At 48.3% G+C, this 1,120,691-nt stretch overlaps 7 protein-coding genes, 3 long non-coding RNA genes and 1 pseudogene across 31 annotated transcripts; 7 read left to right on the top strand and 4 right to left on the bottom strand.

The window, feature by feature from the left end:
* Positions 1–184,008: 184,008 nt before the first annotated feature.
* On the bottom strand, positions 184,009–598,463 carry exd (PBX homeobox extradenticle). 4 transcript variants are annotated; one of them, XR_007602826.3, is made up of 10 exons: positions 598,023–598,463; positions 597,636–597,709; positions 343,826–344,073; positions 309,955–310,145; positions 300,032–300,167; positions 296,568–296,658; positions 292,657–292,686; positions 281,803–281,966; positions 276,956–277,042; positions 184,965–185,054 (listed from the first exon to the last, which is right to left on the bottom strand). XR_007602826.3 is itself a non-coding variant. In XM_050196043.3 (9 exons), the coding sequence occupies exons 1-9, from the start codon at positions 598,250–598,252 to the stop codon at positions 184,974–184,976; spliced, it is 1,245 nt and encodes a 414-aa protein (XP_050052000.1). In that variant the 5' UTR covers positions 598,253–598,461; the 3' UTR covers positions 184,009–184,973. The 4 variants fall into 4 exon arrangements, 2 of the variants coding, with proteins under 2 accessions (XP_050052000.1, XP_050052002.1); XR_007602827.3 differs by lacking the exon at positions 184,965–185,054 and adding an exon at positions 260,918–271,256; XM_050196043.3 differs by lacking the exon at positions 276,956–277,042 and having other exon boundaries at positions 184,009–185,054; positions 598,023–598,461.
* A 525-nt stretch (positions 598,464–598,988) lies between these two features.
* Positions 598,989–728,009, top strand: Sin1 (SAPK-interacting protein 1). Of its 2 annotated transcripts, none has more exons than XM_050196284.3 (13): positions 598,989–599,346; positions 599,545–599,585; positions 622,914–623,022; positions 659,719–660,436; positions 662,937–663,043; positions 676,505–676,689; positions 678,021–678,187; positions 682,714–682,881; positions 690,132–690,241; positions 696,593–696,700; positions 699,048–699,176; positions 708,320–708,454; positions 720,549–728,009. In XM_050196284.3, exons 4-13 carry the CDS (start codon positions 660,180–660,182, stop codon positions 720,767–720,769), a joined length of 1,587 nt encoding a protein of 528 aa, XP_050052241.1. In that variant the 5' UTR covers positions 598,989–599,346; positions 599,545–599,585; positions 622,914–623,022; positions 659,719–660,179; the 3' UTR covers positions 720,770–728,009. The 2 variants fall into 2 exon arrangements, with proteins under 2 accessions (XP_050052241.1, XP_050052242.1); XM_050196285.3 differs by having other exon boundaries at positions 622,909–623,022.
* Positions 728,010–782,812: 54,803 nt separating this feature from the next.
* Positions 782,813–800,011, bottom strand: LOC126548221 (uncharacterized; annotated as a pseudogene).
* Positions 800,012–801,154: 1,143 nt separating this feature from the next.
* Positions 801,155–827,166, top strand: LOC126548220 (uncharacterized). Of its 11 annotated transcripts, none has more exons than XR_008609235.2 (8): positions 801,155–802,074; positions 802,534–802,756; positions 802,836–802,978; positions 805,363–805,579; positions 822,586–822,665; positions 824,555–824,697; positions 826,279–826,350; positions 826,917–827,166. XR_008609235.2 is itself a non-coding variant. In XM_055063399.2 (4 exons), the coding sequence occupies exons 1-3, from the start codon at positions 801,730–801,732 to the stop codon at positions 802,952–802,954; spliced, it is 687 nt and encodes a 228-aa protein (XP_054919374.1). In that variant the 5' UTR covers positions 801,155–801,729; the 3' UTR covers positions 802,955–802,978; positions 805,046–805,352. The 11 variants fall into 11 exon arrangements, 4 of the variants coding, with proteins under 4 accessions (XP_054919374.1, XP_054919373.1, XP_054919372.1 ...); XR_008609233.2 differs by having other exon boundaries at positions 822,508–822,665; XR_008609237.2 differs by lacking the exon at positions 822,586–822,665 and having other exon boundaries at positions 805,512–805,579.
* Positions 827,167–868,117: 40,951 nt separating this feature from the next.
* Positions 868,118–893,928, top strand: LOC126548639 (uncharacterized). Its single transcript, XM_050196885.2, has 3 exons — positions 868,118–868,777; positions 872,383–872,621; positions 893,118–893,928. Exons 1-3 carry the CDS (start codon positions 868,118–868,120, stop codon positions 893,464–893,466), a joined length of 1,248 nt encoding a protein of 415 aa, XP_050052842.1. The 3' UTR covers positions 893,467–893,928.
* On the top strand, positions 875,443–891,308 carry LOC126548640 (uncharacterized). The gene is made up of 4 exons (XR_007603003.2): positions 875,443–875,953; positions 877,658–877,763; positions 880,268–880,337; positions 887,703–891,308. It is a non-coding gene; the product is annotated as an uncharacterized lncRNA (long non-coding RNA).
* Positions 893,929–897,933: 4,005 nt separating the features above from the next.
* Positions 897,934–954,593, bottom strand: LOC129380997 (uncharacterized). The gene is made up of 8 exons (XM_055063396.2): positions 954,358–954,593; positions 924,522–924,613; positions 918,765–918,963; positions 917,368–917,419; positions 915,914–916,011; positions 911,824–911,915; positions 900,307–900,538; positions 897,934–898,123 (listed from the first exon to the last, which is right to left on the bottom strand). The coding sequence occupies exons 1-8, from the start codon at positions 954,466–954,468 to the stop codon at positions 898,100–898,102; spliced, it is 900 nt and encodes a 299-aa protein (XP_054919371.1). The 5' UTR covers positions 954,469–954,593; the 3' UTR covers positions 897,934–898,099.
* Positions 954,594–968,841: 14,248 nt separating this feature from the next.
* LOC129380888 (uncharacterized) lies at positions 968,842–974,111 on the top strand. The gene is made up of 3 exons (XR_008609086.1): positions 968,842–969,004; positions 970,672–970,713; positions 973,930–974,111. It is a non-coding gene; the product is annotated as an uncharacterized lncRNA (long non-coding RNA).
* A 9,320-nt stretch (positions 974,112–983,431) lies between these two features.
* Positions 983,432–997,334, bottom strand: LOC140215339 (uncharacterized). Its single transcript, XR_011892294.1, has 3 exons — positions 997,071–997,334; positions 994,178–994,222; positions 983,432–983,729 (listed from the first exon to the last, which is right to left on the bottom strand). It is a non-coding gene; the product is annotated as an uncharacterized lncRNA (long non-coding RNA).
* A 62,909-nt stretch (positions 997,335–1,060,243) lies between these two features.
* On the top strand, positions 1,060,244–1,081,771 carry LOC126548491 (superoxide dismutase [Cu-Zn]-like). Of its 2 annotated transcripts, none has more exons than XM_055063392.2 (6): positions 1,060,244–1,060,357; positions 1,065,698–1,065,840; positions 1,067,572–1,067,668; positions 1,078,273–1,078,354; positions 1,079,285–1,079,402; positions 1,081,344–1,081,771. In XM_055063392.2, exons 2-6 carry the CDS (start codon positions 1,065,703–1,065,705, stop codon positions 1,081,455–1,081,457), a joined length of 549 nt encoding a protein of 182 aa, XP_054919367.1. In that variant the 5' UTR covers positions 1,060,244–1,060,357; positions 1,065,698–1,065,702; the 3' UTR covers positions 1,081,458–1,081,771. The 2 variants fall into 2 exon arrangements, with proteins under 2 accessions (XP_054919367.1, XP_050052657.1); XM_050196700.3 differs by having other exon boundaries at positions 1,060,245–1,060,357; positions 1,078,285–1,078,354.
* Positions 1,081,772–1,103,357: 21,586 nt separating this feature from the next.
* On the top strand, positions 1,103,358–1,112,526 carry LOC129380996 (uncharacterized). 7 transcript variants are annotated; one of them, XR_011890982.1, is made up of 5 exons: positions 1,103,358–1,103,475; positions 1,105,742–1,105,888; positions 1,106,849–1,106,917; positions 1,107,973–1,108,053; positions 1,110,386–1,110,468. XR_011890982.1 is itself a non-coding variant. In XM_072285329.1 (5 exons), the coding sequence occupies exons 2-5, from the start codon at positions 1,105,836–1,105,838 to the stop codon at positions 1,110,496–1,110,498; spliced, it is 312 nt and encodes a 103-aa protein (XP_072141430.1). In that variant the 5' UTR covers positions 1,103,358–1,103,475; positions 1,105,742–1,105,835; the 3' UTR covers positions 1,110,499–1,112,526. The 7 variants fall into 7 exon arrangements, 2 of the variants coding, with proteins under 2 accessions (XP_072141430.1, XP_054919368.1); XM_072285329.1 differs by having other exon boundaries at positions 1,105,742–1,105,884; positions 1,110,386–1,112,526; XR_008609229.2 differs by having other exon boundaries at positions 1,105,742–1,106,917; positions 1,110,458–1,112,526.
* Positions 1,112,527–1,120,691: the final 8,165 nt, after the last annotated feature.

Here is a 1,120,691-nt window from a genome sequence, read left to right as displayed (position 1 = left end):
CAAGTTCTTCGGTGTCTTTTTCACGAACATTTAGACTGGTCTGTTCACATCAACTACTTACGAAAAAACATCTCCCGAGCAGTTGGCATACTCTAGTCTACACGTTACGTTGCTTATTACCAGTATGGCTAAAAAGACAAATTTACTACACAACAACACATTCCCACCTTCACTACTGCCTTCTTATATGTGGGACAACGACAAAAACTAAACTCAGCTATTTACATTCGCTACAAAAAGAGCTTACGTTTAATTGCACTGCTACCCTTTCGATCACATAGAGCGCCATTTTCAAGAAGCATGGACGGCTAATAATTAATAACATCCGATATCAAAGATTAGCTATGGTTATATACCACAAAGTTAAATCTTACCCAACTGGATTTTCAAAGAAATTTCTAGAGAAAGATCACAGCCACAATTTACGACATAACATCTAAAAGAAAGGTACGCTTCGTACTAACTACGCCGCTCAAAAATTAACGTACCAAATTCCAGACTTCCTTAACGAACACCCCACCGTAATGACATCAACTGAAGAAAGATCTTCCATTCATATTTTTAAAAAGAAGATGCATGTCTACCTTTTAGGAATCCAAAGCTAACTTGACACCACTTTTAATTCCTTTTTTTATCTTGTGTAACTTCCATATGCTACACTTGTGTTTTATTTTTAGCTAAAGCTGTGTATAAGGTTTTTTGTTTGTTTTTGTATCCAAATCATCTCAATATACATATTTTGTGTATAATGGCATGACTTTAAAAAATCACGATGTCTATCCTTTTCCGCCCTATGTTCACATTTAGGGATGACTGGTTATTCATATGTGCGTAAGCGGGTGATCGGCGCTCTGTCAGGCTTTCTGTGCTTTACGCGATTCCCTAGGCAACTTGGTATGCTGGTTGTCTGATGTAAGTATGTTTCAACCCGCGACCTCGTACTCAGCAGCACGTCGCCATAGCCACTGAACTACCGTGGTGGATATGATATCTTGTTCAGTTCAAGGTGTGCTAACGAACGCGTACTTATCGTAAGAATGCGCATATTCAACAGAGCGTTACCGATCAGAGTGGAGTAGGCGCCCCTTCGGCACTTCATTTTCCAACAGTCAGCGACGCTTCATTTTGGCTCGCTGCTCCATCAGCTAATCCATATAACGAGGAAAGTTGCAGCCACTTGGATTAAGTTTAAGATAAATAAGATTAAGCAGAACAGGACAGATATGTATGACAAAGGCCAAAATATGACGTGGGGTATATTAAAGAGCTATTCGTACAATGTGGCACCTAGAATACGTTTTTCATCGCCAAAATTTTTTTTTTGAGAAACTGAACCCTGTTGGCACTTTATTGCCGGATTGTGCTTTTAAGAAAAATTTATGCGTCAACTTCGGCTGTAACGTAAAAGTACGAATTAAGCACCTTATACATGCACACAAACATTTCGGTTTAAAAAGTACATGCGCAGGAGCCAATGAAGAAGAGGAGGGAGGGGGGGGGGGGGGGTTAGAGTAGATTTAAGAGAGCGGAAAGGCGGAAGTCCACTGCTCAAAGCCCCACATAGGCATCCATGGAAATCGCAGGTACCATTTCGTCGCAGTATATAGCAGCGCATGCGACAGCGACAAAGCGCCGTCCTACAAGTGACGACGCTCCAAGCAGTGTTTATTGCCCGCTCACTAAATCCCTTCCATCCAAAAATGCTTCTGGAGTCAACGCCCGCGTTTCTTCACCGTACGTTTGATCGTCATTATCAAAACAGTGAGGGTATGCGCAGAGGAGCGAAGCGAGATTAAGGAAGGGGGAGGAGGGGGGGGGGTGGTATATGGCGAGCGCAATATCGAGGATTCCCCATGAGCAATCGACATGATTGCCTCCCATCAGCGAACGAGCTGCACGAACAGGGCGATGCAGGAGGAGCAGGAAACAAAAGGACCGATTTGCCAGTGTGCTCACAACGTAGTGAGCGTCGAGAAGTGTCCTCAAGCCCGCTTTCGCGTATTACTGCTCTTCGCTAGCCTTTCCTTATAGTATTGCGACCGGATGAAACGCCGGAAAAAAAAAGAAAGAGAAAGAACGGTGCCAATAAATATCCCAACCGCGCTCACAGCGACGGGTCTCGCGGCTCGACTGCTGCACTGCAGCGGCGGAGGCATGCACGAAGCCGATCGCGGATTCATCGTGGTAAAAGCATTTTCGGGCGCCGACGCACGCCACAAGGGCGCGCGCAGGACCACTACTCGCACCCCTCTGTATGCTCTACCGACGCCCGTCCCTTCCCCATTGCCTCCCCCTCCCCCCCTTTTTTTTACCCGATCATAAATATGCAAATGAATCAAGAGTAACACGCCTCGGAATCCCCTTTCGCGGACTCGAACGTCGGTGCTCGAGGCCCGTAGCGGCGCACCACTCTGGTCGTCACCCTCCTTCCAGCCCTTACGGTTCCACCCTACGACACTCACGCTCTTCTCGTCATTTTGCTCCGACGTACTGGAAAAGCTCTTGCTTTTATTTTACATCTTCGCCTTTCAATCTTCCCCTTCTTCGGCTCTCAACTTCGCGCCAACTTCCGTATCATTTCATTGTGCCCGCTTTATTTATTTCCCTGAGCCCAGCCTGCAAGACGTGTCAGATTCAAGCGAGAAGGAAAGAATAGCTGAAGAGAGAGAGAGAGAGAGAGAAGAGGACAGGGCGCTACGCGGAAGCCCAAGTCCTCGAGAAGCCGTTAAGCCTAATTAGAGCTTTCTGCTGCGGCCTACGGTGTCTCCCTGAGGACCGATCACGCGAAGGGAGCTTGGAACTTTGAGCCTTCGAGCACGCTCTACAAGCTCGCTTATTCGCGAGGAGAATTTCGGGAAAAAGACGAGTCGACCGCGCATCGAACCTTTCCGTACAACCCCCGACGATGCGTGGGATCAGATCGGCAGCGCCGGGTGCAACATTGCCTCGTCCCCTTGCGGCTGCACTGCTTCGGGGTCTTGCTTATTACTCTTCAGCTGTCCATATACGGCGGTAAGGAGAGTGAAAACGCCGATTCACCTGTGGTCGACGAGGTTTCACTAGATCGTTGCATGCAGTTCGGCATTACGATCACGCAACGTATATGCACGGGCGGCAGTGAGGGGTAGCAAGAGCTGAGACGGGCAGAGCGACAGTCGCTGACGGTAGTTTTACCGACGGTTTTAGCCGCAAGTTTCATTTAATAAATGGCCATGGTAGGTTTTTTCGGCCTGGGTCACGTACTGAGGGGAGTACAAGTTTGCGGAGCGCCGTAATGAGTTTCAAAAGAGGCGCCAAGGAGACGACGAACCGTGCGCATTGGATGCGCTCCCGTCTGGACTATACTTCGTGCTGCGAAGCCCCCCTTAATTCCTAGCGCCTTCCTTCAACTCCTTCTTGCCGATCAACCCTTTGTTTCCCCCTCGTCTTTCGCCCCCTGTCTCAACACCGCGGGGCGTCTTTTCCAATTGGCCTGTTCGTTTGTTGAACGCCAGTCGCGGCCGGGTCCCGTTTATATCCCGTTTATACGCCGTCGCTGGCGCAGTCGCGGCGAAATTACCAAGACCAGCCTCGGCGGAGACGTGGATATATACTGAGCCCCCTTTTTACCTCCTCGCTTTCCGAAAAGCTTCTTTGCGGCCTACCCGATATTAGGGATATCGGAACATTAGCGGTTCGAGCGAAGCACGTTAAGAAGCCAGTTTTCGCGGCGCATAATGACGGCAGAGCGCGCGGGCCATCCGCACTAGCGCCCTGCAGAAACGGTGCAGGCGACGCACCGTGGAGCCGTACATTGTGCGAGCTGCCAGGATCAGCCGCGTCCGCTGGGAGCCGCCGGCGAAGCTTGGTTCGTTGTGCCGAGGGCTCGCCTAGCAGACGGCGGCAGCCCCCGCCCCCCCCCCCCCCCTCCCCCCCGATGGACTTTCCTCTCCGCCGAAGTTTTCTAATGTCCCGCTAGCGCGACGCCGTGTGCGGTGTGTCGTAATGCTTGTACGCGTGTAGTGAGCCTGTTTCGGGGAAGAACGTTCCTGGTTGACGCTCGTGGTTAATGTCGTGTACGAGGCCTCCCCGCCACCTGCCGCCCCTCTCTCGCGAGCGCATACTTAAACGACGTCGACTTTGGTAGAGGCGAAGGGGGGTGGGCACAGGGCCGACCGTGATGGCAAGTAAAGTTTTGAAAGCGCGGGTCTGCGCGTGCCCGCGGTCGCTAGTTCGCTTAAAAGCCACGGTGGGGGAGTTTCCGTCCATGACCGGGATAACTTAGCGTAATTGAAGAACTCTAGTTTGCCCTGTATACCTGCGGTCGATTATAGCAAAAGGCTGCTTGCGCGCGAGGTAAAGCGATGCGTCTGCCTTGATGCCGTGCCAGCCGTAGGCGACACCATTCTGGCATTTCTTGTTAAGAGCACCCGTAAATTGCACGAACTGCCTTAATCTTTTGCACTACAGCTCTCTTCGCAACGTATCTTACAGCATATGGCGTGACAGGCGTAGTCCGTATAAGGACAGAGGAAGAAGGAAGGCAACTTGCCGCTGGTAGACTAACAATCGGCACATAATTTGAGATAGCCGAAAGCAATGAACGATTTTTGGCACGCAGGGTTCACGATGCGTGCGGTTGGTGAAGATCATGAGCGATAAACAAGGCAGGCTTCATCCGTCCCCAATTAATTTTAAGATTATTGCCGATGGATTACGTGCTGAACCCCTTTTTATTTCAGCCAAACGACGTTTTCCTTTCTTTCTTTCTTTCTTTCTTTCTTTCCTTCTTTCTTTTTTTTTCTTTCTTTCTTTCTTTTTTTTTCCAGTGACTTCGCGGCTTATTGAGAACAGATAACGTTTCTCCCGTAGCCACGCTATCGGGTGTGGACATGGCAACAAAATAGACGCAATCGAGACAGCAACTCAAGATAAAAGATAATATTTAACTTCAGCTAAGTGTGATTGACTGGTTCAGAAAGCGCCTAACGGAAAACCAGAAGCATTGTGCCACGATGATCGGCAATTAGCCTTCCCCGAAAGCACTTCAGACGTCCCAGCGGTTATCAACTTACCGAGTTTGTTGCATGCGATTTTGAATTCGCTGTTACTTTTAATGTTCCAAACAAGTTGGTTCGTGTTAAATGTGTTGCCCTAGCTTCTACTGTTACCGAAGCGTGCTTCCTTGCACTACTCCAACCCCGCTTTGATTGGAGCAGAATGCTCGTAAAGGGAAGCACTCGGATAATATCTAATAACAGCTACTGTATCCAGGCTCTATTTGCCGATGAGGAAGTCATACGCATCCTCTGCAATTCCTTTCAGCAAGTGGCCAACTGTGTCCTCTGACACGCGAACGTTGACGGTTTCAGCAAAGCTTCAGTATAACCTCAACATACGTTGTGCATGTCTCGCCTGGGACTTTAGTTCTTTGAAGCAGCGCTTTTTCGGCTTGTTTTTTTTCGCGACGGAGTCGTCGAAACACTCCTTTATTTTGGACACGAAGCTATTACACAAGACTTATCTCATGGTTATCAAACCACACGGGTGTCGTGTCCGTTAAGAAAAAGATGACGTTTCAAAACTGCGCTGCTGCATCCCACTTGTTTGCCCACCCGTTTGTAGGAGCCACTCGTCCGCGTCCTCGCCAGACTTGCCTCCGAAAGTGCGAGGTGCTACCAGGGGCTGGCGCTGCCAGGAACCACTCGCCGCTGGAAATGGCTTGTTACCCTCCGCCACCTATCTGGCCACGTTGCATGCTGGGCTTTACGGTTCCAAGAACATGACTGCACTACTTCCTACAAAAGTGGACGACGTCATGCTGACGCTGTCTTTTCCGTCTCCCTCTGGCAACCACGGGGGATGATGCGCACACCTTCGACTCCTACTTTGCTGCTGCCTCCCACAAGTACCTGACGTCACCGTGTTCCGTCGAGAACAGCCAAATTATTTATGTTTGTTGGACCCCCTGTTCGCCGATGCCCGCAGTCTTAAGGCCAGTGGTCGCTTTTGTCCCTGTGATGGGCTATTGCATAAGATAAATTACGCAGCAAGTGGCGCGCTATATTTACCGGTCCTTCCCTGCGGTGCGATGTGCTTCATGCCATGCATGATTATTCAACATAAGGCTATCTGGGACTCATTCGCACGTTGCGTTCAACGCAGGAGCACTTTTACTGTCCCAAGATGCATCATGCTACTAAACAATACATGTCCAGCTGCGATCATTGCCGGCGTCACAAGCGACCCACAAGCGCTCTGTACGGCCTTTTTCACCCTGTAACCGCGCCTACTACGCCTTTCGGGCAAATTGGTATCGACTTGCTAGGACCGTTTCCGCGGTCTTCGAACAACAACCGCTGGGTCATCGTCTGTATCGACTACCGTACTAGATACGCGGAAACCGCAACCGCACCTTTTACTCTTCTTATTTATTTGTTCCATTTTGCCCTTTCTTGAAATGAGGTTCATAGACAGCAAACGCACTATATTGCAGTGCAAGCACGGCGCACTGTTCTGTTGCTGCCTTCTTGTTACCCTTCGTAGTTCTTCGCCACGACCCACCTCGCATAGTCATCAGCGACCGTAGTCGCCAACTCGTCGCCGACGCTGCTGAAGAATTGCTTCGCCTCTGCACTTTGCAGTTCCATCATTGAATACCATACCATCCACAGACGAATGGCCTTGTGGAACATACAAATCGCACCCTTAATAACATGCTGGATATGTATGTGGTATACGATCACAAGAACTGGGATGTTGCTTACCGTTTATCACCTATGTGCCGACAATACCCCGAAGAACGAAAGCACCGACTAAACCCCTTTTTACCCGCTCTACGCACGATCGCCGCGCAGCTCGCTCGATACCATCTCTCCCACTTCCACTCCATACTGGGGACCCAACTGCTGAAACTTTGTGCCATGGATGTTGAAGAAGCTGTCAAATTGCTAGTCTGCGCACACTAGCCTCGCAAGATCGCTTCAACGAACGGTGTGATCGCCTCCGCGAGCCAGTTTCATTCGAAAAAGCTCACTTGGTCTGACTATGGACCTCTGAACGTAGGCGGGGCGTATGTAAAAAAGTCTGGCAGAGTATATTGGTGCCTTCACGGTTGCTTACCGAGTCAGCGACTTAACATACGTGGCCGCATGTGTCCTGTCGCAAGGACACCTCTCTAGCAACACTCAGCTTGCACATGTTACGCGCCTTGTTAAGAACGGCCCGCTGAAGTGCAAGTTTTGCCAGCCAGTTGCGACAGCGGCGTCAACTTTTCTTGGAAAGCCACCGTTACGCTCTAGCCTCGGCGCCGTTGTGACTAAAAGCGATCGGCGGACGAACTATTGTTTCTGAACCCGCCACCGCCGAACTGATCTGCTATGAGCGGGGGAGTTGCCGACGGAACGTCTCCGAAGGCCCCTTCCCACGCGCCGTTCATGACGCAAGACAATGGACAACCGGCGGCCGCGCTCCGGGGGTCAGCTCGGGGAATCGGACGTGCCGTTCCTGACATTAGCTCCGAGTTCTGCGAAGACCGTCTGACGTCGGTTGGGGACCGTGGACCTCGCGCAAAGAGGTGTGAGTGTTGTTAGATACGAGACCTTTTCCTGAGCCTACTTCGAGTTCCCCAGACCACATGGAATCGCGTCACAGCTAATTAAGGAGCGCAGAAGCACATCTACCCCGTTCCCGAGGCGCGGCACGTGCAAACGAGTTGGCGTCCCCCACCTCGTGCGCCGCAGGTGGAGCTATTCACTGCTTGACTCTTCCCGAAAGTGTAGCGAGAGCTTGGCACTGTTCCAGGTAACGTGGGTTCCGAGGCAAGACGGCTGTAATGCACCGTGAAGCCCTGGCCGCAATCCCCCCAATCCGCCTTTGTGAAGGCAGTTGCAGACCGGGAAGGCAATACCGCAGAGAGAAGTAAGCCCTCGGACAATTGGAGCCCAAGAGCGACCCTGTGCGCCGGGTGTGACACAATCGCACGGGCGCCTACCATTGGCCGAAATGACGCCACCTGAGCGGGCTCGCCGATTAGCCGAACGTGACGTGACTTCGAGACACCGAAAGGCTTAAAAGCCAGAGACCGGGAGCAGCAAGAGAGCATTCCTTCATTCATCTCTTTCGAGTTTCTTGCCACGGGCCGCAGCGTCCGAGTTGCTGCCGGCCCGTAATGACTTTATGACTGTTAATTTCTTCGTACTCTCACTGTAAATAATGTAAATAAACCTCCAGTTTTCATCCCGACGTCCTCCTCAACCTCGACCAACTCCCGCACCCAACGGCAAGGTCCAAAAATCTGGGGGACAGCAATTGGGATTGTCCTCCAGATCCAACAGTGTAAGCCCTCGTCTACGGTGCCTGGTCGAACGTTTCCCTCACCTTGGGATCGAGGGGGGGACCGAGTGTTTATAAACCGCTGTTGTGCGGCTGCTCAGTGCACTTTCTCTCGCAGTCATGCTAGACTGGTGAACTGCAACGTCCTTATGTAGATACTGTAAATAAACCCATATTCCTCGTTCTCGATGAGAAGCAGTCCTTCCCTTCAACAGCGTCCTCAGCGTGGATAAGTTGGACAACGGCATGGGCCAGCTACCTTCAAATTCATGCCCGGCTCCAATCTTGACAACTGGTTACGAACGGTGGGATTGACCTCCCAATCCTTACAGCCTGAAATAATTTCCCTCCGTCACTCAGCACTGCAGGGGGGCTATTTTGTAAGCGTCCACCTAGTAGACATGTCCATTTTGCCTGCTGTTGAAGTTCTGATTGGCTGGGCTGGGCTACGCATCCGCGGCAGCGCATCATCAGCACATCAGCTGCAGACGAAATAGATATGTCCACCTAAGGTGGACTCTTACAGAATAGTTCCCCTGATTCGCCCGATGGGCTTCGTCTGCGAAACGGAGAGTGTAACGCCACGGTTGCGGCGAGACGAAGAGGAAGAAGGCGCCAGATCTTTGAATGAAACGCCAAGATGGCGGCGAGACGAAGAGGAAGAAGATGACGGATCTTGGGCGCTGAGTGTAGAACCCGAGCCATGTTTTGAGGCAACAACAACGAGTGACTGTTTTAGAGCGCAACTCTTAGGTACCCGTTCCTCTGTTGAGCGTCGGCATCCCTCGGAGTACGCAAATGCGCTCGTGCTACTGCTCGCGCGTTCGTCGTCGTCGTCTTCCACAGCTGGCTCCGATACCGCTCACCATGCCAGCGTTCCCATACTGCCCCTCCCTCTGCGAAGGCCCTGACGGCACTGGCCCAGATGAGTCGGTGCGGTGATTTCGGTCTGAAATTCTTTGTCTCAATATGTATCAAATTTCGCATTAGAGAGTATCGTAATCGTCGGACAGTCTTTCTGGACCATCATTATCATTAGACCATCTCTAATTAAACGTGCATCATCCATAACAATATAAATAAAGACACCTTCGATAAGGCGCCACAAGTCTATTTTAATACCTGGCGTTCACATTAATTGCTACCGCGTATTTGCCACTAGGGTTTAATTTTTGCTCTTTCTCTTTGTCATGTAACGAACTTTATGCGCACAAATGTCGCTAATGAACGAGCAACCACGCACCCCAGAATTGACAAAAAATATCCTCACAACATCCGTCACGCATTGGTAACGGGACCATGTAAATTTTCACGAAACTGAAGGTCTCATGTCTTGGTCTTCTAGACAGCGTCAGGCTTTAAACTTGTTCTTTCCTTATCTTCGGGACGTTGGTTCACTTGACAAGCTCTAGAAGGTGGTTTATGCACATAAGAATAGCCGAATAACCTTGTGTATATATACATCTCATTGCAATTCCTACTTCACCGCTGACATGAATACGCTGATTCTGAGCCAATTCACATTTACCATCCACTCCCTTTTTATTTATTTTTTTCATCCGCCCTCTCCCTCCTAGGACCTTTCAATACCTCAACCCCTTCCGCATCCAAAACAGCATGTGGTCAGCTATAGACACAACGACAGAATTCCCTGCTTTCTCACTAAAGAGAATTCACTAAAATCTAAAGTGTGTTATAGCCCTAGTTAAGTTAACATGTGCTAAGCGTAACACGTTATGTAGCTGTACTATTTCATCGTCCCACAGCCGACACGCCTGGTTAAATTCGGAGAATACAGGATGCGAATGGACAGGAAAGAGCTGAGGAAACATCGCGGAAAACGATAACACACGAAACGAAGGGCTGGCCGAAGCGCTTATCAGATAAGCAATTAAGCCTTATGGCGAACGAACAAGGGGGGAAGCAGCTTAAACATGCTGCATGGAAACGAAGTTGTTTTCTTCTATGTCGACGAGCCACGCTAACTAGAATAGAAGGAAGCTTAATCCAGGCCCTGGCTGATCACGTCAACGATAATGACGTCCGACAGGAGCGCCACTTCCTTAATGTCCGTAGTGAATGGGTGCTTACTCATTGTGAAACTCGCGTAAACCGACGCGCGCTGCAAAGTTGGCGGAATGCCATCGCGGATCCCATTCTACGGCTTGTCTTTATGCGCCAGAAGCAGCAGTGCGCAACCACTGCCATAACTATACAGGCTGTCCCACGTAACTTGCCCCAAACATTACAAATATGCAAATGCCACGTAGCTGGACAGAACCAAGGTTATGCCATTTGCCATCGCTTGGAGATACTCAGATATTTTTTTTCATTCATCCTAATTAGAAATTACTTAATTAGATAAATGAGAAAATCGCAGAGCAACGTGAAACATTCCCGATACAGCTTTGTGTTGCTCAATACGTGCTACATAAGATTTTTTTGCCGAGCGTGAAAGAAGCCCGCGAATACACCCAAAGTGCCTCGAACGGCCAGTCGCGCGGCAATTTTCAATCTATTTGCAGGCTCCTTTCACGCTCGTAAAAACACATTTCTGTAGCACGTATTCAGCAACAGAAAGCTGTAACGGGAATGTTTCACGTTGCTCTACCATTTTCTCATTGACACTTGTCATGTAATTAAAATACCTGAGAAGTTGATTAATTCCCTATTGCAAAAACCAGCGTCTTCCGGTGTGAAACCAGCGCGCTTTTTGGCGCTGGGTCGCACTGGGTACGCTGGCACTCGCTGGGACTCACTGGGACACCAGTGAGAATGCTGGATAAGAGCTGGGTCACCCTGGAAGAGACGCTGGTTCCGCTGCGATGACGCTGGGGCGCACTGGTTTGTGCTGTACAGGCGCTGGTTCTCGCTGCAGTTCGCTGGTTCGCACTGGAAACTGCGCTGGTTGTGTTTGTGCCGCGCTGGTTCCAGTACGCAAGGACGAGCGCTGCTGAATATTAAATGCTTTATACAATTTCATCGCTTAATACTAGTCTCTTGTTCTAAATAACGCTATATCTTGGGGTTATAAAACCCTATTTCGTGTCACAGCTTGGAATAAAGGTGCGTGAGCTGCCCTGTTTATTCATGCACATTTGAAACTGAAAATCACTTTCGTTTTTTTTTTTCATTTTCCCTTTCGTCTGGGCGGATAGCTAAATTCTTGAACGAAACCACGTAAACGCAGAGGACGCCGCGTTTTTTAGTAGTTCGCACGTAACGTATGACTGGTAGTTGTCGCCGTTGTCGCAGTGTTGTGGAGTGGACATGAAATGCAGGAGTCGCTCAGACGCGCGCGAACGGACCCCGAGTTCGAAGCCTATCGCTGACTGATATTATCGCACCGATAACAAAGCTGAGGTGATTCGTGCGCTTGCACTTTTCCTATTGTACTAAAAAAAGTTCTGAGGCTCAAATGCACACATTTTAGCTTTCGCCAGCTACCCGCGCCGAGATCGGTCCCCACCGAAGCTTAGGCCTAGCGTATCCGCCGAGTCCGTCTTTATGCTATCGGCGCGTCTAGGCTCAGGAATCAAGAACTCTAACAAGTATAAATCACTCTACAATTCAGCTTTCGCATCGGTGTTCTTAAATACACAATTTTTTCATGTCTACAGTGCCAGCACAAGAAGCGATGACCGCCGATGTGACCCGTCATAAACACAGGTATATGTGCTATCCCCGAAGGCTCCCAGCACTAACCTGCGCTTCTCTGACGAAGAGATATGACTAGACAGGCTTGTTGACTAAAAGACATCACTACACTAAGGAAACGTTGCATATCCTTTGCGTGAAGAACAAGAAACGGCTATCGAAATCGGCAGTAACATCCCATACACCGTACCGGGTCGGCGGTTCATTTAGAACTTTTTTTCGAAGTTAAACTAGCAATCGCAAGTGAAAATCGATGTTGTGGCACTTCAAAGCATACTGCTGAATACGGACAGCAACTTTTTCTTTCTGGTACAGGTGTGAGTTTTATTTGCTGGGCGATAGCGCATCAGCCATGCCTGTACGAGACGTATCTTTGCGAAACAAACTGCTTCTCGGCTTTGGCATGGCAAATTATCCGCCTGTTCCCGTCTGTTGGTGTGGCGTAGAGGTAGACTGCCAGGCTTGATATCTGTAGGTCGGACGTTCGGATCCTGGTCGGAGTAGTTTTATTTTTACGTTTTTTCTTCTTTTTTTTATTGCACTAAAACGCTCTTTGTTGCTTTCTGTCTTCAAAAAATATATATATACGGCGTCCAGGCACCGCATATTTAACGCGCTACAGCTGTTTTTCGCACGAGTAACCAGCGCCTGCCAGTACGCCGCGCCTGCCCAGCGCCCCAGCATCCAGCGTGCTGCACTGGGCCCATAATCCGGCGCACTGGGTTTTGCAATAGGGTTATCAAGACTAATTAGGTGGAATGAAAAATAATAATCTGAGTATCTCCAAGCGACCGCAAACGACATCACCTTGGTTGTGTCCAGCCACGTGGTATTTGCATATTTTTATGTTTGGCTCAAGTTACGTGGGATACCTTGTATAGCGCTCGAAACAGCCGACCTCGCATCATAGAGAAAGAAATTCAACAAGAATGGACACTCGGCGAAAACTGGCAATAGGAAATACGTCCCTCTAGGATTCGCATCAGCCGTTAGATAACGCGAGAATCGGAAAAAAAGAATGTGAAATGAAGTTAACAGACAATGTTTTATTTCCTTTTTTTTATTCTTCCTCGCTAAAACTACAATAGTTTTGCATATAAATAAACTTATACTTTGCGACTTCTACCGCAGTCAGACGGGCAAACCTAACGACACTTCGAGGGAGTGTACTTCGCCTTTGTTGTCCCTCGCAAGTGTAAGGTGGAAAGGTGGAGAGGTCTAGTGACACTTGCAGTGGACTGCGCTTATCCGCGCGTGTGTTCGACAAACTCACTTCGCTCTGCTGAAGTATGTAGCCTCGATAGCAGCGCTTCAGTAATGCATAAATAAATGCTCACAGCAGAGTCGGCACTAATTCTAAAACCCCCTTTTGTTTTCGAATGTTTGAGCATCTTTGCGACGTCAGTGAAGCCAAAATAAGCTTGAAACGCTTATTTTCAGCGGATACCGCCATTTTGACTTTTGGACTTGTAATACGTTCCGTGCTTGTATTGACTCACAGCAAATATGTATGTTAACGAGATTACATTTTTTTTTGCTAATGTTCTTATGATTAATCCTTTCTTTTTGTAATAAAAGCGGAACTATCGTTAAAACTTGAAATGCCAAGAATCATACCAAGCTCTACAATTCCAAATCGTCATGAATCCCGAATGACCCTTCGTTTGGCCGTCTATAGCACCACGCCGCCGAAATGACAGTCAGCGAGGCTAAGTGCACTCGCTTGAAGTGCCACTAAATTTGCCCGTATAACTTCGGTGTTACTTTTCTTAAGTTACCTAGCGCCAAGCGGATGACACGCCAGATGCACGCCTACGTGCGCCATGCGCCAGGCACGCCACCGAAGCGACCTATAGGTCTGCTACGCATGTGAGCCTCCGGCTGTTCGGCGTCCCGATTGTCTTTTTGAATGCGCAAACATTTCTATGCCTACCCAACGAGGAAACCCGTCCGTCTCTCCGTGCCTCCGTCCGTCCGTCTGCGATCGCGTTCAAGGTAACGCACTCAGCGGCAAGCGAATTTACCTTCGTGCTGCCTCTCGCTTCAACGCCAACTAAGCGGCGAGAACACAGTGCAAAGCTATCAACACTCGGCGCACTCGCTTTCTAGATGTGGCCCGCGCGGACGCGCCGTACACAGCCGCCGCCGCAGTATACGGTTGACCACGGTTGATAATGGTTCGCATCAAGAGGAGGCAGCGTCATGGACCTCGTCCAAGCACGAGGTCTGCCAAACGTGACACTGTTAAATCACGTCACGTACTACAGCACGCATGAGCTAGTGCTCATCTTCCACGAAGCGCCGGCATCATCCAAACGCACCATTATATAACATGAGTGAACATTGCTACTACTAGCCTCTTCTTCGTCGTGTCATGCTGGTTGGTTGGTAACTTTATTTATAGTCCTGCAGAGCTTTCGTCTGCGGGGCCTTAGGTCTCCCACGTGGGGACGTCGAGGTGTTGCCTTGCCATCGCCTCGCGGGCCTGCTGGACGCCTCAGAGTGGGTCGCCGAGGCTGGGGCTGCGCAAGGCAGCGGCCCACCGCGGCGGAAGGGTTCCGGAGTCAGCACCGGGCGGGGTTTTGTTACAATACCAGAGAATGTGAGTTAAAGTGGCTATATCAGTGTGGTAGACCTTGCATATATTTGTCGGGTATGTACCGGGGTAGAGTCTGTGGTATTGCGCCGGGTTAGGTTACGTGAACGTCTGCAGTTAGTTGTCTGAGGGCCGCCGCCTGCGCCCGTGGCGGCGACAGCGAATCCACTAACAATACATGGTCCGCCGACCTCGTCTAGTCATAGCGGCGTCGAGGGGGTGTTGACGCGGAACATCGTCGTCCTTACAAAGCGAGTCGCCGCAGCAGGCGGGAACGAGTTCGAAGGTCGCTTCTGGGAAGCTCGCCACCACAGCAGCTGCAGCTGGCTGGGAAAATTTTGTAGGTCGGTACCCTTGCAGGCCGTTCGTAACAACGGTCGAAGTGTGCGGCAAGTACTTCGCTCGCAACCGGATGGTCACTGCATCTTCATCGTGCGTATCGAGCTCCCTGTGTAACAGACGTGCGAAGCAGTTCCTCTGGTTTGACTTGGTCTTCGTTTCGTCCAACATATAGCTGAGCAGGTTCCGCGATTTCCCGTTGTGTAGTAGGCCGTCGACATCATTGCAGAACTCGTCCCATTGCTGGCAGTTGAGCCTTTGGCAGTGCTCCTGGATGTTGCGGTTGACCTCCGCTATTTTCTTTCTGAGTCTCCGATTGAGTCTCTGTACCTTCCATCTGGCCAGGACTGAGTTCTTCGCCTCGATGAGATGCGCCAGGCGGCTGTCCATCTTGTCCGTTTCGACCTCGGTTTCGACGGTGTTGGTTTGGACCTGCGATCGGGTCCAGGCGTCGATGTCCGTGATCGTATCTCCTTAAAACTGTTGTTGGTTTCGTTTCTTTCTAAAATCTTCCCAGTCAGTCCATTTGAATTTGCGCTTACTGCCCTGCGCCTTCTCCGGCGTCGGGACGCGTATTTTGACGATCATGTGGTCGCTCCACAGGTCGGTCGACGTGTTTTTCCACGTGGAAGCCATCGGTCCGCCATTTCTGACAAACGTCAGGTCCGGGGTCGTGTCCCTGATGGTGGAGTTGCCGATTCTCGTCGGGTGCGTAGGACACGTATTTAACGTGAAGTAGAGCTCCTGCGCGTCTTGACCGAGTTGTCTCCTCTTGGCCGTGCTGTATCCGTAATCCCACGCCGTGTATGCCTCGTTGAAATCGCCCCCTGCAATCAGCGTCCGGGACCCGGCAATCTTGAGCGTCTTCTGAAACAGCGCTCGGAAGCGTTGGCGTCGACGGGCTTCTGTATACGTTGTTAAGAACGGCCCAGCTGAGGCGCAAGTTTTGCCAGCCAGTTGCGACAGCGGCAGCAACTTCTGTTGGAACGCCACCGTTACGCTCTAACCTCGTCGTCGTTGTGACTGAATGCGATCAGCGGACCAACTATTGTTACTGAGCCGCCACCGCCGCCCTGGTCTGCCGCGAGCGGGGGAGCGGGGGAGCGCGGGAACCGAGTTCGAGGCTCCTTCCCGCAAGCCGTCCAAGACGCAAGATAATGGGCACCAGGCCGCGCTGCAGGGGTCAGCTCGGGGTATAAAAGGCACCTTTCCTGACACAAGCCCCGAGTTCTACGAAGTCCGTCTGATGTCGGCTCCGGATCGTGAACCTTGCGCAAGGAGAGAGAGAAGAAACTTTATTAATGAATGGCCGGCAGTTTCGTTGTGGTGGCCTCAGGTGGCGGCTCCAAGTCCTTGGACTCGGGCGGCATCTTTGGCTTGCCGGACGGCCTAGAGCTGGTCTGCCAACTCTGAACTTTTGAGAGCCGCCTCCCAGCGGTGGCGACGCCGATGGAGAAGGGGCGGCGTCGGGGAGAAGCGAGCTCGAGGCTTCCCGTACTGTGGTAACGGCCGCGATTACGGACGCGTCGCGAACGGATGTGGTCCCATTACCGTGGTTGCCGGCACATTCCCAGAGCATATGTCGCAGCGTTGCTCGCTGTCCGCAAGCTTTACAGGCATATGTTGGATATAAACCTGGGTAGATGTGATGTAGGACCGCGGGGCTAGGGTAGCTGTCTGTCTGGAGCAAGCGTAAAGTTACGGCCTCATTCCTGTTTAACTTGTCGTGTGGTGGCGGGAATGTGCGTCTTTGGAGTCTGTAGTGTTGGGCGAGATCTCTGAACGTGGTCAGGCGATCGCCCCACGCCCATTGTGATTCTTGTTGCCGCATTTCTGTTGTAGTGTCCCGATCAGGCAGATCCGATGCCCCGCTCTCGGGGGCAAGGAAGTGTGTGTGTGTGTGAGTGTGTGTGTGTAAACCGTCCCGCAGAGAGGCGACTAGTTTACTATGACTGGACGGCCGTTTCCGTCACCTGGGCATCGGGGGAGGGCCAAGTGTTTATAAACCGCTGTTGTACGGATGCTCAGTGCACTTTCTTAAGCAGTCCTGTTAGACTGATTCACTTTCTCAAGCAGTCATGTTAGACTGATGAACTTTCTCTCACAGTCATGTTAGACTGATGTGCTTTCTCTCGCAGTCATGCTAGACTGATGTAGATACTGTAAGTAAACCCATATTCCTCGTTCTCAATGAGAAGCAGTCCTTCCCTTCATCAACGTCCTCAGCGTGGATAAGTTGGACGACGGCATGGGCCAGCTACCTTCTAATTCATGCCCGACTCCAATCTTGACAAATGGTCACGAACGGTGGGATTGAGCCCCCAATCCTAACAACGTTCAGTATGAATATACTCTGTTTCCTCCGCTTGCTGGGTATCATTTCTATGATAGCGTGCTCCATCTGGACGCCGCTTAGTTCGTGGTCAACGAAGGTGAGCCGCTTCCTAAGGAGCGTGCATACTATCCTCCCCTAGATTTTGCTGCCGTGCGTTTTGTAGCCTGTTGAAGTAGCCGCGTTGGTGAGCGTTCCTTGGAGTAATATTACGTCCTGTTTACGTGTTGCGTGCCTGATGCGTTGCTGTAGAACCGCCTTCTTGCCGGCGAAGCCACGGCAGTTCCACTGCCATATTACTATCCCTTGATTATAGTTGGCCATGTTGATGCGGATGTGAGTTACCCGGCAGACCCTGATAATTTGCTCGGTCCCACGTCGCTGCTCGCCCGGATGTGTCCATGTTGCGTGAATACGGGGTGATTCATTATCATCTGCATGTTTCCTTCGAGGTTAGTGGTCCTGTTTGCGAGCCCGAGGACTCTAGCGTGTAGGGCCTCAATGGTGCTTTGCATGGTGCATAGCATTTTCTTGATGTCTGTAACTTCCGCTCGTACCTGGCTTTCGAAACCGCCCTCGTGCGGTTGTTGTTGTATCGCCCGTTTTTTTCGGGGCCCGCGCGTCCCCGTCAGGAACGCTCGCCGACACCGGCTGTTGTAGGTTCTGTTTGTTTTGTTCCTCCGCCGGGGTGCTCGCGTCTTAGTTCTCACATCTCTCGCATTAGCTTTCGGACTAGCTTGCGCATTACCGCGTTCTCTTTCCTTAGCGTCTCTAAGATGCCGTTATCGGCCTTTTGATTTTTCTCTGGGACTAGGTGCTTTTGCGACGCCCTCCGCGCGGTGCCCCGGACAGTGTCCGCCCAGCTCACCTTGTCTCCTGGAGCTGGTGTCCTGGATCTGGATCTCGTCGGAGCGTGACTGTGCCTTTGCCTGCTGCGGGACCGGGACCGGCCACGTGATCGCGACCTGGATCTGAGTCTGGGCGGCTGGATGGGCGGGAAGTCTTGCTGTGTCAGTTCGTTATTTGCGTTTTGGCGCTTTCTTCGTCGTCTTCAATCACGTACGGAGTCTTGTACCTTGCTTTGCAGGCCTTATCGGTGGTCATGTGAGCGCCGCCCCACAGGTTACCCTTGAGCGAGCATTGGTGTCCTTTGTGGGGGTTGCGGAGGCCGCAGCCCCGGCAGATGCGTTTGGCGGGATTTGAGCAACCGTCTATGCAATGGCCGAGGCGTCCGCACTGGTAACAGACGTCATTTTGCTTGCGATACAACGAGTGTTGCACCATACCTGACGAGGTTGGGCACCTTGAGTCCGTCGAACGCATTGATTATACCGTCGTCGTAGCGCTTATGCGTTTGGTCACCAGTGCCAGTGGGTTTCTCGGATTTACGACGTTCTTGTCCAGCGCTCGGAGTCCGTCCTGAACGGGTATGCCTCCAATCACTCCCTCGGTTGTGTTATCGGGTGCCGTTTCGTGCGCGTTGACTTCGTGCGCTTTCCCTTGGATGTGAATTTGCCGCATCCTGGCGTAGCGGTCCGTGTTCGTTCGTTTCGGAGTGCTGAGGATGACGATGTTCTGGTGTGAGTTCGGAGAGACCGAGTCTTCCGCGCTTTCTTCTCCCGTTATGCCGGCGGCCGCGAAGGTGGCGGCGGTGACCGTCGCGGCGCCGACCTTAACGATGTCGAGGCCGCCCTGCGCTCGAACCACGATTTTGATTTCCTCCTTCGGTATAGTCTTGGCATGCGTCCCGTCTTGATAACCTTTCCTTTTACATACTTGGGTTCCATACCTTGCTGGCGGGTGATGGGCGCGTTCGTTCTTGCATCGATGTTGTGCATCGAGTTCGCCCGCGGTCTCGGGGTCTCAAACGCCGTGCTCCGATGGTCTTCCATCCGGCTTCTACGGTAATTTCGTCGGTGGAAATGTCTTCCCCCATCACTTGCACGCTCATTCTTGAGTCCCGTTTGTCGGCTTGTGCCGCTTCGTTGGAAAGAGTCCGTATACGTGTCACCACGTCCGTCGGCGGCGCGCAGCCGTTGCGCCTGCTAGGCCTAGCGTTTGGCGTACACGCCTAGACCTATAGCGAGGCTACGGCGTGGTCGGAGCACAGGAAGTTAAATATCTCTGCGAAGAATGGTGGCCCACCTCAAAATCGGGTGTCCGTCGATGCCTCTCGACTTCACGGATCCGTTGGTGAAAGATTGGCGGTGAAGTGCGGTTGAAATCTCTGCGAAATCATTTGTAGAAGACGGAGCCGATGTGCACACGTCCACTCCCCTCGGGGAGCGCAGCGCCTCCTCCTCATCCTGGTCTCAAATAAAATTTTGGTGTTGCAACCGCACTTCTCCATTTCACGATTCTTTCACGATGTTTCCCACAATTATACCAAACGCAGCAGCATACGACGACGAAACAACACGTGGTTAGTAGAGAATGCTTACGCATCATTTAGGTACCTCCCACAAAAGATTCTACATGTCTGTTTGTTTTTTTTTTTTTGATGTAGCTCTGGTTTGTTGGGCTATAGGCGTATTTTGGCGTTTCTGTGGCACTTCGTCAAGGCACTCCTCCTATATTGGACACCAGGCAGGGTGAGAAATTTTGTTTGACAAACTGCGTTGCGCATTTCAAGCATTTGAAGCAATTTAGGCTTAGGGCACGACACCAAGCGTCGTGACGCAGCTAGCGGAAAACAGTTCGTCCGCTGCGGCGAGTTAGGTTGGCGTGTATAGTGAATCATACTGGGACATGTTTTCGAAGCGTTCTATGGACCCCAACATTATTGTAACCTATTTCGGTACTTTTTGGGCACGCTCGCCGACCAGGGCATTGTGACGAAGTTAGCGAAAGCCAGCTCGGTCGTTGTGTCGTGTATGGCGCAGTTATGCATGCACTGAACCTTACTGCATGGGACAGGTTTGTTATGCTTTATATTGGGCCCAACATTATCGTAACTTATTTCGGTAGTTCTTGGGCACGCTCGCCGCACCGGGCGTTGTGACGCAGTTAGCCAAAGCTAGCTCGGTCGTTGTGGTGTGTATGACGCACTTATGCGTGTTCTGAACCTTGCTGGGACATGTTCGTAATGCTTTATATTGGCCCCAACATTATTGTAACTTATTTCGGTACTTCTTGGGGTACGTTCTCGGCACGGTGGCCACACAGGGCGTTATGACGAAGTTAGCGAAAGACATGTCGGAGCGAAAGACAGGTCGGCCGCTGCGGCGCATGTTAGATTAACGTTGGTTAGTTTCGCGTTGACTGAACCTTATGGGGGGAAGTTTGTGACGCTTTTTATGTCGCACCTCCCTACCAAAATAACATATATATTTTTTCGGTACTCACGCTTGTCGAAAACGCCACGAGCGATTGCCATATGTGATAGCACGGGTGTGTGTTGCTCGCGCCGGCAGAACACGCGAAAGGTAATGCCAGGAAGCTGAAAAACCAGGAACTTGTAACTTGAAAATTTCGTCTTCGGAACTATTGAAAACATGCTTTGGACTCACGCGTTTGTCTTGAGTGCGAGTGGAAAGCATTCTTCAAGCGTCTAGCATGGTCTGGCTAGGAGCCTGTGTTGTGGCCAGCTCTGTGTACGCGGCGTACCACCGCGTCGGCTGAGGCCAAGTTGTGTCGAAAACGCGCAGTCACCCGTGTATTTGTGCTCTTAAAGAGCAAGAAGTAAGGCTCGGGAATGGGGTAATGCTTGAAAATCAGATCTTTTCGTCATATTTTACGTATGGTATATTGTATGGGTTGAGTCGGGTATTTTATACGCCGTCTTTGTAAAAGCGAATTGCCTTTGTTCGTAGTCGCCCATTCACCACTGTCGCACGTTTCGCTTCTGCACGCAGCTTTCCTTTAAGGTCTAAATACAAAATGACACACTGATGTTTGTATTTACTTTAGCCAGCTGATGCCGTCCGGTGGAGCTTCTGCTCCTTACCTGGTGCCACAACATTCGATGAACACTCAAAAAGCCAGGAACGAGCATTTATATAGAGCAAAATAAACAGTTCCTCGTTTCGCAAAGCGACTTGCTTCTGCTTTTTGAAATCGCACGTTGCACAGATTCGGTGGAGGCTGGTAAAGATCGCTCGCAGTCCTATTTATTTTAGTAAAAAAAAATATATTCCGCACCAAGACAGCGCGCGGTTGAGCAGTAGAATAAAGAATTCACGCAGAAACTCCTCTGGGAGTTGTCGAATTATACGTAAGCATTGCGCCGCTTGCTCATCTTCACGCAGCCCGGTGTCAATAGACAGTTTTAGCAGAGCGTTTGCTTGCGCTCCGCTCCGCACACGTTTCACGCGCACCGGTGGCTGCACCGAATGCATTGATTTCACTTATCTAACAAGAGCGCCTTCCAGTGATGCCACTGACGTGCTCTCAGCTTGGCGGTAAAACGATTACGAAAGCAACTACACGCTCCCTGACGCACCGCTAAATCAGGTTCCTAGCGGAACGTGGTCAGCGTCCCACGTTCCGCTACCGCTATGTGTGCTGTGGGCACGCGCGTCAGCGTTCCCAGTAGCGTTTTGCTGAGCGGCGGCGTGCCAATTGTTGTGACAGGCCGGTCTGAGCGGAGCGGACCGTAAACGCTCTGCTAAAACTCTCTATTATCAATGTTATGTGACTGAACCGGCCAGTTTAACGACCGCGCTGCTGCGACACAAATCGTTATCAACCGTGATCAACCATACTCCGGCGGCGGCTGCGTATCGTGTGGCCGCGAGGGACCTATATCTTCAAAGCGATCTGCGTTGGGGGCTGTTGGAATCGCACCGCTGGCCCGAGTTGTTGGGGTCTCGGTGCTGACGCCCGTTATTGCCAATGGGTCGCAAGCCCCAAGGGTAGCGTTGGCCTGGCGGCCTGGGGCACTGGAAGCATCCGAAGGTCCCGGCAAAGCATGAGAAGACTGGTAACAGAACAACTTGTTTATTCTAACATAGCAAAAGAGCGGCCGGTCAGCTCGACCGAAGTGGAGAGACGGGAGAGCACGTAACTCAACAGTACAAATCGGAGCCTCCCTCTTGGCGTCCGGGGGCAGCTGCTCTTATACTCCCGGCGTCGCGGTCCAAAAGGGAAGGAGGGAAGGTCACGGGATGAAGGTCACGGGACGGCGCAGCAGGAGCCCACGACGGCGCGAACTGTCGGGCCGAGAGACCTGCTGAACCGAGTGTAGTGACGCATCGCCAACCCTCACCCACACGACGGCGCGAACAGTTGAGCCGAGAGACCTCCAGGCTCCTCATTCGGGGAACTCCGCTCCCCGGCTGCCGCGCTTTGACAAGCGAGGGCACACACACACACACGCACACACGAAGACACGTGGCACTGAAACACGCCTGGGCACGCTTGGCGGGTAGGCGTTGCGGCGGCGTCGGACGGGCCAAAATGTCCGCCGCTTTGAACAAAGCCCCGGCGTCCGTTGCATCCGCGCCGGCATTACCGCGCGTTGTAGGCGAAACGTAACAGACCGCCCCGCCGGGGGAAGGAGATCCCGATGGTCAGGGGACTGCATCCGCTGTCCGGAGGGATGTCGCTCGATGATGCTCATAACCGAAGTCGGGCGTCCTTTGGCGTTTCTTGAGCGCAGCGCACAGAGAAGCCCTCGTTCTCACGTTCAGGTGCACACAGGACACTGCAAAGTGACTTCGGGAGAGTTGACATTTTTGTTCTCGTTTACGGCAAGCGTTAGAACTACGCCGAAAGTCAACCGCTCAGTCAGCAAGCACGGCACAACCCTCACTAAGCCCTGCCAGGCTCTTTCCCCTTTTATACTGCTGCCTAGTTCCTTACAGCAGTTGAGCAGCACTCAGAACGCGTCCACAAATCGGAAAATTGCACTAGAAAGCACATCATCACTTTGAAACACTACACAAAAGCAATAAGTTAAAAAAAATCCTGCCTCAGGAAGAAAAACATCAGTAACAAGCAATTTTGAGGCTGATTCCCACGTTAGGGGCTTCGACTTAAGCCATCGGCGTTACCGTTGAGACTCCCCTTTTTGTAACGCACCTCAAAGGAATATTGTTGCAAAGCGAGGCTCCAGCGCAGGAGGCGGCCATTTTTGGGAGAGATGGTCTGCAGCCATTGGAGAGGGCAGTGATCCGTTTCAATGATAAACCTCGAGCCGGCTAGGTAACATGACAATTTCTGAACGGCCCACACGATACACGCACACTCTTTCTCGGTGGCGCTATACGCCTGCTCACGACTCGTCAGCTTACGACTAGCATACAGGACGGGGTGTTCTACTTCTCCATTTTCCCGTTGGCACAGTACAACGCCCATGCCTCGCTCACTAGCATCACACTGAACAACGAACCCTTTTGTGTAGTCGGGCGATCGTAGCACAGGCTGGCTTGTTAGGGCGCTCTTTAGGGCGCTAAAAGCTCTTTCCTTTGTCTCATCCCAGACGACTGTTTGCGGCTCTGTCTTTCTTAGAGCATCCGTCAAGGGAGCCGCGATATCAGAGTACCTGGGGATGTACCTCTGATAGTAGCCGGCGACACCTAAGAACGACCGAATATCGGTCTTCGTGCGCGGTTGCGGGAAGTCTCGCACAGCGGCCACCTTTATTTCAGAGGGGCGGCGACGACCCCGACCAATCACGTGTCCGAGGTAGACAACCTCGGCCTGTGCTAACTGGCACTTGGGAGCCTTGACTGTCAAGCCCGCATCGCGCAGGCGGGTTAGCACTGCCCGCAAGTGCGCCATATGCTCAGGCCAGGATGCGGAGAATATCGCTACGTCGTCTAGATACGGTAAAGCGAATTCTTGCTGTCCCCGCAACACTTTATCCATGAGGCTTGAAAAGCAGTATGGCGCGTTCTTCAAACCAAAACTCAAAACTTTAGGACGGAATGTCCCCATGGGTGAAATGAACGCCGCATACCTACTAGCCTCTTCTGTAAGTGGAACCTGCCAATAACCCCTGACAAGATCTAGGGTGGAAATAAACTGAGCGCTACTCACTCTCTCAAGGCGCTCCTCGATGTTAGGGATCGGATAAATTTGATCCTTAGTGATGGAATTAAGCCTGCGGTAGTCGACGCAAGGACGAGGTTCCTTGCCCGGTACCTCAACTAAAATCAAAGGGGAGGTATAATCACTCTCACCCGCTTCAATAACACCGAGCTGTAGCATTTTCTTTACCTCAGCCTCCATAATATCGCTCTGGCGGGGTGACACCCGGTACGCCTTGGATCGTACTGGCTCTGGGGAGGTAAGTTCTATGTCATGAGTAAGGACAGAAGTCCTACCAGGCCTCTCAGAGAACAGACCTTGAAACTCTTGTAAGAGCTGGTGTAGTTCGGTTTTCTGCTCAGGCGACAGCGATGCTTTACTTATTAAGTCACTAATGACTTGATCGGTGTCTTTCCTGTTCGTCACTGAGCCTAGTCCCGGAAGCTCGACCGGAAGCTCTTCTAACTTTCCCGCATCGGGAATTTCCTCTCCAGTATCTGGTGCCTTTAACGCTACAGGCTCAATTTTATCCCGTTCGGGCGTGCTCTGAATACTAGCTTGCTGCGCCTCTGACCCTTTCTCATCGTTCAACAACGTCGGCCCCGCAACTACCGCCTTTGCAGCGAGCTCCCGAACCTTCGATCTGGTTAAGGCCTGAACGCTAGCCTCACCAAACAAAAGCCCCTTCTCGCGCAGGAGGTGATCGGACCTGTTCGAAAATAGGTACGGGTACTGGGGGGGCAGCATAGATGACACTGCGGCCTCCGTCTCAAGTGCTCCGAAAGGTCCTTCAATAAGCACTTTTGCTACCGGCAGACACACGCTATGAGCTTCCACTGCTTGCTTGATCCATGCGCACTCGCCCGTGAACATATCGGGTTCTACGTAAGAGGGGTGAACTACATCCATTGTAGCTGCGGAATCGCGAAGCACTCGGCACTCTTTCCCGTTCACGAGGAGGTCTCGCATGTAAGGCTCGAGAAGCTTCATGTTCTCGTCAGTGCTGCATATAGACAAAAACACGACTTGTGTTTTTGTTTCTGGACACTGCGCCGAAAAGTGACCCGGCTTCTGGCACGTATAACAAACGCGCGCTTGCCTCGCCTCGAACCGCTTTCTGCGTTCGGCTTCGGCTGCCGCCGTCTCCTTACGTTCGGTCGGACTGCTTTCACTCGCATCCGCACTACGTGTGTCCCCCTTTGCTCTCATGGGCGTGAACTTTGGCCTCTCAAACTTGGAGCCAAATTCACCCTTTTGACCGTCCTTAGCTCCACGAGCCCGACGCGTCACAAACTCCTCGGCTAACTCAGCGGCTCTAGCCACCGTACTAACGTCTGCCCTATCCAAGACCCAGTACCGCACGTTCTCAGGTAACCGACTATAAAACTGTTCTAGCCCGAAACACTGCAGAACTTTCTCGTGGTCACCAAACGCTTTCTCTTCTTTGAGCCACTCCTGCATGTTTGACATAAGCCTGTACGCAAACTCTGTATATGACTCACTTCTGCCTTTCTCATTTTCCCGAAACTTCCGACGGAACGCCTCCGCTGACAGCCGGTACTTTTTTAGCAGACTCGATTTCACTTTCTCGAAATCCTCTGCCTCCTCTCTCTCCAAGCGAGCGACTACGTCGGCCGCCTCGCCGGGTAGCAAAGTGAGCAAGCGCTGTGGCCACGTTTCCCGAGAGAACCCCTGCTTCTCGCACGTTCGCTCAAAGTTAACCAGGAACAAACCAATGTCCTCTCCAAGCTTAAACGGCCGCATCAGGTCAGTCATTTTGAACAATACTCGTTCTCCTGCACCGTGTGCCTGACTTCCATTACGAGCGCGTTCCATCTCTAACTCGAGACGCTTCATTTCCAAAGCGTGTTGACGGTCGCGCTCTTCTTTTTCTTTCTCTTTTTGTTCTTTAAGTTCGCGCTCATCTTTCTCTTTCTGTTCTTTTCGTTCACGCTCATCTTTCTCTTTCTGTTCTTTAAGTTCACGCTCCTGTCTTTTTGCCGTCTCCCTCTCCTCAATGGTCTCAAGGCATTCCGACAGCTCGTCATCCTCAGCTTCTAACTCAAGAATAGCCCTTAGCAGTTCTGGTTTTCTGAGTTTGTCTGAGACATCCAGACCCAACTCTCTCGCAAGCTCCAACAATTTCGGTTTGCGCAACGACTTCAAATCCATGGCTGCTCTGAATGCTGCTTTCTCTACTGCCTACTATTGTCTTGCCGCAAACTAACCCGGTAGCAACGACAACCACAATTACCAGCTCTGTTTCTAACACTAACAAAAGCCTGGCAAAACTCAGAAGAAGAAAGTCCCGCACTCACCAAACCTTGCAGCCAAGACTTCAGCGCAGTCGTTCCGCTGCAGGCAACCAGTCATCACACAGGGCTCGTTGCACTGCTCCCGGATGGTCGTTGAGCTGCTCAGCATACAGTCAACCGCATCTCTTCGCTGCTGGCCTCCGTTGGCGCGATCTCACCGCTGGCAACCAGATGTTGTAATCGCACCGCTGGCCCGAGTTGTTGGGGTCTCGGTGCTGACGCCCGTTATTGCCAATGGGTCGCAAGCCCCAAGGGTAGCGTTGGCCTGGCGGCCTGGGGCACTGGAAGCATCCGAAGGTCCCGGCAAAGCATGAGAAGACTGGTAACAGAACAACTTGTTTATTCTAACATAGCAAAAGAGCGGCCGGTCAGCTCGACCGAAGTGGAGAGACGGGAGAGCACGTAACTCAACAGTACAAATCGGAGCCTCCCTCTTGGCGTCCGGGGGCAGCTGCTCTTATACTCCCGGCGTCGCGGTCCAAAAGGGAAGGAGGGAAGGTCACGGGATGAAGGTCACGGGACGGCGCAGCAGGAGCCCACGACGGCGCGAACTGTCGGGCCGAGAGACCTGCTGAACCGAGTGTAGTGACGCATCGCCAACCCTCACCCACACGACGGCGCGAACAGTTGAGCCGAGAGACCTCCAGGCTCCTCATTCGGGGAACTCCGCTCCCCGGCTGCCGCGCTTTGACAAGCGAGGGCACACACACACACACGCACACACGAAGACACGTGGCACTGAAACACGCCTGGGCACGCTTGGCGGGTAGGCGTTGCGGCGGCGTCGGACGGGCCAAAATGTCCGCCGCTTTGAACAAAGCCCCGGCGTCCGTTGCATCCGCGCCGGCATTACCGCGCGTTGTAGGCGAAACGTAACAGGGCACAGTGCGCCAAGTGCTGAGAGCTTAGTGTGCGCTGTGTTTTCACCGCTTAGTATGTGTTGAAGCGAGAGGCAGCACGAAGGTCAATTCGCTCGCTGCTGCGGCCCCTATCTTGAAAGCGATCGTCTTACGTGACGCACGGACGGGCGGGTTTCCTAGTTGGGTATGCACAGAAATGCTTACGCATTTAAAGCGAATGCCGCGCCGATCAGCGCAGCTGGGCAACGTGTACCAGCTAGTGTTCAAAATGCGTGCGGCCAAATCCGAAACCGGAAGTGCGGTTTAGGTTTTCCCATCAGCCGCTTGGTGCGCTACAGTCAGTTCGGCAGATGAGCTCTATGGGAGTGTCCGCTCCTGATAGGCGTCTTTCTCTATACTCGCATATTGTCAGCGTTCACATTGACGACTCTTCCTGCTCGGAGGACAACTTCGGCGCTGTGAAGGCGCAAATTTCTGAAAGGTGTACGTGCACTGAAATTCGCTAAATTTTAAGTCACCTTAACATCATCATCATCAGCCTGGTTGCGCCCACTGCAGGGCAAAGGCCTCTCCCATACTTCTCCAACTACCCCGGTCATGTACTAATTGTGGCCATGTCGTCCCTGCAAACTTCTTAATCTCATCCGCCCACCTAACTTTCTGCCGCCCTCTGCTACGCTTCCCTTCCCTTGGAATCAAGTCCATAACCCTTAATGACCATCGGTTATTACATGTCCTGCCCATGCCCATTTCTTTTTCTTGATTTCAAGATGCCATTAACTCGCGTTTGTTCCCTCACCCAATCTACTCTTTTCTTATCCCTTAACGTTACACCCATCATTCTTCCTTCCATAGCTCGTTGCGTCGTCCTCAATTTAAGTAGAACCCTTTTCGTAAGCCTCCGGGTTTCTGCCCCGTACGTGAGTACTGGTAAGATACAGCTGGTTATACACTTTTCTCTTGAGGGATAATGGCAACCTGCTGTTCGTGATCTGAGAATGCCTGCCAAACGCACCCCAGCGCATTCTTGTTCTTCTGATTATTTCAATCTCATGATCCGGATCCGCGGTCACTACCTGCTCTAAATAGATGTATTTCCTTACCACTTGCAGTGCCTCGCTACCTATCGTAAACTGCTGTTCTCTTCCGAGACTGTTGAACATTAATTTAGTTTTCTGCAAATTAATTTTTAGACCCGCCCTTCTGCTTTGCCTCTCCAGATCAGTGAGCATGCATTGCAATTGGTCCCCTGAGTTACTAAGCAAGGGAATATCATCAGCCAATCGCAAGTTACTAAGGTATTCTCCATTAACTCTTCTCCCCAATTCTTCCCAATCCAGGTCTCTGAATTCCTCCTGTAAACACGCTGTGAATAGCATTGGAGAGATCGTATCTCCCTGCCCGACTCCTTTCTTTATTGGGATTTTGTTGCTTTCTTTATGGAGGACTACGGTGGCTGTGGAGCCGCTATAGATATCTTTCAGTATTTTTACATACGGCTCGTCTACACCCTGATTCCGTAATGCCTCCATGACTGCTGAGGTTTCGACTGAATCAAACGCTTTCTCGTAATCAATGAAAGCTATATATAACGGTTGTTTATATTCCGCACATTTCTCTATCACCTGATTGATTGATACCTTAACAACTTCGCCTTTTTGAGTGACTTTCTTTAGTGCCTTGAATAGCTTGCCCTGGTAAAATTCCTCAAGGCACTTTAGCTCAGTTCATTGCCTTGCCCCCATTTTATTCCGAGGGTAATATACGCGCCTCCATTTGTCGCTACTTTTAAAGACTTGAATTCTGGGGTTTTACGTGCCAACACCCTACGCCGTACTGGAGGACTCCGGATTAATTTTGACCACCTGGGCATCTTTAACGTGCCCCCAATGCACAGGACATGGGCGTTCTTGCATTTCGCTCCCACAGAAATGCGGCCGCCGCGGCCGGGATTCCATCCCGCGCACTCGTGTTTAGCTACGCAACGCCATAGCCGATAAGCCAACACGGCGGCTACATTTAAAGACTCGCAGAAGTGCTTAATTATAAGCAGTCTGGGTGCATGAACGTTGCTTTAATTTCTAGGCAAAACGCACTCCTGAGATGTGTTATCGTTTTCAGGAAATCGGGGGCTTCTAATGAGATAACATACGCGAACATCACCCCATTCGGAGCTTTCTAACTGAAAATGCGGGCGTGCTATCTATCCTTGCCTGACCCCTTTCTTTACAGGTATCTTCCTACTTTTCTTGTGGAGAATTAAAGTAGCAGTGGAATCTAGGGGCCATATACCACCACATAACACCACATAACAAAACTCTGAGCATTTGAAATAACTCTGTCAGGTGTTGAACAAACCCCGCCTCCGGCGTTCCGAGGAGTTCATCGTATTCTCCGAAAACAGGCGGACCAATGACGTTTTCTCCTTGACTTCTGTCTTGCAGTTTATAAAAAGTGAAATCGGTACGTTCCCTTAAACCAAATATGTTTATTAATTCTAGCATTTTATTTAATCTCCATTCTCCTAGTTTATCAGTCTAGTGTGTGAAGCTGTATTGCGTTATTAAAACTTTACTTCTATTCAGAACTAGTGACGTCTCTTTGAAGGCGTGGCTGCATGCGCCCATAAGCGTCCGAGTTTCGGTTTCACACGGATATGGAGCTTCGTCGAGCTAAAAAGGTGCGGGGAATCGCAAGTTTGCAATTGGCACGGTGATGTAGCATGTACAAACCGGTCATTTAAATTTATTTATTGCGATTCACATCTTAAGTGAATTAGTTAAAAAGGTAATCACGTGACTTTAGATGATTATCTCCATAATTACCACGCTTTATCCTGCCTCTGGTATCCGCCGCCACATACATCACGGTCCCGAAAAGAAGAAACCGTGATTGGCGGAGAAGGGGGATAACTACCACGAATGACATTTAGTGTTTTCATGAATGAAAATTTATTTTGTGTAAAATCCAATACGGCCGAAGCTGACATCATTTATCGTCTGTTAAATTCCTGATCAGCTTGCCAAGCGATGCAAATTTAAAGCATATCAAAATGGTATCGGTAAGGTTGAAAGCATCGCATTTATTTATATGAAAAAGAAAATCAGACGTTTCGTGTAAGCTGGCAAGAACACACTTTGATTTATATATGCAAACAAAACATGACATTCAGGCTTGTAGTATCAAAGTTCGGAATAGCGGTCCCGCACCGCTACAGATACTTGTTCTATACTGAAAAGCTTCGCACAAGCGCTTCAAAACGTCATATGCATTATTTTCCCGTGCCCTGGTAGAACCCAACGTAGCAGCAGGTTAGAATTTTTCTAAAATAGGGGCCATGTGTTAGGACATATGGACAAATTTTCAAACGGCGCCGTTTACTTGCATTGTTTGCAGTGAATCACTTATTATACCGCTGGAAAGCACTGTACCAGCGACGTACGCATGCTTTGCCGCTGTTTTTTAAGAACAGAATGTGACAGCAAGCTTAAATATGCACAAAGAGAGACATGCTAAGGGTCATATGTGGGCGAACTTATATAATTCGTGGTTTAGTGCATAATTTGAGAAAGCGCTAACACAACAAAAGAACGACCCTCGTTCCGTGAAGTGAACCCGTATTTCACGTGACCGTACTTTGTCTCATTTCTGCCGTCATTGTTAATCTAATTATTCTCTTATTTTTTATCTCATTGTACTGAAGTCAGTCAATACACCAAATCAAATGAAAAATCATGGACCTCATGGAGTGGCACGATGACTGTTTACATTGGGTGCTTGAGAATGAAAACGAGCTCATCAGAGACGTCCTAGAGACATTTAAACAGTGCAAGATCACATTGTGAAAAATATAAGCTTGCGAATAGGGGCATCAGAAAATCGAGTACTACGGCCCTTGTTGATCTTATTGAGGATGACGTCAGCGTTTGATTCAGTGTTCATTCCTTAGAAAATGAGTTCAAGTTAGATTTATTTGCATCACAATGGCGGGCGGGCTCAGGCAAAAAGTGAAAGCATTTCATTTGAAGGTGCCTGAGTACTCTGTGTACATTACGTACGACACTGATAGCAAGAATACAACATTATTAGACGAATATAATTCGAAAACAAATTCACTTATTAGTACAGTTTAGTAAAAAAAAGTAAGCACCTCCACATTATAGCTTTGGAGGACGCAAATACTGAACCGGCTGGAAAGAAACACAGACTTATAGGTCTGTATTAAACTGGGTAGACCATTCGGGTCTTGGCAGCAGGATAAGGTTACTCCTAAAAGCAGAAATTTTAGTGGACAAGTCAGCCAGTGTGCTCTCGCAGTGTTGAAATACCGCAAAGGACGCGATGTCGCCACGACGACACGCGACGCTACACCAACAAATAAAGACATTGTTTTAAAGCTGAGATTTCTTTGACTCTTCCTTCGTCTTTTCCACTGCTGCTGCTGCTGTCTTACATGCCGCGTCGGAGGGTGGCTCAGAGCGTGCATATACATACAAGAAGCGTGACAGAGAGGAAATGCGATGCGAGAAACTCAATGCCCTCTGGAGCTTCCTGGTCGTCGTCCCATTAGCCACTTGACAGCCGTATTTATCCGTGATCTGCCGCAACATCATTGCAGAAACTGCAGCGCTTACCCTCCTTCTAACGTGCAAGTCTTGGGGAGAGGTAGATAGAATGGTAGAGAGGGGGCCGGGCGATGAGGCAGAGAATGGGTAGAACCGGTGCAGTCGTGAAACGAGTGAATGACAGCCTTGCCACTCCTCGCTCGCAGTTCCCATAGATGGGGGAAAGGTCAGAACAGGGAAAAGGCGACGTGAGAAGATAAGGAAACGCTACTACTATAGACACGATCACAGTTGCGGGCAAACTGAAGGTACGGTACCTTCTGCTATTTTCTGCTACACGTTTCTGCTATTTCTGAAAAATAAATACCGTGCAAATTTGACAAGGGTGCAACTGACACAGGGCGTGCAGATGCAAAGCCGCATTATATCAGCGTAGGGTCTAGGCGACATACGGAAGCGGCTGCACGTCAAATCAACACTTCTGTGCACACCGCGGTAGCTATGCGGCCATGGTATTTCTCGACGTCGCGGCTTCGATCACTGTCGCGGAAGAGGAATTTCGACGAGAGTGAAATACAAAAACGGCCGCGCACTTTAGATTTAGGTGCATGGTAAAGAACACCAAGGTAGCCAAATTAATCCGGGGTCCGCCACTACGGCGTGCCTCATAATCCGATTGTGGTTTTGGCACGCACGACCCCATAATTCTGCCAACACTTCTGCCGCCATGCGACGTGTCATGTGAAGCAATGACAATGCTCACTCTCATAGGTTATAAACAACGGCGCACAAGAACGCCTCAAACAAACACGACTCCCGGCATGTTCTGTGTACTCCGCCGAAAGACAACGGTGTTGCACGCAAGGTAGCATTTGCCATGAAGTCACTGCTATTGTATTGCACTAAAGCCGAAGAAATTAGATATTCGCAGTCAAAATCAACACTAAGTATCTTCAATCAAAGCAACCAACATAGAAATCATCGCTTACATCGATTCCCACGGTGCGTGGGATTGGCGTAATTTTTTAGACTCTGAAATTGTTTGGCTAATGATGGCAATCATTATTGCAATAGCTTTATTCGCCAAGGACGCAGCTTCTAGGACGGCTCTGAATACGCCTCCCCCCTCCTCTTCCCATTCCCCATTATAGGCCTTCGCGCCATCCCTTAATAAATACATTTTGTCATCATCATTCGAAGTAGTAAAAACGGGCTGTCATGTACACGGTAAAATTGATTTAAACGGCATTAGTCCCATGGCTGTTACATCATTGCCAATTTCCGACACCCTGTTCGACCATTCGTACAAAAGCCTCTTCAATGCCATCAGTGCTTTAGGCTTGGACACGTCAAGGGGGTCTGTCCAAACTCGTTGCTGTCTCCCCGGTGTGCTGAACCTCACGCGGAGGACACTTGGCGGGCTGCTGTCCTAAAGTGCGGCAACTGTTGTGATTGCCATGCTGCCTCGTCTAGGGACGGCCCTCGCATCAAGAAAGAGGTAGCAGTTCTCAAGCAAATGGTTCGGGACAATTCGTCCCACAGGGAGGCTGTTGAAACGACCCGGTGTCGGCGTTGGCGTCACCGAACCTCCTCAAAAAAGGCAGAGACATGAAAGGAGAGGGGCCCTTCCATTGTCGCACCCACATTCTCCAGTCAGGCCACAAAGGGGCTGAGTAGCAAAAGAAAGTCAGCTGAAAGGAATCTTTCTCAAGAAGAATGGCCTGCGTTTCCGAGCCAGCAACTTGCCAAAGAACCACAGATTGTCAAGCCCACTTGGGAGCCTACTCCTGCCGCTGATGACAAGCCCAAAGAAGATCGTGAAGTTATTTCAATGCTGCGTTCCCTCATAGATGCCAATCGAGTGATCTTTTTGAACCTTGGAACCATGTCTGCTTGAAGTGCACTGAAAGTACTGGACGCCTTAAGTCCAATGCTTGAATCTCTCAAATAGAGACATGGCCAACCATCGCCCATCCTTTGAAGAAGAAGTCAAGGCAGCGTCAATTATCCAGTGGAACGCAAGAGGACTAAGGTCACGCCTTTCAGACTTTCGTCAGTATATATATACTAATTTGTTCCCAATCATTGTCATATGTGAGCCTAACGTGTCAAAACCGGTCAGATTATCGGGATGCAAAGCTGTTATGTCCGCAACAACTGATGCATGCAGCAAAGTCATCGTTTTTATTCGTCGAGAACTGACCTATGTTCGCCAGCCAATTCCACCTCACGATGACACTCAATATGTTTGCCTAATAATTAAAAAGGGCAAACTCATGTTTACACTTGTAGGCGTTTATATACCGCCTTCAAGTAATTTCGATTCCAAAAGATTAACGAACATCTTATCGGTGTGTCCTGCTCCACATGTCATCATCGGAGATTTTAATGCGCACCATATGGCATGGGGAAGCACACGGACAAATGCAAGAGGGCAAAGACTAGCAAACTTCGCCTGCAACCACGACCTTTCACTCCTGAATGACGGCAGCCCAACGTTTATACGAGGCGTGAATTATGGCAGCTGTCTTGACCTAGCTTTCGTCTCCAGCTCTTTCACAAGATGTGTTAAATGGTTTTTGGATATCGAGACACACGGGAGTGATCCCATTCCCAAGTACCTTCTCATCAAAAGGATGTCCAGGTACTTCCCACGGAACACCATTCGATTAATTGACTGGACTAATTTTACTTCTATCATGGAAGATGCTTGTCGAGAGGGCTTGTCCTCTGGATTAGAGGAAACAATCAAGTCTGCAATGCGAGACACCACGCGCACGGTCACGGTTTCGTCGAAGCACACGGATTTGGATATAGAGTTGCGGCGGCTTCGTGCACTCCGTCGCCGTGCGGAGGGGCGATACCGGCGTACAAAATCCATGGATGACCTTAGCACAGCCAGACGACTACAAAAGAAAATTCAACGTCGCATGGATAGATTGGCATCTCGACGTTGGTCAATGTTTTACTAGTCACTAGACCCTCGAAAGCCACTTTCCCACATCTGGAGATCCATACGGGCCCTGCGTTCCCGCCCTGAACAACGCTTCCCATTCAAAGCACTGGGGCTCTTCCAGAGGCGACTGGATGCTGATGTTGCAGAAGACATTTGTGCAAGGATCGCTGGCCAAGCAACGGGTCCAGGCTCTCCAGCCCCCAGCGACATCCCTGTTTCGCGTGACTGCCGCATGGATCTTCCTTTCACAATGGAGGATCTTGAAGCGGCTCTTGCTCTATGCAGGCGTTCTTCATACGCGGGATCAGATGGAATATCCTACCGCGCCTTGAACAACCTGAGTGAAGGCGCACGGAGAGAACTGTTAGATCTCTACAACATATCCTGGCAAGATGGCATGGTTACCGAAGAATGGAAGACAAGCCGCTTGGTTCCTCTCCTGAAGCAAGGCAAGTCCCCACTTGAACTCACCTTATACCGCCCGATAGCGCTGGCCAGCTATGTGGGAAAGGTAATGGAAAAGATGGCCCTTGCCCGCCTGGAGTGGTACCTGGAACACTACAACATGTTCCCAAATTGCATGGCTGGTTTTCGTCGAGATCGCTCATCAGTAGACAGTGTTGTTGATCTCGCTACGTATGTACATGATCAAAAGTCATGCAAAAGATTATCTGCAGCTTTGTTTTTGGATGTCAAGGGGGTGGGGTATACGATAACGTATCTCACGAGGTTATCCTTGATGCTCTTGAGATGGTTGGACTAGGTGGTCTAGTTTTCAATGAATTTCTCATTACCTTTTTATGAGATCGTTCTTTGTGTGTACCGGTGATGGTCAAACCACACGACACTACACCTACCGAGGTGTTCCTCAAGGCGGTGTACTAAGCCCCATCCTATTCAACCTCACACTCATTGGTCTCGTTGAACTTCTGCCAGCAGTGATCAAGATATCAATGTACGCAGACGACATATGTATCTGGACTTCAGGTGTGACACGTCCTCAAATACGTGCGAGACTTCAAAAAGCTGCTGCTCTGACAGCTATATACCTTCGCAACCATGGTCTTGAAATCTCGTCAGAAAAATGTGCACTGATGACATTCACTCGTAAACCAATGACACCCCACGCCATCTCAATAAATGGCCAGATAATTTCTTATGAGAAGACACAGATTTATTGGCATAATCATTCATAGAGGTATCTCATGGAGCCCACACGTGACCTACTTGAAACAGCGTCTGACAGCAATCTCCCAGCTTTTCAAGTTTCTGGGCGGAAAGACTTGGGGAATGTCAGTGCATGCAATGTTGGAATTGTACAGGGCTCTTTTTCTGGGCATCTTGAGATACAGTTTGCCCGTACTGACCAACACCTGCCAGACAAATCTTCGTGCTCTACAGGCTATTCAAGCTCGGGCTCTCAGGGTTTCTCTTGGTTTGCCAAAATGCACATCGACAGTAGTGACTATTGCGATCGGCCGGGACCGACCCATGCAAACACACATTGCGGTGGAAGTGTTGAGAGTGCACATTAGGCACGTTGCCCGTGCCCGTTCCCACCATCTAGCAACACTACCGTCAGAAAGGCCGCATGCATCATTTTGTACTACGATATCGGAGTATTACACCCGCCTTCCATCAGGCTTCACCCCCGCAACTAAGCCATCGATTCATCCATGGTGTTTGGCTCGACCTGCAGTGCACCTCACCGTACCAGGAATCAGGAAAAAATCTGAGCTGTTATCACTTGCTCTTAAACAACTAACTCTGCTCCTTTTGCACGAGAGGTACGCCGACCACGTACATATCTATACTGATGGATTGGCAACTCTTCAGTGTTCCTCTGGAGCCATGGTTTTTCCTGCGAAAGCCGCCACCATCAGTTTCAAGATGTGTCACCCAACGACACCGACGGCTGCGGAACTTGCAGCTCTTCGAGCTGCACTTCGTCTCGTCAGCCAAGAACAGCCTCGAAGATGGTCAATATTCAGTGACTCGAAGGCAGCACTGCAGTTTTTGCTATCAGCCCTGCGGCGTGGACCACACGAACAACTAGTATTCGAGATTAGAGAACCTTGACTGAGAAAGGACACTACGTGACATTTCAGTGGCTTCCAAGTCGCTGTGACGTCGTAGGGAACCAACACGCCGATAACGCTGCTCGGTCGGCTCTTCAAGGCGACGATGAGAAGCCGATACCGTTATCAAAGGCAGATGCTGCTAGAAAACTTCGAAGGTTCACCCGTGATATCACGTTCTCCTTGTGGAACGCAGGAAGCTTTCATAACAACCGGCTGCACAACCTCGACTCCTCTCTACGCCTTTGCATTCCAGCTTGAATCTGCCGTCGCGAAGTTATAGGGCCATGCTTTGTCGAATATGGCTAGGGGTGGCCTTCATTAAGCTTTTGTAATCCGATATAATGGTTCGACGATGCCTCGTGTGATGACTGTGGTAGCGAGGAGACTCTTCAACACCTTCTCTGTCTGTCCTCGCTACAATTTACAGAGACGATCACTCGCAAACGCGATAGCGTGCTTTGACCAAAGACCTCTAACAGAGGAATTTATTTTAGAATGCCGACATCACAAGCCATCGCAGCTGAGGGCGATGAGGGCACTGTTGCAGTTTTTTAAAGGCAACAGAATTGGACAAGCGGCTGTAGCCTGAACAGATGTTTCTAGTGCTGCAAGTGCTATTGTGATGTGCGGTGACGGTATGCGGTGACGGTGACCGACTGTGATTGTATGTCTATGCTCATTTCTTTCTTTAGCTCTACTTTGCTATCACGTTAACTCCCCCTCCTCTCTTTCCCCAGCGTAGGGCAGCAAACCGGATCTTCCATTTGCTTAACCTCCCTGTCTTTCCCCTTTCTTCTGTCTCTCTCTCTCTCTCTCTCTCTCCGTGAGGTCAAAATGGGCTACAATTGACAATGAATTCAGGAGGTTGATGAACGTCAAGAAAGCAGAAGCTTCCAGGAGGCCTTGAGAAAGTAAAATGACTTTTTGGGCAGAAATGTCAGGGGCCCGTGCCATGGTCCAAACGTATATCAAAAATCCCCCAAAATACGAACAGAGACCGACAAAAATGAAGTTATCTTGAGAAAGGTGAAACCGCTGGAAGGACAGCAATAACTTAAATATAAAAGACAATTTAAGGACAAAAATCCATAACATTGACTGGGTGGCCAAATTTCTGGACAAATAAATTGGCTGTTGAAGTTCAGCTGGAATGCGATGGTGCGAGATAAGGCGAGAATGTCGGCAAATGTTGAAGAAAGGCCAAGTAGGTCCTGTGGCCGACGCCAGCACCCGCAAACTGTCAGGCGACTGCACGTATAAGCGAGATGCCTGGTGGTCAGTCGTTACAGGGTGAATCGGACCTGAAATTTGGGACGCGGACTCCATCCCATTAAATACAATGCACTCTACGGTGTCATTCTTCGACGGTACTGATTCTGGCGCAATGAGGATGTGAACAAATTATCGCATGTGCCGACTGTCACGTTGCTCGAACTGCCAGCATTCCTTAATGACGTCCTTCACAGTCGCGCAACACTTGAATACAAGCGTCAGGAGTTGTGCGCGAGGCCTTTGAGTATGTGGGCGGCCTTTTTGATGTTTGATATGTGCTACATCGCGATTATATTATTAAGGCGGAATGGCAACATGGTAGACAATATAGAGAACAGATAAATACCGCATGCATATATATTACTGCACAATTATCTTAAATAGCGGTCGGCTTTCACGCATGTGGATAACCGTGACAGGACACGACTTTGAGAACTGCAAGTACTATTATATTTGCAAGTACTGATTGTATTTGGTTGCAGGACTTCAAGTGGAAATATGCCTCCAGTACTTAATAAGCGAAGTTCCAAGTTTTAGTTTTAGTGCTGCAATATATTCATGTAACATGTTAAGCATTGCTAGTTTCTCAGTAGCTATCTGAGAATACCAGCATCAGTTTTTTAGAGCTAGTTTTCATGATCGATGAAAGCTTTTGATTCCTCTTATTAAGAATTACGTAATTGAGCGTTTTATTTACTTCGGCGTCATATTTCTGCAAAATACCCATAAGAGGAGAACTAACTTCCAATAGTTCAAAGCTACTGGGCAACTGGGCATAGGAATTTTTGCTCCGGAAGAATTTCTGCTATAAAGCGGCGAACCAAGCTTAGGGAGAACGCGTCAGCGCACAGCAACAACTGTCTTCGCCGTACTGTATACTGTCGCGCCAAGCGCGGCGCGACTTTTTTCGAACGTGAATTTGCTCATTGTGAAAGAAAACTGTTCGGATGTTTAGTTTAGTCCATAATCTGGAACATCGTGCACCGCAAATGAGCAAGCGATAAAGAGAAACCGACAAGTAGGGGGTTTTTGTCCCAGGCGAAGCAAATTTCCCTGCGTAACGTCACAGGACTCCCGACACCGCAGCAAACGACCTGGAAAAGACAGCGCTCGCCGTGCTCATGGCACTTGCGCCGTGCCTTGTCAAGTGTTTTCTGTAACAGAATAATGAACTACAGAAGGGCAGATTCCCAACCACTAATAACTTGTCTTCCTTACCTTCATCGATCAGGGATCGCTCTTCCACTCCAAGTCGGCATAGCCGATCACAACAGTCTTGTTTTGGCCGGGTCAGCGAGGACACTTTCTGTGAAGTGGTCCGAGCAGAGGCGGTGGCCGTGGTACATGTGCTCCCATGTCAGCCCCGCCAGGACTCCCCATTTAGCGTAATTTCGCCATATTTCACATCAGAAAAATGGGCAAAATACCGCGTGTTCATGATTAAAGAACACCTAAAAGAGTAACCAAAGTTGAGAGTACAAAGAAGCGACGAAAAAGTAAAGTCCACAGTGAAAACTGTAGCAAACCTATGTAGTCATACAGGCAACTCTTGCCTGTGTGACGTGGGGAGTTGGGTGGGGAGTGCAACCCTGCACTCCCCAACTTCTTGTAATTCAAACGCAAGCGGTGACTGCTACGTAATTGCTTTTTTTTCACGTCTGCCGTGTTCAAGAAAATTCAAAGGTGGTAATGTCACAACAAAAAAAACTGGTGACTGGATTGCTCACTAGCGTAACCTGTTTGTGGAGCAAGCATTCAAATACCTTGGGCAGATATAAATTGCAAGTTTTCCACTTGTGGAAAAAAATGAAGAGCAACCGATAACATACACCGAAGCGAAATTTCCGTCTGCGCGTCAGCTATCATCAATCGGCTCAGCGCAACTGTCAACAAGTAGCTTCAGTTTCTTACAACACTGCAGAAAAATGCGCCGTGCCAAACCAATAAAGAAATTCACTTGAAAACAACCGCGGCCGACATTTTGTTTCGTCATATAGCTGTTTTGATGAGCATAGCGCTTCTTTCTTCATAACGACTTCAGAAAAAGTGTGCTTACCTCTCGTCCGCTGGGAAACGGAAAAATTTCGCCCTGCTGTTCCTCCCTGAGTCCTCACACCACACAGCCGCGCATGACGCCGTACGCTCTTTCCTCAGTTTTTTCGACATTGCCGGAACGTTCGCAGGCACAGAAATAAAGTCTTTAACTGCAGAGCATACGAAAAACGTGCACGTGCATTGAAAGGGGCAGGAGCCGACGAACACAATGGCAGCCGAAGCGATCAGAGCGAAAGCGCCGCCCGTTGGCACAACAAATGAAGCCGCCAGATAAAGATAGAAGACGCTGAAAAAGAAAATAGCGAAAAGCACATTCTATCTTTAGACATAATTGCTTCACTTCACTTTATTTTTACGTACGTTAAAAAAGATAGAGCCAAATATGCAAAAGTTATTGCATTTTCCTTTGGCTACCGATGCCATGGCGACGCTTCATTGCCAACACAGAAAGTAGCCGCACTGGTCACCCACTGTTTTGACCTTGGCTGACCTTGAAGTTCAGATTTACGGAACCAGGCGTTTTCTGCGTTTGTACGTGTAGTAGTAGAGCTATCGCTTTAAAAATAAAAAATCGTGGCTGCTTTTCGAAAAGACTCTGAAAACCCCAGAATCAATCATCGGCGGATTTGCCTCGTCGATACTAAATACTTGTTGGAAGTCATTTCGAACCGACGAGCGACTACGTTTTATCATGAACACTGATAACGCCGACGGGACAAGCTTTGTGGTAAAGCTCAGTACGCAGGTATTTATTTATTCATTCATTCATTTATTTTTGTTTGGTTGACGTCATCACTACGTCGCCGCGGGAAGTTTCAAAAGTTTAAGGTCAATACGCCACCTGGTGGCACTCACGCGAACTAAACCTTGATGTCCAGAAAAGCCTGATATGAGAGCCGATACGGAATGTTCCAGGACACTATATTTCCTGCGAAATCGATCGCAGTCACCGCCGTCACCACGCTTAGTGTCAATTGCTCCTGGCGTCGTCTGCCATAATCAACGGTGTATACACATGCATGTACGGCGTTGGTTGCTCGTCAATGGTGTTCCATTGTCGCGGTCCACTCGTAATGACTTGCCGGCCCTTTTACAGCGAAGCTGTATACCACTACCGTTCAAGGAAATTTTCGCGTCGTTGGCCTGGTAAGCAAAAAACTTCCCATACGTGGGCCAATGCCGGAGATAGTGCAATGTCGGGCCAACCCGTGGCGGAGGTGAAGCAGGCTTTAAGCACTCCCCATACGTCGGCCGATCCCGAAGATAGTGCAATGCCGGGCCGACCTGCGGCAGAGGTGAAGCAGGCGTTAAGCTCTCCCCATACGTGGGGCGATCCCGAAGACAGTGCAATGCCGGACCGGCCCGTGGCGGAGGTGAAGCAGGCGTTAAGCACTCCCCATACGTGGGCCGATGCCAAAGACAGTGCAATGCCGGACCGGCCCGTGGCGGAGGTGAAGCAGCGTTAAGCACTCCCCATACGTGGGCCGATCCCAAAGATAGCGCAATGCCGGGCGACCTTGCGGCGGAGGTGAAGCAGCGTTAAGCACTCCCCATACGTGGGCCGATCCCAAAGATAGCGCAATGCCGGGCGAACTTGCGGCGGAGGTGAAGCAGGCGTTAAGCACTCCCCATACGTGGGCTGATCCCGAAGACGGTGCAATGCCGGACCGGCCCGTGGCGGAGGTGAAGCCGGCGTTAAGCACTCCCCATACGTGGACCGATCCCGAAGACAGTGCAATACTGGCCCGACCCGCGGCGGAGGTGAAGCAGCATTAAGCACTGCCCATATGTGGGCCGATCCCGAAGATGGTGCAATGCCGGGCCGGCCCGTGGCGGAGGTAAAGCAGGCGTTAAGCACTCCCCATACGTGGTGCGATCCCGAAGATAGTGCAATGCCGGGCCGACCTGCGGCAGAGGTGAAGCAGGCTTTAAGCACTCCCCATACGTGGGCTGATCCCGAAGACGGTGCAATGCCGGACCGGCCCGTGGCGGAGGTGAAGCCGGCGTTAAGCACTCCCCATACGTGGACCGATCCCGAAGACAGTGCAATACTGGCCCGACCCGCGGCGGAGGTGAAGCAGCGTTAAGCACTGCCCATATGTGGGCCGATCCCGAAGATGGTGCAATGCCGGGCCGGCCCGTGGCGGAGGTAAAGCAGGCGTTAAGCACTCCCCATACGTGGCGCGATACCGAAGATAGTGCAATGCCGGGCCGACCTGCGGCAGAGATGAAGCAGGCGTTAAGCTCTCCCCATACGTGGGGCGATCCCGAAGACAGTGCAATGCCGGACCGGCCCGTGGCGGAGGTGAAGCAGGCGTTAAGCACTCCCCATACGTGAGCCGATGCCAAAGACAGTGCAATGCCGGACCGGCCCATGGCGGAGGTGAAGCAGCGTTAAGCACTCCCCATACGTGGGCCGATCCCAAAGATAGCGCAATGCCGGGCGAACTTGCGGCGGAGGTGAAGCAGCGTTAAGCACTCCCCATACGTGGGCCGATCCCAAAGATAGCGCAATGCCGGGCGAACTTGCGGCGGAGGTGAAGCAGGCGTTCAGCTCTCCCCATACGTGGGGCGATCCCGAAGACGGTGCAATGCTGGACGGACCTTCGGCGGAGGTGAAGCAGCGTTAAGCACTCCCCATATGTGGGCCGATCCCGAAGATGGTGCAATGCCGGGCCGGCCCGTGGCGGAGGTAAAGCAGGCGTTAAGCACTCCCCATACGCGGGCTGATCCCGAAGACAGTGCAATGCCGGACCGGCCCGTGGCGGAGGTGAAGCCGTCGTTAAGCACTCCACATACGTGGGGCGATCCCGAAGACAGTGCAATGCCGGCACGACCCGCGGCGGAGGTGAAGCAGGCGTTAAGCACTCGCCATACGTGGGGCGATCCCGAAGACAATGCAATGCCGGACCGACCTGCGGCGGAGGTGAAGCAGGCGTTAAGCTCTCCCCATACGTGGGGCAATCCCGAAGACAGTGCAATGCCGGCACGACCCGCTGCGGAGGTGAAGCAGGCGTTAAGCACTCCCCATACGTGGGCCGATCCCAAAGATAGTGCAATGCCGGCCAGGCCCGCGGCGGAGGTGAAGCAGGCGTTAAGCTCTCCCCATACGTGGGGCAATCCCGAAGACAGTGCAATGCCGGACCGACCTGCGGCGGAGGTGAAGCAGGCGTTAAGCTCTCCCCATACGTGGGGCGATCCCGAAGACAGTGCAATGCCGGACCGACCTGCGGCGGAGGTGAAGCAGGCGTTAAGCACTCCCCATACGTGGGGCGATCCCGAAGACAGTGCAATGCCGGCACGACCCGCGGCGGAGGTGAAGCGGGCGTTAAGCACTCCCCATACGTGGGCCGACCCCGAAGTTAGTGCAATGCCGGCCCGACCTGCGGCAGGCGTGAAGCAGGCGACTCGACCCGCGGCGGAGGTGCAGTTCGCCATTAAGGAGCCCACATATACAGCTTGGGCGCAGCCGTGGCGTAGAGGTAGAGCATCCACCTCGCGTGCAAGAGGACCGTGGTTCGAATCTCGGTGCCGCGCAATTTATCACCGGATTAAAAAAATATTTAAGGAATCCGCGTGTTGATAAAGTTTCATAAACAGGCCTGGAGTGCGGCCTGATTTCGGTGACCAGAACCGGTAACGCACTCTCTCACCAGAGCAGGCTTGGCCACCCTGGTGCAGTACTTGGCCACAACCTCCTATATGCATACAACAATCAAACCCCGGCCCTCATTCCCCAGCAGCTGCGAAGCAACTGACCACGGCGGCGGTCAGACTTGCGACGCAGGAGAGGGTGCTAAGAATCCATGGTTCCGGACAGACCGCCATTGGAATCTGAACCTGGCAACGTTTAACGCTAGAACGTTATCTAGGGAGACGTGTATAGCAGTGCTATTGGAGGAATTAGAGGGCAGTAAATGGGATGTAATAGTGCTCAGTGAAGTTAGGAGGACAAAAAAAGCATATACAGTGACAAAAAGTGGGCACGTCCTGTGCTACCCAGGCTTAGCGGAGAGACGAGAACTAGGAGTCGGATCCCTGATTAAAAAGGATATAGCTGGTAACATACAGGACCTCTATAGCATTAACGAGAGGGTGGCAGGTCTTGTTGTGAAAATTAATAAGAGGTACAAATTGAAGGTCGTACCGGTCTACGCCCCTACATCCAGTAATGATGACCAGGAAGCCGAAAGCTTCTATGAAGACGTGGAATCGGCGATAGGTTAAGTCAAAACAAAATACACTATACTGATGGGCGATTTCAATGCCAGGTAGGCAAGAAGCAGGCTGGAGACAAGTCAGTGGGGAAATATGGCATAATAATAATAATGTTTGGGGTTTTACGTGCCAAAACCACTTTCTGATTATGAGGCACGCCGTAGTGGAGGGCTCCGGAAATTTTGACCACCTGGGGTTCTTTAACGTGCACCTAAATCAAATATGGCATAGGCTCTAGGAATAGCAGGGGAGAGTTATTAGTGGAGTTTGCAGAACAGACTAATATGCGGATAATGAATACCTTCTTCCGCAAACGGGATAGCCGAAAGTGGACGTGGAGGAGCCCGAATGGCGAGACTAGAAATGAAATAAACTTTATACTCTGCGCTACCCCTGGCATCATCCAAGATGTGGACGTGCTCTGCAAGGTGCGCTGCAGTGACCATAGGATGGTAAGAACTCGAATTAGCCTAGACTTGAGGAGGGAACGGAAGAAACTGGCACATAAGAAGCCGATCAATGAGTAGCGGTAAGATGGAAAATTAAATAGAGGAATTCCGGATCAAGCTACAGAACAGGTATTCGGCTTTAACTCAGGAAGAGGACCTTAGTGTTGAAGCAATGAACGATAATCTTATGGGCATCATTAAGGAGTGTGCAATAGAAGTCGGTGGTAACTCCGTTAGACAGGATGCCAGTAAGCTATCGCAGGAGACGAAAGATCTGATCAAGAAACGCCAATGTGTGAAAGTCTCTAACCCTACAGCTGCAATAGAATTGGCAGAACTTCCTAAGTTAATCAACAAGCGTAAGACAGCTGACATAAGGAAGTATAATATGGATAAAGTTGAACATGCTCTCAGGAACGGAGTCAGCTTAAAAGCTGTGAAGAAGAAATTAGGAATTGGCAAGAATCAGAAGCCTGCGTTAAGAGACAAAGCCGGCAATATCATTACTAATATGGATGAGATAGTTCAAGTGGCTCAGGAGTTCTATAGAGATTTGTACAGTATACCAGTGGCACCCACGACGATAGTGGAAGAGAGAATAGTCTAGAGGCAATTTGAAATCCCACAAGTAACGCCGGAAGAAGTAAAGAAAGCCTTGGAAGCTATGCAAAGGGGGGAGGCAGCAGGGGAGGATCAGGTAACAGCAGATTTGTTGAAGGATGGTGGGCAGATTGTTCTAGAAAAAGTGGCCACCCTGTATACGCAATGCCTCATGACCTCGAGTGTACCGGAAACTTGGAAGAACGCTAACATAATCCTAATCCATAAGAAAGGGGACGCCAAAGACTTGAAAAATTATAGACAGATCAGCTTACTGTCCGTTGTCTACAAAGTATTTACTAAGGTAATCGCAAATAGAATCAGGAACACCTTAGACTTCTGTCAACCAAAGGACCAGGCAGGATTCCGTAAAGGCTACTCAACAATAGACTATATTCACGCTATCAATCAGGTGATAGAGGAATGTGCGGAATATAACCAACCCTTATATATAGCTTTCATTTATTACGAGAAAGCGTTTGATTCAGTCAAAACCTCAGCAGTCATGGAGGCATTACGGAATCAGGGTGTAGACCAGGGTGTGTATGTAAAAATACTGAAAGATATCTATAGCGGCTCCACAGCCACCATAGTCCTCCATAAAGAAAGCAACAAAATCCCAATAAAGAAAGGCGTCAGGCAGGGACATGCGATCTCTCCAATGCTATTCACAGCGTGTTTAAAGGAGGTATTCAGAGACTTGGATTGGGAAGAATTGGGGATAAAAGTTAATGGAGAATACCTTAGTAACTTGCGATTCGCCGATGACATTGCCTTGCTTAGTAACTCAGGGGACCAATTGCAATGCATGCTCATTGACCTGGAGAGGCAAAGCAGAAGGGTGGTCTAAAAATTAATCTGCAGAAAACTAAAGTATTGTTTAACAGTCTCAGAAGAGAACAGCAGTTTACGATAGGCAACCAGGCACAGGAAGTGGTAAGGGAATACATCTACTTAGGAAAGGTAGTGACCGCAGATCCGGATCATGAGACTGAAACAATCAGAAGAATCATAATGGGCTGGGGTGCGTTTGGCAGGCATTCTCAGATCATGAACGACAGGTTTCCATTATCCCTGAAGAGAAAAATGTATAACAGCTGTGTCTTACCAGTACTTACCAGTACCAGTACGGGACAGGAACCTGGAGGCTTACGAAAAACGTACGTTGTACCTAAATTGAGGACGACTCAACCAGCTATGGAAAGAAGAATGATGTGTGTAACCTTAAGGGATAAGAAAAGAGCAGATTGGGTGAGGAAACAAACGCGAGTTAATGACACCTTAGTTGAAATCAAGAAAAAGAAATGGGCATGGGCAGGACTTGTAATGAGGAAGGAAGATAATCGATGGTCATTAAGGGTTACGGACTGGATTCCAAGGGAAGGGAAGCGTAGCAGGGGGCGGCAGAAAGTTAGGTGGGCGGATGAGATAAAGAAGTTTGTAGGGACAACATGGCCACAATTAATACACGACCGGGGTAGTTGGAGAAGTATAGGAGAGGTCTTTGCCCTGCAGTGGGCGTAACCAGGCTGACGACGACGACGACGACGACGACGACGATCATGATGATGATCATATACAGCTTCACTGGTCATCCTTCTTCACAAAGTGGAAGGGCACTGGGCTTTTTTTTTTTTTTTCAATGATGAACTGCAGTATTTAACCTTGGGCTGCTGCGTCTGCGCTGTAATACTGTGTTTGTCTGTCCAAAGCGTGTTGCGTGTACGGTGACCCGGCTCTGTTATCCACAGACATTCCAATTTTGTTGCTGCTCAGTGTGTTAAGCATATTACGAAAGACGCTTGATGCCATTCTCAGGAAACTAGGTTGTCGCTGCGGTGCGGTGATACATGCACTGCTTTAGCACTATGGACCCAAAATGCGGTCCGGAACGTCTGATAGAAGGGCGGCCAAAATTAGTGGGCAAAGCAGGGTTACGTAGTCTTGTGTTGCTGTGCTGACCTTCGCGAGATAATTTCAATTGAACTGATTACTTCCACCGTGACACAGCTCCCCCTGCAGGTTAGTTGGCTCAGCGTAACTCTATAATTTCTTTGCTCCTGCCATGGGTAGCCAGCACATTTCTGCGGGCGAGGTTCGTCCAGCGATGACAATTAGCGCTACAAAAACAGGTGACAACCTTTGCTTAGATCACCATTTTCAATATACCCAGTATTTCAGCGAGCACTTTCAATTTATTTTTCTTGCCTGCGGCAGATAGTTTAATTCTAGCCCATGAGCTGGTCAACTCGTAGAGGCGGACATTACTTGCGGAAAAAAATGAAATGGACATCTGAGTAATTAGAAAAAAAAATACATATAAGCTCTTGAAAATTAAATTATGGGGTTTCACGTGCCAAAACCACGATCTGATTATGAGGCACGCTTTAGTTGGGGACTCCGGAAATTTGGACCACCTGACCGGGGATCTTTAACGTGCACCTAAATCTAAGTACACGGGTGTTTTCGCATTTCGCCCCCGCGACCTCGTGCTTAGTAGCCCAACACCATAGCCGCTAAGTAACCATGGCGGGTAAATAATTTTTTAACTAATTAGCTTACGAGGAAGCTTTAGCTCGGGACCCAACTCCGACGCGGCGTATTAAAATACTTGTAAAATGCAAAAACGCTTTTCTGAAATAACCCCCTGAAGCGATTTTAATGAAATTTGTTGTATTTGAGAAAGAAAGTTCAATTCTAGTCACTGTTGGTAGCGCAATTTCGATTTAGGGCCTGAATTTTATGAAAAGGATTTTCAAAATTTTGAAAGTTTGAAAATAATAGACGCACGAAGTTTATAAATTACTAGCTCTGCATCAAAAACAGATATCGCGGTTCTGTAAACGGCATCGATTAGATCATTCAAAGCGGACACATTCGATATGTCAATTTATATTTTACGTGAATTTGTTACGTTGTGTACAAGGGTTCTGCAAAAGCTGTATTTCCACATTACCAAATTTTTTGACATTCATGTGTAACATATCAATTTTGTCGGCTTTAGATGTACTATTAGATGCAATTCACAGAATTGGGTTATTATTTTTCGTTGGTGAGTTAGAGTTGTAAACTTGATAGTTTAGATTTCTGAAAATTTTCGATTTTTTGCTAATTTTTTAATAAAACAATGACGATCTAAATAAAAAATTCGAAACCAACTGTCAGTAGATTGTAAGTTTTTCTTTTAAATGCAATAAACATAGTCAAATTTGGTGCATAGTTGCCGAGAAAAACGAATTCTCCTTTTGCATGCATTTAGATAGGAGCACCCGAGCTAAAGCTTTTTCTTAAGGCACATACTTCAATTTACAAATTTACAAATTTACAATCCACTTGGAACGAATTCACAGGATGATACCAGTTTCGAGATATTATTTCGCGAACTTTGCGGAGAAATGCATTGGCGTTCCTGTTACTTTTTTTACTTCAATGCAAAAAACGACGTTTTGTTAAGAAAGTAAGTGGGACGACACTGCATTTTTAGCGCAAGTTTGACGGCGCATATCTCGTAAATGGTGTCATCCACCCAATTCTTTTCAAGTGGATATGCCTTGCAGTCTCACCCGCTTGAATTTATAAACTGCAATATGTCATAAGGCCATTAGGTAAAAGCTTAATTAGTAATATTTTTAATTAGTCTATTGCGCATTTCAAAATTTTGGGCAGTAATGTCCGCCTCTTCGAGCAGACGAGCTCATGGACTAAAATTGTGCTATCTGCAACAGGCAATTTTTTTCGAAATTCACCAACGATTACGATATTCCCTAATGCAAAATTTCAGCGCAGCTCTATAAGTGTTTTCATTCCGCAATATATTGGCTGGCGCGGACCATCTGTCTCGCGCGGCACGTTCCAAACGGAGCGAAGTGTGGCACGTCTGTCTCGCTAATCGGAAAATCGTGAGGCAGCGCGTGGTGCGATTCGCAGCAGCCGCTACAGATTAGATAGATAGATAGATAGATAGATAGATAGATAGATAGATAGATAGATAGATAGATAGATAGATAGATAGATAGATAGATAGATAGATAGATAGATAGATAGATAGATAGATAGATAGATAGATAGATAGATAGATAGATAGATAGATAGATAGATAGATAGATAGATAGATAGATAGATAGATAGATAGATAGATAGATAGATAGATAGATAGATAGATAGATAGATAGATAGATAGATAGATAGATAGATAGATAGATAGATAGATAGATAGATAGATAGATAGATAGATAGATAGATAGATAGTGCCCGTCTTGCGCGGCACTAAGCTTTTCTTTTCACGCTTTCGTTCCAGCAACGACGGGAGCCGCCCTTCGTTGGAAGGGATTCGTGCCACCAATGTGAGCGGCGACAACACCTAAGGAAGTGTCACCGCGTAGCTGCTAGCCATTGACCTTGTAGGAGAAGTGATCCCCGTCACACACGCTGGTACCGCGGACTGACCTCAGCAGCAGACGCCGCAGACGACCGTAGCCCTCCCCACGTCACGGCACCCTGCCCTCCCTTCATCTCGGAAGCGCTGATTAGATCGCCGTGGCGGCTGCAGATGCTGTGGCCACCGGCTTCTCAGCCCATGCGCAGGCCGTCTCCCCTCCGCTCCTCCTCTGTTTTCCGCCTCATGGTTCCACTCATGGTCCCGTTGTACCCTCCTCCTGCGCTTTCCTCCTCTTCCCTTCACTATGCCCTTTCTTTCACCTACCGCTGCGCTCCGCGTTCGCTTTCATTCTTCGCGGCACTCGCTCGTTCGGTTACGCCGACGCCGATGGGTTTTAAGAGCTGCACTCTAAACTTTTTGAAAGTGTTCGCTAAAACACCCTGTACTTTGTGCTTTAAGTGCGTCATGCGTATTTGAATCTAAAACAAGGAAGTTGAGAAGTTCAGGCTGGCTAGTACTTGACCGAAGAAGTAGCTTGAGTGCTAAACACACTAGAAAAAGAAAAGAGGAGGGGGGAGTAGGGAGGGCAGACATACAAAGACGCAATAAAATGTTCACAAGTTTTATCCTGTGAACATTTTCACAGGATAAAAATTCCCCCACAAGATAAAATTCCAGCTCCTGCGTTTTCTTTGTTTATAACAAAATTTGTAATTCTACGCTGATAAAGTTATGCCTTCCGAGTGGTCTCCAGAAGTCTGAAAGTGCGTTGAGCAGAAATAGTCCTATGCTAACATGAACAAACAATATTTTTGCATTAGAAAGTGGTAATGAGATTTACTTAACACTGTTGCGCAGAGCGACAAAGGGACAGGACTTGAGCGAGAAGACAACAGACGACACCTGAATAGCGTATAGCATATTTGATACGCTGGGAATTACAAGACTAATTAGACGCTGCAGTTTCTTTAACCATAATCTCCATAATCTAAACATTGTTTCGGGATTCCATCCAATCATAATGCGGCCGCCGTGGCCGCAACTCGAACTCTCGACCTTCTGCTTAGGAGCACAGCGCCATAGCTACTGCGCCACCGCAACCTCTCTTATTTTTACATTAATAAATGGAAGATCTCAAAAGCATGCAACACAACCAGAAATTCGAAAGCATTGAATCGAGCAAAAAATACCTGAAATGCAGGTAAGCATGCGCATGCATTCAGCGTCGCCATCAACTCCGGCGGCTGCTCCCTTGTGAGCAGCATACACACTCCGTACAAAGGCTTCAGAGTTCCGGAAAAAAAAAAACTATCTTGTATACCTCGGGCATTCAGCTTGTCTATTTCACAAGGTGCTCCGCCAAAGGCGATGAAAACCGAGGAGTATAACCATATCTAAGGCAGGTGACCGGGATTTTGACTTCACACAGGTCTGGCGTATCTGTGATCTGGGTATCTTGTTACTACTTCTCCCACAAAAAACGGCCCTTTCGCGCCTCCAGAGCGTCATAGCAAGTCGCAAGAGGTAACCAAACGCAGCTCCGATTAAGACAAGAAGCGATCATTAGTCTCACAGTAGTTAAAATTAACGGTATGGCGTGATTGACGCCATTATGGTAGAAAATTAACCATATTGGGCTATATCACTGTAAAGGGTGCGCCGCCGTAGATATAGACATGTTGAGGCAAAGCCGCCGTACGGCAGACTTTTGGGAAATAGAGTGTGTTCGCTTAGAGTAAGCCGAGCTCGCGCGAGGCAATGGTGTCTGGAAGGCGACTTCGGTGGGGCCCACATTAAGCGAGTATAAATCGCAGAGTAGTTAAAGTTAACGGTAGACAAGGGCGTAATTGGAACCAATATAGTCACAAATTAACCACATTGCCCAATAGACTGCACTATCTCAAGGATCAGCCTACCTGGCCTCCTAAGTAAAAAAAAAAAAAAAAAAAAAGGTCGGCAGAGTGTCGACGCAAAGAAAGAGGAAGGCTACATAATTGCGCCTGAAATACAATACGACTAAGACACAAAATGAGTGAATAATGAACATCAAAGAGAAAGGGATATAGACAGAATAGAGAGATATAATCAACATCGAATTACTACAGACTTTGTGTGCCAACCTTGTCTTCTTTAGCATCGATCCTCGGTAGAGACTTTCTTTTTAATAGGAAGATGACAAATTTAATATGGTGTGATATCCGAGTATTTCATTAGTGTTCTCTGTAGAATTTTCCAAATGGACACAGCGTCTCGACTATGAAACCGTGGTCGACTGTTTCAGGCCGAGGACACACGCGGCAATTTGTCCAAAATGAAACGTAACAGCTCCTTGCTTGTATAGCCACAGGTTAACTTGAAATATTGTTAACTAGAGCCTAAAACAAAATGTTTCTGTCTCAGGGTAAATGCACATCCGCGTGACTCGCTTAAGCACATCCTGATAGCGACACTATACATAAGGTGTACGATAGAGTAGAAACGGAAATGGGTGGATGCTGTGAGCGTCCTCTTTGAAACGGGGTAATGGGTTGTGCCACCAAGCTTTTGTTATTATTTTGTCTAATGTCCTACCAATATTGTTTTGAGAAATGCAATCCACCAATGCATCAGAGACTGCCCTGCGGGGAGCACTGAATGAGAATGTCAAGCTAAATCGCACCTTCAAAAAACTAATTGTTTCAACTACCTCGTGAGAAAACTCTAAGGTTCTATTTGCAGTTCTCTGTCTGTTAATGAGAAAACAATTTCTGGAAGGTACTTGACTAAACGAAGTTGCAACATTTCCTTCAAAAATAAGTCCTTGACATTTAAAGAAAAGGATACGAAAAACGCGTTGCCCGAAAAGTAGGTGAGAAGTGTCTAGGCTACCATGTTCAATCGGAATGAAAAGGTTATCACATCTCATAGACTCACATCACGAGCTGCGTCTGAAGTTGACGAAAAAACTGTATGTCTTGCAACTACAGCCGTGACAAATGCCATACCTGAAGGACGCATATGAGACGAACTGCAAGAAACATATTGCAGGCTTCAGCCCGACTAAATACGAGCAGGAGCTAGTTAGCATCCTGCACCATTGGTCGAACCAAAAACTTGAACTCTTATGAGAATTAACGCTATACCGGGTGATCAGTCTTAAGATTTACAGAATTAAAAAAAAAAAGTCACCTATGGCGGATAAAATAATTCAAGTCCTTGAGCTGGATTATTCAGGGCGTACATTACTTGCACGAGAATTCGAAACACATGATCAACTAATTAACAAAAACATACCAATATCTTCCTAATTAATTATTTTAGGGCATATATTGCAATTTACGAATTGTAACTGGCGAGTTTGCAAGGTGTATCCACTTAGAATTAATTTTCAGCACGACGCCAGTTTCGAGACATTCATTTCGAGTTACTTTTTCGCTTCATTGCATAAACGAGATTTTTCTTTAAAAATTAAGTGCAGCGACAGTGCATTTTTACCGCTAGTTTAATGGCGCATATCTCGAAACCTACGCCATCCTCAAAACTCGTTTTAAAGTGGCCATGTCTTGTAAACTCACCGCAGCGATTCGTAACTTGCAATATTCATGGTAAAATAGATAGGTAATAAGTTATTTAGTCAATTATTGTTAATTAGTTGAATATGCGTTTCGATTTCTCGTGAAAGTAATGTCCGCCTCTTTGAATAACCTAGCTCAAGGATTACAATTCAGCTATCTGCCACAGGTAAATTTTAAAAATCATAAAACTTAAAAATTGTCACCTCGCATAGCCCCGGAAACCTTGGGAAACACCTATGTGACGGCACGAACCACCTCCACATTCTCGTGCCAGCACACAGACATTGCCAAGACCTTTAATCAGCGCGATGCGGCGACACTGAGCCACCACGACTTGAGAAAAAAGCATGCTGTGAAGACTGCATTAAGTGGTACGTTTACAAATGCTGCTGCAGGGGCTTTCCAGCTGCGTTCGTGGCGTAGCCGTTGGGCCGCTTCTTTTTTTTTTTTTAAATCTCTTCGTTATAAATGATTTTCATTGTACCGCCATGCCAGTAATAAACCAATAATGCAACTATGTGATCAAAAATCCACCACCAACTGGTGCCTCCAACTGAGCGAACCACCAGGTCCAGAGCGAGCACTGAGAGCAGCATTGCCTCACGAGTAATTGGTTGTGGAGCGCGCTACGGTGCACGTAGGAGTGGTAAACCGCTTCCGAACTGGACAACGTTTAAGCGAATCTTGTGACAAGTAGTATAGAGAAGAGGAGAGGGCAAAAGCTGTGGTTCTACTAAAGCACACTTACATAACGCATTTCTCGGAGGAGTTGGCTGCAGGCGGATCTAGCCTTGCAAGACGTGTCAGGAAAGTTCGCCACCGTTCAGAAGCGCAGTCTTACCACGTGTAATGTTGCGCTTTATCCAAAGTATGACTGCTGCCCATTTTGGGCAACACTGTAACTTCTTTCCGGTTGAGGTGTTAAGATGCCCGGATACACTTTTAGGAGGAGGCGCGAAGAGGTAGCCGCCGTGGCCACGGTTTATTTAGGCCGGCCAACCATGGTGCCGCGGGACCTCGGGAGCGGTAGATGCCGCGGCCCCGCTCAGGTCGAGCGCGCTAACCTTTTCTATTCTGGCGCTACATGCATGCCAACCGACTTCTTCGCCGGCTCTGGAGGCGTCAGCCACGTCGCCACAGAGCTCCTCCCCACCCCTTCCACCTAATGCGGAGGGCGTTTGAAATACGTGCAAGAGGCACGCGCATAGAAAGGGGAGAGAGACTGCTAGCCTATATACGGTGAGTGGCAATTCATAGCGTCCGTTAAGAAGTCCAGCTAAAGTCCCGTGGTGGCGAAGGGCAGAAATAGCCCTCTGGTGGTCGTGGCTGAGAGCGTCTGCAGACACAGGGCGCGTCGTCTTGCACGTTGAGTACGTCGTCTTGCGAGGACGTCGTCTTGCCCAGTGCAATATTTTTTTGCACAGAAACTGCTAATCTTAGCAGCTTCTGATGAGCGTTGAGACGTGTTGCTGCCAAAGTGCACCGTGCTGAGCAGTTATTTAGGCCATTTCTTATATCACTTAATGTGTCCGTAGCGCGAATTCCCTTGCACCCAATAAAAGAGGTAATCTTAGTTTTGGAAACAACCATTGGAAGGTTTGCTGTGCCTACTACCACGCCTTTGAGATCCTGCAAAGGGAACACCCCTTCACGACATCGCAAAGCTAGCTGTTACCAGCTGCGAGAGATGCTGGCTACGTGAAGCAGGCTTTCCTTAGCTGTACAGCCGCTCTAAGCCAATAGTGTTTATAAACAATGTTATGCATTCAAGATGAATGGGTATATATAATATGGGACCTGCGCGTAGATCTTACGCGATGCCTACACTGTCGCAGGATAGAGTCTACATGGGCGCCACTTCTTGTGCTGCATGGAACCCTGCAGAAAAAAGTAAGCCCAGATAAGATGAAATCGCTTGACATCTGTAGCAGTACCATTTGGACGTTTAATTTGCTCCGCCAGAGTGCAACTAAATTATATGGGCGCAGTGTTCACAAAAGATTATTGCTCCAGAGCTGTTCTTAAGAGTACATTCCAGTCACTCGTCATATTGGGCAGAATATTTGAGACGGCGGCCGGCCAGTGATAAAGAGCATCAGCGAACTCGAGTTCTGCGTGATCGGTTACTGACGTAACTTAACGGAATTGATTCACATCGACCTTTGTCCCTCTTCAATAATCTGGGCACTTGAGAGAGAGAGAGAGAGAGAGAGGAGAGATAGAGAGAGGGCGGAGGGGGGGGGGGTTAATAAATCCTGGAGTGGTGTGCCAGCCGGAACGCCTGTAGCACAGTTGGGTATGATGGGTACCCGGGCACCATCTTCTGCGTCCCCGACGCGTCTCTTCCATAGCTGTCTCCCTCTGAACGACGTCTGGCACCCGGCCTCTGACGTGCTGCTCCACCGCGTCGACCTAGCTTTGCCTACCTCTCTCTCTCTCTTCACTAGAGTCAAAACAGACAGTGTTCTAAATACTCGCACATGACAACCGTACAAGATGAATGAAAGCCGTCCTGTGGGCAAAGTAGTGTTTTCGATGTCGCTGCTGCTATTACTTTTTGTTAATGTAAGGAGTTAAAATGAGAAAACTGCCACCCGATATAACAATTCTCAGAAAGATGTCCCAACTAGAGAAACAGATGTATTTCCACAGTTACATTGTGGCCGCTTCTGTTTAAAACGTAACAGCGCCCCGTAAAGCATTATTATTCCGTGGAATGTAATGTGCCAATAATCCCAAGCTGTTCCTTTTAGAACGTTTAAGCAGCTGGCTTTATTTTGATGGCACAAGGCCTTCAGGAATAGCGGTGGCCAGCGGCACAAAACCATGATGTGCAGGTATATATAGTATAACTATGTGGTACAACTGGACTCAACTCCTAATGCGGGTATTAACTAAACCGTATACTGTATAACAAGCAGAGTATTTAAAGCTGTGTCACGCAACAGTCTTAGGGCGCGCTTTCTGCATTTGCCAGGCTTCAATAGAAGCTTGGCCCGCTCAGTGAAGCATGCCGGTAACAACAGCGGCGACGCGCAGTTAGACCCCGCGAAAGCGCCTCGCATTAAAGTGACTGACAACTGGCCAGAACGTGTCGTGCGACGTTTGTGAAAATGAATTGACCATAACTGATAGTGATAGAATCCAGCACACTGTTCGCAATCTAAGCAGGAATTATAATTTTAAATTGGCAAAGAAAGCCTAAAAAACCAGTAAGTGGCGCGGCCTGCATGGCATTGAGACCTTGGTACTCCGGATGCAGTACATGATATTACTGTACGTAAGTCGGCTGTTACAAAGCAGATCACACTGATTGCTTAAAATTGCAATTCGCATATTATTAGACGTTCGCGCTTTATTCTTTGCGTATTACAAAGTAAAGAAACTCCACCTTAACGAGCGGCACACCCATCCCACAGTGCATGACGGTGCACATGCTGTTGTACACGCGTGAGTTTGCGTGTAAGTACCCAGAGATGCGTGGTGTTCCTGCGAGATACAAAATTCCATCGTCTACTTGTGTCATAAATGGGTACCTGCAGCATTACAATAAATCAGCACACGCGTGGCCACGGCAGCACGCTGAACTGCGTTACCGTGTAAAAGCGTCGTTTCGCTTTCGGGCCCGACAACACGTAGCTATTATTGTAGAAGTAATTTAACACTCCGGAAAATATCAATCGCCAGAACATCGGCTTGATACACAATATAGTGCTTTCTGGTAGCTAAGGCTGCACTTGTCTGCCTCCCACGAACACCGGCGCGTAATCGCTATCGCTATCGCACCTATCACTGTTTTCAGCATGCTTCCAGTGAACGACTACATCGTCACTGCAGATCGCAAAATACTGATTAAAAAAAAATGTGCCTTGGTGTTTTCCGCGTTACCACTTCATGATTAGACACTGACCGGTAAGGTTTCCATTGCACACACAAAAAAAGGGTTGTCAGTCACTTTAAGACAGTTTAACGCTACCGTGTAAACGCTTTCGTAGCTATAGTCGGCCAGTCGCGTGCGTCCTACCATTCGCAGAGTCCTTCTCACTATCTGTGCCCTTTCAAGCGGCATGCTTTGCAGCATGGGCGCTGCCAAAAGCCCTCCCCATTATCCCTTTCTTATCTCCTCAGTGGTATCTGAAGCACAGGTGTCTCCGCCCTACGCAGTGTGTGCCGCTCTAAGTGCCCCACTTCGCCCTCTTCACAGCCTCGCACGCTCAGCGCATAGGCACCTGCGAGGCGTAAGATATACCTGAGGGCAGTAAATGAGCCCCCGAACGGCTTCGCTCTAACGCCGAGTGATCGGCGACGCCGCTAATTGGACGCTCGCTTAATCGCGCCCTCTCTTTCGCGGAGCCGTAGCGCCGCACTCTCTCCCGCGAGGCCGATAACGCGACACTTCCTCGCGGCAAGTATCCGTGCTCCCCCGAACGAACGTCACATCGCGCGCACGTACGTATACACGGCCTACACTGCGGCTGTAGCATGCACACGGTCGTTTAATCGCGTCCCGCTCGAGGGGCCGAAATTAATTCCTCCGAAAGGAGGCTCGCCGCGACCGCTCGTTTCGCGAAGCCCACCGGACGTCGTTAGTTGCGCCGCGTGTCGTCTTATACGGAGCGTGTTTTCAAGTGGCGCTGACCGCTAAGGCGCTCGAGCACTTGATCGTGAGAGTCTGATCTCGGCTGCCCGAGTTTCTTCGGTGGTCTCGCCTTACGAGAGTAGGAGCGTCTGCCTTATAGAGGGACACTAAATGAAAAACAAGCCGTGTTGTATTAGTAAATTATGTTTCTGCAGTAACACAGCGTCCATTCTTATCGCGAGAGAAGACTTGATAAACAAGAAAAGACGCGAAAACGAACGATCGCTGATTATACTGCCCTTTCTTTGATAGCGTTTACTCTCGTCTGACCAATTCTTTATCGTTAAAGAAATACGAAATGGCGCTTTAATACAACCTTAGGCTCAACCTATTGTGAGCTTTGAGGACTATTCCTGCGCCAAAATAGCCCATGCACGAAGAAGGGGACTTCGAAATTCCTGACATCCCACTGACGTGCGAGTGGTGAGGTTTCGCCTGATGATTACGGGGTTCCAGCAAAAATTTTTAAAAGTGCAGAAGCGGTTACTCATGCAAGTCAGGAGAAAAAAAAAGTTCGCGCAGAAGCTCATCTGGGACTTGTCTAAGTATTCGTAAGCATTGTGCCCCTTGCTCATCCCCGCGCAGCCCGGTGGCATTATCAATGTTATGAAACTTGATCCTACCAGTATAAACGACAGCGCTGCGGCGACACGAACTGCTACGGACGGTAGCGCAAGGTGAATTGATGATGCAAGCATACTGCAGGTGGCGGCGCCAGGTGCGCTAATGACGTTGCGATCATTATAAGCCGTTATCGCTCTTTAGCGCATTATCCATCCGCGCCGAACCATTATCAACCGTGATCAACCGCATTCTGGCGGCGGCTGCGTATGGCGGGGTCACGCGGGCCTTATCTTGAAAGTGATGTGGGATGGGGACATGGTGTGCCGAGTGCTGATAGCTTCGTGTGTACTGTGTTCTCGCCGCTTAGTTCGGGTTGAAGCGAGAGGCAGTGCAAAGGTCGATTCGCTCGCTGCTGCTGCCGTGCTTCTTGTTCTATACATTGAATTCCTTATAGCGGTGCTGCGCATAACGCGGCTGATCGGGCCCTATCTTGAAAGTGATCTGCGATGGGGACAGAGTGCGCCGAGTTCTGATACCTTCGTGTGCGCTGTGTTCTGGCTGCTTTCGTCTTATGTGACGGACAGACGGACGTGCGGGCTTCCTCGTTGGGTAGGCATATAAACGCTTACGAGTTTAAGAAATAGAACATACACACTCATTATAAAGGTACAAACGAGCGAAGGAAATTCTACAGGAGATATGATTAAAGCTGGTTTCACGTAATAAACTCAAAAGAGACTTTGTCGCCCGCAATGCAGAAGCCGTGTTTCACACAGGTTCGAGAACATATCACCGCTGAAGCCGAAGAAGTCCTTTCCTGAAGCTATGAAACCTTTGCTGGCACTGTTAGGATCGGCCTGCAGGGGTACTGTTCTGCAAAGCTATTTCAGCCCGCTGCACGTGTTTCGATCGGCCCGCAGTGGGGGCGCCCTTCAGAGAACCAGCGAGGACAGCGCTAACCAACCATGAACTTACTTCAGAGAACTGCGGACTACGGCAGCAAGAAGAGTTCCCCCCCCCCCCCAAAAAAAAAAAAAAAACGCTGCTTTGCGGTGCGAGGGCCCCAGGATTCGTCACAGTCTGCTGACACACATGGCGACTACAGGAGAAAGGCAGCTCTGGAATTTAGAGGCGCCGGCTGGGGTCGGGCGTGACCAGCTGGCTACGGGGACGCAGGACAATGGACACCACGACGGCCGCGTTGCGAAGGTCAGCTCCGAGTGCTGCGAAGGTCGTCTGCCCTCGGAGGAGGGCAGTGAAAGTGCGTACGTGTGTGTGTGAGCCCTCCTCCTCCAAAAAGGCGGGTAGTCTAGATGACTTCGAACGATGACGTCGGACGGAGTGTTTATAAGCAGCTGTTTGTCGCTGGTACAGTGTGCTCGTGCTCGAGAAGGTGCTCGTCGTCGTGCTCTGTGCTCGTGCTCGTCAATGTACTCGTGAGCTGTGTGCTCGTTGGCTGTATGCTTCGTTTTGCGGGCACCATTTGGGAGTCACGCTAGACTGTGTAAATGCATCACTTGTTTAAAATGTAAATACTGTAAATAAACCCTGTTCACCTAGTTCCTCCCAAGTTCCTCTCTACGACCTTCAACCCTTACAAATGGTGGCAGCGGCGAGATCGTCCGACAAATCTTACGGCACGCACAGTTCGTTCTGTTGAAACCCCGTGCCGTATACGTGCCACGTGTGCACCCTGCACACGGGAGCATCAGCTGTGAAGAGCTAAACCGCCTTCGCTAGTATACATCAGGTACCCATGGGTGACCTTCCTGGAGGCAGAGAAAACGTATCGAGCCTTGCAGGAACCGAGTAGCCTCTTGTATACATACTTATGAGCACTCAAAAGAGGTTGTGCTAAAATTCTAAACACCGTATACTTAACGAATTAACCAAAGCTGTAGCGCTAGCTGAAATCTAGAGCATTCGCAACAGCCTATAGATTCCCTTCCCTGCATTACCCGGGTTCCCTCGCGCGCCGGAAAGTTGACGGCGCCGCGCGCACGCTTTTCCTCCAACTCGAGTCGTTAGGGATGCGCAGGGAGCCGGATAGCAAGAGAGCTCGCAGAGCGGCGGGAAAGAGGACAAAGTGTTTGCGGAGAAAGGGACGGTGGAGCCAGGGGCGAAGGGAGATAGAGCGGCCCTCGTTACAGAGAAAGGTTTCCAAATTCGACTCGACGTCACCGCCGGGACCGCGAGCGCAGGGAAGCGCGAGCCTTCCGACTGAAAGTGTCAAATGGTCCGCGTCAAAGGTGTCATCCGGACCTGTTTGTCAACGGCCGCGGCGGAGCTGCTACCGAAGCCGCCAGGGTATCGCGACGCCAGAAGGTCGGGGGGCGGGTGTGCGCGCACCTTTGCCAGTGAACGGGCACCGCGACGCGGAATGTAGCGGGGAAGGGGTGTCGCGCCAGGGCGGACAGCTCCCGGCGAGCCCGCGCGCGACGACTCCTGACGCGAGCGTCGAGCTTCCGCATAGCGCTGGCACGGCGGCAGGCATTTCCCACGAGGTGGACAAGCAAACTAAGACTAATGGCGTGGACGCGTTGCCCCTCGGACGGGACGTTATATAACTTAATTCCGAGCGGAGCGCGAAGCCGGCTCGAACGGGAGGTTCGAGGAGGGGAGAGCACCCGGTGGTGGTGGCGGCGGTGGTTCGGCCTCCCTTCGCGCGGTCGCAACTCTTGCCCGCCGCCCGCATTCCAGCGCACGCGTCGCATCTCTCTTACTCACCGCTGACTTGACGTCCCCTCCGTTTTCGTTCTTGTCTCTTGCCTTGGACGGCGGAAGTGTTCGCTGCGGGCCTGCATGAAAATTTAGTCCCGATATCTACGCAGCGGGTGTCGAGCTCTCTCCGTGCTGAAATGTATGGCTCTATTTTTATTATTGTTATGATGACTATTATTATTCGGTTTCTCTTTGCGACGCATGCGCAGTCGGCACTGATTGGTTTGGCGACGACTGGTGCTCTTTTTCGCAATTCTTTATTAGGTTTATTCAGAAAGTGTAGTGTTGCTAAGTCGTTCTTAGGTCTAGATCGTGCTCCACCTGATCTTTGCTTTCTCTTCAAGAGCTGTCGGACAGCTTGCTAAAAAAAAAAAATATGGGGGGGGGGGGGGGGAGGATGAAAGCAAACAAAAAATGTCGCCTGGACATCAGCAGGCGGGAAGCAACCCGCGACAGAAGTATGCTTATCATTTTATTACGTAGCTGGCATATTATGTTGTTGTTTGTCGCAATTTTCACTTGTTTTTTCGTCGCCCCCGGAGAGACATCTGTACTATATGGAACCATGATAATATACGTGCTGTTGGAAGTTCAAACCATTTCCCATTGCTACAAAAATTGGATGGATTTCTTCCTTTTCATTGCTATTTTGTCTCCGATTTATACATTCATGGATTTAGTGTGCTTGTTCGACGACTGTTTATCACTTCAAGTCTACACTTTCCTGTGAACCTTTGTATTGTTTGGATGACGACAAAATTGGAATTTTGAAGTCTGGCGTCTCAGACTAGTTCCAGAATGTACTCGCATTCTCGACAGAGTTGTAAGGCACCTCCAGAAATCTGCATCTTTGATAGATTTACTGATACGCGCCTAAATGTACACTTCACCACGTGTGCCTGACGCTGATAAATCCTGTGGGAGACCAGGGGCTGAATTGTTAAGCATTTTCTTTCGTAGCTGCTGTTTCCCATTGGCCAGCCACCTTCGATTATGATATGTCCAACAGCCCGACTGGCGGGCATCTGTTCTTACGAGCAGTTATATCGTATTTATTTTTGTCAATACGCACCCAACTCTCGTTTGTTGTCACAGCGCCGGGTCGATGCATGCACTTAGTTGCGTCCCATCATGCACAACCTGCCATTGATCGAAGTCCTAAAAAAAAGAAAAGAACAGCACGTACGCGACACTGCCCCCATAACACTGAACTCTGGCTTAAATGAAAGGTTTCAAGTGAAAAGAAGAGAATACCATCAGCAGCAACCGGCATAGCAATGACGGGATGACCGCCTCAGAGCGTCCAGCTTGGTTTCATCTTCTAAACAAATTGTGCTAGCGATGATCAATGAGCGCTGGATGCGGCGAGACGCGGCGCAATACTTCATGCCATGCTTGCGACTATGCGAATTTCTTGCCTTTTGTTTAGCCCAATGTGTGTCAACAGCCGCGGCTATTGTACTAACCCAGGATCACCCAATAACTCAAACTGCCGCGGAAATGCTGAGAGTACGCATAAGGCATATTGCCCTAGCCACACCTTCGCACCAATTTCCCCCCATACGAACACGGCAAACTATTGTCAGATAGTTTTCTTTAAAAGAAGAACAAAAAGGAAAAAAGAAGAAATGCTTAGCATGTCTTGCAGCCAGCTTACCTCGAGAATAACTTCAAATAATACTTTTTTTTCAGGCCGAAAACATACTCTTTCGAAACACGTCATCTTACTCCAAGACTTCATTTTTGTCCTCCTTGAAAAACTTTCCTTGCGGTTTACTTTTGCACATGAAGAAAAAAAAAAGGATGGCATAGTATAATTTGAACTACAAGGCAATCCAAATGCATCTAATGCAGGCACGTATGGCTCAGGAAATTGCTTTAAGAGGAACCATCTCTATACACCGTGTACTGCACCAGCGACCGCCACAGTTGATTTGGCAAGGCAGAACAACCCATCTGACACTAGATATAACTTCAGCAATAATAATAATAATAATAATAATAATAATAATAATAATAATAATAACATAAAACGACCATCGTCGGGTAACGCACCGTGACAAGCACTGCACTCTTCCAAGACCATGATACAAGAAAACAAGGTACTTCAACCTTTAACGAGCTCTATGAGTCAGTTCGGCGTAGAAAGCGTAAAAAAAAAAAAAAAACGAAATTCAAAGGTGACGGTTCTTACCTAACAAAAAGAACAAGGCGATCATGACATGTTCACACGCTCCGCCGGACTGCGCCCGATCGTTGTAATACGCTCAGTTTTATAGTTTGTAGTTCTTCGTGCGGTACTTTGATTGGTCGACGATTAACATCGTTGATTCATGCCAGCTCAGCGCGTGCAAGTGTCAGGTGTTCCTTGGGGGTCGATGACGTCAGATGCTCCAGTGCTTGCCATCCATGCGAAGGAATGTACGCGCGATAGATGGACCCGACACGGCGACCGTTTTCGAGTGCTCCGGCGCAGGCCGACCTAACAAAAAGAACAAGGCGATTATGACAGGTTCACACGCTCGGCCGGACTGAATAATAATAATAATAATAATAATAATAATAATAATAATAATAATAATAATAATAATAATAATAATAATAATAATAATAATACTATTATTATTATTTATTGCCACAACATATAGAAAACAACACAAACAGGCCGGTCTAAGCTTCAGTTGGCTTGTAGGACCGTGCCTATGAATATGATAGACAAGGCAAAAAAATATACATAAATTGATGAGACATGTAGGAAAAAAAAATAAAACGAATGGCAAAAAAAATTGAAAAGGACAAGATAACATCTGGTTATCTACTTATAACAAAAGAAGTTGTAGAGGTAAATATTGCGATGAAAGAATGTTCAAGAGGTTAATTTTACTATAACTGCTTTAAGAAGTGTTTGAGCGTGCTCTTTGATGTCAGGTTAAAAATTTGATCTGGTAATTTGTTAAATATGTCAGGCACAAAAGCACAGCGTTTGGCCGCACCATGCCTTGTGGCTGAACGAGGAAGTACATAACGGACATGTTTTCTAAGTTCTCTTGCGGCGTCACTTTTTTGTTTGAAAGCGGAATTCCAGAAATGTTTAACGACAACTGTTTCTATAAGTAATGTATGAAAATTCGGTAGACCAAGTTCACGGAAGATATTTGCAGATGTTACTATTGGGGAATTGTATGCAACATTTTTAAGAATGTTTTTTTTTTATAATCCGGTCTACCCTGCATCTCCAACGATCCGAGCAGAAGCCAAAGACTTTAATGCCGTACCTCAACACACTGTAACCCAGTGCATGTGCTATAATCTTTTTTACAGACAAGGGTGCAATACTTTCGATATTAAACAACAGCCAAGCTACTGACCTCAGTTTAGAACAAATAAGTGATAAGTGATGTTGCCACGATAAATTACTATCGAAATAGATTCCGAAATATTTCACACAATCCACGTATGGAATAGGCGCACATTTACAATAAACACAGTCCGACTCATGTAAGTAGAGATGCATGTTAGTAACAGCAGTCTTGAGTGGGGAGCCAAAGCAAACAAGTTGTGTTTTTGGGGCATTAACAACAATTACATTTTTAGAGAACCAAAGCATTGCCTTGTACACGTCATTTTGCAACATTTCAGTGGACGTTTTATAAGAAAGGTGTTTCGCCCATAATACAGTGCCGTCAGCATACTGGAATAATGAACATTTCGAAATTGCCAAAGGGAAGTCGTTAACGAAAACATTAAACAACAATGGTGACAAAATGGACCCCTGAGGAACTCCAGCTTTTACCGACAGCTTAGAACTAAATACGCCCTTTTCATCGGTAGAGCACCTGAAATCTGTTGCTCAAGTAATTTTCGGGAACTTTGTAAAAAGGCCCACGAGATCCCCAAAAATGTAGTTTACTTAACAAGATTTGATGATTCAGGGTGTCAAACGCTTTCGCTACATCTAAGAATAGCGCACATGTGAAAAGATTCTGATCTGATCGATTCTGCCGAGAACAGTTCATCTGAAAATTCCTCAAGCAGTGCTCCAGTACCACGCCCTGTAACAAAGCCAAACTGTCGATTGGTCAGGATAGAAAATTTGTTAAGAAAAGAAGACATAGAGTGGAAAAGAAATTTTTCTAAGACCTGAGCAATAACCGGCAATATACGAATTGGCCGATCGTTTTCAATACTATCTTTCTTCCCTGACTTGTGTGTAGTGGTACAACAACTGCAGTTTTTAAGCATTCTGGAATTTCGTCACCTTCGAAAAAACCATTCAGTATATGCAGGATAATATCTGACAGCACATTGAAATTCCTTCTGATGGTGTGTAAAGAAATTCCATCATATCCAGTAAGCTTGTTAGGACGGAAACTGAAAATAATTTCCTCCAGATCGCCCCTCAAAATTCTCGGAAGAAAAGCTGACGAAGATACAGAATGCCCTAATGGCCGAGTGTTTGTGGATTGAGAGACAGCCCTTTGGGACGCTTTAACAAAGTGCCTGTTGAAAGCATGAGCCACCTCTGTGGGAGGATGCTGAAAAGCACCGAAAACAGACCGGTTACTGGAACTCACTCCTCTGAGATTATTTACCAAAGACCAAGTTTTGCTTACATTATTTGAAGATTGTTTAAATTTATTTTAAAATATAACGGCGTTTGGCGCCACACAGAAGAGCAACAACTCTATTTCTTGCCGACTTGTATTCTGATCGCAGTGCTAGGTTTCTGGGGTTTCTTTTGCAGCGTTTCCACAAGTTGTCTGGATACGAAATGGAAGCAAGAATGTCCATGTTAATCCAGCAATGATCCTTTCTTATCGGCTTAGCTATCCGGCGTGTGCAATAATAATAATAATAATAATAATAATAATAATAATAATAATAATAATAATAATGTTGATGGTGAGGATGATTTTTCTCCCATAAAACTCCAGTTATCCCTGTCCTGTATGAGCCGACTCCACAGCTGTAAATGGCCTAACCTCGTCGCCCCATATAGTGTTGTGCCTCTCTTGGTTGCGTTTCCTTTCATCCGGCACCGATTATGCTTTGTTATCGACCCCACCGGTTATCTGTTCTGCGCACAACATGACCTGCCCCATTTCACTTCTTAATGCTAAATTAGAGCATCAGCTAGGCGTTTGCTCTCTAAATACACATTGCTGTTTTTTCTGCGCATTGTTGTTAGGCCTATAATTTTCGTTCCGTCACGCTTTGCACTGTCCTCACATTGCTTTCAATTTCGTTTGTTTGTTTCTTGTTTCTTTATTCAAACAGTAATCTATCTATCTATCTATCTATCTATCTATCTATCTATCTATCTATCTATCTATCTATCTATCTATCTATCTATCTATCTATCTATCTATCTATCTATCTATCTATCTATCTATCTATCTATCTATCTATCTATCTATCTATCTATCTATCTATCTATCTATCTATCTATCTATCTATCTATCTATCTATCTATCTATCTATCTATCTATCTATCTATCTATCTATCTATCTATCTATCTATCTATCTATCTATCTATCTATCTATCTATCTATCTATCTATCTATCTATCTATCTATCTATCTATCTATCTATCTATCTATCTATCTATCTATCTATCTATCTATCTATCTATCTATCTTGAAGACAATCATATCAAGTGGGCCCATAAAAAAGCAGAATCAATAAGCAGCAGCAAGGGCACAATAAATCTTTGCACAGCGATACAAAGGTAAGTTCTGAGTTAAAGATTGAAGCAGATGGTTGAGTATATATGCATAAGCAAGGGGAAAAAAAGCTAGATACTGCAAGAAATACCCGCAAGCACGTACAAGCAATAATTAGGTAGGACAACACGAAAACAAACATGCAAATTACCACTACAAACAATCACCAGTAAAGAAATTACAGGGTATGTTTCCTTCCAAGTGGCAGACAGACACAGTCACCTACAGTCACAGCATGTTTCCGAAGGACGCTGTTAAAACACCTCTATAGGCCAGAGTCTAGCGCCAAAGGAAGCTAGTCGGACGTGGCCTCAGATAAAGAAAGGCCGTCTTACTTTAGTCGGAGTGATGTGGTTTTTTTGAGCATTCCATCTTAGTTTATGTGCGCTTGTGAGGCCAACATATTTTGCGTTCAGTTATTGCAGTCAGTTATTTGTTGTTAAATAGGCCCCACAGATTTGTATAGATAGGGTGCCGATTTTTCGCATTCATTTTTATGGGATCTTGACAAGCGACCATTTACGACTTGAGGGTGCCCCGCATATGCACCTCAACCAATATGATATCTGTGTGGACGTTTCCTCGTCACGATCCGGCTCTCGCGCGAATACTTGATCTATAGATAACATACTCCTTTGCTGCTTCTATAATGGCTGACCACCCAATGTACCCAATCGCAAGCCGTTCTTAATATCAACGCACCTGCTGCTGATTGCGAAGTCAAGGGCGCGATGCCCGGCCTTAACGACCGCACTCCGATGCGGGCGGGATTCAAGAACGCGCGTGCACCAAGCCGGGTTTTATAGAAGCCCACGTGGTCGAAATTAATCACGAGCCATTCACTATGGAGTCTCTTATAGCCCCTCTGCTTCTTCGAAACGCGAAACCTCACCAATCTATATCAACAGACATGGGAGACAGTTTACGTAAATACGCTGTGTCTTCAACTATCGCTTGTCATGCGCGTTCTAATGAATTCGTCTGACCAGACGGCATTCCATCGAACCCCCGACTACATCATCTTGCCTTCTTCCCATGTCTTCTCCCAGGTGCAGGCTAGCCAACCGAACGGCTGTCTAATGGACATGTTATTTTACTTACCTGCGCGTTAATCTTGATACACTTCCACAGACTTGGCATTTACTTGTGCTTAAGAGGAAGCTTTAGGTCGGGCCCAACTCCGACGTGGCCTATTGAAATACATGTAAAACGCAAGAACGTTTTTCTGAGATAACCCCTGGACCGATGTTAATGAAATTTGTTGCATTTGAGAGAGAAAGTTAGATTCTAGTGACTGCTGGAAGCGAAATTTCGAGTTAAGGCCTGAGTTTTGTTGAAACGTATCTCAAAAATGCGAAAGTTGAAAAAAAGAATAGAAGCACAAATTTTGTAAATTAATAGCTCTGCATTAGGAACGGATATCGCGGTTCAGTAAACGGCATCCATTAGATCATTGAAAGCGGACAAATTTGATACGTCAATTTATATCTTACGTGAATTTGTTACGTTGTGTACAAGGGTTCCACAAAAGCTGTATTTCCATATTACTACATTTTTTTAGATGCATGTGTAACATAGCAATTTTGTCCGCTTTAGATGTACTATTAGATGCAATTCACATAATTGTGATATCATTCTTCATTGTTGAGTTACCCAGAGTTGTAAACTTGATAATTTAGTTTTCGGAATTTTTTTTATTTTTGCCACTCTTTAATAAAAAATTGACAACCTAAATAAAAAATTCGATACCAACAGTCACTACAGTTTAAGTTTTCTTTTAATGCAACAAAACCTGCCAAATTTGGTGCAGTGGTTACCGAGAAAAACGAATCCTCCTTTTACATGTATTTAGATAGGAAGGAGCACCCGAACTAAAGCTTCCTCTTAACGATTTCTTCTAAGTTTGAGATGACAAGGTTGTAATTTGGATATGACGTTACCATGGCCTGGGCTGCGACAACGCCTCAATATCAGCTACAAATCACAGGTCGCGAATCCTTACCGATCTTGCATTTTGAATACTTCTTGTAAGCGTGCTGTGAATAATAAGCGAGAGATAGTGTCTGCATGCCTGACATCATTATTAAGTGGTATTTCTCTGACTTACATTTCAAGCATTATGCTTTGTAGAAATATTTTTAGCAGTTCCCTCTCTTCTGCCCCTTCTAGAGGCTTAAAAATTCAAGTATGATTCCTCTACGAATTGACGATGCGCATTGCCTCCATGACTGTTGGTACATCTAGTTCATCATGCCGGTATATCTACTTTTTATTGTAATCTATGAATGCTATATGGAGCTGTTCCTTATACAAGGGCAAATCAGAAAGTGTTTGCCCGTATTTAAAAAAAATTAAATTGTGGGGTTTTACGTGCCAAAACCACTTTCTGAATATGAGGCACGCCGTAGTGCGGAAATTTCGACCACCTGGGGTTCTTTAACGTGCACCTAAATCTAAGCACCACGGGTGCTTTCGCATTTCGCCCCCATCGGAATGCGGCCGCCGTGATCGGGATTCCCCTATGTTTTCTTCTTTTAATTATTAGCCAAAATAAGGTACATACAGGCAATTACATATATACGTCCTAGTCTACATACCTTACACTACGTCTCCACATAGTTCCCACACCTGTTCTGACATTTGTCCCATCGCAGCACTAAATTTGAGATGCCCCTGTGGTAGAATTCGTCCGACTGACTATGGGAGCCACCGCTCATTACCATGCAAGTCCTCACGGTCTTTTGCGAACTCACAGCACCCCGCGTCACACTTCTCAAAGCGAGATACCTTTCCCCATACGTGGGCTGCACTACCCTGTGGATTTCCATGGGCGTTCGTCCCTTGCTCCATAGAAAACGAATCACGTTTCGTTGCTCGTACGCCGTGGACGTGGGAAGCACGACCGCCATCTTCAACAACTGACAGCAGTGCCATGCTGCGGAGCTATACCTGCAGATAAGGCCGGCCCGGTCCAAGAAGGGTCCACCGCTGGGAATGGATATGTTGACTTCGCGTACACAGCCGTAATTTGGCTAAAAAAGAAAAAAAATAGGGGCAAAGACTTTCTAATTCTCCCGTATTCCGCAGACTTACAAAAAGTCTCATTAATGACACGAATGCAATACATTGCTGAATATCCTTTCTAAAGCCAGCTTGTTTTATTTATTGGTTAAAGTCAAGTGCTGTCCTAATCCTATTCGAAATCGCCGCTATGACTATTTTGTACAGTACCAATTCTTCAATACCTTAAAGCCTCCTTTCGCATTGATTGATACTTATTTTATTTTATTTAGTAGAATACTGCAGGCCCGAAAAGGGCCTTCGCAGAAGCGGCATTAAGTAGGGAAAATATCACTAATTATAGAAATAAATTTAAATTATGGGGTTTAACATGCCCAAACCACTTTCTGATTATGAGGCACGCCGTAGTGGAGGACTCCGGAAATTTCGACCACCTGGGGTTCTTTAACGTGCGCCTAAATCTAAGTACACGGGTGTTTCGCATTTCGCCCCCATCCAAATGCAGCCGCCGCGGCCGGGATTCGATCCCGTGACCTTGTGCTCAGCAGCCCAACACCATAGCCACTGAGCAACCACGGCGGGTAATAATAGAAATAGACAGTCAAAATGGAACATTTATACAAAGATAAACAAGCAAAAATAATTTACTAAATTTTTAGTAAAGCTGTGTATAATAATGTAATAAATAAACATCGTGACTCGATACAAAAAAATGTATTTTAACAATGACAAGTTAAGACTTAATTTTCGCAACAGAGTCAGTGATTTGTAGTGTTGTCGGAAGTATCAATATCATCTTGACAGTTTTACTCATCTATGATACGTTTTAGGTCATGAGGTATTGCCTATTAAGGGGAGCAAGTTAACCGAGACCGATGTCTCCGTCGTCTGTAATAAGAACCAGATTTATTCCCTCGTCTGTACCCACCGGGTACAGTATAATTCATTGTGGAATTTGTCTATTGATTTTTTTCTTTCCAATGATATATGTGTGCGTTGGCGTCAATCAGCCCACCAACGGGTGTACCTTCACGTCCGCATCATCATGCATGGGTAGGCAGGGCCCCATGCATGATGTCAGAAGTCAACTGACTACCTGCCTACCCATGCATCATCATATGCATGGGTAGGCAGGGCCAGTAGAAGCATTGCCGGTCGGTTCATCAAACAGCGACTGTCTCTTCTTTGGCGGCGCACTGTGACAATATAATCGAAATTGATGATGATGCACTGCTTTGGGCATATACTGGATGTCCGCATTTTGTTCCTGCCAATGCCAAATATGCTCGCTAATTTGAATGCTCCCTCGGTTTCTTCAGTGCTTTCTGAATCTTTCCGGTGTCTTAATTTCGTATCTCACTGTAGTGTTGCACCAAGTTCGTGCTCTGAGCCACACCATGTTTCCACATCATGAAAACATGCTCTTCAGCTTTAGCTCATCATATGCCAGCTGTGTGTTCGCAAAAAAAGAAACTTCAGTGACAGTGCGCGTGCGCGAAACTTAAAGTCTGGTTGAATCCGTTCCTATATATAGCTAGGGCGGATAAGGCGCGCGAACTTTAGGTCATGCCTTTTCGAAACCTGCCTAATTTCAACAGACCGCCGCCATTCAAGGCAAGCGAGAAGGGCAGGCTTGTTCGCAAATATCTAAACGTTTTGTGCTGCCCTGTCGCCACCGCATATAGTGCTTTGTTACACAATGCAGTGTGGCTTAGTCGAAAGAAAGCGCAAAGGTATTGCGAAAGGCGAGGACAGCCAGCAGCACTTGGTGGTTGTTAGACAGGTGGCTTCCGCTGTATGCACGTACTTTGTCCAGGGTGTCCCGTGCGAAGCAAAATGAGAAAAAGAGGGTATCAAAAACGGCGGCTGCTACCGAGTAGAGCACAGGCCCCGCGAGTTCGGCGGGCGAAGAGAGCCTGGGTGCGGGGGTGGCGAGCGTCCGTCAGGCGACAATCCAACCCAATCGAGAATCAGCTCAAATTAGGGGAGAGCTATATACGGGGCGCGCGCGACGGGCCCCAGAGGGGGAAACGGAGAGGTGACGTTAGCGGCAGGCTCGTTTTTCCTCATTAGGCCCAACGTGGCCGCCGCCGCCGCCGCGTGCGACGGTGCGCTCCACTGGGCCACGCTACGCGACGCTCTCGACGTCTAGGTGTGGAGAACGAGGGGTGTGAAAGGCAGCGGGAACGTAGCCCGGAGGAGGGACGCAGGATAGAACCGAATAGCGCAGCGCTAACAGCGGGAGCAGCGAACAGCAGCAGTAGCACACGACGGAACAGCAGCAGACGACGAAGCAGTGGCGGCGGTGGTGTCATCCGTGCGTGCGTGTTGCAATGAAGAAAAACGAGTGCCGGAACCGCGACGCCGAGTGCGGGCCGTAAATTTTTCACCCTTCTCTCGCCCTTCCCCTCTTCCGCCCGCTCGTTCGGCTCGCCTCCGTGCGCGGGGGTGGAAGTTCTGAGGCAGGGTTGGGAGGGAGTGCGCGCAGTTGGCAGACAAGAGTGTCGGGGACGATAGCGCAAGACGCGTCAAACTATACAGATGCATTGCGAGAGGAGACACAGTGGGGTGAAAGGGAGCCCGCATACAGGGCCACCTCTGCGCGCCGGGTTGGCGTGTCCCCTTCCATTTCCAATTTGGACGTCTCGTCCGCGTAAGAAACTGCGGCGCGCGACGCTCGGGATGAAATAGCGTCGGGTGTCGGCGAGAGTGAGAGGGCGCGCGGGGCTGTCAGTCTGCCGTCGCTGGAGAGACACGCCGGGTAGCGAGGAGAGGCTTTCCCAGGTGCTTAGGGCTCCGGGATCAGGATTGGCGGCCCAGGCAGCCAAGCGTCGGCCGGGAGATTCCCGCCGAGACCGCCGGCTTTGAGCGCTGGATTAAGGCCGTAAATCTTGCGCCGCTCCCGCGAGACTAATAGGTCTGACCGCAGGCCGCGCACTGCTGCGTAGACTGCGGCGTGGCAGCTGCACAGAGCGTCCGCCTCGCTTTCCGTCTCTATCTGCCAGCGCGGATGTGCGTGCGTGCGGGGAAAGTTCGCTCTGACCGCTCTCTTCCCCGGCCTCTCCTCCGTGTCCGAGGTTTGCGCCTATCCGCGGCCCAGAGGCATGTGTTACAGGCATTCTTGAGATGCTGCGCCGGCAGCGAGTTTCTGCGCGTTCCCCAAACTTTTGCGCCGGCCCTCTTTCCCCCGCGAGGAGTGAGACAAGTTTCAGGTGCCAAAAAGCAGGTCGCCTCCTGCCATACGTCTTCATACCCGGAACGCCACGAGACGTTCTTGATTGGGCGGATGGATGAAAACGGAAAGGTTCGCGTGTTTACCGAGATTTATCTCGCTCAGCGGGGCTGCGCCGCCGAACCGCACGTATGGGCGGTAGCCAAAAGGCGACGACTTCGAGGCAGCGCGAATAAATTTTTTCGCGTGAGACCGAAAGGTGAAGAACGCTGTACTTTGATGAATGTGGAGTGCGCACGGTGCGGACACAGCGACGCACATGAAACGAGCGTGTAATTGTTTCTTCCACCAGCTTTATATCTAGCTGGAAAATAGGTACTTAACACGAAAGGTACCAGAAAGAGTGATTGTTTAGGATGTCCGACACTACCATTATGGAGACATGTCACTTAAAGTTATTCTATTCTTTTTTTCGGCTATCTGAGAAAGAGCGCGATTTTTTTTCCCGTCATGTTTCAATGCAGTTGACTTCTGAATTCGCGTGCCTTTCCCTTTCCTTATCGTCCAAGATTTTCCGTGCCCGCGACCGCGTCTCAACCAACCGCGCTGCGATATTCGGTAAGTTCGCCTATATGCCGCGCTTCTGCACACTGTTTTTGTTAAGGTGTAGAATGAAACTCACTATATATATATATATATATATATATATATATATATATATATATATATATATATATATATATATATATATATATATATATATATAACTGAATCAAAGAAACAATAAATTAGTGGAATTGAAAACCTCGATATAGGCGGAATGCAAAACATCATCTGGGTATCTCTAAGTGACGGCAAACAAAATTACCTTGGTCCTGTCCAGCTACGTTGCATTTGCATATTTTTGACGTTTGGTTCAAGTTACGCGGGACACCCGGTATAATGTGGTTCGCAGTCAAATGCACAAGCCGTACAGCGAAAGCTGCACGTCCTCTCAGCCGATAAGGAGCAAGAATCCGCTGCGCGTCTCATGACAAAATTATCTCACTAATGGTGCACGCTTCTAATGAATGAATGAATGAATGAATGAATGAATGAATGAATGAATGAATGAATGAATGAGATCTTGGCGACAATGCTTGCAAATATAGTGTCACCGGCTTCTCCACAAAAAAATAATTGTTCAGGAATGAAGTATGATAACATAAGGTGAAACGAACGTGTTGCCCAGGGAGTTCGGGCAAACATGACGACGTAAGAAAAGAAGAAGCAGAGCAACAAAACTGCGCGTTGCTGAGTTTCTGGGATTGGATTGGACCACCAATATAGACTGGACCACCAATATAGGTTCAAGAAGCTCACCATAACATAACATTGGCCAGTTACAAGGAAGACAATTGCGTGATAGAAACAAAACAATTAAAGAAATATACAAAGCACTTTTCTCGGTTGCTGCTATTGAACACGAGTCATCAAAATGAACGCCAAGCGAAGTTAAGCTGCAGCCGTAAGATCAAACGCATATGTATTTGACATGACTCGGAATCTATACCTGTGTTACGCTAGCTGATTCCAACTTGCACCGGCAAATTTCCTAATTTCATCACCTCACCGAGTTTACTGCCGTCCTCGACTGCACTTCGCTTTCCTTGGCACCCATTCTGTAAGGGTTATGATCCACTGGTTATCTATCCTACGCATTATACATGGCCTGCCCAGTTCCATTTCTTTCTCTTAATGTCAACTAGAATATCGGCGAACCCCGTTTGCTCTCTGATTCACACCACTCTCATCCTGTCTGTTAACGTTACGCCTAACGTTTTTCGTTCCATCGCTCTTTACGCGGTCCTTAACTTGTTCTCGAGCTTCTTTGTCAACCTCCAACTTTCTGCCCCATATGTTAGCACCGGTAGAATGCAGTGATTGTGCGCCTTTCTTTTCAGTGAAAGTGGTAAGCTCCCACTCAGGATCTCGCAATGCCTGCCGTACGCGGTCCAACCTATTTTTATTATTCTGTAAATTTGCTTCTCATAATCAGGGTCCCCTATGAGTAATTGACCTAGATAAACATACTCCTGTACAGACTCTAGAGGCTGACTGGCGATCGTTAACATTATCTGTCTTCTGCATATTAATCCTTAACTCCACTCTTACACTTTCCCGGTTGAGGTCCTCTATCATCTGTTGTAATTCGTCTCAAGTGTTGCTGAACAGGACAATTTCATCTGCAAACCGAAGGTAGCTGAGGTATTCACCGTTGATCCTCGCTCACCTTGCCAGTTAAATAGCTTGAATACTTCTTCCAAGCATGCAGTGAATAGCATTTGAGAGATTGCGTCTCTTTATCAAACACCTTTCTTTATAGGTAGCTTTCTACTTTTCTTGTAGAGAACCAAGGTAGCTGTGGAATCTATGTAGATATTTTCCAAGAGAATTCACGTATGCCTCCTGTATTCCTTGATCACGCAATGCCTCTATGACTGCTGGTATGGCTACTGAGTCAAATGCTGTTTCATATCCTATGAAAGCCATATAGGTAGGTTGATTGCATTCCGTAGATTTCTTTATTACCTGATTGATGACATGGATGTGATCCATTGCAGAATATCGCTTCCTGAAGGCAGCCTGTTTGTTCTCTTGGTTAATTGAAGTCAAGTGTTACCCTGATTATATTGGAAATTCGTGAACATGTTATACAATACTGAAAACAAGCTAAAGGGCCTATAATTATTCAATTCTTTATCTCCCTTATTATGGATTAATATAATATTGATATTCTTCCAGCTCTCTGATACACTTGAGGTCGTCAGGCATTGCGTAATAAGGGCCGCAATCTTTTCAACTCTGACATCTCCTCCTTCTTTGATTCAATAGATTGTTATTCCATCTTCTCCTGTTGCCTTTTTGGGGGATGCGTTGCAAGGCTCTTCTAACTTCATCGCTAGTTATAGAAGGAGGCTCTATATCCTATTCATCACTAGGTCGAATGAAGGTAGCGTGGCTGCTCTGGGTACTGTACAGGTGAGTATGAAATTCGTCTGCTGCTTTTACTATATCATCAAAATTGCTGATGATACATCCTGTACTATGCTAGGATAGGCCGAGAGTATGAAATATATTTCATTTATTGTTTCTTCATTCGGGCTTTTCCAGGTCCACTTCGCGTTATAGCGCTTCCTGAAGAAGGTATTCATTATGAGGTAACCTGTTCCTTTCCGCCAATTCTGACAACATGTCTCCTCTGGTGTTCCTAGAATTGATGCCGTAGTTGCCAATTGGTCCATCCCCACTTTTCCATTGAAGTCGCCCATGACTACAGCATACTGAGTTTGTGCCTTTCCCATTGCTGATTAGAAATTTTCATAAAACTGTTCTGTTTCTCCATGATCATGACTGGAGGTTGGGGCGTAGGCTTGTACGACCTGTGTTCTATACCTCCTATTCAGCTTTATTACGAAGACTGCTACCCTCTCGTTAATGCTGTAGAATTCATCAATAGAATTTTGGAAATATGTTAAGAGAAACGGTAAGGATGACACTTCTGTTCCGCCCTTGCACTGGTCCGACAGAATTGTTAATGATGACTCAAGTAAGGTCCAAATGTTTGTTAATTACTTTCATCAGTATTTCAGTCTACTCATTCAAACATTAGTGGGGTAAATAGTGTTGATTTTATGGTCGAAGCCGACGAAATGTTGGAGGTTGGGTTTAGTGTGACGGGCATCGAGCGATTATTACAGTGTTTGAAACCAACAAAAGCGTGTGGTCCGGATGATATCCCTGCACATTCCTTATAAATTGTCTCGGGCATTTTATGTTTGTACTTGTGTTGCTTATTTCAAAATTCCTTAAATAAAAGCGTTGTTCCTGGTGATTGGAAACTAGCGCGAGTGGTGTCAATTCATGAGAGTGGACAGAGGGATAGAGTTGAGAATTACAGACCAGAGAGAGAGAGAGATGAATACAGGAAGGCAGGGATGTTAGCCAGTCGAGGGTCTGGTTGGCTACCCTACGCTGGGGGAAGGGAGAAGGGGACAAGAGAGAAGGGAGAGAGAAGGTGTAGATACGTGTACGGACAGCACTTGAGTTAAAGCCGCTCTCGCAAACCAGACGTTCTGAGAAAGCACAAAAGTGCCTTCACTGCCTTCTGAGCCAATGATCGGTGGGGACGGTGCTCTAGTAATGTCTGTTCACTCAGGGGACGATCATCGAATGTCCTGAATGCGTTGGACAAAGATTGTCTTTGTGTTTGAAATTGAGGACAATGATATCCTTAACTAGCATTGTATGTAAGGTTATGGAAGATGTGATTTATAGCTGCATCATGTCTCATCTTGATAACAATAACCTTCTTCTTCCTAGTCAGCATGGGTTTCTGCAGGGGTTTTCATGTACGACACAATTGGTTGCATTCACTCATGAGCTAGTCGCAGCAGTCGACAAGAAACAAATTGTTGACTGTATATTTCTGGATTTCAAAAAAGCTTTTGGCGTCGTTATGCATAGTCTACTGATCGCTAAACTTCGACCTTACAAATTGGATGACAAAGTTATCGCATGGATTGCTGAGTATCTTCGCTCAAGACAGATAGATGTATGCGGCTCTCAACGGATGTTTCTCTGAATATGTTCCTCTGACTTCTGGTGTACCCCAGGGATCAGTTTTAGGTCCACTTTTATTTTTGTTGTTCATTAAGGACATCACTTTGGGCATTACATCAGCATTTCGAATGTTTGCAGATGACTGTACAGTGTATAAGGTCATCAACAGCGAATCTGACCAACAAGCAATACGACATGATTTGGATTTGATTGCCACATGGTATGAAAAACGGAAAACGTCGCTGAATGTGAAAAAGAGTGTCCACGTCACCTTTACCAGGAAGCGCCCATACGACAGCAATCATTACACTATAAATAATGCTACTTTTGAACAAGTGACAGAGTATAAATATTTAGCTGTATATTTTTCTGTTGATCTAAGGTGGAACAGACGTGTTACTCATGTTAGAAACAAGGCTATCGGAGCATTGGGTTTCTTGAAACGTAACTTTAGTAGTTTGCCACAGAAACTTAGGGGGCAACTGTATTTCACACATGTCCACAGTACACTGGAGTATGCGTGTGTTTGCTGGGATCCATATACTACAGAACTTGTCGGGCAGTTCGGTTTGTCCTTGGCAATTGTCCTTGGCAAGAAAGAAAAAAAAAAAGCATTAAATTGGCACCTTCTCCAACACCGTCGTCGAAATCTCAGATTAAAATTTCTTCATAACATATACTACTCTAAAACGGGAATAGCTAGGGAATTGCATTTTCAGCCGCCCACATATGTTTCCAAAAAGGTGAGATCACAAATTAAAAATACGCGAGATTCCTTTTAAAAATGACGCTTTCCGCTACTCTTTCTTTGTTCGTGCTATAATAGATTGGAATACTCTACCACCTGACACTGTCTGTATTTGTTCAAATGATGATTTCTTCCATGCTTCATGAATGTAATTTTGAGTGTTTCTTTATATGAGTTGTACCCTCCCTGCTGTAATGCCTGAATGGCGAAGCAGGTACCCAATAAATAAAATAAAATGGTACCTGCTATGTCCATGTGGATTAAAAACCCGATACACCATATTCTCTCTGATCTGAAAGGCCTCTGTAGCAGAGGAAGTCGCCGTTAGTCAGCCTTGTATAACAAGCTTCACCAGTTATTCTAACCTCACTAATACCAATAATATTCCATGCAATGCCCCATAATTTCTCAAAGAGCCCTGCTGAGCTAGCCTCACTTGAGAGGTATCGCATGTTAAACGCTGCCAGGTTCAGTTTCCAGTGGCGGCCTGTCCGGGTCCACAGATTCTTAGCACCCTCTGCAGCGTCCCAGATCTGACCACCGCCTTGGTCAGGTGCTCCACAGCCGCTGGGGACTGAGGGCCATGGGTTAATTGCAGGAGTCATGAGGGAGGTAGTGGCCGAATACGGCAGCAGGGAGGAAAAAAAACGAAGGAATTTGCGTTCACTCTTGTCACTGAACTACACTGCTCCTTCGAATGACTCACTACACTGCTCCGAATGACTCACGACGGGTTATCAGCGACATCCGGCCCTACAATTCTCACCGGAGATTTTAGTGCTCACCATCCGCTTCGCGAGAGTTTAAGATCTGCAGGGGAAGGAGACTAGCATCACTTGCCACACAGCACAACCTTTATTGCCTCAACGATGCCATAGTCCGACATATTTATGAGGGCTTACATACATCAACTGCCTAGATTGGACCCTGGTCTTTCGGCGTCTTGAAAGGAACGTGCAATGGTTTCCAGACACCTAATCAATGGAAGTGGTCATATTCCTACATATCTGAGTATCAAAGGACTAGTTAAATACTCATCTACAACTCTCCAAGGAACTGACTGATCGGCGTTTTGGTCATAAATGGAGGAAGTATGTCAGGAATGGAACCATTCTAGCCTGGAAGATGAAATTCAGGAAGCCATGCAAGAGGCTACGCACAGTTTTCAGTCTTTCCCAAAATATGAAGAAGCTGAAGCTGAACTGCAGTGACTACGAGCGATTTGCCGGCGGGCTGAACGAAGATACACGAAAACTAAATCCATCCACGATATCAGAGAGGCAATGCGGATGCAAAAGAAGATTCAGCCCCGCATTGATGCACTACAATTTCAAAAATGGAAACGATTCTGTGGGTCGTTGGATCCACGTCAGCGCTTATCTCAGATATCTCAGATCTGGTTAACCTCCCTGCCTTTCCTCTTCATTCTCTCTCTCTCTCTCTCTCAGAGTGGGCCTGTTTGCTTGCTCTTCGTGCAGTGTCTCGCCTGCTTTGCTGATAACAAATTCTGGGAAGTCACATGGCCTGGATTAGCTTCGTCTCACCTTGCTCCGTCTTTCTGGGTGGGCACGTGAATTCACCGAGTGATTGCTCTGAAACTACCCTATCACTGCGATAAGGGATAGTTACGGCGTATCCCTCTTCAAACTTCTGCATGTCAGTCATCCCGGCGACCTGCCTCTTGATCAGCCAATTACTGACACCTGCTGGTCTGTGACGTCAGCCACCAATAGTATAAATGTCCTGCGCAACGACCCATTCTTCAGTGGGCCCAGTTGCAGCCGTACCAGTACGATGTTTAATCGTTGCTTGCGCTTCGCGGAGGTACGTTGCTACTCCAACGCTGTATGTATCGGACCTGATGATCCCTTTTTGTTGCTGCTTCCTTGCCCACATAGTCTTGTGCCCTGGTGTTTGCACGTCTAATACTGCACAGGTCGTCTCATCCTGAACGATGATGTGGAACTCAATCCGGGCCCCCAGTCCCAGTCAGCGAGTACCACTAAAATCGATCAGTCTGGTAATAAACCTGGAGCCCGTACAGTGCGACTGGTTCCAACTCCGCTCTCGGTGGGGCTGCTGATGCACATTCTCCTCCTGTATGCCATGACACTCGTGATCTTTCGGTATCCGAAATGTTCTCTAAACTACTGATTGGGCAAAATAAGTTGGCTCGAGACATTGGTGACATCAAGTCATTTCAATAGACAGTCGCCTGCCGCTTTGATGCTGTAGAGTCGCGTGTTGGTGCATTAGAATCCTCACCTAATGACTTTCGTTCAATTTGTGAATTACATGCAGAAATCAACTCATTATCCTTTCAAAATTACCAAGCTGGTCTTTAAAAAATGATGACCTAGAAAATCGCTCTGGAAAAAATCTTATATTACATGATATTTTGGAAAACCCCATTGAAAACACTTCCATACTGTTGTCCAACGTTACGACTGTAATTAGTAAGACCTTAACGATTATCTGTCCTCACATTGAAAGCGTCCAGAGGCTTGGTAGACCACGCGCTGGTCGCACTCGTGCTATTATTCTAAAGCTTTCTGACTTCAACAACAAAACTGTGGTTCTAAAAACAGTTATAAACTCAGGGGCTCAAATTTCATCACAGATTTCTCTGCAAGGATTAGATCTATTCGGAAAAAAAATATGGGATGCATCAATTCCTTTTCGCAACAATAGCTCTGTCGCAAAGTTAAGATACAATCATACCTTCATTGACAAGGTTCGTTATAAGCGGGATGACAGTTCAAACCCATTAGTAAAAGTACCTATTCAAGCATTACCTTGCGTGCCTTTGTCTTCGACTCCCGCCTCATCCACTACCTGACATCGTTCTGGCCATCTCGATAACCTCGTCGTTTTCAACATTAATGCTCGCAGTAGTGTTAAAACAACTTCCAGACTTACTGTCTCTTATTTCTATTTATTCCCCTCATGTTATAGGCATCACTTAGTTATGGCTACACAGTAATATTTATGACTCCGAGTTTACTCCACCCGGTTTTATTCCCGTGCGCATAGACAGGATCCACGGCGCTGGCTGTGGCGTCGTACTGCTTATCTTTTCAGATTTTGTTTTTCAGTTTTGCCCTCGCCCCGGATACAGAAACTGTGTGGTGTAATATCTCCCCGAATAATCAATATATTGTAATTAGCGTTATATATCATCCGCACGGTTCTTCCCTTGATGTCATTCATGCTAGTGCAAATTTCCTATGCCTGACTAACATTGCTTCATCCCGATTTATCTGCATCGGTGATTTCAACGCTCCTGGCATCCACTGGCCATCACGTAATACAACAAATACAAATACAACAGTTTGTCCTTTGGGCTCACTCAAGCTGTTTCTAGTGCAGCTAGGTGAAATTCCATCCTCGGCTTGGTTTTCCTAAGCGCTGACCTAGCGAAAAATGACTTTTCTTGCGAAGTAATTGACGGACTCTGCGATCATAGAGGCGTATTGTTATCGATCTCTTGTCCAACTTCCAAATCACCCTACGTTTACTAGTTTCCCTGACTTCACTCGTGGGGACCACAATTACATTACTGATCTCTTAGCTGATCATTTCGATACGTTTTGCTCTCTGTCAGCCAGAGAGGATTTAAATTGTCTTCTTAACTACTTTGAGGATCTTGTCAATTCATGTATCTAACGATTTGTGCCCATTAAAACTAAGAAAAGTACTGCTAACCTTCCTTGGATGACTCGCTACATCTTGCATATATCTGGTCGTGCCCGTACGCTTAGGCGTTCCAAACGAACCAACGATCCTATAACCCTGGACAGGTTTCACAAGGCAAAAAATGAACTTAATTTGAAAATGCAAACGACCAAAGGTTTGTTTTTCGCGTTCAACTGTCTGATCTGTTAAGAACTAAACCTCGCAAATTTTGGTCTACTATTTTACATCGCGATGCTTCACCCAATTCATTCAACATTGATAATGACGTCATCAGTGATCCATAAGTAATATCGGATGCTTTCAAGAAGTATTTTAAGTCCGTATTTGTACCCGACAACAACTTCATTTCTTCTCGCGCCAATATAGTTTCTTCTGAAGCAATAACTGACACTGACATAAACAATGAAGGCATTCCTAACCTCGTATTAAACTTGGATACCAAGAAATGCACCGGTCCGGACGGGATACACAATGCATCTTTATTTCGCTATTCCTTGTGGTCATCAAGATATCCGACGGTCATATATAACAAATCTTTATCATCTGCCACTGTTCGTTCCTCATGGAAGTTAGCTAAAGGGCTTCCTCTCTATAAATCCGATGATAAGCAGTCTTTATCGAACTGCAGATCAATTTCAATAAAATCACCGTCATGCAAAATCTTAGAACATATCATTCATAAACACATATTGCTTTTTCTGGATTCACATAATCTGCTATCTAACATACAGCACAGGTCTAGGCGCGGTTCTAGTACGACAACGCAGTTGAGTTTTCGCATGACATTTTCCTTACCCTTGATGTTGGCAACTGGGTTGATGCTATCTTTATAGACTTCTTTAAAGCATTTGACACATTTTTGCATTCTAAATTCCTTGCTAAACTTAATGCTGTACTAAATAATCATCAACTACTTAAGTGGATTTCGAGCTTTCTTTCACTTCGTTCCTGGTTTCTCTTACAGCTCGACCGCCTCCAATGCTACTGATGTAAGATCTGGAATGCCCCAAGGTTCCGTTCTTGGGCCACTTATTTTATTTTTATTTACATATATGATTTGCCTGCTAACATCGCTTCTAAAATTCGTCTTTATGCCGATGATTGTGTTATATATGAATAAATGTTATAATGTTAATTGCCGCCTCCAAAAGTAATTTGCTAGCTTTTGTACTTGGTGCAACACTTGGCAAATGAACATTAACTTTGATAAAACCGTTGTTATATCCTTCTGTAAAACATCTTTTACTCTTTTTCATTACTCCTTCAATAACCGCACTGTGTGTAGGGTATCTCAGTTTAACTATCTCGGTGTCGTTGTTACGCATAATATGTCATGGTCTAATCACATTGATTACATTTGTAACAAAGCACAAAAAGAAACTAGGTTACCTATGTCGTACACTATCCAACTCTGCAAAATATACTAAGCTACTTTTATAAAATTCGCTAATCTGTCCTGTTGTTGACTACGCACCTGTAGTTTGTAATCCTTATAAGCAGTGTGAGATTAACACGCTAGAAGCAATTCAGAAAAAAAGCTGTAAGATTTATATGTCACCGTTATGATCGTGACTTTTCATCCTCTTCTGCACTTCGGTCCTTGAATTTAACTTCGCTCTATTCACGTCGCCGCATAGCATCGTTAGATTTCTTGCCCAGCATTGTCAATTTTTCCGTTACGCTTTCAAAAAATAACTATACTAACCTCGCGCCAGAGTCATCGAGGAGACGACATCACAACTTAAACTTGATGCCCTACTTTGCACGCATTAATACCTTTAAATTCAGCTTTTTACCTCGTTCCATAGAAGACTGGAATTCCTTGCCTGGGTCTGTTCGCTCACATGCCCATCCCGAAGTTTTGTATCTGCCATCCAAGATGTGTGGTCTTTGCACATCACCCTCATCGTTTTATCGTATTTTTCTGCGTATAAATTTCCCTCTGCTAACCCACTCCTGCTACAGCGCTTATTGCACTGAAGTATGTGCAAATAAATAAATAAATAAATAAATAAATAAATGAATAAATAAATAAAAGCGTGAATGTAGCTTACCAAAAAGATAAAAATTACGTCACTCCTATTCACGACCGGCGTGGCGGAATACCGGCCAACCCCCGAGTTTGAATAAACAGGTAGTGGTGGTAGTAGTAGTAGTGGTGTTGGTAATAGTACCTTATTAATTTAATTATGGGGTTTTACGTGCCAAAACCACTTTCTGATTATGAGGCACGCCGTAGTGGAGGACTCCGGAAATTTCGACCACCTGGGGTTCTTTAACGTGCACCTAAAATACACGGATGTTTTCGCATTTCGCCCCCATCGAAATGCGGCCGCCGTGGCCGGGATTCGATCCCGCGACCTCGTGCTCAGCAGCCTAACACCATAGCCACTGAGCAACCACGGCGGGTATAGTACCCTATGCTATGTAGCAGGGACACATACCGACTCCGAAGCATTAGCCATGAATAGGATATGAAATTACGCTTTACATGTAAAACAACCAAAATAAGTTGAAGGTGAATTTATTTTCATATGTAGCAGGGAGGTATGCATGAAAAGAAACAGGATTTAGACAGCCAAGATAAATAAGGAATATGGGAATACATTTAGCAAAAAAGAACAAATCCGACTAAAGTTAGCGGTAAAAAAAATAGTACGTTTTGAATTTGGAAAAAAAATCACATGCAACCAAAAAAAAGATGTCTTCAATCGTCGAGCAACCATCGCCGTGTACAAAAGTAGAGAGGCCTAAAGATAGCCATAAAAGGAACGGTCAGATCAAGTCATTTGGCTGCGTGACCCTTCTTCATCAGCTGCGAAGTATGGCAAAGTTGGTCAGTCATCGGGCCAGATTTCCTTAAACATTAGCCTTGAAACAGGACTAGAGCAAAAGAAAACGCTAGCGCCAATAAAATGATGAAAACTTTGAAAGCAAGTCCGTAAAGGAAGAAGTAATACAGGCGGGTGGAAAAAAGGAAGTGATCTTCCCACACCATGTACTTTCGGCGTTATTCGAAGCATTATGAACTACACACACGCTGTATATGCGTTTACAGCTTGCTAGCATTACGCGTTTACATTTGACTCGAGCAGAACCTTTTGCTAAGTGCCCGCGACGAATCGCTTCCGCGTCTACCCCGTTCGGCAGTAGGCGAGCGCTTCGAAGCCATCTGCACCACTGACGTCGGTTTGAGCAAACGCTTGCTCCTCTAGGGCGCCTCCATACCAAGCCCGGCTGTTATCGTGGCAATAACCTATGCTCCTCAGACACGTTGCGACCTCTACCGGTGCGGCGCCGCTAAATGTGCCAGATACCTACTTATACCCGAAAGAGGCTGAGTCAGGCAAAAAACGTTTGGCCATTAATAAACGTTTCATGCGTAGCCATAGAACACTCCAGCTTGCAACCTGTCACGCAATACTAGCATGTGCTCAATGGGTAAACCAAGGTGTTCAGCATTCGCGCAGAAAAGTTAAAAGAGCTCAAAGTCAACATAAGCAGGAACAACTTCAGTATACAGAAAGCACACACAAGCACACCCACACGTGTCCTGTGTTGATCCGTAAAGACGCCTAAGAGCACAGAAAACAAAAACAAAAACAAAATTTCGAAGAACTCCTTGTACCCACCACTGTACAGAAAAAAATAAAAATAAATTGAGGTGCATTCATTCTTCACAGGCGATCGGCGAAGTTATTGCGATCAGCAACATCTTCCTTATACTGGATGTGTAATTGAGGATGAAAAAAGAAGTGTGTTTTATGGTTTGTTATGATTATTATGAGGATTACTGTATCCCCATGCACCTCAGCAGACCCACGAAGAGGATAGACCGCGGCAGATTCGTGCCTGACAAGGGCAGATGGAATTAATAATAACGAAAGGAAAAGAAACACAACAACCCCATATTGCGACCAGTCGCGCACACAGCAAGTCACAATTTATATGGTAGGAAGGTGAGCGTTGTGACCAACTCAGTACAGCGTTTCCGCCGCGGCACGATAAGGCTTTAACGTGTGGACCAAGAAAGAAAGACAAAAAGAACGCACAATCGCACGAAGGTGCGCACAAATTTTACTGCAACATTCTGGATGAACTCGGAACTCTGCTACTTGATAAAACCGTGTTTAAAGAAAGGCAATTCAGCAGCGGTTGAGATATTGAAGAAAGATAAGGTCTTGTGGGTCGCATTAGTGTACCGTGTGGTTCGTTGTTTCATGATTTTTTTTTTTTTTTCATGCTTGTAATTTGGCAGGGAGGAGAGGCTCCCAGGGAAGACCTTGTCTTTCTTTTATTCGATGTCAACCGCTGTTGAGTCGGCATAATTCCCCTTAGGGCACCTTACCGTGCTTTAGTACCATCTTACTTTTCTTACACAGAGCCCTTTCTTTATAACTTATAGCCTTTACTTTCTTTCTGTTTAGGCTGCTCTACCATCGGAATCGGCCCATATTTTTTCGTTGAGTGAAGCCGCCCTTCCTGTTCACGTTTTAGGCACGAACAGCTTGAACGAGCGCATCAGGGTTCCATTCCGGCCTCTTTTTCTTTTTTAACTAATTACGCATTATTACGGCTCCGTACCTAGTTCTACGCTAACTTGGTGCATCTTTTTTTGTTCCAAGCTTCATTTTTGACGCCTTGTTTGTTCTCCTATGTGCATTAGAAAGCCTCAGACTTTTGATTTACGAGACGAAAGGGGTGAGATACCCAGGACTCGACAACTCCCAAGTCGATCTGAAGTCGTCAAAGACCTTGTCTTCAAAATGGAACCAGTGTGTACAGAAATGTACAGTTTCTGGATCATACCGTTTGACAAAAATTGTTTACACTAGCCAATACCCACGTAGAAAACTGGTGCGAAATTAAGCTGTCACAGCCGCGCATTCGTACGATTCATGACCCGATACAGAACGTAAATGAGCAGTATTGCGCTGTGGAGGCAGGCTTCCTACGGCTACACAGACAAGTTGCTTCGAACATATAGACGCATTTTCCCTTGCTCGGGAGAACTACAGATAAAGGTGATAGCGAGGCTTCAGAAGTGGTAGATAGGAAAAATGTCTTGCAAGAAACTTTTCATCGAATGATCTTAGACAACATGGTTCGACTATCGATGCAGCGAAAAGATGTATATTCTACATCCAGTGGACCTTAAAATAAAATTCAAACTTTCTGATGACTTACCGAGACGGGGAAGCTCATGCCTCCAACCTCTTCACCTGATTTCCAAGTTAGATCTATCTCTCGTGCACCCCAACCCCTTGAACAAAACTACAACACAAACGCCAATGTGTAAGGTATACATGCTTAGTTCCCTTTAGTATACTGCTAAAGCTTACTTTATAATCTGGAAACGTCAACAGTGCTGCGAGTATATGCATGCGATTTCAGAGTAACTATAAAGCAGTAAGGGAAGCGACTTTCAAATATTAAGGCGAAAACCTCAGACGGCTCATGGGACGAAAAATCCGGTGTCCGGTATTACGCCGTCCGGCGTTATGGCACCAAAATTCATAGGGAGTCAAACCCTCCACCTTTGGTGGAAGTCGAACGCACTACCTGTGTTGTTAATTAAGGCAATTTAATTAACACCCACAACCTTAGACGTTAGTGATGGTAATGTTAATTAAGATACCGGTAATTAAGGCACTCGAACACACGACAATTGGTGGGAAAAGGCAAGTAATAGGAGAAGACGTGAAGTAATGTAACAAATATGTCTCGTGAGGGGGCAGGCTTTCGCCTTCATCTTCAGCGTATACTAAAGTGACTGCCAACTTTTTGGTTACTATAGTCGCACGTTCCCTTCCTTGCATGGGAATCATGCAGCTAGAGAGGTTCCGTCGCCAACCGCGTATACGTGCGGCAGAAAGGCTATAAAGGAAACGCATTCTTATTCTCTTTAACAAACTCGAACCACGATGGTTCGAACCAAGAAAAAAAAAAAGTCATCCTGTAGCCGCTCTCAATTTTAATGCCGAAAGGGGGGGAAAAATGAAGAAGAAAACAACGACCATGTTGGGCTTTAATAACACGAGGGAAAAGGAGGGCGGAGGTCATCACTCTATGAAGCGGAGGCAGCGCTTCGCGGGCGAAGAGCGCCTCCCCCGCACCCCCTTCAATTTACCCGACTTCGCTAAACTCGGATAAAGAAACGCGTGCCTGGAGGCTTTTGCCGCAAGGACAGTCATGTTCAACAGTTTTGAACCACTGATATACACAGCAGTGGTGTGACCCCGACACGGTCCGGCAATCGCGCCTCCCTTTTCCACTCTCCACTGGGAGCATCGCGGCGTTCACGATTGATGGATGTCTTCCTCAGGCATCCTGCTCACTGGCTCCACGGGCGGGAAGGTAGCAAGGGCGAGCTACTGATAGAAAATGCGACAACAAAATAAAAATAAAGAGCAACCCGGTGGGATCTTCTTTTTCTTTTCTTTTTTTTAAGGTGCGTCTGTATGCGCGCTCGCTTGTATACATGTACACGGACGATCAGACGCACCACGCGGGCGTTGCAGCGGCCAAAAGCCCGCGGGCCGGGCAAGTCTGTGGGAAAAACGGAGACACACACGAAGAGAAACGCGCCCGAGCCATATATAGCTAGTCGACGCGCTGAACGAGAGACCATTCTTCTCCGAGGCCTATTCTGTCGTTTCGCTTCCTTTTCTGTCCGCTGTCTGTCTGCCGTTCGTTTCTTCTTTTTTTTTTCTAATTCACTCCTCTATCGGTTGATTTACAACCTGGCACGCCGCGACAGGAAGACGTGGACCATTTGTTTCGAGGCAGCGTCTTCTTTCCTGCAACGCCCTTCCCTTCTCGCTCTTCATAATGAAGCCTCATCGGGAGGGCCGCGATTTCATTTTTGCGCCGCTCAGCACTTTGGTCGTATCGCCCCGCGTGCTACCGAATACCAGCCGCCCCGTTTTCTCAGGAGCCCGTTTGATGCGTCCTGGTTCTCTCAGCCTCGACCACCGAAAGTGGCGGCAGCATGCAGGTGGACCAACCGCGCCAGTGTTTCTCTCCCTCACCTTGCCGCTAGGAATCGCTTTCCTTTCGCCCTCTCGGCGTGACTTTCCCAAAGTTGTAACCTCTTCGTGATTCCCATTGGCTCACCTATTCTCCGATCGTTGTTACACACCGCTTCGTTTTTGGTATACTGGTCGTGCGCTTTAATCTCTGCAACTGTGACCAGCCTCATACGTGCGCAGCCCGTTGTGTTTCATCCTGCAGAATAATGCTTCGTCGTCGCTTTGTCACTCGTCAGACGGGCGTGCGTGTGCGTGTATGCGTTCGTACGTGCATGCGTGTGTTTTCGTTGGATGCGAAGTTCATACATTCTACGTTGTCAGCTAGCGCTTTTCTTTAACTCTGTCTCTGTCCTTCTACTCTTTCACTTCATCTTTTTCTTGACGTCCTTTTTCGCCTAGAATGGTCTTTTTTTCTCTGCCATATATTGCAGCGGCGGGCGGCAGGAAGTGTCCAATGGCGGACACTGGACGAGGCGCACTTGTTCCTAGAATACGAGCGGTGTAAGGCGCCACGCGAAGGTAACAAGCTATGCATGCAGATAAAAGTGCTGCCCGCGGTCTGACCCCTGGGCCGAGACGAGCGCGCGCGCCGGCGCGAGAACGGAACCAGTCACGCGATAACTGGACCATCAGCGCAGCTCTCCGACTATAGGGTGGCCGGCGCAGCGTTTCCCACTGTCGACGACGATGACGAATGCGTCACCGGCCGGCAAAGGGGAAATGGGGCAGCGCGCCAGCCCTGGCCTCGGCTGCCGCTCCTCATTTCCTCCCGTGCACGGCTCGTCTTGGCCATTTTGTTTTTGCGCTCCCTCCTCCTTTTCTCCCTTTTCTTGCGAAGCTCCTCGCTCCCTATCTGCGTATTCTCATCCATTTATTTCTCGCTTTCATCGTGAACGCGCCCTCGGGGCAATGGGCCTAGAAATGGCGAGAATTTTCTTTCCTCCCCTCTCGCTTACACGAACGCTGTGCTTTCGTTCAGGCGCATGTAAGAACCGAACCTATAGCCGAAAAGAGAAAAACAAAATAAATAAAGAAGAACGATGACGCGCGAGTGGAGTGACCACCGTGGCCTCCCTGTATGACGCGAATAGCTATGGGGGCTCGGGGAGATGAGTCTGAGGTGGAGCTATTCGACGAGGAAAGCGCAGTGCCCTGAGACGAGATTGCTCCGGGCAGGTGAGAAACAGCATCCTCTCCCTGACAGGCTGCTGGGATGCGCTTTGTCCCCGGACCCCCCTCCCCTTCTCTCGTACCCGCGGTTGAGCACCTCAGGTATCTGTGCCACCGGTTTATTGTCGCCTGCGCTGACCGTCGCGTAGAGGTGCGAATGAGGCGATGTAGCCAGGTCGTTCACCTGTGTGCAAGAGGCGAAATGAGGAGAATTTTCGGTCGCATGGCGCTTTTGGTGCGATGACGATGCTTTTCAGGTGACGTCGCACTATGCTCGTGCACTTCGTGGATGACGGTGCCCTCCGGGTAAGATTCCAATTGCTTACATAAACTTTACGCCAAACAAAGTTTTCCGGTGGTCCCAAAGTACTTCTTGTAGTGAAAGGTTGGTTTACGTCACATGCAACGCGCCTTTATTTGCAACGAAAAGAAAGAAAGCAGCATTCAAATAGGAAGAGAATCAAGCTCAGATTTTATAAGACATAATAGGTGAATAGCATTACGAAAAAAAAAAGGTATTATTAACCACCAGAACAACGACCGTAAATACGGCGGGTCAGCTTATCAAGGCATTTTCCTTTGTCTTACGCTGCTCATACCACGAATGATTAGCGTAGTTCCGTACATCAATTTCAGGGGCAGAGATTGAGGCTGTTCATTTTCTCTCTGTTATCCATAAACAAAAATGAGTAGATAGAAACCGTGTATATACTGTGATAATATGATGCAAAAGGGGGAATATTTAAAGGAATAAATGACTAGAAACCTGCGTAGGGTCCACAGGGCCGTGTTTGGGTCGGTTTTACTGCCCACGCTGCTTTCATTCATTAGGGGCACTGAGCTAGACGCTTACGTATCAGTAATCGGAACAAGCCCCCACAAGTGGCCTCCAGTGCGGCCACTGCCATCGTCTTTCTTTTTCGTGGACCTAAAACTCCGCTAGAAGTATACACTTGAGTTCCTTCCACTGGCCCTTGAAAACGTAAAAAAAAAAGTGAGGCACTTTTCTCTTCGAGAAGGGCAGATACGAGAAGTTAATCTAGAAAAATCCCCCCCCCCCTCCCGCTTAACGCACCACTCACGCATGATGAGGCAGTGTCGTCGAGGCAATTACAAACACATTCCCACATAGCACGCTATATGACGCGATGTATCCCAAACAATGTCCACACGCTTGTCTCGATTGCAATTTACCGGCTACGACGTTTTACCACGCAACATGGGCATGCCGATTAACAAAATCAATACCTCGTAACACATGCCCTATGGGACGATAGTGAGAGGCTTTGCTGTCCAGCGTCGACTCCGGAGACCAGGTTGATCTGGTCAGAAGAGTGCGCCGTGCGGCTACAGCTCATGGGGTCCTGGACTGAGGGCTCCATACCTACTACTGAGGCTTCCCGGCAGGGAGCGTCCCGGTGCGATTCTCTCTTTCGAGAAAGAGAGAGAAGATGACGGTGTCTACTGTGAGAATCTGTTGCAGTCGCAGTAAATGAATTCAGAGCCGGATAAATCACTCAAGTCCACAGATTCATTCATTTTAATCTCTCGTGGCACTTCAGTTTCTACAGGTACAACATTCGAAGAAGTGTTCATTACATGCAGGTGTGAGAAATTGCATTGTGCAGTGGGCGATTTATTGGGGTTCCGCCGACCAATTTTTAAAGTCTTTAAGGAGTTTTATATTTTGCAAAAGCAAACGGGTTTTGGTACCCAAGGGGCCTTTGCGTATAGACAAAGCGCCCCGCCCGACTTGCGTTCTTTTGCACTCCTTAGGGGTTCTTTTGTGTTCTTTTGCAAGCTCGGCGATTTCCGTCCCCTAACTTTGCGTACGCAAAGTGCAGAACTGCTGTTATATTTGCGGCATACCTTGCAGTTTCAGAAACAAACATGGGTAACAATGGCGTTAGACCCACTTAACAATAATCCCGTTACTGTATGTATACAGTCAGTTTTGAGATAACCGTACTTGACCCTTACCAAAGTGCGAAGAAGGGGCCTATGAACTGCAGGTAAAACTCGATGATTTTGAGCAGAAAATATCTTCGTCAGCAGCGCACAACGCAACAAACTGCGCTGCCCTTTCCACGTAAACTCACCTAACAGATGTTCGTAGTTTCCTGCGTGCAGTCGTGACTCGATTTTTCTTTATAAAAAAAATTAAATTATGGGGTTTTACGTGCCAAAACCACTTTCTGATTATGAGGCACGCCGTAGTGGGGGACTCCGGAAATTTTGACCACCTGGGGTTCTTTAACGTGCACCTAAATCTAAGTACACGGGTGTTTTCGCATTTCGCCCCCATCGAAATGCGGCCGCCGTGGCCGGGATTCGGTCCCGCGACCTCGTGCTCAGCAGCCTAACACCATAGCCACTGAGCATTTTTCTTTATAGGAACACTGCTCCAAAAAATTCCGATCTGTTTTTTTTTTTTTTTTAATAAGTAGCTAATGACCCAGTAATCACGGCACAAAACCTCATTTACTTCAGAGCGCGACAGGTAATTATTTGGAGTCTTGTTTGTAGCGACAAGTCGAAGTTTCAGCTTCAGAAAGCAACGAAATGGGCCAGAGAAGGAATGTAAACACAGCTGGGCACGTGATCGTAAAAACCTCTGACGTATGCTCTGACGCGAGCACCAGCGCGCACGCTGGCGCGCGAGCTTCGTGTTGCTAGTTCGTCTGCTACGCTTGCACGTGCTTTGTGACGTCCTCGCCACCATCGTCGTTCTCGGCTTCATCGTCCAGTGGCGACGATTCCCTGCAGGCGGGAGTCGCCGCCGTATTTGACGTGGCCAATCGCTTTTGATTCGACCCACTAGAAAGCATCGACGCGGATGCTGCTGCCGGCGACAGCGAGCACGAACCTCAAGATCCTCGCATCGGCCACGTTCAATGGCACTCAAGCTGATAGTGCGGAAAACCTGCGGACACGACAAAAACTGCCATTTAATTCTGCAGTTGCAGTGACGCGGAGAGCGTCCTACTACAAGCAACAACTGAGAAGAAGGGCACATGCAAGCAGCATGACAGCCAACGAAAATTCGTGACGTAGCGTTTTCTCGGTTGTTTACAATCCTTCCTTGATGTCGACGCCGCGAGGTGCTGCGTTTGGCGGTTGGCTTCTAATTTAATTTTAAGTATGCTCCAAGCTATATTCACCGTTGATATTTTGCACACGATGTGTGTTTGTGTGCCAGCATAAATCGATCTCACGCGTTATCTCCACTTCAGAATTTTGAAGTGGAGCTGAAGCTGAGCTGAGCTGAAGTGGAACTGAAGCAGTGAACCTGATCTTTGTGGCCAGATAATCCATCAGGACGGACTGTTTAATCTAATCTCGATATCAGAAATGGCAGCCTTTGGAATGCCTGATAGTCCTTAAGTTTGAGGTGCAAAGAAACTTGAGCACCCATAAATTATACGTTTCAGCGTAGTAAATATTCAAATAAGGTCTAGCGTCGTCGTCTGCTTCCTTTACCTTATAATTCTACGTCTTTTAGCACTAGTGAAACATGTCTAAGATCTGGAATTTGCGCACCAACTAGCCCCCCCCCCCCCCTTTTTTTTTTCAATCGCTCTGTGAATGTTAAAAGTGAGATTTCAGTGCGCAAAGAATTACGCTCTACATACCAGACAACCATGCCTTCACGGACAGCAGAACCCTCAGGCCCTGGTCCTAGCCGAGGTCAGCCTCAGTTGCTTTTTCCCCCTTTGACACTGCTGGAGCTAAAGCATTAAAAAACGTGTTTTTAGAGAAAAGTTCACTAAGCTCGCATTTATGATTCCCGATGCCGTTACAAGAACTGCGAAAATAAATATCAAGTAAGCTAAAGTCTTCTAAACGCCACTGTTTCTCATAACTTACCTATTTTCCATGCTAGGTAACAAAGGTCAATGTTCTTGGCTAATGTTAAATCCAAGCAGTTGTCCAAACATATAACACTTCGTGTCAGTGGCGATATAGTTAATCAGTTACGATGAGCTGACATAATAAATAACGTTTCATTTATCCGGCTTTACGCTTGAAGACACAGTATCATCACCCACTTTGAATGGTTTCGTGGATACATCGATGCCAGAAATTATTCCACACTGTGGCGGTGATGCTCCCATAACTAAATAAGCTTGAAAACTTTGTCATCGTCTTATTACATAGGAATCAAGAATACCACAGTAAAAATATCGTCTAACAATATTCTCCATGTTATGCACCCCTTTCTCGCTATCCTTATCAAATAATACCATACCACTTGAACAGAAAGGCTGGTTAGCGCACACTGCCATTAAGCTATCGCCCAATCTGTTCCAATAGTTATATCTGCGAATCACTCAGAAATGCTATATACTGTCAAGTCAACAATTACTTGAGAGATTTCAAAATTATATATTGATAAGAGCATGGTTTCTCTCCGTAGTCACACATGCTAAACACAATTAGCCGGTTTGATGCACGACTTGCACTCAGCCGTTGACGTAGTTTTCCCTGACTTCTCAAAAGCTTTTGATCGCCTTGCTCACCACAAACTTACCAATATTTACACTCACCCACACCTTATTGCATGGATTAAGGGCGTCTCGCCGTCACGAATGCAACATACTTCTGTTAAGAGCTTCAGCTCGTCTTTTATACAGGTAAGTACCCGGCGTCTCGAACATTCGTTGCCTAATCTACTAGAGCGATTTACCCAGGTCTGGGTCCTCCAATATCAGACGTTTTGCAGATGACTGCGCAATATGTCACAAGATCTCTTAATGGCCTAGAAATCATTTAAGTGCTTCTAAAACACACCAAGCGTTTCTAAAGCTATGCTGATCTCATTCGCGAAGCGAAACTTCTAAAGTCAAACATGTTTCGCCTTCGATATCAACGCTTTCGACCTAAGCATTACAAATAAATAACTTATCCATTTACAGTCCATTCTAACATGGTATCGTGACCTCCATCTCACATTGGCGCAGCTAACCACTCGGTGGGTGTGAAAGCATTGCTGCCGTACGCGCATCACACAAGGCCACATGCGTTTATTTCATGTCCCTTGTAGTTCATTGTTTACTGCTTATGTCATGCGGCAAACCCTGCATAATAAAAGGCTCTTTTCAAATGCAGCCTATAAAATATACCCTGATAATTTACGCGGGCTACTAGCATACATCAGGCCATTCGTTCTAAAATCAAGCACGGCCCCGCCATTTAGAATACACGAAAGAACTTTCTAATCTATGAAATCGAATTTCTACAAAAGCGCACGACTCTGTTCATTTATTCTGATTATTCATCCTACACTAATATTTCTGTTCTAAAGAAATCGCATCTGACATTGCTGCTCTAAATGATCGCGCCCAATTTGTATATCACGCCACCACTCAATCGCTTGCTTTTGTCTTCTTCAGAAGCTCTGCCGTGTTGGTACATGTTGGTACATGTTGAACTTAATCGAAGTAACAGCGCAAGGGACAGGACCAAGATAATCCTGTTCCATGCGCTGATACTCACTCCATGAACCTTCCTCGTTAACTCCCTGGGTGACAAAATTTACGATTACGATCAAAGGCACTTCGAATGTATGCTGATAGTACTGACCTCGTGCGCCACCAAAGGGTGACGCTGCAAATGGCACTCCGGTTTAGGATGAGCAAAAAAAAAAAAAAAAAGATTTAAGAAGATGGATACAAAACTGCGTGAATGAAAAGCATGTATAGCATACCTGATTAACTCAAGCAGACCAGGTGACTATTTGTCACCGTACCGTTCCAAAGGGGAGGCCCATAAATCATCATCATCATAATCACCGGTGATGTCGGCTGGGGGACTCGCCTTGGTCGTCTACTACGCTCTGCATAGAGTAGTTGCTTTCTCATTCGTTTGCTCGCCCTCCGAATGAGTGCTTGCGTAACACAACGCTCTAAAATTAGAGCTAGTTTTACAAATGACAGCATTATAAGGAAAATAAACGTTGCATAACTAATATGTCTTCCATTTGCTATGGCGTCGCACTGCCGAGCTCGTAACCGCTGGTTTGGTTCTGGCCGTAGTGGCCGCATTTCGATGCGGGCAAAATGCAAGATAAATAAATAAATAAACAAATAAATAAATAAATAAATAAATAAATAAAATAAAATCGTGTAATTAGATTTACGTTCGTGTTTAAGAACCCCAGGTGATCAAAATTAATACGGGGTCTTCCATTACGATGCGCCTCATAATCATATCGCGGTTTCAGCGCATAAAACCAGAATCTTATTTATTTTGGATAACCACGGCCGTCGAGGTTAGGCACAATCTTGTGACTCAGTCATAAGGCATCACGCCGAACGAGTAAACGAGAGTCTACGCAGCTTTGGAAACAAAGTACAATCGCAAAGCTCATTCACAAGAATTCGCGTCGACTAAGTGGCATTGTAGTTAAAAGCAAATTTTGCATTTAGCTCGCAATTGTGGCCACTTGATGTTGCATGTATAGGACTCCTGCTGACAAGAAAAAATTTATGCCTTTTCTTACTTGCGGTTTATCTCGACGTTGTCTGAGAGGGGAAATATGCTCCATAATGCATCGCAATCGTCAAGCACGCTTTATCCTATTTTCTTGCAAATAAATCTTATTACCACTTTCCTATTCGAAAATTTTGTTTATTTAGGTTAGCTTGAGAGTATTTCTGTTCAGCGCACTTTCAGACTACCAGAAACCACTCGGAAGACTTCCCTTTATCAGATCAAGAATAAAGATATCGTTATAAAAGAAGGTATATAGGAAAACATGTCATCACTTCGCTGCGCTTCTTCTTCCGCAAACATAAGGATGTGTGCTCGGCTACGAGAAGCGTAGAAGTTTTCTGTAGAAAGTGACAGAACCACGCAATGTCAGGTTGAACCGGCAATCTGACATTCAGCCACAGAATTTCTGTTTTCACATTTTTTTCGGTGTTTCTTAAAGGTTCGGCTTGCATCGTGCCGGACCATTCAAAACAGCTGCTCTAGCACTTGCTTACCTAATGCTATATTTTGCACTCATGCCCCACTGTGCACCAAAATACCGCAGTTTGCACCAATGCCGCTAAAGCAGTGCATGCATTCAGGCACCGCAGTGACCACTAATTTCTTGAAAAAGGCATTCAAACGTCTTTCGTGATATGCTTAAAGCGTTGGTAAGCCACATAATGGGAATATCTCGGGCCAACGGAGAAAGGAGACCAAACACGCTGTGCGCGCTTCACACAAACACACTATTACAACACAGACGTGATAGCCGAGGACCAAACGCTGCAGCTCAAAAAAGGGCTGATAAGTCATTACGAGTGCCACGATGACGGAACAGCAATAACGAGAAACCAACGGCCGTACGCGTACGTGTATACACTGATCGATATATATAGCAGACGATACCAAGAGCAATCCACACTAAGTGCGGTAACGACGGTGAATCCGCTCGATTTCGCCGAGAATAGTGTTCTGGAACATTCCGTACATACTGTTCTACAACCCTGCAGACTCTCATTTACAAATATCGAGCAGGGCAGGCCGGCCGACAGCGTCCAGTTGCCTTCAAGTAGCGAGCGCGGATTCCGGAGATGGGGTGATGAAAGGTGGGCCGATCCCGGAGGGTATGCAATCTACGGTCGCGTGTATCACATGGGTGGCATGGTGGGGTGTTTCCGCTTCTTGATGATTTGCCGGACAGGCACGTAATCGAATCGCTGCAAAACCCGTTGCAGAATATGAGCAGTTACAAAGCATTTAATTCACCGCTTCACAAAAGCTTAGCTTCACACAGAATTCGAAATGTGCGTTGGATCTGAATAATTCAAAAAAAAAAAGAAAATCTATTTTCGCAACTCACGCGGAGCGGGATAGTACTCTTAATATATTGCGAGCTATCAACGAATAACTTTTTTGCTTAATAATATGTTCATTAAACCTACATGAGCCATCAAGCACCTGCAAGGCCATCAACATGACATCAAATATATGGCTCCTATCTCATTTTAGTGCCGAACACAAAGAAGGAAAGTAAACGATCGGCCAAGTGCGCGTGCGGATTTTCGTCTGATTTCGCGAGGGAAAAGTAATTTTTTTCCCTTTCCAAATACGACACACATCACAGTTAGACCGCCGCGGTGGCTCACTGGCTACGGCGTTCTGATGTTGAGCATGAGGTCTCTGGTCAGATTTCTAGCCCTGGTAGCCGTATTCCAGTGTGGTTCAAAGAAAAATATGCTTTTGCCACTCAGATTTAAATGCACGTTCAAGAAACCCAGGTGGTTGAAATTCTGGAATACTCCACTACGGCGTCCCTTATAGCATCACAAAAGACGGTTCATGCTTCAGGCGGTTCCTGCCGCGTAACGAACTGCTTCGCGAATTGCAGCAATCTCCGCAGCTGTGGACGTCGTCTTGTGGTCGAGTTTGAAGTTTCGGCGAATCGACAAGGATCGGGAAACGAAAGCAGCCGCGAAAGCCGCGGAGGACGTCGATTTACCCATACTGATATTTACAGTGGCCTTTACAAAGCACTAGCGTCATCTTATTGGCCGTGGGGACAGCCCGAACTGTCAGAACTGAGCCGTGTCCGAGGCTGTAGACCATGTGTTTTGTGTGTGCCCGCTCTGCTTACGAGACAGACAATCAGTGGAGGGTTATTTGGCAAGCATCGATAACCGGCCACTTTCTGAAGGCTTGCTTTTAGGCTTACGACCAAAATACTGCTAGTGTCAGACCGTGAAAGCAACTGTGTGTGCGTGTGTGTGTGTGCGTGTGCGTGTTAGACACACTGAACTAGATATACGATTGTAATAACTGTTTCCGGCTAATCTTTAATTTTTTATATGTGCTTCTTTTGATATGTTCATCTTCTTCGCTTTCTCCTTTTGTTCCTCTTTTCCCGCTCCCCTACGCCGAGTAGCAGGATAGAATAGACTATTCCAGGCCAACCTCTCAGCTTTTCTCCCATAAGAAGTCTCTCTCTCTCTCCCTCTGTCTCCCTTATGCCACTTATGCTGCTTTGGGACTTTAAAACCCACAATTTTATTTCTGAAATCGCAACCACTAACCCGGCTAAGGTTTTCCTTTACTGAAGTATATGACAATTCCAATACGGCTTTAAATTTGACCAGGACGTATGGCTGATCCTTCTGGAACTCCACGAGACTATCGCGCTTTTCTGCGTAATCCTAAATATCTGGATAATTTCTTGACGCACGGCAGTTTGCGGGAGACAGCTATACGGGTTGAACGCAATGCAGAAGGCAACCAAAACGCGAAAGAAGACTTCGTACCATTGCGCGGCTTTGTGGAAACTTTCCAGCGTGTCGTTAACGGCACCGTCGTGGCACGAAGCGCACGAGCATGTGATGTATCTAGGAAAGACGCTGAAAACAAAGGAAGAAACGGTAGAAGCCAATAGGGGAAGAAATAGTGGGAAGGTGTGGGGGGGGGGGGGGGGGGGGGGTGACCAGAATACGAAAAGGAGCCTACACATCGTTCACCTATCGCAAGTGGTGCGGCAACGAGCACGGCAAGTGGCGAATGTGGGCTTCGCCCGCTCCTATTCCTTTCCTTCTTTCACTTCGGCAAATGGAGGCAACACAAGCATAAAACAAAAGCTGCAGGCTTACTTGCTAGCAGCAGCAGCAGCAGCAGTCAAGCAGCTGCAGCGCGGAGCCAATTTATTCGTGAGAGCAGAAACGTGTCGCGCCAGGGCAGAGAAGGGAAAAAAAAAAAAAGAGAAGTCTCGGCCGCGTCGCACAGGAGGCAAACCGTGCCGCAGAGCCCGAGCCCGAACGGGGCCTGATGCGTGCAGAAGGCGCGCGCGCTCTTGATAGCACGCGCAGGCTACAAACGGCGGGGTTGCGGAATAATAGACGTGCGGAGTGACAGCGCTGCAACGAGCTCCGTGGGCGCCGCTCCGGAAGACCTGCGGACGCGTTGCGCGCGCACTTTCCGCCTCTGCGCGGAACCAAAGGTGCGCGTGTGCGGATGAGTAATAAAAACCGGAGGGCCGGAGAGGTGTGCATACCGCGTCTGAGCGCAGCCGGGCCGCGCTATATGCGCGGCGTCTTGATGGCAACTTCGTCGACGCGCGGAGGCGAAACGTGGCAAATGCGTATATAGGCAAATGGAGGGAGATAAGTAGGAGCACAAAACAGCGAACGAAGCGAGGAGAGCAACACAAGAACATCCGCGTTCGTCTCTCTCACTCTCTCGTTGTGTTTTTCGTCCCTTTGTCAGCCGTATTCCTAGACACTTCGCACTTTCTTTTCCGGCACTTAGGTACAGCCTCCCGCATTTTTAACTGTATCGCGCGAGCATCGACCGCGCACTCGGTCAGCGCTTTACGCGGGCGGTAACCTGCGAGACTGACAGGTGCACACAGCACTCTCCAGTGCAAGCGTTGCATGCTACGCTGTTTCCCTCAGGGCGACGCATTCCTTACCGAAGCCGACGTTTCGTAACCTCACTATCGGTGACGGCGCTGGCCCTGGAGAGTGCTTTGTGCGCATGCGCATACTACACTGCCAGTCCCGCAGATTATCGCTCTCGTAAGGCGCTGATATGCAGCGTCTGATCGACGCTCACGCGATACAGTTCAACATGCGGGAGGCTGTATACGTACACTCGTTTTAGCCAACTTCACGCAAAAAAAAAAAAACGAATTTTTTTTCTTCCATCAACTTTTTTTTGATGTCACTCTTAAAAATCTCCAATAATTACAGCAGGCATGAAATTTCCGCCTTCTGGCTCTGGTTTTCATCGCATCGCGGGTTTCATCTCTGACTTTCGCTGCTTGCTTCGCTGTTTACAAGAAGGGAACGTCAGTATTCGCTACTGGTTGGTCCCAAGCGCTTCACTTCTTTACGAAAAACAGCTCAGCGCGTGGGGGCACATACGCTCAGCCTATTATAGGACGGCATTCCTTTACTAAGCATACCAGCCCACTCGATCGTCCCACAGCTCTTGCACTCTCCGCTGTGTCTAAACCTAAACGCCGTATTCTGTGCAAGCCACACCGATTCGCATTTTGCAGAGTTTCGCTAAGGGCAATAATTTCCGTCGCTTCGTGTTCAGATATCGTGCACTCGTGACTATCATGGGCTCGGTGTTGACTTGTGGCCGCTTTAACATTTTCTTTTGATAGTTCTCTTAACGATTCATGAAAGTTGTCACTCTTATAAGTTTCCTGCTTGTCCGGGCATTGCCTGGGCAGTCATACGCTACAACCTTGAGTGAGGTGGTCCATTGTTCCCTGAAAAGCTGCATTATAAGAGGCAGTCTGGTAATTCCTATGCGCTCTGTCTGAAGATTTATAGTCACGCAATTTGAAGCGGCAAGCATCTTTGGGAGAAGCAGTGAGCAGACAACACGTGAAATAATCGGGACAAAAGTGAACGCTATAGGCGATCTTTCCATTAACACGTCTGTCGGTGTCTTAGCTAATATGTGTACAGGCATGTCACGTCCGTCTACTTCTTGATCGCGGCTTATCTTTCGTCTTCCTTCTGCTCGAATTTTCTGTTTCGGTTAGCTCTGCCACGTGATACGTCAGCCGGATAAGGCATACTTAAAATATGCTAGTGTCAAATAGAACTTATTCGAAAGTTGAGCGAGGGGTCTGCTTCTCCTGACATAATGCGTTGCAAGTTTAACGTACTCGTTGCCACAACAAGGCAGTGCGATGTTGATCTTTCGCTGAGAGGAGCGTAAGCCTTGAGTGCGAGGTTTCAGTCACCGCCTGTGGATGGAAGTGAAGCCGCACGCGGGTCACGTCATTTGTGCTCGTGATTAGTTATTAAATGGCTTACAGGCGCCCAGGCCGCGTCCCTTCCCACTGGCGAGGCGCGCTCGCCGTTCAAGACATCATCGCGCGCCACCCTACAGCTGGCTGTTGCACGCGTCATTCATATACTGCAGACGGAGACAAGCAGACGGCCGAGAAAGAAATGAAGATGGAAGCCGAACGACACCAGAGTGACAAACGACTTGGCGGCTGTTTAGGCCCGACGCGGAGCGCGCAAGCACCCGCGCATAAATGCGCGCTCACTTCTCACGACAGTCTGGATGAGAAGACCGCAACGCCCGCGGTTCGCAATCAAGCATCATTTTCGCAGCCGTGCGCGCGCACGCGCGCCATCTCTCTTCTTTAACCTGCCAAGAGGCGGGCCGGCCCGTTTTCCCGATTGCGGCAGGCCGCCGTTTTATTTAGGGTAGTTCCGACGGCCCACGGGAGGAGAATCGCTCGGGCTTCCAGGCTGATCATCGCGAGGAGCGAACAAACAACCTCGGCTCGTTGATCCCCGGCCGTTTCACGTCGGGAAACCCCTCCCATCCGCCGCTAATTGCGGCGGAGGTGGCCTTGTTAAAAACCTAATCGCGCGGAGCGCGTCGTCGCCGCCGCAGAACAAAAACCGCAGGCAAGCGTGACAACTATCGGGGGCTATGTACGGCGTTCCTCTCCCTCCGTTCCGTCATGGTTGCCCTCCCCTCCGCCAGTTTTACACGCATACGGGTCTGCCATGCACTAGCCGCTGCGCGAAACGCGCGAGAAGGCCAAGAGAAGCGCGCGGTCGCGAACGGGCACGCCATCGGGTCGTTTGTTACACAGCCGCCACTTTCTCGACGCAACTGACTCGAGTGTGCCTGGGCGAGGGGGAAAGGGCGTACGGCACGCGCTGCACGAATAAGCGGGGAGGGAATTACCAACAAGATTGCGTGGACGCTCACCGGGGTCCCTCCAGGCAGGTATAGTAATACTACCAGTACCCACCCACAACCGCGGCGAGTCGCTAAACTTGAGCACCACGCGGGAGCAGCTCACACTCCGTCGCGAGAAAGTATACATCCCGCAATGCGGGCTCCAGATTACCTAATACACGCGAGTGACGCCAACCGCGGCGAGGCAACAGAGCTTCGGAAGCGTGCGTGCGCGCGCGTTGTGTAGACACACCGCTCGACTCATCATTAATCAACCGAATCAGCGGCAGAAAGCCAATTTAATTATCAGAATTAATGAAGTTTTAATTGCGACAGCAAGCAGAAAGGGAGAAAAGGAGAACTTCCACCGCTTCCTCCCCCAGCCTACGATCGCACTTATAAAACATTTGACAGGCTCTTGCGCCAAAGTGTATCCGTCCGTACTTTGTATGCGAGCGTCCGTGCGCTATAGGGAAACGTCTCAAAGGCGTTGGGCGCGGAAGGAAAGAGGAAGTGGGCTGGGGGGAACTAAGTTAACGAACCTGGCGCCTGTACGGCGCAAGAATTTTGCGCAGGGACTGGCGGCCCGTGCTGCTTTGTATTATATGCGTTGCCCGGTGGCACATACGGACCAATGCGTCCTTTGATTTTTTTTTCCCCTTATCTTTGCTTTCCTTGCATCGAGGAAAGCGAAAGTCGACCTACTCTCGGCGCCTACTCTCGCCTCTGAACTCTTCTTTTGTTCTTTCCCGGCGAGTGAAGCACCATTCATCAAAGGCGGCCGTGAGCGATTCATTTTGGTCGCAGCGACAAGCAGGTTTACAACGGGAACATCTGCGCCCTTCGATCCGGCAGTCGGGGCGCCGCCGGAAACAGGCCGCTTCCCGCGGTCTCCTCCTCCGAGAGCGGCCGCTAAAAGCGCGCGACATTTAGAAATCGCAGCAGCCACGGGGAGAAGGCGCCAGCTGCGGGCGATATCCGTTTTTCTTTCGCGTCCATTAAGGTCCTTTGACGCTTCGAGAAGTTGCGGAAAGTTAAACACGAAAGAAAAATAAGAATAATGAGGTGGTGTTCTATATGTAACCAGAACAAATAAGTTGTGCGTGATACGTGCATACCGCGCAAATTTCGAAACTGCTACTGCTACTACTACTACTAATAATAATAATAATCTTTATTATGCACCACCAGAAGAAAATACAGGTTAGGCTGGCCTGTCGAAGCCTGAATGGCTTGTGCGAATAGGCCCGGCAGCTTCGGCAACAGTGATGAGGTCTGGGTGTGTATAGGCGCTACCTTAGTGCCGACAAAACATAGTGCAAACTAAGAAAATAAAAAAATAAAATGTAATACATGTTATTCCAACGGAAAGTGAACATTCCCACATTTAAGAGGAAGATTTATCTCGGGCCCAACCCCGACGTGGCCTATTGAAATACATGTAAAACAAAAAAAAACGTTTTTCTGAGATAACCCCTGGATTTTTAAGAAAGTTAACTTCTAGTGACTGTGGGAAGCGGAATTTCGATTTAGGGCCTGAATTTTATTTAAAATATTTTCAAATATTCGGAGGTCTGGAAAAAATAGAAGCACGAAGTTTACAAATTAATAGCTCTGCATCATGGACAAACATCGAGGTTCTGCGAACGGCATCCACTAGATCATTGAAAGCACACAAATTTGATATGTCGTTCTATATCGTACACGAATTTGTTACGTCGTGTACAAGGGTTCTGCAATATCTTTATTTCCATATTACTAAAATTTTTTTTAGATTCATGTGCAACGTATCAATTTTGTCCGCTTTAGATGTGCTGTTAGATGCAATTCACATAATTGTGATATCATTTTGCTTTGCAGAGTTACGGAGTTGTAAACTTGATAATTTCGTTTCCTGAAAATTTTTTATTTTTGCCACATTTTAATAAAAATTGACGACCTAAATAAAAAATTCCAAACCAACACGAGATTTTAAGCTTTTATTTTAAATGCAATAAACCTCGCCAAATATGGTGCAGTGGTTGCCGAGAAAAACGAATTCTCCGTTTACGTGTATTTAGATAGGAGCACCCGAGCTAAAGCTTCCTCTTAAATAGAGATGCAGGTGAAGGTAAACCAAATTACATCAAATAAACAAATACCCACACAACAGAGCAACGGAAAACTCAAATGGAAGATAACAATTTCTTTAACTCTCTTTAGATCTGACTGAACAAAAAAAAAAAAAAATACCGTCAGGCAGATCATTAAACATTCTTGGGACAAAGACACATCGTCGTGCGTCACCATACCTAGTTATTGAGCGAGGATCCTTGAAGCGCTTGTTGTCCCTCAAAAGTCGCGGGCCTACATATTTCTATCTGAATTGGTCATTCCGAAAATTACGAAGAACCACAGTTCGCCTGAATAAAGACTGAAATTAATACGAACCCAATGCCGAAAAGAAATCGTCATCTGAAACCTGGTCACATCCATACGCAACACTTTTCAATACATTTTATTAATAAATTGCCCAATTCTCGTTTGCCGTCGCAATGCGCAGAAAGCGAACGCAGTGATTCCGTATCGTAATGTACTGTACGCGAGAGCGTGCACTATGGTTTTCTTTTCAGATAATGGTGTGAAACCTTCTATATTAAAAAGCAACCAAGCGACGCTCCTAAGTTTACCACACAGATAGGCCAGATGATGCTGCCACGACATGCTGTTATCAAAAAACAAACCGAGATATCGCACACCGTCTACATACGCAACAGGGGTACATGTACGTGAAACACAGTGCTGATTATGCAAGTATTCTGGGATGTTTATTGCAGCGGTCTTTAAGGGACTTCTAAAACATTAACTGCGTCTTATTGATATTTACGTTAATACAATTTTTCGCAAACCGGTGCATTATACTATGTATTGTATTTTGCAGGGCGCCCACAGCCTTCTCATAATTTAAATGCTTTCTTAAAATTACCGTATCGTCTGCATATTGATAAATAGTACCCTTAGAAGTTACTAGAAGAAAATAGTTTATGAATATATTAAGCAATAGGGGTGATAATATGGATCCCTGGGAAACACCGGCTGGAAGCCATTGTTTGTTACCGACGGTTTCCTTGTCGGCCATAACTATTTGCGACGTACCACACCTGTAGTTTCGCAGTATGTTTTGAAATCGTCCTCTGAATCCTATCAAAAATATAGTTTCGCCAGTAGAATGTTATGGTTCACTGTATCAAACGCCTTGGCTATGTCTAAAAATAGCGCACAGGTGAGTATATTTCATCTCAGAATTCTTCTAACAGAGCCTGTGGTACTTCAATTCGCCTCAAAAGCAGACTGCCTGGGTGACAAAATCGAAAACTTAGTTAAAAAAGACGTCGTGAATTCGTACAGGAATTTTTCGAGTATCTGGGATATTACCGGCAAATTTCAAATTGGTCTATAATTTTCTACATTATCTTTCCTGCCTCCTTTATATAGCGGTTTAACGATAACCGTTTTCAGAGTCTCAGGAATTACTGCGGTTTCTAAAAAGCCATTAATTAGAGAAAGCAAGATGCTTGAAGGCACATCCAAGTTTCTTCGCAGAGTGCCTAGTGATATGCCATCTATTCCTGGTGATTTATTTTGCCGAAAACTAAAGACAATCCTTTTTAAGCCAGGCGCTGATAAGCAAGGCAAAAAAGCGGATGCCGACACAGATTCCGGCGATGTACAATGACTTCCATGTTGGGATAAAGCGCTTTCAGAAGCACGCGAAAAGAAAGCGTTGCATGCATTAACACAACTACAGGTTTGTCATCTGGAAATGAGTCAATGGGATTGGAAAGCACGTTGCTTCCTCTCCTAAGATTATTTATTGATGACCGCGTTTTCGCGGGACTTTTGCGTGATTGGTTAAATTTATTTTTAAAAAATCCAGTGTTCTCGCTGTTCGCAAAAGCCCGACTACCCTGTTTCTTGCCATTTTATATTCAGCTTCTAATCTTTCATTTTTAGGAACACGTTTGCAGCACTTCCATAGCCAATCTCTAAACGATATGGTACGCATAGTAACAGCATTAAGCCAGCTAACATTATTTCCGCGCTTCTTTATTACAGTGTGTGTACTTGGGCGCTCAACGTGTTTAAGTTGATTGCAGAGCTTTTCGTATGCGTTATCGGCAGCACTGCCATCAATCAGCAAGGACCAGTCGAAATTATAGATGTGTCGGTCATACATTTTTGTGTTAGTGATTTGAATCCCCATTTTATTTATTTCTGTATTCCCAGCTGAGTCGTGTACTTCAGCTAGAGAAGGCTTCGAAAGGCGGCAGGTTACAAAATAGCGGTCGGCTAACCTGTGGCTTATGACGCAAGCATCCAAGGATAGTCTGATGCACGCACCGCAATGTGGTCTATGCAGGCCGCTACTATTCGGTTATTCAAGCACTCTTCTCTAGTCGGGTGATTTATGATGGATTCCAAGCCACAAGAAGACAAAACGGATAAGTAATCGGACACAGTAGTTGACGTGACGCATAGCGTATTTATGTTCAAATCTCCGGCTAAGCATAACTGCACAGCTGAACTCCATTTGCCCAGTATTTCATCCGCCAGGAATCGCCTCCCACTGTTACATGGTGGACGATATAACGCAAGAAGGATTAAATCGGCATTTGAAATATTCACTTTTATGGCCAGGCATTCCGTATGAATGAATATTATATCTACTCCAGACGTAACGTGCATGTCGCCAACAAAAATCGCTTTTCCACATCCTCGCCCTCGTGGCCGAATCACGAAACGTGAATGATAACCAGACAGCGCAAACATATCAGCACATACGTGTGGCATATTTATTTCAGTGAGAACAAGGGCGTCAACTTATTTGCCAGCCGCTTCCGCTATCTCTCTAAATTCATTCCAATACTTTCGGAGGCTTCTTATGTTTACGTTGACGAGAGTAAAATTACGTTGCGACCTCAGGCCAAACGCATCTTCGAAACTTCTGAAACCAGGAATCACGCAGAAACTAGAGGTCATGCAGCTTACACAATCTTAGCAATATCAGCTGGCCTGATTACCCGGATAAAAGGCGCACCTTCGTCCTTCTTAACAAAAATTCTGCCGTCTTTAACCCACACGAACTTGTACCCATTCTCCTTAGACACTGTTCTTGCACGCCAAAACACACTACGATTTGCTTTTGTCAAGTTATCGTTAAAAAACAACTTGGGTAGAGAACCGTTCTGGTGTAGCCGCCGCAGTTTTCCTCGTGATTCAAACAAAGCTTTTTTCCGCTGCTACAGAACTGAACCGTATCAGGACTGTCGGGCACGTTTACTAGGCACGCGATGCACCGCCTCTACGTCAGTACTTGAAAAGCTAGATAGCTCTAGCTTGATGACTACCTCTGATAAAACATGCCTTAAGTTCTCGTTTTGCTTCAGTGATATGCATTCAATTTCCAAGTTAGCCTTCCTATCGTACTGTTCGTTCTCATTTTGTGCATCCTTCAAAAGCTCAAGCTGTACCGCTCGGGCCTTGACTACTTCCTTCAAGTGAACATTTTCTTCTTCCTGGGCGTTCCCGTGCTCTTTGTTAGCTTTTATGTTTTCCATTACTGAATCATACAGCTTCGACACAAATGAGACCGAATTCTCTAGTTCCTCACCTCACTCACCGAAAGCTCAGTAAACACAGTCTTCAGCAGAAGTAGGGAATCCACTTTTACACGGAGAGTCAACAACGAAGCAATACTCTTTTATTTCTTCGAGCTCAGAAGCCAAGGGTGGCTCTACAGAACTGCCGTTCTCTGTCTGGCTACACTCCATCTGCGATGCGTCACGCTGCCTGCCTACTCGACACGATTACAGACCCAAGTTTCTCGCTTAGTTTGACTCTTCGATGCCAAAGTACTATAGGTGCTTTACCCGAGCAGGGTTGACTCAAGTGGTAGCCATGTTTACATTCAACGCATAACATAAAACGACCATCATCGGGTAACGCACCGTGGCAAGCAATGCACTCTCCCAAGACCATGATACAAGAAAACAAGGTACTTCAACCTTCAACGAGCTCTATGAGTCAGTCTGGCGGAGAAAGCGTAAAAAAAAAAAAAAAGGAAATTCAAAGGCGACTGTTCTTACCTAACAAGAAGAACAAGGCGACTATGACATGTTCACACGCTCTGCCGGACTGCGCCCGATCGTTGTAAAACGCTCGGTTTTATAGTTTGTAGTTCTTCGTGCGGTACTTTGATTGGTCGACAATTAACATTGTTGATTCATGCCAGTTCAGCGCGTGCAAGTGTCAGGTGTTCCTTGGGGGTCGATGACGTCAGATGCTCCAGTGCTTGCCATCCATGCAAAGGAATGTACGCGTGATAGATGGACCCGACACGGCGACCGTTTTCGAGTGCTCCGACGCAGGCCGACCTAACAAAAAGAACAAGGCGATTCTGACAGGTCCACACGCTCGGCCGGACTGAATAATAATAATAATAATAATAATAATAATAATAATAATAATAATAATAATAATAATAATAATAATAATAATAATAATAATAATAATAATAATAATAATAATAATCTTACATTTAGGTACGCTAGGCAAGAGCTCTCTTCCAGCGATCTCGTGCTCAAGATTAAGCGTGAAATGCCACATACGCGTATCACACTAACCATGCTGGATAATGTTCTGACATTGATGCGAAAACATTTCCGATCAGCATATGCGTTCTTTCGTGGATGGATTATTTTACACAATGAGACGCTACGCATAAGCGTCATGTATAGGGCCCAGCACTGTGAGACATGTATCCTATAACCCGTCAATCCCAGAAGCATATCTTAAACAAAGAAACTTAGGTATGAAACGCGCTTAATTCACACATGTTTATTGCTAATATATTCGAACGTTGACGAGCAGATTAGGGAATGTAATTAGTCAAGCTCAGCGCCAAAGGTGTCGAGAACGGACATGGCACTCTATTTCAACGGTTGCCAGGTAACTGCGCAATAGTCGGTAACGCAGCTACAACCGACCAACGCAACTACGCCAGGAAGACCTGTAGCCAGGTGGACAGTCGGGCGTATTGTTTAAGATTAAACTTGCTCGCAGCTTTAAAGGAGCGCAAACACCAGCATAGAATCACAAAGTACAAGTGGTATTTAACAACGCTAGAAACCATCCAAACAGCCCAGGAAAATCGATTCGCCCCGCAAGCTCAGTGGACCGCTGCCTCACCCCTTTGACCCCTCCTAAGGCTCATTGCTTTGAATTGCGCGCATGATCCTGCCAAAAGAAAGAGAGAGAGAAGCGTAATTTTGCCCGAACTGTACAACGATTGCGACTAACGCCGGTCTTACAGTGAAATAAAACACCTTGTTCGTGCTCCTGCAGTCGTTCTCATAAGCTTTTGCCAACTACACATTCAGCTAGAGATACACCGAACTTTCTCGTGTAGTTATTGACAATAAGACGGACACTTCGCTTTTCGCACTTCACGCTTTGTTTCAATAATTGACGTAGTGCGGTTCCCTTCACTGGAAAGCACAATAACGCAAACTGCGTTCTATATTTTCAAACATAACATCTCGTTAGTTCTCGAATGAAACTATTTACCTTCGCACGGTAGAAACCCAACACCTCCACGCACTTGTGATGTTACACAGCCAACATGCCGATATCAACGCGGGGACTAAAAGAAGTCGAAGCGGCCGACTTGCATCGCCGAAGGCTCTGACGCCTAGAAAGATCACGCTACACAAGAATGGTAACAAGAATAATTTTGCAGGAAAAGATTCTCAGTAAAAAACACTGACATGGACAACAGGAAAGAAGTTACACGACACAATTCCCTGCTGCCCATGTCAGTGCTTTCTGTTTTACTTGCAATTTGCATCCGACGAGCTAAGGCAAACACTATTCATAATTTTGCCCATTAAACAAGAAACTGTGCGTTAGAATTGGCGCTGAAAGTTGTGCAAAATGGCACGTGGCAACACCTCCACGGTGAAACCTTGCAAGGAAATGTGTATATGCGACTCACCTAAATATACATGCCTCAGTCTTGTCAAATAATACATTTTCTGTAGATTAAAAAAAAAAGAAATGCACCCTGGTATCATTACTATTTCTGAATGTTTAAATCTGTTTGTATTAACTGGGAATAACTTTGGCTTAAAAGTGACGCTAGCTGGCTAAGCGCAAGCGCACGAAACGCGATGGTCGTACTATAGCCCTCGTAATCTGGCGTTGTGCATGGGTGTTGATTCCTGTCAGCCTCCCGCTCCAATAAATCGGTTTCTGCAGTGAAGCGGCTTCACTGCTGCCAGAGTGTTGTGCGCACAACACAAATTCAGAGGACACCTGAGCACTCATGAGGAGTTGTGAATGCGAAAGCTTTAATGTCCAATTGAACGCCGCTGAGCGGTCCTTCGAGTTATGAACTCCTCGCGCTCAAGCGAGCGTGCTGAGTCGCTTGGCCAACACCTCCTAGATAGAACAAGGTCGGTGTACTTCGATCCGTGACGTCATGCCATAGAAACTAAGGGGACGCTCTCTAGCAAGTCGCGGTGATTTTGTCGTCAGCGCTTTCGTCACGCCGGGCTTGGTGATGGAACTTTCGGTCCAAGTAGCATGACGCCATAAAGCAGAGTGCACAGGCCTGCAACCTAGGAGGCGCTGGTTTAGCCCAGGGCGTAAGCCACTCGGATTCTGAGCGTGGGGTCATAGGTTCGAAACTCAACGGTTCTTGTTTCGGATTCATTCTGCTTTTTTAAAACATTCTGTCTTAATAGCGATTACTGGGGCGAAGTTAGAGCGCAGGCGAGAGCTTGCGCGGACAAAGCCGGAACGCGCGGGTAACACAGGCGTCCGAGAGCGAGGGTGACGTGGCGCCGCAGCGATGCCCTCTCCCCCCACGCGAGACTTCGCGCGGCACCAGCTGTTCCGTTCCCTTTGGCCCGCTCTGCTCCGTCGAGGCACGCACGTGACGTGGCGTCGCAGCCAATGGGAATTTAGGCGCAGCTTCGCTGCTACAGACGCCGGCTTTTTCGTTCAATAGGCCATTTGATGATTTCGCATCAGTAGCGTTCCTAGCGGAGGACAAACGGCGACGGTTTGCGGTCGGTCTCATCTCGTGCACCATCGAGGTACGACGTTCGCTCATCATGACAGCGTTCTGAGACGCCTGGCAGCTTCCAGAATGCTGTTCCTACTGCGTAGCAGCAGTTGTCTCGCTCGCTGCGTCATGGCAACATGTCTTCGCCGTCCGCCTTCTGTGTAACCCCGTCCGAATAGCTCGAGCGCAGTGCTAATTGCGATCGCTTTCTGAGCTTCACCCTCCGGGGCGAAACTATTTTTTCCTACACTGCTGCCACCTGTGCGATCAACTATATGAACTCCAATTACTGTATGTTTCAAAGAAAATATTCATCGCCGTGCCAGAATTAATCATCGTGCCGCTGTAGACTTACCGCCAGGTTTTCCGAGAATGCTCATCAAGTGTGCAGCTTCGCTTTCGCCTGCTCCGCGGTTATGTTGAATACTTTTGATTCTTGTCTTATGAAACAATCGTTTACGTTTTGTTTCATTTCGAGCTCTAACAAAAGCGCAGAAGGTGTCAATGAGATTTTGTGGAGAACAATACCGCAGGTAGATAGCGTCTCCAATGGTTCAATTTTGAAGGACATCAAGGAAATGGTGAGTATAGGAATATCCTCCAGATGGGGAGGTCCTAACGAGGCACTCTGCTCATGCGTCGAAAAAAAGTCGAAAAAAAGAAAGAAAAGGGAAAGAAAGAGAATTCGACTGGGATGGAAATATTTGGGACGAGTTCACGGCCGTGCCCGTTCACGCAATGACGCAATGTGGGAACCTGCAAACCTCCTTTCACTTCGCATTCCCTCACCCCCTTAGCCCGACACACACACACGTGTGTGTGTGTGTGTGTGTGTGTGTGTGTGTGTGTGTGTGTGTGTGTGTGTGTGTGTGTGTGTGTGTGTGTGTGTGTGTGTGTGTGTGTGTGTGTGCGCGCGTGCGTGCGTGCGTGCGTGCGTGCGTGCGTGCGTGCGTGCGTGCGTGCGTGCGTGTGTCAGAGAAGACAATGAAGACTGCGATCTGCTGTAGCGGCTGAACTGGATCGATTGCAAAATCAATGCGTAATCGGACCAACTTACAGTTTTCATAACTAACCAACTCACCCAAACCGAGGTAACTTACACAGCATTCGGATTGGGAAACGCCCTTGCTACTTGTTCGAACGAAAGATAGCTCTTTGCGAATATGCAGCAACCACCGTTGTACAGTAAATGTGGTATCGAAGAAGGCAGCTTACCCAGTTTCTACAGCAGATGAACTACTCGGCCACTTGAGGGGAGGAAAGTCTTCAGCACCTTGGATTTAGCACAGGCCTACCAGCAACTTCGCGTAACTCCGAATACAGCTGAGACACTGACCCTCAACACGCTTAAAGGGCTCTACGAGGTTAAACAGTTGCCGTGACGTGATAATCGGGGGAAAGGACTTCCCGTAAATGCCTTCAGATTAGAATAAGTCATCGAGAGGCTGCAAAAGTTCTACGTCCGCCTCGGCCAAAAACAAACACTGTTTTGCAGTTTGTTTTTCTCGGACACCGAATGGACGAGTCTGGAGTTCACACCAACGACGAAAAAGTTCGAGCCATTAGACAGCTTTAGTTCAGCGTTTGCAACCGAACGTAAACGCATTACGTACGTAAAGAAATAGCGTCGTCCTCACTGAGCACGCTGCAAACGTTATTGGGTTTCTGCGGCTCATGTGCGCTATCATGACGTACGTTTTTTTTTTTTTTGGCGAGTTTAACGTTCGTAATGTTTACGGACGCTAAGAAATAGCGTTGTCAAAAATGGCGGCACCCATGGCTCCCGCTTCACCGTGAATGCTCGTGATGGCTACGCTCTCACTCTCGTTCATCGCCAGTAACTATTAAAATGAGCTTTCGCTTCCTCTAAACTCACATGAAACGCAAGTTGTGAGCGCAAAGCGCGTCCAGTTTTTGAGATCGTTGGGCGATTCCGGCGTCCGTAGGCCTAAACTAGACGCGTCCGCATAGCAACAACAGGATCAACAGGATGGTTGCCAATGGATTGCCTTGGCTTGGATACGTTTCATACGAGACACCAGACGGCGCCCTGTCTTCTAATGTGTTCCTTGCGTTTGCGTTCCCGCACGTTAAAATAAATGTCTTGAAGGGACACGCACCCTAACGTCCCGCAAAGGTGCTTGCGTTTAACGTACACAAGGCGACAAACGCTATTCTAAAAGTGTCTTCTATTGAGGCTCCAGCACCAAATCGCAAGCAAGCGCTGCAGCCATTTCTCGGTGTGCTGACTTTCGACGACATATTCTTGAGGAACAGGCCAACAATAGCCAGCTCTTTCTACCAATTCCTTGGGAAGGACGCAACGCGGAGATGGGAGACGCAGCACCAGGAAGCATTCAAGCAACATAAAAGATTGCTTCTCAGTCCAACTGTACTGGCTCGCTACGACGAAGAGAAGGATCTTCTTATCCCGTGCGATGTTTCGCCTTACGGCATAGGAGCCGTTCTTTTATAACGTGATGACCAGAATAGAGCGGCTCCGATCGCCTTTGCTTCTAGGACACTATGACCGACAGAACGAAATTCTGCTCTTTTGGACAGAGAAGGCCTTGCTTTAGTCCTTGTAGCTAATAAGTTTCACAAATATATAGCGGGAAGAAATGTAACTTTTGTGACTTACCACCAACCGCTGCTTGGCATACTGGGTTCGGAGAATCCATCGGCTCAAGTCCTCTGACCCCTACTGACGAGATGGTGCATCAAAGTATCTGTTTATGATTACAACGTTGTCTACAGCCTACAGGCATGCCAAGAACCATAAAAGCGCAGATGCGTTGAGCCGATTGCCATTGCCAGAACACACCGACGAACCATGGCCACCAGGCAATGATTCGATCTGTCACAGCAAGAAAACACTCTACATAAGCTGTACAAGGCAGCTGAGGATGGCACAGTGGAGAGACTCAGTGAAGATGAGTTCACGCCTTACCGACTAAGAGCGACCGCACTGGCACGTTATAGCGATTGTCTCACGCTTGGATCTCGGGTGATTATAACAAGATGAGCATGTTCTCGCATTCTGCCACTGCTGCATGTTGATCACCGAGATATTGTAGTCATGCAGAAGCGCGTAAGAAGCTGTATGGTGTCCCGGACTGGACAAGATAATCTAAGAAACTGTGCAACAGTGCCGTGAATGCCAGACAACGCTGAAAACCTAGCCAAAAGTTTCCATTCCCACCTGGGACCGCCCCCAGACAGCGTGGCAAGCACAATGTACGTTGATTTCGATGGGCTACTGCACAGGCGCACCTACATAGTCGTGGTGGACGCGTACACAGAGTGAGTGGAGGTCCGTCATGTGGCACAAACAACATCCGCAGCTCTCATCGATGTACTCCGAAGCCTCTTCGCTATGTTTGGCATACCACGAAAAATCGTATCCGACAAGGGAAGAGCCTTTATTTCTAGCGAGATAGAGCAGTTCTATGTGCCAAATGGCATACAGCCATAACATCAGCAGCGTACCGCCTTGCAACAAACGGCTAGGCAGGACGCTATGTGGCAGAACTGAAGAGAGCGCTCTTGACGGATACCGCTTAGACTATACAGTGCCGACTTGCGAGATTCATGCACGTATGGGCAACACACCACGGTTCACACAGCTACAGGAATAACGTCAGCGAGGGCGATGTTTTGGCTACAATATTTGTGTCCTTTCGATTTTCTCAAGCCAGAAACAGAAAGACAAGTCAAGGAACCCCATGAGACGCTACAGCCATCAAGTCTCTTTTCAGGAGGTGAGAAAGTTGTTATCCGGCAGTTTTTTACGAAGCCAGACTAGATTGAAGGACAAATTCTGCACCGTATCGGACAACGATCCTGGCTTGTCAAATGCGCCCTCGGAAAAGTTCGGCGTCACCTGAATCGCATAAAGAAAACTAACTTTGAAAGCATATTTATAGAGCCAGCGAACAAGGACAGAAGGGAGACGACACCGCAATGCGCTTATTTCTGCTGCTAGTACTACTGCTGATGCTACTTTTCCAATAACGCATTCTGGTGTCGTCCCCCTTTTGTCCTTGTTCGCTGGCGCTATAAATATGCTTTCCAAGTCAGTCTACCAACACGCCCAACAAATGGCAATGCTGAAAGAAAAATAGCCAGAAAAGACAAGCAATACTGCTGCCGATAGATTGCGGTAAAGCAGAAGACTTCTCTGATAAAACGCCACAAGAAACACCGTCGAGTTCTGCTCTTACTCTGGCACCAGACTCGTTCGATACCCAAGGTACTACCTCCTCTCAGTCATCGACCTTGACGTCACAAGCAGGAACCACCAACTAACAGCGACCACCAGACGGCCTAAGACTGTCTCCAGACCGCTATGGAGACTTCATCCAAGCGAGGAAGAATTGATGTGTCGTCTCAAAAATGACAACCACGAAGCGCACGCGCCATTTACGCACGTGATTAGGCACGAGCGCGCTTCACGCGGCAAACGCTAGAGAGTGTTTGTTCCAACACATAAGCTACTTCCTGCTGCTATGCTACTTATTCCTTACATATAATAAATCGTTGGCAGCCACCAACGGCTGTGTGGGCAAAGCAGAAAACTTTACGGAATATTTAGTCACACGATTGTCTGGAAAGAATTGCCAACTTCTGCTGAGCGGCCATATACAATGGTCGTGGTGAGCAGACAGAGTGTTGATGTAAACGCAGCAATATTGGGGTGCGTCACTGTTGCAATAAATATACTGCCTTCTTTTTGTATTCTGTGTGAGGTTATTATGAGAACGTGTCTGTTAACTACGATGTAATCGGCGCTCGGACGACACCAAATAACCGAGACAAGCCCTTCCTCTATCTCTATCTCGAATACAACTCCATACAGCGCCACCGCACAGATGCACGCAATCCAAGACTGCGTGGCACGCCGACTGCGCGTTCATTAAATTAGAAGTTTCTGCCCTTTCGACCTAGAGCGACGGCGCTCCAGCAAATACGTGGCGCGGCAATTATTCGCTCAACCCTGTCTGCGTCCCTGGCTGGGCCTCCTGCCGGAATTCCCACCGCTGTGTTATATTCTCTCTGTTAAGCTGGCCATTGTCTCTCTATATTCTCGGGAAAGAGAACTCTCCCTCGCTGTCCAGCGCCAATTCACCGCGAAACGAAACTCATTCCTGGCGAGAAAGAGGGGCAAAAATTTTTGCCAGCCGACCCCGCGTTCTCCTGGCACACCGTGACCCGGGGGCCCCGGGGCAGCAGGCCGCGCAAAAATGCGGCGCCGCGTCCTCGCGCTTCAAATGGACTCGCAGAGGAACGCAAGCTGACACCGCCCGACGCACGGGGACTGACTGACCGTCGAGCCAGGCCTGGAGCCCTCGCCCTTTCAATCTCTCCATCGCTCTATTACGCCGTGCACTGCGTCCACTTCTCGCTCGAGGAGCGGAGTGGTGTCCTCCTCTTCTTTTGCAGCGCGGGGAAACGCGATATATTAAAGCGGCATCTGGCACATTTCATTAGAATGGCCGCGCAGGAGCGCTGGACGAACGCTTTTGACCCCCCCCCCCCCCTTTTCCTGCGTTTTATTTATATACATACGTGGTGCCGCTCTGCACTCTGGCCCTTAGCGCGCCAGAAAGTGGGCGCGCCATACGAAAGGGAGCGCCGGACCAACGCTGAAGTGACCAGCAGCCGCTATCTCTCCTTCCCTCGGCTCTCTCTCTCGCCCATATTTCACCGCCGCGGCTGTTGTGCGACTGAGCCGAATCCTGGCCGCCGCCTCGGCAGCGGTGACGAATGTACGGAGAGAGTGGCCGGCGCTCATCAAGAGCCCAGCAGAAGCTCCCCGGCGCGCTGGAAAGCGCCGTGGCCTGGTGCGCGAATAGAGCACTCGGTTCCGCAGCGAGCAAAGCTGCGGCCGAAAGGGAATTAAGGGGGACAGGAGGCTGCGGGGGAGGCGGGCATGGTTGAGCTCAAAGCAGTTTGAGAAGCCAGCGTCCTCGCGGCGACGATAAATCCGGCGCGCGGCGTTCGAGGCCTTTCGCCTCGCCTTAGCCAAAGCCCCGTTAGTCGGTTCCCTCGCCCTCGACGCCGCTAATTGCGGCAACGTAATTAAAGCGCGAAAGGCCAAAATCGTTCCTCGCCACCCCGTCATACTCGGAGCGGAGCGCTGCCCTTTCTTGCACCGAGCGTTGGGCAATTTACGGATACTATTATTCCACGAGCGCACCGCGCCAGCTGAAAGTTTGGATCTATATAGGCACCCACGGCGGCACTGCTCGTGGCTGCACTATGGTGTTTATGGTGCGCGTCTGCGGAGTGAAATGGCGAAAGCGGGCGGTCTGCCGCCAGTGCTTAGTTTGGCGCCGCGCCTGGCGCAGTTGTAGCCCTCCGGCTTGTTTTCAACGAACCGCCGAGTGCGAAATGCGCTCAGCTCCTCTCTTCTCTCATCCGTTCATTAATGCGTGTGGGCATTAACTTAGTGTGGGCGCGCCCGCAATCGAACCCAGTTCTCGGAGCGGATCTTTGTGTGTTAGCGCGTTTTCATCTTGTTCCCATCTCATTGTATTCCAGAAAATTTGTCGTCACTTCTGCGTGAGTCTTGTGAGCAATACGCAACAACTAAACTATCGGAAAACCGAGATTACGTACTTCAAACGATCGCTTTGACAAACCTTGTCCTCGTTTGGGTGCCGAAATCTCAAATCGGTGCTCGTTCGCTCTTTTAGTACAGGTGCATTCGGTATGTCACGTTACATAGTCAAACGCCTGTACAACGAAGTGCTCGGGACCTCCAAAATACTTCGTTATACAGGTCACTTCTATGTAAAAGTCGCCTACGGTATACCGGCCACAATGTAGAGCAGGCTAAGCACGCACATTCGATAAAAGAAAACCTTTATCTAACAATAATTCATGAGAGACTCGTGAAATATGTCACTAATTTTTGGTGCACAATTCGTCTGACAGAAGGTGCGAGTGAGGCCAAGCTAATTGCGCACCATGGTCTGCGGCGAAATGAAGCAGCTACGCAAAGTAACGCCGCAGCTCGTCGAATGCTGACATCGCGTTTCTTGCGTCCGAAAATTCATGGTTCGCTTACAGGATCTTCATCACTGTTGCCTACGTTGCCGTTCGCGTTCTTTCCACCCTAGATGTGTCGAACACGCCGTCGGTTGTCAGTTACGATTATATAAACACTTCGTCGTTAAATGCGACGTGTTCGTCAGCTGTCGCACCCACCGATGCGTTACAGCAAGCAGTGTGCGGGTGAAGCGATTCGTGAAACAGTGTAGCAGGACTACACTGAAATTGCCACGCTCGTAAGTGCGTATATCGAGCCCTGTCGTTAGCGCTAGCGCACGCCACACCTCGGTGACGTTTGCGGAGAGCATGCGGCGGCATCACTACCTGGTATACGAAGCAACAAATCAGCCGCCGGGGACACCTATGTTCCTTCATTGCACAGGCAAATTCGTTGCAGTGGTCTTCATTATAAAGGCGTTCGCAGTACATATGAAGCATAGGAGTACAGCTGAGACATGCTCAATCATTCGTTATACAGACCATTTCGCTGTAGAGGCGCTCGATGTAAAGGGGTTCCGCTGTAAACTGAACACAAGGCCAAACACTCATCGTCTAGGCTGTTCTGAGTGATTGCTGCATGAAAGTCTTGCGTCTAAAAAGTCGTCTCTCCCCCACGGCTGAATTTCCTGACTTATCAAGAGTGACCAGTTATCACAAATATCATAAGAAGCCAACAAACACTGACACCAAGGACAACATAGGGGAACTTACTTGGGCTTAATAAATGAAATCAACAAACGATAAATTAATGAAAATGAAAGTGGATGAAAAAAACAACTTGCCGCAGGTGGGGAACGATGCCACAACCTTCGCATTACGCGTGCGATGCTCAAGCAATTGAGCTACCACGGCACCGTTTCCCCATCCACTTTCTTGGGTATTTATGTTTCCTAGGAGAACCATGGGAGTGTTAGCCGGCGTCACCACTCACAAATCTCGGTGGCGGATGTGGAACATTCTTTCTGCCGCAGGCGTTACGAGAACATGATATTTTGTGGCTGAAGGCAACCGGTCAATAAACCCACACATGCTACCCAAAAACCCGCCGTGGTTGCTCAGTGGCTGTGGTGTTAGGCTGCTGAGCACGAGGTCGCGGGATTGAATCCCAGCCACGGCGGCTGCATTTTGATAGGGGCGAAATGCGAAAACACCCGTGTACTTAGATTTAGGTGCACGTTCACTCGTCCGAACAACCCCTCAACCCAGGTGGTCGAAATTTCCGGAGTCCTCCACTACGGCGTGCCTCATAATCAGAAAGTGGTTTTGGCAAGTAAAACACCAAAATTTAATTTTTTAATGCTATCTAGAGGAATTTGAAATCCCACAAGTAACGCCGGAAGAAGTAAAGAAAGCCTTGGGAGCTATGCAAAGGGGGAAGGCAGCTGGGGAGGATCAGGTAACAGCAGATTTGTTGAACGATGGTGGGCAGATTGTTCTAGAGAAACTGGCCACCCTGTATACGCAATGCCTCATGACCTCGAGGGTACCGGAATCTTGGAAGAACGCTAACATAATCCTAATCCATAAGAAACAGGACGCCAAAGACTTGAAATATTATAGACCGATCAGCTTACTGTCCGTTTACTAAGGTAATCGCAAATAGAATCAGGAACACCTTAGACTTCTGTCAACCAAAGGACCAGGTAGGATTCCGTAAAGGCTACTCAACAATAGACCACATTCACACTATCAGTCAGGTGATAGAGAAATGTGCGGAATATAACCAACCCTTATATATAGCTTTCATTGATTACGAGAAAGCGTTTGATTCAGTCGAAACCTCAGCAGTCATGGAGGCATTACGGAATCAGGGTGTAGACGAGCCGTATGTAAAAATACTGAAAGATATCTATAGCCGCTCCACAGCCACCGTAGTCCTCCATAAAGAAAGCAACAAAATTCCACTAAAGAAAGGCGTCAGGCAGGGAGATACGATCTTTCCAATGCTATTCACAGCGTGTTTACAGGAGGTATTCAGAGACCTGGAGTGGGAATAATTGGGGATAAGAGTTAATGGAGAATACCTTAATAACGTGCGATTCGCTGATGATATTGCCTTGCTTAGTAACTCAGGAGACCAATTGAAATGCATGCTGCAAGGATTGGGAGGTCAATCCCACCGTTAGTAACCACTTGTCAAGATTGGAGTCGGGCATGAATTAGAAGGTAGCTGGCCCATGCCGTCGTCCAACTTTTCCACGCTGAGGACGTTGTTGAAGGGAAGGACTGCTTCTCATGGAGAACGAGGACTATGGGTTTATTTACAGTATCTACATCAGGACGTTGCAGTTCATCAGTCTAGCATGACTGCGAGAGAAAGTACACTGGGCAGCCGCACAACAGCGGTTTATAAACACTCTATCCTCCCTCGATCCCAAGGTGAGGGAAACGTTCGACCAGTCATTGCAAACGAGTCGCCTCTCTGCGCGAGGGATTACACACACACACACTTGCGCACAGGTTCACGGTCCTCAACCGACGTCAGACGGACTTCGTAGAACTCGGGGCTTACGTCAGGAAAGGCGCCTTTTATATTCCGAGCTGACTCCCGCAGCGCGGCCGCCAGTTGCCCATTGTCTTGCGTCTTGAACGGCGCGTGGAAAGGGGCCTCGAACTACGTTCCCTCGGGGACTCCCCCGCTCGCGGCAGACCGGGTAGGTGGTGTCGTGTTCCGGCACAAAGCCTGCTTCGTCGAACTCATCTCGGCTGCTGCGACGGAGAGTCGAGGACGCGCGTATTGTCCTCCGGACACAGTCGACTTAGTGACGCCGTGGCTAGAGGGTTGCGGCGGCCTTTCAGGAAACGTTTGACGCCGCTGTCGCAACTGGCTGGCAAAACTTGCACCTCAGCAGGCCGTTCTTAACACCCTCAATCAGTCAAGAGCTTTATTGAGGTCCTGAAGAGAAAAGTATATAACAGCTGTGTCTTACCAGTACTCACGTATGGGGCAGAAACCTGGAGACTTACGAAAAGGGTTCTGCTTAAATTGAGGGCGACGCAACGAGCTATGCATGGAAATAAGAATGATTGGTGTAACGTTAAGGGATAAGAAAAGAGCAGATTATGTGAGGGAACAAAGGCGAGTTAATGACAACATCTTAGTTGAAATCAAGAAAAAGAAATGGGCATGGGCAGGACATGTAATGAGGAGGGCAGATAACCGATGGTTGTTAAGGGTTACGGACTGGATTCCAAGAGAAGGGAAGCGTAGCAGGGAGCGGCAGAAAGTTAGGTGGGCGGATGAGATTGAGAAGTTTGCAGGGACAACATGGCCACAATTAGTACATGACCGGGGTAGTTGGAGAAGTATGGGAGAGGCCTTTGCCCTGCAGTCGGCGTAACCAGGCTGATGATGATGAAAGGCACCAATGTTCCCGGATTCGAGACCCTCGTTATGTAATAAACGAGAAGAAAGGAGGCTAACCGAGGTGCCCAATTTTTATTAGTCGTATCATAAGAAGCCAACAAACATTGACACCAAGGACAACACAGGGGAATTTACTGTGCTTAATAAATGAAATAAAGAAACGATAAATTAATTCAAATGAAAGTAGATGAAAAAACAACTTGCCGCAGGTGGGGAACGATCCCAGGACCTTCGCATTACGCGTACGATGATTAGCAATTGAGCTACCGCAGCACCGTTTCCCCGTCCACTTTCTTGGGTATTTATGTTTCCTAGTAGAACCCTGCCCGAGTTAGCCAGCGTCACCACTCACAAACCTTGGTGACGGATGTGGAACATCCTTTCTGCCGCGGGCGTCACGAGAACGTGATATTTCGTGGGTAAACGCAACTGGTCAATAAACCCACACATCCTACCTAAAGGCCCCAATGTTGCCGGATTCGAGACCTTCGTTATGCAACTAACGAGAAGAAAGGGGGTTAACCGAGGGGCCCGATTTTTATTAGTCATCATAAGAAGCCAACAAACACTGACACCAAGGACAACACAGGGGAATTTACTTAAGCTTAATAAATGAAATAAAGCAATGATAAATTAATTTAAATGAAAGTGGATGAAAAAACAACTTGCCGATGGTGGGGAACGATCCCACAACGTTCGCATTACGCGTGCCTTACTGCCGCGCGACATTGATCAGTGAATGCGAAATTTTGCATTACGTAAAAAAAAGTAAACATAAGAAAAATTTAATCATATTACAGGCACAAAGAACACTGAGTACAACATTTTGAGTGCGAGACGAGAACGGATCCACCAGAAGCAACTAGCTAACATCCATGCTTTCCATACCGAAACTGGCGAAAACGTCGCCATTACAGCTTACCCTCAAAATAACGCAGAACTCAGACTTCGCCTGACCCGAAGTCAGCTTGCTGCTTCGCATGCATAGTGCATTACGCATGCGGCTGCACTTCCAGGGCGTTTTCGAATATATTATTACGATACTATCAACAGATGCTGAAGAGACGAGCCGCCGAGAGAAAGACGATGAAGTGTCTGGGCGCTTGGCACGAGCGTGTGTGCGCCTGGTGATCTGGCTCCAGCGTAAATACAGTGCAAATAGTCTCCTCTGTCTGCTTCTTTCCAGACGTAACATTTTGGTGGAGGTTTGCGATCCCCGTCCTCGACACGGAGCTCCGCAGCGGTTGGTATACATCGCGCTTCTCACCATGGCTCCCGGTGAAGAGACTGCATCAGCAACAGCTGCGGCTCGTGAGACTGCTCCAGTCGTCACAGTTGACCACCATCGTGACCCTGGGGAGGTATTCCGTAAGTGTCCACCTAGTGGACAGGTCCATTTCATCTGCTGTTGAAGTTCTGATTGGCTGGGCTGGGCTGCGCGTCCGCACCAACCAGGTGCGCCAGCCTCTCAGCACTTCAGCAGCAGACGAAATGGACATGTCCACTAGGTGGACTCTTACAGAATACCTCCGCTTGTGTGTTCGCTGGCCTGGAGAGACACGACGTTGACAAATGGATCAAGCTCTATGAAGGCGTCAGTGCTAGTAACAGGTGGGACCCAACGATTATGCTCGCCAATGTCATCTTTTATCTCAGCAGCACCCCACGCGTGCGGCTCGAAACGCGTGAAGACGAGATCACTAGCTGGGACAATTTCAAAAGAAAACTACGCTAACTCTTCGGCGACCCCTATGGGCGCAAGGCTGCCGCGCTAGAAAGGCTCTTGCGACTCGTGTTCAGACATCTATATAGAGCTGTGCGTTTCGTACATACAAGGCGTCTTGTCTCTTTGCCATAAAGCTGACGACATGATGTATTAAGCAGATAAAGGGGCTAATATACTAAAAGGAATCGCGGACGACGCTTTCAGTTTGCTTGTTTTCAGCAACGTCTTGACTATCGACGCCATCATAAGAGAATGTCGTCTTTTTGAACAAGCTGAGCCGTCGTATCGTACAGCATATCACACTACTACCCAATACTGCTGCTACGTCGACATGTGAGGGTCGACCGCGTTAGCCCACTACCTGTGACGATGTAACCCGCATGGTTCGCAGCGAGCTCGAGGCCGCCTGTTCGCCAACCTTCTTCACGACGCCTCCCGATCCACCAACAACCACGATTGCTGTGATTCAGGCGATTGCCGGACAGGAAGTGAAGAACATGGGTTTCAGCTCCGTGTGTTCGTCGTTTAAACCCTGCGTTCCCCAGTTCTCTAGCAGCCCTCCTTGCCTCCGGCAGTCCTTTTCCGCCCCATGTCACAATCCGTACGAATGGCGTACCCGTATGACAAGCCCATCTGCTCCCACTGCGGTCACACTGTCGCACTGTCGCATCGGCAATATCGCTCGTCACTGCCGCAACCGACTTCGACATACGCCGGCGCTTATTCCCGCACATTTATAACTACTACTCCCTATGCCACCCGCCATGAACCCGCTGCCACTGATGCCCCAGCTCCGAACCTTCGCTACGTCCGCTTACCTTCACCTTGACGCCGTCAGTCTTGTTCGCCCCAACCCCGTCGCTTACTCTTCGCCGCCTATCGCCGCCCGTACCCAGCCGGAACGAGGCACTGCAGCTTCTGTAGGTGAAGCTGCGTAGTCGACCCTACCCTCAAATCATCTGCTCACGTTACCTACGAATCAAAACCTTCTCGACGTTGACAGCTATCTTGTCACTGCACTCATCGATACAGGAGCCCATCTTTCTAGTATGAGTGCTGCCTTCTGACGACGACTCAGAAAGCTCATCACCCCATCGTTGGTACGAGTCGGCCGCGTTGCACATAGCGGTACTGTCCCTATCGTCGGCATGTGCACGGCACGTGTCAGCACCGCAGCCGCCACACTCCTTTCCTCTTCACCGTGATTGCCCATGCCCTCCACGACCTAATTCTCGGACTCGATTTTCTCTCCGCGCATTCGGCTCTTATTGATTGCGCTGCCAGTACCTTTCGCCTTGAGTCGCCGATTCTCGCAGAACCTTCTAACGCACCCCCGTGCCGCTTACGCCCCACCGGTTTCAGTCACCTGCCACCAAAGTCATTAGCTTACATTGCGCTGTTGTTTTAGCCACCTGTTCCTGATGGCGAGTACCTCGTCACTCCTTTGCCCGACATTCCACTGCAGTATGACGTCACCGTGCCTCACAGTGTTCTTACCAGTACTGCTAACCGGACTCGCATGCCTATTGTTAACTTTGGATTGGCAAAGCAAATTCTACCACAAGGTATTTATTTGCCTTCCCAACGTTGATTCTCTCGGCGATCATCAAGTGGCGGCTTTATCAACCGATGATTCTTCCGAGCTTAGCAGGTCCCTCACGCCAGCCTCGGGCGTCGATCCCAACATAAGAGAAATGGATGCGGCAGACCTATTCTCTGCGCAGGCTGAAGACTTTAGCAAAGTTTTATCGTCCTACGAAAACATTTTCGACTTGGAAGATCGCGCTTTAGGCCAGGCGCTCGCGGCCAAGCATCGCATTCATACTGGCGATGCTACGCCTTTTCACCGACAACTATATCGAGTTTTTGCGTCGGAACGACGAGTTATTCAAAGTGAAGGAACAGAATGCGCGTTAAAAACATCATTGAGCCTTATTCGAATCCCTGGGCGTCACCTGTGGTGTTGGTTGAGAAGAAGGACGGCACGTAGTGCCTCTGTGTAGCCTACCGTCATCTGAACAAAATTACTAAGAAAGACGTCTTCCCGCTGACACGTATAAACGGCGCCCTTGACTTCCTCCACAGTTCCAGCTATTTCTCTTCTATTGATCTTGGTTTTGGATACTGGAAGCAAGGAAGGAAAAAGTGGAGAAGGAAGGCAGGGAGGTTAACCAGTTTAGCCTAACCGGTTTGCTACCCTACACATGGGAGTGGGACGGGGGGGATGAAAGATGAGGAGAAGATTGCTGTTGACGATATGGACAAAGAAAAGGCCACGTTCATAACGCTCGACGGCCTATACCAATTTAAAGTGATGTCCTTTGTATTACGAAACACTCCGGCCACCTTTGAGCGTATGATAGACTCCTTGCTCCAAGGATTTAAATGGTCCTTATGTCTCCGATACCTCGACAAGGTCATCGTCTTCTCGCCAACGTTCGACACTCACCTTGAGCGTCTAGCGACTATATACTTGATCTTGTTCGAAAGCTGAAGCTGCAACTCAACTCACCAAAATGTCGTTTTGGCCGCCGCCAAATTGCTGTCCTGGGCCAACTCGTCGTCGCTTCCGGAGTACAGCCTGATCCCGACAAAACTCGCAATGTTCGAGATTTCCCGGTTCCGAAGACAGCCACAGACGTTCCAAGTTTTGTAGGGCTATGCTCGAACTTTCTTCGTTTTGTTCAATATTTTGCTTTTGCAGCAATTGCTAGACCTCTCACTAATCTTTTGAAGAAAGGCGTACCATTCTCGTGGGGTACTCAACACTGATCTCGCCCACTTCGACCCTGATGTCCCTACAGAATTTAGCAAGGTAAAGTTGTAGGCCAGTTGGTGAGACATTGTGAATAAAACCGCTACAGACACATGACGGGGGGAGACGACAACACAGGGCGGTACATGCAACTGAACTCAGTTGCATGTACCGCCCTGTGTTGTCGTTTCCCTCCGTCATGTGTCTGTAGCGGTTTTATTCACAATGGCCCTACAGAATTGCGTACAGATGCCAGCGGTCATGGCGTAGGTGCTGTCTTAGTTCAGCGTCAGCGGGGCCAGGATCGGGTTATTGCTTACGCAAGCCGCCTCCTATCACCGTCGGAGCGCAACTATTCGATTATGGAAAGGAAATGCCTTGCTCTTGTCTGGGTGGCTGCGAATTTCCGCCCCTACCTCTATGGTCGTCCTTGCTCTGGGGTCACTGACCGCCATGCTCTCTGCTGGCTCTCATCCCTAAAGGATCCTACAGGCCGGCTTGGCCGATAGAAATCGAGGCTCCAAGAGTTTTCATATTCAAGGCTGCTGAGCACAAGGTCGCGGGATCGAATCCCGGCCACGGCGGCCGCATTTCGATGGAGGCTAAATGCGAAAACACCCGTGCACTTAGATTTAGGTGCATCTTAAAGAACTCCAGGTGGTCGAAATTTCCGGTGTCCTCCCCTACGGTGTGCCTCATAATCAGAAAGTGGTTTTGGCATGTAAAACCCCATAATTTAATTTAAGTTTTCATATTCCGTACTTTACAAGTCTGGCCGCCTGCACCAAGACGCTGACAGCTTGTCGCGTTACCCTTCTTGACGACTCTGACCACTCAAACACTGACAGTGCTGCTTGCGTTTTCTCAATATCACACTGGAGCTCCTTCATATCACCTACATCAAGGCACTCATCGACCGTTTTAAAGATTTTCCGGCCGATGCAACTCTACGCCTCTCAGCCTTCCACGACGGTATTTTGTATTGTCGTAATCTTCATCCGGACGGCTCTGATTTTCTACTTGTGGTGCTTAAACACCTACGCTCTATCGTTCTAGAAGAGCTTCACGACGCATCAGCGGCGGTACACCTCGGCGTATCTAAAACCTACAATCGAGTGCGCCGCCGTTTTTTCTGGCCAGGCCTTGCCCGTTCCGTGTGACGTATGCCAACGACGCAAGATGCCATCACAGCTCCCCGCTGGTTACCTGCAGCCACTCGATATGTCGGCTGAGCCCTTCAGTCGTGTCGGCTTATTCCTTCTCGGCGTATTTCCGGAATCTACATCAGGGAACAAGTGGGTTGCCGTCGCTGCGGACTACGCGACCCGCTACGCCTTAACACGTGCTCTTCCGACCAATTGCGCGACTGATGTTGCGGACTTCCTCCTACACGATATCATTATGATGCATGGTGCTCCGCGTCAAATGCTCGCAGACCCCGGCCGTACATTTTTGTCCCAAGTCATTGACGACATCATGCGTGTTTGTTCTATACAGCATATCCTCCTGAGACCCGGGATGTATTTAGGTGCCCAGATTTTCCCCAAAGTTTTAGAATAAGTCAGTAGGGTTATGAAGGTGAAAAGTGTTAAATGTTTTTTCAATAGCCCTGATAGTTTCAGCACAGCGCGATGTCCAATATATTGGACACTGGGATGCTACCCGGTCTTTTTTCACCCAGCGCGCATGTAATGATGTACCGCAGATATTGCGCTCCAACTCGCGTGCAAAAATGTTTTAAAAACTCGAAAGAGAAAGTAGTGAATGAAGTACATAAAAAAGAGCATTCCTCTGCTCAACAAAAGTTTTTCTCTTGTGTTCATTTCCTGTGGGTAATTTCAAAACACCTTTTTTTTCGTGGGGATGCGAAGAAGAGCCGACATTTGGTGCAAAAGAACTGTGTTTTCATGTCGCAGCCCTGTAGTCTGCAACGAGCAGCGTTTGCAGTGTCTGCCTGCATTGAGCAGTGGGTAGTGCTCTTTTCTTGGGGTTCTCGAGGAGACAGTCGAGCCTGCTTTGATGGCGGATGCCACTCGGCTTCGTTCTCTCTCCGTTTCATCCTGCTTCCCTTGAGCCACGAGAGTCTCAGCAACAGATTGGCGGAACTGCATATATTTGAGTATTTCTTTCCGCTATTTCTTTAGGGAGCGTATGTCCCGCGTGTACTGCAACCAGGAATTGCTGAGGGCAATGTCGAAGAGGTGAAAGATGGCTCTGATTGTCCACTTGTTAACGCGTGCTTTTATCCTGTAGTAACTTATCATTCGGTCTGCGTTGTCGACACCACCCATCTTGACGTTGTACATGCGCACAATATTTGATTGAGGGATAACGATATGTTTTTTTTTCTCTTACGAGACCGCCTGCCACAGCTGCCTTGCGGGTCCTAGCCGTAGACAGAAAAAAGAAAAGTTATCGGCTTAATTCATCAGACACGCGAGGCCGGTCCCCCAAAGAAAGAAAGAGACGCGATTTCGTCGACAAGCCGCTAAATGCCAACAGTACTCGCCTGCTGTTCATAACAAGGCCATCGCAAAAGCGCGGTCAAAATAACCGGGTTGAGTCCTAGCGTCCAACGTAATGGACACGCGAAATCAAAGGAAGCGTAAAAAAAAGTAAGCGCGCCAACAGTTTAAATTTCGTATTCTGCGCGTACGCTGTTGTATTAACTTTAATATAAAATCAAAGATATGCCCTGAAAGCTGGTAGAAATACGAGAAATAATGCTTACTTCTCCGGCAGCTGCCGTAAAACGCCGCGCTGCTGAATGCCGCCATTGTGGAACTGTTTCGGTTGGAATTTTAACGATTTATTTTTATAAATGCTGCATAGATGGCGCAAGCAGGCGTCCAATAAGTTGGACAGCGCGGTTTTAGGAGGATGAAAGCCTTGTCACAGGAGTACTGTCTCACTTCTGAATGTCCAATATATTGGACAAATCCCCATAGCGGGGTCTCAGGAGGATAAACTTACTACCTCCTACCATGCACAAATAAACGGCCTCACTAAGCGTTTGAACCGAACCCTTACAGACATGCAATCGAAATACGTTTCAGCCGAACACCGTGACTGGGACATTGCTCTACGTTACATTACCTTTGCTTACAACTCTTCCTGTCTTGAAACTGTTGGTTATTCCCCGTTCCACCTTTTGTATGGGCAAGAACCGACGCTGCCAAGTGATACAGTTCTTCCGTCCACCATAGCTTCAACTAGCGATTATGCCCGTGATGCTATCGCCCGTGCTGACCATGTTCGCCAGCTTGCATGGGCTCGTCTGCAAGTGTCTCAAGACAAACAGAAGAACCGCTACGACCACCGTCACCATGATGTCCATTTCTGGCCCGGAACCCTCGTGTTGCTTTTGTCACCATATCAAAACTGCTCTATTGTTACACAGGTCCATATCGCGTGCTCCGCTAAGTGACCGATGTCACCTATGAAATCATTCTAGCCACTCTCACTACGTCCTCTGCTGTGCCAACCAGTGGCATTGTCTACGTCGCCAGACTTAAGCCATACAGCTCTCCACGCGCCTTAGGTCTTTAACAGTACCGGGAGGGCGCTTTTGCCGCCAGGGTTTAGTATTACGATACCATCAACAGGTGCTCAAGAGACAAGCCACCGGGAAAAGACGATGAAGTGTCTGGGCCCATGGCGCGAGCGTGTGTCTTGCCTGGCGGTCAGGCCCCAGAGTAAATACAGTGTAAATAGCCTCTTCTGTCTGTCTCTTTCCACACGTGACAATATGTTAAAGCCAAGACGTACCACTGGGACAGAGAGCGCTGTACCCAGAGCGATGCATGCTTACGATTCTGAGATTGACGTCATATCCGCCTTATTGTGCAGCATCGCTGCGCTCTGCCTGCCTGTCTGCTACGGGGACGCCAAAAATCTGTCAACTAAAACATATATCTGTGATTGTGGGCCTTGCAGCTTTGTCGCAACTATACTTCGGTGGCAGCTTCTACTATCCGTTTTAACAAATTCAGCTCAAGTCAGTTTCGTTGCAGTTGACCTTTAACTGTAGACAGCGGGGCTACGTATGTGACTCGTAAAAAAGGAAGCACTGAGGTGTCAAAAGTGTCAAATAGCGAATCCGCTTATAAGGGCTGCGTAACTAAGCAGCATTTCAGCAGCATGTTCATTTGCGATAGCTGGTACATTTTGTTAAACAACAGAATTTTGGTCGGCGCTAGACAGAACCAAGAAAAAGGCACGGGAGAGCACTCTGTCCTGCGCCTCTTTTCTTCGTCCTGTGTAGCACTGTTAAAAAGTCTGCTGTTTGACAGATCTTCAGACATGAGTAACTTAACGTGATCTCTGCCATTTCGATCACTAGGGTATATACGATATAGATAGCTGCGTGTTCTATAGGCTATAGTCTGCATTCGCCAGTGAATACCTTATTTTTCTCGCTTCTTTATTTTCGTTTCTCAAGTATACCTGAGAGCTTTTACCATTTCATCCGCTCAACATATATAGTATGCGGGAATGACTCAAATAAAATTAGTTGTAATACCGCACCATGCCTATTTTCATTGTGGTTATAGTATCGCTCTTGTGGTGGTGGCCTGCCATAGAATTAGCGGGAGCATTTTTAGAGCACCAACTCCTTTTTTCGCGCGCCACCGCCGACCCGACTGTATGAAGCGGAGCTATTATTGGTTGAAGGCACTCACGTGACCCCTCCTCCTCAGAAAACCATCCAATTGCAGCGTGGGCTGGGTAGCGCAGAAAGGTGCTGCTTCTTGGGTGATTTAGCCATTTTCCGTGCCGTGTGCGGATACACTATAAGTGACACGGACTGTGAGTGAGGCAAACATCATCATCGCAGTATCCTCAAAATCTCGCCTGTTTATCTTATTGCGATCGTGCTGCGCGGTGACCATTGTGATTCTTCATTATGTAGCATTCTTACCTATAGTGAGATGTGCATTATGACATTTGGAATATACCAACTACCTTTTTCCGTCTTAGGCACTTTTCCACCCTTCCTTGCTCACATGCGCTCGTGAACTTGAATGTGCGTTTACGAGGAATGCTTACCTAATGCTGTTAGTGTGAGGTAAACAACGGGTAACTTTCTTCTCGTCATGTTGACGCCGACATGCGGAGACTGCGCATTTCGCTGTCTCTCTCTCTCGCTCTCTCTTTTTTTTCATGTTTTGTGGCGAGTTGTTACGGGGACGGGGTTTCCGCGACCTTCAACAGCGTCTGCTTGGAGCTCGAACCGCGTTGACCATCAGAGAGGGTTCGGCAGCGAAGTCGAGGTGATGTAAAAACAATAACAGAAGTTTAATACATCATTACGGGTAAGCAGTGCGCTCCAAGACAAAAAAATACACAAACGTTCGGCGTACGTACTCCTGCACGCAAGGGCAGAGACGACGCACTCTTAAACAAATGTACTACACCATTTGGGGCTTATCTCGCCACACAACGATAATCGTCATCTGTCTTGTCCGCATTTCCTATCTTTAACGCTGCGAGCCCGGTGCCTGCAAGTCACGAATGCCATGCGCGTTATCAGCATGACAGAGCATTCTCGACAGGAAAGTAGTGAGCGCCGCGTTTTCAAGAAAGGAAACGCAAGCAAGACAGATGACGATTCTCGTTCCGTGGCAAGATGCGATCCAAAGGGTGTACATTTAAGGGGTTGTGTCTCCACGTGTCGGCTCGCTGGTTTTCATATGCCCTCCACCACCCGGGCAACCTCATTCTCTCTTGCTCCCAGTAGAGGGCGTTGTCAGGACGCGTCGAGTCAAATACTGGTGCAAGCAAAGATAAAAGGTGGAAGTGAACGTGGGTTGTCAGAAATACGTGAGAAAAAGAAGGCGCACACCTAGAATATTTTGGAACCACATAACATTTGTAGGCAGGAAGTCAACAACAATACAACGACATATCCTAGACGAAGATGGAAATAAACTGTAAGGAGAAGCGGCATTAAATTACATCCAAAAAATAACAGCAGAATCTTTCCAAGGCAATGACGAGGTTGTATTTTAAGAATAAAAGAGCATGAATGAGAAACAGATGGAAAAGGAGCTGGTGCTGACAAACTTCAACTGGAAGAAAGCAGAAGTGAAAATTCCTAAGCACACAGCCACATGGCCAGAAGAGGTTCCCGTTAGGCTGATTAATGAACTAGGACAAAAAGTAAGGAAGCTCTGGTGAAAGCAGTGGAAAAAACTTTAAAAGACAGACGAATACCAGACAGTTGGCGACAAAGTAGAATGAATTTGATTTATAAAGGTAAGGGGGAAAAAGACAGAATTAACTCGCATAGACCACTGACCAATACATCGGTAATATACAGGTTAGCAATGCAGGCAATCAAATTAAAGCTGCAAGCATGGGCAGAGAATAATAGCATATAGGGAGAACTTCAGAATGGGTTCAGAATGGGTTCAGAATAGGTAGGCGTATGGATGATAACTTATTTGTTCTTACTCAGTGTATTGAAATATTAAGAGTAGAAAGCAGACCGTTATATGAGGCCTTTTTAGATATTACAGGAGCGTATGACAATGTAGACCGCAACATTTTGGTGGATATTCTGCGAGGGGAAGGCTTAGGCGACGATTGTCTACAGCTTTTGAGAGAGATTTACCTAGAAAATAGCGTTTGCGTTGAATGGGAAGGGATGAGAAGCGAGGAGAAAGATGATATCTACAAGGGACTGAGACAGGGGTGCCCTTTATCCCCACTGCTCTTGATGATGTACATGGTTAGTATGGAGAGGGCGCTAGAAGGAAATAATATCGGCTTTAATTTCTCATACAAACAGGCGGGTACAGTACTAGAGCAGCAGCTTTCAGGTTTGTTTTATGCGGACAGCACTGTGTTGTTAGCTAACAAGCAAAGTGATTTGCAACGTCCGGCTAATATCTGTGGACAGGAAGGCGAAAATTAGGTTTTAAATTTAGCGTTAGAAAATCAGGTGTTATGGTATTCAATGAAAACAGTGAACAGACAGTGACAATACAGGGCCAGGAAATACCTCGGGTAAGAGAATATAGATACCTTGGTATATGGATAAATGAAGGCAACATATATATGAAAACACAGGAAAATACAATAACAGTAAAGGGGAAGAGAAATGCAGCCATATTGAAACACAGAGCGCTATGGGGATACAATAGGTACGAGGTGCTCCGGGGTATGCGGAAAGGTGTAATGGTTCCAGGACTTACTTTTCGAAATGCAGTTGTTTGCTTGAAATCAGGTGTACAATCAGGACTCGATGACAACCAAAGGTCAGTGGGACGCCTCGTATTGGGTGCTCACTGGAAGACTACAAATGAAGCTGTGCAGGGTGATATGGGCTGGACTAGTTTTGAAGTGAGGGAAGCTCGCAGTAAAATTGATTATGAAGAACGACTGAGGAATATGGAAGAAAGTAGATGGGCTGGGAGAGTGTTGAGGCACTTGTACAGGAAAAACATTGATTCACAGTGGAGGAAAAGAACTAGGAAGCTTACCAGCAAGTATGCGACCTGTAGAGTGAGCAACACAGCAGCAAAGAACGTCAAGCGGGAAGTCAGAGAGGCTTAAATAATCTCATGGGTGGCGGCAATGGAAAAGAAACCTGCCATGAGTAACTACTTAAGAGGAAAAAACGAAATCAGGAAAGAACCAATTTATGATAACTCAAAGGTAAGCTCATTACTTATCGAAGCGAGATCAGGATACGTTAGAAGACGCACCTATAAAGCGAGATTTAAGAAGGAAGAAGAAGCATGTGCTTGCTGCGGTAAAGGTAGGGAAACGATGGAGCATGTTTTAGTAGAATGTGAAAATATATGCCCAGCGGTCGATTTAGGCACCACTGGCCTCCTTGAAGCTCTTGGGTTCAGCGAGAGCAGGGGGAAAGTAAACGTGTCAGCAATAGAGGTTAGTAAGAGGCGACTGGAAGAATGGTGGTAGAAAAGTAGGGAAACGACAAAAAATAATGGGGACGTACAGAGAGAGAGAGAGAGAATGAAGAGGAAAGGCAGGGATGTTAACGAGATATGACTCTCCGGTTGGCTACCCTACACTGGGGATGGGGGATAGGGGTTAGAAAGATGACAGAGAGGAAAACGCTAAAAAAAAGGAAAAAAAAGCACGCACACATGGAGGCACACACACAAAAGGCGTTCCAGTTCACAATAGGGGGTCAGAGTTCCAGTTCACAATAGGGGGTCAGAAAATTTGGTTATGATAATTTATTGTGGTTTTTTTTTACGTAGGTGGGACATTAGGCAGTATAATAGCAAAAGCTTGGTGGCGCAACCCACCGTCCCGTTCCAAAGGGGACGCTCATATTATCCATCCATCCATCCATCCATCCATCGAGTCAACCCACAAAGAAATACGGAGAGAAATCACTCCCTAGCGTAGAGGGGGTGAACGTACGTAGGACAGAGGAGAGTGGGATTCGCACATTGCGCGCATTATCCCGCCGCATGCATTCGACGAACGTCTTTTTTATGTTGACGAGCGTGACGATTAGGTGCGTCGTGTGTCACGCGTTTGGCAACCATTCCATTCATTGCCATACAAAGTGCACGGTAACAGCCACCTGAGGAGTGCAGCCACCTGGTGGCGCAGAGCTCAATCAAAGACAGAGCTAATGTTGCAGTAACCAAGTCTATTCTACTTCTCTGCTGGTGAAAATAAAATACACTTGATTATTGCAAGATTAGCTGCGCTTTTCTGGTTGAGCTCTGCGCCCCCCAGTGGCTGCACCGTGCAGGCCGTTCACGTCTGCAGGCCTCCGCTCATCTGGTAAAACGCCCAGTCCACTTGCGTTTACCCGAATACCGGACATGCTAAATCTATCTGTTCTCTTTTTCTCTCATACGCATTGAATTACAGTGGAAAACAAACTTTTTTACTACCTCTCCTAAACCTGCCACTTCAAAAAAGCCAAGGCGCCCGCACTGCACACGTTTTCGAGCGCGTTTTAATTGTCGACTGAAGCTTTCCCAATGGAACGTTTGCTGCGGCTGGGAAGGGAAATCGCCGCTGCCGCCGCCATGGAGCTCCGTAGGCTTCACTATCATAAAATTTTCTTACTACTCCAATTACGCCTCTACCCGAACATTTTCATGCCTCGGCATATGACAAGCCGTCCCTGTAACCGCTCCCTAGCTGCGAAGCGACCCCTCGAGGCCGTAGGCGCAGGTGCGTTACCTCGGTGCACTTGATGTCTTTTTTAAAGTCCTTTTGTCGCTACGAACGACATAATAAAACGATTGTGAGCATCAAAGGGACAACTCTAGTCCTGTGCAACTCTTAAAGCTTGTTCAGCTTTCTGAAGCGACCATTAAAACATTTTAGAGACGCTCCGCGATGCCATTCGAGCAGTGCATGGTTAAATCACTGGATCTTTAGTAAACAATGGCGGATATTATATTTTATTAAAGAGAAAAATAGCGAGAAAGATTATGAAAGCTGACGGTATGAGCGCTGCTGTATACAGGGCTTGCTAATTAAGGTGGTCTGATTGGAATGCTATAAAGATGCAGTAAATATCTTCAAAGAACAACTTAAAAGGCAATCATAAACAAAGGAACATATATGAAGCCCACACATTTCAAGGTGAAAAAAATCGCCCATTTAATGAGGCTCATTGTGCGCCAAGAGGACAACGCACTGGGTGACCAGGAGTGGGTGAGCTGCGCGCTGCACAAGACATCGAGCAGTTAGTTGGATTTGGAACGACAGCTTGGTCGTTCGGCGGTTCTTGGCCAATCTCTCGTTGGCGGGTGTGGCCCAGTGTTTGAAAGCTTCATCACGGTCATCATCATCATTGTCGCCGTCGTGGTCGTCCTCAGTGGCGGCGGCGGCGGTTTCAGAGTCCTACCGGTCTGTGAACGGCAGACCAGCACCAGGAGGTCCGCAACACGGGGTGGGGACCTGGTGAGTCCATGTCTTACCAAGGCGATGTTCCCGATGTCTGTGAAAACTGGCTTATCTGTTGCTAGCGGACAGCAGCGGCCCGATGTTCTGCCGGCCTTGCTGCCTCGGCCGAATGAGTTACTGCGCGGCGTCAATAAAGCGTGTGGAGGTGGAGTGGACGTCAGATACCACTTCGCCCCGAGGTGGCGACCCGCAGATTACATTGCTAGCAAGTGTTTCACCAATGACCTGCTGCGTGTCTTCAACGGTGGAATTGACGACGACCCCCCGGGCTCGACAATGATGAAGGGCGTTTACGCGCGCTTGATTGCTTCGGTGCACAAAACTTAGAGTGTCGTGTTTCAGTCTTTCTGTGTGTTGTCTATTCTTGACTCTTTAAATAAAACCGAAATAAACCTTGTAAATATTTTCGTGTTTTTATTTGTGCAAACGACTCATATTTGTTAAAAAGCGCATCCGGGCATGCAATTTGCTGAAAAATAGGCGAAGCTTATGAGAAACAAAAAATATTATTGCTGTGTAGCTGAAGGTGGTCTTCACTGCGCATAGTTTCCTTTTGTAATTGCTGCTTTTTAACAGAGAAAAATGTAATGTTATCTAACAGAGGGTGAAAAACGCATAATGATTGCACAAATATGCCTATTTACTCGTCGACAAAAAAACAAAGGTTCACCTTTAGACGCTAATGTTATAAGTACCATGTAAATGACATCACAACCCCTCGATATTGGCGATGGTGGCATATCTGGCAATGCCCCGGCGACGTTTCGCCTTCCGCTCAACTCAGAATGGCGCATAAGAACGCGACAAATGGCGACATATGAAATCGCCATTATTCAGCCTCACAAATTACACACTATGTATACACTTCACTGTTTGTAAGCACTGCAGTGCCGCGGATGCGAACTTAAAATCCACTTGCCGTTTTTCGAAAGCGTCAGCATAGACGGTTGGATGCAGTGCTTCGCAGTTGCCGTTCCTTCATCTGTCCCCGCACTCTGATTTTGGAAGGAAGACTTATGGAGGGTCACTTCTGCAGTTGGATTGAAATATGCCCAGTCCAAGAAGAAGAATAAGGAGAAAATAAATGAATAAGTCGGCATGGCTTTTCTTTCACAAGCCGACTGCTTTCTGAAAACATGACGCGATTGACAAGTGGATGGATTCTAAATAAACCCCATTACTCCGAAGCCCAAACGGTAATTTTGAACCCCTTTTACAAAATACTGCCCAATAAGCATGGCAGTTGATGGTACAGTGACGTTCCCAATTTAACGAGCACTTCCTGGGCGTTGCCATAGTGCTCTCATGATAACAGATGTGCTCCCGGAGTATAGGCTCCCGCGGGGGCTCCGGGAACTTCTGCAGAAACATTCCCGACTAATGGGAATGGGAACGTGAACGCCTGCCCGAAAATACTGAAGAAAAGTGGCACCACGTGTTCTTTATACTGACCTGCCTATAGATTGACTTGCCGCCGTAGCCCAGTGGCGATGGCGTTGCTATGTTGAGCTCGAGGTCGCGGCTTCGATCCCGACCACGGGCATATTTGTGAGGGCGAAATGCAAAAAAAAAAGAGCGATCGTTTATTTATATTTAGGAGCACGTTAAATAATCCCTGCTTGTCGAACTTAATCCGGAGTTCCCCACTACGGCATTCCTCATAATCAGATCGTGGTTCTGGCACTTAACACCCAAGAATTCAAGTCACTTAAGATTGCCCATAGGCAGGTGTTCTCTCCGCCCTATAGAAACATCGCGAAGACGGTGGTGTTGCGATGCAACATGTTGACGTGACCAGGCCAGTGACACTTTGAGTGTTCGCGTCCTTCCAACTGCGCTTGACGATGATCGCCACAGGGCCCCCTCGACGCGATCCCAATGGTGGGAGGCGCACATTTTCTTCAATAAAATATACAGCTGCGCAAAATAACAGCTCAAAACTTAACTAATTTACCCGGGGCTAAAAGAGCAAGCTAAGTGCTCGTTCTGAATTTCCTTTTCCTGTATTACGTTACTGCTGCTGGCTTTACAATGACGCAGCGTCGACCCTTGCGACCATCGCCGAGCTATCTACTCTGCCGTGACGTATCGTCCTGGTATCGTCTGCATGAAGAGCGAGATAATGCAGCAGACAGTGGCAGCGGCGCGTTTGCTGTGGACAAGACAGTTTTGCGGCAGCAACGGCGTCAGTTGGGCAGTTCAGCAAGTTCAGCAAAGCTGGGCAGTTCAGCAAGCATGGGAGAATGATGGGTAGTAGGTGGATTTTACTGAGCTTCGTCCTTCTGGCTTTAAATGGCTTCGTGACTTTGCGAAGTGATCATTTTAAGAAAGTACTGCGTTAGAAACAATTGAACAAACATTATTAAAATTGTCCGACGCCAGGATTCGAGCTCAGGAATTCTAGCACAGGATCCCGATATTGAATCATTGCGCCAAGGACGCATGGGCAAGCGGAACCACTGCAATTAGCAGCGATGATGAGTGCTTGCAGAGCCTTATTAGTTTCTGCAGTAAAAAAGTATAAATTGCCTTGAAAGTTTGTCCAATTTAGGCCCAGATAGGCTTAATAAACGAAGCCAAAGCAACGTCCGAAGCCCCAAGCACAAAGATCAGATGAGTACTTGGATTTATCATCATTAATTAATCATTAATCCTATGATGGCTGAACGATCGCAGGGCCAGACTTCCCTCGTAATTGTGAAAACTCTATGGTTATTTTTTTTTTTTTTTTGCTTTCGTCTGCAGAACTATCGGAAATTTCGTGCCTAACCGTGTGTATCGGACGAATTCTACCATAAGCGTAAGTTAGAAGCCGTGCCGCCTGGCTGCTACCAGAGATGGAAAACACCACGAAACAAGCTCTTCCAAATTAGAAAAGGCGAGAGGTACGGTATTGCATTTGTTTTAGAGCCGCCACTTAATATTTATGAGAGAGCTATTAGCCTGCTGCAGTATATATATTAGGAGAAGGATAGAGTTGTTTTGGTGGAAAGTAGAAGTCTGACCACTTCGAGCTGCATTTGCTACGCAGGTGCCTGAATTGCATGACGCAATTCAATAAGGGCCTACGTGTGGTAAAGCTTTTTTTACCAACATATCATTTCACTACACGAGCTTTGCCTCGCCGTATGAACGGTTGTTGTTGTTGTTGTTGTTTTTCAATATGGATATCGAGAATTTTTTACAATGATCCTTTGAAATTCTTGCGACTGTGTACATAAGTTCTGTAAATGTTTCCTGCCACATTTTATAAAACAAACGAGAAATTATTTCCTTTTTTGCTTGATCGTTTCTGTATCTGCCTGCTGGTACAGAGTGAGATCCGAAAGATGAAATAAAGCGTTAACTGCTCAATAAATGTTTTTCTTTCCGTCCGTCCGTCCGTATGGTGACAAATTTGGCACTCGCTCCCGCGTTATCCCTGAGTACCAAACAAAATGGCGTAGCCCCATGGGTATTGCGGGCCGCCATCCTTGCTTTAGTAGCGCCTCCAAACGCCAGGGCACTTGCGTGGCGCTGCGAACGTCGATCTCGGAGACCATGCGGAGGATATCAAGTGTTACGAGCCTGACGTAACCATGAAACTGGTTACGCGATTATGCTGTCAGTCATCATGAACTCGGGCCGCGCGCAGCCTCAACACTTCTTTGCTATATGCAAACCATAGGGCAGGGAAAATCCATCGTACGAGTGATATTGACCTAAACGCGCCGGCACTTCATCGTTCGCATGGTGAATGAGATAATTCGGAAGATTGTGAGCGCCATCAGGGTAAAGTCATTATAGAGGGACGGCTGGTGTGCACCAGAAGGAAGTAGTTATCAGATATTCTAAATTCATAAGTTGTAGCATCATAAGCAGTTCTTTCTTCTTCAGAGGGAATTACCTTTCAGAATCTGAAAATTGCAGAGGCTTCATTGCTTTTAAGTGAAAACAAATTAATGGGGGAAATTCGAATTCATTTATTCTAACAGACAGACTGAGAAAGTTGACTGACAAGAAATGGTAGAGACGTGGTGTTGAGGGGGAATTCCTCTAACAGCTACCATTCTCTGAAGGAAAGAGGAGTACGAAAGGGCATGCGCTATAGATGTATATTCAATGAGACACTGGAGTCAACGCAGACACAGAGAAAATTAACTTGTTCTTGCCCTCTTTCACGTTCAGCGGTTCATTAATTACAGACGACGGTGGAATTTACAATTTGTCCATAGTCGGCGCACAGCCGCTCAATTCCCCCGATTCTCCTCGTTCAGAGTTACGCCGCTGCCATCAATATTCCGGGTCCAAGAACGTTATACGAGTAAGATTAATGGCTGATGGCAGAGGAAGAGTCTGTCAAGTGAAAAGCGGACAAGCTGTTTGGGGTTAGGCGCGGGCTTGGCGCTTTCACAGGACTCATGCATGAAAGCAGTGTCGTCAACGGTGCACGAGAGGTCCACAGAAGCCGCTTTCAAGGCGCCTGCAGGCCCCTTTTTTCGTTCTTTTTTTTTTTTTTCGTGACAATTGTGAACACCTACACGCACATGATTAGTAATGCAGTGGTGTCTCACTGCCGCGGTTGCCGTTTCGTTGCCGCGCCTTATTGTCACACATTATTTCCAAACCCGTCAACCACGTCACGCCTATCGCTCTACACTTTTCGGGTGGTATATCGGGCGCAGCTTGGACATCGCTTCTGCACTTCCCAACACACGATGCGCTACAGCAATAAACAAGGAAAGGTAGCCCGCTGGGAGGAGCAGCGTGCTCACATAGCCTATATATGCGTCAGTAAGAGGGCTCTTGTTTTGCTTCAGCGGATGCGCATCCCCAATTATCTGCGCCGAAAAGTGCGGAGCTTGCAAGGCCCCCCGAGTGCTCCTCTTGCGACGATAGGCTCCGCGCCGGCGAAAATGAAATTATTTCCATCCAGACTTTCACCGTGTACTCGATGGGATAATACGGCCCGCTTTCGGTCTTGTTTCTTCCTGGCGCACTGAACAAAACCGGCTTAGTGTAATTGCGCAGCGACGAGGCCGTAACTATTAGGCACGCGCAGCTATATATCAGAGAAGCTGTCCGCCGCGCGCATTCCTTGCTCGCGCGCGCCGCTGCGACGAGTCGCCCGAAGCTACGCGCGAGCTGGTGATCCCAAGAGAATGACGGTATCGCCAAAAATTGGATCGCACCGACGTCACCCCAGCCGTCTTCGCCGCCGGGAGTCAATTTTGCGCGGCGCAGTGGCTTCTTTCGGCTGTAATTAACGCCGAGGAATTGAAAGGGCGGCGCGATGCGCCTGACGCTGTGTGAACAGGCACCGCTTCCAAGGCGAGACGGAAAGGGGAGCGATTGAAACAAAATCAACCCCTCCCCCCTCCCCTCCCTTCGTTGCTTCCCCTCCCACGTTTACGCTTTTCTTGCGCTTCTTTTTTACCCGAGTTACTAGCTTTTCATTCGCAGGCATGAAAAACGCGGAAAGAAGGCGGCCGTAAAAAGATGGCGGGTAAAGAGAACAGAGACGGCGGCGGACTGAAGAGGGGCCACACGAACACGCATGCTTCGCAAGCACAGCGCAACGATTCGCTTAGAAAATATGGGGACAGAGAACGCGTGCGTGCGTAAGAGCGCGTCCGTTCGAAAGCAGCGTCTTCCTAATTGCCGCGACAATTAACAGTCGTCGCCTAAAGAACGGAGGATGAAGGGGACGACTCGAAAACAGCCACCCCCGGTACTGTCGTCCACGCTATCCCTGTCTTTCTGAGTGCCGCCTTTCCACACCCCACTTCCTCTTCCCCGAACTTCTATTTATTTCCGTTGGGGAGCAAGGCGGAGGAGACGGGGGGCGATGTGATTGCTGCGGGCACGGCTTTTAGACGGGCAGCTTGCCTCATTGTTACGCAGGATTGGAAGAGAAAAGAGTTTGCTGGGGGGAGGAATAAAAGGGGGCGGTGGGGGCGAGGCGGCTTTCGACAACAATGCGCGACTCGGACGACATGCACACACCGATGAGAGGACAACAATTGCGCGCGCCCGCCTCCCGCTGCCTTTCCTTTGTCAGGCGGCTGCTCTCCTCTCTCGGTTAGCGAGGAACGGGCATCGCGACGGCGGCGCGCGCCAGTGGGTTGTTTGACGCCGCGGCGCTTTGTGCGTGGCCCGTCTCGCTTTTCGTCTTGCGCTGCGAGCCGCGCACATCCACTCGCGGGCATCGGCTCTGCGGGCCGAGAACTGCAGCCGGGCGGGCTCCTCGCCGGCTCCTCTGTTCGGATTTCGAGTGATGCGTCGTGACGTTTGTCGGAAACGCTCGGCTGCTCCCATTCGCGCTAATTATAGAGGTTAACCAGGATATGCGCGCGCCGTCGTCTGCCTGACTGCGGTTTCGTTGGGAAGTTGCGCGGGGTCTCCGCTGCGATCGCGCCTATTCACGGCGCCCGGTTTCGGATCCGCGTCGCCGACGACGGTGACAGACCGCGCGACCCCCGCCGCTGGCAGCAGAGGAAACGGAATGCGCGTCCGTACGCGACTGCTGCTTTGCATGCGAGAGAAGCTTGAGTTATGCGCACATATATTGTTACGCCGGCATCCCGGATGACTTCTCGGCCGTGTAACGCTGCCCAGAGCGAGCGCCTTTTCAACCGCTTGAAGGATTGAATGGAGAAGGGAGGACTTGCGAGGAGCCCGCACTCTCACGGGCACGCGGAAACGAACAAAGGTCGAGGCTATTGGTGGTTTGGTTGCCGCGAGTCTTCCCATTGTTCGTTGCGGAAGCGACTGATTCTCCTATTGTCGCGTTCATTAGTGGCCCGGCGGATGACAGGCGCAAGAAGGAGGGGAAAAAAGAGTGTGTTCTGGTGAAAAGACCGCCTGGGCCGTAGTCTAAAGTACCTCGGCAGACAGTTTGGAAGCATTGTTCTAAAGCGCGCGTACAAGCGAGCAACTCTCTTTGCTGGACCTTCTCCTATGTTGGGCTCGATTGCGACGACATGCCTGGACGCACTTCAACGACAAGCGTGGGCAATACATAGGGATACACAAATTAAGCGAACATTTCCATTGGAAGCTTCCTACATAATACGATAAGATCAGAACTTTTGATTTTTCTCAATGTTTGGCATTTTATGTCAAGCCAAGGAACACCGAAAAAGGTTGCGTGTATTATTTTACCTTTTTTTTTAATGCAGGTCTAGCCAAAAAAACTCGGTATGCGAGCGCAATATATGACAGCTGAGTGGCTTGATGTCTTAGCAAAACACAACTGCAACTGCATTTTGTAAGGATCATGTTCTCCCAATACATTCATTTCTTATCACCCGTCCCACCACGCTGCAGATCCTGGTGATAATGGGGAAGGGGGGAGGAGAGGGGTTGTATACGAGTCAATGTCAGGTGGGAATAAAGAATGGAAAATGAAAAGAATTGTCACAAAATACGGCCCATTGGCCAGTACAGTGTAAGCATTCTTTTCGCGCGATTATATTCCTTCCTTATGATCAACCGTTCGCGACCGCGGCCGATCGTGGTGATAACGTCGGCGGAGCACTGGTCGGACCATTCGCGAAGCGCGTAAAGGAAAGGAATTGGAATAGAATCGTTACATCATCCCGGCATTATAAGAACGTTTACTATTCAAACAAAAACTATATAGTTTTTACTATATATAGTATAATTACTATATATAGTATAATTACTTGTGCCAGTGATAAGGTCGTGTAAGTATCCACCTCCATCTTTTATATAGCCCTTCGAAAGTACCTAAACTGGTAATTAAGCATACTTCTTGCTGCATGTTATTCAAGCGTATATTACCTCTGTGGCAGAGGTCGTACCTAAAGGCCCTTAAGCTTCGTAAAGTAACGTCACGCTTTGAAGAATGCCGCCTCCTCCTCGCCGCCAAGTAGATTTGCGTTACAAAGGAAAAGTGTGAGGGGTCTCCCGAAACCGCGTTCGTCGCCAAACGACAGCATCATAAGGCTTTGAGACGTACGTGTTCATTCGTGTCAGCTTTAAAGTGTGGGTAGGTTAAGATGCGGCGGTGGAGCACTCGCAAAGAAAACGTGCGGTCGGCCGCTCGTTCATTGGCTGGTTTAGTCGTCGTTCGCTCTTTCGTTTAGTCGTTCGCTTACTCGTTTGTTCAACTATTAGCTCGTTCTACCACTATGTCTCTGAGACACGGAATGAGACAACAAATGGCGCCTCAATGTGAACGACTGCTTCATTTCAGTTACCGCAATTTCGGCCGCGTCATAGGGCGGCAATTCTTTGAGCGTGAGAAGCGCCGGAGTGGAACAAGCGGAGGAGGTAGCCATCACCCTGGCCATCGCCGACGCAGACTGCCATACGGTGCCGAGTGACTCGAGACAGGCGGTGCGAAACTTCGCCAAAGGCCAAATCTGCAGGGAGGCCGAGCGCGTACTGCGAGCGGCCAAACTACAAGACAGAAAAGTAAGACTCACGTGGTTCCCGGCGCACGCGGGCGACGCGTCGGAACGCAATGAGAACCACAATGAGACGGCACACGCAGCGGCGCCAGCGCTAACCAACCGCGCCCCGGCGACAGACCGTCCGACGTGGTTCGGAACCAAGGACCGCATGACGGACTACAACGAAATCACGAAGGCCTACCACCTGGCTCGCAGGACTCTCCCATCCCCGCACGCGAGGCTGAGTAGAACGGAGGCGGTACTACTGAGACAGCTCCAGACCGGATCGCTACCGAGCCGGGGACTGATGCATCGCATGTACCCCGAGGCATATCCGACCAATAAATGCACAGTCTGCCGGAGGGAGACGGGAGATTACACGCACACCTTGTGGGACTGCGTTAAAAATCCAGAAGAAGCAAAATTAAGAACGATCCCACCGCGGCTCGAGGGAGCTGCGAAGAGCTACGACCAAGACGAACAGCTCTGGGCTGTCCAGCAGGTCCTCGGGGCGCTCGAAAGGCAGGGACCCAGCGAGCCGGCAACGGCGAGCGGAGACCCGCGCCGAGGAACGGCGACTTCGTAGATGACGTAGGCCCTCGTCGGGGCGCGCGAGCGCCCAGCTTCAGGCACAAATAAACTTGGCTCCAATCCAATCCAATTGCGCGGGTATCACTTCACTAAAGTCATATCTTGCAAATGTTATTTGCAAGATATGACTTTAGCGCGACCGTCCACAATGCATACACCTTAGTGTAACTCGGATTGCGACAAGTATGTCAGTTCGTGAACGGACGAGCTAACGGACGAATTAACGCACGATAAAATGTTATTCGTGATGAGGCATTAACCTGAAAAAATAATGCACTTGTTTGAGCCCTAATGAAGCGCTGTTACCGCATTACCGCTTCGCGAGCGAATACTAAAAAACTCATTTCATCTTCTATATACGCAGAATCCCGACTCGATGATCGGCCTCGCGTATTTCTGTCGACTTTGAGGCGCGAGAAACATAATAGCACGAGCGCCCGCCTCTGAGCCTTTGCGCGTGCTTAGAAGATTGGCAAGCACGCATGTTGGCGGCACTGTAGCTTGTAATACGCCTTCGAACCTTCAGGATGGATGGATGTTATGAGCTTCCCCTTTGGAACGGGGCAGTGGTTTGCGCCACCAAGCTCTTGCTATCATACTGCCTAATGTCCTACCTAGGTTAAACAATAAAGAAAGGAAAAGGAAACACTATGAAATCCCACAACCAAATTTTCTGATCCCCTATTGCGAACTATGCTCTTGTACGTTTCCGTTTTTTTGTCGTTTCCCTACTTTTCTTCCATCAATCCTCCGATCGCCTCTTACTAATGCCTACTGCGGACATGTTTACGTTTCCACTGCTCTCTCTGAACCCAAGGGCTTCAAGGAGGCCAGTAGTGCCTAAATCGACCGCTGGGTAGACGTCAGAGCAGCCATCGTGCGTGCCCTCTGTAGGCATTTGTACGTCTATAGCTGATACGCGCCGCGAATTCATGTTGTAAGGACGGCGCGGATTATTTAGGCTACTGAGGGCTTGCTAGAGGCAATGTGTTATTTACAATCATTCCCAACAACGGCATGCGACACGCACTTGACAAATGTTGCGTACCTAATTGTAGCGCAAGCGATACATTCGGAGTCGTCATGGCACAGCTTTAGCGCCCGTTCAGATACTATCTACAAAAATAGTTATCAGAAGAGGAAAAAAAAAAAAGAAGCTGTCGTCACTGAATTTGTATAACCATCCGTATAGATATTCTATGCTGTACACGAAGTTACTCAGAGCTAGAAAGCCAACGCGAACGCTTAAAGCGCACCGCGCCTTGCTATGCGTACATTCACTCTACGAAAGGTCGTCTGTTCCACTCGAGCGGTGTAGGCGGCGCCACGGTCGAGGAGGGAGCGTGAAAGAGAGGAGTGAAGGCGGAGGAGGAGAGTGTCGTTACTTTACTAAGTTTAAGGGGTTTTAATCGTACCTACAACGGTTGCATTTGCCTCATGACGTCACCAACGTCCCAATGCAGCTGTTCATGCAGTATTTGTCACTTCGTCGACTTCCAACTGACGAAAATAAGCCCGTCACCTTCTATTTAGTGTTAACAGGACCGTCTAAACCTGTAGACACCATGGCACGAATTTCGGATCTCAGGTATCTCTCACGCAAAAAGAAAAAAAAAAAGAGAGCTTTCGATTGATTGGCATAATTCGCAACAGAGACATGTTTATACTTGCAACACAACAAGTGGGAGTTATGTACCAGATATATTCCCGATGCATTGGTTCTCTTCACACTTCTAGGGAAGTTTCTTCTCAAATTGGTTTATCTATGTCCGTATCCATCATCTTAGTTTCCAATAAGGAGCTTGACACCTTAAGTTGCCTCACGCGACACCGTAAACTGGCGCAGATATGTTTGCCATTTCATCCGTACTTCTGTACATCAAATCAATACAGGGTTTTAGAAAATGTTTTAACCTCCCCGATTTTCAGCGGCAATTTCAGCTTTCACTAATGTCAACAGCAGTTAGCGCGCAACACGAAACTATAAAAAAAAAAAAAACTTAGGAGAGCGAGCGGAAGCACATCATATCATAACGTTTCATACCATGTTCCATGAATAGTCACTGCAATATTCTAGAAAAGTGTGACAGCTATATATATATATATATATATATATATATATATATATATATATATATATATATATATATATATATATATATACAAACTAGTCGCCTTCTACTTTATCCTGCAACCTGCCTTCCGATCCTTTTACTCCCCTTCCCCCCCCCGTCCCCCCCACTGCTGACCACCGTTCAGGTGGTCAGCAGTAACTTCCTTACATTTATTTAATTACCTATTTAGTTAATAAACAACCGACTCTTACTACTGCTGCGATGACGCAACACAGTGAGCGTGCGGAAACAGCTCAACTTCGGGGTCTTATACTCTATCGCAAGGCGAATTACGCAAGGCGGACTTAGCCTGGGTCAGCAGATATGCACGGTTCAATAAAATTCAAAATCTTCGGAGTTCGATTACAGTGATCTCCGGTTTGAATTTATCAATATGTCAACATTACCACTAAAGCACTAGTTTACCGTTTGCGGCTCGCACTACCCCCGCACGGACAAAACATTTTCTGCATAATTAACGCTTGCGGCGCTGACAGTCCGCAACGCACTCGTGGCGGCAAGCCATGAGAATGTTCATACGCTTACCACAGCATTCCACGATAACAGCCTGAAAAGCTGCGTTTGATACGTGATACAATGAAATCAGACTGCAAACCAATATGCCTCAGGAAAGTACTCGCGTCCATGGCCAACAGGCACATTGCAAAGGGTAGCGGTAATGCCCCTCCAAATATTTAAACGAGCAGGACTCTAGCTAAGCGTTGATTACAGTATGCATCATCCAGTGTAAATCTGCTTAACGTGTTTTGTGAGACCTTACTTTTAGTGCACTTATGTGAGCTGACTTCGCGTGTGTGCGTAATTACTATTCTTTTGTTTTTAAATGATTTAGTTATTGATATCATTCATGTGGTCTTTCTTTTATGTATCGCCTCGTGCGTGCATTTATCCCCCTTCTGTATTACTTCTAGGGATGCGGGAATAAAAATAGAATAGTCATTGCCATTCGATTCATATGCTGGCTTCGAGAACTCGCCATTCGACGTTGTGAAATAGTCACTTCTGCTCGAATATTAGGGACAGTAACACTTATTGGATTCTACGGGGAAAAAAAAAGCCTAATGCAAATGGTGACTGTTTGGAATGAATCTGCTACATGGTAGTCGCGGCTGCTGCGGAGAGGAGCCAGTTGCTGAACGAACGTTCGGAGTAGCCAACTTCTGATCAATTATTTCCAGTCATTCGATTAGGACGCCTCGCCTCGAGGCGGCCTGCGAATTTGTTTTCGCGATTCAGGCAACGAGATTTTATTCTTTCGACGTTCTCACAGTGTTTTCATCCCTTTGAAACAGTGTAAGGAGTACTGTGGCATTAAAGCACTGCTCCTTCAACACCTGGTGACGTGCTGTTCCTGTGTTTCATTGCTGTGTGGTGTGCCGGAGCCGATCACGCAGCTTTCAGTCGTTTCTCGTTTAGAAACTCCTCAGTTGACCGGACGTCCAGTTGTGAGCAGCCTTACTACACCTGCCAAATAATTTCAATAAGCTTTCGTATTTTCTTGTTTTTCTTTTCTTTTTCAAACAGATGCTCCGTAAATTTCATATTTCTCTTTCTTAAGAAATGTGAATATATTCAGTATTCAATTCAATATTCGACAGTAGTTTTTTTTTTAAATTGTATTCGATTCGATTAAAAAATTTCCCTACGCGAACACGCCTGATTAATTCCACGCGAAAAGGAAATGCCGGTGCCACTTATAGGCGTCAACGTGTTCTGTAACAGGACCCATATAGAATGCTGAATGGAAATTCTGTAGAATAAGTGCAGAATGACGACGCTTCGCGCATAGGTAAAATGGCAGCCCAGTCCCCAGCAGAAAGTTTAGGAAAAGCTTACGTACGTTTCTTTTACGCATTTTTTTTATCTCTCTATCTGTGTACGCGTCACTGTAAGAGTGCGCAAATAACAGTTTTTGAGACCAAATGGAATACGAATCGAATAACGCCAGAAGAGGTTCGAATCGAATGGAAAATCGAATATTTTTTCTCTAATAGTTTGCGAATAATGTACAGCCTTCTTACCAATATTTATCAGACGCAGGTATTCAAATCGTTGGAATAATTATGTAATTAAAATTCAGATTATAAAGCATGCTTTATTAAAAGCACGAAGAGAAAATTAGGAACAACTAAGTAGATTCTTTGCAAACTCGGGACTCTTCGGAGCACACGCGGACTTCTATTATCATATAAAGTTTACAGATATAAGGTTTAATGACCAATTAATATACATGTACACCTTTGCTACCAAACCAGACATGCGTGTAGTCTTCGGCAATGGCAGTTTCAAAAAAGAAAAGAAAGGTTTTTTTTTTTTTTTTTAAATTCGAAAGCATGCCCTTAGGCATAATACAAAAGATGTTAGAAATACACGAACAGATTCGGAGTGATCTAGGAGTGAACGATGATGGGGTCCATGAATCCAACGTTCAAGGTCGGGTGGGCGGCCAGGCCGAAGGCCTGTTGCCCGGAGATGGCGGAGACGGCTTAGATGAAGCCCTGGGCACGTCCATAATAGGTGTGTCACTGTCACATTTTGGATTCCTGTGTTGCAAAATGGGCACGATGAGCCATAAGGACCATGGTATTGTTGTGGCCAGAGAGCGGTCACAGACGGGGTGAGTGCGACCCCGACACGTAGCCTCCTTAACGTAACCTCCTCTCGGCGGGTTAACCCGCCAGGGAGGTCTGACCCACACGGAGGTATGAGAGCTCGTGTGGTACGTCGGAGGTTTTCCTTTTCTCGGATCAGTCGTCCACAGGCGTCTTCAGGAAAATGTGGAAGTGGGTATGTTGTAATCTGTGGGTGGGTTGCCATATCTGCTTCAAGGAGACCCGGCAGGGCTGCTCGAGGCACCCACTGGACGCGTATGAGGATATTCGCAGTGGCAGCAAGACGGTGAATGCTATCTGAGAATAGAGTGGACCGAGACACCCTACGTATGTCGTGGATGGCTTGAGTCGAGTCTGTGTGAATGATGAGTTGAGAGTAGCGAGCATCTTGAACAGTAGGTAGCAGCATCGGTATATGGCACGGTCATTGGGACATTATACCAGCTCACTTTGCAAACATCCGGTGGTCAACAACGCCAACTAAGTACTTGGGTGTGCCGCTCGAGCACTATAATGATACCGCACAGTACTGGTCCGATGAAGCTGATAGAATGAGTGAAAAATCAAAGGGTTGGCTTGGCCGAGATTTGTCAATGTTTGGACGTGCATCTGTGTGCAATCTCTTTTTAGTAGCGAAAGTGTGGTATATTATGCAAGTGTTATCAATGTGTCGTTCAAGTGTGCAAAAAATGCATCGTGTTTTTGCCGTATTCATATGGGCTTCCAGTTGGGAGAGGATAAGCAGAACCAATTTGTTTCGTTCAGCTCGAAGTGGTGGGCTAGGTCTGTCGCATTTGTTTATCAGACAAATTGTATCGCGTTTTCTTTTTTTTCGGGATCAGAGAAATGATTTTCTACGCACAGTAATTCAAGTTCGTTTGGGAAAAGCACTGCCGCAATATGTTGTAACGACCAGTGATGTGAAGGGAGGAAGTATTAGGGGATATCTGCGCGAAGTGGTTGATTCACTTCGTATGTTGAGTGTGCGGTTTTCCATGGAATATCTGTGCTCTGTGACAAGAAAAACACTGTATAAAGACTTAGTTGATACAATGTTGCCAATACCATTGTACAGGTCTGTAAACTGGGGAGGCCAAGGAGATGATGTACTGAAACGGGTGAAAAAAATGCCAGTTAGACCCTCTCAAAAAACGTTTTTCTTTAAGCTACACACAAACACGCTACCCGTAAAAACATGGTTAGACGAAAAAGGAATATATGTGCCATGGACAGTAAACTGCTTACTTTGTAAAAAGCCAGAGACCATTGAACACGTTTTCATCGATTGCTGGGACCCAACATTTCATTGGGATATCTTACAACGTACACTTAAAAAAGAACTACCGATCACACCTCTTGGTATTCGATATTTGCCAACCGATAACGAAGGAGGAGTTCCGTACGATATGTTTATGCTCCTTGGCCTCCACAGTCTGTGGAAAACGAGAATGGCAGTGCGACACTCGGATGTCGATACCCGTCCGACGAGAATAAACTTCATCGAAAGTGTCGCGTATATTCGGGCAATATATCGTGCCCAGAGTGAGCCCCCCGAGTGGGTGGCTATTCTTGATGAACTGATCAAGCTGAAGCGATTTTAATATATAATGTTAGCCAAAGTGTGGTTGACATGTTTTGGCATTTGAATGTGTTCTTGGTTTGTGCTGCAAACAGGCAATAAAGAAAAAAAAAATAGGTAGCAACGCGGCCAAGCCGTCTCGTATGGCAGCAAGCTCGGCAAGGTAGGCCGGTGGTGCAGGATCGGCAACATACGAGCACGTTTGGCCTGCCTCTGGTATCAATGGACACACGAGAGCTGTGTGAATCATGGTGCCATTAACACTGGCATCAGTGTATGCTACAAGAGTCGTATCGTCTTGATTGTCATCGGCACGATGAAGGCGGGAAACATGGGCATTCGCCTGACGAGGAACCGGGCTATACAGACGACCAAGAGGCTTATTGTCACTTAATTGTACCCTTTTCCACGGAGCTACATCGGGTCTCGTAGATGCTGGATTGTCTATTTCGTGTCCCATGTACCAGGCCAGTGAAGCAGCCGAGCCGAAATATGATGGCTTTAGGGCGCGCGTGCATCGACGTTGGTGTACGAGTTCGTCAATAGTGTTGAGTTGGGACTCAGCCTGTAGGGTTGGCAACGGAGTGAGACGTGGTAGTCCCGTTATGGCCCGCATAGCTTCATTATTAATGGCCTCAAGGCGAGCCCATTGTGCCTTCGTGAGATGATGAAACTGGGCTCTGTAGACGAGTCGTGGTTGCAATACAGAACGGACCAGAAGGCGAGCCATGTTGGTGCTCGCTCCGCCAGATTTCTTCGCAATCCGACGTATCAACTGTATCGTTTCTGCGGCCTGTTGCTTTGCATTCTTGACCCATGGTCCCGCAGATCCGGAGGAATCCATTTCAAGGCCGAGTACACGGACAGTTGAAGCCTCATGTAATGGTTGCTGATCCAGAGTTAACTGAAGAGGCCGGAGTGCCAGTAGACGGCGCCCATACTTGTTCGCTACTGACATGTACGTCGTCTTGTCCTTGGAAATATCAAGGCCTATCTGAGCACACCAGTTGTGCGTCATGTTTAGGGCCTCTTGGAGCGCTTGTTCTTGGTGGCAGATTTCAGGATGAACTGACCAGACAGTGATGTCGTCTGCGTACATTATGTACTGTGCGTTATGTATCGTGGCTAGCTTCCAGGCTAGTGGAAGGAGAGCAATATTGAAAAGGACTGGTGCGAGCACAGATCCTTGTGGGACACCCCGATGTGCGACGAACTGACCTACTGCTTGGCCAGCCAGGCGAATGGAGAAGGTGCGAGCGCACAGGAAGGCTTCGACGAATGTGCAGACACGGCTAGGGAATTGAAGCCAATGGAGAATTCCGACAATTGCTTCGTGACTCACATGGTCGTATGCTTTACGAATATCCATTGCCAGAATCGTGCGAATTCTTCGGGAGTGGCCTCCGATGAGAACCATAGAAGATAGGTACGCAAGGCCATCCTCTGCGCCTAGATGAGCACGGAACCCGATTTGGCGAGGATGATACCATGAGTACCGCTCGAGCCACCATGTAATACGTGTCGCGAGCATACGCTCCATCAGCTTGCCTAACGTTGAGGTTAGTGCTATTGGGCGCATATGAGCGATATTATCTTGGGGTTTTCCGGGTTTGGGAATAGGGACCATTTCTGCATGCCGCCAAGAATCGGGAATGACTCCTGTAGCCCAAGCTTCGTTTATGGCCCCCAACAGCACTTCGAGAACCTTGCCTTCCGTGTTTTTATAAAGTTCATACGGTATGCCATCCGGTCCTGGTGCCTTGCATGGCTTCGACAGGTCGATTGCCGCTAAAAATTCCGCCATAGTGAAGGCAGCTTGTATACCCTCGATGTCAGAGAGCGTAGGCGGCGTGCATGCGTCCGCGGGAAGGCAGTTTTGAACAACGAAGGGAGGCGGTGCTGTGTCCAAAGCCGGAAAAAAGGTGTGGGCGACAGTTTCTGCGAATACTGCTGGTGTCTGGCCCGATGCTAACAGGGCGCAGGCTGCGGGCTCTGGAGGGCGCCGACCACGTTCCATTACTCGGAAGGTGCGCCAAATGGAGGCATTGGACGACGAAGGTCCGAGAGAAGAGCACCAGTCCATCCAGCGGCCACGTTCTAAGCGGTGTTCATGGCGCCGAGCTACTGCAGTAAGGCGTTGGGCCTCTAAGCGAAGGGTATTTGATGCAGGGTCACGTTCTGATGCAAGTTCTGCTTGGCGGCGCGACGCCCAGAGACGCAGAAGTTGCAAATCAGGAGCGGTTCGCGATTCATCAACCCACGACGTACGTGTCGCCTCAACTAATGCCGCCTTAAGACAATGGGACGGGTCCACCATGAAGTTGGATACATTGCTTTCTGATACCGCCCTGTATCGATCCCAGTCCACCACTCGACATAGTCGGCGGAGGCGGCCTGTTCCGCCCGAAGATAAGCCAAGGTGAATCGGATGATGGTCGCTACCCCAGCAGTCGGGTTCACATGACCAGGAGACGGTCGTCCTTCCTAGCCACCAAGATAAGTCCGGTGAGTGTGGCGGCGCGCAAGGGTGGTCTCGCCGACGAGTAGGCACTGACACATTATTAAGCAGAGTGAATTGGGCGTCCATAAATGTGTCCAGCACACATGTACCACGCGCACTGGAAATAGCGTATCCCCATGTGGTGTGGGGCGCGTTAAAATCTCCTGCGACCATAATGGGGCAACCAGGATGTTTCTGTCGTAGGTGCGCCAGCCAGCCGAGACACAACCGAGCCGCACGACCGCTGTAAGGGCGGGCATAGTATGAAACGATGATAACGTCCGTGCGTTGGAGACGAACCAATACGGCCACGAGTTCTTGCCATAGTGTACACCACCGTGAAAGATCAACACGAGTCTGATGAAGAGTGCATCTTACATACGCTGCAACCTTTCCTGGAGGGACATCGGGCGTAGCACTCCTACGATCCAACATTGAAGGCGATGAGTATGCCACAAATCCTGGAATGGGTGGCAGGCCGTTGGATTCTTGAAGCAGTAGAGCCCAAGCATGCAGCTTCCCATATCTGAGACGCTGACGCAGCTCTCCGACCTTCCCCGCGATGCCGCGACAGTTCCACTGTAAGATGCCTTCTGGCACACTTGAAGACGTAGCAGCCATCATAGATTAAGATTGGCCAGTAGAACCGAGGTGAGATGCTGGAGCTGTTGCGCAACGAAGCGCAGGAGTTCTTGGGGTGAAAGAGGCTTCGACACAGATGCCGGGTTAGCCATATGAGCAGGACTAGACGAGGACGGTGAATGCGACGGCCGCGCTCCGTCATGACGACGCCGGAGCACTGTACGGCGTTCCTTGAGACGTTGGATCTCCCTTTCAAGGTTGGCGAGGCGAGCGTCGATCTCGAACTCTTCGTCTGCCAAAGGAAGCGGCGTGTCTTCTATCGATTGTGATGCCCGTTGCGGTCGTGAAGTGGACGACCTAACAGCCGCGCTATAGGTACGAGTGGCAGCATCACTTGTCTCTGTACTTGCTTTTGTCACCTGGCTAGCGTCCTCTTCCAGCGAGGCCAGTACGGCGTAACGGTTGTACACAGGGACTTGTTTCATTGATGAATCTCGAGGGGTCCGTGCTGGCTGTCGATAATGGCGTTGTCGAACCTTCTTAGTGGCCTTCAACTTCGTAGGACAGGTCGTGGAAGTGATGTCATGATCGTTTGTTTGGCATAGGCCGCATCTAAACGATGCTGACGGTTCAGGCTCCATGGTGTCGTCTTTAGGTGGGTAGGGGCAGGATGATTTCATGTGTCCCTGTCTAAAGCAAGAGTAGCAGTACACAACGGAAGGCTTGAACGGACGCGGGCGTAGTACGCAGCCGTAATACAGGATACGTTCAGGTGGGGAATTAGGACCTTGAAGCGTGATTAGGCACGTACGACCGCTGCCTAGGTAGCGAGCAGCCACGACCTTGTGTGTGGGACACGATAGTTCCTGCAGGAGGTTCTTCGTCAAGGTCAACGCCATTAACCACGTAGCGTCTTAAATCTGTACCACTGGCGAGGTATGCCTGGACTGGAAGGACACACTCTTCCGAGACTTGTATTTGTTGCAGTTCTTCGAGTTTATAAACTAGTGCCATAGCAGACACCCATACTGGGACCGTATTAGTTGGTTTGTGTAGAGCAAAGCCTTGAAATCGGGAAGTCTCGAGGCAGGCATCCAGGGCCGCTTGAATGATACGGTTGTGCAGAGTGGACATGCCATATCTAGCACGAGGCTTGATAACCACTTTGTACCACGATGTCGTTGGCGACTCCGGAGGCGTGCGTGTCGGTCGTGCAAGCAGGCCTTGTGATGAGCGAGGTCTTTTCGGGGCTGCTGGAGCTACATTTTCATCCGATGGAAGGCCAGTAGCTTCCTTCGTCCTCTTGGCTGAGGTGTGCGTCACGACAGCAGGGCTGTTCTGGTCCATGTTGGTGGTATCCATGCTCAGGGTACCGCCTTCACTCGTTGCACTTGTCCCCACGGAGGAGACGTTCCTGGCTTGGATGGCAGTTGCATCGGTAATGTTCCGCTCCCTCGACGCAGCGGACAGCAGCTTGGATGCTCCGCGCCGGCGCGGCGAGTGCCGCGGGGGCACTCGCACTCGCGAAGCCGCACAAGAACTCGAGCTCGACGGCGCAGCAGGAGGGTGTAGATGACGACGTACCTTGTAGATAGGCGCCAGTAGTAATTACGAACCGCCAAAGCGGTCCATAAACAACAGAGTCCCAGTAGCGGGGAAAAGAAACCAGCCAAGAAAGGTTTTTCTCTAGTTCAAATGGTCGCAGCAGGTGCTTTATGGAAAAAACACTCGTGTACTTAGATTTAGGTGCACATTAACGGAAACCCAGGCGGTCGAAAATGGTATGGAACAGGCAGGTTAACATGACGCCACGCTCTTTTATTTTTGGTAACGTTATAGAACGAACAAAGACTACTTCGTATGATGGTGGGCGGTCAGCAATTAGACACGCGCTTTTCATGCAAACGTGTTTTCTTGCAACTCCGGCCGCTGCAGTGCGGTATACGGCAGTCTAGAAGGCCATTATGCCGAAAAGACGAAACGCTACGCGTATATCGGACGAGGCGCCGAGTCCCACGAGGGCGCAATTCCTTGGACATGCTATGCAGTTTACGCGACGCCCCACTGCAAGAAAAGCGCCAGCATGCATGCGAGCATAGCATTTACCCTTGCAGATCATTTGCGCGATACCTGCAGCAAACGCGATACACCACAGCTGAAGTCGAAGCTAATAACAACAGATGGGCGCATGTGGAAGTGGCACGCGCCGTTCTTTCTTTCTTTTTTTCTTTTTTTGTTTCACGTTAATATGCGGGAAGGACACCTTCCGCGAATTCCAGGCGGCTGTAGCAGAGCCCGCGGCTGCCGTACGGGTGCTGAAAACCGACACATACGTGCATAAACCTCGGATAGCAAGCGATTTTGCTGCGCGCTTGGAGCGTGGAGGAAGGGGGGGGGGGAGGGGGGACACACGAGTGAAACGCCCGAATTGTTGGCCACACTGTTCCTTTTATTTGTTTCTTTCTCCTCGATAGAGACTCATCGCCGTTTTCGCCTTCCCTCAAACTGCGAGCCGAGGAGTGCGTAGGACGCGAGATCGAGGAAGGAAGCGCGAGAAGTGATTAATTAATTGCGCGTCGTCGGGTGCGGAAACGATCTCCACTGCTCTGCGCCAAATGAGGGCGGTGGAAGCGTAACGAAGAGAATGAAAAATTAAAAGAGTAAAAAAGAAGAAGATGCGCGGTTTCAGCCTGACGTGTTCGCGTTAGGAGCAAAAGCGAAAGTTTCGGGCGAAACTATGCGCCGAGCCACCACCCACTTCCGTGAAACCTGCGTGTCGGATCGCGCCGGCAGCGGTAGGAGTGCTTGAGAAATGAGTCACGTTTCCAGACAAAAATTCGCGGCTCCATAAATTCCATCCGTGAAAAAAAGACGTTGCACTTCGCCCCGCGCTTTATTTACCTCTGTATATAGGACAACTATGGCGTCGCAAAGCGACATGCTTTTTATTTTCTCCCCCCCCCCCCCCCCCCCCTCTGTTACCTGGCAGTGACGCGGATAACTTTACGGTGGTGGAATGTCAGCCAAGCTTTCCGCGAAAGTCATCAAGACTACCCACAACGTGGATAGAAGAGCAATGAAGACGAGCCAAGCCAAAGCACTCGGCCCACCTAAATTCCAGCCCAGAAGGTGTGCAATATCTTATTTCAGACGCATGGCCAATTTGTCAGATTCAGATGTCAGATAAATATTATCTATTATGCATTTATGACAGGTCTTTACCATATACAATGTCTAATTGTGATCAGCACGTCGCATATGCCCTCGGAATCACGGCGTACACATCCAGCCACCAGGTTTGTTTTTCTTAATTAATTTATTAATTTATCTTCGCTGCAAAAAATGCTCGTTGCTCTGATCCTTATCTGCTGTCACATAAATGTTCACGATATCATTTGAATGGAGTATTTGAAGGGAGCTGATCCAATATTGGACGCCCACATGTTAAGCAACAGCTGCTATTCGTGGTTGATAAATCTCACTTTCCCCGTTTACTAAGCTTGAGAGTTACCTTTTCGTTGCAAAGGGTTTAAACAGCCATTGCTGTTAATGTGAGAAAAGTGCGCGCAGATAATTAGTTCTGCGGTTAAATGCGGAAAAGTCCGGGCTCAAGTTTGCGCCCGCTTGGACTCAAAAGCAATGTCTGGAATTTTTGGCTTTTACGTGCCATAATGACGATCCGATTATGAGGCACGCCGTAGTGGGGGACTCCAGATTAATTTTGACCACCTGGGGATCTTTAACGTGCCGCCGCCAATGCACGGTACAAGGGCATTCTCGCATTTCGCCCCCATCGAAATGCGCCCGCCGCGGCCGGGATCTGATCCCGCGACCTCGTGCTTAGCAGCGTAACACCATAGCCGCTAAGTCACTACGGCGGGTAAAAACAACATTTCGTTGCTGTCTTTGGCGTGGTTAAGTTCTTCCCCTTTTTCACTTTGGTATATTTGCAGCTGAGCACTTAAGTAGAAAATTGGCCTAAGTTGGAAAACTCAAAAAGATCAACGCTACCAAAACGAGGACGTGTATTCCATGTAGGTTAAGTGGACAGAAGCCATCAATTGGTATTCACATGGTATTGTTTCTAACTCAGTGTTATGAATCTAAATCTGTGCATCAAAACGTGCCTATGGTTTCAGAGACCAAACGCTTAACTCTGTCTGTGAGCAAACATTAATGGCTATCTTGCGCCCGAGAGCAGATCTACCACAGTGCCTCAACGTTGTTGTCCCTGAACGAGAGGATTCCACTGAAAATGTCTGCTGGAAATGAACGCTAAAGCTTCCAAATTTGAGACCACGTCTAAAATCACCGTCTCAACAATTTTTTACCGACAACTAGACTAGTTCATTTCTCTTTGTTTAGTCACTTCATTCGCGTAATTTCCTTGCGCTGTTTACCTGAGCTTGCGTCTACGATTGCGGCCGCGCCAGCCAATTTTTGATGGGGGCAAATCCAGAAAGAGATAGAGAGAAAAGAAAAAGCGCGTGCACCTCAATTTAGGTGCACGTTAAAGAACCCCAGGTGGTCAACATTATCCCGGAGTCCCCTACTACGGCGTGCTTCATAATTAGGTCGTGGTTATAGCACCTAAAACTAAAGAATCTAATTTAATTGTAATTCACTTAATTTATGTACGCGACCTATATAAATTTCACAAAATATTCCATTCGTTTTTCTTTCTTTCTTTTTTTCACCTTTTTTTTTAAAGCGTGAAGCTTTCCGATGGATAAAAGGTAAAGCAAGACAATCTCCCGAATAGTTCGATAAAAATCTGCTTGAACGCATACAAAGATACTTTTTCCTTCTTTCATCCTTTCGCTCTTCCTATATAAACCACTCTCACAAACCAGCACACATGAGCATAATAACATGTACGGTAAAGTGCTTGCGCAGTGGCACGCTACTTGGATGTTCCTTGTCTCATGCAGTATCGAGGGGGCTGCCACAAACAAACCTGCGGTGACATCTCTGAGTAACAAAATGAAAAGTGGTGTGCTGATGGCATCAGTCACAAGCGTGACGTTTTGTTCAATCTTGTCATTACAGGTGCAAATCGACGAACGGTAAAGCGCATTTGATTTAAAAATATATCGTTAATTTCGGGTCAGATGGTTTGTTGCTGTTTACCAGCACGCGAGCGACAACTTTCTAAACATTTAATGTTGTCATTGATCAACTTTGCGTATCTTCGTTGAATGCACTGCATTGCGAGCTTGGGCCTAGTTCTGATGCCCCCAAACTCACTAGTGACGGAGCACCGGCACGAGATTCGATGTTCTATCAGCGAGAACGAAGCTATATGTACACGTCGTCCTGGCTTGACTCCTGAGGAAAGCCTCCAAAGAGATCGCGTCCAACGTACTCAAGCACTGCAGATTGAAGCCTATATATTCGCGCTTATGCATTTCACAGGATAATCACCAAGGCGGAGTCAGAGAGAGAGAGAGTAGTGACATCGTTGCTCTCCGTCCCAGCCGAGAGCACACGCAGCAGGATCTCTCCAGCTCCGAAATGGGTAGTCCGCGCATCATAGTACTCCTGAGGAGCAGGCAGCTTTCGATCAGCAACGCGGCGAGCAGAACCGGGAACGAGCTCGCCTAGGCCGTGCCGATGCTGCAGCCAGGGCGCAAGAACAGGCTCGCGCAGCCGAGCGCAAGCAGCAACTGCGTACCGAGGATCCGGCAGCCTACCAAGCCGTCGTTTAATGAACCGTCGGGATTAACCCAGTGATAAACAGCGAGGCCGCACGTTTCAGCTTTGCTGGTTAACCATCTGTACGGAAAGCTCTGGCTGTGATTTTGTTACTTCTCTGTAGCTGAATTCTTCCATTTTGTTTGCCGACTCCTTCACTTCTTCCTTCTGGTTCTGCCTGTCCATCAGGACACCTACCCAGCGGCACATACCCATCCTGGAGGATCAGACAAGAATGTTCACATACCTAGTACCACATGCCTTGTTGCACTTACCAATGAATGGCCCAAGTAGCCTTTTCCCAGATTGTCTATTCGGGCGCAAACGCAGTGGTCCAAGTTGGCATGACGGAGGTTGAGAAATGACATTATGCCGAAAAGTGCGTGAAGTTCTGAAAGAAGACTATTCGCATTGAAGTCAATAATTCCCGCATTAATTGCCCTCAAGTACAACGTGACACCCAAAGAAATGTAGAACGTAAGGACTAGGATATCCGTTCGGTGCCGGGCAAAATGTGCGTCCTTTGACATGGACCCAAATCTTAGCACGCGGTAACGTGGATTTTCGATCATTCCCACTAACCAGAAACAACGTGGTTACCAAGGCACTTCAGAGGGTCGGGCTAGTTGGTCTAACATTGTAAATTCCAAATACAGCGCAAAAAATACACGTCTACATAAGGTAGACACGACAGACGCGGAGGAGCTTGTCGCTAGTCCGCGTTTGTCGTGTCTTCTTTATGTATATGCGTATTTTTTTGCTCTGTATTTGAAATGTACCAAGGCACCACCGAAGCACCTCCGCTGGAGTGAAGTGTGATTGAGTGATGAAACGTCTTCATTTAAAACTAAATAAATAAAACAAGGAAAAATGAAAAAAAAAGGAAATGTTTACAGATGGCCTCGGGGCTAAAAATTAACCGAATTCATAAAACTCATCGCTTCTTGCAAAACCAAGGAGGATCGTGTAGACGGGCTAGCTGTTCGACGTGCATCAGTCTTCATAGAGCTCGTTGTCTGCACCACGAAGAGACGATCCCAGAAGGGCCTGCTGCCAGTGGGCTGCTAACACTCGGCACTTTCAAATGTGGTGCTGTTTGAAGGCCACATGTGGGGCACTTCGGCCGTTCCCTTGTTCGAGGCGCTTCAGCTGCAGGACCACTCTGTACTTGTCACCATCGATAGGTCACAGCTGGGGTTATTGCTGTTCAAAATTCTTCCTTTTGTGAATGCGACAGAGTCTCGTAATGTCATGCCAGCGGGGCTTGACAGGATGGAATACGCCGTTTGTTTGTCTACTTGAGCCTTTCTTTCGCTTCCTTTATAGTTTGAGCCGGCAGTTCCTTTCCACCGGTGGTAGCTGGTAGCTCGGCTCTTCCGTTTCATCTGGAGTTTGTAGCGTTGTGGCCAGGGCGTGTGCTTCTTCATTCCCTGGAATGACAATATGCGCAAAAACCCCAGAGATCCCGGACGTCTATGTTTTCCTCTTTAATCAACTTAGCTCGTCCAGGTGTGGACTTTTATCTCGCAAGCTTGTCCCAGTTTTGGAGCTGCGGTAGAGTCGGTGTACAAATGAATGCTAGATATATTTGCTTATTACTGACAAATCCTGTCACGCAGTGCAGCGCGGGCGCGGAGTAAAGAGCTGATGGAACATTAGGTTAGGAACGGGATTGGAGCTTAACAGACTTACGTTTGATCAAGTTTATTTGTTCTACCACACCAAATCCAATCAACATAGCGATCCAATCCACTTAAAATGAAGTATTTGCATTGCTCGATGTTCTTAGCGACGGCGGCCACACAAGGAGGTGCGCCAACCGTCACAGCGGCGGTCATTGTTTACCGCTTCTTTGGAGATATCATCGATGAAGGCGCGAAGTGGTACATGTCGCTCTGTTATTGTGATATTACGCGACAACTAAAGTTCGCCAATAAGCTGTAAAAGCTGATATACTGAGATAGATACTGGCATAAAGAAGGGTACCACTACGTGGGATCATAGACACGCCGTGATGTCTGAGAAGCTATGGCCTTCTGCTGTTGAACAGCAGGCCGTGGGTTCTATTTCCACATGCGGCTGCAGGCGGATTGCAAAAACGCTCTTGCATCAGGACTTGAATGCACGTCAAAGAACTCCACGAGAACTCCACTGTACGGCACCCCTCTGAGCCCCCGTGTTGCTTTGGAATGTTGAATTTCACGGTTCAATCGCGTGTGCTACAAACCCTCTTTGGCATTGTATGCTTATATGAACGACAGATCTGCGATGGCAAGTACGATGCACACTCAAACCAACGTCGACAGCGGTTCCTGCACCCGCCGTCGACACTCGTCATCTGTGATGTCGCGCGCGAGAGGCCCGAACCGTTCTTCGACGCGGCGCTAAATATTTTTTGCTGTTTCCATTAGTCAGTGGTCTTCACACTTCCGCACATGCGTTCGCGTATACTTCCTCCTTCCGACGTTATTTGACGCCTACATCTAGAACTAGCTAGATTTAGGCTGGCGGCACTTCTAGCGGGCCTGCCGCATCAACAATGTCGCACTGCAGTGTGACACAGCCCTTCCTGGAACAGTTCGCGGTCGCTGACGACACCTCAACACCATTTCCGCACTTGACTGAGTACGATTAGCGTGCGTGAAGCGACTGGTGGCGCGTGTTATCTAACCACCGGGGATCCGCTCCAATTTCATTTGGCATTATACAAGCTAAAAGCAACCTTTCTTTTTGTCTTTCTCTTTGTTCTTTTAGAGCAGCATGAGTGATTTAGGTATTTTAGGACATGCAGAGTACAATAAAGTGTCCCAATAATCGAGGTTGCATTACTAGACTATACCTACTAAAGTTTAATAGCAAACTTTCTGCCACCCACGACGACGCCTCTTCTATGCTCGTCTGCGTATGCACAGAATATGACTCTTGAAGCACATGATGCAAGAAAAGATGCAAAGGCTAGAAACTATATGATTTATTTATTTATTTATTTATTTATTTATTTATTTATTTATTTATATCTCAAAGGCCCCGGTGTGGGGTATTACATGAGAGATGGGTGATCACTTCAGTGAAATGGCAGTGCATTTCCCCGTACAAAAAAAAAATGCTAATTTCTTGTAGCACAAGTGATGTCATACACGCGAAAGAAGCGCTGCTGCTCACATTGGATCGTTATTATATATATATATATATATATATATATCGCAATGTCGACTGCAGCGGAAAACGTAAAGCGCCACCGAAAAATGCAGACGCACGTGCCACAGGAACCATGTTGTCGTCGCAAATGACTGAATCGTGAAACGGACATGAGTTATTTGCAGCGGGGGTTAAAATTAATCAATTAAATTTTGCGGTGTCACGTGTCAATTAACCACGCTATGATCATCAGGCATGTCGTAGCGGGGGACTCCGGATAAATTTTGACCACCTGGGGTCCTTTAACTTGCACCCAATGCACGATACACTAGCAATTTTTTTTTTTTTTGGCGCTTCGCCCCCATCATAAGTTGGTGCCGCAGCGATCGGGCACCGAACCGGCGACCTCGTGCTTAGCAGTGCAACGCCATAGCCCTTAAGCGGAATCTTTAGCTCGGACCCAACTCCGACGCGGCCTATTCAAATTAAAACGCAAAAACGTTTTTTCTGAGATAACCCCTCGACCGATTTTAATGAAATTTGCTGAACTTGAGAGAGAAAGCTAAATTCTAGTGACTGTTGGAAGCGGAATTTCGATTTAGGGCCTGAATTTTGTAAGAAGGATTTACAAAAACTCGGACGTTTACAAATTAATGGCTCTGCATCAGGAACAAATATTGCGGTTCTGCAGACGGCATCCACTAGATAATTGAAAGCAGACAAATTTGATATGCCATTTTATATCGTACATTAATTCGTTACGTTCTGTAGAAGGGTTCTGCAAAAGCTGTATTTACATATTACTAAATTTTTTGACATTTACGTGTAACATATCAATTTTGTCCGCTATAGATGTACTATTACATGCAGTTCACATAATTGTGATGTCATTTTTCATTGCTGAGTTACAGAGCTGTAAACTCGATAGTATCGTTTTCTGAAAATTTGCGCTATTTTCCAATTTTTAATAACGAATAGACGACGTAAATCGAAAATTCAAAACCAACAGTCACTAGATTTTAAGTTTTTGTTTTAAATGCAGCAAACCTCGTCAAATTGTGTGCAGTGGTTGCCGAGAAAATCGAATTCTCCTTTTATATGCATTTACATAGGAACACCCGAGCTAAATTTTCCCCTTAAGCCACCGCGGCGGGTTTAACAACGGTTGGGAAAGCACATAAACTTGGGCGCGCGATTCACTCCGCAGGTCTTAGGCCATGCTTTTCCAAACATACTTAACGGCTGGCTGGACAAATGAAGCATTTTACTACTCATTTATCGCTGTGTTCTACGTGTAGCGTCAATATCTTGCGAAACGAATGCATGGGGCATTTTTCGACTTCCAGCAAGTTTTCCAGACCCTGCACGCTGCGTTAATCAAATTGAAAAGTTACGGTTCGCTTTGCATCGTAGATAAAGTGTTGGAAAAGCGTTATAACTTGTAAGATGCAAGCAAAAGCCTCCTTATTTTACGACAGTAAGAACGAAACGTAATGTTGGTTTCTTAATGGCATTTATCATCCAGAAAAAAAAAAAAAACAGGGGCTATAAGCTAACGCCAAAATGGAGGGCTGTGTATTGAATTTGATTTGCTGGAGTTATTTAATGCGCAGCAAAAGTTCGCTACAGGAGCGTTTCACATTCCACCTCCATCCATATGCTGCCGCCACGTAGAGAAACAAAACCCGCGACCACGGGTTCGTCACCAAAGCGGCATAGCCACCGCGTCCGGTCAAATCAAACGTTCACCTTTCATTTACAGTGGATGTGAAGCTAATCCATTATGCCTGAAATCGTTACAGCCTCCACCAGTCCTTCACAATCCGCCGTACATTTATAACGGCCCGATAGTTTGTCTCCTCCGCACGGTTGAATTGCGTTTACTTGCCTTCTTTAAGGGGAGAGTTCGGTCATTGGGCGGGTGTAGAAGGTGGTCGATGATAAATAAACGCAGGTTAGCATAATGAACAAGAAACAAAAGGAATTGCGTAGACAACATCTATGTCTGCGTTTACGCGTTTCGCATTCGGAGCAGTACAGAGGCCGGACATCGATAACGGCGGCGACTTTTTCTGTTTGCATATTTCGCACTCGGCGGCTTGAGGAGTCGGACGCTACAGTGTCCGTCTGCCGCGGTCCACCCCATCTTGGGGACCCGGAGCGAGTCGAGCACATTAAGCCGTGATTACTGGGCGGAACACCGCCGATGCTGCGCAACACTTCTGGAGCTCAACTTGGGTGACAATCACCATTACTCACATTACTACAATTACTCTGAAATAGCGCTACTACCGTTGCTCTAAAGCCATAAAGCATTGCATAACCCCCTTCAGCAGTTGTATTGGTGGTTTTCAACAGCTTCGCTAGACATGCACTTTCACAGGGCCGGGATTGCGAGATCTTTTTTTTTTTGCTAGTAATTACCGCACTGAAACCCGCGTTATAAACCATGAAGCGGTGCCACCATTTTTGCAAAATATGACGCAGAAAAACTTAATATTTACAGCTCCAAGAATGCTGCAGTAAATTCGTCAAAACTCTATTTCAAACTTTACAAAAGCCTATACACACGAGAACTTCACCCCTCCACACCCCTCCCGCACTTCATGCGTTGTTAAAATATTATGCCTTTGCGTGTGTGCCTGTGTGTGTGCGTGCGTGCGTGCGTGCGTGCGTGCGTGCGTGCGTGCGTGCGTGCGTGCGTGCGTGCGTGTGCGTGCGTGCGTGCGTGCGTGTGTCGTGCCAGAACCACGATCGAATTATGAGGCGCGCAGTGGTGGGGGTGTCCGGATTAATTTTGACCACCTGGGGTTCTTTAACGTGCACCTAAATCAAAGTACACGGGCGTTTTTGCATTTCGCCCCCATCGAAATGCAGCCGCCGTGGCCGCGATGTGATCCCAGACTTTGTTCTTAGCAGCGCAACATCAAAGCCACTAAGCAACCACGGAGGTATAGGAAAACTGACGTGGCTGAGTCGTTAGGCACCATAGCACGCCATCAGAGAGATCAGACACTACAAGAGATGGTAGGATCGAATCTGCGAGGCACCCCCACCCCCCTTAAGTATTTCTTCATTCGGCCTTTTAAATTTGATGCTCTTGCATTTCAGCGGTCGCTTTCTTGAGGTCCCCTATGTTCGTTCAAGAGAAGTTTGCTGCGCTCAGAGTTTCATAGACGCACTCTGGCTATTTTATTACGCCGTGCATCAATTACACGGGTATAAATCTCCCCCCACTTTATTACCAGAACAACACTTATAATCCTGGATCTAATACTTAAAACACGGAGATCTTCACAACATTCAGGCAGCTGCGCATTATGGACAGCAAACAGCGCCCGGTTTGTTTCGCCTCGTTGCTGCTTTATGGATGCCTTGCGAACAGTGGCGCAGCGACGGTTGTCTTTTCTAGCTACAGTATACATAAAGAACATGACAGATATCGAGGCACGGACAAACTTGGCCTGGACCTGGCAACTTAGCCACGAGATGAGAGGAAAACAAAGAAAGCGGAGAGCGTCGGTTACGGGTGCGACAAGACGCCTGTTCGCTATAAAAAGAAAAAAAAAAACGCTCCGGAGACGCGTCTCTTGTTCAACACTGTAATGTCCGGGCTGCCGGGACCACGGCACGTGCCCACAGAAGTTGTCGTCATTGCTGTTGGCGCTACGTCGGTTAACGACAGCCTACGACTCAAAATCAAGTAACCTCACCTGCATAATTAAGGCCGAGCCGGTGCTCAGAACCTGGGAAATGCTCTCGTCGACGAGCCCATGCGAACAGCGATTTTTGCCAAAACCGACCACATACAACGGGAAAGGCTACAATGCAAGCTCTCCAAAGGATACTAAACCTATACATACAGTATACATCAGTTTATGGAGTGGCAAGACATTCCTTCGAAACTGTATTTTTCATTTATTTGGCAGGGAAAGATTGCGTTGTAGTGGAGAAAATGAAGGCCAAATTTTACTTTTTTGAATTCCGCGCTATAGAACGGCAGCGCCGATACGCCCGTGTGACCTCACCGATTTCAAAGTACTCTCTCGTATCTGGGCTATTTCGGCCCCAGCAAAAAACTTGCGCGGACCGTCAGAACGCAATTAAGTCTTTCTTTATGTGTAAACTATTAACCGAAATAGAGCACACGCTGTTAAAATCCATTACCTCCGCCGTATACATAGCACAGTACGGGAACTTATGAAGGCGGCATCGCCGCTAATCTTTTCGTTATTGCGTCTCCCCTGCGCTTAACAAGCCTCCACTCTGGGTGAGGACTGGTCACCTCATTTACGTATTACGTATCAAGGTTGCCTTGATATTCCTCTTAATTAATTAATTCAAGGTACCCGCAAAGGCGCTCATTACGAGGGTACTACATGGGGGGGGGGGGGGGGGGGACAGGCATTGGTCACAGATTATAATTATACATCATAATCTTCGGCCGGCCGAGCCCACCCAGGCACTATACCTTTCTGCGGCACGAACTGCCGGTTTCCCGAACACCGCCCGACGAACTGCAACGGCACTCTGCACGCACCTGTTCTTGGCATCAACAACTTCTTCGCCTTGCAACCTAGCGCTACAATATCAGCGCTCGTGATCCGCCTGGTCTACATAAACTGCCGCCGTCCGGAGGCCAGTTGGGGCACGCTACCGCAACGAGCCGGGTCTCAAAGATGCCCATTCTGCTGCAGGTTAGTTATCTCCCGAACGCGAAATGCATTGTATGTAATGGTCCTTTCTTATTTGCGGTGTCGTGCCCCCTGGACGCCTTTGACCGTTGGCGGTGGCTGTTGGGCCTGACGCTTTGTTCTTTCTGTATCAATGGCCATCTAGTTTTTCTTTTACTTGTTTTGTCTGGCGACATTGAATTGAACCCTAGACCACCAACCCTTCAGTCTATATCAGAGGCCATTGCCCGAATGGAGCTCTCGCAAAACACCATGTTGTCCGAACTTGCTTTGCTCCGTTCTGCTCAGACAAATATAGAAAACATTGTCAGTGGTCTCTGCAGCCGTGTTGATGTACTAGAAAAAAAGTTGAAGTCTTCCAATCCATCGACAAACCCGTCGCTAATAGTGTCCTTGAAAAGCTGTCCTCAGAAATCAAGGAGCTTGCAGGGAAATGAGACGATCCAGAGAACCGCCTTCGCCGAAACAACCTGTTGTTTTTTGTAATTACAGACGCCAGTGTGCGAAACGTGGGCAAAGTCTGAGTCGCATATCATATCATTCTGTGCGGAGCACCTTGAAGTAACAATCTCGAGTTCTGATATCGAGCGAGCTCACAGGCTTGGTCGTTTTTGCGATAATAAACAACGTCCCATTATAGTCAAATTAAGCAGCTTTAAAACTAAATCGAATATTTTGTCTGCTGGATCTAAACTGAAGGACACGTCATTTTCAATTCGAGAAGATTATTCTATACGTGTACGCAAAGCTCGAGCTAAGTTATACGCATATGGCCTCAACAGTAATTTGCCTTTTAAGATCCGTTTTGATAAGCTAGTCATTGGTAACAAGCAGTACGCTTACGATGCCGGATCGGATTCTGTACTCGAATTGAAAATATAGCGTTTACCGCGTATTCCAAGGTTTCCACAGCTAACATCGTATCGGCCAGTACATCGCCCTGTCAGCGCACCTGCAGGCCAAACAATATCTGCTCTACTTACCAACATCCGTAGCTACTTTCCTAAAAGGGAACGTGTCGAAGCCATTCTAGAAGATAACCTTACTGAAGTCGCTGTGTTTACAGAAACATGGCTAACCCCTGATATCTCATCCGATGGGCTACTGACTAATATGCCATTTTCTGTGCACAGACGTGACAGGGTCGTACGGAAAGGCGGTGGTGTTCTAGTTCTCGTGAATCCCAACCTACCTTCCTCTGCACTCGATATTGAATGCCATCACGAAATTCTCTGCGTGAACATATCTCTCCCTGGAAGCACTAACATACTCATCGCTTGCTATCGCGCGCCTGACTGTGCCATTTCTTATGTGGAAGAACTTCACACTGTACTTCTCGGTTTGCACAATCGCTTTTCTAGAGCCAACGTTATTCTCTGCGGTGATTTCAATTACCCTGATATAGACTGGGATATTTTATGCGTTACTTCTGGCCAATCCAAAGAATTCTTCGATCTTGTACTTATGTATAATCTTACACAGACAGTCAATATGCCAACTAGGATCAACAACACCCTTGGCCTAGTTTTTGTTTCGTACCCAGAAATGGTCCACTCTATGTCTCGTGCTCACGGTCTCAGCGATCACAATATTATTTTATTTAACCTGTCAGTGTCGAAGCCTCCCCGTAACCCTTCCACTAAAGTTATCCGTGATTATAACAAAGCAGATTTCACTACTATGAACGCTGAACTCGCGAATCTTTTTCACACCTTTAAACAGCTCGCTCCTTCCAGGACTGTTAATCAAAACTGGTTAATATTCAAGCGCAAACTCTTGGCACTAATTGAAGCCTGTGTTCCAGTCATTTACATTCGTGGCGACGCTGGCAAACCCTGGTTCAGTCGTGCCCTAACGAAGCTATCCCGGAAGAAAAAACGTCTTTTTCGCATTGCTAGACGTTCTAGTTCAGCCCTCAGGTGGAAAAAATACTTCACATGTCTGAAAGAGTATACAAGCCTCTTGAAGACCTCCAAAAAGAAATTCTTCCATCAGGATCTACTGAACATAATGAGCAAAAATCCACAAACATTCTGGAATCTGATTTCCCCTTCTAGCTATCAATCGCACAACATATCGCTTTCTAACCCGGATGGTTCACATGTGTCGCTTGACGAACGGTCTGATGTTATGAACTCTTATTTTTCTTCGATATTCACTCATGAACCGCATCATAACATCCCGAACTTTTCTGGTCCCAAATTTTCTCAGATGCTGCCCATTACAGTTACGGCGGAGGGCATCGAAAAGCTGATCGACAAGTTGAAATTATCAAGCAGTCCCGGCCCCGATAACATATCTGCTAAAGTGCTCAAAGCAACCGTAGTCCCATCAAGTCGTTTACTACAAATAATCTTTACCCAGTCCCTCAATGAAGGCGCGCTTCCAGATCATTGGAAGATCAGCAAAGTAGCTCCAGTATTCAAAAGTGGTAACCGGTCTGATCCTTCAAATTATCGTCCAATCTCTTTAACGTGCATTGCATGCAAACTAATGGAACATATAATTTATTCTCAAGTCGCCCTACACCTTGATAACAACGGGTTCTTTTTCGCCAATCAACACGGCTTCAGGTCTGGTGTTTCCTGCGAAACGCTACTCTTTGAATTTACCAAAGAGCTTCATTTAAACCTAGATTCATTGTTTCAAACTGATGTAATATTCTTAGGCTTCTCAAAGGCATTCGATCGTGTTCCCCATCTACGACTAATCTGCAAACTCTCTTCTCTCGGCCTACACCCGCAAATTCTAGCCTGGATTAAATGCTTCCTCACCGACCGCCTTCAGTACACCGTTATAGGAGGATGTTTTTCAGCCTCAAGCAAGGTATTTTCTGGAGTTCGGATCAGTCCTTGGTCCCCTTCTCTTTCTCGTCTATATTAATGACCTCCCCTGTGGTATTTCATCATCTATACGCCTCTTCGTGGACGACTGTGTCCTTTATCGTCGAATTTCTACTGAGTCCGACCAGGCCCTTATTCAGAACGAACTGCATTTAATAGATAACTGGTGTACCAAATGGTTGATGCAGCTTAACATTTCTAAATGCAAATTTATTCAAATTTCCCGCAAGCACACTAACATCACCCACGAATACTCATTACGCACAGTCAACATCTCGCAAGTACAAACATGTCGCTACCTCGGTATCCTAATCGCTAGCAATCGAAACTGGTCGGAACACGTCACGAAACTGATGGCCGACAGCTCTAAAACACTAGGCTTCATCAGAAGAACATTATCGTTGTCACCCCCTTCCGTCCGGAAACTGGCATACGAAACTTTTGTTCGAACAAAACTCGAATACGCTTCCGCGATTTGGTGTCCACATCAAACATATCTAATCAATGCAATAGAATCGGTCCAGAACCGTGCTGCTCGATTCATATCTTCAAAATATGACTACAAAACTAGTATCAGTAGTATTAAGTCATCGCTCAATCTACCCACATTAGTCTATCGACGCAAGATAGCACGTCTATGCTTATTCCTCAAGTTGTACTGGAGGACGAAGACGAAGTCATCCGAGCAAGCGTCGCTTCCTGCCTTGCTGCGCTAGTTTTGTCATAGCGGAGGCTTAATTGTGCTTCTTGGACGAGAAGTCGTCCGAAGCGATGGCAGACGACACGCCACCACTATCGTCGAGCACGCCTCTTCGCACTGCGTCTCTCAGGGACATATTGTAAGGCTTGTAACGTAGTCATGGAGACATCCGGTTCCTGTTTCTCCAACAGCGAGCCAATGGACTCCGACAACGACTACACCGTCGTGGAGGGCAAGCGACTGAAGAGAAAATACCGCAAGACGACCAAAGACGTGAGTGAGCAGGGCCCCAACGGACCGCCTACTCCGACTTACAGGATTGCTTTTGTGCCACTCGACGTCTCTAAGAATTTAAATGCTGTACACAGACAGATTCTTAACACCTACCTCGGTAATGTGGCTCCGAAAGGAATTAACGAAGTGCGTTTCAACACGAAGAAAAATGTAGTCACAGTGGAAGTAGCGACGCAGGCCGCCCTAGAAAAATTGAAAACCGTGCGCATATTAGGACACATAGAAGTCCGGTCGTTCGTCGTGCACAGTGGTCGCACTAGGGCAGGTGTTATCTCCGATGTCGTGATTGACATCAGCGACGAAGAGCTAGCCAACAGTCTTCAACAGTGAAGGTAATCGATTTTCACCGCTTCGGTCGCTCGACGAGCGTCAAGCTTCTTTTCGAGGGAGACACGCTACCTGATCATGTCAAGGTTGGCTACGTGAGACACCCGGTTCGTCCTTATGTGCCCTGACCATTGCAATGTCACAAGTGCCTAAAGCTAGGCCATGTCAGCGCTGTCTGCACAGGCCAGACGGCATGCCTCCGCTGTGCCGGCAGCCATGACGTATCTTCATGCACAGAAAGACATATGAAGTGCTCGAATTGCGATGGACCCCACGAGGCCAATTCCAAGGATTGTCCTAAACAGAAAAAGGAGAAAAAAATACTGAGCCAAATGAGCAAGACAAGTATGTCCCATAAGGAGGCGGCAGCGTCAGTGCAACACCGGAGGAGACGAACGCGTCGTCGGCGTGGACAAGCTGTAGGTCCAGACGAGAGCTCCCTGGCTCCGATTCCGCAGGTCCAGCAGAAAGTAATTGATTCGGCATCGATAGATCTCTCCAAACCATTGCTTCAAGCGAGCCGCGCAAACCCGGAGCCGAATGTATGGCCACGCTTACCGCCGCGCGCACGGGCCTCAGACTGCCAGCGCGAGCAAGGACAGTGTACTCAGGTGTCACCATCGGACTCTGTCATCTAAGCCATGCTGCGACAAATAATCGCCGCCCTGCAGCTGCTACTGTCCGGTTTAAATACGCCAGTGGCGCTAACAGCGGCAAAAATTATGAACGCTATAGACAGTCTCTTCGCTACGCTACAGTAACTTTTACCTCTGCCCGCGAAGATGACTGTGCTGTGCTGTGAAGTGTACACGTACGCATTACACAGAAACATTATGCTGTACAGCCCTCATCATATTCACCATACCACCACCTTCCTTCCTCTTCACATCCTATCTCTCTTATTCCCCAAACCCTTTCCCCAGCGTCGAGTAGCAGGCTAGAGGCATTTCACTCAGGCCGACCTCTCCACCTTTCTGCCATTAAATATTCTCTTTCTCTCTCTCTCTGTACTACCATTTTCAACATCTGCGCGAATCACTTCTTCTAGCACCAGCATGTTCGTCACGACGCCTGTTCAATTCTCTCAGTTTACAGCGCCTGTATGGATCAACTTCTGCCTTCAATAAATCATTTTTACGCACAGCAATCCAGGAATGGAATGAACTCCCAGATGCAATTGCCATGGAGCATGATCCTGAAAAATTTAAAGAGCGGTTGCTTTCGCATTTCGGAAATTACAATTGAACGATTTCTCTTTTCATTCCAAGTGTTGTTGCATTTGAAGTCACCTGTACTCCTATTTTGTTTTGCGGCATTACTTAACCTGCGTTATTTCAATCATTCTTGTTGTAACATCTTTGACTTGTGTATGTCTATGATGACTCCCCCCCCCCCTTTATGTAATACCCTGTAAAAGGTCCTTAAGGGTCCAATAAATGATGATGATACTACTACACAAAAAAGGAAGCACAAAATAATAATAGAGTGAAAACATAGGTAATATCCAAGATGAATCACAAATATTGCACAGAAGACATTAGTACATATTAGGAGAACATAAGGCAATGAAAAGCAAACATCAACAGACACTGTAAGAGAACAAAAAAAAAAAGAAAGAAGAAACGCTGTAAAGTCTCGAAATGATCATAATAATAAGATTAGGTTGCAAGTCGAGAGCGAATTAGATCTTGAAACTTGGTTAAGTCGGCTTCCGTGGCAAAGTCTGATGATCAGGCGTTCCATTCAGCTATTGTGCGTGGTACGTAAAAATGAATATGCATAATGGGGTGACTGGCAGTTAATGCGTTTGACTTTATATGGATGGTCATGACGTGACCATCCATATAACTCTATAACTGGGTGACGATCCATGACTGGTGGTGACTGAAAGAAACCATCATGGAAGTGAAAACTTGTGATAAAGTTTATGGAAAAGTGATAGGCGGCAAATTTTACGGCGAAGTAATAAGTTGTCCAACTCAGCTTTATTCTTTAATGAGGTGACGCTAGTGTAACGTGAATAATCTAAAAATAATAATAATAAATCCCGCAGCACGGTTTTGCAAAGCTTCGATGTTACTGATTATATAAGTTTGTTTGGGATCCGAAATCACAGACGTGTATTCTAGTCTGGGACGGATTAAAGTGGTATACGCTATTTTTTTAATATGCATTGGGTCTTCTTTTAAGTTATGTTTAAGAAGTCCGAGAGTACGGTTAGTGGAGGCAAGGGTAAGATTAATATGATTATTCCCTGATAATGTTGACTGAAGAATAATAGCAAGGTAGATGTAAGTTGCGGTGAGTTCTAAAGCGTTGTTATCGAGGGAGTAGTTGGAATTGGTGGTCTATTGGTGAAAGACCCGAGTTTAGTTTTGGAAATATTTAATGGCACTAACCAATTACAACACCGTGCACATATCCCATCTAGGTCAGTCTGTAGTAAGCGGTCATCAGTGTTACTTGTTACACATAGATAAACTACACAATCATCGGCAAATAGTACAATTTTTGACGTCACGCAACTGGGTAAATCATTAATATAAATTAGAAAGAGTAAAGGTCTAAGTACGCTACCTTGTGGAACTCCAGACGTACCATCAGCATAACATGAGTTAGAATTGGTAAATGACGTAAACTGAATTCGACATGAGAGAAAATTGGTGATCCATGCAATTATATTAGGGTGAATGTTAAGTTCTGAAAGTTAAGCAACAATTTATGGCGTGGAACGCGATTAAATGCCTTAGAAAAATCTAAAAAATATTGCATCCACTTGAAACCCAGCGTCTATAAGTACGTGCATTTTAATAAATCCGGCAAGTTGGCTGTTGCATAAGTAGCGCTTGCGAAAACCGTGCTGTTGCTTGAAAATAATTTTAGTCTTCAGGAAACTGATGACTTCACTGTGTTCGAGTAATTTACAAATAGTGCTGGTTAAGGAGATGGGACGATAATTAAGCGGAGAAGCACGATCACCTAATTTAAAAATGGGTATTATTTTAGATATGCACCAGTCATAAAGAATGCAGCCAGCTGATAAAAGCGGTGAACATGGAGTAAATACTATGCGATGTATTCTGTAAAATTTTATTATTGAAGCCTAGATGATCGGCACTAGATGAAGTTCACTAGGGTTGAGGATTGGGCGAGTTGGTATTGCATTCTAGAACTGGTACAGCGCAACAGTATGTTGCGCTGTACCAGTTTTAGAACGACACTAGACGTTTTCAGATTGGTTAGTAGAGATAAAACATCAGGCTCACTGATGACTACCTCGTGCGTAGAGATTCCCACTAATGCCCATTATGCAGGCAATTAGTTAACGTTTTCATGAGCGAAAATTGTTACATATGCTTCATTAAAAAGTTGAACGCAATCTGAATCGGGGATAGGAACACTACTAGAATCAGTAAGACTGATGTCAGCATGGCTTCCAGGGTTCCCTACACGCCAAAACCGACCAGTATTATATTTTAGCATGGACGGTAAATCGTGAGAAAAAATGTTATGGCGAGCAGATTTTAGCAGTGCCTTATAAGCCTTTTCACACGCTTTGTATTTAACATCTGCACTCGCGAGACCAATCAGTTTGGCCTGCTTGTGCAGTCTCTTTTTTTATTATTAAGCCGCCGAGGCTTGTTGGTAAACCAAGGAGAGCTGCCTTTGCAGGAAATGGATAACATAGGATGAGATGACTGAAGGTGGCTTTAAAAAGGACCTAGTTTTGTTCAATGGAGTGCGAATGAAACTCATCCAGAAATCGATCTGAAAAAGCTGTTAATTTAGTGTCAATAGCGTGAAAATTGCCTTTACCATAAGATCTTTTCTTTTTGGTAATTGTCCTTTTGCTAGCGCAAAAGTTAATGCATCCAGTGATAACATCATGGCCAGTGATGCCTTTTTCACGAGTTATGTAGGAAAGTATACCAGGATTGTCAGTTAAAACGAAGTGTAGTATAATGGCAGGAGTTTCAGTGGATCGAGTTGGTTGACTAATGAGTTGTGTTAATGAAAAGTCCAGAGAAGGACTGAGAAAAGAAAGTGCGGCTGCATCCGCGGCGGATACGGGGAGCGTTGACCAATCAATATTTGGAAAAAATGAGATGCCCAAATATGATAACCGAATTCGGAAAAAGCGCGCACACCTCGCTCTGCACTCGATGATACTCATCAGAAGACGCAGCAGGTATGTCTGGTGGACAGCAAAAAAGGCCAATGACCACACCAAATGCAGCACCCATTCAAGGAAATCCAAGCGCATTCGAGAAAAGACTCGAGAATGACGGGTGCGGCAATGAATTCGGCCTTTATCGCTACGAGCACTCCGCTCCCTCTACGCTGTTGTCTATCACAGCGATAAAACTTGAAAATGGATGCACTCGTAAAGATGTCGCTATTTTGAACGGTGTCGCTAAGCCAGGTCTCGGTAAGTTACACTAAATAAGTCTGGAAGGAATGGATGAGCGATGAGAGTGCAATACCATCAGCGACAACACTTGTAGCGTTGGTGTATAAAAAGGGGCACATTTTATCAGCGCTACACTGCAATTTTACTGGAGATCTGGTATGTGAACCTGAGCTTAAGGAAACGAAGGAGGAATATCATTAATCCCTGCGCCGGGAAACAAGAACAACTCGGCCTTCGTTGGTGTTCCACTCGTAAACGTCATCGTTCAAAAGCAGTTTGTTGAAAACACGACGCATACTCGATCCCCGTCTTTCTTCATTGTTCGCGAGAACTGGAGAAGCTTCCGTCGCATTTCACGAACGGCTTTCGAGTAATCTCGCGAGACGCTTAAATTACTGTTCAACTTAGAGCCTCGGCCCAGAACCAGTTCAACGTCCTTCGCATTAACAAATTTGGCTACGATAGGCCGCTTCTTCCCAGACGAAAAGCGGCCCACACAATGTGCTCTCGAGATTGACGTCACAGTAATCCCACGTTTTTCGGTACAAAAATTACGAGTCGTTCTGACTCTTCTCGAGTTTCAGACCTCACCGAATCTGTTATACCATAAAAGAGACCATTATAGACCGCCTGGAACAATTGGAAGAATTTTTCTTCCGCCTGGAACCGCCTGGAAGAATTTTTTCTTGTACACCTACGAGACCATCGTCACTGTTCACTATGGGCCGCAAATTTCTGCTCTAGATCAAGCACACGCTTTGTCAGTTTTTCTAAATCATTTTTCTTTTATTTCTACGTGAATTTGGAGAACCTTGTGAACACATTCCTGAAGTACTGAATTACTAGCTTCAACACGTAAGATGGAGCCAGCCACAAGGTCTAGCTCTTCCTCTTGAGCCTTGGTCATGGGTCCCGGGTTAGGCTCGACATCAGCTCCCAAGACTAGCAGGCACATCAGATACAATACACAAGCGCGAACACGCTTTAAAACATGAGGTGGCCGCGACACCGCTAAAAGACAGTAGGACCTTTAAGTTGCTTTAATGGACCTTTAAGCGCTGGCAAGCTCTGTTGTGGTAGTAACAGGCGTTACTTAACTTGTATGGCCGGGCGATTAACCGATTAACCTTACGATTACTCCATTAACCCTTTAACCGCGAATTTTTTTTTTCGATCGCGACTAACCGATTCAGGTCGCGTGAGCAAAATACTGGTACCGTAGTACTCGCTTCGTCTGCTTAACAGCAGGGACGGGAACCACAGAGCAAGCTAAAATGTTAGGATTAAGGCGTCACATGTGGCTCAGAAGTCTGAGCGACATGCAGCCCGTGCACCCCCATTCCAACGGGTCAAGCGGGCAAGTGGTCATCACTGCAGCTAGACTTCGGACTGTGTACGAGTTCGATACGCTTGGTACACTATGTCCACTCAAACGAGATGTCGCTGGCGTGATAGTAAAGACAACTGTCGATTGAAATATTGCGGTTTGGTTTTTCTGCAAAGTTATTCCGCACAAAAATAGTTGATTTTATGAAGCTCACCTGTAAATCACAGAATCGAGTAAACCATTCATCGCTGCAAATATTCCGATTAATCGCGTCAAAATCTTCAATCGGTGCCCAGCGCCATGCGTATACGTATTTTCGAGAGTTCTCGTGTACATATATTTGACGACGGAGTACGCTTATCACTTTGCTTGGGTACAAATAAAGAGGTCGCGCTCCATCGAGCAGAACGAAATGACATCGGAAATAGGGCCAAATGTGTGACCAGCAGCTGGTGCCGCCAAATGAGTTGCCGGCAGCACTCGATTTGTTCTCAAATGTGCACTTGTAAGTCCTGCAATTCCCCTTGCTCCAACCGAGACGAGCAGTCACTGCACAACACTGCATGCACACACTGAAAACATGCATACGTGTACTTCGCCGAATGGAGCTTGTCGTACACTTAAGTGGCAAGAGTTCGGCCTTTATATTTAAAACACACGCACACACACACACACGCACACACGCACACACACACACACACACACACACACACACACACACACACACACACACACACACACACACACACACACACACACACACACACACACACACACACACACACACACACACACACACACACACACACACACACACACACACACACACACACACACACACACACACACACACACACATGTCATCCTAAGATCTGGGTTAATCATAGCAGGCACTATTTGCATAGCAAATGTGCGAGGCCCGTCCATTGTTGTCAGAAAAACCTCGTTAGTATTCACTCCGATGCAACCTAACATTTCTCGCAAATCACAGAAAAAATAAATCTACGATTCGAAATGCGAAGCACGCATCTTTCAAAGAAAGACTATGCCACAAAATTTAGATTTGACGCTTTAAGCACGCGTCTACTCATAAAAATGACACTGCAATAATTCATGACCAATCATAGTTGCAATGACAGCTCGCATATATATATATATATATATATATATATATATATATATATATATATATATATATAGGCCATACTGTGGGCTTGAATACTACTGAGGCGTTTCCACTAACATTGGATGACCCTGTAGACTACACTTCCAAAGCGAAACGACAAATTTTACTCGAGAAGCACACAAACACACTGACCGATGTACTCTCCTGAAATGCTAGCGCTCCAAAACACATTTTGTTTTGGGTCACTTGCAAATGAGGGAGTTTCAAACTGGGACCAAGACGTATTCGAAACGTTTCAAGTGTGTCTGAATTTGTTCCCCTTTTCCAGGCCAAGTGACGCTGCAGTGACAGTCACAAAGCGAAGAGCACAGATCGGAGCAGCGCCATTCTGCAGGTCACCCGGTTCTATCGCACGCTATCTCGACTTGTGAAAGTTCTTAGGGAAGCACTTACCTTTGCACCGCGAAATGCTTGTACCAGGAGTCGTGAGTCATTTCTATTATTCCGAGCATCGTGAATAAATTTTCCGTTCACAAGCACAGTGCACCCTTTTGTGAGAAGCGTAGCTGCAACTGCATATGCCAAATAATTTGACAGATCGACAGCCCGAGGCCCAAGGCAATGGCGTGAGAGAGTTCTATACCGTCTGTATACACACTGCCGTTTACGGAACACCACAGGTACCTACGTGAGCAGCAGTGTTACTGGGGACATATTGCAACGCTGAGTTTAACCAGAGTACACGAACTGTTTATTGCAATGACCTACTACGATGGCTAGACGCGTCGGCGTCATGAACGTATATCCCTACTTTTTTTTTTTTTTGCGAGAATATTTAGGTAACACAAAAACGTTTTTAAGACGCCGTTAAACTGCATCGTCACAAGCCAGCGCCCCCAGCTTATCTTCTGCCGTCGAACATTTCATAAACGCTAAAATGGACATGGAGTGGCTAAATATAAATATTTACTGTTAGAGCTTGTCTTACGTATACCTATCCCCGTTACCGTATTCCGAACACTAAAGATGAACGGGAAAATCAGAGCTCTGTTCAATAACGTATTGGAAACATTCTGTTCGCAAGAAGAAGCCAAATATTTCTCTGTGAAGCTTAACATACTGACGCTTGTACATAAGTAGAACATACACAGGGTGTTTCAGCGAACACTTTCAAAAAATTTTATATTGCCTATGGCAGACAGCACGTACAATTCTAGCCCACGAACTGGTCTACTCGAAGGAGCGGACGTTACTTGCACAAAAAATTGAATAATCAACTCACTAACAACGTTCAGTTCTTAACCAATTACCTTACGGCACATATTGCAATTTAACAACTCTAGCGGGTAAGACTGCTAGGCATATCCATTCGAAAAGAATTGTGTATATGACACCCTTTACGAGACATGCGCCGTCAAACTTGCGGTAGAAATGCGCTGTCGTTCCGCTTACTTAACAAAACGCCGTTTTATGCATTGAAGCACGAAAGTAACTGGAACGCCAGTGCATTTCTCCGCAAAGTTCGGGAATTAACATCTCGAAACTGGTGTCATCCTGAGAAGTCGTTCCAAGTGGATCTATCGCCTAGCGAACTCCCCGGATAGAATTTGTAAATTGCAATATGTGCCATAAGGTAATTAAAAACTTAATTAGTGAATTCTTATTAGTCGATTATGCATTCTAATTTCTTGTGCGCGTAATGTCCGCCTCTTTGAGTATACCAGCTCACGGACTAGAACTGCGCTACCTGCCACAGGCAATTTCTAAATAGTTTAGCAAGTGTTCGCTGAAACACCCGGTATAGTCGCTCGTCGTAGTGAAAATACGGTGCGGTTCCACGCGTCGCAAGATGCGTCCACTGGAGCTGTTGTTATCCTCTACGTCCACAGAACTGAGTTAACGGTAGAACGTATACGTCAGGTTGAAACACTACAGATATTTAGTCTATAGTACAGACGTGTTCGCGCAGACGTATCTCTAAATGTGGAGGGATACGTATACGGCCGCAGCAACAATAAAAATGTTCGACTCTCTGAGCTCGATCATGGCGCGCTAGAAACGTTCTTCTCACACGCGCCTCCTCTTTCGAAAAATGAACCCACCAAAATATTTTCGCGACGATAATGACAATGTCGGCATGCTTACGTCAGATATTCACTGCGACACGGTCGGTCATTGCAAGAAAACTATGCGCGCTTTAGTTGAACACTCCGTAACAAGACGCCTGCCCCTCGCTCTCACCGACATTTATTTCAGGCAATCCGCCTCCCCCCGCTCCCTTCCATCCCCGCCACACATACTTCCTTGCTTAACTTCGACATGTTTCGCCATGTAGTGCCGCCATGTAGTGCCACTTTGCGAAACCTCAAACGAGGCTAGACAGTCAGCTACCTTCAAAGTACCTTGCATAACGTTCATTCCCACAGTGCGTGGGATCTGCATAGTTCCTTTTTTTTTCATCTGCCTCGATAGACTAACCATAAAACAATTTACACCCCGGCGCTCTTCATTCGTTTCTCAAAAGGTCTGGCGCAGATGACGCCTGCTAGAGGCTTGTCAGTTCGTTATGTCTGACGAAGTAATATTAGGTTCGTATCACTATACACCAACTCTTGGGGAGCGCTGAAAAGAAAGAACAGAAATCTATCGCACGCAGGTTTCGTGCAGACGTACTGCGCGTCTCATGGCCAGGCGCTTTTATAGTAATGCGAGCACAGGCAGGGACGTCTGCAGGAGACCTGCTCTTATGTGTAAGCGTGTGTTCGTGACGAGATAGAGGGACAGCAAAAAATAAATCCAGAGACCCCTTTCATCCTTTTGCCCATCTGTATTTCTTTTCGTTTATTCGTTTCCACCACACACGAGAGGTGAGAGGCGCTTCGGGATGAAATGGACAAATGAGGCGGGCGCAGGTCACGTGGCACCTAGCTGGACATATCCGGCGAACCGAACACAGGAACAGCAGACATTACCGCAGCTTACCGGCGTGGTTAGGGAACCACGCTAACTGCGTATTTTTATCTGCGACCACCAAAGGAAGCATGGAACAGAGTTTTCCGCTACACTCAATGGGAAGGTCTCAATTGCGTCGCCTGACACAGTGCGGACTGGGCATCAAGGGAAAACGATAGTAAAACCAATCGTTATCCCATGAATTTGGAGCAACGTTCCGTGAAAAAACAAACGAGCTTACATCTAACCCACTCGTGATCGGTGCTAGCGCGTCGGCAACGTTAGCTTCGGTCAATCAACGCTACCACATCGGAAACACCCCTCTTCTAACGCAAAAATTCATCGCTGAGCGGCGGTAGCGAAAACGAACCTTCCGTGCGACCCGCTACAAGTGGTACGAGTCAGTTTGTAGAGTTGGAATATGCTTTTACAGCTCATGGAAACTTATGGGCCCGAATTCACAAAGCTGTTCGCACGCAAGCGCGGTTAATAAGCATAGGCGCCGCCTAATCATGATAGCAAACATATTAATTGCGAGGCTTCCCGTCTAATCGCAAGCAGTTGTTACGAACATAAAGTTTTGCGAATTCGGCCTCCGGCTCGGGCTGCTCGCGCCACGTCAATGTAAAGGAAACCTACTCCTGCAGTGGAGTCTGGTCACGCGTTCTTTGGATTGTAGCAAAGGCGCGAGGAAAGCTCACAATTGCGACTCGTATCATGTCTCACGACAAGTGCTCCATTCGGCCTAGCATTCTCCGCATGGACGCACCGCGGGCTTCGTCTGCCTGGTGCACCACTCCTATGTAAGCAGCGGCGGGCGAGGAGGACATCGAAGCACCCTAGCAGCCGCTGGAGATAAAAGTCTATTCTCCCTCGCCTGCCCCCCCCCCCCCCCCCCTGCCTCGCGCACCGCAGGAGACGCCACGCAACTGGGCGGCGTTCCTTGCTTGTGCACGAGACTGAACCGCGTTCGCCGGCTCACCCTCACACGCTTTCACTCATAAGGAACCTCACGGCGACGCCGACGGTAACCGGACAAATGCGTTTGGAGTGTCCATATAATTGCTATCGCAATAAAAAAGAAACAAATGGCCGGAGAAATCCACTTTCTATAACACTGAGAACTAAACAACCCAGACCTAAACCTACGCACGGAAGGTGATGTTTCCGTAGCGGTTGTGCCGATTTGTAGATAGCGCGACTTGCACGGATCATCTGGAATTTCATTCGAATCGCAATGTTACGCTATAAATCTGCAATCACTTTTACGCTAATCGCACACGTCTGTTCAATATGTACACCCCCGATCACGTTGAGCCGAAAAGCCCAGCGAAACCTACGACACATGTATGTCAATGAGAAAAGTGCTCCAGCAGTCCGCACGTCTTGAACGGCCGCCATGCTTTGCTGACAACGTGCATGCTGCTCGTCTCCGTCGCGCTCCCTTAATCAGCACTGGTGGTCTACTCACCTGGCTCGGAAAAGCCAGATGCCACGTGACCTACACTCCACCCCGCACGTATACAGCACTACCACTACGACAGTCCAGCCGAAACGCCGCCCACCCGAGAGTCCATTCCGCGGAATCGTCTTTTTGTCTCTCTCTCTCTCTCGCCTTTTTTAATGTTTCGTCGTGCCCTATATATATGATCAGCGTCTTCGTAGCGAAGCCAAGGGTCGCCGCGTCACTCCAGAGACGGATAATGATGAGAAGGGCGCGCGCTCGAGGATGGCGCACAACGAGAGATGAAGAACGGTTTCGTAGTTTTTGTTTTTTGTTTTTCCATTCGCGACGACGACGACGACGACGACAACGACCGGTGAGAGTGGGTGGGATAGAAGGAGGACGGGGCGCTCCTCTCACATGGGGGGACTTAGCGGCGTGGAGCTGTCACTGTGCGGCGGCGGACTGTAGGCCATGGCGCGCACCCCGTGGGGAAGCTGCAAAGAGGGAGAAAAACACACAAATACACAATTAGGACACGATGACACTTTTCAACGCAAGCAAAAAAAAAAAGGAAAGATTAGTATGGCGCGACGCGCCGTACTAATTCTAGCTGCACGTTAATTATTGGTTCGAAAGCGTCAAATGGCTCACTGAGCGAAAAAGCCGGCGTCTGTAGCAGCAAAACGGCACCTAAATTCCCCCATTGACTGCGACGCGACGGCACGAGCGCGCCTCGACGCGGGAACACCTGCTGGTACAGGTGTTCCTCTCCAGTACAGTACAGGTGCCCTCTCTCCTCACGCGCCAGATGCTGCGTGAGGGGAGAGGACATCACAGCGACGCACGTCACCCTCGCTCTCACAAGCCTGTGTTATCCGCGCGTTCCTTGGCCACGCAAGCTCTCGCCTGCGTTCTAACTGCGGCTCGGTAAGGTCAAATCAAAACGCGCCAAGCGTCTCAACGCTCGCGCTATGCCCGCGAGGAGCTCATAACTCTAAGGACCGCTCAGCGGCGTTCAAATGAACATTGATGCTTTCGCATTCGCAGCTCATAAGAAGTGCTTAGGTGTCCTCGGATTTTTTATCCTACACTAGTGGCTGGCACACGTTGAGTGAACGTCACGAGAAATGCACACATTCGTAGTCCCCACTGTCATGGGGTTCGTAACCAATAACGACAGTGTGTATCCCTTTGCTCGTAGAACGACGAGCCAGTGAAAGGTGTGATGCTGCGAATTGCTGCACAAATGCTACCTGGATAATTTTGCAGGTGCTCACGGTTTGGAAAGTAATTGCTCTTGAGTAACGTTTTCTATGCCCTTATATGCGCCCCCCTAAGCTGACCCAACGGGACGGGTCTCAGCGTCGAACCACTGCCCGTCAGAGTTCAAACGAGTCCAAAGCACGCATCAAATCGTTCGGCGCGTCCGGCGCTCCCCTGTGCAATTTTAACTTGTCAGGCCGAGACCGTCCCGAAGTTCACGATCTGTGCTCGCGTTATCGTAGACTCACGCCCAATATAGCTGAATAGACAGAGCACCCCAGGTCTCGGCGCCTTCAAGCGCGAAAAAAAGCTGTGGCTGTTCAACCGGCACAAAGGCATCGTACCGGAATGTTAGGTTCGGACAGCCGCATGCGGAACTTGACACTATGAGAGCATCAAAAAACTTACGCCATAAATAATCTTCTATATTGTCGCAAAAGTACGAAGCACCCTTGGTCATTAACTGTTAAGAAACGCACATGCAATTTTCTTGCTTGCTTTGTGAAACAATAACATCGCGAGCGCGTAATACGCATTTCAAGAAAAAGACAGATAAAGAACGCCGCTGCATTCAAGAATGACGACATATAGAGGACGCTGTGATCGCGGGCGCACACGAGAAATTACGGGCACGAGTGCGCCGCCAATAGATAGCAGTTGTAGGTTAAGAGGAGCGCGAGAAAAGCGCTTGCGAGGCCCCTGGCCTCGCTCTCAGAGGCGTACACGGTCATCCCCCACGGTCTGCCGGATTCCGGCCAAGGAAGCGCGCGGGCTGAGAGCAGGAAAAGGAAGGCGCACAGGCATCGTCCGGCAGAAGCCGTTTTCGATACGGCGGGGGCGCAGCGCTCATAAATCCCCGCAGAGGTCCCCTCGACGACGGCCGCGGAGTCCTGTCGCCGACACCGCTAGCGCGGGCCTCCTTCTCCCGAGCGGAGGACAAGGGAGCCCTTCATATAAGAAGACTCGGCACATCGCTCGGTCCCCTTCCCTTGGCTACAGCCGTATCCCATCCTTCGAGAGCCCTCCCTCTGCCCTCGAAAGTCCGCGCCAGGCTTCGTATCAGGCCCCAGCCAGGAGTGCCGCGCCGAGAGAGAAGCGCCATTACGTTAGGGCGGCGGTAGGCAGCAGGCGCCGCGTTATCAAGCGGCCAGATGGCGTGGGTCCAAGCGGCGGCACCTCTCTTTTCGGGGTGCCACCCGCTCCCCTTTTCCTTGCCGTTTCACGCTGGCCCGGCCGTTGTTGGACTCCCGAGATAAGCCACGGCGTTCCCCTCCTTCCCAAATCTCCCTACGCCGCCTCCTTTCCTCATCTTCTCAGCACCGTGTAGTCGTCGTTGGCCACAGCGGACAAAGGTGACGGGGGGGGGGGGGGGGGGGGCAAGGAACTGCGGCGAAGAATGGCGTAACCTACCTCTGTCCCCCCCCCCCCCTCCCCCCACTAGTTCTGTCACCTCACCTCCGAACCCCGCCGGCGTATCGCGCAGTAAGTACTGCGCCGGCCAGCCTCATTTCCAAACCGGGTTACGGCAGGGGTGTCGGCCCACACACACTCATAAGCGCCAGTTCCGTGCAGCGCAGTCGAGAATGGGCAGAGCAACAGATTAAAATATGCCCCTAGTAGGCATGCGAATCGGTTACCTAATATACAAAGAGCTTAAAAAGTAGCTAGGACATTTGCTAATGCTTACGAAGAGTGCGACACCTATAAAGTGCCAGTAGCACTTTATAAATTCCTGTAGTTTTCACTTGACACGAATTCTCACAGCGGAGCGTCGATGCAAACTTTGCAAAAACGGGCTCACTACACTGCCGTACCATTCACCAGGCGATGAGTGCCACGACTACAATATGTGCACTGCCTGGCGATACGAACGGTAAATCGAACTTTGTCGTACAAGTTCAGTGCGCGAAGAAGAGGAAGGGAAAAGCACCAGTTAGTTCAAGGAATGTCGAGTAAGAGCCCTATATTTACGTATGCATAACATTCAGGTTATGTGTACTACCATCACGCCAGCGCATGGCACTTAGGATTTATGCCTGTGCTTATAGAACGGATGCACTTACAAATGAGCGATACAACTGCTTAGGCTATGGCTGTAATTTTTTATCCCTTCTCTGGCCAACTGTCGTGCAGGATTACTGCAGAGGCAGGTTGAGAGGCACTCAGTGGCAAATAATTCCACACAAAGCTATAGCTTTGTGTGGAATGTGGACAATGCTATAGCATTGTCCACGAACTATCCCGAGCTGAACGAACGATAGGTTGTAACCTCTCGGTCTTGCTACGGCAACGGAGCTATCTCCCTGTGGCCACCAGTGCTAGCCAAATCGAAGGCGCGTGCGTATACGTCGTCATGTCTGCCGTGCTGACACAGAAAAGCGGCACACGTGTCGATCGCTGGCGCAGTCCGCTTTCGTGCGAGCACGGTCCGCCGCACTGCATGGAACTCCAACGACATGGAACACAGTACTAGCTGTGCTGAGCTTTAGTAACACCGAGGGCGATAACGGGAGGCCTGGGACGACAGGATCCCCTCGCCTGCTTCTCATGTGCCTCGCCGGAAGTAGGAAGCCGTGGCCTAGAGGCAGAAATGGTGCAGTGCCAAACAGCCCCGTGACCCTCCGGCGCCGCTGTTACGCTATCCGCTCCACGTATACGCGCTTCCGGTGGCGGTCAGAGAGAAAGAAACCAGCATACCGAAGGTAAAGAGGGCGCTCTCAGCGCTGGAAAAGTCGCCAAACGGCTGCCACAAATCGACTGCCATGAACGTACAGAGAAACAAGGTCTTGTAGGTGCGCGGGCGCGCTATACTTAGGAGATTTGAGGGTGCATGCTTCAAAAGTCGACGCGAGGCTCAGCTACTCGCAGGCTGTCAAACGTGGAAGCGGCGGTAGGCAGGGGAGTGATCTATGAGTGCCCGTCGGCACTTTCTGCGGGGCTCTCACAAAAACGCACTAAACGAAAAACTCATCGCCTTTGCAGGTTGTGACATTGTCGACATTCAAAATGCGCAGCAGGAACGATCGATCGCGTGAAAGAATACCGGGACATCAGAGCTCCTGAGGCTGTCAGGCACGTTTATTCAATTAAAGAAAGCTTGCTGTTTAGAGATATACTTCATTGAGTTATTAATTGTAGACGTTTCGATAAATCAAACACAATACAAGAACCGAGCGAAAAAGTCACGAAATACGGGCGAACATGGAAACGCGCTTTAATAAAACGTGTTGCTGGGCTAGCTGGTCCGTGATGACCGGGAAACTGAGCGCGAATAATTTACCTTCAGACACCGGTAAGTTAGCGCTTGACCTCGTCTGTATACCCGTGTCTGCGTCTAAATTATTCGCGCTTATAGTTTCCCAGTAAAAATGGAGACGCGGTTGCGCATGAAAAATGACCAAACAACGCAACTAGCCTCGTACAAGAGGCCCATCCGCCAAAGATTAAAAGGGCGTGGCCCGCGCAATCAGTTGTACAGTAGAGCCCATCTGCTCCTTTAACTCCAGCGCGGGACGGGCGGGGCCGAAAAAGCAGCACACAGACGTCTTGGGCTGCGAAACGCGGCAGGAGAAAAGAAGAGGAAAGAACAGAACACGTCGCTCTGAAATTTCATCGCGTTGCTTTCAAAATCCCGAAACGACATAATAACGCGGGCTGGGAAAGACCGTTTTCGCGCCCCACAAACGACATAACGGGATCATCTCAGCAAAGCCTCCAGTTTTTAAAGACTCGCTCATAGAAACCCCACCATCCTCCTCTTTTAGACTCGACCCTTCGCGTGCCGTGCGCCAGTCTTCACCGAAGTAATGAAGCGCAGTCGGCATTAGGAGAGCCATACGTCAGGGCTCGCTGCTCCGGGGAGAGAGCGCGCGCTCGGAAATCGGCGCGGCGTAGAAAGAGAGAAATCTCGGCGACCGATGCGCCTCGGCTGCTGCAGTAATGACAGACAAGCGAGATGGCCCAGAGGCTGCGCGACTGCACGAGAGGCGGGCGATATTCGTACGCGACGCATGTGAGACAAGCGAATTACTACACTCGCGCACGAATCGGGAGAAGAAAAAAAAAAGGAAGGGGTAGATGGAAGGAGGAAGCAAGACAAACTCTAGAAAACAACACAACGCAATATGCCACCCATACAACTTCTACCAAGACGTCATTGTTCTGATGCAGGATGCGGCATCCTAATGCCAACGAAAAATGAGGACTGTCCTCAGCGAGACAAAAAATTAAAAAATTAATAAATAAAGCATAACAACAACAACAATAATAAAAGCAGGGCATGTCGAGAAAGCGTCCAGAGTCGAAGTGAGGGGTGCTTAAGGGCGAGAAAATGAGCATAGAGAAGCAGAGGGAGGCAGAAAGGCGGGCAATTATTACTGAACCCGCACGTTTTTGTCGTGCCGCGACACGACACGTAAGCGACGCAGCAGGCTCTCCTCGCTCACGCTTGACGTCGACGCGAGATGTCGGAACGGCAAGCCACCCGCGGCGCTGTCAAGCCACCGCTAGCACAGACCACCGCCGCCAACCACCACGACAACGAGACAGTGGAGAACGGCACCCGACCACGCCTCCCGCTTTTATTATCTTTTTTCCCGTTCTCTCCGCGGCATGTCGTAATTTCTGCTCAAAAGTGGAGAGACGAGAAGATGTCCCAGCGCCATGTTCGTCTTGCTGGAAGCGCGCGTCAAGTCAGGCGGCGAGCTTCAACTTTTGCCAGAGTCGTCGCCCGGTTAAGACGCCGCCGATAGAAGATGGGGCGAAGAAAGAAAAGAGGGCTTGCAAAGCATCGCGCCAGGCTACTGTTCTGCCAGGCGGAGTCGCTCCGCGAGCCAATATCGCCGGCCCGCTGCATGCGCTGTCGACCAACAAAAGACAAACTCCCATCTTCCCCACTCGGCGCCCGTTACAAGGCGAAAACAGCGAGCGACTTCTCCTTTTCACCAGCTCGTACCCTTCGCGAGGCGAGCACGCAAGGAGGAGGCGAGGCACGCGCTCAGCGGCAGCCATAAAATTAGCGGCGACGCGCGGCAGCGAAGGGTTTTCTCGTTAAAAGAGAAAAGGACCGAGTTGCGAAAAAGGGCGGCACAGAAGAGCGCGCAACCGCCGTCCACGACGACGAACGAGGCGCGGGAGGGAGACGCGACAGGAGGCAGCAAAGAAAAGAACGAAGCCCCAGCACACTGGCTGCTGCCGTCGCTAGCGGCCCAAATTGCCCGAACAAGAAGTGCGGACCGACGCTGGCTGACTGGCTGCCAGGCTAGGCTCGGCGTGGCCGTGGTGTCTTGTCTCGTAATTAAAGGAAGTGCAGCAGAAGATCCAAGTTTGCATTACAAACCCATTAAGAAACGACTTTTTTTTTTTCTCTCGTCCTTGCTCGTTCGCATCCGCGTGGGAAACTACCGAGGCGCTTTCGAAGTGAAGCACTTTCCTCTTCTCGTGCGCCCGAATAACTTGAGCGCGAACGGAAGATCTTTTCCTCCATATTCCCCTCCATTTCCGAATCCCCACCCCTCCCTATTTTTTTTTTCTGTTTCACTTTTACTCTAAGTTCGCGAGACAAGTCGGCGCCAGTTTCCCGCTGCCGTGCACCGCGTGCGTGTAGTGGTGCTTTGCTGCGTCACTAGAATCACTGAACGTGCGGAAAATTGCCGCGCACAAAACGGTTTCCTTCTTCAACTTGGGAACTGCGAGAATCTTGCGTCAGCTTCTGGCAGATGCAGTCCGAACTGCGGATAGGCTCTCAACAACTGCGGCCCTGTTTTAGTAAGAGCACTAAAAGTGATCGGCACTTCAGGTAGGCCTAGGAGCATACATTGCTCTTCGTTCCTTTAGAATTTATGCACTGTTTATGCCTCACAGGCTACAAATAGAATCCGACGAAGAGAAAAGTGCTATGGGAATTACAGGCTACATCACTGACTTCCATACGATCTCGTATGTAGTGCGTTCTGGTCGTTGTCGTTTCTCAGGTTTTGTACGTTCGTATAGAAAAAAAAACCATAGGAGACACCGCTTTCCAGTTGAGATAAATCTGCCCTGTGACAGGAAAGCAGGGAGCACCCAGCTTCTATTCGCGCGGCCATCGTTTCTTTAGCTGCGCGAGACTTCAGAGGCTGCTCACACGATGTGACAGCAGCGTCGGAGAGCAGCAGAAGCCTTCAAGTGCACCTAATCATACAGGGTGGGCTGAAGGTTCTGGCATCTTTCGACTGTGCATGGTGCATAATTTCCGTCCATGGAAGAAAAAAGAAAAAACCGATGCAAGCCTACTGCTCCACGCAGCCTTGTCTAATCCCAGCGCTCAGATGCACTCGTTCAGGCCCGCGCAACAGCGACGCCTTAACGCCAACACGAGTCAATTCCTTCTTCCGCGAGGCTCGTAAAACAAACCCGCATCGCACTGAAAACCGCTGCAGTCGGCAACGCACACATTCCCCCCCTTGCTCAACAAGATAACGACCGCCGAGAACAGGATCACCCGAGCACTCCAGAAGGCCCGGCCGCGGTACTTAGAACACGATGCCCGGTTTTTAACGTCCATCGATGATGGCCGCGCCAGAAGGTCGAAAGAGGGAGGAAGATAGGGTCGGCACGGAGCCCTCCCGTTCTAAGTGCAACCCGGAACGAGCGGGCGGCTGCTCGTTTTCTGGAGGAACTAAAAACCCCTTCTTTCCCTGCGGTACCCGCGCGCGACGCGGTTTACGACTTGGGAAGCGCCTTCGAGAACACGCCGTGTCGGTGGTCGACGCCTTCCCCACAGCGACGACCGGAGCGGCGTCAGGAACCTTCCGCTGCCCAAGCGGACCGAAGGTGGCGGAGTAGAGGAGGGGACCACGTCGTTCGTGTCAAGAGCGAGCGCGCGAGAAACACCGGGGCGCGCGCGCGCGCTAAGAACCACCGCATACAAAGGCCGGCTGCACGCACCGCACACGTAATGGGGAGGCCGGAGGGCAGCGAGCCAGAGCCGTTTTTACAGCCCTTACACGCTTACAAGTTGCGCAAGGCCGCGGTCGGAGCGTTGCTGCTGCTGCTGCTGCTGCTACAACATGAAGAGGACGACGCTGGCTCGGGCGGAGCAAGACGGGCTTTTATAGGACCGTTTCCGCCGTCGTTCGGTTTTACGGCCCGCCAAAGGCGCCTGCTCCTGCCGCGCAGAGGCGGTGCGCAGCCCTTCGCTCTGGGAGAGAACGGACGCCTCTTACAATGTGCTCTTTCCCGGGTGCGACGTGGGCCTACTGTGCATGAATGCAAGGTGCTAGCACGTGCCTGGGAACGGACAGATGATGTGGTCTTAAATGGAACGCTCAATAATGGCAATGTCCGGTGCACGCATAAACGTGTTCATCGGCGATTCGCCCACACGCTGGCCACAAAGTTTCGATTTCTGCCACTGAAGACGTCGTCGCACCAAGCAGCGGCCCCTACTACCTTGCTCCTCTTCCCTCCTACAAATTCCAAGAGAAAAGCGACGCAGTCAAACCAAACCAAGCAAGAAAAGTGCGGGGTCTTACAGTGAACCCTGTGCGACTGGCTGGATTGCTTTTAGCGCTCTCGAGATATCTACACGACGTCCGCCATACCCTGGCTTCCTTACACGCTCGTGCGCGTAAAGGTGCCCTCGACGCCTTATCTCCTAGGCGCGTGAAGAACAGTTAAAATATCTTGTCTTTTCAAAGTCTATATTTTCGAGAGCAGAGCAACAGTGGAAGACACCCGCGTAGCTCGAGCAGAAGTCAGGCCGCGCCTATACCGTGATGGCGACATTTGTTTTTCGGCTCCCGCGGTCCAGTTTATGGATTATTTATGGCCGTGCTTCGTATAGCTGCGGTTATGGGACCCTCCGATCTTTTACGACCGGCCGCTGCTTTCTTGGAGACGGCACTCTCTCACAACACGCGCGTCGCCCGACCGCGCTGCCGGCGCGAGGAAAGCCGCAGTTTCTCCGTTTGAAATCTTTTCTTGCAGCATATCCTCTTTGTTCGCTGTTACCGTCGTCGTCTGGAAGAAAACGCGAGGCGAGGAAATGGCTTGTTTTCTGAATCGGTCGCAAGAAACTCTTGGGCGCAACCGTCAGAGAACAACAGCACGGTGAATTTTAATCAGACAATCCGGGCACGCACTGCCGCGTGCGTTTTGCTGCGTCTTTCTTGTTCCTCTGTGGTGTGCTCGCTCTATATAATGAATTGCGGGTGTCCAAGAGGCGTCGGTTACCTTACCGATAACAGTTTCCTGTGATCTTTGCCTTCGCAAAGCCGAAAATAATAAAAAAAAAAAAATATTCAGCGGCGATTACGACACTCCATAATGCGAAATTTAAGCGCAGCTGTATACGTGTTTTCATTTCGTGATATATTGGCTGGCACAGACAATCTGTCTCGTGCGGCACGTTGCAAACGGAGAGAACACTGCCTCGCTAATCCGGAGACCGCGAGAGCCAGCGCGTGGGTGACGCGTGGGCACGATTCACAGCAGCCCCCTCCGACAAATCGACCAGACGACGCGTGCTACTCTGGCGCCATCTCGTAGCAATCGTCACCGCACCCTCCTCTCCACTTGTTGATTCGCTTGGTTACGTGCTCGTTCACTCGGTTACGCAGCCGCCACCGACGCTCGCCACAGGAACGGGCGTGGAACAGCTGCGCTGTACAACAATCGCAAGCCATGACAATCGAAAGAAGCGGAACGAGACCAAACCAAGCAAACCAAACAAGCGCGAGCGAGAGCTGACGCGAGCAGACGATAGAATGAAACGAGCGGTCCGGCTGAGACCAGATACGAGCACGCATCGAGCGGTTGGGCGGGTTCGCATGATCCCACTTTCGCGCGCGCACGTCACGCACCGTGCGAAGTGAAGAACACTTAATTTCAAATCGCTAAGGCCACAACTTAACTATAAAAAAATTTCCTTCGTCTTAACAGCTTACCAGAAAGCTCGCCCCTTCGTGCATGGCCTTCGCTGCCAGCGTTTCCCGGTAAACATTCCAGTTACCTAAGCTGCAGTTGCCGGGAAGCGCGAGAAGCAGTCAGGGACCTTTGAATGCTATCGCGTTCCACTCTTAAAGGTATAGCTTAAGCGCCTGCAAATTTTGAGAGTGTGACGAAAGCTTTGGAGAAGCATCGAGTCCACCGATTCCCATATCGCGTGCTTTCAGCAAACCACAGTTGCACTACAGTTCTTCTCTTTCATTGAAACATCTGGGGCCCTATAACGTAAAACTATTCCAATATGTTTTTATTCCAATCTCCTGACGTCAAATTTGCGTAACCGCCGACGCAAGCATCGAGCGGTGAACCGCAGGGTTGTTTAAAAAGACCAATCAAATGCTTTCCTCGTTTATAGGAGGTCACTTTTGTTTGCCTTAAAAACGAATAACATTGCCTACACTGAGCGGCTTGTCTTATCTAATTGGCTGATAAGGGGCGAGGAGCACGCCTCAAGCGAAGAGGGATTCAATGCGGCCGAGCCAGTGCACTGAAAATCGATAACCGGATGAAGAGGGTGGTGCGGCGTCGGCGATTGGTCCGCTTTCCCTTACTTAGCTTAGGGTGGCTCGTCGAAAATCGCGGCGGCATGCAACGGAAGGTACAGAATACCGCTAAAAAGCATCATCAGCAAAGAAAAGTTGATTGAGCGAGGGCGTAAACGTGCCGAAAGTGCTCGAAAAGTTACATAGCCACGCAAAAAGCATTATTGCAAGCAAATAAACTAATGCTCTCCGGCAGGTGCGAGTAGCCAGCGCCTGAGCGATCGGCGGCAGCCATCTTTTATTCCTTTCGGAACGGGGTAGCCTGCGGCTATTCAGAAGAAAATTCAGTTTTGTTCGGCATATTAATGCATCTTTAATGCGTACACGTCACTTTGACGCGGTGAGTTTTTGCAGTTTGGTGACGTCGCGTGACAGGCAGGGGAAGTGGGTGCAGGCCGAAAACTTTTGACCAATAGCCGAGGTCTAATGGCGAAAAGGTGTCGAATCAGAAATAACTATTTTTCTTTCGTTCTTTGTAGTCATGCATAATCAGTGTGTTCACATCAAATCAGATGGGGAGTTACCGCGGTTTTCGTGACGTCGCGTGACAGACAGGCCAAGTGGGGGTGGTCACAAAAAGTTGTTGGCCAATGGCGGAGGGATGATGGCAGAATTGGAATAGAAAAGTTTGGAATAGCTTTACGTTATAGCCCCCCTGCTCGCTGGTTCAGGCCTGTCTCGTGCAATGCAGCGCGAACCACTGCTTCGTTTTAGCACTCGCGCTTTGTCAATGCATTAGAAATAATAATAAAAGAAAAAAAGTTGGCCGGAGAGGCTAAATCCCACGTTGCGCCAGCCCTTTTTGAATATATTTCATTTTACCGATGACATGATGCTTATCATATCATGTTGCAAGAGGGACCCGGACGGAACGCGTTGACAGTGCAGCTGTCCACTGTAAAATGCAGCGGAAACGTGGACTCAGTGAGTACACTTATTTACCACTTGAATGCGTGAACATGAGCAGAATACCCACAGGCACATGCAAACTAGTATGCAGAATAGTAGTAACTAAAGCGCCCTGCCCAGCAGTAAAGACGAAGAAGTGCTTCGATGCACAATTGCAACGTGAACGAGGAAGCAGAACCCTGCATGAACTCGCATTATAGTGGCCCTCACAAGGACTAAGCCTTCTAAGCGCCACGGCCAGCGGAATCGCGGAGGACAGCCATGGCGAAATGATACTGGTGGTTTTTCCTATAGCCTTATCCACGACACATTTTAAACCTCAGTGAATACGAGTGAGAAAGTGCAAGCTCTACTCTGTGTCAACAAATATATATATATATATCCATGTGTATATATATATCTGCTGATATGGTGCGTTTTTTTTTGTTCCTTACTGTAGTGGAGCTTCAGTAAGCAATCCACTTGGCTCTGAAAAGTGACAAAGTGTCGAGTTTGCTCGAGCCAAGAAAAAAATAGCACTATAGTCGAAAGTATAACTGGTAACCGAGAAGCGTCGAATCTGCCCTTAAATTGCAAGTGAAATTAAACTTCTACATTATTTAGGCCTCATCCACCCAAGTCCTGTTGAATCCCGCACAGCCAGTATGAGCCATATTGTATGAGGACAAGAAGAATCTGCACGAGCATTGTTTACTCAACGAAATCACCGATTTCTGCGCATATCTGCCATCCAGCTAAAGGTTCGTAATGCAAATGGTAAAAACTACACGGCCAAAAGACCAAGCGAGTCGTGACTGTTCTCGTGAGTTGGGAGGTTGCGAGCATACATGAGGCTACACCACGCGAAGGACTTGTAGTGGCTGAACGTGTTACTAACAGGAAGAATACTACACAGATTGTTAGCTCGGCGCCCAATTCTCCGGACAAAATGTGTAGGATTGCAGTCGCCATCAGAGTGAAGGTCTGACCGTGCTACCAGAGAAGCACGCTTTTCGGTCCTGGATGTACGTCGTCTCCACCAGGCGCTGGTAAGCCTGGATCAGGCCGGCTTTCTCCTCCCTCTTGGTCCGATCGCTGGCGGTGGACGAGCTCAATACAGCTCGCCCACGACGATGCTCATCCATCCACAGCGCGCTTCTCATCGGCGCGTAATCTTTGACTTTCGGCTCCACGCTTCGTTCCACGGCGGAGATGGTCCGGAAGAAAGAACCGAAACAACTAGAGAGCAACGGGTGCTAGGCGGCGCGCAGGGAAAAAGACAGAAAAAGAAAGAAAAACCGGGTGATTCCAGGGTGAGGCAAAGAAGAAACGGAGAAAAACGCGTCACGCTATACCTACTCGGGCGTTCGGGCAGCCAAGGCTGGCGCACAAGCATTGGATGGACCTTGTGCTGATGGCGCGGTCGGCGCGCGAATATATAGGAACGAGGAGATCGGCGGCCCAAAAGAATGCCCATAGCTCACTCGAGCTGCGGCGGCACTTGTTCCTATAGCCTTGAACCGACCCTCCTTCACTCGGCTGCAGGATCGCTGCTCACCACCGCCCGGCAGCGACCGTGCAGAGGACGCTTGCAGGGCGAAGCAAGCCACGCCGCGAGGTCAGCAGCGTGGAAAGATAAAAGTAAATAAAAACTTGCGAAAAGCGCTACAAATCAGAGAGCATCACAGCGCAGTCTTCTCGGGACATTTCCTCCAATAACAAAGGGAACAAAAATCAAGACGATATCGAGGGAGGTTGGTCGCGTGCTCGGGGCCCAGCGGTCACCCTCGCGAGCCGCGGTCCGGAGCATCGCGCGGGCAAGAATTTCTAATAAAACCCGGGACCACGGAGCCGGGAGCAAAAACAACACGTGAGATACGCGGAGAAGGGCTTCTCCTCCTCGTGCGTGAGGAACGCCCCTGGAGCGCGCGCGAGCGTCGCCGCAACGCTCGCGCAAGCAGCAGCAGGAAAAGAATGACGCGGGCTCCTCTTTCGTTATGCCGCGGCTGGTTGCCGAGGGTCGAAGAGGAAACGAAAGAAGAACGGCAGGAAGCTGTGGAATCCGGGTCGGACCCCGGCGCTTGCGCCAGCGGCCGGACGATGACTAACAGCGATACGCAGCGCTGGAGCGGGTTCAGGGGGCGGCGAACAGGGCGGGGGGATTGGAGGAGGTCATCGCCGATCAAGCCCGTCGGCTATGCACGAAGATGGGAGGGGGAGTCAACCCGCTGTCAAGCTTTTTTCCGCGCTGGTTGCCGCCAGAACTGGGCTCACGCCTAGCTGTCAGTATCTCCTTGCAGACAACGCCGCTTACCCCTCCCCCGCACCCTCTGAAAAAGAAAAAAAGAAATGAACGAAGAGCTAGAAAGAAGGGCGCGCGCAGTGGCCGCGTAGCTGCTGCGTCTCCGAGACACTGCTCTTGTTTCTTCTTGCTTTGGTACACGTATAAAGACCAGCGCACAACACATCGGCCGCGCGATGCGGTATGTAGCTATATAGCATCGGATCGCAAAAATTCCAGGAGTCCTGTTCCGACCCCTAAAGGAAGGACCGGCGAAATTTACGAGGCGCCTCAGACTATTGCTGTTCCTTCGGGCATCTACTTTCACCTTCCTTTCCTGCCATATCATGGTTCCGACAAGCAAGGAGTGCCCAGACTTTGCCGGAAGAACCCAAATTTGCAGCCGCCATCCCTTTTAGCACGATCACAAGAGCTGCGCGACGACAAGCCTGGAAATAAGGGCAGTCGGGTCGCCGCAGAGAACTTCAGGCGCATGCACGCTGCGGCAAAACAGCAAGTTCGAGGCTGGATAAGACAAGGAAACAGATATTCAGGCCGCGCCATCCTGCGAAGGCGGTGGTGCACAAGCACCTGCGAGGACAAGTCGGAATTGACGGTACTACACCACTTATGAAGGCAACTGACAATGTGTGGGCACTGTCGATAAAGTTTCCTAATCAAAATGTATACAGCCGAACGGCTTTATAACGAAGTGCTTGGGTCTTTCGAAACCATTCGTTACCAAGGTCACTTCGTTGAAACGTCGCGCACCGCACAGCTCGCAACAGAAGCGAGACAAAATTATTCCCTCGTTATACTGGCCATTTCGTTATATAGGGTCGGTCAACTACACGCGTACAGTGACCACAGAGGCATTGGTCAGGAGTGCATCACGAGCCGCACCAGCAGGCCGAACTCAACAGAGGTATAGGTTCACTGTATACCCCATGAACACGTACAAAGTAAACGCATTTCCCTAATTCGCAAGTGCGCTTCTCAGCATAGCATATATGCCCACTAATGCCGGCACCGGCCATGGTTCAAGTCAAGACGAAGTGCCATTGATGTATGCTGCATGGGGATTTTCTCTTGCGCATGCTTCCATCACGTGAGTCACGTCTACGTTCTCCATCTACTAATACGAGCCCACTGTGCTCGAAACCACTGTGCTGACTGCGAAAAGGACTACACTGCCATTAGCTTGGTACGCTGTCTTGCGGGAAAGCTAGATTTATAATTATGAGAGATTTCGTTTGGCAGAGTATAGCACGGTCATGCTGAGGTTGTGGGTTCAGAACCCATCAGTGGCAAGTTCTCTCGAACATTTATTTTCTTCTTTTTAATAAGAATATGAAGCATATCACAAACTTAACCGTCATTCATAATTCTGTATACCGATGCAGAAAAAGAAATCCACTATGCTTCCTTTGGTTTCATTGTTTGCTGGCTTCACATAGCTGCTACGACCTTCTCGGTTTCCGCTGCTCTTCTCGCTTATTAGAATAAGATAACATCATGTGGTCGCCGCACAAGGGACATCGTGTCGCCGTGGTGCGACATTTCATCTTACCTAAATATGCAGCGCTACATGAGGCAGTCCGACGCTCCGAAGGTGAGCCCGGGCAGGAAGCTATGCTCACGGCCTCCGAGACTGGGCGGCGTGCGCCGTCCGATACCGGAGGCCACGCTATGCTGTGTGCATCTGGAAACTTCGAAGAGGCGGCGCTGAGAGTTGGAGTGAAGTAGAGTTACTGTATATGCTACCACAGGTAGCAGAGTTGCGCGTAGGTCCGCCATCTTGCCTGGGAAGCACTAAATCTATGCGGCGAAGCCGCACTCCGTTTTTGCAGGCGGCATGCCTACCGTATCGTCGATCGACCGTTGGTGGTTTTGCATCGCTTTTGGACTGCTTGTCCGCCTAATCGCAAACAAAGCGCATCAAAACAGCTGACTTCATAAGATCGTCAAGAAAAAGGCGCCGAGATCGGTCCCCACCGAAGCTTAGGCCTAGCATATCCGCCGAGTCCGTCTGCACGCTCTCGGCGCGCCTAGGCTCAGGAATCAAGAAGTCTAACACGGATAAATCACTATATTTCAGCTTTCGCATCGGTGTTCTTAAATAAACCATTTTTTCATGTGTACAATGCCAGCTCAAGTAGCGATGAGCGCCGATGTGACGCGTCATAAACACAGGTATATATGTGCGGTCGCGGAAGGCTCCCGGCACTAGCCTGCGCTTCTCTGACGAAAATATATGACTAGACAGATGTGTCGACTAAAAGGTATCCCTGAACTAAGAAAACGTTGCATATCCTTCGCGTGAAGAACAAGTAACAGCTATCCAAATCAGTAGTAACAGCCCATACAGCGTCCCGGGTCGGCGGTTCATTTAGGACTTTTTTCAAAGGTAAAATGCCAGTCGCAAGTGAAAATCAATGTTGTGGCACTTCCGAGCATGCTACTGAATACGGACAGCAAAATTTTCTTTGTGGTACAGCCGTGAGTTTTATATGCAGGGCGATAGCGCATCTACCATGACTGAGCGAGACATCTCTGTGAAACTAAAACTACTTCTCGATCCTTGACATGGCATATTATCCACTGATGTTCTCCGCCTAGCGTGGCGCAGTGGTAAAGTACCGGGCTTGGGATCTGTAGGTCCGACGATCGAATCCTGGTCTGAGCTTCTTTTTTTATTGCACCAAATCGCTCTCTGTTGCTTTTTGTATTCCAACAAAATATATACGGTGTCCAGGCACCGCGTATTTAACGCGCTAGACTTATTTTTCGCACCAGTACCCAGTGCCCAGTGCCTCCGAGTACGCCGCGCCTGCCCAGCATCCAGCGCGCGGCACTGGGCCCATAATCCGGCGCTGCACTGAACACTGGATAATGGGTACTCGGTTTTGCATTAGGGATACCTGCTTATGTGCCAAAGCTCTCAACGTGTAGGCAGTCTAAAACATTACTGGTGAATCAATGACCAACCATTAGTATTTCGACACTGGTACCCCATTAAATTTGCTGTAGAAACGTACCCACCTACTAGCAGGCACTGGATATCAGCCACACTGGATATCAGCCACACCGGCAAGTACCACTTCATTATGTGCCTTTTCACTGCAGGGATTCCAAAAGTAACCTTCTGTGGGAGTGTAGTGAACGTTTTTCTCTCACAGGATTGACATAGCTACATTGACATAGCTATATAGCTAGCTCTCCGCAGTTAGCCCGCCCGCGAACAGCGAACGCCAAGGTCGGCCGGATTCGCTTTGAATTTGACTGGCGATAACTTGTGTCAATCCAGTTCGCTGCAGCGGCGGCGTCGGGAAATACAAAAATTGGCCCGAGCATCTGCTTCTCCGCAATGCACGGTTGCTTGACTACCACGTGATGACGCTCTGCCAATAGAGGCGCTAGCGGCGTGATAAAACAGACGCGCAACTCTGCTACCTTTGGTAGCATATACAGTAACTCTAGAGTGAAGGCGGGCACATCTTTCCATCTACTGGTTGCACCGATGCGCACTCGGTGGCTAGTTCTAGGAGGAACAGAGCATCTATATACCGTTTGCACCAGCTCGCTTCATGAGTGGATGGAGTCTGTACCCAACGTTTCGTGGGCCAGACAAGTCATGTGAAGGCCATGGAGGACAACACAGACAGGTCGACTGCCAGGTCTTGTGACCGCTCCTCCGAGGGAGTAGAAACCAGCGATAATATGGGAAGCGAGGAGTCACGAAACTTTTCGCACCGTTTCCATATTTTCTGAATGCAACTTCTTGCTGATTGATATTCCTTTTTGTTTTTTCATTTCGCTTTCGATTTTTGTTTTTATGTATACGTAAACCTTACTTTAAAGGGGCACTAAAGCAAAACTCTAAATCAGTTTAGAACGCATAAAGCGTTCTTTGAAAACTCTGTTGTCGTTACTTTCGAAATACTATAGGCTAATGATTAGAAGAGAAAAATGAGGGTCAACGTTTACATTTTTGAATTCTGCGCCGAATCCCTAACGCCGGTACCTTATTGTGACATCACGAATTTCAAAGTGTATATATATTTTAGAACACACTGTAGTGATCGTTACCGCTAAATATTTAACTATGCCCCAGAAGACGCTGTCAAAATGCATGAAGTCACAGAGAGCTGGTGCAGGAACTTAAAGGAAGCGTCGCCTCCCGGCTTTTGTTATTGCCCTTCTTCTGGCTTACCAAGCACGTCGTCGTGGTAAAAGTGGTGTTTTTGATATTGCAGAAGAGCAATTTACTGATACAAAAGAAATCATATTTCCCTTTTTTAGTGTCCCTTCAAGAAGAAGGCCTAGCTCGGCTCCAACTCGATGCCACCCATTTAAACACAAGTAAAACGTAGAAATCCTTATATGAAACAACCCCTGGACTTAAGAGGACGCTGTCGCTCGGGTGCTCCTATATACATGTAAAAGGAGAAGTCGGTTTTCTCGGCAACTACTGCGCTAAATTTTACGAGTTTTGTTGCATTTAAAGGAAAAACTTAAAATATAGTGACTGTTGGTTTCGAATTTTCTATTCAGGTCGTAAATTTTGTATTAAAAAGTGGCGAAAATCGAAAATTTTCAGCAAGCGAAACTATCAAGTTTACAACTCTGTATCTTGGCAAGGAGAAACGATATCACAATTATGTGAATTGCATCTAATAGTACATCTAAAGCGGACAAAATTGATGTGTTATACATGAATGTCAAAATTTAGTAATACGGAAATACAGCTTTTGCAGAACGCTTGCAAACAACGTAACAAATTGACGTAAGATATAAAATTACATAAGGTATTTGTCCGCTTTCTATGAACTAGTGGGTGCCGTTTACAGGACCGCGATATCTGTCCTTGATGCAGAGCTATTTATATCTAAACTTTGTGCTTCCATATTTTCAAACTTCCTAATGTTTGAATTTTTTAAAAACAAAATTCCGGCCCTATATCGAAATTACGCTCCTAACAGTCACTATAATTTAACTTTCTCTCTCAAGTGCAGCAAATTTCATTAAGATCGGTCCAACGGTTATCTCAGAAATGCGTTTTTTTGCGTTTGACATGTATTTGAATAGGCCGCGTCGGAGTTGAGCCCAAGCCAAGCTTCTTCCTACTAGTTCTGCGGAAACCCGCAAGGTGGAGAGTGTTGAATTCGACTTCGCCCTGCCATCTGCTAGCCGCCTGGTTAGCTCAGGTGGTAGAGCGGCTGCCCCGGAAAGGCGGTGGTCCCGGATTCGAGTCCCGGACCAGGACGAATTTTTATTCAACTGCAAGGCTTGTCTTTCGAGGAACCCGCATGGGTTTCCTTTGTAGCAATTAGCTGCATTTGGGTGGATGCCTAATTTTGCCTTTATTAGTCCCTGGACTGATTTGAATGAAATTTGCTGCATTTGAGAGAAGTTGTTTCCTATATTGACTGTAGGAAGCAAAATTTTGATTTAACGCCTGGAATTTTTTTTACAAGATTTGCCAAAAATTGGTAAGCTTCAGAAAAATAGAAACAGGCAGTTTACAAACATGTAACTCTCCACCAAAACAGGTATCGCAGTTCTGTAAACTGCACCCGTTAATGAATGTAGCGGAATAATTCGGTATATGAATTTACAGCCTACATGAATTGTTTACAGTGTTTACAGGGGTTTTGCAAGAGCCAGTCACAAATTAAAGGTATACTCCGAAGCAGCGTATTATACATCAATCTTGTCTGCTTTGGATGCATAATTAGGTGCAGTTTACAGAATTGTGATATGATTTCTTTCTATGGACATGTAAAATAACATAGAAAAAAATCGGCTTCCTTTTAACCTTTTCTTTTAAAAAGTACCAACCTCATCAAATTCGGTGCAGCGGTTACCGAGAAATACGATTTCTCCTAAGTTTACCAACGAAAGCGTCACTCCACTTATTCCTCGGCGTTCACACGGGACAACGGCGATCTCCGAAGAGCGTCGAGGCGTCCTGGATCGATGAAACTCTTCCTGGCCTTCACAGCGCGGTGCGGTTGCCCCGGTTATTCTACATTTGACGTGGTCTTAGTTGTCACTTTAGGTAGGTCAGCATGCAGCTTAACACAAATGAAGATCTCGGGATTGAAACCGAAACGTACAGGTTAGGAGAAATAAAAGGATCTTACAGCACCCACACACACGAGCGTATTACGATGTGCCGTGGCGCGCTTCAGTCTGCCATGCACCCTAAAACGAGGAGGCAGCGTCCGTCGTATACCCCACTACTTTTTTTGCAGCCCTTTATCAAGCTGCAAAGCCAGGTTGAGAAAGTGTGCATAATTCGCCCCAAGAAAAGCGCGAATGCATTGGCACAATGCCGAAGCTTATCGTCTACAGCGTCTACCCGGCCCGGCATAAGCTCGCGAGAATTGTACGCAGTATTCGCCTATATAGTTCCCACCGGCTCTTGACGAAAGCCTAGAAAATCTACACAAACAAGAAATCAACGTCCCGTACCGTTTTCTACGTGGGTCTCCGAAACTTTTCTTATCACCGAGGCGTCACGTTCGAATCGGAGCGCGCAGAGTACGGAAGCCAAAGCGTCCGACGACGTTGCTCGGTTCCGGGAAGGGAAAAAATATAGAAATAAGAAATTAAGCACGGCAGACACGTTCGCAGAACGGGGCGATGACCGAAGAGAGCGGGGCACCAAACGAAACAAAAGCGCAAACGGCAGCACCCCGACGATGCAACGCGAGGCCGCAGACGAACTAAGACAGAAAAAGGAGCGGCACGAGGCAAGGGACGACAAACGCGCGACGCCGCCGCTCCGAAGGCAAAGCGCCTGGACGACCTCTCCTCGCTAAGGACGCCGCCGAATCGCTTCGCCCCTGGCGGAATAGCCGCGTCTCGATCCCCAAGGACCTCGCTAATGGCGGGGCGTAATTCGCGACGGCGCCTCAAAGGCTCCTCTCTTCTCGACCCAAGCCGGAGCGCGAGAAGCAGCAGCCTCTTCTCCCTTTGTGTGGCTCGGCCATCGACCAGCCGTATAGAGCTTGGCAGCGGGCACAATGGCCGCAGCATCGTAAACGTCAGCCGCAGCTTTGTTTACGAGCCGACGCCGGCTTTTCTCGCGTCGCGAGATCCTCCTCCGGGGTGCCCAGACGCCCCCCCCCCCCCCCCCCCCCCTTCCCCCCCCGCCCGCTCCTCTTAGGGCGCCCGTAAGAGGCTGCCGCCGCTTCACGCTGCTGGCGAGGTGCCGGACGTGATCCCCGACACTGCAGAAATGCAGCAGAGGCCCGCTCAGACAGAGTGGCTCCTTCGACGAGTGGAGAGCGTAGCGGCCGAATCATCCGCGGGATTTGGGTGGCCTTTCGCCGTTTACAACGAAACGATGATGCGTGCGCGTTGATAGAGTTATTACTTCACCCTTGCCCAACATACGCACAGCATGCGCTTCGCACCTGGCGCCCTTGGATTGCGGCAGCCCGAACTATCTACCGTATCGAGTGAGCCACGGCCTGAACAAACGCGGTGGCGCCACTTGTGAGCTCGAGATGAAAATACCGCCGTGGTAATCATGTTCCGCATTTGTACAAGTTCTTGCAGGCTATTGAGGGCGCAGAATGCTGAATTGCAGCGTTACCGCACCTCGAGCCTGTTGGTGGAGCGAAGGTAAGAAGAGTACATAGCGAGCCCAACAAGCAGTCTTCGGTTACCGACAGGCTTCTCCACGAGTATATGGCGGCTGTGTGAACCTGTGACTGTTGCAGCGGCGAATGAAGAAGAAAAAAAAAAACACTCCACAACTAGCACATTACAAACTAGAAGGCAGCAACAGAATGCTTTCGATGAGAGTTTTTCCTCAAGACGCCGCCAGGCGACGTTCCGAACATCCGCACCTAACTGTAGCAAAGGCACTGTATCAAGAGCTGACTGTCGCGTTGTGGTAGATTTCATCCCTCGCCAGAGTCGTCGGTGACGCTACGGTGAATCAACTGGCGCAAAAGGTTCTCTCGCCGAGCGACTGTTCGAAACATAACAGGAGATCATTATACGCCAAATGTCACCGTTGCTGCCGCGTGTAGTACACGAGATATCCGATGAGAAGAAAGCCCGTTGTCGTCTACGCAGCGGCTCCTGAACGCAAGTTTGGCTTCGTGAAATTACACAAGCTGCATCACCATTGCTCTCCTTGCGGCACCGAGGCGGACGCGACACAATTCCTATCATGATGTCCACCTCTGACAAGCAGCAACTTGAGAAGCAGGGCATGCCGTTGAGCTCAGCTCTCGACACTCAACTGCTGCATTTTCAAGAAATTCTCCATTAGAGGACGACGACGAAGTGTCTTTTGATACAGCGCTGTTCTTTCTAGCTCCGCCTTATTTCTGTGAAAACCTAAGTTCATCCGCTGGTCTTCGCTCCCTGCTCGGTCGTAATGGAAGTGGACGACCCCGCACGTCTGCCGGCGATGGCGGCGTCAGCGGCGGCCGCCTCCAGGAAGCGGATCGGTCAGCAGAGCGACACCGACAGCGAGGACACCCATGTCTACTTTCTCAGCAGTGAGGACACTTCCGATGACGACTTCCAGCTTGTGCAGAGCCGCAGAGCGAAGAGAAGGAACACCAGGACGTCCTCATCGTCAAGCACGCAAACAGTGAGACAGCCGCAGAGGCCGGACGCCAATACCATCATATTTGTGCCCCTGCTTCCCAACGTCAACATGAGGCTACTTAACAGGCAATCTGTGTCGATGTCACTGGAAGCCCTGGTGCCAAACGAAATATCGGACATTCGAATGAACACCCGAAAAAATCTTCTGGCGGTTGATGTCCAGCATGCGGCTGCTTTGACCACTCTACGCAGCGTAACGGACCTCGATGGCATTCAGGTGCGCTCTTACATCCCTCTGGGATCTGACGTAGTCACCGGTGTTATCTACGACGTAGACGTTGCTATCCTTAATAACGACTTGCCTATTCTTATCAAGCCAGCCAATGATGAGGTCATCGTTGATGTTAAGCGGCTAGGCAGTTCACGCTGCGTGAAAATAGCATTCAAGGGTAAATATATACCCTCGCATGTTAAGGTGGGACACTTCAGACATGCAGTGCGGCCTTTCATTGCGAAACCTCTTCAGTGCCACAAATGCATGAAACTGGGACACGTGAGCAGCGTCTGCGAAAATCAGGCAGCATGCCCCCGCTGCGGAGAGCCCCACGCTGCAGATAAATGTGGCGCGACTGTAGTGAAGTGTTCCAACTGCGGAGGATCACATGAAGCTTCATCGAAGAAATGCCCACATATTAAGAAGGAAATGGCCATCTTGAAAGAGATGGCGAGAGATCATTCATCTCATCGCGAAGCCGCCGAAAAAATCAGGAAGCGACGTTCACGTCGCCGGCGCTCCTCAAGGAAGGCTCCTCAAGGAAGGCGCATGCCACTTCCTACAACACCACCTCCTCCTCCACCGCCCAGGCCAGACAATGTGGACAGGACCGCGAAGAGCAAGTCCACTGAGAAGACCGCATCTGCCGAATCTTGGCCGGCTCTACCGAAACGACAACATTCACCAACAGACACACAGCAAGCTTACGCTGGACAACCCCCGACGTCTACTGTCGGCGATTTGTGCGACCACGACAGGCAGGTGGCTGATATGCTGCAATCGCTAATTAATACAATGCGCATTATACTGAACAAGCTGCAAACACCAGCAGCTCGAAGCGCTCTGCAAATACTGGATGCACTAAATCCAGTGCTTGCTAGCATCGTTTAAGCATCATGGCTCGATCAACAGTCCCCTTCCGCACTGAACTTAAATGTGCGTCGATCTTTCAATGGAATGCCAGGGGTCTAAGGACCCGTATATCAGACTTTCGCCAATTCATTTTCACACATCGCTTCCCCATACTGGTCATTTGCGAACCAAATACATCAACTCCACTCAGACTGTCCGGTTATGAATCTTTTGTCTCGTCCACATGCGGTGCGAGCACGAAAGTGATCATCTACATCCGCACGGACTTAACATATGTCGCTAATGCGATAGAGCCTCATGACGACAACCAATATGTCTGCGTAAATGTCCAAAAGAAGAATGTGTCATTTACACTAATTGGAGCCTATATATCCCCAGCGGGTCACTTTGACGGTGAACGACTGAAGAAAATATTACTAATGAACAATGGCCCCTGGGTTATCACAGGTGATTTCAACGCGCATCACCAGCTATGGGGAAGCACTAAAATTGACTCCAAAGGCAGGAGCCTTGCCTCCTTTGCTGCCGACCATGATTTGTGCTGCGTGAATGACGGCAGCCCTACATTTCTGCGAGGCACGACCTACAGTAGCTGCTTGGATTTAACTTTGGTGTCACGGCGCTTTGCCTCGAGCGTCCAATGGTTTACAGACATAGAAACACATGGAAGCGACCATATTCCAACATACATAAAGATTAGAGGAGTTGAGCAACGCTCCTCTACTGCCTTGCGTACAGTTGATTGGTCAAAATTTCAGAAGGATATGGATGACACATGTCGGGAAGGCCTCTCACACACTATCGAAGAAGCAATCGCAGAAGCATTGAAAACATCCATCTGCTCGTTTCCAAGGTCAACAAGGCGAACAGACTTGGACATGGAACTGGAGAGGCTGCGTGCAGCACGCCGACAAGCGGAGAGGAGGTATCGGCGCACGAAGTCCGTCTTGGACCTGAGGGCTTCACGACGCATACAAAAGAAAGTCCAGCGTCGCATGGATAAATTGGAAGATAAGAGATGGAAAGCATTCTGTCAGTCGCTTGATCCCCGCAAATCGCTCTCGCACATATGGAGAACGGTTAGGGGTCTTCGCTCATCTCCGCATCAAAGGAAGCCCTTCGCTGCTCTGGCCCTCTACCAACTCCGCTCGGAACTTCAAGTGGCTGAAGAGTTCTGTGCACGGGTTGCTGGGTCCGTGGCCATCATTACTGACGTAGCATTGAATGACATCCCTGAGGCACGTGTACCAGAAATGAACGTGCTATTTTCACTCGAAGAGCTCGATGCTGCGTTGGCGACCTGCCGGCGTTCATCGTCACCAGGACCTGATGGCATCACGTATGCTGCCCTATGCCACCTTGGACCTGGCGCACGTGATGAGCTGCTCAACTACTACAATGAATCTTGGCAGAACGGCGCCGTTCCTAAACAATGGAAATCGAGCCGCTTGATCCCCATTCTGAAACCTGGAAAGTCTCCGCTTGAGATCTCATCATATCGTCCGATTGCGCTTTCGAGCTGCGTCGGCAAAGTGATGGAAAGAATGATTCTTGCTCGATTGGAATGGTACCTAGAACGATTCAACATCTATCCGGACGCCATGACAGGTTTTCGTCGAGGTCGCACGTCCATCGACAACGTCATCGACATCGTAACATGGGTCCAAAATCAAAAAAGCCTCAAGCGCCTATCTGCGGCACTTTTTCTGGATATAAAAGGAGCATACGACAACGTCGCCCACGAGGCCATACTAAACTCACTTGAGGCTGTTGGAGTTGGTGGCCGGATGTATCAATGGATTCGGGACTATTTGACTGAGAGGCGTTTTTTCTTACAGACCGAAGACGGCCCAACTTCAGACCATTCCATCTGCCGTGGTGTGCCGCAGGGTGGAGTGTTGAGCCCTATTTTGTTCAACCTCGTCCTGGTAGGACTAGCGGATTACCTACCGCAGACAGTACATGTCTCAATATACGCCGACGACATTTGCATCTGGGCCTCTGCGGTGACTCGCCCTCAGCTAAGAGCCAGGCTTCAGCGGGCGGCAACCATGACGGCTTCTTATCTCCGAGAGCAAGGCCTCAGTGTGTCTACTGAAAAGTGCGCATTACTTGGTTTTACGCGGAAACAAATGTCATCGTATCCTGTTACGATCAATGGTCAAGCTGTACTCTATGTTAAGACGCATCGCTTTCTGGGCGTCATCATTGACCGCAACCTCTCGTGGAGCCCTCACTGCGTCTATCTGAAGAAGAAGCTAGTCGCCATTGCTCAGGTCTTCCGATTTCTATGCGGGAAAAACTGGGGTACACCAGTCCATTCTATGTTACAGCTGTACAGGGCTTTGTTTCTCGGACTCCTTCGTTACAGCCTACCAGTATTGTCAAATGCATGCAAGACGAACTTTCGCGCCTTGGAGAGCATACAAGGTCAAGCCCTACGCACGTGTTTAGGGCTGCCTAGGTGCACCTCAACAGCAGCGACAATCGCCATCGCAGGAGACCATACAATCCAGACACATGTAGCTGTCGACTCTCTCAGAGCGCACATTCGCCATCTGTCAAGGATCCCCGACCATCATTTGGCCTCCCTACCAGCCGAGAGACCTCAAGCGACCTTTTCACGAGTTATTAGCGCTCATCATGAGTACATACCGGCATCATTTACACCGGCGGCGAAGCCTTCCTCTCCCCTGTGGTGCCTGCGACAGCCTCAAGTGAATTTTGCTATTCCTGGAATTACAAAAAAGTCCAATCATCCATCGCCGGCTCTGAAGCAACTTACGCTCATATTACTGCATCAGACGTATCATGACCGCATACATATATATACCGATGGTTCCACCTCACCTACCAGCTCAACTGCCGCATTCGTCGTTCCAGCCAAGAACGTTACAGTTAAATTCAAATTGTCGCACACGACTACATCTACATCGGCAGAACTTGCAGCTCTCCATGCCGCTATGATGTACATCACCGAAGAGCCTACAGAGAAATGGGTCGTATTTTGTGACTCAAAGGCAGCCCTTCACAGCATCAAGTCCGCATTACGTCACAGAACTTACGAGCAAATGACATCTGAAATCAGGGAACTGCACCACCATGCTCTGGAAAGTGGACACCACATTATATTTCAGTGGATTCCTGCTCACTGTGGCATCGTCGGCAACAACCTAGCTGACAAGGCTGCCCGGTGTGCCCACGAAGATACCAAGACGCGTCCAACACCTTTGGCGAGGTCGGACGCTGCCAGAGAACTTCGCCAACTTGCGCGTAAGAAGTCCCAAGATCTCTGGATTTCAAGTGGCCTAAATTGCAGATTACGTAAACTGGACCCCACGCTACGGCTACAACTGCCATCTAGCCTTCCCCGCGGCGAAGCAACCTTGTTGTGTCGCTTGTGGCTGGGAGTGGCGTTCATGAACGCATACTCCTACCGTATGGGAATGGCCGAGAGCCCGATGTGCGACTCGTGTGGGTGCGAGGAGACCATCGAGCACCTCTTGTGTACCTGCCCTCGCTACGATGTCCAACGCCTCTCTCTGCGGGCAACATTACGCAGACTGGACTCGAGATGTTTCACCGAGTCAAAGATACTCGGACCGTGGCCACACCCGTCACTGGCTCGAAAAGCGATTCGTGCACTAGTGCGGTACTTGAAGTGCACGGGCTTAACAGACCGTTTATAGTGTCCTTGTGTATGGTGTCGCTCCGACACGTACTCAGTGCTTCCTCTCTCCCTTTCTTCCTCTTTCTATTCCCCTTTCCCCCACCCCCAGTGTAGGGTAGCAAACCGGATGCTGTTCTGGTTGACCTCCCTGCCTTTCCTACCCTTGTTTTCTCTCTCTCTCTCCATTAGAAATGCATTCGTGAAGACGAAAGATTCAAACAGCAGAAGCGGTCTGCAGTTTAAAATTTTGCGCGTGCCGAGTCCCGATTTCAGTGCTAATCTGAAATGTTTGTACTACAGAGTTAGTAGACGCGGACTTTGGGAACAGTCTAATGAAAGTACGAATACTGAGGACAAAATGTCGGTGGCTAGCTACCGTAAGATTAAGAAAATCGGATAAGGTGCTGCTACATGAGGAGCGGGGTGGGCTGCAGAATCAGTGTTGGGAACACGGCAGCACTGCAGTTCACAACAGGGATAGAAGCAAGTTCTCCCCCTTCCCATTCCTCGAAGAAAAGTTAAACAGAATCGGCAGAGACACTTTAGACTCCTTACGTGTGGGAATGCGAAAGCATTATTGGGGGCGAGCTCCACCACGGGAAAAGCTGGCGCAACCGTCGGCGTGACATGGCACGAGTGATCAAGTGGACACAGCGGCCGCGTCGGCTGCTTCGGAAGCGCCGAAGCGAGCTGAAAACGAAAGTTTAAAGTCCCACATGCGCTACGATTCTTATTAAGTGGTGAGGCTTACCCACCTTGGGTGTCTGCTTTACAACGTTTTAAAGTACTATAATAGGTAATGGCTGCCTTTTGAGGCGTGCAGCATGGTAGGCTACTGCTCGGTGCCGCAGTGCCGGATGTACGCAACGGAACCCGGTGTCAGCCTTATTCACACGTAGCCGCAGGACAAGGTGCTGCGTGAAGCTTGGCTCGCAAAATTTAGAACCGGCAGACTGCCATCGGCTACAACTCGGGTATGCAGCAAGCACAGACGCGAGGAAGATTTCTGCTACGGCGCCGGGACTGCGATGTTCGGTGAGTAGCAGAAAACGCCCACGCTCGCCCACGCTCGCCCGCGCCCGCTGCCCGTCTAATGTCATGACGGTTTGGTCTATGAACAGTGGCGTAGCTAGGTCGTCTGGCACCCGGGACCCATAGGTCTTCTGTCAGCCCCCCCCCCCCCCCCCCCCCCTTCCGTTGCTACGCCACTGTCTATGAACTTGTTGATGCTAGATACTGGCAAGTTCACTGGAACGGAAAGGGAGCGGTGAGACGCACAATGGTCATGTTTATGTTATGAATTACGAACAAGCAGAGGGAAATCGCACGCTGAGAAGACCGATAAACATGCAGTGCAACGCAACTTGAGAACTAATATTGAAATGTCCAAGACTTTAGAAGACACAAAAAGATTGAATCGTCGCGACGGCGCATCACAGTCACCGTAGGCGTCGAAGTGTCTATAGCGAACTTATTTTTCAACAGTTCTGATAGCGTCCACGCAACAATGGTTGCTAGTGTACTGTCAAATGCTCATATGCTGCGGCCTAAAGCTCACGGCAAGCCGCGAAAACGCGCTCACAGCGAAAGCAAAACATTGTGCGCGGACATGCATGCAGACGCGCAGTCGGTCGCTCGAACCCCTGCAATCACTTCATTGAGGCTTCATTCTGTTATGCACCCTTTGGTTATACAGACAGCTCACTATAAGAACATATTTCACATAGTTTACTCTGAGCGTTTGGCTACCTTTCACGCAAGAACTCGGTTCGGGATACTCCATCGCGGCGACCGCGCGCAGTGGCGTTCACTGTACGTATTCGGTAAATAGATAGCGTCTGTAAACGATTATGTATTTCAGTATGCCCAAGATTAATATATCGACAGTGAAAACCTTCCCTCGTTTTGAGAGTACTTACATAAATGTCCAGGAGGGCTGCCGCGTGGTGTTTTTAATGAGCGCAGTAAGAGGAACCTATGAGGAGCGCGCCGCGTGATCCCTCAAACTACGCAAGGGAGGAGCGCTTCCGACAGATTGCGACTCCGTAAGTCCTCGCCCCCAACAGTCGCTTCGGCGAAATGTCTTTTCTCTTTTTTTCTGCGCATTCCTTGTTCGCGCAAGCTCTCTCTGCGTTTTAACTGCGCCTCGGTAAGGCGAAATGAAAACGCGCCAAGCGTCTCAATGCGCTCGCTTGCCCGCGAGGTGTTCAGAACTCGAAGGACCGCTCAGCAGCATTCAATTGGACATTATTGCTTTTTTGTTTTACACACTCACTTCATGTAATCATGACGCGGCGCCACCTCCTACCCACTAGCTGCACGGTCACGTGCCCAACGACGCACGCTTTAGGCCACACGTTTAGTCAGCCAGATGGCTAGCTGCGAAGTGACGTGCGCAGTGACGCACGCACTAGGCCCACATGGCACACCAGGCCCACCCAGGCGGATATTTACCAAACATTCTTTTCAAAGGCGTTAATTTACTTTGTTTACAGGAAGCTCCCTGAGAAATTTGACGTCAATTCGAGTTTCTTTTTTTATGTGATTTTACTCTTTGCCGTCGGCTATTTTTTGGTACCATCATTCGGTCCCGCCATCGACTACAACGCCGGATTTTCGCGTAATGGTGCAGATAATGCTTTCGCATTAGTAAGGGAGAAGTGAAGCGAAAAGGAGATGCGTTTACAAACATCGCCACGCGTTGCCAATACTGGCCTTGCCACAACGTCGAGCAGGGCGAGCCCTAGACCGACAGCGCTTGCCACACGGGGGCGGCAAAACTGCAATCAACAGATCAAAGAAACGCAAACGCGACAACAAAGCTTTTCCAACTGGCCATTTCCCTCGATAGTGAACAATCCAAAAACATCAATGGCTAGGCTACGTGACCCTATAGCGCGCGTGGTGTGCAGCAGCACCGCTCAGTGTCATCTCTCATCAACGGGTCACGCTCGAACCCTCGCGCCGCGATACGAGGAGCAAGAAAACACACGAAGGGCGAGAGAAAAACAAAAACAAAACACGTGTACGCAGAACTCGAGCACCTCCAGCGTAAGCGGCGCCTGAACGAACGAGTTGCCGGCAGAGGGTGTTCGCGGGAAGAGCTCAAGACAGCGACCAGGGCCTCGTGCCTGAACTATAGTGTCTCGATTCGCTGCTGCTTTTTGTCGCCAGCATTTGACGACGTACGTGCGCGCCTCAATCGCTCGAATGCCTCACGCGTTTCTTTTATTACTGTTATCTTTTTTTTTTTTTTTTGCGCTGTGCCGTTGTCTGCGGCTACGTTAGCATGCCGACGGTTGTGTGTGTTTGCGCCTGTGTTCGCCCGTGCGTGCGTGCGGACGGGAGGGCGCGCCGAACAGTATTTTCCGCCTGCGAGTGTCAGTGCGTGCGTCTGCAGAGGGGGCAAGGATGTGGCGGGTCCGCGGCCATCTCTTAGCGTCAGCCGGTGTCATAAGTCAAACGGATGAGGAGAATTGAGCAGACAGCGGAGGCGCGCGAACAAGACCTTACGCTGAACTCCCCGCCCTTTTCCCCCCAAGCTGCTCTGGGCGGCGAAGACACCAGAGAGCAAAGAAGCCACTCGGCCCAGGATCGCACAACAACTGTTCCTGTCACCACTCATGCGCGTCAAAGGGAGCGGCGCCGCGCACACGCGAGCGCCGGTGCTGCCGTCTGGCGCCTGCTCGTTCTGGCAGTTTTCGCGGGTTACCAGCAGTAGCAGTATCGGTGGCGCGTTAAACTTGCCATTGACGGCGTAGAGTCTGCTCTGTACGGTCAAGCCTGTAGTTGGCCAAACATCGCGAGGGAACGTTAGCGCTGCACGTCACTTATCGACGTAGTGCCGCTCTGGCAGTGGTTCCCCTCTGTTCTTCTGGAGCCACGCCGCATCAATGGACTTCAAGCCTCTTGAGCAGCGTCAGAGCACGCGCTAGTACAGATCAGGGTCCCCGGCAACATCTAACGCAGGAGGCATTCCATACTAAAAGAAGAAATACGGGAAATAGTCTAACATCCAGGCTGTTGGTACATAGTAAATCCAAGACGCGCGGAAGCAATCGGATCTTAATTCAGGGCTCTTAAACGTACTCAACTGTTGCAGGCTCCCACGGAAGCCACGAGAACACAAGCTTTTTCTTACGGTAAGGCAAGAGAGAGTTTGATATCTGGGGAGGTTGCCGCGCTTTTGATGTGACCAGCTGGATGAAGGATAAAAATATGTGCAAGAAGAAAAAGAAACACAACGCTCAAGCAAGCCACTCAAAGCACAGTATAACTTGCGAACTCGTCCCTCGAAGACCAAGCTCCGCGCTTACTCCGCGCTCCTGCGCGGCATTTTCAGCGCTGATAGTAGAGGCGGTACAGAAAACGCGCTGATAGCACAGACGTCCATATAGAAAGAGACCTTGTGGTAGACTCTCTGGGCTCCTGCATCCAAAGAGTGAAGACATTAACACGTTTACGCACTCTGTGACGCTGAGAAGCCCGTCATGCCTGTCTTCTTGTCGACTACTACATGTTTGACCGCACCTAGTATGCGTTGCGCGGAAGCGAAAATTCGCTTTCAGTATTATATTTCAATTGCAGGAAAGCGCCAGCTTCGCGTTTATGCGGAGGATATACCGTGTTCTTTGTGTTCTTTTATTGCGATAGCAATCGCATGGACACTCCAGGCGCATTTTTGCCGTCACCGTCGCAGTGATGTGCCCTATAAAGTCCAAGAGCGATAACACCATCGTCGCGCGTTGTATGCTGTATGTGCGAGGGAAGCCGACGATCGCGGCTCAATCTGGCGCATGCGGAGGAAGAAAGCGGAGAGCAAACGCGCCGCGCCGTCTTACGTCGCGCGAAAGGCCGCGGGCCGGTGTTGCGCTCCGGCAGCAACTGCGCATTTCGCGACCGGGCGCAAAAGGAATTGACGATCGCGGCTCAATCGCGGGCGCGATATATGGAGGAAAGCGGGGAGGCAGTGCAGGAAGGAGAAGGGGGGGGGGGGGGGGGGGGGGGCAGACGGATCATACCTTTGAGCGCGCCGTTCTCGCCGCTCTTCCGTTGAACCGGATAGATCGCACAAAGTCACTTCGCTCGCTGCTGCTGCTGCAGCGCTTGCTCACGCCAGCGTTCTGATAGCGAGTGTCCGCGCTCATGGAGTATGTTCATGTGTGCTTGTGTGCGCTGGCACCATGCTTGTTTATCCAGTTATTAATTAAGCAATTGTTTCCAAGTTTATATTGCCGATAAAGCTACCAGCGTTACTTCGTATAACTGTCTACTAATTTGGTATCCTTTTTTCCCTTTCCCAGTCCCCCGGTGTAGGGTAGCCAACCGGACGTTATTCTGGTTAACCTCCCTGCCTTCTACTTTTCTCTTTCCTCATGCTATCGCAATCGATGCTTCACCTATCGGACGAAACTGTAACTTTTCTTTTTAGTTCGAAAAATAAAAAAAGCGCATGGAGGCTATATCACAGTTCGACGTATTGATATGAATTACATGAAGCAGACTTTACTTGAGCGACAGATTGCTCTGTTCAGGTTGCTAATTAAAATGATTCACCGAGTAACTTTATAAGTATTCTATTTGGAGCATATGTACAAATTTCGAAATTGAGGCTAAGAAGTAATCAAGTCATTACATCCCTTCTCCACTGATCGTCTTCAATTGCGCAATTTCAACATGTGCCCTCAAGTAAATAGTCAGATTAGTTTAGAAGTGTTATAAAAGAGGAAGTCATGAGAGAATGTGTATCTTCGTTTTTGATATCCCGTTCTAACTGGATGCATGGTTTAAAAAATGTTTCAGCCATAGTTGCACAGACGCTATGTTAATATTGTCATGAATAGATGAAACCCATAAAAACAAAACCAACAAAACAACCAAAATAGTGGGAGGGTGGTAATTACACTTGTAGCTGAACCGGTGGAGCCCAACCTGGGATCTTTTCCTTTCTTTGTCTTCACTGACTGTTGTTCCTTTGAAAAGAAGCAATAGTAATTCTAAATACGTCTCCTTTTGTATGCTTAACTACTTAAAAAAGAAAACCACAGACGCCTCAATTAGCCTGAGGTTCACACATCCTCTAGCTTAGTACATATTGGCAATAATAAAATGAAGCTTGTCAGTCCAATGTTCCGTATAGGCCTCTACATTTTTTAAACAAACAGCGACTACCAGCAAGGAGTAGTGTCTGTGTGTGCATGTGTGTGTTGCGTAAGAGTTGTGTGCCTGTGTGTGTTTTGTACTTGGTGAGTGCGTGTGTTGTGTGTTTGGGGGGGGGGGGGGGGGGCGTGTACATTTTGTCCCATGGTGAGTGCTGTTTGTTTCAAAATGTATACGGTGCCACTGACTGGCCACGTATTATTATTCTGCAGTTACCTGAAACGAAATGGTTTCAATTATGGAGTTTTACGTGCAAAAACGCCTTTCTAATTATGAGGCACGCCGTAGTGGAGGACTCTGGAAATTTCTACCACCCGTGGTTCTCTAACGTGCACCTAAATCTAAGTACACAGGTGTTTTCGCATTTCGCCCCCCATCGCAAATGCGGCCGCCGTGACCGGGATTCGATCCCGCGATCTCGCGCTCAGCAGCCCAACACCATAGCCACTGAGCAACCACAGCGTGTTGAAACGAAATAGTTATCTGGCTGCTATAAAGACGATCTGAAAGTGGACTCCCACAGGGTACTCAGAGACGCACTCACTGCAGAGCTTTATTGACCACTCTTCCCAAAAAGTCTTGTGCTAAAGCGCTTCACTGAGCTCAGCACAATCATGCTACTACCATACATATATTAAAGCACCACTGTTATTTTTCAGGTCCGCCGCAGCATGACGCCCTGAGAGAAGAACCACGGTCCACCTTCCAAGCAAGCAGCGCGGCCGTGCACCAAAAGTCGTCTCCATAATCAGGTGTCTTCACAACTAAATTTTACGGCAAAGGTTTTCAACGTAATGCCGAGACCACTCTGAGTATTTTTTTTCACCAACAATATGGTTTGATATATAAGCTGGTTCTCTTGCACTGCAGTAATAAGTTGGCTGTTTCTGTTGTGTTTTGATGTGGCTTATTTAGCCATCAGTTTTTCTTGCTTTAAAACAAAACGCTTTTCTATTTTTGTACGAAACAAACGGTAGCCTCGTTCTTCTCTGTAGCATCATTTATCAGTTCCTGCTCTTTATCACGCATGATTGCATAAAATATCTGGTTATTTTGTTTATAAAACACACACACACACACACACACACACACACACACACGCACACACACACACACGCACACGCACACGCACACGCACACACACACACACACACACACACACACACACTAAAATGTTCATAGGCATAATATTTTTATAACGCTGACACAGTGATGCTTACGGAGTCGTTACCGGTAGTCTAAAAGTGCATTGAACAGAAACGGTGTTATGCTAACCTAAACAAACGTCTTGCGAAACATGATAGACAGTGGTGCACCTAATGTTAGAGACAAACCGCTTCTCGGTAAAGTTATATGTTCATTGAGAGAGAAAGTTTGATGTCTGCAACACCAAGCGACTAGAAGTATATGCGAAATCTAAAATTTGTATTAAATTATAATGTCGCTTAGCCGACGCGCCATTTGGCGAATGAAACTCTCCGATCGTGCTTCATTTCTAAATGAGCGTAGACTCTCATTTACTCGCTCGGCGCGATGTTTTATGACTGAGCCACGAGTTTTACGACTGCCCTCGCCCGCGAGAGCTGTGGTTACACGAAACAAAAAAACAAAAAAATTGTTTACATAAAAGAAATTTAATTCTGGCATATTATGTGGCGAAACCATCATTATTAGGCACACCGTAATGGAGGACTGCGGATTAATTTTGACCACCTGGGTTTCTTAAACGTGCATCTAAATCTAACTATACACGAGCGTTTTCTTTTTCTTTTTTTGTATTTCGCCCCCACTGAAATGCGGCCGGTGTCAAATCAGCGGCCTCGAAATTGGCCGCGCAACGCCATAGCCACTGCGGCGAACACATCGGGCGGTTACATAAAAGACGCATTAAATACATAGCGTTTGATGTCCTCCTAATGCTGGCATCTATAAATCTCACACGAACAAAAAAAATATACAGACAGTAATAGGAGAGCGCCTTGCTAAGCGAGCACGCAGTCGGAGGGCAAGCAAACGTGTGAAAATGAAGCTATTTTAGCGGCAGCGTATATAGACGACATAAGGCTGTTTCACATGGCGCGATTTTCCCTCAGCGACAAAGGGAATTCCGTCGCTGAACGACCGCCGCGACGTCGTGGGCTCTCCGCGACTAATTCAATTATGGGGTTTTACGTGCCAAAACCACTTTCTGATTATGAGGCACGCTGTAGTGGAGGGCTCCGGAAATTTCGACCACCTGGGGTTCTTTAACGGGCACCTAAATCTAAGTACACAGGTGTTTTCGCATTTCGCCCCCATCGAAATGCGACCGCCGTGGCCGGGATTCGATCCCGCGACCTCGTGCTCAGCAGCCTAACACCATAGCCACTGAGCAACCACGGCGGGTGTCCGCGACTGGATTCCAACAAGTTGGTCGCGCCGTCGCCGAGTCGCAGCGATCGGCGCGATGTGTAGGCGGGTCGACGTCTGACGTAACAGAAAGCGCCGCCGTGGAAACAGGGGCTTTCCTGTTTTACCACGCGATGGTAGCTCTGGGCAACAATGCCACGCGCCAGTATGAGTTATGTTTTAATAGGGTGTACCCACCAGCGCCTGCATCTTAGGAGCTTCATAAACATTTTTTTTTCTTCCGTTTACACAATTCGTTTAAAAGGAGAAGCTGCACGCTATCCAGGTCGGGAGCAGACGCCACCTTCGGCATAAGGCACGTACTCACTTGATTGTCAGCGTCGTCAACCTCTTCATCGCTACAAATTGTTCCAGCTGCTTGTACATGCACACTCAATAGTAGCTTGTTCTTCTGCAAAAGGAAATACTCCTCCAGGAAAAGAGTTGTGGCTCCCATAGTAACAACGAAACTAGAGTGTACTAAACGGAACCACCCCACCGACGCCGCACAAGCCACACGCTCATACTTGGTGTTGTGCAGCATCTCACTCACCGTATCTGCAAGCGATCGTGAAGTCTCAACGCTTTAAGCGTTGAAAAATGGCGGACTTATTCTATTTTCAAATAATAATAGGAAAATTCTAATATTTGACTAGTTTCCATGTTGCCTTCGTTTAATGATGCAGGCATGGATATTTCGTGAGCAAGGGGCAACATTGGGCAACGCTGCGACGGAAATCGCACTGTCGCAGATGCATGTGAAAGCTGTCTGCGAAAATCGCTCTGCGACATGCGCGGCAGAACGATTTTTTTCGCCCCAATCGCGCCTTATGAAACAGCCTAAAGGCGAGTGCTCCGTCTGACGTCACCGGAGCGCCGTTCGCAGTGCCGCCATCGGTCGTGCACGAGGACAATTCCAGTGTCCAAACTTTCGCGCACAAACAACGTGCAAAGCGCTCCAACGTAAATAAATAAATAAAGAAACGAACAAAATTCAATGCATGTAAACATACTCAACAATCGCGCATAATGATTCACGATCATCGATGAAGGCCTCCTCAGCTATCATTTTACTGGTGTCGAGGAACCAAGACCTCGAGGAGCACAATGCACGAGATTGACGTAGTGGCCGCGTCGCGGTAAAAGCTTGTCCTCCCTGCGTGGAGGGAGCCTAACCGACTCTGCAGGCATTTTCACTAAAGTTGTTCTCTCTCTCTCTCTCACTGGTGTCCCAGTCTTGCGAGCACAATGGAGGTTTGTCCACCGCTAAACGTAAAGTACAGTTGGTATGCTATATCGTGCTCAGACAGTTCACAAAATGGGACTCGACAAGCATCCTGGGCGTCGTCTTGTCTATCCTGCCCTTGGCGAAAGTTCGAGGCCCAGGATGCTTGGGACTTAGGCGGAAGTAACATCACCGATCACTCCATCGTATGGTTCCCGGCACACATGGGCAGCTTAGGGGGCGGCCTGCGGCATCTCAACGAGATCGCACACGAGGCGGCGCGAGGACTCATCGACCACGTCCCTCCGGTTTCCCGCGCTACCCCACATATCGAGAACAGGGATCAATTGTTCACGTACAACGAGCTCACTAAGCACTTGTATCTAGGCAGACGAGAGTTTCCCCTCCCGGATAAGAAATTAACCCGCAGCCAGTCGGTCACGTTACGAGTGCTCTAAACTAACTCATATCCCAACCCCTGGCGCATGAAGCACATCGACCCAGACTACGACGGACAACATGTGTGTGAACAGTGCAGTGAACGTGTAGACTTGAACCACATGCTGTGTGGTTGTGCATCGAGTGACGCCAAGAACAAGGAACATTGGGACAAAGTGCTAAAAAGTGCTTCACTGCACGACCAGCTTCGGGCTGTCCAGGAGGCCCGCACGTCGGCGGAGAGCTTCGGGCTCTCTGTGCCGACGTGGGAGCTGCCCTCTACACCTGGCGCCTATCCGAGTGTCCTTCAGGACCCCTACTGTGGGGAATAAAGTTTTAGCGCCACCACCAAGCATCCTGGGCCGGTATAATGCAACAATTTTATTCCAAACCTATGCCATTTCGCACTTGGTCGCACGAGCGGTGCTCCGCCCGCGTTATCACCGTGATCGGACGACCGCGAACGGTGAATAAGAAAGGAATAGAATTGAGGGAAAGCAATCTGTACATTATACCCATTTTGGCTTGCTTTTCTGTCATGCTGGAGGCGTTGCAGCGAGACCTGCTCCCGTGCTTTCTATCCTTTATACCTCGCAAGCATTTGCCACATTTCTCGAAAGCTTCTTATCATCGCTCCGTTTCAGGTCAGAGGTTCTAATCAGGCGCCCATAACAGCCCCTCGAATCACGAACCTCACCGAGACACCGTATATCACCCCAGCAGTGTCAGAAATAAGGATAGAAGGAAGGAACGGAAAACAGCGACACGACAACACTCTCTCGCCTACCTCCCTCAAGACATATTGCGGAGCGTCAACACTTCCGGGATCACTTTTCAGCGGGATTAAGTTTTCCCGAGGTTCCGTTAACGTCCGGTGCTTGCACACGGTTTATACTTTCTCTTTCACCTTTTTCGTCCCTCTGTCGTATCTAACAGACTCGGAACACAGTAGCATCCACAGTTCGGCCGGGAAAAACTTTTCCATCGCAGGAATGAGCTGTAACGGAGCAGCCACAAAGTCGAGAAATAATAATAATAAAAAGAAATGGTAAAAGCGTGAGCACGAACGCCAAAGGCTGGTCTGGAACAAACAGAAACTCGCAACAGCCTCCAGCAAATCGATGATCTCTCGAACAATAAATTTGCCGCCGGAATCTCTCTTCGCTTCTTCCGTCTCCCGCAACTTTCTCCTCTCCCCCCCCCCCCCCCCCTTCTTTTTGTTAGCTTCGTATTGTTTCAGTCACCGCTGACTTCTTTTGCGTCGTAGTCATCTGTGAAGGGAAACTGTACACCAGTGTTCCTCTGCAGCGACGTTCGTTATTTCGAGCTATTTTTCATCTCTTTCGGTGAGGAGGCCTTCGACGCGAGACAAACACCTCACGGAGACCCCGCGACGAACGCGCCGACGTTAAAGACGTAGTAGACGCGAAAAGAGAGAATTCCTGCACAGAAAGGGCGGAGATATAAAAGGAGCCCGAAGAAAATAAGACGCACGCGTCGAGCGACCTTTTATACTTTGGGCAACCGCCGCCATTTCTGCGCCCGCACGCAGGCAACGAAACTATACACGGCGGCAAAGGATCGTTCATTTTTGTAATTAATGTCCTTCCTGCCCACTTCTTTCTCTACGCTCACTCAACTTTGCTTGCTGCGTCCTTTCAGCCCCCCTCTTCTCCTTTGGGTTCACCGGCAGCATTTGTTACGGCAGCCCACCCATTGTTGCCAGCGCTTTCCTTCCTGTATACGACGAAAGCTGAGAGTCTTTGGCAAAACTATATTCCTTCGGCAGCATATAGCGGTCCCCTTCTCGCAATTCCTTTTTTTTCCCTTCGTCAACGCGTTTACTCTCCTCCTCCTTTGCTTTCGCGCTTTCCTGCAATCTGTACACGAGCTAGTCATTTTGTCTTCCCTAATTTAGATCACAGAGTAAGCGAAGAGAAAGAAACACCAAAGAAAAAGAAAAGACGGAGAGGCGCGTACCTTCAACATGTGCTAGGGAGACGAACAAGAAAGAAAGACAGAAAGAAAGAAAGAAAGAAAGAAAGAAAGAAAGAAAAAGGATCCCTCTATGCTTCCTTGCTACGCGCTCTCGGCCTTGTATCAACGCTGCAAATGCTAAAACAATACACAACAAAGCTAAGAGCAGTCGAACAAGAAGGGGAGAACACGAAGGGCGTGGGGGATTGCGGGAAGAAATCACCGGGAGTAAAATCAGCCCCGGGCGATTATGATATATAATCTGGTGCGAGGTGTCCCTATTATTGTTATTCTTTTCTGCCCCTGCAACCCGTAACGCCAGCTCTGCGCACGCGCGGGCGCACCCGCACGCACGCACGCACACTGGAAGCGGCAAGCGCCTTCCCTCGCCGCCCGCGCGTTCCCTGTAAAGAGGAATCCGCTGTGCACCACCGGGCGCAGCAGTTCCTGTTTCGCAGCACGGCGCCTTCAATTGCGTAGAGAAACAGCGATGCCGTTCTTTTCTCTTTCATCAGTTTCATTCGTCTCCTCCGCCAATCAGCTGCGACTGGCCGGCACAGCAGCCTGCGCAGCGGTTTCTTGAATGATGACGACACGAAGGGCAGATATGAGGGAGGGAGAGCCATCCCTAAGAAAGCGCTGCTGCCGAACGCCGTATCGGAGAGAGCACCCTTCTCCCCGCGTCCCCAGATACCCCGCTCCTTCCAAGCCTCTGCCCCCGCCCCCTCCTTCCCTTCCGAACCAAAACTAGCGGACTCCTGACCAGCGCCGAAATTTGATGGAATGCCCGCAATTTCGGGCCCTGCTGACCATTACGGAGAGGACAAAGGGAGAGGCCGAGCGAGGCACCCGGTATACGCGAACCCATTCCCCCACGGCGTTTTTTTCTTTTTCCCCTTGCAGGTTGGCCTTTTGTGTGTATGAAGATGTGCGTACACTAGTTCTTTGGCGAGCTATTGTCTTTTCTCGGCTCCTATAGCTGAGGGGTGGAATGGCACCGCGTACGAGCGGTGGCGAAGCGGGAGGAGCGGAGGGAGGGCGAAGAAACGAGCCGTCTCTTTGATGATTATGACTACACGTTGGGGGAATTCTTTTCTTTTTCCTTTTTTTTTCTTTTTGCCTGTGTTGCCGCTGCTACTATTGCACATCGAACACGATGCTCTTTTCGGTTGAGCGTGTCTTGTTTCGCGCCGCGCTGGTGCCCCGGAACACGTCGTCGTCGTCGTGTTCTCGCGGCTTGTTAGCCCTCCTTATTGTCGGTAAGGGAGGGGAGGAGGGGGCTTTCGGTAGCCGTCAGAATGGCTTCGATGTCCCTGGGTCCTACGTCGCCATTTGTCCATGCGAACCGAAAGGCGCTCAAGCAGAAACAAATTCCTTCTAGTTGAATGGGAGACGCGCAAATTCCTCGACGGCGAGACAGGACCGGTAAACTGTCTGTGCCATATAGCTTAAAAACACGAGACACCAATTCGAAGCTACATACCTACTAGAGCTGGCGTTTATGAAATCTAGGAAACACAATTTAACTCTCGACGCGTACGCGCTTTGACTAAGTAAATTTTCACGTCTGCCATTGTTTCCCCATATAGCGTAACGCCCCCCCCCCAACACACACACACACACACACACACACACACACACACACACACACACACACACACACACACACACACACACACACACACACACACACACACACACACACACACACACACACACACACACACACACACACACACACACACACACACGCGCGCGAGCGCGCGCGCACGAATTTTAAAGAATGACCCTTGTCGCGGCGATCCCGTGGGCGCTGCCATGTTTAATCAAGTGGTGATGCGTCCATTGCTTGCCTCAATAGCCTTCGTTGCTTCCGCGTTTACAATGGCTGTGAATGACGCTGGTGCGGCTTAGCAAACCTCTGTTTCGGGAGATATCGTAGACGGTGACTGGGTAGACGACACGAAGCTTTGGCCACAGCTTCAGAGCATACAAAAGTGCTTTAGAAGCTGATTTAGCTATGTCCTAGCGGCGCGACCAGAGTATATAGTGCTTGTTTTAAAAGCGCGGCTAAATATGTATTCCAAGCTATCCAAACTTTCCGCTCATGAATTGAATCAGGATTAGCGTGTTTTGCTCTTCGTTCTTCATTTGGCAAATATTTTAAAGCAGCGGCTTGCCACATTTCCTACTCGGTGAAATTCCTTGGCGCGGTCACTATCTGATTACTTCAGCCTAATCGCCCACAGTTGTGCTCAGTTCAGATATATTTGTTCTTGCTGCACGCAAGGCTTTAAACGTAGCCGTTTTGTACATAGCAATACCTTTTAGTAAATATGTATTATCGCTATAGTCAGATACAACTTAAGCCTGCAGTGAAGCCCCGCCCACGCCCTCATAACCGCCAGCCACTGTTCCTCCGCGAGGCTGCAAATAGTTCGTACGTCAAACTCACCCTGCTACGTAAAGAATGCGGTAACCACAAAAATAAAATTATAAGCGCGTAATTTTATAGTTTTCACTCGTATATTATACTGCAACGGTGAAAGACTAATTCTTTACTCAACTGAAATAAATCGCTTGATGCGCTGCAACTTATCGTCAAGTATCATTTCAGTTGGCAGACAAGTTTCACGAGTAAAACGGGCTCAGCAGTGAAATGAACAGTACCGCGGACTTTTGAAGAGTGAAATTCTCAGACTCCATACACTTTATTCATGTCTGTTGCACATATAATCGCTTCCGCCGATGAAAAGACTCGTCAAGAACAGCAGGCGCTGCGGAGGTATCAAGTACGGCGTCATATCGAAAAAGGTCGCATGACGATGATTTTGTTTGCTTCTGTGATTGGCTGGCGGAGTAACACAATCCCGCACGGTCCGTAAGCCTTGATTGCCAACTGCTGTTATTTTTTATACGTCGTATCCTACTACAGTAACTCGTTTACTCTTGTGGACCGTAACGAAATATTCGGCTTCGATCATTCGTGCGCTATTCGTGTAGTCCGTCATTTATTGTGCGTATATGGCGCGCATATATTCAAGTGTACGCCCAATCACTTATTGACACGTTGGCGATAGAGTGGGCGTGAGATTCCGTGCCAGTTGGGGTAGATGTGCGTAGATACTGAGCGCGAGACGTAATATGACAGGAAGCGGCGCTATTCCCTTTGTCATTGTTTAACGACCGGTACTCACTCTTGTCCACGTTCCGGAGCTGAAGCATTTTCTTTGGTTAGTGAGACAGCGCTGGCGGATGAGTAAATTTATGTATCCTCGAAGAAAGCCGTGCATCTCGAAGTACCGGTAACAAGTACGGACAGTTGCAGCAACGGTACGCGAACTTGGCCACACAGATGCATTCCATTCCTTAGTATGCCAGTCGTTATTTGTGCAGCCAACTACTACACACGTCTTCAATGCACATGATTCAATTCGGCATGATTGGAGCACAGCGCGTTAGCGAAAACGCCGTTGTATTTCCGACAGCTGATCGCACAGAAGCAAGATGGTAGTGGGAATCGGCGCGCCGCCGAAAGCGCCAGCTCGTTTCTTTAGAACAAACTGCTCCGCGAAAACGATCATCATCATCATCCTCATCATCATCATCCTGACTACGCCTACTGCAGGGCAAAGGCTTCTCCCATACTTCTCCAAGTACCCCGGTCATGTCCTAATTGTGGCCATGTTGTCCCTGAAAATTCCTTATCTCATCCGCCCACCTAACTTTCTGCCACCCTCTGCTACGTTTCCCTTCTCTTGGAATACAGTCCGTAACCGTTAATAGCCATCAGTTATCTTCCCTACTTATTACATGCCCTGCCCATGCCCATCTATTTTTCTTGATTTCAACTAAGATGTCATTAACTCGCGTTTGTTCCCTCACCCAATCTGCTCTCTTAACGTTACACCCATCATTCTTCTTTCGATAGCTCGTTGCGTCGTCCTCAATTTAAGTAGAACCCTTTTCGTAAGCCTCCAGGTTTCTGCTCCGTAGGTGAGTACTGGTAAGACACAGCTGTTATACACTTTTCTCTTGAGGGATAATGACAACGAGAAGACCCAGAATTTTAATTGTCTCTACTCTGGGTACGACCCGTCCTGTGTGTTAAGCACACCTTATGTGCTTAGCAAAATTGACCAGGATTTCCCCGCGGAATGTAAAAGTTGTGGACACACTCCGTGTCTATTTGATCATATGTTCTGGCTGTGCCCCAACCAAAGGGCTTCGGATCTCAACAGTGAGGAGGACTGGAGTCGGCGCATATCCAGCGAAGTCCTCCAAGATCAACTCCTGGCCGTCCGGAGAGCTCACGATATCGGGAAAGCCTTTGGCCTACCGGTGCCTACGTGGGCGGAGTCACCGACATAGCCTGGGGGCTTGTGCCCTCGGGCCCTAGTTTCTCTGGAGCAAAATAAAGTTCTTGCCATGCCATGTCATGCCATGCCATGACAACCTGCTGTTCATTATCTGAGAATGCTTGCCAAACGCACCCCAGCCCATTCTTATTCTTCTGATTATTTCAGTCTCATGACCCTGATCCGCGGTCACTATTTGCCCTAAGTAGATGTATTCCCTTACTACTTCCAGTGCCTCGCTAGCTATCGTAAACTGTTGTTCTCTTACGAGACTGTAAAACATTAGTTTTCTGCAGATTAATTTTTAGACCCACCCTTCTGCTTTGCCTGTCCAGGTCAGTGATCATGCATTGCAATTGGTGCCCTCAGTTACTAAGCAAGGCAATATCATCAGCGAATCGCTGATGGTCAATACAGACTAAACACGGCGCGCCAGACATTGGGCACGACCTCCAGCAAAGCAGCCAAGTACGCAGAAAACTGCTCGCGCACGCTAAGTACGTGACCGTGTCTGTATTTCGTGCTTCCTATACCTCATGCGAATGTTCGTAGCAGCTGAAAGAAAGAATAAAAGATTAAAAAAAAAGTACTGCGCGAGCGGCGGTGTACTGGAGCAGAGGCTGTTTTATGACGTATTTGATTTCGAGTTTTAAAACGGTTTCATCGCAAACTTTTCCACGCGTCTTCAGTTGTTATAGAAGGCGTTAATACTAACGCGACACAAAATGAAAAGGGTGCCACATATACGTATCTCCACTAAGGGTATCCAACAACACAGCGTCGCCGTCATCATTGCGCAAGAAGCACTTCATTTTTCTTTACTCAGTTCACTTGTATGCTCAAACGAGACACCATGTATGGCTAACAGGCCGCCGCAGTATACCGAGTCAAGAGAGAGGCGCGCGCACACTCGGCCGAGCGCTAAGCAACTCCTCGGACAGCACCGCTCGGCACGCAAACCACCTTCTGTCGCGCCGCGCTCTCGGCTTCGCAAACACGCGTGAGCGGTAAGTGAAAACGACGGCTCCCCCGCGCTGCGCTCGAAAAATGCAAACGCCGCATGCTCGCATCCTCGGCGGCGGCGCGCTCCATTTCTGCTGCGGCAATGCGTTATACAGAGTGCAAACACACGCCCGCCCACAAGCGCGCGCGTGCTCTGTGCACACACGCACACACACACACACACGCAGGCACTTACACCACGCCACACCTGATACGTGGCGATGAGGCACGCGCGCACGGTAAGAGGCGCCCGGAGTTGGACGGAACGCTGGGGAAACCGGCACGGGAAGGGAAAACCGAAAGAAAAGAAAACGCGAGCGCGTGGACGCGAGAAAAGGCAAAGTGGCGCGGACGTTAAGAAGCACAAACAGAGGCGACAGCGACCGTGCGCGCGGCTGTTTCAAATCGGCCGCTAATGAAAACAGAGGCACCCCAGTGCCTCTTAAGGCAACGGCGAAAGCGAAGAGAGCTAGAATGCTGCTGCTGCTGCTAGAGGGGAGCGCAGGAGTGTATCGAAATGGGCAGGAAGGGGAGGAGAGCACGCGAAAAGCCCACGAAGGCGTAAAACAAAGACGCAAGCCGCGAATGACAGCGACCGGGAGGCGCGCGGGTGGTTTCTGGTGGTTGAAAGCACTGAATAGTGAGGAGGAGAAGAAAGTACAGCGGCGAGGACTGGGCGCGCGCACTGTGTACACACACACACACACTCGCTTTCTTGGGCGCGTTATTTTAGCTTGTCTGTTAACGTTTTCCCCCCACCAGCTCGGAGAGTAATTTATGACCAAGGGCTGCAAGCAGCAGGGGAAGCCTCGGAGCACAGAGCGCGGGCGCAAAAGTCGCAGAGCCGTCGTCCCTCCGTCGCAGCGGCGCGCCGCGGGTTTATACCTTTGAGAAAGAACGTGAAAAGCAAAATAGTTTCGAAAAGAAGGGAGCCCGAAAAGGATAAAGCGCGCGGGATTGGATGGGGGAGGGCAAAAAGACAGCAAAACAATGATCGCAACAAGAATGCGCCTCGAAATGAAGAGGCTGGCGAACGCGACAAGGTGGGAGAGAAGAAGACCAGCAGCCATAGAAAAGCGCGAGACTCTTCGCCCATAAAGCAAGCGACAAACTGGCACGGCGACATCGCGCAACGCGTGGGAACGCCAAACGGAGAAGGGGAACGAGAAAGAAAGAAAGAAAGAATGAAAGAAAGAAAGAAAGAAAGAAATGAGCTATTTTTACGTTACTTACTACAGCAAATAAAATGGGGGAGGGTGAAATACGAAAGGGCAAGGGGGAGAGAATGAAAGCAGCGCACGATATTTGTTACGGACACGGTCAGCTCCGCTCACTACGGCAACAAAGCTATCGCGACATCAGTGGACAAAGCGCGAGGAAAAGCGAAGAAACTGGCGTAGAATGTATCATATTTGCGTGTTCCCGTTTAATCACGGAATTTCTCACGGACATTTCTGTCTCTAGTTGCTCCTTATACACTGCGCGAAAAAATCGCCAGTTGAAACAATGCTAAGTGCACGGCGGAGAAATGTAGCGCCGTGGTATATGTACATAAGAAAAGGGAAGAGAAATGCCGCGAGAAGTAGAAAAAAAATCATAATAAAGGAATGGTGACAAAGGGGCAGCGCGGAGACACAGGACGAGATTCCCGGCGACTTTCTTCTAGGAACCTCTTTCGTCCCCCTCCCCTTTTATTTCAAAAGACAAATGCGATTTCTATCTTTCTTTTCTCTTCTTAATCTGCCGCGCCTTTGTTTCTTCATTTAACTCATCCTGGTTTGATTCATTCCGCTGTCCCGCCTAGTCTCCTAGGCAGCTAGTCCCGCTCGGGCGTGTTCTCCTTGAATTAAAAAAGAAAAAGAATGTTTTCAACTTTTGCTTTCCTCGCTAGACGCTAAGGCACAAAAAGAGGAGCTACGCAGATTAAAAGGCGAGGAACGCGACAGGCGCAAACGCAAGAAGCCATGAGAACGTTACAGAAGGTAGCAGGGACAACGCACAAGGTGAAATAGCTGGGCGGGGAAGGGGGGGGATTGCCGGGAGAAACGCATACATCAGGTGCATAACTGAAACAGGAATGGATCAGGTACACAAGAAGCTCGCGAGGGACTGCAGGAAGGGCATTTCAGGGGAAATGGAGACCAGGGCGAAACCTGCCACACAGGCCAGTGAAAGTGGTGAGAGTTAGAGATAGAGAGAGTGAGAGAGGGTTCTGTGAGCGAGATACAAGAAGGATTGCACGAAGCCAAGAGGCAGGTGGGAAAGGAGACGAATTCCGGAGGAATTCTCGGCTCCAGGAATGTAAGCAGAACCCAAGTAAAAGAACAAAACAGAAGTAGAAAAAGAAAATCAGACGGAGCAAACGGAAAAGGACAAGCAGACAGAGAGCGAGACTGGCAGATGGAAGGAAGCCGAGGCTCCTTGCAGCTGTTCCCGCCAGTTGCGTGTGTTATACTACAGTTATACTACGCTATCAAAAAAGAAAGTAAGGCAGAAGAGTGCCGCGGGCAGAAGGAAAAGGAAGCGGGGGGAAGGGGGGGGGCATAGATAGATAGAGCGTAACTTAAGCTTGCTCGGAATAAGAGAAAAGCGAGGAAGACTAAACGAGTCGGGAGCTTTACGTAATTTATATTTTTGACAAGTTAATTTTACACACCAATGAGCAGCAGCGGTGGCGGCGGCACGCATCGAGCTGCGAGCGAACATCGTTATGCGCGGCACTGGCAGAAGAATGAAAAGAAGAAACGTGTGGCGAAATAAGGAGGGCGGAGAAACGGAAAAAAAAAAAAGTGCTCGCTGGGACGGGACGCAGCGGGACGAAAAAAATTAAAAAGGGAGTAAGATATTGCAGAAAGAAACCCAGAAAAAAAAAAAAAAAAACGAAGCGCACAACAAGCACGGGCCGGAAAGAAACGATCCCACCAGGCCAGAAATGAAAAACGAACCGTGACGTTAACAAGGATGTGAAAAGAAAACGATAAGGGAATAAGGGATACGATGGGCCGAATGAATAGGAGAGAAGGGCGAAGCGAGCGGAAATGAACGCCGCACGCGTCCAATACGCTGCTCGGACACGCACGCGCAGCGCGAGCCCGCTGGACCTTGCGCGTGGCTGTACCTCGTGAAAGTTGGCGATACACGCCCGCGCGTGGCCGGCGTGAAGGGACCGAGGGAGGGATGTTTGGACACGCATGATGCTGGGCTCACGCTGTCAAGTGCACAAGCGACAAACGCAGCGGGGACCGCTAGGCATTATAATGGCTTCGCCATCCAGGAAAAAAAAAAAGAATAATGCTGGAACGGTAAGCTGATACCAACTGCCTGCTGTCTCACCGGGCATTTAAGGAGAAGTGGGCCGACGGAATGCAACTCCTGTTGAATCTACTGGCGCGCGGCACTACGGCGCATCTAGTACTTATCGCTGTCTTCTGCCATGGAAGACCGATACACACAAGGCGTAGCACATGACAGAATCGGTCTCTACGAGTCAGGCCCAAATTATATGCGACCGGCGCCGAGAATGCTACTTACTGTTCTCCGGTTTTGGGATTGCATTGTGCGGACGATGGCGAGACAACGAAATCACCGATGGGACACTCGATCTGCACCGATCGGTCTGTGCCTGTCCTCGACCACTATGTGCGTCACCTCCGTGCTGCTTAGGCAGCACGGAGGTGACGCAAATGCGCAAATTGGGCCACAAAGTACAGGCATGGAGCTCCCGCTGTTTCCCTGAGTGCGCGCAGCTTTAATTTTGTTGCAGCAGCCCCCCAGCACATAGGTGCCTGAGATATTCAAACCGCAATAGCGAGCGATATTATATTGAAGTGGTATGTGCTGATCTGAGCTCCACTTTGCCATGCTGGCCTGAGGCCTTCGCCTAGACGGAGAAAATGAGTGGGCGCCTCGCCTCTGCGCGCCGCGCCGCGCCGCGTTCTACCCATGCTAGCCACCTGGAGTCCCTAGCTATTGGCGCGCCTCGAGAAGCAGTGACATGGCGTCCCTAGCTGACTGGTGCGCCCCGCGAAGCGCTGCCTCGAGCTTCTGAAACGATGCGTGCTGCTTGCGATGCGCGCCATCAGCTAGGGACGCCGGGTGGCTAGCATGGGTGGAGCAACGCGAAGAGAAAAAGCAGGAAGCGGGGGCCGTCTCCTTGCAGAATTTCTCGCATGCGCTCGCGCGAACTGCCCTTGAATTTCACTAAGCATTCCCGTTTTCCCGAGAGGTTCTGTGGTCACGGGTTTCGGCCGAAGGCTCTCAACATTATCCCACCCGTTAGTGACCGTAGCCGAAATTCTACAGGTTGGCTTCCCCACGCGACCCGATCGACAAAATCAAGATGGCTAACATCGCGCTCCAAACGGAGGCAAGGCGCACGCTGTTTTCTACTGTCGTTCAATTCTCGCGCGAGTCCCTCAGCAGCGACGGCACTGCAAACGCGACAAAGGTAGGTGGACATATAGCTGTTAAACTTTGGGAAAGTCCTGCAGAAAAAAAAAAAAAGAAAACGTAACCGGATTTTTTATTTTGTAGACATAACTTGTGACATCTGGCCATCCATCAATTCAATTTTGCGACGAGCGCGCGGACCACACGCCAGATACCTTCCGGGCCGTTCGGCGACACGGCTCGACACCGGCTTTCCCTGTTTCCATTACTATAGGGAATCGGCAGTCACTGCGATCAATAAGCGAGATATTCCTTTCTTGTCGTTATTTAAAAAAAAAGAGAGAAGGAAGGAATTTGTCACGTTCCGCATGGTTCTTTGCAGGAGTACATGCAGACGCAGTGAATTGACGTGACTGTTTGGCAAAGGCGACGTTCAGCTAATGTGTCTACAGCATTCCGCATGTATTCAAGGCCATGATCAGAAAGGTAGCGCCCAAAAAAGTTACTTGCGACCTCAAGCAGCACGGCGAAATTCTCACTCGCTTTACAATTCCAAGACTTCAGTGCTTGCATAGAAACCGATGTCTTGTCTTTCGTATACGATGGCTGCAGAGTAGCGCGATTTTTGAAAATGACGAATGGAGTTTGGCAAAAAGGGCCCAGCTTTCTTGCGTTAGGGCTGACTGGTAAGAGTACCTAAATGTGCAAGCTAAATCATTGAACTGGCCTGTTTTCAATCTATGACTAGTGGAGCGGACAGACTCGCCACTTGCTCGACACAAAAGCAAACAGTGAACTTTTAAAAAAAAGCTGTATACATTCATCGTGAAAAGTACATTGCAGCGAATTGCAGAGGACGACAGAAATCACACGGGACTGTGTGCGCGTTCCACTGCACTGCATTCCTCCGGGTGACTGTCACCCAACTTGCTCAATCATCAGCTTTGCCTTGCGTTCCACCTTGCACGTCTTTCCACAGCTTCGCACGGCTCGGCTGCTCATATACCCTAGGTATTTCGCACGAATGATATGCAGAAGTTCTGTTTGCGATAGCATCTGCCGCAAACACTCGAGGAACATGGTAGTCGTGCCTCTGCCCCTTTTACACACGGGAGTTTTCTCCACCTGACGTAACAGTGGCCGTGCATAAACAAAAAGAACAGACAAACACAAAACAATGCCACTCCACTTCTGCTATTGGGATACCGTAGACACGGCGTGAAAGAGTCGTTGCCACTACATACCCGTACCAGCCAGTATCTCAAATATCAAAAATATCGCAATGGTTTCCGCAAGAAGTACGATTTTCAAGAGGCGTCGGATAAAACACACACACACACGCCAGTGTTTGAACTTCAAGCTTACGTTGCATTTTCGGAATGGCAACAGCTGCAACGGTGTGCCGTACCGCACACAGGACGATAATAAGCACAGCAAAGACAGTTGGCGGCGGTGCCACACGTTCTCCACGTCCCCTCGGAAGAAATAGAGAAAGGAACCAAGATCTTGCACATCTCAGCTTTCTCAGCTGTGGGGCTTATCCCGTGTACGCGAAAGATCCTGGTGTGCGCACGGATTGGGAGGGGGGGGGGGGGGGGGGGCGTCAAGGAAACGCGCTTCCCCTCTTCCCTAAGCAGAAGAGGAGGCGCACATCCATTCCAAAGTGGCATTCCGCAAAACAGAAGCGCGGCCAGAGGCGAAAACGAAGAAGGGAACAAAGGCGGCAGGGTATAGGAGCAGACAGCGGGACCGGACACGGCGCGGATATCGGACCGGGGCCAGTGGCAACGTTGCAGATGCGCCGCTGGGCAGTTGAAGGCGAGCCGTCCCCCACCACCACTGGCCGATTTCTACGTTTCCTTCTTTTTCTGCGCAACGCTTCCTCCACCTCGAAGGCGGGCGAAACAAAAGGAAGTCCGGCAGACAGGCAGTCGGCGGTGCAGAAGAGGAAAGAAATAATCGGGACCAAGGAGAGACGGCCGGGAAAAGAATGGCCAAGCAAAGGCATAAATCCCCATTTCCCGAGCGCGCTGCAAAACGATCTCCTCCTGATCCCCCTCCCGCCCCCATCTCTTTCCCTTCGAACGCCGCCGCTGGGCGAACGGGCATCGTGCCTTCCCTCCACCCCGTGCGCGAGCAGCAAGCAACGCGTCCGCAGCCATGTCACGAGCGCCCCCTTTTCTCTCCCTACACCCTTTTTTTTGCTTGCCATTTCCCCTCCTCAGCACCGGCTTTTGTTTTATTCGGCGCACTCTCGAGGCGCCTCTTTTTCGCCGCCGTTCTTGGCACCCCCGCCGCTGCCGTCGGCGACCGGCCTTATTTATTTGCCGGACTTATGTCGTTGTTTCGGCGAAGCGCGCAAAAATCCCGAGGAGTAAATCATTAGAAAAGCGCCTGGCAGCCCGGAGAAGTTCGGCACCGAACGGGCAAGACTCCATCCCCCCCCCCCCCCCCCCTTCTCCCGCACTCGGGGATCTCCGGCTGATCCTTCGCGCAGCGTTCTGTTTTCGACCCCTTGCACGGCTGGAGAAGGCGAAGCATGCGTCCCGAAGACAGCGCACCGGACGAGGGAAAAGAAGCGCTCCGATCCCAGCGGGCGGCCTCTTATTATCGCCGCCGCATGCCTCGTGGGGATCCTCAAGGCATTGCAGATAGAAAAGGCCGCGAGAGAACGCGCGCGCGCCAGGGGCTCGCGCGAATTCATTCGTGGCGCTGGGAATTCGAACAATTAAGCCCCTAGATTCGTCCGCGCTATCGCACGTTAGATACAGCCACGCGTGGAATAAGCGCGTGGCGACATTATTTACATTCTAAGCGCCATGTTCCTGCCGCGAACGACGTCGCTAACGGTGCAGAAACACGAGAAGTCGATTGATGGGGCTTGAACGTATCGTAAGCTCCCCAGTTGCACTACACGAGACGAGGAAGTGGAGCGCCCTGGATTAACTTTGACCATGCCAGGATCCTTGAACGTACGTACGCCAAAGTTTCAGCACACGGGCGCTCTTGCTCAGCGCCTTCGACGACGCAGCTGCTGCCGCAGCAGCCGGCAATCGAATCCGTGACCGCGTGCTAATTATAATTGGTTCAGTAAAAGTTAGAATTAACTCAAAATCTAATATTAATAAGCCCGCGAGGTGGTACTGCTCGCTCGTGTTATAGTAAAACCCGCGCCAAGGCGCAAGTGAATCGAAATGCAGCTGTAGTTTCTCATTCCTTCATCTTTCCTGGATCTCAACCATAGGCGCACTATGCCATTCATGCTCTTTGCAGCGAAATGGTGTCATCCTGCGCCTTGCTCAGTGTAGCTTCTCCTGTTCACTCGCTCGCTGAATATTTTGCGGCTCTGCATGCAGTGTCGGGTGTGCAGTCCGGACTGCACAAACACAGCCTCGTGGGGACGGTGCACCACCTCACTTCCGGTTCCGCGATCGCCATCTGCAGCTGTTGCAGCCCGTCTACACGGTCATCGATATACAAACACACGCCTCAGTGCCCGCGGTGGTCGACGGACTCACGAGAAGGGCGGGCGATCAAACGCCACAGGGCAAATATGGCGCCCATTCGCGCACCCCAGGCACCACAAGGGACGGCCGCCGGCGCGGGAACGGTTAGATGGACCGTGGAAGGCATCCTCTGCTGCTGCCCCGCATCAGCGGCCCTTCGAGCAACGGAGCGAAAAGGGGAAGGAGGGGCCTCCCATCACCGCTGCGGTCGCGGCAGGTGCAGCGGTGCCCACGGAGGCTTATCTGCCCTCCTTGCCCCCGCTTTTCGCGATGACCAGAAGTGCGGAAGGAGCCGCGTGAAGGGCTCCGCCAGAGGAACTCCCGAACGGCGGCAGCGCTGCGTCGTCAAGATGCCCCTCGGCGAGCGGCGGCCTGGCCAATCTCCTTTCGATGGACGCAGAGGGCGCATGCAGCAGCCGCTCGAGCTGCACGGCAGGCATGCAGCCGGCTGCGACGCGGTGGTTTTCCGCGAGTGCTGAGTCAGCGCCAGAAAGCTCCTTCGGAAAAGGGCGTTCGCGCGGGCGCCATGACGGGCCCCTTCTTCAGATCACTGTGCCCAGATGCAAGAGCCGAGCGAGGAATGTGACTGACATATATCCGAACTTAGAATGAGAAAGTTGGTTTTTTATTCGCTGCTCTTGAGGGGTGGTATCAACGAGCGATTGCTTTCTGGCTAAGCCGTTATGAGAAAGCTCGTCGCTCCACCGAGGCATCGTGCTCGACATTACGTCGCGCAAAAGCATAATTGCCCACGAAGGTGGTCTACCGACAGTACGGACCCAGATGTGATCTCTCAAAGACGCGCAGTTTGCTGACGAAGTTTACTCGTGTCCTCTGTCAACCTTCGGCACATAGCCAAATTCCGCCGTGTCGGCGTTTTCTGCTAATCAAGAGGTCGCAGCAGCTCTGTTAGCCAAGCAGAACCGACAACATGGCGAAATTTGACCCCATGTCAACGGGTTACGTACCGTAGATGCGTAGCTGCTACATTTGGAAAATATGCTGATACAAATTATTCACTGAGGAATAACTAACTGTTTACCTACGAGTAAAGACTGGAATGGCCCCATTCCACTTTGAAATAAGCAACACCGGAGCGCGGGTAACGAGAAAACACCCATTCAAAAGCTGCGTGAACCAAGCAAGTGCAAGGTTGTCAAGAAAGTAACATGCAGCAGGGATATTTACAAGAGAACGCCTTGACGTAGAATAATTTCTACAAAAGGTGCCAATTTTAAGTTTAACTCCTTCATTGCCGCGAAAAATGCGCTCATTTTTCGGTGCTTTTGTTTTGACATTTTATTTCAAAACGTAGTAGTCGCAACGTAGCCTGATCGCTGGTGTTTAAAGTGGATGTATAGTAGCAACAAATGATTGAGAACCTTAACCGAGAAAGTGTAAGAGTAGGTTTGAATTTGAATATTAATACGCAGAAGAGAAAGGTAATGTTCAATAACCTGGCAAAGGAACACGAATTCGTGATCGCCAGTCAGCCTCTAGAGCCTGTGAAAGGGTACGTTTATCTACGTCAATTACTCACAGGGGAGCCTGATCATGAGAAAAAAGTTTGCAGAAGAATAAAAATGGGTTGGAGTGCATACGGCAGGCATTACCAAATCCTGACTGGGAGCTTACCACTTTGGTTGACACGAAAAGCGTACAATCATTGCATTATACCGGTGCTAACATAGGGGGGGGGGGGGGGGGGCAGGAACTTGCAAGTTAACAAAAAAGCTGGAGAACAAATTGAGGTCCGTGCTAAGAGCCATGGAACGAAACATTGCAGACGAAAGGTTAAGAGACAGGGAGAGAGCTCTGTGGATCAGACAGCAAACGGGGTGTTACGTTTCGCCTACAACGCGCGGTAATGCCGGCGCGGATGCAACGGACGCCGGGGCTTCGTTCAAAGCGGCGGACATTTTGGCCCGTTCGACGCCGCCGCAACGCCTCCCCGCCAAGCGTGTCCAGGCGTGTTTCAGTGCCACGTGTCTTCGTATGTGCGTGTGTGTGTGTGTGTGCCCACGCTTGTCAAAGCGCGGCAGCCGGGGAGCGGAGCTCCCCAAGTGAGGTGCCAGGAGGTCTGTCCGTCGGCGGGTTGGCGATGCGTCACTACACTCGGCTCACCATGTCTCTCGGCTCGACCGTGCGCGCCGTCGTGGGCTCATGCTCCGCCGTCGCGTGGGCTCATCCCGTGACCTTCCTTCTGGCCCGCGACGCCGAGAGTATAAGAGCAGCTGCCCCCGGACGCCAGGGGAGAGGCTCCGATTTGTACTGTTGAGTTACGTGCTCTCCCGTCTCTCCACTTCGGTCGACCTGACCGGCCGCTCTTTTGCTATGTTAGAATAAACAAGTTGTTCTGTTACCAGTCTTCTCTTGCTTTGCCGGGACCTTCGGATGCTTCCAGTGCCCCAGGCCGCCAGGCCAACGCTACCCTTGGGGCTTGCGACCCATTGGCAATAACGGGCGTCAGCACCGAGACCCCAACAGGGGATAGCCGATATTTTACTTGCCATTAAGAGGAAGAAGTGATATTGGGAAGGCGACGCAATGCGTAGCGTAGATAAGCGGTGGATCATTAGAGTAACTGAATGGGTGCCAAAGGAAGGGAAGCGCAGTGGAGGACGACAAAAAATTAGTTGCAGCGATGAAATGAGGAAATTTACAGGCGCAAATTGGAATCAGCTAGCGCAAGACAGGGGTAATTGGAGATCGCTGGGAGAGGCCTCCGTTCTGCAGTGGACATAAGAAAATAGGCTGGTGATGATGATGATAGCAGTAATAATTCTTCAGACAGTTTTTGAGAATTCTTATGTGAAACTTAAAAAAAGCACCGTAAGGAACACGAATCAAAGCAATAATTTGCTGTCTTTAGTATAAGCACTGAAAGTAAAAGAAAGCAACCTGAAATTACAAAAATATGCACCTGGTTCCTACTTTCCAGCTTTTGTAAGTCAAATCACGCAAAAAAAAAATTATTAGGACGATTTGTTGGCCTCAATACTAGCCATAGTGGTGCCCATGCTATGCGCGAGAACTGTAGCTCCGCAAATGTGAAAAACGGGTAAGTTCCTATAGTACAAAGAGCATTTGACCATGGCCTCGCATACCGCAGCTACAAAAGGCCACAAGAGCGCTGCTGCGATATTTGAAAGATACCGGATTGAGTCAGCGTCTGTGATCCGGACTGAGTGATTGACTGATATCCCCAGTGGACTTTCTCTTCTTTTAATCGTTCCGTCCCCCTTTCCCTTTCCCCAGTGTAGTGTAGCCAACCGGGCTCAGTCTTGGTTAACCTCCCTACCTTTCATTTATCATTTTCTCTCTGTTTTTACTCAATTCAGCAGCCTCCTGATTTTTACTGCATTCTTTAGGCTCGCGAAGCAATTGTATCAGGTCAGGCAGCATGCAGAAGCCTCTATCCTGATACTTCCTTATGACGTCGGATCCGCTTTTCTGTGCAAGCAAGATATATATATATATATATATATATATATGTATGTATAAACATCTTGAATGAGCCTAAAGATGGCTTGATTTGCTAGAGTTGAAGGTGGTCTAGTGTGCGTTGAATTGGCGCTGGAGCTTCCACACACTTTGTTCAGTTCCTGCACTGTGATGTAGTACAGTAACGTGGAGTGTTGGACAATACTGTAGAGTAATGAATAAGAGCACTTCCACAGGCAGTGTTCAAAATGCAATTTGACAACGTGTGAGACCGGGCTAGTTTATATTATTTATTTATTTATTTACAGTACCCTCAGGGTAAGTATACATTAGTTGGTATAATTTGACAGCTAGTCAAGCTTCGGTAAAATAGGTCTGAAGTCGTCTGCGTACATTTGCGAGAGTGAAAACCCCCAAAACCCCGCACGACAGAAAGGATTGCTTGTAATAATTTTTACATAAACTGTCGAAGCGCTGATAGATAAAAGCAACAAATGGAAAAGAAAATAGTAAATCCAAATAGCACGCGCTCATGAGCACCTACCGTTGTTTGAGACATCGTTAACACGGCCTATACATCGGAGTGGAAAATTGACAACCCGAAATAAGCTTCTGTGTCTTCACTGGTGCTGTCATTTAAAGATAATGTTGCCGAGTTGACCAAAGCGCAAATTTTTCCTATCTTTACTGAAAGGTGCTAGGAGCACTGGAGGCTAGTTTCAACGATACCTACAGTCGAAGTTTCATTCTTCCAGACCTCCCTCCCAATCTGCCAATAATTTTCAAATCTGACAAACAGTTACAGTTCAGTCGTGATTGCTGGCGGTGCATGATGTTTGCTAGCAAAATAATTCCAATGGAAATGTTTAAGAACACGTAGTAAAGCTGTCGATCAAAGTTATCGATTTCCCTAGGCGCGATAACGAGAGACTTAAATTAATGCAAAATTAAATTACCCACTATCAGTTGGGAAGTCGGGCGTACGGGAAGTTTACGCGTTGTGTACGTTGAATTTTTCGTAGCGCGAATGCATCCAAAAAATGAGGACTATACCATTTCGCGTCCTCGCAGTGATCTTAGAGAAAGATGAAAAAAAAAAAAAAAAACTATCACAAAATATTGGAAAGCCTTCAACAGACAGTTAATTCTTACTGAAGACCTTTCAATACGCGGGTGACACCGCGGTTGAGACCATCGTATAGGGGTTACCGTGAAGAGTTTTTGGCCTCGGAGCGTGGGCATACTTTTATCTTCGTAGGCCATATCAATAATCATTCAAGCTGAGAGAGCGTATATGTCGATAAGCATTGCTTGGCTGGCGACTGCGGGCCAACTCTTAAATGTTTTTTTGAAATCTTGTTTGCATATGGTAAACCATAATGCCAACGTAAGATACCCCAGCTCATATGCACACCCATGCACACTGGCAATAAACGACTGAGGGCTGCGTGACGCACTAAATAATAATTAAAAAAAATTAAAAAGCGAGAACATCTGTACTGCGATGACAATGCCCACCCCTCCCTTCTTTAGTATTACTATTATTAATGCCAAAGCATCATAATAGTAATGGCAGAAAATGCGGCATGATCAAGTGATGACACCAAAAATGATCATCAGTGACGTCATCAGCGTCTTGTATGACGTCAGTTGTAATACAGAAAACAGTAAACGTTATAACAGCGTTAATTAGTCGTACGTATGGGTAATCAAAGTGAAATAATGTAAATTAATGTTAGAACAAGCTAGAGTAAGGTGACTTAAGGTGGAGTAAATAGAATTAAAGTGAAGTAAAGTGAATGAAGGTGAATTAAAGTGTATTAAGGTTGACTAAAGTGCATTAAGATGCATTAAAGTGGATTGAGGTTCGTACAAATTAGAGCAAGGTGGATTAAGGAAGGGTTGTGAAGGACACGTGATAATGTATCACGTCACGTATCATGGACGTAACCAATTAACTCTAGAAGTCATAATGCTTTCGCATTCGAATCACGAATCACGTGAGGATACATAAGTCACTCAATCTTTTATTATTATTATTATTATTATTATTATTATTATTATTATTATTATTGACAATTATGCGCATAATCCTCAGATGAGACAAAGCGTTTTCAAGCAAGTCGAATGTCGTATATTGGCCACTGTGCATGAGAGAAGACGCCGAAAGGGCAAATGTAGGATGTATTTTTTCTTAGCTGCAGAAAATTTTCAAACATCGCCTGTGGCAGATAGCACAATTCTAACCCTTCATTTAATTTACTCGATCAGGCGGCCATTACTTCTACGAGAAATATATAATGCTTCATTGAATAATTAACATAATTACACAAGCTTCTTAACAATTTCTTCAGGGCACGTATTTAAATCTACAAATTGTAGCTAGCGAGTTCGCAAGGCATAGCCACTAGGAACAAATTCTGAGGATGTCACCGGTTTCGAGATATGTGGCGTCGTACTTGCGGTAAGATTGCACTGTTGTTCCACTTGCGATTTTAAGAAATCGCCGTTTTATGCATAAAAGCACAAAGTCATTCGGAACGATAATGCATTTCGCCGGACACGTTGAAAATTGATATATCGAAACTGGTGTGGCCCTCAGAATTATTTCCAAGTGTATCGCTTGCGAACACACTAGTACAATTAGCAAAATTAGTATGTGCCTTAAAGCAAATAATTAAGCAGGTAATTAGTGTAATTATGTTAACCATTCATTTGTGCATTTTGATTTCTCGTAGAAATGATGGCCGCCTCATCGAGTTATTTCGCTCAAAAGTTAGAACTGTGCTATCTGCGACAGACAATTTTTAAAGGGACAGACAACCGCTCAGAACATGAATCGAGATAACCCCACAGATGGAATGATTCCCTATGGTAGTGGCTAACAGGAGCCGTGTTTTTCTCATTAAACATGGATTAAAATTTTTTCATTTGTCACTAAAGGTCGCGAAAAATGACCTTTTGCGCCCTACGCGGCAAAAACATGAAGCTGAATAAGCGGTCCACCACGTGACCTTCTACTAGTGGTTCCTGGTTCTATTGAAATGCAGCATACTTTTTTTTTATTTTAAGTTTTTCCTGACTTACAATGTGCGGATAAGCCTTCGTTTGCAGTGAGCAACCCGCCGTGGTTGCTCAGTGGCTATGGTGTTAGGCTGCTGAGCACGAGGTCGCGGGATCGAATCCCGGCCACGGCGGCCGCATTTCGATGGGGGCGAAATGCGAAAACACCCGTGTACTTAGATTTAGGTGCACGTTAAAGAACCCCAGGTGGTCGAAATTTCCGGAGTCCTCCACTACGGCGTGCCTCATAATCAGAAAGTGGTTTTGGCACGTAAAATCCCATATTTTTTTTTTGCAGTGAGCAGAAAAGTGGTGCTGCCTTCGCCTTCGACGAGTTGGCTTGGCTCGTCTATCGACAGCACAACGACGAAGGGGGCCCGCCAGCCTTGAAATAGGCCTGTACTTGGGGAAAAACGCGCTACAAACAAATGTCTGTAAAAAGGCGAACTTATTGCACCAGCTTTTTTTATTTTGAAAAGTAGTGTAAAAGGTGAAAATGATAGGTGGTTAACCGCAGTCACACTCCCTCTTGTGAAAGCAGACGATGGGCAGCTTCCACAATTTGCGAGGCGGGCTATCGACACCGCTATCACCACTCAGCGTTGCTGGAGGAGGGACTCTTACTTTTTTTAGAGGCTGCTCATAGCGAACAATTCTGCTGACTAAATATCCACGCACTTTTGGAAGTAACCGTTGCAGATGTAAACATTACCAAGGGTGAGCTTTGCGTTGCGAGATAAAAGAAAACTAGGTCCTTAAAAATCGGTTGTCAGTCCCTTGAAGCAGTTGGTGCAGCTTAAAAGAAGGAAAAACGTAAGAAAAAAAAAAAAAAAACGCCGCCTCGTATACGTTGCGCATCTGGAACCGCCGAACAGCCACGCAACCCTGCCGTGGCAGAGGACTAAGAAGTGAGCGAGAGAACAACAGAAAAAAAAAAAAAAAAAGAAAACTGGGAAACGGGAAGAAGCGGCGAAGCTGCGGTGCGCCGTACTCGCTTCAACTAATGAGGTCCTCCGTCGCCCGTCCATCACTGGGACCTCCAGCACCTGAGGTGCCGCACGTCACTGCTGCAACATTCATCTCGAGCTGTGGCCAGCCGGGGACCCTAACCCGAAGGAACAGTTCCCGCACGGATGCAGAGCGTCCGAGAGGAAAAAGGGAGAGAGAGAGCTTGTTAACTTTCAGAGAGCCGCTCCCCAGCCATAAACAACGCGCCGCCGCCGACACCGGCCGGCGACAGTTCGAACCCCGGAGAAAGACCCAAATGCCACACGGCCCAAGCGGCGCTGACGGCGCACGCATCGCTTAATCCGGCGCAGTGGCCCCTCAGATCCAGATGCCGGACAAGGGTAACACGCGAGGACAAGTGAGCAGACGACACTAGGAGCGCTCAGTGACAACTGCAGGTTTTTATCTTTGCAAACGGCAAAACAGCGCCGCATAAAAGGAAATGAAACATAAAAAACACGCAAGAGAAAGCACAGAGGTCTCCGCATTTGCGAATGACGGTTCTTTTAACTAAATACATACAGGGTGCCTTTCTTTCTTATAGCACACAGATTTCTTATAAAGCAGTTAGGAGTGTATGGAACGTGGCGTTTGAACAGAGGAGTTCCTGCAGGCGAGCTGGACACACTTTGCCGCGAATAACGTGAGTTTCAGAAGACTAATTAACGAAAATGCATTAAATTTTTTTTATTAGTGCCTTGGGGGAAGGTGCCTAAATGGCGAATTTCGAGGCAGCCTCACTTTAAAGAGCAGCCATTGTTTAGGAATCTTGAATATCGCCCCTAATTCGCGATATTCATCATCGAATTACAACACTCAATCGAAACCAAGCGCGTCCCGCGGAGCGTCGGATGACAACGCCCCGCGAAGAAGTGTGGGACCAAGTTTGAATGATGGCATGTCACGGCGAATCCTGACTATGGTGTTGGGCTGCTGAGCACGAAGTCGCGGGATCGAATCCCGGCCACGGCGGCCGCATTTCGATGGGGGCGAAATGCGAAAACACCCGTGTACTTAGATTTAGGTGCACGTTAAAGAACCCCAGGTGGTCGAAATTTCCGGAGTCCTCCACTACGGTGTGCCTCATAATCAGAAAGTGGTTTTGGCACGTAGAACCCCATAATTCAAATTCGAATCCGGAGACGGCACACGCCCGTATCATCAGCTGCCGCAACTAGCCGAGACGTTGTTTCAAAGTTCCTCGCGCTTGTCGTCACGGGGCATTTCGGTCTGATATGACAGCGGGGCCACTTTCCTGCGCTCGCGCGGCGCGTGGTGTCGATATTGCCTAGATTTACCGCTGAAGTTTGATGATAAATATATCGAATTACGTGCTGTATTCAAACTATTTAAAAAAAAAGAAGGTTCATTAAAATGTGACTACCTCTTAACTTACCGTTTCAACACTCCCGCTAATGCACTAATAAAGAAAGTTCATAATTTTTGTTATTTCGTCTTCTGAAGCTCCCATTATTAGTGGCAAAGTGTGTCCACCTCGCCTAGGGACTCATTTGCGAGAACGCCTCGTTCGTTGCGCCTATCGCCGTTCCATAAAAAATCTGTATGGTCTTAAAGAAGAAACCCCCCTGTATACTTACCTTCCTGCTGCTTGATTTTTCAACGTTTTATTTCTGCATTTTACAGTGTTTTAACGTCTCGAAACTGTACACTGGGTTAAGTGTCTTGCAGGTGAAGCCAACCTGACGACTGACTTCAATTTTTTTTTCCGCCAGCATTCGACGGTCTCTGACACCTCCGACGCAGCGTTGCCACCGACACATATCATTTCAATCACACACACACACACACACACACACACACACACACACACACACACACACACACACACACACACACACACACACACACACACACACACACACACACACACACACACGCACGCACGCACGCACGCACGCACGCACGCACGCACGCACGCACGCACGCACGCACGCACGCACGCACGCACGCACGCACGCACGCACGCACGCACGCACGCACGCACGCACGCACACACACGCGCACACACACACACACACACACACACACACACACACACACAATAAAAAGCATGGGATCGTGAAAATGTAATAGGACGCTCCTGTGCCGCACTTCAAATGCATGTAAAAGAAGCCCCATGAGGTAAACATTCATTCGGAGCCCTGCACTATGACGTCTGTCACATCCCATGTCATGCTATGGGACGTTAAAGCCCATCAAACGATAGATCAACCAATACTTTAATATTTTTTTTCAAGTGAAACAAAGAATGGACGAGTCAGAATAAATTCACCCGTTCATTAAGTGAAATACCAGTTCACTTCTTGGTGTGCAGGTCCTTTACATTGACGAACGCATTGCTCTTTGTTTTCTTGTTCTTTTTTGCCCTCTCGCCCTTCGTCGTATTTACAACCGCTATATACCCCACCCCAGTGCAGGGTAGCGAACCGGAAACTCGCATCTGGTTAACCTCCCTGCCTTTCCTCTCTCCCTCTCTCTCTCTCTTGCTCTTTGATTAACAAGACCCACCTTGAAATTCGTTTACGTATTGTTGTTCTCTGCAACTTCTTCCGACAGGGAATAAATGTCATTAAGAAGCGCTATGATCCTTCTGCGCGTCACCCTTTGCCTAAGCGGCCACCCTTTGTTCCTATAGAACAAATAGCGCTCTCCGCGAAGCATTACCTAGTCGACCGATGTTGTTTCGCGGGCTGCACCGACAACTAAGGACACAGGCGGCAACACTAGACAAGTGTGGCGCGAAGCGGAGGCGAGACGCATTTGTCAGTGACATTTATTCCCCGATAAGGACCAGGCCTCTTCCGTTTGCGCAAGCGAGCATGCCACATTCTTTTGCGTACAGCTTTGAGGATTGAGCTTAGGGAAAACAGCCAAGCTCTGATTTCTATATGTTCTGTCTTCATTCGACTGGAAGCAGTAGCTTATGCGGTCCACATCGTGTGAAATGCAGGGCAAAGAGGACTTTAATGCAGCGAGCCTGGGTGGCCGCTGCGTTGGGCTGTTAATAAGGAAGCGCTTTGACGGCCACGGTAAAATTCGCCAATTTACTTCCTTTCTCTCTCCCCAGCTAAGCCGAATCCAGTGGTACATGCGCGTTCGGATTTACGTAAATCCGAAATACCAAGGCTATATTGGTTGGTATTCTGGGAGGATCCCTTTCGGGAACACCTTTGCGCGATTTCACGTGAATACAGTTCCGGACCAGTTGGTTCTCCACGGGGCGACATCTTTTCTGTCACTGTGCTAAGACAGACATGCTTGGCACTGTGCCATGAATGTCCTCTCCCGTAGACGCCGGCGCATCCCCTGCTAATCACGCGAAATCTCGCGAAAGTGTTCCAGAAAGTGATTGTCCGAGAATACAGCTCCTGTGTACATCAACGGGCTCGGTGCGCCGTGGGCACTTTTTTCACGGATGATAAAAGGATGGGTAATCTCTGAATGGACGGCACGGCAGTCCTGTGGGAACGAACGGCACTTTGGCCACGACTGGGCGCGCAACCTGGCTCGCATGACGCTTGAAAGAGAAAAGGACAAAGAAAGAAAAGAAAGAAGAAAGAGATCAAAGGACACGGGTCCAGACCATTTTCGTCTCCCGCCTACGAGGACGTGCCTCCCCCCTTTTAGCTTCGCGCCCGCCTCGCCCCAGCTACTGTAAACGTCGCTGCACTGGAACAGCATAGTAATAACAATAAGGCGACGACGGCGAGCGCTGCGCGGACGTGAGTCGCATGGAACTCGGAGCCAGAATTCGGCCGTTTTGCGCTGCATCTCTCGCGCAATGAACGCTGCAGCGGTAGACTACGTATACTTTTTGTACGAAACGGTGGCAGTCTCAACGCATTCCAGGTACGGCAATTTCCGCAGGGGTGTCCCAGCTACTGCCAGAAATGTCCGCCTTTCAAAAGCGCCCATGCGAATTTTTGCCCTGATGTTTCAAGCTGCTCCGACACCTCGCCAGCGTTTCTGCGAAGCTCTGCTTGAACCGCCGCGTTCAGATAATACAGTTTTAGATTAGGGGACGCACGCGCCTTGTGTACAAAGGAACCTAATGTCTGCTTCGGTATTGGTGAGAAAGAAGTAAGCGGATTGCGTACGCGAGGCTCTTGCGTCGTGTGATCTAAAGCTATAGGGAGCATTAGAATTGGAGACCCAACGCTTTCGGCCACGAATTCGGCAACAACGGCTACGGAAAACAACTCGGTTTCGGCTGCCACACAGCCAGTGTAGAAAGCCCGCACTAGCGTCACTTGATTGCTGAAGGTTTGATTGCAGTGCCTGCGTTTATCTTAAAAAGCTGGCAAATTAACCCGCGAAAGAACTCTCTTCTCATTAGACAGTGAAGGTGAGTGCCTAGACGCGCTAACTTGTCACTCAAATATTAAGATAGTCTGCAGCATTTAGATACACGAGCACAGGGAGGCGATGTTAAGCCGGGAAGAAGGCAATGCCATGGATATGGAAGTAAAACCATGTTGTGACGCTGTAACAAAGTCAGACAATACGTACGATAAGCACGACTAAAGAGAAGATTGAACAGTTGTATTAGAGGCGAAGAAAGTCCTAGGACGGAGGAGTGTGAAACAGCAAAAACACGCGCTGCTCATTCCGGGGAACAGCCAAAGGTATAAATCGCTGTCAAAAGTGAGACGGGTACACGAGAAGGCCGACACACTATCGAAGGACGGGCACGCTTAAGTGACTGCCCGAGCTCTGACATCCGAGCCAAAGCAGCAGCGGAGGCGCAGTGGCGTGCGAGCCGACTGCGCTGACACGTGTGCGAGTCTCGGAAATGGTGATCGATTCACGCGCGCCAAACACAGGGACGGCTGTGGACAGCAAAGCCGGCAGCCACTCCACGCGTCCTTGTCAGCTGCGCGTGCCGTCCGAGAAGGTGCCGTCGCTGGACGTCAGTGGCCAATATGCGCGCACGACATGAACCCGCGCTAAGCGGGACGCGCGGGAAACGCTACGCGTCGGGCGTGATTGCGCCTGCACGACGGCGGCCGCGGACAGACGGGGCGATGACGCATGTCGCCGGCAACTGCGCGGTGCGCTTGTCTCCACAAATGGCACCTGCGTGCTGTCTCCGTGTTCGGACGTCGATTTCGAGCGTCGCAAAATGACGGCGAATCGGGGGGGGTCAGAGAGCTGCTTTCATTACGACTGCGACGAAGGCTGCGCTCGCGGACTCGCGCTGTTTGTTTCCGATTAAGGAGACGCCTCTTCAGAACGGGCGAACCCAGGCTGTGCGCCGCCTCGGCCGGCGCACGTTTATAACACGTACGTCATTCGCGAGGTGGGTGGGCCCGTGGTAAAGAGGCGCTGCGCAGGCGTCCAACGTTTTCAGGACGTGTACAACTTTCTCGTAGCAAATTCACCTATACACACGAATTTGGTTCATTACTCTTGCGTAATCATGTACAACAATATAGCTGCCTTCTCACTGTCGCATTGCGTTGCAATCCTTTTACCACGCATCCGGAAAGCGGAATGCACGTGCGTCGAGCCGGAATGACATGCTCCTTCTATTACGTCTCTTCAATAGAGCTGCCGTGGTGCAGTGGAAAGATCATGTGCCTCGCTGCCGAAAAGTCGTCAATTCGGACACTACCACGAGACATGTTTTCCTACACTGCAGCATTTCTTATGACGGTTGACCAAAGGAATGGCCTACGCGAAGACCCATTTGCGATAAGCAAAGTGGGCTATGTCGCAAGTAAGAATGTGTGACTGATGACAATAAATAATGAAAGTTACCGACGTTAACCTGTAAAACGTGCGGTTGGCTACGTTAAATTGGAGAAGACAGAGGAGCGCAAGGAATGAACGGGGGAAATGTTCCCTGAACGCATGCGTGGTTAAAGGCCCCTCACCAGGCCCCACACCCCCAGCCCCATCCCTCACCATAGAGCAGGCCGCACACTGGCGTCGACTACAAACTCGGAGTGCTCCATACCCCATACTACTACATGCCAGATACCCAGACCAATTCCCCTCAACATGCAAACTTTGCGGCAAACCAGGAGACTTCCTGCACACCCTCCTCACATGCCCCACCTTCCCTCATCCCCCATCACCTGCCGTGGCGGTGTCTTACTGGGAGACTCTTCTGACCTGCACTTCCGCTCAAGACCAGTGCCGGATCATCTCCAGTGCAATAAGAAGGATTGAGCTTCAAGGACACTCCTTCGCTTTGTAAGGGTGCCCCCTCATAGTAAGGGAGCACTCAAGTGCCATGTAGGGGGCTTCGCCCCCACCATTCATATCATTGGCAATAAATGTTTCTACCACCACCACGAGGCCCCACAGCAAATTTTGGTTATGCGCTGGAAGTTGTTACGTGTCCTCTAGCACGCGTTCTGCCACAAAAAAATTTCAAATCGGCTCATTAATAGCCTAGATAGATTTCACTGTCGCGAACCCATGATTTCAGCAGGCCAGCTTAACTGCAACCATAGACGCTCTATTCGCTTGCCCAGTCTAGCCTTCGCAAGCGGAATTGCTTCCCTGCGTTCTCCCATATATACGGGACTGAGGATCGCGTGACGCATACGTCACGGGTCCCGCCTTCATTCCCTTTTCGCCTCGCTTTCTTGCGGCGCGGCGCACTTCCGCTGACGGCGTCGCGTGCGAGCTGTTGCGATTGTCTCGTTTCGCACAGCACACGACTTTGCGCTCTGCGCACGAGGACACCTGACTAGCAGTATAAGTATGCGCTATACGAATACTGAGGCAGGCACAAGCGGATCACAGAGCATGGTCCCGCGCTGGAAGACGGTAGAAAATGACGTTGTTTCGGTGCCCGCGCGCGCAAGTGCCCGACGTGGGAACAAGCTGACGAAACGGAAGTAAATCTCTTGCTGCGGTGCGAAGTGAAACAAAAACATGCAGACATTCGGTTTGTGCGTTTTATTATTTCTCCAAGCTTTAATTCTTCTATTCTAGCAACACATCACACAAATACCAGATGTTGGCTCGAATAATTCTTGAAGTCACGTGTCAATACGAGCAACGTCACAGTGCGAGCACGTGTACGCAGGCGCACTAGCACGTGTACGTCATCCTCCGGCTTAGAGCGCGGCGGCCGCGAGGAGAAGGGAAAACGTTGTTGGTTTGAAATTTCAGATCTTCCTGCGGCGCGTAACGATGTAATAATTAGCAGGCAGGATCGTTATCACGCATTGTATGCTCTCCGCTTGTCAGCTGGAAATGGCCAGACTTGGTGAGAGGCCCTGCAAGAATAACGACCCGTATTCACCCACAAAGGGCTAGTTCATGCTTAACACAAATGCGCAATGCTTAACATCATTGCGCGTCGACGAACAAGGACATTGCTGCTACAGTATCTTCAATGTCTTCTGCGTAGAGACAATGACAGGTCGTCCAATCGTGCTAATGGCGATGGAGAGCGATTGTCTGTGTGCATTAAGTTGAGGGCAGTCACACAAAAGATGATCGATAGTCCCGTCGCAACCGCAGACAGCGCACGTGTCCCTATCAGCCATTCTCATGGGCCCAAAGTATAGGTTTTCGTGAAAAGAGAACTCGTAGCCACAGTCTGCGCATGGGAGCTGCCTCGTGTCGAGGCTGGTCGATCTCGAAAGATCAGCGTTAAGCCGAAGCACAAGGCACGAGAAAGGACATGCAGTTTGCCTTGTGTTTCTTCTTGGCGATGGTCTTCCGAAATCTGCGTTACATGCGCCACAACACTCGGCTCAAGTTGCCACTTAAATTGAGGCTGAGCGAGAGTAGGTCGCAGTGCGTGTTAAATTGGCTCGACTCCATGAGTCAGACGACAAAGTTGTCTAGCAGCACCCACCCGGGTGACACAGTGGCTGGCATTCTGCTGCCGAGCATGAGTTCGTGGGTTGGATTTCAGGCCGCCGCGGCGGCTGCAGTTAAATTGGGATTAAATGCAGGAACGCGTGTACTTACGTCTAGGTGGCTCGTTCAAAAGCCACAGGTGGTCAAAAATTAATCCCGGGCTCTTCACAGCGGCGTCTATAGCCCTATCGTTGCTTCGGAACGCGCTAAAATCAATCAATCAATCAATCAATCAATCAATCAATCAATCAATCAATCAATCAATCAATCAATCAATCAATCGCCTAGCAGCGTCCATTCGCGAAAGCAAGAGGATATATTTTTCTCGCAATGTTTGAGCAGCTTGAGCTGCGCGATTATTGCCAATTTATGCAACTGTGGGCAGATAACCACTGAAACAATTACTGGGAGGAAAGTGTACGGGCGCTTGCGTACCTGATATGCCGCAATCGTATAAAATAACGACAAGCAGCCCATTAACACTCGGTGCTGCATTGCGCTTGTCATGTCGCAGCGTGGCGCCTTGAAACGCTCACGCACGGCGAACGCACCGAGATAATGGGGGCCATCTTTCGCGGCTCGGAACCAGCCTTACAGCGCCTGCCACGAGTTCTGCGACACGCCTGAAATCATGGGAGGTTTACTACTATACGTGAAGTAAAAAAGAAATCACGAAAAATACCCAGATCGCCACAGGGTCGCGGCGAAGCCCCCAACACATTATTTCAAACATACGTACCCAATGAATAACACTCCTTACGCGAAGGTTGTGGGATCGTTCCTCACTTGCGGCAAGTTATTTTTTCATCCACTTTCATTTCCATTTATTTACGTTTCTTTATTTCATTTATTAAGCACAAGTAATTTCCCCTGTGGTGTCCTTGGTGTCAGTGTTTCTTGGCTTCTTATGATATGACTAATAAAAACCGGGCCCCTCAGTTAACCGCCTTTCTTCTCGCTTACTCCTTACACGGAAAACACATGACGGTGTCGTGCCGTTGGAAACGGTGATGTCATCTCAGGCGGGTCAAGCCTGACAAGCTAAGTGGACTACTGCTCCACCCGAGTCCTCGCCCGAGCACACTGTAGGAAGGGATTCAACCAAGTGTCTAGCAAACCTTGTCATTAAGGAAGACGACACAAGACTCTGCTAAGATACTTGGGGGAAAATAGAACCTCGGTGACGAGCACGCTAGTGCCTTCTATGTATGCACTATACATGGTGTTATGGTCTTCAAGGGGTGGAAAGTACGATGGAAGTTACGAAACAGAGTTTATGCTATGTATTTATTTACAGATGATAACTCTGCCGGCAAAATCATCGTCGACATCGATAGAGACTCGCAAACGCCAGGCTCACTCCCAAAAAGAATCGTTGTCGAGCTTGGAGGGTATTGATCATTCCGCTTGTAGCATCTAGGGCAAATTTCTTAACGCATGCTTCACGTCCAGGGACAACATACGGCAAACAGGGTGACTTTATGTTATAGAACGTTTATTTTACGGCGGCCTACAACTCATGACATGTTTTCGTGATATTCAATTTGCTTGAAGACTTTCGAGTCTGGCTTGCGGATGCTCTTGGGCGATTTTCTCCTCATTAGCAAAGGTTTTAGGAATGTGACACGCACTTACGGGTCACACTTTTTTTACAGGAAACACGTTCTCACGTGCTGCACACGCGACATGTCTGTAACCGAGCAAACATTTATACTGAGAGAGGATGCTCCGTCATCGACATTTAGCCATCCATGAGTTTCGAAGATTAACGCAGCCTCATGATAAACTATCGTTGGTTAGGCTACTATCGGCGGTACTGTTGTCTTCCCCTTTAATTTCCATTTTGTAATTGTTTCAATTACACACACACACAGAGTTAAGTTCTCTTAATCATTGATCAGTTCCACTGTTTGTTCGCTTTATATGATCGTTACCAAAAAAAAGAAGAAGACCCCTCGCTTCCACTGATTCTTCTCCTTGATCCTATGGTGGTGGGACACCTGCAATATGTACATGTGTACGTCGAGCAGGTGCTAGATTATGCGGATTTACGTGCGAAGAAACCACGATATAATTACGAGGAACGCCGTAGCATGGGCGGAATCCGGATTAACTTTGACCACCTATGATCCTTTACAGCGCACCAAAATGTAAGTACATGAGCGTTTTTGCATTTCGACAGGGATCGAACCCACGAGGTCTAGCTCAGTAGCGAAACGCCACAGTCAGCTATATACCACGCCGGGTCGTGCAAGTATTACCTCGGTTGAAGCTGTCGTGGCTCATTATTCGATGGCGTACGGGTTGTTCGAACCATCATACCACGGGACGGCTGAAAGCGATTGCCTCTATAGTTAAGCTTTACGTTGAGGAATACGCGCAAAAGGCAAGGGACTTTCTCAGATCTTACAAACGCCGTGAAATCTGTTCACATATGTGATACACTGTGTATGTGGGCGTTTTAATGGCGGCACTGGCTAGTTCGGACGGCTGGAAAAATACTTGTACCAGAACACATTGCTCCCCCAATAATTTTAAGATATTCAGGATCTATGTAAAACGCCTCCACACCTACACAATTCGTAAAGCCACTTTATATTTTTTTCGCCCACCCGCTTCCTCAAACTCGTGATAACATAAACGGACGCTTATTCAGCCATGTCCGCACCGCGAATGTTTATCGAAAAGATTTCGTAAGAAATGTGTGAGAAAAAGTGGACAGTTCCACATGGTACCAGGGCTACGGCTATAGCTTAGCGAGCTTCAAAAGTTCGAAGACACGCGGCGGCGGACGACCGGGTTTGAGTCATACGCTCCCTTGGCACTAGCGACCTGTTAATAGGGAGGAAGCACGCTATCTGAGAGAGCGCCATTAAGAACGGAGGGAGGCAGAAACAAAAAAAAAAAAGAAAAAAAGGCAACGTAGGCGAAAGAAATACCGCTAAAAAGAAAACGCACGCAGTAAAATCAGGAAAACACAGAAGGAAAAAGCTACTCGACGATGCTAAAGGGAAAAAAATCCCTGAGCATAGTTCGAACAGCCTGCAGGGGAGGAAATTGGGAAACTAGGTGAGAGTGTCCGCGACGAGCAAAAAAGGGACGCTGCAGGGATAACGCGGACATCAATGAAGGGTGGCGCCGGGAGGTCGAGGGAAAGGCACTAAAGAAAGGACCTGAAACGTAATAACGGTGAAAAGAAAAAAAGAACCCTCTGCGATACGAAGTGAAGGCAGCCACCAAATCGCCACGATCTCGTAGCAGCAGTAGCGGCTATGCCGTTGTGTAGTATGCGGCGGAGCAACGCAGTAAAGGAGCCCCGGGGTTTCCTGACTGGGTTCCCGGATAGGGAAAAGTGAGAGCCACCGCTGCGAGGTGCTGTCGGTGGGCGGTTGGGACGAGGGGGGGTGGGGGTCGGCGGCGGCGAGCTCTGACGTGGGTGGCGGAGCGTATAACTCACCTTGTCCTTCATCCCGAAAGCCCCGTTATCGGGACCGACACATCGCGCTCGCTCTGCCCGCCGGGCTCGCTCTCCGGTCACGAAAAACAGAAAGGCTGGAAGAAAAGGTGGCGCGGATAGAGGGGAGGGAAGAACCTGTCCTCCTGTTCCCCTCGGCTCCCCCTGAAACACGTCTTCCCTGTACATCTCGACCTCCACACAGAGTGTGCCACGACTCGAGGTCCACCCTTCTGCCTCCCCCAACCCTCCCATCTTTCCCCGCTCAGACTGCCCCCTCCCCACATCCCTCCAAGCTCCCATCTTCCAGCGAAATCATTTCAATTCCCGAAGGTATCAGAAATTCATAACGTCCCTGCATTGAGATGCAGCACGGGCGCCCACTTGGCTCACCCCGGAGCAGCACCGGGCCGCGACTCTCCCGCCGGTGTGGCAGCGGCCCGCAGCCGGTGCCCCCCCCCCCCCCTAGCACGCACGCACAGACACACACAGAGCCTCTGGCAGACAGAACCAACACCTCACACCCGTCCTCGCTGTCCCGCGACCAACAACTTTCGCCCGCGTTATGATTCATTCGGATTGTCTCTGCTCCGCTGCTCGGCCCAACCTCGTTTGCAGAGAGTTTCTCGCCAGGGAAAGAAAGAATAAAGACAACGCAGGAGAACGGCCAGGGAGCCGTATAGACTGGCAAAATAAAAGCGGGAATAGGCCACCCCATCTCCTGGTTCTTTCTGCCGCTCACATTGGCGATTCGTCTCACGAACAGCGCTCGCAGTTACAGAGAGAAAGAGAGCTGGACGAAAAAAGAGCGCAGAGGAGACAGTATGCGGCGAAGGCGCGAAATATGGTCGCCAGTCCGGGCAGCTTTCATTTCACTTTCGCGCTCCGCCACCCGAGTCGAAGTTGCTATAATATGGCGACAAAGCGGTAAACAATGGCCGGCTGCAAATCCGGGGACCGAGTAAGAAGCAGGGCGATGGCTAACTCTCCCGTGACTGCGTAGGCTGCTGTGTAGGCGAAGCGCAAGCGTTTCTACCTGCCCTAATTACCTGCCTAATTTCACTTGCATAGAACAGCAAAAGAAAAATACTAGGTAAGAAAGCACTGACTGAGAGAAAAAGAAAAACGTGCCGGGCAATACCGAGAGAGAATTCCAGCCGACGCTGCAACAACGTTCCCGTAACAGCGAGCGGCCAGTGACGCCCAGTGACACCCGCAGCACTTTCAACGCCAAGCGAAACGTCTAAGGACCAAACTACAAGTACGCTTTCCAGAGCGCGGGCGCGCGCAAGCTCGCGCCGGCGCGCCTACGCATGCGCACATGGTGTGGGACAGGTCGTACGCGTCCAAGCACGGCGCGAGCAGGGATATCTGTTCCAGACAGATTTCAGGCTTTGGCTGCCTCGCAATTGCACGCGGCTGGTTAAGCAGCTACGGCGTGGTGCAATCAACACTCAGTGAGAAATATTTATGTCATGGGAGAATGCGCTACCCGCCGCGGTTGCTCAGTGGCTATGGTGTTGGGCTCGTGAGCACGAGGTCGCGGGATCGAATCCCGGCCACGGCGGCCGCATTTCGATGGGGGCGAAATGCGAAAACACCCGTGTACTTAGATTTAGGTGCACGTTAAAGAACCCCAGGTAGTCGAAATTTCCGGAGCCCTCCACTACGGCGTGCCTCATAATCAGAAAGTGGTTTTGCCACGCAAAATCCCATAATTAAATTATTAGAATGCGCTCTTTCTGTACTTTTCGCGCTGCTTTAACAGCTCTAAAAATAAATCGATTGCGTTTATCAATATTTCATCATATTGAAGAACTGTCTACAATAAAGTGCGAGACGACTTCTGTCAAAACGTGCATCAGTGAGCCAAGTAGGCGTGCTGGCTCGCGTTCCTTGTAGATGCAAACCGGCATTTCTCGCGAGTTGCGGTAAACGCCAGACGTGCCGGCGCGAGCTTTCGCGCGCCGACAAGCGTACGTGTACTCTTAAGCAAAATTACACGCTTTTGCCACACAACAATAATCATCACCTGTCTTGTCCGCACTTCCTTTTTTAACGCGGCGAGCCCGGTACTTCCCAGTGAACGAACGGCATGCGCGTTATCAGCATGACATAGCATTCCCGGCAGGAAAGTAGCGGGCGCGGCGTTTTCAAGAAAGGAGACGCAAGCAAGGCAGATGACTATTGTGTGGCAGAGATACACCCCAAAGAGTGTACCTTTGTCGAAGAGCGTAGTATGGCCTTAACACTTTCAGTATCTGCGCTTGTTTCTGCAGCAGTCGTAAATTGAGTGCGGCGGTACGGCTATAACACTAAATCTGAGAGTGCAAGAGAAGGAGGTTGCAAAAGAGATGGGAGGACGCTTAAGCTTCGCCTTTAAGAGTGGAACGCAATAGCGTTCAAAGATTCCCGACTGCTTCTCATGCTTCCCGGCAACTGGAGCGTATGTAACCATAATGTTTACCGGGAAACGCTGGTCGCGAGCGCTTTGCACGAAGGCGGGCTTTCTCATAGAAACGCGGCCCCTTGCGTGGGCCGCGATGCGGCGGAGGCGAGCGCCATCTGGAGGTACTGCAAGGAACCAGGCGCGCTGCTCCATGGCCCTCGAGATAGGCGCCGGCGCGCGCAAATGGCCGACGCCTTGGCCGGTCTATGTATGGTAGAAACGCTGGAAAATGGGTCTGAATTTTCGCGTAACATAATTATTTTCTCGTATAGTCAAATTACAACCTGACGCTATCATGTCCGTAGGTTGTGTGTAAGTTGTACTTTACGATTTTTCTGCGTATTCTAGCTTGAGAAATTATATTATTTCAGTAACTTTTTTGCACCACATGGAGGCCTGGCGTGGGTACGGGTCGTTCGAAAATATTTTTGACGAACGACGTCCGACGCTGGACGCCGTACTTTCTGCAACACGGGGCCTTGAAGGCTATCGCGTTGAAACAGCGTTTCCACGGATGGCCTGGCCTAACACTGTTACAAATAAAGGCGTTTTAGAAATGGGCACCCAAAGTAGGTGGACGCAATGCGGCGGGTGAACAAAAGAAACCCGAGGGGTCTATCTACAACGGAGTTTGCGTTTACGCGTACGCAAAGCCACTCGGGTACGCTATTTATAAAACTCTAATAAAGAGAAGGAATGTGTCCCGAGCACGAGCACCGGCCACGGACGCACGCTAACCCAATCGCTTCCATGTTTCCGCAGCGGTCAAACGTCGGGGCCCGCTGTCTGATAACAGCCTTTCGCAAAGATTTGTTTGGTGACGAAACCCGGGATACAACCAATACCATGCTTCAGGAGCAGGCCGACGGAAAAAGACAACGAGTACCACGCGAACCGGCGCGGTTTGATACAATGTACAACTCGCGACTAAAAAAAAAAAAAAAAAAAGAAATCACGTGAGATGCATGCTAACTCGCCTGTGGCCGGAAGAACGAGTTCCGTTATCCCCCAAATATTCGGTACCTACCGTGCTGCACGTCGTGCTTGTGGCGCGCAAAACGCTTGCTGCTGAGAAGCGCTAACGCCTCATACTCGATATTAACGCGACAGCGTTAAGGGCCCTATGTCGCAGAAAATACGGCATCCACTTTCCGCGTCCACCGTCTTTTCGCGAGAAATCATTCCGAACCACGCATACCCAACCACTATTTTATTACTAAAGTTGCTCATACCTTGTCCTATATTCTTTACAAATATTTTCCTCGAAACCTTGACAATAGACCATTGTCGGTTGCAACTATTTTCACAAATCACCGCAGAAGACATCGAAGCTGAAGGCGACGAAGGGACGACTTCGGTTTTTGAGAGACGGGCTTGGACAAGCAGCTGTGACAGTGATGTAACGTACCGCTCAAGAGTCAGGGACTGTAATTGACGATGTGTGTGCTGTGTTATGTGCTCTCTCTCTCCCCATTTTCATTCCCCCATCCCGCTCCCACGCGTAGGGTAGCAAACCGGTTAAGCTAAACTGGTTAACCTCCCTGCCTTTCCTTCTCCACTTTTTCCTTCCTTCCTTCCTTTTCCTGGAAATTTTGAAAATGACGGCACGCAAATGTCATGAAAAGAAACAGCGACAGCACATAGCTTTTACGTTAGACCTTCTCAGACAGAAATATTAAAAGTGCGAAACAATAACCGGAGATCCGCCCACGCAAGAGGCCGTTTCTACCAGAAATGACGCCTTCGTGCATAGCGTTCACCGCCAGCGTTTCCCGGTAAACATTACGGATACATAAGCTGCCCTTGCCGGAAAAGTTGGAAAGCAGTCGGGGTTCCTTGAATGCTATCGCCTTCCGCTGTTAAAGGCGAAGCTTAAGCGTGCACCAATTTTTTGTAGCACAGGTTCGAAAACTGACCTCACGATGTAGGTTTTCTTTTTCTGCTCGTTTCAGGTACCAGGACGGTATTGGTATTTGCGATGCAAGACATGCAACTCTTTAACATACACCTTAGGGGAAAAAATTTTAAGGTCCGTTTTCTTACGGGTCTACGTACAGCACGCGTCGCGACAAGTGGACGATGCCGTCTATAGTGGGAACGCGGCTTCGGTGAGCCAATGACGGAGGGGAAAAAAAAAATACTCGCGATAGCGTCCACGGGTAAGTGTCTGCCAACTCGTTTTTCTCACCAGACGACGTCTCCGGACAGTGGTGCAGAGCGAGGGCCGCCGCTCTCGTCGGCGAGTCAGAGAGCGCGACAGTGTTGCGAGGGAAGAAGGCAAGAGGCGCGATGCTTTTCACTTGAAACCTTTTATTCATCTTCGAATCCCAGTAACGCAATCGTCCACATATATACACAAGCGATATTTGTTTCTGTAAATCGGGTCGGGCCAACCAGGGAAAAAGGGATGTGAGGGATGAAGAGGAAGGGTAGGTGGGGATAGGGCGGGAGATAAAAACGCACAATGAGAGCGCGCGTGGCGACCCGCCCCGCGTAGTATTTATTATTACACACACTCCGCTGTAGGCTACAACTTGGCGAACGGCGCAGGTTTCGAAGCCTCGCACAGCACCTCACGGCGTTACACGTGTTCGAAGGCAAGCAGCCGGAATCGGGCGGAGCGTCCACTAGCTCGAGCACAGGGTTGCGTGGCACGTGCAGCGAGCGCGTGGACCCGGCGCCCCCAACACGGCGCCGCGTCCAGCTAAGAATGGACAGAGGCAGCGAAGTCCGCGCCGTCCGCCCGCGATAAGCTAGACAAGGGGAGTCCATCCGCCACAGCCGAAAAAAAATGACCGCTCTCTCGACACGCCAACAGAACCAGACGCGCGCACTCAGACGCTCTCGTCACAGCAACCTCCCGTAATAGCTGCTCGTACACTTCGCCTAAAAGAAGAAGAAAAAAAAAAAAAGGAGAACGCTATACTGTCTGCTCTGGTGCCCGGTGCTTGCACCGGCGCGCGTTCTTGTAACATCGTCCTCTCGCGGTCGCGACACACACGCAAACACGCACGCACGCAAACGCACACACGCCCACACACACACACACACATACACACACCTGCAAAGCGCACACACTCCCATCGTCTGCATTAGAAAGACGCAGACGACCGTCCGCAGAGTCTGTGTCACTTAGCTTATATTGCCGTCGCTGTCTTCTTCTCAAGAACACACTACACCTCGGGCCAGAGTATGGTGATAAGACAGAAAATAAAAGTCCTCGAGGAAATAACTCTGCACCACGCACGCATAAAAAAAAGAAAGATCTTGCAGAACAGCGTTCACATCTGCACACTCGCACACATACACAAGTCAGTCAGCCACTTGGAGCACAACAAACAAACGGCGGGGAGGCCATGTCAGATGGCGCCGAGATACGTATTTACACGTGTGTTTCGAGTTGCGTGAATTCGCGCACGTAACGTGCCCAGCCGCATGAACACTGTACACGCACAGAAGATGAGAGATAGGGTAGAAGGGACGAATCAAAGAAAAAAAAAGGAAAGAAAAAAAAAGAAACACGAGTGCGTTTGAACCCTGAACACACGTAAAAAGAAAACAGACGCACACACACACGATACACTCAGGTGGCACGACCACGCGAAGCAGTGGTCGGATGGCCGCCTCCTGCACGGGAAACGCAGTGCCTGGAACAACGACACCCGCGCGCAACACATGCACACACCTACGTCGTCGTCAACAGCACACCGTTCACATGGCAATCGACATTATTGGCGCACCAAACATAGCGCGCCTGCCCAGCACATGCTACCCTGTTATTTAGAGGAGTGTATTTACATTTGTGTCACACACGCGCACGCGCAAAACAGACCCGAATCCACTCCCTGCACCCACACGCTGTCCCCTCGGCAGTGAGTGTATGCCTTCTGCGCGCCCAATTCGCCGGGCACGCGAGGTACACAGGAGGTACGTACACACAGAACTCCTCGCGGAAAATTAGCACTACATGCTGTTCGCTGCGCAAAGGAGAGCAGCGGATGAGGCTGGCACCGAGGCCGGGTTCACAAGCTCGGGCCGCCAACTAGTAAGTGCAGCCAGGTTTGATTAAACGAAAGATAATCGAAATCTAAATCAAGAAGTCTACCATCCGCATGTCAGACACACCCGAAATCTCCCCATTAAAGCACGACGCCATTATTACGCTGAAGATTAGACGAAGACGAAAACATAACAGCTATTCAACCGCGTTGCCATATTCTAATACAGATTATGCGTAAGAGTGGATCACATTTTGCGAAACCCACTTATCCGCCCTGTATTTCTGCCAAGCATGCAAACTGAAGCAAGCAAAAAGTTTCGTCCCAGAAGTTCAAAAAGACGCGAAATATCGTTTGCTTTCTGTCAACTTTACAGTTTTAATGACGCGTCAGCCGACCTCGGTCGGGCTCGAATGACGGTAAACATTACGCTGAACAATGGCGTCGTAAGTTAAAAAAGGTCGCTCTAGCCTCGTGCGCGCTTACCCGCTTGCTCGTGTTTTCCGAGAAACCTCCGCAATCACACGCGATTGCATGTGATTTAGGGTTAGCGTTGCGTGCTTCCAATGACAGTGAACACAAAACAGAAGGCGGGAACATCGGGAGGAGGTAAGACGATGCCATAGCGGGGAAGGGGGCAATGCTCAAATAAGTGCAGCTGCGGCAGACTTTTCGTTTGCTCTTGCGACACCCGGCGCAGGTCTCGCAAACGCTGGACGAAATGAAGCGGTCGCCGCGAAACCGGAGGCAGACACGCGTAAACCACGGGTCAATTTTTTTAGCTTCTAGAACAGATATGACGGCAATTTAGCGCTACCGAAGACGCGAGAAAGGGAAAGGTGGCTCTCGAGTTCCGAGAACACCTGGCGAGGATGTACAAAGAAAAAAAAAATGCGCGAAAGGCCGTACGCATGAATATGTCTTTTACAAGAGCAACGCTGTTTCGCCACTTGACGGTTTCGCTATTGAACAAATTCGGACAGCTGACCCCTTTGCGACGTTTTCTTCAACGCTCGCTTGAAATTTCCTTACATCTTGCTGCTTCGGTTAGAGAAAAAACATTTTCTTGAACGATCCTTAGTTCGAGTAGTCGCGAAGAAGATGGCGCATATCGAATCGAGGACGCCACGGGGGACAGCAGTTACAGAAATGGAAAACGGCCACTGACCTGATCTTGGGTGAATTCACTGCCTAAAATGTGCGGGTATGTCATTAAACAGCACCTTCGAGAGGCAAACTCATGCCGCTATTTCTGTACGCGATGTTCTTTCATGCGAAACAACGAGGTCCACATGTACCGCAGTGGAGCATGCTCCAACATAGGTTTCATTAAAAGGGCGCAGTTTCACATTCTTATGGGTAGCAACGCTGCTCTTCACAGCATATAACGGGAAGAGCCGTACGGGCTTAGATGTTTCGGTCATTGTTCAAGTGCGTGTGAAGTGAAATCAATGCTAGTAAAATTTTCATCTGGCAATCTACAAGTCACTTCAGAGCCAGGAAACTACGCTCGAATACCACACCCGGTGCCAGAGTTACATATTGTTGGCATGCTCCAAATTTTGCTACGATTGATGCAACCTTTGGGCCTCGCACCCTTTCAGGCCACAAGTTAGCCTTCCGTAGGTAACATTACCATTATTTAGGGCACATTAGCGCAATTTAGCATATAACTGCCGCTTACTCACAGAATTGCGAAAACATGGTCTTGTCAGGTTACTGTGTTTGGAGCGCCCTTTGTGTTTACAGCACATTAAGTAACTCGTTCTCGTGTTCAGCAGCAAGTGAACCCTCGAACAAAATTTTTCGCTAAGGAAAAGCAACCTGTTGGTTCGTGGACGAGGTTATGAAAACTTATGGGGAAAAAAAAAAAAGGGAGTCTTTTGCCATAAACTGCCGCGCGATCTCACTTGCCTATCTTGGCGAGTACGTAATGTAGCGTTTTTTTTTTTTTTTCCGTCTAAAGTAGGCCACTCTTCGTCATTTCTGAGAATGCTGTGTGGCTTGTACAGCATGCGCTCCTGTCCCCACAAAAATTGTCTAGTGCATATCTAGAATGAGCGTTTGGTAACAATAAACTGAAACCGGATTAATGTTGACCAGCTAGGCTTCTGCAATGTGCACCCTGTGCAAAGTACACGAGCGTTTTTGCATTCCGCCACCATCGCAATGCGGTTTCCGCGGCCCGCGCGATCGAACCCGCGACCTCGTGCTCAGCAGCACAACGCCATTAGTCGCCGAGCTACCGTAGCCGGTGCGGCGACGAAACGTCCTGCGCTAGCGAAGGAACGTGACGGGCGCTTACAATATGCCTTGCAAATGGCAGCAATGACAGAACTAAAACGACAATAACCAAGTGGCCGCTATGCTCAGGTTACCTTATATATTACTTTGTGTGGTCTCTATCACATATTTTATGGCTAAAATTGAGTCTGTGATTGAACAAAAGCGAAGGAAATACTGAGGAAAATCGTCTGCGAAGCTAACTTTAGAATACTGTTAAAAAAAAAAAAAGAAACCGGCCAGGGCGGCGTTGGAATTTTCAGTGTTTGCCTAGAAATCACACGCGGGGTTGCATGCGCCGTATGAGAATGAACCGCAATACGGTCGCGATAAGGAAAAAAAAAAGAAAGGAAGAAAAGAAAAACGCGACGAGGAAAGTGACTTGCAGAGTTGTGAGCAAAGAAAGCGCCAGACACACAAAGCGACGAACGGTAAATCGAATTAGCTTGCAAGGGGACGTCAAAGAAGTATGACAGGCCAAGCTAGGCGCTCTCCTTTTGTTATTTATCCGCGGGACAGTATCGACAGGGGCGCTAAACTTTCTCATTCCGCGCGGCGCACTTGAAATCGATGGCAGCAATACGCCTCGGGCCGTGTATGCGCTCCCAATCGAACTAATCCGGCCAAAAAAAAAAAAAAAAAGCGAACGAGAATCGGCAAAGATTATCCGCAGCAGCAAGAAAAAAAAAGCAAGAAGAAAAACATGAATTCATACCTCATACCGCCGACGAGGTGCTTTGATAGCTGTCCTAAAGCGCCGCTAGAAAATTTCGCCGGATTCCTTTGCGTAGACAACTATTTATGTGCGAACCGTTTACAGCCTCCGCAGATCGGCGGAGGACATGAGCGCTTGACTTAATTTACTTGATCGTGCTTAACGCCTCGTCAAAACTAAAGCTAGGTACTATGGGTTTAGAAGCCTGGTTACAAACAGTCCAAATAAGGCGGAACGTCAAGGGTATAAGAAACAACTCGCTGCTAACTTGGTGCCCGACACGCAATGACCGTCACAAAACAACCCAACATCCACAGCTAACACGAACCTTGGGAGGATAACATTGAGCGGATGCCCACAGTGTTCAAAGCAGAATACCAGAGCGATTCTACATCACTTTATTGATTCTACATGGTCATAATAAAGGCTCAGCTTTATTCTGACCTTATTGGGGGATCAAGATGCTGCCGCACGCAGACTATCAGGATTCACCTTCCCCCCATCGCCGTTGCCTATCGGGAGATGTTAAGCGAGAAAACGGAAAGTGCACAACAGGTTTCGCAAGAAAAAAAAAAAAAGAAGAAAATGGATGGCGAGTAAATTCGCAAAAAAGGCTTTCCCGGAGCGTAGAGCCATACAGGGGGAAGAAGCGAGGCTCCCGGTCGCGGAGACGAACCTGGGTTCCGTCGGCGTCCGAGCCCGCCAGGGCCCCGGTCGAGACTCGGCCCGGAGCGGGCTCACGGCGCACGCGAGAGTGCGCATGCGCCGCAGCCGGTCGCCTCTCGCCCACCGTTCGCGGGGCACGGCGGAGTGCGAGCGCACTATGAAACGGAGCCGGGAGCATCGAAAGACGCTCACCCATACATGAGCGAAGGAGGAGGGGAGAGAACGCCGCAAGAAAGTGGGCGTGTCTCGAATCGCTCATTGGCCCAGCCGAGGAGGGGACGAAACCGCCTTGTCCAATGCGCGGTCGAAAAAGCCCACTTTCTATCGCTTCCTCCCCCCCCCCCCCCCTCCACCCTTCGCTATCTCAGCACGAGGACTAGTTTTCTCACCGTTGCCCAAGCAGCACATCTGAGACACCCAAGAAAATGAGATAGCCTTCATTTTACTTTCTCTTCGCGTCTGCTACGGGAGCCCCGGAGAGAACGTGCCTATGTCGCTGCTTGTTACTAGCCCGCACTCCCCCGCCTCCGCACGACTGCCCGGAGCGAACACAGCAGAAGAGAGGCAACGATCACGGCTGCCGCCTCCCGAAAACTTTTCTTCCCACCAGCGGCGTCCCACGGCCCGAAAGCGCCGAGGTCCGAAAAAATGAGAAAGAAGAGAACCCGAGGCTCTCTGCGCGCGCCGGGCGAGCCGAGGAACAAGCAGGCCGCCTGGGAAACACGAGCAACACACCGCCGGAGAATGTGCGTGGGACTGTGCCCGAGAAAGATTCTTGAGGAAAGAGGAGACGGTAACTGGGTCGAGCACGAGAGAAGCTCCTCTCCCGTCCGCTGGCGTACGAGAAGCTCAGGGGAAGGAGTTCCGGCGCGCACTACTGGGGAGAAAAACAAGCGCCGAGTTCGTTGGAATTAATCAGAAAACTTGCGCGGCGGCGAGCCTTCCAGTTGGAGGGAAAGAGTGGGGGGGGGGGAGGCGCTGCCGTGAGATAATGAGCCCGATCATAATCAGCGCTGCTGATGCCTCACTCAACTGGGGCGCTGGTATTACGGATGTGCCTTAACCCATGCACACTGGTCTAGCTGTCCACCTTTTTTCATCCTGCTTCGTGCCAAAAAGAAGGCTCGATTTTGGCCGCGCTACACGTTTCCTAAATTTCCCCTAGAGCGCAGGCTGATTCAAAATAATTTTGTTAAAGCACACAGCACAACCGATCGTTAATGGCATATAGGTTCAGAACACCGTAGACCTCGAAGTCGGTGAGATGGCCACCTGGAATTACTGAAATTTTGCGAAGATTTTCACATTATCGCCTCAGCTACAGAACACGTCTCCGCACTAATATGCTTTCACTCACTCAGCTGTCGTCCGTAAATCGAAGGGCTTAACTAATGCACCTTGTCGTCCCTGCGTGTACTACGAAGCTTCGCATGTGAAGCTTCCGTAGTTAACCACTGAGCCCTATCCATCTTCCTAAAATTGACATAGATCTGGACTACGCGGGCCTCAGTAGTTGACGGCTACCGATCTATTCTGAAAAAGCACTCGAAATTACATGGGCGTTGCTCCATTCTGCTTTAAATGAAATGCGTCCGCCGCAGATGGGAATCGAACACGCCACCTGGGGACAGCTGTGCCGCTGTCGCTACTTACGTCGCTACGTCACATATGCCGACTTTGGTTGAAATTATGGACAAATCGCTACAAGCCTTCAGCGAATTCTGTATTCGAAGCTTTAGCTGACGAAATCTGCAGGACCAGGACGGGGAAAACCTAACATGCGACACCCACACTAAGGTAAGAGCAGATCAGACAGCCTTAACTTTAAAGGAAATAAAAAAAGTGCAAATCGGGCATCGCGGCGAACAATTCTAAAAAGTGCCACTGCTGGCATTGCAGTTGCCGAGGCCACCAAGCGGCGAACTGTCGAATGCGAGAGGGCAGAGAGAGAGAGAGAGAGACTTTCGGGTAAAGTAGCAGCGTTCCCGCCAATTTTAATCCCTCGTCTTTGAAAGCAAAAAACGATCCACGCGTCCGCAATAAATGTCCGAACGCCGAAACGGAGAAGCGTCATTAGCTTTTCCCGCAAATCAGCCGGCACCATGGCGACGCGCTACTGCCACCCGCAAGGTTAGTCGGTGGCCGACGTCGGCGGCGCAGTTTCGCGTTCGCACTAAATCTGCCGCAGCTGCAGCGCTTCTCTTAAAGAGCAACAGCCAGTGGAAGTGGAGGAAAGTAAGGACTACGCAACAGATCATACCTAAAATGCTAACAAAATCGTGTCGACACTCCAGGACACGCGCGATCAACATAGGTCAACGCAAAAAAAGGAGCGACAAACCTCTCGGGTATATCGAGGAATAGCTACGCACGCATTGAAGCGCTTGCAATTTCGATTCAATTATGGTAGACGCCGCAAAACAATAAAGGCCAAGTTCTAGAGGCTCCGACTTCTCAGTTTTTTACTTTTGTTTTTCATTCATTGTGCAACTCTGAGGAACATTTAGCGGAACTAACGCCAACCTGCCAAGAATTTCGGAAGCCCCCTCCGTAGCACCCAAACCCTTTTAATAGAATATGCGGCGTAGCGCGCTAGAGTTGCGACATTAGAACAGGGGACAAATAAACGCAGTTCCTTCTTCAGGCCCGAGAAGTTTGCGCACCGTTAACTCAGATGGGAACCGTGAACACTGTCGACACCACACAAATCCATGACACTGTCGGCCCAGCAAGCACCAACGAGGCCGGCAATAAACGCCGGCGAGTGACGGAAGCCATGTCCACATAACTATGGCGACGGGCCGGGTTAGCGAAGGGTTAGAGGGATGGAAATCGGGAGATTCTCTCATCTTCTTATCTTACACATTGAGACAGTCGTCCGAGACGTAGTGGTGATGGGCTTCGCAGCAGTCGCAACATTCGTTCCCAAGTGACAAACACAGGCAAGCAATTCAGAAGCATTAGAAAAAAAAAAAAAAAAAAAGGGAAAGGCAAAGAACACGTGTGTCCGTGAGTGCCCATGCGTTCACCGCATCCTGGCTTGAGCCTCGCGTAGGTTACGTTGCCCCCATTTACTTTTGAGGCGTCCCAGTTCGGCGACAGCTTATCTGTGACCGCGGGAGTATTCTCCATCGGAAGCTGACCAATTCCAGCAGAAATCGCAGGCGTTACACTCTACATTGAAGTAAAATTTTTGCTGCGAGTCCACTACAGGAGCAGCAGTGGTTGAACTTGTCGCTATTGCAACAACATTATCTAGTTTAGGGCGAATAATCAGGTTCGCAGGAGTACCAAACCGAGGATACCAGAACAAGCACGCACGTCTGTTTTAATTTTGGAAGGAGTTCGATCAGTTTTACCATATTAATTTTTTGCAGCAGTAGCGGACAAATGTTCAGGTAACAAAATCTGACAGCAGTAGACGCGTCACGATGTGTTATTTTTTGTTTTAATAAGAGGTGTTTCAGTCGGGACGCCTGCAACGGGTACAATGGGGGGAAAGTACTATCTGACTTCAGAATAAAAGCACGTGAACTCATCCCGTAATCATGAATTCCGCAGTGCGAAGCTGTACTATGAAGGTGATTTATGTCCGTGCTAGCGGCAACGTAATCTTCATTGTTGAATTTGGCTGCTAATCAGCAAGAAGCGTAAGTAGAAACCACCTCTGCTTTAAAGGATAAAGAAAAGGTACTTTCTCCAGCTTTCTCAAGATAACAGTAACCTGCGGGAGCAGCAACCAGCTTGAGTCGCTCGGGCGAAATCGAGGAGCTAGGATGAAGAGCGCCTCCGCTTGACACAGACAACAACTGCCGCCGAAATAGGACAGGGGCTGCGCACTTGGCGCTAGTATGACGTCACAAGGCAACACGATCAGTACCCGGCAACGATGATAACGGTGTACAGGGAGGCTCACGGACAAACGCAGCCCTATGCGGCCAAGTCGTAAAGCGGTCCCAGCTCCTGTAGCTCTGGTTTCAGTCACTACGACGAACAGTTCAATAACGTCGTAACCGACACGACAGGTAGTGACGTGCACAACGATGACGGGGCTCGCTCTTCGGGGAAAAAAGTAACATAAGCACAGTATTTGCAAGTCCAGCTTCGGATGGGATGGAAGGCCTGCCGGCGGGCAGGTACAGAACCGCAGGCAGTGGAGCCGCGGTCGCAACACCGTGTCATGCAGCAGTCACACACCTGAGCACGCGGTAGGTGGCGCGTGCTGGGAGAGGCGACACGCGTCGTTCCCGTCCGACTGTGGTCGGTGCAGTCGTCGGGATTTCTCTCTCCCCCTCGTTTTCTTGGATGGCGGTGAAGAGGAACGCGAAAGACGCAGAAGCGGATTTTCTTCTTTACTTCCCCACTCGGGGTTCGAGCTGCGGCAGCACGCAGGGTCAGCAGCGGCGGTGGTGGTCGTCGCGTCGCACGGGGATGATGTGGGTGGGGACCTCCTCCTCCTCGGGCACGGTGGTCTCGCGTCGGTCCGGCGCGCAGAACTTGCAGGCAGGTCGACGCGGGCCGCGCACGCTCCGCCATTTTCTTCACAGAAGGGAACAGCGCCACGTTCCCAGCCAGCGCGCCTCCTCGCTTTTGCCTGCCGTTTGCAGGGAGCGCCGATGCGACGATGTCCCGTCGTCTTCTCCCCACTCTGTCTTCGTTTCGCCGAAACTTGGCAGAGTTGCGCGAGCACGCACGCACACAGAGACACGCAGAGAACAAACACACGCACGCGTGCACACTGGTGTCCGTATTTGCATTTGGTGGTTTCCTTCGCTTCCCCCTTTCTTTTGCATTCTTTTCCTGGGCCGACGCAGAGGCGAGGGAAAAAAAAGAAAGGGGCAAGAAGGAAACGGAGGCAAGGTGGGGATGGGAGGGGGAGGGGGGCGACTCCCGCGTAACGTGTCTTTCTGTCTTTACAAAAAGCCGGCGGTTAGGTCGGCAGGCGACGACGACGCGACACTGGCGCTGCCCTGCGGTAGAGAAAAAAGGGGGGAACAAAAAAAGAGAGACAGGAGAAAAGGGGTCTCGCTCACAGCGCTGCGCCTCTCTCTCGCACACGCTGTCTCCAGCGCGCTGGCGGCAATCACGCGACCACACACACACATGTACAGGTCAGTGCTGCATGATTACAGGCAGAAAGACTGCACTTATCTCGCGGCTGCAACGATGAGAATGTTACCCGCAACATCGGCACACACAAACAAAATCCTACAGACGCGTATGCACAGGGCGTCTGGGCAGATAAGAACAGAACACAGGAGGCTCATCAACGGTAAAAGCGAACGTGTTCAATTCACCTACCCACCGGAAAGTTGAAAATGAACTAGCCCAACTAGCCCAAATCGAAGCTTTATTGAAAATAAAAGAGGAAGTAAAAGAAAACGTTGTACTGCTATCAGCTTCTACTACCTCATAATTACGAACGAAAAAATAAAATAACAAAAAAGAAAGACACAAAGGGGGGTGGGGGATGAACCCTACTCATTCTTTCTGATGAATCCTTTCATGGACTTTCTCCGTTCTCAAGACAGTCAGGATGCATGGATCACTGAGGCACTGAGCGGTTCGAAAATGCCACACTTGCATGCTCGCACATGGGAACACGAGACAACTACAGAGCAATCAACACCGACGTTACTAGACTAGGTTCAGTTTTCGAACTCCTGTGACTGCGTGGACCCACCACCGATCCTCGCATCTCGTGGCGCTGCTGTCGCACTTTGCTCGATCAGCACGGCGCGGACGCTGTTTACTTGTTTTGGCACCTTGTATACATGCGTGTTTTGCTGCAGTCTCGGTGCTTTTTGCGACACCCTTGCGCGTTTTCAATGCTGTGCGCATTTTGACGAGTTTACGGCCCGCATCACCCAATTTTATTTGGTGACGCGAATGCATATTTAAGCTCGGTTTCTGCAGCGAGAATCTGCCTTGAATGTGCAAGCCTGCTCACAAGCGAGCAAAGCTCACGTGGGTAAGTACTTGTGAATGTTGTGCTCTGACGAAAGAAAATAGTGCTAGGTTAATTTTTTTTCCTCCCGAAATGAAGTGCTGAGAGTGTGTATCTATCGAGAGAAGGTGCCTTGGAGTTAGTCCTACTATTTTAAATGTGCACCGATCGGCTTGCTGACCTCTACAACTGCTGATGAGCAGCACCTATTAGTACTAACGAAATAACGAACAGTTTGACCTGCTGATAGCTACAATTCCTGAGTATAGCAAATATTAGTACTAATAAACTCATTGTTTAATTACATTACTAAATAATTAAAATTCGAGGGGCACTTAGTTATCCCTACGCAGATGAATGCGAAAGCACTGCCACCACCAAAGGTCGAGGGCTCGACTCCTACCAACGATCGTGGGTTCGAGTGCCCTAATAAATTGCATATTAATTAACTTCGTCTTAATTGACACCGAAGGTAGTGGGTTCGACTGCTACCAACGATCGTGGGCTAGGGTGCCTTAATTAACGCTATATTAATTCTGCCTGAACACCGAAGGTCAAGGGTTCGAGTCCTACCAACAATCGTAGGTTCGAGTGCCTTAATGAAATCTATATTGACTATACCTTAATTAAAACAACATGTAGTGGTGATGTCTTCTCCTAATGGTCGTGGTTCGGAGTGCCGTAATGAACTCTATCGTAACTACACCTGCGCCTTAATTAGCTCTACCTTAACTTCGCCTTAATCAACACCAACGGTCGTGCGTCCGAGTGCCTTAAATATATAGATATATTAAATTATTAATTACATTCGCATAATTCACTGTCTTAATTAACTTTGCCTTAATCGACATCAACTGCCTCAATTGGCTCATTTGGACTCCCTTGACTTTTGAAGAAGCGCGAAAAGATACACTGACCACGATAACCGAAAATTTAATGACGTTTCATTACCCCATACGGGAGCCTTGTTCACAATAAGATCCATAACACAGACACAGCGTATTCAAGTACGCTTCAGTACGTGACGTAAGCAGCGAGTGTACACCGTCGGAAGTGCCGCGTCGGTGTATACTGGCTGCTTGTGTCGCGTACTGAAACGTACTTAAATACGCTGTGTTTTTGTTGTGGGTTTTATGGGGTACTGAAACGCCATTAAATTTTCGGTTATCGTGGTCGGTGTATCTTTTCGCGCTTCTTCAAAACGCATTTTCCCGGCCAGACGGGCTGCCGTCAAACTTTGGATCTCATCCCTTGACGTTTTGGACCATCGCGTGGTCACTCCAGCGCCGCGCCGCCTATGCCGGATGTTCCGCCTCATGAGCCGTATAATGCGTTCGCATTAATAATTAATTAGGACTAATAAGCAGCAGCTGATTAGTGGAGCGCAGCGGATCGCCAGGGCTGCTGGGACCCTGGACTACGGACTCCAACAGCGCACTCCGGGGGGAGCGCAGCAGCATTTTCACAGCTCAGTAAAGTTTTCCGATCAATCTGCCAAACGCGAGGCTATAAAAACACTAAAAAAACGCATCGGTGAAAACACTTGTTGCGTTCGTAAGTTGCGAAGTCGGAGGACCCGATCGCCTTCGACAACGCAGCGTTGCGCCCGCGTAGAGCTATACCTGCGGCGCTTCCGCCATCTGGCGGCAAACCACGGCACGGGGGCACCCGCGATACACGGCACCTACGGAGAGTTCAACAACTGAACCTAGTCTAGCAACACTGATCAACACCGAGCGAAAAGTGACACTTAGCGCACATGTGGAGAACAGACCAACTCGGCATGCCACTCGAGATTCTAAGGAGGGCGAAAATAGGCAAACTGGGAGAGAAGAACCACTTCGTCTACGACGTGCTAGAGAGGCATTCCAAAGCTATAGCGGACACAGGAGGTTGCAGACTATGAGCGCAGCACTAGTGCGGCGGCCGGACACTGAGAACCCATCTGCGGGAACGCTTGTGCAAGGAGGGGCAGGGGACGGCGTAGGACGAACCGCCACTTCTGCGCAAGTCGAATAAGTCACCGCAAAGAGACGGCTTCGTAGGGTGGCCCTTCATTCCGCGACATAACCAGAACCACCGGGTCTGCGCCCCGACGACTATGCGATTCCTATCGGGCATCGCATAGGCGGGAGGCTGTGCGATGAATGGTGAAGATGCTATAAAAATGGAAAAAAAAAGTGAAAAAGCCAGATTCGGCTTAACCTGCTACCGAGTACAGACATCACGTGGCTGCTGAAAACTAAACGCGTAACCTGCTGCGAACGACGCTGTGCGCTGTCTGTGAGAGGTTTTACATTACCTACTACAGCGGAAACTTTCGTATCACAGTCACAAACGCGACCAAAGCCATGAGCGCGAAAATAAATATAGCTATGCAGTGCCGTTAACAAAGTCTCTGAACACGCCAACTGTGGTGAATCGCACCATCAAAGCTACAAAGCCAGTAAGGGAACTTAAATATGGCAACGGCTCCGTCGTTATGAAACGAGTACGAGAAAAGGCAGCGCTGAATGGCCGTAAATAAAGTAAAAGGACAGAAGAACAGACTTTCTATTGTGAGTCGCTGAAAGATGGCGAGTATAATTGGAAACTCCGAAAGACAATACGAATGGGGAAAAAGTATGGTGGTTAAATGGAAAAAAAATCTCTCGAAGAGTTCTCCGCGTCCGAAAAGCTATTGCGACATAAAAAGGGGGCTAATGAACCAACGGTGTACACAACGATAAAGGATTCGAAAAACACTGGCAGCGCAAGGAGTAGCAGATAGCCCATCGAACGACGAACTGCGGCCACGTTTAAAAGGGCGCCACGTTGTGAGAGAAAACGCTTCACTGCGGTTGAAAGAACTATTATTTCTACGCCGAAAAAAATTAACTGCGGGAAGCATTGACTCTCCATCCAGGCTCCATCGTATGCGGTAGTTATTTAGCCCAGTAAAAGCGAACGTAGAGAAACGGTGTGCTGTCTAACTCGGAAGTTGGTCGGTGGGGTAACTAAGATGGTATGGGCTAGGGCCTGCGTTGTTAAGGACTCTGAACATTAGTAGAACAGTGGACGCGCTTGAAGGAAACAGTAAAAAATAATGAGAGACAAGGAAACGAATGGCTTGAAGACAAACACCAAAACAATATAGTGCGCCCAACTGCATGCTGCTCCTACAGGTAAGGTATGCGAAGAGCTACAATGCAACTTCAGCAAAAGAAAAACGTCAATGCCGACTGCAACAGGTAGCCACAGGTGTGCCTGCAGCTGCGGCTACCTGCAACAGCCAGCTGCCGCTCATGTGCAACACAAATTTGCCCACAAAACGCGTGAGCGCTGCCAGGTACACAACGTAGCTGGCAACGTTCACGGCTACAGGCAGCCGCAGCAGCCGGAGAGGGCTGCGTCGGCTACTTATGGTTAGGCCACACATAACACGGAAACAGAATTCGTACTCCTGCCAGATTGCTTTTCTGCACAGCGTTACCATTTCACTATTGCCGCCCTACCAGACGCTAAGTACGCGCGAGCGTCACCGTCCTGCAGGTTCACATACACCTGGATGGGGCGGCAAGGGGCAGTGCAGTAACGGTGTGCAGAAATATATCACCAATGCACTCAAACGGAAAAAAAACCGTAGCAGCACGATAATGTCACAGCTCTGACGCAGCATCAGTAAACTCAAGAAAACAGGAAACAAGTGCACTGCTCGGGCAAGGCAATATATCTGTTTCAATCAATCGCGAATAGTTTCATTAGAATAACAAAACAACAAAATCTAGAGTTTTGTGAAATTGGCCACTACTTCTGAAACTTGCAAAGACTATTTCACGGCATGCAATTGTCCCTGACGTTAAAGATAAGCACTTGCAATGTCAAAGCTTTAGGTAATAGTAGGCTCGTGAGAACAGACGCACGAAATCGTCAAGATAAAAAAAAGGAGCAACGAAAAAGCAATTTGGGCAGACCGGTGTGCGAGAGCTGGGCAAACGAACAACAGGAAGCACAAGAGAAGCGGCAACCACGTAACACTGGCAGCAAGAATTTGGCGCCGCAAGGCCACAGCAAGTTCCTGATATCTTTCTGCGCAGTTAATAAAGCATGCACTCAGCCTATCCGACACGGTTAAGACAGGGTGACTAGCACTGGCAGCAAAGTTATGCACACACTCAACACACAACAGGCGAAAAGGAAGACAGCAGGGCGTGCAGTGATTTCCGAGAAGTACCAGAGACCATGCTGAGGGCACTGACGAAGGTCGAGGCGCACGCGTTCCTAGCTTTGGCGGGCATTGAGAGGGACCTGTAATGGATGTCGCGAGCGGAAAAAGCTTTCAGAGCACCGCAGTCAGCGCTTGCGAGATCCACGGCGACTGATGCGAGGACCGGGGCTGGCCCACGTGCGGGGAGGTCAGACGCCACGGGGGAACGTGTCAGCTGCCGAGTCTACACGTCAGGTGCCATAAATCTCTTCGCGGCATCGTGTGCTGACTGCGGGGAAACTTTTACGCGCTTTTCCAATGGTTAAATGCAAATGTCTCTGAGTTAATCAAAACAGCAGGGTGCACTTCTCCAGTTACTCTAGGCACGCTACACACAGCGACTGCATTCACACGGGAGGCAAGGCACGGACATAAATGCACAGCTCAGTTTGGTAACTACCGCTCCCGCGATACAGGGCTTTCACAAGCGTTCACGGGCGTTCTCACAAGGAGTGGTTTTGGGAGAGAGAGCTTACAAAGAGCAGAGGCGAGCTTCATCCCGCGAGCCATCATCAACGATCGCCGCCGCCGCTGCCTCAGGCCCACGTCTCCAAATTGCAGAGCTAGCGGAGGAGGAGGGGTGTGTTGGGGGTTGGGTGGGGAGGACAGACAACAAAGCGTGGAAGCCCACGGTTAGTCTTCTTTCGACGCCTCTCACGAGAGCGACAGAGACACGACACGGCACAAAAGGGGGCCACAACACGGGTGTCCCGCAAGGCGCTTAGCCCGCCCCATGACCCTCCAGACTTGCTCTCGCGAGACGCTGCCTATCAGACGTGGGCCCTGGAGACAGGAGCGGCTCCTTCGCGAACGCCCACTCCAATACGCCATCAGGGGCGAACATTTTGAGGCCGCAGTGCCCGAAAATAAGCCTCGGCGAGTTTAATCGCCCGCGTTTCCCTCATGTATATAGTGCAGATATCAAGTGCTACGGGATTGGACGCAGGTGATGCAGCGACTACCGTTTCACTAGGTGCATTCTAGGTAGTCAATGCGGCACTTAAGATAGCCATTTGGGTTGGAACGCTCCCCCAGGCAGCACCGGGAAAGTTGGCTGTCTAAAAGCTAGCCGTATTTATACCTGACGTTCGCACATCGGACACAAAGTGTGGACCGAAACTTTTCGCTTGTGAGGGCTGCGCAGGCACCTCAGTGGGGACGCATGATGACCGACGCATCGAGATGCTAAAAACACGTTTTTTTTTTATTCGACGGGCAATTAATAATATGCTTAATGATGAATGCGGGCGACAGGTGAGCTTTCAGCGTGCGACGAGGTAAGCATCTAGACACAAGCGCGCAAGTTAGCCAGACATGGCGGGGATAAATAGGCTGCTAGCACTGTCGACAAAAGTCGAACCACACAATCATCTACTCTGACATTAAGTAACGCATTTCGTACCGAGGAGGCAAATGGATGTACAACGAGTACTTGGACAAGAAAGGCAGGACATAACGCATGTTCCGGCTAATCTCAGAAGCGCCGTTAAGCAAGCGTTTCAGCTGACACAGAACGAAAAAGAAGCAACCTTGGGCGGGGCGAGGTCTTACGAAAGTTTACCTGCCTCGCTGCCTCGAAAGTCGCTCGAACGGGAAAGTTGAACGACACAACGGGAGCCCGAGCAAGCGGCCGGGCTCCGAGAGAGACACCTGAGCCAGGCCTCTAAACGACGCGAGCGGGAAGGAGGGGATGGGGATAAAAGGGGGGCGCGATAGAGACGTAAATCTTCGCCTTCTGTAAACTCGGATGCGACGCACGCGCCGCGTGGCAACGACGCAAGCACGATGATGCGTGCAAGAGCAAGCACACCGAAGTGCACAAGGCTGAGGCGGCTGCGGCGGCGCGCAACAAAGGAAAGCTTGTTAGCAGCGGCTTCCCAGAGGAAAAGAAAATAATTCACGCGCTGAAGTAAAGTAGTGAACGAAGAGAGAAGCTCGGCGTTGCAGTGCGGTGAGGCTAGTGAGCGGGGGGGAAGTAGGGGGGGGGGGGGGCAGCGTGCGTGTGTGCGTGCGTGCTCGGCCGTTAATGGAAGGCGGCCTCCGAGAAAAACCCGTAACCGAGGATTAACGCCGGAGTCGGTCGCCTCCCGTAATCCCTCCGCGCTGCTGCGCCTACTACAAGAGCGAACCACCGGAGCCGCTGTTATTGCCTCACTCTTTCTCTCCCCCTGTTGTCTCCACGCTCGAAAACAGGAACTAAAGCAAAGAAGAAAAACAGGGGGAGCTCTTGTTTTCGCGGGAGGCAGCAATAAGAGCAGAAGATGTCGCGGCCAAGGAAGAGGAGGAAGCGGCACATGCGGCTAATCCGCTTTCGGGACGCTGCTGGCCGGCTTTTGCGGAGTTGTGGCAGCGGCGGCGTTGCAGAGGAGAGCGCCGCTAAGCTGGGAGAGCTTTGCCGCAACAGGGCGCTCCTGATCGTCCCTGCAGCTCTTCGAAGAGAGACCAGGCGAGACCGCCGTCTTTGACAGAACGAAGGGGAGGAGAGGAGGGTGGAAAAAATGAACGGCACAGAAAGAAAACGAACGCAAAGATGCGCAGGAGCCTCGTAGAGCTGGAACTGCGCCTTTCTGTCGTGGTTAGAGAAACACGGGGTATCCTCGGCCGCCAACAAACAGGGCGCTTTACTTTCCGCTCGAAAAAAAAGTTTATAATAATAAACTTGAACAGGTGCACGCGCGCCCCCGCGTGTCGCCTTCCCTCTCTCGAGCAGTCAAGGCGGTGCCGGCGGACACATGTCCATCACACGCGACGGGCGGAGCAACGCGCCGTGGCAATTACTGCACTCCCCATTTCCACCAAACCGGTGCAACCACCCGGCTACGAGGTGCATTCTTAACGTTGCCAGTTATTCGTTCCCGCCGGATGCACGCGTGGCGTCGTAGCGATGCGCGCATTCTCTTCTGCCCACAGTGCGCTTCGCCGACGACGATGTTAGCATTAGCGACGGCCACGCATCGACGCCTTCCGTCTTTGTCACGTTTTACGTCCGTCGTGTTCTCGCTGCGGTACGTTTGCAGCACGGGCTTGCACACTTGCTCGGGAAAGCTTCGGATCGTCTCCACGTTTCTCTTTCGTTTCTTTTTTTTTTTCTCCCCAAATCGCAGGCTTGTGAAAGAAGTGGCCTTTATGAAAGGCTTGTTCGTGAAGGTCTTTATGCGCCTTCGCCCAGATCTCTCCAAATTGTGGCACCGTTGCAGTGGGTATAGCGCCAGCGATGGTGACGAAGGTAGGCAACGGGGATCGACAGCATTGACGCAACTAGTGCGTACACAAAATCACATCGGTTTACCACACAAAGTTCACCGCACCACCCACCCACTCTCTCTCTCTCTCTATTCAATTAATTTTGCGACACTCCAGTTTCTGCTATGACTAGCTAATCATCCTCGCCAAAGTGACATCATATTTCAGAAAACCCATCGTTTATACACGCGCGTATGCGTAAACACACACACACACACACGCTCCAAAGACGCGCGCACACATGAATACGAAAAATCTGGTTCAGTGGTAGTTCTGCGTCCAGGAATTCTTGCGGCAACTGCGACTGCACGGAACTGCTGCAAGATGTTCAAGGCGCGGTCGAACGTTCCACTCACATTCCGCCCACTCGTTCGCGAATATGTTCCAACGATAACACAAGGGCCGCGAATGGTCAGATGCTGAGCGAGAAGCAATATTTTTTTTTCTTTTTTTCTCGCTCGCTTCGATCTTTCCTCCAATTTGACACGCGTGAGTGTACCACTGGTCGTAGTCTGCCTACCAGGAAACGCGAGGGTCGCACGCTACTCGAAACGCCGGTGCTGAAATTACGATTTCTTCGGTGGAAGTTCCGATAACGGAAAACAAAGAAAATAGGCATAGAAGCCTCATCGTCACACTCGTACATGTGCTACAAAACACGAGGGGAGGACACACATTCACACGCTCTTCCGCACTTTGCGGCCCCCGATGTGCCGGTCACAGAGAACCCATGCTACGACTGCGTTCTGCACTATGTGACGGACGCGTCGATAGAGAGTTTTAGCCTGTCCGTACAAGTATTACTCTCTAGGGAAATACCGGCCTACGATAAACGTGGATGGCAGTAACAACGCGCCAAACGTTTGCGCGCGTGTGTTACACGGATCTTCTTGTCGATAGCAATTTAAAACAAATGGTACTGCCCGTTGACAGCATCGCTGCCGATACTTTAAACCAACATATAAGCTGAATCTCGCCAATTGCCGGAATAACAGATCTGTATCCTTTCAGGGTGAACTCTGCGCCACAAGAAGTCGCCACCAAAAAGGCTGCTCACATTTAACTCCTCAGTAATCCCAGCATTCGGTGAACGGTAACTGCCGTATACGGACAAGCTAAAACTCTCCAATAAAGAACCAGCTACGGCATACGGCAGGACGGTCAACCAGGAAAGAGGTCCTGGCCGTGAGATAATAACAAAGGGGGAAATCTGGCGCTAGCATCTGCGCAACCCTCAACAGCACAGCGATGCTCGAATCTAGCAATGGGAATGAAAGATGGTACAAGGGTTTGTCCAAATATGGATTTGTCTTTTAACTACCTCTTGGATACTTTAACCTAGTTTGTCATCGCAAGCTCATTGTTGGGCAAGAATAAGCCCCTTTCAGCCTCTGATTTCTACTGCGGAGTGCCTTTCTTCTCTCTTTTCTTATTGACCTGTCGGTCACGTGAACTTGAGCCAGCAGTGCACAGGTGGCTTGAGGAAGAAGAGAACACAACTTGCTCAATCCACGGTTAGCTTTTCGATGGCCGCTATAATAAAGTCGCGTATATTATAACTGTGCATAGTAGCCCACAGTTACCATCGACTGTTATTTTTTTTTTTTTTTAGACTAACCGACAAATAGTGTTTAAAAATGTCTTACATCATCACTAACGGTCAATGTTGCTACGCCAACATCCTCTATAGATCCAGTGACCCGAATACTCGAAAGTGCCGAGACTTCCTTACGCGCTAGAAACTGCGTGACAGAAAATTAGCAGTTGACGTACACCTGTTCTACACAAACGCGCTCCTCGCGCGCAATATAGCTGAACAACAATGAATAGGATTCTGGAGCGTGCTATTCTCACCCGAAACACGCCAAGTGGTGCAAAAAATTCGTGTATACCATCTGCCATTCCCAGCGTCGTTTAACGACTTAAGCGCCAGATTTCACTTCGATAATCTCATGATTAACATCTATCGGCACCACATGGGCGAGGCTCCACGAGGACAGGCAGCGCAAGCGATGACGCTGAACTTGGACGGCACCCACTCGAGAGAGAAGTCAGAGAGAAGCCAGGTATGCTGACTTACCTGCGATTGCACGTTGGCGCCCATGGCGTTCTGGTAGGAGTCTCCGCCGTTCATACTCATGTTGTACATTGAGTCCTGCGGCGCTCCCGGCGGCGGTGGGCTTATCATAGGACCCTGCTGACCCTGCGTCGTCGGCACCATGCTGTAGGCTGACGCGCCGGCCGCTGCACATGGCAGAGAGGGGAGAGAACAAAAGACACCGTTCGTAAAACTACAAGTCTCAAGTCTCAGCGCCCCTGCACCATAGCGACACGCACGCACGCACGCACGCACGCACGCGCACGCACGCACGCGCACACGCGCACACACACACACACGCGCACACGCGCGCACACACACACACACGCGCGCACACACACACACACACACAAACAAAAGACAACAAGCAATCATTTGTTATGGTGAGCAGTACCCAGGCTGTATAGCTTGTACATCGTTTCTTACCGCAGAGATACTGTTGTCTTGCGCTACGATAGCTTGAAATTTTCTACGGCGAGAGCTGTAAGGCTCATGGCCGTGTCACTCAGGGCTCGCACGTTCAATGTTTGTCTTGCACCGATAACGCGTATATGACAGTGGTCAGTTTTTTTTTCTTCCTCGAAGCATCAAGAGCGCCGCAAGCAAATTTCGTGCTAAACAGTAAAGCAAGCACATCCGTCAGGTGTACCTGGCGCAGTATATAGGTAAAGCCCATTCTAAGGTGCACTGCAGAAAGCTGAGACACTGATTTTTAACGTGAGCATGCCGGTAACTTTAGTATATCTTTACGCGCGAATAACCACAGAGCAAGCAAAACATTTGCTGCTTGCGCGAAGCACGAAAGAGCATATTTAGCCGCTCTGTATGTTTGTGCTTCCCTTGGCACGAATTAGATACGTGGGAAGGTGCAGGCGGTAACCCGTATTTGTAGCGCAGCTTCGGTTTGCCGAAACATCACTAGAAATAATCACAAGGCGAGAAAGAAATAGTAAAGAGCGGTAGGGTAGTGACGCAATGACATTCCCTGTCGAGGTAAAGTAACTACCTCGCAACATGCGGCGCCACGGGCGCTACAAGCAAAGTAAGCGGCCACGAATGAGAAAGAAGAAAAAAAAAAAACAGAAAAGGAAAGAAGAAAAGGAAAGACGAGCAGCACACGCGCAGGAGAAGGGTGTCTGAGGGAACAGTCGTCAGCTAGGATGGCCAGAAAGGCAGGCCGCACAAAAGGCGCCCCCGAACGGATCACCGAAGAAAACCTCAGCGAGAGAGCGAGATCGGAATAAGGCAGGCCACAGGACGGCGGAATAAGGGGTGAGGGGGAGAGGGGGGGTAAGAAAAACAAACACGAAACGCGGGGACGAAAAGAGAGTGAACACAAGGGGAGAGCAGAGCCGAAAGAGAGGACGGACAGCATAAGAAGAAGAAAAACAGAGCGGCCTATTGCGATGCCTCCCGTCCTTAGCGGCGTCGTCTGTGGCAATATAAGCAAGGGTACTTTCCCTATCCGGCCGGGAGAGCCCGGCTCACTTTGAATGAGAAAGGCGCTAGAGAAAGCACTCGCTGGTCGCCGAGGAGAAAACCCAACCGAAGAAGAAGCGGGGGGCGGGGTTCCTTCAGCCGGCATTGATTTGGCGACCGGCGGTGGAGGCGAAAAGGCGCCGGAAGGGCTAATGGAGCAGCCGCCGCGTCGCCCTTCGGCGTCGTCCGCCCCCGCCAGCGCGTGACGCCGGCAGTGGCCTTTTCCCCGCGCTCTCGGCGCGACGACCGGTCCCCAAAGTTTGTACACATCAAACCTCCCCGAAGGCTCGTTTTCCTCAAGTTGCCTGCGCCCTTTCACCGTACTCGAAACCCACGAAGGGACGACCAACGCACTATTCCTCTACAGGGGCCAAACACAAGCGAGTGGCCGAGCGAACAAATAATCCGGGCGGGAAACGCATCCTTGTTTTGATTCGGTTGTCATTTCGTTACCGCTCAACTCACCTGAAAATCGGGCACACACATGCCGCTCGTCTGGTTGGTTGTCGCTTTTCTCGTCTGTTTACAGAACGGTCGGGCAGTTTAGCTCAATACAGTCTTCACAGAGCCGTCACAGGCAAATCTTTTGGGCTATTTTGGAAATTCTTGTAGCAATTGAGGATACACTGAGCTACACCACTGATGAAAGAAAGTTGGAACTGGCAGTCTTCAATTTACATGAGCACTGGACTCTACTATACCAAGCAAGTCTGACAAGCACTTTAGTAAGTGCCGTTATACACGATACGACTATAGTATGAGAGGGCGGCTTTTTATATTAATAACGGCGAAACAAATTGCGGGCGAAATAAAAATGCACATGAGGAACAAGCGCGGACGTTCTAAATCGCCATCAACAGCTAGCTGCAAAGTCTCGCGCCGTACGAAGCAGGCACTGCCAGGCTCACGCGCAGTCACAGAGCTCCTGCGCTGGGCTGTAGGCAACGCGCAAATGAACTCGGCCACGAGTGAGAAAATCTGCTCGCCAGCTCCAACCGTAAACATCGGCGTTAGCTGGGCCGCAACCTTAACCCGCGGCGCAGCAGTTGCCGTTGCACGTGCCTGTTCTGCAGAGACAAAAGCGCAACGTTTCGCAAAACGCGCCCATCAGCACTCCGCGTTTGAAGACTGGCGGGCAAGAGCGCCTGCAGGAGTTGCCGCTCGGGGGCACCGGGAGGGAAGTGGGGAAGGGAAACCCCCCACGTTCGAGACGACGCGCAAACAAGCCGACGCAACCCAGACGTCGGCGGAAGCCGATCCGACACAAGGCCCGATATCAAGGGAAGCGCCAGAAGGACGGTTCAATTTGTCAACAGCGCGCGACGCGTTGCCTGTCAGTGCGGAAAATAAATGCGAAGCATTGTTTTCCTTCCCCCTTCGGTTTTCATTAGTACGGAAAGCGACACGTCGGAGCCAAGCTAACTCATACACCCACGGATGAAATAGATACAGCACCATCCACTTGAAGGTTCCGCGGATTGCACTTTTCATTCTTCTCGCTACCGAAACACAGCGCTTCGTCAACATAGCGACGCTGTTACGTGGGACCATCGCTTGCAACGTTTTTTTTTTTGTTTTCTCAGCTGTTTTTTTCCGCCCATCCTCGCGAACTTAGGAAAGCGATGCCAGGGCGGCCCGAACTCTGGCGCGCACTCGGCGAGCGGAGAGGCGGAGACAGTGAAAAGCTTTCGCCAAAATTGGACGGCTCGTCTTGGAAATGGGGGGGGGGACAAGGGGTAGCGGGGCCAAAGGGACTGGTAAGGCGGAAAAAAAAAAGCAAGCACGGCAACCCTGAGACGTGCTAGCGTCACCGCCTAGCAGTCCACCCCCCTCCTCTCTCTCGCCTACTCTCAGACCCTGTGGCGCGCGCAGAAAACGACGAAAAAAGAAAAGGAGAGGGACAAGAAATGGCCACCGCACGTCGGGTCGCCAGGCGCCTCCTCGAAAAAAATTTATACGGGACATCAATCGCGATCAAGCCTAGCCGCGCTCACATGTGTATACGCACGTTTCCCGCCGCGGTGGCATCGCGTCCGCGGGAAAAACAGGCGAACCTGCAGGTCTTGATGGTGTGCGACCCACCATCGCCTTCTCCCTCCTTACCACATTTTATCTTTTTGTTTGCTGAAAGCACGACACCCGAAGAAGGTGCTCGGAAAGAAAGAAAAAAAAAAAAGAACGGGGGAAGGGGGGTACATCGCAAAGAAAGAAGCCCAAGGCCAGCTCGTTTCGTCTAAGAGGAAATAACTGGCAGCGCTTAAAAATATACGGACAAAGTAGAATAGTGAAGGACCAGCGCACGCTTCGCGCACTGGTCTTCGGCCTGGAAGCTATCGGATCAGAGGAAAAACACGAAACGCGAATCTAGAAGATAGGAAGTGCGCGCGCTATTGCGTAATGGACAGTCCGCGTCTCAGAGAAAACCAAGCTTCGGGCATTGGGGGTACAGAGCCCCTTACTCGATGAAATAAACGGACAGTGTGAGTAACATTTGGCACAGAAAGCGATTGGGAGCATCCTTCGGATGAAGCTGGGCGAGGGGAAGTACACGGGAACAAGGCAGGCCTATACGACGAAACCAGTGAACAGGCAAACACTCCGAAGCAAATTTTCATCTTGACGCGGGACTTGGCGGGACGGGATTCGAGCCGTAAAAAAAACGTCGATGCGCGATTATGGCGTCGCCTGGACCACTGGGCCGACAAGCGGGGGCGAGGGGGCATCGTCGAGCACCGGGTTGAGCGAGGGCGGCTGTAACGACAGATCGCATCTGCGGACAGCCGAGCCAAGCGTCAACTCAACGAGGGGTCAAACTGGTGGCACTCAAATCAGTGTCCTCTGGCAGCGAGTGATTGGACTGAGTACGAACGCGAGCAACGACATGCGATGGCTTTAAAGCGGAGCACCGTTCCAAGAAAGGAACGCCTGCGAACTGGCAGCGCAGGGAAGAGGAAAAATAAAGAAGACACAGAGACCATTGGGGTACTGAAGTTCTTTACCTCGACATGCAGTCAACGGCACGACGACTGCAACGCGACGAAAATGAGATCACGACGCCGAGACTTCGTGGACTGATTGATATATCTTAGGTATCGAAAAGCTGTCTTCGAGAGACGAACACTAAGAATGACTGCGGCGCTGAAAACCGCGCCAGCAATCGCCCCCGTGGTTCACTAGGCGTGAAATTGGTCTATTTTAGCAATTATGATTATGCCAATCACCCCATACTACCATAAAAATTTGCGAACCTCGGCTTATACACTCGCTGTGCCAAACCTTTATCTCCATATCGCTCGGCCTGTCTATGACAGCGGTTTAAAATGTGCACTCCGAGTGTTAACTAAATGTTACTCTGAGACAATACGGATGCTGAAACTCTGTTCCCAAGGGCATTGCTATTTTGAGCAGTAAGAGAAGGCGAAGAAATAAATCTCTGAGCAGTGTCAGAAGAGAGAACGCGAACCTAATTGAGAGTCAAAGTAACTGCGATGAAGCATCAAGTGTACTGTGAACCATGCAAGTCGCGAGACAGGCGACGTACAAGCCACGAACGTGCACAGGAGCAGAAAAATGACGCCGAGATGCAAGATAGCCAGTGGAGCCCGGCGAGTCGTTACGGTAAAGCGAAAACAACGCTAACGGTAGAGGGGAGCGCGACGCGCCAGGGATAGGCGATGGAGGGAGGAGCAGCGGCTGAAACTTCTTCATTGAGCACTTGCAAAACATTCTATGGAAGGCTGCGCATAGCCAAATAGAACACCCCCAGCCACCCCCATTCCACGAGTTTCCCGCAAAGCCCGCTCACATCAGCAATATCAGCCAAGAAACCCCAGCAGGGGCGGCGGCGGTTGCCAAAGGCGCTGGGTGAACGCGCGCCGGCCCATCGCAAAATGGAATGGAAATGAAGAAATCTCGCCGCCGCCTTCTCCCTTCCATCTCTGCTATTCCCTTTAAGGGATTGACACGGGAGCGCTGCGGCTTCCTTTCCTTGAACGCGAAAACAAGCTTGGCCGAGCACACGCGCGCTGCGGGATGTTTATGCGGAGGAAAGCTTGGAATCGAAAGACAGCATAGCGCAGATTGAAGGCGGCAGGCAGGGCTAGGCAGCCGTATTGAGTAAACAATCAGATCAGAAGGAGAATCGCAGGATGAAGGTGCAAGGAGGACATATCTTACCAACGGGCCCATGGAAAACCAAGGCGCATAAGTACCCGTGCGAAACGAACAACTCAGCCGCCAAAGCCAGCAAGTGCAAAGGAACCCCACACACGGCAAGTGGCTGCACGTATTTTAAAGATGCCGGCTACGTTCGTTCGGAAAACCGGACGAGAAATAATAAAACGTGAGCCTCTTCGACGCACTGACGACAGCGCACGCTGCAGTGAAGCGGCAAGCGCACTCTTCGGTAACAAAATGCACAAGCCGTAAGAATTGCTTGGTTCTGAGAGATCGTATACAATGCGTAGAGTGCGGACGTAACCAACAAGCACAGTCAGTTAGAAACGACATTTATTTATTACTTTTGGTGCAGCGGAAACAAATAGGAAGCGTACAAGAGACGAACGAGATCCGTTGACTGGGGGGCCAGCGAAGAAATGACGGGGAACGATACCCTCAACGCATTTAAGAAAAAAAAAAAAAAGAGAGAAAAGCAACACTAAAAGCAATCCTAACAACGGAGCCAATCGGGCCCTGAAGCAACCCCCCTCCCTTCTTTCCATTCTGCCCAGCAAAGTTTCGATTCCCAAATTTCCGACCCTTCCCTTCGGGCCTTCGACGTCAAAATGTTTGACGTATTAATCCAGATAGCCCGAGGGTCCTGCTCTCTCCCTGCGCACTCATTTGGGCTGATGCGCGGCCCTTCTTTTCAGATTCGCTCTCTGCTATAGACGGAACGTTGCGACAGGAGCGAAACAAAAGCAGAAGAACCGAATGGGAGGGGAAGGTGAAAGGGTTCCCCCATGATCGCCCCAAGTGCCGTGGAGCGGCAGCTACTGGGACGCCGGAGGAGGAACGAAGCCGGGCGGTTACGGCCGCCATCGGCGCCAGTTACCGACAGAGACGAGCTGCGCTCTTTCCGCTCGACGACGGCGAACCACTGGCTGCTTTTCCTCCGTTCGCACATTCGCTCGCCTAGGGCGACTCTTCTTCGCCTGCGAAAGCAGTTTTCTGCGTCGATCCCTGACGAGAAACGCGGCATGGAGAGTGGGACCGCGACCGAGGGTCGGAACACTAATTGCCATCGTGAGTCGTAATAACTGCCGGGAGCGCACAGTGAGAAATGGGAAATGAAAGGAGTTCGAAAAACAACACGATCACCACGACCACCACCACCACCACCACCAACAACAAGAAAGCCAAGGCAGAGAAGAAAGCGCCTGTGGTTAATCCGCGAATCCCAATACTTTCATGCTATCATACTTTAATTATATGAGCTGACAACTAATAAAGCGCTTCCGGCGACGCTCCAAAACACTCTTCGAATGGATAGGAACGCTGCGCGCTCGTCAACGAAGAAGTAGTTTGCCGGAACGAGGAATTACACACATTCAACGCAGCGAATCATATACGGTGAATTTAACACGAACACTACTCGTATTTTCTGCTAACAATCGCCTCTTCCGATGCTCAATCGAACTGAATCTCCGCACCTCGCGAAAATAATGTAACTGCTTGGGTTAACGACAAACAGGTACCAAAAGCTGAATACCACATACGGCGACGCTTGCAAATGTAAACGACTCTAACGCGTTGACATAAACAACACTAATAGTCAGTTACAAAAAGCGTGGTTCCCGCTTTGGTTCCCTCAATTTCAGGAATTGCAGTAACGTCCTAGCGACCCCGACCGTTTCCAGCACCTTTAAAGCCGAACAGACAGCATAATAGAATGGCTCGGTTCACCGTGAAGACGCAAGCTTCAACGGACTGAAACACTGGGCACGTGGCGAATAGGGGCCCACCGAGGCTGTACAAGATCACGTGTGAAATAAAGCTCGAACGTCTTTTAAGAGAAAGGGTGGAGATATAAAACAACAACCGCAAACAAACAAAACACGCAGCTATAACAATCGATTGCAGAGTGCGCAACAATGCACCCTTATTGAGGTTCAACAGTATAGGCTGGAGGAAGTGTGCGTGCCTTGCCAAATGGAGCGCAATCGACTCGAAGCCGCATTTCGACCAGCGCACTCTGCTCCCTCTCCCCTCGGGTGTTCCCGCAGCAACTCGGAGGCATCGAGCGACCACAGGCACACGCGGGCCCGCGCAGGCGCGCTTGACCTCCCCGCAGTAAGGCTGGCGGGGAAAGCGGTGGCTTTATAGACGCAGCGTCAGGGCTAATTAGCATCCCGAAGCGCCCACGAGGCACCGGGCATAGACAGCCCACCGTGGTCAGCAAAACACACTCGGAGATCGACGCAAGAAGTGAGAGAGGGAGATAATATCCGACGAGTCTCTACGGGGAATCGCCGCTGCCACCACTGGTCAGTGGGGCCTCCCTAAAGCGAAGTATGCCGCACTAGGAGCTCACTCTAGTAGCTTAATGTTTTTCAGGCGCCGACTGCGCCAGGAATTAGGTGCCGAACTCGGACAATAGGGGGCGCTGTAAGTGTGGTCTCGCGACCTGCTTCATACACCCGGCGGAATGAGGCTGGTCACGGGCACATATTTTGTTGAATAAGCACGGGGCTCATTCGGGACAAAACACGGAACGCACGAGGGTGATGACCCGCAAAAGAAAAGTCGAGCACACACAAAGATTAGTGTATAGGAGCGCCTCGGTGTACCTAACTGAAGCTGCACACAATGGCGCAGAGCTCAGTGCGGGTCAATGCTTAGTAGCTCGGTGTTGCGAACGGACCATGATAGTGCACAACCGGTGCCAATTAAGGGGCAAGTCGATATCAGTGTTTAACGCGAGGTTGAGCAGAGCCGATGTAAGCGTACTGCCAGTGAAATTCGCAACGAGGATAGTGACAAACGTGCAATATTTTCAAGCTTTGCAATGATGAAAAGCTCGCGAGAAAAGCGCGTAGAGGACAAAGGAAACGGAGCAATAGGATCGAAACTGAGCAACATATTTCAAGCATTCCGTACATCCACGCAAAAAGCGTCAAATTTTGAGAGCCTGCCTGTGCTGAGCAGGAAGACGAGACGGTGGAAGACAGAAAAAATGAAGAAGAAAAAAAGCGACACGAAAATCGCTAAAGTAGTACTGCGCACTGTGGCTATCGGGAGAAAGGGCGCATGCCTGTCAAGTTGCGGCTGATCACGTCGGACAGGAACTTCTGCAATGACAAGTTAATACTGACAAAAAAGGCGCTTCCCGAAAACTACGCAGATGAAAGCAGTAGTTCACTTCAAGATTTGCGAAATCTAAACGAAAGAAAGGAGAGAGACAGAGACGTGTACACATAAATCTAACGCTATGCGAAGAAGTAAAGTGGTTCGCAAAGACTTCCTCCTCTTGGTAGCAACAGCGGAGCACTTATCTATATTTTACACTCTTAGAAAATGCGCACACCGTGAGTCTCAAAAAAACAAAACTGCGCCATCTCTCGCACCCCAACAGCCTCCTTCTGCGCATTTTTCACTTTGTTCCCAGCCAGGTACACTACAGTACAGCCGAGCGACTTTCGTACACTTGGAACAGCCGCACGTAGCCGCAAATACATAGAGCGAGTAGGGATGCCCCAGCATACAAACGAAGAATGCCATTCATGGTAGAACTACGGTGAAGTCAAATTTCGACCAGTCTCCTTACTTTCTTTTCTGAGCTTCAAGAACGCATAATATTAATAACAAGAAAAAAGAAGTCTACCTAGCGTCACTTTAGTCACCTAACGCTTATATGCTCCTTTCTACCTTGCGAAAAAAAAAAAAAAAAAAAAAAAAGCTGGCAACGAAAACGAGTGGGCAGGGGCTTGCCCGTAGGCGACAAGGGCGTAGGGGCGGCAATTCGATGAGACACGTGTCTTTCGCCTGAGAAATTGCATTGCTGAGAGGCAGGGTCCTCCTGCTTGCGGAAACGGCATGTTTCTTTTGCAGCCTTCCAGGCGGCAGGGTGGATGAGGGAGAAAAAGAAATCCCACACAACTGGACGCGCAGACTATGACCGAGAGTGGAACACATATTGCTGCACAGAAACACGCGCAATAAAGAAGAATAAAAAAATATATATAGAGTTCCTAGAACTGCTAGCCATACACTGAGGCCGCTATGAATGCAGGAACGGACCACTGAAGATTCCAGCAAAGAAGGCCTGTCCGGTCTCATCACGTCAGAGCCCGCGCCTCCACAAAGCAGCAAACGACAAAGCGCGCTAGCCAGCCGCACAAACGTGCGAGCCACTGCAGTCGTCGAGCCGGGGGGAGGGGGGAGGGGGAGGGTTATCGCCAGCCGGCATGCGGGGCGGCGCTTTCGCACGCGACACTTCTCAGTCAGACTGGCCGGCGAGGGTTTGAAGCAACAAGCCGATGGGCGTAACACAAAGTGTGACAACTGCAAAGTCGGTACGGCCTCGTGCTTGTACGCGGAGTTCACCGCGAGACGTAACGGAGGCGAATAGCACGAAACATGTTGAAGCCTATAATTACAGGGCGGTCAGACAGCCCGTCCACAAATGGCGGCCACGTGCGGAGGGCTCACACCATACTCAGCACTGGAACAACTCGCATCATGCGAATCGCCGCAACGAGCGCTAAACTCTAATCGAGACGTGTCGGCTCCGTTAAAGAGCATTTATAGTCTATTACAAGAGACGATGACAACAGGTAGCCAGTGTTACTATTACGCCGCGTCCTTCGCTCAAATGCATCAGAGTAAATGCAATCCGAACAGATTTCACACGCAGTGCCCAAGAGCGGTGACAGCCGTTTCCATTAAGAGGCAATCGTGAACAGTTAGCGTAAGGCCGCCCGCATATGATGAGTACCACAAATGGTGCGACATCACAGCGATAGAGAAAAAAAAGAAGATAAAGAAAGAATGGATTTCTGCAAACGCAAATGCATTGCTTTCGAACTAACGGAATCTTTAGGGAGGTGCGTCTCCTCTATCACCCTGGTGCTGGCTTTCTCCACTGTTGGCCATACAACTTAGTCACCAAGGACGAAAAACGCGTTGGACATTAATTGTTTAAGCATTCCGATAACGTATCACTGATCGACTCGCTTCCAGGCCGTCTCTGAACATACGCCGCCTGCTGCTATACCGTTCCGAGCATGGGATTGTTAACAAACCAAGGGCTGCCTAAAGGACGGATAAATGTCGCCTTTCGAAGAGAGAAGGAAAAAAAAAAAAGAGGGAAGGGCGCTGCACTTCCATACGCGTATCACCATGCGCTGTTCCACTTACTATGTCTGTCTGTTTTCTTTTTCGGGAATGCTGAAAAGAGCAAGGGGATCAGAGTCAGGAGCGCTGCACAACGGCTGATTCGCGCAGCACACACTGCTACAATTACGTACGCCGAACACTACAGACGCCCGGGAATTTCGAGCGCAACACACTTGCAACGTGAACGAGAGAGAGAGACAACGCTATCGGCGCAAAAGTTCGCGTGTGCGGCCGCATCATTGCCGAGTGCAAACGATTCATCCGTCTCTCTCATAGTTAAGGTTTTAGAGAGTCCTGCTGTTCACTACTCGCACAAAGACCACGAACAGGCGACCATTCGGGAAGCACTACACAGTATCAAATCTGGGATCAGGCTTTCCCCGTGAACAATATCCAAGTAGAATTTCTAGGCTGCCTGCGAGGCACCGAGCAGAAAGCGACGCCAGTTATTCGCTCGAAATCGTACGCGGGGCCATATGCGCAGAAGCTGCAGAAAGGCTACCTGCGGTGCGGCGCGAGTGGACTTGTGATCTTATGTGGGGAAAAAAAAACAGCCTAAAGAGATGCTATCAGCAACTACATGATACACGTGCGTAATCTGGGAGTAAGTACGACAAATATTCAGCAATACAACCTCACAGGCATTACTTTTCTTTCTCTTGTACTGTCCAATAATTACCGGGAACAAGAGCGACGAAGCAGCTGTAGCAGGAGGAGACAAGTCATCAGGCAGACGCTCAGAAAAAGTTATCAGCACCAGCGTTAGAAAAGCACTTATAAGCCGTGCAACGGCGAGATTCCAGGTTAAGCTCTCTTGGCAACAAACAGAAAAAAAAAATAAAAAAATATAGAGAACAGAAATCCTGACAACAAAGAAGTACCCCCTACGTGGGAACACCACAATTCAGCTTCCGCTGTAATGCAGCGACGTCCCGCTACTGTCCGAGTCGTACAAAACCAAAAACCTTGAAGAACCACGAACCCACCGCAAACCGGAGGACAAGAAGACGCGTAAAAGGAACGATAAAAAAAAAAAGACTCCCAGAAATGATATCGATGTGCGCTCTTCGCAAGCCTGAAAAATTTCTCCGCGCACTCTTACTAATCTTGTTTTACGCTACAAGAGGGTGGGAATGGAGGACGTGGGGGTGGGTGGGGGGGGAGGGAGCACTCTCGTTTCGGCCGGGAGCGGCGCGCGTACAACCGCTTTGGCAAGCCCAGATAGCGGAGAAACGACTGCGGCTCGCTACGGGTCCGCGTCTTGGAGCAGGGGCGCGTGAACCACGTCGACAAGCATTTGCAAGCGGACCGATAACGAGAACACGGCGCCGCGAGTCAACGCCGAGAGGAAGGGAATGGCCACGCAGCAGTCGTCGGCGCACGCTTCGCTCGCTGCGCACACCGCACAGCGCGTAACGCGCCTCCCCTCCTCCTTCGGCTTCCTCGCCCGAGAGGAGGCTTCCTTGCACTCTGCTTTCTGGATCTTTCTTCTTTGCCGCGCCTTCACATCCGTCCCTACAGCAAACACACGAGCCGCTTCTTCGCTTTTTGATGCCGATACCACGCACCTAGACGCAGGACCGCGCGAATTACGCAGCATCCAAATCAGCGCTTCGCTGAGCGCGAGCAACGCCGCACCCTGGGGTGGGGAAGGAAACGCAAAACACCAAGGCCAGGGGAGGCAAATACAGGAGAAAAGCACATGTTCGACCCGCATAGCCCATAGGACGCGCACGGCTCCGTGAGCGGGCGCGCAGAAATAGAAAAAAAAAAGAAAAAGAACTTTAGAGAGCCCTAATAAGGGGCATTCATGGATGAAAACAAAAGAGGAGTACCGCTGCTCCCTTGTGCATGCAGACGGGAGAAGCTGGAACGGCAAAACAAAAGGTACAGCCGTTGAAGGGGGGAGCGAGGGAGTGTGTGTGTGTGGGGAGGGGGAGGTGCAAAGAGGAAGAACGCGGTCGGAGGCAAACAAAAGGAACCCGCCGCAAAACAAGCAAGCACACGAACGCGGTGAAAAGCGGCGCCTGCTCCTTATCGGCAAAACAAAAGCCGCGCCGTCGGCCCGAAAACGAGCACGCGCGCGCGCGCGTTTTCACCGCATCGAATACGCGCCTATTGCGCCCCCCCCCCCCCCCTCACCTCAGCTCCCGCAGAAACTTTTTTTTTTCTGCCTGTTTTACCCTCAGTCTCCCGGCACGCATTCGGCGGGTGGCTGGGCAGGCATCGGCGCGGCGCCGATGCGCCGTTGAGCACGAGCGAGCGTTCGATGAGCCTCCAAACACATGCATACATTACGGCGCGGCTCAAAGCACCGGCGCCCTCCACCCCTTCCTCACGGCTGCCTCCTTTTTACGCGCCACTCCTGGCGTTTTCTTCAAGCACTCCCTACGGCAGAACGCCAAACATGAACGATGAAAATAGATGAAAAGAAAAAAAAAAATCCCTCGGACCAATGATCCTGGCAGCAATGGATGCTGCTCGCAAAGACGGAGGGAAAGGAGAGAAACTGAAAGGTTTCGCGAGCACGCGCTCTTTTACAGCGGGCTGCGCGCTCCTGCTTGTTTTTCACGAGCACGGAGAAACGGGGGAGTCGAAGAAGCAGCAGCGCAGAGACGACGTCCGATGCAAGCAGAAAGAAAAGGACGGCTGCTGCTGCTACCGGCGCTACGCCGGGGCGGGAAGTGGCGAAAAATTGCTGGGCTAAAGTCTCGGGAGCATCGGCAAATACGGCGCCGCCGAGCCGGTGCCAGCGGCCAACCGATAAGGACGCCCGCGCGGCGCGAATAGGGAAATAGGGACGAGCGAACGCATCCCGCGCGGTTGCGTCGTGCAGCGAAAGGCGGCGAAAGCACAGACCTTGGCGTCGTACGAGGAGGCGCGCGCGGTAAATGCTCATCGCGGTCCCCTTTTTCTTGCTCGGTACTTCGTGGCGCCTATCTGCGCCCGACACTGCTCGAATCGGCATGAGCGAGACTCGGCGAAGAGCAACTCGGTAATGCCACATCGCGCTCAGCTATGCCCAAGCAAACGAGTCGAGGCACGCACCAAGTCTTTGAAAAGTGAATGCTCTACACACCAGTCTTGTCTCCATTTTTTTTTTTTTTTTTGGACGGGGCCATGACACGCCCAACTGAGCCTTATAGGAAGCTTAGCCCGCAAATACGCTGTATTTCGTTTTCTTCGGTGCCACAATAACTCACGCTGCAAATAGAGATACGGGCCGGGGCTCTCACGTGCATCTCATGGTACGCCTTCTAGCACAGGCTACGGCGCTACTGCGCAGCGCCTGACCGATATTTTTCACTCAAAGAGAGGGCAGCCAAACGTAATACAAGTCACAACTGCTTATGGCCTCTCGTTGCAGAGGCCATACATACGGCACACGTACAGCTGCCAGCGAAAGGATGCTACGAACCATGCGTGTCCAAAAATACATTAATCGCGGCCTCGACATGAAGCGCCAAATTGGCCGTTCAAACACCGTTACGAGCCCTTTCACTTTCGTAATGCGAGAAAAGACCACCAGGATAACGTTGTTGCAACACCTGCAAGATTACATATGGCTGCACTTTTCCTCGACGCTTCACTGCCTTCGCCGCGCACTTAATTGCTTCGGCACAAGAGTTCTTTGAAGTGCCTTAACGTACAACGGCTTCGAGGAGTTCAGAATATTCAAACCGTTTATAGAAAAAAAAAAAAAAAAAACTAGAAGTAAACATCAGAAGCAGGTCGCTGGATAGGACAACTCGCAGCAGACTTCCGTAACACGCTACGCATGGCAAGCAGAGGACGCTTACGGCACCCTTTTCTTTCTCGTGGGTAGCACAACGGCCGGGTCATTGCAATCGCTGTGCCATGCGTCGCTGAAGACATCGAAGGGCCAACGCCGTCCGCATGCACCACTACGACATGGTCAAGCGTGCACTTACCCTTTTTTGCTGCGTAGAGATTGGCCTCTTCTTGCGCTTTCCCTATGTTCTTCTTGTATCGTATCCGCTTGTTGCCGAACCAATTAGACACCTGCACGGATGTCAATCAGGGGAGGGGGGCCGAAGAAGGACAAAGAGAAACGAGAGTACATGTTAAAATCTTGAGCACACTGTCGATGACTTCTGTTTAAATGTCTAACGTTCTCTCTAATCACAGTAAAAGGTCTGCAGTTCCTTAAGAGTAGGTGAATTGTGCAAAAAGCCCCTTAGGATAACCTGTGCATTTGTGGGCTGCCTTATTGGAGGCGAATGAACTGCGCGCCTCACGCACTCTTCGCAGCACCATATTAGAGTACGGTGCGCGTGCTGCTGACAAAGGACTTTCGGACACCAGATGTCATACAGGCGCAAACACACACACACAAAAAAAAAAAAAAAATCAGGCGGAATGCGAGGCTCCAGCTAGCAGAGTGCCACTGGAGCAAATGCCACCGAACACTGGGCTACAAACAAAAGTGATCACACGTCTACCTATACAAATAATAAATGTGTTAGGTATTCTACGCATTCTACGGATACGAAACAGGACACAGCGATCACGTACATACAAACGTACATCGGTTCGAAAGTGCACCTCGACAAATAAATTTCCGCAAGGAATTGCACAGAACTCTAACGTTGATTACGTATATTCCCGGCACCCTTTTGTGAAAGCGCCACATGTGTGACATAAATAAGTGTAAAAGTCCTAGAGATTCCTTTTCTCATACGCCTTATCGATACATGTGCGCCTAATCCTTCCTTCACACGCGCAGCTTCGTCCACCTCGGTTCTGAATGAGTTTGGCGAACCACTTGTAGGAAAGGAGACATCTTCAGTTGGAGCAAGATACGCAAGCTCCAACCTATACACGTTTGGCCGCAGCCCTAGGAATCAGTGAAGAGAGGGGTGATTAAGGGAAACTGGAACCCGAAAACTGGGATACCGAGATGGCGAGCAAGAAAGCAATGAAGAAACAGAGGGGATGGGGGGGGGGGGGGGGCAACAAGCCGCCTAAATCTAATGAGCCTTATATAGTCACACTGCTTTGGGATGTCTGAGCAGACAATTATCCCCTACCGTTTGCGGCAGCGCTACATGCGGGTTTCGCAGGCTCTCCGTGACGGAGGTGCCAACCTCCAATGCGAATGAACAGCGAAAAGCAAGAGCAGAGACAGGGGAGCACGCAGATACAGCTGTCGTCGAGAACACTGCCAGGCGACGACACTCCGCGCGTTTCCCCGCAGGCAGCCGCGCGTAAAATATGTGCGCACGGCGTCCTTATGCTGATTTCACTCCGCGCGTCCCGACGAGCATGACGCGATGCGGCGTGCGGGCGAAGGCGACGCAGCGTGAACACGAGAACGAACGGGGGGAAGCAGCTAAAGAAGCGAGCACCGCCAGAAGCCCCAGCGCTAGTCCGCGTCACCCCTGCTTCCGTGCTTCCATCCTCTTTAATCGGGAGGAGGGGGAGAAGTCGACTCGCCACATTTCCATATTTTAGGAGCGCGAACAGTGCGCTGGAGGTGACGAGGGAGGACATTTTTGCATAAGAACTTATTCATAATCTTCTGCAGCCACCCCCCACGGCCTCCGCAAGCAAGGCATCGCCTCATCTCGGACTCGGTGGCGTAAAATATGTCAGGCGGCGACAAGATAACTGGTTTATCGGCAATTCGACGGGGATTAAGAAGTCGCCGCCATCGCCTTCTTATGGCAGAGCGGAGATGAGGGACTTAGAAAGGCGCCCTGCGGTGGTATGAAGAGGAAGTATAACGGCGGGCTCTCGGCGCGGTACACTGGGACGAACGCAATGCATTTTGTTCTCGGCGCATTCACTTGGTCGAAAGAAAGAAGGTGAAAAAAAAAAAGAAGCTTGAAACGCATAATTCGTAGTAACAATGGGTTATATGATCACGCTGCAGTACGCTGCTACATTATCCGTTATAACCCGGTAGGTGAAGGGTCGAATTACATCGGCTCGCGCAACTTCACGCACCGTGTACTAGTCCGTCGCAGCTCGTTCGGCCTTCACATACTTCAGGTCAAACTCTCCGTTGTGCGAAATTGTAGGCCGTATTTACCGCTCGCTAATATTCCATTCCCCGAGCGAACACTCGCCGTGCCCTACACGCACCGTATGATACCGCAGGGCGCACACCGCTCACAAGCGGACCGCCGAGCCTGCGCCGAACAGACGCAGGAAGGGGGGAGGGGGCGGCGAGGATGAAAAGAGCACACGACCGCCGCGGGAGGAAACATCCAGGCGCCGCTTCAGAAGCGATTAGGCAAAGAGCGGAGAAGTGCGCGCCGCTTCCTCAATTAGCCCCGCTTAACTACCTTAAACGAGATGCTCCCAAAAGTCCTCCCCAAGGCGCAACGCAAGCTCGGCGCGCTGCCCTCTCCGACGGCGCATGGTAGGATTGCGCCGAGTCGGTTCTCACCCTCCGACCCCGCGCTCTTGCCAATCAGGGAGATGAGAACGCGCGCACATTCGCGCGCGCCCACACCGAGTCTGGGCGCACTTCGGCGGCTACGACGAGCAAAGCACGCATTCGCGACCCGCCATATCGCGCCGCTTAATTTCTCGCTCGTTTTGTTGCCGCGCAAAAGGTCGCGAGAGACGAGGATTTTTCAGTCGGAGGGACGGGCTCCGGATAGAATTCTAACTGCCGACCGGCAGCGTCACGCCCCGCGTGTCACCTTTCTGTTGCTCCGGCTGCGACGGCGCTGCGCACCGAAGTGGCGGCAATTAGTTCTCCCACTGGGCGCTCCTCGGATGATGCGTTCCGTTCCGGAGCTAGGTTCGTTTTGCGCTTTGAAATGCCGAGGAAGAGGATTCCTACGCACTCTAATTGTGTTTCCGAGGATGCTCATAACAGTACGATCGACGAAAATAATGCAGAAGCAAAAAAAAAAAAAAAAAAAAAAAAAAAAGCGGTACGCGTATAACGACTTCAATTAGCAGCGGTGCAGATCCACGCAAGTCGCCAGCTATGTTTCCTATAGAACGCAATGCAGCCTGTCACTTCTCAAAAATACCAAGGCAACTAAGGCGCCTTCAAACAAAAACACTAATAGAGGAGAATCCGTTGCTCAGAGAGCGCCAAAGGGAGGACGCGAAATTTACATTAGTTATTCTAAACCGCGTCCAATAGCGCACAAGCTACTTGTAGAGAAATTCCAAAACAGCCACAGCGGACGTCACAGGTATATATCAATATGCACTACGCACATAATGAGCAAACTCTGCATTGGCGTTTTCAAGCAAACCGCAGAAGGAAAACGGGTAACGAAAAGTTGACCGAAAGACGTTTTTCCAGAGTCATCAGATTTTCGAGTGAAACACGTCGGCACTTGGAATGTTTGAAAGCGGCGCGCCGTAAACGCGGGACGCCGTCGAGTGCGTCCGAGGGCAAACGAACCTGAGAGACAGTGATGCCGCACTTCCTTGCGAGTTCCTCCTTGGCTTCCTCCGACGGGTACGGGTTGCTAAGGTGCGAGTAGAAGTACTCGTTCAGGATCTCCGTCGCCTGCTTGCTGAAGTTCCGCCTCTTCCGCCTGAAATGAGAACACGAGACACCAGAAGTTCAAAGTAAGCTCAACACACTTCGACGGAGCGAAACGCGGTCATGTACAGTGGTACCGCGCGAGTCATCCATGTCTATCGCTCCCAACGAGCAACGCTTCCTCCATTTGCATCGACGCATTCGAACTCGGTTCACGGAGACCGTCGACGGTGCCCACACCGAGAACGCCTGTTTCGCTTGGCGACACTCTCCCCCAGCGCGCCAATTCACAAAGGGAACGACGCAAACTGGCTTCAAATAATATTCTTACGCGAAAGGAAGAGAGGGGACATTTAGACGCGTAGGTACGGTGCGACAGGAAAGAACCCCGTTCACAACATCACGCGAGCACAGTTCCGGCTCTTGCTCATATGAGCCTGGGAACGTTTGCTCAGCCCTTGATTTTTGCAGTGAGCCTTGATGGCTCACGTGAGAGAGAGAGAGAGAGAGAGAGAGAGATGAATAAAGGGAAAGGTAGGGATGCTAACCAGATGGGAATATCCGGTTTGCTATCCTCCCTGCAATGGCAAAGCAGGAAAAGGTGGATGGAAGATAAGGGAGGGGGGCGGGGGAATACGACACTGCCAAGGCGAGTGTAGGCGCGGAAACGAAAAAAAAAAAAAAATGAAACGCTCATGTGTCCTAGTGGTTCCCACAGACAGTTGTTCGAAGGAGGCGCATATATATGTACACGAAATGATGGCTCACGCGGCTCTTCCCAGCAGATCAAATGACGACAGCGCTGGGCGTCGGGAATTTTCTGCGACAAAAGGCTAGTTGATCAGGGGGCTATCTGTCGACGCAATCAAACCACGGGTCCAATTTTCACGTTGTCAATGCTGTACACAGACTGACTTCCATTGTTTTAACCAGTCACTCTTAAGCAGACCCTGATCGAACTCGTGATTACGGAAAACACGAAGGCAAGATGGCGTCTCACAAAATGCTAACCCTAATAAGACCCTTGCTGAAATCGCACTGCATTGTTTTTATTTATTGTTATTAATTTTTTAAAGCTGAAACGCATGTAACTGCCCTATAGCAGCTAGTACTTTCCGGCCATGTTTATAAGGTACCAGGGTTCACTTGTTTCCAGATTGTGCATAAACACACCGCGGTAATGAAGAGAGCCCCGACGGGCCACCCTTTTTGTTTATTTCTCCCTTGACAGACACAAAAGAGATGGAAAGAAACGGGGGAGGGTGGGAGAAAGACCTCCACAACGGCGACGCCGACAAGACGTGGACAAATGAGCGCGCGGTGACACGGAGACACCATCAGTCGCCGTCGACACGGGGAAGGAAAGATGCGAGAGATGAAAAAAGAAAAAAAGAAAAAGGGAAACAGAGCAAACGGCACGTGACATAGCGAGCCGCGTGACGACAAGCACTGACTGCCGCACCCTCGAAGCTGCCGTGAGCGCTTTGCTAGGCATGGTGGCAAATGGCTAACACCAAAAGTAAGAAATGAAAATAAAATAATAATACTAAGGGGGACAAAGAATGTTTCGAAACGCCGACAGCGAAAGAAGCTTCCGGGCATTCGAATATAACGGATCGCACCACCCGGACAAGCGGGCGGCAGAGAAGAAATACGCCCGGCTCAACAGAGCGGCTTATAAAGCATCTTTTCTTGAGGATGCGGAGGAGAAACATGCGACGAAAAAGTGGGCTGGGCCGCGCGGCACCAGATAGAGGGAGAGAGAGGTGAAGGAGGGTCCGTTATAAATTGCGCGATTATTCTAACGAACTTTAGATTTGCGATCCATTCATTCGGGTTGCGTGCTCCCAGGCGTGTAACGCCTCTGAGAATAAAAATTAAAAAAATAACGAAGAAAAAGAAGGAAGCCACGCAGTCGTCACGCTGCCGTTGCCCAAAACGGCGATGAACGGCAGCTCGACTCATCCTGAACCTCTCTGCTCTCTCTCTCTCTCTAGGTTCACCCTCATTGCCTGCTCAATTTCTTCACTTTCTTTTTCTTCTACACGCTGCCATTTTCGCTTTGCGAGTAACCTTCTAGTTCTCTGCCGCTTCTTGACACGCTTTCGCGACGTCTATCGGCCTTTAAAAATTCCTCCATGGCGCTCATTTCCGAGCTTGTCCGTTAAAAAAGGGAGCCCTTCATCTCTCCCGATGCATTTGCCTCACGTACTCCTCCGCAGTCCTTCATTCAGTCTTCATCTGGTTCAATGCAAGCCTGTAAGTGGCGCGAGAAAACGAATGCTCGCCTCCGCCCACGACGCGACGTTACGCCCGCAGATCGCTCAGAAGCTGAGGCGACGGCCTTGCGCCCTCCCTGTACATTTGCTCTTCGCGATGCGGCTACGGACGGTTGCGTCGTTTCAGCACTACTCATCTGGATTTTTTTTTTAAATCTGTATACGCAGATTGGCTTCCTTATTCCGTTTCTTTAATACTGGCCGCGAACAGTCACTGATTGGAGGCCCAATAAGTAAATCTGCAAGATGCAAAGGAACAGGGGAGAGAGAGAGAGAGGTTCCGGTACATCATTTCACCGACACGCTCATCGCTCTCTACACTTGGTTTCTTTTATGTCGTTACAAAAGCGAGACGCGCCATAAGCAGCAGCAGAAGCCAATCATTAGCGCATGCCGCACGATTGGTGGCTGCTGCCATGCAGGAGACGCGAAAGCGCGAAGCAACAGCGCATGCAGAGCGATGACTTTCCTCCATCAGGTTCTCTTCTTTGCCGCCGCGCTGCTCTAAGCATTCTCCCTTCCTCTCACCCCCGCTCCCTCGTTTAAGCGCGGAAGAGCGCGAGCCTGTCTTCCGTCCTCAGATTGCTCGAGAGCCGAGTGAAGAGAGACGCGACATGCAAATGAGCGCCCGAAGATTGAAGCACCAAAATGAAGGCAGTTACCAGAGGAGAATGGGGCACTGATATACTTGATTGGTCTGGAGTGACTAGCACTCCTGTCTGCGAGAAGAAGAAGAAAGCCGATAAAGAGAGAGAGAAAAGCGGCCAGAGACGATTGGTCTAAGACTTAATATGACGCGGTGGAACAGAGGTACGACAAGGGCAATGGCGAACTTGAGTGGTTTAGCGCGAACTCCGATCCCTGCGATCACGGACGTTCGCAGGTCGAGAGAACTCCAGTGAAGCGGTGTTCAAGGAGCATCAAATGCGCCAATTGAGATGACTCTCTACAGTGCTACTGGCGGAAATGGTGGTACGGCCTCCTTCGCACGGAGGGTTGCACGCAGAAAGATAGGAACAAGCGAACGCGGCAGGTCACAAGGATCGAAGGAAGGAAAGGGACTGAGAGGAAGCGAATGATGCGGGAGAGACGAGAGGCAGGAGATGAAGATGAAATACCGAAAAAGGGAACCAGCGAGGGAATGCAATCGCTGCTGCTGCACGTTGTGACATACTCACTTCATCCCCTGCCTTTAACGCTTTATCAAAAAAAGTAAGAAAAGAGGAAATATAACGAGAGAAGGGGGCGCAGGGGTAGTGAGAAGGGAGAGAAATGGCGCAAATTGGCATGGACGTCGCGGGTACCATCTGCCGCCGCCATTGCTGCTGAAAGCATGATCAAGCAACGGCATGCGCGGGACGCGTTACGCAATGCTGCGACAGATACACGAACAAACTATAAAGTTATCCGTGCCGTAGTCTTCGTTCCCTTCTTTCTACGTCGTTCCCGGTTCCGTCTCACAAACTCGTGCCACTCAACGGATCAGGAGGTGCCGGTATGACTCAAACGAGACGCGCTCGAAGGCAATAGATAAAGGCACCAAGAAAGGAGTCAGCGCGTAAGAGTCGCCCTTCCCCCCTACGGGAATGGCGAACGCTGCCGAAGCGTCGGTACTTAGGTTGACGACTATCTTGCTGCTGCATCCATTCCCGCCTGGGCCTTCATTTTCCAAAAATGCCATTACTTTTTTATTTTTTTGCGCCTCCCGCCGGGGTCCGCGTACGTCGGCGACGGATGTCATCGCAGACAGCCGGCTACGAGGACGCCGCCGTTCAACTTCCCATCCATCACTCTCGCATCCCAATTTTTCTCTCGTCTGCCCCCCCCCCCCTCCCCCTCCGCGAGCTTTCTGCCCTCCTGCGTCGTTCACTAGCGTCATATTTCGTCACTTCGCTGCATTTCGTCCGCAATTCGCCAAATTTGAACCTGCTACCCCTCCTCCCATATCTTGCTTGTATGTCCCGCTCTGGCGATTAAATGAAACGCGATTCCTCCCCCTTCCTCCCACCCTTTAAAAAATGCGTTTTCGTTCGAAAAAAAAAAAAAAAAAATTGACTCAGAGAGAAAGAGAGAAACGAATAGAAAACGCCGCTGGCAAGTTCTTAGTGAAAAGTTGACCTCCACTGACTGCTCCCCTGTCATGTCCACCAGTACTACAATAAGCAGAGCTCATTGATACACGTATATTCGACTGTGCGGCAGATCGCCGACATTGTTGCGTTATTACGACAAAACCAGAAGTGAAGAGAGAAGAGAACAAGAGTTTTATTATGACCAGTTTCTTCCTGCGCGGCCTGAATGGAAGTACGCTATAATCTTTGGTGGGCACACACATAGACTTACGAATAACAAGATATACTGATTGAGAAAACTCCCTTCCAGCTGTGTCACAAATAACCTAAACCCTTAAAAATAGTTTGCACTATTTGGGGCTTATCTTGTCCCACAACAATACGTCATCTGCTTTGCTTGCGTTTCCATTCATGAAAACTCAGCGTTCGCTATTGTCCTGACGAGAATGCTGTCACGCTGATAACGCACACGCCGTTCGTGACTTGGAAGTACTGGGCTCGCAGCGTTAAGGAAAGGAAATGAAGGCAAGACAGATGACGATTGTTGTTGTGGGACAAGATAATCCCCAAAGGGTGTAAACTTTTTTAAGAGCGTAGACTGCCGGATTCAGCGCCACTATGAGCAAGTGAACATGCACTCTTTAAAATATTTACACCCTTCGGGGCTTATCTTGTCCCACAACAATAGTCTTCTGTCTTTCCCGCGTTTCCGTTCTTTAACGCTGCCAGTCCGGTACTTTCAAGTCAGGAACGGCATGCGCGTTATCAGCGTGACACAGCATTCTCGTCAGGGCAGTAGCGAGCGCAGCATATTCAAAAATCGAAACGCAAGCACGGCAGATGATTGTTGTTGTGGGGCAGATATACATTCCAAAGAGTGCAAATGTTTTAAGAGCGTGGCTCGACTGAGTTAAATTTTCTGAGCGCGGCTACACTCTTAAGCAAATGTACACCCTTTGGGGTGTATATTTGGCACACAACAATAATCGTCATCTGTCTTGCTTGCGCTTCCTCCCTTAAAAACGCTGTGCTCGCTACTTTCCTGTCGAGAATGCTCTGTCATGCTGTTAACGGGCATGCCGTTCTCGACTTCGAAGTACCGGGCTCGCCGCGTTAAAGAAAGGAAATGCGGACAAGACAGATGACGATTACTGTTGTGTGGCAAAGGGCGTAATTTTGCTTAAGAGTGTAGGTGCTAAACGGTGAAATAAAATGAGGATTATTTTGGATTAATTGCAGTGACGACTGAATGATACATAAAATTGCTTGAAATGATTACTAGCAATTCGAAAGCAATAATTAAGGTTCCGTTATTTTTATTATTAAAGTACACTTGTGAGATGCAGTTCACAGAAAGTGCTCGGGCGGCACAACACCGGCCGTGGTCGCGCACCTGGGAAATTTTCCATTTGCTGTACATACATACGGAGGGTGAACGCCAACAGCGGCTGCCACTGAAAGTGAGCAGTGGATGACGTCAGACGGTTCTTTCGGGTTGATTGAAACAAGCGCAGTTGGAAAAGTACTTTCGCAAGATTATCAAGCTCTTCATGATAACCGTGCAAAAATGCTAAGCTACCTTTGTGTGCGCTTTTTTTGTTTTGTTTTTTCTGTCCTTGATTACTTTTACAGATGCTGCTGCACGGAGAGTAACTGAAGTGAAGCGAGTTCGCCGAACGCACTCGTCGTAGATAGTGCCACTCAGCAACAAAAGCCCCTACACTATGTCGCGTGTCGGCCTCCAAATAACGCTAACGCCGTGTGGCGCGACACGCGCTCAAACCGCCGTAGCGCGCGCCGGAGCCACACAAAACGCAACATCCAGCGACTACACACTCTTTTGTAAAGCGAATGATAGCCCGCGCAGGTGAGAAAGAACCAAGCGGAGCAACGATCAAGACGAGCAACACCCTGCACTATGCAGGAGGCACCCCAAGGACATCACCCGCCAGAGGTGACGTCCACTCGGTTTTTACGCGACCAGGGAACGTGCGAGCCACGAAGAAGCCGCGGTGTGAAGCGCGCAGGCGACATCGCTGATTGACAGTGAACATGCTGCAGGTCGAGCACCATTCACGGAAATTCGGGCTGTGTAACCCAAGTCTCGGGGAACAACCGTGCGCATGCACTTGGGAGCGCTGCGCTAGCAACCGAGTGCAAAACGGGTCAACCGAGTCCAAGCCGTTATTAATTTTTTTCTTTTCGACAACTGAAACCTCTTCAATCCTCTACAGCGCTCGCCCAAAGGCGCCGAGAAACAAGTTCGCTCTTAAAGGCGACGGCTTACTGCACGGCTCTTCCCGGGTCGCAGAGTGTAAAGCGCAGTCTGAAAGTGGCGTCGTTAATCAGGCGAACACTTGCCCCTCCCCGGTACGTTCCTTTGCGTTGCCGTTTTCTCTTTTTCACCCAGAACCGAACCGCGCGGTTCCCATTAATAACCGGCGAAATCGCACGGCCCGTTCAGCGATATCGTTCGCGCGTACGACCTAGAAAGCAAAAATATGGATCTATATATGTACATAAATATATATTGTAAAATAAAGGGCGACGCAACGCGTCTCAACGTGGCGGCTACGCATGAAAAAAAATGCAGCGCCTAGCCGCTACTATCGCCTTTTCACCGCCATCACGAAAGAAAAGGGGCCCCGCTTTAATAAGCGCCGGCGATAAATACTCACCCCCGCCCCGCTTCAAACTCTTAGCTCACCAAGATATGCGCGAACATATTCAACGCAACGGCGAGATTAGGGGAGGCGTAAAGACAAAAATTTTAAAAACTGGACGCCCAAGTCATGGGCTTAGGAACCACTTTCTACTGGACGGCAATAACAAGTGCTGTTACACAAAAACAGCGAGCGCGAAGAATTAGTATCGGCGCTAGGTCTTCACGATAGCAAACTTGAATGAAAAACTTTGCGATCGCCCAGCGCCTGCATTAGAGGCTGCATCAAACTTCTCTGTACATGCCCTTTCCTTCAGCAGGTTACTCTCAAGGCTTCCTGCAAACTTCCCGCACTCATAGGAAAAATAATATATATAACCGAAAGAAGGGTAAAGGGGAGGCTGTGACTAATATCAGCACCAAAACAATAACACAGCCAATGCATATGCCGCAGGTTCACCAAACGTACAAGGGCCGCCAGAACGACGTGCAGGGAGGGCACATTCGCGAAAACATTGTGGCAACACCATGCAGGAGTAAAAAAAACAGGGGAAATAAAAATAATAAGAAATAAAGATAAGACGGCGTGCAAGTTTAGAGGCTTGCAACATTAAAGCGAAGGCGACCATTCTTTTTCACCCCCCCCCCCCCCCTCCCGCCCCCTCGCGTTTCTAAGGGTGCGCGAGGCGAGCGGCGCGAGCACTTTTAATTTAATTACGCGAGAGAGACTTTCTCGGGAGTTTATTTATAAATCGCGGCTTAATAAGACACAGCCGTCCCCTGATTTCTCAGCCGCTATACGTAACACTCTCCGCCACACTGCTCTTTTCATCCTTTCAGCCCTAATTTTTATTTCATCACTCATAATTTCTTTCTCACGACCCACTCAGAATATCTTCGCGTGGCTCGGCTTTGCATCTGGAATCATGAGCTTCATGCCAGCAAGCAGAAAGAACAGAAGGAGGTAGGGAAAGAAAGAAAAATAAAACAGTGAACTTTTAATTGTTATTTATTCAGACCGAGACGGGTCCAGCTCCTAGCAGCCTCTCAGAGAGAGAGGCGGCTTCCTGCGCGTTTGTATTTGTCTTTTTTTTTCTTTTTTTTTTTTTTTGCTCTGAAAAGCCGGCAGCTGGAGCAGGCTATATAGAGAGGAGGGGGGCGGGGGAGTCCAAGCCAGCGCCCAAGCCCCCGCCGTGGCACAAACCATAAACATCAACCCCGCGATAGAGAGTTCTTTCAAGTCAGCCTCCTTGCGCGCTCCGGTTTTGAATTATGGCAGCAGCGGCAGCGTAAGGCCGCTGCCACCGCGCCGCTCTCGCGAGGGCAGAACAGCAGCAGCAGCGATGGCGGCCGCAGAGGCTCACCACTCGCGCTCCTTAATTTGTTTATCAACCCTCTCGAAGAAAAATTGAAGGACCGCCCGAGCCTCACCCCACTCCGCCTCGCGCTTTCTGAGCTCCCCCGCGAAATCCTCTGGACTCCGGCAGTTGCGCGCTCACACACGCACACGCGCACGCACGCACGCACGCACGCACACGCGCACGCGCACACACACACACACACACACACACACACACACACACACACACACACACACACACACACACACACACACACACACACACACACACACACACACACAAGCGCGCGTGCATAGCACCCTCAATACCGCATGCACACAACGTGCACGCCGCATAATGCCGCGAACTAGCATGAGCGAGCGGGATTTTCTGTCATTTTTTTTTTATTTTGACGCGAAGGCTCGCGTTTAAAAAGTTGCCCTGCACGAAAGCAACGCTGAAACAACGGCAACACAAACGAAGATAAGCGAAGAGCCGAAAGCGCACGAGAAAGAAAAGAAAGAGAAGAAAGAGAAAGGAAGCCCCGGCTTGGTATTTTCGCCTGCACGGTGTGAGGCAGGGGTTCGAACCGCGACGCTCGCCACTCAGAGCAGAGAGCCCCCCCTCCCCTCTCAAGTCTCAAGGGGAAGATCCCGAGGGACGCTGAGAATAATAAGAGCGGCTTCCCACGGACGCTGCGAAGCGCGAACGCATGCTGCAGGGACGAGCGGGGTAGATTTATCACGGCTTATCCTGCAGATAAAAGCCGCGCGGGCACTTTCGCTTTTGTTTTTTCGATGCCAGGCGCTGATGGCGTTTTTACTTTTCGCTTTTTGTTCATTTTCTCACCATATTCCACTGCCCTGAAAGGCGAACATCGGTCCGCACGGAATTCATTAGAGCGCGTACACGAATGCAACAGCGGCGGTGCGCAGGAAAAGGTTTAGCGAAAGCAACGCTTGGCACAGCACTGCCGAACACAGAAGAGGTCGGCACAGAGTCGCACAAGGCCAGCAGCCCATTTCAAGCCTTTACAAAACAAAGTTACTAGGGTCAGACAGAGGGCGCAAACTTTATGGCGCGTACGCGCTACGTTGCTTAACTGAACTGAAACAGCAGTACTGTGCTACATATCGCTGCTATAAAGCTACAAGAAAAAAAAAAAAAGAACGCCAAATTTTTTATTTTATCATCGAAAGTCGTTATCATACGAGTTGCGTGTATGACTGAACTACTTTATTCGCGCGGAATGCACCAAACTGCCATAGGGACCACTCCTGGTGAAAAACATATTTAGCTGTAGAACTGCAGTAAAAACGATATGCCCGAATTAGAGGCGGTGTTCCGAGCGAGCAACACCGCACCGCTGATGCACCCGCGGCAGGCAAATCGCTAGCTCCTCGCCCGCCGAAATCGGGCTCGTGCCGCCTCTGGAACGCCGAAATGCAACCGCGGGAACACCACAGATGGGAGAGGCGCCACGTACCTGGCGTCGAGGAACCTGGAGCGGAGGATCATGACGGCTTCGCAGGTGCTCTGCTTGAGCTGCACCTGGATGGAATTGAACTTCTTGTGGATTATCTGGACCATGCGCTCGATCTCCTTCGGCGTGATGGGACGCGTCCGGCTCTGCTCGCGCAGCAGGTTCATCACGTGCGTCGTGAACTCGTTGCACGCCTGGAAAAGGACAGAAAGCGACACGGGTCAGCGACGTCCACACATTCAGCGACCACGAAAGCGCAGTCACTTTTGGGCGTTGGCGAATAATAAATGCGTGCATCTCAACCCGTGGTTCAATCAGTTCGCGCGAGACGATTGCCGGACGTTGCGAAATATAGATAATGGGACTTAGACTATGTAAAAGCTTCCGAACCTCCAGCGTACTACACAGGTGCGCCACCATCATAGCAGCAAGGATATCCACCTGGGAAAGGACCCTTCAATAAAGGGCGGTCATACCCTCTCAGCCACCCGCGCGATGATGAGCCGAACTTTATTGACACCCTGAGGTCTCCCGAAATCTATGGCAAAAAATACGACACGAAGCTCTAATAGTTTATAGCAACCTCACACATCACTGTGTACACGCAGTACACGCAGCACTGTGTACTGGCACATCCAGGCTCTTTGCAGAGCGTGTACAGCTATGCCTACAAAGTTGCTGACATGAATGCTTGACTGGACGAAGTGGCGGCGGAGGGAGCGCTGGATACGTCATGTGAAAAAGCCGCTTTCGCTGAAATACGGGTCAAAGGACAACGTGGACAAAGATGGCATGGAGTTTTCCGAGGCATTCTCGCGCATCCAGCGCGAGAACGAATCGGACTCCAACCGCAGGGAGCAAAGGGAGCATTGGCCGCCCTGGATGAAAACACGGCAATCTCCAAGCCAGTAGGAACGCAACAGCGCACTGGGCGTAGGCCCGAGCCAACGAGCAAGCGCACAACGCGCGCATGGCTGCGCGGGTGGGGATGCCTAATCATCGGCGATGGTGGCTTGGTTTCCATCGGCCGCCGGCTGACAGCCAAGCGCCCACACGGGAGCACAGAAAGAGGGAGGGGTGACCGGCAGAAGGTGCGCGAAGCGGGCTCATTCCCTCTTCTCTTCTGGTGGCCTTCCAGCCCACAGAGGCCCTTTATCTGATTGAAACGGGCTGGCCAACAAAGTTCCCGGCGGAGGCCAGTTTTTCCTCGGCGCTGCTGTTGCTGCCCAAATAATAGCATTATGGGACGTGGCCAAACACTGATCGGACGGCCCGTCACACGCCGGGCGTTAAATTCAAACGGACAAGCGGCCAGGCGTCACGCCGTCAGAGCAGAGTGTAGCGAAGCCCACACCGAAACTAGGTCCGGCCATAGTTAGAGAACGTACACGGGCGGTGGCGAAAATGAAGAAACAAGAGCGGGGGGAGAGATAAAAAGCGTTAGGCGGCGGTAAATGCTACAGAGGCACTACGGCCACGGGCGAGTTCACGCGCTGCGGCCGCAGAGCGGCGGACGCCGCGCGCAAGCCCATCACGCATCCGCGCGTTCGGCTTTCCCGCGGCAAGGGTGCTAATGCGGGAAAGACAGCGTGCGGGGAGGTCGCTGCTCGCCGGACGCAAAGCGTTCGCTTCGTGCACAAGATTCGGACTGACAGGCGCGCAGATGTGAATTCAGAGTGCAGCAACTCCAAATTAAGGGCGGGGAAACATTCAGGTTAAATGGCCTACACCGCGAACGGTGTGGAAAATGGCACCAGTTTTTTTACTTTATTTTTATTTTTTATCTATTACACGTCGCGAGTAGACTTGGCGCGCAGCGCTACGAGTAACTATGGTACCAATAGCGGCGTTAAGTTGATGCTGAGCGAAAATCAAGAGCACACAACAAGGCTGCTCTGCAGGCACCTTGAATTGCCCACTCGACCTGAATATCACGACCAGTTGCAACTTTGGATGAAATATTTGCCCACTGGCGATGCACCACAAGGTAGTGGTACTTCGTCGTACTTTCGTTTTGGGCAGAATAGTTGCTTCAGAGGCACTAACTGCTATGGGTATTGAGTTGGGCTTTGCTGTATTACTGCCTGTTTTTTAGAGACTCCGACGTTCGGATCCAGACAAATCAGAGCTCCACAGGCTCCACAGGTTGACAAAATATAAAAATATCCGCTTTAGGTCTCGACATCTGCGCGAAGAATCGCTGTTATCAAAAGGAAGCACACAATAGCCCGAAACAGCGCACATCCATTGAAAAGTCATGCAAAGCTACCGGAGTCGAACAGGAAACGTTACCGAACGACTAGCAACACGCAAATCGCGTTGTACGTTGAAAAAGTAAACGGATGTAATGGGCGAAGGGACAAGGACGTCGGAAAAACAAGTAATTTAGCAGATTGGAAATGGCTCACAAGCGGCCTTTTTTTTTTTTTTTCCACCTCTGCGAAGCGGCACACAAGGCAATAGAGCAGCAGAACGACAGACATCGTAGAAGGCAGACCCTTTCGGCCGGCAGCTTGGCGCATCCACCACAGAACGAAGACGCAGCATCAAAGGGACCATGTGAGAGGAGTAGCGATTCATTGAAACATTACGAGAAGAAAAAGAGGGAGGGGGGCATTTTTCCGAGAGTCCGACAAGATCACGGTAGAAACACGATCACAGTCTTCCCTCCCCACACTCAAGCAAGCAGAACGCGTAGCTAAATGTAGCTCACGCACCAACTCCTTGCGGCTCCCTCTCGCTCGTTCGTGAGCACCATTGGCCGGACGCCACACACGTGACTGCCGTCACAAGTCACTATTGGTCAAGAACTAGAGCTCCCTCCGCGCCGTTGGCTATCATCTGGCTATCACAGATCCTTTCCTAGGAGCACAGAAACAAACGCAGACAATAACAACGAAAAGGCTCATTTCTTTCTTTCTTTTTCGCTCTCATCTTTCGATTCTCCTCTGCTTGACGCTTTAGTTGAACCATTTTATCCGCATATACACACAATTTGGTGCAGTTTCTGCCCCGCTCGCTGCTGGCCAACGTGCGTGCCGCCGTTCAATGGTGTAGGCAGCCGCCGCCGCAGGGCAGCCGAAGGGAGGAAAGAGCGGAGGGCGTTCTAGGGTTCCGTTCTCCCTGGAAGGCTGCCATTTCCTGGAGGCCCCCTGTTTGTTCGCGGGGACAGTGATGAGTGTGGTAACCATTTCTCTTAATGGGCATCATCTATTACGCGTCCAGAGAACAAGGCTCGCCGCCGCCCCAAGGCGCTCGGGAGGGAGAACTGGAATCGAAAGGAAAGCGGCCTCCCCACCCTTCTTCTCCATCAAACCTCTTTTCGTCAGCTCGCATCCTGTCGATAGCGCCGGGGCGCCCAGCGACACAAAAGAGACACGGCCGGCCACCGAGGCGGCGGCGGTCGCTAGCTTGCCTCTCTCACAGCCTCTACCAGCCGTCCTCCTCCGCGGCGCAGCAGGCGAAACCAGCGCTACTCCAAAAAAAAAAGACGCGCATCGTATACACTGTTCTCTTCTCCCCCCCTCCCCTCTCCCCAAGGCCCTTTTTTTTCGGCCAACCAAACGATCAGGCGAACGGACAAACGTACGGCGATGCTGAAAGCTCGCTCGGTTGGCGTTTCTCGAGTCGCCCTTTCAGTGTGACCGAGCAAGGAGAGAGCGCTACCGGTGCGTGGAGTCCCGATCACTTTTCACCCGACGGACGCTTTCACCAGCCGCGCGGTTAAATCAGCGTAGAAAACAAAATGAGAGAAATACCCCTTGGGCGGTTCTCACCAGGAATGGGCGCAAGCACGCCGGAGTTGGATCGGCTCTACGAGGGAGCTCGATTCGTTCGGTATCGTCCAGCCCAATCGTCCATAGTAAAACGTAGCCGCAAGTGATTTCATAATGAAAGGCCAACTTTCGTCTAACGCAAGCCTGACGCGAATCGGTAAATCACTAGTTATAGCACTCCGCAATAGCAGCACCCAACATGTGCATGTTGGGTGCAACTACGACTAGGATGACGCAAGGAGAAAAGTGCACTAAAGAAACGAGGAAACGTTTTGAGACTACTAGTTGACAAGGAAGACTATAATGTATATGTTCAAGGATTCAGCGGTCAAAATAAATTAGCCGTTCGGCCATTTGTGTCCATTTTAGCTAACAAATTATCGTAGAAGACGAATCGCTTCGTGCCGGTTACCACGGGCGCCTATGGAGAGGCCGTCAAGGGTAAAAATTACTTTAGACATGTACTTCCACCAATGCTTTACGAGCAGGAGGCTATACTTTTATTCCCTGCACACCACTTCAGGAGGAGTTTTCAGCCTAGGGTTGATTTCCTGCTGTGTTTGCCGTCTTCTCGTAAGCTTCTCCATCGAGTTCTCGCATGGAATAGAAAAATTTTATTCGGGGAGTGTTGTGAAACACGAACATCCTATGAGGAACCAACGCTGGCTAAGAGGCGCTACAACAGTTTGGGAGTGCAACTAAATTATGCTGACGCCGTCCGGTAGGGAGACTAAAAAATTACAGGACATTTTGAACGATAGAAGAAGCGCTCATTCCACAGAGTTTGCTTTAGCCCAATGCGTCCAGCCCTGCTCTGTTCCTGACCGTGCTAGTTGCGAAAAGCGCATACGCTCCTACGTTCTAGCATGCCGGTGCGCACTTAAGTCAGGAACAGGAAACACGTGCTTACCGATGAGCCATAAATTTGCTGACGCGAAATCACAGCATGTGTGATGCCGAAAACTTGCCTCCGTTCGCTAGGCTGGGCTTTACGGCGCTGCTGTTGGCACTCTAAGTTTCAGCGCTGGTTACTCCCAAAAAACAGCTTACTTCAGTCATCAGCACCTGAGCACGGCGCGAAGGAGTCCTTGCAAAAGAGATCAGTCGATGTAGACTAAATCCTCTGTATAGAATTTACTGCGCTAATTCAGTTACAATAGATAACTGATACGACTTTACTGCAGGTCCATCGCACACGGGGTGGTTTCCACTACCCAACGTAACTGCCATCTTTTCATAAATTAAATGCACTACATCTGAGACGAACATTTTGGTCACTGTGGAGCCCGTAAGTGTCATACCACGATAAAAAAAAAAAAAAAAAAAAAGAAACTGGAGAGTCGCAACCAGAAGCAAAACTCTGAGAGATCACCCTCCAGGCCATAAAAGAATAAAAAGAAAGTACGTACACTACAGAGGCAAGGCTAGCGCGCCAACGCAGACGCTCAGGACCTACAGCGGCCAGCGCTTCGAACCTTCCGGGCTCGCGGAGGAATCGTAACGCTTGCTTTTCTTTACGCACATTTCGCCTTTCTACGCCACTGGTACAGGAAACAGGACCCCGGAGACTACGACCACGAAACAATCAAAAGATTCGCCGGAGGGTATCACTGCCAGACCCCGACAGAAAGCAAAGCGGAGGATATAGAGAGCACGCACACCGAAGGTCGAAAAGGAAAACATTCTAACAAAGGGGGAAAACAAGCGAGAACTGTGGACACAACGCAGAGCCTCACCCAGAGACGAAACCACGGCCATCGGTGTATCCGCGGCGTGCGCAAGATACACGGCCAAATCCTTCTTGAACGAATAGCAAGAATTCCACGTTTTGAGAGAGGGAGAACGAAATAAATAAAAACGAGTTACAGGAGGGGGAGGGGGGGTCACTACCATCGCGCGATGCGGACAACGAGAATCGCTAAACGACACGTCGGCGGTAGAGCGGCCGTTGCGCCGCTGAACCAGCAATGCGCCCGGTGTTGTCCTCACAGGAGCGCTCCCCGCCCCGACGGCGTCCGGGCCCGGGGGCACAGTTTGGGCTATCGGAAGTCTCAAGGGTTCGCTCAGAGGCGGCTATTTCTCTCGACCGCAGCCACGGGTAAAGAAAAAAAAAAAAAAAGAGGAACGCAATGCTCCCCGGAGCGTTTTTGAGGAGCAGTCACGTAACTCCCCGGAACCAACAACGATTTGGAAAAGTGTGCGGCCGCTCACACCAGAAGGGCTCGACCACAAACAACAAGGAGAAGCAACCATGCTACGTGCAAGTAACGGGATTGCTGCTGCTTCCAACAGTGAATATTAATTAATAGGAGTTGGTAAATTAAAGATGTATTACATGCATATGAAATAATTGTTACTGCCACTTCACATGCAAGGCCAAAATTCCTGTCCCTTGAGCATTTCCACTGACAGAATCCTTACTTTAGGGGGCGTAATGCCACCATTTCCAAACTGTAAATTACAGCGGTGGCCCCCTTCTTCGACGTCCGTTGCAACGACGAATGAGTCGGCTCTGGACAGGTTGGCAGAAGTTGCGCATAGCGCTCGAGCAATTAAAGCCCGCATCTTTGCCTCGGCACCTTCCGCAGGAGCGGCCTCGCTAGCTGCGTCTACAAGTTCACCAGCGAGCGCCACTCAGAGCAGCACACCTACACGATTCCACAGCAGCGCCAGCATCCAGGGAACGGAGAGAAATCTTGCAGGTGCAACCCGAGTACCGGGGAGGTCTACGGCAGCAGCCGGGCGGGCGGCAATAAAATGCCAGCCGAGAAGCAGAAGCAACAGCAGCGGCTGCAGTACAGTAGCGGCGCCAGCGGTATCGGCCCCGGTCGTATTCGCAGCCCACGTCGTAAAAGCGCCGACCTCCCATTTCCCGTAACAGTCGCGGCGGCTCGTTCACCAGCAACGGCAGGCGAACACACACGCAGGAGAAGAGTTTAGCTCTTCTTCGTTCGCCGCCCGGGCCCTCGGTTTGAGACGCGCAGTAACGACACGGGGCGCCCAGAGCAAACGACCCTATGATCGCCGCCTAATGCCGTATGAGAGGGAGGGTCGCCGCTCAGCGCGTCCGCGGCCCTGTACGCGATTACCGCTGGCAGCGACGAGTAACGACGGCTTCGAAAAGGGGCGAGACAGCCGGGATGTGGTTCCCGCTTCAATCGGAGAACCACGCCGATGATGATGTCCGCGGTTACGCCCGATCGCCGACTCGCCTTTAAAGCGAAATGTAGGCCACGAGGTCGGCGCGTTTCACAGCCCCGTTTTTGCTACGTCTCAGTGTGAAGATTGCTGCGTTCATTATGGGAGCATTTTTTTAAAAAATAGAGCTGATGCCACCGGCGTGAGTCATTAACCGCGGGCTATGCCGCACCTCTTACTTGCAAAATCGCGTTGCAGATACAAAAACAAGGCGCGTGAATTAACTATTTACTAAGCGGCAGTGGGCAGGCAGGAGATGAAAAGCCTGCACTGATCTTCCAAGGTGTCGTAGTTCTCGAATCAAACGTGCTTTTAGGTTCGTTTTATCTAACGCAGGAAAGACCAGCTGGTACAGCGCTTTTTTGACTGTTCCTTGAACAAAGTGGGCGGCGATGCCTGTGATCTGTTTCTTTGTTGTTTTTTCTTTCCTTCCTTCTGTCGATCCTTCGCCATGCATACAACTCTAACGCCGCGACACACACATCGGATTTTAACCGGCTTCGCAACGACTCTGTTGCTGTTTCTGCTTTTCGGGAAGTTGCACGAAGCCGCCGATGGGCCATCGTTTGAACTTTCAACTCAAATCAAGTTACAGCAACTTCAGAAGAAAGAAAAAAAAAGCCTTCAACCCCTGGTACACATCAATAGCGTCATAAGCTGCTTATCACATGGCAAAGGAGAAAGTGCACATCCCTTTCCAGAGCTGCGGATACAACACGCTGATCCAATGGATGCCACGTACTTTCCCGCACTCATATGCGTTGTGGTTTCATTGACGCGGCATCTCTAAATCGCACAGTTCACCGCGAGGACGCTAGTTGTTATGTCAGGAGCACTAGGCGACTGTTCGAGCGCCCTCGGCAGAGCAGAAAGCACCGCTGAGACTAGCCCGCGGAAACGCGGGCGGGCGTGGATGCCGAGCGCTGCGACGACACACTCCACTGTGGCGAAACGCAGGGAGCCCGGATACCAAACGCTTTCAAGGGGAGCGAAACAGATGCCGATAAGAAGGAGTGAAAACGCACCACCTCCTACACGCTAAGTGGAGAGAGACGTCGCCCACGCCACAGTCGAGAAGCGAAGGCACGGAGGAGGAAAGGCGCACGCAGCAGGATCAGCATCTTCCGGAAATTAGCGAGAGAAGCGGGTCGGCGACGGCGGGGACGTGCTCGAGAGGAGGGCGCCATCCATCACGGGACACAGGCCGCCGCCACCGGCTGCCGCTGCTCGGCGTCCTCTGCTGAGACGCGCGCCTATGCACACAGCGACGGCGGAGAAGAGAAAAGACAGGCGGAGGGTAAAAAGGAAAAATAAGGCGGCGGAAACAAAATAGCAAAAAAAAAAAACAATAAGGGATGTCCCCGCAGGCTGCACGCACCAAGGCCTCCCCCAGTGGTGGGAGGAGAGAACAACACGCTAAACACGCAGAGCTCCCGAAGAAGCCGCGGAGAAAACAGCAATACGCTGGTTCGAGCAGCAGCAGCAGCAGCTGCAGTAGCGGCGGAAGCTGCGCGAAAGGCAGCAAGGAGGCGGAGGACAGACAGCGCGAAAGGAAGCGGCGGAAAGGAACAAGATATTTTCCGAAAAGGGGGCGAAAAATTAGGGGACGGGATGAGAACACAGGCGAACAAGCGGCGAAGCCAGTCGCTGAAAGCGAGACAAAGACGGCATCCCCCTCCTCTCCAAGTGCCGCTGCTGGCGAAGAATGCAGGATGAAGGGGAAAATTAAGAACGAGAAGCGGACAGGGAAAAAAGGAAGAGGAGCGAGCCTGTCTGGGACACCCTTCTTCGTCCTAAACAAGATGCAAACAACGCCCCCATTCAAGGCGGAAAGACACCTTCCACACGCATCCCCCCCGGCGCGCTTCGCTCAGCTTTCGGCACCCCTTTTCATCGGCTGCTGCTTTTCCTTTCGTCGAGCATTCCCAACACAGAGAAAGCGCAAAAGGACATGGCGACTATTTGCCACCCTTGTTGCTTTGTTTGCCTCGACGGCAGCCCTGACAAGTTTCCGATTAGCAGATGCGCCGTCGATTGAGCTGCCACTTTTTTGTTTTGTTTTATGTTCGCTCCCTTACTGACAAAGTTAACCGTCAGGAGCGCTTTCTCAGAAAGCCCGCCCGTCGACACGAGCTGCACCAGCAATCGGGACTCGCGCTCGGCGCTATGCACCGCGATGCAAAGGCGGGGCACAAAGACGGGCGCAATGTGAGGCGTCACAATTCCAAGGCCAAGCCAACCTACGGCGCAGCGGTCGTTACGTTCTCTACGAGAGCGCAGGTATCACGCCCGATAATCTTTTTTTACTTGTACGGACGAAGGCGGTCGCTTGAGATGTGTCGCGAAGTGAGCACTTCATTCACAAACACATGCGCAGACCATGCGCATCGGAACTTGTCAGAAATAATAATTGAAGAAAAACAAAACTGTATAGCTAGATAGGGATGCAGGAAAAGGGCCCGGCCTAATGGAGAAGGTAAGCTCGCACATTTTCGCCTAGTTCTGTCACACCTGCGATTGCCCATTAGCCAAATGAGGTAGCACACTGAAGGAACGCATACACATTACGAGCTCTCTTCGATAGCCCCGCGCAAAACCACGCGTATTATGTGGTGGAAAGTCCTAACGCGCATATTAGAAAGCAAAGGAAAAAAAAAAAAGGAGAGAAACGAAAAAACGAAGTCTAATGACCAGGCATTAGTGGCGTCATGAGACAGAAGTGCACGCTAAGTATCCGTAATGGTTAGGCCAAGAAAAAAAGAACACCTAAACAAAAAATAAACATGCGTGGGCGGAAGAGGGCGGGTTCGGCGATTGCAAGCGCACAGGAGCATCGATAATTTACGCCTTGGGTCTAACGAACGTGTGATAGGCAACCAATCGTTCCGCTCACAGGAGCGAGGCCGAGTTTTCTTGCGGGCTCCCCGTCCAATTAAGTCTTTCTTTTTGTATCGCCGTCTTCCTTCTTTTGGGTCTGGCAGCATAATAACCAGTATCAATTAGCGGAGCACCCGAGCCAACACGAAGGATAATAACACACCGCGAAACAACCTAACGAAGAGCCCGCGAAAGAGGACAAAAAGTTGGGCGTGCAATAAACAGAGGGAGAACAAGAAATGCTGCTCTTAAAAGAACGCCGAGCATTAATGACGGATAGCGTTCGGACCTCGCGAAAAAAGAAAAGCAGAAAGAAGGAAAAAAAGAAGAGGCTCATATTTTCTTGAGCATACCGTTTTAATGCTGCAGTTTTCCTTATTCTTTCCCTGAGGGGGAGCTCGGCGGTCTGTCTCGTTTGCCCTTTAATCATTCTTCCAAGACGAGGAGACAACCCAGCCACACTTGTCAGATCGTGACATGGGAGACGATGTAACGTGATAAGAACACCATCATTACTCGGCGCTTCGACGATCACAGATGACTAAATCAAAACGAGCTGTAATGATAAATACTTTGCGGAGTATAAAGACGAAAAATAACTTTAGCCCTTGTCTCGTCTTCGTCAGCGCGATACAACTTGGAAAGACTACCTCGTGAGCAGAAGTCGCTCTATCTTTCCTTTTAACAGCCTTTCAAAAACAATGCCATAATTTCTTTGCTAGAAAATGTTGTAACACAATTGTTTAGAAGTGCGAGGAGACGACCAGGCAAACGTTTCTCAAAAGCTATCCAAGTCGCACCTTGAAATGAAATCTAGTACATCTCTGCTCAGGCGGTAATTTCCCGCAAGTTGCAACTCACCAGCTCCGCCACTCGCAGCGCCAAAGAAATCGCCAGCGGTAGGCGCTGCGAAACAGTTAGAACAGTGCCGCCCCACTCGCCGCCCCTGTCCTGCTCCCAGCCGAAACGCTATCCGCACCTGCTGCGCGCCAAAGTCCACTCACCCGCGGCAAGAAATCGTCGGAGTCGGGCGCCCGCGCATCGCACAGCAGCAGCAGATATATTGCGCGCAGTTGCGCGCGCCAGATCGCAAGCAGCCCAAGGAGGCAGCGGGCATCGGGGCCAGTTTTCATTTCAGCGCCAGTCCCGGTCGGCCACAAATCACGCGGCTCCAGCGCCAAGCGCACCGCGGCCCCCGTTCTGACCAGCGCGCGTGGGAAGGGTGGCACATTAGGACCACCTGCGCAGACGCCACCGGCTCGGCAGTGCTGCCCTGGGCGCCGCCGTCTCGTTCGCGGTGTTATAAGCAACAGCCCCCAGCATCGGGCACGGTTGCCGGCACTAGAGCGATCGCGGAGCTCAACTCACGATGACTCGCAAACAAAGTGAGCTCCGCGTAAACTGAGCCCTGCAGCTTGCATTTGCCTGAATGTGTGCTTATATTCCGAAGCGCACAAACAAACGGCTTCCCCATCCGCGAGCGGGATCAGGCCATGGGGTACACACACACGTGCCGCAAACTTTGAAACGGATATCGCGTATAACGCTGTGAGAAACGGAGCTTGTACAAGTGCACCTATAGCACTGTCTGCGATATTTTGCTCCAGTCAAACACTACGTTCAGGAGAGACGTATTTTTGACAGCATAGTGACACGACTTAAACGAGTCCACACTGTTTAGAACTACAACCTACGAGCGCCGTAACCGCACAATGCAGTTCCGACTGTGCCTAGGCGTTTTAACAACACGACTGAAGCGAGTATATAATAGTTAGGTCGCGAGGAACGCAACGTCATTTTCATCGGTTCATCATTAAAAGGATAGCCGCTTAGTCGAGCAACTGACGTAAGTGACGAAAATTTCGCGAAAATAGCGGGTCAGGCTGTGCCACCGGTCTGGTTCACATGGTCCTTAAAGAACAAAGCCAAAGCCCGTTTTCTTTCTTTTTCCGACAACCCATTACACTCAAGAATGCATCCTTCTCGGCGGCCTCTTCGGATAGCGCAACCGTAGTGCAAAAGCACTCCATGTAATAGACTCAACGTGTTGAAGCGAGACAACGGCGAGAGAGAAAGGGCGGTCGCACAAACAGCGGGCCATAACAGTTATTCAGCAGCAGCCGGAGCGGGCAGACAGAGCGACCAACTAAGCCCGAGAGTGTTTCAAGACGAGCACGCACATATTTTACTGCTCACTGTACAAGTGTTTCTCTTGCCTCCCACCGCCTGGAAGTTCCGGCTGGCACAACCCTCACCTGCCCACCTAAGCAGCGGTGTTCAGCGCGGCGGAAAATGAAATACGCGGAAACCACGGCAGACAAAGTTGAAGACGCTGACCTAAACGAAGCCTTCGGTAGAGCCTATACGAGCTTCCCTTTTCTGAGCCGCCAACGGCGGCTTTTAGAGACAGGGCCGTAAATACGAGGCTGGTTTCAGCGCGGATATGGCATGCAGGTGGGGGACGCGATCGAGACATCTGGCACCAGGCTGGCTGGCGCCCAGCACAGCACCGAGAGGTCACGACGACCGCCCGCTCCTCCCGCACTGCGAGCATGAATGGAGGAATTGAATGAACGAATGTTACCTACCAGGCTAGCTGTCAGAATCCTTTGCTCTTACCGTTTCAGCCTGTTGCCGAAAACATTTTTATCGAAACGGACCGTTCGACCTCAACCGGACGAGGACGGTGCGTGGCTGCACCGGCACAGTCAGACTATTCGCAAGTCAATTTGATGACACGCTCTTTGCCAGCAAAGACTAATCCCTTCTAATCAGGCGTATAGGCCCGCACTGCGGCATTGACGGTGCTGCGGCCCGCAACATACCTTCCAGGATATGAAGGCGTACACAGCGCGGTGACAAAACCGCCGCCACGCACGCATCCGTCGCGAAAGCGGAGAGAGCGGCTAAGCCAACACACTTGAGCCAGCAGCAGAGAAGCGGACGCCAAGACGCGCGACGGCCGCAGCTCATTTTTCACAGCGCATAAACCGCAAGGCGCTGCAGCCATTCTTTCGCGTGCGCCGTAGCTGCTGCGGGGCCTAATCAAATAGCGCGGACCGCGGAGAAACGAGCTCACTCCTACAAAAAGAGAAGCATAAACGAAACCGCGAAAAACGCGCGCGACCACGAAGCAGGAAGCCACAGGCTCTGCGCGCGCGTAACAAGAAGCGCGCGCCAACAGGGCTCGCACTCCGAGCAGCGCGGCCGTCGGCATTACGTGCGAACACACACGCGAGACCAAGAGTAAAGAAGGAGGGGAGAGCCGGGGTGTAATGAGCTGCCGCCTCCTTCGGCGTGCGCGACGCGAGTCCCTTTTCTTTGCTGGCAAAGTCGCCCCATCAAATATTCAGCGCCCGCTTCGCGCCGCGCGATCAAGTAAGGCCATTAACTGGGCCCCGAGATGAATGCGTCCCCAGCGGCCGACACCGGCTCCCGTGCGCGCGTATGTGCGAGCGCACGTGGCGCCGCTATGCACGCGAGGCGGGGACAGAAAGATAAAAGAGGGAGCCGGGAAGAAAGCGACTCAAGAAGGCGACGCTCGTCGGCCGCCGGTGTCGCCCGTGCACGCGCGTGCCGCGGCAACCAACCCCTTCCTTTCCGGTGGGTCTCGATCCGGCGGCGAAGGGCGAGCAAAGACACCTAGCAAGAACCGTGGCACACCGCCCGCATTATGCCCTTAGTCCGCTATGCACCCTTCCACGGGACGAGCGGCATCGTACGAATACTACGCCGCGACAGCAGGAGAGCGCGAGAAAAGAAGAAAAAATGCTGGAAGTAGTTGACGCCGAGCTGCGCCGAGGCGAAAGCAGCAGTGGCGTTTCATTCACTCCTCTCCACCGGTGTCCCCGAGCGAAGCGGCGCGAGGCCTCCTCGTGCGAGGCCCATTAAATTTTCAATCGGCCCCCGGGAGCGCCCTGGCGCTAGGCAGGCTGTTATGCAGCGAGGACGCCAGCGACGGCCACAGTGTAGATAGAGGCGGTTAGCCACCGCGCCGCCGAGACTGCCGTCCCCAACGACTCCCATATCTCGCCCCAACCTAGCCGTTCTTTCTTTCCCCTTCCAAGCAACATGTCGCAGAGAGCGTGAACAGCAACTTTGAGCGGCTCCATATAGTGCGGCGAGAATGAGAACAAATACGAGGTGCGCCCGCCGTGTTGTTGCAGCGAGTTAACCACAAAGAGTACGAGGACGCAGCGAACGCGGGCGCTTTCATTTGCAGGGCACGCGCGGGGCGTTGAAAGCAGGCGACCACGAGTACGTGGGCTCGCTCCTGTGCGCGCGGTCCATAAATACGAGAGGAGCGGCAGCGTGTGCGGCGGCGCACGCCGTTATGGTAATCCGCGTAGTTCATTTCTCTGCGGGTCGGAAGGTAGGCCGCAAAACAAACGGTGACATTCCATAGACGCTAGGGACACGGAGACGGGAAGCTTTACTTTCGTCGCCTTTTCTTGTCCACCGTAGTCCTGCCACGGCTTAGACTTCCGAGTCGTTTACGGATCAGCATCAGCAAGGCTCTAGAAGCCTCCTAGAAATCTAGTGGTCACATTCGCGAATTTCCAACGCGGATATGGTGCCCCTCGACATATAGCCTAAACAACAAGACGAACCTAAAGTGAACTCATCACTACAGGCGGTCGACGTACGAGAAATAGCGCCACGTAATCATGAAGGTATATTACAAGCGCTGGCATATACGTCTCGCCAATTAAAGCAGGTATTCTCGGAATAGTCGCGCGTAATCCAGATAATGGCAATCAACCTCCAAGTACAGTCGGACAGCAGCGCGCGCACGATATAAGTATGCGAATATCGTCATCAAAATATGGACGCCTGCGTTGTAACGGAGAGAGCTTGATGAACAGACAACACGCTGTTGCTGAGGAAAACAGACCACGTCGCAATCTTGGGCGCATATGGAAAGTAATAAAGAAAACAAAACTTCATGAAACGCAGAAGAAATAAAGGGCGAGGGGGTCAGCGCATGAAGGAGAGAGCGAGGAAGGCAAAGTCGGTGAGCCCCAAGGAAGAAATAAAGCACAGATGCATGAAAAAGAAAAAAGAAAGCACGAAAGCTCGGAATAGTGAAAGGGGCAGCGGCCAGCAGTCATGCAGAGAGCCCAGAAATCCATTACCGGACCGTTCTTGGCTTTTTCCTCGTTTTCCTCCCCACCTCCCCAAAGGGCAGACGAGGAGAAGGGAGGAGGGTTGCAGAAGAGGAGAGGGGCAGTGGTGGGCAAGGCGCGCATTTGTCTGCGCAGCGCTGCTTTTTTGGGGAGCGCGTCGTCATTCGGGAAAGAAAGCCCTTCGCCGCCCTCACCCCGCCCAGGGTTACGAAAGATTACTCGTAATCCATCCAAAGTTTGGACAGATCCAGCCGGGCGGGCCAGCCGCCGAGCACAGCGAGCAACCCCAGAGAATAATGATAAAGAAAGGGAAAGAAAGAGGGCGCAACCCCGGAGGCAATTTCAGCTCCTCCGACCGCCACGGGTGGCGGCGAAGACGCAAGAGACCGCTCGTGCCGCCGCGGCCAGGCGTTAGGCAGCGGATGCGCGGCTTCGCTTGGAGCCGGCGAGGGCTTCGCGCCGGTGCCCAGTTCGCTGCTCTCCCCGCGGGGAAAGCAATCCGGATGCGCGACGCCACCTGAACCGAGCGCCGGCGGTCGACGCCCGCGGTATGAGCCCAAAAAGGAAAAACAGAGAAACCTCGCGACAACCGACTCGACTAGTCTTCCACGGTAGAAACTCGCGATGGCCAATTTTGCAAGGGGAACTCCAATCGCGTTCAAGTGAGAAGATCTAAACTCAGCAGGAAAGGCACCTTTCGATGAAGGAGGGAGGACTGGTCGAGTTGGGAACAGATTCATGATGTGCAGCTCTAAGAAGAGGCAAAGGTAACTGTCGTTTGTACGTTTCTTTGCGTGTGTCTTTTTTTTTTTTGCACTGAATGTACGTTTCGTGAATGTACTTTTCGAAGTCGGGAGTCTCTCACCGAGCCGAACGCAGGGAAGCAACACGAGAAAACGCAGAGACTCGACCGCCGAAAGCCACAACGGGCTGTAACCACACTGAATGTCTTCGGATTGAAACAAACAACTTCGAGGTGTTCGACAAGACAACCAAAAATCACAGCATGAAATGAAGAGCGGTACTACGATAGCATATACTGAGTTTATATATATTCTTTATTCTTTTTAGGGGGGGGGGAATAAATTTTTTAATTTATTTTTTCAATTTGTTTATTTTGTTTAGCTGAATGGCAATTGCTTATAAGCACCTCAGTTTTGGAATACCTGTGCCGACCTATGGTTTAAAGAAGTAGCAGTTCAGCCAGCATTTCAATACACGAAAAAGACACACGAGTCCAGCACAATGCATCGTAACACGCGAGTTTTCACACATGTCCAACTTCCCGTGGACAGTTCAGTCGGTAGAGTGCCCTACTCTTGCAACAAGGCAGAATAGCTTCGATACGGTCGTAAGGTAACATTGGCAAGCCCGTGCACGTCGCTAATAGATGGTGATTGCCATTTCTGTCTTAATTCGCGTGAGACCTCTTTAAACCATCAGTTGCTAAGCAGCATGTTCTTCGAAGATTTTACTGACTATTGCTGAAATAGGGAATACGAGTTGCCTTCATGCAAGCAAGCTCAATAACAAAATAATCTGTAGCATATAACACGATTCGAAAGGGCTCATTACATTCTCTTATAAAAGTACCCAACAAACAAAGCCAATATCAAAGTTGGAATCGCTCCGTGAGTGCTGGTCTGTTTCCATTTTTGTCTGAATTACAAGCAGGCAAAAATAAACAAAGTAGGAATGAATTCTTGCCCAATCTTCGTACGCAACGTATTATCCAATAAGAAATCGGCAATATTAAAAAAGTCAAAAGAAATACAAGTATGAAAAGCCGATAGTAAATCCCTATACGATGTCCTTCGCTGGCCATGAATAATACAACCACGTGACGTCGATATTAGCCATCGTAGATAATTAACTTTGATGTCGCTGAACGTAAGTTGGGTGGTCACACGCACAAAACAGTTACACATTGAGTATGTCTGCACACAACTTCACAAGATATATAATTGAAGTCGGTAATGGTTTAACCCTTTTAGGTAACAACAAGGCACATTTTAGAAGGCGCTGATCCCGCGACTTTCAGCTCTCTCCAGACAAGAGCGTGTATCAAATATGCATTGGAAGCTCTCGTAAAATAAAAAAAAAAAAATATCGGAAACGTCCACAGACCGGCGACAAAGAAAAAAAAAAAAGTAAACGCGTGGCTCTCGGATTTGCATCCAACTCAACATGGACAGTGAACATTAGAGTATTCTTCGACGCATGGTCATGAAGCGTTAGGGGTCCAACATTTGAACAGCCTATTGAGGAAGTTATTTTCCGACAACACAAACTTACTGCTTGCTGCTTGGCGAGCTATAAATTTCACATTATGAGCGCATCGAAAAAAAGAGAAGGGGAGGGGGGGGGGGGGGTGATCTTGGCAGTGAAAGCGCCATCGGAGCTGAATGGAGGGCGGTTGACCTTTCACGTCGTTAACAGAGCATACGCTGGGTTACACTGAGCGTCCCTCGCTCTTGCGCCGCCGGACGAAGACCGGCAACGCCGAGTGCGCGGCCAAGGAGCGGCCAGCATATCGCACGCCGCCACCACGAGGCAACCAGCGGTGTTGCCGAGAGTCGGGCATCCGGTGCGCTTCCCGGCTGCTCCTCTTCGTAGCCAACCTCATCGCCGCTGGCACACTCCCTTATCACATTAGGGACCGACTCGCATTAATCCGATTGGCCCGAGGCGAGCGAATATTCTCCGGCCAGAGGAGAGGGGGAGCCCCCACCGAGCCGCGCCGCCGGGAATTCGGCCACCCTAGAACCCCCTCCCCCTTTCCGAAACACCACGCACATGGGCGCCTGGCTTGTGTGGGCGCCACAAGAGGCGCGCCGTTGAGCAGGCTTGCTTATGGAGGGCGCAATGCGCTAATGGGTTGCTGCTGCCGGACTCCAGTAGTGTTATCTCGGGCCCTCTCCCCAAACTCGGTGCGCGCGCACGACCAGGGACTAGCAGTGTCCAGTGTCCGCACGCCGAGGGCTTAATGCGACCGCCGCGTCGCGATAAGGCGCGGGGATGCGGCCGACCTCTGCCGCGCGTTTCTAGCCCGCACAGTTCGCGTTGCACGCGGTAGAAGCACGAATATCGGTGAAGGATGATGTACGCTGAAGGGAGGCCGACGGCATCTAAGATGACAAAACGTCGCTCACGTTTGGTTGAGGTTCGTGTAGGGCACGCCGCAATGATTTGTCGAAGATGTTTTTGCGCACCGTGACCAATTCCCCAACGAGTTCACTAAACTACAGTGTCAGGGCAGACTCTTTCCCTATCGTCACGAATTCTCACCAACAAACACCCCGTCGACCCTCTTATAACGCTAAGTTTTGCAAGAGAGCCCTGATCGAAGCTCTAAACTCGTAAAACCGAAAGAACCATGGTACCGCTGACGAAAGCTGCGAGGTTTGCATTCATCGCGCACAGTTATTATAAATGAGGATTTTATGTTTAGTCTGGCGATACGTATAAGGTACCGGTTCGTTAGATCGGACTGATAGAGTACTGCCTTATTACACTATGCATAGCGGGTCTATGGAAGAAGCCGCAGTGGAAGGTCGCGGATTAATTTTGAACACAGGAAGTTTCGCCCCGCACCAAAACAGCTGTACACGAACATTTTTATACTTCGGGCCCATTGAAATGCGGCCCCCGCTGTCAGTAGCAGAGTCCGCCACTTTTCCTCTGAACAGCAGAAAGGCATAGCCAGAGAGCCACCAAGGTGTGTCATTAAAACAGAGCATCTCTATTGCCCACAAGGAGTGAAGCACGTGTCACCAAGGATGAAGGCCACAAAACGCCACGTCGAAACACAGGTTACATAGGGAATCTCTCACTATAAAATTGAAATCCGTCTGCAAAGCAACTCGTGCTGAGGAGGCCGTTTACTACGTCTGTGCAGTATTAATTACCAACTCAAACAGTAAAACAGCAAGAATAATGTTAGTACAAATTGTGAACAAAACTTAACTCAGCATCGCCAAATGGAAGGTAACGGTATTGTGCACAGCAAGAAACGTTGACCTCCTGCATGGACTGTACACATCACTCGCATTAGTGCTGCCAACTCAGAATAAAGACGAAAAAAACGAAAAGAAATACTTGCTGTTAATAGAGTGCGTAATTAAATGCTAATCAGCTAAACTGACACGCGAGCCAAACGACGTGAAACAGCAGCCGGTACTAACACGCACCGCCCGCCACATTCTGATGGCCGTCTGCGAAGCGTGCTCCACCACAAAGTCAATTTCAATGTGGGAAAGCTAACCGCGGAACCTGAACCACTTCAGATTCCGCGGTTAGATTCCGTACCGTGAAGGGATCACGGTACGGTAACGCGTCGTTCAGAAACCATGAAACTTAGGCCAACCAGTCTCAAGCATCGGTAGTCAGGATAGATGCGAAACATTACGACGATGATGGTTCTCGGATGTATAGAAAGGTCGCAGTTACTCCTGAAGAGAAACTGAGATGAATAGGACAGCATAATAAATAACGCACGCCTATAGGGGCAGAAAGTTCCCGAACATTTGTAGATGCCTTTTACTGAGCTAAAGATACGAGGCTGACGTAGAAGAGACAATGAAACTTTCTGCTACTATCGGAGTGCGCACTTTTTTTTTTGTCTACGAGTTTCTCACACAACTAAGGCCCATGAGTCACGCAATCAGATATGGGAAACCGGAGACAGCTCTCGTCGTACAGTCATCACTCGGGATGGACAAAAGACGCGCAGACTTCCGGCCGGCCTCACTGCCAACTAGGCCTTTCTAGCTTTATTTTTCTGACCATAAAAAACTGGCCGGACGGAAAAAAAAGAGAAAAAGACAGACTAAATTCACGAAGCAACTGAGGCGCTGTAGTAAGAAACGAATGCCGGGAACAAATGAATAATACTAACAATAAAGAGCAAGCGAAAAAAAAAAGTGGACGGCCCACTGTCCAGCTAGCGACACTGACCAGAGCAGCGTGAGGGCGGCAAGAAAACGTGCTCCGAAGAATGGTCCATTTATTTCGAGCCCATTAGCGCCTAGGCGAGTTCGCCTCCGTGCGCGCGCACGCGCGCGCGCGAGCCGCGGGACGACGCTGACCACGCCAACAGGGCTGCAGAACAACGGAAGGACACAAGGCAGTGAGGAGGGGAAAAAATTGTGAGCAAGAAAGAAAGATAAACAAGCGCGCGCGAAGCAACGCCGCGTCAGCAGACTCCGTCAAGCGTGCGTCGTCGCTGGACACTGGTCAGCGTCCACCCTCTAGCAAGCGTCAAGGAAATAAAGTACGCACACACAAGAGACCGAAAGAGAGGGACAGCGTCCGGAAAAGAGGAAGCGCTCTTCTCCAGAGCAAAACAGCAAGCTAACATTACACCAGAAGGGGGCAGAGAGTCCATTCTGGCAGGACGCAGCGAAATCCAAGGGCTGCTAGCTGCGCAGCAGGCACGAGAGAGCGCCGCCACATCAGCGAACGTCAGCGAAGAGGAAGGGCGAGGAGGGGGGGGGGGGGGGTGCAAGTCCGTCTCCAGACTAGCCCACCCATCAAAGCGAGGAGTGGCTGACGCCGGGATGTGCGTGGCAAGTCCAGCTGACTTGTCTCTTTTTAATGCTCTTTTTGTTTCGCGCTGCCTGTGCGCAAAAAGGAGGTCCACCGCCGACGAAGAGGTCAAGTCGGACGTGATCAATGGGCAATCTGCGGACGCCAGACAAACGGGACCCTAATAACGCCGCACCGTCTACCCAGCAGCGACACTTAACGACAGAAAGGACGCCTCAGAAGAGCCTTGCAAAAGGGAGGGGAGGAGGGGGGGAGGTGGCGTCCACACCCCTCCAGCCTCCCAAAAGACGGCAGACAGGGACGGACCCTGTGCTTAACAACTCCTATCACTAACCGAGCGAACGCGTAAATCGCAGTGTTCTAGACGCTCACTTGCCGCACGTCCATGCAGCGATAGCGCACGCGGGTGTGCTCAACGTCGCCACCATGAATTAGGCGTTCCAGGTCCTTTTATTAAACTGAACCTTCGAAAAGTACCAACAACTTTATGCCACCTTTACTACACACTTGCTTTTCACGTGCTAATAGTTACGCAGTGAGACTTACCAATATCAGGTAAAGGCTTGCCTAGAGTATGTGGTTTCTAGCCGGTAAATACACGTAGACGTGTCATATTGAGTTTACAGGTCAAGGCAAATCTGTCCTTTAAACTGCGACGTGACGATGTTCTAGGCCTGACATAGGCTCGTATTAAAGTAATTATTTAACCTAGAGAAGAAACCTATTTTGATGGTGTGCGTGAATGTCTAATGTTGCTGCGACCTACGTTCGTGAAAAAAAAAAAAATGAATTACAGAAAAAGTATGCATCGATGAGCTGCACCATGAGTTTTTCAAAAGGACTACAATGTTACAGCAACACGCATGCAGTCGATAGGCTGCATACGGGAAACGACTGTTTCGTTAAATGTCGCAAATTGAGCTGGCGTTAAAGGCCTTGAAGCAAGCTCACTGTTCCGGATGAACTGGTGGGCTAGTTAAGTCTACTGTGCAACGAGGAAAGGAATATCATGTGTACCAGGAAAGCACCGCACGCAGTCGATATTTGGCCGGTTCTACAGTAATTACCTGCTGACGTATTGATACCGCGGACAGCTGGACTAGCCGTCAACGTAAGGACACTGCGTTATAGCTCGCTGGAACACACCGATCAGTTAGTTACCTTTACAAATTCTACCCGGAACCCAGTTACAGACGACCAATTTGCGAAACGCATTTTGTTGCTGGTCATACGCTGCGCTGGTCACTGTCGCTCGTCAGACAGCGTGTCTTGCTTTCCTTTGGTCTACTAGCACTGGCGGCCCACTTATACAAGTTCGCAAGACATCGTGTCTACGACAGGGTTTCGTATTCGAGTGTGCCGGTACAGTTACGACCGAAACTTCCATTAAGAAAAAAAAATAAATAAATAGAGGAAGAAACAGAGAGAGCGAAACCTTCAGCAGCTAATACCAAAATTATACACGAATACCAGAACCGCGAGACCTTGGAATCCTAACGACACGACGGACTCCTTGATGCGTGACACCATACTTCACATGCTCTAACAAGAATTCACCCCGTCCGGTCGCCCCCTTGCCAACTTTCAGCCAGTGGGAGACAGATTTTAGTTACAAGAAATACAGAGAGGTTCAGCCAATGAGTGCACCGCACGAGTAACGGCAAGATGCGCAACTGCTACGATGGCTGCGGACGGGGCCCGCGGGCAGTCCTCAAGGGGGCACAAAAGTAAAGTCACTTTGGCGCGCTGCTTCGAGTCCCGGCCCATCGTGCAAACAGGACAGGGAAGCCCCGATTGGGGTACGACGCACGCAGCGGCCAAGTCAAACACGCTTCCTCCCCGTGCGTCGTCTCGTGACCGTGTGTGCACGCACGCGCGCGCCCGCCGGAATCGATACACGGCCGAAGTGCAAGGGCAACACGCAGGCCCTCGGAGCCCGGGCGACACAACGGATGGGCGCGGAAGGCGAAAGGTTGCGCTCGCACGAGTAGCGCGCACGCGTGCGTATCGCCGCGCGAAAGAAACACGCCCCCGTGTGCTCACTCCTCTCTCGGCCAGGTTTTAAAAAGAACACGCGGGAGGCGCTCGGGGGTGCCGGCGAGGGAACGCTCGGAGGCGCCGCGACGAAACGTGACTCATGGCGCAGAGCAGCCCGGCTCATTTACATGCTAACAAGCCACGCGAACGCGGCACTCTCCGCGACGCGTCCATGAACGGCGCACGTTCCGCTCATGGAGCGCGCTATTATATAAAAGCACGTGCGACGGTACGTCCGAAGGTGACAAGGACAAAAAGGTTGGCGGCAAAACAAGAAGAAAACACGGCAGGGGAGAACCGACGCCGACATAGAAAATTCTGTGAGAAAAAAAAAGAAAGAAAAGGAATGATAGTGTGATAACGAGACGAACACAATGCAGCGCGGACGGCCGCTAGATATAACACTAGCGACATGCACGCAAGGTTGCTCGCAGACAGTGCCTTAGCTACCAACCCTCGCAGCTATCGTGTTATGCTTGCCACGTGCCCAATGCACGGTATGCGCGCTCGCACGAGTATCAGGCAGAAGCATTGCGGCTGGCTTCACTGCTATGCGCGAGCAGAACGCAAAAGGGGGGAAATTGTCCCAATGGCAGACAAGCTGGAAGCAGAATTAGCCTGAATTAGCAAGGGCACAGGAAAAAATAAAAGGAAGGATGCTAAAAATACTAATAAAACCGTGAGCCTTCCCGACTTCAATATCTGTATCAAGAAAAGCCTCTAACGTCAGCTCCAATGGAGAATATCTTCATACGCGCACTACAAATAATAACATAATCAGGTAAGCCCGTGTGCAAATAAACAACAGCTAATCGCACTTTGAAGCTGACGACATGTAAAATCTGTCTTTATTCCTTGTTGGTAAGGTATATATATGTATATACTGCGCCAATTCGAAGGAGAACACTTAATGTGTGCTTGAACAGCGATTTCTGTAAACGTCTAAGTCAGAGAATTTGTCACTGCTATTTGCTGTAAAATACTCGTGTTGCAGAATTCACCCTATCGATTCATTTCGGCTCAAGAATAAATCCGGCTTAAACGAACGATGATCTGGTGCTACATACTATATAGGCAAACTGCGCACGGTGCAGCGTCATTTGCCACTATAGCGCTCTCTACCACTAGTGACGTAATTTCTTTTGTTCTCCTCTGGGCTGCGACTTACTGCTGTCTTCAGCCAACGTAATAAAAGGCTAGAACGATTAGCTGCACTTATCAATTCGCAGGTTCACCATCGTTTATATAGAAAATTCTCATCTGAAATAAAGAAGAAAAAGCATTCCTAGCTTTTTCTTTCCTTGAAGCTATCAGACAAAACAGTTGCTACTCTCTTTATTATTATTATTTTTGTTATAACGGTAACTATGAATGAGCATTTAATGAGTATGAGGAGCCAACACCAACAAAGAACGAGAGAAAAGGGAAGGGCACACTACAATGGTTTCAGCAAAATTTGAAGCAAAGCACGTCTCGACAGGCCTCATAATACGCAATAAAGTTTTTTCACACAAATGAAACTCGGCAATAAACAAATTTCTCACCAGGGCAAAACATTTTCGCTTGATCCTGTTCTACTCTGACCTTCACCAGCAACGTGTGTCTTCACCATTGACAAAGGGATCAAAACAGCCGGGTGACACAGCGAGTCACGCCAAGCACACCTCGTCTGTTATTCTTCGTTAACTTTTGCAGGAAAAGTAGCAGGGAACTGAGGTGCACGACGAGGCGACCGTGCGCGCGTGCCGTCTCAATCCCACCTCGTCGCCAGAAGAAGAGGGGCTTCGCGACTGCGCGGGCAATTGTCTCGCACGCCTCGGAGGGCTGCGTGAGCGGCCAAGGATGATCTCGCACCGCGAGGCAATGAAAATAAGCCCCGCTCTAAGAAAAACAAGAGAGCGCACGAGACAGACTGCAGGAGAGGAAAAAAAAAAGAGAAAAAGGTAAATTTAAGGAGAAGCACCAATAAATAGTACGAGGGAAAACTGCAAGACGACTGCTACCAGGAACAGAACTGGGGAGAAAAAAGGAAGAGGCCCCGAAGAAAAGAGAGAGCAAAAGAAAGACAACGAAGGAATACACGGGCTCCAATTACGAGCCGAGCAATTAGGATCGCGAGGAGCTCGCCAGAAATGAGGAGGAGGAAATGCGAAGAATGGAAGGAAGGTGAGGGAGCAGCCTATTTAGGCCCGCCGTTTGCTTTGCCTCCTCGCTCGCGGCTTTCACGGGCTTGTTCGCTCAGCTATCCCAGAGTTTGCAGTGAGCGCGCAGAGTTCTTCAGAAGCGGGCAGTGCAGCGAGAGGGGAAAAACACGCCCCGGCGAGGAAGAGCCGAAGAAGGAAGCGAGCACGGAGGAGGCGAAAGAACAGAGCCGGGCCCGCGCCACTTCGCGCGGGCTGCCTCCACGCCCTGCGCCGCTCCCTTGCGCCGCGCGGGATGCCCCGGCAGCGCCGGCGGGCGAGCGCACGCGGGCGCCCGACCACCGCGGCGCTGCGGGCGTCACGTGCTCGCTCGGAGGGGAGCGCCCAATGGGAGCCCGGGTCCGGGCCCGGGGCCCCGCCGACCGCGGGCGGAGCCCGCCGAGAAGGCCGGGGGCCCAGACGACGCCCAGGGAGGCCGAACCGGCCGCCGCCACCACGACCGGCGCGCCATCGCAACACGGGCCGGCCCAGGAGCGAACCAACTGCGCACCGCTTCGAAGCCGGCCCCGGCGACCGAGAGCATGCGCGCGGCGGCGGAAGCAAAATGTGCGATCAAGGGTCACGCAGCGCCGCCACGCGGAAACTGTGGCGGACGACGCACTCGGGGCACGAGCAGGTGAAGTTTCGCAAGGCCAATTCGATGGCACTACTGGCGACGATAGGAATGAACAGTGCTCAAGAAGCTTGTCTTTCGCCGTGACTCTCTACTGCTCTTACAGGCCACGCCGCGGACCACGCCGTCGAATAAAAGCTTTTGAAAAAAAATAAAAAAGTGCTAGATGTTTCGCATTGGCAGGCGTAAGATTCGCGGCGTGAATGACGTACAGTCGGAGCTTTCCGTTCGCCAAGTGCAAAGAAATTCCCAAAGGCGCGACGAGGCTGGCTGGAGACGCTAGCTGTTCCCAAGACCTATAGCAATGCCTGCTGTTTTTAGTCAGATCGCAACGATGCGTCAGCTAGGCGATTGATGAAACGCCCGCGCACCGAGTACATTTTTCTAGAATGCGCCTGTATCGAAACAAAGACAGAATGCAGTGCTAGATAGCTAAACGAAGCTGCAAACAGTTGGGAAAACAAAAGACGACATAAAGATAGCATCGACGTACTACACGTCATAGTTTCTCAGGTTAACGCGAAGGGCTCAGCAGTAAACATGCGCGGTACGAAATAATAAAAGGAAACGTAGCCCCACAACGAATAGCGTGACCGAAAGAGGACAAACGAATAGAAAGCCAAATCTTGCGATTACTCCACACAAGACCAAAAACCAACAAAATGGGGTCACTTAGTCTCGTAACCATACGGGTCGCTATAACTGGCTTACAAGAAGATGAAGTAGTAGAAGAAGGAAAGGAGGGGGGGAGGCGAGATGACTTAATTACTGAAAACCTAGGAAGAGCGTCCTGTATAGTTGAAGCATAGATGCCACGGATGTACCCCACGTTTTACCGGCAAGAAACCTTAGTATATGGCAGATAGAAGTAAGCCTCTTCTTCAAGTATGAGATTTGTGGGCTCCATCAAAGGTCTCTGTCGACAATAACGCCTAGGAATCGGTGAGTTTTTGCGTAGGAAATTGGTTGGTGGTCAATAGAACTGGGGTACCAGGTCATGGGTTTGTGGGTAAAAGCGACTAAGGCGCACTTCTCGGTCGAAATGCTGAGGCCTTGAGCACGCAGGTACGATGATACTTGCGATATAGCACACCAGTGCTGTCCAATGCTAACAAAACTAACATCCATGTCCTACAGAGCATTCAAGGCCAAGCCCTTCGAACATGTCTGGAGCTACCTCGAAAGGCTTCAACCATGGCAACAATTGCCACCGCGAGAGACCACCCAATAATGACCTATATAGCTATCGACGCACTCCGGGCGCATGTTCGCCATATATCCAGAGTTCCTGACCACCATCTCGCTCGCTTGCCCGAGAAAAGACCCAAGGCAGCGTTCTCCAGATCAATTGCGGCTAACCGGCACGCTTTGTCTTTGAGGCACTCACCCGCAACAAGAACGCCATCCCCTATGTGGTGCTTGAAAAAGCCTCCTGTGTACCTGGCTGTTCCAGGAATAGTGAAGAAAGCTAGCCTGACCACCGCGGCTCTCAAGCAGATCACATTGGAACTTCTGCATTGCTCATACGCTAACCGAATCCATGTTTACACGGATGGCTCCGTCTCGGAAAATTCTACGGGCGCCGTTGTTCTACCATCTCAATCAGTCGTCATCAAGTTTACGACTTCACACGTAACGACATCGACAGGTTCAGAATTGGCCGCTCTTCGCGCTGCTGTCGAATACATTGAAAAAGAACCACCGAACAAATCGGCAATATTTTGTGATTCGAAAGCAGCCCTCCAGAGCTTGCGAAGTTTACGACGTGGCAATTATGAACAGCTGGTGTCACAAATCAGCGAAACCTGCCATTGCGCTTCTGAACGAGGACATATATTCCAGTGGCTGCCGGGACATTGTGGCGTCGTTGGTAATCATCTCACCGATGACGCTGCCCGACGTGCCCAGGATGGCACACCGACACTCCTTATACCTTTATCGAGAGTCGACGCTGCAAGAGAGCTTCGCAGTCTCGCTCGTACCATCACGTTAAGTTACTGGCATACACCACAGAACTTTAAGTGTCGTTTATACAGCCTCGACCCATCACTGAAACTTAAATTACCAGCGAAGCTTTCACGACGTGAAGCAACACTGCTGTGTCGGCTGTGGGTAGGAGTAGCATTCACCAACTCCTACAGCTATCGTATTGGAATGGCGGATTCACCAATGTGCGCTAAGTGCAAGTGTGAAGAGACCATTAGTCATCTTCTATGCCACTGTTCGCGCTTCGATAATCAACGTGAGACTCTCCAGTGTGCCTTGAATAGACTGGATGACAGGCCATTTACGGAAGCGAAGATCTTGGGAGCCTGGCCTCACAGTTCGTTAGCCCAGAAAGCAGTTCGAGCGCTATTTCACTACCTCAAGGCAACAGACTTGAGTGCCCGACTATAGACATCCTACACCTAAGCTTTCTCTCTCTCTCTTTCACTCCCCATTCCCCTCCCCACGTGTAGGGTAGCAAACTGGACTCAGTCTGGTTAACCTCCCTGCCTTTCCTTCTTCCCTTCTCTCTCTCTCTACTGAAAACCTACACAGATCAACGTTGTATGCGTGTATCACTGCCTTCGCAGCGCAAGTCGTACAACCCGCGCGTCTCTGCGTCCGGCGAAGCAAGGGAGCAAGTGCCATGGGATGAGAGCAAGCAGGAGGAGGTTGTGAAACCCCCTTGACAGCAGCCGGAAAAATCGAGAGAGGCTGAGAGAGCTAAGTAAAAATGTCTCGGAAACGCGACAAAGCAAGGTCACTTATATAGGCTAGGGCCCACAGAGGAAGAAAAAACAAAAAAGCGGCGCGTTGTAAATAAACCCAAGATACGAGAGTGAGGGGACGGCTCGTCGCGAGCGAGAGACGACGGTGCGCGGGAAGAGGGGAGGCGGCAGCGAACACGGGTCCGTCGGCGGCAAACGCTGGAGTCATCCGTCACCGGTGCCAGCCCGGCCGAAAGACAAGCGGCGCGGGCGATCGCACGAGCGGACAACTGGCGTCTTACTCCGCACAGAATGAACAAGCGGCGCCGGAAAGGGGTGCTTTCCGGCGCTTCAGCGGAGGCAAAGGCTTGCTGAGAACGACGAGACACGTTCAGTGTTCCGTTACGAAGGGCGCGTCGCTGTTTTCGAGACCGCATTCGTGCGTTCAAAAATCGCACTTACAGCGGCTTCGACGCTACCGGGGCGTGCCGAATGCGCAAGTGTATATATGGTATACTACTGCTCCAATACAACTAATAAGCAGTATTTACGAACATCGTCTCACTTTTGGTCTATAGTGGGGAAGCAGCAAGATGATGGATAAATAAAGACCCGGTCTCGTATCACCGCAGCGTGTTAGTATCACGGCGCTGTTTCTACGGTTGAACTACTGAGCTTAACTGAGGTCTGCTGAGAAAGGCGTTTTGGCCGGCAATGAAAAGCGAGACCGCTGGAAGCGGCTGACGATCTCTGCAGAATCATTGGACAGTGATTCTAACTTTAATATATCCGGTTCCTTAGCTAAACTCGCACGATGATCGCTGCTAACCTACAGCACCATTCAAACGCTCAGCGCAGAAAAGCTGCAGAGACCGCATACGGCTTTCCGCCGCTCCACCAGCGGCAAATGATGTCGCGGAACACTGGGAAGAGAACCGCTGTCGCCTGGGCGCGGTCGGCAAGTAACGGGCGGCAGAGCTGCCGGGCACGCTGCAATTTTCTCGCCGATCTCCTCCTGCTCGCGCCCAGCGCGGTTCTTTCGCCAACGCGCGCCCGGGGCCCCTGGGGTTCGTGCAGCGGGCGCCTTACAGACGTGCCCCGTACAGCCGCGGCCGGGGGAGACTAGGCTATGTGCTCTCGTTCGCTCTTCCCTATAAAGCGGAGCGAGTGCACCGTACAGCGGGCCGATATCCGAACGAGGATGATCCAATCCCATTAGAAACGGCTGCGCCCCCTTCCACCGCCAACGGCGCGAGCACACGCGAGGAGCCGCACAGGGGGAGGGGTAGGAACCCGAGTGGCGGCCCCAGACGTCATCCATCTTTGGAGCCGCACCCGGATACACCTAATTGACAGCAACCCTTTCTCTCCCGACGAGACCCATTCGTGCCTTCCTTCTAAGTTGCGCACTGCGCACCAATCGGCCCGAAAGGCAGGCGGCCGCGTCCTCCCCCCTCTTCCGTATCGCTGTGCCCAACTCTTTCCGACGTCTTCTCTCGTTGACCAATTTTACTTTTGCCTTCACTACCATTTCCTACATGCGCCCGGCGCCTCGTTTAGAATTCGAGGAAAAAGTGGCTGCTCCGACGTCACCTGCATTCCTACTGTATTATTTTTGTTTTTCACGGTTTCCCATAAGAATCACGAGAATTGCTTCGTTTGCTCCTTGCATCCTTGCGACAAATACGAAACTCGACGTACTCCCATAGTGGACGTCGAGAAAGTAAGGGCACCCAGCTCGTACCAAAGCATGTTATGTGGCAGCGGAAGGGTAGCAAACGCTACTAAGGTGAATGAAAAAAAAATGGATGAAAGAGGATGAAAAAAAAAATGCAACCTTGCCGTTTCGTGCCCGTTATCGGCAGTCAGATGCAAGAAGCGCTAAAATAAAAGTAATGTGATTAGGACCGAGCGCAAGTGAAGACGCAATAGAGGAATCGGGAGAGGTTGTCTGTCATGTTTCCCGATTCGTCAAGCTCAACTCTTCGAGAAGTACACTAGGAAACAAGCAATCCCCTCCTTCCAGTGTGCAGTCGTTAAGAGGATATCGCCGTGAGGTATATTGGAGAAAGATCGACAGTCATCAAAGACGCTGGACACAGCGATAATCATCAAGCAAGAAAAAAAAAGTTTAAGCTAACAATTCCGGAATTTCACGGTCCAAGAATGAAACAATAACCACCGAGCTTGTACCGAGACATAGAGCACGTGCAGGCAGGAAATAACAGACCTAAAGAGGGCAGGTCTTAACGAGTGCCGTCACGACCAGCTGACCAGAAAGACCCACATAACACAGCTTTACGAAAGGCGCAGCGCATTCTGTATACCGATAATTAAATGCGCACATGACCATAACAACGTCAGTTAGAGTACAAGTTATTTATCAACACCGAGGAATAGCTATACCGGAGCTCTGCAAGTACGTGACCAGTCACCCCTCGACTCATCGCCGAGCATTGTGAGCAAAGCTAATGCGGCGGACACGACCGAACGAGCAGAATCGCGAACGAGACGCCAACACAAGGGAACGGCGACGTGATACCCGTCCAGCCCGTAATACCTACCCGATATACTCTAACTCTCAAACAACAGTACGTACGGTACAACCTACTGTGCTTGCAAGCGCACGATGCCTGTTCTTCGAAGGTAATCATTTTTTGCGTCACCATCCTCCGTCCGGAGAGCTGTAGGAGTCAAGTTTCGACGCAGGTCTCTGCCGCGCGCCCAGAAGCCGCGCTCGGGTCGTGCTGGTTCGCGGGGGTGCGTGCGCTTTCCGGCAGACCAGAACGACAAGTGGTCGTTGGAGCGGCAGATCGAGCTACCGCGCGCGGTGGGGGCCCACTTTCGTCAGCCCTACACACTACAGTGCACCCCGGCGCCCGTCCCTTGCGGTCGTTCCGCTCGCCTCGACGCAAGTACTGAGTCGCCCTGCTGTCATGTTCGATAATGCGTACACGCATATTTTATGGGGCGCGCAATAATATCTCGCGGGGAAATGGCGGCACGCCGCGAAAGCCACAGTTGCGCAAGCCCCGCACGCACGCGAGCGCAGTGACGCGCAAGTGCGCAGCAGGCAGAGCCAACCCGTTCGAAGGAGAGGCGTAAAATCTTTATTCATACACTTTTCGCCAGGCGCCGCCGAGGAGGCAGAGTCAATTACGCGATGCGGCGGCGGCCGCCGCCGCCGATGCTTCCGCGCCCGATCCTGTTTCCGGAGGCGCAGGCGACGGAAATATCGTCGCGCGCGTTCAGCTCGTTTTCCCCCAATCTTTTATTCCATTTTCCTCGCCGCTCCACGACCCCCGGAGCTGAAGAAGGGAACGCCTCATCTCACCACTTTCAGCACTTCGCGCCGTCTAAACTTTTCTTGTCTTTAGTTTTTTTCCCCCTACAAACCCATCCCGAAAGTCCTCGTTTTCGCCATATTCCGCCAATCGAAGTAAAAGTAGCGCTCCGCGGGAAAATGACGAGGCACATACACCGACATCTAAGAAATGAACGCGAGAAAAAGTCGAAAAAAAAAGAAAAGGAGAGTGTGAGAGAGAGAAAAATAAAAACAATTTCCCCGGCTCGTGAACTTCACCCGCGCCATTTCCTCAGCCTATACCCGCAAAAATGTTCCAGAAGTCTTCGTGCGCTCGCTCTTGCGTGCATGTGCTCAAAGGGGCAAGCAGAAGATATGACGCAAAAACGGAAGGCCCGAACGGCGGATAAAATGAAAGAGAGAAGCGGTGCTAAAGATGCGAAGAGCGCAAATGAAGCTATGAAACCGCGCCACACGATGGAATAGACAAGCCAAATAGTAACTATGAAAAAAAAAAAGGAAAGCGCAAATAGAGAGCTCTCAGTCGAATGGAAATTGCGGCTGGGCTGAAACGTTGTAGCGGAGTACCAGAAAACCGAGGAACTTCTTGGAATTTGCTGACGGAACCTCAGTAACGTGTACACAGCATTGAGCCTAAGTTGAACACGCGGAAAGACGGATGTCCCACCCAGAAACTGAACCTAGAGGCCCTCGCGAATGGCCAAGCAGCTGTCTCGCAATCCCGCGCAACTTCCTCGGAACGAACGCGAGGACGCTGGGTTATGCTAAGGCGCATCTGGAGCGAGCAGAAGCACGTTGCAATAAAGCGGAGATTTCTCTCACACACACACACACACACACACACACACACACACACACACACACACACACACACACACACACACACACACACACACACACACACAGAGAGAGAGAGAGAGAGAGAGAGAGAGAGAGAGAGGGAGAGGGAGTCTGTTGTTCCCTTGTTGTCCCAAGCGCCCGATGACATTTTTGCCTGGCGCCGTGCTACGCCAATGGCCGACACAGCCTTCGCCGCTAGTCGGTCGGTCGCGCTGCTCGAACGCAATGTGGCGTGATCGCCTCCCAATGCACGCATCGCCAGCCGAAGCACGCGACTGCTGTGCGCGCGCGTGAACACATGACTGAGAAAGAGGCGAAGTATCGTTCGCGCAAGACAGACGAAGAAAGAAGTTGGAAGACGAGCCTGCAGGCACTGACGAGATACCTTCCGCATCGCCGCCTCACACGTACAAGGTCATTTGTTTCGAGATTCACGAGACGTACGGTTGCAACGCCGGCCGAATCGTAAGGCACCGGAAAATGCCCTGACAATATAGCTGACGCTCACGGAACGACGACGCCGCCGGACTCGCTGCGGGAAAGCTGCACTAGAAACTACGCACGAATACTTTACGAACGAAGATGAAAATGCGAGGTCCGAGCTCGAGCGAGGCCAGTACTCGAGTTCAGAACTCGGCTGTTTATACAGTAGGCAAAAAATTCGCTCCAAAGGCCCCGCACAGTTGCGGAAGAACGTACACTTGGTTTCCTAAAGCACTCAAAATTAATTCGGAGCCCTACTCCGGCACACTAGAACGCCGCCAATTATTGTTGCTAATCCCGGTTTCTGTCAGCGTCGCATTTTTTGCGATGCCATCACACTATATATGAACGGTCCCCATCGTACTCCACACAATTCACCTGACAAATGCGGCTGTTGAAGGTCATCTTTCTTTGGACCGGTAGTGTTGACCAGTACTCAGCTTTGATTGGGCTTACTTGCGTCTTGTCTTCGTAAATCAGGTGTGTTGACTTTTGTGAACATGTTCAAACTCCAAGCCGCATGATATGAGAGGATGCTGTAGTGTAAAGTTAGGTGTTTGATTTCGGCCAACTGGGGCGAATTTCGATTTTTTACTAATTTTACCATTTTGCCCTATGCAACCTCGAGGAGAGCAGCGCGAAGGCGCGGCACTAGCTTCCTTACTTTTGTATATCAAGTCTTGCTCTTGCGCTGCTCGCCTCAAGAATGGAATACCAGCTCGGCCAGCAGACCATCCACCTAAAGCAATTCGCCGATGTAACGGAAACAAGAAACGAAGATGCTGCCCCTTTCTTGAAGCATCAACCAGCGACAGCATCACGTCAGACGATAGTACTGGATGACGCCTACTGGATGCGAGTTCCGAAATTTTTCATCACTGCCCAAGGACCCTGTTTGAGGGATGGCTCCCAAAATCCACAACAATTTAGTGACACTTAAATTGTGACGTAGCAGTCAGAGACGTAAAATGAAGGCCTGGAAGCCTGCTTAGTGTAAGGCCTAGCCAGAAAGCACTCCTGCGACAAGTTGCAGAGCAGCGAAATGCTTATAAATACAAGCTGCGGCAACCAACGACGCACTAACTACACGCTCAGACCGCATGCGGCGAGACATCCGTGCGTGCGTATGTACAACATTCGAGAAAAAGCGCTACTCACCTGCTCGTACTTCTCGAGCTCCTGGTGGTAGATCTGGCGGATTTGCGCCAGTTTGGCCCGGTAGTCGGAGTGCTCGATGGCGTTTTCGGGCTGTCCGCCGGCCGAGGCGGCGGCTGAGGCATTGGCGGCCGCGCCGGCGCCGCCGCCCTTCTCGGGTCCCGCCACGCCCTCGGCGATCAGCATGTTGTCCAGCCGCATCAGCTGCGGGTCGGGGGGCTCTTCCTCTTGCGTGTTCCGTAAGCTCAGCACTGCGCACACAAGGAAGGAAGAAGCGTCAAGAGTTGCGCCTGCAGCACCGCGCAGTCGGCGACGCAGCATGAAACAGCGATCACCTGTAGCTTGCGCGACACAAGCTGGGTACCGTAATTGAGTCACGTGGGGCGGGCACGAAGTGGATGCCGCACGGTCAGTGTTTAGACACCAAAGGCATCGCTTTGGATGCAAGCGACACCAAAGACATAAAGTACGCAAAGTGCGCATCCGTGGGCCTCGCTGGAGGCCGACCCAGCTCTAACAGCAGTGAAGCTTTTTTACAGCTAAAGCTGTATATATGACTAACCTTCCGTAGTTTTTTTGCCGTCCGGCAATAGAAACGGACTTAGCTATTTCTAATAAACCCATACTGGTGCAGTGCGGCGGCGCAGATGTCAAATTGCGGAACAGGTTAGAACGCTCGCCGTGAACAATAGCGTGACGTCAAGGTTATCGCAGTATCTAAGTAGTAGGGGTATCGTTGCTAAAAACCGCCGTGTTATCGATGGGACGGACACGCATAGTTAGTGCGCCCGAAGAACAACATGCATACGAGGAGCGCCGGAGGGAACAGCAAAGAGAATGTAAACGGCGCCGGCACGAAACGACCACCGACGAAGAACATTCCCGCGATGCTGAACGAAAATGACAATCGCGAGCCCGGGAACCTCCGAACGAGCAACGACGCCAGACTCGCAACCCAAAAAATGAAACCATTCCACTCCGTGAAGATGAAATGGCAGCGAAAGCACTTTGCTTTTCGTCTGGCAGCTTTCGCAGCCATTCTATCTTCACAGAGTGCAACGCTTGTCACTTTTTTTTTCTTCAGAAGGCAGCGGTTCTTTTGCGGTTATCTAAAATGACTACAAAGAACGCTCACAAAACTGCACAAGGCCTCATCCCCCAACGACCTGAAACCGGTGACTAAGCTTCATTGTAATTAAAAGCCGCCTGTAGCTTCTCAGATCCCGCACACGCGTTGCTCCCACGTAACTTGCAAACATCATGCTAGCTTTGTCATCACCCAATGCACTTATACAAGAGTATAATTGCCTCTAAGGTATGCATAGAAAGCGCCCATTAAATACACATCATTTAGGAAAAATTGCTGTATCAGCGGTCGTCCGGTGAACCAACCACCGTATAGCAATGCATCAATTGAAAAGCGCGCACACATTCACGCATGGAAACAAACACCATTTTGGTGAAAATGATCGGCATTCGGGTTAAAAGGGCCCTGAACCACTTTTTATCGAAGTCGAGAAATGCATTTCAAGTTAAATTAGGCTATTTCAGAAATGCATTGCCGCAAGAAGTACTGCGATGCCTTAAGCAGAATCGGAGTTACTGGCAATCAAACATCCCCATCGCGGTGCTTCCGCTTCTTCAATGGCTTGCACTGCGAAGGCTGCGGCGGAGCCTGAAAAGTCCATAACGCTCCGCCTACTGAACTTCACTGCGGCGCGCTGTTCAACTTTGATTTTGAACGTTCAGGTTGACACGCGCCAAACGCGTTTGTCCTCAGCGAGCCGCAGTGCGCTCAGCCAGCGGATTCGTCGCGGCACCCCGCGGCGACTTCGGTACCTACGCTACGCAGCAGACCGCAGCTACACCCAACTGTAGTGCGTCTGCGCAGCGTTTGCTTTGTGCACGACAGGGCTAGAGTGCGCGCTCGCGCTCATAGGCTACGGTCTGGCCGTGCTACGTGGTGCGGGCCGGCTTTGTCCTTTCACCAGCTTGACCGACTGGTAGTAGCCGCATTCAAATAGCGCATTTTGAAGCGTTAGCAAGTCTGCCAAGGCGTATAAGGAGCGGCCAGGAGTGAGCGCGCGCTGACAAGCGTGCGTGTGGTCGGACCTTAAGTTTAGCCTGGTTCGAGGATAGTTGCGTGTCCAAAACTATTCGAAATTAGCGAGACCCGACGGCTACGACACGGATAAGCAGCGTGGCCAAAGTCGAATTCCTAAGCAGGCGGCCACGGCCGACCGTGAGCAGACGAAAGTCGGCTTCTTTCGGAAGTACGTAATTCTTATCGAAATTCCAAAGCAAATTTTCGCTTACTTCGGCCTGTTTATTAAAGTGCGTCAAGGAGTACACACTGTAACAGTAGGAAGAAGCGCACTATTGATGTCTGCTATTGGCCAATAACATCAGCGTATGGGGATCGCCTGTATTACGAAATAAAGCGTCCAGAAAAAGGTGAGAAGCAGGTTTCTGTTGAAAAGAGCGTGTGAAAAAAGAAAGAAAAAAAAATAGGGGCGACTTCGCGCTCTGCTTGCGTGCTCGCCGCACAGCGCGCAACTGCAAAATTTGGTTGCGATGTTAAAGGGACACTAAAGGTTACCATAAAGTCAAGGTAAAGTGATAAAGCAATGCTCTAGAACGTCCAAGGCGTCAATATAATCGCGAACGGAGCTTTAGTAAGCGAGAAATTGAGGTAAATGCATGCCACGATTTGAGACTCCCCAGCGACATTCCGGTACTAGCCCGATGACGAAGGCACTCCTCATCATAATTTATGTCACTAGTACTCAACCATACTCGTATTAAAAATATCATTTCATTAGATTATAAGACGGAAGAAAATGCTACTTGTCTACTTCTATTCGATTCTAAAAAAAATAACATTTTGACGTTACCCTTGAGTAGTATGGGTGATCGAAAGGTTTCGTTTTCGCTCGACTCTGCGCGCTCGACTTTGCGCCGCGCGCGCTTTGGAGTTTCAGTTGTTTCTTTATCGCGTCGTGCTGCGGTGGTCCTGCTCGTTCGCGAAACTTGCATTTGGAACAAGCAGCGAGAATGCCACGTCCATGTGATGTCGTAGGATGCGCGAACGGTCCACGGAACTTGGCCAAGGGCAGTTGCGGCGGTGAATCCAACGTTACTTATCACTGTGTGCCAACGAGTGAAGTGGTTAAGTGCCGTACCTCTGCCACAGCGCGCTGGCAAAGAGCCGAAAAATCACGTAGTGTGCTCGCTGCACTTTTGTCCAGAGGATTACGAGTTCAACGCCGACTTACTGAAGTCGCGTGGAGTGGCTTTCAAAGCAGGCCGCCGTCGTAGTAGTACGCAAAGACGCCGGCAGCGCGAGCCCTCAGCAGCAGGTCACGTTCATCAGTGCTTAAATCGCTGAATTCGAGTCTAGCATCGCGAGCCAATGTGTGGTTGTCAGGGTCGTCCATTGCAACGAGCGTCGAAGTTGGCGTCATAAAATAAAGAACCAGCTTATCGTCGCGCGCTTTCCCTTCCGCTAGCCACCATAGTTCCGCTTTCGCGCTGCTGTCGGCTCTGTCTTGGCTGTGTTTCTGGACGCGCGTATGCGTTTTGTAAAGAAAAGCCGTAGCGCCGTCTGCGGGAGCCGTTTTACTCACCGACGGCGCAACGTCACTATGAGACCATGACGTCAACACTCCTCGATCGGACGACGGGTGATTTGAACTGCGCTAGAGGTACGCGGACGCTTCAGAACGCATTTTCTCTTAAAATAAGTCTTCTTCGCAAGAAACAAGCGTTTCGAGGTTTCTGGGATGGTATTTCAACAGTCCACGCTGACATAATAACCTTTAGTGTCCCTTTAACAGCAGCGTATGCTATCCGCGGAGTGTTTCTTCAACGAGCCCGATTGGCGCCTTAGGACCCCTTCGAGACTGAGCCACGTCATACGAGACAAAGCCAGGCCCCCGCTGTTGCTTTTGTCCGACCATGCGACCGATACACGTGCATTGGGTCTCGTCAATGCAACAGCTGCACAAGTAATACCGTCTTGGCCACACTCTCGGTCATTATTGCTAATAATAATAATAATAATAATAATAATAATAATAATAATAATAATAATACAATTCATGAAAACCGACGCAATATAAAATACTGCGTAATTGTGTCCAGTGAAAAAAAAACGCAAGAGCAATGGGCGATATAAACTTAAGAGGAAGCTTTACGCTCGGGCCCCAGTCTAACGCGGCCTATTCAAATACATGAAGAACGCAGAAACGTTTTTCTGAGATAACCCCTGGACCGCTTTTAATGAAATGTGTTGCATTCCAGAGCGAAAGTTAAATTCTAGTGACTGTTGGAATCGGAATTTCGATTTAGTGCCTCAATGTTGTTAAAAAGATTTTCAAAAATTCTGAAGTTTGAAAAACATAGATGCAGGAAGTTTACAAATTAGTATATCTGCATCAAGAACAAATATCGCTGTTTTGTAAGCGGCATTCATTAGATCATTCAAAGCGGACAAATTCAATATGTGAATTCATACCTTACGTGAATTACGCAAAGACTGTATTTCCATATTACAAAATTTTTTGACATTCATGTGTAATATATCAATTTTGTCCGCTTTAGATGTACTATTATATGCAATTCACATAACTGCGATATCATTTTTAATTGCCGAGTTACGGAGTTATAAGGTTCACAGCTTCGTTCTGTGAAAATTTGCGATTTTTGCCCCTTATTAATAAAAAAAATTCACGACATAAATAGAAAATTCGAAACGAACAGTCACTAGATTTTACGCTTTTATTTTAAATGCAAAAAACCTCGTGAAATTTGGTGCAGTGGTTGACGAGAAAGACGAGTTGTCCTTTTACATGCACTTAGGTAGGAGGACCCGAGCAAAAGCTTCCTCTTAAGAGAAGGTCACTGAATAGAAACAATAAATCTGTTTAGCTCAATACAGCATTCTTCGAAAACTATTGTCAATTTCCTCATTACAGGTCGATTATAAACAGAGAAAATGAAAGTCAAAGTTAATTTTTTTAAAATTTCGCGCAAGTACTTCAGCGCCGGTACGTCAGTGGGATACCGCCGCGGTGGCTTAGCGGCTATGGTGTTGCGCACGAGGTCGCGAGATCAAAACCCGGCCGCGGCGGCCGCATTTCAATGGGGGATAAATGCAAAAACGACCGTGGTCCCGTGCATTTGGGGCCACGTTAAAGTTTCGCTGGTGGGCGAAATTGATCCGGAGTCGCCCACTACGGCGTGCCCCATAATCAAATCGTGGTTTTGGCACGTAAAACACAAGAATTCACGTCAGTGTGACGTCACAGATTTTTTCGCATTTGGGTCACGTTGGATCAGTAAATATCCTCCGAACTAGCCATAGCGAAACTTTGGCTCTTTCAGAACTCAATGTAGCCCATTTTTACAGCAAAAGAATTAGCTACGCCTTAGTAGACGCCGTCAAAATCAATCACGTCACGGCCAGCTGGCACGCGAACTTGAAGGCGGCGTCGCCACCACTCTACCCCCCCCCCCTTTTTTTCCGTGTTTTTTTTTTGTTTTTTTTTCCTGCGCATTTTCTGGCTTAGAAAAAAAGAAGAAAAACTGGCCGTTGTATTTCTGTAGGTTTTCCGAATACTTCGCATATGATTTTCAGCTTTCTCCAACCCTACAATGCTAGAGTGCCAACAGCGCAAAGGCCTCTCGCTCCGCACGTCAAGTGTAAACGTAGCACCCGCTGGGAGACCTGAGGTAAACGACCACTTATAGAAAACGCGACAGGTTTTATGTAAAAAGCGCTTGCATGAAACGAAAGAGAGAGAGGGGGGGGACACCCACAAAAAGAAAAGTGTGCGAGAAACTCAGAATCGCCGCAAGATGCATCCGTCACCAGAGACATTTCGCAACGGCACAAATGAAAGTTTCGCAAAGCAGAGAAACCTCGGCATTTGCCGCCACCCGCGGGCGAACAACGTGACGGCAGAAGTCAGGTTTGAAGCGGGGAATCGCGCCGAATGAGGCCGACACACGGTACCCAGGGGCTTTAGTTACAGGACCGGGTAGGCCGTGGGGAAACAACTGGAGGGCCCATCTGCTTCGCTCCTAAACATACTGCAGTGTACACGGGAAATAAATATCTAAAAAATGAAAGGCACGGAAGTCTAAACCGAGCCAGGCGACGCAGGAACTTTGGAGAATCGCACCAGGCTTGTTGTCTTCGGAGTAAAGAATCGCGCGCTTTCTCGCGGTTAACAAAGAATACGTTTACACGAACCCGGGCATCGAAGCCGATCGCACTAAGTTCACGCTTAAAGGCAGGGCAATAAACTCAGGAACGGGGCGAATGCCAGCGTACCGCCTGCTCTTCGTTGCATCACGTCTGAGCGCCAGCCCTCCGCACTTTCTTTCGGGGATCGTGAACCGCCAAGGAAAGCTCGCTCGCGCGTTCAGCTCCGACACGACGAGTAACTGCACGTCCCGCCTGGAAAGCCGTGTGCAACCACCGTGGTACGACACTTCCAAACACGTGCACACAAGTTGAAGTGTTTTTCTTTTTTTTTAAATATATATATATAGTAGAAAGGCGAGGCAAACGGGAGGCAGCGCGCAAGCTACGGCCTGCGAAGAGGGGGGGGGAGGGGCGAGGGAGGGGTGGAGGCGTACGCTGAACATGCAGGAGCGACGCGGAGAAGTTTGCGTTAAGAATCCGGCCAAGAAGCGATTAGCGGCGAAACTTTTTAATTACCCCGGGGAGGGGGGCGAAACGAGCCGGCGACGCCACCACCATTCGTCGCCGCTCCGTCCTGGCGATGCACAAAAGGGGAACGCCTCAGGGCGACACCCGCCGCGTTAAAAAGGCCAGTGTCTGCGGAAAAGTCGGGCCGTTTCGCTAGGAGGAACCCTCAGCAATATTAGCGGAGAAAGGCCTCGACGAGAGAGAGAGAGCGCCAGCCTCGCTGCAAGTGCGATGCCCCGCTTTGAAAGCGGCCGAAACGGCTTTAGCGAAGAAGACGCTTCCCAGCGGCTACAGCAATGTGTGCGGCTCCATTTCCTTTGCAAAAAAATATCGGGTGTTCACTGCTGCCTGTCCCCGCCGCTTTCGTGAGTACCAGCGTGTTGGCCGAAGCAGAGGGGAAGCTATCCCGATATCACCACGCACAGCAACAAGCGCCACAATTATTAATCCTAAACGCAACGACACCAACAAAAATTACACTGAAAGTCATTAAAGGACACCTCACCAGGTCTGCTCATTTTGATCTGACAAGCGCCGTGCATACAACCCGCGATAACGATCGTGTCCGATAAGTATTACATCCCTACGCGCCTAGGAAAGAGCTTTCAAACCGGAGGATGGCGTACACGTGCTAGTGCGTCTACATACACGTGTTTACACCGTGACGTCGCACGTGGTGACACGCGACTTCCGAGAATTATTCAAGCCAACATCTGGTATTTGTGTACTATGTTGCTAGAATTTACGAATTAAAGTTAAGAGGAAGCTTTAGCTCGGGCCCAACTCCGACGCGGTCTATTCAAATGCATGTAAAACGCAAAAACGTTTTTAACAGATAACCCCTGGACCGATTTTAATGAAATTTGTTGCATTTGAAAGAGAAAGCTACAGTCTAGTGACTGTTGGAAGCGGAATTTCGATATAGGGCTTGAATTTTCTTTAAAAGATTTTCAAATATTTGACCATGCGAAAAAAATAGAAGCACGAATTTTACAAATTCATAACTCTGCATAAAGAACTGATATCGCGGTTCTGTGAACGGCATCCATTAGATCATTCAAAGCGGACAAATTCAATACGTCATTTTACATCTTACGTGAATTTGTTACGTTTTGGTTACAAGGGTTCTGCAAAAATTGTATTTCCCTATTACTAAATTTTTTTATATTAATGTGAAACATAACAATTTTGTCCGCTTTAGATGTACTATTAGACAATTCACAGAATCCTATTATCATTTTTGCCTGTTGAGTTACAGAGTTGTAAAGTTGATAGTTTCGTATTTTGAAAATTTTCGATTTTTGCCAATTTTTAATAAAAAATTGACGACCTAACTCGAAAATTCGAGACCAACAGTCACTAGATTTTAAGTTTTTCTTTCAACAAACCTAGTCAAATTTGGTGCAGTGGTTGCCCAGAAAAACGAATTCTCCTTTTACGTGTATTTAGATAGGAGCACCCGAGCTAAAGCTTCCTCTTAAGGGAAATAATAAAACACACAAACCGAATGTCCGGATGTTTTTTGTTTTACTTCGAACCGCAGCAAGTGAGATTTACTTCCGTTTCGTCTGCTTGTTCCCACGTCGTGTAGTCGCGCACGCAGACACCGAAACTATGTCATTTTCTGCCGTGTTCCAGCGCGAGATCATGCTCTGTGATCCGCTTGTGTCTGCCTCAGTATTCGTGTAGCACTGACTTATACCGCTAGTCAGGTGTTCTCGTGCACAGCGCGTAAAATCGTGCCAAACGAAACAATAGCAACAGCTCGCACGCGACGCCGTCAGCGCAAGTGTGCCGCGCCGGAAGAAATGGGCGAGAAAAAAAAAGAAAGCGGGGCCCATGACGTATGCGTAACGCGTTCCTCGAGGTCCGGTATGGGAGAACGCCGGGAACGAATTTCGCTCGCGGAAGCTACACGGGGCAAGTGGAGAGAGTGTCCCGCTTAGCAGTGGAGCCTGCTTGTGAAATCGGGTTCGCGACACTGAAATATTTATATCTCGACAATTAATGAGCCGATTTCAAAAATTTTTGCATCAGAACGCTTCGTAGAGTACACGTAACAACTTCAACGTAACAACTTCCAGCGTATAACCGAAATTTGCTATGGGGCCTGGTGCGGGGGCCTTTAAGAAACGGGGGAACTGATATCCAACAAAGCTTCCATAGGTACGAACTAACGTCACATGCAGCTCACTTGGAAACGATGGAAGTCTTCGGGTAACGCCGCTTTACAGTGAATGAAACAGTGATAAGCGTGTCGTTTACTCTCACGTCAATGCTGGCGAGTTTCTTGCAAATCACGAAACGAGTGAGAATTGAAGGCCTACTCGGTTTACGCAAGCTGCAGCGCTCACAACGCCAATTATCATGGAGTCATGAAGCCACCGTCCACAGAAGAACTTGGGTCAGCCAGCATACACGCAGCCGTGTATAAGGTTTTACATTTAGCTGTGTATTACATGTGCGTTCTGACGTGTTCAGGAGAATTGCGACGATTGACGGATGTGCTCAGGATGAAATAAAGAAAAATACGTTTTCAATAAAAGATTTGAGCTGGACGGAGTTGATCAAAGGTAGGGGGACGCGTGTTTGGAATCACCGGTCTACAGCTTCGCTCCGATGCGTCGGGGAATGACACTACACTACGACCTATGGTCTCATTTCATTTTTTTTTCCCAGCAAATGTGTCACGAGCACGAAAACCAGCTTTTAGCATGACAACCCATGAGGTGATTACAAATTTTAGAGGACAAATATACGCATTCGAACAAATGCCTCGAGAACAGTCCCACACTGATTTCTGCGCAGTAAGCGAAATGAATAACGAGTAGTGCAGCACACAGTCAGGTCGCATAGGAGCAGCGCAACACGCTGTCGATTCGCACAAACTGCGGTACTTTCCATTGCGGCCCTAAGAAAAGCTAAAGCTTTGGCTGTGGAGCCGCAAGAAGCTCTGCACGGGGTACGGCAGAGAGTTGCCAGGAGATTGTGAAAGGCACGGGGGCTCTATTTTTCAAATACGCGTCTCCAGGCGACCCAAGTCGGTGCCACTTTCGAAAGAGCTCGGTTGCACGCAGAGCTCCCGCCATCTGACGCAGGCTAATGGGCCTGTTGAGCAACAACCACGGGACAGCAATGCAAAGACGAATGTTTACGCTGCAGGCTTTCATCCACTCGGACTTTGCACGCACCTACACGAAAACGCAACTCTACGCGGTAAAAGCGATACAGCACACAAGCGCGCGCCGCCACGATGGCGTCCCTCACCATTCCAGGGAAATGACAGCGCTCTAACTCTCGTTAGCCTCCCGGCGTTGCGGCGATTCGCAAATAAATTGCAAGAGGCGGCGGGAGCAGTTCTTGAAAAGAGGCAGCCTGTGAATGCGCCTGTCCCACAGCGGTGTCCACACGATGCTCCAGGCAGGAGGTAAAACGTCGCCTAAGGCGCCAAAACGCAAAAGGGGAGAGAAATAAATGATAAAAGTAACGAGAAGGAAAGGCTCAGCGCGCGCCGGTGGAACTACCACTGCGGCTGTTTATAACCACGAAGCTTACGTTTTGCACGCCTTGTTCCGCCTCTCTCGGCAATCAAGTACACGAGCCGCTTTCGCTGTCTCGCGCCAGTTCTTTGCCCTTGCTTTGCTCGAGTCGCACGAAGCGATGTCGCAAAGAAGGCGGTCGTGCACAAGGGCCGCGCTTGACAGAGATGTTAGGCAACGACCCGCAGCACACGGAGATGCGGGGGAGAAAAACCGCTGACGTCACTCTGATGCCGCCACGCTCGGCGGCGCCAACCATGCAAGCGCGACGACGAGCGCGCGGGTGCGCGCCTGATCTGCATGACTTTGGCGCGGAGACTTTGGTCGCCAACTGCGCCCAGCTCGTATATTCAAATAGGCCTGGAGCGGCGGCGGTTGAAAGGAAAAAATGCGGAGGAAAAGAGGGGGGGCGCTGGATTCGGAGGGACACGGCGCCGAAACGGGGCAGAAAGAGAAGTCACGCAGACATGGACATAAACATGCACGCTTTACACAAGCACCCGGGTTCACGAGCTCACGCATCGCTGCAAAAACGAGAACAAAAGAGCGAGGTAGAACGCGGGCCACGGCGAAGGGAGAACGAAAGGGAGGCTGCGGGGTGGAGGGGAAGCAATTTATCGCCTTCAAAGCGGCGAGTGTCGACAACGCCCGTCGGCCGCCGTCAGAGCAGTACAAGTCGCACACGCCGGTGCCGAGCAGCGGCCAGCGACGCGTCGCCACAGAACGCGGGCCTCTCCGCCGGACGTGCAGTCATCATCCTTCAGGGAGGGCGAGAGAGAGCGACCGCGTTGCGACCCGCCCGGATTTGTGCGGTGGCAGCGTTAATATATTCAAATGCGCCCAAAGACGCGCCGCAAAGAGGAAGCAGCGGTGTGGGGAGGGGGGGACGCCAACTGCGAGCCGAACCCGAGGCGGGAGCCGCGAGTGATTACCGCAGCGGCGCCTCGGCGAGTCAGCGCGGCAACAAAGGGATCGCCCGCGCACACACAACCACGCGCCTCTTCAGCGCGCGCCCCGCTCTTCTTTCCGCACTTCCTTCCGCCCCCAATTCAGCGTCGGATAGATTTCGAGGAAAGACGCCGCGATGACGCCTCTCGTATACCAGCATCGCGGCGCAAGCAGTGTTAGTGCTATTTTTTTCTCTCTCTCTTTTCCTAAAGCCTGGGCACCCTTGTCTCGCAGCACCGAAGTACCGCTCCAGCCACAACGGAACGAAGCTCGCCCCCCCTGGGCGAAATTGGCGCGGGGCGCACGCGTAGCCACGTGCTGCAAGTGCAACTCTCGAGGCATCGAAAAAAAAAAAGCGAGAAACATTGCGGACAAGCAGCCAGAACGAGCGTTTTACGCAGGGTCGTACGCCATATTAATCATTCCCCCTTAAAATGCGAGTGAACCATCCAGGCTGGTCAACATTACACGCACACATGCACATAAATGAGTTTCTGGGCATTTTACTGGACACACAAACACTATACTTGCCAACCTGAAGATATGGAATCTCGTAAAACTATCACGGCGCGGGGTGGAGGGGGGGGGGGGGGGGGGGAGGGAGGAGGTGCGCGGCAGCACGAAAACTCCACTGCTTCACTGGGGCACAATTTACTTTGGCAATAATTTTGCTGTAGACGATTTTGCCTGCTTCTGAAACTTCTCTGTGTAGGTTTGCTCAAAGCAAGTACCACTCTGGTGCCCCTTGACCATAAGCAGACTTTCGAGTGTTTCTCTACTGTGTTACCACTTTACCTCCCCCTCCCCTCTCTCCCCAGCGTAGGGTAGCAAACTGGATCTTTTTCCCTGGTTAACCTCCCTGCCTTTCCCCTTTCCTCTCTCTCTCTCTCTCTCTCTCTCGAGTGTTTTCTTACACACAGATGAGCGAAACTCCGTTCGAGTTTTGTTCCCAGTGCTGAATACTCTCTCACAGTCAGCACTGCTGTGAAGAATGGAGAGAATACCCAACATAACCACTTAAATTCTGTGGAACCTGAGCGATCCGTCGACACTTTGAACGCTTCCCAATTGCGGCCACTGCACGTCGCACCTTGGCTCATTCAATGTCGGCTGGAACCTGATATGCGTGCAAGTTGGCAAACTCGACTTCAAGTGCGTCGAGTGCTGCTTCTATTGGGAACCAGTTGTCAAGATTGGAGTCGGGCATGAATTAGAGGTAGCTGGCCCATGCCGTCGTCCAACTTATTCACGCTGCGGACGTTGTCGAAGGGAAGGACTGCTTCTCATCGAGAACGAGGATAATGGGTTTATTTACAGTATCTACATAAGGACGTTGCAATTCATCAGTCTAGCATGACTGCGAGAGAAAGTACACTGAGCAGCCACACAACAGCGGTTTATAAACACTCGGTCCTCCCTCGATCCCTAGGTGAGGGAAACGTTCGATCAGTAGACGTTAGACGAGCCGCCTTTGAGCGAGAGGGCTTCCGCGCCGGTTTCACGGACCCCGCCGAGGGCAGACGGACTTCGCAGAACTCGGGGCTTACGTCAGGAATGGTGCGTGCGAAGGGGCCTCCGAAGACGTTCCCTCGGGACCTCCCTTGCTCACGGCTGACCGGGTCGGCGGTGGCGTGTTTAGTCACAAAGCCTGAGAACTCATCTCGGCAATCCCGCGACGCAGAGTGGCGGACGCGGCGCAATTTCCGGCGCACACAGTAGACTTAGTGACGCCGTTTGGCTAGAGGATGACGGTGGCTTTCCAGGAAAAGTCGACGCCGCTATCGCACCTGGCTGGCAAAACTTGCACCTCAACGGGCCGTTCTTAACAAGGGAACGCCATAATAAAATGACCTACGCTGTCGAATGAAGCAGTTTCCAGAGCTTGTACTTGAGCAACGTTAGCCATCTTGAGATTGACGTCTTCTAGCGGGAATTTGTGGCGAATGTAATCGCATGCTGCCGTTAAGTACAGACGTACAGCAGAGAGGAACTGCTCTCTCCCAATGCAGCTCATTGTTTCAACCACAGAGTAGGTTGTGGTGCCAATGACTATGTCTTCACCACCTTTCTGCTTCTCTGAAGCTCCCATAGTCAACTTCCAGCAGTGAATGACATGCCTTGACAACACCTGGGCGCACACAAATCTAGTCAGGAGATACCCGAAAAGGCGGTTCAAGAGGCCCGAATGGAGTACACGAATCTGAAGAGCTTGTGCCTGAAGAAGGCAGTTTGCCTTCTCAAAAAGCGCTATAACATTTTGAAGAAAAAGACAGCATGTCCGGTTTAGCTCCTATGACAAAAAATAAAAGAGGCGCTCCTCACGGGTCACGTGGCTGGTTAGCCCAGAACCCCTGGTATGAAGTTTCAGTTTTTTTTTTTGCTTGAGGTCCAGAATGAGCTCCTCTCTTCTTTAGCGAGATTTCATCGCCGTCGATGCTTTTTTTCCCGAGGTCTGCAGCAGTCTTGTGAAGATGTGTAGCAGCAGACTTTGGGGTCAGTGCAGGGTTCTTGGGGGTTCGTAAAGAAGACTTGGGAATTCGGTATGACTCCAAAAATAAGCTCTGCTTGTTGCACTGCTTTGTTCTAGATTTTAAAAAAAAGTTTAGTAGTGGTTTCCACTGGTCGAGCAGCCTCTTCAAACACTTTCCCAACCACACCAACGTGTTCGGCGAATGCTTCAACATCTTTCTGACCTCGGCGTCATGCATTTTTTTCTTCTTTGGAACTCCTCAGGTCGATCTTTGCGTTTCGAGCTTTAGGTAAAAAAAATAAATAAAAAAATGTAAACCGAAGCCTAATCAACCTTTACATGAAGCTCCTTTTTGGGCGGCCAAGTTGATGAGAAGGCACGGGCAACCAACCTCTATCAAACCTAATTGAGCCTCTCTCAATACAGTAGAAACACTGTTTTTCTTGCCGATCATGACATTGGCATAGTCCGAACACATAGCCAACATGTTTCCAACAGGCAAATTCCGAGACTTCATCTCGCCCAAAACCAGATTTGCAATCTTGTGACCCGTCGCTTCCCCTTGGATTTTCCCGAGGCAGAGAAGGCGGCTTTCGACGCTACTCGTTTCTTAAACGAAATATGCCGCAACAATAGGGTAAAGCTGCGTATCCCTATTGTTACTGCCGTCCAAAGCGATCGAAAATACTCGCTGTTTTAGAGCGTCCAGCAAAGGAGTCTCCGCGTTGGCCGCCATTTCCCGAACAATTGACGTCGTCTTTGTTCGTCCAAAGGCGTAGCGTTTTGCTTCTTCGCACTTGGGGAACATCTTCCTGAAGAGTGGTCCGGCATGATCGCCGACACTCAGCGGGATGTTGTGGTCAACTAAAAACGCCGTGAAGAGGCATTCTGCACGAATCACACCGAGGTCGTTGTCGCTGCGTACACAAATTGCTAGGCTTGGCTGGCTGTCCGCGGCTCGCACGTATCCCTGGATGCTTTTTCGAAGCCATGTGGAGCTTGATGTCAGACTTGCCGCCATGCGAGATGTTCACATCACAGGCACACGTGGTGCAGAATCCAAACTTCTCCCCTTTCTTCGACGGCACGAAGCACGGAAATTCTGCCGTGTACGATTTCAAAAACGCTTGAAAGTACTGTCGGGGCTTCGAGCCCACCATTGCACTGCGAAGCCGCTACAGGCCGCAGTCGCAGTGCGTCCGACGCGGCAGCTAGTCACACAAAAGGCGAGGCCAATACTGCAGCGACTGAAGCTGACTGAAGTCCAAACCCGCGCGCCCGCGCGAACAAAGGCAACAGCATGGCAAGAGGTATGAGGAGGCGCTATCGGCACTATCGAGCTTTGGATATGGATTCGTGACCCCCCTAGTAGACGACAGAAGTCACTACAACCTTGCAGCTGCTGATGATCCCGCGCATACGTATTGCCCTCTCGTGGCGGCGCAAGCCACCAGGGTGTAGCTTTACTACATTTTCACGTTTTTTTTTTCTCGCAAATAAAATGTGTTCCGCGAAATTTCAAGCAAGATTCGTAAAATCGTAAGACTGCTCGAAATTCGCACATCTTATGGAAAATTCGGAAGAGTTGGCAGGTATGAAACACGCACGCCGGTCATTTTCGTATTCACAAAAATATTTCTATTTCAGTTTGACAAAACTCCCTTTGTTTCGCACAAACGAATATAGTAACGACCATATTAGACGAAAGCCCTACCGCACCGCGAAACCCAGCACGGGTACGTGCCACAGACTAAATTAAGAAAGAAGAAAAACTCGGCGGTGCATAACGACTGCAGACAGGGCGCGACAGTGCAGAAATGCACACGCGCACGTAACCTCGAACCAGGCAGCGGTGCACTGTGCTTGTGCGGCGCGCGTACATCGATTTGCAGCGAGCACAGAAAAAAAAAAGGAAAAAAAAAAAAGACAGCCGAGGCTATTTCCAGGCGAAACGTGGCGGTGTCATTCGACAAGTGCGTGCAGGTGAAGCAGTGCTATACACACGTACTGAACCTAGAACGTCGGCAAGCCTAACTGAAGCGACGAAAACGCAGAGAAACACGAACGAATAATAATAATTAAAGAAAAAGAACGACCGCACTCATATCTATAAGGTCAGGCTGTCGTTAAAGAAAAATGGCAATAAAGAAAAACGTCATTTTCTTACTCGTACTGCAGCGGCGGCCAGACGCCGAGAGGCCACTAAATTCATAAGCGCTCTCCAGTAGCGCGTGCACGCGCAGAGGTCATCAGCATTAACGACGCGATAAATCTCCGCACGCACGAGTGCCTCGAGTGGCGCAATGCCGCGTCCCGCCTCGGCACTTGGACGACGACGCAGAACCCGCTGACGGTGGATTAGTATGCATTCTTACACTAGCCGCTCCAAGCCCGTTGCTCCTATGTATATTTACTCGAAAGCCTCCCGCACACGGCCGGAATATCGCGGAGACGACGCCTTCCGCACGGCGAGGCAGCTCCGACAAGCCACTTTCCAGAACTTTTTCTTCCTCGCACCACGGAAGGAGTCCTGTAGCAGCATTTAGCTTAATTGCGTAAAACTTCCGAGAGCGCTCAAGAAATAGTTTCAAATCGTAAGTACACGCGCCTGCTATCGGTGCAGGCATCTTGTAATCATTCGATCAACTCAAGTTCACTTTCCTCCCTCCCTCCTCCCCCCTCTCTCTCTCCATCAATACAGCGCTGCCCATCGGTTTATATACACAGGTTGTGATGCCAGTGCTAGGACCCGGGACAGGACTCCCGCAAGGTACTTCTATCCGCAGTAGAGCATCATTAATGTTTCTGCCGATTCGAACGATTTCAAAATGAGGAAAGCACAGGAAAAAAAAAAAATTTCTTTCAATTATACTTTTTACAACTTTTGGTTCCGCCATCGTCCACCGTGAACGACTAGTCTAACAGCGCTACGTTGAGACGTTCACATATCGGACTCCCGAAAAGGTCTGGTGTGCGGTTTTCACTCTCGACGTTGCACAACTTCGGAACTTTCGCTCGGTTGCTTTCACGGAGCTCTACTCGTCAGGGCACGAAAAATAACACGCCAGCTCTCGCGATCGACTCGAACAGCGGCGGCACGCAGTATTATAGCGAAGACAGCGGCGGCACCCTTGTGGAAAACTTTCCACCACTTAAAGTTGTCCACCGCTCAGGGTTCACGGCACTCTTTGTTTGCATCGATTCCTCGTCAGGAGAGAAGTTTAAGCGAACTCCCAAAGTACTCGCGCTACCGGTTCGATGGTAAAAGAGAGGAAATCGACGGGAGTTCCTTTATTTGAGCGCATACGCGCATCAGCGAACTTCGACCAACGGTCGGACACCCTCACACACCGAGACTACCCCTTCCCAATTTCCTCCCAACAATGATTCCGCAGACCCAAACAAACAACGGGAAGCGCACATAGAAGAACGAACCTGATGGATGGGACCATCGAAAAGAAGAGGAGCGACCTGTGGCCCAGGAGAGGGAGTGCGCGTATGTGTTTGTTCGAACTAGTGAGCCAGCACGCGAGAGAAAGGGAGTGAGTGTATTAAGTGCGTCAGTGAGTTTCGGTGTTAAGTACAGAGTAGTCGAATGCAAGCAGAAAATAGCTGCAAGTCGTAGACCTTACAATGCGTGGCTCTTGGATCATTGCAGCTTCAATGCCACTTATAAGTACGCAGCGGCAACGCAGAGCCACACGGCAACGAGTATTCCTTAGAAACAGCGGCAACTAAAATGTGCTCTACAAATGATAATCGCGATAAGTTCATGAAATCGCGTGAAAAAATATTGCTTTCAAAAAAGCGCAGTGTCGAAGCCTGCTGAATATTGAATAATCAGCACACGCTGGCAATAGCATCGACGACGATCAAGATAGATAGATAGATAGATATAGATAGATAGATAGATAGATAGATAGATAGATAGATAGATAGATAGATAGATAGATAGATAGATAGATAGATAGACAGAGAGAGAGAGAGAGAGAGAGAGAGAAGGTATAGCATGTAAACACCGGCCACGAAGCTTAACACTAAAAGAAAGATCACGTAAGGTAAAGACAGATACCAAGTACCAAGTACGCAATACTGACAAGGTTTTACGAACAGTGCCGAGACACGGAGCAAACTACGGAATGAGCAACAATAATCACGAAAATAAACAAGCTAGCTTCCCTATGAGACTTCCAAAAAAAGGTACAGCAGCGCCAAGGGCGGCAACTCGAATGCACGAAATACCACATACGACCAGCAACCACTTCAGCCTTGCTTCCACTTGAGCAGTCAGCTGAAACTAAAGAAACGCTACACCACCCGAATCGGCCGAAGCCAGCCTAACCACACTCCAGCCTTTCAGGGCGAAAAAATGCAAGCGTGTGTTAAACTTTCCTGAAGATCAGGCTTGTCATTAGGCGAGAATCGAAGAAGCAGGTGAGGGGTGCAGTGGAAGCCCGCGTACGGTACGGCTATGCGTGGAGCGACATCGATGATGGCGGCTCTCATTTTCAGATACGTACAACAGCGGCTATGAAAGGTTGAGAACTCTCTTCTTCGAGAGCAGGTAACGAGCTGGGCGTTCTTTAAAGGCAGGCTATGCAGCCTTAAGCTACGAAGTTACGTGCAGCATACAGATGAGCTATTCGCCGTGAATGACGCTGCGAATTCGGATGCTCGCTTACCGTCTTAAGAGAGTATACACGTTGGTCCCTGTGAATTACTTGCGCACACACAGATAGCGAAGCGCTGTTGCGACAACTACTTGAGCCGCCATTCTAGTCTTCAAGCAGTACTGTCGTCGACTCCAGAACCTGCCACATACCGCTACTTTTATACAAAGACTAAAGATATTGCGGACAGCACCAAAACCAGCCAATTATTATTACTATTATTATTTGATTTGAAAACATATATGCACTTAACAGGAAAGGGAAAGCGAGGAGCAGGCGGGCAACTGCCACCGGAAGAAGCCCAAAGCCTACCTACTCTTCAGAAAGGAGGCGACAGAAACACAGAAATGGAAGATAGGAAGAAGGGGAAGAAAGAGGTAAGAAAACTAAGCGATAATCGAAATTGTACAGTGAAATGAAAAAAAAAAAAAAAAAGCACCATCTCCCATAAGAGCTTAATGTCTAAGTTATGCGAGTCAAATGTAGCAATGGCCACTATACATATCAAGTGACGGTTGGCTCTAAATTTTTTTCTTCAGTTTTCAACTGCCAAACTTATTTACCGACCTTCCTCACTAGATTTAAATCAACGACGGACTTTCAACTTTATCATGCGCCTTAACGACGCCCCTCCAGTGGGCAACATAACTTCGAACCGAGTTAATTTCAACGTATTCCTGCTTCGTAACTGTCAGATATTGCGACGTAGCATCAGCTGCGGTGAGCGAGACGATATGGTAGCGTAAACAGGCTGGAACAAGCTGAAAACGAGCCAAATAACAAATGCATAAATTAACTGACACCGCAAGGCAGATTAGTAAGCCAGAGTTCGCTAAGCAAGGCCAGTGATTCCCCGGCAGAGGGGACACTGCAAACAAAGCCAGCGGCTGAAGTACCAAGTACAGCTCCACAGCAAGCGCGCCGCCGGCTAGGCTCAACGGCGCGGATTGGACAGGCGCGCTGCACTGAACTGCAGACACGGGGCGAGGACCGCTGAAGCTGGCGCACAATAGCCAACGACGGCGACGAGGTCGGCGCTCACCCATCGGCCGCGAACACGGACGGCGGCCAGACGCCGCTGCGGCGGGCGCCGAGATAGGCCTCTAATGACCCCCACAGGCCCAACTCGGTCGCAACGAGCCTTCTTCGGGAAGAACCCCTGCGCCAAATCAAACTTCGATCCGAAGCCACCGCGATGAGCTGGGAAGCACCTTGCTGCTTCCTTTCGGCGGGTCCTTTCGCAAGCCACTGCTCGCCGCCCATCTCCGTGTGCACGAGAAAAGTCGCTCTCGCGCTGCTTAGGCCCGCGAGGTCCTTTGGAGTGCGGGGATCGTAAAAGAAAGCCCCCGTCGAGGACTTCTCTTCTATACCTCCCGGAATACTCCGTATTGCCAATCTCTCTCGGTTCGATAATGGCCGTGGCGGAGAGGCGATAGTGCCGATGGGGTGTAGCGGAGAAATTTCGCCGATATGCCGAGGCGGCCACGAAGCCGAATATCTCTGTGCGCCGCATACTTAGGCGAGGAACAGACTGCAATGCGGAGAAGCCCACGTGTTGCGAACCAACTAGCTTGCATGGACTGCATGCCGAGTGCAACAACGCACAGTACATTTTCGGTAGGGCCAGAGCGACGCTGCATCAGATGTACTGCAGCGGCCTTTATCTTTCCTTCTTTTTTTTTATGTGCCAAGAAGGGCGGTGGACGCGTCTCTGAAAGGTATACAGAATCTGCGCACTAATCAATGAACGATGAACAGTCGAGCAAACGGCTTGTTCTGTCACCGGTGGAAACAACGGTAGCTAAATTAACAGCAAAAAGAGGCTTCAAGCGACAGGAGGTGAGCCAGAATGACTAACAAATTAATTAAGTAGTTACGGTTTGGGCTAGAATATGACAGCGTGCAGGTAGGCCTGTCAAATGGAACCCAAACATTTGTAACGCTATGCGCTTTGCCAGCAAATCGGCATCAAGGAGGCTGAGGAGAAAGGTCAACAATGACCTGCAAGCCGCGCGGCCTCCGCTACGTCTCACGTTCTCTACCGAGACTCGGGCGCCACCACCCATCGCGTAGCAAACGACCTGTAGAACGCGTCTTACCGCGGTTTTCAGACGGGTGATGCTATATTAAAAAAAGAGGGACGCACATACATGACGAGATAAAAGAGTGGGGCGGCACCCGCTTAGACTTTGCTCGGTCTTTGTCAGATGCAGTGTGAATAGCCGGAGCCAGAGCTCGGCAGTTTCCGCGCCATGGCTCGCTACCGCGGCGTTCATTACACAGGCATTATACGTCGGAGCCACGTCCACTCAGCCGGAGGCAGATAGTGGGGACGGACGAACAGGAGCAGCTAAAGCGTGGAAGGTAGGCTTGAAAGGAAAACGGAGGAGCCAATGCCGAAGAACGACACGAGCTTCCCTTCTTTCCTGGTCACCGTGACGTCGAGCGGCGCGGCGCTAATTCGCAGCGCGCTCGTCGCCCCACTCGCTCGCGCGCTGTTCGCCGCCATTCGTTTCCTGTACAGCGCGGCAGGTCGCTTATCTGTGACGAAATGCCCGCGCATTGTTCTGACACTTTTTTTTTCCCTCCAGAAATGTAACTGAAGGCTTTCTAGTTCCTTATTTGCGCTACAAAGGACCACCTCACTCTACACACGCTTTATCGCTAAACGCTGCATAGAGAAGTGTCGCCAGTGCAACCACCTCTCTCCCTTGTTAACCATGAGAAATCTTATTCGAAGCTGCTACGGCATTACACGCTTAAGTGTCTTCGAAGACAAGATCTAAAAGAGAGAGAGAGAGAGAAAAAAAAAAGCACCCAGCACCAAAATGTAGAGGGGCGGAGCCGAATGAGAAAGATGTTTAAATAAGTAGCGGAAATGAAGAAGGGACCTCGGAACATGCTCAGGCTGCGAAGGAGATGTCGCTACGGATGAGGAAAGAAAAATCACATGTTAAGGAGTAGAAAAAAATAAAAATTCTTGAGGGAAGGACGAGGGGTTCTGGATCGTCAGGTGGCGGCAGAGGCATTCAAAACCGTTTTTTTTTTTTAAAGAGCAGAGAAAAGGAGGCCTAGCAGAGAAAAATAAAAACAAAAACAGCAAAGTGCCAGTGGATAAAGAACCCCCTTCGCAAGCCACAGCGGACATTTTCTTCGAGGGCGGCAAGAGCGCGGCGCAATATGTGAACATACGGACGTGCCGTCAAGTTAAGACAAAAGAAACGAAAGCGAGTTACACATTATATATATATAAGTAATAACAATATAAAAATAATGACGCGACAATGACATGCACTCGATAGAGAGAGAGAGGACGGAGTAAAGAAAGGCGAGAAAATTAAAAGCGAGAGAAAAGCGTAGGCGGCTAAAGAAGGTTCCAGCAGCGACGCACGTTCCTCGCGCGGCGGCAGACCGAGGGCGGCAGGGACGAGCGCTCCACCTGCTAATAACAATATTATCCGCGGGGCAATTTCTGCCGCGGGCGCACATTTATATACCGGTGTGGAACCACCGGCTGCAGCAGCAGCAGCTGTGCTCGCCACACTGCTGCAGTCACTACCCGAGATACCGGCGCGAGAAGGGGGGGGGGGGGGGGGATAAAGAAAAAGCGCGGTTTTTTTTAAACGCGCACGAAAAGAAGAAGAAAGAAAAGAAAAATGATCGCCAGTATAAAACAAGAGACTAATGCAAACGGTGCGAGAAAAAATAACGCATTTCGAGCAGAGAACGCTCGAAAACTCGGGAAGCACCGCCACCCATGGCACATCCAGAAAAGAATAGGAGAAAAAAAAGGGGGGGCATACATAAAAAAAGAAAGGACGTCGGCTTGCAAGAGACACGTGGATATAAAAAACTTGAAAAGGAAACCAGCGAAACTTCCTACATTGGCTTTTTTTTTTCTTTTTTTTTTGTGCTCTCAAATAAGCCCGCAGCCCGCGTTACAAAGAGAGAGAACGAACACAGCGGCAGAATCTAATTCCTCAGCCGCGAGTTCGCGTAATTTCCTACTTACTCTTCGGGCCGCACTCGATTACGGCACATACGTTGCGTTATTACTGTTATTACTAGCGCTTCGCGCCCGCCCGCTGCACTTTCTCTGTCCGCTGCCTTATTTCACTTGTACAGTCACGAGCGCACGCTGCGATACTGAGTGCCAGCCCTCCACCCATTGTCTGAAAGCGTCGATCAAGAGAAGAAGGGAGGGGGGCAGGTGGATCTACGGCCGAGCAGAGACAGCACAACGGGGAGGAGACGCAGACAAGAACGGTTATTGGTTAGACGGGCGTCTCCGAAGGCTCCCAGGAGTTCGAGAAAAAAGGCATGGGTGATCGCCGAGCCCGGAGCTTGCTTCGACGCCCGATTTAGGACGAGCACAAGCGTGCGCCCAGTGCTCCGTTTCCCAGATAGTAAAGGTATCGTCTTCGTTGTTGCGGAAATGAAAAGCCTCCTTATCTTCTTGTTCGAAAATTCAGAGGACGCTTAAGCTTCGCCTTTTTAAGAAAGGAACGCGATAGCATTCAGAGATCCCCGACTGCTTCTCACGCTTAATTCCCGGCAACTGCAGCTTAGGTAACCGTAATATTTACCGGCAAACGCTGGCAGCAAACGCTATAAGCACGAGGGCGAGCGGGCGAGCTTTCTGGTAGAAACGCGGCCTCCTGCATCAGCCGCGGATGCGCGGAGGCGAGCGCCATCTCGATGGTGTTATTGCAGGGAACCGAGCGAGCCGCATCGCTCCATGAATGGTAGATACGCTGGAAAAGGGGTTTAGCTTTGAGTTACCGCGCAAGACAATTATGTTTTCTGGTTGCATTCCAATTACAATCCGACGCTATCATGTCTGCAGATTGTGTTTAGGCTGTACTTCGCAATTTTTTCTGACTCCTCTTACCTTGGGAAATTCAATTAATTCAGCAGCGCCTCTGCGCCACGCGGAGGGCCTGCGTGGTTGTGGTTCGGAACTATTTTTCGCCAAGCGACGTCCGACGCAAGGCGCCGACATAGGAATATGTTTGCGACGTGGGGCCCTTAACGTTAACGCGTTAAAATATACAAAGAACGGAACGATGAAGAAACAAAATGGAAAACTAATGATGAAAAGGAGAGCAGGGAATGAAAACGATATTTAATACACTAACGGCGAAGCAAGGAATGGTGGCGACAAGGTGCGCATGATAAGAAAGGCAAGAAGATGAAAGTTGATTTTAACTAAATTTCACAATCTGAAGCTGTTAGATCAAGTGACGACTGCGCAGATGTAACCAGGAGGAGTGAATTGTTGTATAAGAACAGAGCGAACGTATCTGTCTGCAGCCAAGAGCTAATTAGAGCGGCCGTTGATGATAAGCGCGTATTAAAGTTCTAGGTTAGGGCACGCAAGAGGGCTTAATTTCCGCTTGCGTATAGGCAGGCCCCCTTGGTTCCCAAGAAAACACAAGCAATCTATAGGTTCTTGAGTACGCAAGCCGCTTGTGTCCGCTAATTGAAAACTCTGCCATATATGAGTCAAATCCACAGAACGGGAGGCGGAAGAGACAAACATCAACTTATGTTTGCTCAGACCGGTCAGTTGTAGGCCAGTAGGCCGTTATCCCATCGTCATTGAACCAAACAGCAAAGAACTTTCTCAGTAACAAACGAGAAGAAGAGAAACCGAGGGCCCGATTTGCATCGGCCATATATCGTAAAAAGCCAACGACGATGGCTTCTTACGATACTTCTCCGTAATAGTCATTCCTGTTAAATGCACGCTACATGAGAGTAACACTAACACGCCTTATACGGGTGATGTATTCTTTCAAAAGGCAATTTTCATGCATTTGGCAAGAAAAGGTTGACTACTGCGAGTGAAAATGAAGACGAGACTTCTCTTTTCCAACTTTTGCGCCGAAATCACAGCGCGCGCATGGTCATTGCGACGACGTCACGCAATTACAGTTTCTATCCGTTTCATTTTTCATTTTTTCCTATGCGAGCCGTTTCAGCGCCGGAAACGTTTTGAAACTCGGCTCCTTGGTTGTTTTATGGAATGCAACGTCGTTTTCGTTCCCAAATAAACAATTATGACCCATGATGTCACCCATGACGTCACAACAAGCTGTTGCGGGAACTTGAGGATGGTGTCCCCATCCGTCTTTCGATTTTGCACCCTACCACCACGGACAGTGCGGTACTTTTGCTATTGCGGAAGCGCAATTTACTAGTTTACCTTAACTTAATCTTCGTACTTACGTGTCTCTTAAAGGCTGCTTCAGACAATTATCGTGGCGTCTGTCGGCGAGATCAAGTTTCCCTTACGAACTAACTCGTAAAAAAAAACTTCGCTTCATAACAAACCTAGGATTCGACACCGGGTTCGCGACATGCGAGCCGTCGTGTGTTCAATAAATAAATAAAATAATAATAATAAATAAATAAATAAATAAATAAATAAAATAAATTCTGGGTTTTTAATAGACAAAACCACGATATGATTATGCGGCACGCTGTAGTGGGGGGCTCCAGGTTAATTTTGACCACCTGTGGCACTTCAACGAGCACCCAATGCACGGTACACGGGCGTTTCTGTATTTCGCCCCCATCGCAACGGGGCCGCCGGGGCCGGGATTCGATCCCGCGCACTTGCGCTTAGTAGCGCCACGCCACAGCCACTATGCCACCACGGCGGATAAATGCGAATTAACCGTTTGTTGGCCCCTGAGAGATATGTGTACCACCTGCCATCACAAGCGATAGCCACCTGAAATGTACAGAGGGACATACGTAGCCCAAAGAAACAGGTAGCGCTATTTGCTAGAAGATAAAGCAACAATAATTTTAAGTTTTTATTTCAATTGGTAGGTGGCACTACAGTAGTTCGAGTTGTTTTCCTAGTGGCTGTTTTTTGGCTGTCCTCGCTCTTCAAGCGCTTGAATTTCGTTGCTCTTTCGCCACAATAGAGTTGTACGGTAAGTGAAAATAATTACTTGTTGCACTCCAGCAATGCAGTTCGATGAATTGTACATCGGTTTGGCGTGAGAGTCAGCCACTGTTTTCAGCTACCTGCAAATATGCTGAACGCAGTGATCGAAGACGCCCGGCACTGCTACAGAAACAGCATGACATACCTTTTTCATTCGGGTCATACTGGGCAGATAGATCATCAACGGCAGGAGCTTTCGGGAGGGTCGGTGCGGTCTAGTATATCCCAAGAGAGGAAGCAAGAAATGCTGAAGTATGACAGGGGTGCCAAGAGACGTTTGGTCCAATAGGCAAGGGCACTAGCTGTGCACCACCACAACGTGAAAATGTTGCCGATAGCGCTCAACAACTTTGTAGGATACACGCCTGCCAAGTGCCTCATTGCATTGCGTGCTTTGAACCCTTTTATGAGAAGTCGTAATCACCTCTGAGCTTGAAACGATGAAACCCAAGGTGTGTCCCACCTTCGCTCATGGCCTCAATTTATCAGTGGGACAGGTGTTGTCCTGCTGATTTTTCAGATAATATTCTTGCACAAGAATATTTTTTTTTGCGATTCTTGCATGTGGTACAGTTCATTTGGGAAAATGTATAGCACAAATCATGATTAGATTTCTCGCGCCTGACAAAGGGTTAAAACATGCGCGAACCACTGCGTTCTCCCCAGTATGTGGATAGTTGCTGCATGTAACGGGGGTTAGAATCGTGTCCGACAGACGTCTTAACTGCCCTGAAAACAAACGAACCACTGGGAATCGCTGGGTAAAAAAAAAGGGGAGAAAAAAAAAAAAAAGAAAGGCGGGGGGGAACAACCAGAAACAGCCGAACACGCGAACTGCCTGTCGGGCGCATTCAATTTTCTGCTACGCAGATACGGTTCGAGGAGGACTCAAAAAAGAACCACAGCAGAGCGACATGTTGGCAGCGCGAGCGACAACAATGTAAAGACATCCACTGTAATTTGTATTTTACACCATTGCCGGCGAAGAACGGAGCGGCCAAGCGCTGGCAACAAAAGAAAAGTGCACGCGAAACGCGCCCATCGCAAGTATGTAGTGAAATCGCCCGCGCACACACCGACGCGCTACAAAGCGGAGAAGATGCGCGCGATAAGCAATAAGCTCGAGTAGTATAGTACAGGCTGGAAGGCCCACCAGAGTACCTGAAGAAGAGAGAGAAAAAAAGAAAGAAAAACAGGAAACAAAAGGAGAGCGGAGGGGGAAGCACAACCAGCAGAGAGGCCCGGGCGCCAAACTGCTAACGGCATCGTTACCGGCCCCAGCGCTCGGTCGCAGTCATAAAAAGCTCATTCGGGGGCGGTTCTGCTTGTTGTACTTCTTTTGCAGCTTCAAGGTGCACCGTTCTGTCCTCTTCGCCGCCAGTTTGTTGTTTTTTCCTTCCCTGGCCGGCGCACAAAGCAAAGAATCCTCTAGCGTGGAGTAAGTAAAAGAGGAGAGGCAGCCGGCACGATCGAGGTGCCAGGTATACGCGCAGAAAGCGGGGGGAGGGGGGGGGGGGGGGGGACAGCGCGAAAGCGGCGGCTGCAGAGCGGAGAGGAGCGGTAATGCACTCGAAGCCATCAAACGCATGCTCGAGGCGGTGCTCAGGGAGGGCCCCGTTATGGACCTTTGATTTAGGGCAGCCTGTTAGCCTCCTGCCATAAAGCACGCTGCGGCCTCAGCGCAACACATCGAGCGTCGGCTCGGTGCTTTTTTTTTTTTTTTTTTCTTATACGGAGCGTTCAGAGAAGGAGCTGCAGCGTGAATGCGAACGAAGCCGGAGTGAAGTCTTACTTGCGGAAACACGTTTGTGCTGCAGCTATTTCACAGCTTATACCGTGTCCCAATGAACTTCACAGCTTCTATGGCGCTCGGGTAGGCGCAAGGTACACCCGACGTGGGTACAATGTTCTTTGTCGGCACGTGATAACTGCACACGTGGGCTGGGGTCAACGCCGCGCTCAAGACGTCTGGCAGAAAACAGGGGTAGCTCGCCGACACGGCCACTGCAGACTACCCATTTTGTTTTGTTCTTTAAATGAAAAGGCGCCGGCTTCAATAATTCTCCGCGTCGTGAAGCACACGACGCCAGGACAACCGTGCATAGAATTGCGCAGCCGCGGAGCGTGCGTGTTTAGACGGGCTTGTTGCATGCCTAATTAACGAAATTATCTTCCCATCACCAGAGTGACGAGAGCGTTACCATGGCTCCTCTCGCACGGCTGGGGTCTCTAAGAATGAGATTTCACAAACATTTAAGATCTCTTCAACACGAAGCCGCGTATATAGGCATCAAGCGATTGGCGGCAAAGAGGAGCGCATCATGGTCAGGACGCAAAGGTAAGGCCTGCTGACGCTTACATATCGGAGATGCGCGCTGTTGGCGACAGCGGCCAATTGGGCTCTTTCGTGCCTCTGCTGGAGAAGCAGCGAGCGCCCCCCCCCCCCTCCCCCCCTCCCACCCCATTTCCTTCTCCGTCGTGGGCGACTGCTTCGTGGGCGGCTGCGTAAGCCTTCACACGCTGCGCGCCGAGCTCCCGCGACGGCGATTCCCCAATCTCGCGGTCGCTTCCTCGACATATCCGCGCCATTTCTCTTTTGGGAAGCCCGGCCAATTCTACCCCATCTGCCCCCTTCCTTGCACGCAGGCAAACAAACAGGCAAATGGTGGAAAAAAAAAAAAAAAGAGACCGGAATACGGAAACGCGCGCGCCCACTAAACAACGAGCACCGCAGGCGAGGCCAACGGGCCGAGATGGCCCGAAGCTTATTTGCCCGCGGCTCCAAGCAAAGAAAACAACGGCCCAAGGAAAATCGGCCGGCCGCGCGGTGCAGCCGACCGAACAGCAACCCTCCTACCCCACCCCCTACCCGCCGGTCTGGCCACGAACGGACGGAGGCGCTAGAAAGCGCGCGTAAAAACGTCCGACGCAGAAATCCTCCGCCGACATACATCACTGAGAATGCGAAGAGAGCCCGGATCGAAGAAACCACGGAAGAAATAGCCAGGCTGGCACCGTATAGGCCAACGCAACGGCTGCTGGAACAAACGAACACCACAAAACAAGTCGGCAGCGTCCAAAGCCTCGGGGACCCGGTGGTAAGAAAAAAGTGCGCTCCTCTTTTCCACCCACTCACAAAGTCCAGCTCTTCCGGCGCTCCTCCGATCAGAAAAAAAAAAAAAAAAAAAAAAAAGAAAAAAAAAAAAAACAACAACGATAAAAGCCATAAAAATGATAATACAAAAAGAAGACAAACGGAAAAGCGATTGGGCCGAGAAAGAGGAGGCGACCCGAGGGGCGGCCGAAATAAACGGAGCCGAGGAGCCAAGCCAAGCGCGCTGACCACGAGATTTCAGGTTCAGCCAAGCGTCGCGCCAGAGCCGGCCGCAGCGGCCAGAGGCAGCGGGGCAGGGCGAACGAAGCCGTCCTCTTTGGGTCTCCGCCGACACGCGCCAGCGATCTGCGCGCCGGTCGCGCTCGCGTCACTCGCCCCCCCCCCCCCCCCCCCCTCGTCCGCTTAACCTTTTCAGTTGTGTGCGCGCTCTATGCCAAGCTTTAGGCCCGAAAGCTACGGTCCAGCAGCAGCTGAATTCTGGATGTCATTACTCGCGACACAAACAATGTATACCGTGGGGAGAGCTAGCCCCTTCGCACAGGCTAACTTGATACCGACGCTATACAAATGGGGAATAAGAGCTACATTAGGCGACGCCATTTGGCGGAAATTGTCGAAAGGGTGAGCGCTTCACAACCTTCCATCACAACGAACGAGGCGGAGATCTCCGCGAGTGTGTTCCGGGTGGTGCAAGCAGGGAAACGTGCGATCTTGGCAGCGGGACTCAAAAAACCAAAGAAAGTTTTCACTTGTTACAAGATGAATTAGGCCAACCCCGCGATATCACGTAGCATTGTGTGATAACGCTATTATTGCCTTACTCGTTGATGGTACTCCTGCGCGCATAGTTTTTCGGCCAAGCATCTTTCGAGATCACTCGCGCGAACGGTCGAGAAATGGTATTTTGACCACGAAGCTTTCTTTTACACGCGTGACCCCACGTGAGCGGGGATCACGCATGAATGCAAAACCCAAACACCACCTCAGGTATGCGAGAGCGCCGACGCGGAGACGACACAAACCAACTTGAGCTCGAAAAATTAGCGGGAAAAAAAAGAAGGAAAGATAGGAACAAGAGACTTGACTCATTTATTGCGGCATGCATTGAGAAAGATAAAATTAAAGGCTTCGAGTGAAGAGGGAAAATTATATTTAAAAAAAGGAAGAGCTGGCACCGGAGTGTGAGGCACCTTGATATATCGCATGAGGTGGTCGAGCGCTACTTAAAGCTTTCAGATTTCATCGGTGCGATGAGCGCAATAAAACGCACGGGCAAAGCGAAACGGCTTCACGCAAGTGATCCGAGGGGGTACGTCACCGTTAAGCGGCGACTGAAGCGAAGAGAGGAGCGCCTGGCGATAAAGCGGAGCGCGGCAAAAAGAGGCGGGAGCTGAAGAGGCTCGAGGGGTAATGCGAGAGCGGCGTGACACTTGATGCTTCTCCCAACCTCGCACCGTCGCCCACTCGATGCCGCCAAGCTGCGTGACCGATCACTCGGTGGGAGGAGAGCGCGCGAGAGGTCTTCTTTGTGTCCGCACGACCGCCAAACAGGTGGCCGGATACAAAGTGCGACGCATACAACCACCCGAGACCCCGGCGCACGTTGCGGATGCCGAGAAAGACGGGCGCGGAAGAGCTGGATGAAGATGGACCGCGCGCGACCAGAAACTTCCGACCAACTAGCAACACGCGCAACAGCAAACGCGCGTCGTAGCAAATATGGAAGCGAAGGAAGTGCGCGCAAACACTTCGGGGCGGGAAATCGGCGGCCGGCTTGACGAAGCACAAGGACAACGGCATCGTAAAGGTGGAAAGATGACATCTGAAACTTGTATCTCGCCACATATGGGGCCCTACGACAGCTCAACGTATCCGTCAAGTCGTAAATGGAAAGGTTGCTCTACGGCGTGACACACTTTTCTCAGCCGAAAGGTTTAAAGGCCGCGCTACTGCACTGAAAGCGACGTAAGCGGCTGGCCAGAAATATGGCTCCGCATCTCTTATTCTTGGTTTTTATTGCAGTTCATGATTAGCCAGAAATAAAAATGTAACAAAAAAATGAGAAGAAAAAAAAATAAACAAGGAAAGCTAGGAGAGCTTTACGAATGAAAGGCAACGAAACCACGCGAGGACGGAACTTGAAAGCGGCGTGGAATAAAGGAGAACAGAAGAAAAAAGAGGGCCTATGCTCGGGTCACGAACTCACGATCTCACGGCGATAATGAAACGAGCCCGGCACGCCTTTGCAAACGAATAATGCAGCGAGTAGGGGCGAAACAACGTGCGCCCGATAAAAAGAGACACAGGGAGGAATTCGCTCCACCGCTCCCCGGATACTTGCGATGAGGAGACCGACGGTGAACGCCGCAGAACAAAAAGAAGAAAGGGAAAAGAGACGCGGACAAGTGGGAGGGTTGCTGGAATGAGAGTCACGCCGGCGTCCTCCCTGCACCGACCAATGAAAACCGCCCCGACTTATAAAAGGGAGCGAAGACGGTACAAGCGCAGCAACGCTTGCGTGCGCCGAGAGAACAACGGCGGGAGGCCCCCGCACGCGCGCCGTCCGAGGTGATGCGGCGATGGGGGAGCTGGGCGTCAGGGCTGTCAATCAAACACGAGCCGACTCTTGCACAATAGCGCTGCACGACACAGTCCGGGGCGTAAGCCAAAAAAAGCGCAGAAGAGTGAGCGAGACAGGACGAGGCGCCTAGGAGGTTCCCGCAACAAAAAAACGAAATAACAGATAAGGAGAGGACGGTTAGAACAGGAATAAAAGGCGCACGCGCGCCACGACTCCGGTCACGGCTCTCCCTTCGCACGGGGCGCGGAACCAAATGCGATTAGGGAGCCGAATCTACGCGCTGCTCCTCGCTTTTCATCTCCCTGGCTTCTTCTAATCTTGGGCACAGCGCGTGGCTGCCCGACGATCTGCGACCGGCAACCTTGGGGCCACGAGAGCACGCGCGCACGCTTCCCGCTCGAGACGCAGCCGCGTACACACACACACCGTCCACCTAATACCCGACGTACGCTCTGTTGGCGGGCTTTCGCCAAGGGGCGACCAGCGAGGTTCACAACGCTAATGGCACCAGCCACGAATTTTGACCGAAGCGCCGCGCCGTCCCAGAGACGGCACACACGGGAGTCGGCGTACAAGAGTGGAAGTTGAGCTGACGGACGGAGCAAGACTTCAACCAATCACGCGGGGACGAAAGCTGCGCACGTGGCGTGAGAGCGGCAAATAAGGTTTACAAGGTAGGTCGGGAGCGATACACGAGTTCCGAATGCCAATATGGAGTATTCGCCACTTGGCAACACAACTAAAAGCGGAATGCCACCGTGGGCTTCCCTTGTACGACCGTGACGAAATCAGCGTAGCACGGAATTAAAAGTAGCGTTCATAATTCACCAAGATAAAACTGCGCAAAAAAAAAAAAGAAAACTGCAACAGTGGTTCTCTCTGCGCTGTCGTGACAACATATACGTGTAATTAGCGAGCTACAGGGTGACGAGGGCACGCCCTTGAAATGGCTATTACGCCTATGAGCGATACAAAGTATGGCGAAAGTGAGGCAGGGAGACTATGGCGAACAAGCAACGAAACAGCAGAGACAAATACAGCGCTTAAAAGGCGACGATGAAAGGGAGGAGCTCACACAAACCCTGTATATGAAGCTAACGTTCTCCGACCTCGTCTTTTTTTAACGCCGTGTTTGTCATATCTGACGTTCGCCAACTTGTCCATGAGCTTCCATGCTACTGCTAAAACAGCAGTGAACACTTGGAACATCAGATAATTTAGCTCCGAAGCCATAGGTGGACCTAAGAGCATAGATGTTGAAGGAATTTGGCTGCGTTTCCGTGGAGTAGATTGGAAAAAGCATGACCGAAAACGAGAAATCAATACTAGAGGTGTCACGATAAGATACAGTTCAGTCGAAAACGAAAAGAAAAAAGAGAAAGAGGAGGGAGACAGAGGGAGTGAAAGGACATCTCACTACAAGAGAAAAACGTTGAGTGAGGCTCGATGACAATCCCTGAAAGCCAGCACCTGCCCCAAATTCCCAAGGGTCATTTTCGGAGAAACCGCAGTTGCGGGGCACATCCGCATTTTAGGCCCCATTCACCGCGAGGGAACGTCACGGTCTTCGATTTTGCAATGCCGCCTGCATTTGCACACCACCAATTAGAACGGCGCGAGGTTGAACTTGAATACGAAAACGACCGCAGACCTGCGTGTGCGGAATCACGATTTGATGTTTTCCTCCTAAAGGACTCTCCTACACTTTATGTGGCGACATGTTTACAGTTCTTGAAAACTACGAAACTGTCAATGACAAACTGCACACGGATAAGCGAAGAACGACAACTCAAACAACAGATGGCATGAGAAGAGCAGTTCCGATTTCAATTTGACTATAGGATTATGTTGCGCGAACATAAAGACCACAGAATGCTCAGGACGGACAAAACAAATAATGTACCTTACCGCAACCATACAAACAAAACTTTGCGCAATAAGTCTGGTGTGGAGCGATTGACACGGAGAAAGAAAGAAAAAAAAAATCAACATGAGTGACGGAGGTGTCGAGTTGCCCAAGCTAAGACAAATAAATTGAAAAAAATAAAAGGAACTATGTGACATTTCTCCTCGACTTTGTAAACCCGAAGGCTCAGAACAGGGTCTGTGCCAAAAATAAAACATGACGTTCCTGTTTGAGTGACCAAAGGCCGAGCAATGCGCAGAAGGGTGTTCTGGTCGGAACAACGACGCTCCCAACGTCGACAAATGTGCGGACGCCTTCGATACAGTGTGTGAAATTCGACGAACACAAACACATAACCCAGCACGCGTATGCTGTGGCGAGTCCAACAACCGCCGATTTCCTAACCATTTCCAGACACCGCAGGGAGGAAATACAGGGTAAACCTAGGACCATACCTGGCTTGTCCAACAGGTTTACATTCATCATGAAGCATGCTGCCAGTATCTAGGGGCAACGCCACAACGGCACTGACGCAGTCTTCACACGGTCTTCACCCCGCAGGAACCGCTAGACGACGACGAAGACGGACATCATGACGCCGAAAACGAGAAGAGATGTATTTACGCCATTTGCACGGTGTGGTGACTCGATCGAAGTCTCGAGCGGTTCTCGTTAACACGGGGGGGGGGGGGGGGGGGGGGCAGGGCGACCTTCAAAAAACCTAGCACGTACAGTCGAGACAATCAGCGGAGAGGTTCATTCTCAAGCAAAGCGGTGGGTCCTAAACAAAAAAGGCCGTGGGTTCTTGGTCGCCGGACTGAACTTAGTAAAGGGATGTGGGTGCGCCTATGAAGCTTCAAATCCGCGAGTGTCGCGCAGGCTTTTGCTCCTCTTCTCGATTTGTGACGTCAACTGCTCCTCGCCTTCGTGGCCTGCGTGTTTTCTTGTTTTACGTGCACAGCACTCTCGACAATCATCAGACCCTCGTCTTCAGTGGACGTTGCTGTGGTATACGCGTGTAACAGACGCATGATTTTGATACGTTCCTGCGGACTTAAATTGATTAGGCCAATGCTGACGACTGCGTAGTGCTCGTCGCAGGTTTTGAGAGAAATCGATGTGTGGCATATACTTTATGCGATGAACGAGAAATAAAAACCGGGGGGCTCGATTTCTGTCGCATCTGTCACAACCTTTCTGTCACAACCGCATGTAGCTTTAGCTACATGCTATTGTGACTATATGATGTGGTTCTATAGCAAACAAGCTCTTTAAGCAGACACCGAAGTTCCTATCTCACGCCGCCATTAAAAGAAAAAAAAAGGAAAGGAAAGCCGTTTAGATTGTGGAGGCAACTGAGCTACGGTGCGGAGACCTGGGCCCTTCCCACAGCCTTTTCCGAGCATGCGCAGTCCTTACTGTTTGCTCTCTGCGCTGCAACAGCGCCGCGCGTGACTCCGCACCGAAAGACGAGTGCCGATACGGCGGCCGGTCAGCACGCGAGAAAAGGAAAGAAAGTGGGACACATACCAATGCACACAGAAAAAACAACAACAACAAAAGAACTAGATAGGAAAGACAAACTTATTCGAGTTGGCGCCGTTAATTCCGCGCGACAGTTAGTCAGAGGCGCCTGTAATTCGGCTCGCAGCCGAACGAGCTTTCTCGCCCCCAGGCAGCCCCCTCTCCTCGCTTCTGAACTTACCCGCAGCACAAAGGCTGGCTCTCTTTCTTGGGTGTAGGGAAGGCGAGATGGCAAGCCACGCTACTAGACAAGCCCGGCGAGAGCATGGTCTGTGCCGCTAAGGCACGAAAAAAAGAAAGGGTGGAATGAAGGCCCTGCTCTCGGTGAAGCGCTCTCCAGCGAGCCTGGGCCACCCCACCATACACACACACCGCTTACTAACTCTGCTCTTTCGTCCCACCCCCACCTCCGTTTCTCCGGCAGTGGATGGAGCTCGTAGCGAGGCTACGCGGCCGTGCCTTGGCATGAAATTAAAAGTTCACCCTCCGGGGCACGCTCCCGCTGCTGCGGTGGCAGACAAACGCTATGCCGGGAATCCGCCCATCGAGACACGGGCACGTAGCCGTGCGGCGACGGGTTCCCCGCGAGGAAGCTGTAGCGGCGCCCCCTTCGTTAGCACCGTCATTCAGCCGGGAGAAGCCCCGGTCGCTACCCAAATTACGCCACGAGAAGGCTCCGCAAGCTTACACTTGTTTTGCCCGATGTAGTATCAGAGAAGTGCAAGATTTCGGGAACTCTGCGCTAGGCGGTCAAGCACTTCAGCTCGAGAGAGTATAGGTGTCGGAGCGGCACACAGGAGGTTATATCCGCACTGCTCAAGCTCCTGAGGTATACGAACTTGCACATAGTTTTCAGAATACCTGGAGCTACCCTTCGATTGCGCACGCACTTTACGTTCTTCACGTTTCTTTCCTTTCTCGTCATGTTGTACCCCCTTTCTCTCTCTCTTTATATCCCATCACCTCCTTTCCTAGTGCAGTGTAGCCAGCGGAAACCAACTATGGCTACCCTCCATTCTCTAGAAATCATTTAACTTCTACATCCGACTGCTTTGTCAAGAAAATTTCGGCCGCTAATGCGGGCACGCGACTACGCAGGGTAATTAATAGTTGCGCTAATAGACGTAGCTAACAGAAGCAAATGGCACCATGTCCTACTATCGATGACGCTGGTCGTTGAGACCCACTGCAGCGCAGGTTTAAACATTACAGCACATTAATGCTGATAAAAAAGATGTTGTACAACGTTGTGATGACACTGTAAAGTTGCCATCTCGCTCTTTGCACGTTTAAGGCAGGAGAAGCGAAGGCGATCTCTAGCAACGTCGCCAGAGTCTTCCGGGTGCAGGCGCGAAAACGTCCACCACCAACCCTGAAGGAAGTTTCACGGTTAAGACAGCCACGCAAGACCAACACCGCTGGCGTGCTCCTGTACGGTAATCCCCGCGAACATTACGCTCAAAGCTGCGCGCTATCGCGTGCCTCCTCCCGAGTTAACGGCGGACGCGGGGCAATTAAGGTGGCGCGCAAGGATTGTGCCAGTTGGGCGACGCGAAGAGACCAAAAGAAGCGATGCGCGCCCGGAACGGAGACGCGGCAGCTGAGATAGGAGCCACGGCGCTGTCCCCCGCCGACAATCCAGCAGCGAGCAGCAATACCGGCGGGAAGAGGAGCGTGGCTGCTGCTAATGCTACTGCGTCACCCGAGCGACGCAAAAGCACGGCGGGGAAGGAAAGCGAGCCTGTTCTTCCCGCTCCAACAGCAGGCGGATTCCTGTCCCGAGTTTCCCCAATCAGGGCGAATAATCTTGTTTGGGAAGCAGCGAGCGCCGCTTTAACGGCCCTCGGAAACGCAATAAAAGGAGCGCACCGAATGCCACAGGGCCCCACGCGCACCGGGGCAACGCGAGAGAAGCAATTTAGGGGGGGTGCTCTTTCGCCGTTACCTCTGGCCGCCCAAAGAAGGAAGCGGGCGACGGCGGGGACCGCGACGAAGACGACCGCGCGGAGCAGGCTGCGCGCCCCGGATGCGCTGGAGACCCGGCGTTCCCGAGACCCAGGTCCGAACAGCCGGGGGTTGTAGGCGCGCCTAATTGCCCGTTGGCGGGGAGACGGCAGTTGCACTTGCAAGGAAGGTAGCCTAATGAAGGTGCCTGACAGGCACGCATATGCGGCCACTTGGCGTGTTGCCAGAAACATGAACAGGGCACTTGCGTGACTAGACCCGAGAGGAAGTTGAACCTTAGAAGTGCTCAGGCTGCGTTCGCCGCGCGCTGCTGTGTACATTGTTCAGAGGAATGCGGGGAAAAGCGAACTGAAGTATCACCGGGAAATACCATAAATCGATCCAGCGTTTTCTTTTAAGAAAAACATCAGTGCATGTAATCGGGGAAGGGCACAAAGGCACGGCTCCAAGTTTCCTCTAACATAAGCTCAGACGGCAAAACGATGGGCGGACCTAATACGAAATACAATGTCGCTCGCCATACAAAGGTCAAATGTCAAAACAGCGATTTCACAGCCAAATATACCCCCCCCCCCCCCCGAGTGTTAGGTATTAGAAACTACAAGTCGCAAATCAACAGAACATAGCTAGAAGTAACTGGCACACATTTGAGACATGGGGGGACTTCACTAGATAAAGGTGCCGCGTACGTGCAAACAACGTAATGCTCATTTGCAGGGGACGACGACGACCGTCATTAGGCGAGCGTAATGCCTGGCCGAAACAACACGGAAAGCATCAGTAGAGACGCCATCCACGACAATGAAACTTAACGTACCGGCATTGTCGCATTAGCCGAAGGGCGGGGGCAAACAACGGAGGCTATTAGCAAGCAACGCAGCCGGAACAGTTACGCACTAGCCGGTGGACAGTAAACGGGTGCAACGAATACGCGTCACGCGAAGAGAAGCCATGCCCCGTGGCAAGGGATGGCTAACATGTACTAAACGAGGAAAGCCCGGAGGAGGAGAAGGAGAAAATTACGACGACGCTGGTGTGGCCTCCCACCGCCTTGCAGATGAGACGGAAGGCGGCAGCTCGTACACGCGGTAGACCGAGAGAGAACGATCCAGATAAGCGACGCATGCGCATAAACAATAACGGGCCCACAAAGTCGCGGAACAAAAGCCGCGCACGGCCATGCACAGTTTTTTTTTTTTTTTTTTTCCCCAAAGAACGGAACTGACGTTCGCAGTGGCTAGTCGAATGGCAGTGCGACCATGCGGCGGCGCCTGACCGCCGCGAAATTTTCCCGGTTGTAGATGCGCCACTGGAAAGCGTCACCGGGACGGGGTTCACGCACGCGGTGGCACCGGAGAGAGCTGCGGCTACGTCGGAATGGAGGTCGGCGGCAGAGAGCGCGCGCCCGTGAAGGGCTCGAGCAATGGTGCCACTCTCCGACTTTCGCTGATAAGAGCGGGCCGATAGGGCATAATAGGACTTGGAATTACACCCCGGCTCGCACGGAGACAATCGCCGCACACCAGAGTGCACACGCGAGCCCTTCGATGGGCTTTGTGCAACGCGGAGAGAAGACGCGTGCCCATTCGGCGCGTGGTCCGCGATTTTATAGGTAGCTTCGCTTGGGGACGCTGTCGTTTCCGAGCGACAAGAAACTAACAGGCGCTCAAAGCTGCAATGCGTGCGAGCTAAACAGTAATTTAATAGGGGAACGCTTTATTGCGTATCACAGTCACGACTATTCCGGCAATTTTTTTTTCTACTCGGTGACGTCACCAGGAGTGTCAATAAAATGGAACCTTTGCACATGATGTTCCGTTACTTCTTAGTGTCATATTGAACCCGCACCTGCGGTGTGAGGGTTGCCTCACCGGATCATTGCGACAACTATGAATGATACCTGTAGGCACAGAGTAGGCACAGAGGTATATGCATCAGGACAGTTAAAAACAGAGGGGGGGGGGGGGGGGGGGATAGATAGGAAAACATACAAGATCAGTGACATATTTCCTAAAGGAATCTGTCGACTTTTTTTTCTTTCGGCTATTTAATGTAGCTTCAGAAGGCGTGCGTAAAGGTGACGATTTTAATTACTGTGCTCAGCGATCACGCACATACAATCGTAATATATACACCAGAAGGAACGAGGCTCGTGACAAAAAGCTGCCGCGCAGGGGCGCAATAAAGTCAGAAACGCAGCGTGGGTTTCCACTCGGCGGCGCCCAAGCGAGTGAGGGTCAAAACGTCACGGCGGCGGCAGTCTGTAGATAGGTCCCAGCAGAGTGCACCTATATTGGTGGGCTTTCTTCCGCGCATCATCGGGGCACCGAGAGGTAATGCAAGACAAACGGAGCGCACGCAGCGTCGAGACGCGCCTCTTATGGTGGCCATGCTCCATTTCGCCGAGGGACCGTTCGCGCCGGGCTGCGGACGTTGCCGGCTTTGAGTTGGCTCTCTCTCCCAACGCCGACGCGGCAGGGTGGAGGGCCACCAGCGATTGAGTGGCCCCGGGCAGAGCATCTCGAGAAGCCGAATTCCATATCGTCTCGGGAGAGAATGGCTCCGGCTATGAAAGTCGGGGACACACAGTTCGGACACACGCGCACGCCGAGCACTTGGGGCACACTACAGTGGCTTCGCACCCTCTCGCCCATCCGTTTTAGGCAAAGAAAAAAGAAGCAGAAGCGACCGGTCCCTCTCAAAGCAGATGGCTCGAGAAGGGACGCGGGGCGACAGATTGCTTTTAGGCAGCGTCCATTTGTCTACGGACCGCATCGCCAAGGGATGAGACCTCAGGACGTACGACGTCGCCTCTCCCCTCCGAACGGGCGGGAGGGAAGAGACAAATCGGCATGTACGAATCGCCAAAAAACGACCGCATTTGCGCGGTCGCGCGAGCGCGCGCGCGCGCCGGCGCAAGCTGGCTTGTGAGCCGCTATCGCGCTCTTCCTCTTCCCAACGACTGTCGTCGCCGGCAGCGGCGGCGGAGACGACAGCGTCAAGACGAATGACCGATTTCGGGGAGGGGGGAGTCCAGATCCCCCCCTCCTTTCCCCGCCTCAGCCTTTCCTTCATTGCAACTTCATTTTTCAGGACGTTATTCCCACCCCACTTTCTCTTCTTGTTTAAGACCCGCGCTGCTCATATCGAGCTCGGGGCATGTTGTAAAACCGCGACTACAGCCGGCGAAAACATTTTCTGCCCGGCGTTGTCCCCTCGCTCGCCATTTTTGCAGACAGGCATGTAGCGGCCCCGTTTTTTCGATTCATAGGCGCGGAAAAGTGGCCGATATCCCTTCCCCGCACCCACTCGCACGTTTCCGACTATCTAACACGTTTCATTCTCTTCCACCGAACTGCTTTATATTGCTGCCGGGCGAGCTTACAAGGCGCTGCGAAGGACATTTTAGGATGGCTTCGGTCTGCCGTCTTCTGGTAACGGTTATAGGTAATGGCGCTTGCACACACTCCGTGGCTTTCTTTTTGATCGATCAACGGTAACAGGAGAGACACGCGAGGGGGCTCTGACGGTCACCCTACCGAATATGAAGAGAGACGGCATGAAATATAGGCTTGTGGGGACAGCGTTCCGCTCCGTGATGAATAACACTGCTGAGCACGCTAATAAAGGAAAGTAATAGACAGCACAGCAAGCGACAGATCGAGTGTCCTGGACCAGATCGCTGCGAAACCGTCCCAAAAGTAACCACTAGTATTCCAAAAACAGAACCACCGGCGAAAATAAATTACGTAACACGCTTCAGCTGGGCTTGCGTAATTAGAAACATTAAGTAGCTGGACGAAGTAATTTGCCTACGTGACTTACATTGTGTTCAACGTTGCACTTCGGCTCTGCCGACACAAAAGACACCCTGAGCTATAGTGTACGGAGAGAAAAGGCACGCGTCGTTCCTTCATATCAGCATGAAAACGACCGAGATAACCATGTCAGCCTATTCGCGGACGCCGTGAGCATACTGTGGCCCAGAAGTCAGAGCAGCGTCGGCACTCACGAGGCGAGAGACACGCCGGGAGAAGCTGCAGGAAGCAACGAGAGCCCCAGGGCGGAGATAAAAGAAGAATGAGGTGCGGGGATTAAGCCTCAGCCATGAGATTCCAAAAACAAAAGAAGATGGAATATCAGCACAGTGTCGGGGCAGCCATCATTAACCTTTTCTTGTTTTTTTTTTAATAAACGCCGCTCCCGACTGGAAGGTGGTCGCAGAAGAATACGAAAGGATCACTGGCTTTCGGCGCAACGCGAGCTACTGCTGCCGTCGTCAGGTGGACCAAAAGGCCCCGCGTCTCGCAAAGCTTAGGCGTTTCATTAAAGGAGCGACTGAACGACGCACAGGGTTGGGTATACAGCACACGACGTCGAACGACACTCAATTTCGGAAGCTTGTTAACGAAGCAGACTGTCGCAAACGCTAACCGAAGATATGAATGAGCCGAGTTCGAGCCTACGCTGAAAAAGTGGCACGCGCAAGTTTGCACACTATAGGTGGTATGACACTGGCACTATACTTTAAAATTCTACAGCGATGCGTATTACAGCGAATTTTCAACGCCCGCCTGTCGCAGGTGTACAGGCTGTCCCACATAATTCGAGCAAATGTTTTAAAAATGAAAGGCCCTCCGGACGCGAGCTGCACCGAATGCACAATCCGAGAGTTACTCAAGCTATTTTCGATTTTCCCCTTATCTAACGGATTAGTTATGTTTAATTAATCAACTCCTTTAAGTATTGGCTGCAGACCTCAAGTGTGATATGCAAAATCAGAGCACTTTGAGAAACCTCTCAAATTGTTTCCAACACGATGTACCTCCCTCCCGTGGTTCTTTTTTCCGCGTTCCAAAGAAAGCCCGCGAAATATGGAACAAAAAATGTCACATGCCGGGGCGCTTGTGCACTGTTATTGTGCTGCTCTAAAGCGTGCGATGGATGAAAAAGGTCGGCTGCAGCGAGACTGGTCCGCGACAGGGCACTTGCACCGTCATGCTATCAGAGCTGCGTGCCCAGATACCTACACCAGGCATAACGCCCTGTCGCGGGCCAGTCTCGCTGCAGACGACCTTGTTCATCGATCGCACGCTTGAGAGCAGCACAATGTCGGAAACAATTTATTGAGAGATTTCTCAAGGTGCTCTAACTTTGCGTATCACACTTGACGTCTGCAGTCAATACTTAAAAAGTTGATTAATTAAACATAACTAATCCGTTAGCTAAGGGGAAAATAGAAAATAGCCTGAGTAACTCTAGGACAGTGCCAGCACTATGCATTCGGTTCAACTCGCGCCCGGAGTGCCTTTCATTCTTAAAACTTTGGCTCAAGTTATGTGGGACAACTAGTATAATCGCCCTGTTTCCTACCAGCACGTTTCTGTGTCAGGAGGAGTCGCCAGAAGAATGTACTATTTTTGTACCAATCGCAGGATTCGATACATAGTGTCTTCATCTCAGTGTCGCCACCGTTGTCGTTGGGCAAGCTATCAACGTTGTTGGTGGCAGTTAATGTCTGTGGGAGCCCGAAAAAAAAATTTTTTTAAATGTACCCCAGCAAAGCTAAAAAAAAAAATAAAAAAAATAAAAAGGAAATATGAAAACCGTCACGTGGCCGCATTAAAAAGAAAAATAAGTATCACACGTGTGAACCTCCAAATGCAAATGATGAGTCAACACAAATATACACGAGAGAGAGAGAGAGAGAGACGCAGTTTATATGTATACATGAAATGCTCCCCGCACAGAAATTACTCCACGTACTCAACCTCCATAGGAACACATTCCCGCAAGTGTAATAAGCGGGATTGCTAGGTACACATTAGCGCCTGCCCCGTAGAACAGCTTTCCCTCAGAGCGGACAGGCGTCGTCGGACGCTATACAGAACTAGCGCTCTCTCCAAGCTTGAAGAAATACGGCCCAGTCGTTTCCCAGAAAATTCCCAGTTCACTGGTGGAACAACTTGACATTGTGCACTTTTTGGAGCGTGTAAACAGTTGCGCTTACACACATGAACGCAGGATCGGCTAAGTTTTCGGCGTTGCTACCGCACCTAGTTTTCTGACGATATAGGAAAAGTCCACAGCCATGGCCGAGAAAAAGAATACCACTTGCATCGGCAGCAGAGCCCCAGAGAGAGAGAGAGAGAGAGAGAGAGAGAGAGAGAGAGAGATAGAGAGAGAGAGAGGCGAATGTCTCGGGACTTTCAGCATACTTGGGACTGAGTACTCTACAACAAGGGTTCTAGTGCTGCGCCGCCTCGAGCACATGCGAAAAGTGGCGGGGGAAAAAAAGAAAGAAACAAAATGTAAGAGGCCAAAGAGGGGAAAAGAACAACTCTCTTAAGCCAGACTGACTTGGCGCTGCATATATAGAGGACAAACAGAAGAAAAGGAGGCATCGAAAACGAAGGCAAAGTTGGCGAGAGAGGGCGCGCTCGGGAGTGATGGATGCGAGCCGCGGGCAGCTCTCTCGGGCGAAAGCTCGAGCGAGACCCAACGGGCGCGCAAAAGGAACGGCGGAACAGCCAGCACACGTACGAGGCTCGAAAAGGAAACGTAGGAGAGAAAGGCAAGGCGCAGTGCACGCTCTGACGATGGTCGCCCATGAAAAGAAATAAAGCCCGAGAAGGAATAGAGGTTGGGCAGCAGTTTCAGCTGGGTAGCCAGAATGCAAATACGGAGAGGGGGCGAGAACGTGTTTCTCGTTGCCAATGAAAGCGGGAGAGGGGGAAGAGTCTTATCACTCACGAGAGCCCGCGCAGGTCAGCGGGAAAAGGATAGGAGGGTCCACAGGCGAGCAGCGTAATTCTACTCCCCGCTCAAGAATTTCAAAGAGGAGCGCGGGACTAGGGCCCCGGCTGCAACGCAGGGAAAGAGAGCCCGAACACCAGGGAACGAGAATTACAGCCAGGCTGGAACGAAGGGTCACGATACCGGGCGTGCTCCGTCCGGACAAGGGGAGGCTCGCAGGAAGCCCGCTGAAGGCAGGTGATAAGAAGACATTCGGTCCATTTAATTAAAAAAATTCCAGAAAGATGTTAATCAGCCGAGGGTGAAAAGCGGCCTGCCCGGAGACACGTTGGTTAGCGGGAGAGGGCCGAACAAGGCGAAGCAGGCCCCTCTTTCTCTCGTGACCCTCGCTTGCTCTGTGTCACACATTGCCTCCCGCTCCTTCTGAGCGGCAGTGCGGGGCGCTGTAAAAGCGACCCACGCCGAGTAGTTAAAAAAACGCGGGCGTCCGAAGAGGAGGAGAGCGAGAATTTCGCGGCGGCTGCGGCGGCCAAATTCTTGAGCCCTTATTATAGACCCCAAATGAATCGGTCGAAGCAGCGAGCGCGGAGCCATCGCCAAAGAGGAAGAGAGGACCGGGGAAGCCAAAGATCGCGCGTGCGCGCATCAATGGAAGAGACGGAGGAGAAGAAGGCTCAAGAGGAGAGCTGCAGCTCGCCTTCAATTAAGCCGGTAATTTATGATGAGGCCATGACGACGACAACGTGAAAGAGGATGACGGGAGGGGGGTCAAAGAAGGAAGCCGAGGTCGAGAGAGAGAGAGAGCTGAGCGAACAGGACGCGCCACACTGTCGTCAACCCCGGCGCCGACCCCGTCTGGAGAAGAGGGAGGCAGACACGCTGCTGTTCGCTGCTGCAAAAGACTGCTGCCACGCTTCGCCTTTGTTTTGCCGCTATGTCGCTTGTACCGGCTGCATGTCGATAGGCACAGCCGCGGCAGACCTTTTAATTGCCGCTCCGCTCACAGTGAGCTCATTAGACATCCAGTGCCAACGATTACGCTGGCCTGGCGTCAAACGGTAGCGCAGACGCGCAACAACGAATTGATTCGCTCGTCAGCGGTCGCCGCGCGGCTGCACAGTCGCCCGTGCCACGAATTACGAGCATGAAAAATGGCGAAGCGCATTATGAATAACGATGTATAGCGCGGCCGACGCACCTTGTATTCGCAGCCCGCGAAGTTAAGGATACACGAAAACAGCCACAATATGTTTCCTCAACTGAAATTAGAAGCCTCAATTCGGAACATGTGCGACGCCGGCTCCTTACACACCTACACAACACACTGTTTTCTGCTTCAGTTGGGTTGTTGGTCCTGCCGCACGAAGCGACCAGACGCCAGCTTCCAAGGCGCCGACTGCATCCTCCGGAGAGGGAACGCTGCAAGCGTGGCGCGAGCTCACTCGGAGCTCAGACGCCACAGACTCGCGCGGCAAAGAAGTTGGCTGAGCGGCTTAGCGCGGCAGCCAGCGGAAGGAAGAGGAGGAGGCGGCGCGGGAAGGATTTCCGACGGCGCCGCCGCGGTCGCGGAAGCAGATTAGCCGCCGCGGCTCGGGCGGGCATCCTTAATCCAGCCGGGCGAAACCAAGGCACGCAAACAGACCCCGCACGGTTCTCTGGCTGGCTTCGGGACCAATTCCGACCACAGAAAAACGGCCAAGAGGGATTTCCGAATAAATTCCGGTTCACTGCATTTTACACAAGAGCGCACATCAACACGCGCGCACTAAACTGGTTGAAACCGTTCGAGTAATTCTTAACAAAGGATGGTCAAAGGATGGAAACACATCGAGCGAGAGAGAGAGAGAACTCAGAATTCAAGTCTCAAAACAGGCGGCTCAGTTGTTGTCAAGGAAGTATTAAACAAATATCGAGGCTAGTTTGTTTGTTGTCACATAGCTAATACCGAAACGTACTTCGATAGGCAATTAAACGAAACAGCTCCACTCAAAGCAACTCACGTCTTATTAATGTTTTACGGATGTCATAATTTATTGCACACAATCAACGACACTGCTTATCTCTTATCCCGCTTCACGTCAGTGGAAGAATCGCCGATTAACTGCAAGATTAGAACTTTTTTTCCCGAATTTACTCCGATCTCACAGGTATAAATAAGAACTTGTACATTTTCCCACCCCACTTCATCTCTAAACGATGTGATTACGCGCTGAAAGTTCTTTAAAACAATTACGGCGTTTTAGGTGTCAAAACCACTTTCTGATTATGAGGCACGCCGTAGTGGAGGACTCCGGAAATTTAGACCACCTGGGGTTCTTTAACGTGCACCTAAATCTAAGTACGCGGGTGTTTTCGCATTTCGCCTCCATCGAAATGCAGCCGCCGTGGCCGGGATTCGATCCCGCGACCTTGTGCTAAGCAGCCCAACACCATAGCCACTGAGCAACCACGGCGGGTGCTGAAAGTTCTTGAAATGCGCTGTCGTACTGATGTCCACCGTAATTCATTTTTTCCGCATGCTTCCGCACACTGGAATAGGCTTCCCAACAGCATTGGTGAATGTAAAACGTGTTCGGAGTTTTTATTTATTAAAAATTATGGGGTTCTACGTGCCAAAACCACTTTCTGATTATGAGGCACGCCGTAGTGGAGTACTCCGGGAATTTTGACCACCTGGAGTTCTTTAACGTGCTCCTAAATCTAAGTACCACGGGTGTTTTCGCATTTCGCCTCCATCGGAATGCGGCTGCTGTGGCCGGGATTCTATCCCGCGACCTCGCGCTAAGCAGCCCAACACCATAGCCACTGAGCAACCACGGCGGGTAATTTCTGTCTTTATTGTCGCGCAGTCTGCCGTAGTATAATATCATCCCGTTCACTTTATATCATTTGGCTGGCACTGCGCTTCATTCGATAATGTATCCTTTCCATTTCTGTGTTGCAATTTTGTACCGCAGTTCACTGAACACCGTTTTGCCGTCGAGATGACTCATCGATGTTACGTATTTTGTTACTTTTACCACCTGTGCTTAGCTGTTTTAAGTTTTCGTCACATGTTTATTTTCCTCCAATTGTCCCCCCCTGCAATAATGCCCTTGTGGTACTGCAGGTACTTGTATAAATAAGTAAATAAATATATAAATAAATAAATAAACTACACTGGATAGTCAGAAGCTCAGATACGTGTTTACTATACGACTACGTGTTTCTCCGACTACCGTCAGGTTAATAAAAATTCGAGACAAAAATAACCGACCAACCTTTACAGCAGCGGCTGACATCAGAATGTGATCGCTAGTCGCCGATCACATTCACAAAATTATCTTTTAATTACTGACTTCCCAGAGCATGTTGTAATTGCAGAAGTCAGCCAGTCAGCCTTACAAGAGCTTCTTTCTGCCCGTTTAGAAACACCTTTACCGCGGTTAGTTTGCGGAAAGCAAAAGAGATGGCGTTACCGGTTTCAACGCCGCATTACGTCATACGAGTTGTAAGTGAAGCCGAATGCCTGACTAGCTGTAAAAGGGGAATGTGCTTGTGCTAACTCCGTTGACTGTATAACATATTGTACATGTGAAGCGAAGTGTGACGTGGTACACCTGAAAAAGCATCCCTCCGACACTATCTCATATCAGCGTACACTGCAGTACCAATAGGAGGAAACGACCGACAGTTCGCGTTTCGTGCAAACAGTGCTTTTTAGCAAATAAATAGTTGTAATAGATGAATGAGCATTTTACAGATAAGGGAACCCAGCTTTAAAGAAAAAAAAAAAATGCTCAGCTCCGACATGAATGTGATACGGACAGTTACGAGCGTGAGTGAGCTCAATTGAGAGGATTGGGTGTCGTCTCGTATACTTTTGATATCGTCGCATTGTCGTGCCTCTTAACGAAGATTTCGCGCCGGGTGATGGCCATTTTACTAGCCGGAGGGAATGACTAGCCGGGGCTCCAACGCAAGTAATCGCAGTGGACTGCGCGTGCAGTCCTGATAATAAACAGAGGGCGTCTACCCGTGTGAATATATTTTTCGATGTTGCGGCAAGTACAGGAATAGAAGATGTTTCACTGCAAATTGTTATTTTGGGCCCTTCAAGCATAACGAAACATCCTTAACCGACCGCAGCGAAGCGCAATACATCGAGACACTTTGGGCGCGAAAGCTTAATTATTTCAATTCTTTTTTTTATCTGAATTACTAATTACGTTTACGTCTCGAGTATCCCACAATATGTAAGACGTAGACGGACAGGTAAAATATATCCAATAGCTTACGTAGTGAAAAAAAAAAAAAACATTACATACTAATATACATCGCTGACTCACACCAAATATTCGCTCTTACACGAGATCCGTACCCCATAAGCTATGAAATGGATAGCTGGCGTAGGCAGATTACTTCATGCACGTCGATTCTGCATACACATACAGGGTGTTACAACTACTGCCTCGAGGCGGATTCTAGACACAATCATACTTTGTTTTTGCAAGGCAACACTTGCTAAGAAAACTCCTCGTCATCGCATTATTTATCACCTTAGTTAACCAATATTCGTTAATTACTTTTTTAAATTACCGACGTTAGGCCGCTACTTGCACAACTGCAGCTCATGGCGAGCTTATAACAGATCGGCTTTTAAAACAGATGGAAAACCCCGATTTAAGAGCACGCTGTAGAGTTCCGAGGCGCTTTCAGCGCGAAACCGAAACTGAGCGCCTCAGGAGCGCGCATAAACACGCCTCAAATTGCATCACGTGGCAAAAGCTACGCCACGAAACAAAAGCACAGAAACCTTTCGGCGACTACTGCAGTCTGCTGAAAAAATAAAAATTAAAAAAAGGGAGGGGGGGGCTCGACTCGCAGCCATATGAACCTACTTTCGACCACCACCAATGACTGTTGGTTTTCCATTTTTCGGGTGGCAAGTAGAAACGAAACGCAGACCGTCAGCCGAGATCACCTAGCGTACGAACACCTAGAACGCTTGGCGTTCCCGCCGGAGCTTCACGGTATGTAACTTGTCCGGTCACGCCACCCGGTGACAAGTTTTTAAGGCGTAGTTACGACGCGTGCTTCTGGCACGCTCGATTTCAGTTTCGGCCCGAAAATGCGTCGCAACTCGGCGTGCCAGCATGCTTTAAATAAGCCCTTTTTAAATGCCGATTCATTACGAGCTCGCCACCAGCTACAACTCCCCCCCCACCCCCCCCGCCCTTTGGCATTGGAGGTCTATCGTTGACAAAAAAAGAAATATGTGAAACTTAATTAAGCTGCCAAATAATTGGATATGGAGCTCTCTTTTGTCCGCCCTCGTTGCGGATGTGTCGCAAGAAGTGTTATCGTGTCTCAAATCCCGTAGCTCGAGTAATTAAAGACTTTCGTCGATGAAACACCCGGTTTTGCGGCGTACTATGGTGCAAAGTATGGCAGGAAGGTCGTTACGCTTTTATCATAACAGTCATCATCACAACCATATCTACATACACAGAGACCAATGGCCACCTCCAGTGATCGGCCCTTTACAACTGCCGTGCGTCAACCGACTCTACCCTATGCCGATTTTCTTAATAAAGTTTGAATCCTCTACCGTTCGCAAATGTGCTTACCTTCCTATGTCGTCCGTTCTGCTGCTTATTATACCACACCTTTTCACTCATGCACCGTAACTGCGAGAATTCATCTACGTCTGCGTTAAGCAGTACAATCACAACCTTCCGCTGCGACAATTTATTTGCACTGTGAAAATGAGCCCCCCCCCCCCACACACACACACTAACACACGCAAACGCGCGGAGGACGCTAACGTTTCCAGATGAGAAAAAAAGCCATGTTCCACATTCCTTTCGAAGCCGCTGGCCCAAAGTGTGCGGTCCACTCAAAGGGTATAGGACTCACCTGCAAAGAGAAAGAAGATGCAACATAAGCGCCCGAATTTCTGAACATCACGTACGTTCGTATAAGATACAGTATATGAATTCAAGAATTACGCGGTTCAACAAATGCGCAGAGATTTTAAATTTGCATCGGACTAAGCAACACAATACTTTAGCCGCAGAAACTAGGTCAGTGTGGCGGACGCAGAATTGTCTCTAACACTGACAAACGTTACATTTGATTAATCGAATTCAACAAACCGAGAAACGCCACAAAACGTATGACTGGCAGATTATCGGCACAATTCTGGACCTTTCCCAAGTCCCTGGAAGGTCGTTCAGTTGTACCAACTTTATAACCTTACACCGACAGCTTAGAAATGCAATACACGTTCTTTGTACACCAGTGGTCTCAGACGCGCGTCAAAAACCCGTCTACCAAGTAGCACACAGTCTCGGGCATGCCGCATATTAAGAGCTCGCCGGGTCGCATTTCGCTTGCGGGCTGCGCCTCCGAGACCCTTGATGTGCACGGTTTGTCTGGAGAACACGGGGATAAACAGCAAATGGAAATCCTCATCAGCGTCTCGTAGACCAAGCGGGTGAGTGAAGCCGAATCACTCAAACGGCCTTAGCGGTGTGCAGAGAGCTCAGTTCAAAGCTTGGCGCCCAGGAGGAGAGGGCGCAGCGCGTTTCGTCGAGGTGGCGCCAGGCGGCGCCACGGTCTGCAGGCGGGCCGCGGTCCGAGCACGCGCTGCGCGGCCCGCTCACGACCGAACGCCACCAAAGCGAATCAAACGGCGCGCGCTTCCCGGCATCCCGGCGGCGCCCGCGCGGCCGCTGCCGTCAGCAGGCGACGCGCCGCGGCCGAAGCCGCAAACCACAGCTCCGAGATCTCACTGCCGCTCGCTCTTCCATTTGGTGAGCGCCGGCGCGAAAGCTTCAAAGCAGCCGAGCGTTCGCGGCGCAGTGTTAACTGCAACAGCACGCCCTCGGGCACGCACCGCGAGAGAGAGTGTTATAATAGGAACGGCATGGAAAATGTCGGGCCGCGCTAGTGTGCCTGCTGCTCTACACAGGAAAAGTAAAGGTATGGGCGAGGACAGGGAGGAGGGATGCGCACATACTGCATAATCATGCGGCTATACTTTAACTGCAAGTGACTGTGTTAGTGAAGTTCCAATGTCAGAATTGCTCGAATTCTGAAGGACGAAATCGGCGATTCTTCTCCGTGTTCAGCGCAAAAGGTGTACAGCGCTGTTTGTAAGCCAGACGACTAAACGCTGGTCACTTGGAGAAGCAGCGCTAGTAGACTAGCTAAACAAAAAATAAGAAGGTATAATTATTTAGACACGCTAGGAGATGCACAATAGTGTATAAACTTGTACAAACCCATGCATCATATTAAAGAAAATGCTGAAGGAAAACAAAATAGAAAAGCCCAGAACGAACATGACAGGAAGATACTCTCAAGAAGTTAATGAAGCAAAGTGCTTGTGATTAAAGAGACAGAGATAAACATAATGTAGAAACGTCAGTAGATCGGCCAAAACAATACCCCCCTCTACACACTAGTGCCAAGGTCACAAAAAATAAATAATTCAGTGGCGAATTAGCCGCAAATGCGATATATATATATATATATATATATATATATATATATATATATATATATATCCACACACATACACTACGTGTAGCTTGCCGCAATTCACACACACACACACACACTTGGACACCGCTAAGGCGAACGCATTCATACAAAGGATGCGACACTTTCACTGTCACAATGAGCCTTAACAGCGGCAAAAATATCTCGCAACTTCTGAGTACAGACATCGCTTCGCATCAGCGTGTGATGACAAGATCGAACATCTCACTGGGCACTTACACTGTACGGGCTAGCCCATTCATCGGCACGGCAGCATGCCAGCGGTGGATGCATGTCTAAGAACTGTACATCCCGTCATCGCACTCGTGAACACCTTAGATGCAGTGCACATAACGAACGCCCAGTTGACAGGTACAGGTAAGTATACTACAGCGCTTCGAAACAAAAAATGACCGCACGCCCGCACAATGACCGGCGCCCGAAGCAAACAAGGGCAAAGCTCACAACATTCTTACGCGCTTTACGGAAGACTGAGGAAAAAGATATCCCCGTGAAGAATATTCAAACAGAGAGACACGAGAGCTGGATGAACGAAACGAAGGACGGCAACGCGCCAAAACAGGAAAGAAGGAGGGAGAGGGAAGAGAAGGAGAGGGGCGAAGCACTAGCGTGAACGAGAGCAGGAGCTTTGGTATTCATCGCGGTATCGCGGCAAAGAGATTGCATCGAAAATGCATGAGCGGCTGGGGAAGTGAAAGCCGCGCGACGCCCTCCCACCCCCCCTCCCTTCTCTCCACGTATACCGGAGGGCAGACCGTGCTTTGCAAGCCGCGCGCACACCCTTATCGCCACTCTTTCCCAAGCATTTCCAAGCTCGCTGGATATCCCCAAAAGACGAGAGGTTCTCAAATTGTTCGCTTTCGTCGCACACCGGCGAACGGCGCCGCGAAAGGAAAGACCAGCCGGCAATACGCAACCACGCGCTCATCGGGTAACTAAATCAAGAACAAAGAATGTCGCTATGCTTGCGTGAGCCGGAACAGTGATAAGCCGCGCGTTGGTCACATCTCGGGGCTCGAACCAAGCGATCTACCGAGGGTAATCCTCCTTCAGACGCTGCGTGATCTTACGCAAATGACAGCATCCCCGTTAAGTTTCTATCGTATCTTTGTGGCTTCCTAGAAGCCCGATGTTGCCTCAAAAGTTGACTGAGACAGCCTCCGCCATAAGCTTCGGCAAGACCACAATATCGACTCAGCGGGGGACTGCGATATCGTTATTGCGACATTGTGAAAATGGGAGGTACTGAACAGCTATCGTCACACATCTTGGGACGGCGGTGATATTAATGCGCACACGTAGTTACAGTAGCCGAGCTGTGCTCCGCACACCTGGGCTCGAAATTTTTTTTTTTTTATTTGCGCACATTGCGCGGGGCCGACAGCTATTGCCCCAGATACATCGTAAGAAATACAGCAACGGAAATCATTAAAAACGAACAATAACTTGCTGCAGCAATGTTAAGTACCGAATGAGCCAGCCCGCAGTCTGCAATATGCGACACATCCTCCTAGGTACACCTTAAAATATTACCTAGGAAAAAGAATGCCCCGTAGAGGGGCGTGATAATACTTAAGATATCAAGTACGATTTTCAAATGTAATGTGAGGTGATGTAAGAAATGTACTCTGTTTATTATGACCTGCATCAAGTTTGGGTGGCCTGTCTGCAGATTTTATTCTTGCCTGCGCAAAGCTCACCGTATTTGCGTTATTGACGTGGCCAATGATTGGGCAGTTGCAATTACTTCCTCGTCGGAACTATGGGAACAGTCGCCTCTCCTGCTGCATTGTAATACGCCTTAAAATTAGGGGTGGGTTGTTATGCAGTTTCAAATACGAATCGACTATTACCCACTACCTATTTCTATTCGTATTCGACAAGGAACTAAATTCAGTATTTAAGCGCCAAAACCACTATTTGATTACGAGGCACGCCGAATAATTTAAACCACCAGAAGTTCTTTAACGTGCACCTAAATTTACATATGCGGGTGTTTTCGCATTTCGCCCCCATCGAAATGCGGCCGCCGTGACCGGGACTCGATCCTGCGACCTCTTGCTTAGCAACCGAACACCACAGCCACTAAGCAACCACGGCGGGTTCTACAAGGAACTGTTCGGTATTTTCGAATACTGGAAGATAACCACATATTTTACAACGACCTACTGTAAGTCTCGCTACTGTTCTCTGTATGCTGAACAAAGCGTACCGAATTATCAGAAGTGAAACAACGACAAAATTTTCTAACCAATGCAGGTACAAATTATGTTAGACAGGCTTTGGTTTCGGCTTTGCGGCGGAAGCTTGCACGATAACCACAATTTTTGCTTGTAGGCTAATTTAGACGAAGTGTAGTCATGTAGCAGTTATCTTTTACGCTACAACTAGCGATGCTTTTCGTTTTTCTTTTCCTTGCAAGAAGCCTGTTTACATGCGTTTACGGCAGACATATTCTTCAACGTTATGTTTTTTTCCACAATGTGTGATCTTATATCGGCAACCATTAATTTCAGGTTATTGGAAAGCTAGTCATTCATTCTTGGAAACCTGCAGTTTCTTAAATACCAAAAAGTGATCCTGCGTATAAAACTGGCCCTCTGTCCCCGATAGTTAGCTGTCTTTATTGCACTAGTCAGTACAGGCCTGGTATCTAATTATACCGAAATGCATACTCCAGCCGCAAATATATGCGGCTGCATTTGAGTATTCTATATTCACTCTTCGTATTAGATACGTATTAGATTCGTATTCGAAAAAGCTGATATTCGCCCACATCTAGTCAAGATCAATAAAGTCCCGTAAATTAGGTTAGCGGTTTATCCAGCGATCAACAGTTAAGCTAGTATGCATAGTGTGTCATGTTTCCACAAACATTACGATGAATCAAAACTCTGCACTCTAACGAGATGGTAGAAACCTTGCAAGTCAAGGCCGCGCAGCCTATTTCGACGAGGAAAAGGAACGGAAAGCGGCTCCAACGGTTGGCACCAACAACTATAACGGGTCGAACGACGACGCGTTCCTTTTCTTCTTCATCGACCGGAGAGCATAGAAGGCGGCTGTGGCCGCCTGCGCCATACATCGTCATTCTCGAAGCGGTGGTCTGCCGAGTCAGCAACTTCACGGGACGGTCAAAGAGAAAGCGAAGCAAGGGACCCCTGGCGGCAAATGGACGCCATGCGGTGCGCTGGAAGAACCATGGTGTCGCATCGAGGGGTATACTTGCGAGTGTGAAAAGAAACCTTTGCCGAGACAGTTGGCTGCAGGGCAACCTCCGCGCGAAACAAAACGCGGAGATGGCGCCATAGGAAAACGGCGCACGGCAGTCAAGACACAGCAACTGGAATCGCTCTACGCGTGGAACGCGGGACACTACCAAAAGCCAGCATGCGAATCTAATATCGCGATCCCTTCGGCGAGTAAGACCAATTGCTTGTCGAGGCCGATTCAGACACCGGTAAACTGTCCAAAGCAGCATTTAGCAGATAAGATGAAAGGAAAGTGGTGGGCTGGGGCAGGGCACGCCTATACGGCATACAGCACGCCCAAGCGAGAACTCCCCAAGAACCTTGACGCCCTCAATAGTGTTGTTGCACAAAGCTGCAAGAACGACCACGTATTCGTCACATCAGGCTTGATGTGGCCGACCAGGTACGCAGACGCAATGATTTGTGGACGCGCACAAAACGAAGATGGGCCGTCGTTCCGTGAGGCGCGCATAACCTCCCGAGCTCCTTTTATCCGCGTATCGACGCCAGCGCGCCACGATACGGAGGAGGAAGATGGACGCCGAGTGGGACGCCCTTCGTCATCGAAGCCAGTCGCAGAAAAGGGCCGGAAGCCGAATGGACTAAAAAAAAGAAAAGAGCGAGAGAGACAGAGAGAGCAAAAAATAAAAAGGAACGACAGAGACGATAGGAAACTGGTAAAAATGGGGAAAAGAAACGAGGAAAAAAGGAAAACGGAGCGGTCGAGAAACGCAGCTTAGATAAGGGAGAACGCGAAGCCAGCACGACGAAAGTACAACGTTGGAGGGATGAGCGGGGCACAGAACAACAAGTATAGATAGTAAGACGCGGCAGGACAGAGCCGCTGGAGAGAGTGCTGGATATCCCCTTCTGCAAGGGGGCTTTTGGGAGAGACGAAGGAGAAAAAAAAACAGGTCATCTCGGCGCGCATCTATGTATCTGCTTTCTGCTTTCTTTCTGTCCGTAGTCTTCTACCCGCGCATGACTCGTGGCAAAGAAGCAACGAAGAACGGAAAGGGACAACAAACGTAGACACGAGGGAGAAAACGAGACACACAAAGTCATATCGGAAAAGTTCGGGGAGATGATAGAAGAAGATCCAGACAAAGTTTCGCCAGCTATATAGAGCAGCCCCTCTGTACACATACACACACGCACCTTAGACATCGGCAGAAATATCGACCGTGTCCCCTGACCCAGCGACACGACAAGGATTACGCGCAAGTCAACAATCGGAGTGGTAAAAGAAGAAGAAAACACGAGAAAGAAAGGAAGGACAAACAGTAGAGGCGTACATTAGCGGCGGCATCAATGAGAGAACAGAAGCAGATAAGCAGTTGAAAACCATGCGATGCGGAAGAAAAGCAGCCGCGGAAGAAAATGCGCCTTTCAGGAGAGACAGTATCGCTAGTCGACCACGAGGGCCGAAAACCCTCCTTCCAAGAGAGTTAATGGCATTCTCAATGCTCGCTATAAAATGCAGACCAGCAATTCCCATTAAAAGGGACACTAAAAGAAAATGTTAAGCCAAGTTAGATTGACAGGTCATTCTCCTAGAAGTGTTCGTCGTTTCCTGTGAGCCAATATATGACGGTTGCGTAGAAAACTGCCACCGAATATCGCGCTGCTGGTCCTCCATTTGAATCGACCACGCCAAAACGGCCGAGTTGACGTAAGCTTACGTGACCTCCCTCTCTGCCGTTCTCTGTAGATCAGCCAGTGTTAACGCCACAGGAAAGGTACCACAACCGAAAATAGGTGGCGCCACTCACATTTTCAATTTTTTTTTTGCCGTAATATTGCCTACGAAAGTTCTGTTTTCGCTGCGAATGTCTACAGCAGCCTAATTTTTCAATCCAGCTCAAAGAAAAAAAAATTAAGTGTCCTTCGAAGTACACGGGTATCAGAAGCTGATAAATTCGACGTGCACAAACTTCGCCATGGAAGCGTGTAGCATACGCAACGTAACAGACTAAGCAGAAAGGCAAGAAGGTCAGCATGATCAGAGCAGCGTGATCCACATAGAGCTGTCGAGTTGAGCAGTAAAAACAACGGGAAACACACGCACGTACGTATGCGACGTACACACGGAAGGCAAAAGCTAGGGGGCGACCAGAGATAAAACAGAAGGTCGGAACTGCAAAACTAAGATGGAGAAAACTGTATGAAGGGGGAAAAGGGAGGACAGCAATAAAAAAGTACATACGAAGTTGGAAAGACTAAGAAAGCAAGACAACGAAACGGCGAAGGAAGAGGATCCCGGCGGAAGTGAAGCTTCACTTCCGCCCGCCCAGCTTCCGTTTTCTGCGCATAAACCTTTCCCGCGGCACGACTTCCCAGTGGGCGTACGCGCGCACACACAACAGGGTTGCCTTCTTTCCTTTCATCGACGGACGTCCCCTTGGATGTGCGGCCCGCGCGGCGACCCTTGAGCCTTCGAACCGGGGCCTTAGGCCGAAGACTAAGCGTTGCAAGCAGAATCTGGTAGCAAAGGCCAATGGTGGGTTTTAATATCTAACACGTCAATGATAACACGAAAGCATCCGTCATTTCAGTAACAGTTATACACGTACCTCCTGAGCTATGATATTTTTTTTTTATCTTTCTAGTAGACTGCGCTACAATTGCACAGACCGCAACACAGCATTAGATTCTAGATGTTATAGCGAAGCAGAGATGGCCGCCCAAATAAATTATGGCAATTACAAGAAAAAAAAGGTTAAAAACTGAACTTCTCATGGCACATATATAAAGAGGCTATTCAGCGATCCCTAAAGAAATGCCTTCTCTAAGCTTCCCTCAATCGTGACACACGCTGACACACGCTCCAACAGAGGCGTGACGTAGACGAATGATAAGGTAATGGCCGGGCATATATAATTTAGAGCGGGGCGCCGGAACTAACGGCATCTTAACCGACGGAGAGCTTAACGTCACGATGTGGCATCGCTGTAGTTGCTTGAAGCGTGGTCAAACACCCCCGTGTCATCTGCAACTACGTGGCGAGGACTACCGCAACACATAACTCGTGTTCGCACACACTGCAGATTACGCTGCACCCATTTCAACCACTTTTTACGGCTTGGGGCAACCCTTCTTTCGAATTAAAGTACAGAAGTAAAAAAAAAAAAGCAGTCGCCAAGATTCCCCCGAGAAAAGAGGGAGAGAGTCCTGCTTCCGAGCACTTTGGCTAGGGCGGCAGCCGCGGCGCGGGAGAACGGCGGCCGGCCAAGCGCGCCGTCGTGGATCGCGAGCCAGGAAGCAGCCCCGGTCGGAGAAGCCCCATCGCCTGAGTTTTGGCTCGAACCCCGGCAAGGAAGGAGCAGCAGCCGGCGGCCCGATATCTGCGGTCGACAGGCGGACGACTCCGGGGCGGCAAGCCTCATTAGCCAGGGAGGCAGCGACCACCCTTCGAAAGCCGCCCTTTTCTTTCCCGCAGCAGTGAGTGGAAGAAGGCCTCGGCGTCCGTCGGCGCGCCACTCCATTAAAGTTGCCGGCACTCCTTCGTCTCTGCTGCGTTACCCTCCTCGCTCTGGTGGTGCAGCCCGCACCGGTGGCACAGTTCAAGCACCGGAGAAGCTCCTCACTGGCGGTCTAGGTTATACGCCGTCGGCATAGCATACACGCCTGGCAGAGGTGGTTTAAAAGCGGCAAACTATATAGATCAAACTCTTGCCGCGTGCCCCCCTTTCCGTGCTCAGTCTCGGGATACGGACGTTACATTGAAGCTGACTAGAGCGCGGATAGAAATGAAACCCCGGGTGAAAAGCTCTATAAGCTCTTCCTACCATCCCCCAAATGTATCTTGCACTACTCAACAAACAGCAGCCAGGCAAACGTTTTCAGGCGAGGGATATCACTTCCTGTATAAGGGAATGGAACGTATAACAACATTTTGTAACGATGACAGAAAAAAAAAAGGGGGGGGGGGGGCTGCAACGTGACAACACAGTGCGGGTGAAAAGAAAGGAAAATCAAGGGGCAGTAGATATCCCTACATGCATGAATTCGAAAGCAGGCGACCACGTGACTCGAGCGGCAACGTCAGAAGAAGCGCGGCGACGTAACGTGACCAACGGTGTTCGTCACAAGGTGGCAGAACGCAAGGTCGTGGTTTCGACTCCTACCAAAGGTCGCGAGTTCGAGCACCTAAATTAACTACCTCAATTTACTGCACCTTCATTAACAGCAAAGGTAGTGGGGTTCGAGTGCCTTAACATCAAAACTCGTGGGCTCGACTCGCACCAAATGTCGTGGGTTCGAGTACCATAATTAATTATATCTTAATTAACTGTGCTTTAATTAACACCAAAGGTCGTGGGTGCTACTGCCACCAAAGAACGAGGGTTCGATGACTGGTCACGCCAACGCCGGATTTCCCGCCTCTATGCCATATAATGTTTTCGCATTAAGAGAGAGAGAGAGAGACACAACATAAGCGCCTGCAGTAAGTAAAGCGTTGGACAAAGCAGAATTGAGACTTAAAACGGAAACAAATTCAGCTAGTAGAAGAGCAACAAGCGTCACCTCTGGTATCTGGCGATCCCAAATACAAATTCACGTTAGAAACTAACACAGACTCCAGAACCAATCTCTCGCCACATTTACGGATGACAAAGCGCACTGTCGTCGCCCAAATGCGCGAGGCGCTGGGCTCTGCGTGACAAGAAAAGCACAGGGAAGGAAGCGTAATGGCAGCGACGCGCCAAAAGGATAAACGTAATGCAGCTCGATTAGAAAGCTCGGCGAGAAACGAGAGAGCGGCTCCAACGCGCCCTTGGAACAAAAAGGTTTCTGACTCCACCGCCCGCCCTCCTTCCAATGTTGGAGAGGAGTCACTGCCGCCGCTGAAATTCTTAATAGCAGCGCACGCGCAAAGACAAAGAGACGAGACGGCCAGCTGAGAAGACGCGGGAAGGAGAGCGGGGCGAGGATTAAAAGAAGAGAGGTGGGAGGGAGGCAACATTCGGCTCTCAGCAAGGAGGACGCAGCCAGCGAGCGGCAGGGACGGCGCGAGAGAAGGGGATAGGGGGAGAGCAGAGCGGCGTTGTTTTCGTCCAAATTCCATCATACACTTCATTAATTTCTCATTCCCATGCAAATGAAGAAGACGCGCGCGGCGGGCGCCCTCTCAGAAGCAAGCGGACGCCGGGAGGAGGGGCAGGCGCCCACTCCGTAATGACGGTGGCTGCGGCGCACGCTAGAAGCTTGAGTGGCCACCACGCAGAGGCTGCTAAGGCGGCGGCCTGCGAAGGATATTGCGACGGGGCGAGTTCGGCGCGGAGGAGAAAGCAGCGACTGCCGCCTCGCCACAGCCATTCTCCTCCTTTCTCGAAGCTCCGCTTTCCTACCCAGGCTCATGAATATGTTTTGAGAGTGCTTCCCTAAAGGGAGCAGGAGGGACACCACGCCGTACGCGTCCTCACCGGGCAGACGGGAGAAGTGGGCGCCTGCTCCTTCTTTTTCCATGCTTTAACTGCGAGTGAATTAAAGGGGAACTGCAAAGGAAACTGGGAGCAAGCTACCAAGAGCGGATACTCGAATACGGGAAAGCGCAGCGATTCGAATATATGCCAATAAAAAAAAAAAAGGTGAACACGTATAAGGCGCGAAGGCAGCCAAAGCAACAAAGAACACAAACTTTTTTTAAAGAAAGGATTAACGCCTATTAAGGCGCAAAGGGGGGGCAAGATTCATCGGGAGAACTCGAGCCGAGTGTTATTTAGAAAGTCTCGGGAAGAACCCATAATGCCGGTATGCGAGGAACGCGCAAGGCCAGGGAACGAGTCCGTGCAACATAGTGCGGGAATCGATTACGGGGGAGGAAAATCTTACATTCGAAGCGCCGCTGGAGCGCCACGGCAGCTGTTTAAATGCCAAATGAAGGACCGCATTCAAGCAGAACCAGCCACATAAGATGCAGTGGCTCAGAATTTGACGAAAGCATCGAAGACGCTGCACCCGAACTAAAGCGGGAAAAAAGAAGGAAAAAGAAAGGGAACGGCGCGACAAGTCGCCACGCTTATATGTTTCCCTTAGGACTAAAAGTGGGCGCCCATGTTTCCTAAAGAGAGGACAGAGGAATAGATTCGCCTCCGTCAACAGGAAAGAAAGAGCATCGCGGGTTAAGAGGTCGTGTTGGAGATCCAATTGGCCACAGGGCCGGCGGCGGCACGGCGAATAAGACAATCCCGTGCGACGTGTTGAAAAAAAAAATAGGAAGAAGAAAAAGAAGGCAATTGACTCTCGGTTTTACAGTCGGCCTTAAGAACAAGCGGGAGCCCGCACGCACGCACACACGGGTAGATCGAGGTGGGGAAGACCAGGGCTCGCCGCCCGAAGCTCAAAGCGCCGCCGTCCGTGCGTGCGTGCGTGAGGAGGCAGCGGCGGCAGTGCAGCGCGGAGGGAAAGCAGGGAAGAGGGGGGGGGGAGGGAGCGCTTATCTCCGTGCAAACGATGGCGCCATCAAAGCACAGAGCGCAACAATTTCATCACTTATTCATGGCCGCCAAAGCACCGCTCGTTTCCGCCAGCCAGATTCGGGCCTCTTTCGCGCCAATGGGCGCCCTTTGCGGCCCCCGGAGGGCTCGCCCGCTTTTTGGGGCTCGTTACACGCGCCGACACTACTCGGCTTGCTCGAGAGTCGTCACTCCGCCGCCGGCTTATCTGCGTTCGCCTCCCCCCCCACTCACACACACATCGGTGAAGAGGTTCGTGCGAAGCCCCACTCGCCTCCTTGCTCCTCATCTTTCTCTACAAGCGCGCACTTTTCTCTCAAAAACACCGGAACACGGGAATGCGGTCAACGCCGCCGACCTGCTACATTGAAGCGCCCCGGAGAAAACTGTTCAACGCCCGACACACGTAAGCACATTTGATTGGCGCCTTCTCGCGAATCGAGGTGGAAATGGAGGCGCGAAACCCGCCGTATGGCGGGTGGCGCGGTCGCGCGGGCCCTATCTTGAAAGCGATCTACGATGAGTACACAGTCTAGGTGAGCCGAGGGCTCATAGCTTCGTGTGCGCTGTGTTCTCGCGCAGCTTAATTCGCGTTGAAGCGAGAGGCAGAACGAAGGTCAATTCGCTCGCTGCTGCTGCCGCGCTTACGCACTCCTCCGTTTCGGCAGCAAATCTCCGAAGTCATTGAGTGAGATGTGCTCATGTTTGCTTGTGCGCGCGTGACACCATGCTGGTTAATTTAGTTAGTAAGCGAATGCTTACAAGTTTATACTGCCGATAAAACTACTATCCTTAGTTCGTATAGATGTCTACTAATTTGCTATCGAAATCTCTGCTTCGCTTTTGCGGTGAAACTTCGACTTTTTCTGTTTTGTTTTGCAATGAAAGCGAAGCACGTCCAGAAAAGCCCGGTTTCTCGCGCTATTGTGCGCGACAGACGGAAAGGACCGAGTGCAAGTATAGAGCGCGAGATTGAGCGCGGAATACACAATTCTGTGTTCTAACAAGTATTTCCCTGTGCATGTGAAATAAGCGACTGCTGGCACCCGTGCTCGCATGGCGGTAAGCAGTTTAACGTGATCCAGAACTAAAATAAGGCAAGTCGAGGCAGAGTCCAAGAGGAACGCACGTGCTATAAATGGCCGTTCTCCAATGGCGAGTTGCACCTGCCGGATGATGAGCACGATAGACGTCTCACCCACTGAACGAACGGAATGGCTCGTGTATTGCCGCCTTGTAGTCATTGAAAATGTGTTCAATCAGGTTCGGTGCAGCACACCCGCTGCACTCGCCAGTCGTATTTAACCACACTGCACATATAACGGACTATAAAGAAAGCAAAAGTAAATAAAGCAATGCGTAGAACAAAGTGAACGAAGGGCGGCGTCACAAGTGAAACTCGCATTGGGCACTTACGCGAAGAAGCGGCTTCACTAGTGCCGACAAGTGTTGAGAATAAAACTGGCTAAACCACCCAGCAGCGGCGACAAAGCTGCCCGTGTCGGTAAAGGGCAAAAGCGCTACGAATTTCGTTGTGTTCCTTTGTTTCTACAATGTATTCGTTAAGCATTCGCCATTGCCTGTCGATACAGAAGTATGGCGCACGTTATGCGAGCGTAGGAGAGCGAGACCGATCGTTGACAAGATGTCGAAATACTGAGCGTATCCGTAGTAGGAATCGCGGAGGAGAGAGAGAAAGAGAAATTCACCGACGATTACCATATTCCCTAATGCGAAATTTGAACGCAGCTCTTTATGTGTTTTCACTTCGGGATATATTGGCTGGCGCGGATAATCTGTCTCGAGCAGCAAGTTGCAAAACGGAGCGAAGTGGGCGCGATTGCCTCGCTAATCCGGAGATCGCGAGAGGCAGGGCGTAGGTGACGCGTGGGCGCGATTGACAGCATCCGCAGCAGACGGACCTCCCAGACGACGCGCGCTACTCTGGCGTTACCTAGAAGCTATCGTCGCCACAAAACCCTTCTTGCGCGGCACTACGGCTTTTCTACCGCTTTCGCCATACCCTCTTCCTCCGCTTTCCTCTTCGCGCTCTCTTCGCTTTGTCCCTTCTCATCCGCTTCTGCGCTCCACGTTCGCTCTTTCATCTTTCGCTGTGCTCGTTCTCTCGGTTACGCCGAGGCTCGCCCCACGAACTGGCGCCTAAAAGCTGCGCTTTAGAAAAGAAATTTGGCTTAGGCACCCTGTTGGAGTTGAGGACGATCCCACCGCTGTCAACCAGTTGTTGGATCTGGAGGACAATACCAATTGCTGTCCCCCAGATTGACCTTGCCGTTGGGTGCGGGAGTTGGCCGAGGTTGAGGAGGACTTTGAGATGAAAACTGGAGGTTTATTCACATTATTTACAGTGAGAGTACAAAGAAATTAACAGTCATAAAGTCATTACGGGCCGGCAGCAACTCGGACGCTGCGGCCCGTGGCAAGAAGCTCGAAAGGGATGAATGAAGGAATGCTCCGTTGCTGCTTCCGGTCTCTGGCTTTTAACCCTTTCGCTGTCTTGAAGTCACGTCACGTTCGGCCAATCGGCGAGCATGCTCAGGTGGCGTCATATTCTGCCAATGGTAGGCGCCCGTGCAATTGTGTCACATCCGGCGCACAGGGTCGCTTCTTGGGCCCCAATTGTCCGAGGGCTTACTCCACTCTGCGGCATTGCCTTCCCGATCTGCAACTGCCTTCACAAAGGCGGATGGAGGGATTGCTGCCAGGGCTTCACGGTGCATTACAGCAGTCTTGCCTCGGGACCCACGTTACCTGGAACAGTGCCAGGCTCTCGCTACACTTTCGGGAAGAGCCAAGCAGTGAATAGCTCCACCTGCGGCGCACGAGGTGGGGGACGCCAACTCGTTTGCACGTGCCGCGCCTCGGGAACGGGGTAGATCTGCTTCTGCGTTCCTTACTTAGGTGTGGCGCGATTCGATGTGGTCTGGTGAACTCGGAGTAGGCTCAGGAAAAGGTCCCGTATCTAACAACCCTCACTGTGGCTCAAGTCCAATCAAATTAAACAAAACTAAAAACTAGCATCTGTCCAGCGCACTTCGTATGACCACAGCTGCGCTCTTGGAACCTACTTCCACATTTTTTTCAGCGTTACAAGAAGCGAATTACGTAGCTGAAGTACACTCGACCGCCCTCCATAACTGAGTAATTAAAAGTGAACAGAGCACTGGTACTACTCGCGGATAGGGGCGCCTCCTGAAAGAGACGGCTGCCTGAGCGCAGCGACCAGAGCGCCGTCGTGCGTCAGCGCCCCGCGCGGCGACGGCGCAACAGCCACGCGCGGAAGAGGAGACCGCCGGAGGCCGCGAGTAAATAATTCGCTCCGCGACCGGCGCGGGTCGAGGCTCTAAAAGGGAAAGGAGAGGGGGAGGGGGGGCGAAAAGAGATTTGAGACAATCGTTTGCTCTGCGCCGCCGACGCCGCTTTACGAGGAGATCAGCGAGGAGAGCTCCGCGCAGATTGCTCGCTCGCCGTGAACTGCGCCTCTCCCCTTTCTGCACGCGGTTATTTTTGGGGAGGGCGCTGATACGGGATAAGCGCCGAGACGGGGAAAGAAATAAAGGAAAGGAGCGCGCGCGCTCTGTCTTTCTCCGCGCTGCCGGTGACAAAACGGGCGGCCCTAATATGCAACTGAGCACGCCTTTCATTGAAATTACTGCGTATAGAAACCTCAAGGTGACAAATACTCCACTTACAAATAGCACGGGATAATGCAACCTAGCGTAGAAAAAAGACAGATGCGCCCTGATATTATGCTAAATGTGTGTTTGTGCACAAAGGGAACGAAATAAGACACGCCTTAGCAATTCCAACTCCACGAGCAAGCAGCTCCACCGGCGTGCAGTCAATTAAATCGATCGAAATGAAGAGAAGAATAACAAAATTCGGAGCAACGAAAAATAGAAACTAAGAGGCACACAAACGAAGATAAAGACGTAGCAAGTAGGCGAGCGAACCACGGCAGTCCCAGGTCAAAAAGCGCTATCCACCGGAAGGCACAACGCACATGCAGTCGCGGCCGTCGCCATTTCGGGCACGTGCGGCACAAATATTACGGGCACTCAAACTCGCAGGCAGCGGCAGTCATCGATCAAAGCCGAGGTCCTGTTTGCCCACGTCGGCGTGGGAAAACAGTCACAGCTCGTGGCACAGCGCCAGCAGTCCGGTACGCACAACCGGAAGTTGGGAAACAAGACAGAGCAGCAGTCGCGAAGGATTGAAATGAAAAAAAAAAAAAGAACAGTCAACATGCAATAACAACAGTTTGGAATCTACCAGTAGCTTGCCGATGTTTTTTCTTTTCGGTCACAAGCGCCCGTCATTTGAGAACCAAGAGCTTCAACTACAGAAGCCACAAGTAATGGGAGATACATATGTACAACGCAACAATGAGATTAGAAGCAACACCGCCCCTAATCGCCGCAGCCTCATAAGTGTCTGCGGAGTGATGCATACAATATCGGTGGCGCACGTGTACACCGAAAGATGGTGCACAAATGAGATACTATACGACAAAGCTCCACGACTACAGCAGTAATGATGTACATATCGTGCAAACACGCATACAGAGCCACAGACGAGCGACAGATCCACACATGGCTGGCCGAATCACACGCGCGATGGCGGAAGGGTGAACGAAACCCACACTGTGGAAGGCTGAGAGCGAGATTTTACAGAAGTCACATGCTCCGAAAATTCCATACGGAACTGAATATAGCGACAGGAAGAAAATCGGCCCTAGAAAGCGCACGCGCGCGAGTGAGTTTGGCCCACGCAATGGCGGCGGCAAGCGAAATGTCTAGCACCAGAAAGAACGGACCTGCGATAGTCGGATAAGAAACTGAGCTGACGGAACAATGAGAGGCACACCGGCGCAGCACCGAGCGGCGTGCGCAGACAGGCCAAACAAAGCGAGCAGAAAGAACCCGGCACGGTCGAGCGACCAAACACGCATTCGAGATGAAGCGATAACGGCGCCGAGCGACGATCAGCGCGAGAGCGGGAGGGCCCCCACCCTCCCGCCACTAATGTTCCGCCGACGCCAATGTCAACACGCCGCCGCGCCGGCCACGGCGCGCGGAGAGAGTGGCGTCCATTAAAAACAGCGCGGTGAGGCAAAGAGCGCTCGAACAGGTAGCCCCGGCGCCGCTCCGAGTAGCCGGAGACGCCCAGGAATCAGCATAGCAACTCTATTACGGTGACAAATGAAGGGCGCCGCCGCCGCCGCAACAAGCGGCCGCCTCCCTCCCTCCCCCGCTCTATTCGCCCGCGCACCACCATCACTACAACTACACGTGCTTTTCTCGATACCGCCACGACCCGCTTGTATGCGCTGGGCGGCGGGGGACTTCGCTTCTCAGTGTCGCATGCAAAAGCTGGCCGAAAAATTGAGATAAAGGAAACAACACGCTTCGACAGGAGGAACGAAAGCCCGAGAGTTCGCGAAACAGCGGCCATGTTGCGAGTTCTGGAGCTCCTGCGGACGCTAGCTCACAACCCTTACCTGCGCTGCTTGGAACGCTGGGGATGCACGCCGCGAAATACTGGCTGATCTGCGGCTGCGCTGTCACCTCCACCGTTAATAACGTTATATTTGTTTTGAACTGGGCAGACGCGCTGATATGCACTTAAGTGATTCCTTCTGGCATAAGAGCTGCTTACGCTCATCAGGCTCTGCAAGGCAACGTCAAAAGGAGTTCTCGAATCCTAGGCTACAGTGCGCAAGTGATGCAAGTAGTAGTCTGTCGTTGCTGAGAGTCCCGAGATCAATCAGTGGTACACGAGCGCCGAGTTATCTGTAGACAGCAACCACCAGAGGAGGTATCAGCGGAGAGACCAACGTTAGGCTCGTGCTGCGTTGCGCGCCAGGCTGGCAGATACGGACATCCTGAGCATTCAATTTTGAAACGCACACTTCAGGTCACCTGCATGTCGCCTAATTACAACTAAGACGCGGCACACCGTTCAGCACGACGCACCGAAAGGCTGAGAAATTCAGAGCCTGAGATTCTGCACCAAGAGACCTAACGCTTCCGCTCAACTATGGACGTGACGCCATACTTCAGCGCAACTCGGCAAAAGCCATCGAATATGAGAGGGTAAAAAAAAAGAAAGGCAGTAGTAGAGCAAGCGCGACGTTGAGAGAAATAAGCACAGAGTCGAGCACAAGCATGGCGCCACGAAAATGGCGCAGCGGCGGCCGATAGAGCTTTTATGCTAATCGTGAGGACGGTAGAGGCCGCGGCCACGCGACATGCTTTTCGAGAGGGCAAACGGAAGCGAAAAAAAAAAGAGAAAGAAGACAGAAAGATGAACGGTTGCTACTTTCAAGCGCGAAGCTGGGTGTTTTCTGCACGCGAGAGAGGCAGTGGCAGAAGCGGGACGCCCCTATAGGACAGAACAGCCGGCATCATATATGCGGTAGCACTGCGTTATCCGGCACCGTTTCATCCAAGCAGAAACGACAAAAAACGTGGCAAAAAAGTACTCCACTAATAAAGTGCAAAAAGGGGATTTAGTAATAGTTCTGTAAACGATCGAAAGCGGCGGAGAACCAAGAGTCCTAGCACTTAGCACAAACAACTGCGGCTCGAGTCCAGCGTAATAGAGGTGGCAGTGCCCACACCGCTGCTTGAGCTTTCTTTACAATCCACGTTTTGTTTGTTTTTTCAAGAAAGACTTCCACAAACAGCATTCGATTAAGATAAAACAAGCTGTGAAGGCCGACCTTAAGCCATACACCATCCTGAAGAAATGGCTTCTGGGTTTTGTCTACGTGGAGCTGCCGATGCTACGCAAATATCTACAGGGGACTGCGCTGCTAAAAGCAGTGCACAAAACGATGACGAAATGCGAAAACGTATATATATATATATATATATATATATATATATATATATATATATATATATATATATATATATAGAGAGAGAGAGAGAGAGAGAGAGAGAGAGAGAGGACCGGGATCTAGTGGTGCCTGTCCGCGGGGTGCCGGTAAGCAGCACAAGCACGAAAACAGAGTACGGCACGAGGAGTAAGGTAGCGTTCAATTTCAGCGTCGTCTGCTTATCGAATGATACGTAGATTAACGAACTGCGACTAACGAGCAAAGGTCACCTGTGGAGAGCTACACTGAAACCGTGAAAACATACATATACGAGTGTAGTCGAGGCCGGAAATAGATCAAACGTCGCGAGGCGATTAAATATCGACCTTGCCCCCAACTGGAAAGCTGGCTTTCCGCCTTCGCTCCGGAGCGTTAGGAAAATCCGCCGACGGTAACTACACAAACAGCGCGACACTCGTCACGGTGGCTCAGTGGCAAGGGCTGCTGAGCACGAGCGGAATACAAAAATGCTCTTGCACCGAACATCAGTGCACGATACCGCAGACGTTCGCAATTAATCCGGCGCCATCAATACGGCGTCTCCTCCCACGGACTCCGTGTTGCTTTGGAACGTTAAAACCACACCGACAACTGATAAATTCCATGAGCTCGACTAAATAAACAACCGCAGCCACCAACATACCATCGCAACGTCGTATTTCAGCGAAGAGCCGCTAAAAGCTATCAATGGGAAAGGTTCCAAAGCAATATTATATATATATATATATATATATGTATATATATATATATACCACTCCGTCGGCGACGGTGGAAACAGTCGCAATGCGCGGCCCACTACAGCAATGGCTGCCTAGTATGAACAGGTGCACGGCGTACCTGGCAACCCTAAATTGCGCATCAGGCAATACGCTAATAACTTAGCGTTTTGATGCAAAAGGCAAACTGTACATGATTTCTAGATGCAAAGAAATAAACAGATAAAAGAAAAAGAGAGAAAGAAAAGAGACACGGTGGAGACAGCAGGAGGACATGTGTCGACAATTCACTGCGGATAACAAATTGTGCAACTCTACAAGAGGTAGAGAAGGAACAGTACATAAGCTTCGCAATGTTTTAGAACAGTCTAAACGTGGAAAAACCTTCAGCGGTGTTACGTCTCAAAACGGACGGACATTCCTTAGATGCTTCCCACACCCGAGTCGCAACAACGTCAACAAACCAAGCATCAGTGTTTCCGCTCGGAATTATTATATAAGGTGTTTCAGCGAAGCCTAACACTCAAAATTTAAAAAAAAAAAAATTCCTGCGGCATATAGTACAATTCTAGTCCGTAAGCTGGTCTACTCGAAGAGGCGGACGTTACTTACACAACAAATTGAAATGCGTAATCGACAATTAACAAGAATGAACTAATTAAGTTTTTAACTAATTCTCTTATGGCACTTACAAATGATAGCGGTTGAGACTGCAAGGCATATCTACTTGAAAAGAACTCTGTGGATGACACTATTTACGAGATAAACGTCGTGAAACTCGCGGTAAAAATGCACTGTTGTTCCGCTTACTTTGTCAACAAAACGTCATTATATGCATTGAGGAACAAAAGTAACTGGAACGGCAATGCATTTCTCCACAAAGTTCAGGAATTAATATCTGGAAACTGGTGCCATGCAAAGAATTCATTTTTAGTTAATCCGCGGCTCCCTGGCTAGAACTTGTAGATTGCAATATGTGCCATAAAGCAATCAGGTAAAACTTTATTAGTCAGCTTTTGTTAATTAGTCGATTATGCATTTTAAGTTTTTGTCCAAGTAATGTCCGCCTCTTCGAGTAGACCAGCGCATAAACTAGAATTGAGCGATCTGCCATAAGCAATTTTTTTAATGTTTTGAAAAAGTTAATTTAAGGATGACAAAAAAAGCGTGCGCGGAATGGGTATTTGGTCGTGTGTGTATGCGGTGGCAAGCACGCACACACACACACACACACACACACACACACACACACACACACACACACACACACACACACACACACACACACACACACACACACACACACACACACACACACACACACACACACACACACACACACACACACACACACACACACACACACACACACACACACACACACACACACACACACAGTTTCTGAAGTTCTTAACGCTAACTAAACTAATAATGTCTATAACAAGTCCCTGAACACACGGCCATTTTCGACGTTAAATTAGAAACCAGCCCGCTGAAACACCTGTATGAAGAAAGCCACTACCCGCGATGGTATAATAAAAAACGTGGCGTCCGCGCCAAGATATCTGCTCCCAAATAGAAGAACAAGCCAAGAGGACTGGAAGCAAGACGGAAACACAGCTAAGTACGGTGACTCGACTGTTGTGGGCCACACGTGAGCTAGAAGCGAGACTGCAGGCCGCAAAGCGAGCTCCCTGGGCGCCCGCAGCCGGCGGCAGAGCAGATGCGCTAAGCAAAGGCGAGTGCCAGCAGCAGCCGATGCACGCACGCATCGCGTGCACGCCATCGGGAGCAGCTCTGCGTCTCAGTGGGCGAAGCCTATTAAAAGACCGTTTACATTAGAGCCACCCCTCTTCCCTCGCCGTTCTATGTCTTTTTTTCTTCTCCCTTCGCTCCACCTCGCGGAGTTAGAAGAGGCAGCACGCGAGCAGCGGCGCGTGCCAAACCAAACAGAAAAGACGGGAGATCAGCGGCGGCGGCGGCAATCGGAATATAATCATTATGTTCCGAGTGGATAGGAGGAGGGGGTATACAACAGAGATAGCGCAAGCAGAGAGGAAAAAAAACAATAAGAGAAAGCGAACACGCGAGAGGGTCTCTCTTGCTCGCAACGAGTTGGAAAGTGGGCAGGAGCAGCGCAGCGCCGAGAACGGCGACGACGGCGAAGAGAGGCCCCCGGAAAGACGGTCGTAATGGCTTTCGAATGGGTCCGCCGGGAAGCTCTTCTCTCGCGCGCGGCGGCGGCGTACGGCGGCAGAGGCCTCCGGATAGCCAGCGAGGCGCTGCTCTGCTCGCCGCCGCTGTGACGTGCACTGTCCCTTCGCTTTCTGTTCGCCCTGACTCTCCACGGCCGAGGCGCGCTGGTACCGCATCTTGCCAATGGAGGAAATGACGGCGCAAGGGCTCTCTGGACGCTGGACACAATCGCAGTCCGCGTTTTATTGCGATAGCATTTGTATGGACGCCCCAAACGCATTTCCTCCGTCGCCGTCGCCGTGAGGGCCTACATGAAGTCCAAGGGCGATAACGCCGTCACCGCGCGCCCTATGGTGTACGTGCGAGTAAAGTCGTGCGAGGGGAACCGGCGATCGCGGCTCAATCTCGCCCGCGCGAGAGAGACTAAAGCGGGCAGGAAGCGCGCCGTCTCCCACCGTGCGTGAGGCACCCAACGTTGGGAGGCACCGGGGGGGAGGGGAAAGAGGGGAGGGGCACGGCGTTCTACTACGGCTGCAACTGCGAATGTGCCGGCTGCACGCGGTCGCCCGGCCGTATATTAAGAGCGATCTGCGGCGGAGGCAGAGTCTAGGTGCACCGGGGGGTCGTAGCTTTGTACGTGCTGTGTGTTCTCGACGCTCATTTTTCGTTAACATGATAGATAGCACGAAGGTCCCTTCGCTCGCTGCTGCTGTTGCCGCGTTACCTCACGCCAGCGTTTTGACAACGAGTTTCCGCGGTCATCGAGTCAGATGTGCTCATGCTTGCTTGTGCGCGCATGACAACCATGGATGCTTGTTAATTTAGTTCGTGCAGTTAGTGTACCTAAGTTTACAATTTTATACGGCCGATAAAACTACTATCCTTACTTCGTCCACCAATTTGCTATCGCAATAGATGCTTCGCATTTCGGGCAAAACTGCGACTTTTTTTCCCCCACCCGGCGTTCGACGCGGAGCTCAGTGATGCCTGTGCAGAAAACGTCAGCTCGCTGATCCGTCGGCTGTCCCACTTTGCCGCTACACTGAAAAGCTAGCATCTGTGGTGATAAGATGCTGGGGCCGCACGATATGAACCCAGCAGGGGAAACGCGGCTCGCATTCAAAAATAAAAACAAAGCAAGAATTGCCAGGCCAAACCAACGACCTTCTTTGTCTTGGCGGCCCGCGACTAAAAAACACTAAGTGCTCTAGCAGCGAATCGGCACGTGACTAAGAAATCAAGTTTAGCACCTCTCGTCGTCCTCGATCTTTTCAAGCGAAGTCCGAATGACGGCAGGAGGAATGCATTTGCTCCATAGCTCTTATGACGATTGTTCTGTACACGATGCGCAGCGGTCTCTAGCTGTCATTATGCAGCAAAAAAAAAAATACGAGATCGAATTATGTCTACACGACAACGCCAGAAAGGTGCCAATCTACATATGATCCCCGCAGTCATTTTACACCAATGGTGGTGAAAACGGGACTTACGTGTGAACTGGATGGCTATCGATTCCCTGCTGTCCAATACGACGCGGGGTTGCAACGAGTGACCTACATCTTCGCCACTGCCCGTAGACACGGCGTATAAATCCGGCCATAGCCACAATACGGAGCCGGACAGCGCTGCGGCGTTCATTCATTGGCGACCGCTACAGCGAGCGCGTAATGGAACGTGAGGAAAGAGGGAACGAAAAATAAAGGAACGAGGGCGCCGCGGCGGCAGCGGGAAAAAGCAATCCGAGACGGGGAGAGCCGCAAGGCGGAGGGAAAGCGAAATGGAGACAGCGAGGCGCGAAAGGTATATAGCGCGGCACACACGCCGGTTTCCATCATCGATTCGCCACGCCATCCGCGCAGCTGAGCGCGGGCGTCTATCTTCTTCCCGGCGTGTACTTCCCGCCGCCACGAATCGAGCCACGTGCCCGCGCGCCCCCGGGATCCCTTGCGCGAGACAGCGCGTTCCCAGAGAAAGCGGGCGACGCCGGGAGGGCGGCGCGGGAGATACGAAAAGTAGGGTGCGTGAAACACTACAACGCTGGCAGAATAGCGAGAGGCAGTAGGCGAGATACAGGATGACGACGAAGTGTCCACACAACCGCAGTTCGGGCAGAAAAGGACTTGTATGCAAAAAAAAGGAAGAAAAAAAATAAGCATACAGAAAGAAATGCAAGGAGGGGATGGGTAGCAGCAAAAAAAAAAAAAAATAATAAAAAATACAGTGAAATGAATTTTTCTTGCAGCAATCGCTGACATATAGACAGGTTTTTGCGACCGTTTGTTCACTTAGCGCAACAGGCGACGCCATCACGAAGTAAAACAAGCGTAAAGAACCTGGGAGACTAAAAACTACGTGCGACATAATCCATGGAGTTACGGAGATGCGTGCTGAAGACGACAGTGGTCAATATATACGGTTACGAGAGGCCGACTGACCAACTTGCAACCGCAGCGGGGAGAGGCCGAGGCCAGAAACCCCTCTTCGTGGCGGTGAAAACGCAAAGCGCGCACGCTTTTTCACTGAGAGGTTACAAGGCTCGAGGCCACAGGCGCGAAACAAAAGAGCTCGAAGCGCGAGCAGCAAGCTGCCCACGGCGAGTCCGCGGCTTTACGGGCATTTCGTTACCAGAGAAAGGCTGCGCATGGAAACAAACACACTCAAGCGCACAACGCTAAGAGAAGCGCGAGGGCGCGTGTTTGTGCGCGCGCGTGTTGTAAAGCAAAAGACAAGGGAAATGAGGCGGCGGAAAGGAGAGAGAGGGTGGTGTCGAGAAACAGTAAACGGACGCCGCGAGAACAAAGCACGCCGGAAGAATTAGAAGGGGGGGGGGGGGGGCAACACCCGAGGAACCAGGAGAAAACTAAAAGGAGGAGCAGAGCAGGAAAGAAGAAGCAGGAGGCTGCCGACTTCTTTTTCCTTCGGCATCGGGAACAGCAACCAAGCCGCGCCTGAGAAAAAGCAGGGGAGTACACGCAAGCTACTCCGGCGAAAAGGGAGAGGCAACACCTTCGATTTCCCGCGCGTTCGAGAAAAGGAAACGAAGCGGCCGGAGTGGAAAACAAAACACACAAGCAGAGCAGCGGCGCGTGGGGCCAGAGCGAAGCGCGCGCGGCAGCGGGAAAGCGAAGAGCAGCTAATGAAAAATATCAGAAAGCCATTAGTAAAGAGGCGCCTTCCAATTTCACGCTTCGGGAGGCATCCCTCGGTGCGCGAGAGCCGGCATCATCGGCGGCGGTGGCGCGCGTCCCGCGGGAGCGAGACGCCGCTCCGCCGTCGCCATGGAAACGCCACCGCCTTCCTCCCCATCTTCCGGCTCCTCTCTTCCCCTGCGCCCTTAGCTTTGCGATCACCCCCCCCCCCCCCCTCCTTCCGTTCTTTTTCCCACCAGCTATTCCCGAAACTCAGAGGCCCTTTCTGCCTATCGGAGAAAAGGCTCCTACGGTGCGGGATAACAGAGGCGATGCACACATCTCGCTTGTTCCTTTTATTTTGTTTTGTGCCCAAGTCCTCCGCTTCCTCCCTTCACATACACACACACACACGTTGAACGCCACTGCAGTGTGCTGCAACGAAGCCAAGTCCAGCGCGGGGTGCGAGCCGCGTCCTCTCGTACGCATAAGAGGGTGAAACTAATACATACAACGGGTACAACGGTGCCCACGGGGGAGGGGGGGGGGGGGGGCAAAGCTAGAAAGCCACCCTCATCGCCTCCGCAAGGAGCTCCACCAATAGCTGGCAAGAAAACTAAACATACTAAGGAGGTTTAAAAAATATAAACCTAGGGAGCGACATCGCGATGAAGGCAAGAGCAGAAGGGCGAGAAGTAGAAGACACGCAAGGGAATCCAGACCCCACTATCTCGTTTTCGGTCGCGGAATAAACACGGCTTCCAATATAATTCCACGGCACCTCGCCTCCGAGGCAAAGCTCGATGCCGGGGCGCTCAGCCGAGTCTCCTGTGGCGAGACGCGGTGGCGGAGAGGAAGGGATTGCGCGTTCGTGTGGGATCCCCAACCCCTAAGCCTCTCACAGATGCGTGCGACGCCGCAGCAGCGCACAAGCAGATGAAACACAACTCGGTCTGGCCCACACCCTTACTGTCCCTCTCTATCTCTTTCTTTTTCTCCCTCTCCACTTGGAATACTGCAGCTCGCTCGCGCAAACATGTGCCGAGCTCATTCGTAGGTAAGGCGCGAGCTGTATCACGCGGCGAAATGCACGACTCCCGTATTATATATTTCTGCTTTTCGAAAAGGCGCGCACGCTGTCACTGAAGATGTTGCATTCGGTTATTAAAAAAGCTTCAGCAAGCAATAAAATGTCGAGGAAGACGAACACTGCTCTCCAAGCCCAAGTAGTACATGCTCTTTCTTTTTGCGATCAAAAATAAATTAGGAACTTGACATTCGAAAAAGAAACCTGGTAAAGCTACTCATGAAGCTAAAGGAAAAGTTAGCTGGCATACATCCCGTGAAAAGGTGCCACGCCAGAGCCTCTTCATGTTTACATGAGTAGGCGGAAACAAGCCGCCTAGATGTCCCCTCCTTCGCGCGCCACTGCTCCCTCCCGCCCCTACCTCCCCGCTTTTAATTTTTTAAAGTTATTTTTGCGTAGAGTCTGATGTCGTCGAAAAAAAAGATCATAGTAGTACTGCATGTTTACGCTTATGTCGCCAACAGCGCTTTACACCAGCAACGAAATAGGATATTGAGGTCACTGCAGGTTTGCGTGCTCTCTGCTTGGTTAGACATCGCGTCACCAGATGTCGCTGCCAACGGTGTTGCTGCCGTACATCTCTCCGGGAATCCGGTATACAGCAAGCGTTAAGAGGTGTAGGCACAAACTAAAACTCTCTATTATTGCGGCGTTTGCTACCACAGCAAGCTGGGAATAGAGATATAGTCCAGGCCCCCGAGTAGTGCGACCCTGGCCAATACTTCGTCCCTTCAAGGCAGGTCGCATCGCCAAAGAAATGACGAGCAACCTGATCGTTTCTGGGTGTACGGATGACCCCGCCGCGAATTGAGAGAAACGAGGGAACGTGCAGGGGAAGTAGACGAATGAAAGAAGAGGTAGCAGAAGGCAGGGACTACAGAGTCGAAATCTTCCCGCCGACACAAGCAAGGCAAGGTGCAGAAACGGCAGTAAAGGAGAAAGTATGGCGAGAGGGAGTGAAGCGAAGCAGTGGGAGGAAGAGCCTTAGTTAAGGGCAGTCCATCGTTCCTGGGGCGATATATAGACCTAAGGCGCCTACAGCCAGACAGAGCTCGGAACAGGAGAGCGGAGCCAGCCAGCGGCTCGCCTCTTCTCGGCGGCCGAGGGTAAAAGGCATGGAGGACCATTACGGGAAACGGGCCATAAAAACGTGTCCTGAATCGCGCCCGGACTTTTACGCAGGATAGCCACGGTGAAGCGCCCGCCTTACTTCTTTTCGTTTTTCTTCTATCATTCGTTCGGCAGAACGGCTGGATGTCAGAAGGTGGGAAGAGGCACCAGACGCGTCACGGATACTGACCAACCAACCAACTCCACTGTAAACACACACACACACACACACACACACACACACACACACACACACACACACACACACACACACACACACACACACACACACACACACACACACACACACACACACACACACACACACACACACACACACACACACACACACACACACACACACACACACACACACACACACACACACACACACACACACACACACACACACACACACACACACACACACACACACACACACACACACACACAGTCAGTCTCAGCAGGTCGCGCGCACAGAAGCTACGCGTTTGGGGACCGGTACAGCAAACGCGTACTGCAGACAAGGTGGACATCCGTCTTCACAGTGACTAAGCAGCGACCTTAGAGAGCCTTATAAGCGTGCGTGACAGGACACTACGAGTACGATCATCTCGGCCCTTTCGAAATGCGCAGCGGAAGAACTTCAAGCGACAGAGATTTGTCTTCTGAACAAAAGCCAAGTACAATAAAGGAAGACACACACACACACACACACACACACACACACACACACACACACACACACACACACACACACACACACACACTCAAAGAGATAGATAGATAGATAGATAGATAGATAGATAGATAGATAGAGAGAGAGAGAGAGAGCACGACGGGCAAAAGTTCATCGAACGTTTACGGCGAGAGCGGCGTTAACTTTCTTGTCTGTATGTTAATTTGGTATTCCCAGAATACACAGCGTGAAATACGGTTTAACGCGATAGGAATAATTGCGCGCTGAAGGGGGCTGCCGTGAGGACGTTTCATTTCGCAATCCCCGACGCGGTAAAAGTAAGTGCGTGCTGCGCCAGCTTCATCAAAGGGCAAATGTTAAATAAGATGGGGCGTGGGGGGTGGGGGGGGGGGGCTATAAAGTGAGGAGGGAGGGCGGGGGTATCACTGCTTTCCCCTAACTGAGGAGTGTCATTGCCTTTCTAGGTAGATGGGTTACAGGTTGGCCGTTCCATAAGAACGACACCGATGAACAGAAGGATGCCGTTACACGATTTAACACAGGGGGTTACCGTGGCGACATCGCGGCACAACAAAGAAATGGGGAGAACAGCAAGTGCTGTCGTAACATATCATTTGCAGTTCGCCAGAAACGAACCAATATTTCTCGAAGCACGCCAAGTGCCAACACACCTGCTAGCAACTGACGAGCGCACAAACACCGAAGCGTTAATAAGTGCATCCGAGAATTTTACAAAGAGGACGCTGAAGAACTGAAGTCAAGGATGAAAATGCCCATGAAGAGGCAAATTACAACACACGTACCATTCCGCCACGCGATCTCAAAGAACACGTAGAAAGGGGGGCACGTACCTGCAGAGAGAAAAAGAAAGAAAAAAATCGACGTTAGTGGCGAACAAAGAGAAAGAAAGCACACACGCTGAATTCATTGCTTTAAGACATTGGTTTTATTATTTATACAGTAGAAGCTACTGAGAGCCGATACAGACGTCTTTTCTTATTTTTTTTTCTTTAGACGGAGCAGCGTATCCGACATACAGATGCTTACAAAGGAAAGGCAGAGCCATTAGCGCACATTCGATTACGACGCGCAGCACAACATCACAGAAGCCCAATACAGGGTTATAAGCAATATATGCAGTTATAAAATGTAAAATTAATTCAAGATAAAACGTAAATTAGACATTGAAATTTCCTGTTGGCATTAGTTTGCTAACAAACCTTTTCTCGCCCACTAAGACAAATTATAAAGGAGAGTTTGCTTAACCAAACGATACCTGTGTAGTTAAAATTGTACGACTACAGAAACCACTTCAAACTTCAAGAAAGAAAGAAAACATTTTGCTAGAATAGTGAAGGCGCTAGTTTCAAGCCCGGGGTTAGCCGGTGAACAGCTTGGAAAGCCAGCCTCGGCAATCACCGATACGCCGCCAGCACAGTAACTAAGTCCGGTCTTACAAAAATGTACCCAACAGAAACGAGGGCAGAAGAGCGCCACGCGCCTTCAGAGGAAGTTCAAAAACGCGCGGGAGCTTAATAAGAGCAGAGCAATCGAGGCAACGAAAGTCGACGTGTGAAGAAGAAAAATAAAATGCGAGTCGGATGGAGAGGGGTGGGGCGAGACACGGCCGGGACGAGCCGGCATGAAAGAGTGGGCGCAAGATGCAAAGCAGAGAGCGCGGAGTGGAGCTGCAGCCGGAGAGAGTCCATAATACAGAGAGCGCCGGTCAAAGAGGCAGTCGCGGCGCTCAAAGCCCGCACACACAGACAGAGCGCTGCTAATGGATAATGGAGGCGAAAGAGCCCTAATGAGAATGAAATTACTTCGCCCCCACGTGGCTCATAAAGGGAACAAACGAACGTAGAACAAAGGGGGCCCTCCCCCGCCGCCAGAAGACAGAGGAGGTGAAGGAGGCTATACCAGGGAAAAAAAAAAAAAGGTATCAGGAAAACGACTGGCGAAAAAGGAGGCGCGTACCATCAAGCACTTCGTCTGATAAGTCCTGTCATTCCTATCAGAGGCATGGCGTTGCTGCAGGTGTAGCGATGAGGCGAAGTTGGAGTACGCGCAGGTGAGTTCGGACTCGAGTACAACCGGAAGAAAGGCGAGGCCAACTGAATTGGCAGATGCACGCGATTAACTTGAAGCGTTCTGCTGCCGCAGTGTACTACTTCGGCACCTACAAATATCATGAAACAAATCGTGACTGAAGAGAGCGAAGTAGGCAGATATGTGCTTCCTTTTCTTTTTTTACCACTCCTGCAAGCTCCGGACGTGGGACAGTGCCTGGCGAATCAAGCCAAACTGTAGCTGCATGTATGATTTCCAACAATCCCTTAAAAGTTGTTCTCTTAGGAACCTGAGAGACGTGGCCCAGCAGTTTCGACTCACGAATCGGCGAAAGCCCTTTGGATTAAGAATGAGCCACGTGACACATTGGAACGGGCAGGTAAGACGAGCATGGCGAAATCAATGCTACTCTAGGTAGACCTCACCGATGCGCTGTTGAATTGCGCTGCTAATTCTAGACGTACGCCTAACAGAAGGGGAAGCTCAAGAATGCGACACGGCGCAGTTAGAACGCAAGACACTGCCGCGGCACGAAGAGCGCACGCCGAGAGAGAGAGAGAGAGAGAGAGAGAGAGAGAGAGAGAGAGAAAGAGAGAGAGAGACCCGACGTCTCGCTTTGCACGGTGCGTGTGCCTCGCTTGGAGTAGCTGCGTGACTGGGGCCTTCTTGCCTTCATCTGCGCGCTCTTTTCATTACCGCGCCTTTTGTCTTCACGAGCACACACAGACGCATTGAGAGAGAGAGAGAGAGAGAGAGAGAGAGAGAGAGAGAGAGAGAGAGAGAGAGAGAGCAGGGCAGGCGCAAGCCGACGAGAAGGTTGGAGAGACAAAAGGCGCGGCTCGCACTCACGCGATGCGGACGCAAAAAGAAGGAAAGGCCAAGAGACCCGCGTTAACAAAAAGAACCGAGGGGGCAGGTCTTTCTCATTAGTGGTCCTCGAATATTTATGAAGGACGTCTCCTCTCCCCTCGCGAGCCCCGGTTCACCCACGCGCCACTAGGCCGGCACACTCTGGCCCCGACGAAGAACACGCTGGAACAGCACGCCGCTCAAACACACGAAAGAACAGAGAGATAAAAGCCAAAGGGAATCCCCCAATCCTTATTATACGAAGGGGAGAGAGAGTGAAATGAACAGGAACTAAGGAGGGGAAATTAAGGATAAGGAGCTGCGAGAAGCGAAACTGGCCAGAGCCTCTCTTTCCCTGCAACCCTCTTCCACAAATGCTCTTCCAGCAACCATCCTTGCCTGGCAGCGTTGCAGAAAGACTGTCGCCGGCGAAAAAAAAAAAATAGGAGCGATGGGAGCGAGAGAAAACAAAGCGAGAGACCAAATAGCCGTGGAGCGCACACGCATGACCTTATCGCCTCAAGAAGGGCGTGCTTTTGGGCAAGGAGAAAGCGAATGAATAAATTATTGTGTGGTGGCAGCCCAAAGAAGGGGAAAAAATCAAAAAGGGTTGCGTCCCACCGCTTGCGCGCCATTTCCCTGAATGTTGCCGATAGCTTTTAAATAACGAGGAGGGCGGGCAATGAACGTTCCCTTTAACGCTCTCCTTTCTCCATCTGTCTTTCTTCCACCAATTCAGGCTCTCTTGTAGTCACATGTATATGTGCGAAAAGTAAACAGCCGCTCAGTGAGTGTGCATCAAATTATAACATTGAGGGAGAAAAACTGCGTACGTGTGCACGTTGTCAGACACGCCACGGTGTCAGAATACATTGATCGCGACGCGTGTCGTAATTCCTCCAGTCACCCGCCAACAATTCCTCCTTCTTAGGTAAAAAAAAAAAAAAAAAATGCGCTGGGAAATCAGCACAAGGCGACCAAAGCGTGACAGGAGAAATAAAGACAGGCAGAAAGAAAAAGAACGACAAACAAATAATAGAGAATTCGGCTGACTTTCTCAACAGGTTCCCATTGAACAACGGGTAAAGCCCACAACGCTAAATGTGGCCAGGCCATTCGCAGCGCTGCAGAGGTAAATTTACGGCCTTCCCTCTCTCACGCGACCGAATATATATATATATATATATATATATATATATGAGGCCGCAATATGCCATCAATAGTGAAATATCGAGCGAACTGCTTACAAATCAAGATAAAAACATTCCAGATGCAAGTAATGCGGCCGAACTGGCACGCTAGTGAGGATAATCAGGTCACACAGCTGCAGTGCCCGCGTTTTTCAAAGCTTGTCTTTTCAATAATATCGTGCCATCACACAGGAAAAGTAAAGAAAAGAAAAAAAGGGGGGGGGGGGGAAGCGGATCCCACGCAATGTGGAAAACGACGTAAGTGAAGCATTCTACGCTGTTTGTTTTGATCCACGATAACTAGCGGTGATGTTGGCGGCAAATTTTTAATTTCTTCAGCGCTTACTAGAATACGAGAATGGTGAGTTGATGGCAAACGTTCCTTTGCGTGCAATACCGCTGTTCGAGTAATACAAAGAACACACAATGAGACGCGTTTGCTTGAGGCGTTGTCGTGCGCCACTGTTCATAACCTCCGACAAGGTTGGCGTTGTCTTTGCCTCACACGCCACATCGCATCGTGGCAGAAGTGTTTAACTTATGGGGTGGGGTTGTGTGGGCCAAAACCGCAATCGAATTATCAGGCACGCCGTAGAGGCGGACCACGTCTGCGGATTAATTTTGTCTCACTGGGGTTCTTGAACGAGCACCTAAATCTAGGTCCACGTTTGTGTTTCGTCCCCGGCGAAATGCGAGTGCCGAGGTCGGGATCAAACCTCCAACCTCGAGCAATGCCATAGCGCCAAGACTACCACGGCGTGCTCGTAAGTGTTGATTCGACGTGCGACCGCTTCCGCAGTGCCGGCTAGACGCGACAGCGCTTTAATGCGGCTCTGCGTCCGCACTCCGCGCGTCAGGTGCTGCGAGATGGGAAGTAGCACACCTTCTGTGCGACCTCTACCACCGTCGATCTGATCGATGAAACGGAGCGTCGCTGCACGCGCAGCACTCCGCTTTCGTTGCGCAAAGTTGAAACAAATGCCGGCGTAAAAGGACCCTGCACATCGTCCAGGAGCCCGCGGCGTCTCTGCAACGTACCTACGATATCCGCCCGCCGAGGGCCGGGACGGGAAAGCGGAGAGCAACGAAGAAGTGAAAGCGAGCCGGATTCGGTCTCCCGTCTAATCCCGCCGCCAACGGGCGCACGTTCTCCGGCGCTGAAAGGGCGCGTCGATGAAAAAGCTCGTAGTGCAGTGACGAGAACCCATTTCACGCCGCCCGTGCCCAGAGCGAGTGTCGCTGCGCTAGCTCTTGGCAGCGATGGAAAGACGGCAGGGAAAGAACTACGTAGAGCTGGAGCTACCTTTGTGATCTGCGCTAAACCTATCGATGGGGCAGACAATGCATGAGCCGTAACAGAAAATAGGGAGAGGGGGCAATGAAAGAAATGATTGTTGAGGTAGTATTCGAACGGAGTTAAACGTGCTTCGTGCGACGTGAATGAGAAACATATGTTCCCTTGGCGATTAAAAATGAGTTGAAGAAACTATCAGGAACAGCGGCTTCCCAACGCCTGACACTGAAAGGTTTGCGGGCAGCGCATGCACAAAGGGACAAAACGGTGATGCTTTTACCTGAATGATCCTCCGACCGACTTGCCGACCGTCACAGCTTAGTCAACAGAGGGGCTGTGAGCGCATGGAGCAGTACAGGGCTCCGAATTAATTGCGACCCCTTGGCGCTCGACAAGGTGTGCCTAAAGGCAAGCACAAGGGCGTTTTCGCAAACTGCCCAATCGTAATGCGGCTGCTGCGTCAAAAAAGTCGAACTCGCGACCCCTTACTCAGCAGCAGAAAACCGAGGCCACTGAGTCCCCTTGACAAGTATTGATGTTCCTCAAAAGGCGCATGGACTGGCACAGAAAAAAAAAAGAAAAAGAAAAAAGATTACTTAATCATTTACGCTGAATGAGTGCAAGTGAGCACCGAGTGAAAAATTAAAGACGATGGAGGTAAGCTTCTATGCAGAAAAAACTGCTTAATAATTAACGACACCATCTCAAGGAGAGAGAGCTGGAAGGAACAGGAAAAAAGAAATATAAGTGAAGCGAGCGCACTTGCAAAGGCGATGTAACGCACGGACTAACAAGCGCGGAAGAAAATATGCAACAAAGTATTTAAAAAAAAATAACGGCAGAACGCAGCTTTGAAGCCCACAAACGTAAGCGTGTCCTCACAGATGCCGAAAGAAACGCATTCCGCGCATCGAATGCACTTTTTTCTTTCTCATTGCGTTCTTCACCGTCCCCTCTAGCTCCTTCCTTGTTTACGGCGCCAAACACCAGTTTTTCAGGGAGTGAGGCAGCAAAGCCCACCTCGTCGGGGTTTCGGTTAGAGCCCAGTGCGCCGCGCCACAAGCGTGCCTGGAGGCTGTTTTCAAGTTTCCCAGCAACGCCAAAGCGGCAGGCGGGGGGGGGGGGACGAGCGTCGCGCCAGACGCGGCGCGAGGTGCGCGGGACAAATAGAAAGAGCGCGAGAGGAGCGCCGACCGCACGTCGCAGTACGCGACAAGAGCCGGCGGGAGAGAGCGGACCTACCGCTGCAATATTAAAAAGCGCGTTCGGGGTCCCCAAAATTAATCACAGCGCGCGCCGAGCAGGGATGCTGCTCCCGTGCACCCGCACCAAATGGAGAGGAAAGAGCGCAGACGAGCGGAGTGAAGAAAACGAGCCACCCATGATGCAGCGATACGCAGGAAAGCCAGGGACAAAAATTTAAAGAAAAAGGCGCCGTCGCGAGGAAAGTACATTTCGGATCGTCCACCAGTCCACGCAGCGAGGCCGGCAGCGCGAGCTTTTTCACCTCGCATGCGGAAGAGGGAGGGAGATGGACTGGGAGCTCGGTAGAGGAGAGATCGCGCGGCCGACTCGCCGCGTCGTGCCGAGCTGCGACGAGGATTTTTTTTCGCCATCCCAAAAGAGAGCTCGGTGAAGGAGGGAGGGATGCGGGAAATTCCGCGCGGTGCGAAAGAACGCCGCGATACGGCTGCCTATAGCGCCAGAGCTATCCAGGCGGCCTTCGTTCACCAACCCTCTACACACACACGCACACACACACACCTCCGCGCGACGGGAGCGAGTGAAAAATCCCGTTTGTTTGCGCCCGTTCGTGGCGGCGGCGAAATCCCCGCGCCACGGGCTGGAGCTCCGTCGCCTGCTTTGCTGCCTTCGCCGCCCCCAAAAATAAACAAGCCGCAAATCGGGGCTCCGAAGAGGCGCATATAGAAAGCCACGGCAGCAGCGGCGGCGACTGCTGCTGCTTGGTGGCGGCGTTAGAGCCGTCCCACCCCGCAAAGCCAGCCAGGTAAGGCGCAGAAAGCCCGCGAGGCGCCGGCGTGCCGAAAGCGCCAGCCATCTTCTTCCCGCACCTTAGTGCGTCGTCTTCCTCGGCCCGGTTACTACCCGGGTGGATTCGAGGGTTGCGATGTCTTCCTTTTCTGCTTCCCGACAGTTCGGCCGCTCTCGTCCGCGCGCTTTGATGCGGGGCCGCCGTTAGACCGAGCTCGCGCTTCCTGGCCACCGGCTTGGCTCGACTCCCGTGCCTCGCGGCGCGGAGCCCGTTGCCACCACTGCAAATTCCAAGGGAACGCCTCGAAAACGGGGGCTCGCGAGGTCAAACAAAGAAGAAGCGAGTGAGCAACCCAGTCAACATCAGGCGGCAAGGCCAACGACGCGCAGTCGACGCAGTGGTGAGCGGCGAGAGAGAGAGAGAGAGGGGGGGAAGGAAAAAAGCAATATAACAGAGCTCCTCGCGAAATGGAAGATGAAAGCCGTCAACGCGGGCCGCGCCACCGCAGAGAACGGGCGCGCGCGCGCGTTTACGCGCCTTCGGCGAAGGCGACTGCACGCTCGGCCACAGAGAGCCGAAAAACGATTGGGCGCGCGAGCGCAAAGTGGCGCGAAATGACGCCACGGCAGCAGCAGCAGAAGCCCTACGCTGCCGGCGCAGTAGCGTGCAGTGAAGACCGCGCGGCGACGCCAAGCAAGGTCCCGCCGATCGTGCGCAAGAGTGAAGCCATTAGTAAACAGCTGAAGCTGGGTGCCGCAGAATCGAGCCTCCGTGCGCACACATCTTTAGCGCGACAAGCTTGGAGTGGCGGTACGCGCGCCAGCGCACCTAGTATATCTCAATAAAACTAAGTATAAATGTGGAGCGTACGGTGGTGGCACTTCATGGTGAAAATGTCCAGGACAACAAAACCGGGCAAGAATTTAGAATACATTCGAACAACGAAGGAAAAAGAAAACGAAAAAAAAAAAAGAACCCCGACAAACGATGAATTTTTGCTTTCTCTGCCTCTCATATACGTAGCACATATGTACATTTTCATCACTGGCGCACAACGTGGACGGAAGCTTGTGAGCATCGCCGCCAGACAACCCGCAAGATCGTTCTCGCCGTACAAAAAATCCTGTGGCCACCGCCTATCACCAGTGCATATCGGTTCGCACCGAGGATGCTACAGTCTTGCAGAATACAGGGAGAAAAAAAAAATTGCGCGCACTGGCTGCGCCGGTCAGACTGGGAGGAGCCGTTAGGTTTCACGCTGCACCGAACACACAGGAGACAGAGATCGACTGTGGCGCGACGATGCGTGTGCGCGTCGGCGTCGGGCTGTAGGAGTTTCGCGGACAAGGCAGCGGCGGCTCTCTTATTCAGCGCGAATGTTCCCCTGCTACGGCGGCTATAGAAATACTGTAGAAAAAGAGGAGCACAAGGACTCGCCAAGACATGCAAGCCCATCGCAGAATACGCGTCGTGTGGTCGACAGCAGGCGTGTACCGAGTACTCACACGATGTAATTAACGTTCCCTCTGCTAATGAAAGCATCTGTAAAAGCAAGTGTGTTAACTTCGCCATTGCGTTTATACGAAAAAAAGTAGCAAGAAACTCGTAAATCCGAGCGCAACGTTTAGACACGGCTTTACAAAAACTTCGAAGGAGGTGAGACCGGGCAGAAATTGGACCTCTCGTGCACGCAGCGTTTGTTAAGACAGTTCAAAGAATGCCGAGACAACTTTAACATCACAATCGCGAAGTCAGGGAAAACACGGTACACGCAAGGAATTCTGCAAAACTGGCAGAACGGGTAAAAACTAACTGCTCAACGCTTCTCAACATAGCTACCACTGAACGTAACTTCCACACACATAAGCGCATGAAATGAAGGTTGGTGTTGAAACAGTTTAGCTAAGATCATGTCGCCGTCACAATTGCCATTGCTGCTCGAATCCGGTTCATACGACCAGGATAGTTTCGCATCCTCTGGCCGGCGTACACAAACACACACACATATTTATTTCCATGTCTAGCTGCATTTTTTTCTCCTATTCTTGTTTCCATGGTTGCAGGTTAGCTTGTGGACGTCCGGCGCTTTGCTTAGAAAAGCAGGGAGTAGGAGGCAAATTCTGTAGCGGGGCAAATTTGAGCAAATTATTTTGGCGTTCCTTTCTCAAACGTGCACAGCCAGTAACGTTACCGGGGACGACACCTCAAAATCGGCGGCTGCGATCATCGAAGCGTGAATTAAACGCGCCATTCTCACAGCGAAAGCCCACAGACGCGCACGTCGCTACGACACATCCAATGCTACAGCGTTTCGCCAGCACGTGTTTGAGCCGCACGAATGCGCTCTTCACCAGAGACTCGGAGGACATGGCTGGCACATCCTCGGGGCAGCACGCCTCCCAGGTCGAAACCTGGGTGCCCGATCCTTTTTCTTCTCTCCTTTTCCTATCTCGAGCAGCGGCGCACCGGCTGTTATCTGGCTTCCCAATCGCTTTCAGCAGGCGTGAAAGCAAGCGATGCCGCGGCGACGGCAACGACGCCGACGAGCGACGGCCGAGACAGCGAGGCACGCGGTGCCGAGCGACGCCCTGCTTGGGCAGAGACGGATGGCGCACCGCGACACACGCGAGGAACGGCGATCCTCGCCCGGCCTCCGCGCCACGGGCGCTGCTGCGAAGAGGCACGCTGCTTTTAGACCAGCCTCGCGGCGATCGGTGGGGACCCCGGGACCCCGAAAATAGGGACAGCGCGGCCCGCTATTTTTAGGCCCGGCAGCCCCGCACCTATACGGCCGAGTGAGAGAGCCCGCGCGCGTGGACAGCGCGTCGCTCCGACGCCGCCAAGTGCGCGCACGGGGCGTCCAAGCGTGGCGCGAGCAACCTCGCACGCGAGACTCGCAGAGGCCCCGCCAGTTCCGGCTGCACGCCAAGATGCGCGCGGCACATGTGCGGGCAAGCATTCGAGAACGGCGCGCCACGACAAACCCGGGCGCAACGCATGCGGACGAGGTAGGCGACGAGCGACACGGCCAAGTTCACCTGAAGCATGCAGAGCCAAGGGAGCAGTTACCACACGAATCGAATAAAGGAACACTCCGAAACGGGGAACACACAATGCGGGCTGCGGAAGAGAGTATGGCGATGGCGCGATCCGGAGAACGGTGCGCTCGAGACTAAATCGGAAAAGAAGGCCCGCGAGTCCAGATAGCAGGCGCTAAAAGAGAACAATGAGTGCTGAATTTTGCATTAGCGAGAATCAGTCTCAAGTGTAAGGGGGAGAGGAAAGAAAAAGTGAGAAACGAAGCACACATTCGAGTCGAAGCTGCAGCTTCGATAGGGAGCAAATCTTTCTCGCTCCTTAACTTGCGCAAATCAAACGCCGCTAGAAGAAAACGAGCAAAAAAGAGAGAACGGCAGCGTGAAGAGCGCGGAGAGGCGCGTGGAGTCCGGAGGAGGCACAGTAGCGATAATGGGAAGACATTAAAGAAAAATTAACGTTTCCAATCAGACCCAACCGGAGACAGGGGAGCGAGGAAACAAAAGGAAGAATAATTTGCCCGATTGGAGCTCGCCGAGGAAACAGAACTGTTTCTCCATTAACATTCCGATAGCACAATGGGAGTCTCGGTAACTGCGCGCCAGGCGCCCGCTCTTCCGCGGGCAACAGCCGCCCACGGAGAGCGCTCCAATCCGGGCGGGGCATAATTGAGAGTTTGATGAATACGTCTTCATTTGAGAAAATTAAAAGCGAGGCTTGGCCGCCGAGCAAAGAGAAGCCGATGTGTGCGCGCGATGGCGTGCTAGGGAGGAGTGGCGCGCGCAGCAAGAAGGGCATTTTCGCACCCCCTGTGCTAACCGTCGTTCCCCGCGCGGGTCCGTCATTAATTAAGCGTGAGCGCCGTCCCTCCCTCGCACCACTTCGCCGGCCGCCGTGTGTCCGGTCGCCACTAGATCTCGCGCCCGCGCTCGCCCGGCCGCCCTATGCCGGTTTCAATCGCCTGCCGATCACTTTCTCCCGCGCTTCCTTGTTCTGTGCTCGCGCCAACAGCCGGCGGAGCGTGCGCGCCTCGCATCGCGCTGCTGGTCCGACGGGCTCCGTGCGCCACGACGGCGGGGCAGCGCGTTGCGGGGGAAAGGGGCGAAACAACGAAAACTGTCGCCTCGGAGGTCAGCCATCTTCAGCGGACTAGGCTGGGCTGTGCGATGGCTAAATCGGAGCGCAGTAACGCACGAGGACGCAAGTATGGCAGTAAACACGACGGTAATACAGCTTCGCACACCCGGCACCGCAGGAACGTCGGAACTGTCTTGTATATAACGAGCATTGAGTGTAAACGAGGAGAGGGGGTCAACCGAGGGTCCCGATTTTTAGTAGTCATATTATAAGAAGCCAACAAACACTGACAACAAGGAGAACAAAGGGGAAATTACTTGTGCTTAATAAATGAAATAAAGAAATTATAAATTAATGGAAATTAAAGTGGATGAAAAAACAACTTGCCGCAGGTGGGAACCGAACCCACAACCTTCGCATTTCGCGTGCATTTCAAGTGGATGGGGAAACAGCGCAGCGGTAGCTGAATTGGTAGAACATCGCACGCGAAATGCGAAGGTTGTGGGTTCGGTTCCCACCTGCGGCAGGTTGTTTTTCATCTACTTTAATTTCCATTAATTTATAATTTCTTTATTTCATTCATTAAGCACAAGTAATTTCCCCTATGTTGTCCTTGGTGTCAGTGTTTGTTGGCTTCTTATAATATGAGCATTGAGTGTGTCACACACACGCACAACCGGGCCATGCGCACCGACCTGCACAGCAGTCGCCCTTAGTGGTCCCGCGCGTTGTTTTGCCACTGCAAGTGCTCTTCGCCCTCGGAAAGTGCGCTGTCGCCAACGCGGGCAACCCGAATATGCGGCACGCGACGCAAGTCTGATTACCCCGACGGATCCCTCTTCTCGCAGAGCCAAGGAAGGAAGGAAGGCTGCGCAGAAGTGCTCGGCTGTCCGTTCCTCCCCGGTCAGCTGAGCCCCTGGAGAGTCGCAGTGCGGCGGCCAAGGCGAGGGAACCCAGGCGGTCCGCGCTAAGCCCGTCGCCGGGGCCTCCCGCGAAGACCAGCGCCGCTGATGAATGAGATGCAATCGGCTTCGCGGCGCTCCGGTGCTGCTGCTGCTGCTGCTCGTAGGCGCGTGGCAGCGGGGGGAGCGCGCCTCCCTCGCGGCCCCTGTTTATCTTGGGCGGCGGGGAACCGGAGGATTATCCCGGATGCGCGCACACCCGCTCTTCGCGTCCCTGCAAGCCGCGACTCGCGGACTGTGTGCAAGCCCAGCGCTAGAACCGTGCGCGCGCGCGCACTTCCCCCACCCCTCGCGCGGGAGCCGACCGTGTCGCGTGCCCTCTTCTTCCACGGCACCACGCGGGTGTGCGTAGGTGCGCGTGCTTGCTTGCTTGCTTTCTTGCGTGTAAGTGCCAGTCGCAGCGATCCTGCGTGCGTGCGGACGGGAAGCGAGCGCACGCACACCCTGCGGGGAGGCGACGCGTCGGTTCAGGATCGATTGCTCCTGCTGGCAAAGGTTGGCGCGTTCAACGTCCTCCGGAGATGAGCCGCGCGAGTGGCGAGCTTTCGCTGATGTCGCGATTCGCTGCGCTCGAGTCTGTTCGGGTACGCAGGTATTCATTGACAACGACGCGGAAAGTGACTCGCGGTGATGCAATTTACGGATTAACCCGCATATGGAGATAAAGCGGGTTAGGTGGAACGTGCGCATGGAGTACCGATCAACGAGACAGTGTTTGACGTCGGACGTACAAAGGAAATTACCGCACCGAGTGCAACCGAGAGTCTTACCAAGCGTATGTGTATAGGTGCCTTAGCCTAGAAGGAATAGTAAGAAGGTCATGTACGTACGATGCAAACCAGTAAATAAAACTTCCGAGAGATACGGGCACGTTTCCTTTTATCTTGCCACACAGCACAATTAAGTGGCGAGACATTTTCTCGCACTTCCTGGAAGCCGATCCCTTCCAGAAGTGTTTCTACTCTGTCTCGGCAAATCGCAAGCTGCTGACGTCCGCCACTCAAGAAAAAGAAGGCAAGAAATAATATTAGTACGTGATAGAAGCGACGTGCTTGAGCTGTCCTTGAGGCTTGGCCGAACAACACTTGCGAAGCAACTGTGACAACACTTCCTAGAAGGCCGCAAAACGGCCCAACGCGGGTGGGTAACGGCGTACCGGAATAAAGGCCAGCATTAAAACGTAAAAAGAATGAAGGAAGGAAATCATTATGATGCCCTTCAGCGGTAGGCATACCTGAGCATCCGTCATCGGCGAATTAAAGGATATTGTTGCATGCGAATAATCCGGCATATGCGGCCGTTCGGCATTGCGCGGGCTCCATGCTATCGCTGGATAATATCAGTGCGTCTGTCCGCGCGCTTATCTTGTGTGGGTGATGTGCACTTGTGTGCTGGTTGTAAACAAAGACGCAGTTTCGCCCGAAAGACGATGCATCGCAAGTTAGCAGACAGCCATACGAAATGAGGATAGTACTTTCATCGGCCGTATGAACTTGTAAATTCGCTTGCTAACTAATTATGACGTTAGCGGGCACTGCAAACTATCGCATCACACTCGATGACTGCGGGCGCTCGTTGTCAAAACGCTGGCGTGAACAAACGCGGCAGCAGCAGAGAGCGAAGGGACATTCGTGCTGTCTATTGCTTCAACGCAAAGCGAGCGCCAAGGACACACAGCACCTACAAAGCTGCGAGCCACCAACGTACCAAAGGCTCAAGATCTTGGGAAGTTTACCGCAAGAAAAACACGATACTTGAAGAAAGGGACAATCCGACGGGCGACTTGAGGAGGTAGCGCGACCATTTGCGACTGGCGACGGAAGTGCGACTGACCGCGACCAATGCTCACACCGGCAAGCCCGGGCGAGCGCGACCTGCAACTCGCAATCCCGGAGGTTATCGTTCTCAGCGAGAACTCTAGGGATCTACGCCGTTCGTGCGCACTTCGCTGGCTTCCGATACAGGCAAGAGCCATGGATTTTGATATGCGCTAAGAGAAAGACGTCGCCGCTGTGCTTACGTGCTCTGCCGAGCGTGGTGTCAGCGGTGGAAGCGCGGAAGCCTCCGAAGAAAATGCGACGCTAGCGGGTGCGCCCGTGCCGCCGTTCACGATAAGTGGGCGGCCACGTGAGCCACCTCCTACCCGAACTCCGCGCGCTTGATGAGGAGTAATATCGAGTATAAAAGTTGTAATTTCTAGTTGGCGTTGCGTGGGAATCGGTGCATAATTTTTGTGCTTTCTTTTGAAGATGTTTAGCTTCCTGCCAATGCTACCGCGTACATTCGACACGTTGCTGGAACTGCTGCGCCCTAGCATCACAAGGCAAGACACCAATTACATTCCTGTAGTCTACCATGGTGGCGCGGACTTTGTATTTAGTGCGACGCAGGAGGGCACCGGATGAAAACACATGCTAACGTAACTTTCGGCGCACCGTTGATTGTTTAGAAGTTTTGCGCTCTCTGTCAAACGGTGCAGCCGAACGTGCAGTTCAGACAGGGAAAAAGGCTCTTTTGAATTCACTACTTGCTGATCAAAAGACCGACCGCAGCAGAAGCATGCAGCCCAAAGTAGATAATTTCCTTTTTTCGTACAGAATGACTCCCCACTTTTTCACTGGTAAGACACTCAGTGAACTGTTTCTTAGTAGGAAATTGCGAACGCGCCTATATCTTTGTTGAAACCAGATATGACGCAAGTAATGAAAACTAAGATGAAGAGGACTGAGAGCACTGCTAACAAACATCGCGGTGCAGCTAGACTTCCTTCTTCGGGGGAGGCAGTCATGGCGAAATAGGTCCCAGGACAAACCATTAAATGGTTTCGTGGCAAGAGAGATAAAAGAGGTGAGGAAGGGAGGGAGGGGAGATGTCACATTTTTGGTTCGTGTGCAACAACGCATAAGGTTTGTGTACGCGTGATCATTTGAGGACTGCAAACGTCGTGTCTGAGTGTACCACCGCGCAAGATGTGCAACATGATTGGGCAGCTCTCCCTGAAAGCAAAACACCAGTGACACACGTGCAGAAACTATCAGTAGCCACCTGTCTACGCGCCTATTTGCGTGTCGGTGATGTACACTTGTACACTGGATATACAAGGCCGGCAGCCGCACCTGTGCGATCTTTTTAGGTTGTGCCTTGCACTGAAACGCCAGGTGATGCGCCGAATAAAGCAGTAAGCCCTGCTGTCCTCTGGCTTCCGTCCCTATTGTAGGACTTGTCGGACAATCTCGCCGCTGCCACCAGTTGAAGGGTTTGTAGGTCGTAGGGAGGAACTAGGCGTACAGGGTTTATTTACAGTATTTACATTTTAAACAAGAGATACATCGACAGTCTAGGGTGGCTCCCAAGTGGAGCACGCCAAACGAGCATACAGCACACAGCTCACGGGCACGATCACACCCTAGCAGTCGACAAACAGCTGCATATAAACACTCCATTCTCCCTAGATCCCTAGGTGAGGGAAAAACGGCAGTTCACCGCCGATTCGCAGCGTCAAACGTCAACGCAGTCAACCCGCCGGTTGTCCATTATCTTGAGTCTTGAAAGACGCGTCTTATTCCCCGAGCTGACCCCCCCAGCGTGGCCGCCGGTTGTTCATCGTCTTGCGTCCTGTAGTCGCCACGTGTGTCAGCAGACTGTGACGAATCCTGGGGCCCACGTACCGCAAAGCACCCCTTTGTTAGGGAAGCTCTTCTTGCTGCAGAGAGACCATATCGGCGGTGGCGGGTTCAGTAACAATAGTTGGTCCGCCGATCGCGTTTAGTCACAACGGCGCCGAGGGGATGTTGAAGCGGCACCTCGAGGTGCCTACGAAATGAGACATCGCAGCAATTGTGATAGGCTTCCATGGTTCTCTTCGGGGAAGCTCGCAACGCTCGCAGCTGCAGCTGGCTGAGAAAACTTGCATGTTGCCACCTCGGCAGGCCATTCCTAACACTATCAAGTTCAACACATATGCACACACACAACGAAAGTGCGGCGCAAGTGCGCGCTTTGAGTACACATTAAAGTAGCTACGCAAGTTGAATCAGACTTAACAAAGTACTGATAACCATGGTGTAAAGTACATATAGCCGTATTCGAAACATTTGAGCAGGGAGCCGCCGCAGCCACAGCCGCTGTTAACGTATCCAGCCAGCCATGGCCTCGACGGTGCTCCTGCGAGTGTGTAGATAGCCGCTCAGGCAAGGTGACGTGCGTGTTCGCCACGTGATATGTTTGGGGCGGCTCGCCTGCCGTGCTAACGCATCGTCGGAAATGTCAGCTCTGCAAGCAGCGGCGTTGCAGGCAACGGTCGCGCCGCCACGCACTCGCTTCTTAGGTCTACAGTATGGGACTGCGGTCGCCAAACTTCAGTGACGTATGTGAAACAGCGCCAGTTCGGGCGACTTATACATGGTGAAGCACGGGCTTCTGCGGTTTTCAGGTCACCAAGTGCTACGTATGAAGTAAATATACCATGCAACTGCGGGGAAGGGAATAAAAAATGATAGAAATATCTCAGTGTTCATTTAGCGGTAAATGCGAGAGACATACGTGTGTATTACGTCGCACCTCTTTGAGGTCCAGGATCCATGATTAAAACCACGTTCGCCACATTGCAAAGCGGCGAACTTCAAAAACCAATTTCATTGCTTACTCATCTCGTTAAAGTAATGTAACACGCAAGGCAGCCTCCAGTAATTCAAAGCACACGCATGGGTTCCCCGCTCGCGATACATTCGCGTATATAAGCAAAAAAAAGAAAAAGAAAGACTGGCCCATCACAGCAGCGGTTTACAGCGCGGAAAACAAGCAATGATACCAAGATCTAGCAAAGCCGGTATAACCGCGAAGATCTTTCCTCGAGCATTCCTTCGTCTACTTGCTTTTTTCCCTGCGGACCGGTGCTTGGTCTTCGGTTCTTCAACTTGGAGCAGCTACATGGCACGCGAGGCACACCAGTGGTGCTGTTTCACCGGCACCACCGTGCTTCGCAGGACGCCGCGGGTTGTATTTACACAGCAGCCGGGGCCGTTTGGCAGGCGGCGATTGCAGCCGTCAGACTGGAGCGGCATCGATGCTAATCACGCCTCCGCGGACACCTCCTTCCTCCAACCTTCGCGCAGTCTCTCCCTCGGCCACGAAGCTCGCGGGCATTACAGACAGAGCGTTGCGTGACCGGACTTCACACCGTGCCCCGCTGCAGTAATCAAGCGTAGGACGCCGTGCGTGCAGCGGTCTGGAGGGATCCCTCCTCTGCTTTCTCCTCGCCGTACATGTGCGTTAGCCACGCTGGGAACTCTTTAAGTGTACTCGTACGGCAGAATAACGCAAGCCCCATCGGGAACGCTCCTCGAGGGCCAGCACGCGGCTCTGCTCGTAATTCCGTCGCAATACTAAGAGCCGGGGAAAAAAAAAACGAGATGGACACGGCGCTGAATTCAAATGCGACGTAGACTCGCTCACAAAGAGAAACGATGCACAAAGCAGGGGAAGGAGACGGCTCTTGTAAAAAGAAAAGAAAAAAAACTATCCTCGACGTGGGAGGCATCCACGCATTTTAGCCCCGCCACTTGAAGCTTTACGCGTGCGCGTGAGTGCATGATGCGGCACGCAGCCCTTTACTCGTAGTACGCATTTAAAAAAGGGGCAATGACGAAAAAATAGCAGATTGCACAATAAATTCTAACATAAGCGCCTCATCAAATAGCAAAAATCAAGCAAAGCTGGAAATGTGGCCGCCGCATAAAGACCTTCGCGTGCTTGTGGTGAACCGTTGTAAACAAAGCAAGTCATTCTAGACCACTTCAATAAACGTGACATATGACAAGACAAATAAGCAAATCACAATTTTAAATACTTCTCGAAGCGTCAAGTAACACCTGCCGGCATACTGAAGAGCCCGCAATGACTACTCGATCAACACACTCTGTAACAAGAAAAGCGTTCGAGAAAAGCCGCGATATGACTTGGCGAGCAAGCCTGAGGTTGTGACAAAAGACGTCCGTGCTTGTCCCGCTGTCTACTAGAAGGCCCTGTTCCCTGGGGTTAGGCGGCCGCGGTAGCGACAACTCTGCCGGCCTCCTTATGCGCTCCCACTCGTTTCTAACGCGGGCGAGCAAGCGGAAGTAATTTCGCGCGCTGCGCATCAAGGCGCCCGCGCGAAGAATACAGCGCGAAGAGAAGGGGACTTGTCGCAGGGCAGAGAGGAGGAGGAGGGGAGATGCAGGGAAGAAGCTTGGACTTGGCGATCCCAGCGCGAGTTCGGCATGAGGAACCGCGCCGAAAGAAAGGAATGGGGCGAGGGTAGCAGAGTGACGAACAGCGAGCCCGGGCGTCGTTTCCGTGTAAAGAAGGTGAAAGGGCGGAGATGAGGCGAAGGGGGAGAACGAATCGAACAGCAACGCGAGCACGAAAAGCGCAAGAGGGCACACTGCATAGAAAGACTTTCAGCGGGCATGAGGAGCGGGGGCAGGCGGCGACGCCGTTGCCCAGGGAGACGGTCCCCAAACAAGCACGCTTCCCCACTGGTCTCTCGCGCGCTGCGGGCAAGTCAACACCCGGCGCCGCTTCTGCACTGGCCTCGCCGCCACCGCTGCTGATGCTGCTGCTGCTGCTGGCTATGGGCCGCAGTAGCAGGCGCCCATGGACCACAGCAATCAGGCAAATTGAGGACCCCGCCTGAGCGAAAATGCGACTGCGTGGGCGCGCTTACGCCACAGCTGAGAAGGCGACGATGGCACAGCGTGAGGTGCGAGGTGACGTTCGCTTCGGAGACGGCAGTCGCTCGCAAAAAGAAAAAAAGAAACTCGGTACGTCAATAGCAAACGCCACAGGCAGTGCTTACCAGCCGTCGCCGCGATTAAGTTTCGTGAGACCAACAAACGTTTATATCCGCTGTCGACTGTTCACAACACCTGTGTTGTGCGAAGGCGAGCACGTCGTCAAATGCAGGCTAGCACGCCTCATGAAAATCTAGCACTGCAATGAAATCAAACAAAATCAAACATAGTTTCGGTCAAGCGCGCTGTCGGGATAACAAGAAGTTATTCAATATGGGGGCCCCATCCGATAGTCCGAAACGGCCGAGTTTACACCTTTTTCCTTCGAAGGAAGGCTTCAGACAGCCAATGCCGAGTTTTCCCAACACAGCTTGTATTTATGAGGCACGACAGCTACAGATCCGAGCGACGCGGAGCACAGAAACGGGGGAGAAGTATGTGTCTGAGGCCTTGAGCCAGGTTTCAGATATACCACTTTTCCGCAGGCCTGCAAGAAGCGCGCCGTACAGGCGCGTCGAACTGCACCCGGGGCCGGACGCGCCCTTAAGTCATCGTGGCTGAACAAAGATCGACGCCTTCAGCGAGCATCCTTGCGCAGAAACAGCGTAGAGCGATGCCGGAGGAGCGGACGCCCGAATGGGCCCCAATGAAAACGCTCGGTGAGCGGCGCAAGAGCCAGACTGAAGTGCCACCGCAATACTGCTGCAGGCGCGAACGCGCAGAGGTCCGGACAGCAAGCCCGGCCGTGAGGCATATTAGCACCAGCACAGCCAGCAGCAGCAAAAGCATGGCGGGCGTGTTTATTGGACTGTCGATGCTGGCGTTGTGTTCCTGTCAGTTAATTACGGCGTTTCCAAAACGAGGATTAGCGCGGAAGCAACGAGAACAGTGGGCGCAGAAAAGCGAAAACAGAGCGAGTGGGAAGTGGGGGGTCAGGAAGCTGCTCTGATGCACAGTGGAGCGGGCAACGAGGGCACGGAAACAACGTGCGTCCCGCAAAGAAGAAGAACAGCGACAGAAGCCAGCCCCGGCGCGAGCGAAACAGAGGAGGATAAATCGCTTTCAAGGGTTGTTAGTCTGTCCGATGGGCAGCGGGCCGTAAATTCTCTTTTCGGCCCCTCCGCTGCCTCGAATCCACGTGGGAGGCCCGACTCTCGGGTTCATTCTAAAAGTGGCGCGCTGCTGCCAGGCGGGAGTTTTGTATAGAGGCGTAATTGCCATTTCATCGCGCGTCGGTTCGCGGGTCCGGCCGCCGAGGTCTCGGGGGAGGAGGGCGTGCGCTAAACGGGGCTACAGGGAGGAGGGACGCGCATCGTGCGAGGCGCAAAAGAGGCGAGACGTAAACAAGCGGCAAGGTGCCTGCGGTATTTCGGACGGGCTCGCGTTACGCGCCGAGCCTGCGTCAGCGCAATCGCGCACAACAGAAACAAAGAACGCTTCCGCGGCACACTCGACATTCATCGCCACAGGCGATTCCTCCTTTTCCCGTGCTCGCTTGACTCAGTACTACAACCCAACTGCAAGCACAAACAAGAAATATCGAAACTCACACGCACAAGAGCAGGTGCTCGAACGCAAACGATAAGGCCTGAGGATGGTGAAGAATTACAACCTACTCTCGAGCATACAGCGTACTGCCATCGCGCGTCAACCGAACGACGCAAGAAAAAAAAAAAAAAAAAGAAGAAACCATCTGGACGTACTGTCATAGTCGCACGAGGTCACGTCTTCCCACATAAATGAAGAAACCCGTACGGCTCCCACAACACCGCAGGATAGAGAAGGCTGTGATGCCACGAAAGGTAATGAAACGATATACAGAGCTTTAGTCACGCCGTAACACGTCACATATGCGAAGAATTATATTTCCACTTTTTGTTTCTTGCTCACAAGATTATGTGCCATAGAAACGCAATTCTGATGGAGGTTTACTAAAAACTGGTGTCACCGAACGGATTTCTCAAAGCTGCACAGCGTGGCGGTAGACCACAAACCAATGCTTGCTAGCGATCCACTGCGTCAGGTACGAACTCTTCCGAAGTTCTAGAAGGCCCTCACATCAAGAACGAAGCTGTCGCCGAGAGCCGTACCGGCCACCGGGGGATACAGTAGCGAAAGTTCCAAGAATACAAAAAGCTGTTCTACCAGTGAAAGACTTGCTACACGAGCAGCGCGTTACACGGGCGCGTGCAAAGTTCCTGGCTCTCCAGCAGTACCTACCAGACACCACAAAAAAGAAAGGCAATAGTTACGGTTGCTTCTCGCAAATGTGCAGTGTGAAGTGAAGGCAGGCATGCGACCCACTCCTACCCAATCTACGCAAGAGCAGCCGTCGTGGGCTTTGCGTGTACAGATCGGACAGGGATAGGCGGGAAACATAAAGACAGTGGAAAGATAAAAAGCACAGGTTCCCGGAACAATGGGTCGCTCGAGAAAAGGACTCCCTTTCCAGCGCAGAGACAATGAGAACGGAGCGCCTCTCGAGACTGAAAAGGAACGGCGGGAAGCCAACGCGAAACGGCCAGGACGGAGCACAGCTGCCTCGGAAGCACGCGAATGAATCTGGAAAGGTGGACGACAAGTACGTAGGAAAGCAAAATGGAAAGGGGGCAAAAGAAAATGAAAAATACAAAAGAGGCTCAACGAAGTTGCAAAAGTATCCGCAAACATTCCGCACGGTGGCTCCGAGGCTTTTAAGCGAATTAAGGGGGCAGGAGGAACTGCGACAAAGGCCGCAAGTCCTCCTCTGTTTCATTTTTATGCAAGAGAAACAACAAAAACAAGAAAAAAAATAGAAGTTGGCGCCTCTCAGAGGAACAAAGGCACAATGAGAGAATATTTCTTTGTGTTCTCGTCGCGAATATGGGAAGCGGCGCCTGGCACATACACGGCTAGTCCCCCTGTGCTTTAACCTTTTTTGGATCCATTCGGTCACGCCGGGTGCTGGGAGAGGGGCACCCGCAGAGACGGCGAAGAGAGGGTGCGCGAGGTGAAATCCACTACGGACGTCGTCTCACGACAACTGAAGCGCGCCGAAATGGGACGGTTATGCTTCGTAGTCTTATATACCTCAAACACTCAAGCATCGCAGCAATAACGAATCTGTTCACTGTTGGATGTAGGTTTCCACCAGAGTCCTACAGTCAGCTACCATCAGCGACCCCATTGCTTATTCTACGACAAAGCGAGCGCCCCGAATTCGAACTAACGTCTCCCACTACAAGAGACAAACGTTTTTTAATGCTTTGTAATGCTTTTAGAAGCGAATATGGTCGAATATGGTTTAGGGGGAGTCACGGGCATCGCATTTTAAGAGAAACCGGCTATCTTATAGCACACAGGTAACATAACCAAGACAAACGTGCATGTATTTGCTGTGTCAGAAAAGTAGAAACGGCAAAAAATGTCATTGACCTTACACCCAGCACAGCCAAGCTACGGAGAGACTGTATGACGGGCAGCAAATACAAGAAGACTTTAACATTACCCGAAATTACAGGCAACCAGAAGGAAAAGAAACATTGCGTAGCGTCATGCTTGACGCAATGACTTCAGGAACGCATACAAGTCACTTCAGGGCACGCACACTCAGAAGTTTAATGAGAAAAATAAAGAATAATAACATCATTCATCCATTAAGCGATTTCCAGAACGTCGTTCCAGTTATCAGGGCCCCGCGCAAAACTGCAACGCCGAATTTTCGGAGGAACCATAGGATACAGGGATCAAGCGCCCAGCGCACCCAGCTGCCTATGTCAGTACAATCAATGCAGTATGGTCGGGCACAAAAAAAAAAAAAAATGTTGAGACGAAAATGGTGTTAGCAAAAAAGGCCATTGAAGTAGCGTAGCAAATAAGCAAGGCGACGCCGCAGCTACCACAGGGACGTTTTATGCAGTCACTGCCTGGGAGAAAATTAATCTCGCAATTCCCTGGTGTTGCATATTCTTGCGCCGGATAACACCGGCGAACAAAAGAAAGGTGTTGGGATCAACGTCCGAGGCGCAAAGTTTAAGCCCGCCTACGAGCGCAGCGCCTCCCTGCAAACTGTAGCAGCCCTTGTACCAGGGATTAGAAGGGCGCTTCTGCGGCGCGAACAAAAGGAGCCGACTCTACGTGCAAGGAGAGAAATAAAATTTGCAGCTCATTTCGCGCTTCCTCTTGACACAAGAGGGCTTTCGCGGGCTTTTGTCCATTGTGAACGCAAGCAGAACGACGACGTGCGCTCCAAACGCGAAAGGTGCCAAACGGCTAGTATGGCGCCGAGAAAGAGGCGGCTGGAACAGCCGGATAACCCAAACCACTGAATTCCGAGCAGGTGTTGGGACTATATGAAAGACGGATGATGACACCGAATGAGGAGCCTCGAAGTGCAGACCAAAGCGTCAAGGGGAGGAAACCGTAGTTCAACCGACGGACACGTGGAGGCGCAAAATGGCGAAGAACAGCGCTAGTGTGGTAACAATTAGTAAGCATAGACGGGGTGTGAGAGGCGGCGACACCAGGGAGGCTGAGCTGAGCTAGATGAAAGCTATACGAGCGCTCCACATATTCCACGTTCGGTACAAGGTACGCGCTCCGGCACCGCCTCAGTGATCAGAAGTACCACCTCTCATCGAGAAAACTCTGGGACTACGCTCCGTTACGCAACCCGTCCAACAGGCGAAAAAAAAAGTTACGCGATAACTGATTCATAACGACTCATAATCACGCCTGCTTGGGCACAACCCGCACTTTCCGGCCCCTTTGCCCTCCATCTTGCGCACCATATATATTTGAGGCTCTGTACTTTAATCTGGTGAGAGTCAGCACTGCCCATCTTTACGCGATATCCATCCAACGGTTCAAGACGACTGCTAACAGCCGCAGCCGTCACCTCCCCCCCCCCCCTCCCCTTCCTTTAAGCCAGAAGCGAGCAGCGGCGCCCGAGATGGCGACAAAAAGGGCGCCCCGTCGCGGCAGTCACCTCATTACCCATGCGCCACCGGTCGAGAGCCCGCGGCGTCATTAGAGGGGGGGGGGGGGGGGGGGTGCGAGGGTGGCGGCCGCCGGAGCAGCGAGGTCAGCCGTCCGCGCTTCTCCCGCCGCCACGCCCCGAGCAAATCGAAAGGCAATTAGCTTTTCCCGCCGATGCCACCGCAAAACGGCCGGCGCCCGGGCCCAGTTCAAACAATTTCTGGGTCCGGTTTGAACGCGCAGTCCGTCGCCAGGGGCGCCCGCCCACCTCTGACAGCTAGCCAGGAGAGGTCGGCACATCATCCCCCCCTCCCCCCAACCTGCTCGCTGGCAGCCAGCACTTCCGTCAGCATTATCTCCGCGCAGCGACACACGCTGGTGCGCTGTCGGAATGGTATATACGACGACAGTCCTCGCTGATCCGACCTGACTTGCCTGCTAATGCGTGAGCTGCACGCAAGTACGCGCAGACAAAAAAAGAAAAAAAGAAAAAAAAAGAAAAAGAAAAATCCAGGCACGCCCGCTAAAGAAAGTAAGTACAGGCGGGAGTGTTGAGTGCATTAAAACAGAGCCGTGTACAGTAAAAGGAAGAAAAAAAAAAAAAAAAAAACAACGAAAGCGTCCGGTAAGAACCGAGTGCATTGCACACGGCAGATTCGTAGCACACAAGCAGTCAAATCACGCTAAAATAGTGATGTGTCCTCTGCTGACTGAATACTAAACATACGGGATTGCCAGCCTTGTGCGGACTTTGAAACATATTGCTGAAAGGCTGGGTCGCTCTCTCCAGGCTGCGCCATAAACATCGCCATAAATAAAAAAAGTAGTTGGGAAAGATAGCTCGAACGGCAAATTTAGAAACAACCACTCCTTTCACTACTACTGCGTGGTGAACAGACAGCGTAATTACAGACCGTTCACCGCAGTACACGACGAAAGAAAAAAAAAAAAAGCTTTAGCTAATTCACCTACCAGGGCCGCTCATTTATTTCGGTAATGGACATTCAATCTGACGACAGCGCACAGCAAAGTTATTCACGAGCACACAAATTTGCTAATCAAAACACGAGAGTACATTTGTCAAGAACCATCGTATAGCCCAGGTATCAAAAGCATGAATGGCCGACGGTTAAGATGTTCAACCAATTTATTCACCGGATTTAGTAAATGGATGACAGTCTAATCACTCGCGTTCGACGTACACGTATGACATGCATAATAAGTAAAAAAAAAAAAAAAAAGGATCCTGCAGAATTCGCATGACACAGTAGTGTTCGACGCCGAGTCAGACACCGTGAAGTTGGAATCAACACTGGACAGAAGATGGCGCTTTGCAACAGAACTTCCAGCGCACGAGTGTAACCAAAATCGACACCTTGCAGAGTGACAGTTCGGTAAACTGGAACAAATATAATATCAAAATGCAGCTGCCTGTTGACTTCTGAGAGGCGACGCTTGGTAGACGTGGCCAACGTGACTTTCCACTGATTAACGCGTAAAAATGAATCACGATTAGAGTATATTACGCAGATAGTTAGTCGAGCAAATGCCCCAGCTCTGGCATCGGCGCTTCCAAAACGAAAACCCCCTATTGCGCACCCATGTGCTTCGTATAGGCTGTAAGAGCCTCCATACGAAGTGCTGGCAAATCGAGTTCGGTTAAAAAGCTCGGATAACTAGCTAGATCCGAATCGACACGCATAACACAAACATCGCCTTCCGCGAGTGGCGATCTTCAGGCGCGAAGCAACAAGGCAAAGCCGTCAACATGACTCGGCAAGGAGCCACCATCGACGCGGGGCCGAGAATAGCGCCCTGTATGAACAACGCCGACGACTCGAATTCGGGATATGTATACGACAACGCAAACACTGCTCCCGAAACCCCGGCGTGCACCAAGGATCCACAGACACAAGAGGCAAAGAAAAGAACAGAATCGACGGGCCGGACCTGAAGAAGCAGAAACTAAGCACAAAAGAAAGTGCTGCGGGAAACAAGGTAGAGAAGGCCGCAGCCACGCAAAGCACTCGCGCTGCGCTCATAACATGCACATTATATATATATATATATATATATATATATATATATATATATATATATATATATATATATATATATATGTAAAGAAAGAAGAGAGCGAAACGGCGAGAACGGGCAACCGAACAGAAAGCGGTCTGGTCCACGCGGGAATACATAAAAATTGAGACGGCAAAGAAGAGAAAGAATAAAGCAGCCATAACGTATGGGGGAGAAAAAACATCGACCAGGCGGCTCCTGGCTGCGGTCGAGCACGACATGTCGCGCGCGCGCGCTCGTCCGGCACAGCCCGGCCGCGCCAATCGATGCGCATTCGGGAGCCGCGCAACAACATGGCATGCGAAGCAGGCGCGCGCTCGAACCGACACGCGAGCAGGCACGCACGCATTACGTCGCGGCTTACAAGGAGAGCGCGCCCAGTATGGAACGCGTTGGGCACAGATACAGAGAGAGAGAGAGAGAGAGAGAGAGTTCTCTGAGCTGATGAGAACGAAAAAAAAAAAAAAGAAAGCCCGAATGAAACGCACTGAAACGACGTCGGTGACGCCAGGACGTACGCACCAGTTGAACGATGACATCAACACGTCAACTCGTTTAGCACTAGGCGCGTGCAAGAGAATGAAGCAATTCGACTCGCTTCCCTGCAGCTGTTGTTCGGAAGTGGAAACTCAACGGCCTGTCTCTGTTAAGACGACGCGGGTACGAAGTGCCGCAAGAACCTCGACGCGACCTAATAAAGAAATCACGGGAAGATCTATCGACACCGACAATCGTTATACCTATTCACGAAGTCTCACACTGCCAAAATTCGCTCGCCTGAACCGTCGTTTTCGAACTTTCGACCAACACGGAGGCGCATCATCGGCTGTGGAGTGGTGTAAGCGCGGAAAAGACGAGATTTGATCACGTCTGGCCCCTTTAAGGTCCATTCAGTTGAGGGGAAGGGGAAAGAGTGGTAGGATCTTCATCATTATTACTACCGTCACTGCACATTTTTTTGCGTTTTTTTTTCTCATAAACTCACGCAAAACGGATAAGCTTTACTTTGTAATATTCGTATACAATTTTCATATCGAATCAAATCCTGGATACGTTGTTAGGATTGGGGGCTCAATCCCATCGCTCGTAATCCGTTGTCAAGATTGGGGTCGGGCATGAATTAGAAGGTAGCTGGCCCATGCAGGCGTCCAACTTATCCACGCTGAGGACGTTGATGAAGGGAAAGACTGCTTCTCATCGAGAACGAGGAATATGGGTTTATTTACAGTATCTACATAAGGATGTTGCAGTTCATCAGTCTAGCATGACTGCGAGAGAAAGTGCACTGAGCCGCCGCACAACAGCGGTTTATAAACACTCGGTCCTCCCTCGATTCCAAGGTGAGGGAAACGGCCGACCAGTCATCGTAAACGAGTCGCCTCTCTGCGCGACGGCTTACGCACGCACACACACACACACACACACACACCTCCTTGCGAGAGGTTCACGGTCCCCAACCGAGGTCAAACGGACTTCGTAGAACTCGGGGCTTGTGTCAGGAAAGGTGCCTTTTATTCCCCGAGTTGACCCCCGCAGCGCGGCCGGGTGCCCATTGTCTTGGGTCTTGGACGGCGCGTGGGAAGGGGTCTCGAACTACGTTCCCTCGGGGACTCCCTCGTTCACAGCAGACCAGGTTGGCGGTGGCGGGTTCAGGCACAAGGCCTGCTTCGTCGCACTCATCTTGGCTCCAGCGACGGAGAGATGAGGACGCGCGTATTGTTCTTCACACACAGTCGACTTAGTGACGCCGTGGCTAGAGGTTTGCGGTGGCTTTCCAGGAAAGTTGCCGCCGCTGTCGCAACTGGCAGGCAAAACTTGCACTTCAGCTGGCCGTTCTTGACAACGTTAATGTCATATACCGAGAACATGTATTGGAAGAAGAAAAACAATTTTTCTTTCATCGATATTGTTCTAACATTAGCCTCGCAATACATTCGCCTATAGCAGAAGTACGTAATAGTAAAATGCTCTGAATTCTCGTGCAACAAAGTACGATATTGACAAAAACAGGTGAAATATGCTCAGGGTTGGACGAAATGTGATCGAGGAGAACAGCCACGTACTTAAAGATGCACCAGAAAGAGGTAAGAGAAAACGCGATTACCTATCGCGCATTGAAGATGCCTTTTTTTTTTTCTGTCAGGGGAAAGTGTCCGGTACCTCGAGGGAGATGAGGGTATATCGCGTCCCTTCGACTTTAAATCCGTCCCTTATTCTGTTTGGTGCCTTTAACGTAACAACTTCAAGCAACCACGCGTCACAAAAAAACTGAAGGAGCCTTCCACAGCCCTAGCTATTGCATGACCTGCCGATTTTCGCATGCCTCGGTGCCACACATCCAGCCGGCGGATGTACTCCAGGAATGCTCAATTACGTGTTTCGCTGAAGTGTCTCATGTCGCAACGCCCCGCTGAGAGCGCAGCGAGGCGTGCGATCCCAGCGTGGCTGAAGAGTCGATCCACAAACTCCTCCTTTCCTCGCTTTGCCCGGCGGAACAAGAAGCCATACGGCCGCGTTTACGAACCAACCGTGAAAAAGCGTACGCTGCTCCCGATGCCGATACGCTGAGCGTGGCGAAAGAACGTCGGCATTTCGCGTCGTGCACCCGCCAGAAGAGCGCGTGAGCACGGGACCATGCGCTCAGAGCCCACAAAATCCCACGCACGCGCAAGCAGGAAGCACCAAGAACCGATGTTAGACGGGGGGGGAGGCGCCTTCCTTCTCCGGAGGCGCCTGAGGTAACACAAATCGGGCACGCGTGGCATCAAGCGACCCGGCCGAAACCACGAGGATCGTCATCGCACACAGTTCACATTTGGGCACGGGCGAATGTATCCAGCCAGCGAAGAATCGATACGCGAGCTGCAGCAGCAGCAGCAGGGACGAGAGGCGGCGGCGGCGCCGGTGAAGCGCTGGCGCGGACCGACGACCGAGCTGCAGACGGGAAACGCCTGATGTGGAGAACGCCATCAGGAGACGCTCCAAACAACCGGAGGATCGGAAAGAGGAGACGGGGGTAGATCAAGCGTACCGCGCAACCACGCCACCCCGTGGTGCAGAAAGCGGGTCCGTGAGTCGGAAGGAAATAAAGCGTAAGCTATGGGGACGACGGCGCCAGCGTAGCGGAAGAAGTGGCAAACAAGGAACGGTGCTCCGGAATGTTGCGATATACAAAAAAAGAATGCTCAAGTCAAACAACAAGACGCCAGTATCCATCCCCGTACCAGCGCCACGGCTAAGCCAATCGGTGGATACACTAAAGTGCCGCCATGGTCTGTAATGCCCACACTGTAGGACTGAGGCGACAGAAGTAGACACTGAAGGCATGCATGATTCAAATTTCATAGTTCAAATTGAACTACCTTGCCTCAAATCAACCCTAGGCGCTGCTTGAAGCATACTATAGAGGTTCCACTATTTCTAGCCTCTGTTTTAAACGTTAAATTAAACTGATTCCGAAAGGGGGAGGGGAGTGCGAGCTGATAAAGGCTCCTTGTCAACGTCGTTGTTTTCAACGCAGTTCTCTGGAAATGTAAACGAAATGGGCGATAACGCGCGACGCACAGGGATGAAAAGCGACAATACGTACATACGGTAGCAAAGCTTAGCTGCTGTTTTAAATTCAGAATTTTTTTCTTTGTTTCAAGCCGATGGTCAGAAATCCTGAATCCATCTTCAAAGTGGGAAACAGGAAGCGAAGAGCGAACTAGATATTCAAATGGTGCCGACTGCCCCGTCACTTTTCGTGCAACTGCGCTGCGCTGCAAGGATAGCACTACGCGATGGTCCTGCAAGTGCCAAGGTGTACTTCTCGACGTTTCGTTGCATTGCCTGATGTGCCACACAGGACGAGCGAAGAAGGGCACAAACGGCGTTGCGCGTATTGCGCCAAGTCGCACCATGCAACCGCCACAACTCGCTCAGCGTTCGATTCCAGTACCGTCGCATACTCAGCATTGTTCCAAATGCTGAACGCGTGCTGGCACATCGGAACTCAATCTTAATTGAGGAGCTGCGCTGGGACAAAGTTAGAGAGGTCTGGCGAAAGCCGTACTGCTACGTTCTCGAGGCACTTCGAGAGGACATGCACGAGCACGCACCACTTTGCAGAGCCCTCGACGGGTGGACCCGGCCGCCGGCGTCAGCCGGGAGGTGCGCCAGTGAAAACCTCAAAGAGAACTTGCAGTGGGCGCTTCCCGGGCGAAGAAGAGAATGATGCCAGGTAGAACTGGCACCTGCCACTATCGCGGTGAGCGAAAGGAAACGGCAGCCGAGGCGAGAGAAGCCCACCGATGGGCGCGCGTCGGAGAAGGGACAAAGACGCGTCCTTGTTGGCCGCGCCAGTCGTTTGTCTCGAGCACCGGAGGGGAGAACGCGCGCTGTGCTGATGAAGATGGATTAAGCGGCGCGCCCGACACCGGGCGCCCTCCGCGTCGCCGCCCAGAGCGAGCGCATCCCGCGTCGCTCACGTGCACGAGGAGGTGCGCTACCCTGGTCGGAACGAGCGGCGAAACAGTGCCCGCAGCCCCAAGCCAACGCCGGAGCTAGGCCGCCGCCGACACACACACACACACACACACACACGCGCACGCGCACACACACGCGCACACACACACACACACGCGCACACACACGCACACGCGCACACACGCACACACACACACACACACACACACACACACACACACACACACACACACACACACACACACACACACACACACACACACACACACACACACACACACACACACATCACGCCGTCCTACATAGGACAGACTCTGCATGGCTGCAGCTGACAATGAGATGACGTGCGTTCATTGCGCCGCGTCTTTTGTCACGAGTGTAGACACGCGACTTAGCGGTTTTCAATGTAACCGACGCTGTTCTCGCATTTTACGGCGCTCTTCCGACACAGAATTGATGCACTAGATGGGTCAAAGCTATTCGAACAAGCGGAACAAACGAAACGCTCTCAAATGAGCATAACAAAAAATCAGATTAGAAAAAAATCAGCCGTAACTGTACGACGTGGTTGTCGTATAGGGCAACAAACACTGAGAAATAGAAAGAAAAAGAAAGACCAATCTACTGCCAACAAAGGACAAGAGGCAAGAACCATTATAACAGCCCCAAATTAAACGGAAATAGACCCTGTAGAGACGCTCGCTCGTCGTCAATCCAGCTACAGCTGTTCTCGCAGAGCGAGGCCGTGTGCAATTATCGCCCTTCCGAACCTAACTAGAAGAAGTGGGAAAGGGATGGGCGTAAAGGGAGCGAAGTGTGCTCCCTCGCGACCACAATATTTTTGCGAAGGCACGCTCACACACGGTCCAAAGGGTGACGAGGCGTTCGCGTTATTAAACATGCATTCGGCAGTTGGCACCCCGGGGGCGAGATCGACAGGAAACGCTTGGATACGGGCGTGGGCTATTGGCAGAGGCAGCTCCTCTCTCAGAATCCCCCTGCTCGCCTCTCCGCTCCGGAACGTGTTTCAAAGCTCTGTAATCAACAGCCTTTCCGCAAGTGAAGGGGAGCAACGCGTGTTCCAAGGTGCGCACGCAGCACCAGGTCCTTGGAAGACGTTGACACGCTGCATCGATTTGTGAGCGCACCGCACGGGAGCTGATAAAGCGCACGCATCGCATCAATTCAACATGCTACCGCCGCATTTCTCAGTAAAAAGGGCGAACTTGAAAGAATTCGATGCGTGGAGTGACTAGGCTTGGGAAGAAAGTGCGCACGTTTCGACTCGTGCAATCTTCGCTTTCACGGTTGGGTCATCATCGAAGCGCGCTGAAATGATTAAGTAAAGCAACAGAATGTCAATGCGAATACGTGATCGTACAGGGACAAACTATAGGAAACCAGTCATTGCCAAGCACGGACGGGTCTACTACCTCGAACACAAAAATCATTTCACCAACACACAAACCCCAAGCTGGCTTCTCCTCGCGCAGTGCTGCTATAAGCAGAAGCGCGCTTTGCGGCAAACAGCGGTCCGAGTGGACGCCCTGGGAAATTATGCGCATCGACTGGAAAGGAAATGTAACAGACGATTAACGAATAGTTAAATAATCAGTAGTCATAACGAAACTAACTACAATACACAACAGTCCTAACCAAAGATCTCCTTATAGCCACTTGATTGCTGATTGCTGTAAACAAATGTTCATTTAACAGACCAACTATTGGGCTAGTTGATGTTGCTAACTGTTGATGCGAATTAGCGCTAAAAAGCGACGCAGATGCAAAAAAGGGGAACGAACACTCGATTGCACTAGCCAGGGAAATATCTTGACGCTACAGACGAGGGAACCTTCGCCCGTAGTGCCCAGATCTCATTTCGCAGGCTGCAGAAAGGCCGAAGACTTTGGAAAAAAGCAAGGCAAACTTATGCAAACTAGTATTTGAAAATTTACAGAAAGGAGCAGTGACTGACTACCGAAAATGGACTCGTAGGGCCTCAGACATACTGCACTGGCCGTTCTTTGCTTATCTCTATCCCCGCACCCACAGCGCCCCTTAGCTAACGGGTAGTTAGCGTCTGGTGGCAGACCACGCTTCGCGTCCTGCAGAACAGGAAATTCTCTGGCGAAGTTTCGTTTCAAGGTATAGACGGGGAAGGGGGGATAATATCGCGGTCGACTTGAAAAGCCGAGGATCTGAAGAACACTGAGTACACATTCTTTATTCCTTGAGCACACACAACCACAAGTGCTTGTCACCGGGCATGTTCCAAACATTATTCACAGTGAGTGGAAATTTACGCCACGAGGCCAGCCGATACACTTTGCTTTCGGAACGCAGAAGCTGTTACTAAACTTTTTTTCGAGTCGGAAGGCACCTACAGATTATAGCTACGCAGCTACACACTCACGTACCCCACTTCGTGCGCAATACAATCCCCTCAGGCGAAGCCCAGAAACTAACACAGCAGACTGAGTAACAATAACAAATAAGAAAAGAAAACACAGAGGAAAACGCACGAAAGGACAGAAAGGAGAAAATAGCCGGAATGGCCACAGGAACCACGAAAAAGGGACAGTGTCCCCGAGGAACGGGTCGATAGAGCTAAAAGAAGGGAGCACTATCCCAGGCCGAAACAAGCTTGAAGTAGTAGTAGCAGTAGCAGCACCAGCAGCGAGCAGGAAACACGCAAGCAGGGGCATCCAGGGTTTCCGCCAACAGACCCGAGGCGATGCCGGCCGGGTGGCCTCGCCGTGATAAAACAGCCGAGCCGAGTACGAAACCAGAAGCTGGAGAGATGGGAGAACACTGACCACCACGGTTATGTACGGCAGATGCTGGGCGGAGCCTCTGGGAAGCCGTCGCGAAAGCCTCCCGGCATCCGTTCGCTACCGGCACTCATATTTCTCAGCAGTCGTGAGCTTCGAGGCCAGTTTCACAGGTGGCACAGCTATTTGGGTACGAGCCTGCGCTGTCGTCACTACCGTCACCTTACTACAACCGAGCTAACGGATCGCATCGATTACATAAAAAGGCTCTGAGGAAAGCACCGCTAGCTGTAGTGTTATAGCTACATACGGATGAAAGACTCCATCCCTATCACATCTTCTAGATAAACGGATGGGGTGAATGAAGATTCAAGACGCCCAACTATATAAGTTGAGTAAGTTGACCTACGTCATAAGGGTGTCACGACACTAAGAGTTCCAAGAGGTTAGTTGAAAGGAAAACAAGCGCCCTAGAAGACCCTCTTTTTGTTTGTTTGTTAGGTTGTTTCCCCCTGTGAGCAAACAACTAGCACGAGGGAACAATGAACCGAACTACGAGCATTACAACTTTGCACTCCACCGCATATATTCCCATCAAAAGAGTACGACGGCTGGCTTCAGCCGCTATTCTATTCACAGGAGCGCCGGCGATGCTACACAGAAAGAAAACGTTTGACCCAAGAAGGGAAAGGCTGGGGTGGACACAAATGATCAAAGGAAGAGTCACAAGGGACGCAGCTTGAAGAGCGCCAGCCATCAGCGATCGAAGCGGGAAAGCACTTTAATGGGCTCCACCAGAGTAACAAGACACGATGAATTCTTGGCCACTGGCCTGGCTGCAAGTCTCCTTTCACCACAAAGCAATCAAGCCCATCTCGTGACCAAATACTAAGAAAAATGAAAATAACCGCAAACTCAAATCCACTATGGAAGTTGAACTCGACAGGTTTGCTACACAACATACTTGCGACCAGTCATGCAACAAATAAAGCAAATCTGCCATTGTTCAGGAGCTTTAGAAAACGCGAAGGTAATGAACAGTACTCATGGAATTGCGAAACCTTATCACATAAATCATGATGCCCCCACAAGAACCCAGTGCGCTTGTACAAGAAAAAGTAACGATGACTTTTCTTCCCTGCTTGCTCTTTGTGTCAAAACGAACCATAAAGTCAAAACATCTCTTCATGACGGCCCGTCGGGTATCTCGCATGCATTGAACAAAACACAGCCGCTAAGCACCCAAATGGAAGACCGCCACCCCAGAAGACGTTGATATCCCCGCGGTGAAAGGAGAGCAAGGGGGTACTTTCGGAAGCTCCAGTAGGCGGAGGAACCGAGGATGAGAAGGCACGCACTTTGGTCATTTCCTCGCCGCGGGAGGCTCCCTTCTACGCTTGGAGCCAGCGGTCAGCCTTTATCTTTCGGCGACTTCTCCCACTCATAACCGTACCAACCTCCCCGCTGCAGTTCCTCCCAAAAGCTGCATAGCGCCGCGACTCAACCCGTTACCAAGTCTCTGCACTGTCCGTCCGTCCGTCCGTCCGTCCGTACGCACGCACGCACCGATGAAGACATAAGAGCCCCGTCAAATGCACCACCGATAATTCCACACAACACTGCGTGAGGTGTAGAAACAACGAATCGATTGCCACGCCACAAGTAGGATGATGCCTTTAGCCCGCTAGATACCCAACGCAGGTAAAGTGAGTCATGTTATGCAACTTTGCAGTCACACAAAACTAGCTTACGCCAGTTAGACCAGCGCCTGTACGTGAAAAACACAGAGAAAAAGAAAGAAAAGACGATCATGGCACAATCAGAAATAGCACCTCTAAATAAAGACAGTTCATGAGTCATTTGCCCGACACGCCACCCAGGGAAACAGACTGACTGGCCCCTCGCGAAACCGCACAGAAGTGCGGTGTCTTTCGTGCCGGGCACGAACAGTGCTGTACGGAACTGCGGAGAAAGAGCGAGAAGCTTTCGGTTTTGCAGGAGCGCAGGGCGAGTGCGGCCATCACCAGGCGCTGCGCCATCACTGGCGCAGCCACCGCACAACGGAGCGACAAAAATCGTCTCAAAGAGCAGCCACTGCACTGGCACCGCTACCATCGCGTCAATGAAGCGGAAATACGACCACACACTACGGGTAGCCGTAAATGGGGGCGCTGGAAGGGGCGCAGCCAATTACAATAGAGGTCTCCCAGGGGACGCCAGCACATTTGGCCATAGTAGCGGCCAAGCACCGACGCTGCGGCGACTACGCGCGCAGAGATAAGCGCTGCCCGCGAAAGACTCGGCGCGTTCTCTCGATAGCCAGGATGCTGTCGGTGCGCGCGGGATTAACAGAGGCGCACTTTTCGCCCACCGGAGAGAAGCGCAGATGACCCGGAAAAGCAGCGCGCGCTATCACAGCCGCCGCCCTCGCGGAGCTCGAACGCGGCTAAAAGGTTATCGACAGGGTCGCTTGAAAGGGTTCCGCTTTCGTCTATTCCATTACGGGCGAGGCTACTCTGAAACAGCCACCGAAGATGTGCGCCGCAAGGCGTCTCGAACAGTACTCTCGCTTCGAATGCACACTCAAGCGCATTACAGAAAGGAAGAGAGAGAGAGAGAGAGAGAGAGAGAGAGAGAGAGAGATGTACTCTCTCGTCGCTAACGCAACAGCGGTGGCCTGATTGCAAAGCAACGCACGGCAAACGCTCAGCAGAGGAAGCAATCTTCAGCTGTGGCCGACCCTGCAAAATGTTGTTGCAGGAAAAAGTGAGGCGACCGGGCCCTTTCACTCGGAAGCTCAAGTTCTGGGCACGATAAACACGGGGCCGCGCTCTTCGCGAAGACCAGTCGCGGGGCGCTGCTGTAGCCGCAGTTGGTGGTGGGCCGAGGCCTGGGAGCCGCGCAGCAGCTCCCAGGCTGAGCGGTTCGACTCGTCGCGCGCCGCGACAGCTGTAATTAGCGGCGGCCCCTTATGCCCACGCAGCTACGGTACATCCTGAAGGCGGCGGGTAGCAAAAGAGAGGGACGGTCATTAGGAGAGCGCGCTCGGCCGAGCATGCCGCCGCTCTGCCCCGAGACCAGTTAGCATCAGCCGAGATGGCCGCGAGGCGCGTCAGCGACTGCGGCCGACTCTTGATAAGTCGCGCGCGCGCACACAAACAGCGTAGGGGCGCGATGAAAAGGACGAGTTCACGCGCCAGCGACGCCGCGCAGACCGGGTGCGAAGCGGGGCGCGGCTAAATCTGCGCCCCGCTGCACGCGTGTCCTCCGGCCCGGCGCGCGCTCGGTCGCTCCACTGCACGCTGCAAATGAAGGCATCGCGCCTGGGGCTCAAAGCACCGAGCACTGCTCCGAGAAAGCCAGTGATTTTCCTCGGCGGCAAATGCGCGTGCCCCCGTCACGAGCCTGCACCAACCAACACTTCCGAGATGCGCGCGTGAGTAGGAATACAGAAGGCATTACAGCAAGACCTGCTTACGACCAGTAGGCAGGGTTACGAAATCGGAACGGGAGCGGTGCCTCGTCGTGCTCTGAAGAAAGGAGACCGACAACCAAATATATGTCTAGTCTGGGGCGGCTTGATTGCTCGATTAACAGCGAAACATAACTCGCTGTTGGCCATGTTCCCCGTGAGCGCCTGTTATGAAACGTAATTTGAATGACGGGAATAGCGCGATAAGCGACCAGGACATTATCCTTGCTCGAACAATAGCAATAAAGAAGTCTCCAAAGGTTGTGCAAAAAAAAAAAAAAAAACAAAGCCAGCGAACAACCTGTAATGCCAAAATACTTCAAGGTAATGATAGTTGTTACCACAAGATGAGAATTTGCCCGACTACTGCTTTGCCCGTACTCGCACCGCAGTAACAACGTTCAGAAAGGGCTGAAATGCCAAGCTGGATAACTTGACCACCGAGAGCTGACACAGCCGAACTTCTACGTCTTCCACCGTGAAGAGAAATGTAAGGGAAAAGAGAATTCGAAACACGGCAGGGAGTTAGAAGCGTGTGCCGGAACAATGAGGATAGAGCGCAGCAATCACTAAAATTAAATTATGGGGTTTTACGTGCCAAAACCACTTTCTGATTATGAGGCACGCCGTAGTGGAGGACTCCGGAAATTTCGACCACCTGCGGTTCTTTATTAAAACGTGCACCTAAATCTAAGTACACAGGTGTTTTCGCCCTTCGCCGCCATAGAAATCGGGCCGCCGTGGCCCGGATTCGATCCCGCGACCTCGTGCTAAGCAGCCCAACACCATAGCCACTGAGCAACCACGGCGGGTCGGAGCAACCATGCACAAGCTACGTTGCTATTCACAATCTTAACATGGCGGAATTTCCCAATCGCTAGCTAGCATCAGCGGACCTCGAAGGACTTGACTGAGCATACGGGGGAATTGTGGGTCTGCGTGACACCGGTCTCGGCAATTCTCTCTCCGACATCTACATGGGTTTCGTTAGCCGGCTCAAGAGGGCAATGTCACGTGCGCGACTACCATCGCACCAGAGATATGGATCGTGACGGTAACTATCCAAGAGAAAGGGCGACTAAGAAGCGTTTAAATAGGTAGGCAAGTGGGTGGGTGGGGGGACGACATCCACGCACTCACCGCGGCGACACATCGCGACCGAGTCGCACTCAACGCGGCGCCGCTGCGACAGGTCTACCGAGTGGCGCGCTGCACTGAAGAACGATGAAGCAAATATGACAAATGGAAACAAAAGTGCCAACGAGCTGCAAGAGAGACGCAGTGCCAAAGACGCGAAGGCGGCCACGAGAGGCAGACGCTTTCGCCGCGGGAAGCTCGAGCACAAAACGACAAACAACCCCAAGAGAGAGAACAGCGTGGGGGGGCGCGCACTTTCTAAACTGAGCCCGGCGGAGTGACGCCGCGGGGGCGGCACGCGGCGGCGACGTCGAAGAGAGCGCCCGGTCGAGCTGGGGATCGCGCAAGACGAACATGCCCGCGCGTGCGAAGCAGCAACAAGAACGGGGAGAGGGCACACAGGCCAAGCGCTAAGGGCGAAGAGATGTGTGGGGGAAGCAGCGAGCGAGACCGACGAAAGGGACAATCAGCGATGGAGGGGCACTCGGTCGCGGCGAAAGCGACTTGTGTCGTTTATGCGACGCAACAAGGCGCTTGCGCGCAAGCCTCGCACGCCTTCCGCACGGATCAGATCGGCGAGCCGCGTCGGCTGCCTATTGCCCATGGGCACCAAAAGGGGGGGGGGATGGCACAATGAAAATTTAGGCACATCTCGTACAGACTAGGAACGACAGGGCAAGCAAGCGTTTCTCGATCGGCGTTCCCTTCTTCGACGACACCGAATAGATATGATAAACAAACGAACAAATAAATAAAGTCCCACATTGCCCAAATGGTATCCCAGCGACGCGAGATAGACTCATTATGGGAACCCGTCGCTCTTTCCGCCAGCAATCCACTGAAACCACTGCAGCTGGTCGTCCGCGAAAATGTTCTATGGAGGGGTCCGCTGGCTGCGAAAGGTGACGAAAAATCGGCCCTCGCACTGCATTCGCGAAGGCGAGAGAGAGCACAGAATTACACCTAAAGCGAGACAAGGAGACCGCGCAATATTAAAATAACGATACAAGAGGAGCCAACCTTGCCGTGAAAGCTATACAGACTGCGGAAGGCCGCTCGGAAACTCGGAAGGCGCGCGCGAGCTTTCACGCTCACCGCGAAGGGTCCGAAAACCGCGGTGCCCGACCCGTCATAATAAAATAATCGCGCGGGGCGGACCAATAAAAGGGAATCCCGGCCGGCCATTAAAGTGTGAAGCACTTTTCTCGAATGGCCCATCGGTCCTCTTGCACGCCTCTCTAGTTATCCGATTTACTTTTTATCGCCGTCTCTGAATGCCCTCTCTGTAAGCGAAGCGCAGCTGGCGTACGCACGGCCGCCGGCACACGGAGTGGCATCCCGCCCTTCGTGCGGATCTAGGACTTCGCGCAGGATTTCGGATCCCGCTCAAAACACGGCCACAAGTAGCAAGTCTGGCATCATCAGCACCACCTGTTCCGAAGTAGAGGAGGCGATTTTCCTCAAACATTTAGGCTGAGAACCTCGAAGCGCACGCTGTCCAGATGTAAAAAAAAAAAAAAAATGCAAGAAACAACGTCTTTCTCGCGACTGAGCACATCGTCGCAGGCCGCCCTGACACAAGAAAGTCAGGTTGTAAATTAAAGCGCCGGTATTTGCCTATCTGCTACCTGTCTACAGTTATCAAAGAAGTCCTTTGTATCCGTCTACGAGCAGCACGGACACATGCTGAAACGCGTAGATGCGACCGACATTGCCCATACCTTGCTCAACGCAACGGGGGGGGGGGGGGGGGGGGGGGGGGGGGCATATAAGAACCCTTCGTGATGATCTGTATGGAGCACCAATGTCCAAAGGGCGAAGACAGCGGCTTTTCATTAGGTCAGTGAGAACACCAATACTTTGCTACTGCCTGGTTCGGCTTCTACTGGAGGGCGAAGGGTATCAGCTGCTGAAGAGAGGTGACAGCGGCGCGGAGACGACGAAGACACTGCGGCGGCGGCTGATGCTGGGCGGTCATTCTTACACCGTGTCGGCGGTCGACAGCAGCGCGGCTATACAAGATGACGACGGAATGCCGGCCAGTTAGAAAGGGCAGCACTGCCGCTCCAACTACAAGCGTAGAAGCGCACGCGTACACACAGAAACACAAACTGCTCACGATGCGACAGGCATGGAGCGCGCGGAGGTGCCGTTTTTAGCGCCTCTTAATGGCAAAAATGGGTCGAAGGAAGAGGAGCGCGCGGGCACGCAGACACACACATGCCGCCGGTGAGTGCGGAGGCGATGAAGAGACTGTGGAGAATGCGGCCTCAGCTATGAGAAGCGAGCAAACTGTGCATAACGGCTGCATTGGCAGAGCCCATGCGCACCATTCGCACGTGCATGCACGTACCATATGCACGTACATATGCACGTGCATATGCGACCCTTCGCACTACATTAGACAGCCATTTACTGAGCAAGTTGCTTGACACCTTCCCGTGCTACAAATCACTCGCTCGTTCCGCACAACGTAGGGTAAGCGACTGTTGCAGTGCCGCCAGGCAGCAAATACGAGAAAAGGGAAAACAATATAAATAAACTACAAGCTACGAAAGTAAGTAATCCATATATGCGGACTCACGTAAGCGCTAAAGCGAAAAGGCAAGCTGTGCTTGATATGTTTTCCTTTGCTACAATAGCTCGACCCTGACGTCACGATTGCATAGCTTATAATACGAGGGCGAATCAGGAAAGTCTTCGCCCCTATTTTTATTAGCCAAAATAAGGTATATACACACGCACTATGCTACGTACCTTACACAATTTTTCCACATAGTCTCCACACCCGTTCCGACATTTGTCCCATCGCAGCACTCAGCTTGAGATACCCCTGTGGTAGAATTCGTTCGGCTGACTCTGGAACCACTGTCATTGTCGTGCAAGTTTTAACGGCATTTTGCGAACTCGCAGCACCACCACCCCACACTTCTCAAAGTGAGACACCTTTCCTTATACGTGGGCTGCATTTCCCTGTGGATTTCCATGGGCGTTCGTCCCTTCGCGCCTAATTGAGCATAAGTGGGACAAAGGCACAATTTATTTGAGTGCACATCCATATTTCAGGCAGCAACTTGGTTGTGATGTCCGGCGAACGAATGAATATGCCACGCGGGAGAAGTTTCATTGACCTGGATACGTATGTAAGGACGCGTTGTGTGATAGCACTACGCAATAACATTCTAATGTTTGACTGTACCGACTCCGTGCAAGGGGAACTTGAATCGCTGCAGCTGCGATCCCCAAGCACCTGTGACTTGTAAGAGCGAGTACAGTATTTTAAGTACCTACAAAAGGGGTATAAATTTGTACCTCCAAAGAACGAAAAAGTGAGCCAGAAATGACGCGCCAGTTCTAATGCTCTAAGTGTCATAAGAGCTCCAGCACCGAAAGTACTGTGCACCTTAGACGCCAGTTCGGGATCGCAAATCGCCGGGACCAACGTCGCAAAACAGCAAGAATCGGCGAAGATGGCAAGGGATCCGGATGCACCCGTCGCTCGTGCGGCCAGATGTCGTGGCCACACGCTTGAGCCGCACTCCGCTTGCCACCAGCGCCTCCTTTCATGGGTGAGCGTCAGACGCGCTGTCTCTCAACGCGTCGACAGGCATGTCGCGGATCCGTGCACGCTCAAGTGTCCCGCGCCCAGCGAGCGAGCGGTGTCAGTTTGCATCCACCGAAGAGGAGGAGGAGGTGATGCATCACCCTTTCGCGCCTCCTGCAAAGCGACCCATTCGACCGGCACCGGGCCGTCTATACAAAGACAGCGGGCTGCATAGTGCTCGCTTGGGACGCGTGGCAAACAGTAACTGAAGGGCCGCTGCTGTCACTGCACTGTTTTTCGCTGCCATTTTGGTATCACGATAAGTTTCAAGTCCAGCCCACATATGCTGCTGAAAAGAACTGGAGGCACTTCTGCGAGAGATTTGCGTTAGACGATGCGATCCGAACAACTACGCAAGAAATTGGACACATTCTCTTATAGATTGGTAATTATATGGTCATACAACATTTCGCAAGCTTGTTACATTTGTTGAAGACTTCTCATGCATATATGCTAGGCCTACTTTTACTGCAGCTGCAGTTTCCTGCACTCTATTTGTATCCGCTGTATGCTGTGGTGCAAGTATGCCTTCGACAAAGGTCTTGCGCGCATAAACAGGACAGCCAGACGCAAAACTCATGCCTAAAGTTTTCTGCCACAAGCCGGTTTGCGCTCTTCGAAGGAAGAAAAAACAAAACTGCTCGCCTGTTGTGAGAGTTATGAAGTCTTCAATTATAACGCCTAGACACACGCAGGTAGCACCGCGCGGCTATGCCATGCTGTAGTGCCCATCGGTCAGTGGCTTTCTGTGCGACTATTCGCTCGTGCCGGAAGCTTCCTTCGCAGTGTATACGACCGACACTATCGTCACAAAGCATTAGCAACGCCTAGGAGCAGTTGAAAAGTCCAAACACACGAGGCACGCTCTAGATGGTCGCCTTCACGGCCTGCTCCACTACGCGACCAGAGGCAGGGCACAGTTCCTGTAGCGTGTACGAGACGAAGAGATGGCCGGCACCACGGTCTAAGCTAGACGAAACAATCTTAATCAGAGCGAACAAGAGGCCGGGCCTGTCTAAGCGCCCCAAGGGCTGGCGGAGCGCGACTGATACGGAATGAGTTGGGCGGAGGAGAAGCGGAGAGAAGAACGCTGAAGGGGAACGGGAAGCTTTCTGTTGAAGGCTGGAAACTTTTCACTGGCCGCGAGAAAGTGCGCGAATGAGGGGGTGTAACGCCTTTGGCAGCGACATTTTAATCCATCAAGGGGTAGCCGGGGATTCAGGGGTGTTGTCACGTGCTCTCTCGAGGAAGGAAGAGAGGGGCAGAAAACAGAGATGGGGGATCGAAAGAGTAGCCAGGAACGAGACACGGTTAAAACGTGGCGGAAACACTCACTGCTCATGTGTGACGCCGTTTTAATAAGTAATGACTCACTATAAAGTGGCTGCAACCGATCCAAGATAACGTATTACGCACGGCTCCCTCAGAACTTTACAACGGTCTCGTACGCTGTATACAACATCAGCTGGTTTTTGAAGTCGTGAGGATAGGTTTTGGGGTTCTTAGAAGTACTAAAGGGCGCCCACAAAGTATGCTTCAAGCTCCGCGGATTAAACAACGTTGTGAGCATCAACCATTAATATAGTAATAACGAAAAGAAGCTGCAGCAGTGAGAAACAGCGCAGGGAGAGCCAAAGTCAGCTGCCGATGTTCCTTCTAGCTTGTGTTTGGCTCATTCCAGGGAGTAGCAATCCAGTCGGACCGGCGCTCACAACGGCGCCGACACAACAGGGGAAGCAGTGGAAACTTAGGGAGTGCTAGGGCGATCAACGACAGAGGCCCGAACAGCGCCCGGCCGAGCCGGCGACCGCGAGCCGACCGCCTACGCGTGGGGCTACTAGACTAAACGAGTCGAACGCCAAGCGGGAAGTATCCGAGGAGGAAGCGAAAGAAGACGGGTTGCGGCGAAAGGCCGCGGAGTCTCCGCGCGCGGACGAGGTGGATGGAGGCGCGCCCGTGGTCTGGGCAGCCGCGGATGATTAATTACACCGAGGGGGGACCCAGCGCTTGCGTTTCCGCGGGCACAGGCAGTCCCGCCTGTTTCGATCCACTCGCCCTCCGTCTTCCTTCCCAACTGCAGCCGCGCCGCGCACGTGGAGGGGAAAAAGGCTTGGGGCAGCACGCGGCCGATGCCGGTGCGGTTTCCACTACGCCCCCCCGCGCGAGGACGAACACGTCGCCAGCAGCAGCTCACGTCGCGCTGGCTTGCCCGTCGGCCGAGGGCAAACCCTGCCAACCCCCCTCCGGCCTTATTCCTTGGCGTTCCGCTGGCAATTCCAAGCTCGGGATGCGCACCTTTTCTTTTTTTTTACGCCGAGTGAGCACGGCTGCTTTCGGTTGCGCAGTCCACTAACGCTGCAGGCTAACGAAGCGTCAGCCTTTGCAAGCCACATGGAACACGCATGCGGCTTACACATGAGAGTAGTCAAGGACAGCTGATCTCTTGCCGACTTCTAGTACGCCAAGACTGCGGACACGAAATCGTGTCGCTGGGAGCCGTGGGGGTGCCGAGGAAGCCGAATGCTCGGCTTCATTTGAACCCATGGTAAGAAATTTGCACTTTGGAGAATCACCATTGCCGAGAGCTATACGCGATCGCTTGACGTGCACCGAAATATGTGTACGTGGACGCACTTGCATTCCGTGCCTATCTAAACGAGGCCCGGAAACGAACCCGGGACCCCCGTGGTGCGCAGCATCATACAACAGCGTTTTAAGCCGTCGTCACAGGCACGTGGCTGCTCGAACGAACTAAAGGCGAGAACTGATGAAAAACTGTCGAGTCATTTGCGAAGAGCGAAAATTTCCGTGTAAATAAAAAAATAAGGAGGGGGGGGCGCCACAGCGCCCAGCGCATCACCAGGCGCGCGCGGCGGAAAGGAAAACAATTTTAACTACTGCAGGAGACAAAGGAAACGTTAAAACTGAAAGCGAGGGAAAGAAGGCACTGGGGTGACGTTCCCGCGGGGCAGCGACTGACTAGCAGGCGCAAAAGAATAAAAAAAAAAAGGTGGGGGGGGGTGGACAGCTGCGAAGAGGGAAGCCTTTGCGTGGAATCAGCAGCGGGCACGCACCAGCGAGCGCGCTCACGCGCGGCCGGATTCATTCAGACGGGCCACGGTCGAGTTAGTCGTCGGTCGATTAAGCGCGACCACGCGCCGCGCACAAATGTTTATCGCAGAAACACGCGTCTCTCTTTCTCTCTCTCTCATCGGAACCGCGTCCGTAGCGCCGTCGCCACTCTCTACCAATCAGATATAAAGAAAAACCGTACAGAACGGAGAGGAGGAGCGACAGAAAAGGAGAGCGCCCACTGTGACCACGCGTAGTGGAACTTTCTCGGACGCCAAAAGTAAACAGTGGAAGGGAAAAAAAACACGAAGAACAAAAGAAATCACGAAAGAAACAACGCCCCTAGCGTCAGACACGGGGAGAGCGGCGGCTGGGGACGGTGGTGCAGTCAGCGCTCGGCAGCTCGTCGTCCACGCGGGCAAGAGTTCTTTCTCCCCCGGCGGAGATAACGGTCCGAGAGACAGCCTGCGCGCGCAGAGCGCGGGGCGATAAGGGGCCGGCCCGCAGTCCGCGGACGACGCTGAAGGGTTCAACGGGCGGAAACAAAAGCGCGCGCGATAAAAACAGAGCGGAGCTGGGCAAGCGAACGACGACGACGGTACGTCTCTAGCCGAGTGACAGACAGGCGAGAGGAATCAAACATATGTCCGGGGGCAATCAGGCCAGGGACCTAGGAGCGGGAAAAGGACTGCCCCTGCCGTCGTATGGTGTTAATTAAATTATGAAGTTTTACGTGCCAAAACTGCTTTCTGATTAAGAGGCACGCCGCAGTGTGGGACTCCGGAAATGTGGACCACTTGGGGTCCTTTAACGTGTACCTAAATTTAAGTACAAGGGTGTTTTCGCCCCCATCGAAATGGGCCCGGCGTGGCCGGGATTCGATCCCGCGACCTCGTGCTTAGCAGCACAACACCTACCTAATATGCAAACACGGCGGGTTCCGTACAGTGTACAGCGATGCTATATTCTAGTGTTTCTTTCGGCTAGATCTTGCTGTCTGCTGGCTACAAACAGAGGAGTTTTCGTCATCCGCTTTATTTTTGACAACGATGAAATAGAACGTACGAAGTAGCCCGACCACAATTATGCTTGCCGTTGCGCTTCGGAGAGGAAGAGGATTTTTTTTTTTTTTTTTGCTGGTTTTAGCCAGCAACTTTTTTTTTTTTTTTCGTAGGATTCAACTCGCTTTCAGCTGCGCGCTCCAATTCCCGCGGCAGCAGCGGACACGATACTTCCACCGTCATTGGCACGAGCGAGATAACTGGGCGACAAGGCACGCGAAAACAAAGGGGGAAAACTTCACGCCGCTGCTTCGGCGCGCTGAGGAAAATGAATGCCTGGGCAAAGTGAAGCGGGTGGCCAGGCTCTACGTAATACGAACAAAATGCAGCGGCAAAAAAGTTTTCGCACTGCAAAAATTGTTCCATTTTTTTCATCGAGAGACCACGGCGACGCAGCGCGGGCGAAAGATCACGGGGAAGTGGAGGGAAGCAGAGCGGCCGCGCTTCAATCGCGCGTCGTGACACACCGTAAAAAACGGGAACGAGCCGACGACAGCCAGCGAGTCAAACTCCGGGCCTCGCCGCACTTCCCCTCCCTCCCTTTCCTTGTCTCGTCTCTCCGATGGAGCTGGGCCAAACAAAAATGACAGCTGCGACAAAGAAGATGAAACGAAGCGGCAGCGGCGACAAAAGGCATCGCGGGAGGCGCGACAACGAGGAGGGAGCAGCCGCCCTCGGAAAAAGTGGATCACGACCAAAGAGGCCGCGGTACGCTGCCGTCAATACCAAGAAGGGGGGGGGGGGGGGGGGGGGGGGACGTTCCAGGCCCCGGAGATAACATTGGCGACCAGCGGGGCAAGCCATCGCGGAGACAATGGGAGGGGCAAGACTGCTAAGATCATCGACAGAATCGTCACAACGGAACTTTCGGCTTTCGCCGCTTTTATGTTCTTTTCTTTTTCGGCAAACCAGACAGCCACTGGTAGGCAGGCGAAACTCATCGGAGCTTTGGGATGAAGCACAAGTGCGTCGCAAGCGGCGCACGAGTCAGGAACCTAGGCGCGACAGCTAGTGCTACTTCATCTGTGCCTATATACGGCTGCCGAATCCACGCGCTGCGAGGAAACAGGAAGGGGAGAATAGGGGGAGGGGTATACCTTGCGCAGTAAGCTACGAGGCAGGCACATAGCCACCACCACCAGCGCCAAAGGCCGGCCGCATCGCTGGCGGCAACGCAAGCATTGCGAGTTTGGAAGCGAGCGAGCGACCGAAGGGCCGAAGCGATCCACATTTCCATAAATCAATTCCGGCGGCGGCAGCAGAAGCGCGCGGCAGGACCAGCCACTGCCGCCTCTCGCGGTTCACATTCATCCCTAACCAGAAATGCGCACCCCCGGAATTCGAAATACGAGACTCGCTCGCCCGCCGTCCTACTTGCAGGCTCTTGCCGCAGCGCGGCGGCGGTAGTCCTCACGAGAGCCGCACTCGAACAATGCATGAAGGAAAAGAGAGGGGGTCGCGGACCAAGTGCAAAAGGGACTTCCTCCCACGAGATGTAGAGGAAACAAAGGAAAAATTTTCTCCAAAAAAGGTTCAACACAGGCGCGCAAAGGGAGAAGAACAAAATAGCAGTCGGCGAAACACTGGAGAGCGACGGGAAGGCAAAGGAAGACAAAGAAACGACGTCCCGAAGAAGAAAGCGCCTCAAGAAAAGGAAGTTTCGAGAAGAAAAAACTACATTTGAAAACTTTTCAAGCGAAACGGAGGAGGAGGTACGCGGCTGAAACCGACGCAAGGGCCAGGCGCACTAGACTCGCTAGCACACAAAGCACTGAGCACGGAAGAAAGAAAGATAAAAAAAAAAGAACAAGTAAAACTCGCTTCCTACAACAGAGAGAAGGCGAAAACTACGAGCATACACAAAATGAGCGAAGAAAACTCAGGGAGGAGCGCAAACAGCGCCGCAGCGACAGCAACACGCGCGCAGTGTGCGCAACGCGCGTACAAACAAAGCGGGACGCATGCAAAATCCTCTTCCAACTCGGTTCGGAGCGGGAAGAAAGAGGTCTGAGCAAGCGAGCTGTTCTGCGCCGACAACATGAACCTCGCGAGAGCGTGCCTCGGGGAACACTCGAGCAAACAGCCCCCCCCCCCCCCCCTTCCCCCCACCTCCTATGCAACCCAAGGCATGAGCTGCGCGGAAATGCAGCAGCCACGGCGGCGGTGCGCTGCTCGTCCATTTCCTTTTTTCGGACCCAAAGAAGCGGCGGCGGCGACAGGAAGGGGGGGGGGGGGGGGGGGGGGGCCACGGATGAAAAACTAAGAAGAACGCGCGAGAGGCACGCATATTCTCGCAGAGCTCGGAAAAACAACGGCCCGTTCGGAGAGCAAGCACGACTCCTCGAGCGAGTGCGCGCCAAGAACTAGCTCAACTTGCGCGCCGAGTGTCCTATCTTTAGCCTCGAACTCGCGCTTCGAAACTCGCTATCTGATCAGCTCGGCAGTTACCAGACCCTAAAGCTGCTGAGAGACTGGCTAGCTCGATATGCATCTATACCAAGCGAGCTGCCGCCGCCCGTCCAGGTGTCACACCGTGTTCAAGCTCTGTACTGATGGCACACGTCAACCCACGCGACAATATGGCTGGAGAACGCATATCACTAGCGATACTTACACTGGAACCTCTTTAGAATCCCTCAGATACAAACTACGCCCAACAATCAATGTATCGTGTTTTACCATAGGAACCAAAGCACCATGAGATAGATCAATCTGAGAAGCAGCACATCCGTGCAAGTATGCTACCCGAGGCACAATTTGATTGAGGGGAGGACCAACATGCACTTTCTCTCTTCGGCGGTGGAGTCGTGCCGGCAGACACCGAAGGACCGGCGCGGAAATATCGACGCTTTGCTGTTTCCTAACTAAAGCAGGCAGGATGATTGGGCCGGCGTGGACACAAGGACCCGGCAAAGGAAAAAAAGAAGCCACCAAAGCGGCGCACAGATTGCCTCCCTCTCCGCTGGGCTGCAAAAGAAGAGCCCAATCTTGAGAAAGGCTAAAGACAGAAGCAGCCCAAAGAAGCGGCGCCACAGAAGCCGCCAGCGCTGCCATAGCTTCGGGTCGAGCCAGGCGCACAGCGAGAAGCCAGGGCGCGCGCCCGGCTCAAATCGAATCCGGCGCCGTTTTATTGGAGGCTCCCCGCGGGCGGTGGCGGCAACTGCAAGCGGGTTCCTGATATTGACCAGCAGGCCTCTTCGCCGCTGTTTTTCTTTCTTTTTTCCTTCCACTCCGACCCTGTCTGTACACTTGGCTTCCCCTGCGCACCCCGGGGCCAAATCTACGAGGTTGCGCCGAGGCCAAAAGACACCACTAACACTTGCTAGGGCGCCGTTGGCCCTCCCGCCGCTCCTGATAGGCATGCTACAAAAGCCTCGGAGCAGCCAATCTGCACCCCACGCTAAGGTTTTATTATTATTATTATTATTATTATTATTATTATTATTATTGTTGCTATGGTTTACAGAATGTGGTTGTCGGAGGCCGTGTGGCCGCGGACAACAGGTTACAGGTTAGGCGAGAAAAGGTACCCAGACGAGCAATTGAATGAACACGAAGACAAAACATGAATACCGAAGCCTTCACATATATGACATCTGAGAAGCCCTTCGAATTCTCACCATTATATAGGAATCAAAAGATCTCTTTCTACAGTTCACCAATCCCTTCACTTACACTTTATAAGAGCGTTGAAGACATCAAGCGAGTGCCGTTTTTAGCGAGTACCGAGGCGTACACGTGCTAAGTGCACGCCTTGATCCCTGGCGGCGCGTTGAAGAGACGGCAAAGGTTGAAAACGTGTCATCATTCAGCGGCGGACATCACACAATAGCAATAACATGCCTCGCAGTGGCTACCTTCGCACAAGTGGAAGGCCGTGATGGTATCAAAAAAGGCAGTGTTCTCTTTAATGAAGCTGATTGCCTACTGGAAACGGGTGCTAGCACAGGCTCGACCTGTGACCGCAACTGAAAGCTCTCAGGATCCTTGAAAACAAATTTTCCGTTTCCTTTTCTTTTTCCCAGCCCCGCCCAGAAGCAAGAGCGATGAACTTGTACCGCACCCGGCGTTACACCTCCTCCAAACCGCAATATATGCATGGCGCTGCCGCCAGCTGCTCGGAAGCCGAAAGCGGCTACCGCGTGAACTCTACCGTAGGAGATAGCCGTGCAGACAAACGATATCCTCGGAAATCGCCGAGGCGGGAGCTCCCGCACCACTACTCACCGAATTACAAACAGGCCCCGGTCGGGCTCTTGTGGAACCGCAGTATTGGCCGTCTTTTATTTCAATAAATTACGACCGCCACGCAGGTGGGAAGAGCGCGGGGCACGGAAATCGCACAATGCGCCCCAACTCCCCCCGTCTCGTCCGAGAGCCCTTCCACGCGTGAGGCCATAACTGCGGGGCGTGGCTGGTCCCGGAAATGAAAGAGCCGTCAAAACAGGGTCTTTCGTTTCTGCGGCTCGTTAATCATAGGCGACGGCCGGATGGAGAGAGGGGAGTGGTGGTGGTGGGGGGAGGACTCAAACAAAAGAGACGCCACCCTCGTACACGTGGCCTCCTGCGTGCACGCGATGAAGCAGCATCACCTTGGCGCCGGTGTATCTTACTTCGCCGCAGCTGTCAATATGCAAAAGAGCATCTCACCGGCAGGAAATGCCAGACAAAATCAGAGGCTAGAAACAGGCATGAGGCAGGGAAACACTCATCGTTATCCTAGACATAAATCATTTCTTTCACATCTTCAATTTGGTTAGGAAACCTCTGCCGCGTGGGCGCGCGCGCGCGAGAGAGAGAGAAAGAGAGAGAGAGAGAGCTATCTTGGCACTGACAGGACGCAATACACAGGTCACTTGGTGGCTTTCCAGATACCACAAGGTGATGAGCTGATCTTAAGTACGATTTCTCAAACGGCTGTCTCGCACAAGAGCTGTCTCCAAGTTTATGTACGCACGGGTAACGGCTCCCGTGCGAGCCCGCGCTGGGAGACCCGAAGATTGACAGCGACAGCGGCGACGCGCGAGAGAAAAAGCCGTTTAGCGGCGGCCGCAAACGCGGTGGCCAGCAACCGGCAATTAGACCGGCCCATTCATCACACCGCTCGACCGAGATCCCCGCAAACGGCACGCCCGAAAACATCTCCCGTGCCCCCCTCCATTCCTCCGGACGGAGTCGCAATCGAGCTGTCATCGCGGCAGCCGCCAGCGGCGACCGCGGCAGCGCCGCTCGACTCTTTGCCCTCCGGGAGCGCGCCGGCCATTCATCACGGGCCCGGTCCGCAGCACGCGCGCCCCGACGCCCGCTGGCGGCGCCCGCAAAACACGTGCGCGCTCTCGGAGCCGGGAAGACCCCTCCGCGTGGGCGATCCTCGCGCCACGGCCAGGACCCCTTTCCCGGAGCTCCCGAACGGACACCTCGATGCAGGGCCTGCAACTCCCAGCTATCGGCGGACGTCTCGAGCCAACCGGTCAACATAAATAAGGACGCATGAAAACTCCTAGCAATGATTCTTGCACCGGGACGGTGCAAGCATCATCCACCGATCTCGGCGTAGCATAGCGCCGATATTGGTGGTGAAGAACGAAGGAGGACGTTAGTGTTAAGGTCAGCCGATCTGCGGCGGCCGAACGTGAGATGAGAAAACAGTAACGCTGACTGACGAGAAACACGTCAACCTGGAGCCGAGTGCATGCAAATTACTCGTTATTGGGCACCCACATTTACGCCCTGCGGTGAACCACGGCCCTATGTTGGTCTCGGAAACTTGGTTACTGGACACGCTAATGACCAACAGCTGCCGGGAAAGAGATCAGAGCGAGAATGTCGCACCCGCACCAGGCTCCGGAAAGGCGACACGTGTCGCTTGAGAAGAAGCTTCGTGGCGGCGTGCATGCGGGCTCGTGGAACAAGCAGCTGCGTCCCTAAAATAGCGGCTCCCTTGCACCCCGCGAGGCAGGGACGTTTTATTTTCTTTCTCCCTCCCCTCACACAGCAAGCCCAGAGAATCAAGTGCAGAGCGAGCGGAGGGAGCGCGTCATCGACGGCAGCAGCGCGCGCCGCACCAAACGACTTTCCCTAAAAAGACGACCGCCGCACTTTTCTCCCGTAACTCTCATCAGCGAACGCGAGACGCTCAGGAGCAGCGGTGACGGAGGAGAGGACCCAAAATAAGCGGAAACAAGCGCAGGGAAAGACACAAAAGCGAATCACGCAGAAGGCACGGCAGGAAAGGGAAAAGAAAGAGAGAGAACTGGGAAGATTAAAAAATGTTCGCCAGCAGCTGAGGAAAACGGGAAAACGCGGGACGAGCGCCGGATAATTGCGACCATGTAAACGAGGGGCCCTTAACAGAGTCACACGCGCCGACACAAGAGGAGGAGGGCGCCCAGAGAGAAGAGGCGCATGCATCATCGTATAATGGTACCTGCCCTGCCGGCGAAACGTGGTTCATCAGGCCGTTCGTCGCTGCCGCTGACAGCAGCCGGAGGAACGCGAGCGGGAGGGAGAGAGAGAGAGATAGAGAGAGAGAGAGAGAGAGAGAAGCCTCACGCGCAGGCACTGGGACGGCTCGGAGAAAGCCGGGCCTAATTGCCCGTCGCCGTAATGCGCACTGGGCCGAGATTAAAGCCGCCGGCGGCGGCTCGAGCCAAGCGAGCCGTGGAAGCTGCCAGACGCGCGCGCGAACACTAAGTACGGCCGCTGGCGCACGCGCGCTTGCTCCCCGGCACCAAGTGACAGCGTTGCTGCAGGGAGAGCCCCGGAAACTTTGCCTCGAACTCGTACGTCGGACGATCACCGCACGGTTCGGAGATCACGCCCAAGGACGGGCTTCCAACGGTGACCGGCCCAACGGCGCGAACACCGGCTACGAAACACGGGTGGCCACATGCACTCACTGTGAATACCATTCACGACGTTCAAACGTTCTCCCCTGAAGTTTGTAGTTATTTCCGCCATTAAATGCATGAATTCCGGGTGCGACCACTGACGTCTCGTTGTATGACAGACAGCCCAGGGCAGCCACGCGGTTGAGATATGAAAAGGGATAAATGAAAGGCAGGGAGGTTAACCAGGAAAGTCTAGTTGGCTACCCTGCACTGGGGGAAAGGGAAAAGCGGATGAAAATATTAAAATAAGAAGAAAACGTACACAGTTGATATCGACGACGTAGTGGCAGTTCTCTGCTCTAATTCACAGGCTGTGACTCCGTCCAGTAGCCTTCAAAAATAGCTGCAGCTCTTACGTGGCCTTCGGTAGCTGTCATATACGAGGCCATAGTGCCAAGATCTTGTTCAATGTGAAAGGTTTTCCCAAATGCTGATTTAGAGATAAATCCACGCTATACAGGCGGGAAGGCAGCAAATCAAACACTGAATGGACACATACCAAACGTACGTACGACGGACGTCCTCCAGGAAGAACGCCGTCGGCGGCGTTGATGACAGAGCAGTCAGATCCTTGTGGTTCATAATCAACACGCAGGCGACACATACAAAGCTTCCGAGAGAGACGCGAAGACATCCTTACACAAAACACGTAGGTCATACAAAACGTTTGGTTTAACTATAATCCCGAAACAAACGCGCGTTTCTCTTAACATCGCACAACATGTAAGGATTGGGGGCTCAATCCCATCGTTCGTAATCAGTTATCAAGATTGGAGTCGGGCAGGAATTAGATGGTAGCTGGCCCATGCCGTCGTCCAACTTATCCACGCGGAGGACGTTGTTGAAGGGAAGGACTGCTTCTCATCGAGAACGAGGAATATGGATTTATTTACAGTATCTACATCAGGACGTTGCAGTTCATCAGTCTAGCATGACTGCGAGAGAAAAGTGCACTGAGCAGCCGCACAACAGCGGTTTATAAACACTCGGTCCTCCCTCGGTCCCAAGGTGAGGGAAACGGCCGACCAGGCACCGTAGGCGAGACAACCAGGCACCGTAGGCGGGAGGGCTTACACACACACAGTTCCGCACAGGTTCACGGTCCCAAACCGAGGTCAGATGGCCTTCGCAGAACTCGGGGCTTACGTCAATAAAGGCGCATTTTATTCCTCGAGCTGACCCCCGCAGCGCGCCCGCCCGTTGCCCATTGTCTTGCGTCTTGAACGGCGCGTGGGAAGGGGCCTCGAACTACGTTCCCTTGGGGACTCCCTCGTTCACAACAGACCAGGTTGGCGGTGGCGGGTTCAGGCACAAAGCCTGCTTCGTCGCACTCATCTTGGCTACAGCGACGGAGAGTCGAGGACGCGCGTATTGTTCTCCACACACAGTCGACTTAGTGACGCCGTGGCTAGAGGTTTGCGGTGGCGTTCCAGGAAAAGTTGACGCCCGCTGTTGCAACTGGCTGGCAAAACTTGCACGTCAGCGGGCCGTTCTTAACAAAGAGAAAGCGAAATTTAGCAGAACAAAGCTTCGTTCTGCGAAGTTTTCGATGCGATGTACCGCGCGGGCTCGCGAGGAAAAAAGTAACGAAACTCCGCCTGGCGGCGAAAATCCGAGTTTAGGGCGGCCATGCAAAGTCGCAAGGCGAGAGTGGTGAAGATAAAAGAAACGCACGGCAGCTTGTACGCCGCAAGAAAGCATCGTGCAGCAATGGACGCGTAATAAATAGACGGCCAAGGCGTATACGGTGTTAGCGTGGCGCGCAAACCTACCAACCACACATAAAGAGCGCTAAACGAAAGAGTGAAAACAAGAAGGTGGGAGTGGACGGGTGGACGTAGGCGGGCAATAAAGGGCTGTGGCGCGTCTGTTTGGGCGTGGATTAAGCGAGGCACACGGAAGCCCATACGGGGTCTGCGTATCTGCAACTATGAGGGACCCACGCGAGCGTCGCACGTCATAACATCCCGGAGGGGATTAGCGGTCCCCCCTCGACCTGGCGGATGTGTATATGAAAGGCGCCGCTCGTGGAGCTCAGATGCGGGCTGCGTGTCGAGCACACCGAATCTGGGCCGAAGCAGTCGCGCACGGTTCGCAATATAAGTAATTCCAAGCGCCATCGTTTTCTTTGCATCGCAGCCTCTGCGGCTGCTGAAGGTGTTATATGATGCTAAAGAAAGGACAGCGGGCACCGACGAAAGATGGAAGGTATGGTGCTGACGCAAGGCAGCAACTACGGAAGTCGAAACGAATCCTACGCATGTACTAAAATTATGGCCAAATACAGTTCTTGCTATTGAACACACACACACACACACACACACACACACACACACACAAAAGACCCTGAACACAGGCTGTGCACATCCCAGAAAACGAAGGCGCGAAGTGTTTCAGGAAGCAATGTGAAGTTATCAGTCACTCCGGCATCCATTGCGAGGAAACAGACATTCACTTTCTGCTTAAGGTTACGCGAAAACAAAACGTATGGGCGATAATTTCGAACGCGCTGACTTTAAACCAAGTGAACCTGCAACTACACACGAGCAAATGGTTGCAATCGCGAACATCGCGAAGCTGGCTAACAAAAATATGCTGAATAACACAATACGCGAATTCAGTTAAAGTGAAGGTTACATTAGCAGAACTGATGCAATGGGAGACCTGAACTCTTTGAAAATGCTCGGTTCGCCGTAGCAAAGCGGAGCAGTCGGTGAACGCCACCTACTTCTCAGTTGGCATGCTACTTTCACGACAACGAATATGACTGCACCTCCATGCACTCGCAACCTGGTAAAGCAATGCGGAAAACTCTATGGACTCGCATGCACAAGCTTGACCAGCGCTCACTATTTTCTGCCGGTAAACTCAATAGGACTCTAAAGGCCACTGATTATCTCCCCCCTTTCCTCCTTTCTGCCATGTAGCCGTAGGCGATGGGACGTGCATTTTCTTGGCGAGATACGTTGAAGGTCAACCACCTAATTCTAAACGTTCCCGTTTATTTTGCAGTGATCACTTCCTCCGCCATTGATATCTTACAGCGAAGCTGTATATGGCTAGGGTTCCATGTATTTTTCGTTTTTGCGGGTCAATAAAAAAAAAAAAAATTCACAGGCCTGCGCGGCACACGCAGCACAGTCACAGCGAAAGCTGGAGGAGCGGCTACACAGGAGCTCCATTTTCGGCACCACGCACTAAAGGGTCTTCGGGGCGAAGTCCCTTCGCGTCGTTTTCTCGAGAACGACCTGAACTGTCCGCCCGGCGTCGAAGGCGAGCTGCGGCTTGTCCTGATCTCTGCACAGCGGTCTGCTGAGCCCGATGTTACCTGGTTGCAGCCGCGCGCGCAGCTCTACGAATCGCTTCTTCAGGTTCATAGCGCATACCGGAAAGTAAACACAGGTTTCCAGACTATGTGGCGCACACGTCACATCCCTTGACACATGGCACGGCACGTTGCGGTTGATGATGTGATGATAATGATGGCATCCCATTCGAAACAGGATGGTGACAAATTGTCACCTAGTCTGCTACATCCAAGGTGAGCTACATGCAGCATGCAACTGCTATATGCAACTGCTACATGTCGGGACACCTTGTGGAATATAACATAACTGCAATGCAAAGTTTGTACGTATCGACGCTACGCGGATGTCAAACCGCACAATACGATGGTGATGATGATGATTTAATGGCATTCCCCTAGGAATGGGACGGTGAAAAACAGTCCAGCCTGCTTGAATTAATCAGGTATGTCATACATGTTTTTCATAAGATCAATATTTATACAACTCCATAATCTTCTTTGTCTTTCTCAGGACCTTCTCTATTTATCCTGCACCGCTACCTATGCAGCTGCTGCATGGCGTGCCACGTGGTGTAATAATATGCAGCTGCAATGCAAAGGGCGCACGTTGAGACGCTACGCGGCGCGAACCTCGCATTGCAAGGCAAATGGCACGATACGATGCTAATGATGATAATTTATTCGTGTCCACTTTCAAACGCGGCGCTAACATAGTCACCTAGCCAGATTGGTTTAATAAGTACACAGTGTGTATTTTTTTCTAGCATTCGTCTATACAACTTCTGAAACTTCTTTTTCGTCCTCAAACCTTCTTTAACTGTCTTGTACCGCTACATGTGCATCTGCTAGATGGCGTGCCACCTGGTGTAATAATATGCCAGTGCAATGCAAAAGGTGCGCGTATCGATGCTACGCAGCGCCCATGCCACATGGCGTGCCTCCTTGGGCGCTAGGACGCGTTTATAGGGCATTTTGCCGCCACATGCTAGTAAGCCCTGGCGTGGTTCAGTGGTAGAGTAGCTGGCTCCTACGCAGTTGACTCGGGTTAGAACCCGGCGGCAACTGTATCTTTTCTTTTTCTCTCTCTCTCGGTCCCGGCGATAGCTCCCATGGACAGAAGAAACCGGCGACGGACACCATGGCCACCCGAAACGGCTGTTGGAATGAGCCCGTAGCAACTTATGCTGTAAAAGGTGAGCGTGGGCCTATCCCGGACATAGTGCAATACCGGGCCGACCCGCGGCGGAGGTGAAGCAGGCTTGAAGCACTCCGTCCCTAATAATAAATAATATTAGCAATAAAATGAAATAAATAAATCAACATGCATCGTTTCAGGTCAATGGGTATACTTGAATCGTTTGAGAACAGCACGTGGACTGAAGAGCAGGAGGCGTTGGCATATACGCGAAGGACAAAATGTATGCATAACCATACACGCTCGACTCGCAAGAGGACAATGCCACCGACTGTGGGGATGTCTGTGCCGTACAAACGAAAGACGGAATTGTGATATCCACAGTTTATATATCTCCAGGCACACCCGGGTGTGACATCGAAAAGTTCAAGATCACGCACTTTGCATGGGTTAGCCGTGATGACACTTCCCTGTGATCGTCGTTGGGTACTTCAATCTGGGTATTTCAAAATCAGACAAGAAATGATTCACTCAGTTTGTGCTAGAAGGGTTTGGTTTGAAGTGTTACACCAATTCAAGTCACTCAGCTACTAAAAACGGTCGTGTATAGATTTAACTTTGGCCAAGAACCTAAGGTTGTAACCGAATCCATCAGTCTATATCACAGTAATCACGAAGCTATCGTCACTACCATGAGCGAATGTTGAAAATTAATAAATGTACCCTTGTCTAATCCTGTGTGAGGTGCTACAGCTTCGCTGGTCATCCACCTTCACAGAGTGGAATGGCGTCTCAATTTTTTTTTTTTTTTTCGTAATTGATGCGCCTTTTCTTTCTTCCCGAGCATGCCTCACTGGTGGATTTACATGCATTAAAAAAATTAATTTCATTAACGAGCACATTGCGACGGCTACTCACACATCAATCATTCGCCGAACTGAGGGCACAAGGGCGAGTAAAGACATATTCGTAGCGAAAAGCATGGCATAATTAAAACGAAAAAAAAAAGCATTCGGGACAGCTGGGTAGCATGAAGCAGAGCCGCAAAGCCAGCCTCCCAGAGATGCGACCCAATGTGGCTCAGTCGATATCTTCCATATATTATACACCGTCCAACTTGGCACGGATGTTGAATGAAGTACGAATCTTCGAACACTAATCACAAGGCTTGAACATTATGCCGCAATATCTGGATTGTGTAAATGTACCGTTTTTTTTTAAATTCTTTCGTGTATTTGGCATAAAACTTCAGTATTTGCAACCCGATGAGGGAAAAAAGGACAGAAAGGAAGAAAAAGAAAAACACGCACGCACGCACAAGAGAATAAACGGTCCCGAGTCAAAATGCCACGACCGCGTGTCATTTATCCTTTTCACCAGCGCATTCGTTCTGACATTCAAACGCCCACGTCGGGCGGTTACCGACTAAACTTGAGCACTCGTGATGGCGAATACGGATGAACAGCGAAGAGAGAAAGGAGGGGGTCGGGGCAGTTGCGCTTCCCACAGTAAGGCAGACATGCCAGTTCAGCGTTCCCGCTATACAGGCTGGCCGAAACACTAACGTATAGAAACTGGCGCTATTATATTTAATATAGGATTATGGCCATATGACATGAACAAAAATCCTTACGTGGGACTGGAGTTGAATCGCAGCAGAAGCAAAAAAAAAGGAAGCGATGAAATCAGCGGAGAACAATAACTGCAGCTCTAAAAACAGCACCATACATGCTAAAGAAAAAAAAAGAAAGCGGGGGGGGGGGGGGGGGGTGCGCTGGCGACGTCGCCCTTCGATCTCGCGCGGCAACTAATTTCGGGCTCAGTGCCAGTCCTCAACGCGCCAGCCAGCGCGACCCTTTCTGACACGTCCCCTCCTGACAACAGGCGCGGAATGGGAAATCTTAGGAGGGCCGTCATACAGGGCTACACGCAGCACGGGAGGCGAGCGAGCGCGCGTCACTTGGACAAGAGCTCGGATGACGTGCTCCATAAACGAAGGGGCGCGTAATCCTGTCGGTGGAAGACTGGATACGGCGACGACAGCGAGAGGCTTTGGAATATAATAGAGCCATCACCGAGACACGACAGAGCCGGAGGAGAGAAACGAAAAAAACAAAACAAAACAGAGTTACGATAACTGGACCTTGCCGTCCGGCGCCGAAAGAGCGCGAGGCTTAAGAAGTCATTTGCGAGATCGTACAGGTCGTCGGCACCTGCTCCGCTCGCGTTTCACCGACCGGCCGTCGACGATCCGAGCACGCGCACGAGGAAGTTTCTGCCTTTCGTATTTATTTATTTAATACCACACACGGTGCCCGGTAAGCTCGAACGTTCTCGCCACCTAGACAATTTTGAAAGGCGCGATAGCCAGGAGAAAGCTGTAAAATAATCCGATAATATCCGGGCCCCTCATCTGCAGGAAGAGGGATTATCGGGCCGACGCAAGGTTAAGCCTTCGGCGACAGACGGGCTGCGTCGAAGCCGCGCTTTTTTGACGGCTGGTCAGACGTGCTCCCGCAGTGCCACCCCTTGGATACAGCGGGCATACAGAGGACGGGCCCATTTCTGTCGCCGATGGCAGTGGACGTTTAATGGCACACGAGATTGGGCCGACATCACCTGCCAATTGTGCCGGTACGAGGAGTCTGCCTTTCATCTCTCTCGCTCTCCCTTCGATGGTAGGCACTCTAGACAGTTGTCCCGAACACAATCTCACCGAACGTTCAGAAAGAAAATAAATACCTAAGAACCATTGTGCTTTCCGATTTCAATACCATCGATCGTTATCATGCATAAAAATTATAACGAAAAAAAAAAAGGGGCAGCGAACGAGACATCTCAATCCAAGCCAGTGCACAATGGTAAAATTTAAAAAAAAAAAAGAAAGACAAACCAAGGAGGCATAAAAAAAAATACCTTTGTCAAGGTATCTGCTAGGCGTAGTCTCAAAGTTCAGAGCAGCATGCCTTATGTTTCCAATCCATAGTAAGTACATCAATCAATAAGCTTCCATGCAAACGAAGTCCAGCGAAACATTACCTATAGTAGGAATCGCTTCTCTCCGGAGGCCATACTATCGTTCGATTATAGTGGGCCGGTACTTTCGAGAAGCAACCAATGAGCGCAACGTCTTTGCAGCGCTTGCGCAGCGCGTCAACACTCAGTGAACGCGACAATCGAAGGTGGATTCAGACGGCGGATAAGAGTCGCCAAAGTCACTCCTGCGAGAGAGAGCACGCGGTGACTCAGTTGCCCTGAATGGCAACTGGTGATTCTCGATGGCGCTGAGCCATGCCAGTCTCATTCTGCGGACCGAGCCAACGATTCCGTCCGAAGTCTCGTTTTACCAGTCGCGAAAATCACGCAGACGGGAAGTGTGCCCTCCCAGTAATTTCGTCCGTCACACGAGCTTCTGATGGTCAATTAAGAATGAAAGTGACCAGTTAGATAAAAAAGAAAACGGACCGACTTTGCGCTCTTTCTCTGCACAAGCTAGTCTGTAACAAGCGTGAGTAGGCTAACCTCGGGCTTTTGTCGAAACTGATGTTACGTGCGGCTCCTACTCCGCAGGTCCACGAATGTAGCCACGCGCACAGAGACGCCGAGCAGAAGAAAAAAAAAATGTAATAGAAGAAGAAACAAAGCCGGCGTGGTAGTTTCGAATCAGTTTCGCACGTGCGACGAATTTTGTAACGACTTCTTTCGAGACAGGAGGGCAAGACCAAACTGTACCAAACAGTGTCGGTAAGCGCGCCCCTGTGAAGCAGCGGTGAGAAAAACAAAAAAGTGAGGAGCAGGCGCCGAGGCCCCAGCGGGAGGGACACTCCGGCGCGCGGGGGCCAGCAAGGCGGCGGGTGTGAGCACGCGCGTGTCTCTGCTAATCCAGGCGACACCGTTCCGAGCCGACGCTTCGCGCCTCCGGGGCTGCACCCGGGCAGATGCAATAGGCCTCCGCCGAGCAGGGGAGCTCAAAAGCCAACGCTGCCCTCCTTCCCTCGGAGAAGTCAACTCCTTTCCCGCCAGCAGCCTATTCCAAGCAGAGTGTATACATAGTAAGGGACCGCCTAAGCGTCTAACCCCCCCCCCCCCCCCTTTCGTAGCCTCGTCTCCAGGGGACGAACAGTGCGCGAGTGAGAAAAGAAGAGCCCTCTTTCACTTCCTCCGCTGCAAGGGAGCCAGCAGCGTACGGGGTCCGAGCCAGAGCGCAGGCGGCAGCAAATGAAAGATTCCCGGGCGCTGATAATCCGGGTCGCAGCGTCGGCGCCCGGGTCCACGCCGTTAATCCCTTAATCTGGGCGAGCGGGGCCGGCCGGCGCCCCATAATCCCCAGGCCGAAATCGCGTCCCAGAGCCGGTTACAAATTGGCCGCCCAGCCTTTCTTCGCCTCGGCTCCAGCCTTTGCTCACACCCCTCCTGCCGGCGGCACGTTTCACCCCCGCTCGGTCGTCCGGCACTGTTTTGCAGGCACGCGGGATTCTCGCCCTTCCTCTACGATGGAATTATAAGGACCCCGAGCACGCGACACAGCCTCGGTTCTTGCGCCAGCGCAGCACACGCTGTTACTCGATGCTTCCCCACAATGGCTGAGAACCCTTATCGCGAAAACAAAGGGGTACAAAATGAAGCGCGCACGCGAGACTACAGCAAGAATATGAAGCAGGAGAGTGCGACATTTTCCCTCGACCGCGGCGGGGATGCCCAAACACAACATCCGACATTGGAGAACAAGCTGAGCGCGACGCTTGGAAAGAAAACATGGAGCAGCCAGCTGCTTAATTTTTCGTATGACGGACCTTTATGACTTATCTTTTTTTCCTCACTAACCGAACTCTAACATTGACCTAACGCAGCCACGTGCCGTTGGTCGAAATCCTCTATATGACTATCCATTCGCCTGCTATTTAAGCGACGTCGGAATAGCACATAGAGTTCTCGACTGCAGTCGGTGCTCAGTTTAAATGAAAATAAGCATGCTACTTTTCGTTTGCAATATGATACCCCGATATTGCAATTACCCGCACGAAAGCAACCGAAGATGCGCTGAACTGGATGACATCGAAACACACGTTAATTTCTAAATTCTTGCGTTTTACGTGCCAAAACTACAATGATTATGAGGTACTCCGTACTGCGAAGGAGACTCCGGGCCAATTTCGATCGCCTGTAGTTCTTTAACGTGCACCCAACAATACACGGTACGCAGGAGTTTTTGCACTTCGCCCCCATTGACATGTAGCCGCCGAGGCTGGCACTTGTCGGTTCCGGCAAGGCCGCGCGCCCTCGGGCTTGATAACCACGCGCGACACGTACACAGCAGTTGAGACTGGCTTCGAGAACCCAGCACAGGTGGGCATGTATAAGCGCCTGCTTGCCTGTCGGCAGCGCCAGTGCGGGTGGGCGCCACCCGCCATTGCGTTTCATTGGAAGACCGGATAAGCAAAACTGCCATAGATCTACGGTCTACGAGCTCCAACAGGGAGCAATAAAGATTGATTGATTGATTGATTGATTGATTGATTGATTGATTGATTGATTGATTGATTGATTTTGACGCTGATAGACGCCGTGGTGGAGAACTCTGGTTAACTAGTGACCACCTCGGGTTCCTTAATACGCGCCTTACGCGCACGAGCGTTTCGCCCCCTTGGTAATGCGTACGACGCGGCCGGGAATGGAACCAGTTAGCTCGCTGGCCCAGCAGCAGAAAGGCATAGCCAATGAGCTACAGGGCGCGTAGTAAGAAAAGACCCCAGCCTGTACACTTTCGGAGTGTCCCCCCGTGCACACCAGCCGCGATGTGCCCCGACACAGAAGGCAACCCCGTCACGCGGATTACGCGACCTGCGTGAACGCACCTGCCATCGGCCCCAACGACGCCATCGGGGCGCCGCGAAAGAGACGCGGCGCGACGCCCATCGGCACCAAGCCAGCGTGCAACCCAATCTGTCTTGTTCCGGTCGCATCGACGTGGTGCGCCCGGCTCGCTGAACCTGCTTGCTACTTTAGGTGGTCGACAGCGGCGCTCAGCAAAGCAAGGAGGAGAGAGAGAGAAAAAAACGAAGAAGGAGAAGAAGCAAAGGCGCGAGGGCGAAGAAGAGCCCCGCGCACCAGCGCTATCCGAAATAGACAGCGCATCACTGCCAAGAAACATCACGTGACCGGGAATTTCGAGGAGCGCGCACACGCACGCACGCATACGCACACACCACGCCTATGAATACTTTTACGCGGGTTATTTTCTGTTTCGTTCCTTTTCGACAAATACACGCTTCCTCTCTGCCACCAACCTTCGAACATAGCAGACTACGACTGCGCAACGCTATAAGTGCCAACAAACGCATTCCTCAAAGAATGTTGAGCCATACGGAGCAGCACAAGTGAAAAAAAGTTATAGAACGAAAAGCGACTGCCTTCACTAAGCACTGCGGCCTTTTTTTTAACTCTGTAATAAGTATGTATCCCGTTAAGCGCGTTCTTCCTTTTCGACAATGTTTAGCAGGTCGGAATAGAAATGAGAATTTTCACGCATGAGCATGCATTGTTAAGAACGGCCCGCTGACGTGAAAGTTTTGCCAGCCGGTTGCGACAGCGGGCGTCAACTTTCATGGAACGCCACCGGTACGCTCTAGCCTCGTCGCCGTTGTGACTAAACGCGTTCGGCGGACCAACTATTGTTACCGAACCCACCAACGACGACCTGTTCTGCTATGAGCGGGGGAGTTGCCGCGGGATCGTCTACGAAGGCCCCTTCCCACGCGCCGTCCAAGACGCAAGACAATGGGCACCCGGCCGCGCTGCAGGGGCCAGCTCGGGGAATAAAAGGCACCTTTCCTGACACAAGGCCCGAGTTCTACGAAGTCCGTGTGACATAGGCTCCGGACCGTGAACCTCGCGCAAGGAAGTGTGTGTGTGAGTGTGTGTGTAAACCGTCCCGCAGAGAGGAGACTTGTTTACGATAACAGGACGAACGTTTCCGTCACCTTGGGATCGAGGGGGGGGGGGGGGGGGGGCGAGTGTTTATGAACCGCTATTGTGCGGTGGCTCAGTGTACTTTCTCTCGCAGTCATGCTAGACTGATGAACTGCATGTAGATACTGTAAATAAACCCATATTCCTCGTTCTCGATGAGAAGCAGTCCTTCCTTTTAACAACGTCCTCAGCGTGGATAAGTTGGACGACGGCATGGGCCAGCTACCTTCTAATTCATGCCCGACTCCAATCTTGACAACTGATTACGAGCGATGGGATTGAGCCCCCAATCCTAACAGCATGCAAGATGAAGAAGAAAAGACTCCGTTGCCTTGTGATGTAGAAAGCCCCAAAGTGACGCTGAAAAGCGCGACTTTATTATTATTCTTTGTTTTTTGCAACTTGATCGCGGATAATACCACAAGCAGCCCACGTGGTGGCGTTTGTAAATTTCGTCATGTAACAGCCAGAGGTGATCGGATGAACACAATGAACTTGTGTGGCTCACAAGCCGGAGCTTTAAGTGGGATACCTTAACGCCGCAATATCGGTATCAACTTATACGACACGCGTTATAAGACCCAGTCGCCCTTGATTTACATTCACTTAGTTTGGCAGAAGATCATTCCAATTCAGAGCACAAGCACAATCGGTTAAAAAAAAAAGGATGAAAAAAAAAACTTTCACGACGCGACCTTGGTACGGCAGTCAAGCTTTAGACAACGGGTTGGCAATTATTACTACGCCAGGTGGTTGCGTAAAAAAAAAAAGAGAAAAGAGAGAGAAAGAGAAACGTCGCAAAACGCAGTCAATAGCATTCATGCATTTCAGTCGTCACTGACATGAGGCAAAACTGTACAGCCCAGGGACCGGCATACTTCTGTGGCCGTCGTTATGCTTCCTAGGTCGCCTTTATCGCGCACATGGCGTCACCGGCGGAGGCGGCAAGAGACACTGTCTAAAAAGCTTAATGCAAAGGCGGAATAACAAACGGAATGGTTAATACTAGATAACAAGTGAGAAGCATAAGCAAAGCCCCAAGCAAAACGCAGCATACAAGAAACGGCTGGGCGAGGGAGAAATCGGGAAGACCTGCGTCGAAAACAAACTACTTGGGCGCGAGATACTTCGGAGCACACTGTGTGGCACGAAGGAAAGACAAGCGCGAAAGAAAGAAGAAAAAAATGTGTTCGGCAAGCTCGCTTACGCCCTCTTCCTCGCCTTTCCGACGAGCCTCTCAAGAAACAAAGACAGCCCGTGCTGGGGGGGAAGGGGCAACTTATCGTTTCCACACCTCAGGAACCGAAGAAAATAAAACGGCCTCGAGAGACACAGACACACACGGAGCCGGGGGGCGAAGACAAGCTGCGCGAAGGCTGTGACATGTATATTGAAAGCCGAAGAAATGAGTACGCCGCGAGAGCGTTCGTCACGTTAACTTGTCAAGACTAGCACAGCGCCGTCGGTAACGAAGGGAAAGAGGGACGAGCCTGCGTTTCGAAACTCCTTGGCTTGGTTTTGTTCGTTTTTTTTTTTTTTTCATTTTCTCCGAGAATGCCGACGACGACAGATGCGGATAATAACCGTCATAAGGTAAACGAGATGGCAACGTGCGGACAAAACGCAGAGCAGCAACGGCACAAAAAGAAAAGACAGAGAGAGAGAGAGAGAAAAGCTCCTTTTCCCTTACACTTCCCGGATTTTTTTTTTTTTTTACTTGTTAACAGAGAGCTCCTGCGTTGCACGTCTCCCCAAAAAATGCGTTTCACAAGGCGCTGCAAGACGGGCGCTGTCTCGCACCGCGCGCGCCGCGACACAACCGAGCCCTCCTCTTCCTCCGCTTCGCGCGACACGCGGCGAAAGCGCGCGCGCTGCCGTTCGTGACGACGACGACGTTCGCCTTATTAAACCGGGCAGGCGGCGGAGGCGGCAGCAGTCACTGCGCACGAGCGCGCGACGCGTTATTACGTGTCGTGCAAGGCGTCGCCGCGCCCTTCCTCACGCATCGGCTAGCCTGCGTTTCTTTTTTACCTTGCCGAAACGAAACAGCCGCGCGCGCTCGACGGGACAGTTTCGACAGTCCGCGGTCCGCGCGCTTACGAAGAAGCTGGGCGCGACACCGACGCGGGAGGGGGGGGGGGGGGGGGCTGCAGCAGCGGGGGTGAGCTGAAACTGTGCGCGCTGCCGTCAACGACATCGGTGGCTCGGCATGTTCCGAGGCCCCCCAGTCAAATTGGGCGCCCTCCGCCTCTCATCACCGTGCACCTTTCGCCCTTTAATTAAAAGGGGCCAGATCAGACGAGAGAGACAGTCTGTGCAAGGTGTCGCGGCCCAACTTTGCCAGCGCGCTCGTTGGGTTTTTTTTTTTTTTCTTCGAGCGACGACGGTACAACAGTTCACCAGAGTTCAACATACCGACGACGACGGCAGTGCTGGTGCTGGTTGCTTCGCAGCCAAACCACGCTGACTCGCGTGAAGAGTTATCGACTGCGAGTGGAGTTTTGCGCAGTATTGCGCGTAGCATAGTTGCAGCTGACAAACGTAAACAGTTTGTCCTACGCTCCTTGGCGTCCTTGGCTATTGGCACGGCATGAACGTACGCCAGCGCGTGGAGGATACTTGTATTTGTTTGATGGTACCGCCGACTTCATTGAGGGTGCTACTAGAATGTCATTTCTATGTGCTCGACTCAAGCGCTGCAAAATTTGCGGGCACCCGAGCGCTAAATTGGCACTGCGTGTTCCCTAGAAGGTGTAAAAGCTACGTTATTGTGTTACGTGTATTTCAGTTGAGAATAATAATTAAAAAGTATTTTTTTGCAAATCAGGATCCACAAGATTTTCATACAGACCGGCATTAAACTATTTTTACGGGCAATTACCGGGAAAAAAATAAAAGCTATTTTTCGAGTACTTTTTGTAATATTCATGCATCCTTACTAAGCAACGAACAAGAAACATGTTAAACGATGGAAGAAGTTTCGGTCATGTCACTGAGACGCCGATGCACCAGCGATAATTTCTTACATATTTAAATTCCGAAGTGCTAAACATCCAATACCGCGCTTGAAAGAAACGTTCTAACGATATGAAGGAACCCTCAGACTTCCAAACCGACAACAGGCTTTCCGAGATATCCTGCTCGTCAAATCCACTTCACTGCTGCGCTTCTGAGTCATGCGGCAAAGCCAACCCTACGCGTCCACAACAGTAGGCTGCTTACGCTCCACAAAATTACGTAGACGGAGCTTCACACAGCCACGAATTTAAAGCTTAGCGTAACGCAATATTTAACCGTTACCACTAGTTTAACCGTTACCACTTGGCGAGTCGCAGGATCGCGCTTGCCAGCATAAGCATCGATGGTCCGGAATCGTTCTCCTTTCACACGGGCTCCGCCACTAGACAGTACGAATGCATTATTGCAAACGGCAATAATACTTAGTAAACGCTCACAGGCGTTCAGAAAGCTTCATAGCTTGCGCATAAGATACAAAAGCGTTTGCCGCTATTAAAAAGACGTATCAAAGCGACACTGCACAGGCAACAATGTAAGGCTGTATCAGAAATTATGATTCAGCAATAGCAAATCTGCCTCCCTTGCCGAGGACAAGCTTGGCAAGTCGAAAACGACGCAAGAACCGAAAGACGGGTCGTGACGCCGCATTGAAGTTGACGCACTTGATCGCCGTAATGTCATGGATTTGGGGAACAGCGCTAAAATCGAGACAGATAACAGCGAGACACCAAGCGCCGCGCACGTCCCATTGTTTTGTGTACCGTGTTCATTGCCGTTCGCTCCTAAAATATATACTACAAACTAGCTAACCTACAGTCGCGTTATTTCTTGGATTTAGAAATCGTCTGCTTGGGTCTAGGTAGTTGTTAACCGTTAACGTCGGACTGCACTGCATTATGAGCTAGCAAAAAGACTCAACCTAGGAAGTTTCAAAAACTTTTTGAACGCAAAAGAAACCTGCCAAAATAGAAGAAAACTATTTTTAAATCTGTGAGGTCACATTGACGTACCAGCGCAGGGGATTTCTTCATAAAGGTCTCACTCACTATGCGAGTTCGCTGGATACACTTCAAGGGCGCCACAACAGCTACGACTTGGAGATAGGGAAAGGAATGCTTCGACAAACCTCTATAAAGGCTACCGGTCTGAGGGTTACTGTCTATAAGGGCTACCGAAATTCCCGATGAGGCTACTAGGGTACTCCCGTGCGGCTAGAAATGCCAGATGCGACGACAGCTCACCGCTGGAAGCAACGTCGTCCCTTCGGCGAGTGTAGATAAACCAAAGGAGAAAGCCGGAAGAAGTCATGACAGAAAACCGCTGGCTTACCTGCAAAGAGAAAACAAACAGTCACATTACACACTTGTAAATTCATTTTGTGATTATTTACGGTAGCTCAAATACGCCCAACAAGTGGGGTTTTTACATGGTGGGGTCACACACTGACCATTTAGATGTGCCGCACTCGAAAGGTTAACATTGAAAAGAAATAATGATAAAAAGAGACGATTAAACACAGTGACAGCAAGTAGTACGTTACTTCCCCTACTTACGCCTTTCAGTGAGTGTGCAAGCGCCTGCGACTGACAGAAATACACGAGAGGTTCGATCATTTCGATAGCCATTTTCTACGCAGTATAGCACCCGTCTAAACGCTACTATACGTAGCCGTGAATTATGCTCCTAACGACATCTAAAGTAATAACGCATGACCCCCGTAGAGCTTTTCTTACTCAACGAGTCGAACAGACAGTTGTCGCCCCTCCACAAGCATACGAACAGCACACAACCACGACACATTGTTAGCACGGCAGTAGATACTTCGTGGGGTACGCCGTTTAGACCTCATTTTAAGGATGCCACTCCATAAGCTGCCAACCCATTGATAGAAAAATCATGTTTGTACATCCCTTGAGCGGAACAGATACTCAAGCAGCGGACTGAAGAGAGGCTGCGCGTGCTGCCAACGGGTGTATACGCCGCTGTCAGGAAGGATGAATCTCGCCAAAGACGTCGTACGATGACTTAAGACTAACACTACCAGTAAGACACGAACGCAGACATACTTGGCATCACTGAACTGCTTCTGGTACAGCATACACGTTCAGATTTTTTTTTTCCTGGCCACAATCAGATCTACGAAAGTCGAGTGTACCAATCGAAAGTTTAACAATTCAACCTTCGCTGATAAACGCCTAGGAATTCGCCGAGCACTCCACAAGTAAGTCACGCGGCTCACGCGAGATACATGGCTGGAAACGAGGCATCCGTAGAGTAGAAGACGCGGTGTTCAGCCCCACGGACCTGGGCGAGATACCCCAGCCTCTTCCCTCCCACAAAAAAAAAAAAAAAGAAAGAAAAAAGAAAAAAAAAGTCGCCCGCACCACAGCAGCCGCGAAAACGAGCGCAGAATCGCGATGCTGCGATCCATCACGCAAACACGGACAGTGATCTGTGAGCAGCGCTGCACGGTCCCGCACGAAAAGTGCGTGCGCGGGCCGAGGACTAGCGAGGTAGGTGACAGGGAACGGGAGAAAACGCAAGAAGCGAGCAGTGAGAAGAGCACGGAGAGAAAGAGGAGGGAGATGGCGCGGCAAAACTCTCGCCGAAATCGGGAGACGGGTGCGCGTCCCGGCGGCCGAACACGTGCGCCGCGATGCGCCCCTCGCCCGCCAACGCCATGCGTTGCCGCGAATACGATGCCGGCACAATCCATCAAGAAACTCGGGGGAGAGGCGCTCATTTAACGAGAGAGGCGCGTTATGGGCAGGCGCGTTATTGGCGCGACAGACAGAGGTCTCAATCAATAGGCAGGCACGAACAGCGACGCTCAGCAGTGGCCATCGAGTACACACGTCCTCCGGGTACGAGGACGCCCTTGGAACAATGCGCGACAGTTTCGTAGCGCCGAAGCGAGTTGGCTGATGGCAATGCCCAGAAGAAAACTGCCACGCAAACAAGGTATACTCACTTCGAAAAATATATATATATATATATAGTGCACCGCGTAAATGTCGCGCGGTATTAACAGACACTATACCCGCGGTTAGTGCATCGAAACCATAAAATGCGGAATTTTTCTCAATTTTCTTTCGTTGCTATCGTAATGGGATGAGAGACCGAGACCTCGCCGAATTTAACTCGCGTCATCTATGACGCAAATGGAAGCTATTCTTTTTCTTGTTGCCACTTCAAGGAGGCACGCAGCAAGAAGTGCTCAGGAGTAAATGGACATGGATGGCGTTGGTACGGACCAGTAGAGCTACAAGATGCGTGCATCTGCATACAAACCGCACATAGAAATTAAAATGCACCGTTGGCAGGTCTTCCAATCAATAGCTGATTATATGCACCTTTCAGCAGCATGCTGCTAAAAACACCAATTCACCCTTCTGCCCCTACCCCCCCCCCCCCAAAAAAAAAAAAATAGAAACTTTTTTTTTTCCTAGGTTAGCTGTATTTTATGAAGAATGGGCAAAAGGGAGTAGCTGCAAGCAGCGGTCAGAGCGAGGAAGGGCCATTGGCGCGTATTAAAGACCACATTTTGTCAGGACTTCGCCGAATGTCGGCAATGTCCCACGCTACTAATAACACCAACAAATCCCGCCTAAAAATCTTGGATATGCGACACTTCGCGCGGAATAAAGAATAGGCCGAACAACAGATAATGCGCCTTCGCAAGGTAAACAAGGCTCGCAGAAACCCACACACGCCTACCTCGTGCGGTTCCTTTTAGAAAGGCTTGGGGGCAAGCTAAAAATGCAAAGCGCAGCCGCGAGAATGAGAGAGCTCGGAAGAAGCCAAGCGCTCTCGCGAAAGTCATCCGACGACGCGTGCTCACCTAACCGGATTGGCGAATAACGCCGATTTTCGCAATGTTAAAAAGGATCAGCCAGATTGAACACAACGGAGGCGGAAGCAACTCTCCCGACGCCTGCGGGGGGAGAGAAGGCGAGCGAGATTTCGCGACGGGAAGAAAGCGAGTCTGGCACACGACGCGCCGCGTTGCCGCGCCGCTCGAGCCTCGTTCGGGCGCAGGTTTAAAAGAGAGAGAGAAAGGGCGTCTGGAGGAGAAGCCGAGACACTCCCCCACCGCCGCTCTCTAGTGTCAGTGCCGAGTCGTCTTCGCGGCGGGGCTAGGGCCCTTATAAGCCGCTTACGGAGCACCGTGCGACGAATTTGCCGCTCCGCCGCAGACGACGGAGCCCCGAAGCGAGCCCCTCGAAGCGCGCGCGCCGTCCCGCCGCGAGTCTTTCCCGTTCGCCGCGCGTCGGCGGTGCCGCGGCCCCCGCCGGTTCGCTTTCCCGCACGCTCACTCACAATCGGCCAAAGGAGGAAGGAGGCGGCGGGGGAGGCGCTCTTCCACAACCAGGAGTCCAAATCGGTTCTCATCGCTGCGCGGCCCAATAGAGCTTTCTCTTCTGCGTGCACGCGAGCAGTGCTGGAAAGAGACCGCGTTGCCTCTTCCAAAACACTTCCATTCGTTCGGTCCTTCGTTGTCTTTTTTTTTTTTTGTTCGCTCTCGCTCTCTCTCTCTATACCTTCTATTTTACTCCTCGGCGCGTCTGCCGGTTGAGAGCGCACGAGAACAGGGAAACGGAGATGACGCGTGAAATGCAATAAATTCAAGTCTCGGTTCACGGACGACGAAGGAAGGCTCCAGGAACGGGGTGAACCAGAGGGAAAGTTCCAAACCAAGAACGGGGATGAAAGAAAAAAATAAGAAAGGCACCGGCTCGAGAGAACGTAATAACAGTGGAATACGCAGTCAAAAGCTCGTCTGCCGACACAAACTGACTCTCCTGCGTTTTTCGAACAGTGTAACGCTCGCGCGGCTTCACTGGAAAAGGGTGGAAGGCGAAATCAACCGACTAGCAGCAACGGACACGAAAAAAGAACGAAAACAGCTCCCCCCCCCCCACGCACACAGGTCCCAGACAAACACGCACAGTGAAGACGGGCCGGCACCGCGCAGAAGCCAGGCATCGTTCACGCCGACATAATGCGCGCACACTGTGTATCGCGAGGAAACCATTCTCCCCGTTCCGTACGAACAAGCCGTTAGGCGCATAGACAGCATCACCTGGTGAACTGGCCGAGAGTCAATTTGGCGACGAGCAGAACGGCAACGACGAGTGCACGGGAGACTGCTGTTTCGCCAGCTTGGGGTGACTCTTTGTCAAGCCGAATTCCCGTGGTGCTTTTTTTATCTAGTGCAATATCAACGAAAGAGAAATTTTGTCACTGTAGTGGTCTATTAAGTGAGCGGCACAGATTCTCTCAGCCCACGGCTAAAGCAGCGGCGAACGCGAGAAGGCTGCCCGTAACTTACTACTACTGACCAAAGTGGCAAAAGTGGGCCCGCACGATACGTGCAGCAAAAATTTGAAAGGACAAAAAAAAAAAAAAACTAAAAACAAAGTGCAAAGCACACACACACAAAAAGGAATTGCTTCATCAGGATTCGCAGCTACCTCGTCGATATAAGTGCCAAACTTTCCCGAGACCAGGTACGCGTCATAAAGAAGACGAAGAAATAAGAACGGCCTTGGCGAAACTTCCTTAGGCGCGCGGCAAAGCCGAGCGCCAGCGGATGGAAGGGATATGTATACACGTATAAAAAAAATGAAAACAACCCGAGCAGAGGGCGAGAAAGAGCAAAGCACATACAGAGCGAGAGACGGGAAGCGAGCGGCGCGGAAGCCCGCAGAATTATAAACACACTCCAGGAACGACGCCTTTGACAGCTGCGATAATATTGACTCGGACGACACTCGCGAGGAACGTAAACAGAGACACCACCGGTCGCCGCCGCCTCGCTGCGCTGCGGCGTCACTGCGGGCCAGGCGAGCGCCGGCGCGGCACACACGCCGTGGCCCGGCGAGGCTTGGCCACAAGTCGGGTGCTACGCGAGCGAGGGCGGCCGCCTTCCACGCAACCAGGTGCTACTGGTCATGGGAGACGAAACCGAGAATAGCTACCGAGAGGTGCGGCGAGACGAGCAAGGGAGCGAACAGTATTCGTCCGTGAGGGAAAAAAAAAAAAAAGGCACGCGCATATCTGCACGAGAGGGCGGTTCCCAACGAGACGGTGTTGCTAGCATCCGCCCTAGTGCGAATGTGTAAGCCCGGTCTCTCTCACTCTCTCGCAGGAGTGCCATCAAAGGAAGGACGGGCCGATGCGCTGCTACTACGCCGACAGTCGGCAACACTGATGGGCACAAATGGTAGAAAAGAGCGAAACATGTTGGCTGAAGCACACCCTTTTACAATTCGCTGGCGTGTATACAGCTCAAACGATGAGGCACTAACACTGAGACACTAAGGGGGGGATAAAATCGCGTGAGGACGCGGGAGCCGAACCTGCGCGGTTCCCTAACCTTTTGAAATTTACAGTCTTATTTCTTGAGGTATAAATGCACACTGTCGTTTTCGTTGTTGTTGTTATTATTATTATTATTATTATTATTATTATTATTATTATTATTATTATAAGTTTCTGACATAGCATCTTGATTTACACCAGAAAGTTAATGCGCCCCTAGATATTATTAAGCGATTCGTGGACGTCGCGAGGTCACATTACGGGATGCGCGACGATGACGTTGACTGCGAGGAGTTAACGATTTATTAAAATTACTAAATAGCAAGCGTCAGTAAGAGCGAGTGAGAATAAACATTTATTTGGCAAAACAAGTAGGAAATTTTCCTTGATGAGTGGGGCCCTCAGTCCAGGGCCAGTAAGAAAGATTTCTGAAGACTACGAGCAAAAATTCCAATCCTGTTTCATGTTTTCAATCCGCATCTCATTTGGCAGCTGTTGCTCCTGTAATCTTCCCGCTAAAGAACAACGCACGAACTTCACTCCGAAATGTTGCAGAAAGCTGCTTTTGTAAAAAAAAATTAAAAAAGAAGTCCTCCCTCAAATCACAGGCAAGTATGGCGCACAGATTGTCGGCGAAAAAGAAAAAAATTCACGAAAGGGATGCAAACCCCCACGAGAAAAGCGCCAAAATTCGCAGTGAAATGCGTTTGTAGCACGTGGCTCGCTTGCGACAACGAGAGCAAAATCAAACAGTCGCGAGATGAACGAGAGGCGCGTAAGGCTCCTATGGGCGACACTGCTCGGACGAGTACGACTCTCGAGCGTGGGAGAACTGCCAACGCGCACAGAACGCGAAACTGGTAATAGGAAAAACGTTGCCTCATGTTTCGCGCAACTTTCGCTAAAGCGTCACGCGTAATACGTAATCTGGCACAGGTGGGACACCTCCTTCATCCTGCCTATAGGGCGTCAACTATAGGGCGCCAGCACAGTGTTGCAGCAAGAGTGAGATCACCGCGGCACGCGTATATAAAAAACAGGCCGTGCACATTCCACTGACATGACTCAGGCGAACGTACATCTGGATGACTTCGTATGCATATATCTCCATATATCTGCACATCTCTGCGTCAAAGATACAGGTGAAGCAACAACAAAGAGTCGCTGAGTTCGCGATAGGTCGTGCAGCTCGTCTGTTCTGCAGCTGCTGCAGCAGCACAGCGCTATCGCATCAAGTGAGAAGTAGCGCATCAGGCGCCACATTGACCAAGCCTTTCCTTTGTAAACGCCGCTTCTCGGTGGACGGCCTCCTTGGCCAGTGCGAGGGCAAATCAGAAAGTCTCTCTTTTTTTTTTATTAGCCAAAAGAAGGTACACGCAGGTAATTACAAATATACGCACTATTCTACGTACCTTACACTGTTTTTCCACATAGTCCCTACACCGGTTCAGACGTCTGTTCCATCGCAGCACTAAATTTTAGACGTCCCTGTGGCGTACTGTCGTCAGTCAGCGACGCAAGCGGCCTCCCCGAAGGCTCATTGACATGCAAGTCTTCACGGCCTTTTGCGAACTTGCAACATTGCCACCTCGCACTTCTCAAAGCGAGATACCTTTCCCCATACGTGGGCTGCATTTCCCCGTGGATTTCGATGGGCGTTCGTCCCTTGCTGCATAGAAAACGAATCACCCTTCGTTGCTCGTACGCCGTGGACGTGTGGAACACAACCGCCATCTTCAACAACTGACAGCACCGCCGCGCCGCGGAGGTATACCGGCAGATAATGCCGGGCTGGTCCAAGAAAGGTCCACCGCTGGGAATGGATATGTTGACTTCGCATATACAGCCGTAATTTGGCTTTAAAAAAAATAGGGGCAATTACTTTACGATTCGCCCTCGTAGTATGTCTAACAGAGTAATAGGCTGGCACCTATACTTACTAACAGTTTTAGCGGAAGAAACTTTTTTTTTTTTTGTGACTATGGGCTCAGATTAGCAGAGACGCACTTCCTGAACTCGTACGTTTCTACACGGATAAATCTTACGGTCATTGGATGAGACTCGGCGCCCGTTATCAGGTGATCGGATTTGCTCAGATAATCAGTTCTACGTTGGCCTAGTTGCTGCGGCTCATGCTGCCAAAAAATGCTCGCCGAGCCAAAAGAAACCATGGATCTCATGTTAGTACGTTAGATTATACGGACTGAAAATAAAATAAAATGCAGGAGTCTCCCAGTATAACTCGTCAGAATTATACTGGGAGAAAGTAGTTTAGAGTGAAGGAGACTGCAAGGTAATCGTTCAGGTGTCTACGAAGGCCCGTAGCGAGCGAGAAAAGATACAAATAAGGCCGATTTCTACTGTTTCTACAAATCGGAATATATACGTTCTTCTGGTAAATCTCTAAATAGTAGTAATAAACGATTTGCAGTTTAGCAGAAGAAATGAGAGTGACAATGTGTAGTTATCTTTGGGAAGGATAATAAGAGCTAGAGCGAATACGGAGAATTGCTATAAGAGGTCAAGCTAGATAATATTTGCGTCACATTCTTCGACGCCTGTACAAATCTGGATAAAGAAAGATTACAAGGGGTGGAGGGAACAACTGCGCTTATGCAAAGAACGGAAATATTGTGCAACGACATCGCTATATAGACAACTACCAGTATTGTGAGGAAAACCGAGACGGAAGGCAGAGAGAAGGCAAAGAGAGTTCCGAAGAAACAAGGGCAATCGCAAGGAACAACAATACCGCTGCAATAATCCTAATCACAACCGCAAACGAAATCGGAATGTGAAAGAAACGACACCGACATGCGAATAGGGCAATGAAGAAATGATTTCTTTGTGCATTTCTTTCTTCTTTCAAAGGAGACACATCAGAGAATGCAACGTGAAATGACGAATATACTGAATGAATCAGCGCATAAAACCTTTACTGATCAGAGAAAAGAAAACCGACCGGAAGGCAGAATCGAAAAGCAGAAGGATTAAAAAAAAAAAGAAGAAGAGAGAAAAAGAAAAAAGGCACGCAGGAGGCGTTCGGAGGGGGGGGGGGGGGGGGTAACCGCGTAGTGAATAAGAGAAATGGAAATTCGCTCCGCGTCTCTGCTCAGAGGCGGCAGAAAGCGAGCAACGCGCGCTCCGCCAAGCGTCGAAATTGAAAGCGCCGCCAGCCACGCAAGGAAAAGCTTCTGTCGAAGAGCGCGGCGCATGAAAGGAAACATCAAACTTGCCGAGACTCGGTTTCGCCTCTCGCTTACGCGGTTGCGCAAGTTCGCAAAGTATAGATCGCTTCATTTCATTTTATTTGGGAGAAAAGAAGAGGCAAAATGAAAGTTCGTGCGCGGAAGGAACTAGACTTCTTGGGGATACCCGACGAAGAGGTGGGTGGCTTATGCAGGGGACTAGGACACGGTTCCCTGGACGAAATCCCGTTTCCAATGTCCTTCTTTTAGCCGCAGAGGGGGAAAAAATGTTGCAGGAGTAGTGTCGGACGTTCGAAGTAACCAGTTTATGAGCCCCGTGTGTCACTGCACTGCTTTATGAGAAAGCTCGCCTCGCTCAATGCGGCGCGCAGATAGGTTTTCCGAACTGAACTTGTTGCACAGAGCATCAACAGAGTATACAAGCAAACAATATATATATATATATATATATATATATTAAATGAAAGGTTGAGCGGACTGGAAAAAAAAACGTTTCTTGAAAGCAGACGGGAGAAGACGAGCTACGAAACGCGGGAAGGACGACGCGCTTTCCCGTTTCTGATGACGACCATCGCTTAGTAACTCAGCGACTGCGTGCGGGGAGCGCCACACCACGCTCCAGACCGGAGAGGCGACGCGTAATGCGGAAGCGAATCAAAAATGGCAGCAAACGAGCTCGATCTACTATGCCCGGCACGTCTGCAGCGCGATATGCGAAAAGCAGCAGCAGCAACAGCAGCTATATATATGTCTATATAGAGAGAGATATACAAAGAAGTAAACAACCAAAAATGCCAATCTACGTAACGTATACGTCCAGCTGCTCCACTCGGCCGCGTCTGTAGCACGATAGGAGTCCATTTTCACGCGCCCTTTATATTATTCAGCGACGCAAGCAGCTCGGTTAAAATCGAGCCACTGCGACTTTGCTTTCTGCAGCGTCCAGCCTCCTTCGTAATTCGTTTATTCTTTCTTCGGCACGACGTGGAAGGGTTTCACATTTATCGCGCGGACCCGCGAAGCCGAGACGGCGGGGCGCATGACGACCCAGTCGCGCGCACACGTACACACGCACCATGCGCGAGCAGACGCCAAGGAGGGAGCGCGCTTTGCACGCAGAGAGACGGCACCCCCATGCGCGCGCGTCTCCGTCCGCCGCGGATCGCGCGTCGCGGCGAAAACGCGGCCAAGTTCGTTACGAATGTGCGTCGCGTCGTCGGGACCGAAGCTTCTTCGGCGACGGCTCTGACGCAAGCGGCACCGGCAGCCTTTACGACGGCGGTGCGGAGAAGGAACGAAAATCCATCTCGTTTCAAGGAACAAGGGTGCTATAGGAACGGGGCGACGCAGACGAGATGCGCGCTCTGCATGCCGAACGCGCCGAGGACGGCCGCGGCGGCTTCTGCGGCTCGAGTTCCCATAATAACGTCAGGCACAACTCGCGCGTGAATTTTCTCGGCGCGTACGCGACAACGTTGCCGCCCGCAGCGAACCAGAGAAATGCGTGCTGAATGCTGAACACTGACGAACGACAACCGGCGGTGTCTCGCCTTTATTAAAAAAAAGGGGGGGGGCCATAATTTTAGTTCGGCTTTGTTCTCGTAGTGAGGCGCAAGGAGTCACCACACAAACAAATGCACAAATAATCAGGTAACGACGTCCGCCAGAGTACAATACTGAGCACAGACAAGGTACGAATCGTGCTCTTTCATGGACCCAGAGTTTTACTGCCACTGCACAAATAGCTGTGGGAGTCAGCGAAGCATTGCTTTCTGGGCGAGGGCTTGACAGTGAATACTTTACAAATGCAAAACACGACAAAAAGTTCCGTCAAGCTTGGCTGTCTGCCGAGGCTTCACTAGTGTAAATGTAAAATCGGCCTAAATTGAAATTCGAACAATGACAAAATGATCAGAACACATCTTACATAATATTACATGCGAGTACAACGCTTACTAGCTTCGCTGCCGGTTTCTAAGAATTATGTCAACCCAAATGTACGTTCTGAAGCCTAAATTAGGCCGCGGTTACGAACGCAGGCGAACCGGAATACGCGACAACACACACTAGTCGTGTTCGACTTGTTCGCATTTGAATTTAAGGGAGACAGTACAGCTGTCGAGACATAACATTAAGAGTATCAAATAAACACACGATCTATAATTTCAATGAAAACATACAATGTAGTATAGACACGTTAAGCACTCGTACATAGACAAAGACAGCGAGGATGAATCAATCACCGATAGAAACTACAAAGTTCATGTGTAACTTCTACAGCGAGATGAGGTCGCACAGTACAACAAAGCTGTTTAGTGCTCGAAGGACGTCACTTAACTAAGGTAAAACAGGACGTCCCCACTTACACTTCCGAATCGTTCGCGCGAACCATGACTAGGAACTTATCTTGCAGGCTGCCACACATTAATTGATCTCGTAGTGCCTTAACACTGACACGATCGCACTGGCGCCAACAGAAGTGCTCTTCGGCTCAGTGGGCGAAAGAAGAGGAATGAATGTAAATGAACGATCAATATCGCAGTCAGCAGCGCGCCCATGTAGTTCGCGCAAGTCGAGGCAAAAGAGCGAGCTCGCCCGCCACCGTCCGAGAGCACAAGCGAACCGGAGAAGGCGCGCGCGCACGCGCGACCGAGAACCCGGAGCAACACGGGCTCGTTACAAGGCCGGGGCGTCCCCGAGGGGGCGCCGGCAACGAACCGGCAGGGCGGTCGGCCGGGATGGAGCAAGGAATCAAGCAAGGCCCCGGCCAAGACGCAGCCCCCGCGCCACGGCCAGAACAGGAGCCGAGGAACGAAGAGAGAAAATGCAAAGGCCGCGAAGAAGAACAAGTGAAGCAAGCTCCATTCCCCAACAGCTTCTTCTTCGACACGGCCATCGGAACGCCACGGGGAGAGAGCAAGTGGGGACGAGGGGGAGGGGTGCGACACGCTTCCTCCATCCGGAGAGAGAAAGGGCGCGATGGAGAGTAGGGAAGTCTCCGAGCCAGAAAGGAAAACTGGGATCTTCATGCTTCGGGGGGCTCCGGGCGAGCGTGTCGCGGCGACGCTAAGAGCCATTCCGTGTTCTCCCGGAGGAAGCCCGGGCTGGGCCCACGTGTGCGCACACACAGTCGCCCCCCTCCCCATCCAAACCCCGTAACTTTGCCCGGCGGCAGCGCGATAGCAAGGTGCGGCCCCTGATGGCGAGTACATACGCGGCGGCATGCCAGCGCCACTGGCGCGCTGTTGCCCGGCGCACCGGAAGACACGCTCGCGTTGGAACCTGCTGCTGCAGAAGCGAAGCGCACAGCACACGCGGTAACGACACTTGGCAGAATAGCTTGTCAACGGTGCGCCTCCCTCCCTCCGAAACCAAGGCCATTTTGCCCTGTCAAGTCACTTTCGACACTTTTCCGAGCTAGAAGTTCGGCTTTCGAAATAGTCGCAACGTACCCCGTGGGAATGGGAAACTGTGGAGACGAACCTTTAAAGGCAGGCCATGTATCTCGAAGGTTCCTAGTAACTGGCGAAAAAGGTGTCGCTCATCCAGCGGCAAGCTTTGCCTCTCCGCTTGATTATTTTCCCCGGTCGGATTGCATCGATGCGTTTGCAGTTCACGTGAAAAGCCGAGTTAGCACCGTCAAACATGACACTGTTGAACTAGCCGCGCGTCACTTTTACACAATAAACCGTTATCACATGTTCGGGCCGTTGGTACATGACAAAGTACACGCGCAAACATGTCCATGTTAAGCAGAGGCTCTAGGAGAAACTTACCTGGGAAATGTCCCACTGCAGCGAATCATGCTCGGAAGCCGTATTCGTGGATCAGACAGAGTAGTAAATTTTGATGTCATTGACATATTTTTACCTCCTGACATTGCAGAGGAAGGCGAAGAAACGATAGACACATTCAGCGAGAAACGTGGTCAAGCAAAACAACCCCGTCGATGCGTATTGTTAAGAATGGCCGTACGGGGTGGCAACGTGCCAGCTTTCAGCCCGCTGCACGCGTTCCAAGCCCACCAGTCGAAGCGCCCTTCCGAGAGCTGCGGTCGGCAGGCAGCCACGTGGCGCACGATCAACTCCGGAAATTGGTACTTGGCCGCACCACCCGAGACGGAGCAGTTCTACGAAGCCCTCTGACGTCGGCACTGAAAGCTGGGCGGTACCGAGAACTGCGGATGACCGGCAGCCACGTGGCGCGCGATCAACTCAGGAAATTGGTACTTGGCCACACCACCCGAGACGGAGCACGGTTCTACGAAGCCCTCGGTCGTCGACTCCGGAGCCTTTGTGTGTATGGGTTCGCACCTGTGTGCCTTTGTGTGTGTGAGCCATAGTGCGAGGCGGCGAGTTTACAATGCTTGGACGAACCTTCCCGACCATTCCTGCTCCGACCCACCTCATCCTCCAAAAAGGCGGGTCATCTTGAATGACGTCGAACTATGACGTCGAGCAAGAGCTTATAAGCAGCGTTTGCCGGCTGCTAGAGCGTGCTCGTGTCGTGCTCGTTGTCGGGAGCTGAGTGCTCCTTGTCATGCTCGAAATGAACTAGTGAGCTGTGTGCTCGTAAACTGTTTGCTGTATGTTAGTTTTGCGGGCTCCATATGGGAGTCGCGCTAGTCTGCCAATGTATCCTGCTTAAACTGTTAATATGTAAATAAATCCTGTTCACCGAGTTCCTGTCTACGACCTTCATCTCCTTCAAATGGTGGCAGCGGCGAGATAGTCCGACGACTCCTACATCTGGTCGACAGCGGTAGGACCGTCCGACGAATCTAATAGTATTAAGCATTGCATACAACATTCTTAAGGCGCGAAATTCTGCACTGTTCTTTCCCGTTCTGACGGCTTGTAACAGGCATTGTTTAGAAGCTAGTGGAATTTGCTCGAAGATAAGCACACCCGTACCACAACTACACCTATGTAACCTAGTCGACAGGTTCAATAAAAGAGCCGCCCTACCGATATCTCGCCCGTCTCGATTGTGTACGTAACCATGCCGAAAGAAACAAATCATTTTACTTATAAGACGAATAATATTGCCAAGTTTTCACTACAACGGTATGTTGGCAGACAGCTGAAAAACGTCGACGGTTACAGAAGGAACTATGCTAGCTACAGACAGCTTCGTTCTGAATTAGCATCCGCACAGTCTCGAAAGAAGAGTCAAAGTCGGCGTGCTGGGAGAAAAATGCGCCACGGCAATCACGACTTCATAAAACGGTCGCCGGATTACCACCACCATCACCACCACCTCCTCTGCTACACATTCCGTGAACAACCACAACCCCAGAGAATCGCCACACGGGGCGGCTGCGGCGACCTGATGAAGACGTCGTGCGCAGAGCGGACAACAAAAGAAGCAGAGAGCAGGCACGCGCAGACAAAAGGCCCGCCGCTCGGCGAAACCATCCATCTTCATCGGCGCCGGCCTTGCCGCCATTTTCCTGATCAGCGCACCCGGCAGCCGCGACGGGCAGGAAACGCAACAGCACCGGCGAGTCGCGGCTAATCGCGCGCGCGCGCTCTCTCAAAATCGAAGGGCCGCAAAAGAAGCTGCCGCCAACGCAGACGACGCCAGGAACAGCTGGCTGCCGCAATAGCGAGGAGTCCTGCAAGAACGGACCGTCGCGACCGACGCGCTGGCCGGCAGGAGCACGTCAGCGGACGTTGTCGCAAAGGGCCACACTCGGGAACACTTGGAGAGCAGGTAACGAAAACACGGACTGCTGCCAGCTCACCTAAAGACAGGCGGCGATATGAGAAGGAGTAAAATGGTCTCTAGAGGTGGGTGTCGGTAGAGAGAGTTACACCGCAGTAATGTGGGCGCGGTACGGGCTAGATCCGCTCGAGAAGTAGTCTACGACTGGGCAGAGGGGCGAGCACGAAAAAAGTGTACTGGGTCCGACAGCGGCGGGCGCGCTTTGACGGGACAGGAATGAGACAAAGCAAGCATGCCGAGATTTTTGCAGCAGGTGCAGGGATCGCTTTGAATCTTACACTATATGACGCCGCACGTGGCCCAGATACGAGCATTTGGACGTATAGCACCGCAAGCTATTGAACAATGTGCAGGGAACGCGACGGCGGCTACCTAATGAGGATACGGCGATATCAGCGATCAATGGAATTTCCAAAGGAAGAAGTGCCGAGTACAGGTCGCGCAGTGTTGTGCTCGGACAAGCTCGGACAGTCGCTGTAAAGGCGCAGGTTTCTGTCCGCACGCGTTTGGGACTGCACACCTCTCGGAGACCAGCGACCGGCTGTATAGTTTGTAACTGAAGCAATATTCGCAAGGCTTCCATGAACATCACGTGTCGTGGAGGCACGGAGAAGCAGGAAGGGCAAGAAAAAGAAGAAAGTCTTCAAAAGAGAGCACCCGGCAACGCGCACGAAGCGGCAAATCAGAACCGCCCATTTAGCGAGTGACCAAGGGCCGAGCACCCGAGCATGGCCTTGACTCCATCCAGCGGCGGGGGAATTAGCGAGCGGACGCTCGCGCAGCGCGAGCCGAACGCGGAAGCGTTTCAAGGCTGCTGCCGCGCCGCCTGTCAGACGGACAGAGCTGTCCCATCGCGCCGACCCAACCGGATTTCTAGCCTGCCGCCTCGGGCGACAGCCGGCAGAGCGCTTTTTAAGCCCTGCGGGATATCGGAATAGCGCAGCCGTCCGCAGACACGCATTACGCCCCGTGCACGCCGCCAGAAAGGTATAGGCGTGCGCGCGCAGGCCTGGCGGCTCGATTATAGCTTGGACGAGTGAGGGGGGGGGGGTCTCTTCTTTGGGACGCCGTTCCACCTGATCGTTTGCTTTTATGATTTCTAGCGCGCTCCATCTCTGCCCACCTCGTGAATGCGGGTTGGTTTCGACACTCACGCGGCTTAGCTTTAGTGCGCATTTTTGCATTTGTTGATTTCCGCGCGTTCGAGGAAAAGCACCGTCGAATAGCAGCCCGTCAACCCGTACGTCCGTCACTCGGACAACACGCACGATAATTACTTTGAATGAGCACTTCCATCGGCCGGCCAGCTTGGCGAAAAGCTACGCGCGAGACTTCTTCCTGGCGCGAATGGCAGTGCGCTGGAAAGAACGCCAGCGCGCGCCACCACACTGCGTTCCGACATCGCGCCGAAAAAATAAATGCTAGAGTACGTAAGGAACACCACTGCATTTGCATCAGCACTAACACCTATCGCACCACACACACGCCGCCGGCTGTAAAGTAGTATTTATTTACTTATTTATCGCCATCGCGTGGAAGTCATTTTATTATCAGGGTGCTCCGATAAACAAGGAATGGGCATTTAGGTTTCTGCTACCAGCCACTTTAGTGATAAGTGCCAGGCACAAACAAAACGTTGATGGCAAGGGACGAAGAAAATACAACCGTGCTGAGGTCAACGCAATCGAACCTTCAAGCATTACGTGCAGTAGTGGCCGACTAAAAACTAATTATGCATTCGCCACCCCACGGCAACGATCGCCCCATCTGTTGCCCTGTGACAACGCTAAAGCGCCCTTTCCCGCAGCACACTGCCGCTAACGGTGAAGCCGACATACGTGTGCCTTTGTGCATTGAGAAATCTGCGCAAACTGGGTTCGGGCAACCACACACCTCTGGCGACGAGCTCTCGCATTGAGGCATTACTCGATTATTATGCACTGATGAAAAAGTAGTGCAGATTTAACGACACAGAAAAGAGGACACTGGATTTCGAATCGGATTTGCAAACCACTCTTCGGCCGACGAAAAGATAATACAATGTGGCAAATCGGGACGTATGGATGCGTATACATCGCAATACGTATCCTAAGGCACCGCCATCAGCCCAATCATGTATAGAGCTGATATGAGTGCACGTTGCATCCGCCAGGAAGGAACCAATGGCGGCGACAAGAAATGAAAAGCGAGGAACGCGCGGCGCAGTATAGGCGCGGCGTTACTGGTCAACGTGAAGAACTCCTAGTTCTGCTTCTTTAAGCTTTCAATTGTACTGTGCTTTTCACAAAATACTTTACTAAAAATTGAAACGTTGTGTGCCGTTTTCAGTTGCATTAAACATCACACAAATTTCACAAAGGAGACATGAGTCGAAGTGGCACGAACGACTAGGCCAGTGGATGAAAGGAGACTGCCTGGACTCGATGCACTGATGTGTCGAACAGGCCGCGACTGAAACAAAACTGCCAGCGAAAAAACTGCGGAAGGCAAACAAACATTGTCTGCACCAGTGCACCTTTCTGTGTACGGTGGCACTGAATAGGCCCGGCTACGGGAAGGCTGCTCTAGAGCTAGTCCTGCCGTTGATTCGCCACCTTAACGGAGAGGGCGAGGCAGAGCAAGCGAGCTGCTTAAACCCTTGACGGAGCACCCATTTGGGAGTCTCGCAAAGACGTTGTCGCAGCGCCCCGAATCACGCGACGAGACAATTTTCATGGCTAACATCTCCCTCCCCATCACACTGTCATCTTCAACTGCTATCACGCCCGGCGAGAGCAGACTCCGCCACGTAGCCTTCCTTCCCATGCGAGCCATGAAGAAGCCGGCGGCGGCGGGACCGAACCGTCGATCCGGACAAACGCCAGCCGTCCACCGATGCCGCCGCTTGCCGACATCACACCGGGCTCTCCCTCGCGGGTCCCCAATCTCCCTGGAACCCACGGGATGGAGGGAGCCCCGCCATGCCGCTTATCGGGCCAAACAAGGCGCTTGCTGCCGGCACGGCGACACCGGCCTCTCCCTCCTCGCGCCCGTGCGTGCGTGTGCGCGCGCGCGTAGATGAGCACATACGTCTGTGTACACCGCGCGAAGTATGTGCGCGCACGCCGTACGCACACAGGGCGTCCGCCGGCGCACAAGCGGGGAGCCAGCTGAGCGCAGTCCAAACAAGGGCGTCGCGCTCGCCGGGACAACGAGCGCAGGGAGGGTGGAAGAGACGGCGATGTTCCCTATCGCACGCTGCAGCCGGCGTCCAGCGCGCGCCTGGGCCCGCGATAAGCTTCCCGGGGAAACGGCGTCGTTCCCGAACGCGCGTGTATATCACACACACAACGGAGTCCTCTCCCCCCGCCCCCCTGCTCGAATCCCCCCTTTTTCTGTCTAGAAGGACCCATAGCCGCTGCGGCCGGCGACACGGGCCTCGTTCGGCCGCGCTGGCGGTGGGTTCCTGCGCGCGCGCGTGACCGCGCTCTTTCTCCAGCTCGGTCGCGAGGTGTGCGCACGGTTTTCACGGTAACGACGATGGCGCTTATGTAATTGCACCTGCCTTGTTAACAGGAGCGGAACACTGCTCACCAACCATCTCTCACTTGATCAGAGAAATATGAAAACGTGCGTGGATATGTTCAGCGAACTAATCCTTGCATTAAATGCCGGAATGTGTATTACTAGGCACTACGAAGGGTTGAATTCGCACGCAGCTGAGTGCGGAACGCATCCGCTCCCACAGCCCCGACCGCCGCAATGAAGATGCAAACTCGACAGCACTGTCGGCGCTTACAAGCGCCAGGCTGAGAGGATGATGAAATGTGGATGCGGAAATCATGAGCCCCCAGAGGCCGCCGCCGCCAGCAGTGCATCATCGGAAGTGGATGCAAGGAGCCAATACATCAGTGCCGCGAAGGCGGGAAAGCGCAGAAGGCAGCGCGAAAGGGGCGCTGATGGAGGGGACAGACAGAACGCGTCTTCGCGAGACTGTTGCGGGCGGGGGCCAAGCGAGGAGGCGCCCAAGAGCGCCAAGAGACGCGCTGTCAGGTTGACAAACAGCGCAGGGTCCCGGAACAGGCAGTCGGGAGAAGCCGACCAAGACAGATGGTGCACGCGCCGCGGTTCGCGCCGAGCTCTCCCTTCCCGACGACGGAACCGGTGCCACGGCGCCTCGCGCAGAAAACACGCGCCCGGGCGCCGAGTCGCTCTTGGCCGATCGAGCCCCCCTGAGAACGTGGCTTCAAGCACAACCAGGTGGCATCGGCAATTCGGGATAAAGAGCACGCACCAGCAGCGATTTTCGTTTGATAGGGCGCGCGGTGCGCTCTCCGCCCTCCGGGCATCGCAGCCGTCGCGAGAAACACCGCGTCATGTTTAAGCGTTATGCGTCGCTTTGATCTGCCTAAAATTCAGCGTCGCAAGCCCCGGCAACGTTCCAGCTACCTTTCCACTGTCGAGAGAGAGAGAGAGAAAAGGGAAGGAAGACAGGGTGGCCTACCATAAAATGTCGCCTCTATGGCTCTTGTCACGTCCTGGGCTGACCCGGGCAACAAAGCAGGCCACGAAGGAGAGGATGCCATTGACGTCACAAACCGACAAAAGGGTCAAACGTCTGCGGCTTACACTCGGGCATTGGCACCTGTATGGGCGCACCTACAGCCCCTTCCTTAGATGATTCCGACAACCTAAACCGCCTGGGACTCCGATCGAGTCACCACCTTGTACCAGTGATGAAAATACATTTCTTCACGATGCCCGCCTTTGTCGTCGTCTCCTTATTCCTGCGGTAAAATCCACCTCGGCCCGACGAGGTCGTATCAACGTGCAAAAACAAGCCTTGGCTTGGCCTTCGAGATCAGGCACTCAGAATTAACGACCGAACGTCAGAGCACCACTCACTTTCTTGGATAAAACGCCGTGCCAGTTGAGCCCGACTCACAAATTAGAGGACAGACCTTCCTGAAGCTACTTCGGAGCGCGTACTGTTCGCACAAAAATGGAAGCAGGATCACATAAACTCTGGTAGTTCTCATTTTCGCAGATAGGTGCGTTTTTTTGGCCCCAACGATGGGCGCTGAAGCAGCGCTAAATAACCAGCCGGCGCCCAAAGCAAGTGCGGACGTTCAACCAGTTGCGGCGACACACACACACACAAATCAAGACTACTGGGTGCTTTACATTAAAGGGCCCCTGAAACGGTTCGGACAAATTTTGCTGACGCGTAGGGTATAGCAAAAGTTAAACATTCGCACCACAATTTGTGTGAAGCGTCTCATATTAAGAGAGCTACGGACAATTACAAGTTACCCTCCCCCATAGCATGCATTTTCTCCTCAACTCGTTCGCCGAATGGTCGGGGCTAGATTCCGACTTCACTGGCTCTGCGTCATGATGGCACGTCGTGTCGTCTACTTCCGGTTCTCTAGGAGCGAGCGCGCGAAGCCTCACCAATCTCTCTCCGCCAGTTGCTTGGCAGTCGACCTCAAGCGAGAGCTATCGAAGCAGCGTGCGTTGCGAGCATTCTGTCGCAGCGCCGAACGTGTCTGGTATTCCGGTAAGTACAGGCGGGCTGGGCCTTTCGACGGATAAGTGGAGGCATAAACTCAAGCTGGTGAAGCAACTTTAGCGTAAACGTACGTGAGCGGCCTGATCGGTCTGCACGGTCCCCATCCACCTACCTGTTCGCGCAGAGCTTAGCCAGCCAAACAAAGAGCTAATATTGCTCTAACCAAGTGTAAAACATTTTAAACATTTACAAAAACAGCACGTTAACGATTACGCTCCTGCGAAAAATTTACACCAGCAGCAAAGAAGAATACACTTCGTTACTGCTACTGTGTTTGGTTGAGCTCTGTGCCACCAGGTGGCTGCACCGTGCAGATCATTCACGTTTGCGCTTCTGCTCATCCGGTGAAACGGCAAAGTCAAGCGGCCAGGCCCTGTCCCCTCGCTTGCGTTTACCCGAATACTAGACTCGCGAAACGCTATTGTGTTAGTAATCCTCTGGTGTGTAGGGACGGCCGCAAAAGCGCAAATTCTGGTGCCGATCAGACAGCGACAGTCCGATACGCTGCAGCCACTCCGCTTGTCCGCTGCCTTGCAGAGGGACACGATGTCGCAGCTTGCCATATTGCCAGTGGCTACGCTTGTAGCCCACAACGCAACAAAGGCGATTCATGGTGCTCACGAAAAGACAGACCGACATTGACCGCGGAGCTCTCGTCAAGACGGAGCGCGTTGTAACACAAGCAGACGACGCTTGCTGTGTGCCGGAAGTGCTTAAGTGTAGTTAGAAATTGTCATTGTGCATTCTCTTTCTGTTACTTTCGTATTATAGAAACAAATGAACTAACATTCGAACTATTACAAACATCATTTGTTCACTATAAAGATGGAAAAATTATCGATGACGCGCCTTGGGAAGCCAATCGGATAGCTCGCCCTACTGACGTCAATTGGGTGATTTACGTCATATGGGTAGGGGCGGCTGAAAATTCCGCCGAGCAGTGTGCTGCGATCGGCAGCGATGTACATTTTTAAAACCTTATGATAAATTACATGCTTTACACGCAGCACTTAGATGCGTCAATTAATGATCAGAAGGACCTACTCTAACGACTCGGTACGTTTGTACAAAAGCGTCAAAATCGTGTCAGGGTCCCTTTAAGGTCAGCCACAGGGCTGTCCTGACTATTCTTGATTTCAAGGAATTATTTTATATATATATATATATAAAACACAGGCGCCATATAAAAAGAAAGCAGTAAAGAGGAAGGAAAGCCGAATGTATTTTGCTGCGCGCTCAGAAAGCAGTAAAATATGCACAAGAAGAATCCCAAACAAAAATATTTGTTCTGCGGCACATTAAAGAACTGTTTAAAGAGGCTCAATTTAGGGCCTTCCGTTTAAGAGCCGACTTTGTCATTCTATTTCTATTCACCCTCTATACTATCAATGGCAATGATTTTTTTTAATACCGTCTACGTACGGTATAAGTAGTAGGATTCAAAACCCGAGACGTCGTTCAATTGCAGAAGCTAAGCTAAGAACTGTTTCCGCTAAGATTTTATATATATATATATATATACATATATATAATGTGTGCGCGTGTGTGTGCTTAAACAAAGGCGCACTCCGGAAGATCAAACTCCGCTCTAACGTATGGAATGATACTGTTATTTTCAGCCTAATTTCGTTGATAGCAATCAAATAGTCGGAAAACAATGCAACTGTCCTTATCTGACAAAGCCTAATAAGACACCCGGCTCGCCGCCGCCGCTGCTCGGAGCGCAACGTGACCTGCTGCACCAGCTCATCAATTTCGCGCAGCTAATAATGACAGTTACGACGGGAGCAAAAGGAACGCGAAGAGATGCGTGCCGCGGGATGCAGACGCACGCCGGTCGCTACCAGTCGACAGTGAGAAGCGGCGGAAAGAAAGAAAGAAAGACAGACAGACAGAAAGAAAGAAAGAAAGAAAGAAAGAAAGAAAGAAAGAAAGGAAGAAAGAAAGAAAGAAAGAAAGAAAGGAAGAAAGGAAAGCCATCGTCTCTCGCCCGCGCTGCGAACAGTGGAGGATATTCGACGACTCATCGCCGCCGCTTCTTCCGTTAACGAGCATCCAGCAGAGGCTCGGCCGAGGAACGGAAACAAATAACGCGGCGTGGCAGACAGGGCGCGTGAGACGGTTCGCCTCGCATGGCAGCCGCACAAGGCTCGCTGGCTGCCAGAGCCTGGCGCCCGGCGAAATGAGCCGCGGTCGCTTGTGGAGGGGGGAGGAGGGACGGCAAGAAAGTATGCGTGGAAAGCGACGAGGAGAGCTCGCCTGCGCAGCAGCACGACAAGCAGAGCCGCCGCCCGCGAAAGGAAAATAAACAACCAAGGCCGTCACGATGCCTCGGAAGCTCGACAGGGAGGGGACATTGCGGATGAGTACGGGCTGGCTTTCCTAGGCTGCGGGGTGGACGAAGAAGAGTCGCGGGCTTCCCGACAGAGGAATCCCGGTCCCGCAGCGCCCAGCGGGATGCCCCAAAACCGGGGCCTCCCCCTCCGCATATACACATCGGCTGCAGGAAGGAGGGCAGCCGCCGCGCTGCGTCCCCTCACGTTGCTACTCTCGAACCAAAGACAGAGAGAGAAACGGACGACGCTGCAGACGAGCGGCGAAATGGAGGCCCGCAAGTCGCCACCGAAGACTTCCCGTGCGAAACAGTACGCATGCCCCATTCTGTGCTTGACGCAGTTACGTTCCTTGAGACAGGGCCAAAAAGCAGGGTTCCTGCGGCGCACCATCGGAAAGCTGACGGATTCAATACACGGCACAGGACACAAAGTGCAGAATTCGCTGTGTCATCTTCATTCGGGCAAGGAAGACGCCGTGTGTTCGACTTCTGTGGTTTCATAACAACGACAGAGGTTTAGGGAGAAAACTGACTTCGTCCTATTATGGGAGAACTAAACCTTCAGAATCAAGTCGACGATAGAGCTCTGAACAAGAAATCCACGTACAGATAAAGTGGACACAGTGCCTCGAAAATGAATACCATTTGTACCGCGCCATACGAATAAGAGGCGTTGGAGCGACTCGCCCACACCAAAACTCGAAGGTTAAAAGCGATTTGGGAGTAGAGTTATACCGCACTTATTATGACACAGATGCCACAGCGTACGAACTGAAGACATTCGCCTACGTTCCCCAGGTTGTGAATCGGCTGGCTTCAACTTGCGCTCATACGACTGTGCCTGCCGTGAAATTTTGTACAAGCTTGATGACGCTCGTCCGCTGATTCGTCGACACCTACTCGAGCAGCATCCAGACCAACGCATCGTAAATGGAACGCTCCCGCTGCGCGTTGCCGGTCGAGGCTTGCCTCGTCGCGCTAGAGCACAACTACTCACAAGCTAAGGGTTGGCTTTGTGAACGTGTGCGAACGTCTATACCAGCAAGGACGTGCGGCCAGTGCATCGTGCACGTGTTGTGGTTGCTGCAGGACATTTCAGCACCTGATACTAGAGTGTCCTGCTTTCATTGCACAGCGCACGTTGCTAGTGGAGACTATCACGTCCTTCGCCTGCGGTGTACGACACTCGACGTATGTCTGTACCCCAGTGGTTGTGCGTCTCGATGCGATCAGGCGCATCGCGATCATCTTATTTTTTTTCTTAAAAGTACCCAACTTAGGTTCACGTTTGTAGCCTATTTCTGTTTTCGGGTGACGGGAGCTCCAACACTTATTTCTTCTATTTCGACATTCCTTAGTGGCGTGCCCTGCAAGTGACCGGCCCTACAGTGCGTGACCCGTATTGTGCGTGTTCTGCTTAATTCCTTGATATTTGTCATCTTGCTCTTTCTTTCCTGGTTGGTGAAAGTGGAAACGGCAGAGATAGGTTCGCGTCGATTCTGACTTCTATGCTAATGGTGCATGTTGTATTCCTGCGAAGACATGGAATGAAGCAATATTTGCACATGCCAGCGCAGCGAGCTATCACCTTGCTGCATAAGTTCGTCAGCACAGGGACAAAAAAAGAAAGGAGGAGGAGGATTCGAAAAAGTAGAAAGCTGGTGGAAGAACAGCCAAGCGTTGTGGCACGCTCCTCGAGCGGCGAGAGAGGAGCTCTCGGGTCGGACGGCCGCCACAAGTGGCCACGCCATAACGAGTCATGGTGGGCGACTGCCACAAGCCTTAACGATGAAACGCATTAACGGGAGTCCGAACTCCGATGGGACGCACTGGCGGAAGAAAGAAAAGATAGGAGAGTCACGTAAGCGGCCCCTTCTCCTCGGTCGTATAGGAGCGGCGGAAACTTCGGCAGGAGAACCTAACGCACGAAAAGGATGGCTGAAGAGAAGCAGGATCAAGCAAAACGAAAAATGAGAAGAAAAAGTACGAGGGGGAGTTCTGCGAAGGAGGAAAGAAAGAGAGGGAGGGGGTGGAACGGATGTCTCGCGGCGGCGAAGAGACGGTCTCCCCTCGTTAGCGCCGACCGAAACCCCGGATTCCTCCCACGACCCAGCAGAGCGAAGCCCAGAACCACTCGCAAAGCTCGACCCCGGAGAGAGGAACAGCAAGAGGAGGGAAGCTTCAACAGAGCGGGAAAAGCAGCAGCAGCGGCAGAAGAGCCATGAGAGGCGAGGGGGGGGGGGGGGGGGGGGGGGGTGTATGGCAGGACCAGCAGGACGGAATGAGGAGGCCCGCGAAACTTGTGGAATCTAATTTTGGCCAGGCAGGAACGCCGCCGCTTTGCTCTTCTCCTTCGACCGAGTCCCATCGCCGCCTCTTCCGAATGCCAACTCCGCTAGCTGCCAACGGCTCGGCCACCATTCTCCCTCGCTTTTTCTCTTTTGGGATTTCGCAGTTTGCTCCCTTTCCTCACGAGGCACGGCGAACGCCCTTGCGCATGTCACACTAGTCGCGCGCGATGGCATCGCATATTTTCTTTCGTATGTGATTTGACTTTTCTTTTTATTATTATTATTATTATTATTATTATTATTATTATTATTATTATTATTATTATTATTATTATTATTATTATTTCGCTCATCGTTCTTCCGTGTGGCGCGTTGAAGGTGAACTGGCGGACCCCGACCTTTGAGCTGCAGCGCACGCAGATTGCTACACGGGGACGAAGAATGTGTCGGTTCGGGACTGCGCCTCGATAGCTCGAGGAGGCATAGAGGAAAGGGAACGTTGGGGGACCACTAAAAGTATACGACTTCAAAGAAAACTGACCGTTGGCGCAATTTACTGAGAAACTGAAGGGACAAAGAGATAAAAAGAAACCGAGCAGCCAGTGCTCGGCCGCAGACGGGTCGAATTGAGCACACGGGCCCCACAACCATTGTCACTGTACTACACGAAGCAGTCAGCGCTTCGTGACGCGCACTATATGCTGGATGCAGTATGCACGCTCTCGAAAGAAGGGGTTAGGAGTAGATCGGGTACACAGCATAGAGAGGACGGTCGGCTAAGAAGCGATTCATGCGGCACTTGTACTCATAATACCTAGAACGAAAAGCGCGAGGAGGACAAAGACAGAGAGCGCTATTTGGTGGGTGGGTGTGAATCCGAGTGAGAAGCTAACCGTGACGAAACAAGAGGTGGAGGGACAGGAAAAATCATCATCATCATCAGCCTGGTTGCACCCACTGCAGGGCAAAGGCCTCTCCCATACTTCTCCAACTACCCCGGTCATGTACTAATTGTGGCCATGTCGTCCCTGCAAACTTCTTAATCTCATCCGCCCACCTAACTTTCTGCCGCCCCCTACTACGCTTCCCTTCCCTTGGAATCCAGTCCGTAACCTTTAATGACCATCGGTTATCTTCCCTCCTCATTACATGTCCGGCCCATGCCCATTTCTTTTTCTTGACTTCAACTAAGATGTCATTTACCCGCGTTTGTTCCCTCACCCAATCTGCTCTTCTCTTATCCCTTAACGTTACACCCATCATTATTCTTTCCATAGCTCGTTGCGTCGTCCTCAATTTAAGCAGAACCCTTTTCCTAAGCCTCCAGGTTTCTGCCCCATACGCGAGTACTGGTAAGACACAGCTGTTACACACTTTTCTCTTGAGGGATAGTGGCAACCTGCTGTTCATGATTTGAGAATGCCTGCCAAACGCACCCCAGCCCATTCTTATTCTTGTGGTTATTTCAGTCTCATGATCCGGATCCGTGGTCACTACCTGCCCTAAGTGTATGTATTCCCTTACCACTTCCAGTGCCTCGCTACCTGCTGTTCTCTTCCCACTCCAGGTCACTGAATACCTCATCGTTCCACGTTCCTCATCGTTCCATCGTTCCACGTAAACTACCTGCCCCGGAAACAGAAGAAGTGGGTGGAAAGGGGGGGTGAGGTCAACGGACATCGCCATTCTCAGCCTGAGTGTCCCTCCACAACTTCGTTGGATCCGTGCTATGTGACCAAGCAGTCTACGTAAATTCACCATAACGTCCACAGGCAGCATGGGAGAAGAATGCAAGGTAGCGCGTGGCAAGTCGTGGCAAGCTGCGGAGTCCTATACCTCTTGGTCAACCCTCAAAGCCGGTAACCCCCACCACGTCGCCAAGCGTACAAAGGGCGGCTGCACTGCCACGACTCTGCTCGTTGAGAAAAACTCCTAGAGCATGCCGTCGCGAGGTTACTGCCCACGTAATAACAACCCGAAAATTCGCCGCCATAGAACCTGCGCTCTCGTTGAAGACTTGCGCTTGCGGAAGGCAACTTCCCCTGTCGTATAAGATTCAAGAATGAACGAGGACAGCGACAGCAAGCGCTAGAGAGAAGAGAGGGTGACGCGCGGTAAGGTGCATATGTACAAGTTGAAAACCGGAAACGGCGGGTTGACTTCCCTCGTACTCCATCTCTGGTACTCCCACACTCCGCGGTCGCTTCCGAGTGAGCATCCGTCTTCATTCAAAGGCTCGCGTTCAGTCAGCGTCGCGCAACAAACAGCAGCCTTCTGCGAACACAACGCGCGGCTCAATTTGGAGCTTCAAGTCCTGCTCTAGTGCGTGCATATATATATATATATATATAATACTCGTTTGCCGGCCGGTGCGCGTCTCCAGGGTACGCCTATTAAATTGCCCGAGCGCACGACCGAGCACTACGCCACTATACACACTCCTTGCATGCCGGTCCGCGCGCGCATCGCACGCTTCCGCCACGCCTCCGCGTACACAGCCAACGCCAACAACGCAACGTCTTGACGCCACCCTGAGTAAATACCGGCACCAATATACTAGCTTATTATTCTGCCTCGACCGCCAGCGGAGGGCAACAAGAAACAGAAAACAAGCGACGCAACAACGAAGAGGCTGACAGCAAAGCACGAAAATATGGTACAACGACTATATTTAAAGACACACGCACACACAAACGGCTCCTTGTTTTCAAGCTAGGTAGCCTGCAAACAAGCCAAACAAAGGGGTTTCCTGTAGAAGACGTTTCAGCAGCGGGCGCAGAACTCAGACACACATGAAGAAGAAACAAAAATTGTTGTAAGTCCCGCTCGGGGAGCCACGAGGGGGCAAGCGGTACATGGAGGACGAAACTGCACTACCCTTCCACTACGAACAGCGACCGCTGAAAGAAAGGTCCGCGCGCGCGCACACGCACACGCACACGCACACACACACACACACACACACACACACACACACACACACACACACACACACACACACACACACACACAAAGGCCACAGCGCTCGCAAGTCGGAGTTCCCATCGTCAGAAAAACGACAACAGAGTCGTTTACGTTTACGGCCGGGAAAAATGCGTTACGCTGCCATTCGTACCCTCGGACCTAGACAATTCTTACGTCAGTTTCTACCGGCGAAACATTCCCGTTATTGTGGAACTGTAAGAGGAAATGCGGTTTATGGTGCAAGACGGCAGGCACACTTAGCGTGAATGAAGAACGTGCTACACGAAATTCAAAATCTTTGAAACTAAAATGACACTCTTGTATTTCGAAGAAACTGAGCCGCGAGGCAAGTTCGCAATTCATTAACGTTGCAGTAGCTACTATACCTGCAAGGGTCGCAGTGCCAGCGTGACAAATATATTTGAATTCAATTGTTTGTATGCCCTAAGACAACATATAAGCATTCTAAGGTGGTGCAGAACGAAGAAACAAAGACAAAAGAAATCATGAACAAGATACATACGACTTGCAATAATTCTATTAGTATTTTTTTAATATACATGTATCATTTATGAGAACGAACACAGATTGTTACTCGCGCTGTGAACATTGCAAACTAATTATGAGACTATTTAACTTTAAACACGTGATTCCGCCGAAATCGCCTTTCCGAGACATTTAAAGCAAGATGTAGTCCAATCCAGTAAGAGACATGCTCGAAGTGACGGTTACCTCATACCTCGAAGCTCAAGGGCTGCTACCACGGAAATAACGTCAAGGTGTGTGTGTGTGGGGGGGGGGGGGTGCGATGGCTTTTGAAAGTACACTACGACAGCGGGGCCTTCGGGCCACGCTCAGTCAGCGCAAACGAGAAACCACGCTGGGTGCACAGGGGCCGCGGCGTCAAGAGCGAGAGAAAGCTACGCGCATCCTGGTTCAAGAAACCGGCACGCGCGCACAGGCAGACGAGAGACAGAGGAGCTTGGCGGGCGCGCACGAACGAACGATTGCGGACACACAGCCGGCGCGCGTCCGACACAACCTCGCCAACTTGAGGCCAAAACTTAACGGAAGCCGCAGACCAACGCAGCAACGCTCCCCGTCTTCGTCTGCCCGGGTGGTCGCGCACTCTCTACAGCTGAAAAGCGAAGGGTGTGTGTGTGGTGGTGGTGGTGGTGGGGGGGGGGGGGGGGGGGAGGAGTTAAGATCAGAGTCGCTCTCACAGGGAGTGCCACCGCCACGACCGAGGCTGTGCGCAGGACAAATGTACGGCCGACGCGACCTGCAAGACGACGACGCGTTGGCATGCAAACGGCCGGCGTTGCCCGCCGCGAGCCACGTCGGGCAGCCGCGCCTTGACCGGCTGGGCGTCCACGGAGAGCGGAGCGCTCGCATCATGCCCCCCTCCCCCGTACTCCCCCCACCGTCGTGCTTCGATGCCATACGAAGGGCGGAGACGCCCTAGCGAGGAAACACACACCTAGGTGTTTGGCAGTACGCCACCGGGCGCACAGTGCCACCCAATGGTAGCGCGGAAGTGTCACGCTCTGTGCGCACTATTGAGGCCGCCGCGGGTGCTGCTGCATCGTGAAGGCCCCACGCTGCTGCGCTCTTGTAGGGTCTCTAACTTGCAACGCTGGAGGTAAATGACAAGCGCGCAAAGCAGCTGCAGCAGCGCTCTCTACGAGGTTCCGAGAATCTTCGTGAAAGTCGACGCGACTTGTGACGTGACAAGTCAACGTGTGCAACGTGACAAGGCAACAGTGAACGTTGGCAGGAACAGCGCATACTACGTACTTCGTCGCTCGGCGATCTATTAAAGCGAGAATTTTCTTTCCAGCATTCCCATCGCACTGGTTAGCTGCACGTGAGAAACGTTGAATGAGTCCCAACAGCAGACCGTCGCTACCAAGTGGCTCTGTCTGAACGATCACGGTGGAGGAGCATATTAAGTGCGCTGATATACGTAATCGTGATATTCGTCATGCTCATTACGACGCAGTTGTAATTGCCCCTGTTTCCATGTTTGTAACTGCAACGAAAAATTAAATTAATGAACTTGGAGCCCCCAAAATGTGTCTGCACAGGCCTCGTCCCGCACACTAACGTCGAACGAGCCGCAAGGAAGTGACGGCGGAAACCGGCCACCGCACAAAGTTCCAGCGGAAGCAAACTCCGGGGACCGTCGTCTTCCGCCCAGAGCGAAGCCTCCAAAGCGCGGAAGCGACAAGAAGGCGAAGAAGGGCGCCGACGTGCGAGGAGAACCTCTGGACAGCGTCAGGGTGGGCGAGGCGGCGCACGAGTATGCGCGCGTCACCGGGCCCGTCTTTCGGGGAAACGACGGCAGAAGATGCGGCGGGGCGCCGGGTGGCCGCCCCTCGCAGATACGAACTGCGGCAGTTCCCACGCCAAGGGCGCGCACGGGCGTCCCATTTGTCACAGTGGCACCTGCTGCGGCTGCTCGGCACGGCACTTGGCGCGCTAAGATGCCGAAAGGCCCAACCCCAAGGAAGAAATCTTCGTCGGATTTTCGACGTCAGCGCCAACCAGCGTTACACGGCGGCGGCCGGCGGTATTAAGAACAATGCGACGCCGGTTCATGCTTGCTCGGCCCCCCAAAACCTAGCATGCCAGAGTTACTGCATATGTCCCGTATGGAGCATATACAGTAACTCTAGAGGATACCAGATTTCAGCGCCGACGGCGGAAGTGGCGGTAGGCACAAGAAACAAACTGTGGCCTCCGAGACGGCGCGACGCGCCATGTTAGCGAGCTCGGAGACCATTTACAGAGAGAGCTTCCGGCGCTGCCGTCCGCGAGTGCCTCGTCCGCGTCCGACGCAGCCGATCAGTTAGAGGCGATTGGAGGTTTGGTCCCGAAAGATTGATACTGGGAGTTTGTGCGTGTGCCTGTGTGTGCGTGTGAAGGGGCGTGCGGGCGTGTAAGTCCACCTCTTCTCTGTCCATCGAGACACGTCGGTCGTAACTAGAGCGTAGGAAAAGAAAACGTTGCGTACCAGCACTCGCAGAATGGGAGGTGCAACGGAACGCCGGATTGCACACTAGCGGGCACGGCTGCTGGTGGTGATGTTATGTCACTGGTGTTACGTGTTTCAGTAAATACGTTACGTTTCAGTACAACAAGCAAAATACTGTACATATTTGTGCTAAAGCTAAAGACAATTCTTATGAGGTTCTAAATCTACAAGAAGTCTTTATGAAGGTAAAAGAAGTGTTCTGCGAACGCAACATTTTGCAAAACTGGCCGGCTAAATTCAAGGCCTTCAGAAGGGAAGATCTGGCCACATTGCGCCACGCTTTAAATGCGTCGAAACCGGCAGTATCTTGTGGTTGATAGCCGTCAACAAGCCTCGTTGGGCGTTGCCGCCACGTGCCGCCGGAACGTGGCGCCAACGCCGAAAATTGGTTGAAAATCGGTTCTTTGTGGTTCGACCTCAAGTGGACCGTCCCGGTAGCGTGCCCCGCGATGAAGCACGAGGCGCCGGCTGCACGCAGAGCAGTCTAATGACCGAAAAGGCAGAAGCAGCCCCGTCTGACTCAGCCCAGCATTTCTTCGGAGCTGGAACGAGTCAGACCACACCCCAGCGCGGCAACGCAATCTCCTTCGAAAGGTGAGTGCTTCCGCGCGCAAGTTATCACGGCTGGCAGAAACGGAGATCGGCGAGCCTTAGGACGCAGCTTGATCAAGTTTCCATGGGCGTCCAGCATAAGCGTGGAACCACCGCCTCTTCACGTATGCATTCGGAAAGCAGACACCTACATTTGTGAAGTCAGAAAAAGAACGAGAATTTAACAAACCCAATTCGTTGGTGAATATTCAAGCCTTTCGTTTAAGCGCTATGGCAAGACTGCTTGTTCACGGTAAAAAAATAACGCTCGTATGCGTCTCTGTTTGCCCCGAGCAAAAGCACTGTTCATCCGAGTGGGCACCAATCGGGTCAAGGTGCCGCTCCGTAGGATTACGATTGTTCAGCTATGAAGTGTTCAGCAACAACTTCAATGACCGTCGTCGGCGAGGGAACGCTGCAATTAATGCACCTCGCGGGAGGGTCGACCTTCTATACAATAAATACGATTGAGCGTGAGGGATATGCTATAACGATGGGCCAGGCGCACTCGTTTTTCCGCACGGGGAGCTTCCAAATAAAGCGATTGATTGATAGGGTTTAATGCACCAAGCAACGTATACGGTATACGACAAATGTAACGGAGAGCTACCGATTAATTTTGACGAAGTGGGGTAGTTTAACGTGCACAGAAAGCTCGGTGCCACCTACATAGGAGCGTGGCCGTCGAAGACGGGATTCGAACACGCGACATCGAGCTCTGCAGCAGAACGCCACAGCCAATCCTCAATACTTAGCAGATTATGTTGCTCCCGGGGAAAAAAAGAGTAAGTGCAACTCGCGGCCCGCCCACTGCGACTGCCGTGAACTGTTCATACCGCCTAACCAATTCAGAGCACCTCACCAAGAATAACAGTGCTTAAGTCCCAACGTTTTTCTTAGTAAACCTATGAAGCCCAAACCACAGTGCGCTGAAAAGGGCGGCCCGTTCGACGCTTTCCCAAGCTGTCTGCAGAGAGACGAGGTGCGCTCCGGCACCTAGCCCAAGCTGCGGCCGGACGGCTCTGGAACTACCCTGGCCGGAGGAGGGGGGGGGGGGGGGGGGCAGTAGCCGCGGCCCCCGGTCGGGGGAAACCCCGAACACTGCCAAAGCAAACACTCGGCACCAGCGGCAAAGCGCGCGAAAAGGAGCAGCACACGGCCTTCGCAAGACGCGGTATCAGGGAGGTGCGGTTCCTGCAAGGCCCGGAGTGAGAGCGAGAAAGAAGTGAGCGAGCGAGCACCTCGATAGCGGCGGCCTGTCGGAACAGCCTACATTTCCATCAGCGCGGGACAGCGGACGGCGAAGACTCTGGCCGATCTATCATGCGCGCCTCTCGCGTGAGCCACGCCGCTGCACAGCTCAGCGGCCGCTTACGCGCGCGAGCTTCCCGGAACGCGGGAGAGGGGAGCGTGCGCGTCCCTGCCTGCACAGCCCGCGCCAGGGGGGCTCACCTGCCCGTTCGGTTTCGTCATTTTGAGAGCAGTGACGGAGACGGCCGCCCCCCAAAGGTGCCCCTGTCGCGCGGACAAGGTGGTCCCCCGCTCGGTTACCGCAAGTACGGCGGATTTCAGATCGGCGCACCGAGGCATCCTCGGGAAGCTGAGCTATCACGAGTCGTTCCAGGGCGTTTTTAGCCCGAGTGGCACGGCCCGAGTACGACAAAACTCTCGCTCGGTTTCGTCTCAAAATTTCTACATGGAAGACGGTGCCCCGCAGCAAATGCTCACTCCTGATGCAAACGATTCTCGTTCCTTAAAAAGGTGCACACCGCGGTCGAGTGGGACATTTGGGAACGGCAACACCGCAAGCAATGCGCAGAAAACTCGGGCAGGACATTGCAAAGCGCGATAAATTGTGTTCTCTTTTAGGTATACACCCTCCTTCGATAACCAAACTCCATAAGACTGTCAGGTGCACAAAAGAAGAAAAAGCCGGAGTTTCCCTTCCGCTCTTCCAAGTTCGGGCGGAGCACGGGGGCACAAACATGCAGTATAGATAGCAAGGCGGGCAACGCCGACGAGACCCGCGGCGAGTAATCTCGCCCGGGTCGCGAGATGGGACGGGCGATAATTGCGCCAAGACCGACGACGTCGAGCGACGCGCCCACCTTGGCTCCCTCTCCTCGCACGCCGCCGCCGCGTGACTCAGTGGACAGCGCACGCCGATTGCGTTTGGCCCCCTCCGCGGTGCTGGAAGAAATCGCCGCAGTCTGCTGGGCGGCTGCCAGGTCACACGGCGGCGAAGCACTCGCCATTAAAGAAGACCGCGCTTTCGGACTAGCGCGAATTTCTTCTTTCTTCGCCCTCCTTTCATACGGCGGCGAAATAGCTCGACGCGTCAGTCCGGTGAGCTCGCTACGAGCGCGCGAGACGCGTGCACGCTCAGAACGACGCAGCCAGAATGTTAGATGCTGCAGAGCGCTGACACGCGCTTCCTCGCTATGCCGCAAGCTCAACGGCGTTCCCCAGAATCGCGAATCCTTTTTTCATACCACGGCCACGAGTGCGCTTATTTGTTTTATCTTCCTAGCGCAAGTTGCGCTGCCAACGCGAAATGTGTCGACACAGCTCGAGCGGCGCGGACTACGCGTGCCATCTCGTTTGGGCGCGGTGAACCAAGTCGCGCTCATTCCCCCCAGTAACGAACGGTAAGCCACGCTGTGTCGACGGTTAATTTTTCTCACAGCCAAACGAACAGACAGGACAGAGGCGGCTGAGGAGACAGCTCGAGTCAACGCGCACTGGTCGGCACACCCGGGGGTGCCGAGAGGCAAGCGCGCGAAAGTGGCTCGAGAGAGAAGCGCAGGGACAGCTGCCAAGGGAGGGCGCACGTCGACATTCGCCCCCGGCCAGGTTGGAGGAGCCACCCCAATGTGTATTCGCGGCGAAACGGGCGCCCTTTGATTACACGCCTAGGGGTCGGCCTCCTCCTCTCGCTCGCATTCCGCGCAGCAAGGAGCCTGGCCCGCGACAGGGAGAGCCGCGTGCCAGCAGTCGTCTTCGGCAGTCTATTTCGCGCGCACATGCGCGGCAAGAACCGGAGTCATTCGTTGAGGCGTGATAAAAAGCGCGCGAAGCGGGCGTCGCTGCCTGCTTGCCAGGTAAGTACAAAGGCGCCGGCGAGTATAGACACTCGTCGTACCAGCAGGTGAGTCGTCGAGATGGCCGCGCCGGTTCTGCCTCGCACTCTGCCTTCCGCGTTCCCTCTGCGCCATCTTTTTTTCCCCCCCTTCTTTCCCCGCAGTCCGTCCACATCATATATCACTTGCGACAGCGCTCGCATCTCGCATCTCTGCTTTTCCAGGCGCGGCTCAAGTATGCACAACAGCGCAGCTCGTTTGCACTTGTAAGTTAGAGCAAAAAAAAAGAAAGTGCTTCAGCCGCTTGGAAGCTGTTTCAGATTGCGCCGCGAAAGCGAAAGAAATCCGGCACTGTCGCACATGTCACCTCCGTCCAAACACTTTCACGTGTCATCCGGCTACTACGAAGCGATTTCAGTCGTAAAGGCACCCTAGCGCGATTACTCCCTGCTCGCAGCAGACTGGTGCATTTTACCAACCCGTATCACAATCACTGTATGTATGCATGTATGCATGTATGTATGCATGTATGTGTGTGTGTGTGTATATGTATAAATATGTGTGTGTGTGTGTGTGTGTATATGTATAAATATATGTGTGTGTGTGTGTATATGTATAAATATATGTGTGTGTGTGTATATGTATAAATATATGTGTGTGTGTATATATATATATATATATATATATATATATATATATATATATATGTGTGTGTGTGTGTGTGTGTGTGTGTGTGTGTGTGTGTGTGTGTGTGTGTGTTTTCGACCGAAGGAGAAAAAGCGCAGCTTACTCTTGAGTAAGCTGCAATGAGCAGTGCAGCGGTGGATGATCTTACTCCAGCGCTTGCAAGTTTCGGGTAAGCCTTCTGGCTCACCCGCAGCCTTAATTCGCACTGAAGTAAAAAAGGCCACGATTTACTGCTAACGACGCACCACAACGCATTGCGACATGCTGCCAACTGCCCACTTGGCCAGCGTGCCACACATAGTTCACTTTCTCCTTCTCTCTATTTCCCCTTTCTTTTACCCCTAATGCAGGACAGCAAACCGGACGCTGGATTGGTTGATATACCTGCCTTTCTTCTTGCTTTGTCTCTCTAGTCCACCTACATCGAATAATTTGTGCGGTAAATCAACAGACGGCTTAGGGTTAAGTTCTGTGGTGGTTTTACGTGCCAAAACTATGATGTGATTATGAGGCAATCCGTACTGAAGGACTCCGGAATAAGTTAGATCAGCTGGGGTCCTTTAACGTGCCCCCAATGCATGCCACACAGGCTTTCTCGCATTTCGCCCCTATCGAAATGAGGCCGCCGCGGCCGGGATTGAAACCCGCGCCCTCGGGTTTAGCAGCACGATGTCAAAGCCAATACGCCACCACGGCTTAGAGGCAGGCGGAAATTGACAATAATATGGCTAAAGAGCACAACTAAGAAATCGAGAAAAACAGTGCACATTTCCTTGTCTCCTTTTCCTCCACATCAAAAAAAGAATAAGCGGTAAACAAGCGCCTCCAGCTACGCCCACTGTAACACAGTACTTAAGGTTTTTAGAGTAGGAATTGCGACGAATTTACACCCCGGCTCAAAGCGAAGCAGAGATCAGGGCTACTAGCGCACCATTTCACGACGACTAAATGATGTTACCGTCAACCGTAACCTTCGCGTCAAAGTAAGGGAACAGGGGTTTCGGCACACATGTCCACTAATGATGTCACCAAGCACGTTCGACAACCTCTCGGTCCCAGGCCGGTCGCCCACATCTCATATCACTACCCGGCCGCAGAAAGAAAAAAAAGAGAGAGAGCGGGCCACAGCAGCGCCAGGCAACGCACTGAATATGCGCGGCGCTCCAGTTGACGGTGTCCGCTTGCGATAAGCGATTTGCATCTCTGGCTGCTATTCTCGCACGAACCGGGCAAACGCAGAGCGTTTATGGTCGCCAGCCTGACCCCGTTTCACCTCCCCACAATCCGTCCACCAGGTCGAGACTTGTGTCACCGGTTCATTAAAAAATTCCGCGCAGAAAATGAGACCCCCCCCCCGTCCCCCCTCCCCTCACTCTTGCAAAGTTGACCAGACTGAAGAAGTCGGGGCGCGCGCGCTCCCTCCTCCGCTGGGCGAGCCCACCCTACCGCCGCCGCCGAACCGCGACCGCTTGTGTACGCGGCGCGCAACCCGAGCAAAAGAGGCGCAATCAGCGCGCGCCATCAGCTGCGCCACGGCGGTCACCCAGAAGGGAACAGAGGCCGCCGCCGCCGCCGGGCAGCCGTGCCAACGGACGGAGACCGGACGCTCCTTGCTTGGACGAGGGGGGGGGGGGGGGCAGCACGGCAGCGACCGGCCCAAACGCAGCCCAGGAGCCAGCACGTGCGCAAACTAACGCGCACGACGGCAGTATGTACACGGAAAGTCGGAGTAAGCAGGGGGAGAAAAATCAAGAGCGAGCAGGCGGGGATGAAGAAGAAGTAAAGCCATCGTGGCGTGTCATGCACTAACGCACAGACAACGCGCAGAGAGGAGAGGCGTCTTGGTCCTCGTTAATGCAAGTTTCATGGGGCGTTTATTAACGAGACCCATTACCGCCATTACCGCGCGCGCGCGAGCTTTTACTTACACCCCCCCCCCCCCCCTCCTTCTCGCTCCGCGCCAGCAGCAGAAGCAACGAGCAATAAACTTGTTCGCAGCCTCGACGCCGGGCCCACTCGCCTCCGGCCCCGTGCTGCGCTCTCGTCTTGCTCGCAGCGCGAGAAAGAACCCGGAAAACGAGCGCAGAGTTTTGCGCGACAGCCGCGCGCCGACAACGAACGCTGGAGCCCGCGATAAGTGGAACCCACTCACCACGCGCTGCCGAAGTCCGAGCGCTCCTGCGGCACTATATTAGCTTTCGCCACCCGTACGGTGAACTACTATAGTCACAAACCAGCCTGCATAACCGGAGGATTTGTTGCAGTTTACATCAATACCGATAGTCAGCTTCGTGATAAACACAGCGATGTGACGGCTGCGTAAGAATTTCCACGAGCAACGCACCCAACGAAATAAAATAAAAGATCGCCGCTCATCTTTCGCCATGTCGTCGTCGCCATGTCATCTGTCGAATGACATGGCGACGACGAAAGCAAGTTCGCAAAGCAAATTTCATTTCAGCAGTAACACGATCGTTGACACACGGCAACCCCAACAGCTACGAGGAAGAAAAAAAAATGTTATTGTGAAATCAACCAGCTAAGTGCAAAGAGCAGCACAACTACGGAACCCAACCCACCGCCAAGGGAAGGCCGCTGCAGCAGTATACGCAAGATATTTGTGCCTTTGTGACTGTGCCTTCGCGCTATAATATGTCGTTTTAAGCAAACACCAACTAGCACAAGTCCTCTCGCAGTATACGTAAGGAATAACACCACGCTAACGGACCCGAAACGAATGTAGCACAATCAAAACGAAGGTTACGTTAGTACTCACTACCGAATATGGTAAAGAACAGCCTTCATGCGTAAACTCCTGCCTCTATATATAATACGGGCACTCGTACACATTCGATATATTACATGCAAGAGTTCCGGAACAGATATACCAAGTGTTTATAGCGTCTTCACTGAATGCTGTGACAAAGAGGAAGTCAACGAAATGCATGCACACACGGCACGACACTAAACCAGTCAGCCATGCTGATGCATTTACTCAAAACAAGGTTGCCCTTCCTTCTCTGGGAAACACACAGCCGGTAAACGAAAAATGTATTCCTTCTGAACTTATTCTCCGAGAGCGAACAAACGATGCATTTAGAGAACGAACATGAAGCACAGATCCCCACTGCGATATTAATCAGCCGGTCTCTACAAAGCGCGCACCCTTCGACGCTCTCTCCGCTTCCACCCAGCGGAGGTCATAAAATGCCGGCTGCCGGCACAACGACCACATCGCGAGATATCGCCGCCAACCATGAAGGGACAGCGCAATCTGTTGAACCAATGTCGACAAGTCTGCTAATCTCCGCGCGGAGACAGTGACGGTGGTCAGACTAGAATTTACGACAGCTATAAACGCACCCGCGGACACGGTAGTTACCTAGAGAGTCAACAGTAGATCAAGGACCCCCCCCCCCCCCCCCAAAAAAAAAAAAAACAAAGAAAAAAAATGATTTAGAATGCCGCTTCTCCGCCATACTTCGACGACACCCGGAAGCATCAGCGGTTCGTCGCCGACCTTGCGCTGCTCTCGACAATGCATTCCCCCGTTTGCTTTCTTGCCTCAAAGCAGCAGCAGCCGCGACATCGAGACGACCCGCGAACACGTCTACAAAGCTGTATCTGATAGGTTCACGAACGACTTAAAAACCGGCTAAAGAGGGGCAGGGCCGGCAGCCAAGACTGGCCACAGTCGTGACCTCAACATTGAAGCACTCAAACAGAATATGCTACAACGCATCATACGCAGTGTTAAACAGGAGAGTCTAAAGAAGGCGAGAATGGTTGATGCTCCATAAATGGTATCTATCCCTCTTTCCTCGTAGCGACGGGGGCAGTCTCGTAACTCTCAGAAAACAACGTGCGCGAGAAATAATAATTATATATATATATATATATATATATATATATATATATATATATATATATATATATATATATATATATATATATATATATATATAAGGAAGAGCAATGTAAGAAGGAGTAGATGCAACGCATGTCGACTGTCCGGAGGCTCTTGCCTTCACAGATCAGAGACGAGCAGAGCGAGACAGGTCAAAGAAATGCTTCGCACGTGCTCATGGCGCCAACGTCTACCGCTCCGCTAACAGAAAACCGGAGAGGGCCGCTGCTCCCTCAGGTCGTCGACAAAACGAGGTACTGATTGAATCTCTTGATTGTAATAAGGATGGCTCGACGGCCTGGCTATCTGAACGAAAGAGGAGAAGGAATAAAAAAAAAAAAGACCGAGGAATCCCATTCGGCGGTCGACGCCGGTGATGCGTGCGAAGGCCTATAGCGATAGCGGTGTCCTTCGCGCGAGCGGCATTTCGAGGTAAAATATATGCGCGGACTCAGCGAACCGAACCATCTCTTTGTTCATTATTGGCACTCCTTCGAGCGAACGATATTATTTAGTTTAAAAAAAGAACACGCCACTTCTGGCGAAATGACATAAAATAAGTTGGGATGCGAGTTAGAAGGGTGCGCAATGAACTGTCGCGCATAGTGGAGTTCAGCACGGGGCCCCAGCAAAAAGGTTCTTAAAAAATACATTTAAAAAAGTGGCAACGGGGCAGTTCAAGTACACGGAGCACCACTTCCGCGACGAACTTGAAAGCGGCTTCTTTTCGAAACAACGGCAGCAATTCTGTAGGTGCACATCGCCTAGAAAAAAAAAGAAAACAAGAAGCCAATCGCGTAAGAAAGCGAAACGCAAATAATGCACGACGGTGTGTGCACAGAGCGAGGCCCGATGTCACGGCGGCCGAGCCCACGACCAGAGAAAAAATGCGCGGAGGAGAGCAGCAAAAGACAAAACCGTTTCGACGCACATAATAAAACGACGCAGCCGATAGAGGCACAAGTATGGAGGGATGAAAGAGAGACGATGGTGTGAGCGAGGGAACCTACAATTGGCTCTTCCCCCTCGCGCCGGGCCCAGCAAAACGGTGCATTCCAGAGGGGAACCACCCTGCGTCGCCGCCGAAGCAGGCAAGTAGTATAGCGGCGGCAGCACGCATGGATCGCCCCCATCACACAGAGCCAACGCGAAACAGGCTCCACTTGGTTCAGCTCGTCAAAGCGCGCACGCGGAGACTCACCGGTAGTTGTCTATGCCTGGCATTTTTTTTTTTTTGTTCCTTCAGTTTCTGCTTTCCGCTGCGCGAACTATCTCCTCACAAGCAGCGGCGGTGTTCGGTAGGTGGAGCAGCGATCTTCTCCCCGACGGGGTGTACACACCCGTAGGCTGCACTTTGGCCGCGGTCGCCACACTCCCCAGGCCGCGCCGAGAAGAGGCGACGACCACGAGCTTCGCCGTGACCAATCGCAGCATGAAGAAAGCGCGGCGCTAAAGAAAACGACAATCTTCAGCAGGAATGTTCTTGCGCGCTGCACCGGCGGTCGACTCGTCGTGCTGCAATACTACGAACACACACGTAACAGGTCATTCTTAGTTGTGTGTATGTTAGGTCTTTCAGGCTGTCGAAGCTAAGAGCCCCGAAGCCTTGGCCGCTTGAAGCAAATTAGTATAGGCGTGGCAATGCTCCTGCAGGGTGGTGAGAAATCATCGCAAAGCCCTCCAGGTGGCGATTCTGTCACCTGTAAGCCACCTATTTTAATGAACGATGAAAACGAAAAAAAAAAAAGGGGGGGGGGAGAAAACTACTTGACAACATTGTATGGCTCTTGTACCGCAGCAAGAGCGCGACGTCAGCGTTCTATTATGGTGCTAAAGCACCAAGTCCCCCTTCAGTACATCCTGACCAGATGTACTGACCATCTGGGATTCCCTCACGTGCACCCAAAGTTAGGTATACGAGCACTTCTGCATTCCACGCCGGTCAGAACACTGCAACGGGCACCGAACCCTCGCCCTGGTGCGCAGCAGCAGCAGCAGAACGTCATAGCCACTGAAGCAACGAAACAGGCGCACACACCCGGGCAGAGCACAAAACGCACCACCAGCAAATATGCGTATGTCACCATACGTGCATATAAGTTGGTAGGAGGCGAGCACGTCATTTCACCGCCACTCGAGGTGCTAACAGCGGCCCGTAAGTGGCGCAGTAATTCTAAACGGGTCCGCCAACAGGCGAAAGCAGACGGGGGAGGGCGCAGCATCGGTCTCGTGAGAAAACAATTGTAGCCGTCTCTCTCTAGCGCGCACGGAACAGTTACCCAGCAGCGGGCCGCGCCATTCGTCACCAGTTACATTGTAAGCCGTGGCTGGCGCTAGAGAAAGTGCACGCACATGCATTTAGGCTGTCATCGTGGCAGGTGTGCCCGGCCTGGTAATCTGTGTGTACGTGCCGCGCACGCACGCGCGGGGGTAAAAAAGGCGGCGCGTTCCGGTAGCCGCCGGCAGGCGTCCGGGAGACGAGCGAGGGAGTCATCCGTCACGAAGACAGTCGGACGGCGCGCCGCTGCACACGCGCCGCGAGCAGAGACAGAGAGCCCTGCTGCGCTTCCTCTCCCGCCGCTGCCAGCGATCATTTCGGGGCTAGCCGGATTACGCCAAGTCGGCGCACAGCCCTGACGCCTTGCCCACGGAAGAGCGCGCGGCGATCCGTCTCCGTGCGTTAACTGCTCTGCCCGAGAGCTCGGGCGCGACATTACGGCGATGACGCGCCGCGGTCACGAAAGCGCAGGCTCTGCCGGGCGTTGCTACGAACCGAAGAAAGGCACCGCGATGAAACACCTGTTCGGACAGGAGACTGCAGCAGACGCAACGGGAACTAGGGCAGAACGTTAGCGGCGAAGACCGGCGGCGCCGTCACGCGCTAACAGCGCATGTCGGCCTACAGCAGGACCCATGCATCATGCGCTCCTCGTGCAGCAAGCACACGGTGGACCCCTTTTCGACATCGACAACGCGCACATGTATCAAACTGTTGCATGCTACAACTCATTTTCGTTCATTCCTTTTTCGCAGCTTTTCGCTCATGGCAGTGTGAAGTGGCAAGCCCCGGTTAATGTTACGCGCCGACTTGTCACATTAAACAGGCCCTTGCGCCTGCTTGAAACGACTAGAGTTATACCATTCAACGTAGCATACGCAACACACGAAACGTCCGCGTGGAATGGACAGGCAACCCTTCCGAACTACGTAGGTCGGATCAAATCACTATCGATACCTCGGCACCGGTGCTTGCGCCCAAAACGGCCATGCGAAGAGTAATCCTACGAGCAGCATCGTAGCTGGAATCTCACGTAAGATTTCACCGAGCGCTTCAGAGAGCAACGAAAGCTCCTCTTTAAAAAAGGCGGAAATATACGCAAGGGTGCGCAGCGAAATCTCGGGTGTAACAGTCATTCACCAAGCGCACGCTAGATGGCGCCACAAACTGCGCCGCGGAGTCGGATCGGATTCGCCTCGGCAAACGCGTACTATCTGCGCCTCTCTAGCTCGGGTTCGTTAACGTGAACCTGAAGCGGCGGCTGATGAGAAAGGGCAAAGCTCGTCAGCAGCACCGAGTGCAAAAAATGAACCGAACTTGTTGTGGCAAGACCTTTCTGTCGCAGTATTATGTTTTTAGTATTCTAGATTCAGAGAGGCAATTAAGCTTGCGGCATTGCAGCGTTCACAGGCGACATTAGCGGGCTCGAACGAGGCAAATAAACTAAAGCATGGAGGCAAGCGCGCACGCTAAGAACGAGCAAGAAGAGCGGCTAAGGGGAGCAGAGCTAGCAGAATGCAGGGTGTGCCCGCGATCACGCCAAGAAGTCATTTATGCAAACGTGAGCGGCCGCCATGACGCTGTCATCGCTCGGCGACTTGCGCCGAGCCTGGGGTCCGGGACGCAGCTGAGAATTCCTTAGTTCCGCAAGGGTCGCCTGCTACGGTGCGCACGACGCACAGCAGCAGACCTGACCCCGTTGGAAGTAAGAATGAAGAGCTAGCTCTAAACAGAGGCGGACAATGCGAGCAAAGCGGGGAGCAAGTTCCAGACATGGCATGGAGCACAGTGCACAAGTCTGGAAACACAAGGTTCTACGCATACATGTCGGATTTCATACGTGTTATCGATATCGCATCTCCACTAAAACCTGGACGAAGACTATTTGAGGCGTTCACCCAGACACTTGCAATCAGAAGAAACGATCAATGTGACAGAAATAAAGAAGGAAGAAAACTGCCTAAAAACGCGTCTATACTCGCGGACAACTTTCTGTGGCAATGAAGGGAAAGCTACGGAGGCAAAGCGCGCACAAGTGAGAGCGCTCCTGAAAAGAGTCCCGTGTTTTCAACCACGTTAGCTTGCGCTGGGCAAGAGAAAGCATAAACACCTTATTAGCAACAGGTAAATATGATAAAACACACAACTGAATGTGAAAGTTTACTTTTGCGGCTTTTCCCTTCCGCGTCTGGGCAAACGCGAAACCGTCGCCCGTGAAGCTGCGTAGATTCAGCGTTTGTTCCGAGCAAGCAAAAGCACTGTCAAACGCTGGCGGACTACTTGGAGCCGTAACACATGTGCAGCAGCCACGCGCCCGTAGCTTTCCCTTCATTGCCACAGAAAGTTGTCCGCGGGTATAGCTATAGCCACTTCGCAGGAGACAATTTATAATGTGAAATTGTTCTGTAGTTCCCCATTCTTAAAAATTAAAAAAAAAGAAAAAGAAAGGAGAAAAATATGCAAATCACACGCACTGTGGGAATCGATGTTAGCGAAGCTTTATGTGCTGTTTGCGTTCATCTACGATATTTGGCGGCGAAGTTGACGGCCTACGACAGTCGTGGTGGGATGTTAAATGTTACCCTACGTGCACCATTTGTGTTTGTCCACGCAGTACACAGAACACACAGCGAGACGTGTTTGCTCGAGGCGCTGTTGTGCGCCATAGTTTGCAGCCTGCGAGAAAAGGCTCGCACACGGCGGTTGTGTTTCCTCTGAAGAAGCCCCAGTAGTAGCAAACATTATGAAGGAACTTCAAGCAACGAAGGGGACAGCGCGCCGACAACAGTTACGCAAGCTGTCCAGCGAACACGGAGCGACTCGCTCGAGCGGAATGTGCGCAGCCAGCGAAGGAGTAGCCTTTGTACTGCGTACCATACGACAATGACACAAGGCGCAACGAGCGAGCATCGGTTCTCTTCGGTTCGGTACACACCCACGCATATTTGTCAGGCGAAAAGAGCGCGGCTACATGCCGCACGTAATCGAGCAAGCGGGAAGAGATAGCGGCGCGGGTTCCCACAACAAAACGGCAACTGCACTGGACCACGCTTTTGGTCGCCACGAAACCGCCAGAGGACGGGAGAACTAGAAACAAGTATTGAGCACGGGGAAATAAAGACAAAAAAAGAAGACAAAAACGAAGCACAGGCGAAGATAGAGAGCGCAAGCACCTAACCGCAGACGGGCTGTGAACGCGCGCGCGGAGAAAGGGGGCGCCGAGAAAAGCATTGTTTTGCGAGTTCGCGCCGGCTGCACCAGAGCTGTCCATTAATTAAACCATTAGCGCGGCAGCGGCGACGACGACGAAGCCACAGCAAGGAAGTGCGCGCAGGCGAGCCCGTATGCGCGCGGGCGGTGTGGACTGGCGCGAAAACGCGCATCGCCGCAAACGCGCCCAGGCAGGCGCGAAACGGCATCGCCGCGCCGCTGCCGCGCGACGCAGCGGCCCGGAAGACATGCTGCCGCCGGCCTGCAATGAGACGCGCTGCAGGCCGAGGCCCACCCTTGCCCTGGACCGGAGTCGCACGCATTCGCACAATGGTGCGAACACTGACTGCCGCGCTCGCGCATTGGGATGTATACGTGTGCGGCTGTCCGCTTCGAATTCTGGAAGGCGTGTGACCTACCGTTCCAAATTACGATTCCCAGTCGCCGAAGAGAAACATTCAGAACGACTTGAGAAATGCTCACCTGAAGGCGTCGCACACTTCTGCGCGCAGCAGCACCTAGACGTTTAGAACATTTCCGAGCGCACCTAAACACCACGCCCACAGGAGAGCGACGTTAAGAAGTCCTTACACGGAATCAACATTGACAGAATACCACATAAGTTGCTTTAAATTAGACCATGAATCGCTGCCACAATTGAATTGCGGGAAGCACTGTTTATAGCTACGACCTCCGAAAGCAGCAGCCGCCGCTCTGCGCGAGCGCTTTTTTTTAACAGTCGGAAGCGCCCCTTACCCCCTCCCCCAATAAAAAAAAAAAAACGTGGCAGCTCCTGTCCGTGTAGATCAGTGAATAATTCGACGTTGGTAGACGCCTCTTCTTTTTTCTTTCGCTACGCAGTGGAGTGCACGAAACATAGCCGTAGGCATCGCTGGCGCTCACTAATCGAGTGCACCCAGTCGGAGGCAGGCAGGCGCGCCAACAAGAGGCAGCCAAGGTGGTCGCAGAGCCATGCATTGATGACGGCGATGACACAACATTGCTCAGCTCGCCTGCTGAAACAAGCTCGGCGGGACCTATAAGCCGCCAAAACGGCCTGCGAACAGCCTTAGGCATTTAATTACTTCCCAAGAGCCGAGCGGAAGACGAAGGAGCAAATAATAATAATTAGAAAAATACTAGCGATCAGGTTTTGCAAGCCGAAAAAGAAAAGAAAGGAAAGGCACGCAACGCGAGCTGGCAACGGTTGCAACGCATCTCCCACAGCGGTAATTGAATAGCTCTTCACGCTGTAACTTGTTATTAGCACGCACGGCGAATAAACACCGCGACACGCCGCACGCTCCATTTCATTTTTCGTTCCGCCAAAGGTCGCTGACTCTCAACTACAAAACGAATAAGCATTCCACAACGGACTAAATGCACAATGCGAGACGCCGTTTACACGGCGCTCTATCCCCAACCCGACGAGTGGGCCTTTCCAAAACGGCAACAAATAACGGTCTCTCATCTGACGTGACACCCCAGGGCCGCAAACGATACAGTGCGTCATATGAAACGCAAGATCAGCGACTACGCAACGTTCCGAGAATTCGTGAAATTGCATGTGTATTAAGTAAGCACGAAACGCTCTATTGTGAACGGTTTCAGAGGAGGCATTCGAAAGACAGTGAACGCCATTGTGAATGTAGCGAAAGTCAGCGCAACCCCAATGATAGGGAACAAGTCGTGAGTTCAACATACGGTTTGCGTCACCCAGCACTCTGCACCAGAATGAAAGCCGAAGGCGCTACCGACGAGATAGATACGTTGGCGCAGCTGTGAAATTGCAGTGTGTGCGGGGTCTGTGTCGCCTCCACGTAATTCACGACGACGATAAAATGATTACGCTAATGCGTGGCACAGTCACTGAAGTAAGTGTCCCATTTATGCCGGTGAGGCTGCAGTGACGTGCCATTCACACTTGCGTGTATCCGAATGAGCAGCATGACTTGTTCGATCAGGTTAACCGTCGCACCGCCCGAACATAAATAGGACTTGGGGCGAGACAAACACTGCCACTAACCTAAAAAAAAAAAAAAAAAACCTGTGTGCAGAGATTAATGACTAGTGCTATGACAGACACCGTAGTGGATAGCTCTAGAACAACCTTTGCCAAGCTTGGGGGTCTCTCAACGTCTGTCCAGTGCCTTTCCTGCTTTTCGTCTTAGTCGTCTTGCGCTGCTGCCCCTTGAAGATGTTCAACCAATAACAACTTGCCCAAATGTCGATTTTTCACTCAACGCGAGCCTAAATACAAGACGATCGTTTCATCATTTTGCCTCCATCAAAATGCGGCCGCCACTGAGTCACCACCCTTCGTAGAAAACTTGAACGTTCACGCGAAACCACGCACCGACCCTTCCAACGGGGAAAAACCAAGACGTGCCCCTCAGGCCTTGTAAAACTCGAACAGCGCTCATTCTGCGCACACCATCCGCCCACGGCTGGCGGTGTGTACGTCATCCAAAGGAGGTGCGTTTCGGTCTACGTCCCCTCCAGCCTGGCAGTCCCGTCAAATGACACCAGCACCGCGGAGGCATCACGCACAGTCGAATGGAAACTGTCCAACAAACAGAAGAGGCTATAACACCCAGCGAGGGAACCGGAGAAGGGAAAGCTTCCTGCCAACCGGACGCTTCCGCGCCCCGGAACGACGGAGTCCGGGCACAGTGAATATAATGGGTCCGATAACGAGGATCGCCCCTCCTCGCCCCCTCCCCCGCCATGACGACCCCAAACATCGGGACACTGCGGGACCAGCAGTGAAGGCTTTCGATCACGCTACGACGACTCGGCAACGCCCAGCCCATGCCGATAAACGGCAATTCTGTTTATACATCGCAACCTCCTAGTAAAATAAATGCGACGGAGAAACGAAGAACAAGAAGCGACTAAAAAAATTCCCTGCTTCGTCACAATCAAGGTACAGGGCAATCCTGTCTTCTCAAAGTGCGCACAAAGGCACCGAGCCGCTTCAAATCACTATCGAGTGAGAATTAGAATGTGTGTGTGCCGAAAGCAGTAGTTACTATGTTCCCACTGCCCCAAATGACACTGCTACATAAATTTCTATCCGAGCCCTAACAAAGCTTCTGCAGACCATGCTCTTTTTCAGATTACCGCTGAAGTTCATACGACGTGACCACAATAAGACAAATGCCGCACGAATCGATCAATAACGTATGGTCACGCAGGCGCAACCGAGAGCGCGAAGTCGAGACCTGCGCGACGAATAATTTGGAGTCGTGGAACGAAAAGTGCGATGCAGAAAAGGGCAGGACCCGCAATGACCAATGGGGAAAGTTTAATCCAACGGTTACCGACGCGCACTTGCATCACGAAGAACTTCAATGTTTCTTTCTCTTATCTTTTTTTTTTTTAGCGCCACAATTTTATATTTCGTCCCTTCTCTCATTTTTATTGCAACTGTGGCGCTAAAAATAATGCCTCGACCTAGAAACCAACCAGCCCAACAAGAAGCTCTTCTACCACGAAAAACGACGACACTGAAAAACCCCCAAAAAACAAGCTATGAAATTGATACCGGTCGAGAGCCATCGCGGAATCATTAATGGCCTGATGCATATTTAGCCAAGCACTCCACAAGTACATTTCACGCGCAGAAACGAGAGCGCGCTTGAATTTGGCCAGGTATGCGGTGTACCGCCATTTCGCCGTCAAAAAGCAATGCAAATTCAAGTGATCTCCCTCAAAGCGGAGCCCTCTCCCCCTGCCATCCAGCTTGTATAATACGACGAAACAAACATCAAAAACAGACCGCGCGGCGGCGGGACAAATCGCTCGGTGAATGGAGGAAACCAAGCGGGCAAACAAATCAGGCGCGAGCCGATCTTCCACACCGTAGAACTCGCGCGCTTATGTGTACAGTGCGTGAGAAAGGAATGAAAGAAAAACGTACACAAAACGGAACGGAAGCGTAGAGGGGTGCCTGGAATCACAAAGGGACGGTTCAAAGGCGCCATTCCTGCACCTTCATTTCGCGTAGCTTTGTACGGGCCGCCTCCCCCCCTCCCCACCAATACGTCAATGGCACATATGCGTCGGATCAGTCAAGCACATTTGCTGCAAATCATGCATTTCCCGATTCATTTCATTTACTGATTTACTTTTGCTTTAAAGCCCTACCCTAAGGACGGCAAGTGCGAAAGCGCACGTTAACAGGCGAATTTGTACCCAAGAAGCACGACTAAAGCACGCACCCATGCGGGCGCGCGTCGGTAAAATGAACAAAGAAAAGAGGGGGGGGGAAGCTGTTAATCTGATGAGGGGTGTAATAAAAAAGCAGAGTCAACGAAAAGAAGAAAACGATGTCAGGGCGCTGAAACATCGTGCAAGGAAGCTGCAGCTAGAATGCCAAGGAGTTGACTTTCTAAATGTATGTATTCGGGAGGCGCTAGAGAAAAAAACAGCAGATATATGACGGTAGGTATTTCCTGTGACGATCCCAAATCGTGTCTCGTTTTTCCAGGACCATCCATGCTGCATTTAACGTGCCATCCCCAGTTCCACGCACGATCACGTATGTGTAAGAACAGACATAACTTGTCCGTTTTCGGCTGCGTACATGGCCTAAATCACCAAGTTTGGTCTATTCATGCGCGGTCGCCAGTGCAACATAATGCACAGCGACGGCCAGGTAGTTACGCTTGATAGGATGAACGCTGGCTGCTTTCTCCTCCAGGCGGTAAAGAACGGGAAGAGGGAGCCGTTGGTGCCTATCAATTTCGGCAGAATGCAGTTTTCGCAAGGTCTTTCCTGAACACTTCTACTTCTGCATAGTTCAGCAGAGGTAGTCAGAGCTATGGAAACACTGCTCTCATTCCGAGTCGGATACCCACCCACCCACCCACACCCCCACACACACCGGATTCGAGAGAAGCAACGACTGGAGTTTACAGTGACGCGCATGAGAATTCAGCCTGCAGTGTACGTGTAGAACTGATAACGTAACTGCACCACTGGAGCGTCGCATCGTAAAAGCGCACAGTCTTCAGCAGCTAGCTCCTTTCGAGAGCCAGATCAAGCGCGAAGACTGCTAAATTCGCGGCACTGGGCAAACGCTGAAAAACAAAGAAGCGACCGTCGAGGCACTTCGCACCACGAATTGGCCAAAGGATCAGAGAAATAAGGAGCGGAGGCAGCGACGAAAAGCGAAAGCAAGCAAGCGCGCACACACGCACGGAACGAATCCAAAACACAAAACGGTCAGCGTGTGGCAGTCAAGCGGGACATTGCGAATGATAGCAGCGCGGTCCGAAATCCCGCGACCGCAGGGTCCACTTTAAAAACACTCTCCTCGTCGCGCCAAATAACAGTAAACGCCAAACGAGCGCCTCCTGCAAGCGCCACGGCAGTAAGGGAACCATAAAGGCAGAGAGAGATAAAAGAGAAGGAACGGGGGGAGAGCGGGGACGCGAAAATGACCGGCCCATAGATGTATCCAACGGCCGCGGCGAGAAAGAGGGGGCGCAACGAAACAGAGAGCAGCAAATCTGGCCACCGTGCAGCGGCGGAAAAGACGACGGGGCCAGGAAACAAATGGGCAGCGAAGCGGCGAAAAAGAGCGCGCGCGCGCGGCGGCAGCCAAGCCAGCCACCGAGCGCGCCCTTCGCCGGAGCCCCGTAATCAAATCGAGCGAGCCATCGGCGGGATTCCCTCATCCATAAAACACAAAAGGCACTTCCTTTCCCTCCCCTCCGGACCCCGTTCCCTCCTTACGTCGCCACTGCGCGAAAGACTGCTGCGAACGCAGTGGCGGTGCCGCCGGCGAGCTCGCACCAGCGCCGAAGAAAGCGAGCCAAAAAAGCGCCCAACAGCGGGAACGAAACAGACCGACGGCGACGCCGGAGTCGCGCACAAGAGCGCGCGGCGGGAACAAGAAACAAATTCCCCAGCAGCCAGAGCGCTGGCCAGAGAGAAAAAGGCTCCGGGGAGGAGAGATAAAACGAGAAGAAAAAGAAATAGAAGGGACAACGAGACACAGAGCCGGCGCCGCGTAGAAAGAGCTCCATAACGACGCCCACTCAAGTGCCTTTTTATTACCGGGCCAAAACCACCGCCGGGCCCACATCATAATCATAAAAACGGGATGGGGGACGCCAGCGAGGATAAAAGGAAAAAAAGGGAACGGCGAAACAGGCCTTCTGGGTGGAGGGGGGCAGAGGGACGGAGCATCGCACAGATTCTCAACGGGAAAAACTAACAGCGTTTTAATTCGCGCCGAGCTCTTTTCCCTCGCACGTTCGCGAGAACCTTTACTCCTTCGCAATCCCCCGTCTTCTTTTCTTTTTTTGCTTCCTCTCTTGTTCGGCAATCGTTTTCCTCTTTTTGTCTCCTCTCGGCCGCGCATTCTTCCCCGGCGGCGTCTTTTGTTTTCTTCAACGTTTTCCTTTTCGACGTTCCGCTCTCCCTTTCTTCTATCTGGTAGCGCTAGGCACCGCTGACGAGGATGTATCTCTAGAGTCGTTTCTTTCTTTCTTTTTTCCTGGCCGCAGAAAAGGAAAAGCTGCGCGCACCTCTAGCGCCGTGGCCCCGGGGAAAGGGCTCTCACGGTCGTTGTCGGAGCTCGCATGAACGCCGCTCATTTGTCGTAATCGCGCCCTTGGCCTTGCTCAGCTTTGTAGAGGGAGCGCGGTGCGAAATCAACTAAAGCCACGATTCCCGGAGCTCTTGCCGTCAAAACATTACCATGGCCCCCCTCTCTCTTTCTTCCACTTTACGGCGATGACTGAGGCTGTTGCGGTTTCCCATTTACTTCTCAGCAGCTACATTAAAAAAAAAAACGAACACCAGTTTACGCAGCACTTTCGTAAAATCTACATCGCGTTATTATAAATCAGATTACGACTATGTAGAATTAGCTTCGCTCGACAGGGCGCAACTAAAGTGCGCGTATCGAGCGAAATTGTTTTATAGATGCATGAGTAGAAAATTCTGACGACACTGAATAAGCAAAACAGCAGTGTGGTTGACACTAGTGCTGATTACCGCGCGAGGTTGTAAACAACGATACGTTGCGTGAGGTTGTCTCTGATAAACGCAAACCGATGCCCTTCGCCGACAACAGCCGTTAAGTACATGGGCACTACATACCAACAGTACTTGCGAAACCAATCGTGTTGGGTCTCGGTTACGGGTCATGTCAAGGCTGTGCGCTAAAGCAATGTCCGCTATTCCGAAAGGAGGCATAGCAGACAGACTTCAGTCTGCTATACCTCCTCGGGGCAAGGTACAGAATAAGGCCACACGCGCGTCGAACCTCGAAACGCATAGGTGGCAACGTAGGCCCGTCAGCATCGCTCGCCTCAGGCGAGACCGGGATATGAGCCACGCTGGCGCGCGAAGAAAGGCGCAGGATGCGAGACGGAGATGCCATATGTCGCCTCCTCCCCAGTGGTCCCTGTCCCCCCGGATGCTCTCACGCTCAGCGATGCCGCAAGGCGCACCGAGAAGGCTCGGGAGGCGACCGACCGCAGGCGGCCGTCTTGTATTTCTTTTTTCTTTCTTCCGGTAAGCGATACGGAACCCGGGAGAAGGTGGGGGGGAGGAAGCAAAAGTAGGAAAGTGAAAATAAACAGCGTCGCTATGGGACATATCTTATGCGGGGGAAACCCGCAGCCAGCGCTGAATGACGAAGATTAAAAAACGAAAAAAAAAATAAGAACGGCAGGCGACGAAGGAGAGAGCAGGAGCGAACGGAAGAGAAGCCAATCGACAAGACAGAAGGCAGTCGAGAAAGCAAGGGCGGAGACCTTAGCCGGGACGGAGAGGAGGACTCGCCCTTTTGTGACGCCTGACAAAGTCGCGTCACAAAGTCAGCCTGTCAAAACAGCGCCGCGCCGCAGCTCTGGAGGAAGAGAACCTGGCGAGCGCCGAAAGCAGCCCGGGGACGGCAAGCGTTGCAGAAGGCATCGGCAGCAGCCGCCACCGCTCGACGGACCAAAGGACAGCGGCGGGCACCCACAGCTACGGCGGACACCGCTACAGACTCGCAACATCGCGCCGCGTGAAAGGCAGCGTGCGCGCGCGCGCGCATTCACGTACTCGCCGAGACGCGAAGCACACGCGCGCACAATGAGCGAATAAGCCGTGCAAGCTCAACCCCGACAAGGGGTGCCGGGGTAGGCCACTTTCAAAGAAACAGCCAAGGGCTGCGGCCAACAAAGGGCCACAGAAACGCGGGAGGGGCAAAAGACTAGTACCACCGCGGCGGCATATGCCTATCTCTCTCTTTTACCTTCCCGGTTCGCGCACCTCCCCGCCGATACCCTCGTTGGCTTCCTGCCCGGCCATAGTTGGGCGGCCACAAAGGCGACAGCGTGTTGACCTGTCGCAGCCATTTGCCACGCACGCAAAAAGGCACGCACCGCGCCTAGAAAAGCCAGAAATGAGAGGGGAAGAAGAGCCGAGATCCAGCCGTCTGCGGGCTGACGAAAAGCCGTCAACGCGCCGGTGCGAAAAAAGCGGGCTTCACAACGCATTTCACGCCGGTCTCAACGTCACCGCCCCAACAGAGTAGTTTTGTTTCCCAGCGGCGTTCATTCAGACGCCGATCCATGACCGGTTCCACCCAAGCGGATGGAACCGCAACAGACTGCACTGAACTTCTTCCTAGATCCGCAGCATGTCACACTGTGCAGTAAACTTAAGGAGGAACACTGAGTTCATCTAGATTCGCAAATTACGCTCTTGAAACGCCGAAAACGTTAGTATTACCAAGTCCGCAGCTTTTGCGCCGAAAAATGTGCAAGGACGAATGGCGACGCCATCTTAAATGTTCTTGCAATAGCTGCCTGTCCGCGACATCATGGGGTTCGACAGCGTCTGCTTCAGTTTACTGGCAAAGAAGTCCAAAATTACAGTCCCAAGGCAACCACGGGCTCAACCTAGCAACTCCCAGAATATCACCTGAGCCAGAAGGGCTCAAGTACGAGAACACATTTAGAAAATTCGTTACGCCGCACTCACGTACCAGCGTTGCGATCTCGGCGCCGCGTGGAATTCGAAAAAAATGGGCGTTTAACCTACAGTTTCGTCAAATATGGCGCTCAGAAAAAATTTCAAAAATGCTTGACCGTTATGTAATGCTGATGTTAAACCACCCTTAATTTGAAGCGGATATATTTTGTTCTTTTCTTTGACGATGTTTTATTCTAGCGAATTTTTTTTTCTGCAAGAACATTAACGGATGACCGGAGTTAACGAAAAGAAATGACAAAACAGAAGCAGGAGGCATTGTACAATGCTGCTGTTGAAATCAATCAACACCTCACAGGAAATCTATCAGAATCGGAAAGTATAGCGGCGGACTCGGTAGTACACGTGTCACGCGAAGCACGCACGAAGCGTTCTCTACAACACTGCAGCGGACGTTATGCGCGTAGTAAAAGTTACGAAATGGAACAATCCCTAGTCCGCCACAGACGGTCACTAGCTGGCGCTAGCCGCACGCAGTTCTATAGCGTCGTCAAGGGGGACCACTACGAATCTCCTGCAGCAGTTGCACATGGGCCACACGAGCACGCGTACACCACGTGACTCCGATGATTCAGCTAGGCGCACCTGTTCACTCTTCCCTCCACCTCTTTCCCGAACCCCCCCCCCTGATACGCCACTCAATTACGTGCTATGAGAAAATCGGAAAACAATTCGGACGAAAACTTATTAAGGAACGGCGTCCAACATCTGTGGCGGACGCAAAAGGAACGCAACTGAAGCGAAATTTCAAAATATAAATAAATAATCCTGCGGCGCGAATGGCCAGTGTGCGATAGCGTTCTCGTGTTTTGCTTTTAATTCTCGTCGCGTTCACTTCTGTCCTTGCCATGATGCGCCTATCTTTATAGCGGCAATATTGCCGGAGCAATATTCCCTGTAGTGCGCGCTCATTTCTTTTTTTTTTTCTGCGGTTCGTTCGTGCGTACGTGCGTACGTGCGCGCAGGATAACGTTAGTACACAACCCGCCTCGCTAATGGACATGTCACATCGCTCACGTCAACTTTTGATTGGACGTTCCCCATCTGCTTCAGAGCCGCAAAGAAATGTGCAAAGAACAAAACTGCGATGGTAGAATATTCTTTTTTTCCTTTTTTTTTACAATTGCTTGGGTGCGTGTTCACCCGCGCTTTCTAAATTAATACTAGGCGGAACGAGTTGGGTAAATTTTCTTTGTTGACTGCTTTCCGTTGTGCGCTCTTTAGAATGCAGAACTCGCGTAGCCATACCGACCCTTTTAAACCGCATATGAGCTGCATGCCGTAAGAAAAGAAAAGAAAAATAAACTTAAAGGACGAAACCAGACGCAATATAGGTAAAAGAACCACAAGCACCGCATTCGGAAATTGGAATTGCCTACTGGCGGCAAGCAAACTTAATTACGAACAGAGATCCAATGATAAAAACAATAATTGAACGATATGCAGCTGCGCGGTCAACACAACACGTTCGTTCTCGACGCCACCTGCAAGTCTCACAACCCGTTCAGACCTGCGCACTAAGCGACCGCTTTTGAGACCAAATGAAACGAAGTATCACTTCGACTGAATTGGTTTAAAAAAAAATATGAGTGGCATATACTATTGAACGAATTGAGGCAGGGCCGCAGGGCCCATATTATTACTCACATTTACACAGCGACTAAGCAGACGATGCGAGCACCTTTCCAGACCATGGCCTCTTAAATTTTCAGCGCACCGCAGGCGCCGCCCGATTTCGGAGGTCATGCCCTGACACCCCCCGCTTGTTCTCAACGTTCCTGGTTCTGCGCCATTATAGGCTAGCTGCAATGGCTGTTTTTTTTTCTCCTTTCTCTCTCTCTCTCTCTTTTTGTAGTTTCGAAATCAAAACCATCTATTTTTCTGCGGGGCTTTCGTGACGTACCGATTATCTAAAACGAAAACAAAATTCTGCACAGAGGCTGCTCTATGTATACACTAGTACCCGAAACTAGGCCTTCTCATGCGCAGTCCAAATTTTCATTGCGGTTGGCCTCTAACTTCCTACGCGCCGAAGGAAGAACCCCATCGCAAAGAAAAAAAAAAAAAGGAATAAACCCACCACCGCTGCCTGGTTCTTTTCGACGGGGTCACTGCCACGCGACTCGCATGGGACAAAGTTGTGCATGGTTTACTGAATAATTATATTGTGAGGAAACAGGCCGCCGGAGGCGCGAGTGTGACTGCCACACACACACACACGCACAGGCAAACACACACACACACAAAACGCAGCTGTCCCAACAAGCAACACCAGAGTAAAGGCAAGAGCGAAACATTAACCGTGGGAGCCGAAATATCAGCATATATCGCTGAATTACCAGAAAAGCATTTATCCTAATCCGAACGGCCTTCCCAACCTACTTCGGATTGCACTGCTCCTCGACGGATCTACCTCAGTCGGCCACAAAAGTTTGCGAGCCATGAAATTTCTGAAAAAGCTGAATTCCCCCGAAGCCTGGGGCAACAGCCTTGGATTAAACATTTAAATTTTTAAGCATTTAAAAACCGTGTCCCGCAAACTTTTGTGGGCGTATACGTGGCAAATTGACCGGGATGATGATGAATATATAGTGTTTTGTGGCGCAAGGCCAAGTATGACCAAAGAACGCCAGGCCAATGGTAATGAGTTCAATGTGAAGCGATAAATTGGAAGCAATGGTTGTGACAGGGCTGTAAAGGGGCATAAAAGACGGCCGCTGCAAAGTGCGTAAGAGCTACATGTAATAAAGCTATGGTAATGACTATGAAGCGTGCCAAGGACACGAAAGATACATTGTGAAAGAATTACAACGTGCTAGAAATGGTCACAGGCTAAAAATTCCGGAAAGCACTGCTGACGTAACAGAGCCCTTGAAGCGCAAGGACCTGTAGGCGTGTGCTATAAAATGACTAGTATCACAGCAGCATCCTCTGGAGAGAGGATGCGCTACGAAACAAATGGGCTATTAACATGCAAGACCACATCGTTCAAGAAACCCAGGACAGCTCTGGTGGTAAAAAGGGGTTCTTTACCAAGAAACATAGCGGGATGGAGAAGGAGACAATAGCGGTATGCTAGAGGAAAATGTTTCCTTTTTTCTCTTTCGGCTTCCCGACACTCCACGAGGACGTAGAGGACGGTGAGCCTCTCGCCGCATCTACCGCAGGTTGGAGGTTCTTTGCCAGTCAATAGAAAATTGTGAGTACCATATGTGTGTCCTATTCTGAGTCTACAAAATAGGACACCAGTTCGTGTTTTTGTAACGAAGGGCCAAAAACCTAACTTTGGCTTAATCAAGTGGAGCTTATTATTTGTTTCAATGTCCCACAAGCGTTGCCTGTGGTTTCGCAGTTTCGTTCGCAAAAAAACGCGTGAGATCTGTGGTAGGAACAGCAGTGGTAGGATTTATAGCTTGCAATGCAATATTGAACCGGACAAAAAGAGTTCAGTAAAGACATGGGCGCCTGCACTGCGTCCGAAAATTTTGTACTGGTCACTGTGCGCAGCAAGCTTACCATGTATATTACCATTCACAACCTAGCCCGATCCCTCTGCCCCCACCCCCCTTGTTGTTTCCTTGCCCCCGCAAAAATTTTTACGCAGACAAGAGTACTGTTCTGTCCAGGGTGTGTGCCACGTTTAGTGGGAGAGATAGCGCAAATAATGCGCCAATCAAGCACACAGCGTCTTGTTCGAAACAACTTCGAATAGCTGCGGGAAATGATGTCCTCGAAGGAATGAATGAATTCTGCGGTTTTACGAGGCAAACTACGATTTGATTTTGAGGCACGCCGTATAGTGGGGACTCCGGCTCAATTTTGACCACCTGGGGTTCTCTAACGTGCCCCCAATGCACGGGACACGGGCGTTCTTGCATTTCGCCCCGATCAAAATGCGCCCGCCGCGGCCGGGATTTAACCCCGCGAGCTCTAGCAGCAGCGCAACGCCATGGCCTTAGCTATACCACTGTGGCAGGTACCCACGAAGGAAGCGAGCGTGAATCGCATTACGCGGATTGCCATTTTTCCTGGTACCCCCACTCATCCACCGCCGATTGAAATTTCGTTCTGCAAGAATTATCCGAATTTTATCGTGTATACAAATCGTCGAAACATCCCAGCATACTCGGCAATATATCGGCGCCTACCCCTAACTTGCGTGGAAGACTTCGTGGACTCACCAATGTCATGACCGCAGTTATCCAAAGCGCGCAGATAATTTTTTTTTTTAATCCACAGTGACTTGCTTACCTGCAAAAGAAAACGAAGCACATGTTTAATTAAGCAAACGTTACGTGAACGAGCATGCACAGCAGACTGGGAGTTTTATCGATTGATTGGGTCTAACGTCTCAAAGCAATACTGGGGCTACGACAGACGACGCAGTGAAAGGCTACACTTTCAATTTCGACCTCCCGGAGTTTCACCCCCACCAAAAATGCGGCCGCCACGGCATGTAACCGAACTGGCGACTTTGTTATCAGCAGAACGTCAGGGAACCACCGTCACAGCAACCTGGCTTGCTGCGGCCCTGACGGTATCGCTGTAAATTGTCGCTAGACGGCTTTTGAACTCTTCGGGAGTTCTGCGTTTTCCCGACCTGAACACATTTTTAAATTATTGCAAATTTCGTGATGAAGGAAGGCCTCAGTCCTGCGGCCCTCACGATGCGCCGTCAGACCATCGAACCAAGCGCTATATACTACAGTGACTATACATTACCGAGTAGGCTTAGCTTACAAAGTACACCCGACTAGCCTGGCAAACTTCGTGGCAACAACTGTCAACTACGCGACAAATGAGAAGACGGCGCTTCGTGGCAAAACGAACACTTCACTAGTACAAAAAAATACGTGTGAAACTAGCCACGGTGACCTTTCCTGAGACACTACAGAACGTTTGAACCACCTAAAAAAAACTTCATTGCTAAGCTAGTTGGTGCTTCACGGAGGGGAAACAAAATACAAATAGCAACACAAACGGCACGAGTATACTCGTACTCGTCTTGTTCATGTAGTTCTCTCCATGCTCCCACCTGCTAGGTGCCCGCGTATGCTAACTGTGCGACAGGTTAATAAACATTTTTGCGGGTGAGTCAGGAAGACGACTGCAGCGAATGAAGACGTTAAGAAATGAAACTTCGTTGAAATAACTTGCAGCCGGCAGTGTACTACGAAAACCCTTCAGACGCCAATCTCGGCATCGTTAGGACGCACACGTGTTAGTTGAGAAATCAGGGCCACGAAACCATGTCTGATGCCTAATTGCCCGGACAAATCAAACAGATTCGGAAGCGCTGTACGGTGTGGGTGTAGTGGTCTCGGAGTCTGAAGTCACGCTGAGGGTCGCTCTCTAGCCTACGTCAGCGGTGCGTCTCGAAAGGGGTAAGCTGGCCTACGCTACCGGGACGTCACACGGAGGCTAAGCTGGCCCACGTCGTCGTCCGCACCCTTCTGACGAGCGCTGCTTCCTTTCTCATGCGGCGTACGAAGTAGGAAGGTTGAAGGAATAGAACGGAAGTTTATTTACATGGGAAGGCAAACGTATTTAAAATACAAAGGCATACTCGTGCTCGCCGAATTACAGAGCGCGGGACATGTTAACCCGTAGCATGCAGCTACAGCGTTCTGGGAAATCATTCTGGGAGAGCACACACGCTAGCTTGCGCACTCGCTAGATGACTTGCTAGGTGAACAGTTCATGTCCTAATCGGCCAAGTCGCTTGGGTAGAACAGAAACGCACCCTCTTGTAGGAATGTCCAAGTTGACAGCATCTCAGTACGCAGTAGAATGTCGTTTGACGTCGATAATCACGGCCTCTGCTATTAGGCTAATGTGCCTGGATGCCACGCTTATCCGTAGGCCGGGAGCTGGCGTTCTTATCGAAGCACAACCTACCACCCCATTTTAAAGGGGGCGCTCATAGCATCCACCAATCCGCCCATCCAGCCATCCATGCAAAGCAACATGGCAACAAAGAACGTCAAACGGAAAGTCAGAGAGGCTGAGGCAATAGAGCGTTTCAGTTTGTCCAATATTCCGGTAAACGCAGGTGGACTGGGCGTTTTACCGTAGGAGCGGAAGTGTAAGCGTGAGCCGCCTGCATGGTGCAGCCACCTGGTGGCGCAGAGCTCAACCAAGCAAGCACAGCTAATGTTGCTGTAACCAAGTGTACCCTATTTTTCTGCTGGTGTGAACTTTCGGTAGCAACAAGATTACGCCGCTGCTGAAAATTTACACCAGCAACGAAGTAGAATACACTGGTTTACTGCATTAGCTATGTGTTTGATTGAGCTCTGCGCCCTCAGGTGGCTGCACCGTGCAAGGGGGTTCACGTTTTCGCCTCCTATCATCCGGTAAGACGCCCAGTCCTCTTGCGCTTACCCGAATACCGCACACGCTAAAAATCTAATCACCTCAGTGGCGGCAATGGAAAATAAACCTGCTATGAGTAACTACCCAAGAGGAAAAAACGAAATCAGGAAAGAAGCGACTTATGTTAACTCAAAAGGAAGCTCTTGACTTTGCGAAGCGAGATCAGGACGCCTTAAAATGCGTAGTTTTAAATCGAGATACAACAAGGAATAAGAAGCATGTTCTTGCTGCGGCGAAGCTAGAGAAACGATGGAGCATATTTTATTAGAATGTGAAGCTATCTACCCAGCTGTCGGTTTCGGTGCCCCTGGGCTCCTTGTAGCCCATGGAAACTCAGGGATAGCAGGGGGGAAAGTAGGGAGACCACAAATAACTCAGGCGTACAAAAAGTTCCCAATAGTGGTTCAGAAAGTTTGATGGCTGGTAATTCTTTGTGTGTGTGCGTGTGCGTGCGTGTGCGCGTGTGTGTGTGCGCGTGTGTGCGCGTGGCGTGTAGGCAAAATAAGAAAAAGAGCTTGCTGGCGCAACTCACCACCCAGTTTCGAACGCTATGTTATGAGCGTCCCCTTTAGAACGCGGCAGTGGTTTGCTCCACCAAGCTCTTGCTATTTTATTGCCTAATGTCCTACTTATGCTAAAAAAGAAAAAAAGAAATCCCACGATTAATTCCCACAACTAAATTTTCTGAACCCCTACTGCGAACTTTGATATTGGTCGCCTCCGTTGTTTGTCGCTTCCCTAACGCCACCTAGATGAGCGGCGCGCCGAGTGCCATCTGTCCCCGCGACTCGTTCTCACTTCGCACAAGGGGGAGCCTTTCTTCGCTGTCACCACGGGAGACGCAAAGTGAGGCAGAGGTGGCGTGGGGGACTCCTTGCCAGCAACCAACCGCGCGGCAGAGCGGGTACATACACGCGGGAACGTCAGGTGCGACAGCCCATAAATCTCGCCAGCCAGTGTCCAAGATAGCAGCGGCAAGCGGACCAGCGACGAGCGCCCAGGTCGAGGGCCAGCTTCGCTACCACCGCCGGCGTTCGCGTAAGCACATACTGCACGCAAGCAGGTCGGGGACGTAGGCGGCGGCGTCGCTCCAATAAAGAGCGATGGACAGGTCAAGATTGCGAGAGAACGTGCGGAGGTGTGCCGCGTTGCGTCCCGCTGCGGAAGAGAACCGAGACTTTCCTGCGCGATTAAACGCATCATGCGCGCGGAAAGAGACGAAGCGCGAGAGAGAGGTGTACAGTCAAAAGCCACGATAAAGGGATTCAAGTCTTCAGCTGTGCGCGAATAAAATGAGGACATAGTTAAAAGAGGCGGGGAATGCGTGTTGAACCCTTCGCCCCCCCCCCCCAAATAATGATAATGTATAAACAAAAGAACGATGAAAGAACAATGAACCAACGCTAAGCGCACAAGCAGCAGCTGGCGTCAGATGGCCAAATCAGCGATGGGCTTCGACCCAGAGGGTAAATCACCGAATATTTAGACGCACGTGCAACACGTGGGATCGCGGGTACTATCGCAGCAAGCACATCTCCCCGCTTCGTTGGCGATTCGCATCTGAACCATACGGGTCATAACCAGACATTTTGTTTGTCACGGGCTCTTGACAAAGTCGCAACGAATAGAGAGAGAGTGAGCGTTACATCGTGGGCCAAGCGTGAACCTTACAGCATCGCGGAAAATGTCGTCCCCATACAGTCTTAAAACAGTTGCACCCGTTGGAGTGTATATTTGTTCCACAACGATAATCGTCATCTACCTTGCCTGAGTTTCCTTTCTTGAGAACGCTGCGCTCGCTACTTTCCTGACGAGAATGCTATGTCACGCTGATAACGCGCATGCCGTTCGCGACTTGGAAGTACGGGGCTCGCGGCGTTAAAGAAAGGAAGGAAACGCAGGCAAGACAGATGATTATTGTTTCGTCGCAAATATACACCCCAAATGGGGCAACCATTTTTAGAGTGCAGATGCTTCAGCGCTTGGCACACAGCAAAAACAAGGGAAGCTGTTGTTCAAAAACACGAGGAACAGTCGAAGCGAAGCTGTGATGACGATGTACGGATATTTATCGCTCAAGATATGGCCAAAGAGCGCCAGAACAATGTGCTTCGAAGCGCGCGCATGCCAAATAATGATGAGTACACGCCAGAAGCACGGGAAAAAACACTAAGGTAAGGTACCGAAGATTCGCTTGAAGCGCTCCAACTTAAATTGCACCTAAGCGCCCTGGATGTCGCTCGCTGCCACTTGAGTTACGACCTTTTAGTTTTTTTTCTTCAAACGGCGGCCAATCCAAGGAGGAGCGACAGACACAGCAAAACAAAACGATGTATAACCCAAACTTGGTTAAGGCGGTAGGGCCTTTCTTCCCGTGCCAGCCGGACGCCGAGTAGACGAAAATTAGAAAGGGTGAAGGAAGAGCGCGCGCCATCGGAGGCCTGCGGAAGGACCCCGCGTGGTCAGCGAACCCGAGCGCGCCCCGCCGGACCGGACTTCACGCGGCTCGGTCCACCTGGGAGAGGACAGAACAAACCGAGGCTCCTCGAGCTTGCGCCTAAATGCCGCAAAGGAGAGAGAGAGAGCGTGGCAATTTTGGCCGGGACGGCACGGGTGGGAGAGGAACGTCAGAAGAGCTGACGCTCCACACGCTTTGGAAGAAAACAGGAGCGCGCCTGTCCAGACGAGCGCGCCAAAATGCGCACTTCGCGACGGCAGGAGCAGCAGCGCTCAGGAAATAAGCGAGGGCAAAGAAACGACGGAGCTGCAGAGGTGGACGGGCAGCGAACGAGACAACGCAAGAAGATATCGAAGCTCAGCAACGAAGCAGCGACAAGAAGGAACACAACGAAAGCAAAACTAAAGGTAGGCCCGGGCAACTGGCTCCGGAAGCACGAGTGCGGGAAGCCAAGGCAGAAGATGTGCGCGCATCGCTGCGGCGTAGATGAAGGGAGGGGAAGGGGCCGAGGCAGGAGGAGGGGTGCGACAGTGTGCAGGGGCGATTCTGTCGGCCAATAGCGGAGGGTAACCGGTAAACAAAAACCAAGTCTGAAAGCGGGTGGTGTAACGCTGTTACCCAGGACGTTGTCGTCGTCGGCGCCGCTGTTGGCGAAGCAAGAGCTGGCACGAGAACATCAGGTACAGAACGGAAAGGATGCGCAGATAATAAAAAACCTGGCAGGCGCTAGCAGCGACCGGGCCGCACCCGAATACCCTCTCCTCGCCGGTGGTTCCGCCGCTGCGGGAGGCGAATCAATGTCGGCTCGCGCGCGGTGATTACGCGGGAACGTAACGAGAAAGAAGAACCGGCGGAGACGAGCTAGGGGGGCACACCTATGCACGGCCGGAGAAGAAACTCCTGCGCTGCCGCTCCTCTGCGCGGCATCCCATCATTCGAGAGGCGGCATGCCTCGGGGCAACATGGGTATGTATACCAGAGGGCCGCACGATCCCGAGTGCCAGAAACGAACGCGCGCCTCTGTGCAACCTTGCAGTTACAAGTACGTGAGCCATTTACGGGTCGAGCGCGCCTGGTCAAGTGCGAGCCATTTTACACCCCAGTGGAATGCCAGTAGCCCCGGTAGCGAGCACCCCTTCCTCCCATTGCCCGGCGCGTTTTAGAGACACGGCAAAAGAAAATTACTCGAGAGGACTCGGGACACACCCGAGATGGTTCCTTTATCGAGTGATGCATCTAACACTCAAGTGCGAGACTTGGCAATCGACTATATGATCACCGAGGACACAGAGATCAAACGCCGTCGTTCGTATGCCCACGCCGACTCGGGCACGCCCAGCGCGCACTCACGTAGCGTAGAAAGCTGAATCGCAGATCTACCACTCCTCAATAGCTGGGGACAGCACGTAAGGGAACTGCACCCGCGCCGTAAGTTTGCGGTGCGCAGGATCTGCAATAGTGTGTGTGCGTGTGTGCGTGTGCGCGCGCGCGTGTGTGTGTGTGTGTGTGTGTGTGTGTGTGCGTGTGTGTGTGCGTGTGTGTGAATAGCAACACCGCGTTGCTTTACTGTTTTGCTCGCTGCCGGCAAGAAATTGCGCGCGAACAGATCTTTTTCACGAAAGCAGCGTTCCGCAATGTTTCCACGCCATCAGTAAAACGCCCGTTACAGCGACGAGAAACATACGTGCTTTATAAATACTTCACGATGGTTCGCGTATGCAGCATGCGAATCGCAATGCGCGGCTATAAAGATGCAGGAAGCACGAGACACGTCCGCACGGGAGAATCTTCGCACCTGTCGAACTGTAAAACGAACTTCCTCGCAGACGAGAACCGACCCGCCTAAGACGTATAAAAGCGTAAGTCTCGCGGAGCTGTTTTATTTGCAGCAATAAAGACAACGCCCGCACGCACGTCCTCGAGGAACACGGTGGGAACGAATCACACGAAAGGCAAATCCACTACGCCGAGATCGCTGGAATTTTTTTTTTCTTTAAATAAAGACGGCGGAGCCAAACCGCGCGAACAAATGCGCACAATCTTTTGCCTGCACACGCAAGTACTACGCGGCAAGACAATGAACGCGTCTCGAGCGGCACCAGAGAACAAAAGGAGTGCATGAGCAGGCAGCATGAGGCAGCCGTGGCAGGAGAAACTAATAAAAAAAAAAAGATAATAAACACGGCAGGGCGGGGGGGGGGGGGGAAGCGGAACATCAGCAATGGAGCAGCCCCACTGGTACTACCACCGCACGAACGACGACGTCTAAAGACGAACAAGGAGCCTTTCCCTCCTCCTACCAGCGCAGCAAGGATTCCGGAAAGCGGCAGAAGGAGCAGAGCGCCGGATCTCGGCGGAAAGGGGGCAAAGGGAGAGACAGAGATAAAGAGCACGTAGAGTCAAGTCATACGCGCAGAAACAAAAAAAAGGGGGGGGATGAAAAAAGAAATAGAAAGCAGAGCGACGATCGCGAACGACTCGCGAGGAGGCCTCTGCCGCCGCCAACGACGACGACGAACACAGTTCGCGCGGTGGTGAAAATGCAAACGAGTCTCGGGAGTCTTGTCTTTGGCCCCGTACGCCGCTTCGGAGTACCGTTTCCTTTCCGGCCCTCGTTTTGTTTCCATCTCGCTGTAATAAAAGAGAAGCTAGAGGATCCGAGAGCGGAGCCGCGCGATATCTCGGCGACACTAAGGGAGGAGTCCCCCAGAGGGCGCGCACAACGCAGTGGAAGACGTTGCAAAACTTCCACGAAGCGCGTGTATATATTCCTTTCTTCGCCTTCGCTCACATAGCCGCCGCTTTCGACAGAGGTAATTTCCTTCAGCTGGAAGCAGAGGCATCTGGGCTTCCTGAAATGCTCTGTAAGCAGCTATTTACCCAGAACTCCACCCTGACTTATGCCTAACTACATGGTACGACATTGACTAGGACATTACGATTCGGTATAAGACCGCCAGAAAAAAGTAGAAAGAAAAGGGGTGGGGGGAATGCTCCGCTTCGGCGCAAACCGCTTCACAAGGTGACGCCACACGAATAAAGCGAGGGAATCTGCTGCCACGTATGCGGAATGCAGAACAGCTTCTGCAATGTCGCCGATAATATCGCCGTGCGGTTGGGAAGAAAGGACAATTAAAGAAGAACGAAAGAAATGGGAAAATAATTGGAGTCGGGTAGTCAGACGTCAAAGATCACCTCCTCAGACACGAGAAGAAAAAATAAAAAGGAAAAATGAGTAAACAGTAGCACTGCCAACCCAAGCGAGCATACAGAAACCTGGTTTGCCGACGACAAAAGACGGATGCTGGAACTAATCGACAGTGTCGACATCAGACAACGCAGCCGGCGATGACACTGCCGCATCGCGTTACGAGCTTTCGCTTCCCTCGGTAATCTACAAACTCCGCGCGCCTCCTAGAGCGTGGCCTCGCACCGTCTAACCAAGTGGCGCACAACACGGATTGCACTGAGCTCTTCTACTGCCACGAGTGTCCGCACAAGAGCACGCACGGCGCCGGTCAAAGTGCGTATTCAGAAGCTTCCAGTCAGGCGCACCCGCCGCTGCGATGCCCTCCCTCCCATGCCTCACCATAAGCTGCCCCTACCCGCCTTCCTGCGCACCCTCTTGTTCCGGCAGTTATCATTACAGCCTCGTTTTCACATAAGAGACGACGCCAAAAGAAAGCCCTCCCGGCGCCAGCTTGAAGGCGCGGCGCACGTTCAACATCCCCCCCCCCCCCCGGCCCACCTCGCTTTCCTTAACCCCAACCCCTTTTTCTGTCCTTCACAGCGCCGCTTAGATGCAATTCGTTTTTATGACCCCAGTCACTATTCCCTACGCCCTCGCACCTCCTTGACTCTCTCTCTATCACACGCACGGGCTCGGCTTCTCTCGGTTCCAGCCGGACCGCTGCACGGTTCGCCTGTTGCGTCGCGTAGGGAGAACAATATTGCTAAATAAGGGCCCCTTATTAGCCTGCGCGTAAATAGCCGCCAGCAACATACAGGGCGAATGAGAAAGGTTTTGTCCCTATTATTTTATTAGCGAGAATAAGGTACACACAGGTAGTCACAAGTATATGTACTATATTTTAAGTACCTTGCACTATTTTTCAACATAGTCTTCACACGGGTTCAGACATTTGTTTCATCGCAGCACTAAACTTAAGATGACCCTGTGGTAGAATTCGTCAGGCGGACTGTGGAACAACCGTCGGACTGCTGTCTTGGCTTCATCGTTGCACGTGAATCGCTGTCCTGCCAAAAATTTGTTCAGTGGATCGAAAACGTGGTAATCACTAGGCACTGTATGGCGGATGGTCCATGACTCTCCCAGTTGTCAGTCAGCGACACAGGCGGCCTCCTCGAACGCTGATTGTCGTGCAAGTCTTCACAGCCGTTTGCAAACTCAACACTACCACATCACACTTCTTAAAGCGAGACATTTCCCCATACGTGGGCTGCATTTCCCTGTGAATTTCGATGGAAGTTCCTCCCTTGCTCCATACAAAACGAAATCGCGCTTCGTTGCTCGTACGCCGTGGACGTGTGAAGTACCACCGCCATCTTCAACAACTGACAGCAGCGCCATGCCGCGGAGCTACCGGCAGATAAGGCCAGGCCGGTCCAAGAAAGGTCCACCGCTGGGATTGGATATGTTGACTTCGCATTTACAGCCGTAATTTGGCGTAAAAAAAAAGGGGGGGGGGCAAAGATTTCTCTGATTCGCCCTCGTACAAGCAATAGCTAACCATAACGTTTAGCGGGCGATACCTACGATACCTGACTGCTGCTTCACAGCCCTGAACCAGCGCAGAGAGTAGACGAGACAATGAAAAAGTCAACACTGCTCCAACTGCCACTATCGCTAACCTAAGTTAATTCTTCAGTGCATTCGCATGCTTACATTGATGGGCGAGAGGCCTGGACGGGAACAAGAAAATGTAACGCTACGTCTGACCACCGCGAGAGAAACAAGGTAGAAATAAGCTGGTGAGGCTGGATAACATGCTACTTTCGAGAAGGGGATAAAATACATAAGTTTGCTACCACCGCGTAAAGCTCAGGGCAAGCTTCAAAGGAATAAAAACAGGGAGATAGAGAAGAGAAAAACGAACAACGCATAGCGACGGCACGACGAAGATTGGAGCAAAAGTACCTTGAAGCTATCTGGCCTAGGAGATTAGAAGTGCTTGTTTTCAAAGGTTAACTTGAATAACTTCAACACTGTCCTCCCGCTTGCACGTCAAACGCAAAACGGTGACCATCGAAATGCCACTGGGAATCCGGTGTAACGAATACGAACCCGGGACTATTGCAGGTCTGTCACTGAAACGATAACACTGCAAACACGTAAAAAAAAAGAAAGAAAGAAAAGAAAAACGGTGTCAAGAGCATTTTTTTTTTTCGGCAAGCTAAATAAAAGTAAAGAAGAGAGAAAGAAAACCACATGCAAAAAAGCGAGGCAGCACTAAAACTGATGTCCGCGCGAAGCGAAATAGGGCAGACCAGCAACACAAAACGAGCAAAAGCGGGCCAAGAGCAGAGAGGGCACAATCGTCGTCGCGGATGCGTGCTGACGGAAGAGAACAGTGTGCGTCGAGTTCGTCAAGTATGAGGAGGGGACGAGTACGCGGCGATCGAAGGCTGCAGGAAGGAAGGACGACTGAGGCCTAATTCGAAGGTGGAGGGCACGGGGGGAAGGAGGCTCACGGCGGCTCCGGAATTCAACCCCCCACCCCGCGTGCCCCGGCCGCCACGAACACAACAGTAAAGAACAGCCGCAGCAACCGCATGCACCACCGGAAGGACGGCCTGCCGAAAGAACTGGCCCTCCGTGGCGAGCCTCGGAACCCGGTGGGTGGATGGAGCTCGGCGGCCGAGTAGCAAGCTGACGGTTCCCTCGGGGCCGTCTTGGGTTACGTGAGGAGAGAAGGGCGGCCCAGAGGGGGAAGCGGTGCTGCGTATCCCCTTGACCTTGGGTGTCGGATCGGCGAGCAGAAACGCGCTTCCCGCCGACGACGCGTCTCGGAAAGGAAACCCGAGGCGCCTGTGCCGTCACGGCGGACGTGATGGGAGGGGAGAAGACCCGACGAGAACCGAGACTCCAAGCCGCGCTGCCCCCTGAACCCCGACGCAAGGGACGCGGGTGTTTCTCTTCAACGCCTCTCGTTGCCGAAATGCTACACCCGGGACGACGCCACAAACGCGCCTCTCTCCACCGGCGTATTTCACGCCTGCCCTCCCCTCCCTCCCCGAATCCAGCCCATGTGCCTCGGAGGAACGACGCCGTGACCGAATGCGCGGCGTGCAAGGAACGACGCGAAAAGGGCCTTCGCCCACGCGCACTGACGGGACATCCGAGAACCGACGGCGTTGCCCGACCAGCGAGGAGAAATAAACGAGCGAACGCGGCGAGCCGCGGTCCGGCGCAGCGGGGCTCAATGCTGCGCCGCGCCCTCGAAAAGCGAAAACACGCCACACTCGGTGAAAGCGTGCGTATGCAGCGTTACAACGCACGGTTTCGCTGAGGGTCGATGTACAAGATTCTATTAAATTCTTATTGCCACCAATTGCCCAGCACATGCAGGCTCTAGTGGTAACAGAGCAGGTAGGTTGGCCACAAGGGCTGGGGTGTAAGTTGGCGTAGCAGTAGCAACAGACAGACTAGGTCTCGTCGCTATATTAAACGAAAGGCAGTTAACAAGACTGACTGGTGGCACCAAGGCTCCCCGTTGTTTTCGTACTCATCCTGATGTCTGCCTTTTTGACATGCACGACGCTTGCGAAAAAAAAAAAAAAAGAACACCAGTGAAAATCCACGAAAATAATTATCACCGCAATATAACCGTTACGTTATGTCGGGACGGCACTGACGTTCAATGGGTACAACGTGAGATTAGGTTAATTCGGAGGCGAATCCTGCGAATAGGAAAAGGTGGTCAAGCGCACCGAGACCACCATGGTGAAGTGAAGCCGATTCACCAACGTACAGCAAAAACATATCAATCGTGGGGTGTCAAATACGATCAATTTGCAAACGAAGATGCTTGCCTATAAACAATGCGAATTAAATCGAACAAATGCCCGGGAGAAAGTTACCACGGCTATGAATAAACGCACTGCAGGAACGTTATTGCATATGGGCTATCTGTCATTATTTACTCCCGCTTATCACATTCTCAGGGAGGGAAATGAGATGAGTGGGGGGCAAGGGTAACCGTTTCACGTACATAAGCTGAGCGCCGTGCAGCGGATGTCCAAATGGCCAGTATAACTAAGGCTCATAAACAGGCAGAACAAAGATCCTATTGCGAGCTTTTTCTATCTTCCGTGAAGGACGCTGTTCGCACGTTCGACAAGCCTCCGTACTTTTTCTATGGCTATGTCACGCAAGGATAATTACTGTACCAGCTCTTGGCCATTACACGCAAGCTGAAGAACTGAGTACGCGACGCTTTCGCATTCGAGACAACGAAAATAAAGGCAACAATAAGTGGAACAGACTACGTGCAAGTATAGTCGCACTGGACGCTTTACCCGAGCGCGACTACTCCCGCCAGCACACATCTGCGGAAGAGCCCGCACTGCACGCGACAACGAAATATGAGGAAACCCGGCGGAAGAAAACAAAACGCGGGGCGCATCACGAACCGGCAGCCAACCGCGAGAAAGAGGGGGGGGGGGAGGGGGGGCCCTTGGGCGCATTGTCCTGTCAGCCAAAGAAGGGATTTCACGACCGCCACATCGATCACTGCCGCCCCGCCGGCGGCAGGCGGCCAAATAAGACGCAACCCATGGGCAACCTCCGCGAGCTGAGCGTGGCCACAAGGCTGCGTACGCGCGCGCACGACGGCTCAATGTGCGAGAACGGGCGCCTTGCCATTTACCAAAAACGACGGACCCTGGGGGGGAGGGGGGGATAGCAGGGGGAGGCACCGACGCCCGGAAATCGGCGACGCGAGCCACGCGTTACGGCGAACACGACGCTGGACAGCGGGACCCAACAAAGTAATACGAAATTTAATAGAAGCGGTCTTCGTCCGCCAGGAGTGTTACCCATAAGAAGCTGGCAACCGTTACCCAGACTCCATGGCTGGCTTTCGACGGGACAGCTCATTCGATCAACAATGTTGTAGATCTCGTCACCGATGTCGAGCGTCAAAAATCACGTAGAAGCGACTACCTTCGACTGTGTTCCTCATATGAGAACGCATTTCACGAGGCCATTGTCGGTGCTGTCGCGATGGCTGGCCTTGGTGGCCGAGTTTTTCAATGGATCTCTAGGTTTTTTTTGTTTTTTGTTTTCCTGTCAGGTCCATGGTGCATTATGAATACACCTACCATGGCGTCCTTTAATACGGACTACCCTCTTCAACTTCACAATAATCGGCCACCTTGAACACTCAATGTACAGAGGTAGCTCCTCCCAGTGCCGGGATGGCACCTCATAAGCGTGCAAGACTTGAAAAAAGCTGTTACTCTGACAACGGTGTGCCGTCGCAATCAAGGCCTCGGAGCACAATCAGAAAAATTTGTACTAGAGGCATTTACTCGCAAACTAATGATATCCTACGTAATTTCCAGCAATGGTCAGATCATTTAGCATCCTATGACTCGCGTATTTCTTGGCATTATCAATGATAAGAGACCTATACTGGGGCCCTCGTGCAACCTAATCGAACAGCGCCTGGCCTATTTCCCAGCTCTTCTTCACTGCAGGCAAGTGAATTCAGGGCTCACGTAGAATTTTTTTTTTTTTTGTCGAGAAGGGCATCAACAACAGCAACTAATGCTATCGCACGGGATCATCCAAAAGAAACGCACATTGCCGTGTAAGTGCCAAGAGTGCATATCATGCACCTTACACGAGTCCTTCCTCACCTTCTTGTCATGCTACCATCAGAAAGGCCGCGGACACATTTTCGTGCTACGATCTCTGCTTATTGTACTACCCTGTCATCAAGTTCCACACCCGCACACGATCGCTTCTTGCTTGTTTCGGCAGTAAGTGCACCTCACCATAACAAAAAGAAAGAAAGAAAGGATATGAGGTGTCATCTATCCCTATTTGTAAGAGGGATACACCGGTCCCGTCCATATTTATACTGGCGGCTCAGAATAGGCAGGCGCCGTCGTCGTCTCAGCCAGAGCAATTACAGTCAGTTTCAATATATGTCACGCGACTACATCGACGGCTCCAGAACTTTACATTCCTTGTACAGCACTTCTAATCAGCCAAGAACAAGCTCGAAGATGGTCCTAGTCTACGACTCGAAGGCAACGCCACAGTCTTTACTACCGGCCCTACGACACGGTCCACACGAACATACGGTATTACACATAAGAGATCGTATATTACAACTCTGCCCGAGAAAAGGCATGTCATTTTTGGCGGCTTCAGGGACACTGCGGCAGCCATCCACGGTCAGCCAATGAAGAAATGGATCCCCTACTCGAGGACGAATGTTTGCAGCTATAAAACTTCGCGTGTTGTCGTAGTCCAAACTGTTCATGCGAAAAAAAAAGAAAAAATAGAAGAAGACTACATCACATGGTATCTTCGCTACATCTTCGAATCCCACGTGGGCACTGCCGAAGCGAGACAACCATGTTTTGATGACTGGCCCGCAGTAACCGTTACAAAAGTTACTTATTTGCTTTTCCATATATGAATGACTGACAACGCTGCTTGTGATGACCGTGGGCCGAAAGGAGATCTTCGAGCATATTATTTGTTATCGTACATGATACAATGCAAAGACACGATGGCTTAATCGCAACTGTGCTAGCTGGTGTTCATGACAAAGCGCTTTCAGGACGGACCATTCCGGAATGCTGACCTCACCAGCCGTGTGAACAAACGGAGACAAAGGCACTGTCACGTCTTAAGAGCAGCGGACTCGTCCAAACGACTTTAGTGCTGACTAGTGTTAACTTGTGTCGGCGCCTGTGAACATGCGCGTGTCCGCAATGCGTCTATTGTTACTTCCTTCTTGTCATTCTAGCATTCCGCCGTACTCGCAGCATAGAGTAAGGATACCAACGTACCCTAACTTTGTCATTTTGTTGACGTTACTGCACTAACACCATTTTAAATAAACAATCTACGGCGAAAGCGTTATGGTGTTCCTCACACAATACTTCTCATGGAAAGAATAGTGAAATATCCCAAATAATGGGAAGACATAGCAAGCAGGCTCCACCTAATGAAATGAAGACAGCACTATGGTAGCAAAGCGCACATTGATAACTGCAACATGTTTTTTAAACGCGAAAGCACTAAAAATATATTACAGGAAGGGGATGCGAGGGAACGAGTTTCACAGCGTGGACAAACTGCACCGCCTTCGGAACCACAGCCAGCTTGGAAAACCGACGCGGGTCATGTCATTCACCTAAACTTCATTACGCTAGGCTTGCGGTGTCCACTCCTCCTAGTGGGTCGCTCCTAACGAGACGGCCGTTCAGTGCCCCGAGCGTCCTCACCTCCGGTGCCAGTCCCCGCAGCAGCAAGCGAGACCGTTCCTCCTCGCCCCATTCCCATCAGCGCACCCCTCACGCGCCCGCCACTCCTACTGCGCGCACTAGTAGCTCACGAACGCCGCGTTGCCCCGGCGAGCCCTCCTCGCGGCCAAAGACGGCGGAAACCGCGTTTTCTGAAGCACGCCGCATAACAAGCAGGCCGGCGAGAACAGGCAGGCGGCGGAGGGGAAGTTGCCGCTCAGCTCGTCGGGCGGCCGCCCATCAGACCGCGATCAACGGCAAGCCACGGACGGACCCCGCCGACGGCACCTCGCTCCGGGCTATACACCCGCCGAAGATGAGAAGAAAAAGCAGAGTGCCGCGTGGAACAAAGTCGGCAGTTGGGTGAAGAAGTTACACGAAAGGCCCCCGCCCGGATCATGCGCTCCTCGCCGGCGTTACACGGCGAATTCATTATGGCCGCCCTCCAGCGCGCTCATACACTCCGGCGTCCCTCATTTTGGGGCCGCACCTATGGCGTCTCGCAGTCTCTCTTCACAGTGCCAGGCAAGGGCTGAACGCACCCAACAAGGGGGCCCCCGACGAGCGCGTTCCGGAACTGCGCGCTCGCAAGTCTCTCTTTCCCCATCTCTCTCTCTCTCTCGCGCGCGTCGTCTTGGTCGCGGCTGATGCGCGCGCGCTCGCGATCCATCACTCTTAGCGGCACAGCCAGCCCGCAGGTGCCAGCATCGGGCAAAGCACGAACGCCGTCGAGGAGGAGGCCAGGCACGCTATCCATCCACGCGGAGGTGAGACGAAGGGGGGGGGGTCGTGTTTACAAACAACCGCGGCCGGCTAAAACCGCTTGCCAAGAGGTGGAGTGGGGAAAAGGGGCCGAACGAGGGGTCAAGTAGGTGCGGGCTCGCAAAAGAGCCCCGTCACTGTCCACCCCTCCTCTGCCACCACATGGCGAACGGCCTCGCGTCCTAAGCTCTTGTCACTCTGCCCGCGAGTGAAGCTCCGAACACGGGCCGAGATTTCGCGCACGTTGCCTAGACAGCCCCGGGTGTCGTTCCGTTGCAGAGGTTTTACAACCGGCGCACCCTCCACTACACAAGCCACGGTAAATACTCAGCTAGTTCGGGATCACACGAAACGGCTGGACGACGACGAGTGCTGATCGCCGCCCGCGATAAAAACGCGGATCAGCCATGCGTGGCTTCGCTGCACGGTGCCCTACCGTGCATGGTCGAAGCGGACTTATCTCGCACCTCTTTCCTTCGTCATTAAGTCAGACACGCCTCTTCAGGTTTCTGTTCTCATATTCTCTCCGTCCGTTACTAATGTCAACGAGCGGTGGCTCTCAGCCTTTCGCAGACGCCTAAAGGCGAAACTATCCCCCTGCAAAAGAGGCCATCCGTAACCACTTTCCGAGACAAAAAACACCAGCCGGCAAAACAACTTTACGCACACTCGGCCTTGATTAGCAGCCAACCCACTCTTTACATATACATAACAAAATATGTTACATGTGTGGATTGACATTACCTCTATGTGTGGAAGACACCCGATTTTTGTATAAGAGCGCATAGAAGCACAACCTTTTCATAAGAGTAGAACCGGCGACGCTACGTGCGCCAACATCTTTTCATAATGTCAATAAAAAAGAAGTAACGGAGGAGGAGCACCTTGCTTGCGCCAGACGTCGCGGTTTTACACAGGATCACACTGGCACTCCGTAAATCGCCACAAAGTAAAACTAAAAGTGAAGTGCGCCGCATCAGTGTCGGCTCTAAACCACACATACTTAGCGGAATAGCGCATGATATCAAACAGCTTATTTGAGTGCCTTATATTTCTTTGGTTCAGTACCTCATTATTTGACCACATAGTAAATATTCTGACACTCACAGGGGTGAAGTGAATCAGTTTGTCGCCAGACGAGCACATCTGCACTTTGATACAAGCACCCTTACGAGGTTAACAGCTTTAAGGAAGGGTGTTTCGAACTAGGAAGAGCGGAATGAAAGAAAAGTATCTTCATATAAGCTCGTCCTATTTCGTACTGCTTATTATTTAACATTACTATGCATACTTAATCACAGAGCAAATTACTCATCCATCACTTGGTTGCGAAAGAAACCCACCGAGGTGGATTCTAACCTAGGAACTTCACGTGGAGGCCACACACACTATCCGCTGCGAAACAGAGTTGCCACGTGTAGCCCTTCAAGTATTGGCATCTGAACATATAATTTGCCCAGCAACTTGCGTGGCATCTTCTTGAAACTCCTGCCCTTTTCCAAGCCCAGCAAACCTTTTGATGATACTAAGTTGGTCGTAAATGACCAGAAACGCAACTTATATCCACCGTGGGCGACGACACTGAATTAACTCACAGGTGCCAGATGCATTTCATCATCAATTATAATTCGTTGATATACTATAGCAGTAAAGGAGCGTTGATAATGTGGTGTGGGTATTCTGAAATGCGACTGTTATACTAGAAACGAGTTATCCTTAAAAGAAAAGTTCTATCACGAATCTGCTCCAGTTCACAAAATATATTGCATGTAATCGAATCTTGCATGGCACAAAACACGCTGTTATGCTTGGAACCTCTCTTTAATACACTCACAGCTATAAGGACACGTATCAAAGGTCGCGAACACGCTAACTGGTGCAAGAACACGCTTCTTATAGGATGCCCATAAACACCTTGGACTCGGCGCGAGCCGCTAAGAACGCGCTGCTGCGTTACTTGGGATACTGGACTGTGTGACTGCAATGTGTGACGATGAAAGTATTAGTGGGACGTTGACACTGTATGTGCATGGCGCCTTGGAAATCCACAGAGACAGTTATATATTTCTTTATTTTTCGTACCTCTTTTCCCAGGGTAGCCAATCGGAGGTATTCTCAGGTTAACCTCCCCGTCCTTGCTGTTATCTCTCTCCAGCAGAATGCCGATGTGCCATTGTCACGGTATAGACGCCTTAAATGTATTTAGATGTGTTTCGTACTGCCCTGTGCATACACCTCTGATCAACATTCTTTGCTCGACAAGCATCATACATGACCTTCGTCCCTCGTGACAATAATAACCAAGAGGCGACGGAGCCGTGCCATCCGCTACTGCTGCTACCTCGCTAATACAAACAAGCATCGCGTCTTTAGATTCCAACGTTGCGTTGCACCGGCGTGTGTGCTTAGATGTCTTGTTAGTGCGCGATTAACCGCGCTGCCAGCAAGTACGCTGTCCACAGCAGTAGGTTGTGCGAGTGAAACAAAAATCGTCCGGCCCATGACCGACGCTATCACAGATACTCCTAGCCAGCCCACATTTTTGGCAAAGGCGCGCACCAATCGGCCCAAAACGCGTTTAAAAACCACCTCAATCACGTGGAAGCGAAGTTACGGTCTGCCAAGGTATCGACAGCGTGAATTCCCATGCAGAGCCCACGCGGCACTTTTGCGAGAACGCGCGCACACAGGCTGCCGATGAACCCAGAGTATGCGAGTGCATAGGTGCGCGTGCTCAGACGACGGGAGGCCCGCCGCCAGCACAGAGTCGGGAATCTCTCGCAGCGGCGAAGTCCCGAAGAACAAGATAAAGATCGCCGTGCCTCGCGCGCGCGCGCAATCGTCATAACAAGGAACGTGCTGCCCGATCGACCGACCGGTCAGTCCGCCAGCCGGACAAAATAAAACGAGCAACAGAGTGACCGAATGAAACGCTCAAGTCCGGTCGTCGCGCGGTGCCGCCCAGCGGAACGAGAATGAGTGAGGGGGAGCGTAAAGAAAAGAAACAACGACAGGAGGATGCGCTCGACCCAGCGGGAGACCCTCGGAGACCTGGGAGTGCGCGCACGCTGAGAGAGAGAGCGCAATGGTGGGGAGACTGCTTCCGAGAAACAGCAATCGTGAGTGCGGGCCGGTTGTGCTGCCGCGCGGGCCATGCTCATAAACCCTCGATCGGTTCCGCCCCCTTCGTCGGATTGTCGGCGAGAGATGGTCGGAAGCCAACGCGTGGTTTACACTTTTCTTTCTTCAGTCGACGCAATAATCGAGCGAGGAAAGCACTACGCTTGAGGAGATCGGACAGAGGAGACCGACACGTTATCGTCGTAAGTTGACAATTTCGTACAATCAAAACCCGGTACGTGTTAACGGGCTTCTCTGCAACTGCCGGCCGAACAAGCAAAGTAATGACAGCGGCCTCCAAGACGGAACGGGGACGTCAGCGAGTACACATCGTGAGCGCAAAGCGTCGCGGTTTCTGCTGTGCTACGTCCCGACACACGCAACGATTGGCGCTACCGCCGCAGAGGAGTAATCGTAACGGCGGCAGCGCCGAAAAACGCGATACGGAAAGTCGCTCAGAAGCGATGTGGAATGGATGGACTCGGTCGAACGAAGCAGCGGCGCAGTCCGCCTCGTTTCAGTCAACCCACCGAAAGGCCATCGCGGAAATGAGCCGCAATGCGAGACGTTACCCGAAGATTCTTTCCGCTTAATCTTGGCCCGGCCGCCTCCCGCTGCTGGCTGGCTACTACCGGCGCGCACTCTTCGATACATCTCGGCGGGGAGCGCTCGCACAGAGGAGGAGAGCCTCAAGCGCGCATGTGCTCGCTCACAACAAGCAAGGGAGAGCGGGCGACAGATAGAGCGAACCACGGGCAGCAGCGGCGGCCTGCCTTTGTGGCCATTATCGGAGACAAGTTGTCAGTCGGCGGCTTCCTCCCCGCTGGGGATTAGCCGCATTCCCGCCGAGCTGGCCTTCCCCCCCGACGACGAGCTAGCTAGCTCCGCGACGGCGTTCCGGAGAAACCTGTTCGCGGCGGACGCCGGTCAGTCGCCGCCGTTGCACGACGAAGACCTCCTCCCACTCCCTCCGCCGCCCCGACCCAACAGGACCAGCGTGCATGCTGCCTTCCTCGAAAAAAAGAGACAGGCCGCCGGCCTGGCGCTCGCTGCCGGTATCGAAAAACGAAAGACGGCCCGCTGCGAGACGCGGCTCGATCGGTCGGCCAAGGTTCGCCAGTCCTCCCGATATATACCCCCTGCAGAGCGACCACGGCGGAGAGGAAAGTCAGCCTCGGCCAGGACCAGTTCGCGAGGAGGGATCGCGGCACTCCTTGCAGGAAGCACATGCCGCCTTGGCAATCCGCGCAACTCGGCTATTCACAACCGCGTCCTACTCAAGACATAAAAAAGAAACGGTTCAACAGACATACAAACTGAATTGCAAAAATGGAAGACAGCACGGGAAGTGTAGTCCGCAGTACGAATTTAAAAAAATAATACTATTCATGGATTCAAGGAGGAAAGTGGAAGCAGCCATTTCGAACGACGGATATGAACACTGACTCCCGTTTCCAAACAAACTGGATTCCAATGTCACTCAGTCCTCTGCCTGAGCGCCTAACTCATCCCGTGGCTGTAGCACGGAGAAGTTCCGCCGTCAAGAAAATGAAATGCGGTCCTGTCACACCATGTTGGCGGACTGTTATTTCTTACAAACATCAGTTTTGTGTTAAAACTTGATGCTCCAAGGGTATGTACGAAGCAATAAACGAATTCTATTTGCCCTAGACTGAAGGGAACTGTAAATCGTTTGCACAATATTTTGATCGAAGGGGTGATGCTCATCGCCGAATAAGCGTTTGGCCGCCACAGCCATTACGAAACTTTGGTCACAGTGCATGGAAGGCGATGCTCTTTAAGTACTACTTCTTTACGAGTCAGAAAGTAGAGTACATGCAGGGTGCAGCCAAAAAAAGACCTCTCAACACTGCGGTGCAGAACGGCATAAGAAACAGCCATTTCATTACGCAAACTTTACCAGCGGTCTGGATGACAAGCGTCAGTACCCTTGACCGAACCTGTAGCGGCGTCCAATGCCCAGCGTGGACAAAGTGTCATTAGGCACGATTTCGGTTCGATGTTAGCAAGAAAAGGGCACAGCGCTATTCCGCATAACTGTGATCATGCAGAAGGCCAACCATGCTCGTGAAAAGGCCCAAAGCGGTGGGCCCCAATTCGCGCTTGTGCCTACGGGGAAGGAAGAAAAAGAAACGGTGACTTTACACGCACACGGTGCGTGACGACCGAGCGCCACGCGCGCGCGCTTTAGCGAGGGACCCGGATACAAATAAATGCCAGTCAGGCTTGCCAGCCGAAAAAGCTAAACGCGCGAGGACTGCAGGGAGACGGTGGGTGGCCACCGGCTAGGCATCACGTCAAACGAGCGTCATTAGCCAATCGGCTGCCACTGGCGCGGACTACTACGCTACGAGGACATGGAGCAAACTTGTCATTATACCGGGGGCAAGCGTGGCCAGCAGCAACGCGCGCTCACGTGCGCGCAGCGGGCTCGGGGGCACGGGACGGCCGAAACACGACGCCGCTGCGCCCATGTGCCGTTGTTCTTGCGAAACCCTGCAATCTGGCACGAGCCTCTCGCGCCCGTGTACCTCCTCGCTGCTAGCCTGTGAAAGGGGGGGGGGGGGGGGACCGGACAAAAACACAGAGCGAACGACCAGAAGGGAAACACGGGTCGCATTTCTGGGGCGTTGTATGCAAGTTCCGAAGCGCGGGGCGTATAATTAGGATTAGCACGCCGCCCGTGTACTGCGTTTCGGGACAGGCGGGGGAAGCGGTCTTGCGTGCTCGCGCCACGGTTGGTTTGGCTGACGCGTCGCAGTTGCGCCCATCGACGCGCAGGGGACAGCTTCATGCGGACGGTTTTTCTGTAAAAGCCATCTCTTACTCCACCCCCCCCCCCACCCTTTCCTTTTTCTGGCCTTCAACGTACGTCAAAATGAAACGGAAAGTGCGACGAGGCTGTGGGAACGAGTCACAACTTTGGAAACCGTTGCATTTCCCTCTACACAACATAGAATTTAAATAATATCCGCGCTTCCAGGACTCCTATATGAGGCACCAGTATGAGAGACGCTTTGCCCATCTATGTTAGTTTCACCCGAAAAAGCATATTATGGCATCAGCGGCAGGTTTTGGACGCTTGTTAAGGGAACAACACTTTCCGCACCCCCACAAATGAATAGCCTAACTACTTAACGTAAGAAAACACGTTTGAACCATCTGCCCGTTACTAGAGAGAGAGAGAGAGAGGGAAGGCAGGAGATCCGGTTTGCTACCCTATGCTGGAGAGAGAGACAATAGGACTATCGTTCACATTGCGACCTGCCAAAAGGGCAAGAGGCCACGCGCGAATGTCACGCAACCCAACCACCGCACGTCAGGTCCCCCAACGACTCTGTGCGCACGCGGGACATCCGTGACGTCACGAAGAACACCGACGTCCTGCTAACGACACGTCTCTCTCTGCACGCAGAAATTCGCCCAGGTAACGCCCACGCCTCGGGCACCCCCACCTCGAGAGAACCAAAGGAACATAGCGGAGAGGTTAACACGGGACGATAATGGCGAACGCCGTATAACTAACTCCCTTGGAGCCCAACACTCGCGTTCGCCGCATTAGCGGCAACGGTGTGTCGCGGGTGCAACCGCACTCCTCCTCCGCGCACCCTCTAGCAGAAAGAAGGCACGGCTCTCGCTGGCGCAGCCGTGGACAACAGGGAGAAGGGCAGCACTTCCGCAGCCAACCACGGCAGGGTGGTGGTGGGCGCCGGATGGCGGCGAGGCGCGCACGTATGGACGCTGCTGAAAGGAGTGTGGTCGCGCGCACACGGGACCAGAGGGAGACGATGAACGCCTATGTTATGGGGGCGACACACGCGCGCGCGCGACGGCGGCGGTCAAGCGCGTCGCGACACACACACACACGGGAGTGCTCCCCCTTTCATACCCGACCCTTCCCCACAGTCGCGTCATCCGCATAACGGCAACCAACGAAAAAAACACTGCGGCCGACGACGCGCTTTGCATGTAAGTCTGGCATAGCGGCTCGAAGGGTATGGCTGTCTCGTTTCCTATTGTTTCCGAGTTTTCTATCGCGCGTGCGAATGCCGGCCCGGAGGCAAGCCAGTGCGCCCCCGATGCCTCAAGCAGTTCTGAAGCCCGCGGACTATATACAGGGTGTTCCAGCTGACTTTATCCGGAGTTTTAAAGAAATATGCAAATGCCAGGTAGCTGGACAGAACAAAGGCAATGTTGTTTGCAGTCGCTTGGAGATACTCAAACTATTCTTTTTTCATCCTGCCTAATTAATTAGTTTTAATTATCCACCTTCTCAAATATAATTCGAATAAAAGTGTGAAGGAGAGTATTGTAGAGCAACAGTAAAAGCTCCCGATACAGTTTTCTGTTGCTCAATACGTGCTGCACAAGAGTTTTTTCGAGCGTCAAAGAAGCCCGCGAATACACTCGAAATTGACGCGCCAGTGGCCGCTCGAGGCACTTTGCGTGTCTTCCCGGGCTTCTTTCACGCTCGGAAAAACACTTATGTAGCACGTATTGAGCAACAGAAAACTGTATCGGGAGTTTTTACAGTTGCTCTACAATTTTATCCTTGACACTCTTAATCTAACTATAATATTTCAAAAGTTAATCAATTAATTCAGACTAATTATCTAATTATGCGGAATTAAAAAAAAAGAACATACTTTGAGTATTATCCAAGCGACGGCAAACAACATTACCTTTGTTCTGTCCAACTACGTGGCATGTGCATATTTTTAATGGCGAAAGTTAGTTGGGATACCCTTTATACATATTGAACAAGAAAAAAAGGAAACCAAGGGGCCGATTTTATTAGTCATAAGATGCCAACAAACAAAGACACCAAGGACAGCATAGGGGAACTTGTACTTAATAACTAAATTAAAGAAATGGTAAATTAATGGAAATGGAAGTCGAAGAATGCGAAGACGAGGGTTCGTCTCCCAGCTGCGGGCAGTTGTTTTTTCACCCACTTTTCATTTGTTTAATTCACTTCAGAACAAATAATTTTGCCCATGCTGTGGTTGGTCTTTGTTGGAGCACGCGTAATGCGGAGGTTGTGAGTTCCGTCTCCCACTGGCGACAAGTTGCCTTTTCGTCCACTTTCATTTCCCACTTTCCTCATTGCCTGTTGGCTTGTATGGTCTGACATATACATATAGCAGAGGCGTATCGCGAAATAACGTATACGTGTGTGTGTGTATATATATATATATATATATATATATATATATATATATATATATATATATATATCTGTTGTTTCACGACACACCTGTGCTCCATTCGGTAGCGGGCAATCTAAACCAGAAAAGCCAAAACAGAGTGCGGTATTATGCTACCGTAGCCCAGGGGCATGAATGGGACACCAAATGGTAACGCAAAGTTCAGACTGGTTCCGTCTTCCCATTTCCAGCGGGGATATATGCCCAGATTGCTAGCATACGTTTTTGTCGCGAGCGCCTTATTAACGTTGACTTTATCTGTAAACAGACCTAGCTATACGCGCATGGAAGTTTCCCCCTTTCACCTACCGTGCGACCTACAGCGTGCTATGGGAGCCTTTTAGATGGCCCACACGAAAGTAACCGCTATAGAAATGCTTACATGATATCATTTGAACTGTAACTGACTCCGCCCAAAAGAATAAAGTGAGATTTAATTTGACGTGGTAATGAGCTATGCTAGTGGGTTTCCATTAAAAATCGACCACTGTCGTTTACTTCTCTGCCATGTATGAAATTGATCTGTATCGAGTTCTCAACGAGTTTCTATGGCGAAAAAGTAATTGCAGGCGCATTATAATGCCACCTTCAGTGAGTAAGCGCTACGCTGACATCCTCCAACTCATTAATGCAAGCACTGTACAAATAATATTCGATGAAGAATTCACCCTCTTCGCCTACCTATTTTGCGCATTAAAGGGATCGTAAAGAGATATACAAATTCAGCTACCCTTCTACAATACCGAAGTAATACACTCTCAGCATGACAGGAAGCTTGGCAAGCCAGAAGAAACGCAGTAACGATGAACGGGTGGCGACGCCGCCTTAATTTTCCCGCACTAGCCTGCTGTGACGTCATGGTCATTGACGGCGTGACCAAGTGAAACTTTTAGCGGCAAAGATGAACTACATTGTATTTTAAAGCTCTCAACGACTGAACATATGCATCTACAGATACTGTCAGCCCTTAAACAGGGCTATTACAGGAGTGGAATAGGAATGTATAACAGTTAGCATTCTAAAAAAAAAAAAAAAATTATTGGGTTTTACGTGCCAAAACCACTTTCTGATTATGAGGCACGCCGTAGTGGAGGACTCCGGAAATTTCGACCACCTGGGGTTCTTTAACGTGCACCTAAATCTAAGTACACGGGTGTTTTCGCATTTCGCCCCCATCGAAATGTGGCCGCCGTGGCCGGGATTCGATCCCGCGACCTCGTGCTCAGCAGCCCAACACCATAGCCACTGAGCAACCACGGCGGGTTAACAGTTAGCATTCTAGAAAACAACCATATCACATACTTTTTTGCATTCAAATCTAACAGATCAAGGCATAAATAGCACAAAATTATTAGCAAAGAACAGCACCTCGTCACGTAGAGGCAAGAAAATATTTTATTAGCATTTACAAATCAGTGTGTCAGCTATGTGTTTTATGAATGACTCAGCTGATAAGGATGAGACGGCTTCTTCGGACAAAGAGTCCCATTGATAGCTCTTGGAAAAAAGCTTTACTTTCAAAAACAGCCAGTATAAACAGCAGGAGTACAAATAAACATTGAATGGCGGTGCCGAGAAGTCGCACTGCTAAGACTCAAAATAGTCAGCGTACTTTATGAACACGACGATTAATAATAAGATGATATTTCAGCCTTTCGTATCTAGTCCTAGTCTGTAATGTGGGTAGGTCTACAAGTACACACAGTTGAGAAGGGGAGTCCGACCACCGGTACTTATTTTATATAAACATGACTGCTAGACCTGGATTTTTTCGATTTTTGATATGTTTGTAGCAGAGAAAGGATCCCAGACAACCTTTGTATATTCATTTATTGACCTAATTAGTGTGTTACATGCTAAACATTTTGTTTCTTGTGTCGCTAACGGCAAATTACGTCTGAGACACCAGGCCCACTTGCTGGCCTTAGAGCAAACATAATCTATGTGATCGTTCCAGCGAAGATCATTTGTGAAAAATCAAGCCAAAGTACTAATGCTGCCCAACTCTTAAGTTCATAATTACCAATGTAGCAAGAGTAGTTTAAACGATTGTTCTTTCTAGAGACTGTCATAACTATGGTTTTTAGTGAATTTAACTCTATTTGCCCTTCATCACACCATTTCCTCATCTTCTCTAAGTTGGCGTGTAATTTTTCCTGGTCAGCTGCTGTTTCTACTTTATTGTATATAATGCAGTCATCTGCAAAGAAAGAGCCTGATGGAAACGTCTGTCATTCGGGAGGCCGTTAATAAATAAAAGCAATAAAAGGGGGTCCAGAACGCTACTCTGGGGTACTCCCGACTTCACAGATGAAACTCCACAAGATTTCGTGTCTCTAATAGTCTCGACGTATTGCTCGTGAGAATGAAAATAAAATGACAACCAATATGTAATGGAAGCATTTTTAAACAGTACCTCAATTTTTCGCAACATTTGTCGAACGCCTTTGTGAAGTCTATGATCATCATACCTATCTGTACGCGAAAGTTTACATCAAGGCTGGAAAGATTTTGCTGCGCCAAAATACGAGAAAGTACTTTGAAAACCATAACGTCGCACTGACGTGCAGAGTAACGAATTTGTAAACATCTTGCTTAGTCTTTTTTTTTAACTTGCCAATTTTTGAGAAATTGTTAAAAATTTGGAGCCCTGAGTAAACATTCTGCTACCTATACTACTTACTAGAATAACTTTGTCAAACTAAACAAATTTTCTTCAAAACAGTCCAAGGGTTGTCTCAGAAGCATTTCTGTGTTTTAGATGTATCTGAATAGGCGACATCGGAGTTTGGCCCGAGCTAACAATCCTCTTAAGAACTAAACCGGTTTTCTCCTGTTATCAATCAACGAATTTGACAAACATTACACAAACCTACTTGACAAAGAGGAACTTAATCGCCCTTTTGTCGAGTTTACACAGGTTAAGTTACGCGCAGAAAAGAGCCCACTTGAGATGCTCTCAAGTGACCTGACGTATGGCAAGACTAATTGAACTAGCTGACTGTGTAACGCCAACTGGCCATGAAGACATTCTTACAATGCTTGAGACAATTCTAGCACCGGCAGCTCTTCTATGGCTCAAATGATTGGTCGGCGTCGAACGTAACAAGCGTCGGTCACTAAATAGAGAGAAAAAAAGTGAAAATAGAAGCACAGCCAGAGGATGGGTAGAGCCAAGCGCTCTAACCATTAGAACAGGCCACCGAGGGAACTCGAGTTCCACATAACAGGTATTTTTTTTAGATGGCATAACTAAAGTGGTGGCAGCGCCTCGTCTAACGATTGTTGCAACCTAGTACTTTTACCTGCAAATATACCATGCGTCTCGCCTAAGTTGTGCCATATATATATATATATATATACACACACACACACACACACACACACACACACACACACACACACACACACACACACACACACACACACACACAAGTGCGACGTAGCAGGACAAAACCAAGGTAATGTTTGGCATTGCTTGGAGCAAATCAGACAATTTGTTTTTAAGCGCAGGCGTCAAATGGCTTAATGACCGGGGCAAAAAAAAAAAAAAAAAAAAGCCGGCACCCGGCCTCTGTAGCCGCGAAACGGAACCTAAATTCCCATTGGCTGCAACGCCACAGCACGGAGCAGAGGGGGCGAAAGGGAACAGCTGCTACCGCACGAGCGCGCCAGGCTGATGTGGCTACAGCTGACATGGCTTCACCGAAAGACGATTAAACTGTAGCACTCTGTGGTCTCGATGTCTTTCTTGGGGGCCACGGCTGAGACCGGGCGCCCACAAACCTACATTGGCGCTCAACGTGGGGCTGGTTCAACCTTTCACCGTGCACAATGACAGACGGATCCGAGTTCCGTCTAGGTCGCGCCTGCAAGCACCTTGTAGATTCCACCACTGCACTCAAGATGGATTTTTTTTTTTTTGCATGGCTTCATTCACTGCTGCACCTGGCGTGCCGACAGTTGTGCCTGGTGGAATGTGTACCCTTCCAACTTGCCATGTACACCTTACCTTAACGAAAAAGGAGTAGAAGCCAACTGGCAATCAATGAACAGTTACCGATTGGCCCTTTCTGATTGCTGAAGATTCTTTCAAGCTGTGATAAGCAAAGTTGCTTTTCTCCGTGCCCAATGGTAGCTTTCTTCCTATCAGTGTTTTGCAACCTTACTCATCTCGTAATTTCAGACAGTCTCACACACTGTAGCTAACCGCTGAGGCCTTTCAACATGTGTTGGATCTGCATATTACATAGTTTCAAGGGTGCATTCATGGTAACCACCTGAGCGTGGTGTTCAGTTGAGCTCATCCGTCAAATCTCGCTAGTACGCATCAGTCTTAATCGTACTATATATATATATATATATATATATATATATGACGCACGTACGAAAAACAATGTTTTTATTTCCAACGTTTCGGCCGGTTTCCGGCCTTCGTCAGGGAAACTATATACATACATCCTCATAGAAGCAAAATTTCTGTACATTACAGAAGTAATGCAAGTGCGCGCTACTGCATGTCGTTCTTGAGCGGACAGCTAAAATTGAAGAGCCTCAAGTGCACTCCGCCACCCAACTGACTCGATCACAACGCAGCTGCGCCACTGCAGAGTCACGGCGCACGAGAAACGCCGCCGGCATCGCATGAGGCTACGCGGCGAAAGGTACTTTTGGCACCTCTCTTTCTCGCCGGCAACCAGGCAGGCGAAACCGCGACCAGCGTTCCCAAGCGTCGGCGACCGAACGAGGCCCCATAAAGAGGCGATAAATCTCCGCCCGCCCGGACCCGAGACGTCCGCCGCCAGCCAGCCAGCCAGCCAGCGGACGCGCCACGCTGCACACAGATGGCGACACGCTACGGGGAACGCCTCGCGCGCTCTTCTCGCCGCGTGTACATGCCGGCGCGGTCTCTCGGGTGTCTCGCGCACGTGTTCGTTCGGCAGTGGATTGCACCTCCAGGATGGGGCAGTACGTGACCGACAGAGACGACGACCTCGCGCACGAGCAGGTTATAGGAAGCGAACTCGACCCCCCGGCTATCTGTAACTCCTTGTTACACAGGAGGCAAGAACATGGCCCGCTTGTTGCGGCACCTACCCCCACCCCCGCTCCGTAAATCATTTCGGCTAACTTGGCTTCCTGCGCAAAAAAAAGAAAAAAAAAGGGTGGGGGAGGCACTGTTGTTTCGGAGCTAAGGGAGGAGGGAGGGGGTGTTAACGGCTGCATGCCAACTCGGGATCAGAGCCAACAAACGCGACAGGCTGTGCAAATCACTGCCTGCAGAGAGGAGACCGCACACACATTTGGAACGCATAGCCTGGGTCATACTATAACGATTCTATTTCAGTGGTATTCAGTTTCGCGCTGGAAATCGGGAAGCCGTAAACGGTGGATAGTAAGGAATACAATCGAGCGAAAGAAATCCTTAATATTATACCAACCCATAAATCAGTGTCGGATGCCGGGAACGAGATTCGCTAAACGAGTTGTCAAGTCTTCCCCATAGATTGAACCGGGTGGTAAGGAACACCCAGATTTTCTCAAAGGCAAATCTGACTATTCACGCATTGAAATGAACTATGTGCGGGGGGGAAAAAAAACTGGTTTTACGTGCCAAAGCCAAACCAAGATATGATTATGAGGCACGCCGCAGATGCCATCTGGGGTTCTTTAACATGCCCCCTATGCACGAGCGTTCTTGCATTCCGGTCCCTTCGGATAGCGGCACTCGCGGCCGGGATCGCACCCGCGACCTTGTGTTCAGAAGCGCAACGCAATAACCACTGAGCCACCGCGGCGGCTAGCAAAGTACGGAATTCGCTACGCAAATACAACTGTGAAGACCGCATGCTACGCCTTGAAAGTGTTATGGACCTCGCAAAAACGTGAGGAAATGAAATGATTTATTCAATGGCTTGACTACTAGTATCACGCTCCCATGGTCACACCGTAAGAGCTGTCTACAAAAATCACCACACAGAACTCTGGCGCTAGTGCCTACGGGAGTGGCAAGTTCGGCGGTTCAACCAGCATGGAGAATGACGGGCAGTACGCGGTTTCGCCTGAACTTGTCTTTCTGGCTTCAAACGACTTCGGGACTTTTCAACTTGATAATTTTCGACAACATACTTCGTTGCAAATAAAATAATTCGTAATGATTACGCAGGGACTAACTGCCATGCTCAGTTTATGAAGCTGCGAGCGTTTGGAAACTCTTACGGGGGTTCAGACAGACGCCAACTCACGCGCCACAGACGCACTCTCTCGCGAGAGGGAGGAGGGGGAGAGGGCGCGCACGCGAAGACTGCAGCAGTCGCCGCCGGGCGCCGCCACCTGACGGTCGTCGCTCGCCTGTCCACAGATGTGAAGCCAAGCCAACTCGCGGCGGTGGCGGCCAGTTGCGGCGTAGGCACGATCGCACAACGGCAGCAGTAGTACACGTGGCCGTTGCATTCTGCTACATACTACTGTTGCCTCGCTACTTGTAAGCCAAACAATCGCACAGACTGCTTACATTGAAGATTGCGTTCACTGCCAACCCATTCACCCTACATATTGGCACGCGCGCATCATGTTGCCGACACATGGAGCCCAATTATGTTTTTTTTTTTACCCAATGTACCTAGACACCCGATGTAAAAACAAAACAATCTAAATCGCGTTTGTGGCGTTACGTGATACAAACGTGTGGCAAACGTGGTGGTACTGATAAAAAATTTAAAAAAAGGCGGAAGGGGGGGGGGGGGAAAGGGATCAAAGACCGCCAGTTACCGGCGCCCCTACATGCTCGAAGCACTTCTCAAAAGACCGATATTGCTCCTTGAAGTGAAAGAAAAGGTAAATTTCAAATACCACACAAGGCGAAGTAAAATTTGGCGCTTTGAAAGATGCTGGACAATACAATGAACAACCGCGGCGGGTATCACAGAAATGACAACAATCCACAAAAGCTACTTTAAAGCAGCGAAACAATCTTCCGCCTCTTTTATTTTGCTCTTCAAAGCCTACTTTATGGGCAAGACCATACTGTCTACAAAAATACAAAACATGGTCGCTCGCTGCCTGCACATCATCACTTCGAAGGCACACATTTTTAAATAAATTGCTAAGTCGTTTAAGCATCAACATTAAGACGCTACCTGCCCACTCAAATAGTAGCTCAAAAAAGCTCAGAAGAGCTGCCCTGAGAGAAAAAAAAAAACGAGTTCAAGAAAAGCTCAAATAAAAAACGTGAAGATAAATACAGACAGAACGACACGAATGATACCGCAGCAGCACTGAACCCGAACGATTTTATTCACAACCAGTAGCAGTAACAAAGCTCCCAAATAGCAACGCACCTCGACACTGAACCGCCGAACTCGGAAGCGTGGAAGTTTCGTCGAAAGCACAGCGCCAATAACTCGAAAATGCGATATGTTGAGATACGCAAGAAACACGCTAACCACATTAAACAACATAAAACGTGCCCAATTACTCAAACGTTCATGGTGCTATGTCATACAGGGAAGCGACAAGCACCCACTTAAGGCTTAAGTCTAGCCTTCATGCAACTGTTTCGATCGTATGCAAGAAACAAACGCGCTCGAATAGAGCCGCAATCAACTATGCGACGAATGGAGTGATCCTGAAGCACAAGTCTCAACAGCTGCAAGTGTGACCCAGTGATTTTCCAACGCACGTTGGTGACGTCAGCAACTACGGCACCATCACGCGAATGCTCCAAAGACCATGTGGACAAGCGCTGTTTTTCGAATAGAACTTCTTAGACAGCTGTGGCGTCGAAAACGCGAGAAGAAACAGACTACAACGCAAGAGTTTCCCACCGCAGAACGCACAAGGCCTGGGAGGTTGCACGGAAAGTAAGGAAGGCTAACGTAGGGAGTAATATCCACTGGGCCCAATACCGGGCACGGAACAGCGAACCTTTGGACCGCGAGTCTTTACAGGTAGCGACCACGGAGGACCCGGGGTACGACGAGCACCCCGGCGCACGCGTTGCACCGCGTCGGGACGGCAAACTCGCGGCGGCTGCACGCGTCGGCGACTACGTGGAGAGAAGCGAACCGGGCGGGCGGGAGTGGGGGAGGCACGTGGGGGAGGAAAAAAAACGCAGCCGGCCGAAACGCGCGCTCGCCATTGGCCGACCGCAAAACGAAGTAGGCGGGGTCCACCTCCGTCGACCACGCCCATTTGGTCGGCGAGAGGGTTACCACGTCACGGCAGGGTAAAACAAAACCCAAGTGTGCAAGTAAGGGAGTGGGGGGGGGGGAAGGAAGCAACCGAAACGACGGCAGGCAGGCAGCGCCAGCAGCCACTGACGACAACGCTACAGACGTCGCCGTGCCACAGCACGCAGTCGCGCCGCGGCACGCAACGACGACTTCGCTGCCCGTGTAGACTCCCTCGCCCTTTTACAGCGGGACTTCCTCACAGGACCGAACACCCACGGCGCTACGCCGGACATGCGATGCGCTAACCAGCCGACCTCTGGGTATCGAGCTTTGCGGCATTCCGACATTTTTTCATTTTTTTTTTTTCAAAGCGACAGGGCACAAGAGCGCGAGAGTCGAGTGCTGACAGCGCCAAGGCTGAGAGAAGTGGACGTTGCGTTTGTGCTTTACTCGAGGTTAGCTTTTGTACGCTGTAGGGTGAATAAAGTGCGTATAGTCACTACACCGACACAGACCTAAATTACGCATAACACACATCAAACAACAGTGGGGTGCATTTGTGCACCGGTCATACGTGAACGACCACTGCAGCAAAGAGTGCAGGCGCACAAACCAACCAGGGGAAACGTACAGTTTTTGGCAGATGAGGACACGGTCGGCGTAAACATCAGCGTGAAGGAATGCATAAAAATTAAAATGACGGAAGCCTTCCTTTCTTATCGATTTTCATTTGAATTTAAGCAAATTGGCCTCTGGCGAGTAAAAATGGCAAGACCACTGAATGGACGGGCAGTATGCCGTTGAGATGTGGCGCCTTGGACGCTTACAAGCCTCGCAATAACAGGAGCGACGGTTGTTCCATTATTCGCTTCCGGAATATAAAAAAGAACAAGAAATTAAATAAAAACGACCAAAGCGGAGGCTAGACGAACACCCCGCGCTAGATCAATCAATGCCTGTCACGTTAAGCGCCTCTCACCATGCATCCACGAAGGGAAATAGCACACTGACATAACGACGCTGCTCCATTCCACTATGCACAAGGCGACGGGCAGAACGAATCATCGAAACCCGTTGCTCAACGTGACCTAAAGCAGCGCGTAGGACTCTGAGCGTGACGGATTCAGGACCGTACGCCGCGCCTGCTCATTTCGGCAGCGTTTCGAGAGTTACTGCGGCGTGTGGTATAAAAGAACCTCTCCTTCAGCAGTAGGTCATTCAAAGCGAGCAGCAGCGCTGGAGACGGGCGGTACCACGGAAAGGGTTCACTCGCTGCACCGAGATAGCCTGGAACGGCGTCCAAGAAGCCCAGGGTCTCATATTCACGAAAAAAAATCCTTACGCTGGAGTTCTTAATATCTTATTCCAGCCAACCCTGACGCTGGAAATATTCGCGAGGGCGGCCACGCAACGGTAAATAACGCTCACCCACGAGAAGCTTCGTGCAATCGGCCTCAGGTTCGCTCTTTTTTTTTTTTCGCGAAGTTCCCACCGGTGGCACTTTTGTTGCCGGCTAACACGCAGCCCAAGTGAAGTGCACAATGCGGCGGCGACCTTCAGCTGTCGCGAAATTAGCGCTTTTCGACAGCAGCCGCCGGTTCGGGTGGAACTTCACACTCGCGCGCCGCTAGGGAGTCTTGGGTAGGCTAACGAGTTTCCGGCACGGTTGATGTGCGCAGTCGAGTTACTGGCAACTTGGAAAACAGCACATATGTGAGACGGAATGGCTTAACTCTACGAAATGTTCCCGAGGCAGCATACCGACAAAGGCAGTGTCACCCATAGCGCGACAGACCCGTGTTAGGTGGCACATGCAGTGCTGCAGCTCAACGAGTCGGAATCGAAAGAACCGGCGAAGGGCTTTGTGCTCGAACACTTGGCCCTGTCTTGGCGCGACACCACACAAGTATGGGCAGCCACCACGAGACAGAGCGCAAAAAGCCCGACACGCACCTTCAACACAAGCGACCGTTGCCAAGCTACCGGCTAACCCTACGAAACAGTTAACCGCTATGCGACCAACTAACCGGCCTTCCGAATTAAACAGCAGCAGCGCGCTCATTCCCTTGTCTTCGCTTCGCGTCTGGCTGATATTACCAGCTCTAATAATAGGCGCAGAAGGGCTGACGCGGTTTGACATACCAGAGACACTACGGGCTACGAGGGACGCCGCAACGGTACAAGGTTCCAACGTTTTACCAGCTCGAGTGCAGTGACGCGCACTGGGACATCACTGCCTAGCCGTCTTTGCTATCCGCCCCCATGGAAGTATCACCGGGATTCGTGTGTATACGATCTACATTACAAGATGCTTTTTTTTTTTTCTTTTACACCCGCAGTCTATCGACATTGCCATCTGGAAAAAAGGCTCGTCTTATAGCGGCATCTCGAAAGACGCGAACAAGCCTTGGAGACTATGTACCTACTGTATATTAGGCCGTCACAGCGCGCGTACAGTTGGCAAACTCACGTAATAACGTTCTGAGGGACATTTCAAAGCGTGAGGTGGAGGGGGTGGGGGGGGGGGGGGGGGGGGAGAGACGTCGCTATTACGGTTAAACGGGCGTTGCGAGCCGAACGCGGATTCCCGGTTCGGCTCGCCAACTCCGTGCGATCTGGGGGAGGGCGAAATCACGGGCCGGCAACGCCACAAGCATGGCCGGCCGAGACCGCGTGCGCGAACAGCCGCCTTGCCAACGTGGCCCGCCGCAGAGGATGGCACAGCAGGGGCAGCAAGGCGCGCGCGCCTCGCAGCAGCAGGCTCGTGCAACCGGGTCGAACAATAAAAAGCGTGCCCGTGTCGCCGCTGCTCCGGGCAGAGGCGCGCGCACGAGCGGCCGCCACGGAGGCAGGCCGCGCGAGGTTTGGCTCGGCTCTTCGCGCGCAGCAGCAGCAGCTGTTAGACCCCGCAGGGCGAGCACGCGCCTGCCGGCTCCCTCCCACGTTCGCAACTTTTGCATGGCGCCAGCCATGAGTGTCCATCATTGCACTCCCGCAGAAGGGGAAAACAATGGGCCTCCCCGCTTAACGTCCGTGGCCAACGCGCGCCGGCGAGCATCGCGCCATGATACGCGCTCTCCGGCGGAGAAGCGCGTGAGATACGCACGCAAGTCCGGCCATCGAGAAGGGTAACGAATTCTTATCGCGTCACTCTTATCCCGTAGATTTCAACGGTGAACTAACGCGTTTATACGTCTCCCTTCCCGTAACAAATTTTAATCCATCATCGAAAAAAAAATTGGGAAAGGGGAGTGGGGTAGGAAGTGTTGTAGGAGGTAATTCCACCGCTTCCGCCACATAACTACTGGGGACGAAACCCAAAATCCCTCACTGTTCCCATATTTAAGACAGACACAAAGGTGGAGACACGCGGTATTCATTCATGCTTCTGCCTACATAGGACGCGGCGGAGACGCGCTCTTTGATTGATTATCGCCATCATCAATTGCGGCCTGACAAGAGAAGCGACCGGGGCGCGTCCATGGGAGGAGAGTACACGAAAAGAAGAGGGCGAACGGAGAACATCGCGTGCCTCCAGCCCGCTTCCGACATCGCCCTCTCACTGCAGATGCACTATCAGTCCAGCTCCGCATCAGGTGCTTGACATTCCCTCTCTTACATGACGTATCCCTAGTACGCAAAAGTTACGGAACGCCAAAAAGCTTACACGCCGCCAGCTATACAAAACGGGCAAGCCACGTGCTTTCGTGACGTTTGTCGGCACGCAGTGGATCTTCAAGGGAGAGGTGCCGATTTCACCGGTATGTTCAGTAAACACATCGTAGGGAGACGACTCGCAGACGCTACAAGTGCACGCAAAAGGCCATGTCGTGGTCACCGAACGGACACAACGCTTACAGACGACGTGGTAAAGACCACTTCACGAGCCGATGGTAGGGTACATTAATATTAGAAACGGAACTAATCCCCAGATGCTTCAACGTGAACAACATGGACCAGCGTTGCCAAGTCTGAATTCCATCCGCCACGCAGGGCTTCCTTTACTTCAATCGCAGCAGGTACAGATGTCTATTACGGACAGGCTGTTGCTGTTCTGCTTCGTGGTGTTCCAACAGCAGCGAGCGCACTGGGCTTCCATAGTTCCGGCAGCAACAGTAGCAAAAAAGAGGGAGGCAGAGAGAGAATGCTCCCAGTGTTAGAATCAAACAATTAGAGGTGAACCTGATGCTCAAGTAGAACGGCGAAAGAAGGCTTTCCAGCGGCAGGAAGGGAAGACGCAGTTTCAAGTAATCGTGCCGCATAACTAGCTCATTAATTAACCCAGTTAAGGACCGAAGAGTGCGACCACGCTTAGGAACAGAATGGTACAGGACAAAAGAAACTATACGAACGACAGCATATAAGAATTAAGCGGCACTTCTTGAAATGACAAATGCGTACAAATTATCGGCGGCACTACAGAATGAACCTACCTTTGTCAGAAAAAAAAGAAACGTGGAGGGAATCCTGAACAAGTTAGCGCGTACGTCGCAATAATCTATGCACGTTACGGGTGCTGAACAACGTTTACGGCCGATAATGCGCTCTTACAGAGCGCGTTAAAGGTCACTGTTAGCGCGAAAAGGGAGCAAACTTAAGTAACCCGTCGAGAACGAATAAACCATCGGCGAAACACAGATACGATGGCCCTAGAAATTCCCAGCAATGCCACAATGCCGCTATGTTTGTTCTCACCTTTTCGCACCCTGAGCGTGCGATTCCTCCCGCCCATGCAAATTGGTTGCGCGAACGACGAGCACCAGTTCGTTCACCGGCGGCAACGTAGCAGGCTAGTCGAGCCCCCCGCTCAAACGCAGATACGCTAAAATTAGGAGAAAGCGTCGAACGGGCACGCGTGCTTGTACTATTCCGCGTGTACACAATAATGTGCACATGTAGTACTTGCTCAACTCCTTCGTGACAGTGGTTAAGCACATACAGAGTAGCAGAAAAAAAAAACATACCCTGAAACACTGCCACAAAGAATGGATCACCAACTAGCCCACCGGAAAACATTAAGTATGACTGAACTATGACGCGACGGGAAACACTGCGTTCGGCCTGTATTGTATTTACACACGTGGCTTCTGCGACATTTTGTTTTCTTTTTCGCGCTGTTAGCCCACCAACACACAATAAAAAGATTGTTAGCAAGTAACATTAAAAATTAAATTCTGGGGCTTTAACGAGCCAAAATAACGACCTGATAATGGGGCACGTCGCAGTGGTGAACTCCGGATTATTTTTGACCCCATGGGGTGCTTTAAGGTGCAACCAATGCACGGTAACACGGGCGTTTTTGCATTTCGGCATTTCGTCTCCATCGAAATGCTGCCGCCGAGGCCGGGATTCGACCCAGCGACCTCGCGCTTAGCAGGGGTAACGCCAAAGCCACTAGGCAACCGCGGCGGGTTTGCTAGCAGATACTCACTGATGCATGCCGAGAACGAAAAGCGGGGCACGGTTTAAGTAATCAAAGGAAACTTGTCAGCTATACGTTCAGAAGACTTCGACTGGGGCCAGTTCGTATGGCACGACTGTACGGTGCAATGTTGCGCTGCAAAGGTACCACACAAACACACGGACAGCCGAAGAGAACAAACGAAGACGGAGCCTGCGTTAGATCCGTGTTTGTTTCTTGTTGGTTAGGGACAGTACGTGTCCGTGTGCGCCAGAATGGCAACCCAACATTGCACCACCGAGTCTGCTATAGCCGCGCAACGTTAAAGAAATGGTGCTTGTCGTGAACGATGACCGTCTTCGCACGCGCCGTGGCATTGACAAGTTGAGATATGTCTTCTTAATTATGGGGTTTTACGTGCCAAAACCACTTTGATTATGAGGCACGCCGTAGTGGAGGACTCCGGAAATTTCGACCACCTGGGGTTCTTTAACGTGCACCTAAATCTAAGTACACGGGTGTTTTTCGCATTTCGCCCCCATCGAAATGCGGCCGCCGTGGCCGGGATTCGATCCCGCGACCTCGTGCTCAGCAGCCTAACACCGAGATATGTCTTCTGATGTGCCCAAATACTTCGCGCCGCAATGATTAGGCCGTGTATGTGCCATTTAAAATGTATTCCACGGCAAAATCGATCTATATAACGGATTCACTACGAACCAAACGTTCCCAAACGTCCCAACATATGAGGAGTCCAATATTTGCGTTGGTGCATTGACTCCCGACGGCGCTGCCTAGATTTCGTTCAGGATGAATGGTTTGTAGATACGAACCATGGGTCCTAAAGAACGAAAGCAGGCCTGCGCAGATGGAAGGTAAAACTGACGAGCTTGGTGGCATCCGCCACCACCCCATTTCAAAGGGGGCGCTCATAATACCCACCATAATAACCACTCCTATAGGGCTTTATCTAGTACACACGCAGAAATACCCGAGCAAGCGTATAGGAGACGACGACCGCTGCGGTAGCTCAGTGGTACAGCATCGCACTCGTAATGCAGGAGGTGTGGGTTCGGCTCCCGCCTGTGGCAAGTTGTCTAGTCGTCCGCGGTCATTCCCACTTTCCGTAATGAGTTCTGCCTTTCAATTCAGGTACCTTAATTTCCCCTATGTTTTTCTGGCTTCATTGATGTCTTCCTATGGTTGTAACTCGGCAAAGAAATCGAGCCTCGGCGGTCCCCATGCGCCGTCACAGATCGAAAGCACTTCATCGACAGACAGCAAACTTCAGGCAGTGCAATGACACCTTCGTCACCGTTGTCTTTTTTCACTCTCTGCTGAAGGTCGAATCGAAGTCCCAAGATCCCACCACATCAAAAGGGAGAATAAAATCGTTACATTATCCCGATCCAGAGCACACAACAGGGCACTTTGCGAGATCACGACCGAGAAACGCTGTTTGTACCGAAACATCGCGTTTGCCGACCGACCGCTGCGTGTTGTGGCGCAACTGGAACAGCTCAGTACGATAAGAAAGGGCTTGTGGTGAGGATAAGCGGAAGTGTGTGTGTTTCGGAGGGGGGGGGGGGGTGAAAGCGGTGCACTGGAATCAATAGTACTCGTGCGCCCGCGATTGCGCAGCATCGGGGTAAAAACCACGACGCCACAGGGCGTCCAAGCCCCATGCCCAGTCGCGGCCGGCGCCGCGCGCGTGCAGCGCTCGCTACGAGGAGGTCACCTCGGACGCGACACAGCGCTCGAGCCCGCATAGCGTCGCACGGCTGCGCTACGCAGCGACAACAACGGCAGCAGCCGGTAAACGCAGGCAGGCAAGCAGCGGTGCGAGCAGAAGAAGAAAAAAAAAGAGACAGCGGCGCTGTCACCCAGAGCCACATGTGCCCGTGAGCGATGGGCAGCCGCGGCCGCTGCCGCGCAACACTTTGTTTTTCCCAGAATCACACGTGCAGGCGCCGCAGCACACACGAAGGCGCACGCTGCTGCACCGGCAGGCACACAATGACAAGGCAGCAGGAACGGCAAGAAAGGGCGCTTAAAGATCAAACCTGCACGGGGACGGCGGCGAAAGAACACCGGGGGGATCAACGGGGGATCATCGAGGTGCGTCGCGAGATAACGTCGTCCAAGGAGGACCGCATGGAAACGCTTCTCCTAAGCCCCCGCGGGCGAACTTCAGGAAGGGGGCAAGAAAGAGAGAAAAAGTAAAAAGGAAGACATAAAACGTGCGAAACTGAAACGAGCCGCTGTTTGCTTTGTTTCGCTCCAAAGTCGTCGTTTTCTCTGCAGATGGATAATGCACGACACCCGGAGCATGACTGACTTAGTGAGGCACTGTATGCTGACGCGTACGCCGCGCAATCACCGTATACGTTCCAGAAGTAATTAACGAGCGCAGAAGCGAACGCACAATCGAGGCAGGCGGAGAACGGTCCACCTGTGACCACTTTCCACGATTTTTTTTTTTTTTTTTGCTTTCGATTTTTCTTCGTTAAAACTTGCGTGCGGTCGAAAACTCCGCAATTTTATTTTTCGGCTGTTCAACGGGCAATGTCCTTGGCGTTTTCCTGAATCTTAGACGCTGTTTCTTCTTAAGGATGTCCTCGCATTGTAGTATCGTTTCGCAGCAACAAACAAGCGCCAATTAGCCAAAAAAGAAAGGCGGGAGAACAAGTCCCGGCGCACAGAACGAGACAGGACAAAAGGTGTTGACGAAAAAGCATTGTCGCTGTCGAGCCGGCGCCCGGCGACCATTTATACCGCATGGTGCCGTCCTCCGTGTTCCGCGGGACGTAAAGCACCGACCACTAAGCGGTAACGATAGGGGTGGACACGGGGAATACCGCGAGCGAAGCAGGGACCAGCTCAGAGTGGGCGCAGGACCGTCATCGCGTGGGCCGGAAACTTCATCGTGCGGCAAATAATAGTATTAATAATCTCCGCTACTAAGGATTTCGCACTACGGCCTCGACGTCGAGTGACATCTCCACCCACATCCCCGAGAAAGAAAAGAAAAATGACCTGTGAATTTGGCCCCGGCAGAACAGCTAGGCTCGATTTTAGTCAAACAACCATTAGACTATATCTCGACGCATCCAAGCCAAGGGGACGGAGCAAGGGAAAAACTAGCAGAGAGAGGAAGTGATAAACGAAAAGCAGGGAGGTTAACCGGGACTGAGCCCGATTGGCTACTCTGCACTGGGGGTAGGGGAACGGGAAATATCAAGAGAAGAAAGAAAACTAGCAGAAGTTCGCACAGCGTTACGCGGATACCGCAGCCCCTACACAAACCTTAGCCGCAATGCATACAGGCACTGCAGCAGGAAGGCGCCGAGCAACGCCACGACTTGTAATGTGTGGCATCGCGGCCGGGGGACCATGATGAGAAAGACATGCTCGCGCTGTGTGTCTCGTATAGCCAAAGCCACGCAACACACACGGACGCCTGGAGGAACAAGACTCCTGCGGGCAGCGGGCGGGGAGGTCGCCCAAGGCGTCTGGCAAGTTCCCTCCCTTTCCCCCTCCTCCTGGGAGGACAGCCAGGCGCCCAAACGAACCCGAGCGCCCGGCCGAACCGAGGTGTCCGATTTCACCCCGAAAGAGAGCCTCGCACTCTCTTCTTATCTTTCGTCCTTTCCTTGCGCGCATGGAGATCCCCGGACGAAGGAACATTCCGAAGACGGCGCAGATGACGACTTTCACCCCTCAGGGTCAAGCCGAAAGGGAAGCAAGCCAGGGCGACAACTCCTGCACGAAGAGCGCCACACAAAGCAGACCGGGGCGGCGAACATTACAGCACCTTCGACGGGAACCGCAAAGGCGACTCTGCTGTGCAGCCTCTCTGGCCTCGCCCAGGAGCGCCAGAACACCCACGCTGGTGCAAAATGGTGTGGTCGACTTTGACTGTGGCCAACGCAGTGGTTCTGTCGAGAACCTTCCACACATTTGGTGGATGAGCGTCCCACAGTGACAGACCACACACGCAGGCTAAGCGGATAACTTAGGCAGGCTGGGGCTGCTAGCTAGTTGAAATATAGGTCTCAGCTGATGCCTCGGTTATGGAAGGCCAAGTGGAGCTGATAAGTCGATCAGGTTAGCCACTGAACAGTGCAATCCAATCCAATGGCTTGTGGATCCAATTATTGCGTTTGTGCGTTTCAGAGACCGAATACGTAGAGATACATCTGACATATATCGGACACCAGTGGCATGTGTTCCTAGCTCGCGCTAGGAACACACGAAACTTTAGTAGTCACGCGAAAAACTCCCGACGCCATGGGCTAAACTGCGAGGACAATAACAACACGCCCCGGAGTTTCTTTTAGAGAAGCAAACGCATCTTAAAGCCACGTGCACACACACAGATTGCTGACCATGCAGCACAACAGTGGTTCAGAGCTATGGACGCCAACAGAGCGCCGACGACAAGCAGGGAGGAGTCCCGTATGACGCCGAGAGGGGGGTGCGCGCACGCGACAGCGGCCACGGCACGCTCCGACACCCGCACGGCGTCGAAACAGACGCCACATCATGATGTGCGCGCGCAGGGGGAGAGGGGGGCATCAACGAGCCAGCCTTGTATACACACCGAGCCCCGCTACGAGCATCGGACGATGAGAGTCTACACAGCTGCCAACGTCACACACACACGGCGCCCATTGTACACAGAGCCGAATGGTGTCCGCAGTTGGACCCCCTCCCCATCACATGTCGCAACGCAAATCGAGAGTGGGCTTCGTCGTCATACGCGCTGCCTGGGTTCGCCAAGTTCGGGAAATTCTTCCTTCCTCCGACGGTTTATTAATGCGCAGGTCACAAATATCGCCATGCGTTGGCGTTATCCGACGCCGGCAGGTTAGGTCAGGCTTTGGAGCAGGTCATTAATACCTGCTCCAAAGAGTCGCATCTCACTGTTCGAGACTCGATGTTGCGCACAGTTGTCACGTTTCCACTATTTTCTTTTTTTTTTCTTCTAACGTTTTGTGCCTGTCCATCCTTAGTAAGCCCCGGAGAAATAGTAATTCGCAATAAACCGCAGTGTCTGAGCGCTTCGCACCATAGTAACACCGCGACAGCCCTACATTGTACAACTCGCCGCTTCCATTTTTATTTTATTTTCTTCCGTTACTCATTCACTGTTCAAGCATGATCGGGGGGAATCGACCTGTGCGCGAGAGTTTGAGTCCCAGACAAAAATGAAAGTGCGTTTTCGTGACGCCGCGGAGCGTGCAATCGCGGCGCGCGTGAAAGCCGGGTACGAATGCGCTACGTGTGTGCGCAGGCGCTCGAGAGCCGCGCTGCTGTTCAAAGGAGCCGGCCCTAGACGTGAGTGCGTGCCATCAAAGGCGAATCAATTAGGGGCGGCGGCCGCCCTCGGACCGATCTCGTCCAGATCCCTATCGGTTAATGAAGCCATTAGGCCGAGCACCCGCCCGCCCCGTGTGCACATCACGGCAGGATTGTGGCTGCGAGCACGCTCTCTGCAGACCGAACAGCCGAGCGCAGGTGTAATGCACTTCGCCAGGCCGCACAAGCTCCGGGGTAGTAGTAGAAGACTGCACGAGGGTTTATACTCTGCAGTCGCCGGCTGCCACAAGCCCATCGGGTTCGGGAGAACGGGCACCGCTTCGCTTTGACCAAATCTATACGCGAGGCATTCGGGCTCAAGACCGATCGCGACAACAGGCCGATGGAACAGGAAGCCGGCTGAACATCCCGGGTGCGGATGACAGGAGTCACGTGGGCGGCGAGGAACCATCTTGTCTACACGAGCGCCAAGACCGCGGGAGGCACGCAGCCGCTGTGGCTCCCACCAACAAAGTGGCTCGCACTGCAGCAGCATCGGATGCGAGCTTGTTTCCATGGCGGCGCCTTTCCAGGCCGGCGTGCATGAAGAACGAGGGGAGCCTTCTGGCCAGGGGTTGTACTCGAACAATGGCCATTTTCGCCCTCCCAGCCGAGCCCGCGAGGCAGGCGAGACCCGCGAGGGGCCCGGCAACAAAGGCGTCCCAAACTAGGCCTATCCGGCCCGGCGCCCCCAACACACGCAGCAGGGGTCCCCAGCGGCACTACGGGGTGTACCGCAGGCCGCGGCAAGCCCTACGACGACGACGACGCGCCATGAGGGGAGCCAGACTCGGGCCGTTTTCCAAGCGCGCTCTCGGCGTGCCACAACGCTCCTTGGCCGACTCAGCCGTGGATGCAACACAGGCCGTCTAACCGGCAAAAACACGTCAGGCAAAGGTGTGGGACGAAGCCGCGTTCTAAAGCTAAGAACGCAGCCTGCGTACATGACTTTGGACTATCACATGTTATTGCCTTGCCCTGCAAGAACATCGGCGTTGTTCCAGCAAAGCTCAGGAATTCGTTAACTGTAGACTGAACGGCACATAGAGCTAACAACCATCGAAGAAAACGACGGACGAGGCACAAACGGCCGCTTGCACCACACGCGCCGTGACCCACAGAACCTGGGCAAGGGGCCCCGACCCTCTTGGTACACAATAGAAAGCAGTACGTGCTACACGAGGACGAACACAAATCTTATTTCGCTTTCTCTCAATGGAAGTCGCGCGGAATTCGAGACTTGTGTATTTTACGGCGAGTTCATACCTGCAATACGCCGAAAAACGATGCACTGTTTGTTTTTCCCACGCCTTAAAATACGTCCGTCACCTCAAGTGCGTATCGCGCTATTAACGCCGGCGTCATCACCCGGACATCTGCAGTCGGCCCGTACAATCTTGCCTCGTAAAATGCCAGCGCGCATACTGCCCAAACCTGGATGTGAATTCTTGACCACTGAGGGAGGAGTAATCGACCGAATTTTACGTCTTGAAGCAGTGTGCTGTTGCATATGCTGGATGTAGCATTTTGCCGACCGTATGGATTTGAACACACATGTAGGGTGTTGTCCAGCCGTTCTGATGATACCATGAGAATGCCTCCTATTTATGCAGTCCAAGACACGTTTTTTCGTGGCACTAGCACACCTTGTGCCTCTTCACAACTCGACAAGCGTCGCAATTGTTTCTAGCTTTCCTCCTCTTTCTCTCGTTCGTCACTTCGTCGTTCGGCGTTTATGGGCTGCACGCGCTTGAGTAGTAAAGGGTAACTAGAAGCGCGTACGAGTGTAGAAAATAAAACGAAAAGGTCCAACTGGCCCGAAACGGAATACCTATACAGTATTGCGGTGATGCCCGATTGCACTATGTATTAGCAACGGTAAACTGGGTAAAGACGAACGCTTACGACGAAAACGTCTGAAGCTGCATTCTAATCATGTGTAGCCAAAGTATCAAGATCCTTGAATGTGCCTCTGTTTGCCTTAACATTACACACCGTTTCTAAATATAGACGCTGGCCTAAAACATACGAAATTTAGTTGCCCAAGAGGAACCGTAACTTCGCAGCGCAAATAAATCGTAACACAGATGCACATCTTCGCATGAGCTCTGCTAAATGCGCTACTAGAAGCGTATTTCTACGCCTTTTGGCGGGCAATATTAAACGCTCTAACCTACTTACTCAGCCGCTTCTGCTGCAGACATGCCTAAACTCCTCAGATGCGATTGGGCTGGAATATAAAGTTTCGCACTAGTCTAGCTAAAATAGGCTTCTACGCGAAGACAAACGTATGAGCTCCAGACGCACACGCACGAGGGTTCTTTCAACTTCTCGCAGCAAGTTCTCAAATAATAATGATGTATAAAATGTTAGCTACAATGTACCGTAGTGAAGGGCTCTAGATTGATTTCGATCACAAAGGGTTTTTATGGGCACATAAATCTAAGCGCACGACCTTTGGACAACTGAGGTACAGCAGTACTCGCATATCCGTCGAGCTTTCGGCAACAACTTTTTTTTTTAACCTTACGCATCCTGTCTGATAGAAATGTAAAGTCGCTGGACCACGAATGGCTGATGACTTCATCAGCTAATGCCTAAACATCCCAGGCCAGTTGCGCTACATCCAACGACAGAGGAAATACTACGAAATTATTAAAAAGAAAAGAAAAATAAGTCTCTTCTGCCTTACACCATCCGAATACAGCGGGAGTTTCGCGCCCAAACAGTGCACAAGCAGAACGCCTGCCTGTCGCTGCAAGGCAAACCAACGGGATACAATGTGTGCGCGTTTTCCCAGTGCGCGCCGGAAACCGAGACGGCGCCCTAACTGAGAACCTGCCACAGGCAATGCCTCAAAAACCGGCGCGCTTCTTCTTCGGCGTCACGGCTGACAAACCACCCAGAACGACAACACGGGCAGGCGGTGAAAGCCGCGCAAACACAAACGCGTACATGGAAATAATAATAACAATAAAAAAAAAAATAACAGATGACAGGCGCGTTGCGCCACGCACCATTCATCAAGGACGCGTCGACCGCGCGAAAGCCACCGAGGAGGAATCGATGCCTCGCCGGCTCCACCTTTGTCGAAAAGAAGGGGGGGCATCAAGAAGAAAGTATCACCCGACACGACTCACGTCGCCTCGGACGTCGTGATTCAGCTCTTCACTTCATTCATGCTCCGGGCACTGCAATATACGCGCTTTATGAGCCGACAGCGATTCTGTCACGCCGCAGGTACACTTCGGCACGTAGGTGAAAAGCGAAGAAAGTCGATCTGAACTAATACTCTGCTTGAAAACGACGCGCCACTGCAGTGAAGGGGTGCTCCGGCTCGAGACTTAGAACACAGCCGACTATGCTACTGACGGGACACGAGGTGTATGGTCACGAGCATCATTTTTGCATCATCACGCATCTGAGTGGCGCTCACACGACCTATGGGCTTCCGCTAATGTTCCACAATATTTTGAAGCGACACGTAGAGCGCGACTGCTTTCCCACGTTCGCAAGTTTGCGAGCGATTCGCGCGGTTAATTCACGGACACGAATTTTTTGAGGTAGCGGCGCATTCGGCGACCGGTTAAAGCAGCGACATCGCATCGCAAGTACTCACGCTAAAATACACGCTCTAGATTCACTCTGGTCCGGCAAGTTTCACGTTACTACTTATGACACCGGTACCAACACCGCGTTGAGCCGAGAGTGGCAACAGCCTTCGACTGACATCGGAGAAGAGCGTCCGAGAAGTCCCGACTTAGCGCCTACCGAGAGCTTTCCGCAAACAAAATAAAGCCCTTAGCGCCAATTCGTATTCGCTATCGCATAGCCTCCGCGACTAGAGTCACCGGAGAAACGTAACGTTTCCGGTGATTCTAGCCTGGAGGCGGGCTCGCGCAGTATGCAAAATACACAGACTGATGCAGGTCGTCGGAGCTGCAGGCTTTCTCCGATCGCTCGAGGAGATTTTTCGATTCGGGTTGGGCTGAACGACGTCTTTAATAAACCGCCTCTAATGTGCCACCCTTTGCCAGTGGTGGGCACGTGCGGCGACGGGTGAGGACTAGAGAAACGGAAGCACAATTTTGGTGGCCAGTTCTGGCGAGGCACACGAAAGAGGAGGTGGACGAACGTAGCACAAGCGACGGCGCTCTTCGCGTTTCTCATGTTCACAGAAACACCCGTGACGACGTCGTGAGGGCCATTACGACCAGAGCAAATTCAGCCTCGGCCAACGCGCTCCCCGCTGCAGTGTCGAGAAGCTGTCTGGGACGGGGCCCGGGCCTCCTTCGTATGCGCAGAATTTCTGGGAGCATAAGAAAAGGACAGAATTTAGGTGACGCCCGCGTCCGAAGAACATTGCCGCGACACCACCCAACCTCCGTGGCATGTCGTACAACTTGAGCTGCTCACAGTTTAAAGCGTAAAAGGGTTAGCCCTCTAGCAGACCCCCGCGCGAGAACCCGCGAACAAGCGTGCGGGCGGTACGATCTTGCTTCCGGTGTACGTGTTTTGCTGAATCAACATTTTTGTTGTTCCTTGCTCCCGGAACAGCTGATGTGCGCCAGTGACTACGTATATCTGCTAGCTTTCGCGAAAGAGAGAGAACGCGCGTGAGGCTAATGTACCCCACTTCTGGCCTTTGCGAGTCATTTATCTACTAGGATTAATTAATACAAAGGAAATAAATACACATCCAAGAACCGTGGCCCTACTGATGCGGTATTAAGGCGGATCTTTAGCAGCTTCGGTGCCTTACGTAGACAGGACCAATACACGATTTGCATAACAACATTTAGCAGTTAATCCTAACTTCCTCGCGCAACGCCAGCAACTGTATATTGGCGCATAACAGCCTGACGTTCTTGCATCGTGCTGTGAAGAGGAAAGCGCGATCAGCAACGCCACTTTTACTCCCTTAAAAAATAATACGTTTATTCTCTCTCGAACTTCGCAAACGCTAAGACAACTGCCACGGAAGCAGCAATGGATAGAGGTCGTACCATTGCTAATCCCGATGGTCATCGTATCGGCTGCTGACAATGCAAGCCCCCTTTTAGCTTAAGATACAAGGGCTAGTGTCTGCATTAGAAGCATGGATTGCTGGGCCAGTAGGTTCATGTTTAAAGCGAAAGAAACCAGCGAAAACCAAGACGCAGGACCAGGAGACGCACACACACAAACACTCTCGCCGACGACGGCGTGTGTGCCGCCTGGTCCTCCGTCTTGGTTCTCGCTGGTTTCTTTCGCTTTATAAATGCCTGCATTGCGCGAATCCTAAGTGCGCCCAGCAATAATTCGTTTGTTTACCAACGACCGAGGGCGTAATATTAAAGCTGTGCCATACACCACGCGTTGTTGTTAGGTGGCGAAAAAGGCTGGTACTTCGTGCAAAGTTTTTGTTTATATCCATGAAAACAGCTAGGTAGCAATTAGCAATGTATATATACACCGTGAGCATTCAGCGCCGGTGCCGATACCCAAAAACCACGGAACGGGTACTTGAATGCTTTGAGAGTGCTGCCTTAGAGTGTGTCAAGGGCAACCTCATTGGTATCACACCACGTTTCACAATTTCGGACGAGCCGGCACAGATTCGCACTGTCCCCATTCAGTTTCACACAGGTTCAGTCAATAGGACAAGATGCTACACCCCCTCACCAAGCTGCCGTCTGCAACGCGGTGTACCGCGAAGCAGCGGAAACTTGGCGGCCCGCAGTCTGCGCGCGCACTACGGGCACAGCGGCCTACCTACAACGAACGAGCCTGCAAGCCAGCGACTTTGCAGGCGCTGCGCGTTCGACAGCCACGCGCGTACAACCTTTCGCCCGCTCGCGGAAACAGCCGCTAGCGACGGCGGCCTTGCTCGAAAACGAAGCCGGCACGGACGGCATGCGCGGGGGCAGCAGCAACAACGCCGCGAGCGAGTGTGTCGAAACGCGCGCCGGTGTAGTACGCATACACGCAATGCGCTTGCAATGTGCGCGTCACCTGCGGGCTGATGGTACCGGTGGTGGTAGTGAGCGTGGCGCGACTTCCACGTGCCAGGAAGTACACAGTCCAGGAAGAGAGTGGTAAAAAAAAGAGAAAAAAAAAACGTAATAGTGCGTACGAAATCCCGTGTCCCAGAGCGCGCTGTACAGATATGCCAATATCCTACGCGCGCGCACGCACATTTGCGAGCGACGCGTAAGCCGACTTGCTCCGCAAAACGCGCGCTGATGGCAAAGGATTACAGAGAGGAGCGGCATGCATGCTGTTCCGAGTGATAAGGGTACTCTAGCACGGACGCCGTTCGGAAGGTCGGAGACCGAGATAAACGCGGCATTTCGAGAAAGACGAATTCCCTGCGATGGGAAACAGCTCGTGCATTCACAACTTCTGACGACGGGTGCGGAGGGCTAGCTAAACGTGTAAATTTAAAATGCTAAAAGTTAACTTCTCGTCACCAGGGGGTTATTAAAGATACCACAAAAGCCACCCCAACATCTGACGAATAGAGTTCAGCACCCGTGCGATTTAGTTTTCGATATTTCACGCATGTTTTATACGCCAGAGTTACAAACTAGTCTCGGTGACGCGATAAAAGACCGAAACCAACGAAAGCGGACAGCAACACACGAGGAGCGGACACTGTCAGAGCTATGTTGCCGCTCCTTGTGTATTGTGCGCTGTCAGGCGTTCCAGTAGTTCCACAAAGCACACGGATCAACATGATACTATGTACCGTCACACCTTGCTTGAAATCTGAGCTCACGCCACGCTTTTCTATAGCCACCATACGATGCTACTGCTACTGAATAATGCTGGTGGTGTCAGGCGGGGCACTTTCGATCGTGATCGAGTCTGACCTGGATCGAATTTCGCTATCGTAATAGTCTCTCTTCCTGAAACAGCGCAAGGGAATCAATCGCGATAGGAAAATTCAATCCTGACCGGGATCGACAGTGCCCCGTGTGGCACCGGTATCAGACATGATCGCCGGCCAAGTCATCTCAACGGTTTCGCTCTACAATGGGCGCAACGTGTCACACGTTGCATGCATGACGAGACGTGCGATTCACTTCTTTCCACAGTTATTTTTTTTTTTTCTTTCGCTGCCCACGCACCTCAGCGGCCCTGGAGGTTGTGTTTCGTGCGCACCTTTATCTCTCTTTTTTTCTTTTGCAGTACCCGGCACGGCTACATCACGATTTGTGCGTGAAAATCTTTCGTACTCGAGGGGCTTGCATTCACCCCTGGCTATTTGAAAATGTCGACAAGCGCACAAACAGACGAGAGCTCAAATTACTCATGCGACATTGTTTCCACTGAACTCAGGCTGGTGTTGGGAAATTGCGAGCGAGCGTTAACATTGGCTCAACAAAGAGGAACTGGAGCTCGAAGCCATATTAACTGCAGACATACCTGAAGCTGAAACAAAATAAGGCCTTTAACCAAACGCGACGTCGCGTCATTTCTCTAAATGTGACGCTAGGTGCCTTGAACATGACTCATCGGACGGCGGGTTGTTGAATGGAAGAAAGAAAAAGCATATGTACCCTCACAGCACTGTCTAAAGGGTATTTCAAAGGTTGCAAAATGTGTCTCGTCATTTTTAATAACATGGCAACGGGAGCTGCTCGCAAGGGATCTCTTCAAGCGCGCGCTTGTGTCGCACGGCCATCAAGTGACGCCAGCGAATGCAGGTAATTTTCTCGTCGCCAGAGCAGCAAGAGAAGAAAGGGAGCCGTCTAAATTGGCCAACAGACGTCCAAGAAGAGCGTCAACATAAAAGAAAAGGCACCGATGGGAAACATCGCGACGTGCTTGTAACCCATCGCGGTGCGCTCGGTGGAGCACCTCACCGGTGGTGCGCGCAGACGTCCGCTTCGAGTTCGTAATTACGGTCCCAGAGAGAGCAGAAGAAGAAAAAAGGAAACGCAAACAAATAAGCGGCGTAATAAGGCGTCGTGGCTCTTTAGCTTAATCGACGCGAGCGCCGGAGAGGGCAGTCAGGGGAAAAGTGGGCAGACGAGCCGGCCGAGCAGACGACCGGACACGAAGCGGCCGGCGGTGAGCACTGCACCGAGAAATTGAGCCGCCGCGTAGACTTTATAACCGGCAGAAAACACCGTCACGAACTGTTCATCTGTGAGGCGGCGATCGAGGCACGGCTGCTAACCCAGAGCTGGCTCGACTGCTTTCATATTTAAACAGTCGCGGGAGGGTGTTACGAGCAGAAAGAATCTCACGAAGCAACTAGTGGCACCGGATCGCCGTGCAAATGCACGCCGCTAGTTGTTGATACGTTTCCCGCCACGAACGGAATTCACGTGCGCGCGGAACGACGCCGTGCGTGTGCGCGCGTCCCGCGAGGGGTCAGAGCACCCGAAGCCGACGCGCGGAGCTTCTCGGAGCCGGTTACTGACACAAACCGATAAGCGGTTGTCTCGGGCTGCCCGAGAGCTACAACAAGTCGGTGGCGGTTCGCCGAGGCCGCTGACAGCGCTTATCACTGTTGACAAACGCAGTGAACAGCCGGTGGAAACGCGTGCGTTTGTTGCCGCGAGCGCACGCACAGCGCTTATGGGACTCAGCGGAGGCAGACGACGCGGGCCTTGGGCGCGCGCAGGGAAGGCCGTGCTCGCTACTAGGCCTCGCCTCCCGTGCGGTAGCCTGCGGCAGTGTCTTCCGCTGTCGTCGCCGCTAACCCGAGCCGCGATCCGTCACTGATAGCGTCCAAAACAAACTCGAAAGGCGACTCTACACACCAACATGGCGGCCCCCAGGTACAGAACAAGCCTAAAAAAAAGTTTTGGGCAACTCACCTGTTTTCTCTTTGATTTCGCAGAGGACGCTGAAGAGAGCGGGCTTCATTCGGTGGCAGTTGAGCGTGTGTTTCCTGGCAAAAGAAAAGGGCAGAAAGACAGCCCGTAAGCCGGACGCAGGCTTACGCTACATCGCCGATGTCGTCGGCCGGAGAGGTACTAAGCCTTTCCGAGCCGACGATTCCGGCGTTAGGGTTAGGGGGTACGGGGGCAGTCCGACGCGGACCGCGCGCGCGGCACAACACGCGTTGCACGGATGTCCGCGCCATTGCCGGGCTGCCGCCGGCGCTCGTGGGCCAATGCCCGCGGCGTGATCACGAATTCCGTTGTTCTCCGAGCCACATAGGAGCAGGGAAAAATCGTAGACCCCGGAGGCAGGCTACGTACCTAGCTTGCGCTTCGTCCAAGCTCTGGTCGGTGATGTTCATGATCTGTTGGAGAATTTCCGAAATGTCGTGCTTCCTCGGCTCCTGGTCGGGTGCGGCCTGTTGGCCCGTCGGGTCGACACCGTGCGATTGCGGAGGCATTCCGTAACCATGCTGGGGCACGACATGGCCCGCCATGCTCACGATGGGATGTTGTGATACTGGGTGCATCATTCTTTGTTGCTCGTCCATCGCTCGGAAGCACCTTTTTCACGGGCGGCCCGGCTACAAACACCAGCGGTAGGCCTCACACGGCGTCAGCCACGGCTCCCGGAGCACCACCATCCATAAGTCCGCACTCACGCTACGCTAAACCAACTGTAATTGAGTGTTTTGATTGGAATACTTTTGACGGACAGCGAGCGGCTTCAGGGTGGGTTGAACGATAATGCCAGTCAAGCCACTTCGCCATAAAAGATGAGCGTATGCTGTGACGACAGCTACGTCATAAAAGGGAGTAACCAATGCGCGCGCGCGGCACTGGTCACGTGGGCGTCCGGGATGGGTGTCAATCACTTTCGAACCTTCCAACGAAGCTCCGCCCACTGCGTGATAAACGACAAGCGGAACTTCCGGTTTCTTCGCTTCTGCGCATGCGCCTTGCTCGTTTGAGCTCGCCACGACATGCTCGGTTTTGTTCAAAACTAAAAGCAAGCTTATTTATAACTTATAACAATATACTAAAATAACTCTATAAGAATAATTGTTTTGCAATACTTTTATAAATAAATATGTGCCGCATTTTATTTTTTTTTGCTTGTTAGCTAGACAAAATATCTGCTGCGTTGTTTATGACATGTTTTGCCGTTTATGTTAGTGAAGTTAGTTGTAGCCAGAATTTCAGTATCTTATTATAGTTTAGTTTTAATTTTTGCATATTATTTCTCCGTTCATCAGAATTTCTGCACACAACTACTGAACTGGCAGATGGCAGCACTTGTAGGCCACAGTTTTCCGAAAAGTTGGAAAGGTTTGTTTTGAGCTTCGAATATCGGGTTTCTGCGAATTTTACTACTGCCTGGTGGTTGTTGACGCCAGTGTATGGAGCCAAATACTCAGTTCTTCGCCTTCTTCTCATATAGCAAATGTAAAACGCCCCATCTGTACAGTATCGGGAAGTCGCAATGTCCGGTCTCATTTATGTGATGGACTTGTCAGAGCAGCAATATTTTAACGCAGAATATCGGCTACTACCTGTTGTCTAGATCGTGTTCGGCTACGTTTATCCGACCCGAGCGTCCCTCGTCACTGCCTGTTTGGCTTGGTCAATTACTGTTTTCGTCAAGGTACGCAAATCTCATACGTTTTTCCCGTGAGTGCCAGCGCTCTTCGCGTGATTGCCTTGGCGCTTGCTATAGTGTTTCGCGTTTCGTTTCTTGCCTCTAATGCGGCGCATAAATGTTCGCTAACGCTGTTGTCTGCAACGGCTGCGACGCGGGAGGAGTTTTCGACCCGTTTTGTCTTATTTATATTGTGAATTTCAGGTTGGATCAATATGCCGGGGGCCGACCTCGTCCACCTACGTGTGAGTACTGCAGCCTGATCTCGGTACATTGTTCCGGGCGATCGCATACGGGTTTATCTTGACAAGAGGCGTTCTGAACGAGTGCACGCTGTCTGTTTCAAGCAATCGATACGAGCGTGTGAGCAGATAGAGCGCAGTTATTGCTTTGTCCGCGTGCTTTCTTTCTTGCAGCAATGGCAAGTTCTTGTCATTTACATGGCAAAAGCTTGCCTGCTTCAGACTATTGCTAAATCTGCTGAACATGACGCTAAACGCTCCGATAGATAACCCTTCCTGACGTTATTGGCGAACGTTATAAAATATTGTGATGCAGTTTGATGAACTTGTTGCTGCACTAAGAATCCGCACGCTGTCAGCATCGTACGTATTGGGACTGACTGTTAAAGTCGCATAGCATGGTATGAGCTGTGACTACTGTGAGTATCTTGGAAGCAGGTTGTCTTTTGATGGAAAAAGGCTGACTTGTTGTGGTGGTGAAATTTTTTTTTTTCAGTACACACGGAAGCGTCTGAATACTGCAGTTATGGATTATCATAAGTCATACATTGTTTACATTTGACATCCTCACGCACACGAAAGTTCCACAGCAAGCCGAGCACATCGGGCCTCAGAGGCAGTACTTATAGTGCTTTGTGGGTTCTACTGACACATTTTGTTCCATGCTATTGCTGAGCAGGCCAGATATGTTCTCTTGTAAGTTTATTATGCAAACTTCGTTATATAACTGCCAGAACAGGTTCTAAGATTTCTGTGCACTGCACATTCTGATCTAAATTGATCCATAAGCTAACTTTGTATTTCATAAAAGTCCAACATATAAAGTCTTTAAATTGTCCCATGTTTCGGCTACTGAAGTCACTGAAATCACCTCTGAGCATTGATGCTGGTAGAAAAGTGCTTTACGTTGCCTGCCTAGTTGATATAGTAGGTGTGCAATAGCTGCATCTTTCACAGATTCCCTGCAATGAATTTGATGTGCTACCATTACACAGTTAAAAATGCAGTGTGTGCAATTCATTTTATTTGTGTTTGTTGTGTCGTGGCAAGGGCCTAATGGCTGCTCAGCCGCAACAGCGGCAAAGCACTGAATGCGAAGGCACAAGTGATGAATGGAGCACAACTGTCCTTTATTCCAATGCACAAGTTTTACATGGCCGCTGTTAGCGAGAACTGAATCGAAGCAGCCAACAGCGGTGGCGCTGGCGACCACTCAATCGCAAAGGGATGATCATGATCATCATCATCTCACCCAGCCCACCTTTTTATTTTATTATCCTTTTTTTCTTTCCATGATGTAAAACTGCACCATGCCCAAGGTAGGTTGCTCTGGCAAGTATGGAACAGGTGAACATGCAATTGTGGCTGTGGCTCGGTATTGTCGAGACGGGTTTGTTGTTTTCCTCCTGTGAGAATGACACTTTTCACATGCTAAAGGCATTTGATTTACACACTAGTAAAATGTAGACATCTTTAAAGATTGAAGTTTTGAAAATTTAAGCTGTCAACCCAAAAATTACACTGGGTGATGCCACTGTTTGGATTTTTGTTTCCCTTCGGGAGTGAAATGAAACACCCACGTTTCGTCTCCTGTAACAATTTCGATTTCAATTTTATTTTCCCATCTTACAATATAGATGGAGGGGTTGGAGTCCAACAATCCCCACTTATCTTCTTGACACTTTTAAAGAAACTGGCAAGCACAGTAAAGGCGTTTCTCCTTGTGGTCTGATGTCAATAGCCGCGCTACCCATCGAGCACAACACTTGTGAAACCCCAATTTTTCAGTCAAAGCTCTTTCCACTGTACCATGAGAACTCCCAGAAATCTGAGCAAGTTTAGGATGGTGATCCTCCTGTTTTGAAGCACTTCGCGTTGGACCATCTTGATAACCGCCTCCGAAACTGACGGTCTTCCACTCCGTTCTTCATCATGGACTTCCTTCCGACTGGCACTAAACTTCCTGCACCACTTTCAGACGTGTTGAGCAGACATAGGCTTGTTGCCATACGCCTCTGTCAGCTGACGATGAATATCCATGGGTGAAGTCCCTTTGTCGTGCAAAAAGCTAATTATGGAATGAATCTCGCTTTTGGTGGGATCAGGAATGGGAACCTGTATGTCAGATGGCTGTTGAGCCAAGAATGAGCAGCGAAGCGTGGCCGGGGGCAATCGAGAGTGGGGGAACAGCCCCACGGAGCAGTGCTGCCAGATTTCGCCTCGCACCTTCCCGCGTGGCTGGAGCTCTTTGGGAACCTTATTTCTGGATCAACCCTCGTATCATGATGTTTTTTTTCACTCAACTGCTGCCTAAAAATTGGTGCACAATATATTTGTGCAAGTATTCCTTCAATTCTGTATTAGCTGTTGTTTGGAGGACTTAGCTTGTTTATGAAAAAGGTACTTGCAGCACTGAAGCTTGAGAGCTGGGCTCAGACATTTCTTTGTCCATTCTTTTTGCCTTGCCAGAATCGACCACTGGGTTCAATGTATGTCAACCGAATAGAATCAGAAGAAAAGAAATAGGTACTAGCTTCCTTCCCAGGCATCTAATCATATCCTAATCATTACAGTAGCCACACATGGTAGACTTCGTTAGTTTGTTTAGTGTTTGATAAATGCAACATTTGATTCTGTAGAGGTCCAGTGAGAAGGTATGCCAATACACCACTCACAAGGGCAAACCTGGTGTCACTTCAGCATTGCAGCGCGCTATGGCAGACCAGACTGTCATTATGAATTCATTCCAATGGCAATTCGTGGGGCAATAAGCACCTGAAGTGTTTGTCAGAATTTAAAAACATTTTTGCTAATGTTGCTGTTTTGTAATGAAGAAAACATCTTACTTGGGCTTGTGAAGCAGGAAGTTGGATTCGATGTAATCAAGTTATCATGCTTATCAATTGAAACAAGCAAGCAGCATCTGGGATGTAATCTATGCAGCTGCATGCAAACAGGGTGCTCCCAAATGAAGGAAGGCACTATTCACCATTGCAAAGAACACTACTGCTCTCCTTTAGAGCACAGCATCGTTCACCTCCTGCATGTGTGGCTGGCATTGGCAATGCAATGAACACAGTTTGCAGCTGCTTCTGGCCACATTACTGCAAGGAATGACACTGCACGGCCACAAACGGGATACCTAACCTTCAGCTCGGTACCCATAGGATTGCACTCATATGATCCTTAAATGGGGAAGCAACATTCGAGCAAATGCTGCTAGTAAACATTGATATGTACTAGCTCTGTAACAGGAGCAGCTTGGTGCCACACTTACCCTGAAGTATCATCATCCATTCTTAAAGGGACACTAAAGCAAAACACTAAATCAGTGGAGACAAATAATAATGTGTTCTTTAAAAACACTGTTGTCTATAATTTCGAAATAGCGTGATTATGAGAAAATGAAGGTCAAAGTTTCAGTTTTTGAATTTTGTGTTGAATCCCCAATGCTGGTACATCACTGTGCCGTCATGGATTTCAAAGTATTTTTTCATATTAGGCCGTGTTGGCTAGGCAGAAGTTTCAGAAACTCACCATGTTCAATTTTTAGCTCCTTTAGAGTGCAATGTAGTCAATCTTTACCACAAAATAATTAACTAGGCTGTACAAGGCGCTGCAAAATGCATGGCGTCACAGCGAGCTGGTGCAGGAACTTAAAGGAAACGTTGTCATGCGTCTTTTATTACACTTCCTCTGGCTTACTAAGCATATTTTCATGGTAAGAGTGATATTTTTGATATTGTAGAAGAGTAGTTTGCTGATACAGAAGAAGTAATTTTTCTCATTAGTGTCCTTTTAAAGCGTCACAGTACTATGGGAACTGTATGTACAGCAGAGAATCGCACGATTTGGCCATTTATCAGCCCACTGTATTCCATGGTGCAAAATCACGCGAGAATGTCGTATACAGGCGAGCCAGTCATGGGTGTGCAAAGTGAATGTTAGTTGGAAATGCAAATTGCTTTTAAAACAAAGCATTCTTTGCCTGCCTTTCCAGTGTTTGGCAAGTCATCGTCTGGCTGTCTCGCCAGGTAAACTTGAGAGGGGGTTTAACACGAGCTGCCACTTAGTAAAAAAAAATTTCGTCACATTTTGGGATTTAAAGCAGGGTCCCCAGGCTAATTATACCGATGCTCTACCCACTAGGCCACAGGTGTATTCATGGCATGAGCGAACAACCTTAACAGTGTCCTTTCGTGCATGCAAGCTAGCTGTTTGGCACGCTAGGCGTGTGTGTCACGTTGCATAGCGACTGTTTCTAACAATGAGAGTTTGCTTATTTCGCCTGTCTTTCAGTTGTGGTGGCTAGCTCTGAGACAGTGTGACATTTCATTGCCTTCTGAACTGCGATGTGAAGCAATGTTGATAGGCAGTGAAGGATGACTTGTCAGGGAAGTGCACACTTGTTCGTAAACACGAAGCCGAGCAGCATCGATACGCAGTAATGACGCAGCAGCAGAATCGGACTGTGTTGTTCATGGTTGCAGACAGGTACTCTGAGAAGCATCTTGTGTAGTGTGAGTTCGGTTTAGTGTATAGATTTCCGTTGACCATGGGCGAGGAGTTTTTCTTACTCAGTGTAAAGAGTTCGTGGGATCTGATCTGCCTCTCACTTTTTATGTATAGAACAGAGTTCATAATTGGCAAGAACGTCAAGGCAACATTTGTAGTTGTGTTCTTGCTTATTTTTGCAACAGTTACATCATGGCTGTGTGTTTTAGTGCCTATCTGTAGAGTTTTTCTTAGCACCATTTTCATAAATTGAACTGGGCAATTGATTTACTTCTACCTTCAGATTGTTGTCAACTGCTGCAGCGTCTCAGTAACCATGGCATGTATCTGCTAAGGACAAGGCTGCTGGTTCAATTTTTGGCTGCTGCGGCTGCATTCTGATGGAGGCAGCCTGCAAAAGTACTTGTGTACCTAGATTTATGTGCACCATCAAATCAAACTTAATCCAGGGCCCTCCACTACAGTGTCTCTGCAGCTTGCATGATGCTTTGGGATGTTGCATCTCATTAATCAGATCACTACAGGTGTAAATTCTAAACTCATGCATATGAAGAGGGCTTGCGATGTTGTCGGAGATGAGCCAACATAGCTAGAAGTTTGTAGACGGTCGTGAAGGTTGGGTAGAAGTGGCAGGGTTTACGAAATTTTGAAACGTTATGGGCTATCGCTTGTCCATTCTGTGGTAAGTATTGTGGACAGGTGACGAATACATTTTTTTTTACATGCGTGTGGCATACACAGACAGTTGATTGCCACAACCTTCCCATTGCATACTTGCATAATTTTCCTTATGCCTTTCTGTTTCTCATTCATAACTTGACGTCATAAGTTGTCTGTCGGGTGGCAGGCAGGTGTGCTGAGAGATGTCACAGTGTGTGCCATGCTTGGTGCCCTGCCCAAAGCACCAAGTGCGCACCCAGCATCCGGTTGCAGTTATTGCTTAACTGGGAAGTTGGGCTGTTTGGTTACTATCTGCTTTGCTGACTAGCACAAGGCGGAGGAGTTACATGTACACACTTGCAGGTGCCTTTGTGTGTCTGTGCTTCTTTGTCCTGCTCTGTGAAATAAAGCTACAGTAGTGAAGACCAAAGTTGGACTTGGTAAGCATTGCAAATGTTGCTATTGCCTTTTGGTGTATTCCACTCCCCAGCATTGACAGCTACTTTACTGTCTCATCTGCAGTTTTATTTGGGCAGCAAGTAAGACAGCTGTAGAGGAAGCAAGGTGATATTCGAGTTGTAGACATGCCTATGGCATTTGATTGACTGCTGACACGAAATTGTCTCAGTTTGTTCTCACCTTAATGGATAGCAGTAAAACCATTAAATAAGGTATGAAGCTGTAGCGCCCACCAAACGCCGCTACGCGCAGATGCTAAAGGTCGGCGCTCTGAGTCGACAATGCAAAAAGATTACAAGAATAAAGTTGGGCAGCGCGTGCTTGCGGCACAAGCATGGCACGCGCTAGTCCGTTCTAAGAGCCTGCTACGCGGGTCCTCTGATTCTGGCGCTCCGTTGCAAACCCCTCGGTTTCTGACACAGCTTCAATTCCTCAAGAGTGCATCAAATATACGGCTGCTTCGTATTATAATGTAACCAATTCGAAATGCGCTCCCAGTGCAACACGGCTTTCAACTTGAAGTAGGACTCCTCATTCCATCACAGAAATTGTAGGTGATGGTCACATGTTATCACAAACTGCTGACACGAGGGTCAGTCATTCTGGTATGGTGGTGGCAAGTCACAGCAGGACCTTGCGGCCGCTGAAAGCTGGGCATGCTGCCACACCGGCCATTCTTCTCTCTTTTACTCTGCACCTTACATTTGATATGGGATAAGCTTAGTTCTCTGCTGTCACCTTACTGAATCGATGTTACTGTGCTGTCACACAGTAATGCCCCCTCTCACCTCCTTCCCTCTGCTATCCCGTCCAATGCTTAGTGCACTTGGCTTTCAGGGATGCAGTCATGGTGCAGCCCGAGACCGCTGCATGGGCTGTTCAACATGCATAACAGTGTCTTGTTGCACCACACAACTACCATTTTTGGTTTCCATGGCGGGAAGAGTCTTGCTTCAAGCCCAAAACTACCCTGCACTTGGCACACGTTGCAAATTGGACACATTATGAAGTGTGATGTAATTGATATTTGTTGTTTGGGCATGCTCGGGTAATGGATTGATTTCACTGAGTGCTTGTGCAGCGGCTCTACGACACCATGATGCCAGTAGTCATTGCCATTTTACTGCCGCATTGAGTTCACTGCAGCATTGAGGGAAATGCCAAGGAGAATGTCATTGGGGATTTTGACAGTGAATTTTAGTGGGAAGTTGCAGGGTGCATTTCCTCTACGCCACTTTTGTTGTAAAATCTTTTTATTCACACCTCCTTAACTTTTGATCTTGAAGGCTAAGAGGTTTTGTCATGGTACAAAACTACACGTTTCTTAAAATAGTTGCCCTTCAGCCTGCTGACTACTACTACAGGCATCCTTGGCAGCAGCTTGGCAGAAACTTTTTTGTTTGTGGAATTTAGCAAAGTCTGTGCGCTTTGTGTGGTAGCTGCTAATAATTCTGTCCTACAGGTTAATGATCCCGGCCATGGCAGCCGCATTTTGATGGGGACGAAGTGAGAAATTGCTCTGTGTACTTAGTAGATTTTGGCACATGTTAAAGAATCCCAGGTGCTCAACATTAATCCAGAGCCCTCCACTACGATGTTCCTCATAGTTGCAGTGTTGCTTTGGTATGTTAACCTTTGTGAATCTGTCAATCAATCACTTGGCCTAACATTACTGCCAATGGGAGTGGTAGGTGTAAGCCCACATGAGTTTTTGCACTCTGGCCATACATAATCAAGCCCTCATGGCTTGTTATGGTGCTGTGCAATGTCTATTTTCTGCCTTTTACTTGTGTTTCCCCTCTGCCTTTCTTTTTTGTTGAATACTGAAAGCCCTCCTCACTTTCAATTGCAACAAATTCTTGTGATTGACATTTTGTCTTCTCTCTTCCCACATCCAGACCTGACATTGCACTAAAGGACGCTCGCTTCCTGAAAAGATGCAAACACATCCACCCAACATGCAGAAATCACATTTATATCAAAGGTGAAAGAATGCACTACAAGCATAGGTCAACAGAATAAGTGGATACTTACCCTCACTCATAAGTCTTTCTTCTGGCCATGTACTCACTCGCACTCGTGTCTACTCATACTCATTGGCACTCATGCACGTTCTTGTAATGCCCACTCATACTCATCAACACTCACTTTCATGCTCTTCTTCACTCGGACTTACTGGCACCCACCCATGCTCATACTTGCCAACAATCACTAACATTCATGCTCATGTCCACTCAAGCTTACCGACACTCATACAGAAGCGTTAATGCATTATACAGTTTAGAAAATGCGGAAACAACTGACACACATAGCAAAAGCATGACTCAATAACATCGTTATACTTTTTTATGAAAGCGTGTATATGCAACTTTTCACCACTGGATTGGGTACTGAATTTATTTCATTAGGAAGGCTGTTCCAATTCATCTGCACAAGGCGGTGCAGATGAATTTAAAGATAGTGTGCAACCCAAGGTGCGACTACAACTTAGGTGATTGTGAAGCCAGGTAGACATGCATGGTGGGTTTTGAAGCAGGGGACAAAATGATCGTAAGTTATAGATATACTTCCAAAAAAAAAATACGAAATGGAAAATGCAGAAAAGACACATTAAAAAAAATGACACTTGTTTTATGTCAGTGTCAAGCCTCGCCATGAGCTGCTATTATCACTGATCAAGTTCTTCATGCTTGACGCTGTGCCAGCCATTCAGCAGTGGCTATAGTCTGACCAAGCACAGCTGACGGCACCCTGTAAGGTATACTATATTGGGATAATATTGGGAAAGATGCTAACAATTCATTTAGAAAATGTGACACATTGAAGAGAGGTAAGCACTGCTGATGAGGAGTGCTGAGTTTTACGTGGTTATTCATAAATATGGACCATCTATAGATATTTCTATAAGAAATTCTCGAGAGTCGCCGGTGAACTCGTGTAGGTGCCTCCCCGCAGGGGCGTCTGCGTCAGCAGGCGTTTGGTGTGTTGCGACACCACAGACCCGAGCACACGAGGGTTGGACCCTCCCGCGTGTAGCCGTGCGCGGCTTAGCCGTGTCCGGGGAAAAGGGGATCCTGGGGGTTGAGCCAATGCCGGGTGTTTGGACCTTTATGGCCCCCCGGCGGCGGCAACACACCTCTTTGGCCTCGGCTTCATGTAGACGGCACCCCCGGACTGACCCACCCGGGGGAAATCGGCAGTCGCCTTTTCCTGTCTCTCTCTACTCAAATCTTTGTCTTTCTCTTTCACTTTTGACCTTTCCTGTCTCCTATTTACTTCATTTCATTTCCAAGTTTCCGGGCGGCTAGGGTTAACCATGTGGGCGTGGCCTTCCTTGGTCATGGTTATATGGTTATAGCAGTTATGTATGGCTAGTGGTTTTAAAACACTCCCGTGTTGGGCTCCATGGTGGGCGGCCAGCTTAGCTGCCGAACTTATATGTAATTTCATGGACAGAACCCCCTCTTCAACAAAACCTGATCGGAGGCCGAAAAGGCACCGGACCGAGGTAATGAATTTCAATAAACCTAGTGATTGCTTCACAAAATTTTTTGTCATCACGTCTGAAACTGAACAAAAAATTCAAGACATGTCCCCCTTCCTCATCGCCAAAGCACTTAACGAGTGTATTGGTGAGACCTACAAAGCCAAGAAAATGAATTCTGGAGACCTCTTGCTCGAAGTTATGACGGCTGAGCATAGCAGGCAGATTAAGAAACTTGAGAAGATCGGTGAGAACAGTGTGTCTGTCTCACCACATCGGACACTGAACTACGCGAAGGGTGTGATTTCAGATACAGAACTCCTTAAGTGCACAGACGAGGAAATCGAAGAAGCCTTGAGAGATCAGGGTGTTCTATGTGCAAGACAAATTAAATTTAGAAAAAATAACATTGAAACTCCGACCAAACACATTGTGCTGACCTTCAACTCCTTAACACTTCCAAGTGCCGTTAAGGCTGCTTACCTGTACCTTAGAGTAAGACCATATTTGCCCAATCCCCGCCGGTGCTTTCGGTGTCAGAAATATGGGCACGGCTCCCAGTCATGTCGCGGAAGAGCAACCTGTGCTAAATGCGGTCAACCAGACCACGGTGATGAAACGTGCACAAACGAGCTGTGCTGCGCAAATTGCGCGGGTCAGCACGCGGCATTTTCCAGATCTTGTCCTCAGTGGAAAAAAGAAAAAGAAGTGATTGCATTGAAGGTACGGGAGAACATATCATACATTGAAGCCAAAAAGAGAGTCGCTTTTGCCGATAGAGGTACTTACGCACAGGCTGTGCACAGAGGGCGTGCGCCGCCGATGGTGTCAATTGGAACCCAGGTGGAGCTGCTGGACAAGGTTTCAGCTCTCCGGCCCTCCTCACCCAGTGAAATAACAGACGCTCGTCGCAACCCTCTCCCAAGAGGCCCAGAGGCTTCTGCTGAGGCTGACGGCAGTCAGCACGTGGTAGAGGCCACGAAGGTCTCAACGCCGGTGCTGAAGGACCGCTTTCTTTCCAAGAAGACGGCACCTTCTCCAAGCACCATCAACGATGAACGCCCAAAGGGCGATGATATGATGGAAGTGTGTCCGCCGGACACGAATCAAACAAAAGAGCCTACATCTGGTAGGCAAACCAAAAAGTCGGGTATTCCCCTTGGAAAACACAAAGGGGGTAGACTTCCGGTCATTCCTCCTGCTAAGGAGAAGTGACCTACAAAACATTTTAGCAAGTTTCTTGCTCATTCACATAAGTCATCTTTGTGACCTCTTACATAGAATCTCTTCGTGAAGTACTTGATAATCCACATCATCAAATATGGCTACTATTGTGCAGTGGAACTGCCGTGGTCTAAGAACCAATATTGATGACATTTACGATCTTTTCGAGGATGCTGAGGCTTCTGTTATGTGTTTGCAAGAAACTCATTTGAAAGGTTGCCATAAACAACCTCTGCGTCGATATAGCATCTTTCGCAAAGATAGGGAAGAGGCGTCAGTCGCATCTGGAGGAGTCGCTATAGTGGTTGCTCAAGGAGTCCCAGTACGCGAAGTGAAGCTTAACACCAACTTAGAAGCTGTTGCAGTTAAGGTTCAGATAGGGAAAACAATAACAGTATGCTCCCTGTACTTACCACCAGGTAAGAATATCACAATAAAAGAATTAGAAAATCTCGTGAAAGAACTTCCAGAACCTTTCCTTTTATTGGGTGATTTTAATGCTCATAATAACATCTGGGGCAGTAACCACACTGACGCAAGGGGGAAAATGGTAGAAGAATTTTTAGACAACTGCAATCTGTACCTTTTTAATGATGGAAAGCCAACATATTTTATTGCTAAATCACAATCTACTTCAAGCATTGACCTCTCCTGTGGCACGCTGTCACTTGCTGGATTTTTTATTTGGGACGTGAGGGAAAACCCACGTGGCAGCGACCACTACCCTATAATACTCAAGCCGATCGACGCGCCTCCAACAACGCCAGTACGAAGACAGAGATGGAAGCTGGGTAAAGCAGACTGGTCAGTTTTTTTGGAAAGCTCCGAAATAAGGATTGATGATGTCATCGCACTCAATATTGACGACTTATGTGATGCGATAACGAAACAAATTTTAGATGCAGCTGAAAACTCCATACCACTTTCACAAGGAAAACTTCCACGTAGACCAAAACCGTGGTGGAATGAAGCATGTGATAAAGCTCGTAGGAAACAAAACTGTGCATGGTCTCGACTTAACAGGTACCCAAATTTCGAAAATTTATTGCTTTTTAAACAAAAGCGCAGTGAGGCTAGAAGAGAAAGACGGATAGCAAAAAGAACATCATAGGTAAAATATGTGAGCTCTATAAACAGCCAAACAACAAGTAAATTAGTCTGGGAGAAAGTGAGAAAAATAGACGGTGTTCATACAGAATATACACTCCCTATATTCGACGAGGAAACGGATCTTAAAGGGCAAGCAAATATACTTGGCGAGCACTTTGCTGGAATTTCGAGTGACGCTCACTACACGCCCGAGTTTCTTAAGATAAAGGCCACGGCAGAAAAGAAAGATCTTTGGATATCTCTGAATAGTACTGAGCCATATAACTGTCCTTTTACAAAAACTGAACTCTTCGATGCAATATATTTAGGGAAGAGCCATTCAGCAGGCCCGGACAACATACACTACGAAATGCTGCGACACCTACACATGAACACGTATGACACAATCCTTCACCTCTTCAACAGGTTGTGGGCAGAAGGCTATTTTCCAAAAGCATGGAAGAAGGCGATAGTTCTACCACTTCTAAAACCTGGAAAGGCACGCTCTGATCCTAACAGTTATCGCCCCATTGCCTTAACCAGTTGTTTAGGAAAAACATTCGAAAGAATGGTTAACAAACGGCTTGTACACCTTTTGGAAAGTAACGGGTTACTTGATCACTACCAGTGTGGCTTTAGAGCCAATCGCAGCACAATCGACCAATTAGTTCGGTTAGAAACAAAAATCCGTGAATCTTTCGTCCAAAGGCAGCATTGCGTCTCCGTTTTCTTTGACCTATCAAAAGCGTATGATACGACGTGGAGACATGGCATTTTAATGGACTTGCACAGACACGGAATAAAAGGGCACATGCTTTGTATAATCAAAAGCTATCTGGAGGACCGAACTTTTCAGGTAATGTTTGGACCAACTTTCTCCAACTGTTTTATACAGAAGAATGGAGTGCCGCAAGGTGGAGTATTGAGCGTTACACTATTTTTAGTGAAGCTGAATTCGATAACTACAGTTATTCCTTCTTCCTTAATGTATTCTTTATATGTCGATGACATTCAACTTTGTTTCTCCTCTTGTAATATGGCTACTTGCGAACGCCAACTCCAGTTGGGTGTAAACTCTATAGTGCGATGGGCAAACGAAAATGGTTTTAAATTTTGCGCAGAAAAAACAATATACGTACCTTTCAGTCAATACCGAAGGCTCACACCGGACCCAACATTACATATTCAAGGACAGCAAATCACAGTAAAGAACGAATACAAATTTCTTGGTATGATCTTTGACAAAAAACTCAACTTCAAAGCGCACATCGCTTATGTAAAACAGAAATCTCTGAAATCCATAAATTTAATAAAGCTCCTATCCCACCGATCATGGGGTTCAGATAGAACATGTCTGCTTCGCATATACAATGCAGTTGTCCGATCACAATTAGACTACGGATGTTTTGTGTACGGCTCAGCTCGAAAGTCAGCATTAGAGGTTCTTGATCCGGTGCATCACCTCGGACTACGTCTGTGCTCCGGCGCGTTTCGTACGTCTCCTGTACAAAGCTTGTATGCAGAAACCAACCAGCTGTCTTTGGAACACAGAAGACTATTTCTTGGAAACATGTACATAATGAGAGTACTGTCCTGTTCAACGCATCCTTGTAGACGACTATTTACAAGGCCGCGCTTTGAAACACATTTTAGCAACAAACCGGCAATCATTCCTTCCTTTTTCATCAGGTACCAAAAGCTGAATGCGGACCTATGTTTCGACGTAAGAAAAAAATTCTTGCAAGATGAACCTTCTTTTGCTCCTTGGGAGATGAAACATGCGCAATGCGACTTTAGGTTAACAAAAAACAGAAAACAATTTTCACCAAGAGAGGCGTTACTAAGCGAATATTTAGAAATAGAATCAGAATATAATTTTTGCGTGAAATATTTTACAGATGGATCAAAAAGCAATGGCAATGTAGGCGCTGCAGTGACATCAAATCAATTTGAAAAACAAATGAGACTTCCAAGTCAGGCTACTGTCTTTAGTGCAGAACTTCATGCCATTTCGTTAGCTCTTGAAGACATCCTGAAAAGAGGAAATAACCAATCTGTTATATTTAGCGACTCCTTGAGCTCTCTTCAAGCTCTCGCATCTAGGTTACCATCCAGAAATAATCTATTGAAGAAAATAAAAAAACAATACACAACATGTCACAAGAGAGCGTTAAATGTCACTTTCTGCTGGATTCCTAGTCATGTAGGAATTCCCGGTAATGAAAGAGTAGATTTTATGGCATTCAGTACCAAAGATTTGGAGCTACATGATGTTGGCCTACCTTGGCAAGATTATAAAGCCACTTTAAAAATAGCAGTTAAGAAACACCGGCAGAAAGTGTGGGATCAAGAAAAACTTAACAAGCTTCATTGCATAAAACCTATTCTACGAGAATGGCAGAGTTGTCGCCACAGACAAAGATTTTACGAGGTTATTTTATGTCGCTTAAGAATTGGTCACACAAGGCTGACACATAGTTACTTAATTAATAACAAACCACAACCAACATGCCAACACTGCGGTGAAATTTTAACCGTGCTACATATTTTAATAACATGTCCGGGTTTAGAAAAATGGAGGCAAAGATATTTTAAGATTTTTTACGAAAAAAGAATCCCTATCCATCCTATGTTGTTATTGAGCGATGAACCACTGGTCCCATATGAAGATACTTTTAACTTTTTAAAAGCCACAGGAATCCTACAAGAACTGTAGCACATTTCATGTTTTATATGTTTACTTGGCCATTTACACCATTTTACAGCATTTAAACAAATAAGCTAATACGAAAATCATGTTCTTGGCGCATTATAGTCTGCACGGCTGCTGCGCCATAAAAATTCCAAATCATCATCATCATCGTGTAGGTGCCTACTCAATATCACTAGGAACAGTGGCAACTTTATACGTAACCACACGCAACAGTCCAGAGATGGACGCAGGGATGGAAAAAAGATAATTGTCTTCCATCATTTTGTTTTAAACTGTTGGTTGTTGTCATATCTTCTAGTGGAGTTTGATATTTAAGAAATAAGGTAGAGTATTCCTTTTCAAGTTTTAAATGACCAGTCAAAGCAAAGCCTTAAAGTGCCACCTTAACCAGTGGTAGCCAGCCAAGTAAAAAGAATGCCGACGTTGATGGCATGGCAGCTCACATGTCACTGACTCAAATCCTGGCTAGGGATGAGTAGTTTTATTTTACTGTGACAGCAGTTCAAATCTTGTAACTGGGTTTGCTTTGTCCATCCTTTCTGTTGTCGTCGTCTTCGTTTCATCGCCAGGCCAGCGCCTCATCCTTAGCTACAGGTTGTCACAACCATCATGCATGAAGCTTTTAAAAAAGGAAGGGAGAATTCTACATGAATAAAGCATGTGCGGGTTCAAAGTCCAGTTAGAAGTAATTATCAAACTTCTTAAGTGTTCTCCTGCTTGTTAAGATGTCAATTAGGGTTTTGTCGAGAATTATAAGAGAATCATAATGTATGGCTCTCAGGGATTCAAATGCAATACTCAGTCCGTGTGGCGGCTGGTGCTTTTTGTACCACTGGCGGGCGGTGGGTGATTGCTGGGGTGCCAGATGCATTCACAATGCATCACAAAGGCTCTTGCTTTCATCGTATGCTACAATGCATTAGCTGAGTGTCCCCAGCACTCAGCGGTGACGCAGAAGGTGCCAGCAGCCATGCACTCTGAGCATCGCATTTTACTTGCAGGAAGTGTATCATTTTGATGTCTCTTACGATTCTGTACAACTCCCTAATGGGCATTCGGATAATTGCAACTATCAAAAAGTAATCTAATTACTTTAACCGGTTGGATGTCGGGGACTAACCCTTATGCCACGGACAAGTCTGTCTAATCCAAGCATTTTCTCCAATATATGCTAGTGACGTGGCTCACACGTCCAGGGATTTCCTTTTTTCCACCAAGTGCCGCTGACGAATGGCAGTTTTTATCATTTTGATGTGACTATTGCTACTAGACATTGTGAGCTTCCCAGGAAACAGATTTTGTGTGTGCACGGTTGGTGGAAACGCAACTTAATTCTAGCTCAACTGCATGCTAAAAATGGTGGCACGAAGTTAAGCAGCTACAGTAATAACAGCCAGATTTTTCAGTGCCGGAAATTTTTTCCCTTTCTTTTTCTTTATTTCCTTCTCCCCCCACTTTTTTTTTTTCATCTCTTCACTTCAAGTAAGCAAGCTTGGAAGCTCTGGTGAGCCACCTTCACAGCTTCAGCTTAGTTCTGATGATTGCAAGGAAGAATTTGAGGCTCTTGAGGCTACTCTTGCAAGGATGCGTCTCAATAGAAACACTTTGCCACCTGTGCCTCGGCGATTTCTTTTCCTCACAGCGCAAAAATAGCACAATGCATGAAGAACAAAAAAAAAAGTTATCCAGATCCAACACACATGTTGGAATCTATGTGGAGTGAAGCTTCGTGAAGCAGTTATTGAAATGCTATAAATTTGGCCAGTTCATTAATATGTCTTAGGTGCAAAGAAAACTGGCACGCGCATGTGCTCTCGCATACCTGAGCTACGCAGTGCGACAAATCTTATATAGGTTTGTGTTTTTTCATTTCTCCTTTTTAAATTTTAAATGTACTGGCAATAGCTGGTACTGACAACAGAATAGAAAATGGGACACACACGCAGCGCCGTGGGTGTCCCATCCTCTATTGTGTCGTCCGGTGTACGTTTTTAGCGCTGTTTTTTAAACATTATGGAAAACCACCAACTCGCGCGATCTGCCGTTCTTCAAAGAGCTAGTTGGCATTGGCACTATATGTACCTCCAGCATCTTGGCCAATCCCCCGTTGTGGGCATACGCCATTGCACTACCCGCTTCTTGGCCAACCCTTCGTTGTGTGTTTGTGCCATAGTGTAGAATTCATCATCATATCAACACATGGACATGCTTCTCGACCGATCATCCATTCTAGGTATGTACCATAGTATGGGAATCATAATCATTTAACAGTACGAGCAGTGGTGTCCTAATGGTTAGAGTATCGAGTTTAGGCGCTGGGGGGCCAAACTTCGAATCCCGCTGTCAAGCATCGATTGACAAAACAGCAATCGACTGACCACTGACCCAGGTAAAACCATGGAATGGTAGGCAAAGAAAGCTTCTTTTTAAAACATGGCTGTCTTCTGTTCCAAGAAATGTCAAGCCTCATATGGGCTTTTTCTTTGGCCATGCTTCCCTGACCTGGAAACGCTTAAATAATTGCTGGCAATTTCTCAACAAGGCTCCAAACAGCATGCACTTTGACTTATTTGCGCAGAATGACCTATCTACGTCTTCTTTCTTCTTTTGCATGTTCATGGTCGCTATAACTCCCTGTATATATAGTCAACTCATAGGTATCTCTAAAGTACACAGACATGCTAATGGAAAAGCTTGTGATATTTAATGGTTCCATTATGGAAGATTGTCACAAAGTGCTGTGAAGTTTGTGCATACATTCCTCCTCAAATGGAAATCAATGAAGAACTTGTAGGAAAGATGAGGTCATTTTTACATGAAGAAGCTCATATGTATTTAGAGAAATTAAGAAAAAGGCAGGGCATGAACAAGAACAACTTCCACATTCACAGCAGAATCCACTCAAGCTGTAAGGCCTATGTTGTGCAGCAGCATTGCTTTAGAAGAACAAAAGTTTCACCAGGTCATGGAAGAAGAGGCTAAAACACTGGGGCTGGTGTCAATGTGCACAGCAATGGTCGATGCTGGTGTAGAGTCGAGCAGGTGGCAGTGGTCGGTGCCAGTGTAGCGTCTAGCTCAATGGACAGGCAACGGCGCCTTCTCTCGGTGTTTGCGAGCCAAAGTTTGGGCGCAACGCTGGAGATGCTGGGTCAGCCCATGTTGGATGCCCGAATGGCATGCGCCAACAGTAGGCAAGGGGATGGGCTAGGTGAGCAGCTTGTGTCCACATGGAGGGCTGCAGTGAGCTTGGGGCTCCCATGCCCTGGACACCATCTTTTCCATCCACGTCTGCTACGCTGGTCGTCGTCTTCCATATGCTCCATACGAACTTGCCCCACCTCCTTGCCTTCATATATGACATAGCCTTGATGCCTGGTAGACGAACATATTGCGACTTTATTGAAATGGTCTCCTTGTACGTTTTCGAAACACCCCTAGTGCACACCAGAATCCTGTGCAAATCATACAAAGGGTAACAATTAAGTTTTTGCAGCACATTATGAGCGAGAAGAATGGGGGAAATCTAGGGGCTCGGTTTCTGTTAGTCATAATCATATGCAACTACAGGTAATGGTCTCTGTACATCTTGAGGCACTGCTGGGTAATTTGTAATTGACAGTATTACAAGCACCATTTAGCTGATTATTCAGCACTGCATAATCGACTGCTATGGAAAAGTGGACTGGCATACGCATGTGAGCACAAAGTATACACTCGTACCAGTGTTGTAAGCTGGACCGATCTCTTGAACAAGGTGCAGTCTTCACTATTGGCTTGCCATGCTATCCGCAGCCAAGCCGAGACTCGCAAGGGCAGTGCATGCTGTTGCTTATAGCTATCATAAACAATGCCATTACAGTGTTCATTAGAATTTACAGTTGCTTGCACGTCTGCTTGGCATTTGATAGATATAACAATCAACTGTTAGATCAACACTAAAGCGAATTTTCGTTTTTTAAACTTCATATTAAGTTATCCTTGTGGAGTGCCAAAAAGGTCACTTGCTGAAAAGAGGATTTTTCTGGCCAGAGGAGACCAGAAAAAGTGAGACTGGTGGCTACATCACCTTGAAGTTCCCTTAGCAGCTTGCCATGGCATCATAGATTTTGTCAATGTCTGCATGGGCTTGTTAACTTTCAGTCAATAAAGGGGCTACATTCTATTCTAAAGAACCAAAGCCTGATTCAAGAACTTTCAGTGAGCCATAATGGTCCAAATTTGAAAGAAAGACCATGAAAATTCATGACGTCACACTGACGTACCAGTGTTAGTTCTGGCGCAAAACCAGAAAGAGAAAGAACTGTGACCTTAATTTTCTCTTCTAATAACCTATTACTGTAAAACTAACAAAAATATTGTTTTAAGATATGTTATCAGTCTAAACTGATTTAGTATTTATCTTTAGTGTTTCTTAAGTAGCAGGCATCGTGACGCACTAAAGAAAGCAGCCCAGCGGGCAGTGGTGACCGTGCGGCCTGTTTGCAAGCCATTTCACTGTCACACAGTGTCAAATGGCATTGGCTGAATGATAGCTTGATGACCTGAGCTGATGCTCAGCTTGATGGTTGTGCTGCGGTAAAGTTCGTGTCACACTCCTCCTCCCACCTCTTCAGAGTAGTAGGAGCATATGGAACATAGCATCGAAAGGAGAGAAAAATAAATGTACTAATTGCTTTTGTGTTGGTCCCATGGCATACTTGCAGTTGTAACACAGATGATGAAATTAAATTCAAAAATGATATGTGAAGATATATGCTGGTATTATACTTTCTAAGCACTGTCGAACCTCGTAATACTGTGACCATGCTCCCTAAATGACTCAGAGATTGTGACATTCCACTGTTGTAACTGCTCATCATGGCATAATCCCTAAGGCCATGCTTTTGGCGCACTGCAGTGTCAGTGCTCACCTACAAACAATTAAAACCTGCTGTGCACGAGCTTCAGTGCATGAAAGAAGCCGTGTTTGTTCTACTGAAATGAATTGGGTTCAAGAAAGGTTGACTTATCATGAAAGCTAACTCCAAAACACCTATTGGTATCAACTTACCAGGGGATAGGCATGAGACTGTTGATGATACGAGACGGAAGCATGGGTGAGTAAATGAAAGATGTGTTTCGAACTTCACTTATAAAGCGGTTGATTAGTGCCATGAGCAAACAAAAATAAACAGAATGTGGCTCCAATACCCAAGTGTGTTGACAGTCCATGGCAGTTATAATGCAGTGCTTCCTTTCACTCTATTATTTTACATTTGGATGACTCGCAACTGGCTAATTGGGGTGCCACCATAAAGGATTCTCTTTTTTTCTTTCGTTTTTTTTTTTTCCAGTGCAAGAAATGGGAGAACAAAGTGCAAGAATTAAAATGGGATTGCTGCATTATTGTATTGTGTGCTGTAGCTGTGCTGGAGCGACATCAGGGCTGCATCTGCACGTGCTAGCAGGGCGCTTTCTAGTTCCTTCTTCATTGTAAAACTATCCACTTACATTGATGATAGTGCTAGTAATTCCAGTCACATTAGTACATGGCACGTATGAAAACTTGGCCGGACAGCTTCTGTTCTGGTGTTATATACCTGGCGACTGGGTGGGCCCTGGAAATTCCTCTGCTTTTGTTGTTATGTATAAGTGGCATGAAAGTTGAAGGCAACAGGGATTAAATTGCTAGCTACGTTACTCAACTAAAAAGTAAGTATTACCTAAAAAAAAAGTGGCACATGTGGAAGTCACTTGCTGTCAAGAAAATTGCTGTATATGATTGACTGATAGGCACAACACCATTTGTTCTTCTGTTTTTTCTTTTTTCTTATGCATTCTGTGGTTTTATTCGTATCTCTAAACAATATCTTACTGTTTTCATTTGATCTCTGCTTGCGACCAGCCCTTGGTCATCCAGTAGTAATGACTTCATTTCCTTCTTTCGGGTGACCACCATCCATGATACAAATGCTACCTGAAGGCATCATATGTGGCAGCATATGTGGGTTTATTGACCAGTTGCCTTCACCCAAAAAGATCACGTTCTCGTGACGCCTGCGGCAAAAAGGACGTTCCACGTCCGTCGCCAAGGTCTGTGAGTGGTGGCGCTGGCTAACACTCCCAGGAATCTACTAGAACACATAAATACCCAAGAAAGTGGATGGGGAAACAGCGCCGCAGTAGCTCAATTGGTAGAGCATCGCACGCGAAATGCGAAGGTTGTGGGTTCGGTTCCCACCCACGGCAAGTTGTTTTTTCATCCACTTTAATTTCCATTAATTTATCATTTCTTTATTTCATTTATTAAGCACAAGTAATTTCCCCTATGTTGTCCTTGGTGTCAGTGTTTGTTGGCTATTGGTATATATTTGCAAGACTACTAGTTATGCTGCGGCCAACTGGCTTTTATCAGAGGCCAATAGACATTCAGAGAAAAGAAATATGTAACGTGGAACCCCCTTACTCCACGGCCAATTAAGTACACCATCCACCAATAGCTGGAGCTTACAGCTCGTTCAAAGTGGATTCGCTTAACTTATCAAATTGCTGATTCACTCTATGGTCTGGGAGTGGGAATCATTCACATGATTTTTGTACTCATTCACACTGTGGGCAGCTAACCTGCTGTGTCCTTACACACGGCATGATTTCGTGCCATTCAACCACTTATTGCCTGGCCAGTGGAGTGGATAAGTGATTCACTCGCTCACATGAATCCACCTTAGACATGGCGCTCATGCCACTCACATAACATTTCCAGAACTGGGGTAGGACTCGTGGTGATGTCATCAACTATGCTGACTACGAGCCGTATGCTGTTGATCTCATTCATTTAAATAGTACCTCTTTTTTTTTTTTCAGGCCTTGGCTCAGGTTACACGAAACACCTGGCACACTTGAATAATATTTGGCTCAGGTGTTTATGAGGGCATTGTCTAGCCGCTAGGGAGGGTCCATACTATGTTTAGGAAGCATTGCAGGGCTCCTTCAATACTGGCTTGGATCGGCTTGCAAAATATTTGTCCTTAACATGATAGGATGTGGACCAGTAAACTGGAGTGTGCACTTTTTTACGGTCATTTCTCGCTGGAGTTTAAGTGTGGGAAGGGCAGCACCGCATTGGACATTAGCGGGCAAATTGATGTGAAGATTGGAGTATTTTCAATTAGCACTGGTCCAGTTATTCTGGACCTATGTTTCCACTATGCTTGTGTTTTGTCTTACTTTTCCTTCCTCAACAATACGTACATGGTTGACATAGTCTTTCTCTTGCTGTACCATGGTGAAGTTGTACCCATCAAGATCAGTTGTACCAGTCTAGCTGGCAACAAGCTCAGCTCATTCTGCATTAAGGTACAGTCGGCAACAAAAGCTTGCATGACATGGTATTTGCAATGAAGCTTAATTCCTGTGGACGCTGGGCCCCTAGCCTCAAATTCTAAGCTTTAGTGTGTAGTAGTCATTGCGACCTACTCACTGATTTATCAAATAAGAAGTGCGATGCCTCAACAGAGTGAAAATTCACATTTTTCGTGGAACACGTGTCCTGTAAATTTTGTGACTGACTGTACATCCCACAGGGAACTGTTGAAAAGGTAGAAATGCTAGTGTACTGGTAATACCATTTCATTTGCTTGCTAAAGGGTGGCAAGTTAATATTAGTAGAATCCAGTCGTTCCTCACAATAGGGAAATAACATACCTGCCAAACGCTCCTGAATTTTCTGTAAATTTTACAAATTTAGGCTCCTTTTGCAATTGCATGAATCTTTTGTCAAGTATAAAAAGGAATGAATTCTGTTTGAAAAACTTTTTCGCTCATCAGTCGCTGGCCATGCCCTTGGAGGTCTTCCAGTAGTGAAAGCACACCAGAGAGGTACCTGCTTCTAGCAAGTTTATGCAGACAAGTTCCAGAAGCAGGCAAAATCAGCAAGAGCAAACTCTGTGGAAAAGTCACTGTGATCTAAAAGCAGTGTGTTGCTTGTCAGTTCGTGCTGTTCCACATTTTCTTCTGCTTGTGTGCTAAGTCTAAAGGTTAATTGCTGTTTACGAAGTGCATATGTATCGCACAGAAGACATGGGCTCAAGGCAAGCTTTTCTTTAAAAATGCATATCATTCAGCCCCTCCCTCCTCCTCCCCCCCTTGTATTATATCAGCAGGAGTTTTACAAGCTTTAATATTGGCAGCTATTAAATAGTAACAGACTACAAGCTCATTGACAAAACATAAAAATAATGGCACTATGTTTTTTTTAAAGAAAGTGAACAAAATTTGAAACACCTGTTTCTCATTTTTCCTATATTAAACGATGTCAGGCTTTCCATATTGAAGCACGCGAACTGTATTAATTGCTGAATAACCTTATCTGTTCCGATTTGGGGATGCAGCACTTTTGTATAGGACTCTTGCTTTCTAGGGCGGGAGAAAAAAAAAAATGTTGATGCTTGCAACCTAAGATTTTTATGCATGCATGACTTTTTGTGCCATTTATGTTTTGTGTAATTAAATACCATATTTCTTCCCTGGCAAAGGAGATTTATACAAAACCTAAAGTGTTCTTTTGTAGAGATGTTTCACTATGTCAAAGGGCTGTCACATTGTTCCAGTGGGGCTCAAAAAGCACCTGGCCATTTGATCGGTTGCGACAGCAGTAATGAAACAGCTGCACTATTTAGCCATGAAGCGCTGCTCCTCTTGCAGGGAATTCTGCTGTGCACAGGGTCTACGTTGAGTGCAGAGGTGAATGCACCAACTGGCAAGTACATGGTAGAGGTACCGTAGGGCATTGTGCCAAACAGGAGTAAAGCTATGGTTCCAGTGTATAGGTGGAGACTTGCCTTCTTGCTCATTTGTGTTGGATTCTTTGTGCATGTCGCTGTAGACGCTCATTCGTTGAAGTCGAATTGGGGACTAGGACTCGCAAAGTATGGCATGTTGCAGAAGTTGCCATGAAGTGCCTTTATTTTGGTTGCACAACTTGGGTCCAGACGCATTTGCCCTGTGGGAAAATTTGGTGCTTACAATTTTTCCTTGTGTGTGTGCGTGTGCACTTTGATTCACCCCCCTTCCCTCTCCATGTTCCCCAGTTGTATCTTTTGTGGCCATCACTGACACAGAAAGCAGTGTCCTCAAAGAGGAGAGACTGAGTTTATGCTATTTGTGAGCACTAAGTTATACCTTAATTAATTTCTTTTTCGCAGAGCAGCTGGCAATGTGCGACAGAGACGCCTTGGCTGTTAGGGAGAGCCGAATCTGCATTTGGAACAAGTGACGGTGCAGGATATATCATGGGAATGCATTTGCTCCAAAACGGGGTAAGAAGATGTGTTATTCAGTTTGATATATCCGTACTCCTCTAGAAGGTGTTGTCCAAAGTTCGATTTTGAGATAATTATGTACTCAATTGAACACCTCTCATGGCGACTTGGAACTGCAGCAGCTGTACACGTTACTGCAGCTATCTTTTTGAAAGAAGCTTCATTCCAGTTCTGTTGTTTTCAGCTTGTGTTGTCCATGCATGATTTTCTCCCAACTATCGTTTGAGTATTCTTAACAAATGACAAAGCTTTGAGGCATGGCTAAAACTAACCTTGCATTCACAGCTCTGTTCTTCAAGTGTTGCGAGGGTTTGTGGGGTTCATGTTGCGTTGTTTTCTCACTCCAGTTGTTTGTTTTTGTTTGTGAAATACTGCAGTGTTGCTTGTGGTTGGTGTTATTGAGCGAATGTGGGAAGAAGGCAATAGTGAAGTCCTATTAGTATACTGCCACACATTGCCACTCAGTTTAAATTTTCTTTCCACTTGTTATGAGGCTTGCCCACAGTGGTGGCTCATTGGCTATGGTGTTATGCTGCTGAGCACAAGGTCTTAGGTTTGATTGCTGGCAACGGCAGCTGCATACCAATGAGAGCAGAATGCAAAAATGCTCATGTACTGCGCTCTGGATGCATGTTGAAGAACCTCAGGTGGTCATAATAATCTGGAGCCTGTGGTGCCCTTCATAGCCCTGTGTTCAGCGTCGGGATTGTAAAGCCCACAATTTAACTTAATTTTTTTAGGCTTAGCAACTGTGCATCTTATAGGGACGTTACCTGTTTTGTGCCTTGCGTGCTGCTTTAGGTGCTGCCCTCTAGGAAGCATTGGCATCTTTGGTCTTGCTTATCCAGAAGTGCTGAGATAACTTATTCAGGCAGGCACACTTGTAGTGGATGCTGTAGTATTTCTAGAGGTGTTGGTCTTTGGCATTGATATTGCTGTAACTAACGTGATAGCTCGTCGTGTGTTCTGGCAGATGGCTGAAATTCACAGAATTTTATCCCTTTGCAGCACGGTTCGCCACATACCAAATGTTTCTTCCCTGGTAAAGGGACACTAAAGGCATGTATTAAAGTCCATCAGTGTAGATATTTGGGCTTGTTGGTGTAACATTTTGCAGTTTTTTTCTGTAGCGCAAATAGCATAAGGACGTAAAAGAGAAACAGACACACACAGGTGCATGTGTTTTTCTCTTCTACATCCTTGTACTATTTGCGCTACAGGAAAAGAGTGCAAATATTAAGTTATGCTAAAGTGATAGATAAGTGCTCGAGAATCTCTAAGACGTCAATATTATCGTGAACAGAGCCATAATGATCAAGAAATTGGGGCAAATGCAGGACATAATTAGAGACTCTCCCGAGACATTGAAATACTTGCCGGATGACGAAAGCACTCCTCAGTTAAATTCTGTCACTAGTACTCAAACACTCGTTGCAAAAAAACGTCCTTGTATTAAACAACGAAATAAAATGCTACTTGTACAGTTCTATTTAATTTTTAGAAAACATAACTCATTGAAATCACCCTCGACAATGATGCAGGCGGTCAAAAGGTTTTGTTTTCGCTCGGCTCTACACCGCCCACGATTTCGCGTTTCAATAATTTTGTCATCGGGTAGCGCTGCGTTGGTTTTGCAGGCTCGCCAAGCTCGCACAAACGGCAAGTAGCAGAGAATCCAACTTCCATGTGACGCCGCAAGATGCCCGAACGGTTTGCGCCAGTTGACCCAAAAGCAGCTACAGCAGCAAATCCACCGCTCTGACTTCGCTCGGTGCCACCGTTTCTCGGGCGCCGTTTTACTCACAGATGGCAGCAAAGGGCGGTGATGGCGTATGCAACGTTACCGCTCCCCCAGTTGGGTGGCGGGAGATTTGAATGTCAAAAAAGGTATTCGGACCCTTCAGGTGCAATTTTTCTTGTAAACAAAGTCTTTTTTTGGCACGAAACAAGCATTGCAAGATTTCTGGAATGGTATTTAAACAGTCCATGTCGATTTAGTACTTGCCTTTAGTGTCCTTTTAAGGTGCAGGCCTGGCTCATTTGCAACCTGGAATTTTAATAGCAAAAGCTACACCAGTGTTGCAAACAGTTTCTTTTTTAGAGGAAGCTCCTATACTGCAGCTAGTAAAGCACTATATGTGCCTACGGGGTTTTTTCTTAACTGTATACTTTGTGCACTAACTGGTTCTGTTCAGTGGCCTGATTAACTAGAGTTCAAATGAACTACCGAAACAGAATGTAAAGTTTTGTAAAGCTTGCGCTGCAGGTACTCCCAAATATGACCCTTTTCTTGACTGAAATGTCGGCCTTTAAAAGAATCAGCAAGCTTTGGATAGGCAAGATACCATAGTGAGGTTGATTTAAACTTCCATGCACAATGCAATATTGTTTGGAAGGAAAAACTAGCAGCATCTTCGGTTGGCGCTTGTCAGCACGGCTGCTCTCTTTTCTGCATTTTGCATTTGCATCTTTAATTTTAATTAATCAATGTTTCTGCAAACTTCTAAGGTTTGTTCAAAATCTGAGGTCCTTCATTCAGCACCTCAAGTGGATGGTCTTTATAAATCAGGAAATTGCCAACTTAAAGGATCTTGAAAAATCCGGCCATTTTGTTTGTTTTCTTTTTCGTGCTATTTATTATTGTAAATGTGCTTGGTGAAGCATAGTGCAGTGCACATAATGCACACTTTAATCGACCAATCATGCATAACCATGCTGTCTTCTTTCTTTCCTGTTTGGCTGCCCTGCACATGAAATGTGCCATGCTCAACCAGTAGAGGGAACTGGAGGTGAATATGTGGTACAGATGCAGAAGTGCAGGGAAACAACAATACTGCAAAATAAGTACATCTACCCCCACCTGCACCCTCCCCCTATTTATTTTATTTATTGATTGATTTACAGAGGATTAATTTTACAGTGCCACCAAATCTAACAAATGTAGAATACTCGTTAAACAGATGTGTGGCTGGTTGAAAAGTGAAAACTAAATCTGAGCAACAAAAGATGAAAGAAGGCAGAGGCTAGCTATTATTATTATTATTATTATTATTATTATTATTATTATTATTATTATTATTATTATTATTATTAGTTGGGCTGGCTACACTTCACCCAGCTGCCCTGGTACAGAGCCATGATCATCTGCACTAACCAATGGCAGGGATGAACAATAAGGGGCCTGTATTCACGATGCTCTTTATTCACTAAACACCTGTTAGTTATTGGCTGGCACCTTTTTCTGTGACTTAATTTGGTATAAAGATTTGACCACCACTTGTGCTTACTAACAATTGTTGCATACAAAGAGCTCAGTTTATCTGGCGCCAGCATGCACAGAGGGAATATACATAAATGCTTGAGGCGAGCAAAGGCGAGCCCTGCAAAGCATCTGTCTGAACTATGTAAATGCACAGGCAGTCACACGCAGTGCACAGGCTCGGGAAGGATTAGCAGTAGTCGTGTCAACTTCATAAAACTGTGCTCGTGTGTGTTTGCTACTTGTCGCATTGGCTACCAGTATTATCTGCGCCACATGGCCCTCTATTCCATTATTTTTTCTTTGTAAATGCACTACTCAAAGTTCAGCTTTTCCACTTGTTATATAATGCTGTACAGTTTGAAATGCTAAAAAAAATGCTAATTAATGTTTTATTTACGATACGAAGCAGCATTTTACAGTTCAGAATCCTAACTGCCAGTCGTGGATCCATTTTCGTGCGTGAAAAAGCTTGAACCACTCAGGCATGTGAAGAGCGCCACTGCATTTTTTCACACTCCCACCTGTTGTATCTGCACTGCACATTTTACATTGCCGTGACAGATCTTGTTTGCCCGAGTTCGGCAGAATCGGATGTGGGAAAGGAGCCCACTGCTCTGCTTTTAAACGTGTAAGTGTCGATATGCATGCAGACTTTCTGCAAGAAGTATAAACTAAAAATTAAAAATCAAGCCATTCCAATGTAGACACCTAGCGCCATCTATTGGCAACATTTCTAAACTGGTCCTTTGTATATTGACTTTCGCACCATCTCTAGTATCTTTTTAAACCAACAATACCGTCCGCTTGGTGAATTTGCCCCCCTGTTCACCCCTGTTCTCATGCTGCAGTGATTCACTAGCTTTCGCAGCCAATGTGTTAACAGGAAAGGCTTTTGTACTTATAGATGCTGATTAGCAAGGCACTTCGCGGGGTCTTAGCCTGCTTGGAATACAAGTGGCATATAAGAAGCTTAGCAAAGGTGGCCCTCATTTGTGCTTCTATGCACAGTGCTATCTCTTAGTTGCAATGGGTGCGATTGTGCTGAGCCTTTCTTTCTCTCTTAAGTTTCTCCTTGTTTCTCTCCTGTGCTTGGAGGGCCCCTCACCAGGCCCCATAGCAAATTTGGTTATACACTGAAAGTTGTTGCGTGTCCTCTAGGGAGCGTTCTGCTCCAAAAATTTTTCAAATTGGCTCATTAATAGCTGAGATAGAAATATTGCAGTGCCACGAACCCATGATTTGAGGAGGCGAGCTCCACTCCCCCTTCTAGCCTCCGCAAGCAAAATTCTACCACACCGGACCTCGAGGATTGCGTGACGCATACGTGACTGGCCCCGCCATCATTTTTTTTGCTCCTCTCTCTCTCTCCCTCTCTCTCTCTCTCTCTCTCTCTCTATATATATATATATATATATATATATCTTTTCCCTGCGCTAGGCACGACCTGTTCTGATTGTCTGGTTTTGCGCAGCGCACGATTTTGTGCGCTATGCGCAAGGACACATGACTAGCAGTATAATTCAGTGCTACATGAATACTGAGGCAGAACAAGCGAATCTCGGAGCATGATCACACACTGGAACACGGTAGAAAATGGCCTAGTTTCGGGACCTGCGCACGTGACTGCACGACCATGCGAAGTAAAACAACAAACACGCAGACATTCCGTTTTTGTGTTTTATTATTTCTCTAAACTTCAATTCGTCAATTCAAGCAACTCGTCACACAAATAACAACAGATGGTGCCTTGAATAATTCTCGAAATCACGTGTCACCACGAGCGATGTCACACTGCAGACCCGAGTGTGCAGGGACGCGAGTGTGTCGCCGTCCGGCTTGGAGTGCAGCGGCTGCGAGGAGAAGGGAAAACGGCATCCGGATTGAAATTTCAGACCTTTCTGCGACGCGTAGCGATGTAATTCTTTGCAAACACGATCGTTGGCTAACGTTGTATGATCTGTGCTTGTCAGCTCATAATGGCCAGAACTGGCGAAGGTCCCTTTAAAGCGTAACCATACATTTAATTTGAAAAGGGCCAGGGGATTGCACTGCCCTGCTGTGTCGTCAAAATCTACAAGAACTCCTGAAATTATTATTGCCTTTCAGTTGTCAATAGTTGGGGGGGGGCTTAAGGTTTCCCATTATTTGCCCACTACAAAGGGCACATTGCCAAGATCATCAGTAATTGTTTGTGCCACTATATATTCTAACTCTTTCCCTACCATGTGGAAAATAGGTGTTTTTTGTTGGTTACGCCAGATTTTTTTTTCTGAAGGAAATACTGCACTAAATATTTTATTAATACATAAACAAAAAGCAGGATGAATGCACTTTTCATGCATAAATGTTTTATTAATGAAATGTACGTCATAAAAAAGGCATAAATTGCCAGAATCAAGATTGGCTGATAAAATTGAACAAAGTTTAAAGACATGCTTACATCTACTAAAAAAAATATGTAACAAAAATTATGAGCTATACAAAATGTATTGCCGTCTAATGGACACTATCTCCGAAAAAAATCTAAATTTTTCATTTATCAGGTATTCCACTACAAAAATTTAACTGCAAGCACTACAGCAGGGCGTGCCGGGCTGTGGCCGCAGATGTTCTGGGCTGGTTTGCGTCGTCGTCTCTCTCAGAGTCAAAGTCCAACGATTAGGCAGCATCCCAAAACTCGCTGCTGTTCTATCCATTGATAAAATCAGCCGCAGACCCACAGGAATCACGACATCTGCGATCTTTCAAAGCATGTGCGCTGCTCCTGGAGGCGGTCATGCATTATTATGTAAAGTTTAGAGGGGCAGCCATGTGGTGGGCCAATTTACATCTGTGTACACCTTTGTGACCACACCATAAATGTGTCTCATCTGCATTATTACCAGAACGAGAAAGCACTTTTTCTCTAGTCAGAATGGTAACTGCAGCCATGTGTCGATTGTAGCCAACCAACCAACCACAGACGACCCTGGTGCAAAGCATTCGCTACGCCTGTGGTAGGCAGACTAGAAATGCCACAGGGGCCTACTAGTTAAACCGGTACAAGCACACTCTCGGCCTGGGGATCGGCTATACAGTGCCTCAACACTTCAAAGGGGTGCTGCTCCCCAAGCCAAGGCTCTCCCTACTGCACCAAAGCACCATGGGATGTCCCATGGGAAATTAACACTGGGAGTGGCTAAGACCCCCTTGACAGGTTACGGCCTTGCCGAAAGCACAAAAGCACCTGTGAACCACTCCGGTAGCCAGCTCAAAGGCACACTCGTGGTGGTGCAGTGACCTTGACATTGCGCTGCTAAGCCCAAGGGCATGAGATCGAACCTCAACTGTGGCAGCGACATTTTGAAAGGGCCGAAATGCAGAAACACCCTTGTACCATGTATTGGGCGCACGTTAAGGAACCCCAGGTGGTCAAAATTAATCCAGAGTCCCCCACTGCAGTGTGCCTCATAATCACGTCATGGTTTTTGTACGTAAAATTCCAGAGTTAACTTAATTAGCCCAAGGGCGCACTGACAAAGGCGTGTGCCGCACCATATTGGGGGCAACTGCTGGGGCCATAAAAACTATAGTCTACAGAGGCCCGCATGCACCAAAGCCAGAGAACAAGCTAGCCGGTCAGCAAAGGAGGAAACTGTTGATTCAGATATGCTGCATTGAAATATATTTAGATTTAATCTGATGAGAGGACTCATATGTTGCATCATAAATAGCACCAAAGAGTACGTAGTGCCGAATGTCTAGACAGAATGTTGTTGCGTGTCCTCATGGTATAGCCAGAAATGTCTGGCTTCCCTAGTGATGTAGAGTGCTCTAGTACATTATGTCCACTGTGGATGAGATGGAAGTTGTCGCATTTTTGCTACAATTTCATGTTTGTCCACAGTCAGCAATGTGAAGAATTCAAAAACTGTTAAAAAATACATGGAGATTTTCGAATTTGTCTATGCGATTTGAAGACTGAATCGAATGGGACTATATTCTATTCGTTATTTGAAAGTTCTGAATATTCACACACCCATAGTTGTAGCCCACGGGTTGCATTGGAAATAGCCCTCCCCCCTTCTGCCCCCCTGCATTATTTTAAGATCCCAAGAGATCCCAAAAATATACCGGGGAGCAGGCTACACTTCTGTCTTTGACTAAGAAAAAAAAGTTAAAACAAATGTGATAGCCAGTCGAGTAAACACAGCTTTAGAAAGGTCAAACTTCTCTCATTTGTTGGTGTGGAATAGTTAAAGATTGTTTATTTTGTTCTTATTTACAATAATGTCCTGTTGTGACAGCAGCCAGTTGTGTTATACTGATACATGTACTGCTCCCATGCCTTATGTAATTTTCTACAATATAATTTTCTACAATATTTGTCTAAGTTCATCAATGAACCGTTGCCCGGAATAGTCCTATGCGGACGTTGGCTGGACCCTTTTCATTGGCATGATGTTCTAAAGGCTCTTGTTAAATTCTTGCATGAGAGCAATCTGGATTTGGGACTTTGAAAAGTGTTCATTGTTCAAGTTCGTTCACCACCATTTTCAACCACTCAATCAAAACGTTTCTGACTTTTTTTTTTTTTTTTCACTCCGAATTTTGTGCCCTAATACTGAGTGCCAGGTAAAAACCTAGATTCAGGTCGATGTTACAGTTTTTCTATCATAGTAAATCTCTCTCTCTCTATGTAGGCACCTTTAATAGCTTGAATAAATTATGATTATAATGATGACCAGACAATCTAGCTGTCAAACAGGATGCCGATGAACCCATAATGAACATTGTCAGGTGCATCAGAAGGAATGTAATACACATTCGTGCATCTCATCATTCTTAGGTCCATCAAGAGCTTTGAGTATTCTACATTTTGTCAATGGGATAGTAAAGCATCTTCAGTGCTGGCCACATGTTTTCGTTCCATCTCGCTGGGAGAGCAGAAATACTATCATCAGTCTAGATCAGTGGATTGCTCTTTCTTTGTTTCTGCAGCAGGGAAAAAAATAAGCAATTAGTAGTTGCGCCTAAAGGCAAAGCATTGAAAGCGATAGCAATGTTTAGTGTCGCGCTCGAGCTTCTCCCACGGTGCTTTAACAGTATGCGGAGGCAACGTGGTGCGATGCAGCACGCGATTGAAACTGCTGCTGCGCTGCAGGAATAGTGCCCTGTCAGAAGCCGGGCATGTCGCAATGCTGGTGCAATTATGAACACCTCAAATGGCATTACAGGCATTGCATCTCAGTGGCACATGAGACCAGCAGAAAGCCATCGGCGTTTCAGTGCCTAATTAAAAGATTAGATAGGCTTAGCTTGACCTTTACTATCTGCTCCGCTCGTACCACTGTGTGCACCGCAGTGTGGTACACACACAGCTCCCGGGTAGGAATGCTAGTGTGTGTGCAGGCAATGCTCATGTTGGTAGCATAAGCCAGAATGCTGCCCTGGCTCCAGCAGAGCCTATTGAGCAGAGCAGGACAGTATGTCTACTTGTCTTCGTCGTTGTTGCAGCCAAATGCACTGCACATCTTTGGAGGCTTTCTAATCCTCCATGCGTGGGCCGTGCGTGCGTGACGGCGCTAGCAAGAACACACCAGGTCTCTTTAGTGTAGTGAAGGAAAAACCCATGAAAGTTGTCAGATTGTAATTTTTATTTTCAAATGCAGTGTAACCCTTTCTTTTTTACCTAATAATAAACTTAACTGCCCATCTTCAGGCAGATGTTGCTAATACAGTCAAGCCTCGTTATAGCAAGGTTGCATCCGACCCGAAAATACCTTTGTTATATCCAGTATTCTTTATAATCTTGTGTTTGTTGCATGCTGATATTCACAAGGAACATACAAGATTTACTTAATTATATCCAATAATTCGGTATATTTGGGTTCGTCATATTGAGGTTTGACTGTATTTGTGACATCGTGGGGAAGTTCTTGCAGAAATTTAGAAATGACTCCACTGCCCATAGTTCATTTTTACATCCTTTCTAGCCGTGAGACCATGGCTTTTTGTGTGTGCTTATGCGAGAGAGAGAGATAACTGCCTGCCGAGCCACCTTAATATTTCCTTCTTATTTGCTCATTCTTCATTAACTACAGCACTGTGAATCATGATTTTTACCAATTTCGTGGTCATGCACTCATAGCGAGATATTTGATGACGCCCTTGCAGGATGGTCCACTGTCACTGCAATGAGCTGTTCAGTGCAGGTATTGAGATGGCAAAGGCCTGTGGTGCATTATCTGCTCCGGATTGGGCACTCCCCTCCTTGCTGCCTACGGAAATCTTCGTTATTTCAGTCATTGGCACTGGATCGGTTCAGTAGTCACCCAGTTTAGTCTTTCATGGTTGTGGGAGAGCTGTCTGCTGTTAGCAGCGATTTGTCAGGAGCGTTAAGCTGAGCAAGAGTGATTCAACAGATATGTCTTCAGCTACTTTGCCAAGTAGTACTGTTCCTTGATGCGCACCGCTGTGCTCAATTTTGTCGCTCAATAGTGGCACCTCTGTGACAATCGGGCACACGCACTGGAGCTCAAATGGGCCAGAAGAAGAACATGTATGTTGTAGTGCAAGGCATGTACCACACTGGCCAGCTCAAGTCGTGTGCACTTACTTATTATAGTGCCAATGTTTGCATTATCGTGCATACATATCATGGTAGTTACCTATCACAGTTCTTTCCTCTAAGATGAGTGTGAACCTCCTAGCCAGACATGCTTCATTGTTCAGTGGAGAAAACGTAGTGGTGCTGCTTCTGCCACTGAAGTAAGTCAGCAGATTTTACTGGCAGTAGCCTTGTATATGGGAGGCCATTGCGAGTAGGAAAAGCAGCACTACTCTTGGTGCATCTCTGTATCCCTGTGTGTTTGAGGACATGACAAGAACAATGGTAAATGTTATAGATGAGTAACGAATGGCATCGTAGGCAACGTTGGACCTGGGCTGTCTAAATTTTTTAGACAGCCATTGGATTGAGGACAAGATTGAGGCATTGTAGGATAAGCATTTGCTGCATTTGGGTGCTGGTGATTTCAGTATAAATACCTGCTGAAAGGTTGTAAGGGCTTTTTCGAAGGGGTAATGGAAAGCTAGTTGTGAGGAGGCCAAAAAAAAAACCTCTAAAGGCAGTCTTAAGACTGGCAAAGGCGACGATGTCGTATTCTTTCAATCTGTTCTGTTTCACTTGCTTGTTGGTGCAAGGGACTGTCAATTTGTTCAATTTGTCAGGCAATGCCCACGTCTGTAGTTTATGACACGGTCGCAGCAGTAGCCATTGTCTTCATTGTAGCTATGCAGTGCACTCAAATTGCTTTGAAGATTTCTGGCACTGGATGGAGTACTGGCAGTTTTCTCAGTTGTTCCCTTAATGCATGCACAGGCGTTGACTAGCGCAAGCACGCTTTCTCATCTTTCTTTATTTAGTCGTTCTGTCACTTCCCATTGTTCATGATCTTAACAGGGCAAGAATGATGCAATGTCAGATTTCAGTATTGCTCTTTGTGGCACTCACCGAAAAAAGAAAATGTTAGCAGACCACTTCAGTTGCTTCAACCAGACATGAACACTGCTGAATTAATGTGAAAAATCAAAGCAGTATGGACCATCACAAAGCCCATGTGTATGTTAGCTATAAATTGATAGTCTTTGTCAAGGTTTCTCTTTAATTGGCTGGATTTACGCTGTTGTGCTAACTGCAGAATAGGCCTCGTTGGAGGTTCATGGACCCATATGCAGTTGGTTTTAAACCTTTGTTGTAGGGCAGCCCCACAGTTTCCTTTTTTTTTTTTTGTTAGGCTTGCTCCATTCGTGACACATGAGATTAACTTACGTGTCTCTGATATTCATGCATAAATACAGCATAATTCCTTTTAATTTTATTTACTTCACATGTATGTGCTTGGCCATTACCGAGAAGTTCTGTATGGTCATCGTGTAATGAATATGTGCTGCTTGTAATATTCCTGAACTGAATGTCGTGCATTGATATTTTCCCTGTTTCTTTGAAAAAGCTGAAGATTGTAGTTTCCTCTGACTTTGTACTTATGGATGAATCCATACTTGGAACACACAAGTATTCAGGCAAGATTGTCTGAGCATATATATATGATGTGGGTTCGATTCCACCCAATACTGGAATAATTCTGAAGGACAATTTTTTTTTTTTGCATAGCACATACGTAGTGACACAAGTTGGCATAAAAGAGGTTCATTGAAGAGTGGCATGCACCCAGTAACCCAAGTTAGTCCGACGGCTGGTTTAGAACCCAGCTTCTTCAGCTCAGCAGCCCGATGCTCTACGCATTAGACCATAGACTACCCTGTGGCCCAAGTTGGCGTGAAAAAGGTTAGATACAGACAGCAGAACATACTATAAACTGGGTAAAGATCCCAGAGAATGCAAGTCGCAATAAAAAAAAAAGAGAGAGAGAAACGAAAAGATTCTGCGTTTGACCTCATTCTTTCTACTTGTCAAGAAATAGGTCTGTCACTGCTTGTGACCCGTTTGCCGCTGGCACGAAGTCGTCGACGGGGTATACAGGCCGGGTGGTCGTTCCGTACTCAAGAAACACAGCGAAGGAGTCAGAGTCGGGAGAAAGAAAGAAAAAAGTCATTTATTGACTGACAATGGCACACAATTTAAACGAAACACGAGAGCACTAACACACATGCGCTTAATCTAGATCAATGATGAAGACAAAAGAAATACAACGAACAGTGAACAGTAAATATAGAAAGTAACACTACACAAAACACACTTAACGGTGGTCAACTAAACAGAGTTCAAAAGAAAACAAATGATGGCATACGCATGGCCGGGCAGCAGCAGCAAGTCCATAAAGCATGGAGTTGACGGCAGAGCTTTCCCGAAGAACGTTGGCAAGCCATCTCGTCGCGGTGGATGCGATTGCGGGGCTGGGCTTCCCGGGAGACTAGGTCTGACGTCTTCTCTCGAACAGGTTCAGCTAACTTTAGGGGAACTACGGTGAGCTTCATTGCAGACGTTGGTTTGTCGTCTCTTACGTCAACTAGTAACTCGCACTTCAGACGCCGCTAGGCGGCCCAGGCGATACTGGATGGCACTAGTTCCTTGACGCTTCTCAGCAGATTGTAGGCTCAGCTCCTAGACTGCTTAGCTCGGTCTAAAACCTGCGTTTAAATAACTTCTCCTTTGCCTAGTTCCCTGTGTTAGGGGAATGGCAGATATTGGTGACGATCCAATCAAGTTCACCCAATTGTATCCTGGCTCCTCTTAACGTCTTGGCCGCGCCCTTTTAATTAGGGGTGAGGGAATGGGTGATTGTATTATGTACGGGCACTTGTGTTGCACCACACACCCTTGAGTCTGTGGCGGGACTCTATTGTCCGTTCACAAAGGAGAAACGACGGCAGCCGGCCATACGGTGCTGTCGGCACACATACACTGTCAGCAATTTGTGGACACAGGATTGCACAGAGACACCATATATTTTGGAGTATTCGCACCCCTCCCTTCTTAGCAAGCTTCTCATTGCATGTGCGGGGCAGAAAATACACAGGGGTTCCTACAAAACAGGGATTCCTACACAGGGGTGTCACGGTCATGCCAACAACCACAAAAGATAATCTCTAAACCTGCCTTCAACTTCTTTCGGCCGCTTGCCCGAGTGGCCGGCAATAACCATCTTGTTCATAGGTTCCTATTTCTACTACCTTTTGGCGCCCGTTGATCGGTGCTTCGCCGAATCTAATAATGCCACACCCTGACAAGGTCCTTTGTGGTTCAGCACAGGCATGACAGGAGGTTGCTGGTACCAAGAAGACAACTTGCAGCAGACGTGAATGCTAAATAAAAGGATCATGTCCAGGGACTATCCTGATGTCACTTTTCAAGAACCATCATTGCCTCTCTCCACGAGTAGAAAGAAGATGTGTTACGATTGGATAGATGTACTGTTAAAAGTTGAGTTAATCCTTCTACAGCTGCGGGAATGGCTTGCACCTGTAGGGCATGCAGTCAAACAGACATGGCTTGCAGGCAAAGCAGTGGACTGCAAAGAGATGGAAGCAGAAGGCAGAATGAGCAGAGGTAACTGATTAGCATATGTATACAAATTCCCTTTGAGGTGCATTTGCCACAGCATTCTTTGCTTGTGATTGTAGCGTTAGTTGCTGCAACTGTACAGGATGATACACCTTAAGCACAGTTGTTACGCATTCATTCACGGTGAAAAATGTGCTAAAGAAATTGGGCAGTTGCAGGTGGAACCACTGAAAGCAATAGAAGGTTTAGCATTGGTGCTGAAGCTTCTCGGGCAGTGCTCTAAGAATACACAGGAGCGACATGTTGGCATGATACAGTACACGAGACAGCTGCTACCACACAGTGGCAACAGCACCTTGGCAGTTATTAGGCGTCTCGCAACAGTGGTGAGATGAGTGCCGCCACTGGTGTTACAGGTGTCGCACCTCAATGGTGCATGAGATGAGACCGAAGGAAAACCGTCTGAGCTTGCAGCTTGGAAGTGTCCTGTCATTTCTGCTCAGATTACTGTATTCACCGCTGTGTGGTATGCACATGGCTGCCTAGCAGGAACGATAGTGTTTGTGTACACGCGTCCACTTGGCTTCCTTGTTTTTGCAGCCAAATGTACCGCATGTCTCTCTCATCCCTGGAAACATTTTAACCCTCCACTCATGGGCCACCACGTGCCATTCATAGCTTGACAGTGGGGTCGACAGTGTGAACGTGCCTTGAATGTTCATATAATTTCTATTGCAATACTAATTTTTCATCAATGGTATACTTGGACCTTCGAGCTGGAAAACAGGTTCTTGTGCATTTTGTTAATGTCAATCACTGTAGTGGCCAGTAATTATCAAGCTAAATGGCACTGTGCCTGTATTAACGAGGCTGTATATTGTAAAGCCACATCGTAAGCTTGAGCCAGAACAACGAATATTTTTGTTTCTGCATTCACTCATTTCGTCAACTGGCATAAACATGAAGAGTCATGCATGACTCACGTCATGCCCCTGATTTCGCATCATTGACTTGTGATGCAGTGGTGCATATGTTTACAATTAATTCCATTTGTTGAAATTTGAGTCTGATGGCTAATATCACTATATGAATAACTGTAGCGATAGGTATTGTGTTGCTTATGCCTATGGCATGGACTCAAGACCATTCCATGGTGAATGGCTTCTGTGGATCAAACTGCTGGCTCTGTAGTAGTATAAATGTTTTCTACAGAATTCCAGTGCTTTTCCTTTTCATCTCATCCTTTTGTTACCAACCTGTATCACGAAATATAGCTGCAAATTTAGTATCGGTGCTATTTGTAAATTCAATTGGATAAAAAGTTTTTTGTGGTAATAAGGAAAGGGAAGATGATTGCAAGAAAATATATTTTTGCTGTTGGATATTAGTTTTTGTCCCATCAAAGGTGCCCCTGTCAGAGGTCATAGCTAAAAGCATTGTGCACCTCAGCTGGCTGCCTCATTATTTCATGTTGTGGCATCACTACATAGCCAATAGTACGTCAGGAATGCAGCAGCATAAATGTCCCTGAAAAGATGTTTGTTTTCATTCCCCAGTGAGGTCCTCTCAGCCAAGAAAAGGAATAGTTAAATATATCAGGTATGGACCTTGCATGTGAGAGCGATTGATGTCATACTGAGCCGTTAAAGTGGCATGTTCTTGCTATTTTTTTGCAAATGTAGACCCACAATCCATGTGTTACTTTTTCCTGTGTGATGATTTCAGGCTTTATAGTGTAAACAAGCCTGCAGCCAAGTACACCACATGGACACTGCTTCACTACCTAATAATGCATGAGCTTACCCAGCTGCAGCACTAATTCCTATATATGACTGTAGAATAGATTAATACCACATATCCATTTAAAATGACTACTACTTCATTGGATTTGTTAATCTTATTATCCTCTGTGACTGCTGTACTGCCAATATTGCAAGCCCACTGAAACCGTAGACATTATTTTACTAGAGCTCTGAGATAGCAGATTCAGGAGCATGGTATAGTGTATCGTTCAGGCTGATGCCTAGCCATCACAGTAAATGAGGTTTCATATGTACCATAGTCCAGTGTCTCCTTTTTCTTCATTGGGTGCTGAACCCGTTCACTGTTCAGAGCTCATACCTATGGTCTCAATATGTCTTCGCCTGCAACAGTGGCTCACTGACTACATTGTTCTGCTGCTGAGTGGGAGGTTGTGAATTCGATTCCTGGCCATGGCAGCTGCATTCTGATGGGGACGGCATGCAAAAATTCTGAACTATTTGTGTTTAGGTGCACGTTAAAGCACCACATTGGTCAAAATTCATGTGGAGCTCTTCGCTGCAGCATCTCGCATAACCTAAATGTTTCAGGAATTTGATACTGACTCAATCGGTTGGCTGACTCATAGAGGTGTCGTCATTCTGTGCTTTATCTACGGAATATTTTACTGTGCCAGCAGTTTAGAGCTTGAAACTGGTTTTTCTGTGTCCATCATTTACATCATGCTGCTGCTGCCAGCTGTCATAAGGACATCATGTAGAAGTGCTGCGTTTTCTTGCATATGACAATTTAATTACTTATGAGAAAATGTCTGCCCAGACTTTTGCTTTGACCAACACACATCAGGTGAAACTGCAAGAAACACTGACCCTTTTGTATCTGCTTATTGCCACCTCTTAACAGAGCATTAGTGGAAGCAAAATGAATATTTGCAAGAATTCCTTCTTGATGATAATGATAAAATCGGCCACAGTATGTTCATACTTCTTCATGATTCTTACATTACATGTACAGTCACGGACAGAATAAAATAGACCACAGGATCTCCGAAAACGTTCAATTCCCGAGCAGCCTGTAGCAGTAACCAGTAAAACTGCCCACGACAATGTTGTTAGCATATTCTAGTCGAGGTCCGAAATGCAAATACCAGATTGCGTTGTGAGGTTGCAGAGATATTCAGCTTTTTCTTAGATTTCATGGTCCGTAATATTCTGTCGGCGACTGTACACTTGTATTTCTGACCATGTAATAGTCTTTATAGTTGCTAGGGCCAAACCTTACTTTGTTTTTGTTTTGTGTACTAATGAAAACAGTTCATTGGTTGCCTGCAAGGTAGAGAGAGAGAGTGTGTCCAGCAGCCTTAGCTGCCCTTCTTGCTTGGTCAACCAGGTTGGGCTAGTCCATCAAGTCGGAGCTGGACAGTGCTGCCTTCCATTGCTGTGTGGTGGGGTGTGTTATGGCTGTGAAGTTCGTAAAAAAGGAAATTGTCATCCACCCTACAGTAGCACAAGGCTACAAGGAAAACCTGTATGGGTTTCTCAGAAAGCTTCACAGTTGAAGAATTGAAGAAACGTACTTCAAATGCAGACCACCCCCTCCCCATTTCCCCCATCATTCTCTCAATTTTTGCAAAGGTTGTATTACACTACACCCTCCGCCGTCCAAACTGTTGCAGTGAGATCGAGCTTTGAGACACACTTTGCCAAATCATCAGTTCATTGATTCCGCGAGAGCATTCGGCTGGGTACATGCACGAAAATATTCCACGCTTAATTAGGTCGGAGTTGAGCCTTCGTCCTGTCGTGCGGTTATCATCGAGCCACTTCGTCTGTGGGTCGCGTCGTCGTCGCCCTGAGGCGCGCGTGCGGCACGGGTAGTGCACCACGTTTTATCGCGTCCCGATTTCAGCAGAATCGCCGCTCTGCATCGTGGCGCTCGGTCTCTCATCCGCGCGTCAACGGCGGCTTGCATTTCATGTGCTGCCGTGTAGGACGGTGCAACCAACCTCCTCTGCGCCCGTTCTCAAACATTTACGTACCTGCGAGTCCATTTCGAACCAGTAGCGAGGCCTTCTCGCGCTCGCACCGTCGAGGTTTTGCCGTTTGTTTTCGGTGCCGTCGTATCGCACGCTTCTCACCTCCTCCGTATCTGCTCTGCGTTCGAAGCAAATGTATGCCTTTGGGGGCCATCCGCTGCACGCGCGGGCGCACGTACCACGTGTATGCGTCCCCGTCCATCTCTCCTGCTCGCCACGGCTGTCGCTCTCCCTCATCGCGTCAGTCTGTCTGTACTCGTAGCTAAACGCGGAGCACTGTGTAGCCGCCCGTCCGTCGCTGGAGGTGCGCGGCGGTCAGGCGACCTGCGCCGGGTCTCCCCGCCGCTGCGATCCTTTTTAATCGGCGCCGGCCTCGTCACACGACGGCAAGGTCGGAGGTGACCAGCCGCGTCCTTAATATATCATTCACGTACACGGCCAGCTGCGTGCCCGCCTTATCGCGTTCTTGTTTCTCACTCGGCCGACCCACTGTGCAGCCGGCGCGCTCTTCGCCTCGCTCGGCTGGTACTTTCGTGCGTGCCTCCTCCTTGTTTTTATACTCGCCAACCCGTGGTTCCTCCTTTGTTTTACCTCGCATATGCTTTCTTGCTCTCGGCCATAGCCTGTTTTGTCCTTCCGTGCTCCTCTTACCGGCGCGTTCGATGCATGCACGTTCGCGCGAATTTTGCCTGCGACGTCTAGGTGTATCGCTGTCATCCTCTATAGGCGCGATGATCCGTGTCCCTGGGACGTCCCGTGCTCTTCACTCCCCCCGTTGCCCTTCGGTTCCCGGACTGCCAAGACGGCCTGACTGCGGCGTGCGCCTTTGCTTTCCTTTCTTCTTTTTTTTTTATTTCACCTGCACGATTAATTTGCTGCAGCATGATTTCTTAGGAGGACAAAAAATGTTATGTTTGTCTGTATTCGTGAAAAATCCTCTCGTGGCACTTGGTCGAGCTTTTTTACAAGAAAACGTGCTGCTCGCACTAGAAATTAGTTTTATTGAGCTATATGTACTTTAATTTTTTCCTTCGCCTAATGACCGAAGTGCGAAAGAACACATATGTAGATTCGAAGCAGGCAGAGAAAAAGATATACTGAATGGGAGGGCTGGCGAGGACTAGCTTATGTACACGAAAGCACATGCGAGACGACGAAATTCAGCAGTGCGGTGTCCGTCCTCATTCATCGTTCCGTTCCTTTGCGCTGCCTTGGCTGCAAAATATCGCAATATTGTGCTGTCTGTTGGATTTTTTTTTCTTTAAAGAAGCATTATTATTATACTCGCGTACAATTTTCTGTGGCTATGAAGGGAAAGCCACGGAGACAAAGTGGCACAAGTGCGAGCGCTTCTGAAAGGAGTCCCGCGTTTTCATCCACGTTAGTTTAAGCTGGAGAAGCGAAAACATAAACACCTTATTAGCAACAGTGAAGACAAAACACACCAATGAATGTAAAAGTTTTCTTATTTTGCGGCTTTTCCCTTCCGTGTCTGAGCAAACGCGAAACCGTCGCACGTGAAAGATGCATCGATTCAGCGTCCGTTACCAGCAACGAAAAGCACTGTCAAACGCCGGCGGACTACTTGGCGCGGTAACACTTGTCCAGAACCTCCGCCCCCGCAGCTTTCCCTACAGAAATTTGTCCGAGAGTATACACAATTCGCGTGGCTTACAAGGTTCTGTGGCACAAGGTTACACAAGGTTCTGTGACATCAGACAACGGGTAGAAACATCGATAATATTCGAGAAACTTCCGATACATGCAGGCGCGTCCTTCTGTGCGTGCCAGATGACCACAAAACGGCCGTCGTCTATGGAGGCGCCACTTACGTAGGGTCAGAGTCATCATTTATGGGGTAGCGACAACCCTTACCAGGTGCTAGGCGATCATAGTACGGCATTGCCACAAGGTATAATTCTGCAAGCAGAAGTATGCTGTTCTGGTGCTCTTTTATTGATGTACTTTTTTTTTGTCAGCAAGCAGCAAAAACGTAAGAGTGTACGCGAGACCACGCTACGTAAATTGCGCCACTGCCATAGTTAAACGACGGCCGCTTCCCATTGGTTCGCCGATCATCCGGCAGGCAAACGCTGGCGGACTAGGCGTGGTAACACGTGCAGAAGCTCCGCCCCCCTCGGCATCACCGCCTTTCATTCACCTTGCGCTTTCACTTCACATGGAGTATTTCGTGTCACTGCTCGATCTGCAGCTTCTGTTGCTTTAATGGCGTTCTGCTGCTGAGCATAGGGCGGCTAGTTCAATACTCTGCTGTGGCGGCAACATTACGGCGGGGAAATAATGCAGAAAGAAAAAAAAAACGCTCGTGAGCATAGATTAAGGTGCTCGTTAAAGAGCCTCATGCATGTGTTTAACATTCAATAGTAAGCTCTCCACCACGGCGTCCTTCATAGCCTACTGTGCAGTTTCTGGGGCGTTAAAAACCCTCCCATTACTGCTGCTGTTTCCTAATGACAAATTTACCTTCCATGCTGTCGAGCTTGTGTGCGATTTGATGTCGCACCTCTCAAAACGTTTCGCCATGACATCGTCTCGAACACTGATGGCGCACGCTTGAAAAAGAGCAGCAGATTTGCCTTCTTGTACATTATATTTTTATTCTGGAGGTGAGGCGGGGTATTTTCTCCAGAGGTGGCTGAGTGCTTCGATTTGAGAAAATGCGGTGATACCACGGCTATGTAAGATAGTATACCCCCAGGCAAACGGAATTTACTCCACGAGCGCCAGTTTCTTCTCTGGAACCTGGTAGGCCAAGCTTCTGCGAAAGAAGAGAGAAAAAAGGAAAAAAACGTCAAGCCTGCTGCCATGGCAACGGTTTGGTTGATGCGCGAGGGTATTGATGGGAGAGGGCCATACCGCGTGTCTACTATCAACGCACTAAGTTAAGGCCGCAGCACTGCCCGAAATCTGCGACTACGTCATCAACCGGAGGCGATCGAAAGAACGCGTCTCTCCAAGACGTCGTGCTTGTGCATGGGTGCGGTGGCACGCGAGTAATGTGTTTGCATGCCATCGCTATCGTGGCTCTGCTGTCGTGGCTCGTCAGACTCTGTGCACAGTCGGCTTTGTTGAAACTCCAGAATGTGCCTGCAGTCACTTCCGCCGTTAGTTGAGTCCAGTCACTCCTTGGATCAAATTGTCTGCCATTTCTCGTGCTTTCCTAAATAGCGTCGCTGCCCTTCTCGCAGCATGATTTAAAATGTGCTCGAGTTTCAATAATGGTGCGACATTAACATCGCTAAGTCTAATAAGTGTTGTATACAACACCAACAACTGCCAGGGCAATTATGACCTAGGATGCAAGGTGCGTCCGTTCATGTTTCCTCAGGAGTATAATCTGCAAAAAGTGTTCGCTTCTTTTCAGCACTCCGGAATTAGTAATGTCAGATACTTTTAATCAGGGTTGGTCCTCGCGCTTTTTAATATGTTGTTCGCTGAGCATCTTTTCAAACTACCAGAGGTGTTTACAGTATTGAACTTTGACAACTTCTGAAGTATGCTTACACTTTACACACACAAAAAAAAGTCTTCTTTCCTTGGGCATTGAGAAACAGAACGTGAAACTTGCCTTGCAAATATTTAACAACACTGTTCCCCCCGACCTTAGAGCCTTTGGCATGGAGAACATGTCCTATTTAGAAGGAAAGGCGACGTGAAAATACTGCGCGAAGCAGACCGACCGAGAAACCAGTATCAAGAACCGGTGTTTTAGTTGGATGATACAAAGATCAATTTCCTCTACAAACTCCTTGATTGGTCAGAACCGTGGAAGGAAAGAAGGATGAGCTACAACAGCAAGAAGCTAACGAAAGGGACCCATGCCTCCCTTGTTGCGTTCTCCAGGGTAGCGTATCCCACCGCTGCCGTGGTGTTGCGACGCCTGTTTATCGAAGCTCGACCGACGTTACTATTGGGTAGCGTGGCGGTTCGGCGGGATGCAGGCGTCCGGTAGACCATGGCGACCAGGCAAGGACGAGATGATGGCTAGTGCGAAACTTGCACCATTTATTCAATGGTTGGTGAAAGATGAGAGTAAGAGAATAAAGTGAAAAAGTACATTGCGGGGCCCTTTAAATAGGTCCACTAAAGTCGTAGGCGGAATCTTGATCACGTCAACGTTACGTGATATGCACTGAGTTCCACGGTGCTTGGCGGTGGCACCCACTCACCCGGCGACCTTTCACGAGCCCGCCTCCGCAGGTGGCAACCAGCAGGTCCGGGATCGCAGGCGCTTATCCTTTCTTCTAGGCGACGTTGGTTCGCGGACGTTCTCCTGTAGAGCTTGATTTTTCGTGGAAAGGGCGTCTGGTTGTGGATAGGCGGCTGATCCATTGTCCCACTTGACGTCTTCACGAGCGTGCCTCGGCTGGCGGCAGCCCGGGCGTCCTGTCTGGTTCGCGGAAAGGGTTTTCACGCGCACACACAAAGGGACCTGTAAGCACTGCGGGGCCCTGCCAGACCGGTCATCCACGCGAGACAACCATGTCAAATTAGGAATCCATCCTTCGTTTCGATGAGGCATGGTGGTGGAGCATCCTTTTTGCCCGAGGTGTCACACGCCAACCGTAACACCCTTCACCAAACAACACAGGGCTTCATTGAATTCACGAGATACTGCCCTGGGCCGCTATCTTGTACACGTTCGAAAAGCCGACGTTCGATTTCGCCTCACGCGATTGGACTAGATTGGCCTAGGCCACGATATCGGCGCAGCCTGGACAATCGCGCGAGGCGAAATTGAACGTCGGCTTTTCGAACGTCGGCTTTTCGAACGTCGGCTTTTCGAACGTCGGCTTTTCGAACGTCGGCTTTTCGAACGTCGGCTTTTCGAACGTCGGCTTTTCGAACGTCGGCTTTTCGAACGTCGGCTTTTCGAACGTCGGCTTTTCGAACATGTAGAAAATAGCGGCCCTGATGAGCTCAACTTGACCTACGTTCTGCTGGGGAAAATTCACACCGATTCATTAGAAGACCGCTTTGCCAAATACAGGCAGTTAGCTGGTGCACAATATCACATGTCAATAAGACAGTATATAAATATGAAAATAACTTGCGACTGCAGAGAACGCTACCGACGACTGCCACAGCTGCTAGTTGTAGCGTTGATGAACCATGGCAGGACCTTCACATGGTAACAAGGCAGACAACTACTCGCTGTAACGTAGTGGGGACTCAGGAGGCGCTCTCGAAGATCAAAGACATCATGGCGGTCTTGGTCAACGTGGTGGCGGAATACTCCGTTTACGCAACTTCGAAGAAGCTCAAATGCAAAAAAAAAAAAGCAGGGATACAAAGAAATAAGCGTCTCCATTGTTGAAAGGCACTATAATCTCATCAGAGTGCTAGACCGAGGTCGGCTGGCACACCCAACGATGTTTGTGCTGTAGCTATAACTACGCTACCCGCCGAAGTTGATTAGTGGCTATCATGGGGGCGAAATGCGAAAACACCCGTGTACTTAGATTTAGGTGCACGTTAAAGAACCCCAGGTGGTCGAAATTTCCGGAGTCCCCCACTACGGCGTGCTTCATGATCAGAAAGTGGTTTTGGCACGTAAAACCCCACAATATTTTTTTTTATATTTTATGATTAGTGGCTATGGTGTTGGGCTACTAAGCACGAGGTTGCGGGATCGAATCCCGGCCACGGCGGCCGCATTTCGATGGGGCGAAAGGCGAAAACACCCGCGTACTTAGATTTAGGTGCACGTTAAAGAACCCCCAGGTGGTCCAAATCTCCGGAGCCCCCCCCCCCCCCCTACTACAGCGTGACTCATAATCAAAAAGTGGTTTTGGCAAGTAAAACCCCATAACTTAATTTAATTTGATTTATAACTACGCCGTTGTAGAAGAGCTATCGAAGACAGAGCACTTTCTAAATCTGCACAACCAGCGTGAGGTAGTGACGCACCTTACCTTAATGCTACGACGACACATCCGATTTTGACACCGGTGATGACGGGCATACAAGTGAAGTGGTTCTCGGACATGTGCTGTGGTGCAGTACAAATGTACTGCTAAATACTTTTCTTCCCGAACGAACCCTAAGAATGTGGATGCCGCTGCTAAATCTAATGCTAAAAAAACATAAGCAATAAAAATGTTTCGTCGCATGTACCTGCGCAGTATTTGTCCTCGCGAAAGGCCGCTTGCTGGAAACCAAAATGGTAATGTCGTTCACATCCTTCCCCTGTCCTTTGCGTGTGTTTTAGACGAAGTATTAACCGAAAGTTTGTTCACATCGAGAAATGGAAATAGCGTCAATATGCTTTCTGAGGCAAAGTTACTGCGACCGTAAATCCATGTAGTTCCTTCAGAAACACCACGCTAAATCTTCGCGGCCGCCCCGTGACGTCACTGCGGCAGTGCTGCGGCTTTCACTTGTTCTAAGTGGTGTTGCTACTACGCGCTCGACGAGCGCGCGATTTACTCGGCGAACGCAAGAAGAAACGAGCAGTCTTGTTTGCTGCTGCAGTCTGTTTTGTCCTAACAGCTGTGGCTTTCAGCCTCACTCTTCTTGCAATGGCAATTTATTTTTGTGTGTGTGATACCTGTACAAAAATTACGCTTCCATCTCTCTCTCTCTCTCGCTCGCTCGCTCTCTCTCTCTGTATAAGTGCAATGCCAGGCGCCTATTCGCGGTTACGTAGTGAGCCGGCCCTGTCCGAAGAAGATGAGTAACAGCGCTAGACAGCGGGACGTGACTGAGACAGACGAAGCGCTTCGTTTGTCTCAGTCACGTCCCGTTATCAAGCGCATTTACTCGTTTTCTTCAGCCATGTACCAACCAGCCCAAGTTAGCACGTTATTGCAGCCCTGCCCACTGCGTGTTTTCGATGTAGTCATACTTACCAGCAGAAATGTGGCTTCATCGCTTCAACACGTTCAGATGTGCGCATCTCGCGTGTTCTGTTAACGTCTCGCGCGACGCAGAGACGGAGAGAGAGCCTTCACGTGGCGCGTACGAAGGCTTCCCTGTGTCTGGCCGACTGAGGTCTCCCCCCCCCCCCCCCCTTCCCTGCCGCCACCGGTTGCGCGCGCACGCCCTGCTTTGAGAAGAGGCATGCGCGCAACACGCGGTCGTCGTCGTCGGTTCGGAAGCTGCGGGCGGGTCAGGTCCTGCGTGTCGCGGGAGCCGCGTTTTCCCCACCGCCACTGCCCAGGAGCCATTAATCACCAAGCCCCGGTCGCGGTGTGGCGGCGTGCGCCTCGTGCTCTGGTCCCGATGGATGTTTGGGTGTGTGTGTTTGTACGCTTGCGAACCGAGCGCTGCTGCTGCTGCTGTTCATGCGGCGGCGGCGACGGCAGAACGCGCGCGCCCCAAGACCGGCGGGCGTGAAAAATGACGCCGATTTCGGAAAGTGGCGATGATTTTGCGCCGCCCGATTTGAGCTCTTCATTTGCGGCCGCCGCGCTCTCTATACGCCCTCTCCTCCCGTGGCGTCTGCTGTGGTTCCATTCATCCGTGGCAGAGAGAGAGAGAGAGCGTGCTTGTCTGCGCTGGGAAAGCTGCCGCGCGCACTTGCGACCGGTGTTTGCTTCTTTTGCACAGCTTGGTCTTTCCCGAGTTGTGCTTAAGGGAGGCGCTCGAGCTGAATCGCAGTCATTCTGTGTCTCCATTATTCCCAGCGGTACTTGCGGCGCTCCCGTTTTCAGTACGCTGTCTTGAAGTTTGTCCTGTAGTAGTGCGAACACTACTATAACATAACGGGTGGCGCTTGACACCTGCCACTGCATGAGGTAGTTGCACCGGCGATGTCGGCGCACGAGGGTGCGAACCGCGTGACGTTGTATCACGTTGTTCCACGCTCTGTATAGGGTTTAGAATGAGCTGTAATGGTGGAAAACGCACGTCAGCTCCATAACGCCACATTTCTCTAGCGATCCTGATGGTTTTTGACTCCCTTACTGCCATGAAAATAAAGTGTTCTCTCTTTCTCAAGTGACATCCGTCAAGAATGAAAAGGAAAAAAATATAGCCTAGGTTAGGGAGGGGGTTCTAACGAAAAACAGGCAGCTTGTGTATGCGTATTGTGGGTTTGACGTTACTAGACAGTTTTAGTTGGGCGTACGCAGGAAACCAGCGGAGGCTACAGTGCGCTTGCGCTACTAGTACGCAGGAGCACGCACGGTCTCTTGCGCGCCCGCAGTTTTTTAAAAGCTGCGTAGCGTCCGCTGCGGGCTCTGCGGGCTTTGCGAGGCGTTCTCGCGTGTCCACGAGAGCGCATTTTTCGATATGGCTCTTGTCGACGATATGACACCGGCTTGTGGTTTGACTTCGTGGCGGCTGATATTGGCTGCACAGTTTCGGAAGGCGGCATATGGCGGCGCTGAGTAGCACACTTACGGCTCCGGCGCGCGCAAGTCAGCAATCCCCTTCTACACTTGTGCGTCCGGCCAACTATTGCAGTTTCGCGCGTGTGCGCTTCGCTGCGTACGCGCGACCTCGCGCGCTGCGCACGTTTGTTGCGGTCGCCCAACTGTCTACTGACGGTAGGGATGAGGAAAAACGGGTGAGCGCGTGACTCTGGCAGCGTGTTGTTCACCTAATTGACGAGCCTAAAAATCCGCTTGTTCTTTCTTTTTCTGCAACCTTGCGTGAAATTACACGCCAGAGGAATATCTTGAAAAATCGTCGCCACTGAGTGTCTGTCTTCAGGCTATGTCCGTTTTCTATAGCGTTGTCATCCTCATCGTTTTAGAAGTGTGTGAAGCGTTGTTTCCTAACTGTTAAAAAGTAAACATAGATATTCGTTTTGTGCAAATTGAACTACATTATGTAAGCTCAACCACCTAAACACAGAGCCAATGACTAAATTCTTCTTAGCTGGGGTGTAAATTTTCGACAGCAGCGTAATTGTGAACACAATTCCGCCGCTGCCGAAAATTTGCACCAGCAGCGAAGCAGAATAATGTAGCTTACTGCAATTTTATCTCTGTTTTTGTCTGGTTAAGCTCTACAACACCGAGCCGCTGCACCGCTCCGGCCGCTCACGTCCCCGACCATCCGGCAATCCGCCCAAACCGCCCCCGTTTGCCGGAATAGCGGACACGCTAAAAGTCTCTACTGTTTGGAATCCGCATTGCAGCCCGCTAGAAGCGTGCATGGCGGTGAGCCGAGTTGTACAGACGACGAGCGAGAAAGCGCCACATGCCGGCTCCTTCGAGCCGTGCGGAGAAGCGAAGGTGCGCGGAAAGAAAATCAAATGGTTGAATTAGGCGCAGAACGGGAGCGGTGACGCACAATTGCTTCTTTGCACCAAAAATGGGAGTGCTGCCGCGGCTTTTAGGCGGCTCGGGTGGTACGAGGCGGGCGAGTGTACGCACGCACAGATACGCCGAGTGGCTGGCGCTCGTCGGGACCTGTGACTCGTCGCAGCACGTATATGTGCCGTTGAGAGATGAGCGAGCGCGCTAGGATTTCGGGAAGGTGGGTGGCTTCTTGCCGTGGCTATGCGCAGAAAGAGCGGCCGAGTGGTGGAGGGGCCCCACTACTCCTCCTGCTGCTTGCGGATGCGTCACTCGGGGGCTATGATGGACGCCCAAATTAGGCCCGCCTTAGATATATGTATACGCACGCACACACCTGGAGCCGGCGGGCCAGGCCTGGGGACGGCTTCGTAATGCGCTGCAAGAAAGACTCCGTTTGTGATAACGGAGTTATGGCCGACGGTAATGGACGCCGACACGGCTTTGCCATTAGCCGTCGGGGCCGTCCCGCCGCCGTGCGTGCGTGCGTTCGCTGGCGGAGAGTGTGAGCGTCGGCGATGGGCGACGCAGGTGCTGCTGCTGCTCCTGCCGCCACCGCTGCGTGCTGCGCGAACGAGAACGGCGCGCGCATTTACAGTGTATTCACACCCGAGCTACCTCTTCGCGCACGAAAAGGATTGGCGCCGGTGATCGCCTGAAAGATAATGCGAACCAGTGCGGGTGCGCGTGACGATCGCGAAACCGCGCCCGGCTCTGATGGCAGACGCGGTGTGGTATCCTCGACAGGGCGACTTGCAGACAGCTTCGCGCACACCCTTTTCCTGCACTGGTGGTGGTGCAGTGACCGCGGGTGCACAGCTGGTTTTTTTTTTGGGGGGGGGGGCTTCGATTGAGGAGGTCGGGTGGGCGCACGCACGATGAGGTTTGCACCTGAGTTGTGCGGCGCCTCTCGAAGTCCGTGGCCTCGGCCGCGCGCAGCACTGGCGTGCTCCTACCTCATTACTGTCTGAACATCTGTAATGGTGTTGACATTTGCCAGTGCTCTTGTCTTTCATTCATGTTATTCTGCTTTGTTCGCTCGGGTGCCACATTTTTCTCCGCGCTCCGAAGCTGCCGCAATTAACTAAGTTTGTTGTGAATCTTGAACACGCATCGCTTGCTGTGTAGCGGGATCTAGGCTTTGGTGACAACTTGTCTGAGCATTGTAAGAATTCACTGATGTTTCAGAGGGCAGACCTGGTCGTTCGTCGTTATCATCATCAGGATACGCGGCAATTCTGCAAAGTGTTTCATCTAACTGCGACTACTATATGTGCAAAGCAAATCGACATGGTTACCCTACGCTTGTAGGGCCATATCTCTATTGTTTATTTATGTGCGCAGTTCACGAAGATAGAACATGTTTCTATGTATGGTTGGGGAAATTAGAGCAGGAAAGTTTAAAGGTGTTGTTTAGAATTATCTGGTCGACTGTTCAGCGGCAGATTTTGTAATACTACGAGTTTGTCTACTCTACCTGTGTAATGTTGTGGGAAGTGTCTCAGAAGGGTAGCTTTGTTTCTTTTGTGTAGTGTTGCTCTAACTAGAAGGGAGCCTCGAAAAGAAAAAGAATATATATAGCTTGGTGTACATGTTGCGTATCGTTCTGCAAGCGAGGCGCGTACACGAGCTGCACGCAGCTTCCGGCATCAGCAGCGCACAAAGGAAGTGCAGCCATGGAGATTCCCCCACCACCGTTGCTGCCACTGAACTCGAACGAGCCACTAATGCAGAGCGTTGTCGCCCGAGTGCGTCGAAATGCTTTCAGGGGCAACCCTCTTCCTGTTCGTTCCTTTCCTTCTTTTCGCCTCCCGCCCATGCATGCGCTGTGGCGCTGTGTAGGTCCCGAGGGTCTCCTCGAGAATCGCGCGCGCTCCTCTCGCTGCTCCCGCGGGACGAGGGGATGGCTCCACGCGCTTTCATTTTCTGTGCGGTTCTCGTTTCTCGCCCGCTCGCTCGCCTCCTTCGCGAGGCGCTCATTGTGAAGGAGGGAAGGGTCCGGAATGGTGTGTGTGTGTGTGTGTGTGCGTGTGCGTGTGCGTGTGTGTGCGCGCGCGCACACACACGGCCAGCACGTGGATGTTCGCTGTCGCGGCGAGCACTGGCCGGAAAGGGCTTCTCCGTTCCTATCCCGAAGACGCGCCGCGGTGACTCGGCTCTTCCCCTCATGTGTGCGTTTCGATGGAAGCGAAATGCGAACACCTCCGTGCCATCCGCGTCTCGCGCACTGCAGTGTCTAAGGAGCTCCGCCCGCGGTAGAAACAAATCCGCTCTCGGTTTCTCGCCTGTCCCTCCCATCCCGTTTTCTGAAACCCGACACCGCCACGCATTGGGCGCGTCTCTCCGTCTCGCAAGCCGAGAAGCGGCTTTGGCGAATACTCCCCCGTGTTGTAACTGTGCGAGCGAACGTGTTCGTCCTTCGTTTGCTGTGCGGCTCTCAGCCTAAAGAGTTTTGCTACAGCGGTACGAGAAAGTAACTGTGTAGTGTAAGTGCTCCGATTGGTGTGGTTTACGCTAAGCATTCGCACCGGACGTTCCAAACCTTTCAAGTGGTCTGAATTGACGTGGGCGGCCTTTGCCGTTGTTTCTTAAGAGGCTTAGGATTTCAGCTGTGAGGCTACAAGGCGTGAATTGTGTAATCGCATGGTTCCGCAGAGTACTCCACTACGGCAGCATCTCCACTCACCCTCCTTTTCTTTTTCATTCTGTCAACGCTAGGATACCAATTAATATGTTAGCGCTCGTTCCACCATGTACTTTGTTATTCGCGCCTTTAGGCGCGGTGTCATGTAACAGCCAGTAACGGGCTTGCATCGTTCTTACAAGGTGACCTGGGGAGGTATTCTGTAAGAGTCCTAGTGGACATGTCCATTTCGTCTGCTGCTGAAGTGCTGATTGGCTGTGGCGCCTGCTTGCTGCGGCCGCGCAGCCACCCAGAACTTCTACAACAGATGAAATGGACGTGTCCACTAGGTGGTTCTCTTACAGAATACCTCCCCTGCTCCCTTATAAGCCCTGTTCGCATCGTTCGTACAAGGTGTCCATGCTAGGGTCCTCGTAACTTAAACGTTTATCTTGGACAGCAAGATAACAGAGTTATAGTTTATTGGACGCAAGCGGCTTGCGTACGCAAGAAGTAAGGGCCACGGTACTGCGCATGCGCAGACCCCTACGTTAGCGTCTGCGCATGCGCAGTACCGTCGCTGCTAGTTCTTGCGTACGCAAGCCGCTTGCGTCCCCTAAACTAAAGCTCACTACTGTCTTGCGAAAAGTTGGGTTTAAGATTTCTGCTTAGGCGCTGTGAAGTTTTCTGCGTGGGAATTTTTGCTCACTGAGATAATTTACACACAGCGAGTTTTGTTCAGCTATACCTAAACATTCCATTCACCCTTACTAATTTTTCATAAACAATTAGACATGACGGCGCGTAATAGTTATGCTGCACTTTCACTTATGTTAAATATGAAACGGCGTTTTTAGTAGCTTCGTAGAAGTTGTGCAGGTTTGTGTAGGTGAAAAGTTGCCCCTTACGTCGGTGATGTTTCTTCTCGCTACGTGCCCCGAAGTAGTCAATATCCACATTTCGCTATGACATTCTATTTTCAATGGACACCCGCATGCTATTTGAACTCCTTGTATGGAAAAGTGCCAGTAAGAACTCATAGTGCTGCAAGAGGCGTGCTGTTGCGTGCATTATGATTTTAATTTGCCTTTCGGTGGCTGCAGGGATTCAGCATCTAATGTCGCGAGGAAGACTGTTCAAGGGGCCGTTCTTGGTCTATATTGGCACGTGAGATCCGAACTCGCAAGTTAGAACAAAGTAATTTTTTGCTTAAGAACTGATTCGCTTCGCCGTTGTGGCTTAGCCACTGTGACGTCTTGCTGCTATACGCGAGGTCCCGGGTTCGCTTACCGGCCGTGGCGGCTGCAGTTTGACGAGTGTGGTTTGCAAAAAGATAAAAAAGTAAAGGGAGTGTATAACTCTAGGTCTGCGTTAAACTACTTTACATTGTCAAAATTTATTAGGAGCCCTGTCACTACGGCGTCTCTCATAGCTCTCATAGCCTGTGGGTTGCTTTAGGACGTTAAGAGGAAGCTTTAGCTCGGGTGCTGCTGTCTAAATACGTGTAAAAGAAGAATTCGTTTTTCTCGGCAACCACTGCACCAAATTTAGCCAGGTTTGTTGCATTTAAAAGAAAAACTTAAAATCTAGTGACTGTTGGTTTCGAATTTTTTATTTAGGACGTGACTTTTTATTAAAAGTGGGCAAAAATCGCAAATTTTCAGAAAACGAAACTATCCAGTTTACAACTTCGTAACTCAGCAACGAAAAATGATATCACAATTCTGTGAATTGCATCTAATAGCACATCTAAAGCGGGCAATATTGATGTGTTACACATCTGTGTCAAAAAATTCAGTAATATGTAAATACAGCTTTCGCAGAACCCTTGTACACAACGTAACAAATTCACGTAAGCTATAAATTGACATATCAAATTTGTCCACTTCCAGTGATCTTACGGATGCCGTTTACAGAACCACAATATCTGTTATTGGCAGAGAACCATTAATTTGTAAGTATTGTGCTTCTATTTTTTTTTTCAAACTTCCGAATTTTTGAAAATTCTTATAACAAAATTTAGGCCCTTGGTCAAAATTCCGCTTCCAACAGTCACTAGAATATAACTTCCTAAATTGCAGCAAATGTTATTAAAATCGGTTCAATGGTTATCTCAAAAAAATGTTTTTGCGTTTTACATGTATTTGAATAGGCCGCGTCGGAGTTGGGCCCGAACTAAAGCTATCTCTTAAAGCTTATTAGTCCAATTCAAAGCTAATGCGATTGCTATTTTTTTAAAATTGCCCACTGGCGTAAGCACGCGAATGTAGCTAACCGCCAATAAAAGAAGTCGTCTGTAAAGCATACTTCTCCGCACGGTCACTCGTTGTATGGGGATGCACGCTTTCTGAGGGCACAGCTCTCCGCAATCTGCATACTGTGAGGTATCGCTATCCACGCTGGTAAATGCGGTCTTTTTCAGTGCGTGCGTGCGTGCGTGCGTGCGTGCGTGCGTGCGTGCGTGCGTGCGTGCGTGCGTGCGTGCGTGCGTGCGTGCGTGCGTGCGTGCGTGCGTGCGTGCGTGCGTGCGTGCGTGCGTGCGTGCGTGCGTGCGTGCGTGCGTGCGTGCGTGCGTGCGTGCGTGCGTGCGTGCGTGCGTGCGTGCGTGCGTGCGTGCGTGCGTGCGTGCGTGCGTGCGTGCGTGCGTGCGTGCGTGCGTGCGTGCGTGCGTGCGTGCGTGCGTGCGTGCGTGCGTGCGTGCGTGCGTGCGTGCGTGCGTGCGTGCGTGCGTGCGTGCGTGCGTGCGTGCGTGCGTGCGTGCGTGCGTGCGTGCGTGCGTGCGTGCGTGCGTGCGTGCGTGCGTGCGTGCGTGCGTGCGTGCGTGCGTGCGTGCGTGCGTGCGTGCGTGCGTGCGTGCGTGCGTGCGTGCGTGCGTGCGTGCGTGCGTGCGTGCGTGCGTGCGTGCGTGCGTGCGTGCGTGCGTGCGTGCGTGCGTGCGTGCGTGCGTGCGTGCGTGCGTGCGTGCGTGCGTGCGTGCGTGCGTGCTTTGTTGGGGAGCGGATAGGAAACTCTGGATTCGAACGCTTAAAAGAGCAGTCGTGGTGCTTTTTCGTAAAGGCAAATACAAGGTCTTTTAGTTCCTCCAGCGGTGTATTCCGCGTGCGGCGCTCTGCGCCTTTTAGCATTGATTCACGGACGTTATTTCTGTGATGTGGAAGCATAAAAATTGTCTGTTGTTGTTGTTGTACTCGTTAGACATTATGAGCTTGCCCGAGTGTTGTTTTCTTCCTTGCGTTCTGATTCTTTCATTAGTTTGTTACCAGGGGGCGATCGTATAGTTATGTAGGTAGATAAAATGCGTGTCCGGTGCCTAAAGCGAGTCTGTCCTCTCGTGCTGCATAGATCCTCCGTTTCGTTTGAAATGTTGAAGAAAAAAAAAGGCATGCCGCCTGTGAGTGACCCTTGCGCTGCCCCGCACAGAGTGAATGACGAGGCCCGTTCTCTTCCCGGCCATCCGATCGGCGGTATATTCGCGCGTTCTTTCGAGAATCCCCGGGGGTGTCGTGTCCGCTCTCTCTTTCTCTCTCTCTCTCTCTCTCTCTGCGACGCCCTCGCGTAAATGGTGGACCAGCGCCGGCGGCGCTTATGGCGTTCGTTCGCTTCAAGATCTTCTCCGTGACTGAATGATGATCGCTCTCAAATAGCTCTCGGCGGTGTTTGCTCCTCATCTTTGCCTTGTTCAGCGAAGTCGTCGACGATCAGCCGGCGTAAAACGCCACGACGGAAAGCGGCAAGCGACGAGAGAATGTAGCGTTTTGGAGCGTCGGCAGTGCGTGCGTCGGCTGGCTGCGCAAGGCTCGGACAGGAGTGCGCAGCGAGTTTTTTAGCCGTGTGTATACATCATATAGGACGGGGGTGGGAACGAGTGGCTGCTTAAGCATTTGTTTCTGGTGACTTGCGAGCGAGCACCTTTACATCGCTCGGTCGGGGATTGTGGAGGGGTCTTGTGGATTGTGGAGGATTGTGCCTTGAGGCGGTGCAGAGATAGCATTGCGACGGTATTGCCCCGTGCTCGACCTTCATCGTCGCATCTGATGGGCTCCGCCCCGTAAGTTGCAGGCGATCGTGGCGTTCCTGCCGACTTCGCGGGGAGACACGGCCACGCACACTGAATGCCCATCCGTCGAAAGCCAGACCCGCATGTTCCGTGATCTGGCCCTGCGCAGTTTAAAGACGTCGCTTCGAAACTATATACTTGCCTACCGGAAAACTAGGAAGATGTTTCAATGGGGAGGGAAGGGGAGGCATATTATATCGAGGAATATACTTTTTTTAATGATGCCGCTGCGATAATTATTTTCTCGGTGCTAGTCTCTGTGATTCAGTGGCGCTGGGTGGATGAGTAGCCGCCGCAGACCGTGCATTAATTAAAGGGACACTAAAGAAATACGTCGAGCTAGATGGAAAGATCAGGCTTCTTTTATAACGATTTTGTCATTCGTAGCGAAAACCGAGCTTTTCGGGAGCGAGTAAACGATGAAAATGAAAAATCGAAGTGGTGCGATCCTGTTGTGGACTGGGGTACCTCTCTCACGACGTCGCCACTGGCTGATTCACAAGAAGCGGCGTTGAGGGAAGTGGCGTGAAAATTACGTCAACTCGTCCGTTTTGACGCGGATGGTTAAAATTGAGGAGCAGCTGCCGGACCTTCTGCTGCAATTTTCCACCCAACAAAGTGATATCGCACAGAAAACGACGATAGACGAATAATCTATCGCTCTAAATTTACATGCTTAAGGGCGCATCCGAGTGCGGAGCAGTGGGAGAGCGCGTTCTCCAGCAGCGACCCTAGCCTCCAACGGAGGCTGGTGGATCATGCCCGACGAGCAGCCACGCTCAGTGGTGCCCTGGAATGGGGGCGCTAACCATGCAGGCCGGAGATCGTCATCAACCAATAGAAGATGAAGACATCCTGCCTGACCGCTGAATTACTCTTTCTAGAGCAATAAAGTTTACTTCCTCCTCCTTCAGTGGCATCATTACAGTACGGGCGCCGTGAGAGAACATCAATTTACGCAATTTGAAAGGTGTCGTCCGTTGCGGCGATTTATCGACACCATATAGTTCCATACAATTACTAGGGGAATTCTGTGTATACGGGAGCTGCAAGCAAGGTGGTTCAGTCGTCATGGGATTTGCCTGAACTTCGTCCTTCTGGCTTCAAACGGCTGCGTGACTTTGCAAACTGATCATTTTCAAGAAAGCACTGCGTTTTAAGTAATTAAATAAACATTGTTAAAATTGTCCGATGGCAGGATTCGAACCCGGGACCTCTAGCGCAGAAGCCCGATATTGAAACCATTACGTCGTGCATGGACGCATGAACAAGCGAAACCGCTGCCATTATCAACGATTGTGCGTGTTCCTATAGGCTCATTGTCTGCTGCATTAAAAAAAAATGTATAAAGAGCTTTGAAATTTAGTCCAGTTGAACGTCTGAAGCCACAAGCACGAAAATGTTCTAACCATCATTCCCATAGTGGCTAGTAAGAGTTCGGGTCGGGCATGTCAAAAGGGGTAGCTGTCCCTAGCCGTCGTCCGACTCATGCACACTAAGGAAGTTGTTGAAGGGAGGAACAAGTTCTCATCGAGAACGAGGAGCACTGGGTTTATTTACAATATCTGCATGATGATTAGAGAACCTTACGTCTCGACGGTCTAGCAAGACTGAATTGAAGCACGCCCTGAGAAGCAAAAGAAAGCCCGCTTAAGCATCCCCTCTGTCCTCCCTAGGCCAGGGGAATCTGCCGTCATACCTTCGTCCAATAGGAGCGTCCAGAGTCGCCGAAGGATCCGCGGTTGAGGGCGAGCGTGCGCACAATCACTCGGGCACCTTTGTTCACTGAACGCACAGAAAGGAGTGGAGCTTCGTAGAAGGCGATTGTCACGTTTGACTTAGTCACTTTGACTTAGTCAGTTTGACTTAGTGCTGCGCTGTCGCGAGACAGAGCAGCTCACTGCGGTCGACTGTTGAGGTAGACAATCCGCCTTCGCTCACTTGTGCCGCTTGTGACGGTCTCTCGTCGACAGATGGGCTTCTCGAGAGAAGAGGCTCACGCAGGCGGTGAACCCGCTGTCGTAAAGAAAGAAGACGCCGGAAGCCCCGCTTGGACTCCGGTTCCGGTGCTCCTTGTCCGCGCCGTTTCGAGATCGGAGGGTGGAAAATAATTTCTTTTTGGCGGTCAACAACGGATAACGCTTTTTAAATCGCGTAAGTTGCTTTAGCTCCGGCCCGCGGCCACCCCCGGACATACTGCTATTGCGACACGGGCCTCATGACCAGTAATTAAAAGGTAAGGTTAACGGTTTTAGCTAATTTATAAGACTGCAGTGGCTACTCTTCTGTCCATTGTCCGCTGAAATTGACAGAATTGTCGTAGCGGTTAAGCATCCTCCACCCCCCACCCCCACCCCCACTTCCCACATAAACACGCACGCAATAAATGCACATCTCCGTTTTTAAATATTTGCGTTAAAGTAGTAACCAAGCATGAACCACCCAGTATATTACAGCATTATGTGCTCTTTGTCAGTGTTGTGGTCTGTCGGGACATTCGAGAGAGCGGAAAGCCGTACTGAAGAATGACTGGCCGACCACTATAATTTTGCGGATGCGTAATTCCTGAAATGCGCGCAATCCCGTGCGAAATAGGGGAAACATTTAGATTTCGGTTTGCGAGCACTCGGCAGAACAACAGCGTAAAAGTGACAATCAATTTGCACAGTGATCAAGCAGGTGCGGTGTGCCGGTATTCTTCACATCTTCATCCACACTGTGAAGTGGTTGAGACAAACATTAGAAAGCAGTGGAAATATTAAGTAGAAATATAAAGCAGTGGTCTGCGTGACTGGTATACTTGTGCTCAGTGTTTGATAAATCTTGCGGTACATACTGTGCAGGGGTGGAAGATTTGCAGATGCACACAGCTAAACTGTCCAAAAAATGTTTTTATGTCTACGCCTGGTGAAGTCGGCATCGTCTTTGCAAATATACGTTTAATAAACTTGGATTCACATTTTGTGGCGGTTTGCAGTGAAGCAAGTGATATACATCGACTGCGGAGCTAGTCGGTCGAGTGGGCTCCGTCTTTTCACTTCCAGTGGTGGTGTGAGACAGAGCGTGACCATGAAAGTGACGTTCCCTTCACGCGGTATCACTGTTTGGATTGGATCCCGTTTTATGCGCAGTTGAGAGAGAAAAGTGGTCCTAGCTGTGAAAGAAGGAACGGCATAGGTGTCCCTCAAAGGTGTGCACAAGCTCGTTTCGAGCATTGTTCTGGCCATGTTTACGTGGTGTGCTTGATGCACGGTTCACGGAAATCAAATCACCCTTTGTGTGCACCGCTCGCGGCAGCTCTGCGCTCGACCTGTGCCTAGTAAGACCTTTTTCTCTGTCGAAACGCGAGTTCACAAATCTGGCCACGGCAGCTTCACTTATATGGTGCGAAACATAGATATGTTGGCGTGCCATGCATACTAAAGAAACCCGAGAAGGGGAGAAAGGGACATACGTAAGTTAATACGTCGTTATTGGAGCCTACTGTGTGCATAGCTTAGGATAAGCTTGGTGGTCGGTTCACGTGGACCCATAGGTGCAGCTGGCGTGTCCCGGTAACAGTGCCGGGAAGTCGCAGAGCAGTGAGCGCAGCCACAACTGTCCGTGAGAAGCTGTGTGGTATATGCCGAACTCCTCACCCCCAACTCGTAGTGACCACTGGGCTACCTCCGCACACGCAGGTGTCCCGCGGAGACTCCTAGGCCCACGGCGCGCCGCCAAGGCGCGCTGTGTCCCGACTCCAACATCCAGCGTAGCGGCGCTGGCAGCAGGCGGTGGCCACTGGGAGGAGCGGCGGCATCAGCGACCCTGGGCCAGGAAAGTGCTTCCCTGACGCACGCATCGGAACGGCGCTTCGTGTGTTGGCTGTTTGTTAGAGACCCGTCGCAGCGGACTCGAGTATTTGGCCCCGGCTGCACTTGACTGCGCAACTATAGGGCCTGCTCCTACGCCGCCCCGCGAGAGCGCAACGTGTGGCCGGCGGCCCAGTAGGCATACAAAAAGAGCGCAGTCGACGGCGTGCTATACTCATATAGTTTTCGCTTCTCCTGCTAATTTATTCTCTTGGTGAGTGTTTGGACTCCCGGCGTTCCTCTGACTCGGTGGGCATCCGTGCGCCTATAACGGCATAAGGGACGCCGTGATGGCCCTGTACGACGACGTGCGATTTGTGCTGTCGCACGTGCGCCACTCGTTCGTGACGTGCGATGACACCGGCCTGTGCGAACTGGCCTTGCTGAGCGACGCCGACGTGCGCGCCGCCTGGCCGCAGCAGGCGGCCTCCCAGGTGACCACCGACCTAGCGGCCGAAGCCGAGCAACTGCAGCTGCAGCAGCAACAAGAAATGAGCCAGTCCTACGACATCGTCTCCGAGATGGAGTTCATCGGCGCTCACCGCAGGTAACGCTGCCCGCGAGAGAAAGGGCAATGCACGAAGTCCGCAAGCTCAGTAACCAACTCTTAACCACACGTCCTCCAAGCTCGCTTTCCGCGGACTCCGGTATAGGGAGAAGCTCAAACGAAGGCTCGCAGACGTGATGACACTGTAGTGATGCGCTTCGCTGTCCGGACGACCTCCTTGCCACCTCTTGGCGCGGAGTGGTGCTATCCCACAATAAAGTTCAAGGGCCGGCCGCAGGACGATGATGATGTGCCTGTTAGTAGAGATTTACGAAAAGCAGGCCTGAAGTTAGCGGACGCTATGTGACTTGCGTACACTTTGCAGAGTTTGGATTCTTCGCATGTACAACGCCGTGCGCGTTCTTTTTTTTTTCCCCCTCGGTGAGCGAATCTCTTGCGTCCGCTGTTTATGAAACTGGCTATCGCCAAATGCACTTGAAGATCAGCTTCTCAAAGGCTGCAAGTTATGTTCGCGGCAGGTATGGTAAGCAGAATAGTGCAGCGTGAGGTGGGCGTGATGAAACCGAAACTACGGAGAAATAGTGGCGCATTGAGAGCGCGAACGAAAATTTAATGTTGTGGAAATTCCTAAAAGAATACACGACTCAGCTCGTAGTATTAACGCAGTCTTTGATGATCCTTCATTGTTTTGCTAGCCCCGGTGAAATGACAGCAGCTCGGGCGTTTCACACACCATCAAGCAAGCGCACTGCTCCCAGTCAGCTGGGGCATTATGGCGGTGGTTGTGGTACGTGCCGGAAGCATCAGTCGCATGCATGCGTTTGTTGAAGCACCTGTAATCTTTGGGCAGTACAGCTGTCTAAGCCGGCATTTTCGTTCGCCTTTTCAACGATGCACGCGCCTTGTCTGGGCCTGATGAAGACAAAGCATCGGCCATAAAAGATTTAGTGAAGTTAAAACAGACACTAAAATTAAAATAAGATGACACTCTAAACTTATGAAGTATGCTTTTAAAACGCTATTTTACTTAATTTCGTAGTAATGGATTTAATATTATACGAGCAAATAAACGTTCGTTTGTTAGTTTGTTTTAATTTCGCGTTTTCGTTTTAATTCTTTTTGTGTGAGGCGTTTTTATCGATCTGCGGGACTGAACGTGTACCACTAAAGCTGCGTGTGCTTTGAGTCTGACCCAAAGCACTCGAAAGCCGTTGGTCACAGGCAGAACGGTCTTAAGACAGCCGGAAGCGAAATGTGCACTGGTTTGATTTAACGGTGAATAACGGCACGACCGGTGCATCTATATTGCGAAAAAGGGTGTACGTAGGGCTGCCGTCTCGTTAGCTCTTGGGTATCGCACAGAAATGATTCTGCGTTGCTCCCTCTGGTCCGTCGACAACGTTTACGTGACTGTCTCTGTGCGATGCATTATATCGCACCAGAGAACGCTAGAAGCTCCCCATGTGTTATAACTACGCCTCGGCTCGATCCACTCCCCCTCTGTCCTATTCGCGGTCATTTTGCAGTGCAGTGTTAGCTTTGCGTGAATGGGGAGATGCGCATGTGATTGAAAAAAAAAAGCATCACATTCAAGAATACCAGTGCTCAAATACTCAGAAAAGAACGACACACACAATGCAATGTACACATTTTCACATACTCAATACACATTTTCTTTGTATTGTTTCTCAGCGCTGGTCTTCCAGAATTTAAACTGTACTTCAGCAACCTGCCCAAGTTTCTACCCTACGTGAAAAAAAAAAGGGGGGGGAAATACAGAATGCCTAGGCACGCGCAACCTGCAGTTAAAGTGCGTGCCTCCACTCTTGTGTCCGTAAACACCACAGTGCATTTCTCGCATGAAGGCTTGAAATATGGAGAAAAATCGCTTGTTTCTGGCGTCACCATTTCCATAACTTTTTCCTGGCGATAGTACCGTCAAGAGCGAATTCTGAATGCTACCGATGCCGCGATAAAACTGAATTGCCTGTTTGAAATTGAGTGGCGCATTGCAAAACCTCACTATTTCAAATTGCATGTCCAAGCTGCGAACGCGATTGACCTTTTTGCCATGGCACCTATGCAGAAAAGACTTTCGCTTTTGACGGCCTAAAGCGTCAATAACCGTGGTGAGAGCTATATACTACGCGTCCCGCTACTTGGTGGGTGCCTCGTCAGTAATTTTATAACAAAGCGCTTTTGGACCTGATATTTTCTCTCTCCATTTTGATTGATTTACCCGCCTGTTCATGATTGGAAGAGCGGTGCTGCTATAACCGGCTATAGCACCCCTGTATCAACTCGCAGCCGTGACGGTTGCCTGAGCGGAATCAAAAATATTGAGGGAGTGCTAGCAGTTGGGGCTCTGCATGTGCAATGCACCTTTGTTTTTCTTGTTTGTACGTGTTTGGGCCAAAGTTTATTGGTGAGCCGGCCTCCCATCGAAGCTTGGAGCAGAACGTTTGCAGATCACAAGTTCCCCTGCCGCCCGACATTGTGTGCTTCTGTCTATCTCTCCTGCCGATGCTACAAACAACAGGCGCTCCAACACGGCCCAGCGGCTCGAGCGGCTCAAGAAGGAGCGTCGGTTGCAAGGGAAGCTGCGTCACGTCGTCTGGAAGGACCAGCCTGCCAAAGAACTCACCGGTCAGTCTCTCTCTCTCTTCTCCTCCCATGCCTTCCTGCGCGCCGTTTCAGCTCGTCATGCGACACGTGAGACAATGGACGTCCATTTGCATGCTTTCGTGTACCTCTGACTGCTGGACGCGTTCCTTAGCTTTGTCCCGACTTCGGACACAGTGGTGTCTGTCCAGCTCACACTCGCTTCTCTCGCGAGGCCTTGAGACGCCGTGCAGCGTTTCTTTCTTTTTTTTTCTTTCTTTTTTTTCTTTCTTTTTTTTTTTTTTAACGAGGCAAGATGGCCGGTGTGCGTTGGCACCGTTTTGTAAACTCCCAAGTTCTCTTAAGCGAGCTTATTCAGCCTGGAGGCCCTGTTCTGCTTTATTTTTTGCTAGGCTTCAGTGTCACAAGTGAATACAGGGGTTCTGTCTCGATCGTTTTACTTTGGCCCGATTGTCTCGCTCGCGTTGTTACGTATATACTGAAAATTTACGGACGCCGGGTTCACCGTACGCACGAGGTTTCAGCGGGAGCAGCGAGGCGGGCGAATCGGAGGGGAATTCTCGGGTTATGGCAAGAAGCGCGGCATCGCTGTCCAAAACTGCAGCTTCGATGTTTTGCTTGCAGTTTTCTGCCGTAACAAGCGTTTTGTTCTTAACACTTTTGCGCGTAACTTTTCGTCCGGTGAATCGCAGTTGTTTGCTTCCCAGGCACGACGACGAGCTCGGTTGCGTGTTATCCCAATTAGCTGCTTTGCGCGGAAGCACGCGGTCTCTTTGTCAGCCTGTCTTTCGTGGTCAGTCCCGCGTCACTTTTCAGAACTCGCTTGACGCCGTCAAAAACTTTCTCGGTCTTCGCCCTCCCCCCCCCCCCCCCCCCTTGCAGCCGTGTCTGTCTCTCGGCAGCCTGAGCGCGCATTATCTTGTTCTCGCCCGATTTAATCACTTTGACGCACTCCCCCGCCTCGTCCGCCGTTCGTGGTCGTTAGTTTGTTCTTTTCGCACAGCCTTGTCCTTTTGGCGAGGCGCGTCGAAAGAATTTCCGCTCCTTTTAACGCCTCGTGGCGTGTTTGTTCCTGGGAGCGGACTGCGTTCACCGCAATGTCGCGTAATGGGTTATCTTTACGGAATGGCGCCCCCTTTCCCGATTGAGTCGTCGGCTTGAAAGAACTTTTTTGCTTCTTTGTGGCAAAGGACGTGGGCGGGAAGGGAAGGAGAAAGTCTTCAATAGAGGCGCGGTGGGGTTTCTCTCTTTGCTGTGCTGCGTTTTGCGCATTATGACAGGGTTGGGTGCTGGATCGAGTCCAGACAAGTTCTGTGGCAGGACTCTCTCGACAAAGTTTTCGAACCGCCGGAGGGCCGTCAGTTTTATATTTGGACGGTGTCTGGTGGAGGGGAGTGTACGTAGTGGATGCGCGAACCGATGTCTCTTTTGACCAGGTCGGCTTAAATTAGCTTTCTCCATTGTGCCTTTATTTCATTTTCTTCTCTCTATATATATATTTACACGAAAATCGGCAAATTCGGGTTCCCGCCGTTCCTGCTTCTCAGTCGTTATACTATCATTTCAAACAAACAAATAAAAATAAAACTTAAGGAAGAAAATGTATGTGACGCAAGAGCTATATGTGGGTGCTCTGGAATCGATTGCTATCGTGCTGAAATAAATTTTTAAGCATAGAATCGGCTCTTGGTGAGCCCTCCGAGTGCATAGGCTTTTCGTCAAACATATATATCTGTAATGAAATTAACGTCGTCGCTGGTATACATTTGAATTGTCGTGTTCGTTTAGCTTGATACTCACAAAACTGTCCGTAGTCGGTGACAGCCTAACAATAATAAGGTTATATCTACGCCGTCCAACTAAAACAACATTCGCATAGACGTGACAGCCAATTAGCTTCACTAATTTACCCGACGTCAAGCGTTTTCGCGTGTTTGAAATAACCTTTTTGTCCGTACAGATTGGTCATTGCGTCACTGGTTTCAGGATGAGACCTGAAAGCCTAGCCTCATTTTATAGGGGATCCTGATGCCACTGCCCAGCCAAAGGTAATGTTTTAGCTTCAAAAACTAGCTTATATTTTCTGATTAGCCTAGCTTATACGTTAGCCGACCAAACTCATTAAGCTGTGAGCGGACTCCAGCTGGTTCGGCTCTCTTTTAGAGATGAAGAGCAGGTGCACTGCTTTTTTGTGGGCGGAGCTTTTGTAATTCTTTGGTTGTCGCCGACTATAGAAGTTAGCTGTTATTCTTGAACCAAGTTAATCACTGTAAGTAAACGTTTCAGCAACAACATGCAACTACGCATGGCGTCTGCGCAATTATGTCGCAAGTTATTGTTCTGATTATTAGTATTAGTAGGAGTAGTAGTAAAAGCAAGAGCCAGACGCCGGAAAGTGCTTCTAGAAACGGCAAGGAAGGGAATATGGGGGAATTTAATAGTAATAATAATAATAATAATAATAATAATAGTCTTGGGTTACGATTGAAAAGAGCTAAGTGAGATATGATTTTCTGTGCCTTTCATGGCTCTGACTCAGCTGTTACAGCGCTCTGCACGAGTTCGATAAAAATAACGGTGAAAAAAGTACGGTAGGTGTGCAGGAATCGAACCAGTAAAGGCACGTTTGCCTTATCGGTGCGTCTGACTTCGGGTCATTGAAGCCGCACGAACATGGCTCGAACGAGCATGTGGGCTCGCGAACATCCTTACGCTTAATTTTGCGTTTTATTTTGTGATTAATGCTACGAGAACTACAATTCTGAAACGACATGTTGGTCGTTTCGAGGTGGGATGCTATCTATGCGTGGCGTCTTTTTTGAACTTTGTTAAGCTCTTAGAATATTCCAGTCTATGCCTTGTATACTTTCTTCGTAGGAGGAGGAGGAAATAACTGTATTGAGTCCTGAGGAACCCCTCCCCACCCACTCTTGGTTTAGTGGCCGGCAGGGGTCGCGGGCCGCACCCACGTTGGGACGGGAAGCCCGTGAGCCTCCGCCCTTTCGTGAGCCCTCTGGACGGTCCGGATCTGGGTCTGGTGGTCGTCGCTTCGCAGGGCGTCCACCCAGTCTTCTTTGCTAAACACGGTGCCGCTTAACGCGGAGCATTGCCCGAGCATGTGCGATAGCGAGCAGTACGATTCGACGCAATCCGGACATTGCGGCTCTACGTCCGGTGTATAAAAGCTCAGTCTGCCTCTCGAGGGGAACGACCTTGTTTGAAGCATTCTGAATATAGATGACTGTGGTCTAGTGAGTTTAGCGTGGGGGAGCGGGAAGGACCTCCTCGACAGCTGATAGTGCGTTGTTATTTCGTTGAAGGTGAGCAGCGGATCTCGGAGCTCCCCTCTCTCCCCGCCACTTCGCTCGCCACGATCGCCGCGGTGCGTGAGTCCTCGCGCGAGTCCGTGCGCCAGCTCGTTGGCGTTGGGAAAGTCGGGGTGCACGTCGGCCGCCATGTGGGCTGGAAACCATTTGAGGATGTGATGACCCGCGGCTCCCTCGCTGCCGAGGACGGCCGCCGCTTCCCGCGATATCGAGCCCGAGGCGAATGCTCTGGCCGCCGATCGCGAATGTGTGTATACGTAAGGATGTTCGGGGTCCCTCATTGACATGGCTATTGCCACCTGTTCGGCCACCTCGGACGTTACCCCCTTGACCGATGCTGCGTTAATGATCGTACCATCCCAGCGTATCGAGACGGCCGCGTACCGGTCGCTGCGCCCGTACTGGGCCGCGTCTACAAATGCCGCCAGTCCCGGGCAGTTGGCGGTCGATTTCAGCAGTGCTCGGGCCCTCGCCTTTCGGCGCCCCTCGTTGAATTGCGGGTGGACGTTTCTCGGAAGCGGTTCTACCTTGAAAGTGCCCCTGACCGCCGCGCTGAGCGCGACCTTGCGTGCGTTGCACTCTGACTCTGCATTAATCCCTGCTTCTTCTAGGATGCGTCTGCCGGCCCTGGTAGTCGACAGCCGCACGACCTGTGCCTTGGTCAGTGCTTCGATGATTTCTACTAGTGAATTGTGCACCTCTAACCGATCGAGCCGCTCCGTGCTTGTAGTGATCGGAAGACCTAGAACCCTCTTGATGCTCTTGCGCATCAGTGTGTCTATCTTGGCCGCGTCTCTCTTGGTCCATTTTAGCGCTGAGGCTACGCAATTTACGTGGCTCATGAGAAAGGCGTGGTAAAGTCTGATGAGATTGCTCTCGCTGAGCCCTCCCCTGCGGTTCGTCAGCCTGAGGATCAGCCGGAGCATGTTCTCCGTTTTGGACGTGAGTCTCATGACTGTTTGCGTGTTACCGACTTCAGCCTCAATTAGCAGCCCCAGGATTCTTATAGTGTCCACTCTGGGGATCGGCTGGCCGGCACTCGTGTGTAATTTGATCGGTATTTGATCGATCGGCGTCAAATTCCTCATGCCTTGTTTCGAGGGCCTGTACAGCAACAGTTCCGATTTGCTGGGTGACAGACGGAGTCCCGTTTCCTTCAGGTACTCTTCCGTTGTGTCCAGCGCCTCTTGAAGAGCCCGCTCGACTTCTGCGTCGGACCCTCCCGGGCACCACACCGTAATGCCGTCTGCGTACAGGGCGTGATTGACGTTGGTCACTCGTCAGCCGGTCCGAGAGCCCTTTCATTGCCAGATTGAATAATAGTGGGGAGAGCACCTCCCCTTGTGGGGTGCCCCTCGCGCCCAGCGTGTACCAAACGGACGTGGCCTGTCGTATTTTGATCGTGGCTTTCCTGTCTCTGAGGAAGGAGCCTATGTAAGAGTGGAATTTCCGGCCGAGCCCCATCACCGAGATCGTTTCCATTAGAAATCTGTTTCACCGCGTCGAACGCTTTCGTTAGGTCCAGGGCCAGTATGCCCCTGGTGTCACTGGTTATGCCGTCGATTATGTGCTTTTTGAGTTGTAACATTACGTCCTGTGTGGATAGGCCCGGTCTGAAGCCCACCGTAAATGTTTTTTTTCATGCGCCAAGGTGCCGCTTCAGGACTATCGCACCTAAATATGCGCATGCAATTTGGAACTTGTTCTCGGTTGCAATAATGCGGTACCGCTCATGCGTCATGTGCGGATAGCCGCGTAGAATCTTGTTTTGTTTTTGTTCTTTTTTTCCTCCTGGCGTTTCCGCTTAGTTCCCTGTTTTGTGTTTACTTATTTAAGAAAAAGGCGCCAGTCTGCAGCGGCTCTTTGATCCCCCTTTGTTTAGATTACGGCGAATAGCAATTATGAGCCCTCGACTCCCGGATACTTTTGGAGTGTCACGCATGATATCGTGATAACCTCCCCCGGTACTCTTAAAAAAAAAAGAAAAAAAAACTGGACAGTGACAAACTCCCGAACTAGCGGGTTTGCAATGTCGGAACTAGCGGGACGGCGGTGGAAAAAGCAAAGCAAAAAAATTGGCCAAGTCGCTGATGTACGTGTTGCAGAGACCTGAGTTGTTGGTTCGTTCCGAGGCTGTTCCAGGTAACATGAGCAATGTTTTATAACGAAGCAAAGCCATCTGTGAAAATTAAACCAACTGCATGTTGTTAGCAACCTCCGGGGAAATCTTGAATGTTTTATAATAGTGTGGTAATTAATACTTGTTATTTAACTTTCCTTAAAATTAACTGTAAGGCCGCATTATCAATGCAATGCTTGTAGAGCACGTTTGAAAACATCACACACTGTTAGCGCCGCGTTTCCGTTTTTTTTTATTTTTATTTTTATTTTATTTTATTTTTGCGTGGCCGCGAAACTAATTGATGGTTTTATAGTCGGGTGGGCGGGCCCCCGCTTTGAAACGGGCCGGTGGGTAGCGCCACCAAGCTCTTGTTCATATTTTACCTAATGTCTTACCTGTCTTTAAACACACGCGCACAAACACACAGGCGCACACGCACGCGCGCGCACACGCAGAGAGAGACACACACACAAAGAATTCTCAGCAGCAAACTTTCCGAACCACTATTGGGAACTTTGTGCGCCTCCGTTGTTTGTGGTCTCCCTTACTTTTCTTCCACCAAACTTCCAATCGCCTCCCACTAATCTCTATTGTGCATATGTTTGCTCTTGCCCTGCTATCCCTGAACCCAAGGGCTTCATGGAGGCCAGAGCCTAAACCGACGGCTGTGTAGATATCTTCACTTTCTAATAAAACGTTCCATCATTTGCCTAGCTTTACCGCGGCAAGCGCATGCTGCTTCTTCTTGGTGTACCTCGCTTTATAACTACGCGTTCTAAGGCATCCTGATCTCGCTTGGAAAACTAAAGAGCTTCCATTTAAGTTAACATAAATTGTTCCTTTCCTGGTTTCGTTTTTTACCTCTTAGGTAGTTACTCATAGCAGGTTTATTTTCCATTGCCGCTGCCCAGGTGATTGTCTCAGCCTCTTTGGCGTTGCGTTTGACGTTCTTTGTTGCCATTTTGCTTACTATACCCGTCGCATACGTGCTGGGAAGCTTCCTAGTTCCTTTTCTCCACTGTGAGTCAATGTCTTTCCTGTACAATACCTGTAGAATGAAACGCCGCTTGCGCGCTCCAGCGGCTTTATTTTAAGCGCGGAAACAAGAGCTACGAAAACTGAAAACGCGTTGCAAACTAAAAGTATTGTTTTCAAACGGGCTCACAGGCCTTGTATTGACATAGTTGGCGTGGAGTTAAGGAATTAATGAATTCTGGGGTTTTACGTACCAAAACCAAGATTAATTATGAGGCACGCCGTAGTAGAGGACTCCAGAATAAATTTGACCCCTAAGGGATCTTCAACGTGCCCCCAATGCACGGGACACGGACGTTTTTGTATTTCGCCCCCATCGAAATGCGGTCGCCGCGGCTGGTATTTGATCCCGCGACCTCGTTCTTAGCAACGCAACACCATAGTAAGCAACCACGGCGGGTGTGGAGTTAACGAATAAAAAATTTATTAATTATTCAGTACTAGTTACTCGACTATATTAAGGGCCCAAAAATACTGGCGGCTTCTTCCGGGGTTGCAAAACATACAGTTCATTTCATCAGCACGGAAGTCTTCGCTTTAAAGAAAATTCTGGTGTAACTTGGTTAATAACCAAGGCTACGAGCAGCGCGAGAGGAGACAAGGCAACTCGTAAAAGTAGCTTCACATCCAGCCGGTTTCGTACCGCGTGTTAAGGCTGTCGCCAGCACAGTCCACAGCACGCGCCTAGCTCGTTTTAGAGGCAAGTGTCTTAACCTCCGTAGAATCATTGTACGTGTTCCTTTCTTTGTCCGTTGCTGTAGCTTTCGCGGTTGCTTTAAAGCAGCGGGCCTCGATGCGCGCGCATCGAGGCACCCTACGCTGGAAAGCTCCACCTCCCGCCTTATCCTTATTTTTTTTTCTGTCGCCACCTTCTTTCAGCTCGATCACGATGCAGCGGTCTCGTGTAGCGCCGACACGAAAGTGAAGTTGTGCATAGTAGGATGCAACATTAAAAAACAGCAGTTGGCAACCAAGGCACACGGGCAGCGTGGCGTTGTTACTCCGCCAGCCAATCACAGAAGCAAACGAAATCGTCGTCATGCGACCATTTCAAAATGGCGTCGTACTAGATACCTGCGGAGCGTCTGCTGTTCTTGATGTCTTTTCATCGGCGGAAGCGATGAGGTGTGCAACAGACATGTACAAAGTGTATGGAGTCTGAGCATTTCACTCTTCAAAAGTCCGCGGTACAGTTCCCCATTTCACTGCTTACCCCATATTACTCGTGAAACTTCACTGCTGACTAAAGTGAAACTTGACAATAAATAGTTGCAGTGAATCAAGCGTTTTATTTCCGTTCAATAAAAAATTAGGCTTTCGCCATTCCATTATAATAGGCGAGGGAAAACGTATAAAATTACGCGTTTACAATTGTATGTTTGTGGTTACCACCTTATTTAGGTAACAGGGAAAGATTTAAGTACGAACTATTCGCAGTCTCGCAGAGGAACAGTGGCTGGCGGTTATGAGGGCGTGGGCGGGGCTTCACTGCAGACTTGAGTTGTATCCGACACGGCGTTACCCCGTTTTAGGGGCAACGAAATTCTTTCTACCAATAAAGTTTTGTTCTTCTTCTTGCCACACATTTGAGCTTGTGTTTTGGGCTTCTACTGTAAGTGTTGTGCATTTGCCTCCTTGTAATACTAATAAATAAACAGGGTGTCCTAGCAGTGCATTCATTTCGAGTAACACTTTTTAGAGGACTCGCAGATTCCATACCATGACGTGCCCCTTCTCTTCCGTCTTCTAATTTTATCTTACACCCTCAACCCAAACCGGGATAAATAGAAAAAAAATTTTTTTCGTAGTTAAATTATCCGTTCAAATGTTTTGTGTTCAGGGCAACATTGGGACGATAATTTTAGGGTATCCACTGCGACAAAGGTCTTCATGCCGACGCTGCGAATGCAGCAGTAACGTCGCTGCAGTAGCTATCGCTTCAGAAACCATGAAAGGAATCCACGGCGCGCGAGGGAGCGTGGCTTCAACACACTGATATGTTGACTTCTGTTGACGGCCGTGCACGCTAGTGTGTGCGGCGTCCCTTTCTTTTGTTCTTGTCATTTTTATTCCCCGTCTCCTAGTGTAGACAGCCTCAAACAAATGTCATGAAACAAAACACCGACAGCGCTGTCTTTTATGATAGTCTTTTCAGACTTAAATATTAAAAGTGCGAAACAATTACAGAAACCTGAAAATTGTATAATTTTTTTTTGCGCGACATTGCACAACCTCCGGTATCGGCCCACGCAAGAGGCCGCGTTTCTACCAGAAAACTCTCCTTCGTGCATAGCGTTCGCCGCCAGCGTTTCCCGGTAAACGTTACGCTTACGTAAGCTACAGTTGCCAGGAAGCGTGAGAAGCAATCGGGGGATCTTCGAATGCTGTCGCGTCTCCCTCTTAAAGGCGGAGCTTGAGCGGCCTCGAAGTTTTTTTCTCTTTAACTCTGGGCTAATTGCACTTTGGACACTCAACTAACAAACATGAACCATCTCCAGGAATAAACCTTGCTGTTTCGCAGTGTTGGGATGAAAATGGTAGAGCTTGCGTTTCGTACCCCATTTTACGGCTGATATCGCGGCGCGCGCATCAGACGTGGGCAGCAACGAACAAGATACGACAGTCTTGTTTACAAGCGAGCAGGGCCCGCACATTGCGCTTCAGTTCGAGACTCGTTCGCGTTAAGTTATGGCGTTTTCACTAATAAAACCGTCAATCGAGTCGTCGTCAGAGGCCGGCTCAGCTTGCCACAGTATGTGTGTCATCGGGTAACTATGGCACGTCGTTCCGGGGTAGGCTTTCTGTCGTGGAGTGACACCGTTTCGTTTTCGTCCCATGGCAAGCTTTGGAGGCGCTCGACTTTCCAGGACGATTGCCAATGTCGCCTCTCTGGCGGCCGCATTTCGATGGTGGCGAAATGCGAAAACACCCGTGTACTTAGATTTAGGTGCACGTTAAAGATCCCCAGGTGGTCGAAATTTCCGGAGTCCTCCACTACGGCGTGCCTCATAATCAGAAAGTGGTTTTGGCACGTTAAACCCCATAATTAAATTAATGTCGCCTCTCGATGGTGCCACACTGGGCAGGGAGGGCTGGGTCATCCGTAACTGGGCTCCTCCGGGCCGTGTCCCCATCCGCGGCCATATTTGTCTGCTCCTCCACCTCGTGCGCGCGTCTGCCCCTGTTTTACTGTATTGTGCGCCCGTGCGGAAAGTGGGGGCGCGTTGAGACGTTTTTTTTTTTCTTTTTTTTCTCCCGCGCTTGTGCGCCTCTGCTGCTTGCCGAGCATTTCTCGCTTGCTTTCGTCGCTCGGTCGCTATGATGCGCCGCTTGCGCGCGAAGCGGAGATGAGGTTGGTGGGGAGGCGGCCGCGGTGCTCCTCCGGCCCTCTCTGGTTGGCTGCGGCCGGGCGTTAGTGTATCCTTGGCAGGCTAATTGACTGGCGGCCGGATAGCTGGCTGCCGGCACGCACCCGAGCCGCCGGTAATTACGGCCGAGCCACGGCGGCGACGGGAAACGAGAGACGACGAGCGTCTCGCGTTGCGCTGACAAATGGCGCCAATTTGGACACCCTCACGGTACCCCCCCTCCCCCGTTTCTGTCCCCCCGCTGCGTTTTGCCACTGCGACCGTACCAAAGAAACGGGAGCTCAGCCCCCCTCCCCACCCCCCTCTATATTCCTTTTTCGCACGGTGTCCAAGCGCCCTGCTTTTCTGTCCCGCTGCGTTTTTGGTTCATCGGTGCCTTCTTTCTGTGGCCGCCTGCGCGATTCTTTGGCGTTCGCTACTGCTGCTACGCGTGTGCCGCGTTGGCCACCGGAGAACGCGCTTCAGCCACCCTGAGCCGGAGACTCTAGGAGGAGGGGTGCCGCTCGCGCCTTCGTTGCCCGCGATAAATAAGGTGCCAGCAGCCGCTGCGGCTCCTGTGTCGCGTGTATACGGTGCGCGTGCTGTTGCTTTTCCCGCAGGGGTCCTATGCCGCGTATGAAAAGCCAAGCTCAGTTCATTGCGTGTAATTGCTTTTTATTTACTTATTCGCTACCGTGCCAGAACTTCGCGTACTATAGAGGGAGAGAAAAACGACGTATTTAGTACGGTCCGGCGCAGTACGAGTCTATTCATTACTTTGGCTGCCAAATTACTGCGTTGGCAGTGGGAGTCATGCTTGTTGGTACGCCGTTACGGACTTGACCTCTTCATTCAGTAGTGCCAAAGACTTCAGAGATTGAGAAATAAGACGAGGAAAAGGTGTTTCCTTCCTCGTCCCTGCCAAAGAGATCGTGTTGTAATACCGGACAGATCCGTACCTCGAAGTTGAAGGCAAAGTTCAGCAGAGCATGGTCCACGCTTGGCGATGAGGAAACAGTTTCACAAATGAACTATCCCCATAAGAGCAGTCGATGTCCCCAGCTTCCTCTCATGTGAAAGGAGTGTGCTTGTGTTGTCAGTGAGAGGAAAGGGAAAGAGTGTGTGCGTGCTTGGCCCGCGCGAGAGAGAAGACGTTGAGCCTCGTAGTTGTGTTGTTGGTGCGAAAGTGGGTCCAACTACGCCATGTGATTAGTCCGATCATTAAAGTTAGCTTCCTGGATGATATGCATCTCATTGTCGAGCAGTTGTAGATCTGCTCTTCGCTAGTCCGTTAGTTGTCTCGGGAGCAGCATCTGCCTGTCAGAATCGTGCCGCCGCAATCAGACAGATACGTATTCTTTAAATCACTGGTTTAAATGCATACACACAGGCAGGCACCTAATCCCCGCACACACATACATTAAAAAACCTAACACTCTCCTACCTTAAATATCATCCTGAAAAATTGTTAATACCATCCCATTTACAGACAACCAGCCACTGCGAGCACAACAATTAAGTTGCGCGCTTTGTGTGCAGCAAGGCTTCAGCCACAACGCGCGCAGTTGTTCTGCCAACGACGTTATCAATAAACTGAATCGCTCGACCCCCGGTGCTCGAAGCACCGGGGGTTTTCCTCTCCTGACCCCCCCCCCCCCTCGCTCCAAAGAAGAATGGCGCCAATTAAATCGGAATCGAATATTAAATCGGAATCCTGGATTAAGGCCTTGATTATATTGCACCGTTTAAGAAGGGAGAGATGAAAAAAGATGGGAGGTGAGGGGGCGGGGGGGGGGGGGGGGGGTGTTACGTGAAATTAGTACAAACTCCTTGAACAGCTGCCGCAATGCGCCGCGTAACACTTCCAAACATCGGCTTTGCGCATGGTTTGGTCTGGCTTCTGCTTCACGCTTTGTTTCCACGCATCGTCCCTTTGCAATCTTCACGTGCCCTTGGGATCAGTAACAGTTTGCTGACAGCAGCGCGTGGCCCCTTTGCGAGAATCCTTATTCGTGGCTTGGCCCCCGGGGACATTGATTGAAAAGGCACGGGTCGAATGCGATTCGTGTGACGAAGCGATGTCTTTACACGTGTTAGAACTGTCGCAATAGGGCCTAGCTGTGGAGCGTAAGGACGCGCGTTCGTCTAGCTGCCGGTTTCTGAAGATGGTGAACTGAGAAAAATTGCTGGGACTATTTGATTTCTGAACCAAAGGAGATTACCTCAGAAGCTGCGAGCTCCGTTGAATTCTTTGCCGTCGATGCAGCCATCGCTGCTGACGTATGCATACAAGCTTGTCACACACGTTACTGTAGTATAAAGTGAAGTTTAGCCACGAGAAGCTAACGCATATAGGGTGCATTAAGGAGTCATGAAATATTTATAAAACCGATTTAACACGTCCAAGGATTGATGCCGGAGCGAGGGGAGCGCATATGCTGACATACGCTGCTTGAAGCAACACCAATCCAATGCAATGGCAAGTGCGTGTCGTCTTCGGCGACATGGCTCAAAAGGTGTCGATTTCTTTGCAATGGAACTGTGGCGCCATCTGTCACTGCGGGGCGATTTTTGCCGTAGCAATGACATATATATGACACCACCGTTTCGTTGCAGTGACATCGCGAGCTGACTGTGTGTGACCTTCATCTCTCGATACCGAGAATGGATCTCAATAAGACCGCCGAGATAACGCCCAGACCGTGCTGCCAAAATTAGATACCGTGTAGCGCACCTCCAAAATGGCAACCGAAAATTTTGAAACAGTATTTCCAACGGAGAAGCAATCGCGTTCAGTGCCCCGATGCCGCGCGCGCGCGCCATGGGCGAATTTTCGCGCGCTGCGAACTTCCGCGTGCCACTACTAGAAGGTTCGGTCCCCTAAGGGCCGCAACTCGTCAAAATTGTGGGGGGAAAAAGTGCGGCCCTTACAAGAGTCCACGATAAAGCATAGCGAAAGTTTACACCACCATTTACTTCCAGAGAAGGGGGCACGGGTTAGAAACATTTACCCGCTCGGCATGAAGCGGCCAGACCTAGGCAGGCCAGGGTCCGCCATGTTAAGACGATGTCATTTCCACGGCATTCGTGTAGCGGAATTCAGCGGGAGATTTCGACAAGAAATGAGGGCGATCAATGAGATTCATGTGACATTAATACGTTAGCACTAGTTTACCCACGTAGAAGGCGCAGTGTCCCTCGTTACTCTTAATTGTACAGTACACAGAATACGAACGCAGCCACCAATGCTGCTATCGGAACACGCGGCACGTGTCCGGACTTGCTTGGGAAGTACATCTCCTGACGGCCAAGCGCCAACGGCCGCATTCCGGTGCGCTGATGCGCTCGCCGCCTCCGTCAGCTGCCTCCTACCCTTTCACTTACGTTGGACTCCTCTCCACTCCTCTCCCCTCTCTTGCCGTACACAAGCCGACAGACGGGTTTTCTATCGCATGACCATTCTAATGCTGACGCTTTAAAAACCAATCCTGCGGTAAAACATTTGTATGGTGACATCATCGCGGGCAGTTGACGTTGGCCAGCTTACCTACCCCAGCCCGGTACATTGGGGTGTTAGGCGCGCTTGGGGCAGTTTATGTTGTGCCCTCGACTGCCGACTCTGATGAGGAAATACTCCCGCCTTCCGCCACTGCAGCTTCGGAAGTGGACGCGTACTTCCCCCGCAAGGACGCTGGCGCGGCCGCCCGCCGTTCCGGCAAGTGGTCTTCTCCCGCAGACAGCGAGGCTACGCAGAGAAGTTCGGCGCTGGCGCGACAGCTGGAGCAGTTTCCTGTGGCGCCCAATAACCCGTTCAACGAGTACACGCGCTTCGACGGCAAGGTGAGCGCACGTGCGCCGAAAACTAATAATAACCGGCTTGCCGTCATTTGCGCTTCAAGCGTGACTTCAATTGCTCTGTGGGGGGAAGTGGAGGGATGAAAGATTGACAGAGGTGTGGATAATATGTGAGGAAGTGCTCCTGAGATATGAGCAAAAGTGGGCCATGGGCAGAGTGAGAGTTTGAAGAGGGCCAGAGTATGGGTCAAGATAGCGCTTCCCACTGGTTCCTGTGTAACATACAACAGGGTCAGGCACACATGAAAGAATCTCGGAATATGGCTGCAGCAGCACATAATGAATGTCCAGAAAGTCTATGCCTATTTTAATGTTCTTATAACCTGAGAAATGATAGACTTATTTGTATGGGACAAACTGTGTTGCAGATGAAAGAAACCAAGATATTTTCAGGAAGAGGACAACAAGATTTGACAACTCCAATTTAGCTAGACTCAATAGTGCAAAAGTGATCTGCAGTATAATAAGCTTTGGGTGACCTTTTGGTGCAAACCATCTTGATGTTCATTTAATGCTATTTGGTTTCATTCGGTGGGCTTGAGCAAATGAACGAGTTCATCAAATCAGGTGGCAGACTCTGGAGAAACTGCAAGCATGGATTTGAAATGTCTTTACGAGTAATATGCTTCAATTTTTATGTAATTCTGCAAACGCAAAGCTTAAATGTTTGCACGTAATTGTGGACATAACTGAAACACATGTGTAATTTTAAGGTGGAATGAAGAAACACAAATGTCTGAAAAAGGCCTTGTAGAAGAGCATCTGCAATGTCTGGGAGACGAGTGCTGCCACCTGGGAAGGGGATTGTACAAGTTGTGCAGGGCGTTGTTGCAGCATAAGCAGAATTGTGCACACATGCACACACATTTGTTGCAGAAACTTGCAGGTTAACAAAAAAAAACTTGAGAAGAAGTTAAGGACCAGACAAATAGCGATGGAACAAAAAATGCTAGGCATAACCTTAAGTGACAGTGTGGGAATTAGAAAGCAAATGGGAGTAGCCAATATTTCAATTGACATTAGGAGGAAGAAATGGAGCTGCGCAGGCCATGTAATCCATGGGGCAGATAGCCAGTAGTTTATTAAAGCTATAGATTGTGTGCCAAAAGAATGGAAGCGTAGTCTACAATGGCAGAGCATTAAGTGTTGCGATACACTTATTAAATTTACAGGCATAAAATGGGGTCAGCTGGTGCAAGATGGGTAATTGGAGATTGCTTGGGAGAGTCCTTTGTTCTGCAGTGGACATAAATAGGTTGCTGCTGCTGCTGCTGATGATGATGATGATGTGATGATGATTATTATTTGTTTTCCAGGTGAGCGAGCCAGCGCACCGTCGGATCAACATCTTCATGAGCATGCTGCCTCCAGAAGAGCGGGGCTTTCCCATAGTGGTGTCGGCGCTGCCTGGTGCCCGAATCCAGGACCTCATAGGCCTCGTTTGTTGGCACTACACCAACGAGGGGCGTTCACCGAAGCTCAGGTATACCTCTCTTTTCCCCCACTTGTGCTGGTCCACTAAGTGAGTTCCTCTTTATTGCAGTAGCCCGTCTAGCTTCCATATTCCTTGAAAGTACTCCCTTCATAAATCTGAAAGGGAATATGCAAATTGTTTTCAAGAGGCCGTAGTAGTGACACACTGACACATCCCGTATAAGTGTTTAATTAGATGAATGTTTAACAGGAATGCTACTTATTGCATATTACCATGTCAGGTTCGAATCCACAGATCACAAGTAATTGTTGTTTACAAACAGATTCAGTGCTTCCTGTCATATTGGTCATGCCCTTACCTGCATTCTTATATCTTTCATGTCATGCCATTTCTATGCATACACTTGCAGGGAAAATCTCTTGCTTACTATGCTGACGGGGGTAAGAAAAGTCACTGTTTTTGCATGCCACCTAAAATTGATACCTGCAGCGTATGCTTCAGCCTTAGAACGCTGCTGTGGGCCTCCAAATTTCAGACAGTGCTTCTAGGGTACGACGATAACCAGTTTTCGTGCCAGTACTGTGGTCCATAGTCCCTCTTTCACTTCGGCCGTATGCCACAAACACTGCCAGGTGTATGCCACAAACATATCATCCCATGCCAACAGTCTTGTGCAAATCAGCAATGTTTTCAAAGCCACTTTGACTCAAATTATGTTAGCAGTACTGTACACATGAGCTGGAGACACTGTAGCTGTTTCATATACCTGAACACATTAGAAAAAAAGATTATTTATCACGAAAATCAAGAGCTGGAGAGTCGGGTATGTGTTGTGTACCCATGCTGCCTTTGTCCAGCAGTCAGCAGAGTTTGTTGCTTAACAACAGTGGTCATTGGTGGCAAAGACATCTTTGAGTTTGTGAGGTTGTAAATCTGCTTTATGCTTCTTCAGTGAGCTGTCCATGCGAGGCTGCCACATCCATGATCACATGTGTACCAAGTGTCGAAGCTGCACAGATTGATGAACAAGAAGTACCACTGTCACATTTCGAAGATCTCTGCAGAAGTACAAGCCACAGACACTGCAAAGTGCTTAAGTCATTGTGAAATTTGTTTGTGAAACCATCCTGCATTATCCTGAAGGTGGCAGCAGGCCTCTCTTAATGTTATATATATATGTGTGTATATACACACACACACACACACACACACACACACACACACACACACACACACACACACACACACACACACACACACACACACACACACACACACACACACACACACACATACATGCAGGGTGTCCCAGCTAACTTGGCCCAAGATTTAGAAAAAAGCTATGCGTTCTTCAGAACAGAAATCGCATGGATGTTGTTAACGTTTATCTAAACTTACAGTACCATTATTTTGCTAGTCTTTCTTTGAGTAATTAGGTGAGATAAATTAATTACCTTTTAAATATAACTTGAAACGTTCAGGCGTCAATAGGAAAGTTGTGGAGCTTCACAAATATTGCCCAACCCAGGTACTTCCAACGAGATAGACTTAGCATGGCCGTTTTTATTCGGGAAACACGTAAGCCCTCTGAGTTTAAAAATTGCACGTGACAGCGCGCTCTATGCGCCCGAATGCGCCGCAATTACAGCGCTCTCATAAGTGATTTGTAAAAACATCGCCAGCACCGCGCCTTCCCTTCACTTACGAGAAAGGGCGTCAAACTTTGCTCGGCTCTGACATTACTGGCAGCGACTGGCGACGGCGCTCCGAAAAAGCGCTTCGTCAGCAGCCGCTCACGTCTGTCACCGAAGAACGCGCCGTCATCAGCTGTTTATTCCGATATGACGAGAAGAGCAATTTTTTTTCCAGCGTTCAAGTCGATGCGGAATAGAAAAAATACACTCAGAACATGCATCGTACATCTGGAACCTTTGCGAGAGAGAGCATCATTTATTACAACGCCACTTTTCTTCCAAGCTGTGCCAGTGGCTAGATGCATGTGAGCTCGACTGTCTGTTACTGTCGTGCCGCGCAACCGTTTCGAAGAATTCGTTTGCAGTGCCTAAGGCATGCCGTACTCAAGCGAGCAGAAGGCGAACATGGTCCTAGCCTTGGGAACAGCACGGGGCAACAAGAGGAAAGTTGCCAAGGTGTACCAAAATTGGCAATATGAGGGAAGACCTAGCACGAACACAATTATAAGGAGTTACTTGACGCTGAAAGAAACAGGTAGCTTCAAGAAGACGCGGCACAGAAAGGGAACCATCAGTGAAGAGGCTGAAGGAGACATTTTGGCTTTCATGACTGCAAACCCTCATTCCTGCATGCGTGACGTGAGTGGTGAGGTTGGCATTTCGAAGTCCTCAGTGTCAAAAGTTCTTAGGAAGGCTGAAATGCATCCGTATCACCTCCAACTGCATCAAAAGCTGCAAGAAAGAGACTTTCGATGGCGGCTTGATTTCTCAAATTGGATCCTTGTGAACAGTGACGAAATACCGGATTTTGTTGACAAAGTGCTCTGGACAGATGAGGCAACCTTCTCCAGAAATTCTCAAGTCAGCATCCATAATGTGCATTACTGGAGCGATATGAACCCGCTTTGGGTGGCGCAGACCAAACACCAGTACCAATGGTCATTCAGTGTGTGATGTGCTATCTTTGACGGAAGAATAATTGGCCCCATATTTTTTTACCACGTGCTCACTGCTCAGCGGTATGTGAACGACGTCTTGGAAGGCCCAGTCGAAGATTTTCGCTGTTATCTTCCTCTTGCATTTTTAAAGCGAACTTGGTATCACAACGGTGCACCAGCTCACAGCAGTAGCCTTGCCCGAACCTGGCTTGACGAAGCCTTCAAACACCAGTGGGTCAGGCGGCATGGACCAGTAGCATGGCCTGCAAGGTCACCGGACTTGACATCTCTTGACTTCTTCTTGTGGGGACATGTGAAAGACCGAGTGCACCGCAAGCCTACACAACTATACCAGAAGCGCTAAAGGCAGAGATTGCTGAGGCCTTCAGCCAGATACCGTTTTGCGTCATCAAAAAAGCTACATCGGTCGTGCTGAAAAGGTGCCAATACTGCATTATGGTAGAGGGCGACTTGTTTGAACACTTTCTTTAGACACACATCACAGCGAATGTATCTCTACAACCTTATCCATGAAAAGAGCCATCTGTGTGAAACTTTTGTACGACGTGGAAGAGGCACGTAAGTAATATGAAATTACAAATTCTCTGCCAACAAGGAATGGACAGGAAGCTAAAAAGCAACCTTCCATGTCAGTTTACAATTCCTCCTTTTGTGACAACCAGCGTAATTCACACGACGTTATCAAGCTTATTATAATGCCTGTTTGCTTGTTGGGATCTTGCTCCCAAATTTGAACTCATGAGCTTGCCATTTTTCCTCCGCGTGCATTCTGCTAGTGTGAGAGTGCAATTATTGCCGCAGGAACGGGAGCCCGTATTTCAACTGCCGCCCGAACCCATTGGCGCTTATCTCGGAACCAAGCACAATTCGAAGAGCGATGTTTTTTACAAAGCACAGTTGAGAGTGCTGTAATCGTGGTTCATTCGGGCGCACAGAGCGCGGTGTCGCATGGTATTTTTTAAACTCTGCGGGCTTTCGTTTTTCCCAAATAAAAACGGCCACGCTAAGTCTATCTCGTTGGAAGTGCCTGGGTTGGGCAATATTTGTGGAGCTCCACAACTTTCCTATTGACGCCTGAACATTTCAAGCTAAATTTTAAAAGTTAATTAATTTATCTTGGCTAATTACTAAAAAAAAGACGACCAAGAAAACTATACTGTAAGTTTAGGTAAACGCTAACAACATCCACGTGATTTCTGTTCTGAAGAACGCATAGGTTCTTTCAAAATCTTGGTCCAAGTTAGCTGGGACACCGTGTATATATTTACCGCTGTATCCTAAGCACCAGTACAACATTGCATAGTGGGTGTGACGGGGTGAAAACATTTTACAGAAATAAAGAAATGCAGGTAATTGCTACGCATCATGAAACAAGCATCAAACTACAAAACTAATTAAACAAAGCAAATAAGACGATCGTCAAACTAGAGAAAAAACACATTATTGGCTGATGTGGCAACAGTGTTTTGTTGTAAATCATTTCATGTGGTAATCATGCATTGTAAAATAGAAGTCATAAAACCATGAGGTCATGGTTTCAATTCATCATAACAGTGGCCACTTTCCAATAGGAGTGCAATGCAGAAACGCTTGTCCGCTTAGCTTTGGGTACAGTTAAAGAACCAAGTGTTGTAAATGTTAAGCTGGATCTCTCCACTACAGGATCTCTCATAGCCCCTGTGTTGTTTTGGTACTTTAAACAGTGTCATTCATTCACTCAGGCACATAAAATCATCTTTAGTGTCCCTCTAATCAGCCATGCCTGAACCAGGTGTGTTTGTGACTTGTCCAAAAATATAGGAAGGCAGAGAAAATTTAATCTGACTAGCGCTAGATTGACATTGTGCGGCTTAGCTTGATGCTGACGTCTCTCTGGTTCTCTGACATTTAGTGTGCTCTCCGCATGTATGCACCCATGCAGGCCAAGCGTGTCTCAGTACTGCTTGAGGATTGCAGAAGAAAGTGGGGAAATCGACGAAGACTTCCCTGCACTGGACCCCAGAGAACCTGTGACAAAGTTTGAGTTCCCATACCTGGCCTTGGCGGAGGTGGAGAGAGAAGATTTTCCCGCTGGACCCCTGCTCACCTTGTGAGTTGCCTTGCCAGCACCGTGGTACAGCCACCAAACTTTAAGCTCATGAGCCTTTGTATCATCACCTGAGTGTGTACTATTGCCTTCAATATGAGCTGCAACGCGCAAGCTGTGGCTCAAGCGCTCTCCCAGTTGAGCGAGTGGTGCTCTCAAAAATAAGTTGAAGAGGGTTGTGCCATTCGAACAATGCATATACCACAGTGCTTTCGGTTGCCCGCGTTAATTGTAGCGATAATACACTGGCTCTCAGAGCACTGCAGATGCCCTTAGCCTTTAGTGCAGATGCTTCATCATGGCACACCGCTGCCCCAGCTTCATAACTATTCTCATTTTTCTTTTCCTCGCTCCCTTTTATTTCTTCAATAGAGTGACAGCTGCCTGACAGGCCAGTCTATTGTTACTCCTAAAAGAAAGTAGACCGTGGAAACACGGGGGTACACGCATTGCTGGAATTGCAAAACCGTCTCCACTTTCTTTGGAGAACGCTCCGGCCACAGCTCGCGTGTTGCAGCTCATACTGAACATGATAGTACAGCATAGACCACTCGTAACGTAAGTCGCCGGAGTCTCGAATACCTGCTCTAGTAAGTGGTACCCCACTCTATGACCAAAAACACATTTTTCAAAGGCTGCAAATGTGCAAAACATGTAGACCAAGCATCCACACGTATACAAAAATTGAAGCATGCGACCTGAATGCGACCTAGTTTTCGTGGACCTTTAGTCTTCGCATGAAGCAGACAAAGCAACGCAAAAAAAAAAAAACTGAATCAAAGAAAGTGAGTAATTTTTCATACTGGCTTGATTATTCAGAATTCTCCTTGGCACTGTCACCAACTCCACAGAACTAATGTAGAACAGTGACCAGCCTTTTTCTTCCTTCTTTCTTTCTTTCCCTGTACCTTGTTCATTTTCTTTGCATCTCCTCCTCCTCCTCTGCATTTCCCTTGACTATTCTCTTCTCTTGGTCGGTGTACCTCGTTAAGAAGTGCACTCACTGTCTCGCTTCTCTGTGAGATTTTCCAGCAGCCGCACTATACAGTTGAATCCGGATATATCGAATCTGAAGGGCATCGCAAAAAAAGTTCGATTATAGGTCATTCGACATATAAAATAAAATATTATACACAAATTTTCAAGGAGATTTTCCAGCTGTTCATTCTGCAAAATAATTCGTTATACGTGGGTTCGATATACCCGGGTTCGACCGTAACCGGTTTCTCGTCTCGCGCTGCTGCAGTATATGTGGTATGCATATACTACATCGAACTCTTTGGGAGGGTAAACGCGAGCTGGAAAAGAGCTCGTTATAGGCAGTTTTTCACTATAAGTGGTTAGTTTATAAATGGTCTTAAGCTGTACATCACATGGCTAAAGCTAATCAACTGTGTGCTTACTTAACCCATAGTGAACATCTCACAGTGCGAGAAAGATATACCAGTTAGACAAGAAAGCAACACATATAAGCTCTGTACTTTTAAAAACAACTGGATTTATTTTCATTAGTGCACGATACAATTATACAGTAAAACCCGAGTTACACGTTCCTGTTTGTTATGTTTCCTTGGCTCACATGCTGTGAAATGCCGGTCCCATTTTGTTTCCAAGCAGTCATGTGTTTTAGGTTCCCGTTACATTTCCATACTTACGAACTCTCCCGAATTTTTCATAAAGTTAACAAATTTGGATATGATTGACGATTTTACGAATGTTGAAGTTTTACAAAATATACCACTCACGGAAAAGGTTCGCTAGTCCGTCTCGGAACCTTTGGTTAAAAGTTTTATGGTGAAAATACAGAAGTGGGTTACTTGCTTCTTACAAGTTTGTACAGACAAGTTCCTGAAGCAGATAAAGTGGGCAACAGCAAAGTCACTGTGACTTCAAAAACAATTTTTTCGTTGTCATTATTTGCTGTGTCAAGTTTGTTTCTGGTTTTGTGCTGTCTAAATGTAAATCCTCGTTAATAAAGTAGATCTAGACCTCGATATAACGAAGTAGGTAAAATCGGCAATTTGCTTCATTATATCGAAATTTCATTGTACAGTTACTCCTCGATATAACGAACTTTAATATAACGAAGTATTTAACTTTTCATAACATCTTGCCCATACAACACCGTGTACGTAGAACATCAATATAATGAAGTGTGTTTGTATGCGATTTCAATATAACGAAATTTCATTGCCACCGCCAAGGAATGCTGAGACAATAAACAGAAACTTCCGCCTATGCAGATGGTCAGATAATTTAATTACAAGCGGCTGCTTGCAAATGCAGCTCTCAAATTCTGCACCGCAGAGCAACAAGAGTGGCAGCCTAAGTGGAGCCGCATCGTGTTCCGTATAAAGTCCAAGTGCGATAAGATCCTATCGTGCCCCATGCACTGTGTGCTTTAGGTGCGAGTGAAAGTGTACGAGGGTGAGACAAGAAAGATGGTAGCTTCACGAGGGCCGCCTTCCCACCCGAGCAAAGGGAAAGAGGAGGAGGGGAGCGAGCTTGCGGTAACGCAGTCATGCGCGCTGGAGGGGGCGGATTGGAGGTAAGTTGGCGCACGTCTGGATTTCTGGTGCACATCTGAGCCGTGGCTGTGCAACGCTGTAAAAGCAGCTGAGCGCGCAGCCACGCATCCTGCTTGAGAGGTAATCTGCCACGTGCGCAAAGAGTGGGCGTGGCAGGACGGCTTGGGACCATGTAAGCTGTCTTCCAGCACGCACGTTTAGTATTGGAGGTTGCGTAATCTCGAGTTTCTGTAACCCGTTGGAGGGAGATGCGGACGAAGCATTCACTCCCCGCTGCCGGCGCTTTTCCTGAAAGGGTCGTCCCAGTGTGGGCAGCGCTATCAGACGAGTGTACGGAGTATGCGTATGTGCTCTTGTGACTTGTTTCTTTGAAACGTACACAAGCATGCACTAGTTGAGCATTGTTTAGAACATGGCCAGTGCACACAATTCTGCAAACCCATCATGCAATCTCGTTTTGCTTCCTTGAACTGCCAACAGTGCAATTGTTGGATTTTTGGAGGAAAGGCATTTTCGATTGTATTGAACGTACTTTCTACCGGAACTCTCCTGGGTGCGAGACAGCAATCTTATAAGAAGCGTATGCCTGTGGCTTTGCGAATCCCGGATATTACAGGAAACTTGTGCCTAAAAATGCCGGCACCCCAAACATGATGGTCTTTCACGGATGTATGTAGCAGTTGAACAAACTTTGTTTTTTTTTTTCTTTCCATTCTTAAAGGAGCTGCAGCTCTGTCATGGGTTCTCTTATGTTTGAACATTTACAGTGCGTAGACAGGATAACAGGCAAATGCGGCGGCTCGCCTGCAAAAGATAACATATATACATGTATCATTCACGCATCTCTTCTTGCAGGTTCCAATAGGTATACTCTCCTTGATATTAGAACTGAAATGAATATTGAATAACTTCACGTAGTGAATTCCAAGAACATATAGCACAGTCTATTCGATTCATATTTTAAATTTCAAATATTTGCACACCCTTGATTTTAATTCAACATGTCATGTTCTAAATAAAAATTCTGCTTTAAGAAGCAGGTAAATATAAGTTCTCCGTGTGAATGCAAAAATAAATAAGTAAATAAATAAATCATGCCAAGGAGAACATTTCTGTGTTTCACATGTGTTTATATAGGGAAATTAGATTTCGAATCTAGCAAAAGTTTCCTCTTGGAAATTAATCTTTTATGCAGAAAACTAATCCAATTGGTCGTTTAAACTTTGCTGTTAGTAACATCACCAGCGCTAACATGGCAGTTTTTTTATAATCATGCAACCACACCTAGGCAATATCTTAGCAATAACAGCTGCCTTAGTTGTGTATCTAATATTCTAGGTTTGACTGTTTGAGCTCTGAAAGCACTGGATGGTTAATTTGATGCAAGTAAGTCTACTAACCACATCTTGCCTGATGATGCTATTATGTTAGTGGATTAACTGTAAGACATGTAATACGGGAGCACTGATCTTTGTGCAAGCCTCTGTGGTCTTCAGAGCCAGAGCACACTATGCATGCACCTACCTCTAGTGGTCATGTAAGGGCAGCATGGTGAAAAACCCACCAGTTTAGCTTAGTGGCTATAGCTTGCACTGCTGAGCTTGAGGTCGCGGGTCTCGATCCTAACTGCAGCGGCTGCATTTCGTTGGGGGCGAAATACAAGAACACTTGTGTACTTCGATTTAGGTGCACACTAAAGAACCCTAGGTGGTGAAATATTAATGCAGAGTACTCTACTACAGCGTGCCTTGTAATCGTATCATGGTTTTGGCACGTAAAACCCCAGAATTTAATTTAATTTAGTTTAATTTTTAGCATGGGGATAAATCTGTTGATATCACAGCAGCTATTCGGTCAGGTCGAGCAATGGAGATGCGGTGTTGAATTTATCAGCTGTATTTTCACATATAAATCCCACCACTGCCAGTAAGTTGTACACCCAGTTACAGCACTCAGAAAAGACCACCCCCCCCTACCCCCCCACCCCCAAATAAAATTTAGCTATAATTTGTACAGTGAATGACATGCCCCAGGTTCAAAGCGTTATAAAACCAGACCAATAAGGCCGTCCAGAAACAACCTCCTTTTGCGACTTCATGTTGAGGCTGAGCACATGTACACGCAAAATGTTGCATTGGGTGCAGCTTCACAGCACCGTATAATGCATTGCCACTGAAGCACTGTTTGTGTACAGTCAAACCACGATTTAACAATTTCAGTTTTTTCAGCGAAAACTTTCATTAAACAACGAATTTTGTTCAGTGAAGGTTCCCATGTTTCAGTAGTAAAATCTACTTCACAGGTTCCTAGAGAAGACCTAGAGCCAGATTCACGAAACTTTGTGTTCGTAAGTGAGTCAAGTGACGCATCTCCTCGTCTACTCTGGCACCAGTGGGTGAGAGCGGCAGCTCTTGGAGGCAATCTGCAATGGGGTCAAAGGCTAGCCAACCTGAGATAGCCGATGGCTTCGTGTGCACTGTGTTCTTGTGCACCTGGTTCATGTTAAACTGAGAGGCAGTGAGATGGGAAATTCACTCATCACTGCTGCCGCTCTTCATTAAACCAGCGTTCAGACAGCGAGTGTCCGCTGTCATCGAGTGAGATGTTTTGATGTTTGCCTGTGCGCACGTGACACCATGCTTGTTAATTTAGCTTGTAAGTGAATATTTACAGCAGTTTATGCAGCTAATAAATGCGCTAACCTTACTGCATATAGCTGTCTAATAATTTGCCATCGCAATCAATGCTTCGCCATTCAGGCGAAACTGCAAATTTTTATTAGTGACTTGACTTCGGTGTGTACGTTTTCCTGCTTAATGCATTTTTCTTGCATTTATTTCCAAAATGTATGAATGAAGCTCTATGTACACCTAAATGCACCATTGGTCAGCTGGAACAGGAAAATTTCAACCGTAAGTGAACTAACGAAAGCATCAGTGATGACGGGAAATGGGCATTGCCTCAGTGCCGTTGTACCGCGTCATCGTAAACAAATACATAGATGACATTACAGTGATTTTGGCCCCACAATTCACTACACCTCTAAATGTGATAGCATTATAGGCAGACTTCACCCACTTTGGAGGTATCATTGTCTGGCGTAAAAGCTTGGGCTAATCGCAAAGGCAGTGCAGTCTAACACGCCATCTCAAAGCACTAGCTGTCACGAGGGAAGAATGCGAGAACTGGTATGCGACGCATGCACCAGACATTTCAAAGAGCTACTTTGGCCCGGCACAAGCATGTGTGCAATCATGGTCTAATGGCTAGTTCATTGGGCTGCTGTGCATTGGGCTGCTTGTAAGCGTTGGGGTCAGGCATGTGAGAAGGGGTAGCTGGCCGATGCCCTTGTCTAACTCATCCACGTTGAGGATGTTGTTGAAGGGAGGAACAGGTTCTCATCGAGAACCACAAGTACTGGGTTTGTTTACAATGTCTACATGAGGACTAAACATTATGTCTCAACAGTCTAGCATGACTGAATTGAAGCACACCTGAGTAGCCAAAAAGTCTGCTTAAAACCCCTCTGTCCTCCCTAGATCCCTAGGCCAGGGAAATTTGCCATCGCACCTTCGTCCAGTCGGAGCATCCAAAGTCGCCGAAGGATCCGCTTTGAGGGCGAGGGTGTGCACAATCACTCCGGCACCTTTGTTCATTGAACACAAGAAAGAAAGGGAGTCTCGTAGACAGGGATTGTCATGCTTGACTCAAACTGGCGCATCTTGGTTCCTGGGATGACCCAGCAGTTAGCTGGGGCGTTTGTCAAATGACCGTGACAGTTACTAGGGTTTGTGAGGAAGCGGCATAGAGCACCCTTTTCCAGGAGTTTCTTGCTCCCAGCGTCATAGTCAGTGGCCAAGTGACATCCAATCAATCACGTGTTCTTCAAATCATGTCTCGCCATGATGTCGTCGCTGGTCTGCCCTGTGGGACGTATTGTTAGCTTCACAAAGCGATTCGTCACAGTAGGGCAGGAGAGGTTGGAAGGTCACTTCCCCCGCTGGCTGATCATAACGTACTATGCTGGAAGACAGAGGTTCAATCCCACCATCAGTCATGCATTTCTTTAGCATTATAGGTGGACTTCACCCACTTTCAAGGTGTCTAACAGAAAACTCGAGGTATGTTGAGCGAGCGCATCACAGTGTGCACGAAATCACAAGTTTGTAAGAAATGCGAGGTATAGAAATGTCACTTCGATAAGTGAGATTGTGAAAGGTTTCTTGCGACACTCGCATGCTCAGCTGTCGAGATGTCTGAATCATAACAATCTAAGTATGCTATTACATAGCTAGAGAATTCAAGCAGCTATGTTCTGGCCTAGTATGCAAAAAAAGAAAAAGAAAAATGATGGCAGTCTAGCACCGGTTGGTTGCGATATTGATGGTACGTGTGCACACATGGTGCAATGTGATGGCGGCCACACGTACTAGGTGCCACCTTTGCAGAAACATTGCTCTTGATATGGTCTCTATCTTGCATGCCAGTGCTTTTGATCCTGCAATTATTTGTCAGGTTTCTTGTGTGATTCTGTTCATAATGCTTACTAAAGGAAAGCGAGATCAGCTAATTAAAAAAAGTTTATTGCATTGACATGTGTGGATTTCATTAAATCGTCAGTGTTTATTACATTGATGGTCAGCATTAAAAGCCTTACATTTCTTGATATTTACTATGGATCATATACATGTAAATACAACTTCTTGACTCATGTTTCCCTCGTAGCCACACCAAGGATGGCTTCACAAAAGTTCAGATCCCCAGTGCGGATGCCACTTTACGGGAAGTACTTGACCAAATGCTCAAGAAACGCAAGGGCCTGTTACGTTCCTTGGGTAAGTGTTGGGCCATTTCATCCCTCTTCAACCTTTGCCAAATGTAGGGAGAAGTCACTGTGAATCCAAAAGGGTCACAACAAACATTCAAGAAATTTCACGTATTGTGTGAAAAATAGGCTTGTACGAATTTCAAATTTTTAGTTCAAAGCGGAATTAAGCGAACAGTAATTAGTGTCTATCGAAGAGAACAGTTCGAATAGGTGAGCGATTTGCATAACACCAGAAATTTACAAATCTAAAAGGAAAAGGAGAGGAGGCTTTGCTAGCAAAGATGGAAAATTTCACTCTGGAGTCATTTTATCCTCTAAGTGCTGTGTTTATATATTGTCATGCAAAAACAGTTGTCCACCATTTTAATGGGAAGCATTGTTCTGAATGTCCAGCCACTTTTTGGCTGGCGAGCCTGTCTTGCCGTTTTCATGGGCCGATCCTGGGGATAGTGTAGTTAAAAATTATGTGCCACAGGGGTAAATGGGTATGTGCACTAGACTTTGCCACTGGGTATGTGTCACTGGGGCAACTGGGTATATGCCAGTGCGTTTTAGTTTGCTTTCAGTCTTATATCTTGCCATTACAAACAATGTTTTACTTATTTTAAATGCAGTTACCGACCAATTATTTGGACATGCTTGATTATTTGGATAGCTCTGCAGCATTGCTACTAGCCCTAAGGACTTAATGTATAAGGACGACCAAAATTTCAGACTCCAACTGCACGACCATGTGCTAATTTGGTCACTGAGTCAAGCAGAAATAGCAATAGTAAGGCATTAGCATTCTTAAAGTACTTCACGCACTTTCTAGGGACTATGTATCTATGTATGTTTTTATATAACCATCTTCTCACCTACCTGGGCCACTGGGTAGTCCCTTGCCGAATGGGTAGCGCATTGGGCTGCTTTGTTGAGAGAACAGGGTTCGAAATCAACCATTGGACCAACTTGGATCACTGAGCATGCGGCAATGTGTACATACATTTTGGTCTTCAACGAACCAATTTCACGCTGACATGGGTCACTATTGATGTGGAACTGGGTAGGTACAGCAGTTCGAAGATGTTCTTTGACGCGACTGTCTTTAATGAACCTCTTTGATGGCAATTTAGGTAACTGGGTATGTACCAGTAAGTTTATGCCGCTGTACAATGAGCGACTTTGATGCGAACTTGGGTAAATAGGTATGTGCCACTGGGAGTGTGCTGCTCTGCAATGATGGAAAAGATCCCTTAAATTTCTCCAGTGCTAAGCGAAATCGAACCCACGTCACAACAGTTCCTCTAAGGCAGCAACCCGGCGCATTAGCAGGTTACACCACAAACGAGCTGGGTATGTGCTGCTTTCAATGAACACGTTTAATGCCAGCGCTTTAGTGAGCTGCGCCATGAATACACTGGGTATGTGCCGCCCTTCAATTAACCTCTCCCCAAGTTGGCACTGAGTACATGCCACCGAGTGTGCGGCAAGCGAGGGAACCATTACCAGCGTTCACAAACACTGGTGCTCCACACGTCTCGTCTCGGAGGCCACGTGGGGACTTTTTGGCAGTGCCACTAGATGGTGCGGCGTATCCAGAAAGAAGCGCGAGTAAGGAGCCCAGTTGCCACATGACATGTTTCTCAGCATTTGCACGCACCGGTGCGCTATGCATTTTGGAGGCCACATACAGGCTTCGCAGCGGTGGCACTAGATGGCGCCAAGTGTCCTTAGAGAAGCGCGATAGAGGATAATCTGTAGTACATGTCTCACACATAGCTCGTTTCGCCGGTGGCAATATCTTGTGTCACTAAATTGATACAATGCTAAACACACTACTGTCGACAGTCATCATGAGATGGGTTCTGCCACTTTTTTTTTTTTCTTTTTATAACACCATGTTACTGGTGCCCCCTCAAAACGGAAACAAGAAAACCTAGTCGATTTAGTAGTCACCGATGATTCGGTGCATGCATTGACTGTGGTTTTGTCCATCTGCAGTGACAGTGTGGCAATGGTCGAGATACGGGTTGCGATTTTGTAGTGATGCCTTCCACTCAATTATATGCCACTCAGTCTCATAATCCATTGTGCATGGCAGGTTCATCCCACTGATAAGGCGTGCAGTGCGTCACTCTGACCAGTTACGGAGCACAAAAAGTATGAGAAGGAATAGCATAAAAAGCACTGCTAGGAAATCACGCCGACGGAGTGTCTAGGCCAAGGGCAAGTGTATGTGCGTGCACCAACGCACTGACAAACTTGGGCCGTGTTCTTGGATGATCACTTTTTCGTGGAATTTCAACTGACTAGCACCAAATGCGTTGACAGGCAGCAGCATTTCCACACTGTGAAAGTGTGCTTGGTATTGTGCCAAGAATGGTGTCATTGATAGATGCTATTGCGGCTTGCACTAGTCGCATAAAATATTGCGCGCTTGGCACAAGGCCTCTTTGATTATGCAGTCCTGGACTGCCCATAAACCGTCTGCTGCTTCCGGTATGAGTAGCTCTGACATAAAGGCATGTTGCAGTCACGGGACCCAGCGGCCAAGGACTGTGTGAGGTGGCTTGAGGTTTCAGCTGAAAAAAACCTCGACTGGAAATCGATCTCGTGACTGCTATCATTTGCTCATAGGTAGACCACCACTGATAATACTAAGCGGATTCCTTACTGAGGATTCATAGATATGGCAATCTTGGAGGCCACGTTGCAGACACAACCACAAAGCTTCCATAGTGGAATATCGTAGCCTGAGCGCATAGTACATGTTCCGAAAGCACAGTTATAGTGCAGTTTACTTCGCACTCTCTCTCTCATCATGTCAGTCACATAACCACTGCAAGCTTGCTCATCATGTGCGAAATTTAATGGAAACTTATACACGAACACAAATAAAATCATAATCATACCGCGTCCCTGTTCACACAAAAAAGCATTTGCGGATATTACAACCATACATTATGAAAGCAACTCAATAGGCTAAGAAAGTGCAATTACATTGCACATGGTCCTAAAAAGTAGTAAAACCCGTCTGCAAAAGAGTCAATCGCTTCTTTACATGCAGCATGCATCTAGGACAGACAGCACATGTGTTTTATCGCAAAATGTCACCATCTGTTAATCATGCGCCTCAAAAAGCAAATGCTGAAACTTGACAACAGAATGAGAGATCAGCATATGTGAACAGCAATTCGCAAAGTTCCAATTGTATAGCATTCCAGTTACCAGTGACAAACAGCCACATGCATTATGATATACGTCTTCCCATACCGGTTTCACTCAACTGAAAGGCGAAATCCACCTGTTTACTACACACAACAATGAGCATGACAGATTTCATGAAACAGGTCAAGAAAAGCAAGCATGTGCGCATGACATATCACTGTGCTTGTCTCTTTAAATATCCAAGGACACCTAAACACTTCTTATGAGTTGTGAATGCAGAAGCATTAACGCCCAATTGAATACCACTGAACAGTCCTTTGAGTTACGAACTCCTCGCAGGCAAGCGAGTGTCTTGAATCACTTGGCGCGTTTTGATTTGGTCTTACCCAGGCGCAGTTAGAACACAGGTGGGAGCTTGCATGAACAAGAAACACGAAAATAACACAGGCTTCTGAGAGTGAGGGTGACTTGGTGTGGCGGTGATTCCCTCTCCCTTCACGCAATACCGTGACATCAGGTGTTCCCTTTTGCCCGCTCTGCTCCGTCAAGGCCCAAGCCAGCATAAAAAGCGTGCAAGGCACTCATGTGACGTGGCGTCGCAGCCAATGGGAAGTTTCGCTGCTTCAGTTGCCCCCAGCTTCTTCACTTAATGGGCCATTTAACGCTTTCACATCAAAAACACAAGGACTAAAGCGGGAGCAATTCCATGGCTCGTGCAGAGCTTGCATGATGGCACAGAAAGCAAAGATGTAACAGAGGTGCTAGCTGAGTGCACAATATCTGCCGTGTGGAACGCACAAAGTATGCGGAAGCATGCAGCATGTTTCAGAATATCATGGCGGCAGGCACCACACACATCTTTTTCATACAATCATCATCTGCTAGCCACTTGCGCTGGTCTGAACAAAAATCTGCTGACAGCTCCGAGAGCCTACAAACAGCCTGTGGAAAAATTGGCTGTGGTTTAGCTCTGGTTTAGCTCTGGTTAAACCTGGTTGAATTGCGAAAGCAACATTGCAACCTCTTTCTCTCATTCTTCCTAGCTTGCTTAGCTCTCGCCTTAGAATTTAACTGTTCTGAAGCAGTAGAGCAACTAGATTCAGGTACAGACTCTTCGTCAGTAACTTCCATGGCGAGACTGATCAACCAACGCGTAGCGCACCGCTATATATCCTAGTGAAGCCGCCACGGAGCAAGCGCAAGGTGAGGAGGTCTTCATATCAACGGACAGACCATCTGTTAGGCTCGGGGCCGGCTCGGGGGCCACAGCACACGCGACGAGCGGCTCCCTTCTGGCTGCGGTGGGGAGCAAGCTGACGTCACGCATCGTCATAGCAACGGAGAGCTGTCACACCACCTGCTAAGCGCAGCGCCGGCTCTGGGGGGGCCACAGCATACGCGATGAGCGGTTACACCTGGCGTAGTATTGCTTTCACAATAAAACGAACGCGATTCTGGCAGCTCTCGGACTGGTGGGTGAAGCTTTCAAAGCTGTCTCAGAAAATCGAATGTGGGACAGTAGTCCCAAGGAGTCCAGGACTGTCAGGGACGGATAATCGAAGAGGCACACTGTGCTAAAACTGCTGTAGCTCGTAGACATTGATGCATCTGGCGTTTGTCACACGAACGATAGCATGCTTGGCACTCTGCCAAAAATGCCGTCACTTGTACCTGCTATGTGACTTGCACTAGTCACGCAAAATCGATGGTATCCCCAAAAGTGATGATCCAAGAATACGGCACACATTTTTTGGCCCATTTGTGAAATAAAATTCACTTATTTTAGGGTGAATCAGGTATTCTGGACTTACAATTACTCCGACTTTTTGGTGGTCCCCATCGAGTCCAAATTATCGGTCGGCAACTGTATAAACGCTACAGGTTATAATCTCTACTTGAATTGTTCACATTACGTAGACCTCAACTGCAGTTGAGTGTGCCAATTTTTTTTCTTATTTTTTTTACAGCTCCTGCAGTACAGAAAATTTATTTACCGACTTTCTTTTAGTGTTGTGGTTCGGTCTACTTCATATCTAAAAGCGAAGCCACGGGAGCATTTCATGTTCACCTGTCGTGCAGCCCGATGTCTCAGCAAGTGGAATAAGCTCGGAAAAAGGCGGGTGGGGCTGTACACAGAAGATTTGATCAATTTTTCCCTCAGATGTCGGGATATAGTCTCTTCAGAGGTACTACTACCCTTACACTAAAATGTATGATAATTGTGTAAATAACTATTCGTAACTCGTGCACTTAGTATGTTCTGGAGAAGTATAGTACATAAAGAAGCATCACAGTTCATTACTTGCATAAAAGTATACACTCAGGCATTAAGTAATGCCCGGAATGAGCTGTGCTCAAGGCACTGTGGAAGCTGGCTCTAAGCAGTTAACTCTGTGCTGTAGTTATGTACTAGTAATTGCTGCTTATTACACAAAACTGTGGTGCTTAGAATTTTAACACTGTAGTGTTAAGGACCCCATGTTGCAGAATATCTCGTGTCGATTTCATAGCCGGCGTTGGCATCCTGTGAGCTAAAATTGCCGTATAGTATACTTAAGTATATGTATATGCCGCACCTTGCTATATGACATGCGGTATGTCCGGGTTATATTGCCACACCATTCTGTCACTAAAGTTGCTCATACATTCTTACATTCTTAACAAAGTTATTCCTCAGAAGTATGAGAATGACAGCCCATAAACAAGTGTAATGAAAAAAATACCAACACCGCATGCCGTTGATGTTAAATCTTCTCAGACTGAAATATTACAAGTGCGAAAGAATAACAGAAACCTGAAAATGATCTAATTTTTTGGTGCTGCTGTGTGCTGTCTCCGGGAACAACGGCCCACGCAAGAGGGCACATTTCTACCAGAAAGCTCGCCCTTCATGCATAGCATTCGCTGCCAGTGTTTCCCGGTAAACATTACGGTTACATGAGCTGCAGTTGCTGGAAAGCATGAGAAGCAGTCAGGGGTCATCTTAGAGATGAAGCTTCAGCGTTCTCCAAATTTTTTTTACACCCTCTCTGGGCTGCTAAACCGCATTACTCTTCAGGTTTGATTGTACACACATAGACATTAAGAAAATTTTAATGTATTGGTTTTGATAACAATGCTACCTGATGTATAAAAGGTTGTTTTTGTATGCCAGAAACAATGCAACACATGCTTTATTTTAAAGACTGGTTGTCCTGCAAATGTGTAGGGCCCGAGTTCCATGTCGAAGACTACCGGGAAGTGGGCGTCCCTATTGACTTGGACACCACCATCAGGAGGAGTGGCACCCTTGAGTTCACCCTAGTGTCCGAGGACGGTGAGTGCTGCATGACCTAGAGATGTGAACGGTTGGGGAAAAGTCTAAATTTTGGCAGGAAAAGAAAAATCTTTTCCCTTTCTTTCTTTTCCCCCCCTCTTCGGCAGCTGAAAGATTGGCCAAAATTTCCAACCCCCATAATAACATTGCAAAATTGTTAAATTTTTTTTCAGGAAGGGGACCGAAAGATTAACCCAAAACTGTGCAGATCATCTGTACAGTTTGTCTTACGTGTTTCATTTGCTTACATGTTAGTGTTTTTGTTTTAGGTGTTTGGGTTACAAACATTTACACTGTGTTTGTAGAAAATTTATGTTCTAATGTCACATATACTGTAGCAAATATGCCTGGTCTTGTATTTCTAGCCACGCAAATGTACTGACTGTCTGTTCATATTCTTCCCCTGTATAGATCTAAATATTCGACTCTTGAACACCAGTTTAGAGCAAGTGCACTATCCCACTGCCATAGCTTGGTGGCTATGGTGTTGTGCTGCCGAGCTCGAGGTCGCAGGTTCGATCCCAGCCGCAGCAGCCTTATATCGTTGGGGATGAAATGCAAGAACATTTGCTTACTTGGATTTAGGTGCACATTTAGGGCAGAAAAGATGTTCCACATCCGCCACCAAGGTCTGGCAGTAGTCTCCCAGGGTTCCACTTGGAAACATAAATACCCAAGAAAGTGGATGGGGAAACGGCACCGCGGTAGCTCAATTGGTAGAGCATTGCACGCGAAATGCGAAGGTTGTGGGATCATTCCGCGCCTGCGGCAGGTTGCTTTTTAATCCACTTTCATTTCCATGAATTTATCGTTTATTTCATTTATTAAGCACAAGTAATTTCCCCTATGTTGTCCTTAGTGTCAGGGTTTGTCGGCTTCTTATGAAAATATTTATAGTCGCACATATGCACGATTATATATATTGTAATACATACTATAAGCAATCTTTGTAGTCTAAAGCATGTTTGTTCATGATGTTTGCTAAACAACTGTACGACAAATTCATTTGGTTTCAGTGAAACCAAGGCTCAGTTCGTTAACACTGTAGCAATACGTGTGACGGTTGATACCGCTGTCACTTGTTTGGACACTGATCACTTCGTCAACACTTTTTTTTTCTCCATGGTGGTGATGGGAAGATGATGGTTGTGTGAATGAAGCCTAACACTCTCTCCGTAGTTGCTATGCATATCTGCAAGGATGGTTCTATGATCCTTCAGCACTCCTTACAGTCACAGAGCCAGAGTGCAGCCCCTTGGGTGACTTGGTATAGCATCCTTTAGTGATTAAGCAGTGCAAACGAAGACAAGAAAATACACATACACACTTGATCGTGTGTGTACCTTAGAGGAGTACTGACATGACAGTTTGACCTTCTAATTTATTTCTTTTTTTGCATTAAATGAAGGTCCTGTACCTCGAAATAACAAAAGAAATGTACTAGCAAGCCTGAGAGTGCCCTAAATAAATTACTGTAAAAGCCTTTCTACAAAAGTTTGGAATAGCACTAAACAATAGGATGAGAACGTAAGACGCATTATGTAGAACAGACAAGACGGCGTCTCAACAAATGCATCATGTAACATGCTCAGTCTCTCTACAAAGGATGTGGGAGCAACCTAGGTGTTAATGTGGTTGTACTGCCGATTGTGGTTGTACTCTGCATTTTTACTCTGCGTTTGTACTCTGCGTTTGTACTCTGGATTTTGATAAGTACCATATTCTTATGCGTCACAAGAACCAAAGAATGTGTAAAATTGTTAAAGCGTATGCAAATCATAGGAAGGGCCCCTCTTGCGTCAGTGCACCATCGCTCAGCTTAATTGTTAAAGAGGATTATCTGGACAGTTTGATCATCTGGTCAAGTGACTTGGCTGTGTGCTCTGGTTGTTACATTTGCTAGTTGGTGTCACACTGAACTGAATCTTAATGGCTTGCATATCTTATTTCAGTATATATGTTCTTTCTAATAAAACTTGTTAGTGTGCGCTCATGTGTTGTTTTTGTTTGTTCCATCGTTTAACACTGTCCTAAAAGTTTGAATGTACCAACAAGCTGAACTTTCAATCCTTCTGCTTTTCTACGAATAGGTTCAGTTTCGTTTACCAGGAGGTGCGTGTGCCGTGATGTCACGGCACAGACAGTGGCCATGTTGAAGCAGAATGTTGTGATGTTTTGGCACTCTCTCCAGCTCAGTCATCTGTTATGTCGCTATTTTTGGCCACATAATGAGTAGCAGCATAGATTTTCTTTGTTGGTCATTTCTTAATGCACGCTAGGCTGCAGCAGATGCGTTCGATTCGCTTCACTTTTTTTATTCACTGTGTGTCTGCACTTGTGCGTGCAGTGGTGTTGTCAGCAACCCAGCCAGATGATTATGCTGACCGGGACATGACCGCCATGGAGGCTCACCTGTACCAAGCATTCAACGTGGCCCTTGTGCCTCGCATTGGACGTAACACTGAAGTCCAACTAGGTGAGCAAAAAAACTGCACACACACACACACACTGCCTGCCCATTCAGCCCTTATTGACTGCTCTGCCGACATTATTCAACTCGCCCTACCATATGACGCGGAGCCTTCTGATCCGAAGCCTAGTCAACTGTGCTCTGCTGAATGCATTCGCCTGCCCCATCTTGCTGTGACGTTCACCGTCGGCGATGGTGAACGTCACAGCAAGATGTCGCCGACAGTGAATACATTGTGTCACCCAACTCTGACGTTCTCTGTTCGCACAACGTCACATTCCCCAACACAGTCATCCGTTTAAAGAAAAGTACCGCGTGTCTCCCGATTGTGAATTTCGTTTCTCTATCCTCAAGTGCTGCCTCAGGGTATCTCCCTTGCAGCCATTGCACGGGCCTGCAACTACAATATTTCCACCTTGACTTCTAATGCATCGTCGCCTACCAGTCTCAATTCGGATCATGCAAATGTGTTGCAAAGCGTGACAGAAATGATCGCCTCTGACCTTCCGGCTCCCCACGTGAACACGCTCTATTGCCCTCTCACATCGTACTGGGACATATTTGATCTCAATGATCGACCACTGGGCCAAAAATCCATTGTGAAGCATCGCATTAACACTGGCAATGCAAGCCAGATACACTGACAACCCTATCGTGTATCCTCCACTGAGCGCCAAGTCATACAGAAGGAAGTTGACAAGATGCTTGCCTGAGATATCATTGAACCTTCTTTAAGTCCTTGGGCTTCCCCTGTCGTTTTTGTTAGAAAGAAGGATAACAGCTGGCGCTTCTGTATAGATTACCGGAATCTTAACAAGGTAACGAAGACAGACATGTACCCCCTGCCATGGATAAATGACGCCCTTAACTGCCTCCATGGTGCAAAATATTTTTCTTCGATTGACCTGCGTTCGGGGTACTGGCAGATTGCTGTTGACGACATGGACTGTGAAAAGAGCGCCTTTATTGCTCCTGACGGCCTCTATCAGTTCAAAGTTATGCCATTAGGGTTATGCAATGCCCCAGCTACATTCGAACATATTGTCATGTGGTAGTGACTGTGAAGAAAGCAGCCAAACTGAGAAAGACGAAACTAGCATTTTATTGGGCGAACTTGTGCCCTCAAAAACAGGCTACACTAAAAGAACGGCGACAGCGGCGAACACAGTCGGCGATCATCGAAAATCTGATCAACGGGTCAAGCGCGTTGGTTTTTATGCATCAGTCGTCGAACGTTCCAGAGTAATCGTTGTGACCCGCGTGCCTCCCACAAAATTCTACATTATGTGCATCGCGCACACATGCAATTAGATTACACAAGTTTCGGTTACAGACAGCAGATGGAAGCATCGATAACATTACAGAAACTTCTGATACATGCAGGCACGTCCTGCGCTGTGTGATTTGTTAGGCGGTGAAATGTGTTACCCAATAAAGACAAACAAGTACACGTGTCAGTATGATGGACGCTCTCCTGCACAGTTTTAAGTGGTCAATTTGCTTGTGCTACCTCGACGACGTAATTGTCTTTTTGCCGACTTTTGAAACACATCTGAAGCATCACTCAACAATTCTTTCTGTTTTCCGCAAGGCAGGTCTCCAACTGAACTCGTCAAAATGCAACTTCGGTCGCCGGCAACTTACTGTACTCGGACACCTTGTCGATTCTTCTGGTCTTCGCCCTTATCCCAATAAAGTTTGTGCCATCAAAGATTTCCCTGTGCCGACCTATGCCAACGACGTTTGAAGCTTTGTGGGCCTGTGCTCCTACTTTCGCAGATTCATACGCAATTTTGCTGACGTTGCACGCCCTCTCACTAAACTTCTATAAAAAGACTTGCCCTTTGCTAGGGGTCACGAACATGCTTGTGCATTCGCTGAGTTGACCAAGTGACTCGCATCACCATTAATTCTCGGCCATATTGACATATTCGCTCCCAGAAAAGTGTGCACAGACGCCAGCGGTCACTGTATTGGCGCTGTTCTGGCTCAATGACAGCATGGTTGCGACCTTGTCATTTCGTACGCTAGCCGTCTTCTGTTCCCAGCCGAACGCAACTACACGATCACCGAACACGAATGCCTCGCCCTTGTTTGGACAGTGGGCGAATTTCACCCCTACCTGTATGGATGGGAGTTTATAGTTGTGACTGATCTCCACGCTTTATGCTGGCTTTTGTCCCTAAAAGATCCTGCTGGTCGTCTTGGTCGATGGGCTCTATGACTCCAGGAGTGCTCTTACAGAGTTGTGTACAAGACAAGCCGACTACATGAGGACGCTGTTTGCTTCTCGCGTCATCCAGTGGATCCACCAGAACGTCCAGACAGTGACGATTTTGCTTGTGTACTATCACTTACCTCACGGCATGATCCTTACGTGAGAGACATCATACGTAAGCTGGAAACTTCCGCCTCGACAACTAACCCTTCTCTACGCATGCTAGTGCTCCAAGACAGTATCTTGTATCGTTACTACATGCACTGTGACGGACCTGAACTGGACCTTCTAGGCGCATGTCCTTCCTAGGCAGTCCATTGAAATACCAGCCGAACCATTCTTGACCTCCTTGGCCCTTTTCCTCTCTCGGTCAGTGGAAAGAAATGGATTGCAGTTGCTACGGGCTACACCACGCATTACGCAATTACACGCGCTCTCCCTAGCAGCTGTGCAACCGACGTGGCTGACTTCCTCCTCGAAGATGTAATACTTCACCACGGTGCTCCTCAACAACTGCTTACCGACCGAGTATGGTACTTTCTATCGCAAGTTGTTAAGGACATCTTGCACTCCTGTGCTACACAGCACAAGTTTACAACGGCATATCACCCTCAGACGAACAGGCTGACAGAGCGTCTTAATAGAACTATCACAGACATGCTCGTGATGTACGTGTCCGCTGACCATAAGGACTGGGACAGGACCCTCACTTCTGCAACATTTGCCTACAACACGTCCTGGCATGATTCCGCAGGTTTCTCTCAATTTTTTCTTTTATACGGTCGAGACTCTGCACTTCCTTTTGACACGCTCCTTCCCGCTGCTTTTCACACGACCTGAGAATACGCCCATGATGTCATCTCTATAGCCGTAGATGCATGGGAAATTGCCCGCTGGTGTCTCAATACTTCACAGGGAAAGCAACGACATGTCTGTTAGGCCCGCCACCACGATGCCCATTTTGACCCTGGTGACATGGTCCTTCTTTGGACACCATCACGACGTGGTGGTCTTTGTGAGAAGTTGATTTCACCATATTCTGGCCCATATCGTGTCTTGTGCAAAGTGACTGATGTGACATATGAAATCGAACCTCTCGGATGTCACCATGGCACGGTCTGCCTCAGACATCATCCACGTCACAAAACTGAAGCCATATCATTTGGACCCACCAAGCAACGGGATGGCGCCTTCGCCATCGGGGGTCATGCTACGAGGCGCTGTCAGCTATGAAGATGAAGAGGAAAAAGACTACGACGCTCGGTGATGTTCGTGTGGTTCGGTAGCCATCTTGTCTGATATTTGAAGCGTCCTTCTGTATATAACCTGTTAATATATTATACGTCTTTTCCTCCCCATAACAATATATAATATTAATTTATATATAATATATATATTAATATATATTACAGAACTTTGCAGAAGTGTATAAAACTCTGCTGTTCTATATACTGACCGTTTTGAAACTCGTTGACTTGAAGTAAAACAACAGTAAATGCTTGTTAGTTTGCACCTGCTGAAAACATATTAACTTCACGTGTAGCTTCACGTATTGCGATTTTCATCGAATAGAACGGAAATTACAATTTCACTCGTCGCAGACTCGCTGCTGTTGAATTCCACCAACTTGGTAGCACATACACACATACCACCAAGCTGGCGGGCCCTTCTTTGCCTACAGCCTGCGCTAAAGAAAGGCAAACTTGTAGTTGCTGGTTAGTGTGTAGTACTGCCATTCAGTATGTAGTTATGCCACATTCCCACCAGGTTATGCTGTGTAATAAGGAGGGTTCACTGTATAAACATGGGGAAAACCATATAAATTGGTGTTTAGCACAAGAACCTTAAGACAAGGACATGGAAAGGAAGATAGACACACAAGCACACTAGTGCTTCTGCTTCTGTCTATCTTTTTCACATCCCCATCTTTAGGTTTTTGTATGAAAGACTGGTTTCTAGGCTTGTGCGACTATAATTTTTTTTTTTTTTTCGTTCCAAGTGAAGTTGAAGTGAATAGTGATAGTGTGCAACAATTTCAATGGGAATACAGCAGAATCTCAGTAATTGGACATTGCGTAAATGGAACAACAGCCTTATGGTTGGTTGGTTTTGCATTAAAGGGGCCCTGAATCACTTTTTATCAAAGTTGAGAAGTGCATTTGAAGTTAAATTAGACTCTTTCAGAAATACTTTGCTGCAAGAAGTACTTCAGTCTGTTCAGAAAAAGTGGAGTTATTGGCAATTAAGCAGCCCCGTCACAGTGCTTCCACTCCTTCAAGGACTTGCACTGCGAAGGCTACGGTGCCCATAACGCTCAGCCGACCGAATGCTAATGTGTTGTGCAGTTCAAATTTCATTTTGAATGTTCACATACAGTCGAGCCTGCTTATAATGAACCTGAGCGTTACGCGCCATTTGTTCAGTATATCCCGAAGTTCACAGTAAGGGAACCACAGCTTAAAAAAAGTGGCTAGTCAAAACACAAAATTTATTTCTTTGCAAAGAAGTTTGTGATGATCGTCTGTTTCAGCAGAGCAGATCCGATGAGGGCGGTCTCCAGTTTAGTTAAAGCAGAAGCGTGCTCTTCACCAAGGCCCTTGGCATAGACAAGTTACCTGAGGCCCTCTATGTAGCCCATTGCAACAGGTGCACTTATGGATCCTGGCTCCGAAGTTTCATCGTCATCCAATTCTTCCGCATCGCTCTCCGTCCGCACTTCACAAACGATGCCCTCGTCTGTGCACAGTTCCGCAATATCAGTGTCTTCATCAGCAGAAATAAAGTCTTCCCAACCAATGTCGTGGGCCCCCGTGTCGGAGTCGACGACGCGCTGCCACAAATTGCCGCCGGACTGATCATCTTCCGAAGCATCAGGCTCGGCATCAGGCACTGCGTCTACGAAGCTGGCCTTACGGAAACAGTTCCACACACAAGCGGCCGTCACCTCCACCCAGGCCGCCTTCACCATCTCAACGGCTGAATACAGCAAAACTCGAAGCAGCAAGTTGGCAGCCGGGCGGTCAACAGCGATGAGCAAGCGCTCCACAATGTGGCGGCTGCACTTTCAAAGTGGTATTGGGCGGCAGGGAAAGTAGAGTAGCTACCGTCAAAGAAGTTTTCACGTGGTACGCTGAGCAGTTGTCGAGCACGAGCAGCACGCCTTTGCCTTGCCTCTGTATGTCAGGGTCAAACTCGCCCAGCCACTCTGCGAATAAATTGTGCGTCATCCACGCCTTAGTATTGTGCCTATAGCGCACGGGTATATAGCTCCGAAAGCAATGCGGCTTCTTTGATTTTCTGATTATAAAGGGCACGCACCGGTCACTGCCATCCATATTAGTGCACAGAAGCACTGTAACGCACACTTTACTGTGCTTGCCGCCAGCGCATGAGTCGCCCTTCTTGGCGTGTGTCTTGTCTGGCAGCATCTGACAAAATAACACAGTTTCGTCTGTGTTATAAACGTCCTGCTCCGAGTAGCTTAGAATAACGACTCGGTTTCTTACAAGCTGCCTCGCCGACAATCGATTTAAAAACAATCCCATGCTGCCATTTGAATCGATGTAGCCAGCCATTACCTGGGCAGCAGTCAGGAAAATTTAGCAGTAACCTGAAATTTTTGGCTTTGCCCAGCATCATTGGTCCACTTATCAGAATGTTGCAAGCTCGTGTGTCGACGAACCACATAAGCAACGCGTCCTCTACGTCCGTATAGGCGGCCTTCTGCAGGCACTTTCTGTTCGCCGAATCGGCGTTAGAGCTGGCAATCTTTTCCTTGTTCTTTACAATCGTCGAGATGGTTGATTTCGACAGGTTGTACTTCTTCACCAACTCACAGTTTTTAGCACCTTGAGACAGTTCGATCAAAATTGCTTGCTTCGCTGCCATGACCAGCGCTTTTCATTTCATGACTGCTGCTGGTTTGGCATTTCCGTCCGCCATCCTGAATACAACTCAGACCCGACTGGAACAAAGCACGGAAGCAAGGAAGCATGGAGACTAGTGTGGAGAGGCCTGCTTCGTGGTAGCGGGCAGAAAACGAAACTTATGAACTTTAGCCAACGCCGTAGCGCGCCTGCCGAGACAGCGAGGGAGTTACAAGAAAGAGTGAGGGGATGTGAGCGGAGTTGTGAGGAAGGGCGGGAGGGCAACCTTGGAAGCCACATGCCGACACCCGTGGGCAGCGCGTGATGGCGGGAAGAAGCTAGAGGGGCACAAAACGAATAGTTTGCCTGCAAGGAAACTTGGGAGAACAGACCGCGTGCACAAAGGAGTCGGAGGTTGTCATTATTTCGCATCGCGGCGCCAGGTGTACGCTGTGCATTCGCTGTAACCGATCTGCAGGGCTCAAAGATGTTCATTATATAGGTGATGCTATGCCATTGAAACAATTTTGGTGCCTACAACGCGCCAAACGCGGTTGTCCTCTTGCGAGCCGCAGTGCACTCAGCTAGCGGACTTGTCGCAGCACCCCACGGCAGCCGTGTTATTTATGCTGCGTAACAGACCCCAGCTACATGCAAATGCTGTGCGTACACGCAGCGTTTGCTTTGTGCACAACAAGGCTTGAGTGCACACTCATGCTCATATGCTCCTGTATGGCTGTGCTACAAGGTGTGGACTGGCTTTGACCTGCACCAGCTTGACTGACAGATGACAGCTACATCCAACTTGCATATTTAGAAGCGCTATGAATAGCTCAATACAAAGCGAAGTCTGCCAGGGCATCTAACTAGAACCAGCCAGGAGTGAGCACGCACTAGCAAGTGTGCGTGTGTTCTGACCTTAAGTTCTGCGTGGTTTGAGGCTAGTTGAGTGTTCAAAACTAGTCGAAATTAGCAAGACCCAGTGGCTATCAGACCAATAAGCAGGGTGGCCAAAGTTTAATTCCTACGTTTACGGCCGCGGCTGAGCATGAGCAGATGATAGTCGGCTTCTTCTGGAAGTATGTAATTATTATATAAATTCGAAAGCAGATTCACCCCGTGGCAGCCACAGCAGACTACACTAAGCAGCATGCCGCTGCCATCTCAGGGCAATGCACAGAAGACGCAGCTATTCGCATTGCAAAGATGAAATTATTTTCCTGTCTTTTTGAGATTGCAGACACGTATATTTTAATTTATTTAACTGAGAATTATCAATTATGTATTACTGAGAATGCTCTCACCATCACAAAATCAGCCAAAAGCGTTGGTTGGCCAGCTGCTTTGGGTAACACTGCGCGACAACATTGCAGAAGCAAGAGCAAGTGATTTTCCGCTGTGTATGACAGTAGATTGTAAACTCCCTGCTGCATGCAGTGCAGTAATATTTGGCTCAAATATTCACAGCAGCCTCTACGACAGATCGGCAACATTTTCTTACTATGTTCAAAGGTGTTTCAGGGCTCCTTTAAAGTTTGCCTGTCACACAACTCGATGTGTGCCCCACATCATCACGATGCCATAAAGTGCAACCTTGACTGCACGATCTTGGCACAGTTTATGCTGTGTTGCCTGAATTCAGCTCAATGGTGTTGTCCTACATATGAGCTTAACCCATTCCGTCCAGTAGGTGTACAGCCGAACGTTGTAGGCATGCACTCTGTAATTGTTGGCTTGTTGTCTGCAGACTCGAATTCCAATTCTATGACCCTCATGTGCACATTACCTCAGGCCTGATCACCAGTGAGACACTCGTTTTTGTTGATTAGCAGTTAAAGGTTGTTTCGTTGTGGAGCACAGAAGGTGGAAGAGGAAGCGGAGGAAATGACAACCTTGTGATCAATTATATGCATGCCCGAATGTTGTAGATGCCTGGTTTCAGCTCTTAATAAATATGGCATTTAGATTGCTTCTGACATCAAGAGCCAACGGCACAGCAATACTGACAGGACACGTGGAACTATACTCTGTTTCATACTACACAAGCAGTGCTGCGTAAGCTGTACGAATAATGCAGTCATAGAAATCTCACTTCGCGCAACTTGCAGTGCAGTTGTTTTGGACATGTGATGTTCTCTGTAGAAAAGCTGCTTCATGTCAGATATTACAATTATGACTTGTGGACGAAAGGGTACATTAAATCGTATTATTCTGTGCACCTTCGTGCTTCCAGTATTTGACGTGCTATGTTTTAGTCGTGAACACAAGTGTTGGGCTGTGGCCGCTGGTCGTAGAAACGTGCCAGTGCGCTCATTCTGTGGCAAATAAGTTCATCTCTGCAAAGCCTTCCACGTTTTGATTATGTCATTTTTTGCAACATAAACATATAATACTTGATGTTGCATCGAATTATAGAACGCATACCGATATATCTTTCCTTCATCTGGGACACACAATTTTTGGATCGCAAATGCGAGCAGTGGAAAAATCCTCTCTAGCCCTTGTAGCATTGCTTGCTATATGTGAAACGGAGTATGGCCAATAATAGTGCCAAGTAGGTAGTATGCACTGCTTCATCTGAACTGTGCTGGTAGTGGTTTGCTATTTGATGTTGTGCGCAGTAAGATTTTATGTGGTTTTTAATTCCCATGTAGCTAATGCATATGCTCAAGCACCTAAAGTATGCGGAAAAAATGTAAAATTGCAACTGAAACAACTTTCTCTTTACTGATGAGATATCACTAACGTGTAGTCAGTACAAACATTGTGACAGTTGTTCTTTTGTCATTCATTCTTCGGTCTATTTTATCTCAGGTGTGCAGGGTGAAACACTCAAAAGAGAGGCAACAGTGTTTAGATTTAAAAGCTGCATTGCAAGGTTTCGTCCTACACTTGATCTGCGCTTTCCCCTCTCTTGTTTTGGGGGGGGGGAGGGGGGGGACTGTTGGCAAGCATGTTGTATTTTTCACCATTGTATTGTCATGAGCCTGAGCCTGATGTTGTATCAGTTCTGTCCTCCAACACATTTTTCTGATGCCCTTTTGCTTGTTTTCTGGATGTATCAGGTATCTCTGGCGAGAAGGTGGAGATAACGCCTCTGCATCAAAAAGCCAAGAACCGACTCTGGACTTGGCAGCCAAAGGCAGTTACGCACAACATGAACGAGATTGCTGCATGCGAGTTCGTCCACCGGAAACACAGTTGAGTCCAGCCCCTCCTCCTGTCACTTTCTTGTTTCTCTATGCAGCAAGTACAGTTCTGTTACAGCTGCCAATGACAGCATCAGTGCTTGCGGCTGCAGCATGGCACAAATAATCCGATTGATGACTTGATTAGTCTGTTCGGTATGTTAGGGCTGTATTTCGTATTGTTCCTTTTTCCCGATTTGTGTTCTTCACCGTGATGTTGAACTTGTGTTGGCAGTGAGGCCAGCAAGCATGTTGACGTGACGCCAATGCATGACTTCGCAGAACAGCACTTTCAAATCTGTCGTGCCTCCAGAAGCTTTTTGTTTGTTTTGTCTTTTCAGAGACCTCTGTACTGGCTCTGTGTAAGGAAAAATGCATGAGCGCTCAGTAAACACACAGTATACTTTTGTGATTTTATTGCCATGCTACGATGTACATGCAGTGCATGCATGTGATGTATTTCAGTGTTGAAAACGTATGGGGCCTAAGATCTGCAGAAAAGTTGAGATGCTGGAATTCAGAGTTGCAGCTTGTCTTGGCATATGTGACCAGTAGTGTGCCAAAAAAAAATCTGGTTTTGGGAAAGTTTATGTTCAGTTCTGCTGTACATTATTCTCCTTAGCACAACATAAGCATTGTGAAACAGAGATGCAGTAGAGGCAGACAAGCACCATGCACCCTCTGTTTGATAACGATGCAAGTTGTGTAGTGAAGAAGCCTTCGCTCATGCACAGTACACACTGCAGTAGAATCATGACATACCTTGACTGCAGTGACAGTTGTAGTTTAAATAAGCACATTTTTGAACAATGCAATGTGGTGGATGTATTACTAATACAAGCGGACTCTTTCTTTCTCTAATGAAAGGCTTCCCTCACAGTTTGGGCTCTGCTTTTGTCAAGAATCTTTTGCTGCTGAGAACAGTTCGCGGGTTTGGTTCCCAGCCACGGAGGCCACGTTTTGATGGGGGGGGGTGAAATGCTGAAACACTCGCCACTTGGTAATTTGGACATGTTTGGTTACCATATAGACTCGTATAAGGGCCGTACCCATGTAAGGGCCCCACCCCCAACTTTGCAGCCCATTCGGTGCCCCGATGCCACACATGTGCATCGGCAAATTTTCTCACGCTGCATACCGTATTTACTCGCATTATGATCGCACTTTCTTGTAAAAAAAATTGACACAAATTCAAGGGTGTGATCATTGTGCGGGTTAAATTTCCCGCGAAAAAAAAATTTGTTTCATCCTGCATTTGCTGCAGGGTGACAGCAGATCAACAAACAGGCAGCTGTCGCTGTAACAGTGCGGGACACCAAAACAAAAATGGCGGCCAGCGGGGCAAGCTGAATGCGCCGAACTAGATTTTTTTCCTTCTCGTGAGTATGTTACGTGCACTGAAACAGTTTCTTCCTTATCAGTAATGAATAATGTCGTTAATATCGGCAAACTTGCGGCAATAATCTAGCCATGTCCACTTTGAGGGGACAGAAACAGAGACGGGCACGCTTACATGCCAGTGACATAGGCGGGCATGCTGCGGAAACTGCAGCATTTATCTTCACTACTGCCCTAATACGGCATGGTTTTGCTAAGCGTGGGCGAATATCTTAGCTGTGTTACAAGTGTTGGCGTATGAATAAGGTACACTTCTAACGTATCAGTGTAAACGTGGCTAGTATCATTGCCGCTCGCAATTTGTTGCGTGCCCTCGAGTGCAGACGAGAAGAATCGAAAGGCACCTTCTTTGTTGTTGTTGTTGACCACAACCATTATAAAGCCAACAAATAATAAAGCCAAGGCAAGTTTGGCTGTAGCTTTTTTTTTTCATAGAAGTGCGGAAAGTGATGAAAGGAATGAAATAGGGCATCTGCTTAAGAATGTTTGGTGCATGCAGACCGCTTGGTATGTCTTGAAGAGTCATTCGCATAGCATTCGACAGCATTTGACAGATGGTAAGCGCAGTCATCATTAGCTAGACTTGGCACACGACATATCGCTGCGGCAAGTTCGGGGTGCGATCATTACACGGGAAAGAAGAAAAAATCTAATTTTGGTGACAAAATTCAGGGGTGCGATAATTACACGAGTGCGATCATTATGCAAGTAAATACGGTACTTACGTGTGGCGCTACTAGATGGCGAGAGCTGTCCGTTGACTTCTGATGCAATTAATCCAAGATGTGCACGAGTCATTGGCTGCGCCGGCACCATTTTGACCCGAAGGTTTGGTTCCGTGGAAGGGCCGCGCCTTGTCAGAATTTTTAAAACAAAGTGCAGCCCTTACACGAGCCTATACGGCATTCATCCGGCTCCACGGTACCACAAGTAGCCCCATAAACTTAATGTATAAGGATGATCGAAATTTCAGACGCTGGCTGCATTACCACGTGTTATTTTGGCCATCTAGCCAAGCAGAAAAAGCTATATTTATTGTCTTGATATGTTGCTGGCATGGTTTTCAGCCACGTTATCGGCACCTCATTGAAACCGAAACTACCAGAGCCTAGTCAGTCTAGTACTAGTCACCAATGAGAATTCAGTGCATGGATTGATTCTATACTTTCATCTATCTGTAGGCAGTGGTCAAGATATTTGCCGCGATCTTGTGTTGATGCCTTCTGCTGGGTTCTATGCCCCTCTCATCCTCCACTGTTCGTGGCCTGCTGGACCCATTAATAACATATCTTGTCATTATAAACATTCTATTTTACTTACCTACTTTAATTTCAGTCACCAACCAATATTTTGGACAAGCTTGATTATTTAGACAGCTCTGCAGCACCATTACTAGCCGCACAGACTTAATGTATATAAGGAAGATGAAAATTTCGGACACCTTATGGTGCGTCATACAATAATTCGGACTCTGACTGCACGACCATGTGCTAATTTGGTCGCTCAGTTGAGCAGAAATGGCAGTATTTTGGTTTTGATATGACCATGTCGCCGGTGGCTCCTTGAAAGCAAAACGAGGAAACCTAGGTAGTTGATCTATTAGTCCTCAATGATTCGGTGCATGCATTGACTGTACTTTCATTTATCTGTAGCGACAGAATGGCAATGGTCAAGACAAGGGCTGCGACTTTGTAACGATGCTTTCTGCTTGATTCTGTGCCACTCGAACTTATCATCCACCATTCATGGCCAGCTAATCCCATTGATGAGGCATGTGAAGCATCGCTCTAACCACTTAAGATGCATGAAAATTGTGAAAAGGAATATTTGCATAAGAGGCATTGCTAGAAAATTCCTGTCATGGAATTTCTAGGCCAAAGGCAAGCATATGTGTATGCAGCAATGCGTTGATAAACTTTGGCCATATTCTTGGAGGATGATCACTTTTGAAGATACTTTCATTTTCACAATATTTCGCATAACTAGCACCATATGCGTCGACAAGCGGCATAATTTCCAGATTGTGATAAGATAATGTGCTTGGCACTGTGCAAAGAATGCCGTCGCTCATAGACGGCTGATGCGTTTTGCGCTAGTATCACCAAATTGAAAGTATCCCCGAAAGTGATTACCCGAAAATACAGCATGCCTTTTCGGGCCGATTGTGGAATAAATGAGGTTATTTTAGGGCGAATCCGGTATTTCGGACTTGCGACCATTTTGACTTTTTGGTGATCCCCATCAAGTCTGAATTATCGGTCAGCGACTGTATAAACACTGCAGCTTATAATCTCTGCATAACTGTTTGCTACACACATTATTCATGCAATTGTTCTCTGCAAATTATTACTGGTTCACATTATGTAGGCATCAAGTATAGTCTGCCAAACTTTTCCTTCTTTTTTACAACTCCCACGGTAGAGAAAACTTATTTACTTACTTTCTCTCCGTGTTGTGGTTCGGTCTACTTCAAGCTTTGAAGCAAATCCACGGGAGAATTTTGCATTATTTCTATACTTTGTATTTTTTAGCTCAGTGTTTTCTCTTTTGAAAAAATGTTGCCTCTTATGCCAACAGTCATAACTTTGAAACAAATTTCTATATCCCATATTGCTTTGGCATATATGCAGGGCTACACCTCATCTGTGCAGTGAACTAGAATAAAAAAAAATATGTATTAAGTGTGCAGGTAGTTACATACCTTCAAACTCCCCTAAATTTTCTGTAATGTTTACAAGCTTGGGCTCATTTTCAATTTTTTTAATGTTGCGTTACATTTTACAAAAAATAAATTCTGACCACGAAAAAGTTCTACTCATCAGTCTTCTAACATATCCTTGGAAGTCATCTGATTGTGAAAGATTGCCAGAGGGATGCTTGCTTCAAGCAAGTTTATACAGACATGTTCCTGAAGCAGATGAAATCAACAACAGCAAATTTGCTGTAAAAGTCACCGTGAGCTAAAAAGTATTGCAGTGTCATCATAAGGGTGAAGCAATGAATGCGATCGCAACATTAGAATATTACCCAAAGTGTAAGACTCATAGCTAGCTGTAGTCGCAGCATTAATTGAAGTAAACAAGCTGTTGTGCTAGGGGTCCTCTATTTGAATGCTGCCATCGGACGATCTCATTTATGTTTAATAATTAAAGCCAACGTATTTCTTAGCGACTTTACCACCACTTTTCTGTATTGTGTATGCTTCAAGCGCCTTTCCTGGGCCGATCCCTGAGGTAGTGAACAGCTGCGCCAATAAAATTACATCATTTTCAGGTTTGAGCTCTGTTATTTTTTCACACTTTTAATATTTAAGTCTGAGAAGTTTTAAGATAAGAAGCTTGTGCTGTCGGTGCTTTGTTTCATGACATTTGTTCGTGGGCTGCCATTCTCAAAATTCCGAGGAATATTTGTGTCAAGAATGTAAAACCTGGTATGATCAACTTCAATGATGGAATGATGTGGCAATATAACCCGCATATACTGCATGTTATTTAGTATGGCATGGCAATAGCATACGTGTACCTAAATATATGCGGAACCTAACAGCAACGCCAACGGCAAAAATTCTCTTGAAGTGTCCATAACAATTACTATCGCAATAAAAATAATGTTGCTTGTCAGTCTCTGCGGTTCCATGTTTGCTGCGTCTTGCGTGCTGTCTAAAGCTAAATCATCGTAAATGTATCCTACAAGAACACATGCACCCTTGGCAAACTTTAAATAACTGCATACGGTCCACCCCCTTCAATTTAGTGTTCACAAGATATTTATTAATTTTAAAGTTCATATGTTGGTGGGTATGTAGTCGTCCTTCAAACACTAAACACATGCACAAAAATGAGCTTTTTAGCTTTTCTAAGCTTATTTATAATCTGGCATAATAGGCCATATGCAAAATGTTGTTAGTAGATTTCAGTAATTAAAGGTCATTGCATGCCTCATTATGTAAGAAAATAGCCTGGAAATGTTCTATAGCAAATATTGATTGAGTCACACTTTACCCATGTTGGTGTAACTAAAGATGGAATAAATTTTAAAACAAGAATGAGTATGATTTATGATATAGACAATACAGCAAAATGCTAGAGGTCAAATGACCCATACTTGTAGCAGGTCTCTCCTTGGGCATTTTCCTTGTCTCTCCATATTTCTACATCACATATTCGTACTTTGAGGCACTTGCTGAGGCTTGTGCACCCACATGCTAGTTTCTTTGTTTGTATTGCATCTCTTGCCTGCAATCTGTCACTTCGGCTGCTTTTGCATCTTGAACTGTGCCATTCGGCTGCTAATAACACACAAGTGATTCTACTTTCAAAGCCAATTGGTATGCATAGCGGAAGAAAACAAATTGTTGCTCCACCAACATCAGTACCATGCACAATATGTGTAAACAATCAAGTTGGGATGTTGTGTGTCTCTTGTGAGAGTTTAAAGCTAATTGATATCAGAATGCTGTGCTTTTGAGAATATTGTCACGCTGCATGACATAATACTGATATGGGCAACAAATAGCAAACTGACCATTTCACTAATGTAAAACAACCAGATTTGCGAGAACATGAAACCTTAACTTTGAAGTGTCAGTTTCAAACAGCACGGCATAGGCTACAAATTAGCCTGGAATTTTTAATAGCACATGGTAGGCATGCATACAGTTAACAAAAATGAAGAATGCAATTTTTAGAAGAAAATTTAGATTTCAAGAGTGTTCTCGCACTTTAAGTTAATCATTTTCCATGTCTGATATTACAACACTGGAATACTTAGTGCACAGGGCTGTAATGTCTCGATCTTTGAGTGAACACTGACTGGAAGTCAGTAAGTGTTGAATGCTTCTGCCTGTTATCGCAGCAGTGATTGAAGGCTAGGTCTCGCACAGATGTTTGTTACTGGAATAGAACAGAAACTACATCATCGCCTGAAATGGCAGAGCCAAGCCTGCCCGCTTCAGGCCAAAAAGTAGCCATTTCTAACCCATTCACCCCCTTCACAGGAAGTGAACAGTGTTGTAAATTTTCACTATCTTTAACTTCACTTCAGCAGCAAAGTTCAGGCATTAATATGGCAGTTTGCTTCAGACTGGTGATCAATATCCGGCATGAAAGCCTAGCTTAGGTAGCTTATATACCGTATTTATTCGAATCTAGGCCGATAGTTTTTTTTCAAATAATCATATTCCAAACTCAAGGGTCAGCTTAGATTCGAGGATTTTAAAAAACGCGCCAGTTTTCCATTGAAACTGCTAAATGTGGTGCATAGCTAGCGCCATCTAGTAAAGTCAGTATCGCAGCCGCTACTAGCCATGCCAGTAGCCAGCCATACAAAAGCGAGGTCGACATTTTGACCCGTGTCGTGTCAGTAGTATCAGTGTGCGGCGTGGTGTTATCGCGATGGCACCAAGCAGGAGATGCCACTACAGTGCCGCTTTCAAGCGAAAAGTTGTAGCTGCAGAGGCATCATCGAACCTTCAAGCCAGGCGGGACTTCGGCGTCAACGAGAAAAACGTCCGTCGTTGGAGGGGACAACGACAGCAGCTTTTTGCGTGCACCACAACGAGGATGGCATTTAGCGGACCAAAGAAAGGCCATCATCACGAAGTGGAGACAGTTTTGGCCAACTTCGTTCGGATGCAGTGAGCAGCTGCCCTTCCAGTGACAACAGAAGTGGTCCAAGTGAAAGCTAGGGAACTTTCGAGGGAGCGAGGCCTAACGCCTAAGGATTTCAAAGCCAGCCAGGGCTGGCTTCAGAAATTCATGAAGCTCTTCGGCTTCAGCCTCCGACGTTGCACTTCAATCACCCAGAAGCTGCCAAGTGATTTCGAAGAAAAGGTGATAGCTTTTAAGCGCTATGTGCTGCAAAAGAGAGAAGCGGCAGGCTACAACCTTAAGCAAATCGGTAACGCCAACCAGACGGCTGTGTATTTTGATATGCCAATGGCATACACCGTGAATGAAAAGGGTGCCAAGGAGGTGAAGGTGCGCTCTGCGGGTTACGAGAAGCAGCACGCAACTGTGATGCTGTGCTTAACAGCTGATGGACATAAACTCCCTCCTTATATGATATTTAAAAGGAAGATGCTGCCTGCTCGAGAAACTTTCCCAAGAAATGTCATTGTGCTTGCAAATGAGAACGGGTGGATGACGGGTGCGATGGTGCAAGAGTGGGTTAAGATTGTGTGGCGACGGCGTCCAGGAGCCCTTTTGACAAAGAACTCACTCCTTGTCGTCAACTCTTACCGTGGGCACTTGACCGACAACATGAAGGTTGTGCTCGCTCAAGCACCCAAGCAAACACGGACCTCGCTGTCGTACCGAGCAGCATGACGGGCCAGTTGCAGCCACTTGATGTCTGCATCAAAATACCTTTCAAGGATCATCTGCGGAAATATTACACGGACTGGTTGACTGACGAAGACCACATGCTAACGGCAACGGGCCGCATCAAACGTGTATCGCTATCGCAGCTGGTGGGCTGGGTAGCTGCAGCATGGGACGACATCCCAGGTACTTTGATCGTGCGCGCCTTTAAAAAGTGCAGCATATATAATGCGCTTGACAGTACCTAAGATAGTGCACTGTTTGAAGGTGACAGTGACAAGGAACACAGCGACGATGATGTTGAATGAGCTCTGCACGTTCAGATTCAATAAATGCTGTTTGCATTTTCTGAATGCTGTCCTCGCCTTTTTTGTTCGGCCTACGTTCGAGGTAATATATATATATATATATATATATATATATATATATATGTATGTATATATATATATATATATATTTTTTTTTTTTTTTTTGCTTCGGACTTTAGGGGGTAGGCTTAGAATCGGGGTCAGCCTAGATTCGAGTAAATACAGCATATAGCTTATAAAGTATAGCTTATAGCACACAGGCGGCCCACTATGTCATTGGCTTGAATTGATGTGGCTTCTGGCAGCATACGCTTTCCTTTGTTCATGCTACCCCATGTCTTGAAACAATTAAAATAATCATTGATACATATAAACGGATGAGTCAAAACACTTAAATTGAATAGGCACAATGGTGCAAGATAAAAAAAAAAAGTCTCAGCACTAATGCAAAGTGCTTAAAGGAGCAGACATGAAATGTATGACCCATTCCAACCCTTTCGGCTCTCGCTTGCTCATGGGGGCTCGTGCTTTCAGATGCCTGAAATGCTTGTTCATGTTCACACAATGCACAAATGTGTCGGAACGCTTTTGTACGGCTTTCTCAACTACTAGACAGCACACACTTGGTAATCGGGCCTGATCACGTGGAGCTAAAGAAACCTTTGAGTTATAGTTTTGATTTCTAAGCCAGAGAAATGTACCAGGTTTAGCTTGGTTTCATAACACACCATAGATCCCTTGCAAGAAAGTGCTGCATCAACAGCAAAGTGTTCAACAGACTTGAGTTGTGTATTTTATAACACTGCCAGAGGAAGCATCAGGTGGAGGGCCTTCTAAATGAGCAAGAAATGCTGTGACCATGCTAATTGTGCAGACTGGGACTATCATCAATCATGTGCTACTTGCAATTGTGCACCTCTTTGTGATTATTTCCTGTTTCTGCAGCATTCACCTAGTTTACTTCAGAAATCAAATATCCCGCTTCCTTTTATTTTAATCGCTTGTTACTCTTATCTGCTGTTGACTCTTTGATAGCTGTGTGGTTTTTTTTTTCCTCACTTTTCACTAACACGGTACTTCCAAAGGAAATTCGGTTACGGCTGAGGTCAGCATCTTGGTAAGAAACAAATGCTCTGCTTGTTTAGTTCCTTTCTCTCCTCCCTTGTTGGTGCTGCTTACTTGAGCTGTTAAAGCGATATTACTAAAGAAAATTTTCTTGGTGCTAATTGGGTTGGTGCCTTTTTCTGTGTTGTGAAAACCTTGAAGGCATGTAGGTGCTGACCAGTTCAAATACAGTCAAACCTCAATATAGTAAGCACGGATATGACGAATTAATGGATATAAAGAAGTAAATATAAGATTTTGTTGGCCATGCTTTATTTCACTGCTATAAAGAAACTAAACATGCAAGAGCTGAGACAATATTGGTTACAGCAGAGCAAGTATTCATTCACTCGCATTTCATAGTATGTATTCTGGTAGCAAAAATCCCGTGATCACACAGTTGTATATTAACGATGGTACAAAGCATGTTTGTAATCTAACATTCTTCACCTGCCAAGTATCGGCACCAACAAGCCACCAACATGCCATAAAACTACAAGAAACCCTTTGCTGGCCAGTCAAAAGCATTGCAGTTCCGTTTTTTTCTTCCTTCTTCATATACCCAATTGCATTTAATTTTTTCTGATATCAGCATGTACACTTGTAACAAATATTGAATATAATGAAGATATTTTTGTGTTGGATGCACTTCGTTATACGACATTCAGCTGTAGGTTATCACAACGAATCTGTGTTTTCATATTTTGTTGGAGCAGTAAGGGAGTGTTCTTAGAGTTATTTTTTTCTGCAACAATCCAAGTTTATCGGCGCATTTTTCTACAATGCAGCGAACTTAATTTTTAATGTTTTGAGTGTTATTCACCTTTTTGTTTCTCCCATACTAAAATAATACCTTCAATTGCAAAAAAGAATGGCAGTAGAGCTGCAGGAAAGCTTATTTACAGTCAACCTTTACAATAACAGAAGGGGAGATGGGCTTATGCCTGTTACATTTTAGTATAATATATATACACACATATTTTAAAATGTTGGAATCAGTCGTTGCAGCATAGTCCTCTTAATTTATGGAACAAAACACTAAGAATGCCCTCTCAAGATTTTCACAGGATATAGTGAAAGCCTGTAGATTCAGTGTAGTACTTCAAACGATGGGCAAGCCTCAAGCTCGCATCCTTCAGAAAACCAGCTTCGCTAGCATGCCTCTGATATTCTGAAAACTCTCTTGCCAGTAAGCTTGTGTCATGTCTGAGTGATAAAATGGCTGAGAACAACTGCTTATATCTGCTCGTCAAACACTGCTGGCAGTTTCACGTTCATGCTTAGGTTCATGATCTGACTGCACTACCAGAATGACTTGTTGGTGTAGTGCATGCTGAAAAATATTTCGCTTCACGGTGCCGCTTTAATTTCTGCGACAGTAGCGTGATAGTCTCAAAAGCTGTTAATTACTTCACAGTGTTTTTTCCTGCCTATGATGTCAAGCATGCAATTGATGTCAATGCAAAGGTTGTGGCAGATGTGTCATTTTATCAACTTAGCTGCACCCGTAGGAACATGGTAAAAAGATGGTACACGTTTTACAAAAGAACAGGAGAATCATATTCTAGTTGCTTAGTTATTGAGAGCAGTTTGTTCAAATTTTTCTTCAGTAACCTGAGCCCTATGAGCAGGTGGTGAGAAGGATTTGTTGTCGCAATATATATGCCTTCAGCTTCTCGCACATTTTTTGTTGCTGCAAATGTGGTCACAGCATGATCACGTCGTAATAAGGGCCGCGAATTTCGGAGCTTTCCAAACAAATTCGAATTTTCTGTTCTTTTTTTTACTTGCAACTGTTTCTTTTTTTATTATTTTATCTTATGAATCCAAAAATGCAGAACCCTACTTATAATGAAAAAGTACATCATAGCATCTCAATATTGTGAACTTCCTACATATATAGAAAACTTGTGCGAAACAAGTTGGATTCGTCAAAAATTTTATGAAAGTATCCTTTTTCTGACATGAAGGGTACCATGTGACAGATGTACACATGCAGGTATCCTAAACGCATTTATTTCTGCAACAAGTGCATTGTAGTTTCTTATTTCAGGGTACATTATGTGCTCTAATATGATGCCCGGATTATCACATAAAATGAGATCTAAGGTGGCATTGAGTCTTGTTGGTCTGTACACCTATTGTTGCAGTTTACACAGGACACATTCATACAAGCTGCAGCCAAGAAGTGACACAAGCAACCTGCAGCCATGATGAGAGTCATTAAATCCTCTGGCAAACACCATCTCTTTCACTGTGTTCGAAACTGTTGTATGCAACAGATCACCTTATGCTTGTTGCCCAGTCAGCACATTGCTGATAGAACTGAACAACATTCAGGATATTGCACACCATTCGTTGCATAAGTTTGTCAATGGAGTGCAGTATGTTACCAGATGATGTCTTTATGCTCTGTGCTGCTAAGATAATTCTAGGTTAATTGGAACCACTTTTCAGATGGTTGGAAGGTGTTTTTTAAGTTATGAAGTAGTGTCTTTAACATATCAGTGTTCAGCATCATTACTGTCACAGCCGAGGGTTAAAGCAATGCAACAGTGAATGCCGAGTGTGAGCTTTTGCTGTCTTTGTTCTACGTTGAGCTATGAAATTGAAACAGCATTGAGGTTGTCTTAGTGTTAACTGTACTGACATTAATCTGTAGCTTATATGGTTTCTTGTAACATGTACATGGGGGGAAGTTAATTTGTTTGCAACCCTTGGCTGCCGGCATTATACCCTTTGTTTGTGTAAATTTGTACAAAATTTCAATGTTTGCTCTTTGCTATACGTGCAAGACTTTTTGATGAAATGACAGCATGTCAGTACTGTGTCATGGCAGTTTGAAACCATTTCTGCTATTACACAGAATGAATTGCGCTGTGAAGTAATTTAGGCAACCATTTTGCACTTTTAATAATTAAAAACATTCCTGTTTGTATTGTGATAAATTTCTGCGCACGCTTTTTTCCTCACCAGGCATGGGCTCTCCCGAGAAGTGCGTGGTGAAGGTGGTCTACCTATCTGGTGGAGAGTTCAAAAACCATGTGTTTGAGACAGACCCTGGCATGGCATCTGTGATCCGTAACAAGCTGGGCTACATTCTTGTTATGCGCACCAGTCCAGCACGCACTCAGTACCTGGCACTAAAGGAGCGAAAGTTGCTCCGCAAGCAAGCCTCCTTCCTGCTGCCTAGCTAAGGCCTTGTTCCTCTACCTACTTCTCCTTCGAGCTCCATCATCTGCCCTGCCCCTTGCACCACGTGCGACAGCAAACGAGGCATGCAGACGGAGCACAAGTGTGGTGCGCCAAAATGTGCTCAGATCATTAGTTGTGATGTCAATTGTTTCGTGTGCCTCGTGGTTTTCAGTGCATCACTCAGCTGGAAGTGAGGTCCCCCTCACCCCACACGCACGCACACATACACACACAACACGTTCTTACCGCTCGGCTTTCTCCTTTCACCAATTCTGTCACATTTTCCACATGACTGAAATATGAGGAAAGCATGCAGGACGAAGAGGCAGTGCTGTGAACTTGGCCATGCCTTTTTTGTCGTCTGCTGTGATAGCAGCCTTCATTTGCTACCATCACCTCCTCTCCGGGTGCAACTTGTAGCCACGTGCTCCCAAGCCCGTTATTTTCTCCTGCATTTTCTGGCTGTGAACAAGGTCCCTTGGCGTGTACACTGCAGGTGGGCCTTTTTACAAGCTACAGACATGTCTCATGTGTGAGGATGCAAGTGCTGGAGGTGAACAACCTCATTCGTTATTACTTTTATTACTATTATTACTTGTTACCTGACTCGTAGAGTGATCGGTCTGAGATTTTGACAGGCTCGGGGTCCTTAGGCACAATTGCTACCCTGTCTTCCATCCCATCATCCCCTTGTCTCGCGCTGGGACTGAGTTCTGTATTGGACTTCTTGGAGACTTCAGTTCTGTATGTTACTAGTGGTGCTTTGTGCTGGACACGTCTGTGGTGCCGTCGTTAGATTGTGCAGATAGTAGTGTATTGCTTTAAATCTTCAGCTTGTATATAGTGTACAATTCAAAAGTTGAGCCATTAGTGACATACTCCCTGGCACGATGAGCACTCTGTTTCGTATCCCGTGCTCTTCATTTCTCTGAGCCACATCACACCGGAATAGAAAAATGCACCATTCACTCTTGAAAGTTGATCCTCCACATGTTTAAAGGCCACAATGTGACACAAGTGAACTTTGGGATGAACATCCAAAGGAAGGCAGCCATATGTGCATATTTGCTTGTTATCATGCAGAGTGGTATTGTTTAAAGCAAAGAAAATGTGTGTGAAGAGGGCAGGAAGAGCTGAACATAGTTTGGTTTGCAGACCTCCCAGTCACATCGCTGAATCCAAGCCAATCCGTAAAGTTGCATCAGTTACGTAAAGAGTAACGAGCTAAGAAAAAGTATTCTGTGTACATCTGACAATTTTATTACGCCTAGCCTACTCACCTGCTTATCTTGCAGCACTGGTGTTACATGCAGCAGCATTGCTTGCCCCACTCAAAATATTTCACTGTAGCTATTGCAATCCTCCTTTTTGTGCATTTCCTTTACTTCCTTGTCCATATGTGTAGTTGTCTGGGAAAAGGGGTGTGAAGACGGAAGCTGCTCATCTCGTGCACACTGCCTGTAGCAAAGAAAGTGGGGATGTTTACAGTCATCTGTTACTCGTATGACTTAGTGAATGAGTTTTTAGTAGACACAGCTTCCCCTTGTTTCTTGTCATGTGATCCACAATATGCCAGAGAAAGAAGAGTATCACAGGTAAGCACCGAAAATATATTGATTGTATATGTTTCCTGTATGACATTCGGATACACCTCATTTTCCTTCTCTTTTTTCTTTTGGTGGCTTTCATTACCAAGCTGAACAACTTGATATTGTTTCTCCCCCATCTTCCCCATTTTTATTTCTTCTGCAACTACAGTGTTTTGCTAAAACAGAAGTGCGAAAGGAAGTGATAGCAGCCCTTGTGGTGTCTGCTATGCAGATCACACCTTCTTCCTACCTCTAGTTTTGTAGTGTTTGTAGGTGCAGTGAAAAATCTGCTGCATGACCTGTGTGGAGCATTCAAAATGACATTTCAGAGTACATACATTATTGTTTACTTCCTATAAGTTGTTCAATTGAGTGCGAAACCTACATGGCAGAAGGGAGGGAGAGTACTGCATTCATCAGGTGCCAGTCATTTCACAAAAGTAGCTTGTGCATTTCACCCAGAGACACATGAAATTATATGCTGTGTTGCAACTGACAGTGCTTTGCACATTTTGCCTCGTTAGCTCTTTTTAGTGTACTTGGCTTAATTTGCAAGCATCACTGTTTCTTCTATCACATAGTCACCTCAGATTATGTGATTTCACAAACAGCACTCTGGCAAGGGTTCATACACAATCAGTGTTTACACTCACAGTGGATTACATGCTTATTCTGCCTCTTCGTAGAAATGAAACTTCTCCCTTGTATAGCGTGATCAAAGAGCAGTGTGTGTTGTATGCCACTTGGCATTGTCGTCTGCTGGTTGCCTTCTTATCCAGAGCCTGTTGTACAGCCTTCCTTCCCTGTGGCTTTAGGTAATTAAAAAAGGAAAGAAGGGGGAAAAATGCAATGTTGTCAAAGTGCAGCATTGCAAGCAGTCTTCTTGAGATGCTTCAGGGTATCTACTAGAAACCACCCCATTCTTGCAAGTATGGTAAAGCGCAGAGATCACATGTTCCAAGGAAAAGCAAGAATAGCGACTCCACAAGTGGTGCTCAGCCCGCCTTCGCATGCAAATGGTTTTATCATAATATAAATTACCAATGTTACGAAGAAGATTGGTGTCACATTTCAAGAGCTTGTGTTGTTTGGGGGGTTCCTGAGGTAGTTCCCAGTGATGATGATATTGTGGGAATTTCAGCAAACTGTAGTGGCACAATGTTCGTGCGAGTTTGGTTTCTGTGGTTCTGCACCAACACAAGGCTAGCAAGTCGTCACAAAGTTCAAAAGGAATTTTATGTTGCCATCTCCCCAGGGAAAAAGAAAATGGACTCTTATATGCCAGTCATATGTTGTGGTAGCAGGACTTGCTATAGCACTGTACTACATGTTGTAACATCGCAGTGCACTTGGCTGTGCCCTTCTCTGCCGGAGTGCATAAACTGTGTTTGCAAGTGCAGCAGAAAAGCGAGAGCTTCAGAAGCTGACCAAGTTGCGACAAGCTTGTCGATTTTATGTGGGATGTGGGCTGTAAGTAAAATCCTTTGCTCAAATGGCTATGGGCACGCATTCCGTCATTCATGCGTGCTAAACGTGAAAGGTGTCCCACGACGCTTTCAACAGCTTTTGGCTGTAAGGTCTGCCATAATGCTACTCAGGTCATGTTCTGATTGCCACCCCTGTTTTTAGTTGTGATGCCTGTGGCAACTTCACGGCAATGAAGAAATCATATTTGATTTTCCTCCTTCCTGTTGACTGACTGTATGCTGGTTTGTCATGCATGTTCATTTTTTTTTTATGTTTCATGAAACTGTTTTGTTTGTATAACTTTATTAGCAGAAGTTACTATTGTAACACTTTCCAAAGAACAAGAAATGTAAGTAAAATTTTACGAGTAGAAAAATGGTTCAATACTGCTAAATTTCCTGCACTTGATGACTCAGCGTTGGTTAAAATTGGTTGCACAGCTATTGTGTATGAAGTGTGACTTTACTGTTGTGCGTAACAGTGCTTTTAATTAGCTGTCATTGATAATCCAGTTACTATTTCCAGCAATATTGTCATAAGGCGATTGTGGGAAATTGCCAAAACATTTTCACTGCTATTTCTGTGAGACCTAAAAGCCTTAGAATAAGTGTGGTTGCCCTTCGATTACTTTCTCGTACTTTTTTTTTCAGTCATGGGCACACGTCGAGGCATTCAAAATGATACGCACTAGGGATATTGGCGCATTTGTTCTTGGGATAGCTAGGTGGCTAAGTCCCTATTCAGAAATTATAGCAATAGCATATTAACATGTTCGTTGGGGCGTGGGTCTCCAATGGCCCGCAGCTGTTATTCCCACTGTGCAGATGTGCAGGGCTTTCATGCCGTGCACAAGTGCCATCTTTGCTAGAACTAAATGAAAATGAATTCTTGTTTCTGGTCCGGCACGTTGTGGTGCCATCTATCTGCATCTTGATCAAGTTTCAAAGGAGCACAACTCCCTGGTGACGCACCAATGAGTCACGACGCATCAGAGCAGTATGGCAAGTGACCCACCAAGGGGCCACCCCGCACAGGAAACGAGACTTCAAAAAGTGATGCTGCAGTGAATGCGTTAATTATGACATGAAATTGACATTTTTAGACACGCTTCACATCATACAACTTTTGTGTTCTCTTCTCTCTTGGCTAAAGGAGATGCTTTGAAGGAGCGAAGGCGCATGCAAGATGCATTTTTGCTCTTGTTTTAGGTGCAGTGTCTATTGAAAGGAAAGTGGTGAACAAACATCACTGTTGTTCTTGTTTGACGCATACAGATTTTTCTATTTAAGAATGCTTGCTTTTTTTTCCCTTGCCTATTGTTTCCTGTCTTGCAAAGAAGTTGTTCCAGAGCTTGAGTTTAAAGAGACGCTAAAGCAAGATATTTTGTTAGAGAATAACGGATTATGCTCTTCACATATTTAGTAGGATTTTTCTACAAAGAGAGCTTTTGTGCAGTGGGAAGCAACAGAAATGTAAAAAAAACTGGTGCCAATACCACTTTAAGATTCATGCACTATCTTCCTTTAATGTTGATTGCAGCAATGCCTGGTCAGTTCTAGTACATTGTTTCCTGGAGGGCAACAATGAATGTGTCGTGCATAAAAAATAGATCAAAGCTGAACTGCTGAACTTGGCAACTTGAAAAGGCACTTGCAGGAGTATACTGACATGAACCAAGGTATTGTTGAACCTGTACCATCACACAGACATTATTTGCATCATTATTTAGGCATGAAATAAAAAAAAAAAGTTTGTGCTTTCTTATGCTAATAAGCACAAGACAAGAAACAAAGAAAAGTTTATTTACCAATCTATCCTAATGTTTAATGCTTTTTTTACTGTCCCTTTAACTTTTTATCTGGCAAGATAAGAAATGTTAGTGTGCAAACAATTTTCTTTATTGGTTTCTGTTTTCTTTGTCTTAAGTTATTATAGACCGCATTCAGGAAATGTTTGAAAGCAAAATAAGAATAATGAAGAACTTCAATAATTTCTCTAAATGTGGAGCTCAAGCAGGAGAAAGTTGGAAGGTTTGTTTGTTTCGGCACATTCGGTAACAAACAAAAATGTATCTAAGTGGCAATTCAATAAAAGAATGTACTGTCGCAGCAATTTCTCAAGAAATCTGAAGGAAATACTTTCTCTCTGCTAACTCCAGATGTTGAAACCCACAAAGAAAATGCCATGGATTATAATGCACTATTACTCAGGCCCCCTGTGAGAAGGCTCAAACCACTTAAATGTAAACTGCATGTCTAAGAGAAACGAAATTTAGAAACACTGCAGTCACTGTTTGAGGGGCTGTGTTTCTTAGAATGACAGAAAGCTGAGCTAGTTGGTAAGGATTCATTATGCAAGAAAAGGTGAGGCGTGCAGACAGGACACAAGATTTTTGCATAATGAATCCTTACCCGGCGTTCGTGTTGTCCACTTCTCTTGTGTCCTGTCTGCATGCCTCACCTTGGCTGTGTTTCATGGGTATTGTTATAAGAGCCTACAGTATTGTCTAGGTGCCACTTGGAGAGGTTAATGCACCTGAAAAGTCTTGACATAAGCCTCAACATAAAGGTGTACCATTGCTCTCTAGCGTGACACATTGAAATGCAGCGTGAATTTGGCATGTCTATTAGGCCCTTTGCTTAAAAAGTCCATTTCATTGCAAGCTATGCAAGTTTATCAATTAATTTTTTTCCCTTTTTCTGTTTTACAAGTATGTTTTTGCAGAATATTCTAGGAACAAAAGTGTGCTCCCTTGGAGCAATATCTTCCATTCATGGGCGAAGCCCACCATAAAAATGCACCAGTAGCTCTTGCAGTGCTTTGATGGGAAGGGATTTAAGGTCTTGTTTTTTACAACGACGAAGTTCCTTCCTGTCGTTGCTCTCTCTCTCTCTCTCTCTTTTTTTTGTTTGTGGTAAGTGCACTCCACTTTGATCATCATTGAGAGAGTTGTGTTCCTCACTGAATGTTGTTCTCTGCTTTTTTAACCGTATAGTTATTGTGCTTAGTTTTGTTTGTCCCATCCCCTGTTCTTTACGTACATACTGTTTTGCAGCTTTTGCAGGTGTGAAGGTTGACAAATATTCTAAAAGCATGATTGCATAGCTTCCGCCCCTGTTTATGTCCGGTGTGGTAGTGGCAGTGTAAGGGTATAAAAGGAAATCAAATTATTGGTCAAAATAAGCGGAGGAGCCCCCTACAGTTGTACATGTTGTTGTCCTGTGCTGTGGTAAATTGTGGCTACAGGATCTGACAGTTGCTCAGCTTGGTCATTCAGGCATTATTTACTGTAGCTTCTGCTATTTTGGAACACCTTTTCACATTCAGGGGTGTTTTGTTTACATCTCTGATGTTCCTGCTATACCTGGACTGTTTCTCCTGAACTGACTTTCTCTCAGTACCACCCACAAAATGCAGGGTAACATTGCTGATTTAGTGTTCACTCTTGTGTTCATTCTTGTATTCACTTCGGTTGGTTCCAAGTAGGAGCAGGGAAACTGATTGCAGCAGCAACCTTCGTATTAAGAGCTCAAATACTGAATTGATCTTGCTTTCCTAAATTAAAATGTGCATATGTGTGTGCATGCGTGCAAAGTTCGCCTTGTCACATATTGACTGAGCCTTGCTCTTGTAGCAAGTGTATGGAAAATAGAAATTAAATAATTGAGGACTCCTTCCAGAAATGTATATTATTCCTGCTCCGTGTTTGACAGATGTTTGTATATTGACAGAGGCACTAGCTGTGCTTACTAATCTTGTGCACTAGCTACCTCAGCTACTCCATCCAGCGTCCACTATTTATTTTTGTGGTCCCGCAATTTAGCTTAAATGATTTCATGATGAATATTGAATGATGTGCTGCATGTCCAGTGATAATTGACTCGTGTACGTATGATGAACATTTTATCATCAACCTATTTATGTCCTCTTGTGCGATGAAGACAACTCCCATTGATCTGCAGTTATCCCTGTCTTGCATCAGACAACTTGATTCTATGCCTGCAAATTTCAGATTCTTGACACATCATCTAATTTTGCAACAGTAAGCTACATTTTCTTTTCTTTGGCACCTGTTCTCACATCTGCCAACTCTCAAGTTTTTCGTAAGGTTCATGAATTCAGGCTCATTCTAGGATTTTGTGAATGCTTGATCAAGTTTAAAAAAATAAATTCTCTTCATCAGAAAGTTTTGCTCATCAGTCTACGACCATACCTTGTGAAGTCTTCTGGTTGTGAAAGGACACCAGATGGGGGTATCTGCTTCTAGCAAGTTTATTCAGACAGGTTCCTGAAGCAGGTAATATCTGCAGCATCTCAGTCGCCATAGGCATATCTACTTGCCCCCCCCCCACTGTCAAAATGGGGGGGGGGGGCAAAATATGTCATTTGCCCCCCCCACACACACACACTTTTGAAAGCGGGCAGTTTCGGCTGCACGCTGGAAAGTCCCACAAACCTAAAATTGAAGCTAAATGTTCTTTCTTAATAGAGTGACCACATAAATAATGCTTTTATTTACTGCGCATTCTCTGCTTGGACAGCAAGGGTTGTTATTTGTGTCTTATCTGGACGCTTTGTAGCGGACAACGTGTGGGATTCGTCATACGCGCTCGCGTTGTGGAGAAAGCCCGGCACTGGGCAGTTACCGCCATAAGAAACTGTCAGCTTGCGCAACTTGCATCATGTCCAGTTTTTTTGGGACCGCTATATCCGTATTCAAAAACACAATCAGCTTGCTATTATTAACCTGCGGACGAGGGCGAGATCCAGATAAAGTATCATAATCAGCTGCGCGCAACGAGTGGTGTGCCATACGGCATGAAATCGGCGGATTATCAAATGCTGGAACTGTTTAATCTCTGTGCAGACATAGCCGACGTAGTGTTGCAGTCCCAGTATCTTACCACGATCAAAAATCCTACCAAGTCTCTTACAGGTATAACTGTGGAATTTCATTGTGTAATCACGACTTATCGACGATATGCTCTTGAAAACGGCTTCAATACCAATAGAACTCTCTAAAATTTTTTTCTAAAGGCATGCGTCACTTCTGACTTTGGCGATCTCATTTTCAGGCTGTTTCTAAATAAGAGCTACACTATTACTTGTTTTCTGGCAGGAGTAAAAACAACAGATATTTCGTATTTCGAAAAAATGAGGGTCACTTTTTGGTGATGTGTACCGGAAATTTGCGCTGTGAAAACATTTACTGAATAGCCACTTTCTCCCAATTTTTGTGCATTATAGACAGCATTTAGTTGTTTTGCCCCCTTACGGTCGGTAAAATATGCGAGGCACGGCGTTAATATTTATTCAAAGTACAAAGCAGTGTTCTGAGTGATGAGCGATACGTGTTTATTCCATGTACATTCATTGCAGCCTTTGTAGATAGTTGCTAATTGAAGCGTTCCAGAGTGTCATACTGCCGCTAATCGAAATGTTTCCCAGACTCCTAAAACAACAGCCCAAGAGATGGTTGAAATTCCCTGAATGTAGCAAGAATTTTAAACACAATGCGTTGTGAAACTCACTTTCCTGCTTTAAATGCAAGTGTTGCAGTTAATTACTGAATCCCCGTTTTTCCAAGTGTTTTCGGGCATCATACGAGATTCATAGTTTCTTTCTCTGTTGCGCTCGGTGAGCTGAACAAGACATCTGTTTATGTCTGGGGAAAATTAGGGCATTGCATGGCCAATGTGTGGGCAACGTTCCAAATGGGTGAGTTAAATGCGCATTTTCCAGTACAATATACATGCATGTGGTTCATGGCGTTATAGTTCTGTTTTACGAGCAGTGTAGAACTTAGATGGCTGTGCTGGCATAATTATAACTTAGGTCAAATTTTAGCGAACATAATGGGAACAATGCACCAACCTTAAGTGCAATGATGAATGCGTGTTGATCAAATACAGCCTTTAAAAAAATTGAAAAGAAGTATTCGAAAGTATCGCGCTGCTGCTATTGGCTAGCTTTTCCAATGTCCCAAGAGAACTCTGCGTTTCAGATACTTTACACTTTGAAGCAATAGGCAGCAGAGGCATTACGAATAATTACTGAACCCTCATATTTTATTTTTATTTTTTCCACGGGTGATATTTTAGGTTCGCCTGGTGCCCTCACTGAACTAAAGGAAGCAACTTCCTTACGTTTGCTGACTGTAAGGACAAGGTAATGGGTGATCTGGAGGTAAAGTTCGAAGTAGATATTACGCATGCAGGCACTGTAGAGTGTTATGAGCATGTCAAATGAACGGGGCAGAATTTAGCCCTGGGAGTACATTAAAAGCCACCAAGACCAAATTTAGGGAAAATTGGTCGTACGCCATGGAAACTCTCTGTGCGAAGTTAAATACAGTTGTATCAAACACAACCTTTTAAAAAAAATTTTATTCAAGTGTTAGAGCATGTGATATGGCCGCTATCAGTTATGCTTCCCAGTTTCCTGACATAGGTGGTGTTTGCAACAGGTTTATATTTCGTGGACAGGGGAGGGGGGTTATCGTAACTATGCAATGTTCGACAAAGTTTTTACATTGCTGGTCCAGTTAGAAGCATTGCAAATAATTGCCAAGCCATCGATTTTCTTTTCCTATTTTCTGGCGTCATAACAAGTTCCAACTTGGTTTCAGCGATGTCCTCGGTAAACTAAACACAATATTTTGTTCATATTTGGTGAATATAAATGGCGCATTATGGGCAATATGTGGATAAATTTCATAGACAGGGGACTAATTATGACATTTGCAGTAAATTATGCATGCAAGCAATCCGGAGCTTAAGGAATGTGTTTTGCAAACAAGGAACTTATCCCGTTACCCTGAGAGAACTTTGAACTCAACCGATATCATGCCTAGCATAAATTGAGTTGGGGGTGGGAGGGCAGGGAGGGAGGGAGGACATCATGGTAAATGCGATGGCGAAGTAACGTGTATGTCGATGAATACCTGCCTTTATTTAAAATTCCCAACATGAAGTGCTCCAAAGAATTGCATGCGGGCAAGTTTTCAAACGGAACCATCGTACATATACAGGCAGCGAATTAAACTATGCAATGTAATTACAAGAAACAAACTTTTAATGCAACTGTTCAAAAGAAACAACTTTGCTGGAAATCGGGTCGTAAATCTCCAAAGTCACCTGCATCTGCCAACTTTTTTTCTTATGAATATTGCAATTAATATGTGTTGATTGTACTTCATTGCGTGTAACCACGACAATACTATTACCTAAACTAGCAATACATTTATGCTGTGAAACATCAAGTACAATGTTTCCTTTAATTATTAAAATTGTTTTGCAGCGAATGTGCATTTTTTTGTGCACTGTACTGCTGCTACTGGATCGGATCCGGGGCCTCTGTGGGGCTCTCGTTGCTGTTTGTCCCTGTATCGTCTCGAGATTTTATATATAGTTGCAAGAAATAACTGCAAATTCAAATAATATTTCAGGCCCCCTGGTTCACCATGTGGGTCTGTGTCTGTTAAATATAAATATAACTGATAAAAGCATTCCCAGGCTCTTTCACTTATCACTTATTATATTAGTAATTCCCAATATATATGTATCATCAGAAGCCAACAAACAACGGCACCAAGGGCAACATAGGGGAAATTACTCGTAGTTGCTAACTGAATTAAAGAAATGATAAATTAACGAAAATGAAAATGGATGAAAAACTTGCACCAGGGGACGAACGATCCAACGTCTTTGGATTACACATGCGATGTTCTACCAATTGAGCTACCGTGGCGCCGTTCCCCCATTCCATTTTTGGGGTACTTATGTTTTACTACTAGAACTAACGCTTACAATTTCCACTATGTTGTCCTTGGTGTCATTGTTTGTCGGATTTTATGACATTATTAATAAAAATCGGGCCGCTCAGTTGACCCCCTTTCTTCTTGTTCATTACATAACGAGGGTCTCGAATCCGCCAACATTGATGCCATCAGGTAGCACATATATATAGGGAAAGGGAGACAGAGAGGTCAGATCGTTTGCGGTTTGCCCCCCCATTCAAGAAATAGTTGGTACGCCACTGTAAGTAGCTGAAAAAGCCACTGTGATCTAAAAACGGTGTGTTGTTTGCCAGTTTGTGCTGTTCAAAGTTTACTGCTGCTTGTATGCTGCGTCTTAAGGTAAATAATTGTTAATAGACTCAGTGTGTATCCCATAAAAGGTGTGCACTCAAGGCAAACCTTTAATAAATGCATAATATTCGACTACCCTCTACGTGAATAGACAAAGAACTGCCCTTCAACTGGCTGCTCACGGCACTTTTCATGTACCGCGGGCTTCTCTCGTGCTTAGAAAAATGCTTACGTTGGTTCTATCTAGCTACGTGGCATTTGCATCTAATTAAGGTTCGGCTCAAGTTACTGGGACAACCGGTATAATGTATGTTATGAGCTAGGGACCCCGTAGTGGAGGGCTCCACATTGTTTTTGACTGCCTGGTGTTCTTTAAAAGTGTGATATGCAAGCGTTTTAGAGCGCAGCTCGTCGGCGCCCATTTCTGTGGCCGGCGTCGGCGTAACCGAGCGAACGAGCACAGCAAAGGATGAAAGAGCGAACGCAGAGCACAGCGGTGAATGAAAGACGAGGAGGAAAGCGGAGGAGGAGGGCATGGCGAAAGCGTGAGATGAAAAGCGTAGTGCGGCGACGATGGCTACGAGATGGCGCCGGAGTGGCGCGCGTCGTATGGAAGGCTGCGGTTGCAGTGAATCGCGCTCACGCGCTTCATCTCGCGATCTCCAGAATAGCGGAGCAGTCGTGCCACACTTCGCTCCATTTGCAACGTGCCGCGCGAAACTTGTCCGCGCCAGCCAATATGTCGCGAAATGAAAACGCGTATAGAGCTGCGCTCAAGTTTCTCATTGGGGAGTATCGTAATCGTCCGTGAATTTTTTTCCTTCCGACTCCACCAGAATGCAGCCGCGCACGGCGGTCGGGAATCGAACCCGCGACCTCGTTCTCAGTAGCGCAACGCTATACACAGTTTTTTCGTGGGCGCCGCCATATTGTGAACGCAGTGGCGCCGCCTATGAGCAGCGCCATACTGGCTTGCGTGAAAGCGGTGTTTTGCATGGCAGGATACGCTCGGCGCTAGGTTCTGGCGTTTGTTTTCGCGCTCGTGTGGTCTATTTAGTACGATGTGCGTCTTCTATGTGGTAAACGGTTCTCAGACGTGCTGAAGTAGTTTAAGGTGTCATGGCCAGAGTTTCTGCTGACGTTGAGGTGGACGGAACACGCAGCGCGATGTGTGCGCGCATATTTGAGCCTACAATCAGCCTAGGAGATCAATTGTGCATTTCTGAATCTTCCATTCACTAATGTCACCGTATTCCAGTGTTATCCTCTATTTCTAAGCTGTGGTTTAGGAGCCATGGAACATACACGACGATCCTAATAGCGTGGATACCGTTCTGCTACGATAGGAGCTGTGATGTTATACTTTGACAAGCGTTCAAACTGTCGCTGCAGGTTACACTGCGTGACTACTTGGTTCGATGGATGAGGTTTCCGCCCATGAATAACATAGTTTTGGCTAGTAATAGCAGCATACCTTACAGTCTGAATTAAGCTTGTCCAGCAAATGGACTGTTTACGAACTACGCGAGCGTCCTAAGCAGTGGTAGGTGCTGGATTACAGATATATTTGTTCTATATAGCGCATGGTCCAAGCATACGGCATCAGCGGTTATATATCTATAAACCTTGTGCGGCGTGACGATGCGAGGTCGTATTGCGGTGTTATCCCGTTTTCTCTTGCTTTTTCGAAAAAGAGGGTGATAACCGAATTTTTTTTTTTGGTTATGTTCGTTCCATTATCTACGACGCACTCACACGTATTACGGAAATTTTGTCCATAAAAATAGCCATCGCATTCTTTTTATGCGATCCCCCTCATATATCATGGCTGTATACAGGCCAAAAAGGCAGTGCCGAAGCACACAGCTTATGTATGTATCGCGCTCGTTCGCCAACCGCAGTTATCACTGTGTTGAGCAGCGCTATCGGCCTCATGCAGGAAGGCTAGCGTAGACACATATTGATTTCAAGCCTACTAGACTTGAAATGCGTGAGAACGATGCCGGTGCATCACAAATATTTCATAGTGACTGCCGCTTAGATGTTTCGTGGTTGCCTTAGGTTGGCCGTGCCTGAGCATGCGCTCATGTTTTATGTTTTACTCCCTACGCCAAGCGATCAGACAGCTGATTTACAGATACAGCGACACCGGTTTTCTTTGTTGCATTAAAAGCGAGATAACCAAAATAGTTCACAACACATACACATACCGCGGCTGATAATGTGCGTACACCGCGGCTGACAAAGCGCGTCACATTTTTGCGCCTCCAAGACATATTTCCGCCTACTGTATAGTTACCGATGCAGCGAAAGGCTTCCCTGACGACCTTATATGAACGGACATGGCCTAAATTTCACGAAGTACGATCTGAAATATTCCGAAATTGTTCCGCAGCACGCGACAGCAATACTTTCAAGCAGCGCCGCGCCGGATTGCCCAAGCCAGAGAGGAGGAAAGGCTTGCCGCGCGCCCTATCCACCTCGCCCGATGAAAACGTCTATAGCCGCCGAGCGACAACAATGATGTCTTATGGCTATATTATGGATACCCGCTGCCAGGACACTGATATCCTCGGGATGTGGACGTCCTTAACGCGATCGTCTGGCCGCTCTTTCTCGCGGAGGGGTCAATCTCCGCGTGGTTCCATTGCCTCCCTTAATGCAGACGCTCCATCGACGCTAGGGCCAACGCCCACATTAGTTGAGGCAGCGCCTCCTCTATTTTTTAGTATAGAGGACACAAGAAGCACGACAAATGGAGCCCCGTATGACCCAGACAGAGCTGTGAGAGCAGCAGCCAACCGACGCAAGAGGGAACTCCGTGCAAGTGTGCCCTCAGACCCAGACCCACTTCCCGCAGGTTTTCCCAGGTCGGGGCAGGTGTTGCTGCATAGGCTCCGTTCCGGCTTCGTCCTCACACCAGATGTGCTGGAGCGGTGGCGGGAATACCGGCCACGCCGGGAAAGACACCCTCCATCTCCGTCTCCCAACTCCCTTCCATCGCAGGAACCCGGCCCTCCCACAGCCTCCGCGGACCAAGAAACACCCCAGGCGTCACACAGGTGCCCTGACTGTGACATAGCCACGCGGCCATCCGCAGGCCATCTGTTTTGGGAGTGCCAGAGACACGCTCAGCAGCGGGACCACCACCTGAGGGCGGTGCGAGTGTCGTCCTACGAGGAGTGGATTAGACCAACAACTGGCTCGATGGATTCCGACAAGGTCATTCTGGACTCGCTCTTGGCTTTCGCCAAGGACGCGCAGCTCCTAGGACGGCTCTGAATACGCCCCCCTCCCTCCTCTTCCTGCTCCCCATTATAGGCCTTCGAGCCATCCCTTAATACATCTTGTCATTATATAGTATAGAGGAGGCCCTGGTTGAGGCCCTCGCATAAAACCCCTCAATTTTCCAAAAGCAACGCCATTCTTAGATCTTTCCGCCACCCCGCTCTCCCTGGCGTTTCCACCTCCACGTCTCCTGTCGACCCAGCCTCCTCCGCACCCCCATTGGCCAATCTGTGTCACGTGGAAGCGGGCGCTGCGCTTTTGTACATTTTTTTCTTTCCAGCGCGCTCCGACCTCCATTGTTGGCCCTGCGCGACGAAAGTACGGCAGGCGGACTGATCGAGTGCGTTAGCGGAATAGAATGTGTTAGGGACGAGAGAGAGAGAGAGGAATACAGGAAGGCAGGGATGTTAACCAGTCAACAGTCTGGTTGGCTACCCTACGCTGGGGGATGGGAGAAGGGGAAGAGAGAGAAGTTGTAGATACGTGTACGGACAGCACTTGATTTAAGGCCGCTCGCGCAAACCAGAAGTTCCGAGAAAACACAAAAGTGCCTTCATTGCCTTCTGAGCCGATGATCGGTCGGGACGGTGTTCTAGTATTGTCTGTTCACTCAGAGGACGATCATCAAATTAATGGACGTCAGACTCTGGAGTTTTGCAAGACGCCTAGCGCCACCTGTCGATGCGAAGAGGCAGTAATTGAGTAGTGCCAAGCCCGACTCCCTTGCTAAGTTGCCTATGCAGCCAGCGACTGCGAAACAACGATTTAACTAGATTTTGGTCCATATTGCAGTGTTTTGCGCATTTAACACCCAGACAGAGAGCTCTGAATTTCTCCGCTACTCGGACGCGTCGCCGAACTGCCATTAAGCGCTTGCTGGCTCACTCGTCAGACTGATCGCGGAAACCACGGCAACCTCGATAGCTCCGCGCGCTACGACGAAACGCCGAAATCGACGCTACTGTTGTGTTGTAAATTGCCATGAACGTGAAGGACTGAATAACAACGTTCAGTTTTACCGATTTCCAACGCGATCGTATGAAGGGGAAAGGCGAGAGCGTTGGATACGGGCCGTTCAACGCGTTGGGTAATCGAATTACTTGCATTCGCCACAACAAAGCGGCTCGCATGAGAATGTGCGATAATGTTGTTCTGCTGTAATTGTGCTACGTGCGTAGCCCTGACGTAGGACCGTGGCAACCAAGCGAAACTCAAGAATCTGCAGCCGCCACTTCGTTGGGAACAGAAAAAACAACGTTGCGAACCACCCTGCGTATGTGCCATCGATATTTCCACCTGTTAACATACGTCGGCCTTCGCTTGACTCAACAAGTAGAACGGAGATATTTGACAAGTCAGTTTAACCAAACATTTGGTTCGTTTATGAATTCAAAATCCTGTTCTAGAGCATCGTTGTATCGCGAGCTCATTTCTAGTTTCGGTATTTTATATATGTCCTGCGCTGATACAACAAGCATGTTCCGCAATGGGCTGAGCCTGCTCGACTGCGTTTTTCAAATGTGAATAATAAAGTTGCTGTAGGAGCACTGGGTGAGTAATTGCGAAGTAACGCACGTGTGTAAAAAAAGTTGCGTTTATTTACATTCATTTGTGCGCGTGTGTTGCTTGAAGCGTCTGCGAAAATTTCAAAGGTACTGAGCGATGCTGTAGCTCCTGCGAGGCAGAAAGATGCGGCGCGCAGACACTGTAGGAAGCTTACTTTCGTTATGTTCACACGCTGTTTGCTGCCTTGGAAAACGTTTTCTGTTTGCTGCCCAATTTGAAATGCTTAGATTGTTATGCTGATATGCCTATAAACAGGCCTGATGCTCTCTGTACTTGCGAGTTGCAGCACGCCGAAATAACACCTGATACTTCCTTTATATTGTACACGTACTTCGCCCTGCTGAACTTCCTCCCTTTCCGAAGCGTGGATGGGCAAAAGAAACTTTCCAGGTCCTTGATTATGAGGAAACCGTGCCTCAACACAACCGAAAGAGGAGGGTCCATTGTGGCCTATGCAGCTTTGCTTGCCGGACAGCTCTCCTTGCACTACTCAGTTCGCGCCAAGGCTGCGATGGGGGCGCTGGTGACGGGTTTTTCCGCAGCGCCGCCTGGGCAGAGTCTGAGGTCTATGTGTTGGACAAAGATTGTCTTTGTGCTTGAAATTGAGGACAATGGCACAATAAGTGGTCAATGTTCTCCTCGCATCCGCAAACATCACATGCAGGACTATCAGCCATTCCAATTAGTGCTGAGTAGGCATTCGTGAAGGCAACTCCAAGCCATAACCGACACACAAGAGACGCTTCACGTCGGTGCAGACCGGCTGGAGGTCTGAGTTGAAGTGGCGGGTTAAGTCTGTACAGTCTTGTGCGCCTTGTATGTACGGTATTCCATTCTGCTAAGGAGATCGTGCGTGCTAGAATGCCAAGTTGTCTCGCGGCGTCGGTCCTTGAGAGAGGAATGGGGACGCAGCGGTCTTCTTGGTTTGACGTCCGAGCTGCCTTATCGGCGTAATCATTTCCAATGATACTGCAATGACCGAGAACTTAATTGTGGTGCCGTGCTGCTCTGCCTTCATTTGCCGTTAACCAACACAGCGACGGCAAAAGGCTTCTTTCTTTACCATCCGGCGAGCGCAACGCACAAAGAAGAAATGTGTGGACTGACTTCGAGGAAGTGACGAAAAACGCACGGCTTTGTGAAGTGCCACGGTTCCTCACATCTTCTGAGCCTAGTTCACGCCTGTCGCTTCGAAAAAGTGTATGTGTTCATGCTGTGCGTGCTTTTAGCGCGTTGAAGTTGACTTTTTTTCGATTGTGCTCTCTGTTTCATGTAGTTTCGTCTTGCGGCGAAAGTGTACGCACATGCAGCTGGCCTGTGACATAAAATAAATCCACTTTATTCATGCTATGTTTTAAGCTCCAACAGAAGTTAGCACATTCTCGACGCTTTTGCAAGGCTCACGATGACTTACGGATGCAGTCGTTTAGCTTCGAATTTACGCCCGCATGTATTGATTTGGTTTGTGGTGATCCACGTTTTTAACGTCCCGAAGGGACTAAAGCTATTAGGGAGGTCGTAGTGGATGGCTCCGGATAACTTTATTTAGGTCGCCTGGGGATGTTTAACGTGCACTTTGATCGTAATTTTACGTGGGCCGGTAAATTCCTCGTTGGCGTTTCATAATTCTCGCGCGGTAGCGCTGCGCCAGAAGTTGGCGCCTCTGCGTGATTGTATTTCTTTATTAAACTTCATTTACTAGTTGTAACAACGTGTCATTATTTCGTATTATTGACGGCGCCTCCGGGACACCAAAGTGGCAATGGGGACACTTGTAATATCACGTGCTCTCCAGCGGCCTCTGTTAGCCGTTACATGTGCCCTCCCGGAGCAGTACTTTTCAAAAAAAAAAAAAAAACTCTGTCGTCGCGATTACCAAAGCATCCCGCAACGAAAAAAGCGCCCCGCGACTGCTGCAACATACCGCGCCCGTGCGAGGAGAATTACGGAATACCAACGAGGAATCTACACGGGCCTCTTGCATTTCGCCTCCATCCCGGCTGCTGCCGGACGCGTCCTCAATATTGGAGGCATGAGCAGCGGCTACTCGCACGTTTTGTGTGCAGGATTATAATAGCCGAGAAAGGGCCGTAGGCCCGCTGATAAGGATGAACATTTTTACTGCTTAACGTCAAAATTTTTATGCGTCCGATTAAGTAAATGGGTATCGCATGCATCCTATGCACTGTATGTGAACCTACGAAACCACGTACGCATACTTTCACGCTGTGAAAACCTGAAACTCTGGTAATTACGCACGTGTTTGAGCACACCGCGTGCTTGTGTCGTGTTTTAGCAATACAAACTCTCAACGTGCGCGCGCTTTACGCCTTAAATAATAGTCCTTTTCTCTATTTCTTCCGCAATTCCAAGGCGACATTCTTAAGGCCAGTTACCGACTGACGAAGCAAGATCTCGATTGAAAAAACTGCTCCGCGGCGCTCGAACGAACGTTTTCCGCAGATTTCCTCCGGTAGCGTGTTAGCCACCGTCTGCTACGGCAGGGCCAGCACCGGCGGCGCCACCGTCGAGGCCACGCGGAGCGGAAGAGGAGGAGAGAAGTGGTTGGCGCTACTTTGGGCATAGAGTTTCCTACAAAATTTTTTGTAGGAAACTCTATGACTTTGGGAGGATTGAGGTTTTAACCTCGCAGGCGGGCGATACTTTATTACGTCAGCAAATTGGCGGCACACGGAGCGGCTTGGGTCGTCATGGCAACAGAAACCGCAGTTGCGCGGCGGCTCCTCCTCCCCCCTCTCGCTTTTTTAAATGTTGGCTAGCCCGCCTAAAACCCACGAAACTTCGTAAAGTAGCGACTCTCCTCTGCCTTCAATCTTCGTTTCTCTCTTTCGCGCTCCTTCTTCGACCGTGGCGCCGCCTATAACGCTGAGCGTTGCAGACGACCTTTCGCAGAGAATGTACGCGTAGCAAGGCTTTAAAGGGCACCTGAAATGGTTCGGACAGATTTTGTAGACGCTTAAGGTACAGCTAAAGTTGATCATTCGCACCACAATTTGTGTGAAACGTCTCATATTAAGAGAGCTACGGATCATTACAAGTTACCCTCCTCCATAGTCATGCATTTTCTCCTCGGCTCGTTCGCCGAGTGATCGGGGCTAAGCTCCGCCTTCACTGGCTCTGCGTCATGATGGCACGTCGTGTCGTCGACTTCCGGTTCTCGGGGAGCGAGCGCGCGAAGCCTCTCCAAACTCTCCGCCAGCTGCTTTGCAGTCGACCCCAAGCGAGAGCTATCGAAGCAGCGTGCCTTGCGAGCATTCTGTCGCAGTGCCCAACGTGTCTGGCATTGCGGTAACCACAGGCGGGCTGGGCCTTTCGACGGATAAGTGGACGCATAAACTCAAGCTGATGAAGCAACTTTTGCGTAAACGTACGTGAGCGGCCTGATCGGTCTGCACGGTCCAGCCACCTGTTAGCGCAGAGCTTAACCAGCCAGACAAAGCGCTAATATTGCTCTAACCAAGTGTAAAACATTTTAAACATTTACGAAAACAACGTGTTAACGATTACACTCCTGCGAAAAATTTACACCAGCAGCAAAGAATACATTTCGTTACTGCTACTGTGTGTGGTTTAGCTCTGTGCCACCAGCTGGCTGCACCGTGCAGACCACTCATATTTGCGCTTTACTCATCCCGTGAACCGACACGGTCAAACGGCCAGGCCCTGTCCTCTTGCGCTTGCGTTTACCCTAATACCAGACTCGCGAAGCGCTATCGCGTTAGTAATCTTCCTGTGTAAAGCGACGGCCGCAAGCATGCAAATCCTGGCGCCGATCGGATAGCGGCAGTCCGATGCGCTGCAGCCAGTCCGTTCGTCTGCTGCCTTGCAGAGGGACACGATATCGCAGCTTGACATATTGCCAGTCGCTATGTTTGCAGTCCACAACGAAACAGTCGAATCATAGTGCTCGCGAAAAGACCGAGACTGACTCTGACCACGGAGCTCTCGTCAAAATGGAGCAAGTTGTAACACAAGCAGACGACGCTTGCTGTGTGCCGGAAGGGCTTAGGTGTAGTGAGAAATTGTGCTTGTGCATTCTCTTTCTGTTACTTTCTCTTTATAGAAACAAATGAACTAACATTCCAACTATTACGAACAACATTTGTTCACCAAAAAGTTGGAAAAATTATCCATGACGCGCCCTGGGCAGCCAAACGGATAGCTCGCCCTACTAACGTCATTAGGGAAAATGACGTCAAATGGGTAGGGGCGGCTTAAAATTCAGCCGAGTGATGTGCTGCCATCGGCAGCGATGTACATTTTTTAAAGCTTATAATAAGTTGCACGCTTTACGCGGAGCACTTACATGCATCAATTAATGGTCAGAAGGACCTGCTCTTACGACTCTGTACATTTGTACAAAATCGTTTCAGGGTCCCTGTGGACCCTCAGACGATTTTGACGATTAGGAGGTATTGGTTCTACCCATTCTCTGCCTCCTCTCCCCCTCCTCTCTTCCATTCTATCTACCTTCCCTTTGGACTTGCACGTTGGTAGAAAGGTAAGCGTTTGCAGGGGTTCACGGATAATTAGCTGTCAAGAGGCTAATCTGACGACTACCCGGAGCTCCAGAGGGGATTGTGCACATTCGACACGGTGCGGTTGAAACGAGTTCCCCGCGCCTCTTTTCTTCTCTGCCACGCTCCTTGCATGCACCGCCTATGGGGAACCAGCGCTGGATAGGCGGCGCGTCGAAAAGATTGCGTTGCACGCCGCCCTGGCGACGAAACGCGGCATATTCCAGCCGCTCGACCAGACGACACACACGTGCGCGGCCGTATTATAATTCGCATGTTTCCGTTTTCGCGCTTCTTCAAATGGACAGTTCTCGTAAAGAAGCTAGCGCCATCAAGTGAAGAAATGACGAAAGAAGCTTTTTAAGCTTTATATATTTTTCACATTGTGTCGCGGCGAGCACGTGTGTTTCTTTAACGGTTGCGCCGTGTGCCGTTGCATGCTTGAGTGGCAGCCTGCCTCACAAATCTAGCAGCTATGGCTCCGGTCGTGCTGCGCTATGGTTTCGGAAGTATTAGTTGGCCTGAAGACATTCCATATTTCTCTGGCTAGACATAAAAAATTCTGATGTTACTTCGCCACAGCAGTCATGGAGAAGAAAGCTTTATCGCATCAGCTGACTCGCGCAAGCAAAGGTGTGAGTGCTCCGCTTCTGGATCCGTAACAACGCTGGCTACATTTAGCACTAATTACATAAATTTACCGGATGCATCTCAGCGCCGAGTCCTCATCCGCATGCGCATTTTTAAAAACACATAGGCGGCTTAGTCGCGCTTGCGCCGGCAGTACGCGCACACAACTCGTATTACAAGGCAGCTTCCCTCCCACATAATTCTTGGCAATGAATGGATAATATTTACCGTTCGTATTGTTCGCTTGGTGCGGTGGGGTTGGAAGGGGATTGGCGGTGGTATTGCGAAGGGAAAATGGTTGGCATATATGCCGGATGGTGCATGCTATTGCTCATTTTGTTTCCGACGAAATGCCGACTGCAGATTCTGCTGTTTGGTACTGTCTGTCACGGCTGACCGTCTTCACTATCGAATAACCCAAGCACACACGCGAAATTCGATTTAGAAATCAGCCCGACACCGCTTGACAGGGCGACAAGACGGGAACTTACTCCGCTCGCCTGACTGCTTGGATCCAACGCCGCCTCCGTTCTTGTTCGTAGGGTTTAGGTGGAAAGACGCAGAAGGATACATCCTCCCTCATCCCGACGTAGTTGTCGCACTTGTATACGCAACAGTATCGTCGGCGTCCTTTTGTTTTCCTTCGACTTTCAGGGCACTGTTGTGCCATTACCACCAGCCCGGATTCCGAATCTGCAAGATGCAAAAGTATCCTTCGAGCGCCCAAATTCTCCCTTGAAAAGTCAAGATGCTGAGCCGTCAGGCAGCGGTGTCCTGCGGGAGAAGCATCGGCGAGCAACTTGTTCGGACGTGTCGCCAAGTGCCAGACAGCCCGGCGCCGTAGACATCCACTAGGTGACCTCCGGCCCTTGCCTGGAGGTCACCGCGCCCGCCACAATTGAACCAGGTGGCCAGCGCGGTCGCTGGTTGGACCTCTCGGACGACCGTCGAGTGCTCGCTTTGTATTGGGCCGTTTGGGTGACAATGGTTTTGGGGGCTTATAAGCGGAGGCGCGCCGCCTGAAAAACCGGATCCGCCGACCCACCGGGAGCCAGTGCCGCTCTCGACTGGAGCGAGATGTGTCACGCGTTTTCGCCGGACGTTGCCGTGCGGGAACAGTCGCGTTTGCTGTGAGCTCTCGGCCCCAGTGCCGATCCCTTCATGTCCTGTATAATGACCTGTATATAGTGTATAAAGTCCCTTTTGTTATTCTCATCGACGCCTGGCTCGGAGTCTTCGCTACCAACGCTCTGTCACGAAACGGGTGACGAGCGCTACGGGACCACAAAGTCGTAATAGTGGTGCAGCGGTGCAAAGTCGTAACAGCACGCAACGCCACTACCAGTAGCAATTTTCGTCCGCGGGAGCAGCTGAATTGTGCACGTTCTGACCGCCAGGGCGGCGCTGCAGGCGTAGTGAAAACAAGTGAAAACTCCAGCGCTGGTTCCCCATAGAGGCGCCACTGATAGCCACCTAGCGGGCGCTTCCAACAGTACGCGCGGGAACAGTAGCAGACGACAACGTTTTGCAGCAAGGATGGCTGAAGTTCGCGGCTGCGATTTCTCCTTTGTTCGGGTGCCAGACGGCTTCTTCTGCGGTGACAGCTGTAGGGAAGACGCTGACTTCTGTGGGAGTGGGTGTGAACACGGTGTTACCGGTGTTTGGGACAACATGGTCCACATGCGTGCCAGGTGCGTCCCGCTCATGTCAACTAGCCGATAAACTTTGTTGAGTAATTCGATGTCTCGATCGTTTCTTTTTTAAGTTCTACCCTTGCTGTAATGCTGCTTCTGTGCCTCAATAATAAGCACCCGTCGTTAGTGCAGACTTATATCAAACAAATCCGCACGGTGCGATGTCGGCATATGCCGTTGTGATTTTTCTGCCGATGAATACATGTGACATCGCCGAATAAGGCTCAAATTCGCCTCAAGAAGAGTAATTCCGAATTTATTGATGGAAACGCGTACACTATGTCAACGAAGTCACAAAACGCACGGGTTAATAAAAGCGTGTGCTGGCGCTGTACCGCCGATACATTTCTGCAGCATACGCCGATGAACTGCCGTTCCCGCTGCAGTTTTTGCAATTTTAAGTTCCCCAAGGGAGCTGCTTGGAAATGTACAAAGCTAAAGTCTAGAGAGAGGTGCCACATGATATATTTAAAGGCTGAGCAGCGCCAGTCAAAGTAGATGAGCGCTGGCGGCAAGGCCGGGTTTAGTCCTCTGCGGCGTAAGCATAATAAGAAAGACTTGAGTTGAGTACAAAATTCACATGCAAGAAGGACTACGTTGTGAAACAAACAAATCACTCGGCGTGTTAAGTCTGCTCAGACAGCATCGAGGTGTGATGACTTGCCAAACGTGACGCGAACATTTCAACGAAAAATGGAACAAAAATACCATATGCAGCAACTATTGGCAATTCTCGCCCTGAACTACCTATTTTCTAAACACATTTCCCCAAAAACCACAATGTCTAAGATGGGTTAAATGATGTCTTATCATTCCGATAAGACACAGCGTGATTTACACCCTTTACAAACGAGGCAGTGTGAAAACCTCGCAGCTAAAAAGAATTGACAAGAGTTATGCGTGAATCAACTAGCAACAGTTAAACATGTGCGAAGCCACGCATAAAATAGATGCAAGAACTAGTGTTCCTGTATATTTACAGGAACACTAGTAAGAACATGAAGTGCGCGACAGCTGGTGCGAGGATTTACCGCGCCACATAAAACCAACAGTTTCAGTAGCTTTAACATTCAACACAATGCGCTCATGCAGTCGTGCTGCCTAGCTAGCGCAACGCGGTAAAGAAGCGGAAAACAATATAAGCGGCAAACGGCATTCCGAACTTTAGCGAAATGCCTTTAAACCGCATGCTGAACTGCAGACGAACTTCGTCGATTACGCGTCTATGATCGAGTGGAAAAAAACACCGACGTGACAAAGGAAAGGATGAGAACAAGAAATTTCCCGCCGAAGCGACGATCCATTGCTACCGTTGCTCCCGCTGATGAGGCTTTGCGGGAAATGATCAGAACCGTATCGCCGACACGTTCTCGGCGGTATTTTAGCCCCCCACCCTGAAACAATTCTTCGACATTCCTTGAAGCTTTGACCACCCCACACATGCGAAGGGTGTTGCCTATTTTGCTCTGAAAACGTGAATAAGACGGAGAAGCACTATCAACGACACAACAAACTGCGGCGCGCGGTCGGCTCCTCTCCCGTGTGGTCTGAGCAAGGCCGCCACCAGTTGCGCGTCCATCGGGGCGCACTTTTCCGGGGTATGTGGAAAGGTGTAATGGTTCCAGGACTTACTCTTGGAAATGCATTGTTTGCTTTAAATCATGGATACAATCAGGACTCGATGGGAACCAAAGGTCAGTGGGACGCCTCGCATTGGGCGCTCATGGGAAGACTACAAACGAAGCTGTGCAGGTTTATATGGCCTGGACTAGTTTGGAAGTGAGGGAAGCTCACAGTAAAATTGATTATGAAGAACGACTGAGGAATAAGGAAGAAAGTAAATGGGCTGGGAGAGTGTTGAGGTATCTGCGCAGAAAAAACAATGATTCACAGTGGAGGAAAAGAACTAGGAAGCTTACCAGCAAGTATGCGGCCCTTAGGGTGGGCAACACAGCAACGAAGAACGTCAAGCGGAAAGTCAGAGAGGCTGAAATAATCTCATGGGTGGCGGCAATGGGAAAGAAACCTGCCACGAGCAACTACTCAAGAGGAAAAAGGGAAATCAGGAGATAAACAATTTATGATAACTAAAAGGGAAGCTCATTCCGTACAGGTGCCTGTACGTGACAGGCACGTACAAAGAGCCGTAGTGGCTGCTAATGAGGCGATATGGAAAATGAGCTGAGAGAAAGGTTTCGAGGTTGTCGCAGTAAACAGGGAAGTGAGAAGGTGTGGTGGTTTTGAACGAGGCAGGATCCACTTCAATTACAGGCTTGTACGAGAGGTGGGCTGGCGACTTGCTGGTCGCGCTGTTGCTTTCTTAGGGGGCCCACGGGCGCTCAGGATACCAGATTAGGTAGCAATGAAGAAGGTCCCATAAGGGAACCTCAGAATAGCATCGCCGTCAACAACAGAAAAAGGAGGAAAGCAAGAAAGAGCTCGCCATGCAATAGTCTACATAAACATGCAGGGCGGCAAAAGAAAGAAAAAAGTGGGCAGAGATTGAGGACCAGGTAAATAGAGAAGAAATAGGGTTGTATGCGGTTACAGAAACGCACCTTAGAAACTCGGAATAGCCGCCAGTCATTGAGAATTATGTTTGGGAAGGGTGCAACAGAACGAAGTCGGAAAGAAAGCTAGCGGGAGTCGGAATGCTCATCCATCAGGCAGCCAAATAGAAAAGAGTAAATTCAAAATGTCAAGAGCATCTTTGGTTATCAGGTACAATGAGTGGAAAGAAACTTGGCTGGGCGTTACGTATTTGTGGATCAGAAATAATTGCACAGAGAAGAAAAAAGAGTTAGTGGAATGCATAAGTGCTGATATTAAGGGTTTCGGGAATGATGCCGAAATTATCCTTTTAGGTGACATGAATGCCCACATACAGGATTTAGATGGCTATACCGACAACAACGGGAAGTCAATGCTGACCTTTGTAAGCAACATAACCTTGTTATCGTGAATACAGGGCCTAAGTGTGAAGGGCAGATCACGAGGGAAGTGGGAAACCGGCAATCGACCATTGATTACTGTCTGATGACAGAAGGAAGTCATGATAAGTTGAGAGAAATGATCATTGACGAAAAAGGGTATAGCAGCATAGGGAGTGACCATAAACGCATCATTTTGAAAATGGTATATGTAGTCGGGAAAGAGAGCAAGGAGTGCAAAATCGACAGTCCTAATTTGAACGCTGAACAAATAACAAATATAGTCACTAGAGTCGAGGAAGAACTTGGAAAATGGCCAAGAGTGGGTATATATATAGTTAGCCTCTAAGTGTAATAACGACAGAAATACGGAAAGAGAAACAACACGTTCGTTGGAAAGGAAAAAAGAAACCGAAAAGCTTGTGGAACAGGGAGATACGAGGAGCGATCGCCGAACGACAGAAAGCATCCCGAGAGCACAGGCGGGCAAAGAAGGCGCAGTTGCCGCAGGATGAAGTAGCCAGTAAATGGGAAATATATCGGGAGAAAAAGTATATGGTTCAAATACTGGTGCAAGCAAAGATAAAACCTGAAAGTGAATGTTGATTGTCAGAAATACATGAGAAAAAGAAAGCCGCACCTAGAATATCTTGCAACCACATAAAATTATTAGGTAGGAAGTAAACAACAATACAACAACATCTCCTAGACAAAGCTGGAAACAAACTGGAATGGGAAGCGGCATTAAATTACATCCGAAAAATAACAGCCGAATCTTTCCAAAGCAATGACGAGGTTGTATTTGAAGAAAAAAAGTGCATGAAAGAGAACCAGATGGAAAAGGTGCTGGTGCTGACAAATTTCAACTGGAAGAAAGCCGAAGAGAAAATTCCTTAGCGCTCAGCCACAGGGCTAGATGAGGTTCCCGTTAGGCTGATTAATGAACTAGGACCAAGAAGTAAGGAAGCTCTGGTGCAAGCAGTGGAAAAAATGGAAAAAACTTTTAAAGATAGATGAATGCCAGACAGTTGGCAAGAAAGTAGAATGAATTTAATTTATAAAGGTAAGGGGCAGAAAGATAGAATTCACTCGTCTAGACCGTTGACCATTACATCGGTAATATACAGGTTAGCAATGCAGGCAATCAAATTAAAGCTGCAAGCATGGACAGAGAATAATGGCATTTTGGGAGAACTTCAGAATGGCTTCAGAATAGGTAGGCGTTTAGACGATAACTTATTTGTTCTTACTCAGTGTATTGAAATATAAAGAGCAGAAAGCACATCATTATATCTGGCCTTTTTACACATTACAGGAACGTATGACAACGTAGACCGCAACATTTCGTGGGATATTCTGGAAGAGGAAGGCTTAGGCGACGATTGTCTACAGCTTTTGAGAGATATTTGCCTAGAAAATACCGTTTGCGTTGAATGGGAAGGGATGAGGAGCGAGGAGAAAGTTTATATCAACAAGGAACTGAGGCAGGGGTGCCCTTTATCCCCGCTGCTGTTTATGATGTACACGGTGAGGATGGAGAAGGCACTAGAAGGAAGTAATATCGGGTTTAATCTCTCATACAAACAGGCAGGTACAGTAGTAGAGCAGCAGCTTCCATGTTTATTTTATGCGGACGACATTGTGTTGCTAGCTAACAAGCAAATTGATTTGCAATGTCTGGCTAATATCCGTGGACAGGAAGGCGAGAATTTAGGTTTGAAATTTAGCGTTAGAAAATCAGATCACTGCTTTATTTTTGTTTATTTTGAATATCTTGGCGTTTCCAATCGCGGAGTGTTCTTTGTTCAGGCAGGCGCACGAATTAGTGAAGCATGCCTAAGCTTCATTTGGTTTTGTTCGTTTATAGTCTTCTGCCCCAGTATTAGTACTGTACTACTAATGCTTTAAGCAGCAGAAATATTCTGGGTGGTAGCTATTTCGGTCTGCAGGCACTGTGGCAGGAATGATAACTACCTCAGAAAGTCTGAAATTGATCATGACACATGTCATGCCGCGAGGCGACGTATCGTTCTCGTAGCATGTTTTAGTTTAACGATGCTAGCAGAAGATGCTGTTTTATCATGCAACGCTGTGATTTGTCAGTTAATTTGCTCGCAAGAAATTTAGAAGCAACTGCAAGCAGCATTCGTTCCAGCTCTGGCGCGTTCGACCCGCTCACAGCGCCGCTATACATACAGTTTGCTCTGCGACACTGTGTACAAAGCTAAATTCCATCACAACTGGTTCAATTCGTTTACAAGAAATGCATTTACACTAGTACAACTGACTTTGCCAAAAGAAAACCCTCACTAGATTTTGTAAACCTGTTGGAAGAAACTCAACTTGGTCCGATTGGTTGTCATTCACTTTTCATCGAGTTTGATCATTTTCACGGGAAGCCGTTGTCTGCTGTGTTCCCAAGCCTAGGCCCCACCTCGAACACTGCGTATTGCGAGCACGAACAAGTGCCAGTCGTAAGACACGCACTGCCTTGTCACGCAGATCAGCTACTATAGAAAGAAGGTGCACCCCCACTCACAAACGGAACTCTCATTTGTTTTTAATACCAAGACACATCGACCACGTAACTTTAAAGGTTTTAGCCTCGTTCTATCAGTGCAGAACATCCGTATTTAGCTTCTCAAAGCACGACAGACGTTACCGCCTATGAGATTTTTTATGTGATACACTACAACACGAGTCGCAGTGCGGAGTTGCCTAAGAAGGTCGAAAACAGTCAGGTATCGTACTTGTAGCAGTGCAGCAACGCCACGAACAAGTACTTGCATAGGCGTATTTACAGGAAGGGGGGCGTGGGATCACTTGCCCCCTTTCTATCAAAAGTGGGACGGGGGCAAAATATGTCATTTGTCCCCCCCCCCCCCCCCCCCCCCCACGCTTTTGAAAGTGGGTACCTTCGGCTGCACGCTGGAAAGTCCAACAAAACTACAGCTGAAACTAAATTGTCTTCCATAATCGAGTGGCCACGTAAGTAAAGCTTTTCTTTACTACGTATCCGCTGTTCGGGCAGCGAGGATTCTCTTTTGCGCCTTCTCGGGACGGGCTGTAGCGGACGACGCGCGCTATTCGCCATGCCAAATCTCGTTCCGGAGAAAGGCCCGTCTCTGAGTGGTTCCAGTCCTAACAAATGTCAGCTTGCGCTACTTTCAACATGCGTAGTTTTTTTTGGGGGGGGACCACTTGGTTCGTATTTGAAAACACAGTCAGCTTTCTATATTTAACCTGCGGGCGAGGGGGAGATCCGGATAGAGTATTATAGTTAGCCGCGGCCAACGAATGGTGTGTCTTACGGCATGGAAACGTTTGATTATCAAAAGCTGGAGTTATTGAATCTCCGTCTAGAGGCAGCGTATACATAGCGTTGCAGTCTCAGTATCTTTATCACCATCAAAATTCTAATCAAACCTCTTACAGGTATAGCCGTCGAATTTCATCGTGTAATCATGACTTATCGTAGATATGTTCGTGAAAATGGCCTTGGTCGAACGTGCAGAGACATTTCAATACCAATAGAACACAGACTTGAATTTTTTCTAAAGGCCTGTGTCACTTACTGTGGGTTGCCTTTTCAGGCTGTTTCTAAATAAGAGCTACATTACTTTTTCCCGGCAGGAGCGAAAACAGGAGATATTTCATATTTTGAAGAAATTAGGGCCGCTTTTTGGCGACGTGTACCGAAATTTTGAACTGTGTAGGTTGCCCATGTGCTCAGAAAACAGTTGCTGGATGCTCGCTTGCTCCCAATTTTTATGCGTTATAGAAGGCATTTAGTTGTTTCCCCCCCGTTCGCTCGGTGAACTATGCGGGGCACGGTGTTTATATTTATTCGAAGCACGAAGCAATGGTCTGAGTGACGAGCGATAAATGTTTATTCTGTGTAGATTCAATACAGCTTTTGTAGAAAGTTACTTATCGAAGCATTTCAGGTGTCATACTGCCGCTAATCGACATTTTTCCCAGACGTCTGAAACAACAGCACGAGATACGGACTTCAAATTCTGTGAAAATAGGGATAAACTTTATGCGCATTGCGTTGCGAAACTTTCACTTTCCTCCTTTAAATGCAAGTCTCGCAGATAATTACTAAATACTCGTTTTTCTATGTGTTTTCGTGCGTCTTACGAGATTCGTAATTTGTTTCTCCGGTGCCCTCTGTGAGGTAAACAAGGTATGTTGTTTATATCTGGGGAAAATTAGGAGCATGGTATGGGTAATGCGTAGGCGACGTCCCAAATGTATGAGTTAAATGCTCCCTTTCCAGTAGAATACATATGCAAGTGGAATACGTATAAGTATCCATAGCGTTATTAGAGAGTTTTAGAATAGGGGACCCAATAGTTTGGGGCCCCAAAGAGCTTTGCGGGTGTTAGCGTTGGGGCACGCAGGAGTGAAGAGTTTTAGAATAGAGTTTTACGTTTGCGGATAGCGTCTTGCGCTGACAGCGCCACTACGGCGTCAAAGAAAAGCTATTAGAAATAATTAAACAAAATATACCATTTTATGATAGGAATAGTAATTTTGACTTGCGTGTATTCGCGTTTAATTACAATTTAGAGGTTATTCTGTAAGCAGAAAACAATTAGTTGCGCTTAGTTTTGAGCAAACCAACTTTACGTGCCTTCACCAGCCAAGCTTAGCCGTGTTAGGCCTACGAGCCATAAAATCCACAATCGAATTCGGAACCAGCGGCGTCTAATGAATCAATCGGCGTCTAATGAATCAATCAATCTAATGAATCAGTCGATAACCCGCAGTCACTTCTCCTAGCTTGCGAACTTCGCGCGTTACCACGAATCGAACCCAGTTTAGTGCTAGGTTAGAGCCGTCGCTTCGATGGGTGCCGCCATGTTTGTTTACGCAAAGCTTTCGGGGCCGCTATTTGGGCTCCCGCTAAATTGGTGAAATAGCGTTCCCAACGCAAAACCCAAGCGCAGTTTGCGTCTCGCGCATGCGCAGTGGCTTCGACGCTATTTCTTTGGGGCCCCAAAACGTTTGGGGCCCCTATTCTAAAACTCTCTATTAGTCTGTTTTACGAGCGGTGCAAAACTTAGACGGCTACGCCGGCATAATGACAATACAAATGAGCTAAAAATGTGCGAACATAGCGGGAACAATACGCAAAGTTTATGTGAGATGGTAAATGAGTGTTGATTAAATACAGCTTTAAAAAAATTGTAAGCAAGTATTCGAAAATATCACGCAGCTGTCATTAGCTAAGTTTCCCAATGTCGTAAGAGAAGTTTGCGTTTGAGATGTTTTATACTTTAAAAGAATAGGCAGCATTTTAAGTGCAATGTGTCGCATAGTATTAACGTTTCTGGCTTATTTAGAAGCGTTACAAAAACTATTTACCCATCATTTTTGTCTTTTTTTTTTTTTCATGCGTGATATATTAGGTTCGCCTGGTGTCCTCACTGAACTAAAGGAGGCAGCTTCTACATGTTTGGTGACTGTAAGAACAAAGTACTGGGTGATGTGGTGGTACAATTCAAAATAGATGGGTAATTGGGGCTTTCGCAATAAATTACACATGCAAGCTTCTATTAAGTGTTATGAGCGTGTCTAATGAGCGGGGAAGATTTTAGCCCGCTGCCCTGGCAGAACTATACAAGCTAACAAGAACAAATTTAGCGAAAATTGGATGTACGCTATATGGAAACTCTGCCTACAACCTTGGACATGCCTATATCATGTGCCCGAGGTAACGTTGACCGAGCTGTTAAAAATGAAAAAAAGAAAAGAAGAAAAAGATGTAAAAACACTTGCACGGTGCGATTTTAGGACCTACGGTGGTCGGTCTTCAGGCCTAACGACCGAACACCGTAAGTGTTATAATTGTATTTTGCACCGTGTTTTTTAAAGCTTTTCTTTTTCGTTGAACAGCTTGGATAACGTTAGCTGGGACACTCTATGCGTATTATCAACGTGACAGACCACGAACGAATTATGGTATCGAAAAGGTGCATGTTTAAATTGCCTCAAATGTTAAACTCTCGTTGCTTAATTATTAGGCTCGCACATAAAACTACACCCCGAATGGTTTTAAAAACGAGTTCGTGGCATTGCATTCAAGAGCCTTAGTTTCTAGAATGGTTTGCGTTTTACTTTCAAATGTTCTTTGTATGTCAATCTATAGTTGATTCACTTTACTTTGCATCACTTTTGCATCCTGCATTGCAGTCAGCTGTAATTCTGAAATTGAAACAGGTTGCGAAATGTCAATTCGCCATATTATTATTATTATTATTATTATTATTATTATTATTATTATTATTATTATTATTATTATTATTATTATTATTATTATTATTACCTTCAGAGAAGGGTAGGCCTTAGGTGGTGTACCGCCTGTCTTCCTTCCTCAGTTTTCATCCAGTGAACCGAAATATAGTTATTATTATTAAGCGTGCGACAAAAAGAAAACGTTGGCGTTCCAGTTATTTTTCTGCTTCAATGCATAGAATGGCTTTTTGTGAAAAAATAAGTAGAACAGTGCATTTTTATTGCATGTTTGAAGGCGCATATCTCGAAACCAGCGTCATCCTCAGAATTCGTTCCATGTGGACATGCCTTGCAATCTCACCGGCCACAATTCATAGATTGCAATATATGCCGTACAATAAGAGATGTTGGTAGAACTCGCGGAAAGGAATAAGCTGCGAATAATGAACACCTTCTTCAGGAAGCGTAGCAATAGAATGTGAACCTGGAAAAGCTTTAATGGTGAAACAAGAAATGACATAGATTTCATACTTTCTGCTGATCCCAGCATAGTGGTGTTAGGTAGGGTAAAGTGCAGTGATCATAGGTTAGTGAGGTCTAGGTTTCATCTCGGTATGAAGAGAGAAAGAGTAAAATTGGTCAAGAAGAAACAGGACAATCTAGACGCAATAAGGGTAAAAGCAGACCAATTCACTTGAAGAAAAACAGCGCTAAAAAGACGAGGACTAAAGGAACATGCGCGACGGACAGGACCAATTCAGGCTGGTGCTTGCAAACAAATATGCAGCCTTACAACAGAGAGATGAAGCTGACATAGAGGTAATGAGTGAAACCGTAAGTAGGCTGACTTCAGAAGCAGCAATTTAAATGTGAGGTAAGGCACCAAGGTAACCTAGGTAAGTTCTCCCAAGTAACGAAGGACCTAATCAAGAATCGACTAAAGAATCGAATAAAGTGTTCAACTCAAGAGATCATATACAATTAGCAGAAATGCCAAAACTGATCAACAAGGAGAAAGTAAGGGATATTCGAAATTATAACGTGAGAAAGTCTGAGGCATAAAATGGACGCAGCATGAAATCAGTGAGAAGAAAACTTGGCATAGGACAAGCGAAGATGGCTGCACTGTAAGATAAGCAGGGTAATATCATCAGCAATTTCGAAGATATAGAAAAATCAGCGTAAGAATTCTATTCTGACCTGTACAATACCCAGAGCAGCTACGATACCTCCATTCAAAATAGTAATGAACAGGTTACAGAGGCTCCTTCTATAACTAGCGATGCAGTTAGAATGGCCTTGCAGGACACGAAACGGGGGAAAGCGGCAGGAGAAGATGGAATAACAGCCGATTTAATCAAAGATGGGGGAGACATAATGCTTGAAAAGCTGGCGGCTCTCTATACGAACTGTCTATCGACTTCAAGGGACCCAAAGAACTAGAAGAATGCAAACATTATACTAATCCACAAAAACGGAGACGTTAAAGAATTGAGAAATTATAGGCCCATTAGCTTACTTCCAGTATTGTATAAAATATTCACCAAGATAATTTCCGAAAGGATAAGGGAAACACTTCAGTTAACCAAGAAAACAGGTTGGCTTCAGGAAAGGATACTCTACAGTGGATCACATCTATGTCATCGATCAGGTGATCGAGAAATCTGCAGAGTACAAGCAGCCTCTCTGTATACGGCATTCATAGATTACGAAAAGACATTTGATTCAGTAGAGATACCAGCAGTCATAGATGCATTACGTAATGAAGGAGTACAGCAGGCTTGCCTAAATATCTTAGAAGATATATACGAAGTTTCCCCAGCTACCTTGATTCTCCACAAGAAAAGTAGAAAGATACCTATAAAGAAAGGGGACAGCAAGGACACACAATCTCTCCAATGTTAATCACTGCATGCTTGGAAGAATTATCTAAGCTATAAACTGGGAACGCTCAAGAGTGAGGACCAAGGGCGAATATATCAGCACCTTCGGTTTGCAGATGATATTGTCGTGTTCAGCAATACTGGGGACGAGTTACGACAAATGATTGAGGACCTTAACAGAGAGAGTGTAACAGTAGGGTTGAAGATTAATATGCAGAAGACAAAGATAATGACCAATAGCCTGGCAAGGGAACAAGAGTTAAAAGATCGCCAGCCAGCTTCTTGAGTCTGTGAAGGAGTACGTTTACCTAGGTCGATAGCTCACAGGGGACCCTTATCACGAGAAGGAAATTTACAGAATAATACAAATTGGTTGGAGTGCATACGGCTGACATATTCAGATCCTGACCGGAAGCTACCACTATCATTGAAAAGAAAGGCGTACAATTAATGCATTCTACCGGTGCTGACATATGGGGCAGAAACTAGAGACTGACAAAGAAGCTCGAGAACAAATTAAGGAGCGCGCAAAGAGCGATGGAACGAAGAATGTTAGGCGTAACGTTAAGAGACAGTAAGAGAGCGGTGTGGATCAGAGAGCAAACAGGTATAGCCGATATTCTAATTGACATTAAGAGAAAAAAAATGGCGCTGGTCAGGCCATGTTATGCGTAGGTTAGACAACCGATGGACCATGAAGGTTACAGAATGGGTGCCAAAATGGAGGAAAGTGCAGTCGAGGATGGCAGAAGACTAGCTAGGGGGTGAAAATAGGAAATTCGTGGGCGCTAGTTGAAATCGGTTGGCGCAGGACAGGGGCATTTGGAGATCGTAGGGAGAGGCCTTCGTCCTGCAGTGGACATAGAATAGGCTGCTGATGAATTAGTAAAAACTTAATTAGGAAAAATTTGTTAATTAATCGATTACGAATTTTGATTTCTTGAGAAAATTATTTATTTATTTATTCAACATACCTTACAGGCCCGAAGAATGGGCATTGGGTAAGGGAGAAAAGACTTTACACAAATAAAGAGCAAACAATTATACAAAATTATACAATTAATAATATTTGGGGTTTTACGAGCCAAAACCACTTTCTGATTATGAGGCACGCCGTAGTGGAGGACTCCGGAAATTTTGACCACCTGGGGTTCTTTAACGTGCACCTAAATCTAAGCACACGGGTGTTTTCGCATTTCGCCCCCATCGAAATGCGGCCGCCGTGGCCGGGATTCGATCCCGCGACCTCGTGCTCAGCAGCCCAACCCCATAGCCACTGAGCAACCATGGCGGGTAAAATTATACAATTACACAATGCTTTGTTAATAATAATACAACGAAGAGTCAAGTTTACACAAACTCTAAAATTCTAAGATAAAAAGAAAAAAGCATACAAGAAGCAACGCAGACAAGAAGTCTTTTATTTAAAGTGAGAAATGAATGTTTATGTCGTGACGGAATTTTTCTTTGTTAGCTTCAGCTACCAGGATATCAGGAAGGTCGTTCCACAAGCGGATGACACGTGGAAGCGCAGATGAGTTAAAAGCGTCTGTTTTGCCGTAGATGTGCGTGAAAGAAAGATGATTATGCAATCTTCGTGAGGTGAATGGAGAAACTTGCGGAGCTATTGATGATGGTCTCGGTCCGTGAACGTACTTGTGAAACAGCAATATAAGTGCTACATCAAGACGAGTGTTCAAAGAAGGAATTGATAGACTGTTTTTAATTTGCGTTATACTTTCGTTCCAGTTGTAATTTTGTGAAATGAATCGAGCGGCTCTATTCTGAACTGATTCTAGCATAGTGGTTAAATAAATGTAATAAGGGGACCATATTGAAGAAGCAAATTCAAGTTTAGGGCGAACAAATGCGAGATAGGCTAATTTGCGGACATTTTTCGGCGTCTTACGGAGGTTCCGGCGTAAATATATCAAGGATCGGGAGGCATTTCCGCAGATGTTGCTGATAAGTGTAGTCCAGGAAAGGTTTGTTGTCAGGGTTACGCCTAGGTATTCGAAAGAAGTAACTACAGACACAGGATTGTTAATAATATAGTATGAGAAGTCGGAACGGAAATGTTTGCGAGTGAAAGACATTACATTTATCTGGATTAAGCGACATTAGCCAGGTGCTACACCAACTGTTAATAAGGTCAATATCATTTTGAATTCTTACGTGGTCATCAGTACTAGCAATTTCTCGGTAAACTATACAATCGTCAGCAAAGATCCGCACATGAGCAGAAATGTTATTCGGTAGGTCGTTAATATATATCAGGAAAAGTAGTGGACCGAGGACACTGCCCTGTGACACACCAGAGGAAACGTAAGAGAGCGGGGAGGAAAAACTATTAACCACGGTGAACTGCTGCCGATTGGTAAGAAAGTTCTGAATCCAAGATAGCGTTAGTGAATCTAAGGACAACGAAGACAGTTTAGAAATTAGTCGGCAGTGAGCTAGCTTTAGTGTCTGGCTTATCTAGCCATTCAGTTGAATGATTAAGAATTTGCTATCTGCCGCAGGCAATTAAATTTTTTTTTTCAGTTTAAAAAACAAAAAAAGAAGAACACCTGGTATTCGTTGGGTTCCAAGTGACGAAGTGCCCCAGTGCACCCCACGCGGCTTCAGCAGTGTGCAGGTCGCAGCAATGCGCCCTCCTTGCAACAAGTCTCTCGCCGGATAAAAAATAAATTAAAATAAATAAATAAATAAATAAATAAATAAATAAATAAATAAACCCGCCTGGACACACGTGCGCCATACCGACGCAACAACCGCGCCTGGTCTGGACATGTTTTCGGCGGTGGTGAGTGGGTTGTGGGGTCTGGCCGACAAGCGGGGACGGAGGAGAGGGAAAACCCGTTTCTCCTTTGTTGGGCGAGTGAGCGAATGGTCGGCGGCGGCGAGCACGCAAGTAGCCCCAGCAGCATTTGAACGAAGACCGTGACACGAACCTCGCGCTAGTCGGACTCTCGTAAGAGCTCGGAATAGTAGGTCGTTTCGCTGCCTTCAAGTGCGAGCTTCGCTGACACTCTCCTGCGACAACGGCTCAACATCCCAGTTCTCATTGGGTCCTAAACCCCGCAGCGTAAAGATTGAAAGCTGTTGTTTGCAGTGCATACCACGGTGAGTCTGGTCGCAGTCGCAGCCCAATCAAAGTGCGGATATGGCCAAGTGTTGCACGGCTCGTGCCTTCGTGTGCCTTCAGTTAGTATCACTGCCTCGATATTGTAGACAGGAAGCCTTAACGTTCCGCTTCGAGCACTTGGAACTGTGTGATGTTGCCCTTTTGCACTGTTTCTAGCAGCGGTACTCGGGAATTCAAATGGAAATAAAACACTAAAGAAAAGGAAAGACTGTCATGAGATATATAGACTAGACTATATTTTCTCGCTAATGAAAATGGGAAAGGGTTGCGAGTACGAAGTAATTTTTCACCGGAATGTCCGCACCGCAGCCTGCTACACCACAACGTCCAACAAAATATCTGGATCGATCCCCGCTCAATCAGGTGAGTCATCACAAGAAAGAGACCGCTAGTGGTGTGTTCATGAGCGGTTAATAATGTAGAGCAAACTCAGTGGCAGACGAGACACTTCTGGAAAGTTACTTGTTTATGCCCTCACTGAAGAGGAAGGTACGCATTTTCACTGGAGATCACCACCCGGTGGGTATATCTGTCTAAATGGCTAGGCACTTTCGCAAATTGATGAGTTTATTTATTTATTTATTTATTTATTTATTTATTTATTTATTTATTTATTTATTCATTTATTTATTGTGCGGGTCGTTTGGTTTCCAGCTTTCGCCAGTCGGCGTGACAATGAGCAGGAGACTTGAATCGTGAATAAAATAAATGCATATAGACACGAAGAAAGTTGCAGAGGGGCATACCCTCAGACAATATAACAAAGGTTCACCAGTCGCAGAAAGCACGCACTCTCAAACAATTGTCTCAAACAGTAACGTAGCTGTAGGATCTCGCCAAGATATCAATACTATAACCGATAGTAATAGTGGTATGATACCTAATATAGGGCGAAGTCAATTTTAAATGTACACGTTGCTGGCCGAACTTGCAGAGGTTAACTTTTCCGACCTACCCGCAGCCCAGTGGCGTAGCCAGTAATTTTTTTCTTGGCGGGGAGAGTGGGAGGGAGGGGGGCTGGGCAGGCCACATATACTAACTAGTAGTATGTGCTTAAGAACTACTAGCCAGGCCGCATGCATTAGGGCAATTCGCTCGCTGCTGCTGCCGCTCTTCCTCACGCCGGTGTTTCGACAGCGAGTGTCCGCAGTCATCGAGTGAGATGCGTTCGTGTTTGCATGTGCGCGCGTAACACCGAGCTTGTTAATTTAGTTAGTACGCAAATGTTTACAAGTTTATTCGGCCAAACAAAAATACTATCCATGCTTCGTATAGTTGTCTAATAATCTGCTATCGCAATCGATGCTCCGCCTTTCGGGCGAAACTGCGACATTTCTGTAACCCGCCCTGGTGGCGTATAGTGGTTTTGGCGTTGCGCTGCGAAGCCCAAGGTGGGGGGGGGGGGATCAAATCCCGGCCGCGGCAGCCGCATTTCGATGGGGGCAAAATGCAAGAACAACGCCCATGTACCGTGCATATAGGCTGCACGTTAAATAACCCCAGGTGGTCAAGATTAATCCGGAGTCCCCTACTACGGCGTACCTCGATCATAATCATATCGTGGTTTAGGCACGTAAAACCCTAGAATTTGTGAAAACTGATATTTTAAAAAAATGCAGAAGTAATAAGAAAACGTGAAACGAAAGTGAACTCGCCGCAAGTGGGAGCCGAAGCCATATTTTCCTCATTACGCGTGCGGTGCTTTACACCACGCGAAATATTTAACTTTGTAGACGTTACCATTTGTGGAATAGCGTTTTACTATGTAGTCTATCAGTGCCAAATACTCAGTGCTTGCGAGGCCACACTTTAGATGATTTTAGATGATGAGATGCCGTGCGCTATAGATGGCTGCGCGGGATCGTCTATACGCCAGTGCATATACATATACATGGTACGTGTCCCAACTATCAAGCACCAAGATTTAAAAGTATGCAAATGCCAAGTAGCTGGACAGAACCAAGGTAATGTTGTTTCCCGTATAGCATGGAGATACTCGGATAATTTATTGCATTCCATTTAATTACACAATTAGTCTTAATTATTTATCAACTTCTCAAATATTACAATTGGATGAAAAGTTTCAATGAGAAAATTATACAGCAACATGAAAAACTCCAGATACAGCTTTCTGTTGCTCAATACGTGCTAGATAATGATGTTTTTCCGAGCGTGAAAGAAGCCCACAAATACACGCAAAATTGCCGCGCGACTGGCCGCTCGAGGCACTATGTGTGTATTCGTAGGCTTCTTTCACGCTCGGGAAAACAGTTTTATGCAGCACGTATTGTATTTATGTAGCAAAATTTTCTCGTTGACACTTTTCATCTGATTGTAATATTTGAGAAGTTGATAAATAATTAAGACTAATTATCTAGTTAGGCGGAATGAAACAAACAGAATATCTCCAAGCGACGGCAAGCGACATTACCTTGGCTCTGTCCGGCCACGTGGCATTTGCATATTTTTAAATCTTGGTACATGATAGTTGGGGCACTCTTTATATATAGTAAAAATAAAGGTATAACCAAACAAATAATTACACACAAACGAAAACTATTTAAGTGAAGTGCTTGTTGTTGTTTCAGCTTCAGATAATGGCTCACAAGCGCAGACAGTACGTGCTACTTACAATGTTCGACAGCGTGGCACCTGCGTTGTTAACAACAGTCGGCTCATTAAATAAAGCACACAAAGTGCGCGGATATGGCCCGAGCAAGCTGTAGAGCAAAGTATATATGCCATGTTCTTTTTTTAGTTCGAACATTTTTTGTTATTATTATTATTGCTGTCACTTTACGTCCGTAGAGTGAGTTAGGCCAAAAAGATGCCAAGTCCGTAGCACACGCACATTTATTACTTGTCTAGAGGAGATAAAGGCATACACAGTTTAATATGCAAGTAACAAATGGAGCCTGTACTAACAGGTGATTTGATTAAGCACTAATGAGTAAAGCCCGATCTACAAAGTCTGAGAAGGCACACTATACTGCTTAGCTAAACGAAAGGAAGCCCAACTTGAACACGGCCGGCAGTCGCCGAGAGGCCTCCGAAGCACAGTCAAAGGGGCGACCTGACTCCACTGTCCGAAGCGTGGCAGCGGGGCGTACCCAGGAGGTAAGCCGTCGTTGCAACCTCGCCGCACCGCTGACAACGTCGTTCTTCCTCCTTCGAACTTTCCCGCCGTATTGCGGCCCGCGCCATTCCATCCCTCCGTCCATCGATCGGCTCAACGAGCGCAGTAGGTTTTTTTTGGTCGCCAGCGTGGGCCTGGGTTCTCTGAAGACCTCAAACCGCCCGGGCTGTTCGACGGTGCTGTCTGTTCTTTCTCTATACTTTCGGCTCGAAACGCCGTCTGTTCTTTTCACACGCGCACCCGTTCGACGCACCACACTTACCTCTTGAGGCATCCGTGGTTCTTTGGCGGTGGCGTCCACAAGTCGAACGTGACAATTGCGTATGGCACATAGCGCAAATTGGCGTGGCCAAATGGATTACATGAAGGGGCGGACGTTACTTGCGCGAGAAATCGCGATGTACAGGTGGCTAATTAGAAATGTTTACAAATTAACTGTCTAAGTATTCACTTTAGGGCACGTATTCCAATGCCGAAAGTGAAGATGAGCAGTAGAGAAATCATGCCTTCTTAGCAGAAATTCCAAGACCAGCGCAACTATTTAGATATATATTCCCAAAATCTGATAAATAGCGCGCTGATGTTACAGTTAAGGCCAACCCGCCGCGGTGGCTTAGCGGGTGTTGCGCTGCTAAGCACGAGGTCGCGGGATCAAATCCCGCGTCCGCGGCGGCCTCATTTAGATGGAGGAGAAATGCAAAGACGCCCGTGTCTCGTGCACTGGGGGCGCTTTAGAGAACCTCAGGTGGTAAAAATTAAGCCAGAGTCCCCCGCCACGGCGTGCCTCATAATCAGACAGTAGCCCTGGCACATAAAATCCCACAATTTCGGTTAATCCTGAACTGCTTAGCGCACGCTTTTGGGACACTAGTAACTGGGAAGTCAATGCGTTTCGCAGCACAGCCGTATATCTCGAAAGTGGTGCTAGCCTAAAGACTTTCGCTATGCGAACATGACTTCTCTACTGTTCGGTTTCAATTTCGCAATTGTAATATGTGCCCTAAATTGTATGCATGCATACTTGTCTGATTATTTTCAAGAAAGCAGTTACGTACCAGCGGGCAGAATAAGAATTTACTGCAGAAATGCACAAAGAAAAAATTACGACGATTATCACGTACCACTGCTTTTAATGGCGACATTAGAAAATTAAACAAGATAAATAAAAAGCAAGAGATGCGTTGTCTCCACGTGCTTTCAGTGCTTTTCTTGTACAGCTTCCAGGTGGCCAAGTATCAGTGCCACGATGTCGTTCAAGGTCTTCCGGGAGAAGCCGCCCTGTGAGCGACGCAAGTTGTCCACTTCCCTGCGGATCTCCTGATTGGTATAGTTAGGCCGCTGTTTCTTTACCATCTGCACTATCTTCAATATTTGCTGCTCCGCTTTGCTCTCCATAGTTGACTCGCCGTGGCTGGACCACATGGACTCGACGTCCGAGCACGGAGCATCAACTTGCTCCTTACGTCCGGGCAGCTCACGAAACTGTGGCGCTGGCGGCTGCTTTGCCGGCCTCCTGAACTTGTCAGCCGGAGGCACTGGACGGGGCACTGGCCGGGGGCACTGGCCGGGGTTAATGGAAAACGCGCGCGGCTTTTCCTCGGGCTTGGCTCGATGTGGCAGAAACTTCTCACGCAGCGGTGGTCGTGGCCGTGGCTGCTGATGCCGCGGGGTGACCTGGGCGTCCGCCTTATCCGTCCTGGTGGGCTTCTGCTTTTCCATGCTGCGGTTGTTCTTTACTGCCGTCGCACTACGCGGTCGTGCTGGCGGGGGCCTCTTGAAAAGCCTCTCGCTCTTTCCATGAAACTGCTGCACCTCACGGGCACGGCTATCTCGAAGAGTTTTCAGGCTCTTCTTGAGCTCGGCTATTTCTGCGTCGCGCTCCCGCAGCGTTGACTCCAAGTCGGTAGACCGGGTAGGGTCCCATGCCTGTGTCTGCGTCTCGGCATCGCACGTTTGAGCCATCGCCTGCACGGCCCGTGACTGACAACGACGAGACGAAAACATCTGGTTCCAGCCACGCCTTCCTTGTTCTTTTTCCACTCCATCTACGACGGGCTTGCAACAACTGTTGCTAGATGAAGTGGCGCGCCGAGATCCGCCGTCACCAAGCACCGCGTACTGGCGTGCAGTGTCGTTAGAACAAGCGAACCATGACCCGGCGGTAGCTCCGTCCTGGACGAACGATGAGCTGCTGCATTCGTGGTCGTCGTCCTCGTGGTCCTGGTAATAGAAAAACGAGTAGAGATGCTCATGCAGCACTCGAAATCCTGGGCGCCGATCCAGGAATACAGTCAGCGTTCCGTATACTTCGATAATTAGTTGAGCCTCCGAAGGGCTCAGCGCTTCCAGCAGGTCGTCCTCCTGGGACGGGCCTTTCTCCTGTAAGATTTCTCGCAGCTTCCTCACAGTATCCACCATAGCCGACTCGGCGAGCGCCTTCAGCTGTGGCTTTTCATCCGCGAACACTTTTTCCTCTCCTTTTGAACGGGTTTCATTCTCGACAACTTCGGACGAGCTTGGTTCGCATTTCCTCCTCTCTGAAGGCTTGGTGCTGTCTGTTGATGACTTAACTTCGCACTTGGTACTCTGAGTCGTCCCTGGCGTCATCAGAATCTCACCTTTCGAACAGCGCTTGGAAACAGCTGCTTCGATTGCATTTCCGACCACGTTGCGCCGATGCTCGTCTTCGGCAGCTGTCTGCTGTATCTTGAGAAGGCCCAAGAGTTCCGGAAGGCTTGCCTGGATGTTGGACGGCAAGCTACTGGGACCGCTGCTTGTCGAGCCGAACGACAGCTTGGGCTTCAACTTCCTCCTCCTGCCACGTTTTGGAGCAGCGCCGGTTGACATGTCTTGGAGCTGGCCAGGCTGTGATGGAATATGCATATAGCGAAGGTGCGGGAGCGCTGGGTCTGCCAGCCAGATTCCGAAGGCCGACGCAGTGCGATTTTATCGCGAGCAGAACGCGGAGCTCGTGCCCGGACCACGTATCCAAAGATCCAGCCAGTGAGCCACGTGCCAGATATATTAAATGCCGATCAGGCGAGCGCCTGCAAGACGGACTCTGCGAGAGCGTTGTCACGGCCACTGCGACAAGTTTCCTCGTGCGTCCATTAGCGGCCCACAACGGGACGCTGATGGACGCACCGGGACACGCGAAAGAGTCACGCAACTAAGCCACCAACTTGGTGCCTGCGTGTGACATCTCGTCAAGTAATGCTGTCGCTGCGGCTGGATAGTGTTTGTCGTGCACAGTAGGCTCCCATGTTCTTGCTGCGAATATTTTGCCGCGCTGTTGTCACGTAGAGCTCATTCCTTGACCCGCGAACGCCGTAAGGTTCTCGCGTATCTTTTGAAGATAATCGTTTCAGATTGTAGTCCTTCGGCGTGTTTTTCGTTGAGCGCTTCTGGGCTCCCGGACCCTGCCCGATGTTCAAGTCCTGGTCCCTTCCAAACATGAGCATTTACTGATTGGACTGTCATGAGAAAGTTGTCACAAAGGACGAAGCGGAGTGGGGAGCAGCACCGCAAAGATGAAAGAGGAGAACGAAGATACAGTATCGCTTGTTATGCACAAAAAACAGAAGGAAAGAAAAGCGCAGAAACAAAGAGAAGTGTTTACTGCCGCCTTCTGTAGTCTCTCCGACTGTCTCAGAATCTGTCGTTCACCTTTGCTGCAACGCGAGTCGCATTCACGCGCATTAGACAGCTTTAGTATAGCGTAAAATGGTTGCGATAGCGTTAGAGAGCAATACAACGCAAATGTTTTCTTAGTTGCGGAGCACGGCGCGAACTATATACAGACTTTTAGAACAGCGGAAACGAGCGGAACTTCCGTTAAGACGCTAACGCAAAAGCAATCAGAACGATACCATGCAGTCAAACCACCACCTGTAGATGTAAAGTTCACAAAGTGCAAGTTCATGCACACCATATGTCAATCGAATCTAAAGTTGCATTCGTATATCGTTACCGCATCGACCCCGGGGCACAGCTAGAGTGGCCAAAACGGCGGCCTTGTAGCACTGTTGCGCCAAACCACTGCCTGCATGCGCTAGGTTAGCTCACGGGAAGCGGCGGGCATCTGCTACGCGCAGTAATTTGTCGCTTTTGCGTGCTACGGAAGCCGCTTGGGGGCCTTCATTTTAGAGAGCGCGCGTAACTGCGTTGAGCGTCGGCCTGCCTCGTCGGCGTAACCGAGAGAACGCTGAGCGCAGCGGGGAATGAAAGAAGACGATAGCGAAGAGAACGCGAGGAGGATAGCGGAGGAGGCTACAGAGAAAGTATGAGGCGGAAAGCGGAGGAGGAGAGTATGGCGAAGTCTAAATTAAAATTAAATCATGAGGTTTAACGTGCCAAAACCACGATCTGATCATGAGGCACACCGCAGTGGGAGACTCCGGAAATTTGGACCACTTGGGGTTCTTTACGTGCACCTAAACCTAAGTGCACGGGTGTTTTCGCATTTCGCCCCCTTCAAAATGCCGCCGCCGTGGCCGGGATTCGATCCCGCGACCTCGTGCTTAGCAGCCCAACACCATATAGCCACTAAGCAACCACGGCGGGTAAGCAGGAGACTGCGATAGCGAAGAGAGCGCGAGGAGGAAAGCGAAGGAACCCACCTTAAAGCACCAGCAGACGACGGTGCTCAAGTCCGCGCATCCGCGCGCGTCAGTGGCGGCACCAACCGTCCGGGGGAAAGAAAAACAAAGAGCCAGAAAGCTTGCCCTCGCGCACTGAGTTCACCGCAAGCGTTTCCCGGTATAGAATACAGTTGCATAAGCTGCAGTTGCCGGGAAGTGGTAACTGTGTGGCCAGTCTATATCTGCATGGGGAGCAACTGTTGTCGTTCGTCCTCCCGTTGCTCTCTTTCCGACCAGGGACTAAACACTTACTCTCCGAAATTTGCACACGGCACGCACATTCATGCAGTTAGTCCTTTGAGGGACGAAAGCGTCCTTTTTAGGACTAACGGCCCAGTTACTCCCGTTTTCCCCGGGATTTTTCTTAGAATGTATATAGCGCCGCGCGTAGCGGCTCTGCCATTAGGTGCGGTGATCGGTACGATGCCTCAATATATCGCGAAATGAAAACACGTATAGAGATGCGCTCAAATTTCGCATTAGGGAGTATGGGAATCATCGGTGAATTATTTTTTCTTAACGATGCAGCGCGACATTGTAATCACACTGCTTACATGAGTTAAATTAAATCTAGGACATTATGATAGTGCAAGGACCAGGTCCCAAAAGGCAGCGTTCACCAATATACTCCGGTGATAAAGCGAGAGCGATCTATGCGAATTGACACTGTGGAGACGTGTGCAGATAGACACACGTACAAGGACAGGAGGAGGAGGAATAGACTTTTATTGAAATCAGCACTTTAGTTGGCTGGGCCTAGGCCTCCACGTGGGGACGTCGAGGTCTTGCCTCTTCGCCGCCTCGCAGGTTTGCTGGGTAGCCAAGAGTTGGTCGTCGATATGGGAGCTGCGCAAGGCGGCGTGCCATCTCGACGAGAGGGTCACAGTATTAATTGTCGGATATTGGCGTTTACATTCCCGTAGCATGTGGGGAAGCGATGCTGCCCGAGTCTTACAGATCTTGCAAGTGTTACTAGGGTAGATGTCTGGGTAGAACCTGTAGTAACGTGTCAGGGGTACGTGTTTGTAACAGGCGAAGGGTGGTTGCAAAAGACCACGGATAATTTTGTTTTCGTTATCTCCTTGTACGTTTGAAAGAAGAACCTTCCCCATCCATCATCACAAACGTACAAGGAGAACGAAAACAAAATTATCCGTGGTCTTTGCTTTCAAGTGCAATAATAATGTGCAGTGACGGCTTAGTGCTGATAGACGTTTGGACACCACTCTCGTTAGTGACTTGCTGCCACACGCTGAAGGAATGACCGGAGATGCGACAACTGTTTTATGTTTGCTTCCGTTTCCATTTCCGTCACAAAAGATTACCCGCGCAAAAACATGAGGAGCGCTTTAAAAAGTACCCTGCGCGCCGGAACATCGAGCCGATATATATATATATATATATATATATCCTTTTGTATATGCACAACTATGTATGATTCCTAATGTATGTAATAAACTAGAATAGAAATTGAATTGAAATTCATATACAGGGTGATTATTTTTAAGTTTTTCGGAATTTTTAAAGATCGCCTGTTGCAGGTGACATAATTCTAGTCCTTGAGCTGAAGTATTTAGAGAGGCGGACATTACGTGCCCGAGAAATCGAAACGTATATTCAGATAATTAAAAACATCACTAAGTAACTTCTCAAGTACGACAAATGTTGCAATTCACCACTTGTGCAGCAGGTGTGTTAACAAGGCGTATCCACTTGGAATGATTTTCCAGAATAAAACCAGTTCGCAGGTATGCGCCATCAAACTCGCCGTAAAAGTACACTGTTGTTCCGCTTACCTTTTTTAACAAAACGGTCTTTCATGCACTGAACCACAAAAGTAACTAGGGAGGCCCATGTGTTTCGTCCCACACTTTGGGAAATAATATCCCTAAACTGGTGTCATCCTGGAGATGCAAGTGATACGTCACGTAACCTTCCACCTCGTCGTAGAGTACTTAATTTTGCCGACACGATTAATGTTTTCTCCACACCGCCTGTACGAAGAGCAAACACGCAAACCAAGGGAGAGGCCTCCTCGAGACAGTCGGTGTACGCTGCGTGCCTGTGAAATGCTCTCGCACCGCCCGCGGCTCCCGATCTCGCCAGTGTTTTCCAGAACAAGGCGCAATTTGGACGTACGTTACTTACTATTTCGTGTTAGAAACAAATCGTATCCAATTTTTGTGTGCGGCGATAGATGCGAATCGTGAAAAAAGAAATGCGTGAAATTAACGCGTAAGTTTTACACAGTGGGCAGTACAGATTCGAGTAAACATTCGCTTACTAACTAAACATGCGTAGTGTCCCGCGCCTAAAGACGCACATGAACAGCGTTCATCCGATGACTCGGTCACAACGCTGGCGGCAGCGCCGGCAGCGCGGAAACGTCCCGTGCTGCTGCTTCACCATTTCAGCTATGCCGCGCATCCGAAACTCGGCAGATCACGTGACATCCAACGCTGGGCTTGCGGGAAGACAACGCACATCAAGGCACCAGCCCTTCTCGGCTTGCCCTCGGATGCTCCCCCATGGCGCCCGCGGCAGATCACGTCACCTCCAACCCACGGCACGCGGGCGGCGCGAACGCGGCCTCGTGTGTGTCCTTAAAATTGCTACCGCCATAAACGTTGCCAGAAATTGAGTGACACAAAAGAAAGCCACAAGTAGCGAGGATGCATCACGAGAGGTCCGCGTTCAATATGCCTATCGCATTATTCAGGCGTCTCGAGCACCTCCCAGCACCAGATTTACATGCAATCTTTTCTTTCCTTTTTTTCATTGGCGCCAGTATGCCCTACGACATAAATAAAAATATGTAGCTCCGTTTCCTGGTTGAAGCCCAAGAGCGGCCGGTACAAAGGTCCGTGCGTCCAGCGCGTTAGATCAGGTGTTCGACCTGGGTGGTATATCCAAGGCCGCGCAGGTGGCGGGTACGGGCCTCGTGAAGGCCCGGGCAGGTCCCCAGGAGGTGATCCTGCGTCGCCTCTGTGGCCGGGGCAATGCGGAAGGGGTAGACCAGTGGGGGAGGCTGTACACCAGTCGTCAAAGTGGCCGGATGGCAGGAGTCCAGGCGGCGCCCACGCAGATCCTCCTGAGAGCAACCACCTCTCGGCGAGCTAAAGGAGGTTCTTGAAAGAGGGAGGTGAAAGTGCCAGGAAGGTCCGATCCACGCAGAGGGGTGAGTGCACGCATGGAGCGCCGGAGTGATTCTTTGTGCACGATAAAGCTGTCCTTGGGGGACAGACGAAGTAGAGGCAGCGGGTTTTGAACTACCGCTGGATGGCAGGCGGCATCTGCGTCTAGTTGGACAGCTGCAGATCGACGGGTCCACAGTACCCGGACAGGACAGGTGCACGCGTCGATAAGGCGGTGCACGCCTGAGGCTATATCAGAGGAGCCGGTCACTCTTCGTAGCTCTCGAACAACCTGAATGAAGTCTGTGTATAAACAATCTATTCGGCGACAAGCAATGTAGCGTAGGTAACGTGGCTGATAAACCGTCCCGTACAGCTGCGAGCTTCGCCAATAGGGATTTCCAGGCAATCGCTCTTCCTTAGTTATTTATTTACCACGTGCCACACTACGTGCTACATTGAAATAATTTTCAAAGCAGAGACAACTACAGTGAAGCAAGCAACATGAACATATATTGATCCATTCCATGCAAAAGAAGAAAAAGAGAAAATGCACTCGCTACCACCACTAGCAAGAAAAAAAAAAGAAACATGAAGGTTACAGAATTGACCACAACGAATTGCACAGCTGGGATAAAGTGAACATGCCTTAGTTGCAGACATCAGGGCTTCGAAGTTCAAGCGTTTCCCATTACCGGGAACTGAGGCATTCAAGACGAGGTTGAATGCCCTGTCAAAAGCTTTCAATGTTCACAGACGCCAGGTTGTACAGTCAACATGAATATAGCTGACGCGAGCGTACACCGAACGTTATACGCGGCAGGTTGCATTTGAGTGCCACTGATAGGTATACAGCAACAACCGATTCCGTGCAACGCAGGGGTGATTGCGTGACGCTTTTCTGAAGGCGCCGTCACCTGCTTTTTAACACGGAGCCCTTTGTTCAAAGCGTCTAAACACAATGAGCGCTTCACAGCTTCGCTCCGCATTCTCTGGCTTAGATTATCGCACAATTTTTTTTTTTCAAGGAGGGGCATCGCGTCCCATAAGTAACAACTACCTAATGTTTATCGTATCTTCTGGACTGTAGACGAAGCGACAAAAACGATACTCCGTGGTTGCTTAGTGCCTATGGTGTTGGGCTGCTAAGTACGAGGTCGCGGGATCGAATCCCGGCCACGCCGACCGAATTTCGATGGGGGCGAAATGCGAAAACACCAGTGTACTTAGATTTGGGCGCAAGTTAAAGAACCCCAGGTGGTCCCAGCTTCCAGAGTCCCCCACTACAGCGTGCCTCATAATCAGATCGTGGTTTTGGCACGAAAAACACCATAATCTAATAATCTAAGTTTAAACGTGGAAGCGCTGACTGAAAGCGCCCCGACATCAAGCAAAAAATAAGAACACTGCGATCGCTTTAAAGCTGCAGTAAACAAAGTGTGATTCCTTATCTTCTTCGTCGAACAGCCGCGATCCACCGCCGCCGTCGCTCTTGCTCGCGGAACAGCACCGGAAATTGTGAGTGCCTGACGAGTTTTCGTGCGTGTGAAAGCGCTTAACTACGCAACAGTTGCTTCAAGACATCGTTAAAGGCTGACAGAAGCGTTAAATCAAAATCAAGAACGCAAACATGACATCACGCTCATAGGCACTGACGGGAACAGTGTTCGCCCGAGCCCGCCTACGCTTCGCAGCCTTGGCGACAGGTGGCGTTGTCGGCGTTTTGCGCATGGCGTATATATATGGAAGGAGCGTGGCAGAGAAGAGACGTGAGAGACTCGTTTGGACCGCAGAGCGTCGAATGTTCCCAATGCCCTCTGGTGCTCCCTGGGCGTCGCCATACTAGCCTCTTTACAGCTGTAATTATCCGTGTCCTCCTGCAAACGACCTCCTCTATAATTTCCGATCTGCTCAGTAACGCCACCCATACGGCGGCGCACGGACCTAGAAACTGTTGTGCAGAGTCCAAAGGTGCCGCCTGAACTAACCCGCACATGGCGGTTGGACGTGTTTTTCCAGGGCTCCGTGGCGGCAATGAAATCATTTTTCGTGCATGCTTTGAGCTTGCTTCTGTTTTTGATTTGCTGATTTTCTCAGCCTTTAAATAATAATTGGGCAGTTCTTTTTTTCGTGTATATTTGGTTTTGCAGGATAGTCAGAGCGTCCTTTCGCGCCACGTGCTTCAACACGTGCAACCGGGTGGGACGTTGTCTTTATAGCCTTTAAATAGCAGCTTGGAAGTGGCAAGACTCATAGCTATTAGTGGTTTTACTGTGTGTGCTTTACTATCCGGAATATTGCTTTGGTAGGAAAGTGAGAGCGTGGCCGCGTTGGTTGAACACGTGCGAAAACGTGGCATACCTTCAGTCTGTGCGGCATTCATTGGTTTTAAAACATTGGGGAGAATTACTTTGCGGCATTTTAAGGATTTAGATTCTGTGCGCATAATTTTTTGCTAGAAGGCATGTGCTCTGCATTATTATAGTATTATAGTATTTGCATTAGAAAAAGCCGTGCAATGCATGGCAAGAAAGCCGGGAAAGCGTGCAGTGTGCGGGGGGGGGGGGGTCCCTCAAGGCTGACGAGGGAACGGATGAGACTGGAGAGGGAATAGAGTCAATCGGCCCACACTGTGATGTCGATGCTAGGCTGAAGAAAATGGAGGCTTTCCATGATGAGCTTGTGTAACAAATCGAAGAGCTCAAAAATGAGCTAAATATGGAGCGTGATGCACGAAAGGTAGTGGAAAGAAGACTTCAAGCAGCCGAGGAAAAGCTGAACCGGGCCGCCATTGTGAACGAGAATGGTCGTGGCAATGGAACGCATTCCCTCGACGTGACAGGAGGGGGAGTGCCAGCAAAGTACGTGGAATGCGCGCCACGTGGTGAGGGGGCAGCTCAGGAGGCCAGAGTAGGTAGTAGTGAAGAAGGTCCCCTAGGGGAAACTCAGAATAGCATCGCCGTCAATAACAGAAAAAGGAAAACAAGAGAGATCGCCATGCAATAGGCTATATCAACGTGCAGGGCGGCAGAAGAAAGGAAAAGTGGGCAGAGATATAGGAGCAGTTAAATGGAGTACAAATAGGGGTGTATGCAGTTACAGAAACGCACCTTAGAGATTTGGAAGAGCCGCCAGTGATTGAGAACTAGGTTTGGGAAGGGTGCAACAGAACTAAGTCGGAAAGAAAGACAGGGGGAGTCGGAATGCTCATCCATGAGGGAGCCAAATGGAAAAGAGTAAATTAAAAATGTCAAGAGCATCTTTGGTTATCAGGTACAATGAATGGGAAAAAAGAACTTGGCTGGGTGTAACGTATTTGTGGACCGGAAAACTCTGCACAGAGAAGAATCAAGAGTTTGTGGAATGCATAAGTGCTGATATTAAGGGTTTCGGAAATGATGCCGAAATTATCTTATTAGGTGACATGAACGCCCACATACAGGATTTAGATGGCTATACCGACAACAACGGGAAGTCAATGCTAGCCGTTTGTAAGCAACATAACCTTGTTATCATGAATACAGGGCCTAAGTGTGAAGGGCAGATCACAAGGGAAGTGGGAAACCGGCAATCGACCATTGATTACTGCCTGATGACAGAAGGAAGTCATGATAAGTTGAGAGAAATGATCATTGACGAGGAAGGGTATAGCAGCATAGGGAGTGACCATAAACGCATCATATTGAAAATGGTATATGTAGTTGGGAAAGAGAGCAAGGAGTGAAAATGGAAAGTCCAAATTTGAACGCTGAACAAATAACAAATATAGTCACTAGAGTCGAGGAAGGACTTGGCAAATGGCCAAGAGTGGGTATATAGTTAGCCTCTAAGTGTAATAACGACAGAAAGCACAGGTAATAACGTGTAATAACGAGCACAGGTAGGCAAAGAAGGCGCAGTTGCCGCAAGATGAAGTGACCGGTAAATGGGAAATATACCGGGAGAAAAAGTATATGGTTGAAATACTGGTGCAAGCAAAGATAAAAGGTGAAAGTGAACGTTGTTTGTCAGAAACACGTAAGAAAAACAAAGCCGCACCTAGAATATCTTGCAACCACATAAAATTATTAGGCAGGAAGTCAACAACAATAGAACAACATCTCCTAGACAAAGCTGGAAACAAACTGGAATGGGAAGCGGCATTATATCACATCCGAAAAATAACAGCCGAATCTTTCCAAAGCAATGACGAGGTTGTATTTGAAGAAAAAAAGTGCATGAAAGAGAACCAGATAGAAAAGGAGCTGGTGCTGACAAATTTCAACTGGAAGGAAGTCGAAGAGAAAATTCCTAAGCGCATAGCCACAGGGCTAGACGAGGTTCCCCTTAGGCTGATTATTGAACTAGGACCAAAAAGTAAGGAAGCTCCGGTGACAGCAGTGGAAAAAACTTTAAAATTTTAGATAGAATAATACCAGAAAGTTGACAAGAAAGTAGAATGAATTTAATTTATAAAGGTAAGGGGCAGAAAGATAGAATTCACTTGTCTAGACCGTTGACCATTACATCGGTAATATACAGGTTAGCAATGCAGGCAATCAAATTAAAGCTGCAAGCATGGACAGAGAATAATGGCATTTTGGGAGAACTTCAGAATGGCTACAGAATAGGTAGGCGTTTAGATGATAACTTATTTGTTCTTACTCAGTGTATTGAAATATAAAGAGCAGAAAGCAGACCATTATATCTGGCCTTTTTACACATTACAGGAGCGTATGACAACGTAGACCACAACATTTCGTGGGATATTCTGGAAGGGGAAGGCTTAGGCGACGATTGTCTACAGCTTTTGAGAGATATTTACCTAGAAAATACTGTTTGCGTTGAATGGGAAGGTATGAGGAGCGAGGAGAAAGTTTATATCAACAAGGGACTGAGGCAGGGGTGCCCTTTATCCCCACTGCTGTATATGATGTACACGGTGAGGATGGAGAAGGCGCTAGAAGGAAGTAATATCGGGTTTAATCTCTCATACAAACAGGCAGGTACAGTAGTAGAGGAGCAGCTTCCAGGTTTATTTTATGCGGACGACATTGTGTTGCTAGCTAACAAGCAAATTGATTTGCAATGTCTGGCTAATATCTGTAGACAGGAAGGCAAGAATTCAGGTATGAAATTTAGTGTAAGAAAATTAGGTGTTATGGTATTCAATGAAAACAGCAAACAGACAGTGGCAATACAGGGCCAGGAAATACCTCGGGTAAAAGAATATAAATATCTTGGTATATGGATAAACGAAGGCAATAGATATATGGAAATACAGGAAAAAACAATAACATTAAAGGGCAAGCGAAATGTAGCCATAATGAAGCACAGAGCGCTATGGGGATACAATAGGTACGAGGTGCTCCGGGGTATGTGGAAAGGTGTAATGGTTCCAGGACTTTTGGACATGCAGTTGTTTGCTTGAAATCAGAGGTACAATGAGGACTCGATGGCAACCAAAGGTCAGTGGGACTCCTTGCTTTGAGTGGTCACGGGAAGACTACAAATGAAGCTGTGCAGGGTGACATGGGCTGGACAAGTTTCGAAGTGAGTGAAGCTCACAGTAAGATTGATTATAAAGAATGACTGAGGAATATGGAAAAAAGTAAATGGGCTGGGAGGGTGTTGAGGTATTTGTACAGAATAAACACTGATTCACAGTGGAGGAAACGAACTAGGAAGTTTACCAGCAAGTACGCGATCTGTAGGGTTAGCAACACACCAACAAGGAAAGAAACAATTTATAACACAAAGGGAAGCTCATTACTTTTTTAAGCGAGCTCAGGATGCCTTAGAACATGCACCTATAAAGCGAAATATAAGAACAAATAAGTATGTGCTTGCAGCGGTAAAGGTAGGGAAACGATGGAGCATGCTTTATTAGAATGTGGAGATATCTGCCCAGCGGTCAATTTAGGCACCACTGGACTCCTTGAAGCCCTTGGGTTCAGTGAGAGCAGGAGGAAAGTAAGCATGTCTGTTATAGAGATTAGTAAGAGGCGATTGGAAGATTGGTGGAAGAAAAGTAGGGAAACAACAAACAATGGAGACGTACAAAAACAAAGTTCACAATAGGGGGTCAGAAAACTTGGTTATGGAAATTCGTGCGTTTTTTTCTTTCTTTAAACCTATGTACGACATTAGGCAGTAGAATAGCAAGAGCTTGGTGGCGCAACCGACCGCCCCATTCCAAAGGGGACGCTCATAACATCCATCCATCTATCAGTGTTTTTCTTTCCTTCTTTTTAGCCTAGGTAGGACATTAGGCAGTATAATAGCAAGAGCTTGGTGGCACAACCCACTGCCCCGTTCCAAAGGGGATGCTCATAACATCTGTTCATCCATCCATACATCCATCCATCCTACATTGAGTGCACGGCGATCGTGGTACTGCTGTGCGCATTCTTGCTTATTTTTCGTGTTTCTAACGGGTAGATTGACTGATTCATGTGGTTTAAAGTCTCAAAGCAACATTTTGATCATGAGAAGCACCGTAGTGGAGGGCTCCGAAAGAATGTTGACTACTTGACCAAGTTGCACGACCGATATTGCAGGGGAACCATGTAGGTATCAAAAACAAACAAAAATAATATACAGCGCATGACCTGGAGAATGAAACCCTTATATTCCTTTCCTGGTTTCATTTTGTGCAGTGGCGCCTCGCTGTCTGTTGCAAAAATAATTCGTCCATTGGCTGGTTGGTACATCGACCTTGACACCCGATTTTCTGCAGCGCGAATAAACAGAACATGTACAAACAACCTACACGGTCGTCCGTCTAAGTCATTTACCTTTATGACCTGTTCATTCCCGTAGCATAAACTCGGGTTTTAAGATTACCGTTATCATCCTGTCCGCAAGGGAAGATAAAAACGAGATGAAGGAACGCTCGTGTCTTAAGGGTCAGGGTCTAGTAGCAGCGACTTTCTAAGGATGGAACTTTGCAACACAACTGTCGGAGTACTGCTGCGTGCTACAGTGACTATTTGCGCCTACAATGTTTTTAAAATGACCCCTAACACCATTAGTTCTCGGGGTTACAGCCACCGTTTAGCGTCGATGGAGCTTCGCCGTCATTGCCGCGTATCTCGCATCAGCGATGCTCCCTCGCTTTCATCACTGCGGCTGCATCGGCTTAAGAATGCTTAAGATAAAAGCGTTAGGAGGCAAACTGAACTCAATTCAGCAATTCTTGTTAGCATTAGTGATCCATGGTAATGTTATGTAGAAACAGCCAAGCTTCATTTTAGTATGACTAATTTTTATACTCTACATATGAACATCTTGTTCGGATAAACTTTTTCTTTGCGTAGTATTTCCATTTTTTGAAAAGGACACGTATTCTGGTTGGACATTTTTAGATGTCATAGCCTGTCCGCAAAACTAGATTAACCTGCATATGATATAACCCACTACTAATGCACTATATGTCTGATCAAAGGCTGTATTTTCTAAACTCTTGGTTGACATCGCGCGTGTGATGCATGATGCAATGTACCGACAACTCAAATGCCTCTGTAGCACGAGATTCAAGAACGAAATTTTACTGCACTGCAGCCAGTGCATTCACCCTCAAAGTGAAATGCTCAGTGGACACGACCCCATTATGACCGCTGCACATTTTCATAATTTCCAAGCTCAGTGCTGCAGACACATGAAAATTTTAATTTCTTTGTAAGTTCCATGCTGGTAAGCTTTTGCAGGCAAGCTGTATGTAACACTTTTGCACTGCAAGAAGTAGACAAAAAAGCAAGCTCAAAGTTCAAACAGAAGTTTTATTCCCCTGAACATATGGTACATTGCAGCAGCAGCATTTGTAGTGAAGATTCCTGTTCACACTTGTAAACAGTGCTTTTGAAGCCTCATAAATGTAGGAAAACCAGTAATCTGCAACTAAAATGTTAAAACCTGCAGAACACATTTTATTAGTGTACAACCCACAAACACTAACACTGCAGTCTACAATAAAGCAGGCTGTACGGCTAAGTACCTAATCGAGTATATCCGAGCTCCAACTACCTAGCACCCAGCAATTTAACATCACATCTGAAGCAAGTACACAGGCATCAATTGCTCACTTACTCTGGTAGAATTAAAATCAGTCCTGCTCCAACTGCAACAAAATACTGCCCTAGGAGTGACAAATTCACGAATGGCACCACACAAAATAATAATAATAAGAGTTCCTTTATTTTTCATCATAAAGATGGGTTGGGAGAAAAAAGCTGAGAATATCTAGTCATGATCCTTGACCGCCGCCCGCTCGACTTGCAGAAAGGAACGCAACAGTACACCATTGTGGGAAACGGTGCTACTGCTGCCGTACCCTAATCCTGTTATTGACTGATCCACCATAACCTCCAAATGTCAGAAAGGCAAGCGCCTACAGCACACACCCAACAAGCAGACCATGCAGAGACAGCGATTGAGAGCGAAGCGATAGGGGTAAGGTGCCTGAATAAAACTAAATGGTAGCGACATGCTTTTATCTTGCTGCCACTGCTACGAGGAGGCAGGAGAGAAGGTCTGGAACAAAGACAGGAGTGCCTTTTGCTGTCTTTGTTCCTTCTTAGTGTGCTGTCACTGTTGGCGCTTCATCTTTTGAAAGCTATGAAGCAACTAGCCCCACAATGTGTTCTACTGCAAGGTCTGTGCCTCCGAACTGGTTAAGCGCCGTCACGTGGTATTTTTCGCGCCCTTTTCTCTATTTTTGCTTTTTTTCCGCGTCTCGGCGCACTCAGCACCATGACAGTTGGACATCGAGTGTCTGCAGCGAGGTTTTCAGAAGGCATTTCGAACGTTTTGGCTAAGTTTCATGGTTAACCGCATCATTGAAGAACTCGGTTTTTGTTTTTTGGGATTGACTTTAGGAGTACCGGAGGTGCAAACGTATACAAACGGAGCTTTTTTCTTTGCTGATGGGGTATGGAGCAGAGGCATGGGTAAGCTTATGCACAGGTGCTATTTTCGGTGCTCGTTCAGATTTGTTTTCCTGATCGCGCTATTGTCAACAGCTGCATGAAGCTATGGAGTGCGTAGGCTGTGTTAGAAACGCAACAGGTGTTATTGTTGTAGTACTGAGAGTGCGTAGCTTTGTCAGTCCATGCTTTTGTTAGGCGCTGCAAATATATTGCAAGGACATGCTGTTCACTACCAGTGCAAATGATTTCGACTATTGTGAGTAGGCTTTCTCCACTTCGCCGTCTCGGGAGGATGAAGTGGTGCATGAGTTTGTTTGCTCATATTCACTTGGAACTGCGCAAAGGGGGAAAGTGCTCATTGACGGAAACCATTTGCATGTGTAACTTTTGTCCTTGCAAACGCTTCACAAATGAAGTGCAGGTTCCACTGTGATGTTTGCGCTTGAGAGCCAATGGCACCAGTTTGTCTTGAAAGTGTAAGACCAGTTTCACTGCATAAAAAGATGCCAGCGTCATGACGAAACGATGAGAATAGCTGACATGCTTCGCGTTGATCGTGCATGTTTCTACATGACGCTCGTGTTATTCAGGCAAATATGTCACGCGCCTTGCGTTCGGTCATCATGGTACTAAGATGATTAAATTATGAAGCTGCACAAGCTGGACACACGGCAGTCGATTGGGTACAATGCAAGTACACACGCATGCACTTTGAGCACCGCAAACACAACCGAGTTGTTGAATCGTCAGCTACATAGCGCTGCACACACGCGAGCACATCGCCTTTAGCGTGTCCTTTCACGCGGGGCAAGTGTCTTTAGAAAGCCAATATAAAGAAGCTGATCAATGCAATAGAAATGACTTGCGAAGCGGGTTGTTCTGTGTAAGCCGTGACAGTGTTTTTGCCTACGAGTACAACGCATGGCTGTGGACGGCTTAACACTCAAACAAAGCTTTGGCATGTATACATTACGTATACATTATTGGCGAGACAAAGAATTCTGCTTTTTGTGCTAGTACTCGACACTAAAAGGAATTTATACACCAAACTATCTCTAAAAGTCTTCTTATAACTGGAAGCAGGCAGCCAACCCGAAGCAACAAAACAAGTGGGCAGTTACGCCCCGAAAAAGCACAAAAAACTGCTTCTGCCAGTTTCATAGCGTTCCATCATCGCTCCTAGCACAGCACACAATAAGCCTTAAATACGGTAAAAATTCATGTGCAAACATCCAACAACAATTTTCAGTGCCTAACATCGTGCAACTCTATGGGCTGGGCGGCTTCTGAGCGAATGCCCAAAGTGCGAGGGCTAGCTACGAGAGAAAGAGCAAGCTGCGAGAAGGCCAGGAGGAGAGACTGGGCGAGGAGGAATGTCGCTACCCTTTAGTTTTATTCAGGGACCTTATTAGGGGTAGTGTCACTGTACATGCTCCCGCAGGAAGCAGAGTTGCGCATAGGTCCGGCAATATGTTCCAGCTATGCAGTGAAGGCACTCCTCGCGCGCACAGGAGGCAAATGCTGTGCGTTTTTTTTATTTGCTTCGTTGTCTGCTGGTCGCGAGCCACATGCGGCAATTGTTGGCAAGTACTGAGCAAGATGGCACGTTTTAATGAAGGCTATGTTCGAACATTGGCGTAGCCGGAGGGGGGTATGGTTCTAACCGCCAGAAATTTTCACCTTGTATGCACATCTATACACGCACATATACAAACACGCATAGGGGGTAGGACCCCCTTCGATCCTCTGAAATAAAATCCTGACTATGCTCATGGCTCGAACAGCTCAAAAGTGCGCTTGCAAACACGCAGTTCTTTGCAACAAAAAGCGGTGCAATGTTTTTCAGCATGCATATGAAGTTTTCTCACCGAGGTCGGAAGGCAAGAAATAAATGTTTGAAAGGGCATTTAAAGAAAGCTTGACACACGTAAGGTGGACAATTATGTGAGTGCATTTTGGCTGCCGAAACCTGCCTATTAATGATTGTCCCCAAGCAAACTATCGTGCCTGCAGTTATGTCAGTGACCGTTAACAGAAAGTCATTTATCAGCAACCGTCGTTCACAGCGGCTGCACGTTTTCTATATATGGGGTGCAGACGCGTAGATTTAAACACATTTCAAATGTTCACATGCGCACATTTTATGCAATGCTTATTTTTACAATTCATTCATACCGCACACTAAATAGCTGCTTCGTAGCAGCAAATCTGCAAGTGGAAAAAGATTCAAGGTGCAGAAACTTCTAGATCAGATTTCTTTCGTACAAAGGAATGGATGACCAACGGCTGCTGGCAGCAGGGCAAGAGTACTGCTTCTTGGAGCCTTGGGGGTGAGAATTCAAAGCAACTGGAAAGTCAACAAGCTATTTAGAGTAGCAACAGGTTATTCTATTGCACTTATCACATCAAGATGGCAAACTTGCAAAGTAATTATTCATATACTACCGACTGTAACATGAGAACACATCTTTCTTGATCTCTTCATACTACTCAGGTCAGATTAGTATAACAGAGTGGTTATTAAACATACAGGCAAAATTAACATTCCTCATGCCGACTAGCGCCAATTGAACAAGCAAGATCTTGCGGGCGGTAAACGCTGAAGCTATCACAGCTGTCTCATAAGCGGGAGCGCGTGAGGTTTTAGCTTACTACAAAACAATGAGCACTAGCACATCAACCAACATTACATGAAAATTAGAACGCTGACAAAGAACAACAACATAATACTGTAGAGAAAGACCAGGGTGCAACAGGCAAATTGTATCTGCTAGCATTTACTCTGTTTTGAACACACTGTTCTAGACCTACATAGAACAATCGTACAAGCAACACGGCAAATTGGGTGAGTTTGTAAGTTAAGATTCTTGGCGTATATGTGAAGCGTGACAGAGACGATACCTCTTTGTCGCACTGCACACATACACCAAAAATCGTACAAGTGAACAACCTCTCATGCCAGACATACGCATCTCAGCATTAATGGGGGTGTTACTTGAGATAAATGTTGCTTTAGTCTAAATAAGGCGAACGCACCTCGTATATCCTGGTCCCTTTCGGAGCTGGCCAGTCTCCGCCCATACGCAGTAGCCATACCAGTCACCGGCACACATCTGTCCGTGCTAAAAAGCTTTGCCACCTTCCGTGTGGTTTGTGCAGGTTGGTGCGCTGCACCCCGTCATACTGGAATACAAGCGTCAACATAATGTGTTTCGTATCACTTCACCAAAGTCCTTCACTACCGTACTAGCAACACGGAGCCGATGAATGCAGCACACACTCGAAGGTCCGCTGATCGCAATGTCGATGGCACCGACGGAAACAATGAGTTGGTGTCACGCCAGTAAAGTTGGCTTCGCAGCGGTGCAGTTGAACATTTGGTGTCATTTTGCACCACGTGATAGTGCTCTGCGAATAGCGGTGTGAGTGGCGCCGGAAAAGTTATGCGCAACTCTGCTCCCTGTGGGAGCATATACAGGAACACTAGATAGTGGTAAGTTGCAGCGCCACGGCATGCGGTGGCAGTTTGGTGAAATAAAGAAAAAACTAGGCTAGCAACAGCAAATATGGCGTCAGGGGGAGCGCCGGCATGAGCAGGTCGGAAGTTTATAGGGGTGGTCGTGCTTTCTACTAGCGTGCTAGTCTAGATAGAATGGAAGAGAGGGTGGGGAGAGAGAAGGTAGAAAATGTGTGAAACCGACGCAGTCGGGAAACAAGTGAATAACAGCCTTGCCACTGTTTGCTCGCAGTTCTGATACAACTACAAGGGGGTGGGGGGGATAGGGAAAAGGTGAGGTGAGCCTGGCAAGCAGTTGTGGAGAAATTGGATAAACTTAAGCTCAAGGTAAGGCACGGTGTATTTCTGCTATTTATGAAAAATAAAACATGCAAATATGTCTAGCGGACAACTTACGCAGGGCGTGCAGAAACAGAGCCGCATTAATTAAAGCGCACCGCATAGTCTAGGCGACACAACGAAAGTGGTTGCACTTCAAAACAACATTATGAGCCCGCCATGGTAGCTTTGTGGTTATGGCATTGCTTGAGTTTACGGATCTGGTCCCAATTGCGGCAGCCGCATTTCGACGGGAGCGAAATAAAAAAATACTCATGCACTTAGATTTAGGGACACGTTAAACAACACCACGGTGTCAAAATTAATCGGGAGTCCACCACTACGGCCTGCCTCATAATCCAATTCAAGTTCAATGCTTCTGCCACAATGCGATGTGCCATGCGAGGCAATGACAATGCTCAACCCTCTCAGAGGTTATGAAAGATGGTGCACAACGATGCCTCAAGCAAACATCTCTCACTTTGTGGTTTGTGTGGTACACAGATAAACAGCAGTAGTGCATGCAAGGTAATGTTAACCAAAACTCATCACTCTTGTGTTGGGCAAAACGTTGAAGAAATTAAACATTCACCGTCAACATCACTGCTAATTATCGTGAATCAAAGCAAACAGCACAGAAAACTTAACTTACATAGATTCCCACAGAGCATGGGATCTGCATAATTTTTGCTCTTTCTTGGGTTTTGATGTACTGTGTGCTCATTCAAAAACTGACTTTCATACTTAGCAGTTTTCACGGATCAGCTTAACTTGAGAATATTGGAATACATCTGCCACAGGTGGAGTGTAAATATAGTAGTCATGTAACTAAAGTGTCGTCAAATTTCACTATTCAGCCTTCGTAACACTTTCCAAAATAAAGGCCCAAATGTATTCCAACGGCATGCAATAAAAGGTCCTTTACAATGATTTTAACAGTGCCCTGCATGAAATGAAATATTGCCTACTGAGCCTTTTATTCAGAAAAAATTTATTCAGAAAAGAAACTGTGCTTGAAGAATAGGCGCTAAACATTACGTAAGGAATACAAAAATTTGAGATATTGTACAATTACTAGCTGAAATTGGCTATGAACAGCAGGCACCACAATTTTCTTCTTTGTAGGCTGGTAATTTTTTTTTTTAAACCGAGTTCCAAATGCAATTATACTTAAAATGTTCAACATACATAATTTTGCTCAACCTAACCTGCTGAAAACAGCCTACTGTTCCAAGTGATAACATGCCAAGTGAGCTGCAATATTGGAACACGGATGTGCAGCACACACGTGGTTATGTTTGTGTAATTTTATGCAATGACACATTGAAGTTCCTTCAACAATGCTTTCTTTATTAAATTTTTCATACACTGTTTTACACACGGTATAAAGATAATAAAATACACCCCCTCTCCTCTTTCCCACCGGACCCCCAAAAAGGCTTTGTTCTTTGGACTACAAATATGAAATGGAAAACACATGCAAACAACCGAGGGAGATTTATATTTCCATGTTCTGTGTGTAACACTCCTGTCATACGTGCACATGCAATGGCCATTTATACAGACAAGCATTAAAATAAGTGAGTCCCATTGACCGAGCAGGCTCGTGTAACGAGGCCTACGGAGCTCTCAGCTTTCAATGGTAGTTTGTAGCAAAGGCTGTTCAAAATGAATGTGTAACAAGGGTATAACGAGCAACGCATGTACAAGGCAATAAGTATTTTTACATCATAAAAAGCTTCCAATGAACCACAAACAAGCATGTCTGCACTCTTATAGAATTCTTATACTACTAGGATGCAAAGGCCCACAACAACCACAGGACCAACAATGTGCTCGTAAACTTTAGTAGTAAGTAAATACATGTCCAGTGTCTACCTTCTTTTGTTCTATCCAAGATGTGTGCTTCTTTAATTTGCAAATGTGAAACATTTACTTTTGCAGTGACATGCCACCAAGGCTTGCCTTCATCGTTCCTTTATTGAACTTCTACTCATCACACTTGACAACCAAAAGTTAGTGTCACACTTTTGGGCAGCATGCACACACCTATGAAGGTAAACAGCCAAAGGAACATGGCTGCAAGAAGTTATTTAAGATGTCTGTCTTGACTCTAGGGATCTTTCTTTCTTTTTTTTTTTTTTTTTTGTTTAAAACTTTGTAAACACCATGCATGTTTAGGTGAAGGGGGTAAAAACGACACAAAGGACAGGATGGAAGCAGACGATGCACATAGCGCTGACTGACAACCACTCTTTATTGCATTTTCAGTGGCAATATTTAGGAATCCCTATGTACAGAAAGGTTCAAAAATGTATATGACATTCCAATGCTGTCTGCATCATCATCATCATCATCAGCCTGGTTACGCCCACTGCAGGGCAAAGGCCTCTCCTATACTTCTCCAACTAGCCCGGTCATGTACTAATTGTGGCCATGTTATCCCTGCAAACTTCTTAATCTCATCCGCCCACCTAACTTTCTGCCGCACCCTGCTACGCTTCCCTTTCTTTGGAATCCAGTACGTAACCCTTAATGACCATTGGTTATCTTCCCTCCTCATTACATGTCCTGCCCATGCCCATTTCTTTTTCTTGATTTTAACAAAGATGTCATTAACTCGCGTTTGTTCCCTCACCCCATCTGCTCTTTTCTTATCCCTTAACGTTACACCTATCATTCTTCTTTCCATAGCTCGTTGCGTCGTCCTCAATTTAAGTAGAACCCTTTTCGTAAGCCTCCAGATTTCTGCCCCATACGTGAGTACTGGTAAGACAGAGCTGGTATACACTTTTCTCTTGAGGGGATAATGGCAACCTGTTGTTCATGATCTGGGAATGCCTGCCAAACGCGCCCCAGCCCATTCTTATTCTTCTGATTATTTCAGTCTCATGATCCGGATCCGCGGTCACTACCTGTCCTAAGTAGACGTATTCCCTTACCACTTCCAGTGCCTTGCTACCTATTGTAAACTGCTGTTCTCTTCTGAGACTGTTAAACATTACTTTAGTTTTCTGCAGACTAACTTTTGGACCCACCCTTCTGCTTCGCCTCTCCAGGTCAGTGAGCATGTATTGCAGTTGGTCCCCTGAGTTACTAAGCAAGGCAATATCATCAGCAAATCGCAAGTTACTAAGGTATTCTCCATTAACTCTTATCCCCAATTCATCCAAATCCAGGTACCTGAATACCTCCTGTAAACAGGCTGTGAATAGCATAGGAGAGATCGTATCTCCCTGCCTGACGCCTTTCTTTATTGGGATTTTGTTGCTTTCTTTATGGAGGACTACGGTGGCTGTGGAGCCGCTATAGATATCTTTCAGTATTTTTACATACCGCTCGTCTACACTCCGATTCCGTAATGCCACCATGACTGCTGAGGTTTCAACTTAATCAAACGCTTTCTCGTAATCAATGAAAGCTATATATAAGGGTTGGTTATATTCCCCACATTTCTCTATCACCTGATTGATAGTGTGAATATGGTCTATTGTTGGGTAGCCTTTATGGAATCCTGCCTGGTCCTTTGGTTGACAGAAGTCTAAGGTGTTCCTGATTCTATTTGCGATTACCTTGGTAAATACTTTGTAGGTAACGGACAGTAAGCTGATTGGTCTATAATTTTTCAAGTCGTTGGTGTCCCCTTTCTTATGGATTAGGATTATGTTAGCATTCTTCCAAGATTCTGGTACGCTCAAAGTCATGAGGCATCGCGTATACAGGGTGGCCAGTTTTTCTAGAACAATCTGCCCACCATCCTTCATCAAATCTGCTGCTACTCGATCCTTCCCAGCTGCCTTCCCCCTTTGCATAGCTCCCAAGGCTTTCTTTACTTCTTCCGGCGTTACTTGCGGGATTTCAAGTTTCTCTAGACTATTCTCTCTCACATTATCGTCGTGGGTGTTACTGGTACTGTGTAAATCTCTATAGAACTCCTCAGCCACTTGAACTATCTCGTCCATATTTAAATGATATTGCCGGCTTTGTCTCTTAACGCATAGATCTGATTCTTGCCTATTCCTAGTTTCTTCTTCACTGCTTTTAGGCTTCCTCCGTTCCTGAGAGCATGTTCAATTCTATCCATATTATACTTCCTTATGTCAGCAGTCTTACGCTTGTTGATTAACTCAGAAAGTTCTGCCAGTTCTATTCTGGCTGTAGGGTTAGAGGCTTTCATACATTGGCGTTTCTTGATCGGATCTTTCGTCTCCTGCGATAGCTTACTGGCATCCTGTCTAACCGAGTTACCACCGACTTCTTTTGCACACTCCTTAATGATGCCCATAAGATTGTCGTTCATATTGCGCTGTGCTGCGCAATTTTTCACCGGATTAAAAAAAAAATCCACGTATTGATAAAATTGCATAAACAGGCCTGGAGTGTGGCCTGATCCCGGTGACCAGAACCGGTAACGCACTCCCTCACCAGAGCAGGATTGGCCACCCTGGTGCATACTTGGCCACAACCTCCTATATGAACACAACAGTCGGCAGCTCATCATACATTTAATAAGTAGCGCATTTTGCTGCAACACAAGGATAGAGACGGCACACTCGCAGTTGAATCACAAGTGTGATTCTACACAGAATGCCTGCATGCTGCAAATCTCATAGAAGCCGCAGGAGGTAGTGGGGAGAAGTTCTTTCAAAAGGACCCATGACTTGCGCATCAATCTGCTGAGCTCCTATGGCATGAACTTCTTCCTTGGCTGATAAAGAAGAGACACCAGATAACTGCACCTGGACAAGAAGCTGCCATCCTTGAAGTCTCAATCCCAGCCAATGCTCAAAAAGTGTTATGGAAAGGACCAAAATTCTGCAAGCATCTAAGACTTGACAAGGTTGAATTGCTCAACTTTGTCAGAAATACTGTCGGACAAGCAAAAGAAGAAGTTGGTCAACTACTGCAAGAAGGCATTGAATGCCTGCCCCAAGATGTCAAGGCAGGTCCTAACCGTGTGAGCACAGTTGTCGCCGCGCTACAAAAACGCGACGTAAAGCTCCTGCAGGCAAACAAAGAAAGTGGCTTTGTGATCATCCCAAGACACGTCTATGACAACAATGCTGAGCTAGCCATTTCTGGCAACTTCAGCCCAGCAAAAGTCAAAACCTGTCAAGCTGTGCAAAGAAGCAGGGATGACTGCTGTTGCCAAGCCTGCCAAGGCAGAAAAAAGTTTGAGCCTGTCCATGATGTTCTCTGTATAAACCCACAAATAAGGCTACCCTTTCAAAGCAATTGTCTCTAGCGAGGCATGGTGATTCATGTCTAAGCACGCCCTTTAAATCCTTACACTGCAGCAAAATGCGCTACTTGTCAAATGTATGAGAAACTGCAGACAAAGTGGCATGTCAAATATACATATTTGCACCTTTCTGCACATAAGAACTCCTATATATTGCAATTGACAATGCAATGAACAGTGGCTGTCAGTCAGCGCTGTGTACGTTGTCTCTGCTTTCATCCTGTCCTTCGCGATGTTTTTGCCCTCTTCATCATGAACCAACCAGCCCAATTCAGCACACTCCTGAAGTTTAGGCCTAGATCCACCAGGGCAGAATAGGAGATGTGCCAAACACCTGCAGCACAACATGACCTTTACTGATCAGACACAATGGAGTGCATATTCAGCTGATCACTTTCGGGGACATTACCTTCTATCTGTACAGCCTGACTAAACCAGCCAAAGCGAGACGACAAAAGAAATGAGCACATAGGACATAATTCCTGGCCGCTTTATTTTCATGCTCACCGACTGATCAATCGATTAAGTTTAATGTCCCAAGGCAACACCTGTTGTGCTACGACAGATACGAGGAGGTAGAGACCCCACCTTAATTTAGACCACTTAGGGGTTCTTGAGTGACAAACCTAATGCACAAGCTTTTTTTCCGCAGTCCACACCCATTGAAACATGGCCACTGTAGTTAGGCATCAAACCAACGGCTTTGTGCTGCCTAGCAGTAGAACAATATCGCCACAGAGCCACTCGACTGGTTATTTCCATATTGTGTAGCTGTTGAGTGTATTGACAGAGTGTTGACCAAATGTCTACAGAGCAGTGTCGACCTCAACAAAGGCCACTGCTAGTGAGGCATTGCAGCATGTGAAATCAACATGAGATCAGACTTCATGATATGCCCCTAGCTCTCTGGCATACGCCGAAGGCCAGCTGGTACCGCATGACCGCAGTGGTGGCAGACCCACGCCACAAGGGCTGCAAAGCATTCCCCTGATCCAATCAAGAATACAATCCCAAGCGAGAAGAGGTAAACACTTGATGTCCAAGTCTGGCCATGACTAGCACGAGTCCCTTTGTCAAAACATTGACTGGGCTTTCCCTTGTTCACCCACTGATGATCACTTCAGGTCAGGTAGGGCACAAAGCAGCTTAGAAAAACCGGGAACAACTGCCCCAAAAATGCTCGTACACATAAGGAGAGGGTTTGCACTTGGCACCACGAACATGATGCTAGCACGTTACGCAGCCACCAGCTATATCAATTCCACACAATGGAGCCTCTCAAGCTGTTCCACTGTGAAGGCTCATGAGGAAAGCCCATGCAATTTCTACAATAGAGAATGTGAGAACAGCACGCACAACACTTCTGCAGATAACAAGGGCATTGGGAACTACAACACTGTGCAACCTTCAGACAGTCTATAAATATAGCACCATGCTGCAGTCTTCATGTATACCTCTCACTGCATAATGACAGTTGGATTAATGCCTCGAAATAGAACACAGTGAATATATACATATCGCCCTATGTCACCATTGCTACATCCAATTTCAAAACGGGGCCTTCTATATATATGTACATAATCATATGTGACAACGTTCAAGAGCTTTCGTGAGTGTCCCGATTAAGAATCTGTGCACAAACAATATGTACTAAAACAGCTTCACTACGCAGTGCCTGCCTCTCACACCCTGACTTAAGCAGCAGGCACTTTGAGCTTACAGTCATGCTCATGTGAAAGCCCTTTCAATGTCTTCAGCATAACTAGAACTGACCCGTTCACTGGCCAGGTACTTCAGCAACAGTTGCACTGTGGCGTGTCTTGGATGTTTCTTCCTCCAAGACTCCAGAACTTCAAATCCGGAACAGGTCAGGCAACGTTTCAACTGTGGCTTAGAGGCACATTTCATGGATTCCAGCCGCTCAATCTCACCCTCCTTGACATTTACCGTTTTTGGAAATGCCCGAACAACTGTCTTCCATGGACACTTTTGTTCACAGAGATACAGGATGGCACAGACCAACTCTTTTTGACCTAGAGAGAACAAAATGAAAACAAGAACTAGTATTTCACAGTCTAGTAAGAATAAGAGAGTAGCAAAGTGATGGTTTAATAAATATAAAGCGCAGGAATCTTCAAAGAATGATTGTTGTTTTACCTTCACTCTTAGGTATCAAAACTAATTTTGCTCTGCTCTTCTCTGGCTTCAAACGAGGCCCAACCTATGTCACCCTGCACTGCCTCATTTGTGGTTTTGCCGCGGGCTCCCAAAGCCAACTGGCCTATTTACCTTTGGTTAGCTTCCAGCCCCGACAAGATATCTGATTTCCAGATTTGTGGTGCCATCTAGACTCTGCTGGTGACAGTAATGAAAGGAGCACAGGCAGATTTCTGCAAGGAGCTGTTGATCACAGTACTACTAACTACGTCACGGCAGAGCCTTCGGCAACTTCGAACGCTCCGACTGGAGGAAGGTGCGACTACAGGTTTCCCTTGCATAGGATCTATGGAGGACAGGGGAAATTTCAGAGGACTTTTTCGGCTGCTCCTCTGGTGTGCTTCGATTCAGTCATGCTAGACTGTTGAGACGTAACATTCTCTATTTCTCACGCAATTATTCTAAATAAAACCAGTACCCTTTGTTCTTGATAAAAACCTGCTCCTCTCTTCAACCATGCCCTCAGCGTGGATAAGGCAGACGATGGCGAGGACCAGCTACCCCTTTCTGATATGCCCGACCCCAACTCTTACAACTCGTGCAGCAGCTCATGTGAGAGCCAATAGAGTCATCAGCTCTACACCCTCTTCCTGGAATTTACAAACTAAACTTTGGACTATTGGACCAGGTCAAATGGTGCAGTAGTGACTGGTATGACGTGGACTACATCACGCACCCAAAATTCAGTTTAGTGTCCCTTGGCAAGGGACCGTATCAATTTTTCAATGCCTGTCACATCTTGCCATAGAAAATATTGCACTGTTATTTATTCAAACTGCAGCAAAACGGATGAGGAAATATTTCAAAAGTAATGGTCTAAAATTAGTCTTTTTTTTTCCTTTAATGGATAACCGATGCCCATTTATTACGGTATGAGACCTCCATTCCCCCAGAGTGCAAGAAATAAATAATTGCATCACATATCACTGAGATCAATATGCTTACCAAGTGCAGTGTGGAGGTCATGTGGTGTTATAACCCACTGGTGCATGCACTAGTTGGCCCAGTGCAGCGGTCACAAGCCATATCCTAGAATAAGCTACACCATGGGCATGTTGCAGCAAGCTGGGCACACTTTCACATCAGCTGTTCCTTCGTACTTCAATCTATGCTTCTCTACATTTGACATGAAATATGGCTGGTCCTCCACTGTTGCTTCTTTGGGAATGCAGACTGCACGCACACCTTCTCTTCCCTACTATCCCACTGAGTGCTTATTTATAGTGAACTTTTGGCAACAGAGTTACAATAAGGCCTGCAACCACTACACCAACCCGAGTGACCGGTGCATCACTGGTTTGTGACACCACGAGACCACCATCTTCGAATTCCATTATGTAACAAGGTGTCCAGCCTCAAGTCGACCATGTTGCATTTGGTGCACTTTTTTGAATTGGTTGTGTTGAAAGACATGATGAATGATTTGTTGCATGCTTGAGGAATTGAGGCCTTACACTGTGATTATTACAAGAGCAACTGCCAAAAAAATAAAGAGAAAAGTTTTGCATTGGCACTCCTTTGGAGCAAAGAAATTTCCTCAAGTTTGCTTGTGTTAATGTGGATTGGTTGGTACATGGCCCTGGTCTGAATATAACATACAAGCGCCATGTGGAGGCATGCTTCGTTTTTGAGCAGCATGCAAGGTCGCCAGTTGGCAAGCCACTACAAAAATTGTGGTTGTATTCCAGTTTAAGCAACGCTTTGTCATGAAATTATATAAACAGGGAGCAAAAAGAGCAAGCCATGAGAAGCATACACAATTTTTCAGACAAGACAGAATAAGTTCACCAAATTTGTATGAAAGTTTTCATATGTCACTTTGAAGTTCTCACTGGTCAGATAATTGTAAGCTTTGTCTATTGTTCCTCTTTCCAATGAGAACTCCCTGGGCAGTGCCACAATGCTCTCTGAACTGTGGGCCCATGTGAGCACCTGCTCAAAAGTACAAAAGAGAGCAGCAGCACACGCACTTTGTACCCACGTGCAACAGCCCAGAGAGAGGTATTCTTGCATCCTCACGAATATGTTAAGGAGCAAGCATTAAATGCAGTGGCTGTTTATGTTTTGTGCATGCTTGCGCTCCTTTACTTTTGTGTCCAAACTTAGTGCAGTTTATTATTATTACTACAAACAGCAGTTACAAGCAGGAGAGTGGGCTGAACGTGTGTGCCCATTCCTAAATATTGCAAATGGTTCTCTCTCTCTCACACACGAAAATAAAAAGGTATGCTGAGGTGTAGGCAAATGAACCAGTACATATTTCTTCAAGCTAAGCACTCTAACCACTACTTGATGTCCATTTTCTACTACGATCAACTGTTACAAGCTAGGAAATCTGCTGAATGTGCCCATCCTCAGCTGTACAGAACAATGGGCAGTAAGCAGGAAAAGGTTTCGGCATGTTGGGTGCTAGATCAGCTATACGCATAGGAAAAGCTTCTTTCCACTGGACCAGAGAATGGAGAGCCACAGTCAAGGCCTTTGCATAGAGCAACTGAGACAGAAAAATGTGGCAACCTTAAAAGAAGCAGCCTGGAAATGGATGCATGTGCTTCAAGAATGCCAGGCAGAAAATGGTGCAGCAGCTCGAAACAAAGCAAACTGTGAAAGGAAAGGAGCCATGAGAAAACAGCCTGCAACTGCTGTTCACGGTAATTAAGTTAAGGGAATTAAGGAGTCACTAGAGCATGCCAATTACTTTGTAAATACAGTAAGTTGCAAGTACACACAATGAAAAAGTGCTTGCAAGAGCTTCAGCTTTAGCCACGTACTGGTGTACATTAGCACACATGCCTTCTGGTACCTCTTCTTCTTTTTTTTATTAACGTGAAAATGTTGCAATGGCTGTGTCATAACATTAAGAGCCCCCTGTAATTAAATAATTAAGACTTAGGTCAGCAAATGAATTACTGCTCATTCGCATTCATTTACAACAGTACACACAGCCATATCAAAGATTAAATTACAAATGTTTGTTTTAATTTACCGTGCTAAACCGACAGGCTCTGTATTAGTCAAACAGAAATCCTGACCAGTCAGTCTAATAAATTTGTGTGTTAGTTTGTTCCCAGTCTAATATGATGTCGCACATTTTTTTTTTTTTTTGTACTCTTATACATGAAGGCTGGTTATATGTACAAACTCAAGAAGGCAGCTTGCGAAACTGGCAGATTTCTTTAAAGTCCACAGGAAGTCGAGCTTTAAGAATACATGTAAGGGTATTAATAAATTTTTAAATTTTTCTGAAATTGTTTATTTGTACTTCTTAATTAACTCTATAAAGAGACAATACAGAAACTTTCCATTATGAATGGCAGATAATAGAAAAGGCATGGGGGCATGCCAGGGGACTTCTATGCAATTACATGCTTTCTATAAGCAGACATATCAAAAGCTGGGCAAGTTGGTGTTGGTTCATTCTCGGAACAGCGCAACAAGATGGGATGTGAAAAAGAGTATTAAAGTGTGTTACAGATGACAGAGTATTATAATGCAAACAAAAAGGTACCAACATAATGGGACCATAAATGGTGTCTCACCAGTGTTTTCCTGAGGAGTTGGATGGTACAGAAAGGGCATATGACTAGGTGCAGAACACAGGCTGCAGGTGTCTCTGTCCAGTGGTATTTTTCGATAGGCTTGGATGTGCTCCGAAGCCTCCTGAATTGAGAATACAGCAGCGAGCCGTTCCAAGAGCACTGTTTCTTGTGGTGTGATCACCTCTCGGTCAGTGAGAATGCCTAACAAGTCATGGACGGTACGGCAGCTGAACCTGGACCTTCGAGGAACATCCCGCTTGAGCAGACGCCATATGTCATCTTGTTTTTCGCAGAACTTTTCCGGGGTCCACAATGCTTGCAGCTTGCCTAGCAGTTTCTTGAACTGCATCTCATCATTTCCATCACCCTAAAGATAAGGCAGCAAAAAATTTAAATCAGTGAGATGACAAGTACAGGCAAGACTGCAATGGGAGCTGTGAAGATGCACTGAAAGGAAAGTGAAGCAGCAGTACAGTTTTCTGTAGAATATATGTGTCTCGACAGCTCAACATAATTAGCTACACATTTCCACATAATGACTGATCACTCATTACCACAATTAATATTACCTTAGCACTGAGAGACAGGCAAAAGCCTGTCTCTCAGTGCTAAGGTAATATTAATTGGAGGAGACCTATGTATGTAAAATGCGTATGTCACCTCCATAAGAAGCCACAAAGCTGCAACACATGGCTTGAAAAGAAGCATTCATTGAGGGCTCAGATTCTTCAAGCAATAGAATAGGATTATCGTCTCTCCCTGTTGGCCGTAAGATTTATGTGCAGAAGTGTTATGCGAGGTGGTAAACCAATCGCAGTGATAACCCCCTCATTTTGGACTCTTGTCAACATTTGATTTCTGAAAAACGAGCTGCTCTGCCAATGTGGATAATGAGACACAGTGTGCTGATCAGCTGACCATAACAAAAACACTACTTTGCGGCACTTCATCATTATTCTCCAAATGATTCACTACAAGACGCATTTTATAAACAGTAAGAAAAGTGCTCTCTTGAGTGCGGGGCCAAATTGCAAGGGCTTCACTGCAACAAAACAATAGAAAGTTGAACAAGTTCGTAAGGATTTGCAATTTTAGGAGCAGGCTTAGACACAGACACAAGGAAGATGGTGTTCATGTTGTGCTCTTCATACTTCATTGTGGTTGTGTCAGAATTCTAAGTGTGCTTTTAAAACCACAATCTATTTCAACAAATACTACTTGAGATTGAAGGCTAAAGCTTGCACTAGGAGACTACAAATATGAATGGTTAATCAACTCAGTAAGAGATATAACCTAGGCATTCATTTAGGCAGGAAAAAAGACTAACGATTGCAAAATCCATGCACTGTAGGTATGAACAAAGCAGCATTATTTTGGAATTCCTATATTTTAAAACATTTTTGTCACGGATGCTGTATAGAAAATTACATACTTCATCTGAAAAGCAACAGATGACCTTCATACCATAGTTTGAGAATAGTAGCGTTTCTTCACAAGAATTTTGTGGTGTTGTAACATAAGTAACACAAAAAACTGCAGCAGGGCACTCTGCTAATGGGTGATGAGACTAGTCCGCTCACTGGATTTGTACTAATGGCTGTCTGCACATCTCATGTTTATCATACTTGACCTATTGCATGCCTGCCGCACAGAGTGGCAGATGGACATGGTTCAGCTTTGACCAGCTGGAGTTCTTTATTGTGCGCCCAATGTCCAGTTCATGAATGTTCTTGTATTCAACCGTTATCAGAATGTGACCGCAGCGACCATGAATTGAACCAGTGACCTTGTGCTCAGCAGCATAATTCCATAGCTGTTAAACTATTGGGGCAGGTGAACATACAGACAGAGCAGTAATGTCTGATGGCACTGGAGTAAACTTTGATGACATTACAAACCTAAACAAGGCTTTTTACAGCCCAATTTAGACATGGGGTTGGAACATTGTGCATCATAGCCTTTCTTCACTTTTAAAACTACTTGAAAAACACAGCAGCAATGAACCTAGAGCACTCTCTGTGTTTCACCAATGAGAGAAGGAATTGCCTTCTCTTGCTCGTACAATGAACTGACATCTAAGCTTAACATGGAGCAGACTCATCCCCTTAACACTTTAATGACAACACATATAAATACCCAGAAAAAATTTCATTTTCTATCTAAATTTGCAAACACATTAAGAATAAGCATAATCAAGAAAAAGAAAAAAAATATTTTGCAGAAATTTTTTCGGCAATAAGGGGAGAGCCCCAGGCAGGAAACTGGAAGTGAACCTCACCCTAAGCCACTTAAAGCTTCGCTTTCAATTTGTATCGACAGCTCTCATCATATGTGAACCATAGGTGTACATTTCATTTGCTTTACATCACATGTGTGACACCACTGCAGCTGGATATCTTGCATCGGCCTGTCTCCTCTGACCTTGCCTTCAAAAGACAGGGAGTCACGAGCCAAACTTCTTCCTCGTCCAGTGTTCCTGCTCTGAACCAACAAATGACGCTTGCTGCCATTCATTCAGTGTTGGCTGAAGACACTTAGCCAGAAACTTCGTACTCAATACTGAAACTTGACAAGCAAAACATTTTTTCCTGCCATGTTGCCTGTAGGCAACACTCGTCAATAAAGGGTTAAAGCCATTCTTCACTCCTATTAAAAGTTGGCATAGTTAGACAAAGGTGCATCCTTGAAGATATAATGTAACGTGTGGCGAAACAATATTTAAAAAGAAATGCAAGATTCAGCAATTTCTTTGCCTTCAGGGATGGAGTGACCAAGGAAGTTTTGGAGCAGCTCTGGGAGCAGCTAATTTGGCACTTTGGAGCATGTTTGGAGCAGGAAATGTCTGTTTTGGAGCAGTAAATACGTTTTTGGTGCATCAGTAAAAGTTATTAAGTGAAATAGAGGCATATGAAGATGATGTGTTTCTTATTTGACTTTGCAGAACACTATTAGGTTACGGCAGATCAGTTCTCCAGAAGCCCGCAAGGCAAGCAAACTTCATGACAGGGAAAAATTGTCATCCACCCGACTGTAGCATGGAGCAACAAAGGCAACCCATACAGGTTTCTCAGAAACAACCATTAAGTTATACGCCGGACGTGCACATTAAATGTGACCAAGAAAAGAATGACTGAGGGTTTTGCGTGAACAGTGCCCTTTTTATGTTAATAGGCTTGTGTTAATGCTAGTTTTTTTCTTTTTTTGCATTGTGAACAAGCGATTAATACTTAGTTCTAATGAATGTACAGATATTACCATACTTATTCAAAAAGGTGCCAATGGAAAGGTTGTGCAATACATTGATAAATTACTGATAACAGCCTATACAGCGACCAAGGTCTTGGGTCATCTTTTTTCTGACAAAAAAAACGAAAAGGCCTGCAAAAATCTGTTTAAAAATCTATGTGACAATACATCCCCACACCAGTAATATAACAGGCCTCAGACGTAAACGTTGTCATCAGTGCATTGTGTACATTATGTACGTGCAACCAGGGCTAAGGCCTCGTAATGGTTTGGAAAGCGAACCTTTACAAAATCTCGCTACCTTGTATTTGATAGGGGCTGAAAATGCATGGCAAAAACTACGGACTTGGCGAGAAAGAAGCGCGGCCACTCGTTCCCAGCGGTCCTACTTGACATGGATTAGGTAAATATTGAAGCAATCTGTGGTGTGCAGAAGTGTTGTCATGGTCACAGCATTTAAAAATTTTTGTATTTATTTCACAGGCTTTCTTTCTCATTAAAGAAAGTCTTCATAAATCCTAGGTTGTTTTAAATGCTGTTATTGATCATTTGTCAACGTCATCCACAACTTTTTCATTGACATCTCATTGATTAGATCAATTTATAAATTCAGCTAATTAGACATATTCATGCACAATGAATGAGAAACGTTCACAGAGGCTGCCATGAGCAACACCCATCAAAATACAGTGAATGCCGTTCGCGTAGGGCCCCCAGGTAATTTTTAATTCTTGGCGACCTTAAGTTAAGATAGCAGAATACCACAGAACAAACAAAGTGACATACTAGACATCGCACATTTGCCAGTATTTCACATTGCTTGCCGTGAAAAGGCTCAAAGATAATTCTGAAAACAATAAAGGGATAAAATTTCCTGTCTGCGTCATCAGCCAATATTTTGAATAAGCTCGATTCTTTGGGTTTATTTGCGGTTCTGCCACAGGTGCCATAAAGCCAATGTAAAACAGCAACCATTATTTTGTGTGTCAGACTATGGTTCATTAAAATTTTTGGACCTGGTCTGCGCAAGTCGTGTCATGGACATCGTTGCTGCGAACGCGATTTCGGAGGTTTGCGGTTTCGCCGAACGTTTAATTATGACAATTTGATAGCTAAGATGAAACTCTACATCCTTGGCGTGCATTCTGTGGCAGCAAGAGCCCGAGTTTGTTAGGTGTGGCTGGCCAGAAAATAGTGTAGCCGGAGTGTAAGCTTGAGTGACGATAGCGGTTGCCATTCAATATGTGTGACCAAGAAGTTTCATGAAAGCAGGCAGGTCGTTTGTTTGCGTGCCACACATCATTCCAGTAACCAGATGTGGTACATGTGCAAAACAGATTTAGAATGTCACACTCACGGCGTTCACCCATGAATCAACGAAGATGTACCAATAGGGTGCAAAATGGAGTGTTAAAATGCATAACAAAACTGATCAGCTACACGATGAGCAGACTGTACGACCTTAGTCATTCAGTGCGGCTTTCCTTCCTGACTGCCCTTGTTGTGCCTAATGATCCCTCAGAACAAAGGATGCTTCACCGGCAAACATGCGGCTATCACGGGTGCTGATCATGCCTCATTGTTCACTTAAGGCAGCTCAATCAGCGTCACCCAAATCTTATGGACAGGCAGTTATGTTCCAGATCTTCAGTTTTTCATGTGCCCAGAAATGACAGCTCGCTTCAAGACAACATCGCCCCTCCTGACCGTCACGAAGAAGCCACTTATCAATGACAGGGTCATTGTTGAGAAGTCCTGAGGAAAACGTAGACGGCAGGTTCACAGTTTGCCATGTGGTTGCCTCGTATTGTGCAATATTGGAAACACACGGGATGCTGGGGAACGATTCAACGTTCAAGACAACAATGTCGCCCCCTCCTGACCGTCACGAAGAGGCCACTGATTGATGACAGGGTCATTGTCGAGAACTCCCGGGGAAAGTCGGCGACGGCTGGTTCACAGTTTGCCACGTGGTTGCCTCGTATTGTGCAACGTTGGAGTCACATGGGACGTTGGGGAACGGGAGGTGGTGAACGATTCGGCGTATGTCATTGGCCAGTGAATTCCCTCGACGAGGGAAAGAGCAAAATCAATGGTATAAAAAGCGTATCCGGACGGCTGTGAAAGAGAGATGCTTGGACATGCAAAGACTCTAGCATGTAGTGTGCTCTGATAGTTGGAGCCATGTTTGTAAACCAGAATCATGTACTTTTTTTTAATACAATCCTTTTTCTCATCTCTTAACCGTCGCTTGGAACTCTTCTTTCTCCCGATTTCTGGCACGGCCCCATCCATGGACCCTTCGTGGCTGCATGGACCCCCGACTTCCCAACACCCCATTAAATGAGCACCAGTTCAAATCATCTTTAGCTGGTCCACATACACACAAACATGTAACACTTTTAGAAAGCATTCGTAATATATAGCGTATATAGTATAGCATAAAATGGTTTTCATTTTCATATAACATAAACCATATAGCATACATAGTATAGCATAAAACGGTTTTTATTTTCTTGTGGCCTAGGTTGCATTTATGCAACCAAACACACCCACACTCCCATGACGCTGAAACAGATTGCTTAGGCTTGGACTGAAGGGCTAAGCACTAGCCAATGCTTGTCTATGACTGCGCACTTGCCATTGAACACGCACATCCTGCTTAATGTGGCACCTTCATATGAAATTAGTGTTTTGGCGCAGGTTGGCGCAGCTCGATGGTTTGGCACAAGATGGCGCAATTGGCACAGCGCTTCCATCCCTAGCCTCTGAACTCATTCACTGCGGCAGCAGCAATCTCTTACAGTGAAGACTACCATCTTGTTTTTGCTTGCTTGCCTGTTCCTCAAATAACTGCGCTCATCCAATAAGAGGGAATGGCCAAGAAGTCGGTGGTGGTTGATTAGTGGGGTGGCACAGTTGAAGAATAATGTACTAATTTAAGAACAAAGAAAAAAAAAGATATATTAGAAATAATAAACTATAATTATAAATTATGCAATCTTAGAGAAAGAAGTGCTGTTTAGATAAATATGCGAGTTTACCTTGCTTGTGATTTATGCAACTTCCTTTACACATGGTATAGTAAGACATATAGTGGAATTCAAAATATACATTGACAGACTTTACCACCAGGCTCCGCATTGGGGGTACTCCCGTCCTGCGTCTCTTCCTCTACCTTGTGCTTGAAAGTGCGCCAATTCTTCTTTAACGAGTTGACGTACTAGCAAGGCGATGTCGTGGGAAGAGGAGACGTCTACGTTTGCGACTTTGGTCACGTTGCCAAGTCTACCAAGCTTTGGCAGTACACGACGCGTCTTCAGTGCCTCAAAAGCTAGGCAGTGACGTCTTAGATCAGACAGAGTATGCAGGTCTTCCTTTGATATAAGAAAATTGTAGACATCTTCAACAATGCCCTTCAGAAGATGTCTAACCTCATCTTCATCCCACATGCCCGTGTTCACAATTCTGCAAAATTTCAATGCTTCTTCAATGTAGGTTGTGCATGATTCCCCGGGCAACTGTACTCTACGCGAAAGCGTATGCTCAGCCTTCTTTCTTTTTGAAAGTGAGTCTCCGAAGCAGCTCTTGATTTCCGCAACGAACCTTTCCCACGTTATTATCGTGTTTTCGTCATTATCGAACCAGAGAAGTGCGGTTCCGGCGAGAAAAAAAAAAAAAAACGACAATGGCAAGTCGTGCCGTTGCGTTCCACGCATTGTGACTGCTTACACTCTGATAATACTTCAGCCAGTCGTCGAAATCTTCATCAGCTTTGCCGGAAAAGGTTCTATCTGAGGGATCCAGCAGATGACTTGCCTTGGGCGCTCACTGTCATCTTGCATGCTTGTGTCACGGCTGCCGCCAGCTGCTTGAGGTTCGTTCATGTCTGTGTCTTCAGGCGGTAGTCCGAGCAAGCGCCGGCTTCGTCGGAGCACGTGTAGAAGGTTGTCCAGAGCGATTACCCCGCACCGTCCACCAAAGTTGTTACGGATGAGGCGGATTTATTTACAAAATGATCGAGGGTGCGTAGAGACGAGAGACGCGGCAAATCGTAGCATCAGACAGCTCGGCAAACGGCACGTACTACCGTGACAAGAAACGCTATAACGCGCAATGAAAATGTTCTTACCATAAGTTTTCAATAGGAAACAAGGAACACACGCAGACAACGATGGCAGCAGCGGTTGCGCCTGTTGGCAGGACTCCAGAAACAGATAACGAATATATACAGAGCTCGGACTTCCGCAGAATTTGCAAAAGCGCATGGCAATACATGGCAATACCGCGAGACGTTCGTTTGAGGGATCGCCAGCCGTTTGTGCGCAGGCGCGAGTAAGAGCGGGCGTGAGAGAGAAAAATCTGGGGACTTTTGCTTCTTGCAAATGACTGCCTAGGCACTGAAGGACTATGGTACTACTATAGTGCCTAGAATATATATTCTAGGCACTATAGTACTACGAAGGACGTTTCTTAGCGCGTGTTGTATGCATTTATCCCCTAGACATGCCGGCATTGCGGAGTGCGGTCGAGTTTGTTTCCGCCGCTGGCTGCCTGCGCGGTGAGTCAGTGGGCGTGGGTACGGAGGTGATCGCTGTGAAGTTGTTTCTCTCTCTGAAGTGGCAAGGTTCTGACTAAGTCGCTGGTCGATTTTTTCGTCACGTCGATAGATTGACTTTTTTACAAGCACTGATCCAGGAGGGCACATGTAACCGGCAAACGGGGGCCCCAGGAGAGCACCTGACGTTATAATAAAGCAGGCGGCGCAGGATCTCCAGGGCACCCAAGGCAAAGCTGGAAGTAGGGCGGCCCGTGGGTGGGGCCGCGGAGGCCGAAGCATGCCAGGGGGTGTTCGCACAAGAAATTGGCTGCGGACAGTCGATCTGGCACGCGCAGGCCCCTGGCACGCGCAGGCCTCTGCGAGCCCCAACCCACGGACCAGTCCAGGTTCTAGCTTTGATGACACGTTGTTTCAATTAGTAAAAAAAACACGATTGAATAAATATAATTACGTCCAGCCGCCAACTTGAGACGCTAAGTTCAGCACTACCGCGCCCCGCGACTTCTGCAACACCAGTCAGAACTTTGCCTCTAAAGGTATGTCGGGCAGACTTTCTCGCGCCTGCGGCGCTGAGTCAGTCATCGTTACCGGCGGCCTTTCAGCAGCGTCCGAGCGTAAACAAACTCGACCCCACTCCGTAATGCCGGCACGCCTAGGGGCAAATGCCTACAACACGCGAAACCTCTTCCGTAGTGCCTAGGCAGCCATATCATAGAATAAAGTCAAAGGAGCAAAAGCCCCCAGATTTCTCTTTCGCGCTTGGTCTTACTCGCGCCTGCGCACAAACGGTTGGCGATCCCTTAAATGAACGTCTCGTCCAAGACGGTAGATGGCAGCGCCGCGCGCCGCGCTGTAGCAACTGTGCAGAACTTTGTCCCGGTCACCGTAGTTATGCATACCGTGGTCGCAGTGTCAAGAAATAATGATTTACGACTTGATTTACTGCTACGTTCCATTGTCTTTTATTATTTTGATGAATATATTTCTCGAAAGGTTTGCAGAGCATGTCAAAGAATAACCTTCGAGATTTGTTTTTATTCGAGAAGCAAAATCTAAAAATATGTTTTTTTTTTATATAGATCAGGAATATAAGAGTGCTATTGAACGAATCGAACCATGAAAGGCGATGTTTCTACGAATTTTTTTGTTTCGAAGGGATGTGGCCGCAGGCACCATCATCGTCCTCATGACCATCTTTCCTCTGTGTTTATGACCTTGTGCTTGCTGACATCAGCGCCTACCAAGGCGCCTACGTTTGCCCGCATTTGCTGGATCATGGAGTTTCTGATAGATATACTACCAGCATCTACCAGGTTCTGGGTACCACGGCCGTGCTAGCACGTACACTAAACCTCGCAGCCAGTGTTTCCTTGGTTTTGCGCAAACGTTTGTCATTGCCAATGCTGTTCTTCGGCCTGCAGGCGTTGTAGAAGATGAAACGATGGGTGGAAGTTGGTGTTGTGTTGAGGGCTGCACGAACAGGTCAACGAAAACGAACGGTGTCTGTTACCACAGGTTTCCGTCCGACAGCGCTCTTCGCAAGAAGTGGCTTTGTGCTGTGCGGCGCGTCGTCTGGTCCCCGGATAAAAACGCTTGCGTGTGCTCTGACCACTTCACTCCAAACTGCTATAAAGACAGCGTGTACTTGATGGAAGCCTTTGGGCTCGCAAAAGCGAACTACGGCAGGCGCCTGAAGGAAGACGCCGTGCCAACGCTGTTCGTGCACACGAAGCCCAGCCACCCACCATTACCGCGATGGAGAGCGGCCAAGCGACAAAGAGCTCAGGTAAGTTATGCCAGCACCTGTTTAAGCCAGAGAACATGTTCATTCTTGAGTGAGGCTGCCTAGCGTCCCAAGAACAGCCCCTCTGTCGAGTAGTTTATTTACACACATAGGAATAGGAATGACATAATTCGTCCTGACTTCTGTCGTCGGCGCCATGGCCTGTAGTGGTTAATCTTTTTGAGAATTTCTTGCAGTAGCTGCGCGTGCAGTTTCTAAATGAACGCCGAAGGATATGAGCCCAGACAAAAAAGTCTAGTGCAACTGTGAAATGTTTTAGATGATATAGCACCATTGCAACCTCGAATGTATTGGGAACAAGATTGGTAAATTTTCTTTTTACATCACTTGCTGTGCTCCCACAGTGGGCAATTTATTGAAGTTGCGAGAGTCGAATACATTGTTGCCTGTGTGCCATTTGCGTGTGCTACAGTGTACTTTTATCTTTTGGTTTGTGAACAGCTTGCCCAAGAGGCTCTCAGTGATGCCAAGCAGCTTGATAGTTCTATGGAGTGTAGCAAGTGTGGTCCTAGCTGCCAGGCCACGACCAGTTTGAGGGGCAGTGAACGAACAACTTCCTGTGCGAGTGCCACTGCAGAGCGCAAGTGTGACTTTGTTGTCAAGACACATCACGTTGGTCACAGAACAATGGCTGCACAAACCTGTCTCCAGAATTCTTCTGTTGGTGAGAAATTGTTACTATTGGTGTGGCTGGAAAAACTGGGTGCTTGTGAAGAACATCACATATATTTTATGTGTCACAGGTATTCAGGCCAGTCCTATGTTTGTAAAGGACAGCAGCATCCAAACGGACGCTGCTATGCTCAGAGGAATCGCATCAGGGGCCAAGGCATTTGTGTCCTGCACCAAAACCAAATGTTGATGTCCCAGATCTTGGTGCAAACAGGTATGAAATGTCAGCAATGTACAGATTGAGAATGAAAAATGCTTTTTAACAGTAGTTGCAAATGCAATTTACGTGAGTTTCAATTCTGCCTTCAGGCCAGGCTACAATAAGGACAGCTGCTGTGGGTCTGATGAATCAGACAAACCCGCCGTGGTGGCTTAGCAGCTATGGAGTTGCACTGCTGCGCTTTAGATCACAGGTTCAATTCCCTGCTCTGGTGGCCATGTGTTTTGATGAAGGTGTTACGTTTGACCTGCAGAGGCTGGCGATCTTTGGGGAAGCGACAGTCCCCAACCGAACGGCGCCACCATGTCTGCTGCGACAACTCGCTTTGTAAAAACCACAATGCACCGCTTCCCCTGCCGTGAGGCGCCGGGATGTCTAGACGCAGTCAAGTATTGTTTGTGGAGTTACCGCCGCCTTCTCCGGTTCGATTGGAGCGGGGGAATTCCTGGAAGAAGATGCTTTGTGGTGCCGCCTCACGCAGCCTAGAAGTCTTCGGTCAATGGACAGACGCGGCGGCCACTCACTGCAGGGTCAACTCTGGGATAAAGAGGCGCCTGCTCGGGTCAAGCACCGTGTCTGCGAGAACCCTCTCACCTTGGTGGGGTCAGTGCAACCTGTGCGGAAGTGAGTGCGTAAACCCTCCCCCTCAAAGGTGGGTCAGCTACAATGACTTTGGACACTCCATTTGGTCGAACGGCCGTTTTCCCTCACCTAGGGATCTAGGGAGGACAGAGTGTTTATAAGCAGCTGTTGTCGGCTCTACAGGGTGCGTTCCTCTTTCAGTCATGTTAGACTGATGAACTGTAACGTTCTCATGTAGATACTGTAAATAAATCCCATATTCCTTGTTCTCAATGAGAACAAGAGGCTCCCCTCAACAGTGTCCTCAGCGTGGATAAGTTGGACGACGGCATGGGCCAGCTACCATCTATTTCATGCCCGGGCAAGATGCAAGATGCAAAAATACCCATGTCATGAGCTGGCGTATAGAAACAATGATGCTGAGTATACTTACAATATACTTTCTTTGAAGCATGTCTTGCCAGTATGAAAGTGGATAGAGGTGCTCTTGTTTCCCTCTTGGGCAGCTTGTGAAAGCTCTAAATGCTTCATTTGCAACTTGCCTTTTTATAATAGTTTTTAAAATTATTTCCAGCAGTCAGTTTTTGAAACTGAGGAATGCAGTCTGTGCTTTTCTTTTTGTCTGCAGGCCACCTGCACCAGAAATACCTGCACATGACTGGGCAGCAGAATAAAAATACATTATTTTTCACTTTTGCATCATTGAGGTTCTGACAAAGTGCCAAAGTGGTTGGAGAGCACAGTTGAGATATCCAGTGGAACAAATCCACTGAATATTCTTCAGTGGATTCTAATTTGGGTACACTCCATGTCGAGTTGGCATATGTTTAATATGGATGTTTCAGTGCATTGACATGCGGCTTTACTAAAACACAGTTTGAAGAGTACTAGTGTTAGTGAACATTGTAATTTTAGTGTATAAACTAAATTGTAGGGTTTAATGTCCCGAAACTGGCATAGTGGACTATGAGGGATACCATAATGGAGAGCTCTGGTCAGCTGCCAGCGATTCTTTATGGAGGGTTGCGAAAGTCTACAACACCATTCTCTTCTTGTGAAGAGGGCAAGTGGGTCAGCAAGGCTACCTGTTTGACCTAGAGAGAACAGGGTGGGCACTGCCATGTTGAATATGACATAATTGCCATTTCATTCAGTAGCTAACGTGCACCTGAAGCATGTTACATGAACACTTTTGGATTTCATTTCTGTTGAAATGCAGCCATGGCACCCAGGAATTGAATCGGTGACCTTGAGTTCAGTAGCGCAACTCCATAGCCCTTAAGCCTCCAAAGCTGGTAGTGTTAAATTCGCACTACAGATGCCAATGCATGGTCATTGACTTTTCAGTGACTGAGTTAGTTTAACAAAAAATTTGAGGCGAAACAGTTTATTATTGCCAATAAATCTAAACTCTGGACTTGTTTTATGCAGTATTGCAGGAGTAAGGTAGGTATACAATGCCTTGTTTTTGCTTTTTAGGCATGAGTGTCACACTTGAAGGTCATTTGAGAGTTTTGGCCTGCCTGTAAACATACTAATGTTTACGGAATATCTGGTTATTGGAGGCGTGAAATGCAGGAAAAACGCTGGTAGTGATGTCTTGTGACGCTTTGTTCAGCCACAACGTGCTGGACATGCTGTTGTGTTACATGGGTGTGCTTGTCAAAGAATTGAAAAAAAAGCGGCATGTTATCAATTATGCCACTGCCGACACTTTACACCAGCAGCTAAGTAGAATATTGTTGGTTACTTACAATAATAGATGTGTTCACTCTGGTTAAACTCTGCTCTACCAGGTGGCACCAGCAACCAGTCTGCTCACCTTTAGGGCTTCGGTAACCTGATGTTCCGCAAAGAGCAATATGTTTGCAGACAAGCTAAACTTTGTTGTCAAGCGTGTGGAACACCATCTCCCTGGCAGCTGAAGGCAATTGTCATTCTCCAGATTTCTCCACATTCATATTAATGGACACTACCCTCAACATTCAAGTACTGCATGTGGAACTTGTCAAGGTGGGTCTTTATTTTATTACAATAGTTGTGCATTTTCTTGTTTACATCTATTCCTTACATATTAAGATGAGCTAGCAATGTTCTGTGCTTTTGCGTAACTCTACATTAGTCTGCAGCTCGGAAAATAGTGAAGTATAAGAAAGCACCACTTAAAGTTCATGCTTGTGTAGTGCCTTTGTAAAGTAACGCCTTCCAGAAAAATTGATGCGCAAGCAACCCAGTGCAGCCCAACTTCAAAGCTGAAATATTTTAACACATGGCCAACAAAAGAAAGATAGGCATCACAGTGCTTATGCAGGCTGACTGCGACCTGGAAAAGGCGGGGTAATCCTGAGCACCTGGAAAAGCCAAAGAATTGTTGGGGGATTTTTTTTTATTATTAGTAAAGTCAAGAAGAATGACCGATGAAACTGTCCAAATTGCAAATTCATGCAGGTCACTTACCCCGCAACGATTTAGGTTACAAGTCAACTTTCCTGCGCCATAATTCTGTCCTCCATCACCATACAAAATTGATTAAGGGTGTGCGAATATTTTGAACTTTCGAATAACAAATCAAATAGTGTCCTATTCGATTCAGACCTTGAATTGTCACTATCCGATTCTACCACAAATCTAAAAGCAGCTATAAGAGGAACACTAGGGGGTGCTGACTAGGGAGGTTGGGCTCGCAAGAGTGTGATCCAATTTCTGGACTACATCACATCCGTAAAGTGGTTCCACATCATTCGAGACCAACCACAGTCGTGAGTGGCCAAAACATTTCATTTTACGAGCCAGAATGCTACACTCTTAAGCAAAATGACACCCTTTTGCCACACAACTGTAATCGTCATCTGTCTTGTCCGAATTTCCTTTTTTTAGCGCTGCGAGCCCGGTACTTCCAAGTCGCGAACGGCATGCCAGTTATCAGCATGACAGAGCATTCTTGACAGGAAAGTAGCGAGCACAGCGTTTTCAAGAAAGTAAATGCAAGCAAGACAGATGACGATTATTGTTCTGTGGCAAATATACACTGCAAAGGGTGTACATTTGCTTAAGAGTGTACTCGACTACATGAGAGCTCGCTAAGCCTAACACAGCCGTGTAGGCAGCAGCACTACATTTGGCTCCACCGTTTCGGTCCTCTTTTTGGTTGTACCTCCTCAGAACCCAGGGAAAATTGATACCATTGGATTTATAAGGTTAAACAAAACCCATGGACACCAACCTTTTGGCCCTTGCACCGTTTTCCACGCTGCTACGATTCAAAGGCGTTCATAACGAGGTGACAACGCTAAGCCTATACCGACGAGTAGGGGAAGCGGCAGCTGCAACGTGGGAAAGCTGATGGCGTGCTTACAACAGATGGCAACGCCGGTGTCCCTCCCGACTGCGGCGGCAGTGCAGTGGAACCCGACGAGGAACAAGACATCAACGTGACTAGCACATGCCTCAAATTTTGAGCGCGACAGCTTGGAATACCAAGACGCAGATACACCATGGTGAAGTAGCCAACCTAACCTCGAAGCATACATGTACAAACGAGCCAGAGATCCAGTCAGTGATGAGGGCAGCTGGCAGATAGTGCTAACGCTATGCCAAAAGAAAGCCTTGGCACAAGGCAAGAAACTTCAGAAAAATATAGGAGAAGGCAAGACAAGCCAGTCGCAACTAATCAAGATGACTCTCACCACCAGACAGAAACCTCTTTTCCGGAAACTACCACTTCTGCGGAAAAAGGACTTTAAAGTTCGCCTGCATCAGGGACTGCCAGTGAAAATCTTAACAAGCCCACAACTCGTCGAACCCGTGATTACAGCCTACCGAGCCCAAGTAAGCGGCGACAAATTCCTCCTAAGACTAAAACCAGGGTCCAACATATTTATTAAGTCGATGCCAGACCAAACTATGGCAGACCACATCCATCGCATAATAAACTTCAGCATCAATGGAAGAATGCATGCCGTAAACCCATATGTGGCCACTGGGGAATGCACGAGCAAAGGTGTGTAATACATGGCCTAGGGCCTCGCGCCCCTGCCAGGATGCTGAAGGCGAACCTACGAGTCCACACGCAAGGAGTAGAGATACTCGGAGCACGAATGCTCGGCGATATCAAAACTGCAGTTGTTACTTTCTACGGGCCAACCGTGCCACACTACGTATACTACACAGGTGGTGAATTGGCGTGTTGCCCAGAACACTATTCAATTCTGCAACGTGTGCCATCAAACAATGCAATGCACAGACATATGCCCGCAGCCTGATTTACCAGTCTGTCACAAGTGCGCCACGAAAGAACCCAGGGCAAACCACGGTGCCTAACCTCCTTTGCCTCTTGTGGTGGAGAACATTTAACAGCAGAAAAAGAATGCAAGAGAAGGCTCAAGCGACTCAAGCACACCCCGGTATTTTCAGGAAAACTTAGCACCTGTGTAACATGCCTGTGGAAAAACACACCTAATTTGCTACCCCCAGGACAAAGATGGTTCAGTTTGGATGACTTGGAGGACAAAGACAATCAATGGCCCTTGCTACACCGAGAAGAAATCAAGTTAAAACCCAGAGGGAGATTGCGGTCAAGATCTGGAACAAGAACACCAAAACAAACAAGCCAAAGAGGCCTAGCGAGACATCATACTTCCTGTCCCTGTGAAAATTGAAAAGAGATGTGGACATCGACATCCCCCACCCCAAATCCCACTCCCAGCAGCTCAATCCCAGGCACAGGGCTCCAGGGAACAAGGGGGAAAACGTCGACCATAAGAAGGTAAGCTTGGAGGGGACGGTCAAAACGGGGCTCCCATTACGTCAAATCCCGAGTGCCAGAGAGTCATAGCAGAAAATGCTCAAACAAACCCTGGAAACGTTGCCCTCGGCGCCTACTAGGACAGGGAACAGCGTAAGTGCAGACACGTACCCAGACCTCACCTTTTCGCTGAACGTTAGAGTCGGTCACTGTCAAAACTTGGAGGAAAACCTGGGGCGCAACCATTGTATCGTAAGCTTTTCCACTACTACTCCAAAACTCAAACGCGATCTCGGTTCCTTGTCTATAACGGATTGGGCAGCATATTGCCAGTACTCAATTTTCTTGACCCAGCCGGCAAATGTGGAAGATTGGGCACAGGAGCTTAAAGAGGCCTACGAAGCCTCATACCAGAAAAATGATGGTAATAATAGAAAACCTGGTGGTCGACCATGCTTGCTACATTTGTGGGTCTGCAGGTGGGGACTTGCCAAAACATGAAAGCAACAAAGACAGAAAATTAAGAATAAGGATGCTGGAAATCTAGGACCAGGCGAATGAATACGCGCATGAACTACAAGCAGAAAACTGGGCCCAGCTCAGTGACTCCCCTCAGGGGAACTCTATCGACAGCGAAAACCTGGGCCATCCTAAGAAATATGCTAGACCCCGAAAATACAAAGATCGCCACTACACGAACCCTCGGAACACTAACAGGCACCTACCAAGGTGACGACAAACTACTACAGGAACTTGGGGAGTGATACATTGGAACAAAATATTCTGAGTATGACACCCGAGATTATTCAGGCATAGAGAACGACACATTAAATCGGAGCTTTTCGCTGCCACACAAACCGTTAAGAAAAATTCAGTGCCAGGGGAAGATAGGATCACCAATTTCATGCTCCACAATCTAAGCAACGAGCAGCTCGAGCGCGTAGTAGAATATTTTAACGAGCAGACCTGGGAGACCGGGAGCCTCCCACACCATTGGAAAGACGCCAACATCATACTCTTCCCAAAAGCTGGCAAGGCTTGCAGTCTGCAGAACTTACGTTCAGTGTAAAGCCGGTGTACAGCACGGATAAAATCACCTTATATGAACAGCCAACACAACGTCATTGTTATCTGTTTTTCTACCAGCATGCTACTTCAGCGTCGTTTTCACGACTTAGCATATACCCGCGGTGACGATATAGGATGTGGCAATATCCATCGCATCATGTCTTAAGACACTCTTCGAAAACGTCATTCAAGCAAGGCTCACGAATCGGGGGTTCTCAGGCATGTTGGTCCCAGGGAACCCTCCTAAGCCTTATGAAGTGCCAAGGACCCCACGCCCCCTCCCGTAATAGAGGCTTGGCGTAACGCGCAACATGTTTGGGGCCAACTGTTGTGTCGGGGAGGCTACTTTGATCACGGCCGCTCTATGACGGTGACGTGCAACCCATGTGGTCCAAACTGGGTGCAATCATTATGAGCCAAGACAAGATAGCGTTGCAACAAGGCATGCCGAGGAAGAATGGCAGTTTTCATTGCTTGTTGCACGCAGACACTTATAACATTTAATCACGAGAGGTCATAGAATTAGCGCCGACTACTTTTAGTACAGTAAAGCCTCGTTAATGTGTATTCATGGGACCGGAAAAAAAAAAGTCCAAATTAACCGCATGTTGAATGATCGAGCATGTCAAAAAAACAAACAAATGCTTACTGCGTCAACGCGCCTTCATTTATTGAATGAATCAGCAAATCCTGTTTATATTTGGACAAGAGCAGTGTGAAAGCTGCAATTCTCGTCAACTCGCGAATGAGTGCAGGGGCGAAAGCCTCGCGCCTTCCTTCGCAGTGCGGCAGCGGCATGCGTCATCATCTGAGACATGCTTTTCATTACCGCGTGCACATCCTGATTACTTTTTCGCCAGTCGCCAACATCATGTTGGCGGCCGATTTGTCACCACCAAATCACCAGTCCATCGGGCTGTAGTCAATGCTCTTAATCTTCAACAGCTTTGCACCGAGTCTGCCACAACTGCTGCAGACGAAACCACAGCTGTTATTGACATGATCATGGACTGCGACCTTTCGTTTCTTAAGGCACGCGGCCGACGCGCGCCCAGAGTCAAAACGAAACTACTGTTTGCCGCAAATGCTGCGGGCGAAATCATGGTGGCTCTCCACGCAGTGTTATGCGCGGTGATAAACGCAAGAATAAAGGCTTTAAGGGCACAGTTAGGCACGAAGCGTACCGGCTTTGCTGTCAGTCACGTACGATTTCCGTTGATGAGCATGGCGATGCAGACTCCACCGCTTCGTTTCGGTTGAACACTAGCACCATTTTAGCTCTTCTGCATCGCGCATTTATGGTGCTCCACGCTCGCTAAGCTACAGTACTAGAAGCAACTGGGTTTCGCTACTCCATGTATTTATTATTATTTTTAATCCTCCGACGTATACGTCATCATGCACGCTAGCGGCACTAATCTACAAACGGGAGAGATGCGCATGGTGGTAAGTGATGGCCTCCAAGATTGAGTCGAAAAGCTTAGGCGCACTGCCCATTTTTGGAGGCTGGGTGTCTGCTGGCAAATTTATTGCGCAGTTTGCCCATTTCTGTTATGCACTCTGATGTGCTTTTTGACACTCGAGCATGGGTAATGGAGGTTCTCAGATCGAGTGCACTTCGTGTTCGCCGTTTTAGCTACATGGTGAGCGCAGAACCAGGGAAAATTTATCAGTGGCTCGCGGAGCCCCGAGGAAGGGCCTGCAGATCCCCTGTGTTCTGTGGAACCCACTTTGAGAACCCATGAGAAGACACTTATCAACTCGGGACATCTTTCTCAGACTCAAAGAGGCAGTCCTAAGCAATATACCCATGGGAGGGGAGCACATGGTAGTAGTGCTAGATCTTAAAGGTGCCTTTGGCACCATGTCGCACATGCTCATACTCGAAGAACTAGAAAGAATAGAATGTGGGGAGAAAATGTACAATTGCATAAGCTCCTTCTTCATAGACAGGAAAGGCACGATAGGAGTAGAAGACATCAGGTCAGCGAACTTTGACATGCCTGGTGAGGGTACACTTCAAGGGGCCATCCCCTCACCCCTATTAATGAATTTAGGCGTGAACAGACTCGCAAGGTGACTGCAGCATATCCCAGACATGAAATTCGCGCTGTATGCGGACGACAGCATCCTGTGGGCGACAACAGGTCCTCTAGGGTACAAATAACAAGTCTTGCGAGAAGCAATAGAAGCAGTAAGTGATTTTGCAGAACAAAGTGGCATGTCCTAAGCACCAAACAAATCACATTGGGTAAGGCTACACGGCCAAAACTATCGGAAAGATCAAAGCGTCAGCCTATTACTGGGGAACACGGAAATCCCAGAAAAACAAAGAATCCGCATCCTAGGCCTATGGCCACAGGAAAACTGCAGAGCAGACTTTGCAACTAAAATCCTAAAAGCGACCAGCAAACAAATAGCTTGTGTGATAAACAGAATAGCGAGGCAAGGCAGAAGTCTAAGTGAGGTGGAGGCCATCTACCTAGTACACGCATTCGTACTAAGTAGGGTCACATATAGTCTGCCGTATCAAGAGCTCAGCCTTAGCAAAACTCAAGTGGGTGTGAATATACATATGGTGCATAAAGCTGCACTGGGACTTCCATTCAGCATGTCCAAGGAAAAACTACAAGCGCTCAAACTTTACAACACTTTCGAGGAACTGAGGGCAGCGACTATGCTAGGGCAAAAGGAATGCCTCAACCTCTCAAAGGCATGAAGACGGGTCCTGACAGGTTTAAATTTCCCAATGTGACCCCATTACTCAAAGGAGGACCTCCCTTCCATCCCCGTGACTATGAAAACTGATTGATTCTCCGATTCCGAGGAAGATGAGTGCACTCTACCATGGCGCAAGGTATGCGGCTAGAGCTAAACAACTTAGTGCTAAAATATTCAGGAAAGATCGCGACGTCATATACATGGACGTTGCGATGTCCAACCAAGGCCATGTACTTACAGCAGCCAACCACTCCAAACACTCAAACATGAAAATCTCTGCCTTACTGCACATCCATTGCACTGCTTGAGCATAGCTGAAGCAACTGCAATTGCTCTAGCAATTAGACAAGCAGAAGCAAGCAGCAACTCGATAGCGGTCCTGACTGACTCACTAGCGGGGTGCCGGGTGTTCATAAGTGGATGCCTACCGCAAATAACCCTTAAGCTACTAGGTCAAACACTCCGTAAAACGCACAGCATTACGCGGTGCCCGGGACACTCGGGAGTCCCAGGAAACGAACGGGTAAATGTACTAGCTCGCAAACTAGTGAACCAACAGGTGACGCTCCGAATAACATACCAAGTGACCACACCCCGTACGACATCCTTTAGCACCAGCGTCACGAATGACAAATCTATGTGCCTCTGCAGTTTGGAGTAGGAAACGTTCAGAAATATGAAAAAAATCCAGGCTAACGTCTTTCCACACCTGACTGTGGCGCGCAATGTGGCCAGCCGTATATGCGGGTCAAAGTTCCTGGTGTGGGGGGGGGGGTGAATATATAAATAGGCCACCGAACATTAACACCGCTGGTATTCGCCTCACTAGGGGAGCCTAGAGAGGCCATCCTCGCTCGGGCTGAGCTGGAGACCCAGAAGGGTCCCTTGGATCAGGCTGAGCGTACAGCAACGGCCTCTGGAGTCCTGGGCTAGGGAGCCAGCCTTCTCGCACCCGTGTCTTTCCTGATTGAAAAACTAAATAGTTTTTCAATCAGGGGTGTGCGAATAGCGATTTTTGAGACCTAATCGAACACGAATCATATAGTGCCAGAAATGAATCAAATCGAATATTGAATAATTTTTGAATAATTAAGTCATTATCACAGTAATTATAAAATTTTCACATCCTAGCATTCTTAATGTTAGCAAATTTCTGTTGTTACATAATACATTATGAAGCATTGTTTTTAATTATACAGAAATTATGAGAATTGCTACATGCATAAGCATTCTTTGGCTTGGCTGTTATTTTATTTTGTTTCCCAAATTTCAGTTGGCCCACCCCCAAATTTCAAGTTGTCCAACCCCTAAATTTCAAAGTGGCCCATCCCCAAATTTCAAGTTGGCCCACCCCAAAATTTCTAGTTGGCTCACCCCTACCATAAGTTTCCCCATGCATTTTCTATAGAGCCCTATGTGTCCCTATGGGTAATGTGTCACACTTTTTTGCATTACAGACCCGATTTTGTTAACCAAATTATCTCTGTTCGTTTTTTTTCTTTCAATTGTTCCTTATCGCTTGTAAAGCTACTGATCATCTAAATTTACACTATTAAAACGATTAAATCTCCAAACTTCGCAAATTACGAATTTTTGCAGATACATGGCATACACTTTTCGTGTGACAGACAGATTTTGATGGGGTACTTACCAAAGAATGCTTACACATTGAAACACAAATGGAGACTTAGGAGCAAACAAGTAGTTTCTTCACATGCGCATGACCCTTCAGAGGGTGCGAATGATCGATGTATAGCCTTTAACGTATGGCCACCTAAGAGATGTAGCCTGCCCCACTACACAAGCTTCCATGTTTTATGTCTGTACTATCCCTGCAGGGGTGAAAATTTACCGTAATTTTGCTCCAATTTTATGTTTAAGTGGGTGCAGTTGATGTTTTGAAATATTAAAAAAATATTTGAACAATATTCGCATTTACGAATAGTGACTATTCGATTCGAAGATCGAATCGAATAGGACACTATTCGATTTGTTATTCGAAAGTCTTGAATATTCACACACCCCTACAGTCAATCAACTATTAGAGAATCCAAATATTTCTTGAATAGTTTTCAAATACAGTGGAAACCTGTGATAACGAAATCTCACGACTACACAATTCTTGCGACAACGAAATATTTTCGTATCCTAGGTGAACACCCATAGGATTCAATGCATTTCATACCTCTTGACAAGGAAATGTCGCTGTACTGCAATCCCGCATCAATGAAATTTCCTAGAACGTAACCCTGCCTATTACCTACTCATGCAAGGCTAGCAGGCTCCAAAATTTACTCAAATGCAGTTGCTTTGCATTAAAATTACGTAAAATACCACCTTACACTTGTGTGGGCGCCACCTTGTTTGTTTACAAAAGCAACCAAGCACTGGGAGTGATCATGGAGGAAACACGGCATGGCTGCCATACTGTTTGCTGATCGCCTGTTTGAAGTGGCAGCATGTTGCTACTGGCATGTGATGGCGGTTTTTGTACACCTAGTGCAGTGCGTAGTCTGTGCCTCGGCAAGAAAAATGATGCAAAAACAAGGCATTCCACGTCCCACCGATGTGGAATTGTTTATAGTGTTTGAGATGGTGATCGCAGCGTGGAGTGCTACGCACTGGGCCATGATTGAGCAATCATCTGGGAATACGCATTCCTTGCTTCAAAAATGCGGGTTTTGGTGCCACTTGACTGATATCATTTGCAGATTGGGTGCCGGATGTAGATTTGCGTGAAGGGGCCGGTATCTCGATCGACTGCCTTTGGGTGTACGATCACTTTCACGCTTGGCACCATACGCGTCTGCGCCTACGGTCAACAGCAGAAATGCTGCTGTATGCATTTAGCGCTGTTGCTCTGTGTCCGATGCCGAGTTACACAAACTTTTGCAAAAGTGGTTGTATCTCCAAAAACAGTTGACAGAGTACTGCACCACGGCAGTGTTACCATTGCTGATCGATGTATGCGGCGCACTTTGTACTGTCGGCAATGCCGTTCTGTATCTTCAAAAGCTTGCCAAAGTAGACTAATGGAATTTTGACAATAAAGTTTTGTTCTGCGATGCATTACCTATTTGTGCTCTCTTTTCGCAACAACAAAATTCTTGCAACAGCGAATTTTTTGCATTCCCCGTTGATTTCGTTATTGCGAAGTCCAACTCCATGTCACATCGTTGACTGTACGCAATATAACATGAAATTGCGTTAAAAATGTGATAGCTTTAATCCAATCCACAGTGTACGTGACATGCTCTGTTGCTCAGCCAGCCATACTTTTCCAGCTAGATGCGATGACTCGCAATAAAAAGGCTGTTTAGACAGAGCATGCAGCAGCAAATACTGTTTGGTATTATTTATAGGTGCAGCACCTGAGTCCTCTCATCGGATTAGATATGTTTCATTGCAATGTACTTGATGCAGTTACGGCACCATCTGCTGCGGCTGTTTGAACCAGAGAAAAAGTTCCTTTCTTCACTCGGCCATCACCGCAGACAGCATGCAGTTCTGATTTTGGTTGTGAATGTACACACAGATAACGAATCGCTAACAAGGGAAACATTATGCAATAATGCATAACTGCCTATGCTCCGCAGAGCACAGAGTTCGCGAAAAAACAGCTTAACAATTCCTAATGCTCCCTTTTATGCTTTTAGTAAAGCATGCTTTATAATGTACACTGTAATGACAAACTTTCTAGTGTTGTGAATACCAAGATGTGAAGATTGTTTGATATTATAATGAGCTTGCTGTACGTTATTCATAAACTATTTGAAAAATATGCAATCCGATTCTCTTCCCGGATTCAATTCGCCTTTGGCAATATTCAATTCCAATTCAATTTGGTCTCAAAAACTACTATTCATACAACCTTAGAATTTATTGGTAAATCGCATGCAGAACTGGCTTCTAGCGCTACATGGGCACACACTTGGCATCTTCATGCATTTGGAAGAGACAACTTGACTTTGTATCGTGGTACAGTTGTTCACGTGCAGAGCTTGCCATTTAGCGAAGCATCCTTAACGTTGCTGTGAACATATTGATAGCTGTAGGGGCGAACCTGGAACAAATGGTCCATGTCAATGACAAACCAAGGGTTTTAGTTCACCGCAAAGCAGTTTGCACAGTTTGGTTAGCCCATAAAAACATATTACAGTCAATTCTTATTAGTGTAACAAATCCAGTGGGTTTTTTGTTGAACATATGGTGCAACAACATGCGGAGAGACCGTAGCCAGAGGTAGGCACTGGACATACCATGCATCTGATACAAAGTACTGCTGTGACTGCTGCACTAATTCGTTTGGCTGCACTATAGGCTGCTGACTACAGGGGGGCTCTGGGGCCCGAGCCCCCTCCGGTAGGTGCTGAAGCCCCGCCCACACACACACACCTAAAGTGCCATTGCCAGAGCTTTGTCACCGACATCATTTGAGGTTTCTTTTGACTTTCCTCGACCTTTTCACTTGAAATATTACTGGGGCTAATAGCTTTTGCTTCATTGTTGGCATGGACGTGCAAGAGTTTTAATTCATACTTTCACTTTATTTCTGCAAATCCTGACAATGGGAGGACACGCGCATTAGAAGCACTAGCGACGGCTGCCTCATCTGTATTTTCTGATTCAACATTGTTTCAAGTTTCCACTGTAAACACCATGCACATGCACAAGAGAGAGAGAGAGAGAGATGCAAATGAGAGAAAGGCAGGGAGGTTAACCAAAGTTAAAACCTCCGGTTTGCTACCCTGCACTAGGGGAAGGGTAAGGGGAAGTAAAGACGGAAAGAAGAGCATGACAAAAATAAAAGCGTGAGAAAGAAAATTTGAAAAGGGATGGAATGGGATCATTATAGTCCTTCTAATAGGCCACTGTCACGTAAAAAGGTCAACAAAGGCTTGACCGACTTTCGCTGCGATGACAGTTCATGTCGGCATTCCAAGACTGACTGTTCTGAAAGTGGCCTGTCGTCAAGGCGTGCCAACGCGGTCGCTAGTGACAGCCGGTGCGCGCTGTATCGAGGACAGTGGCAAAGTACGTGTTCGATAGTCTCCTCGCTGCTGCAGTGACTGCAAGGCGCGCTGTCGTCCATACCGACTCGGAAGGCGAAAGATCTTGTGTAAGCGACACAAGCCACAGTCTGCAAAGTACTGCTGTCTCGAGCCGCGAGAGTGCAGATGGGGGTCGAAGTCGAAATATACACACAGGACAAAGTTTATTATATTTTGAAATGGATGGAGGTAGCCAATCAAAAATTATTTCTAAAGGTTTCTAATTATTTCTAAAGGAGCCTATGCCTTGAATATGTTCTGTATGTTCACCACACTTAAAACTGCTTTGTGTGCTTTTTTGATTAACGTCGTGTGAAATGCATGTGAATGTTGTGTGTCTCAATATTGCTTCTCTTTCCAGTAAGCAATGCCAATGGCTCATGAAAAAAAAAAAACATTTATAATAATTTACAACATTTATTAGGTATGGAAACATTGTAAGTTGCATGCAGAGGTCGTAAATAAATACAAGGTGTCGGAATAACTATGATGCACCAAGATTTAAAAAAATGGCAATGTGTTACTCGAAGAAAACCTAGTGCATATTGTTTACAGTACAGTGGAGTAGCTGCTAGTAATTTTTTCGTTACTGAGATTAATTAGGCAATTGTAATTAATTATCTAACTCGAGACATACTATCCTAATTATCAAAGCATCAATGAGGCATTTGAAGGCACAGCAAGGGACATCTAACTGCAGTATTTTCAGCAATGTACTAATTGCATACTAATTTTTTTCTGACCAATAAATAAACCCCGCGAAATATGGAGAATACCACGTGACTGCACTCCCAGCCGCATCATAAAGCAGTGCCCTCCAACAGGCTCCCTCTGAGTTATCCAGAACGAAAGAAAGAAAATAAAGAAAAACACCCGGATCGAGCTAGTGCCTTATCTGCCGCGCTCCGGCAGAAGTAACACATCGCGTTTGGTGTTAGTTGGAAACAAGCTGTGATAGCTGTTGTCTTAGCATCGATAAAGTGCACGCATGTTTTTTTTGTTGTTTTTTTTTTGCCTCAAAACCTATCGCAAAAAAAAAGTGAATTGACAGCATCAGTATAAAGGTTTAAAGGTGCATTTTGTTTCGTCCCAGTCGCCATGTCTTTCTTTAATGAAATCTGCAAATGGCAACAAGAGGAAGGCCACAAATATATATATCGGTCTTAGAAGTGTGGCAGTAGACCAAACGCATCGACTATCATCAGAAATTATGAAAACTGAGACAAACCGGCAGCTTGAAGAAACAGCGGAGGAGGACTCCATCTTTGAGTCCATGCCTACACACAGATTTTCTAGCATCCGTAGCCTCAAACCCTCATGATAGCGTGCGGGATGGGGCCGCCCAGGTACCCATTTTTAAGTAATCAGTTTGGAGGATTCTACATGATGGCCTTTCACCCGTACCACGTTAACCAGCACCAGTGCTTAGAAAATAGGGACCTGTAGAATCGTCTAGATTTCTCGAATCTAGTCCTGACAAATGCTGATAAGTCACCGGACTTTTTGAGCAACATCATGTGCACAGATGAAGCCAATTTTTGCAGAAATGCCTAGGTAAATCTGCATAATGCACATTGGGTAAAGCGCAATTGGCACCAGTACGAATGGTCGATCAGTGTGTGGTTCGGAATTTACCCCGGTGCTATAATCGGTCCCATCTTCTTCGACCACACATTGATTGGACAGCGTTACGTGAACGAAATCCTTGAAGGAGCGGTTGATGAGCCTCTCAGCGAAGTCCCGCTGTCACATCTTCCACTTCTGTGGTGTCAGCAACGTTGGGCACCCGCACACAACAGCAGCTGAGCACGAAACTGGCTGGATGCGACTTTCATGCGCAATAAATTTGAAGGCACGGCCCTGTAAATTGGCTGGCTAGGTCACCTGACCTCCCTGCACACTCTTTCTTTGGGGTTATGTGAAAGATTGTGCTTACATGATCGAGACGGACATCAGATTAGTTCAAGGCAAGGATAACGGATGTCTGCTGTAGAATTACGGTGTCAGTCATCAAGAAAGCCACTGGAGATGTGATAAAACGGACACAGTACTGCGTAGCTGCAAAAGGAGACCTATTCGAACACGTCCTCTGGCTTGTGTTGAACGGAGCTTACGAATTCATAGATAATAAGGGCACACTGAAATCTGATGGTTTTTCTCCCCCTTTTTTTTTGTGCAGACATCCTGATGCCGATTCGGCTCCTTTAAAAGCGGTATATTTATCGAACACATCAGTTTCGCCTTCTTTCTACACGTTGGTTGCTTCCCAGTCAGTTTATTTAGCTTTTATTTTTTGACACGAACCTGTTTTTGCAGCATGTATGCACTTTAATGAAAAATAAAACGGTCACTTTAATTTGGCTTTGGTCCGAAGCAAGTTTCTGGCTTGAAATATAGCTTCGCATGCACTCTTTCAATGAGGTGCGAGCAAAGCTGGGATTTTAAAGCAATCTATGCCTATTACATTGCTTTTCGCACTTCGTGCATGGTCAGAGCAGTGCTTTGGCCACGTTATCAAGGGGCTTTTGTCATCAGTGTGATCAGTCGGCCTTGAGAGACGGATAATAAGTGCGACATAGAAATGAGTGGAAGGAATAGCTGCGAAGCTAGAAAACCTGGTGTTGGTGCCTCTTCCGTATCATTATCAAGGTGATGCGCTGTCTCCTCGGGTTTGCGACAGGCAATGCAGTTGCTTTAAATAGGCTTATTTGAGGGCGCTGCTTTATAATGCTGGTGGGAGCGCACTAACGTGGTATTTTTCATACTTCGTGAGGTTTCCTTGCCAGTCTGAAAAAATTGTATGCAATTATTAGTATGCCGCTGAAAACACGCAGTTTGATGTCATTTTGGGTGTGCCGGTAAATACCTCATTGACACGTTGAAAATTAGGACAGTACTTCTCGAGCTGGATAATTAATTGCAATTACTGAATTAAATCTCAGTAAGAAAATAATTCCTGGTGGCTACTCCGCTGTACTAGAAACAATATGCACTAATTTTTCTTCGAGTAAGGCAACTGCTCTTTTTTAACTCTTGGTGCATGATGTTGGGGAACACTATAATACACTCAGTAACTGAAATGAAGCCAAGCCAGACTCACTCAAAATCAGAATCAACAGCAGTCATGTGCAGCAGCACTTATACTTGGACTCACAGGAAAAGAAAAAGAAAGTGAGAGAGACTGCAGTTTCGCCGGAAAGGCGAAGAAATATTAGTGATAGCCAAGTATGCGACAATTACACAAAGGAAGATTACACCACCGAGAGGACTCGGGTTGTGAAATTGAACTGGAGCAAACTAGTCAGTTGGAAGAACAAATGTGTATTACTGGAGACATCTTTGTGGCTGCAGAAATGTTACAGTGGAGATATTACAGTGCATAGGCCCCACACTCTACTGCAAAATGGACTCATTAATTGTGGGCTCAATGCCTGGAGCACGAAATAAATAAATTAAGTTTTTTTGAAGTTTCCACATTATTACCTTATAGGCAGGTGTACTTAGCACCTGCAAATTTTTGCTGGACAGCAATATATAATGGGCTTAAAGCTTTTTATCACGGCTTCATGCCTTTTCACCTTACTCGACAACGCCCTTTGCACTCACTTGTTGGCCTGCCTTCTGCAATAGCAAAGATGTTGAAAAGTTTGAATGTCACCTGTTAACTTTGCGAAACTGTTGCTTTTCCATGGTCAAGCTGCAGAGATTATGCTTGTGTGCTTTACTGGCAGCAGCTTATACGAACCGAGTATAGATATGGTGGCATCTGGCTGCCTAGCTGGCAGTGGTGTGTGCCAATTCTCAACAAGTTCACTGGCACATTTGCAGAGCAGACACACAAACACACAAAGAAAGCTTGTGGGCTGTCTTAGGTGATATATAGATTGTACGGAGTATGCACTTGAGGAAGAGCGAGTCATTTTGGTGGAGTGTGCTTGGCTTGGGGTTGCCATGAGTCTTGCTTTTTGACTAGGTATCATGCTGCAATGTAAACTGAGCAAAAGGCTATTACTTATACTTTCCTGCTACTGCTAGCTTAAGCTGTAAGTTGTCCCCCGATTTTTCATTGTTTTTCTGGATAGCATAATTTGTTGGACATTGCGAGAAAAATAGTGTTGAAAAAAAGTAGCAGTTTCGCCTGAGAGGTGAAGTGTCGATTGCAATAGCAAATTAGTGGACAGCTGTACAAAGTAAGGATGGTAGTTTTATCGGCCGTATAAACTTGTAAAAATAAGCATACTTACTAGGTAAATTAACAAGCATGATGTCATGTGCGCACAAGCAAACATGAACACAACAGGAAGCACGGTAGCAGTGAGCGAATTGACCTTCATGCTGCCTCTCGCATCGAACTAAGCTGCAAAAATACAGTGCACGGCGGCTCTGTGCCGCCGCAGGTGGCTTTCAAGATACAGCAGCCCGGAGTAGAGCCCCCCTTCCTCCCTACACTCTTAAAAACGTTTGCACCCTTTGAGGCTTATCTTGTCCCACAACAATAATCATCTATCTTGCCTGCATTTCCTTTCGTTAATGCTACCCGTCCCAGTACTTCCAGGTCACGAACAGCATGCTCGTTATCAGTGCGACATATCATTCTCGTGAGGAAAGTAGCATGAGCAGAGTTTTCAAGAAAGGAAATGCAGGCAAGGCAGATGACGATTATTGTTGTGGGACAAGATACGCCCTAAAGGGTACAAACTATTTTAAGAGTGTACCCTCCCCCAGAGCCTTACGCATGACGGGAGATGGCGTGCTTCCTCTCTGCTTTCCTCTTTTGTGTGCACGAGATTGAGCCGTGAGCACCGGCTCACCGCATGCTTTCACTTGCACATATAGCATACGGCGTGCGGCGACAATTTTATCGCTCTTGTACTTTATATGGAACCTTACGGCACCGCTGATGCCAGAAATGCACCTGGAGTGTCCATAAAATTGCTATAGCAATAAAACAAGTTGCTGTGTTCTGATGCTTATTTTTTAGTAGTCATGGAAATTTCACTCCAAAGGTTAAAAAAAAGAAAGAAAGACGTGGAAAAGTCGGGGTTTAGAAAAAGTAATTTGCTAGACACCCCGTTATAAGCTCCTTTTCTTGTGTGATCACTTTTTGCTTACATTTTGTGATGTCGCAACAGATGGAGTCACCATTCATCTTTGTGCTATTTTGACTGCCACCTTTTGAAATTGTGTTGAAAATAAAATGGCCATGTATTAATCTTTCTGCTATATTGAATTGCATGAAGCAGAGTGCATAGTATAATTACGTCCATAGGCTGTACTTTGTCTGGCTGTTGTTGTGTAATAGAATAACTTTCAACTAATAAGTATTTTCCACTCGACTGAATTGTCACCTGAAACAGGATGTAGAAAGGTTTTCAGAGAGCCCTTCACCATACAATCGAGCTGGATATGGTTGTCTCATCACTTGTCACTGACAGGGACTTGGAGATCAAGTCATTCATGAAAGACTACTACCACAAGATAACACACTTGTTTGACCTTTGGCACATTGCAAGAGGTAAACTGTCCATCGCTGTGAATGCAACGAATGCTACACATTTAAATGTGGTCTCTTTTCTAATATGCTTAGAAGAGAAGATTGCTGCTCTTGTATGAGCAAAGCAGCATGAAGTCCCTTACCTAGGAATTCCTTTATCCAGCACTTTTATTGCTGCATAGTGAACAGTGATGTGGACGTCAAGTTAGTTGGCTGTAAATCCTTCATCATGCGGTAAATGTGCACGAGTACCTAAACATGCTGCATCCCTTATGCTTTGAAAGACCAATGCAGTACTTTGACTTGTTGCTGAAGGTAGTGGTGTGAAGCATCTTTTTTTTAAATGCTCTTCTTGGCATTTTTGCGTATTTAAGAACCTGAACGCAGCCACATATGGGTGCAGAATTTAATAAAAATATGTTTTTTTTGTGGCAATATGGCTGGTGGCATTCAACTGTTTTGATACCTCTTCCATAACACATGTGTAATTTGTGGTGTAAAGTTACTGGCATTTACAGATGGTAGGCTCTCTATGAGCCACATAACTGTGTTATTTTCTTTTTCTGCATTTCTGTGAAGTGATGTAAATACCATTTTGCTTTTAGAATCAGTCATTCCAATAGCTGAAGTCAATTCTGGGATCACCCCGTCTTCTGTGGAACCTGCCATGTGCATCAAACAGTGCAGAGTTCCTTCTTATTCGTTATGCTCCCATGAGTAGCAGATTCACCTATGAACAAATGCTGGCAAGGTAACACTTATTGTGAAACTAACAGTTCGAAGATGGGACAAAGAGGGCAAGAAACAGACACAGCAAATAACACTTCGTTGTGTCTGTTTCTTGCCCTCAGTCACAAGTCATGCACCAGCTAGTCAAAATGAACACAATCGTAATGTAGCACTACCTGTTAATACCTGCATAGTGCAAGCTGAGTGCAAGGTCATGAGCGGCACTGGCTAACACTTGCAAGGTCAGAGCTTGTACACATTCACAAATACCCAAGAAAGTGGATGGAAGAACAGCTGTCACCATAGCTCAATTCGTTGAGCATCATGCATGTAATGAGAAAGGTGTGGGTTTGGCTCTCACCGGTGGCAATTTTTGCTCCTATGCGTTCCTTGGCTTCATTCGATTGTGTCTAAAAAAAAATTTATCCCCTTGGTTCTTCAAGTTCAGTGCAGGTAACATTTTGAAAAGAGGCTGTGTGTGAAAATGTGGTTTGGAATGCTGCAGCTAGTGTTGCATTATCATGATCTGTCTGAAGAAGCGGCGGACCACTCCAGTGCGTCTGCGTTCAGGACTGCCATGGAACACATTTTTCTTTGAAGCAGCCCACCCCTCATGTAAAACCCCTCTCCAGGGGCATTTGAGGAATAAATAAATAAATAAATAAATCACTTCTGAACCAGCAACTGCTCACAAGGGTTGCAATGTGGGCTTGTACGTAATGCATCTTCAAGGGGTGTACAGCAGCGCGATTAAAAGATGGGACAAAAAAAGACACACAGGGACACATGCAGCGCTGTGTGGGTCCCTGTGTGTCTTCTTTTGCCCCGTCTTTTAATCTCGCTGCTGTAGACCCCTTGAAGAAACTGCTGTATAATCATGCTCGCATGATCTGAAAGGTAGTTTTTATTCATGTGTTCTGGTACAAATAGAATATTTTGCATGGATTGTGTGCTGTTTTGCATTTGATTGAAGGGGGAAGGTGCCGGCTGCTTAGTGGGTTGCAAAAATTTTTAAATCTCAAGAAATGCTGGACAGAAAGACTAGAGTATGAAGCATGTGTTTAGTCTGGTCTTCATGGATTTCTCCTTTCACAGCTTTTTTATGAAGTATTGTGCCCTCATTAGCAGATCAGTCCACAGGGTTTATTTATGAGTTTATTTTGTGGTTCCATTCATTGTAGAACACAGATTGCTGGTCTTCACTACAACGAAAATAGCAGTAGAGCTACGCTGACCTATGTGAATGGAGATCAGCGAATTTGCCAGTGATTTTCTTGAGGAGAACGAAGTGGACTGTGACACCAATGAAACAAAGCAAGATAGAGTAAGTAGTGTCATCATGTAATGTTTATAATTTAAATAGATTGCGATATTTAAATAGAACATAAAGGTGCTCTAGCGTTCAATGCTGCTTGAGGTTTGTGTTGAACTAAGTTGTTAATTAAAGCTATTTTTGTGGAGTGAAATGTTAGGGTGAATTTTAATGGTGAAGTCGGCACAACTTTTTTCTGCTCTCCTTGGAGCAAGTGTTTTACAATTACAGAGTGAGGGTGTGAATCGCGTGTTGCATTCATAGATTGAGAGATTTCCAGCCGCGACCACTCTGAGGAGCAGTCGAGAACAGACGGAGTGGACCGGAACTCTGCTTAACACATTTCCTTTACGTATGCTTTTTCATTCTCTTGCTGTTCACCACGCTTGGTGGTGCCATGGTAGTCGTGGATTTCATGGTAATTGCAGACGCCATGAACTTTTCACAGTGCGTAGCGTTGCTTTTTCTGCTCGATAGCGACAGCTCCGACATAGATATTTCAAGTTCTAATATGTGTGACGATTCTAACGAAGTGGCCACAGTGACGCTGATTATGAGCGGGCATTCAATAGAACGTTTCACCTGCACTGGCAGCAAACAGCACAAGCAGATGACCACACACTGCATACAGTAGAGCACTACTGCTCTCACGCTATGCTCTATTGGCGTGGGCTGTGTTCCAATCAAGAAGACAATGCTGTTTGTCAGAAAGTGGTGCTTGCTCGAGGAGCAGGTCCGCTGCTCCCAATTTGGCATTCACAATTTGGGATGTACGGACACCTATAGGCTTTCTCTTGCTGTCATTTTTCATGATTGAGCTGCCGTTAACATCCTGCATATTGGCTGCTTACATCATACATTCCAAAATTTGCACACAGCCAGAGTTTAATGTATCCTATATTGAGTACTTGTAGGCGGCTTTGTTTGAATGTAGGACTTCAGAGGTTTAAACAAGACATTCAGATAAGTCAATGCATTGTAAGTGGGTGTAGTACTGTGAGCAGTGTCACCACCAAAATTGCCATATCACATTTAGTTTCTACAGCTTATATGCTAGAAATGTAGCTAAAGGTTTTCCTGCACACATCAATTGGTAGAATTGCAACGAGTGACATGGCCAAGTGAGTTTTGTTAAAGGGGGATGGACAGCAAAATCTACTAATATGCAGTTTTTAAAATTTTAATGCCAAAATATGCCAGCATCTATGGGAAATGTTTGCACCAAGTGGCGTCCTCAGATATGCACTTGAAGGTATTTAATAATGATGCCAAACATGCCAGCTTGCTACGAAAGTTTGGGTGACTTGCTATGACGTTTGCTTTGTTATTCTTGACTTAAAATGCCCAAATATCTTCATTTGTGTAATCATTTAGGATCATAATGTCTGTAGTTTATTTAATGTTTTCAGTAGTTCACTATATGCCCTAAAGGTGTCATAATAGCCTAGATAGTTCACGCGCAAACCCTTGATTTTCTGGGCATCCATAGTAAGCCACTGTTTAGGAGGCAATTGGTTACTACAGTGATGGCAACAGTGCCAAAACAACCTTTGGTGTTACATCAGGTGTGTTTTGCATTGCTATGCCAAGCAGGGTGGACCATGATGTATAAGATAGGCTGGCTTTCAGGCCTCTGCCAAAAGCAAGAAATGGAGGAAAATCAAGGTGAGTGAAAGAAATGGTGTTAAAAGACAATCCGAAAAAAATTGTTGTGAAGACTAATGTACCAGGAGCATTCTAGGGTCAACTTGTTGGAAATTAAATGTCAATCATGTTTTCTCAAAACACCATTTTACTGGCAAAAGAAAGCTTTTCTGTAGGACTGCTGTACTTTCCAAATAGCATTTTTTGTAAATTGTTCTTGAATTCTTGCTACACCTACTCAACCAAATGAAATGTATTATACAATGGCTGAAGCTACCCTTATTATTTTGGTTCAGTACAAAGCCCAGTACATATAAAACTAAGAAAGCTTTGGAGCTCTTTGCCTACTTAAAAATTTCAGAAATGTTCCTTCAAAAAGTAAAACATACTAAAATGATATTTTAAAGATATTCAGTATTCTTGTACTAAATTTACCACACTTTTAGAAGACACTATTACATAGTCTAAAAATTTCCAACCACTGTACTTTGCTCAAAAATTTGCAAAGTTAGAGATAGTTGTAGCTGAATACCTAGGTCCACTATACATCGCCCCTTAAGTGCAGCTCTGACGCATTATTGTTTCAGGGTATGTGTCCATCCTCATCAGCAATGTCTTGGATTGCATCAAGAGAAATGGCCGTCCTTCTCTGCAGATGATAAAGATTCTGCACAATGACATCATGACGCTCTCTCCACCATGTATGACTCAAAGCCAATAAAGCAGGAGTCACTGTTCGCCTTCTGCTCCACAGCACTGAAAGGTCAAGAAAGTGCATCGCTGTGCAGCAACGCCATAAGATTTGCCAAACAAGAATAAAAAAATCCATGCAGAATACCCTCTGGGAGTTATCTAGACGATGCGTAAGCATTTTGTAGTACTGATGTGGTGTTTCGTGGTAGTATGTATGCTGGTGTGTTTCACATAATTGCGAGAACTACTGCAAAAGAACCGTGAAACGTAGAAGCACGGTTGCAACACCGATCTGTTAAGTGAGACCTGCACGAGACGATGTAGAAGAGGCGAGTAGAAGCAATGTTCACTGGTCTTATAGATAGCCCACAGCAGATGTCGACGTGGGATAAAATGAGGAGGGAGACGTACCAACTGAAGGAAATATATGCAGCATTTGTTAGGTACACTGAACGTTATGAACCGTCATCAAACCATGCTCTGCCGGCGGCTGCGTCTGGCGTGGCAGCACAGCCTGTATCTTGAAAGCAATGCGCGATGCCAACAGAGAGTTCTGACTGCTCACAGATGCGCACTGTGTTCTCGCTGCTTACTTAGTGTTGAAGAGAGATGTGCGGGCCCGTATCTCGAAAGCGATCTGCCAAAGTGGCAGAGTGCGGCATGTGCTGAGAGCTTCATTGGCATTCAAGCAAGGTGAATGGTGAAGCAAGGTGAATTCACGCAGGTGAATTTGCTCGCTGCTGCGGGTTATGTCGAAAGCGATTGTCTTACGGGATGGACGGTTTTTCTGTTGGGTAAACAAAGAAATGCTTACGCATTTAAAACAGCCCCCTCAGTGTGTCTGCTTTAGCCAGCAAAGAGTGCATGCGGTACTGATTCTGCTATGCCCAGGGCCGGATTAAGAAAAATGGGGGCCCTGGGCTAATGCACATGCAGGCCCCCTTTTCCCTATACTGACCCCCCCCCCCCTGTCGCCTGCTACACTACTGGAAATATGCCATGTTTCATTTTAATTCATCCAAATTAAAAAGGATGAAGTGCGATCAAAGGGATTATTATTATTGTTATTATTATAAGGAAAACAACAAAACTTGCTTGAAACGCATGCTGTTGTAAACACCAACACATATGTTCACTTTGTGATTAATCTGCATTCTGTTTTCAGCAAAAGCTAGGCTTTAAAGAAAAGTTTAGTGCACTCAAGAAGAACAAGAACGTAGAAAAGACAACACAGCTCAGATGTCGATCCTTCTGAAGCTAGGCTTTGTTTGCATCACTAAGTTTAATCCCGTTAGGAGACGCATGGTTGTATCCAAAACATTCTTTATTAAAATTCAAGCATCAGACTGCAGTAATTGTTATAATGTTACTCAATAAATATGCAATAGATTTATACAATACTTAAGGCAATACAAACAGCATCAAAATGCACTAGAATACAGATGAAAATTACCAACTGTAATTACAAAATATTATTTGAAAATATTTTCGTTAAAGGTAAGACAAGCAAGGACGACACCAAATAAATGTGGCACTATTAAAAACAACAAAAATACAGTTCTTTATAAGCACGCTAAATATCACAAGAACAAACGAGAGGAACAACGAAGATTTGCATATCTTGAATTACACTGCTCAGCGTTTCATTGGCAACGTGGAGGCTGGGAGTCGACACAACGAAGTTATTGGAACTATTCATGTATAGCGCAAACAGCCCTCTTTTAAGATGGCATCTTTCGCGCCGTTGCTTTGGTGGAATCAGATATAGTCTGTTCAAAGGATAGATCGCGGAGGAGGTCACTTTCAATGGACATGATAGCAAGCGAGTTCACCTTGTCGTCAAGGAGGCTCAAACGAAGGCGATTTTTTATCAGCGACAACTTGGAAAACGATCGTTCGGTCTCACAGTTTGCCACGGGTATGTTTAAGTACATTCGCAAAGCAATAGAAAGGTTCGGAAACACATCAATAAGCTTTCTTTCGTGCAGCAACTTCATTATTCCCAGGGGACTCGTGTTTTGGCACACAGAGTTGTGCAGAAAGTTCGCAAACTGAACGATTTCAGTGGAAAATGCTGGCTCCAAATCATTCTTGTAGTGTTGCATCTGGGTCGCAAGCCCCAAGGGTAGCGTTGACCTGGCGGCCTGGGGCACAACTGGAAGCATTCGAAGGTCCTGGCAAAGGATGAGTCGATTGCTAACAGAACAACTTGTTTATTATAGCATCGCAAAAGAGCGGCCGGTCAGGTCGACCGAAGTGGAGAGACGGGAGAGCACGTTACTCGACGGAAGAAATCGGAGCCTCTCTCTTGGCGTCCGGGGGCAGCTGCTTTTATACTCTCGGAGTCGAGGGCAAGAAGGAACGGCTCGGGATGAGGCGCACGTGACGGCGACGCGCGGACACGTTGAGACGAGAAGTGACGCATCCGCCGGGCCGGCGCCGGTCAGACCTCCTCGCTTCGCAGTTGGGGAGCTCCTCTCCCCGGCTGCCGCGCTTTGACAAGCGTGGGCACCAACATGCACACACACACACACGCACACACGAAGACACGTGGCATTGAAACATGCTTGGACGCGCTTGGGAGGAAGCGTTGCGGCAGCGCTGAACGGGCCAAAATGTCCGCCGCTTTGAACGAAGCCCCGGCGTCCGTTGCATGCGCGCCGGCTATACCGCGCGTCGGAGGCGAAACGTAACAGACCGCCCCGCCGGGAGAAGGAGATCCCGATGGTCAGGGGACTGCATCCGCTGTCCGGAGGGATGTCGCTCGATGATGCTCATAACTGAAGTCGGTCGCCCCCCGGCGTTTCTTGGGCGCAGCGCACCGAGAAGGCCTCGTTCGCACGTTCAGGTTCACACAGGACACTGCAAAGTGACTTCGGGAGAGTTGCCATTTTTTTCTCTCGTTCCCAGCAAGCGTTAGAACTACGCCGAAACTCAACCGCTCAGTCAGCAAGCACGACACAACCCTCACTAAGCCATGCCAGGCTCTTTCCCCTTTTATACTACTGCCTAGTTCCTTACAGTAGTCTAGCAGCACTCAGAACGCGTCCACAAATTGGAAAATTGCACTAGAAAGCACGTCCTGACATTGAAACACTAAACAAAAGCAATATGTTAAAAATCCTGGCTCAGGAAGAAAACATCAGTAACAAACAACTTTGAGGCTGATTCCTACGTTAGGGGCCTCGACTTAAGCCATCGGCGTTACCGTTGAGACTCCCCTTTTTGTAACGCACCTCAAAGGAATATTGTTGCAAAGCGAGGCTCCAGCGCAGGAGGCGGCCATTTTTAGGAGAGATGGTCTGCAGCCATTGGAGAGGGCAGTGATCCGTCTCAATGATAAACCTCGAGCCGGCTAGGTAGCATGACAATTTCTGAACGGTCCATACGAGACACGCACACTCTTTCTCGGTGGCGCTGTACGCCTGCTCACGACTGGTCAGCTTACGACTAGCATACAGGACGGGGTGTTCCACTTCTCCATTTTCCCGTTGGCACAGTACAACGCCCATGCCTCGCTCACTAGCATCGCACTGAACAACGAACCCTTTTGTGTAGTCTGGCGATCGTAGCACAGGCTGGCTTGTTAGGGCGCTCTTTAGGGCGCTAAAAGCTCTTTCCCGTGTCTCGTCCCACACGACTGTTTGGGGCTCTGTTTTTCTTAGAGCATCCGTCAGGGGAGCCGCGATATCAGAGTACCTGGTGATGTACCTCTGATAGTAGCCGGCGACACCTAAGAACGACCGAATATCGGTTGCGGGAAGTCTCGCACAGCGGCCACCTTTATTTCAGAGGGGCGGCGACGACCCCGTCCAATCACGTGACCGAGGTAGACAACCTCGGCCTGTGCTAACGGCACTTGGGAGCCTTGACTGTCAAGCCCGCTTCGCGCAGGCGGGTTAGCACTGCCCGCAAGTGTGCCATATGCTCAGACCAGGATGCGGAGAATATCGCTACGTCGTCTACATACGGTAAAGCGAATTCTTCCTGTCCCCGCAACACTTTGTCCATGAGGCTTGAAAAGCAGTATGGCGCGTTCTTGAAACCAAAACTCAAAACTTTAGGACGGAATGTTCCCATTGGTGAAATGAACGCCGCATACCTACTAGCCTCTTCTGTAAGTGGAACCTGCCAATAACCCTTGACAAGATCTAGGGTGGAAATAAAGTGAGCACTACTAACTTTCTCAAGGCGCTCCTCGATGTTAGGGATCGGATAAATTTGATCCTTAGTGATGGAATTAAGCCTGCGGTAGTCGACGCAAGGACGAGGTTCCTTGCCCGGTACCTCAACTAAAATCAAAGGGGAGGTATAATCACTCTCACCCGCCTCAATAACACCGAGCTGTATCATTTTCTTTACCTCAGCCTCCATAATATCGCGCTGGCGGGGTGACACCCGGTACGCGCCTTGGATCGTACTGGCTCTGGAGAGGTAAGTTCTGTTTCATGAGTAAGGACAGAAGTCCTACCAGGCCTCTCAGAGAACTGACCTTGAAACTTTTGTAAGAGCTGGTGTAGTTCGGTTTTCTGCTCAGGCGACAGCGGTGCTTTACTGATTAAGTCACTAATGACTTGATCGGTGTCTTCCCTGTTCGTCACTGAGCCTAGTCCCGGAAGCTCGACCGGAAGCTCTTCGGAAACGTTTACCATCATACACACCACTGCTTCCCGTTGTCTATAGGGTTTGAGCAGATTACAGTGGTAAACTTGCTGTGCTTTCCGTTTTCCTGGCAGACTCACCACGTAGTTAACGTCCGACAGTTTTTGAACAACCCGTGCTGGGCCCTGCCACTGCACGTCGAGTTTGTTTTTTAGCGATGTGCGCAATATCATTACCTCATCGCCCACCTCAAAACGACGGGCCCTGGCTGTCCGATCATAATAAACCTTGGCCCTCTGCTGGGTCTTTGCCATTGCTTCACCTGACAACTCCTGTGCCCTTCTTAAGCGTTCCAGGAGCCTAAGCACGTACTCCACCACGACTGGGTCGTCGCCCCTGCCTTCCCACGAGTCTCGAAGCATGCGAAGCGGAGACCGCAGCGAGCGACCGTACACCAGCTCAGCTGGCGAAAACCCCGTAGCCGCATGCGGCGCGGTCCTTAATGCAAACATCACCCCAGGCAGACACAGCTTCCAGTCAGTTTGTTGTTCAAAACACAATGCTCTCAACACGCGCTTCATGACGGAGTGGAGCTTCTCAACGGAATTCGACTGTGGGTGGTACACTGAGCTGTGTAACAGCTTTACCCCGCACCTTTCGAGAAAGGCTGTCGTCAAAGCGCTAGTAATCACTGTGCCCTGATCTGACTGGATTTCCGCAGGAAAACCAACTCGCGCAAATATGGACAGTAGTGCATTGACTATCTCAACTGAGCTGAGTTCTTTAAGCGGCACTGCTTCAGGGAACTTTGTCGCTGGGCAGATCACAGTCAAAATGTGTCTGTACCCCGTGGTTGTTACCGGCAGAGGTCCCACTGTATCAATAACGAGCCGTCTAAAAGGCTCCGTAATGATAGGTACCAACTTCAACGGCGCCCTCGATTTGTCCCCTGGTTTGCCCACCCGCTGACAGGTGTCACATGTCCTCACAAAGTGTTCTGCGTCACGAAAACACCCTGGCCAATAGTACTCTTGCAAGAGAGGGTCCTTCTTAACTCCTAGGTGTCCGGACCACGAACCTCCATGCGACAAGCGCAACAGATCAGTGAGCACTGAGGCACGATCAGCTGATCGAACTCCACTCCCCTGCGGTCTAGATACTTCCGGTACAGGACCCCACTTCTTTCCACAAAACGAGCATTTTTCTTGGCGATACCTTCCTTGACATTGCAGCGCATGTTTTCTAGGCTGCCATCTTTTTTTTGCTCAGCTATCAAAGCCGACCGGCTGACTTTTAGCAACCTATTAAGTCCATCTGACGTAGGCGCGATGAGCAAATCTGCAGATAGCTCTTCTAACTTTCCCGTGTCGGGCATTTCCTCTCCAGTATCTGGTGCCTGCAACGCTACAGGCTCAATTTTATTCAGTTCGGACGTGCTCTGAATATCAGCTTGCTGCGCCTCCGACCCTTTCTCATTGTTCGACAACGTCGGCCCCGCAACTACCGCCTTTGCAGCGAGCTCCCGAACCTTCGATCTGGTTAAGGCCTGAACGCTAGCCTCACCAAACAAAAGCCCCTTCTCGCGCAGGAGGTGATCGGACCTGTTCGAAAATAGGTACGGGTACCGGGGGGGGGGGGGGGGGGGGCAGCATAGATGACACTGCGGCCTCCGTCTCAAGCGCTCCGAAAGGTCCTTCAATAAGCACTTTTGCTACGGGCAGACACACGCTATGGGCTTCCACGGCTTGCTTGATCCATGCGCACTCGCCCGTGAACATATCGGGTTCTACGTAAGAGGGGTCAACTACATCCGTAGCTGCGGAATCACGAAGCACTCGGCACTCTTTCCCGTTAACGAAGAGGTCTCGCATGTAAGGCTCGAGAAGCTTCATGTTCTCGTCAGTGCTGCATAATGACAAAAACACGACTTTTGTTTTTGTTTCTGGACACTGCGCCGAAAAGTGACCCGGCTTCTGGCACGTATATCACACGCGCGCTTGCCTCGTCTCGAACCGCTTTCTGCGTTCGGCTTCGGCTGCCGCCGTCTCCTTACGTTCGGTCGGACTGCTTTCATTCGCATCCGCACTACGTGTGTCGCCCCTTGCTCTCATGGGTGTGAACTTCGGCCTCTCAAACTTGGAGCCAAATTCACCCTTTTGACCGTCCTTAGCTCCGCGAGCCCGACGCGTCACAAACTCTTCGGCTAGCTCGGCGGCTTTAGTCACCGTACTAACGTCTGGCCTATCCAAGACCCAGTACTGCACGTTCTCAGGTAACCGACTATAAAACTGTTCCAGCCCGAAACACTGCCGAACTTTCTCGTGGTCACCAAATGCTTTCTCTTCTTTGAGCCACTCCTGCATGTTTGACATAAGCCTGTAGGGAAACTCTGTATATGACTCACTTCTGCCTTTCTTATTTTCCCGAAACTTCCGACGGAACGCCTCCGCTGACAGCCTGTACTTTTTTTAGCAGACTCGATTTCACTTGGTCGAAATCCTCTGCGTCCTCTCTCTTCAAGCGAGCGACTACGTCGGCCGCCTCGCCGGGTAACAAAGTGAGCAAGCGCTGTGGCCACGTTTCCCGAGAGAACCCCTGCTTCTCGCACGTTCGCTCAAAGTTAACCAGGAACAAACCAATGTCCTCTCCAAGCTTAAACGGCCGCATCAGGTCAGTCATTTTGAACGATACTCGTTCTCCTGCACCGTGTGCCTGACTTGCATTACGAGCGCGTTCCATCTCTACCTCGGGACGCTTCATTTCCAAAGCGTGTTGACGGTCGCGCTCCTCTTTTTCTTTCTCTTGTTGCTCTCGCTCTTTCTCTTTCTGTTCTTTACGTTCGCGCTCATCTTTCTCTTTCTGTTCTTTACGTTCGCGCTCATCTTTCTCTTTTTGCTCTTTACGTTCGCGCTCCTGTCTTTTTGCCGTCTCCCTCTCCTCAATGGTCTCAAGGCATTCCGACAGCTCGTCATCCTCAGCTTCTAACTCAAGAATAGCCCTTAGCAGTTCTGGTTTTCTGAGTTTGTCTGAGACATCCAGACCCAACTCTCTTGCAAGCTCCAGCAATTTCGCTTTGCGCAATGACTTCCAGTCCATGGCTGCTCTGAATGCAGCTTTCTCTACTGCCTACTATTGTCTTGCCGCAAACTAACCCGGCAGCAACGACAACCACAATTACCAGCTCTGTTTCTGACACTAACAAAAGCCTGGCAAAACTCAGAAGAAGAAAGTCCCGCACTCACCAAACCTCGCAGCCAAGAATTCAGCGCAGTCGTTCCGCTGCAGGCAACCAGTCATCACACAGGGCTCGTTGCACTGCTCCCGGATAGTCGTTGTGCTGCTCAGCATACGGTCGACCGCATATCTTCGCTGCTGGCCTCCGTTGTCGCGATCTCACCGCTGGCAGCCAGTTGTGGCATCTGGGTCACAAGCCCCAAGGGTAGCGTTGACCTGGCGGCCTGGGGCACAACTGGAAGCATTCGAAGGTCCTGGCTAAGGATGAGTCGATTGCTAACAGAACAACTTGTTTATTATAGCATCGCAAAAGAGCGGCCGGTGAGGTCGACCGAAGTGGAGAGACGGGAGAGCACGTTACTCGACGGAAGAAATCGGAGCCTCTCTCTTGGCGTCCGGGGGCAGCTGCTTTTATACTCTCGGAGTCGAGGGCAAGAAGGAACGGCTCGGGATGAGGCGCACGTGACGGCGACGCGCGGACACGTTGAGACGAGAAGTGACGCATCCGCCGGGCCGGCGCCGGTCAGCCCTCCTCGCTTCACAGTTGGGGAGCTCCTCTCCCCGGCTGCCGCGCTTTGACAAGCGTGGGCACCAGCATGCACACACACACACACGCACACACGAAGACACGTGGCATTGAAACATGCCTGGACGCGCTTGGGAGGAAGCGTTGCGGCAGCGCTGAACGGGCCAAAATGTCCGCCGCTTTGAACGAAGCCCCGGCGTCCGTTGCATCCGCGCCGGCTATACCGCGCTTCGGAGGCGAAACGTAACAGTAGGTTTTCACCAACTTCTCAGCCTGCTGTGCCAGAGAGGCCTCGCTCCCAACTTCTGTCAGCAATTTTAAGAATCCGAACCTTTCGCAGAGTTCAGTGTAGACAGCCTTTTGCACTCGCAAAGCAGAGCCTAGACTGTCAAGTACAACATTGTAGGTCTCTACGATAAACTTTTTTCTACCTTGAAGCGCACTATCGCTTTTTCTGTCCGGGTGCTTACTCAAAACGATGTGTTTGCCCTCATCCTGATAACATTGATTGGTACTTAGCGTGCGTGCTCTGTCTTCGAAGGTATCAGAGAGGTTGCAAAGAATTAGCAAAGCCTTCTAGAGAGCTCAGCAGGTCTACAGCAGTTGAAATGTCTAGGCCTGGTTTCTGAAGTGCTACGCTTGTTTTGTCAAAGTGCTCCAAGATTTCACTCCAGAAAATCGCCATGAATACAGTCTCTAGTTTTGTCATTTTCTTGAAGAGAGAGTGCGCTTCGTTCCTAGTGTCACCGTTGTCTCCCTCGTTCTTTGATATAGCTGCAAGGCAACACAAGACTGCATTGAAATTTTTCAGAATGGCCTTGCATGATTCAGCGTGTCTTGGCCAACTGGTTTCAGAGAGACTTTGAAAAACAAGCTGCTGGCCAATTCCGCCCATGCTGTCCAAAAGATACCTCCATCGCTTAGGTGAAGCAGCAAAGAACACATACAGTCTCTGAATTACAGTGGAAAATTTGACTGCCTCAAGGCAACTGTCAACGCTACACGCGCCAACTAAGTTCAGTGAATGACCAGCACACGGGACGTAGAAAGCCAATTCGTTCAGGTGTTTGCGAGCTTGTAGTCCTTTGTATTTTCCTGGCATATTACTCTCATTATCATAAGCTTGGCCCCTACAATCATCAATTGAGATGCCATTGGTCGTCAAGAGGGACATCACGGTATCGAAAGGATACAAGCCGGTATGCGATTCAATTGGAACAAATCCAAGAAAGCGTTCGTACACTTTCTCATTTAAATAGTATCGTAAAACAACTGACAGCTGATCAACGTGATTAAGGTCTGGAGTCGAATCAACAATTAAAGAGAAGTATTTTGCGCGTTTCACTTCGTCAACGAGACGTTCCTTGACAGCCTTTGCCATATGCTCAATAAATTCATCACAAATGGTTTTTGACAGATACAATGGGTGACCTTTTCCTTTGTTCCCGTAGCGTTTGATGTGCTCCCCTAGAAAGGGATCAAACCTGGCAATGGCCTCAAGCACTCCCATATAATTGCCATTTCTCGGTGAACCAAAAATCTCCTCGCTGCCCCTAAACGCTGGGTTGCGCTCAGCTAGAAGCTTAACTACAACGACTACGCGCCTCAACACCTCTGTTCAGTAAGCGGTCTCAGTGACAAGATGCTTAACCAGCTCCTTGTCAATCGTGCTGCTCGAGTTAGAACGGACGAGCCATGCTGCCACGTAGTTCCGGTGATTGATGCTGTTTTCATGTGCGCAAACCTTTTCTTCTGCTCTTTTCCAATCAGAAAAGCCGTGCGTGGTGAAAGCACTGGGGTTGCTTGAAATCGAAAATTGCTTGCACATGAAACAGTAAACGGAACCTTTGGACTCCGAGTACATTAACCAGTGTCGCTCGTACACCTCCCCATTTACAGCCTTTCGCACGAAAAGATGAGGTGACATATAGCGTTTCTGAGTTTTGTATTACCTTTCGGAAGACTGAAAATTTTGTGCCCAATTTTGAAAATAGAATGGCCCTTTCTCAAGGCATACACTCCGAAAGCTGTCAGTAATAACGTCCAGCCACTTAGCAGGGTCACTTCGGAGAATCTCGCAACGTACCTCTTGCTGCGGGGGTGTCTGTACTTCTCTGTTGCCGCAATGAGAAGCCGTCTCATTCGTCCTCTCTTGGCACACTTTGTGGGTGGGAACATCATTTGAAGCCAAACTAACAGGAAACAAGTGAGTCAGTTCCTGGAGTGTTGTTTCCTGGCGCTCGTCAGTAGAAGGAGGCTCATCGGGGAGGTTTGGCACCTGTTGATCAGCAGTAGTAGCAATCGGGCGTGGCGGACCAGACACCTGGCGCTCTGTGGCAGGGGCCCGGCAGAGTAGCTTAGACGCTGCTGACTCAGGAAAAGGACAGGGCACGGTTAGCGTCGGTTGCTCAGAAATATGGACGACCGAGGTTGGCACCGTTTTCACAGGATCCAGACAATCAAGATGAGTCAAACCTTGCTTCTGGCCAGGAAACCGTGGTGATGGAGTTGGCAAGTCCTCCACAGAAGCACAGTCGGTACTATTGGGAGTTTGACACGGACTCTGGGTAGAGCGATCATACTACTCCACGGAAGGTGCATTGAGTGGGTACTTTGTCATCTTTGTTAGCTTCTTTTCACACTCTTCTCTTTCTAACTTCGCCTTTCGTTTAGACGCACCACTTTGATGCTTTGAGCATTTTCGCATGAATGGATGCTAATTGTTCACCGGGCAGGCACTTCGTCAGTCCGACGCGACCGCATGTGTCCAACGGTGGCCGTCCCGATGACTGGCGCACGCTGCCTGGATGATCCGTGGCTGGCCGAGAGTGCTTCGTCCTCCGGGAGCTCCTCAGCCGGCGGGCTTATGCAAGCTTAACCGGCGGCTCGGGGCCGAATCGCAGCCCGCGATGAACTTCCTTTTATAGACGCGCGCCGCGTCTGTCTGTTACTAGCGCCAAAGCAGGCGTTCACATACGCATAGAGTTCCTTGTACAAATTCCCTCCTTAACCCGTCCCGGTCTCGTCTTCCTATTGGCTAGGAACAATCGTTTGTTCTGGGAGTTTCTCGATTCTTTCGCCCCGTCGACGCCGAGCGCGAGAACGAAGGGGAGAGGGCGACTCCTAGCGCGGGCGAAGTTACGCACCCTCCTTCGCCTCTCAGTCATCTTTTTCTACTTCTTTCTGGAAAGTTCGGCGGCCAGTCTGACCTACTTTTTCTGTCGAGCGCGCGCGAGGGTGCGCAGCCATTAGGCAGGAATGGGCCCTGGAGACAGCTAGGCCTTTATGGCCAGCTCTCCAACTTCCTTCTTCACTCTTCCACAACTCTAGCCCGAACATTGAACATTCCATGCCCCACGGCACGCGGACAAAAGCACGTGTGACGTCTTTTTTCCTTTCCTGCCTAGACTCTGCCATCAGACTCATCATCTGCTATCGGACTCATCCTCCCCCGCCCAAATTACCATCGCCGTAAAGAAAAGTCGAATGGGAGGCACTGTTGGGTACTGCAGCACATCCTTTCTATGAGAAGGACAGCGGCGGAACTATATGATAGGTGGAGGCTGGCGTGGTGGTGACGAGGGGCAAGGGAGATTTAGGTTCTCATCCCACATTACATGTTTTAGGTGTTTCCCCTTGCCCCTCCTCTCCAGACAGCACTGGACAGACGGACTGACAGGAAGCCACGAAAACTCTTCCAAGCAAACGCACCTCGCTTCGTAAGAAAGAGGGCCCCGCCGGGGTGGCGGGGGGACAAGCTCTCCCCAAATGATCAGGCTAAACGCATGCTGTTACGTTAGGCGGGGGGCCTCGTCTGCTCGTTCTGGTTTTCTCGCTTCGTATACATGTCGCTCGAATTTCCCTTGCCGATGGTTCCATATACTAAGCAGGTTAGAATAAATGGCCCCCTTCTCCTAATGTCCGAGGTGAGGCCCTAGGCTGCAGGCCCCTTAGCCCCCCCCCCCCCCCTAATCCAGCGCTGGCAATGCCCTAGGGTGCGTACACCTTTTTGAAATCCTTGAATACCCTTGAATTTGGAAAAAAGAAAGATTCAAGAGAACTTGGAAGTAAAGTACAAAAGTTGTCTTGCACCGTGTCACCGGTTGTGGGTGAGCGCAATTATCCATGGCAGAAAACAGGCAAGGAAAATTAACATAATGGTTCTTCAAGGAGAATGGTGCTGTTGAAGTGAATGAGTTCAAAGCTGAAGGAATCGATGAAGTCAACTTTTGTTTCATATTTACCGGCATATTAACAGGCACCATTTTCCAGCACATCTCTTGTATCGCACTTTCTGGATACTCGACAGGGGTCGAAAAAGCATGGCGTGCTTTCACCATAGACTTGTGCAGGGTGCAGCCGTTTGCGACGTGGGCATTTTTGTTCTGCCTCCCCTTGCCTTAGGTCAAGCATGCACTTTCTATATAGAATAATTCTTGGCAACTTAACTCCTTTACTAAATGTTCAGGAGTTCATAAAAACTAAGCAGTGAACTTAACTCATAAAAAAAAAAATTGTTGAGCTTACTCCAACTAAAAGTGGCCATTTTTTAAATGTACCTCATCATTGTAGCGAAGAAAAGATTCTCGGTCATCAGAGTGCAAAATGTGGAGAGTAGCGTGCTTGTGGGGCTAAAATGTGGGTGCAGGTCAGCCAGACACGAAGGAAGCACCCAAAGAGACACCTTTATACTAATAACATGGCACATGGGACTAACACATACGTAATATACGTAACAATAAACATAGGTTCTGGTTCTCTGCAGCCGCAGTCGCACTGAGACACTCGCAGTTCGGCTTAGGAGCCCAGGCATCGTGGTGATGGCTTTGCAGACTTGGCTCCCGATGGCGGTGAACGCCTTAGGGTTGTCGACTTGCGACGCAACAATAGCCAGGACCTGGCCCGGGCTCAGGAACACAGCTCCGACGTGTAGCGTGGTTCAAGCTGGATAGCAGCGGCCAGGCTCAGGTTCAGGGGATCAGGGGATGCGGCGCCAGGACAAAGCCCAGGTTCCGGAGCATTAGCTCTGGGACGTGGCCTGAGCTTGGCAGCACAGCAATGGTGGTGACAGCCGGGACGACGCCCAGCTCAGCAGGAGCCGCGACGATGGTAGCAGCTGGGGCGAGGCCCGGTTCACAGCAGTGTTTTTGGAGTTACCACTCCGGAATTGGAATGATTCCGGGATCATTCCACATTTTCGCGACCCCGGCACGGAATGGGAATGTAATAGCTACAATGCTTGGAGGAATGGAATGGGAATGGAATTAAGCGCCTTTTTCCCAGATTGGAATGACAATGGAATTACGTATTTTTTCGAAAATACAGCGCTTTTTCGTCTACGCACCGTTTTGTGTCAAAATATGCCGAAGAACCAACCAGTCCACGTTTAAACATTAGTCAATCAGGGCCTCATATTTAACAATAAAGCAGTATTTTTAGAATGGCTTGTCTGAGTACAAGCACGGTGCATTTATAAGCAACGGGCCTACTACAATTGTGTCTTTATAGACTGAGTTGCTCCGAAGTTTGTCTCGATTCTTCGCGTAACCGCGGTTCTATGCCGTTGGTATCCGTCATGTAGAACTACGGCGGCGTTAGGAAATTAAGCGGCAAAATGCACGACCGACGCTGGTGGCTGTGTTGCACCTCGCTGCTTAACGTTAAACCCACCACGCCGGCATCTGAGGCCATTATTCTGACCGGCTTCTGCTGCTGGCGCGCAGCTCGTATCACCAGGCGCTGAATGATTCGCAGGCACGGGCTGGCGGTTTTTTGTTGCAGCTGAGCCACGGGCATGTGGAGATGGCTGACGTATGTAGGAACGGCCGTCAGCGGAGAGAACATAGGAAAGTTTGTTGCCGGAGCAGAGGGTGTCCAGGAATATGCCCTAGTTTTTGTAGTCGAAGAATGATGATGATGATGATGATGATGATGATGATGATGATGATGATGATGATTCTCTGTGCAATGGCACAAAACCACTGCGGAAGATACGCCACGAACCGGGTGGCAATATGATCAAAGAAAACAAATATTATTAAGCGTGTTGGAATCGCACCGCTGGCACGAGTTGTTGGGGTCTCGGTGCTGACGCCCGTTATTGCCAATGGGTCGCAAGCCCCAAGGGTAGCGTTGGCCTGGCGGCCTGGGGCACTGGAAGCATCCGAAGGTCCCGGCAAAGCAAGAGAAGACTGGTAACAGAACAACTTGTTTATTCTAACATAGCAAAAGAGCGGCCGGTCAGGTCGACCGGAGTGGAGAGACGGGAGAGCACGTAACTCAACAGTACAAATCGGAGCCTCTCTCCTGGCGTCCGGGGGCAGCTGCTCTTATACCCTCGGCGTCGCGGTCCAAAAGAGAAGGTCACGGGATGAAGGTCACGGGATGAAGGTCACGGGACGGCGGAGCATGACCCCACGACGGCGCGAACTGTCGAGCCGAGAGACCTGCTGAACCGAGTGTAGTGACGCATCGCCAACCTTCACTTGGGGAGCTCCGCTCCCCTGATGCCGCGCTTTGACAAGCGTGGGCACACACACACACACACACACGAAGACACGTGGCACTGAAACACGCCTGGACACGCTTGGCGGGTAGGCGTTGCGGCGGCGTCGGACGGGCCAAAATGTCCGCCGCTTTGAACAAAGCCCCGGCGTCCGTTGCATCCGCGCCGGCATTACCGCGCGTTGTAGGCGAAACGTAACAGACCGCCCCGCCGGGGGAAGGAGATCCCGATGGTCAGGGGACTGCATCCGCTGTCCGGAGGGATGTCGCTCGATGATGCTCATAACCGAAGTTGGGCGTCCTTGGGCGTTTCTTGAGCGCAGCGCACAGAGAAGGCCTCGTTCTCACGTTCAGGTGCACACAGGACACTGCAAAGTGACTTCGGGAGAGTTGACATTTTTGTTCTCGTTTCCGGCAAGCGTTAGAACCACGCCAAAAGTCAACCGCTCAGTCAGCAAGCACGGCACAACCCTCACTAAGCCCTGCCAGGCTCTTCCCCCTTTTATACTGCTGCTTAGTTCCTTACAGTAGTTTAGCAGCACTCAGAACGCGTCCACAAATCGGAAAAATTGCACTAAAAAGCACATCATCACTTTGAAACACTACACAAAAGCAATAGGTTAAAAATCCTGCCTCAGGAAGAAAAACATCAGTAACAAGCAATTTTGAGGCTGATTCCCACGTTAGGGGCTTCGACTTAAGCCATCGGCGTTACCGTTGAGACTCCCCTTTTTGTAACGCACCTCAAAGGAATATTGTTGCAAAGCGAGGCTCCAGCGCAGGAGGCGGCCATTTTTGGGAGAGATGGTCTGCAGCCATTGGAGAGGGCAGTGATCCGTTTCAATGATAAACCTCGAGCCGGCTAGGTAACATGACAATTTCTGAACGGCCCACACGATACACGCACACTCTTTCTCGGTGGCGCTATACGCCTGCTCACGACTCGTCAGCTTACGACTAGCATACAGGACGGGGTGTTCTACTTCTCCATTTTCCCGTTGGCACAGTACAACGCCCATGCCTCGCTCACTAGCATCACACTGAACAACGAACCCTTTTGTGTAGTCGGGCGATCGTAGCACAGGCTGGCTTGTTAGGGCGCTCTTTAGGGCGCTAAAAGCTCTTTCCTTCGTCTCATCCCAGACGACTGTTTGCGGCTCTGTCTTTCTTAGAGCATCCGTTAGGGGAGACGCGATATCAGAGTACCTGGGGATGTACCTCTGATAGTAGCCGGCGACACCTAAGAACGACCGAATATCGGTCTTCGTACGCGGTTGCGGGAAGTCTCGCACAGCGGCCACCTTTATTTCAGAGGGGCGGCGTCGACCCCGACCAATCACGTGTCCGAGGTAGACAACCTCGGCCTGTGCTAACTGGCACTTGGGAGCCTTGACTGTCAAGCCCGCATCGCGCAGGCGGGTTAGCACTGCCCGCAAGTGCGCCATATGCTCAGGCCAGGATGCGGAGAATATCGCTTCGTCGTCTAGATACGGTAAAGCGAATTCTTGCTGTCCCCGCAACACATTATCCATGAGGCTTGAAAAGCAGTATGGCGCGTTCTTCAAACCAAAACTCAAAACTTTAGGACGGAATGTCCCCATTGGTGAAATGAACGCCGCATACCTACTAGCCTCTTCTGTAAGTGGAACCTGCCAATAACCCCTGACAAGATCTAGGGTGGAAATAAACTGAGCGCTACTCACTCTCTCAAGGCGCTCCTCGATGTTAGGGATCGGATAAATTTGATCCTTAGTGATGGAATTAAGCCTGCGGTAGTCGACGCAAGGACGAGGTTCCTTGCCCGGTACCTCAACTAAATCAAAGGGGAGGTATAATCACTCTCACCCGCTTCAATAACACCGAGCTGTAGCATTTTCTTTACCTCAGCCTCCATAATATCGCTCTGGCGGGGTGACACCCGGTACGCCTTGGATCGTACTGGCTCTGGGGAGGTAAGTTCTATGTCATGAGTAAGGACAGAAGTCCTACCAGGCCTCTCAGAGAACAGACCTTGAAACTCTTGTAAGAGCTGGTGTAGTTCTGTTTTCTGCTCAGGCGACAGCGATGCTTTACTTATTAAGTCACTAATGACTTGATCGGCGTCTTTCCTGTTTGTCACTGAGCCTAGTCCCGGAAGCTCTTCTAACTTTCCCGCATCGGGAATTTCCTCTCCAGTATCTGGTGCCTTTAACGCTACAGGCTCAATTTTATCCCGTTCGGGCGTGCTCTGAATACTAGCTTGCTGCGCCTCTGACCCTTTCTCATCGTTCAACAACGTCGGCCCCGCAACTACCGCCTTTGCAGCGAGCTCCCGAACCTTCGATCTGGTTAAGGCCTGAACGCTAGCCTCATCAAACAAAAGCCCCTTCTCGCGCAGGAGGTGATCGGACCTGTTCGAAAATAAGTACGGGTACTGGGGGGGCAGCATAGATGACACTGCGGCCTCCGTCTCAAGTGCTCCGAAAGGTCCTTCAATAAGCACTTTTGCTACCGGCAGACACACGCTATGAGCTTCCACTGCTTGCTTGATCCATGCGCACTCGCCTGTGAACATATCGGGTTCTACGTAAGAGGGGTGAACTACATCCATTGTAGCTGCGGAATCGCGAAGCACTCGGCACTCTTTCCCGTTCACGAGGAGGTCTCGCATGTAAGGCTCGAGAAGCTTCATGTTCTCGTCAGTGCTGCATATAGACAAAAACACGACTTGTGTTTTTGTTTCTGGACACTGCGCCGAAAAGTGACCCGGCTTCTGGCATGTATAACAAACGCGCGCTTGCCTCGTCTCGAACCGCTTTCTGCGTTCGGCTTCGGTTGCCGCCGTCTCCTTACGTTCGGTCGGACTGCTTTCACTCGCATCCGAACTACGTGTGTCCCCCTTTGCTCTCATGGGCGTGAACTTTGGCCTCTCAAACTTGGAGCCAAATTCACCCTTTTGACCGTCCTTAGCTCCACGAGCCCGACGCGTCACAAACTCCTCGGCTAACTCAGCGGCTCTAGCCACCGTACTAACGTCTGGCCTATCCAAGACCCAGTACCGCACGTTCTCAGGTAACCGACTATAAAACTGTTCTAGCCCGAAACACTGCAGAACTTTCTCGTGGTCACCAAACGCTTTCTCTTCTTTGAGCCACTCCTGCATGTTTGACATAAGCCTGTACGCAAACTCTGTATATGACTCACTTCTGCCTTTCTCATTTTCCCGAAACTTCCGACGGAACGCCTCCGCTGACAGCCGGTACTTTTTTAGCAGACTCGATTTCACTTTGTCGAAATCCTCTGCCTCCTCTCTCTCCAAGCGAGCGACTACGTCGGCCGCCTCGCCGGGTAGCAAAGTGAGCAAGCGCTGTGGCCACGTTTCCCGAGAGAACCCCTGCTTCTCGCACGTTCGCTCAAAGTTAACCAGGAACAAACCAATGTCCTCTCCAAGCTTAAACGGCCGCATCAGGTCAGTCATTTTGAACAATACTCGTTCTCCTGCACCGTGTGCCTGACTTCCATTACGAGCGCGTTCCATCTCTAACTCGAGACGCTTCATTTCCAAAGCGTGTTGACGGTCGCGCTCTCTTTCTTTCTCTTGTTGCTCTTTACGTTCGCGCTCATCTTTCTCTTTCTGTTCTTTAAGTTCGCGCTCCTGTTTCTCTTTTTGTTCTTTAAGTTCGCGCTCCTGTTTCTCTTTTTGCTCCTCCCTCTCCTCAATGGTCTCAAGGCATTCCGACAGCTCGTCATCCTCAGCTTCTAACTCAAGAATAGCCCTTAGCAGTTCTGGTTTTCTGAGTTTGTCTGAGACATCCAGACCCAACTCTCTCGCAAGCTCCAGCAATTTCGGTTTGCGCAACGACTTCAAATCCATGGCTGCTCTGAATGCTGCTTTCTCTACTGCCTACTATTGTCTTGCCGCAAACTAACCCGGCAGCAACGACAACCCCAATTACCAGCTCTGTTTCTAACACTAACAAAAGCCTGGCAAAACTCAGAAGAAGAAAGTCCCGCACTCACCAAACCTCGCAGCCAAGACTTCAGCGCAGTCGTTCCGCTGCAGGCAACCAGTCATCACACAGGGCTCGTTGCGCTGCTCCCGGATGGTCGTTGTGCTGCTCAGCATACAGTCAACCGCATCTCTTCGCTGCTGGCCTCCGTTGTCGCGATCTCACCGCTGGCAACCAGATGTTGGAATCGCACCGCTGGCACGAGTTGTTGGGGTCTCGGTGCTGACGCCCGTTATTGCCAATGGGTCGCAAGCCCCAAGGGTAGCGTTGGCCTGGCGGCCTGGGGCACTGGAAGCATCCGAAGGTCCCGGCAAAGCAAGAGAAGACTGGTAACAGAACAACTTGTTTATTCTAACATAGCAAAAGAGCGGCCGGTCAGGTCGACCGGAGTGGAGAGACGGGAGAGCACGTAACTCAACAGTACAAATCGGAGCCTCTCTCCTGGCGTCCGGGGGCAGCTGCTCTTATACCCTCGGCGTCGCGGTCCAAAAGAGAAGGTCACGGGATGAAGGTCACGGGATGAAGGTCACGGGACGGCGGAGCATGACCCCACGACGGCGCGAACTGTCGAGCCGAGAGACCTGCTGAACCGAGTGTAGTGACGCATCGCCAACCTTCACTTGGGGAGCTCCGCTCCCCTGATGCCGCGCTTTGACAAGCGTGGGCACACACACACACACACACACGAAGACACGTGGCACTGAAACACGCCTGGACACGCTTGGCGGGTAGGCGTTGCGGCGGCGTCGGACGGGCCAAAATGTCCGCCGCTTTGAACAAAGCCCCGGCGTCCGTTGCATCCGCGCCGGCATTACCGCGCGTTGTAGGCGAAACGTAACAAGCGACAGTTTAGCGGTAAATGCATTAGCGTTACGTCGCACCTCTTTATGTCCCAGATACGTGTTCACCACTTTGCAACGTGTTGTTCAGGGGCTCAGCCGACACACGTCCTGCCTCTTCGAGGAGCCAAGTGCAAATGACGGTGGCCAGGATCTGAGGGAGGTGACGACGCTTCAACTTCAAGCTTTCTCTCTCTCGAGTGGCCATTCGCAGCTGAGCTGCTCCCGCTCCCTCCTTCCCAGCTCCAAATGACTTCTAAGCTCCCCGATGCTCTCTTTACCTCTACCATGTGACTGGCTTTCAACACTTCGCACACATATTTTTTTCCTCTTTGACACTCCTATGCTGACGTTTTAAGATAACGAGTTGTAGATGTAGATGTACAGCCCAGATGTTAGTGCAACATATGTAGTGTGAGAAATTGGTCAAGAACCGGGTAGTTCAATGCAGAAATAAGTAAAACAATATACCAACCAATGTAAAGAATATTTGTGAATAGGTACTTCAGAATTAATAGATATATTGTTGCCAGGGGCGTAGCCAGGGGGCGGGCTTATGGGGCTTGACCTTGAACCTTCGTGCGCGTGCGCGAATTTTTTCCCGCCTGCCGATAGCGTCAGTCGCTGGGATGCAGCGTTTGAGTGATATAGTGCGCAGTGCTCTCGTCGGTTTTTTATTGCAAGGAAAATGGCGGAGCGACTGGAGCAGCGTTACTGCATCAAATTTTGGGAGAAACTGGGGGACAGTCAAGTGAAAACCATTTGGAAGATTCAGACGGCTTTCGGTGACGATGCAATGAGCAGCACACATATTAAGGAGTGGTACAACCGGTTCAAAGACGGCCGCACATCGGGGGAGAGCGAGCCACGCTCCGGTCGGCCATCAACATGCCAAAATGACCAGGTCATTGCCGAAGTGAACGCTGTGGTGATGCGGGACCGTCGTGTGACTATCCGAGAAGTTGCGGAAGAGGTGGGCATCAGCACTTTTTCTGCACATTCCATTATGACCGAAGATTTGGCCATGAAGAGAGTTGCGGCGAAATTCGTGCCGAAACTGCTCACGGTGGAGCAAAAGCAACTTCGTGTTGAAGTCTCACAGGACATGCTGGATTCCACAAACAGTGACCCCGACTTCGTGAAGACCATAATCACTGGTAACGAGTCTTGGGTGTACAGGTACGACCCGGAAACCAAATCCCAGTCGTCATAGTGGAAGCATTCCACGTAACCTAGACCAAAGAAGGCCCGCCAAGTGCGCAGCAACGTCAAAGTGATGCTGACTCCTTTCTTTGACTCCCGCGGTGTGGTACACCACGAATACGCACCACAGGGTCAAACAATCACCAAAGAGTACTACAGGGATGTCATCCGTCGGCTACGTGATGCTGTGCGGCGCAAGAGACCGGAGGTGTGGTCAACAAGAAATTGGCGCATCCATCACGACAATGCTCCTGCACATTCGTCGCACTCGATTCAGACTTTTTTGGCGAAAAACCAGACTCCTGTAGTTCAGCAGGTTCCTTACTCTTCTGATATGGCCCCCTGCGACTTCTCGCTGTTTTCCAAAATCAAGAGGCCATTGAAAGGAGCGCGATTTCAGGCAAGAGAGGACATTATGGCTGCAACGACAGCTGAGCTAAACTCCATTCCGAAAGAGGCCTTCTCGGAATGCTTCCAACAATGGCAGCACCGCTGGGAGAAGTGTGTGGAGTCCCAAGGAGACTACTTTGAGGGTGATTAGGTTTCCAACGCTCCAGTTATGCCAGTATTTTTTCTTCGGCCAAAGGTCGGCTACTTTTCTAACAGACCTCATGTAGTGACTTTTTCTTAGATACGTAGATTTATTGGAGACTTATACGTATATTTAAATATCTTGTTGTGAGGCTTTGTGTATATGTGCAGTGAACTTTGTTTCCAGTGACACTTTTTTGCTCTTTGTCAAGCTGTGTCTTCGCATTTGTATATTCCATTGTATCTTCGCATTTCTAATGTACTAAGGCGAGTCAAATGAAAATGAGCCAACCCGCTCTGCGCAATAATGGTTCGATTCATTATCTGCGAGGCATGCGTATGACACAAATGTATCTCTCATTTACAAAAGTGACACGTAGGTGTGAGGATCAAGGTACTTTAATGCTCTCATACACTGGGTCGAACATGGTTGCGTGACATAATGGACACTCCGAAAGTTAAACAGCGTGGTGTCGTTAGGTTTCTGACAGATCGAAGATGTTTCCCAAAAAGAAATTACTCGCCGTATGGCTGCCGTGTACATGAACATTGCATTTAATTGGCCACTGTGAAGCGTTGTAGGAAACGGTTCAAAGAAGGACGTGAAAATTGCAAAGACGATCCAGGACCGGGCCAAAGCCACCGTACAATCACCCCCAACACAATTGCAAAGGCTGATGAGCTGATTAAACAAGAACGGAGGATAAGCATCGATTAATTGGCAGGGCGTGTGAACATCAGTCACGGTTCGCGTCACACCATAATTCATGAACATCTCGGTTATCGGCTCTTGCGTGCGCAATGGATGCCCAAGATTTTGAAGCACCGCTAGAAGACGGAGAGGTTCGGCACTGCCTTGGCTCACCTAATCCGGTATCACAATGAGGGTGACGACTTTTTGTCTGCAATTGTGACCGGGGACGAATCATGGTGCCACTACTACGAGCCTGAAATACGACGGCAAAGCTTACAGTGAAGCATTTGAATTCACCAGCCCCAAAGAAAGCAAAGGCCGTCATTTCTGCCGAAAAGGTGTTGTTGACTTTTTTTCCATCGTCAGGGGCCATTATTGATCGAATTTGCTAAACCTGCAGAGACTATCAATCGTTTCCGATATTGTGAAACGCTGGATCGGCTACGTGTCGCAATCACAAACAAACGACGTGGAAAATCGAGGAATGGGGTCATCTTGCTCCACAACAATGCCCGTCCCCACATCGCTGATGTTAATATAAAACTGGCAAAGTTCAAGTGGGAAACGCTGCAACGTCCGCCATACAGCCCAGACATGTCGCCTTGCGACTTCCACATTTTGGGGCAACTGAAGAAACAGCTCAAGGGAACCGGATTCGTGTTAGACGATGACGTAAAAGAGTCAGTTACACACTTCTTGAAGCAGCAGCCCAAGGAGTTTTATGAGACGGGAATCACGCGACTCGCTTGTCAGTGGGACAAATGTCTAAATGCTCATGGAGACTACCTTTAAATAAAGTACCCCGTTTGTCATATATTCGCATTGGCTCACTTTCATTTGACTCTCTCTCGTATATTTTGCAGAACTCCTGCTCTTTCCATGTTGTTACGTTTCGCCTACAACGCGCGGTATAGCCGGCGCGGATGCAACGGACGCCGGGGCTTCGTTCAAAGCGGCGGACATTTTGGCCCGTTCAGCGCCGCCGATACGCCTCCCCGCCAAGCGCGTCCAGGCATGTTTCAATGCCACGTGTCTTCAAGTGTGCGTGTGTGTGTGTGTGCATGTTGGTGCCCACGCTTGTCAAAGCGCGGCAGCCGGGGGGAGGAGCTCCCCAAGTGTGAAGCGAGGAGGTCTGACCGGCGCCGGCCAGGCGGATGCGTCACTACACTCGTCCCAACGTGTCTCTCAGCCTGTCCGTGCCGCGCGTCACGTGCGCCTCTATCAGGCGTTCCCTCTTGCCCTCGACTCCGAGACTATAAAAGCAGCTGCCCCCGGACGCCGAGAGAGGCTCCGATTTCTTCCGTTGAGTAGCGTGCTCTCCCGTCTCTCCATTTCGGTCGACCTGACCGGCCGCTCTTTTGCAATGCTAGAATAAACAAGTTGTTTTGTTACCAGTCGACTCATGCTTTGCCAGGACCTTCGGATGCTTCCAGTTGTGCCCCAGGCCGCCAGGCCAACGCTACCCTTGGGGCTTGCGACCCATTTGCAACAACGGGTGTCAGCGCTGAGATACCAACAACTGTCTGCCAGCGGTGAGATCGCGACAACGGAGGCCAGCAGCGAAGATATGCGGTCGACTGTATGCTGAGCAGCACAACGACCATCCGGGAGCAGTGCAACGAGCCCTGTGTGACGACTGGTTGCCTGCAGCGGAACGACTGCGCTGAATTCTTGGCTGCGAGGTTGGGTGAGTGCGGGACTTTCTTCTTCTGAGTTTTGCCAGGCTTTTGTTAGTGTCAGAAACAGAGCTGGTAATTGTGGTTGTCGTTGCTGCCGGGTTAGTTTGCGGCAAGACAATAGTAGGCAGTAGAGAAAGCAGCATTCAGAGCAGCCATGGATTTGAAGTCGTTGTGCAAACCGAAATTGCTGGAGCTTGCAAGAGAGTTGGGTCTGGATGTCTCAGAGAAACTCAGAAAACCAGAACTGCTAAGGGCTATTCTTGAGTTAGAAGCTGAGGATGACGAGCTGTCGGAATGCCTTGAGACCATTGAGGAGAGGGAGACGGCACAAAGACAGGAACTTAAAGAACAGAAAGAGCGAGAGCAACAAGAAAAAGAGCGCGACCGTCAACACGCTTTGGAAATGAAGCGTCTCGAGGTAGAGATGGAACGCGCTCGTAATGGAAGTCAGGCACACGGTGCAGGAGAACGAGTATCGTTCAAAATGACTGACCTGATGCGGCCGTTTAAGCTTGGAGAGGACATTGGTTTGTTCCTGGTTAATGTTGAGCGAACGTGCGAGAAGCAGGGGTTCTCTCGGGAAACGTGGCCACAGCGCTTGCTCACTTTGTTACCCGGCGAGGCAGCCGACGTAGTCGCTCGCTTAAAGAGAGAGGAGGCAGAGGATTTCGACAAAGTGAAATCGAGTCTGCTAAAAAAGTACAGGCTGTCAGCGGAGGCGTTCCGTCGGAAGTTTCGGGAAAATGAAAAAGGCAGAAGTGAGTCATATACAGAGTTTGCCTACAGGCTAATGTCAAACATGCAGGAGTGGCTCAAAGAAGAGAAAGCGTTTGGTGACCACGAGAAAGTTCTGCAGTGTTTCGGGGTGGAACAGTTTTATAGTCGGTTACCTGAGAACGTGCGGTACTGGGTCTTGGATAGGCCAGACGTTAGTACGGTGGCTAGAGCCGCTGAGCTAGCCGAGGAGTTTGTGACGCGTCGGGCTCGCGGAGCTAAGGACGGTCAAAAGGGTGAATTTGGCTCCAAGTTTGAGAGGCCGAAGTTCACGCCCATGAGAGCAAAGGAGGCCACACGTAGTGCGGATGCGAGTGAAAGCAGTCCGACCGAACGTAAGGAGACGGCGGCAGCCGAAGCCGAACGCAGAAAGCGGTTCGAGACGAGGCAAGCGCGCGTTTGTTATACGTGCCAGAAGCCGGGTCACTTTTCGGCGCAGTGTCCAGAAACAAAAACAAAAGTCGTGTTTTTGTCATTATGCAGCACTGACGAGAACATGAAGCTTCTCGAGCCTTACATGCGAGACCTCCTCGTGAACGGGAAAGAGTGCCGAGTGCTTCGCGATTCCGCAGCTAAAATGGATGTAGTTCACCCCTTTTACGTAGAACCCGATATGTTCACGGGCGAGTGCGCATGGATCAAGCAAGCAGTGGAAGCTCATAGCGTGTGTCTGCCCGTAGCAAAAGTGCTTATTGAAGGACCTTTCGGAGCGCTTGAGACGGAGGCCGCAGTGTCATCTATGCTGCCCCCCCAGTACCCGTACCTATTTTCGAACAGGTCCGATCACCTCCTGCGCGAGAAGGGGCTTTTGTTTGGTGAGGCTAGCGTTCAGGCCTTAACCAGATCGAAGGTTCGGGAGCTCGCTGCAAAGGCGGTAGTTGCGGGGCCGACGTTGTCGAACAATGAGAAAGGGTCAGAGGCGCAGCAAGCTGATATTCAGAGCACGCCCAAACTAAATAAAATTGAGCCTGTAGCGTTGAAGGCACCATATAATGGAGAGGAAATGCCCGACACGGGAAAGTTAGAAGAGCTATCTGCAGATTTGCTCATCGCGCCTACGTCAGATGGACTCAATAGGTTGCTAAAAGTCAGCCGGTTGGCTTTGATAGCCGAGCAAAAAAAGGATGGCAGCCTAGAAAATGTACGCTGCGTTATTAAGGAAGGTATCGCCAAGAAAAATGCTCGTTTTGTGGAAAGAGATGGGGTCCTGTACCGGAAGTATCTAGACCGCTGGGGAGTGGAGTTCGGTCAGCTGATCGTGCCTCAGTGCTACCGTCAGGATCTGTTGCGCTTGTCGCATGGGGGTTCGTGGTCCGGACACCTAGGAGTTAAGAAAACTAAGGACCGTCTCTTGCAAGAGTACTATTGGCCAGGGTGTTTTCGGGACGCAGACCACTTTGTGAGGACATGTGACACCTGTCAGCGGGTGGGCAAACCAGGGGACAAATCGAGGGCGCCGTTGAAGTTGGTACCTATCATTACGGAGCCTTTCAGACGGCTCGTTATTGATACAGTGGGACCTCTGCCGGTAACAACCACGGGGTACAGACACATTTTGACTGTGATCTGCCCAGCGACAAAGTTCCCTGAAGCAGTGCCGCTTAAAGAACTCAGCTCAGTTGAGATAGTCAATGCACTACTGTCCATATTTGCGCGAGTTGGTTTTCCTGTGGAAATCCAATTAGATCAGGGCACAGTGTTTACTAGCCCTTTGACGACAGCCTTTCTCGAAAGGTGCGGGGTAAAGCTGTTACACAGCTCAGTGTACCACCCACAGTCGAATTCCGTTGAGAAGCTCCACTCCGTCATGAAGCGCGTGTTGAGAGCATTGTGGTTTGCACAACAAACTGACTGGGAGCTGTGTCTGCCTGGGGTGATGTTTGCATTGAGGACCGCGCCGCATGCGGCTACGGGGTTTTCGCCAGCTGAGCTAGTGTACGGTCGCTCGCTGCGATTTCCGCTTCGCATGCTTCGAGACGGATCACTGCCCTCTCCAATGGCTGCAGACCATCTCTTCCACAAATGGCCGCCTCCTGCGCTGGAGCCTCGCTTTGCAACAATATTCCTTTGAGGTGCGTTACAAAAAGGGGAGTCTCAACGGTAACGCCGATGGCTTAAGTCGAAGCCCCTAACGTAAGAATCAGCCTCAAAGTTATTTGTTACTAATGTTTTTCTTCCTGAGGCAGGATTTTTAACATATTGCTTTTGTGTAGTGTTTCAAAGTGATGACGTGCTTTCTAGTGCAATTTTCCAATTTGTGGACGCGTTCTGAGTGCTGCTAGACTACTGTAAGGAACTAGGCAGTGGTATAAAAGGGGAAAGAGCCTGGCAGGACTTGGTGAGGGTTGTTTCGTGCTTGCTGACTGAGCGGTTGAGTTTCGGCGTAGTTCTAACGCTTGCCGGGAACGAGAACAAAAATGTCAACTCTCCCGAAGTCACTTTGCAGTGTCCTGGGTGAACCTGAACGAGAGAACAAGGCCTTCTCTGTGCGCTGCGCTCAAGAAACGCCGAAGGACGCCCGACTTCGGTTATGAGCATCATCGAGCGACATCCCTCCGGACAGCGGATGCAGTCCCCTGACCATCGGGATCTCCTTTCCCCGGCGGGGCGGTCTGTTACGTTTCGCCTACAACGCGCGGTATAGCCGGCGCGGATGCAACGGACGCCGGGGCTTCGTTCAAAGCGGCGGACATTTTGGCCCGTTCAGCGCCGCCGATACGCCTCCCCGCCAAGCGCGTCCAGGCATGTTTCAATGCCACGTGTCTTCAAGTGTGCGTGTGTGTGTGTGTGCATGTTGGTGCCCACGCTTGTCAAAGCGCGGCAGCCGGGGAGAGGAGCTCCCCAAGTGTGAAGCGAGGAGGTCTGACCGGCGCCGGCCAGGCGGATGCGTCACTACGCTCGTCCCAACGTGTTTCTCAGCCTATCCGTGCCGCGCGTCACGTGCGCCTCTATCAGGCGTTCCCTCTTGCCCTCGACTCCGAGACTATAAAAGCAGCTGCCCCCGGACGCCGAGAGGGGCTCCGATTTCTTCCGTTGAGTAGCGTGCTCTCCCGTCTCTCCATTTCGGTCGACCTGACCGGCCGCTCTTTTGCAATGCTAGAATAAACAAGTTGTTTTGTTACCAGTCGACTCATGCTTTGCCAGGACCTTCGGATGCTTCCAGTTGTGCCCCAGGCCGCCAGGCCAACGCTACCCTTGGGGCTTGCGACCCATTTGCAACAACGGGTGTCAGCGCTGAGATACCAACAATGTGCTCTCTGTTGCTACTATAATTTCGGGGCAATTACTCACAATACACGACCGGTGACAGATGCTCCTGAGCAATACATTCTAACAAAGGACAGCGTCATTGAGATTTTTCCCTGGTCGTTGCATATGTACAAAAATGGAAACAAGGTTCTTGAATGACAGAGAGAGAGAGAGATGCAAATGAGAGAAAGGCAGGGAGGCTAACAAAGTTGTATTAAGATATTTATCCTCAACTTGTTCATTTCATGGCCTTTACATTTTTCATATCAGCGGCATGCACTGCTTTGCTGATTTCAAACTGATATAGTTCTAAAGGTCGTGCGATATTTGCTTTACCTAATAAATATACAGAAAACATGGAAGCATTGATATCAGTTATTTCGGGCACAATCTTTGAGACATACGAGTATATTCTTCTATGAAAAAATACATATTTTACTTGTCTTGAGAGTGCGTAGCGTTCAAGACTTCGTTTAAAGCATCTTTGGCAATGGCAACGCAGTTATTATTAATGTTTAATGTATTTGGTCCCTCGACAATTCTTATAAGGAGGAGGCCGAACTGCAAAGTGAGCCCTCCCCGAACGAAATTTCTGGCTACGCCACTGATTGTCGCTAATGATTTTATTAGTATGAAAGAATACATGAAAACAAAGGTGTAGCTAATCAAAATTAATGTTGTAGAAAGATAACGAAACCTTAAGTCCTTATTTTATTGTAGAAATGTCATGGATCCTGCAATAAGATCCCAGATGGCATGGCCAACCTTCCTGAAGCTGTGCCCAAGGGTCGAGGCCCCTGATGATAGCAAATTTCGAACATTTAGGTGTAATCTAAAAAGGTAGCACGGAGTTTTTAAAGTTCTTTTTCACAATTTAGAACATCTTTGACAATAAATGAGAAAACGATCTACTCTTTCCAGATGGCGGCTCCTATTAAGGAGACGTCGTCGTGTTGGGCATTGTCCAGGAGCGTAGGTGATGATGATCACAACGATGAAAATCCCCATTTATGGCGCGTGCCTACTAAAGCTAAATTCACACGCGAGTGTAAAATTCGTCCAGTGCCGCGGGCCAAAGAGTCCCGTGGTGACTTGACGCAGGCGCCACTCAGCAAGGCTGCATTCGCACAGTGGGGGCGCGCCCGCGGGATCCGCACCGATCTGGGGCGGAATCTTATAACGGTTCGGAAAACGAACCGTTCACTTCGCCGCCTACGTCACTAAATGTGCCACTGCCAAGCCGCGCGCTTACAGACCGCGCGGCTTCACCCGACCACTCGGAGAACAAGGACGCCCCCACTACATACAGTGAAATCACTAAACACTACTACCTACAAGTGGGGAGTATAGCACGCCACACCGCACGCTCACTCCAGCTCAAGCGGTTACACTCAGAATGCTACAAACAGACGCATACCCCACGCAAAACAGACTACACCACTACATGCCTGAGCTCTACGACAAGACCAATTGCAATACATCCCTTAACGTCTATCATTTACTCTGGCCGTGCTCGCAAGCTCACATAAACTCCGAAACGGACAAGCGCAAGTTTGAAGAAGCAATCCGGAGCGAAGAACTCGCTCCCAACTCTGGGCCGTCCAGCAGGTCCACGACGCCGCCAGGAAACTCAACCTCCCGGTTCCATCGTGGGAGACGCCCACTCCATGAGAGCCCCAAAGCTCTTGTGGCTTGCAGAACCTTGAATAAAGTTGATTTCCTTCATTCCTTCCTTCCCAAGCCGGTGGTGGAAGAAGGAGAGGACGCGACCAATAGATAAGAGGGTGCCACCTCTGAAGTGTACGTCATTATATGACGAGCTAATCGAGGAACTGCAGAATGTTTCTGCTTGCTAAATAAATGTAAAATATAAATTAAATATTATACGGCAAGTTCTAAAGTATAAACGTGTGGTGCCGGGCGTTTACGCAATGCAGAAGTAATTTATATAGCCATTCTTTTTCATTTCTCAGCCGACAGGCGGTATCGCAAGCGTAAATGAGTTGGCAGAGCGCAGCGCTATGTCGTCTGCTGCCAGGAGCTTGCACGATGCGCGACAAAACCGTGAATTGGTTCTTAGGGTCACCTTTACTAGCAGACTATATCAATTTTCCTTCTTTTTTCGCCCTTCGTCATCGGATCGGACATGACTCGCTCGCCGCCGCGCTGCCGCTATCCCTGCGATCTGCCCCACGGCGCGTCGCGTGATAGAAGCAATGGAACTCGAAATCGAACATCACGACAGACGGGCCCTGCATTGCCTGCGCGAAGTAAAATAGGAGAGTGCGGTGCTGACGCTGCGCGCTGTGCCGTGAAATTGAGGAACAAAGTGCGGTACTCCCGGGGGGGAACTAGAGAAAGCAGGGCAGCCAAATAAGAAATATCCACAATATCTTCCCGTCCTGTCTGTATAGCTTTATCAGCCCAACGAAGGAAGCGCTGGACCAGCCTAGGTTGAACCCTTCTGACTGCTGAACGGTGATCTGCGAGCTATTCACGCTGGCGATAACACTGGAAATCCGATCTCACCATGCAAATATCTCCTTGTCATTTTCTTTGAAGCGGAGGTCACGGGAAAGCTGACCCAGCCCTTCTACCGGCCAACACAGTAATTGCGAGAGCAACTTTGTGGAAAGTGTCGGCAGCAGAGATCTAGACCATTCCGATGAATACTTCGCTTCCGACCAACCTCTAGGAGCTGCAGGCCGGTGGCGATGAACCGCAGCGCGCAAGTGCTTCCACTGCGTGGAATGTCCACTGGTACGCTTGCACCAGAGTCTCCCCCGGTTGATAGCGTAGCCTGCAAAATGTCTACTTAAAAGCCGGCAGGGGTGGTGCAAATAATTAGCCGTCATCTCTTTGAACGCGTATCGCACTTCCAGCCGTGGTCGACACCGAAAGAGCAACGCCAAGCAGACGACAGTCAAGTAATAGCCTATGAAGCAACCAACGTACGCGCGCGCGACGCCCGCGTGTCTCCGGGGTCGCGCTACCGGCGCGCGCGGCCAGGGTCGCAAGTCAACAGCCAAGCCACAGCAACGGAACCCAAAGCGGACTACCCCTTCGCCGGTTCCGCTCTTAGCCAAAGACGGGATCGCTTTGGAAATGATTGACAGATGCGTGGCGTAATCATAATTTGCGGTGCCGCCCCGCTGTCTCTGACGGCCTCTGACGCAAGCAAAATTTTGACCAATCAGATGAGGCCAAGTGAACCGGTTCCCTCCGGAACCGTTATAAAATTCGGCCCCTGCTTGCTTACTTGAGAATCCAACGCCTTCGCGCAGTATACCGAGGCACCGAAGGCGAGGGCGTTCTTCTCTAAGCCTCGCTCCGATTATCACACTTGTGTTTATCGCTAACAAAACAGCAAAGCAAAATCTCGTCTTTGCGGTCGCAAACGTGATTCCACAGCCCACGGTGACAGACTTGACGCTGACTAGGCTAGATAGACGACATACGACCGCCAAACGGACGGACAGAAATACCTTCCAGCCTCTTCAATCCGACCTGCGAGCGAAGAAGAGCGGACTCTCCGAGCGCAGCACGTTTAGCTGACACACGCGTCACGTGACGCGCTGTCCGCAGCGAAAATCCCTACTTCGTCCCGTCGTGTGAATCTGGTGGACATTCAAGTGTCAAACGGTAAGAGGGAGCATAAGGTAAATCCTTATTCTACGAGGAGAAACGAAAAGAGGCAGAACATTTGTGAAGACCAGGAAAAACAAGAACGTGAATAAACATTCAAACTGACTGAAACAAAATTATGAAAGAGCTACTAATAAAAGACTGATTGAAGGGGTACTGACACGATATTTTCGATTCTTCTTCTTATTTTTTTTTAGACAAGGGTCCGGTACCTCTAAACACCCCAGGTGATACTCTCAAGCCTCAGAGAGTCCTAAATAGTTTATTATAGCAGCTTTTCCCCAGGAAGTTTCGCTTTCGTGTATACTGTGTCGTGACGTTTCGACTCCGCATGTCCTCACGTGGGAGGAAGGCATCGCCACGTTTTGACACTCGCCCCGGCTCGCTCGGTCGTCCGCTATGTTGATACGTCAGCCCTCACTACGATAAGCAGCATAGGAGGCGACCGAGCGAACTGGATCGAGTCTCAAAACGCCGTAATGTCTAGCTCCCTCGTGCCCACATACTGGATCTGGACGTCGCGACATCGCATCTTCTTGGGAAATGACACTGGAACTGGCTGTAGAAAACTGTTATATTAAAATATTTATGGCGCTCTTAGACTTTCCACTATATTTTTCTACAATTAGACGTCTAGGACCTTCAATTAACGAAAAAAAAAAACAATAATAGTCTAAAATATCATGTCAGTACCCCTTCTAGAGATCGTTTATAAAGAACTTGGGGATAAATTTGATAAAAGTCGAGTAAACTTATAAAACATTAGCGTGGTAATCTTTTTGTTTTACCTGACAATCAAACATGGCACAACAAACGTCCCTGTGACTAAAGCCTATGATCAAGGCACCGAATGATGGTATAACTGGTATATTTATACCTAATCAAATCCAGCACGGTGGAGCTTCTAGTAAGTTACTTCTCTTGTTTGGATATAATTGGCAAAATAAAAACAAGTTGTGTATCGACTAAATTTTATTCTAAGTATGGCATAGAGGGACCATCATCAGACCACCTCCATGCAAGAAAAAATTCAGTCCTGGAAGTATTCTCGGACGGTTGCTTTCGGCAATATCGCTTTTATTGCGAGCGTATTAGCTGGTTGAGCAAAACCGGATGAGCTGACTGGCTGATTGAGTACTACGTAACGTGAAAGCGATATAGTATCGCCGAGAGTGATCGTCCGACAGCTAGTACATCTTCTGGTGCATGCAAGTTTCAGTGGCCGAAAAGGACCCCACTGTTTATTCCAGCAGAATCAGATGGTGAAAGTCTGAAGATGCTGCCGCCGATAATTAGCTTAAATAAATTTTTAAGCAAAATCTTATTTATTTTGATGTAGTTACGTAGGCAGTACCAAGTAAAATAGGGATCGCAGGTACATTTAGAGATTCTGACAGATTCTCTATTTTGTTTAGTGAAAACAGTTACGTCCTGGTACCTACAGTAAGTAAATTTTTCTCAAGTTTGAAGCGATTAGTGTTGGAACGCATTCAAATGAGTTGATTTCGTTGCTGTGGAAAGCGAAGAAAATGCCGAAACACAGTCTCTACCTACGGAAGCTGACGATTCGTTCGTTGGAAATTTGCGCAGTACTAGAACAATCACCAAAAACATTCTAAACTACTGACCAGCATCGGTGATCTTAGCAAACACTAAAATCACACTAGTCTCTTGACAGCCTGGGGCCGTATAACGTAATGCTATTCCATTGGGATGTTATTCCAAGCTCCTCACGTCAAACTTACGCAACCACCGACGAAAGCATCGGGTAGTGACCCGCAATGTAGTTTGAACAGCCCAATCAAATACCCTCCTCGTTTATAGGAGGTAACTTTTGTTTGCTTCCAAAGCAAGTAGCATTGCCCAACTTGACAGGACATTCTTATCTAATTAGCTGACTAGAGGCGGTGAGCACGCAAAAAATGGAGACGGTTTCGGTGAGTTGGATCAGGAGGGCGGTGCCGGGGCCTGTGATTGGTCAACTTCCCCTTGCTTTGCTTGTGGTGGCTAATCGAAAATCGCGGCGCCGTCCCTCGGAATGTGAAAAAATGCCACCAAACCAGATCCTCAGCGAAGAAGAGTTGGCAGAGCGATGTCATATACGTGCCGAAATGGTCGAAAACGTTACATTGCGACCTAACAGTTTTTATAATATATAGAGAAGTCCATTCTTCCTGACAGCACCGAGTAGTCAGTGCCAGAGCGATCGGTGGGCAACCAACTTTTATTTCGCTCGAAACAGGACAGTCGCCGGCTATTCCGAAAAAAAAATTGATTTTTTTCGAAATATTAATTAATCTTGAAGGCGTAAACGTCACTTTGAGGTGGTGAATTTCACCCTTTTGTTACGTCGCCTGAAGGACAGGCGAAGTGGGCGCAGCCCCAAAATTTTTACCAGGGGTGGAGGCCTAGTAGCAAAACAGGCGTAAAATCAGAAATAATTTGTTTTTGCATTTACTCGGTCAAATCATGCATTAACAGTGTTTTCACGGCTTATCAGATGGATAGTTCTCACGGTTTTCATGTCATCGCCTGAAAGACAGGCGATGTGGGCATGACCTGAAAAATGTTTGACCTATTGCGGAGGGCTAATGCAAAAATTGGAATAGTAACAGATCGCAACAGCTCTACGTTATAGCGGCTCTGGACACATATGCTAATTGCCAGACATTAGGCACCAGGTGAAGCTGTTAAAATGTTCCCAACACAGAGAGCATTGAAGTTGTGTTCAGTAGTAGAACATGCCTAAGTCAAGCGCATGTGCCCTATCAGGGCGCGTCGGCAACAAGAAAGCATCTGTCGTCCTCAAGTAACAGTCGTGACCTCCCAGCCAATCGCTTGCGACAGCGTGTTCCGTCGTGTACTAGCGGTAGTTCGACCATCGCAGATCGGCATCGTTATGCTCGAAGACTGCTACTCCCATATCGTAGCACTTCCTTCTTACTTCGGCAGCTGCGACGGCCATTTAAACTTGAGAATCGAGTTACGCTTACTTTAGGCGCAAGTACGAAAGTTCGCACCTGGCGCGCGATCGGAGATCGTTGTTCGAAACGCGCGTTCAGTGTGCGTTCAGTTTCGCCTCACGCGATTCATGCATAATCAGCGTGTACACGTCATATCAGATCGGGAGTTTTCGCGGTTTTCGTGAAGTTGCGTGCAGAGAAAGGCGAAGTGGGGATGGCCCGAAAAATTTTTGACCAATCGTGGAGGGTTGATTGCAGAAATGAAATAGAAACATTTGGAATGGTTTTACGTTATAGGGCGCCCCTGCTGAAGTAACCTGCAGCGCTCTTCATCGGGTTCTGCGCATGCGTGCGTTCGGCCAGATATGTTATAGCGCTCGCAACGTATTTGCCTACGGCGTAATAAAACTGTCTGTGGTGATAACATACGCGCTTTGGCTATGATCAAATTCTGAGCACGTAGGCAAACATCAGAGGCCGTATTCAGAAAGCTTTTCTTTCCTAATTACTCTTGGCCACTGGACGACTATCTTCGTTAAGGATATGTCCAGAATGAGAATCGGTTGAAATTTTCTCTTATCACCAACTTTAGCGCAAGAATCTTCTTTTTTTTAATACGGGGCCAGTTGTGTTCTATGTAGTACGGAAGGCTCGTTAGTCCTGGTCTACAAACTGGAAGCAAGTGAAGTTCGGCAGGCTACAGTTGCTACGTGCAGTGCTTGATTATGCGTTCGGCCTAGTCGCATGAAGCATGACTGCCTCGCTGGGTCATAAACTACGCAACGCATGGTCTTTTTAGATTCCCCAACCTGGGCCAGGCGGCTGTTGAGCAGCGTCGCACACGGGAGCAAATGAAAAAGCCGGTAGCCCGTGCGGTCGCGTCGCCGTTGTTGTGCACGGGAGTATGGGCTAACAAGATTGTGTCTTCATTACGTTTGTTCACACAAACGTGGCGCTCAGTGCCACAACAGCCTCGAGAACACGAAAGGCCTACACCTGCCCGTGAAATACATATTTCCGCGCTGCTAGTACAAAAAGAGCCGGGATAAGCGTGCGCCACGGTTGTTGCTGGAAGAGTCAAGCAAGTCGCGCGTGACCGCTTTCGCATACCAAATTTTTGTCCGAGTCGCGCAGTCAGTGAAAGGGACTATCGCGTGTAATTGGGTTCCAATATTAAAGCTGGCACTGGGCCTCGTAGCCTGAGCTGCGCGGTACCGCTGAGCACCGGCAGCTGCGGCAGCTTCGTGCAGGTATGTGATGCGATCAGCAAGTTAAAGGGAAAGCCAAGAAAGAGGCAAATGATTTGTCTGTGAATAAAAGAAGCGTGAAGAAACACGTGTGGAGGACTGCGTTACAAGTGTCAAGAGAGACACTTTTACCATCACACATCGCGGCACGACTGTGACGTTGTTCAGGTCCCAAAACACAGGACGCATTTATATCCCTGTCGTACAGGTTCTTTAGATCGCGATCGAGTCATATCCGCATCGGGTGCTTTTACACTGGCACTTCCGAAGCGATTTTGCTCGATGAGAATCCACTAGATGACGATCGTAGGCGGTCATCTGTTGAGTGAGCTTAAAGGGACACTAAGGTGAAAAATGATTTCTTCTGCATCAGTAAATTGCCGTTCTACAACACCAAAAACACCAGCCTTACAACGATAAGACGTTTGGTAAGCCAGAAAAAGCGCAAGAACGAAATACGGGTGGCGACGCCTACTTAAGTTCGCGCACCTGGGGGCTGTGACGTCTTGGATTTTGATTGCATCTTCTAGGGCCTACTAATTATATATAGCGGTACAGATTGACTACATTGTGTTCTAAAGGAACCAAATATTAAACATGGCAAGTTTCGGGAACCTTTATTCAGCCAACGCGGCCCAAATGCGAAAACATACTTTGGAATCCCAAAAGTACAGCGCCTGACGTACAGGCGCTGGGGTTTTGGCGCGAAATTGTGATACTGATACTTGGACCTTCATTTTCTCATCTAATAATCAAACGATTCTTTTGAAATGAGTGCCTGCAGGGTTCCCAAACGATGCTTCATTAGTCTAAATTGATTTATTGTTTCACTTTAGTGTCCCTTTAACGAACTCGATTCGGAATGTTGAACCGTGCGGGAGCGACCATTCTTGATCACAATCTAAAATTTTGAGCTGGATCGGGCTTGAGCGCGATTCAAGGTTGCCCCGGCTTTACTGACCAAAAGCCAAAGCGATTCAAACCACCGCTGCCCTCTTCTAGCAACACAGCTTGCTGAGTCATGTTGTCACATAGTACGGTCCGCATTTTTTTGGACAAATGGTCTACATAACCACACGTCTTTGCTAAAGCGCTAAACTGCTTGCAACTTACTCTACAGAAATGTTGCCGATCAAACGCGCTGTCAAACAAACACGAGAGAGCAGAATGTGCGTCGCACGCGCAAATCAGCAAGCGGTCAAGGCAACATTCAAAGCACGCCGAAGTAGAGGTGCAGCGATGTGCTCATTGTCACGAGCGAACTGTCATGATTGAGCTACAAAGTGACGCAACAACGCTACCGCGAATAATGGAAAGCATTCAGGAAAACGACAAATTTTCGCATTCCGACTTGAGTTAGTTAACGGTGGCTATCCATGCCTGCCTGTGTTACTCCTCATACCAATTACCCGGGAAATTACAGAACTTTACGGCCGGCTGCAGGCCCCAGGTGTTTTTGTCACTGCTGCGACAATTCAGCACGCAAAAGTACGGGCTCATTGCTAACCGACTGTCGAGCCGTCGCGAAACAACGGCGAAGCTATTGGGGGCGAGCTCCCCCACTGGAAAAGCTGGCGCCACCATCGGCGTGACGTGGCATGAGGGATCAAGTGGACACAGCGGCCGCGTCGGCTGCTTCGGAAGCGCCGAAGCGAACTGAAAACGAAAGTGTAAAGTCCCACCGGCGCTGCGGTTCTGATTAAGTGGTGAGGTTTTCCCGCCTTGGGTATCTGCTTGTGAGCATTTGAAAGCACTATAATAGGTAGTGGCTATTTTTGGAGGCGTGCAGCATGGTAAGCTACTGCTCGGTGCCGCAGTGCCGGACGTACGCAACGGAGCCTGGTGTCAGCCTTATTCCCACGTAGCCGCAGTACAAGAAGCTGTGTGAAGCTTGGCTCGTGAAACTTGGAACTGGCAAACAGCCATTGGCTACAACTCGGGTATGCAACAAGCACAAATGCGAGGAAGATTTCTGCTACGGCGGCGGGACTGCGATGTTCGGTGAGTAGCAGAAGACGCGCACTAAGACGCTCGCCCGCGCCCGCTGCCCGGCTAATGTCATGACGATTTATTTGGTCTATGAACTTGTTGGTGCTAGATGCTCGCAAGTTCACTGGAATGGAAAGGGAGCGGCAAGAAGCACATAAAAAAAAAAGGCAGGGCACGTGGTCATATTTGTGTTATGAATTAATGTACTGGATTACCAAACTAAGCAGGGGGAAATCACAGGCTGAGAAGACCGATAAACCTACAGTGCGACGCAACGTGAGAAATAATATTGAAACGTGCAACCATTTAGAAGAAGAAAAAAGATTGAATCGTCGCGATGGCACATCACAGTCGCTATAGGCGTCGAAGTTTCTATAAGAAAATTATTTTTGAACAGCTCTGATAGCGTCCACGCAACAATGGTTGCTTGTGTGCTGTGAAATGCTCATATTCCGCAGCCTAAAGCTCACGGCATGGTGCGAGAACGCGCTTACAGTGCAAGCAAAACATTATGCGCGGACACGCATGCAGACGAGCAGCCGGTCGCTGCGAACCCGTGCGATCGCTGCATTGAGGCTTTATTCTGTTATGCTCAATTTGGTTATACAGACAGCTCAAAGAACATATTTCACATAGTTTGCTCTGAGTGTTTGCCTATCTTTCACGCAAGAAGCCGGTTCGGGAGACTCCATCGCGGCGACCGCGCGCAGTGGCGTTCACTGTACGTATTCGGTACAGTGAACAATTCTGCGCTTTCAGTTTGCCCAAGATTATTATTTCGACAGTAAGAAACTTCCCCCCGTTTTGAGAGTACTTACAGAAATACCCAGGAGGGTTGCCGCTTGGTGTTTTTATTGAGCGCCATAAGCCAAACCTATGTGGAGCGCGCCGCGCTATGCCTCGTATGCATACTACGCAAGGGAGCTGTTTCCGACAGATGGCGGCTCCGTAAGTACTCACCCCCAATAGGAGAAATTTCACATGGATGGACGGATGAATGTTATGAGCGTCCCCTTTGGAACCGGGCGGTGGGTTGCGCCACCAAGCTCTTGCTATTACACTGCCTAATGTCCTACCCAAGTTAAAAAAAAAAGAAATAAGAAACACTATATATGAACTCCCACAACCGCATTTTCCCACCCCGTATTGTGAACTTCGCTTTTTTACGTCTCCGTTTTTTGTCGTTTCCCTACTTTTCTTCCAGCAATCTTCCGATCGCCTCTTACTAATCTCTATTGAGGACATGTTTACTCTTCCCCTGCTCTCGTTGAACCCAAGGGCTTCAAGGAGGCCAATGGTGCCTAAATCGACCGCACGGCAGACGTCTTCACATTCTAATAAAACATGCTCAATCGTTTCCCTAGCTTTACCGCAGCAAGCACATGCTTCTTGTTCCTTTCTATATATCGCTTTATAGGTGCGTGTTCTAAGGCATCCCGATCTCGCTTCGAAAAGTAATGAGCTTCCCTTTGAGTTATCATAAATTGTTTCATTCCTGATTTCGCTTTTTCCTCTTGAGTAGTTACTAATGGCAGGTTTCTTTTCCATTTCCGCCACCCATGAGATTATTTCAGCCTCTTTGACTTTCCGCTTGACGTTCTTTCTTGCTTTGTTGCCCACCCTACAGGCCACATACTTGCTGGTAAGCTTCCTAGTTCTTTTCCTCAACTTTGAATCAATGTTTTTCCTGTACAGATACCTCAACGCTCTCCCAGCCCATTTACCTTTTTCCATATTCCTCAGTCGTTCTTCATAATCAATTTTACTGCGAGCTTCCCTCACTTCAAAACTAGTCCAGCCCATATCACCCTGCACAGCTTCATTTGTAGTCTTCCCGTGAGCGCCCAATGCGAGACGACCCACTGACCTTTGGTTCCCATCGAGTCCTGATTGTACCCCTGATTTCAAGCAAACAACCGCATTTCCAAAAGTAAGTCCTGGAACCATTACACCTTTCCACATACCCCGGAGCACCTCGTACCTTCACGGGCATCGCGAGTGCCTCACGGTGCCGGCGACTTGATACATGGTGACGCAGCTCTCCGCTAGCGGAAGGAGTGGAGCTTGCGTCTGTCGGCACACTTGAGGCTGGGAGCCCTATGGTTCCGTGATATGACTTCGAGAGCATAAATGTTTCGTTTGCTTTAACATCCAGACTATTTATATGGACGAGGTAGCCCAGCTTTTTGTCGAATACAAACCCTAGGGACTTGTGTTAGCATTGCAGGGCATTATGCGTGTCGTATGTGTAATTTGATTAGGCACGCCTGTTAAGGCAATAACTCAAAATGCCATAGCGTGAACCTTCCGGCAGGAGTACCCTTTCGGTGATTGCAACAGTAAGGACAAACGGTAACCTTTTGGGCGGGGCATGTGAACGACGTAAGTAGCCTGCGAAGCAGGGAAGAGGAAGACAAAAGCGAGACAGTCTCGTAACTTACCTTCGGTACACATGGCGTTCGGCACGTCTGTGTTTGGAGAGGGTGCTACACACAGCACGGCCACTGTTCAAAAGATTTGTCTCTTTGCTAAATTCGCTATAATTGAGAGCTGGATTCCAATTTGTATGCGCTCTAATATATAACCAAACAAAACGGAAGCGCCCGTCTAGAATAATGAAGTTAGTGCAGCGCGAAAATGAACGGTGCCCAGAAGACTTCTAGATAGCAGTGCTATTTGTTGGAGCTCTTATTACATAAAAAGGGTCAATGTACACACATACATGTGCTAAGCGTAGTCTCCAGTTGCATGTCTAGTAGTAGCGTTTCCTCTATTGAAGATACTCCAGACGAAGCATGCTTTCTGACGTCGCCTTTACTCTCTCCTGCGTTCCTCCACTGTAGGCGTGCTGCCACGAGCCAAGATTGGCAAGGCTGTTACCAACACCACCTAGCATTCATTCGTTTTGTGACTCCGTCGGCTGCTAGGTGGCCTTGGCTCTACCCAATTCGGGCCTAAGCTGTTGACCTCCTCTATATAATTTTACCTACCTCCCCTCTACAATGTTGCGCTTGAGAACAAAGGTAAGCGCTGAAGCTTCTACAATGTTTCTGCGGGGGTCACTCGTAATTGTAGCGCTCTAGAGGGCATTGTGGTGAGGCCCAGGGAGTTGTCATCAGAAAAGTATAATAGACGGCAAACGAGGCACGCTTTCTGACCTAACCTTTCCTTTCCTCCGGGCTCCTGCCATGTCTCAACCGTCCTGACAGACTTAACCACCCCCCGACGTGGTGTGCCCGACAGAAGCAGCAGCAGCAGCAGCAGTGGAAAAGTCGGTGGAAGAAGAGCGAAAGCTTCGCATTGATACTCGGGATTCGAAGCCACGCGCTATCAGGCAGCGAGGACAAAGAAGCGCCAACATAACGTGCCCCCGTGCCTCGCCCTACTCGTAACCGCCGCTGGCTGACCCCGTTTTTATTTGTCGAGAATGCAGCCCGTCCAAGAGGAACCCGAGTGGTGCAGCGAAGCAGCCGAGCGTTCTGGCGTCGTCCGCCCGCCGACGCAGCCTCTTCACAGCGGATGGAGGCCTTCGCCAACGTGGGCTGGACTGCCACGCGATACGCACTTCCTGGCCGAGGGCCCGTGGCCGGCAGCAGCACCGGACTGCACCTACCCCGGTTACTATTACGAAGGCAGCGCCGGGCCCGTTTCCGAGCAGTCGCTGGAGCCCGAAGCTGTGACGGAGCCCGCGAAGCCCAGCAGTCCTGAGTGTCTGAGCTTCGTCCTCGGCGTGGCTTTCGCGGCACTCCTCTTGGGCATTGGTCTTCTCGTCATTCACAGCTCACTGTCGCCGCACGACATCACCCCAGACATTGGGGAAGACGTCCTGGAGCGACGGCTGGAAGTGGCACCGAACACAGTCGGCCAGCGCCTCATCCCGCGCGGGGTTGTGCTTCCGGACGTGGACGAACGCGGGAACAGGAAAACGACGAACAGGAAACGACGGGTCCAAGTCGCGGGCAGAACGGCTAATGATGGAGGGGCATCTCGACCACGGCTGACGACGGCGAAGGCGAGCCCCGAGACGACGACACTTGCCGTCACAGTGGCCAGTACTCGGGTCGAAGACGACGCACAACCGAGAGGTGTAAGTTTGCCCTCGCCTTTTTCACTTTTCCTTGCAGTTGTTTTAAACTAAGCTGTAGCGCAGGGCTCATTGTGTAGTACTAAGCGAGGCACCAGCGCCGTTATCAAAGATGTGAAGAGCACCGGTGTGCTACTAATGTGTGGTGTACAAACAACTGGTCTTTTTTTTGTGAGTTTTAAAGTTCGTTTCTTTTTAAAGCTGTCTGTAGCATATAGCTTTTCTAGTGAACTTTTGAAAAAAGGCGGAAATTGCGTGTTTTAGAAATTCCAATCTCCAGGTAGTTAAGATGTTCAATAAGAAACGTTTTAAGTTTTTTTTTTACTTTAGGGCACATGTTGCAAGGAGAAGCAGCACATTCCAGATATCCGCTCCAGAATGTGCTAAAATTGCTTTGGCGTTCTAGTTAGGATTCTCTAGAAATGGTGGAATAAGGAACTTGGAAAACAGTTAATTGTAGCGCCACTGTACTTCGTAGCACATCTTAGGGACGAATATATTTTAGGCTGTTCTGTACAGAATTCGGATTCATGCTCAGCAGAGATGGCTTCACTAACTGATTGGCTTCGCAATACAAACTTGGGCCCCAAAGTGAATAATTATTTAGTTAATAGGTGAATTCTCGTAATTAGCCATCACGACATTGCAATTTGCAGTACAAGTAGTACGTGCCTCGTTAGGCAATCCACGTGAACAGGCCCGATGTCGCTGTATTATCCGTGGAATAATAATAATAAAAAACAATCTGTTTGGACTAAATAAGAAGGGGCCCTATGATAGTATTAATTCTCTTTGCGCGTCTACAAAAGCATCTCAAGGAAATTTGGTTAAGTATGGTTTTTCTTAGACGTTTTTGTGAGAAATCGTAACTGCATTCTTAACTCTAGATTAGCCGCATTTCCATTATGCTAACTAAACGTCGAGGTAAAAAAAAATTTTTTTCTACTTTGTTTTGCCGACAAACTGGTTGGCATGATCACATTGAATTTTTTTTTCATTATGTTCAGAACTTTCCAACACGAGAAACGCTTCTAGGTAGAACGAACAGGAAGGCAGGCCTATTGCACGTAAAAAGGTAGGGTTTTTTCCTAACTACAGTTAATTGGGAATACAGGGAACAAAGAAGAGACTTCCCAAGAAACGTTACGCATGTCTATCCGCACAGTATGCGGGCAGCGTTGCTTTCCCTAGTTTATTTTTTTCTTTACTGCAGAATTTCTTTTACTAATAGAGTAGCAGTAAATTGCAATATGTATCGTAAAGCAAATAATAGGGCGGTGATCATTTCCGAGATTTCCGGAATTTTTAAACATCGCTGGTTGCAGACAACATAATTCTAGTCCTTGAGCTGGATTGTACAAAGAGGAGGATATTACTCTTACTGGAGAAATCGAAACAGATATTCAACTAATTAAGGAAAGGTTTCTAATTAACTTCATCACTAGTTACCTTAAGGCACATATTGCAATTTACGAATTGTAGCCGGTGCACTTTGCAAGGCGTATCCACTTGGAAATAAGTTGACATAGAAATAAGAATGACACCAGTTTGGAGTATAACAGAGTGTTCAACTGGGCTAGTTGGTTTACTTGCGTCTTGAAACTGTAAAAGCGCACGAAGACGCGAACGAAAAGGAAAGACAGGACGAGGCGCGCTTACTCACAACTGAAAACTTTTATTGACAGGAAAAAAAATATATGCGCGCAAAAAAGGAGTAGGAGGTTTGCGCATGCGTGTCAAGGATCACGCCTTGAAGCTTTCTTTCAATGGCAGCGTTATCAATTAAAGAAAGTCTAACTGTGAAGAAAGTTAAATTCTTTATCATGTTCAACAAAATTTTTCAGTTGCGAGTCAGCGCCTCGTCCCGTCTTCTCTCTTCGTTGTCGTCTTTGTGCGCCTTTAGTTTCAAGATACCAGTTTGGATACCGTTGCTCCGCTTAATTTTCAACAAAATGCTCTTTAATGCACTGAAGCACAAACGTAACTTGAACGCCCATGTATTTCAAACCGCACTTTGGGGAAATTATTTCGAAACTGGTGTAATCCTGGGAATTCAATTGAAATGCATACGTCTTGCAATCTCACCGGTTACAATTCGTAAATACAGCATGTACCGTAAAGCAATTAAGAAGGTGAGTAGTGAATGTTGTTAATTAGTTGCATATATGTTTCGCTTTCCCGTGCTAGTAATGTCTACCTCTTCGAATAATCCAGCTCAAGGACAATTACGCCATCTGCCATAGACGATTTTTGAAAATTCCCGAAAACCTAAAAATGATCACTCCATGTTATAGAAGACTACAGAAACCATCAAATTAATAACACACATTCACCAAGACAACTAAAATTTGCAAAAGAAATAAAAAAAAAACTATTTACCAGCCAGACATTACAAATGGTTGCATGCCTGTGCATTCAGCTTCCATGTGTTAAATTGACCGGGTAATCAAAGCACATAGAATACTTTTCAGAGTTGCAGTTTGAAAAAATTCGATATTCGTGCGTTCCAGATTTGCGTTACACGTCATGCATTACCGCGATAGCAGGGACCTTAAAGGGCCCCTGGGCATGCTCCGCCCCTCCCGTGGAACCGCGGTAGACATACCAAGAGTTCAACGTTTTGGCATACCAGCATCGGCAACTTGCAGCAGGCATGGAATTAAACTAATGATGCAGCGAATATTTAGGCTTACACAGTGTTCTGCGTCACCAACACTATAGCTAGTGCACTCGCACGTACCACGAACTAGTGTTATCGCGCCATCTGTTGAGTGGGAATCAAATCATTTTTCCGGCTCGTTGCAGTCTTTCTAGGCCTAGCATCGTCAATATAAAGAGCTGATTATAACTACAGCGATAAAGTATCGCTAATATTTCTGCTTTCAGAGCGAGATAACAAGTAAGCGATGGCTGATTTTATTATTTCTGGCTGTGACCACGATCAAGCAGCAAGGGTGAATTCGGATGGAGCGGTGCGGTCTGCAGGCGCTGCCTTGCCGTTATAGGCAATCACGGTACACCGGCGGTAGCGGCGGCTAACGCTACGGTAGTCCTCTGTAGTATAAGAAGCGCTTGCGCACAGACTGTTTCGCCTTACAGGGCATCATGGTATACGGTATCACGTATCACGCAAAGCTAACGCTGTATTTACGAGCACAAGTGCAGATACGTAGCGGCTACCGAGTGATTCGGCTACAACGCAAAACGTTTTGCATTATGGCATCGCTTATTCCGCTCATCTTACATGCGAGCGTGAGCCGATTGGTCGTCCGCAGGAACCTACGTCACCATGGTATTTGGCATCTCGAATTTCTTTATCGTGTAGCTTTGTGACAGCGGCGCTCGCTGTGTGAGCACTTGTTTTTTGGAGCAGTCAAATAAATTTCCAGAATTGCCGGGTGCAGTATAATGGCACGTATATGTGCCCAGTGGGTGACGATTCCCGATGCTGAAGTTTCTCTCTACAGAAAGAGGAAAGTTGAACTGCGCCTTCTACTACAAGTATACGCCGGCGACTTCCCGTGTAAGTGTCTTGAGCTGCACGGTATACGAAGATACTTTGCAGGCATGGCGCTGATATTGACACGCTATACGTTTGTGGGTCGCAGGCCTCCACCGACGATTCGTGCAGACGCCACGTGTACACTCACTGTGTGCGGCCCAGGCCGGAGTTCTACTACAGTGCCGAACGGCGAGCCTGCGTCCCGGCGGCCGCGGACACCGTGCACGTGTGCAACCGCGGCTCCAACCGGTTTGCCAGCTTTGAGAGCTGCCTCGCCAGCTGTGCCAACGGCCGCCGCATGTCGGACCGGTGTTACGAAAGCACGCTGTTCTTTCCCTGCGCCCAGTGAGTAGAGGCTCATTGAGAGCACCGCGTTTTCATTGTGCGCGTGCCTCAAGTGTTCAGGATTCTCTTTGCGCACTCTCCGGGTTACCGCGTGTCGTCGTAGGCTGGCTGTCCCGCCGACTATAGACTGAGCCGATCCCACAGTCTTCGCTGTCAAACGTGGTGACTTTGGTCAGCCGATCACGACAGCAGGGCACGATAAGTGCGCGCGCAGGGGCTTCAGTGTGATTTGGGGCCCTATAACGTAAAACTATTCCAATATGTTCTCATTCCAATCTCCTGACGTCAAATTTGCGTAACCTCCGACGGAAGCATCGGGTGGTGACGCGCAACATTGCCTCAACAGCCCAATCAAACGATATATCTTTCTTTATAGGAGGTCACTTTTCTTTGCTTTCAAAACAAATAACATTGCCTACGTTGAGTGGTTTTTCGTTTGTAATTGGTTGGCGAGGAGCACGCTCAAGTAAAGAGGGTTTCGATGGGGCCGAGCCAGCGCATTGAGCATAGATAACTGGATGAAGAGGGTGGTGCCGGCGTTTGCGATTGGTCCGCTTTTCCTTACTTAGCTTGCGGTAGCTGGTCGAAAATCGTGGAAGAGCAAGGAAGAGTTGGCAGAGCGAGGTCGTAAACGTGCCGAAAGTGCTCGAAAACTTTACACGGCCACGGAAACAGTTTTGTTATACGCAAATAAACCCATGCTCTCCGACCGGTGCAAGTATAGCCAGTGCCTGAGCGATCGGCGGCAGCCATCTCTTATTCCTTTCGGAACGGGGCAGCCTACAAAAATGTGGTTGTGGCAGTTTTTAATGTTTTTTTTGTCTTTTTTAACATAGGTGGGACATTAAGCAGTATAATAGCAAGAGCTTGGTGGCGCAACCCACCGCCCCGTTCCAAAGGGGACGCTCATAACATACATACATACATACATACATACATACATACATACATACATACATACATACATACATACATACATACATACATACATACATCCACCCCACCCACCCACCCACCCACCCACCCACCACGCGGCGGGAGTGATGCAGGTGACTGTGATCCCACACATTGCACTTGGCCGCCACGTTGGAGGACGTTTCTTTGTGTGAAAAGGCTCATAGCTGCACTTATAGATTTTGCGAATAGGCTTCAAAAAGTAGGGTGACTCCGAATTAAAATGATACCCGCGTGTGGAAAACTTTACTCTCCAAATAGCATCTTAGCTCGACACACCCACTTGGCCACTCAGTGACTTTAACGCTAGGGCGCTCAGCACGACGTCGAGGGCCATGGATTTGTGGCCATGGCGGCCGAGTCCCCGCGACGACAGAATGCAAAAAAAGTTCTCGTATGGCGTGATTTGGGTGCACGCTGAACAACCGCAGCAGGTCACAAATAATCCGAAGTCTTCTGCTACACATTATATGGCGCTTCTCATATCCCCCTCTATAGCCTTGTAGCGTTATAAATGCTGTAAATACGAATTTCTCTGATATTCCTTGTAATTTCGTGTTTTGGCATAATGAAAAAGGGGGCAAGTTGTGCTGCTATTACATAAGCGCTTGTCACGACATGGTGGCAGGCCTAGAATTGACTATATATTGCATTTTGGGGATATTCTCTATCGTTATATTCAAGTGCATCGTGATAGTCAGCCATGAAATTGGGCGCTCTAAAGCGTACTATAACGAACGCGCTAACATCTTCATAAACGGCTTTGTTAAGTCCGCCCATGAATAGCCGACGCTAGCTTTAGAATTCATGGCTATGCTCTAGTTTTAACGTTACAGGTTATATGTCTGCTCACCGACGCAGACATCAGTGAACTATATGGCTTTAAGTTAAAGTTGACTTAAACAGAACATTAGGCAAAGTTAGTAGTTTCTGTGTCTCTCAAAGCAACACACAAGTGAAGGAATCCACGAATTATGTTTGCAAATTCCGCGACTCTATACTACTGTGGAGCTGTAGCAGGCAGGCTTCAGAAATAGCTTTGTCTTCGGCGCAGGCTGCGAATAGTCTGACGCATATTGTCACAACCTCCTTGGCTTGGAAGCACCATATACTGAAGGAAAGTACCATCGGCGATTTGAGGCATCTCATTACATTCGTCCTCGGACTTAAGAGTGCTTAGTGACGTTGTACGAGCGTACGGCATTAGCCTACGGTGTCAACAAACAAAGCGGTGGTAAACTTCTGGTATTTAGGCATGACAACATATCTGCAAATTCTGCCGTCGTTTATCAAATGACCTTTTTCGCTTTTCTTATGTTACATGGTTTCAGGAAAGCTGAGGCTAATTACATACTTAGGAAGCGGATAACCACTTGACCCACCGCTACGTAGGAGACCCTGCAAGCTGGCCTTTTGTCTGAGTGGTCGGGTGCTCAATGTCCCGCGCAACTCAATCGATTGCCCACACTGGAACTTTATAACCTGCAAGCATAGGACAGGTGCTGAAAAAAATTAACCGACAATTACGATACTCCCTAATGCAAAATTTGAGCGCAGCTCTACATGTGGAAGAAGCATGCGTGTCAATATTTTATATTATGATTATATAGGAACTCGGCTATTAGGAAGAGGACGCTGTGAGTATAGGGTGGCTGGCGCGGACAATCTGTCTCGTGCGGCATATTGCAAACGGAGAGAAGTGTGCCACGACTGCCTCGCAAATAGGGAGATCGCTAGAGGCAGCACGTTAGTGATGCCTGGGCGTTTTCATAGCATCCGCCGTAAACAGACTTTTTTGCTTATGCAGCGCTTTGTTTCCATGCATAATATCGGTGGAGTGCGCCGTCATCGGTGAACACACTGTAAACACAAATGAGCCCATATGGGCGTTTTAACAGTTGATATGCCATTTTTCCCCCCTAGCTTAAAATGAGTACTCCCACGAGAAGAAGTAAAATAAGCTAGAACCATTATTGTACCCCCGACCCCATTTGATGGGGCATTGCGGTTGTAAAATGGGGGTTTTCAAGGAATAACGGTGGCGTAGGGGAAATTGAGACGAGCCAAACAGAGAAAAGAATAACTCAGCCATGACCAACAAGGCAGTCAGCCGCAGCGACAATTTCAGTAGGATTATTTCTGCAGTCAGATTCGAAATATCCCGCGCAATGTGTGTCGGCGCTGTTTTTCTGTTCGGAGTAGCCGCGCCTTGGTGCTGCAGAGGACGCCGAAGTCGGAACTACGCGCGGAGGAACACCAGCCTTCGGAGCGCGCGCGCGTGCGTTGGAAGCTGCGATCGAGCAGCCATTTGCCAGCGACGGCACATTCTTCTACCGTGGTTGATGTTTCTCACTGCTTTGAACCCCCAAGACTCCACGGTAAGTGACTTTGAACGATTATTACATGTTCTATGAGTGTGCATGTGTTCTAAGTGAGGAGACGCGCTGATATGACTTATTGAAGGTCTCGGTACAACATGGCGCGACAGTTGGCCGTCCAGAACCATTTTGCACGATCACTGTGTTTCTTCGAGCTTTGTCGTAATCGAATCGACTTGAGTGCTCAGAGTCAAGCGAGTGTACTTAAAAATTAGGATTTTATATAATGAGGGACTTTGCCGCGTCTTTAATTGGGCGGATGTGAGCATTCGACATGATCCCCGAAGCGCAAGCCACTACCATAATAGTTACGTGCAGTGCGAGGTGAGCTAAGCTTCGCCGCCTAACCGCGGCCTGAAAATGTGGCGGCTCGTTAAGGGTTTACTGCGGTGCGCGTGTGTGAGTGTTTGTACAGCGATCATTTGAGCGAGAACCGGCGGCGCTTCTTTGTGCGCGGTATCTGCTAGCTGGCGCGTACGTGGCGCCAATCCCCTAGCTCGTGCGATTGTGTGCAGTAGGTCGCCCACTTAGCGCGCATTGTGCAGATTTGCCAGTACGCTCCTTTCTATCGTCTGTGTCTCTTCGCACCCACGTCGTTGATTGTGCAGGCAGTGCGCGACTGCGGCACGTAGCATGTAGAGCCTGCGCCCGTCGACTTTGATCTACGGGCGTGAAATGTCGGCGGCGCGTTTGTGGTATTAAAAGCGTGTGGTGAGCTTCCAACGGCACTACGGGTGAACGCCGCATGAGCTGCCGGTCAGAGTATAAGAACCTCTTTATTGTTAGCGTACTGCTTGGCGGTAACAGGTGTCCTGCTTGGGTTCAGATTACTGGATACGCCGTCACCTGAACCTCGGCGGCCGGAGCAGGTGAGTACCAGTGGCGGCGGCCCCTCGGCGGGCAGAAAACGGTGCCCGTGCCGTGACGAGATATATCAATTTACGCGATAGCATTGCCGGTGATAGGTCATACGGGCGCGTCGCTCCATGCCTGTGTTCTATGCTGAGGCCGCCACTACGCCTGCGGTGCACTTACTACGCTATATCTATATAGTCGATGCTTGTGCAATGTTGTTATTCAACAGCTGGCGCTGTGCTCTGGATACCTGAACTTGTTTAATGTTTAATTACTTTGCTGCTGTGCCACTGCGTATTGGGTACAGATATTTAGTATTGAATTCTAGGTGCCAAATTCACACAAAGAAGTTGCGCTTTTCAACTCAGGATCATATCACACATCACAGCGTCATCCTATATTGCACGAGTATTAATAACAAAATTTCTGTTGCTGGTGAAAAAAAAAGGCAGACCGATCAACCTGTAACCTGTATCTGTGAGAAAAATGTGCTTCAAGTCCGCCATTGTCTATAAAAAAAGGTACTACCTTGGTATTCAATGTCAGTAACACTCATAAGTTATGCATCCTTTTGTGTGAAATAATTTGTCTTAGAAGCCATTCATTGTAAGGGATCAGTAAACATCTCATAGCTTAAGTAGTGCATATGTGCATGAGTTGGGCAAAGGTATTGGTTTGTAAAGAGCAAAGCCATTAAGATATAAAATATTGGCAAGCTTAGTTTAACAATAAGCTGACGAATATACAAAACCTAATGTAGCAGCAGATGTTCTCCAAGATAAGCTTGTGACCAGCTTTATTGTGTTCTGTGTGATCATTGTAGTGTCAAATTTTTCATTTTTATTTCAGGACTGCGGCTGCGGTCGTTTCATTGCCAACTGTGAGGATGAAGCAGCTCCATGGCCGGAGATCGGGTGCCTCCCATCAGTTTCCCTTTTCAGCAATAGAGGCCTTGGTATGCTCTTACCTAGAGTTTGCTTTTTTACCCTGTATGTTTTGAGCGCAATGGCTAGTTTAGCGGCATTACTTAGAGTGATTAGTGTGACACCTGTTCCATAGGAGGTATGCAGGTTATCCCACGTAACTTTAGCAAACTTTTAAAAATATGAATATGCCACCTAGCTGCACAGTACCTATGTAATGTTGTTTCCTGTCTCTTGGAAATACTTGGATTTGCTGCATTTTGCCTAATTACCTAATTAGTCTTAATCAATTAACTTCTCAAATGTAATTAGATAAAAAGTCTCAATTATAAAATTGTAGAGCAACGTGAAAATTTCCCAGTACAGCTATCTGTGGCTCAATATGTGCTACATAATGTGTTTTTAGAGCATGAAAGAAGCCTGAGAATCTCGCAAAGTGCCTTGAGTATGTTTCTGTGTGACAGCGCCTGTGTTGTGTTCTTCCTTCAGTCCTCGTCTTTTGCGCTGTACTAACAGTCGACCTCGAGTGGCCATTCCCGTGGCAGTCTTGCATGTATTGAGTGCTTGCCCTGTATAGGCATGTGTGTTTCCAGTAAGAAAAAAGTACTGAAGGAGCCCAACGTGATGTATTTCAGGACAAGTGTATGGTGTAAATTACAATGTGACAATAAAATAAACTGAAACAAGACTTCACAGTAGAGGTATGCAGGTGTGTGCATCAGCATAATGACGAAAACCTCATGAAAGTTTAGAAAAATATTCATTAAGTTAGTTTCTGTCATTCTTCTCTGTCACATTATTATTGCAAAAATGTGCTCTCTAGTATTGCACGATTAAAAATACAGTTCAAATACATCATTTGCTGGAACCTTGACATTCATAGCAACATAGAGAGGAATGGTTAAAAATTTGCTTTGCTTCTCTGACCTTCATTTTAGGTCCTTCTTATGTTTGCTAAGCTTCTTAAACTACCATAGACCCCTTCCAGGGTTTACAGGCAGCTTGAGCACATTGTGCCAGATTGTGGAGAAGCTGCAGAGGTCGCAGTGTGTATAGTGGTGTCCGGTAAATGCAAGTTTATTGCAAGATGCATTATGCTCAGTACCAATTATATTAAGTTATAATTTCAGCAAAAATCTGTTTTCCAGATATATATCAATGTGTCTCCAAAGAACTGCACTTTTTAAAAGAGTTGCTCATTCTCTGTCTACTGTTCGGTGTTGTTAAATGCATGTATGTTGGACAGCATAGTGCTTGGCCTTCAGCTGAAGGTAGTAGTGTAGGTAGTAGGTAGTAGTGTAGCAGTAGAGTGGTAGCAGTAGTAGCTTTATGCATGTGCATAAAGCTGCAGTAAGCCAAATGTGAAAAGATAAGGGCTAATACGATACAGCCACGTAGCAAAATTTACACAAGCAAACTGTTTGATGCAATTCCTAGGGAAGTAAGCAAAAATATAAGAATGTGCTTATATGATAAACAGTACCTATGTTTCAGGCGCATGGCCTTCTACCGCCATATTCCATAACAGTTCATTATTTAACACTTTAAAACTACTTGCCCTGTTTATGTCTAACTGCTCTAAATTCGAAAATTTTCATTGATTGCACTATGAAGGTTTTGGCCGTGGCTTAAGTTACTGCCAGAATTAAATTTATAGTTGTGGCCGTCCTATGTGTGATAACAAAAAGCCATTTTGGAACCAGGTGACTGTTATGCAGTATGCTAAGTGTGCATATTAGAACAGCCACTTATATTTTCATTGTAACCATGTATAAAGTATGTATGTACACATCTCGAAGCCATAGACTGTGTACTCTTAATTGGAGGTGTTATTGTGTGGAGTAGGTTTTTTTGTAAGCATTGTCTAGAATTTGCACTACATTAAGGTGTAGTGAAGCCAAGCGAAAAATATTGACCAAATGGCTAAAGTACATTCTTAAGAGTATTAAGCGCACTTAGATGACTTTACAGCATGTAGTAAAACAAGAATGGGAACTGAAGTGCTTAATTTTTGTTCATTATTACCATATGGCACCAACATGCAATGAAGACAAAAGAGGAAGAGAAGTGAAGTGCACTAAAGGGCAACTCGCTCCTGATGGGAGCTGCATTCACATCTACATGATGCATGCAATCTTGGAGTTATAGCAGCAGCTAACCACCTGTTCACTTTGTTGCACATTTGTATTGTTTATGTACTAAGTCTGGCCCTGGAAGTGTTAAGCAGTGCCACTTGTGGCATTGGTGCTGCATGCAAGACATCCTTCTAACCACAGGTGTTATGTATTATGTAAACCTAAGTTCTTTTAAATTCATGTAACCCACAAAAGTTCCATTTGAAAGGATGTGCCATATTTGCCACCATTGCCATGAGTAGCATTGGCTGACAGTCACAGGGCGAGACATTAACCTTGCTCAGCTATTATGCAAAACTATTTTACATACAAATGTGGTAATTAGTATACATGCCGAAAGCCTCACAGAATAAAATTTTTTATTCGCATCTTACAACGATTGTTATTTTGCTTTAACTCAGGAGGCCTTTCTACCTGCATTGCATCCTGTGGCTGGACCACTCCAACGATCTCGGCGGAATCGTTACACAGGTGTGTTCTTTTGTGATTCTCAGTACTGATATTTTCTAGTTTACGTTCAATGTAAATGCACAGATCAAATGAAAAACAGGTTAAAAGATGAGCTCACAGGCACTGTATCCAAATGTTTGTTAGGAGGGAAAATCTTTTTTACAAGTTGTCGTTATAGCAACACAAGAGAGTGTGCACATCACACCACCAGTACCTAGCAAGCAACAGCATTATACCGTAGAAGAAGCCAAAACATCAGGCGAAAACCTGTACTAAACTAGAAACTGTATTAAGACCTTTTCGAGGCTTAAACTATTTCTTGGGTTACTCTGCCTAATTGCTTGAACTGAACTGACGTGTCCTGCAAAACAGTTTGCATTCGCATTTGATACAATCTGCAGCAAAATATGAACAAAGGGCTGCAATACTCTAAGGGCCTACTATTGAAGTTGCAACCAGTCTTCCCAGTGTACTGCAGCCTCAGGAACATGAAATGTGGTACACTGTACCACATGCACACACAACAAATTTTAATCCATGGGCATCTGTACACTGTGCTTGTGCAGGACTGCGCAACTGGCTGTTTCTTCGTGACTGAAACAGCTACGTACATCAAGACTATTGGGAAGCCACCATTTTTTTCAGTCAGTGTAACAGTCCATAAACATATGGATTTCCATGAGCATTTTGTCTGCCACACTTTTCTTTGTCGTTTTTTGTGCACTCCAGCTTTTATGGCTGCAAGACACTTCAGGCTGGCTGAAGAGACAGTGGTAGCCTAGTAGGTGGCCTCACAAAGTTGTTATTTTGATTTTTAAGAGCCGACTTGCTTTGGACAATGCTGAATAACACATCAAAAGGCACGGGATTTTTGACAAGGTTAGAATGACTTTGAAAGAAGTTTAAGGCTTCTTTTTAACTCTGATCTGTCTGCTGAGACCAAATCATGTCAGCTTTTAATGAAGCAATGTTCAGGTTGGAAAGCTGCAAGGCTGTGTGGGTACTCAAACACCATCATTGCTTCATATAGCTGAAGTTGCTGTGACATCAAGGCAGAAGCAAATGACATGGCAAAGGAAAGGTTGGTCGGCAAAGGACTCATTGGCAATTATGTAGGTTCAAGGGCTATTGCACTGAGTAAGAAAATGTGTTCCTGATACAGCGTGAACAGTGTTAATGCTGAAGAACAAACTGGCACCATCTCCCCAGTCCTACACAAGCACGTGCATAGAAAGGGATGCCTGTTGGCCTTGAGGGCCACCATTGGAGGGATCACCTGCTATCGCTATGACATAGAATGTGACATCAGATGACTATGACTATAGTTCACACCTTTGCTGCAGCTCGCTGGCTGGGCAATTGAAGCCTTGATTGTAAAGATGAAAAGTTTCAATCACAAGGTGGCAATTTAGTTGCCAACTCTTACAGCATGGTTCACTACTCAGTGCTGCAGTGCTGGACGTATTTGACCAAGCCTGGTGCGAGTTCTCATGAGTACCCATGTTCAAGCTGCCGCTAGATACTTAGTTGATGAAGTCACTGAAAATGAAATTTGGTCATCGAAAGAGTCATGAAAACGATGCACACAAGGCTTGTAGCGTGCTTACTTGGTATGACCTCAGTCAAGACACCCTGTGTAGAGATGCTGACAAAAGTGCAGCAGAAGTGTGGATTGAGGAGACAAAAATATAAGCTGTTCAAGTTCCACATATAACAAACTGATAATAAATCGCCGTTCAGCAAGAACTCCGGCAAAAGGGGCAAGCCGCACTCCCCACAACGAATGCTATAAAAACAGTACTGTTATTGCAGCAAAATTGCCTATAGCTCTTTTGATAGCTTGATAGCTGGTAGCTGGTAGCTACTTGATGGTAGCACTTGATAGCTGGTATCACACAATGTTTTCTATTCCACGGAAATATTCCAGCACGTGGGGGCCACAATTCTCCTAGAGGCCAATACAGACACAGGTTGCCAGCAAGCATGGACTAAAGATTTTTCCGTTTGCATTGATGTAGTCTACCACATTTTGTTTTCTTGGGTGCACAGTCACACTGGGGTAACAATTTTCTGCCTGAATATTCATCGCAGGGAGCACTGCAGCCAGCTAAAGCGAGTTTTTTGTTCACACCTTGCCACAGATGCGACAAGATGTAGACTTGACCCATTTTTCTAGGCACATTTGTTGGGTTCAAGAAAGAACACAGAGTAGCTTAAAAACTTTATTCCTTCTAGATTTAAGGCGTGGGGCCAGGTATTAACCATTGTTTTAAGAATTTTACCAAACCGGGAAAGATTCTTTCTTGAAAGTCTTCTCATATCAGCTTGATACAGTCCCTGGCTTAGTATGGGTGCATGTGCTGTGGCTTTGTTTTAGTCTGTTTAAAAGGTCGTTTTTCTTTTGAGTGTTCCAGTCGCAAAGAAATCACAAATATATTTTGATTTCAGGAACCCTTGTGACATTACACAATTCCTTTACATGTTGCAACCAAGCTTATTTTTTAAACACATGCCTTTCTTTCAGCATGAAAAAAACATCTTAGATGAAACAAGGCAAAAATGGCTGCTTATGCATTTGTACGATATTCCAACTGAGAGGGGTGAAAAGTAATAAAATGTTCTACTTTCATAATTTTTCTACCATGTGTACAACATTTCTTAATAGGCATGAAGCAAATTCACTTTTATCACTAGCCTATTACAGAAACAAAAAATGACAAACTGAGCTTTTAAGGGGGCCCTCAGAAGGGCCCAGTCCGTGCGTCTTCTTTTCTAGCGCCATGGCTGTGAGCGCAGCTGAGCACATCTGCAGCCTGCACACCCTGTTCTAGAGGTGATCTGCTGCGTGTGGAAAGACTAGACGTGCTGATATGGCGTGGTATTATGTGCACAGTCTTCCCACGTGTTTAGTACACGGGGTTGCATAATCTGTAGTTTCAGAGATGCATTGAAGTTTGAGACAGACAAAGCATTCGCCTCCACTGCCAGCACTTTTCATGATAGTGTCGTTCCACTGTGTGTGGCAGTATCAAAAAGGACAGGGTGGATGCGAAAGCAAGGCTGGGTTTGCTTCATGCTACCTATGTGAAGGTATCGTTAACACACCGTGAAACCGTATCTTTGGTCGCTGACTCTCAAATTCAAAATTTCTTTCTCATTCAGATTTGTGTTTTCTGACTGCGGCCCTTTCCGTGGGAAAACAATCCATTTGCAAATGTACTTATTTGACTAAACGGTCGAATCTGAGTACAACAAACCAAATTGCTGATTTTAGTGCATTCGTTATGTTGGGGTTCCTTTGTATATGACTCCAGAAAAAGCCGACCATTGTCTGCTCACACTCCGCCGTGCCCGCCCATATAGGAATAAACATAATTTTGGTTGGCCACGATGCTTATCGGTGTAGTAGCTGTCGTGTGTCCACCCATACACATTTTGTTGGCTTCCCGAAAACCTCAAAAAACAGCTGTATTTTGCTTATGTGCATTCACTAATCAAATAAGTACATGTTTGCTAGAATCCCCATAATATTGAGTCAGCTGGTCTGCTTGAAAATGTTCAAAATATGGCAGTTAGATTTGTAATAGGAAGTCATACTAAAAGGCTTTGTATTACTGAGAGTAAGGGTAAGCTGCAATGGCAGGATTTAAAAGACTGGGAAATCTCTTCAGTTAAAATTATTTCAAGCATATACTGTTCCAAACATGTAGAGATAGAGAAATTCATATAAGGCTATCATCATACCTCACAAGAAAGAGATTACACTAAAAAGGTTTATTAATTTCCTTTTACTTATAGGTGATGCCTCACATTGTTTTTTCCTTGGACCAAAGGGACTGCAAGGTTTTTCAGCCTGCAATTGTTTGCATAGTTTTCAAAGATAATTCCCTCCCTGCTTTGTGTGCTTGATTTGAATGTAAGTTACATTACACAGAATGTATACCCCCCCTGCAATGCCAGTACAGGCGAAGCAGGCACTAAATGAATAACCATGAAAGGATTTTGGAGCGAGCAAAAATGGCATGTGCAATAGATATGCGTAGATGTCCCGTTGGTGTTGCTGTCAAACAAGAAATTGGGATATCGAGGAACTGAGCAAAGTAACTACATGTGTGCTTGCCAAACTATAGCTGTCATTTACACCTTGATTGTGACTTAGCTACCAAAAGAAGTTTTTTTGTCTTGTTCTTTTTCTGTTAAAATGTACTTTTTTCTTTGTCTACTTTCATTTGGGTTTTTGTAGCTATATTGTGCACATGTGACCAATAATTCCGTGGGGAAGTTAGGTTAGTGGTTGTTGGTATTCCTCACTGCCTGTCGTTTGTTCAATGTGTGTACTAAAGTCAATAGAGCACCAACCAGTATAAACCAGTGTGTTGAATTTGTTTTCTTGTTTTAGTACAAATGATCTGACTGGTTATGTGCCCAAATAAACAATTAGATTAAGAAAACAAAGTTCATCAGAACATGTCATGCATTTTACTTATAATTACCCTATTTCAACTGCAGAACCCACATATTAAGGCATGTAGATTTAAGTAGAACAAGTCTTTTTGCAATCCTTAGTTCTGAATAGGTGAGAGCAGTGCTAAGGACACAAAGTGAGTCCACATAGATAAATGGCATGGTGCACTGTGCACTGACTAATAATTGATGTGTTTTTGCAACAGACAAGCAAATAAATATCCAGTAATGCCTTGTCAAAGGCACGAAAGCACATAAAGAGGCAGGGGGTGGTCAGATACAAATGTGCCGTGGTTTCAGGTTTGTTAACAAGCATACCACTTTTCTGTAACTTCTGAGAACAGGTGCTGCGCTGACACATTATTTTTTTTCTTGTTGTTATTTTGTGGGATTTGATTAGTTTCTGGGTTAATGGTTGCTGCTTTCGCTAACATGTTGCACTTAAGAAATTTGGGCTGTCATCTGCACTGTTTACAGTGTATGTACTCTTATGGTCACATTATAGTGGTGCTTAATCGTGAAGGCTCTCATTCAAATATAAGTTTGTCTGGTCTACATATGCTTTCCTTCATGCCAAAGGAATAAGGTATACTATGTTTGTGTCAGAAGGAAAGAAACTGAGACTGGTGTCTATTATTGCACATAAATCTATGCTTAGTTGCGTTAACATTTTTGCATAATTTCAACAACTTATTTAGTGCATTTCTGTAACATTCACACTCTTTCTTATCCACTTACGAGTAAGGAATAAAGGCAAAAAAGTAAAGCATTGCAGTGGATTTAACTTAATGCTCTTGATTCTTGTTACCTTCCTGATAGCTTTTCTATTTGGAAGAGCATATTTACAAAAGCATGTTTTGACCAAATAGGCTGCTGTTTGGGAGGCTTTGCAAGCACCACTATAACGTGACAAAAGCAGTGTGTGGCCATTTGGTTATATAAATTCTGGTGTAATGACACCACAAAAAGTAAACAAAGATATGTACGCACATGACACAAGCACCGGATCTCACTTCAAGCTTTAAAATAAGGAAACAGGCAATATTTAATAACAGGTGGAGACATGATGTGATGATATCTGTTAAAAGAAATTCTTTATGCAGTGCAACTAATGGATCACTGATACATTCGTCATTCTTTTTAAATGTTGCAAGCCACAATTACCTTGCATGTTGTCAGGTCATAATACCTGTCTACAACGCAAGTTTTGTGGAACACAGGACCGCAGTCACATTCTTTGCAGTATTCAACATTGTGTGATGGAGGATTGTTTCACACGGATGACTCATACTCCCTCAATTTCCCTGATTTCGCATTAATACAGCATCCCATCTGTCCAATGTAGGCACGGCCTTATGATGGCAGCAGACTACACAACGCTTGCGGCCTAGCTCACTAGATGCATATTGTGCTTCAACCACAACCAACCTTTTCCTTTTTTTGGCTTCTGCCTTTTATTACAGCACAAAACTCTCCTAACAAGGGCCTGAGAAAACAATGATTTGCGCAACTAAATTAGGCATGAATATGGAATATAATGAATGAGATGAAGTAAAAAAGTGGTTGCAGTTGTTTCGTATGCATTTGTAATTTTCATGGGTAATTGTGTAGCTGGTCTCTACGGGCAAAAATTTTTTTTCTGTATGAAACATGTGATGAGAGATTTGCTCTGATGAGAAAAAAAGACAAGCCAGGAAAACAAATTAATTTGTTGCGTGCAGCACAATTTGCAGGCGGTGCACTGTGCAACGGAGGTTATGTACAGTCAGCCATTCCCATCCAGTCATGCTTGCATTGCATACACACATTGTATTAATTTGAGATTGCGGCTAATGAAGTTTGTGTGGAATAACTCTCATTCGCACATAGTGATGCACTGCAAAATAGATTGGTTCGTTCCTGTGTTCATCAAAACTCGTAGCCAGAAATTATGAGCAGATGTACATAAGATAATTAGGCTTTGGCAGATTAGCACGAAAAGGACAAATGCATCAGTCATTCTCAGTTACATTGCACAAAGAATTTGTTTTTGAATTAATGACATCACTTCCTGTCACTATGTGTTGTATATGATGTCTGTTTTCTTGTTAAAGCGAGACATGAGGTTAGGCACTTGTGTCCTGCATGTCTTTGTCTTCGTTTGCTTCTGTGGTGCCATTACACCAGAATAAGTCCATGACAGGAGCTGCCAGTCTATGCATTGGGCTCAGTACGCCTGGCGGCCTGAATGTGACGAGTGCGAAGTAGCAGTAAGAACTTCAGAAGGGTAGAATTTTGTGTCGGTGGTGCATATTACAGTATGGTGAAGCGCTACAGATGGAACAGTGTGAGGCGAGACAGATGGGAAAGTGCTACAGACAACTGTGAATGTTTACTGGAAAGTTTCGCTGCAGCGGGACAATGCATGCGTTATCCTGGTGCAGCAAAATTTGCCAATGTTCATAGTTGTCAGTAGCACTTGCCCATCTACATTACACTTCACCGTACACTAGTAGCAGTAACAACAGCAACCAACTGACCCGAGCAATAATGAAAGCCCACAGAATTGCCAAATTGTAGGAGAAATGTTTCAGTGTAACACATGCTTTGTTAACTGACAAGCAAATGTCATACATGTCTGCGAACCGATGATCAGATGCATTTTTCATGCACATACATTATTTTGTACAACTGCTTCCTGCTTTGGTTTTTTATGGCTTTTAGCAAGCATTCCAAAGTACTTAACTGTTTGTCTGTTCTAAAATTGAATCTGTTCTCAGCCAGCACTATGTGGCATTACTGCATAAGCCCTTACTTCGTCAGTGTCCTTCGCACTGTTCCCAACTAAATATGAATAACCAAATAACCATGTTTTTAAATTTTCAGATTATGAAGAAAATACTCTTAATATGTATTTCATTAGAAAAATTTTCTCAATTTTAGGAAGAAGTCTGGCTGGCCCCAAGCCTGGTGCAAAATGAAGAAATGGCACTCCACATCAATTCATGTTTACTTGTCGTCATAACCAGTCTGTTAGCTTAATTTTTGGTTCTTCCTATTGAATTCTCAAGAAAGGTACCAACTCTGTCATTCATTGAAAACAAATTTTTGCACTTGGGGATGCAGCCATGCACAAAGCCTTTGAGCTCATTAATATCTTTATTTTTTAAAGAAAGTGCAGCTCCTGCGTGAAGCAATAGGTTGAATAAGACGAGGGTAAATGAAAAGATGGCGAAATTAGTCATCAACAGTTGTCCAACAAAGGAAGTCTCAAGCTGGAGGCAACATCTTTGCAAGAGAACCAAATGGCTCCAGCCTGAGACATTCGTTGTTCAACCTGGCAAGTCTCCTTCTCGAAATATTTCCTCTAGCCTGAGACCTATATCCATTCCACCACCCTTGACCAACAATACACCTATACATTTGGTAACCCATGGAAAGGTAGCAAATTCACATTCAAGGAAAGGGAATGTAGTGTGCACCCTGGAAGGTAGCATGAACAGTATTTTATTTACTTAATGAAATGCAGATTTGCTATCCAATTACTTTATTTTGATCCCCGTTTTATAATTGGACAGCATGGTTCCTCAGAGAGAATAATAATTCGAAGCTCACACAATTTTGCTCCTTTATGTCCGTTAAATCTGTCCTGGTTGCTACACTATCAGCCCTGTCTGCAATTGCATAGCAGTGTTTTGAGCATGCATCCAAATTCAAAAGAATAGTTAGGCTTCTACCTCAGAATGTTTGCTACTGTGTTGCAGCTCGAATTCTATGTCTAGGTGGTCACTGTGATGCCATGTGCTTTTTAAATAAGACCAATATGCTATTTGAAGGGCAATTAAATGCAATCTCAAATGACCTCAGCTCGGGGAATGACACAATTGGAGGTCAATGTGATAAGGAGGATTTGATTTCTGAAAACAAGGCACTTAAACGGGAGAAAGCATGACTAATTTTGTTTAAAGATGCTGCTATTGGATATGATCAGGGAAGGTACTTGTTCGTGGCTGCATTTGCAACATGTTACATTGCTGGCTTTATATATTGCACTGGGTACAGTGAAATGTTGCTGCTTGCACAATATTCAACTAAACATGGTAGCCATGCTAATGTGTCCATGCAGAACACAACTCATCCACTATTATGGACTACAGTGGAATCTCGATAAACGAAAATCGCTTCGAAACTGCCGCTTAAATAGGACACCATCCTGATAATTGGTTGGCTCTCTGCAATGTCTCTCAGTAAATATAATGCCTGGTAAATGGAACCAATTTCCCTGGCACCTTGAGGCTCCATTTAAAGAGCACCTACTGTAAAAATATAGGGGGGATCGTGTTTGGAACTTTCGTAAATGTAGTCTTAAACAAAACCGCATTTCAGTGGGAGCGAAATGCAAAAGCACCCGTGTACTTAGGTGCATGTTAAAGAACCCTAGGTTGTCCAAATTAATTCGGGGTTACTCGCTATGGCATGTGTCATAATCAGAAGGTGGGTTCTGGTTCGTAAAATACAATAATTTTTAATAGCTTGCTCAGAAATCCAGCACTAAATTATGTAGCTCGTTTGTGATGAGTCCCAATTTCTTAATTTAGTACTTTGACATTTTTCATATTTGTGTGCTAGTCCATGCAAAATACCACTGATCGGCCTCATTATACCAGCCACTGTTAATTAGGAATGGCTTAGTCAAGCAACTTAAACTTACAGCACAAACACCTAAGACGAACCACAAAAGGAAGATACGACACACACTGGTGCTAACAACTTCTTTATTTCTTCGTCGTCGATGCAATATAAACCCTAAGCCACACTACCGCACAGGCACTCAGATTACATTACAGAGATCTGCCAAATTATCACATACGCAAGCGTAGGAAGTCAAATTCAGATGGATGCAGGGACAAAGATATCTTACTAATGCAACTATCGCCCTGCCTTTCTTGTGGTAGGCCTCTAAGGCAAGCCGCACATGCTCATTCTTGCTTTTGCCAAGAATCGACGTCCCATCAAGTTGTGCCTCACAATTGTTGCAAGAGTTTATATGCGCACCAAGGTGCGCTCCTCTATCTACATTTTTGTTTACTTGTTGCGCATGTTCCCTGAGTCGCTCATTGACGCAATGCCCTATCTAGCCAAGCTATGTCTTACCACGTGAGAGTGAATGGTATAAACCACGCCGACCGCGCACAACACGTATGAAGCATCATGCCGAATTTGGCATCCTCCTCTGCCCTCTCCGCAGGTGCGGGAGCATAGCTTTAAGGGCTCATTCACACCGGCGACTGACAGTGGTCGCGCGACCAAGTTGGTCGCAAAGCGACCAGTCGCAAATGGTCGCAAACGGTCGCCTTTCTTGAAAAGCGACCATTTTGGGCCAGTCGCTCTCTGCGCGATTTTTCAGTCGCGCGACTGTGGTCGCAAAACTGATAAACCAATCAGCGGCGCACCGGAAGTGATCTTTCGTGTGTCTACATCCGGCCTCCTCCGGCGTCGCGTTCAAATTCCACGTAGATTCCGAGAGTTCTCGCTGAGAACGATAATCTCCGGGATTGCGACTTGCGGGTCGCGCTCAGCCGGGCTTGCCGGTGTGAGCATCAGTCGCCTTCGGTCGCTTTTTGATTGCGAGTCGCAAATGGTCGCGCGACCTCCTCAAGTCGCCGGTGTGAATGTGCCCTAAAAGCTTGTTCGGTGCAGAAAACGCCAAAGGAACACTATGCCTGCAAGCAATTTTCTTGAGTTGATAGATGACCTTATGTGTTTAAGGGACCGCGCAGGGAACATGCACAAAAAGTAAACAAAAATGTAGATGGAAGAGCGCACATTGTTGCGCATATAAACTCTTGCAAAAATTGTGAGGCACGACTTGATGGGACGTCGATTCTTGGCAAAAGCATGAATGAGCTTGCGCGGCTTGCCTTAGAGGCCTACCACATAAAAAGGCAAAATGATAATTGCATCAGTGACATAGCTTTGTCCCTGCACCCATCTGAATTTGAGTTCCTACGTTTGCATATGTTATAATTTGGGAGATCTCTGTAATGTAATGTGTGCGCCTGTGCAGTTGTGTGGCCTAGGGCATATATATGCATCGACGACGAAGAAATAAAGAAGTTGTCAGTTAGCGCCAGCGTCTGTCGTATCTGCCTTTTGCGGTTCGTCTTAGGTGTTTGCGCTGTAAGTTTTAAGTTCAGAATTATGTACCAACTAGGCCAAATGAAGTTTTACTCTTAGTCAAGCGAGCTCAATATATAGTCTGTGCAAAAGTGTGGAGTGTCAGTACAAAGTAACAGTTCAAACACATGGCTCTGTAGTTACAGTTCAGTATGAAAGGAGATAAGATTTCTTAGCATTTCTTTCATTTACTAATTTCATTGTGTTAGGACATGTAGAATACTAGCAACTGGCATGCTTACAATGTACAGTGCTCTTTTTTAAAATCCAGACAATTGTTTTACTGGGGCAGAAATGTGCTTTCTTTTGGGCCCGGAAGTGAACATATTATATTTCTTACATTTGGTGTAAAATAAATTTTCTTCACTGTCAGTGTGTCTCGTGCATTTTTCCTTTCAGCAAGTAGCAACTGCTCTCGAAGGCGTTTGCTGGCCTCGGAGGCACTGCCGATAAGCTAGGACGACTGTATAAAAGCTTTGCAAAGAGGGGCTCTGTGATCAGCGAAAGGGAAAAAAAAATGAAGACTTGCGGTGACGGGTTCATTCGCCATTGGACCACGTGTGCGCGTGACTTGGTCGATTCAGCGGTGGCCCTGTGCCGTCGATTGGACCACGTGTGGCGAGCCCGCGGCGAAATGCTTCGTGGCGGTACGCCGCGCCTATGCAGCAGCAGACGGAATACCGCAGGCCAAGGTGTCGGACGCCGGCGTTCGCTCCGAGCAGGTGCGACGCCTGCTCGGGTGGCAGCTCACGGACGGCCGAGTTCCCTTGAGCCTTGATCGCCGGCGTTCGACATTTCGGCCTGCGGTGTTCTGTCTGGTACTGCGTAAGCGCGTGACCCGCGCCACCATGCATTTCGCTACGAGCTTGCCGCACCTAAACTAAAATGCCTTTAATTCCTTCACAATACTCCCATTGTACCTCCCAGTCAAATAGGGGGGGGGGGTGAAGTGGGCGTATTACGGTACCCCCGTTTTGTGCCCAATTAATGCCCACGTCAATGGGAGTTTTATCGTACGCCCTTTCAATGGGAGCAAAAAGATGTACAAAAGGGAATGCGCTAGAGGACAAGCAAAAAACGCCCATCTGGGTGTTTCCTTGTTTACAGTGCAGATGACGGCGCGCTACTCTGGCACCATCTCGCAGGGGTCGTCGCCGGCGAGCCCGTCTTGCGCGGCACTGCGCTTTTCATCTCACGCTTTAGCCGTACCCTTCCCCTCCGCTTTCCTCCTCGCGCTCTCTTCGCTATCGCTGTCTTTCACCCTCCGCCGCGATCCGCTTTCGCTCTTTCATCATTCTCTGTGTTCGTTCACTCGGTTACTCCGAGGACGCCGAGGGACGCCGACGATCAGCGCAGGAACGGGTGCCTAAGAACTGCGCTCTAAAAAAAAAAAAAGCTAGGAGTTTCATATGAAAAACCAAGCATTGGCAACAATAGCAATGTTCACCGCTGCGCTGAAACTTCTCGGACGGTGACATACCACTACGCGGGGACGACATATACTACTGCATGAAAGTAACGGCGCCCTGACGCTACCTAGCGTCTCGGAACGCCGGTACTATGAGTAGCACCGTCAACGGCTTAGTAGACGCCACATGGGTTACTGCCTTTATTCAAGTTTACTGTCCGTTCTGCTCAGGTCAGTGTATGCACCACGGTGTACACAGCTGCACAGAAGGCACGATGGCGTTTGAGCGCACAACGCTCATGCCGGCAGCGGACGGCAGAACGCTACCCTATGTCAGCTGAAGAGCCGATTCAGCAGAACTTGACGACGCGTCCACTTGGCTTCGTCGCTTTTGCAGCCACAAGCACTCCGATCTGTCGCGTATTTGAAGACAAGGTTCGCCACGCGCGGGCCGGGTAGGCACCGTCGATACCTACGCGCCTCAAGTGTCTGCACGATTGCTATCGCAGTATATATAGTACAAAGCGAAACAAAAAGTTATTAAATTGTTCTGATATTCGTGCGAGAGATCCATCAGGTGCCATATATGTGCCTTGCATTCCTAATGTACATATTGTGTACACTTGTGTGCACGTGCTTTCATCTATACGTATGATTTGCACGAAAGCAAGTACTTTATTGGGCACGTACATTTTTCTGTCTTAATAAAGCACTACTACTCCTATTATGTCCGCCTCACTCGTGCCTCTTCCACCCCCTTTCGTATGACGCAGGCAAGACGTGCTCGACGTGCCGTGGTACTTCGACGGCAAGAACTGCGTCGCGTGGAGCTTCCCGCAGGGCACCTGCTTGCCCATGGGCCGCCGGGGCGTGTTCCGCAGCTTCGAAGAGTGTCGCCGGCGCTGCGTGCTCCGCACGGAGCCGGAGTGCGACGAGACGCCTCCAGCTGAGGCGTGCTCGCCTCGCCAGCTGAGACACCCTTATTTCGCCGACATGCAGGCGCGCGGTGGCGCTCGCTGCGTCAACGCGTCCCGGCGCACGCTGCAGTCGCGCCGCTGCCTCATCGGGTCCAACCAGTTCGCTTCACTGGAGGCCTGTCGCAAAGCGTGCGTCAGGAATTAGCGGCTTGCGGCTTGCCCTCCGTGCCCGATAGACAGTTTTTGCGCGTCACGACTATTAAATCCAGCGTGCGTGTCGAATCGACCGTCTATTTTTCCTTCGTATTCCATTCACGACGAAATACTTCGGTAGGTGCGAGGAGGCGTGCTGCGAGGCATTCGTCAGAAAGAGGCAGCACAGGGTTGTCTTTCAGCATTCCTTGCTCCGCCTTTCGGTGCGAAGACAGAGAAACTGCTGGGAAGTATATTGTAATGCGTCCTCAACTGGTTAAGAACTGAGGTAACCAACGCGAAAAACACGAGTGCTTGTGGGGCACTCGGGGATTCTCCTTTTTCTCAAAGAATAACTCTCCTTGGAGGGCTTGCCTATCTATAAAAATGCCGCTCAACACCATTGAAGGTTTGTTGCTTAATGCAAAACGGCAATTGGAGGACTTTGCGCTTAAAGTCGTCTTCGTGGACTCGCGTGCGCGTGATTCAAGACGTTATTCTGTTACAGAAATTCATTATAAGGTGGAACAAGAAAAATGAAGAAAAGGGGGGGGGGGTGCTTCTGCATTAAGTAATATAACTTTGTTGCTGTTGAACCGCGTTTTTCTCCGCGAATCCTCGATTGAGTTTTTATTTTTAGAGAAAAAAGAAAATGATGTCCTCCTGATGCGCGCGAACAGTACAGGTATTTTTTAACGCAGATTGGATGGTTCAGGGTGCGAGTGCCCACCTGCTTCCAAAATCAGAAGGAGGGTGAAGTCTATACGCCTGGATTAGGCAGCTGGAGATCTCGGCGGAACCGGAGCATGGCGCCTACAGGTGCAAACAAGTGCTTTGAGAAAGGCTCCACAGAGGAAGAGTTCGTTTAGGTGGAGTGCGTAGTGCGTGCAATGGACCCTGGTCCCGATCTGCAGTGTTGGCAGTGCCGCGCGTCTATGTTGAGCGAGGCGTTTCGCAGTGAAAACGTATTCAACTACGTTGTTTGCTTTTTTTTGTAGATCGCCTCTGAACAAGCATAGCGTCGTCGAAAACACTAACGGAAGCATCGCTTAAGCAGGAGTCCAGCTGTCCGGTTCCCTGCTGAGTAGCATGTAGGCGAAAATACGCTGGCTAATCACACTGCGCTTGCAATAAATAGCTCTCTCTCCCCACCTCTCTTCCTTTATACCGTGCGTGATACCCGTGTATTTTTTTTTTTTTTGCACTATACCTGCTTTAAATTGACGCTAGTTTTCTGATGCTGGTATTCACGCAAAATTCTGGAACCACAGATTTTGTAACCACCCTAATTATCTATGCGTCTTCACTTCTGAACCAACTTTCCCGACGGCAACAACCCGATGAAGCTGACTTATATTATTTGCAGCCATTCCTTGTCCTAAAACATCACTAAATTTTTCGTTCCATGGTGCTGATCTCTCTTACTACGCCCAATCATCACTATATTCTGAAGGCAAAACGATTATTTTCTTTTCTTTCTTTTCAGTTGTGTTACATCATGTATTACCAAAGCAAAAGGTCTGTGAACGCATGCGTCTGCTATCTTCACATGAATGTAACCATGCATGTCATCGTGTGTTTGAGATCGTCGGTTCATAGTTGGGTACGTTCATAGAAACACATGCAGGGAGAAAATGTCTTTCTTCATTGAAAACCATTTCATGTGAAATGTTTTGTTTTGTTGTTCACTTTAGATGAGATAAATGCATACCGGAAAGCCCTTTTGTGAGCACGGATAAAGTGCATCGAGCACAAGAATCAACTTGGAATCGACTATTTTTAGTCTCCCGTATAACCACTTCAGGACGCCACCTGTTCGCACGTAGTGCCGAGTACTCGGCGTTTTGGGTAATAATCTTAAACGAGACGATACAAGGTAGGATATGGACTCATTGTTAGTCAGCAGTGCGTGCCTACATAACGCTGGCAGTACTGATACATTTTTGTCGGTCGACAAAGTCGCAAGTGCAAGCGAAAATGGTAAAATTTGTAGCCACACTACACAAAGGCTTCCGTATACAGCGGCGGATTCTACAACATCTCCGTGATCCGCTAAGTGTATGCATGGTCTTCAACGGCCCAGGCTGCTTCACGATGCGGTTTAGCTCGGATAAGCACAAGTGATAACATCACTGAAAAAAGAAAACATCAGCATTGCGCAAAACGGAGTTTAGTCCACGGCGCCGACGGCATCGTTAGCTAATTTCAAGCTTTTGCGTTTCGAAGGGAAGGAGCGATGGTGAAACGCCTTCTCTACAGTAAACGACAGTTCTGCACCGATTTGCAAACGCCGAAAGGCAAGGTGCTATCTTCGCATTGTCACAACTCGCGGGAAAGGAGAGAAGGAAATCCTGAGATGTTTGTCTTAACTTTTTGTATGCCACATGGACACTCCAAAGGCCTTTGGTCTAAGGGACATCCATCGGAAAGGTGTACGCGCGTGATGACTCACGACAAAGGAGTACCTCTATTTTGGTAAGGGTCCTTTTCGGAAAGGGAGCTATCCGAACTGATTTATGGGTCTAAATGAGTAACCTCGTGATGCACCTCTTCAATAACAACAATATTGACAAACCACAATGATGCTTTGTAGTAATTTTATTGCTCGCATAAATTATTTCATACCCGCCGTGGTTGCTTAATGGCTTTGGTGTTGCGTTGCTAAGCACGAGATCGCGGGATCAAATCCTGGCCGCGGAGGCCGCGTTTCGATGAGGACGAAGTGAAAAATACCGGTGTACTTAGATTTCAAGAACCCCAGGTGGCCAAAATTAACCCGAAATCCCCCACTACATGCTGCCTCATAATCAGATCGTGGTTTTGGCACGCGAAACCCCACAATTCAATTTTTAGTTTATTTCATACTCAGTAGTGACGCAATTTGGCTGGTACTAAACTTTTGCTGTAGTGGCACTCTCAAACCATCGTACTCATTGCCGCAATTATGTTAGCCACAGTCGCGCCATATAGGCCGTTGGTACTCTTCGCCACACTGTGGCTTCGTCCTCATCAGGTTTACACAGTGCGGCACCCATCGATCGCATGATTCCAGTTTTGTCATGGTTTAGATGAACCGTATACCTTTTTAGCTCAACGTTTATCGGCCGTTCAGACCAGTGCATCCTTAAAACTTGCACACAGCTCAGCAGTGAAAACGCTAGTGTTCGCACAACGCTTATTGCGGTACTGGAAGGAAGAACCAGCAGAAAAAGGCGCTGTCCCCGCTCTGATGCCGAGCCCACTGAGCCTTTGCAGCCAAACTGTTGGCGTGCGACGGACGCGCTTACAGAAATGCGAAATCAGCGGCAGTTCAATAATGTATGAACAAGTCAAATCTGAGTGGAGCGTATGGTAAGCGACGCCGCCGTTAAAACTGTCTAATGCTGTCTAATGTCTTATGGACGGCAGGTGGGCAGCGCGATACTTGCAATGTAATTGTCACTTCAGCAGCACTTCTCGACGATTCTGCAATGGAGAATTAGTTGGGAAACTACCCTTTATTACAGTGCCTTCCTCTCTCTTAAAGCGCCTAATAAAAAAATTAGCACCCTAATTGAGCCAAGAGCGTTATCAGCTAAGCCGAGTTGTGGCACTGTGCTTGAGCTTCAGAATGGTAGCGATAAACAAGAGTAGTCTAACGGGGTAGGGTGACAGGATAAATCATTACGGGCATGAAGCATGCTTAGATCACATGAACTGCCCCTCATGCAAGGCGTCACCTGTCAACGTGTCGCCATCGCAATAGAATTGGGTAGCCTATAAATATCTATAGACAATAGACGTCGACGCGGCTATTCAAATAGAGGAACTTTACGAAACTACTGTGGTGAGTTGCACATTTAGCCACTTTGACGATCACAGTACGACAAAAGCAAAATGTGGAGGAATCGACGTGATCGGAATTTCATAAGCGTGTTCGTTGTCCGTTTGAGAACTGTCAGATAGTAAACTTACCGAAACATGAAATCTGCGGCGTTTTGGTTTTGCACTTACAGCGCCATGGGACGCAAAGGAGGGAGAGGGAGGGAGAGAGAGTTTCAATGTTGCAAAAGAAGAGAGGTCAGCCTTGAGGACATGGTTTTGATTTGCTAATCCACACGTAGGGAAGTAAAAAATGAGAGAGTTAGACGATGGCAACAGGCGAATGTCATAATGAAACAAATCCATAATGTCACACACATGCGGTAACAGGGCTTTAAGACTAATGTCGAACAATCAGCATTGTTTCCATAGTCTGCATTACTTGCACTGCTTTTTTAGCTACACGGCTATTGAAATCTATGTATTTCTTACGCCTCGAATATGATCGATAAGGCAGCTATTCAGCGTAGAATTTTACATATCTTCTGGGACAACTCTGAGTGCTTAAACTAGTTGCACGGCTGAAAACCAGGATGATTGGAGCTGCCTTCCCTTTCATTAATGACAATGACACCTTGTGTACACAAGCTGCAATGTCTATAAAGAGACATGTTCATCATTTGCCGGTGCTTGAAATATTCGACTTTTTTATTCGCCCCAAATTTGGCTGATGAACTGCGACAACGTCGTAACCAACTTCGTAACGTCGTATGTGCATGCGCCTCGTGAATTCTAAGATTGCAAATTAGTGGCATCTGACTTCTCCGAAGTGCGTATGTCGTACTTTACGAGGTATATGTGCTCCACTCCTGAAAAAAAAAAAGAGAAAGGAAATAGAAACAGGAACAAGCACTTGTCAAGTGCAACGTCTGTCATCCAAAGTACTGCATATGTTGATCAGTATCGATGTATCTATATCCATCAGTATCTATAAAAACGGTGCGCAAGCTGTCTTTATGGCATAGAAAACAACGTTGCAAACCTTTGAAGCGATAGCTGTTAGAGCTATTTACAGCTCGATTCATGGTGTCGTCAGCGGGACAGGAAACTATCAATCCCATCACAGGGCCACAGGGCGCGGAAGAAACGCGACGAGGCGCGGAAGTATTGACACTGCATTTGCAGTATTCTCACAAAATATTTCTTGCGATAACATGCATATTTCGCACAGAAGCAAGCACCGCGTGAACTTTCTCACATGGTACCAAATTATGCGTGACAAAAGAAATTTCCCCAAAAAGCTAGTTCCTTCAATGTGAAGAAACGACATAGCCTGCAAGCACACATACACGCACGCACATGTACGAGCGTGCGAGCGTGAATTTGAAGCGGAGACCAAAGCGGAAACCGAACGAAGCCTACTTATGACAGGTTTACGACGTAGCGTGACTCAGCGTCGGGGCGTCTATTCCAGGCTGCGAGGGAACGGCGCTGTAATCAGGCTCATAATGCGTACCGTGGGCTGTCCTCTTCAGCAAGGAACCACATGCCGTACATTGCGGCCGGCATTACTACAGGGACATAGCGAGGAACGAAACGGACGCGTCGATGACGACCAACGCCAGACCGAAAATAGGCTGCTGCTTTCAATTCCACAGGCGCAAGTAGACCCCCCCCCCCCCAAAAAAAAAAAAAATAAAAAAAAATAAAAGAAAACACGAGATGAAACGGAAGCAGATTTCCTGTTGTGGAACGTCAGTATATCTCAGATGAACTCGTGTTTGCATGCAAGCATGCTGAGTTTGAGCGACACTGACTGAGAATGCGTACTGAGAGACAAAGCAGATGGATAGTCGGAATATTCTCTCAGAAGATCACCTTCATTAAAGGTCTCCAAAGTTGGGTTAAACTACCTTGCGCTGATTACCACGTGTATTCATTTTCCAGCAGTTTGTGGGTGTGCATCGGCTTCGCGTGAATTCAAGACGCGTTTCGTGCGGTGAGATTAGCACTCGTGCCATTTGAACTCACAACACAGAGCGGTGTTTTTCTTTACGATCTCCGTTCTTCTGCAGGCGTGTTTTTACTTGCTAGGAATAGGGCCCTTTGAAGCCCTATTTAATGCAGACTTATGGTGGCATTCTAGGAAACATTTAGCCGCTTTGCTGCGCTTACAAAACCGTATTATGAGTCTACGAGTCAAGAAAAAATTCCACGTTATTCTGCGAAAGCTATCAAGGAATATTTTCATGGTAGTCATCGGCCCTTCTAGCTTAGGGTGCTCCGACATCACCAGCGCAGGGTTTGTGTTCCTCGCGGCGCCTGCGTTTAGAAAATACTCGTTCTAACTAGCACAGAGTAGCAAAGCCAGAATCGACGTATCTTTCCTGAAGAAGACATATTATAAACATATTGCAATCTCTTGCAATGTTTAGCTAAAGGCGTACACTTCAGAAACATACTATCCCTTGGTAAATGGCGAAGCGTCGTTTAGGAGCCGCTGCAGGCTTCAGTTACCGTTGCTGAGACATTGTATGCGTCACGATTGACACATATAACTTCCCGGAATGGCAAAGAAATGTCACTGAGCTGCTAGTGCAATTGTGCGTGCTGTTACCCCATATACACCGACGCTCCTCTCAATCTAACCTTTATTTGGGCCTACAGCGTGTTTTATTTTTTTTTATGTATCTGTAGATATTGTCGCAATATGAACAGGAATCTCGCGTGGCTACACAAAATCATTTGTAAAGCGTTTCAGGAAACTTCTGGTATTCTGCCGAAACTTGGTACCATAAAAAATGAAGTAAGGACATTGCGTCCCGACACATGGTAATTACTGAATAGCTTACTATCATAAATCCTTTTTACTCAAAACATTTCAAATTGATTTAATAAATCAGCTGTCATTAGTGCTGTTACGAAGACGAGTACACGACAAATAGACAGTGGCAAGGCGTCAAATGTTACCAATAGGCGAAAAGGTATTTTGTAAAATTCACATATTAAAAAAAAACTACTACGTAATGAATAATGAGCGCGCTGTACTTACAACGTAAACGTTTAACAAGCGAAAGCTGTCGTTGAACTCGGGTTTGATCTCGCCACTCTTGTAAGGCTCCTCGCTCGGTGTGAATCTCACTGCACCCTCGTTGGAAAAGTCACTCATCAAAATGAAAGACTGTTCCGTTCTTTTGACGATGAAACCGATAGTTCTGCCCTCATACCAGGCGCTAGACTTGTAGGAGAGCTTCATCGTCGGTGGACCAAACTTCGCTTCGATGCTGAAAAAAGAAAGAGTAGGCTTACAGACGCATACGGGGATGGATAAGTTACTTATATCAAAGCTGGAGCTCCAATTTTTTTCTTGCTCGACCCTTAATAATGTAAACGCTATATGGAGGGCTAAAAATGTTTCGTTGAGTATTTGTTCTCTATCACTTGTTGAAGTAGGCTTGAAGCCGTTGCCTGTAACCGGCGGCAATATCGAATATATTTACGAAGTAGCTTCATTCTTTAATATAAATGTGCTTTTGTTCGATTTTTTTTTTACGTCTTAGAGACAGGGGCTATAGCCTGGGAGGCATACTGCGAACTCCATTTTCGACGGAAGTGGTAACACAGCTCGTGCTGTCTTTCAAGGCGGGAATCGGGGAGCTTTGTGGTCTTTTCGGAGGCAGTTTCCAGTCTTTTATTAATTTCTTTACTTGATGTTCAGGCAAGCCATTTGTCAAATGGGAAGAGTAAACGCTGTGAAAGTTACCTGCAGGCGCACTTCTAGCCATCTTTGAAAATTGGTCGCAAGTGTTTAGTGCAGAGTTTAAGGCAAGCGCCGCTAACTTTTTCTGAAAACGGAACACCAGCCCAGTAAAACACCGGACATGCGAAACAAGAACAGGGTGCAGCCACCACTATACAGTTACGTCATCCCGTTTATGGAGACGCACGCGTCGAGCTTCACACACCGATACAGTGTTACAGAATCGCGCTTTCTAAGCGGTAATGATGAATATAATAAAATTGTTTCATTTGGGCTAGTGCTGGCCGACATACGCTGAGTGTGTAAAGAGCAAAGTTAAAAGCACCTTAACGTTGTTTTTTGAACTATGCCTTCAGGACCCAGCTCCAATGATACCTCCGATAGTTTGACGGATTTAGCGGCTAATTATCCTCCCTCCACAAGCGGAACAGGTTATTGATCGTATTTTCACCTTTGAGAAGCGTATATTTTTGGTTAAGAATTACGATCGGTGTCATGGCGAACACTGTGAGGCCGCAACATTAGTTTATTTTGCTGGGCATATGGATATCGTATGCGCTACTCCGTGTATCTGCTACCGAAATATGAACCAGAGGCCATGACTCAGTGAATGAGCTTCTATGACCTCTGAGAAGATGGTATGTCAAAGTAATTTTGTCTGCTAGGATGACTAACGCTATAGTTGCGCGGTCTGGAGGAACTGGCGGCAGGCGTGGAGCTTTAGTAGCGGACCTCGCCACTTCCTAATAAGCTCCAAACTTTAATAAAATATCTTCCTCTAGCAAAATATTTTATTAATACCTACTTGTTGCACTTCGATACACCTCATGCGACTATAAATGTTCCTGTCAGGCGAACGTCTCGCAAGGATGGCACCAGGTTCCGTATTAGACTGGATTGACTGTTTCCCTGGCTAAATTATTCCGTTTCGAGTGCCAAGCTGACGTCACACAAGGAGTGGCGTTGTGTTCATGGCCTTTCAGTGCAGCGATGTCTCCCCTAATATGGTACTAGCATAACGCTTCCATAAAAATTGTACAACAGACAATGGTGAACAGACAATAGGCAGTTTTAGTTGGGCGTCCGCAACCACCCACATACGCAGCGCTCGAGCTTGCCCACGATGCGGCAGTAGTTGGCCGGACCCGAAAGTTGAGAAGGGTATCGCTGACTTGCACGCGTAGGAACCAGTAGCGTGCTACTCAGCGCCGCCATATGCCAGCTTCTGAAACTGTGTAGCCAATATCGGCCGCCACGAAGTCAAACCACAAGCCGGAGTCATATCTTCGGCAAGAGCGATATCGAAAAATCCGCTCTCGTGGACACGCGAGAACACGCGAGAACGTCCCGCAAAGCCCGCTGGGCCCGCAGCGCGCGCTACGCAGCTTTTGAAGAGCTGCGGGCGCACGCAAGATGCCGTGTGTGCTCCTGCGTACTGCGCATGCGCACTGACGCCTCCGCGGGTTCGCTGCGTACGCAGAGCTGCTGCGGACGCCCAACTAAAACTGTCTAATATTGAGAAGCGCATATCAGTGCCATTTATTTTGTATTTATGCAATTTAATATTTTCGGACGTCAAGCCTTTAGGCTGTCCTGTCCTTGAACTCAAATTTACATTCGCTGTTACCTTTTAACTTCTTCCGCTTGTATTCAAGAAAATTATTCTGTTTTCCTATTCCAACAACCAGTCACTACCTTTCTACCCTCCGGTATGTGGCTGATAAGGCGTGAAATGGATATTTGGTTAGCCTATTTCACCACTTTATTAATTTTTGCATGTTCAGGAATATCGATGCTGTCCCTTTCACAATCTGTTGAGCTTCACCGGAATACACCAGCGTAACTCAACGGGAAACATTTTCAAAAATTATATTTCAAGAGATTGGTCGAGTTTCAACAAGCAACGTCGAGATGGTACTTCCTTCTAATAACTTCTGCATTTATGACACTTAGTGCTAACTTCTCTGCAGCTTTATAGCTGTAAAACACTATTTTTCTCCACTACTCGTATTAAGTGCTGTTCAAGCTCGTCGAAAATATCGCATCGCGTATAAATCAAGGGAGTTTTTAGGCATGTGATATCCTCTGAGGTGGACTTCTCCGCCATAAGGTGGCCTCGCGGGCTGCAGGGTTATATCACTGAGCTATCTCGTTTGCTCGGTTGCCATAGTCAGGATTTAAAATCCTCAGGCTCTTTTTTTTGTTCTGAAAGTGGTAAGCTCGAATTCACCACCAGTACACTACAACTCCCTCCATGCTTGGAAGGGCGCCTGACACCGTAAAAAAATGCCAAGGGCCAGTGGGGCTATACTAAACCAGGTACCACTAAATTACGAAGGCCACTAAGCTTCAACAAAAAATCTATGGGCACTTTGCTGAGCTGAACTGCGATAGGCGAAAGCCTATCTATGACTGCCTCTGTTGCTGTTGTCTGAACTGTTCTGCGAACGGACGCCGCCGTGGCCGCGAGCATGGGATGCAAGCGCAGTGCGCGCGCTCTTCAGAGACATCCGACTGACTCGGCTATATATTTCTTTATTTCTTTTATTTTTTTGTTTATTTCTTTATTTTTTGTACTTTATTTCTTTTTTACACTTTTTTCTCATGCGCGACCGATGGGATCCAAACCCATTGCGCTCTTCGGAGACATCCGACTGACTTGGTTGATTGATCACCGCTTTCCTGCGTCCACCTTGGACTGTGCACGGACACTCATGGTCAACTAAAGGCTTACACCTTAAAAAACACTCCCTCACCAGAACAGGAATTGGCCTCCCTGGTGCAGTATTCAGCCACTACCTCCATGATGACTCATTCAATCAACCAATGGCCCTCAGTCCAAGGCAGCTACGGAGCACCTGACCAAGGCGGTGGTCAGACCTCAAACGCAGCAGTGGGTGTTCAGAATCTCTGAACCCGGACAGGCCGCCACTGGAAACTGACCGTGGCAAGGTATAACACCAGAATTCTCTCCAGTGGAACTCGCTTAGCAGGACTCTTTGAGGAACTCTCAGGCATTGTTTGGGATATCATTGGCCTTAGTGAGGTTAGAAGAACTGGTGAGGCTTATACAGGGCTGACTAACTACCATGTCCTCTGCTATAGAGGACTCCCAAGTAAGAAGCAATACGGGGTAGGATTACTAATCTATAAGGACGTAGCGGGCAACATTGACGAATTCTACGGTGTTAATGAGAGGGTAGCGGTAGCCGTACTAAAACTAAATAAGAAGTATATAATAAAGGTATAACAAGCCTATGCTCCAACCTCCAGTGACGATGATGATGAACCAGAACCGTTTTATGAAGATGTTGAATTAGCGATGAGAAAAGTGCAAACTCAGTATAGTGTAGTCATGGGCGATTTCAATGCAAAAGTGAGGAAAAAGCAAGCTGGTGAACAAAAAATTGGTAACTACTGAATTGATTCTAGGAACACTAGACGAGAGATGTTGGTAGCATTCGCGGAAAGGAATAAGCTGCGAATAATGAACACCTTCAGGAACCGTAGCAACAGAATTTGGACCTGGAAAATCCCTAATGGTGAAACAAGAAATGAAATAGATTTCATACTTACTGCTGATTCCAGCATAGTGCTGGATGTAGAAGTGTTAGGCAGGGTAAAATGCAGTGATAATGGGTAAGTGAGGTCTAGGATCTACCTCAATATAAAGAAAGAGTAAAATTGGTCAAGAAGAAACACGCCAACCTAGGTACAGGAAGGGTAAAATCAGACCAATTTAAGCTGGTGCTTGCAAACAAATATTCAGCCTTAGAACAGAGGTATGAAGATGACATAGAGGTAACGAACGCAACCGTAACTAGACTGGCTTCAGAAGCAGCAATCGAAGTAGGACGTAAGGCACCAAGGCAACCAGTATGTAAGCTCTCCCAAGTAACGAAAGACCTTATAAAGAAACGACAAAGATTGAAAGTGTTCAAGAGATCAGATAGAATTCGCGGAACTGTCAATACTGATCAACAAGGAGATAATAAAGGATATTCGAAATTATAAGGTAAGAAAGACTGAGGAAGCAGTAAAAAAATGGACGCAGCATGAAATCAGTGAGAAGAAAACTTGACAGAGGACAAGCCAAGATCTGTGCACTTCAATATAAGCTGGGTAATATCATCAGCAATTTCGAAGATGTAGTAAAAGCAGTGGAAGAATTCTATACTGACCTGTTCAGTACCCAGAGCAGCCACGATACCTCCATTCGAAGTAGTAATGAACAGGTTACGGAGGCTCCTTCTAAACTATCGATGAAGTTAGGATGGCCTTGCAAGACAGGAGAAGATGGAATAAATGACAGGAAACAGGACAATAAAATGACAATAAAAATGACAGGAGAAGATGGAATAACAGTCGATTTAATCAAAGATGGAGGAGACATCATGCTTGAAAAGCTTGCGACCCTTTATACGAAATGTCCCACGAGTTCACGGGTCCTAGGGAACTGGAAGAATGCCAACATCATACAAATCCGAAAAAAGGGAGACGTTAAAAAACTGAAAAATTATCGATCCATTACCTTACTTCCAGTATTGTATAACATATTCACCAAGAAAATTTACAACAGAATAAGGGCAACACTTCAGTCAACCAAGGGAACAGGCTGGCTTCAGGAAGGGATACTCACCAATGGATCACATCCATGTCATTCATCAGGTAAACGAGAAATCTACAGAGTACAATCAGTCGCCCTGTATGGCTTTCATAGATTACGAAAATGCATTTGATTCAGTAGAAATACCAGCAGTCATATAGGCATTACGTAATCAAGGAGTACAGGAGGCTTGCCTAAATATGTCAGAAAATATCTACAAAGATTCTACAGCTACCTTGATTCTCCACAATCAAAGTGGAAAGATACCTATAAAGAAAGGGGTCAGGCAAGGAGACGCTATCTCTCCAATGTTATTCACTGCATGCTTGGAAGAAGTATTCAAGCTATTAAACAGGGAAGGCTTAGGAGTGAGGATCAAGGGCGAATATCTCAGCAACCTTCGGTTTGCAGATGATCTTGTCCTGCTCAGGAATACTGGGGACGAGTTAGAATACATGATTGAGGACCTTAACAGAGAGAGTGTAACAGTAGAGTTGAAGATTGATATGCAGAAGACAATAATAATGCTCAATCACTATCTCAGTCAGTCACTAAATCACAGCTCAATCACTAAACTCACTCACTATGACATTACGGGCATCAGTCTTGCTTTAATACAGTATTACCTAAAGTACCGTAAACAAATGGTGTGTTTAAATGAAACCTCATCAGCTGTTGAGCCAATCTTGTCTGGTGTACCCCAGGGAAGCATTTTAGTGCCTTTGTTGTTTTTAGTGTACATAAATGACACTTTTCACACCCCCTTTCCGTTTCATCTCGTAGCTTACGCTGATGATATTACAATGCTCGCCACAGGAAACACACTAGCTGAGTTATCTCTCCGTTTCAACCAATTTTTTGGAATATTTGCATTACTGGTGCAATAAAATTTGCCTTAAACTTAATACGAATAAAACAAAGGCTGTGATATATAGGACAAAAAATAAAGTAGTAAGTGGTGATATCGAACCATTATTAGGTAATGACAAGATTGATATTGTACCAAGTATAAAATCTCTTGGCGTTGTATTCTCTGAGACGCTCAATTGGGACCTACGAATTGAAAATATTCGTGCTAAAATGAACAGGTTAAATGGCGTGTTATGCAAACATAGGTTAACCCTTCCTACACAGGTTAAACTTCTCATCTAAAATTTATATATAGCGCCAGTGATTACTTATTGCAACACAGTTTGGGGTACGACGACACAGCACAATAAACAGCGCCTTCTTATTGTACAAAAGCGTGCGATAAGACTGATAGCTAAAGTGCCGTGGAATGCTCACACCAGACAATATTTCAGGCAGTTCAATACTTTAAGAATAACTACCTTGTATGTGTTCAAACTGCTTTGCATTTACAACACTGCTGTAGCAACGAATAATAGGCTTATGCTAACAATGTTTCAGCTAGTACGTCATGAACCTACATATGATGCACGTCACTCTATATCGTGGACCCTACCGTTAAGTCGCACCAAATACCGCACACAATCTTTATCGTACAATCTTCCGAGGTACTTAGATGTTCTAGAAGATAATCGTTTTTCTGTTAGGTTGTTTTCTACACAAACTTTCAAGGAATTGATAAATCTTCGCGAGCCTTCGAACGAATAGCTCACCTGTGTAACTGTTTGACAATGCATTGTAAGGGACTTGAATGAATTCTATTTATCTGTATTTTTGTCTACGTTGGCGTTAGAATTGTGTAATGGGAATTGGCGCGAAGTTGTGTAATTGCGTTAATTGTGTAAAATCACAATTATGCAATAGATTACGTGCAAAATTACGATTATGCAATAGACTACGGGTATTGAGAATGTTTTCACAGATTTTGAATTCTGTTGTGTATACTTTGCAAACTATCGCATTGCCTTTGTTTTTCACCACACTGCTGCTCTGTGGGGTGTAGGAGGTCCTCAAGCTGCATTTGGCAGCTTTTTCCCTTCCATTCTCTCTCATTCTGTAGTTTGTTTTGAGAGAAATAAATCTATCTATCTAATAACCTGGCGAGGGAACAAGAGTTCAAGATTGCCAGCCAGCTTCTAGAGTCTGTGAAGGAGTACGTTTACCAAGGTGGATTAATCACAGGGGACCCTGATCATGAGAAGGAAATTTAGAGAAGAATAAAAATGCGTTGGAGTGCATACGGCAGTCATTGTCAGATCCTGGCTAGAAGCTTACCACTTTCACTGAAAAGAAAGCTGTACAATCGATGCATTCTACCGGTGCTAACATATGGGGCCGAAACTTGGAGGCTGACAAAGAAGCTCGAGAACAAAGACCGCACGAAGAGCAATGGAACGAAGAACGATAGGCGTAACGATAAGAGACAGGAAGAGAGCGGTGTGGATCAGAGAGCAAATGGGGATAGCCGATATTCTAATTGACATTAACAAAAAACAATGTGCTGGGCAGGCCATGTAATGCGTAGGTTTGGTAACTGGTGAATCATTAGGGTTACAGAATGGGTGCCAAGAGAAGGGAAGCACAGTCGAGGACGACAGAAGACTAGCGGGGTGATGAGAGTAGGAAGTTAGCAGGCGCAAGTTGGGAACGACTGGCGCAGGAGAGAGGTAATTGGCGAGCGCAGAGAGAGGTCTTCGTACTGCAGTGTACATAAAATTGGCTGATGATGATGATGAAACAGCAGGGTAGTTGGCACTAAGTGCCATAAATGTGTATGTCAGGAAATTCACTCTCCACGGTGTTGACGAAAACGTGGTGAAATTAGGTTGATCTTTCGAAATATAATTTTTGAAAGTGCTGCCCGTTGAGTTACGTTGGTGTGTTGCGGCGAAGTTTAACAGATAGCCAAAGGGGCAGTGTTCAAAATTTCTCGGTATGGTTTGAATCAATACAGGAACGGTTCTTCAAAAATCCACTCAATTTTGCCGAGGGATCTCCCGAAAATCAAAATGAACCCAGTGAATGGCCAATAGATTCGCTTTCATTTCTGACCACTACTGTCTGGTTTTGTTGGTATGTACCATGCATGGAAATTCACACGAATGGCTATTAGAAATTTTTGTTAGGAGAAGTCCTGTAACAAAGGCCTTTCTAATACCGTCCGCTTGAACTGTTGTTAGTGTAATTCAAAGCAGCAGGATGTCACAAAATACTTGCGCTAATGGCAGGTGGCCATTTTCCAGTTTTTCGCACGCTAGCTATACCTTGTCGGCTATGTGGATGGTAGCAAATATGCCACTATAACGTTAAGTGGTAGCTTTATGTGCAATCTTTCTGTCGTTTCTCTCGAGAACACTCTTCCTGCAGCACTGTGTCCATGCTGGGCCACATCAACTACGCACACTGAAGCACACTGAAGTGGAGGTGGTTTAATGTAATCATGAATAATATCTGTGCGCATGTATGAGAGAGGAGTACTAGTGAATTTTATGTTGTCAATACTTTTGTTCGTTGCACTTGCATTGGGCCCAGGGGACTAGCGGTGGACAGTTGACGCGCCCCTCCTAGTTCTCGTTCCAGGTTGCCTGATGGGAATCCCATCATTCACTGTACTGTGCAGATTTGGTAAAATGGAGAATATGCTAAACGGAATTTTATTGCTGATAACATTTCGACCTTGAAAAAAAAAACGCGAGATTCTGCGTTATTTTTAATGGACTCATGCAGCAGCGTAGTCGCTATCTCTAAAAGAATTAGGGACTCCGCTCTTCATGCTACTATTACGGTACATTTTAGAGCATTAATTCTTAAGAACGCCACATTTCGCGCCCATCCACTATTGCACTCGTTTATTTTGTGACGTCAGACTGATCTACATCGCACTAACTTTAATATATTGCGAAATTGAAACGGACTGAAACAGCGTTGGAAGTGAACAGCGTTCTTAAGCTATTAAAATTAGTTTGGATTGTGCAAACTTATTCCGATTAAGTATTTAGTACAAATAATCTTAAAATACACGCGAACAACCTCTGAAAATTCAAAATTGAATCGTGTGCTCCTCCTCGTACTCTTGCGGTCCCTTCTTCGCACGTCGTGAAGTCACCAAGGTAAAGCCAGTCGGTTGGTCTATATACTAGGGACATCTGCGTCGATTCGGCTTCCAGGGGCTGAATCTTATAATGGTTCGGAAAACGAACCGTTCACTTCGCCGCTTTCGTCACTAAAGGTGCCACTACCAAGCTGGAGGTGGAAGAAGGGGAGGACCTGACCAATGTACGAGAGGGTGCTACCTCTGAAGTGTACGTCATCCTATGACGAGCTAATCGAGGATCTGCTGAATGTTTCTGCTTGCTAATTAAATATAAAATATAAATTACATATTACACGGCAAGTTCTAAAGTATAAACGTGTGGTGCATAAATAATTTATTAATGTCATTCTTTTTTATTCTCAGCCCACAGGTGGTATCGCAAGCGTAAATGAGTTGGCAGAGCGCAGCGCTATGTCCTCTGCTACCAGGAGCTTGCACGATGCGCGACAAAACCGTGAACTGGTTCTTAGGGTCACCTTTACTAGCCGACTATATCAATTTTACTTCTTTTTTCGCCCTTCGTCATCGGCTCGCACATGACTCGCTCGCCGCCGCGCTGCCGCTATCCCTGCGATCTGCCCCACGGCGCGTCGCGTGATAGAAGCAATGGAACTCGAAATCGAACATCACGACAGACGGGCCCTGCATTGCCTGCGCGAAGTAAAATAGGAGAGTGCGGTGCTGACGGTGCGCGATGTGCCGTGAAATTGAGGAACAAAGTGCGGCACTCCCGAACTAGAAGAAAAAAGGCAGCCAAATAAGGGATCTCCACAATATCTTCCCGTCCTGACTGCATAGTTTTATCAGCCTAACGAAGGAAGCGCTGGACCAACCTAGGTTGAACCTTATGATTGCTGAACGGCGGTTTTCGAGCTTTTCACGCTGGCGAATGCACTGGGAATTCGATCTCACCATGCAATTATCTCCTTGACACTGACTTTGAAGTGGAGGTCACGGGAAAGCTGATGCAGCCCTTTTACCGGCCAACACAGTAATTGCGGGAGAAACTTCGTGGACAGTGTCGGCAGCAGCGATCTAGGTCATTCCGATGAATGCTTCGCTTCCGACCGACCTCTGGGAGCTGCAGGCCGGTGGCGATGAACCGCAGCGCGCTATCGCTTCCTCTGCGTGACCACTGGTACGCTTGCACCCGAGTCTCCTCCGGTTGATAGCGTAGCCTGCAAAAGGTCTACTTAGAAAGCCGGCAGGGGCGGTGCAAATAATTAGCCGTCATCTCTTTTAACGCGTATCGCACTTCCAGCCGTGGTCGACACCGAAAGAGCAACGCCAAGCAGACGACAAAGGCAAGTAATAGCCTCCGAAGCAACCAACGCACGCGCGCGCGACGCCCGCGTGTCTCCGGGGTCGCGCGCCCGGCGCGCCCGGCCAGGGTCGTCAGCCGACAGCCAAGCCACAGGAGTGGAACCCAAAGCAGACTACCTCTTCGCCGGTTCCGCTCTTAGCCAAAGACGGGTTCGCTTTGGAAATGATCGACAGATGCGTGACGTAGTCATAATTTGCGGTACCGCCCGCTGTCTCTGACGGCCTCTGACGCAAGCAAAATTTTGACCAATCAGATGAGGCCAAGTGAACCGGTTCCCTTCCGAACCGTTATAAAATTCGGCCCGAGCATGCTTTCGCCACGTAGTTCCAATGTCGTTCTCCCTTGTTGCCTTGCTTGCCTGTCGTGCGTAATCAGCTTATTTAACCTCTTGTAGCGTGTTTTGCACTGCGTGTGCATCGTCAATAGAATGTGACCGAGAAGCGTGGAGTCATCATCAGCAGAAGTTGATGCTTTCAAACAAAAAAAGAGGGCGGACGTAATGTTCGGTAGTGGCGTATTACGCGAGAAGTACCGCGTCATTTTAGAGAAGTACGCGGCGATATATGAGCCGAGAGCGCCCCACTGCAGACACCCGAAGTGGAGAGTAAAACCGCTGGCTTGTCTTCAAGCTCAAAGTGGTATAGGCGACGTCTAAGAAAAAAAAAGCAAGAGCGACAAAAAAAAAAGACCCCCCAATCAAAATTCCTTGTATAGGCATTTAAATGGTGGGGACAGGGGGAGGAAGGGAGGAAGGAGGGAGCCAGCGACAAAAAAATCTGTTATGTGTCGCACGAAATAGCACTGATCTAACATTCTTTTTTTTTATTTCCTTCCATTGCCGGGAAACTAACAAGACAACGGATATTTTGTGCTTACACATCCGTCTCGTTGAACCGGACGGCTTCACCCTGAAACTTGATCACTGTGCCGACCACCAGTTTAGTTCCCGGAAACCAGAACGACGGTCCCTGCAGATAGTAAGGTGGGCGCCCCATAGATCTCAATACTCCTGCAATTTACTCTTTGGGAGCGGAGCACATGACTGAGAGTAAATTGTGGCATCGGCAGCATTCTATAAAAACGATGTCAGAAATGGTATCTGGGGTGCTTCTGAGTTACATGCATTCACAGAAGTGCGAGAAAGCGCACCGTAACGGAACTCCTGACTGGGAAATGAAATTGTGATGCGCATTCATCAACTTTGTTGTGGTTAAAACTCAGGCTCGCTAATCCGTATACATTGTCCCACTAACTGCCGCGAAGCTCGGCGAATGCCACGCCTTTTTCGCTCGATGAATGTGCCTAGGTTCTTCTAAAGACATCGCAAATGTAAGAATACTGATTAAAGAAATACAAACGCAGTATACTGGGAAGTATGCTGCTAGTGCAGGACCATGCAGCTAAAGCGTTGTTTTCTCTATACAGTATTCGGCCATTAGCAGATTACCTATCTAGCCGCCGAGTGAGGCTCGAAAACAAAGTGACCATGCATTCAGTTTCAGCGTAGCACATGCCGCTTTTACAGGTATGCCCCTAAGTCCAGATGACGTTGCGTTTATTTCCACGTATCACGCTTCGACGAAGCCTGTGTCTTCGACCTTGATCTCACGCTGTTTTTTCAAGTTTCAACTTTATTGCTTCATTCAATAGCGGTACATATATGCAGTAGAAGTTATACAGAAAGACGTCCCACAGTTAGAAACTGCCGTGGGGCCTCTTGTTCTTAGTTACATAATAATATATAAATAAAAAAGCGTCAATTGCGGTTATAAACAAAGAACGGTTTACACAAGTTCTAGAGTGTTAAAGTAATAAAACGTGTGGCAACACATCACAACATAAAAAAATGTGCATAATAAGCAACATAAAAATACTTCAAAGAAGAGATGCAGTTTACAAGGTATTAATATAAGCTCTCAGTGAACGTTGGTATGACGATAATGTAAGTGAGGATTTCACGTGAGCAGGTAAATTATTCCACATTTTCACACTAGCAAAAGCAACAGTTGGTTTGCCATAGTTGCTGCGTGATTTTGGAAGTAAAATGTTATTATATACAGATAACCTGGTAGTGTTAGGATTAGCAAGCCTATTCCTGCCAATGATATAATGTAATTGTGGGTTTTTAAGAAGGCGGTAAATAACGATGCTGTGGTTGTATCAGACAATTTTATTTATTGTGAGGATACTTAACTCAGTGAAGATGGGGGTAACATGAGCGTTATAAGGAGCTGAAGCGATGATACGGACAGCGTTATTTTGGATGTGCTATAAGGGAGCTATATGACAGCGATATGTAAGACCTCAAGGACTGATACAGTAATTTAAATGGCTATAAATAAAGGCATAATACAATGTCAGGAGAGTGTGCTTTTGAAAGTACTGTCTGGCCTTTAAAAGCACCCTGATACCATAGGCTGCTTTCTTTTTTATGAAGCTGACATACAAATTAAACTTTAGAAAGGAGTCTAACTGAATACCTAAAAATGAGCACTCATTAGATGGTAATATTGGCTGAGAAGTTACGTACAGTGGTAGAAGGTTAGGTCGAGGTTTATTGTGTGAACTAAAAACCATAAACTTTGTTTTCTGTGGGTTAATTAGCAATTTATTTTTTTTTGCACCAACTACTGATATTATTTAGTTCATCATTTAAACGCTCACTTAGCGTAAAGATGTCGTTATGAGAGGCGTAAACAGTGGTGTCGTCCGCGTACAAAAGACATTCTGTAGAAGTTAGGCAGTTTGGGAAATCATTAATGAAGATTAGAAATAAGAGGGGACCGAGCATGGACCCCTGTGGAACGCCAGTGTTAATTATTTTTGTGTCAGACAGCACTCCTGAAATGCAGACCTGTTGCTGTCTGTCGTGTAAATAGCTTCGCAGTAGCTCTAAAGATGGACCTGTTATGCCATATGCGCTGAATTTAGTAAAGAGAATGTTGTGATTAAGGGAATCGAATGCTTTCGAGTAATCGATAAATACAGATCCTACGAATCTGCCCCTATCAATTTCCGCTTTGATCTTGTCAATGAGTGTGATTAAAGCTAGATTAGTAGAATATCCAGCACGAAAACCAAACTGTCTTGTGGTTAATAGTTGGAACTTGTCCAAGTAGTTAGATAGGCGCTGTGCTATTAGTTTTTGTATTGCTTTACTGAAACACGGCAAGATGGATATAGGCCTGTAGTTTGCAAGTAAGGTGACGTCTCCTTTTTTGTGCACTGGAATTATTTTTGATCTTTTCAAGTCACTAGGAAAAACGGCAGTTTTTTGACTAAATTGACAACGTGACTGGAAGCTTCACATATGCTGTCAACAATTTCTTTGATATGATACGAGCATATGGAATCAAAACCAGGACTGCAATTTTTAAGATTCATAATTGTTGCGGGAGCTTCACTGGGTGTAGTAGGGAAGGGATAAAATGATTGTTGTGACAAGCGCGACATGTGAGTGTCATTACCGCCACGGATATCAGGCACAGTAGCAAAAAAGTTGCTGAATGCGCATGCAATATCTTCAGGGTTTGTAAGCGTGCAGTCTTTTTCATGAATTGTCGTTATTCTATTCCTAGTAGAATTCTCATTCAGAAACGCATTAAGTATCTGCCGTTACTTCCGGGAATCGTTCCCGGTTTGATTTATTACATTTTCATAGTAAGTTTTCTTCGCTTGTTTAAGTAGATATGTTAGTAAGGTGCAAAACTTCTTGTACTCAAGCTTGAGAGATTGTTTAAAAGGTCTATTTTTGCATTTACGATACAGATTTTTTTTTCTTGCGCATGCTCTTCAAATATCCTGGTGTAAGCCAAGGGTTTGAAGGGGAGGCAAAATGTTTACGGCACTTAACTATTGTTGTTGCTGAGGCTATACAAGCTTTAATCATTCCAGATAACGCATTGTAAGAGGATTCAGCGTTGTTTAATGACATTACGCGCGACTTTTTCAGCGCGCTCATCTAAAGCAAAAGTGCGTCCTGCTTCCCGTTTCTTTTTTTTTCTGTGTTTGACTTAATGTACTTGAACAGTACGTGTGTTGCTCAGAACAGCGGCAGAGGAGGAGAAAAAGAAAGGCAAGAAGGCAGGGATGCCAACAAGAGAAGCGTCTGGTTGGCTGCACTACGCTGTAGGAAGGAAAAATGGGAATATCTAGCTTTTACGGCGTGCCCCAATACGTTCGTACACATGCTTAATGTTATTTCTCCTTTTCCTAAAAAAAATTTTGCCGTGCCTACATTTATTTGTGATTTCTTGCGTTCCATAAAACAGACAAACTAGCAGAAATTGCAACTGTACGCACAAGCAGCGATACTGTTCTACGCGGATTCGCCGTGAGATACACGTACGATGAACTTGTTTCGCGTCGGACAAGCGTGCTGTGAGCGGCCATGACGACGAGGACATACGCTATATTCCAAGCGATAGCCCAAACACGCGGATCGCAAACATGGTAGGAAACGAGAGCTCAACGTCGTTAAGGCCGTTGCTAAATTGTTTCGATAATCGCCTAGCTAAAGGCAGAGGATATCCTGGAGAACAACTTACAAAGGACTACTACAGTGCGATGAAACGCCATAGGTACTGATCGTGCAAAATAGAGTTCAAATATGTTGATTTAGAGAATCACGAAGTTCACTGTGCGACAACACATGAAGAATTTGTAGCAGTTCACGTAGTGTGTAGCTTAGTGTTGGTACATTTATCACGAATATAAACGCGACGGACCTCCTCTGCAACAACAACAACAAAACAATAAGAAAGAAAGAAAAGAAACTGATGTTAGAGAGCGCAACTCAGTGAGTCTCTACGAGCAGCACTACCTACCACATAAATTTACATGGATCCTATAATGTATTCGACGTGCCCTGACACGTTCTTGCACATTCCTGCACTTTCTTTAGCACGCCCACGTCGTTTCCCATTTTTATACATCTCGCGAAACAAAAATGTATAAATATTCTCACCAATCCCTTTGTAGGAAAGAATTTCTTGATTTCGTCGGTGTAGTGTAGTGACCATAAAACGTGCTTTGCAATAGTGAATTTCACGTTCCACTTCTTTCCTGCAGTGGCAAGTGACGAGAAAGAAACGTTAATAGCTGTTAAATGTCATGGTACCTGCGAGCTCAACGCCGGCCTAGGCACTTTCAATAATGCAAACTTACTTTGTCACTGATGTAAGGAAGCGAAATATCTAAGTTGCCACTGAAAGTGCATTTAACTTATACAGTGCTGAGCCACATGAAAGCAGCACTATCTTTGGCCAAGGGTATTTTCATTGAAATTGAAAAAAAAGAACATAAACGGTTCGCGTGTAGGTTCTTGAAGTCGAGAATTGCTTATAAACTACCAGGAGAGGAGCTGTGAAGGCGCTGATATAATCATTGCTTGAATATCTAAAGAAATGTCGCAGTTTCGCCCGAAAGGCGAAGCACCAATTGCGATAGAAAATTAGTAGATTGCATTACGAAGTAAGAACTGTAGTTTTAGGGGCCGTATAAACTTGTAAACATTCGCTTACTAACTAAATTAACAATGATAGAACGCGTAAGTGCGACTGAACGACGTAGAAAAAAAGAGACACACAGAGACAGCGCTGCCTCTGTGTGTATGTTTCTTTCTTCGTTCTCGTTCAGTCGCTCTTACACATTCTATCATGGATTCAACCAACTAGCTTGCCTACGTGTTTCAACTAAATTAACAAGCACGGTGTCACACGCGCACAGGTAATCATGAACACATTTCGCTCGATTAGCACGGAAACTCGTTGTAGACATACTGGAGTGAGGAATCGCGGAAGCAGCTGCGAGCGATTTTACCTTGGTGGATCTCTCGCTTCAATGCGAACGAAACGTCGGAATCACAGCGCATACGAAGCTACCGGCACTACGCGCACACGGCAAACATCGCAGATCGCTTTGAAGATGAGGCCCGCGCGGGCGCGCATTTTGGCCACGTCGCACATCGCTTTCAAGTTACGGCGCCTGCACGGCCGCGCCGTAAGCAGCAGCCGCTGGAGAAGAGCGCCCCCCTCCCTCGCCTCACACCCGTGCCTCACGCGCGACAGGAGAGGGCGCGCTTCTGGACTGCCTTCCTCTCTTGGACGCGAGATTGAGCCGCGCTGGCCTGCTCACCCTCTCAAGCTTTCACTCGCAAATACAGCGTACGGCGTGCGGCGACGATTTTCTCGGCCTTGAACTTTATACGGAACCTCACGGCCACGGCGACGAGAGAAATGCGCCTGGAGTGTCCATATAATTGCTATCCCAATAATTGTATATTCCCTTTTACAGGGTACCACCCTGTGTATTATAGGCTGACTAGTATACATAATGGGGAGGAGAGGATGAAATAGGCGGTAGTGACATGAAGAGGAGTGGTAGAATAGATAGAATGAAAAAAGATAGCATCGTTCATACCTGAAATTGTGTCCATGTTGGCAGTATACTTGACCTGGTCATTAAAGTAAAGCTGGAAAGGAAGACAACGTGACGCACAAGGTCCGTTTCATTTTTGTAGCTGTAATCAACGTCTTGTAAAACTAACATTCAATCACTCCCTATCTCACGATGAATGTTGCCGTTAATGCAATTAGCATTAAATAAATGGAGCTGTACACCATATTGCCACTGCGGATGAACGAAATGGCAATCTCTATGCCAACCTCAATGTACAATGACACCACGACGCAGTATATCTTGTTGTAATTAACCACAGCACCCCCGTTGAAACTCCATAGTATTCCTAGTATCCTGGCTGAAACTTCGTCGCGATGGCTCTCCATCAAGCGGCCGCGCTCGACGCATAGTTGTCTGTTGTGGATGTAGCGCTATCGCTTTTATACATTTAAGGCTACATACGCCTTGTGTCACCGTAGCACATACATTCTAAAGGTTTGGCGAAGCAAGAATGCGCACACATACCAATATCACATATCCAGTGGCCGAAGTTGTCTGTTAGGCCAGACGGCAGCCAACAAGTTTTCTATTCAGGTGTATACCCAGGGACCCATGCTGTCTGCTCGGCAAGACTGCAGCCAGCAAATATCTAGCGTCTCAATCTTGTTACAACTTGGGTGATTGAGTGAAAGAGGTACGATAGATAACGCAAAGTGGGTAACGTTACCGAAGAAGGAATTTTCTGGGAGTCTACGCTATAAGAGTTGTACCCGGCGCAAAGCACCCTGCACTCCCTTTCCAAGTTTTAGGCTGTGCGACCAGACCGTGCAAGCCATCCCACTGCGACATGGCAGGAAAACTTGCTTAGTCCGTATACTGCAACCAGCATTTAACTGCCTATTTGGATTCATTTGATTTGATTGCTGCACAAGAAAAGGCAAGACAGCGCACAAAAGGTAAAAAAAAAAGGATACCAGAAAAATTAAACGAGCAGAATTGTGAACGCTGCAGGATAGGTGAGGTTGCATAATTGTTGTTTCTAAACCCCCACAGAGGCCGTAATGGTCAACTCGCGTCCTTTGGCATTGCACCCTTTTGAGCACGAACACTGCGCGCTATCGCAATGACACTTATGGCATACATTGCACCATACTATTCGCCGAGAAAATTGTAGGTATTTTTTCTGTATATAAGTGAAAATGACCTGCTCAGTTTCCTGTCGGTAAAGAGCGCTACAGATCACGCCGTGCCTTCCCTGATAGTGTTTGCTTTCGGTGCCGTAGCAAAAAAGAAACTCTAAAAAGTATGTCAAATCGGGTTTAGTTAATGTTCGTTATGGATAACAGTGGGAGATCCTGCTGTTCTCCATAATTAAGCTGCTGTAAGTAAGGTGCCAAAAGTAGGGCGCGTGACCGTACCTTGAATGACTTGTCTTCATGCATCTGAACGGCGACGCTGTAATAGCTCGCTACGGCTGCGGTGGCCAAGGCGTAGAAGCGCGCCTTGCCGCGCGGGCCTTCCGACGCCTTGTAGTACACAAAACCGCCGGTTACATCGAAGCCTGCGTACCATTCGTCCTCGTGACCGTCTTCGTATATCAGGAGCTCAATCTGCTGCCTGCACATTAACAGTTAAATTAAAAAAGTTTTGCCATCTTCGATTGGTGATTTCGGAGCGACCCGGTGGCGCTGCAAAGTCGTGCCTAACAGCGTTTCAGCTCGTTTGCGAGTTTAACTGAGCCATAACAGAGATAATCAGGATTCAATATCCAAGCTGGAGCCGGCTTAAATTTAGAAATAAAGGGAATCGTTGTTTCTCAGGAGATTTCTAGCGCTTCAGGTTTTCTAGATTTATTTTATCCGACATTTCACTATATGTACGAATTTATGTGCCTACGCTCAGTCGCTTTTTCGTTGCCCCCTCAAGAATTCGACTGTGTAGACACGTCGATCGTTAAATTAGTTTTTCTCTTGGGATCCATTGTATCACAAGCTGCGCGCAAGAGACTGAACGAAAAGAATGGCACAGGCAACCGCATGCTTTACACGTTCTCAGCTAGGCGGTGTTTAGCATTCACCGTTTCATAATGTGAGATTGTGCCATACCATTACTCCATTTTCTTTTAGCGTCACTTTTAGACTGTTCCTTACATTCTGTCATTGGTTAGGGGCTCCGAATTTTGTTTTTAAATTGTCAGTGCGCAATAAGCACTTTTTATGGTAATGTACGGTGTCTTGGATTGTAGGTGGACACCTGCCGTGATGTTTAGTGGAAAGACGAAGAGCTGTGGAAACATATGAAAACGGTCCACTGAACCGCTGGTCCAAGTGTACATGGCTGCATTCAACATGACAAGCAATAATATGACTGCCTATACATCAAACAGAGCAGTTGAAGCTCAACAGGCATGAATATTGAAAGAAATCCCGCGAAATACGAAGAAGTGCAGCGAAACTAGTAGTTCCTTAACTTAAGAGCACGTCATACAAAGTGCAAATTCTCGGAGAAATTTGCCTCAGTACCTCACCAAAAAAATTGAGAAATAAACATATCCTATAGCCTTTGTCCTCCTTCTTGTATGCTGGCATTGGCCAAACTGAGGTGTTCGTCGGAGCGAAGAGAAACTGTGAGGCTAAAATTCAATCGCGCTTTACATTTCCAAAAACCGACATTCGTCCAGACGACTTTATGGTGGCAAACACAGCTAGGGCATCTCGTGATAGTTTGAGCGTTAAGCCTGTACTCGGGCGCACAAACGTGTGCAAACTCTGTTTTTCTCAGAACAACAACTGATTCGACTTCCTTGCCACAAATTCTTCCATGATCAATTAGGCAAGTGAGGAAGTAAGCTTTGTTATAGCTTTTAAACGGAAGTTAGTAAGAGTCCTACAAAAAGCAGTAACGTACACTTGTCCTACATGGCCTGGAGTCCCGCCAGGGTCGGTCAACGGTATCGGGAAGCTGTCGCTGAGCATGAAGTCGCCGGTACAATTCCTGATTGTGCCGGATATGTTCTAATGCAGGTCGATCAAAAAGGCTCTCGTGTGGTGATATTTCGGAAAGTGGTAAAACAAAATTACACAGAAAAAGACAATCAGGAGCCACCAACTGCGCTATGGCGTTCCTCGTAGCCAAACCGTGGTACTTGAATTAGTATGTAGGAATTCGAGACGCCTCATTCAGATTGCTTGTTGTGCCATGACGTGACGCACCGACGTGGCGACAATTACTGCATGATGCAAAAAATAATGTACATTACTGTGCGTGGTGACTGGGCCGAGCAAAGCAACAACGAGGCGATGAAAGCAAGCCACCGAACCTTACCGCATAGTCAAATCTCGTGTCGAAAGCTGACGGCCAATACTTCCATGAGCCATTGTGTCCCGAAGTAGCTTACACATGTACTTCCGAGCAACATTTTGAGACAGTGGTTGAAAGCTGCGTTTTTCGACATATTAATGGATAGATTAGGAGCACAGATTGGTGAGTAGCTAAGCGCCAACTTTCCGACACATGTGCTTATTTATATTGATTTTTTCTTGACAACCCGGTACTCTAAATCAAAGCGAAATGCCAACTCAGTGCTCAATACTCGAACCAAACCCTACCATGCACAAGGCTTCGCTGTGATCCTCCTCCCTCACCATTTATAACTTACCAACGATGTACCTAGCAATTAAGCTTGATTGAACACGAAATCTGCACTTTGCGATCTGTGCAGATAATGTTAAGCTATGAGCAGGATCGGGCTATTGCAAGAGCTTTAGTCCAATGTTGAACTAGGTTTGGACGGTACAAGTTTGCTCTGTAGTGTGCGAACTATCAACGGAAAAGTTCCTGTAAATGACTATCGCCAACAAGAAGTAGAGTTGTACGAGTCTAACAGGTCTGGAGAACAATGCTTGAGCCACGCCACCGACCTAAGAATAATGTGCATTGTTCCGGCACCTGACTTGAGAGCCTACAGATGACTTCGTGGGGCCCTTTCATATGCCAGCAAAACGTCGAGACGCACGAGCAGAATGCACGAGCGATTTGGATGAAATGGAGAATAATAGCTCGGGGCTTTTGTGCGGAGCTCTACGCTGCGCCGATGAGAACACTTAAATGCTGAGAACCGTCACTGAGAGTTCTGAAAATGAGAGTAGTTACTACCCTCCCGGCAGTCACACCGTTTAAATAACTACAGGAACAAGCTCAGATTGGTACAATAAAGGAAATCTCATGCAATATACGAAGGAGTCCGCTGAAATATGACTGCGTTATCAGTATGGAGGCTGGCAGGAAGCACTAAAGGACATACAGCGCCTACTTTTAAAGGCAGGCCTGCAATAACACCTGTATGGTGGTGCGACCTACTCGCAGCGGTAAATATACTGCAAAGAGAGGGAGAGAGAGAAGAACGGGAGAAGGCAGGAATGGCAACCATAAAAGTGTCTGGTTCGCCACCCTACGTTTAGGGAAGGGAGAAGGGGAGTTGAAATGAGGGAGAGAGACAGAGGCTCTGAACGTGTGCACATGTGTGGGTAGCACCAGGCAATCAGAGGCAGTTGCACACATCAGTCGTTTTAGCCCAAAAGTGCCTTCTTTGTCTTCTGTGCCGATGATAGGTGGGGACGGTGTCCCAGTAGTGTCGGTGCGCTCAGTGGACGATCTAGTTGCGTCAATGCATTGGACATTCATTGTCTTTGTATGCCATAATGAGGACCGTGACAGAATAAGTTGTCTATGATCTCCTCGCAGCCGCAGAAATTCCATTGTAAGATTATGAGCCATTCCGATTAGTGCTGAAGCATACTGCCAAAAGGTCAAATAAGCGATGGAAAAAATTGTTAGGTACCTCAATGTGCTACGTTGAGTTACAAAATTACTCGCGTCAAACGAGACTACTTAAATGGATGCATAGATGATCGGATACATCGATGAGACATTTTGAAGAGGTTGCGGTTCAGAGTGACCTGCCTTTTCATCTTTATAACTTCAAAAATCATATTTTGGAGGTTACTGTAGCATTTATCTCTCTCTTGAGAGAGAGGCGAAAATGGCTAAATATGGTGTACCAAGTGTACGAATTTCACGCGTATATACTGAGATTACCTCCGTTTTATCAAATGCGCTAGGAAATGCGCACAGGCGTACTTTTCAAATCAATTAATGGCGGCTACAAGGTATTGATTTCTCTTTCATTCAGGTTGAAAACATGTCAGCAAGACCAACTGAACTAACTGGAACAAGCAAGTCACCAGCGGGAAATTCCCATTTATGAAGAAGTTTTTCGGAAAAATGTGTTCTAATGCTTAATTGACCCAAAATTCTGATTTCCCTGGACTTTTCCAGGACAACTTCGAACATCGTGGTATGTGTGGAACGAAATATTGGACCGTTAAGAACAGTTCCGCTGCACGTGCAGTGTACGGCGAAAAGTGTAGACGTTACTTCCAATACCTGTTTTACCAGCCGTGCAAGCACCTCACAAGCATGAAGTGTATCTGCACCCCATCGTATGAAGAAGTTTTTCGGAAAAATGTGTTCTAATGCTTAATTGACCCAAAATTCTGATTTCCATGGACTTTTCCAGGACAACTTCGAACATCGTGGTATGTGTGGAACGAAATATTGGACCGTTAAGAACAGTTCCGCTGCACTTGCAGTGTACGGCGAAAAGTGTAGACGTTACTTCCAATACCTGTTTTACCAGCCGTGCAAGCACCTCACAAGCATGAAGTGTTTCTGCACCCCATCGTATGAAGTTTGAAAAGCCGAACGCCATTGTTTTGTGTTCTACCATGGGGAATAATAGTAAGCACCGAAATCGAACGTGTATGCATAAGCGACCATCGCAAAGAAAGTGAATGGCATCCGACGTAAGTCATGCGCTATATATATGTTGCAGAATATATTACTCACAAGCGCCCCCGGGAATCAAAAATGGGCCCCTTGCGATGCCTAGGGGGTGGGAGCTAGTGAAGGTATTGGAGAATGCGCAACAAAGACTCGGAGAGTGGCATTGTGCTCAGAACAAACCTCGGAGACAAGAACAAACAGAAGATGCTGACGCAGGCGTAGCTGGCCCTGTCCTAAACAGGTGAAGTCGGCGAGAACCGTGCGCACGCTGTCTTCCACGTATAAAACAAAATTCATCGTAAATAATTATAGCAGCCAGACTCAAAGAAGTCTAAGGTATCGCGAACAGAATAAACGCCTCGATACATCCGTAATCTCTCCCTCGCCGGGTGGCTACCTGTGGTCGTCTAAGTCGCTTATAGTTCGCGCCGTCTCATGCGATGCAGAACGCTCAGGAGAAAGCATTTTGATTTGAAACAGCTCACATAAAAACCTGGATGGGCGCATGTAGAACGACGCACATATCGGAGCATGGTTTAGCTTGGGGGCGCCAACTCAAATTTCCTAATCAAAATACATGTAAAACGCAGAAATACTATCATTGGACAATCGGTGGACCGATCTGAGTGAACATTGCTGCTTTCGAGAAAGAAACGTAAATTGTAAAAAACGTGAGAAACAAAAGTTGCCAAGAATTGCAAGGTTACACAAAAAAAAAGAAGCAATAAAACTGAAGCATGAAGTTTACAAATCCACAACTCTGCATAAAAAAAAAGCGACATTGCGGTTCTCTTAACTGCATCTGTTAGAACATCTAAGTGCCCAAATTTGACGTATGCGTTACAACTTCAGTGAAATTTTGATAAAGCTTACGAAAGTATTGCAAAAGCCCTACTCAGGAATTGTTAGCATATCTTACATTGGAGAATAATACATCAGGTTTGTAGCTTTAAATATTTTAATAGTTGCAATTCACTAAATTGTGATAATATACATATTACTTAGTTATAGAGTTCAAAATTGGTAATTGAGTATTCTTTTTCTATTATGCAGTATTTAACAACTTCTGAAATGTTTGCTACCTGAATAAGTCACTAGATTTCAGCTTTTCCATTTAAATGTGATAAAGCTAACACAATTCTGTGCACTGGATGCCGAGCAAAGGGATTTCTCTTTCCCAAGCAATTTGTGTCTCCGCTGCTGAACCTTTCTCTTAAAGGCTCTACAGCTGTTTCCGGCAGAGCCACAACGTAGAGAGACATCATGAGGGGCTAATGAACAATGTGGGAGCAATTTATGCAGCAGATGAATGCAGAACGGTCGAAACATACGTAATATCAGGGACAAAGCAAAATATTCTTGCTGTCATGCCGTGAAAATATGGTGTTGGAAGAGTTGTCCTGATGTCCTTCATCCAGCCAAACTAATGAGCATGGAAAGAAGAAAAAAAAAATAATACGAGCTGATCAATATTTCTAACATTGTTTCCGTGAGCGATTATGTTACAATCGCACTGGATTTCGCAAATACTGACATTGTCATGAGGCAGAAGGATCAGCGTACCCGTGAAATGAGTGAAGCGCATCATATTCACAAGCATGCACGCAATGCAGACATGTGAAGTCAGCGCCCATTTGTAGAACAAAGTATGAATGCGTGTATCTGATTCATATGTAACCACATGTTTTTGGTCTGTAGGTGCTGTTATAGGCAGGGCTTTGTTTTCGGTCCGTTTTTGTTTCGGCACGAATTTCGCTTTGCACATAGTGATCACGTGTCTACAATAAACCTTCAGCTGAAGAACAGCGCTTGTGTCGTCTCTTCTTGGCCGTACCTGCGGCGCTGTTTCATGGCCTGTATTGTTTCGCTGCTTTGCATGAGATCACGTGTCCGGTGTACGAAGTTACGGGCTTGATTCCCGGCCGCGTGGCCACTTTTTGGCGGCGGCCAATTTTAATAACACTCGTGCGCATAGACATTGGTGCTTGGTAAAGGACTTGAGGTGGTCGGAATTTATCCGGAGTCCTCCAAGCCCCAGTGTCACTCTGGGTTGTTTACCCCACGGATCAATCTTCCTGTCCGTGTCGGTTCTCTGCACTGCTAGACGATGACAGTTTTGCAAAACTCTGCTGCGATGTCAAGAATTTCACAGACTCGCCGTTAGAGGGTCTCTCCCCACTCGCCTGAACAACGTTTTGGTAGGGCCAATTTGAATAACACTCGTGCGCATAAACATTGTTGGAAGATTGGTGGAAAAAATGTGGGGAAACGACAAACAACAGAGGCGTACAAAAACAAAGTTCACAATAGGGGTTCCGAAACTTTGGCTATGGGAATTCATCGCGAGTATTTTTTCCTTTTCTTTTTTAACAGGGGTAGGACATTAGGCAATATAATAGAAAGAGCTTGGTGGCGCAACCCACCGCCCCGTTCCAAAGGGGACACTAATAACATACATACATACATACATACATACATACATACATACATACATACATACATACATACATACATACATACATACATACATACATACATACATACATACATACATACATACATACATACATACATACATACATACATACATACATACATACATCCATCCATCCATCCATCCATCCATCCATCCATCCATCCATCCATCCATCCATCCATCCATCCATCCATCCATCCATCCATCCATCCATCCATCCATCCATCCATCCATCCATCCATCCATCCATCCATCCATCCATCCATCCATCCATCCATCCATCCATCCATCCATCCATCCATCCATCCATCCATCCATCCATCCATCCATCCATCCATCCATCCATCCATCCATCCATCCATCCATCCATCCATCCATCCATCCATCCATCCATCCATCCATCCATCCATCCATCCATCCATCCATCCATCCATCCATCCATCCATCCATCCATCCATCCATCCATCCATCCATCCATCCATCCATCCATCCATCCATCCATCCATCCATCCATCCATCCATCCATCCATCCATCCATCCATCCATCCATCCATCCATCCATCCATCCATCCATCCATCCATCCATCCATCCATCCATCCATCCATCCATCCATCCATCCATCCATCCATCCATCCATCCATCCATCCATCCATCCATCCATCCATCCATCCATCCATCCATCCATCCATCCATCCATCCATCCATCCATCCATCCATCCATCCATCCATCCATCCATCCATCCATCCATCCATCCATCCATCCATCCATCCATCCATCCATCCATCCATCCATCCATCCATCCATCCATCCATCCATCCATCCATCCATCCATCCATCCATCCATCCATCCATCCATCCATCCATCCATCCATCCATCCATCCATCCATCCATCCATCCATCCATCCATCCATCCATCCATCCATCCATCCATCCATCCATCCATCCATCCATCCATCCATCCATCCATCCATCCATCCATCCATCCATCCATCCATCCATCCATCCATCCATCCATCCATCCATCCATCCATCCATCCATCCATCCATCCATCCATCCATCCATCCATCCATCCATCCATCCATCCATCCATCCATCCATCCATCCATCCATCCATCCATCCATCCATCCATCCATCCATCCATCCATCCATCCATCCATCCATCCATCCATCCATCCATCCATCCATCCATCCATCCATCCATCCATCCATCCATCCATCCATCCATCCATCCATCCATCCATCCATCCATCCATCCATCCATCCATCCATCCATCCATCCATCCATCCATCCATCCATCCATCCATCCATCCATCCATCCATCCATCCATCCATCCATCCATCCATCCATCCATCCATCCATCCATCCATCCATCCATCCATCCATCCATCCATCCATCCATCCATCCATCCATCCATCCATCCATCCATCCATCCATCCATCCATCCATCCATCCATCCATCCATCCATCCATCCATCCATCCATCCATCCATCCATCCATCCATCCATCCATCCATCCATCCATCCATCCATCCATCCATCCATCCATCCATCCATCCATCCATCCATCCATCCATCCATCCATCCATCCATCCATCCATCCATCCATCCATCCATCCATCCATCCATCCATCCATCCATCCATCCATCCATCCATCCATCCATCCATCCATCCATCCATCCATCCATCCATCCATCCATCCATCCATCCATCCATCCATCCATCCATCCATCCATCCATCCATCCATCCATCCATCCATCCATCCATCCATCCATCCATCCATCCATCCATCCATCCATCCATCCATCCATCCATCCATCCATCCATCCATCCATCCATCCATCCATCCATCCATCCATCCATCCATCCATCCATCCATCCATCCATCCATCCATCCATCCATCCATCCATCCATCCATCCATCCATCCATCCATCCATCCATCCATCCATCCATCCATCCATCCATCCATCCATCCATCCATCCATCCATCCATCCATCCATCCATCCATCCATCCATCCATCCATCCATCCATCCATCCATCCATCCATCCATCCATCCATCCATCCATCCATCCATCCATCCATCCATCCATCCATCCATCCATCCATCCATCCATCCATCCATCCATCCATCCATCCATCCATCCATCCATCCATCCATCCATCCATCCATCCATCCATCCATCCATCCATCCATCCATCCATCCATCCATCCATCCATCCATCCATCCATCCATCCATCCATCCATCCATCCATCCATCCATCCATCCATCCATCCATCCATCCATCCATCCATCCATCCATCCATCCATCCATCCATCCATCCATCCATCCATCCATCCATCCATCCATCCATCCATCCATCCATCCATCCATCCATCCATCCATCCATCCATCCATCCATCCATCCATCCATCCATCCATCCATCCATCCATCCATCCATCCATCCATCCATCCATCCATCCATCCATCCATCCATCCATCCATCCATCCATCCATCCATCCATCCATCCATCCATCCATCCATCCATCCATCCATCCATCCATCCATCCATCCATCCATCCATCCATCCATCCATCCATCCATCCATCCATCCATCCATCCATCCATCCATCCATCCATCCATCCATCCATCCATCCATCCATCCATCCATCCATCCATCCATCCATCCATCCATCCATCCATCCATCCATCCATCCATCCATCCATCCATCCATCCGATCAAGAATGTGCACTAGAATTTGTAAAGGACAGTCGAAAATAATTTTTGGAAGAGGTTTAGTAGCAGTAGAGAACGAAGCAAATATAGGAGAAAGGAAACGTTAGCACTAGCTTCTGCAGCGCTTGAGTGAGCACGGCTCAGCGCCACATATATAGAATGCTCGCTTAGAACCACGCGGCCCCCCTTCCGTCTCAGAAGGGGCTCTTTTTCGCCGCCTCGATCAGCACACGAACGTGACATACCTACCCTTTGCTCAAGTAATATTGCGCAACAAAAAACGACACGGACGTAAGAGGAGAAGACACACCAAGCGCAACCAACTTGCCCGGAATGCAGCTCTCATACCTATCCTGCCTTGTCACATATATCAGACCATATATCTCAGTCTCTTTTCACACGACTACGCACCCGCATCTTCATTCGTTTTTATTTTTTATTATTTTTTTGACACCGTTCTTTTCTTGTTGTTTAGCGCATTTCGGATACGCACAAGTCGGCCCATCTCTACAACCGAAACACTGAGCCGTTTCGTCGAAGCTTTTCCACTCACGCACATCACGTCGCCGTAAGAGCACTGCGGGACACGCAGAGACATACCACTGCAATTTTCGTGCTCACAAATCACAACACGTCAGCATAATTGCCACGTAGCGAGGTTGGAACCGCACACACAGACGCCGCATCATGCCCGCATCCGCTACTAACATTATGCGACCGAACGACTGTTGCATGAAAAAAGCTCCTTGGTTCCTCATGACCTCTTGTGGGATCCCAGCGTCTTTGGCCACCGAAAGAAGACCTTCCAGTTGGGTTGAGTGCGGCGAACCGACGCCGAGGCGAAGAGCAGCTTGCATCGATTTCACGACCATCTTAACAGGGATGTTCGAGCTGTTTCCCAGCAGTCCTAGCCTCGGCAAGAGCCCTATAGTACTTGACTAGTTGAAAAATGTCGCACTAGCGCATCACGCAAAAAGAACTCACCAGGTGTCTCGACCTCTGTTTGTAAAAATCAAACCATTTATTTACAGACATCCGCTGTTTTTTTTTATAGTTAAGCCTTCTTGTTTTATAATTTCCAGACACTGAAACTGATGGTCCCTTCTGAGAAGTTTGTGGCACAAGTTCCACAATAGTAGTATAAAAGGCGGCCTTTACACGTGAAATTGACCCTCTAGTTTGTTCAATAAACTGTTGGCTGGACGCAAAGTTGCAGTAATCTGGGGAGCATTTGACAACGCGCTACTAAAACTGTGGTTATTTTTGTTAATCAATCTTCCTGCAAGGCACCCAGCAATAGCGATAGGTTCAGATCTGGGACGAATGTGGCGGGGGAGGAGGGAGGGGGGGAGGAGGGGGTGTAGTGACTGGTGGGCGCTGCGAGTCTCAGCGTTATTTAATATTGAACGAGAATTGAGCATGTTCTTCTATATCACGCGGTTGCGGGTCAATCACCGAGTCTTAAAGACATTCTTTGGTCGCGACATCAAACATAAGGTCTATTTAGGCCTTTTTCGCTTAGTAATTCCATAGATAATATAGCCGTCAGGCTCGGCACGTGTAAGAGCAGTAAATATGGTAGTGCTTGGGCGTGTCTTGTGGTCTAACCCAGCCCGCCACTACGGGCGACGGTATTCTCGGCGCATTTCTGGCGCATTTTGGAAGGGAACTCCCCCCCCCCCCCCCCTACCGTCATGGCTCGGCAGCTCCGGATGCGGCTTTCGCCGTTTTCGCGCGCCAGCTCCCAATTGAACACGTGTGCTGACGCGCGATGGCGCGTGAGCTCTAACAACGCAGTTTCCTCACATAAGCAGTCGCAGTTGCTTCGGATGTACCTATGACGACTGGTAGACATTGGGCTCCTGTTTACGCTGCAGCGCAGGCCTCACGTCCTAGCTTATTGCTGTCATTGCTTCGTTCCAGCGAAACTGTAATTAATAAAATTCTGTGCACATTTATGTACTTGCATTTGTGAATGTATAAGGAAGTTACCACTGTCCCTAAGTATACGCGTTTCACATTCGTGTCATTTACAATACCTTTGAAAGAGGGATCGGCAATTTTTTTTGACAAGCGTCTCTGCTAGACACACCCGGCTTTAGAGATGCCGCAACCAAGTTGTCGCTCGTTTACTTCCTCGCCCCATTTCCTGTGTGCAGAGTATATAGCCTTTCTGTGACTAAGTTGCCCCCTCCGCCCGCTCTTTTTCTCCCTGCCTCCTGAACTCTACCCATCGGTTGGCCCACTGCGCTACTCGGTTGGCGCTGCACAAGTAAGCATCGTATGTTGTTGCTTCGCCGTAAGTTCGCGGGTGAACCTCCGCGGTGTTTTAGAGAACGTGTGTTGCAGTAATGTGCACGAAGCGGCGCGTAATCGCGTGTTACCGTTTTGACGCCTATCTAATGATGAGGCGCTTGTGAGTGATGTCAGAGCCTGCCGTACAACGTACTTAGTATAACAATAGTTTCTTTCATTCTTTTTTTAATGCACTCACGTGTGTGGAACCAGGGTGTCGAATCGAAAGAAATAATGTTTTCTTGAAGTTCTGGTTCAGCACGCTTTGATTTCGTTCCGATTCCGTTTCGGTTGGGATAAATATAAATGTATAATAGTTCGCGAACCGGTTCACAGCACTGAATCCGTTCACAAACCGGTTCGATGCAGTACATTTTATCTTGCCCCAGGGCGATATGGTGCAGAGTATTATCGACTTGTCCGCATGGCGCATGCGCAAGGTTCATCAAGAGGAGGCAGACACTAACGAATTAATTACAAAGATACGACAGAATTTTGATGTATACATTAAAGACAGGTAATTAGTTAGAATCCCTGTGTCAGCGTAACGTGTGCGTAGCGTCCACACTCGTTACTTTGACAGCAGCAGAGTCAGTTAATTTTAATTTCCCTTGAGGTTACATGACAAATGGTGAGCGAGATGTGGCCTACGGTCTATGGTGTCGAAGACAGTGTGAATTCACATTGCATTACACAAATTATAACTTTAAACTTCTAGTCTGTACCAAAGAAAGAAGCTAGCATTTTATATTTCACACAGTTTTCTGCTTCTTTTCGAAGCAGGCAAGGACATAGTTGCTTCTGAACGATGAACAAGGACGGTTTAAAAACAAAAAACAAATATGGGGTTTTGCGTGCCAACACCAGGATCTGATTATGAGGCACGCTGTAGTGGGAGACTCCGGAAATTCGGACTACCTGGGGTCCTTTAACATGCACCTAAATCTAAGTACACGGGCGTTTTCGCATTTCGACTCCATCTAAATGCGGCCGTCGTGGCCGGGATTTGATCCCGCGACTTCGTGATCGGCTAACCAAGAACATAGCCCAAGGACGGATTGTGCTGAAGCGTACTTCAATCTTTATTACGTATTTGCACGTGCACGCGTCTTAATTGCGCTAGTTAAGCGAGGACAAAGAAAGGAAAAGCATGCTTGGCTAACCACCAAACTTGTGTTGAACCATGGCATGTAACAAAAGCAGATTTCGCGTGCCGTTTGCAGCCGATGTTACCGCTCACTGAGTAGGTGTTCGCATTAACTACCGACCGCACTGTTATGGTTACAATAAGTCACGCATCCAGCTGAACTCGTTGATATCCCTTCTCGAGGACATCGTATTTCCCGCTCTCCTCGTATATCCAGTTTATCTACTTTTAGTAACAAGTTGACCTAATGGTCAAATTGGGAGCCTCACTGGAAATGTTGATTCTGCGAAGCCCCTGAAACAACTTTTCGGCAACAGAACACAGCTGGTACGGCCGACTTCAGATGTGCAAGCGTCTCTGCCGAGGCAGCCGTTATTGCCAGCACATACCCATTGTCTATCGCCATTCTCGCGCACAATGCAATTTGTGAGACGTAAAAAGCTGCTAATAGGGTGCGCCGACTGAAGAAGTAGTTATTCGAAGAATTGTGATAACTATTGAGCGTCTGTTAACGACCTTATATGCTTAAACCGCGTCTTGCCGAACTGGTAACCATTGTTAATTTTTTTTCGGTTCAGGTAATAAAGAAACCCTGACACTTCCTATACCCTTATCAAGGATATATGCTGCGAGGGGTCTCCGTTTACTTGCTCAAACCAACAATGAAACTTTGTGGAAAACCCCGATTTTCTCCAACTGCCGTCTCCACCGGCTGGATCCTACATTGAAACTGCAGATTCCATCGAACTTCTCTCGCCCTGATGCAACTTTAGTGTGCCGCCTCCGGTTAGGCCTGGGTGGCTTTTACGAAAACCTACTCATTCCTTATTGGACCGTCCGACAAACTGATCTGTGACACGTGCATCTGTGAAGAGACGATCGAGCACGTGTTGTGTTTTTGTAATCTCTACGACAGCGAACGCGACGTTCTTCGGAGGGTGTTAAACCGATTGGATAACAGACCATTTTCAGAGACTAAGATTCTCGGACCATGGCCCCACGCGTCGCAGGCTTACAAAGCGACGCGCACACTGTTACGTTTCATGAAAGCGACTGGCATCAGTGACCGATTATAGGAGTGAAGTTATGGACATCCGCACGTATTCACACCGATAGCACCTTCTTCCCTCCCTCTCCTGTCTTTTCTTCCCTTAGGCCGCCCCTTCCCCTGTGTAGGGTAGCAAACCGGACGTGCGTCTGGTTGACTTCCCTACTTTTCCTTCCTTCCTTTTTCCTCCTCCTCCTTTCGGTTCAGGTTCGGTTTCAGTTCAGGCACGTTCCAAAAATATCTGTTGAGGCTCGAATTCAATTCCGCCCAAAATTGCGGTTCGAGTGATGTTTTACAGTTCAGGTTCGGTTCGACACCCCACGTGGAACAGAAAACAATGCAAACTCACTGACATGAGGAGAACATGCGGGGTTGTTTATACAGCGATGGCCAACTTTTCGCCTTATCCTCCGATATTTGGAGAAGAGCGCGACGGCTATTGACTCAGCCGCGCTAGTCTCTCTCATGAAGGGACACAATCAGTTTTGTATCTGTAACGCCTTCTACGAGACAGTTACTCAATAGCTTACCGGCGTGTGTATAATGCGGGGGAAGTTTGAGCACTGTGGCGTTCAGGGCACCGTTTTACGAAGCAACACAACGATCTGATTTTGACGCATGCCGTAATGAGGGGCTCCGTGTTAATGTTGAAGCACCTGGAATTAGTTAACGTGCACCCAATGCACGGTAGACGAACGCGTTTGCAATCTGGCCCATCGGAATGCGGCCGCCGCATCCGGGATCGAGCCCACAACCTAGAGCTCAGCAGTGCAACGCCATATCCACTGGTTTACCGCAGCGGGCATACTTAGTTGGCTCTGGTCAAGCCAGATTAAGGGTGAAAGACTAACATTGGCTGAATAACTTCCGGCTTTATCTTCTCTACTATTGCCTGTTGTATATAAATTAAATTACGCATATAGCGTAACGTTTAAAGCAGGCACGTACGCAGGATTTTTTTCGGGGGGGGGGGGGGGGCGTAGCCTTCGCAGTGCAAGGCATTGGTGGAGGAAGGAGAGCACAGCTGAGGCCGTGTTTGATTGCCGATAACTCCGCTTCTGCTGAACGTATTGAAGTACTTTTTGCGGCAAAGTGGTTCTGAAATAGCCTATCTTCACTTCAAATGTCTTTCTCCACTTCGATTAAAAGTGGTTCAGGTCCCCTTTAAATAAAAAGATGTTGATGCATAGATATTTTCAAAAACAATGGTTATGTTTGTTCATTTTCGCTTTTCTTTCCTGTTTGGCTGTTGCCTTGGCTTAGTTTCTCAACTCCTTGCGACTCTTGTTTCCAGTTGCCAATTTTGCACTAAAAGTGTGGTACAATTGGGAAAAACCAGACGAGGTAACAGGTCACAGTCATATTGCTTACGGATTTCAGGGTTATTGCAGGGTTTGATGATGGACGTTGTTTCGCATTATTTTAATTTGCACTTTATTTAATCCATATCGTGGGTATATGGTTCCGACTATCTGCCAGCGCTGCGGTGAGCGGCCACTCGAGGAAATAATTAAGCAAAAATAAAAGTTAAACTCAACTGGCGTTTTCTCCGGCTGCAACTCGTTCCTCAAGCATACAGACCAGCTGACTACGAACCGAATCCCTTTCCTGGTCCCTGAATCAGTCTGAACAAAGAAGGTTGAACTAACGAAGCAACAGCCATGCGCATGACCGTTGAATAGATGGTGACAACTGAACGCATCTCGAGTTAATCGCGCGGGCACCGAATTGATGAGAAAAGTGGCCTTCACACCCCAGGAGGTGCCGATAAATACCGTCATCCAAAAGGAGTGAAAAAGGCGGCGAAATGTTGACCACCGAATAGCGGTCAAGTATCAACATTGATTTGGTAGCGCTTTAGGAATGTGTGTGAGGATTGGTGGCGTGTGCGGGGAGGGGGAGTGGGGGTATGCCGCTTAAATTCGGGGGGGGGGGGGGGGGGGACACCATTGTGAATAATGTCCACCATTCGCCATAAAGACGCGTAACCCTGCAAAAGAGAATTGAAATAAGGTGTATCTCACAGGTACGCCTGTGAGATACACATATCCTTTACTTGGCAAACAATTGGGACCACATCAAATGGACTCGCGCATGACAGAAGCGCAGGAAGAACACTGCCAAAAACAAGTAAGCAAGCGAAAGTGTAAAATAAAGATTTATAGTAGCGTTTTCTGAATTAGCTCTGGAAGAACTATAGAGAAATATATATATGTTTGCAAAACAATCAGAGTTCTTTTGGATCCCTCCTTTACTGCTCTGCCAATTTAATTGTCAAAACTGACTCGTGTTGTTATTCGGAAAGTTGGGTAACAATGCATGGTCACTAGTCCCGTACAACCGCGTAGAGCGTAGGACGCTGCAGTTCTAGACGTACTGCTCCCACGGCGGAAGGTTACAAAACACCCACATAGCACAGCAGGGAAGTGGCTGCGTCAGGCGGCTCGACTGAAAACAGTAGAAGCGTCATTCAAAACACACGGAATTCTCCACTTCCAACCTCATTTTCTCTACTTCCTTTTTAAATAAAAAGATGCTGATCTATAGATATTTTCACAAACAACGGATAAATTTGTTAATTTTCGCTTTTCCTTCCTGTTTGGCTATTGCTTTGGCTCTTTCCCTTAGTAGCTCGCTTAATTTCTCAACTCCTTGCGACTAATGTTTCCAGTTGCCAATTTTGCCCGAAAAGTGCTGTACAATAATTAGGGGAAATCCAGACGAGGTAACGGGTGACAGTCATATCGCTTATGGGTTTAATGGTTATTGCAGGGTCTGATAATGGGCGCTGTTTTGCACCTCACCGAATCAATAAGAAAAGTGGCCTTCACTCCCGAGGAGACGCCGATAACTGCCGCCATCCAAAAAGAGTGAAAAAATTGACAAACATTCCACTCTGTAAAGGTGGTATAGCAGCGAGAGCTGACGGCAGTAAAAGCTCTCAAACGAAAAGCAAAGTGCTTCACCTCCGCCGCAGGTAGGCTCGAAGGTAGTGCAATACCGGGTCCATTCGCGGCGGAGGTGAAGCAGGCGTTTAGCCCTCCGCATATGTGGATCCATCCCGAAGGTAGTGCAATGCCAGGTCGACCCGCAGCGGTGGTGAAGCAGGCGTTAAGCACTCACCATACGTGGGGCCATTCCGAAGATTTCGAAGGGCACGTTACAAGTTCCCGAGCCCACAGGGGTATGTGCCATTGAGCTTGGACCTTTGCTGCCCTATCGCCAGGATCGGCCCACATGATGATTTTTTTTTCTGTTGACGGACGCTGACAAAACTACTAAAGGTTAGTCATATACAGCTTTAGCTGTAAAAGGCACCAAAATGTTGACCGCCGAATAGATTGATTTGTCGGCGTTTTAGGAATATTTGTGAGGAGTGGTGGCATGGGCGGGGAGGGGGGGGTCATGCCGCTTAATTTCGGGGGGGGGGGGGGGGCCGGGCCCGCCCAGGGCCCCCCCTTGGGTACGTGCCTGGTTTAAAGTGAACCGAAACTGCCACACACGTTACGATTATTTCCAAGATCATGATGGTTTAAAGAATTAATTTCACTTGCTTTGTGGTTTTTAAGCGAGGAGTGAAGAAATACAGCATTGGAAACTTTCTTTTGTAAGCAAAAGTTGAACAGTAAATCGTGCTCAATACAAAATTTATTCTTGACTGTCTTCGTGTTGGCCGCGGCTAGTCTTCCATAAAATGTGGGGTCGTGACTCATTTTACAGCTTTAATGGCACTGCCAAGGAGAAGACCAAATGAAGATTTGGACTAACTTTGGCCTACTTCAGGTGCGGAACTCCGATGATGACTTCGCCAAGCTGTTTACAAACTTTTCTTGCCCTTAGAAGCCTTGCGGGCCGTCTGAGGATGTGATCCTTGCCTTGGCGCGCCTTCCGCTGCGACTCGACGGCGCTTGGCTGCCGTAATGGTGGTGCTCTTTTTCCGTTGCGCTTGTTGCTCGCCATTTATAGAGATTTATACAGTACCAGTGGCACCCACGACGATAATGGACGAGAGAATAGTCTAGAGGAATTTGAAATCCCACAAGCAACGCCGGAAGAAGTAAAGAAACATTTGGGAGCTATGCAAAGGGGGAAGGCAGCTGGGTATGATCAGGTAACAGCATATTTGTTGAAGGATGGTGGGCAGATTGTTCTAGAAAAACTGGCCACCCTGTATACGCAATGCCTCTTGCCCTCAGGGGTACCGGAATCTTGGAAGAACGCTAACATAATCCTAATCCATAAGAAAGGGGACGCCAAAGACTTGAAAAATTATAGACCGATCAGCTTATTGTCCGTTGCCTACAAAGTATTCACTAAGCTAATCGCAAATAGAATCAGGAACACCTCAGACTTCTGTCAACCAAAGGACCAGGCAGGATTCCGTAAAGGCTACTCAACAATAGACCATATTCACACTATCAATCAGGCGATAGAGAAATGTGCGGAATATAACCAACCCTTATATATAGCTTCCATTGATTACGAGAAAGCGTTGGATTCAGTCCAAACCTCAGCAGTCATGGAGGCATTACGGAATCAGGGTGTAGACGAGCCGTATGTAAAAATACTGAAAGGTATCTATAGCGGCTCCACAGCCACCGTAGTCCTCCATAAAGAAAGCAACAAAATCCCAGTAAAGAAAGGCGTCAGGCAGGGAGATACGATCTCTCCAATGCAATTCACAGGGTGTTTAAAGGAGGTATTCAGAGACCTGGATTGGGAAGAATTGGGGATAAGAGTTAATGGAGAATAACTTAGTAACTTGCGATTCGCCGATGATATTGCCTTGCTTAGTAACTCAGGGGACCAATTGCAATGCATGCTCACTGACCTAGAGAGGCAAAGCAGAAGAGTGGGCCTAAAAATTAATCTGCAGAAAACTAAAGAAATGTTTAACAGTCTCGGAAGAGAACAGCAGTTTACGATAGGTAGAGAGGCACTGGAAGAGGTAAGGGAATACATCTACTTAGGGCAGGTAGTGACCGCAGATCCGGATCATGAGACTGAAATAATCAGAAAAATAAGAAAGGGCTGGGGTGAGTTTGGCAGGCATTCTCAGATCGTGAACAGCAGGTTGCCATTATCCCTCAAGAGAAAAGTGTATAATAGCTGTGTTTTACCAGTACTCACGTACGGGGCAGAAACCTGCATTCTTACGAAAAGGGTTCTACTTAAATTGAGGACGACGCAACGAGCTATGGAAAGAATAATGATGGGTGTAACGTTAAGGGATAAGAAAAGAGCACATTGGGTGAGTGAACAAACGCGAGTTAATGGCATCTTAGTTGAAATTAAGACAAATAAATGGGCATGGGCAGGACATGTAATGAGGAGGGAAGATAACCGATGGTAATTAAGGGTTACTGACTGGATTCAAAGGGAAAGGAAGTGTAGCAGGGGCCGGCAGAAAGTTAGGTGGGCGGACGAGATTAAGAAGTTTGCAGGGACAACATGGCCACAATTAGTACATGACCGGGGTAGTTGGAGACGTGTGGGAGAGGCCTTTGCCCTGCAGTGGGTGTAACCAGGCTGATGATGATGATGGTGTTGCTCGCGCTCGTGGCAAAGAAGGCACTTTCGGGGCTCTCCCCGAGGCTCCTCTTTCTTCCTCGTCTGCTGTCGGCGCTGTGTTCTCCCTCTAAGTCTGCCTCACCCATGACCGCTGCGGGACGAATATCGAAATCTCCTTCCCCTCTCGGCATGTCCACTGCTGCTGCCACGGTAATGACAATGTGAGCGACGCCAACTTTCGGCACCGGCTCTATGGAGAGTTTTCGGGGAGGAGCTCCTTGATAGCGCCTTCCGGCTCACCGTTGGTACCTCTTGCGAGAGTCCCTTGCTGGTCGACCGAACATTCACATCAGTCTCGGGTGGCGGCCCGTCCAAAGGTTTTGTGGTCTTTCAGCAGTCATGGTGGCGATTGCTTTTGATGTTGCCGTCTTCACAGAGTGGTTTGTCGGTTTTGAAGACGGGTCCTGGGCGGGTCTAGCGCGTGGCCGCTTGGCAGCTTCTTTGGAAGCACGATCGTCGGTAGCAGCCAGCTGACGCTTCTCCCACCTGGTGGTCTTGGAAGCCGGTTTTTTTTTTCTTTGGCAGGCTTCTTTTCCTTCTCCAAGGAGGCTACGCTCGCCGTGATCCCGGTGCCTCAGTCCAGCGTCGGCACTTTTTCGCCACTAGGCTCCCGTCGTGGTCCATTTTACCGCATACTAGGGGCGCTATTCGGTAGGTTTCCAGCTAGCGGACATGTCAAATTCGCCGGCTGCTGAAGTGATGATTGGCTGGGTGTGCCTGTCTCCTGGTGCGTACCTCAGTCCAGCCAATCAGAGCTCCAGCAGCAGACGAAATGGACATGTCCACTAGGTGGACAGTTTGTCTGAATATATATTCAGAGATGGGCCAAGCGGATTTCGCGGCGGCGTTTTCGATGGCGCAGCGTGCCCAGAAGGAAGCGGCAGAGAGGAGCCCGGCGGCAGTACGCGTGGCGCCTTTTATATTCCGCAGTTCGGCTGTGGAAAGAAAGAAAGAAAGAAAGAAAGAAAGAAAGAAAGAAAGAAAGAAAGAAAGAAAGAAAAAGTTATTTCTTGTTTCGTGCTCATTACAGAAAATGCAAAGGGGGAATGCCTTAAGCCAGACCTGTGTAGGTGAAAGTTCAGGAAAGGAATCCGACAGAGAAATTTGGTGAGGGGCACTTCAAGCCTTCGTGTATTGAATTATTCACACCCCAGGGATATAGGAAGTGTCGATGTTCAGGAGCAGTTATCATGGTGTCAGGCAACGCAACCTTAACTGTACGCGTGCGAAATCTAACCGCAGTTTCTAACTGGCATATTTACAGGAAGAACAGCGCTGTTAAGTGACGCCTTGGCTAGTGAGCCTACAAGCATTGTGACCTGTCACCCGCATAAATCAAATAAATTGCAGGTGAACCGGGACTAGAGAAAGGAACAGTCGTAATAGAAAAGAGTTACTGAACACGAAATGGACGAACAGACGGATAGAGAATATGTGACATAGTGATTATGCTATTTGAAATACTTAATTTTACGCAGGGCGAGAATTACTGCCATGAGCTCTGCCAAACAAATTGACATAAAATATCGTAATCGAAAAGAAAAAGACCAATCAAGCTCGGCACAAGAAATTCCAATGAGTTATTTTTCTTCACACTGTGATGAGTCAATTGCAATCCCAACGTTGGTTGAAATTGTCATTAAATGATCTTGAAGTAGTGTAATTATATTGTCGTATGGGAGTAGCTTAGGTATCCACCACCGCTCTGGCCGGTAGAACCGCGTTCGATCGCACTGATGATAACGATGACAACGACGACGATGATGACGATGATTCCCGATAGGAAGGATATGCCTTGATAAAAAGGACAATCGGAGAAGGCAATGGAAGTCCAAGTTGGCGAAACGGAGCCTAGAAAAATATTTTTCCTTTAGCGAGAATCGACAACAGAACAAAAAGAAATGACTAATTGTCTCAGATTCAATAAAAATGGCAGTGAGGGGACTGCGTCAGACCAACTCTGTAAAAATAAAAAAATTATCTATTGAATGCGGCATCCCAATCTTGTAAATGCAAGTTGATACTGACGGGATGGAAAGCATCGATAACTTCAAGCAAACTGCAAAAGGTGGAAGTCAGAATTCCATAATGTTCCTAGTATTGTGGCGCCTTAATTTAGGCAGAATTTTCTCTACCTTTCTGAACAGATGTACGCCATAAATGGAAAAACGGGCACCACCAGGCCATTCCGGGAAACTTTGCCAAACGAGTTTGCCTCTTCATTTAAGTATAGTCCACAGTGACTCAGCACCGACCAAGCACTGCAAATGTGAAGATATTAGGGAATGAAATGATCGCAATATAATCGAGTCTCTTTTCCCAGTATAGGTGCAGAGCACGCGGATTGGCAATCTGCTAAAACAGCAGATTTCTACCCATTTGATGTCAGCCTGCCGAGGGCTAGAACGATGGCCCATAATTCGGTATAAAATGTAGGTGTAAATCAGGAAGGTGGAGAAATGAAGACCAGCAAAGGTGCAGACAGAATATGCCTACGCCTGCTTTCTCGTCACGCATGGAAGCATTAGTCGTTATTCTATTTTTATGCCAGACATTCCTTACGCGATCTTCTAAAATACTCCACAAATAACTTCTGAGCAGTAATGTAGCGTTCCTGTGAAAAATAAATATCGCGGAAACGACTGGTGAAAGTTGGCGATGGGTAACCTGAGGGACGACGCTACGTATATCTATTTCTAATGTTCGTAATTGTGTTCGCACAAAAACGACTGGTGGGGTGTGTAGTCGCGAACATTATTTGAGGATATTCAAACAATCTTATGCTCTTGCCACGGCGTGTAGAGTGATGGGATTCCTTTTTGTATACGCAGCCTGTCCCCTCGTAAGGCAAATAGTCTTTTATAGAATTCGAATATATTGCATAGTCAGCGATGCACATGCAAACACCACAAATAGTACGCCGAATTCCCTTCCCCAAATTATACACAGTGTCTTTTTTCTGGACAATACAGATTGTTTATAGAAAAGGAATGAGCGCAAAGGAGATGACGATTATCGTTGTGGGACAAATATACATCCCAAAGGGCGCAACTGTTTTAAGGGTGTACACTCTAAAAAAAGTTTATACCCTTTGGGGTATAAACTTTTTATATACCCTTTGGGGCAGCTCTTGCCAGAATTGTTTGCTTCCTGCACACGTGACTAGCACCACTGGTCTAGCTTTGTTAATCGAGGCATGCGGAGATCGCCATTGCCTCTCCGTTAGCGGGAATAAACTTGGTGGTCGTGCCGCGGTTCGGTGATTTCTAAGCGCGATAGACTACCGCCACCGGCAGCCAATTAGCACGCGTTATTCAAGGAGCACAAAAGTAGATTTCTACAAAAAGTCTGACAACGCGATTATTTCTTCTTAAAGAAACAAAGCTCGGCCAGAGACACTCAGCACACGTGCAGGAAGCAAGTGCTTCTGGCAAGAGCTGCTTGCTACCGATAAATGGTTGCTGCATGGATGGAGGAATGGATGGATGGATGGATGGATGGATGCTACTAGCGTCCCCTTTGGAACGGGGTGGTAGGTGGTGCCACCAAGCCCTTATTATGCTTAATGTCTTACGTATGTTAAAAAAGAAGAAGAAAGGAAAGGACAAAAAAAACCGCGATGAATTCCCATAACCAAACTTTCTGAAGTCATGTTGTGAAATATGTTTTTGTGCGCATCCGTTGTTTGTCGTTTCCATAATTTTCTTCCACCAGTCTTCCAATCGCCTCTTACTAATCTCTATTGCGGACATGGTTACTTTACCCTTGCCCTCGCTGAACCCAAGGGCTTCAAGGAGGCAAGAGGTGCACAAATCGACCACTAGGCAGACATCTACACATTCTAATAAAACATGCACCGTCGTTTCCCTAGCTCTGCCGCAGCAAGGACATGATTCTTCTTCCTTGTTGTATCTCGCTTTACAGGTGCGTGTTCTAAGGCATCCTGATTTCGATTCGAAAAGTTTTGAGCTTCTCTTGGAGTTGTCTTAAATTGTTTCTTTCCTGATTTCGTTTTTTCGTCTTAAATAGTTACTTCTATCAGGTTTCTTTTCCATTGCCGCCACCCATGAGCTTATCTCAACCTCTCTGATTTTCCGCTTAACGTTCTTTGTTGCCACGTTGCTCACCATACATATCGTATACTTGCTGGTAAGCTTCCTAATCCTTTTCTTCCACTGTGAATCAATCTTTTTCCTGCACAAATACCTCAACACTCTCCCAGCCCATTTACTTTCTCCTATATTCCTCAGTCGTTCTTCATAATCAATTTTACTGTGAGCTTCCCTCACTTCAAAACTTGTCCAACCCATATCCCACTGCACAGCTTCATTTGTAGTCTTCCCCTGAGCGCCCAATGCGAGGCGTCCCACTGACCTTTGGTTCCCATCGAGTCCTGATTGTACCCCTGATTTCAGGCAAAGAACCGCATTTCCAAACGTAAGTCTTGGAACCATTACCCTTTTCACATACCACGGAGCACCTCGTACCTATTGTATCCCCATAGCGCTCTGCGCTTCATTATGGCTGCCTATCTCTTCCCCTTTACTGCTATTGTTTTTTCCAATGTTTCCATATATCAATTGCCCTCGTTTATCCATATACCAAGATATTCATATTCTCTTACCTGCGGTATTTCCTGGCCGTGTATTGCCACTGTCTGTTCACTCTTTTCATTGAATACCATAAGACCTAATTTTCCAACGCTAAATTTCAAACCTAAATTGTCGTCTTCCGGTCTACAAATATTAGCCAGACGTTGCATGTCACTTTGCTTGATAGCTAGCAACACAATGTCGTCCGCATAAAATAAAGCTGGAAACTGCTGCTCTACTACTGTATCCGCCTGTTTGTCACCATCGTCATCATAACCATCACCATGTACCATCACCATCACCATCATGATCGTCACCATGTACATCATAAACAGCGGTGGGGATAAAGGGCACCCCTGCCTCAGTCCTTTGGTGGTACCAACTTTCTCCTCGCTCCTCATCTCTTCCCATTCAACGCAGACGGTATTTTCTAGCGAAATATTTCTCAAAAATCTGACACAATCGTCTCCTAAGCCTTCCCCTTCCTGAATATGCCACAATATGTTGCAATCTACGCTGTCATACGGCCCTGTAATGTCTAAAAGGCCACATATAACGTTCTCCTTTCTACTCTGGATATTTCAATACACTGAGTAAGGACAAATAAGTTATCATCCAGGCGCCCACCTATTCTGAAGCCATTCTGATGTTCTCCAAAAATGACATTATTCTCTGCCCATGCTTGCAGCTTTAATTTAATTGCCTGCATTGCTAGCCTGTATATTACCGATGTAGTGGTGAACGGTCTATATAGTGAATTCTATCTTTCTCCTCCTTACCTTAATAAATTAAATTGATTCTACTTTGTCACCAACTATCTGGTATTAGTCTATCTTATAAAGTTTTTTATACTGTTTTCATCAGAAATTCCTTACTTTTTGGTCCTAGTTCATTAATCAGTCTAACAGAAACCTGGTCGAGCCCTGTGATTGTGTGCTTAGGAATTTTCTCTTCGGCTTTCTTCCAGTTGAAACTTGTCAGCACCAGCTCTTTTTACATCTGGTTTTTTGTCATGCTCTTTCTTTCCTCAAATGCAGCCCGTCATTGTGTTGGAAATATCCTACTGTTATTTTTTGGATGTAATTTAATGTTTCCCTTCCACTTTGTTTCCATCTTCGTCTAGGATATGTTGTATTGTGCCAGACTTCCTGCCTAATGAGTTTATGTGGTTCCAAAATATTCTAGGTGTGGGCTTCTTTCTGTCACGTATTTCTGACAACCAATGTTCAATTACACCTTTTATCTTTGCTTGAACCAGTATTTCAAGCATAGATTTTTTCTGCCGGTATATTTTCCTTTTCTGGCTAATTCATCCTGCGGCAACTGCGTTCTTTTTTTTTTTTTTGCATGCCTCTGCTCTCGGTACGCATTCTGTCATTCGGCGATCGCTTCTCGTATGTCCCTATTCCACCAGCTTTTCGGTTTCTTTTTTCTTTTCCAAAGAGCCATGTTGTTTCTCTTTCCGTATTTCTGTTGTTATTACACTTAGAAGCTCACCACATTCCCACTCTGTGCTGGCGATTTGCCAAGTTCTTCCTCGACTCTTGTGACAATATTTGTTATTTGTTCAGCGTTCAAATTTGGACTGGCCATTTTGCGCTCCTTGCTCTCTTTCCCAACTACATATGACATTTTCAAAAAGATGCGTTTATGGTCACTCCATATGCTGCTATACCCTTCCTCGTCAATGACGCTCTCTCTCAGCTTATTATGAATTTCTTCTGTCATCAGTTAGTAGTCAATGGTCGATTGCCAGTTTTCTACTTCCCACGTGATCTGCCCTTCACACTTAGGCCCTGTATTCACGATAACAAGGTTATGTTGCTCACAAAGGTCTAGCATCGACTTCCCGTTGTTGTCTAGATCTAGATCCTGTATGTGGGCATTCATGTCACCTAATAGGATAATTTCGGCATCATTCCCGAAACCTTTAATATCAGCACTTATGCATTTCACTAACTCTTGAGTCCTTTCTCTGCAATTATTTCCAGTCCGCAAATGCGTTACGCCCAGCCAAGTTTTCTTTTCACTCATTGTAGCTGATAACCAGAAATGCTCTTGACATTTTGAATTTGCTCTTTTCCATTTGGCTCCCTGATGGATGAGCATTCTGACTCTCCCCTCATTTTCTTTCCAATTTAGTTCTGTTGAATCATTCGGGAAAATCATTCTCAATCACTGGCGGCTCTTCCGGGTCTCTAAGGTGCGTTTCTGCAACCGCATACACCCATATTTCTTCTCTATTTAACTGCTCCTCAATCTCTGCCCACTTTTTCTTTCTTTTGCCGCCCTGCATCTTCATATAGCCTATTGCATGGCGAGCTGTCTTTCTTGTGTTCCTCCTTTTTCTGCTATTGACGGCAATGCTATTCTGAGGTTCCCCTAGGGAGCCGTCTTCATTACCATCTGCACTGGCCCCCTGAGTGCCCGTGGGCCCCCCAAGAAAGCAACCGCGCGACCAGGAAGTCGCCAGCCCACTTGTGGTCCAAGGCTGTGATTGAAGTGGAGCCCGTGCCGTAGAAAACCACCACATCTTCTCACTTTCCTGTCTACTTCTACAACTTCGAAACCTTTCTCTCAGATCATTGTCCATATAGCCTCATAAGCAGCCACTACGGCTCTTTGTACGTTACTGTCACGTACAGGCACCTCCGGCACCGTGCACACTACGATCTGCACCTGAGGGAACGCGTGCGTCTATTTGTCGTACAAAAATCCCTCCCGTGACCTGATCCTAGGTGCCTAGGGACAGCATCGTTTAGGGATTTTTGAGAAGGCGCGATGCTGGCGCCGAGCGACGCCGTGGCGTGCTCGTCCTCGGCGTGATCGTTCTCTGGACCGCGCGTTGTTCAACATTGCTCATGTAATCGTGCGTGCGTTGCTTGTGTGTTGGTCGTAGGTTCTGTGTTACTTGGCGGAAAGCCGTGAGTAGTGGCGGTGCGGCAATGCGACTTTGGCCTCGATGAGCTCTGGCACTAGAGAATCTGCGTTGTGTGACCCGTGCTTTCTTGAGAACTCGGCGGTGGTGACAATTAAAATATCGAAGTGGCCTAGCGCCTCGGCAGCGAAGTTCTGCGAACCGCGGTGTGGCGTTGCCGTGTCCGACTTTGCTTAACGGACATCGAGGCATGTGCTGCTCGCTGCAAGTCATGTAAATGCAACTGCGTCGACCGCCCACTGTTCAGCGCTGAATGTGTGTTTGGTGTGCTGTGCTTGAAACGAGTGGTGCAGCCGTGCAGTGGGGGTGGCGGAGGAGCAGAGTGGCTCCGTTTGCGCGTTCACAGACATGTGCTCCCGTCTTGGTCTCATTAGCGGCTGTCGCGGGACTGTGGTGTGCTAGCTCCTTGCCTAGTATGAAGTTTACGACGCTAACACACAGCATGTTCACGTTTTTCCGCGCTATATGTCATTTGCATGACGGCCGAGTTGAAAACGAGACATATAGTGTTCGTTGCGTTTGTGTGTTGTAAATTACTTTCTATGTGGAAGTTCTGGGAGTCTTATTACGCAAGGAGTGCGAACGTAAACATAAACACACATGTGTGTCTGAAATCTTTAATTACCCATAATACCCTTTACGACTGTTAAGTGGGCTACACGGCCTGTGTGAATCAGCTACCGTATGTTGTGACGCTCTTTCGTGTGGTAGAATGATGCATGGTGCGCGTTTATTTCTGTACTGTTGTAAAAACCATTTGTTTATTCACTCAATACAAATGTACGGCTTCTTCGCCGCAGTACAGCTTAGTTACGCGGTGAAGCACACTAGAAGTGGGAGGGGGCCGCTATCAGCCAGAATTAGTATGTCCTCTTAGTTGACCTGAGAGGCGGCGGGTTCGCGAGTGTATAATTTAAGAGCTCTTATTATGTCCAGTGACAGTGGAGATCATTAACTGTAGCACCAAAGTAGTGGACCACTACCAGAACAAAGGCATGTAGTATGCCCATCTCAATTCTTGTGCTTATGCCCGTCTTATTTTTTACAGCAATAGCTGCTTTGGGCTAACTCCCCTGGTTGTCCTGATGTCTACTGGTGTTGTCACTGGAATTCCCGAATTTCTTGCTAGAATATTGCAAATAAAGTTCTCATTGTGCTGCGAGGATTCAAACATACGATCAAAAGAGTGGCAGTCCACAATTCTACATTTCAGCCACTCTGCTGAAGGTACAGTCATGGTGAATACTGATCCCGGAGAGCGTGATCTAGCCAACAGGTGCCTAGATTGGCTAACACCTGCTCAATGTCTGCATACTGCATATAGAGCTGGCATCCACACCTTCAAGTTCTTACACATCACCTTCCCACTTGTGAAGGCAGTCCTATGTTAAGTTTTCTTCTTGCATGTGATGACAATGCTTGGGTGCATCTGCTTCATTAATCTTCTTCTAGTGCTTGGCTTCTCAGATTTACTGGATGGAGCTGTTGGTGTCTTGTTTTCCTCAAGCAAAGCGCGAGATATAGCAATGCGTAGCCCAAATATAGATTTGAGAAAACCAAAACGAATTCAGCAGTAAGAAGCTAAATGGTTGTTTTGGTGTAGATCAGTGGCTAAGTCCGGATATGAAAGAGGAGGAAGAAAAGCCGAGTCTTTCCACTTCAACACTGAGGCACAACTCCCACAAATAAATAGGACTCTTACTTATTTTACTTTTTTAAGGAGATTACCGACTTGCATTGGCAAGTGTTCACTTCAGCAAACACTGCATGAAGTAAGCTTCCTGTGCATATTTCACCAGCTACTGCATCATTGTTTCACATTATGAGTGAAACTGCAATTTTCTTTATGCCACAACTTGCCCAATTTTGTGTTTTGCAGTGGGATGTTAGCAGTGCTAATAAGGCACCTAAATACTCCATGAATAGTAATACAGAGAAAAAAAAGTAAGAAAGCAGCGGCTTTTTGTGCGTAGACTATGCATACACCTGGTGCTCTTATGGTCATTTTTTCCCTATCCGCTCAGCCATTCTAAACAAGAAAAGTTTATACACAATTAGTTTATACACAGACCACAACTAAACCACAGGTATCGTTGGTAAGCAAAGTATATTTATTTGGTGACATTTTCTGCAGCCCTGCTATTGAGCTTTCCTTCCTTCCTTTTCAGCCGTGCAGGTTCATTAAGAAGTGATGATAGTTTGACAATTTTAATCATTGAAAGACTTAGCGAAACCTTTTTCGGGTTGTTTTTTCTTGGTTTCAGACTCTGCACATTGAATTTTAAGGCGTGTTTTTTGTGTTTGTTGCTTTTTCTTTATGGGTAGGGCATGTCAACATTTTTTACACCATTTCAAGTATGTGGTGCCATAGACTGTTCTTAGATGAAGTCTTGCCCTTTCATTCTGTACAATATGATGTCAGTTTTTTTGTGTCCAAGGCCGTTTTACAGAGTGATTGTAGCATTTTGCTAAGTTTTGCCTCTGTCACCCAAGCTTGAAAGATTGCTACCCACTGGTGGTGGCATGACACATGTCACGTTTCTTTTTCAATAAAAGGAAGTCTGTCACTTATCCTGTGCACTGGTTCCCTTTTGTCTCTTTGAATTGCAATTTGTTGCCTATGTTTGCTCTTTTGTTGCATTTCAGATTAGGAATGGCTATCATAATTGACATTTAACCATATTGCACACAATATGGATGATATGTAATTGCAATATATGGGCACCATAAATATAATAGAAGTTAATCGTTCAAGAATAGTGCCTTTGCATGGTGGTGCAGCCATGAATTGTGGCTCTAAGGTACCAGCGCTGCAGACAGCACTGCTTGTGCAGAATATAGTGCAGCTCTACTACTTTCAAACATCATTGTTTTTATCTGCATTTGTATAGCTCCAGTTTTTGTGAACAACACACATCTGGTGGAAGGGTGGCTTGCACCTGCAGTTGGGTCCAATGAATAGCCAAATTTCTGCCCGTTTTCATGTTATTAGCATACTAGTAAAGGCAGTCGTTTTTATAGTAGCCTGTTTGCCCAGTGTAGAAGCCGCTGCAGGGTGTCAGGATCTCATACACATCTTCAGCTTTGCAGGGGACACAGCATCTGGCACATAGTTTGTCACATGCCATGTATTCGGGGCAAGTTGAGTTCTCCCTAGCAAAGGGAGAACCAAGCTTGTCGGATATGAAGTAAACCGCCTGTATACTCAGTGGCCTTCATTTCGTGCGACATATGTGGTTATAGCGACCCTTGTTTTAAGCACTTCTTGTCCAGCAGTGGTCGTTTGCTTTTGAAACACTCAGGATAGCTTTCAGCAAGCTGGACAGGAATAACACTGAAAAACCAGCAGATGTTAATTGTCGCACTTATCATGCGAAGCTTCATACAGTATGATGAGGGCGTAAATAAATGAGGGTGTTCCTCAAGGCCTTGTAGCACATGTTACGAGTTTGGAGCAACATGATGTATAGCACTTTTTTGATCGCATGCTATAGGTTTAGCAGGTGTGGCCATGGTTGAAGTGCAGTGCAAGGTCAAGAAAACAGATATCTATGAGCAGCACCCTGGTAAGGAGACTGGGAAAACTAGTGGGAAGCCTGTTGAACATCTGGTTGACCCACTTGCTGGCTCCACCAGGCAAAGTATGATAAAGAGAAGGAAGTCATGAACACATCAGAAGGTTTTTACATATAAACACTGTGCTAAGGTCATAACATGCCAACAAATCTTAGTGCGCAGGCTATGCACGACCAACTACATATGCCTTCTGTTCGGACATTGCTCATTTTAACTAACAAGGATGGAGTGGACAAAAAAATAACAGCAGCTCCATTAATTTAGTTTCACTGGTATCGACAGTGTTTTGTAAGCGTACATTGCCATACTCCCCAATGCCTTCTTGGGTGACATCAGCAAAGACCAGCTTGAGGCAAGGGGTAATAGACGTCTTTACAAGCTAAAAATGCATGAATGCATGGAGAGCACATTGTGTCCAAAAAGTAGGCACTTCACAGGGGCACTGGAGAAGGAACAGGTTATTAACAGTGGGCAAAGACAAGCTACTAAACACCCAACACTGTTGCCATGTAACGACCTCTGAAACAATCCCTCTTAAAGAGGAAATCATCTTCGTGTATCCATAAAGAGGGCAGATGGGCAAAGCCCCTTCAGTAATGCTGCCAGCTTCAAAAGCCTATTTTGCACATCCTGAATGCTTCCTTCTTAAGACTTTGCTGGGTGCAAGCATTCTACTGTCCAAAAGCTGTCATTGAGAGCCCTGTTGGTTTGGTGGCAATAAAGTTCAGAAGCAATTGCAACAAACCTCCCTTCCTAGTTGGCCTGGATGCTCACGATGCTTATGAAGCAGCACCATGAGGCAAGCAAGGTGAATGGATGCCTCCAAGCCCTTGTTCGTTTATCACACTGTTCTGTTAGTAACAACCATGAGACTTGAAACCAACAAGCTCAAGCTCAGCACTCGCATGGTTACTGCGGAGGATGCATAAAAAGCACGAAAACAGAAAACTCAAGGGAAAGGATAAAGCACCATTTAACACTTAGTATTGGTACAGCCCACCCCCTACTTTTATTTTGTCTGGTCGTGCTACATCTATTTACTATATATAGGCATGAACTTAGGTGAGGTTCCCAATCAGTGTCCAATATTTATATACGCTATGTGCTGGTTCAATGAGGTTCGAAACACTGCAATGGAAGCTTCAAGTAGAAAAGGTGCCTGGAAGAAAAAAAAAAGCTGTGCAGCAACCATTTTGGCAACATCTTGCCCCCTTAATAAAAATTGTGCTTTCATATCAACTTGAGGCCTCCAGTTTAGAGTAAAGTACCAGTGCACTTATGAACAATGAATCAATTCTCAAAGAGCATGTGCAGTCCAGCCAAAAGCAGGGGCAAGAATCTGCATTGTGCTCCTGCATTGAAGGTGAATAACACGTAGCATAATGGCGAATGTGCTTTAGTAAGCTTAATTGCAATATTAAATTGTAATGTACAAAGAATTGTCAATGAAGCTTACCACGAGCACAGATGCACTTGCAAATTATGTCACAATTGAAAGTAATGAGCACAGTGTAAACCTATGTGCCCTTTCCACTCTTAGTATGCTTTACTGCACGATGCTAATTTACGCCCCTGTATTGCGGTGTAGCAAGCTACAAAAGAAACGTTGCATAATTAGGCTTTTTACGATTATCTTTCTCGCAATTCACTATTATTTCGCGGTGAAGCCTAAGCAATGTACTGCGGTGAAGCATACTAAAAGTGAAAAGGGGCCACTGTCACTGGACATAATAAGAGTTCTTTAATCATACACTCGCGAACCCGCCGCCTCTCAGGTCGCCTAAGTGGACATACTATGCTGGCTGATAGTGGCCCCCTCCCACTTTTAGTATGCTTCGCTGCGTAACTAAAGCGTACTGCGGCGAAGAAGCCGTACATTTGTATTGAGTGAATAAACAAATGGTTTTTACAACAGTACAGAAATAAACGCGCACCATGCATCAGTCTACCACACGGAAGAGCGTCGCAACATACGGTAGCTGATTCACACAGGCCGTGTAGCCCACTTATCAGTCGTAAAGGGTATTATGGGTAATTCAAAATTTTACACACATATGTGTTTATGTTTACGTTCGCCCTCCTTGTGTAATAAGACTCCCAGAACTTCCACAATAGAAAAGTAATTTACAACACACAAACGCAAAGAACACTATATGTCTCGTTTTCAACTCGGCGGTCATGCAAATGACATATAGCGCGGAAAAACGTGAACATGCTGTGTGTTAGCGTCGTAAACTTCATACTAGGCAAGGAGCTAGCACACCACAGTCCCGCGACAGCCACTAATGAGACGAAGACGGGAGCACATGTCTGTGAACGCGCAAACGGAGCCACTCTGCTCCTCCGCCACCCCCACTGCACGGCTGCACCACTCGTTTCAAGCACAGCACACCAAACACACATTCAGCGCTGAACAGTGGGCGGTCGACGCAGTTGCATTTACATGACTTGCAGCGAGCAGCACATGCCTCGATGTCCGTTAAGCAAAGTCGGACACGGCGACGCCACACCGCGGTTCGCAGAACTTCGCTGCCGAGGCGCTAGGCCACTTCGATATTTTAATTGTCACCACCGCCGGGTTCTCAAGAAAGCACGGGTCACACAACGCAGATTCTGTAGTGCCAGAGCTCATCGAGGCCAAAGCCGCATTGCCGCACCGCCACTACTCACGGCTTTCCGCCAAGTAACACAGAACCTACAACCAACACACAAGCAACGCACGCACGATTACATGAGCAATGTTGAACAACGCGCGGTCCAGAGAACGATCACGCCGAGGACGAACACGCCACGGCGTCGCTCGGCGCCAGCATCGCGCCTTCTCAAAAATCCCTAAACGATGCTGTCCCTAGGCACCTAGGATCAGGTCACGTGAGGGATTTTTGTACGACAAATAGACGCACGCTGAGGGGACAGCTCGCGCAAGTTGTCTACCCGCTACACCAAGCGCTGGGCTAGTCCTGTCCCTTCTCTTCTTAAGACGTCATTTAGCATACCTGCTACTGCGACAAGGTGGCGTCCGTAGGCATTTTCCGCCAGCTTTGCTTTTGCTCGCTCCGTGACACCGTCCAATGCACACCCGGAAAAATTCCCTACCGCCACTATTTTATTAACTTTCACCTTCTTCACAATTGCTTCTGAGCACCGAGCTAGGTTTGAGTCCCCGGCGATAATCACCCTTTCACTCTCTCCTACTGCCGAGGCCTCTCCCTGCTTGCCTTTGTTATCCTTTGCGGCGGGATTCAGACTTGACAAAAGCCATTGACTGCTGCGCTTCTGCTTTCCCTTTGTGGCCGTTTCAAGGTAGATGCAGCTCTTTGCAGCTACCCCCTCCCCACGTTGTACGCATTCCACGTGCTTTGCTGACACTCCCTGCCCTGTCACGTCGGGAGTCTGCGTTACATTGTCAAAACCGCTCTCGATCACGATTGTGACCCTGTTCAGCTTTTCTTCGGCTGCTTGCAGCCTTTTTTCCACCACCGTCCGTGCTTGAACCTCCATATTTAGCTCATTTTTGAGCTCTTCGACCTGTTTCACAAGCTCACACCGGAAATCCTCCAATTTCTTTAGCCTAGCACCGACATCACAGTGTCTGCCGATTGGCTCGATTTTCTCTCCATTCTCATCCGTCACCTCGTCTAGCTTGAGGGACCCCCCGCACACTGCACGCTTTACCGTCTTTCTTGCCATGTGTTGCACTTGCCTTTCTCTAAGGCAAACACCGAAGCATTCAGAGCACGTACCTTCTACCAAAGGCTGATTCACACAGAATCTAATTCCTTAAAATGGCGCAACGTAATTATCACCAATGTTTTAGAACCAATAAATGGTACACAGGCTTAAAGTATGACACGTGCTCGCACGTGTTCGAACACGTAGCCGCGCTCTCATTTTCCTACCAAAGCATTATTCCCTATACTAATGCACACACAGACTAAAATCACGAATATCTACTAGTCTTGCCACTTCCAAATTACTATTTAAAGGCTACAAAGACTTAACGTCCCACACGGTTGCACGTGGCGCGAAAGGACGCTCTGACTATTCTGCAAAAGCAAATATACACGAAACACACCCGCGCACACGAAAAAAAATAGAAAACGAGCCAATTAGTATTTAAAGGTTAAAAGAATCAGCAAATCAAAAACAGAAGCAAGCTCAAAGCACGTAGAAAAAAAAAGAACATGTTTTCGTGGCCGCCACGGAGTCCTTGCAAAACACGTCAGTCCGCCACAAACATCACCGCCATTTTTCGCTACAAGCGCAAAGAGCTTCTCTAGCGGCGTACGTTGTAATAAGCTCTCCTTCGCCTGCTCCGTCGATGAGACAATGGTGAGAAGCGCATCGCGCGGCTACCCCAGATTACTTTTGCGCATGCATTGTTTGTGCGCGCTGTCGCCGCTAGCACATGGAGATGCAGTTCAGCCGCCCCTCGCGTGCTCCGTTTGCTTTCTGGGGTAGTTGTACTGGTAGCCCGCCATTTTCCTTTCTACCGTAACAGTTCGTATACCGAACCGCATTTTTCTTGAAGTACATGTAAAGGCATAAGGTGCATGAAGGTGCAACAAAATCCCATCGCATGAGCTCTGTAATATCCACGGTACTCGATGTGCATGTAGTGGCTCAGCGATGTGGCCTCCTGACTTCCGCAGTTACAGATGAATTTTTTTCAGAAAGGATGTTAGCGTAGCGTTGTAATGAAAATCCTGCACGGGGTGAGTTTGCTTTATGAATGAAACCCACTTTTCGCTGAACAATTTGCCGGCAAAATAGAAAACGTGTGCATACTTACTGGGTAGTGGATATGAATTCCCCTGTTAGACTTCACGTCAATGAACAGCTTGAGCACTGGCATCGGCACTGGCCTATGCGGGTCCCAGACATACGAAGGCGCGACTCCCATGGTTGTTGGTGCTGTTGTCTTGTTGCCAGGCAAATGAACGTGGAGACGATGGAGAAACTTAGCTTCAGGCGTCGCTCCGCGTTGTGCGGTCAGGCGAACACAGACCGGGTACTGGGTTTGGCCAGCCTTGCGGCAATGAATTTATCGGAAGATGAATAGAAGGAACGCACACGATAGTATATTTGGGTGAACATATTGCACCGTGGCTGCAGTTTATCAGCTAAAATACCATTGAAGCTATGCCACAATCGAGCACTCTTGGTTGAGGAGCCACAAAGGCGAAGCTTAGTTATTGCTTCTGTACGTACTTTACGCCCCTGCTATTTAATACTGCAGCTGATGCTCTTGAAGGGTGCGTTGAGACGCGGCAATATCTGTCAAAAAGAACGCCTATTAATGACAGCGCGCGCATGGACTATCATACGATGGCGTTTTCTAACGCTGCAATGTATACTGGGCGGCCTTCTTGGAGAAGCTTTACGATCACAGTAATAGGGTTTTGCAGGCCAAAATATAATCATACAGTAGAGCTTCATTATAGGGATGTCGTCGGCCCCGGGAAACATTTTTCAATATAACATTATCTTCGCTATAGTCGTAATTCACAACGTTTCCTTGCTGAAAGTAGGAGGAAATTTTGCAAAGCCCAGTTTATCGGTTACCGTCAAAGACAGCGCAATGTTGCTCTATACTGCAACGCAAATCCTCGGCTCTGAAATGTTGAATTGAGGTTGTTTGTACTATATTTTCTTCTGGTCATGTCAGCATCGTCTAGAGCCGTGCAAACAGTATTGAATAATCACCCTTAGTCTCTCGTGAGTATAATTCGCGTCTTATCGCATGCAGAACTGAAGCCGCCCAAGCCAGCACGGCGCTGTTGTTACCGAGCATGAGGCAGACCAAAGGAAGGAAGGGGCAGCTCTCATTGTCAGTATAGAAGCCCCCTCCGTTTGAGAAGCGTAACGTGACAGGAAGGCATGGCGAGCAACCTGATAAGAATTCACGACTGCCAATGTACATGCGACTTGTCACAGTTAGTAAAACGGTGGGTTGAGACCATGGTTAGTATTGTAAGCGCAATCATCGTTTACTCCGTCATCATACGCCGCGCGTTTCTCGTAAAGGCTTAACTGCGATCGTCAAGCTAAAAGACCCAGCACAGCGTGTTCATCATCCTCACCGTCAGACTATTTTATGTCCACTGGCAGACGAAGACCTCTCGCAGCAATTTATAATTACACCTTCCTTGTTCTAGCTGATTCCAAGTTATTTTTGCAAACAGATTTTATCACGCTACTTAATTCAACCGCCGTAATCGACTACGCTTGCCTCACCTGTGCCCATTATTTACCTCTAACATCTCTTCTTTTGCTTTCCTGTCTTTTCTGCCCTTTACCTCATCCCACTGTGCAGAGTAGACAACCGGACACTTGATTTGGCTAACCTCTCTGCCTTTCATCTCTTGTTTACCTTCCTTCCTAACAGACTGCTAACGTTACGCCTAACATTTTTCGTTCCATCGCTCGTAGCGCGGTCCTCAACTTCTTCTCAAAATTTTTTGTTAATATGAAAGTTTCTGCGCCATATGTTAGTACCGGTAGAATACAATGATTATACACTATTGCACAAGGGCAGTAAGCAGCCAGTCATGATCTGGTAATGCCTGCCGTATGCGCTCTAACTCATTCTTATTATACTGGAAATTTCCTTCCAGGGTCTCCTGCAAGTAATTGACCTAGATAAACACAATCTTGCACGGAGATTCTATAGGCTGGCTGCCAATCATGAATTCTTGTTCTCTTGCTAGGCTCTTGAACATTACCTTTGTCTTCGGCATGTTAACCTTGAACCCTGTATATTCTTGCAATTTCTCGGCTACAGCCCTCATCATTTGTTGAAGTTCAAGCTCAGCTTGGGCCCTATAACGTAAAACTATTCCAATATGTTTTTATTCCAATCTCCTAACGTCATATTTGCGTAACCGCCGACGCAAGCATCGGGCGGTCACCAGCAGGGTTGTCTGAACAGACCAATCAAACGATCTCCTCATTAATAGGCGGTCACTTTTGTTTGCTTGAAAAACGAATAACATTGCCTACACTGAGCTGGTTGTCTTATTCTAACTGGCTGACAAGAGGCGAGGAGCACACTCAAGTGGAGAGGGATTCGATGGGGTAGAGTCAGTGCACTGAAAATTGATAACCGTATGAAGAGGGTGGTGCCGGCGTCTGCGATTGGTCCGCTTTCCCTTACTTAGCTTGCGGTCGCTGGTCGAAAATCGCGGCGGCATGCAACGGAAGCTTAAGAATGGCGCTAGAACGGATCCTCAGCAAAGAAAAGTTGGCAGAACGATGTCCTAAACGTGCCGAAAGTGCTCGAAAACGTTACACGGCCACGCAAAAAGTTTTATTATACGCAAATAAACCCATGCTCTCCGGTAGGTGCGACTATAGCCAGTGCCTGAGCGATCGGCGGCAGCCATCTTCCATTCCTTTCGGAACGGGGCAGCCTGTGGCTATTCAGAAGAAAATTCAGTTTTGTTCAGCATATCAATGCATCTTTAACGCGTACACGTCATTTTGGCGCTGCGGGTTTTTGCGGTTTGGTGGCGTTGCATGACAGGCAGGTGAAGTGGGTGTCGCCCGAAACCTTTTGACAAATAGCCGAAGGCTAATGCTGAAAATGCGTCGAATCAGGAATAACTACCTTTTTTTGTTCGGTCAAATCACGCATAATCAGTGTGTACACGTCATATCAAATGCGGAGCTATCGCGGTTTTCGTGACGTCGCGTGACAGACAGGTGAAGTGGGGGTGGTCCAAAAAAGTTTTTGACCAATCGCGGAGGGCTGATTGCAGAATTGGAATAGAAAAGTTTGGAATAGTTTTACGTTATAGCGCCCCTTATTACACGTCTCGATTTTTTTTCCGTTAAAATTTGATAGGAGCTAGTAGCTCATGGCATTATTCAAGTTACACCAAACAGTAGGCCGCACGACTGGCCGCTCCAGGTAGTTTGCGTGTATTCGCGGGCTTCTTTCACGCTCGGAAAAACACTTTTATGTAGCACGTATTGAGCAACACAAAGCTGTATCGGGAGTTTTTCGTGTTACTCGGAAATTTTCTGATTGACTCTTTTCTTCTAATTATAATATTTAGGAAGTTGACTAATTAACTAAGACTAATTATCTAGTAAGGCCAATTGAAAAAAAAAACTGAGTATCTCAAAAAAAAACAACATTGCATTGATTCTGTCCAGCTACGTGGCATTTGCATATATTTAAATCTTCGTGCATGGTAGTTGGGACACCCTGTGTATGAGTACATCTTATGTCCCGTGCATTGCACGAAATGCCGGTGTTTCGGACACGTAGCTAGCGCTTGTAGGCTCATCCTGCGGCGCCCACGCTGTCGCGGCCGTTATGATCGCCCTGCATGAACAACTGAGAACACCCAGTGCCTTAATTGTTGCAAGAAACCGGTGTCTACTTTAATTCACTGCTCTCTGTTTCGCAAAACGAAAGCTACAAACATAAAAACCGGAGAAGAAGATAAGTCTGCTGAGGCTGCTTTACTGGAGCAGCAGCAAGCTCGTGTGACGAATCATGGCACTACATCTTCGACAAAAAGGGGAAGGCAATTAAGATTCCTATAAGGGCAGTTAGTAACGGTGCAAGTAATTTTATTACTACCCAAAGGAGGTGGCGCATGCTACTAGCGCAGGTATTAAATTCAAGAACTATAGATAGATGACACCGGTATAGTGCCATTTACTACCAAACCTTAGCGGGGCCATTTTATTACGATAGCAACTACATGGACACTCGAGGCGAATTTCCGCCGTCGCCGTCGACATGATGTTCCGTACAAAGTCCAAGTACGATAAGATCTCGGCCACGCGGTGTATGCTGCAGGTGCGAGTGAATGCCTGCGACGGTGAGTCGAAAAGGATGGTGGCTTGATCTCGCTCGCCCAGGGGAGGAGGGCGAAAATACCTCACTATAGGATGATCTCACAGTGCGGCCACACAGGATGTGCGCGCCTGTCAATTGTGATTACTGGACGGCGCGCACTGTGCCATCACTTATGGTTGAGCCACGCGCTCCACTGTTCGCGTTACATTTGACGCTTATAGTCACTCTTAAACAAATGTACACCCTTTTGGGAGTATACTTGCCATACAACAATAATCGTCATCTGTCTTGCTTGCGTTTCCTTTCTTGAAAACGCTGCGCTCGCTACTTTCCTGTCAAGAATGCTCTGTCTTGCTGATAACGCGCATAACGCCATTCGTGACTTGGAAGTACCGGGCTCGCAGCGTTAAAGAAAGGAAATGCGGACAAGACAGATGACGATTATTGTTGTGTGGCAAGATGCGACTCAAAGGGTGTAATTTTGTTTAAGAGTGTACCCATCATTCCCATGCTGGCTGAGCCACCATGCTTGCAGCTCCCGTAGACACTAACGCCACAGTTCCCTCTAGTAATTTTATGAAACGCCATAATCTGCAGCAATTGCGGTAAGTAACTTGCGGCGCGCGCTGTAAATGTAGTTCCTAAAAGATGCTATGTTAAAAATGAAATGACCAAGGTCATTTCATAATACAGAATAAGAATACAGAATAATACAGACCAAGGTCATAATACAGAATTTTTTTTCTATTTTGACCTTGTTCAGTGACCTGCTTCATTTTTAACAATACTTTTACCTGACTGCAGACAGTATTCCGTGTAACTAACTCTTGACTAGAAGATGCTGTGTGTGTATGTGTGCGTGTGTGTGCGTGCATGCACTCGTCTTACGACTCTTTATGATTTCTATACTTAAGGCGAAGCTTTCTTTGCCTCTACCGACGACTTTTCCACTGCTACTGCTGTCTTGCACGCCGCGACGAGGGCTGGTTGAAAAAGTGCATAATTTACATGGTAGGGACGAGGTTGAAGTGTCTGTGAGCCGTTTCGAGCGAGAACTTCTTGGGCGTCGCCCCAATAACCTCTAGGGCTCTCTCCGGAACTCCCTGTGCATGGACACCGTGCCCTCTGGACGGCTTTAATTACGCGTTAGCCCCTCGTCCAAGTATTGTAGAAGCTGCAGCGCTTACTTTTATACTCGCTTGCAACAGCCCAGATGGCAGATAGTATGGTAGAAAGAGAAGAGAGAGAAGAAAGGGGAAAGGGCAGGGAGGTCAACCGGATGGGAAGACCCGGTTTGCTACCCTACGTTGGGGAGAGTGGGGGGGAGGTAAAGTGATAGCAATGTAGAAATAAAAAAAGAAAGGAGCATAGACTTACAATCACAGTAGGTCACTGTCACCGCGTACCGTCACCGCGCAGCACTGTAGCACTTGCAGCACTATAAACATCTGTTCAGGCTACAGCCGCTTGTCCAATTCTGTTGCCCTTAAAAACTGCAACAGTGCTCTCGTCACCCTTCGCTGCGATGGCTTGTGATGTCGGCATTCTAAAATAAGTTCCTCTGTTAGAGGTCTTTGGTCAAAGTGCGCTATCGCGATTGCAAGCGATCGTCCCTGTAAATTATAGCAATGACAGTCACAGAGCAGATGTTGAAGAGTCTCGTCGCTACCACAGTCATCACACCAGGCGTCGTTGGCCCATCCGATTCGGAATGCAAAAGACTTAGTGAAGGCCACCCCTAGCCATATTCATCAAAGCAGGGTAGCTTCGCGACGGCAGAGGCCAGCTAGAATGCAAAGGCGTAGAGAGGAGTAGCAGCCGGTTGTTTTGAAAACTTCCTGCGTTCCACAAGGAGAACATGATGGTGGTGGTGGTGGTGGTGAATTGTAGCAACAGGCGGGTTTAGCCTGGTGAACAAGGCCGGCAATTGCTCCGCCTGAGCGTCTCGCACAATACCGCTGAAGGGTTTCACCATATGTCCATCAAACCAGTCTCTCTTAAGAAATCGATGAGGAGACGTGAAGTTTCTTTGCGCGCTATAACTGATCCCTCGGGAAATATAAGGTGTTGCAGGTGCGCATGCGGAAGGTCCTTGTTTTGCAGATTCTTCAGGAGAGTGTCTCTTTCATCTTGGAATTGCTGGCAGGACCACAAAAAGTGCTCAATGTCTCCTGTCTCGTTGCATGCCGTACAGTTCGGAGAATTGATTCGCCCCGTTTTAAATAACCAGGCCGGTGTATTAGCAGATCCTGTCCTTATTCGATATAGAAGTGTGGCTTCCTCTCGGTGCAATCTCTTGGTTACGCAGGGCATATGCGGTGGAACCCAAAGCGACGCAAAGTGATTTCGAATGTCAGATTTTTGCACTTGATTACTCTTTGGAGCCTTGATTTTGGGAGGATGATAGAGCGCTGCGTATGCAAGCGCATCAGCTTTTTGGTTTCCTGAGATACCAATGTGGGAGGGAATCCACTGAAACTTTACTGTGAAGCCTTTGTTGTTGAGTTCTTTCACGATGGCTAGTGATTTGCGTGGAAACTTGAGGGAGAACATGATGCCACGGGTGAGCATTCGAAGTTTTCTAGCGGCATCTGCCCTTGATAACGGTATCGGCTCCTCTTCGTCGCCTTGGAGAGCCGACCCAGCAGCGTTATCGGCGTGTTCTTTCCCTATGACGCCGCAGTGACTTGGAAGCCACTGAAATGTCACGTGGTGTCCTTTCTCAGTCACGGTATGGATTAGTTCTCTAATTTCGAATACCAGTAGTTCGTGTGGTCCACGTCGCAGGGCTTATGGCAAAGACTGCAGTGCTGCCTCCGAGTCACTGAAGAAGAAGAAGTAGCTTAATGATTTTTTTTGCTTTGTACATGACCATTCCTTCAATGTTTGTATTATTGTTTTGCCCCTCCCCCCCCTATGTAATACCCCACATGGGGCCCTTAAGGGAATAATAAATGATGATGATGATGATGAAAAATGTAGACAGGTCGGCCGGAAATGGAGCATCTGGCCTGCTACTCTACGTAAGGGAAGGGGAAGAAGGGAAGAAAGAGGGTCATAATGGGGGATGATAATGGGAGGAACGAGGTGAAGGACACATTACATAACTGGTATCACAAGCGTGAGTCCAGGCCCGTGTCGCCTAAGAAACGTGAAAGAGCACGCATTGTCTCTATCGTCTGCCTACTCTGTGGCCATGCGCCTAGCAAGAGGTCCTCCGACGCTAAGTCACTGAATATCGACCATCTTCGAGGCTGTTCTCTGCTGACGAGATGAAGTGCAGCGCGAAGAGCTGCAAGTTCCGCAGCCGTCGGTGTCATTGGGTGACACGTCTTGAAACTGATGGTGGTGGCTTTCGCTGGGAAAACCATGGCTCCAGAGGAACACTGGAGAGTTGCCAATCCATCAGTATAAATATGTACGTGGTCGGTGTACCCCTCGCTCAAAAGGAGCAGGTTTAGTTGTTTAAGAGCAGGTGATGACAGCTCAGATTTTTTCCTGACTCCTGGTACGGTGAGGTGCACTGCCGGTTGAGCCAAACACCATGGAGGAATCGATGGCTTAGTTGCGGCGGTGAAGCCTGATGGAAGGCGGGTGTAACAATCCGAAATCGTAGTACAAAATGATGCCTCCGGCCTTTCTGACGGTAGTGTTGCCAGATAATGGGAACGGGCACAGGCAAAGTGCCTAATCTGCACTCTCAACACTTCCACCGCAATGCATGTTTGTATGGGTTGGTCCCAGGCGATCGCAATAGTCCCTACTGTCGATGTGCATTTTGGCAAACCAAGACAAACCCTGAGAGCCCGAGCTTGAATAGCCTGTAGACCACGAAGATTTGTCTGGCAAGTGTTGGTCAGTATGGGCAGACTGTATCTCAAGATGCCCAGAAAAAGAGCCCTGTACAATTCCAACATTGCATGCACTGACATTCCTCAAGTCTTTCCGCCCAGAAACTTGAAAAGCTGGGAGATTGCTGTCAGACGCTGTTTCAAGCAGGTCACGTGGGGGCTCCATGAGAGATCTCTATCGATGATTATGCTAAGAAATCTGTGAGTCTTCTCATAGGAAATTATCAGGCCATTTATTGAGATGGCGTAGGGTTTCATTGGTTTGCGACTGAATGCCATCAGTGCGCATTTGTCTGACGAGATTTCAGGACCTTGGTTGCAGAGGTATATAGCTGTCAGAGAGGGAGCTTTTTGAAGTCTTGAACGTATTTGAGGACGTGTCACACCTGAAGTCCATATACATATGTCGTCTGCGTACGTTGATATCTTGATCGCTGCTGGCAGATGTTTGACGAGACCAATGAGTGTGAGGTTGAATAGGCTGGGGCTTGGTACACCGCCTTGAGGAACACCTCCGTAGGTGTAGGGTCGTGTGGTTTGACCATCGCCTGTAAACACAAAGAACGACCTCATAAAATGGTAATGAGAAATTCATTGAAAAACTCAACCACCTAGTCTAACTATATCAAGAGCATCAATGATAACCTCTTGAGATACGCTATCATATACCCCCTTGACATCCAAGAGGCAGATAATCTGCAGATAATCTTTTGCATGACTTTTGATCGACAACACTGTCTACTGATGAGCGACCTCGACTAAAACCAGCCATGCAATTTGGGAACATGTTGTAGTGTTCCAGGTACCACTTCAAGCGGGCAAGGATCGTCTTTTCCATTATCTTTCCCACACAGCTGGCCAGCGCTATTGGGCGGTATGAGATGAGTTCAAGTGGATACTTGCCTTGCTTCAGGAGAGGGACCAAGCGGCTTGTCTTCCATTCTTCGGGAACCATGCCATATTGCCAGCATACGTTGTAGAGATCTAACAATTCTCTCCGTGCGCCTTCACTCAGGTTGTTCAAGGCGTGGTAGGATATTCCATCTGATCCCGGGGATGAAGAACGCCTGCATAGAGCAAGAGCCGCTTCAAGTTCCTCCATTGTGAAAGGAAGTTCCATGCGGCAGTCACGCGAAACAGGGATGTCACTGGAGGCTGGAGAGCCTGCACCGGTTGCTTGGCCGGCGATCCTCGCACAAAAGTCTTCTTCAACATCAGCATCCAGTTAGGCTTTGATACGTTAGGCTCACATATAACAATGATTGGGAACAAATTAGTATATATATATACTGACAAAAGTCTGGAAGGGGTGATTTCAGTCCTCTTGCGTTCCACTGGATGATTGACGCTGCCTTGACTTCTTCGCGAAGGGATAGGCGATGGTTGGCCATGTCTCTATTCGAGAGATTCAAGCACTGGGCTTAAGGCGTCCAGTACTTTCAGTGCACTTGGAGCAAACGCGGTTCCATGTTTCAACAAGATCACTCGAATGGCATCTATGAGGGGACGCAGCATTGAAATAACTTGAGGATCTGCTTTGAGCCTGTCATCAGCGACAGGAGTAGGCTCCCTAGCGGGCTTGACACTCTGTGGTTCTTTGGGAAGTTGCTGGCTCGGAAGCGCATGGCATTCTTCTTGAGAAAGATTCCTTTCAACGGACTTTCTTTTGCGATTCAGCCCCTTTGTGGGCTGACTGGAGATTGTGGGTGCTACAATGGAAGGGCCCCTTTTCTTTCGTGTCTCTGCTTTTTGTGAGGAGGTTTGGTGACGCCGACGCCGACGGCGGATGCTTTCAGCAGCCTCTCTGTGTGACGAATTGTCCCGAACCATTTACTTGAGATCTGCGACCTCTTTCTTGATGTGAGAGCAGTCCCTAGACGAGGCAGCATGGCAACTATTACAGTTGCCGCACTTCAGGACAGTAGCTCGGCAAGTGCCCTCCGCGTGAGGTTCAGCACACCGGGGACACAGTAACGAGTTTGGACAGACCCCTTTGACATGTCCAAGCCTAAAGCACTGATGGCATTGAAGAGTCTTTTGTACGAATGGTCGAACAGGATGTTGGAAGTGACCGACTTTGACCTGAGGTGGCATGCAGTCTGATCTGAAAATCAGTTTGACGCAGCACAAAGCTCCAAGGCGGCTCACATGCTGGTTTGACGAGGACAGGCAAGTCCGCGTTGGGAATGGCGACATCAATGTCCCAAATTACACTTGCTGTGGATGCATCGTTCATCGGGATATAGGAACGCACTTTCATGCGTCCTAGCTCCGAGATTTGGTTCAGTTTTTCGAGCGCACTGCCGTTGGAAACATCGATTGCGAGGATAGTTTTGCGCGTATTTATCCGAATATCCTTAATTTCATTCGGCATAACCGCTTCTAAGAAAACAGATAGTTCTTGCCTGTTCAGTAATCGGAGGTTGCTTGAGGGTTCCTCGGGCACGAACACGATGGCGTGATTTTAGCGTTCAGGCTTTGATTTCAGACTCGCCGTGCTCGCTTGCGTTGATGTATTCGCGTTGACAATCCTCCTTTTGGCCCTCTTTCTGCTGACAGAGATGAAGCTATCGTCCGATGAGTCTTCACCCGACACGGAGTACAGCTCAGTGTCCTCGGTGTCACTGAGCATGCTTCCTCTATTCCTTGTGAAGGACGGCCTTGATGACCTCTGGCCAGGAGGGCCTCTGGATGGCTCCGCGTCCATGGCCACAAGACTGGGAGCTGAGGCACCAGGAAATTCCGAAAATTTCGCCAGAAACCAGAGAACACAGATAGAAGCGTTCTACCAAGAAGACACCACTTCGTCGTCGTGCTCCCAAAGAGGAGACAGAGAATGCGTAAAGGCAATGCCCTGACGAACGGGTGAATGAAGCGGCAACCGCACGCAGGCAATATTCAAGCGACATCGGCAAGCAGTGCGACAGGCACACCCTATCGTGCTGTCACGTCGCGGAGCAGCCACATGTACGCAACATCGCGAAAAAGTAGCCATATATTTACATCGTTGTCCGAATAAATACTATTGTGCGCTCGTAAAGAACTCTCAAACGTACCAAGAGGTCCCTGTTTTAGCCATAGTGCATAAGACCTCGCTTTAATATGCTGTCATCGCCAGTGGAAATCTGTTCCATGCCGCCAGCGTGAAATGCAGTAACGCCATCTGGTGCGCCAAAGTTTAAATAATTTCGTGGCTGTCGGTGGCGTTTTAGGCCTAACAGCACCAAAACAAGCAACCGATTTCAATATTAACGACAAGACAGCGCCGATACTTTGACTTCAGCGTTAGATGAGACGAAACGATGGCTGATTTTACTATTTATTTTTTACTGTCGTGGCAGAGAGACAGGTGGAGGAGCAAATTCAGATCGAAGTGGGCGGACTGATTGATATCATGTTGTTGCGCAATCACGCGGTAGCCGATGGATGCCGCCGCGGACACTTCTGCGCGAAAAGCGAAGTTTTCTGGCTGGCCAGGAAGCGGCGACGCGACAAGCGACGATGACGGATGGCCCTCCGCGACGGTCAAAGTTATCGGTCGTCGCTGTCGCTTGTCGCCGTCACTCGAAAATCGCGTACATGTGGTAGCCACTCTTCGCTCGTCGCAGCATGCATACATAGGATGATCGCAGGGGAACGGAAAGGCGCCGCAAGAAAGCGTGCTTCGTTTGAGGTCTCTTCTTTAAAAGAAACACTATTACTAGACATAACAACTGTCGCAGACAATATGTAAATGTTTTAATTGAAGGTGAGATACGGCACGTTTCTGTTATTTCAGAAAAAAAAAACAGCATGCAAGTTAGTACGTGCGGACAACTGACGCAGGGAGTGCAGAATCAATGGCGCACTAGAGCACCGCAGCGTCAAGACAACACGCTGGTGACTGTCCAGCAAATGTGAAGGATGGCTGAAGAATGGATGAATGATGCGCGTCGGATCCTTCAGTCCCGATGCGATACGCCCCTGTCAGGGAATGACAATGCTAACCTTCTCGCAGGCTACAAACAATGGCGCACAACGTCTCGAGCAAACAGATCTCACTGTGTGTTCTGTGTACTATGTGGACAAACACAAGCGGTGAAGGCAGGGTAACATTTAACATCACGTTTCACGCAGAAAGTTGAACTAGTTGGTGTCGATGCAGTTGCTGTGACATAACTACTAGCGCAATCCAGACTAATGGGAAAAAAGTGGGACAGGCTCTAGCCCTCTGTCCTGTCCCACTTTTTTCCCCATTAGTCTTGTTCGCGCTAGTAACTATGTCACAGCAACTGCATTTAACATCCCATCATGACTGCTGTAGGCCGTCAACACCACCGTCAAATATCGACAATGAACGCAAACAGCACAGACAGTGGACGCTATAACGTAAAACTATTCCAAACTTTTCTATTCCAATTCTGCAATAAGCCCTCCGTGATTGGTCAAAAACGTTTTTGGATCACCCCCACTTCACCTGTATGTCACGCGACGTCACGAAAACCGCGATCGCTCCCCATTTGATATGACGTGTTTACGCTGATTACGCATGATTTGACCGCAAAAAAGAATATATAGTTATTACTGATTCGACGCCTTTTCGCCATTAGCCCTCCACTATATTGGTCAAAAGTTTTCGGGCTGCACCCACTTCACCTGCCTGTCATGCGACGTCACAAAACCGCAAAAACTCACCGCGTCAAAGTGACGTGTACGCGTTAAAGATGCATTATATGCCGAACAAAACTGAATTTGCTTCTGAATAGTCGCAGGCTGCCCCGTTCCGAAATGAATAAAAGATGGCTGCCGCCGATCGCTCAGGCACCGGGTACTCGCACTTGCCGGAGAGCATGGATTTATTTGCGCCTAATAAAACTTTTTGCGTGGCCGTGTAACGTTTTCGAGCACTTTCGGCACGTTTAGGACCTCGTTCTGCCAACTCTTCTTTGCTGAGGGTCCGTTTTAGCGTTATTCTTAAGCTTCCGTTGCATGCCGCCGCAATTTTCGACCAGCTACCGCAAGCTAAGTAAGGGAAAGGGGACCAATCCCAGACGCCGGCACCACCCTCTTCATCCGGTTATCGATTTTCAGTGCAGTGGCTCGGCCCCATCGAATCCCTCTCCACTTGAGCGTGCTCCGTGCCTCTTGTTAGCCAACTCGATAAGACAAGCCGCTCAGTGTAGGCAATGTTATTCGTTTTTCAAGCAAACAAAAGTGACCTCCTATGATCGAGGAGAGCGTTTGATTGGTCTGTTCAGACAACGCTGCGGGTGACCGCCCGATGATTGCGTCGGTGTTTACTCAAATTTGACGTCAGGAGATTGGAATAAAAACACATTGGAATAGTATTACGTTATAGGCCCCACAGTTCCGCTTACATGGATTCCAAAAGTGCGTTGGATCTGCATAATTTTTTATGCTTCATATTTTCATCTTTTGTGTTTTGCATTGATCAGATGCAAGTTTATTGTGGCATTTTTTTCACTTTCAGCTTAAGTAGACACCGCCTTTTGGTTTGCTGCGGCGCTGACTGAAAACATATAAAGTAGGCCGTGCCGTGCCGTGTGCCACCGGCGAAACTCTTTTTCGTAAGCGTCCTTCAGCGCAAAGTAAAGGAGTTTATTTCAAAGGACTTTAATTAGCCCGTGTGTCAAGTGTATAAGCATGTAAACATGTAAATATGCAAAAATGTACGATTATCGCTGCAACAGTCCAATATGTATACATAAACCCACCATATACCCATGTTGCGGCGCTAAGCACGAGGTCGCGGTATCAAATCCCGGCCGCGACGGTCGCATTCCGATGGGGGCGAAATGCAAAAACACACGCGGTACTGAGTGTACTTATATTTAGGTGCACGTTAAAGAAGCCCAGGTGATCAAAATTTATCGGCACTATCCCCACTACCGCGTGCCTCATAATCAGATCTTGGTTTTGGCACGTAAAACTCCAGAATTGATTCAACAGGCCAATATTTCTTTAGAAGAGCTCTGACGCACGACCGTATATTTGTCTTTATTAGTCACATAACTTTTGCAAGGAAGGCTATGTAAAGCATGTCCCCTTCTAAGTCAAACTAGGCTGCGATACGGTGGTGTGCTTTTCGTCTAATGGGATGTCGCTATTTTCTTGGTGCGGCATTTGTGGCCTATTGAAGAACGACAGTCAAACGGCGATTTTTTTTGTTTCCACATTTCCTCTATGTCTTGCGCCAGGACAATGCACAGCATTTGCTTCGTCTTCGACGCAACTACTGCATATATTTAGATTGCTCTGTAGGAGATTTCATTGAACAAATCAGTTCGCGCTTGAAGCTCTCGGTTTCTGAACATTTTCAAATGTCGCCTTCATATAAACGTGTCTACTCACTCGTATGCCTGCTTCGGGCACCTAGTAATGGGGCGCTGGTTCCCAGTTCATTACTTACTCATTTAACAGTCACTTTCAACGTAGTAATGAAAAAAACGGAGATCACTATTGTCTGTTCCTTCCTGAAATAACAATGCCTTTGCGGTCGCTTCTTGTTTCTTCGAATGAAATAAAAATAACGAGCTGTAAGCGCGCAGGGAACCACCTTAGCACCAAACTCTATTGTGCATTTTGAAGTGATGGCTCTGAATCACAAACATGACAATATACCCGCAGGAGGCGTTGCGAATTTTTTTTTAGCATTATCTTCTTGGAATGTATAAAAGATGAGGACTCGTCTCCTCCTTGAAGAAGCGTGCGGTGCGTTCGACGACCAGCTGCAATGGCTGTAGCTGCGTGGCTACTAGTTCTGCTTCTGACAGGTAATGCTACAGTTTTTTTTCCTCTTCTAAATCAGTATGACGTTTCTCTTGGCCGCCAGGGCCACGCTGTTTTCCGGTTAACAATGGCGCCTAGCCAGTATTATTCAACTTAGTTCAGATATACGGTACTTTTTTAAATCTGAATATCCAGGAAGCGTAGTTTCACACTTTGGTCTTCTAGCAACGCAATTAGCTCCACGACGTGAGTCAATAGCAGCGAGTTCCACGAAGAGGGCATATTCAAAACTACATTCAATCTTAAAAGCATGGGCACCAGTCTTCCTAATGTCGACCTTGGAGTGCGATCTTAGCCTCACAAATCCTTCCACAGACAAAAAAAAAAATGCAATGACTTATTTCTCCTTGATATTTGGCTATGGTGAGTACATCCGTGAAAAAAAAACAATGAATGTTAGTAGAGCGAACGTTATTTCGTGTAGCAATGATTACTTGTATGCCGTTTCAGCTACTTACCGCAACTGAAACTGGCTCTAGGATATCAAAAACGCTAGCTACGTGCTTTGCGCGAAGTATTCCGTGATTAAATTAGAGGTATCAAAACGAGCGTTTCAGAAATACTATACGTCCAGCCTTGTTGGCTCATTTCAGCTCTTCATGTAGTGTTTACGCTCAATCTGCGTTTCCTGCAGCGCATTACCTTGATCTCGACGACAATGACCCTCAAACATGGCACGTATCCGTAATGGCGGATGAAATAAGAATCGGGTGGTTGGTCGAGAGACAATAAAAGCTTTTATGTGGATCTTATCTGCTGCGGGAATCAGTTTAACAGATGATTTACTTGGTGTTTGTGAGAAGCGCTGTCCTCTTTTAGCGACTATTTGAAAGTGTGCACCACACGACGAAGTTGGGACACGTTTTCAGGGCCAAACGTCTCTCTCATCCTAAACTTGTGGCGCTCCAAGAGTTGCATACACGTTCGATAAAAACCATCCTATCGCCCAGTGTGTAGAGTAACACACACTGGGCACACACACGAAGCGGAGAAATTGTTTGTAGCCGTGCAAAACACGGTCCCTTTCCGCCGCTGCCTCAGCGCTGCGCATCGATGTTGTTCCTGCAGCCACCGGCAGCCAGCGCCCGCAACGTTGAGGAAGTGGCGAAGATAGCTTCGGCTTACAAACTTCATCCTTACAAATGTGGCCGTTTTATTGGTTTCGCAAGTCACCGCTGTACTTGCACTTTTCGCTGTGCAACGAGGACACCAACCGATGGCAGCGACATATAGGAAATGCCTTCGTTCTGTAGGCTCGCGAACGTAAGCCAGCGTTCGCCGCCGGGCATGACTGTAACGTTGGTGCAGGGCACGCAAGGTTCAGCTGAACACTACATTGTTGAGCATTAGTGCCTCGGCACTGTAGTAGAGCCAAGACGGCTGCCAGATATTTCGAGCCAATGGAAGTTGTTGAGAGCACGCAAGGTGCTCCAGAGGCTGCCTTTTCTGTGCTCGGGCTAGTGGTGACGTAGTATGTTTTAGAACCAGCATTCAAAGTCACGCCATCATGGCCGAATCATTATTGGTGCTCTCTTTACCTAAGGCCACGTATAGTTGTGCTTAAATTGGTTGCTTTGTTCCTCTGAGTGGGCCGCTCGCTATCTGTTCGGCCAAAACCTAACATGCCTAATGGACTACCTTCCGCACCCAGGCTTTCTGGCAAGCTACGAAGCGAAACCGGGTGTGAGGCCGTGTAAGTATACGAAAATAAGTACGTTTTCCTTTTCTGTGGTGGAGTGCTCGAAATGAGGTGTACGCGTATGCGCTCGCCACAACGCTTACCAGCTGTGGCTAAGGGAATGGCATCATTTTGCTCGGCCGTGCGCCCTTCTACAAAATATCACGCAGGTCTCTGCTCACGCAACTACCGAATGCCAATCGGCTAATCATGTTTGACGTATTGTGTTTTATCCAAGAGATTCAGTAAGCGTACTTGTTCATCAATTCAACAGGTGGAAGAGGAGATTTCGAAGAGAATCTCGAAGTGCGGGGAGCATTGTTCAGCATGCGTCCCCTGATGTGTATTTTGGATACGAGTAGTGCCACAGCAGGGGTCGTGCCAATGCGACAAATTTATCGTCTCCTAAAACGTATAGCTATACTGCCCCTCTACCGAGTGGTGACCGCAACGTAGCTCACTGCTGACACGTCAGCACGTATTAAAACAAACCTTCGTTTCTCACTGCGTTTGGAAAGACTGAGAGGTGCTACTCCGAACCATGCAAAATGCACAAAGCTTTTTATGGCAGACTAAAACAACATTTCAGAACACATAGAAGATGAATACTTGCTATGATTTTTTTTACGATAGGGACAGAGGCTGCAGAAAATCCTGCGGTGAGCCAGCGATTGCACTAGAGCCATTTTTTTTCCTGCTGCGCTGGACCATCCGTTTTTCTGAGAAACTAGCTGGCGGCCGACAACGACATTTATTTTCGAATACTCGGTGTCATTACAATGCGTTTACTGGTCATACTACGATGCCACTGATCGCTACGCTCATAAAACCAGTTTTGCATTCCTCCCACGTTTCTCTTTCCTTTTTTTTAATCACACATTGCCACTTGCTTGGCAGATTAAAGTTCAATAAATGCGTTCTGGCCTTCTTCCTAAAGAACTGTACTGAAGGTTCCACGCGAGTATTTAGTGTATTTAGTTTCACCTATTTATTATTACTAAACGTAGTGATACCACTTTATAATTCATCACATGATGTCCGGTGTGTTGTTTACAAATTTGTAGGGAATGTTCAGAAAGGCACGAATATTCCTGGGCAGCTAACTTATTGGTGGGTCACTTATCGCCAAGGACTTGTATGATGGACCCTTTCTATCAAGGGTTAAGTTGTACAAAGCATTTTTTTACATATGTGAGGAGTTTTTAATTTTCACCTAAAACTAAATTTATCTTTCTCAGCATCGTACTAGTTTTTGCTGTTACTGCTTTTTCATTACCTAAGAGGTTGAATTTTAAGGCGCTATCGGCTATTACTTGTCCTGTGAATCAAAAATACTTCGTTGAATTTGGAATATTCCGTTTCGTAGAGACGCCTTTGTAACTATACATACTGAACAAAAACAATCCTTCTGGCTTTTGCTTTTTTAGAACAATGGGATGGATAGAGAACACAAGTATATATATATATATATATATATATATATATATATATATATATATATATATATATATATATATATATATATATATATATATATGTATATTCAGAGAGAACTACGCAACTTTGAGCAGCGTCATATCACAAATAGCCAGCAACGTTGATGGCAGAGACTGTAATCATAACAGGTTGCTTCTCGGCCGACAGCAACCTCGCAAGGATGTTTCAGGTCGCTTTATGCGGGGATTCGAAATTCACAGACGCATTCTGCTTCTATATTTCCGATCAGTCAAATGTTGTGTTTTGTAGTTGTAGGTAATGAGGTCATGGCGCTCGGGTACGTTCGCTAGCATGTCAATTTTGCTATATGACACCCTTGCAGGTCGTGTTCTTTTATCTGTGGCATTTATTTCTGTTCATATTAAAGAAAGCATTGCTCGTGCACTATGGAACAAAAAGAAGTCTAACACAAAGGCCTTATGCCCAATCTTGCATGATTGCATCATACATTTTTGACGCAACGGAAATAGCTACCGACGTGCGTTGCCATGCTAGCAGACCGCATGCAATCATCAAGTGCAATGTTTATTTTTTGTTACAGTTTTATATAAGCATTTCAATTGATCAGACAGTGAATAGCCTACCACAGATATAAATGTAAGAACATCTGACTTAGTTTTGCCCCTTTTTTCGATGCCTGCTACAATTTTTTTCCCATTGTGGAAAGCCATCTTTGTTTTCCACCACAGATTCACTTAAGAAATATTCTGAACACAGCGGTGTCGAATAGAAATGAAACTTGGGTAACCGATATACCATTTCATGTTAATTGGAAGAAATATAATCGACCAGCAAGCGTAGGGCCGAGAAATAGGTGGTGAGCATGAAATTAAGAAATTTACAGGCATAAAATGGTGGCAGCTGGCAGAGTAGAGCGGTAATTGGATATCATTGGAAGAGGTCTTCCTTCTGCAATGAACATAAACAGGCTGCTGCTTCTGATGATGACATACATCATCTTTTGTTGTCCGAAGCCATATGTAGCTGAGATCTGAGGGCGCGATGAAAATTTCAATCGGTTGAAATGAGCTCGGCAATGCTGCCGCTTCGGCTTCCCCAACAATAGTTGAGACTGAATGAATGTCAAAGATGGCATTACGTTCCATAACAATTTCTGTTTGTAAGATTTTTTTCTCGACTCGTTCGCGTAGACCGACCGCTTCTCTTTGCAGTGAAGCGACGTACGTTTTCTGCTTAGCTAATATAGGAACGAAATACCCGCATCGCAGGTCCTGCCTCCTAATTTCCCTACAACCGTTTTGGCATTATGTGGTAGGAGTATTATCGCTAATCTCAATGGCAGGTTTGCGCTTGAGCGCGTTATACGTGCGCATATGAAATCAGCGCAGACGTGGTGCACTAGTAAAATGCTTGTCTGTGCATCACCCTTATCGCTCTATTTATACACTATTCCTGGGTTTGCGTGATGAGGTCCGGTGAACTAACCCTTAAACTAAAGCGGCAAAACTGTTAGTTCGCCAGCAAAACCACAAGTAAAACCTGTACAGCCCTACAAACACTTTCTTATAGCGTTTGTTTGCGAAGGCAGTATAGTATGCTCTGAATTCACTTATTCGCACCACTGAAAACTGTGAGCCAACGCTCTCGTAGACGTCTCCGACGAAAACTATAACCTGCCATTTTCACCGTGACCACGTCCCATATATATTCATAAGCTTACTCTCCATGCTGAGCCTTTCATTTACTTTCATGCTCCCACTCTGCGCCAACCAGATCACCTTCCATGGATTTGTCCAAGAAACGACTACAAATGCCAACAGCGCTGCGTCGCCAAGAACTACAATGCAGGATTCTGCGCTGGGCAACAGTGCATATGTAAAGACTGATAGTCACGGGACTCCAGCACATTGATGTTGAGCATCCACGCAATAAATCGGTTGAGAGCTGAGTATGTATACTCACCGAAGAAACTTGGTTTTGTCTGTTTTGTCTTCTTCATCCAACGCACTTCACCTAAAGGTGTGGGGTTCTCACCCGTGCTCTTGGGACAAAGGAACGACAACACAGTAGTTCAAACAATCACAAGGGCATTTATTGCCCCTTTCATAGACCATGTGCCCGCTAGCCGAGTTGCTATCCCCCAAAACATGCCGGTGGGCGCGCGACGAATCGAGGAAGTCCGACTCACCGCGACCGGATAGCGAGCGAATACGTTCGCCCGATGCTGTGCACCAACGCCTGGTCGTTAGCGCATACGGTCGCGCGAACGGTGGCGCGTTCGGACGATCGTATTCGTTCATTCCGGTATAGGCCTCGCGAGACGGTCTCGCAGAAGCATGGATCGGCGCACGCGCGGAACGTCTGCGCCGCTTGCCAATCCGAAGCCAAAGAGGAAGAGCCTTCTCCTTTTTGCGCCCAAGTAACCCCGCCGTGAGGTGGCGTTAGCAGAGCAACACTCGCGCCATCTCTCGTACTACCCTGCAAGCATAGCGACCACATCCGTAAAGCTCCTCGGCGAAGCCGGATTACAGAAGGCGGGAGCTATGCAGGGAAACATATCAGGGGACGCGTGAGAGTCGCGCATCCCCACAAAGGTTCCCTTCTCTTTAGACTTATCTATAAGCCGAGTAATCTTTTGATACTACTGGTAAGTAGACCGTCGGTGTGCTTTTCTTGAATGGACGCGTCGACAAGAAATTGGGGAGCTCCTAAGCCTTTACTGTGTAGCGTAGGTGGTGGACAAGAAGTATAGGTGGCGTTCCTGCTGGTGTATTTGTATGTGATTCGTTTGTGTTCTACTCAGTTGTTTATCCTGGTCATTGTCTATGTTATGTGCGCTCATTACGGTGCGCCATTATGTGCGCCATTAAGCACCATATAGAGCGACCACTAATTGTAGCTCATGCCATCAGCTCAATTACCACGTCAGTAAAGCCCCGGTACATGCAGATACATCTTGTGACGTATACCCAAAGTTTCTTTACTTCAGGCTCGCCGCGTGTTGTTCAACCGTCTCGTTTTGTGCTCGTCTGCGCTTCCGCAGTGCCGGCGCGTTACAACGCGTAGCCCGTCTCTGAGGCATTTCGGCAGCTCGGTGTCCTCGCGCCGCTTCTACTTAGCGATGGCCCCTCTCAGGTTCACCATATATAGCAGTGCAAAGCTATCGCGAATCGCCGGCAAACGTGTCACTCATCCCTTCGGAGTACAGGCCGCAAGGTACGTCTTCGCAGCATCTGTGAAAGTCTTGAGCCCTCGCCGCCAACTACGAAAAAGTTTCTAAATTGCTCTATGGTCTTACGTGCTGGATCAGAACAGGTTTTTATTTCGAGAGTTTGTGTGGCGCTCACCGCCAGACGAAAAACATCTTGTTCTCGTCATTTAGGTAGAGAGGCCTAGGTCTCACATCTGCTGTGCACAAATAAAGTTTATTCCTCCTCCTCCTCGTAATCCTGTCATTAAACTGTAGCTCTTGTTTTTATACGCAGTAGACGTCCGCCAAGGCGAACCTGGTTAAGCCGAATTTCCGGATATGAACAACTTTTGTTTGGCGTTCCATAGGCCCCATGAAAAAAACAAAACCGCTTAGCACGAACTGATAATCCGCTTAAGCCGAACTTCCGCCGCCGCCACTCACAGCTGCTACTCTGCTCATCGAGATAAGCTGACATTAAGAAGGTGACTCTGCTAGCTACACGAAAAGCAACAGGCGCTTCAGTGAAACATATACAACTATGTCAGCATCGACGATCACGTGAAAACTGGCATGGCTGACACTATAGAAACAATAACTGAGGAGCTTCTCGGTGTGTCTCTTCGGGCTGGTAATTATAGGTGAAGGCATTGTCCAGGAGTCACAAGAACCAGCTTCGCACATTAGACAGCTGATAATACCCTGCATACTTTACGTTGACTGCACGGACGCCCGCCATCCTTTCTGTGCCTGTTATGGTTAGGAATTGCATTCACGGGCGTTTATTCGTAAATAAATGGAATGGTTCAGAGTGCTGCATGTCATCTATGCGGCTGCCCAGAGGACATCGGCCATTTGCTCTGCCAAGGTGGGCGATTTGATTTAGGAAAACGATCAGTGTCCACAGTATTGTGTAGACTAGACGACTCTCAACTGTCTGTGCAGACGATCCAGGAATGGCGTCGCCACCGATCAGCAGTGTTGAAGGCTGTGAATGCATATTTCGGTTTTTTGAGTACAACTGGCCTGTGCGAATATCTTTAGTTGCCTGGAATTTCCTCTGCATTTCTTTCCTCTCTCTTTCTCTTGATTATTCTCCTGTTCGTCTCCGCCAGCGTAGAGTTAGACAACCAGACACTTTCCTGCTTGACATATCTGCCTTTTCAGTATATTTTTTTTTCTCTCTCTTGCTTCTTTCGTTTACAGGGAGCGCTGTTACGGTCATTGCCCAATTCAAGTGGCCGCATCGCCATCGCTATCATTGCAGCCTTTATCTGAAAAGTAACTGGCCACTTTGTAGTCTTACTCCCTGCATAGTATACTGTGCAAATATTGATGCTGCGACAGGTGCCAAGAAAGGTGTGTCACGATACGATGTTTTTTTTATGATAGGTAAGAAATGCTGAGTATTTGCAGTTCTAACGAGTGTTTTCTGTTTCCTTGCACATTTGTATATAGAGATATAGGGATAACGCGGCGCGCTCTTCATAGGTTTTGCTTAGGGCGCTTAATAAAAACCACGCAGCAGCCCTCCTGGAGATTTCTGTAAGTACTCTCAAAACTAGGGAAGTTTTTTACTGCCAAAATAATTATCTTGGGCAAACTGGAAGCACTAAATCGTTTACAGACGCTATCTCTTTACCGAATATGTACAGTGAACGCCACTGCGCGTGGTCACCGCGATGGAGTCTCCTGAACCGACTTCTTGCTTGAAAGCTATGCAAATGCTCGGACAAACCTATGTGAAATATGTTCTTATAGTCGGGTGTCTGTATAACCGAAAGGAGCATAACAGAATGAAGCCTCAATGCAGCGATCGCACGGGTTCACTGCGAGAGCGTTTTCGCACCGTGCCGTGAGATTTAGGCAGCAGAATATGAGCATTTGACAGTACACAAGCAACGATTGTTGCGCGGACACTATCAGAGCAGTTCAAAAATAATTTCGTTATAGAGACTTCGACGCCTATGGCCATTGCGACGATTCAATGTCTTTTTTTCTTCTAAATTCTTGAACGTTTCAAAATTGTTTCTGAAGCTGCGTCGCACTGTAAGTTTATCGGTCTTCTCAGCGTGCGATTTCTGGCTCCTTCTTTTTCGTAATCCAGTACATTAGTTCATTACACAAACATGTGACAATGTACCATGCTTTCTTTTAAAATGTTTCTTACCGCTCCCTTTCCATTCCAGTGAACTTTCTATAATGTAGCATCAACAAGTTCATAGACCAAATAAAGCGTCCCGGGCGCGGGCGAGCGTGTCAATGCGCGTCTTCTGCTACTCACCGAACATCGCAGTCCCGCCGCCGTAGCAGAAATCTTCCTCGCATTTGTGCTTGTTGCATGCCCGAGTTGTAACCAGTGGCTGTTTGCCGGTTCTAAGTTTCGCGAGCCAAGCTTCACGCAGCTTCTTGTACTGCGGCTACGTGTGAATAAGGCTGACACCAGGCTCCGTTGCGTACGTCCGGCACTGCGCCACGCTGCACGCCTGCAAAAGCAGCCACTACCTATATTATAGTGCTTTCAAATGCTCGGGAAAACCTCACCACTTAATTAGAACCGCAGCGCAGGTGGGACTTTAAACTTTCGTTTTCAGTTCGCTTCGGCGCTTCCGAAGCAGCCGACGCGGCCGCTGTGTCCACGTGATCCCTCATGCCACGTCACGCCGATGGTGGCGCCAGCTTTTCCAGTAGTGGAGCTCGCCCCCAATAATGGCTCAAGACCATCCGATCACGGCGTACATTAGCACCGAAACGCTTAGGGCCCAGATTCTTGATGTTTCACGGCTGCAACCAAGCTCTCTCGCCTGCCTGCCAGAACGACGACCACAGGCGTCATTCTCCAACGTGGTCAGCATCCATCGTGCCTCCCTACCATCGGGCTTCACACCCTCAGCACGTTCAACCGCAGCTTTGGGGTGTTTCAAACAACCTCAAGTGCGTCTTACGGTTCCAGGGATAAGAAAGAAGACCGACCTGCCTACCTTGGCCTTGAAGCAAGCAGCTCTGGATTGTTTGCGCTCTTTCTACTTTGACGGAGACCACATATATACGGATGGATCTTCCACTCAGACCAGCTCCACCGGCCCAGTGGTTATACCATCACGATAAGTAAGCGTCCGATACAAGACTTCTCACGTGACAACATCGTTGCCCTCCGAGGTGCCGTTCATTATATTAACAACCAGACGGCTAATCGGTGGGCAATATTCTGCGACTCGAAGGCCGCCTTACAATGTCTTCTGTCAGCTCTTCGTCGCGGGCCTGTGAATAGCTTGTGTCGGAGATACGAGAAATGCACCATCATATGACCGCGAAAGGGCACGACGTCGTGTTTCAGTGGCTACCGGGCCATTGCGGCATCTCCGGCAACGACCTGGCTGACGAAGCTGCTAGGAAAGCACACGAAGGAGCAACCCTTGTTTCTGTACCTTTATCACGGACTGACACAGCACAGTACTTAAGCAAGCTAGCGCAGCGTATGATATTGGAGAAGTGGCACACACCGTAATTCACTCAACATCGATTGCATTCCGTCGACCCTTCTATGCAACTGCGGCTGTTACCTGGGCTTCTGCGAAATGAGCAAACAATGCTGTGCCGCTTACGCTTGGGCGTCGCATTCACCAATGCATATACGTGTTTGATTGGAATGGTTGATAGCGCCGAGTGCAATGCCTGCGGTGCCGAGGAGACTATAGAACATCTACTGTGCTACTGCCCATCTTTTGAAAATGAAAGACATGACCTCTGCACAACTCTAAATCAGTTAGATCGAAAACCGTTCACCTTGAACAAGATGTAACCATGGCCTCGCATATCGCAGCTGCAAAAGGCCACAAAACCGCTGCTGCGATATTTGAAAGCTACCGGATTGAGTCACCCTCTGTGATCCGCACTGAATGACCGATCGATATTCCCAGTGGACTTTCCCTTCTTCTTTTAATCTGTGTAGGCAATGTTATTCGTTTTTCAAGCAAACAAAAGTGACTTCCTATGAAAGAGGGGAGCGTTTGATTGGTCTGTTGAGACAACCCAGCGGGTGACCGCCCGATGCTTGCGTCGGTGGTTACGCAAATTCGACGTCAGCAGATTGGAATAAAAACGTATTGGAATAGTTTTACGTTATACGGCCCCACGATAACTACCGAAGCATTACCCGCTGTAAGACGCCCAGCGTTGCTCACAATGTGATTTGCAGCACACAAACGCACAAACGCACAAAAATAGAAACGCCACTGACTGTGTACTGGGGCTCTATAAGTATAATCAAATTACCTGGCCTCTCTTGCTGTTGCAGTTCTCGCTTCTGTTTACCAGTGAATGTAGTCTTCAAGGGGAGAGGTTCTTTCGTTAAGAAGTCTAGTGCGTGGCTTTTTAATCTTTTACTAAGGAAATACTTTGACAAAAAATATGGCTCCACGACGGGTGGAGGTCTTTAGCAACAAGGACGGCTGTAAAAGGGGAAGTGCAGAAAGGACATTCCCGTGCAAAAGTACTATGATAAACGTTTTGGAAATCTTAGGTAATGTTTGGAGTTAACCTATGTCGCATGTTGTGTACATATGTGTCTGAAGGTTGTCCAGGGAGAATGTGTTCAGCTTTTTGACACATCATTGCATGTTACCTGTCATTGGATCGACGTATTTGTGTGTATTCGTTTCAGTCGCACTGTTCAATACACTTTGTGGACTACATGTGAACCTCACACAGTCCAGTGGACCGAATATAACGACCGGTTAAACCTATACGCTACAGCGACGCGCATTTTTCTGGTCAAGTACGCGCTGTAGAATATTCTCGACTTCCAAGTACTGCCTGAGAAGGGGAGGCACCGCTGCTCCTAATAAAGACCATCGCCTTTGGAAGAATATTTTTTTTCTAATCATCATCCGTCATGCCATCTTCGCAGGTGACGCCGCATTGGCTGATCCCATCGCACAAGAGGCCGAAGAAAACTGCGCCGTTGCAGCGTTCGTGTGGATTGTGTTCCCTGAACAGATCCCGCGTTTTGTGCGAACACCGTACGAAGAGCACAGTGAACGCATAGTGTACAGTTAGCGTCAAATGTTTACAGAGCGTGAAATCCTAGGAAACGAATTTCCGGGGCAGCTTGCGACCGCAGCCAGTAAGAGGAGGAGACGCACGTCAACCAGACGCACGTCAGTTTGCTACTCTACGTAGGGGGAAGAAATAAAGGAGTGAGAGGAAGGCACTAGCAATTCCAACTCGTGGGGCTGCCTTTCACGCATACAGTCGGGCACTGAGGCAGTCGAATTAAGTTGTAATAATGTCCGCATCGCTTTGTAAGCCTGCGACTCATGGGGCTATGGTCCAAGAATTGTTGTCTCTGAAAACGATCTATTCTCTAGTCGGTTTAGCACACCTTGAAGAAAGTCACGTTTGACGTCATAACGATGACATAAATGACAGTACATGTTCCATTGTCTCTTCACAGTTGCACGAGTCACGCATGGTCTGCCATTCCGAAAAGGAACGAGTAGGCTTTCATACAACAGCCACCCCTAACCAGAGGCTGCACAGTAAAGTTTCATCATTGCGGGAGAGGTGCGACGGAATTTTCAGCTGCAACGAAGCGTCAATTCTGTGGAGATAACAGTTCGAGACAGTCGAGATGTTCCGTGAAGTTTATGCCTTGATGCACATGTGAGCAAGCAAACGAAGACCCCTCGCAAGCTTTTTCTTGAAAAGGGTATGGGACACGTCCGGGTTCTTTTCGGTTGGTACCGCAGCGAGTAAAACCGTACTACGCCATGTTATTTGCACATATTTGTACAGGCTGGAAATACCAATACAGGGCAGCGGGCTCAGGCTGCAGAAATATTTTTTTCAGATCCCCCTGTCCGCATAATTCTGATTCCGACTGTTCACTCAGTAGGTGTTGTCAGTGCTTTTCCGACACAGCACCTGCAAGACACCATCGAGACACTTTTGCCTTAATAGTGACTACTACTCCTCAGCGAGTGTCATGTACTGAGTCACTTACATAGAAAGAACAGATACTCAGTCGTGTTTGCCACTCGGCCACGTTGGGGGGAGTCAGTGCGCACCAGTTTACGCTTTTAACCATAAAATGCTTTTAGCTACCGCTGCTGGCGACCTTCAAGTGGCCTTGAGCCGAAAGCCAGAGCCGTTATGCGGGCACTAAAACGAAATGATCCGGGCAACCAGTCAAAGCTTAAGCTAATGTGGTCTCTGGCCTTCAAATCTTTGTACAGGACCGCATTATATACGCTAGTTACAGCCCAAACAAGTTACAAAAAATATTGCTTACGAGTTCTCCCTAATGTTTGTTCACAATATCACTCAAGCGGTAACTTTTAGTAAGCTGAAGTTTTATTGGTCATTTCCAATAGGGCGACGTTCAAAAGGCAGATACAGGGCACCATATACTTCATTGTCATCTTTTGGCGCTGAGACAGCGTTGTCTGTGCTCGTTTGAACGCATGCGGTCCGCGAGTTCCGCGGCGCGAGTTCTTCGTCGCCTCGAGAGATGGCGCCAGGCTGCGTGGCCCCTCCTTTAGGTAATTTTCTTCTAGCTGGGCAGTGCACTCTGTCTCCCTGGCGTCTTTTGCTGCCTGTCGTGCCGCCGTCAACCGGTTTTCTTCTCTAGCTGGGCAGCGTCCATTTGGACCAGTGCACAGTATGGCGTGGTGTGGTGTGGTGTGGTGGATCGTTGAGAACATGCACTACATCCATTTTAAAATTGTGGCTTGTATCACCTACAACCAATATTTTTTGCCGGTTGCCATTTGATGCTTACATCTAGTCACGATTAAGGAAGAGCCAGCAATTTTTTTCAGCCCAGTCTCTTAAAGTTATCTGAATCTTCTGCGCACATGAATTTTAGACAGACGTAGCCAGTGCATATCTACCATTTATAATCACTGATCTCTAAGCACTTGACATCGGTGAAAGGGGACGCTAGGTGGGAGCGATTGCCGGCACTGTGCAAGCGTACTATTTTTGAACAATTGTTGCAATTCAGAGCGACGCTATATTTTGCAGAACACGTAATCTGGGCTTCCAATGAGATTTTTTTAAGGTTAAGATGGATTTTTCCTCAAATCATGATTTTATATAATACTTAAATGGTAACTATATTCAAGTGAAAATTATGTAAGCTTTAGCAGCAGGTTCGCACTTTGTCAGCAGAACCTGTCAAACCAAGGGACGAGAGGGGGAATGGAATGCAGCTGCTGAACAACCTAGCATATGAGTGGCACGAAAACAAAGTTGATAAGTTCTTAAATGGTTTTTTTTTCGTCCGCGCTCGATATGTAATAATTACGGTGAAGCGCTAAAATACTCTGAGCAGGGGATGAAAATTTTTTCTGAAAATGGGAGCCACAGACAGTGGAAAACATGGAAGTTGTGCCACACGTATTGGTGAACAAATATTCCAGACTCAAATCGTGAAAATATAATGTGCAATTTTGTCTTCGGCCTAATTATTCCAATTCACAAATTCAAATCTCATTCGAATAGCTTGGACTACTTCCCATCTTCGTCAGTCTTGCAGGACGAAATATTAAACTAGAGAAGAAATGCTATATCATTTATTCAGGTGACAGTGGATGCAAATCACAAGAAGTTTCGTAGGAAAGCACCCAGTTGCTTAGGGAGCCAGAGCTTTTCAGGTAAACCACCTGATCACTAGCAGTTACATTTTGCTCATTTTGGAAAGGCTGTGCGTCATCAGAAGACTGCTGGAAAAGCATTCGATATTCCATTTGATGCGCTTTCAGCACCACTCAAAGCACGTTCAATTGGCCTTACAATTTTACTATTCCCACACTGCTAATATTGACTTTTGGAAAATTGATGCTTTGATTGTGCTCGATCCCATGCTTTCCCTTTTTAGCCTGTACTTCACGCATTGATAAATATATATTTACATTGCTGTTGAATGAAATGCACTTAGGGGGTCTATTATTTGCTTACGAATGGTACTGACAATACGACAAGCATGTTCACTGAAGACACGAACGGCGCATGGGCTTAGAATAAGATTTGTATAAGCGTTAGAATGGATCGGGGAGAAGGTTAGTTCATCTGAACTCTATATATCAGTTCCAAACACCACGTTTATTTAATATCATGATTATTAACAAATAATTATGAAAGTGCCAGTGTAGAGTACATGCAGGTCGAGTGTGAGCTACAAAGGCGCTCGCTCAGAAAAGACAGCGCTTGAAGCGTTAGTTGGAGGCAAAGGTTTAGTGGCCACTCGGTAGTCCCAGGTTCACTACAATGCGATCTTCACATGAGCACATAGTGCCTTTGCAGAATCCATCCTTGTGTCCAATGGCCACGCACATGTTCTCGCACTCCACTTCAAAATCAGGACACACCAATCCGCTACCTGCACGAAGAAAAAAAGGAACGAGGATGTCCGTCCGGCATGTTGCAAATAAGTACACCTTAAGCAGCCGAACTTCGCGCTTCCCCGTTCCATGAATTCTGGTTGGGAAATAAGCGGAACAGATGAGATTAAAACGAAGAAAGCCCCCGTCTTCAACTGGTTTTACGACGTTCAAACGCAAGCTTGACGTCTAACTTCAAGGTTCCGACAGAAAGTTAGTAAAATATTTCTGTGTGAAAGCAGTACTCCAATGACAAGGTTTGTGTTTGTATATATTGTGACCACGAATTTGACTTTATGCTAATGTTACTTGTGTTAGTACCCACTCAGACACAATGGCTAGCCCTGTGCTGAGGTGCCCAAGGTTTATTTTTATTTTATTTTTATTTATTTGCAGCATACTGCAGACCCTAGATGGGTCCTAGCAGGAGGGGCAAAACAAAAAGAGAATGACAATAACAACTGCAAAAAAAAAAAACATCAAAAAATCATTGCAGTAAAGAATATATAAACAATGACACATAGCAGGAACACAAAACAATAACTGTGCAACTGTCAATAAGTAATTTTGTCAATGGCATCAATACTGGTTAGTAGATCACTCGGGAGTGAATTCCATTGAGTTATTGTGCGCGGAAAGAAAGAGTATTTAAAAACATTGACTCTAGCGTTGTACGGTGTTAGGGATTCCGCGTGATGATTTCTTGCTAAGTGTGTTGTGGTGCACTTAATAAATGGACCAGGACTCATGGAGAGTTTGTTATTTTTGATTAAGAAAAGTAACTTCAATCTGTGAATTTTTCTTCGTATTTCCAGTGTCTGTATGTTATGTTGTGCCATGAGAGTGGTGGGGGAGTCAGTAGAGCGGTATTTGTTAAAGATAAATCGAACAGAATTTCTCTGGATCATTTCCAACGTCTCAATGTTATGTTTTGTGTAAGGGTCCCAGACGGTGCATGCGTACTCGAGTTTAGGTCTGATGATTGAGGTGTAGGCTAAGAGCTTTGCGCTAGTAGGGGCAGTTCTTAATTTGTGCCTGAGGAGGCAAAGTTTCTTAAAAGCTGACGTGCATATTTTGATATATGTTTATTCCAATTAAGATTATTGGTTATAGTAACACTTAGGTAAGTGTATTCATTTACTTCCTCGAGTGGGTGAGATGGAAGGTTATATGAAAATGATAGGCTACCCTTTTAATAGGTAACTTTCATGAACACTGTTTTGTCATTGTTAAGCTTCATGTCCCATCGATTGCACCAAGAATGAATGTTCCGACGGTTAGAATTAAGGATGACTTGATCTTCAGAAGACCTAATATCATTAAGCAATACACAGTCGCCGGCAAAAAGCCTAATCTGAACTGGTTCATTAATCATATCAACAATGTCATTTATGTATATTAGGAAGAGTAATGGTCCCAGCACACTTCCCTGCGGTACGCCAGAAGTGACTGGGAGGTGGCTGGAAAAATGAGAATACTGACATACTGTGTGCGGTTAGAAAGGTAAGCAGACACCCAGTTAATTATGAAAGAAAGAAGCCCAGTAGCTTCAAGCTTATATATTAGTTTGTCATGTGGAACAAGGTCAAACGCTTTCCTAAAATCTAGAAAATAACGTCAATCTGCCCGGACCCGTTTAGTGTATCAGCAAAGCTATGGACTACAGATGTTAGTTGGGTGACTGTTGAAAGTCCCTTTCTAAATCTGTGTTGAAATGGAGATAGAATGCCTCTGCCACTTATAAAGGTAGTTATATAAGTGGCTACAATGTGCTCAAGAAGTTTACAAGAAGAAGATGTAAGCGATATTGGACGAAAATTTGTAACAGATGATGCGGTACCTTTCTTAAGTATTGGTACAATCCGCGCAACTCTCCAATCCGAAGGAACACTGCTAGTTGATAGGCTTGCACGGAAAATTATGACAAGAAATTTGGATATCATTTCACTATAACGCTACAAGAACATATTTGGAATCCCGTCAGGACCAGGAGACACTTTTGTTTTCAAATTTAACAACATGGATAACACGCCTGCAGAAGATACAATGCTTGATTCGGAAGAACATGATGGAGCTGTTTCTCGTATTTGAGAGCTGGATTTCGAAAAAAACACTGTAAAAATATGTATTAAAATGTTCAGCAATGCTTGCTTTATCGGTGACAAGAGCTTCATTGTGCATAATTTGGTCGATAGGCTTGTTTTTCTTGGACAAGTGTCTCCAAAACTTCTGCGGAGCGTTTTGAATAAAGCTCGGCAGCGTGTGTTCAAAGTAATGACGTTTTGATTGGCTCACACTTGACGCAGTGCAAGTCGTGCAGTTGCTATAACGTTTCGGCAGACACGTGTACGCTTTAATCGCTTTAGTTTTCGTTTTAAATGCAAGACCCTACGCGTGATCCAGGGATTTCTTTTGTGCGTTTTCTTTATTCTATTGGGAATAAAATGTTTTATGCGGTACGTGCAGATTTCTTTAAACTTATCCCATAGTATATGCACATCATTTCCTTTAAAATCGCTCAGGCATAAGTACATAGTGCTGTTGTATGACTACATATATATGACTACATAGTGTATGGCTACAAGACTCCCCTGCTTCGATTTCGCAATTGCAGGATGGGCCTAAAGTACATAAGTAAAATTTTAATTCACAGAACTTCCTTAATAGCTGAGGGCGCATTCTTACTTGTCGTGCGAGAATAAGCGCATACCGGCTACAGGTAATAAAAATTGGTAAAAAGAAGGACCCCTCGTATATGATGTTAGAACAATGCATTTCACGCCTACGCGTGTTTCCAGTTACAGCACAGTTGCCTATTTTTGATGAACGAATGCCAGAAAAAGGAACATCCTCACCCCATAAAAAAAGAAAAGTGGACGACCCAATGTCACAATTAGACGTATGTTTAAAAAAAAAGAAAAAAAAAGTCATACCTGTCGGCAAGTTTTTAAGACAATAACTTTCATCGAACATAGCCCATATGGAAGTGAAATGGTGTAACAAGAAGTCATTTGCTTCTGACCTCTCCACATGATCTTCCAAATAAAGCTACCTGGGTAGTCTCTTATGTAACATGAACCTCCACCCCCTTCACCAATGGGTTTTCTAGACGGACAGATGCAACTTGAGAGGCTACGTGAAATGGCGACTTTAAAGGTACGAAATCTGACGTCTGAAGGAGTTTACGGTGTACGTTAATATTGCAATTTTCAAGGCTGGCCTACCCGTCATCAAAATTTTTTAAGAAAGTGTGGTACGCACTATCCGGAAGGTGACATCGGCGCTGCGTCCAGATGCACTGGGCGTTATTGCTTTAGACCAACTGAATTTTTTAAAACTTGCAGGCATGAATAAACGCTGTGTGAGCAAAATGACGGGAAAAATATATTTGTTAACTGGTGCTGTTTCTCTGTTCTCCATTTTCAAGGAGTTTTTTCGTCAACCAGTTTCTGAAACTACTCCGCATAATTTAAAATTGTCCTTCAGAAAACGCCATGCCAGCAAAGTTACCGCAGATTTGAACTTCCGCCGCGCCGCCGCATCCTCGTCAAGTCAGACTCGGCGTTTCGCATATATTACCGCTAAAACGTATAATTTTCTGCTTTCGCGTGTAGGAGAAAACCTTAGTTCTAAAATTTAAGCACAGCGTTGCTTCAGAATGGCTCGCGTACAAGCGACTCGCAGCCTCTAAGACCGTTTCCTCCCGGTGGTTCAGTGGCTAGGGCATTCTATTCATGAGTCAGATACCTGGCTATGGGACCGACCACATTCCAATGGGGCGGCGGAATACAAAAACTCTCGTGCACCATAGGTGCACTCTAAAAAAAAGAAAAGAAAGAAAAACACGCAGTCAATATTATTCCCGAGCAATCAGCTACGTCATTTTTGCAGCCCCAATATTGGATCAATCAATCAATCAATCAATCAATCAATCAATCAATCAATCAATCAATCAATCAATCAATCAATCAATCAATCAATCAATCAATCAATCAATCAATCAATCAATCAATCAATCTTATCGAGTGTGCGTCGGTTACACACAAAGAAATATCAAGGGTCGCAAAGAGCGACGCGTCGCATATTTTTCTTCCAGCCTGTCGGCGTGATGCTGTTCTCTCTCGCGGCTGTCGCTCAAAACGAAGCCATGATGTACTTATGCGTCACGCAGCCGCTGCGGGAAATGAAAAGGCACGTGCACACTTTTCTCGGCAACTCACCACATAAACGAGATTGTGAACGGGATTCGAGAGCGGAAATGATAACCTAGAATCGCGCGGCAGTTGCTTCCCATGAGGCAGCCCCGCAATGCAGCGCGCTTATAACGGGCCGGAACGGGAGAACCACGCGCACTATACGAATATTTTAGGGTGAACAGTAGACAAGCCTGTTATGCGGGCGCAGACGGACGTTTGGCACATGCGCTCAATAAAACGACAAGTACGCGTGGTGTATTTGCCCGCAGGTAGAATAAAATGAATTCGACGCATTGACAACCTGTGACATGGCGAGTCGCGAGCTGAAATGAATTCTAGGGAGCGCCGTTTCTCCCTAAGAATGAATCGCACAGATGGAAAACCGGCGAAACAGCCCGATAAACAGCTTCTACGCATCTGGCCGTGCATTGGTAAAGAGTCTTCTCTGCTGCCCAGAACTCTTTATAAATTCGTGTGAAGGGCGAAGTACGTGAATATACAGAAGTCAAAGTTCGCAGGTATATCCTGGCTTGGGAAAAATAAAAATAAATTCCGAAGAAAGCGCGGAATGAATTGGACTGTGCTGGCGACTGTATCATGCTCGAAAAAGCAGCTTTAAGCTGCCGCAAAACGTTGTGAAAATTGAACGTATAATTATATATACAACTCAGCTACCGAAAAAAGAAAATGGCCGACGCCTCAAAGAGTAAAAACGCGTCAAAAATTCACGAACGATTATGATACTCTCTAATGCGAAATTTGAGAGCAGCTCTATACGCGTTTTCATTTCGCGATATATTGGCTGGCGCGGACAGTATGTTTCCTGCGGCACGTTGCAAACGGAGCGAAGTGTGGCGCGACTGCCTCGCCAATCGGGAGATCGCGAGAGGCAGTTCGTCGGTGACGTGTGGGCGCGATTCACGCCAGCCGCCGACGACAGGCCTGCGCTTATGCGGCGCTTTGTTTTCATATATGGTAACGGTGGACGCGATCGTCGCATGCCATCGGTGAACAGACGACGGCGTGTCACTCTGGTGCCATCTCGTAGTGGTTGTCGCCGCAGAGCCCGTCTTGTGCGGCACTGCGCTTGTCACATTTTCGCCATACCTTCCTCCTGCACTTTTCGCCTCACGGTTCCGCTGCACCCTCCCCTTCCGCTTTGCCTCTTCGCTCTCTCTTCGCTATCGCTATCGCCGACTTCCACTGCCCGCTGCGCTCCGCGTTCGCTCTTTCATTCTTCGCTGTGCTCGTTCGCTCGGTTACGCCGATGCTAGACGCAGGAACGGGCGCCTAAGAGCTGTGCTAGAAAAAATATAATGTCTACGTGGGCTGTGACAGATCTGTCTCGATGATTGGTGACAAGAATCGATATCAAAGCGAATCAATGACTTGATTACAAAATTTGACTATTGATTTCATGACCAGGGTGTTTTATAGACAATAATTTTTTTTATAAAACGGCTATGCCAGTGAGACACCTGTTGTCTTCCAATACAAGCTGTACAGCGAGGCTGCCGCCTTGATGGCGTTGCCGCTCCTCTTGCTGGGGTCGTTGATCCCGGCCGCTTAAGTTTCCGGAATTTTTCTACACACTCTGCCGATCCAATGAGGTGGGCTCCTCCGCAGATCATGCAGGATGGTGCGCACTCGTGTTCTGCAAGTCCGTCCGTTGTGGAGCCGGCTTGTTTGCCACAGAAGCCGCATCTTCCTTCCTCTGGGTGGGGGCAGTTATGCACCCAGTGGCCCACCGTGCCGCATCTGTAGCACGCGGGTATGGTCTTCTTATACTCCCTGACCGGAACGCATTCATAATTATATTGTATGTAACGGGGGAGTCTTCGGCCTTCAAAGGTTACCACCGCCACGTTAGTAGTTCCCAATTTTCGGACAAAGGCGATCTCGCCCTCCCTCCGGTAGAGCTTGGGCTTGAGAGAGGCGGAGGTTTCATCCTCGCGGACGTTGATCACCCCCTTGCATACCTCTCCATTCAGCTTGAGATGACCGCGGAAGGGATAGGAGCGTTCCCCTACCTGCAGGTCGAAATCTTTGATCAGCTTGTCAGCTATCGGTGTTGTCTGGGTTCCGCACACGATAACGTTCTGTTCCCATACGGGCCACACATTGAGATCCCTGGCGGCTACTTCACCCACGTATTGGGCCACCGCCGATCCCACGTCACCATGCTTGAAGGCCATTTTCAGGTCCACGGTGCCTCGGGGCTTCAACACCACGATTAGGTCCTCGGAACGGAGTCTGGGCGTCTGTTTCGGGCGCCAGTTGCGAGCCGTCTTCATTTGCAGCAGTGGCGCAACGCGAGCACCGTCCGTATTCCCGGCGCGGAGGGAATTCCCCGCCGCCGTTGACGTCGGCGACGCCGCGCCAACGCAGCTTTTGGTAGCCATGTTCGCTTGTTGCTTGCGTTGCCGCAGGCGTACAGGTGCTTGAAGACACTCACTTTCGGTGGGCAGGATGTCCTCATCTCGGGGTTTGTGCTCGATTGCGGTCCAATTCATGGATGTCGGGTCGTACCCGGTGATCTTCTGCGTCGCCATGTCCGGAGAACTTCCGACGCCGGCTGCGCCGAGCTTAGACCTCGTTAGGGTCAGCTCAACCGCGGCATGATGCGATCTTCAGATTGGCGTAAGAGCGCTGAAAATTGGTCCACCTGCCTCAGGTCGGTGTATGCAGGATCCTTGCGATGTTCGGCGTCGGATAAGACCAAGATTTTCGGTGTGCCGTGTGTTGGCCCGCGGTTCCAGTCTAAAATCGATGGATCCGATGCGTCGCACGTCCGACCTCACGGAACGCCTCCGAGCGTCCTCTCTCAGGCTATTGCGAGGTCGTCGATGTTTGTTGTTCGGCTCAGCGGAGTTAAGCCACGGCGCAAACAGCGTTCGTCGCCTCCCCAGCTGCGGCAAGTTGTTTTTTCAGCCGCTTTCATTTCCATTAATTTATGATTTCTTTAGTTCAATCAGTAAGTACAAGTAATTTCCCCTACGTTGTCCTTGGTGTCTGTTTGTTGGCTTCTTATGATATATATATGGGCAAGTAATTAGACCAGTAGCGATCTCTAACAAACAGCGGATACTAGGCATAACGTGACCAAAGTGATAGCCGTACAAGTTAGCTCTTAAGCTGCTCTGGTTAGCTCTATCGCCCCAGTTAAGGTGTATTCTATACACTGTGTGATTAAGACATCGGCCAGTTAATATTGACAAATCAACAAATCGACAATTGCAAGTGGCATCATAAGTGATATCTCCCAATCTATATGAACGGATGCTGCAAGTTTGAATTCATCTGTGCCACGTCGCGCAGTCTAATTAGTTGTCAAACAAAATACAAACAAAAGTCATGCCGCCCCTGTACAGTGATGAATAATGTATTGATTCCCTTCGCTCGATTTTACTACGTATATCCTATCGTCTATATTCACGGACGGCCGATGCTGCTGTGGTATTGCGAATCGCTGCTCGGACCAGTGACGCAGCTCGAAAAGCATCGAAATAAAGTCAACACAATGTCCGAGCCCATTATGCACGACAGATTTGTTTCGGAGGAACATATTCCAAAGCCTTTCTCAGACTGCACGGAAAAAAAAGTTCACGAGCTCAGTTGAAGATATTACATCACCTTACAGTTAAGAAGAATCACGAGAACTGAGGTACCGGATATTTAACAAGTATTCCAGGTCATTTCGAGGTCATTCCCATGAGATTCCAAGATAAAAACACTAGCCCCATTTCCTAATTCATGTTTATATATACGCGTAAAAGTATAAGGATTGTGATAGTATAAATTGCCTAAAAAAATTTTCTCTTCTACCGCATGCAAGCTTGATCCACAGGGTCGCAGATTTCGATATGCATTTTAGAAATGGAGTGTGTGGAGCATACCAACCCTGCGATATGTGTGACGCTGTACGTTGTATTTTACTATTGAATAGCGTGAAGGGCAGATCATTATAATAACGGTGACTATGCGACCTTCGAAGTATAATGACAGCAAATTTGCAACTAAATGTTCTACGCGGAGGACGGGTCAGGGAGAGCGGGCGGCATATATATCCGGTAGGGCCAAACAAGCCATCCCGCGGAGACTTTGGGGTGTTTCACGTCAGTAGAACCAACTTAAAACTTGAGCAGCCTGTCACATCATCAATAGATAAAGATACAATAACATCCGCATCAAACCTGTCGATATGTATCTTCTTTTGCCCTTTGAGTGCTTTCATTTTGTGCCACAATTTTCAGAATAGTGGACTCGCAAGGTACCACGTGCACGGTTCGCATTAAACCTGAAGCGAGCAGTTTCGTGATACTATATATACGTGACCACAGAACGTCGTCGCGAGGCGCGCTGATGACTCAGGAAAGCAGGTGCTCTGCCTCTATATGCGCAGTGTTAGCCGAGGCACCCGATATTAGCATGTATACCGATGCGGACTTATCCCGGATGTTTCAACGACGACGGTCTCTACCCATGAAAATACGGGATTTAACACAAAATGATGGCTTCTGCTGGCGGAGATTCACAGCAAGGGCGGACAAAAGCAAACTCCCTTTCGGATTGTCGAGTAGCCTAACTGACCAAGATTTGCTAATTAACGCACTCGGTCTCGGTATTGCGCGGGAAATGGGGCAAAGCACTTTGTGCCGGCATCTGTTAAATTGAGGCTTTTTAACAGTTTTAAAAGCTGACTTGCTAACATTTCGTCATTAGCTAGAAACATCCCATTGGCATTACCAGTGGCCTCACATTAAAATAAAAAGGGGAATTAGGGAGTCTTGGGTAATTATGCGAGTAAATGAGCCGTCACGTTTTTTTTTCTGCCCATGCTATGTATCTACCTTGACCAGTAAAAATGTCAGTTTATCGAATTCTCAATTTTAATAATAACGACAGAGGTCGCTGAAACACCCTGTATCATAATGTACTATATGCAACTATATGTAACATTTCGATGGAGGCGGAATGCTAAAACACCTGCGTACTTAGATTTAGGTGCACGTTAAAGAACCGCTCGTGGTCCAAATTATTTCGGAGTCCCCCCCTACGGCGTGCCTCATAATAAAATAGTGGTTTTGGCGCGTAGAACCTCATATCTTTTTTGTTTGCGCGTGACAACGTCGCAATTCACACCGCTACGAAGCTATACGGACTAACGTCTTTTAAACAAAGGTGCATGCGAATGCTACAGTAGGTCCCCAAAGATTCTGTTATTATAAAGAAGAATCAGTCCGTTTGAAATATTTATAAACAGGGATTTAAACTTTGGTTCGTTGACGGTAAGAGGCTTGTTTATAGTGGTCTAGTTTTTCATAACATGCTTCAGGCTCCAAAGTACTTCATTCTACAGTAATATTGACACGTGTACTTATCTTTATCGGGCGACCACGTTTCGCCGCCTAACGAATGTAATCGCACAGCGCGGGACGCGCCTGCATGTATCCGAAGTTTCTGGAAAGTTATCGATGCTTCTATCCGGCTGTCTGTTGTAGCCGAGCGTTGTGTTATCTGATTTCATCGCGTGACGCGAATGGTGTAGAACTTTGTGGAAAGCACGCGGGTCCGAACGATTAGTCTGGAACATTCGACGACTGCTGTATAAAAGCGGACGCGCTTGACCCGCAGATCAGATTTTCGACGATCGCCGACTGTGTTCGCCGCTTTCGTTGTGCTATAAGTGTAGCCTGTTTTTGTGGGCACAGGTTCGCCCAATAAAACTCTCGTTTCGTTAATCACAGTATTGCTACTGTGTTCTTGAACGTCACCACCACGTGACAATATTTAGCAGTATAACACTAAAACAAAATAAATTGGACGCTTTCGCACTTGGAGAAGAATTTAGAAAAAGCAGGAGCTCAATATGGTGAGAGATGGCGAACAAAGGAGCCGACAACCATAGAAGCTATCTATTATACAAAAGGGGTATGTCTGCCTGCCGAGGAGCATTAAATTTTTTTTATATTCTTGATTACTTTTTCTCCGTATACGAAAAAGAGCCAATATATATACAACGCGTCACCCAAAAAAGACCAGTTCAGTTGCTCAAATTTTTCTGTGAGTTTAGTAGCTGACAACTTCCTTGCTATGATGTATCGCTAAAATTATTCGAATAACAAGTGCGCGTATGATGTTTTGTCACAGCGACACACCAACATGCTTCGCGTGGTAAAATGGTACCATGATATGCTGTTAACTTCCAATGTGCCCCACCAGTCACGCATCTTATAACTACGGCAACTTACCGAACCTGGCTTTCGGTACGCCTCTGAGATCACTCAGCGAACCTGCTGGAAGAAATATGTTAAATGAAAGTGACGGAGATATCACTAAAAAAAAGAACAAGCAGTCACTACGCAAAAATTACAATGATCAGATGAGCTTGGGGTTAACAGCAGCAAAACTGCAGTTTTAACCATTTATATTTGCTTACGAAACAAGAAACGGGACTGATCGCCTTGTCTAATCATTCACGACAATGTGCTCCCATCCAGTTATTATTTTGTGTTGTTCCTGTAATGTGTGCGTTTCACTGGGATGATCTACTGCATCTCCTAACTCCCAGAGACAAATATTTGTATTATAAGAACACGAGACTTCGGATTTGTCTCAAGCTGTTCAAATGGCTATGGCCCACAGCAGACCGAAGCAAATAGACTTGTTCACAAATTTTCCGACAGGCTGAGCATAAACTCTAGCCATAGAGACAAGTGTATTCCACCAGTCACTTATACAGAATATAGTGTGTAAATTATTATTACGAAGGAAGGGTCTGAGAGGCTGCCCTTCATGCCTTAAAACAATTGAACGACCGATTGTGTCTACAGACAAATGCATTAGACGCCATGACTGGAGATCGGCATATTTGCCTGAAACCGTAGACATGTTCCGATTTTCTCCTCTAAAGGGCGTTTGCACTGCTTTCGGCTAGGCGTCTTTTGAGACGAGGGTATGCAAGCACCTTCGACACAGAGCTGAAATACGTACTATCGGCGTCAAATGAAAGTTGAACAGCGGAGCGCGTGGACCAAGCATAAGTGAAGTTATAGTGCGCGCCGTCCAGTCATCACCATTGACAGGCGCGCACATCCGGTTTGGCCGCACTGCGCGATCCCCCTCTAGTGAGATAATGACGCTTCTGTTCTGGTTCTTACATTTGGAAGGGAGAAAATGAAAAATAAAAATGAAGCTAGAATATTGCAGTTTACGGCGAGTCTTATCGCACAGATCGCCGAAACAACAAGCGCTGTCGGCGCGAACAGCGGTGCGCGTTGTGCAATTTGCACCGTCATCGCAAGGTAGATTCGCCCGCGTGGTTTGCAGCTTGCGCGCCACATTCGCTCTTTCGATCGGCAAACTTGCGCTGCGCGGTATCGCTGGCAGCCGCGACGGCGGCCGGCATGCCGAGCGCGTTTGGCCGTTTGACATGGTTTCCCTCCCAAACCTCGCGCAGTGCGGCCAAACCGGATGTGCGCGCCTGTCAATGGTGATGACTGGACGGCGCGCACTATATCTTCACTTATGCTTGGTCCACGCGCTCCACTGTTCAACTTTCATTTGACGCCGATAGTACACCTTGATCAAAGGCAAACTTTCATTTACCAATATCTCCCAACGTGGTTTTACCAATATCTCCCAACGTGGCAGAATGCAGCTGCGATTATCACTTCGATACTTGCACACATTCAAAAAAAGGAGTCTACTAGACACCTCGCGACCTGCACCGTTGTATAGCTAAAGTGAAGGCGTACAAAGAGCTTCTTGAAGCACTCGCTCGAATTTTCTGACAAACATTCACATTTCCAATATGCGAAGGCCTCGACATTCGTGGCACCTTGGCAAGCCTTCTGTGCATTTTCCATGTGCCGCCGCATTTCGTCGTCTCGGGCCTGATTCTTTTCGCTGCTTTTCTACGCACATTGCCACACGCACCAAGAAGTGTATTCTCTTTCAGTGAGGACACGGGGCCTGGTACACAGTTAAGCGAGAATGCCTCCGCAATAGGCGGGATTTATTACAAGGAGGAACCTTGTTTTCACCCGCCGTGGTTGCTCAGTGGCTATGGTGTTAGGCTGCTGAGCACGAGGTCGCGGGATTGAATCCCGGCCACGGCGGCCGCATTTCGATGGGGGCGAAATGCGAAAACATCCGTGTACTTAGATTTAGGTGCACGTTAAAGAACCCCAGGTGGTCGAAATTTCCGAAGTCCTCCACTACGGTGTGCCTCATAATCAGAAAGTGGTTTTGGCACGTAAAACCCCATAATTTCAACCTTGTTTTGATACTCGAACAACATTTACTCATGCATGTAAGCACAGCAAAGATCATCAGCAGTCACTTTTTGAAACTACCTCGTTGTCACTTATATTTGGCACCATCGCCATATCGTATATTAGGGTGAGGGAGACTGACACTGCGTATCTCTTCACTGCGTCCCCGGATTAAGTAGATTGATCCGAGGTCGAAGTCGATTGGCTATAGATGACCTGAGACGGTATCGCTTTCCTGCTTCAAGAATGGTGCGATCGTCCTACCTTCATATCAGGGTGACTTACCGATTCTGACTGGCAGTACAGGTAAGTTCTCCGTCCGTCTTCAGTACGTGTGCACGTGAGAAAATAACAGGCTCTCCCGTGTCCATTAGCATGACCCAATACACTTAGTATACATAAGGCCTGCCCCAACGCATAGCAGAAAGCTGGTGCGTCACCATTATTGGTGATGCGCCCAACTGGGATTACGCCAGCATCTGGTCAAGTGCAGTCAAGAACGGATTGACTGGGGGTTACTTCCAAGGATGAACTAGCATAGAAAATGACGCTATTCGGCAGCAGGGAAATAATTCAGACACAATTGCTCTTGGTGCCTGCGCTAGTTTATTTACTGACATCGAACGGACTCGCCCAGAATGTAACCGACCATAATTTAGTAAACTCGACCGGAAAAAGCTAATAATGCGCTTACCGCCACAATTCGCTTCGACAAGTGCATATTTCACGTTTTAAAAAGCTGGTCAATAATTCTGGTAAGGAACAATGATTTTCGCAGTGTCGGCGTGACCACAACTGCCATGTTTATAATAACGTGCACAGTAAAAGGGGAGCGTATAAAACGCGCAATAAAACCACGATTGCTTACCTGCCAAAAGAATCGTAAGTACAATCGCCCTCGATGGCATTATAGCTTGTTGCTCTTGCTTCGGGCTTTTTACTTGAAACTCCGCTTTTGGTGTGAGTGCACTTCCAACAGTGTTCACAGAACGCAGCGCCTGAAGCAATGCGGTTCACTTCTAGCAATTCGTACTTTGCGCATCCAGAAGCGATACACTGAGAAGCGCCATATAAACTCGGGCGACTGCACGTATTTTTCTTGTTTTCTATTCTAAGCGGAGCCGCAGCTGCCGGTTCTTGTTAATATACATCGTAAACACCTCTTATTGTACCTAGGGCGTGCTTTGGGATGTTTGAAAGGTTCTCTATTAGCTGTCACTGGAAACTTTCCGCCTTGCCACACTGAATGAGCCTTTTCAGAATGCTCACTTGCGGCTGTCTGTACACTCTTCTGTACAATCTGTCTGCACAATCTTGCGGCTGTCTGTACACTTCAATTTTCTTTATGAACCCCGTATTTACGATCGGCACGCATACGAGCTGCTTCATAAATAGTGTATTGTGTGGGAACAGCTGCCTGTCCACCGGCTTCTGAAAAATAACCTCTGCTACGTGTTAGTGCATTTTGAAGTAGCTGTCGGGAGTTGATCAGGGTGAATTGCCATTGAAAATACTTGTAGTTTCTGTGTAGACGGGGATGGTAATGTGGACAACTTCATCAAACTCCAGATATCAGTTAAGAAGGCAGCTACACGTGCCTGCAGAATCCTTATGCTCCGTCATCACTGCAGCACTTGAGCATAGAACTCACAAATGTGTTACGCAAAGGCATTATTTATGTGCAATAATTTATTGTAAACTTACCGCGCAGTACAACAATGAAATAGATAGTAATCTGAAGCAACAAGTATTTCTACTGAGCACGTGCGTCAAAATACCCATAGTGTAAATAACCATAGCCAAACTTTATGAGCCTAAATCGCAAACAGGTGAAATGCATGCGCCTGCAGATGCTTGACATGGACGTACAGCGTGCTGACATTAAAAAGACACTAGTTGAAAAAAACCATTAAACCACTTCAGATTGGTCAAGTACTGTATAAAAAGCTTTTTTATTACGAACCGATATTTAGCTACCTCTCCGGGCTTTTCTCGTCTTGTCGGGCGTAGGACAGCCTCCGTGCCGCGCCTGCATCCCCATCCCCGCCGCTGGCGATTCGGCAGTGAGCAGGTGTTTCGCCAGTGGCGTCATGCGTTGTCTCCTCTCTTACACATCAGATGGCGCGTCTCGCTTATCATCGCGTGTTCTACGCCAGATGTCGCTAGCGTACCTCCACTCGTTCTATATAGACAAACTTCATTTTTATAAACAAGGTATGCCTATGACGTCACTCGCGCTCAGGCACAAGGGCCCAATAAAAGAAGGTACGCGTTTTGCTATTTCTCGAAGACCCACTTTAATTCAAGAGCACAAGAGTCTGCGGCATACCTAGCTTTCCTCAACGACAATAAAACGCTCCTAACCAATACTAACCAATACAATCACCCACCTGCCAGAAGCCACAGGTTCGCAATAGGCAAACGTTAGGCAGCTGTATGTATGACGTCATAGCCTGGAGCAAGTCTATGCGCGGCGCCAACTAAATGTTCGCCGCCTAGCGGCCACGCCGAGAACCAGCCGATGTTGAGGTCCGTTCTATTCGGCTGCACCACTTGAACCCAGTTTACGATTCCGCACTTTTGCAGAACCAGTTCAGTGGTGCAGCTGCAGCGTGACATTAGCGCCACGGAGAAACGAATGCCAAGATGCAGCTGTTGTACAGGTCTTCTGCGTCGTGTCGCGTGTTGTTTACGTGCCGGTGAACTTGCATGGAACTTGTGTTACTTGTGTGGCGCTGTTTGCGGTTGTCTTAGAAAAACATTGGTCAGATTTCTTTTTCTTGTGTATGTGTGTATGTGTGTGTATCGTTGCTGCACTGAATGGGCCTTTGGACTCGGACAGTGAGGAGGAGTTGGATGACTTGGTCGCAATGTTGGCCGCAAAGCTGGTGAGGAAAGACAGAAATCGTATCGATTTCGGTCTTTCTCCCACGGTGCCATCAAGACGCCGTTGGCAGCTATTTTGATTTTGCGTTTAAGCGGCTCTTCCGACTGTCACGCGACACCTTTAACTGTCTTGCAGACCGCTATTAATCACCTCCGTTCTTCCCAGAAGCTCGCGAGGGGTGCGTGCGAATGAGTGCCGAAAAAAAAAAAAAAAACGTCTCTCATCGTTGGCAGCTATCTCGGGAACCAGCGCAGCATGTACTCAACTGCAGACAGATTTGATGTATCAGAGTCATTTGGGCACGCATGCATTGAGAGGGTGCTCAAAATTTTACATAGCATGAGTGAAGAAGTGATCGCGTGGCCGGACAAGCAAGAATAAGAACGTAGCAAGGGTGGCTTATTAATAAAGAGCGCTGGGAAAGGGCCACGAAACATCGTTGGCTGCGTGCACGGAAAGCACATGGAGTTAAACACCTCGAACGAATCCCCGCACTCGTACTTCAACAGAAAGAAGTTTCCTTCATTGATCGGACAGGGCTTATGCAACCGTGAGAACAGGTTCATAGATCTTCTCGTGGGATTTGTCGGCCCGGCGCACGACGTCAGGGTGCTCCGCGAAGGCTCCATCCCCTTTTTTGAAGTTCCAGCGACAAATGCAGTGATGGCTATATCCTGGGGGATTCAGCCTATCCTTTGCTACCGTGGCTTGTGCCGCCTTACTAGAATACACAGCGAAGCTTCCCCGCCTCGAAAAGGGAATATTCCCCGCAGCGAGTTGCCATTGAGGTAACGTTTGAACGACTTAAGGAACGATTTCGCAGGCTGCATTTGGTGGACGCGGCCAGCGTCAAGCAGTGCTGCCTGATAATCATGGGAACATGTGTCCTGCGCAACCTAGGCAATGAGGAGAGAGATTTCTTCGAAGAGCTGCAGGAACCCCCAGATCTGTAAGAGGTTGGAAATGATGAGGACAGTAACCTTGTTGTTGACCATAATTGTTGGCTAATTGTCCAGAAGCATCGCTAAAGCAAAGAAAATAGACTTTGAGATAATATATGTATGTGAAAGATAAAGAATCGGCACGTTTGGGGACTGTAGGTCCCAGGCTACTGCGTTTGGTTGTTTTGCGTTATCTGATGATAACACACAATACGCACACACCCAAGTTTCAGTGTTTTTCTTAGGAATTTTTATTCTGAGGCCGTTGAGTAAACTTTCTCAACAGCTGTTACGAGCGGCTTCAACAAGGAATTTGTTCGTTTTCAAAGTGGTCGACCCGCTCTTCCTAGGCCTCCTGCAATTCAGTTAACATCGCTTGCGGTGATGTGCCGTCCTTGTTCTTCCTTTTTTTCAGCCAAGACATTACTTGGTTCTGGGCTGAAAAGTGCAGCTGATGCAGGTCATGGAAAGAGTTTGACCACTGACGATGCTCCTGGCTCCATGTATAGTCATCATTGCTGTCATCAGCATCAGAAGACTTGCTGAAAAACAATGTGCAATATTAATGGGGATAATTAAACTTCACTAAAATTTAGACAACTGCACCTGCTGTCTTTTTATATTATCGCTCCAGGCGTCATGAGGACAGCAGGAGTGATTTGATGCTAATTTTCGAGCACTTCAGTTAGCTCACTAAGAAGAAAAGAATCAGTTGGAAAATACAAAAGCCCGAGACTGTACGCAATGGTCGACAGCACTCACTCTTCGTGTTCGCAAATAGCCCTCGAGTGTCCCGATCAATTGCATTTTGTTTTCGTCTTTTTGTAGGGTCTTTCTAGATTTTTACAATTATTCTGAACCTGAAGTTGAACAAGCACACCTGCGAACTCAGTGAAGATCATCTCAACGATCGCTTGCCACATGTCTTTTTTCGTCCTGCGAAAAAAAAGTATTGGCTTAAAAATTGGCACTTCCAACACATTGAAAGCTGGTGAGATACGCTCACAAATACTTAAGCAAACAAAGTTGATATATAACGTTTTGTTGTTAACACTTCAATGAGAAAGAAAATGAAACTTGCTTAACGCTGCCTTCCTTTCCGACGAGAGGGTTAAATTTCATATATTTTGAAATGACGAACCAGGTCCTCTGAGCACTCCAAAGTACGGCCTCGGGGGATCCGAATCGCTCCTCGATCAATGCAGCGCAGTGGCCCGCAGGTGGTTCCTCAATGGCGAGTGATGCCGCTGAAGCGGCTTCGGGGTTACCAGATGACGGTGGCAGGGCGTCAGTACCAGATTCTGGAAAAATCGCAGTAATGACCGTCCAATCTGGGACAGAAGATGGTACGGCATTAAGTTTTAGGAGAGTCTTCACTCTGGGCTAGCGTATTCGAAGCTTTACACGCGTGCTCAGTGGTATAGAGGGGTGACTTGTCGACCTACACACTCAGGCGAGCTTGCTGTAACTCAGTACAACTTAACGCTAGAGTTCTTTTTCTTTCGTCGGCAACCACATTTAAAATTTTGTGCATGGTACTAGGCACTTGCTATTCCCTCCGCCTGTGTTGCACAGGAAACAAAGCGCGATAAATTTCCGGATCAGAATGACATGCATATTGTACACTTCAGTAGTGGCATATTGACAAACAGGCACACTCCTATAGCTTTACGTCGTGTTCGCCAATATTCACAGGCGCTGACAGCTGAACTGGAAGAGCCGAAAACGAAAAATTGACCACACGTGACCAAAATGGGTTAAAATACCTGGAGTTCTATACACAAAACCATCGCCGAGTGGAGCGCGGGTTCCATCCTCTCTCACTACAGGAGTAACCTGTGTTCGAATCCTGTCGACAGGTACAAAAAGCGCGGACAGGTCGTTCTCTGACATCGTCTGCTCTCAAGTAGAGCGTCTGCAAGATGGTGAGCCATGGGCGCACCAACGTGGCCCCACCGGCAGAGCAGGCTCCGAAAATTTCTGAATCAATGGTGCACCTCTGCTTCACTTTTTTTGAAACGAACCCCAGGTTGCAGGGGTCGCTAGGCAGCAGCGCTAAAATGAATGGCAAGGGGCGGCACCACGTGAACTGGTTCAAGCGATGCAACTGAACCGAATGGACCCTAGGTTCAGCCGCAGGTTCTCACATTTCAACGTGAGCTGCAACGTTGCCTCGTAATTCTCAAATCGTCGTGATGCCGCCGCACACAAGCCCGAAAAGAAAAAATCGGATGTCGAAAGCATTTTGCTGTCTGCCATTATGATGTGTCATCGCGGTGTAAAGACAGCAATTAATCAGTTTATCGTTTCCTGAAAGTAGCAGACGACGCACAACGGAGAGCGACATAGAAAAGAAACTTGCGCATTGAGACAGGTGTCAGGTGACTGACACTGTGCTGGTTTGTTCGAAACACTTCCCTCGGGACTTCTTTATTCCGGGCTTGTAGACCATTGCTTTCTTTTCATATATTTAAATATGCTGCTGGCGCTTCAAATTGCGGAATGTACTTTGTTTAGGCAGGCGCTTTAATAAGTTATGGAAGTACGCTTCAGCTACATCTGGTTTGGTTAGTTAAGTTTTCTAACCCAGTATTACTGTCGCTAATGCCTGAAGCAGCAGGAATATTCTCGCTAATGCACTTCTGCCCGCAGACACCAGCAGCAGGAACGATAACTAGCTCGGAAGGCCTGAAGTGGATCGTGACACATGTTATGCCGCGAGGCGACATATCGTTTTGTTAGCATGCTTTAGTTTAGCGGTGCAAGCAGAAGGTGCTGTCATTCAGCGCGGTTAGTTGTCAGTTTATTCGCTCGCGAGAAATTTAAACGTGCTCGTTCCAGATTTGGAGCATTCCGGCTGGCCACAGCGTCGCTGGTTTGCGTTCCGGCACCGGGCACCCAGCGAACATTGTAAAATAATTTACACCCTAAAAAGTGAGAAAGGATGTAAATGTGTCTATAACTCACACCCTTAGGGTGTTATCTATATAACGGACACCCTAAGGGTGTGAGTTGCAGGCACATTTACACCCTTTTTCACTTTTTAGTGCGTAAATTATTTTACAGTGAACTTCCACTAGAACTGGTTCGATTCGTTTCCTAGTCATCCATTCACACAAATACAAGTGACATTGCTCAAAAGAAAACCCTCGATAACTTTCGGAACTCAATTGGATGAAACGAAACTTGGTCCGATTGGTTATTTACTTCTCACGTTTCACCGGGGTTTGATGATTTCTACGGGTGGCAGGTGTCTGCAGTGTTCCCGTGAAGCCTGGACCCTAAGTCGAACACTGCGTACTGAAAGCACGAACAAGCGCCAGTCATCGGACGCAGACTACCTCCTCAAGCGAATCAGGTAACTATAAAAAGAATTGTGCACCGGGACCCACAAACGGAACTCATTTGTTTTAGTGCGAAAGCGCGGCTAGCCTATACCAACCTGGATTTCGCCTTCTTTCCACACATACGCCCGCGTGCGCATGTGTGAAATAAATACAGAAAGTGAATAGGGATTGTCGTCGGAAATGTCTAAAGATATTCGTCGCGCCGAGCGCAGCGAACAACAGCGAGCTCAGCGACAGCGGCAGCGGAAGTCGACCGACGAAGATGATGTGACCAAGCGATTGCGACTGCAGCAACAAAGAAGACAATTCATATGGTGTCTAAACGTGCCAACAAGATTGCCTAATTAATATTTCCCATTTCCCATGATTGACATTTTTACATTTCAATAAATTACGAATTTAGAAAATTCGAATAGCAATAACACAAATTTACAGTTATAATATTATTAATCTAATTATTCAAAATTTAACTTACTTATTTTTTAGGTCTACCCTTTATTTTACGTATTTTTAAGTTCATGTTACTATTCCTATCTATGCAAAGCTGACTAACTTGTAGTACACTACTTAATTTCATTGATTTCGGTTTCCTTCTCGCCCTCGATTATTAATTTATATTCCTTTGTTTCTAAATTATTTGACAAAATCATATTTCTTTCAAAAATCATAATTTCGTGGCCTATGCCCCACAGTGGGTTTGTGCCATTGAATAAGGCATCATCATCGTAATCATCATCGAAGCTGCCGAAGAACGACAGAAGCGATTGGAGAATGACAGATTGCACAAACGTACCAAGCACGCTGCCGAAACGGATGAACAGCGACCGACTCAATTAGCTGCGGGCTTTGCATACCAGCATCGCAAAGTGCGTGAACATCTGTCTTTGGCAACGGCTATGACGGCCATCTTAAAACGGGACTTCTTCGACAGCCCGTATGGCTTTGTGTGTTCTGCGTGTGACAGACTATGGCACGGACTTGGACTGCGTCACGGTTCCCATCTACGCGGCCTTGGCTTTAGCCTTTCGCGACGTTGAATCTTCTTCGTCTAAGGCGTGTAGAACGTGTTGGTCTTCGCTCGCCTCTGTGAGCAATGGGTATAAATATCTGCCGAACCCTGCTCATCTCGCAACGCTTAACTGTATAGCGGAGCGCATGATTTCCCCTCGCATACCCTTCATGGGAGTGGTACGAAGGCTGCTCTACAACAGTGGTCAGTATGGTGCGAACCCCGTAAACGGTCTTTGTGCTAGTCTGCAATTCTCCGCCTCCTGTTTCCATCGACCTAGGGAGAACAAGTTGGCTGCTACAGCTAGCTTGATACAGCTTGAACAAGCTAGAAGCAGCTAGGGCTATGGAAGCTATAGTTTAGACACCTTCAAAATGGTTACCACTTGATGTCTCCAAGCCATACGCTTTTTAGCCATTGTGAATATCAATTACTTAGAAAAAGTGTCAAAATTTCGAAGGCATTGCCACGGAGGATCCAGAGAAGCCTCAACAAATATTTTTTCTTTTGGGGGGAGGGGGGGGGGGGGCGTGCGCTCGCCAATACATAGAGTAAACGGGGGGTGGGGGGCGACACGGTCAATTTTTTAAGCGCGGAAGTTGCCGGTATACTACGGGAAAAGGTCAGGGGATAGTTGCGTTGACAGGTCATAGAGTCCCCCTGCAGCGTAATCAGCACCAAAAATGGAGCACGCGAGAACCGATTCTTCGTAGATTTCCTGCGCACGTTGTGAAGCGCCCACATTCGCCGGTTTAAATCTGGCGCCATATTGATAGCATCTGCAACTTGCAGTCCGCAAAGGGGGCGTGTAAATTAATATGAGCATAAAGAGCAGGTAAACAAATAAAACGTAGTCTGTTCAAAAAACATCTGTGTTATAAAGTTGTTTTAAAATAAAAATATTTGAGCATTAGACAGCTTTATTCAAGCGCAGCGCCGTAGCGAAAATGGCGCCACATGCAACGGTGCCGCTTCGCGCTCTTTTCTGCCGATTTTGAAACTTCAGCAGCGGTGGCGGCGGTTCGTTCGTGCTGTTCGCTTGCGTAATCTGGTACGGGTTTTTGAGTGGAGAACTTCGGATCGTGTTCGCAAGAAAGGCAACAAAAACATCCCTTTATTTCGGTTCGATAAATGATTATATGATTGAAGGGTTCCTACTTTGTTGGAAATCATTTGTACCCGCGCCAAAGCGGGCAAGCTAAGCGCACTTACGGGGAGTGCACTTCGGAACTTTGAGTGACACTTTAGGTCACGCGGTGCTAAACGGGAAAACAGAGCGCGCTCGCAATAAAATGAAATAAAAAAGCAATGGCGACAGAATAAGGGCGCGTTTTTTGAAGATGTACATTAGAAAAAAAAAACCTATAAATTTATTGTTTTAGGTTGTATTATAAATAAAAAAACTTAATCTGTATTTTCTCAACAAAAAACAAAAGAAAAACGAGAACCTTTTTATTATAACAGTGTTGCAAGACAATGCCGGCCAAGACGAATGCCTAGCCAATCCAGAACAGCATGGTGGTGTGCGACGAGGCGGTATTTGCATAGTTTCCTACAATATACTAGAGGAAACTTTGGCGCTGCAAACGTTGAGCCACCATGGGAATGGTGCGAAGTACATGGATTTGTCTGATCTTCATGCTTATGGATTCAGAAGTTCTTGTGGATTCCTTTATTACGCTTTGTATGCCTTCATTGCCGTAAATTTCAAAGCAATCTATACTTTTCTAAGTTCAGAAGACGCTGCGAACGTGCACAATCACTACTAATTGCAACGGTTCAGCATGTCGAACTGCCCAAATCGAAACGCGCCAAGCGTCTCAAAGCACTGGCTTGCCCACGATAAATTTAGAAGGGCGTTATATGTCGCTTGCCGGTGCATGCGTCCGTGGCGTAATGGTTTCAGTATCGGGTGTCTGTATTAGATAATGTTTATTCCATCCTTTATTACGCAGCACATTTCTGAAAATGACGAGTTTACAAAGTTACGAATCCGTTTGAAGCCAGAAGGACGAGGTTTAGGCAAATCCATGTACTTCTCACAATTCCCATGCTGGCTCAACCACGTGTACTTATCGCTCAACACGTGTACTTATCTTTATCGGGCGACCACGTTTCGCCGCCTAACAAATGTTATCGCACAGCGCAGGACGCGCCTGCATGTATCCGAAGTTTCTGGAAAGTTATCGATGCTTCTATCCGGCTGTCTGTTGTCGCCGAACCTTGTGTTATCAGATTTCATCGCGTGACGCGAATGGTGTAGAACTTTGTGGAAGGCACGCGGGTCCCAAGGATTAGTCTGGAACGTTCGACGACTGCTGTATAAAAGCCGACGCGCTTGGCCCGCTGATCAGATTTTCGACGATCGCCGAGCGTGTTCGCCCCTATCGTTGTGTTATAAGTGTAGCCTGTTTTTGTGGGCACAGGTTCGCCCAATAAAAGTTAGTTTTGTCTTACACAGTATTGCTAGTGTGTTCTTGAACGTCACCACCACATGACAATATGTCGCTTGCCGGCGCATGCGTCCGTGGCGTAATGGTTTCAGTATCGGGTGTCTGTATTAGATAATGTTTATTCCATCCTTTATTACGCAGCACATTTCTGCAAATGACGCGTTTACAAAGTTACGAATCCATTTGAAGCCAGAAGGACGAAGTTTAGGCAAATCCATGTACTTCTCACAATTCCCATGCTGGCTCAACCGATCCCATTGCAGCTCCCGTAGGCACACACTCTTCACTCTTAAAACGGTTGCACCCTTTGGGGTGTATATTTGTCCCACAACAATAATCGTCATCTGCCTTGCTTGCGTTTCCTTTCTTGAAACTCGGCGCTCGCTACTTTCCTGTCGAGAATGCTGCGTCACACTGATAACGCGCATGCCGTTCGTGACTGGGAAGTACCGGGCTCGCAGCGTTAAAGAAAGGAAACGCGGGCAAGACAGATGACGATTGTTGTTGTGGGACAAGATACGCCCCAAAGGGTGTAAATTTTTTAAGAGTGTTAGGCAAAAGTACACCCTTTGGGGTGTATATCTGCCACACAACGATAATCATCATCTGCCTTGCTGGCGTTTCCTTTCTTGAAAACGCCGCGCCCGCTACTTTCCTGTCGGAAATGCTATGTCATGCTGATAATGCGCATGCCGTTCGTTACTGGGAAGTACCGGGCTCGCCGCGTAACAGAAAGGAAATGCGGACAAGGCAGATGACGATTATTGTTGTGTGGCAAAAGGGTGTAATTTTGCTTAAGAGTGCATTGCCAGAGTTCCCTCTACTAATTATTGTATGAAACTCTATGGGCATTTGATCCTGCTGGAACAGATTATGAGCGAGTTCTGTTCTAATTCTTTTGTTAAAAGCTGTTCAACAACTAAAATGAACTTATGCGTCCTTTGTCCTTTTTTTATGCATTACATTTTGTACCATTTAAACCGCAAGCGGTGAGGCAACGCACTCGGCCAGGAAAGCGTGTTCCGTTAACGCACTCCGACCGGAGTGCAGTCTTCTACAAGTGACACTCTACTTGCGACGTTAAGATTTGGTAAAGTGAATTTAAACCGAGTGACACCGTAAGTGCACTTGCCCATTTGACAGGGGTATTTCACGATTTGAACGAAATGAACTTGTTTTAACATTGTCGCGTTCATGCAGTTATTGACGAAGACAGTTTCAGATTGCGAGATATTTTTTATTTTGGTTAGCAGCATTTCTTTTCTTTTGACTCTGAAACTGGAATATGGTACTGGCTTTGAGGCTACGACGGCAGCTTTGTAATTCTGTTACTGACTCGACATGCAGTTGCGATACTATATTACAGCGAAGGTATATATGGCAAGTCAATTCGTCTGTCCGCCTGCCCGTCGCCTGTAGCCGAAAACTCCTCTGGCGCAACCCCATGCGCATGCGCAAAAAAAAGAAGAGAGAAAGAGAGGCACGTGATTAGCCAACGCCACCTAGATAGCACAAGGCCTGTTTACTCCGTTCCATTATATATATATACGTCACGCTACCTGGCCCGAAATTTCCATTGACAAGACTGGCGTGATGAAAGTGGTGACGTCATAATCACTACTGCCTACTTGGGAGTATACCCATTAGATTCTATGGCACTCGGACCAGGTAACATGACCTCATGGATCGCAGTGAAAAGGCCTCGTGCTATCTCGGTGGTGTTGGCTCACCTACGCCAGTAGTGACGTCGTTGCTCGGTGCCGCAGCAGCAGTTTCTTTCCGGCTCCGAAATGGGTAGGCCCCGCGTCATACGCACTCCTTAGGAGCAGGCAGCTTTTGATCAACAAGGGCGCGAGCAGAACCAGGAACGAGCTCTTCCACGCCGTGCCGATGCTGCAGCCCAGGCACAAGAACACGCTCGTGCAGCCGAGCGCAAGCAGCAACTGCGTACCGAGGATCCGGCAGCTTATACTAAGCCGTCCTTTAATGAACCGTCGGGATTAATCCAGTGATAAACACCGGGGCCGGACGTTTCAGCTTCGCTGGTTAACCATCTGTACGGAGTGCTTGGGCTGTGCTTTCATCCATATGGCCACGCGACGTGGTAGCCCAGTGGCTACGGCATGCGCTGCTAAGCTCGATGTCGCTGATTCGACAACGGAGGCGGCGGCCGAATTTCGATGGGGGCGAAATGCGAAAACGCTCGCCTGTACTTAAATTCAAGTACACGTTAAAGAACCCCAGGTGGCAAAATTAATCCGGAATTCTCCACTACGGCGTGCCTGATAAACATCGTTGGTTTTGGCACGTAAAATGCCAGAATTTAATTTTTTCATCCCTATGCATTTTGCAGATTGCGTAAATAACTCTCGGGCTGCCCGATTACACACTAAAAATAAGCAAAACCAGAAAAATATTGCTTGAACACCTTTCGTTGACTTCCCAAATCGGGAAAAAGGTAACTGCTAAAGGCCCCACATTTAGCTTATGGAAGTGTGTCCGCTCCACTATTAGGTATGAGGGCAATGAACATAATACCAACGGCTGGCAACAAACAAATGCGGTCGCCGAAGGTAACAGCCGCCTGAAGCTGAGGCGTCTTTTTTACATTGATAACAGTAAAGAGCACAAGTTTATGATGCTGTTTCAAGGGAAGCCACAAGGGAGTAAAACAAAATCAGCAGCGAGCACCTGATAAGCATACATATGCAACATTTCATGAAAATCTAACTTGTAAAGTGGTTCAAAAACCTGACGGTCACTGCAAGCTATTTTGAGTGTAAAAAAATTATCACATTTACACATTCGCCAACTTCAAGGTTAAGAAATTTAGCACTGTGTGACTCGTTCCAATGTTACTGTGTGAAATGTAAAAAGAAGCCTATCCGCAAATCATGGTTAACGTTAAATTACTTTTACGAGCATTGTTTTGGTTGAATGCGTATACATTTATAAAAAAAAATGTTTAAGTAGGATACGTTAAACCACAGTTGGCTTTTATTCAGTTTTTCTTAATAGTTCCTGCGCTGCGCTATACTATGTGACTGTCGAGACAGCTGTGTCGCTTGCAGTGTTGTCACAGAGTAGTGCGTAGTCAGTATAGTCTGAATCTTTGCCCGTTTTTGTTGTTTCGAGTTTATGCATATTATGTTTTTTTTTTCGGAGCACTTGTCTTCACTAGGAGGTAAAATTTGAAATTCTTTGTAAGCTATCACTGTTGATATGACATTCTACCTTCCTCACTGCAAGACGAAAACCTTTCATGAAGCGTTTCATAGCTGTCATGGAAAGTGAGCTTGAAGTAATGTACGGTTAATTTGGCTGCAGAGAGAAAGCATTGACCTCAAATTTGAGATAAGAAACAAATCCAAAATAAGGTCCATTTTGTTTGTTGAATAGTGAGCTATCACATTTAAACGATTTCGTTTACATAAGCCAGTGCAGCTTAAGGCTGTTAATAGCCAATGTACTATAATTTTGCTGTTCTAATCTAAGTAGTCGTTTGTGCTACTTGTATCAGATGTTCAGTGTTTTCTCAATTTCAGAAGAAGCTAGGAACGACCCAACGTGAGCTAATATGTGGCCCCACTCTATCAAAACAGTGGCAGACCGGCTGACAAAACTACTGCTTGAGCGTCATCTGCACCTCAAAGGTAAATGTGATGCCTTTTATAACCTTAATTACATAAAATTCTTACTGTAGTTTCTGTGTTATAAAGGTTATAAACACGGATAAGGTGCCTCAGAAAAGCTGGCCTGACACCTGATCCTTGTTTACAACGTTTATACCACAGTGAACTACTCCATCTGTCCGCCCCATGTTTGATTTTGGATTTACTGCATTTTCTGACATATATGAAAGTAAGCTATGCTTGCATTTATTGGTGTGGAACCTCTACCTTTTTAATTTAGTTATAACTATGTCTGAGCTCTAGCTTGCCAAATTGCAATGCTTAAAGGCTGTCAGCATCGGGAAATAGAGCTTTATGTTGTGCTATTTGTCAGTAAGGTAATTGGCCTTATCCTTTTGAAATTTACAATATCCAATGGGAACTTGACATCAAAACAATGATCATAAGATTGTTTGTGCTGACGAGAGTATTTAATTTCTTTAGGAGTGTACCACAAAAATTTTTCTTCTTTTTAAAACAAGAATGGATAGCTGTCAACTCAGTAATTATGTTATGGAGCCTCAATTACCTAATTACCTACAACTACCTACAAAGTATTTAAATTTTCAAAACATCTTGTCCGTAAAACAGCACGTATTAGAACCTCAATGTAACGAAGTGTGTATGCGTGTTGAATGTAACGAAATTTCACTGCCTCCGCAAAGGAATGCTCAGACAATAAATGGAAACTTCCGCCGACGCAGGTGGTCAGATGATTGAATTACAAGCGGCTGTTGGCAAACGCACCTCTCTAATTGCGCGCCGCGCGACAAGAGCGACGGTCGAAGTGGAGCCGCATCGTGTTCCGTATAGAGTCTGAGTGCGATAAGATCCTATCGCCATAGAGTAACATAGTAAACGACAACAGTGGACACTTGAGCCGTTTCGCGGCCGAGCTATGGAGCTTCGCCGATTTCACTAGATGGCAGAGCACATCAAGAAAAATGCGGATGTGGCTGCGGTTGCGGCTAGCAGCTTGACAGGCGGCACGACAGTGGCACGACCCAAGACGTGCGGAGCCTAGTCAGGTCCCGTCGCCAGGCTCTTTCTGTAAAATGCGCCTGAGGATCGTTGTTGGATTCTTCTGCCAGCGTCTGGCATTACTGCTTCATCGCCGTTTCATGGTAAAGCCACAGCAAGTTCTTTTGCACGTTGTTAAAGACGTATTCTCTTCGTATTTCGTTATGTCACTGTTAGGCGCATTGGCGAGTGACGGCGGCCTTGAAGCCATAAACAGCTGCTGGCCATTTGCTACACTGACTTTCATTCCGCATTCTTTTTTATTTTTATGCGCAGCAGTGAAATGTGATGATAGCGATAACAGCGAGGCGACAGCGTCCGAGCTGCGAGGCACTTTCGGTACGATGACGAAGTTAGAAAATAAAATGGTTCTTTACGTTATGCGGGCGATGTTATGCGGTGCAGAGAGCTTTATGTCACGCGCAGCGACTTCTGAAAAAGTATGGTGCTCCACTTTTCAAAAGAAATGTAGCTATTTATAAAGCGGTACATGTGCAATATTTGCAGTATGGCAATAATGCGCGCTCTCTTAACCTCTGTAGCAGGCTATGTGCGCTCGAGCGTTGTTACCTGTTTTGCATTGGGCTGAAGATACGTGTTTTCATGTTATAATTGTGTATGGAGTCCTTACTGTAGAAAGTTTCTTTTCTTAGCATTTATAGCAGTGCTTCCTTTACCTTAGATCAGAAAAATATGCGGTACATGAAGGAACGCAGCATCTCCATTCTAAAGCCTTGAAGGCTCCAGTATTGCTTATACGAAAGAACGTAACGTCTACATTGAATAGCTTTGAAGCCTCCAGTATTGCTTACCCTCTGCCTGTCATTCTACGTATTGTAGGAATCTCCACTATTTCCTCAAAATGCATTCTACACCCAAAGAACATCATGCATGTTCAAGGGCAAATTTCCAAGTATCAGAATACGATTGCAAGGCTTCGAAGGCAGCAGGTGAAGACCCCCAACACAAAGTGTTTAATTGCAGCTGTTTAATGACGGACACACTGGCTTACACATTCGAGATGAGGATGTTGGTGCGTGCCCAATTATTTTTGTAGCCATTTTATTTTGGCATGCGACCGCTCACATAACTTTGCTACCTTAATTCACCCTCCTTGGCAGAAGTAAAAAAAAAAAGATCGTCATATTTTTTTCTTCTAAAACAATCCAATTTTGAGGAAATTAATTGCTGGCGTGTCTGTGCAGTTTTTTTTTTCATTATCTGGATAGTTGCAACACGTTTTGTATGTGTTTTGCATGTGTAAAGTTATTGCCATCCCACATTAATTTCTGACTATTCTCCATTATACCGGTGTCACACCAGCACTTTCGATCGCGATCAACTCCGATCCGGATCTAAATTCTCGACTCCGATTGGCTCCTTCGTCCAGCTTGCGCAGAAGAACCAATCGCGACCGAGAAATTCAAATCGAATTGGGCTTGATCGCGATTAAAAGTGCACCGTGGGAAACCCGTATTACTTGCGTTTCACAGTTTCCTTACCGTTTTCGTGTACCTGCCTCTTAGAATCTTGCTGCAATGAATTGTCTGCTATTTTCGTGTTCTTAGCTGTGCAGCAAGTTGATTTATATTTAAGGAACATGGCACATTTATTTACGATACTCCTTTTGGCATGAGTAACTAGACATACAATATCACAAGCGAAGGAGCTAGGTGGGCTAGGTGACAGCAGTGCCGGCAAGATGCTCACCCGAATATTTTTCTTCGTGCAGCTTCTCGATTGCCCGGCTGTTCCCGTTGAGTGCTGTGCTGCTCCCTTTGGCTGCAACATTTCTTCGTGTCCAGCTGGCCTCTGCTCTCAAGGTCGGCACGTGCAGTGCACTGACGATGCGCGTCTGAACTGCCCTATCACCTTGTGTGATAGCCCTGGCCCGTTCATCGGCGTATCTGGTGATGCCCTGCACGCCTTTGCCTACGCCTCGCTGGATCAGCCGGCTATCAACGGTCTCCGCGCTGCTATTACGTCATCTACCGAGGATATAAAAGCGTTGCACCCAGCACCCATCTTCAATGGGCCGGCAAGATGCTCACCCGAATATTTTTCTTCGTGCAGGTATGTTACCGCAAAGGCACTCATTGTCTTAGATCCGACGATAGGTTTCTACTGCTGTTCCTATGCCCACATGATGTTGTTTCCTGTTCTTCTCAATTGATGTATTGCTTGAGTCGCCTTCTGTTGAGCGGTGACGTGGAAGGGAACCCTGGCCCTCCAAAGAAAAATCCTGGTCTTCACCCTTCCCCCAAAATTCAAATGGCTTCGAGTAGCCTTACGAGAACCGCGGCAGCCGCTGCTTCCACGTCACACGCCGACGCTACGGCCGTTGATGCTAATGATGCTATGATTTCCAAAATGCTATCTCAACTGTTAGATGGGCAGAAGCGATTAGCTCGTGACATAGCCGACATAAAGTCATTCCAGAAAACTGTCGACGAGCGTTTCGAACGTCTCGATCCTCGTGTGACTGCGCTTGAGTCTTCTCCACCGGAAAAGTGCGGCGTCTTACGTGCTCAACTTGATTCCTTGACTGTTGCTGTGGCGCAGCTGAGTAAGAAAAATGATGACCTCGAAAATAGATCTCGTCGCAATAACTTAATCTTGTATGGCACTCCAGAAGACCCAAATGAAGATGGGGACGACTTATTAAACAAGGTGTCAAACGTCATCTCAGAGAAATTGTCGATCCAATGGCCAAGAATCGAACGCTGTCATAGGCTTGGTAGGGTACGCGAGGACCGTCCACGTCCTGTTATTCTGAGAATTTTGGACTAGTACGAGAAAATAACCATAATAAAGAACGTACACAAATTTAAAGACACTGACTACCATGCAACCGAAGACTTCTCCTTTAAAATTCGTGCACTCCGAAAAAAACTGGGAAGCGTCCCAGGTATATCGCAACAATGGCTCTGAGGTGAAGCTTCGCTTCAATTACATTCTCATTGATAAATCTCGGTACGTCTGGAACACTGATAAGGATGCCCTTGAGAAAGAGCACAGGCCGTCCCTCAAATGCACAGCCCGACATTCTACTACGCCTTCTGTTTGACGTCTTAAGCGCAGGCACGAAAAGCTCTCGATTATGAATATTAACGCTAGAAGCATTATAAACAAATTTCCTGACTTCTTGTCTCTTGTGTGTTCGCACTCCCCACATATTGTGGGCATTACGGAAACGTGGCTTCACAATGGCGTCCATGATTCTGAATTCACTCCCCAAGGCTATGTGGCGGTACGAGCGGATCGACAAAATAGCAAAGGCGGAGGGGTCACTCTTATCGTTCGATCTGACATCAAGTTCTCCGTTATGAAGGCGCCAGCAGAAATTGAATCTGTCTGGTGCAAAATTTTTCTTAATGAACAGTCCATTGTAATCGGCATTCTTTATCGACCGCCAGGTTCATCTGTCGATGTATTGCGCATCTTTAATGATTATTTGAACATGCAAACATTCAAACTGTGTAATCTTATTTTGATGGGCGATTTCAACGCTCCAGGTATCCATTGGCCATTGTTTACGTTTTCTGGTCGGGATACATCCATGTGTCAAGAATTGCTGAACATTTCCTTGTTCTTCGATCTAAAGCAAATTGTTAACGAAGCAACAAGAGGTGACTCGCTGCTTGACTTGGTCTTTCTCGGTTCAAATATTTATCAGTGTGGTTTTGAATGTGATATTGTTGATGGAATTTCGGACCACAAGGCTATGGTAGTTACTATTAACTGTCCTGTTTTGGCGCCGCTGTCGACTTTCACCACATTTCCTGATGTCGCTCGCGCTGACGATATTGCTATCACCGATTTTCTTGCTTCTTCTTTCGATGCATTTCACACGATTAGTCACATGGGTGACATCAACGAACTAGTCAGCAAATTTGAAACTATTGTCAATGACTGCATGCAACGTTTTGCTCCGCTAAAAACAAAGAAAAAGAACCTCAAAGTACCCTGGATGACACGTGATATCCTTCACGTATCACGCCGCGTTGGACGCCTCAGGCGCGTGAAGCGTTTATCAGATCCTGATAGTGGTATCAAGTTTCGTAGGGCAAAGGAAGAACTGCGAGTAATTACGAAATCGGCAAAAGATCGTTTTTTCAATGTCCAGTTAGGAAATCTTCTAAAAACTAATCCTCGCAAATTTTGGCGCTCTGTCTTGCCAACGGAGTCTACATCGGCATCTATAATCGTCAATGATGAAACAACTAATGATCCGTTAATAATAGCTGATGCTTTTAATGCCTACTTTAAATCTCTGTTTTCATCAGATACCCACGAAGTTTCATCCTTTGACCCTCCTAAAGTGACAACTCCGATTACTGATGTCATGATTAATGAGCATGGTGTAGTGAACCTAATACTACAGTTAGACAATAAAAAATCAACCGGTCCTGATGGTATACCCAATTCTTTTCTCGTTCGTTATTCATTGTGGTCTGCTCGCTACCTAACCATCATCTTTCAAAAGTCCCTCAATACCGGCATTGTTCCATCCTCATGGAAGCTGGCCAAAGTACATCCATTATTCAAAACTGGTAATAAGCAGCTCTTATCTAATTATAGACCTATTTCATTAACATCATATTCATGTAAGATGCTGGAGCACATAATTCACAAACATATAGTGGAATTTCTGGAATCTAATAAGATGCTTTCTAACTTTCAGCATGGTTTTAGTAAAGGTTTCAGCACCTTAACACAACTATTTGAATTCTCACACGACATCCTCTGCGCCCTTGATATCGGCACCCAGGTCGACACTATATTTATAGATTTTTCCAAGGGTTTCGATACTGTACTGCATTCTAATCTCTTAATAAAGCTTAACATGATCTTGAAAAATTCTCACTTGGTTAGTTGGATTGCCAGTTTCCTTTCTCATCGGTCACAATTCGTATGTTATAATTCAACTAATTCTTCTTCTGTTGACGTGTCATCTGGTGTACCCCAAGGGTCGGTTCTTGGTCCTTTACTATTTCTACTATCCATTAATGACTTACCTCGAAACGTCACTTCACACATACGCCTTTATGCGGATGACTGTGTTTTGTATCGCGTGATTAACACACCAGAAGATCATCTTGAACTAAATTCCTCATTTGTCAGCTTCTGTACCTGGTGCAACACTTGGCAAATGAAAATAAATTTTACTAAAACTGTGATAATGTCATTTTCTAATAGTGCCTCTCCTTCATTGACCAATTACGCTTTCAACGATTTATCCTTGCACAGGGTCTCAGAATACAAGTATCTTGGCGTCATATTTACCACTAACATGTCCTGGTCAAAATATATTAACTTCATTTGCACTAAAGCACTCCGGAAGCTCAGATATTTGAGGCGCAAATATAACAATTCTCCAAAGGAAACTAAGTTACTAATGTATAAAACTTTAATTCGCCCAATCCTAGGTTATGCTTCTCCTGTCTAGAACCCTCATAAGCAGTGCGACATTAACTCCATTGAGAGCATACAACGAAAATCTATTAGGTTCATATATCGTCGCTATGATCACTACTTTTCACCCTCTCGTGCATTATCTTCTTTGAACCTAACCCCTTTATCCATACGCCGTCACATTCAGCCATTGAAGTTTCTGCATGGCATCGTCAATTTTTCTTATCGTGTCTCACACCCCATATATATTCCTTCAGACATTCCTCGGTCAAGTAGGTTAATATTAAGCCTTACTTTGCTCGATCTAATAAATTTAAATACAGCTTTTTCCCACGTACTATTGAATTCTGGAACATAATTCCCGGAACAATTAGGTCACTGCCATGAAATGATTTCCTGTTAAAAGTTAACCACATCTGATTTTATGTATTTTCTTGTTACAGTGTATTTACTCATTCTTGTTTTTGTACTGACTCTCAGTGTTGCTGTTATTTTGAGTTTCATTTGTGTCATCTGCCTTATTTCTTGTGAATTTTTAATATGTTATTGTTTACTTGTTTTTTTCGTATGACTACTTTTTGTCTAACCCACTCCTGCAATAGCCCTATGAAGGGGCTGCAGTATGTATAAATAAATATATAAAGTTCTACTTCCTCAACAGTTGGCATGATTGTTGCGCTAAGTTACAACTTCAAACAGCAAATATAAATTTAAGTAAAACTAACATTTCAAGCGCCTGCTTGAAACTACTCGATTAAAGCAACGGTATGGGTCACAAACAATAAATAAATAAAAGAAACGAAACTGAAATTGTGGCCTCCGAGATTCGGTGGCGTGCGGTGACCATCTTGGAGGCTGGTGCGTTTCGCCGATTCCGCTAGGTGCGCTGAGAGCCAAAGACATTGATTCACAGTGGAGGAAAAGAACTAGGAAGCTTACCAGCAAGTATGTGGTATTAGAGTTGGCAGTCGTAGTCGTTGGGAGGACCTTGACTCTTCGTCGGGACTTAGGCGAGCAGGGTTTATTTACATTATTTACAGTTTAAACAAGACATACATCGATACAGTCTAGCGTGACTCCCAAATGGCGCCCGCAAGACAAAGCATACAGCAAACGAGCACACAGCTCACGAGTACATTTACGAGCACAGAGCACGACGACGAGCACGTGCTCTAGCAGCCGACAACAGCCGCTTATAAGCACTCAATTTGTCCCTAGTTCCCTAGGTGAGGAAAACGTTCGACCAGTCAATCCGTAGAAAGTCCTCGTGGTCGCCTTTGTGAGAAGGGGGTAGGGGTTTTACACACACACATGCCGCACAGGTTTCGGTGCCCTCTCCGAGGGCCGACGACCTTTGCAGCGCAGTCGTCGTGGTATTCATTGTCTGGCGTCCCCGTAGTCAGATGGCCACGCCGAATCCCAGCCGGCGCCTCTAAATTCCAGAGCTGCCTTTTTCCTCTAGTCGCCACGTGTGTCGGCAGACTGTGACGAATCTTGGGGCCCCCGTACCGCAAAGCACCCTTTTGCCAGGGAGGCTCCCCCCTGCCGCAGAGAGACCATGACGACCCGGCAAATTAACCAACAATGCACGGGGCGCCAAACGTGGCCAGCCTTGCAGTCGTCCCCGATCCTCCAAACGCGGCGCATGGTCGATTAGCGTTGTCGTCCTCGCTCGTTCTCTGAAGGGCGCCGCCACCGCGGGTCGGTCGAAGCACGTGCAGCGGGCTGAAATAGCAGGCACGTTGCTACCTCGGCCGGCCATTCCTAACAGTGGCCAGTGGGGTGGGCAACACAGCAACAAAGAACGTCAAGGGGAAAGTCAGAGAGGCTGGAATAATCTCGTGGGTGGCGGTAATGGAAAAGAAACCTGCCATAAGCAACTACTTAAGAGGAAAAAACGAAATCAGGAAAGAAACAATTTATGATAAGACAAAGGGAAGCTCATTACTTTTCGAAGCGAGATCAGGATACCTTAGCACACGCACCTATAAAGCGAGATACAAGAAGGAAGAAGAAGCATGTGCTTGCTGCGGTAAAGCTAGGGAAACGATGGAGCATGTTTAATTAGAATGTCAAGACAATGTCAAGCCCAGCGGTCGATTTAGGCACCACTGGCCTCATTGAAGCACTTGGGTTCAGTGAGAGCAGGGGAACAGTAAACATCCCCGCAATAGAGATTAGTAAGAGGCGATTGGAAGATTGGTGAAAAAAAGTAGGGAAACGACAAAAAACGCAGAAGTACAAAAGCAAAGGTCGCAATAGGGGGTCAGAAAACTCACAAGGGCAACTCGGATCTCCTTCAAACTTCCTTGCCTTAAAGGACCGCAAGGGAGTTTCACCTCAAAGAAGTTAGCTCCGTGTCACACGGCCTATAAATGAGCTTTTGCAAGCTGCCGCTGGGGGCCCATTAGGCGCTGCTCACCTCGTACGCAGTCATGAAAGAAACACGTTATATTTGCTAAAAAGTCTTGGGAAAGACGTGAATCACTCATTCCGAATGCGCGAGACATGCGATCGCGTTGACCAAAACAACAAAAAATGGCGCAGTCAGGGCAAACGCAGCAGCCATTCCCAGAACGCCCGGTTCGAGAGTCGAATGTAGCTGCTCAACTCAAATATCTTTGTCAGTGCTCAAATACTATATTATATGCAATAAAAACAGTTATAATTGCTGGTAAAAGTCAAATTAATAAAAATGATGGTGATTTCTTGACTCGAAATTCAAGCACGCTGGGAACAAGAGTACTCCCTTCAGTCTGCAAGGGAGATCTTCCATCTCCGTTCGCAAGGAATTTCCTCAAACTTCCTTTGCTAAAGGACTGCCGTATGACACGGCGCGCATCTCCCTCGAGATAAAGACGTCCTTGGTTGAAGGGAGTTAAAAGGACTTTAGCCGCGTCCGTGTGACAGGGGGTATTACCGCGCGTTTGGTTTAGGAGGTTACATAATCTCGAGTTTTGGTGACCCGCTGGAGCGAGAGGCAGACGAAGCATTCGCACCGCGCTGCTGGCGCTTTTCCTGATAGCGTCGTTCAAGTGCGGACGCCGCTTTACGCCGCGGGGGCGAAGTGCACGCGAAAGCATGGCTGGCTTCGCTTAATTCGTACTGCCGAGAAGATATCACTGATGTACGTGGCATGAAACCGTATCATTCATCACCGGCTCCCAACTTCATCAAAGTGATTTGTTTTCTCATTTAAATTTGCGTTCTTGGAATGCCCGATAATTCGAAAAATTTTGCGGCCCCTTACGGTGTAAGAAAAATTGATCGGCGACTGTACTTATTTGCATAACAGGTCGAATTTAAATAGAGCGAAAATTGGATATAGCGAAGCACAGATGCGATTTTACCGACTTCGTTATATCGAGGTTCAACTGTACAATGGCACGATTCGCATGAGCCCACGGCAGACACTTATATGCGGGGTGGTCATGTTTAAGCTTTATGGAATTTTTAAAGACGGGCTGTTGCAGCTAATATAATTATAGATCTTGAGCTGTATTACACAGAGCGCCAGACATTACTTACACGAGAAATCAAAACACGTATTCAGCTAATTATTGAAAATTCGCTTAATTAACTTCAGAATTAATTCATTTACGGCACCTATTCCAATTTGTGAATTGTAGCCATTGAGTTTGAAAGCGTATGCACTTAGAATTAATTTCCAGAATGAGACCATTGATGGGATACACCCGATCAAAGTGGTCGTAAAAATGCACTGTTGTTCAACTTACTTTAGACAAAGCACTCTTTTATGCATTGCAGCACAAAAGTAACTGGAACGCCCATGTATTCCGTCCCATATTTCTGGAAAAATCTCAAAACTGGTGTCATCCTGGAAATTAATTTCAAGGGGATACGTCTTGCAAACTGATCGACTACAATTTGTAAATTGCAATATATGCCGTAACGTAATTCAGTGAATTAGTAAATTTGTAAGGATCAGTTGAGAGACCATTTGTGAGAAGCCATCTCTTGAGCTAGTCAGTCCACCTCTGAATAACCTAACTAAAGAACAAGAAGTGCTATCTGCCACAGGCAATTTAAAAGAAAGTTATATAAAACAAAAATTATCAATCTGTATATAATCATTATTTATTGGTTGAAGTTCGTGCGAATTTCACTAACCAGTATCTACTTTTGAAACATGGAATCGGAATAAGTGATGCCATAGGAGCAGTTTATTGTGCTGCATTGCTGCATTATAACGTGTTGTTTTCCACCATAATGACTAGGTTCCTGGGCAGGTCATTCCATGTCAAGCGACTTATTCAGTTGGCTACTTGCGATTTTATATAAAAAACCATCGCTATTAGTGTCATGCTGGAAGCCTTGAAAAGATTATTCATCATGTGAGTTCCATATTTTGTTGAGTGCCACAAAAAATAATGAAAGAATTCGCAAACAGTCTGGTTTCATGCACACATGAAAGGGACATCATTGCCCTTACTGGAGGGCTTTTGTCGCACTTTAAATTCGAGCTAACTTACACGTCTTAATTCTTATTCATGTATTTTAGATAGAAAAATAAGGCATCTTTGCGAACTTATGTAAAATATAGTTTTTAATGAACAGAACAGATGCAATTGCAGGTGAGTCATTCCGCGCCAAATCGACCAGTGTTTGTTTAACGCCACAGATATAATAGAAAAAAATTTCAGCATGTGTACAGGAGTTCAGAACTACTTCTCTACTTTTTTTTGCCAAACATTTTGTAGCATTTTGGCGACAGTTTATTTTTCCTGCCCAGCTGAGCAAGAAGGCATCAATCAACATTTTTTTGAAAATCACATTGTATGGATAGAACCCATCAAATGGTGTGCATGGAAAGACGGTGAAGTGATGTGACTGCCAAAATAGCCACTTTTTCAAATATTTGAATGCTTGGAGTGCTTTTCGCACCGGCAAAGATGAGTAAAATTGCAATGTTTGAATTTTTTTCTCATAACGCAGAAAACATTCAGAAGACAGAAATTAAATATAAAATGGTAGTGCTGTTGACATAGTATAACAGAAAAATATTTGAAGCTTTCAAGAATTAGCCGATCGACAGTAAAGAAACTTTAAAGTTCTAATCTTTTGGAAGTAGTTTTGTGTTCAAGGTAAAAAAGAAAGCAGCTTTGGTGGTTGGCCTAAAAAATGTATGTGATACATCATTAGATAGCTCCACATGTTTTCTATGCATGTGTGAAGTTAAAAATTGTGATTTCTAAACGCAAAAAATTGTTTTTTGAACTTCTTTGTCAGCACCAGCTTTCTCCGATGTGCGCACAAGCATGCCGGCCCGGAATGCAGACGACAAAGTTGGCTTAGTCTGCAACACAGATGACAGAGAAGCGGCGTTGTGGTCTGCGCTTTATTGCCAAGAGACGCACGCCATAACACAACGAGGCTTGTGCTTCGTGTGGGCCAGATAAATAATAATAATAATTCGGCCGGGTAAACCATACAGCTATTGCACATAAAATATCAATACGTGTTAAATTCGTGAGTCAGTCCTCCAGTGTTAAAAGATACGTTTCATGCAGTTTGCAAAAAGACATATTTGCTCTTACGTAGCTAGTAAATCCCGAAAGAGCACTGATATTGTTCCCACAAAAGATTTTAAAAGAGATGTCGTACTTCAATGCAGTGTGACATATCAACATGCATTGCGACATACAGGGAGCAGGACACTTTGTGCCGTGCTTCCTGGAACACAAAGACTGCCAGATGACGATGCAACTAGAAAACACCTTCATAAATACAATTAAGCGAGCGTGAACGAATTCTTGTGGCGTTGCGTATTAACGCTGTTTGATAGCCTGAATATGCTCAGCTATAAAAGTCATACGTGCCATGTTCGGTTTGATGTGGTCAGACGCGATTGGCGACCACTTTTCGTCTTCATGAGTTGAGACTGCGGCGCTTGGTGTCACTTGCCTTCATATTGATAAAAAAGGAGAGTCACAGTTTGTTAATTGGCTTTCTCGGCTAATTTCATTAATAATCTCTCCTTGCTAAACGACAAGGCTTCATGTATTTATGGTGTATGCGCGATCCACAAACAAACATTTCAAAAAGTAATTTTTCGCATTTAAAAAATAATACCTCTTTGTAACTTGTCACATGCATAGCCGACACACAGGGCTATGTAATGATGTATCACATATAATTTTACGCCGGCCACTAAAGCTACTTTTTTTACCTCGAACACTAAGGTTCTTGTAAAAATTTGAGCTTTAGAGTTTTTCTAGGCGATCGACTGAACCTCCAAGGCTTCAAATATTTTGCGGCTATATTATGTCAACAAGGCTGCCATTCTATATTTATTTTGCGCCTTCTCGATTTCCCTGCGTTCCGAGATAAAAATTTCAAACTGCAACTTTACTCGCTTTTGCCTGTGCCAGAAGCACTAGAAGCGTTGAAATATTTGAAGAATTGGCTATTATGGCAGTCACACCATTTCATTATATTGGTATGAACACCATCTGAATATGTGCATTGTACAATTTTCCTTTCAAAATAAATATTTAACAGTGCCTTCTAGCTTAGCTGCGCAAGAAGTTGGGCAAGAAACTTAGCTGGGCAGTATTTTGCCAAAATACTGGAAAATTTTAGCGAACAAAAGTTAATGGGGAGGAAGAGTTCGGAACTTCAACAAACATATGGAAATTTTTGAAACTATATCTGCTGGTTGAATAGGCATGGAATGAGCCCGGTGTATGTATGAAAGCACATTTTTCGAAAATTTTCTCAGTGTACCCAGTTTTGCTTGTCAAGAAACTTGAAATGGTGTGCCATCATAGTACAGTTCTTCACAAAATTGCGTTCTTTGGCATGCAATGGCCGAAGACATACCCAGGAATTCTGGACATGCGTTTAGTTTCTTTTTTCGCCACCACGTGGCGTATCAACCTTAAAGATTTGAAATTCGCGCCGTGACGTATGCCATGACGCACAACTAAAGAAAACGCAATAAAAAGAAGCACACCCTGAGACTGTTGCTTCCCCTCGGCACTTGGAAACGAGCGCGCTTATGTATCAGCGTTATCTTGAAGACAACCTGCTACTTGCTCGACTTGCAATGAATCGACAATTTTGCTAGATATCTTGCCAGACAGCTCGTCGGTATTCCGGGTGAGATGTCTGGCCGAGATAACAGCTCCCGCAAAGCTTGCGTTGGGTTCCCTTTCTTCGTTGTTTTTTTCTATTTGTGCACAACTGCAGCCGCGGGATTCGGTATAGTCAGCGTTATTTTCTTGTGTTTTCTAAGAACCAGTGTGATTCAATAAGAGAAAGCTTTAGCTCAGGCCCGTCTTCGATGCCGGCTGCCCAAATACATGTGAAACGCATGAATGATTTTATGAGAAAATCGCTCAACCGATATGAATGAGAATTGTTGCATTCAAGAGAGAACGTTAGACACAGTGATCGCTGCAATAATAATTTTGATCTATGTCATGGAATTATTGACAAGAATTATCGGAAATCGGCAAATTTGAAAAAGAAGTACGAAGTTTACAAATCCGTTAGTCCGGATAAAAACTGATATCGCATCCCTCTATAAACTGTATCCCTTGCAGCATCTCAATTGGACAAATTCGATGTATGAATTTATAACTTATGTGAAGTTACAATGCCTGTTAAGATTTTGCGATTACCATATTCAGGAGTTAGTGATGTATTTCAGGGTGGCATATGATATATCATTTTTGTCTGCATTGAATGAAACGTTAGGTGCAGCTTAGAGAATTTCGATATCGTTTTAGTTGCTGAGGTACAGAGTCGTATACTTTGAGTATTGTTTCTTGAGATTTCGCATTTTTTTTAGAATTTAGAAAAGTGGCAGCTAAATAAAAATTGGCTTTCTGAAATCTAATTTTAACTGTTTCTTTTAAGTTCAACATAACTCATGAATTGCGGTGCAGTGGTTGTAAGAAGAAAGGATTGATGATTTCCAGGAAGGAGCTAAAGCTTCCCGTTAAGTTAAGAGACGAAGCAAGACGAGTAGCGCATATACATTACGGCAGCCGCAGTTCGATGGGGGCGAAATGCGGAGACACACGTGTTCTTAGATTTAGGTGTACGTTAAAGATGCCTAGGTGGTCGAAATTTTCCAGATTCCCCAACTACGCCAGGCCTCATAATCAGATCGTTGTCTTGTCACGTAAAACCCCATATTTTTTTTATTTACAAAATGTACAGTAATTAAATGTAATTGACAAAGCCAAGCCTACAGCAGGCTGGTCATTAAAGCGTTCACTTCTTCAGACCTAAGCTCGTGCTCATCTTCCTCAGCTTTGTGCAGAGCTGCGCAACATATTTCCACTTGGCGTGGAAGCGCCGTCCCGCTGCTTTTTAGGCAGAAAAGGACTGGTAGCGTTTTAGGCGGCTGACCTGAACGACGTCATGGCAAGTCTGGATGGAGCGAGTAGTAGGTGTGACCGGAGACCTATCGTAGGTTACGTAGGTTACCTGACAGAGGACCCGGTAAGCGCCGGAGTAGCGGCACATCAGTTTTTCCGAGACGCCGAAATGGCGGTTGGGAGATCGAAGAGGGTCAAGATCCCCGAGAATATAGTCGGCGTCCCGGTGACTACTGTCACAAATGCTTTTACTCTTGTTCTGAGAAGCACAAAAGCGACGGTGAGGAACTTGGCGTGTTTCTTGGGCTCGAGAAATGACATCGCTTGTATACTGAGACACGGACTCTTGAGGGGTAGGCAGTATTGTATTAAAAAGCAATACTGAATCTCGGCCGCAAAACAAATAAAATGGCGAGTAACATGCAGTGACGTGGCGTGATGAATTGTACGCTAATATGACAAATTGGCAAGCAGTATCCCAGTCACGATGGGCATGAGAAACATGAAGACATATGAAGAGCATGTGTGTAATATTCGATGAAGCCGCTCCGTAAGACCATTGGTCTGCGGATGACATGCATTAGTAAAGAGCAGAAGAGTACGCATTTGGGCTGGTTGGTTCATGATTACGAGCAATAAAAACAGCGCTAAACGACAGGACGAGTGAAGGGACACAGACAACAGCGCTGACTAACAACCAAAGTGTATTTATTCTTTCAGTCAGCATATATATGTTCTGCCGCTATCTGAAACCACAGAACCCCTGCGCATGCCCAATTCTGTTGATTCTGTGGTTTCAGATAGCGACGGAGCATATATATGCTGACTGAAAGAATAAAGACGCTTTGGTTGTTAGTCAGCGCTGTTGTCTGTGTCCCTTCACTCGTCCTGTCGTTTAGCGCTGTTTTTATTGCTCGTAATGCATTAGTACATTTGTGCTTGGTAGAATAAGGATGGAGGAAGTCGCCCACAACTGGATGGATGAATGGATGGATGGATGTTATGAGCACCCCTTTGTAACGGGGCGGTGGGTTGCGCCGCCAAGCTCTTGCTGTTATACTGCCTAATGTCCTACCTAGGTTAAACAATAAAAAAACACTATGGATTACCACACCCAAATTTTCTGGTCCCCTATTGCGAACTCCGTTTTTTGTCGTTTCCCTACTTTTTTTCCACCAATCCTCCTATCGCCTCTTACTAATGCCTATTGCGGACATGTTTACTTTTCCACTGCTCCCGCTTAACCCAAGGGCTTCAAGCAGGCCAGCGGTGCCTAAATGCACTGCTGGGTAGACGTCTTCACATTCTAATAAACCATGCTCCATAGTTTCCCTAGCTTTACCGCAGCAAGCACATGCTTCTTCTGCCGTCTTATATCAGGCTTTATAGTAACTTGTTTTAAGGCATCCCGATCTCGCTTCGAAAAGTAGTGAGCTTCCGTTTCAGTTATCATAAATGGTTTCTTTCCTGATTTCGTTTTTTACTCTTAAGTAGTTACTCATGGCAGGTTTCCTTTCCATTGCCGCCACCCATGATATTATTTCAGCCTCTCTGACATTCAGCTTGACGTTCTTCGTTGCTGTGTTGCCCACCCTACAGGCCGCATGCTTGCTGGTAAGTTTCCTAGTTCTTTTCCTCCACTGAGAATCAATGTTTTTCCTGTACAGGTATCTCAACACTCTCCCAGCCCAATAACTTTCTTCCATATTCCTCAGCCGTTCTTCATACTCAATTTTACTGCGAGCTTCCGTCACTTCAAAACTAGTCCAGCCCATATCACCCTGCACAGCTTCATTTGAAGTCTTCCCGTGAGCGCCCAATGCGAGGCGACCCACTGACCTTTGGTTCCCATCGAGTCCTGATTGTAACCCTGATTTAGAGCAAACAACCACCTTTCCAAAAGTAAGTCCTGGAACCATTACACCTTTCCACATACCTCGGAGGACCTCGTCCTCCGAGGTAAAGAGAAAGGAGTGACCCCTGTCGGTAAGAAGTTGACGAGGAGCGCAGAGGCGAACGATGACGTTGTGCATTACAACAGTAAGTAGGCTACGCCAGTTGGAAGTGTCCCGCCGTGGTTGCTCAGTGGCTATGGTGTTGGGCTGTTCAGCACGAGGTAACGGGAACGACTCCCGGCCACGGCGGCCGTATTTCGATGGGGGCGAAGTGCGAAAACCCCGTGTACTTAGATTTAGGTGCACGTTAAGGATCCCCAGGTGGTCGAAATTTCCAGAGTGCTCCACTACGGCGTGCCTCATAATCAGAAAGTGGTTTTGGCACGTTAAACCCCATGATTAAATTACGTCAGTTGGAAGGGCTCTGGTGAACGCGAACGAAGTTGCATAATGTGTTGCGACGGCAATACACTTGTTGCATCAGTCAGACCTGGGGAAAGGTACCAAGAGATCTACACCAACGCGATAGAAAGGTTGGGTAGGAACGCCAAGAGGTAGGAGTAAACCAACAGTGAGCTCAGATGGTTTCTTCTGGCGCTGACATAACTCACGAGAAGCGACGTAGCGGCGGTCAGATCGGTGCATACCAGGCCAAAAGAATCGTCGCCGGACACGGTCGTACGTACTGATTCCCCGAGGTGACCAAAAGTTGGCAGATCGTGCAGCTTGGACAGAATAGCAGTGCGAACAAGCCGCGTAATAACCAGCACCATCTCATCCACTGAAGTACATGCTACGTCCATATAAAATGCCGTCCTTGAGTAGGAACATACCAAGAAAAAGGTCACATGACCTAGATGTGAACTTTTCTATGATACCACGTATGCTTGGATCTCGGCGCTGTTCGGTAGCAAGGTCAGCTAAGCAGATAGAGAAAATACAGAGCAGAAGCATAGGTCGCAGGAACATCGTTTGGGTGGCGGTACAAGCAGTCGGCATCTTGGTATAAACGTTCGGACTTGTAAGCAACTGTGTACGAGTGTTCCTGTAGGCGTAGGGCCCAGTGAACTAGGCGATCGGTAGGGTCTTTGAAGGACGAAAGCCAGCAGAGCGCATGGTGGTTTGTGGTGTATGTAAAGGGCCGACCACATAGGTAAGGGCGCGATTTCGCCACTACCTAGAGGACTGCAAGGCACTCACTTTCAGTAATGAAATAATCCCACTCATCTAGAGAAAGCAGATGGCTGGCGTAGGATATGACGCGGTCGTGGCGTCGTTGACGTTGGCAAAAAATGGCACCGATCCCATGACCACTGGCATCAGTGCTGACTTCTCTTGAAGCAGTCTAGTCGAAGTGGGCAAGAAGAAATGGAGATGTAAGGAAATAGATAAGCTTCGAGAAGGCAGTTACTTGTTCAGGTCCCCAAGAAAATGAAGCATCTGCCTTCAGAAGAGCAGAGGACGGGTGACCTCAGAAAAATTGTGCATGAAGCGGCGGAAGTGCGAGAACAGGCCCACGAATCTCCGGACATATTTAGCACATGTTGGCACGGGAAACTTCTGTACGGCACGAGCTTTTCCCGGGTCTGGGCGCACACCAGATGAATGAACAATATGACCGAGGATAGTAATTTTGCGCCATCCGAAGTGACATTTAGACGAATTAAGTTGAAGGCCAGCATTGGGAAAAGCAGAAAGAACGAGCGAGAGGCACTCCGGGTGCGTGGCAAATGTAGGAACAAAAACGACGGCGTCATCTAAGTAACAAATACAGATGAACCACTTGAGGTTATGAAGGAGTGTGTCCATCATGCATTCAAAGGTAGATGGAGCATTACATAAGCCGAATGATATAAATTTGAACTTGTGTAGGCCATCGGGTGTTATAAAGGCGGTTTTCTCTAGGTCCATGTTGTCGATACAGTCTGCCAGTAAGCGGAACCAAGGTCGATGGACGAAAAGTACTTCGCACCATGGAGGCAGTCGAGGGCGTGATCAACGCGTGATAGGGGATAAACGTCTTTATTGGTGATCTTTATTGGTGATAAACGTCTTTATTGGTGAACAAGGAGGTATTCCGCGAGAGGAGACAAAACACAGTCGCCATAAGGCTCAGGTGTAGATGTATAAAGCAGGACTCTGGTCATGGCTTCTGGGACGACCCGATAGTGCTCAGCGAAGCAGAGCCTGCTGGGAACTTCCTCAGGAGCGTCATGACAAGTATGTAGGCGGAGCTAAACTATTCTAAGCCAAGTAAAAAATGGCTACTTCCTACACTAACTACAATCTTGTAGTCAGTATAGATAAAAACATAGCCCTATTGACTTCATGAAGCGCGAAATTTAAACCGTAAGGTGATTTATTAGAGCTGGCGTTGGAACTGTAATTGCAGTGCAACTGTGATTCACTCTGCCCGCAGTAGCGTCTTGAGAGGCAGCAGGGAGGGAGAGGGAGTGTATATGCGTGTGCACGTCTTGAGTGTGTATGCGCGTGTACTTGAGTTTGTGTGTTCGCCCGCGCTTGTGTCTCCGTATTTGAATCTGCGTGCGAACGTGCGCGTTTATGCGTCTGCGGGCATACGCGCATTTGTGTATGCGTGCATTGCAGTGTACGTGCGTGCGTGCGCACAGTTTTCTGTGTGTGTGCATGCGTGGGCGCGTGGAAATATGCGTGGAGGTGAAGATGCCAGTTATCTTTACGTCTGTGTGCTTGAGAAAGAGAGTGTGGTGAAAATATGTTTGTGTGTATAGGTGCGTGTGAGAAGCTAGCATTTTCTTACTTGTACCTATTCTCGCATGCAAATGAAATATCGACGTTAAAACTATGGGCTTTTTATGTGTCAAGCTCACAATCTCATTGTGGTGCTCATCGTAATAGGAGACTCCGGAATAATTTCGACTCTTTAACTTGCACCTAAATCTAAGTACACGGGTGTTTTCGCATTCCGTCCCTATCGAAATGCTGCCGCCGTGGCAGGGATTTGATCCCGCGACCTCGTGCTTAGCAGCTCAACACCACAGACACTAAGCAAGCACGGCGCGGATATAGAGTTCACATGAATCTTATTTATATCCACAGAGACAAGATCGAATGGCACTGCCTTTATACTATTATCACTTTCTGAAAGCGAAACCGACAAAAAAATATTAGAAGCCGTTCCACTCTGTGAAGATGGATGACCAGCTAAGGTGTAGCACATCAGACAGGATTAGATAAGGGGTCATGTATTTATTTTCACCATTTGGTAATGGTAGTGACGATAGCCTTGTGGTTACTGTGATATATACGGGTTGGGCCCGGTTACAACCTTAGACCAAATCTTGGCCAAAGTAGAATCTATGCACGACCGTTGTTACTTAATTGAGTTACTTTGATTGGTCTAGCACTTCAAACCAAATTCTTCTTGCACAAGCTCAGTGAATCATTTCTTTTCTGGTTTTGAAATGCCCACATTGAAGTCTCCAATGGTGATCACAAGGGTAGTGTCAGCGCGGCTAACTAAGGCAAAGTGCGTGGTCATGAACTTCTTAATACCACAGTTGGGTGTGCCTGAATATATATAGACAGTGGATATCATAATTCCGTCTTTCGTTTGTACAGCACACACAAGCCCACAGTCGGTGCCCCTCTCCTCTTACGAGTTAAGGTTGTATGGTAGTATACATACATTTCCTCCTCTGCATATATGGGGATGCCTTCTGCGCGCGAGGTCATGTGCGATTCCAGCATATCCATCGACGGGAAACAATGCATTATTATTATTATTATTATTATTATTATTATTATTATTATTATTATTATTATTATTATTGGCGGATCACTCGAAGCCTGCTTCACCTCCGCCGCATGACAGTCCGATATTCCGCAACCTCCAGGATCCGCCGGCATTTTTGCTCCCTGACACGACAAATGCATTTCGGGCCAGACGTACACAGCTTCGATGTGAAAGCATCTGTGCAGTCAGTATTGCCGCCCTGTATTATGCCTCCACGGCACTATCACCATCGGCACGGTCCCGCTAAGAGCTGCTATAGCGGTTCGCGTTCGTTATCTCCCTTGCCTCTTGGCGGCGATGACGCGCTAAGTCTGCACCATCATTGCGTCGTGCATCCCTCCTTCGACCAAGCAAGTTTTCGGCGGCACACGTTCACTGTCGTATTGACAGTAAAACTTTAAACTTCTTGATTTCGAAAAAGACGAATGTACATCGAAAGCGGACTGGCCGCAAGGAATGTACAGTACTCACGGAGCGATGCCATTGATCACATTATCACAAAAGACTCGGCTCGTTCAGGTCGCCCTTATAAACGTTCTTTTTTAGCATCAGTTATGCTTTCAAAGAGGTTACTTGAAAAACATTTGTGCAATACAGAAGTATGTTTAATAATCATTCGCTCAGCTAGATAATCTCGAGGACTAGCTCCAAGCTACTCATGTCCGTTAGCTGCCTAAGATAAATTATTGACAATTTTATTATCGTACCTTCGTTTATTACGCAAACAACTAATCAACTTACTCCGTATCTAGACTCTAGCAATTCAACACCCGAATGATAACAATAATGTCAGCAAGATTTATATTGCTTTATTAAGGTTTGGCGCCGTTAAAAAATAACTGTCTGGATATTCATGGTGCAGTAGGCTTGTTGAAAAGCAGGTGCGATTGCTTAGACAGGTTTTCTTGGCGCGATTCAAGTTCATCAACTTAGCACATGTGCCCAACAGTGCACTTCTGCTTTTATGACGGACTCTCCTACGCTATACAAGAAACAAGTTCTTTGCGGAATATATTTTAACTGTCTATTGTTAACATATAAAGAAAAGAAATACCTGATTTTTTTTAGAATTAATGTTGATATACGTATGCAGTCAAGGGAAACATGAGTTCCGACCTAGTGCCCGTGGTGGAAGCAGCCCCAAACCGCACGGTTACATTGGCACACGGTTTATTAAGGCGAAGGGCTCAAGTGGCTCGTAGCAATGGCTCATACCCCCCCCCCCCCCCCAATAAGCGGTGTCTAGTCCAGTAATACAAAGTAGAAGAGTGATACAAGAAAAGTAGAGGAATGGTTCAAAAAATACCAGCAGCAATGGCTCCTTCCCGAAAAAAGAACGACATAATCAGGAATGGCTCATACCCTCGTAATCAAGCAAAGATGCAATGGCTGAATATGAATGAAGACACCAAAGGAAAAAAGAACAAAGGAAAGAAAGAAGGAACAAAAGAATGAAAGAGAGAACAAAGAAAGAAAGAAACGAAGAAAGAAAGACAGAGAGAAAGTAAAAAAAAAATCATGAGCCATTCCACTCCGCGAAGGTGGTTGACCAGCGATTATGTTTATCACATGACTCGGAGGTGACACATAACTTTGAACAAAAGGTACAAACTCATTTATTGTCTTGAGGGTCGTCAATATTTCATTCGCAACTGCAATCACATTCTTTGAGAATGTCAAATCGGTGCACGTACGCCGCTGGGTGGTCGTTTGGGCCGGATCAGTGTGGCATCGCAAGGGATATGTCTGCAACACGGAACGCGTAAACAGCTCCATTTTCCATACCCACACATACACATTGAAATCACCGACAACGACAACAGAGGTAGTGTCATCGCAGCTAATTCACTCAAATTGAGTAGTCATGAAACTTACGGGACTATGAGTCATTGCATTTTTTGCCTGCTTACTGGGGTATGAGCCATTGATGATGACATTTTTCGACAAGCTGTTTTGTATGTTGTATGCGTGATTAGAAAGAATTTAAGCACTGTTCGCTTGACTTTGCTGAGGGCTTATAGCCTCTGTCTTACGTGGGGCTATGAGGCATAGCATTTTTTGTTTGATCGGGAGTTTTCGTGTTGCTATACAATTTTCTCATTGACACTTTTCACCGAATTATAATATTGGAGAAGTTGATTGATTGATTAATTAGGGCTAGTTATCTAATTAAGCCGAATAAAAAAATTCATCTGAGTATCTCCAAGCGATGGCAAACAACATCACCTTGAGTCTGTTCAGCTACGTTGTATTTGCATATTTTTAATGTTTGGCTCAAATTACGTGGGACAATAGGTATATACATTGTTTGACTATGCGTATGACTTGCTGTTGAATTGACACCATGTAATTATTCGTCCTTTCATTAAAGATCATAAATCCTGATTTCTCTGTGCTAAACTTAAGGTCTAGGTTTGTCGCTGCGTTGCCACAAATATTCGCAAGTGTCTGAATCACATGCGTTGTCCGCTAGTGGCAGAATGTCGTCATCATACATCAGTCCGGTGACCTTCTGTTGAGCGATTTGTCTATTACTCATGCAAGATAAATCAGACCCTAATTAACTGTTTTCCAGTAGCTCCCCCCCCCCCCCCCCCCCCCGACAACAGTGCCACTTTGAAGTGATTGCGCATCGCGACAAGCTTGGAGAGGCCGGTTTTCACGCCTCCAATTTCTAGCCACCCTAAAGCTGTGACTTGGGCGTTGCGCCGCTAAGCCAGAGGGTGTGGGTTTGAATGCCAGCCGAGGCGGGCCCATTTATTTCCACGGCGACGAAATGCAAGAAGTGTAGCGTACCGTGCATTGTGTGGAAATTGAAAGAACGCCCAGGTAGTCAAAATTAATCGGGAGTCTGCCACTACGACGTGCCTGATAATTATATCGTCGTTTTTGCTCGCAAAACCGAATGATTTATTATAATTCACCGTAAGAGGAAGCTTTAGCTCGGGCCCAACTCCGACGTGGCCTATTCAAATACATGTAAAACGCAAGAACGTTTTTATGAGATAACCCCTGGACCGATTTTGATGAAATTTGTTGCATTTGAAAGAGAAAGTTAAATTCTAGTGACTGTTGGAAGCGGAATTTCGATTTAGGGCTTGAATTTTCTTAAAACGATTTTCAAATATTTGACCGTTTGAAAAAAATAGAAGCACGAAGTTTACAAATTCATAGCTCTGCATCAAAAACTGATATCGCGGTTCTGTAAACGGCATCCATTCGATCATTCAAAGCGGACAAAATCAATGTGTCATTTTGCATCTTACGTGAATTTGTTACGTTGGTTACAACGGTTTTGCAAAAGTTGTATTTCCCTATGATTAAATTTTTTTATTTTCATGTGTCACATATCAATTTTGTCCGCTTTAGATGTACTATTAGATGCAATTCACAGAATTGTATTATCATTTTTAGTTGTTTAGTTACGGAGTTGTAAACTTGATAGTTTCGTTTTTTGAAAATTTTCGATTTTTGCCAATTTTTAATAAAAAATTGACGACCTAACTAAAAAATTCGAAACCAACAGTCACTAGATTTTAAGTTTGTCTTTTAAATGCAACAAACATCGTCAAATTTGGTGCAGTGGTTGCCGAGAAAAACGAATTCTCCTTTTACATGTATTTAGATAGGGGCACTCGAGCTAAAGCTTCCTCTTAAACAATCAATCTATTCGAAGCAGAGCACTCATCCTAAAATTACGATATTTTCAGTCCCAACCCAGATCTAATCGGGTCCACACTGCCCCATCTGTTACGAATTACGGAAAAACATTATCCAATGCTTTCCCCCAGACAGTTGTTATTAAGGTAAATAGTATTATTTGCCTTTATTCCGCCATTTCGAGTCCGTCTGTCTGTCTGTCTGTCTGTCTGTCTGTCTGTCTGTCTGTCTGTCTGTCTGTCTGTCTGTCTGTCTGTCTGTCTGTCTGTGTCTGTCTGTGTCTGTCTGTCTGTCTGTGTCTGTCTGTCTGTGTCTGTCTGTCTGTCTGTCTGTCTGTCTGTCTGTCTGTCTGTCTGTCTGTCTGTCTGTGTCTGTCTGTCTGTCTGTCTGTCTGTCTGTGTCTGTCTGTCTGTGTCTGTCTGTCTGTCTGTCTGTAATACTACGCCGACCCAGTGGTGGAAGTAGTCTACCTGCTTGGGCCCTTAGGTATGTGCTCCTTTCATTCCTGATGACGCCAGAAAACCAAGCCTGATGCCGCGAACGCTCAGAAATCTACTAGAGCAAATAATGCTACCGCACACCTTTTGTGATGTACCGTGGCGCTGAGGCGTTTCTTGAACAATGTAGGAGAATACATTGTAAAGATAGAGGTGCATGCTTGGATGCATGTGTTCTAAGTTCATCAACTTGAATTGCGCCAAGAAAACCTGTCCGAGCATTCGCACCTGCTTTATTAGATGCCTACTGCACTATCAATATACAGGTGGTCTTTTTTAACGGCACCGAATTTTAAGAAATAGATCAATGTAAATATTCCTGACATTATTATCATTCGAGTGTTCAGACGGTAACCTCCGGATACGGAGCAAGTTGAGCAGTTGTGTGCGTAATTCACGAATGTATGTCGATTATCTTTTAAATAATTGATCTTGGGTGGCTAAAGCGAATGAGTAGTTCGGAGCCTGTCTTCGACATTGTATAGTTGAGCGAATATATGATTATTAAACATGATCCTGTAAGAGTAAGAACAAATATATTGCAATTAAGCGCTCTCTGAAAGCCTAACTGACGCGGAAAAAGGTCGAGTGTAACGTCGACCGGACCGCTTCCAGCCTTTTGAGATATTGTCATGAATGACACGGCTCCGTGAGCATGTTGCTTGCGGCCAGACGACTGTCGATTTTTATTCACATTGTTTTTTCCGAAGGCAAGCCGTTTAAAGTTGAAATGTCAATATAGCAACAAACGTGCGCTGCCGAAAGCTCGCTTGGTCACCGAAACGATACACGATTGAATGATAGTGCAGATTTTGCGCGTCATTGCCTTCAAGACATTGCGCTGCCACCGACGGAAGCAAGATAACGAAGTTGAACTGCTTGGCACCCTCTTACGGGCCGTGGCAGCCAAGGGCGGCATTACTGACATCGCAGGCGCTTTCTTTTTGTCGATTTCGCTTTCAGAAAGAGATAGTGCTACAAATGCAGTGTCATTCGTACTTGTCTCGTGGATTTAAACACGGCCTTTAATAGTCTCCACATCACGTTTGTTTCCAAGAGTAGGTGTAAGCAGAAAAATGTTCTCTCACACCCGCAAACACGCAAATACCCTCGCACGCACACACACGCACTCTCTCTCCCTCGCACGAGCACACATTCTTCCTCACACGCATTCACACGCCCTCTTCATCGCGCGCATCGTACGCACAGATCTCCATGCGCACACAAACACGCACAGTTATGTCCGCAGGCGTGCATGCTGAAACACGAACAAGCACGGTCGCACACGTGCACATTCACACGCCGCCATGCATGCGGCGAAATCACGCAAGCGTACACACACATGCACTAACACGCAGATGCAGGCATGCACACACGCCGCGAACGCTCACACACACATATACGCACTCGCGTGCAAGCATATGCACATACGGAGGCACTAGCACGCGCACACACTCCCCTTGCACGCACCCACACGCACACTATCTCTCTTCCTCGCGCATACACACGCTCTCTCTCCCTCGCGCGCACACACATGCTGGAAACAGCGATAGGTGAGCGCGACAGCGATTATACGCCGGCTGTGCGAGATAACACAGAACTTAGTTTAAAGGAAAAAAAACTTTAAAAGAACTTATATTCTGGTCATGCAGTACAGTTTAACAAAGGAAAACATCGCAGCGTAGTACGCAACGTCCGCTTTGTCTGGTCTCTAAACAGCGTCTCTCTCTATCTCTCTCTCTTTCTCTCTCTCTCTCTCACACACACACACACACAATACGCACGCACAGATATCCATGCGCACACAAACACGCACACATTTGTTCGCAATCCTGCATGCTGAAACTCGAAAAGCACACGTTGGCACGCGTACACGTACACACACGCCCACGCATGCACCGCAAGGGCGCGCACAAGCGCGCACACACGCAGGCACGCACATACGCCGCGAACGCTCACACACGTCGCGAACGCTGACACACGCATACACGCACTCGCGCGCATGCAAACGCAAATACGGAGGCACACGCCCGCACACTCATACACAGAGCGAACATGCGCATAGAACCATGCCCAGGCACGCTCAAGACATGCACATGCATAACCACTCTGTACCATCTCGGCTGCTTCTCAAAAGCCTGCACGTGCGAACAGGCTGCATAACACTCTACCAATGCCTTCTCAATGCCAACTGTAATAAATCGCCTTATGGTTTAAATTTGGCGCTCTTTCAAGCCAATTTGCCCTCTGGCGGGAGGGTGCAAAACGATTTTCTCCTGAAGTTGGACTTCACCGCCCCTGTCCGACTTTCTTTAACTGCTTTAACGTACCACCAATATTCCGACTAAGTGCCAAAATGCATATGTTGCTAGAAGGGACTACCCTCTTGTTGTCGTCATTTGAAACTTTTTGACCCTCGCCCTATATTCTGAAATATAAATTAGAAAAAAAAATTTCCCATTGAGTTACACTTGTGCGTTGCTGTGAAGTTCCGAAGGAGAATGTCCAGAATTCCTGGACATGTACTTGAAAATAGAATAGTAAAAAAAAAACACTATCTTTGGTGGAACTATATCAAAAATAAAAATGTAGTGAAAAATCACAAAGAACAACACTTGTATGTTGGTTTGAGCCATACAACATGGGCTTTTCGGGAGACCAGCATAATTAAGATAAAAATGTTAAGGCTTACAAAGGCACAGCATTTGTACGCTCGTTTGAAAAATCCGAACCGGGCTCTTGAGGAGACGAACATAAACATAGGTGAACGTAAAAAATGTCGAGATTTACAAAAGCGCAAAACTTGTGTTTCTTTTGAGTTGTCCAACTGCGGCTCTTCGGAGGCTTTAGACCCCATGCGAAAGGCGAGGCTAGGGTGTTCTTTACATAGGGTACCAGGAAATGTTGCGACACGTGAAGACTACAAAAACAACAAAAAGTCAGACCAAGCTTTAAGAACAAAGTTTCACATACAAGAGCGTGGCGTACAGTATGCCCTCGTTATAAGTACATGAATTTATTTGTTTTGCTTTATTCCAACTTTTCGCGGTTACAACTTCAGAGCATGATTGCTTTATTCAAAGTGGCACAGGACTCCACTAAGTGTAGAATACAGAAAAGGGCAAAGAGGTACAACACACTGTAGCAGAATAACTTTATCAATATCTTCGACGTCAAAGATGTGAACTTTGCTTGCTTAGAAGCAAAATGGTAAAATAAACACTTTATGTTGTTCACGAGAAACCTAAGGGGGTACTGCTGGCAACTAAAATTATTTCTTGTAACTTTCATAAGTAAAATGTGCAGCACTTCATTGCTTTTTTCCATGCTCCAAATACAATACTGGCATGCCACTAGAATTTAGTGTGGTTTCATTTTAAGTTACGTTCTACGAGTTCAATTGAAATTGGAGTGCACTTGTCACCTTATAATGGCTGTTCTTAGGATTCTAAAGAAAATAGGCCTTATAGCGAAGCGCGTTTTCTGCCTGAATGACTGTTACAATGAGGATTCTCTGTAATTGTGCGCCAAGCTGGCTAGACTGACACAAGCAGAACGCGACAGATACGAAGAAATGTTCACTCTTATAAGAGCCATGCGCGAGTGGACTGACTTCTGTAACCCTTTGAGGTTCAGTGCCGTACATGTGTGGCGGCGACGTAAAATTTCAAAAAACACACCTTTTCAGACACCTGGCATCACACTGGAGGTACTGCCACATTCAGGAAGTTCTAGAAAAAATTCTTATTGTGCTGTCGCCCCTTGGCTTTCTCCAAAATTGATTTTTCTCTTAGCTCTTTAGTGGTTGTAAATGCATTAGTTTGGGAGTATTGCCAATTCCCCTAGTTTACTATAAAACAAGTTTCGTAAGTTTTATTACATTGAAAAAGTGCTACTTTATCCTGCACGCAACAATAAACCATGTGTAAAACTGCAAATACTAAAGAACTTTCGTCACTTTATTGTCACTTAAATTATTTACCCATTTTTTCTCGATAAGTCACCCCGAAGAACTTATATTTACAGTAAAATTACTAGGAATGTGCAAATAGGGATTTTTGCGATTGAACTGAATATGACTCGAATACTGCCAGAAGTGAATCGAATACTGGGTAGTGTTTCAATAATGAACAGCTCATATCACAATTAACATAAAATTATGTTCGCATCCTAGTATTCTTAAAGTTAGCAAGTTTCTGTCTTTGCATACCAGGTTATTAAGAGCTGTTTATTCAAAGAATAAACGGAGCAACGAAGAAGTAGTTTCTTCATATGCACAGGACTTTTCATTAGGCATGAATGATTGCTGTGCAGCCTCTAAAGTACAGCTACGTAAGTGACGTAGCCTGCTCTACTACACAAGTTCTCACGTCTTATGTCTTTAGTATGCCAGTGTAGGTGAAAATTTACCGTACTTTTGCCCCAATTTTATGTTTCATTGGTGTTTTGAAATATTCGAAGATGATTCGAAAAATATTCGCATTCATAAATAGTGACTATTCAATTCGAAGACCTGATCGAATAGGAGACTATTCAATTCGTTATTAGAAAGTTTCAAGTATTCGATTCGAAGGCCGAATAGAATAAGACACTATTGAATTCGTTATTCGAAAGTTTTGAGTAGTTGCACACTCCTAAATATATGTAACCCCTGAATTGGGGAAGCATATTTCCCCCCAAAATATGATCCTCAATGGCCTAAACAAGGGCAACTGGAAAGCCCATTCATCTATTCGATAAATTTAAGCCCATAGGCTACTTAGCAATGGTTTATAATAACCCTGTAAACAGGCACGTGCTCACTTGAAGGAGGGAAGCAGGAGACGCTTCCAACAATTTCAGAATGGTAGCTGCGGAAATGTCTCATGGTCTGTAAGAAGCTTTATGCAGTAGTCGCCAAGGGCCTATTTAGTGCTGCTCAATTTATTTAAACATGTGGGGAAAAGCCCCATAAATGCTTTTTGCCATATCTTAGAACACAAAGTGATAATGTACACGTTAATAGGTTAGGTGCTTAGAGTGAATAAGCGTTTGCTAAATGCAGTATAGTTGACAGGGATGTTGGAAGCTATCAATATTGTTGCTTTAATTGAAACCACCAAACAAAAATGCCACGCAACTCATGTTCCCTCTGCTAAAAGGCTGCTGTGTGGCATCACATGGACCTCCTCCAAGACAGGAGCAACTTTAATTCGATGTGTTCTGTTAATATTGGCGAAACCACTGTGTTTTATGTTACAGAACCTGGAGGGCCATATTGATTGCTGAAATTTGGTGGAAGTACTGTCCCTCGAGTTGAGCAGTAACTGCACTTACGCATAACTTGTCCACAATTCCTGTATTATAATAACATATTCAGGCTACTTAAGCATGTCCTCCATGCCAGTAGATAGGTAGCGCGCTTCACAGAAAACTATTCATTGCAATAACAGCAAAGTAGCACTACTAATGTGCAAATGTACCTCATTTTGTCTGGTGAAGCCACCAAAAAATTCTGGCATTTAAGGCAGCTTGTAAAGTTTCGAAGAATTTGAGTATGGCGACGTTAGGCACTTAAAATCACATGAACAGTCATTCCCAATTGTCGGTTGTCGTAGCACACAGTTGCAAACATAAGCTACTTGAAAATCATTTATTATGCTAATGGCAAGTTTCCAATTAAAGATACAAAATGTGGATGTAAAAATGCAACACGAAAGAATGTACGGTAATTGCCTATAACAGCGTTGACCCTGATAGGGTCAAGAGCCGCTTTTTGCCTCTTGGTGTTGTTATTTCGTAAGCGTAAATGGCGCATGAGCTCCTCCTCTATGAACATATGGTGAAGCGAGACACTTGCAAACTGTCCTGGTTCATCATGGCAGGCCATGGTAAGCTGTGCCAGGACGGCCTCCTCAATGCGCTCTCCTCCTACCTATGTGAACCTGCACGTTTAAGTAAATTTCAGCAAGGCAGTTCTTAACCCTTTTAAGAACATTTACAGAACAGCCGTACTGCAAATAAACCACAACAATATTGCCTGTTGCAGATCTAGAATGCTAATCTTACTTGACTAGTTTCATAGCTTCTTATGCTGTTTGGATTCCACGTACGTGCGCTTCAGAAAAACAAGGATTTATCCAGCACAAACAGGAAAAATAATGAGTAAACTAAAGTATCTAAAACATCCAGGATTACTTAATGGGATTAGCGTTCTTAGGATACTTCCCCGCCCATTTGTGTCGCTGGGTAGTTCATGGTCTAATGGGTAGAGTATTGGGCTGCTATGTTGAGGGAAGCGGGTTCATAATCAAGTGTCGCACCAGTTTGGGTCACTGGGTACGTGAGTCGCGGTATGTGCCATTCTTCAATGAACCTCTTTCATGCCATCTTGGGCAACTGCTGCTGTTTGTGTTGGCAAGCAGCAGTAGGAGCTCGAAGAGTGACATGACGGTCAATGTTAATGTGATTACCACTACACATCAGCTTCGCTTGCTGGGCTCGAGAAGTAATGTGCGAGATTATACTCTGCTGTATGAAGTGTACATAAGACACAAAGACAGCGTGCGCCAACCACCACCTCATCAATTAAATTAATTGACTCGCAAAGCACGGGCTGCACAAGATCACGGAGCGGACTCAGAAGTTTGTGGAGAAGCGCAACTTTGAGAAGCATGTAAGCCTTGCCGACATCAACTTGCAGTCAGTCGATGTCCACGTCAAGGACCCCGAGGGAGACTTAGTGATTTCCTCAACACACGTCATCGTGCCCTCACACGCTGTATCACAATTCTGTCTTGTCTCGTTGGTTCCACCATCGTAAGAATGCTCATGACGTATCACCACTAATTACAATTACAAGTAGGCACTTATATATACTATGCTTACTAAATTTTTATGGGGAATAATTTGAGCACGAGTTTTTGCAGAAATAATGAATGCTACAGCTTAAAGTAGAACTAAAAGGAAATTAAATTAATTAGCGTATTTGCCAGATTCTACTGCGCCCCCGATTGTGACGTGTAGTTATATTACCGCCGACATACCCAAGAAAATAACTTGGTGCCAATTCTACTGCGCACATCAAGTAATTAGATCAGAGTCGATGCGTACCGTGTGAATACGGCAAATTCTGGTGTTTTACGTGCCAAAACCACAATCTGATTTTCAGGCAAACCATAGTGGGGATTACTGCATTAATTTTGACCACCTGGGGTTGCATGACAAATTGATAATTTAGCATTTTACCTCCATCAAAATGCAGTGATTTGATCCCGCGACCTCGGGCTTAGAGTACAACGCCAAAGTCCCTAAGCAACCACAGCAAGTGAGCGCTTAACAGAATAATAATTTCAGACGTATCTGTAAATGACCTTCCTACAATACAAAAGGATTCACCGTACCGTGAGAAGAGGCTGTGTAAACTGTAAGAGACACAAGAGGAAAGATTGGTAGCACTGGTGCATTGAAGTTGTTGCACCAGCTTGCTGTGACGATATGAATTTTGATGGTGTCTGCTTAGGTGTAGCTTCTTTACAGACAAAGGTGTTCTCCATTGTATTCCAAAAAGCCAAAGACTGAAATTAAAAAGCGTCAAGAACTTGTACTAAACCAAAATGACCCAAGCGTGTAAAAATACTTGAAATCCATGATATCACAATGAGGTATCAGCAGGGAAATTTTGGGGCGACACTAAAAAAAAGGAACTTTGAGCCCCCTCCCAAAGCTCCCAAACATCCCTGTTTCCAATTGTTTTATGATCAGTGATCTGGTTTCTGCATCTCAAGAGAGACAATGCCAAGGAGATTCATGCCGAGCTGGCTACGCTATGTAATGACCGGCACTGCACACCATCCAGATCGGCATCAATCTTTGTGGAATTTGGCCCTTGAAGTGCAGAAGCCACTGCTCGTTCTTCAACCAGCTTTCTCAATGCACGCTGTTGTTCTTGGTTTGATGTCCCTAGCAATGCATTGCATTACTACACAGGACATAATACGTTTATTCTGTTAAATCTAGAAAGACGTGCATTCATGTTGACTCCTAATGGGTACACCAGTTCCAATGTTATCGTACCGATAAAACCAAGTTTCTGAACGCCCCTCGTATATCAGGCATGTACTCTGGAAAGGTACATTCTACGGTTAATTTGTTCACAAGTGACACCGAAATTTACTCCCAGTATCGGTGCGGTTGCAAAGTCTCTCAGCTGAGTGATTAAAGTCATCATGTCTGCCACCGAAGGCACTGTGCACCAGTTCATAAATGGAGGGAATGCTTGTGGTTGCATAAGCAATGTTTTTATTGCGTTTCCTGCAATACATTCGCATGGCATCCCTGCACTTGATCACGGGAATGTTAGACAATGCATGGCCAAAGAATTTCCCTTTCGCGTTCCGGCTGTGGTGTGTCCAGGCTCATTTTGAATCTAAAAACAGATTTCAATATGAAAATGTGAATCCACGATGTGTTAAAAGCAACAATCAAAAGACCTACAATGACCATTTAGCTGACATAAATGGGCGGATATAAATGACTGATTGAAAGCATTAAAGTGTGGCATCTCTTCAGTGCGGCAGTGTGAAGTGGGCAAATAACTTATATCTAATTCCTCTCCTAATTTAAAAAAGATGATTTCTGCTCAGCTACTTAAATGGTGTGGCCACATATTAAAGGCAGCTTCTTCATATAAAACGACAGCGTTGCATTTGTTTACTTCCTGTCTAGCTGCTGCTACTGAAGTTTTGCTTACTATCAAAGAAAGGTATTTCATAGAATTGCTCCACTGTCGCGGGATCGAATCCCGGCCACGGCGACCGCATTTCGATGGGGGCGAAATGCGAAAACACTCGTGTGCTTAGATTTAGGTGCATGTTAAAGAACCCCAGGTAGTCGAAATTTCCGGAGTCCTCCACTACGGCGTGCCTCATAATCAGAAAGTGGTTTTGGCACGTAAAACCCCATAATTTAATTTAATTAGAACTGCTCCACCGACAAAGCATTGTTCCAAGCTTGTGGCAAAGTGTCATTTAGTTCACAAGGGTGTGCTTCCCTTTCACTCTTTTCTCTTGTGTGCGAATTCCAAGCAAAAAAAGCTTTCTGGCATAACTATCTACATCTATGGTCATAAGAAACTGTGCTAATTTTTCATGTTTATGTGTTCGATAACGCATACATGCCATCTGGAAATATAGTGGGACGACACAGTAGATATGCCTAGGCATCTCGTTTCCTTATTGATTTCAGAACTTTGTTAAGTCAAACAGTTACTGAAGTTCCAAAAGGTGAAATTTCACGGGATTGCATTATTTTTAATGTTCTATCCAAGTAAGATAGAACCTAAAATGTTATGGAATCTGCTGTGAATGCAAAAAGCGCCTACGCAAAGCCGTTTGCGCGAAGCACTTGATGGCATCGAACGGAGAACATAAAAAAAAAAAAAAGATTAAGGGCGCGCGAACTGGTGCAAAACAAAACACACGGGTTTGGCAATGCGCATCAGGCGCATAACCCGATGATTTCACAGCATTTGGTGGCACCACCCGTATTATATGTCACCTATCATATAGAATCGCACATGGGTGGCCGTTAAGTGACTGCCACCACATTCATGTCAGGCACTGGGGCTAAAAAAATAAATTATGGGGTTTTACGTGCCAAAACCACGATATTATTATGAGTCAGGCCGTAGTTGAGGACTCCGGAAATTTGGACCACCTGGGGCTTTTTAATGTGCACCTAAATCTAAGTACACTGGTGTTTTCGTATTTCACCATCGAAATGCGGCCTCCATGGCCGGGCTACGATCTCGCGACCTCGTGCAGGCAGTGGGGCTCCAGCAACAGAGTTACCCTGTACCCGCCGCTGACGAGGTGGCGTTTGCAATAACTTTCTACTTTTTTGTGTTTTAGCGCCCGTGATGGGGTCCACAAAGTTCATGCTGTAGTTGACTGTCTCCCAATGCAGATGGAGGCTGCCCCCGTAAGCATCCCCTAAATTTGGGATACAGTTGTATGCGGCCAATTCTTCACTGCGACGCTCACTTTGTTGCTTTAGCGCGAGCAACGAGCAATCTGAGGCCGTATTCTGAAACGATTCACTTCGGCGCTACTGTCACCTCGGCGATAGTTCGCCGTGCGGCGCGCGCTGATTGGCTGGTTCAGCACAATCGGATGACGTAGCTCATCCGATTCCGTGCCTGACGGCGAACTATCACCGAATTGGATCGTTTCATAATACATCCCCTGTTGAAGCCCAGTGTTAAATCCGGGCGCACACCAATCTGCTTACATAGTAAGCGCGCGGAAAGCCACTTCTGCGCTAGCCGACTATCACTTCGGCTCGCAGTCTTAACGCCAGCAACTATAGCGATCTACTGAAAGCTCAGTTTATGGCTCAATGCAGGAACCAGGTGCACATCAATCTGTGCTCGGAAATGCGAGCGCTAGCACGTAACGAGCCATGCCAATCTAATCCAGGGGAAAAAATTGGCTGAAGGCTTAGCTTGGTTAAGCCTGAAAGATTGCGAAACAATACCCTTGGCTGCGCTTTGGTTCGGCTGATGGTGTGGACATGGTTGCCCTTTGTTAAACTTATGGCTATACATCATCCGACATAGCGCAAGGCAGCGCGCCGACCACTGCGAGGAGCCGAGCTGTAGCCCCATTTATCCTCCTAGCGTGACGTCACACCAGCGAGCGCCCTCTCTCGGTAGCGCCGCAGCAGCGGCGCGCAAGGCTTCGCCTCCGCCATCGATGCCGCGAGCTGGGGCCCCGTCTCTCGGTCTGGCGTGACGTCACACCAGCGAGCGCCCTCTCTCGGTAGCGCTGCAGCAGCGGCGCGCAAGGCTTCGCCTCCACCATCGATGCCGCCAGCTGGGCCCCGTCTCTCGGTCTGGCGTGACGTCACACGGTCACGTGACGCGCAGCTGTGTAAGGAGGCGCCACGATGACCGATGGGCCGAAAGTGCGAGCAGTATTGCTTTCGCAATAAAACGATGAGGGAAGTGTGGCGCCGCCATCTTATGACACTGAGTTCAGCGCTACCTGTAGCATTGTAGCCGTAAGCAGCGCGGCGCGGCAGTGGCATCGGTGAAAATGCATTCTACTGCGCTGTTCGCTTCAGTATCAAGTGCCTCGCGTTGCTGCAAGGCCGCAGACACGCCGTGTGGACGACGCTCACGCGATCAGAAGACATATAGGAGGCTACACCTTTAAAAAAGTTTGCGCCCTTTGGGGCTTACCTTGTCCCACAGCAGTAATCGTCATCTGTCTTTCCCGCATTTCCTTTCTATAACGCTGCGAGCCCGGTACTTCTAAGTCACGAACGGCTTGCGCGTTATCAGCGTGACTGAGCATTCTCGATAGGAAAGTAGCGAGCGCCGAGTTTTCAACAAAGGAAACGCAAGCAAGGCAGACGACGATTATCCTTTTGGGACAAATATACACCCCAAAGGGTACAACCGTTTCAAGAGTGTATGGCGCAGTAATAATTTCAACGTTGCACAGGCGGCAGCGCTCGAAAAATCGTGGCGTATAACATGCTTGGTTTAGATGGCACCACATAGCTGCTTTAGTCGCCACAAGCGCACTGTGAAGTTAAACTAGGACAAAACTCATGTTCAGTATCACAAATCTAGTGCTATACAACCAGTTCTCGCAACGGGAGGGTAGTTCAAGGAATGAAAGCTACCATAGAGGCACGCCGCATGCACGCACAGGCGCTGTACGCACTTTCGCGCTTTTGTTCAGTGCGTTGCATTGAACAACGAACAAGGCGAATTCAAAACACTCAATCACCTGTGATGTGGCTGAGTCGGAAGCGATCGTGTTGACCCTTGAGGCAATACGAAGCCTTAAAAAAAGCGATCAACAAGCAAGGATATGTATGGATATGGATATATATATATATATATATATATATATATATATATATATATATATATATATATATATATATATACACAAAGTGTTTCCCGTAACTTCAACCATAGGCGTATACACCTGGCGGGCAGGGGGCACTTGACCCCCTACCCACTCGGTAGATACGTCTATGGTTCAAGTAACGGGAAGCTCCCTGTATATACCTAATGGTGATCAGGTGATCAATACAATACTGTATATGTGCAAAACATGCACACATGTGCACGTGTGTGTTTTATTGCGACAATTGTATGAACACTCCAAGCGCATTATTGCCGTCGCCGTCGCCGTGGTGTTCCGTATGAAACGCAAGGGCAATAACACTTTCGCTGCGCGTCGCATGCTGCATGTGCGAGTGAAAGCACGCGAGCGAAGCCGATGATCGCGGCTCAATCTGGCACGCGCGACCGGAGAAATCGGAGAGCAGATGCGCTGTTTGCAGTCGCGCGAAAGGCGGTGGGGAGATGGGAGGCAAGGAGAGGGGCGGCGTTGCGCTCCGGCAGCAACTGCGCATTTCGTGACCAGGCGCAAGGGGAACTGATGATCGCTGCTCACTCTCGCGCGCCATATATGGAGGGAAGAAAATTATGGGGTTTTACGTGCCAAAACGGCTTTCTCATTATGAGGCACGCCGTAGTGGAGGACTCCGGAAATTTCGACCAGCTGAATTCCTTTAACGCGCACCTAAATCTAAGTAGACGGGTATTTTCGCATTTCGCCTCCATCGAAATGCGGCCGCCGTGGCCGGAATTCGATCCCGTGACCTCGTGCTCAGCAGCCCAACACCATAGCCACTGAGCAACAAGGGCGCGCCATAAGGAGACAAGTGTGAAGGCAGCGCGGGGAGGAGGGAGGGGCGGCTTCGACTCCGCCAACAAGAGTACTTTGTGCGGTCGCGGGCGCCGTGTCTTGAAAATAATGTGCAGACGGCTCATACCTTTGTGCGCGCTGTGGACTCGCCGCTCTCGCGTTGAAGCAGTAGGCCGCACGAAGGTAATGCCCCAACCACTGGCACGCGCCGAAAGCTTCGGCGCGCGCTGGCAAGCGAATGCGTCGCTTCGCTTCGGCTGGAGGGAAAGGGCGCGCAACCACTGGAGAAAAGCTCCGACGCGCGCCGAAGCTCGCTCCTCGGCTGCGGCGCACTGTTGCTGGACTATTCTGTCTTCATCCGTCAAAGTCCGGCCTAAAACAGCCTGCTGTAAACTAAGCTTGAAGTAATAAGTTAGTGATCTGTATGTGCTTTTAGATATAAAAAACACGTTTGAATAATGAATATACACCTGCCGCAACAGTTTTTTTATTTTTGAAGTACCAATAGTGTACAAAATATAGACATCAGCGCTCGCGCGTCGTCTGTCTGCAAGATCGCTTTGCAAACACCTGCACGACGATGCCATATATCAAAAACTCTTGCACCATTTCATTTTTTGGTAGCTTATTGCACAGCCAACTATGTAAGAATTAGGCGTGCAATGTATAACTGAAAAAAATCTGTGTTGGAAATATTGCCACGTAGTAATGATGGTAAATAAATAGTGCCGGCTCAATCGCAACGATAGCGGCGAGCAATGTCGGCAATCGTAGAAAATCTCATCTGTGGGTCAAGCGCGTCGGTTTGCATACGGCAGTCGTCGAAAGTTACAGGTTATTCGCTGGGCCCGCGCGCCTTCCAGAAACTACTACACAATTCGTGTCGCGTATGCAATCAGATTAGCAAGGTTCGTCGACAACAGACAGAACCATCGACAACATTCGCGAAACTTCTGATACGTTCAGGCGCATCCTGCACCGAGCGATAACGTTTAACATTTTTTAGCCGGTGAAATACGGTAACCGGATACAGATAAAGCATCCGTGTCAATATAATTATGCTTGTTGGTGCATGAGAGAAACGTGAAAAAGTGGGTTTTGAGAAAATCAGCAAAACAGAATTGAAACACCTGTAGCACTCAAAAAAAAAAAACTAGAACAGCTAAAATGTATGTAACTCGTATCTTGTCTCCCCCCAATTCTTGATTCTGCCAAATCTAGCCCATGGAGCACCTCTATTATTCTAGGTTGTTTTGATGCATCAACACCGCATCCGGAGGCCTTCACATTGAGTGTATAGCTACAAAACATTTTCACAGTGTAAGGGCCATGTTCTATTGTAACTGGTTTCCACATATCAAGTTTGCCTTTCTTTACATTAATGAAATGATATACCGTCAGATAATACAAGCTTGAGAATTAGAGGGTTTTAATAGGAGTCTTTCGTTGCCCTTTGCCAAGTCGTACTATTGAAGCACTTATTCGAATGTATGGGAGCAGCTCATTTGCATAGTATAAGAAATATATAAACAGGTTATTTTCACAATTTATACACTTTGTCACCACAAAAAGAAAAATTGCAGTTTATTGTTTTCAGCCTGCTATGATGTTTTGACTCAGAAAGATATATTCAATTTGTTCTGCAAGGCATGCAATAATTGCTGTGGCATATTATTTTAATGCACAACAATGCATACAGTAGCCAGCCATTATTAAAACTCAGAAGAAATTAATAGCACAATACATATGATCAGGCACATAGCATATTATTGCACTTTCTTAATTCATGCCAGAACGACGACCACAGGCGTCCTTCTCCAACAAGGTCAGCATCCATCGTGCCTCCTTACCATCGGGCTTCACACCCTCAGCACGTTCAACCTCAGCTTTGTGGTGTTTAAAACAACGTCAAGTGCGTCTTACGGTTCCAGGGATAAGAAAGAAGACCGCCCTGCCTACCTTGGCCCTGAAGCAAGCAGCTCTGAATTGTTTGCACACTTTCTACTTTCATCAAGTCCACATATATACGGATGGTTCTTCCACTCAGACCAGCTCCACCAGCGCAGTGGTTATACCATCACAATCACTAAGCATCCAATACAAGATTTCTCACTTGACAACATCGACCAGTTTGGAGCTTGTTGCCCTCCGAGGTGCCGTTGATTATATTAATAACCAACCGGCTAATCGGTGGGCAATATTCTGCGATTCAAAGGCGGCCTTACAATGTCTTCTGTCATCTCTTCGTCGCGGGTCATGTGAACAACTCGTGTCGAAGATACGAGAAATGCACCATCACGTGATCAAGAAAGGACACGACGTCGTGTTTCAGTGGCTGCCTGGTCATTGCGGTATCTCCGGCAACGACCTCGCTGACGAAGCTGCTAGGAAAGCCTACGAAGGAGCAACCCTTGTTTCTGTACCTTTATCGCGGACCGACGCAGCCCAACACTTAGGCAAGCTAGTGCACTCTTTTGACATTGGAAAAGTGGCACACACCTGAATTCACTCAACATCGATTGCATTCCCTCGATCCCTCTATGCAACTGCGGCTGTTACCAGGTCTTCTGCGAAATGAGTAAACAGTGCTGTGCCGCTTACATTTGGGCGTCGCATTCACCAGTGCATATGCATTTTTGATTGGAATGGCTGATAGCGCCGAGTGCGATTCCTGCGGTGTCGAGGAAACCATAGAACACCTAATGTGCTACTGCCCATCTTTTGAAGATGAAAGGCAAGACCTCTGCAGAGCTGTCAATCAGCTAGATGGAAAGCCATTCACCTTGAACAAGATCTTGGGACCATGGCCTTGCATATCGCAGCTACAAAAGGCCACAAAAGCGCTGCTGCGATATTTGAAAGATACTGGATTGAGTCAGCGTCTGTGATCCAGACTGAGTGACCGACTGATATCCCCAGTGGACTTTCTCTTCTTTTAATCTTTCCGTCTCCCTTTCCCTTTCCCCAGTGTAGGGTAGCCAACCGGGCTCAGTCCTGGTTAACCTCCCTATCTTTCATTTATCATTTTCTCTCTCTCTTCTTAATTCATGCCCTTTTTTTAATTGCACAAAAGCTACTGCACTAAAATAGTATACTAGTACATACTTAAAAAGCACAATTTTATACTACGATAATAATCAATCATTCAAATTTTTATTGTAGTGCCCAGGAACAGCTAGAGAGCCTTCGTACTGGTGCACTTAACGAGCACTATGTGAGACAAAATGTAGAGAAAACATGAATGTAGTAGACAAAAAAATGGAAGATAGAGAAACAAATAGGGAAAAAAGGAAACGCGGAAAAGTAAAAGGGAGTTAATCCTACGTGATTATCTACAGATACACAAAACACAGGAAATGAACTCTGAAGTATGTTTTGGAGTCGAGTCTTATTAGCACAAACTTGTAACAAGCCCAGGCAACGAATGTGGAATGCTACCTGGTATACTGTTGCGGCACAAACAAATGCATATGATCAAGAAGCTTTAAGGAATGTATAATGTGATGGACCACCTTATACAGGAACAAAAGGTGCAATTAAGACTTGAATCTAGAGGTGCGAGTTGAAGTATACTTGAGAAGGCTCAACTGTGGTCGCCAGAATGGCAAAAGTGGTGCTTGAAGATAGACATCAATTTATTCTGGATGCGTTCAATGAGGTCAGAATTAGATTTACTCATTGCACCCCTCTCCTACAGAGGCATACTCTAGTAGTTGGAGGCACACAGCAGAATTTCAGAAACACAACAGGTGAGTGGAAATCATGCAATATACGGCATGCAATTCCAAGAGCGTGAAGGGCATCTTGTGTAATTATCTATGTGAAGAGAAGCTTAGCATTTTGTCGAAGTACACACAAAGATCTTTCATTTCATCCACCCTAAGGAGTGGAGCATCACGTAGGGTGTATCAAAATTTCACATGGTGCGTTTTGTGCATATAACTTAATGCCATAGTGTTGGAAACATTGAAGAGTACTTATTGCTTCTGCACCAGTTTGAGAGTGAAAAAATGTCTTTTTGGAAGTCGATGCAGTGGTGAACACTGTTGACAGTCTGAAATAGTTTTAGGTTGTCGGCACATAAAGTCATGCTGTTCATTTATTAAAATGCTCTTAGCACTAACAGAAAGCGAGGAATCCCATATTGATTCAAACACCTCACGCACTGAAGAGGATAGATATAGGTCGGCAGTTAGTAACTGCACATCTAGCACCTGATTTGTGCATGGGCAATGTTCATGCTACCTTCCGAGTGCTAGAAAAGGTACTAGACTTTAGGGAACTATTGAAGATGCTTGTGAGAACGAGGAACAAGTATGCTACCATACGTCTTAACCCTTTCAGACACCACTTTATCCCGTTGATTGAAAATTTGCTTTCACCACATCTCTTGCATCCTTAAAATCGTAGAAAGTGTACAGCTGCAGCAAATATTAAGAATTTTCAATTGTTTAGCGAGTTTTGTCAAGTTTACAAAATTTCGACTCCATGCGAAAACTCACTACAGGAACACAAAATATGAAAACATGTACTATTTCGTGTTTTGAAAAGCTTGAAAAGCACTTATCCAGCCACTTGACAATTATGCCTGGTGCATGACATTGTAAAAAACAATGAAAGAAGTGAACCCGCTACATACAACATACTGACACAGAGTAACAACACCCAGCCGTCTACCTTCCCACTCATTTTGTTAAAACATTCTGCACATTATTCAAAATTGCAGCACAGTTCCAATAATAAGTGTTTCAAGATGTATGAAACACATTTTAAATACCATTACTTTCATCAGTGCTTTTGCTATTGATGCACGCTCCTGCTGTGCCCAATTGTGTAGACAGTGTCTCAAAGGGTTAAGCTCTGTGGAGGAAATACCATCAACACCACAAGAAAGGGAAAGTTTAAGGCACTTCATATACTTGGAAACGAGCTTGTCATTGACTGTTAGCATACACTGCGCCAGACTGAGAAGGAAGGTTACTTGAAGCATATTTCACACCATATAGCAAACAGAAATGTTCTGCAAAGGCATCAGCAGTGTTCGAGACAACACCACTATGTTCATGAAGAAGACGTACATCTTTGGCACTCCTTTTAGAAGAGAGAGCCCACAAAGCTCCAGAAATATTTTGAATTATGTGTCACGCTGGCTTCAACACAATCAATGTGGTCAAAGTGATGATTCTAATAATAATATTAATAATAATAATAATAATAATAATAATAATAATAATAATAATCTTAGTGCTAACTTGGCACACTAGACTAAAAAGAAGGCTGATGCCTGTATGTTAGAGCATCTGATAACCAGACATCCAAAGCAGGAATTTGCAGGATGCAGAAGACACTTCCTTCCCCTCCACGTGCACACACACTTGCTCAATAACACAGCACGGCACACACGCACACATTCAACAGGTGCACAACACACAGGAGTGCCAATGAAGTCTGGTTCCAAGGAAGGAGAATCCAAATCGCCAGGGGGGTGGAGAGAAAGCTCTGCATGCCAGATATAATCATGGAGTTGAGGTGTCGGGCCATAGAGGCGTGATGAGGGCTCAGGCTGTGCTGACCACTTGTTCAGACGAACTGAAGAAAGATTAGTGCTGTCCAGAGAGGCGTCAAACACCCTGCAGTATAGACTAGTGCAATGTTGCGTTGGTATTGCAGGGTGTGCTACTTGAGGGGTTTGAGGCAATCGTCGAAGGCTGGCATGAGCTTGTGACAACCGAAAAGAAGGGAGTAAAGGGTGCGTATTGTCCGGCGCTGAACAAGGTTAAGCTTGTTAGCGTCGCGAGTTTGGTACGGGAACTATACTGATGAGCAGTACTCAAGTCATGACAGAATGATAGAAGTGTAGAGTGCTCGGAAAACCTTAGGTCATCAGGGAAGGGAGACACGGGACACAAACCCAAGAAAGGGCCGGTGCTTACATACAGTGCTGGTGACATATGCGGAAAAGTTGAGAGAACAGCTAAATGCTACACCCAGAATGGGAAGGGCCCGAACAGTCTTTATAGAAGTGCCTCCAAGGAAGAAGGTTGGACGTGCAGCAGTTTCGTTGTAGCTGATACGCATGGCAGTACTTTTTACGGTGCTACTACAATGTTTGATATTGTAGGCCCAGTCGTTCGCCTTTACGGAATGTATTTATTGTAAGCACATATGCTGTGCATCGGCATATTGTTGTTGTGGAAGCGTTAACTTGTTAATCAAACACATTCTCCGCAGATGCATTAGTAACTTGGTTTTGAGTAGATCTTTGTCCTGACTACAATTTATAGTATCGCAGCAAGAAACATTTTAGTAGAGGCTGAAGGGATTCCAGCAGTTTAAGCGTACTGACTGCACAAAACACTGATGACACCTTTTCACCTTCCCCACAATGCACTCACACCATCTACACTTTCCATAAGCAAAAAGTGAGATAAAAAATCAATTACAGTTTCATTGACTCAGTACTTGCTGCTTCTGAAGCGGGCATCGAATCGTGGTATACGCTGCTACATGCATAGGTCTTGCATGATGCAGGTCCTGCTATGCACTGCACACAGGGCACACATTGCAAACAGATAATTTCTTTTTGCAGTGCTCAACTATAACGACACACTGACTCAAACATGACTGCGTTGTCACGTATGCTTCAGTGCGTCAGTGTTCTTGATTGCATGACGAGCGATTTATGCCCAACTAGCCCAAAAGACGGACGCACTAGAAAGAAGTGAGTGAATGAGTACAGTGAACTTGTACTGAACTGGATTCACATGCCGAATAGAAGAGCGCAGTGTCAGCTGAAACAGGCGCACGGCTGATTATGTAAGTACTTCCAATAGTTCGGCTACTAGTGTATTTCGCTTTCGGAAGTTATCTTTACCACTGGAAACAGCGCAGAGCTTGCCCGTTAAACTTGAGTCAACCGACACCACACGAAACACGCCGCGGTTGACCAACCCAACTTCCACACGGTTCATTCACCACATCACAGGTCACACGAAGTCAAGAGTGCCATATTTTAAATCACTGCAGCACCAAACGGACCTGAAAATTCATTTCCTTCGACAGAGTTTCTCAGGTGAGTTCGTTCACTCGCCAGTTACGAACTCGATGGACGCGCTAGGCCTACGCGTAACGTAAACAACATCGGCTATAGGCGAGTGTTGATTATCCAGACTTCGGAGCTCGTAAACGTGTTTCCATTCGTTTTGAGCACGACAATATGCACATACAGAAAGCACAGACGTTGCGGCAATCGTGATTCGGTTGGCTGTTTTAGCAGACGATCGTACCGAGCCCGGCGGAACCCAGTGGGCAGGTTGGATTAGTCGGCGTCGTTCGAAGTCGCTTCGGATCCACGTCGCACTGCCACAACCCACGGTCGTCGGTCGGTTGATCGTGTCGTTGTCGGCCTACTATTACAACACTGTCTTTCAGGAACACTGTCGCGCGCGTCGTGCGGCCAAAAAACTCGGACGATCGTTGGTGCCGGCGTCTCCGCACGGTCGGCCATTACAGGCCCAGCAGCCAGAGGCTCCGCAGCCTCCGATTGGTTGACGCCTGCGAGGCGTCGCAGCCTCCCATTGGTGCACGCCGGCGCAGTTTCGCCGCGCGCCGGCAAACTTCTAGCATCGGCAGTAGACATAATCGCTGCGCGACGTTCCGCTTCAGCGAGTTCCCGACCGACGCTTTGACGCATTTGACCCTTCGGCGCGCGCCGAAGCTTTCCAGCGCGTGCCAGTGGTTGGGGCTTAACTTCGCTCACTGCTGCTGCCGCGTTGCTGACACCAGCGTTTTGACAGCGAGTGTCTGCGCTCATCGAATGTGATGTGTTGATGCTTTCTTGTGCGCGATAACACCATATGCCTGTTAATTCAGTTAGTAAGCGAATCTTTCCAAGTTTATACGGTTGATAAAACTACTATCCTTACTTCGTATAGCTGTCTACTAATTTGCTATCGCAATCGATGCTTCGCCTTGCGGGCGAAACTGCGACTTTTCCACAAATATTTTGGATCTCAATATTGCACAGTAATGCTCCATAATACTCAATAATATTCAACAGTCGACAGCCTTTAGTCCATGGGTTTAGTGTTCTGTACTGCCGAACAACTTTATTTTTGAGTTATTGTTGTGTGCTTTCAATACCTGTTGATGCACATTGAAAAGGCATTGGGCCAACAATTCACCAACAATGTGTCAACAACATTTCAATAGTGAATTTTTTAAGGGCTTGTCATTGTCTGTTGACTTTATGTGGTTGTGACTATATTTACATGAAGCCAACATTGTTGGCTACATATGATTGTCACGAAAATCGAGGCCCTCAATCTGTTCGTGTTCTTCTCATTCATTATATATATTATCAGCAGATCAAAAGTAGCCTTAAATGCTATAGTTCTTCACGCAGCACCTGGAAGTAGTCTCTGGATTTTGCAGTCTGTCTATATATATCCATTTCCTGTCGGCGCTACCAACAGCCCATTCGGGTGAAATTTGCTTTGCTTCATGAAAGAAGCAAGAGAACAAACCGCCGTTTTACTGCCCCTGTGAAGTCGCGGCCTCAGCAAAAGCAGGAAGCTATTCAAAAAATTCGTCATAATCAGCGCGTGCGGACCATGCCCTCATTGTGCATTGACAAAGGCGGCCATATACCCCCTCGCTTCCTGCCATATGTCAACGATATGCACTGAAATTTAAATCCTCACGACACAAAGCTGTCTTTTTTTATTGTTTTGCAGTATTTAACAGTAAGTGTAGTATTTCAAAAGAACACAGAACAAACGACTTCAACAATACCGCCTTTCGAGAAGAATGTTGCCGCCATCACATCCACCCACACAAGAGATGAAACCACGGCCTGAGTGAAATTCCAGACCAACACATATTCTCACCTCTCACTCCTCCACACGATGCACTTCACCTTTTATGATCACCTTTGTCCTTTCTGTACAGAGCGAGCTACCCCATACTATACCATATGGGCTTGCAAAAAAATTCCTAATAACCCGCCCAACTGAAACGCAGCACACGAGTAGTGGGAGATGGCGCTGACCAGCTCCGCACTGGAGGATCAGCGAAAGCTGATAGCCAGAACCGAAAGTTTTGCCACCGCCGCTGGGTGCCTGGCTCCCCATAGCACGGGAATCCCCCCCTCTCCGTGCCCTATCGCAGTGAAATTTTCTCTCTATCTCTCGCTTGTTATTTTGAAGATACAGCCGCTCTAGGCTTTAGCATGAAACCATGAACATAGCCAACACGTGCTTTAGAAAACATCTGCAATGTTATCAAATTAAGGAACAAACAAAGCGAACAAACGAGAAGCAGTGGGAATTCTGTCCTTGGCCCATATTGCCAAACCTGCCGTTATATGAAAGAAAGCGTTTCCCCATTGGCCGATACGGGCACTTGCCCATTGACCGACACGGCCCGTATGATTGCCCTGCAGATTAATTTCCACAGAATTAGCATTGAAATCCTTTCTGTTCAAACGCAGACGCTTAAAGCTGTGTGCTTAGCTGTACGGAATGTCCGTCTTATAGTGTTTGACATGACTACTATATAAATGTAAATACCGGTGGGTGGCCGTTCGCTTCCTTTAAAGATTCGTTGCTCTTTTACCCCGAGACAATGAGACGGCTAAGATCCAGAAAGATAACGCTGTCCTGTGAGCAGTGGTAAGAAAAAATAAATGGCGGGATGAGCACAATTGAAATCATTTGTAAATTTTGAGAGATCGTTTCTCCATTATGCCAAATCATGAAGAAGTCATCAATAGAGCGGTTATAGTAGAGTTGCTTCAAGCTGAGAGACGCGAGAAATTTTTCTTCTCGTACAGCCATAAAAATATTGGCGTAGTTAAGACCAATTCTCGTTCTCATTGCCGTTCCGCTTGCTTGCACGTAATGAACTTCATTAAATTCACTTTTCAGCTTGAAAATAAACCTAGGATGTGTCCGTAACGCAGAACAATCAACAGGCTTATGACTGGCGAGTCTTCATATGCTCATAGCAGCGCCTTTATCCCATTAGCAAGATGTATATTTGTGTACAGAGAACGAACGGCAAACGCAACAAGTAAGTATCCACAGGGTGCTTTTAAATCCATGATGTCAGAAAGAAAATTGTTGGTATACTTTATAAAAGACGAAACTGCAGTTGGTATATTGGGTGAATTAGGCTGTCAATGTAGCGCGATATGTTTTCAGTGACAGGGCCTACACCAGAAACAGTGGGTTGTCCTTGCCTGTCTTCTTTATGAATTTTTGGTGGAGGATAAAATCTGCAAACTATGGGACTCAGCGGTATGAGAGAGTTGCTGATTTGCTGTTTCTATCTACTTATCCTTTACAAGTTCTGTGATCCTGTCCTTGATCTCAAGTTAAAAATCTTGAGTAGGATTGTAAGTTAGTGTTCGATAGAATGAAGAGTTATATTTGTCTAAGCCTCCTTAACATACGGAAAACACGGGGAATGCGCGAGACGGAAATACAAGACGGTGAGCTAAACGAGAGCAAGGTAAAAGCGGGAGCCAAAGGTCGGTGACACGGCCGTGTGCGCAGCAGCCCCCTATTATCCGGTTTGTTGGAGGTCAGTGGCCTATCGTCTCTGAAAGAGATAATAAAAGGAGCGGCAGAAAACGGGGCTTGTGAAAATAATTACTGAAATGGAATAAATGTACAAAGAAAGGAACAGGAAAATAAGACTATATAAGCAAAGAAATGAAATTAACTAAGTGCTGTTGCCTATAGCTTGAAATTTGGCATTGCGAATAGATTCTGAAGCCCCCTTTGAAACGTTCGTAGCTATTGGTTGCAATGTCTTGAACTTATGGATGAGGTATGATTCTCTGTATTTTCTTTCTCGTTCAGAACGGTAGTTTGAGTGTAAGATCTAGGGTTTAAGTTCATCAAATGTATGACCTGGTTGGTTGAAATGCTCGGCGACGGCTTCGGGAAGCTTTTTAGCTGTGTCCACGCGATGTCCGTTGAACCTGACGTTCATTGACTGTCCCGTTCCACCGACATATCATTTCTTAAAGAAGGCACAATATACGGGGTCAGGTATAGAGTGGCCGAAAACACTTGCTTCTCGCTACGCCATTTCACTTCAACACGGTTTAAGGAGACGCTTTCTTGTAGATCATTAGCTGTTCTCTATACAGACGACGACTGCACCGCGTGCAGCGTGTCACCATTCCCCTGGGTAGTTAAGTCAGTTGTAAAGCAACGCAGAATAAAGGCCACGAAATCATTTTCCAGCGGCTACCTGGCCATTGCGGGATCAGTAGAAAGGATCAAGCAGACAAAGGTGCCCGAGAGTAACATCATGAACAACACAGCGTTCCCATTCATCTGTCCAAGACAGACGCTGCAAGGCAGCTTCGTCACCTCGCACGCAAGATCTCAGTAACAGAGTGGAACACACCAAACACAAGGCGCACCAGGTTGCAGGAACTGAACCCTTCGCGCCAACTTCGACCTCCAGCCGGGTTTCCCTGACATGGGGTATCGGTTCTATACCGGCTATGGTTGGGAGTGGCTTTCACGAAAGCATACCCTACTTTGATTAGAATTACCGACAGTGCTGCGTGTGACGTCTGCGGCGGCGAAGAGAACATCGAACATTTATTGTGCCACTGTCATCGATTTCATTCGCAAAGACAAAGATAATCTATCGCATTGCGACGACTGGGCGATCGGCCGTTGTTCGCGCAGGTGCTACTCGTAGACCGTCCCGATCGCTTGTGCGCCCACAAAGCTGTGCAGGCACTTTTGTCTTTCTTGGCGGCGACTGACCTATGTGAACGCCTTTGACTTGCTAAGGCCCTCTGCGTGCTCGAGCTCACCGCGGCTTTCCTCCCCCTCCCTTTCTCCATCTCGTCTTTCTGTTAACTCTTTCCCGTCCCCCAGAGTAGGATAGCCAAACAGACGCATTTCTGGTTAACATACCTGCCTTCTCTCTTTATTTCATCCTCCTCCTCCTTATTTTTTATGTCCTCTGACGACCTTTCTTTATCAGCAGGAATCTTGTTGACACATTTGCGCTCTACGGCGTGCAAAACACTGTCCGTAAGTAGAGCCACGTGCACACAAGCAATAAGGGACACGCCTATTACACGTTAGCATGAACGCGCATGCAGGCGCTCAGACAGACCGGCGCGTGCAATAGGCGCACAGAGAAACCGGGCGACACATTGCACTCGGCGAACCATCAGCCATAGTTTGTCGCAGTAGTCACAGAACACTCTGTAATAGGAACGTCATCGCGGCTGAAGCGCATGCACCCCCACTGCCTCTCGCGCTCGCCCTGTTACCGCCGCTCTTGCTTGACGCGAGTGCACCGCACCGTGAAGGATAACACCTGCGGCAACGTGCACACGGCACGCTTTGTGCAAATCCCATTTAGCGATCGCGTCCCAGCTGAGTTAGTTGTGCGCGCTTTGGCTACTGACGCCAGTTGGCCAGCTTTTTGTCGAGTCGCAGTTTCGATCATCCTGAAAGGCCCTGCTGCGAAGTGATTGATAGAAGGTGAGACGAATCTGCGTGGCAAGTTCATTAATTTTTGCGACAGTATGGCGATCTACGCATGTAATTGAGGTCCGTTCTGCCATTGGACTCTTTCATCTCTATACAGAACGGGGAGTTTTTTAATGTGACTGCGCAGTTATAAATGTGGAGGGATAAATGAGGTATTAACTTGTGGTTCCAACGAGCTGACAAAAGTGTGCACTCCTTGCTTCTTGTAAAGGATTTCAAATTCTTATTATAAATTTTCAACATGACATTGGGAAGAAACAATTGCTCGTCTAGTCGTGTGGAGAATTGCTGACATCCGATAATTATTTTGAGCTACAGAGAGCCGTGTGTGTTTGGTGACTGATTAGGAAATACTGGCGTTATTATTGTTGTCTTACTTGCTATTGCCACATGACTTTTCTTGATTTACATAGGCTGAGGCGTCACTCTTTGTCACTCTTACCTATCTCGCACGGTAGCGTCATGCTACGCCACAAGGTCATGGGCGGGTAACGCTTTAGAGCTCGGGCAGTCTTACAGCGAAGCTGTTAGCCTCACGAAAAAAAATGCCTTTAACAATTCAAGCGATAACTGCATACAATATTTGGTATCACGAATACAAAATACATCACAGCATTTGCTTCAATAGAGAACAAGCAACCTAACCACATCACTGATGATAGGGCTCTCCTGCTAACAATTCGCAGCCCGTCACGAGCTTAATTTCTTTGGATTAAAGGTTGAATAAATTAAACATTGGCCGTCAACATCGCCGCTAATTATCGTGAGTCAAAGCAAATAGCCCAGAAAGCTTCGCTTACATCGATTCCAACAGTGTGTGGGATCCGCATATTTCTTTTTTACTTCAGTTTCCGTAACTCCAGATGAATAATCACCTTGGTTAACTACAGATAACGATCTTGCGTATTACTCACATTTTGGAAGCTTCATGGAAGACACCAAGTGAAATACATAGTTCTGATTAAGAAAACAAACGTCCCCCCTTATCTGTGGCCATCTTAAATTAAAGCAAACGTGAAGAAACATATATTGAAGAATCGTATGTATACGGTGAAATGAAGATGTACAGGACGCCTGGATTCCCTCTTCGTAAGTACCGTGCGTGTCAGCCGTTTGCCGTCTGTAGCGTGAAGCAGGACAGATTGAATACACGATAGGTATAACAGCTTTTGCTCACATACCGTGAGTTCCACACAGCTGGCCACACAACAACAGCTCCCGAGGCACGCGAGGTTTGTGCTTATACATTCTCGCATGATTGTGGTTCGTATATGCGGGCAGAGATAAATTGGACAGCCTAGTGCGCGAGGCGTCCACGAGGCGGCATCCTACAACACACAGGTGGCAAGTCTTGGAAACACCATTACTGACAGAGGGCAACAAAGCGGGAATACTTACAGTATGAAAGGGGATTCCCACCGAGCTTGTCTTTTCGTGACAGTGTTTGAAAATAAGTTTACGTACTGTTAATATGCTGTCTAAAACTGGGGCTTCCACTAGCGCTGATTTATTTTATGAAAGTTAGGCCGACGAATCAGGCTACTTCATGACATTTAAGATAAACGTCACATGTACGCGGTCGACATTCATCAGTTTAAACGAGTCAGAAAAAATCAACTAACGTGTGTTATTACTTCACATTGTTTGTTTGCGAATCGACCCGCTTCTCAGGAATACAGAATGCGCACTTAACGTTTAGTCTGCCAAAAATATAGAATACGTTGAAGGTGTGACCAGGTCTTCTGAACTCGATAGGCTGGTGTACCAGTGGCACTGGCTCTGCCCGGAACTCGTGGAGAGCTACAAGGAAAAGAATGGTTTTGAACTTCTTTACCAACTGAAAATTAAAGCTATCACCGTCGTTGCCTGATGCAATCCATTTCTGGCCACACACGTCATGGCACAACAACGTTTCTCAAAGATTCTGCAGAGTTTGCTTTACAATAACAAAACGCGCTAGTAAGGAAGGGGGAAAGGGATGCGTATTTCAGTACATTGCCAGTGCTAAAGCAGCACTGATGTGATCAGAGTGTGTTGTAGCAAAGTACAAATACATCACTCCCAAGGCTCCAAGAAAAAAGGAAGTGCTGACAATCCCTTTTTATGAAAGTAACTGAACGCATAATATTTAAGTTGGTATTCTGAAGTTCTCTCACTTCCCGAAGGAGTGCGCTGATTCTTCTTCAGCGCAAGCAGTTGACGTACTCTATCGAAACCGCGAACGTACTTCAATGAGTGGCACGAGAACTGTAAAGAATGAGTTTAAGATGGGACAAGACGGGCACTTTCGCAGGTGGAGTTGGGAGCCATCATTATCTTTGTTATAGAGTGTAGGTACACAGGCCCGCGCACATATATCTAACCTGCAATATAGGTAAGGATTACTGCAGCCGAACGAGGCACCGCGAAAAGCGGTGAGTCGTTGAAAACTAACACGCCATTCTAGGTGGTTGTTAAGTCACCGTACACTATGCATGTAGCCTACGCCATATCGTCCTCGTCTCGGACGTCACTCAGGTAAAACACGCTCACTGCAGCTGTTTACATATCCCAGGATGCCTTTATGTGAAAACATTTCAGCTTCCTTTTGTTGTAGCAGGGTTCTTGCGCACTGCAAACAAGTGTGTACTTCAACGCCGCAGAAGTCAGTGGCTTTTTTAACATTGTGAGCAAGGAGGTATGTGTCTCCATAACACGATCTTAAGAATGCAAATGAAGCATAGAGACTCACTGAATGGGAGCGGGGCAGCGGAGCTGCGTCGCACTCTGTGCAGACAACGCAGAGACCGACAAATGACACATCTCTCACATGATGCCACTGTGTGCCTTTGTGCACCAGTAGTTGATCCGCCATATTTCTTTATCTCACTCATCGTATTAAATTCTTTAAAATCTTGAAGAACTGTTGATTTGCCGTGTTCTTGGTCAGAATTGGCTTAAATCGACTAAATTATAAAAAAATCGGCGCAACAGACGATCCGCTACCAAAATTAAATACGATGTGAACTTCCGTAGCGCAGAGTATGTCCCTCTGACGCGCCACTGCTGAGGGCAGCACATCCGTCAACAAGCATGTAAAATTGAGCGCCGTGTGATGACGCGAAAATTTTAAGCGACGAGTGAAGACAGGGCAACAGGCTGAAGGCGGGGGGCAGCGCAAAGCAGCGAAGAGCGGTAAGATCCACCCTTCAGTGCTTTGCTCGGCATTCTCGCTATAAACGCGGGCCAACTCGCGCAAATAACCTGTCCTAATAACGTTATTTCTTCCCCGACGCTAAATTTGTAGCAGCGTGAACATCGGGAAAGGGTGATTATCACTCGAATTTTTTCGCTGAACTGAAACTTGCTTATCACATCTTTATTTAATTTGTGGGGGATATTATTGAAAGTCCGTGCAAAAACTCTGTCATGGAGTACGTTGTCAGGATGCATGACCTTGACCTTGCAGTGCACAAGAAAGGCTTCCAGGCCGATCATATAAGACGGACGCCATCGAATTAAACCGCAATTTTACGCTCAAGCGTACATGCCTCGTCCGTGCAATCGGCGAGACCATGTGTGTCGCCGCGAGGGAAGCATTTGAGGTCATTTTGCGCCACGTGATAGCGCTTGGCGAATAGCGCTGCCAGCGGCGCTGGAAAAGTTATGCTCAACTCTGCTCCTTGTGGGAGCATATACAGGAACACTAGAGCGCGCGCGGCAAAGGAACGCCACCTAGAAGAAAGTCTAAGTGACGCTGAGCGAAGCAGGGAAGGAGAAAGGAGGCGAAGCGTCGCGGAGGAGGAGGGTAGGCGGAGGCACGCTGGGTTGACGTCCTCTGGCTGGGGGTTCTGTGTGCGGTATGCTGGTGGCGGTTTCGTCTCGTGATCGACAGGCCGAGCGTCTAGCGAGAAGGACGGAGCAGCAACGCAAGCGGCGGTAGGCCGAGCACGAAGCAACCGACCCGAATGTCGTCGCCAGGCGCCGGGCATGAGCTGAACAAGTCCGGAAAAAAAAAAAGGCACGAGCTTGGCGTGTCCAGGAGACTCCAGAAGAGGAAGAAAGAGAAGGGGAAAATGAATACTGGGAATACTACATTACCAAACTGCTTGAAATAATAAATAGTGCTTATTTCCTTACAGCGCGTTAACATTTTTTCTAATGGCACTTTACACTTACATGCAAAATAAAAAGCCTTGAAATAACCGGCACACTTACACGCAATCAAAGGCTCTTCGAAACATTCTACATGCAATGCACAAGAAATCAAGTAGCACCCACATGCTTGCGCACAACCTGCGTTCACGAAGTGAAACGTCACTAACTTTTCTGGATGTACAACTCGAAACTGGTGGTTAATATGGTGGTTATAATAACTCTTTTCCCTCAACAGAGGTGGAGGGTGCGGGCATCGTGAAGGCCCAGACAGATGTCCAGGGGGTGATCCAGTGTCGCCTCTGTAGTTGGGGCAGGGTAGAAGGGAGAGACGAGTATAGAGGAAACATAGTTCTTGAGGGCTATTGGAACATCCATTCTTCTATAATGGTGAAAATAACACTCATTTCCTCGCTAGAAACCAATATTGTAAAATGAGGAGCAAGCATTTGTCAAAAATTAAGTTCATGCACGTGAAATCTGTTCTTTTGCTACGTGTCTATGCGATATCAATTAGTGCATGCTGGCACCAGTAGGTCGCATGCTCCTTTAACTGTTGCTTACGCTTGAGCTTTGAGGCTTGAAGCCATGAAGTCATGGAATTTCCTCTGGATGTGCGATCTTTTTGATTGTTCTGCCTCATGCTCCAATTAAATATAATATAAGTGAAGCTGATTTAATGTGAAAACATTAAAACTGGGATATCCCAAAAAGCAAATTTAATCATCATGACGCGATCACATTAGTGTACACAAGGTGATTCTTTGTGTTCTACAGAACTTTCGCGATGAACATGATAATTGAAACCAGAGAAACATCTTTAGTATTTCATCCACCGCGTAGTCACTACGGCGAAGTTGCCACCGTCTCCATCTGTGCACGGAAAACCAGAAGCACATGGAGAGCCCTTTCCACATTTTATTGGTCAGTATAGGTCAGTGAGGTGACGTATAGACGCTGCGGCCAATCAAAAAAAGAAGACTCACTTTCAGCTTTCATGACAAGTTTGCATTCCTTAATACACTCGTCAACGTATGAGTGAAAAGGGAGTACCATAGCCACTGCCGTATTTTCAATGTACAATTAAAGTATGTGCTACGAGTTGAGCGATGCCAGGAAAGCTTGCTTATAGTACCTCTCAAGCAATATAGACTTCGCACGCCATGATCGCTTGAGCGTTCATTCCGATGCTTGCAGACACGATGATAACGGCGTTTTTCCTGCTGTCGCTACTTCTGAGTGCCTTCGTGGGCGTGAACACTGAAGGAGAACAACTCATCACCGATGCAGTCTGTGTGTTTGAAACGGGGACACCACAAGGCTACGTGCAATTCCACCAGGTTAGTTCGACAACGGTGGCAGTCGAAAGCGTAGCAAAGAAAATTTATTAAGCGCTTTAGTGTGGCTCAAGAGCCATTTCAGAACTAAGAATGCATGGCGAAAAAATAGTTGTGGGCTACTGCAGAGTGTGTTCAGTTGAATATTCAATTCAGAAACGTGCAGCTTAACTGGATTGTCTAACTACACTTCTGGGATACCAGAAACGTGAGTATTACCGTGCGCGGAGTTTTGGAAAACCAAAGCAGAGAGCAAAAATTTAAATAAAATAAATAAAAAAAACATCGAAACACGGGCTTGAATTGAAATATCCGCGTTATGTTCTCTAGACAATGCAAGATTTGGACAGCATATTTACTGATACAGTTATTGTTTATTAACGAATAAAGAATTATATTGCATTGTAATACTCAACACAGGGAGTAACTCAATCCTTTTTATCATAACAGCCCGAATTTGCAAAAATGCAATTGAAATTAGTTACGCCAGACCAACGTTCCGGGGCTGTGACTTGTTAAGAGTAAGCTTTAACTCGGGCCCAACTCCGACGCGGCCTATTCAAATACATGTAAAAACGCAAAAACGTTTTTCTGAGATAACCCCTAGTAACCTCTAATCGAAAATTCGAAACCAATAGTCACTAGATTTTAAGTTTTTCTTTTAAATGCAACAAACCTTGTCAAATTTGGTGCAGTGATTGCCGAGAAAAACGAATTCTCCTTTTACGTGTATTTAGAAAGGAGCACCTGAGCTAAAGCTTCCTCTGAATGAAATACAAACATGGAAACCCCGTCCTTCATTTTGTCCGCCATAATACAACCTTTACTTGTAAACAAATACCGAACCGAGTTTTGAAACAATCCTTCGTCAGACTAAACTGACATATGTAGTGTTCCTAATTTGTGTCCCTTTAAGGCTTTAATGCTTATTCGTCGCACCTATTTACGTAAACTTCTGCAGTCGTTTGCAAATCATAACGGCCATTGCGGGGTTTGTTCTTAACAGATGAGGCTGTTATTTTGCGCGCTTACTAAGAATTGGCATAAAAATTTGCGATACCTATAAATTTTTGACATTACCCTCCGGCCATCTATCACCCTTCACTGCAATTCACTGCGCAACTCAATAGGCAGCATTAAAAAAAACGATATTTCAAAAGGTACGCTCCTCCAAGAACATGCCGGTTTACGGCACTGATTCGTAATTTTCCTCCTGCATTACGGCAGTGCTTTATTCCTGACCAATACAGCGCTGTAATGCAGTAAATACGTTATAAATAAGTGCCGTAAATACGCGTTTATTAAAAGGGCGCACCCTCTCGACGTTGCTGACTGAAAGTTGTTCAACTTCAAGCGGCCTTCTGATATATAATGTTTTGAAAATGCTGCCGATTCAGTTACGCTGGTGCATGCGTTTGCGTTCGACAGATAGCCGTAGGGGCATTGGCACAAACTTCCTTGATATGCAATGCTTTTCGTTTTCTTTCGTTGCTCTTGGTATCTAAAGTGTTACGGCCGGCACTGAAAAAGCAGTTTTTGAGAAAGAACGGTTTTTAAGAACCAACACCGGCCAATAAGGACTACCAATGCGATAAATGTCAAGGCGTCAACCCATCCCGTCGAGCCCTCTCAAGGGCTCGACGGGATGAGTTTGTGTGTGGTGAACCAGTAAGAGAAATAACAGAAAGAAGAGTTCGATTTGGAAACTGATTAAAGCCTTTTCCCCTTCTACAGAAACCCGGTCAGCGTGTGACTGTGCAAGGCAACATATCTCAACTTGCGCCAGGACTGCATGGCTTTCACGTGCACCAATATGGAGACCTGACGGATGGTTCGTGATATAGTCGTTCACTTTCTAACGGGGCACGAGGTACAAAAAGCTGATTTAGTGCTGCGATAATTGGGATGCAGATTAATTTGACGATAAATGCAGTTGGGACATTATGCCTATTTTCTTTTTATATCCTATTGTTTAAGATTGGTTAGGCCATGTTATGCTTGTTTTATATTTATATACATACCTCCGTTATGGGCACCTCGTGTATTAAAGCGTTACATGTAAATTCGTCATGTCAGGTACATATGGGGACGAAGCAACAATCACTGAGTATCTAAAAGAAAAGAAAATATGTTTTCAGACAGCGCACTGCTTCTGAAACACTTCTTTCAAATCTTTGACTCTGCCAGTGACTACAATTATTCAGCTTCGCTATGGGCTGCCACCACCTGTTCATGATCCGGCTTGCTCTCTGGCTGGCTGACTGGTTCGGCTACGGCTTGGCTTTGCTTGGTATAGATAAATAAGTGGGTGCTTGGCTGGCTGACTGGAGGCTAAATGGCTGGCTCCAATGAACGTTTGAGTGTGGATACTATGCATCGTGGTGAGTGCTACCACGCTTGTCATATTTATCTGTTTTTTTATTACTTGTCTCTGTTCTTGACTGTCATATGCGCGATGCCATCACCATAAATACATTACACACCCGCTATATAATAAGCTAGCGCTGCGAATGTACTGCGGGTTTCGCATGACTCTACAGCATATATAGAGTCATAAGTGATGATCAACTAGTTAAAAACGTAATTAGCCAATATTTGGTAATTAGTCGATTACGCATATGAATTTTTCGGGCAAGTAATGCCTGCCTCTTCGAGTAGACCAGCTTGTGGAGTAGAATTGTGCGATCTTCCACAGGCAATTTAAAAAAAAGAAAATGAGAGCATTCGCTGAAACACCCTATAGTCGTCCATGCACATGTCTATAAATAAATATGTGCGGGTACCTTTCGTCACGATGACCACCGATCAAGAATATAAACGAGTTCGTACCTTTTTTGAAAGTTCTGTGTCACCTCTGCGTCGTGTTTGGGCGGCCATCCGACTTTACAGAGTGGAATGGCTCACGATTTTCTCGTCTTTTTTTCGTTCATCTGTTAATGTTTCGACGTAGAATAGTGTTCTTTATACTAATACTTTCTTTAGTTTTATTAATTTCTTAAACAAAGTTAAGTTTTCTCTGTAAGGGAAATATAGTGCCCGGAGGAGGCGTACTTGCTTAAAACTTCTCCCCTTGGGTCTTTTTTACCCCTGACGACCTATCTACTGGACTCATGATGTATTTTTTCCAAACATTTGTAGCTGAAAAAAATGTTACGATCGGAAATATTTCAGTAGCGAAGGAAAGTTGTTATGAATAACTGCAACGACGGAGACTAACGATAGAGAGTCGGTGCTGCTGCCTTCTCTTTCTTTTGTGTGTGTGCGCGCGCGCGATTACAGCCGTTGCTCTCATACAGAAAGAGCGGCAACACCGGCTTCCGTTGCTCATACATTCCACATATCCCCCCCCCCTGCACGCATACCTGTTTTTGCAAGTTTCAGGCCTCCGCTCTAGTGGGAGAAACAAAAAGGACGAAAAGTAATTTCCGGTTGCTGCACCTGCATAAATGTGCAAAACGAGTCTTCCTGGGGCTTCCTATTTTTAGCTGGGAACACGCACCAAATGAAAACCAGAACCTTTTGTAGCTTCAGCCTCTTGGGACGCGATACTGACATAAATGACAGCTCAGAAGGTCGACTTTGAGTGGCCCATGCGTATGTGTATACTTGCTTGCTATCTGTCGGAGTAAAATGGAACCTCTTTTGAGGGTTATATCAGTCAAAGAACAGGGTGCGTGAACAGCTCAAAACTGCTGCTGATTGAGAGCATGTGGTTTAGATATCTGTTGCTGGGCGTGACTAGAGAGAGGAAATAGGAGGTAAAGGGAAGGAGGTTAACAAGATTTTGTCCAGTTGGCAACATTACGCGGTGAGTAGGGAGAGATGGGAGAGCCAAAGGTAGAGATGAAGAGAAATGTCGGTAGTTCAGAATAATCTCAGGCGCAGATAACCAGCGGAGAGTGCAGTGCGGCTATCTATGGTCGGGTACTCAAGTCTGTTGCCTTTAGGATAAGAAGAAGTGGTCGTGTAGCTTTCGGGGATGCTGAGGATTGAGGCGAGGCTCCCAGGACCTCAGCTTCGGTAAAATGTCTATTCTCAAGCCTACTCAAGGCCTACCGCTAATTCTGGCGTTGTCCGTCGAAGCAAGAACACTGGCAGAGCAGGAAGGTACTACCGTAGCCTCCCTTTAGGACGAACTCGTAGGGACCATGAAAATTTGTTCGTCTTATGAGAAGTTCGTCTTATCACAAGAATGATTGGCAACATGACCAGGTGCATCCAGATATCTTACTTCAAAACGGCAAATTTAGCAGATTTACAACTGGGGAAAATTACGTAAAAACATTTATTTAGCTGAACTTAACTGAAGAACTGTCTTCAAGTAGTACTCTTCTTTCGTTTCATCCAGTCCGTGATGGATGTTTGGCGCTTCTGTGCAAATCGGGGAGCAGCCACAAACGATGTGATCTCACCGAATGACCTTAAAATCCTTCTGTGTCTTCGTGCTGCTGGAAAAAGTTCACTGAAAAGTTCAAGCAGGCATCTTCTGCCTCACAGATCTTCGGTGCAGGCTTCGAGCTATCGTAAGTACGAAGGAACTCGCTAAGCGCGTGGCAAAGCAACGCAACCTAGAGGAAAGTCTAGGTGACGTTGAGCGAAGTGGGGAAGGCGAAACGAGGCGAAGCGTCGCTGAAGAGGAAGATAGGCGAGGGCACGCTGGGTTTACCTCCACTGGAAGTTGCTGCAGGTTTTGTTTGCGATACGGACGTACCGAGTTCGTCTCGTGATAAGATCGTCCTCGCGTGCCGTACGCTGTGTGTGCGAGTGAAAGCGCGCGACGGTGAGCCGACGAATAGCGGCTCAATATCGCGTGTGCAAATAACGAAATGGGGGTAGCGAAGCTCGCCGTCTTGAGTCGCGCGCATGGAACCGGTGAGGGGAGGGAGGAGGGTGTTGTACATCGCCCGCGCGCGGTCGCGCGGGCTTTATATTGAAAGCGATCTGTTCTGGGGGCACAATCTGAATGTGCCGATGGCCTGTAGCTTTGCGTGCGCTCTGTTCTCGTCGCTCAGTTTGTGTTGAAGCGATAGAAAGGGCGAAGGTCACTTCGCACGCTGCGACTGCCACAATTCCTCACGCCAGTGTTTTGAGGGCGAGCGTCCGCGGTCATCGCGTGTGGTGCGTTCAAGTTTGCGTGTGTGCACTGACACCATGTTTGTCGATTTAGTTAGTAAGCGAATGAAAGCGGCGTTGTACTCCGGAAGCTGTTGCATATGGCGCGGCCGCGCAAGCCCTGTTTTGAATACGATCTGCGATGCGGACTGCCTGCCGGCGCACCGAAGGCCGGTAGCTTCGTGTGCGCTATAGCACCCATGCGCTTGCGTGTCACCCGCGTTCACAAAGTGAAACGTCACTGTCTTGTTTTGTTTCCTGCTCTTGTTTTCGCCTCTGTTCAGGGGTGATGAGCACCGCAGGCCTCCACTAGGGTGCCTCGATGCGCGCGCCCCCGTGCACAGCGCATCGAGGCACCCTAGCCTGCAGGATCGGTGTTGGTCACTCCGGATGTTCTTCTTAACAGAAGAGCACGTCTGAGGTGGTTCGTCTTAAGCGGATACTTTTTTGTATTGAGAATATGAATAACCAAAAAAACGTTCTCATGTTGTTCGTTATAAGTGAGAATTTGGCTTAACCGAATTTTCTTAGCGAGAGTTCACTACATACTTATCACATCTGCACTGGCCGCATACGTCAGAGTAGGCTATTCCCGTGCCACATCATTGTGAATCGGTGAATGCTACTCCCACCCAGTGCTGTTCCAGAAGTGTTGCATCACAACACGAAAGATTTCGCAGTAACTGTGATCGCAATGATGCATTGAGACCCGCGTCGGGGGTGTTTGCCGTTCTGCGGATCATTTCAGCAAATCAGCGTAACTTTAGGCGCAAGACGGCGAAAGTCACGGAGCACCTAATTGGTCGGCAGGTCATGCTGCTACCACGGCAGAAGAGTGAGCTCGTTGCACCCCCACTGGACGTGAAAGATACGCAGCCGCGAGCACCTCTCAGGAAACGTGAGATGGGTGAGCCACCACGGCACGTGCAATGACACCACAGGGAACGTAACTACGGCAGTGTAGATTAGTCCTATACGGTAGTCGCAGTGATTGTTGATCTCGACACGTGCATAAATCTATATTTGTGGTGGTCACATTTGTGAATAGGTCAGTGTATTGTATTTATTTATTTATTTATTTATGTATTTATTTATTTATTTACACTGCAAACATACAAAAAAATATTGTTGAAAATGGAATTAGATGCATAGCTCTTGGCAAGGGGAGATCTATAACGAAATCCTGCAAAGTAAATCATGTAGATGTACACGTAGCACAGACAGGAGTACGTCACACAAGCTGGTAGCTTTTCGGGAGTCATCGTAAAGAAAACATAATAAAATATAGAATGCAGGACGCAGAGTAAACCATGCGAGCATATGGAACTTAAGAAAATAAATGGTAGGCATTAAAAGAAGTCTCCGCGAATATAATTTGTAATGTAGAAAAGCAGATTGTGATAATACACATTCTTTGATGGATAGAAGCTTCACTGACAACAGAAATTGGCTGCCTGTTTGACTTCTGAGGGTAAAAAGTTCCAATATGGCTGCGCTGACACTCGAAATATTTAAAGCGCAGCTTTATATGGCTAGGCGATACGAAAATGCATCTGTCCGCGCCTGTGTGCAGAAAATTATCATCATGAGCAATGGCTCGAGTGTCGTAGTCTTCTTCCATAGCTATAGCTCGTTGGCGCCCCTCGGAACAACCGCGCGAACGCGCACGTGCCACTGCTCCCGCGTTCGTCGTCGTCGTTGCTTCCACAGATTGCTCCGTTGGCGCTCATCATTCCAGCGTAGAATTTCACTTCTGTCTTCGTAATGAGGAACCGCGTCTACGGGGGTGTGAACCATTGCTTAAGGGGGTATAAGCCATTCATTTTCTTACGTGATGGCCAGATTTAAAAAAAAATTAAATGATGGGGTTTTACGTGCCAAAACCACTTTCTGATTATGAGGCACGCCGTAGTGGGAGACTCCGGAAATTTGGACCACCTGGGGTTCTTTAACGTGCACCTAAATCTAAGTACAGGGGTGTTTTGGCATTTCGCCCCCATCGAAATGCGGCCGCCGTGGCCGGGATTCGATCCCGCGACCTCGTGCTCAGCAGCCCAACACCATAGCCACTGAGCAACCACGGCGGGTAACGGCCAGATTTAATTTTGAAGCAATTTTATGTTGAAGAATCGCAAGCGTCAATGGCGGGCGTATGCTGGTAACCGCGCCGCCGAGCAAACTCGAAAGCAAGCGACAACGGCGGACTGCGGGTATAACGTCACTGACGTGCGGCCCCAGTGACAAACACCGGGGCCACGCGTTTCAGCTTCGCTGCTTAAGCATCGGTACGGAGTGCTTGGGCGGTAAATTTTTTCCCTATCCATAGATAACATACATTGAGAATTAGCCAATTTCTGTAATCGTGTTGCGTCCTGAACGAATAAAGTTGATCGTAGGCAGTCTGCACTTATTGCGATAGTAATTATATGAATGTTCCACTCGCATTTACGCCATCATCGTCATCGCCGTCGTGATGTGCCATGTAAAGTCCAAGAGAGAGAAAGAGAGAGAGAGAGAGAGAGAGAGAGAGAGACCGCGAAAGGAAGAGGTGCTATTTACTGCAAACCTTTATGGAGCATGACTCAGCTACTTAAAGTGCGAGTGAAAGCGTGCGAGGGTGAGCCGAGGACGGTGGCACGATATCGCGCGCGCGAGGGAGGATGGCGGGGGGAAGCGCAACGTCTTCCGTCGCGAGCAAGACAAAGGGGGAGAGGGGGAATTTTAGTACGGTGGCGGCCGCCTACGGTGAGGCTGAACGTGGCATCGTGCCCTATCTTAAAAGCGATCTGCGGTCGGTACAGAGTCTAGGCGCGCCTAGGGCTGATACCTTCGTGTGCGCAGTATTCTTGCCGCTTAGTTCGCGTTGAAGCGAGAGGCCGCACCAAGAGCAATTCGCTCGCTGCTGCTGCCGCTATTGCTCTCACGACACCGTTTTGACAGCGAGCGTGGGCGGTCATCGAGCGAGATGTGTTCATGTATGCCTGTGCGCGCGTGGCACCGTGCTTGTTAATTTATTGCGAATTCGGCAAATAGCACCGATGCCGCGCCGGGGCGCCCCAATGCACCGTTTCATCCAATCGTCGTCGCCCCAGGGTGTCCCGGTGTACGTCGGTGTGATTTGCCGGATTGGCCATTAGTCAGTAAGCGAATCTTTACACGTTTGTACAGCCGATAAAACCACTATTGTCACTTCGCATAGCTGTTTAATCGATGATTAACTGCCACTTCTTTACAATGCTATTGCTAATTCAGAATATATAGTTCCCCATAATATTATTCCTTACAATATATTAAGTACGCTATGCGCACGTGCACTATGTATGAATGCGTCATTTAATATGTCACACTCGTCATCTGGAGTAGCATGCTATAAGCGTATGGCTAGGCACACATCTCCAGCATTCAATAAGGAATCGTCGTTTTCTCTCTTCTCTCTGACAACGCTATAGCTTACTAGTACAAGAATATTAGGGGCAGTAAAAGCCTACGTGACAAAATATTTAGTTGCTGAAAGAGGATCTTTCTACTGGCATTGTAATGGGATGAAGTCATAAGCCCACAGCCAATTTTCGAACAATTGTAACTAGTTCGGTATGTGAGTGCCCGGCTTTCTCGTCCGCGTGCGCGACCCTCGCGCAAGTCTACCGTGCGCAAAATCTCCCTTGTGCAATGGCGGGCACCCTCCTGCGCCCTTCGGGCTGTAACTCTTCACAGAGGCTGCTTTTCCGCGCACTCCTGGCCTTCGCCGCAGGCTTCGGCCTCGCTGATCGCCTCTGACCGCGCCTCTTCTCACGCCTGCGGCGTTTCGGCTTCTGCTGCTGCGCTCTCTTCCTCACTACCCCTTTTCATTCCTTTTCCCCCCTGTGCAGCGCGGTTGGGGTGTGCTCTGCTGAGAGACAGTTACTGCGCTGCATTTTATCCAGTTTTCACACCCTTTCCATTAAGAATCTCCTTGCAGTAAGTTTGGTCCCAGGATACTACGACAGGGGACTTTTGAAACAAGTCTAAACAAATTTTGCGAATGGTTTCTACATCAAAGGAGTATCCGCACTTAAAAACCATAGATGAGGCTTCCCTCCAATTTTCACGAAGCTCAGGAATATAACGTTTTCAATGAAATGAATAATCCAGTACAACGCTCAAGCATGGTACAGTGCCTGCTGGTTCAACAAAGTGTCAGGGAACTTAAACAAACACAACCGAAGTGTGTACACCTTTGCAAAATACCTTCAGCATTATGTAGTTTAACTGCATACCTTTAAGGTTGGAGCGAGCGCTTTGCGAGGCCCGACCGAGTGCCAAACGAAATTGGAGGCGCCTGAAAGCTTACCCTTTGCGCTGCCTTCGACATCTCGCCCCGAATTTTTTTCTATGCCACGGCCAGAGAACCCCCAAACCGGTCAGAGTTAACAATAGAGTGAAGAAAAAAAAAACATAGCGTGTAGGCATTGAGCGCGTAATGTTTATCGAGATTTCCTTTAGGCATAATCGTCGTATGCAGTGTACAATCATGCTGTTATCATTTCGTTGTTTTCCGTCCACGCTTCCTGCTATTTGAATCGCAAAGGCGCCTCTCGATTGAGTTCAGTAATGTACAGTTCACGCACGCACTACGAGCGCTTGAACAAATGGATTTAACTTCAACTTTTCTGAGTCAAGTGTATGCATGTAACGTTATTGATACGCACTTTCAGATGCACGTTGGTTAGCTTCCTGAAGGAACATAATTTAAGACATCTATAAAGAGCCCACACTTTGCTGATGCTCCACAGTAAAATGCCAAGAAGTATGCAATCGTTCGCAAAATATGATCTCCTAAACCAACATCCTGAGCACAGTCGACTTTAAAATTCCATTCTCATCTGGACGTAGATAATCCTGTGCTCCATATTCGTAACTAAGGGAGTGTGAAAAATATATAGCACGCTTAGCTATGCAATTCTTGAAGCAAGTTCAACGCTTGGTGGTTTGTAAGTTATCTCCCATCATTCGAAGATGCTGTGGAAGGTGCTGTTGACCGAGGCAACGTGCTTCCCACAATCTGAGTCATGCCTTCGACTATGGGCTCGATTTTGTGGCTGCACCGGCTGTACCAGCCACTGTGCCTCAGCGGCTATGGCCGGCTGTATTCACTTAAGGCAGCCACGGTGGCTGTATTAAGGTGGTAGCCGAGTACAGCCATCGGAATTAAAATCAATCTAGGGCATCTGCAGCAGCACCTTTCGTTGCCAGTGTTTCTTTGAGATACCCAACGGCCTAAATGGCCCAGCTTCGCGTCCGGGTTCGGGAAACTGTGAAATTTCAACAATATCTTAGTTGTTCTAAAGTTCTTTTTTATGCCGATTTCAAAGCAGTCTTATTCGAGCATTACACGAAGTCACTGGCATATTCTAGTAATCCGTAGTTTTCACGAAAATCCATTTGCCTTTCTTAGCCAAGATGGGCACACAGATTTTGCCAATTTTCATATTTCCACAGTTATAATATGGCATGCATTTCGTAGCAGGTGTATGATCACGTAATATACATGCACTATTACATGTGAGGCGTGTTGTTACGTGTGTACGTAAATACAACTAGGTGTGTATGTATGTTCACTTAAACGTTCGATGATTCGTTGCTTGTACGATTAATTATTCGTGAAGAGTGGTGTTTATACTCAAATAAATTGCGCTTGTTGAATTCTCGCAACCTCTAGATGTGCTGGTTCTAGATGTCCCGAATTACTGTATTTGCCCTTGTAATCTGTAAAAAGGTATGCGTCTGATCTTTTTTTAAAGAAATACCTTTGTTTTCGATTTTATCATTACTTGTGCGCGCAAGAGTCTTGTGGACGTCCTTTTGACTTGCAATGCATATTTGGATATTTCACAATGACCACTTAATCGGCACTGCAACAATTGCGAAAGAAGACGTTCGAGATCATTAAAGGGGCCCGGAACCAACCCCACCGGCTTGGTGAAAACATTGTCCGCAGTTAACATAAGCTGCTGTAAACACCTCAGCCAAGTTTTACCGTCGTACGCGGTGCGCGGAGCTCGCAAGCGGAGCTCCAAGTCATCTTTCTCTTAAACGCACTATTTTTAACAGAAGCCTGCTCCTCATTTTCTTCTGGACGCTTTATTTTGTAATAAAGCGGGTTCCCATACACGGCAGCTATTGGCAGCTGCGGTCGGCTGCGTCGCGTAGATACCGCGGCCAGCACGGGGTGCCGCCACCAGTCAACTGGCTAAGCGCATTGCGGCTCGCTGAGGACAACCGCGTTTGGTTTATGTTTAGCGCGTCGTAGACGCCAACGGCAGAAGTTTGCGGCGTGTACGTTAGCATCCCAAATGAAATTTGAACAGTGCGCCACGGTGACATTTAGAAGACATTTACAAGGAACTTAGGTTGTGGGCACGCCCCAGTCCGCCGTAGCCTTCGCAGTGCAAGGCACTGAAGAAGGAACGAGAGCACGGCGGAGGCCGTGTTTGATTGCCAATACCACCGCTTTTGCTGACCGCATTGATGTACTTTGCGGCAAAGTATTTCTGAAATAGCCTAGCTTCACTTCAAATGCCTTTCTACACTTCGATAAATAGTGGTTTAGGGCTCCTTTAAGGACTACTGCTATGAACATGCGAGCCAAATTTTACTGCTCAGCATGCTGCAGGGAACCCACTATCTCGAATTAATTATAGTTCGTTCTCGACTGCGGCAGTAAAGCTCTCTCTATTACGTCCAACCTATGACGTGATAGACCCGCTAGATAGCCAGTAGACACCAGCCATTTACGATTGCACATAATAATTACCTACTCCCGAGGGAAAGCTCACGCAGGCATGCGCAACGCTCCAAATTTTTAACAAACGGGAAAGCAATGCTTGCTAACGTGTCGCGTGCATCCTGTCACCTCTCCTTTCTCGCTCTCGGTCACCTTCGTCAGATGTCAGCCTTCACAGGTTACCACAAGTTCACTGCGGAAAGACAATAAAAGAAAGGGGGGTGGGGGAGTAGCAACAGAGGAAGAGGCAGGAAATTGCTATCGGCACCTACTGTTTGAAAGGAGCCGACGTGTTATGGAAGAATGGGGAAAGTAAACATTCAGCTCTTTATGTCACCGTTATTATTCGTTCCTTTTCAAAACATATCTGTGCGACTATACTCATTGAAAGGCATCCAGCTCACTCCAATGTGTTCTCAGCGGCAAGGCCCATTTAAATTTATCGCTATAGCTTCTCAGTATAGTCGCCATTATTGCTTTCTCGCAGTAGACTCACAGAAACAAACGAAGTCTGTTTTATCACCAGTTCTTACTAAACTGGAAGAGTTGCTCACCCTCAGTTCTCATTGCAGGTTGCACGTCAGCTGGTTCCCACTACAACCCCTTCGGTAAAAACCACGGGGCTCCATTTGACGAGGATCGGTAAGGTCATTGTGCTTTTCTTTCTAGTTTTTGTTGGAGCCTCAAAATGGTCTGCTCTATCTTGGTTGTTCGAAATGTGTCGGTTTCAGTAAGAACTAGATAATCTCAAGAAATTGATAGACATTATAGTGGGTAGCGAGGTTGTAGACGATGGGACGTTGGTGTATAATTTCGTTACAAATGCACAAAAAAAAAAAGAAGAGAAAATGTAATACTGGAGTCGTCGTTGCGCTTGCATTCAGGTGTTCGGATTGTATATAGCAATCATGAATACGTCACCTGCTGTTACATTCTTTCCGAAAGTACTTTTCAGCCACTAAAGATAACGTGGCCGGTAAGCTGAGTTAGAACATTAAATTATCGAGTGCTTGTACATACATGTATATATTTTCTTTAGTTGCTGCCTCTTTTTTCATAAAATTGCCCAAGACCAGTCTGATTGCCACACACAAAATAAAAAACAAAAACAAAAAAGACGTGCATTCTCATGATTATAATTCTTTACCGTATTTCCACGTAATAAACTCTTTAAAGACTCTTTCCCATGAAGCGCGACCGAATAAAATACATTTCGGTCAGCAGCTTTTCCAACAAGCCGTAATCCGGATATTGGAAACTTTCTATTGGTTTTGACGGCGCAATGAAATGCATGCTTGTATATCATTATCACTACACAGCTGATTGTGTCACTGAGATGAGGGGTTTTCCTTGGATTTCTGATTATGTTCAATTTTGTTATGGGTATATTCTTCTATTTTTTATGCTTATTTTTGTAATAGCGACTGTTCTTCGGCCCAGTCATGGCCTTCTGACTGTACTGTGTAATGATATGCATGTCACTCTCAAGTTACCTAGTCTATCAGTAAAGTGAACTATGAATTCCCCGGCCACATTTTTTTCTAAGTGTTGAAATGGTTCTGTTTATTCCAGTCACGTGGGAGACCTTGGAAATATAGAGGCAGACGAAAGTGGCTCTGCAGTATTTGCGCTGACAGATAGCCAACTAGAACTGAATGGCATGCTCTCCATCGTTGGCCGCTCCATTGTGGTACGTAGTGATACTGAAAATTATATTGTATAAGGATGAGCAAACCGTAGTTCGAGAAGTGGCCTTCTTAGCATTGGTGTCAAGTTTCTCCGGAAGACATTTCGGCACTGAAATCTTCAGTTATTCGTCTACTCAGTCACCAGAGAAGAAACATTTCAGAATCATTTATGAGGAATTCATGTCAGGCTGATGTGTCAAGCCACGTCGGCCTCTCCCTGCACAGCGAACTAAACACTCGAAAAAAGAACGGCTAACTCCTTCACTTAACCATTGGATTAGCGGGCATTTATGTGATGCGTACTTGTTTTGACATAAACACACATGTTGCAGTCAATGTACATTCAGTGTTTAATTCAATGCGAAATAGTTTATTGCACAAGAACACTTTTACTCAAAATTTAATAAGCTTGCCGCAACGTTACACACTGTACAAAAACGTAGACATACATGCCTTCCATATTTACTTGCAACAATGTTACGCAACAGAATGGTGCAAAAATAAAACGACTATATTGCAACGTCAGTTCGCGTCCGTTACTCTCTTTCAGGTTCATGATCATGGGCCCTATAACGTAAAAATATACAAATCAGTTTTTATTCCTATCTCCGAACGGGAAAATTACGTAACCACCGACGCAAACATAGGGCGTTGACCCGCAGGGTTGTCTGAACAGACCAATAAAACGCTCTCCTCGTTTATAGCAGGTAACGAGGAATTTGCTTTAAAAACGAATAAGATTACCTACATTGAGCGGTTTGTCTTATCTAGTTGGCTGACAAGAGATGGGTTCGATGACGTCGAGGCAGCGCCGCCAAAATAGATAACCGGTATGAGAATGCGAGGTTCCCTAATGGCCAAATTTGTGACCTGAGCGCACAGCCTTAAAGCTGAAGTGGTAATGTAGGCCACATTTCGAGGTATACGTAGTATGCGACTTTATTTGTACTTGCGGGCTAAATGTGAGATGTTCAAGGGTCGAATTCACAAAAGCCCCTCGTCTGTAAGTACTGTTGTCCATTGGTGGGCTGCCTTCACTGATAATATGTCCAACTTCATCACTGGCTCGCAGTTAGAACGCGTTGTAAGGCACCAAGAAACGGTTTCTGCACATCAACAGTTCATTAAAATATTACTAAGCATGGTAAATATAAAAAAAAATAACGAAAATTGGTGTGGATAGGTCTGGTATCGTGTTGACTCAGCATTGGGCCGAGGCAACATTTATTATTGATTTATTTATGTAGCGGTGACCTCGATAGCTGCAGCTGCGGCGGTTACGCATCATTGTTTTCAGGAGGCATTTGATGTCTGGCGACGCACGCTGCTTTCGAGCGCGTAGAGGGCGAGAGAGAGGCAGTAGGGGAGAATGATACCAATACGCGTGCCCTCACGTTTCAACACATGGCAGCCTGAATTGCCTTTGCCTGCCGCTTTTTTATTTTTTTGCATAGAAGTGAACCTATAGCGCTGTAGATAAGTTGCTTAGCGTCCACATGCTCCGCCAATACAAATCGTTAAAACCATTACGAATTCGAACGTAGTACTTTTCTTTTGCAGCGTTTTATAATTTCAAAATGCGTAACAGTCCGACGCTGAATGATGCAGATGAACGGTGACCGGATAAATTTAGCTTGATAGGGTGTATTGCTGGCAGGTTTAAACACCATTTTGGGCGCCTTATTCTACATTTGCGGAAATATGTGACATTACTGCAATGAATTTCAAGAATATGCAATGTTGGTGAGAAAGCAAAACCTCTTTCAGCGCATTTGATAGAAATTGTCGGTGCCTGAACGTTCTGGCTGTGTTCTCTGATATTTAACGTCGAAATAAAGGTGTTATTTGTTTTGTTTTGATCAAAAACCAGCCTCTCTACATATAGTTGCGCTGCCACTGTTAGCCTCCACAATATAGTTTCTTTGTTTTCAATGTTGTTCCAGGTACACGAAGACAAGGATGACCTCGGCCGCGGCAACTTTTCAGACAGCCTCACAACCGGACACTCTGGAAGTCGAATAGCCTGTTGTGTCATTGGCATCGCGCCGGACAGCTAGAGAAAAGGGATTTGGCAGTGGATATGCGGGTACTTGTAATGATAGGTAACGAGCAGGAGCTCTTGACCTCGCAAGGGTATTTCTTGAACTGAAGAAAATATCCGTTAGTTAGCGCTAAATAACTTTACTGCACCTAAGAAAAAAAAATGATTCTATATATCTCAAAGTATTATTTCATATATCTATAACCGATCAAGTTTAGCTAAGGGCTACAACGCTCACATTGCGTACATTTTCAGCTCTCTTTCATTCGAGCCAGTTGATTCACTGTTCTGGCACAGCGTTTTTTAATAAACGTACCTTATATCCCGTTATTGCTCCTTCGCCAGATATTCAAAACCTCTTGGCAAGCCCAAGAGACCACGGGATTGGTTGGTTTATCCCTGTAGCCCACGACTGAAGCTAAGCATCCATATTCTGGACACATCATAAATTGCATATCATCCTGTTAATTGTTCTTTCGCCTTGTTAAAGCACACATGCGGCAAACGCGCAAGCTCAGTACAAACAACTGCATGCACCAAGCATCCTTTTGGAGGCTGCTGGGCGATGACTTAATATATTATAGCACGCATACCTTTGTTTATATACGGTGTATTTTGTAGGCTATGCAGATTTTGTATATGAAGGTGACGAACGTAGCGGTCGTGGAGTTCTTGTAGAGGAGTCTCCATGCGAGGTGGGCAAACTGTCGCGAATAACGTAGTTTTCAAAAGATTGATTAACAACATTTTTAAAATTATTTTTTAATATTGAAATCCTAACGACAGTTGTAAATTTGTCAAAGTTGGAGGTAGCTACGTTGCAATGCTCCCCCAATTATTTGAAGTTCTTGAATATTCTACATAATGGGGGTGGGGGGGAGATACCGAATGTCGGCAAGATACCGAATATCGGCAATATTGAAGCCAACACGCCGCGGTGGCTTAGCGGCTGTGGTGTTGCGCTGCTAAGCACGAGGTCGCTGGATCAAATCCCGGCCGCGGCGGCGGTATTTCGAAGGGGCCGAAATGCAAAAACGCCCGTGTCCCGTGCATTGGAGGTACGTTAAAGATCCCTTGGTGGTCTAAATGAATCCTGATTCCCCACTACGGCATGCCTCATAACGAAATCATGGTTTTGGCACGTAAAACCCTTGAATTCAATTCAATATTGAAGCCAGGCGATCCGGAAGTTCAGAAAACTCAGTCCTGCTAAGATGTCAGAAGGAAACGCTCTCGGGCGAAAAGGGTGACGATGTTTAAAACCGAACTTCTCTGCCAGTCGCGGCAGCTACTGATACATCACGTTTTGCCTGGCAAGCATCTACCGTGATGTACCATATCAATATTCCTCACGACAAGCCGTCACTCAAATTTCGTTACATAGTTCGCTGGTAACAATAAAATTCAAACAGCGCTAGACGACAGGACCAGAAAGAGGAGGAGACAAACACGGCGCTGATTGTCAGCGCCGTGTTTGTCTCCTCCTCTTTCTGGTCCTGTCGTCTAGCGCTGTTTGAATTTTATTGTTACCATGGAACACCAACTCGCCCAATCCGATGCCCTTCCACATTGTTCGCCACAGGGCATTTCCATCTGATAACCATAGCGAAACTGATTTTTCTGCGCTCCCAGGGCGCTCGGTTTGGATATTGCCTAGATGCAACACTAAATTTGATGTTGAATACTTCGAATTAGGTACTAATTTCACAATTTTAAACAATGAAAGGCATTAAAATGTGGCTTCCCCCAAATATTCAATATAAGCAACTGCCTACCAAGATTCTAATAAAACAGTTATTTCTTTAATAATACTCTATCCGAAACTTATTTTAGTACAGACAAATGATGTCCACCTCTCCGTACAACTCATCAGCAAGATTGTCTCGTTCCATACGCTTATAGTCATCTTATAATAAAAAAACTGTTACACCCATTATAGAATGTTCCACTGCTTCACCACAATATCGGTGATCTCTCTGCGTTCAGGCACATTGTTGATGCAGCTGTAGGGCATTATCTGTCAGACACATTCGCACTTTCACCGAAAGCAAGAAGACGTTAAGCACTGCATCAAAATCAACAAGTGCAGAACATGTGCTAGTTTTGAATGTCCTACCTGCCTTCCCTCTCTAGCATTCCGCACAGTCGCAGGACTGCGTTGTATTCGTGCAGAAGACGGATATACATATCCTATAAGAAACATTCAACTAAATCAGTCAACAATGAATGAACAAGCGAAGCCTCAGGCTGTAGTCAACGTTTCGACAAGGGCACTTCTCTTCGTCAGGGGAATAATTAAGTGCATTCTCTGAAAGGCACATTTGTACCATCTTGTATTCCTTGCCCCTTGGATGAGTGAGCCACGTATGTAACAGCTGCCAAGGAATTCACCTATTGGTTTCTTGGTCTCACAAAAAAAAAAAAAGCATGCAGAAGCTTCTCTGGGAGTTCTCTGAGTATGCGTAAGCGTTGTGCCACTTGCTCAACTCTACGCAGCCCGGTGTCATTATCGATGTTATGAAACTTAATCCGGCCAGTACAAACCCTTATCAACCCTCATTGGTCGTTACCAACCTTGTCGAACATGATTCGATCCTTATAAACTCTTATCGGTCCTTATCAACCTGGATGTCCAGCGAAGCTGTTGCAAAACCACCGCTACATTTGCTAAGGGGGATATGCAATGGTTTATTGTTGGTTCGGATGCTTGGTTTGAGCTTCTTCTTTATTGAAACGTATGCTGTTCTGTGTGACGTGTGGGTGATTTCAATGAATCTTCACTTTGCTGAGCGCTTGTATCATCTGCCTTACGGTATGAGCCATTACATTTTTTGCTTGCTTACGGGGGTATACGAGCCAATGCTTGCGGGGGATGCGCCATTGTTTAGGGAGCATGAGTCATTGCATTCGTCCTACATGACGGACGCACAGGATTCTCGTTCGGCAGGCACAGAAATGCTTACCTACTTAAAACAAGTCACCTTGTCGAAACGTTGAGTGCAATCTCAGGCTTATCCTGTTCATCCACTTCAACTTTTCAACTACCTGAGAACCATTTGTTGTGACTCAACTTAAACGTAATTTATGTTGCCTCTTTGACGACTAATAGTTATTGGTTACTCTTGAACTTGAGTGTTTTATAGAAGTGATATCTATTTGTATATGGATCTGTAGTTACTATAGAGCGCCAACCGAGCGCAGCCATCACGGAAAAGCTACCGCGTGTGCTTAATCGTACTACCTAAGGGAGGTTGGGCACTTCCAGAATCCCTAGAAAGGCGCTAGCTTTGCACCAATGAGCTAGATAGTGAACGCGTTACATACAGCGTGAAATTTTCTGAAAACATGCAACTACCTACGGAGCGCGAACCTTTGCCTGCTTTTTATGTTCTGTATTAGCCCGACTGAATCCGTCTTCTGCTGCTTCTGTCACTTCCTAGGGATTCATGGTTATCGTTCAAAAGTAATACCAAGTGTCGGCATCGCCTTCGAATGCCAGCTATGCCTAGAAAAAAAATTACCTTTACCAAGACAGCAGAAAATTACCAACAAACTCGGCCATAACTACGGCTGCGTCCAGGCGCATATATTCACTGTTTTCGAGCTTACTGCCCATGCATAAAGGCTCTTTTGATTTCTCACTTACCTCAGAGCTAGCACAGGAATTTTCAGTACTGAGGCGCTATCATTCTTCAAAAAAGAAAGAAAAAAATGGTAGGTGACCCTAATCTTTGACTTAGGTGTTTCATAGTGTTAGTGTTGGTGTTATTTAGGTTAAGCGAGCGAGCGCAATGCACGAATTGAACTTGGAGGCAACTGCTTTCGTTAAGTAGCCGGTTAAATATAATGCCCCTTATTGTGTGTGACGTCGTTAGTGACGACATTGCTTCCGCTTTCTACTTCCGGGTTTCCAGGAATTTCGCCAAAGTCGTGCTCACGTGGCGGGTCTCTAAATTCTACGATTCTGCGCTTTGGTGTGCGGTATCCAACGGTTTCTAATTCTGACTATTCCAGACACTTCAGTAGCTCAACTTGTAACTAACCTTATGCTCTGATATCATATCTATAATAAAACCAATAAAGTTTGTACTGTACAATTTTTGTCATTTTTTCTGATTTATTTTAAATTTCGTACCCTGTCGTCTCATGGATTTCTAATTAATTATAATTGTTCTAGACATTTCAGTAACTCAACTTGTCACTGATCTTATGCTCTGATACCATATCTATAATGAAATCCATAAATTTTCTACTGTACTCTTTTTTCTATTTTTTGTTTTTGATTTATTTTGAATTTCCTCCCCGGTCGTCTCAAGAGGTGAACCGGAAGTGCTGCGCAAGAAACAAGAGGCTCACTCGACGCTCCTGCCACTAAAAAGCTGGTTGACCTAAAAAAGACACAGCCTCCCTTCCTCGCCTTCTGCTCTGTTTCAGAAGCGTCGCGGAACGTAAGTGCCTGTTTGCCTGGTTGCTTGCTCTTATAGCATTTAAATGCGCTCAGAAACGCTTTGTATTGAAGTGGAGAAATTGATTGGAAGCCAAACTAGGCTATTTAAGACATACTTTGCTGCAAAAGGTACTTGAATGCGTTGAGCAGAAGCGGAGTTATTGGCACTCAAAGCAGCCCTTCGCGGTGCTTCCGCTCCTTCTTCAATGCCTTGCACTGTGAAGGTTACGGTGGAGCGTGGCGTGTCCGTAACGCTCCACCTACTGAGTGCAGTTCAAAAGTTGCAGTTCAAACGCCACTACGTCCGATTTTGGCACCTTCGACGCGCCAAACGTGTGCAAGCCAAACGCGATAGCCCTCAGCGAGCCGCGGTGCGCTTAGCAAGTCGACTCACCAGGGCACCCCACGGGGGCCGCGGTATCTATAGACGCTATGAAGCAGAACGCAGCTACGTTCTAGTTCGTCTGCTCAGCGTTTGCTCTGTGCACGACAGGGCTTGAGTGCGTACTCGCGCTCATATGCGCGGCTGACCGTGTCTGACCGTGCTACATGGTGCGGACCGGCTTTGTACTTCACCATACTTGACCGACGGATAGTAGCCACATCCAACTTGCGCCCTTTGAATCGCTATCAATAAGTTTGCCAAGGCGTCTAACAAGGAGAGGCCAGGAGGGATCGCGCGCTGGCATGCATGCGTGTGGTCTGACCTTAAGTTTCGCGTGGTTCGAGGCTAGTTAGGCGTTCAAAACTGGTCGAAATGAGCGGGACCCGATGCCTACGACACCGATACGCGGGGTCGCTAAAGTTTAATTTCTACGTGGGCGTCCGCGGCCGAGCGTGAGTACACGATAGTCGAGTTCTTCCGGTAGTACGTAATTATTATCGAAATTCGAAAGCAGATTTTTGCTTACTTTAGCCTGTTTATTAACTTTCGTCAATGAATATGTGCCATAACAGTAGAAAGAAGCGCACTGATCCAAGCACCCTTCCTGAGTGATCTCAGCTAATAGCAGCCGCGTATGGGAATCTGCTATATTACGAAATAAAGCGCCCAGAAAAGAGTGAGAAGCAGCCTTATAATTAAAAGAGAGCGTCTGAGAGAAAGATGACTTGGCGCTCCCCTAGCAAGCTCCACGCGCCCCGCACGACTGCAAAATGTGGATGAAATGTTCACAGCAGCGTGTGGTATCCGCTGAATATGTTCTTAAGCCAAGCCCGAGGGTTGTTTTGGGACCACTTTAAGCCAACAGTATTGCGTTTTTGACTACCCCCTCGTCTACCTCGATAAAACGGAGCGTTATTTATTTATTTATTTACTTATTTATTTATTTATTTATTTATTCATTTATATTTCAGTTATTTACTTATTCACATTGAGAACCTACAGCACCCGAGCCTAGGGCGCTATATCGTAAAGCTATTCCAAACTTCTCTATTCCAATTTTTCAATCAACCCTCCGCGATTGGTTAAAAACATTTTTGAACCTCCCCCACTTCGCCTGTCTGTAACGCGACATCACGAAAAACGCGATAGCTCCCCATCCGATATGACGCGTACACACTGATTATGCATCATTGGACCGAACAAAAAAATTGTTATTTCTGATTCAACGCCTTTTAGCCATTAACCCTCGGCTATTGTTCAAAACTTTTCGGGCTGCACCCACTTCACCTGCCTGTCACGCGACGTCACAAAACCGCGAAAACTCACTTCGTCAAAGTGACGTGTACGCCTTAAAGATGCATTAATATGCCGAACAAAACTGAATTTTCTTCTGAATAGCCGCAGGCTGCCCCCTTCTGAAAGGAATAAAAGATGGCTGCCGCCGTTTGCTCAGGCACTGCAGGCACCTGCAGGAGAGCATAGGTTTATTTGCATACAATAAAGCTTTTTGCGTGGCCGTGTAACGTTTTTGAGCATTTTCGATACGTTTACGAACTCGTTCTGCCAACTCTTCTTTGCTAAGGATCCGTTTCAGCGGCATTCTTGACCTTCCGTTGCATGCCACCGCGATTTTCAACCAGCCACCGCAAGCCAAGTAAGGGAAAGCGGACCAATCGCAGACGCCGGCACCACCCTCTTCATCCGGTTATCAAATTTCAGTGCACTGGCTCGGCCCCATCGATTCCCTCTCCACTTGAGCGGGGTCCTCGCCTCTTGTTAGCCAATTAGGTAAGACAAGCCGCTCATTGTAGGCAATGTTATTCGTTTTTAAAGCAAACAAAAGTGACTTCCTATAAACGAGGCGAGAGTTTGATTGGTCTGTTCAGACAACCCTGCGGGTCACCGCCCGATGCTTGCGTCGGCGGTTACGCAAATTTGACGTCAGGAGGCTGGAATAAAAACATATTGGAATAGTTTTACAGTACATTTGGAAAACGAAGCGCTAGGCAAAGGTAAAGGCAGGGTACAGGATATGACAGGGCAACGTGGTACTACAGAGCAACAACGAACAACGTTCACATCATAATATCAATGTTGTATAAGAAGTTATACATACTGTCTCATCAAATATGTTATTCGTAGATTGTGTTGCAAGAAACTAATAATTCAAGACATCAGGTCACAGTTATACGCTCTCACTTTTCTTTTTTACTGTTGACTTTTCTCTTCAATATTAAATGCGGAAGTAGAAGAAACAGATTTATCGATAGCGGCCGGGCAATCATTTTAAATGTTGCAAAAAAGTTTTCATCACGGGAAGAATGTTTTCTAGATAACACCTTTCGTGGATCTGAGAACGTCTGACGAAAAAGTCGTAATTACCACTCGCAAACGTTACCACACGTTTGTTTGATCTTTCCGATTGATCCTTTCATTTTGCTTTGCAGGAATCCCTAGCGATACACGAATACTACAGAGTAGGTCTTATATTGGTAAAGTATAGTTTCTTTCAGGCGGGCAGGCCTTTCCGTAATCGCATCATTGTGAACAGTCCCATCTAGGTTAAGTGTTATAGTAATACCCAAGTATTTTACCCTATCAACTTTTGTTATTAATTTGCTGTTTGAAAAATATGATGTATCAAATATTTGCTTAATGTATGTGAACTGAATGTAGTAACATTTCAATGTATTTAAATGCATTGCTCCCGTGCCACACGAGCTACAAATGGTACCAATATCTGCCTGCATAGAAGTCAACGGTCGTGTCATTAATGCACGTTATAGGGTGGTACACAATGCAGTCGTCCTGGTACGGCCGGGTTAGATGACGTCATTCTTGAATACAAGAGAAAATAAGGGTCTGAGTACGGAACTTTGCAGCACGCCAGACAACTTACTTGAGCAGATGTTGCCGATACACCATTCAGAACAACACATTGATGGCGCGTGCTCAGACAATCACTAATTCATCTAAAAAGGTCAAAGGTAAACATTCGGCAGATATCTGGCTAGTTGGGGAGAACTGAATTAAGGAGAAGGAAAACTCCAACCAAAATTTATTTTAACACCCAACGTTTCGGAGCCCGACTGGCTCCTTCTTCAGGGTTGAGATGATGTGAGGCGTAACTGCTTTTATGCGCGTTTTTGGCACTTTCATAGGTGCGCCGACAGATGCGCAGACGCTTTTCGTAGGCCTTGAGAGTAAACGGCGGGAAGTGTTCCTGAAGAACTATTGAATTTACCCGGCGTCATCCTCCGGCTTGGAGCGCAGCGGCCGCGAGGAGAAGAGAAAACGGCGTTCGGTTTGGAATTTCAGATCTTACCGCGGCGCCTAGCGATGTAATACTTTGCAGCCACTATCGTTATCGCGCGTTGTATGCTGTGAGCGTCTCAGACAGAAAATGGAGATACCTGGTGAGGGGCCCTTTAACAGGAAGTCTACGTTCAATGAGCAGCGAACGTTGCGTAGCTGGAATTGATGCAATTGAGTGAATCTTGGTAAGCGACTGCAAGAGAGTTCGCGGAAAGAGGCTGAAATAATTGCAAAGCCAACTGTAAGCGTCGACATTAGTCTTAAGCGAAAATGGTACTGCAGAGAATACGTTTTTTAAGGCCAGAGACAAGTACCATGACATTACTTGTTGACAGCATAATTATGATGCTTCTAATCATTTTGTTGTATATATGTTATTTCGAATTAGCTATACGCGTTGAAACGGCCCAACAAAAATAAAATGTTAGCCATTAGTTTCAAGTTATTTCTTAGTCACCGCGACTTCTCTACTGGGCTGCGGAGCACGAGATCACGCGTTCTACTTCCGGCCGCAGCGGCCGCATTCCAATGGGGACGAATGCCTAACTTTATGTGTTACGGAGATCTCAAAGACTTCGTAAGGTCATAATTTATCCGTAGCCCTCAACTGTGGTGTCTCTTGTAGCACCTGTGCTGTTTCATTGCAACGTTAAACCCAACCAGTCAATTAGTTATTCATAAAAGAATCACGAACTTTTTACGAAACGGTCTATTGCCATCATTCAGTACGACGCACTTGTTGGCCTCGATTTCAGACGTGACGTCTCCTCATTTCTTCCCACTTGTGTGCTTATTTGGTGTGAATACAAGTTCCTCTTCAGTACTACACTTGTCGGCGAAACATGTACTTATATGATCTGATGTCTTACGTGTTACTGACTGCTAGTAGTGTGTTTGAGCTCACAAGCATGTGTGCGTCACCCCAAAAATCAGACTTATTCTTCGTCACAGGAGGCTGGTTTACTCGCAGAAAAATAGCTGCGCGGGGCCCAGAACAAGCTGGTGGTAACCGCACGATGGATAGGTGGTGGCTCCGATAGCTCGGTGTAGCATTCAGAGACGTAACTGTTCCTCACGGAGATGTCTGACAAAGCTTCGTGCGACAGTTGCCGATGCGTAAAGCCTTTCGCGTCTGTTTCTCTGTACAATGAACACCTCCGTCTACTCCACGCGGCATTTGTTAGTTCGCCTAGTATTAAGATAATTCTCAGCGACGAATGTAGCACTTCGTCCGGGCCGGACCACATGCGTCAGCAGCCCAGAAAACGATACGGGCCTTTCTGAAGTTCGTGATTTCGACAGACATCGGGGAGCGACTGTAGTTTCCATCTGCGCCTTTAAATGACGCAGCACCCTTTGTGTTTGCTCGCTTTCTTTTCATTCGTTAACCCCCTTCTCCCTGTGAGGGGCAAGAAACCGAACGTGTCACTTGTTGACGTCACTGCCATTCCTTCCATTTTCTCTCTCTCGCCCCACCCCTTCTCTCTCTCTCTCTCTCCGTTGATGCCACACTTCATTGTATTCCGCGGACTTCCGGAACTTCCTGTGCCAATAGGGGATATGCGAAATTCTGCAAGTGCGCTTCTCCACACACGTTGTCTGAGCTAACCAAGACGGCGGACCTAGGGCTTGAATCGTAAATAAGATGTAGATGTGCTGGCCGGTGGCATCATTACTGGCGCATTCAGTCTCCGCCCCATCCAATCTTTCAAAAAGCGCGTCTCACCTTTAACTTTGCTACTAAAGGGAACGCAGCCATCTTGGTAAGGACAAGTCAGATGTGTGGAAAAGCTTCCTCCCGCAATTTCGAATATCGTCTATATTCAAAGTGAGGTAACGAAAGAAATAATTATGTAAGATGACATTATAGGGTATGAGTGATTATATCGCGTCTTTTCTTTAGGTCCATAAAAAGGCAATGGCTTCTTCTGCTGAGCATAGCTGAGGAACCAAAGCGGTAGTACACTCGCTTTCTAACGTAAACAATGACGATGACATTGTGAAGAAAACGCAATTCGTATCAGAATAAATGTTTGCAAGATTGACTTTCTTCGTACAGCGCATTGATCTGCTAATATTCACGTAAAATATATAGCAGGAAGAATTTCCTACCCTTACTTTTATATTTTGAACAAGCACTCGACGTTGACGGCTTGCTGTACAAAACGTCTACGTATGATACTATGACAGGAGTCAGGCCGGTGTTGAACGTTCATCAGCAGGCTCTCAAAAATGTAGAAGTGGTTGATCGTTGGCCTGCGCCATTCCCTGATGAACACTGCCTTCAGAACGGGTTTGAATTCGTATTCCTATTAGTGACAAGCATTTTTATTTTCTTTTGTCGCTGTCATCTCCAAGAAGCTACGTGTCCAAGTTCTACATTACCTCCATGCTGCTACACGGTACTCAGCGGCAGCTTTTGCTGCTACACTTATTGAAGTTGTACCTGTTTTTTGTTTTCTTTTTAAGCTAAAGAGCACTTAAGTTTATGCACAGTCTATTCAGACTGTGAAATAGTGATGTTCAGATGGTTTAAGCCAAGATTTTTGTGTAGAAGTAACTTTTTCTCTTGAACATCAAGTTTCTCGAAGGTTGACGTTCAATTTTCAAGAATGTGTCAGTGATCAATTATCAACCTCCTGGCTAGTAATAGCAAAGATTTACAGACTCTGGTTGGCCGTCATGTCCTTAATGCCTCTAAATTCTACGAAGCTTCATCTTGCGCCTAGCTTTCTTTCTTTCTTGCAGTGCAATTTATTTATAGGCTTTTCATTCTAATGCTGCCCTTCTATTATAAATAAAGGTGCCGTAGGTCCAACGAGTTACAGTCTATATATAGCGAAGCTTTGTGTGAGTGCATAGAAAGTCGAAACGCGAGTTTGTGTTTATTGAATGTCTTTACAAAGGGATGCGGAAGACTTTATTCAGTCATTGTAAAGAGGCTAATGCAATGCCACCGCCTCCGCCGCTGCCGTGGATGGAGGGATGGATGGATGTTATGAGCGTCCCCTTTGGAACGGGGCGGTGGGTTACACCACCAAGCTCTTGCTATTATACTGCTTAATGTCCTACCTAGGTTAAAAAATAAACAAAGAACACTATGAACACCCACAACCAAATTTTCTGGTCCCGTATTGCGAACTTTGCTTCTGTACGTCTCTGTTTTTTGTTGTTTCCCAAATTTTCTTCCACCAATATTGAATCGCCTCTTACTAATCTCTATTGCGGACATGTTTACTTTTCCCCTGCTGTCACTGAGCCCAAGGGCTTCAAGGAGGCCAGTGGTGCATAAATCGACCGCTAGGCAGGTATCTCCGCATTTTAATAAAGCATGCTCCATCGTTTCCCTTGCTTTACCCCAGCAAGCACCATGCTTCTTCTTCCTTCATATATCTCGCTTTATAGGTGCGTGTTTCTAAGGCACACCGACCTCATTTCGCAAAGTAATGAACTTCCCTTTGAGTTATCATAAATTGTTTCTTTCCTGATTTCGTTTTCTCCTCATAAGTAGTTACTCATGGCAGGTTTCTTTTCCATTGCCGCCACCCATGAGATTATTTCAGCCTCTCTGACTTTCCGCTTGACGTGCTTTGTTGCTGTGTTGCCCACCACACAGGCCGCAAACTTGCTGGTAAGCTTACTAGTTGTTTTGCTTCACTGTGAATCAACCTTTTCCCTGTACAGATACGTCAACACTAGCGGTTCATGGGGCTTAGCGCCATACGTATATGGAGGAATCACTTCCGGCGGAAGAAAAAATAATGTAACGCCATATCCGTTAAAAACAGAAGTGACGTAATTTTGTTTTCGAAGGCACGAAATTTGTTTGGTTGGCCTGCCTTCAGAGCAGGCCAAATATTCAAATGCCCCGTCATTCGACTTGATGGGTGTTTCGAGCTTTCAGCGCGGAAAGCGATGCTGGGAAAGGCCAGCCGTATGGTGGATGCGCGGAGGCGAGCGCCATCTCGTGGTGGTGCAAGGAACCCAGCAGTGACATCACCCACGGTCACGAAAACCCGGCGACATTCGCAAAGAAAAGCTTCGCTCATAAATTAGATAACTGAATTATCAACCATCATGCAGCTGCCGCCAAATACTTAAGGGTCATGACTGGCCGGGAGATTCGTAGTACTTTTCCAGTACAACAAACTTACTCTTGCACTCAGCTTTTCTTTCTAAAGCGAGAGCCTTAAGTGGCTCGTTGCGCGATGGCCTTGAAAACAAAAACGCGGCGTCTAGTCGAGTGGTACAAAAAAAAAAAAAAAAAAAAAAACACGTGGCTTTTTCTGAGTGAGCGGCGGCTTAAGAGGGGAACGAGTGGTGCGCGCAGACAGAAAAACAGGTGTTGTGTCGCTGACGTCACGTGGCGGCGGCGGCGGTTGTGGCCACTAGGGTGCCTCGATGTGCGCCCGCTCTCCGCGCGGGCGCGCATCGAGGCACCCTAGTGGCCACAGTCGACTGCGAAGCGGGATAGACGGCGATGGAGAACGTTCGCCCGGAGCCTAGCGAATTGTGCGATAGGCTTCGGAAGCACGCTACGGCCAAAGATGCTCGCGAAGCGAGAAACGAGGTGCGACGTGCGAAGCGGCAAGAGCGTGGCATTCGACCACGATGCTGCTTTCCCCTGCTGAGAGGATGCAATGTAACTGGGTTGGGCTTGTGTTACACGTGTGTAACACTTACTCGCGACAAGCATGCTGCCCCTTTAGGTAGTGCATCAAGAGCTCGCATGTGTCGTTGAGGAGGTCGACCTAAAGAGGCACACGTGTACTTCACACTGCGGCTCGTTATGTCTTGCAAGAAGTCTGACCCCTCCGATCGTGCAACTTAATGGATGATCAAGTGTGCAGCAGGGTTTCGCCTTCACGTGTTACAGGAGTGCAACATGCTGCCGAACGTTTTTCGTAATTTTTCACAGTGCAGTCTTTTATAAACGTCCTATTCGACTGCTGCTATAGTGTGTGAAAAATAACAGTCACAATTGTAGTCGCTGAGCACTAAGAATTAGGGGCACTATTTTTATATTGATTCGTATGGGTGCGAATCCCTAAAACTCCTGCACGAATTGTGGTAGTGTTATCGGGGATTGCAGAGTAAGCATAAATAGTACCTAGTGAAAAACTAATTACGCGCAGGAACCTGAAAAAATATCAAGAGCTAAAGTAGTGGCAGATAAATATACTTAGCAATAGAAAAACAGCATAAGGTGAAGTAAACGTGCGACAGTAAATGAACTATTTTAGCTGATAAGTCTATTCTTTTATTCCGGGGTACGGACGCACTGCCGCGATAAAATGAGTGCGGCTAGGTATGTAAGCAAGCAGGTGCAGCAGCACATTCCAGAGCACTGCAGCCTTCAGATGGTACGAGAATGCAGCCTAGGTTGTTCTGACGTGTGGGACTTGTAGATGGAAGGGAAACCATCTGAATGTGTGCGTACTTTATGGCACTGCAGCGAAATGACAGGGCAGAGCACTGCTTTTTTTTCTCGGTACGTTAAATGCGAAGGAACGAGAAATGTTAGGTGTAAGGTTAAGATACAGGAAGAGAGCGGTGTGGATCAGAGAGAAAACGGCGATAGCCGATATTCTAGTTGGCATTAGAGAAAAAGAATGAAAATGGACAGGCGATGCACTGCGTAGGGTAGATAACCGGTGGACCATTAGACTTACAGAGTGAGTGCCAAGGGAAGAGGAGCGCAGTCGAAGACGGCAAAAAATTAGGTGGGGTGATGAAATTAGTATATTTGCAGGCGCAAGTTAGAATCAGCTAGCGCAAGAGAGTGATTATTGGAGATCGCCTTTGTCCTGCAGTGGGAATAAAAATGTGATGATGATGATGATGGTGATGTTGTTGTTGTTGTCGATGATGATGATGATGATGGCGATGATGAAATGCGAGGGATAGTATAAACACATGGTGTTGAGTTCACAAAGATTTTCGTTCGTGAGGGCTCTTTACCATAGACTGGTCTATTTTGTTAATAGTAAGTCCAGTATTAGAATTGGCAGTAGTTCGCCCTTGCGAGCATTTCTAGTGCAAGAGCTTTTTGTGAGGGCCATGTTTCTTCTAGCATGTCCTGTCAACTACCATGATAAATACTGGCTCCTTAGCTTTTTAACTAGAGATAAAATAGCTGTGCCAAATACAAATGGTAGACGTAAATGATGTGCTAGCATTGAGTTGGACACGTACTTTGAAAGGCGGGTTGATGCTGCACGAATTGAATAGTTGCACTTCTGGAAATAGGGAAAAACATCTATTGCACAAAAATAGCTTTTACCTTGCATGTCTCTGTTACAGGCATCTTCTATCTAATCACACTGTTTGGGCTTGGACTGTGCCCAATAAGTTTACTTTGTGTCTTTAATGAGCTTGCCATAAACATTGTGAATTACACATTAAGTTATCTAGTATCAGTTGGTCATACTGGACCGTGTGCTTTAGGCACAGAACATTTTGTACAACACACTTCACACAAACTGACATGAGCGGAGGTTCTAACCGTTCATACGAAAAATATTCAGGGATCAAGTAAGTCCTATTTTTTATTCTTCACTCTCTAAGCGTAGCGAAGCTTCAGCATCCCGGACATCTGTGGAAGCCAATGTGCTTTACTCTATAGGAAATGGCAGCGAATTCTCCGTGCCTAGTGACCTGCGGAATTCGTCCAGCAAAGCGCAGTCACATAAATTACCACTGAACTTCGAATATTTGAACTTTTGCGTGCATGAAAAAAGTGTGTGCTATGACGTCGTTTCCATGTCCCTATAAAAATGTCATCCCAACACGGGAGAACACCGGCAGAACGCGATAAAAATAGGAGCTACAAAAAAGCTCTCAGTTTATGGCAAAGATTTGTTTTTTTTCTTTCTTGAAATGTCGGGACAAATACCGTACGTAAGAATCAGAACATAAAGGAATACGGTACAAGTGTGCTAGAACATGGAAGACCTATTGGTCAGACGATACGTTTTGCACGTAAGACGCTAAGGCTGGCCAATAATCGAACGCGTTCGTATTTTACGGCAGATAGACATTTTTTTTCTTTATTGAAATGTCGGGACAAATACCGTACGTAAGAATCAGAACATAAAGGAATACGGTACAAGTGTGCTAGAACATGGAAGACCTATTGGTCAGACGATACGTTTTGCACGTAAGACGCTAAGGCTGGCCAATAATCGAACGCGTTCGTATTTTACGGCAAGGGTTGCATCTAGCAGCGCTATAGACATTCACATAAACCAGCCACGCTTAACTTGAAGCTACCGCGTTGTTTCAAAACTGTTTTCACTTTTTTTGTGCTGTAGATAACGATATAGCTGTACCGACTCAACGATTTTGCTTTAATTCTGACGAGTTATTGTGTCGGAAAGTTTACACACATTGAGAGGTTAATGCTCCATCTGTAAATTCCAGTGAAATAGTTGGTTCCGCTTGTTTCGATTTTATTTCCTCACGAAAATTTGTGGAGCTAACCTGTAGATTCTAGATAATATTTATGCACACCGGACGGGTAAAATTGTTACACATGACTAATACTCTTGATGCGCATACAGTCTTACAGGAAAGTTTGACAAAAACTGCACGTGTACATCAATTTCCATTCTATTGTAAACCATTGGATAGCCGCTGGTGCTTCCTCTACCGGCTGTAATAATTGATGTTACAGTTACTTTTTGGCCGTTGAGTTTAACTAACTGCTACTGGTTTTTCTATTTGATTCCAATGAACTATGAGTGCGGCGATATTCATTGAAAGTTCTACGATGTTTGCTGCTGGAAGCATTAGCAGAGGTTGACTTGTTATGTTGAGACTGAATCTGCTTTCCTTCTCCTAGTTCAGCTACATCGCTTTACAGTTTGATTATATATGGTTCCACAGAATCGCTGTAGCTTTAAGAGCTCTTACAGCAATTGTCACGGTATATCTTGATTATATACCGTGCGCTATAGTGCAGTAGGTTGAACAGGCAAAGTTATCATTCCCAGTGGAGGGAATTTTCTTGTCGATAAAATTCTCCAACAGCGTGAAACTTGACGTAACGTGCGAATAAATATTTCACGGTCTCTTTCGGGAAGTCTTGCTGTGGTTTCACTTTTGAATTTTTTAAACTTTCGGATGCACATCATCTGCTAGTGATTAAAAAGCTTAGAGCGTAGTGGGACCCCGATGTGAAGAGGCGTACTCGCGACAAACATTCCCATTTCGTAGAAAGTTTACAAATGCCATAGTTATTTCTTAGGTGATATTATTTATTTTTATCGCACAAGCGACACTTTCAATGCCGTCAGAATAGTACAACGTGAGCACATATGAATTTGTCGATGAATCAATAAGATATATAAAAAATACGAAAAATAACGAACAATGGAAGATGACTATCAAAGTAAGCGAAACGTATACTATTTGTACCACACGGTGCCGCCTATCTCCCTGCTTCTTTTCTTCCTTTCTTTTCTTGTGAAGCATCATTGCTCTATGCTGCTGTTTCATGGCTGGATCTCGTAGTCCAGCGTAGCCATGTCAGCAAGATCCGTGGCCATGCATGTGAGCTTCGGCTCAAACGTGTCTCTCGCCTTCGTCGTGTATCGAAGGTCGTGTATCGTTGTCGTATATCATGCGGCGCCCGGCGCGCCCTTTCCGCCGCCGACATGAGCCGATCCCGGTGGTGGGTTAGGGGGCTAATCCCAAAAGCGGGAGAAATCTTACATATCGTCTCGAAGCACTGGCTGCGACAAGGGAAGGGTAGTTGGCGTGCTCGCACTTTTGTAACTATAAAGTATAGTGATTTGCGATGCGACATTCTGGCCAAGCGTTTCAGAGTGCTAGCTTACATGAGGAAACAAGTAGTAAGGTTGTTATATTCCTGCGTCCGTGGCCTAATGCATTGACCACCGTGCAAATCCTACCATTGGACACGTAACTTTATCATTGAGCGGGCATCTTGGGCAAAACCCCCTGCTGAGCCTCTGCGGCGAGAATCTCGACCAGTCACGCTAAACCACCTTCAGGTGGGCAAAGAATAAAAACTTCGCTTTAATAAGAACGCCAGGCAATCTGTCGAAATTACTTAAATCCTTGAATATTCGTCGCTGCAACAGTGGGTATATACGGTGCACATTCCTTGGCATAATACCTCTGAAAAAAAAAAACAACAACATAAACATTCATTTGCAATAAAAAATTGTTTGAATACACAGGCTTCAAGGAAATCTTCACTATTCACGTTGGAGGTTATTGTGGTTTAGTACTTTGATTTGTCACCAAGAATGTTGTCATGACTGAAAATTAGGTAAGGTTATGCTGCGTTATACACTTAGTTGCGGCTTCGTGCGTAAGTCAGTGCTATTACGATTTTTTTTTTTTTTTTTTTTTTGCGAGAACGTGACTGTTACGATAGCTGTTGCTTATATATATTCAAAGTACTTCTACCATGTTTCAGAATAATTTCTATTTAACATTTTGTTGGTCAGAAAATTTTGGCATTTTCATGTCACGTTTGTGATCTTTAGCGTTTACTTTCTTTACAATGCTTAATTTTACGTATGGCTATTCCGTAGCATTAAATTAGTGTGCGAGATCGTTGTGATATTATTAGGTAGCGGCAGTTTCCGAGGTACTTGGTTGTGCTTACGTATTTTCAGTACTTATCCTATATTTCACTGCATTTGAAAATCATTTCTAGCAGCTTCATGTAGCGATAAACTTATCTGTTCTAGGTTTAATTTTTGCTTGCGAAGAAGAAAATAAACAATGCTTGGTGAAGCGCTCCCCAATGCGTTCCTATGGCATTTGTTTTCTGCGAAATAGCAAGCGAGGAATTTATTGAGCAGGATGTTTGAAGCCAACTCGTAACTTGTTTTACTTTTCTCTGACAGTACTGTTACCTCCTTACTGCATGACGTATGATATGATACACTTAGAACAACTTCCTCAAAATCAATTAAATAAAAAGAAATGAACATCTTATATGTGCACTTGGAAGTTGTGCCATGCTGGCAATAAAACATATAGCTGCTGTAGCTGGTAGTACGAAACGAGTGGTCCGGCTGAGCCCAGATACGAGTACGCATCGAGCGGTCGGGCGGGTCTGCATGACACCAGTTTCCCCCGCGCACGTCACTGAAGGGGCCGCTCTCATTGGTCTCCGCCATTCGCGGCTCGCCTCCTTTCATCTCCCGCTCCGTGTTCGCTCTTTCATCTTTCGCAGCGCTCGTTCGCTCGGTTACGCCGCCGACGCCGACGCTCGCCGCAGTAACGGGCGCCTAAGAGCTGCGCTGTAAAACGCGCGTGTCCCGCGCATTGTGAGCATGTTAAATATTCCCTGGTGGTCAAAATTAATCCAGAGTCCCCCACTATGGCGTGCCTCAAAATCAAATCATGGTGTTGGCACGTAATACGCCAGCATTCAGCTAATTCAATTACTAAAATCGACATTAGCAAAGCTCTGATACGATATGGCAAATATCTGTGTCTTCTTTGTAAAGTTTATAGTTTCTTCAATCCCGCTGGTATTCTTCACAAGTTTTGAGCAATTAAAGTGTTTTTATGTGGTTGCAGAATATACGTGCAACGGCATGGTGCATCATACGTAGTGCTCAACACTATTGAGATTAAGACTGATATTGAAAACAATACTGAGATTGAGACTTATTTCAGCATTTCAAGGGGCCTAAACGAGGGCTTGTCTCTTCTTTTTGAGCAAGGAAGTAAAAGTTCATAGAATAAAATGTTAAAGGGGACTAGAAACTTGGTGTGTTCTTCAAGACACTCAAACGCGCTTGCCCACTTGCTCCTATACTGTGGCTTCCTCTTTTACCCGCCGTGGTTGCTTAGTGGCTGTGGTGTTGGGCTGCTAAGCACGAGGTCGTGCGATCGAATCCCGGCCACGGCGGCCGCATTTCGATGGGGTCGAAATGCGAAAACACCCATGTACTTGCATTTAGGAGCACGTTAAAAACCCCAGGTTGTCCAAATTATTCCGGAATCGATTACTACGGTGTGCCTCATAATCTGATCGTGAATTTGGCACTATAAACCCCATAATTAACTTTTTTTTCGGCTTGCTTCCATAGTTCAGTTTTAAATGTAAAAGGTAGTGCATGCTGCTTGCATAAATTGATACATGTGGTTCATTATTGCAGTGTAAGTGATATTTTTTTAATTGATGACAGCAGCATAGAACTTTAGAAATAGGTCAATCTTGATTCTTCTTGACGAGAGCACTTTAGGCTTGTTGGCACATGTCTGCAGAATAATAGCACAAAAGCAAGACACGGACGGAGGAGGCGAGACACAAGTGCTAACATTAAAGAAATGTTTATTTGAAGTGCAACAGAACTATATACACACGAATAGATGGTGCCCAAATCTATGCCCCATAGGATAGTTCCCTCTGGGTTTAAAATGCGAACCCTAAAGCCTATGCTTTTGCTGGTTAACGCTACAATAAGTACTACAGAAGTACGCGAGATGCCTAAATTATTCGAGAGGCCGTGATCAAAGTGAAGGGCACATTCTTGCTACTCATTGTAGCATGTGCGGATGTCAGCCGCAGTTTTGGATATCACATCAGCTGAGGGCGGCTGACAACCGGACAGGCTGAAATGAGTAGCAAAAAGGCTTTCCTTCGATTTGCGCACTTTATTGATGTGTTCCCTGAAGCGATCGTTTGAGCTGTCCCAAATACTACACGGAGAAGTCCGCTAGATGCCTTAATGATCGCTTCAAGGAACGCACATTGTGATCAAATTGAAGGACAGTCTTCTTGCTACTCATTATAGCATGTGCGGATGTTAACCGCAGTTGCAAGATGATGTGGTATTCAAGAATAAATAAATGATAGTAAGGGAGATCATTAAGGCTGATATGATTGTCAGGTTGTGCACACGATGCGTCGGCTTACCACCCGTTGGTTTATTGGGAAACGAACTTACGTTTCTTTAGGTCAATTTTAGATAAGTTTTTGAAGTCACTGCTGTGTGACATGCGAACTTGCTTTGAAATCATGCATATGTATGTTCTGTCCTGCTCCTAATAAATGTTTGTCTTAATTTGCCACAGCCAAGGTGGATAACTCTAGCCTGTGATCAGGCTACGTGTATTCTTTCTCGAGCACCTTTCCTCACAGCTGTTCTCCTAAGCATTTAAATGGCGAACGCGTCATTTTTGGTTGCGTGTTGAGCCAATTTGGGGCTGTACGGAGAAATGAAATGGCGTTTGTGACGATTTTGGCGAAAGCTATGTCCCGTATTGTGTCACGTGCCTTTCTCTCTTGGCCGATCTAGAGGAAACCATGGCATGAAGTAGTGGTTCTGCATGAGCACGTACAGGGACAAAAATCGGGAGTTAGACTAAAGCATTCATTCATGACACCTCGTTTAGGGCTGGCCGTGTCTTGCCGTGACCTCTGACATCAAGCAGCGCGTGCGTAGTCCACGTGCTGCCCGATCGCGGAGGCCATTATTTGGCATGTCCTGCTTCTCAGTGGAGGACGCTGCGGAGAGCGCACGTCCGCTGCAGCAAGCTCCTGGTTAGATCAAGCCGGAACCTGGGTCCGCAGCTCTGCCGGTTTTAAAAGGCCGTGCAAGCGTCATCAGATTTAGTGGAACTTGATGCGTTGTGTTCGTTACGTACGTGTTTGCAGTTGAACATCTACTTCGAGAAAACCACGCTTTATGAAGAGTGTCGGTGCTGTCAAAGAGTTTCCGTGGAGGGTTTCATTGGCCGCAACTGTGTCAGGACGAAAACGACAGTTAGATAAGCCGTACCATTTCTTGGACCATCTGTGCAAGGACGATGGCGGAGAATTTTGCGTACAATGGCAAATTCTAATGATCTGTTATTTAGTAAACCCACCTACTTCCTGTCATCCGGGGCTGCTTAATCACTAACAACGCATCCACTTAGTTAACTTATTCTTTAGAATTGGTGGAGGATATATTGCTCGAATTCCTCACGTACTGATACGAACGGTTTAGGTTTTAGCAACAAATTGACAAATTTTCTCATGATGCACCAGCTCGTCGGGGTATCTTAAGTCACATGCTTTGCCCTGCAAGGAGGGAACCTTCGGACTTCTTTTTGTCTTACCTCACGACATTGCTACTTCTGGAAAAGCTATAGTCAGAGTTATCTTTATTTGACGGAAATACTGTAGGCGAGGTTAGGTGGGTTTGTTGGTAGGTCATCTTCAAATTGTTGCAGTGCACGTACAAAGACACAGGCACAGAGCATACATGGGAGACACGCAGCGATTCTGTGTCCACCAATGTGCATACACTACAACCCTTCGAACGAAACCCTCGATTTTTTATCCATTCACTCTAAAAACTAGGAAGGGTATCGCAGGAGTGAAGCTGCCGGTTCACTCTTCAAAGCGTCGTTTTACTCTCGCAAAATGTCGAGGAGAGTGAAATGCATTGTTCACTCTGTCACCAAGGAGAGAGTGAAATGTGCTTTTCACTCTCCCCTTCAGAGAGAGAGAGTGAAAAGACTCTTGCGACAATAGAAAAGAGAGACTCTTGCGGCAATAGAAAACAAAACGTAGCGTAATCTTCTGCTTCAACTGTAGGTGGCTGGCCCCGAACATGGCAATGTATCATTCATGCACGCTGAGCAAAGAACACATCGTTTTGCTTCTAAGAGAACAGGCCGCCGCAGTTCAAAGGAACGCGTAGCGAGCGCTCTACTTTTTCACTCGGAGTGGCTCCACCGCGCGCGCGGGCGCTCAAGATCGCGGAACAACACAGCACCGGAGAAAGTAGATCCATCCAGCGAGCAAAGGCCAGCCGAGGGAGATCGTGTGGCAGCCATCTCGCGTCGCCACGAAAACACGACAGTCGTTCGTCATGCCTTGGATATAACAACAAATCCTCCACGGTAAGTGAATTCTAACTTAGGTGCACATTCTCCGTATATGTCATGCTATCGCCAGGAAGTTGTCGCTGCGCTTAGCCGACGCGATTGACAAAGGACTAGGCGTACGCGCTGTCTCTTGATGTCAATCGAAAAAGCCAGTCGTCGCGATAACTGCATGTGATTTTATCACTTTGCCGTTGTCCGTAAGAGCTTTAAAAATCGCAAACGCTGCCAGAACTATGGTATGTTCAATAAGACGCCAGGCGAGAGGACGCTTAAAATGGTTAGTTCACCAGCCCGTGATTCCGAGCCTATGCGGAGCGTGATTAGCGTGCGTTTTGTGTGTTTGAATTTATTCAGTTTGGCAGTCTACTATGTACGGAACGCTGTTGAACTAAGGAATCACATAACAGAAGCCGTCATTTTGCTGGCAGCATGCTTTTTTTTTATAAATAAACCGCGCGCTTGACGGTGTCTCGCGCAGGGGGAATCTGCGACCACTGAAGTTACGTGCAGCACCAGTGCTAGTTAGAAACTTTGCCGCAGGCATTCAGCTGCATGCTGCAAGAGGTCAGTTGGGCGCGTTATCTTGAACTTACTGAAAACGCATGAGGAATCCATGTTTTATGCTGAAAAAAGTATAAACCCCATTTAAGCGATCTTGCGCGCGGCAGCTACAAGCGACGCGACGGAGATGGCTGTCGCGTTCGCTCGTCGCCTACAAGTCGTACTCCGTGCGAGCGACGATTTTGAGCGACGCCTCCCCGGTGTTGCCGGCATGAGGGCTGCAGTCACGCGTGACGCGTGCTTTAGTAATTTACGTTGATGTATTTTACTATAAAAAGTAGCATAAAATATTTCCGGTGGTCTTGCAGTACGTTCTTATCCTTGCACGTATAAAAATTGAATCATTTGCTCGTTCCGCGCGACAATCGGTAGTATTTGAGCGATGTATGTACATCCAGTTCCGGCTTCGCGCTATTGGCTAGTCGCTCATAGCACTTCTGGGCGACGAGCGACGATTTCTAGATTTCCAGAACCGAGCCATCTGTTCAAGCGACGGTCCGTTTTGTCGCTCGAAGCCGTCGCTCGTCGCCGTCGCGCACTAAATCGCTCTCACAGTGTTTATCCCTAAGACCGAACTGTTTTTGCTCATGTTGAAATGGTGTGATTATAGGTCTGGTTTTGTCTCCTGTTGCGGTTTTCGTGCACGGTGCGAAACTGAAAGGATGCTTATGTCTACAAACTCGGTGAATTGTCGAGCAGCTAGTTACGCATCGGCATCGAATATAACGGCTGCTGTGTGGAATTACAATTGTAGGGGCGCTTTGAATACGCTTATTGTTTTGGACATGCCTGTGCATTTGCTAATATGAGTTGGCGTGTCAGAGTTATGTCATATGAACAGCTAAATCAGCCTTCCTCTGGGTGTTACAAGCGTAATGTGTGCATTTTGCTATAGCATGGCAGATTATGATGTGTTTATCGCTTGAATATTTTTAGTAGAGAAATAAAATATCAAAATAAAATGTTGCTTTAATTCCGTGTTACCATTCTGTCGTACACAGAACAATAGGTTGGTGTAATAAACTAATAACTGCGGTTTAACTGCAACTTTTACATGCCTACAAGAATCTAAAATGCTAGATTTCAAACTGCAGCAGTAGTCGGGTCTGTCAAAAATGAACTCCACTGCGCACCTCATGCATGAAAATAAGTTCATGCCTTTTAGTAAGCTTAGATGCAGGCCGCAGTGAACTTGTTAGTATTGAAATGTGGGTAAGCTTGCCATAACAAGCCTTGTTGCCCTTTTTTATAGGCACATCCATATATCCATTGAGCTGAAGGACAATATTTTCATCCCTACTGAGCATCATGTTTGCAGCTATAATCCTCAAATTATGGCTTCAGCTGTGGCACAACCAGGCATGGTGCGGGGGGGTGGGGGGGCACACTGGGCACGTGCTTAGGATGTGTCACAAGTGGTGTTTGCGATACACCAGACTCATGACAGACCTATGACGTCTGAAAATGACCAATATTCTATTCATTAGCAGGAGTATTCTAACATTCATGAAAAACAAGGATGAACTGTGGCTTGTTTTTTTGCTTAAATCTAAAAATTGAAGTTAGTTTAGCAGTTGACTGTTTCAGTCATTTGGATGTTTTGCATGCATTTCACTAGGAAGACTAAGAGCTAAGACTTTTTTATTGCCATTGCCTTGACTGTCTTGATGTTGTTTTGCACCATGTCCTTGTGTTGACTTTTGCATACGATATTTTTCAGGCACCCGCTTTATATAATGCAAGAAGGCAGCTGCAAGGACACGAGGATGTGAAAGAGCCAATGCAGCGCGACTTCACGTAGTGTAGAGGAGCCAATGCCAAAAAATCAAAATACATTGGCATGTTATTTGGACAAGAAAACTAGTATGTGGGTATATTGGGTGTACCATTTGACCAAATGTCAACAAAATCAAGATACAGTATGTTACACGAAGATGAAAATTCTCACGTGCTCCAGGCAGTCATCTTAACATGGTATATTTATGTAATGTCTCTGATTGGAAAGTCAAATCAAGTATGCTCACTGGAGACAAACACATAGCAGCAAGTGTCATTGAAAAGTTAAAAATGTGTTTTAAGAAAGCTGATTAGTTCTGAGAAGTGACTGCTTTTTGTCTTGCCTCTCAACACATATATCCATGTGATAAAAAAATAGTGGTACAATGAAATTGCATATTTGCTTAGCGACATGATACATACTTGCAATGAGCACGGTGCCTGTGTTTACTATAGAAAGCAACAGCCCATGCTTGGTTAGGTTAGGCCCACTACAACATGCAGGCATGGGTGATTGGCGCTTTTTTTATTTCTGTATCGTGAGGTTTATTGACGTGCGTATAGGTGCAGTGGCACGCAGTATGGCTAGTACAAAAAAGGGGGGGGGGCAGATATATGTAGCTCACTGTACACGATACAGGGCAAAGGAAATCCGTGTTCAGCAACTATGTTAAATGCCATGTACGTAAATTTTACAACGCTACTCGTTCGAAGCGCGCACAGGTGCATATTGAAGAAAAGTTTCCAGGGTAGATAATTTAGTTCGTAATTTACACTAATTTTGCTCTAACCACGAGACATAATAATTTGAATATACTGCACGGAAAAACCTAGAGCGAATTAAATTGTGTGTCAGCTTCGTGTGTATACATATAGTCTTCCCTATGCATTAGGTTTTTTGCGTAATGCATTAACAGTTGACAGCCTATCTTATGATGTGTACTCTGTTTACATTACAGTTGTTTATTAGTTTACTCGTTTGTTTTGCGACTGATGAAATGCCGGCATATATATATTTTCAACATCTGACATAACCCTGTATGTTTTGCAGGGACAACCCAGGACGTGCATTTCTCAGCACCCAGTCAACTGCCAAAAGTGACTCAAACACAGGCCACCAGTAAGTGGACATCAGTTGCAATTTCACATTATGCAGTTGGCAGCTGCCTTGTACGGAGGCTTTTTTTTTTAATGAGATGGTGATGTCGTTCTAATGTACATTTTGACCACAAAGGTGCGATCATGTCTCACAGAGGCATATATGGTTGCTATTCTCTGCGAGGGACGTGTTCTCGTGTTCGTGAAGCATTTGTGTTTGGCAGTATTGTCGCCCAATGAGTCGGATATAAACACTAACTCGCCACTGCCGGCAAGTAGTTGCGAGAAACGCATTATGACGCTGTAAAGTTATTTCATTAATTCGAAGGAAAGTTTTGCAGCAGGAAAAAAGGTTGCTATTCCAGGTAAACATGTCTTTTTCTCACAGGTTATTTAGCCAAACTGTGGATGCATGAAATTCGTGACTTATGAATAGATTTTAATTTGTTCTTTAGTAATGCTTCTAAAAGAGACTAGAAATAGCATATGACTACCTCTGCAATCAGCAGACCATACATTTACAGTCATAAGTGGCAGTTCCATGCAGTCTCGCACTTTATATAACCTTTCCTTTCAGCACCATTGGAACTGGTGGCTGCGTTTTCAGAAGGAGAAGTAAACTTGACACTGTATATGTATGTGTGAATTCGGTTTTCTTTGTATGTGTCGGCTCACTGACAAACAGTGCAAAAATCTGTTGTACCATGAGCCTGACGACGCCTTCTGCTGCTAGAAATGCGGCACTTCGTATTTTATAGTACTGCATGACATTTAAATCAAAGCTACCACATAAAATGATCAAGAAAACTAACCGCTGTTATAGCTGTTTTCCTCAAAGAACGCTTGTCCTTTATGGGCTGTGTTAATCTGAGCTCTCCACCGATGTTTTAGTAATATTATCCCTTAGTGAGTGAGAGATTGGGGGCAATTAATCGTGTTAGTGTTTAAGTGGTGTCCTAATTATGTGCATTTGTTCCAACAAAGTTGTCTAGATTACTTTATTGTGTAGTGTAAAGCTTATGAAACCATCAGGAACTACTGAGTTGCTAACACGCATATGGATTTGTCACTATACAGGTGGAACTCGGCTGTACCACTGCAGTGCTGCGGAAATTGCCTTCACCAGCGGCTTTGCAACAGCTGTTTCGCAGCATGTCGGTATGTGGTAATTTATAATTATGTTGGGATGGGCTAGTATTATGGACCACTGCTACTCTGTATTGTGACAGATCCATATGATAAGGGATGTAATGGGCACAGCGAAAACCTTTGAATTTTTTACTATGGTACATAAACAGGCTCTCCTTTTCGTCACAGGAGCAGGAGAGAAGGGCATGCAGGCACTCCTGAATGTACATATATTTCAAAACATGAGAGAGACATATACACACACACACACACACACACACACACACACACAATTAAACTAAAGGCAGGGACGTTCCATCTTTCATCTTGAATTGAATTGTGCAGCGCAAAAATACAACACAGACCACAGAGAAGCACACATGTTAACAGGTTTGATACACACGTTAGTTCAACAGATTTGATACTTCAAGTGTGCTATTTTACACAAGGGGGAAGGGAAAGGGGAGAAAATCTGAAAAAAAAGTGGAATGGAAAAAAAGGAATCGTGCCAAAAAGCATGAGAAGCATCGCGCAGCCAGGATCACCAGCAGGACATCTAAAAAGCACTCTGATAAAATTACATACAGGACAACCTTACGTATAGTTTGTTTCAATCAACTCAGATCACATGCAGCCATTACTGCAATCAAGTTGTTTCCTTATGTCATATGAGGGAATGATGTGGGCCCAAAAAACTGTTTAGAGCTGAAGGATTATGTTCCATTCTAGCCTCATTGCCTGCTTTTTTATCATATTGTTATCAGCTGCTTATGTTAGGGACACAAAGTAAGAGTGCGAACTGTTTCCCGATTCGCCATTCCACACAACATGTCTTTGTGACTATATGTACATGCAGATGATCCATAGCTGAAAAATATTCAGTACAGTAGAATCTCATTACAAGATGCACTTGGTTGTAAGAGACATCTGAAAATGGTTTGGTTGGTTTTCCGATGTTTGCCACGTTAACAATACTGTATACAAGAGACACCTTTGTTACTAAGGATGACTTTTTAAGTATTCACTACTTCGAAGGGACACAACGCACACACATTCACTTTGTGCACCTTGTGTGCTCCGAAGGGCGTAAAGATCACGCAATCCTTACACAAGTCAATCGCGCATGTCTCTTTTAGCATGAACCAGAAAAGGAGGGCAACGAGGACAGTGCAGGGCAGAAAGTGTCGGCAGTTGAAGCTGACGAGCGTCTAAGAGCACTTCAAAGGTACTGCGAGCAACAAGGCTTGCAAAGTGAAGTGTTTAAATTCCAGAAGTTGGGAAGGAAGCTAACATAATCTACAGTCGCTAAAAAGCTGTGAATGTCTTCTTTAAAGGGCCCCTAAGCCACCGAGGTTGAAATTTAGTTGCGGTGTTGCAGTTCTACACAATAAGGCAATGAACAGGTAGCCGCAAGAATTTTTCGAAACGGTGCAGTAATAGTGGAGCTACGTGTGTTTGATTATCGAAAAGTAGTCCCCACTCATTTTACTCTTTCATCTGGTACACACCATATGGACAGTATCGTCTTTTCCTTGCCTAGTACACCTCCAAATGTTACGGGACAGGCGAACACCAACGAGCTCTGTTGCTGCCGCGCTGGCCCGTCGTCCTGCGAGGGGTGGCGCTAATACAACGGAACTGTATGGTGACTCGCGTTGAAGAGCCTCATAGGGAGACCCTTCTGTTGGCGTTTCTCTTCTTTGCCCCCATTGGCTGCCCACAATGGCATCGCGCGCAACGCGACGAGGAAGAAGGAGTGTGTGTATTTGCTTGCAGGCCTTGCCGGCAGTCGTACACTTTCGTTCGACCAATCGACAGCACCGGAAACTTGTGACATCATCAGAGACAGCCTGGTGACGTCAGGACAAACTGGGGGGTGCAGGATAGGTCCAGAGAGGCGCACGGGGTCAATTTCTTCATATTGTGGTGCTCCGGCAGTGCTACGCACTCTGGCATTTGGCTTCGTCGATCGTGACGGCATTCTGATTTCGATACGCGTGTTTACTTGAAATGTTCAAAAAATGTCAAGAAGTGGTTTAGGAGCCCTTTAAGCCACCCTGAGCATTTATTCCTTCAGATATATCAAAACGTACTTTAGTGATGATGCATAATAAAGTGATCTAGTCTGGCTCCTCAGTGTCTCAAAATTTTTGGTTTCGAGAGACATGTTCCCCGTGCCTCTTGAATATCTTCTGATGAGGCTTTACTGTAATATACACAAACAATTGTGTAACTCCTCCTGCAAGTATTATTCATTAAGCCCGGTCACTTATGTGCAAAGTTTGTGGTTAAGTCTTGATGTCCGTACTTTTTAGAGCTATGTTTATTAATTCATGCTGTTCTTATTGGTTCTTCGATGCAGGAGACAATGCCTACGAAATTATTGGCCCTGATCATGAGAGCCCTCAAGGGGCAAACAATATCTCTGTTGCAGAAGTGAGCCCGGTACCACTTGGAAGTTACCATGACAGATGACACGGCAGCAATAGATACAGAGACTGCCACGTCTACTGCAGCTGCAACAGTGTACGAGGCAAGCAGCAGCGCGTCAGCAGCAGTGTCAGAAGGAACCACACCAGGCCTGGTAGAGCAACATGTGTGCTATCACTGACTTTTTTTGTAGTGGATACAACTCATTTGCTCAACTTACAAAAGCTTTTCACCACGACTGTGAGCCAGTGTTATTGTGCAGCAAGTGCAAGACTAAGTTAAGTGTTATAACACAGTACAAGCATCACTTTAACATATGAAAACATATTACAGTTGTTGCCTCCCAGCCAGCCCACATAGCCACAACAATGTTGAACACATGGTGGGACACACATCTTCTCCATTAGAACATAGTAGAGACTGTCAGTGTTGTTAGATTAACTGGTCTTTGTAGGCAACTAGGACAACACAGGTGTCATAAGATTGTTGTTGATGTTGTTGTTGAAGAGGTAAAAAAGAAGTTTGATGCAGCTGAAGTGCCAACTGATATTGAGCAAATCAAAAGCAACCACCTGAGAAAGCAACACTATCGAAATTTGGGTATCTATGTGCCGCCAACTCTGGTAAGAATGGCATAGGACAGAAGTGTGATGAAAATCACACAGACACTGCTGTTGCATCACTGGCCACAGTGAGCAGCGACTTGTAGGGCAAGAGAGTCAACTGAAACTAACATTATGATATAGTGTCATGCTCCCATGTGACCACTTTTCAAGTTATTTTGCAAGATACAGCTCAACCTCCAGAAACGAGACTGCAAGTTGTCTGTAAAAAAGCTTTCACAAAAAATTATTCATAACACTATTAACATAGCAGTATTTTTTTTTTGTGTCGGTTCGAGGTTCCCGGCTGTCCATTAATGCAAAAATTGAGGAAAAAAAGAACATGTGTCGTACTTACACCTTTTTAACAAGTACGAGGGGGACAGAACTTTTCTAGTCATGCATCTTCATCATACTATCAAGTTTTTAAATGCCTTTTATAATTATTATTACCAGTTATATCTGAGTGCATTGTATGCATGTAGCAGGTGTAAAATCAGGTCAGTTGGATCAGATGCCTTATCTGCAAGCGAGCCCTATATTCAAGAAATTTGAAATAAAATAGTTACGTTAGAGACGCAGTCTTTCAGCACTTTATTGCCTGTGGTTTAAGCATTGCTCAATACTTTTGTGGGTGGCAATTTCAACCGGCACAGCACTGCGCTTTGCCACAGTCACATTTGTCTTCAAAGCGGTGTTTACCATTTGTGTTGATCTGTTTGTGTATGCATAGAGCAAGTTTTTAATTTATATTTTTCTGCATTCTTGTGCTTGCACTAAGCTTGTATAAGGCAGTTACAAAATGTGCGGCACTATAACGAACTGTTCTGTTGAGCTTACACTTGCAAATAATCGTGTTCAGATGGCCGCACTTCTATGCGGGTGCACCGCTAGCTTTGTGTATGTTCTCATGTTTGTATAAAGCTTATATAAGCTAGTTAGAAAATGTATGTCACTAAGCATTGTGATATTCTTTAAAGAACTGCTTGGTTGGTTTTACACTTGTGAATTAGTATTGAGGCGGTGGTATTCCCATGTATGCCCACTGCTAGCTTTCTGTGTCCTCACGTGTTTGTATTAAGTTTCTACAAGGGAGTTACAGCATGTACGTCACTAAGCGCTGTGATATTTTTTAAAGAACTGCTTTGTTGGTTTTACACCTGTGAGTAATAGTACTCGTGTGGCACTAGTCATGTGTAGGTACACAGGGACCATTTGTATACATTATGCTCATGTAAAGCAGTTACAAAGTGTATGTCACTAATTACTGTGATATTTGTTGAATTGCTGTGATGGTTTTACACATGTGAATAATAGTGGTCAGGACACAGTACTTGCGGTGTATAGTTGAATTTATACACTGCCAAGACATGGGCTGTATACGTACCAAAAGAAATGTATGTCATTATATTGTTGTGATTATTACTGTTTGGATTTTATTAAACTGTAATAAAATTGTTTCTTGTATCTATTGAGGAATGGCAATTTGTCATGCAACCAAACTGAGGACCTGCACTTGTGCATACAAATAAACAGCTAATTTAAGAGTATACTGCTCATATTCTGCTAAACCAGTTTAACAAATCTTCTACTACAATGCTGGAAAAATGACAGAGCTGACTCGGATGCACAGAAAAAGTTCTGCACTGGCTGAAGGACTGCCCCACACTGGAGTTCGTAATGTTGCGTTTATTGGAGTAGAACAGAAAGTGCACTTCTATTAAAAATGCGACAGTCAGTGCAGAAACATAAGGCAGACGAGCGGATTTGGCAAATTTTTTTCAGGGCCCTCCATGCCTACTATTGCATTTCTAGTCTTCCTGTGCTCTGCGTATAAGCCCCTGTTCAGCCAAGGTTTTTACTTCATGACAGTTGTTCTACTGTGTTCGTAGCAATATTGAAGAAAAAAATTCAATGGTTTTCAAGGACTTTCGAGGCCCCGACACAGTAACTTCAAGGACCTCGTGCAATGTGTGTAGTAGTTTGGACAGGCAATAACTTGTTCAAGAACACCGTTAACTTTAATGCAAACAAAAGAAAACAAAACAAATCGCATTTCAGTGATTTCAAGCATTTCAAAGACTGCTAATTTGCCTTTCACCGCCCACCACTAAACGCACACAAGGAAGCATTTCAAGAAAGCGCTCAAAGTTTTTCTGCAATAGCACAATTAACTACTTGGACCTGCAACATTTGCAGTTTTTGAATACTGTTTGGTTTGACAGTGTATGTGATGTCATCTGTTGCCTCAGCTTTTTTCACCATCAAATAAGCAATAGTAATTTCTAATTTCTTTTTATTGTGTCTGTCGCTCTCAATTTACTCTTCACGGCTTCTCTTCGAATGCCTCGACTGTTGAGCTTCCTGCTTCTGCTCCTCCAAGCACATTTGTCGCCGGTTCCATGTGCATAAAACTGGTATCTGCAGCTCCTTTGTAATTTCAACTTTAAGGATGTCGCTTTCCTTCTATTACCTCCAGAGACAATTTTCTGTGACATGCGAAAGAGTGTCACAGAAGGGAAAAAAAGCGCTTGGCAATGTCTGCTAAGTCTAGCCAAGTGTACAAGTTTAAGGACTTTCCAGTACTTCTAAAAATTCAAGGGTTTTCAATGCCTTGAAAATGGCATTTTAGAAATAAAAGATTTTCAAGGATCGCTACAAACCCTGGATTCTAGCACCTAAATAATTTTACAAGCTTATTTTGGCATGGAGTTAGGAAATTCATGCTTTCTAGCTAACGCAGCACTATCTCTGTACAGTGAAGCCACGAGAGCGCAACTATTTTGGAGTAAAGAAAAATACTGAAAGCTTTTAATACCACTCTTCTTTTTTTCTATGAAGCTTCGTATTGCCTAGTTAAGTTTACGAATGCGCCTGGTTTTGGCGGGCGTTTTTTCGACATTTTCTGTAAGAAGCAGATGTCTAGCCCCCGTATTCAGAAATGTATCTTAATACAAAGCTCATGCTTGACTTGATATAAACGACGCCTGGTGCGAACGTCCCCCAAGACGCTCACTGCCTTTCTTTTGGTGCGTTCACGACTTGCGTCGTTTAGATCAAGTCAAGCATGGGCTTCAAGTTATGATGCATTTCTGCATATGGGGGTAAGCGTGCACAATTCCGGGCAACGCACTGTGCCATTGACACTGAGAGAAAACGGGGAAAACAGAGTTAACCACTTATGCTCCTAAACTTTCGCGTACCTGTGGTGTGCGTGTATCGTGGAAGAAGAAACAGCGCAAACACAAGGACGAAAAAAAGCATCAACCACACCAGCGCTTCGTGGTGTGGCATGTTTTTGCGTCGTCCTTGTGTTGCGCTGTTTCTTCTAAAATGCTCAACCAATTAGCCGGCAAGTCCATCCTGTGCATATATAAATTGAACACACGCATGAGTGTAGATGGTCTTCGAAGCTTTTAGAACGAGCACTGCCACAGGATACGAGCAGTGCACGCGTAACAAGTGGACACATTAGTCATTTAAACATGCGTGCCAATGCATTTGACGCGGCTATCGGCATAAGCAGTCTCCAAATGCTGGAATGCATGCGCTTCAAAACGCTAACGATCCGCTGCTAATGCAGGACAACAGCTCACAGCGGACTGAACCAAACTCTAAACTAATGCACTTGAAAAGAACGTCTACACGGCAGCGTGAGGCACGTCGAAATGCCTGGTACTGGCGTCGCAGTTGCTCACCAGTATACGCGCGAATTAAATTCACATACGTGGATGGTTGGCGCAATACTTTGTATCCGCGTATTTTGGAGAACATGGACTGGAGAAGCACTCGATCATGAACTGAACGGCACATTTGTTATTTTCCTGCGGTGACGACAAGCCGTGAATAGTTCTCACGTTGTCGTCTACGTTGTCTTCCTTCGTTAGTCGTAGCAAGGAATGGAAATGATGCAAACGCACACGTATTCCAGTACACAACAGCACAGCACACTGCAGAGAAACCCCACCCACCACAGCCGATTCATCAAATACGTTTGGTATATATATAAGCTCTAAAAGAACACGACTGGGCGTGGCGGCGCTGTGGTGTAATGGTTATGATGTGTGTTTTGAATTGTACAAATGCGAGTGTACGCGGGTTCGAATTCACATGATGTATAGAGCATTGTGATTCTTGATAAGTATGTGATTCCCTTGACAATTGTATTCTAATTAGATTGTGTGACTCCTGATTGTGAAATTTGCGAAGATATTTGCAGATTAAGTGTTAAATCGCTTTTTTTTTCTCCTTAGTGGCGTTCGTGACGCATACGCATCGGCCGCTTCAGAGCAGTCACGCCTCACGGTAGGCAGCAAATAGCCAGGAAAAAATGACTTTAAAATCCTGCATAACTTTGCTCACGCCTATTCTGAAGGCCGCTTGGAATCGGGCCAGTGTCTCTGAGGAGCCGCCTAGGGAACAGTATATCAGCGGCCCTAATTTGATCTGATTTCCTGCCTGCATGCGTGATCAGGACTTGGCTAAGAGGGTATTGGGAAGAGTACTAGCACTCTGTTCTGAAGGAGTACAAGCACTCTGTTTGGGGGAGTAGAAGTACTCGGTCTGGCGGTGTACTATTAACCCTGCGGGGAGAGTATTAGCACTCTGCGGAAGAGTACTAGCACTCCCTGTGGGAAGAGTATTATCACTCTGCGGAAGAGTACTAGCAATCCCTTGCGGTGGAGTAACAAAACTCTGTCAGGAGGAGTTGACCTACTCTCTCTCAAAGAGGGTCGATCTACTCTCGAAAAGAGAGTGAAATATGGGACAAGCAGCTACTCCCTCAAAGAGAGTGCCCGGCACTCCCTTAGTTTTTAGAGTGTTGTCAAAGCTGTAATTATCTGTATTAGGTGTAAATACCACTATTCCACTCTATTCTGTAATTATTTTCCTTTGCCCCTCCGTAAGAGTGCAGCATGTCAGTGGTGATACGCAGGCATATAAGCACCTATGCCCTTCACTAAAGAGCTTTTCGGTCTGTCTGTCTCTCCTAGATGAATTACTCTTTCAGAACGCGGCGAAGGGTCCTGTGTTGTACAAAAAAGTAAAGAGTTCTTAGTCATCGTACTGAACAATTCATGTTATAGTGCCCAGACAAACGTAACTGCTGACGTCTTCCACCTGTTCCTTGGACATTCTATGCTCTTTGGCAATTGAGACTCCTGTGCACCGTACCGTGTCAAGTGTACAGCTACGAGCAATGATTAACACCGACAGAGAGCGGTGGGGAAAAAATAAATGCTGCTGACGTTCCCGACAGTGACAGCAGTCATCCATCCTAGTAAAGGCCTGGCAAAGAGCACTTCACAGAAATTTACCTTTTTTCCCGCAGTTATCTTCCCTCTAATTTACGCTGAAGTGTCATCCACTTTTAATGAACCTACGCTAATTATTGTCATTTCATGTTTACGCCTTGTCTATAGCCGTTTATTAAGGACTGCTCGTAAGATCTAAAGCGTTCGACACACCGATGATGTTCTTTGCAATCGGCAAAATAAATACGTAACTAAATAAAAATAAAAGAATAGTTTGGAATTCGTTATTTGTTCTATATCTCCCCTGTTTGCTTTCTCGCTCTCTCTCTGTCTCTCTATATCACCTTTCCTTCGGCTGACCACTCTTCCAGTGGCAAAGCTCAAGGTTACATTTACGGTGCTGATGATGACCTCCTGGGTAGTGGTACCTATACCGACTGAGGAAGATTGGCCGAGAGTATGGTTTATTTCATAAATGTATTTTTGACATTAAATACAAGTAAATAATGACAAGTAAATGAAAGCAAGTAGCGTAGGGATATATTGTGATTGAGCAGTCAGCCTGAATGACTACCGTAACAAAATTTATCAAAAAGAAAACAGGACCGAGGAAACCAAGAACAATAAGAGGAACAGTAAACTCAGTTAAATTCCAAACGCAGTTCCACTATGGCGACGTGTATATCCCTCTCACCGTGACCCAGGTCGCAAGCATCGAAAGAGAGCAGAAGACGAGTGTTCAAGGGCTGGTCAACCTGCCACAGTTGGATTTCCAAAGGCCGTCTCCCCGAAGAAGAGAAGGGAGGACAATACACTAAGAAGTAACCGATTGACACTAATTCATTGCAAAAGAAACGAAATGGAGAAATACCCAGAGAAGATCACTGGCACGTAGAGAGAGAGAGAGAGAGAGAGAGAGAGACAGAGAGAGAGAGGGAGAGAGAGAGGGCTCTTTATTAGAAAAACAGAGAATTTTGCCGGCGCCTATATAACCGCTGGCATGCTACTCTGTGTAGGGATGGGGAATGGGATTAAGAGATTCCAGTGGAGAGTGGGAGAAAAAGAGGATAAAAATAAATATGAAATGTCCGAGTGGACCTGATACTAATATTTATAGGTGACATGGCGGGTAAATTTAGGCTTTTGTATATGAAGTGTGCAATCTTTAAAGCTTTCCTATTAGACCAATTTCTAACAGATATTTGAACAATAAATGCACGTAAAATTAGGCTAAATTAGGCTATATTAGGCTAAAACGTTTTACAAGCTTTCCTGCTCCAAGTGAATAGTAAATTGCTGGAATTCAGTACAAACACTCATTTTGCCGTCAAAAGAATGCAGTGAGCAGCCTCTTTCATCATAATTTTTCTTGGTCGTCTTCGCTTTCCTGCACAAATAAATGAGCACCACTAAATTAGTTCTCTAGCAGGAGATCGAATAATGAAGCGTCTACTATAATGTAGCACCAATAGCAAACAAAAGTAGGCAAAATCTATGGTGCTAGCGTAAATTATGACCACTGTATTTCTATAAAAATACATAACGCCCTGATCCAGAAAGCCTGCATTATTTTACACTGCGACGGCGATAGAACTGACTCAAGCTGTCGAGACATTTCACGACAAAAAGTAACTTGATAACACGATTAGACACCTGTACCACAATTTCGGGCAGGTATGGCACCGCGTATCACAACAAATGACCAAATACAATAATCTTACTGAAGCAACACATGCGAACGTTGTTTTAAATATCACAGAGGGGATTCATTTTCGCGTTCAAGCCAAATCGAAGACGCAGAGCATGAACGAAATTGTAGGTCAAATTTTGACTAATTTGTGAGCACAGGCAGTGGATTTTTCACACGTAGCGTGTAAAAGATCTGATTCAAAGGAAAGAACCGCTTTTGGGTGCAAAGAAATGCTGTAACCGAAAAGAACTGCGAGCTAGTAAGAATGAAAATGAAACCCCCTGTGTTCCTCAAACTGACGCAAAGGCAGGATGTTGATTTAGTGTAACTAAGGTGCTGGATGACTATGAAGCCGCGGTATGTGTTCTCCTTACAATCTGATGAATTTCACGCTTGAAGTTGTGTCTGTCCACCAGTTCATTGCGACCCTATCCATGCCGGCACACTTCTACTAAACACGACACCACCTTTGCACTTGTTGACGCAAGAACGAATCGTCAACATAAGACGTCCCGAATCCGAACGAAGCACCGCCTAAAATCCCTATCACTTTGAAATATATTTCTGGATAAGGGCTGGATAAAGGGCGTTGTCTGTTCCTGCCGTCCTTGTGATTCTTGCGCTAATCTAGAACCCTTTCCCTATTGTGTACCGCAATGCCTGAAGACAAATGGAAGAAAATCAACGTAGATTAGTCGCATACTTAAACACTATTGATTAGAATCAAAACTTCCGTGCATGGAATACTGAAGGGCCTAACTCATAACGCCTAATGTTAGCGATCACGACAAATGCGAGAGCACTCTATAGTTTGACCTACCGTTAACGTTTCATTTCGGCCAGAGGGTACCAGCCAAAATAACAACCCTACTTCGCGTTGTGAATTTGATGTCGCGGCGAAGCCATCTTATCAGGGAGGGACGTGAGTACCCACGCTCCTCAGATTGCGGCATTTACTGAAGCCGCATTTAATAAAGAGGAACTGACATGGGCCAGTGAAATAGGAAAGCCCAACATATAAACATTCGTTTTTTTTTTTGTGTTTTAATCGGTGTGCGTTCAGCGCTAACGCTGGCGACATGTGTCACGTATAAAAGTGAACACATTTGCGTCAAAGCAAAGTCGGATGCGCACACACTACCCACGCATTTCCCCGAAGACTCACGCAAGTACACGCCTCGCGGTCACCGAGCAGGGAGCCAGCGTCTATCGCACAATACGAACGACACGCCCGCCACATCCGCCGCCATAGAAACGTCGTGGCCAGAATACGGCCTCGTCCTCTACCTCTTTCCCACTGTTCTTTGACGTGAGCAAACAGCAACGTGGAGGACAGCACCTGGAGCGATGTACACATGGCAGGCTTTGCGTAAGTTCTTTGGAAATGACAATCGCATCCCTGCCGGCTTAGAAGCGCGAGTTTTTACTACCAGCACTTGTTGGCCAACGTTGCTTAATCGTACTTTGGAATATCATTTGAAGCATCGCTGTTAGGAGCTTCGAAGTGATTTATTCATAAAAGGTGAGAACTCTGTGTCAAGCCTGTTAATTTAGGCGGAAGTGTCTTGCTCCTCGATTTTAGCTCTCTTCGAGGTTGACAAGCTTCATGCCTACAGGATTTTGTCCCCTATGGATGAAGTTTGTTATCCTTGTAGCTGGTGATCGGGCTTCCTACTTAGGGTTTGAAGTATGCCGTAGGTGTTGTGAAAATATATGGCGCAGTTACTATTAGACATCGCGCGCTTTCTCTCCCACTTGCAAGACTTTGAGCCACAAACTTCACTCCTTTCCCTTTTTCTTGGTGGCTTTCGCGCGTTTCTCACGTAGTTTATGCAAAAACGCCCAGCTGGAGAAAATGAAAGCGTCGCTAATCAAGAATATTCAGGAAAGGTGCTGGTATATGGAGGCGAAAATAGTAAGCCGTTTATTCCTTTGATGCCATCAGGTAGCGTGCGAGAGCGTACTGGTCAGCGTCCCTGCTTCTAAACGTCATGTACTACGTAACGTCTTTGGTTAGAAAGGTCGTGCGTCACTCGCGGCCGCGGATATTGTAAGAAGGATGTGGGGATTCCGCAGCGCAGGAAGGCGCGCGCAAAGGTCGACGCCATGAAAGACCATGAAGCGCGTTGGCTGCACGTTGTTCTTCTGGCCCGCCATTAAAGAGACAGCGTCTATTTTTGCCCACCTCCGTCTTCAACGTACCTTACAATGTGTGAGTAGCGCTGGCTAACACGCCCAAGTTTAGATCTTGTACGTATTCACAAACACCCAAGAAAGAGTACAGGAGGGCAGCCTCCGCCGTAGCTCCATTCGTAGAGCATCACACGCGTAGCGCGAGAGATGTGGGTTCGGCTCCCATGGGCGGCAAGTTGTCTTTCTGTGCAGTTTGAGTTCTTTTTCTTCATTATTTCAGTTAAAAGCTATAGTTAGTTTAAGAACTGCCGTATAAGGGTGCTTGACTGAGGAGAAACAAGCTTTTTCGTCGTGGACGCGGCGTACGTCGTGAGCGCGACGTATTTCTCGCAATCATCTTGAAGTAACCAAAATATTTTTTGGCAAATTGGTTTTGCATTAGCCCGGAAGGATGGAGCAAGGTTCATAGAATGGAAAATTGTCTTTCGCTCTACTATCGAACGAAGCAACAAAGGAAACTCAAGAAGGTTTCACTGAAAATGCTTCATTTGTAGCTTC

The sequence above is a fragment of the Dermacentor andersoni genome, chromosome 1 (assembly GCF_023375885.2).
Source record: "Dermacentor andersoni chromosome 1, qqDerAnde1_hic_scaffold, whole genome shotgun sequence".
In the NCBI taxonomy this organism is placed as follows: Eukaryota; Metazoa; Arthropoda; class Arachnida; order Ixodida; family Ixodidae; genus Dermacentor; species Dermacentor andersoni.
This window is presented reverse-complemented; position numbering and strand designations above follow the sequence as displayed.

Coding starts and splice junctions, on each gene's coding strand:
- LOC126548491 (XM_055063392.2), top strand. CDS start 1,065,703: ATGATAACGGCGTTTTTCCTGCTGTCGCTACTTCTGAGTGCCTTCGTG. Junction 1,067,669..1,078,272: donor ATATGGAGACCTGACGGATG/GTTCGTGATATA, acceptor GCTCACCCTCAG/TTCTCATTGCAGGTTGCACG. Junction 1,079,403..1,081,343: donor TCGTTGGCCGCTCCATTGTG/GTACGTAGTGAT, acceptor ATGTTGTTCCAG/GTACACGAAGACAAGGATGA.
- LOC129380997 (XM_055063396.2), bottom strand. CDS start 954,468: ATGGGAGTCGCGCCTTCGTATGTCTGGGACCCGCATAGGCCAGTGCCG. Junction 918,964..924,521: donor TGCTTTGTCCCTGATATTAC/GTATGTTTCGAC, acceptor GTTAATGTGCAG/GCAGCAGATTGAGCTCCTGA. Junction 916,012..917,367: donor CAACATGGACACAATTTCAG/GTATGAACGATG, acceptor TTGCCACTGCAG/GAAAGAAGTGGAACGTGAAA.
- LOC129380996 (XM_072285329.1), top strand. CDS start 1,105,836: ATGCCAAAAAATCAAAATACATTGGCATGTTATTTGGACAAGAAAACT. Junction 1,106,918..1,107,972: donor GACTCAAACACAGGCCACCA/GTAAGTGGACAT, acceptor GTCACTATACAG/GTGGAACTCGGCTGTACCAC. Junction 1,108,054..1,110,385: donor AGCTGTTTCGCAGCATGTCG/GTATGTGGTAAT, acceptor TCTTCGATGCAG/GAGACAATGCCTACGAAATT.
- LOC126548220 (XM_055063399.2), top strand. CDS start 801,730: ATGGGTGGAAGTTGGTGTTGTGTTGAGGGCTGCACGAACAGGTCAACG. Junction 802,075..802,533: donor CCAAGCGACAAAGAGCTCAG/GTAAGTTATGCC, acceptor GTTTGTGAACAG/CTTGCCCAAGAGGCTCTCAG. Junction 802,757..802,835: donor TCTCCAGAATTCTTCTGTTG/GTGAGAAATTGT, acceptor TATGTGTCACAG/GTATTCAGGCCAGTCCTATG.
- LOC126548639 (XM_050196885.2), top strand. CDS start 868,118: ATGCAGCCCGTCCAAGAGGAACCCGAGTGGTGCAGCGAAGCAGCCGAG. Junction 868,778..872,382: donor ACGACGCACAACCGAGAGGT/GTAAGTTTGCCC, acceptor TGTGGGTCGCAG/GCCTCCACCGACGATTCGTG. Junction 872,622..893,117: donor CTGTTCTTTCCCTGCGCCCA/GTGAGTAGAGGC, acceptor CGTATGACGCAG/GCAAGACGTGCTCGACGTGC.
- Sin1 (XM_050196284.3), top strand. CDS start 660,180: ATGGCCCTGTACGACGACGTGCGATTTGTGCTGTCGCACGTGCGCCAC. Junction 660,437..662,936: donor TTCATCGGCGCTCACCGCAG/GTAACGCTGCCC, acceptor TACAAACAACAG/GCGCTCCAACACGGCCCAGC. Junction 678,188..682,713: donor GGGCGTTCACCGAAGCTCAG/GTATACCTCTCT, acceptor GCACCCATGCAG/GCCAAGCGTGTCTCAGTACT.
- exd (XM_050196043.3), bottom strand. CDS start 598,252: ATGGACGAGCAACAAAGAATGATGCACCCAGTATCACAACATCCCATC. Junction 296,659..300,031: donor GCGGCATCACTGTCTCTCAG/GTTCGTTTGCCC, acceptor ACATCCGTGCAG/GTGTCTAATTGGTTCGGCAA. Junction 281,967..292,656: donor AAAGAAAACAGACAGACATA/GTAAGTGGAACA, acceptor TGCCATGTGCAG/CGGCCGGCGCGTCAGCCTAC.